The sequence below is a fragment of the Mastigoproctus giganteus genome, chromosome 1 (genome assembly GCF_048544385.1).
Source record: "Mastigoproctus giganteus isolate SK-2022 chromosome 1, ASM4854438v1, whole genome shotgun sequence".
Classification (NCBI taxonomy): Eukaryota; Metazoa; Arthropoda; class Arachnida; order Uropygi; family Thelyphonidae; genus Mastigoproctus; species Mastigoproctus giganteus.
In genome coordinates this window covers 111,311,240-112,152,112 of record NC_143575.1, presented here as the reverse complement: position 1 = coordinate 112,152,112, position 840,873 = coordinate 111,311,240, and the positions used below count along the sequence as shown (strand labels likewise).

General features: G+C 37.6%; 2 protein-coding genes across 2 annotated transcripts; one reads left to right on the top strand and one right to left on the bottom strand.

Moving 5' to 3' along the window:
• Positions 1-260,032: 260,032 nt before the first annotated feature.
• viaf (viral IAP-associated factor) lies at positions 260,033-324,315 on the bottom strand. Its single transcript, XM_090381860.1, has 7 exons — positions 324,259-324,315; positions 314,853-314,916; positions 300,931-301,069; positions 289,592-289,679; positions 272,654-272,797; positions 264,813-265,021; positions 260,033-260,364 (listed from the first exon to the last, which is right to left on the bottom strand). Exons 2-7 carry the CDS (start codon positions 314,856-314,858, stop codon positions 260,228-260,230), a joined length of 723 nt encoding a protein of 240 aa, XP_090237986.1. The 5' UTR covers positions 314,859-314,916; positions 324,259-324,315; the 3' UTR covers positions 260,033-260,227.
• Positions 324,316-338,227: 13,912 nt separating this feature from the next.
• LOC150091099 (uncharacterized) lies at positions 338,228-840,644 on the top strand. The gene is made up of 21 exons (XM_090383197.1): positions 338,228-338,335; positions 350,144-350,336; positions 417,668-417,785; positions 464,054-464,323; positions 477,066-477,202; positions 481,122-481,222; positions 507,059-507,209; positions 511,111-511,582; positions 563,049-563,268; positions 596,377-596,567; positions 634,345-634,500; positions 675,506-675,716; positions 710,744-710,863; positions 728,837-728,964; positions 754,778-754,810; positions 760,141-760,231; positions 788,719-788,813; positions 790,777-790,905; positions 814,435-814,538; positions 828,044-828,181; positions 840,495-840,644. Exons 2-21 carry the CDS (start codon positions 350,145-350,147, stop codon positions 840,642-840,644), a joined length of 3,207 nt encoding a protein of 1,068 aa, XP_090239323.1. The 5' UTR covers positions 338,228-338,335; position 350,144.
• Positions 840,645-840,873: the final 229 nt, after the last annotated feature.

The following is an 840,873-nucleotide window of genomic DNA, read 5'->3' as shown; positions in this document are numbered from 1 at the left end:
TTGTGAAGTTATTACCTGAGACTTGAAAAGCACTATACATCACATTCACTACGTCCAACTACCGTTAATGTTAATTCATGGGAACGACAGTAGATCATAATTACCAATTTTGCACAGCTGATTAGCAACTTAATAACAGCGATGTTAATTATCATGTGGCACGTGCATCTATACGCCTATCATAGCTTTCGGGAGTTATACCGAATGAATTAATTAGATGGACGGGATACTTGCCATACATTAATGTTTCATAGTCTGAGGCTGAGCACACGACGGATATTTCTGCTGTCTAACACAAATAGACCTGTCGTTCAGGGATATGCGAAGGGTGCGGCAGCAATGGATATCTATCCTGCTGAAATATATTTACAGTACTGGAGTTGCGAAATCGGAGCGTTAGTCTCATCAGTAATCGAGCTGAGCTCAGAAAACATGGCGATACCTTTGAATCTTTGATACAAGGGCAAACCCCTCTACTGTTTTAATACAAATGTCACAAAAAAGCGATAAAAAGTAATTAATTACCGAAATCTTTCAATTATTACATTATAATTAAATATTCCAGTCATAGGCAGAAGATTATAAAACTGGTGAATTATAACAGAAGATTATAAAGAGAAAGAAAATCTCTGATCTACGTTAAAGAGTCATCCATTTAACTGATTCCCACAGTCGTACTTTAAATCTTCTCTTTATCCTGTTCAATGTTCTACAGAAAAATCTGTAGATAATGAACGTTATGTTTGCATAAGTGCGTGTTTGTGGCCGATTTTCACGTTGCGTGATCTATCCTTGTAGAGGATTTGGTGATTGGGTTGGTTTATTGTAAAGGCAACCCAGGTCGTCAGGCGCGTCTACTGTGACTATGATTTGTGTGCATTCATGGTTGGTTTGTCAGTTTTGCTGCATGAAAAACTAGATTGAGTTAGCGGATTTCCCAGAACATGTGTGATTGGGGAGAAGATATTTTTATGTCGTTGAAACAGAGCGCACCGTGGGTGACTTCTTTATTCCCAAAGGAATAGGCGAGGTGGTTCAAGCATAAAGAACTTTGTTTCTTCATTATTATTATTAATAAGGCTTGCTAAGAAGCCTAGGGATATAATCAAGGAGAGGGTAAGAATTGGCTATAGTAGGCACTGAAAAACTACTTTAAGCAGTACTCAGTGTTATGTCTGAGAGGGAAGGGTTCGCCTGCGCAGAAATCCGGTCAAAAACTTTACCTTAATTGCAACTGCCTGATATTGAATTTCATTACAAACATAGAAGTGGTGCAAATGCTGCTTCAATGCAGTCGAAAAATTATGGCAGACGATCTTCAAGACTTCCTGATTTGCCTTCATATGAAATATTTGCAATTAAGTACGTTTTACAAAATATTGTCTGCTTATAGTCCGAAAAAATTGACAATAAATTCAGGTTACTGAGTAGACCAGAAAATTTCACATAAAAATATATGAAACAGAATCATTCGTTAGACCCGCTCAACCCAGGCTTGATACACCGAATTTGGAACCAGAAAACTCGAATGGAGGCGAGGCGTGGTTGTTAAACAGTTTTTCTTCTAATATGTCGATTTATTTTGGGCACTGGCTAGGGTAGGACAGTTTCAGCTCTGAAATTAGATGTGCTAAAAGTAATTATGAAGATTTAAAGCTTACTCGTTTAAGAACAATACTGATCTCTGGAAAGGGATGGAAAACCCCCTGTGGGTACCCTCTTACTAAAGAATTCTTAAACTGGTTGATTATAAATATGTGACTCAGGATTAGGCAACATTAAGTTCAATGTTGTTGAAGAAAGCTTTGTTACATTTAAGCAAGATCGTAGTTTACTGGACTAAGGTGCAATCAGATGGACTAGCTAAATTAAACATGCTGACTGCGTGCAATTCACCGAGGAATTATGTTTAATTAGAATCACTATACTTGATTATGTCAGAACCAGTAATTCCAGGTTGTATTACAACATTGAATTACTGTTGTACTGAACTTCAGTGCCAGTTCCTACGAGCTAATCGCTTAAAGTTACAAGGGAGATATTTGGTGTGCAAATCTCTAGAAGGTATTAGTAAACCATCGCCCATTAACCAATCTGGAAGTCACAGTATCGCTCTGCGACTTAAAAGGACTAGCGAACTTTATGAGGGAAATCTCTTTGCATTTAAAGTACTTATAGCAAAATCCTCCCAAAATATTTAATACAAAGGACGTTCGTGGTTATGACTACCAGCTAAGATCAATAAACATGACAATAACTGTCATAACTATGAACGTACAAAAGTTCCAAAAAGATTCTTTAAAAGAACAATTAGAATGCACAAGATCTGCGAATTAGAATAAGCGCAATCACTTCGCTTATTAAAATTTGATTTAAGTTTGGTACACGTGTCAATTAAAAGTCTGAACTGTGGCCTTCAAGATTTTCGATTACAAAGCGCTGTACATTGACACCAATTAAGCAGTGGTAACATTTACTTATTTCTCCAAATATCAGAATAAATTTAAATCTTTAGGATGAATATAATTAATTAAATTAAAATTACGAGATAGAAGCATATCTATCTTATAGTTTTAAAAACTATAAAGTACGTACATTGGCATAGCGTATCGATGCAGCACACTGTGACCCATGCCAAAGAAAGAAATGGCCGAAACTTCCCTGCAATTCTCGTTGAATCTATAAAAATTAAAGATGGGGACACCAAAATCTGTTCTGAGGTCCAGAAAACTTGAAACGCCAATGAGTAGATGGCTCAATACCTTAAAGCCATGCTTTTGGACAATAGTTGAATTTGCACAATTTGCACTCTAGAAAACTAGCGTGGAGGAGAACGCTGCCCACTTTTCCCGTACTAAAGATATCATTGTAGAAATAAAATAATCCAAATTATTTTGTGAAATTAATGTTTAATTAAAATTAAAGAATATTTTAACCTGGTCTTTCCGGTAGCCTTCAAAGCGCACTCTCCTTCTGATTTTGTTACACAGCTCCTTTATGTATTGTAACTCTTTAGCTACTGTTGTATACAGACGGTAGTGTGGGGTGTTGTGCTGTTGAATTTTTCACTGGAGATGACTTTTGGACCATAAACAGTTTGCAGTTACTAACGAAATTCTGTGGACTCAGGTTTTTTTTATCGTCCTGGAATCGAATAATTATGGTTGTGTCACACTGTAATACAGGGTGTTTCAGTTAAACGTTTCAGAACTTCTAAGAGGGGCAGGGTATATCCTGACAACTCGAAATCATATAGCAATGTGGGGTCGGAAATGCTTTCCTGAAGCGGTATTTTACACAGAAGTCGTCGTGCGACGTCGTGCAGCACAGATTCGATTTTCGGTCAATGTACGGGCCGGTATTATGGGAGATCACCTCATCGGACCTTACCTGTTACCGTGTCGTCTAACCGGACCTATCTACTTGATCTTTCTGCAGCAAGTATTGCCACAACTTTTGAGAGATGAACAGATTTCTGCATCGACGCAACAGACAATGTGGTTCCAACACGATGGAGCCCCTGCCCATTATAGCGGAGATGTTCGTAACTACCTGGATGTCACATTTGGTCAACAGTGGATCGGACGTGGTGGTCCCGTGCGTTGGCCTGCTCGGTCACCCGACCTATCATGTCTTGATTTTTATTTCTGGGGTCATATGAAATCGCTAGTTTATGACACCCCTGTTGACAATGCTGAGGAGCTGGTTGCAAGAATCGCAGTAGCTGCCGAAGAAATTCGAAATTCGCCTGGAGTATTCCAGAATGTTCGGATGTCCATGCGTCGGAGATGTGAGGCGTGCATTGTAGCCCGTGGAAGAAACTTCGAACACTTACTTTAATCCATGTACCTTTTGCTTCTTTTCATGTATTATTAAAACTATTTCTCACTTACGGTCTCTTTTCTTTATGGTGCTTCTGTGTACAACACCGCTTCAGGAAAGCATTTCCGACCCCACATTGCTATATGATTTCGAGTTGTCAGGATGTACCCTACCCCTCTTAGAAGTTCTGAAACGTTTAACTGAAACACCCTGTATATAATGTGTGTTGTTTCCAGAGTTAGTCTGATTATTTTATTGCCAAACTTCTTAGATATGTACTTGCCGTTTGCACTATTTTAAAGATTAATTTTAAAAGTGTTAATAAGTATAGTAGTAATAAAGTTCCACTGATGTTCCTCGTGTCATTGACACTAGGAACATCAGTGGAACCCGGTGTGGGAGAATTGGTGACATAATTATAATTACAAATCAAATGAGGTGGGAGCCCATCCTATTGAAAAATGATGTAGGTCAGTGAATGCTGATGAAGTCAGAAATAGATCGTTATTCATTCACCTGTGAAAACATTATTTAAAAAGTTATAAGATAAACTGTCTCATTTACCGAATTCATAACATAAAAATGAACCGATAAGTTATTTGTAACGAAATCCTCATATCTAACATTTGGACTACCGCGCATTTATTTTCAGTCTACGTTGTAAGAGTACGCTCCTATAAATTAAATGAAAATATTTATCTATGTGAAATAAATGCAAGTAGGGCAGATAAAATTGGGAATTATTAAGGCTTGAATATTAAGTTTGAATATGGTAAATACTAAGGCTTGAAAATACATACTGGAATTAGAAATAGGAAGGTTATAAATGTGGTGAAATAAAAGCAGTTAAATGGAAGCAAGAAGTAACAAATAATACAAAGAGGGTGAACTGAGAGTAAAGAAAACAATGATCCATACGAAGGAAGGAGTGACATTTTCGAACGGGCGAGAAGGGTTGCAACGAGTGGGGAACAATAGGACCCAGTTATGAAACGCCTCTGATGTATGCCACAAAGCTGGACGAATACAGCGAGTGATGGGACAGTCTGGAGTTTGTGTCGAAGCACCGCGCCACTGTGACGATTTTAGGTAAATTGGAGACATTTTATCAAAACTGTGAAAACACGAAAATAGCTACTTTTGACGGTGCTCGGCGACATGAAAAGGTCGTAATGCGAGAGTGTGAGTTAATCAAGAAACAAGAAAATTACAAGAGAGAGGTTTAGTTTGCACGAGGCAGAAGCCTATGCTACGTTTTAGCAAATGAAAGGAGTGGAAATTTTAGTATATTATTGGGTTTTGTTGAGCGTCCTGTGGGAAGAATTCCAAACTTATAAAAGAAATTAGGGTTCAGAAAGAGAGCTCGGATTGTAGAGGTTTGAATTCCGAGTTCGGAAATCGTGAAAGTAAGACGAAGAAGAAAAATGTGGGAAAAAAAAGTAGTGAGGCGGATTGGAGGTGGGGACGTGGAGAGTTTTTATTAGTTAGTTTTAAAGTTAGGAGTTCGAGTGAGTTTGGAGTTCGGGTTCAAATGAATTTGGAGTTCAGAAAGAGAGAATGGTGATAAATCTAAGATGAAGAAGAAAAGGAAGGTAAAAGGGGGAAGTGAAAGGAGAGAACGCGAGAACATACAGACTAAAGGCGATGTTATTATTATTATTTTTTTTGATCGGTGTATATAGCAACGTAACTGCATGCTGCATTTCTGAAGATAAAATTATGTAGGAATCTATACTTGCGTCTAGATTTGGCCCGTCAAGAATGAGCCAGGTACTCAGGTGTGTGAGTCAGGAAAATCTACGTGGAAAGAGTCTGTCCGTTCTTGGACTAGACGATAAGGGATAAACTGCCACAAAAAATTTGGAAACGACTGTGGGAAACCTGCCTGCCAAGGAGAAAAACCCAGCTGAAATAGTGATTTGTAATAAGCCTACTGATGTAAGGTGATATGTGTGAAATTTGTAAAGGAGGAAAAGAACCATTACTTAAGTAATCGTTGGAAATTGTTGATTAGGGTGAGACATTACCAACAAGGAGCGCCTCCGTAGTCAGGTGGGAAGGAGCAGCAGTGCGTAGCACACGCTTCTTTATTAGACCGGGGTTCGAGCCCGTCACCACCAAATACGGAGGATGCGGAAAGGTCAGGGAATGACCACCGCATATTCCCGGAGCAATATGGCCTTAGTTGCTAATGCTCCTAAAAAAAAACCAAAGACCAAATAACCAACAAGGAAAAGAAAAGAAGGAAGGAAGGAAAAGAAAGAATGTGTTAACCAATGTAAATTATATATATATGTATATGAATAAATATTTGAGAATAGCTGTTACATATATATGTGAGAAGGCTTATTAAAATTTGTTATTTATGTAAATTTTGTGTTGTCTTCATGCTCTGTTAACTCATCGATTGACACACCATAGAATTTGGAATTTTCTGAAAATTTCGGTAAGAGTTGCGATTTGTGTCCGCCCTGGACTTCAGTAGGATGGAAGTCAAACATTTTAAAGGAGAAATAAAGTTAAATAAATATTTAAAATATAAACCGGCAACCACAATTTTTGGGCCAGCCAGGGATGGTACAACAATTGTAGTACGTATAGGCAGCCATAAATATAAAATAAAGTACATCAATAAAATATACATTATGATGAGTCACGTATCTTGTAACCTGAAAAATTGCCTCATCAGAGTGATTGTCATCTTTGATAAGAAACATGATGGCAGTAAACAGTTACTGTGTCGATCTATTAGGTGGCAGCAGTACTTTAAATATCCGAGGCCTTTTGAAGACATCGAGCTTATCGATAGTTGAAATTCATGTGGAGCTCATTGACTGGTCTCTTCTAGGCTTACTAGTAATATTTCACAAAATTCAACAACTTCAAATGATGTTGATGGCTGTTCATTTCCTTCAGCACGCAAAAGAATTGCACTTTTCTCAAATTTGCTCATATAAGTATAAATGCTTGGAACGCTCAGTGCGTTCTTTACATACACTGTGCGATGATAATTACGCTACATCAGTGAATTTGTAGAAACAAACGCCAATAATACGCTGTGCTTTCTTTTATGTAGTCGCCATTTCAGTTTATAGCCAAGTGGTAGATTGGTAGGCAATTTTTTTTACTGCACATCGGCATTTCATTTTTAGTCTATATTCCACCAGTATGTCACCTTACTAAGAGTGTGTGTTCAGGGTCGATTTTCATATGGTAAAGACTTACGAGGAAAAACCTACTCCCACCTGAGATCGAATAATTACACACCGAATTGTGAAAGACTTTGCCTTTAATAACCCGTCTATTCCAGACAGAATTCGAACCAAAATATCTTGAAATGAGTAAAAATGCTAAATCAATATTCTTTCACGGAGATGCATCACTTATCAAACCTGCATTCTCTACCGTACGATATTTTAAGTTAGTCTTTATAATTATGAAAAAGTAGTCAGGAGATGAAGTTGTGTAATTAAGTGCTTAAGTTAAGAGAAAAACAAAGGGTATAACTTTACATCCTTACAGAATAATGATGATGTTATGTACGTATTGGGATTAATATTACTGAAATATCATTCCAGTAACCTGTGAATGAACAGTTACTTCCTTCCCCACAAACATCCTGTATCATTATATAAATGCCGGTAAAAAAATAATAAATAAATAAATAAATAATGTAATACTAAAATAAAAGCATCTTTTAAAAGTTACTTTATGGGAGAGTTCCCGTATCATACTGGAAAGCCACCTTTACAGAAAAATAAGCATTTCAGAAATTGGTCTATTTTCCAGTCTACAGGTCATGGTTTGGCTAAGACGAAAATATTCACCACTTCAACTACTAAGATCCTAGTTTGAAAGCAAAGTATTCGCTTTATCAACCCGAAATACAAGTCTTGCAGCTATGCTCTGGTAATATTAACGTAATTAAAAACCAAATTCAGAGGATGAAAGAGAATTTTTTAAATCCAGAGTTAACATTTGGTGCGGGGGACGAAGGATAGACATTCGAAGCGAGCACAGCCTTAAGCTTTACTACGATTTTGGAGCGATTTCTTATAAATAATAATAATATTGTAAGATCTGTATTCACACAGACTATTATTAACTACTCAGACAGAACGAGACTCAGTATGCAGTCCTCTTGATTCAGCTTTGAATTATACAATATATGTTTATTTAGAATATGGCACGCGCTGGTCAGAAGCCTCATTTATTTTAAGGGTAGCCGAGAATAACATTTTAAGAAACCTGCACATGTAAATGTCCAAGATCTATTCGAAGAACTGAATCAGATCAGATCCGCACTTTTTAGCAACCGAAACCAAATAAAATTTTCCAACAGCATAGTTAGAAAAACTGTAACGAAATCTGGAGATGTTCACCTTAATTCACCAGGCTGATATACAGAGCACATCATTATTCCGTACGTTTCTAAATTTAGGGAATTATCAGATTTGTCAAAAAAAGAATGATATCAGTATATTTTTCCCCTCAGAAATCAACAAAATAAAATGATAATCTGAATCCTCTTGTGAATCTTTTCATCAACCTGAATTGTGTATTAGGAATTTTGCAATACAATTTATCCTACACAAAGACAGCCAGCCATAAAGGAGAACATTTGAGAGAACTGAACACCACAAAAAAGTGCAAACTTTGGATAAGCCGATATGAGAAATAGTACAGCAAAGCAAAGAAAATGATCTTTTGATATGAAGAATACATAGTCTCCAACAGCTCGTATAACAATGTGCCTTTTCATACAAGCGCCTCCCCTTCTGCAGTCCACCGCAATAAACAAAAACAAGGAGATCCAGATCCCCTCCGACGATCAGCTTTCCGTTTTAAAATGAAAATCATAAAAATCTCTCCCCCTCCTGCCAGATACGGTGGCAACTACAGGTTTCATTTCCACCTGGATGATGTCACATAGCGATAAATCTGACAACAGTAACGAAGAGGAAACAGCTAATAACGTACGGCGTTTCCTCCAGAAGTCATCAGTGATTTCTAGATTTTGATACGGTTTTAAATTTCGATACTTTAATTTCATGTACATCTCTATTTAAATAGTATCTTATATCAGAATTAAACACACTTCATTCATTAACTCAGAGAGAGAACTTATCATTTCTTTATCTTAATAAATATTGCATTTTTTCATTAGAAAAAAAGTATATGCCCTTTTTGAAAGTGTGTAGGCTAGCATGCTGTTTTAAGCAGTCTGAGAGTCTTCTTAGGAAGATGAAGTGCATGATGTGCGATTAACAAAATGTACAGAATTTGGGGGGGGGGAGGGCAGCTGATCAATAAGCCTTGCAAAAATGATCCTTGTCTGTCGTCTCTCATCACGCGTTATTCATAAGTTAGAAGATGGAAAAGGATCCCTTAATTTGTGTCACACTCAGCTGAAAAACTAGTACGTATCTCCTGTTACAGTCGGGGGTTTTGGAGACCGCAGCGGCTCAAATTTCTGTTGCGGATATGGTTGGTTGGATGTGTTATCGATGGGTTTCATTGTCGTTGTAAAATCCGCCGCAAAGAGGTGTCGCTTTACCTTTATTCTACTAACGTAACTAATATTAAATTTTTCGTAATAATTAAAAGCTTTATGAGCAAAGTCCCTGGAGTGCTTTACGGTTAAACGGACTTCTCGATCATAAAAATTATAGCGTATCGTTATTTGTTAATTTTTTTATGTATTTATCTGCACAGATATAATTTCTTAAATAAAATTCTAGATGAGCAAACAATTTTACGTTTTCATTTAAAATGCATGTTTCTTTAGGAAATAACCGTATGTGTCATTTTCTACATCATAGAATTATGAGGTAACTGGAGAAAAAAATGGAAGCTTAAAAAACACTTGATAGTTACCAGGCTTTACTCTTCAATAAAAAAATATTTGCAGTTCATATAACACTGAAAGACATCTTTCTAACATGTCAAAGTAAGACAGCTGTTCTTATTTTTCACACAAACTTTTCTTGTCATCTTGCCTCTTACAAAATTTTATTTTGTTGTAGAGCCATTGCTACCAAACGGAAATACTAGAACGAGGTTGACATTAGTTTCACGAGATGTCTGAAGCGAATAGTGAAAACACGATGTCTTCTGTACAGCTGTCAACAATCACAAATATGACGTTTGAAAGAAAACCTTATCTAAAGAATCCATACCCATACAAGAATTATGAAGGGATGCTGCAAAATATCGCACCGTGGTATACCTGGCGGTAATCGATTATGTCCAAGTTTGCTCTACTGTCAATCAGAGGCACATCATGATTCGCTAGGTTTGAAATGATTGAGTCGATGGCGATCCGAGAATACACGAACAAAATTTATCATGCCGAAAAAACTACAGTATGTTCCTAGTGTGCCCTGGTGGAGATGGAAGGCAATTAAAACCTTGTAAACTAAACCCTTCGGGTTTAGTTCACATAAGCTCATAAGGAATAAAGTAGGCTCCGCAGATATAAATTTTATCCGCTTCGAGCGCTCCTCTGAGACACTTTCCTGGGAGGAGACAATGAATAAGATTCTGTACAGAATAATCCACCATGACAGTCCTGATCTTCACACTGAAATACATAGGAATATCATCACTGATAATCAGCGCTACTTGCCTTCTGACGCAGAAGAACCCTTCACTGAAGAGGAGGTTGAATTAGCCATATACAAATTCAAAAATGGAAAAGCTCCCGGGGTGGACCTCATCGAGCGGGAAGTCCGTCACACGCCTTTGGTCTGCTGCTACAAATGTTCTAGTACAACTATTCAACACTTGTCTTAATGAAGGCAAGCTCATAAGGAATGAGTTTGCCTTCATTAAGATAATTGTGGGAAACGTGTAGTAAACACGCAAACCTCAGGCTTCTACTCAAAGATCCAACCTATCCTAATGGCCAGCCAAAGCGTACCATCTAATAGCTATATTGCCAACGTTAGGAAAACGTATTTGAGAGATTACTTCTCACCCGCTTCCAGTCTGTCTATGAAACCAAAGAACTCGCCTCCCCATTCCATTTTGGCTTCAAGCCAGCTTGCTCCATTATAGCTGCACTACTGGAAACCACCCAGCTAGCAGATAATTCTAATGTCCGTTACCTAGTGACACTTTTTTATAGATTTTAAGGGAGCTTTTAACACAGTCTGGTGGCCGGGTATCCTGCAGCAAGCGAGGATCATCTAGACAAGACTGCAGCAATAATTCAGACACAGCATGGGTTTGTTAAGGGAAAGTCTTGTCTGACAAATTTGATAGGATATTATGATGTGGTTACAAAGGAATTGGATGCGAAAAATAATTTTGATATCATATATTTGGATTTCAAGAAAGCTTTTGACACTGTTGCGCATGCAAGACTATTGTACAAATTGGAGCAGAATGGTATTAAGGGTAAGTTGCTACAACGGATAAAAGGATGGTTAAGTGCTAGAAGACAGAGGGTGGTAATCAATGGGTGCTGCTCTTTTTGAACTAATGTTATTAGTGGAGTCCCACAGGGTTCGGTGTTAGGTCCACTGTTGTTTTGTATATTTATCAATGATATTGATGAAGGTATATCAGGCTTAATGTCGAAGTTTGCAGATGATACAAAGGTTGGTAGGGTTGTTAATGACAGTAATGGCAGTGTGCTACTGCAACAGGATCTAGATAATTTGGGCAGATGGGCCAAGAAGTGGCAACTGAAGTTTAACCTTGACAAATGCAAAGTACTGCATATGAGTAGAAGTAACCCCAGAGAAACGTACCAACTGTGTGGTACTACACTTAAGGTGGTAGAAAATGAAAAAGACCTGGGAGTAATTGTGCAGGCAGATATAAAGTTTTCTGAGCAATGCAGACAGGCTGTCAGGGCAGGTCATGGGGTTTTGTCAATGATATATAGGAATTTTGCTAGAAGGGAAAAGGAGGTGATTATCCCTCTGTATAAGGCAATGGTCAGGCCACGGCTTGAGTACTGCGTACAGGTCTGGAGGCCTCATTTTAGGAAGGATGTAGATTTACTTGAGCGTGTACAGAGAAGGGCAACAAGATTAGTGAGGGGAATGAAGGGATTCTCTTACCAAGAGAGGCTTAAGTTCTGCAATTTGCAGTGGCTGGAGACTAGACACCTGCGCGGTGATCTGATTGAGGTATATAAGGCCTTGAATGGGTTGAGCACGCTGAATTCTGATGGGATCCTTCCACTTGTTCAGATTACGAATCTAAGGGGGCATAAATTCAAATTAAGAAAAGACAGATATAGAATAGATGTGCGGAAATTTTCCTTTAGCCAGCGGGTGGTTAATTGCTGGAACAAACTTCCATCTGTCGTTGTGGAAGTTGATAGGTTGAATAAATTTAAGGAGGAACTGGACAGGCATTTGGAGGGAATGGTGTGATTTTTTTTTTTTTTTTTTTTTTTTTTGGCTGATGCTGCATAAGCTCATACATTTGCTTTCTTGCATCACATGCCACTACTACTACTACTTCAAATGTCCTTGAAATTACTTCTCCAGCAAAAAAAAATACCATCAAAACAAAATTTCATAGTATCACCCGCCAACTTACCAGAGGCTGCTCCCAGAGCTCTGTTCTGAGGCCAGCTGTTTGGGATATGATTCTGGATGACTCGCTCATGCGGGACTTCCTCCATACTAGTAGCAGCTCTCATATACAGATGATTTGGTTATTGTTGTGATGGGAGCCTACTCGTGATTCTATCGAAACCAGAGCCAACACTGTCCTGAATGCCCTGTCGGTTTGGGCTGAAGAGAATAAACTATAAATCTCTACAGATAAAAGTAAGACCCTACTTCTCAAAGGAAGTTTGACATCAACAGACTACCAACTATTCTTTATAAAGCATTCAAGAATCAACATCCATTTAAATATTTAGGTGCTGTCCTAGATGATCGCAAAACTTTCATGCCACATCTGAAGCCATGAAATAGAATGGCCAAAAACTACATCAGTAGGCTTGCTCGCTTCATTCGCAAAGACTGGGATCTTAAGAGATATGCCCTTAAGACCCCGGTCCTCTCTACAGCAGGCAAAACTTTCAATCACGCTCCTGTACTTTCTTTTTCCTTCCCCATCCACTCCCTTTTATAGAGACATTCCCATCTTGCACTACGCATTTTCTCCTTCTCTGTTTTCGCCTTTCACTCTGTTGCCTCTCTGTACCTGACGTGCCTTTATCTTTTCTCTAAAACGCTCCTTTCAACTGGCCCTCTTCACCTCTCGCTATTCCAAGAGCGCAGGCAGTGGGCAGACCTCTACTGTCCCTGGTTCGGCTCTAGTGACCTGGATGAATGCTAGGAGGTATCTCACTGGTGATCGTGTGACCAGTCGAACAACACACACACTACTTACATAACCCACACTACACCCACCGACTGGTTTTGCAAAGTTGTGCACCATCACAGAGTACTTAAAGCGGATTTGTAGGAAACCACAAGAACCACCTAACAAACACACTATATCCATCGTGATCCTAGCTGCAGTTAATCAATATTGCCGAATAAACACTGGGCTTGTAAAGTCTTAAATGATCATTGTTTTACCAGGATTATTCATCCAGGAGCATCGTATGCACTGCCAATATAGAGGATCGTGCAAAAATCCATTTTAAAAAATGAAATGACTACTATGCAAATTAAGTGTATTGTTATCTGTATTTAATAATCACAAAGCATTTATGTTACACTCTTAAAATGTTTGCAAATGAAGTCCCTTAAACGGCCACCACCATTAAGAACAACATCCTCGTATTCTTACATTATCCACTGCTCTGTAAAATGTTTATGGTGATATTCTTTCAAGCTTCATTACGAATGTTTTGTTTAAATTGCACAAATATTTGTGAATGGATTATCACATGATCGGAAGTCGCCTCGCTTTGAATCATGTGATAAGTTGTTGCCACCTCAAATGCGTCATCAACTCCAACTCTGTTGTAGTAATCCTCGAATTCGGCTAGTACTGGGTGATTTGTTCTCAGTTAACGGTTGTTCTCTGTGAGACTCCTACTTTTTGTGCAGTATTTGTGTCGTGTAAGATTAATATGCACCGTACTTTCGTGAACAGTCCGGATGACTTCTGTTACGTATGTCGAGAAGTGACGTTAGCTTCAAAAACGTGTCCCTTAACTAGAGTCATAAAAAAGGCCTATTTCTTGTACTTTGGGTGTAAAGTAGGCGATCAGGACAATAACTGGGCTCCACACATATGCTGTAATACCTGTTCATCGAAACTCAATGCGCAGGTGATTTGTTTTCATTTATTGAATAAAGCTGCCCCTAACCAAAAAAAAATCTTGCAAATCCGCCATACACCTAGAAATAGTACAGTACAGTGGACAATTATTTACAATACAAATTTCACATTCGCATTACAAATCAACTGTTCTCTGCAATGGTCATCCCCTCAGCTACAGCACAACAACCTGGCAAGTAGATTACAGCAGAAACTGATGAAGAGACACTGTCCAATGCGTAGGTAAATCGAAAGGGACGTTTTATGCCTTTCCCAGTGCCCATGAATCACGTGATAAGTAATAAGAAACATATGGAGGAAGCCAACAACTTCATAGACTGTTACTTCTGTATGGTGCCTCCTATTAGAAAAAGGATGATAATGAAGAAAAAGTGGAGAGTGATGTACCCAAATATACCATCTGCAATTCGTCCCGTACCTCATAGTAAAGTACTACCAATTCCTGAACTACCCGACCGTTTTTCTGTAAACTCTGATGAAGATACTAATGAACATCAACTTGATATACACGAAGAAGTACAGCAGCAGTCTACGTCAAGGGTTCTGCCATTTTGTCCAAATCTTTATCCTTATGAACCATATAAGATCACAGAAAGTGAGCTTAATGACCTCATCAGGGATCTCGAACTGCCGAAGAATATGGCAGAGCATTTGGCCTCGAGGCTACAACAATGGAATCTTCTAGATTATTCTCTGAAAGTGATAACATTTCGAACTCGAAATAAAGACCATGATAAATTCTATCAAACAGAAGGTTAATTCGCTGTTTGTAGGGACTTTGATGTTCAAATGGCAGCAATGAACATGAGGCACATTCCCGAAGAATGGCGACTATTTATAGACGTTTCTAAGGTTATGGTATTACACAATGGAAAAAAGCTACCTTCAATATCGCATGCCGTCCACAAAAAAGAAACATATGCAGAAATGGAGAACATCCTGTTAGGTGTACTCTGTCAGAAGTATGGGTGGCAGATATATGATGATTTAAAGGTAATCACCATTTTATTAGGACTACAAAAGATTACAGTAAGTATTGTTGTTTTCTCTGCGAGTGGGATAGTCGTGCGAAGGATATGTACTACGAGAAGAGGAGTTAGCTTCAACGAAAATCATTAAAACCTGGAGTGAAGAACGTAACATTTCAACCTCTGATAGATCCAAATAAAGTTTTTCTTCCACCACTCCACATCAAACTGTGGCTCATGAAAAATTTCGTGAATGCTTTCAAAGTGAACGGGCCTGCATTCACATACTTGCAAGAAAAATTCCTAAGACTCAGTACACACATTTAAGATACCATATGTTCAACCATTCCCTAGGCCGAAGCATGGCTTTATATCCAGAAAATTCGGGTTTTCCTCCAGTAAACAGGCAAGCTTATCGAGAAATGCACGTAATAACGTGCATTCCTCGACAGACGAAACTACTGACACCTCAAAGCTTCAGTTGCTCTGATGTTTAATACACAGAGCATCCCATTCCCTGATGTTAATGATCAACCCATTCGCTCTAAAATTGAAATATGCAGGAATCTGGCTGGGTACTTATTGAGCAGGTAAGGCAGTAGCCTAATTTTTATTGAAATTAAACATCTTGGAAACTAATCCTTTATTTAGCTTATACAGTGTGCAATGTTGTTCTACCCCATGGGTACGATAAATTAGGAATATCTTATAATTCCAACCAAAGATGTGTTTGAGTCCCTTAAGAAATGAATGCGGTATTAATTCGTTTTTAACATGTATTCAACTTTAAACCTTTCACCTTGTTTTTTGTTCCCTGTTGTTTTTTAACACATTTACTCTTTCTTGGTGGTGTCCGCAGTGCATTAAACTCTTCTTTAATCTCCATAATTTTATAACTCATTATTTCTTTCATATCTAGCTTATTAATAATCAGTCATTACATTATTTCTCTTCTTTGAATACACTTTAGTTTAACACATCTTCCATAATGAATATCATTCACTGTTACAAGCATTTCAGTTAACGTCTTCCATCATAAATGCAGTAAAATTCATTAATTTCTTTATGAGAAAGATAATAAATTCCAGAACACATCAGAAGTCATTAATTATGATTTAATGACCTTTTTTTTTCATTTAACAGTTTTTGGAGTGGACTTTAGGTGAAATGTTTAAAAGCTGTGCATAAAATAAACAGTAATTTTACATATAAAAATCAATTCTAGTAAAACTTGACCTCATATTTACGTAGGGTGTGAGACACTTTCAGCTCTAACAACGTAGCCACCTCTTGTATGAGTATGACCCTTGTATGAACATCTTGAATAAATTCATGATAATCATAAATTTATTCAATTAATTTTGAATAAATAATCGTGAAATTAAATGTTTCTGAAGTTGAAGAGTTCTCAGAGAATTTAACAAGAATTAAGCAGTTAATTCATTGAACTAGCTATTCAGAGTTGACTCAAGCCCACAGACAACGCAACTAAACTTAGCATGCAATTGATGCAGATTTACAAGAATTTTGAGATTCGGCTATTCCACAAATTCGACTTATCTGATTTTTCTGTCAGAAGGTGTTGTTGTTATTGTAAAAGCAGAATGAAATGCATAATTCAATCAATGAATGTTGTTTTTCAGAACCTAAGTCTTAATTCAGCTACTGGAGTTGAGTGTAATTCTACTATCAAATTACTTTACACAATTCACTAAATGACATATCCGTAAGTGGTATTTTGTACAAGACTACGTGCAACAAAGATTATTTATTTATTTATTTACCCTACTAAAGTACCCGGACATTCCTCCCACTGTAGCCGGAGCAATATGGCCTTAGTTGCTAATGCTGTTAAAAAACCAAATAACAAAAACAACAACACCAACCCACTGTAGCCAGATCTCTGCAAAGCTGAATAAGTGAAAGAAAAGCACTAAAGAAGTCATAAAGAAGATTAGAATTTTCAATTAACCGAACCAAGCGATATTCTTGGAAAACGAGAACGAGGGTAGCCTTGTGCAGGCGAAGTTTTTTTACTGCTCCTGGAACAGAGAAGTTTTTTCTTTTTTATTAGCTTAAATTGGCATATTAACTTATTTTTTTGAGTAGCTTTCTATTCCTAGTTACGATACTTAGATTAAAGTTTAACTTCGATAGAGATTTTATAGGTATTACTTAGTATCGGTAAGGGTATCAAATCCACGTGTTACAAGTTGCAGCTCCGCTGCACGAGACGTTTTTTAGCCATATTTAGCCGCTTTATTGACCAATTGTTACATCAAATTATTTTCTATAAGTAGCTTATAGACTTAGTCAAGATCGTTAGTTTATTCTGAATTGAGACAGCGAGTTTTGGAAGTTAATTAATACTTAAGTGTCCGTAGATTTACTGTTCGTAACTTGCGCCATTGTTACACGATACAAATTATATCCCGAACTAGATAGCTTAAGCTTAGTATAGTATAGTATATAATATTGTCAATAAATCAGTAAAATCTATTAATCTTGTTAAACTTCACTGTCAATTAAATTGTACTTTTAACTAAATACATATAACGACTTAGATTACAAACGTAACATAATTAATTAATACATAACTGGATACGGAAGTTATATAAACTGAACTCGTAGATAATACTCGATACTGAAAAATATATACAGGGTGCCTCAAAAATATTGATACAAACGTTTAGGGGCCGTACGTAACATCTAAAGGAACGTGAATCGCATGGGAACCCATAACCGGAAACGTCACCGTAAGTCGGTAGACGGCGCTGTTCATCAGTTCGCGAGAGGGAAAATTTCTGGTTTACTCATTCAAGCAGTATTCGCCGCACGAAGAGCACGCATCGATATACGAACTGTGAGCTGGCAGACATGCACCTAGTGTAGGGATTAGCAGAGGGCAATGGACGAGCCGCTCAACGAATTTATACAGAACGCTTCTCAGACAGACAGACATGTACCGGACCACCGTTTGTTTGCGCGTGTGCATCAAAATTTGTGCGATTATGGGTTATTTAGACGTAACAGGAGTAGTGCGGGCAGACCACGTTCAACGCGAATTCCCATCATGGAAGAAAGTGCGTTGAATGCCGTCAAGAATAATTCTACTACCAGCACACGTGCCGTTGCCTCTGCCTTAGGAGTGTCTCGTTGCAGTGTACAGCGTGTCTGGCACGACGATTCCTTACACCCCTTTCATCTCCAAAGGGTTCAGTTACTGCTCCCCAAGATCAACCTGCACGTGTGGCTTTTGCGCAGTGGTTTCTACAAGAAAGTGTTCAAGACTTGAATTTTCAGCCTATGTTTTGGTCACGGATGAGGCTTATTTCACTCGGGAAGGCTTATTCAATCAGCACAATGCTCATGTGTGGAATCACCACAACCCACACGGTATGCGCCCCCAGGCGGCACAACATCGCTTCGCAATAAATGTGTGGGCAGGTATGGTCGGTGACTGCTTAGTCGGCCCATACCTGTTACCATCCCTCATGAACTCCGCTAAATATCGGATCTTTCTTGAACAAGTTCTACCAGGGTTACTTGACGATGTTCAGCAAATGTGAGACGCAACATTTGGTTTCAACATGACGGGGCGCCTGCCCATTATGGAAGGCGTGTTCGTGACCATTTAAACAGGCGTTTTGGGCATCGATGGATTGGCCGTGGTGGACCCGTTGCCTGGCCCCCACGCTCACTTGATTTATCGAGCCTTGATTTATTTATCGTGTATGAATCGCTTGTGGAGACGGAAATGGATCTCGTGGCGAGACTCATCTGCACTGCTGCTACTGTCCATGAAACTCCAGGTGTGTTCGACCGTGTCCGCCAATCCATGCTGCGTCGGTGTCACGCATGCATCGCGTCTCATGGTGGAACCTTCGAGCATCTGTTTTAACATCATTAAATGCATCCATCTCGTACTCCATTGTTAACATTATGTCAAATAAATGTTTACCACTAATTACGGTCTTGTGTCATCCTCTGCTACTACTTTCCCGTGACGTTTCCGGTTATGGGTTCCTATGCGATTCACATTCCTTTAGATGTTACCTACCTCCCCTAAACGTTTGTACCAATATCTTTGAGACACGCTGTATACAGTGTTGTAACTGTGTTGGGATACAAGTTTAGGGCTATAATTTTGTACTGAAATTGAAATTTTATTGAAATTAAATCGAAATCATTACTCAGACCAGAGCAGCAAAGCAAAACGCTCAAGTTAATGGGAGTGCTCTGGCTCAGAGGAGAACTGAGGGGGGCAGTTGCCCTCTGAATCACAGCCTTTTAAAATGCACTGCTTGCATGATGTTTGTGTAGCAATCGGGTACGGGACATGATATTGCCATGGGGGATGTCTTTGTGTGTGCGCGATGCAAGAAGTGTAACGAAATCAGGCGACATCTCAGCGTTGTCATGGGCCTATATGAGAGCTTGAAGGACAGGGTGGATGTCCTCCAAGGATTTAAATTGAGGGGCCCATCAAGCTATCAGCTGCCCACATCAACGACCGAGCTTGCACTTGGTCATCACGCAACACAACGACAATCCCCAAGGCAGAATGTGCTGGTCCCACAGGAACTAGTAGTTGTTGGTGACTCTGTTGTCAGGGAAACGGAAAACATGCTTTGTAAAAAGGATAGGTGGAACAGGACCAGGGTATGTTGCCAGGGGCAAAGGTTGATGACGTTGTAGAGCAGATATCATCTTTTAAGGGCACAAAAGGTGATATAGTTGTACACGTTGGCACTAATGATATTAAGAGTAGGAGACCGGCAGAATTACTAAACAAGTAGAGATCACTGTTGGAAAAAAGCTGTGAATTAGGGTTGAATTTGAAAGTGTCTGCAATTCTGCCCAGACAACACGATAGGAGGGAGTACATGATGAGAGCCTTGTCGATACATTCGGCCCTGGAAAGATTGTGCAAGGCTCAAGGGTTAGAATTTTTTTCAGCCTGGACTGTACTTGTTAATAGGAGAGACTACTTCTACAGGGTTGGAATACAGTTAAATAGAAAGGGTGCAAGAATATTTGCTGATGCTATCGAGGCAGTGTTAGGTGGGTCGGAAAACTGCTAGCTTGGGGAGGAGACAAAGACTAATGGATTAACAGTAGCCACTGGCAGAGGTGAAAGAGATTCTTGCACTGCTTCTATTGGAATGAGCAGCATACTGGAAAACAAGATGCAGGATATGTCAGAGGCTGCTGGGAGTCATTGCGGTACAAGTAAACAGATGGGTCGTATTAGGGTAGCTAAGAAAAAGAACAGGTGCATGTATACTTGCGTGTACACCAATGTTAGGAGTTTAGTAAATAAATTTGATGAATTTGAGGTATTGCTCAAAACATCAAAAGGTAGATATTGTTGGGATATCAGAGACTTGGTGTCACACAGATATAAGGAACGCAGAACTGGAATTTGGGGAGTACAATGTGTATAGAAAGGATAGACAGGATAGGAAGGGAGGAGGGGTTATGCTATTAGTTAAGAAACACATAAAATCCAAGGAAGTGAAGCCAGTCGACATGGCTGGACATTGCAGTGTCGAGTCAGTTTGGTGTGACAAGCATTGGGAGAACAAAATTGAGAGTAGGAGTGTGCTATAGGACTAATGACTCTGATGAGTATAATAAGAAACTGTACAGGGAAATAGAGTGGAACAGTAAATCAGAGAGTCTAATAATGGGAGATTTCAATTTCCCAGATATTGACTGGAATGTGTGGGTTGGTCACTCACACACTAGCAAGGCTTTTGGAGATTTATTGGATGATTGTTTTCTACATCAGCATATTCGGTAAGCAACTAGAGGGAGTAATAGTCTTGATCTGATTATCAGTATTGATTCTTCATGTATTAAGAATCTGCAGTTAAAGGAGCCACTAGGTGGCAGTGATCACAGTGTGCTGAAGTGGGATTTACTCATAGAGGTAACTACCATCAGGGGTAAAGGATTGGACCAACTGATGATAATGTTACCAACAGCAAATTCAAAATGTGAAGCATTCAAAGAACTTATCTTGAAAGCTACTAGGCTTTACATACCAACTAAGAAATACTGTTCAAGGTTCAGGCCTAAATGGTTGTCAGATGAACTAATGAGACATATGGCAGAGAAGAAAAATGCATGGGATACAAACAAATTAATGGGTGAAATGGAAGCCTATGATAGATATAAGTTGGTCTGTAACCAAGTCACAAAGGAGATTAGGCAGGCAAAGGCAGATTATGAGAAATCCTTGGCAAAGGATGCAAATAAAAACAGAAAAGAGTTCTTTACCTATGTAAACTCTAGAAGGAAAGTGATGAATCAGATTGGTCCACTGGATATTGATGGTTCAACAGTTGAAGATCCTGCTCGGGTGGCTAACAAACTAAACGAGTATTTTGCATTCACACATGAGGAATTATTCAGGAAGCGGAATGTCAGAGGTGTATTCAACTCTGGCAGTAAGCTACAGAATCTTCTAATAACCGAGAGTAAAGTGGAGGAGAAATTGTTGAAGATAAACATAAGAAAGGCACCTGAGGTGGTGGAATATATCGAGTTACGTTAAAGGAGGCGGCAAAGGAAGTAAGCAAACCCTTAGCCATAATTATGAGAGCTTCCCTGAACTCAGGGGAGGTACCCATGACTGGAGAGGTGCAAATGTGATCCCAATCCACAAAGGAGGATCAAAGGGAGACACAAGTAATTACAGACCTGTTATTTTAACTTCTGTTCCAGGAAAATTAATGGAGGCACTGGTTAAAGGAGCACTGTAGGATCATCTAGACAAAATTCAGTTGTAGCTTGGACAGAGCATGGTTTTGTTAAGGGAAAGTCTTACCTGACCAATTAGATTGGATACTATGATGCAGTCACAAAAGAACTGGATGCAGGGAATAACTTTGATATTATATACTTGGATCTTAGAAAGGCTTTTGATACTGTTGCACATGGAAGACTGCTGCACAAATTGGAACAGTGTGGCATTGGAGGCAAATTGCTGCTATGGATAAAGGGGTGGTTGAGAGGGAGAAGACAGAGTGGTAATCAATGGACACTGCTCTTCGTGGACTAATGTTATTAGTGGAGTCCCTCAGGGTTCAGTGTTTGGTCCATTATTGTTTTCTGTATTTATAAATGATATTGATGATATATCAAGCTTAATGTCCAAGTTTGCAGACTATACGAAATTTGGCAGGGTTGTTAAAGACACTACTGACGCTATGCTTCTGCAACAGGATCTGGAAAGGTTGAGCAGATGGGCTGAGAGGTGGCAAATGAAATTTAACATTGACAAATGTAAAGGATATGGGAACAGTATTGATATGGGAAACAGTAACCCCAGAGCAACGTATCAACACTGTGGTACTACACTGACAGTGGTCGAGAATGAAGAGGACCTGGGGATAATTGTGAAGGCAAATGTGAAGTTCTCTGAGCAGTGCAGACGGGCTGCAACAGTAGCTCATGGTGTCTTGTCAATGATATATACAGGAATGTTTCTAGCAGGGATAAGGAGGTGATTATTTCCTTGTATAAGGCAATGGTCAGGCTACACCTTGAATACTGTATACAGGTTTGGAGGCCTCATTTCAAGAAGGATATAGAGCTGTTGGAACGAGTACAGAGAAGGGAAACAAGATTAGTGAATGGTACAAAGGGTTGCACTTACGAAGAAAGGCTTAAGTTTTGCAAATTACAGTGTCTGGAGGCTAGGCACCGGCTCGGTGATCTGATAGAGGTGTATAAAGGTTTGAATGGTTTGAGCATGCTCAGCTGCCGATGGGATTCTTCATTTTGCTCAGAAGAAATACCCGAGAGGGCATAAATTCAAATTGAGGAAAGGAAAGACAGATGTGGGATAGATGTGCAGAAATTTTCCTTTAGCCAGCGGGTAGTTGGTTGGTGGAACATACTTCCATCCCTTGTTGTGGAAGTTGATAGCCTTAATAAATTTAAGGCCCAGCTGGACAAGTATTTCGAAAGAACGGAGGGGTGAAATGGAAGTGTTTTTTTGTTTTTTTTTTCTGGCTGATGCTGCATAAGCTTGCTTACTTGCATCATATGCCTCTACTAATGATAAAACTTTACGTTGGAGCACCAAATGTCTCACATCACACCAACGAAAGTCAGACTTCTACATGGGTGCCCATCCCATTGTTCTTGGACCATGGAACAGCAGTGACAGGTTGTAAGACATAGATAGTCAGACTTCTACATGGGTGCCCATCCCATTGTTCTTGGACCATGGAACAGCAGTGACAGGTTGTAAGACATAGATCTTACAAATATAATGGTAAATATTAAGGTTGAATATTTAGTTTGAATATGTTAAATGTTAACGTTTGGAAATACTGGATTTAGAAATAAAAAATTATAGATGTGTAAATTGAATAGCAGTCAAATGAAAGAGAAGTAACAAGTACTATAAATACAGATGTATGGAAAAGGGGTGAACTGAGAGTAAACAAAGACAGTGGCCCGTACTAGGGAAGAAATGATCATTTTCGAACGGGTGAGAAAGGTTTACTAGAAGCAGAACAATGTGAAAGTGAAATGTGGGTGATTAAGAAATGTTTGATGTATGCGGTATCTGGATATAAGTCCCACCGGGCTGGCGTTTGTATCGGAAAAGACAGAGTCATTGTGGCGGACCTTTTGGTAAGTTGACTCATTTCGCAAATATGAAAACACGAAAATAGCTATCTTTGGAGACGGTTTTTGCCGACAAGTGGCAAAAAGTGGTAGTATGAGTTGAAACAAGGGTGCTCTACAATTGATTCTCTATCTAAAACACTCAAAGTGGCAGAACAGTCGGATGCAACTTATGTATTGGCAAACTTCATCGACTTCAAAGGAGCTTTTGACACAGTGTGGTGGCCGAGCGTTCTTCAGAGGGCCAGAATCTCTAACTGTACCTGGAAATTCTACCACTGCCGCAAAAACATTCTCTAACCGCAAGGTCAGCATCAAAACAAAATATCACTGCATCACCCGACATCTAACCCGAGGCTGTCCCCAGGGCTCCATCCTGGGGCCAGCTGTATGGAATATGATACTCGACGACTGGCTCCTGAGGGACCACACACACACTACTGAGCTATCTTATGCCGACGGCATGGTTATCATCGTCGAGGGCCCACCCGCGCCACCATAGAAGCCCAGGCTGCAGTTGTTCTCTCTGCTCTGTCCATATGGGCCACGGAATATAAACTTTCGGTCTCCACTGATAAACGCCCACTGAAAAACTACCAATAGTACCTAGAAGTAATTTTGGACGACAGGAAAACTTTCATCCCCCATATGCAAGCTATCAAAGAAAAGATAAAAAAAATTACATCACTATGTTAGCACGCTTTACGCGCAAGGACTGGGGTCTAAAGGACCGACTCAACGCCTTCTATATTCAGCAGTATTCATACCAATTGTCAGATATGGAGCTGCAGTATGGTACCACCAAATGACTATAGTGCATACACAACGTCAAATTCAACGACTTATGCTACTACAAATTACCCGCGCATGTAGAACGACATCAACTGCTGCCCTACAGCTACTAACAGGCTGCCTCCCCTTGGACCTCCACGTCGCTTTTATCGGACTCTCTCATGCTATTAAGAAGAATAAGGAAGCTGAATTCCTCGCTATTCAAACCCGTACCCATACCGATATCAAACAGGAACATAAACGTGTGTGGCTAGAATTGATAAACCTATGGTAAACCCGCTGGAATAACTTGTTTGCACACGGGGTAAAAGGGTTATGGTAATTTTTTTAACAAATAGGAAAGAGGAGCTGGTTAGGTGAATTCTTTGGATTGGTAGAGAGTTCTGTGGGAGGAGTTCGAACGATGGATAAAAAGTTGGGGATCTTCAATGTGGAACTGAATGTGGCTGAAAATGTGATCGTGGAGATAGAGTGAATAAAAGTAAGTCGGAAAGTGCAGAAATATAGGGAGTGCAAAAGGGCCCAAGACAGTAAGGGGAAAAATAGTTAAGAGTAGCAAAGAAAAGGGAAGACTAAGTACGATAAACAAAGAGTTATGAATGATGACTAAGTGAACCAGGAAAGGTAACGACCTCTTTGGGAAAAATATATCTGAGGGATGCGTGGTAAAGGAGGAGTTGTATCAAAGCAGGAAGTCCAGGAGATCAAGGATGCCTGACCTAAGTAGCCAAGAGTTCCGGAAAAATATCTGAAGCAGAGTCAGGAGAAAGCAAATGAAGGAAATCAAAAAGGAAAGCCCTAGACGACAGCCTGAAGAGCCTACGATGAAACTCTGAAAGCTCCCTGGAGAAGAAGAGAAGAATATAGAAGTAGGTGAGCGATATATTAAGTACAATCTAAATTAACATGAAGGACCGTTAATAAAATAGAAGGATAATTAATGAAAAGGGGGCGTACTAGAAAGTAAAGTTTGAAAGATAAATTATCTCTGAGGTAGATATACTATGTTAAAAAGGATTAGTATATAATGCAAGGGAAACGAAGGAATGAGTAATAGAGAGAAAGAGTCCTGATAAAAAAGATTAAAGAGACGGAGAATAGGATAGGTACTAGGTTAAGAAATGTATTAGTGGGAAAGTGATAGAAATAATGTGTATAGGGGAACATTTAGAGAGAGTTGTGAGTGTATGATGTGTTAGAAGAGAAGTAAAGGGTCTAAAGAAAGATTCTGAATATGTTTTAAAAGAAAGATAAATAAGGACGTAAACTATTTCTTAGCGTTCAGATTCTGACAGTTCTGTGGAAATGGGTCCGCTATATTTCAGCACTGTAATGTTCTGTGACAAAAAAAAGTGTATAAACCTGACTTAAGGAAAATGAAACACAATAATTCGTCTGGTCGGACCACAACCCAGATTTAAATATGACTGAACTAGAAGGCGGGATAAAAATGCAGCCAGTACACCTCTTTTATAGCTAAACAAGCGACTGCGCTGAGGAGGATTGGACAAACTTCTGCCTGCTAAATGGAACTTTTTCTAAACGTGATAGTTTATGAATACTTTTGGCAGGGTAGTATATATATGTATGGTTAACGCTAACGCAGTTTATACGCCTGCTCCATTATTTCATCATCTATCGTGAGGGAGCTATAACAATATGTTGTTTAAATCTGTAGTGTCTACAACTTACCCATCCCATCATGTAATCAGAGGTTTCACATTGAAAATACATGACATGAAATTATCTGAATAACTCAAAGCATCAAACATATATTAAAATTTTATATATGGCATCTATTAATAAACGCAATTTACTCGAGGAAAACAATTTGCTGCCGGTGAACGTCATCATGGAACCTAGTCATTTTAACGAAGCTTATTAAAGCTGCGTCTAGGAGAACGATTCTTTGAAGTTAAAGATAATTAAAAATTATATACTGCCTCCCGTGGCACAAGATAAATTGTTAAATTTATCATTCATTTCAGTAGAACATGAAATAGCTGCATAACTTTATTTTCACGACCACATAGGACGTTTTTATTGCAGTGATAACAAGAACAGCAGAGTTAATTCCTTCATAATATAATAATACTCACTTTATAACCTATTATAAAGTTTACTTAAGTTATTTTACACACTGTAAATCTGCAGAGATTGCTTATGTCAAAATTCCCTGCATATATCTGGCTCAAAACTATTTCACCGTAATATGTCTGAAGGTGGATACAATTTTCAGGATTTTATCTAATCTCTAATCTATTTTAAGAAAATCTTTATTTAGGATGTTTCAGGTTATGGGGGAGGACAGAGATTAAATCTGCCTTTCATTAGTAAGATAAGAACGGCAAGCTGGCCAATCCAATAAACAAGGCAGTATTGTAAGAGCCACCACAATTTTATGTTTAGCGTTTCATATTTCATGTAATTTCATCTCATGTTTGGCAGATTAACCAAAGCAGCTTTACTAAAATGAGTTCTAAGCTTCTATGTACTTATAACTTATTGTCATGCAGACTGACTTAATATCATTTTACCAATTTGTAAAAAATCTATCCACGTAAATCTTTCGTTCTAAAAATGGTCTCATTATCCTCATGGTATAATATTGGGATACGATCACTTCCGGATTTATTTCAGAAGATCAAAACTACATAAACTCTTGAGCATCTTCAGTCCTTGCCAATCTCAGTGTAGAAGCAGGATGAAGGTTGTTTTCCTTAAAATCTAAAATCTCAATACTGATAATCAAATAAAAGATAAACTTCTCACTCTAACTCCTTTTTTTTTCTAAGGCAACATACTGACCCAGCGTGTCTCGAATGCATTCAACCGTTCGCAACAAAGAATAGATTAATTATACGCGTTAATTAAAGTGATTATATCATAACCCCCGAGCCGCCTTTAACGAACTGCAGTGCACACTTTCAGCGCAATTATCTAACACAGTCCGAACGTTATCAGCCAGATTAATCATTAGTTACAGTGGCTGAGTATGTTCTAGATTGGTATCAGGCGTCAGAAGACACTTTTTATAGAGATTAGCACCTTGAGTGCGTTGTAATTTGTAGAAAGAAAAAAAAAAAAGCTGCTTCCTGTTCCATTCGTTTCATCAGTGACGGATTCTTTGTCTGCTGGTTTTATTGTTAATGAAATTTGTTTTTCAGCGAAGAAATAAATTAGCGCAGCCATTCGGGTAGAGAGAATACCTTCCTTCACTAACATGGACGGGTAAGAGTGAATACCTATCTTAATTACCGCGAAAGATGTTGGTGATTATCCAACATGTAAATTGTGTGGCAGTTGGTGGCATAGTGATGACAAACAACTGGCTTAGCCTTGTGCCGCTGACTTTGTGACATGTTTGGGGCATGCGCAATTAATCATTCCTTTCCTTAGTGTCTAGTCGGTGTCGGAATGATTACTCTTCATCACATAAGGAAGAGAGCCTCTTAAGCTCTTACTTTTTCATGTCTAACGGAGACAAACTCTGTAACATGTTCGCTGTACAGATTTTTACAACCCTCGGCATGTATCTACATGCTGCAATCCTCCTAATTAGATTTGATAGCAATCCCTGCAGCAAACTGCTTGACATCTGCCCTCACGAGGTCAGCAACAAAAATCAAGAACGATTTCTGTGCTTATGATATGAGCGTTAGTGGTCTGTTTCGTGTTACCTCTGATGTCTTCGGAGGACAGGACTTGGTCCGTAGAGTTTTAATTCTAAATCAATAGCTGCGAAGATAAAAGCAAGAGGGCGAGTGTTGGCATTACACGAATAACAACACAAGGCGGATAGTAAACACTGCACAAATTTAGCATTGGTGTCCAGACTCGTGTTTAGCCGTGTTTCCCATTGACTGCTGAACGGTTTGTTACTCTTATTCATTAAGAATCTCACACTTAAATGCTAAGTAATTAACAACACCATACCCAATGTACGCTATCTCTTTTGGATCTCAAAAGAGCTCTGACAGTGGAAAATAGCTCAGCGGACTGATGTGAATAAAAGAGAAATCCATGGTATGAATGCAAACTCAAAAAAGAATGGTAAAAATTAAATGCAAAATCATATATGTAAACCTGAAGAAACTGTACCAAAAGGAAGAAATTGACAGCAGAAAGAAGATTAGAATCTTGTGACCAACAAAATTGTCCATTATCCATGCATTAATTTAAAATAACACAAAAGGTGGAAAGAGCAGTTTAATACTACAATTCAATTTAAGTACTATTGCATGGTTAATGTTGTTAAATATCAACTGCAATTTCGTAGATAGTAAGAATTTTTATCGTAATTAGTTCCCAAACTGTGAGAAAGAGGACGGGAAGACCGAATCATTCATTTTTAGAAAGGGATGAGAGAAAAAATGTCTTGGGACCGCTGTTGGTATCATGAAATGGACTTAACTGGCATAATTAAACCACAATAGAATTTCTTGAAATCATCATCATTTCTTTTATCATCAAAAACTCAGAGTTTAAAATAATTTCAAATCAGAAGTATGAGTAAGGTTGCATCAATAACTGCTAAAGAAGATCAAGGACACGAGTTCTTGTAATAAGACTTATGTAACTGTATGAATCCGAATGATAATCGATACATCTAAAGCTACAATTTGCATTTCCTTTTTAAATATCAAGAGAGGAACAATTTCATCTGCTGAGACGTTTAAAAATTGTTCCCAGTTACATGTCATGGTAAAGTGACTAGGAGGAAAAGGATACACGCTATTAGAGTTGAGGGACGGAAACAAGGTCAGCAAGTCGGGCGGAGCGACAAAGCTACACGATGTGAAAGCCATTAACTTCCACCTCTCTATCTTTAGCAACTTCCCAAGATTTTTCCACCAGCATACGGACATGTCAAACAGTCGCCAATGTACCAGAGGTAATTGGGTAGGCGGGACTAATTACCATGTTTATTTCAGCACGTGTGGCGGGACACCTGGGTCCAATAGTGACACTAAGGCTCAATTAAGTTCTAGAGATAGAGTGAGAGAGAGCGGAGTGGAAGAAAAATAAAATAAAAAACGAAAGAAAACGTTAGCAGTTCGTTTCATCCCTATTCCGGAACCTAACAGAAAGAAAGTCTGCAAACTTTCAGATTAGTGTGGAAATACGATAGTCAAATACTCCTCCTGCGTTCTACTTTTCTGCGGTTAGTGAAGAAAATAGCCACGTCAATAACAGCTTTGAGTCTTTTCACGACAAGTGTTGTTGGGGAAGAGATTTGGGTACTGTGCTAGGGATAACTTCCTTTGCGTGTACTTGTTGCTCGAAATGTAAAATAATAATTCAGTATGTAAACAGCGCATGACACGAGTTCGGATGAATTGCAGAACGTTAAATTTCTTCGAAAACCTTGATAAAAACCAAGCATTAAAGTTTCAGAAAAATAATTTATGAATGAAACTTTAAGTTAGCAATTTCACTGTTAAGAACACACACACACCTTTGTGAATATGAATCTCATAAATACTACAATCACAGGAAGAGAAAAGTATGTCAAGATGATATGATCAAAAAAGCAAATGATAGTAAAAATATGTACAAAGTTGGAGTTACTTCTAAACAAATATTACCAACGAAGAAAGAAAATTGCGGCGATATATACAAAAGATTAGCCAAAATAACACCTTTTCATTTATTAATTTTTCACATAATGGCAACGCCGGACAGCTTGAAAGTAAAAACTTCCTTTCATGAGAGGAATGATAATACTAAAAACAGGATAAAGAAACAAAACTGGAAAGATGGCCGGATTTTTTGTCTAGGAATAAATAAACTCATACGCCGACCATTAAATAACATTTTTACTGTAACTGTAGTTTATACAAATAATATCAAAAAACAAATTATTTACAATAAACTGATGGTTGTATATTACAGAATGTTAAAAAAGCTAAAATAAAATAAAATCATTTACTATAAAATATGCTAAAATATAAAAGTACTAAAAAACCTGAAGCTTTCGAGAGCGTCAGTTTTTTTTTTTTTTTTGTAGTTGTTGGCGCATAGGCTTCTGTGGCCATAATGCACTTCCCAAAGTTTTTGCAGTACTTTGATCCAAGCCCGAGGCGGGAATCGAACCCGCGACCTTTGGGTTGCAAGGCAAGCACTTCTTACAACATCTCTTTATATAGAAGGCTCACGTTCTCGAAAGCTTCAGGTTTTTTAGCGCTTTTAACTTTTATATTTTAGCATATTTTATAGTAAATGATTTTATTTTATTTTAGCTTTTTTAACATTCCGTAATATACAACCATCAGTTTATTGTAAATAATTGGTTTTTGATATTATTTGTATAAACTACACTTACAGTAAAAAATTTATTTAATGGTCGGCGTATGAGTTTTATTCCTAGACACGAATTATTCTGACCTCAGAGGCCCTTTCAGGATAAGGGGATTTTTTTTTTTTTGATAAACCTAGTATTTTGCAGAATTAAATGAGAACAAAGGGAAAAAATACTCCTCCCTAATCCTCACGGCTTCCAACCACACTAGTTATAATCATTGCTGTCCCTCAAACCGTGAAACCCTCTTGGGTAGCACAGGTAGTATAATCGCCGTCCTTCCCTTCCCCCACAAACCTGATGGGAGAAGGACTTGACTTCGAATCTCATCAATTACGCAAGGAATTTTTTTGGTCTTTGTCACAATGTGGCTGAGTTAGTCGGTCTCAGGAGAGGGTAGCAAGGGTTTTTTTTTTTCTCCAGGAACCTGCCGTTTTTCGTCCAGCAAACTGACCACAGAACATGCTCAATTTACAGACATTATATGCGCGCAATATGGTTTAAGTTGCTAATGCGCCTAAAACCCTACAACCAACGGGCCAACCAACGCTTGGATTGGGATCTCGATTCGAGTTCAAGACACTTTCGATGGCATTTTTGAAGACTTACCCTAGTTGATCCTTCTCAGACGAGGACTGCATGATTCCCTTCTCCTAAAAACTAGAAAGTTTTCATCATGAAAAAAAGAGACCCCTAAAATAAATATATTGAATTCTTAACGGTCTTAACTCCTTCAGCACAAATTCTAAAACAACCAAACCATTCAGAAAGAATGCATTCAGAAGAACTGTGAAAACAACAATTGGATTTCTAGAGCTGTTGACATGCATGCGCTACATAAGCTTTCTCCATTTGGGATACATTGGGATCGCTACTCGTATATATTGAAGTCAGTGTAACAGGTCATTATTATGAAATCCTTGTGCAAAGAAGGAGTCAGCGAAGCTAATTTATCGTCACTTGAGTGGTTAGTTTCATGACGTTATATATCATAAACACAAGTGTACCAGTCGTGCAAAGCATTCCGGAACGTATTAAGTATTAAGATAGACTATTTAGGTTGAATGTAAAAAAGGTTAAAGTTGGAAGAACACTGGAATTAGTAATGGAAAGTTTCAGGCGTGAAAATTAAAATAGTGGCTAAAGGGAGACAAGAAATTTCGAATAATACAAGAGAACAAACGGAGATAGCGCAGGACTAGATAGAGGATGCCATTTGTGAACAGGCATGAAAGGGTTGCTGTGGGCAAAAACAATAGAACCGTAAAATGGGATTACGAAGTGCCTCTTTTGATCTAAGCCACTGTTAGGAAGTAAACAGGAGATTAGTGGACGTCCAGTGTTCGCATCAAAAAGAAACGGCGTCAGGGTGGCTGGTATTTGGCAAGTTGGCCATATTTAGCAGAGAAAGTGTGAACACGAAAATGAGTGTTTTGGAGGTTACCAGCAAACATGAAAGGCCCATACTGCCTTGTGAAAAAAATAAGAAATTTCTAGAGAAGGGTTAGTTTGTGCACTAGGGAGACAGCTGTGGTGAGTTGTTTTAGCAAATAGGAAGGACCGAAAAAAATTAAACAGTATGAGGATTGGTTGGAGTCCTTGGGGGAGGCGTTCCAAACTTGAGAGAAAGAGTAAAGTTCGGTGGAAGTAATTTGAGATAGTGTCCATTCTGTATCTGATTTCTCTGTGGTCTGGAGAGAAAGCCGTGAGTTGTGGGTTGTTCAAATCTCGTGGTAGCAAGATGAAGAAAAATAAAAAATAAAAAACCTGAGAGAAAGAAAGCCTAGTCCGGCCTCGGAAGGCAGTGATAATGGCCAGTTGTACAGATAAGTAAGCCAAGAACAGAAAAAGAGGCTACACTTGTGTCTAGGGTCCGGCCCGTTGAGAAATGGCTAGTTGTATAGATATGTGAACCAAGAAGAGAAAGAAATCCTGGTCCGGCATCGCAAGGCAGTGTACCCAAGAAATGGAAGAAAGCCCGTCCGCCACTAATGAAAGCAGAGTACCTAATAAATGGAAGAAAGCCTGAACGCAAGAAAATTGGAACCAGCGGCCATTCCGGAACGTAAGTCTGTTCCTATTTTTTTATCGAATCCTGAACTCAAGATCTAGCTCTGTAAGGAATTGAGTGATAGTCCTTTTAAAAAGAGAACATTCCTGTTGTATTAAGCAAGTTAGTTACTAAGGTTGGGATAATATGTTATGAATGTTAAATGATTATGAAATAACGAAAGTATGGCACAGGAGTAATAAAAAGAAAGTAATAGTATAAACGTTCTATCTTTACTAAACTTTTTCTTTTTTTTTAAAGTATAAAAAGAAAGTGATAGTATAAATTTTACGAGAATTAGTAAAGAAATTATATTTATAGGGGTAGTACTGTAAGGATATGTTAACTTATATCATTAATTTAGGCCAGGTGCCAACATATCAGATGAGGTGTAAAGAGAAAGAAATTTTCTTAATAGAGAAACCTCATGAGTAAAGAGGGATGACTAAGATGATAACTAGAGAGTAACTAAGGTAGAATGAGTGATTTGTAGTAAATATTACTGATGTAAAAGGATACCAGCTGTAATACAGTTCATGGGTTAAAAGCTGAGATCTAACAAAGTAATAAGATTTCAAATGAGTTTTACTGATGATAGTGATAAAAATTGATAATGGTAGAGAATGATTGAGTAATGATCGAGGATTCATATTTAGTAAAATACAACTGATAAAACTGATGTTATTAATTTGTAAATTGAGAATAATTGATGAGAGAGAGGTAGTGTATTGTAGTATGGTCCAAATATATGGAAATTGGTATGCATGTATTATATGTAGTTTTTTTTTTATCTAAATGCTGTATATAATGTTCATTAAAGGTTGTAAATTTTTTGTAAATGACTGTGTGTCTTTAATGTTCTGCTAACACCCGCTTTTGCGGAGTGGGATTGTGACCTCAGTATGGTGGAGATCCGGAGAAAAAGGAAAACAAAAACCTAACCCCCACAAAACCTACTTTCAGTGCCCATTATTTCCCCAGAGATTATATTTGAACGTAAAAAAAGCTCTGCAGATTGTTTTTCATAATACGCCAGAGGAATACTTAGGATTATGAGGTGAAATTTTCATGCAACAAACCAGAATAACAATAAGACTTTTTCATAATAAATAACAGCTGTACTCCTAGGCATAATCTTTTTCTGAGTGTATTTCTCCGTAAAAACTAAAAGCTTTGCTGATAACAAAACGTAAATTTCATACAAGGTCTATAAACACGATCGGAACCATTCAAATTGTAGATAACATCGGTACAATACGGTACAAATTGTGGCGAAATAAGTTTATTAACTGCTCACAGTAACTAGATCAATCGGAATTCCATTCCTTTTTAGCTCGTAAAGATCTACAAAGAACCAGTATAACAGACATTCTAAAATCCACGAAAACATTTCAGAATGACTCTTCACATTTATATTCTCCAGCAAATTCTCTAGTAATTTGGGTTGTTTAGAATAAACTCAGAGACAGCGTCAATATATCTTGTTTGAAAACTGCCTGTATTTTATACTCAGTTTGACTCATTCGTGGGTCAAAAAATTCCAGTTTCCGACTAACTCGTTTATACTATACCGTTATAGACAGAAAACATCTATGGACTTTTCCACACTGTGAGAAGGAAAGAGGGTTGCGGAAAACAGCCACTATACTAACCTTAATTAATTCTTTGGCTGAGTTAGTCTGTCTCAACTGTGAACAGCATGTTTTCTCCCTTGGAAACTCGGATTTTTAATATATAAAACAGGTAAATCGACCAGAGAATAAGCAATGTGTTCGGATATATTGCTAACCGCGATTCACTCCCTGGCTAAACTAATTGTTGCTGGTTTTAGGAGCATCGGCAACTAAAGCCATATTGCTTCCTATACATTGTCTGTAAACTGCGTGTGTTCTGAGGTCGACCTAAAACCCGAGTTTTCTGGAGAAAAAAAAACACACTACCCTCGCCTGAGATCGACTAACTCAGCCATATTGTGAAAAAGACCCATAAAAATTCCTCCCATCATCGACGGTGTTCGAACTCGCATCCTTTCCACCGAGTGTGAGGAGGACGGTGATCCTACCAACTGTGCTACCCACGAGGGCCTGAACTAGTCAGACTACGCTGAAGACAGCAAGATTCCCACCCCTCAGAAATTTGGGTTTCTCGTCGAATAAGACAGGGAAACCGACCAAAGAATAATTTATAAGTTGTTGTAGGGTTTTAGGTGCATCAGAATTAGGCGATATTGCTCTGTATATAATATGTCTGTAAACTGCATGGTCATTTTACTGTTTCCTGGACGAAAAAGTCAGTTTCTTGGAGAAAAAACCATTCCACCCTCCCCTGAGACCGACTAACTCGGCCAAATTTGGAAAGAATGCCCATAAAAATTACTCGCGTCACTAACGGGGATTCGAACTAGGAGCTTTTCCACCCGGTGTTGGAAGGCCGGCGACTAACTGTTATATTCACAAGGGCATGCAATTTACAGACATAATACACATCAGTAGAGGAGGTAACTCTCAGATGGCCTTAATATGATAGTTTTTTTACTAACCGTAAGAGTTATATGTCGGGAATTGGATTGCGAATGCGAACTACTGTATGCATATTCTTCATTCTTATCTGAAATTCCAAGAGATAAAAAATATTCCAGTTTTACACAGAAGCCTTTCAAAGAAAGGCATTATTTTTCTTAACTCTGTTTCCTGTTTTTTTCGTGAACTTTTTCTTCTTGTTAAGTGGGTGAATCAGATTCTTCAATATTCACCCTTAATCTACCTTTCATTAAGGCGAATAAGCAGTTTTTGAAGGATCCTGCCAATTTTTTGAATAACTTGAGCAGATGAGAGAAGTTTTGAAATTAAGACTCTTCAGCTCTCCATCTTTTTTGTGTCCCCTGATCAGATCGCTTCCTTAATTAATTCGTATACATATAACAAAAAGTTCGTCATTGACAAAATAGATATAAATTTAGGAGAAGAGAGTGAAATATAAGCTGTGTGAAGAATTTTCTAGCTTTGTTAACGAGAAAAATTTCCCTTTAATTAAGATAATTTCAATTACGTATCAATAGAAAAAAATCTGAATTAATAAGTTAATTGTGAATAATGAAGTTAAATAAATGTAAATTTGCCAAATGGCTATAAACACAGCATTCGAATGTGACCTCTAAACGAACGAAAATGCGCATAACAAAAGAAAGAGGCAATTAGCATAATTAAACGTCGGGATTATTTTAGTGAGGTATATCCTCGTTAGCAATGTTCTGCGTACTTACAGATCATTATTTTCCTTTTTTTAGTTTTTCGGATCTAATCTGTAGCTTCGAGCTATTTTAAACTCCGAATATGGCATTATATTTGGTACTGTGTCTGTGAAGTTTGCTTATTTTTGGTTTAGAACAAAGTCATTGCGCCCGAATTAAAAAGCCACAACGCGGCCACCTAAAATCGAATAATTCAGTGCTTAGTAAAGAAAAGAAAAGAAAAATATCCCTGAAAACTTAATAAAAAGAAACACCCTTTAAGCAGAAGCCTCCCACAAAAATACGAGTCTTTGTTGGGTTCGATACACGGAAGCAACCACTATTAAATAATAATCATTGCTGAAAACACAGGCAAGCCCATCACGGCTTTGTCTCTAGGGACGAAATTAACAAAATTTACTCGTGCTGTACACGACAGAAATTTTAAAACATGGATTAATAAAAAAAATGGCCGATCTTTCATACCTTACTTGTATCTGAAGACAAATATTTTAAATACAGCATTCAGTTTCACCTTTAATTAACATTAGACATATTCTCGAACGGAAGTTTTAGAGTTGCCAGGTTGGTTCTTGTTTTCTGTCTGGATGGAGTTGCAGTGACTGTGGCTGTAATGTTAGTTGAAACCGCGACTTCTGAAAGTAAATTTGCACACGATAGATACAGTTGTATGTTTTATGAGTAGATGTAAAGGCTCGAAATTGTGGTATATTTATTGCGAATGCAAATCCTAATTTCCAATTTATCCATCTGAGGACCCAGTACTCAAGGCAGAGGAATTTTAGATGTGTGGACATAATGTGGTGAGCGGTGCTCCTACCATATTTTTTCTCCATATGGGGCAGATGCATCGCTGTACATATTTCTTGGTGATTGTTCTGTTGCATGTTGTAATTGCTTTTTGGTTAATCAGTTATCTGGCTGTCTAAATTATTTTCACCACATGTGCGTAATGTCAGGAAAAGGAAATATTTTTGTCAGATATCGTGAGAATAGCCACCGGTTTCGGTTTCTTCTGTAAAGTACAGATATTTTGCGCAATTTCTTTTCGTTGATGGTTAAGTTGAAGGATTGAAGATAATGGACCAAGGATGCCACAATTCATTGGGTTCTCGATTAATTTTTGATTATCATTGCCAACTCTGGAGTAATAAAGATATTAAATTTAAAAAAGATTTTAAACCACATATCTGCATATGAGATAATTTTAGGAGTGATTTTAAGTAGTGGTTATAGTGAGCTATGAAGATGATGGCACTCCTCATTGATGTATATCTGCGGACATATTGACCGTGATATCCATAAAACTAGATTTGAATATGAAGAATCGGTGGTTGAGGCTGTATAAAAGATACTTGGCTGTTGTTGTGTTTATCTTGAAGTTACAGTATTATTTAGAATTTCAACAGCTTCTTTGATGTTGAGATTGTCAAACGCTGATCTAGGTAGAAAATATTGCACCGAGCTTCTACTTGAAATGATGATTTTATGCAAAAGACACTCTTTAATTGTTCTGGTTGTGACTAGTTAATATGGTTTGTAGTTAGGAGTTGGTGGGAATTGAACACACGGCTCTGTCGTAGTTATTAAACTAGTATACACTGAGTGATCACTGAATTATGACCACCTACCTAATCCTTCGTAGGTCCTCATTTTGCCCTCAGTACAGCAGCTATCCGACGAGGCATTAATTTAACAAGATGTCGGAAGCATTCGGGAGATATGGCCAACCAAACTGTGTGTAATGCGGTCAGCAATGCAGGTATGGTGGTAATTGGTGTATCCAGACGCCTGATATGCCTTTCCATAGTGTTCCGCAAGCGCTCAATGGGATTTATATCGGGGGCGGGGGGGGGGGAGTTCGGAGGCCAATCGATATGCTGGAAGTCAGAACTGTGTTCCTCAAATCATTCCTGCACAACAAATGCCCGATGGCTCGGCTCATTGTCATCTTGGAAGACACCATCACCATTCGGGAAAAAGTGTAACACAGCGGAGTGTACACAGTCAGCAAGCAGTTGACGATAGCTGAGACCACTGATACGTTGTTCCACATGCACCAGGGGTTCACGTTCCTGCCAGTGAAACATGCCCCACGCCATACAACCGCCTCCCCGGCCTGCACTTTTGATACGTTGCATGATGGATGAAGAGCCTCATGTTGTTGAGGCCAAATCCGTACACGACCATCCACGGTGGGAGTAAATAACGTAACTCTTCCAACCAGCACGCCTTCGTCCAACTTTGCATGCTCTTTGCACCAGGCGAGTCTTTTACGCCGGTGAACCTTGGTAGGAGAAGCTGCCGTAGTGGTCATCTGCTCGTATAGTCCATACCTGCGAGCATGCGACGCATGGTCATGCCAGATATTGTTCCGGGTTGGCCCATGTTGTATTGGATAGTGACCTCTTGAACAGTGCTGCGCCTGTTCGCCTGTACGAGCCGTCGGACCTCAGCTCAAACATCAACCTTTCGCTGTTCTTTACAGTTTTACCGTCGGGTCGTTGTTTGACCATTTTGACGCCAGTCCTGGTACACTTTAACTATGGCGGCTCTTGAACACCCTACCAGTTCAGCCATTTGGGAAATCGAGGCACCAGCTCGTCGGCACCCACAATCTGTCCTTTATCAAAGTCCGATAAATCCTTCCTTTTACCCATCAGGCTCGGAATTTTACTACTTACTGTTATAGCAGTTAGGTCGACTAACTGCGCACTCTCATACCTTACCTGGTCAATGTGTCGCATTCAGTTTTCATTCAGTCGCATTCAGTGATCACTCAGTGTAAGTGCTCTAAGAAAAACGACATTTGTTTCTACTAAGGCACTGTCCACCTTCCGAAACTGTGACAGTATGTATTTAAATACTATTTAAACCGTCTCTTTCCACAAAATATTTCATATTGCTTCATAGCAATTGCCTTTTAAAATATATTCACTGTACAGTACCCCCTTGTCTAACACTTATAGTCAACGGTTTCATTCTTAAAACCAGCATTTGGCCAGAATTCTTCGCCCTACATCATGATGAACAGAAACATTAAAACCGCCGTTTGCAATCTAGTGAAGCAGTACTTAATATTGATTGCACACGCTTGTAAGCCTTCGCTCGTGAGTGATACAAAGCGCATGTTTATATTCTAGCTGTAACACGGCAGGTCATGGGAAGTGCGCTTGATTGGACTGTGGTTTCTCTGCTCTCATCAGATGAAATTTGATGCAGATTTTTCTACTCAGTGGGTAAACTAATATAGCCTGTGATATTGAACGTGATCAATTCCCAAACATATAGGTTGATTGTTTCAGAACTTAAATAAGATTGACAGCAGCAGAATTGGCATTTAACAGTAAGCTTCATATACTGAAGCACTATCAGAAAAGTCCCATAATTCGAAATAGCAAGTGAAATTCTCGCTACAAGATAAACTTTAAATTTGTAGCTACAATAAAACCTCATACATCCAGCATCCTCTCAGGGACATAGCACGTTCCGGATTTTTGAAGGTGATGCATATAGCTTAAGTATTCATGTGTAATTCGTAATTCTTATCAGATAATACAGTAGCTCTGGTCTCTATAATCTCCACAGAACGATAGTCGCCAGCATTAAGACAAAATGTCTTAATGCTGGGTCCTGCTACCGTATTGGTCCAGTGAGCAACGTACTTCCTTAAGAATAAAGATCGCGGGTTCGAACGTTGCCACCGGTATACGTGTTGCCATTGTCCAATATTTTTAATGAGAGATATAAAGAGTACGGTATGATTTTATCAATCGAATGGCCTTAAAGACTATAAACAATGCTGAAGTAGTACTGTACTGTGAACCAGTATTTGAATATCTCGCAGAATGAATAATTTTGTACGTTGAAAACACAGTCACAATGACAAACAGTCTAGGAAATGTGTAAAAGAGAAATAAACTGTTATTTGGAATTATTAATAGAACATAATGCATAAATTTGGCACCTGTTGTGCTATTTTTACTTTCGACCAGCCTATTTTCCCTCTGCCCTGGTCCGGTCGACTACCCTCAAAGAAATATCAAAAAGTTCCGGATTTTTAGTAGATTCTGCTGAATCTGTAAAACAAAGAAGGACGGAGTGAGAACAAAAAGGTGATAACAATTCGTCAAAGTAAATTAACACTTGAAAAAAAAAAAACTCAAAGCACGTGAATCTATGACGTACAAATACTTGTAATTATTCTCTTCTGCATTCTTCTGTTATTCTCACACGCAGGAAGTTGCTTTGCTGTGAGATATTTTAGGAATCTGTGGTCTTTTTTATGCCTTTAAGGGACAGACTTAAGGGCCAGACCAGAATCCCAAATCTTGTATATTAATTCTTAATGACTCTTTAGACATCACGGTTCTTCATGGATTTTGCACTCAGTTCTCTACCTACGTTCTTGTTACACACTCCGTAATGAATTTGTACTTAATTTCTCTCTACTGCCCTCCATCGGAGGACTTTAATCACTCTCTTGCTTACCTTGAGACTGTGATAAATACTTTGGGACCGAATAGCAATATACTGATCTCATCGGATGTCAACACAAAATCAAATTTTTGGCACAGCTCTTCTACAGATGCACGGGGCCTTCTCTTGGAGGAGTTCATAATTAATCATTGTTTTTCAATTCACAACAAGCCTAATCACCCTCATACTTTTTCAAGTTATGCAGGAGAATCTAATATAGATATAACGAAGACAAACTCTCACTTCGATTTGCGGCTTACTGACTGGTGCACCAGTGACCATAGAGTCATCTATTATATGCTTTCCCCTGATTCTGCCGTTTCATCTTCATACACTTTCTCACAGCCAGAATTAAGATTTTCCATCAGAAATATTGACTGGAATGCTTTTGACTCATCCATTCTTCTGTACCTTGACGAACAGAATCTTGCTTCTTTTGAAACCTCACCTATTTCTCATCAAGTAAACTATATTCAAAATGCTATAATAAAAGCGTCATATAAGTCTTCTAGAAAAAAGAGGGTAATCAGAAGACGTGTTCATGGTGGACGCAGGAGGTATCCCATTTAAGAAGGCAAGTTCATCGAGCCCGTAGGTAATACCAAAGGCACAGAGACTGCCCCCAAGTCGACGTTAATCGTTTTTACCAGCAGTATTCTTCATTGAGAAAAAGCTATGTGAAGGCCATTGCCTCTCGAAAGCGTGAAACGTGGATGAATTTCGTTCACACCTCTGGAAATGCTAACCCTTGGGATCTGTTATACAAGATTATAAGAGGAAAGACCTCTAGTTCTAACATATTTGGCTCAATTGTGGAGGACTCCGTGGAAACACTGAACTGGCATGATTCTGAAAATGCAATCTTAGATGCTCTTTTTCCGTTGGATGATCCTACCTCAGACTTAGCTGTTCATTCTAAAATCCGATCAGACAATGAATCTTATGTGTTCTCAACAACCACCGAACCTTTTACGTTGGATGAACTGCAGGCTGTCTCGCATAAAGTTAATGTTCAGAAGTTCGCATAAAGTTAATGTTCAGGACTAGATCTTGTAGAAAACATTTTTATTATTAGAGTCTGAAATTAAAACCTTATGTTCTTCTAAACTTATTCAACAGATGCCTTCAGGAAGAAACTTTTCCGGAAATTTGGAAGGTCGATCTAGTTAAGTTGATCAGAAAGTCGGATAAGCTTTCTGGAGCTGCTAGATCGTACAGCCGATCGCTCTGCAGGCTAATTTGGGTAAATTGCTAGAGTGACTAATGGCCATTAGATTGAATACCCTGCTGGTAGAACAGGATCTGCTTTCAAGGTGTCAATATGGGTTCTGTCTCGGACGTTCCTGCGAGGATGCTCTTGTGGACTTTGCCTCTTCAGTTCAAAACTCGGTACATAAATATATCCTGGCCGTTTTCATCGACTTCGAGGACGCCTTCGACTCCCTTTGGTGGGAGAGCGTCCTGGAGCGTCTGCAATCGGCTAGGTGCTCCAACCACCTTTACTTTTTAATCCGTAACTACTTTGCCAATAGAACCATAATAGTCAAAGCTAAACATAGCCAAGTATCAAAATAAGTATCTAGAGGGTGCCCACAGGGCTCTATATTTGTCCTTTTACGTGGAACATGGTGCTACAGCAATGGCTCTCACGATCTTTCGATAACGTCAAAATAATAGCGTATGCAGACGATCTCACCATCTTGGTAAATGGTAACTCTCGGGCCGATCTTGAAACTACCGCAAATTTTGTTCTCCGGGATTTCTACGATTGGACTGTGACCAATAAGCTTAAAATCAGCTTGTCAAAAACAAAAATGATGATTCTTGGATCAAAGTTGGATATCTCTCGTCCTCCCCTGGTCAAGATCAACAACATTCGTCTCCCCATAGTTAAAGAGAACAAGGTTCTAGGAGTGGTAATTGATTCCAGTCTCAATTTTATTCCTCACTTGACAAACTTGTCATCTAAAATACGCAGATTTACTGGTGCAATTGTTAGGATGTCCCGTGTTGAATGGGGGCTCTCCAGAAAAACTTTAAGGATCTATTACAACGCAGTTTTCCTCCCTCTGGTCACGTATACTGCCGGTGCGTGGTTTCACAGGGCACGGCTCGAACACTTCAAAGCAAAACTCGCCCCCTTACAGAGAACCATCTTGCGATGTTTAGTTAAGGCATGTAGGACAGTCTCGACCCAAGCTCTGCAAGTACTAGCCGGAACATTACCTTTAGACTTGCAAGTTACTTATAGAGGGTTTTTATACAGACCGAAAAACCAGATTAAGATCGAATTTCTTGGAATAACCATCATCCTTCAAGATGATACAAAAAGAGAAAGAAGGAAACTGTGGAAGGAGTTAGTTAACATCTGGCAGTCTCTGTGGGATATAGCTCCCGTTGGTGCAACAACGAGAAAATTTATACCACAAGTTTCATTTCTCCTTGATAAACGTGTTCGATGTGGTTCTGTATGGACATGTTCACGTCCTACCTGTTGACAGGACATGGATCGATGAACCAGTCTTTTTAGGTTCAATTTGTCACAAACAGACCTCTGCTCGTGTGGATCACCAGAGAGTTGGGATCACATCTTGTATCACTGCTCCCTGTATGACGATCTCAGATTTCCTCTTCGTGCACTTACTAATTTCCAACTAGAACAGGAGTCGTCTCTGCTTCAAAGCTCGGAGTCATATCTGATTCTTCAGGCTTTCGCTCAAGGCGTATTTCTTTGAAGGCGTTCAGTGTCGACAGATCTCAACAGGATGCAGCACAGTGGTCCTGCTGATGCATAGCTGGTTAGATCTCCTTTAACAATATATAAACTCAAATCCTCAAGAAGTGAAATTTTTCCTCGGCCTGCAAACAAAATTAAGTGCCTTCTTTCTCGTTTTTTTTTTTTATTAGCAGCATCACTACTTTCTTTCATTTGTTTATTTATTAAATTATTTTTTTATGAGCACAACTTCTTTCTTTCTTTCTTTTTTTTTTGTTTATTAATTTACTTTGGTTTTTTTCAGCAGCACCTCTACCTTCTTCCATTTTACTTATGTTTATTTATTTATTATTATGTTTTTTTAATTAATTTATTTTTGGTATTATTTTCATTATATTATTTTTATTATACGTGTTTTATTTTATTTTCTTCTGCTTCATTTATTATTTCATTTTTATTCATTTCGTTTCCATATCCAGCACCATGGGTGATCGTTTTGTTTTTTTTTTTTTTCCTCTGAAATGGGCCCCCAGAGAATCCTGGCCTACCTTCTGGCAACATCAGGTGGGTCAGAGTCTCTCTTGAGACAGTTCGTGCTTTACATGGACTGGCCCACCTTCCTGTGGTGTGGACGAGTACCCAGAATCATCTGTCCAGGTGACCGATGCTTCTGGGTAGCCAAGAGGCCAGAACAGAACACACACATACAAACTACGTCATTCACATATCTGGCTCATTTGTAGTGATACTGTTCGTCACAGAGATAGGAGGTGGAGTTGAACAAACGTTCTAGGAGCCGACCTTTACGTATACACATATCGACATTCCCGTCTGCATAGAAATGTTTTCATGTCTGCCCCATTCCTGAGCAGGTTGACAAATTCTGCCTTTCCATTCATCGTCATGTTACACTCACCTCCACCCATCCAAAAGTAATTAGTAATCTATTAACTGTACTATCTTCCACTATCCTGAAACTGATACTGTTCGAAGCACTGCACTGGGGTCGCTCTACTAAGATATCGTCTGGATTAATGTGGTGTGCTGCTACAATTCAAACCAGCCTTCTAAGTGTTTGACCACTTTTTTTGTATCCATACATCTTGCATCTACTGCTTGTTTTCTCATCTACCAACTGGTGCGGATAGATCCATGATACTGCTATACTTCAACATACCCTTGTTGCTATTATACTAACATCAGCAATCTGGGTCACAACCATAATTCCACATTAAAAAACAATAAAACGTACTATAAAAGATTGCATAAATATCTGATTCCAGCCAGTATATACAGCAGTAGATGATTCGTGACCCTGGTATGTAGTTGTAAGTTTGATTTCCGTGTCTCTGCGGTTGGATATTCTTGAAAAATTATCCACTGACTGTATGCATGTTACGTGCATAATAAATAGATGTATTATTACAGCGTGACTGTTTTAACAGATCTGCCATTACTAACAGCTTTATTTTTATTTTTAAACAATGATTTTTTTTCTACCATTACTTTATAAAACAACAAACTTTTTAATGAATCTGCAGGATTTTTCATTTATTCTCTAATCTCTTCGATGCTTTTTTTCTAAAGTAGAAAAAAAAGCCGAAGCTGTTTTATTGATACACTAGGATTAATCGTAATCTGAAAATTATCAAAAACTTCAACTGAAATTGTAAAAAAAAATCCCAATTTGAGATCTCTTTTGTAACAACCAAAAGAAAAAAAAAGTCCGTTTCAGGAATGCTAGTTATACAAACGCAATTAATTGGCATGCGTTTGTTCTTCGAAAAATATAAATAGAAAATTTAACAAGCAATTTCGGCAAGGTTTGTTGGTTATCCTTTCCTATTAGTCACTGTCGTATTGATTACTTGGTTCAGCCCAAAAAAAGAGATGAACAGCAAGCGCAAAAGGAGGATGGGGAATGTTGACTGGATCATATTATTAATCTCAGCCCTTGTTATTCTCTGGCCTGTGCCTTAACACGAGTCATCATAAAGGAGACAACCTTAGATTTTTGTCTCGCCAGTCACTGCGTTTTCATTACCGATCAAGCCCAGTTACTGCGCTCAGACACACTAAATGGCGGTCTTAATATTCCTGGCAGTGAGGCGTGTCTCACATAAACCACGCAGGAAAAGAAAGGCTATCTTTAATGGATTATTCAGCTTGTACTTGTCCGGTACTCTTACAACGTAGTCGCAGGTCGTGTCAGGTGCGTACACCGAAGGCGATCGAAGGTCTAGAGGCAGTTTGCAGAGATCCTGGGATTCCATCGGATAGAGGAAAGCATCTGAGATGTCATGTTAGTCATTCTTGTTTTGCGATGCGTGTTCCGTATACCAACGATGCTCAAAAATATTTAAGAGTAAAATATAAACTATACGGAACGAGAGTAACCTGCTGGGAATTTTCTTCTATTCGAAAAATACAGGATAGCATATTACCGCAAATGAACCTAGTTCCTTAAAATATTATTCTTAATAACTGCCATCAACCAGCTATAAGCTCAAAGGATTACTTTATCTAGTACTAGATGGGCCGTGTAATAAGTATATGACTAATGCTGGCCTTTGGAATAGAGAGAAACGGCAACAGTATTAAAATACCCATCGTTACGATTTGGAAATTAGGCTAAGATGGATTTAACTTTCTTAATGAAAATAATTCTAATGACGCCACATTAATATCACTAGTAATGTATATTTTTATATTTTAGGACTTATGAATCCCAGAATCACCTAAACGTATTAGCAGCCATTGTCGTAATTAAATATTCTGGATTATAAAATTTTAGTTATACTTTTTTTATGGAAACCCCAAACACGAGGGGTATTAGAAACTGCAGTACTTAGTACCATTCATGGGTTAAAGGTTGAGAAGATGAAATAAGATACTTGTTGACATTAGACTAGAATTTCTGTAGACTGTAATTTTCAGGAAATACGTTTGAAGGAAAGTTGTTCCAGAAAACGGCAGTTGAATGAATAAAAGAGGAAGATGAAAAGTTGGTTCTGTAAGTTTGAAGTTGGACAGTAAATGGATGTTGGCTGGTGGCAGCACGTGTTCGGAGTGTTTTGAAAGAGAGAGTGGGAATTATAGAAGCCAATCCAGAAGAACAGCGTCCATGAAAGTATCTAAGAAAAGGCATGCAGCAGAAACAGAATGTCTATGAGACAGAACGGAGAAACACTAAGTCATTAATTAACCTAACTGCTCTCTTTTGAATGGAATCTAGAAGCCTGAGAGAGGTTTTGGGGGCAACGCGACAGATATCGGCCTGGAATATTGTTTCCAGGCCAACATTGGAATATTATTCCATGGCAGGACGAATTTGCGATTTGTACAGAGTGAACAGCAGCTGTTTAGAAGAAAAGTAACGCGATTGTGGAGTGACACTAGGGCCGCTTCACCTTCATTATAGCGGCTATAGTGTCACCCCAAAATACTGTTAGATATGTTCACTTGTGGAGGAGACATCGGTGGTCATGAATACACATTAACAAACGCTGAGATGTGCCGCATAAAATTATGCACTGTGAAAATTCAAATGTAGTCGATGCACTGAGGAATCTCTAAACAACCAACAAATACTCTTCTGAAATTTCTTTTCCAATAGAGTTTACTTAGGTGAATTCTTAAAATTCATTCAATCATTTTATGTGAGACCAAAAAGCATGTTACACACCAAAATGTGTGTAGACGGAATATCATCATCTCGATGGGAAACTGATTTTTAAATTGTTGACAGTATGATGTAGAAGACAACGTTGATATTCCTTTCACTGATGAATTTCAAATATTTTAAACTAAGCATGTTTACAATGATCGTTTTCTATAAATTTCTTAGTGATGTCAGCGTCACAAAATACTTCAACTGAAAAATGAAATCTCATGAATTTTATTCTTGAAGATGAAAGAAGATGCTTGTTGACATTAGATTTGAATTTCTGTAGACTGTGATTAAAAAAGGCATACTTTTTATTACAATTCGTTCATGTGTATTTGTTATTATTGAGCATTTGTTTAATGATGGATAAGCATGGATCAGCACAACATCGGAAACTGTCGATTACGGAAAACAGCCATTACCTAATAATGATCGCAGAAGTTTATAAGCTCGGAAGCTTTTAATTTCTAAGATTTCAAATTGCACAGTAACACCATTAATTTGTTTTCTTCTGTAAACACTCCAAAAAGGGCACAATGAATAAACCAAGTTGGCTATTATAAGGTGAAATAGGCGAAAAATATCATAATAACTTAGAATCAATGACATTTATAGTTCAAGAAAAAAATTCAAAGCGCCTGCTTACATTAACATGCTTGCTCTACTTTTAAACTTCCGCATGGTAGCACAGTGGTCATAATCATCGACTTCCCCATACTGAGCGGAAAAGGCCCGGGTTCAAATGACGTGAGAAAATTTTGACTCGCTCCCCCCACTCTTTGGCTGAATTAGTCAGTCTCGGGTGAGAATGGAAAGTTTCCCCTTGGAAGCTGGGTTTTTCGTCCAGTAAAACAGGAAAATCGCCTAAAGAATACACTCAATTTATGGACATAATACACATGGGTGGAACGTAGTAGGGAAAACTTTATGTGGTTGTTTTTCATTAAGATTATTACTATATTTAATATCACTCGTATACCATGTGAAATTAATAATATATAGTCAGATAAGAAAATCCCACATAAGAAGTTTTCCCCCTGTACTACGTTTGGTTTCTTAATTCCCAATTTCAACTATTTGTTGTAATGTGTTATTTTCCCATATTATTATTATTAGCCATATGGTACAAGCAAGCCTGAGGCTTATGCTGTACCAGGCAAAAGAGAGAGAGAGAGAGAGAGAGAGAGTAAAAGGGAATCACCAAGAAAGAGAAGAATGATGATACCAGCTCAGGACCCTGGGTGAGCCAAGCCCATACTCACCAGATGTGAGCCCCTGTTAAGCGTAAGTTCTGATGGTCTGAATTACTCCGTGAAGTGTTGCTCTGTCTTATTGTAATTGTGATCTTGTAAGGTATGTTGAAACTCTAAAGGAGTTCATCTTCCAACTTGGTAATAAGTTTAATGAACAGAATGTTAAGTAATTAGAAATCCTCAGTTTAAAAACGTTTCCCATAGGCCAGTAAAATATCTATAAATTCTGAAATAGTACTTAAAAATAATCTTTAACTTATGTATGTGTATCTTTTCATTTTTATTGATATAGTTATTATTTCGTACCCTTAAGGTCATTTTTCTTTCTAAGAAGTTTTACCTCGTAAAAAGTTCTAAACCTCCACTCCCTTGGAAAACTTCTTATCTGGGTTCAACTGTAGTTTATTAGGCTATTCGCCTAAACTACGATATACTAAGGTGACGTTTCAGGTATCTTACGGATACCCATCATCAGACCATGCAGTTGGGGGAACAGAAAATAGAAAGGGTCACAAATCTGAATATATTACAATTACAAATATACGATTCTAAGGTATTAAGTTTGAATTACCACCGTTACAATAGAAAACAGATATTAATTTAGGTAAATTCAAAGAGATTAAATTCTTACCTTCTGACAGACTCCTCTTGCCGATGCTTTCAGAAACCTGATGTGGATATAGGCAAGGGGCACTGCCAGCAGTTAAATTTATAGGTGAGGGACTAAGGGATTACACATGGGTGCATGAGGTTTTCTCCGATAACCCTAATGCAATTTTTTTACTCCACTTTTAACAACAAATTTCAATGCGTCATTTACATTAATGCTAAAAAATAAATTATTTCTGTAACGACCTCATAAAATATACATGAGGGCACTAACTTTCCTCGCGTCGCTTTCGAGAAAGAAGATAGTTCTGGAAAAGTTTACTTTCGTGTTAAAGCAGATGCGTCTGTCACTTCCCGGTTAAAGGATGCAAAGGTAGGAAAAATATTTCAGCCGTCTTGCGCCAGCAAGATAAGTGTCTCACTTAAACCTAACGACTACAAACATAACTCAATCGTAGTGATGGCCGAAAACCAACAGTTGCCTGCATTCAATAAACCAGAAATTCAGCGAAGTATTTTACAACAGAAAATAAGACTTCAATTAAAATTAAATGCGATTTTAGCTCCAGAATCAATACTATTCGCCTATTAGCGTATAAATAAATTTATTTGAAATACCTGTTAATGCAAGTTTTAGTTATTTATGTAGGTTTTTCTACCTTTTTTTTTTAATTTTGATAAATTATCTTAAGAAAATTACTGGAAACGCAAAGGGCACGCTAAGAAATAAACGCTTTCTTTTTCAAACATAATCAACTCTCAAATGTCCTCTATTATATACGAGACAACTGACTTAAAGCTATTATAATTAAAAATAAATAAAACTTCAAAAACAAACGTGTTAATTTTATGCCACTCAACTCGAAGACTCTAGCCATACGTGCTTTGATAGGTTCCGTTGATTTACTGTAATCTTCAAGTAATAACGATTATGTATTATTAATTTATTTATTTTATAACCAGACTACTAAGTGCCGAAAGAGTTCAACGATTGGTATTTTAATGGCATCATAGTTGTTGCAAAGAGTATGACATGTTGCGCTATATTAATTAATTTCTAAATCGTTTTGATTATAGTGTGATGCCGTAATAAAATTCTCAAAATAACATCTCACTGTTTGGAACCATCCAGCAAATATTGGGCCCTAGACACGTGCCTCGTACCCTTACGTATAAACTCGCCACGGTCTCTGAATATAAAGGGCGTTAACTTTGTATTCTAAGACGTTATCTCTAAGAACTTTTTTTTTCTCTGATGAAATGATTTCGGGACATTCTAAGTGCGCTGCTTAACTTTGTTTATGCTTAAGATCGCTGCTATGAACAGGCAGGTTAATGGACAAACAGGACCCATTCAAGGATCAAAATGGAAAATTTTACGAAGCGAACTCTAGGTTATAAAATATATTGTTTTGATAACCAAGTCTAGACATTACCAAAGCGTTTGATGGACCAAAACGTTCCACTGCACTCCATAATAAGAGAGCCTTGGTATTATGTATAACTTTACTCCAATAAGACATGAGCTAACAGTTCAAAGAACACACCCTTAAGGGATTGATGTTAATGTAGTTCCTTCTAAATATATCATCCTGAGATGTCTTAAGAATTCAGTATGATCGACGTCAAGTGATAAAACATGTTTAAATCCATTAGTCTATGTAAATATTTCTTTATTTGTTCATCTGAAACTGCAAACTTCGCCCCTGGACAGCAGTACATCCTCCCTTCATATGTAAATATGTTATTTAAAGTGGGGGGCTTTTACGCACAACAGTCGAGTTAATCTGTGTCAATCGAGGGTGGACAATTTATTCTCCCCTAAAATCATGTTTTTCATTCTGCAAAGAAGGACAAAGTAACCAAAGAATGCGCGCGGAATTTACAGACACGATTATACTCGTATTTACACTTCATGGCTGTAATCACCAGGAAGTGCAATTTTGACTCAAATTCTACAATAGATACAAATCAACTCCTCTGGCCTTGTGATCGTCCCGGAGTATAAACAGAAAATTTGTCTAACTTAACTGTCGTTTCCATTTGATCGAGCCAATCATGTTTTAAGATAATAGCTGGTAGCAACACGTGCAATAATAATTTAAAAATGTATTTTTATTAAATTAAAGTTCTAGTTTTTTTTTAATTAAAGAGCTGTTGTTTTACAGCTATTGAATTTTAAAAATAAACCTTAGTAAAGACCAAAGTACAAGTACAGTAAAGTTTCAGAAAATTGGGATAACGTCATTCAATAATGCATCTTCATAAAAGTACTTTCTGCATAGCCGTCCTAATAAATAAGAAATTGATAATTACACTGGTATGCATATATTCTGATGTTTACAAACATCTGGCGTTTCTGGGTGTATCTTTTCTGCTAATTCTGAACCTCAAAACCGTTTCTACCTATCACGTGCAGTTTTTTTCACAAACATCAAAGTAAAAAAATTCTTATATATACATTTTATGTATGCACAAACATGCGTGATATTTCCTTTGTGGCTCACAGGTACAGCCGTGCTGACATGCAAGTCAAGTAGGTATATAAACCTGCAAAGTTCCTTGTTCTGGTGCCGTTGTATTAACTAGTATCTGCTTCTAATATGGTTTTTTATATTCTGTCTTTGACAACAGAAACTCATGGTTGTGTGAATAATCCAAATATATATAATTTTTACATTTGTTGTTGTAACTACGTTGTGGAGAAACAAAGGCAAAGAATAACACCATTTATGAAAAATTTATATGCCGCTTTTTTTGGCGTATAAAGCGTAAAGCCCATAAAGCGTATTGTACGTGTGTGATGGACTTGCGATTATGAAAATATGGTAAAAAGAAAGCCATCATATTTGCCATTCCATGGCGGGGGGAACCTCTGGATCTTCTGAAAAACAGCTACTTTAGTTATATAAATACAACAGGTTATAACACGAAGTTTATAAGAACAGCATTTTGTACCCTAGCAACATACTTCAACTGTATGTCCAGTAGTCGACGGACCTGAACTACCGTTATCACTTCGACCAGTCGTTCTTTATCATATGCCACGAGATCCCGAATCTGATATTTGTGATCTAGAGGATGATATAATGTATTGTGACACAGAAATTCACAACTCTGGATCACAGCTGTTTATACAAAGTCAACTCAACGATCTCCTGAGAGACTTAATCTCAAAATGTCTGTAGAAAATAGAGGGTCAAGACTGAAATCCAAGAATCTGCTGCCCCCAGCAACAGTCTTTTCATGGTATAAAGATCGTAAAAAATAATTGTTCCTCCATTTTCCCTTAGACGGTTCAATGATATATTGCAGCAATCTTCCACCAATTATAAACTTTTTTGTAATTTTATATTTATTGACACATCGTGAAAAACCACAAAAAGAGTTCTCCTTCTTAATGGAAACAAGTGCAAATCAATTTCTGTAGTCCATTCAGCACACTTAAGAGAAAACTAAGAAAATATTAAGCTACTTTTGAAAAATTTCAGTACAAGGATCACGAGTAGCTAATATGTAGAAATTTTAAAATGATTTGTATGCTACTCGGCCGACAAGCTGGTTACACAAAATTCCTTGCAAGTGGGTAGTCGAGAAAGAAAGGAACATTCGAAAAGGAAGTGTGGCCACTAAGGCGGTTTGTAACACTTGAACAAAGAACATTAAAGACGAGTAGTGTTACCTCATCTGCACGTAAACCTACATTTAATGAAACAGTTCGCTCATCCAAGCCCTGAATTAAGAAGTAAATTGTTTCAAATATGTTTGAACGTCATTTTTATACAGAAAAAAGAAAGCAGGAACTTTTGTTGGACCTCAAATCCACATATTGCCGCTGGACTCTGTATTTGAGCAATCCACGAACCAAATTGAATGACAGATGCTTGGATTGATTTTAAAAATGCAGTCCTGCATTTGGGGGGGGGGGAAACAGCAAGCACCCAGATTATAAATGAAACGATGACCAGTATCATGATGAAAAAGTTCAGAAAATGAAACTGCAACATAAGTGGTCGTGTACATTTCTTGCACTCTCATCTCACTACTTCCCAGAAAATTTAGGTAGTTTAAGTGAAGAGCAAGGGAATGATTCCATCAGAATATAAAAAAAAAATGAGAAAGGTATCAAGAGTGTCGAAATATCAGCATGATGGCAGACTACTACAGGATGCTAATATCAGGAAAAGCCAAAACTATCTCCTGAGGAAGCCAAAAATGCCCAAATTTAACCAGTCCAGTCTTAACCTATCTATACACTAGATAGGTTAAGCTGTATACACAAAATGAATGTCTTATATCGACATTCAGTTTGCGGCCATCTATGCTTGTCAGGATGCCGTATTCTTCTTTTGATATATTCACTTCCACGTACTTTTATCGATATTTTTATATAAAAAAAGCCTAAAACTGTAAAATTTATAAAAATACAAAGAGTATTTTTTTTTATTTTTAAAAAATTCTGACATAATCGAGAAATTTCAAGTAATGTTCGAAATTTTCCTTAAAAATATAATTCAGATTAATTATAATTAATTATCAGCAATAAAAAACTGTTATTATCACCCTAAGAAAATTTTCCATTTTTTTTTTTAATTAAACCAAACTACGTTTTTGTTTTTTTTCGAAATTGGTCATATTTGAATAACCAACTTCTAATTTTTCTCGAACACGAGTAGCACTTATATCCTTAGCGACAAAGTTAATTGCATGGAATTAAATGTTAATAAACATTATTTCCATTTATATTAACTAGTGAACGGAAGAGTAGATTTTTTTTTTTTTTTCTGTAACTCAGTGGTCTTAAGTTCTGTAAAATGAAGAAATACCGAAGCATGTGAAGCCGAAAAGCAAAGATATTGAGAAACCGCAAATAAAAAAAAAATATTGTTGCTCTCCTCAGTAAAGAACAAACCGTTTTCTACATGAAAAACTCCTATAAATGATACTTAAGACGTTTCCTGGAAGAAAAGAATCCTTAAGATGTAGAGTGGCAAGTGCCCATCTGACCAAAATCTCTGGAAACAAAAATTTGATGCTGCTAAAGAATTGCGAAACTAAGGCTGTGTGTGAAGGAAAAAAAGCAAAACTTAAATTAATCTCTCTTGCACAATACAATCCTATTAATAGACAAAAGCATGGTACTGAGATGATTTATTGTGGAAGCGGTAGGGGGAGGGAAAAAAACGTTAATGAGCGTTTCCGTTAATCTAAAGTTATAAAAGTTCATTAATGGTTTTGCTTCCAACTGAAAGCAAAAACAGGTCATTAATAGGATATTTTTTTCTGTTTAAGGATTAGTTCTCCAATAATAGTTAAATGTCATGGTAAGAGAGAAACCAGTCTGCATGGAATTTTGCTTCATCTTGCGAACTGTCCTCTTCAAAACTAGTAAAAAAAAAAGTCTGTGGCGCGTGGTCAGCCCACGTAGTTTTCAGCAGTTAAATTACCTTCAAATGAGATAATGATTGTTTTCCCTCAGCATAACATTCGCTCATTTATTAATCCCCATACGTCAATTTATTTTCAACGCAACAGCTGTTAGAGGCATAATCAATTCTTTAAAGTCCCCGAATTTGCAATTATTTGAGGTCCATGTAGAGATAGCTGTCTATAAAACATCGGCGATCTTCCATTGCCTTTCCCTATAAAACTTTTCCAACCAGTCAAGATATTCACATAACACGATAACTGTTAAACTACAACTGTAGTTTAGGAGTTAACATGGTGCATGATGGGCCAGAAGTCGAAGTTCTGTAAAATAAGTTAGCTCTTAGAATCAGTAACCGATTTAAGCGTGAATTAATCATTTGGTTCAGCCATAATAAAGCAATTTGGCCTACCGTTCCATGAAATGATTTTTCCCCACGTACATTGGTAACCTCAAGTATCTGTGGAGTTTTCTTCGGTGTCTTCAGTTTGTTGGACAGACAACCTGTGTAGTCGAGACTCGCTAATTTTCGTAAAATCGGACAAATGCTAACTTATTGTGATTTTCTCTTGTAGAGGACCTGTGTCCTCGTTTTAAATTTAAAATCAATGGTGTTAATTTAAATCAAATAGGATAGTGATTATTTGAATGTATAGGTTATTAAGAATTTTAAATTTTAGAAATACATTTTAAGTCAGAAATTCTCTTACCTGAGATTTTTTCAGGAATGACTGCATTTAGGTAAGATGTAATTAGAATAGTATTGACATAAAATAAACCTAGTAAGAGGACGAAGGAATAAAAGCAAGCTTTGATCCAGGCACGGAGAAATAATCAGAAGTATAAAGGGAGATGAATTCCTGAAGCTTGATGGGGCTTTTCGTTTGTGTCATCTTCAAAAGGGAAGCGAACACGTGTCGGAGGCCGCATTTATAGCCCGGGCACGTTACATTGCCGTATTTCAAAAGCGTGGTGGGGGGGGGGGGGTGAAAGGAAGAGCAGAAGGATAGAAGGAAAAATTCCCTTCCCTCGAATTCCACTAATAGTTTGGGAATTTGAAAATTTAGAGATTTTGAACAGCTTAAATGTTTTTTTGGAGAAAGGATATGAAAGTTTCCACTCGGAAATCCGAGTGCTTGACTACCCGTCCCCGTTAGTAGATGGATGGGGGGATTATGTTTTGTTATTAAATTGGAACTCGTAGGATATTTACACTATGTAAATTATTTCAGTTTGCTGAACACGTTTTTTTTTTTTAACGATTAACGGTTAAGTCAGTTGGGCTTCTGGAAGAAGAAAATATTAAACATGAACTGTACATCGAAACAGACACACTTTGGCACTACGCAGACTAGAAGAGTGCTTTGCAAACCTTTTTTCTGACATTATATCGCGCAAGACATACTTGAGTCTGTTTTCTCTCGTATGACCTGGATGACTGGTGTGTTCATAACTTGCAATTATTCCAACATCGGTTTGTCTGTTTTGCTGGATGAAAATTCCAATTTTCCGGTAATAAAAACCATGAAACCCCTCCCAAGACATTAACATTTTTAAGGTGTGGGGACAAAGGCAACTCTCAAAAATCCACCGAAACTAATAGGGATCGAACCCGGACCTTTTTCAGAGTTTGTAGAAGTATAATGATTATAACCATATACTAGTGACAGTGCTATCAACGGTTGGTTAAACGTATACCAAGGTTTATCTTTTGGGGCAGGCCGTAGTGGACTTTTCCCATTCTGTTTTATCGTCTAACAATACAAACCAACCTTCAGAACTCCCGTGATTTACATACCCAGTACACTAAATTTCCTCTGTGCTTATCTTAAAAACCCAATTACACTATATTATAAAAATTGGTTTAGTACAAGAAACAAAAAGGTTCCACAGTATGAAAATTAGACGTCTCTAACTACTGTAACTTGCGTATATATATAGTCGTGTTCTGAAATCAAAACTATTTCAATCTAGTTACCATTACTCTTGTAACCGCTTCTACTTTGAATTATAAAAAAAGGAGTATTCCGTAATAATAGATTATCCAATTAACCCCCAAAGAATGCCGAGCGTCTGCACACTTCAGTGAAACAAAGAGCGTTAATTGCCGAACAGTGCAGCAACAGTTAATCAATTTATGGCAGTTGATGACAGATCACTGTACCTTCAAGAACAGCAGGAAACGACACAAGTTAAGCAAGTTAGAATTCATTCTTTACCACTAACACACACTCTGCTGATCACGCTAACGTATTTATAGTACGTATCACACAAATCACTCCACTAATCATATGAGACCGACAAAAATCCAAACTAAATTACGAATCCCAAATATGTTTACAAAAACCTTTGGGGTTAAAGAAATGTATCATTTTTGCGCTCGATAATGAAGTATTCTACTTCCTATCGCATCAACAACGCTGCACTCCAACTACGAACTCATTGATTGAAGCCAGATATGAAAAAAACTTCAGCCGCCAGCTACTAATTATCAGGTTTCCTGCCGAGAAAATTTCTCAGCCACCAACTTTCACTGATGTAAACTACGTAATGCTCTTAGTCCCTTGGCTTCTTCCAAGCTAATTTCTGGCGAAAATTCTTTGAAGAAGATTCAAATGCGCAAGAAAATGTCGATAAACCCGAAAGAGGAAAAAGAAAAGGAAAATCTAAACAAACGAAGCAATTCGAGAAAAGGCAGAAGTGAATCCTGTTCTTAAAGAAACAAGACTCAGCTGGCTGAAGCTAACAGCGATAGTATTTCTTCCTAAAAGAGGGTCCTTGGTAACGTGGATATAGTAATTTACATATTATCATCGTTTTGTCGTTTCGGTGGCGAGTCACGAGATGGATGGCAACAATAATTATATTTTGCGCGCGCCTTCACGAGCAACAGATGCATTAGGCAAGAAAATTGTTTCCGACAATTAGATATCGCGCCAACGTCGCTTGGTAACTAAATGAAGTACGCGGTCTCGGCCTATTTGTTTATATTATTTGGAACGCTCTTCTGATGACACAAACGCTGCAAGCAGAACGCTATTACATTCTGAAACCAATGTAGCGTCGTCCAATCCCATCAGCGAAGCTAGCCACCGCTTCAGATTGAAACTAATGGAAATGGTAGGTTTAATTTCCTTTCTGGCACACTCGACCGACAGAACTGATGTTATGATGTCTTCGCTATATCATACAACAGCTGGTAAATGATAGTTTAAGAGACTATTTTTAGAATAACGGATATCAGACTATTCGTTTATGCCCGAATCGGTTAATAATCAAAAACTAAAACGTTCTGCGTGAAGGAAAAGTTCATATTTTAAGAAGCTTATCAATGCATCTGCAATAAACTCATTTCACATTACTAGCAGAGGGAATATGATTAGGCAATTTTTACGATTTATTTACAACAGTATTTACTAAATAATAATAATCATTCGGCTAATCAATAAATGATTTGTAATTATCAAAATGTGGCCTCTGTCTCTGAGGATCGCAATTATATAATTGAAGGTTTGCAATGTACATCATTCATCAGATATGAATGAAACCATGGGTGAATTTAGAATACATTATCTTTACTCCTTTTGACAAAGAGAATAAATTTTATTAACAGCTGTCCTGGTACAAATTCGTGCCAACGTTGAGTTCCTTCCAATTGATTACAAATTTTTCTTCAGTACAATTTTCAGAGTTGAGATACTATTTTAGAGTTTTTTTCTTGAGCAAATATTTTCGCGTACAATGAGAGTTGGGGACGATAAGCATTCTTTCAAGATTTTTAAATGAAAATGACTGCAAATAGCACGAAGTAAGTAAAACGCTCAATACGTCCCATCTAAAACTTTTGTCAGCGACAAATAATGCAATAAAACAAGCTCATACAGATCAGCCAAAAAAAAAAAAACTTCTTACATCACCTGTCCATCTCCTCCAATAATTTGTCTAGTTCTTTCTTCAATTTATTCAAATTGCCCACTTCCATAACAATAGATAGATCTATCCTGCACCCATCCTTCCTGAATTTGAATTCATGGTCCCTCACCTGGTAGTACAGTAGCAAGAGGAAGAATGTCATCAACATTGAGCTTGTTCAGTTCACTCAAAACCTTAAACACCTCGATCAGATCACATCGCTTCCTAGTCTCCAGACACTGCAATTTACAGAACTGAAGTCTTTCTTGGTAAGAGCATCTCTTTGTTCCCCTCACCAATCTCGTTGCACTTCTCTGCATCTTTTCCAACAGATACTCATCATTCCTAAAATGAGGCCTCCAAATCCATATGCAGTACTCAAGATGCGGCCTAACCACTGCTTTATACAATGGGGGTAGGAGAAGTAGAGACAGCTGAACGGCATAAACACTGCTTATGAATTCATATAAGACCTCGTTCTCATTCGAATTATTAAAACTGTATATGGAAAAATCCTTGGATAGCTGGATTTAACATTAACTTTCTGTAGATAATTCGGTTGCTCTGTTGCAAATATTGATTCATATACGACGAATTCAAAATTAGCATGAATTTTCTCCACCACAAAGCTTTTTGAAAAATTTCATTTTTAATAAAAAAAACACAAAAGTTATTGATTTTTTTATTATACAAAGTACGCGATCACTGGTTACCAATTAATTTTTCTAGTATGATTACACACAAAGTATCTTCCAGAAGTACGAAGAATTCACATCGCACGATGTGTGTTATCAGTACTTCTTAGTGCAACAGTGTGCATATTTAGTATAACGGTGAGACTAAACCATCACTCTTTGTACTCTTTTAGTTCGTACAAAACAACCCAAGTGAAACCATTTTTGTTCCTCTGTTTTGGTGCTGTGAATTATAGGATGCTGTGTAAATAATTTGTCATATTTTGCTGGATTTTCAGTAATTTTTTGAAAAAATTAAGACAACACATAAGTTGTCCAGAAGTCTATCTGTCTTTTTTCTACATCTATGATCTGAAATAAACTAAGACACCATGGAGATATTATTGCTATTTTACCTTTGCACTAAAAATAAAAGATCATTTCACATCTGCTATAAGATTCACGGCTCATGGACCTGATCTACCTACATATCCGCCCGAAATTCTCATCACAGGTTCATTTTCAGAGTCTGAATGCCAAGTGTATGATGACAGTGGTCGTTCCCAACATTCAAATTTATGTGAACTCTAATAATTCACACTAAACGATTTGGGTCTTCCGCCGAAATCTCCTGGAGCTATCTTAAATGAAGACAAAGGCACACTATATTGAAAATCTGCCCTTTTCCAAGAAGGTAAAGATATCGTGAGAAGGTATTTTCATTATTTTGGTAGGAAAATTCACTAGACTACTGCACCAAGTAATATTTCCGGCTTGCCTTAGAAACCCCAGTGAGTAACCACCTTACTGGTTTATGTACATCACTGATTCCTCCTACGGTTTCTAAAGGAGACGTATGAAAAATTTCGATTTTTTTTCATAAGTTAAATGAGGTCATAACTGTTCTCGAAGGATCAATGTATGCTATTGGGTGAAATCCTCAAACTCCATGTTTCATATGTGAAGAGCGTAGCAGGGCACAGTAGGCATCGCACAAGGAAGCAGCTGACGTAGAGAAATAGTCTTTACAGGATTCGAAACGTATTGAACGCGACCATCGTACTAAAACGCTGGAAATTGTTTTAAAGTATCTTCGCAATCAGTTTCCAAGTCCATCTGATGCGAAACTCAGACAAAATGTTTTTTTTGTAGGGCCACACCACAGATAATGTTAATTTCAAACAAGTTTGATGAAACGATGGCAACAGTTAAAAAAGAAGTTATAAAGTTAAATAATTAAGTTATAAAATTAAATGTTCACTTGTGTATTAATTTTCTATTTTATTCACTTTGAGTTCGGTTTATTATTAAAGCAAATCGTTGTTCAGATGAATTAAATAAAAATTAAAAGTAGAGAAAACACTGCCTTCCTTTTCCCAGTGTTTAGAAAACCGTTATCTGATACCAAGAAAACATATATAATTTTTTTCTTTTTTATTTAAGAGCATTTTATTTAAAAAATAGTTTTAATGAGTGACATTATTTAATAAGTATATATTCAATGATCGCCAGTATGGCTATGGTTGATCAGATGAAAGATTTCTAGATAGTTTCAGAGTTGGCGGTTAATTGATTTCTCCATTACTTTGGAAAGAGTAGAAGTAAGTGCAATGGGACGATAACTGGATGGGAGGGATTTTTCACCCTTTTTAGAAACTGGCTGGATATGAGCAAATTTCCAAGCAGAAGGGAAAGCATTTTTGCGTAGGAAAGAGAAGAAGGGCGATACAGAACAGGAATAAGCTCTGGAGCACAGGTTTTGAGAACAAGCGAATAAATACCATGAGGCCTTGGAGCTTTCTTAACATCGAGATTGCTCAAAATCCTTCTGACGTCCTTTTCATGGAAGACTACAGGAGGAATTGAATGGAGTGTACTGGAAATTGTGGGAGGTGGTTTACCAAGGTCATCAATACACGAGTTGGAAGAAAAGTAGGATGCAAGCAGGTCAGTTTTATGTTTGGCTGAAGTGGCAATAGAACCGTCTGATTTTGACAGAGTTGGGAACGAGATGGGAAGAAGTTTCCACCAATAGCTTTTGTAAGAGACAAGAATTTTCGCCTACCATATGGACAGGAAATTATACTCTTAGCCTCTTCGAAATATAGTTTGGACTGATTAATAACTGATTTACAATTGTTGCGAGCTTTGGTGCAGGCAGAAAATGAATCTGGAGATTTGGATATAAGCCAATTGCGAATTGCAACATTCTAATCTTTAACAACCTTAGCACATTTATTGGAAAATCAAGGTTTAGAGAAAGGACGACCAGATTTTGAGGTGGAGTGTGGAATAAATGATTTCATTCTTACAATAATGATTTCACTGACACGATCTGAGCAAACGTTGACATCAGACGATTTGAAACAGTAATCCGACCAAGAAAAAGAAAAGAAATCTCGCAAGTCATCCCCTTTTGCATTCTTGTAAAGCCAAACAACACGAGGTTGAGCATGGCCACAAGAGAAGGCTCCATTGGAGAAGAGACCATCATCAAATTGTGATCTGAGGTGCCTAGCGGACTAGTTACCTCGCCTGTGTACTTAGCAGGGGTTGTTTGTGGGAAAAAGATCAAGCGTGTTGGCTGCCTGGTTAGGATTGTCTGGTATTCTGGTAGGTAAATGAACAATCTGTACGAGGTCATTAGTAATTGCAAAAGCCTCAGCATCTTGACCAGCTGGGTTCGTGTGACTAGAAAATGGAAGCCAGCTGGAGTGAATATAAAAATCACCAAGGAAAATTGAATATAAAAATCACCAAGAAAAATTTAATATTAAAATCAGCAATGAAAATTACGTCACTGTTAGGAAAGTTGGACTGAAGAAAGTCAAGTTTCAAAGAGAGGAAGTCGAGGAGTTGCAAATAATTAGTGGAGTTAGTAGAAGAACAGAATAGAGGTAACAGATGAGTTTTACAGAATGTAGTAGAGAGAGTTTAAGCAGAGAAAATTAAAAAAGAGAAGAATCCAAATTACTAAGTCTATGACAGGGAAGATCAGAACGGACGTATCCACAAATACTACCTTTGAAGCGAAAGGAATCATAGAACAGTGGTGCTATAAAAACGAATCATGAGCAGTGTATGAATCAACCGATAACTGGGATTCTGTCAGAAAAAGTACCTGAAGTTTAGCAGAATGTAGGTGGAAATGGACATTATTGAGATTAGAACTGAGACCACGTATATTTGCGAAATGAACGAAGAAGTCTTTGGGAGGTTTAGATCCTTTCGCAGACAAGTTTGTTCTATTAATTTGGCAATTAATAAACTTGACATCCGTATATCAGTTTCATCATCATACTTGATGTTAATTTAAGTGGACGTGTTTGAACATGCCACTTGCAAGTTACATGTAGAAAATTTATGTGCAAATTGGTTTCATGAAGATAACTGTAACTCCGTCTTGCTTTGTCCAAAGAAGTCTTTTGATTGATTGACCATTTACAATAAGCGCCGGGGCATCTATGACCATAAGATGAATCCCATATAAAACTAGAAATTGCGTGTTTTCTGTTGTTTATTCGTCTGGTTTTTCGGAAATAAAACCCAATTTCTGGAAGTAAAAAACAGATAATGTTTGCCCAACACTCGTTAACTTAATAGAATGTGAGAGAATCTGAGAGAAAATAGTTTCTTCTATACATAAATGAATTGAAGCTTGGTCTTTTCCACGCGGCTTTGATTAAAATGATTAGCTCATTGAGCTAGCTGCGAAAGTCTGGCTTTACAGGCTGCTTAATATTAATGAAATCCGAATTAAGTCATATAGTGATTTCATAAGAATCAAGTGTCGACAAATTTTCCAACCGTATGAAACCCAAGTTCTTTCTCAAAACTGTGCAACTATTTTCTAAAGTGGAATGTGAAGGGTGACAATAATTTCTTGTTAGATAAGCAACATTAATTGAAGACATTTGCCAAAAGGTGGTCTTTGTTCAGATAAAACATCCTAAAATTATAGTGAATAATAGTGGTCTTTTTTTTTATTTAAACTTAAAGATCTGAATTAGAAATACTGTTTCTAATGTCAAAAATAACTTTGTGCAAATATAGTTTATATTCAGAAGTCCGAAATGGCTTTCCGTGCCACCATCTAGGATTGAAATACAATCTCAAGCTAAAAGATATAAAAGTATGTAAATGAGAGTGTTTGCACAAGTTTTTTGCAATCTACAAAGATAAAGCTGATACATTTTTAAATTTCCATATATGGATGAAAAATCTGCATCTTAAGCTTGGAAAGTGATAAAAATGAAACACAGTTTAACTCACAGAGCCTTGTCTGGTTTGGTTCACACAAATTTTCCCTTTTATTGTTCACACAAATAAGCTTCTCAAGCCCATTTGTGTGAAATATGCTTTACAATATGAAATGTGTTTTCAATCCACTTCCAGAAGCTTGACAACTTTTCATCCGGAAGCTTACAGTAATTTTAGAGATTACAAACAATTAGCCTAACTTTTAAGTTCTAAGTATCCAAAAACTGGGAAGAGGACTTCGATAATGAAATGAACCTCACACTCTCTTTTAATAATTAAATAAAACTTCAGTTCCGGCATTTCATAATTTGATAATGGCGATGGAAGAAGAGATCGATCGTCGACATTGACCACCGTGGTATCATGACACTGCAATACAAGCGTACGAAACTACTTCAACAATAAAATAAACCATCGTTTTGACTATGACAGATAAAGTGAATGTTTGCTCCCTGTTGACGAAGTGAGCAAAACGTGATCAATATTTTAGGTCAATATCACAAGCACATATCTGACTAGAACTACAGCAACATAATCTATTGAATAAATAGAGTTTCAAGCTGAAGCCAGTCTTGAAAGTAGGAAAGCTTAACGTTATACAGGCGAAACTTCTATTCCATACGTAATCGAATAGTTAGAACACATTTAATCGCGCAAAAAAGAGAACTTACGTATGTCTATGTAATTCTTAGAAGTAGAAGTTTCGTACCAAGTTACAAAACTCCTGTAAATTCCAACAAGGAAATTAATTTTCCTTCATAATCTTAATTCTAAAGCACATTCTAGTGAATGAAGATCACTTTCTCATAAGTTATCGAATAGAAGGCGCTTCCTTTTAACAATTTTCCGCGATCATAAATAGATAATTCAAGCATAAATCTGCTCATATGAAAGGATATATACACAAAAACTGGTCGCAAACAGCTGTTGACAGAAAACAAACGTACCTTCTGAAGAGACACTCAATGTCAATTCTCTGTTCAGAGAATCTGAACAGAGAATTGACATTGACTGAACAGAGACACTCAATGTCTCTGTTCAGTCAACAGAGGAAAGCATGAACTTTCAACTTTGAACGCAACTACAGTCACATCTACACACAAATTCCTGATATCATATTCAAAAGCAGCTTCTTATTCCACAAATTCATTAAACTTCCAAAACGATAAGAATCTGAACCAAACATTGTAATGATATCGCAAAACCGGACAAAATCGGACTAGTTTAATTTTGATTATATTACTATATTATATTATATTAGATTATTGTATCGCATAAAGAGATGCTAACTGCTACCTATATATAAACACCAACAAAAAAAATTATATCTACAGCAACAAAAAAAATAATAAAATAAAAATATACCGAAGTCAGCAATCAAAGATCTGCAATCGCCCAGGAAACCGGAGTGGAACTGAATCATGCAATAGTGTAGCGCAAATGTTGCCCGAAATCATCCAAAGAAACCTTGTCCCTGCATTAGCCTATTGCTCAAACACAGACAGCCACTAAGATAAAAAAATTAAAACAAAAGAAAGTTTATGGGGAATCACAGCAACCGCTTCATCACGAAAAAATCATTCATACAACTTTTTTCGCTGGAATCGAACCAACAATTCCTGTTATATCAATTTAGTCATAACAAAAACTGAATGGTTGGAAATTTACCCAGTAGCTGATGCTGCATGACGATATGGTTTATCCTAAACTTTTTGTGCTATTTTCCTTTCTTAGTGTGTGTCTGATAGCGGTGCTGGAGAGAACGTTCCTTGCGTAATTTTAGGCAGCAGTTGAGCCATGCTATCTCAGGATTCAGTGCCCTTGCGCTTTCCTGGATGAGTGCAGACTCTTGCTTGTTCACTTTGATATATTTATTTTATTATTTTCATCAGTTTTTCACTATGCAGTTTTATTTATCTTTTCATTTTTTTTTTATTTGCATGCAGATCCCGGTTAGCATCTCTTCATTATTATTTGTTGTAGTTCTCAGCGATTTTTATACGAAAAATAATGGTGTTTAACTTTATTACGTCACTATGATTACAACGTTTCATTTACATTTTTGCTAACATTGTAAGATCGCATAGAGCGTCCAAAAAGTGGAGTAATGCTCTTGAGTTTGCTCTCATATTAATTTACATATCTTGCCACGCTTTCATTCCATCCATCATGTGCCGTCTCCTTTAAGGAGATTACTTACAACGTTTTTCTTTCAAATCTTAATTTTTTTACATATGCATTTTCTTTAATCTATTATATGTGTTGGAATCTGTGAAATTTATTATGCACGGATCATGAACGTTCTGAAACATCCTGCCCTCGTTGGTAGCACAGTTGGTATAATCACCAACCATTTATGGGCCTTTTCACAACGTGACTCAGTTAGTCGGTCTGAGGTGAAGGTTTCATGGTTTTCCTCCCGGAAACTCGGGGTTTTCATCCAGAAAAACAGCAAATCGACCACAGAACACGCGCAATTCTTATAGACGTAAGATATATATGGCGTAACATGGCCAAAGTTGCTGATGAGCCTAAAGCCCTACGAGAACAATGTGTTAGACATGCTTTTAAAATGGAAATTGAATTATTAAAGCACTTCTAGATTAGAGAACAAAATTTATTGTCTGTTTATCTATCATGGAACACATTATTAGAGGTGTTGAAAGTTTTCGCGTAACAGAAATGTTCAGAAGGAACTTGTAAATCGATGTTTCCGACGGACAGCAAAAAGAACGAAGATATTGAGAATTCACTAATAAAAATCCTCAGCAGTTTTACATTACCAACCTAGAATTTGGAATCATGAAAACTTCTTTAACACTACATTTTTCATGTAAAAAAAAAAACTGCAGCCATTATCAACCCACTGCAGGATGGCAGTCTCCTCAACAATTATTCATGCTGAGGGAAATGGACCATAATCTGCCACGCTGGTCCACTGCGGTTTGGCAGATTGACCGTATTTAGCAGTCAGGGGCTTCAACCCCGGTCTACTCAAAGAGCGCGTGCTACTTCACTCCTGCTCTTGACCACTCGGCTACGGAGGCCTCATGTAAAGCACATAAATAACCCTACAAAGTGAGGCGTAGTAAAGAACTCGAGCCAAATTACCATGTCAACGACAATCAATTTCATATATTTTTGATGGCCGTTGGTGTTTGAGAACGTTTTGGTGTATCAACCAGGTCGTAGCACTTCAAATGACAGTTATTTTTAAACATCACGAATGCAAAGCAATTGCATTTAATGGTAAATAATGAAAACATATTTCATAAATGATTGCTAACACTGTATGATATGCATAGAGCGTCCAAAAAGTGGAATAATGTTCTTCAGCTTGCTCGCAAATAACTTACATATCTTACCACACTTTCATTCCATCCATCATGTGCCGTCTCCTTTCAGGATATTAACTACCAAAGATTAACTACCAAACGATATCTGTCTTATTCTCGGATGCTGGGGAAATTTCTCTTGAAGTTATTGTATTCTCTTCTACTTTCGTACTATATACAAATGAAATCACTGAGATGACACCCTATACAAATAACGTGAACTAAAATAATGTCTTGCTCAAAGTGGGTGTGTTTGTTTCTTTGTGTTGCCATTGTTGTAGTAGGGTTTCAGGAGCATCAACAACTAAGCCCATATTGCTCAGTTTATACTGTCTATAAATTGCGCGTGTTCTGAAGTCAATTTTCTGTTTGCTGGACGAAAAACCCATGTTACGTTGCCTAAGACCAATTAAGTCTGCCACGTTGTAAAAAAGACCCATAAAAATTGTTCACTTCATCGACGGCACTCGAACTCAGGTCTTTTTCCACCCGGGGTAGGGAGGGCTGCCATATGCCAACTGTTCTACCCACGAGGCTCTTTGTATTGCAAAAGACTGTGCAAAATCAGCGGAGGTATTTAAACATTATCCCGATGTTGCACGAGCAATTCGTTTCCTGGTGTAGGATTTAAGCAAATTCTTTGAACCTCATCAGCCCTTTAAAACCTTTAAACTTCTTCGTTACTGTGGCTTTCACATCATTGTTCGTGTAAAATTATTTGTTCCTTGTAGTATTTTTGGAACTTCTCTCTCATTTGGAAATGTTTGGGTTCAACCTCTATTAATGACCGGGGAATTTCTTAATGCCTACTGACTGGAGGATGTTGTTAACTGGTCCAAAGAAAAAGTATAGGCTTGGCCTGATGGAAATTTCAACCTGCAAATCGATCCGTTTACAGGCGCTTCTGCTGACATAATACAAATAAAGAAAAGCACATTTCAGAGAAGCTTTTCTTTTTCAACTAATGGACCAAAAGGTACAATAATCCCACATGCAAATCTAGAGTGGGAAGGGCGTCTGGGGATATACATATATTTCATAATTATATGCATGAGTAACAGCTCTTTGTGATAAAAGAAAAATGTAAAGACAATTTTACTAGTGCCAAGCCTTTCAAGTGCTTCCCTTGGTGACAGAGGATTGTGGCAAGTTTACGGAAAGCTTGAAATGGCCTTTGTTTCCGACCGGTGATTCGTCTCAGAAAATCTGCAAGGAGAAGTTCCTTCCTTCTCATTGCAGAAGGAAGGAACGAGTGATAACGAGTGATATTCGTACAAAGATCCAGGAACACGTTTTCGTGTTCCTGGATTGCCGAAAACCACCAGGTTTTCGGCAATCTGCATAGCACTTCTGATAATGGGAGCGATTTTTCAAATGGCGTGACTGTGACCACATTGACATTCACCGATGTGTGCGAAAATGATATTACCTCGCTAAATATTACACAACGATTTGTCTTTACCAGATTATCCAATTTCAGAGGGCTTGCACTATTAATTCATGATATTTTTATGATATCACTGCAAGCACAGAGTGGACCAGCCATCGTCACTGTATTCCCAGCACTAAATGTTTGTTTCAGAACGTTGGTCCCTGTAGACACTTTCATATGATGAAAACTTTCACTTGGAGAGCCTTTTCATGCATCTAATTATGATATAATTATATGCATGATAATATCATACTAGGCTTTATTTCGACAAATCCATCGTATGCACCCGACACATATGTATCATTCAGTTGGCTACATTCACATACCCCGCATTGTACACTACTACGCACCTAATAGAGCGCCTGTGTAACCAACCAAACTTTCAGTAGATATTTCATTTAAACCCACTTATAGAAAGAAGATCTATTTGATGTTGTTTTTCTTTTTAATCTCCTCAGAGCATTACTGATAAGTACAATAACCAGAGTAAGTAAACTAAACCGCAATGTCCAAGCAGTTAATTATGACCTGCAGATTCACAACAGCTATATTCATTGGGCGTATTCTTCAAATTCCAACACACTTGAGAATCTCGTTATAGGAACTGCAAATCGATTCCTAAAGGCAAATTCCGGCGGCGAAAACAAATTAAAAGAGCATTGGTATGTCAATAACATGACAAAGGTATCAACATCTCACCACAAGAATGAACTATACTGGAATGGTCTTCGTTAGGCAAACCGATCGTTTGTATTCAGCTCGCTCACCGAATGCGGAAGGTTCGCTTAAACGGAGAACTCCACTAAAATAATTTAGCGACTGCACCACTTCCATACGAAGTAGAAAGTTAATCACAGATGGCTTGAAATGCGCCTTGCAATGTGAGCGGTCGCCCACCCGGCGATTCGAGGGTCCTTTAATAGACTTGTTACACACAGCTAATTAATACAGGTATACTGGACAAATGGCATTTAAATATGGGAAGCACAACTGATCACGTGAACCTTACAACTGTGAAGCAAGCCAACAAGCAACACTGCGCATTTAACTCGTGTAAACTTCAAGTCTGCACTTCTAGAAAAGCATTACACATTGCAAAAGTGTAATTTATAAAGGTTAATTCAAAAATATAAAACTTTTCAATAAAGCTGTTGTAAATCTGATTGCCATTTACAATCCATATGAATCTTAGTTAAATAAATGTATTCCCTAGACAGCCAAGGACAGAAGAATTCACAAATTCATCTTTTCTGCTATTAAATTATTAATGGTAACCGGATTTTCAACGCCACCTCACAATGGGACGTGCATTTTTTCTCGTACTTTTTTAATTTAAACACAATACAAAAATACAAGTTTGGCACTTAACAAACTGCATTTCTAAAACTGCGATCACTTTCCATTCGCGGTCATCACATCAAAAAGCAGTAGTCATCTTTAGATTTTATTGCATACATGGAATGGGATGCTGTGCTATCCTTATGCACAAAGAGTTACTGTAAATTTGAGGGTCAATTTGGGTAAATAAATTCCTGTCCGATGGTTTCACAGCATCCTAGACTGTTTCAAATGGAACGTAAATTTCCATGACAGATTTGCTACATGGTGCTCTGTTTAATAACAGTAGTCAGAACAGCATGGATCAGCGTAGATTCATATGGGAGACATCATTTGTGCATCAATTCAAAACTGATACCAGGCAGTTTTTTTGTTCTGGGAAATTTTGGCACATTATCTACTCAGATCGTCAGGTCTTATGCTGTAGTTCATAGAACTTTGTTGTGTTTATGTTTCTGCAATTTTGTTTGTGTTCACAAGCCAACTAGCAGTTTGTGCGGGCTGAATAATTTGGAATTACTCACGAGGAAAAATTCCTCCAACTGACATTAGTTAACTACAGCACCGATTGAAGAGGCCTTTAAGAATTCGTAAATAAGATCGCCAAATCTTCGACGAGATTCGAACTTAAGCATCTCCAAACAATTGACGAACCCACTATACTGTTACGGATAGCCATCCAGTTCGATCATAATTTCGATCGCTGTAAATTTCAGCGCATTTGTAACTTGTTGGGTGAGTGAACAAAATGTCATGCATACCGTGAACTATTTAACGTTAAGCTTCTCCTAGCCTAAGCTGTCAATAACTCTGGAATTTAGCGCGCGACTTGTAATCTTTGATTTCCTAAACATTCCTTAAGTTGCCTTGGGAATGTCCAGAGAGGCAGAAATGACACGAATTCTCATATTTCAAATGCGCCACAATAAACTAACCAGCACTGGCTGAAAGTTTGTCATCACTTTGCCTTTCATTATTTAAGTCTAATTTAAATCTAATTGAATTAAAAATCTATCTTCTTCCTACGTTTATCGCTATTCCTACTTTATACAATATATACAACAACGAAATAATCCGATACGATATTCCTACTTTCTATTTTTACAGCATTATTGCTTTTTTTTTAAAGCATTTTATCTACACTGCCCTACCATTAATATCCGGACATCTGCCTTTAGACAAAAACAGAGCTTTTATTGTATCATTTAATGTTTTGTGCTGAAACATTTTGCTTTTATGACGGCCTTCAATCTTCTCGGCATACTCTCAACCAGCTTTTTATAGGTAAATGTCAGGTGATATGTTCCTCCACTCGGACCTTTAACACAGCCACCAATTCGGCTTTGTTCTTTGGGCGATCTCGACGTGCACGTACCCGACGATCCAGTGCATCCCAAAGATACTCGATAGGGTTTAGATCAACACTCTAGGCTAGTCAATCCAACTTTACCTCACTTACGTTCTCAAACCTGTATCCTCCGAACGTAACTATCTGTTACGACCCGAGCAGTATAGCATGGCGCGTTGTCTTGCTGTTACAGGTATGGGCATTCCCCGAAGTATTGCCATAATGTTGGAAGTGCATAATTGTCCAGGTTGTCCCGGTATTGCGCAGCATAGGGGCTGCCCGCAGGGGTCTGTCTTGGGGCCACTCCTTTGGAACATGGTCCTCGATGAGCTCCTGAACCTGGACCTGGGGCTGGTTGGGGCCCAGGCCTTTGCAGACAACCTGATTCTTACCATTGAGTCTGACTCAAGAGCCCAACTGGAAACCACCGCAAACCAAGCTCTACAGAAAATACAAAACTGGGCTACAAGAAACCAGTTAAAAATTTCACCGACAAAAACCACATCTATTCTGCTAAAAGGAACCCTGCAAATACGGCGCCCACCCCAAATTAAAATAGAAGGTGTGACCATTAAACTTGCCAACCAAATGAAATATCTAGGAGTTATCCTAGACAAAAACTTATCCTTTCAACCTCACCTGCAATATATAAGGACGAAGATAAGACGTTACTCGGCACTGGTGGCGAGGGTTACGAGAAAAGACTGGGGATTAAAAAAAACAACACTAATGTTGTATTATAAGGCAACCGTCATCCCTGCGATAACTTATGCTGCTGCAGTGTGGTACAGCAAAACAACGCTTGCAGTCAATAGGAGAACTCTGGATATGATACAAAGGACTATTTTATTAACAACCACACGAGCATGCAGAACAGTAAGCACACCAGCGTTGCAGGTGCTTGCTGGAGCGCTTCCCCTCGATTTGGAGACTGTAAAAGCTGGCTTGCTCTTCCTGCATGCCAGGGGGGTTGCTGCCACCTTCCAGGATTTCATAATTGACCCAGCGAGTAGTACTAAAACAGAAAAAGTCCGATTACAGGCCTACCTACTTCGGGAGTGGCAACAAAGATGGACAGATACAACAAAAGGAGAAATTACAAGAAAATTCCTCCCCGACCTTAGCAAAATATACCCCAAGCAACCGGCCTGGTACTTTCCGGGGAAACACTTGACTTCGCTCCTTACTGGTCATGGCCCCTTTAAGGAGAAGCTTCTCGGGTTCGGCCTTGTTGAGGACCCCAACTGCACGTGTGGGGAGGTCGAGAACTGGAATCACTTGGTCTACGACTGCCCAGAATATGAAGATCTCAGAGGTATCCTGATCACAAAGATACACTATCTTCCAAAAGGACTGGAATCCCACTTCATTGATACAGAAGAGGAATACAGAGCACTTTCTCAATATGTTCAGGACCTCTTCGAGAGGAGAAAACTGCTAATTACCATAAATCGTGTCTGACGAAAGTCCACCACAAGTTAAACTATACAAGACCATAAAATACCATCCAATGGAGTTACTACAGAGAAAAATCTTGAGGCAAGTTAGTGAAAAACACAAGGACGGGGCTTACCCCATGAACGACTGGACGGAAATCGACTCGACATTGAGGAAAAGAGACTTAACGCAGCACAGCTGCCAAACGCCATTTGGCGACTTGAAGAGGGCACCCTAGTCTCCTTCATCTTTAATATCCCTATTCCCGGTGGGGGAGAGGACACGGTCTTACTGTCTCCTCCCCTCCTCGACATTCCCACTTTCCCTTCTGGTGGGGCATGGACATGCCCCACTGTGACTTGGGGTTGCCTCCTCTCTCGACTCCATACTTCTGTCTTTTCCCCCAGACTTCAGTCTCCCCACCCACTCTACCTGCACATACGCAAACGAATGCCCTACACGTCGGAATTGATTTAATCATCTCCAAATTACGTTTTTCGCCCATACACTCGGCCTTTCAGAAATTTAGCGTTATTCCTCATCGAATTTACCAAAAAAATATATATATATTTTTTTTTTTTTTTTTTAAGGTCCTAGCCACCGAAATCTCAGGAAATTAAGCGGCAGGACCTGCCAGAGTAAATCTTAGTCTACTGGTGTGGTGTTTCCTGGTCTGCCTCCACGGGGCGAAAGTGGGGCAACGTTGGACCTCAATAGGGGTCCAGCGGCTAAACGACCAGATGAACAACGGTACATGACACTACACATACACAATATCCATACACTTTTAAATCTCTGGCATTTCCCAGCGAACTGGTTCACCACAATGAAAGCAACGCGGAGATGGGGGAAACCCCTGGTGCCGTTTGACCCTAAACACACTTTACACTTTATTGCGCAGCATTCATGATTCTGTCGATAACGACTAGTGGACCCAAGCCAAACCATGAAAGGAGCCCCACACCATGACACTGACTCCCAAACTTCATTGTTGGGAGGATACAATCAGGAAGACTTGTGGAATTTGTGGAATCTCAAGGACTGTCAGTAATGAACACTTTTTTCAAGAAAAGGGTGAACAGAAAGTGGACATGGAAGAGTCCAAATGGATTAACAACTAATGAAATCGACTTCATCCTCACTAACAGAAGATATATTGTGAATGATGTTACCGTCCTGAATAAGGTAAATGTTGGAAGTGATCACAGAATGGTAAGATGTACACTTGATATAGATGTAGGAAAGGAAAGGAAAAAACTGACTCGAGTAAACAATACAAAGGTCTTTGAAATAACAGAGGAGGAGAAAAAGCAGTATGTAATGGAACTTAAGAACAAGTTTGAGCTTCTGCAGACTGGTCAGGACCAAGATATCGACGAGGAATATTACAACTTTCTGAAAGTGATAAAGCCCAAGAAACCTATAGGGAAACAGAAATACAAAGAAGAAAAAATTAGTCAAGAAACACTTGTCATGATGAACCAAAGACGACAAATGAAGAGCAAGAAAAACACTGACAGGGAGAAAATTGAGTATACTGAGTTATGCAAAGCCATTAGAAAGAGACGAGACTCAGAGAGGACATAAGAAGATTTAACACAAGAAAAGTAGAACAAGCATTAAGGGAAAACAAAGGATTGAAATCAGCAGCCATGAGCAGTAATACAGAAAGACAAATGATACTGAAACTGAAGAATAGCGATGGTGTACTTATAAACAGCAGAGAAGGCATAATTCAAATAGCAGAAGACTACTATAGAGAATTATACAAGGAGCGAGGGAATGATACCAGCAGTGGGGAACATGGATTGCAAAGTAGCAACACATACGACATACCCGATATTCTTCCTGATGAGGTAGAACCTGCATTGAAGAAAATGAAGAATCGGAAAGCCCCGGGGGAAGATGAAGTTACTGTAGAGTTGTTAAAATTGGCAGGAAGAGACATAACACAAAAACTGGCAAGGCTCTTCACAAAGTGCATTAGAAAAGGTGTGACGCCTAAGCAGTGGAATAATGCAATCATAGTTTTGCTGCATAAGAAAGGAGATAAATCAGAAATTGGAAATTATAGACCAATTAGCTTGTTATCCCACATCTACAAGTTGTTCACAAGGGTCATTACTAACAGATTAGAAAGAATACTTGATGAGAATCAATCGAAAGAGCAAGCTGGCTTTAGGACAGGATTCTCAACTATGGATCACCTTCACGTGATATCACAGCTAATGGAGAAAGCAAATGAATATAAAACACCATTATGCCTGGCATTTGAAAAGGCATTTTACTCCATACAGCATAAGGCAATGTTTCGGGCACTGGAAAGACAAGGCATAGATACCCCATATATTATGATTTTGAAGAAAATATATGAGAGTGCTACATCCTTTATTAGACTAGACAAAGACAGTAGCAAATTTAAAATCGAGAAAGGAGTTCAACAAGGAGACACAATATCTCCGAAGCTGTTTACTGCTGCGCTTGAGGAAGCTTTCAGAAGATTAGACTGGTCGCAGAAAGGAGTCAATGTGAACGGAGAGTACCTAAACCATTTACGATTTGCAGATGACATTGTGGTCACAAGCCACGATCCCAAAGAATTAGAGGAAAATCTTAATCAGTTATGCACAGTTAGTAAGGATTTTGGACTAATGATGAATATGGCTAAAAAGAAAGTAATGATGAACAAGTATGCCACGGAAATAGAAATAATGATTGAAGGAGCAGTAATTGAAAAGGTGGAGTCATATACTTTTCTGGGACAAGTTATTAGATGTAATAATGATAAATGGCTGGAAGTCAAGAGAAGAATAAATTTTGCATGGATAGCATTCAGGAAATATAGTCACATACTGAAGAGCAATATCCCAGTTTGTCTGAAACGTAAAATAATGAATCAATGTATACTCCCCACCATGACTTATGAAAGTGAAACTTGGGCACTCACCAAAAGAATGGAAGAGAAACTGAGAACTACACAGCGAAGAATGGAACGAATTATATTGGGAATCAGACTGTTAGATAAGAAGAGAAACACATGGATTAGGCAGCAAATTCAAGTAAAGGACATTCTTATCAAAACTCAAGAACTAAAATGGTCTTGGGCAGGACACGTAGCTCGAAGACATGATGACAGATGGACTAAGAAAATAACAGAATGGTACCCAAGAGGAGCCAGAAGAAAACCTGGAAGACAAAGGCGGAGATGGATAGATGAAATTCATGAGTTTTTGAGTAGTAAATGGATGGCCAGTGCTCAAAACAGAAGGAACTGGAAAGTTGCTGGAGAGGCCTTCATCCTGCAGTGGATTGAAAATGGATGATGATGATGATGATGATGAATCAGGAAGAACTGTTCCCCTGACATTTGCCACACCCAGGAACGTCCATCAGACTGTTAGAGTACGAACATCGACTCGCCTGTCTATAGGACTGTTTTCCACTGCTCTACAGTCCAGAATTCGCGCTCCTTACACCATATTAATCGGCGTCTAGCATTTCTTGAGTTGATCAATTATGTTGAACTCTTGAAGTAATTTTTTTTTTTTTTATGTAAACCCCAAACACGAGAGGTATTAGAACCTATAGTACTTAGTATAGTGCTTGGGTTGGAGGTTGGGAAGACGAAAGAAGATATTTGTTGACATTGGACTTGACTTCTGTAGACTGTAATTTTCAGGAAATACGTATGAAGGAAGGTTGTTCCAGAAAAAGGCAGTTGAATGAATAAACGAGGAAGATGAAAAGTTGGTTCTGTGAGTTTGAAGTTGGACAGTAAATGGATGTTGGCTGGTGGCGGCACGTGTTCGGACTGTTTTGAAAGAGAGAGCGGGAATTATAGAAGCCAATTCAGAAAAACAGTGCCCATGGAAGTATCTGTAGAAGAGGCATGCAGCAGAAACAGTATGTCTATGAGACAGTGAGTGGAGAGACTCTGTTATAGATGAATCATTAATTAACCTAACTGCCCTCTTCTGAATGGAATCAAGAAGCCTGAGAGAGGTTTTGGGGGCACCACCCCAGATGTGGGAACAATATTCCATGGCAGGGTGGATTTGCGATTTATACAGAGTGAGCAGCTGTATGGAAGAAAAGTAACGCCGAGAGCGAAAGAGAAAACCAAGTTTTTTAGATGCAAAGGAAGCAATATTTGTAATGTGCTTGTGCCAAGAGAGAGAGAGATTAGAAGTCAGGGTAATCCCCAAAAGAGATATATCATTTTGCCTAGAAATCGGAGTGTCACTAACGATAAGCATAGGAGCAGAAGAATCCTTTTTGCGAGATATAAGACAAGACTGAGTTTTAGAAGGGTTGAAATCAACTAAGTTTTCTTTGCCCCACTGGAGAATTACCTGAAAATCGGCATATAAGGAATTGTTAGCAGATTTTCGAGAAGTTGAAGCTGATTGAGCAGGGCAGGGTTTCTCAAAATGGAAAGTGAAATGCAATGTGCTATCATCGGCAAAACTATGGATAGGATTTCCAGTCAATGGAAGAAGGTCATTCATATACAAGAGGAAAAGAGTGGGGGAAAGAACTGAATCTTGGGGGACACCGGCATTAGTTGGTTGGTTGGTTGGTTTTGATTTTATTGGCGCATTAGCCCGGCATTAGTTGGTTGGTTGGTTGGTTTTGATTTTATTGGCGCATTAGCCCGGCATTAGTGGAGAAGTTAGAAGACAGAGAGCCATCTACCATCACCCTCAGTGAGCGATCAGAGAGAAAACTGGATAACCAATTACTAAAAACAGTTGGCAAACCATAAGATGGAAGCTTGTTTAGAAGACTTTTATGCCAAACACGATCAAAAGCCTTTGCGATGTCAAGAGCAACTACTTGTGATTCACCGAACGTTTCCATTGAATTAGTCCATAAATGGATAACATAAGCCAGAATATAATAAGGGGATCGACACTGACAGAATCCATACTGGCGATCATTGATCAGACGGAAGGTTTCTAGGTAGTTTAAGAGTTGGCGGTTAATTGATTTCTCCATTACTTTAGAAAGAGTAGAAGTAATTGCAATGGGACGATAATTGGATGGGAGGGATTTGTCACCCTTTTTAGGAACTGGCTGGATATGGGCAAATTTCCAAGCAGAAGGAAAAACACCTTTGGAATAAGAAAGTGAAAAAAGGCGACAAACAATAGGAGTAAGTTCAGGAGCACAGGTTTTGAGAACAAGTGGAGAAATACCATCGGGACCTGGAGCTTTCTTAGCATAAAGATTCATCAAAATCCTTCTGATATCCTTTTGACGGAAGACCACAGGAGGCATTGAATGGAGCGTGTTTGGAATAGTGGGAGGTGTTTTACGAAGATCATTAATATATGAGTTGGAAGAATTGTGTTGAATGTATCATATTGCATGCCCACTTTTGAAATTGTCCGCTCCAAGTTCAGTGTGCGTTCTGTGATAAGGCAGTGTATAATTCAAAAATTACACACAATTTGAATATATATATTTTTTTAGTCAGGTAAATTGTATAAAGTGTACATGCGCACAAATCAATCAATTTCATGAGCTACTAAACAATAGAAGTTGTATGAAAATAATCTGCTTATAACGCACAAGTAGTACATTATGAACTTAACTATGTCTATACTACATTAGTAATATATTCAAAAACTTTTTAAATATCCGCCGAAGAGTATTAGTTATGCGCATTCATTCAAGACAATGATTGTGGGCATCTTCACATCTGCGCATGTCGATACATATGAATAAGTAACAGCGAATGACTCAGGCGTGAGTTTTAGCCAGTTTGTAGAAGATTGATAAAATAAACAGTTTGCGATCTTCGTTGGAGTGACTTCTTTTAATGCTGAGGCTGTTCGTGAAGGTTCAAATTTTGCCGACTTCTAAATTCAAATCCCTTTTTGTGATAATTTTGAGGTTTTTATTTAATAAACATTGTAACTTGTAGCAAAAGAATATTTTTAAGCGCCATAATTACGCAGATTTTTTTACTTTTGTGTTCCAAATTATTTCATAAAATTCACAGTAATCGGCAACGTGTCAGATTTCAATAACAAAGCGGGATGTTTATATTTAGTAACAAATTTTAAAATAACGGATATGTTAAATTCAATCAGCAGTGTCGATGAAAAGCTTTAGCCCGAATCAGGTTCGTTATTTTCTCTTATTTGCATTTAAAACTCATATGGAAACCCCATTTAAGCTCAGCGAATGAGAAAAAAAAAAAGTGCTGAGCCATCTGTACGAAGCAAGATAAATGAATGTGATATTATGGGCATTTTCATTACCTGATTAACTGCGACCATTTAGTGGTGCAGATCCTAAACCAAAGAAGGCTTTTAAAAACACGACCGAAACGTTGACTCTTGGAGTAGATTATTTTGCTGAAAAATGATTCTGCATCGAATATTTCCTTTAATTCTGCGATTTTGTAGATTGCTATTATAAATACCATCGAAATTGTAGTTATGAATCTCTTCCTTCAATAGATTATAATTTCAATGTTACTTCACTGTGTGTAATCACGCCTTATCAGTCAGGGACAACCGATTCAACAATTTCCCTATACCGCATCCAAAGCCTGTTGCGAACTGCACAAATGTCTCCTGATGGAATTGAAATGGGTGTGCTCATGGCAAGTTCCACTAAAAATGTGAGAGTGTTTCCTAATGTTCACAAAAAGGAAAGCGAAAACCCGCGACTCCCTTCCACAAAAGTGAGAACGTCATATTACTCAATGGCTTCCTAAGAACACCCTGGAACTTTTCGCTTCACAGATAGCAGTCATACATTCAGAGAAAAGTACAAAACTGCGAGGCAGATGACACTTGATGACTGTAACAATAATCAAAAAACACTCCGAAGTGTATTTTGGAGAAGTTAAAAGGAAAATAATCTTAAAAAAGTTCCTACGATCGTTAGCAATCGCTTTCAGCCTTCCGAATTCAAACCCACCCATTTCTACGCTCACTTCTTGTAGCCCTTACCAGGGACTTCAGAAGGTCTTTACATGACACCGGTAGTGTACTGATGTTATCTCGCGGGAAACAAAGCCAACCCTCAATTACCATTTAACTCACTGGAAGACAAATGACTGCAAATAAGACGAAACGACCAGTTTCTTTCGACTACGTTTCGGATGTCATTAGCCAAACAGGGTATAAATTCTAATGGTCTCTGCGAACATTCTGAAAAGTAAAGCGGCCGTAACATTTGCTACCCCCACCACTTCCTTCCTTCCTTCCCGCCCTCTATCAAACGCTCCATAAACTACTTCCAAGTTATTGGGTTCTCTCGGCTGTGAGTAATCAGCCCCGACATTTTTAAAAATTCAGAGAACGCCTCACACATTGGACGGATATTTCGACAATAAATACGTGAAGGGAATTGTAAAGAACGCATTACTACCACAAAGATGGCAGTCATTTTCATTTCCTCTCCCGTTATTAATAATGCAATAGGATTCTTACTTCAATATAATTCACTTTAGAGCTGCAGCACCAACCACGTAATGTTCTTAAGCTGGTTCTACAGTATTTTCTAATGACTGCAGCCCCAAAGTAGTGTCTCTTGTGAAAATATTATTAAAATTAGTAAAATATCGTTCTGAAATAAATATTTTTCAGGAAATACGCTTTTAATCGTGTAAAACGTTTAAAATATTTATTTTAACTTTTGTTTCAGAATTTGTATTTACCCTAGTAAAGTTCTGTTCAAGGGTTCTGAGAAACGTTTTCTGTATATATATCATGTCTTGATCAGATTGCATACAAGCAGAGCAGTAAAGGAAGAATCAGCTTGCAGTTCTCGGTGAGCGCAATCGCTTCCCAAATAGCCTGAAGGGAACATATTTATTTCGGTAACTTGGACAGTAGCACAGCAAATACGTAAAACAAATGTCATTTCTTCTGCTTGGTTTCCGGTGCTTTTCTTACCAAGTTTGTCATAAAGCCGCATTAAACGGAAGAACTATCCTTATGCATTAAGATATATTTACGTAAGGAAGGAGAATATCTTGGATAAATGATCAAGTTTGATTTTTTCTATCAAGGAGAATATCTTGGATAAATGATCAAGTTTGATTCTTTTCTATCTAGTTCTTCAATCGCTTAGGAGATCTGGAAACAAAGTAACCCTACTATTCTTTAAAAAAATTGTCATCACTAAACTATAGTAGGGTCAGTCGACTACAGAAGACTGTCATTCTGGCTTTAGACACACATGGCAATGTCTACGTCATACCTGTATGGTTGGTTTTCTGTTTTAGAATTAACGCCGAGACAACTAACACCTGAGGCATCCACCTATAATATTAATTGTTTGTGTGCATTCTATGGTCATCTTGCTGGATGGAAAACCTTATAACCCTCGCCCCAAACTGCCTAACTCCATAAAAATTCCTCTGTCTGAAAGGGGGTTCGCACCAAGGCCTTTCCTACAAGGCGTCGAAGGATAATAATCGTAATCACTCTGCTAGGGTTTGCCACATTGCTGGACTTGCTGAAACATTGCTGGACTTGCTTCCCTCTATAAGTCACGTTGATTTTATTTTTCGATATCAAAATACTTATTCATTACGAATATGCTTCTCCGCAAGAAATCATTGGACCTTCAAGTATTCTTTGGTAAAATTGATTTTCCATCACGATAATGCTCTTCCCACACAACTCTCTCGATAAGGTAACTTTACTTTTTATTTTCGAAAAACATTCCAGAATCAGAACATCCAAGTACGTGATCGTGCCACATATGACTAAAATCTCTCCAAAACAAAAATTGCTTGCAGGGATCTCATTTTATTTCAGTTGAACCCATTCAGGGAAATGTTTTTAGGATTGGTCAGTTATGTCTGTCATCATCAATCGCATGTCCATGCCAGTTATTGAATAAAGTAAGTGCTGAGAAAACTAAGTCTAGATAACGATAACTGTTGGCTGCTATTTTATACACCGATTATTTTGGCCATGGCATGCAAGTTCATGTCCTACTAGATGCAATCTTTATCGCGTACTTTACATTTTGACTAATGGTAGAAAACATTTCATCTTCATGCTGGGACATGTGGAAAGTCCCAAGCAACTCCTCAATTCAGTCCTTGCGCTCTGCCTTGAACACAACCGTCTGCGGCCCTCGCGGATAGGACAGTTGGTATAATCACCGTCCTCTCTACGCAAGGTGAAAAAGACAAGAGTTCGAATCCCGTTCAATTGCTTGAGAAATTTTTATGGACCCTTTTCACAACGTGACTGAGTTAGTTGATCTCAGGCGAAAACCACATTGTTTTTCGTCTAGCAAACAGTCAGATCGACCACAGAATATATGCAGTTAACAGGTATAATATGTACCGAATTACATGGCCTAAGTCACTGATGCGCCTAAAACCTTATAACAACAATAATAGATGCTCTACCCGGTTTAGAACTTTGATCAAAACTTAAACAAGATTGTGACTGATGATGTCTGTAGAAAGGCGGTCCTTAGCCCTGCTTCTACTGAGCCTGGTATTCTCTGCCATTAAGGCTCTCCTGTTTTTCAAGGAGCATCGTGTTACGCAAAGGCCGAATTCACATATCTGAGCATTCTCTGTGTTGTTAATTTTTCATTAACACCTGCGCATTTAAAACCAGCAGGACCTATACATACAACGTGTATTTACATTTCATGTTCTATACTATTCAATTTATACTTCTTTAAATCTCATTTATTTATCACTTAGTTAATTTATTATTTAATAAGTGTATGAATTTAATATTATAAATTCAATACGTCTTTTTCAGATTTGCAAAGTGGGGGTATATGGGCCAACCTTAGTCCTGTGGTAACTTGGCAGTAGGAAAGTCTACAATTCATAGATTTGGCCTTGCGTCAAAAATACTCAAACCATACTGCGATTTTTGAAATAGACTAACTGACCTGTAAAGAGTAGCCAATCCGGTGGACACACAGGCTACCTCATGGTCAGAGGAATTTCGTTAAAGACAAAAATATTGTCTCATTAGCAACAACTCTCTTTAACAGCTCAAGTTAACGTTCTAATGAAAAGAATCATTCAACCTAAAAAGATCGATTTCTTCTTGAGAAGTAAGAAAATTTCTTCAAACTTAAGAAGGTGACTACATCAGACTCAAAAATGTGCACTAACTGAAAATTCCATTTCTGAAATGGAAGTGGCCACACTCTGGGATTCAATTAACAGTACATTAGAACGGTGTCGTGACCGCATTACCAAAACAGTAAAACACTTGGAACCGATTATTTTTTCCAAAGTGAACCAGCTTGAATTTATAAATTAAAATAGTTGAAAATCCTTGCATGTGATCGAGTGATTTTCATATAAATGGGTATTTACACAGTATCGAGATAAATGAAAGTACTCGGGAGACAGGAAGAGCACATTAATCACAGTAATTGTTCATTATGTAGGGAAATATGTTTACGTTAGTGTAATAGCTTGACCTGGATGTCGGGTGAAGAGTAACGTCAGACATAATGAAATTAAATGTGACAAGAACAGAGGTGCAGTTCAATTATAGAGTTCAAGTACGCCAAGCTGTTTTAAAAGAATATTTATTACTGAAAATTACTTTAAAATTTATTTTGCTAACCTTCCAGAAACAGTTCTATTTGAAAAATCAACAACGCGTTTTTCCAACAGCACAACCCAATCACAAATACACAATTGGCAAATTTAATTCATAATTTAATAGCTTTCATAAAATTATAGAGAGCTGATTTGATTTGTGAAATTGGAGTATTAAATACTCCAAATTACCTCGCTTAGTTAAAGAATTACCTGTTTTAAGAAACCCAAGGGCTGGTGTTTTCCAGTCATGTTTATATTCCCGCGAACTTGCAAAAGCTTTAAAAATTCTACAAGTTATTTTTTCTTGCATTCACTTCTTCCTCCCTACAACTCCAAGCGCATTCGATGGCTCACAAACAACCAACAGCTTGCGAGGCTGTGCTGGTTCGACCGAAAGCTAAAATACGTGCCTGACAAAACAGTTATTCTGTAAAGCTACTGAACTTTAGAACTATTCTACAAAATATTACCGGCATCAGGTGGCAAAGAACCGCCTGTCAATGCCACCATTTAAGGAAGCAAGTCATGAAGCTAAAGGAATCCATAAAGAACTGGCCTCGTTTATCGCACGCCATCAAGTTGATGCTACATAACGGAAGACGTATAGAACACGTACCGAATAAACGACTAGTAGAGAGCAGCAAGAACCCTCTGCAGTGGCCTGAGCACAGAGAAACAACCAACAGCGTGCAGAACGCTACAAAACGAAAATGTATTTGGGGCTATTACACTTGCTTGTGGAAGGGTTAACAGCTGGAAACGATAAAGAGACCACACAAATGTAAAAATAACACTTACGAATGCGTAATGTATTAAGGAGCCGAAAATGTTTATGGGGCAACACGAAAGAAACAAGCTTAGCACAAATGGATGTCGTATGGGGGAAGGCGGAGTTGCCACAACTTCATCATACCGGGCTATCTTCACCTTTTAAATTTTGGTATAAAAAAATAGTTATAAAAACAAAATCAAAATATACAGAATTTTTATTTTATTCCATTTTTATCTAGCACATAAGAACAACATTTGCCATAAAGCAATTTAAAGTTTAAAAAATCATTATGTATAATTGATACTCTATTAGCAACGAAACGAAGAAATTTCTCTTTGAATAATTTACCACTCTTGAGAGATAAGCATGCCTTCCCCCTTCGATTATTGAAGGGACATTGATTAATTTTTTCTGGGAGGTTTGTAGCTCACAATTGACATATTATTATCGCGTATTATGTTTGGTAAGTTTGAATCCAGCGGACATTTTTTAAATAAAAAATCTGCACGGGATCAAAAACTCAGATGGGGGAAAAGTCTTACTACTTCGCCTGAGGTCATTTAATTATAGCAATTTGTTATAATTATAAGCATAAAGCCAGTGTTTTGAAAATTTTCGCACTTCACTGTGGGATCCTTCATTGACAACATTCCTATCCAGACTTTTGGACATTACAAGGATTTACCAACTCCCCTTCTTCAGGACCAGCTACTTTCATTTTTTAAGCTATCACCTCTTAATCTACCAAACCGCTGTGAATAATAAAACACTAGATTTTCATTTCGGACATCTTTCTCCCCAAGCCAAGTCTTTTCAGAGCATGTTATTTATAACCTGTTATTTATGACCGGCAGAATTACTTAACAAGTACAGGTCACTGTTGAACAAAAGCCGAGAATTAGGGTTGAATTTGAAAGTGTCTGCAATTCTGCCCAGACACGATAGGAGGGAGTATATGATGAGAGCCTTGTCGATCAATTCGGCCCTGGAAAGATTGTGCAAGGCTCAAGGGGTAGAATTTTTTTCAGCCTGGACTGTACTTGTTAACAGGAGAGATTGCTTCTACAGGGATGGGATACACTTAAATAGAAAGGGTGCAAGGATATTTGCTGATGCTATCGAGGCAGTGTTAGGTGGGTCGAAAAACTGCTAGCTTGGGGGGAGACAAAGACCAATAGATTGATAGTAGCCACTGGCAGAGGTGAAAGAGATTCTTGCACTGCTTCTATTAGAATGAGCAGAAGCCTGAAAAACAAGATGCATGGTATTTCAGAGACTGCTGGGAGCCATTGCGGTACAAGTAAACACATGGGTTGTGTTAGGGTAGCTAAGAATAGAAACAGGTGCAGGTATACTTGCGTGTACACCAATGCTAGGAGTTTGGTAAATAAATTTGATGAATTTGAGGTATTGCTCAAAACATCGAAAGCAGATATTGTTGGGATATCAGAGACGTGGTGTCACACAGATATAAGGGATGCGGAACTGCAATTTGGGGAGTACAACGTCTACAGAAAGGATAGACAGGATAGGAAGGGGGGAGGTGTTATGCTATTAGTTAAGAAACACATAAAAACCAAGGAAGTGAAGCCAGTCGACATCGCTGGACAGTGCAGTGTGGAGTCAGTTTGGTGTGACATAAACATTGGGAGATCAAAATTGAGAGTATGAGTGTGCTATAGGCCTAATGACTCTGATGAGTATAATAAGGAACTGTACAGGGAAATAGAGTGGGCCAGTAAATCAGAGTGTCTTATAATGGGAGATTTTTATTTCCCAGATATTGACTGGTTTTTGGGGGCTGGTTACTCACACACTAGCAGGGCTTTTGTGGATTTATTGGATGATTGTTTTCTACATCAGCATGTTCGGGAGGCAACTCTTGATTTGATTATCAGCAGTGATTCTTCATGCATTAAGAATCTGCAGATAAATGAACCACTAGGTGGCAGTGATCACAGTGTGCTGAAGTGGGATTTACTAAAAGAGGTAACTACCATTAGGGGTAAAGGGAAGGGTTATTGCTTCCGTAAAGGCGACTACGATGGACTGAGACAGTATTTAAATTCTATACAGTGGGACCAACTGATGACGTTACCAACAGCAAATTCAAAATGGGAAGCATTCAAAGAACTTATCTTGGAAGCTACTAGGCTTTACATACCAACTAAGAAATATTGTTCAAGGTTTAGGCCAAAATGGATGTCAGATGAACTAATGAGGCATATGGCAGAGAAGAAAAATGCATGGGATACTTACAAATTAACACATGACACAGAAGCCTATGATAGATACAAGTTGATATGCAACCAAGTTACAAAGGAGGTTAGGCAGGCGAAGGCAGATTACGAGAAATCCTTGGCAAGGGATGCAAAGAAAAACAGCAAAGAGTTCTTTACTTATGTAAACTCTAGAAGGAAGGGGATGAATCAGATTGGTCCACTTGATATTGATGGGTCAACTGTTGATGATCCTGCTCAGGTAGCTAACAAACTAAATGAATATTTTGCATCGACATTCACACATGAGGAGTTATTCAGCGAGGGGAATGCCAGAGGTGTATTCAACTCTAGCAGTAAGCTACAGAATCTTGAAATAACTGGGAGTAAAGTGGAGGAGAAACTGTTGAAGATAAACACAAGAAAGGCACCCGGGGTGGATGGGATCTATCCAGTTATATTAAAGGAGGCAGCAAAGGAAGTAAGCAAACCCTTAGCCATAATTATGAGAGCTTCCTTGGACTCAGGGGAGGTACCCATAGACTGGAAATGTGCAAATGTGACCCCAATTCACAAAGGAGGATCAAAGGCTGACACAAGTAATTATAGACCTGTGAGCTTAACTTCTGTTCCAGGAAAATTAATGGAGGCACTGGTTAAAGAAGCACTGCAGGATCATTTAGACAAGACTTCAGTTATAGCTCAGACACAGCATGGTTTTGTTAAGGGGAAGTCTTGCCTGACCAACTTGATTGGATACTATGATGCAGTCACAAAAGAACTGGATGCAGGGAATAACTTTGATATTATATACTTGGATCTTAGAAAGGCTTTTGATACTGTTGCACATGGAAGACTGCTACACAAATTGGAGCAGTGTGACATTGGAGGCAAATTGCTGCTATGGATAAAGGGGTGGTTGAGGGGGAGAAGACAGAGAGTGGTAATCAATGGACACTGCTCATCGTGGACTGATGTTATTAGTGGAGTCCCTCAGGGCTCAGTGTTGGGTCCATTATTGTTTTCTGTATTTATAAATGATATTGATGATGGTATATCGGGATTAATGTCCAAGTTTGCAGACGATACAAAGGTTGGCAGGGTTGTCAAGGACACTACTGACACTATGCTGCTGCAACAGGATCTGGAAAGGTTGAGCAGATGGGCTGAGAGGTGGCAAATGAAGTTTAACATTGACAAATGTAAAGTACTACACATGGGAAACAGCAACCCCAGAGCAACGTATCAACTCTGTGGTACAACACTGACAGTGGTAGATAATGAAAGGGAGTTGGGGGTGGTTGTGCAGGCAGATATGAAGTTCTCTGAGCAGTGCTGACGGTCTGCAAGACTAGCTCATGGAGTATTGTCAATGATATACAGGAATTTTTCCAGCAGGGATAAGGAGGTGATTATTCCATTGTATAAGGCGATGGTCAGGCCACACCTAGAGTACTGTATACAGGTCTGGAGGCCTCATTTCAAGAAGGATGTAGAGCTGCTGGAACGAGTACAGAGAAGGGCAACAAGATTGGTGAATGGAACAAAGGGGTGCTCTTACGAAGAAAGGCTTAAGTTTTGCAAATTACAGTGTCTGGAGACTAGGCACCAGCGAGGTGATCTGATAGAGGTGTATAAAGCCTTGAATGGTTTAAGCATGCTCAATGCTGGTGGGATTCTTCCTCTAGCTCAGAAAAATCACCTGAGAGGGCATAAATTCAAATTGAGGAAAGACAGATGTAGGATAGACGTGCGGAAATTTGCCTTTAGCCAGCGGGTGGTTGGTTGGTGGAACAGACTTCCATCCCTTGTGGTGGAGGTTGATAGCCTAAATAAGTTTAAGGCTCAGCTGGACAGGTATTTTGAACGAACAGAGGGGTGAAGTGGAAGTGGGTTTTTTTTTTTTTTTTTTGGCTGATGCTGCATAAGCTTGCTTTCTTGCATCAAATGCCTCTACTAATGCTAATGCTAACTATTACGACCATGATACAGATTCTACTTTCTTTTTGCCCTTTGTGTTCTGACATCCAACTCTAATATCCCTTAACAAAAATTCGATTTATTAATAGACTGCAACTTTTCTCACACGACTTTACTTTTTTTAAACATATTCCTGTTTTGGTAATTTTATTTCTTTTGGTATTTGCCGATTTTTCTATTTTTTATGTATTTGCACGTAATTTACTCCACAATACAGAATTTCGTGTATATTGCTAGAAATATTAAGCAAATTTCAACATATATTTGTTTTTAATTTTTGGCTTAAAAACACCTTTTTTTTTGGATACCCTTAGAGTATGTTGATGAAGAAAGTATTGCGTTATACAAAAAGAAATGCTAGCATATATTACTAATGGATAAAAATAATAGCAATCGTTGATGCTAACTACTTGAAATTTGTTTTAAGCTCTTTGGGAGGAGTAGAGACAATTAGGTAGAATTAGCCACTCTTAACAACTAAATCCTCTGCACAACTGATAGTGCATGATGAACTGTATGCATTGGAAGTCGATGCGTTTTGAGCCATCGCGGAAAGTGGTTCACTATTCTATTCGAAAACAGCGATGTTAAGAGAAAAAATGATATTACTCTTAGGGAGACCACTGGAATTAAAACTCTGAAGGAATTTGAAAAAAACAAACACCGAAATCGCTGCAATTGTTAGTACAGTATAAACACAATAGTCAGAGCCAGGAAAAAATGTATTATATATGTAATAATTTTATATTAGCCTAATGCAATGGATCTAACTAAGTGAACCATTTTATTAAACTTGAGACACGGGGACGCTTACCTAGAATACTTTTTTTTTTCTGGAAACTCATTTTTAAAAATATAAACAGGCCAATTGGATTAGAAACATAAACAGGCCAATTGGATTTGAAAATACAACGCATTTATTCGAGAAATATAAGACCACGCATAGCTTAAATATGAATATCGCAAAAATAAAGAAAAACTGAATCGTAGTATCAAGGAATTCGGTATGAAGCAAATAAATTTCGTCTCCAACAATTTCGACAGAAACTCGTTTTATCGCCAGTATAGTTGAAGAGGAATGTAATTTTAGTCCCAACAAGAATATTTTTTTCATCACTTTTTTTCCCCTCTGGTTTCAGTTTTCCCAATTTTAGGTTCCGTGTTCGTGTGATATATTTTTCCCGCCTGTATACCTCTTCCAATCTTAGCGGCTTTCTTCTTCTTGAAGAAGCAGCTCAGAGTTTTCTCACTTCGACATCGCCGTACTGTAGATATCTTTTATTCTTCGAGTCTCGCACATTTGACTCTGACATGCCGTGCTCGCTGATGTGAAATAACCAGCACAGTAATGTATACACGGCTTTTCGGATTAACACGTCTTGTTGTACCATTGCCATGAATGAGTGAGTTCTTCATTTCGTTCTTGGATAAGTAGTGTAACGTTACCAACTGCTTGAGTAATGCAGAGAAAATTACGAAACCAGTGCGATGGAAGTTACCTCTAACCCTCACACAGGTATCGACTTTAAGAGACATTAATTACAGGCCACGAGCACGAAATATTTTTTTTCTCTACGGTATTGCGGGATGCTTTATTTAGTAGTTCATAGTTCTTTTTTCATGGGGCATATCTCCTAATAAAATAATATTTGTTCCTCGGATTCATTGCTCTATCTTTCGCTAATAACCACATCGCGGTATAAAATTTAGAATTTTGTAACGCTGCAATCGTTAACTTTCCACTTTCTTTTTGTGCCTTCAAAGAGATGAGTAGTTTTTCATGTAATTCGGGGTTTAAATTCTTTTAAAATTAATATCTTGAAATTGAAACACAGGTCCACATATGACCGTGTAGTAGATGTTTAATACTAGTTTCGAGGGTCTTCGGATGCGAGCACAGCTTATTGCGAGCAACAAAGAAAGGGTGGAGCATATTTGCACTTAGATAATAACAATAAATTAATTAATTCTCGGATTTCAAGGATACACTGAAGTGGTTGTTTAGAACTGTAAGATGTAAAATCTTACTAATATAATATTTTGTGGAGGAGGGAGATTTATTTAAAGTAAAACTTATAATATGGCAATATGGGGGAGCGAACCTTACAAGCCAAGCAATTAAATTAGACAACGTTTATGAAGGTCAGCGTTAAGCTTGACAAAGGCTAATGACAAGGAAGGGGGTATACTTCGGTTCCCAGCGCACAGGAGCATCCAAAACAATGGAAACTGGTTGCAACTGTTATTAGTAAAAGGTGTCAACTCTGGTAAACAATAGCGTGGTGGACCATGTGCTGTCGGGACATCTCTTTAATCGGTTACACCTGGACGGTGAAAACAGAACAAATGCTGGGAATTAGATATAAGACTGGCGGCTGGCTGTCGTGATGGCAAAGTTGTTAGATCGTGGGAAATTAGTCTACCACAGTGTAACTATAAGCGGCTGACTTCAAAGGTACTGACAGCCTGAGAAATTTTACAGAGTTCTAAAAATAAGAAGGGATAGGGCACTAAACGGACACCGTGAGAAAGATTAAAATTAGCTCTGAAGATACATACAGCTTGAGAAATTTTAAAGGACGAATAGAAAATAGGGAAAGTTGATAAAATGAATAAGATTGGTTAACTGAAAATTAGAGCGGATTTGACATATGAGGGGCGTTGCCGAATTGAGATGAACAAAAAGTGAGTGAAGAGGGGGAGAGAGGTGAGACCCCGCAGTTGAGCATCAGGTGGATGGTTATGGAAATGAGTTAGGGGAAGACAAAGTGAGATTCTTGTGGGTGTTTGGGAAAACGAGTTAAGAATGACAAAGTCGAGATTCTTGTCAGAGTTGTAAAAATGAGTTAGAACAGACAGTTGGGTTTTTCGTCGATATAGGTAAAAATGTGTTAGTAACATGTACAGTTGAGAGTTCTGTTGTAGTAGAAATATGTGTCAGTTAACATTGAGCGTTCGGTCGTGTTGGAAAAATGAGAAGGGTAGCGCCCTGGGAAGTTTTCTTCTGGAAAGAGTTTTAATAGGTGGAGCGGAAAAGGCGAGGGTAGCCCTATGAGCTTTCTCCTTGTGAAAGGTTTTAATAAGGTGGAGAAAAAAGAGCGAAAACTGCAGAATTAGTAGCTCGATGGAGGAGCGAAATCCGCAGAATCAGTAGCTCGTGAAGGAGCGAAAACTCGAAATTAGTAGCTCAATGAGAAGGAAGCAGTGAATGGAAGGTAGCCGAATAAAGTGGAGGAAGGACGCCAGATCCATGCAGCAAAGAGTTCCTGATAATTATCTATAGCAGTTCCAGGTGAAAGCAGATGAAGGAGAACTTCAGTGAGCCAAAAATGGAAGTTTGAAACCTCCCCGAAAAGAAAGAAAAAAGATAATAGTAAGTAATGTAAGTTAACAAGGACTGTTAGGAAACAGTATAGTGATTAATTAAAATGAAAAAGAGTGGAAGCACTAAAAGTAAATTGATAGATAAATTATCTCTGAAGTAAATTATAGATATACAAACAGAGTTTAATTATTTAAATAAGGCTATTGTAGAATGCAAGATAAACGAAAGATAAGAGATTAGATTGTTGTCAAACGATTATATAATGTGTTAGGAGGATAGTAAATTTAATATGAGAAGGTTTTATAATATTTTAAGGATAGATAATTGAATATAGGGTTAGTATTAATGAAGAATTGTTGGTTCAAAGATAGATAATTGAATTATAATTGAATTGAATTCAATTAGATAATTGATTGTTTTAAGGATAAATAATTGAATATATAGTGTTTGTATTGATGAAGAATTGTTGGTCCAACTGAAAGACTAATAACAAATAGAGACTTTAGGAAAATTAAGATTGGTCTTCAGTTATTGTAACAGAATGGAGAGAACACAGAGTATAATGAAGAAAATAGCATATTGATTGTTAATATAAGAATAATATATGCAAGGTATCCTATATCTAACTTTGTATGCATATTACATGTTTTTTTATTCAATTGCATATTATGTTGTATATATATATATGTAAATAAACTTTGTTGCTTTTTAAAATGTGTTGTTTGTTATTCCTGAACACTCAGCCCTTCCGAAGGGAATTATAATTAATTAAGAAGATCCCTCGAATTTGGAATTCTCCTGTAAAGTAAAGTCAGATGTGTAAGTGGGGAAATTAAACTAAGGTGGATAAACATTATAAGGGAACATTAAAGAAATAAAAATATCATAATCATTCTAATTTTAATTCCACCCCCCCCCACAGAACAAGTACTAAGTCAGTCGGCCATGTTTCCATCTCTTAGTAAATTATACGCCTATTTAGGGTTGATTTATTTTTTACCCCGAGTCCCAGTTGCATGGAGGAAAAAAATCCCTGGAACTCAGACCGGTGGAGGAATCGAACCGGGGCCTTTTCAATTCCAACGTAAAAGATCAGCAACGCTAGAAGAAGCCATTTCTCACCAGATGGAGAAAAGGAGACACCGATGCATGAATGGCTTCAAGACAAGACAAAATAAATCTTTCTGTTTTAGGGAAGTGTGGAGAACAGATTTTGGAACTGCGTTGAGGACTGACATTTGCTTTAATTATACAGGAAACCTTGCTTACTGTATAATTAAAACTAATGTTATATAACGTTTTAATTTGTGCATTTGAATCATCTTCTTACCTGATTTTCGCAGATATTATACGTAAAGCATTTCATTAAGGTCCCAGTCAAAAGTAGCCACTTAATTTAGGTTATATTGGGTGAGAGAGAAGATGCTATGAGAACTGTCTTACCCTAGAATGGTTCCTCAGAAAGTCTCAAGTGAATACCATGCTACTTTGTAGTCCTTTTCCACTACTCCCCGACATAGTAGATCACCGAAAGAAATCACATAATGGTAATAACATCGGAGCATCAGTGTAGCCCGACTCAGCATCATTTCACGCCTCATGGAGTTGAACATGGAATACATCCTGTTAGTTCTCGTTCTTAGTGAATGCACTATGTCTTAAGGCTCAGGGGAGAGAGAGAAAGATAGCCTTACAATTCTGGTTCGCAATTCAGTCGCATCTACTGCATATAAGATTAACACCTTACATACTTATCAGCTCTTTTTCTACGAGTAAACTTTTATATGATTACCCATTTAGATAATAAACAATTACTAGCACGCTGATTTCCTTTTCAAAAAAAAAAAAATCGCCTCTACGATGAAATGTTATCATGGTCGTAGTGGTTTCCAAAATTTGACAAAAACTGTATTGAAATCTGATCCGTACAATTATTGAGAATCAACTTTAATACTAAGGGCGATGACACTTGGTTGAAAGTTTTGCAATGCCAATACAACTCATGGTTCAGGAAAGTATCTAAGTACGTTCTGCTGTGAGTATTAAGACCATTGCGTTTATTATGCAGTTTAAATCATGCTGATAACGGAAACACAAGACACAAACGTCCACCATAATTTTGAAAAGGCCAAAACGGCATTTCCTCTTTTTTTTTATAAATTCGAATGCTACAAATAATTTTGTTATATGAGATGTATCAAGAGTTTTCTGAAATACTTTTATAGGTAACATTTTTGTATTATTCTCACTAATTGCTATTTTATTATTACAGTTCCTCATTTGACCTTGACTTATATCATGCTATCGTACAGCAATATATGAATCATATAGTGCAAAACTTATATCATGTAAGTTTTGTATTATACGATTCAGAGCTTACTTCTATACTGTAGATTAATAACAATAATAATATTTAAATTATTGATATTGAAAAGAGCGGGGTGTTTTACATCTGCAACACGGAATCCACTTTAAACTGAATGAATCAACATTTAAATCCACCATTAATTGTTTATAAATTTTGGGGTATCTGCCCCCAAATGGTAAATAATTAAAACAAATGTATAATCTATAGGATAAATCTCACGAAATATTAATTTTTGATTTTCAATTTTGAAAAAGAATTGAGGATCATAAAATGTGATGCGACTTACAGGTGACCAATTGCAGGTGACCAATCAACAGCGCTCTCAAATATAAATAACCATACCGGAAGTCCATGAATAGGATTCAAGTAAAGAACAGTGAAAGACTGTACAGGCCAATTCCGAGCCTGTAATCTTCATTCTCCTTTCTTCCCTCATATTTCAAAACCTTTCGACGACTAACAGCACGTATTTTAATCACTTAAAAATGAGATACAAGAGTTACGAAGGAGATAATATTTTTTGAATTTCCTTCACTTTAAAAGATAGTATCCAGGAATTATGGCAGTAAATACGGTAATTTATAAAAGCGTTTTACAGAACTGACCATTCAAATGAAGAATGCTTTGGTGCTTTTTCTTTTTGTTTCAACAAGATCCAATTTACCAGGCATACATTTATCGGCGTATAGCTACCCCCCCCCCCCTCCCCGTGCTTAATATGTTAATATCAATCATGTTTAATATGCAATATTCGTTAAAAAAACATAATAAGATATTTCAAGAGTATTAAATTCCTGTCATGTTTGATATCACATCTGGTAGTCGACAACCAGTGGCACTAGTGACGTACATTATAATTTCATAAGAGATTAGGTTACTCAGTTCCAATTCATTTAAATGGCACCTATCACTACACCTTATCATCTATAAGATGCTTACATGAACCGTTTTTTACTCCATAGCTTTATACAAAGAAAGGAGATGCATACTGGGATAAAAATGCTGAAGTCAATAAGCAGCACCGTCACGAAAGACGCTAGAGACAAACAGGTGTAGCCATGTGCAAATTTAATTTCAATATTCCTAAATGCAATTACGCTTGGATGCTTCGCCCTATGGTGCACACACATGATGCAACTTTCGTGAGAATTAGCGATATGGCGCTAATAATTCTCACGGAATGAATAACCCTTATACTACAAAATGGCGATTTAAAAAATTCTCGTCTGTCAGCAACCAACGACACAAAACTATACTGAACCCACATAATGTCCTTCAAAGGGTTTCGGTTCCTACTTTACACTTAGGAAATTCAAAAAAATGCGTCTTTACTCTTTAAGAATCGGCGTGATGATGCATACATCTCAAGGAACGAACATTAAAACAAACTTCCAGAGTAAAATCCGCCACCAAATATTTGGATTTTACTTTGTAAATGTTATAGCAATTTTGGTGGATATCTTTAGAGTTCCAGGCAAGAACCGATTTTCAGTCAAAAAATAAAATAAGGAATGAAACCAATTTCATTTCTGCTGAATACACAACGATATGGCTATTCATTGATAGGTAACCACAAAAGTAGCTTACTGTGCAGGGCAAAGATTATGGTGTCCAAACAGGATGCAGGGTGAAGCGGTGCAAGTAAAGGAATATACCTATCGGATTTCCCTTCGATATTTATGCGTACCAACTGTGCAAAACCGTAAACTAAAAACTCTTATCGACCTTCCACCCCCACCCCAATGAGAGCCGTCAGTGTGGCAGGAGAAAATGACACGGTTACAGTAGGAGAATAAATAAATCTCATTTCTCTCGCGCATTTATTTCTTTGTAATGTCGAATTGATGGCACACGGCCCATTCTCCACTTCTCTAAAGAAGGGTCGGGCTGCTTTCCCGTCACGTCTCTTAGCACCTTTCACGAGAGACATTCCTCGAGGCTGTGAAAGATTTCAAGGGAGTGGAGAGCTTTCATCTCGGATCGGTATATAGCTGCTACACTTGGCACGTGGAATCCAACGTTCCCCGGACATTTCAAAATACTTCACTCTTGAATCTTAATGGAACTTCAGCAGCATCAGATTCCAGAAGATTTGGTAGCAGACAAAAATATATTCTCCGCGACTAAGCTGCCAATATAACGAGAGGAGTCGAGCAACTCTCCTGGCTGTACTTTTACTGCTCTGAAATTCCATAAAGTAATCGCATTTCTCAGAGTGAGTGCGGTAATAAAACATTCAAACACGCGCTACATAATTCACGGTGAAGGAATTTAGCTTAAAATATTCAGCAAAACTTCCACTGGCAGATGATAGAAATATTTGAAACTCTCCTATGAACTGAAGGACCGAGACAGATAACAGTTAAATGTGCGCAGAATGCTCGCCCCAGGTGGGTTTCCTCCCCTACACAAGCAAAAGAATGAATGCCTTGCAAAGCTTTCTTTACTGTACTCTTCAAGTTCACTTTTAAGATATTGTAACAGACTGCAATGGAGGAAAGAAACGTTTCCGTAACTGGTGGATTATGCGGAAAGTCCACTACATGCTTAATTTATCCCTTCAGAGAAGAAATTTGCAGAACGGAAACAGCTTTAGCGTTTCTCATCAAAAAAACATTCCCATTATAAAATATCCATAGGTGTAGATTGCATTTCTTGAGTATTAAAAATTGATAAGAAACTCATTTTCAAGAACTCTTCAAAAAGTGAATACTGAATGTAGAGAGAGAGTGTGAATGAATGAATTTTGGAGTCCATGATCAAATTCATAAGGTTTTTCTTCTCTTTTCAAAAAATATATATTTACAGTGAGGCACCTTAATTAAATGTGGAATTTTTGGAAATAAGAAATCTCAATACTTTCTTTAGTAACAAACCGGGTGATACACTATGAAGTGCAAAACTTTCTACACACACAGATTGCTGCTAAAACTAAATCGCATTACGCTAAACCCTTTCGGAGATATTTATAGTTCCGTTTTAGGCTCTCTCTCGATGAAAACACGCGAAAACTGGACTACAAACACTGAATCTGGGTTCAGCCATGTACATCACATTGTATCATTGTTCTTGGGTACAGAGGACGTGTTCATTGCATCATGTCGAAACGGGATCTGCTCTTAAAGTTAAAAGTACAAGAACTTTGGGTCAACCTGCATACATGATTCTGTGGGGCAGCCTAGAAACTCAGTGGTAGATATTTCGTCCTGAGGTGACTGAAACTAGGAGCAGTGCTGCTGTTCTGTTTTCTTCTTATGTCGTCTGACAGTTAGAGCCAGATATCACTTATCTGTTGGTATTGTTTGGTCGACATTATACAGTTCTTCTGGATGCTTTTCTTATCCCATGAAACTGTCTTCATAATTGGTTTTATATTTTATTATATGAGCCAAGACAAACGTTTTGAGGCACGATATCCTGTTTATAAATTGTGTATATCCTGTTGATTAATCTGTTTTTCTGGAAGGAAAACCCGAGTTGCCGGGAGAAAAGTCATGCAACTCTCTTCTAACTTAGAAGGAATTTAAGATTGAGGAATTTAGAATGGTGGCAGAATTAGAAGGAATTTAGAAGAAAACTGGAATTTCCAAAAGATATGATAAACAGTGATCCTAACAACTGTGCTGAACGCGAGGGCTCCACATGATATTCAGTACCCTTGCTACCTTCGCTTATAATGGATCATCACGCCAACGGCTCTCCAACACAATAAACTCAAACAGTGTCATTGTGCTATTGGACCATGAAACGTTACTAAGGCGAGTTTGGTATCGTTGCACAGACTGAGTGATGCCGTTCATATTAGCGCCATATGACATATCTCATTTGAATTTATGGTCGTTTATCTTGCACAATTTCAGTTTGATATATATATATATATAAACCTGATTATTTCTGTTGATTTCAAAGTGCTTTGCTGCTACTTGATTAGCTCGAAACAAGCCAAAAACACTCGCTTTTATGGAATATCTTAATTCTTAATGTCATCTTATTCATTTCAGTAATGTTAAGTATTTTATTAGCAGTAGTTTTAATTGCAGTAATTTCACTTTACCGTGAATTCGATTTAATTGACAGACTGTGCGCCTGTCATGATTGGTGATGACACAGGTCTTTAAAGGAAGTGATATTAATGAATTAAGACGGAGAGAAAGTTTGATGGTGGGGGGGGGATATCAATATTAGTAAAGCTGCGTCTAAAACAGCAGAACGTAACACTCAGGTACAACATCGGGTGTCATGAACAAAATGTAAATTCTAGAAATTACATATTTCGCATTTCATTTCACAGTACTGGAAAATGTAACAGTGAATCAAATATCAAGACAACTAAAACGTAAGTTGTTACCTAACTTATATAAGCTTTGCTAGCTCAATGTATACAGTGAAATGCGCCACTGTTCATTCATCAGGGGTAAAGCTTTTATACTATACTCAAATAATGATTATTAAACGTTTATCACGTGATGGATAGCACTACTTCCTAAAGAAAGACGGGTGCTTAGAGAAAAACGAGTTAACAGTTTTGTACACAAGTCCCTAAGAACATTTTGTATATCTCTAAAAATTTTCAATGTATCAAAGTTGTTTCATATTTACAGAAATGTTTCCATAGGGTCCACAAAATAGAATCACGAATCCAATGACCCACAGAACTGAGCCTAAAATCTCAAGATCACTCTAACGCACGCTAAAAATTTTCTTCAGTTCAACGTGTTCTTTATGGGAGGGAGAGAATTAGAATCGAAGTTTGGCCTAAAACCCTTCTGGGGAACAATAGAAAATTTAGTGCCCTTCTTTGGGTTTTCCTTACTGAGTCATATGGATCGTACTTCCATTTATACAGTGCTCCACAAAAATTCAAACATTAGATTCAGTTCAGATTGATTAGGCCTACTTCCTATTGATTTTACTGCGTATTCATTTTAAATATATTTTCTCGAAATATATGGAATCTTGGCTTTTGCTATGCTTTCCAACATGATCTTAAAAGACACCACTCACTGACAGACAGATAACTCAGGATATGTGAAGCAAAGGATATTTCGTAGTTGTTCACAAAGAATAGAAGTGAAACAATAATGAACTGATCAAACCTGCCAATTGTTATGAAGTGGATTTCCCCATGCACAAAAGGTTTGCAGTTCATTAACAGGGACACTTTGAACTGGAGCGACAAGATTTCGGCGCGATCTTTGTTCTCTTTGACAACAACCAGCTCATTTATTTGGAGATCTTTGGCCCAAGAGCTACTGTGGATAAAATACGCTTAACGCGTGGATATCATTAAATCAGTTGGGAATTGTGGTATTTCAGCTTTCAGTGTTGTTGATTAAAAAACCAGGTAATTTAGTTTCAAAGTTGATTTCAATTTCTCCTCTGCCGTATTCAATTCACGTATTTGGTGAGTGTCTATCAGATTTAGGTAGTGGAACATATCAGCGATATTATTCTGATCGTCTAGAATCTTTTGAAGTGTAAAGTGGTTATGAGCTGAAAGTAAATCTTTGAGGTTAATTGGCGTTCTCTTTTAAACCTTTGGGCAAATAATTATGAAATGTAGAACCTCTAGAATACAACACATGCAACACTCGGTCATCGTTGTTATAAGCTCGTCGGAACTTATATCATACTCACCATATATAATACGTCTGTAAATTGCGTGTTTTCTGTGATCGATTTGTTATTTGCTGGAAGAAACACTCCAGGAGAGAAAATATTGCTACCCTCGCCTGAGACCGACTACCTCAACCATGTTGTGATAGAGGCCCATAAAAATTCTTCTCCTCATTGACGGGAGGACTTTCCCACTCGGTGTAGGGGAGGACGATGATTATATGAACTGTGCTACCCATGAGGGCGTAACACTCAGGGGTAAAAGGGACCTTCACCTCTGAGTAGATGTGTATGGGTATGTCCGATTCTCAATCTAGTTAATATTACTTCTCCTTACCTTTTAGACCATAGGTTAGTGTTTAATAGTTAAAGTTTTTTGCTTTATTTGCCTTTTTTTTTTGTTTTCCTAACCTTCTTGTTGCCCTTGTCAATGATAGACGTTTGTTTTACAGCTTCGTAAGATTCGCTACTTGGACTGAATTTAGTGAAGAAATGGATGGACAGTGGTATTCTGTAAGACTGTTAAACAACTGAGGTAGTCAGTGAAAATTGCATAAAACAGATGTTTGTGTTCGTTCTCATTATGCATCATCAGGCTGGCTCGCTCGTTCACTTTATACATAATTATGCAATATAAATACTAAATTCTCTTCTGCCAGTTTCGACGACGATCACTTGCTTGTAATTAGATGGCTAGATCCACACACTCGGCTACTCTTTTCAATCGGTCGTCTGTAAGTGGATAGTGAGGAAGAAGGTATTGTAATTGCTGTTTCAGCATTTGAAAAACGAAAGAGAATTAAAAAGGTAATGGTGGTTTCATCCGTATAATTTAATCTGTAGGACATTTATTACTGCTAATGAAATTCACAAGATGGGCAGAAATTCTAGTTTCGCAGAATTAATTGGAATGTGCGTAGACGTATCCAGAAAGAACACTCACTTCAGGTAATGTGTGAGCACTGAAGAAACACTGTTAATAACACAGGTAAAAAAATATATTATGAAGACTTTTTTTTATTTATTACTATAAGAATAGGCTCACCATTAATTATTACATTATTTCATATCAGTAGCATATTTCTCCTTATAGCGAGATGATGATGAAAAATATAAAATAAAAGTTATTACTAAAAGTTTAAAAAATCTTAAAAATTAAGATATGATTTCTAGTCTACGTACTCTTAATAAATATGTAAACACAGTGAAAAAAAGGCCGTTTAGCTTATTCAGAACTTTGAAAAAAAAAATACAAAATATTCAATGGGTTGCATGGCTTATCGGTCCATGCAACCCATGCAACCCAGAAATTATAAAAAAATGTAGTACGAATTAATTTTTCTTTGATTTGTCACGCTGCCCTTGATATTCTTTCACCCTCATTTTCTTACACACACACACAACTTATAATTTATAAAAATATACTTTAAATATATTTTTTTAAAATTGTGTAAATTTGATAAATATATATATATATTTTGTGTTATTATACATATATATATATATATATATATATATTTAAATATACTGTACTATACTAATCTAATATTATTATACTATTAGACCATTTTATATAACCCTAAGACCCTAATAATATTGGTATTACCATGCTGCATATTGATCATCACAGAAGATCAATAGCTTTATCTAGGTACGTCTTCCTTTTTTCCCTTCTCTTCGCCAAATACAAATACATATATTCTAATAAATAATACCATAATGCCATTACTAATTCTAATATATATTACGTGATCGTAGGGTTGAATTTAATTTTGAGTGGTTTCTGTCAAAATTAACAGAGGACCCACTGTTTGTGAATAAGATAGTTTGGAATGATGAAGCAATATTCAAGTTAAATGGTACAGTCTACCATCATAATTGTACATACTGGTCAACATAGAATCCACACGTTACTGTGGAAAGGCATGTAAATTTATCGGGTCATGCAATGAAGTGTGGATTATCATCCACGGTTTGATTGGACCATTCTTTTTTGATGACACAGTTACTGGTCCCTTGCACCTCAACATGCTTCAGAGATCAATTGTGCCACAAAAATTTCAGCTATTTGAGGATGAGGAGGATTTTTATTTCCAACAAGATGGGATACCTCCCAATTTTCATCGTGATGACATGACTTATCCCCATGAAAGTTTTCCAAACAGATGGATTGAACGAAGAGGCAGTGTTTAGTACCCTGGGCTTTCATCTGATCTAACACCACTAGATTATTACTTATGAGGGTACCTCAACGACAATGTACATGCCACGAAACCCACAACACTTAGACAGTTACGGCAACAAATCGAAGAGAATTTTCGCACAATTACAATTTGTAGATCAGTTTCTCACCGATGTCAGCAATGCCTTGATGAGAATGGAGGACATTTTTAGCACTTGAAATAATGCATCATTTAAACAAAAAACATGTAATGCTTTTATATCTAATCATTATTATAACATTTACTCTTAATTATAAAATTAAATTTAAGAAAATAAACATAGCAGTTATTAACAATCAAATTGTGTATACATTTTGGGACACCCTCTGTGTGTGTGTGTGTGTGTGTGTGTGTGTGTGTGTGTGTGTGTGTGTGTGTGTGTGTGTGTGTGTGTGTGTGTGTGTGTGGAGAGAGAGAGAGAGAATTTTTGTACAAATGCGTGCAATTAAGCTTAAGTCTATAAATATACTGAACCTGTATTGAGAATACACCAAATATAATTTTTATACATGGCATAGTATTTAAAATAAAGTTATATGGAAAATATCCCAGTTCAGGAAAAGAATAAGTCAATATCCTGTTAGTCAGGAGATTTCCCTGTTCATTGTTCTGTTCTGTATAAATAAAGTGTATTGAAGTTCCAAGTTGCGAGAGATCGGTTGCCTGCAGATAGCGTCGTAGTTGCCTCAAAGTTAAATTATTCTTCTGGAGGCTTCTGTAACAAATAATGGGACAAACCAATTAAGCGATTCCTAAACGACATTTTCTAGAGAAAAAATGTCGAAATCGTATTGTTCCAGTATGACAAATGTTTAACCTCGCACATAATACAACTACAGTACTTAACAATTGAAAAAGAAAGAATGAACGCTGGAATAATGTGGACCTGGAATAATGTGGATAATTCGAAAATAACCACCTGAAATTTTGAAATTTCTAATACTTCTCGTGCTTGGGAATTTCATAAAAAAATGGATCAGGAGCTGCTGTTCTAAATTTATAACGATGTTTCTATAAAGGTAGGGAGAATCGATGTAGAAGGAAATCGCCTATTCATCGAAAGTAGTCTTAAATATTTAGACGAAAGAAAATAAGTTGAAAATTCAATGTCAATTCAACTTTCCTTTCCGAATAATACCTGAATATGAATTATACTTTTATAATTTTACTCCTCGTTTCACTGTTGAACGCTATACAGACTCCAGGCCAAGTCACTTCTGAGCAGTGATTCGGGCGAACGGTGTCCAACACATTACTAGCTTATGGCCCTAATGAAGCTTGAAGGCAATGTATATTGATAACTTTTAGGTATGTGAGGGAAAAAAATTCATAACATTTTTCCACATATACCTAAAAATTTTTATTAAAAAGCTTCCTAAAACACATTAAGTTTTTTAATGAAATTTTCAATGGATCGAAAATCTTTCTACTAGACCCAAATGTACAATGTCCTTAAAATTCCTCCACTGGAAACAAGCGGCTGCATGAGGACAACAGTCTTGTTAATCATTGCAAACTCCTGAAGAGGACTTAGTTAAGTAAAACGGTTACTTTTAGTCTGCAAATATTTATTATAGCAACAGAGATCTTTTTATGATAGTAATGATCCTCTTAATATCTCATAAATATTAGAAATATTTCAATATTTCCAATATTTTAGAGATGTTTTCCCGAAAACTGAAACTTACTACTGCTTACGAATTTTTAACAGAAAATTTGGAGAATAATTAGTATAATCCTCGTAAATAGATATAAATGAGCCTAAAGGATTTCGGTTTATAACAGCGAGATATAGGGAATGATCATTATCCATGTCCTGTTGTCTAAAAACTTGAAACGACATGGTATAAATTATTTTTTTAGGCCTATCAGCGACTTTGGACATATTGCGCCGTATATATTACGGCGATATATTACAAACACCCGAGTTTCCAGGAGAAAAAACCGTGTTAACCTCGCCTGGACCGACAAACTCAGCCACGTTGTGAAAAAGGCCCATAAAAATTCCTCGCATCATTGAAGAGATTTGAACTCAGATCTTTTCCACCCGGTGTAGAGAGGACGGTGATTATACCAGTTGTGCTACCCAAGAGGGCGTATCAATCTATGGTCAACAATGTTACTGGTAGCTGTTGAATTCAATATTGTAACTTCTGTTTAATTTACTAACGTCAAGGAAGAAATATTTTAAACCTTCAAATCAATGTACGCCAATCTCAAATTCACAATGTCGACAACCTGAATGAGATTAAACTTAAAGAAAAATATGCATACTTTCCCGTTTTAATGGAATTTTTGTCAAAAAGATGGGAAAGAGAAGATTTATACCTTTGACAAAAAAATTTTGCCACAAACGTGCATTATAATTAAAGTTAAAGTCGAATAACAATTATAAATGCAAAGGAAAAGCAAATGGGAATCGATAGTTCCTGCAAAATTCTACGTAAATTTGTAATAAAGTGTGTATTAAGACCAAAACAAACATTACAAACATAAAGATATGTAGAAAATCCATCTCTCTCTCTCTCTCTCTCTCTCTCTCTGCGGGTATGTGCGTTCTCATCATCCCAATACGCTCTGCTGGAATTCTGCCTTGAGACGCTTTAAGAAGAAACACCGAAACAATTGCAACTGCTATGTGAAGATAAGTTAGTGCAGTGTGTTTTCTGTTGACAACTCTCTAATTAAGCAAATTCCTGAAACAGGTTCTGCAATTCTCTAAATACTTCTGAGAAAGTACTACGGACTGAATATCATTTTCGCTAACTATTCCACGGAGTGTTATTGCAAAACGCGCATTCTTTCAACAGCAATTTCTTGTTAAATGAGGTGAAGAACCAAAACAACTATTAAGAATTAGTAAACTACACCCATTTAAAAACAAATTCAAGTTTCTTCATCTTCAAATATTTATAAGAGCACTCCAAAGTAACGCACATTACCCACGAGAATTAGTGTTTAAAAACTGTGAAATTTTTATTGTTTGTTTGCAAATGAACCCCTGGCTGCAGTTCGATTCGATCCAAAGGTTAACTGTGCTTTAAGCTTTCTTTTCGGTTACGTAGAAAAAATTTGGTTTTCCTTTGTAGTAATAAAGAATCAGTATTTCTGTAATTGTTTATTCAAACATTATTCCTTTTACAAAGAGATCTAAACTAAGATTAAAATGATTGATTTTTATGAACAGATGCATAACAACAAGGAAACAATTATTCACATCCAAATGACAACCACAGAACGTGTATAACCAAAGATATAAAGTATTGTTTCTTATAAGTAATAAAAGAAGGTTCATGGAAACTAAAGCGGTTTTGGAAATGGAAGAAAACAGACGGTATATATTACTAGCTGATTTCATTTTCTGTAATTATTTAGCACGCATTCTACAAATATACGAAGGGTATCCAAAGTAATGTACAGTAAGCTGCTACGTCGATTCATTTATTGAAATTAGTTTTAATAAATTTATTTAAATTTATTGAAAAACGTGTTCATTGAATTAAGAGCATCATAGCGATAATTTTCAATGTAATAGCTATTGTGGTTTAGGCTCTCTCAACGTTCGATCAGTGCATGCATAATCGCGTGCATGTAACTGTGGAAATGCCATTAGAAGCTGAATACAGGGTGAGGTATTTCACACAACTTCCTGTCTTATTGACTGTCTGTGCTTTTATCATTACTGTGCATTTGTACTGACGTCGTATGCACATCAACTAAAATTGGACTCAATCCCTTTATTACTGTTTTTTTAAAAGAATTCCTCCAGTCTTTGACGAAGTACTAACACTATTCAAATCGGTGTTGGTACGTATGTTTTCTACTATTTAAAGTCCGTTTTACTATCATATATTTATAATATAAATATGAACAAAAATATCAATCCATTCTATAATTTTTGATTAATGTTTAGTACCTTAGAAATAAGGACTTGTGTAATATATGTTTATAGGAACTTTTTCCCTTATTTTTAGCTGTAGAATATGTTCCTACATTTATTCCATTCAATTTTGAAAAACAAATTATAATAAATGCGCTTGTTTTTTTTTTTTTTCATAATGATTTATCCACTTGACATCCATTTTACTTGCTTACCATATATGCATAATGCGCCTATTCAAAGTTTTTGTTTTCATTTTATTTAATTTATTAACATTCCAAACAACTCACGATTAATGCAGTTCGATCCAGTTCTAATTGAAACTGCTAATTTAATAGTTAAGTATCAAACAGTCAAAAGAGAATTTAATGTCCGCTACGTACAATCCGTATTATAATAGAATTCTCCCGCGCAGTATTAAAGGACGTATTCAAGTTTAAATACAGTATTAAAGTATTAAATAGTTTCTTAGATAATCATATAGTTTAGAGGATGTTTATTTAGGGCGGGAGAGGAATGAAAAAATGAGGCTATACCAATATATCGTCATCTATGATTCTAATGTATAACAGAAACTGGTTTTAATAACGTAGTCAAATAATATAAATTTTCGGAAACGAAACTACCTCAATATATAATCTAATCGTCGTTCTGACAGCGAAATTCGTCTAATGGTTATAAATTTAGTCACACAAACTCATATCATAAAAATTTATGCGTTTAATAATTTAATACAGCCAAATTGCTTTTGTCCATATTAAGCACGCGCAGGTGTTTAAACTAAGATCAGGTCTGCACTTAATATAATGAAAATACTATGTTAATACTATTACTCATATATTAATATTAATAATAACTTGAGAGGTTACATTATGAATCAGAATTGCTACATAGGACGTTAAGCAAATAAAATGAACAACTTGTTTAAAACAATAAAGTCAAAAATGGGAAAAATTGGATTCGTACTAGATAAGGTTCCAATGCTTATTCAACAGAACTACAAGAGAAGTTTCTGGAAGACAGCAAAAAAAAAAAAAGAAGCAAATGCTAATCCCTATTTTTTTCGACCGACAGTTTTATGGGTTTCCTTTACAAGTCATTAATTTTTATCACCAACAGCCTTAATATCTTCCCTTTCGATCTGTAGTTAACCCTCCTGCAGTGTTTATAACGCAAAGAAAAATGCAGGCAGCTATTTTTACTGAGAGACTGAACGATACTATTCTATAACCTCCGTCTCTTTCCTCAGCGTAACCTCCCTACAAACGGTGGATTTATTATCACTAAACATGTAAAATGGCCACATAAAAAGAAATAATAGTAAGCATCAGCTCTAGATCTAGGATAAATTCTCTATACTCAGCCTATAAAACCTCACTCTTTAATGTCTTTCTTATTTCCTACCAGTTTTATCACTTCACTAAATGCATACCATCGGAGAACAAAGACTTATGACTACGTTGATATCATGCCTTTAAGCACCAGTGACGTCACTGCTTCCAGAAACTAGAAAACACAACTGAGTGAAAGTAAGATATTAAACTGTAGACATCTTATAATCCAATCCAAGCGAGCATCGAAATACCATAAAATGAAAGAATAATTTCTTTTAAATTATTTTCGCAAAGTGAAAACTCACATGTCGCGGTTACACAAATTTCAGGACTACTGGTTTGTCACTTTTAAAACATTACACGCATAACACAAATTCTTTTCAGATGTATTTAGACATATTTGTAAGTATTTCAACACTGCATTGTTGTTGCTGGGATGTACTGAACTTCAGCTTAATTTAAATGCACATCCGAACTACGCTCATGAAACAGGAATAAGAAAAACGGAAGACCCTTAAAAAATGAAATCAATAAAATCGCAAAACGGAGTTTTGTTTTTAGATACTGACATTGAATAAATGTTTAATAAAGCTCGAGAAGAAGGTGGATAACCGAAAATGATTTTCAAAGAGTGTGTATGTTTATATTGAGCTGCCAATGTGACTTATCTAAGAAGAGTCGGTATAACGTGTCTGTAAACTGAATGCATTCTAAAGCTATTTTATTTTTTTTTCCTGACGTAAAAACCTGAAAAAATATCTATATTTTCGCCTGAGACTGATTACCCAGAGTATCCGTATATTTTCGAAGCAAATTAAGTCTGAAAGGACAACTGAATAGCGCATTGCACAATTTTAAAAGGTCCGTTAGTTGTTTCGCTGAAAGATGGTATATAGTTCCCTTATATTTTTGCTTGTGAACATCCAGTAGAAGAAAAATCCGTTTGGTTTTCAAATAGGTAAATTCTGTCACCAAATAAACAGCCTTATGATGTTGTGAAATCGCGTACTGTACTTACTAAATTGGTTTAGTTATCATCATAAAAGGACATTTAATGGGGAATAACATTTATTCATTTATTTATACACACAATTTTATATACATGTACACATACTCAATATTTTCATTTATATACAATGGCGAATAACAGTTATTAATATGTAGTTATATAAATAGTAGAAATACTCTGAGTGAATTCTAAAGTAAAAATAATTTATTGGACTGCAGCGCCGCTCTTCGAAATACAGGCAGAATACAGAACAGCTATATTCAGCAGCAAACTACTGAAATAAATAATTAAAATGAAGTAGGAGGTGGGAGGGAAAGTTAAGAGCGACACTGCCTTTCAATTAATTATTTTTACTTCAAAATTCTTAGAGCAGAACATGTTCTACTATAAGGATTTTAGCATTGGCATTAGAATTAGATGAGGCATATGATGCAAGAAAGCAAGCTTAAAGAGCATCAGCCAGCCAAAAAAATAAAAAAAATAAAAAAACCTTTCCATTTCACTCATCCGGTCACGCCTTAAATTACTATCAACTTCCACAACAACAGATGGAAGTCTGTTCCAGCAATCAACTACCTGCTGGCTAAAGGCAAACTTCCGCACATCTATTCTACAACTGTCTTTCCTTAACCTGAATCTATGCCCCCTCAGGTTGTTAATCTCAGCAAGTGGAAGTATCCCATCAGCATTGAGGCTGCTCAAACCATTCAAGGCCTTGTACACCTCAAGCAGATCATCTCGCAGGTGCCTAGTCTCCAGATGCTGCAACTTACAGAATTTCAGCCTCCCCTGGTAAGAGACTCCCTTTGTTCCTCTCACCAATCATGTTGCCCTACGCTGTATTCGTTCTAGCAACTCTACATCCTTCATAAAATGAGGCTTTCAGACCTGTATGCAGTACTCAAGGTGTGGACTGACCATTGACAAGGAGGTGATTATACAAAGGTATAATCACCTCCTCGTCTCTGCTAGCAAAGTTCCTATATATCATTGACAAAACTCTTAACGTGCTCTGGCAGCCCATCTGCACTGCTCAGAGAACTTCATAACCGACTGCACAATTACCCTCCAGTCTCTTTCATTCTCCACCTCCCTGAATGTAGTACCACACAGTTGGTGTTTCTCTTGGGTTACTGCTACTCATATGCAGTACTTTGCATTTGTCAATATTAAAATTCAGTTGCCACTTCTCAGCCCATCTACCTAACTTTTCTAGATCTTATTGCAATAGCATACTGTTTTACTATTATTAACAACCCTGCCAACCTTTGTATCATCTGCAAACTTGGACATTAAGCCTGATATATACCTTCATCGATATCATTAATAAATACACAAAACAACAATGGGCCCAACACCAAACCCTGGGGGACTCCACTAATAATATTAGTCCACGTAGAGCAGTGTTCATTAATTACCACTCTCTGCCGTCTCCCACTCAACCATCCCTCTACCCATTGCAGCAACTTGCCCCTAATGCCATACTTCTCCAATTTGTGCAGCAGTCTTCCATGTGCAACATTATCAAAAGCTTTTCTGAAATCCAAGTATATGATATCAAAATTATTTTTTTGCATCTAGTTCCTTTGTGACCACATCGTAGTATCCAATCAAATTAGTCAGACAAGACTTCCCCTTAACAAACCCATGCTGTGTCTGAACTATTACTGCAGTCTTGTCTAGGTGATCCTGTATCACTTCTTTAACCACTGACTCCATTATTTTCCCCGGAACGCAAGTTAAATTAACAGGTCTATAATTATTTGCATCACACTTTGAACACCTTTTGGGAATTGGGGATACATTTGCACATCTCCAGTCCATGGGGACCTCCCTTGAATCTACGGATTCTCTCATAAGTATGGCTATGGGTTTGCTTACTTCCCTCGCTGTCCCCTTCAATATAACTGGATAGATTCCATCTGCCCAAGGTGCCTTTTTTATGTTTAATTTCAACAATTTCTCCTCCACTTTGCTCTCCGTTATTACAAAATCATTTAACTCCCTGTTAGAGTTTAGTAAACTTCCGTCCTCCCCTTCTTTACAGAATTTCTCATGTGTGAATGTACATGCATTCAGTTTGTCAGCTATCTGAGCAGGATCATCAACAGTCGAACCACCAACATCAAGTGGACCAATCTGATTCATCCCCTTCCTTCAAGAGTTTACATAAGTAAAGAAGTCTTTGTTGTTTTTCTTTTCATCCTTTGCCAAGGATTTCTTGTAATAAGCCTTCGCTTGCCTAACCTCATTTGTGACTTGATCACAGACTAGCTTATATCTGCCGTAGACTTCTGTGTCCCTGCTAATTTATTTATATATTTTGTTCTACCTTATCGTAAAACAGCTTTGTACCTTAGGTAGAACGCTGCTCCACTATCAGAAGTATAAAAATACTTCTTACATCATGTTACCTGCTTTAAAAGATTGCCTTACGACTCCCATATTATGTTTATACAGATGAGTTATTTTGACAGAATGTGTTAACTTCCGTCTTTGAGAAACATAAAAATGAAATTGCTCGCCTCAGTCCCCTGTCATAAGACGATGGAATATATTCCCTTTAAAAAATTATTACCACGCTATTCCAACTGATAATACAATGGACAGTACCATTGGCCACTTCAATTAACGTCAGCTGCATATTTGAAAAAGTATCCCCATAATGGTATTCAAGTGATGTGAACCTCAGTTGAGAGAGCATTAAAATAAAATGACTTGTTCTGGCACCACGATGTAGCCAGTTATATTTTGTGTTACGATAATAATAAATAAAAAGGCAACATTTTCTCAGGTAAGCAAACGAAGGATCAGAAAGTTAGTGACCGCAGCCAAGTGGTCCAGTTAGAGAGTATAAATAAACGCGCTTGAATGGTCGTGGTTCAGGCCCGTGTGTCTACTAAAATACGGTAATGTTGTCATAGTCTCTCTATCTTGTGAACTCCTCTCACTTTGTGATCATCCCAGAGTAGAAAAAAAAATTTTATACTGCACAAGTCTCATCGTCATTCAACTGCTAATTACAGTTCGGCAGAAAGTTTTTAAAAAAATATCTGCTTTAAGATAATCGAATCACAAATAATTTCAGTATTAAAAAACAATGTTTCATCACCAATTTCATTTCCATTAATGCCGATTGAATTATCCCTTTTAAGGAATAAGACTTCCCTAATTGGTATCTGCGCTGGTAGCACAGTGGTATTCAAATCACCGTCCTCCCCACACCGAGTGGAAAAGGCCTGGTTTCGAATCACATCGATGACGCGAAGAACTTTAATGGGCTTTTTTCAGTCTGTGGCTGAGTTCGTCGGTCTCAGGCGTGGATAGCAAGGTTTTCCCCTGCTGGACGAAAAAAAACCCTTTTTTCGTCAAGCAAACAGGCAAATCGACTAGAGAACACACGCAATTTACAGACAAAATGCATATATGGGTATATATTAGAAATAATGGGTGGCCCTAAAATAATAATTTGATTTGATTTGATCCCTAATTGATATAATTTGTGAAAAATGTGATTTTCCCATAACATTATTAAGAAATGAATTCATCAAATCAGAGGCAATAGAGAGCACACTGAAAAGGAGTCCAAATACTGAAGTTCTCGCGCATAACTCCCACCCAGTAATTTATCACCACAGTTAGGCGCATTATGGCCTTGATGCCCTTGCGCCGTAAAGCCTACAAAGAAACCACCCAGTAATTGGAGCTCATGTGGAAGAATTGCTAATGGATAACAGATGACACAGTGAAAAATTATCTCGCCGCTTGTTGAGTCCAGGCATGATACTCTATGTTATGCTGATGATGTGAAACTTCTCACACTGATTTCTCCACATGATAACAGCATCAATTAACAATATACTCCTGGAATTTGCAAACTACCTCAACCAGTTTGGACTAAAAATAAATCCAGAAAAGTCTGAATTTATGATATTCTCATTAAAGAAAACGCCTTCCTATATTCAGCCAACACTATGCAATTTCCTTATTCCCATCGTCAAGAAACATACTGATTTGGGGGATTGTTTTTGATCCTAAGCTCTCCTTTGGTAATCACATGGAAAAGCTGCTCACCCAGGCAGCTCGACTCCAATGAATGGCCAAACAGAATTTGCATTATATTAATGAAGTAACGACCACCAGAAGATATGTAAAAAGCACAGTATACTCTCCACTTCTATATGCTGCAGAAGTATGGGCATCTGCTGCCCCTAGCACAATTCGACCACTCTTTTCTACTGAGTTTGGCTCTTAAAATGGGCCATAAACAAACATAAACCTCTTCCACAGTTAAGGACAACTGAAATGGCCTGTTTGATAAAGATTCACAGGCTTCCCATGCTGATTAGGGGGAAATTGCTTACCACAACTGTAAAAAATGATCGCTGGCAAGATCTCGGCACCATCCTTCTGGGACCTGTGCTCTTGGAGAGTCCCTCAGCCTTCCCTCAGAACGACTCCAACTCTGTGCCCACATCTCAGACGTCTCCACCTATCCGATAGGTTTCTGCCATATCAGCTACTTTCATGTACCCAGTCTTTGGATGCTGACCTTAATAAGTTTTCTTGTGATAGGGAGTACAGACGCCGCATCCTTAAATTGTACTTCCCTGTCCCTGATCCTTCTCCTTGAAGCTCACATCATTGCCGCAACCAGTAACATGACATGAAGATGGCTTACCAACCAACCTTGCAGTTTTCCACCTATATATTCTTTGTACATTGTGATGTTTATAATTGTATTATACTTTGAGTGTTGACCTGTATTTACTTTTTATTCGTTCACATATGCATTTTTATATTTAATTTAATTTCTTTTTCTTACATATTGTAATATTACTGTGAACTCCTGGCCTTGTGGCCGTGAAGGGCTTATTGTAATGTATCCATTGCATTACTATTATTATTATTATTATTATTATTGCAATAAAGATTTCTAGATTTCAAAAAAAACTTTTTTTTCCCTTATTATTATTTTTTTTATGTTTTTTTATTTTTATTTTTTTTTCGTCACGTTCTGCCTGAAGTTAGTTAATCCGGTGCGGCTGTTTTTTTTTTTTTTTTCAAACGCACCAAATATATTTTTTAATTTAATTTTATTATTTATTTATTGTTATATATTTTTTTCTGCTTAATTTGTCATTTAGATATGGCCTTATTGAAAGTTATTGTCTATTTATTTTTATTAATTACTTTTTTTTTTCTTAATCAGTATCACTAGTTTTTTATTTATCTATGGTATTCATCTTGAGACACCAACAACTGAAATCCCCCCCGACACGCTTTCTGCAGTATCAATTTCCAGGGAACAGCTTATTTCTGCCATAAATTCTACACCGGCTTCTGCTAAGGCAGGTGCAGATGAAATACCCCAATTCATTATTAAATGTCTTAGCTCATACATTTTGGGTCCCCTTCAAACTATTTTTAATGCTATTTTGTCAAGTAATTTCTTTCCCCAGCAATGGAACATCTACCTTGTGAAGCCTATACCAAAAATTCAATCACCTACTCTTCTTAAGCACTACCGGCCAATCTCCAATGCCTCAAGTCTTCTAAAACTCCTAGAGAAGATACTTCTCCTCATTTTAACTAAACAACTTCTTCCACATCAGCCTCATCAAATCCACTACTCTCTTCCTCATAGATCCACTGTGACTAATCTCTTAGCTACCACCAGCTCTATCCTCTCTGCGTTTGAATCTCATGCAGAGCTTGCAGTCACTTATGTAGACCTCGAAGCAGCATTTGACTCAATAAATGTTCCTGCAATGCTGAAGCTACTTTCAGACCATTATCAAATCAAGGGAGACACCCTACAGTTCCTCACCTCACTCCTTCAAAATAGAATAATCCGGCTTACTGTCCACGGCCAAACATACGAGCGATGTGTCTCTTCAGGCGTGCCACAGGGTGGTGTCTTATCCGGCCTCTTATTTACAGCGCTCATCTCGCCGCTTGTTGAGTCCAGGCATGATACTCTATGCTATGCTGATGATATGAAGCTCCTCACACTGATTTCTCCACATGCTGATCTTCTTGTGATAACAGCATCAATTAACAATATACTTCTGGAATTTGCAAACTACCTCAACCAGTTTGGACTAAAAATAAATCCAGAAAAGTCTGAATTTATGATATTCTCGTTAAAGAAAACGCCTTCCTATATTCAGCCAATACTATGCAATTCCCCTATTCCCATCGTCAAGAAACATACTGATTTCGGGGTTGTTTTTGATCCTAAGCTCTGCTTTGGTAACCACATGGAAAAGCTGCTCACCCAGGCAGCTCGACTCCGATGGATGGCCAAACAGCATTTGCATTACATTAATGAAGTAACGATCACCAGAAGATATATAAAAAGCACGGTATACTCTCCGCTTCTATATGCTGCAGAAGTATGGGCATCTGCCGCCCCTAGCACAATTCGACCACTCTTTTCTACTGAGTTTTGGCTCTTAAAATGGGTCATAAACAAACATAAACTTCCTCCACAGTTAAGGACAACTGAAATGGCCAGTTTGATAAAAATTCACAGGCTTTCCACGCTGATTAAGGTGAAATGCCTTACCACAACTGTAAAAATGATTACTGGAAAGATCTCGGCACCATCATTCTGGGACCTGTGCTCTTGGAGAGTCCCTCAGCCTTCCCTCAGAGCGACTCCAGCTCTATGCCCACATCTCAGCCGTCTCCACCTATCCGATAGGTTTCTGCCATATCAGCTACTTCCATGTGCCCAGTCTTTGGACGCTGACCTTAATAAGTTTTCTAGTGATAAGGAGTATAGACGCCGCATCCTTAAATTGTACTTCCCCGTCCCTGATTCTGCTCCTTGAAGCTCGCCTTAACGCCGCAATCCAGAAATGCGACATGAAGATGGCTTACCAACGAGCCTTGTAATTTTCCACCTGTATATTATTTGTTCATTGTGATGTTTATAATTGTGTTATACTTTGAGTGTTGAGCTCCATTTACTTTTGATTCGTTCATATATGTATTTTATATTTAATTTATTAATTTCCTTTCTTACATATTGTAATATCACTGTTAACCCCTGGCCTTGTGGCCGTGAAGGGCTTATTGCAATGTATCCATTGTATTACCATTATTATTATTATTGCAATAAAGATTTCTATTATTATTTTTTTATCTGTTCTTTCTTATTTTATTATTTTTCTTCTTCCTTTGATTTTTTATTATTATTTTTTTTATTTATTTTTATTTTATTACTATTATTATTTTTATTTTTTATTCTTTATTTATTATTTTTCTTATTCTTTATTTATTTTTAATTTTTTTTTATTCTTTATTTTTTTAATTTTTTTTCTTCATAACCTGCACCACGAGTGGGTTTTTTTTTCCTCCCTTTTCCCCCTTCTGGAATGGACCCACCTTCTGGCAACACTAGGTGGATAAGCGTCTCTTTGGAGACAGTACGTGTTTTACTGGGACTGGTCCACCTACCCGTGGTGTGGACGAGTACCCAGAATCATCTGCCCAGGTGACTGATGCTTCTGGGTAGCCAAGCGGCCAGACACGACAACAGAACACACACAAACCTACGTCACATACATATCTGACCTATTATAGTGATACTGTTCTTCACAGAAAAACGAGGTAGAGTTGAACAGACGTTCTAGATGCCGCCCATTACATATACAATGGACAACAGATGAATATGAACCAACGATATCTGTGAGGGCAGAAGTCGGCAAAGTCATGTGTCGACAATCTTCCCAGTTCCGGTCAACCCTTCCCCAACTCTTCCATCATGCAGTATGACTGATGACATTTGAGATTATGATGAACATCATGGCGAGATCCAATCTTCCTTACATTTCGAGGGTACAACACTAAAACGATGTTCCCAGACCGGCCGCTAGTTAGTACACCGGACCGAACCTATTGGTAAATCTCTAGGAAACTTCCGGATAAGCTAGTGTATAATATTGCTACCTCTACTCTGCCAGATAGTGACTGGAGGGAGTCCGGGTAATGTGTATGTGGAGGACATTGTCGAGGCCACGACATGTCAAGGAACTGGCTATATTCTTACCATGTGTACGCCATATCCAAAAATTTCATTACTTCATACAGCATGACCCCCAACGTTTTCCGTCTATAGAATACACTATGAATTGTCAAACTAATAGGGAAAGCTTATCTGAAAAGATCTATGCCTTCCAAACACATCCTAATTCATTTCACAAATATACGTGGTCTCAGTTCCAATCCAATGATGTCCATTTCCACTTGCAGTCTGCCAAACCCCATGTACTTTTTCTGACAGAATCACAGTTATCGGTTGATTCAAATACTGCTCATCTCAGTTGCCCAAATTATTCGCGGTGTGATTCCTTTGGCCTCAAAGTTGGTACTTGTGCATATGTCCGTATCGATATTCCCTGTCAGAGACTTGGTAATTTCGAATCTCCTCTTTTCGATCTTCTCTGCATTAAAATCTCTCTGCATCATTCTGTCAAATTCGTCTCTACCGTTCTCCCAACTCCACTAATTACTTGGAGCTCTTTCACTTCCTCTCTTTGCAACTTGACTTTCTTCAATGCAACTTTCTTAACAGTGTGGTAATTTTCCTTGGTGATTTTAATGTTCACAACTCCAGCTGGCTTCCGTTTTCTAGTCACACCGTCCCAGATGGTCGAGATGCTGAGGATTTTGCAATTACCAATGACCTCGCCCAGATTGTTCATTTACCTACCAGAATACCGGACAGTCCTAACCATACAGCCAACACGCTTGATCTTTTTCTCACAAACAACTCCTCTGTGTACACGGTCGAAGTGAGTAATCCTTAAGCAAATCAGATCACAACTTGGTGATTGTCTCTTCTCTAATGGAACCTTTATCTCATGGCTATTCCCAATGTCGTGTTGTTTATCATTACAAGAATACAAAATGGGATGACCTGCGAGATTTCTTTTCTTCTTTTCCTTGGTCGGATTACAGTTTCAAAACTTCTGATGTCAACGTTTGCTCAGATCCTGTCAGTAAAATTATTCTTGTAGGAATGGAATCCCTTATTCCACACTCCACTTTAAAATGTCGCCCTTTATCTAAACCTTGGTTTTCCAATAAATGTGCTAAGGCTGTTCAAGAGAAGAACGTTGCATATCGTAATTGGCTTGTTTCCAGTTCTTCAGTTTCATTTTCTGCCTACATCAAAGGTGTTATTGATCAGTCCAAACTAGATTTTGAACAGGCTAAGAGTAGAAAACTTGCTTCTTGCCCTAACGGTAGCCGAGCATTCTGGTCTGTTTCCAAAAACTATTAGCTGCAACTTTTGCCCATCTCTGCTCCCACCTCTGTCCAAACCAGATGGTTCTGTTGTCACTTCAGCCAAGGATAAAGCTGATGTGCTAGCATCCCATTTTTCTTCCAACTCATGTATTAATGATCTTGGTAAAACACCTCCCACCATTCCCAACACGCTCCATTCAATGCCTCCTGTGGTCTTCCGTCAAAAGGATGTCAGAAGGATTTTGTCGGATCTTGTTGCTAAGAAAGCTCCAGGTCCTGATGGTATTTCTCCACTTGTCCTCAAAATCTGTGCTCCTGAACTTACTCCTATTCTTTGCCGCCTTTTTTCACTTTCTTATTCCAAAGGTGCTTTTCCTTCTGCTTGGAAATTTGTTCATATCCAGTCAGTTCTTAAAAAGGGTGACAAATCCCTCCCATCCAATTATCGTCCCATTGAAATTACTTCTACTCTTTCTAAAGTAAGAGAAATCAATTAACCGCCAACTCTTAAACTACCTAGAAACCTTCCGTCTGATCAACGATCGCCAGTGTGGATTCTGTCAGTGTCGATCCACTGGTGATATTACCTACTTAAATGGGCTAATCGGAAAGCTTGTCTCCCACCACATGACAGAACTACAGCCTTAGCTACCTCACTGGGGATGCAGCGACTGCCTGATGTCATCGAAATACAACGACTGATAGCTACAGTTAAAATGATCACGGCTCATCTCAACACCGTCCATTTGGGATTCGTGTTACTACCCAAGCTAGAACTTCGGTCAACCCCGATGCTCTGCTCGAGGAATCGGAGGCTTCATACCTCAGACCGCTTCCTCCCAAACCAAATGTAACCGGAAGTACAGCATCTCGACGCTGACTTGCATAGGTTTTGCAGCAATAAAACCTACAGGAAAGAAGTGTTAGCAGCTCGCTCCAATCCCAGAACAGAATAACAAGAAGTTCGTGTGCCCTCCACACCATCTGCCAAGCTCTCCTGTGCCACGAGAAAATTCCTTTGACAGAGAAGTTCCATTCATGTTTATTAGACATTTTTATTGTAAATAAAAATTTTAAATAATAAAATTGTAAATAAGATATTTTATTGTAAATTTTATTGTAAATATAACCGTATGATGTAACTTGTAAATATAGTTAATACTGCGTAATGTGAGGAAGTGTAATGACATGTTTTCATTTTACATTTTTAATTTTACAGTGTGAATTATCCATTATCTATTCTGATGTGAGCATTATGTATTATCTATGTGCATTATCTATTATCTATTCTGATGTGAGCCGTTGGCCGTGTTGCAGTTGCAACACGGCCAACAATTGCAACTTCACTTACTATAATGTACATTGTATTCATTTAGTTGCAATAAAGATTTTCTCTTCTTTCTCATATTGTGGCTTATGTTACCCATTTATGGACAAATTCAATGGAAAGGTTTGGTGAAACACAAGGTGAAACACTCTTGACATCTCAAAGGCTTTCGATCGTGTTTGGCATAACGGTCTTCTAAACAAGCTTCCACCTTATGGTTTGCCAACTGTTTTTTGTAATTGGTTATCGAGTTTTCTCTCTAATCGCTCACAGAGGGTGATGGTAGATGGCTCTCTGTCTTCTAAATTCTCCACTAATACTAGTGTCCAAGGTTCAGTTCTTTCCACCCACTCCTTTCCTCTTGTATATTAATGATCTTCTTTCGTTGACTGGAAATCCTATCCATTAGTTTTTACTGATGATAGCACATTGCATTCCACTTTCCAGTTTGAGAAACCTTGCCCTGCTCAATCAGCTTCAACTTCTCGAAAATCCGCTACTAATTCTTTAAATGCCGATCTTCAGTTAATTCTCCAGTGGGGCAAAGACAACTTAGCATTAGCATTAGCATTAGTAGAGGCATATGATGCAAGAAAGCAAGCTTATTCAGCATCAGCCAAAAAAAAAAAACCTCTCCCATTTCACCCTTCCGTTTGTTCGAAATACCTGTCCAGTTGAGCTTTAAATTTGTTTAGGCTATCAACTTCAACAACAAGTGATGGAAGTCGGTTCCACCAACCAACCACCCGCTGGCCAAAGGCAAATTTCCGCACATCTATCCGACATCCGTCCTTCCTCAATTTGAATTTATGCCCTCTGAGGTGATTATTCTGAGAAAGATGAAGAATCCCATTGGCATTGAGCATGCTCAAACCATTCAAAGCCTTATACACCTCTATCAGATCACCTCGCCGGTGCCTAGTCTCCAGACTCTGTAATTTGCAAAACTTAAGCCTTTCTTCGTAAGAGCAACCCTTTGTTCCATTTACTAATCTTGTTGCCCTTCTCCGTACCCGTTCCAGCAGCTCTACATCCTTCTTGAAATGAGGCCTCCAGACCTGTATACAGTACTCAAGATGGGGCCTAACCATGCCTTATACAAGGGAATAATCACCTCCTTATCCCTGTTAGAAAAATTCCTGTATATCATTGACAAGACACCATGAGCTACTCTTGCAGCTCGTCTGCACTGCTCAGAGAACTTCATATCTGCCTGCACAATTACCCCCAGGTCCTTTTCATTCTCCACCACTGTCAGTGTAGTACCGCAGAGTTGATACATTGCTCTGGGGTTACTGTTACCCATATGTAGTACTTTACATTTGTCAATGTTAAACTTCATTTGCCACCTCTCAGCCCATCTGTTCAACCTTTCCAGATCCTGTTGCAGCAGCATAGCGTCAGTAGTGTCCTTAACGACCCTGCCAACCTTTGTATCATCCGCAAACTTAGACATCAAACTTGATATCCCATCATCAATATCATTCATAAACACCGAAAACAACAATGGACCCAACACTGAACCTTGAGGAACACCACTAATAACATTAGTCCACGTTGAGCAGTGTCCATTGATTACCACTCTCTGTCTTCTGCCACTCAACCATCCCCTTATCCATAGCAGCAATTTGCCTCCAATGCCACACTGCTCCAATTTGTGCAGCAGTCTTCCATGTGCAACAGTATCAAAAGCCTTTCTAAGATCCAAATATATAATATCAAAGTTATTCCCTGCATCCAGTTCTTTTGTGACTACATCATAGTATCCAATCAAATTGGTCAGGCAAGACCTGCCCTTAACAAAACCATGCTGCGTCTGAGCTATAACTGAATTCTTGTCTAGATGATCCTGCAGTGCTTCTTTAACCAGTGCCTCCATTAATTTACCTGGAACAGAAGTTAAACTAACAGGTCTGTAATTACTTGTGTCAGCCTTTGATCCTCCTTTGTGAATTGGGGTTACATTTGCACATCTCCAGTCTATGGGTACCTCCCCTGAGTCCAAAGAAGCTCTCATAATTATGGCTAGGGATTTGCATACTTCCTTTGCTGCCTCCTTTAATATAACTGGATAGATCCCATCCACCCCAGGTGCCTTTTTTATGTTTATCCTCAACAATCTCTCCTCCACTTTCCTCTCAGTTATTACAAAATCATCCAGCTCACTGCCAATGTTTACTTTACCTACATCATTCTCCTTCCTGAATAACTCCTCATGCGTGAATGTAGATGCAAAATACTCGTTTAGATTGTTAGTCACCTGAGCAGGATCCTCAACTGTTGAACCATCAATATCCAGTGGACCAATCTGATTCATCCCTTTCCTTCTCGAGTTCAAGTATGTAAAGAACTCCTTTCTGTTTTTCTTTGCATCCTTTGCCAAGGATTTTTCGTAGTCTGCCTTTGCCTGCCTAATCTCCTTTGTGACTTGGTTACAGACCAACTTATATCTATCATAGGCTTCCATGTCACCCATTAATTTGTATCTTTCCCATGCATTTTTCTTCTCTGCCACATGTCTCATTAGTCCATCTGACAACCATTTAGGCCTAAACCTTGAACAATATTTCTTAGTTGGTATGTAAAGCCTGGTAGCCACCAAGATTAGTTCCTTGAATGCTTCCCATTTTGAGTTTGCTGTTGGTAACATCATCAGTTGGTCCCACTGTATAGAATTTAAATACTGTCTCAGACCATCATAGTCGCCTTTACGAAAACAAAAACCCTTCCCTTTACCTCTGATGGTAGTTACCTCCTTGAGTAAATCCCACTTCAACACACTGTGATCACTGCCACCTAGTAGTTCATTTCATGCAGGTTCTTAATGCATGAAGAATCACTACTGATAATCAGATCAAGAGTATTGCTCCCTCTTGTTGCCTCACGAACATGCTGATGTAGAAAACAATCATCCAATAAATCCACAAAAGCCTTGCTAGTGTGCGAGTGACCAACCCACAAATTCCAGTCAATATCTGGGAAATTAAAATCCCCCATTATAAGACTCTCTGATTTACTGGCCCACTCTATTTCCCTGTACAATATATTATTATACTCATCAGAGTCATTAGGCCTATAGCACACTCCTACTCTCAATTTTGATTTCCCTATGCTTATGTCACACCAAACTGACTCGACACTGCCCTGTCCATCGATGTCAACTGGCTTCACTTCCTTTGACTTTATGTGTTTCTTAATTAATAGCATAACCCCTCCTCCCCTCCTGTCCTGTCTATCCTTTCTATATACATTGTATTCCCCAAATTCCAGTTCCGCATTACTTATATCTGTGTGACACCACGTCTCTGATATCCCAACAATATCTGCCTTTGATGTTTTGAGCAATACCTCAAATTCATCAAATTTATTTACCAAACTCCTAGCATTGGTGTACACGCAGGTATACATGCACCTGTTTCTATTCTTAGCTACCCTAACACAACCCATGTGTTTACTTGTAACGCAATGACTCCCGGCAGTCTCTGAAATATCCTGCATCTTGTTTTTCAGACTTCTGCTCATTTGAATAGAAGCAGTGCAAGAATCACTTCCACCTCTGCCAGTGGCTACTGTTAATCTATTAGTCCTTGTATCCCCCCCAACTAGCAGTTTTCCGACCCACCTAACACTGCCTCGACAGCATCAGCAAAAATTCTTGCACCCTTTCTATTTAAGTGTATCCCATCCCTGTAGAAGCAATCTCTCCTGTTAACAAGTACAGTCCATGCTGAAAAAAATTCTACCCCTTGAGCCTTGCACAAACCCTCCAGGGCCGAATTGATCGACAAGGCTCTCATCATATACTCCCTCCTATCGTGCCTGGGCAGAATTGCAGACACTTTCAAGTTCAACCCTAATTCACGGCTTTTTTTCAACAGTGACCTGTACTTGCTAAGTAATTCCGCCGGTCTCCTACTCTTAATATCATTAGTGCCAACGTGTACAACTATATCAGCTTTTGTGCCCTTAAAAGATGATATCCGCTCTACAACGTCATCAACCTTTGCCCCTGGCAGACATACCCTGGTCCTATTCCACCTATCCTTTTTACAAAAACTTAGTTGATTTCAATCCTTCTAAAACTCAGTCCTGTCTTATATCTCGCAAAAAAGGATTCGTCTGCACCTATGCTTATCTTTGGTGACACTCCGATTTCTACGCAAGATGATATATCTCTTTTGGGGATTACCCTGACTTCTAATATCTCTTGGCACAAGCACATTACAAATATTGCTTCCTCTGCATCTAAAAATCTTGGTTTTCTCTTTCGCTCCCGGCATTACTTTTCTTCCAAACAGCTGTTCACTCTGTACAAATCGCAAATCTGTCCTACCATGGAATATTGTTCCCACATCTGGGGTGGTAGCCCCAAAACCTCTCTCAGGCTTCTTGATTCCATTCAGAAGAGGGCAGTTAGGTTAATTAATGATTCATCTTAAACAAAGTCTCTCCACTCGCTGTCTCATAGACGTACAGTTTCTGCTGCATGCCTCTTCTACAGATATTTTCATGGGCACAGTTCTTCTGAATCGGCTTCTATAATTCCCGCTCTCTCTTTCAAAACAGTCCAAACACTTGCTGCCACCAGCCAACATCCATTTACTGTCCAACTTCAAACTGACAGAACCAACTTTTCATCTTCCTCGTTTATTCATTCAACTGCCTTTTTCTGGAACAACCTTCCTTCATACGTATTTTCTGAAGATTACGGTCTACAGAAGTTCAAGTCCAATGTCAACAAATATCTTCTTTCGTCTTCTCAACCTCCAACCCAGGCAGTACTAATAGGTTCTAATACCTCTCGTGTTTGGGGTTTTAATAAAAAAAAAAAAAAAAAAAAGGAAAATTAGTAATTTTTAATTGTGTTTTAACAAAATATTTAGTGAGCTACGACACATGCATAAAAAGGATTCACATACCCACATTATAACCATATATACATGTATATTTTGCACACAAAAAAAAAAAAAACCATTAATAACTGATGGTCATATATTGCACTAACAACAGCAACACAAACTTACCTCTATTCCCCAATCCTATTCTATATATATAGGATTGGGAATAAAATTAATTATCGGGGAATTAATCAATAGATGAATAAATCTTCTATCGTAATTGGGTGAATAAAATATCTCACAGCTAAGTCCGTTCAGTTGACTTTTTAACCGATATTTTTCTGGAGAAAAAAAAATTTCTAAAGAGATTTTTTATTCTTACTTATTATCCTTTAAATAAGATTTTTCTTGTTAGATTCCTTTCGAAAAATGTTTCAAATACTTCATAAAAATACCACAGATTTTACCACTGGATTACAAACCTATATTTCAGTCGGTTTCGTTTTTTTTTTTTTCTGATATTCGTATTAGAATACGAAGGAAACTCGTAGTATAGGAAAGTAATAGCTGAAACTTCTGTTTTTATTTCTGAAACTTTCTAGTTTCAAAAGTCGCAATTTAAATTTTGATTTTAACACTTAACTAAAGTGTATTCTTAATTCTGTTTTCCTTGAATGCGGCATGACTTTAGAAAGAATTCATTCGTTTATAAAAAGAAGATAATGAGTTTAAATATTCTGCAACCACAACTAGCCTACATCGTTGTGATGACGTCTATTGTCTGTAATCCTGAGTGCATGAAAATACCATTGAACCCTCTTCATGCTCGTTCTGAGTGCCTGTAATGAGACATGTAATCTGGCCACGAGTCGCCATTATTATACGACATTTGCTAGCGCAAATAGACAGAATTAAAGACCGAGGAAGCCTCGATGACCTTAGAAACGATCAGACTGAAACGACAGTTTCAATTTTATCTTTTATAAGCTCATTTATTTCATAACATTTTTGCTTTTCGATATCCGCAAATTCGATGACGAAAACTTTCAATTTTAAATTCCATAAATCCTTGGTCTGCAAGTTCGCAAGCTCAGGTTCAAATTGTGCGCGAACAATCCCAGAAAAGGCTAAAAATTCAAAAATGAAAGCTCACTTCAAGTGGTTTCAGCAGTATTGAAAAAAAAGCTGTTTTTTGTCTGGTCCTGAAATATCCAAGCAAATTCACCTTACATCTTCATGACACTTTCTGTAAAGAACATATGCATCAAAAGATGCGCCAAAGTTGGAAAACAGAAAAGCGTGCAGGTAATGCCTTGCCTTTTTCGATATCTTTTACAAATAAAGATTTAAGCGAAAGTACTTCTTTCAAAAGCAAAATTGCAATATTTCCTTTTCTCCTGTTTTTCGATTTAGCACATATAAGTGAAAAATGATATCCGCACGAAATAAAATTGCCTTGATATATGAAGCTGCATTAACTCTGCATACTCAAGACGGGTTTTTTTAACTCTCAGAAGCACCTTAGAAAAAAGCAAACTATTTCAGAATTTCAGTTCTATAAAACCATCGTATTTTTATGCAAGAGAAGATCCAAAATATCGAATATAACTTCCAGAAGAAGCTCGCAAAACTACCGATGAGACCCCTTACTATTTTGTTGACAACCTATGCGACTAAATACATTGCTTTCGATATCTCCTCAAGAAAGGTTCGTTCACGGGCAGCTATTGAAAAAAATAATATATTTAAAACCATACTTCAAAAAAATAGATAAATTAAATATTTTTGTTCTCGCTTTATGAGCGTTATCCCACCAGTACCAAAAGAAATTATATTATCGATGTAAATTCCTTTTTTGTTTCAAGCATTTAGTAACAGCAGGTAATGTCTTGCCACAGAGTTTTTCCTCTGAATGCAATAAATCGATCAACTCCTCTTGAGGTGCTCGAGAGTTAACATAACTTCCGCGAATGGCAACCTGTGCGATGTCATACATATCACATGACTCCTCGCAGGCAATAGAAAATCTTGATGCTCAATTAAGGTCAATAACCTGCTAGCTGGTCACGTGTGTAGCCTTTTTACACCTCTATCCCTCGCAGTGCAGATAACAGCATTTTAATTTCGCTAAATATTTCATTTTCGTCTTGTAGAAAGGACATCGTGTGTTATTCCTGAACGCTTTGTGGGGGGGGGGGGGTTTATAACGCGTATATATTTATTATTTATATTTATATTATTTTAATTTATTCCCCTGTTTAAACAACTCCCCTTTATAATATCTCCCCACTTGCGCATCTGACTTTACTTCTCAGAAAATTCTAAGTTCATAGGGGAGCAACTCTTATATATGTTTAATTCCCATTGGTTAGGCTTGTGTCCAGTACAACCAATAATTACACAAATGTTATACAAAAAAAAATAAGTTTATTATGCATATTTACAGTCAAATCATAACAAATCTCATTGAGAATAAAATTTCACTGTTTCAACACCAAGGTACCTACAACATATCCAGTCTCTTCCTATCTAACAGGCTCCTTTACAGACTTGACTTTTTTTATCTCACCTTTCTCGTTACGCATACACAGGTTAAATAGTTACACTCTTCATATGCTCACCTTATTTCTGCTCCTATTACAACACAATCAAATCATACCTCATAGGTGTCATTAACATTTTTAATCATTAAAGTTAAACATATCATTGATCATATTACTTTTATGTATCATCATAACTACCAATTTATTCTTTAATTCCCTATTCCTCTTTCTTGTATATTTCTTTAACCATTATCAGTTACAGAACTTGATTACCAAAATACAATATTACATTCAAACACACCTTTAAGGGTTGGCAATATACATAAATTTTATCTCCACACATTTAGTATTTCTATTTTTTTTACTACAATTCCTTCCGTTAACTTTCTCATCTACATTACTATTCTCCTTATTCCAAATTACTGCCTAAACCAACCATAATTGCCTTAGAGTAGAATTTACTCCTATTTGGTTCACCCATCTAATCTTATCTTTATCATTAAATTCCCCAATTATCGTATTACAGTCCTTTCACTAGTATTTAACTTACAGTATTTTCAAAATAACTTTCTCTTATCATTGAATTCCCCAAATATCGCACTACAGTCCTTTCTCTAGCAGTTAACTTACAGTATTCTCAAATTAACTTTCACTTACTTAATTTCTGTGATCCGGTGTCTTCATAAGGGCCTTCTATCCTATCCTTATCCAGAGCTGCTATCCAGGGCAACATCTTACAGCTTCCAGGGCAACATCTTACAGCTTCCAGGGGAACATCCTACAGCTTCCAGGGGAACATCCTACAGCTTCCAGGGCATCATCATATGGCATCACAACTGCTACTCCGCTTTCAGGATATTATCGCCTTCCTCGGTGGACTGGGTGTTCTAAGGGAATCTTCTTCTCTCATTCTCACTGTTTGCAGAACTTCCTTTTACTACCCCTTTCCAGTTCATCTCCTAATTTCTCACTCACTACATTACTGATAACCCCACTTCGACTTTTTTCGTCGGCTATTTCTTCATCATCTTTCAAGCAACTCCTCCCGACTCACCCTTTCACTAGCACCGCTCAAAAAATTCTCCTCTCTCCTTCTCTTCCTTTCTTTCACTCTCCCCCCTTGTGTCCATATCCATCCACAATTTTCTCCAGGAGTTTTCCACGCCTTCCCACAGTGTTTTCTTCCAATCACTCTTTCTTTTTCATTTTTTCTTTCTTTTCATTTGTTGGAAGGCCTAATTCAGCCTGCCCCGTAGCACTAGCACGTGATTCCCAATATCCATCTCTTTTATTATTTTCAACTTGTTAACATGTGTTCTTTGATGTCGGCCGAATATTCCAAAACAATTCTACCAGTCTCATGACAGCTTGTCTCTATAGCACTTCAGAAAAACCACAAATTGCGACACTGGATACATAGTGTCTATTTTTAGAAATTAGTGTGTGTTGTTCAGAATACATTTCCGGTGTGTGACCCCTCATATAAACCTTAAGTTGTTTTTGTAGCGCCGGACCCCCTGGTGGGTTTGTCTCCATCAGTTCCCAGTTTTAACGGAAGTAAAGCTAATGGCCCTGCTTTCGTTCCTACCACTCTTAATTTTTATACCACTTACCAGAATAATTCTTATTTCTGAAACTGCATATATTACCCATTTATCCTATTAATGGCAAGAATCAAAGGAAAACTAACTTTCAAAGTGTTAATAAAAAATATTTTATTTTTGTAAGATTTTCAAATCTTACAGCTTCACTAAGAAGAATAGTAGTAAATAGCATGAATTACTTTTAAGATAAAATTTATTACAATAATTCCAACAGTGTGCATGCATGTATACCCTTATAATAATTATATAATGTACTATAATATACTGGTTTAAGACATACTGCACTAAACTTTGTATTACAGAAATTCCAACAGTGTTCGTGCGTGTATACCCTTATTCTAATACAAAACTTCATGACTCCGGGTGCCAAGCGATTTATCTGTGCTATCAGTGAGCGATTCTTCCAGAGCCACTTCAAGTTTTTAAGTTTCCACGCGTTTATTTTAATTCCTTCTTTCATAGCTTCCCTCAAAAAGATTCTGAAGGGAGCCAGAAAGGGAAGTTGCCTTTCTTTATATATTTCCTTGTTAGCTGCTAACTAACCCTTAATAATCTTCGATTTTTCACACTAGGCACTTCTCTTGCCTCTCTGTGGAGGGGCCGAAATCTTGGCAGAAGGTTTATCTGACAAGAGCAAAAAGAAATATGGAACAATGTGTTTCACCTTTAGAGACGATAAGCTCTCGGCCACAGACAGAAACTGACTATGACACATCCCAACCCAAGAGATTCAATACAAGTTCCTCTGCATTTCTCATATTCCACCACAATCTATAAGTAAACTATCCCCCTACTTTATCCAGAAACACTTTAGAATTGATTACATTACAAAACAACCCCCAAGTACTGTTGAGGTTTACCTTTATGCTGATGATCTCTCTATTTCTTGCATTCTCGGAACATGAGATCTGTTGAATGGGAATTACAGATATCCCTCAATAAAGTACAAAAGCGGACGGTGCTTAATGGCTGTCGTCTTTCACATCAGAAAACTGTTCTGATCCACTTTTGCAATCAACGTAAATTGTATACCGTTCCTGGACTTCAGATGTCAAACTTTACCATTCCGATGGTCAACAGCATCAGGTTTCTGGGATTAATCCTTGACTGAAAGTTAAATTTCTTGGAGCACATTAAGTTTGCATTTACTACCTGTCTTATAAAGCTAAACATGCTATGACGAGCTAAATGCCCCATATTGGGAAGAAGATCGTACCTCTTTGCTGGTAAAGATATCAAAAGATATCTTTGCTGCTCTTGTATAGAGCATTGATTAGATCCCGTTTAGATTATAGTGCTCAATTTATGATTCTGCCACAAGGAGTATGCTATGATGCCTCTATTCTATACAGCACAATGCACTGCGGATTGTATTTGGTGCTTCCAGTACATCTCTGATTCCCAGTTTATATATTGAAGCACACTATCTCCCTCTGTAGCTACGCAGAAAAACACTACTACTTAAGTATTCAACCAAACTACAATGCTTCCCGCATCCTATTAAGCCATGCCTCTTCAATCCGCCTCTACAGATCTCTATAGAAATAAACCTAGTAAAACAAAGACAGCAGCCCTCGAGCTTCTTGAAATATCACAGAGTTGGAATGTTGCTCTTCGCAACAGGTAATGAATTACTCTCACCCACCTTGAACCCCCCCCTTCCTCAATTGAACTGTGATACTCATCATTGTCAATGTGGAAAGAATCTCCTACAAACACCCAACGTGCAACACCTGTATGCAAGTCAGATTCAGAAGTATGTTGATTTCTTGCCAATATATGCTGATGGCTCCAAATTACATTCAGCTTTTGCAGCAGCAGAATTTCTGCTCTCATTTCGGTTTCTAATTTTAATAGCTTCTCAGCTAAACTACGTACATGCAATAAAATTAGCTTTAGAAAATCTTTACCCATCTTTAAAATATATAATATGCACTGACTCTCTCAGCTTAATTACACAGTGCAAAATCTTCCTAAAAGGTTAAACCTGCTTTGACACAAATCAGTAGCCTGCTATTGCAAATTGAACGTCATTAATCAGTGACCTTTTGTTGGATCCCAGCACATTCGGGGATAAAGGGGAATGAAATGGCTGATAAAGCTGCTAAAATTTCGTCAACTTTAAATTTAACATCCGTCCCTGTTTCAGTCTCTGACTATAATCACATCATACAAGTAGCATGCCTCGCACAGTGGAAAGAGCTATGGCACATCCAAACCAATAATAAACTTTATTAGTTAAAACAGGGTCCGAAGCTTTAGCACTCTAGCTTCAAGTCAGTGCGACGAGAAGTGGTACTTGCACGAGCAAGAATAAGAACATACATATCTGATACATCTCCATATACTCATGGGCCATGATCTTCCTCGTTATCCAGATTGTTCAGCACATCAATCGAAATATATGCGATTGATTGCCCTCACTATCAAAAGGACAGACCATTAGTTCTACTTTCTGTGAGTAATCTTCGAGAACCGATGAAACTACAGCATATTATTATTGGCAATGAGGTAAACTACCGAATTTTTCTGTTTTCTGAAAGAAATTAGAGTTTATCATCGGCCTATTACCATGAATAGGCGCACAAGAGCCACTGCAGCTTATGCGTCACAAACACACACACCCGCCCTAATTAATTTGTCAACGCTTTTATCCTGTTCCTGTTTTAGGTTGCCTTTAAACTCATTTTCATTGTCTCCTCAATTTTAATTACAATTCGAATTAACCTTCATATAACCGTTTGATATCTTTACCAACGAACAGCAGAAAGGTCATCTGCCTTCTCGCTATTTATTGAAAATCTTGTTGTCAATTGTACATTTGTGGTTGCTCGTTTATCTTATATTTAAATAATTTATTTATTTTTCTTTAAAATAAATGTTGTTGAGTTCCACCCTACTGAGGTCACGGGCGGACACAAATTGCTACTCTTACTGCAATTCACAGAAAATTTCAAAGTCCAGGGTGTGTAAAGCGGTGAGTAATCAGAGCATTAAAGACGACACAAAATTTACTTAAATAACAAACTTTATGAGACTTATATAAAACAAAATTTACATACATATATACAAATATGTAGGGACTATGATACAAGAGAATTCACCATCTCACACACGTCAACTATTCTCAAATATTTCTCATATGTATGCATAATTTACGTAGGTTAGCCCAACCCCTTTCCTTCATTTTTCCTTATTCGTACTCTCTCACACACACACACACACACACACACACACACACACACACACACACACACACACACACACACACACACAATTTATAATTCCAATTATTGCTTAGGAAAAAGTGTTTGCCTTACTTTACAGGTTTACACATATCTCTTTACATCAGTTGACTATTACTCACTACAAATTACAAATTACCAATGTCTATCAATCACCCATCAAATCAATTATAGTTTCATCACCTCACATCAGTAGTATTTACTACAAATCACTTATTTCTATCAGATCACCTATCAACTCTCCTATCAGATCAATTTCTATTTCGTCACCTTACGTCAGTAGCACTTACTGCAAATCTTATTCAAAAGCATCTTTTGTAACTTGCCCGTTCTGATACAGGGTAGGGTTCCCCATTTTCTCTCAAGGTTTCTCAATACAATTAAAATTTTCTTCCTTTTACACATTACCTAAAATCTGTTTATCTGTAATATTATCATCTGTTAGCACATTGCCTAGAATAATAACATAGGTTACCACATTTTCTTCTTACTACGTATATGATTACTTCTATTATTAATTCCCTTATATTTTTTCTTCTTTACCCCTTTAGTACCCTTACACCATTTCATGTTCTTTTAGTTAATCTATATGCTAAGTTAATAACGTAATTGTGCATTTCAAAGAAAATTCCTTTGTACAGAATTTCCCACAGATTTTAGATTATAAGTCTATGAGTTTGGGTTTCAATAAAACTGGAAACCACATATGTTCCGAAACGGGCAGCTACTCCTAATTCCTATCCACTCTTCTTGTTGGGTTCCTACTTCAGCTCTGGTTTTAACTCCCTGACAGACAGGCTACTCACATCCGCTTCGAAACTTTCTGGCAGTCTATCTCTTCTTCTGGGGCTTTTGGACTGGGCACTCCTTCCACATAGATTTCTCGACTCATCGACTCACATATCTGCCTACCTGACTCGCTTTCGACCAGACTGGGAAATCACCTCTCCATTTGACAGCTCTATATGTAACTGGCCCATTCGGCCTGTATTGTGGCATGCCGTTCCAGTTAGATTATTCAATATGACAACAGTATTCGCATCTGTAACAGCTGGTGATCCGAACGAAAAAAAAATTAACGCTTTTAAAATATGTTACATGGATATGTTGTGTGTATAAATGCTATATGAACCTGTACTAAACAAAGAAACCTGAGATTTGAAGTCTAAGACAAGATATAACCCTCCATGTTATATGGCCTCAACACAACTCAGCTGTAACAGAACAGAATATTTGTATCCTTAATTTATTGTTAACAGACGTTAACGATAAGTTATTGTAGATTTGTCGTGAATATTATTTCAAAAGCTAAATTCGTATTTCGCTTGAATACTTGAGAGTGGTTAAAACATGAATGAGAATTTTTTATAAAATTTTATTGACACAAGGCAAAATTTCTATTAACAATAATACAAACATTGATACTTCTAAAGACTGTCCTCTTCTTCATCTAAACGCTTCCGCTACCTTTCTGTTAATTTAATTTCTGAATACCTCGTTCGAAGTTTTGACAGAACCACAACTGCAAGACTTCGAGGACTTCCTTATTATTGTAAAAAATTTTTACATCGAAGAACTCAATGTTACAAACAAATGATAATCACAAAGTGCTAATTTCATACTATTGAGTGCTGAAGGTGGGATGGGGAAATATCTTTCATTTCAAATATCCCACGGTATTTATGATCACTGCAGCGGTGTGCAGTTTGGAATTGTGTTGATAGAAGTAGATGCCTTCGAACTGTTGTTTGGTTTTTTGGAGCATTAGCAACTAAGGCCATATTGCTCCCGGATATGCGGTGGTCATTCCCTGACCTTTCCGCATCCTCCGTATTTGGTGGTGACGGGATCGAACCCCGGTCTAATCAAGAAGCGTGTGCTAAGCACTGCTGCTGCTCCTTCCCACCTGGCTACGAAGGCGCCTGCCTTCGAACTGCTGATCTCTACGATTCAAAATTACTGCTGGCTTTATCTTATCCTTCAACAACTTGCAACGGCAATTATCTGCATTAATTGTCTCTTTCGCTCTGTATACACTTTTTTCTTCTAATCCAAAAATGCAGTTCGCTTGCCACATTTTCAGGACCATTACCCGTGGCTGCTTTGTATCATTTTATACCTTGTAAATATGGTACATAATCATTACCACAATGAATTTTAAGTTCAGTGAATGTTTCGCTTATCCTCATGCTTTCGTTCCACAAAAATTTTAAAACAATGTACTAAACAGCAGCACATATCATTTCCCTTCCATATATGGAGCTCAGTACTAATTAAACTAACGTGTCTTGATAAGGCAGTATAAATACACCCTAAAAATATCTCATTTATATTTAAACAATCATCATATATTAACGAAGTATTTTGGATAAAGTAAACTTCAGCATTGATTCAAGCTACAGCTTAAATGAATGATAAAGATTAGACAATACTAATGGCAGGTCTGGCTTAAAACATTTAACACGTGTTTAAGGTGTATTAAATTGCTCTGAAGACTGTGACCAACAATACCGGTGTTAGTCTAATGAGGCTGGGGTTTTTTCTAATACCATAAATTCCTTGTGGAAATTTAGCGCCATGTGCAGCAACCATTTGTATCCCAAATACAGTCGGTCGATACTGGAGCATCACCTTCTGGTGATATATCCACCTGCTGAGTTGTGCGTGACAGTCATATCAAAAGTGCGCCTCTGCATTTGAGGTGCAAAACACCGCATGTAATCACTTCTCGTGAAAGATTTTTCGTGCCACCCGCGTGCCTCTGGCTAATTTAAACATTTTGTTTTCTTATACGTAGCCAAAGTTCCTTGGACAACATTAAGAGTTTCAAAGAACGGAATGGTTCTGAGGGAAAAAATTAATAAATTATCTTAAGAGATTTTGAGGAAGTAGTTAATCATTTAATTAAATATCTTCAATAACTCCCAAAAGTAAAACAAACTTCAAAAAGGAGTAAAATTATTCCGCTTGAACAATTTCTAACCATGTGTTAACAATAACTATATTGGTGGTCGTTTTTTGTAATAACTTTCTTGGGATAGAAGAATGAAGTGGAAGCATTTACGAAAGAGATAATGTAGCTGCTTACGTTCGTAAAAACATAAAACGAGCCAAGACCACTCAGAACTCAGTGCTAAATCTAGCAGTGTGAAAAATCTATTTTTATGTTGTGGTTGTTATGTTTATTTAGTCCTTGGAATTCGAAAAACATCAAGAACACAATAAACCAAGCACCAAAATAAAATGTTGTTCATCTAATGTTTAGAAATTATCGATCTACATACAGTGATGCAGTAAAAGGCCCTGCATCTAGAGGGAGCCTATGTTTACTCTTAGGTAAGATCTCTTGATAATTTTTAGAAGTGCTTGCAGATTTTTCGCTCGCTATATTTTACACCAGTCTGATTACTCTACCAAAAGTCTTAGGAGGGACACTTTCCTCCTGAGTTTGTTAAGATAGTCAACAAGATACGCGTCCTTTTGGTAAGATAAAAATTGTATTAGGAAGACCCGAGAACCTCATCCACCCGTGTGCACCATGTTTATACATTTCTTGTATTTTCTGGTCAATTTTCCTGTTTTACCGAATGAAAAATCCGAGTTTCTGGGAGGGAAAACAAAACCTTGTTATCAATGCTTTTTTTCAGCCTGTGACTGAGTTAGTCTGTCTCAGATGAGGGTCTGAAATCGACTAACTCAGCCACGGGGTGAAAAAATCCATAAAATTTCCTCTCGTTTTGATGGGTTTCGAACCAGCCTTTTCCACCTGACGGTGAATCTGGTCGCATGGCACCCGCGAGGACAGTTTTGATAGGATAGTGTGCTTACTATGTATATACATGTCGTTACTGTGGTTGAGGTACACTTAAAATTTATGCTTCAAATTTCGCCTCTCTTGGGAAGCCGGATTGAATTCGATCAGAATGGGAGACTGTTTGTGATCTCCAACTTTGAATGGGTGCATAAAATTAAGCCGCATTTCGCACAAGATTACTACTGGCAGTCAGCAATCAGATCTCCTCCGAGGATAGCATAATAGATAGCGTCACTGCTTACTCTGAAAATGGGTATGTCAATCCTTACATAATGCATGTATTCGATTATCGTCGCAGGCTGAAGTTGAGGAATAGTTCCCGCCGGAGAAGAAAGGAGCTTTTATTACTATTTTCATTCCACGGCCAAGGCAGGCAGCCTCAGATAAAGTATTGTGAGGTTTTTCACCACAGAAAATCTGGTTTTTCGTCCAGATGATTACACCTACTGAAGTTCTTCACATACAAAACAACACTGAATGCTACCTGTGAGGATAAAGTTATAAGTCAACTGGTGAGAACTTCCGAGGAAGTTTCCACGACGGATTATAGGAATGACTAAAATTTATACGATACGATTAGATACTGGAAAAATTACATAACACTAATCCATCATATGAAAGAATGGTACACAAATCTCCTGAAAATATATTTCTGGATTAATTAAATAGAAATTGACATATGTAAAAGTTGCATAAATCTACCCTCGTGGGTAGCAGAGTTGATAGGATCGCCGTTCTCCCCACAACAGGTAGAAAAAAACTGAGTTCAAGTCCCATCGATGAAGGGAGGGATTTTTATAGGCCTTTTTCACAACGTGGCCGAGTTAGTCGGTCTCAGGCGAAAGTTTTTCGTTCAGTAAACAGAAAATCGACTTCAGAACACACGCAATTTACAAACAATATACGCGGAACAATATGGCCTTAGTGACTAATGCTCATAAAACTCTACTACAACAACAACGTATAAATATGAGTGAGCATATCTGCAAAGAGACTCCAACCAATAACAAAGCCTTCCTCAGTGACCAATGTGTTCCAAGATGCCTCTCATGGCACCTATCTCCCTTCCCATCAAATACCTTGGCAGAGGAATCAGAAGAGTGCGTCACTTCCCCCTCATTACAATAATGATAATAGCCTTATCTTGTCCTTACGCATTATAGCTTTAGTCTTTTTTGAGTCAGTCATTAAAACCGAAAACAATCTATCAAACCGCTATATTGAAAGCGCATTGCTCAACTTCTTTCTGCTTCTGGCGAAGGCTTTGTTCATGGAGCCTTTGACAACTCTTAGCTAAGTCCTGCCTTTAAAAGTCAGAATTTTCGCAACACCGCTGAACCCCAACCATTGAAGATCATAACAAACACGTCATTTGAACATTTCAGTCGATACAGTGAAGCTTCAGATAAAGCGACCCTCTTGTGCTTCGCTTGTAATTTCTTGTAGATAATTTTACATTGGATATCCCTTTAACCCTAAAAACTTGCCTACTGGAACCAAAATTAGAAGACATGGCGAAGCTAAAAGGAAACCTACTGATCCTGCTTATTCTTCAATAGCAAATATTCTCAGCTGATAAACATATTCCTGCCGTCAACCACAGCTTTACCAAGAATATAAGGAGCATCTCAAATAAACTGTTCTTCATTATCCCTTCTTTTTTCAGAAGCTGACTTTATTTACTTTACCGAAACCTGGCTTTCAAACTATAAACAACCTGATGCAATTATGAATGGAACTGCTAGAAGTATATTTTAAAATTCAGAGAAACCCGAACAAGCGGTGTCGTTATTATCCTTTTCAAGAAAGATTTTCATGTTGTTGTTGTAATAGGATTTTAGGAGCATCAGCGACTAAGGCCATATTGTTCCATGTATATTGTCTGTAAATTGATTGTGTTCTGTGATCAATTTTCTGTTTGCTGGACGAAACACCCGAGATTTATGAAGAAAAATCATGCTACTCTTGCTTGAGATCGGAAAACTCAGCCACGTTGTAAGAAAGCCCCATAAAAATTCCTCACATCCACGGCGGAACTCAAACTCGGGGCTTTTTCTACAGGTGTGGGGAGAATTGCGATCCTACCCACGACGGCGGCACTTTGGCTTAATGTGTCACAGAGTGTCGTCTCGCCATTATGGAAGCGGTTTCCGGAAAAAGGAGCCATTACAAGAAGAGCTGGCCATGGCCGCCCGAGTCATACGCCAACCAGAACAGACCACTATCTGGGTCTAACAGCAAGACGGAACCCTACGATGTCCTGTCATCAACTGTCTCTTGAAGTTGCTGTGGCTACAGGTGGAAACATTTCAAAACGGACTGTTCTAAGAAGATTCAACTGAAATGGACTCTACTCAAGAAACCAGTGGATTGTATCCCATTAACCCCAAACCATCACAGAGCAGTCGAAACTGGTGCCATGAACATGTGATTTGGAGCTCTGACAAACGGGGTGCAGTTCTCTGATGGGTCTCATTTTAGCCTACAAACACATTCTAGATGTTATTTCATCTGAAGACAACGAGGTTGTTGTTGTTGTAGTGTTTTAGAACATTAGCGACTAAAGGTCATATTTTTCCGTGCATATTTTCTGTAAATTGCATGTGTTCTGTGGTCTATTTTCTGTTTGCCGGACGAAAAAATCGAGTTTCTGGAAGGATAAATAGTGGAGGAATATATTGAAACTGAAAATACCAACGACTGACGTGACCAGCACTACTTAAATCCAATTGAATATGTGTAGGTCGCCCTTGGGCGTCGCATTGCACATCCATTATATTTTCATTTTGAGCTGGAACGGTGAAGAAAACTAGAAAAGTGATCAAAAAGTATATCTTGTGGAAAGTAGATATATTCTTCCCAAATTGAACATGTCTCTTGCTTTCAGTGATTAGATTTCAAAAGAGGAAAGATGGTCCTGGCCTTGCAGCGCTGGCCACCCATTTAGGGTTCTCAGTGATGGTAAGACCGCTTTTCCCACAAATGGAAAGGTATGGGTTCGATTCTATCCAATTCTGCCGAAGTAGATATGCTTCCTGTAGACATGAAAGGAATTTTATATAATGCTAGTAACGTTTAACCAGTCTCGGGAGAAGGTGTACGGTTTCTCTCTGAGAAACTCGATAGAAAATCCAGCATCCAATAAATAAACCGAGCAAAGAATACGTGTAATTTGCTCATGGTAGTGCCTCGGTCCTTAAAATTACCCTAAATGCCTAAATAGCAGATTTAGGCGTCTTAATCCAGTATTCTAATTTCGACGTCTAAAACTCCGGACTTTTCTTACCAGAGAAGTCAGCATAATTAAAGATTTATTAAATGGACATTTTGTAAGTTAAATTAAAGGAAAGCCTGTAAATTAAGGTGTAAAATTCTACAGCATCTCTCGTGTATTCACGCAGAATGACGTGCTTGTTGCAGAGACTTCAATTTTATAATAATAAAAAGATAATTTTTTTCTAGAATAGCTTTTGTCAAAAATGAAGTTGGATAAACAGGAAAGCTAATTATGAAATGTAATTCTAGCCACGCCACGCAATATAATGCTATACTTATTTTTCTGCTTTATAATGCAAACTAATCATTATTTCTCTCGAACGGAAAAGAAAATATTAGATATTTAAGAGGAACAACGTGAAAGTTCCGGATTTCCAAAATCTGCCCATAACTAACTCTCAATGGCGTATACCATGATTATTAGCGTAAACAACATCGCCTCTACACCACTGTGAGTGCTTAAAAATTAAATAATAAGAATGAAAGAAAATACATTCGCAAAATGAGTATGCATGAGTGCATATTTAAGCCTCTGTTCAAATGCATAATCCTGGCAGTAACGCAGGCTAGAAAATGAAGGTAGGTTTGCCCTGTCAACTGCAGTAAAGAATACTACCAGCCCCGAAGAGCGTCGGTCTAATGACGTTCCCTTCGTTAAGTCAACAGCTTGAATTTTAAATCTGACTCTAGGTCCTGCTTTGTAAGTCGAGCCGCGAAAAGTGGCGCAAACACATTCTGTTACATTTCCGTCAGCCTGGTGAATAATTCATGACTAGCTGGGAGATAAAAGAAGTTTTTAAGTCGCTGTATTTTCATTATTGATACTCAGAATTTGTTTTTTTCTCCAGGCGTAAACAAAGAGTGCGTTCATCAAGCGAAGTCCTTCCTCGTATGTCATGGGAATAATATAAGATATACGAGAAGTGAGAACAACAAAACACTGTATAACAAACAGATGAAATAGTAAATTCTCATATTCATCATAATAAGAACATAATTTACGTCTCTTATGGAGATCTGTTCTCCTCATTTCCATTACATTGGTGACTGTATGATTTCTGTTGTGCACAAATAAATAAGCTACACTATAATTACTGTCAAAATTAAATTCAATCTTATTGTTTCACAGAAAATTCATTTTCTCTTAATAATATATCTGCTGATTCGCCCTCTTGGTATACTAAGTTCTAGTTGCTAATTTAAAACACGTTCACACTGCAAAGAGCGTTGTTTTCTAAAACTATGGATATTCTCACCCCCCCGCTAAAAATTAAATTCGACACTTTTTTTCGATTATTAAGGATGACTCCAGGAGCAACTGATTTCAATATTCAGATATTGTTAAGACGTAAGTTTAGCTTTAGCAAATGCATATTATGCAAGAAAGCAAGCTTATACAGCATCAGCCAAAAAAAATTCTTCCCATTTCACCCATCCATTCGTTCAAAAAGTTTGTCCACCTACTCTTCCTTTATGTATTATTAGTATAAATTTTAAATAAAATTATTCAGTACTGTCCAAATTCTACAACCATATCTAATCAGTGAACAAACCAGACAATTTTAATTTCATATTCGGCCTTCGTAGCCGAGTGATCAGGAGCGGGAGTGCAGTAGCACACGCTGTTTGGGTAGACCGGGATTCAAGCCCTTGACTGCTAAATACAGTTTATCTGCCAACCCGCACTGGACAAATTATGGTCCATTTCCCTCAACATAAATCGTTGAGGAGACTTCCATCCTGCAGTGGATTGATAGTGGCTGCAGTTTACCTTTTTTTATGATCTCTTTTATGCAAATATCATCGATAACAAAGAATACCAAATTATACTGAGATAAAATATGACATATTCCACCAACTCTGAGTATGCGCTAGGTAATCTAAGCCTCGTTTTAATTAATTATACTTAAGAAACAAGAAGAGAGAAAAGAACATCAGAATCTTTCAAAATTCAGTTTAAAAAATCTTTCTTTTTAGTGATATTGATATTTTGTTGCCAAGCCAGGAGTTAGTGGAAGCAGTTACACCTGCTGCAAATCCTGTTGAATACAGCGTATACCTCCATTAATTACTTAACCTATATTTATCCATCCCATATGATTTCATAAAATATCAAAAAGAATTTGATAAAAATAAAGAATTTTAAACTTAAAGAAAAATTCTTGAACATATTTTCCTTTATTTAGGTGGGTATCTTCGGTGGGTTTTTTTTTTTTTTTATTATTAAAGAAATTCAAATTATGACGTGGAAAACATTTAATTAAAAGTAAAAGTTTAATAATTTTTTAAGCAATTGTCGCTATGAAGGATATAACTGTCCTATCGTTAGTTAAATATTCATTAACCCCATCGTCATAAAAAAGGAGTAATTTCAAAGCGGCATTCAAATAAAACAGGATATTAAAATTCAAAATCAGTTCCATCTTCTGCCTGAATTTGAAAAAAATCCGCAACAATCCTCCGAAGAGCAGCCGATATCCGCAATCCCGAAAGAAGGTTTTTGTTAAATTATCTGTTGGGAGGTTTCAAAATGTAAACAAAGACACTAAGTAACTATTTTCTCTGAGGTTCCATCTTAGGAGGAATAATGAGCAAAGATGAAATGTTAGACACTTCCTGATTGGGAAGAGGGCAGTTAGACGAGCCGTCACTTTCTCAGATGCGTCTAATACGGAAGCTAATTTTCTCGGTTAATTTCCTGTGAGCTCGTCTTCTGATTGTTATATGACACCCACTTCCGTCTTTTGCTTTTTCCTTCTACAAGTTCGCCATCGTATGCGTGCTCTAGACACGAATCTTAAGTTATCGTAGGGACTATCTCCATGGATTTTCTTTTACATTTATCAGATCAACATCGAGCTATACCCCAGACATCGGGAAAGCAGGAAATTTCAGAATAAACACTCGCAAACTTTACCATAACTTCTTTCCTGAGATAACACACTTGAATCACTTTCAAAAGAACTCTCGTCAGAAGACACTAGTATTGCACACCTACAAGAAAATGCTAAAGTATTTTGTCTTTCTTAAAATGTTCTAGGTCAATTTATTATATAATTCTATAAAATTATAAAAATCGTCAGTATGTAAGAATACAATTGGAATTTTAACATAAACAGAGTGAAGTGGCACTTAGGAGGTCCCAGGATTTAGGGGCTATTAAAATTAAGGAAATATTAAAAACTAATAGCCTATACATTGAAAAAAATCGTTTGAAATTTACTCATTAAGACTTCGTGGAAGATATATAAAATACAACTCGTAATTAATGTTGAAGGTACGTACCAGTTTAAGTAGGTTGCGTGTGTGAATGGAAAAATATTTATGGAAAAAATTGTCAGCTATTATGAGAAGAACAGTGAATAGCTGATATATTTTTATAACGAATGAACCCAATTTTTAATTTCAATATTAAAAAAAGCTGGTATATTAGCGTACCCACTAACGTGTATTATGTCCATAAATTCATGTGTTCTCTGGTATATTTGCCTGTTTTTCTGGAAGAAAAACCCGAGTTCCTGGAGGAAAAACCTTGCTATCATCACATGACACCTATTATCTCAGCCAGGAAGTGAAAAAGAGCCCATAAAAGTTACTGGCGTCATTGGCGGGATTCGAACCGGGCCTTTTCCGCCGGTGTGGGGCAGACAGTGATTATAACCACTGTGCTGTCTGCGAGAAAAGTATTTTTTAAAATTTAATTCGTTCCTTACTTACGATATTTCATAGCGTATAAATTCATACATAAATTATGAAATAATGTCAGTGGCCAGAAAGCTACAGCTAAAGATCGATTTAGTCATGTTGCTGCATCCTCATCGAAAGTAAAATTAAAAAATTGTGTCAGCTGCACCGTTATTTCATTGTAGTTTGTAGAAATGCAGAATTAATGGGATAGTTCTAATAATTTAGTTCTAATAATTACTGAAGTGCCTTATCTAAATAATCTCTACTGAAAAAGCATTTCATAAGCGCTTTCACGTTGTAAGATACAAAATCTTACAAAATAAAATTTTTATAAAGACTTTGGAAGTTAGTTTCATTAACTAATAGATTCCTGTCGCAGGTCGAATAAAGTAGTAATATCGCGTAAGATAAATAAAATAAAATAATTCAGCGAATAGATAGGTTCGTGAGGGATAAGAAATAAAGACAGGGTCCGAGCCATTAACTTTCATTATACTCGGGGGATAAACAAAGAGAAAACTACTGTAAAGCAGTATGGGACCAAGCACAAACGGACGAATTAAGATTTATGCGGGGTCGTACTCAGGAAAGGGAGCAGGTTAACTTAGAAGTGAAAGTTACTTCAATCAGAATACCGTTAGGCACAAACAGGAAGTGGGTTCTTGACCAGCATTTATGTTTCCTTAAATAGATGCGGTGGTTACTAGATGTGAGTTTCGTGTTTTTAAAACGTTACAGGGTCAAGGTGTTAGATGAGAGGGGAGTGTTTTTTTTGGGGGGGGTAATCGGCAAACATCAAAGGGCACACCGTATGGGAGCAGATCTGGTAGAATAGTAAAAGGGGGGAGTATTGAAACACGTGCTACTGGGCAGGAGTAAGGGTCTTCTAACAAATGAAAGGAGAAGAAATCCGAGGATGAGTATAAGATTGGAGGGAGTCACTGGTAATAGGCGTGGCGAACTCGGGAGTTAGATGTGGGAGGAGAAGAACAAAAAGAGAGTGAAGGGGTTGGAGCGAGAGACAGAGTTGAGATTTTTGTCGGTGCTAGTGAAAATGAGTTAGTACAGGCAGAAATGGCATTGTTAGAATTGACTTATTGCTAGAGGAAAGACGTAAAATAAGATAGCGAGGGAGAAATAAGGAGCTTTAGCGAACCGAAAGAAGCAGCCTTGTGGAGCTGAAAGTAGGAGCCTCGGTGAGCCCAAAAGAAGCAGCCTTGTAGAGCTGAAAATAAGGAGCCTTGGTGAACCGAAAGAAGCAGCCTTGTGGAGCCGAAAGTAGGAGCCTTGGTGAATCGAAAGAAGCAGCCTTGTGGAGCTGAAAGGAGCTTTGGTCAGCCCGGAAGAAGCAGCTATTCTGACCTAATGAAAATAAATCGTTCTTAAGAAATAAAGGTACCCGAGACCCAAGGAGGAATCCCATAACTCACGTCGAACTCTCCCAGTGATTGTGAGATGCGACCCAGATGTAAAACACCTACTACTCGTTTAGAGAAGGATGAAGGATGTACCGCGAAGTATGCTAAGATAACTAAGTAAGTGATTTGTTTTACTTAAGTACACTCACCATTACACAAAGACTATAGACACCCCAGTTAATCGTTTTGGCAGAACTTTGACTAAACACCGTGAGATATGTATAAGGCGTACTACATTTTAATGATAAATTAGTGAAAAATATGAACTGAAGGACATTAGCCAGAACAAATTAAAAGATTTAAATTTTTTTGAAGAGAATGGAGAAGTCGCTTAAAAGAGGGGAGAATTTATTATGGTATACTGTATATATATGTAAAAGAGATAGCCATATTTGAGTATACTCAATAGGCAAATATACCTTTGCTCATATACATTCAGTTCTAAGTAGGTGAAATTAGATTATTTTGTCATGTGTTTAATCGATTTCTTTTGTGTTGGTGTATCTTTGTAAATATGTACAATAAACTATTTTTATCCAATATGTGTGTAGTTTTTGTTGAACACCAGCCTATCTGAAAGGAATTAAAATTATATATATATACCAAGAGCCGTTCCCCTGAACCTAAAATTTTCTGAGTAGATACTAGTCAGATGCGCAAATGGGGAGGTCTTACTAAAGGGGAACTAACCAAAAAAAAAAAAAAAAAAAAAAAAAAAATAGATAAAATTATAATTAAAAGGAAATATTAATAAAAAGGGATAAGTGAAATAAATAGGAAGTACACACGCTAATAATAATGATAAAATACAAAAAGAAAAGAAAAAAAGAAACCCCCTCCCACAACATATATACAGAATACATACCGATCTGTATTGGAACGCATATCGCTCTGTTTGGTTGCATAATAACAATCTAAACCCATTAGAGCCAATGTTGTAGACATTGAAGGCACATTATCTGGGAACAATTAGATACTGAATACATACAAAATGGTGCATATAATGCCAATAAAAAAATTATGCAAAACATAAAGCATAATGTCGCTGTTACAGTAAAAACCTGAAATTTGATACTACCAGTTCTTACTAGTGAAAACAAGAAGCTCCTAACGCATTCGACAAAACTAGATTGGCTGCTAATCACCACAATTTTGCGTTAGAATATTGGAATACCTATATACCTGCCAAGCGGTGGGTTCGTCCACTGACGAGAGGGGTGACAGCGTCGCGTTGCCAAGGACCCAAGTATCCCATGCATTCTCTCCTTTCAGTGTAGAATCCCTGTTATATTGTTTTAGTTTGGCTGGTCTTTATGAAGAAATTGTTAAAGCTGCATGTCAGAGTAGTCGTGCTTAAACCGTTCAAGTAAAAGTTTGAAAGCTGTGTTGCTTCTCAAAAGGAATCCCATCAATATGTTTTTTTGCATTCTATTCATATTCTGTGGATATTTGGTCTATCTCCTGGCACTCCAGCAATCACAAAGTTAATCTGAATACATAGGATATTCTTGAGGGTTGCCTTATATTTTCCTTCCACTGCTGCGAATTTCATATAAGCATTTAAAATCATAGTCCGATAGAGTTATTCCATAATAATCTGTAGTCCAGTGGTCAGGGGCGTGAGTACAGTAGTACATGCTCTTTGAGTAGACCGGGGTTCAAACCCCTGACTACTAAATACGGTCGATCTACCAACCCGCACCGGACCAGCGTGGCAGATTATGGTCCAATTCCCTCAACATGAATTGTTGAGGAGGCTTCCATCCTGCAGTGGATTGATAATAGCTGCAGTTTACTTTTTTTTTTTTTTTTTATTTTAACCAAAGTAAAGTCAACGGAGTGCATAGGTATAATGTGGTAAAGAGACGTGTGTGAGGTGTGTCGGCAGCGTTCCTGTAGAGGTTGCTTTCCTGCAGTATTCTGCTGCACTCCTGTGAACTTGAGTTTGGGTTTAAGGGAAAAATCTAGAACTCAGCAAAAATTATTTAAATCAAAAAAGTAGAATTCTTTGCATTATTAGAGGTAATTGTTTGCATCTAATGAAAGTCACTGGAATCTCAAAAGCTGTAAAGAAAGCCTTATTTAGAAAATTACAGGTTTTTAAAATAAATTCGTCAATGGTACCTTGCAGAACACATACAAGCCAAAAGTACTGATAGATGATCGCTAAAAGTTTTAGCCTTTTAATTTATTAATGTTATTAATAAATTAGAAGTTATTAACTATTAAAATAGTATACGTTATTACACTAGAATGTTAGAATAACTTTAAATTATTTTAATTATTATTTCATTCAACCCTCTTTCCTCCGAATGAATCATATTGCCAATGCGCTGTTTTCATGCATACTCGTACTTGAGCAAAAAAAGTTGGTACATACCTGTGTGATACATAATAAACAGTATCGTACAGTTAATAATAAATACATAGTTATCCCAAATGGCAGCGTGATCGAGCGGCACCAGATTTTGCAAAATTCTGTCGGTTTCGTTGTTTTGAACAAAACTAGTTTGCTGTGTGTCACAGAGATGGGAGTCTCACTTTGCACGGTTAAGTGGGAATTATATTCTTGTTATTGGCGAGCAGTCACAGTCGTCGCCTTTGCCATTAAAAAGGGTCAGGAACGTAAACATTTGAGAATCTTCGTCCTTAAATTCTCTTTTCCTCTGTTTTTTTCCTCTCTATTTTGGAAATGTGAAATCCACTTCTTTGACCACAAAATTGTGGTCAAAAAAGAAGGAAAGGTCAAAATTGGAAAGAAGTGTACCCTCAGTTAATAGATATGCGCTTATTACAACTAAAATCATTACAATTTAGGACCATCTAAATAGGAACACAATTATGCAGTCAATTTATTCAGGGGCCATGTTTTAAGACCAATTTTATAGCATACTCTGATGCAGTCACCAAGGAACTGGATGCAAATCTAAAACAAAAATAATTTTGTTTAGATTTCAGAAAAACTTTTGATACTGTCGCACATAAAAGACTGCTATACAAATTGGAGTACTGTGGTATTAGCAGTAAGTCACTGCTATGGATAAAGGGATGATTAAATGTGAGAAGACAGAGTGCTTATCACTGGGCACTGCTCTTCTTAGACCAATGTTATTAGTGGAGTTTCCCATGGTTTTGTGATGGTTGCTTTCTGCATTTATCGATTATATCGATGAAGGCAGATCAGGCTTAATATCTACGTTTGCAGATGACACAAAGGTTGGCTAGTCGGTTAATGACAGTAATTAAGGTATGCTACTGCAACTGGGATGAAGGATCACCAATCTTGTTGACCTTCTGTAAAAATTAAGTAGATGAGTTGAGAAATGGCAATTGAAGTTTAACATAACTTTGAAAAATGCAAGGTACTGCATATGGGTAAGAGTAATCCCAAATTAACGTATCATCTGCTGCACTCAGAGTGGTGGTAAATGAAAACGATCTAAGATAATTGTTCAGTCAGATACAATATTAAGTTCTCTGAACAGTGAAAACAAACTACTAGGACAACTCATGGGGTTTTATCAATATTAACAGGAATTGTTAGCAGGGATAATAAGAAAGTGATTATCCCATTTCTATGAGGCAATGGTTAGGTTCGTGAGTACTAGATGCAGGACTGGAGGCTCATTTTACGAAGGATGGGAATCAGCTGGAACGAGAGCAGAGAAGAGCAACGAGATTGGTGAAGCTAACAAAAGGATGCTCTTACCAAGAAAGGCTTCAGTTCTGCAAATGGCAACGTCTGGAGACTAGGCGCCTGTGAACTGATGTTACTGAGGTGGTTATGACTCTGAATGGATTGAATGAGTTCAATGCTAATGGTATGCTTCCCCTGGCTCATACCGCATGCAATGAGGGGGGGGGGGCAAAAATTCAAATTGAGAAAGCATGGTTGCAGGACAGATGTGCGTAAGTTAGCTTTCAGCCAGCGTGTAGTCTATTGTTGGAACAAACTTCCATCTGTTGTTATAGAAGTTGATAGCTTAAATGAATTCAAGGAAGGACTATGCCAACTGTTGGAGGATGTGGAGAAGTGAAGTGGAAAGGTCTTTTGGCTGATGCTGTATAAGCTTGCGGTCTTGCATCATTTGTCACTAATAATACTAAAACCTACTTTTCTTCTTGCATATCATGGTATTAATGTGGAATGATTTCACTGGAAATATAGCTAAATCGTAGAGCTAAAGTTACCTTTAGTAGTAGTAATGTTATTAAACACACTTAGAATGAGAGACGTAAAAGAAAAGGAAGAAAACGTTTTTTCGGCATCTATCTTCTGCAAGGGATATTAGAAGATGATACTTTGTCTAGCAACTTACAAATCGTTCGCTAAATATGAGATCTTTTCACTATGAGCAGGACTCGTATTGGGCTTTATGTGCCATACTTCAAATGAAATATTACACTTCATTTATTTATATGAAGTAGTTATAATTAAAGCTCATAAACTCACTAGATAGATAATAAGGAAATTCTTAGATCCAGAAAATTAATTAACCATCCATGTTGATAAACATCCCGCATCATCTTTAATTGCAGTATCAACTGTAGTATATTTAATGAAAATTGGCTAATAGGTCTTAATAATCCTTAGATAAGTAAGATATTCATTATATAATTAAAAAACGGGGCGGTACTATTTCAATGCAGTTTATTATTAAATTGAAATAGATATACAAAACAACTTTTTATTCTCGACTCTCTGGGGTTGTTGTTGTCCCTGCACATAAGTAACGTAATTTACGTTTCCAATCGGAAGTTTTCTTCCCATCCACCGCTTGGCTGCTCGATCAGATTCGATACATTCGTTCACTGCTCGTCAGAAGGTCACTAATACAGGCTACCCGATGTCTAATGATGGGACCAAATAGTTCTGAAACCGATTACAGCAGTGCTTTGCCTACTATGTGATGTCCGATATATTAGTTACGTTTGGTTGGCTACGTGGACAAATGTAGTTGTTTTCAAAGGTCCAAAACCGCTATCGCCGTAATTGGAGGAAAAACAGGTCCTCAGACGGTGGATAGTAAATTCTAATGAAGTGTACCATTGTTTACTAGAACTATTTCAATTTAAAATATTCATGAATCTCGGCTAAGGTTTCTGCATGCTTGCTTTTTCACAACTACGAGTATTCTACAGCGTGTCAATATGCTACGTGTATCTGATAGCACTGCAGTAGAAAGTTTGAAATGGAGACAGCGAAATGAATATTTGCCATTTCTGTAGGCAATTTTTCTGATTTATCTTTGTTACCATGTACAGTATATTATTTGGCACTAACAAGGAAGCAAATCTTACGAAATGCCCAATCAAGCGGCAGATAACTTGCTAAGAAAAAGTAGCGTTATTGTCTTGAATAACAAGGCAAACACATCTGCTGTCACCTTTTCTTTTTTCAATAAGACTGTTCAATATGCCGTGTTGTTCATTAAAACTGCATCAGAAAATTCGCGTCTTCCAAATAAAGTAGCAAGTTAAGAAGATTAAGAAGGAAGGATTTTATATTGATAATCGACTGCTGCATAAAAATAAGCAAACGAAATTACCATTCCAGTACTTCATGCAGCTGGAGACATTTTCTAACGATGTTCTTTGTTCGAAGAAATAATTCAGTTCAAAAGAACAAGTAAGTTTTTATTTTTTCTACACTCAGTCTAATATGATACATGTTACCTAACACGTTTAATCTCAGTAATGTACTACCGGATATTCTAAAAATATATAATTCGAGCAATCTACATAAAAGTCTGCAAGAGATAATTATGAAGACCACTAGGTCTTCATAATTATGGAGTGACTTTTGTTTTTATGGCGCATGAAGATCCCATGGATAACAGAATTCCAGGTTATTACGAAACGTTATATTTACAGCCTCTCTTCTCGAAATCTATGGAAAGTTGACAATGTTTATAGTTCAACAAGAATACGGAAGTGCTCCTGAACATTTAATTAATTATCGTTTAATAGTAAGGAAATTTATATTTCTTCACTATGCGCAGAATTTTTATATTTTCGCCCAAAAAATTTTATTCCCTCATTGTTTCACAAATGATATTTATGCATATTGATTTAATATAATTATATATTGTTTTTAAAGAAATTAAAATAGTTGAATGAGTTGGTCAAATGTAAAATCGACTTTAACGAGTTTAAGAGGCACTGCATTCAAATCTGCAGAGCATATTACTTCAAGAAAAAAAATTCCCGAAAGAAGAACATTACTTTTATTAAGGGCGATTGACAAGAGCAGTAAAGTAAAGCATAAATAAGGTAAAAGGCAAGACCACGAATGTTCTCAGGGGCCATTATATTTTTTGTGTAAATTGCGAGTTTTCTAGGCCGATCTGCACATATGTGGAAGGGTAAAATTTACCTTTAATTACCCACACCTCCGCCTGAAATGGATAACTACAGTCCTCAATGGGGGAATCTTCATTGTTGCAGCTGCTCACTTGCTTGCCATCGAATACGTACCCGTCCATCGGGATGATGTAGTTGTAACCTTGATTTATTAGACGAGGCTACAGTTTTCCATTCGTCCAATGTCCAGGAACGGTGCTCCGTGCCTACTGCAGGCGGAGGTGTCGACGACGGTCAGTCAACATGGACACATTAAGAGGTCGCCGACTCCACAGGCGCTGAATGGTGTGCTCCGAAATGTTTCTCTGTGCGCCCTAGTTGTAGTGTGCCTTTAATTGAGGGATCGTGAGTCGTCTTTTGTCCCTGAAAGCACGTGCTAATCGCTGGCTCACCTCGACTGTCAAACAGTGAGCGTCTCCCCGCCCCGGCACGGTGGCTGTTTGTGTGGAAGGGGGAACGTTCCTCTTCGGAGCGTTCCCGCCACCCCTTCACTACGGCGACCTTCGGAACAGCCAATGATGCCGGCAGTTGCTGAAATGCTAGCCACTGAGGTAAATCATTCATCGTCCAAACTGCGTCAGGTCCTTCCTTTTCCTCATTGCACGAACTTCGTACTTATGAACTAACAGACACTACCATTGCAGTCACTATGTATGCTGTGCCCGTCGGTAACGTTGGATTCGTCCACTCGTGGGGACGGGTGATCTAATGTTTTTGCTCATCAGTTTATATAGCCAATTAATTGGTATTGTGAAGTTTTACAGAAACTTAACATATGTATAATTAAAAATAGAGATTGTAATCGTAGTTTATTTCAAATGTTAAGGACAAGAAATTACACTGCTCTAGCATTAATATCCGGTCAACTACATGTTTACCAAGGTTATTGGAAATAACCTTTATTTACTGGAAAACTAATAACTTGTGCTGAAGCCTTTAACCGTTTTAGCATCAATGACAGTCTCTAGTCGATATTTTCCGTTATTCGACTTTCAAAGTGACGATCAGTTCAGCTCTGTTTTTTTGGGCAGCCTCTCATTCTCTCACACGCACCCGACGATCTAATTCATCTCGTTAGAGATCTGATCTGCCATCCAACTTTTCAACTATCATGGCCTCAAATAAATCATCCACAACGCGAGTAGTATGACGTTGAGCACGGTTCTTCTGATACAGGTGTGGACCTTCCCCGATGTGCTGCCACAACGTAGTAACGCATTATTGTCCAGGACGTCTAGATAACTACTCAGCACTCATGTTTTTTTCCAAAACAACCAATGGCTCAGAAAAAACCATGAAAAACAGCCCCAGACCATTAAGCCGACTCAGCCAATTTTCATTTGCGGGATGATACACTCGGGCAAGTAGTTTTCCCATCCTGCATTGTGCAGCGTCCTGCACACTGTGCTGTCCTGGTGCTCACATGTTTATATCGTCTCACAGAAAACTTGTGTATACTGTGACAACGTTGACTTACATTCCAAGCGGACGATCCTTTGGGCTCGCCTATCACTTTTTTCAGCTTTTGAGGTTTCCTGGGTCATATCGTGACGGTTTCAAGACCATTCTGCTTCCATTTATAGATCACATTGCCAATCGTCTATCTTCAGAGCCGTTGAAATGTCACGTACAGACCAATTGCTTATGTTGCACGCTCTTATCAATCCGCGCTAGAAGTCAATTAACTCCAGCAATCGCGGCATCTTGCATTCACATCGTACTACTGTGTCCTGGAAGGCCTACCAGATATACATGTGTCTGATATGTATGCCTAATTTAATTTTAATACACAGGATATCAGAGAAAATCGCAACCAAAAAACTATGATAAGACGATGCTGACCAAGAGTTAAAATATTTTTTTCATAGTGGATAAACCATAACTAGAGAATTTATACACACGGAGCAGTATTTACTGCTCAATTTCTATAAATAGAGAAACAAGTTCTCATTTCTATGATCTTAAAAAGCCACAAAAACCCAATTTATTTTATCATCAGTTTGGGGTCTTACAGGCATACGTGCGAAGAAACAGGAATTTTTATACTTTTAAAAGGTGTTCTAAAACTCTAAAATTCTTTTTAAAAAATCCATGTTTATTGCTCAAAACATAGTAACACGTCAGCAGTTTTTACCATCGGTAAAAAAAAAAGAAACGAAAGCGAGAATATTTTTATGACCTAGCATGGAAATACGAGATTACAGAATCATTTAAATTCTTTTAATGGGTAAAACGTTGTTATCGTATCCAGAATTCCAACGGTGCGCGTTGCTTACTAGATAACTATACATCAACCTAAAGAATTACTTTGAAATTTTAGATAAGCAAGCGCTTAAGTAAAACGTGCCTTAACAATTTAGAATAATCAGTACATGTTTGTGGAGAAAAGAGAAAAGGTTTTTAAAAATACACCTTTCAGAAGTCACTTGTTAGTGAAACGTATCCATTTCGTTTATTTTCTACCTGGATATTTTGCAAAAGAGATGAACGCTTTGCATACACAGGACCCACTACAAAATTGGAAGTGGAATAATAATATGTAGATTAGCCAAAGGCAGCTGAATAAGAAAACCTTAACAAATACATTTCGAAAAGGCTGCGTAGATTAGAAATGGTGATCACTTCTATGCGTTTTCAAAGGACGGGATCTTATCAGACAGCGTAACTGCAACCAGGACGGAACTGGTTTCAGCCGCTCTACTACAATAACAAAATCTAAATTAATATGTCAGTTACCGAGAGCTACTTTTCTTTTAAAAGTGTGTGTGCACTGAATGAAAAATAATTAACAAAAAAAAGAAGTAATTGAGTTCTCTGTATCTTTTCCATTAGCGGAGATAATAAGATAAAGATGAAAATATAATTAAGCAGACATGGAAACAAAAGTTAATTTAAAAACAATATTGATTATTGTTGTAATATCTTAACAGCTACTCGTTTCTGCCACCAAAATACATTCGAGATACTTAAAATGCGTTTTATAAAAAGCGCGAAATTAAACTATTTGGTGAATACTACGCTGCAATGTGTTCGGTGATGTTTAATTCGGTAATAGCTTACAAAGAAAATGAGGTACTTACAATTATGAATATCTGAAGACAGCTCGACGTTTCAGCCTCTACTGGAGGCTTTCCTCAGTAGTGTTTAGCCAGAATTCCGAGATTAATTGCTACAGTACATTGCAACATTCAGAAAAAAAAATATATATATACAGTTCATAATTAAAATGTATCAGATACAGCACTTTCATTAAAATATAATTTTTTTAGGAATTCTCTCATCATAAAGCTAATGAAAGCTTCAAAGTACAAGCAATTTGGTTGTCTTCAGATAATCAAAACTGAGTACTTCATTTTTGTTTTTAAATTATTATCTAATTAAATATCTATTTAAGTGGAGAACAATTTTCACCTCTCTTCTAAAAATTAGTTTAAATTCTTAAATAAATATCAACATTTTAAGTGCCTGAATGACTTGTTCCTTTTATTATCGCCATTTAGATTACCTCATATTAGACTTGCAGTAAATGAATTTATTTATTGAAAATAAACAGACAGCTATCAGTCAAATGCGCATTGAAAGGGCAAAAATTAAATGATCGATAATGAGCGAATGACCTCCGATCAAGGTGAAAAAAACAAAAAAAACAAAACAGGATATGTTACAGACGATTGTTCAGAGAAACCACTGTAATTGTACACAGGCATCATGGAAGAAGGATGGGTTCCGTCCACTCCTGCTGCAGAGTTTCAATAGGAGAAAAAATCAAAGTGGCCTTAATTCTAATACTATCCATGCATGCCCACACAGCTGTTGTTTCCTGCCACGCTGTCCTCTAGCACTTGTAATTTCCAACTTTGGTGTTCGATGTTGCTTTGTCAGCTACTACAAAAGACCATCGTAGTAACTGGTCGTTTGGACATAGTCGGCAGTGAAAAACTCGTTGAATTCAACTCATTAAATTCATATTTCAATTTATTAACTTCTTCGTTGGAAACTGGACATAACTCAGGTTTTAACGTGAAATTTCCAAAAATGTTAATCTATTTTACTAAAATACTGATGAACACCATGTATGCGCATCATTGAGAGAGAGAGATCATCTATTACAAAATAGCCAGTGTTTTTTTTTTTTCTTACACAATTTCCTATAAAAACTTTGTTCATGATAAATAAAAATAAATAAGCCACTTTTTGAAGCAACTTAGCTGAATGACGAAGAAATAATTTCCTTTGGTACTAGCTACGGTCTTTCTGACAAAGACTGAACATATTATCCAGCTTAAATTGAAGGGGACCATGTGAATGCAGAAAGAAGAAGCGAAAACAAGAAATAAAAAATGTTCTGAGAGGGATGGATTGAGGATCAAATTAAACCGACCTCGATGGCAATAAGCGTCATGAAAGCCTAAGCCTTTTCCACAGGAAACATTGTAGAAGAAAGAAGAAAAAAAATCTTACTAGAAAGGTGGAGTAGAAGTCACCAAAAATAATGCCTTCGCTGTTCACCTTTGCAACGATAGTTTAACAAGATAAAATAAACCAGCCTTACAAGTTAAGCAATGTATTAAGTCGTTCGGCTTCGGTCAAGTCTCTTTTAACTTTTGCGCTAACAACGCATGGACAAAAGTAAACAAGAAAATTAAATTAGCTAAACCTATTCTTACCTGTGTACCACCTTAAGTCAATGTTGAGTTAACAAGGTTTATGTTATTTTAAAGATTTACTCGCCCAATATAACAGGGTTCAGCTAAGTAAACAGCTCATGCATTAATTTCTTAAAAAAGACTTTGCAGCGTTCATGATTCAAACGATCAACGTTCTCCTCTTAGAAAACAGAGGGGAGAGAAAATGAGAGGCTGCATAAGGTAAGACGTGCCTGATCAATAAAACGCCCGAGTTTCCTCAAATATTTCATTGTGCAAATCTTTTCTTCTCGTAAAACCGTACGGGAAGAGGGCAAAATCGATATTATGATCAGTTAAATTAGCGAAGTTTTTACTAAAAGAAAAGCAAATGATTTTTCTTAGAATCTTGCCGCGAAAATAGCCGTATATTAACTTAATAAGAAATTGATGAGCGCCTTCAAAAGTAATGAAATTTTTCGAAGCCTTTTACTGAAGTTTATTGGAAACAATAAAGAACGCGAAGGGGTTGCTTAGGTTGTAAGCAGTGATGATAGAAATAGAGTAGCAAGAAATTTCGACGGACATCTGTTTCTAGGCTCTTGATGAATTTCTTATTCTTTTCATGAAAAGAAATGCTTCCAAAGTGATGGTCTGTGTTCAGTTTAAAAAAAAATAATAAATCAATATTCCTTCAACTATGTTTGATGCATTTCAAGAGTTGAAGAAACTTGGCATAAAATTTCAAACTACCAAAAACACTTGTCGACTTTCAATCTTACGTAGCCTACAATAGACCGATTGTTATAGAAGAAAGGGAAAGCTGAGTGGAGCAGTATTTCTTATACGATCACAACTTCTAGAAAAAGAGTAACATTGATATTTTCATGGCACCACAGATCGATACTGCGAGTTACATTTGATATGTATTGCAAAGTTTAAATTCTCTAGCAGGAAATAAACTCTTTCTAATCACCTTACACTCAGTTGAAACATCTTCATGACTATTTAAACCACTGTTTGGAAAATGGTGTTAATGTTTACTATTTCTGAAAGACCTTTTCTCTCCATCCCATGTAAAGAAACATTTCAAAATAAGTAAAAATAATAGTGTGAGTGTGTCACTGACATCATTTAGCGTAAGGGCAACGCTAACCCAATAATAACATTGAAATTGAAAAGAGTTTTAAAAATATCCGATTCAGGTACAGCAGGATAGACAACAGAGTAATCTAATATGAATTTATTGTAAAACAAATCGTGTTGAAATTAAGGGAAGGGAAGCTTTTAACTTTCATTTTGAACCTGCCAACATTGAGTGAACAAACTCAACCATCATTCTCAAAAAAACTTCAAAAGTTTAGTTTATCGTGCGTGGGATTTTGATATATGTTTAATGATGAATGATAATTCCTTTTGTATAGCCACCAAACTCCCCACAGTAAAATGGAAATGTTTCCGCATTACTCACTCAGTTGCTTTCTTCCAATTAGCAATTCGCTTGCAGAGACATAAAAGGACATTGGTAAGTGTAAAACAATAAAAACTAAGATGCAGGAACAGAGGTTTTTAATTGAACACGGTCAACTTTCCATGTAAATTCTAGAATACAGCCTTGATTTACACCCCGATACCAAGCACGTCAGATTACTTCGTGTATGTTTTTGAAGATATTTCTATCATGTTAAAAAGTGGAGCTAAGCTGCTTTCCAAATCCCTAATTAGTGATTTTTTTTTGGAAAGCTACGCTAAGCTTAAACTAACTGATGTAAAATGTCCAGTGTACATCAACAAAGAATAGCGCTTCCTTTTAGATAAAAAATATATATGTAACGAAGAATTCAAAGCTTAGGTAGGTTTGTTTGCTTTGGTTTATATAGCGAGAATAAACGCTTTAGCTCAAAAATACTCCACACTGTATGTAAAAAATAAAAAATAATAATATAGGAAACACCTGTGCACTCAACTGAATAAAAACGTACAGGTGGCATTAAATACAGTCAGAAAATAAAATCGACAAGACCTGCCTCGAGAAATTCGTTTGATTTGAGAACTAATGGCGGTTTTTGCCCTTGGGAGAGCAGATATCTCTCACCTTATCGTTACTGACTGGTCTTGAAGCTGCTGAAAAAACCGAAATTTGAGAAATAAATTTGTCATTGAGAACTGGTACGCTTCACTAGCTTAAAATGATAAGGCAAACAAATACATCTAAAGTGAGAATTTTCCTAAAGGTGTTTACTCCAACTGAACCTGAAAGCGAAAACTAGTTAGAGATCAAACCGAAAGCCTCATCTGAATGCAACTTAATTCCAAGGGATCGATTAATAACGTCCTTCCTGCAAATTATTCCCGTCAGAATGCAAGGTCTATCTGAGACTCATAAGGATTACTCGTTCGTAAACAAAAAATCTTTCATTAAAATGAGAACGAGGTAGACGCTTTCGCTTCGTCGGTAAACAAGTCTGCATACACCTTCATAAATATGAAATGTGAAGGAAAGAACAGAAAAAAGCGTCAAGTCATGTAATTTCCTAAGCGAGGATCGAAATAAATTAGAGCCGGAGGAGGAATAACGTAATATTTAATTTAGTTTCGCAGTACGATATATGGGGATGGTCGTAAACTGAAAAAGTAAACAAGCCATCATCGAGGGAAACTGATAGATAGCTTGAATAGTTCTTTAATTCCAAACGTGCTATTATATTGAAACCTTATGTCCCAATAAGTTTCTAGCGGTTGTGAATAGCGGTTTTGTCAAAAGAGAAGCAGACAGCATAGAGCTTTTACCCTCGCGAGTAGCACGATGGTTACCACTGATGTCCTTCATGCACAGTGCAGAAAGTCAGGGGCTTTAAATCTCATTAAAATATGAGAAATTTTTATGCGCTTTTTTTATACCTTATCGGAATTAGTTTGGAAATATAGTTTCGTAGTTTTCCTCACGGAAATCGGAATTTTATTCCTTGAAATAAATAAACCAGCCTCAGAATATATGCAATTTACCGACAGGAAACATTTTCATTGGCTTATTTATTTATAACGCAAAAAAGAAAACAGCAACAAATAACAGAAATTTTATAGATATAGTACTTTTTTCCCAATTATCGAATTCTGTAATCCCAGTCAGAGCGAAAAATATGCCTAGAGGCTATCACTGTGGTCATAGATATCGAAAGAATCGTTGCTCTTCCATATTGTACAGAAAAGGCCTGGGTTCGAATCCAGGAGGAAGATTTACTTTTTTCACATTATAGCTGAGTTAGTCGATCTAGGGTGGAAATTTCATGGTTCCCTCCATCCCTCTCGGATTTTTAATCAAACAAAACTGACAAACGAATTCACGCAATTTATAAATATTAGATATTGCTATCTCGTGGACAAGCGGCCCCGTGCTAATCCAAAAATACAAGAACCTTTCAGCTATATAAGCTCTATATTTAATAATCGTTTTGTAAAAAAAGTAAATAACTACGTAACCAGTTATAGGTTAATTATTGAAATCTGTTTATTGCTGTGTTATAGATATCGAAAGAAAAAAAATGCATGCCCTACTGCGACAGATTTTCAACACGAATCAGTCCACCAGCGCAATGCAGTATTTTCTTAGGCACATCTCATCAGAACTAACTTGATTTAAGTCATATAAATAAAGAAAATCGCAGGTAGTATTAAGATGCTAATAGACTCTGGTTCTTCCTCCTGTTATCAGAAATCTGGTTCGTCATGAGTCTCTTTTTCTTTTTTTCCCTCAATACTGAAAATCTTCCTGCAATCAGGAGAGTGGTTTGACTCTATGGAGACGAAAGCTTTTCAGGACGCCTTTACCACAGTTCTTATGAATGACTGAGCTTGGATCTACAGCCTATATAAGTGGCTGCAAAAGGTCATATAAAATTATAGTTTAATTGGAAGAAATTAATATTCTGCAGTTAAAAGAACGGGACACCTTTAAATGCAAAGAAAGGTGCCCCCTCACATGTTTGAAAATTTGACGATCGCAGTCAGTTGTACTCAAACTGAAAAGCTTTAAGGAATGAGCGATGGTGGGATCAACTACTTTCCGTGTTTTAACCAAAAATTACTTAGATTCTTGATAAGACTAAATGTCAACAGTGCTGAAGAAAGAACCTTCTGAGAACTGCGATAAAACGGAAGTACAAAGGTTAATCCATGCATTATTCCTTGGTGAGCCCTGTGTGGTCTGAGCAGCGAATTTTTTCATGGAAGTTTTCAACTTCGTAAAAATTAAAATATTGTACATAGGTGCTTTTAAATATTAACTTGTTCTTATTTCGTCTTGGTTACCCAAAATTAGAGAGAAATTATTTCAAATCAATATCCGATTTTTAAAAAATGGGATTTTTTTAAAAATGTCGTAAAAAACGCGAAATAATTATAAAAAAAAATGTAAACAACTCCTCTTCGCTTCTTTTATGATCTAATTCTCTTCTACATCTATTCTATTTAAGTATTGCTTTATTCAATTTAATCAACTTCTGAACATGAATTCCAGTGAATTTCGGTTTTTATAAGCAACAATTGGGAAAAAGAAAAACAATGGCCGATAGGCACAATCTCGTTTTCCGATTTTAAAATCAATTATCGTGTTGTGATTCACATTTACATAGATTACTAAAATTAATACTGCTTAGATTACTTTCAATGTTTTTATCGCGAAAAGTCTTTCCACTTCTTTACTGTGATACACTTTCAGATCCATTATGGTTACTCGCAACTTAAACACTAGTTAGTGCGACTGCTTAGCATTTCCACAACGTTTAATAATAATTAGACACTGACATTCACAATAAGAAACAGAATAATTTTCTTAACCTTTGGTGTTTTTAATTCAATCAAAATGAAATTTATTTTTGCTTTTAATCTCTTTAGCAGTTTTATTGATTACTCTCGAACTGTTTAAATTTTCTTACCGTCCAGGACACCCTTTTCGCCTGAAGTTAATGTTTCTTTGCATGAAATATGTTTCTCTGATAACTGTGCTGCCATCTTTTAGCCAAACTGTTAAAAAACTGAGAATTAAATTAATAGATTGTGCGGGCGCATTACAATTATGGAAATAAATAAAATAAGAGTGAACAGCCCCGAATTGTGAAAAGTATGCACACGTTTTTCTCTTTTAAAGTTTGGTGTTTTATATACACTAGTAAGCTAGGTAGCCAGTTTATTCGATACACCCCCATCATCCAGGGAATCGAACACCCGTTAGAAACAGTCATATGTCGTACTACGCTATAGAAATTAGGTAAGATATCGATGGATAATTCGAGAGTGTAAGTTGTAGATACGTATTTGGTATGACGACGTGTCACTTAGTTAAAAATCCATGTAACGGTGGGTACTTCATGAATTACTAGCATAAGAAAAGTGAGTGAGTTCACCTACCACCGATACACTGATTTCAAAAATTATATTGAAAATTTTGTCTCATCGAAGTTTTGTGCGACGGTACAATCGCAACTATTATATGTTACTTGTGACTAAGATAAATATTAGTGAATATATAACCATGATTTATGACGGTGAAGTAAATGGAAAATACCTTTTTTTTGTAAATTGTAGATTTGAAGGATAAAATTAAACGCTCAAAAAGCTGTAAGATGTACAGCTTTAATAAACAATAATGAAAATACTTGAAATGAATACTTGAATCAGTTTGACCTTTTGGATATTTTTCTCTAACAGTAAGATGACAATCACTGAAGAAAAAACATTCACGAAACTTATGAATTTTTAAAATACAGGGTGTCCAAAAAGTCACTGCGTATTTTGGTGAAACTGTGTGATTTTCAAATAAATCTCATTACGACAAGTATATTTATTCTGTTTTACATAAAATATAAGTATTTGTAATGTGTTAGAGATGTTAATATAATTTTTATTACTTTTTTTTAATGTTTTCGTTTCAGACCATAATTCATGACGAATGTTCAAGTTCGAATTTTTGTTGTAATATCAAAGGAATGAAGTTTTGTGAAATTAGGGAAAGATTTTCAAGGGTATTTCATAGTCTCTGTCCTACAGACAATGCGATTCGTGCACCGATGAATAAGTTTAAAAGAACTGGGGCTGTGCATGACGAGGAGAGATGTGGACGTCCAATGACAGCACATAAACATCGAATCAATTCGAGAAATATGAAATGTTCGAAGACCCAAAATTATCAGTTAGGGAGGGATCTCGAAGACTGAATATACTCAACACATCAGTTCACAGAATTTTGCTTTCAACACTGATAGAAAAGACCTACCACATCCAATTACTGCATGACCTACATGAAGAAGATTTTCCACGTCGAGCAGAAATGTGTGCAGAACTCGTCGATCAAATCCAAAATAACAGCTCAACGGACCACACCTTGTTCCAGAGATGAGGCAGCTTTTCACACTTGTGGTAAAATGAATCACCACAATTGTCGTATCCGGGAAAGAATGGCAAAGACACTCCCCTTAAGTAAATGGCTTGGGATGACGAAGTAAAAAATTTATGGACCTCACTTTTTTTTTTGCAGAAGCAACAAACTGTTTCTTCTGCAAAACTTCAACAGGAACTGTGTACCTTGATATGCTTCAGCAGTTTCTTGAACCCCAACTTTTTAATGATGGTGTTATTTCAAGTGTAGTCTTTCAGCAGGATAGGACACCATGTCATTACGCTCGAACTGTCCAGGAATATCTCAATCTGCCTCATTTCCTGACTCCACACCTGTTAAAGATGATATCCTCATTAACCTCTTTATCACTGATGAATATTTAAATTCGGTATTAAAAAGCATGAGAAATGACTATACTAGAGGCCAGATGACATTCCAGGCTTATTTTGAAAAATGACTGTCACTACCTTAAAACCCCTCATACTGCAGATCTTCAACTAGTCTCTCAGGCTGGAGAAGTATCCTAAGCACTTTAAGCAGGTCATATAGTTCCTATTTTCAAAAAAGGTGATAAAAATTATGTAACTGATTACAGACCCATAACCTTGCAAAACAGCCTGGCTAAACTCTTCGACACAGCAGTACACAAACATCTCTTCGAATTCTTCAGGCCTTTCAATGATCAGAAGCAACATGGTTTCTGCAGTGGCAAGTCAGTAATCATAAATTTACTTCCTTTCTGGCAATAGACCTCTGAAGCTCTTGATAACCATCTTCAAGTTGATGCAGTCTACACAGACATATCTAAGGCATTTGATCAAGTCCCTCACGAACAACTTCTGGAAAAACTTAAGCTTTATGGTATCCGTGACCCTTTGCTCTCATGGCTACGCAGCTATATTACGCATCGTTCCTTGAGCGTTATCATCAATCAAGTGAACTCAGACTGTTTTATACCACTAAGTGGAATACCACAAGTCTCCCCCTTAGGTCCTCTTCTCTTCATTGTTTTCGTAAATGACCTTCCTTCTTTCATCTACACCTCCAATGTTCAAGTTGCTCTCTATGCAGATGATCTTAAGATCTACTCAGCAGTGAAGGAGATTACCGATTCTCAACAGCTTCAATGTGCTCTCAATAAATTCTTTCTGTGGCTATCTCTGAATGGCTTGTCTGCTAACCCCTCGAAGTGCAAAGTAATCTCTTTCTCGTCCGGCAGATATCCACAATTAATAAATACGGAGTACAGTATTAACTCTGTGATCATTGAAAGGTCTGACCAAGTTAACGACTTGGGGATTCTCTTCTCTAGCAGTGCTAAATTCGATGCTCATGTCCTTAAAATCACCAGCAAAGCATTCAAAACACTGGGATTCATCAAACGGAACATATACAAGTTCAAAAATTACAGATATGCGGTTATCCTTTATAAAACTATTGTTCTGCCAATCCTTGAATTCAGTTCACCCATCTGGAATCCTCACACAAAGACTTTAACTAACAAAATTGAAGCAGTCCAAAAAACTTTTGTCCGTTACCTTACGTACCGCAATCCTCTATTCTATCACTCAGTGTATTATGAATCGCTGTGTGATTACTTTCATCTGAAGCCTCTGTGCACCAAAAGAGTTACTGCTGACATCACCCTTCTAGCCCAAGTAATCACTAGAACTTATGAAGCATCTGATATCCTTAGCAAAATCAACTTCAATGCTCCTTGTAGACAAGTCAGGAACCTTACACCGTTTCACCTTGACTCTGCCACCACGGACTTTATGAAGTTCAGTCCACTGAACAGAATCAGCAAATGACTCTCTCATTGACTTCTTTGACAACTTCCAATCACTGATGAACTCCATCCACAAGTTTGCCTCTTCTCTTAAACTGCAAAGTGACTAGCTCTGATATAATTATTGTAGTTTACTAGTATTATGTGTTTTATTATTTTTCTATTCTCTAACTGATTAATTATTACTTGTTTTACCGGTAACTTAACTTAATGCAATCCTCTTTTGTACATATGATTTGAATGTTTGAATCTATATCAATGTTTATCTTCCTGTTGGATTTCATATTATTGTTATGTTTATTGTTCTGATCTCAGATACACTGTTAATGGTTACCTGTTGTGTATCTTGTTATTAATAAAAATAAAAATAAATAAAAAATCGATATATAATCAATGCATCTAGTGAGAAGCACAGGAAACAATCTAATTTACCTCACTACGCAGAAACCGTCCAACATGTCAATTCGCATCCATAAACAAGAACTATCGATCATAGCTGACAGAGACGTTTGGACGGTTAACTGCACTGACTAGTCAAATCACGACTAGTCGGTGATGTAATTCTACCAACCAATGTGATATGCTAACCACTTGGTGGTTGTTCGATCATTGTACCATATTGAATGAGATACGAGAGTTGCAATATTACAATATATTGTAAATAATATAAGTGGGGACCGCGTATTGATTTTAATAACATTTTTAAAGGCTTGTTGAAAAAAAGTGTGCTTCTAAAATACTCTGATATTCAAAAGTTCAACTGTATTTTGTTGTTTTACAAAAATAAATTTACAAGGATATATTTTTACATAAGTTTAGCTCCGTGATGTAATTTAAAATAGATTGAGATATCACATCAGAATACAGTCACATTTGAAACAAACAGAAAGATTGATTAAGCTTTTTTTTGAAGAAGAAGAAGAAGGTAACATGACTTCTATACAATAACAGGACGATCACAAGCTCATTTAGTCATAACACTATACGAGCAATGAATTTTAACATTACAGCAGTAACATCAGATGACACGAAAAATGTCTAAGAAAAATCAAAGTTGACAAAAAACGACTTACAGCATTCCAGAATAAGTGCTGTCTGACCCGAACAATGAAACACTCGATGAAGAACAAAAGAGGATGTGGTGTTTATTGAGTTCATACCTATGAGCTATTTCATTCAGTATGAACTGGCCCACATGTCCAACGTACCGATGGATTAAAAACCAAATTGGTACACAACAGTTTCTAGGGCCAAGACAAAGAGACAATATTCTCTTTACACATGGGTTTACGGTGTTTAAACTGATTCTCGACGTGTTCTCGTCTGGGGATAATTCGAGACATGCTCTCACCTTTCTAACATCAAGGAAAAACAATCGTGGTAGTGTCGTGGCAGCGGGGATCATCTTGAACTGACCATTGATTTCCACACTTTTCAGGGAAACAACTTGGCTGCTGAAAGCTATAGAGATTCAATCCTTGTGTTCTGTGTGAGACTCTTAACTGAAAGCTTTATTTGCCCTAACAAAAATATATAAGCTCCTCAATTCATTTTCATGGATGACAATGATCGTCACAGGACAAATAGTCGAATTCTTTCAAAATAAAAATTTTCTTCAAATGGAATGACAGCCAGATCTGCAGACAGTATCTCTAGGATACTTAATGGTGGCAAATTAGAACACACCTACTTCCTTTGATGACACCCCATGCCTTACGATCAGCGGTAGTAAAAAAGTGGGCTTTATTGCCCCTTTAATAGCTTTACTAATAATGCTCGTAAGTAGTACGAGTGGTCTTTGTGAGAACTATTTGAATTTCTTTTCAAACAATATAGTTGAGTCTGATAATAAAGCAATACTCTTCCACAAAAGATTTTCTAGAATTCTATCAAGTACATTTTTGTTCTTTGTATATCTCAGGCTTTATGGTTGTAATTTAATTTTTAGATACTAGTGTACTTGACTTAACTGAGAAAACCGCTAGAGCGACTAACCAAATATGATCGCCTGAAGTGCAAACCAATATCAGTATGTTGCGATTTACTTTGGGACATCGTCTTATACTGACTTCTTAGCAACTTACATAATCTTAGCTGTTGGTTATTTGCTGAGGCATTTTTCTTATTACCTGAATGTGGTTAGTCCTATCCATCTTTGAAGGGATAGCAGACATCACAAAAGCATCAGGATAATAAATTCATTCTCCCCAAGACTACAAGAAAATTTACTATCTGAAAAGAAAGGACAAACAGTAGTTGAGGGTATGGATAAAGATTTTTGCTTAGTCCAAATAATCTAGAGTCCTGCAGCAGCAGGAAGCCATAGATCGGGTCTCAGTTAATTTCGTGGGTTGGGTGTGGTTTCAATTTTTGAATGTAAATAATTTAATAAAATTATTTAGTATATTTTTTTTGTGTTAGTATAAACGATGAAACATGTTTTTTGAAACTTCACACCCCAACAGCGAACATTACTGATAAACTTGAAGGATTCCTTGAACACGTTGTGGCGTGAAATTCCTAACACTTCTAAATATAGTTCAACCATTAATTTCTATTTCTAAACAATATTTTATGTTATTCATATGAATAAAATGGTATGATTCATAAAAATATTCATTCAAGAAAGCGCAGTCATTGCCATCGAAATCACATCGTACAGTACTGGTACATTATGCCATTTAGGAAAGGAACACCCTAAAAATTTTTCACATATGAGTGATGGCTCAGATTTTTCATCGCCTCTGTACTCCAATAACTTCTTGTATTGACTTACTGTACAAATTCTGAATTTCTGGGTAAATAGGCTACTAATTTCTGGGTAACTAGGGAACATTGTAGCATATTGATTTACGCAATCAGTCACTACGTCATAAAAGTATAAAATGATAAGCATTATTTTAAGCAATGCTAAAATTTTAAACCCATACTCGTCAATCAATGCACCTGCTGAATAAGCAAAGAGATTACATTTCTGAGATAAAGAATTATCAATCTTGTAGACCACAGATTTATGTCTCCTGCGGCATCGGCTTAACTCCTTTTACAAGATGCTATAAACAGCGTCTAACACTAGTTGATTCTAAGACAGATTGCAGAACCTTACTAAGAAAAAGACAGCTTTGATAAAATAGTTTCCGATCAGCGAGATGATTACAGTAAATTTTGGTAGTTTCACGCAAGGATGCCCGTTCTGCGAGTTCACACGTAGAAAATCGTTTTACGTCTTATGAAAACAATCACATTTGAAGGAAATATCTTCATCGCCAAAGACGGGAAAATGTTTCTTTCTGTTTATAACAAAACACTAAATTCTTAAGCAAGAACATAACATTTCTTCTCACGCAATCGAAAACCGCGATGTGCTATATTTATCTTTAAAAGAGCTATCACCAATACGAGCATCGTTGGAAAGTTTTGTTTTAAATGCAGTGGTAACACGATAAAATATGTAATCAGAGAGAATGTCTTGATGGAAGAGAATCCATGTTGCACAAACACCTGAAGCTTGCTCACAGATCACAAAATAATAGAAAAAAGCTGCAGCAAACGTTCAAAACCCAGACACCTTCAGATTTTATATATATATATATATCTCCAAAACAAGCCTCTGCACTGTTTATGATGAGAGCTGGTTCGAACATCCTCTTGTAAAAACTTCAAGTCCCACACCATAAAATTTCATCACTGTTGGAAGATTACTTTATCGATGATGTTAATAATCTTTTAATCTTTCCTCCTGCAGAGTATCATCCCATAAATCATAGGTCCAGTACTACACAAAACCATAACACTATCGCCATTGGGTTACACAGTTGGGACGGTGCAGTCCTTTCCAAAACGTTCTCCTAGGTGGTGCTATATCAAAGTTCTTCCATACAGTGAAAAGATCGATTATAAAGATTCTTCGCTGCAAAAAATCCTTTCCCACTCCTTAAGAGGCGAGTTTCAACGAACTGCTGCTTTCAGAGAGAGAGAAAGAAATTGGGAGAGGTAGGTAGGTTGTCCACAGAATCCCTGTCAATGCAATTTGCATACAGTATGTAGGTTGGAAACTGCATCTATAATTTCCTGGACCTCATGACCGATTCCTTTGGTGCGAAAAAAGAAAAAATGTTTGAAAATTCCTTGCTGTCTAAATACCGGTTCTCCCTGGTCGATATTCAGAACTTCCAAGTGAACTACCTTTCAATTTTATACGATGTTCCTGGCGGAGGTCATCGGAATAGTTAAGAGCTTCGAAATCCATCTTGCCCTGTGTTCTGTCCTTTAGTACCCACTAATTCTATTTTCAAATTCACTGAGCTCGTTTCCACATTACATGTTGATTGCAAATTACATCGCCTCATAGCCTTAGTTATTTTGAAGCAAAAACAAAGCGGGCAACAGCAGCTGCAAATGATACCTGACTTTGACAGCTTCATTTATAGCTCTGCGTTCACTGGAGCATCATCGCAAGCTTGGTCCTTGTGGAACGTATTTCACTGATTTTTAATGAATTTTCTCATTTTTTTTGTTTTCCTTAAGGTTAGCCCCCTGATCTCAGGACCCTGACAAAGCTACACCACTCTGTCCTACTACACTGTCACTACCTATTTACATAAAATAGGTATTCATCAGTGTCCTACGGCTTTTAATAATATGGCGTGCATAAACATGGCTCAAAAAATAAAATATGTTGGCAGCTATATAATTCCAGATGTTCGGAAACCAAATGGATGTGGTGAGATGTGTGTATGAGCATGTTATACGTTAAGCCAAAACAACTAAGGCGGAGGTGTCAGTATCTTTTGTATTCCTTGAACGGTTTGCTGGACGAAAAACCCAAAAAATTATATTCATGATTATTGGAACCACATTAAAAATAATAAATATAATAAATTGATGACAAATAATTAATTTAATTAATTCAGATAAAACATCGTACTTAATTCAGATAAAAAAATACCGCGTGAGCATATTTTAAAATGTATTTATTGAAGTGTTACCGAATCAATATTCACTCAACGTTTCGAGGTTCCACTGAACCTCGTCTTCAGGCCACTTGAGAGATGGAGATACTCACCTCAATGACTAAGCCGACTAGGAGAGTATCTTTTAATCTATACGCATGGCTAATCACGTATCGTCTCCTATCCTCTTCAAGTTTATCCTCTTCAAGTACTTTCATGTACCGCTGTTTCCATGTTGTTATTTTATTGCATTATAAATTTGTTACACTTAAGTCGCACAACAGACAATTAAGGTTGCTTGCTTTAAGCCTCTGGTCTACGCTATAAGAAATTACAATATTACTCGTCCATAGTTGGGCATAAATACTGTATATCCACACCACCATATTTAGTTTTCAATTACTTTTATTAAAACACTACTATAAATCGATTTACACACTTTGTGAACAGCAAGCATATTTCTTTAAGCGCCTCCTCCTTAACAAGAGAGGCATATGAAGAAATATGGGCGCTTTTTCCGACTAAGCGGAAAAAATGCGCTTTAATAAAGACCTTTCCACTTAATAAATTAAATGGAAAGGTCTAGGATTCGAAATCCATCACTGAATTCTTCGGATATTCTTCTAGTGCTAAGTGAGGCTAGAGAGAAAGGAATTGGGTTTGTTTTAACCTTGCAGGAACAGATACAAAGCGACCAATGTAACAAGAAGTTGAATAATCTTCCTATGCAGCATGTTGCTTTGAGCTAATTCAAACCTGTCTAGTCTAGTCCTCAATGAAATGACTGGCGAGCCAAGTAAATTTTGTTAACCCTTGTAAAATATATCTTAAAGTGTACTTTTAGAAAAAAAAAAATAAGGTGTTTTTAGTCTACTGGGGCCAATGAAAAAGGGCTCCTGAGACTACCATTCTCCATTCTGTAATAGGCTCTTGCTGTACTTTGATGAGAGGATTTTTATTTTGATCCGTCATCTGAAAAGATAAATGCAGGCATCATTGTTAACGAAGGTAAAATTAACAAAAACTGGGCTCATTTAATCCTTCTCAGACCTCGTAATATAATATATGGAAATGTATCTTTATTTCACATATCTCAATGCAGTTTAAGCTGCTAATGTTAATTTTCTAAGTTGAAGAAAAATAAACTGGACTGGGTGAAAGAAAGGAACGATGGTGGGGAAAAGGAAAGGGAATTCTGTGGTCCAGGCGTTGATTGAGACTTCGACTGAGTCAAATGTACTGAGATATGAAATGAGATATTTCCTGATAAAAGTGAAACGAGGTGCTCGTTTCACTTTTAGCCTCAGAATTCCAGTGGCTTTAAATCGACACAATGCTCACGGCAGTAGATGGTGCATTTAGGAACCAAATGATATACTGCTTTCTACTATGGAAGATGTCATTTGGCTAACAGGATAGGCAGCAACTGTCATTTATTTCAAAAAGAGCTTAAGAGATCAAAGGCCCGTTTCCTCCATTGCAGCGAGATGACTGAAATCGCTTCGCATCAGATAAATTCTTGACAGATTCCAAAAGTTGCGCAAAATGAAAATATTCTTAAAGAAATCATACACCGATCCCTCAAAATATTTTTCCAGATACCCCAGATTTGGCAAACAATCCCAGGTGTAGATCCTCTGCTCCCTGAAGCGGTTTATCGAGTAAGTATTTAAAACACACAATTTTACTAACTTTACAAACCTTAACAGTTTTATAGCCAACAATATCGCAAAAAACGAAAATTTGTAGAATTATAGTTTATGAATTCTTAACTTCCTATCTCCTTTTCCAACTCTTTAGTTGCTTAAGAGTGTCTTTAGTTCAGTCCCGTTGCCCTTTCTTTATTAGGGTTTGAAAACTACATCATTTATACTTTAAAATTTTCTATGAAATCCAGGAAGGTTCTTAACTAAACGATTAACGTTGTTAGGAGTACGATGCTAAAACTGACACTTTAAGAACAGCTTAGCAGAACTATTGTTTAAAAAAATGCTATGAAAACGTGGTGCACGTTCACGAAATTCTGTTTTCAGAGATTGGCTGAAACGAAGCACGAAACGGTCTTTGTTTGAGTATTGCATTACTCTGCATCTCATCTGGGTTTTCTCAGGTAAGGCGCATCTGCAAAAACATGAGGGTAAGAATAAAAAAAATTTAGCCTTCAAAAGAACAGTGACAGAAATGTTCGATATGAAATGCAAAACAGCAGAAGAGAAAAATATTCCTTCAAAGTTTTAAATGCGAACACCACTTATCGATCAAAATAATTGAACATCATCGAAAGTTATATAAACTGGATTTCTGAAAAAAAGTGTAGAATAAAACTTCAGTTGATCTTATAATGAATAATTGTAAGATTATGAAAATTCATATTTTCATAATCTTACATATGAAAATATTGTAAGATTATGAAAAAAATATGATTATGATTGTGAATTGGAAGAAAATAAAAATATTATAGAGAACTTATGAATGCAAATTGTTTCCTATTCATTCATTATATGATAATCGACAGTAATGTTCAATACATTCGACTATCAGTCGAGTGTACTGAACATTAATTTGCAAATTATTGGTTGAAATGAGCACGAATTTAAAGTATTTCATCAGTTGTTAACAAAAAGGCGTAATACAGTATTTAAGAAAAAAAAAAGTATATTATTTCAAATAATATTAATTTATCAGTTTATTCCCAATTTTATATTGTTATAGACGGTTCGCTATCTTCAGAGAAGGCTACAGAGAGCTATGGAGATGTTTTACCCACAAAAAAATCTAGAATAAAAATAGAAGCCTGGTGGAAGCCTAAAATTCTAGTTGCTTACAAGTTCTGACTTCACTATATTTCCGTAGTTCTTATCACTACAACTTACACAGTCGAGATTAAGTAAAACTGCACTGTTGAAAGGTGTTTGTGGAAAGCACACCTTGTGGGCAGGGCTGAACTACCGGTTTCAGAGGTGACTTTGCTGCAGGGCCACCCCAAGGTCGGAAAGGCGATAAACGCAACTGCCGAAGGAATAAACTTTTGCTTTTAATTACATTACATTTATGGTAATTATTGCTCATTTTGCCTACTCTATCCGGGGGGCAAAATGTCATGCCAATATATTATTCCCCGTCAAGTAATCACGTTTAATAAGATATTTAAATAAGTAACTTAGTTGGGCATGTTAGCCGAGTAGTCAAAAGCGTGAGGCAGTAGCACGCGTTCTTTGAGTGGACCAGGATTCAAGCCCGTGACTGCTAAATACGATTAACATTTGTATTGATGATTTATTGTAAACTCCACTGACCTGGTGGTCGTGCCGGAGTATACACAAGAACATTTCTGAAAGTTCATCTGAGTGGAGATCATCCACAAATTTATACACTAGTGTATACATCTTACATTACAAAATTTCTTGCCATGGAGTATGCTGTTTGAACCTCCGATGGATTAACATTCATTAATAACCCCTTCCCACTTATTTGCAACCTTTAGCTGCATTCCCATAGAAACAAATCCTAACAGAAAGAAACTGTTATTTATTCGACAAGTAAACAGTTGAGTAAGGGTGATGATGTTTCTTTTTATAAGGATCCGTCTCCATAGGGTACAGTTAAATGTTGTTAAGGGAATTCGAGGTGGTAAATCAGTTTTTAGTAATTCTACTAAACTATCTAAGATCCCAAAAAAAACTTCTCCATGGTAAGGGACCCAATCAAGACGACCACTTGGCATATACCTACAAAACAAACGGAAAAGGGTATCTATGTACAAACTGGGCTACGAATTCTGCCCCTATGCCCATCTGAACCTTCCAGAATCACTTCAATGCTACAATTTTCCTCCAAGATTAGATTAGGCTCAATCTTGGAGGAAAATTGCATTCTCTTAATAGAAGGACACTGTATATGGAAACTCTGGTGTGTTCTTTGTTCCTTTTTTTGTAGAAGCAATTTAGGTAGATTTATAAATCATTTCATTCGGAGGAATATGCATGCTTGCTAATTAAGCATGCATGTTTTGATATACTAGTTTGAAATTAGATGTCAGCTGCCCATTTTAATAGTAACCCCTAAAAATAAAAAGGTTATTAGAACCTACTGCGATCGATTACCGTGCGTGGTTTGGGAAGATGAAACTCTGTTCACATTCCACTTGAATGTCTGCAAAATTACGAAGGAAGATTTTTCCAAAGAACAGTTTGTTAAATGAATTTAGAGCCGAATTGCGAATATATGTTAACTAGCTTATGCAAGTGTTCGAACTTTTTTGGAAGGGAAGAAGTGAAATAACACGCGATTTCAGAATACAGAGCCCTCGTGCGTAGCACAGTTGGTATAATCACCGTCATCCCCACATCGGGCGAGAAAGACTTGGGTTTGAATCCCGTCAATGACAGGAGGAATTTTATGGACCTTTATCACAACGTGCCTGAGTTAGTCGGTTTAAAGCAAAGATAACATGGTTTTTTCATCCCGGAAACTGAAACTTGGGTTTTTCGTCCAGCAAAACAACAAATTTACCACAGAAAACATAATTAACAGACATATTATGTACGGTGCAATATGGTCGTAGTTGCTGATACACTTAAAAATTCTACAACAACCAACCAACTAACCATCAGAAAACTGTACTCATGCAACAGGAAATTAAAGCATGTATAATAGAGAGTGAAACAAGTTTAAGCTTATAGTTTTAGAATTTTAAGAGTTTGTGAAATACCACCCCAAAGGTAAGAAAAGTAATCCATGATAGTACGGATATCAAAGCATACACAATAGTTAACACATTTATTATGTATAGCAAAGGAGAAAAAGAAAATAACCATACAATTATTAATAATAATAATGCAATAATAAAATAAAGTTAACAGCCATTTAAGAGAAAAGTAAAACCGTAGTTTTTTTCGATGCACAGGAAATTATAAGCAACGCCTACTTCCTTGCGTTTGTTATTCGATCCAAATTTATTTTTCCATTTGTCAGAGGAAGTTTTGGATGTCCAAAGACTTCCCCTGACAAACAATAAGTTGGCTGAATCAGTTCTAATTAGGACTTCTTTTTTTGTTTGTTTGTTTTTATGTATATTTAAAAACCCATTAAAGTTCATTAAGTTTCATATTACTTAGGCACTCTTCAGAAATGTTATATTACACACACTAGGAAAATCTAGCCTGCGTAGTTGCTGGGTTTATATATAATATATATCTTAATTGTTCCCCGGCTCTGTCAACAAACTATTTATATTGATAGTGGCTAAAGAATTTAACACTAAGCGTGATATTAAAAAATAAATAATTGAAAAAAAAATGCTTTGATTTTTAATTTCACATTAGATAGAATAAACAAAGTCCACGCTAACTATTCACTGCTTGCAACAACTTCGGAAAAAAACAGATTTTATACATATTAGAGAGATAAGCGTATTTCACAGGTGCAGCTGTCCTAGTCGATCTTCTAACACCACAAAACTTGTTGCTCGACTGCGCCACAGTATCATCGGGAAAATATTCTAATTGAGCCAAGAAACAGAAATCACACTTTGGAAACTCCTTCATTTATCATTTCTTCTTGGCTCACTCTTCATTTTTAATATTTCTCACAATTTTTTTGATTTGTTGGGGTGGGGAAGCTCTCCTCATGTTATGAGGAGAGTTGCCCACTCCTAAAAATGAATTCATGTTTATACCCAAAGATTGCTACATAGGATCAAGGAAGTTTACAAAAGAAAGTACCTGAATATTAACCTGTTTTGTGGTATCACGTGGATTCGGAGACGTAGCGTACATAGCACTGTACTTTTACACTGTCCACTCCGCAGAGGGCATCGTCAAACAAGATTCGAACGTTGTACTTTTCCGCACACACTACACAACATTACCGGATAAGCAGTTTTATCCAGTACAGTCAAAAATACCAAAGCAGAAATCTACTATTAGAAATACTGTTTTTGCGACAATCAAACCAAAGCATACCAAAAAAAAAGTTTCAACAAGATTTTCTTCAACAGTGTAGATAATTTTGTCGCAATGAGCCTTTTCATACTATTTATCATGTACCAATATGTATTTCACGAGCAGATTTGCATGCTACGAAAACTTAAAAACCAGGAATAGCTTAAGGGAAGGGGAGGTAGGCGGAGACCCAATTGAAGAATTCTATATGAATTCGTCCTCAGTGAAAGTATAGTGGTTTCGCCACTTGCCACTCGTTTAGGATGATCTAAATTCTAATCCCATCGGAAACTGAAGGAATTCTTCAATGTCTCTGATCGTTAACAGATCGCAGGAGCTAAAAGTAGTTAGATTTGTGCATGTTTTTTAGCCTGCACAAATTACTAATCGGTTTATGAACAAACACTGCTACAAAAAAGTATACATAAGGTTGTAAACAACAAACTCCAGTGCCATTATTATTTTTTGTTTTATCTGGACGTTGACCACCAGCAGTTTTCTGATTAGAATGCCTACAGAAGGTGAAAATTAATGAACAGTTCGCATCTTGAGGTCTTCAGTGTGATCACCGCAAGCCACTGTTGAATAAAGAACTTGGACACTGCAATGGTTGATCACGATCCAGAACTGAACTCAGCTTCATATGGATGAGCGCCATGATTTATATCCATAAGATACAAATCATAGTTATTCTACTGGTAGATGTATTCAATGTTTTTCTACACTACAAATAATTAGTTTCTAATCAAAATTAAATCTTTCGCATTGATGCTGCTTTGGGTGTTGCGCCAGTCATCACTGTAAATTTTATGAATAGTAATTGATAACGATATTATTCAAACTCTTCAGGAAAAATTAATTTACTGAGGCACTTTAAATTTCTAAACTGAATTTATATTTACCTTATATTTGAGCTTATAACGTGTTTGACGCTTATAATGTGGATTCTGCATAGCTCGCGTTGCTTCAAAAATGTCAAAAATAAGCTATTCCACCGAAGAAATTATATCTGCAGTTGCTCCTGCATCTCAACTATACCACGAGTGTGTCACTTAGCATCATATACATTTTCGCAGTGAATGGAGGTTGCACTTTACAAGTGTCAGACATCATCACAAGCTGTTTGTAGATATTACCATGTTCCGGTGCAGCTTAAAGACCACGCAGACTTTGTCCCACCAGTTTCATTGGTTTTATGTTGTTTATTGCCATTACACGAAACGAGTGTTTTCTCTGCGTGTATCTGTCCACGCATTAGTTTCTTTGCATTTATCACACTTTGCGTCACCGTGGTTACTTCCATTACTGATAACATTCCAGTATGCACATCAAATGCGCGCTTCTCAACGGAAATAACAAAAATTACAATGTTATCGCTCGTGGAGATTAGGCAAAGCGGCACTTTTCTGTTCATAAAAGTTCAAGTAAACAATTTGCACTTATAAAGAAATGTTATCTGTGCGCGTTGGCAACGGAGAGTGTTGTTATTGGTACTGATGTTTAATGGACCACGATAGTGCAGGATGTTGTAGATGCAATATGACACGCATTTAGAGAGTAAGCGCTGTGGAAAAGGCTAATGTAAAGAGAAAATGATTGGCATCGTGTTCTGTTGCTGCTGCTGCTGCTCTGTGAGCTCTTACTCGGTGCAGAAGCATCTAAATTTTCACTTTTTCGTTAACAAAAGACCTTCATAATTATTTTTCTGATTATCTTTATGTTATATTCTCTTAGCCCCCCAACAAGAGTTCCTGCCGTACGCAAAGCAGTCAGGTACAATTCGAGAAAGCGGCTTTATTATTTTTACAAGCTACAGGAAACATCCAGTTAAAGCAACAACTTCGATATACACACGATTTCCTAACACTCGTTTTCGCCATAATTCGCATTTTGAAAAACTGATCACCACTACATGTATTTTTTTTCCCACAATGTAGATTTAGTTTCATTGAAACTTTTTTTCGGTGATTATTATAACATATAGGGTGAGTCGAAAGTCGCCAGATATCTTCAAAACGGTATTTTTGAACATGAAAGACTCGAGCAATAATTTTTAAATAGTTTTCTACCATTTATTTATATCCTCAACACAGATAACAGCTCTTAACAACCTTTCTCACTCTGATAACTATATTTTCCACTGAATGTGAAAGAAAGTCCAAAGAGACATTTCCTGGCATTCTCCTCATAATTTCCTCCCAGTTTTTAACTTTCACTGGTAATTTTTTTCTCTGGCCCAGTCATTGGCTGGATTCAAACGAAGGTTTTGACTATCCAGCATTGGAATAGGGCCACGGGATCACCAGCGAGGAACACGAAAGGCTATCTCAAGCCAGAGCACAGTGTTTAATTTTTTTTTTTTTTTTTTTTTTTTTGTTCTTGTCGCACTGTTCTCAGAACAGTCTAGAATCGGCTGTGTTGTTGTTGTTGTAGGGTTTTAAGAATATCAGCGACTAAGCCTATATTCCTCAGTATATTCTGCCTGTAAATTGCGTGTGTTCTCTTCTGTTTTGCTGGACGAAAAACCTAAGTTTCCGGGAGAGAAATTCATGCTACCCTCGCATAAAATTCCTCACATCATCGAAGGGATACGAACTCAGGTCTTATTCCACCGGTGTGGGGTGGCGGCGATTCTATCAACTGTGCTAACCTCGAGTGCGCTGTATGTGTGTATGTACACACACACACAAACCCCTGGCGCCGTTAGGCACGAAAACACTTTATACGTTTACACACACACACATTAGCAGGCTGACATCGCCTGCTGCCGACTGTCGAACTTTTTCAAATTCACCTAGGTCGCAGTTTTGGCCCATTCTTTCAGAGAACTGCAAGCACAAGGTATCCTTCAGTATACGTGCTTTATGTAATAACCCGTGAATATTGATATACACACACTGGACAAAAAAAGGAACCTTTATCCAGTATCGAATCGGGCCGCTTTGGTTCAAATGACAATAAGTGTGGACCTGGCATGGATTTTATAAGGTGTTTTAGTGATCTTTGGTCGAATTGTAACCATTCTTCCAGTAAAATATCCCGTAGAAGCGATACTTTTTTTTTTTTTTTTTTTTTGGTAGTTGTTGGCGCATAGGCTTTTGTGGCCATAATGCACCTCCCAAGGGTTTTGCAGTACTTTAATCCAAGCCCGAGGTAGGAATCGAACCCGCGACCTTTGGGTTGCCAGGCAGGCACTTTACCCACCCGGCTAGCCCGGTCGGCAAGAAGCGATACAGCTGAAGGAAAAGGACTTTTTCCAGCATATCCTACACATTCCCAATAGATCTAAGATCAAGTCATTGTACGGGCCAGGGAAGATGGTGGAAATTTCTGTCATGTTCTCCGATTTATACTTGCACGATAAACTATTGCATTGTCATCCATAAAGTGGCCACCATCTATTGCACCCTGCAGTAGATGGTGACCTGTAAAGTGAAACATTGCAGGGTATAATAGTAGACCTGACAAAAGTCAGGACATTCGACTTTCCGCTGGTATCAACGGACCCAGTCCGTGCCAACAAAATAACCACTGCCATATGCTTAGGTTGACTTGACAAGGCATGCAGGGTCCATCGCTTCGTGAAGTTCTCACCACACTCTCTGCTTATCACCAGTGCAAACCAAAGGGCATCGTGACTTCTCGGACCACATGACTTTCCTCCATTGTTCCACTGCACAATCACAATATTCTCGTCACCACTGCAAGCGGATTTTTCTGTTTCTGTTTTTCTCTGGAACAAAGTGGCTTCCGAATAGGCAGGCGACTGCCAATAACCAGTTTCTTCAATTACCTGCCCATGCTACGGGTTGAAATAGAGCACTGCTAGGCTTCATTAAATTCAGATATTATTTGCTGCACACAGAATGTCCTATTTTTTGGTACAATCCTCCTTAGAATACAACTTCCGTTTTTCTTCCAGCGGCTTCGCTCTTAATGTATTGTTTTTTCTGCCACACACGCTTGCTTTTCAGTCATTAAAACCCTTTGAGATGGATACTTTTGAGAAAGCAGTTGTCTTTCGTTTTTTGAATCACGGCTCCTGCTAAGCGTGCACACACAGACATTTTTCAAAGTTTGATAGATCGCAAGTTTTCCCTAATCCCCGCAGTCTTTATATTCAACACGGCAACACGTCATTATTACGTTGCAGTTTACTTTACATCTATTCCCATTTATACGCGTTTCTTCTGTCTGTGACTGCCTTAATACAAAGGTTAGTATTTTTTATCCAGTGGGTGTAGATCACGGTATTGAATTCCAGATCTTCACTGAGGTATAAAAAAACCCATTATACTTGCGAGCCAAAACATTATGACCACCTAATAGCGTGTTGGGCCGACTTTCGGCGTGGTATCGATTCCACAAGACCGTGGAAAGTATCCTCAGGTATCCTAGATCAGCTGGACAAAAGGACATCCAAAGTTCTACACAGGAGTGAGGCACTGGTAAATTCTGTGTTCGACCGCATCCCACAAATATTCGATGGAATTGATTTGGTGTTAATTTGGCAGCCAGTGGCCTACAGGAAATTCTTGGGCATGATCTCCCCGAACCGTTCCTATACAATGCGCAAGGCGTTGTGCACACGGAGAGTTCCTTGTTGAAAGAGTTCAACTACATGGTGATTGTGTATCCTGATGGCAAAACTTGGGCCAAAACAATGCTGAGGTAAGATCTGGCGGTGAGGTGTGTTCAATGGAGATAAGGGAACCCCACTGATATTCATGAAAAGGTCCCTCAAACCTGTTTTCGTTCAACCGTGCAGTTTGGTTGCAGCTCTTCAATTGCTCACCGCCGAATACGCACCGATACATCTGTATGATGGAGCAAGAACCTCGACTCATCAGGCCAGGGGATTCTTTTGCAGGCTCCGATGTCCAGAAAAAGTGCTTCCATACCCACTTCAGGCAATGATGACGATGACAGCCGGTCAACGTGGACACATGAACAGGTCGGCTACTTTGTAGGACTACCAACAATAAAATCCGCTGGATGGTGTACTCGGAAACCTTTCTCTGTGCGCCCTAGTTGTTGTTGTCTGCCATTAATTAGGGGATAATGACTCGACTGTCAACCAGCGGTGGTCTCCCCAGCACTTTGAGTTGTGCTTCCACAGTTGTTATTACCGTTGTCTTCCCCACAACGGGTGGAAAAGACCATTAAAATTCCGTCAATAACGCAAGGAATTTTTATGGGACTTTTTCTCAACATGAATGGGTTGGTTGGTTTCAAGTGAGGATAGCATGGTTTTTTACTCCAGAAACTCACTTCTGTTTTTCGTCCAGAAAACCGACTACAGAACACGTGCAATTTACAGACATCTTATATACAGCACAATATGGCCTAAGTTGCCGATGCGCATTAAAACCCTATAACAACCACCAACTTCTTCAGACCATTCCGCCACACCTTCACTAGTGCTGCCCTCTAACAGCCAAAAATGCCTTCCGTTGCTAAGATGCTGGCCCTCCTTCCTAGCCCCCCCCAAATCATTCCATATTACAGCGTCATAATTCACTACGATACTGTAATTTTAAGATACAAAGTGATACAGAACTTTTTGATAATACCTGGGATGTAGAAATTATTTGTAATCTACGAACGAATCTAATTTGTTAACCAGTTAAATTGCAGATAGGTAATACTGTAATTGTGCTCAGTCTATACTATAATGGTAGAATAACAATTTTACAATTTTAGTTTAGTATATTTGATGGAACCTATAGAAGGAAATGTTATTAGTATTTTCATTCAATTCTACCGTCCTTCCTTTTGAATTTTTCTGATTCAAAATTCTTAGGGAATAATACCGATCACTGTCATAATGAACACTGTCCTTGTCCGGACAATGATGCTTAGATGGATTAATGGATGGGTGAACAACTGGATGGTTGTGTAGCCATCCATTTGGATTCATCGCCTTGTTTCATTTTAACCATTGTGCTAGCTTCAAGGAGAACGACAAGAGACAAAAAGTTGTAATTAATATTTATTCTTCAGAATGGGAGAAAGGTTTAAAGTGTGGTCTAACAGTGTTTGGACCGTTCCCATGTCAAAATTTGCAGATGATCTGAAGATTGAAAGAGTGATTAATGACCAATACCAAGCAGCTTTCCTTCAATTCAACGAAGATAGGCTTGGGGATGGTCAGAAAAGCGACAACTACGTTTTAGTGCTGCAGATTGCAAGGTTTGACACTTGTGAAAGAGCAACCATAAAATAATTTATAAATTCAAATATGTAAGTTATTTTATGGTAAAAATAACTTGAAAGCCCTAAAACAATCTATGCATTCAAATGAATAAGTTATTTCCCAAGTTGAATTAGAATAAATAGAAGAAAGGGATTTGGAGGTTATTACAATCAGACAGACATGGCCGTGTACAAATGTTCTGAGACAAGGCTCAATGACATATTGAAAAGTTCCTTGTGGGTTATAGTTTCACTAAAGAGAGATTATAATTCCACAATACTGTATAAGCAATTTTTAAACCGTTATATAATATCTCGCCATATGTGGAGAAGCTGACTTAAAAAAAAAAAAAAAAAAAAAAGTAAGGCGTGCGTTCTTAAAGAGGTCCAAAGACGGGCAACGCGCCTGGTGAGATCGTAAAAAGGGTGCTCGTACTAGATAAGAAATATCTGAATTTAGTTTATAAAACTAAAAATCTAAATTCAACGTGATGTAATCAATTAAGAATGTAATAAAATTACAATAATTTTCGAAATATTCATAGTATTAAACATCTCAAGAAAAAGGAAACATAGATTAAGGGAAGAACTATAAATTGTATTGTTCAAACTTTTTCCTTAGCCAGCGAGATTTTAATTACTGTAATATTTTGCTTCTGTGGGTAATTAGGCTGAAACTTTAGGGAAATCCTCATCGGTACGTATGGAAAAAGGGATCTTATTCACGTAATTTTTTGTCTTGGCTGGTTCAGCAAAAAAGTGTGAAAGAATGAAAGTGCTCTCAAGGGTAAGAGATGATGTTCAGTTCGGCGGTTAGGTTTTTCTTTATGTCCTCAACATCCTGAAATCTTTCCTTTGATGGCAGTTTTTAACTTTGAAAAGAGGAAGAAGTCCGCTAGCGTTAAATCGGAAGATTAGAGTGGATGATTGATCTGTCGAATACCATGTTTCATCAAAAATATCTTTACAAGTGCGGAATGGGCAGAGGTATCGTCGTTCAAAAAAATTCAAATTATTATATTAGGGCCACCCGTAATCTCTTATATATACTCAAATGTGTATATTATGACTGTAAATTGCGTGTGTTCTCTGGTCGATTGACCTTTTTTTGCTCCACGAAAAAACCCCAGTTTCTGGGGGGGAAACTTGCTATTACGCCTGAGACCGACTAACTCAGCCACGAAGTGAAAAAAGCCCGCTAAAGTTCCTCGCATCATCGTTGGGATTCGAACCCGGGCCTTTTCCACCCGGTGTTGGGAGAACAGTGACGATACCACTGACGATACCGCGCAGACAGTATCATCGTAAATCATCATCATATTTACACTCATTGGAGCGTTCCCCGAGCAAAAGCTCAACAACGCAAATTAACTATTTACATCGACCTATTTGGCCTTCCAAGCTACAAGGACTCGCCCTACTGCTCGGAAGTTTACCATCCCTAGCCCCGTGGAGGCAGGTCGCTACTACCCTTATAATTTGCACCATATTTAAACTCTCTAAGTGTATAGAATTCAGATTGCTTTGATCAAACCACAATCTAGAAAACTATGTCAATCTAGAGTCAAAAATTTTTACATCAATTTGAAGTTCAAAAGCACCGTGTACACAATATACAATAAGCAACGACAAGCAGATGCAATATAAAACTAACATCCGCAAGCATGCGGGAATAAAATGAACCTATTGGTTCAAGTAGTGCCCTGAGCACTACGAATAATATTTATATTTTTTAGGTACATTATGAAAACTTTATACATACTTTCGTTATCAAAGAGCTCCCGCATCTCATGAGGAGAGGCTACCCCTAACTGGCTAAGAAGCCTTTGCCTTGGTATGTCATATAATTGACATTGTAAAATAACATGCTGGCTATCCTCAATCTGCCCGCAACGACAGCGATCACTGTCCGCAAGGCCTAGTTGATTTAGCCACAACCGAAGTCCAGTTACAACCATAGCCTGAAAAACTCCAAGCTTAGGCCACCTGCGTATCTGTTCTAACCTCGAGATGTCAGGCATCATCTCGTACGTCACTCTCTGCCCTTTGAGGACGTCGTCCAACGCTCTTGCCAACGGACTTCCAGCGAAATTCGCTTGCCCTCATCCTTCAAGTCGGATCTGCCCTAAGTTCTCCCCACATCGGGGCAACTACGGACACCCATCAATTCCAAAGGTAAGTTATTCTTGGTTCGGTATCTTAGGAGTCTCTCCAGGAGGTATCATCGTACAACAAGAACCAACTGCTTTCTCTCGAAATTAAGACCGCACCCAAGAAATGCGATTTAATAGTCTTTGAATGCAGCATTGACTCTCGCCCCATTAGATAAAAATTCCTTGTGAATCACAACCTGTTAATCGTAAAACATGACCAGCGTCATCTTGATCCTGGACAAACGAAACTTTTTTGGCCTTCGTGATGATTTTGGAGTCCACTGCATGCTCTGACGCTTCGTCACTGGATCCTACTGAAACACCCAAAACTCGTCTCCAGTGATACAGTCGAGGAAATTAGGATTGTCTTGACAAGTCTGGATGCAGTCTTCGCATGATGACATCCTTCGTTGCTCCTGCTCATCCTCAAGGTTGTGTGGCACAAATTTTGCACAAACCTTCCTTTTTCCGAAACCTTCATGCAGACCTTGACGAACCATCTCCTTATTTATATAGAACTCGTCAGTCATCATTCTGAGGATCAAACGACGATCTCTTGTCCCAATTTCCCGAACTTCTGCAACTATGTCTCCTCATTCGTGGGCGTCTGCCAAGAAGTGGGCAGACGCTCACTTATTGGGTCGTCGCGAACATCTCACGTCCTTGTTTGAACCGCTTATACTGTTCAAACAAACTGATACAATTTAACGTTTCATCAGTATAAACATCTTTTAACATTTCACATGTTTCTGTTGCAGATTTTCCAGTTTAAAGCAAAATCTAATATTAGTTCGTTGCTCCATTGCAAAATCGTGACACGGAACTTTAACGCCGCTAACGACAATACTTCCGCTCATTTTCAACCTGTAAGCCTACTGGACAATCTCTGCACTACCATCTGTTTGAGGAAGTTTTAACTACAACATACCACTTCTGTTTATTTTCAAACTCATCGAACATGACCACAACTGCACCAGTCGGGGAACTTTACTGCCTCACCTCGTATAGTTATCATGTTTGTTTGTTTGTTGAACAACAAATATGGAAGTTTTTTAATGAAAGTTAAATAGTATCTCTATGAATACAAAAACTCTTATTTAATAATTATTTCATTTATTTTAAAAAATAAACACTAAAAATTTAAATCTTAATATTACAAGAATGGGTTACGAATATTAAGCAATATGAGACTTATTACTGATGGGAATTGTATATAATCGCTCAATGCTGGCAGGATGGATTTACTACGCCCACTGGAACATTTGCTGCAGGGTTCCAAGATCCTGGGTTCAACCTACATCAGGTCAGGCAATCAGTCCTGTTCAGTAGACGGGCAAACACAGTGATCTCCTTTCATATTTTGCATTACTTCAAGAAGTTGAGAAAATAAGAAAAATATCCAAAACTTTTCCAGATATTGCATGATATTCTCCTTCCACCGATAGCTAACCCTCATAGAAAAACCTCACGAAATTTCATTTTTAACGTTATATCTCAAGATAACTCAATAAGTTCCTCTATTTCCACAGAACCAAAGTTTTCTGAAGAGATCTATGGAGGAACAGTATAGCGTAATTATCCGCTCATATTGCTTCATAGAAATAGTAAGTAAAATTTCAGCGCAGAGTGCAGAGCAGCAAAGTATGCAATAACAATTACAAGCATTAATTGCAGTAATAATACTTCTTTAAGGCTCAGGACCTATCAACACTGATTATCTAATTTCCTTATCTTTGACTCGTCCATTGCAATTACAATTAGAACGCAAAAACAAGAATAATAACCCTTCTGCTCTACTGTTGGCATAGATCACCATTCTTCTACTGCAACAGCAGGAGGTTCACTGATGATCCCAAATTTATGTCTTTCTCTTTGCAACACCAATATTACAAAGAGAAAGAAATTTCAGATATAAATCCAGATCCAAACCTACCACTAGGAAATACCCAAGGCCACCTGTGATCTCCAGAATTAACTACTTTAAATTATATTCGCGTCCGTGCGTGTGCGCGCGCGCTCTATATTAAGTTATGCCGATCGTGGGCAATGAAATTGGGAGCCATATTCCAACACTCCAAACCAGGTGGGCTGAATATGTTAAATTTATGCGGAACGCAATTTCTTTTTAGTTTTTCCCGGCGTACCATTGTACCGTGGCACACTCGTTGAGAATGCCTGTTTACCAGGAACGGCTCTGGTTATTATTCCCAAAACTGATATGATTGGTGTGATCTCCAAAAAGAGAAGCAGTACGAAGGTTGCAGACAATGTATGGAAAATAGAGTGAAAAAAAAATTCCTTCTATATTAGAATTTATAATCATTAGTGAACATTAGCGAAGAAAATGGAAGGTCTTGATCTGATTTGGGTTTCAACAGCTTATCAATCAATTTCCTATTTACCCCTGGGGGCGAAGTTTTTGAAGTTGATTATTTAAGTAATGACCTACAAAAATCAATTTATGTATTGATGAAAATATGCATTCCTGATAACCGATATATTTTAATTTAAAACAAGACATGCTGAAAAGACAAACGTGCTACCTAAGAATTTAAGAGATAGATAAATCGATAAAGATAACAAAAGGGTTAGTATAGAAAAATTTAAATAAATATACATTAATTTAAATTAATAAATATACTATATCTCTGTATTCAGAAATATTTCTGTTGTCATATGAGTACAACACGCAATTTTATTTTAAAAACACATATCAAACACATTCCCCTTGCATGATGAAAGAACAGAGAAAACGTGAATCGAGTTTAAAAAAAAAAAATAGGCGTGAATTCTCGTGTAGCATGACGTAATAATTGGTGTATTCTCAACAAACACGTCACAGTCAAACAGCTGTTTCTTTCCTATTGATCCTTTCCTAGCTATTTTTTTTAGATTTTTCTCACATCTGAGAAAAACGTGCCAATCTCTTAAATTATTTTAAACCATTTCAAAACGAAATATATCTATTTTTGGCATGAAACTGGATTTTTGTTTTTACTTCACAGGCTTCTAAACGACCGCACATTTTATTTTCTTATTTTACAGAAATATGGCAGCTGTGCAGTTAGCTCTGAGGATGACAAAGATTAATGTTTTGACTTTCCGCAAATAAAGTTCCGAAGATTAACGGCGTCTGCAATGGATTTTTTGTGTTTGAAGCAATTGCCTCTTTCTCTGATAGATCCCACCAATAATCGGGCCATTACCGAACCTGAGAGATGGCTGTTCGCAAAACTTTCTTTGAGCGTAAAAGTGAAGTTTTCAGACAGCGGTAAATACCGTTTAGCCGAACGAATAGTTAGAGAACAAGATGGAGAAGGCCTCTCATTCAAGTAATTGAGCACTCGAGTAAACACTGGAGAGCGTGCCCATGCAAGAAAATGATTTAACCTCTCAAGATCAAGGATCTTTTTGAAACCAGTTTCTGCTACACTCTAAGATTCTGCAGCGCGGAGTGAAATATCACATCAAGTTTTCGATGAAATGTTTGCTTAAAAGATTTTCAGTCTTTAAATATTTTTCTTCATAAGTATGCTTTTGTCCGTAATGTTGTTTCTATATCTGACAGCTGCAGCACTTGGGAATAAAAATACGATGATGAAAGTCTGAAGTCCAGCGCAGGCAAACAGAAGCAGAAGACCAGTTATTATGTTCTTACAGGAAATGTATCATTCGAGGAAAAGATTACTGAGTTCTTGAAAGTATAATTTACTAGGCCTAAAAGCCTGCAAATTTCGGTTTTGTTGTTCCGGTTTCATGTCTTCCAGAATATTGACAGGCGTGTTGAAACGTCCTTTCGAAGCGGCATTTCTTTCTGAATGCTAGTACTTGCTGATTTAATACGTTTGTGAGCAGATAACAGTGAGAAATAATGATGCCACCATGGAAATTATATTTTCGTTTGTGTGCGGGCTTTCCAGCAGAAGCTTTCTAGGATCTCAACTGTTGTAAACCGTCTTTTACCTGCCAGAAAAGTTTTTCATCCAGAAAACTGGCTGGATGAAAAATCTTATTTTTTTAAATCTGATCACCCTAAGTTATGGTGGCTAATTGCCTTCTGCATTCAATAGTCGTACATAAAAAGAAAAGTAGTTAGGCAAATTGCTGAAATAATTCATAGTCGATGTGACATCTACTTCTGACGCTTGTTGCATCTGCTGCAACTGATTTGTCATTCATATTGCCCTCTAACGAAGAAATAAATTTATATATTTGCAGGTCACTCGCAAACGGAAACCATGCAATAGCAAAGTGTTGAGCATACGCTTAATCATATGCGTTAAATTGTGAAGGTACAAAGGTACAACCTTAGGGCACCGCAGTGAACATGTCAAAAAAAAAAAAAAACGGAGATACCTAATTCGCCACCGGTATACTAGTCATGCAATGGTTGGGAACTGGGTGATCCAGGAAAACATACTTAGAAATATGCCACAGGAATCCAATTCATTTTCTTAACAATATGGAAGAATCTACACGATTCAACAGCCGAAAGAAATCGTGCGGCTCTAGCAGAGCTAATCGCTGGTAGATTTTGTCCTCCCGCTAAATCGGATTGAAGCATTGCTAACAGGATACTTAAACGCTAAAAGCAGTTTAAGTATCCTTCCAATGTGCGTAGCTGGAGGAATCCCGCAGCCACTTGACAAGAATCACTATATCCTGCCAGTTATATCCTGAGCTTCGATAGAAAACAGAGCTAATCCACCAAATGCAAGGCAAATAAATTTCATTTTATGCTTTTGAAATTGCACGTGATGCCATTTTCAGTTGAGTCTTCTCCGTAATTCGTTTTACCATCGAAGCCGTTGCAACTTCACCCCAAAGTATCGAGAAAACTGAGCAGTACATACGTTTCGGTTATGCCAGGGGCGTACAACTTTTTTTTTTTTTGTCAAGGGCCCAAAAACAGATATAATGGCGAAGGCTTCATAGGTTCTCGCGAGAAGAGGCACGCAAGGGCAGTTCCTTACTATTAATTATGCATATACAGGCATACCTCGGTTAACGTTACCTCTGATAACGAAGCCTCGATATAACGAAGTCCGCAATTTCAAGCCCCATTTAACATAAAAAAATATTCCAATTTAAGGCCAAAGCCCGACAATCATCCGGTTGGTGACTGACGGCGACTCGTTACGTATTCCCGAGCTGCGGGCATGTCTGTTATAACAGTTTTGCGTGTCAATCGCGTAATTTAGTTGTTGTTTACATGATTGACGTTGTTTCAGTGTGGCGCATTGCAATAATCGACGTAGGTTCTTTATAGCATTACATAACGTAGATTTTGTAAATTTTAATAGAAATATTTTTGTTTTAGTTAATTAAAATGTCAGAATCAAAGAAAAGAAAAGCAATTTCTTTGGAAACTAAACTAAATATCGTACGACGTGTTAAAAGCGGCGAAAGAAAATCCGATGTGGCACATTCTTTAGGATTAGCGCAATCAACTTTAACAACCATACTAAGTCAATCAGAAAAAATAAAACAGTCTGCTCAGAATTGTACAGATGTTACAGCGGCAAAATTAACTCGCTTAAGGAATCCAATTTTAGAAAAAAATGGAGAAAATGTTAAGTTTGTGGATAGATGATATGTCACAACGTCATATGCCTTTAAGTCAAATGGTGATTCAAGAAAAAGCATTACATATTTTTGTTTAATCACCTGAAATCTAAACAAACTGAAGAAATTACGGAAACTTTTGGGGCTTCTCGTGGTTGGTTCGAGAAATTTAAAAAACGGGCCAGGATTCATAGTGTAAAATTAACAGGAGATTTAAAAAGGTGCTTAAATGACATTGAAAACGTTTTAAATTTTTTTAGTGAAAATGATCCCGATTTAGGAAGAAGTGTTATAGTTAAGCGATCAGTGTTAAATGCAATAACTCCGTATAGGCAATTGTTAAATGAAAGAGAAAAAAAGCATAAACAATCAACTTTAACCTCATATTTTAAAATGTGATTTCACTTTGTATGTAAGTTGACTGTTTATTTAATAAAACTTTTCTTTGTTCGAAAAAAAGCTTTTCATTTTCTTTACGTAGGAACGTATCCCTATTCTGGCCATAGTATTTTTACCTCTGAAAACGAAGTTTCGCTTAACGAAGTAATTTCGTGGAACGCATCCTATTCGTTAATCGAGGTATGCCTGTAATTATTTTGTTATCAAAACTTAAAATATAGTATACTTTTACATTTAATAATTAAACACGAAATTGCAATAATTATATTGGTTTATAGTGTATCTGGGGTTTGAGTAAAAGTATGTGGCAGTTATTTATGCATGTTTACTGATTACTAAATCGAAGTCCATTTGTTTCTATCACATAAAGATTTTTCACAATTCATTAACAAAATATTACCTAGGTATTATACGCAAATATGTACATAACTATAGTTTCTGCAATGTTTTACAAGTTTTATACCCCTATATTCGTAATTAGTATCAAATATTTGCCTCAAATACAACAGATTGTGCATGTTTAACCCCTAACTACACACACTGCAAGGTAGCCGACCTTGACCCAGGAAGGTAGACGGCCCCCCACCCCGCTCTTCCGGCACATCTGTGATTCCCAGAATTTTATTTTCCGAGTGGAGTCTGGGAGACGGTTAAACTTGTCTGAGCATGCACTCACTTCTTTGTACAGTCCACTCAACCACAGAGCCTATATAAGTGGTACATCCCTTATGCGGTCACAGTACTCCTGTAAAAACCGTCGTGAACTCTCATTGTGTGTTATCATTAGTTTTCTTTTAATATGGCAACCAGAAAGTGTATAAATAGTCCCGACATATTTTGTTACATATGTGGTTGTTTTGTTCCTGTAAAGCAGAGGCGAAATATTACCGATTTTGTAAAAAAAAATTGTATTATGCATACTTTGACTTAAAACTAGGCGATCACGATAAATCGTGGGCACAGGAATCCAATAAAGTATGCCATACATGTGTCGAACATCTAAGAAAATGGAGTCAAAGAAAAAAGGTGTGCTTGCCATTTGCTATTCCTATGGTGTGGCGCGAGCCAATGTTACTTTTGTGTATGTGACGTTAAAGGTTATAATTCAAAAAATAAAAAGGACATCAAATATCCAGATCTACCGTCAGCCATAAGACCGATTCCGCATGGACCTGATCTTGCCCGTAAAAACCTCCACACGAAACTTTGGAGGCTACATCTTCTTCCACCGAAGCAGAAGCTAAAGAGGTTAGTGAAGAGGAATGTTATCAACCAGAAAATATTTTAACGCCACAGCAATTCACGCAAGTCGAACTGAACGATTTAGTAAGGGACTTAGATCTTCCAAAGTATGCTGCTGAAATTCCGGGATCCAGACTTCAAGCGAAGAACTTACTGGCTCCAGGTACATCATTTTTCGTGGTACAGAAATCGTGAAAGGGAATTCATAGAGTATTTTTTACAAGAAGGTCCTCTAGTATATTACAGTGATATCGCTGGTTTAAGTGCCTTAGAAGCTCCATCATATGTTCTTAGTGAATGGAGACTATTTACAGACTCTTCTAAGACTAGTTTAAAAGGTGTTCTCTTGTATAATGGAGATAAGTACACATCTGTGCCAGTTGCTCATTCAGTCTACTTAAAAGAAACTTATGATAATCTAAAGTTGCTTCTGGATAAAATAAATATCAAAATCACGAATGGCCACTATGTGGAGACAAAACTGTTGTTGTTGTTGGGGCAACAGGGTGGGTACACTAAAATGCCATGCTTTATTTGTGAATGGGATTACAGAGCTAAAGCGCGGCATTGGACAAAGAAGCAATGGCCTCGGAGGCACAATCTTACATCGGGGTCAAAAAATATTGTGCACGAAAATTTGAAGCCAGATAAAATACTTTTACCTCCACTGCATATCAAGTTAGGCATAATGAAGCAATTTGTTAAAATATTGAATAAGGATGGCAACTGCTTTAAGTACCTTTGCAGTAAATTTCCCAGTTTATCTGACGCAAAATTTAAGGAGGGTATCTTCATTGGTCCTCAAATTAGAAAATTGATTTTAGACGGTCAGTTTGAAACTACTATGACTGACGTGGAAAGGGAAGCCTGGATTGCTTTTAAAAGTGTAATGGAAAACTTTCTAGAAATCATAAATCACAGGATTATGAGAAAAATTGTTCAAAATGTGCTCGAAAAGCTTCTCAATTTAAGTTGCAATATGAGCATCAAAATTCACTTTTTGCATGCCCATCTTGATTTTTTCCCCGAAAATCTTGCCCAGATGAGCGAAGAACAAGGGGAGATATTCCATAAGGACATAAAGAAAATGAAGCAGAGGGAAGGTGGAATACAAGCATGATGGCCGACTACTGCCGGTGTTTAAAAAGAGAGAAACCTGGCAGTGTATATAAAAGAAAAACGATTAAACGTTCTTTTCAAACAAAGAGACCTTATTCACCGTATTTACCGTATTATACATGAAAACGTAATCCTAGCAATTTGTCATTACTAAATACAATAAAGTTATATACTTTCGTAAAAACCAATACTTTTTTATTTCTTAAATTGTGATGTATCTGGATGTGATAGGAAAAAATCTAAATCATATTTGAAATCACAGAAACATATATTTCGGCAGTAGGACCTATTGAAATTCAAACCCCAGTGAACAAACTTAAATTTGTAAACTAGTGTTATTATATAACACTAATGACATTCTTATCACATGGATATAAATACTGTCAAATACTGAGGAAGGTACATAAAACATCATAAGAAATCATACAAAAAACCCGAATATTATTAAAAACAGATATTTTAAAAACAACGTGAAACTATAAAATTTTTATTTGTACTTAGAATTTTTTTTTTAATGCGTGACACTTAGTTTCAAACTCAGAGGACGCTGCACAATGTGCAGGAGTAGTCTACGAACGGCTCATTTCGTCCAAGGAGAAGAAACTGCTGCTATCCGCAGGAAAGCAAAATATCCTCCCCAGGAGAACGTGATTTTACTTTACCATCCTCTCTATATTCACCTTTAGAGCTAGCTATACAGTCCCCCGTAACCTAGGTAGCCATTATCCTTAAAACTCAGAGGTAGACGAATTCCAAATAAGCCAGATGCCAAAAAGCGACATCAAAATATTCCTCACCTGTCATTGATATAACCAGGTGGAGTCACATGTACTGATGTGTAAAGGCGCTGTTGAAGATCTCTTTGCCAGTGAAGTTCATCTGTCCTTTACATTTATAAACGAGCAAAGAAAATTGGATAGGTTAAGTTAAGTGCCACAGCAACTAAGGTTGTGAGGCGTCAGTATATTGTATTTATAACTGCATACATCCTTTGGTCGGTTTGCTGGACAAAAAACTCGAGTTTCGAAAGAAACATGTAATCCTCGCAAGGAAACTGACTGACTCATCCACACTTTGAAAAAAAATCCCGTAAAAATTCCTCCCACAAGGGCCTGTAATGGGAATAAAGATTATTTATTATTTATTTAGATGGCAGTGTAGCCTATAATGATATAAGGAGACTTTATGGGTTAGTTGTAGATCTTCATTGGTCCTCGAAGAAAGGATCCAATTTAAGCAAAAGCAAAAAGAATGCAGTGGTTTTTTTGAAGACAAACAATAGACTAGACAGGGCATATGCCCCAGACGCAACGAAGTAAAACAGGAACGGCCACATATGGAAAGGGGTAGTCAAATTAGAGCCAACTATACCCAGTGTTCCCAGGTGGTCACGCTGCCAAATACTAAAGGGCTCAATTGTTTGACTTCTGTAATCGTCTGATTACAGAAGAACCGGTGCATTCAGTTTAGTATAACAGTTGCCATAGAGGAATTCTATCACTGGAGAGGGGTCGCATATTTAATATTCTGCAAAAAACATCTGGTTAACGAGCTGAGTGGCACCCATACAGTGAAGTTTATTCAAAGAAAGTTTCACTAGAGCAATTCCATAACGCTACCTTAAGAATCGTCCCCTAGAAGCAGCAAATCGCATCAAAGAACATCCATATACTTGCTCAACCCTGCAGCGGGCGAAGTAAGATCACATCTAGTCCAAGTATAGCTGGGAGAAATCATATTAACCCACGTCTGTCACTCCGTTATGATTCCAACACCTGGTCAGTCCATAGAATGTGTTCTCTACGAACACATAGTCCTTTTATGTTTTCGGCATAGATCCAGGAACATTCCCTGACAAGAAATCATACAGAACACATACCCAATAGTCCGGTTCTGACAGGCGATTACCAGTATATGATGTGTCACCCAACCTCGCTGTGAGAACTTTACCGTGTTAGGAAAGCCAGCCGAAATGCAAAGAGTAGAAAATACACTCCTGATAGGAAACTGCGACTCTGATCTTAGTCTGTTTACTATCTATCTATTTGTTTACTATCTTAGTCTTGTTTACTATCTTAGTCTTGTTTACTATCTATCTATTTGTTTACTATCTTAGTCTTGTTTACTATCTATCTATTTGTTTACTATCTTAGTCTTGTTTACTATCTATCTATTTGTTTACTATCTAAATTATTTTAGAATAGAGACCAGTGAAAAAATTAATTTTCTGATCAGAGCTAGTCTAGAACTCAAGATCAGCTCTGCTGTCTCTGTCGAAATATTCCCGTTTAGGAGAGAAAAGTTTTTAACAAAAACGAATATTCATTTGGATTCACCTGCAGTTTTTCTGATAAAAGGGTTTCACACCAGTTCTGCAGTGTTGATGATACAGCCATTGTGTGATCGGTTCGTGGTGTCACTCACAGATGATTACGAAATCCACAGCCCCACTTGTAATAACTAGTGCACGATTTTCATTTGCATGTATTCAGTCACATGGGTTCCTAATGTTTATTTTTGGAATTATTTTACATATTTTTCATCGAAGTTGTCTTCACAGTGTGCTTACCGAATATGAACTTTCCGTCAATCGGTTTCTCTGCAGATTTATCGAAATATGTGAACTTTTATTATAGCGACCCTGTACTTGAATGCAAATATTTAGAACTGAAAAATTAGCTGGATTATTTCAATTAAAACTAAAGCACATTATTCAATAAGTTGTCGAAATATTTACACAGAGACAGTAAGTGACAGTTCATAGTAAACTTGCAGAATTAGAAAATTTGAAAACACGTGCGAACCCCTTTCACAAAACTGCGCTCTGATATTTGTTCGGTTCGTGCGCGTACACAGCCTCTGTCTGACATGTCTGTCGTCCTACAGTATTAGAAACGGATAAGAATTTACAATGAATTTGACTTTGATAATCTGTTTCCTTGGGCTTAAATGAGGAAAATGTCAATCAAAGACGGCCTTTAGGACACGTTACAGCCTTCCGGATTTAATTTGAACTGGAAGTCTTAAAGATGGTTTTATACTGTGTATGGAGAAGTTTAAAGTTTAATACTAAACGCGAACTCATTACAGTTGTTACCTTATGTAATGAAGTTGTAACATTGGGTGCTGGTCACAATGGAAGTGGAAATGAAAATGAAGTACTTCCTCAAGTTTCAACTTCTAATAGGCAGTTAACAGTTTGTCAGCTGAAGTAATTCAATCTCAAATAAAGGAAAACATTGTTCGTAAGCTCCAGGAGCTCCATTGTTATAGTAACGAAAGTTTATGGTGTCTGAAAATTCAGTCGCTCTCTGAAAATTCAGAAACATCGAAATAATGAGCTTTGGATAAGTGCCACTATGTAACAAAATACACATTTTGATATTTCACACGTCATTTGTATAATGAATCCAACAGTGATTGGTTTGTCTTTAATGTCAGCTAAAAATGTTTTATCAATTGAACGTTTTTTTTTTTTTTTTTTTTGTGCAGTTTTTATGTATTGCACGAGTGTAGATTAATAATATTGGTAGTGGCAAATGATGTAAGGAAGAAAGCTTATTCATGTCCCACCTACTTTTTCTTACCATTAAATACACCATGAAGTGTCAAACTAATAGAGAAAGCTTATCTACGAAAAGATCTAAACCTCCCAAACACTTCCTAATTCATTTCACAAATATACGTAGTCTCAATTCTAATCTCAACGATGTCCATTTCCACTTACAGTCTGCCAAACCCCATGTACTTTTTCTGACAGAATCTCAGTTATCAGTTAATTCAACAACTGCTCATCTCAGTTGCCCAAATTATTCGCTGTATGATTCCTTTCGCCTCAAAGGTGGTACTTGTCCATATGTCCGTTCCGATATTCCCTGTCAGAGACTTGGTAATTTGGAATCTCTTCTTTTCGATCTCCTCTGGCTTAAAATCTCTCTACCTAATTGTGTCAAATTCATCTCTTGTCGCTAACGTTCTGCCAGATCCACTAATCACTTGGAGCTCTTTGACTTCCTCTCTTTGAAACTTGAGTTTCTCCAGTCCAACTTTCCTAACAGTGAAGTAATTTTCCTTGGTGATTTTAATGTTCACACTCTAGCTGTCTTCCGTTTTCTAGTCACACCGACCCAGCTGGTCGAGATGCCGAGGATTTTACAATTACTAATGACCTTGCACAGATTGTTCATTTACCTACAAGAATAGCGGACAATCCTAACCATACAGCCAATACGCTTGATCTTTTTCTCACAAACAACCCTTCCAAGTACACTGTCGAAGTGAGACGTCCTTTAGGCATCTCAGATCACAACTTGGAGATTGTCTCTTCTCCAATGGAGCCTTTATCTCATGGCTATTCCCAACGTATGTTGTTTGGCATTACAAGAATGCAAAATGGGATGACCTGCGATGGCTTTTCTAACTTCTTCACTAATGCCGGTGTTCTCCAAGGTTCAGTTCTTTCCCCCCACTCTTTTCCTCTTGTATATTAATGACCTTCTTCCATTGACTGGAAATCCTATCCATAATTTTGCCGATGATAGCACATTGCATTCCACTTTCCATTTTCAGAAACCTTGTTCTGCTCAATCAGCTTCAACTTCTCGAAAATCTGCTGCCAATTCTTTAAATTTCGATCTCCAGGTAATTCTCCAGTGGGGCAAAGACAACTTAGTTGTTTCAATTCTTCTAAAACTCAGTCTTGTCTTATATCTCGCAAAAAGGATTCTTCTGCTCCTATGCTTATCTTTGGTGACGCTCCGATTTCTAAGCAAAATGATATATCTCTTTTGGGGATTACCCTGACTTCTAATCTCTCTTGGCACAAGCACATTACAAATATTGCTTCCTCTGCATCTAAAAAACTTGGTTTTCTCTTTCGCTCTCAGCGCTACTTTTCTTCCAAACAGCTTCTCACTCTGTACAAATCGCAAATCAGCCTTACCATGGAATATTGTTCCCACATCTGGGGTGGTGCCCCCAAAACCTCTCCCAGGCTTCTTGATTCCATTCAGAAGAGGGCAGTTAGGTTAATTAATGATTCATCTCTAACAGAGTCTCTCCACTCGCTGTCTCATAGACGTACTGTTTCTGCTGCATGCCTCTTCTACAGATACTTCCATGGGCACTGTTCTTCTGAATTGGCTTCTATAATTCCCGCTCTCTCTTTCAAAACAGTCCGAACACGTGCCGCCACCAGCCAACATCCATTTACTGTCCAACTTCAAACTCACAGAACCAACTTTTCATCTTCCTCATTTATTCATTCAACTGCCGTTTTCTGGAACAACCTTCCTTCGTACGTATTTCCTAAAAATTGCAGTCTACAGAAGTTCAAGTCCAATGTCAACAAATATCTCCTTTCATCTTCTCAACCTCCAACCCAAGCACAGTACTAAGTATTATAGGTTCCAATACCTCTCGTGTTTGGGGTTTACATGAAAAAAAAAAAAAAAAAAAAAAATACAGCATCAACAAAAACTACTCTATCTCATTTATACACCCCTCTAACAATTTATCTAACCTTCCTTAAATTTATTCAAACTTCCACACCAGACGGAAGTGTGTTCTAACGGTTGATTATTCCCTGAATGACACAAATTTTCACACATCTATCCTGCAGCTATCTTTTTCAATTTATGTCCTCTTAAGTGTTGAAGAAACAGAATACCATCAGCTTTCAGTTTCCTATATCCATTTAAAGCCTTAAACACTTCAGTCAGATCTCCTAACAAGTATCTAGTTTCCGAGCGGTGCAATTTCCACAACTGAAGTCTTTTATGGTAAGAGTACCATAAAAGACTTCAGAGGACCGATCAAATTGATCTTTCTCTGCACCCGTTCTGTTAGGTTCATATACTTCTTAAAAAAAGGCATCCGGACATTTATGTCGTACTCTGAATGCGACCTAATTGCCTCATACAAGGGGATCATCACCAACCAACGACTGAACCAGGTTTTTCTCCATCAAAGAAAAATGGAGGGGGGGGCGTGGTTACAGTGTGCTCAGGAACACCAAAACTGGGAAGTGAGGGACTGAAAAAAAAAACATTGTCTGGCTAACCAATCCGGATTCCTGCTGTTTTATGCAAGTGAGAGAACCAGAATCAAACGAAAACAGTATGGGTCAGTGGACTCATCCTGACAGGTGTCAACAATGCAAACTAATAGTCATGGCATAATGGTGTGTGGGAATTTCTGTTGCGCATATTGGGACCCTCGATACCAATATAGCAAGACTTTGATGCCACAGATTATGATCCTAGCTGCTTCTACTTCTGCAAGAACTTAGTTTAAAGCAAAATTTAATAGTCCCTTGATGCGCAGTGCAGCCCTTTTCGCATATCAATGGTCTGGGAAGTGGAAACGAATAAGCAGATATGGCATGCCTTCAGACAAGTTAAAAAAAATTGTCATATTAGGGTCACCCGAGAATAAACATAGAGGCCCATATGTAATTATGTCCATAAATTGAGTGTGTTCTCTGATCGATTTGCCTCTTTTTCTGGACAAAAAAACCAGAGTTTCCGGGGAGGGAAGCACTTGCTGTCCACTCCTGAGACCGACCAACTCGGCCACGGAGTGAAAAACCCATAGAAGTTAATCGCGTCTCACAAGTTATGGATAACTAATGAAATTTTGCATAGAGATCGAAAATAAGCCCAGTTGGCTTCTGGATGTTTTCTTAGTCAAAAACCCGAGTTTCCAGAAGAAGAAACGAGAATCACTAACTCAGCCAAGTGTGGAAAAAAAAAAAAAAAAAACATAAAAATTCCTTCCATCTAAACTGAATTCGAACTCAGGCCTTTTCCACACGTAGTGGAAGGAAAAGCGATTGTAGCAGCTTTGCTATCCGCGAGGTCGAATAGTAGCATCGATTATGTTTACAATAGCAAGAAGGGACCTTCGTGAATATCGAAGCGTTTATAATCCTTCCGGTCAAGACGGGAGTAATGAATATTTATTGCTCTTTCCCAAAAGCAAACAGCAGCAACAGCGAGAAATGACAGTGGTTGTATAATCAAGTTTATTTCCAATCTTATTCATTCAAAGAGATTATTGCAATGAATATTTACTGGATATCCACAGTATCCAGTAAATGTTTGCAGCGCTATACTTTCAGAATTTTGTATATCCAATAGATATTGTGGTATCCAGTAAATACTATTGGATATCCACAGTATCCAATAAATACTACTGGATACTGTAGATATCCACTTCACCAGCTAAATCCTCAACGTCAGTAAGAATGAAGACAACGAATGCAGCAGTTGTAGTTAGAGCCAGCCAATAACAACCAAAATGAAACGGTGGTGACTGTCATCAAAGCATGCCCAGCAGAAGATGCTCGTAATATATAGACAACCACTTTCTATATGTCCCGCAGAATTCTCGAGTGAATTAGCCCATCTGTTAATATACTAATTGAGATGCACTCCTGGTTGCAGGAAGATAAGCCATTTACTCTAAAAAGTTGACAGGACCATCATTTTACTTTAAGGATAACTGGAATGAAAGGCAAGTAACTTTTCATTAGATGAGCTAATTCTTTAGTAAACTTGGGAAGACTGTGACTTTCCTTAACGCACGGCAATTCGTTAAAAAGGTTTTGAAAAAGAGTTTTCTCAGTAAAGTAAACACAATGTAAATTTATTAGTCATAAAATCAATATCTTGATGCGATCAATGGTACGCTCACCAGTTTCGTTTAGTAGCTTGGTACAGAAATTTGGTTGAATATGTTTTCATCTGCGAAACAGGATCCGGGAAACCAACACACAAATAAAGTTAACGTAGTGTGACGAAAGTAGCCTCGTAAGGTTTAGTCTTCAGACAAAATTACAGCAATAAAAAGGAGGTGGGTGTAATCTAGTAATTGCAGTTAGAATCACCTGACATCAGCGCAAAGACAAAGATAACTGAATCAACTTTTTTAAAAAGCAATCTTTGAAAAAAGATTCCTCAGTAACAACACGCTTCTGTTTATATTTAAGAACACGTGCATTTTGAACGAAGTATGCTAATATACAAAACTTATTTTTTTCACATTACTGTATGCCGTACAAGACTTCTTTAACAAAAAAAATGAAAGCTAGAATTACAAAATTTTTGCCATTGCTCTCTCTCTCACGCAGAAACTTCATCACTAAATTATAAAATTTCATGCTTTTTGGAAACATTACAGTAACTTAAACAGTATGATTACTGTGTTAGGAGTATTTCCAGTTAAATAAATCAGAGCGATTGTCTTAGCGTCTCGATACTTCTAGTGAAGTTTTCCCATTTCAAAACCAGCATTGCCTGTGGCAAAAACAAAAGGTGAAATATTCCGAACAACTCAAGTCAAAGATTCGTGCGCTTGTCACGTGATTCCCACTGATGGCAACAATAAAAACCTTCGCTCAAAGATTTGATTCGCAACAATAAAACCGTTAACAACAAGACAGTACCCTAAGGCTTGGTATCCTGCTTCGAGTTACTAACTGAAAATGGCTTTCTCGTTTCAGTTTCCACTTCACGTAATTCCACGAACAGTCCTCTGAAAAGTATTGGACTGGCCCGAGGCGTTCTTTAACATACATACCTACCGCCCTTCTCTTAAGAAAAATGGTAATGCCAGTGTAATTGGTAAAAGCTATAAATTAGTAAAATTTCGTTTTAAATAATACATCGCCGCTATCCAAAACACACAGGGATAAAAATAAATAAAGACATAAATAAACACCCAAAATGTAATCTTCAAGATTTTTGTTAAGCTCACAACTTATTCGACAGTTACATTTTATGACCAGATGAAAATGAAAATCAATTTCCACTGTTTTCCAAATAGTCGAAATTTCTGAAAAATCCTTCTACTCTGGAGGACTTCTAAGCAGTACGCGAATCAGCTGTGAGACTTAGCAATAAGACAATTTCATTCATAGTTAATGCAAAATTGTTACCATTTCATTTTCCCTGTATGCTGAAACACGATGTTTTTAGAATTGGCAATGAAGCGATTCTGGTCATGAAACCTCACTATATGTTTGTAAATTATGTGTATTTCATGGTCGGTCTATTTGGTTTTATAGGATCAAAAAATCTAGTTTCGGAAGAAAAAACCTTTTAGAAGCTGTATAATTTAACATCGAACTTTAAAATCCGTGAAAATCCGAAATTTGACAATGAAATATAAACTTCGCCTTGACAGGAGGGAGTTGTCTGTACCACATGCGTTTTACGATACTATACTTAGTAGAAAGTAGTGCGGCGATTTAGCAAAATCAAGGTATTTCTAGAATGTTGAAAAAGATTGAGTGACTGTGGATCAAATCGAGGTCACGCTTGGGTGCAACTACTGCGAAGGCAGAATTGCCGTATCAGAATGTCACTGGATGGATGAATGCCTTTTACCGTGGCCATGTGCATGATCAACACTTCTACCTATTACTGATAAAATGAATGTGCCACTCTTTGATTCTCTCGCAAGAAACAGGGGACTGATGGACATTCCGTACATTGGCAATTGCAGTTTCCATTGGAATCTTGAAAATCATGGATATTTCTCTGATTTTCTCGCATAAATGAATGCTGCCATGTGACCATAAATGTTAAGGACCTTCTAGATCGGTGAAACTTCGGAGATATTCCAGCATCCACCATATTCCACATGCCTCAGTTATTCAAAGGAAACAGAACTTTCGAAAGACATGTTTGCAAGCTATACAAGTAGAGGGTTGTACTATAGAGTGTTGTACTAAAGGAACTATTGATATAAACTGCATTATATCAATAACTTAATCCAAAACGCAAGTGTCAAACTAAGAACATCACCTGACATAGTTTAACTTCGAAAAATGGCTGGTTTCACTATTCTTTTCCAAAATAATGAATGCTTTAGCCTATATATGATCATCGCTACACGTTTTACGTGAGAAAAAAAGCCTTTCAATACGTTAAAGGCTTTCATCGAGACTTACTGCTCGAATCAGTGACTATTATGCGGTTGTCAACAGTCTTATTTCTTACTAATTAACAATACAGACCAGGAAAAAAAAAAAAAAAAGAGATCAACTTTACCCTCGGCTATCGAATAAAATCATTTCCACGATCTTTTAAAAGTGCATTTGCGCCTTAATAACTGGGCGATTTCTTAATGAAGGTGATATCTTACAGTCTGGAAATCGTCCCAGCAGAAGAAAGGAAGACGGATCATTAGAGTTTTCACAAGTTTCTTTCGTGACATTTTCTCAAAGTTAATAATCACCTTGTCATCTTCACCAGTCATTATTTCACTTGCCATTTACACTTTCCTCTCTGACCTACATATTATAGATAGACTGGTAGCCTTCATCTGTGTTCTTTGTCATAAGAAGTTGCCAACGACAATCCTTCTGCAGCATTACTCTCGCAAATTGATCTGGCCTCCTCATTCCATCCATCATGTTGTTTCGTAACGGTGCAGACACATTCATCACAAATACCATTAAGTGAAATTTAACGATAAAAGCCTGAATTTTTTAAAACAATGTTTGAGAAGTCAAAGACCAGGCCAAATTTTTCAAGTCATCTTCGCTTAACTGCTGTTCGGATAACAGATAGCGAGAACACCCACATTTTGCTTGATTAGCCATTAGCCTTCCATTCACTAAACTCAAGAGGTCAGTCATCAACGTGTCTGCAAAAAGGAAGGAGAGAGGAAGGGTTCCTGAGCATCCGATAATGATTGGTTAGCATGGGGAAACCATAAAGATCATCAACGGAGACTATTCGTTCGTTGTGCACTATAAATTTATACCATCTCTCTCTTTTTGATTTAAGAGAAAACTGGACACTTTGGGACACCTTGACCGACGTAAAGCAAGCAGTCATTGCACCATCACACTAAACACATGTACACATGAAAAACGCCACACAATTACTTCATGAATCGATAGCAGTGGGCTCCGCACATCAAACATATTCAAAAAATAATAATAAATCATTTAACCTTACGGGCGTGTCACTCTGTGTGATCATAATTTCATTTTTGTTGTGAGGGTTGAAAAATCAGGCATAATTAAAAGGAACCCCCTTACTCCCTTCGTTTCAGATCAGCGAATTATCACCCCCATTAAAGTGAACTCTAGAAATTCCTCCACTCTTCCATTGAACTGCACCCAGACCCCTCCAAACGAGTGAAAGATGGAAATGAATCGTGTCACGGAGGACACGTCAAAACATCTTGTAAATCATACATAACCCAAAAGGAAGCGACTAAACAGAAACAATTTCTGTTCGAACTAAATAATTGAGTATACAGTTTGTTACCTGGGGGCAGCAAGATAGGAGACTAAATTCTCCCCGTAAGTTCGAGAGGGAAAAAAGTTGGTAACTTATACACGCTTCAATACATGACAGTACAGTTATATAAAATAAAACAAAATGTCCTTAGAAGGGCTTAATCCCATCCCCCCCTTGTTACGCCTATGATATCATTTATTTTATTTGACTATAAGGATTCTTAACATGGACAGAATTCTCAAAATCTGGCACACCAATCAATGAAGTATGATAACTAAAACGATAACTAGGAAGAGCAGTCTAAAACAACAAATCAAAAGGCAATTTCTTAAACGAAGAAATGTTAAAAGTAACGTGAGTGCATCGAATATAACTGCGAAACAGCAGGAATAAGAGACTAATCTGTAAAATATTTTGTGCAGAGAACAGATATCATAAAAAAAAAAAATTATCTAGCATTAAAACAAGAAAGTAAAAAGGGGTTCGGGTGAAAAGTAAAGATAATTTCCGTCGACCTAAATAATAGTGCATACAGCTTGTTAGCTGGGGACAGCGAAGAAATATTACATCCCTCTCCCCAATGCGACCGCAACTTGGCGATTCGGCAGTGGTCAATGTTCTTTGTTATGTCTGCTGGAATGTATTCGCGAGCCGACTTGCATATTGCGCAAACTAGGAAAAAAAAAAAAAAACGGATAACCTCTCCAAACGAATAGCAGACGGCAGAGACTCAAATGGAAGTGAGATGTCATAGATGACACGATTGTGCAACCATAAAAACCTAATAAGGTTTAAAGTTGAATATGCTCATTTGTGAGAGATATACAATTATGCAGCGGAAACATTCATCCTGTCCTGTCAAGGAAAAGTCCCAAAAGTATTACAGAAATTTTTTTTGACCATGAACTGCTGTTGATTGAATTTCTTCAGAGACAGCAATAATAATATACTCGTACATTTATGGTAACAATAAAGTCCAGATGTCAGGTCTTTTGGAGGTTTTTTGTGGATTCCATGCCGGTTCATATGATACTAAACTTAATCCGTACTATCACATAAACTTCGACTTACGATGACGTCGACATCCGATATACCTTCCATACGATCTCTTATTTTAAGGACCAATGATACTTGCAGGTACCGATGACTTTCCGATATAGCTGGAACAATACATGGGTGAAAATTTTCATCTTTCATCATCACTTTCATCACTCGTACGATTGTTCTCAACAAATTAGCTCTTTGTTATCGTTCAACAACGTTATTGTTCAACGCGTGGCGCGCGGAACATCACTCGTACGATTGTTTCAGATCTATGACGATCTGAAACTTAAGGCTCCATCAACCAGTGGAAATGCTGTGCGTTTTGAAGACTTGAAAGCCAGCAGTTCGAGCGCTTCAATAAAAGGGCGAATATCAAAAGTGTTGAAAGGCATGGGGGCGCATCCAGTGCTGATAAAAAAAAGCAGCTGAAATTGAATTCCAAGAGTTTGTTGATTAGGAGGGTTATCTTCCCCAGAAGGTTTTTAACACTGGCGAAACCGGCCTCTTCTGGAAGCGAATGCCCAGAACGTACATCACTAAGGATGAGGCTAATTTACCTGGGCATAAGCCTATGAAACATAGGCTCGCTCTTCTATTGGGTGCCAATGTCTCTTCAGATTTTAAGCTGAAGCCTTTGCTTGTGTGTGTGTCACTCTATTTAGTTATTTTTTATTATTATTATTTTTTTTAGGAGCATTAGCAACTAAGGCCATATTGCTCTAGGAATATGCGGTGGTCATTCCCTGACCTTTCCGCATCCTCCGTATTTGGTGGTCACGGGCTCGAACCTCGGTCTAATCAAAAAACGTGTGCTACGCACTGCTGCTCCTGCCCACCTGGCTACGGAGGCGCCCGTGTCACTCTAAACCCCCAGAGTATTTAAACAACAAAAGGTCGAAAATGCATGCTGGGAGTGTTTTGGCACAGTAACAAGAAGGCCTGGGTTACAGATATTGTATGTCTTCAGTGAATGGGAGCTTGAAGTTTTCTGTCTTTCAGTGAAGAGAAAAATAAGCTTCCTATGTAGGAACTGCTTCTGCTGGATAATGCGAGGGGCCATGATCTCAAACTTCTTCAATCTCTTGAGTCACAATTTGATTTTGTTCAATTCAAATTTTTGCCATCCAACACAACTTTTCTTGACTTTGGACAATTTCTTTGCCAAGAAACTGTCCAATGTCAAGCAAAAGACTGAATAAAACCTGACGCTTGATATAGTCCTACCACCACTACACCACCACCATTGATTTCATTAGCTCTGCACTTCAAGTCTAAGGTAAATGCAAATTTATTGTTTGTTTTTTTTATTTTAAGATGTTTTAACTATTAATTAAATAATCTTTATAAAACACTCATTTTTAATGTAAAAATGAAGTATACCGTGTAAGAAATACCTATTTTATGTTGTTGAGGAACGAGTTAGAGGAAATCAATGTATTATTGGTTTCAACTTAATATTTTCAATATACAATGGGTTTATGGAACGAAACAAATTACCATTGGATGTTGGGGCCCTACTGTATTTTGTCTATACAAGTCTGCACGATGTGATGGCTAAAACACCTGGAATAATTCGTGGGGAAATCCGACTCCCTCCGCCTGAGATCGAAAAACTATAATTTCAATTGGAGAAGCCTTTTAAGAATTGATACAATGCTGAATAGCATTCGAACCCAGGCTTCCTCATACAAGCGACAAGTGTCAAATGTACTACCAAGTCAAGATGGACCTAGTCCTTCTGACTGATAAAGTTTCCTGGCCATAATCACAATACTAGCTCCCATACTCTCATCGCCCTCGTGGGCAGCCCAGAAAATAGAGTAGCTACTTTCTTTCACAACGACTTGAAAATGCATGGGTACGATTTCAGTAGTTGGCTGATAATTAAAAATAATTTAATTTAATTCCAAGTTAGCCTCAGACAAAGTTTCGTGGTTCTCCCTTTTCTGGTGTGAAGATTACAGTTTCCCTCCACAATGAAACGTCCACAGAACACCAAAATTACGATCACGATATATACGGATGAGTCATGAGGCCTTTAGTTACCACGACGCAAATTCTAAAGAACTCAACCCACATTATCATCCCTACAGGTAAACCTTAAATCAGTTTCAATGAGAAATAATGAAATTTTTCCCTGAAAGTTCAAAATCATTCCCCAATAACTTTAATTTCTTTGGTCTTAAGCAAGTTATATCAATGAGGCGTTGCCCAAAAGGTCAATAATTCCAGCTGGGTACCGATGAACCCAGCTGGAATTATTGGATGATGAATGGATTCTTTCAGAAACAACCATTACTATCCTATGCAAGAAAATTAATTTCTTAATATACGGCTATTGACTCAATAACTGTTAAGGCACGTGTTTGTATTAAGGTCAGATAAAAAGCACAAATTGCGTATTATTTGGCCTTTTGCTTTAGAAATACTGAACTATTTTACAAAGTGTTCAATGAAATGACGTTTGACATTAATTTTCACAATCTTGAAAAATAAACCGAAATTCTTTCCACTGGAGCGCTCTCAAATGACTTCACTGTTCTAATGTCTGTGATAAGTAGACCAATCCATAAACGTCCTTCTTGATTATTTTAAATCGGTGGGGGATGAAACCGAAAACACAGGATAAGGAAAAAAAAAAAATCACTATTTCCATCCTTGAGAAAACAAACTGAAAGTATAAAATACCAGAATACCCTGGATCGATCATCTCACATCATTAGAAAAGCTCCTTCTAAGTACGTAAATGGTCATCTGCAGTTACAGCGGCATATGCGGCAGTTAAATCCATTTTCGTGGAAACAGTTTCCTTTTTAATGTGTTTGTATCGAAGACCTTCTCCTTTTATGTCTTTCCAAAGTAAAAAACTAAACGACGGGTCATGAAAAACAAACATATTTGTCCATAGAGTGTAACAACTAGCGCTGCTTCACGAGGAAGGGAATCATTTGATGAATTACGACCATGGGTGTACTACAGCTATAAAAACATTCATGATTTGCAACATGTTCACTGTTGCTTGTCACGGAAGCGTGAATCTCTCATTTGTTCACTCCCTTTATTTATTTATTTTTTTGTTTTTTGCTATTTTACATTTTCTTGTACTCACTCTCCGACCAAATGGCCATTTCGCGTATTTCTCGTTGAAGATTAAACGCTTGAAATAAATAGGATTAATTTACATAATATTCTTTGCTGCCGATTATTTCAAGTGAATGGCTCCAATCACAATATCAGTTTCTGAAAATTGTTTAAAATAAATAACGTGAAATTAAAATAATTTGTATGTTGTTATACAAAGCCATAAATAATTTTACGCTCTCTGAATTTTTCATCAAAAACGTTTGCAGTCACAACCGTAGACTAATCAAATACAAGCACTTAGCGAGCACAGATAACGCTTAGACTGCACTCTTTCTGCTTATTATTATTAAGGTAATGATAAAGATTTACTGTACTATCAAAGTCAAAATTATCCATTTATTTATTTTCATAGCAAGGATTCAAAGACGTAATACATCCTTGCAGATTCACAGCATGGAAATATACACAACTTTCTCTATTCTAAATTACGAGAAAATATTATTAGAATTGCCCAAGATTTACTGAGTAATTCCCATCGAAAGGCAACTTCGACAATTCACCAACATTAAAAATTAAACTGGAAAAAATAAGTATTCCTTTTTTTTTTCTGATAATAACAAAAACCAAAACAAATAATTGCAGTTGATAATTGCAGTACATGTATTATCAACAGTTATTTTTTTCAGGAAAACTCCAGCCACTTCTGCGTTCTACCAGCAGAACGCAGAAGCCAAATATGATAATGCTTCGAAATGATTGACTAACATGTGGTCTTATTAGCCAGTAAAAACTCAGACACTTCTAAGAAAATTAAATGTCCCTTGGATGCATTTAATCGATAACTGCCAAGCAAATTTAGGTTCGGTAACTGATGGCACTCCTTACCCGTAATGAGTGACTTTACGGGTAAGGAGTGTGGATCAAAGAGAGTGAGGATCAAAGTGTGAACAACCAAAAGTCAAAGCAGCTTCCCAAAACAGGGTCAGAAAAATATGACCACGAATTACCAGATTAGCAAACAGCAAAGCCGCGAACCTCAAGACTCTTCTTTACATTATTTTATTTTCTGATGACAACCTAATTGCTTTACACCTAATCCTCTGTTGAGGAGGATCGTACCAAAGAAGGGCAGTTCTATTACAGCACGATGCGCTAGCACCAGATATTGAATAACGATTGAGAAAATACATATTATCGTCTCACCGTTTGATCCTTTGCTTGTTTGTTATATTTATAATATATGCATTATTTTCTTTCCAACATTTCGTTCATAGTGGTGGAATTACTAACATGCAAAATAATTCTTTTCACGACATAATTCTCTTTGAATTTCATAGCATATGCCTACAAAATTAAAAATAGTCTTACTTTGGCAGGTACTTTATTTTTTTCTTTATGTGCCAGAATTATCATTTGGTCAATTTGCATTTCTTCCACTTCGCGTTCACTTCAAAGACGGAAAATCTAAGTTCGATTGTGTAAATAAGACTCGCGGCACTTCATTAAAGCAAAATAATATAAAAATAAAGTGTGACAAAAACTGAACTTGAAGTAACCAGGTGTTAGGGAAAATGACTCAGTGATGTCAAGAGCTGAGATAGTACCCAAGTTTGCCTCACCCTTCTCGTTTTTTTTAAACCTCAAGTAAAACCTGCATCCCACCTAAGGGTTCATTTTCGGGATGACTACTCCCCACCCATTCCTTTTCAAGGTACTGCTTAGAAACTCAAGTCATGACAACGTAAAAAGTGGAAGACTAAAAAGCAATATTTGACTGCGAATAGATATTCTTTACCCTAAGGAAAAGAAAACAAATCTGCGAAAAGGCGGCAAACCATGAGTTAATGACTTTTACAAATTATGTGTTGTCCACTAAGAAAATAACAGAATGGTACCAAGAGGAGCTAAAAGAAAACCTGGAAGACAACGACGGATATGGACAGATGAAATTCATGAGTTTGTGGGTAGTAAATGGATGGCCATTGCACAAAACAGAAGGAACTGGAAAGTTGCTGGAGAGGCCTTCATCCTGCAGTGGATTGAAAATGGCTGATGATGAGATATTCTGAAATATTTGTTTTATCATATTTTTTAAATATTTGTGTGTGAAATATTATCAGACCCAGTTCTATTCATCAAGAGGTTCTAAAAATATCCGATAATCTAAGATGTCCTTTAAAACGTTGTGGCTACAACGTGAATTCTTAGTGTTGAATGCAGCTTGAGAAGTACAGGATATTGCATCATTACTGAATGCTACGAACCATTTCTTTAGAGGGGAAATTTCAGTTCGGCTGTTTATATCTAGCTATGTGCTGTAAGCGCTGTGCAATGGATTTGGTAAGTGTCTCCGCCCACTCACTTAGTCCACTGGGCACGATGTTTATTGGTTTCACGAAGAATTCGTTTTCCCTAAGGAAAAGAAAACAAATCTGCGGAAAGACGGCAAACCATAAGTTAATGACTTTTACAAATTACGTGTTGTCCACTAAGAGTCAACGCTAAGTGGCTCCCATTAAGATATTCTTCCTCTTTCGTCTCTCGACAGTACTCCTCTCGTGTCCTCAACAACGAATCCTGTTAATTGAGACGATAAGCTCCCCTAATGTTTCAAGGCACTACCAATAAATTCTTATTTTCACGGGCGAATGTCTGTGAGAAACGGTAATCAGTGCAAATCCCACGAAGAGGAAAAATGAAGCGTGGACTGTGAAAGAGGAGCACCTTTCTAAGAACTTCATTTGAAAGTTGAACAATTAGAGAAATTTGGGATACAGAAACAAGAGGGCAAAAAGAGTTATCAGCCCAAGAATATAATCTTTTACTAACATGAAGCAAAAATCAGTTCCTTGACATTTTAATTCTTCGATTACAGTCATGTGACATTTTTTAATTGCCAGGTTACCACCATTTAACTTGGCAATTACAAAATTGTCACACCAACAACATACTAGTTAGACTATTTCCCCTTCCATAAGCTCACTAAGAAAACTGCAGAGACCTGTAGTCTTTAAATGCATAGTACAAGAGATTAACTGAAGTTAAAAAACATTTTAATTAATATTCGTTAATTTGGTAAGTTTTAGTGTTTCATCTAGACAAATCAAAAAAGAAAAGTTTCACAATTTTGTAACGGTCACCGAACAACATAGTGCCCAAGAAAATCTTCATATTTGCGCATGCGAGGACGAATGGAGACAAGTTGGTGAATGACAGAATCTGATATGGGTGCCCGGTAAGTTCCCGGAGACAAAGAAACAGAAAAGCAATAAATAAATTTGTGGTCCTCCTCAGAGATTTTTGGATAACCCCTGAGCCTAGCAGTAACATAACCCAATCGTCGCTCTCAGGGTGGTGTTAAACCTTGTCCATATGGTAGTTTTCGCCACTGCCGGAAAAGGGTGGAAGTACACGTGCTCTTCGCCAGAGTCCCAGTTCCTTGCTCTATCTTCTCGAAGATTCCGACACGATATAGCGTTCCCATTTTTCCACAACCTACTTTTCATTGCAAGTCGGTTGTTGAAATTTTTCAGATGTAACACTGTATTGTTCAATTTTAACTGCATTATTCAACGTTACAAATTAAGAAAAATGCTGTTTTCTTTGATTGATCACATTTTACGTATATGTACTGTACTTTCTTTCAGGAACTTCACGTGCCTATGAGGCGCCGAAAAGCTGTAGACATTATTTTAATATAATTCGCAATGTTCAATTTAACGTATAAAATACATACTGAAATTAAAAAAAAAAAAAAAAAAAGCTACTAGGACAGGACAGGGTAACACATCACAACAAAAAAAATATCTTATTAATATGTTATCATTGTTTCTCATTTGCCTGAAAACAAATTTTAGATGATTATATAATGGGCTGTTAACTTCTCATAATTTTCATAGTAAAATTATTCTCGTTTTTAATTTTTATTTAAATTTTTAAAATTTCCGAACTATTAAACTCTGAATAGCAGCCCCCCCCCCCCTTTTAGTGGCCGTTGTCGGTACGCAATCCACACATCCCACGCGGCCTCCTTGCTTTCGTTTACCATGTACATAACTGACACCCGCCAGCAAAGACATAATTCATTAATCGCTTTTAGGATGTTGTGTCGCTAACGTTTCTGAATATCAGCGCGTGTAGTAGCACAGTGGTAATAATCACCGTCCTCTCCACACCGCACGGATAAGCCCGAGCTCGAATCCTGTCAATGAGGAGAGTAACTCTTATAGGCCCTTTAACTTCGAGGCTGAGTTAGTCTGTTCAAGTGGATAGCAAGACCATGGAAACTCGTTTTTTGTCCAGCACGACAGGCAAATCGACCAGAGAACACACAATTTATGGACATAATATGTAAACCTATGAGTTGGTTCTCAAGGGGCCCTAATATGACCGTTTTTTTTTAACACACCTGAATAAAGAAAAACCACCTAGCCGACTGTTACTTATTTCAACATATCAAAGGAAAAAAATATCAAAGTTTGTTGATGATTTAAAGTGGATAGGACAGTTAACAGTCGGGACCAGGACATGCTGCTACAGAATGACTTAGATCGGCTACCGATGCGATCTGAAAGATAGCGACTGAAGGGCAATCCTGCTAAATGCATATCTTGAGTATATGCATTTAGCCATACCCACTGTACCCTGACGTGATACCACAGTGGTTATCATCCTCCTACACGATGGATGTGGAAGGATGATGGGAGTTTAATGGGTTTTTTTTTTTATTTTTTTTTACAACGTGGTTGAGTAGTCAGTCTCAGGTGAATGTTGAATAGTTTCTTCATCCAGAGACTCGGATTTTTCGTCCAGAAAACCAACCGTAGAATACATACAATTCCGCACACAATATACTGATACCTAGTAGCCTTAGTTTCTTAAGCGTAAACACCTAAGTTCTAAGCAGGTGGCCAGGAACGTTCAGAGTGTGCAGGGGTGATCATTAGGAATCCATGATTTCAAGTAAAACAAGAACAATGGGACATATGTAAAATTTTAGGAAGAGATAGATGATTAGATCTAATGAAGTGTTCACTTTTGTACAGCATACTGTGGATCACTGGTAAAGTCGCTTCCTAAAGTAGTTGAGGTGCAGAGTCTGAGAAAGTACAAAACCGAATTTGATCGATACTTTTTTAGAAATGGACAAATTGTAATTGGCTCTTTTTATTTATTATTTTTTTGTTTGTCTGTTTTTGGTTGATACGTACTTTTGCGTCCTTGCATCATTTGGTTTGATTAATACTAATTACATCCTTTATTCTTTGTCAGCAGGAAAAAGAATGTTATTATTCCTCTTCATAAAATGATATTATTTGGACTGTTGTATTCCAATCTGGAGCCTCATAAAAAATATCTGCACTTCTGGACACGGTTGAAAGAAGATCAACTATACTGGTTCAAAGCGCTAAGAATTGTCTCTACGAGAAGATGTAGGTTGCAGTGCCTGGATAAAGATGTGTTCAGGGTTGTTTTAAAGAAATTAACGGAATTAATGGGGGAGGTATTTACATGTTTTCGAGTGAAACAAGAAAAGGGAGACACAAATATAAAATTTTAGGAAGCGATAGATGCTTAGATCTTAAGGTAGAATGTTGTTGATCGCTAGAATAAGTCTCCGCCGAAGGTCGTGGAGGCATAGAGCGTGATAAGGAACAAAACAGAATTAAATCGTTACTTTTTAGAAATGGAAAAATTGTGATTAAATGATTACATCATATTAACAAGAAGTAAATAGTATGATAATAAATTATATTTTCACATTGATTAGGAACAGATGAATTTTCTTCTATAATAAGGAAATATTCTTATATCTAACTAAACAAAAACGCCGTTTTTTCAGATATAAGACTAGCATATTTTATGAAAATACTATTTGAATGAAATATCGATATGTTGTTACCCGCACTGTTTAGCCTTCTTATTAGTGTATAAAAGAAAAAAATTCAATTTACATATAGTGTTTTTTGTTATTGTTATTTATCGAAAAAAAAATTGCTGAACGGTTTTTAGTGAACGTTGTAGAGAAGTTTCTACTACTTACCGTCTTTCACCATAACCACCAACCAGTGATGTAATCGATTCCATCTCTCTCTAAAAGTTAGTTTCGCCCAACTCCAACGACAGTTACTTTTCGATTAAATATTGTTGTCCATAACTCAATAAATCCGAATGCAATAAAACCATTTAAGTTTTCGCCTCTTCTTCTTCTACATCTATCCAATCCTATTGATTTGCTCTCTTCGCTTTCTTATTTATGCTTCGGCCAACTCTTTTTTTTTTTTCTCTGTTCTTATAAAATCGTAATTCGATCTTTCCTCTATATCCACTTCCGATTTTATTATTCGATGTTGCTCACCGGAACGCCATTTCCGTGATTCCAGTTAAAAGCTCTTCGTCCTAAAGAATAAAAAGAGACATGAAAACGCCTTTATTTTTATTGTCTTCCAGGAAGACTTATTTTTTCTACCATCTGTCAACGTTCAAAAAAAAAAAAGCCTGCCGATTCTTTCAAAAATGCCCTTTTTTATTGACCTTTCGCTCTGCTTTGGTCAAGGTTGACAGAAGGTCAAGCAGTGTCAAACTTTCTGACACGGAAGGTGAGAGAAATAGAAAATAACTGCTGGCAAGTGCAGGAGAGCGTGAAAAGTGGAGATGATGGGCGTCTCCGGTTGATAAAGAACTGCTATTTCAAATAGATTTCCTTTCTTCGTTTCCTCTTTAGCCGACTGTTCTGATCCTTAATGAAGTTATTAAGCCCAGCTGAAAGGTATAGTTGTGATTCAGAAATGAAAATAACTGAAATAACAACAGACCAAATAATTTTCATTAAAGTATAAAATAATTTTTGATAAAGCATACTACTCACATTGAAGCTATATTTTATACCGCACGAAATCCTGTGTATTTTTTGGGTCCTGTGAAATCATAAACGAAATAATGTATTGAATCGATGCGGCAGTTCGTAATCCTACTCAATCGAGACAGCGGCAGCTTGGAATTGTAATCAGCTTGCATGATGTTCTTTGATCGATGCACTTGGCAAGGAAATCGAATTAACTAGTTTTATTAGACATAAAACTAACTAAACTATATATACTATTTTAATGATTTAAAAAAAATTGTAAAAGGTCAAAGTAAATTCATTTTACCCCCTATATCCATATACAAAATCATCTATTCGCATTGAAACGTCTGAAGTATCTCTTTTTATTCTGTTATGATCCTAAGTCAGAGCGCAAGTGTATTACTGACAAACTCCTTGGAATCTGGCAAGACTCCAAGACTCTGGCAAGATGGTTAAACGGAGCGATGGGCCACCCTTTTACCATCTCTCGGAGCGTATTCTACACAAACCTTGGCATGAAACTATGGGAAACCATCATCAAGGAGAGGAATTTCAACACCTTGGCACAACTTCTTTGTAGCCGAATGGATTCACCCAACGTTTGGTACGTGACGACAAACCCTCAGACCACCGAACGAACCCAGTGCAGTGCAACACCTTGTCTTAGATCGTCACTACAAAACCTGCAATACCTTGGATCAGTGTTTCTGGCGAATACGTTCGGACCCTATAACTCCCTGGGAATTGATGCCTCAGCTTTCTGCAGCTCGAAGCGCTACAGATAGAACACCATGAAAGAAGCGTTTAAACTAGAACAATTGACTGTACCACCTTTAAAATTTTTGAAAATTCAGTGTCTATGTTGTAAATACAATGTGTTTTTCTTTCTTTTAATTCAATCAATGCCTTGAATATTTATAATAATACCCCTCTAGACGAACCAGGATGTTTCAGGGATGTCCACTGATGTGGAAATAAAAAGATGTTAATAATAATATCAGAAGTCGCACGCTGGAATGACTACATTTACCAACGACTGTTACTTTGAGTAGCCGCATCCCTCCCACCCCCTTATTTACTGATTTAGCACCCTCAGAATTCTGTTTGTTCAGATTAATGAAAAATTATCTGAAAGGATTGAAATTTGAAAGCAATGATGATGTTATAATTAGTGCTGTAACATTGTTTTGTGACCCAAAATGCGGTCTTTACAAACAAGGGACAATAATGCTGAATGATGGCTGTGAAAATTGTAGGGAGTGATTCTTAAGTACGTTACCATTCTAATGGCAATTTCTTGTTTGAGTTTGATGCTAACTGTTCACACTGAGTGGTGGAACTGTTTTCCTGTTTTATTTCTTTTTTTTTTAAGTGAAACTTCTTTAGACGCGCTCCATGCAGTTTTCAGATGGTAGTAACTTGCGTTCGTGGATGGACAAGAAAACGCAACGAAAATGCGACCGTTGCCATAAGCACACGCAATACAGACTGTCTAAACAGCCGATTATTGTACTAGGATAAATGTCGCGGTTCTCATACGATCACCAAACTTAAGTAGTGTTATGCACGGTTAGTAATTGGAAGGGTGATCACCTGAGAATATCCAGAGTACAGTAATTGACTTTTTCGCCTTTTTTTTTTTTTTTTTCTTTTGTTGACCTGTGGAAAATATTCTTCTAATTTTCACGTATCATTTAATTTTGTTAATTGGTAAGGTAATCAAGTTTAAATCTGTGCTTTATATCTCTACTTTTATAGCCTGTCGATAACGTTCCTCCTATTTTGGCTTATTAGAATCGCCGTTAATAGAATTAAAATTCAGTTCGTAAACGTAATTGAATTCGAAAACACAATGACTGGCGCTTACTACATTTTGTATTTTTGTTTGTTTGTTTTAGGATTTTATGGCGCATTAGTCTACATATTGTATAGTGAACGGTATTTTGTTGTTATTATTATTATCAGTTTATTCTACAAATTTATGGAGTGTCCATCGTAAGTGATTTGATAGTACAGTGAACCAATTGTAAAGCGGGGGTCCACTGTAGTGAGCGTTGTAAGGCGTGCAGCGCACATACACGTCCAACGTCTGTGGATTGACAAAAATCGTCAAGAAAATGCGACACGAAATGATTCATCCTCCTACCATTGTACCACTCCTTACCAGGCACGAGAGCGACGCTTGACTCAATCAGTACCCCTACTGATTGCGTCATTCTCTGCCTTATTTAATAAAACATTTCGAAGGAAAATAATTTATAATTGAACGCTGTAAGGCGTATGGAGCACGTATACTTGCATTGTTACCACCGAAACCACCACATTGAGTATGATGGTGTTGAACAAAGAAGACGGAGAAGATCCATCCACATTTTCACAGCCTTACATCACCCTAGATACGTTAATAGTGAATTTGGAAGAAGGGATAATGGAAGTTTAAACTGCAAATGAAAACGATGGAGAGTCCTCGAAGCCCAGTCGTAAACGAAGAGCGAAGAAGCCAAAACCGACTTCCAGAAGTACTCCATCAAATCGTTCAACACGAAATACACAGCCGGAGCAGCAAAAGGGTTTTAAGAAACACCGAAGCATCCACACACAGTTTAAACGTACATTCCTGGATAATGATTTTGGTTCAGTCTGTTCCATGTGTGATCGGCTTTGGTTCAAGAACGATGTGAAGATTATAGCAGCTCGACATCATCTTCAAATAGCATTTCCAAATGTGGATGTAAGTCAAATGTTGGCGTGCAACAGATCTCTCAAGAACAAAGTGATTCCGGCTCTATCGAAGTCAAATTTAAATATCAGCCAATGCCACAGCACTTGCCGAAACTAGATCTGGTAACGGAACGTCTCATGTTCTAGTCATGCAGATTTGTCGACTGCGGCATTTATACGGGATCCTTGGTCAAGTGATAAATGTTCGCCTAAAGAAGTTTCACTTAACTATGCGTTCTCGGCACAAATACATTTTTTTTTTAATTTTCTGCAGTGTAAAAATAAGCATAAATAAAAAATAATGTGGAAAAATAAATATTATTTTTTTATGTCACGACCTTATCAACCATCACACTAAGAAAAGTGAATCATTCAACGACATCCCGATTCCTAGCGCTCTCTCTCTCTCTTTCTCTTCTTTTTGCCAAGAACATATGAGGAGAAGTATTCCATCTCCCATAAGTTGATGGCTAAAACTTGGAAAAGTGAATTGTTTCATTAAGGTTAGAATGACAATTGCGGATGATTCCCGAGTGATATGTTTAAAAAAAGAAAAAAAAATGGGGGGGGGGCAATGAAATGAAATGTGTGCATATTTGAAACCGAGAGTCATTGGTTGATATTCAATAATTGGGAGGGTAGGTCGTCCAAACGTTTCTCACTTACTCTTAAAAGTCAATTCTGCTGGTGGATGATAACCTTATGGTCTGATGACAGCACTAATCTTTTGAATAGATACAACTAGTCGGTTTAAATGCAGAATTTCCTTAAAAGAATGTTAGCGTATAAAATTTAAATATCTATCCCGCTCGATGACATACAGTTACCTAAACAAGAGCTATCGTTCTCCCCCTTTCACACAGTTTCATGTAAGTACCATGTTTTCAATAGAAACAGCGCACAAAGAAAAATTCTTAGCAAGCGTTTCAGAATGAGATCGCACCAGCTCCGCATAAAATTGCCACTTTAGAAAACAGTTTAGCAAGAAGCTTATTCTCAAATAATTTCAATGCACTATTAAATATGTGAACGTGGCTATGCCGTTAGGCGTTGAATAGTAACTAGATGCAACAGTTTAATAGAATGTTGTCATTCCGTATACTTAGGTAGTTCTGCGACTGAAATATCAGGATAACACGCCTGATGATAAAAGTACCAAACTCTCGTATAATCATTTTTGAGAAGCGTAAATCTATAGTACGGTCGGGAACTGTCCAACTTATTCGAGATATGTGCACTCCTGAGACTTCAACTACCGATCAAATTTAGAGTTTCTATTCCTGTCCATTGTTATTAAGGTACATGTGAAGGGATGGGGAACTGTGATTAAATTCCTGTAAGATGCGGAGGCAAAGCTGATGGACAGAGGCCGACTGGTCATAAGACTTACCGAGGAAACCCCGGAGGCCAATGTGATTTTCAATATTACACTCTGACCTCCGATACATTCTATTTATTTTCCCAAATAAGTAAAGCTATTTGGACAATCTAAAAGATTGTTTTCTGTAGCTCGTGGAATATGCAACATTGCCTTCTAGCAAGCTTCACCCCCCCCCCCACTTGTTGGTAGTGTTATGAATGCCCCTTTTACCGATTGGATCTGGAAAATGAAGATCAATTTCGTTGGCCTTTCAGTTTACTCATCTGAGTTCATTTGATTTCTTTTTCGGAGTTATGTAAATGACAAAAAGCACCTCACTAAACTGACGTCACTACAAAAAAAATTGAAAGACTACCTTTTTATTATGCAAGTATTAAGGATTTTTGTCTACGTTTAACATATTTCACAAGAGGCAGGGTGGCGGGGAAGAAATAGCTTGGCTATTATTTTATCAATAAGGTCAGCCCGTGAGTAAGAAATAGATGCGCCACACCCAATCCTGAGCTAATAAAAACAGATTAAGTTTGAAATAAATTGTTGCAATTGTATCTGATCTTCTCACCTCTACATGAAAACATTACTTTTATGGGCTACACTGAAATTACTTTTCAAAACATAAAAGAACTGTCTTTTTATTATGCTTTGAAAAATTTACTGCTTACATTTCTAATTGGATGCATAAGGATATCAGAGAAAAAAAATTCATTCGAATACTACACGAAAGTGTCTCAAATTTTAGATGGTAAATTTATCGTAACATATGAACAAATCGTCTCACCTGTTTCATATTGGACAGTCCTTTCGACCTAGTCTTACTCTACCTGTACAAACCGTCCAATCGCCATTGGAATGCAACAGCATTCCCATGGCATTCATGCAGCACAGAATTCTGTCGCATAACTTCTTCAGGATATTTCAGTGGACTGTAGTGGCAGTTGTCCAGTATCTGCTAGTAAACAGTGTTGAAGGGCTGTGCGTAACCGTGCAGAAGAATAATACCTTTCTTGTCCTTTTCGGGGAGCTGTTTCCCAACACTGCCTACACCTTCGTTGTCCGAACATACGAGGCATTTATTATGATACCGTGCTCCGCAAACGTACACAAATTAACCCTTTAAAATTTAAAAATGCCAAAAGCATCACTACCAACGGACTTCCCTGTTCTGAATATTTTTGGTTTAGAGAGATCACGTAAAGCCATTTTCATACTTTCCCGTTTGCTCTCAGGTGTAGTGTTGGGCCATCACACAAGTCTGATCAAGAATCGCATTCCGCTGTCTTTCATGACATTCCAAATGCTTTAAAAGAAACCTCAGTCCGCACGCTTGCATCTCTGGAAACTATCTGCTTCTTTTGGGAAGGAATGTGCTCATGAATAAAGTCTCGACACTGATATTCACTTCTTGTGATATTTAAGGACAAAAGTATAGAAGTTGGCTACACTATATTTCTCAACCTTGTTGTTAATCATGTCACTTGATTAATTGCTGGTTGCAGCTGCTCATTGGTTTCAGAAGAGAAGGCTCAGTATACCTGCTCTTCTAAAACCCATCTTCGATAACGAACTGAATACTGAAGTGCGCAACCTATAAACATCACCGCTCCCCCTTCCCGACAAATAACCACCAGCATGACCACACTACAATCCCACTGCTGGAAAAAATGATCTGCGTGAAGAAAAAACTTCAACCGCTGTTAAAATGATTCTTAATACAACCATCTCCCCCTGACTTGGGGGCCACATGCCAATGTCACAACGATTCCTACTCTTCAGCTAAAGACCAACAGGCTGAAGATCCGAAACAAATTTCTTCCAGCTCAGGTACTTCCTATGATTCAATCACCACAAATTTTCAGAATAGACCTGCAAAAATTTGTCTGATGGCAAGTACACAGCCTTTTGTTCGATAAGCTAATTTCGCTCTTATGTCACCCTTGATTTCTGCCTTTTACCTGATGTCGGCACCTGGAATCTCTTCTGCACAAAAACTTTTCTCCCACATAACGAGGGCCACTGGACTTCTGACGAGCTGCTCTGCACAAGAACTGGCGTGAAACTGCTTTAAAAAACGACTGACGAGAAGTTCGAAACATATAGGATTATAAAAGTATGCTGAAGGCCAAGTCTGCAAATAACTGTACTATATCACTTACAGTGGCGGACAGAAAAACTGCATCACATGTGAATTTTGAAAATAATGTGTTTTGCGCTGCATTGTGGGTTGCAGAAATGTTCGAAATGCATTTATTAGATGGGATATATATCTCGGTGAATGAAATCCAATAAAGAGACTCCACCTGATATACCTAATTGCCATAAATATCTTCCCAAAGGGTAAAATGTGTAATTAATGGAAATATGAGAAATGATGCAAATGGCAATCATGACAACCAAGCATACATTTTATTGCGTTTACGTGTACAAACTGAAATGACAAGTTAATGTGATAGTATTATGTACTGTAAATCAGCAAAATAAGTCCTCAATATTTTGTTTTTGTTGTTCCTCCTCGAGCTGCAATTACAGCCTTGTAACGATCTGGCACAGAGTTAATCAATTTCTGGATATACGGTTACTCAATTCCGTGGTACCACACACTTACAATGCTCTCCTGCAGCTGAATCTTACTTCTTGGCTTCTTCTGAGCAATTTTAGACGACATTATGTACCGGAAATTTTCAATAGGGTTCAAATCTGTCTATTGCCGGGCCACTCCAACACCAGCATTTCTGAGGTACGACTGCACCTTAAGGGAGAAAAACGAGGGAAAGCATTGGTGTAAGTATGTTTTAAGCCTTGTGAGACAAGAAGATAAAGCTCATCATTAAATCTAAATAGCATAAAACTTACCAATTTTGCTCTGTGACAAGGTGCTGAGTCCTTTTGGAAAATGCAGTTTTGGACGTCTGTGTGGTGATCCCTAATAACGGGTTTCAGACATTCCTCCAAGATAGCAGTGTAGCTTTCTGCATTCACAGTTCCGTTAATAAACTTAATTCGCCCCACCCCTTTGCTTGTTATGCATCCCCAAGCCATCTGACCAGCGGGGAACTTTACAGTCGGTGTTATGCAGTCAGGATGGTATTGCCTCTGATTTTCGTCTTGACATATCGCTTCCCATCTGAGCATGATGCAGGTTGAATTTCGAATTCGTCAGAACAGATGACGGTGTCCCATTGCCCTTTTGTCCATGAAACATGTATTTTAGCCCAAGCAAGTCGCTTCTTCCTCATATGTTGGGTCAACAAAGGCTTCTTCTTGGGCCGATAGGCATGCAGACCACATTCTGAAAGCCGTCTTTGGATAGTTCGTGCACTTGTTTCAACACCAGAGGCCATCTCAAAGTCCAGTTTTAGATCGGGAACACTAGCATGGCGATTACGAAGGCATAGCCATTTCAAATATCGATCTTGGGAAGGCGTAGTCACTCTCTTACGGCCTGATCCAGGTCTTCTCTTCACATCACCGGTTTCACGCTTTAATTTCAGCACCCGGGATACTGTTGACAGGTAGCAGCCTATTTTATCAGCTATAGCACGCGTAGAAAGCCCTTCTTGAGAACAGAGCAACAGCTACGCTTTTTTTACTTGGTATCAACTGAACATATGGAGCCATGCTTACATCTCCGCAAAACAGGATACTAATGAGTGTGCATACCCTTCCAATTCTGTATTTATAGCAACTGCTGATGCAATATGTTGCAATTAGTGTCTGATGCAATAGAAGCGTTATCTGACGCAATACCTTTGCTTTTCGACAAACAAAATGACTATAATCAAACAATATTTTATACGTTTCAATACAAACGTTACTTTTTTAAGGTGACGCAATTATTTTTGTCCGCCACTGTATAACTAACTCTAAATGTATGCCTAAATATTGTGTTATGCCCATCTAATTTGTGTACATGCCTATATTAGTCAATTTATGTTTTATAAACTACGTGTTGTTAAGTCTCCCACGTATACAGTAAAACGAAATAGAGTATTTATTTTATTTATTTATTATTATTATTTTTTTTTTTTCTATTTAACTGGTTGCAAGTGGCGAACCCGCTATACCAAGACAACAAGCGAGGATAGGATTATACACGGAACTTCTGAATGAACGGTGAAAAGAAATTGTGACTAAAGTCTTTTTAAAGCGTTTCTTAATACGTTTAACAACTTTCAAAGTGACAGTGCGTGCAATCCAGTGGCTTTCAACGGTGCACTTAAAGATATTTAGAATCTGGGTTAGCAATATCAACCAGAACAAAATTTGTGTGAGATTCTATTTCGAGTTGCAATTCTTTACAGTGGTACGCGTTTGCATTCTCGGATATGAGAGTTTCTGAATGATAAAGAAGTTGTATAACTTATTGAAGCACCATATATGTTTTTTTGTAAAAGACTCCACGTTGGGTAAGTCGCTGATGTCCCTTCGGCGATAACCTTCACTTTGTATATTTCGTCTGCATTTTTGAAGAAAAATTGGTGGAAGATTTGCCTTATTTAGCGAATATTGTCGATTCGATGAATATGTAGCAATAGCGCAAAAAATGAAGAGTCGATATATCTTCAACTGTCTTGAAAGCAATATGTGTGAAGGGTACAAGCCGCAAAACTACGTAATATTAAATTCAGCGAAAAATAAGTCAATAAATGATCTGACGAATGTCATTCGAGATGGCACTACCATACAAGTTACGATTATTCATGCTTCACTTTTGAAATGTTAGAAGCATTTTTCACCTGAAGGTTTACCTGCTTTATGTATAAAATTTCTCCTTCCGTCTATCTCTGGCTTCTCTCAAGATGAATGTAATAGTCGAATCGCGAACGCGATTGCTGGTCTTTATGATTCGGTATGGCGTTCGTGTACTCAGTTAAAGTAGCTGATATGGCACCAATGGAAAATTATCTGTACCTGGGGAAAAGGAGGAGGGAACAAATATACAAAAGAGAGTTTTGCAAGTAAACTGAAGTTAAGCAATGACAAAATACGATTGTACTTAATTTAAGCGCACTTCTTTAGTTTACCAAGTTTCTGATAAATTTCTGATTTATAAAGACAAATTTCATCAGCACTAAGGGAACGCTCTTATCCACTCCTTCAGATTTTATTAGCTACGAGTTTATTAATTTGTGCTTAAGTTGTTCGCATAACAATATAGTCATGCGAACAACACAACAACAACAAAGTACTCTTAGTTACGCTGAGGTAACTACTGAGCATCAACAAATCGCGTCCTAAATTGTTTCCGGCTTTGCGATAAACAAAAACCGAGTTGCTATTCCTTGAAACAACTCTTTAAAAGCGCATAAAATCACTAAAAGGAATAAAAAAAACAAAACGAAACCTTCCCAAATGATATATAAGTGGTGCGTTCAATACGCTGTTAGGAGAGAATGCTAGAAACATTAAGGATTTATATACACTGAAAGGTATCCAATATTCATTGGATACCTGGTTCCTGGGCAACGCGAAGCTGTCACCGCTCTTGTTAGTGTACGAACTCACCGCTGGGCAGGTATATAGCTACATCGCATTCACGTAGACTGCATTCGATGTCAGTATGGATAAACGTCAGGAGTTAACCAACTTTGAAAGAGGGATGATAGTGGGGCCAGACGTATGAGTCACTCTATTGCAGAAGTTGCACTATCGGCAGTATCAAGAGTGTGTCGGAAATACGCCATTTCCGCAATAACCATCGTGGACAGCGCTGTGGGCGAAGAAAGGCGGTGGATGAACGTAGCCGTAGACGTCTGTCTCGCATTGTTTCAGCCAACCGGAGAGCGACAGTGGCACAAATCACCGCCGACTTCAATGAGAGAGGTGCCAGAAACGTCTCCGCCAAGACCATCAGGCGATCATAAGCCGCAACAGGTTATGGAAGCCGCTGATCAACAAGAGTCCCGTTGCTAACAACACAACACAGGACTCTACGCCTCAACTGAGCGAAAGAACGTTGGCACTAGACCTTGGACGATTGGGGGCGGGTCTCCTGGTCCGATGAGTCCCGTCTCCAATTATTTCGAGCGGACGGGAGGGTGCGTATCTGGCGGAACTGCAGGAAGCTATGCACCAACCATGTTAACAAGGGGAACTGTTCAGGCCGTCTGGTCTGGTCCGGTATTCGTCGTATTCAGGGCAGAGGTACATGACGTGCTCCTAGGTCTCGTCTTCTCCACAAGTGCACAGTGGATCTCGTTTCAACACAACCTAATCCACCAAAGGTTGTGTTGAAACGAGGCGTACCAGGGAAGAGGCTTTCGGAAGGTGTGAGTCACGGTAAGGATAAATTTCCTAGTAATAGCTCCTTTAGCATGGTATCCCAGGATTCTCGCCGTGTTGTTAGTAACTTTTCCAAAATTCTTTTCCTCTCCCGTTTGGGATCGCTTGCCGAGTCCAGCTGGATACCAGAAACGGCGGTGGGAACTCGTTTTTTTTTTTTTCATTCAGTAGAAGATTCCTTGTTTAATGAATTCAAGGTACAAAGGCACAGACCCAGCTAGGACTTGGAGGGCTGGGGTGCTCAGTGCAACAAGCTCTTGTGATTTTAAGAAGCATAAAGCATTGTATTGAATCAAGCTTTCTTCGATTTCTATCCAGGGTGGCTTTTGTACACCAAGCTGCTGCACCATAGTAAACTATTGGAAGGAAAATTGGCTTCTGTAGTAACCCAAGAACTCTTCTCTTGAGCCCCCAGTCTGCCCTGCTGATCTGCCAAATCATAGTCATATGCTTCTCTATCTTAGTGGATAAATATACTAGATGTGGGTGAAACGACTGCTTCATATCTATTGCTATGCCAAGGTATTTGACTTCCGCATATAATATGATTAGGGTATCATCTATCTTGATTGCTGGTGGTCTTCTAAGTTGGAGAAATCCCTTTAAGAGAACTGAGGTTTTTTTTGTTTTTTTTTTTTTTTCTCTCCAGAAATAAGCAGCCGGTGCAGTGAGGCCCATTGCTGCAATTTGTTTAATGCTTGGTTGCTGCGGGTTTAGAGCCCTTGTGATAACCTGATCCTGATAGACGACCAGGATCAGGTAATCAGCAAAGGCTTGATTACCTGAGTCGCTGGATTCTAGCAACTACAGTTACCAATCTGTGGGTAAGGTATGTCGTGATGGTACTGTAAAGGTTTCAGGGAATCTTGGAGGACCGGAGTCCCGAAGAATGCTGGGCCACCAAATGTGATCAAATGCGCCAGCGAAATCTACTATAATGGCCATGTAGTATTTCGAGGTTGTCTTAGTGGCAGTTGTTAAGAGTAAATGTAAGGCATCCGTGGTGCTGCATCCTTTGAAGCCAAACCGTGATGAACACGCACGGTTGGCTGTTGAGTAACACTTCTATAATCTGTAAAGCAGTAACCTCTCCATAAGCTTTGCTAGAACTGGAAGGAGGGCAATCGGCCTGTATGATTTCGGGTTTTCCACTGAAATGTCTGGGCGGGACGCTCTTCCCCGAAATCGAAGCGTTTATGCTTCTAATTCAAGACCAGATAATAAACACCAGGAACTACAGAAAACATGTCGCCAGAATGACAGACGACACATGTCGATGATGCCACCTTGCCCCAGAAACAGTCAGCCATATCATTGCAGGATAATTATCCAGACGCAGTACACTCATGACCAGGTCTCCAGGATAACACTTCAGAAGCTAGCAAAAAAAAAAAAAAAATAAATAATAATAATAATATATATAGCAATTGATCAGTATTGTATGTACAGTATTGTACATTTTCATAATTTATTGTACATTTTCATAAGTCATAATTTATTGTACATTTTCATAATTCAGTGATCATTGAATTATGACCGCCCCTATGAAAACTGAATGCGATTCGTTGACCACGTGAGGTACAAGAGTGCGCAGTTAGTCGACCTACGTAGTATAGATAAAGTGTCAGTAGTTCAGTAGGTTGTAAAATTCCGAGCGTGATGGGTAAAAGGAAGGATTTATCGGACTTTGATAAAGGACAGATTGTGGGAGCTCGACGAGCTGGTGCTCGATTTCCAAAACGGCTGAACTGGTGGGGTGTTCGAGAGCCGCTGTTGTTAAAGTGTACCAGGACTGGCGTCAAAATGGTCAAACAACGACCCGACGGTAAAACTGTAAAGGTCAGCAAAAGGTTGATGTTAGAGCTGAGCGCCGGGTCCGAACAGGCACAGCACTGTTGAAGAGTTGATTAACCAATACAACATGGGCCAACCCGGAACAATATCTGGCATGACCATGCGTCGCACGCCCGCACGTATGGGCTATACCAGCAGACGACCCCTACGGCATCCTCTCCTAACCAAGGTTCATCGGTGTAAAAGACTAACCTGGTGCAAAGAGAATGCAAGTTGTACGTTAGAAGACTGGAAGATGGTGTGCTGGTCGGATGAGTCACGTTATTTACTCCACACCGTGGATGGTCGTGTACGAATTTGGCATCAACAACATGAGGTTCTTGATCCATCATGCATGGTGTCAAAAGTGCAGGCTGATGGAAGCGGTTGTATGGTGTGGGCCATATTTCACTGGCAGGAACTTGGACCCCTGGTGCATGTGGAACAACGTATCACTGGTCTCCGCTATCGTCAACTGCTTGCTGACTGCGTTATGTTACACTTTTTCCTGAATGGCGATGGTGTCTTCCAAGATGACAATGCGCCGAGCTATCGCCACTTGATGTGCAGGAATGGTTTGAACAACACAGTTCTGACTTCCAGCATATCGATTGGCCTCCGAACTCCACACGATATCAATCCCATAGAGCACTTGTGGGATGGGACACTATGAAAAGGCATATCAGGCGTCTGGATATACCAATCGCCTCCATACTTGCATTGCTAGCCGCATTACACACAGCTTGGTTGGCCATACCTCCCGAAACTTTCCGACATCTTGTTGAATCAGTGCCACGTCGGATAGCGACGAAGTATGAGGACCTACGAAGTATTAGGTAGGTGGTCATAATTCAGTGATCACTCAGTGTAAGTACGAACCTCAGGCCGTACTACAGACCCCTACCCAAGTTGTAATGGGACCGCCCCATAAGAACGGACAAGATGATCGCCACAGCATACTGATCGTTACCCTCACTAAAAAGAAGAAAGACTGCCTACCTAATCGATATAGCGGTGCCATAAAACCTACCAGGAAAAGATCAGGAAGTATCCAATGAACAGCAAGTCAAATAGATGTGGCATATGGAACAAATGACGACCACCTAGCATGGTGCTAAAGAGTTTACATAAGAACCTAGCAGCAGCAGACGAACAGAAAACATCCTCTTAACGGCACTCCTGTGGAAGAAAATCGCTTGTTGATGAGAAAGGAAACTATTATTTTTAGCCCACCCGAATAATTAAATTCATCTGCCGTGCATTGTGTATTATGTCGGTAAGTTGCGTGTGTTCTCTGGTGAATTTGCCTGTTTTGCTGGACGAAAAACCCGAGTTACCGAGAGAGGACAGAGGAGGATGGCTAAAATTATACAAGCAAACAAATGGGCCACAATTTCGCACATCACGTCATAATACAACCTTGGTGGGCAGAATAAAATATCGCAATGGACCACTAGTCGCACTTTGCCGCGAATGGGCTACAACAGCCAACGGTCACATCGCGTACTTTTGTTATCAATGAAGAACAAGAGAGCACGCCTCCTGTGGGCACAGCAACACCAGCACTGGACTATCGAAGATTGGAAAACAGTTGCTTGGTCTGACGAGTCGAAGTTCCCAGTGCATCATGTTGATGGAAGGCAAAAACAAACTAACATAATTTGGCAAAAACAACATGAATCAATGGACCCGCCATGTCTTACCACTACTGTACAAGGTGGCGGGGGTAGTGGTGTTATGGTGTCGGGAATGTTTTCCTGGCACACGTTTGGTCCATTGATACCAATAGATTCACGTCTGAATGCCACATCCTACCTAAACATCGTTGCTGACCAAGTGCATCCGTTCATGTTGACAGTTTATCCTCAGTCAGATGGTTACTTCCAGGAGGATAATGCGCCGGTGCACAAAGCCCGAATCACTGTGGAATGGTTCCAGGAACATGACAATGACTTTTCTTTGCTACAGTGGCCCGCTCAGTCCGCGGATCTCAATCCTATTGAACATCTTTGGGATGAGCTGGAAAGGGCTGTTCGCTGCAGGCCTACACCTCCGTCGAATCTCAAGGAACTGCGTGACACACTCACATCTGTATGGTACTCTATTCCTGCACAACGTTTTCAGCATCTTGTTCAATAAATGCCTAGACCAATTCAGGCTGTTTTGAAGGCTAAATGAAGCTCTACACGCTACTAGGTAGGTGTACCTAATAAAGTGCCAGCAGTGTATATTATATCTGTAAATTGCGTGTGTTCTCTGGTCGATTTTCCTGTTTTGCTGGACGAAAAAAATCCGTTTCTGGGGAAAAAAAAAAAAACTTTGCTATCTACGCCTGAGACTGACTAACTCAGCCACGAAGTAAAAAAGCCCATTAAAGTTCCTCGCGTCATCGACGGGATACGAACCCGGGCCTTTTCCACCCGCTGGGTGGATTGTGACGATACCAATGTGCTACACGTGCAGATAGAAAATCCGTACAGATGCATTTGCTCTTATCTAAACCAGCATAAAAACTTGATTTCAGCCAAGTACCATCAATTTTGGACTTAGTGGGGAACAGGCATTCTGTGTGTTATGAAACACTCAGTCTAAAACACTGAGTGTTTCATAACACACAGAAAGCCTGTGTGTTATGAAACACTCAGTCTAAAACACTGATGGATCCAACATTTTTCTATTTCAGAAGATTTAGGAGAAGTCCCGTTGGCCTGCCTCCCTAAAAGGTTCTTGCCCTGTTACGTCACTTAGGTGGCAATGGAGCGTGTAGAGTGATTCTCTTCAAGACGCCTGGTCAGCGTGAAGAGTAAAAGACCAAACCTTCCAGCACATGACATCACAACGAAACAAATGGCCCTCAGTCCCCCGTGGTTTTCACTCCCCCTCTTATGGCAGCGAGAGGATTAGAGTGGAAGCAGAGTGTGCTAAGAATCTGTGGGTACGACCAGGCTGCCATGCACGGAAACTGAACTTGGCCTGTTACAACGTAACAACGCTCATCGGTGAGGACAGTATATTTGAGCTGGAAAAGGAATTAGAAAATATGAATTGGAACATCATCGGTTTGGCTGAAAGAAGAAGAAATGACTCACTTACAAGTTTATCAAGTGGAAATCTGCTGTACACCAATGGAAACAGTGAAAGGAGCGAAGGTGGTGTTGGCTTTCTAGTCCATAAAGATATAAAAAACAACATTTTGGAATTCAAAAGTACATTACCAAGGGTGTCAAGGCTACTACTCAGGATTTCTAAGAGGTACAAGCTAAAGGTTATAATGGTTTATGCACCAACATCGAGCCATGATGACGAAGAGGTTGAAGAAATGTACGTAGAAATTGAGAGTCTTCTATGAGCAGAAAAAACACTACACTATCATTATGGGGGACTTCAATGCTAAGGTTGAAAAAGACAAAACAGCGCAGAAAGGGGAACTATAGGAAATTTTGGAATTGCATTAGCATTAGCATTAGCATTAGCATTAGCATTAGCATTAGTAGAGGCATATGATGCAAGAAAGCAAGCTTATTCAGCATCAGCCAAAAAAAAAAAAAAAAACCCTCTCCCATTTCACCCCTCCGTTCGTTCGAAATACCTGTCCAGTTGAGCTTTAAATTTGTTTAGGCTATCAACTTCAACAACAAGTGATGGAAGTCGGTTCCACCAATTAACCACCCGCTGGCCAAAGGCAAATTTCCGCACGTCTATCCGACATCCGTCCTTCCTCAATTTGAATTTATGCCCTCTGAGGTGATTATTCTGAGAAAGATGAAGAATCCCATTGGCATTGAGCATGCTCAAACCATTCAAAGCCTTATACACCTCTATCAGATCACCTCGCCGGTGCCTAGTCTCCAGACTCTGTAATTTGCAAAACTTAAGCCTTTCTTCGTAAGAGCAACCCTTTGTTCCATTTACTAATCTTGTTGCCCTTCTCTGTACCCGTTCCAGAAGCTCTACATCCTTCTTGAAATGAGGCCTCCAGACCTGTATACAGTACTCAAGATGTGGCCTAACCATTGCCTTATACAAGGGAATAATCACCTCCTTATCCCTGCTAGAAAAATTCCTGTATATCATTGACAAGACACCATGAGCTACTCTTGCAGCTCGTCTGCACTGCTCAGAGAACTTCATATCTGCCTGCACAATTACCCCCAGGTCCTTTTCATTCTCCACCACTGTCAGTGTAGTACCGCAGAGTTGATACATTGCTCTGGGGTTACTGTTACCCATATGTAGTACTTTACATTTGTCAATGTTAAACTTCATTTGCCACCTCTCAGCCCATCTGTTCAACCTTTCCAGATCCTGTTGCAGCAGCATAGCGTCAGTAGTGTCCTTAACGACCCTGCCAACCTTTGTATCATCTGCAAACTTAGACATTAAACTTGATATCCCATCATCAATATCATTCATAAACACCGAAAACAACAATGGATCCAACACTGAACCTTGAGGAACTCCACTAATAACATTAGTCCACGTTGAGCAGTGTCCATTGATTACCACTCTCTGTCTTCTGCCACTCAACCATCCCCTTATCCATAGCAGCAATTTGCCTCCAATGCCACACTGCTCCAATTTGTGCAGCAGTCTTCCATGTGCAACAGTATCAAAAGCCTTTCTAAGATCCAAATATATAATATCAAAGTTATTCCCTGCATCCAGTTCTTTTGTGACTACATCATAGTATCCAATCAAATTGGTCAGGCAAGACCTGCCCTTAACAAAACCATGCTGCGTCTGAGCTATATCTGAATTCTTGTCTAGATGATCCTGCAGTGCTTCTTTAACCAGTGCCTCCATTAATTTACCTGGAACAGAAGTTAAACTAACAGGTCTATAATTACTTGTGTCAGCCTTTGATCCTCCTTTGTGAATTGGGGTTACATCTGCACATCTCCAGTCTATGGGTACCTCCCCTGAGTCCAAAGAAGCTCTCATAATTATGGCTAGGGGTTTGCATACTTCCTTTGCTGCCTCCTTTAATATAACTGGATAGATCCCATCCACCCCAGGTGCCTTTTTTATGTTTATCCTCAACAAACTCTCCTCCACTTTCCTCTCAGTTATTACAAAATCATCCAGCTCACTGCCAATGTTTACTTTACCTACATCATTCTCCTTCCTGAATAACTCCTCATGCGTGAATGTAAATGCAAAATACTCGTTTAGATTGTTAGCCACCTGAGCAGGATCCTCAACTGTTGAACCATCAATATCCAGTGGACCAATCTGATTCATCCCTTTCCTTCTCGAGTTCAAGTATGTAAAGAACTCCTTTCTGTTTTTCTTTGCATCCTTTGTCAAGGATTTTTCGTAGTCTGCCTTTGCCTGCCTAATCTCCTTTGTGACTTGGTTACAGACCAACTTATATCTATCATAGGCTTCCATGTCACCCATTAATTTGTATGTATCCCATGCATTTTTCTTTTCTGCCACATGTCTCATTAGTCCATCTGACAACCATTTAGGCCTAAACCTTGAACAATATTTCTTAGTTGGTATGTAAAGCCTGGTAGCCACCAAGATTAGTTCCTTGAATGCTTCCCATTTTGAGTTTGCTGTTGGTAACATCATCAGTTGGTCCCACTGTATAGAATTTAAATACTGTCTCAGACCATCATAGTCGCCTTTACGAAAACAAAAACCCTTCCCTTTACCTCTGATGGTAGTTACCTCCTTGAGTAAATCCCACTTCAACACACTGTGATCACTGCCACCTAGTGGTTCATTTATCTGCAGGTTCTTAATGCATGAAGAATCACTACTGATAATCAGATCAAGAGTATTGCTCCCTCTTTTTGCCTCACGAACATGCTGATGTAGAAAACAATCATCCAATAAATCCACAAAAGCCTTGCTAGTGTGCGAGTGACCAACCCACAAATTCCAGTCAATATCTGGGAAATTAAAATCCCCCATTATAAGACTCTCTGATTTACTGGCCCACTCTATTTCCCTGTACAATATATTATTATACTCATCAGAGTCATTAGGCCTATAGCACACTCCTACTCTCAATTTTGATTTCCCTATGCTTATGTCACACCAAACTGACTCGACACTGCCCTGTCCATCGATGTCAACTGGCTTCACTTCCTTTGACTTTATGTGTTTCTTAATTAATAGCATAACCCCTCCTCCCCTCCTGTCCTGTCTATCCTTTCTATATACATTGTATTCCCCAAATTCCAGTTCCGCATTACTTATATCTGTGTGACACCACGTCTCTGATATCCCAACAATATGAAATGGTGAAAGAAATGAAAGAGGTGAACGACTTGCGGAATTTGCAGAATCTCGAGGATTGTCAATAATGAACACTTTTTTTCAAAAAAACGGTGGACATGGAAAAACACAAATGGATTAACAACTAATGAAATCGACTTCATCCTCACTAACAGATGATATATCGTGAATGATGTTACCGTCCTGAAGGCTGGAAGTGATCACAGAATGGTAAGATGCATGCTTGATATAGATGTAAGAAAAGAAAGGAAAAACTGACTCAATTAAATAATACGAAGGTCTTTGAGATAACAGAAGAGGAGAAAAAGCAGTACGTACTGGAACTTAAGAACAAGTTTGAGCTTCTGCAGACTGCTCTGAACCAAGATATCGACAAGGAATATTACAACTTTCTGAAAGTGATAAAGCCCAAAACCTATAGGTAAAAATAAATCCAAAGAAGAAAAAATTAGTTAAGAAACACTTGTCGTGATGAACCGAAGACGACAAATGAAGAGCAAGATAAACACTGACAAGGACAAAATTGCGTATACTAAGTTAGGCAAAGCCATTAGAGTCTCAGAGAGGACATAAGATTTAACATAAGAAAAGAAGAACAAGCATTAAGGGAAAACAAAGGACTTAAATCAGCAGCCATGAACAGTAATACAGAAAGACAAATGATACTGAAACTGAAGATAGCGATGGCGTACTTATAAATAGCAGAGAAGGCATAATTCAAATAGCAGAACGCTACTATAGAGAATTATACAAGGAGCAAGGGAATGATGCCAGCAGTGGGGAAGATAGATCGCAAATTAGTAACACATCCGACATAACCGATATCCTTCCTGATAAGGTAGAACATGCTTTGAAGAAAATGAAAAATCAGAAAGAATCAGAAATCCACTGCCTTCACCTTGCATTGGATTGAAAATGGCTGATGATGATGATGATGATGACCAGCAATTAGAAAAGGTGTGACGTCTAAGGAGTGGAATAATGCAATCATAGTTTTCTGCATAAGAAAGGAGGTAAATCATAAATTGGAAATTATAGACCAATTAGCTTGCTATCTCACATCTACAAGTTGTTCACAAGAGTCATTACTAACAGATTAGAATTAATACTTGATGAGAATCAACCGAAAGAGCAAGCTGGCTTTAGGACAGGATTCTTAACTATGGATCACCTTCACTTAATATCACAGCTAATGGAGAAAGCAAATGAATATAAAACACCGTAATGCTGGCATTTGTGGATTATTAAAAGGCATTTGACTCCATACAGCATAAGGCAATGTTTCTGGCACTGGAAAGACAAGGCATAGATACCCCATATATTACGATTTTGAAGAAAATATATGAGATCGCTACCTCCTTTATTAGACTAGACAAAGACAGTAGGAAATTTAAAATCAAGAAAGGAGTTCGGGAAGGAGACACAATATCTCCGAAGCTGTTTACTGTTGCCCTTGAGGAACCTTTCAGAAGATTAGACTGGTCGCAGAAAGGAGTCAATGTGAATGGAGAGTATCTAAACCATTCACGATGTGCAGATGACATTGTGGTGATAAGCCACGATCCCAAAGAATTAGAGGAAAATTTTAATCAGTTATGCACAGTTGTAAGAATTTTGGACTAAAGATGAATATGGCTAAAACAAAAGTAATGATGAACCAGTATGCCATAGAAACGGATATAATGATTGAAGGAGCAGTAATTGAAAAGGTGGAGTCATATACTTATCTGGGACAAGTCATTAACTGTAATAATGATAAATGGCTGGAAGTGAAGAGAAGAATAAATTTTGGATGGATAGCATTCAGGAAATATAGCCACATACTGAGGAGCAATATCCCAGTTTGTCTGAAACATAAAATAATGAACCAATGTATACTCCCCACCATCACTTATGGAAGTGAAACTTGGGCACTCACCAAAAGACTGGAAGAGAAGCTGAAAACTACACAGCAAGAATGGAACGCATTATATTATAAATCAGACTGTTAGATAAGAAAAGATACACATAAATTACGCGGCAAACTCAAGTAAAAAACATACTTGTCAAAACTAAAGAACTAAAATGGTCTTGGGCAGGACACATAGCTCGAAGACATGATGACAAATGGACTAAGAAAATAACAGAATGGTACCCAAGAGGAGCTAGACGAAAACCTGGAAGACAACGACGGAGATGGGCAGATGATCATGAGTTTTTGGGTAGTGAATGGATGGATTGCACAAAACAGAAGGCACTGGAAAGTTGATGGAGAGGCCTTCATCCTGCAGTGGATCGAAAATGGCTGATGATGATGATGACCAGCAATCACCAGACTGGTCACTTGGGGTCGCCCTCAAGGCTCGGTCTCGGCCATTCTTTTGGACGAGTTTCTTGGGACGGACCTTGCGTGTGCAAAGTCGTTCACTTTTGTCGACCACCTTGTCTTCGTCGTAAAAATTGATTCCAGAGTCCAAACGGAAATTCGGGAGAATCAAGCTCTTGGGACACTTCATGACTGGTCACTACACACAAACTCGAAATATCCTGTGAAAAGACCAACTCGATCTTTGTGAAAATCCTGTGGAAAGACCAACTCGATCTTTGTTATCTGGTACCCTGCAGATAACGAACCTATTGTCATAAAAATAGCTGAGACTTCCATCAAACTTTACACAGATATCAAGTACCTCGTTATCATCATAAATACCAAATTAACCTTCTATCCTCATTTGCACACCTCTCCACCAAAATTCGAAAATATACTGCAATGATAGCAAGAATCAGCTATGCAAATTTGGAGCTAAGCTTAAAAAAAGGGCACCAGTGCTAATTTACAAAGTTATCTTCCCGTCAAGTGTATGCTACAGTGCAGCAGTGTGGTGTACCAGAACTACCCTGGTTCACAACAAACAGAAACTAGAACCCATTCAGAGAGTAATGCTTCTCTCGGTTACCAGAGCTTTCTGCACCGTGAGCAACACAACCCTTCAAGTTCTTGCTGGCTGGTTGCCTGCCCTTTAATTGGAAGTTGTAAACAGTCAGCAGTCAGCGCAGACAGTATAGTAAACCCGGGCCAGACTCTACGTTCATAGGGACAGGAAATATAGTGGTCCCTATAGACGATTAAAGACAGAGATCTCGACCGAAATCCTTGGTATACAGCATGATATATAATATTGGTGTAGAGACACCATAGACAACTCTTAAACGAAAAACTACGATAGTAGTGTAAAGGGCATCATTTCATCTGTATCTCATATTGTGCTCATCCTTCACAATGAGTTACCATGTAATTGCACTACCCAGAATAAGTAACGCTTCACTATAGATAATTATACTCTTAAAATATTATGCCTGGTTGTATTTAGTCTTACTTAAACAACTTGATATGAATAATGACCCCACGAAGGATTCTTTATTGCTGAGAATCTTCAGACAATCTATCAATTCTCCTTGACCACCACAGAAGGTGCTGTGGTGGTCAAGAAGATAGTGGACCTCACCATCCAATGTAACTTGAACTATAAGAACACCAAACCTTGATATTTACCAGATATGATTACTACCAGCTTCGACTTCTGTGGTTTCCTCCAGTCTCTTATCAATTGGAACTTTGGCCTTCAATGTAAATCTAATTGAGGTATTTTATTATTATTTATTTATTATAGTCTTTGGTGGTCCCTAGACATTTGTCCAAATCCACCTGATGTCACTGATTTTATTGTACGTACTACGTAAACGCGCCTGAAAAAAAAAAAAAAAAAAAAAAGAAGTAGTGTTAGGTTTGTGTAATGTGTGTGTGTGTGGGTTTATGTTATACACAGGCAACTTATCATCCAGGGAGCAGTCATCACCTAGGTTAACCGCTACTTGATGCCCATCCCTATGAACGTAGAGTCGGGCCCGAGTCAACTATACTGTCTGCGCTGACCGCACAAAATTCCGCGCTCTCTGGTATAAGTGCTAGACCAGAGGGTGCCACCAATCCCACCTCCAGTTGTCCAGGCTTGGGAGCCAGCAAAAAAAAAAAAAAAAAAATAATAATAATTAAAAAAAAAAAAAAAAACTGTACCCCAAATATCCAGACTGATAACTGTCTTCTTTTTAGAAACAGCAAACTTTTGAAAAGCAACAAACTTATAATCTAACAATTTTAAATTTTAAGAGAAAACCTCATACCTTTATTGTAGGACTGTAATTCTCTCAACACTCAATCGCGTATAAATGTTATTTATTTTTTATTTTTATTTTTTTTTTTTAAGGAGCATTAGCAACTAAGGCCATATGGCTCCGGGGATATGCGGAGGTCATTCCCTGACCTTTCCACATCCTCCGTATTTGGTGGTCACGGGCGTATAAATGTATTCTTGTGTGAATCAGTATACCATGTTAATTAAATCAATTTATGATTTTTTTTTTAAAAAAAGCTACCTATTAAAATCATCATGTATTCAATACTAATATCCAACCTAGCGCATCGAGAAGATTCGCGGAAAGTCGACAGCCATCAACCCCCAAACCAACCAATAATGTATGCTAATATGAGAATTGAAATCGTCGTGATAATCTTGACACCACGAAATAAATATCCATAAATTTACAGATAATTTAAACTTTAAAATTGTTTAAAACTTCCTGAAAATCTGATTACCACGAGATAACTATACATCAATTTACAAATAATTTAAACTTTAAAATTGTCTAAAACTTCCTGAAAATCTGAATACCACGAGATAACTATACATCAATTTACAAATAATTTAAACTTTAAAATTGTCTAAAACTTCCTTTAAGGGACTAACTTATTCGGATCGTTTCCGTGTTCACAAGAAGTCAAAAGTGGATCGCGAATGATATCCCCTATTGTTTTATACAAAGTTTTTATTGCTCTTTCATTTTTGATTAGTATGTACAACAAGTAATTATTTTCATTTCCATACCTCAAATCACTAATGCCATTCTTTAATAAAGGTAAACTGCAGCCATTATCAACCCACTGCAAGATGAAAGCCTCCTCAACAATTCATGTTAAGGGAAAAGGATTATAATCGGCCACGCTGGTCCAGTGCGTGGTGGCAGTTCAACTGTATTTAGCAGTCAGTGGCTTCAACCCCCGATCTACTCAAAGAGCGTGTGCTATTGCACGCCCGCTCCTGACCATTCGGCTACGCAGGCCTCTAATTGCATTCGTTATTGCAGCTCTGTAATTCTCATGCAACAAACAATCATATAATACATGGCACCAAGTTTCTTAAACATCACATGCACAATAACAGTTTGACTTTAAACCAAAATAATATAATTTTCTATTCAATGACCCATGCCTTGATAATAAAAAAGAAGTATTGATACTAGGAAAAAACATTTATTCAGTTTAAAGCATTCAAAAGAAACATTTGGAATTAAAAGTCTAGTGACCGCACCAGTAATGCTATCCGTCCATCTGGCTTGCCAGATTTCCATTAACTTAGTATATATTCTATTCTTTTCAACCTTAGGATCACTGCTAGGATCACATACAACGTTTAAACATGTGGAATTATTACGCTTCCTAATATGGTAACAAAAAGCTCTATATACTGTAAATAAAAAGATCTAGCGGCATGTGGCCTGCTAATACCTGCAGGGCATTTGTTGACACAGTTCTGCAAACCCTCTGAATTGCCAACAGCATTTTTCTTTGAATAATTTTAACTTGGCTTTAAATTTAATCTTATTCACGCAAGTTACCAAAACTGATGATACATAAGTCACTATTGGCAGAAAAACTGCCTTATAATAAAGATTTAAAACTGACCTACAAAACCCCCATTCTGATCTGGAAATCCGTATTACTGCTGCACTGAAACTCTTAATTTTATTCGTCAAATAATGCAAGTGCGGAACAAAAGTTAACCTAGCATCTAATAAAATACCTAATGGGTAACAAATTTAATTTGCTTACAATTTAACAAAATTTTTGGTAGTCGGTTAATATCAAGGTGACCTTTAACTAACACCATAACTGTTTTTTTCTTCTGAAATTGTTAATTTATTTACAATAGCCCATGATGTTAGAATCCCAAGAACCATTTCAGCCTTCTCTTCAACAATCTTTCTGGAATTACCAAGCACACAAATAAGTAGATCACCCGAAAATGTTATTTTATGGAAAGCTGTTTGTCTCAATTTAAGCCATTGGTCCAGAATAGGAGATCCCTCCGGGTATCCCCTAGACACTAATTTCCTGTTAGTTAAATACGGTGCCCATACTATTATCTGCCTTGAAGGTAAATACCTGCACGGTTTTGAAACAATTGTCTGTGTTGTAAATACAATGTATTTTTCTTTCTTTTAATTCAATCAATGCCTTGAATATTTATATTGTACACCCATCTAGCCGAACCAGGCTGTCCGGGGGTACCCACTGATGTGGAAATAAAAAGATAAAATATTAAAAAATAGCTTATTACAACCAGGCTTATTTTCCCTGGACAATGGAGCTGTCTTTATGAGTTATCCTATAGTTATGCTTTAGATTGCTATCCTGTACTATACTACAGGATAAATTGCTTTATCCTGTAGTTATGCTTTAGATACATCCATCTACTCTACTAAATATGTGTGCTTTATTTTCCTACCGTCTTCCTTCCACTACATTTTACTTGAAAACTCCAGGTATCGTTCCCTTTCTTATTATACTTTCGGTTTTTAGACCTGTTTTGAGATATATATTTTTTCGCCTGCTTTTTCCCTGCAGTACAAGCATTTGGTATTTATCTCCTTTTTATACTAACTGTTTATAAAGCCAGGACTCTTACTAAAAGGTTGGCTTTACAACCCCAGCTAGCCCTGTATGTTTTAATAATTTTTGTGTACTTTTTTACCTTTCTACTCTATTTCTATCTTTCTTCTCATTCGTAGAGCTATTAGTGCAATACGAGAGCGATACGTTCCAGCTATCCTCATTCTATCACTATTAGCATTAGCATTTAGCATTAGCATTAGTAGAGGCATTTGATGCAAGAAAGCAAGCTTATGCAGTATCAGCCAAAAAAAAAACCCACTTCCACTTCACCCCTCTGTTCGTTCAAAATACCTGTCCAGCTGAGCCTTAAACTTATTTAGGCTATCAACCTCCACTACAAGGGATGGAAGCCTGTTCCACCAACCAATCAACCACCCGCTGGCTAAAGGCAAATTTCCGCACGTCTATCCTACATCTGTCTTTCCTCAATTTGAATTTATGCCCTCTCAGGTGATTATTCTGAGCTAGAGGAAGAATCCCATCAGCATTGAGCATGCTCAAACCATTCAAGGCTTTATACACCTCTATCAGATCACCTCGCTGGTGCCTAGTCTCCAGACACTGTGATTTGCAAAACTTAAGCCTTTCTTCGTAAGAGCACCCCTTTGTTCCATTCACTAATCTTGTTGCCCTTCTCTGTACTCGTTCCAGCAGCTCTACATCCTCCTTGAAATGAGGCCTCCAGACCTGTATACAGTACTCTAGGTGTGGCCTGACCATTGCCTTATACAAGGGAATAATCACCTCCTTATCCCTGCTGGAAAAATTCCTGTATATCATTGACAATACTCCATGAGCTACTCTTGCAGCCCGTCTGCACTGCTCAGAGAACTTCATATCTGCCTGCACAACCACCCCCAAGTCCCTTTCATTCTCTACCACTGTCAGTGTAGTACCACAGAGTTGATACGTTGCTCTGGGGCTGCTGTTTCCCATGTGTAGTACTTTACATTTGTCAATGTTAAACTTCATTTGCCACCTCTCAGCCCATCTGCTCAACCTTTCCAGATCCTGTTGCAGCAGCATAGTGTCAGTAGTGTCCTTGACAACCCTGCCAACCTTTGTATCGTCTGAAAACTTGGACATTAAGCTTGATATACCATCATCAATATCATTTATAAATACAGAAAACAATAATGGACCCAACACTGAGCCCTGCGGGACTCCACTAATAACATTAGTCCACGATGAGCAGTGTCCATTGATTACCACTCTCTGTCTTCTCCCCCTCAACCACCCCTTTATCCATAGCAGCAATTTGCCTCCAATGTCACAATGCTCCAATTTGTGTAGCAGTCTTCCATGTGCAACAGTATCAAAAGCCTTTCTAAGATCCAAGTATATAATATCAAAGTTATTCCCTGCATCCAGTTCTTTTGTGACTGCATCATAGTATCCAATCAAATTGGTCAGGCAAGACTTCCTTAACAAAGCCATGCTGTGTCCGAGCTATAACTGAAGTGTTGTCTAAATGATCCTGCAGTGCTTCTTTAACCAGTGCCTCCATTAATTTTCCTGGAACAGAAGTTAAGCTCACAGGTCTATAATTACTTGTGTCAGCCTTTGATCCTCCTTTGTGAATTGGGGTCACATTTGCACTTCTCCAGTCTATGGGTACCTCCCCTGAGTCCAAGGAAGCTCTCATAATTATGGCTAAGGGTTTGCTTACTTCCTTTGCTGCCTCCTTTAATATAACTGGATAGATCCCATCCACCCCGGATGCCTTTCTTGTGTTTAACTTCAACAGTTTCTCCTCCACTTTACTCCCAGTTATTTCAAGATTCTGTAGCTTACTGCTAGAGTTGAATACACCTCTGGCATTCCCCTCGCTGAATAACTCCTCATGTGTGAATGTCGATGCAAAATATTCATTTAGTTTGTTAGCTACCTGAGCAGGATCATCAACAGTTGACCCATCAATATCAAGTGGACCAATCTGATTCATCCCCTTCCTTCTAGAGTTTACATAAGTAAAGAACTCTTTGCTGTTTTTCTTTGCATCCCTTGCCAAGGATTTCTCGTAATCTGCCTTCCCCTGCCTAACCTCCTTTGTAACTTGGTTGCATATCAACTTGTATCTATCATAGGCTTCTGTGTCATGTGTTAATTTTTATGTATCCCATGCATTTTTCTTCTCTGCCATTTTCTTCTCTGTCTCATTAGTTCATCTGACATCCATTTTGGCCTAAACCTTGAACAATATTTCTTAGTTGGTATGTAAAGCCTAGTAGCTTCCAAGATAGGTTCTTTTAATACTGCCCATTTTGAATTTGCTGTTGGTAACATCATCAGTTGGTCCCACTGTATAAATTTAAATACTGTCTCAGTCAATCGTAGTCGCCTTTACGGAAGCAATAACCCTTCCCTTTACCCCTAATGGTAGTTACCTCTTTGAGTAAATCCCACTTCAGCACACTGTGATCACTGCCACCTAGTGGTTCATTTATCTGCAGATTCTTAATGCATGAAGAATCACTGCTGATAATCAAATCAAGAGTATTACTCCCTCTAGTTGCCTCCCGAACATGCTGATGTAGAAAACAATCATCCAATAAATCCACAAAAGCCCTGCTAGTGTGTGAGTGACCAGCCCCCAAATTCCAGTCAATATCTGGGAAATTAAAATCTCCTATTATAAGACTCTCTGATTTACTGGCCCACTCTATTTCCCTGTTCAGTTTCTTATTATACTCATCAGAGTCATTAGGCCTATAGCACACTCCTACTCTCAATTTTGATCTCCCAATGCTTATGTCACACCAAACTGACTCAACACTGCACTGTCCAGCGATGTCGACTGGCTTCACTTCCTTGGTTTTTATGTGTTTCTTAACTAATAGCATAACCCCTCCCCCCTTCCTATCCTGTCTATCCTTTCTGTAGACGTTGTACTCCCCAAATTCCAGTTCTGCATCCCTTATATCTGTGTGACACCACGTCTCTGATATCCCAACAATATCTGCTTTGATGTTTTGAGCAATACCTCAAATTCATCAAATTTATTTACTAAACTCCTAGCATTGGTGTACACGCAAGTATACCTGCACCTGTTTCTATTCTTAGCTACCCTAACACAACCCATGTGTTTACTTGTACCGCAATGGCTCCCAGCAGTCTCTGAAATATCATGCATCTTGTTTTTCAGGCTTCTGCTCATTCTAATAGAAGCAGTGCAAGAATCTCTTTCACCTCTGCCAGTGGCTACTATCAATCTATTGGTCTTTGTCTCCCCTGGCACGAGAGTAAAGAATACTCTCGTGTCAGTCTGAATAAAAAGTTCTTACAAAGTCAATGAACAGAGCAAGAACATATTTACTGTCTACATTTTTAAACTAATGCACTAAATCATTATGATTTAGTTTATATATGAGGCCTTGCCACTGAAATCCTCGGAAATTAAGTGGCAGGGCCTGCCAGAGTACTTAAATAATCTACTGGGTGCCTGACCTGCCTGTTCGTGGCAAAGTGTGGACAACGGTGGGTCCTAATGGCTAAATGGTCAGAGAAACAACAGAACATAATACTACACAACCACTCCCCACACACTTTTTAAATCTCTGGCCTCCACAGAGTTCTGTCACACGTACAAAGAATACAACGCGGAGATGAGGGAAACCCCTAGTGCCATCAAACTAACACTTTACAGCATGTTGGACAGTTATCTCCCCTCTTTGCTGGTGTTAACTGGCTTTAATGCTGCTCTATTTGGAGGTCATTAAAACAGGTTTTTATTATACACTACGAAATATTATTCCAGCTGAAGTGTACGACCAAATCCCAAAGAGGAAGAGAAATTTATAACGGAAACACTGCCTAGAATCTTGCACGGATCAGGGAAAAACAACACTAAAGATTAATTAATAAAAAAATTTTCCCGTCGATTATCTTCACTCTCAAGACTCCTCCCAGGTAAGCCTGAAATCAACTTTCCTGTTAACTGGTTATGGACTATTCAAGGAAAGGCTAACTTCACTTGGAGTGGAGGACAATCCTCTTCGCACATGCAAAGACATCGACAATCGGAACGATATAATGCACAGTGCAAACTATGAAACCACTGACTGAGACCCATCACTAATATCTAAGAACGCCCGGAGAACAGGGAACACTTACTCATGATGGGCAAGCAACACTACACAGCTTTTAGAGAATTCACCCAGTCAGTCTTTGACACTAGGAAAACTCTGCTATGAACAACTGATTACCTGAACCTCAAGATAACATGCTATCAAAACCAAACTTGTTAAAGACCTTTCCTTTTAACTTGATTCACACTACTTCCCTGGAAGCTCAAAGGAACTCTCCTAGTACTAGCAAACCACCCGTGGGGTAGGACCTAGCAGCTGGCGCTAAACTTCTAATGCCTGATTGTTAGGATACACCGCTAACCCCTACTGTGGTAGGATAAACTGCTAACCTCTTCGGGGGTAGGACAAACTGCAGACTTCTCACGGGTATGATTAAATGCAAGCTCCTCCTGGGTTATGATTACTGCAAATCCTCGGGGTTAGAACTGCATACCTTTATGGGTAAGGATATGGGCCAAATGGGGATCCCATGGGAGCTGCTGTCCACAAATTTACTCCCTGGGGATAGTCCCTTTCTCCATCCCCTCCCACCTCTAGTATGCTCCGCTCACTGTGGCCTATTTCCTTTTTCAGCTTATTCATTCTTACCTACCCTTCTTTGCCATTTTCCTGCTGACTTCATTAATTTATTTTTACTTGGCATCCTTGGAAAACTCAGGTGCACCTAGCAGAAAGCAGCCAGAGAATGAAGCTAGAGAGGTAGCCTGGTTCACTCCCAACTACAAGTATACTACATGAGTACTGATAGCGGTCGTGGAAAACTCTGCATGGGTGGCACAGTGGTGCCGTCATCATCCTCCCACCAGGTGGAAAAGGCCCGGGTTTGAATTCCATCGATGACGCGAGGAACTTTAATGGGCTTTTTTTTTCACTCCGTGGCTGAGTTAGGCAGTCTTGGGGCATAGATGGCAAAGTTTCCCCCCCCCAGAAACGGGGGGAACCATAGAACAGACATAACAGACAATGCCCGACAGATGAATTTAAATATTCGGGTGGCCTAATATAATAGTTTGGTTTGGTTTTAGTCATCGTGGAAAACTACCAGTGGTGAGTTTTACGCTCAACACTATGCCACTATATCCGTAGTGAAGAATCCAAAAGCTGGATCTGCCAATCCACCTAATCCCTGAGATGTTCTGTGGGTTTCATATCCAGCAAATTCAATAGCCAAGATAGTAACTGAAAGTCATTTTCGTGTTTCGTAAACCACTCGCAAACAAAAACAGCAAAGTAACAGGGCGATTACCCAGCATATTTTCCTGGATGGAACAGATATGTTCCATCCAGGAAAACAATCATCATGAAGTTGTGTACCTAATTAGCCACAGTAGGCAGGTAGTTTTAAACATTGTGCGCACTCTGGGGGTATGAGGTCGCCAAGAGATTCCCCAGAAAATCCCCCATACCAAAACACTGCCGTCACCTGCCCGTTTCTGTTGGACCAGGTCATCGGTCATTTCTCTTTACCAGTTTGTGGCAGTGGCCTCCATCTTGCATCCACACGCCATAGCAAGAAATGCCATTCATTGGAAAGGGTAATTTTTTCTAGTTATCAATGGTCCAATGACGCTGTACAGTTGCAAATTTTGGTGTCGTTGGCGATGAATAGCTATACAGGGTGTTTCAGTTAAACGTTTCAGAACTTCTAAGAGGGGTAGGGTACATCCTGACAACTCGAAATCATATAGCAATGTGGGGTCGGAAATGCTTTCCTGAAGCGGTGTTGTACACAGAAGCACCATAAAGAAAAGAGACCGTAAGTGAGAAATCGTTTTAATAATACATGAAAAGAAGCAAAAGGTACATGGATTAAAGTAAGTGTTCGAAGTTTCTTCCACGGGCTACAATGCATGCCTCACATCTCCGACGCATGGACATCCGAACATTCTGGAATACTCCAGGAGAATTTCGAATTTCTTCGGCAGCTACTGCGACTCCTGCTGAAGTGTTGTTTTCCGATGAGGCATCCTTCACAAGGGAAGGAATTTTCAACACGCATAACGACCATATCTGGGCGGTCAAGAACCCGCATGCAATACGACGTCGTGCAGCACAGATTCGATTTTCGGTCAATGTATGGGCCGGTATTATGGGAGATCACCTCATCGGACCTTACCTGTTACCGTGTCGTCTAACCGGACCTATCTACTTGATCTTTCTGCAGCAAGTATTGCCACAACTTTTGAGAGATGAACAGATTTCTGCATCGACGCAACAGACAATGTGGTTCCAACACGATGGAGCCCCTGCCCATTATAGCGATGTTCGTAACTACCTGGATGTCACATTTGGTCAACAGTGGATCGGACGTGGTGGTCCCATGCGTTGGCCTGCTCGGTCACCCGACCTATCATGTCTTGATTTTTATTTCTGGGGTCATATGAAATCGCTAGTTTATGACACCCCTGTTGACAATGCTGAGGAGCTGGTTGCAAGAACCGCAGTAGCTGCCGAAGAAATTCGAAATTCTCCTGGAGTATTCCAGAATGTTCGGATGTCCATGCGTCGGAGATGTGAGGCGTGCATTGTAGCCCGTGGAAGAAACTTCGAACACTTTAATCCATGTACCTTTTGCTTCTTTTCATGTATTATTAAAACGATTTCTCACTTACGGTCTCTTTTCTTTATGGTGCTTCTGTGTACAACACCGCTTCAGGAAAGCATTTCCGACCCACATTGCTATATGATTTCGAGTTGTCAGGATGTACCCTACTCCTCTTAGAAGTTCTGAAACGTTTAACTGAAACACCCTGTATACTTGGATATATCGACCCAATAATTTAGATCCGCATTGATCTGATATGGGTCATAGTAATACTTGCACTCATCTCACGAATTCTTGTTTGTTGCCACAACAGCTGATGTTGATAAGATGTTCCGAGGGCATTAGTATTAGTAATGGCCATATGGTGCAAGGAAGCCTAAGGCTTATGTTGCACCAATCAAAAAAAAATTATTATAATGGGGCACGATGGCCCAGTGGTTAAGACACGAGATTACCAGCCTAATGGACCAGAGATCAAATCCCGACTTGGTGGAAGCGAACGTGGCTCTATTAAGCTGGGAAAGCGATATAATAGTAAAAAAATAATAATAATAAAAAAGGTTGGTGACAGCTGAGGCAGATAGTGGTGAGATCTGGTGTCATTCGCGGAACTTAAAAAACCACTGGACACTGGTGGACTTGTTTAGCTGAAGCTAAACAAGTCCACCTCCATAGATGGATGTCTCAGATAAATATTAATCATACCACATCGGGCGTGGTGCAGTATAGTCACTCGCGGTCAGGCCTTAGGCAGAGGGTTCGTTTCGAAAAGTTGGAGACAGTCTCCTGAGCAAGACAATGGAGCAAGTGCCACTGTCCCCCGTATGTCTACCACAAGAGAAGGGCAAGACCATCCAGCCCCACCAACTGGAAGTGCTTCCTGTGCAACTGCGCTATTGACCACCCAGGAAGGAAAAAATGCCAACGCATGAAGTGGAGCATCGAAATGAATATGTACATCATGCGAGCACATTATGAAATAACCGGGCTAGAGACCCATATGGTCACGACTACATACCAAGTGGTTGGAATAATTCCCAAATATTCAGGTCACCGAACAGCAATTAGCAGACCAAAGGACAATTGTCACAAAGAACCTAACAGCTCCTGCCATCTTGGAAAAAATCAAGCAGGATGTGAACAATCAAACTACAAAGAACAAAGAATATGGTCAATCTGGAACCAGAGGAGGAACAGCATACAATGGAACCAGAGGAGAAAGAGCAAGAAGAAATACAACCCAGAGTAGCTGAAGCAGAAAGAGACGAAGTCATGATATCCAGAATAGAAGACGAGTGAAAGGCCATTACAGAATTCGAAGGAATGGACCCCACAAGAACCCACGTGATACCTAAGCAGATGCCAATTAAAATCCTGTGGAGTGCTTCTTTGTAGTTTATGTGGTAGTTGCCCTTTATTATATGAGGTTAGCAATGTTTCTGCTTGGCAAAATGTGCACCTTAGCAAACCTTGCTAATAAAGTTTACTGTCGTGCTTTTCAATTGAGCCAATTTGTAATTCTGTCAATTTTCAGTAATCAAGTCAAAAATATCTCACAACCCAAAGACAGCTGGCAATCCCAATTTGGGTCGTGACCCATAGATTAAGAAACACTGCTCTAATCAAACATCTCATTGCTCAAGGCCCATTCTTCAAAGGCTCTTAGGGGCTCTGAAAATGTGCTTATTACAATCACACTTAGTGGAAGAAATCTATAAGAATTCCCACACACTTCTCACATCACCTGTCCAACCCCTTCCAAAGTTTTTCTTTGAATTCATTCCAGCTATCCACCTCTGAAGATATTTTTCCACAAATCTATTCTTCAAACACCCTTCCTCAATTTGAATTTTTATCCCCCCCATGTGTGCATTCTGCACAGGAAGCACAATATCTTACCCAATCTATTCAAAGCCTTAAGCCCGTCAATCAGATGAATAGTCTCCATATGCTGCAACCTGAAGAGCTGTTGCCTATCTTGGCAAGAACATCCCCTCATCACATTCACTAATTTCATGGCTCTTCCCTGCACCTGTTCCAGCAGAACCATACTCTTTCTAAAATGAGGCCTCCAGAGCTGTATCCAGTACTCAAGATGTGGCCTAACCATTGCCTTATACAGTACAATGAAATAATCACTTCTGTATCAATGCTGGCAAAATTCCTGTATATCATTGAAAAAAATCATGAACTGTCTTAGCAGCCCACCTCAAATGCTCAAAGAACTACATCTGCCTGCACCATTACCTACAGGCCCTTTTCATTCTCCACTAACCTGAGTGTGGTATACACAGTTTGTATGTTATTCTGGGATAACTGCTACCCATATACAGTATCTCGCATTTGTCATTGTTAAACTTCAAAATTAAACAGCCCATCTGTCTAATTTTGCCTGATCCTGTTTCAGTAGCATATCTGATTACTGTCATTAACCACTTTCTGCAAACCTAGACATTAAGCCTGATATGCCCCCAGTGATATCATTAATAAATACAGAAAACAATAATGGGACTAGCACTGAAACCTTGGGAACTCTACTAGTAACAGAAGACCAAGAGGAGCAGTACCGATTTGTGGGTGAAGACTGATAACCAGTCTTCACCCACAAAACTATCCCTTTATCCAAGCAGTAACTTACCCTTAATGCCACACTGCTCTATTTGCACAGCAGTATTTTATGTGGAAGTGTTGAGTTTTTCTCAAATATAATTGTATTATTGTCAAAAATTTTTGCATCTAATTCCTTTGTTACTATCAGTATCCAATAAGATTGGTCAAACAACATCACCCCTTAACAAATCCATGCTATGCATTCCAGTCTAGATGATTCTGCATTACTTCTTTAACCAGTAACTCCAAAATTTTCCCTGGAAGAGAAGTCAAGCTAACAAATCTATAATTACTCACCTCACCTTTGATTCCCCCCCCCACCTCTTGTAGAATGGTGATAACCTTTGCACATCCCCAGTCCACAGATACCTTACCTGAATCTAGCAATGCTCTCATAATTATGGCTAAAGGTTTGCTCACTTCATTTGCTGCCTCCCATAATGTATTCGGATAGATCCCACCTTCCCCAGGTGCCTTTTTTACATTTAGCTTCAATTTTTCTTTCACTTTCCTCTCCATTATCAACAAAATCATTTAGCTCCATGTTGGAATTTGGTATAATTCTGGCATCCCAAACACTAAAAAAATTGCTCATGTGTAAATGTAGATGCAAAATATCTATTTAGTTTGCCAACATACTGAGCAGATTCATCAACAGTTAAACCATTCATATCGAAAAGACCAATATAATTCATCCCTTTCCTTCTATTGTTTACAAAGTAAAAAAAGCCTTCACTGCTTTTCTTTGCATTTTTTTCCTTGATACTTCTCATAATCTGCTAAATTGATTGCAGACTAGTTTATATGAACTGTTTGCCTCTGTATCACATCCCATGTATTTTTCTTCCCTGCCACAAGAGTCATCAGTTCATCTGGCATCCATTTAGGTCTAAGCCCTCAACAATATCTCTTAATTGGTATTAAAAGCCTAGAAGCTTCTATGATTACTTCTCTGAACGCTTTCCATTTAGAATTTGCTTCTGGTAGCATCATCAGGAGGTCCTGCTGCCATAAGAATTTAAAAGCTCTCAGACTACTGTATCACCTCTATGAAGGCAAAAGCCCTACACTTTGCAGTAGTTATATCTTTAAATAACTCACAATTCAATAGACCAATACTGCCACCCAATGGATCATTTATCTACACATTCTTATTTCATGTGTTTTGCTTCTGATAATCAGATCAAGAGTGCTGCTTTATCCTATTGCCTCTCTGGTAACATGTTGCTGTAAAAAACAATCATCCAATATATCCACAAATGCCTCACTACTGTGTGAGTGACCAACCCACAGGGCCTAGTCAGTATCCAGAAAGTTAAATTCCACCATAAGACATTCTGATTTATTGACTCACTCTGTATGCCTGTAAATTTTTTTTTTGTTATAATCAGCATAATCATTGGGCCTAAACAACACTCCTACTCTCATTTTTGTTTTCCTAGTGTTTATGTCACACCAAACTGACTCAACATTGCACTGGCCACCCATGTCCACTGGATGCACTGCCTTTGATTTTATGTGCTTCTTAACTAAGGGCTTAACTAACTTCCTGTCCTGTCTGTACACATTGTACTCCCCATATTCAAATTCTGAATCCCTCATATCTGAGTGACACTATGTCTATGATAACCCCAACATTGCACTAGTCACCCATGTCAAATAGATGCACTGCCTTAGATTTAATGTGCTTCTTAACCAAGAGATTTATTCCTCCCTCCGCCTTTTTGTAATCCTCATATTCAAATTCTCCATCACTTATGCCTGAGAAGCACCATGACTGTGATATCCCCACAACATCCACACTTGATAACCGGCAGATTCAAAAATATTCACTATGCTCCTAGCATTAATGTACATGCAATATACATGCATTTGTTTTTACTCTTAGTAACCCTTACACATCCCATGTATTTCCTTAATTATATGAGGACTTTCCAACAATGTCTTCAAATCCCAGATGTCTTCCTTCCCGATGGATGCATGTACCAATAGAAGCAATGCAAGATTCTATCATGTCTAACTGTGGCTGCCATTAATCTATTAGTCTGTGTATTCTGCACCCGCCCCCAAAGCTAAGTTCTCTGACCCTCCTAACACTGACTCAAGGGTATCAGCAAATATTCTTACACCATTGTACTTAAGTGTATTTGATCCCAGTAAGAATATTCTCCATTTAACAAACACAGACCCAAGCGTTTAGGGCATAAGCCTCAAGCTATGAAGGAGTCTAGACTATGTATAAATATAGTGCAAATGCATCAGGAATACATAGCTATATCTGAATAAATCAGATTATTAATAAAACGGCATCGTTTTAAGTTATATCTCATATTGTGAATACCTTCACAACGAGTTGCCATGATATTGCACTACTTCGAATAAGTAACGCTTCACCTAAGGAGAAGACTAATGTTACTTATTCTCAGATGGATACCACCACCCAGACGGCACCGTTTCAGGGCTATTTGGCCCTTCTTCGGTGGGTGGGTAGGTACCCGAGTGATGCAATGATGGCAAAACAGTTATGAAGTATAACTCCACAATATGAGAGATGCCTGATGGTGTATCATGTATTTAGACTCAAGCGTTTAGGGCATAAGCCTCAAGCTATGAAGGAGTCTAGACTATGTATAAATATAGTGCAAATGCATCAGGAATACATAGCTATATCTGAATAAATCAGATTATTAATAAAACGGCATCGTTTTAAGTTATATCTCATATTGTGAATACCTTCATAACTTCATAACTGCAAAACAGTTATGAAGTTATACTTCATAACTGTTTTGCCATCATTGCATCACTCGGGTACCTACCCACCCACCGAAGAAGGGCCAAATAGCCCTGAAACGGTGCCGTCTGGGTGGTGGTATCCATCTGAGAATAAGTAACATTAGTCTTCTCCTTAGGTGAAGCGTTACTTATTCGAAGTAGTGCAATATCATGGCAACTCGTTGTGAAGGTATTCACAATATGAGATATAACTTAAAACGATGCCGTTTTATTAATAATCTGATTTATTCAGATATAGCTATGTATTCCTGATGCATTTGCACTATATTTATACATAGTCTAGACTCCTTCATAGCTTGAGGCTTATGCCCTAAACGCTTGAGTCTAAATACATGATACACCATCAGGCATCTCTCATATTGTGGAGTTATACTTCATAACTGTTTTGCCATCATTGCATCACTCGGGTACCTACCCACCCACCGAAGAAGGGCCAAATAGCCCTGAAACGGTGCCGTCTGGGTGGTGGTATCCATCTGAGAATAAGTAACATTAGTCTTCTCCTTAGGTGAAGCGTTACTTATTCGAAGTAGTGCAATATCATGGCAACTCGTTGTGAAGGTATTCACAATATGAGATATAACTTAAAACGATGCCGTTTTATTAATAATCTGATTTATTCAGATATAGCTATGTATTCCTGATGCATTTGCACTATATTTATACATAGTCCAAACACAGACCATGCTGAAAAAAAAAAAATTCTAACCGAATTCAGAAAATTTAAGTGATCTATACTTGATTTTCATCAGAAAAATGTTTAGGCTGAATCCTAATTCCATTTCTGAAACTTGCACCAAATTATTGCCCACCTCTATTTTTATTTCAGTTAACTGTCAGCAGGACAAATTCAAAATTGGGAAGTAATATGGGTTATGTTTTTATAGATTGCTGGATTTTTTTTTTTTATAAAAACCCCAAACATGAAGTTGAGGGTTCAGAAGATGAAAGAAGATATTTGTTGACATTAGACTTGAACTTCTGTAGACTGTAATTTTCAGGAAATACGTATGAAGGAAGGTTGTTCCAGAAAATGGCAGTTGAATGAATAAACAAGGAAGATGAAAAGTTAGTTCTGTGAGTTTGAAGTTGGACAGTAAATGGATGTTGGCTGGTGGTTGCACGTGTTCGGACTGTTTTGAAAGCAAGAGAGAGAGACAGCGGGAATTATAGAAGCCAATTCAGAAGAACAGTGCCCAGGAAAGTATCTGTAGAAAAGGCATGCAGCAGAAACAGTACATCTATGAGACAGCAAGTTAATTAATGACTCCTCTCTAACTCTGTAAGAGAGGAGTCATTAATTACCCTAACTTCCTTCTTCTGAATGGAATCTAGAAGCCTGAGAGAGGTTTTTGGGGCACCACCCAAGATGTGGGAACAATATTCCATGGTAGGGTGGATTGTACAGAGTGAACAGCTGTTTGGAAGAAAAGTAATGCCGAGAATGAAAAAGAAAACCAAGTTTTTTAGATGCAGAGGAGCAATATTTGTAATGTGCTTGTGCCAAGAGAGGATTAGAAGTCAGGGTAATCCTCAAAAGAGATATATGATTTTACCTAGAAATCGGAGTGTCACCAAAGATAAGCATAGGAGCAGAAGAATCCTTTTAAAAAGATAAAAGACAAGACTGAGTTTTAGAAGGATTGAAATCAACTAAGTTGTCTTTGCCCCACTGGAGATCAGCATTTAAGGATATTCGAGAAGTTGAAGCAGATTGAGCAGGGTAAGATTTTTCAAAATGGAAAGTGGAATGCAATGTGCTATCATCAGCAAAACTATGGATAGGATTTCCAGTCAACGGAAAAATGTCATTAATATACAAGAGGAAAAGAGTGGGGGAAAGGACTGAACCTTGGGGACCACCAGCATTAGTGGAGAAGTTAGAAGACAGAGAGACATCTACCATCACCCTCAGTGAGCGATCAGCGAGAAAAACTGGATAACCAATTACAAAAAACAGTTGGCTAACCATAAGATGGAGGCTTGTTTAGAAAAACTTTATGCCAAACACGTTCGAAAGCCTCTGAGGTGTTAAGTGCAACTGCTTGTGTTTCACCAAACTTTTAAATTCAATTTGTCCATAAATGAGTAACATAAGCTAGAATATCACCAGCGGATCGACACTGACAGAATCCATACTGGCAATCGTTGATCAGACGGAAGGTTTCTAGGTAGTTTGAGTTGGCGGTTAATTGATTTCTCCATTACTTTAGAAAGAGTAGAAGTAATTGCAATAGGACAATAATTGGAAGGGAGGGATTTGTCACCCTTTTTAGGAACTGGTTGGATATAAGCAAATTTCAAAGCAGAAGGAAAAACACCCTTGGAATAAGAAAGTGAAAAAAGGTGGCAAAGAACAGGAGTAAGTTCAGGAGCACAGGTTTTGAGAACAAGTACCATCAGGACCTGGACCTTTCTTTGCATCAAGATTCATCAAAATCCTTCTGACATCATTTTGACGGAAGACCACAGGAGGCACTGAATGGAGCATGTTGGGAATGGTGGGAGGTGTTTTACCAAGATCATTAATACATGAGTTGGAAGGAAAATGGGATGCTAGCAGGTCAGCTTTATCCTTGGCTGAAGTGACAACAGAACCATCTGGTTTTGATAGATGTCGGAGCAGAGATGGGCAAAAGTTGAAGCCAATAGCTTTCGCAAGAGACCAGAATGCTCGGTTACCATTAGGGTAAGAAGCAAGTTTTCTACTCTTAGTCTGTTCAAACTCTAGTTTGGACTGATTAATAACTGCTTTACAATTGTTGCGAGCTTTGGTGTAGGCAGAAAATGAAACTGATGAATTTGAAACAAGCCAATTACGATATGCAACGTTCTTCTCTTGAACAGCCTTAGCACATTCATTGGAAAACCAAAGTTTAGGTAGAGAAGAGATTTTAAAGTGGAGTGTGGAATAAAGGATCCCATTCCTACAAGAATAATTTCACTGACACAATCTGAGCAAACGTTGACATCAGAAGTTTTGAAAGAGTAATCCAACCAAGGAAAATAATAAAAGAAATCTAGCAAGTCATCCCATTTTGCATTCTTGTAATGCCAAACAATACGAGGCTGGGAATAGCCATGAGATAAAGGCTCCATTGGAGAAGAGACAATCACCAAGTTGTGATCTGAGGTGACTAAAGGACCACTCACTTCGACTGTGTACTTAGAAGGGTTGTTTGTGAGAAAAAGATCAAGCGTGTTGGCTGTACGATTAGGATTGTCCGGTATACTTGTAGGTAAATGAACAATCTGTGCAAGGTCATTAGTAATTGCAAAAGCCTCAGCATTTCGACCAGCTGGGTCAGTGTGTCTAGAAAATGGAAGCCAGCTGGAGCTGATTGTGAAATATTTTTTATAATAATCTTATGACTTGTAGTAAATTACTCACGCTCCCCTCACTGTTTAGGAGAGTTGGATCGGAGGAAACTCAAGTTGCAAAGAGAGGAAGTGAAAGAGTGATTTATGAATTTGACACAATGATGTAGAGAGATCTTAAGCCAGAGAAGATCGAAAAGAGGAGATTCCAAATTGCCAAGTCTCTGACAGGGAATATCGGAACGGACATATGCACAAGTACCACCTTTGAGGCAAAAGGAATCATACAGCGAATAATTTGGGCAACTGAGATGAGCAGCAGTTGAATCAACCAATAACTGAGATTCTGTCAGAAAAAGTACATGGGGTTTGGCAGACTGCAAGTGGAAATGGACGTCATTGAGATTAGAATTGAGACCACGTATATTTGTGAAATGAACTAGGAAGTGTTTGGGAGGTTTAGATCTTTTTTCAGATAAGCTTGTTCTATTAGTTTGACAATTCATGGTGTATTCAATAGTAAGAAAAATTGGTGGGGGGAGAGACATGCTGTATGAAGTAATGAAATTTTTGGATATGGCGTACACATGGTAAGAATATACCCAGATCTTTGACATAGCATGGCCTCAACAATGCCTCCCCCCCCCCCCCCCCGCATACACACTACTCGGACTCCCTCCAGCCACTATCTGGCAGAGTAGAGGTAGCAAGACTATACACTAGCTGATCCAGAAGCCTTCTAAAGAGTTTCCAATAGGTTCGGTCCAGTGTACTAACTAGCGGCCGGCTTACGAACACTGTTTTAGAGCTGTACCCTCGAAATGTAAGGAAGATTGGATCCTGCCATGATGTTCATCATAATCTCAAATGTCATCAGTCATACTGCATGATGGAAGAGGTGGGGAAGGGTTGATTGGAACTCAGCTCTGGAGACTAAACATGGGTTGCACCACTTCAAGCCTCCAATAAGCAAAGTGGTGGTATTGCACCAGTTGATGAGAGTCATCTACCACCTAGTACTGCCTGGTAACACAGAGGGGCAGCATTCCTCCATGTGGTGTGGGTGCCACACCTCGACCCCTGCTTATGTTCGTTCACGCCCGGGGTAGTCACCCACAGCGTGCTTGTGCATGGAGGTTATACCCAGGATTACTAACAGTCCCACCATCATGAAGGTGCAAGCAGGAAGGTGGATTCTTACAGTAAAGAGAAATGTTTTAGCTTCTTTTTAAGGTTTTAATTCTGATTTTTTTAAAATTCTTTTTGGGAGAGGGAAGAAAGCACTTCATTAATTTTTATTTTCAATGTATATTTAAGTTCCCAGAAATTTCCAGTTTTTTTGGGAATGTAGAAGTACACCGATGAGCCAAAAACATTATGACCAGCTAGTCAATATGCAAATTGAAGCAACTGCAGATTAACTACGGGTCGGGACATGGTATAAATAATACCTGATACTGAGCTCCATTAATCTATGTTTCTCTTGTTCTTCAGATGGGAAAGGCAGCAGACTTAAGTGACTTTGACAGTGGCCAAATTGTAATGGCTAGACGACTGGGTCAGAGCATATCCGAAATGGCACGCCCATGGTCAGCGATGGTTACTACCTACCAAAAGTGGTCCAAGGAGAGAAAACCCACAAACTGCCGGTGTGTTGTTGGACGACCACAGCTCATCGAGGTGAGAGAAGGCTCTCCCAGATGGTATGTGGCAACAGAAGGGCAACTGTGGCATAACTCGCCAGTAACTGGAATGCTGGTGACGGGAGTAATGTGTCCCAACACACAGTACATTGAAGCCTGTTGAAAATGGGGCTGCGTAGCCGCAGGTTGCTCCGAATGTCCATGCCAACCATGGCTCACCAGCGACAGCGCCTGCAATGGGCACACCAACATCGAAACTGGACCGTGAGTGATTGAAAGAAGGTTGTCTGGTCCAAGATGAATCATGTTTCCTGTTGCACTATGTGGACAGCCAGGTACGTGTGCGTCATTTACCTGAGGAAGTATGGCACCTGGATGCACTATGGGAAGAAAACAAGCCGGTGGCGGCAGTGTCATGCTTTGGGCAATGTTCTGCTGGGATACCCTGAGTCCGGTCAACCATGTGCCGGACACTCTGACATCTACCACCTAAACATCATTGCTGACCAGGTAAACCCTTTCATGGCAACGGTGTTCCCCTCTGGCAGTGCCGTCTTTCAGCAGGATAATGCATCATGCCACACCACCCGGATTATTCAAGACTGGTTCACGGAACATGAGGAAGACTTCCAGGTATTGCCCTGGCCTCCAAATTCCCCAGACATCAATCCCATCTAGCATCTGTGTTTTGTGTTGGAACAGCAACTCCGATCTGCGGCGTCTCAACCACGGACCTTAAAGGAGTTAAAGGATCTGCTTGTTATGTGTTGGTAACAGGTACCACAAGACATATTTAGAAATCTTGTAACATCCATGCCTCGCCAGGTACGAGCTGTTTTAGCTGCACATGGAAGACCAACCTCGTTTTAGGTAGGTGGTCATAATGTTTTGGTTCATCAGTGTAGGTGACTTTATATTTATTTTCTTTCTTCTTTCATTTCTGTAGTTTAGTTCTATTTTGACCTCATGAGAATCACCCAAAGTTGATTCAGAAACAGTGGCATTTATTTCACTGAATTGTACTAGATGTTGATATGTATGTATATACATGCACACACTGTGCATTTGAATTATTTAGTTCACAATAAAGTAATGACACAAACAAATATGGTACAGAAGTGTTTTTATTACACAATTTATCTGACGTTAACAACCCACGTTATGCCTTTCACAAAATATATTTTTGCAGGTATTCTTGGACTTTGTTATACTGATACCCTTTAAAATGATAAATGAATCTGTGACCCAAACATCAGACTATAAGTAAAACTAATTATTTTGTTTGGGTTAGAGAGTGAAAGATATAAATATACCATTTACTTTTAATTATTTTAATTAAATTTTAATCTATATATCATATAAAGCAATGATCCTTACAACTTTAAAAAATAAAGCTGTTTTGGAAATAAACAAAAAACAATCACATTTAAAACCTGATGCAAATTTTAAAAAATATTCAACACTCCCCCACTTAAGTTACACACATCCCTTGGGGGCCAAGAGTCACTTTTTGAGAGCCCCTGCGTTGTGTTTATCTTAAATTATGAATATATGATATATATTAAATGTTTATATTTTATTAACACAAGAAAAGTAGAACAAGCATTAAGGAAAAACAAAGGACTTAAATCAGCAGCCATGAGCAGTAATACAGAAAGACAAATGATACTGAAACTGAAGAATAGCGATGGTGTACTTATAAATAGCAGAAGACTACTATAGAGAATTATACAAGAAGCCAGGGAATGATGCCAGCAGTGGGGAAGATGGATCGCAAATTAGCAACACATGCGGCATATCCGATATTCTTCCTGATGAGGTAGAACATGCATTGAAGAAAATGAAGAATCAGAAAGTCCCAGGGGAAGATGAAGTTACTGTAGAGTTGTTAAAATTGGGAGGAAGAGATATAACACAAAAACTGGCAAGGCTCTTCACAACGCGCGTTAGAAAAGGTGTGATGCCTAAGCAGTGGAATAATGCAATCATAGTTTTGCTGCATAAGAAAGGAGATAAATCAGAAATTGGAAATTATAGACCAATTAGCTTGTTATCCCATATCTATAAGTTGTTCACAAGGGTCATTACTAACAGATTAGAAAGAATACTTGATGTGAATCAACCGAAAGAGCAAGCTGGCTTTAGGACAGGATTCTCAACTATGGATCACCTTCACGTAATATCACAGCTAATGGAGAAAGCAAATGAATATAAAACGCCATTATGCCTGGCATTTGTGGATTATGAAAAGGCATTTGACTCCATACAGCATAAGGCAATGTTTCGGGCACTGGAAAGACAAGGCATAGATACTCCATATATTACGATTTTGAAGAAAATATATGACAGTGCTACATCCTTTATTAGACTAGACAAAGACAGTAGCAAATTTAAAATAGAGAAAGGAGTTCGACAAGGAGACACAATATCTCCGAAGCTGTTTACTGCTGCCCTTGAGGAAGCTTTCAGAAGATTAGACTAGTTGCAGAAAGGAGTCAATGTGAACGGAGAGTAGCTAAACCATTTACGATTTGCAGATGACACTGTGGTCGTAAGCCACGATCCCAAGGAATTAGAGGAAAATTTTAATCATTTATGCACAGTTATACGGATTTTGGACTAAAGATGAACATGGCTAAAACAAAAGTAATGATGAACAAGTATGCCACAGAAAGCAACATAATGATTGAAGGAGCAGTAATTGAAAAGGTGGAGTCATATACTTATCTGGGACAAGTTATTAGCTTTAATAATAATAAATGGCTGGATGGATGCATTCCGGAAATATAGTCACATACTGAAGTGCGATATCCCAGTTTATCTGAAATGTAAAATAATGAACCAATGTATACTCCCCACCATGACTTATGGAAGTGAAACTTGGGCACTCGCCAAAAGAATGGAAGAGAAACTGAGAACTACACAGCGAAGAATGAAACAAATTATATTGGGAATCAGACTGTTAGATAAGAAGAGAAAGACATGGATTCGGCAGCAAACTCAAGTAAAGGACATTCTTATCAAAACTAAAGAACTAAAATGGTCTTGTGCAGGACACAGCTCGAAGACATGATGACAGATGGACTAAGAAAATAACAGAATGGTACCCAAGAGGAACCAAAAGAAAACCTGGAAGACAACGGCAGAGATGGATAGACGAAATTCATGAGTTTGTGAGTAGTAAATGGATGGCCATTGAACAAAACAGAAGGAACTGAAAAGTTGCTGAAGAGGCCTTCATCCTGCAGTGGATTGAAAATGTATATTTGTAAAATAATAAGAGACGTTTTACCTCAATATAGTATGTAAAACACTTCTGTATGATACTCTCCAGAAATGAAAACAAAAAATCAAAAAACTTACATTAGAGTACCAAATAATTTAAAAAATAATTAAAAATCAATTGAACACAATAAAACTCAATTTAACACAATTAAATATCAATTTAACGCAATTAAAAATAAGAAAATTAATTAAAAGAATTTAACGAAAAATTACAATTTTTTTCAGGGGTAAATTTTGGATACGTTCCATTATTGAGGTAGAAAACAGTACAGCAAACCCCCGCTATTCGCGGGGGTTACGTTCCTGAGAAATTCCGCGAATACCGAAAACGCGAATACTGAGTTATGGCTCCCATAGTAATAAAGGGGTTCCGTTCCAAAGTATGAAATATATAAGAAAAACTAGTCTAAAATTTTGTCTATGTATGTATTATATGTACCTTCATAATATGACTATGTACATAGACAGGACATAGTGAAATGCAAGCATATGGCAACGAAATGAAAATAAGAAACAATTTAATATTAAATGTAATATTTATTAGAAATTTCAAACAAATCTTTCAAACCAGTGCCTTTGCTAGCTAAAAAGCTTATCCTGCCAGTGCTATCACCAGTTTCGCTAGTGTTGATAAAGGAGTTTTGCCTTTTCACGAATGATGAGTGATCTTAACGGAATTTTATTTTGAGTTCGGTCTTCTATCCACAGATTTTAAGCCTTTTCCATTTTTTCTAATTTAACATCACGAGTTACAGAGCAAATTTTTGAAGCAATTAGCGCGTTTTCACGGACACTACGGCAGATTTTTTCTTCCGATTTCTTCATTGATCAAGAAATCGCTTGACTCATTGATTTTATAATGTTTTGCCACTGAGGAGACACTTTCACCATTAGAAATTTTATCTAATAACTCATTTTATTCGCTAATGTCATCACGTTCTTTGATCTTTTCACATTTCCCTTGTTATTCGTAACCATATTTTTGTACGGGTTAGAAAGAACTTGTCCACAATAAAGTCACTTTCTTCCATTAACACACTCGAAAAAGTCTGTTTTACACTGCAAAACGGTAGATTTATCACTTTTTTAGGCATATCAAATTTATAAATTGATAAATTTATTCAGTTTATAAGCATATAAATTAAAAGCAAACGACGAAACCTTCCATGACAAGCGCATAACACATACTAAACGAGGATTAGCGAGAAACATCCACGCTCGCGATTTTGTCACCCCTCTCCCCCACCCACTGAGCGCTGTTTTGACCGGGAAAGATAATTTTAGCCACGCCCATGTTTTTTTATGGCGGTAAATGTTCACGGCGCTTTAAAATTCACATTTTTTTAAGGCTTCATTTTATATTAAATTAGCGACCGCGAATACAGATACCGCGAATAGCGGGGGTTTACTGTACAGAAAATAGTGTTACAGTGCCTGCCTTCCTTATCCACAGATTGTTTTCCAAAGGGTAAGTTCCAGGAGAATGAAGCAGGCTATTAATTGTACCAATATATAAAAGGGAAATAAAGCTATGCAGAAAATAAGAAAAGCATTTTACTCTTTGATGAAACAGTAACATTTATTCAAGTAATATAGAGAAGGTTAGTATTGTTGAATGTAACTTTGGTCAAAAACAGGTTTCAGACCAACTGAGGATGGAGGAGGAATGTCTGGATCAAATATTTGAAGTGGCAAGGGAAGGCCAAGATAGTCTGAAATCTTATCAGGATAAAACATCTACATTAAAAATAATAGCTAATCTCATCACCAAGAAAGGATAGTTATGAGATTAGCTATCACTTGATGATGTCAAGCAAGTTCTTACAAGAATAAGGCCAGCATGAAAGAAAGCAGTGGAAAGCCGATAATTGAGGACTGATTTGTACTATTAAAGAAACCACTCCTACTAATATAACAGGTTTGGATGACAATGATGAAAATTGTTAGCAGCAAGCAAGTTAATGACATCTACACACAGCTTGATGTCATTAACTCTATGAGATGCAGAGTGCTGACCTTACATAAAATTTACTTTTTATATTTATTATTTAATACAACTAGCCCTGAAAATGGATGGTGTTCCAGCATCAAGCCCACACCTGGGTGCTGCAGGTTAGCCTGACTCTAATAACCAAAGATCTAAAAAAACTATACCACGAATGAAATCAGCAGAAAACGTTATGTGGCAGAATAGGAGGATCGTAGTGGCATGTGCGAATGGTGCCAGGCGTAATCCCGCCGGGAGCTACCGCTGGTACAGATCGTGATGGTGGTAGAAAATACTTGAATAACTGTATTAAATCAAGAACTGAGGCAGCCTAAATTTAAAAGTAGGATGTAGATTTTTTAACCATATTAAACCAAAAAGTGAAAGGCACATAAATCAATAAATAACTACATACAGAACTCTCTGTAACTATTTATGCCCATAAATGTTGTATGACATTAATGGGTAAATTAAAAATAGTAGTAGTATGAAATGCACCATACATGAATGAGGAAAACTTTTTATACAAATTTCTTAATTTAAGACAACTGAAAAAAATTCTTATTATGAATGACATTATCAGTCCTTTGCCCGATAGTAAACATTTTTAAGTTATTTGCAAATATCAAAGAACATTCTTCACCAGTTACTAAATTATACATTGGCATATTTCATTTACAACTAAGTGCTGTATACAAAGCTAAACAAACAAAAAAAAAAAAAAAAAACAACCAGTTAAATAATCAGAATATATTTTAATGTAATTATACACTGAATTTTGTTCACTTATAATTAAACTATGACATATTAGGAAATTTAGAAATGATACAATGTAGTAAAAAAACATTATAATGACAAACACTGTTTAAATTAGAATTAAAAATAGCAGAATGCCATTTATAACAATTTAAGTCACTCCATCAAAATATGTATTTAATTTTAATTTTTGATTAAAATTAATTTTAATCAAAATTAATTATTGTTTTTAATACTTTTCAAAATGTCATAAACCAATTTCACAATAACTTAAACTATGAGTTATCCATAACTGAAAAAATTATTTAAAACTTAAAATTTCAGATTACAGTATACTGTTCAGGCTTGATCATTCCTTGCATTATGAAATATGTATGCAATAAAGAGTTCTACTTCTTCTTATGTTGCTTTCCAAAATTATATGCTTTTAGAAAAGGAAAAAAAAAAAGATTTTCTGAGAAATAACAAAGATGAATCTAAATTTTATTGATTCAGCATTAAAAGAGTGTAGGGGGGAAAAAGTGCAGAAATAAAAATGGTTAACAACTTTTTAAAACACTGTTCTCTTTCTATAGCTATCTGAATAATATTATATACTAAAGGATTGCAGAATAATAACACAAATAAATAAACATGAAAGAATACAATTAATATTATGATAATATAAATTAATATGAAAGAACACCATCATCACACATTACTTTTCCTTTGCTACCAGTCATTATCATCATCATCATCCAAATCCTTACTCTTCAAAGAAGACAATAAAACACATTTAGCTTTAGGGTGGGGATCTGATTCTAGTTCAGTTGGAACAGCTCCTGCTTCACCTAACATCCATTCTAGTTCTAGAGCAGATTAAAAAATACAAAAAAAAAAAATAAGATACAGATGTAGGGTAAACAAAGTAAAATTAATTTTATACAGTGTAGATGTGCAATTTCTAAAAATAAGTTACAACTTACTAAATAATTTCTGCAAAATTCAATTTGGTTTTTGTTACGAGTATGTTTCTTTGTGTTATTACAAAAATGCAACATAACAAAAACCAAAAATAGAAAGAAAATTAAGAGAAGAAAATGGAACTTGCACAGAACTTAAACTGCCACTGTGATAAAATAAATGCAGCATCGCACTGTTCACATTAAGATTTAATGCGAACAGCCTGGTTTCTATATAGTAGCAGTTAAACTATTCACACTATTGTGCTTGTAACAGGATTGTGCAGTCCGACAGGAAGTTCTCTGAATAATGCAAACAAGCTGCTAGATAGCTCATAGAGTTCTACAAATGATGTACAAGGACTTTGCCAGCAGTGATAAAGAGGTGATTATCCTGTTGTATGCAGCTATTATTTGGCCCCATCTGTAATACAGCATAAAGATTTGGAAACTTTTTAGGAAGGACACGAATCTGCTGAAAAGTGAAAAAAAAAAAAGTACGAGTTGGGACACAAAAGGATATTCTCACCAAGGAAGACTGAGTTCTAAACTGAATTCTCTGGAAACTAGCATCTTATACGGTGACCTATCTGAAGTGTCTAAGGTTTTGAAAGCAGTTAAGCAAACTAAATACTATGCATCTTTACTCTTTTTCAGTGACACACACACAAGGGGCATAAATTTAATTTAAATTTAGCAAGAGTGTAATCGACTGTTTCTGGGTTGTATCTGACATTTTAAAGATAATTATTTATGAGTAGGATGGTAGGTGCATCAGTGTAAAATGATGAAGGCAGAGATAAGTGTAGTGCCTACATCACACACAGAGAGTGAAGGCCAACTTCTGTGGTACCAAGTAATACTACACTCGGAAAAACCTATCTTCGTAGGGCATAATTACTACAATGGAAACAAGGAGGAATTAAGAGAACCAGAAGGTAATCTAGTTATTGTATATGCTTACTGATTTATTTGTTCATATCTAAAATATTAACTGCCACGAAACACTACAGTCGTGTCTTACAATGGGAGCACACGATTGTACCATTTCAGATTTATTTTAAACTTCGTGAGGATAAAGTATTAAAACAAAATGATGGAGTTATCTCCACCATATTCAGAAATCCCACAAGAAAAAAATCAAGAGATCAAAAAACAAATTCCAGTTATAACCTCAAAGGGCTGTCATGGTACCTGCCAATCGTTTTGCTGATTGATTTCCAGATTTTTTTGGGATGGCACTGTATGCTTTACTGTTGAAGCAAAACACACGCAGGAAGCTTTTTTTGCTGGACCACCTAACATATTGCAGTTTTGCACGAGCCTATTTATATTGGAGAAGGTTTGCATGGTTGGGTTGTGACAGAAGTTGTTCCAGGTCTTGCTACGTTTTTTTTTTGCTGTAAGGCAATCTTCATCACACCAGGTTTTTGGGTGAATTGGTAATTTTGTGGATGTTCTAGGGATAGCACTTTCAGCAGCATGCAGTATTTTCTCTGTGACATATGTCATTATTGGATAATTTCTGATCTAATGTTGCTAAAATCAGGTATTTTGCCCAATCAACTTTCTCCAGTTTCCATTTTGAGTTTCTATAAGAATGAGCTAGAATTTTATCTAACAGTTTAACCAGCATCGAAAAGTGGTCACTACAAAGAGGATTAATGGTTGCTCTTCACTTAACTATTGGGAAGAGGATCAGAGAGCATACTGCTAATTGCACTGTCAGTGCCTGATGGATTATGCATATATGTGAATGATAGGTAGGTGAATGATTAAGGAGAGATTACTGTCACATATGAATTTCTCAATTAGTTGGCCTTTACTATTTATGTCGTCCTTTCCCTACACAAAGTACAATGGCCATTGAAATCTCCTAAAATACAATAAGGTGTTGGTAATTCTGTTGCAAGGCTGTTGAGATCATTACATTGCATGTTATAATTTGGCAGTATACGCAAAGAACAGATTGTGATGTACATACAGCAATCTGGACAGCTACAGCTTCTAAGGGCATGTTAAGTAGCACATGTTTGGTGGGTGTGTGCAGTTTGATGAGAATTGCACCTCCACCACGATCTGTGCTTTGATGGATTCTGTCCTTTCTAATAACACAGCGATTACTATCTAAAGATAGCACATTTGTAAACCTGTGGGATGTTAAATGGTTTTAAATACACTCCCTGCCTGAAAGTCTGGAATCACTGCATATGACAAGTTTTTGAAATTAGCTATGACAATGTAAAGCTTAATATAAAAAAGCAACACACTACAAAATATTTAAAGATTTTTTATTAAGCATTTAAAAACTTACAGCAAAAAAAATATTGAAATGATTAACATTAACAACAACTATACTGATTTTTCATCAAAATATCCTCTTCCAGATTTTATCACTGCCTTACGCAGATATTCTGGCAATCACTTTTATAACAGTATCTTGACTAACGTTATTCCAAACAATCTGCAAGGTTCCCCATAAATTTTGTGAAGATGGGCAGACTTCACGGTCTAGATGATAAAAGCTCTATTAGGTTTAAGCCAGGCGATTGGGATATATATATACCATAATTTGCAATACCCCCTCCTCTAATTCAGTTTCTAGAAAGCCCTGCACAGCTTACAGCTGATTTCAGATCACTGTCTTGTTGTAACATGAAATTTCCTCCACAAAGCTGGAGTCCAGAGGATATTCAATTGAGGTGTCTTGTGCACCTTTCTGGAATATTTTTGAATATTCTACAAATTTCTTAAATATTATTTAGGTTTTCTGATTTTACACTTAACAGAAAATATTTTAATAAAAATTGTAAACAGATTGGTCCTGTTTTAATAAAAAATTTGAAAATTAAGAAAAATGAAATGTGATTCAAACTTGTAGGTTGGAGTGCTGGTCTCCTAAAGACACATATTGAGATATGAGATCAGTGAAGACCACTGATGTTGGTATGGAAACCACAGAAATTTTGGATCGTTTCCGAAGAGCTGAGGTCTTGCATTATTCTGCCTTTTATTGGGCACAGTTTTCCAGTATCCATGTCCTCTTCAACAAATATTTCGAGCATGGTATCACCTGATGGGGTTTCCCTGTCTATATCAATTTCGTTGCAGGGGTTAGGTGAATTGATATTTTGAGTTTCTTTATTTCCTTGTTGGGAAGGTTTCTCACAAGTGGTACTCAGACTGGTGTGTTCACATTTTTATCCTGTGTCGACAGGGAGGTGAGTAATTTTCTTGCATGATTTTAAAAAGAATCACTTGGAAGTAATGTTAAATCTGCTTGTGTTTCAACTGATTGGTATTTGTGATTTACTCATGCATAAGAAGGCTTATCTGACCAAGTTGGTCATGAGAATCATTTTTCTTCTTGGTAGATAATGTCATGTTCTACTTTATGATTTTGGATTTCTTTCTCATTTTTACAGCAACTGCATGCTTGGGAATAAGCAGGGCGATCCATTTGGCAGTTTGGGCATTTCATTTGGGTCGCATAGCATTCCTGACAGTTCCAGTCTAGTGATCTGCATTTGGCACAAATAGGAATCCCCTTACAAGCTGTTTGGGAGTGCCAAATTTCTGATTTGGGATGTACAGCCTGATAATTAGGTATCCAGCTTTAATGGATGTCAGGCACTGTGGCAAGTTGAAAGTAATAAGTTTCAAGTAGGGATGAGGCTACAGTCTCACCCAGTAGAGATCCTCCTAACCTCGACAACTTCTTCTCTGATAACTCATTTAGCATCTTCATCTTCAGAAACATTAAGGAGGTCCCAGCACGAGATTACTCCTTTCAAGGTATTCAGGCATTTTTTAAAGCTATTCAGGGGTACCAAGATTGAAAGCTTTCAAAAACAGGTAACTTTCATTAGGCATTCAGAGAGTGTCTAGGATTAGCAATTTCTAGAAGTATATTCCCCTGACATTAGATGCTTAACCATCCTGGGCAATCTAGAAATGCTCTTCAGTTCTTTCTGGATTCTGAATGGTAACAGTTTACTTGCAATCATTTCACTGCTGCAGCAAGTTATTAAATCAGTCAGTGCCAGGTATGTCATTTCATCAGTTTTTTTGATATTTGGCTGTGAGGGGAATAGGTTCCTCATCTTTGCATCCTGTTATGTTTATCTGACAACCCAATGGCTTCCTGGGTTTTATGGGAGTTAGTTCAGTCCATTTTGGCCTGGACAGGAGAACTTAACACAACCAGGTTACCAGGCCTGACACAAAACAAAAAAATTTTTTTCATAAAATAAAACATTTTTTTCACAAAACAAAACAAAGTTTTTCCATAAAGTAAAACATTATTTTCATTTAAACTGATTTTAAAATAATTATCAAATTTTAAAAATTATTACCATCTATTTTCAGGTTTGTGCCACCAAACGAACTGGGTCCTATTAGCTGTTTCTTTAGTGTGCCATCAAAATATATGAAAATACTAGGCAAGTTGTGATCTGGGAAATTTGGTATACAAGTGGATGAGATACTTTTTAAAAATTTGGTTGCAGGAAACTTTCTTGACAGCTGCTCAATGTACTGATTGATTAAACTGCATAGAGGAATCCTGAAATTAAATATATAGTGTTATTTTCTATTTTTTTTAAAATTACAATATAAAAAGTTATCACAATAATTAACACTATTTCATATATCATTATTTATCATATATACCAGGGGTCAGCAAACTTTTTCTGTAAAGGACCAGAGAGTAAACATTTTAGACTTTGCGAGTCAAAAGGCAAAATGAGTATAATTTTTTGGAATACAGGTCTACTAATGAGAAGAATGGAATTCTTTTTTTTTTTTTTTGGGAAAATACTTCACTTAATTGAGGTTCAAAGTTAGTGTTCCCTATCACCAAAATCAATTGCAAATGTCCATCAGTTAATGCCGATTGGTAATGAGATTTTATTTTTATATTCATCACTTGGAAGGCATTTATAGAATTCTATTAGATTCTTCTCTTGATATTGGCCTTTTAGAATGTCATTACATTGAAGATTAATCATTTCCAATTGAAAGTTAGGTGGAAGCACCTCAATTGCACAGTTAAAAGGATTTTGAAATATGCTAATTTATTTTGCACTTGCATCAAGGTCTGAAAAACGCTGCTGAAACTGTAGTTTGAGCTCAGAAATTCTGTCCTCTGCACATTTGTATGGGAGTGGAGATCTCGCTTCTTGTTTTAACTTTTGACAGTACAAAAAGTATATAAAGCGGCTTAACATTACTTGAGATTCAAAATACGTTAGTTGTCATCAAAATGACTTTACTGCAGTATACATTTTGCATATAATCGCTGTTTTGCTTTGAATTTTAGGTTGAATTCATTAAGATACATTTGTAAAATTGATTTGAATTGTGTTAAATTGGTTTTTAATTATTTATTTTTTACTCTAATATAAGTTTTCGATTTTTTCGTTTTAATTTCTGGAGATCTGGAGAGTATCATACGGAAGTGTTCTATGTACTATATTGAGGTAAACTCCTCTTATTATTTTACAAATATTAATATCAACGTAGAACGTATTGAGTATTACATCTCTGATTCATACTATCTAATTAAGATACATTATAAAGTCTGCAGCAAAAGTTAATTTCCAAAGCCATTCAGTGTTTGATAATAGCAGACGAGGGCAGTTCTTCTTGTTCAGAAAAATTTTAATCTTGGCCCTGAGCTCAAAAAAAATCGCAATAAAACTTTACCACTGCTAAGCCATTGAACTGCTTTGTGGTAAGGGAAGTCAGGATATTCAGCTTCTATTTCTGTCGTGTCGTGTCATTGATCCAGAATCACTACTGGTTAAATGACATGACAGATTCGTATATTTTCCGCAAACTACCTGCTGATAAATAATACAATGAATAACCATAGGCTTTAAACTTCTTGCATTTTCACAAGCTTCGTAAATTTGTCCAACTAAGCCTTTTCCTGCTCCAAACATCAGTTGTATCACATCTTAGCAGATTCCGCTTCAGGTTGTACTGAATTAATGTTTTCTCAACTTCTTTGAAAATATTCTCACCTGTTGTTCCATGCAGAGTATTCATAGAGACTAATTCTTCATTCATTTTGAAGTCTGCATTGACTCCTCAAATAAACAACTGAGCAGTATCGGAAACATCTGTCAATTCATCAAGAGCCAAGGAAAACCACTCAAAATCATTTGCCTTGTTTTTAATTGACTACTGATATTGCTCCAAATGTCCCCAACTCTTCGAGCAACTGTTCTCACAAAAGGAATCTTTAACAAGTCTATTTCTTCAGCTGCTGCAATCAAACACGATTTAATTAACTCACCATCAGTAAACAGCTTTCCTTGTTTGGCTAGCAAATGAGCCACTCAGAAACTTACTTTGGTTGCAGCCTAATTTTCATTTTTTTATTTTTGCAAAGAAATTCTGCTGTGATGAGACTGACTGTTGCATTGACTGTTACTTTCCTGTGAGTTGGAATATTGTGATGAGTGCTTAGTTTGGTAGTCAACGTATATTATATTCTTTTAGCACCGCTATTGTGTCATTACATAATAAACAAATGTTTTGGCATTTAATTTGATAACAAAATAATTCACACTCCACAGAGCATTAAAAGTGCGACATTCAAAGTCCACTTTTCTCTTCTTTTCTTGTTTTGACATGATGGGTACATACTGGTAATAAAATAAAAATAAAATGTGGTACAGCAAAACAGATGCCACTCAAAATACTGTCAAGTTATCACTGCAATTTGTAATGCACCGAGCAGCAGTGTGAAGCAATGAGAGTGCCATATACGGTCTCTGTCGCAACTAGTGAACTTTGCCATTTTAGCACGAAAGCAGCCATAGACAATACGTAAATGAATTAGCATGGCTGTGTTTCCAATAAAAATTTATTCGAGGACACTGAAATTTGAATTTCATAATATTTTCACATTGTCAAGAAATATTATTCTTCTTTTGATTTTTTTTTCAATCATTCAAAAATATAAAAACCATCCTTAGCGGGCTGTACAAAAACAGGCAAAGGGCTGGATTTGGCCGAGGGCCATAGTTTGCCGGGGTCTGATATATACCATCAATACAGGTAGCCCTCAATTTACTTCGGGGTTAGGTTCCTGGGGACACAGGCGCAAATGGAACCCTTTATATAAAGGAGTCAATCGGAAATCACAGGGTTAGGTGGCGCCTCCGTAGCCAGGTGGGCAGGAGCAGCAGTGCGTAGCACACGCTTCTTGATCAGAGCGGGATTTGAGCCCATGACTACCAAATACGGAGGATGTGGAAAGGTCGGGAAATGACCACTGCATATCCCCGGAGTGGCCTTAGTTGCTAATGCTCCTAAAAATCAAATAACAACAACAGGGTTAGGTTCCAGACACCTACCACTTTGCATCGATTGTTTTATTTTATTAGCATTCTTCATAATTGTAGTAATAGTCGATGGAGGCATATCCTTAGCCCTACACACACATTAGGGCGGCTTTCATCAGATTCTATCCTCTGAATATTGCACTATAATTCAATGAACTTCTTTTAAATTATGGCATTTATTTTTTCTATTAAATTAAAAACTTTATAACACAATTGGCAAAAACTACACACGGATATCACTATTATTTTTATTTAATTTATTAATAGCACAATTAATAAAAAATGCTAGCTTAATAAAGTTCCAACACATGTAAATAGCGTAAACGACGACCAACTGAATGCTTCACTGCATGGACCTTTACTACCCGCATCCACGAGTGGTTACTTTGAGTGCGAGAATCTTTCTCATCTCTGATACGGATGTGCTAATTGCTGATTGCCTCAGATTGTCCTAAATCACGTGAACAGTGGGTAGCACAGTATGGTGTCGATAAATTTTATCTGACGATTTAAAACTTTCGATTTATAAAAAATTTGCAAAAATAAATAAAAATAAAAATGGCGTTGTGGTTAGTGATCGGCGCAAATCAGACCAGCGCAAAACGAGGGCTACCTGTATTTGCATTTAATTATACTAGCGCAAATACTAATGATATGAGATGTTAAATGAGAATGTACATTAGGTACATCTCAGATTTTATGAGCTGAATCCAAATTTAAAGTCAGATATTACCTGACAGAGGAAAGCATCTTGCACTTACTGGAATGGAATTTTTAATGAAATTAACAAGTAATACAATAACTTGTGTAAAAATATTGTTAATTTTTTTTTCTCCATTTACTATTTCTTTTGTAACAGGCGACATACTCTCTGATCAATGACCAGGCAACGGTCTACCAGCATACTAGGCTTCCACATTCCTTGGAATGTTTCTCCATGATTGCAATATCTTGATAAAATGTTCAACCCGTTCATCCCTAATATGTCCAGGGAAAACGTCTAAATGGGAATGAAGTATATTTTTAAAGGCATACTGCAATTAAGTCTTAAATTTATTCAAGATTTTTTAACTGTCTACTCTGTTGTTGCTGAAAAAAAATGTTCACAAATTTCCTAGAGGGATTTCCAAGCTTCTAGTTCCAAAGGATTTAACACTTTTTCAAATCCCATCTTTCAGTAACTCTCTGATCTGCAGACTGACAAATACACCTTTTATTTTGGGATCAGTTATGTGGAAACTAATTTTAAATACTGGAAGCCATCTCCATTCATTCCTGCCATAGCAGGAATGAATGGAGATGGCTTCCAGATCTAATAAAGATTTTATAAAAATCTTTATTAGATCTGACTTTATTTGAAGGGTCGTAAAAATGTTTGTTCCATCAAGTAGTGGCTTATAGATGACATTTTTCTTTCAAGATCCTTTGTTTTCTTATAGAGACAAATCTTAGTTTTATCATGAATGGTTTTGGTCTGATTGACCTGTAGACCTAAAAGTTACCAACAACTTTTAAATATCTGTATATATATGACACTTATATTTATCATATAGTACTTTTCTTAAGAGAAATTCCATGTTCTCATAGGACAGCATGATTGACTAATGACAGATGAATGTATGTTTCCACCGTGGAACAGTACAGCTTTTACACTTAATTTTAAATAGCCACTTAAAAGCCCCCATTCTTCTGGTTTATGTTCTCTTCAAAGGCATTAAGTATCAATCAATATCATTACAATTTCAAAGTGACTCTTCATAGCAAAATATGAAGAATCTCTTTTTGCTATTTACAAAATACAGATATAGTTGTATCTTTTTGTAGTAAATTTCATTACTTCAGCCTAGATCCCAAAAAATTCTGTGGGTAGCTCACACAGGTTTAAACCATGCATAAGATCATTTAATTCACCTCAAGTTATTGGACTTGTTTGGGTCTGGACATTTGCATTCTGATCCAGTGCTTGTATGGACTATTTCCATTAGGCCCAATGTGTTTTTCTCTTCTAACAATCAATCTCCTGTAGAAACAGGTAGTTCATCACTATGGACAACTAATCTAATGGGTGATGGGATGGTGATACTCAATCCAGTGGAAACCATATTAACCATAGATAAAATTAAATCAAAATAGTACAAAAATAATTATAATATATTCAATAAATGTAAAACTAAGTTATATTAAATTCTATCAAACTGGTTACATCAAGTTAAAGACAACTTACCTTGAGAGAATATCTTGATGTTTTACATAGTATAAAATAAAATGTTAAGTACTTACTTCCATAATATACAACACTGTTCTTTTATGTATATTTAATATACAGGTAAACCTCGTATAACACGGTTATTAGGTTCCTGAAAAATGTTGTGTTGTGCGAAACTGTGTTATCCGGGACTAAGAAAAAGTACAAAGGGGGGGGTTACGTTCCAAAATCTAACAAAAATACACTATTTCGTTAACAAAATGTCAACAAAACTAACAAAAATACACCATTCTAGATTTCGTGTATCTTCTGCTCTCTTTAAAAAATCAGAAATCTGGGTTTGTTTGCTTTTGATCAATAAATCTTTGTGAATTTCATCATATAGAACTAAGCATTTTTGAAGCTCCCTTTTGAATGTTGGCCTCCTTTCATTCAAGAATCTGCACTCAAAAAATAAGATTCTAATTGTTCAGCTAACTTTATGCCTTCCCCTATGCTTTTTAGTGTAAAATTTGGAAGTTTAGAATTTTCATCTGCGATATCATCATCTGAATTGATTTAATTTTAACTCTGATGCCATTTGCACCAAATCCGTTACGCGGTTTCTTTTTCTACCAGTAATTCTTGAACATCTTCAGTAATCATATCTTTTTTTATTTTTTTACAAGCATTGGCAACTAAGGCCATGTTACTCTGTGTATATTGTCTATAAATTGTGTGTCCTGAGGTCGATTTTCTGTTTTGCTGGATAAAAAACATGAGATGAGTTTCCAGGAGAAAAAAACAATGATACCCGAGCCCGACTAACTCAGCCACATTGTGAAAAAGATCCGTAAAAATTATCCCCTTCATCGATGGGATTCGAACTCGGGTCTTTTCCGGCTGGTGTGGGGAAGAGGGCGATTCTATAAACTGTGCTACCCACAAGGGCTTCAATAGTCATATCACCAAAACCTTCCCCTCCTACTGACGTAGCAAGTTCTACTATCACACCGATTCTGTTTTCTGCCCGTTCGTTCATATTTCCTGAATGAACTGACTCTCGCCATACATTTTTCCAGATGCATTTAACGTTGACAGTTTTACTTCTTTCAGCGATAAAGCTATGATTCTGATACAGTCCACAATTGAGAAATGTTTCCATGCCTCCATTACTTCAATAGATTCGGAATCAATTTTTTCCAAAATCCATTGTAACGATTTTCTGATGGAATGAGTTTTAAAGGTGGATCTAACAGCTGAATGAAAGAAGTAGTTGCATTAACCCAGTACAACTGTGGTGGTAGGAACATAACTTCAATGTTTGGATGACTTAAAATCTTTTGGATGGCCTGGTGTGCTATCCAATAGTAATAAAACTTTGAAATCTAGATTTTTCCGCAAGTTCAACAAGTACAAGTTCAATAGCACAGAACATAACACAGGAATTTCCAAACAAAATAAAATACACAGATGTCTCAATAATTTTTTTTTTTTGACAAGAGTGGAAACATTGAAAAATTACATCCAACATAATAGCAGGATTTTCCCTGCACAAAAGCTCAAAAATACCGTTATGTGAGGTTTACTGAAATTCTCAGTAAACCATGTTGTAGAATTACCGTGTTATACGGGGGTTGCCTGTACTAAACTCCAATGCTTTTGCTGTGTATGATATGTACTGTTGAATGAATAAATGTTTAATCAATGTTTAAATGAATAATGAATTTAAATTCATTATTCATTTAAATGAATAATGAATGAATAAATGTTTAATCAATATACTTACGGCAAAGTTTAAATCAACTGAAACTTATTAGGAGCTACTTGCTAACATTACAGTTTTCTTAATGAATAAATGAGAAACTTCACATGGCCAGCCATGTGAAGCTGAAGACCACAGTGCAATGTTTCCATGTCTTAATCTTAAACTTAATCTCAATAAACTTCTGACATCATTAAATCTTTCTCCTTTTAGAGGCTTTCTTTAGTTGTACAATATGAAAAAAAAAAAAAAAAAAAAGTCATATGGAGCCATATCAAATGAATATGAGCCTGCAGCAACTACAGGAGGTGGCATTTAGCCAAACATAACCAAAACAAAAAAATTTTTTAAAAGCGTGGTAGTGACAGAAAGCATGCAGCCACAGGAAGAGCATAATTCAAATGAAAAAACTAGTGCAAATCTTGTTAAGTAAACTATTTTGTTTCCCACAAAGTCACTCTTGAAATTTTTGAATAAATTGCAGAATGAAACTGTTGAATAAACTCAAGTAGGTTAGTTGGTCTCAATTCTGTTATAATACTTGATGTTGTTATTAGTTTTACAGTGCATGAATATTGGGACATATTGCAACACTGTATTATGCCTGTACAAGTGTGCTTTCCAGGGAATTCTATTGGGACAGACTTTCTATATAAATTAAACTCCACTGAAAGCCCTTGTCAGGCAAACTAATAGCTCTGGAACTAACAAAAGCTGCCTTTATTAAAAATAAAGGCTGTAAAATAGTGATTTGTAATTAAACTCTTAATTAAATATCTTAAATGTTAGAAATTTATTAAATTGAAACATTTCTTTTATAAAAAGGCAAAATGTTCATAAATTAAAATATTTCCTAAAAAAATATAAATTTAAATTACTAGTAAAACCTACCCACTCTTATACAAATGTAAGATCACCCATGTATTATCTCCAGCTTTATTTACTTGTTCCACATAATCCTCAGCAGAAATTTCACGGACATCTCCATATTTGGCTTGGGTAGATGCAAATTTCATTTCTGCTATTCTTCTCTTTCTTTTGATATAAAAGAGTGAGCATTAAAACAATGAACTAAAATAAAAATAAAAAAATTGAAATCTGAAAACGATTGTTATTAACTAAATAAAACATATTAGTTAAAAAGAAAATGTGAACTTAAAATAATTTTATACTGTACATAATAAATATAGCCAAAACATGAGCAGACTTTCTTAGATATCAAAGTTTTAATAAATTTTAGTAAATAGTAAAGCAAGCAAAATAACCGTTCTTCCATTAACTACATGACAACAAACAACATATGCTGTTATAATGATGTAATGTCTCACACCACATTTCCTCCTGTGATGTGCTACAGTACTTTATGGAATAACAAAGCCTTTTGCTTATCTTATTTAATTCCCATTTCACTGAAAATGAAATGTAAAACACATTTTTCAAATTGTAAAATTTGTCAAAAAATAAAATCATTAAGCAATGCAATTCATTAGTAAAAGATTAAACACTGGTCTACTTCAGATTTAAAAAAAAAAAAATTCCAGAAATAAAAAACAAATCTGAGCACCTGCCTGGAGGCAAGTGACCTTGTCTGCAGCAATTGTCAGTTTAAGCAAATGTACCACAAGGAGAATGCTGAGATAGAAAAATACACAGCTGGTCAAGTTTAATAGAACAGAAAAGATGGAATTGAAAAGTTAAGTGATGAAAAGTATAAGCTTATAATGACTACAAGTTGATCTGTAATATTTGCACAGAAAAGGTTAGGCTGGATATGAGAAATCATTGGCTATGAAGGCAAAGATGGGGGACAATGAGTTTTTCATGTATGTGAATACAAAGAAAACAGCAAATCAAATCAGATCCTTGCATAAGAGGTGTGTAAAAATCGGGTCTGGCTCAAAATCCCAAAGGCCCAGCAGTATCTACTATATCGTAAAAAATATATGAATATAATTCTATATATTTATTAGTTTTTTTACTAAGTAAAAGTTTACCTTATTAGATTAATTTTGTAGAAAGAATATAAAAAAATAACAAAAATTTTAAAGATAAATACCTCTCTCAATTTGAAGATCATGTTTTCTGTTACAGAAACAAACAGTTTTAAAATACGATCAGCAAATAAATGACTTAATTTAATTTTATTTTATTATAATGCATTATTGAAAAACTGGTAATTTTGGTATTTGTACAGGGTGTTTGAGCAATAATTAGAGGTATAGCATTGAAATGCTAAAGATAAAAAACTTGAAATAAGAATACTTTCAGAATATGAAAATTTAGGGTAACGTATTTTGGCAGTTGCATAACAGTTGTCATAAATATCGTTAGCATAACTAAAACTGTAATTATGTTATTGTTGTTATTTGGTTTTTTTTAGGAGCATTAGCAACTAAGGCCATATTGCTCCGGGATATGCGGTGGTCATTCCCTGACCTTTCCGCATCCTTCGTATTTGGTGGTGACGGGCTCAAACCCCGGTCTAATCAAGAAGCGTGTGCTACGCACTGCTGCTCCTTCCCACCTGGCTACGGAGGCGCCTAAAACTGTAATTATACAGGTATTTGTTATTAGCTGTACTTTCACGAATTTCTTTGACAAATACATTAGGCATGACCATGGGCACAGGCAGGATATTTTGAAAGGGGTAACATGAAAATATACCCCCAGAAAAAATATTATGATAATAATAAGAAGAAAAAGGGAAAATAAGAAAATGTGACTTCTTGTTAAAGAATCTGCAGTGAGAGAGGAAAGAATTCTTCTATTTACAACAAAAGTAAATATTCAATGCCTATCATGTGCTCAATAATGGATTATGGATGGTACATTTAAAACCGTGGCCACAATTTTTTATCAATTATATACAATACATGCACCCGTCAATAATGAAAACTATCAAATTCTTCCCTTAGTTTATGTTGATGATGATTAAGAGTGAAGAAAATGAAATTGAATTGAGACCATAGGCCATATTAACTGACCTGATATTAGCTGCAATATATGCCAAGTTCCCTAACGGGTCTAATAAGGTCTGTTTTTTCCACCTAGTATAATGTGTTTGGAGAAAAATTCTAGTGGACTGGCATCTCAGTATGGTACTGATGAAGAATTTAGTTTGCTGCTTTGACATTTGTGTGCCTTGGCATTTATTCCTTCTGGTGAGATACCACAAGCATTTAATGTTCTGAAGCCACATTTACTGAGGGAAGCTAGTGATGTGATAGTGGTTTGAAGACAATTATATAATTATAGCCAGGGTGGCCAAGTGGTTATATATATATATATATATATATATAATCATATATATATATATATATATCCAATATTTTAAATTAAATAAAATAAACCATAAGCCAGTAGTACGGCAAAAACTGTAGAGCGAAAATTAACATAAAAATAACCCAAATAAACAAACGAACGAAAAAAGAATAGACATAATAGTAGCCCGATAACCCTTGTATAATTTCGAGTTTTAAATCCGATTAATAAAAACTATACAAATTTTAGGATAATGCCAATTATATAATAATTTAGCGTTACCCCCCCCCCCGAGAGGTACCAGTTCCGAAAGACGTGAAATATCACCAAAAGAGGGTTAAAGGAACTACCAAACGATAACAAAATCAAAATAAATTAAAATAAATATAGACTGACCATTATGCCCCATATCGACAGAGGACCACAAGGCCAATAATGGTCATGGAATCGCTGCATTTCAATCGCTATACAAATCGTCGCCATGGTGAGTTTTTGCCGTACTACTGGCTTAGTTTATTTTATTTAATTTAAAATATTGGATGTATTTCAGCTTCATATGGAGGAATTGCATGTCGCTGCCTCTAATGAACGACTAATTATTTATTTATTCATTTTTTTATAATTTATGTTAATATTTAATATAATTCAATGATAGTGTATATATATATATATATATATATATATATATATATATATTTATATATATATATATGGAAGAATTATGTGGTATATGTGTAATGGTATGGTAATTCGTGCTTCACCATTATTTCCACCAACATTACGGTTCATATACGATTCCATTCAATTGGGAATTCCACACACCCAAAACAGTGCTGAGGCTTGGCATAGAAGATGGGAGTGTATACACTTCCATTGGAGGAGCATATATTGGCGTATATAGGATCATTGAGGAATTTCAGAAAGAACAGCAACAGATCGATAAACATGTTGAATGCATACTTCATGATGAATTCTGTCCAAAATGCAAGAAGGCGACAGTCGACAGAGAAACGAGAATAATGACATTTGACGGTGTGTATATATATATACAGCAATACCCCACATAGCACTGATAATTGGTACCGAAACTGTTCCATGTTATGTGAAACCATGGTGATTGAGGTATAATTTTAATTGGTTTTAATTGAATGCATATCAAAGAAACAGTTTCTAAACAAATTATAATAAATCTATAAACAATTTGCACTTGATAGCCAATTAAAAGGATTTGAAATTAAAAATATTACAAAAATTTTATTAATGAAAAGATAACATCATGAGAGATAAGAAAAAAGCTTTATTGTTTAACTAGGTATTTCAATAATAAAGTCTGGCGAAGTCATCTCTTCTTTTTCTCGGTATACAAGTCTTTGTAGCATCGAATCCCATCTTGTAAAATTTGCGGCATCTTGATGCTGCATTCAACATCTGGATCTCCATTCATAATCGCCTCGCAGGCCATGTCAACCCCTCCCCGCAAAAAACTTTCTCCAATTCTTCTGTTAAAAATTCTTTCAGTGCCACTTCAGTGTTATCCACTTCAGAATTGTTTTCCTCCTCTTCATATGCAGTTTGCTTGTCAATTTCAAGGAGAGTTGCATCATCTAAATCATTTATATGTGAGTCAGTGCAGTCACATATATTGGCAGTGTCCAAAGTTTCGAATCCCAAGTCTTTTCTGATCTTCAATGGCTTTGGCAATTGTCTGAATTTGCAATTCAAAACCAGTGAAATCATTTGCCAAACAAAACTCATGTTGTTGGTAGTGATTTCTAGACAAGATGCAAATATATTTTCGATCGTATTTAAAGGAGTAAAAAATAAATTGTCAAATGAAAAGTTTGAAAGCTATCACATTGTCTCTTCAGGATGGAATTAAGAATACTGAACGCTTGCACATTGCTGACTGCCTGAGGGGAGCTATTGGCACATGTGATGTGAGACAATAGAGTTGGCACTGCAGCATATATGTACACATTCCTAGACTACGACAATGCAAATTGGATGAGTTTTAATATGTACAGTAAATTTTCAACAAACTTAATTGAAAACCGTGTTATGAAACCCGTGCTGTTTGAAGCTGTGCTAAGCAAGGTATTGCTGTGAATACATATATATATAAAGTGTGTGTTGTTTATTCATTAATATGAATTAATATTAACATTATCATATACTGTTTGCATAACTGCAATGTAATGTTCCATGTATTTAAATAAAATTTTTATGTTTTTAGCGGCCACTTTGATTACATAAAAATCATTTTTTATCACAAACAGTTTCTGTGAGATGGACTTTAACTTTGTTTTTTTAAATACAATCAGTACGTTGGGATTTTGGTTGCTGAGATTTTTGGCTGTGGGGATTTTGGCTGACAGGCCAAAATATAAGTAAAAATCTTAGATATCCAAGCTGATGTTACTGGTGAACTGAACAGATACTTCACATCAACCTTTACAGAAGAAAGACTCTACAGAAAGGAAAGTCTGTGCAAGTGAGGCTGAACACTACGAAATTAGCAATACTAAAATTACAGAAGATTGTTTATTATAAAAACTCAAGCCCAAAGGTAAGGCATCCATAGTTAAGAGCACATATTTAGTAATTTTGAGTGCAGCAGTAAGAGGGTGCTTTGAATCACTGAAGCCAATTATGAGGGCATCCTTTGAAATGGGAGAGATATTTTGGACTAGAGAAGTGCCAGCATATTGCAAATACATAAAGATAGTTCAAAGAGCGAAGTGATTAACTACAGACCAGTAAGTCAGAACTTCAAATTAACATTGCAATACAGAGACATTTAAACAGATATGGAATTCTGAAGGATATACAACATGGCTTTAAGGGAAAATCATATTTAACTAACCTGGTTAGCTATTTTGACATAGTCACCCATGATAGATGTATGAAATAATTTCAACATTGTTTATTTAGATTTTTGCAAAGCATTTGACTTTTTCCACGACTTCACCAGACTATTGTATAAGATGGAACGTGTGATCCAGTGGAAAATTCTAAAATGGACTGCAGGGTGGTTGCAGGAAAAGAGGTAAAGGGTTATGATAAGTGGTTAGTCATCACACCGAGCTAATGTTAGAAGTGAAGGTCCCTCAAGCATCAGTTCTGAGACTGCTTTTCTTTTTTTAAATTTTTCTTAAATGACATTGCCAAAGGAATAGAAGGCACGATGTCGAAATTTGCAGGTGATGTAAATTAAAGATTGGGAGAGTGGTTAATAATCAGTGTCAAGCAACAGGATCTTCAAGATGACTTTGATAGGTTATAATCAGAAAATTGGCAGATATGTTCCCATGAGGCAAAATGCAATGAAGACAGGCCCATTATTTTCCATAATGATTTACTGAACATTTTTTGTAGAAATAGCAAGGTCATAATCCTATCATATTAGGCAGGTGTATGACTGCACTTGGAATACTGTGTCCAAGCACAGAGGCTGCACCTGAAAAAGACCTTGAACTCCTTGAAAGGTTCAAAGACTGGCAATTCCCTTGGTAAAATCTGCAAAATGATGCCCCATTGGATTTCCAATATGGGAGATACAGAGCTTGGTAACCAGGCACCTCACTGAAGGGTGCCTCCATAGCCAGGTGGGCAGGAGCAGCAGTGCGTAGCACACGCTTCTTGATTAGACCAGGGTTCGAGCCTGTGACCACCAAATACGGAGGATGCGGAAAGGTCAGGGAATGACCACCGAATATCCCAGGAGCAATATAGCCTTAGTTGCTAATGCTCCTAAAAACCAAATAACAACAACAACAACCTCATTGAGAATTTAACAGTGTGCTTTATATTGAACTGTATTTAAATAAATGGATTAGGCAGCAAACTCAAATAAAGGACATTCTTATAAAAACTAAAGAACTGAAATGGATTTGGGCAAAACACATAGCTCGAAGACATGACAGATGGACTAAGAAAATAACAGAATGGTATCCAAGGAGCTAAAAGAAAACCCTGGAAGACAACAACGGAGATGGACAGATGAAATTCAAAAGTTCATGGGCAGTAAATGGATGGCCATTGCACAAAACAGAAGGAACTGGAAAGTTGCTGGTTTGTTTGTTTGTTATTTGGTTTTTAGGAGCATTAGCAACTAAGGCCATATTGCTCCGGGGATATGCGGTGGTCATTCCCTGACCTTTCCACATCCTCCGTATTTGGTGGTCACGGGCTCGAACCCCAGTCTAATCAAGAAATGTGTGCTACGCACTGCTGCTCCTGCCCACCTGGCTACGGAGGCGCCCGGGAAAGGAAAGTTGTTGGAGAGGCCTTCATCTTGCAGTGGATCGAAAATGGCTGATGATGATGATGATGATGAGGGGCCATCATCATCAAATTATGAGAAAGAAGTTTGGATTGGATTTTAGGAATTTTTCCTTAAGCTAGTGAGTTATTAATTACTAAATAAGTTACATCCTTAAGTAGTTGAGTTAGGTTTTATTGGCACATTAGCAACTAAGGCTATAATGTGCAAGTAGTTGAGTCCAACAGCTTGAAGAAATTCAAAAGGTAAGCTGGATATTTATTTTAATTTTTTGTATTTATTTTTGGCTAGTGCACCAAAAGCCTTCCTTTTATCACATGGCATATGTATCAAAACCCTTATCAGGTTCTGATACATTTGAGACCACAGATCTTCCAACCTTAGTTGCTGTATTACAAAATGGAATTATTCTGGCTGCTTCTAAAGCTACTAAAGAAAGTCAAAAGAAATGTTTTCACTCCATGCTGGAACCACAACTTAACTAATCTACATAAATCCATACATGAGACTTGCAAACTGTACCAGCATTATTGTGGCTCTTGGTCTTCAGCTGACATTGATCAACTACATTGGCATTATATTACACTTAAAAACAATACACAAAAGCTATTCCCCAGAGAAAACTTTAAACCTGGAAACGTTACCAACGTGCACGGTAATCAAGATCTCTAGGGAACTGTTTATAAATTAGTCACAGGAAAGTTAAATACACAATCTCCCTTTAAAACAGTACTGATTAATAATTTGTAAACTTTAAATTAGATACCATTAATCGCATCCTAGATGTTCTTTTTCTTGAAGATGATCCTAACAGTGACTTTCCTTCATTGTCTTGACAATAAAATACAAAGTATTTTAATGCTACAGACTCACAGCCATTTTCAACTGCGAAGTTGACTCTACAGTATCAAAAATAAGCCCCAATAAATGTCCTGAGAAAGATCAGGTTGAAGTAAATTTATAACCAAATTAGCATTAGCTGAGGCATATGATGCAAGAAGGGCCTCCGTAGCCGAGTGGTCATGAGCAGGAGTGCAGTAGTACACACTCTTTGAGTAGACCGGGGTTCAAGCCCCCGACTGCTAAATATGGTCAATCAGCCAACCCGCACTGGGCCAGCGTGGCAGATTATGGTCCATTTCCCTCAGCATGAATTGTTGAGGAGGCTTCCATCCTGCAGTGGGTTGATAATGGCTGCAGTTGGCGTTTTTTTTTTTTTTTTTTTTTAAGATACAAGAAAGCAAGCTGATGCAGCATCAGCAAAAAAAAAAAAAAAAAAACACACCCATTTCACCTATCTATTCATCACTCCAAATGCTTGTCCACCTCAGCTTTAAATTTATTGAAGCTATCAACTTCTTGGATGATTGTTTACTGCAGCAGCATGTTCAAGAGGCACCAGAGAGGGTAATACTTTTGATCTGGTTATCAGCAGTGATCGATCGTGTATTAGGAATTTGCAGATAAAGGAATCACTAGGTGGCAGTGATCACAGTGTACTGATGTGGGATTTACTTAAAGATATAAAAGGGTTTTTGCTTCCGTAAAGGTGACTACAGTGGTCTCAGACAGTTTTTAAATTCTGTACAATGGGATCAACTGATGATGTTACCAACAGCAAATTCAAAATGGGAAGCATTCAAAGAACTTATCTTGGAAGATATTAGGCTTTACATACCAACTAAGAAATATTGTTCAAGGTTTAGCCCTAAATGGTTGTCAAACGAACTAATGAGACTCATGGCAGAGAAGAGAAATGCATGGGATGCATATAAATTATCAGTCGACACAGAAGCCTATGGAAGATATTAGCTAGTCTGTAATCAGGTCACAAAGGAGGTTAGGCAGGTGAAGGCAGATTACGAGAAATCTTTGCAAAGAATGCTAAGAAAAACAGAAAGGATTTCTTTACTTATATATAGGCGCCTCCTTAGCCAGGTGGGCAGGAGCAGCAGTGCGTAGCACACGCTTCTTGATTAGCTCGGGGTTCGAGCCCAAGAGCCACCAAATATGGAGGATGCGGAAAGGTCAGGGAATGACCACCACATATCCCCAGAGCAATATGGCCTTAGTTGCTAAAGCTCCTAAAAACCAAATAACAACAACAACTTTACTTATATAAACTCTAAAAGGAAAGGGATGAATCTGATTGGTCCACTTGATATCGATGGTTCCACTGTTGATGATCCTGCTCAGATAGCAAACAAACTGAATGAATATTTTGCATTTACATTCACACATGAGAAGTTATTAAGGATTGAAAATGCCAGAAGGTTATCAAATTGCAGAAGGGTGCTTAATGATTTTGTAATACTGAGAGCAAAGTGTAAGAGAAATTGTTGAGAAGTTAAATATAAAAAAGGCACGTGGTGTGGATAGGACCTATCCAGTTATATTAAAGGAGGAGGCAAAGGAAGTAAGCAAACCCTTAGCCATAATTATGAGAGCATCCTTGGACTCAGGGGAGGTCCCCATGGACTGGAGATGTGCAAATGTATCCCCAATTCACAAAGGGGGATCGAAGGGTGACACAAGTAATTATAGACCAGTTAGTTTAACTTCTGTTCCGGGTAAAATAATGAAGTCACTGGTTAAAGATGCATTGCAAGATCATCTAGACAAGACTGCAGCAATAATTCAGACACTGCATGGGTTTGTTAAGGGAAAGTCTTGTCTGACAAATTTGATTGTATATATGATGTGATTACAAAAGAACTGGATGCAGGGAATAACTTTGATATTATATATTTGGATCTTAGAAAGGCTTTTGATACTGTTGTGCATGGAAGACTACTGTACAAATTGGAGCAGAATGTTATTAATGGTAAGTTGCTATAATGGATAAAGGAATGGCTGAGTGGGAGAAGACAGAGGGTGGTAATCAATGGGGGCTGCTCTTCGTGGACTAATGTTATTAGTGGAGTCCCACAGGGTTTGGTGTTGAGTCCACTATTGTTTTGTATATTTATCAATGATATTGATGAAGGTATATCAGGCTTAGTGTCAAAGTTTGCAGATGATACAAAGGGTGGCAGGATTGTTAATGACAGTAATGGCACTGTGCTACTGCAACAGGATCTAGAAAATTTGGGAAGATGGGCTGAGAAATGGCAACTGAAGTTTAACTGCGTTTGGCAGTTGCCACTTCAACTGACAAATGCAAAATACTGCATAAGGGTAGAAGTAACCCCAGAGGAACGTACCAACTGTGTGGTACTTCACTTAATGTGGTAGAAAATGAAAAAGACCTGGGAGTAATTGTGCAGTCAGATATGAAGTTTTCTGAGCAATGCAGACAGGCGGCCAGGGCAGGTCATGGGGTTTTGTCAATGATATACAGGAATTTTGCTAACAGGGAAAAGGAGGCGATTGTCCCTCTGTATAAGGCAATGGTCAGGCCACGTCTTGAGTACTGCATATAGGTCTGGAGGCCTCATTTTACAAAGGATGTAGATTTGCTTGAGTGTGTACAGAGAAGGGCAACAAGATTGGTGAGGGGAATGAAAGGATCTTCTTACCAAGAGAGGCCTAAGTTCTGTAAATTGCAGCAGCGAGGTGATCTGATTGAGGTGTATAAGTCCTTGAATGGTTTGAGCACACTGAATTCTAATGGGATTTTCCACTTGTTCAGATTATGAACCTATGGGGGCATAAATTCAAATGGAGGAAAGACATGTAAAATAGATGTGCGGAAATATGCCTTTAGCCTGCGGGTGGTTAACTGCTGGAACAAACTTCCATCTGTCATTGTGGAAGTTGATAGGTTAAATAAATTTAAGGAGGCAGCACTGGACTAACATTTAGAGGGAATGGTTGCATAAATTTTTTTTTTTTTTTTGGCTGATACTGAGCTCATACGCTTGTTTTCTTGCATTACATGCCACTATTACTACTACTACTACGACAAGAGATGCAAGACTCCATGACCTGCTCTGGCAGCCCATCTGCATTGCTCAGTGAGCTTCATATCTGACTGCACAATTACCCCCAGGTCTTTTCACTCTCCCCTTCCCTGAGTGTAGTACCACACAGTTGGTAAGTTTCTCTTGGGTTACTGCTACCTATATGCAGTACTTTGCATTTGTAAATGTCGAACTTCAGTTACCACTTCTCAGCCCATTTGCCCAACTTATCTTGATCCAGTTGAAGTAAAATACTGTCTTTAATGTCGTTAACAAGCCTGCCAACCTTTGTATCATCTGCAAACTTGGACATTAAGCCTGATATACATTCATCAAAATTACACAAAATATTTTCTTGTTAAATTATTCAATAGATGCTTAAATTTGAGATCCTTCCCAAGATGCTATATAGGTAAAGTCTTTGAAAGACTTTTATCTTATTACATCACAAGTTTAATGATGGAAAACAATTCCTACTCCGATAATTAATTTGGATTTCGCTCTGGTGTTGGGACAGAGTATGCATTAGTTCACTTTATGCATATTATTACTTTAACACAACGCAAATATACTTTGTCAGTATTTGTTGGCTTCAAGGGCACTTTTGATTCCCTTTGCTGGAATGTCTCAGTCTGATAAATTGACCCTTTGATTTATACAGTGCTATCAGGAATTATTTTTCAAATAGACCTATTACTATTGCCTCAAACTTGCAGGCTGCACCTAGAAAATTTAATTGGTTAATAAAATTTTATTTAATTAACAGGGCCTCTGATTTGGAACTTGGTCCTGAATCAGTGGCTAGCAAAACAATTTGACAATTACCAGTCCATGACTGATGACCTTGTGCTTTTTTTATTTGCTAATTCAAGAGCGTGTACGGATCTCCTGGTAAGAGAGCTACCTGAAACTCTAGATAATAACTCCTTGCAGGAAGTATCTGACTGAGCAAATGCTAAAAATTTTAAATCTCTACACAGAATACTTCAATGAATGTTTTTAAATGCACCTATTCAACTAAAAAAATCTCCGTTAGGTAAGTTGTTGTTGTGGGGGTTTCATGGCGCATAAGCAACTTTGGCTATAATGCGCCTATCCGTTAGGTAAGATTTATGGCTCTGGTATTCCACATGTTACTAAAACTAAATATATCCGATTATTAATTGACTAACTTTTTTACCCCTAATTATCTTTTTTGCATGGTAAATTAAAAAAATCTGCAAGAATTATTTCTAGAAATACTCATACTAATTGGGGCTTGATCAAAAACACTAGCTTTCTCTATAAAGCTGTTATATTGCCCATTGCAACATATGTGGCAGTAGCTTGGTTTACTAGAACTAGATACTACGAAACTTGCAGAATGGTTTCAACCCCTGCTTTGCAAGTTCTGTCAGGCTCCTTGCCCCTAGATTTATTTTTAATCTTTCAAGGCTTTTGCTATTTTATTAGAAAGAAACTGTTTCTTGTCTTTGATGGCATACAAATTGACCTTAACAATGACAAAAAAAATTAAAGTATTTGAAATTCTGATGTCTAGATGGCAGCAACACCGGCTTGAATCTCCTAAAAGTCAAGTTACAAATTTTTTTTAGTGATGTAATTAACAAAAATACACTTAAATGCTTCTCTCCAAATTTTTATATGGGTTTCTCCTTGCAGGACATGGTTCCTTAAATGCCAAATTGACCCAATATAACCTATCTAACATTAACCTAGCTGACAGTTATCTCTGTTTTTGTGACGAGATTAAAAGTTCTGAGCATGTTATCTTTGAATGTCCTATTTACTCCTATCTTCACCAAATTCTTTTCGCCATTACTGGTATTATCTCATAATCAGGAATTGATATTCCTTTCAACCAGTACTAACTTTGAAGTTCTTCAAAATTTTGCTTCTGCCACATTGCATCAATGGAAATCACTTATGGGTTGTTTACAATTGTCTTTTATACATCTGTATGGAATACTTTTCACCAAAAACTTTTTCACACTTTCTTAGTCATACTTTTTGGTTCATTTTTGGTCTAAATATATAGTATACAAATAGTTATTGTTTTGACTGACACTTATTATGTATTATTATTGTTATTATTATTATGTGTATACTGTATATAATTTTCTGTGTAAAACAACAACTGTTTTCAATTTACTGGAAAATTTTTATAATGTATGTAACACCATAACTGAAGGCAAAACTTTTGCCTTAAGTATTTGTGTATTCATGTGCAATTTTATAATTATGTATCTTTATCTTTAAGTACAAAACTTTACACATGATAGGGTTTTCCGGGCCACCCAATGTATGGGATAATTTGCTGGTACTCACTGGTCTAGCAATTTCTCCAGTGGGTATAGAATTCTCACCCTATTTTGGGGTAGCAAGAGCTTAGAAACACAGGTTTTCATAGTCAGCCATGATACATGCTTAGCTGTGACCCACCACCTTGTGGCAAAGACAGGCATTGGGCAGGCTTTCCAAGTGATCATGTTACTGATGGCAAAGTGGCCAGAAACAACATGCACTCTGCAAACGTAACATTACACACATTTCTGACCTTTTGCAAAGTTCTGTATTCATCAGTGTACCACGGCAGAGTTGAACTAACATTCAAGTGTCGCCCTACGTAAGATACTATACATGTCTATATGTCCTTTATCATACAGCTAATACTAATACTTAATAGAAACTGCATTTCAAAAACAATAAGGAAACTATGCACATCAATTTTCAATACAGTTCCCCATTACACTCAACAAACTAATGACACTGCACTTAGTAAAGGATTCTTGAGAGAAGTTTTGTAGTTGGTGTTGAAGCCATTCATGCACTGCCATCCCGACCTCTTCATTTGATGAGACATGTCCACATAGACATGTCACAATTCAAATTTCATTGTAGACATATTTCAAATAATCTGTACAAAAATGCATATGAAACCCTACGTCATTAGTCGGTAAGCAGTAGCAAGTGTGTCCCATCCCTGTAGAAGCAGTCTCTCCTGTTAGCAAGCAACCATGCTGAAAAAAATTCTACCCCGTGATGCTTGCAAAATCTCTCCAGGGCCAAATTGATTGACAAGGCTCTTATCATATAGCAAACCCCCGCTATTTGCGGTATCTGTATTCGCAGTCGCTGATTTAATATAAAATGAAACCTAAAAAAAAATGTGAATTTTAAAGCGCCGTGAACATTTTCCACCATAAAAAAACATGGGCGTGGCTAAAATTATCTTTCCCAGTCAAAACAGCGCTCAGTGGGTGGGGGAGAGGGGTGAAAAAATCATGAGTGTGGATGTTTCTCGCTAATCTTTGTTCAGTATGTGTTATGCACTTGTCATGGAAGGTTTTGTCATTTGCTTTTAATTTATATGCTTATAAATTGAATAAAACTACTGTTTTGCCGTGTAAAACAGACTTTTCCGAGTGTGTTAACGGAAAAAAGTGACTTCATTGTGGACAAGTTCTTTCTAACCCATACAAAAATATGGCTACGAATAACACTGAGTTATTAGACAAAATTTCTAATGGCGAAAGTGTCTCCTCAGTGGCAAAACATTATAAAATCAATGAGTCAACGGTACGATCAATCAAGAAATCGGAAGAAAAAATCCGTCGTACTGTCCGTGAAAACGTGCTAATTGCTTCAAAAATTTGCTCTTCAAAAAATTTACTCATGATGTTAAATTAGAAAAAATGGAAAAGGCTTTAAATCTGTGGATAGAAGACCGAACTCAAATAAAATTCCATTAAGTTCACTCATCATTCGTGAAAAGGCAAAACTCCTTTATCAACACTTTAGCGAAACTGGTGATAGCACTGGCGGGATAAGTTTTTTAGCTAGCAAAGGCGCTGGTTTGAAATTTCTAATAAATTTACATTTAATATTAAATTGTTTCTTATTTTCATTTCTATGCCATATGCTTCCATTTCACTATGTACTGTCTATGTACATATAATACATACATAGACAAAAATTTAGACTAGTTTTTCTTATATATTTCATACTTTGGAACGGAACCCTTTTATTACTATGGGAGCCACAACTCAGTATTCGCGGCATTTCTCAGGAACATAACCCCCGCAAATAGCGGGGGTTTACTGTACTCCCTCCTGTCGTGTCTGGGCAGAATTGCAGATACTTTCAAATTCAATCCTAGCTCGCACCTTTTTTTTTCAACATTGACCTGTACTTGTTAATTAAATCTGCAGATCTCTTACTCTTAAGGTCATTAGTGTCATTATACAAAAGGTGTACAACAATATCACCTTTTGTGCCCTTAAAAGATGATATGTGCTCTACATCATCATCAACTTTTACCCCTGATGCTGTTCCACCTATCCTTTTTGCATAATATATTCCCCGTCTCCCTGACAACAGAGTCACTAACAATAACTAGTTCCTGTGGGACCATCACATTCTGCCTTAGAGATTGCCGCTGTGTTGCCTGATGCTATGGCATTGAGTTAGGCAGCTGAGAGCTTGATGGACCCTCTTATTAATTTCCTCGAGGGCACCTACCCTAATTGATAATGCTATACTATACTAAGCTAACAGATTTCTAATACAGTGCTACATGTTTCGCTATCTAGTTTTATGTTAAATCTTACACTATCTAGTTCAGGATATACATTGTATTGTACAGTACAATACAACTGTAACAATGGCGGAAAGTTATGAATGTTAAAATCTACGGACACTTAAGTATTAACTTTCAAAATCGCTATCTAAATTCAAAATAAATCAAGGAGCTTGATTAGGACTATAAGCTACGTATAGAAAATAATATAACAATTAATTCAATATAATTAAAAACGTAGCATTCGCCAGAACTGCAAAATCTTGTCCAACACGTGGGATACCCTTACCGATACTAAGTAATAATCTACAAAATCTCTAAGTTCAAAATAAACTAAGTATCATAACTAGGAATATAAATCTACTTCTAGAAAATAAATTAATATACCAATTTAAGTCAATAAAACAGCAAAAATTGAAGAAAACTTCTCTATTAGCTGGAGCCATAAAAACTTATGGAACGCAGGGAGCTACTCTCATTCCCGATTTTCATTGGGTAGATGACAGTGTCTGACACACACACCATGAGAGAGAGAGAGAGAGAGAGTGTGTGTGTGTGTGTGTGTGTGTGTGTGTGTGTGTGTGTGTGTGTGTGTGTGTGTGTGTGTGTGTGTGTGTGTGTGTGTGTGTCTCGGACACTACTGTTTAAGTTTGTAATGTGATCATATATAAATTATTTTGTTCATTTTTTCTCTTTGTTAATAATGCTGTGAAATTCTGAAAATCATCTTTATTAGGCACACAGGTGTTTTACGACAGAACTTGTCCCACATGCTGAATTTTGCATCCCCATCAGAAATTTATAATACAGCCATGTATTAACATTTATCACTGAATTTATTTTTGTTAGTAAACTATATATACAGTAAGCATGTGTTATAGTAATAAATGAGGTGGTTAAAATTTGGATTAAAAAAGAAACCAACTTTACAATCGCTTCCCTACATCTTCCATTTTTAATAGCTTATAATGCAGTTTCAAATGGAAACTTTGCTCTCTAGCTAACAATGAAACATGCATTGTAAATACAAATTCCATAGTGAGTAGTTTATTTATTTATTTATTATCCTAAGAGGTCACTTTTGGTAATAACAAAATTAAATTTGGTAATAACTCAATTTAAAAAAAATTATAATGCGTAGTGAACAGTTTTATTGAAATTTTTTCCAATCAGTCCTTTAAATACTATTAAATTAAAATATCTAATTAAAGAAAATAATTTTGGTTTTAATTTTTTAAAGCTGTAAAAATTCCTTAATTTTTAAAACTTAAGCTTGCACTCCATTTTCAGAAAATTATAATGCAGCAGTGAATATGGAATGTTTCTTGAATATTTTTAAATCTTACTGCATTTAAGTGTTTATAAAATTATTTACCACAAAAAATAAATAAATAAAATCAATGAGAACATTTTTTGGGTTACAATATAATTCATCCAAGCTTAATCCCATTCAAGGTGTTTTAACTACTCCATGTACATTTAAATCTTGCTCAATTAAAGGCTGCTGCTCCTAAAATTATGAAAAAATTTGAAAGATATCTTTGCAAAACATTAGCAGGGTGCTTGACACACCTTAAAATGATCACTATAGGGTTAATAGCCTGTGTTTTCCTTAAATCATTAACATTAAGGCTGTTTTAAACAAAATCAACTCATTAAAATTCAAATCCAAACATGTTTTAATTCCATTCTTATAAATTAGTAATATCATCTAAAGATATCGCTAATTCGTGAGTTACTAATCTTCATATCATGATCTTCTTCATAAATAGTAATATCTTATAAAGTAAAAAAAGATGACATACCTATATTCCAGAAGAATCCTTTCATCCTCTTCATCCTCTAATTCATCTAATTCATCCAATGTCATATCCTCCAACTGTTTCTGACTTCCTGAAAAGTAAGTAAATCTTTATTAGAGAGGGAACTCCACTCTAGTAATTTTAAAAATGTTCAAGTAGCTTTATTTGAAATGAACTTCTCAAAACACAACAGTATGACTGACTGACTGACTTCACATGGATTTACATTGAAGAACCACATAAAAATTAATATTTGAAGTTTAACAGAGGTTATTACTGTATTTTATCATGTAAAGGACACAACAAACATGGTTGCCATAGCCATATTCTTAGTTGCTATGGCAACCATGTTTGTTGTGTCCTTTACATGATAAAATACAGTAATATTTTTGTAATAACTACTGTAGTCAAATGTAATAACCACTGATGTTTACTGTAGTGTTTTACAGGTCATCACAAGCAGCTGCGAAGTTGAACTGGCCAGTTCTTTTGTTTTACAACTACAATCTTTACTCTGCAAAGGTTCACACGACGCTTGACAAAGGTATACAGTATGGCTGACTCTTAATATGGACACAAAGTAAACTATCAAGAGTATTATTTTGCAGAATGAACCTTGTTGGTTGAAGAAACATAACAAAGGATGACAGCTCAACCAATCATCCAGCTTTTGTTAGGATAACATGCAAATTAAGGTTATATGGATGAAAATTTCATAATTGCATTCTTATTCAACATCCGTAACAGCAACTTTATCTTATTTTAATTGATCAGGCAAAAAAAAAAATTAAAAAAAAAAAGTTTCAAGAATGTTTTATTTGTGAAAATGTTATATTGTGTATTCTTATGTGAATATAGCTCGGGGAAATGGCCTAGTAATTTATCATTTGTTGTGCGGCTTCAAAACGTTGGTAATAGTTAAGATTTTTATAAATAATTTAACATCAATAAAAGCTAATCATGTAAAGAAATTTAAAAGCTTTTAAATCTCAGAGTTTAATTATTGCTGTGGATGATGCAATATCAAGCAAGTGGTTGACTGATATCAGCTGCTTTGGGAAGTTGGCTTTATATGAATTTAACACAAAAAAAAAAAAAAAAAAGCACTAGTATTTACACATAATCACATGACTCAAGTGTAATGCATAATCCCCCTCCAGCTAATGACAATTTTGGCATTGGTGTCAACATCTTCAATGTACAGGATTGCAGTCACAGCGTGGATTTGTTAAGGGACAATCTTGTTTGACCAATCTGATTGGTTACTATGATGAAGTAACAAAGGAACTGGATGCAAAAAAATAATTTTGATATGATATCATATACTTGGATTTCAGGAAAACTTTTGATACTGTTGCACATAAAAGAGTGATGTATAATGGAATAAGTTGCCCTTAATGTTATACGCAGTATAATGGAATACTTACTGCTCTTTGCAGACTAATAAGATTAGTGCTGGGTCAGTTGTTGTTTTCTATATTTATTAATGATATTGATGAAGGTATATCATGCTAATGTCTGAGTCTGCAGATGATGGCAGGGTGGTTAAATGACAGTAATCAAGGTAAGCTACTGCAATAAGAGCTAGAAAAATTAAGCAGATGTGCTAAGAAATGACAGCTGAAGTCTGACACTGACAAATGCAAAGTACTGCATATGGGTAGCAGCAATCCCAGATTAACGTACCAACCATGTGGTGCTACAGTCAGGGTAGTGGAAGATGAAAAAGACCTGTGGGGGGATTGAATTGTGCAATCAGATAAGAAGTTCTCTGAGCAGTGCAGACAGGCTGCCCAGGGAACTCATTAGGGTTTGTCAATGATATATAGGAACTTTGCTAGCAGATCCCATTGTACAATGCAGCAGCGGTTAGGCCACATCTTGAGTATTGCATACAGGTGTGGAGACCTCATTTTAGGAAGGATATCGATCTTGTGGAACAGGTGTAGAGAATGGCGATGAGATTGGTAAAAAGGAACAAAAGGATGGTCTTACCAAGAATGCTATGGTTCTGCAAATTGTAGCATCTGACCACTAGGCACCTGCAAGGTAATCTGATTGAGGTAATCTGTTTAAGACTTTGAAAGGACTCAGTAAGCTCAGTGCTGATGGCATTCTTGCTAGTGTTCAGATTACATGTATGGGGACAAATTCAAATTGAGGGAGGAAGGATGGCTGCAGGACAGATGTGCAGAAATTTGTCTTCAGCCAGCAGGTGGTTGATTGCTGAAACAAATTCCAATCTATTGCTGTGAAGGAAGGGAGTTTGAATAATTTCAAGGAAGAACCCGACAAATTATCAAAGGGGATGGACAGGTGATTTAGGATAGTTTTTTTTTAGTAGCAAATGATGCAAGAAAGCAATCTTTACTTTCTTGCATCACTTTCCACTGCTAATTCCTGTTAAGAGCTGATTGTGAAGATTCAAACATGCAGAGCACACAAGTCTACTTCACCCTGAGTCATATAAAAACAAATTTTTCTCTCTGGTTATTAAACAATTACTGTTCCCTTTGCACAGCACTACTTAATTATAATTCTCCTGAACAATTAATACCTATGTTTCGTATAATTATAGAATACTTCAATATATTGCTCTGGGCTGACATTCAATCATACTGGTTTTAGGGGAATGTAAGTTATGAGCAGCATAGTACATATATATACTGTACTTTGTTTTCATTTCTAGGCCCAATGCACATCACACCACAAACCAATACACAAAGCTGACGAATATCCGCATCTACAAAGTTCACTCAAGGAAAACTGAAAAAGTTCAATGAACTTTTTCAGTTTTTCTTTGAATGACCTTTGAAATGAATGAAAGTTATATTTTGCATATAACAAGGAAGCTGTGTCAACCTCCAATGCAGTTCCTATTATATTTGACACTTATTTGATTCACTGTAGAACTGGTGGTCCTAAAAGGACATTAACATGCTACAGGCACATACCTAAGAACAGCAACCCATTTCTAAGTGGAATGCAATGTGCTATCATCGGCAAAACTATGGATAGGATTTCCATAGGAACTCGCTGGATATGAGCAAATTTCCAAGCAGAAGGAAAAACACCTTTGGAATACGAAAGTGAAAAAAGGCGGCAAAGAATAGGAGTAAGTTCAGGAGCACAGGTTTTGAGAACAAGTGGAGAAATACCATCAGGACCTGGGGCTTTCTTAGCATCAAGATTCATCAAAATCCTTCTGATATCCTTTTGACGGACGACCATAGGAGGCATTGAATGGAGCGTGTTGAGAATGGTGGGAGGTGTTTTACCAAGATCATTAATACATGATCTGGAAGAAAAATGGGATGCTAGAAGGTCAGCTTTGTCCTTGGCTGAAGTGACAACAGAACCATCTGGTTTGGACAGAGGTGGGAGCAGAGATGGGCAAAAGTTGCAGCCAATAGCTTTGGCAAGAGAACAGAATGCTCGGCTACCATTAGGGCAAGAAGCAAGTTTTCTACTCTTAGCCTGTTCAAACTCTAGTTTGGACTGATTAATAACTGCTTTACAATTGTTGCGAGCTTTGATGTAGGCAGAAAATGAAACTGAAGAATTAGAAACAAGCCAATTACTATATGCAACATTCTTCTCATGAACAGCCTTAGCACATTTACTGGAAAACCAAGGTTTAGATAAAGGACGAGATTTTAAAGTGGAGTGTGGGATAAGGATTCCATTCCTGCAAGAATAATTTCACCGACACGATCCGAGCAAATGTTGACATCAGAAGTTTTGAAACATTAATCCGACCGAGGAAAAGAAGAAAAGAAGTCTCGCAGGTCATCCCATTTTGCATTCTTGTAATGCCAAACAACACGAGGTTGGGAATAGCAATGAGATAAAGGTTCCATTGGAAAAGAGACAATCACCAAGTTGTGATCTGAAGTGCCTAAAGGACCTCTCACTTCGACCGTGTACTTAGAAGGGTTGTTTGTGAGAAAAAGATCAAGCGTATTGGTCGTATGATTAGAATTGTCCAGTATTCTTGTAGGTAAATGAACAATCTGTGCTAGGTCATTAGTAATTGCAAAAGCCTCAGCATCTCGACCTGCTGGGTCGGTGTGACTAGAAAACGGAAGCCAGCTGGAATTGTGAACATTAAAATCACCAAGGAACATGACCTCACTGTTAGGAAAGTTGGACTGGAGAAAGTCAAGTTGCAAAGAGAGGAAGTCAAAGAGCTCCAAGTGATTAGTGGAGTTGGGAGAACGGTAGAGACAACAGATGAATTTGACACAATGAGGTAGAGAGATTTTCAGCCAGAGATGATCAAAGAGAGGAGATTCCAAATTGCCGAGTCTCTGACAGGGAATATCAGAACGGACATATGCACAAGTACCACCTTTGAGGCGAAAAGAATCATACAGCAAATAATTTGGGCATCTGAGATGAGCAGTAGTTGAATCAACCGATAACTGATATTCTGTCAGAAAAAGTACATGGGATTTGGCAGACTGCAAGTGGAAATGGACATCGTTGAGATTAGAATTGAGACCACGTATATTTGTGAAATGAATTAGGAAGTGCTTGGGAGGTTTAGATCTTTTCGCAGATAAGCTTGCTCTATTAGTTTGACAATTCATGGTGTATTCAATAGTAAGAAAAAGTGTGTGGGACATGCTGTATGAAGTAATGAAATTTTTGGATATGGCGTACACGTGGTAAGAATATACCCAGATCCTTGACATAACATGGTCTCGACAATGCTCCCCGCATACACACTACTCGGACTCCCTCCAGTCACTAACTGGCAGAGTAGAGGTAGCAAGATTATACAGTAGCTGATCCGGAAGCCTCCTAGAGAGTTACCAATAGGTTCGGTCCGGTGTACTAACTAGCGGCCGGCCTGCGAACACCGTTTTAGAGCTGTACCCTCGAAATGTAAGGAATATTGGATCTCGCCACGACGTTCATCATAACGTCAAACGTCATCAGTCATACTACATGATGGAAGAGATAGGGAAGGATTGACCGGAACTTAGCTCTAGAGACTAAACATGGGTTCCAATACTTAAAGCCTCCAATAAGCAAAGTGGTGGTATTTCACCGGTTGATGAGAGTCATCTACCACATAGTACTGCCTGGTAACATAGAGGGGCAGCATTCCTCCATGTGGTGTGAGCACCGCACCTCGACCCCTGCTTACGTTGGTTAACACCTGGGTGGTCACCCACCATGTACTTGTGCATGGAGGTTATACCCAGGATTACTAACAGTCCCACCATCGTGAAGGTGCAAGCAGAGGATTTGGCTGTCACAGACCATCCAGACTTCGCCGAAATTGGGTCCACTTGACTTGAGTGTCACTCGAATATCAGTTCCATCAGCGTTTTAGACTCCCGGGTAGCAAGTACAGTTTGTCTGGCATATCTGAGAGAATGTCTGTGACAACCTCAAGGACCAAAGGTTCTTGCTCAGACCAAGAACCTGAGGGGACTTTTTTTTTTTTTTAGGAGCATTATCAACTAAGGCCATATTGCTCCGGGATATGCGGTGGTCATTCACTGACCTTTCCGCATCCTCCGTATTTGGTGGTGACGGGCTCGAACCCCGGTCTAATCAAGAAGCGTGTGCTATGCACTGTTGCTCCTTCCCACCTGGCTACGGAGGTGCCTCCTGAGGGGGCACAGTTTAAAATTGAGGAAAGATAGTTATAGAATAGATGTGTGGAAATTTATCTTTAGCCAGCGGGTAGTTGATTGGTGGAACAGACTTCCATCCTTTGTTGTTATGGAAGCTAATAGCCTAAATCAATTTAAGGCTGAGCTGGACAAGCATTTGGAACGAATGGGTGAAATGGGAGCAGGTTTTTTTTTTTTTTTTTTTGGCTGATGCTGCATAAGCTTGCTTTCTTGTATTGTATTCCTCTACTAATGCTAATGCTAAAAGAGAGTCTATTAAACTAAAATTAGAGGCTTTAGCTACTGAGTTGAGAGATAAACAATTGAATAAATTACAATCGCTTTGAAACTTACAGAATACTACTACACCCCCCTTCCCTTCCCAGATGTAATGTGGCCAATCACATAACAAATGAACAACATAAGATCTTAAATCATTGCAATATAATGTTTTTTTTTTTAATTTTGGCACAGTTGGGGGGGGATGAAGGCTGGAATAGTTAATACAAACTAAGTGAATTCAAATAATGTAATAAATCTTTCATTGTATACCCTAACACCCCATCAAGTTACATTAGCATTAGCATTAGTAGAGGCATATGATGCAAGAAAGCAAGCTTATGCAGCATCAGCCAAAAAAAAAAAAAAAAAAAAAACCACTCCCATTTCAACCCCTCCGTTCATTCAAAATACCTGTAGAGCTGAGCCTTAAAGTTATTTAGGCTATCAACTTCCACAACAAGGGATGGAAGTCTGTTCCACCAACCAACTACCTGCTGGCTAAAGGCAAATTTCCGCACATCTATCCTACATCTGTCTTTCCTCAATTTGAATTTATGCCCTCTCATGTGATTATTCTGAGAAAGAGGAAGAACCATTCAAGGCTTTATACACCTCTATCAGACCACCTCACCGGTGCCTAGTCTCCAGACACTGTAATTTGCAAAACTTAAGCCTTTCTTCGTAAGAGCAACAATTTGTTCCATTCACTAATCTTGCTGCCCTTCTCTGTACTCGTTCCAGCAGCTCTACATCCTTCTTGAAATAAGGCCTCCAAACCTGTATACCAGTACTCAAGGTGTGGCCTGACCATTGCCTTATACAAGGGAATAATCACCTCCTTATCCCTGCTAGAAAAATTCCTGTATATCATTGACAAGACACCATGAGCTACTCTTGCAGCCCATCTGCACTGCTCAGAAAACTTCATATCTGCCTGCACAATTACCCCCAGGTCCTTTTCATTCTCTACCACTGTCAGTGTGGTACCACAGAGGATACGTTGCTCTGGGGTTACTGTTTCCCATATGTAGCACTTTACATTTGTCAATGTTAAACTTCATTTGCCACCTCTCAGTCCATCTGCTCAACCATTCCAGATCCTGTTGCAGCAACATAGAGTCAGTAGTGTCCTTAACAACCCTGCCAACCTTTGTATCATCTGCAAACTTGGACATTAAGCTTGATATACCATCATCAATATCATTTATAAATACAGAAAACAATAATGGACCCAACACTGAACTCTGAGAGACTCCACTAATAACATTAGTCCATGATGATTGTTAGGAAAAGGTTTAAATTTTAGTTTGTTGTTGTTGTTATTTGGTTTTTTTAGGAGCATTAGCAACTAAGGCCATATTGCTCCGGGATATGTGGTGGTCATTCCCTGACCTTTCCGCATTTGGTGGTAACGGGCTCGAACCCCAGTCTAATCAAGAAACGTGTGCTACGCACTGCCGCTCCTTCCCACCTGGCTACGAAGGCGCCAAAAATTTTAGTTTACCACCACCTATGCTCCCTAAGAAACAATTAATCATTGATCTTGAGTTTTGTCTTAGAGACTTGCCTCGAAGAAATATTTTTCTTCAACAAACTAATCGAATTATAAACCACACCAATATCACGAATATCCTAAGATTGAATAAAAATTAATCGGATGTATTACGTAAATTGAGAGAAAATAAAGATATTATCATAAAAAAAAAGCTGACAACGGGGACACAGTGGTTATACTTAATAAAAAGGATTACATCGATAAATTATGTACCATCATATCAGAAATAACAACATACCAAGAGGTTGATTCTTCAGTTTTTACAATTTAGTAAATAAATATAATAAAAGCTTAACGCTATATAGAAAAAAATGACCATATTACGATGTCACAACTTAAACAAATTAAAGCTCGGACCTGTAATTTTCCTACTCTTGTTGGCCAAATTAATTACATAAACTAGGCAATCCGATTGGCCAAATAGTTTCGTACAAGAACTCGGCCTTCTCGTCTTTGTCCACATTTGTTTATTCTATCATCAAATCGTTTAGAGAGATTTTAAAATATAGCATTAAAAATTACAACTCCCTTTTTAAGAGACTGAAAGACCACAAAATTAAGAATGACCACAAACTATATTCTCTAGATGTAGCATCTTTCTACACTAATGTAAACATGCCATACGCATTAGATATTATTTGGGATTTACTTAATGATAAGTAATAACAATACCAATAATACCAGATTCCCTAAATAAAACATTTTTGATCTCATTAAGCTATTAGTTTCCGCCAATTATATTTTATTCCAAGATAAAATATATAGACAGATTTTTGGCTTACCTATGGGCCTTAGCATTAGTGGACTCATTGTAGAACTATACTTAGATAAAATAGAGAATATTTACTTGAATCCATTTATACCGAATCTTATATTACGGTAGATATCTAGACGATGTGCTTATTATAACCAATCAGATCACTATAAATTCTGTTTTACAAGTATTAAATAGCATTCATACCAGACTGAATTTCACTTTGGAAACAAGAGAAGGATAATACGTGATCCATTAATTTTCTTAATTTTACATTACAAAGGGAGGGGGATAGATTAAATTTTAGTATTTATAGAAATCCTACAAAACATGGGTATGTTATTACATTACAAGAGATATCACCCATACACTTATAAAAAATTGGTCATGTTAAACCAGTTTTTAAATATTCCACCATACAGAGTGGATTACAGGCTGAGATAAATTAACTACCAAAGATTCCTTAACAAAGGAATCTTTGGTAGTTCATCCAATCACCTCTATTAATAAAATTAAACTGATCGTCCAAGAGAAGACAAAAAAAAAATACCAAAAAACAAATATAGACAAAAAAACATTTTATTACAGTTCCATATATAGAATATTGGTATAATAAAGTGAATGACTTGTGTAAAGGCACAGATATGAAAATAATAGCTAAACCTATAAATAAATTGTATACATTATTAAGAAAACATTTAACCAATTCTTCCTTGCAACAAACACAATTTGGTTTATAGCATTTCTTGCAAAGAATGCAACTCATCTTAAGTAGGTTCTACACGGGGGTGTTGGAGATCGCATTAAACAACATGAAGCTTCAGTTTGAGCATCGAGAACAAACGCTTCGGAATTAGCATTTCACGCTGTAAATGAAGGTCACGCATTTCTCTTTAATGAAGCAAAAATAATTAATATTCAACATAATTACAGTAAACTACTTATCGCAGAAATGCTTGAAATGAAATTATGTAAATATTCTATCAACATTTGTAGACCTTTTTTTAATATCTGACGATTGGTCCTATGAACGCATGCGCGATGAGGATTAAATTTCTTTTTTAAATACAGACGGAGCGGTGCATTTTTTAGTTTCGTTCCATGCTGTGAACACGTATGATCGAAAAGTTCTCATACAACTTAAGGAGGAATAAAATGTCTTCACGTATTTGTTAATTGTTTTTTTAAACTATTTGAAATTTTGACATGATGTTTTCCTATGCTGATAGTTGCGTTGCAGTTGATGGTTTTGGGTTGGGGCCTCGATGGTGATCCCGGACTATTAATTTGCATTCGTGCTAACGGTAGAACACATTAAGATGAAGTTTATCAATTTTTTATAATTTATTTATTTCACGTGATGGACTAGTAGAGTTGAATAAGAAGCCTGCCTACAAAGAAATCAAGGTAATCCCTGTATAATTAACTAATCTCCAGTCACTATATGTTCCAAGAAGTCTCCTTTACATTCATACCACTCAAGAAGCATAGAATACAGTAAGCCATCATTCCTTTAACTCGGGTGTTAAACATCAAAGAATCCATCCAGCACACACTTTTAAAAAGTGCAACTCCTCGCTAACATTAATAAGTACTAAATCATCTCTAATTTTGCACACTGTGGCAATTTTTTCAATAATAATATGATGGTTTCCTCATATGAGTTCTTCCAATACTGCTACAACTTCTGGTCATAACATGATGTGTTTCCACTTGTCAAAGAGAATCCTCAGCACTTTCAATATCATTCTTAAACTTATTCACCCACTCGTAGACTTACCATTGATTCATGTACGCTTTAACATACCAACATTCTGCAATAAATTTTGGCAGGTTTTATTCCTTCTGAATTTAAAAATCAGTCTGCAGATCACATCTCTACCTTGGTGCATGACTGATGTAATGGTGCAGTCATCATGAAAACGGACTTTTCAGTTTTCATGAAAAGTCTCCACTGCAGAATTTGGTTTGATAGGATTAAGAATTGGGTTCAGCTGCATAATGCAGCCAAAAGTGGATATTGAAAGAGCTCTTTCAATGTCCACCTTTCAAGAAACAATTATAAAAATAACAGAGCAGAAATGATATACAGCAATACCACGCATAGCATTGATAATTCAAATCAACCATGCTGATTGAGGTATAATTATAATAGGTTTTAATTGAACGCGTACCAAAGAAACAGTCTATAAACAAATTATAATAAATCTATAAACAATTTACGCTTGATAACCAAATAAATGATTTGAAATAAAAAATACAGTAAACCCTCGCTATTCGTGGGGGTTACGTTCCTGAGAAATGCCGCGAATACCTGACCTTTCCGCAATCTCCATATTTGGTGGTCACGGGCTCAAACCCCGATCTAATCAAGAAGCGTGTGCTACGCACTGCCGCTCCTGCCCACCTGGCTACAGAGGCACTGTTCCAGATTCTTTTTTTGTCTGAAAACCAATTGTATGGTTACCATGCAACCAATTATATGTTTTGATGCTTTGTCTTCAATTCGATAGTCTCTGGTGTATTAATGAAAACTGCCTGGTGGCAAAAAAGAAAATATTATATTTATAACCTCAGAACTCCTTCTGCATAATCCACAATGTACAGACAATTATTGCCCAAAGAAATAACTGGTTGCTTCTCCTCATGGGTTTGAATAGGCTTAGTTTAATTTAGGTCACCAGAAGAGGCACTGTTCCAGATTCTTTTTTTGTCTGAAAACCAATTGTATGGTTACCATGCAACCAATTATATGTTTTGATGCTTTGTCTTCAATTCGATAGTCTCTGGTGTATTAATGAAAACTGCCTGGTGGCAAAAAAGAAAATATTATATTTATAACCTCAGAACTCCTTCTGCATAATCCACAATGTACAGACAATTATTGCCCAAAGAAATAACTGGTTGCTTCTCCTCATGGGTTTGAATAGGCTTAGTTTAATTTAGGTCACCAGATACAGAAATTCAGAATTTAACAGCCCATATTTAAAAAGTAAAAGTTGTATTTCTTGCAGTCACAAAACAGTATTTATAGGAAAAATCTGTAGTTTCAAACACCCACCATATTATGATAAATAAACCTGACAACCAACTCTTTAACTGAACATAATTTTTTACCTACCTTTAATTTTTTCATGTACTGTAGAATCCACCAGTTTTATAATATCATCTTCACTTACTTCTTTTGTTCTCTCTTCCTTAGGTGGGAGAATACCTTTTTCTCTAAGAACATCATTCCATTCAGTATCAGCATTTGGATCCTAATAAACAAATAATAACAAAAGGTTCATAAAATCTAAATAAAGATCAAGGATTTAGATTTCATTATGGATATAAGTGAAAGATGTATATCAGCATAAATCTAAGTTTATTTACTTATAAAAAAATTAGCAGAATGGCACTGTTCTGCTAACCAATGGGGCGTTTCTCCAATGCATCACAGCCTAAAAAAATGTGCTATTTGTGAAATGCTTGCAGACACTTTCTGGAACAGGACATGATTCAGCCAAGGAGGATGTCTATATGTGTGCCAAGTGCAGAGAGTGTGAAGAAATTAGGAGCCAACTCGGAGTTCTGATGGACGTTTATGAGAGGTTGAAGAATAGGATAGATACTCTCAAAGAAATTAAAATGGGGACCCATCAAGCACCTAGTTCCCAACTCAATGCTAGAGTTGGGTGCTTATTACAACACAGTGGCAATTTTCAAGGCAGAATACACTAATCCCACATGAGCTAGTTATTGGCAGTGACTCTGTTATCAGGGAAACAGGAAATATGTTGGGCAAGAAGAACAGATGGAATAAGATCAGGATATGTCTGCCAGGGGCAAAAGTAGATGTTCTAGAGCAAATATCATTTAAGGGCACAAATGGTGATACTGTTATACATGTTGGCACTAATGATATTAAGAGTAGGAGGTCTGAGGACTTATTTAACAAGTAGAGGGAAATGTTGGGAAAAAGTTGCAAGTTAGGTTTAAATTTGAAATTCTCTGCATAGACACCATAGGAAGCAGTGCATGATGAGATTAATTGTCAATTAATTCAATTGACAATGAATTCTTGTCAATTAATTCAGCCCTGGAAAGAATGTGCAAAGCTCATAGGGTAGAATTTTTCTCAGAGTAATCTGTGCTTGTTAACAGGAGAGACTGTTTTTACAGACAGGATACACTTGAATAGAAGAGGTACGAGAATATCTGCTGATGCTATTGAGGCAGTGACAGGTGGGTCAAAAAACTGCTGGCTTGATGGAATGCAGAGAATAATAATTCAACTAGAGCCGCAGGCAAAGGTGAAAGTGATTCTTACATTGCAAGAATTGAAGATGCAAGCATTTTTGCTTGCATTTTCATTAGCATCATATGATGCAAGAAAGCAAGCTTATGCAGCATCAGCCAAAAAAAAAAAAAAAACACTCCCATTTCACCCCTCCATTCGTTCGAAATACCTGCCCAGCTGAACCTTAAATTTATTTAGGCTATCAACTTCCACAACAAGGGATGGAAGTCTGTTCCACCAACCAACTACCCACTGGCTAAAGGCAAATTTCCGCACATCTATCCTACATCTGTCTTTCCTCAATTTGAATTTATGCCCTCAGGTGATTATTCTGAGCAAGAGGAAAAATCCCATCAGCATTGAGCATGCTCAAACCATTCAAGGCTTTATACATCTCTATCAGACCACCTCGCCGGTGCCTAGTCTCCAGACACTGTAATTTGCAAAACTTAAGCCTTTCTTCATAAGAGCAACAATTTGTTCCATTCACTAATCTTGCTGCCCTTCTCTGTACTCGTTCCAGCAGCTCTATATCCTTCTTGAAATGAGGCCTCCAAACCTGTATATAGTACTCAAGGTGTGGCCTGACCATTGCCTTATACAAGGGAATAATCACCTCCTTATCCCTGCTAGAAAAAATTCTTGTATAACATTGACAAGACACCATGAGCTACTCTTGCAGCCCATCTGCACTGCTCAGAAAACTTCATATCTGCCTGCACAATACAATTACCCCCAGGTCCTTTTCATTCTCTACCAATGTCAGTGTAGTACCACAGAGTTGATACGTTGCTCTGGGGTTACTGTTTCCCATATGTAATACTTTACATTTGTCCATTCAGTGAAGTCCCTCAGGGTTCAGTGTTGATATACCATCGTCAATATCGTTTATAAATACAGAAAATAACAATGGACCCAACACTGAACCCTGGGGGACTCCACTAATAACATTAGTCCACGATAAGCAGTGCCCATTGATTACCACTCTCTGTCTTCTCCCCCTCAAACATAGGGGGAGAAGACAGAGCAGCAATTTTCCTCCAATGCCACACTGCTCCAATTTGTACAGCAGTCTTCCATGTGCAACAGTATCAAAAGCCTTTCTAAGATCCAAATATATAATATCAAAGTTATTCCCTGCATCCAGTTCTCATGCACCATGGGTACATGCAGCAGCCTGGAAAGTAAGGTGTCTGGGGATTTCAGGCCCTGCTACGGGTCAACAAGGAACAAATGAATACATGGGCTGTGTTATGGTAACTAAGGGTAAGAACACATGCATGAAGACTAATGCTAGGGGCACTGTAAATAAATCTGAAGTACCTGGTTGGTTGATATGTTATTTAATGGCACAAGAGCTGCTAAGGCCATACTGTGCCTGATTCTATTCCGTAGTGCAATTACCAATTAAAATCTGTTAAATAATTATATCTGTTTCGAGAAAACAAAGAACTCGTCTAGATTTGCATCATCTCCAATCAGATGAGGTAATGTTAAAGGTTCTTGCAGAAGTAAAAGTGATGTGAAAATTGTGTTTCGATAATTATTATAATGGTTGCAATTTATTAGAATATGCTTCACGTTAAGTGTAGACTGACAAAATGTACAAATAGGCAGATATTCCCCCATGAGTAATAAATATGGGTTAGTTGCATATGCCCAATACGCATCCTAGCCAGGATCACCTCTCTTGCCTATTTGATGCATGCTTGATGGCCACAATTTAGGTTCGTGTTTAAATTGAAGCAGATTATTTTCACCCGGAGCCTTTCAGATTTGCAACCATAGCTCTTCGCACACATTTTTTATGACTGATTTGTAGTCTGTATACAGCACTTGATTGTTAGGAGAGCTTGCAGTGATTGGATGTTTAGTGGTCTGATCTGCATATTCATTTCCTTTGATGCCTACATGACCTGGTATCCAACAGAAAGCGACTGATTGGTTAGCAGCAGATAACACATTCAAGACAGGGTTTGAAGTACTGATTAAGTCGCCAAATGCAAATATTGCAAATAAATAGGAAAGCAGAGACATGGTGTCACACACAAAATTGATACTGATTTTGAATATGCAGAGCACAATGAATACAGAAAGGACAGAGAGGTAGAAGAGTTATGCTCTTAAATAAGAAAAATATATTAAATCTAAGGCAGTTGACTTGGATGACAAGTGCAATTACTTTCATCAACCGGTGAAATACCACCACTTTGCTTATTGGAGGCTTGAAGTGGTGAAACCCGTGTTTAGTCTCTAGAGCAAAGTTTCCGGCATCCCCCTTCCCCCCCATACTTCTCCTTCAACCCATGCACGGTACTAAGTACCGTGCATGGGTTTTGATACCTTTCGTGTTTGGGGTTTTCATAAAAAAAAAAAAAAAATACTGAGTCAGTTTCGTGTGATATAAGCACGGGGAAAACAAAATCATAGGTCTAATGATTGTGATGAGTATACCAAACAGCTATACAGGGAAATAAGAGTGGGCCAGCAAATCAGATTATCTCATAATGAGGGATTTTAACTTTCCAGATGTTGACTGGAATTTGTGGCTTAGTCACTCACACACTAGCAAGACTTTTGTGAATTTCGTGGATGACTGTTTTCTGCTGCAGCATGTTAGAGAGGCAACAAGAGGAAGCAATACTCTTGATCTGGTTATCAGCAGTGATCCTTAATGGATTAAGAATCTGCAGATAAAAGACTCACTGGGTGGCAGTGATCACAATGTACTAATGTGCAATTAAAAAATTTGCTAATTCAGAGTTTAGCTGTGTACTAATATGATGCATTTGCACTAAATTGTATGTAGACTAATGTGCAATTTAATTAAAGACATAATCACAATCAGAGGTAAAAGGAAAGGCATTTGCTTTCGTAAGGATGACTACAGAGGACAGTTTTTAAATTGTGTGCAGTGTGACCAATTGATGTTGTTTACCAACAGCAAATTCGAAATGGGAAGTAATCAAAGAAGCTACTAGGCTTTTCATACCAACAAAGAAATACTCTTCAAGAATTAGCCCTAAATGGAAGTCAGAAGAACTACAGGAACTCTGCGACTTACTTTATGGTTGCATTCCGCGAAACACTACGTAAGTCGGAATTTCACCCATGCTTGTATAGAACTCGCAACTGTGCTCGCTGAATTGATTGAATCAAAAAAGAAATGTTCGACGAACATGTGAATAGAACTATTTATTGTATTTATTCAATTTTTTATCTCATGCGCAGGAAAAATTATAAAAGCGTGCAATTTAAAAAATTTTATAATTATAAAATTACAAAAAATAGAGAGGAGACAGGCAAAACATCAGTAAGTTTTACCTCTCGAGTATTGTTGGCAGAACCGACGTCTTCAGCTGATAAGTATACCGCTGCGGAGGATGAGGGCTGTGTAGATTTAAAGGGGTCAGCCGCTCAACTTTACGAAAGAACATATTAATGAATGACTGGACGGTGGCATTTTTCTTTTCATCTTAGATTTCTTTGTAGCAAGCAAGCATATTATTCACACCTCTGTTAACTTTTAAGAATCATTCACTGTCAAGATCCATCTTCTCAAACCTCGCCATTGCCAATGCAATTTCATGAAATGCCATGGCCATCTCTCTGGTGATGCGTCTCGGCTTCTCATTTGGTTCATCTTGAGCTTCCTCAGAATTTTCTTCTTTCACTATCACTGCCTACAAGTCAATAAGTTCTTCATTAGATAATTCCTTCTCTTCTTCCTCTATTAACTCCTCATGTTTGGCATCAACCTCCAACTGAAGTAGCTCTGCAATCCTTTACAATCTTATTTCTAACCTCTTCATATGATTCGTCTTTTTCATATCCATTGAAGCTTTTTACATGCCGTGTGCATATTTTCTTCCATGCACCATTTAAACAACTTTTAGTAATTTCCACCCAGGCCTTAATAATGTTTAAGATTGGCGTGGTAAATATTGTAAGATTTCCAAGTCTTCTAATATAAAATTTTTCTCGTCTTCTGCAGACAATGCGGTGCGTAAATAGCATGCTTTTAAATTCGAAATAACACCCTGATCCAAAGGTTGGATGAGAGAAGTCGTGTTTGTTTGTTTGTTTGTTTGTTATTTGGTTTTTAGGAGCATTAGCAACTAGGGCCATATTGCTCCGGGGATATGCGGTGGTCATTCCCTGACCGTTCTGCATTCTCCGTATTTGGTGGTCACGGGCTCAACCCCGGTCTAATCAAGAAGCATGTGCTACGCACTGCTGCTCCTGCCCACCTGGCTATGCAGGCACCCCAAGTCGTGTTTGGCGGTAGAAATATGAGTCTCGCGTTCGAATTAAAATCATCTAGATGCAAAAGATGTCCAGGAGAATTATCTAATAGAAGCAAAATCTTGAAAGTAACATCATTGCCTTTACAATATTTTCAACCTCGGGAATGAAGCAGCATTTAAACCAATTCTCAAAGGGAGATATTGTTATACAAGCTCTCTGGGTTCAATCAGAAATGCAGAGGTAGGATGACTTTATTGATGCTCTTAAATGCACAAGGATTTCCAGAATGGTACACAAGCAGTGGTTTTAATATGTAATCTCCTGCTGCATTAACCCCAAGCAAGAGAGTGGATTGTATTTTCCTCTATGGCAATGTATGTTCGATCCAGCATTTTTTTTCCAATACAGAACAATCTCATCAATGTTAAAACTTTGCTGCATTGAATAGCTACATTGAATGGACACCTTCATCAATAATTTTTTCCAATACATCACAAAATTTCTCTGCAGCTGCAAAATCAGCACTGGCGACTTCACCGTATACTTTAACGTTGTGGAAACCAGCACGATGCTTGAACCTATTAAACCACCCGGTGCTTACCACAAACTTCAGTTGGGGTTCGCTGTACTTATCCTTAATATCTTTATAAATACTTCTTGCTTTTGCTTGAATGGTCATTAGACTCAGGGGCACTCGCTTCTGAATCTGATTTTCCATCAATATTATTAACAGCTGTTCCATCTTCAATGTAGCACCTGAATGCTGTTTTGTGATCACTATTAATCTTAAGTGTATTGATCCTTTGACATGTTCTTTTATATTCGGACTGCCCTTTAAAATAGTATTCACTGTTGAAGCAGCGAGACCTAATTCCCTTGCATTCCCTAATTCCCTTGTATGTCTGCCAGGGGCAAAGGTTGATGACGTTGTAGAGCGAATATCATCTTTTAAGGGCACAAAAGGTGATATAGTTGTACACGTTGGCACTAATGATATTAAGAGTAGGAGACCGGCAGAATTACTTAACAAGTACAGGTCACTGTTGAACAAAAGCCGAGAATTAGGGTTGAATTTGAAAGTGTCTGCAATTCTACCCAGACACGATAGGAGGGAGCATATGATGAGAGCCTTGTCGATCAATTCGGCTCTGGAAAGATTGTGCAAAGCTCAAGGGGTAGAATTTTTTTCAACCTGGACTGTACTTGTTAACAGGAGAGATTGCTTCTACAGGGATGGGATACACTTAAATAGAAAGGGTGCAAGAATATTTGCTGATGCTATCGAGGCAGTGTTAGGTGGGTCAGAAAACTGCTAGCTTGGGGGGAGACAAAGACCAATAGATTGACAGTAGCCACTGGCAGAGGTGAAAGAGATTCTTGCACTGCTTCTATTAGAATGAGCAGAAGCCTGAAAAACAAGATGCATGATATTTCAGAGACTGCTGGGAGCCATTGCGGTACAAGTAAACACATGGGTTGTGTTAGGGTAGCTAAGAATAGAAACAGGTGCAGGTATACTTGCGTGTACACCAATGCTAGGAGGTTAGTAAATAAATTTGATGAATTTGAGGTATTGCTCAAAACATCAAAGGCAGATATTGTTCGGATATCAGAGACGTGGTGTCACACAGATATAAGGGATGCAGAACTGGAATTTGGGGAGTACAACGTCTACAGAAAGGATAGACAGGATAGGAAGGGGGGAGGGGTTATGCTATTAGTTAAGAAACACATAAAAACCAAGGAAGTGAAGCCAGTCGACATCGCTGGACAGTGCAGTGTTGAGTCAGTTTGGTGTGACATAAGCATTGGGAGATCAAAATTGAGAGTAGGAGTGTGCTATAGGCCAAATGACTCTGATGAGTATAATAAGAAACTGTACAGGGAAATAGAATGGGCCAGTAAATCAGAGAGTCTTATAATGGGAGATTTTAATTTCCCAGATATTGACTGGAATTTGGGGGCTGGTCACTCACACACTAGCAGGGCTTTTGTGGATTTATTGGATGATTGTTTTCTACATCAGCATGTTCGGGAGGCAACTAGAGGGAGTAATACTCTTGATTTGATTATCAGCAGTGATTCTTCATGCATTAAGAATCTGCAGATAAATGAACCACTAGGTGGCAGTGATCACAGTGTGCTGAAGTGGGATTTACTGAAAGAGATAACTACCATTAGGGGTAAAGGGAAGGGTTATTGCTTCCGTAAAGGCGACTACGATGGACTGAGACAGTATTTAAATTCTATACAGTGGGACCAACTGATGATGTTACCAACAGCAAATTCAAAATGGGAAGCATTCAAAGAACTTATCTTGGAAGCTACTAGGCTTTACATACCAACTAAGAAATATTGTTCAAGGTTTAGGCCAAAATGGACGTCAGATGAACTAATGAGGCATATGGCAGAGAAGAAAAATGAATGGGATACTTACAAATTAACACATGACACAGAAGCCTATGATAGATACAAGTTGATATGCAACCAAGTTACAAAGGAGGTTAGGCAGGCGAAGGCAGATTACGAGAAATCCTTGGCAAGGGATGCAAAGAAAAACAGCAAAGAGTTCTTTACTTATGTAAACTCTAGAAGGAAGGGGATGAATCAGATTGGTCCACTTGATATTGATGGGTCAACTGTTGATGATCCTGCTCAGGTAGCTAACACACTAAATGAATATTTTGCATCGACATTCACACATGAGGAGTTATTCAGCGAGGGGAATGCCAGAGGTGTATTCAACTCTAGCAGTAAGCTACAGAATCTTGAAATAACTGAGAGTAAAGTGGAGGAGAAACTGTTGAAGATAAACACAAGAAAGGCACCCGGGGTGGATGGGATCTATCCAGTTATATTAAAGGAGGCAGCAAAGGAAATAAGCAAACCCTTAGCCATAATTATGAGAGCTTTCTTGGACTCAGGGGAGGTACCCATAGACTGGAAATGTGCAAATGTGACCCCAATTCACAAAGGAGGATCAAAGGCTGACACAAGTAATTATAGACCTGTGAGCTTAACTTCTGTTCCAGGAAAATTAATGGAGGCACTGGTTAAAGAAGCACTGCAGGATCATTTAGACAACACTTCAGTTATAGCTCGGACACAGCATGGCTTTGTTAAGGGGAAGTCTTGCCTGGCCAATTTGATTGGATACTATGATGCAGTCACAAAAGAACTGGATGCAGGGAATAGCTTTGATATTATATACTTGGATCTTAGAAAGGCTTTTGATACTGTTGCACATGGAAGACTGCTACACAAATTGGAGCAGTGTGGCATTGGAGGCAAATTGCTGCTATGGATAAAGGGGTGGTTGAGAGGGAGAAGACAGAGAGTGGTAATCAATGGACACTGCTCATCGTGGACTAATGTTATTAGTGGAGTCCCTCAGGGCTCAGTGTTGGTCCATTATTGTTTTCTGTATTTATAAATGATATTGATGATGGTATATCAAGCTTTATGTCCACGTTTGCAGACGATACAAAGGTTGGCAGAGTTGTCAAGGACACTACTGACACTATGCTGCTGCAACAGGATCTGGAAAGGTTGAGCAGATGGGCTGAGAGGTGGCAAATGAAGTTTAACATTGACAAATGTAAAGTACTACACATGGGAAACAGCAACCCCAGAGCAACGTATCAACTCTGTGGTACTACACTGACAGTGGTAGAGAATGAAAGGGACTTGGGGGTGGTTGTGCAGGCAGATATGAAGTTCTCTGAGCAGTGCAGACGGGCTGCAAGAGTAGCTCATGGAGTATTGTCAATGATATACAGGAATTTTTCCAGCAGGGATAAGGAGGTGATTATTCCCTTGTATAAGGCAATGGTCAGGCCACACCTAGAGTACTGTATACAGGTCTGGAGGCCTCATTTCAAGAAGGATGTAGAGCTGCTGGAACGAGTACAGAGAAGGGCAACAAGATTAGTGAATGGAACAAAGGGGTGCTCTTACGAAGAAAGGCTTAAGTTTTGCAAATTACAGTGTCTTGGAGACTAGGCACCAGCGAGGTGATCTGATAGAGGTGTATAAAGCCTTGAATGGTTTGAGCATGCTCAATGCTGATGGGATTCTTCCTCTAGCTCAGAATAATCACCTGAGAGGGGATAAATTCAAATTGAGGAAAGACAGATGTAGGATAGACATGCAGAAATTTGCCTTTAGCCAGCGGGTGGTTGATTGGTTGGTGGAACAGACTTCCATCCCTTGTAGTGGAGGTTGATAGCCTAAATAAGTTTAAGGCTCAGCTGGACAGGTATTTTGAACGAACAGAGGGGTGAAGTGGGGTTTTTTTTTTTTTTTTTTTGGCTGATCTGCATAAGCTTGCTTTCTTGCATCAAATGCCTCTACTAATGCTAATGCTAATGCAATAGATGGCAAACTTTGTCCTGCTTTGTACTTCATTTTCATCTTCATTTCTATATCAATTTTGTTTGGATTCCTATCACTGCCAGCACTTGCACTTTCCGTTGGTCCCTTTCACTTCAATATTGTAATAAGTAAATAGGAATGAAGAGAAGATTCTGAAATTCTATTTGTTTTTTTTATGATTGAAGATTTCAGTGAAGGGGAACACCATAATACCATAAAAACCCACACAATTCCAGCAGTTATCGATATTATCGCAAATGCAATAAGATCGAGTTTACTACCCATTTATAATTAGATGCACCAACAGAAAAGTCCAATAACCTGAAAAATGCAAATTGTTTTAGCGAAATTTTCAACTTCCAAGGAGTTGGAACGAATTTCAAAAAAAAAACAAAAAAAACCCAATGTGTTAATGGGTTCACATCATGATATTTTTACGATACCTCCATTTATTCCTACGGGATGCAAAATACATTTGCCCGATTATTTTAAGTTTGCACTGGCTGGCAAAAGCTTAAGTAAAGTTGAATTTCTGTAAGTCGAGTATTACATAAGTCGGGGAGTTTCTGTATTAATGGATGACTGGATGGTGGCTTTTTTCTTTTCATCAGAAATTTCTTTGCAGCAAGCAAGCATATCATATCATTCACTCCTCTGTTAACTTTTAAGAAACGTTCATTGTCAGAATCCATCTTCTCAAACCTCGCCACTGCCGATGCAATTTCACAAAATGCCATTGCCATCTCTTTGGTGACGAAGTGTCTCGGCTCCTCATTTGGTTCATCTCGAGCTTCATCAGCATTTTCTTCTTTCACTATTACTGCCTGCAAGTCAATAAGTTCTTCGTTAGATAATTCCTTCTCTTCGTCCTCTATTAACTTCTCCACGTCTTTAGCATCAACCTCCAACTGAAGTAGCTCTGCAACCTTTACAATCTTATCTGTAACCTCTTCATATGATTCGCCTTTTTCAAATCATTTGAAGCCTTTTACATGCGGTAGGCATATTTTCTTCCATGCACCATTTAAACAACTTTTAGTAATTTCCACCCAGGCCTCATTAATGTTTAAGATTGGCATGGTAAATATTGTAAGATTTCCAAAAGTCTCCTAATGTAAAATTTTTATCATCGTCTACTGCAGACAATGCCTAAGCAAATGTTGTGCATAAATAGTATGCTTTTAAATTTGAAATAACACCCTGAAATAACACTCATCCAAAGGTTGGATGAGTGAAGTAGTGTTTGGCGGTAGAAATATGACTCTCTCTCATTCGAATTGAAATCATCTAGATGTGTAGGATGTCCAAGAGCATTACCTAATAGAAGCAAAATCTTGAAACGAACGTTGTTGTCTTTACAATATTTTTCAATCTCGGGAATGAAGCAGCATTTAAACGAATCCTCAAAGAGAGATATTGTTAGCCATGCTCTCTGGTTCAATCGAAAATGCACGGGTAGGGTGGCTTTATTGATGCCCTTAAATGTACGAGGATTTCCAGAATGGTACACAAGCAGTGGTTTTAATCTGTAACTCCTGCTGCATTAGCCCCAAGCAAGAGTGTGGCCCTATCTTTTGACACCTTGAAACGTGGCATTGTATTTTCCTATATGGCAATGTATTTTCGATTCAGCATTTTTTTCCAATACAGAGCAGTTTCGTCAACGTTAAAAATTTGCAATCTCACCGCATACTTTAATGTTGTGGAAACAAGCACGATGCTTGGATTTATAAAACCACCCGTTGCTTGCCAAGAACTTGTGTTGGGGTTCGCCGTACTTATCCTTATTATCATTATAAATACTTGTTGCTTTTGATTGAATGGTCATTAGACTCGGGGGCACTTGCTTCTGAATCTTATTTTTCATCCATATTATTAACAGCTGTTCCATCTTCGATATAGCACCTGAACTCTGTTTTGTGATCACTGTTGATCCTTTGACATGTTCTTTTATACGCGCACTGTTCTTTAAAATAGTATTCACTGTTGAAGCAGAGACCTAATTCTCTTGCAATATGTGACAAACTTAGTCCTGTTTCATTTTTTTTTTTTTTTTTTTGATTTGGTAGTTGTTGGCGCATCGGCTTCTGTGGCCATATTGCACCTCCCAAGGTTTTTGCAGTACTTTGATCCAAGCCCGAGGCGGGAATCGAACCCGCGACCTTTGGGTTGCCGGGCAGGTACTTTACCCACTCGGCTAGCCCGGTCGGCTAGTCGTGTTTCATACTTCTTAATCATTTTCATGTTCATTTCTAAATCAATTTTGTTTCGTTTCCTGGCACTGCCAGCACTTGCATTTTCCGTTTGTCCCTTTCCCTTCACCATTGTAATAAGTAAATAGGAATGAAAAGAAGTTTCTGAAAATTTGTTTTTTATATGATTAAAGATTTCACAGAAGGGCGAACACATTTCAACGAAAAAACCCACAGAATTCCAGTTATTGGGATTATCGCAAATGCAATAAGATCAAGTTTACTACTCATTTATAATAGATTACACTAACAGAAAAGTCCAATAAACTGGAAAGAGCAAATTGTTTTTATTGTTTTTTGGTCGTGACCTCCAGAAACGTGCTTTAGAAAAATATCACAATGGCGTTCAAAATTGATTGTTATAATGGAACATATGATAATGATGAAAGTGTAGTGCAATTTCCATTATAAGTATGACCTTTTAGAGAGATGAATAGCTTAGCAATATAGCGAAATTTTCAACTTCTCAGAAATTGGAACGACATAAAAAAAAAAAAAAAAAAAACAATATGTTATTGGGTTCACATTACAATATTTTCAAAATACCTCCATTGATCTCTACAGATGCAAAATACATTTCCACGATTTTTTTAAGTTTGCACCGGCCGACAAAAACTTACGTAAAGTAGAATTTCCATAAGTCGAGGAGTTCCTGTACTGAGAAATGCAGGAGAGAAGAAAAGTGCATGGGATGCATATAAATTATTAGGTGATACAGAAGCCTATGGTAGATATAAATTAGTCTGTAATCAAGTCACAAAGAAGGATGTTAGGCACGCAAAAGCATATTATGAAAAATCCCTGGCAAAGAATAAAAAAAAAAAAAAAACTTCAATGTTTCTATTAACAGTAGAAGGAAGGGTTTGAATCACATTGAGCCACTTGTCTATGGGTTAACTGTTGTTAACCCTGCTCAGGCTGGAGACAAATTGAATAAGTATGTTGCATCTCAATTCACACGAGGAATTCTCTTTAGGGAGAGGGATGTCAGAAGTTTAACAAATTCTAACAAGTAACTAAATGACTAATATAACTCAGAAGAAAGTGGGAGAAAAATTGTTGAGGCTGGACATAAAAAAAAAAAAAAAAAAAAAAAAAAAAAAAAAAAGGTAACAGGGGATGGATGTAATCTATCCAGTTATAATGAGGGAAGCAGCAAAGCAAGTAAGCAAACTTTTAGCCATAATTGAGATCATCCATTGATTCAGCGACGGTCCCTATGGACTGCAGTTCATAAAAGGGATCAAAAGGCTACATGAGTAATTACAGACCTGTTAGCTTGACGTCTGTTCCAGTGAAAATAATGAAACCACTAGTTAAAAAAAGTAATGCAGGACCATTTGGACAGGCATGCAATTATACTGTAATCACAGCATGGACTTGTCAAGGGTGATCAGGTCCAACCATTCAGATAGGTTACTAAGGTGCAGCGACCAAGGAACTGAATGAAAAAAAAAAAATTTTTACATCACATGCACTATAGGTTCTAATACTTCCTCTCATGCTTATTAATCCAAAAATATGTCACAAAGCAAGAAACACAGAAAGAAGATAGAAATAGCACGAAGCAAGAAACAGAACCAACATGTGGGCTTCAGTCCACATGTTACAGCCTATGTGCTCAAGCTTTCCTGATGCAATCAAGAAACAGTTCAGTGATGTATATGGCACTGTGGCTCTGCCCACTAAGCAGGTAGAGCCAATATTCACAATAGTGCACTTTTATCAAAAATGCAGTGTTTTGCAGTATTTCTGTAAAACACTGCATAACATTATTTCTTAAAAATGTAAAAATCATAAAAAATTTTTAACAAATCATTTACCACGCAGTTTTAAAACATCACTTAACTGAAATTAACATTTCACCAAATACAAAAATGCTCTTACCTGCATTTTAAAAGTGTGCTATTTCAAGCAGTCAGAGGTCTTTAAAATCAATGAATGCAAACCTCTACAAAAAAAAAAATAAATAAATAAATAAGTAATAATAATAAAAATGATAATAAATAAATAAATAAATTCATACATCCTAGTTACATGTTGGGTATAAATTCAAAAATGGCCAGTGACTGTATTTCCTTCCAGTAAAGAAACAGCTGGCATAACAAATAGAAATAGCTCTAGCAAATCTTCAAGGAGAATAATACAACTATAATTGTTATTACTAAATCAATTATTACAAAAACCTTTATCTTTTAAATGAAAGCAACAGACTTTTTACTATTTACTGATAATGTTTTAATTACACTAATTTGAGCTGCTTATTATTATTATTATTATTATTATAATAATCTGCATTAAATATTTTATAATAAAAAATCAATTAAAGCAAAGATGCATTTTTGATATTTTGCAATGAGTGCCAAAATCCTAGTTATGCTAACAGCAAGAAGCACACTTTGCATGCATTATTTACCACTATTCAGAGAAGCTTTGTTAAGGTCTATTTCTTTTGAAAATAGGAAATACTGCAAATAAGAACTTGCAAAACATACATCGAACATGCAATATTTACTAAGGTTCTTATGAAATCAAGGATGATCTCATTTTTATGGTACACCTTGTCACCACGTTGCAGGCATGGCCGATGAACGAAGTGATTGTCCAGTCGAGTACGGCAATTGTGTGATTACTGTGAATGTGTAATTTGCCTTTCTGATTATTTCATTGGAAAAAAATTCGTTTCTGATTTTAGTGGTAAATGCAAAATTATCATTCACTTTGTTTCGTCGTGTTTAGTCGTTATTGTGCTCGGTTATTGTTTAGCTGTTGTGCTACTCTTGGATATTATGCTCTGCTGTCATCAAAATACAGTGTTTTTATATTTGTCATTCCATGTTCAACCCCAATGGAGCAAGTGACTGCAAAAATGTTGTATGATTTGGAAAAGGACGGACGTAAGGCTGTAATTAAATGGAGTTTGTGCAGTGTACCAGCCAGCATGCCAGAACTGATGAGGCGAGTTTTCTTTGTATTCAAGTTTTTTTTGATTATTTGATTGTGTTTCACAGTTATTGTATTATTTGTTAGCATAAGATTCTCTTGAGAGTAACAGGGGGATCATTCCATATCAAGTGGCCTACAGGTCCCTGCTCGACCATCTTCAATTTTGTTGAAACTTGGTGTGGATGTTTAAACAGGTTTCAAATGAAGCTGTGCAAAATTTCAATTAAAAATATTGTATGCTTGATCCTTTGGTACCTTCTTCTTTGGACATTCCTTCAAAGATAGACTCAAAATCTGAAAGTCAAAATTTGACCTATCTTTAGGGGCAAATATCTTAATGTGGGACACCTTCAATTCTCTCGTTTTTGACACCATTGGAAAGAGCAGGTTTTAAGCAACAAGAAGCATGGTTTTTCAGTTTTGTGTCTTCCTACTTAAGGCCTAAAAATGGCCTAAACATTTTATATTTTCTGCATAATATTTGCTATTATAATTTTTGCATAAAATTTAATTATATTTATTAATTATTAATAATTAATGAATATTAATTGTTGGTTGATAGTACTTAATGATTAATTAATAAATAATGATAGTTATTGATTATTAATAATTAAATGTTATTAATACTATTTGCATAATATTCCACATAATAATATAACGTTAAATATCTTTGTACTCAACTTCAATAAAATCTGTTGTTAATTGCTTTGTGCGCAGTGTACTGTATCTCTGTCTGTGTATCCATTGCTTGAATTCAATATCTTCTGGTTCATTGTTTTCAGAAATATTCTCTGGAAACTTTTTAATTCATCTATTCCTGGACATTTTTCACACCGATGAAGCATACAATCTTATGACTCCAAATCACAGACCGTTTTACCAATGAGAACCTGGTAATCACATTCAACAGGACTTGCTATTAGCATTAACTTGACATTTTGATGGATTGTGCATACACATACAGAATGTGTTCCTGGTGCAACAACTGACACACCACTTTTATGGACCAACTAACTAGAGCTAATGTTAATATTTGAAGTATTTCTGAATGACTTGATACCATCAACTTTTCTTGCAATTCTTTCATAAGCTCATTGTAATCTAAGCAATTTTACACTGATGACTTGCACTTGGCTCCATGATATCATTTGGATCCAAGCTGCCAATAGATGCAATGTTACTGGCAATTACATCTTGTACTTGACTTGCCTTCCTTTTGGCATAGCCTTGAAAGTCTCTTAGCCATTTGCTGAAATTTCAGAGGAGAAATACCAATAGCCATCAAAATTCTGTCCAAGCTTTCAGTCACATGCATTTTTTCAACATGGTCTGATCCAGATGAAGTTGATGTTCCTATTGCTGCTTTTTGGTTGTTAAACTCTTTTCGGCATGATGGGCACAGCTTCTGGCCTCGATTTATGTCTACCTTTGTTAGGTCTTTCAACTCTTTGTTAGGTCAGTCTGTCATTGACAAATCAATTGGTTGTAAACTTTTTTTCACCATATGATTTTTCTTCTGGAAAGGATTGCAACATGAATGCTGCAAAAATTTGAATTCTGTCAAAAGCAAAGCTTCATGATGTAGACAAATTGTGTCTTCTTCACCCAGTTTTAATCCACAACATCGACCTATCAGCTGTTGTTCTTCAAATTTAAAATTCTTTAAATAATTTTAACCTAGTTTTGCGTGTATAGGATAGCACATGACATTTTGCATGTATAGGATAGCACATGACATTTTGCATGTATAGGATAGCACATGGCTTTTATGCTGACTAATAAGTGGACGTTTCTGCAAGCAATGAAAACTTAATTAACTTTATTACAATCACACAATAAAAAATAGAGGAACAAAATAAACAAACTGTTCATCATGAAGATAAAACACATTAATAACAAGCATGGTTCAAATATCAGCTATTTATACTTTTTTTGTATGATTCTAGAATATTCCAGAGTTCTAGAATGTTCATTAGTTTTTTTTTTTAATTCAAGAATATTCTATATTCTTGGGCATCCTTCTAGTACATTCCAAAATTCTGGAATATACTCTATTTCTAAATTATTCTAAACATTAGGCAGGATTAAGGAAGTGTTCTGCAACAAAAAATATCTCACAAAATAACAATATGGCACATAAAACTACTTAATGTTTAGGCTTAATTTTAAGGGTCAAAGACACAAAACAGATAAACCATGATCCTTGTAGCTGAAACTCTGCTCTTTCCAGTGGTTGCAAAAACGAGAATATCGAAAGTGTCGCACATTAAGATATTTGCCCCTTAAGATAGGTCAAATTTGACTTTCAAATTTTGAGTCAATCTTTGAAGGAAAATATCTCAGCCAGAAAACAAGTATAAGAGCTCATATTTAGTTAGGCTCATTTCATGCAGTTGGTAAGTGGAATGTCCAAAGAAGAAGGTACCAAAGGTTTTTATTTCAAAGTTATGACTTTCAAAAATCTTGCTTAAATTTGTCGCAACAAATTTTTGGTGCCAGTTTTAGACCGCATTGTAAAAAATGTGAAGGTTTTTGAGCCTGGACACCAAACCTTTTGCATTCTCTGCCAAAAGTTAACTAGGTATACCAAATTTCAGAGTACTACCGCTCACTGTTGTGCAACAGTAACACTTAAAACTGAAAATTTTTTGTGATTTACTCCACATAACAAAAGTGACCTCCAGAAAAAATGTGCTGGTGCCTCAAGCATACAATATTTCGAACTTAAATTTTGCACAGCTTCATTTGAAACCTGTTTAAACATCCACACCAAGTTTCAACAAAATTGAATATGGTCAAGCAGGGACCCCTAGTCCACTTGACATGGAATGACCCAGTACAAAGGTGTACCCATAAACTGGAATTTTACCAAAATCAATACTATAAAAACGAAGTATTTACATAATTAACAAGGAAAATATCTTTATGAAAACATCATATTTGATTTCATGAGCTTAGAAGTATTAAGGACAATAAGTACTAAATCAATTTAAAAAATGCTTTAAAAATCAGTGTTAATGCTTGAAGATGACAGAGCACTAAAACCTATATTGGTATTATTATGTTTATTTCTGAATTGGAAATATGTACATAATGGAGTCAAATGTTTTGTGGTATTTTCTTACCACTTGCTGTCTTTGCAATATCACCGTCACAAAAGATCACTTCAGTCACAAGAACTTATTTAAGGAATAACTTGAGTAACATGTTGCATTTAAGGTGTTGAGACGTCAACTACTGGTGCCTCCGTAGCCAGGTGGGCAGGAGCAGCAGTGCATAGCACATGTTTCTTGATCAGACCGGGGTTCGAGCCCATGACCACCAAATACAGAGGATGTGGAAAGGTCAGGAAATGACCACCGCATATCCCCGGAGCAATATGGCTTTAGTTGCTAATGCTCCTAAAAACCAAATAACGTCAACTACTTTAGTCACATTGTGTCACTTACTATAGTGTTTATTGAATGTATTATGTCTGCATAAATGTGCTCACAGCTAATTACATTTTGTGTTAAGTGAAAAACTAGGATAACTCACAAGAGGGAAATAAAATAATCAAACCTACCCCAACACCTGACAGCCCAAACTAAACAGGCTTTTAAAAATTCCTAGTCTCTTAAAAAAGATTTGAAGTTAGATGTTTGTTTATTGTAGGGTATTAGGCTCATCTGTGACTCTGGCCATATTGCACCACATATATTATATCCGTAAAATTGTGTATATTCTGTAGTCAATTTGCTTCTTTGTAGGACCCAAATAACCCAGGTTTCCATGAGGAAAAAACCATGCAACCCTCGCCTGTGACTAACTAACTCAGCCACATTGTAAAAAAACACCCATAAAATTTCCTCACACCTTCAAACTTAGGTCATTTCCATCTGATGTGGGGAGGACAGAGATTCAACCAACTATGCTACCTGCAAGGGTTTGAACCCATTCCTGCACATCCCTGAAATATCATCAACCCCATGGCCTTTACACAACCTCAAGGAGTCACTAAATGCTTTAAATTTTTGGGTCGAGATTCAGTATCGGGTATCCCTTCCAGACTGCTAGCGATACAGCCGTGATTAACAGGTGCTGACTCCGCCCAATGTTATGTGATCTCTCGAACATATGGAAACATCTGGCACAGGTGCCACGTGGTGCATGTCACCCATGCCACATTCCTCTTGGCACTGGAAACACGAGGCACAGTGATCTCCAGGCCAAGTCAGAACCACGTGGTGGGTTATTAATTTCGCTGTTTGAAATGTTTATTTAATTTATTTAGCCGATTATTTAATTTTTTGGATGTGTAATTAAAAACAAAAAACAAAGTTCTTTGGTTTTGGAATAAGCCGAGTAATACCAAGAGTGTGAGGAAAGGAGCCCCCACAAAAGCGGGAGTCTGGGGGCAACAGCCCCCCAGACTCCTGCTTTTGTGGCTCATTTAGAAAACATAATTGGGGATCATTTAGAAAAACATACGTGCAGATCGTTTAGAAAACGTAATTCGATTGATGAGGTGAGTGGTTTCTGTCCTGCAAAAAAAAAAAAATTCTCCCATTTGCGTATTTGATTGCTTCTGATTTACTTTTTGGTTTCCCTTGGTTGAATGCAGGTGTCTGTTGTACTAGATGATTTATTCCTGCAAAATATTAGTGTGGTGTTAATTTTTGTTACAAATCATGTGGTACTTACTTGTTGTTTAATGTTAAAAAACTTCCCATTTGTGTATTTGATTGCTTGTAATTTACTTTTTGGTTTGCCTTGATTTATGAGCGATTTATTTGTGAGAAGTGCGAAAATGTTGGGTCGTTTAGAAAACATAATTCAATTGATGAGGTGAGTGGTTTTCTGTCCTTTTAGCATTTCTGTTGACGGGTATTGGCAATTTCAATGTTAATGCTTGTGAAATCTTATGGTAACCAGCAGTTTGCACAATTTTTTTTCTTATTTTTAAAAAAAATTGCTGTATCACCTTTCCTTTTTCTTCATTTCAGCTCCAATTTTGTGGTAAAAAAAAAACAGCAGGGATTGGGGGCTGCAGCTCCCACCAAAAATTTAAAAAAACAAAAGCATTTCTATGTTCACTCGCATCAGCAATTCTCGTTGCTAATGCTCATGAATTTTTTCAGCCCAGCTGTTTTGTTATGTCACGTGACAACCGCTTGTAACCTGCAGTGGACGAGAAGAGGGAGAATTTTTGTTTGTTTTATTTTTAAAAATTGTCGAGTTGCTGTTCCTTTTCTTTCATGAAATTTCCTTTTTAATTACCGTTTCCTCTTTTCAGCTCCATCCGACTTATTCAAATGTCACCCACTGGGCGAGGAGAAGAGGAGGAATGCTGTGAGTGGGGAAACCCGTCTAACATCGCTTTCCCTCCCTCTTCTCGCCACCATTTTGAAAGGGGTACCGGCTTCTGAATATCTACCAATTTTTGCATCAAAGGAAACAACTGAAAATTTTCTTTTATTTAAATTTTTTTTTATTTTGACAATTCTGATACAGAGCAGATAATTTGAGAGGGAAATTACCAATATTAAAAACTGTAACATAAAAAAGTGCTAGTTAAAACTGGGGTACAAGTTGAAATAGTGTAACGCACTATTTCACACACTAGTAAGACTTTTGTGGATTTATTGGATGATTGTTTTCTGCAACAGCATGTTTGAGAGGCAACCAGAGAGGATAATACTCTTCATCTGGTTATCAGCAGTGATCATTTGTGTATTAAGAATTTGCAGATAAAGGAACCACTAGGTGGCAGTGATCACAGTGTACTGATGTGAGATTTACTTGGATATAATTACCATCAGGGGTAAAGGAAAGGATTGTTGCTTCCGTAAAGGCGAGTACAGTGGTCTCAGACAGTTTTTAAATTCTGTACAGTGGGATCAACTGACGATGTTACCAACAGTAAATTCTAAGTGGGAAGCATTCAAGGAATTAATCATGGAAGCTACTAAAATTTTCATGCCTTTTAAGAAATATTGTTCAAGGTTTAGGCCTAAATGGTTATCAAATGAACTAATGAGACTCGTGACAGAGAAGAAAAATGCATGGGATGCATATAAATTATCAAGCGACTCAGAAGCCTATGGCAGATATAAGCTAGTCTGTAATCAGGTCACAAAGGAGGTTAGGCAGGCGAAGGCAGATTATGAGAAATCTTTGGCAAAAGATGCTAAGAAAAACAGCAAGGATTTCTTTACTTATATAAACTCTAAAAGGAAGGGGATGAATCTGATTGGTCCACTTGATATCGATGGTTCGACTGTTGATGATCCTGTTCAGAGAGCAAACAAATTGAATGAGTATTTTGCATCTACATTCACACATGAGGAGTTATTAAGGTTTGAAAATGGCAGAAGGTTATCAAGTTGCAGCAGGGTGCTTAATGATTTTGTAATAACTGAGAGCAAAATGGAGGAGAAATTGTTGAAGTTAAACATAAGAAAGGCACCTGGGGTGGATGGGATCTATCCAGTTATATTAAAGGAGGCGGCAAAGCAACTAAGCAAACCCTTAGCCATAATTATGAGAGCATCCTTGGACTCATAGGAGGTCCCCACGGACTGGAGATGTGCAAATGTATCCCCAATTCACAAAGGGGGATCGAAGGGTGACACGAGTAATTACAAACCAGTTAGTTTAACTTCTGTTCCGGGTAAAATTATGGAGTCACTGGTTAAAGATGCATTGAAGGATCATCTAGACAAGACTGCAGCAATAATTCAGACACAGCATGGGTTTGTTAACGGAAAGTCTTGTCTGACAAATTTAATAGGATATTATGATGTGGTTACAAAGGAACTGGATGCAAAAAAATAATTTTGTTATATTATATTTGGATTTCAGGAAAGCTTTTGACACTGTTGCACATGGAAGACTATTGTACAAATTGGAGCAGAATGGTATTAAGGGTAGGTTGTTACAATGGATAAAAGGATGGTTGAGTGGGAGAAGACAGAGAGTGGTAATTAATGGGTGCTGCTCTTCGTGGACTAATGTTATTACTGGAGTCCCACAGGGTTCGGTGTTGGGTCCTCTGTTGTTTTGTATATTTATCAATGATAATGATGAAGGTATATCAGGCTTAGTGTCGAAGTTTGCAGATGACACAAAGGTTGGCAGGGTTGTTAATGACAGTGTGCTACTGCAACAGGATCCAGATAATTTGAGCAGATGGGCTAAGAAGTGGCAACTGAAGTTTAACCTTGACAAATGCAAAGTAATGCTTATGGGTAGAAGTAACCCCCCAGAGAAACATACCAACTGTGTGGTACTACACTTAAGGTGGTAGAAAATGAAAAAGACCTGGGAGTAATTGTGCAGTCAGATGTGAAGTTTTCTGAGCAATGCAGGCAGGCTGCCAGGGTCATAGGGTTTTGTCAATGACATATAGGAATTTTGCTAGCAGGGAAAAGGAGGTGATTGTTCCTCTGTATAAGGCAATGGTCAGACCACGCCTTGAGTACTACATACAGGTCTGGAGGCCTCATTTTAGGAAGGATGTAGATTTGCTTGAGCATACAGAGAAGGGCAACAAGATTGGTGAAGGGAATGAAGGGATCCTCTTACCAAGAGAGGCTTAAGTTCTGCAAATTGCAGTGGCTGGAGACTAGGCACCTGTGCAGTGATCTGATTGAGGTGTATAAGGCCTTGAATGGATTGAGCACGCTGAAATCTGATGGGATCCTTCCACTTGTTCAGATTACGAACCTAAGGGGGCATAAATTCAAATTAAGAAAAGACAGATGTAGAATAGATGTGCGGAAATTTGCCTTTAGCCAGCGGGTTAATTGCTGGAACAAACTTCCATCTGTCGTTGTGAAAGTAGATAATTTAAATAAATTTAAGGAGGAACTGGACAGGCATTCGGAGGGAATTCGATGATTTTTTTTTTTTTTTTGCTGATGCTGCATAAGCTCATACACTTGCTTTTTGCATCACATGCCACTACTAACGCTGACCAGGGCGCAACAGTAGCAGCACGAAGAGCCATTATGCAATAACATTCTAACCTATTTAACATGGCTTTGTCTCAAAGGTAAGGCAAGTAGTGAAGAAAAGGAAAATTAAGAAAAAACAAAGTACACGTCCGAAGAGTATTAATCATCTTAAGGGTATTAATAAAATTGATAATTGATGAAGAAGTTGGAAAATATTTTTGCTCTTTAAGAAGAATGACATCATAACACAGGAATAATCCCTAAGTTCCATACGCAAATCTTCAAAGAAGAGAATATGCTTCAAAATCTATGATTATAATACCTAAATTCAGAAGCACTATATTCGTTTACTTTTACTGTTGCACCACACTTAAATTTAAAATCATAAAAAAATAATAAATCACACTTACTCGCTTTCAAAGTAACTTTTCTTCCGAGAATCCACGTGCTCAACATCCGGACATAACATTCGGTAGCAGCGTCCTCTACGATTATAAAAAATAAATGTTAATAGTATACTGCACGTACGATTAATCAGTGTCAACATCACAAACGTTTTAAATGTTTTCAAAAATGTATTTTCCCTACTCGTATCCAAAACCTTGAATGGGTTGAGCACGCTGAATTCTGATGGGATCCTTCCACTTGTTCAGATTACCAACCTAAGGGGGCATAAATTCAAATTAAGAAAAGACAGATGTAGAATAGATGTGCGGAAATTTGACTTTAGCCAGCGGGTGGTTAATTGCTGGAACAAATTCCATCTGTCGTTGTGGAAGTTGATAGGAAGTTCTATTTATAAATAGCAAATTCAATAATTGGCTGCAGGATAAATTAGCTTCTACTGAGTTAAATCAGCTTATTTTTGCAATACAAATATATGTAACTGTAAACTAGCAGTACCCCTTGCGAAAATTTTGCAATTGGTAGTAGAGTTTTTCTCTAGCTGTGCTAAAGAAAGTAGTGAGTGTTAGGTAGTGAACAGGTAAGCCAGTACGCGTTGAATCCTTTAACATTTCTTATTTCTGTAAAATAAAACTATTTTTTCTTTAAAGGTAGGCAGCTCTAATAGTGAAAACTGGCCCGTTCTGTAAAATAAAACTATCCGGATTTTTAGTGTTTACTATTCGGAACTTTTATATTTTCCCATGTTTCTGCAAACCTAGGAAGAAATAACTTCAATTTGAGACCAATCAGTTATTAATATTATTTATTATTAATATCCATATGAAGCAAGGAAGCCTAAGGCTTATGCTGCACCAGGGAAAAAAAAAGGTACCCTTTTCCAGTACCCTGTTTGCCTGGATTTCAAAGATGGCCCTTGAGTTCGCCTCCACGGTGAGGATGCAGTCATCTGCAAACGCTTGACTGCTTAACTCTCCAAGGTCCATCGAAAGGAAATCATCTAGAACTACATTCCACAGGAGCGGCCACAGCACTGAACCCTGCGGGCAGCCTCGATATACGGGTCTAGTTATTTTCTAATACGGTGTTATAACTTCCACTTTTCTGTCATGTAGGTATGATCTTATGGTGTTGTGTAGATTCATCGGTAAGCCTGCCTCCCGGAGTCTGCCGAGGACACTCGGCCACCAAAGGAAGTCGAACGCCCGGGAAAGTCAATTGAAAGAACCAGGAATTATTTCTTGGAACACTGTTTTGCCATTTGGATGAGGTTTTGGTGTGTATCTACTGTTGACGACCCTGGGTTGAAACCATATTGTCTGTTAGAGGCGAGGATTGCTGAATTATAGTGGCTAGTAATTCTCACGTGTAGAAGTCACTCGAACAGTTTGCTCACCGTGGAGAGCAAGAAAATTGACTTATAGGAATCCTGCATATCTCGTTTCTTGGTTGGATTTTTTTTATAATCAGCCTCAAGTTTGCAGTTTTCCAGCTAATAGGAAATTTTCCTGCCATGAAGCAACAGTTTAATAGTTGGAGTAGAAGGTATTCCTACCAATTTCTTGATAATCTCTGGCTCTAGCAAATCTGGGCTAGGACATTTTTTGTTTCTCATTTGCGCAGCTTCAGCTTGAAGTTCGTCAATTGTAAATTGTGGTTCCATCATCTGCGTAGTATATGCATTGTTTGCCTGACAGATGGTTTGTTGATTAGGTATCAGCATGCTCAGTGGTTCCCGTAGAATTATATTCAGTATGTTACTCGTTGAGTCCTCCCAGGTGGTTGTTGTTACAGTACCTTGCGGTGTTTTAGAGGCTGTTTGAACCTCTCCCCTGGGAGTTTGTTTGTGGTTATTTTCTAAACCACTGCCCAGGGGTCTTGTTCCCAGTCGTGGAGACTAACCGTTCCCAAGATGCACACTTGTTTTTTTTTTTTTATTCCGTCAGTGTATTTGTTCCAGTCTTCCCTCTAGTGCTGGTGCAGATACTCCACCTCCGCGGCCGGCCAAGATCTACGGGCCTGCTTGAACTCTTTCCTTTTTGCTTGGACTTCTCCCCTCTCTCCGGAGTTCACCAGGGCTTCGCACCCGACGCCGGGGTCTTTCTTCTCATTACTGCCTCTTCCGCTGTTGCAAGATGTCTGGGTTTCTCTGACAGTCAGGATTTTCGTCCCTCAATTAATTTTCTTTAGGTATAATTTGCTCCTGTAACAGCTGCCAATTTGCTTTATTATCTATTACCTATTATCCGCTATCATCTTTGTACTGCAAGGATGCCTTGGACAGCCTGGAGGTATCTATAAATTGTTGAATGTCCTCCCCTGGCATGCGGTAGAGTGCGATCACGTTGAGACTGCCATTAGAGGGGACAATATTGGCGAACGCTGCCCAGCTAGTACATAATTGTGGAACACGGGTCGCAGTTACCTCTGGATTGCAGATAACAATAGCTGCCCAGGATATATCTTCATCAGTGTGGATAACTTTGTAGGCCAGTGGGTATCCCCTTACCTGTTTCATGTGTGTATATGGTTCTTGAAACAGGATTACATCCGCTTTCTCCTCGTCCGCCTTAATGCGGACCTGCACAAGCCACTGTTCTAGCTCTCTGTGCGTTTAGCTGGTGTATTTTGAGCACTCCATAGTTGAATTGTTTAAGCTTTGTCCCCATAAATGATTTGAAGTTCGTACGGGCTTTTAGCCTTTAAGTAGGCAGGACACTTGGAATCTTGAATGGAGTGAGAGTGATCCCACCGAAAAGACTTACAGTTGACACACACAGATTCGTTTGTCTTGTTGGGACAGTTACTAATTTCATGGCCCTTATCAGAGCAGTGGCCGCAGGTCGATGTGGTTTGCGTCCATGTATGGGAAGTGTGGCCGAACTTACAACATTTAAAACATTTTGGAACAGCACATGTTCTCTGAAGCTGTGGCTTCCCAATTCTATGTAGATTCTGTGTTGCCCCCGCAGTACCTACAAGGCTTCCGGGGCCAGTTCAACAATCCAATTCAGTCTGCCATTGCTTTTTGGTTTCCTCATGGTCTTAAGAAATATAAGGTTCTATAAGGATGTAGGGTTCTCATATATTTTCTTCAAAATCATAATTTATGGGGTATCTATGCCTTGTCTTTCCAGTGCCCGAAACATTGCCTTAGGCTGTATGGAGCAAATGACCTTTAATAGTCCACAAATGCTAGGCATAATGGTGTTATATATTCATTTGCTTTCTCCGTTATCTGTGACATTACGAGAAAGTGATCCACAGTCGAAAATGCTGTCCTAAAGCTTGCTTGCCCTTTTGGTTGATTCACATCAAGTATTCTTTCTAATCTGTTACTAATGACCCCTGTGAACAACTTGTAGGTGTTGGATATCAAGCTAATTGGTATATAATTTCCAATTTCTGATTTATCTCCTTTCTTATGCAGCAAAACTATGATTGCATTATTCCACTGCTTAGGCATCAAACCTTTTATACTGCATTTTGTGAAGACTCTTGCCAATTTTTGTGTCATGTCTCTTCCTCCCAATTGTAACAACTCTACAGAAACTTCATCTTCCCGCGGGGCTTTCTGATTCTTTATTTTCTTCAATGAATGGTCTACCTTATCAGGAAGAATATCGGGCATGTATAATTCTCTCCTTGTATAATTTTCTGTAGTAGCCTTCTGCTATTTGAATTATGCCTGCTCTGCTATATATGAGTACGCCATCGCTATCTTCAATTTCAGTATCATTTGACTTTCTGTATTATTGTTCATGGCTGCTGATTAAAGTCCTTTGTTTTTCCATAATGCGTGTTCTACGTTTCTTGTGTTAAATCTTCTTATGTCCTGTTTGAAACTCTTTCTAACGCCGTTGCATAAATTAGTATACTCAATTTTGTCCTTGTCACTGTTTATCTTGCTCTTCATTTGTCGTCTTCGGTTCATCACGACAAGTGTTTCTTGACAATTTTTTTTTCTTTGGATTTATTTTTACCTATATGTTTCTTGGTCTTTATCACTTTCAAAAAGTTGTCATATTCCTCATCGATATCTTAGTCCAAGCCGTCTTCAGAAGCTCAAATTTGTTCTTAAGTTGGTGTACATACTGCTTTTTCTCCTCTTCTGTTATTTCAATGACCATCGTATTATTTACTTGGGTCAGTATTTACCTTCTATTTTTTCATCTATGTCAAGTGTGCATCTCATCTTACCATTCTGTGATCACTTCCAACATTTACCTTGTTGAAGACGGTAACATCATTGACGATATATCTTCTGTTAATGAGGATGAAATCAATTTCATTAGTTATTAATACATTTGGGCTCTTCCATGTACACTTTCTGTTCACCCTTTTCTTGCAAGAAGTGTTCATTACTGACAATCGTCGAGATTGCAAATTCCACAAGTCTTTCACCTCTTTAATTTCTTTCACCAATTCCAAAATTTCCTATAGTTCCCCTTTCTGTGCTGCTTTGTGTTTTTTCCAACCTTAGCATTGAAGTCCCCCATAAAGATAGTGTAGTCGGTTTCCTGCTCATCTAGAAGACTCAATTTCGGTGTACATTTTTTCAACCTCTTCATCATCTTTGGTCGATGTTGGAGCATAACTCATTATAACCTGAATCCTGAGTAGTGTCAAAAGTACATCACCAAAGGTGATGTACTTTTGAAATCCAAAATGTTCTTTTTTACATCTTTATAGACCTCCACCTTCACCTTCGCTCCTTTCACTGTTTCCATTGGTATACAGCAGATTTACACTTGATAAAATTATTAGTGATTCACTTCTTCTTCTTGTTTCAGCCTAACCCATGATATTCCAATTCAAATTTTCTAATTCCTTTTCCAGCTTGTACATCCTGTCTTCACCGATTCTGGGGTTACTGCCTTCCATATGTAATACTTTACATTTGTCAATTTTAGACTTCATTTAACACCTCTACGCCCATCTGCTCAACTTTTTAGATCCTGTTCCAGCAGCGAATTATAATTAGTGCCATTGACAACCCTGCCAAAATTCTTATCGTCTGGAAACTTGGACATTAAGCTTGATATACCATCATATGTCACATTTATAAATACAGAAAACAACAGTGGACCCAACACTGAATCCTGAGGGACTCCTCTAACAACATTAGTCCACGAAGAGCAGTGTCCGTTGATTACCACTCTCTTTCTTCTCCCACTCAACCATCCCTTTATTCATAGAAGTAATTTGCCTCAATGCCACACTGCTCCAATTTCTGCAGCAGTCTTCCATGTGCAATAGTATCAAAAGCCTTTCTAAGATCCAAATATATCATTTTAAAGTTATTCTCTGCATCCAGTTGCTTTGATACCACATCATAGTATCCAGTCAAATTGGTCAGACAGGACTTCCCATTAACAAACCCATGCTGTGTCCGAGCTATAACTGGAGTCTTGTCTAGATGATCCTGCAGCGCTTCTTTAAACAGTGCCTCCATTAATTTCCCTGGAACAGAAGTTAAATTAACAGGTCTATAATTACTTGTGTCGCCCTTTGATCCTCCTCTGTGAATTGGGATCACATTTGCACAATTCCAGTCCATGGTTACCTCCCCTGAGTTCAATTAAACTCTCATGATTATGGCTAAGGGTTTGCTTACTTCCTTTGCTGCCTCCTTTAATATAACTGGATAGATCCCATCCACACCAGGTGCCTTTCTTATGTTTATCTTCAACAATGTCTCCTCCACTGTACTCTCAGTTATTACAAGATTATCTAGCTTACTGCCAGAGTTTAATTCACCTCGGGCATTCCTCTCTGAATAACTCCTCATGTGTTAATTTAGATGCAAAATACTGATTTAGTTTGTAAGCCACCTGAGCAGGATCATCAACAGTTGAACCATCAATATCCAGTGGACCAATCTGATTCAACCCTTTCCTTCTAGAGTTTACATAGGTAAAGAACTCTTAGCTGTTTTGCTTCGCATCATTTTTTTTATGAAAACCCCAAACACGAAAGGTATCAAAACCTATAATACTTAGTACCGTGCATGGGTTGAAGGAGAATTATGGGGGGAGGGGGATGCCGGAAACTTTGCTCTAGACACTAAACATGGGTTTCACCATTTCAAGCTTCCAATAAGCAAAGTGGTGGTATTTCACCGGTTGATGAAAGTTATCTACCACCTTTTTTTTTTTGCAAAAGATTTCTCATAATCTGCCTTTGCTTGCCTAACCTCCTTTTTTACTTGGTTCTCGACCAGGTTATATCTATCGTACCCCTCCAGGTCACCCATTAATTTATATGTATCCCATGAATTTTTCATCTGTGCCACATTTCTCATTAGTTCATCTGACATCCATTCAGGCCTAAACCTTGACAATATTTCTTAGTTGGTATGTAAAGTCTAGTAGCTTTCAAGATTAATTCTTCGAATGCTTCCTAATTCGAATTTGCTGTTGGTAACATCATCAGTTTGTCCCACCGTATAGAATTCAAATACTGTCTCAGACCTCCGTAGTCGCGTTTACGAAAGCAAAAACTCTTCCCTTTGCTCTTGATGATAGTTACCTCTTTGAGTAAATCCCACTTCAGCACATTGTGATCACTGCCACCTAGTGGTTCCTTTATCTACAGATTCTTAATGCATGAAGAATCACTACTGGTAATCAGATCATCAGATTATCAGTTCGGGAGGCAACTGGAAGGAGACAACTCCCTCTAGTTGCCTCCCTCTTTTATACAGCATCAGTCAAAAAAAAAAAAAACCCTTCCCATTTCCCCATCCGGTCACTCCAAATGTTTGTCTAGTTAAGCCTAAAATTTATTAAGCTATCAATTTCCACAACTGATGGAAGGCTGTTCCAGCAATCAACAACCCGCTGGCTAAAGGTGAACTTCCGCACATGTATACGACAACTGTCCTTCCTCAATTTGAATCTATTTCCCCTCAGGTTCTTAATCTGAGCAAGCGGAAGTATTCCATCAGCATTCAGCCTGCCCCAACCATTCAAGGCATTATACACTTTAATCAGATCACCTTGCAGGTGCTTAGCCTCCAGATGCTACAACCTGCTGCACTTAAGCCTTTCTTCATAAGCGCACCCCTTTTTTCCTTTCACCAATCTTGTTGCCCTTCTCTGTACTCGTTCTAGCAACTCTACATTCTTCCTAAAATGAGGCGTCCAGACCTATATACAGTACTCGAGGTGTAGCCTGACCATTGTCTTTTACAAAAGAAAATCACCTCCTTGTCTCTGGTAGCAAAATTCCTATATATGATTAACAAAACTCCATGACATGATCTGGCGGCCTGTCTGCACTGCTCAGAGAACTTCATATCTGACAACTGAATTGCTCCCAAGCCTTTTTTTTCTTTTTCTCCCTGAGTGTAGCACCACAGATTTGGTATGTTTCTCTTGGGTTACTTCTTCCCATATGTAGTTATTGTATGCAGTACCAAATCTTGAGTACTGCCTATAATTTTGGTGAACTCATTTCCTAATGTGGATCTGTTCCAACGCGTGCAGAGAAGAGCAACAATATTAGTGGAGCAAACAAAAAGTTGATCTTTACAATGGTAGCCTAGGGGCAAAGGGTGCTGTTACGTAGGAAGGTTTTAGTTCTGTAAATTGCAGCCCCTCGTGACGACGCATTGGCGATGTATTTAAGGCTTTCAATGAATCGAGTAAGCACATTGCCAGTAAAATTCTTCCTCCTGCTCAGAATACACACGGCAGCGTCATAAATTCAAATTGAAGAAGGATGGTTGGAATACACATGTTCAGAAATTGCCCTGAACTAACTGTTAATTGATTTTTTAAACGTAATAAGATGTGATGTTGTAGAGGTGGGATGTTTGAATAGATTCAAGAAAGAATTTGACAAATTGTAAGGAGTTTGTACAAGTGATATCAGACATCTTTTCTTTTTTTTTTTGTTTGAAGGATAGTATGAATGAATTCAAGGAAGGAATACAAGACCTGATAGATGAGAGGAACAGATGAAATGAAAGGTGTTATTTATATTTATTTGTTTATTGATTATTTGTTATTGGCGCCTCTGAAGCCGGGTGGGCAGGGGCAGCAGTGCATAACACACATTTCTTGATTAGACCGGGTTCTAGCCCGTAACCACCAAATACGGAGGATGCAGAAGGTCAGGGAATGACAACCGCATATCGCCAGCCCAGATAAAGTGTGAGGGTTGGCGCCAGGAAGGGCATCCGGCCGTAAAAATTTCATGCTGAAACTAAAAACGCTGACCTCATATATATAATGGGAAAAAGTGGAGGACAAAAAAAATAAATTGATTATTTGTTATTGTCTCTTTTGGTAGATGCTCCATAAAATCCAATTATTTTATTAGAGCCACCCAGAATTTCTTCTGTATACCTTTTTGTGTTTGTAAATTACGTCTGTTCTCTGGTCAATTTGCCTATTTAGCTGGACATAAAAATCCCAGTTTTGGGTGGGGGGGGGGTAAAAAGCATGCTATCTACGTCCGAGACCGAATAACTCAGCCGCAGAGCGAAAAAAAAGACCATTAAAATTTCTGTCGGGATTCGAACGCGCTCATTTTCCACCCGGTGTGGGGAAGACGGTGGCAATACCACTGTGCTAATCGCGAAGACAATGATTGCATATTACAAGTACGAATCCCAAGCAGTACTAAAGACTCCAACCCAGAAGCTGTACTGGGACTGCGCCATAATAACGGACAAGCCAATCCAGCACAACAGACCGGACATAACCCTTGTCGACAAGAAAGAAAAGCCTACCTATCTGATTGATAGAGCGGTGCCCAATCCTGGCAACCTCCAGAAAACATGAGGAAAAAATCAGGTAGTACACGAACTTAAGACAGGAGTTCAAAGAGATGTGGCATATGCAACAAGTAACAACCACCTCGATCATCGTGTCACCGATCTGTATGGTGCCAACGACCCTATATAAAGTCTTAGAGTAATGGGTCTTGCAGAGAACACCTACAAGGAACTCCAGAAAGTTTCAATCATTAACATCTGTAGGATAGTCAGAGAACTCTCCGACCAATGGTAACACCAAACATAACAATCACCCCGTGTGCTTGGTAGCAGTGCTCGTCACCGTGTGGAACCCCCGAATCAGAGAGAAATAATAATAATAATTGTCAGGAGTTCAGACATAAACGGTAATGGATTTACAAGACCCTGACCATCTGTATAACCAAGAAGATATCAGACCACATCTGATATCTTCATCGATATCATCTGATATACCTTCATCGGCATCAATGAAGGTATATCAGGCTTAATGTTCAAGTTTGCAGATGATACAAAGGTTAGTAGGGTTGTTCATTAGACTAAAGACAAAATGCTATTGATTGCAACAAGATCTAGAAAAGTTAGGCAGATGGACTGAGAGGTGGCAACTGAAGTTTAACATTGACAAATGCAAAGTACTGCATATGGGTAGCAGTAACCCCCAGAATTCCGTACCAACTGTGCCGTGCTACGCTCAGAGTAGTGAAGAATAAAAAAACCTGGTGTAATTGAGAAGTCAGATATGAAGTTCTCTGAGCAGTGCAGACGGGTTGCCAGAGCATGTCAATGATATGTAGGAATTTTGCTAGCAGAGACAAGAAGGTGATTATCCCTTTGTATAAGTCAATGGTCAGGCCACACCTTGAGTACTGCGTACAGGTCTGAAGTCTTCATTTTAGGAAGGATGTAGAGTTGCTAGAACGAGTACAGAGAAGGGCAATAAGACTGCTGAGAGGAACAAATGGGTGCGCTTACGAAGAAAGGCTTAATTTCTGCAAGTTGCAGCATCTGTTGTATAGGCACCTGCGAGGTTATCTGATTGAGGTTTATAAGGCCTTGAATGGGTTGAGCACGCTGAATTCTGATGGAATTCTTCCACTTGCTCAGATTACTTACCTAAGGGGGCATAAATTCAAATTGAGGAAAGACAGTTGTAGAATAGATGTGCGGAAGTTTGCCTTTAGCCAGCAGGTAGCTGATGGCTGGAACAGACTTCCATCTGCTGTTGTGGAAGTTGATAACTTAAATAAATTTTAGGCTGAAGTAAATAAACATTTGGAGTGACCGGATGGCGAAATGGGAAATTTTTTTTTTTTTTGGCTGATGCTGTATAAGCTTGCTTTCTTGCATCATATGACTGAACTAACTAATGCTAATATTTTTGCTGCTGTGCACTAGAACATAATGTACATAGTGTTGAGGGTAGTGTTCCACCGCTGATTACTCACAACTGCACTGTTAGTACTCTTGTGAAAATTACAGATTCTACATGCCAGAAGTGTAAGTGATGTGTGGTTTGTGTTGTTGTTGTTGTTGTTTTTCTAGCACTCGGCCGCAGGGACCCTGTTGCTACTCCAAGTTACCGTCCACAGCCAACGGAGAGTTGTCAGGTAGATAGGGATTATTCTCCGGCTAGCGTATGTCAAGGTCCTCTGAGCTTCCTTATAGAGGCTAAGTGAAGAAAAATAAGTTTTTATTAGGAAATGGCACGGGGAATATAGTAAAGGAGGATCAGAACGAGGAAATAAAGTACAGGTGGGCCATAGCGTAGATAGTCCACCATATAATGGTAGACGAAGTAGGAAGTGGGAATGGGTTGGAAAGTCACAGGGGCATGTGATCTGTTAGAGGTGTATAAAGTCTTGAATGGTTTGAGCATTCTGAATGCCGATGGGATTCTTCCTTTTGCTCAGAATAATCACCTGAAAGGGCATAAATTCAAATTGAGGAAAGACAGATGTAGGATAGATGTGCGGAAATTTGCCTTTAGCCAGCGGGTAGTTGGTTGGTGGAACAGATTTCCATCCCTTGTTGTGGAAGTTGATAGCCTAAATAAATTTAAGGCTCAGCTGGAGAGGTATTTTGAACGAACAGAGGGGTGAAATGGGAGTGGTTTTTTTTTTTTTTTTTGGCTGATGCTGCTTAAGCTGCTTTCTTGCATCATATGCTTCTACTAATTCTAATGCTAATGCTAATGCTAATGTGGCCCTGTGTGAGCGCTATAGGCCATCTCAGATGGTGTGCCCTCTGGTGGGGTGCCAGCCGCCATGGATTTCTCCGAGGTTCCCGCGCTGAGCTAGCGCCTGCAGTACTCCTGCCCCATGAAAGGTTTAGCATGCCAGCTTGTCAACTAGTTTTGATCCTCTTCTCCATGTAGTCAGGTTCAAACAGCCGCACAGCAGAAAGAATGCAGGAAACAATTAAAGATAGATATTTCAGTTAAAGAGCAATCTACAAGAAGTGCAGCAACTTGTACAGGGCATACATTGAATTCTGCAAGGCCTTCAACTGTGTGTGTGTCTCAAAACTGGCTAATAGAGACGCTGAAGATCTACAAAGCAATCCGACAGTGACAAACTTCCTAGAAGCCACCATGGCGACATGGAATGCCACCATTAAGGTCGGGATCATCACAAAGACACCGATCCCCATCAGGAGAAGAATCTTTTAGGGAGATGCCCCAAGCACAATCGATGCGTGACTGCAGAATACATTGGGGAGTATATATTGGTTCGTTATTTTACTTTTCAGACAAATTGCGATATTGCTCCTCAGTATGTTACTACATTTCCTGAATGCTATCGTTCCGAAATTTATTCTTCACTTGACTTCCAGTCATTTATCCTTATTACAGCTAATGACTTGTCCAAGATAAATATATAATGATGAAAAAGAGTGCCCTTTCTGTGGCATACCTGTTTATCATTACTTTTGTTTTAGCCAAATTCATCTTTAGTCAGAAATCCTTACTAACTCTACATAACTGATTTATATATATATATATATATATATATATGAGTATATATATTTTTGTTTTTATGTGAGGTGTGTATGCGTCCTCCCTGAAAAGTTCAGATTACTCTGGGGAAGTCCTAGCCAGTTAAATAATTCTGTTTCCCATGCCATGGAGAGAAACTAGGGGTCTATGCTGCTTTACGAGCAGCTGGGCAATAAGCCAGATGAGCAACAGAACCCTACATTATATATACACATGACTCACACTTTCTGGCTTTTAAGGGAACTTTATCTCATTACAAGAGAACTGATAGTGGAGTTATGGGTAAACACCTTTGCCACTTTCTTTCCAGAGGCTACCAGTGACTACTCTCTCCAGAAGGAATAATGCAAGTTGCAAGTTGGACGAAATTTTTGTATGGTGATATGTTTAGTACGTACGGTCGGAGTCTTTATTCCATTTTTCGCTTAGTGTTCGGGTTAATCTTTTGATCACGATACCGCTTTAAACTAAAAAAAAAAAATAAAACTGAAGAAACTAAAAAAAATGCAGTGATTTAGCCTACCAATCACCGTTTTCCCTTTCTGAGGAAAGCAACGGGTAGGAAGACTAGGCTTGCTCATCACTGCTTCATGCTACGCTTCGGCACCCCCGATCGAAGTGCGTACAGCATACTAAGTTTTTACTATAGATTTTTTTTTATTGCTTTTAGTACTTTTATTTCGTTTAGTATTTATCCGTAAATTTTATTTATATCTCTGTTTGAGCTTGTATTATTTATAAAATTTCGGTTATGTTCTACTTTATTTTTTCACTTCATTTTTAATAAAGTTTTATTTTATATTTTTGTGTTTCGTCGGCAGTTACAAGTGTTAGACGGCCGCCTTAACCGACTGGTCAAGTGCGCGGGTGCATAAGTATACGTGCTTTGGGTGACCGGGGTTCAAGCCCGTGACTGCTAAATACGGCATTGTTTCTTGTATTTTGTCTATCCTGTGGACTACTTTGGTCGTCTCAGAGTATAAACAGAAAATTTATTATTATTATTTGTTTCAGTATATTTATTCTTGATTTTTGTGACTGAGTTGTCTCAATTTCTAATATTTTTGAAGGATAGCTTTTTATTGCAGTATCAACTGGCTGTCGATTAGGCTATTTGGTGCCAATGTTGATTAATTAAATTGATGGCACCTCCGTAGCCAGGTGGACAGGAGCAGCAGTGCGTAGTACACGCTTCTTGATTAGGCCGGGGTTCGAGCCCCTGCCCACCAAATGCGGAGGATGCGGGAAGGTCAGAGAATGGCCACCGCATATCCCCGGAGCAATATGGGATCCTTCCACTTGTTCAGATTACCTAAGGGGGGCATAAATTTAAATTAAGAAAAGGCAGATGTAGAATAGATGTGTGGAAATTTGCCTTTAGCCAGCGGGTGGTTAATTGCTGGACAAACTTCCATCTGTCGTTGTGGAAGTTGATAGATTAAATAAATTTAAGGTGGAACTGGACAGGCATTTGGAGGGAATGGTGTAATTTTTTTTTTTTTTTTTTTGGCTGATGCTGCATAAGCTCATACACTTGCTTTCTTGCATCACATGCCACTACTACTACTACTACCACCGCATATCCCCGGAGCAATATAGCCTTAGTTGCTAATGCTCCAAATAACAAACAAACAAACAATTAAATTCATGCATGGGCTGGTAGAAGCGAAACTGCAGTTCGCACGCTACAAATCGGAGTCATTCATTTAATCATATTTTTGTAAGGTGAACAAGTGAAATTGCAAAATAATATTTGGAATGCCATAGAAATGTAAAAATAGGAAACACACTGTTGAGCTAAAAACTTAGACATGATGCTGCTTTAGATGTTTTTTGTAATAAATCAAAGTTTGTATCATTCCTTTTATCACCTCTTGTAAACGACGTTATGTATTATTTACAGAGAGAGGAGGGCAGTTTCCATGACTACGAAACGTTACTGTGTATGTAGTAATTAACTGCGTGTACCTTCACTTTTTGTTTCTCAAAACCGGTATTAAAATAATTAAATCTAAAGTATACATAAATAGTAGCAGCTAATTTATTGTTATTCTCGTTCAGCACCACACATGGTTTGTTATTTGGTGCAGCACAAGAAATCTATTACGTTTACTTAAGCCTGAATAGAATCTCATTTTCGCTATGTCCGTGACCTCCAAAGATTCAACGAGATTTCCGTGGAGGCGACGCATGCGTGTTTATTGGCGGATAAAGTTAAGCTGTTTTATGTTGTGATGATGGTTAGTGATGTGTGTTTTACAAATTTTTCAGTTTATTTTTTTGCTGTATTGACGAAAAAAACCCAGCAGAACTGAGTTATGTAAGTTAGCAGTATCATTTCTATTTTATTCTAGAATTTTGTGTTTATTGCAGAAAATTTAATGAAGTTTATAAGAAATGATCATCTAGAGTTGTTATTTAGGCATCCTGCCATTTCATTGAAACCTTTTAGTTGACGTAATTTAGTTTATGTATTCATATACATATATAGATAGGTCTTAGTATTCAAATTCTGAAAACTATTGTTTCTAAATAAAAATTACAAGATATATCAATACGTATTGAAAACGTTATTATTGAACACCACAGTGAAATCTATGCACCGGCAGCATAGTTTTATCTGTTAAGTTTGGTTAAATTGAAATCCTCTTCGTTCTATAATGGTAGAGAAGGTAGTTGGATTATCATTATAAAACACATTGCAGAAGAAAAATGTTCAGAACTCCACTTGACTGAAACAAGTCATCTAGACAGAATAAATTAAGCATATATAGATTAAAAAAAAGTTTTAAAATAATGCTAAGTGAAAGTTGAAAATTAGGGTTCTGTTGACGTATATTATATTGAAAGAAATTGAGTTTGCTTTACAAATATGTTCATAAAACGATATGGCAGACAGCATACAGAATTGATTGTTAAAGTATTGTCCCAGAAATGGGTTTCACTGTGTAGACAGTTCATATGATAAGCACACTTAACTGATGACTATGGACTATTGTATTAACATTAGCATTTGCTGTAATATTTTAATAATACACCTGTACAAGGAACTCTGCTAGGGGTTGGTAAAATAAGTTAGGATCTCTCTCTCTCTCTCTCTCTCTCTCTCTTTCTTTCTTTCTCTTTAGGGGTTCCTTGCACCATTTGGCTGGTTCTGTGTTATTTGTGGCAGTGATAAACATGTGATGTATATTACTTCCAAAAATTTATTTCAGTGTATTTTATTTATTTCAAAATATTGAACACAATAATATCAAACAAAGCGTTTATCTTTTCCATATGTTTTAGTACATTTAATAAAGGATAAAATATTTGTAGTGGTGCACTTTCTTCTTTCAGTAATAAATTAATGAAGTTTGAAATAAAGGGACAATAATAATGACATAGAAAGAAGAAAACTATACCTGTTCATGTGGGGTGATTAAACTTTCATAAAAAGTATTGGTATAAAGCAGCTTAAAAGTAATGCTCTAATGGAACAGACCTGATTTAAAAGTAATACAGACAAGCCCTTTTTATGAAGTTTTGGCTAATGTTATTTATTGTTAAAATTTTCAAATCCAAAAATAGCATGTTGATCAGCTTTGGAATTTAATGAATTAATAATAGAAGTGTGAAATAAGGAGTATAGCACCAATATGGAAAGAAGACATACTAAAACTTTTTATAAATATTCATGAAGTATACATACTGATGTGAAGAATTGTGGAATATTCTTAACATGGCTTTTCTCCTTGGTGGAGGGGAGGGAAATAACATTTTTACCAGCCATTTGCCCATCTGTTGTGTTGAGCTTGGTTGGTCTGCTGCTCAGCATAGACCCAATCTGAACATCTTCTAATACAATGGAATTCTGGTTATCCATATTTTTTTTGCACTCTTACTTTTCTTCTAATTTCATTCATTCAAAAAATAAAAATAAAAAAATGTAATATTTAACCATAAGAACCATAAAAACCTGTCACATTAGTATAATAAAAATTTTGATTTCACTTATATAAAGCATTATAAATGATGATTTTGAATTAAGACACAAAGTCACATAAATCTCACTTCACATAAACTTCTCTAATACCATCCATTGTGATATGAAGCTTAAAAGTTCATTGTTGGGAGGGGGCTACAAGTTCACTATTATATAAATTATTGCAAAAAAAAAAAAATTACAAAATATATTCAATTTATAGACATTAACTTTTTATTTCATCACAGTTTTTATACATCACATAGAAATGGAATTGGCTAATCTATCAATTTTATATCCTAAAATAATAACGAAAAACCAAATCTAATAAAAGGTTACAAATAAAAATGAATATGCAGAAATTTTATTCAGGCCTACCTTTAAAGAACATCAGGTGACACAAGAAACTCCATTTTAAGGCCAAAATACTGTTACTGGCATTTTATACACACAAATTTTTGAGAAATGTTACACGTGACTGGGCCTAAATTGTGAACAGGAAGGGGACAGAGAATTTATTTTTAGCTGTAAGTCTTATTTGAATGAAACTGGTTCTGCTTAAAAGACTGCAATAAATTACTCCATAAAATTTGGCATTTATAAAGGAAGAATCACTATGAAAATCATGAATATTTAGTGCAGAAATAAATAACTTATCAATTGAGTCAAACTCAGTATTCAGAATATTGCTTTGAACATACTACATATTTTAAATATATGGCTGAGAAAGGGATAAATGAATGCAAATAGCATTTCCTTGAATAAAAAAAAAAGTACTAGTATTTGCCATAGAGCGTAAAGAAGCCACAGACTTTTGCTGCACTGACCAAAAAAAAAAAAAAGCCACCAAGTAGGTAAGAAAATACAAATTATATGTTTCCCTCCTCGTGCAGGTAACTATCCATTTTACCTTTGAATTTATTCAAACTGTCAGCCTCAACTACCTGTGAGGGCAGTTTGTTCCAGCAATCAACAAATCACTGGCTAAAAGAAAACTTACAATCTAATCCAAACCTCAACCCCTGTCATTTAAATTTTTGACACCTAGTTCTTGGATTCTTTATAATAGCGAAAACTCCACCTTCATTCAATTTACTAACTCCTTTCACAGTCTTATAAATGTCAATCGGGTCACCTCTGAGTTGCCTAGTTGCCAAGCTCTGTAGCCCATAAACAGACTTTCCTCGTACGGTCTTCCTTTTGCCGATCTCATCATTCAAGTTGCCTGTTTCTGGACCCTTTCAAGAAGCTCAGTCTTTTTTCAGGTGGTCTCCATACTTGAACACTATTCCAGATGTGGTCTTACAATTGCCTTATACAGTGGGATTATGACCTTCCTATCTCTATAGGATAATGTTCAATAAATCATCGATAGGACACCATATGCTTTCGTGGCTGCCAGTTTACTGTTCAGAAAACTTCATATTTGCCTATATTGTAACTGTCAGATCCTTTTCTCCACTACTTTTTTAATTCAGCCCCATCAAGTGTATAATTTATTTGGGTGTTGCTATTCCCCAAGTGTAAAACCTCGCATTTAGCAGCATTAAAACATAGCTGCCACTTCTCTGACCATCTGTGAAGTCTGTTCAAGTCATCTTGAAGGAGTGCTGCTTGAATGATCTTATTTAATTTTAGTGTAATCTGAATATTGTATTTCAGATTCCACTGTAATTGAATTTTTGTATTAATGCCCAAAAAACAAGTAATATAAAAAAAAATTTTTAAAGTCAATTCCTACTTAGGTCAACAAAGAAAAATTTTTATTTTAGTTACTTTTTATTAAATAATTACAATTAATATAAATATGTATATACATATGACAGAATCACAATATTAAGTGGCAAAATAGAAAGCGAATTTCCTTGCAATTTTCCATTTTCCTTTCTATATATGGTGTTGGACTATTATTTTTATTCACATGTTTCATTTTCCATTTTGTTCCCTCCTTGACTCAGACTAGAACCCAGAATGAAAAAAGAATCTGAAAAAGAAATTTTTTTCCAGCGATCTACACGCTTTGCCACTGACGGTATTTATTCCTAAATTTATATCCTGCTAAATATCTTATATAAGAAAAATTTTTTTCTCCCATATAAAACTAAAATTAATTAATTAAATTTAATTAATGAATTAATATTTGAAAAAACTATATTAACATCAAGTGTCATCCACTACAAGTTTAAAAAAATGTATTTGAACTTGAGTGGATGAATAACAAAAATTTATCAAAAAATTATTGATTTTCGCAAGAATTGAACTTGCATTCTTCACCTTCACGTGAAAAATACTGAAATCCTTGCATTTTACCGATTGAGCTACTGCCTGTTGATTTCAATTTTATTCCTAAATTTATATCCTGCTAAATATCTTATATAAGAGAAATTTTTTTCTCCCATATAAAACTAAAATTAATTAATTAAATTTAATTAATGAATTAATATTTGAAAAAACTGTATTAACATCAAGTGTCATCCACTACAAGTTTAAAAAAATTTATTTGAACTTGAGTGGATGAATAAAAAGTATTTTATTAACGATTGAAAATTTGAACAAGATATATAAATATATATAGGGAGAGTGTGAACTAATAGTAGGAATTGAATAATGAAAAAAATTAGTATATCAACATATGAAAATTAATGATATTGCATCTACTATACTTCTGTATGTGTGGTTTATTAAAATTATATGTGGTAATATATTTCTTATAAATAAAACATGCTTACAAAATGGTAATATCTATACAGATATATTTACTTTTGTAATACATTACTCTCCCATGTGAACATCAAATTTATGAATATATGATCTTACTAACAAGGATTTTTGTTGCTACAAATTGAATTTAAGGACCTAAAGCTTTGTCTTACAAATTTTGTCCAGCTTCAACAGCTTAACAATATATTACTATTATGAAGTATAGTGGATGAGAATGTTCTCAGGATTTTTTGTGCACCATCAGCTATTCAGGCCGTCATGCCATTTCTAATTGTTTATATAATTTGATGTATATTATGTATATGGGAGAGTGTGTTTATGGGTGAATTTGCCCACTGTGAGGACTGAAAGTCCTTGGAAAAACTCACTGGGTAACCCAACTTCATCTGCCTGAATAAAGTCCTAATTGAAGAGGCTTTTAAGAATTCCTGTAGTCTTTGATAGAATTCAAACTCAGGCCTCTGCAATGATGACAAGTGGTGAAACCACTGTCAGTGACATTGCCACTAACATTGATGTGGAGGACAATCAGGAATGAAATAATTTGAGCATTTGTGTATTTAATCTATATTTTACATGTATATAAAATAGCAGCAAATGCAACAACTTTCTGTTTTATAAAACTAGCATTGCTACAATTTTATTATTTATTTATTTTTTGTTAATATGGTATTAAGGCTGGCATGAAATTTTATGAAATCAAGGATGTGAAAATTCACAAATAATAATAATTTAAGTATTTATTCAGTATTATTTAACAATATATGTATGGCCATTTCAGCACAAGGTCACAAAAGGTGTGAGGCCAGGAACAAGGATGTATAGGGAAAATTGCTCCTTTTTACAGACTGTTTAAAAAAAGATATATTTTTAATAATAATCCTAAATATGAAAGTTATAAGAACTTATAATACTTTGGTACCCTGTGTAGCCAAGTGGTCATGAGAAAAAGTGCAGTAGCACGTGCTTTTTGAGTAGACTGGGTTTCAAGCCCCTGACTGAAATACGGTCCATTGCCAATCTGCACTTTACTATTGTGAGATTATGGTCCATTTCCCTCAGCATGGATCGTTGAGGAAGCTTCTATCCTACAGCAGGTTGAAAATGGCTGCAGTTTACCTTTTATAAATTGAAGGTTGTGAAGACAGAGGTACTTATTGACATTAGACTTGACATTCTGGAGATTGTAATTTTTGGAAAATATATGCAAAGGAAGATTGTCCTAAAACAGAAGTAGAAGTGATAAATAGGTAAGTAAGGCAGTGAAGATCTGTGTTGGGATATGTTTGGAAGAGGAAAATGGAGTTACTTATGGTAATGTGGAAGAACAGTGCACAGGGAAATATCTATAGTAAGACATACAGCAGAAACGGAACATCTAACAGAAGTGAATATAGTTTGTAAGAGAACGGTCATTAATTAACCTTATTGTCCTCTTTTGGATAGAGTTTAGGAGCTTGAGAAAGGTTATGGGGAAACAATGTTCCATGTTAGGGTGGATTTGAGATTTATACAGTCAGTAACTATTTAGAGGGAAAGTAATGCCAAGAGTGATAAAGAAAACTTTTCTTTTTTTTTTTTTTTTTTATGCAGAGGCAGCAATATCTGTGATGTGCTTGTGCCAAGAGAGAGATTAGAAGTTAGGGCAATCCCCCATAAAGATATTTGAATGTGTTTAGAAATTTGAGGGTAATTGAAGATGAGTGTGGAAGAGACAGATTCTTTTTTGCTAGAAATAACATAGAATTGAGTCTTAGAATTACAGTAAACCCTCGATTTAATGGACCCCGATATGACGGATTTCGGATTTAACGGACTGGGCAAATAATAATACAGTAATGTACATATTAATATCGACCATATTATTTCTTTTAGGTTATACAAAATTTCAGTGTTATTATTAATTAAAAATGAATAATAATTACCTATTTCCATTATTGTTTTGATAATTACATACTTTTACTTTTATAATCAAATTCAGGAAATTGTTTTTTATTCTTTCTAAAAGCGTGTTCAAATAGTTGTTTTCCCAGATAACAGATAAGATCAGGCAGTGACTTACAAGCTGAACGTGACTTGGGACACTAAACTGCAGGTCTACCAACTCGCTTTGTTTTGGTCTCAGTCTGCTTCAAGCTATCATGCAGTCAGGTTGTATACAGAGTGTTTCTGTGATTTTCTGAATTGTGACTTTATTTATTAAATAATTTTGCAATCCTTACAATTTAAAATGGCATCGAGTGATAGAGGAGTTAAAAGAAAGGATGTGAACTTAAATGGGGCACACAGAAATTAGAACAAGGTGTCTCAGTAGCACGTGTTTGTGAAATTTATGGCATAAAAAAGCAAATTGTTTCTGATATTTGTAAATCAAAGGCCAAATTGCAACATAATTTTATATTGTACAGTACTGTATATTGTATTAAAGCTTTTTTTTACACATTAAGAACAACAAAAAATGCATCCCTTACATTTGATTTAATGGACTTTCGGAATTAACGGACACCCCTTCTCCCCTATTAGTCTGTTAAATCGAGGGTTTACTGTACTTTGAGATTAGCATTTAAGCCATTAGTAAGAGATATTGGAGAGATTAAAGTTGTTTGTGCAGATCAAGGTTTGAAAGGGTGAATATAATGTGCCATAATTCTGAAATCCCTATCAAACTACTGGATAGGGTTTACAGTAAGTGTAAGAAGGTCATTAATATATAGGAGGAAGAGTGTGTGAGAGAAACAAACTGAACCTCAGGGAATATCAGTATTAGTTAAGAAGTTAGAATACAGAAAGCCACACAGTGAACAGTCAGAGAGAAAACTGGTTACCCAATTGTAAAAAGCATGGTAAACCATAAGGTGGCAGCTTGTTCTGAAGATCGTTATGCCAAACAGTTAAAATCCTTTGAATTTTCAGGCGCAGCTTAAGTTTCATCAAACTTTTCCATCATTTGTCCTGCAATGAGCAACATAAGCCACTTATCTCCAATGGATTGACACTGATGGAAGCCATACTGACATTGATTAGATGAAGGTTTGCAATTGTGTAACACTGGTTGCTTGATTTCTCTACTACTTTCTTTGGAAAGTAGGGTTAAGTGGGATGATAATTGGAATAGAGGGGTTGCTGCCCTTTTTAGGAATTGGGCGAATATGAGCAATTTTCATGCAGAAGGAAAAATACTAGTCTGATAAGAGAGTTTAAAAAGGCTACACAAACAGAAGAAAGGTGTGATGCATAGGTTCTACGAACTGTTAGAGAAGTGCTGTCAGGAACTAGACACTTCGTATTATCAAAGTTCAAAATTATTTTAATGTTTTATATTGGAAGATCTAAGCTATTAAGTTAACTATATTAGTCTAGTGTGAAACAGAATAATCTGATTTTGTTGAGAGAGAGAGAGAGAGAGAGAATTGAAATTGACACTGTGCGTGCATGTGTGTAAATGAATTTGGGAGGTTAGCATCTTTTTACAGACATGTTTGTTCTGTTACTTTGACTGTTCATGGAGATATGGTAAAAAGTTGTGGGAGAGGGATAAACATGTACAAATTGTTGTAGTTTCTGGATGTGGCATGCACTGCATGCCACATCCAGAAACTACAACTAAAACAACTCCTGTTAACCAGATGCCATTGTGTGCCCTGCAAAATTAAATTTAAGAAAGAAGAGGGTAAACGTGGCCACATGGATTGTAAAAAGTTTAAAAGAAGGCAAGATGGATATGGTCATCAATGAAATGAATAGATATAAAATTGACATTTTTGGAGCAACCGAATTCATGTGGACAGGACAAGGTCATTTCAAAACTGGAAATGAGTTTTTGGTTGTTTTTTCTAGAAGTGACTAAGTAAAAGAACATGGTGTCGCTGTCATTTTGAATAAGGAATACTTGAGGTCTCTTCTTGGATACAATCCTATTAATAGTAGAATGATGACTTTTAGACTTCAGAGCCAGCCAGTGAATCTCAGTTTTAGTTGCATATGCATCAAAGTCAACAGACGAAGATATGGATGTTTATTATGAAATTCTCCAGTCAGCTCTTGATCTGGTCCCAAAAAAGGATGTTTTGATACTCATGGGTGATTTTAATGCAAAAGTAGGCAAGACAGTTTCTTCTAGTCCGGAATGTGGTAGATTTGGTCTTGGCACTAGAAATGAGCAGGGTGAAAGTTTAATTGAATTTTTTCATCTGAACAGTCTTGTCATATGTAACACCTGCTTTCAGCAACACCCAAGAAGGCTCTATACATGGAAATCTCATGATCATAAAACAAGGAATCAGATTGATTATATCCTTATACAGCAAAGGTGAAATTCCATTGTAATCACAGCAAAAACACTTCCTGGAGCAGATTGTGGCAGTGATCATCAGCTACTCCACATTGTTTTCAAGCTGAAGCTGAACAAGATCATGAATAAGGTTTTCCCTAGACTATTGGATGTAGAATATATTCCAAGCGATTATATGCTTGAAACAGGCAATCGTTTTCAAGCTCTGTTAGAACTAGATGACGATATGCTGCCTGAGGAAATGTGGGAAAATACCCAAAGCTTTATTAAGGATTCAGCAAATAGACACATTAGAGAAATGTCAAAGATCAGGAAGCCTTGGATTGCAGAAGCCACTTTTAAACAGAGATGAACTGCAAAAGCCCAGAGTGTACAAGGAAACAGAGTATCAGGAACTAAGCAAAGTCATCAAGCACCGTTTAAGCCAGGACAAACAGGATTATATCAATCAAAAGTGTAAAGAAATCGAATACCACAACAAATAAACCAACACTAAAAAGATGTATGATGTAATTAAGTCCTCAAGACAAAAGTTCCGACCAAAACTTAATGTAATTAAGGACTCCAAAGGGAAAATTTTAACAGAGTAGAACACAATCAAAGGAAGGTGGAAAAAGTACTGTGAGCAGCTCTTCCGAGCACCTGCTGGCACAAATTATCTGCCACCCCCCCCCCCCCTTTTCAAGAGTGTGATCATGAACCTGAAGGAAGAAGTTGAAAAAGCCATCAGAGAACTAACATGTGGCAAGTCACCTGGAATTGATGAAATCCCAATGGAATTAATTAAAGCTATAGGTGTGAAGGGTGCAGAGTTTTTTCATGAAATGATTGTAAAAATTTGGGAAACAGGACGATGGCCATCAGATTGGAAGAAATAAATTTTCATCCCCTTACCAAAAAAAAGGAGATATGAAAATTTGCTCAAATTACAGGACTATTAGCCTAATTTCTCACGCTAGCAAGATTCTTCTTAAATTCATATTAAACAGAATTTCAAGAAAACTTGAAGAAATGCCAGAAGAGCAAGCAGGTTTCAGAAGGGGTAGAGGAACCAGAGATCAGGTCTTAAGTCTACAACTGATTATTGAAAAATGCAAAGGATTCAATGTTCCAGTTGTTTTGTATTTTATAGATTATGCAAAAGCATTTGATTGTGTTCAACATGAGAAGCTGTCGGAAACGATGACTATTATGAGTTTCCCAATCCACATAATTCAGCTGATTAAGCTACTATATTAGGAACAGGAAGGAACTGTGAGAATGAACATGGGAAATCACAATAGGTAATGGTGTCAGGCAGGGCTGTATTTTGTCACCTCACTTTTTAATCTTTACGCCGAAGATATCATGCATGAAGCTTTAGAGACTGGCATCAAAATTGGAGGACTGAAGATAAACTACCTTCGTTATGCAGATGATACTGTGCTAATTTGTAATTCTAAGGATCATCTTAAAGAAACTCTGAGGAGAGTATGTGAAGCAAGTAAGAAAAAGGATTGTTTCTGAATGTGTGTAAAACTAAAATTATGGTGATAATCTCGGTTCCAGTAAAGTGAAGGTTAATGGGCAAGATATCGAAGAAGTTGATGAATTTGATTACTTAGGATCAAGAATAAATAAAAATAGTGACTGCTCAAATGATGTAAAGAGATCACAGGCAATTGCTAAAACATTAGTCACTGATCTGATAAAATTATGGAGAGATCATGCTGTGCCACTGAAGACGAAACTGAGAATCATTGATTCATTAATTTTTCCAGTTGCCACTTATGGATGTGAAGGACGGAATCTGAAAACAGTTTCCAGGAAGAAAATCGAGGCATTTGAAATGTGGTGTTACAGGAGAATACTGCGTATTTCTTACTTGAATTGAACAACAAATGAGTGGGTATTGAATAAAATTGGCATGCCTAAAATTCTTCTTCATAGCATCAATAAAAGAAAACTCAAGTTTTTTGGTCATATAGTAAGAAGGGAAAACTTTCTGTTGAAGAATATAATGGAAGGAAAAACCGAGGGGAAGAGGTGCAGAGGAAGACCTGCAACTAGGTGGAAGGATGGGATCAGTGAACTTCTGGGCATGACACTTTGCGATGCTGCTCGTATAGCGCACAATCAATGCAGTTGGAGGAATTTGTTGGTGGCCACAACAGCTCCTCAGGGAGCTATATGACTGGAAGAGATGCAGAGTGCAAGCATATATAATGAAATGGCAGAAACCAAGATTACCACTAAATGCCAACAAACAGTGCTATTAAGAATGAATATGTGAATTAGAAAAACTAAAATAAATTCTAAGGCATGCTCTCCCAATAAATAATTTCTCACAAGCTGAAACTTTACTATAAAAATTCCAAACTGAAAAAAGATAACTCACCAGGGTTCTCGGTGTTGACCTCTCCTGCTCACAGCTACTAGGGGAAGATGAGTAAGTTGACAGTGGGGGGGGATTTAATTGAGTGTGAGATTATCATGTTTAAGCTCCAAGAGGAAGAGAATGCCTGAAGGCAACTTCTTTAATGTCACACCAAAAACCTGTGTAATCTCAAATTATAAAAAAAAGACAAAAATAAATTATCATTTAATTAAAATTAAATATAAATAATAACAATGTAAATAACTTAAGATCAAATTTAAAGTTTTAAAATAATCATAAAAATAAAATTTTCTACAGTGCTTGATTTCAGTTCCCTGTTTTTGAGCCCTCTTCCTCAAGTTATAATTATGGATGTTATGTGGCTTCTGCCTGCTTGGTTATTAGGAAACTAATTACATATTAGGAAACAAATTACACGGTGTTAGTTTTTCCTTCATTTTATTTAATTTAATTCTAAATTAGTTTCTGTAGGATACATGCCGTTCATGCAACACATTATGAAATTAAAAAAAAAAGTTGGAAAATGTTTGTTTAGACTTTTGTGTGTAATCAATTTCTAAATGTTAATTATTATCTGTGTAGATTTTGGATGCAGTAAGCAGGCTTAATTGGCCTTAAAGCTTTGGGTAATTTTTAATAAATTTTCAGCTTGCTTATTTGAAATGCAATCTCACACAAAGCTTCTTTTATATATATATATATATATATATATATATATCACACAAAGCTTCTTTTATATATATATATATATATATATATATTTTTTTTTTAATAGCATGAATCCCCAGAAATCAGTTTCTACTGATCCTAAGCAGACATCAGACCAAGATGACAGTGATATGTCTCAGCCTATTGACTTGGCTCCAAGAACTGCATTAGCTACCCTTTCTGGACAGCATCCTCAATCTCTTGTATCTCAGCCTGTCACAATGAGAGTCCATTTAGATCCATCGAAGCCAAGTCTTACAGTAAGAAAACTGCTGTTATTATATTTTGTAGTTCCTTCTAAGCATTTAGTTGAAATTCAGTTTCAACAAAATTGATAAATAGTTATGTTAGTAGTGAAAATAACAGAAAATAGTTTAGTAGTAGTCTTATGGTTCCCTTTGTGTTAAAAATTCTCAGCAGAGTATATTATACAAAATATCCAATACTGCTCTAGTCTGGCCAAAAAAAAAAAAAGAGAAAAAAAAAATCCTAACACTTTCACCTGCCTTCTTGAGGTCTGGATAAATTTCAAAATGTTAGAAATATAATATCAAACTAATAAAAGGGTTATAGACTGTGCCTTCTCTACTGTTCCCTAGTAGAGGTTATTTATACCAAAATGTTCTACACTTAGATGGTTCCCCAGGAGTCATCTAAGTGGTGAACAAAGTTAAGAGAGGCTTAGAAACAGTTTCTGTTTTGATTCAACTTTTCTTTAAAAGTAAGCCATATTAAAAAAAATAAATAGACAACTGCTGTAATTGACATGACAAAAAATTTGTAATACATTACATGCAATAAATAAACATGTAAGTGGTGAGTTTGTTTAACATTCCTCTATACAGGTGACCCCCCGCTTAACGCTGATAATTCGTTCCGGAAAAACAGAGCGCCAAGTGAATCCGCGCTAAAGCGAGCCCTGCATTCCCATAAGGTAACATATGTATTTGTGAGTTGCGGTCGGTGCCATAGGATATTTCCTAATCAATAATAAACGGTAGTGAAAAGATGCACAAATGTCGGTCAAAATATTTAATATTCAAATATTTGTACATATAAATATTCTGCATTACATACGTATATAATTATGTGGTAACTACTTAAGTATTAAAATTCCAATTAAAATCATGAATTTAATTGATCTAAATGGATTTAATTTAATTGATGAATTTAATCATGAAAAATGTGTCGATTTTGGGTTGAACTTTGGCCCTCTTTCAAATAAACTAAAACGGTATTAATTTTAAATCCCCCGCAGCGTTACCAACAATGAAGTCAACCGATCCTTCGCCACTTTGAAACCTGGCATGTTTTTTCTTCTTTCAATATGAAACTTCTTTTAGGCATTGGTTTCCACAAAAGTCCTGCTTCATCTATGTTAAAAACTTGTTGAGAAGTATAACACATAATACCCTGGTGCCTCCGTAGCCAGGTGGGAAGGAGCAGCAGTGCGTAGCACACGCTTCTTGATTAGACTGGGGTTCGAGCCCGTCACCACCAAATACGGAGGATGTGGAAAGGTCAAAGAATGACCACCGCATATCCCGGAGCAATATGGCCTTAGTTGCTAATGCTCCTAAAAACCAAATAACAACAATAACATAATACCCCTCTTCAGTAATTTTAACAAGTTCTTTTTTGAAAGTTTCGGCTCCTTGATCTGCACTTGCGGCTTCTCCCTGGATTTTAAATCTATTAAATCAGCCCTTACTAGTTTTAAATGGTTCCAATTTTTTTTTTTTTTTTTTTAATAATATTTAACTTAACTGAATTCTGCATTGAACTTTATCTTCAATAAAATTAGTTAAAGTCTTTTCCATTTCAATCCTAATCCTTTTAATTTTCAATCCTTTTAATAGCCGGCCTAGCCCTAGTTGCTAGCAGTGGAACAGCTATCTTTCCCGATGCTAAAATTAATTCTTTATTTTTTTTATAATTGTTCTTACAGTTAAACTTGCAAGTCCTAAATTATGGCACACATCCGCTTGTCTTTGACCGGAATCGATTCACTTCAAAATGTCTAATTTAATTTTCAAATTCAGTCTTTTTCTTACATTTATAGTCTTCGTACTGCGCCCAGACGTTGTTGATTTTTCATTCTTATCGGCCATTATTAACTCTTCGAAAATGTAACTGCGTTGGTTGCATTAATTGCGATACAATGTTCGAGTAAACTGTCCCTTACGCATGATGTCTAATACTGTACTGAGTGATGACTAGACTTCGGATAAATGTATATAACACAAATATTACAAGCAATATACTTGATAATTTTTTAAAATGTTGATCTTGGAACTACGTAACAAGTTACTGTACTGCAATTAAATTAGCGTGCAAGAAAATTTCACTGAGCGTGGGAAACCTTTTAACAGTATTTTTATATTCATTTTCAAGCTATCGACTCCATCAAATGAAACAATTTTGTTAAATATGCCAAAAACGCAATCTGTAAAAGAGCGTTATAGTGATCTGTGACAGCGTTATAGTCAGATACAGGTTATAATATAAGAACAGCGTTATAGCGAATCAGCGTAAAGCAACCGTGTTATAACGGGGGCCTGCTGTATTAGCAAGCCAATTGTTTCAGATTTTTATATTAGCAAGCCAATTATTTCAGATATTTTCCTAACCTAGTTCTAGGTTAGGGAAAACAATGTTATTCTCTTTTAGTAAATTTTTTTTTTTTTTTTTTGAATCGGACCCTTTTCCTTCATTACCATTATAAATAACCATGGAAATTAAAATATAAGTATGAGATTCTCCATTAAATAAAGCAACAGTTTCTTCAGCCCCAAAATGATTTGTGCATTAGTTATTTCAAAGGAACAACTTTAAAAAATGCTCCATAGAAAACTTTTATAACTGTTTCTTTATGTTAGCCTTCACTTTTCTGTTTTAACTGCTAACTTTCATTAGTGATTGTTTGTTTTTGGTAACATTGATATCAAAGTGATAAAAACAAGAAAGGGCCTGCCTGCTCCTGTGTTAAAAGGCTTGAAGCAAAAAAACACCTCAGGATATCTGTAACCACAATTTATTTTAATTAAAAGTAAATGTTCCTATTAGGAAATCCTGTAATCAACTTGTTTCTGTTTAGTATTCTATTTGCTGTTATGAAGTATGCCTTCCATTATGAAATAATTTAAAAAAATTAACTATCTTCCACTTTGACTATAGAAAATCAACTTTACTATTTAATTCTAACTTCAAGTTAAAACTCTTATTTGCAACCATATAACAATATAATCGATTTCCCTTTAACTCAGCTATTAACAAATCACTAAAATTGAAAACAAAACATATAACCTTTGCTTTTAACTCTCTATACTTGTTATTTCCACCTTTGTAACTATGATAAACATGATAAACAGCACCAACAACAGGTAGTGGTCACTAGCTATAGCTTTTCAAATAATCCTCTTAGTAAACAAACATGGGCTTGGGCGTATGACATGAAAGAAATATATTTTTGAGCCTGAAATAAATGCTTACTATTTTTCAACATAGTCATCTGTCATATTTAGACATCAGCCATGTCATGAGTTTAACCCATTGGCACTTGCACTTAATGTTGTTTCATGTCAAGTTTTGTCATGTTGTTATATGTCAGTTGTTGTTACACAATTTTTGAAATATGATAATATCAAAATTCCACATTGAGAGAATGTTCACATCATAATGAACTAAAAAATGGAGGCAAAGAAACAAACCAAAAGCCATTCATAGAAACCAATGTTTCACCATTTCAAGAATCTAAAAATTCTTTCATCAGTACCAAAATACAGTGGTCCCTCGATTATCACATTAATCAAGTATGTGATATATGTGTTAAAGGCTTAATTTCCTCCGAGACCATTGGAAATTGAACAAAAAGCGTACATTTATAATAATGTACTGTACAGTATTTGAGCATTTCATATTAGAAATAGGGGAAAAAAAAAAAAAACCCAACTATAATAGCTTTTTCATTTCTACAATTAATTCCCTCCCTTTTGAAAATTTTGGTAAAAAACAATCCTTCACTTTCACTGATTTAACTGCATTCTTTTGTTTAATTGTATTAATTGTAGATTAATAGTAATAGAGGCATGTGATGCAAGAAAGCAAGTGCATGAGCTTATGTAGCATCAGCCAAAAAAAAAAAAAAAATCACGCAACCATTCTTTCTAAATGTTTGTCCAGTTCCTCCTTGAATTTATTTAAGCTATCAACCTCCACGACAGATGGAAGTTTGTTCCAGCAATTAACCACCCACTAGCTAAATTTCTGCACATCTATTCTACAACTGTCTTTCCTCAATTTGAATTTATGCCCCCTTAGGTTAGTAATCTGAGCAAGTGGAAGAATCCCATCAGAATTCAACGTGCTCAACACATTCAAGGCCTTATACACCTCAGTCAGATCACCTCACACGTGCCTGGTCTCCAGCTGTTGTAGTTTGTAGAACTTAAGCCTCTCTTGGTAAGAAGGTCCCTTCATTCCCCTCGCCAATCTTGTTGCCCTTCTCTGTACACACTCAAGCAAATCTACATCCTTCCTAAAATGAAGCCTCCAGACCTGCGTGGCCTGACCATTGCCTTATACAAAGGGATAATCATCTTCTTTTCTCTGCTAGCAAAATTACTGTATATCATTGACAAAATTCCAAGATCTGCCCTTGCAGCCTGTCTGCATTGCTCAGAAAACTTCATATCTGACTGCACAATTACTCCCAGGTCTTTTTCATTTTCTACCACCCTAAGTGTAGTATCACACAGTTGGTACGTTCCTCTGGGGTTACTTTTGCCTATATGCAGTACTTTGCATTTGTCAATGTTAAACTTCAGTTGCCACTTCTCAGCCTATCTGCCCAAATTTTCTAGATCCTGTTGCAGTAGCACACTGCCATTACTGTCATTAACAACCCTGCCAGCCTTTGTATCATCTGCAAACTTCAATTGCATGAGGCCATATTCATTTAAAAGTGTGCTTGCTTTAATACCACGTTTGTGTTTCAAAATAATTTCCTTCTTTTTCTGCACACTTTTTGCACAAATTGATCCTGCTTTTTTTCTTTTTTCTTCATATTCACTTTTGGGGCCTTCCTTTTTTTAATTTAGTAAAATCACAACAAAATTCCAAAAATTACAGAGAGATCCTTGCACTGCAAAGAGGATATAAAAAAAAAAAAAAAAAAAAAAGAGAGAGAGAGAGAGAGAGAGAGAGAGAGGGAGAGAGAGAGAGATTTGTTTGGTTGGTTTTTAGGAGCATTAGCAACTAAGGCCATATTGCTCCGGGATATGCGGTGGTCATTCCTTGACCTCTCCGCATCCTCCGTATTTGGTGGTGACGGGCTCGAACCCCGGTCTAATCAAGAAGCATGTGCTGCGCACTGCTGCTCACCTGGCTACGGAGGCGCGAGAGAGAGATGAACACCAAGTGCTGATAAACGCAACTGCGTGATTTTATAGCACTTAGATTGCCTAAAAACGAATGTGTGACTTTTGAGTGTTTTGATTGCCTGAAAAAGATGACCATGCAGCTTATAGGCACTTTCCATGTCTGAAAATGACTCCACATTTTAACTAAGATTTTAATCATTAATTAAACAGATCCTATCATTAATTAAACGGATCCTATCACAGAACATTTTAGCCTTATCTATTTTCAAAAAGCACTAGGTGACACACGAAACTCCATTTTAAGATCAAAAGGCTGTTAATGAGATTTCATACACAAATTTTTTGAAAAATATATGTGTTTGTGTCTTAATGAAATCTAAATTGCGAATACAAAGGAAAGGAAGAGAGAGAGAGAGAGAGAGAGAGAGAATGGGAATGTAAACAAAGAAGAGATGGCATGGTCATATTTTCTTTGATTAGTCTAATAGTTATGGGTGGAAAATGAAAAGGGGAGGTGTAGGTAAAATAAGAATAGTAAACATTGCTATAGCTGATGGTGAATGCATTAATCTGGCTGAAGTTGAAGTGGCAAAGAACTTAATTTTTCTAATGCCGCTCTAATAAAAACTTACCATGTTGACACTTTTTCTCCAGAAAAACCTGAGACTGGTAAATATTAAGAGCATGAAAAGTGGTGTATGATTAGCCAATCTTTTACTATAGTCCAGCCAAACTTGAAATTTAATAATTACCAGCAGAGTCTTCTCCAGTCACAGACTATGTCCAGTTTCTTTCAAATGGTCAATGTTTTATTATTTTCTTAGTTTGAAAAAAAAAGTGCACTTTTGATAGCAGTTTTCAAACTGCTTTTTATGCTTTATGAACTGTGAATGGACTGAATCTCTTATGTAAACACTACTACAGACACTTTTGGTATGAAATAAGAGACATGCTACATTAATTATTCACTTATTCAAATCATTGCTATTTCTGTTTTTATTTATTACTTAAGCTGTTTTATTAGAACCGGACAAAGCCAAGTGAATGTTGACTCTAGAGGTCTGTGAAACCATTTCATATAAGGATGGCTTACTTGTTTCTTTAAACTGTTATCCTTCAGGTATTTGGTAGCAGTGTTACGAGGGCTTTATAGCCTACCTGATAAATATCTGTTGTGTCTTAATTGGCAGTTTGAAATTGGTAGCTTTTTCTCTGTCTGGCTTTCTAAATTTACAAAGTTTTATGTGAGTAGTTTTGGAAGTCATATGTGTTTATAAAGTTAAGTGGAATTGGCAAAATATAGTAATACATGCACAGCATTAATTTGAATTTTTGCACTTTAACAACTTTATGAAATCAAAAATGTAAATGACCACTAATTTCATGATTATATTTTATATTTAACAAAAAAGTTTGACTTTTTTGAAAATAACAAGTCTAAAAACATAACATCTTTAAATTTTAATTTTTTCTCATTAAAAAATAAATAATTATTTTATTTTTTAAACTGCCATTGGTTACAGTGGTCGCATCCTTTTCAGTTTGAGAGGCCTTGAAACATGCTGTTTACTCTTTCAAACTCTACAGCTGTGCATTGTACCATTTGGATATTTTAAGTTAGTTAGCCTGTGAATATAAGGTTATTCTGCAGTTACATGAAACTTATACATCTGCTTTATTTAATATCTTTATATGTTTTCAACATTTATGTATGCTCTCAGTTCCTGGTTTTTGAAGCTCTGCTATGGACTTTTTGGCTTTAATGTTGTGAATGTATATGTTCCCCATAGCTCAGAAGAGAAGGCCGTTATTGATTTCATTGTCTGGCTCATTCAACATCTTAATTTTAAAATTAGCACTATTATTTTTGGTGACTTTAATCTTCTTTCACTGTCATACGATGAATTGCATTCACAAGTTCTTCAATATTTTAATGATCTTAATTTATTCCAAGTTGTTAACTTTTCTACAAGACCCAAAACTCTTGATCTGTTATTCACGAATATTACAGTCCTCACATTCTATATCTAGGATGAAACGCCCCATTTGTTTCCATCCATCTACCCACCTCTTTGTCCTTACCTGTATTAAAAATACAGAGCTCCTTTTTGCCTCAAGCTAAGAATAACATATCTTTCTGTAAAAAGCTCACCTTTTCTCCTAAATTCCTCAGTATTCCAGCAGCTTTTGAATTCATTAAAATTTCCCTTGGCATATTCTTTCTTCTTGTATTTCATATTTACCATTAGAAAGGCCCAATACGGACCTGGCAGCCTAGTTGTTAAACTCAACAAGAGCATTGCCCTCTTGATTTTGCATTTGCTCTGCTCTCAAAATGGTTGGCTTGCATTGCTACCTGTGCTACCTCCAAGGTGACCCAGATCACATCAATTTACAGATGTTGGTGGGATAGGGAACTTCGGGAGGCACTTAGAGGGATTAATACTACTGATAATCTGATTATCAGTAGTGATTCTTCATGCTTTAAGAATCTGCAGATAAAGGAACCACTAGGTGGCAGTGATCACAGTGTGCTGAAATGGGATTTACTCAAAGAGGAAACTTCCATCAAGAGTAAAGGGAAGCGTTTTTGCTTTCGTAAAGGAGACTATGGTGGTCTGGGACAACATTTAAATTCTGTACGGTGGGACCAACTGAAGATGTTACTAACAGCAAATTCAAAATGGGAAGCATTCAGAGAATTAATCTTGGAAGCTACAAGGCTTTTCATACCAATTAAGAAATATTGCTCAAGATTTAGGCCTAAATGGATGTCAGATGAACTAATTAGGCATTAGTAGAGATATATGATGCAAGCAAGCTTCTGCAGCATCAGTCAAAATAAAAAAAAAATAAAAAAAAGCTCCCATTTCAATCCACCGTTCGTTCCAAATACCTGTCCAGCTCAGCCTTAAATTTATTTAGGCTATCAACTTCCACAACAAAGGATGGAAGTCTGTTCCACCAACCAACTACCCGCTGGCTAAAGGCAAACTTCCGCACATCTGTCTTTCCTCAGTTTGAATTTATGCCCTCTCGGGATTATTCTGAGAAAGAGGAAGAATCCCATCAGCATTGAGCATGCTCAAACCATTCAAGACTTTATACACCTCAATCAGATCACCTTGCAGGTGCCTAGTCTCCAGACACTGTAATTTGCAAAACTTAAGCCTTTCTTCATAAGAACAACCCTTTATTCCATTCACTAATCTTGTTGCCCTTCTCTGTACTCGTTCCAACAGCTATACATCCTTCTTAAAATGAATCCTCCAGACCTGTATACAGTACTCAAGGTGTGGCCTGACCATTGCCTTATACAAGGGGATAATCACATCCTTATCCCTGCTATAAAAATTTCTGTATATCATTGACAAGACACCATGAGCTACTCTTGCAGACCATCTGCACTGCTCAGAAAACTTCATATCTGCCTGCACAATTACCCCAGGTCCTTTTCATTCTCTACCACTGTCAGTGTAGTACCACGTTACTGCTTCCCCTATGTAGTACTTTACTTTTGTCAATGTTAAACTTCATTTGCCACTTCTCAGCCAATCTGCTCAACTTCTCTAGATCCTGTTGCAGCAGTGTACTGTCATTAGTGTCCTTAACAACCCTGCCAACCTTCGTATCATCTGCAAACTTGGACATCAAGCTTTATATACCATCATCAATATCATTTATAAATACAGAAAACAACAATGGACCAAACACTGAACCCTGCGTGACTCCACTAATAACATTAGTCCATGATGAGCAGTGTCCATTGATTACCACTCTCTGTCTTCTCCGACTCAACCATCCCTTTATCCATAGCAGCAATTTGCCTCCAATGCCACACTGCTCCAATTTGTTCAGCAGTCTTCCATGTGCAACAGTATCAAAAGCCTTTCTAAGATCCAAATATATGATATCAAAGTTATTCTAATATATGATATCAAAGGTATTTTAAGGAGGTGATTATTCCCTTGTATAAGGCAATGGTCAGGCCACACCTAGAGTACTGTATACAGGCCTGGAGGCCTCATTTCAGGAAGGATGTAGAGCTGCTGGAACGAGTACAGAGAAGGGCAACTAGATTGGTGAATGGGACAAAGGGGTTCTCTTACGAAGAAAGGCTTAAGTTTTGCAAATTACAGTGTCTGGAAACTAGGCACCAGCGGGGTGATCTGATAGAGGTGTACAAAGCCTTGAATGGTTTGAGCATGCTTAATGCTGATGGGATTCTTCCTCTAGCTCAGAAAAATCACCTGAGAGGGCATAAATTCAAATTGAGGAAAGACAGATGTAGGATAGATGTGCGGAAATTTGCCTTTAGCCAGCGGGTGGTTGGTGGGTGGAACAGACTTCCATCCCTTGTCGTGGAAGTTGATAGCCTAAATAAGTTTAAGGCTCAGCTGGACAGGTATTTCGAACGAACAGAGGGGTGAAGTGGAAGTGGTTATTTTTATTTATTTATGTTACTTTTTTTTTTTTTTTTTTGGCTGATGCTGCATAAGCTTACTTTCTTGCATCAAATGCCTCTACTAATGCTAATGCTAATGCTAATTCCCTGCATACAGTTCCTTTGTGACCACATCATAGTATCTAATCAAATTGGTCAGGCAAAATTTTCCCTTAACAAACCCATGCTGTGTCCGAGCTATAAATGAAGTCTTGTCTAGATGATCCTGCAGCGCTTCTTTAACCGGTGTCTCCATTAATTTCCCTGGAACAGAAGTTAAATTAACAGGTCTATAATTACGTGTGTTGCCCTTTGACTCTCTTTTATGAATTGGGGTCACATTTGCACATCTCCTGTCCATGGGTAATTCCCCTGAGTCCAAAGAAGCTCTCATAATTATGGCTAAGGGTTTGCTTACTTCCTTTGCTGCCTCCTTTAATATAACTGGATTGATTCCATCCACCCCGGGTGCTTTTTTATGTTTATCTTCAACAATTTCTCCTCCACTTTCCTCTTAGTTATTACAAAATCATCTAGCTCACTGCCAGAGTTTAATTCAGCTCTGACATTCCCCTCTCTGAATAACTCCTCATGTGTTATTGTAGATGCAAAATACTCATTTAGTTTGTTAGACACCTGAGCAGGATCATCAACAGTTGAACCATCAATATCCAGTGGACAAATCTGATTCATTCCTTTTCTTCTAGAGTTTACATAGGTAAAGAACTCTTGCTGTTTTTCTTTACATTATTTGCAAAATATTTCTCATTATCTGCCTTTGCCTGTGTAATCTCCTTTGTGACTTGGTTACAGACCAGCTTATATCTATCATAGGCTTCCATGTCATCCATTAATTTTTATGTATCCCATGCATTTTTCTTCTCTGCCATTTTCTTCTCTGTCTCATTAGTTCATCTGACATCCATTTAGGCCTAAACCTTGAACAATATTTCTTAGTTGTTATGTAATGCCTAGGAGCTTCCAAGATAAATTCTTTGAATGCTTACCACTTTGAATTTGCTGTTGGTAGCATCATCAGTTGGTTCCACTGTATATAATTTAAATACTGTCTCAAACTTCCATAGTTGCCTTTACGAAAGCAAAAATCCTTCCCTTTACCCCTGATGGTAGTTAACTCTTTCAGTAAAACCCACTTCAGCACACCGAGTGGTTCCTTTATCTGTAGATTCTTAATGCATGAAGAATCATTACTGATAATCAGATCAAGAGTATTACTCTTTCTAGTTGCCTCTCGAACATGTTGATATAGAAAACAATCATCCAATAAATCCACAAAAGCCTTGCTACTGTGTGTGACCAACCCACAAATTTCAGTCAATATCTGGAAAATTAAAATCCCCTATTATAAGACTATCTGATTTACTGGCCCATTCTATTTCCCTGTACAGTTTCTTATTATACTCATCAGAGTCATTAGGCCTATAACACACTCCTACTCTCAATTTTGATTTCCCAGTGCTTATGTCACACCAAACTGACTCGACAGTGCACTGTCCATCGATGTCGACAGGCTTCACTTCCTTGGATTTTATGTTTCTCAACTCATAGCATAACCCTTCCTCCCTTCCTATTCTGTCTATCCTTCCTTTATCATTGTACTCCCCAAATTCCAGTTCTGCATTCTTTATATCTAGATGTGACACCACATCTCTGAAATCCCAACAATATCTGCCTTTGATGTTTTGAGCAATACCTCAAATTCATCAAATTTATTTACCAAACTCCTAGCATTGGCGTATACGCAAGTATACATGCACCTGTTCCTATTCTTAGCTACCCTAACACAACACAAGTGTGTACTTGTACCGCAATGACTCCCAGCAGTCTCTGAAATACCCTGCATCTTGTTTCCCAGACTTCTGCTCATTCCAATAGAAACAGTGCAAAAATCACTTTCACCTCTGCCAGTGGCTACTGTTAATCTATTAGTCCTTGTATCCCCCTCAAGCTAGCAGTTTTCGATAGCATCAGAAAATATTCTTGCATCCTTTCTATTTAAGTGTATCCCATCCCTGTAGAAACAGTCTCTCCTGTTAACAAGTACAGAATAGGCTGAAAAAATTCTACCCCTTGAGCCTTGCACAGTCTTTCCAGAGCCTAATTGATCAACAAGGCTCTCATCATATACTCCCTCCTATCGTGTCTGGGCAGAATTGCAGACATTCAAATTCAACCCTAATTCACGGCTTTTTTTCATCAGTGACCTGTACTTGTCAAGTAATTCCACTGGTCTCCTACTCTTAATATCATTAGTGCCAATGTGTACAACAATATCATCTTTTGTGCCCTTAAAAGATGATATCTGCTCTACAATGTCATCAACCTTTGCCCCTGGCAGACATATACCATGGTCCTGTTCCACCTATCCTTTTTACATACCATGTTCCCTGTTTCCCTGACAGTAGATTCACCAACAACTACTAGTTCCTGTGGGACCAGCTCATTTTGCCTTGGGGGTTGCTGCTGTGTTGGGTAATGATCAAGTGCAAGCTCTGGCTGTTATGTTATGTTATTTTGGTTTTTAGGAGCATTAGCAACTAATGCCATTTTGCTCCGGGAATATGCTGTGGTCATTCTCTGACCTTTCCACATCCTCTGTATTTGGTGGTCACGGGCTTGAACCTCGGTCTAATCAAGAAGCGTGTGCTACGCGCTGCTGCTCCTGCCCACCTGGCTACGGGGGCGCCGCAAGCACTGGCATTGATGGGCCCCTTAATTTAGATCCTTCGAGGGCATCTACCCCTGTCCTTCAAACTCTCATATAGGCCTATATCAACGCTGAGTTGTCGCCTGATTTCCTCACACTCCTTACATCGCGACAGAGAAGAAAAATGCATGGGATACATATAAAATAATAGGTGACACAGACGCCTATGATAGATATAAGCTGGTCTGTAACCAAGTCAAAAAGGTGGTTAGGCAGGCGAAGGCAGATTATGAGAAATCTTTTGCAAATGATGCAAAGAAAAACAGCAAAGTGTTCTTTACCTATGTAAACTGTAGAAGGAAAGGGATGAATCAGATTGGTCCACTGGATATTGATGGTTAAACTGTTGTTGATCCTGCTCAGGTAGCTAACAAACTAAATGAATATTTTGCATCTAAATTAACACATGAGGAGTTATTCAGAGAAGAATGCCAGAGGTGAATTAAACTCTGGCAGTAAGCTAGATAATCTTGTAATAACTGAGAGTACAGTGGAGGAGAAATTGTTGAAGATAAACATAAGAAAGGCACCTGGTGTGGATGGGATATATCCAGTTATATTAAAGGAGGCAGCAAAGGAAGTAAGCAAACCCTTAGCCATAATTATCAGAGCTTTCCTGAACTCAGGGGAGGTACCCATGGACTGGAGAGGTGCAAATGTGACCCCAATCCACAAAGGAGGATCAAAGGGAGACACAAGTAATTACAGACCTGTTAGTTTAACTTCTGTTCCAGCGAAATTAATGGAGGCACTGGTTAAAGAAGCATTGCAGGATCATCTAAATAAGACTTCAGTTATAGCTCGGACACAGCATGGGTTTGTTAAGGGGAAGTTTATGATGTCACAAAGGAACTGGATGTAAAGAATAACTTTGATATTATTTATTTGGATCTTAGAAAGTCTGTGATGCTATTGCACATGGAAGACTGCTGCACAAATTGGAGCAGTGTGGCATTGGAGGCAGATTGCTGCTATGGATAAAGGGATGGTTGAGTGGGAGAAGACAGAGAGTGGTAATCAATGGACACTGCTCTTCATGGGCTAATATTATTAGTGGAGTTCCTCAGGGTTCAGTGTTGGGTCCATTGTTGTTTTTTGTATTTATAAATGATATTGATGATGGTATATCAGGCTTAATGTCCAAGTTCGCAGACTATACTAAGGTTGGCGGAGTTATTAATGACGCTAATGACAGTACGCCACTGAAACAGGATCTAGAAAAGTTGAGCAGATGGGCTGAGAGGTGGCAAATGAAGTTTAACATTGACAAATGTAAAGTACTATATATGGGAAGCAGTAACCCCAGAGTAATGTATCAACTCTGTGGTACTGCACTGACAGTGGTAGAGAATGAAATGGACCTGGGAGTAATTGTGTAGGCAGATATGAAGTTTTCTGAGAGGTGCTGACGGTCTGCAAGAGTAGCTCATGGTGTCTTGTCAATGATATACAGGAATTTTTCTAGCAGGGATAAGGTGATTATCCTCTTGTATAAGGCAATGGTCAGGCCACACCTTGAGTACTGTATACAGGTTTGGAGGCCTCATTTTAACAATGATGTAGAGCTGTTGGAATGAGTACGGAGAAGGGCAACAAGATTAGTGAATGGAACAAAGGGTTGCTGTTATGAAGAAAGTCTTAAGTTTTGCAAACTACAGTGTCTGGAGACTAGGCACCTGCGAGGTGATTTGATTGAGATGTATAAAGCCTTGAATGGTTTGAGCATGCTCAATGCTGAATGGATTCTTCCTTTTTGCTCAGAATAATCGTCTTAGAGGGCATAAATTCAAATTGAGGAAAGACGGTTGTAGGATAGATGTGCGGAAGTTTCCCTTTAGCCAGCGGGTGGTTGATTGCTGGAACAAACTTCTATGTCATTGTAGAAGTTGATAGCTTAAATAGATTCAAGGCAGAATTTGATAAACATTTGGAGCGAGTGGATGGGTGAAATAAGATGCGTGTGTTTTTTTTTTTTTTTTGGCTGATGCTATATAAGCTTGCTTTCTTGCATCATATGCCTTTGATCATACTAATGCTAAAAGATGTTGCCTTTTTTGTTAAACAGAAATGCTTTAGGTTAAAACCAAAAACCTCCTCTGACCTTAAATGTCACCTCTATTTCAGGTGCATGCAATTTTTCTCTAAAAAAAAATAAGATTTTCAAATTCTTGAAATATTTTAAAGTGATACCTTATGTCAAAAGTTTGTTGGGTGTGCTTATTTAAAAAAGTTTTGAAATTATAGTGCTTAAAAATTTGTCATATGATAAAGTTCTTTATAGTTTCCACAATATAGAGTTTAATCATTATGCAGATTAATCAGAATTTGTGCTTTTTTAATACTATATATATTATGGTTATTTTTTTATTTGTACTTATTTCTGTGCTGTTGTTATTACAACTGAATTGGTTATAACATGTGTGATATATGTATGTATTATATATGTGGGTGGCTCCTAGAACATAAATTCAACTCTGCCTGATTACTTTTTAATTTTTCTTTTTTCTTTTTGACAGACTGCAAAGGTAAGGCCAGTGTGTGTAGTGTAAAAAAAAAAAAAAAAAGTTGTACGGGAAATTTTTCCTGCATAGGCAGAAAAAGGATAGTTAAGAGAGAAAGAAAAAGAAAAAAAAAGTTTATCCCGCACAGAAGTACAGGAAAGAAAATAAAAACTGCCTCTGTTTGTCTTGTCATACTGTGTTGTGTATAGGCCTCCTGGCTACCTGAGAGCAGCCATCAACAGGATGGCTGCCTCCAGGCACTTGTCCCTAGCTGCAGAAAGGCAGGCCTCCCTTACTATCTGCTCACCCTCCCCCTTTAGGAAGGGTTTCCCAGGAAGTAGGACTATCTAAAGACGAAGAGGGGGGAAGAGATTAGGGAGGCTTTCCTGGCCCAGAGTAGAATGAGAGAGAGAGAAGAGAGAGAGAGAGAGAGAGAGAGAGAGGAGAAAAAAAAATAAACGTGAGAAAAAAAAAACGTTTTTCATCCAGCATGGGACTAGAAGGGAAAAAAAAGGAAGGAGTGCAGAGAAGAGCTACTCCGACTCCAAGGACAGCCCTAGAGTCAGTGCGGAGAGAGGAGAAGGAAAAAAATATATTAAAATTAAAAAGAAAAAAGAAATAATAATGCGTTTATGGGTATTAATTATTGCTGGGTTCAGGTGCTGGGTTAGCATTGGCCAGCAGGGTACAATGCCTTGAAAAGACAGCCATGGCAAACTCCTGGAAGGTGGGGAGATTCTCAGGGTACTGGATGAGTTGCTCCAGTTGGTCAGTTGTAAAGCTAGAGACAGTTGTCTTTAGTTGTTCTTCATATAGATCACATTCAAAAAGGATATGGAACCAGCTTTCTTTGTTGCCACAGATGCAAAGATTTGTATTGATCAATACCAGTTAGTGGAGCTTGTCATTAAGGGAACCGTGGCCGGTGACAATATATGTAGTTTCCAGACTCAGTGAAAACCACGAGATGGTGGTTTTAGATGTTGCAAAGGTTAACATCGGGAGGACTTTTTTAGTTACTGCTCCAGTAGTAGAGGTGTCCCATATGGTTTGCCACAGATTGATAAGTTCATTTTAACATCTAGTCCTTTCTTGCTTGCTTGATGTCATTATCGAGGTTCAGCTCTATGTCAAGTATGGAGGTTAGGATTCTTTTCTTTAGTCGAAAGCAGAGGCCTTGGAAGATCACAGCCAAATCCAGCAGGATTTTCCCCGCGATGACTTGAATGGCCGCCATGGACACAGTCCGGCAGAACCAATGGGTGGCAAGGATCATGCTTCTTTGTATTGATTGGAGTTTCTCTCGCATTTTTACAATAGTCATTGAGTGAAATCTGAAACTTTTTGGGCAAAGGTAAAGAAAGCCAACACAAGAACCACGGAAAATTTTGGGAAACTTACTGGGCAAATTGATTTGCTGCTACCACACTGTAATACTGCTCGCTCAGTAAACAGGCAGTTGGTGCTATCGGTCTGGAGCAGAAGTCGAGAACAATATATTGATTGACATGTAGGTGCAACAGGTGATGAAATGATTGGTGGTGGGTGTGACAGACGACAAGATACTGTGTAGTCATTGGCTGGCATTATGATGTGTAAAGAATGGTGCATAATTAGTTTTGTAATAAACGGTATACAAGTAAGAGTAGCAATGAATCTTTTAAAGATGGAAGAAATTTGTAAGGAAAAGGAAACGTTGCTTGTTTTTTTTGATGACAACTAAATTATTAAGACTGAAATTGTATTAAGTGCAATGATTATTTTAAACTAATTAAATCATGAACAGAGTCATGTGGAAAGTTCTGGCATTGTAAAAAATGTTCTGTGCAAGTTTCTTTATTAAAACATAGTTTTATGGAAAATACAAAACTTCCATTAAAAAAGATAATGTATATTATATACTTTTGGTCAACGTGCACACCAGTAACTTCGACAGCATTCCATCTAGAGATTTCGAAAGTAACAGCAATTAAGTTTTATAAGAAACTAAGAGATATTTGTGAGTTGCAGTTGTTAAAAAAAACCATTAAATTGGGGGGATCGGGGAAAACTGTAGAAGCAGATGAAACTGTATTGGTAAAACCAAAGCATCACAGAGGACGAAATTTAACTGCTAAGAAGAAATGGGTGTTTGGAGTATTTGAAAGAGAATCAAAATTCGTGTTCATGAAATTCTTAAAAAATCGTAAAGCAAAAACTCTTTTATGCATTATTTGAAAAGTAGTGAAATAAAACACTACCATCATGAATGATGGTAGTGTTTTATTTCGGTAGTGAATGATGGTAGTGTTTTATTTCGGATGGTAGTGTTTTATTTAGAAATAAAACACTACATTATTTAGAAATAAAACACTACAGATGAATGATGTGGATATAGCATATTATAGCTTTAGAAAAAAAAGATTACGAACATCTCACGGTGAAACATAAGGAACATTTTATAGATCCATATACAGGAACACATGCAGGGCAGTACTTACACTACTCGGGGCTCAAGGCACTAAGTTCATGTGGGGCCCCCTTTAAAGATACCAGAGTCCAAAAAAAAAGAAACTTACATATATAAATATAATTATTTTTACTGATTTGTTTAAACGCAAATGTTGTAATACTGCAAAATATAAAGAAGAGTACTGAATTAAACTCTGTGTCACTAGTCATCAAGGGTATGATGACCAGTCACACAGCTTTGGCGGGTCATCACGTGGTCAGTGAATTGACTTCCATCACTGTGTTTCGTGACAGCTCCTCGTTTCACATCACAATGCTGGGCGAACACCATAAATTTGGCCTCCCCCATCAGAATCGAACATGGGCCTCCTGCACCGTCAGAACTGAGCTGCAGGGGAACCCAACAACAATAAAGTATAATACACAAACAAGTACGACAAATTAGTGTACTTATACTAATTTTATTAAAAAAACAATATCAAAAAATTGTGTTACAAAAATATTATAAAAACATTCATATCTTGTTTGTCAGCAGTAAATAATAGCAGGTACATTATAAAATTGCAATGCAAAAAAAAAGCTAAATTATGAGTTCATACAATTTATTTGCATAAATATTTTTTCCTTGGCTTTACCTTGGCAAAAATATCTATTAAATTAATGCTATTTACTAGTTCAGATTCAATAAATAACAGTGACAACTTGCTCATTTTATCTTGAATTAAGCTATTCCTCAAATAGTTTTTTACTCGTTTGAGAACAGAAAATTCCCATTCTCTGCTTGCGTTATTAACCTGCACTGTTAAAAATATTTTTAATATTGTTTCTATGTTGGGAAATGTAGATCTTAATCCATTATTAAATATTATACGTTTCATTCATACTGTTGCCAATATTTTCTCCTTTAATAAACAGTAAAAATTGGATAGCTTCATTTTTAAACTTTCCTGAGTCAGCATAATTTTTTATATATACTTATTAATTTATCGATATTAGTGTTGAATTCAGTTTCATCTAAATCAAGATTTATAAATATTTTAAAAGTATCTAAAATATTGGTGTATACCAATATTTTATGTTCGTCTATTTATTCCAGAAATTAATCTATCACAAACAACATTGAATGTATTGAAAATAAACATTTCTTTTCTTCTAAAAGTACTTCATTATCTCTCGTTTTGTTGCAGATAGTGTTTCTTTTTTTAATTTGAATTTTTTTTATCTTTGTATTGCTATTTTTCAGTTAATAATTTATCTTCCCTTTCAATAATAGTAAAATATATCCATGTAATGATTTCAAAAGATCAGAACCATGCAGTAAATTTATTGCAGAATCTTGTAATGATTTACTTCTTTATTTAAGATATTTAATATTTTATCCCATATCCTACGATTTTCAGGTCTCAGCTTGTATGGATTCTCAAATCCATGGGTGATCCAATTAAAATAGTTTCTGTAGAACGAATAAAATTTCCATATAATGAACAGATTTTGAGAGACTAGGGTACACATTGTTCGCACATCTGGCCTTTAGGCAATAGAGGTGCTACTTTAGAAAGTACGAATTAAGAGCTAAAAGGATTAACATTCCACAATTTAGTGGTGTTCGTAACACATTTACAATTGCCTTTCCAACGTACTGTACCGAGATTGCGCTGGTCAACTGCTTTCTTGTGTTCATAGCCAGTGGAAAAGATTAAGGCATGTTCCTGATGTGGATAATATGCCATGGTCAACCTGTTCTACTGTTACACCCTATTAGAGAATTAGGAGAGAGTGATGTTCCTTTATTCTGGAAATTAACTAGGGCCACTTGGGTGTTAAAAAAATAAACTGCTTTAAAAATTTGAGATTACAGAGGCCTCATAAGGCCCCCCCCCTCTATCACAAGGCCTGATGCTAGCCTCATTTTATTTATTTCATTTTTATGAAAACTCCAAACAAGAGAGATATTAGAACCTATAGTACTTAGTACTGTACAGGGGTTGGAGGTTGAGAAGACGAAAGAAGATATTTGTTGACATTAGACTTGAACTTCTGTAGACTGCAATTTTCAGAAAATACGTATGAAGGAAGGTTGTTCCAGAAAATGGCAGTTGAAGGAATAAACGAGGAAGTTGGACAGTAAATGGATGTTGGCTGGTGGCAGCGGGACATGTTCGGGCTGTTTTGAAAGAAAGAGCCGGAATTATAGAAGCCAATTCAGAAGAACAGTGCCCATGGAAGTATCTGGAAGTAAACTCCAAACAAGAGAGATATTAGAACCTATAGTACTTAGTACTGTACAGGGGTTGGAGGTTGAGAAGACGAAAGAAGATATTTGTTGACATTAGACTTGAACTTCTGTAGACTGCAATTTTCAGAAAATACGTATGAAGGAAGGTTGTTCCAGAAAATGGCAGTTGAAGGAATAAACGAGGAAGTTGGACAGTAAATGGATGTTGGCTGGTGGCAGCGGGACATGTTCGGGCTGTTTTGAAAGAAAGAGCCGGAATTATAGAAGCCAATTCAGAAGAACAGTGCCCATGGAAGTATCTGTACAAAAGGCATGCAGCAGAAGCAGAACATCTATGAGACAGAGTGGAGAGACTCTGTTAGAGATGAGTCATTAATTAACCTAACTGTCTTCTCAATGGAATCTAGAAGCTTCAGAGAGGTTTTGGGGGCATAAGCCAAAGAGCGAAAGAGAAAACCAAGTTTTTTAGATGCAGAGGACGAAATGTTTGTAATGTGCTTATGCCAAGAGAGAGATTAGATGTCAGGGTAATCCCCAAAAGAGAGATATCATCTTGCCTAGAAATCAGAATATCACCAAAGATAAGCATAGGAGCAGAAGAATCCTTTTTGCGAGATATAAGACAGGACTGAGTTTTAGAAGGATTGAAATCAACTAAGTTGTCTTTGCCCCACTGGAGAATACCTGGAGATCGACATTTAAGGAATTGGTAGCGGATATTCGAGAAGTTGAAGCTGATTGAGCAGGGCAAGGTGGCGCCTCCGTAGCCAGGTGGGAAGGAGCAGCAGTGCGTAGCACACGCTTCTTGATTGGACCGGGGTTCGAGCCCGTCACCACCAAATACGGAGGATGTGGAAAGGTCAGGGAATGACCACCGCATATCCCGGAGCAATATGGCCTTAGTTGCTAATGCTCCTAAAAACCAAACAACAACAACAACAACAGCAGGGCAAGGTTTCTCAAAGTGGAATGCAATGTGCTATTATCAGCAGATAGGATTTTGGTCAATGGAAGAAGGTCATTAGTACACAAGAGGAAAAGAGTGGGGGAAAGAATTGAACCTTGAGGGACACCAGAATTAGTGGAAAAGTTAGAAGACAGAGAGCCATCTACCATCACCTTCAGTGAGTGGTCAGAGAGAAAACTGGATAACCAATTACAAAAAACAGTTTGCAAACCATAAGATGGAAGCTTGTTTAGAAGACCTTTATGCCAAACACGATCGAAAGCCTTAGCAACTGCTTGTGTATTACCGAACTTTTCCATTGAATGGAAAAGTAAATGGGTAAAATAAGCCAGAATATCACCAGAGGATCGACACTAACGGAATCCATGCTGTCGATTGTTGATTAGACAGTAGGTTTCTAGATAGTTTGAAGTGGCGGTTAATTGTTTTCTCCATTACTTTAGAAGGAGTGGAAGTAATTGCAATGGGACAATAGTTGGATGGGAGGGATTTCTCACCCTTTTTAGGAACTGGCTGGATATGAGCAAATACCCAAGCAGAAGAAAAAACACCCTTGGAATAAGAAAGTGAGAAAAGGCAGCAAAGAACAGGATTAAGTTCAAGAGCACAGGTTTTGAGAACAAGTGGAGAAATACCGTTAGGACCTGGCACTTTCTTAGCATCAAGATTCATCAAAATCCTTCTGATATCCTTTTGACGGAAGACCACAGGAAGCATTGAATGGAGCGTTCTGGGAATGGTGGGAGGTATTTTACCAAGATCATTAATACATGAGTTGTAAGAAAAATGGGATGCCAGCAGGTCAGCTTTATCCTTGGCTGAAGTGACAATAAAACAATCTGGTTTTGACAGAGGTGGGAGCAGAGATGGGCAAAAGTTGCGGCCAATAGCTTTGGCAAGAGACCAGAATGCTCGGCTACCATTAGGACGAGAAGCAAGTTTTCTACTCTTAGCCTGTTCAAAATCTAGTTTGGACTGATTAATAACTGCTTTACACTTGTTGCGAGCTCTGGTGTAAGCAGAAAATGAAACTGAAGAATTGGAAACAAGCCAATTACGATATGCACCATTCTTCTCTTGAACAGCCTTAACACATTTATTGGAAAATCAAGGTTTAGATAAAGGACGAGATTTTAAGGTGGAGTGTGGAATAAAAAGATTCCATTCCTACAAGAATAATTTCACTGATACGATCTGAGTGAACTTTGACATCAGAAGTTTTGAAACAGTAATCTGACCAAGGGAAAGAAGAAAAGAAATCTTTCAGGTCATCCCATTTTGCATTCTTGTAATGCCAAACAACACAATGTTGGGAATAGCCATGAGATAAAGGCTCCATTGGAGAATAGACAATCACCAAGTTGTGATCTGAGGTGCCTAAAGGACCACTGACTTTGACCATGTACTTAGAAGGGTTGTTTGTGTGAAAAAGATCAAGTGTGTTGGCTGTATGGTTAAGATTGTTGGGTATTCTGGTAGGTAAATGAACAAGCTGTGTGAGGTCGTTAGTAATTTCAAAAGCCGCAGCATCTCATCTTCTGTTCTTTAGTCACATGGACCCAGCTGGAGTTGTGAACATTAAAATCACCAAGGAAAATTGCCTTACAGTTAGGAAAGTTAGACTGGAGAAAGTTAAGTTGTAAAGAGAAGAAGTCAAAGAGTTCCAAGTGTTTGTGGAGTTGGGAGAATGGTGGAGACAACAGATGAATTTGGCATAATGAGGTATAGAGATTTTAAGCCAGAGAAGATTGAAAAGAGGAGATTCCGAATTAAGATGTCTCTAATTGGGAATATCGGAACGGTCATATTCCCAGTCAAATGGAATCATACAGCAAATAATTTGGGCAACTGAGATGAGCAGTGGTTGAATCAACCAATAACTGAGATTCTGTCAGAAAAAGTACAAGGTGTTTGGCAGACTGTAAGTGGACATGGACATCATTGAGATTAGAACTGTGACCACGTATATTTGTGAAATGGACTGGGAAGTGTTTGGGAACTTTAGATCTTTTTTGCAGATAAGTTTGCTCTATTAGTTTGATAATTCATGGTGTATTCAATAGGAAATAAAAAAGTGGGGGGACATGTTGTATGAAGTAATTTCATACACATATGGCATACACATTGCCCTCGACAAGCCCCTCCCCCTTGCATACACACTACTCGGACTCCCTCCAGTCACTATTTTGCAGAATAGAGGCAGCAAGATTATACACTAGCTGATCCGGATGCCTCTTAGAGAGTTACCAATAGTTTCGATCTGGTGTACTAACTAGCAGCTGGCCTGTGAACACTGTTTTAGAGCTGTACCCTCGAAATGTAAGGATGTTTGCATCTTGCATGATGTTTATCATAACATCAAATGACATCAATCATACTGCATGGTGGAAGAGATGAAGTGTTGACCAGAACTTTGCTCTCGAGACTAAACATGAGTTCCACCACTTCAAGCCTCCAATAAGCAAAGTGGTGGTAATGCAGAGATAGATGAGTCACCTACCACCTAGTATTGCCTGGTAACACCGAGGGATGGCATTCCTCCGTGTGGTGTGGACGCCACACTGCGACCCTTGCTTACGTTGGTTCACACCCGGGTGGTCATCCACAGTGTGCTTGCACATGGGGGTTATACCCAGGATTACCAACAGTCACACCATCATGAAGGTACAATCGGAGGATTTTGCTGTCACAGACTGTCCGGACTTCACCTATATTAGGTCCACTTGACTTCAGTGTCGCCAAAATATCAGTTCCATCATCAGTCTAAACCGCTGATGGAACTGATATTTTGACTTCAGTGTCGCCAAAATATCAGTTCCATCAGCGGTTTAGACTCTCAGGTAGCAAGCACAGCTTGTCTGGCATATCTGAGAGAATGTCTGCGACAGCCTCAAGGATAATGCATTTATTTATAAGTACGGCCCTGCATATACAAATAACATTGAAGCCCAATGGAAGCGACTAAAAAGTGTGACCAAAATACTGAATTGCAGCTGTAAAGATATGTTGATGGGTTACATGAATGAATATATATGGCATCAGATTTATGGGAAAAAGCATGAAGATATAGTTTTCAGAATATTAAGCAAATTGCAAATAGCTATTGAGGTGCAACTATATGATTTGTATTCATGAATTTTTTTTTTTTTCTTTCTGAAAAATCACTGTGCTGTTCATTTTTATTTTCTTTATTGTGTTTTTTTCTCATTATTAAAAGCATATTTTTGGAGTTCATGAATGTTTTCACTATATTACTGATTTATTATTATTATTATTATTATTATTATTAGCCATATAGTGCAAGGAAGCCTGAGGCTTATGGTGCACCAGCTAAAAAAAAATTCGAATTACCCTGAGAGAGAGAGAAGTAGAAGGGAATCACCAAGAAAGAGAAGAATGGTGATATCCAGCTCAGGACCCTGGGTGTGCCAAGCCCATACTCACCAGATGTGAGCCCCTGGGGTTATTTTAGGCTAGGTTACAAAAAAGGAAGAGGTTTCTTTAACCTGACCTTAAATGGTAGGTTAGGAAATAATAGGAAAAGAAAGAAAGATTCTTTATATATAGTTGGCTTTTGTTTCATTTTTAGTGTATTTTACATAATTTGGACCAGGTGTCTCTGAAGCCACTAAATTTCTTTTAATTTGCTTTCTAAATTATATTTTGTTACTTGATATTGTAACTTTTGGCTCTTTCTAAATTATTATTTTAGGAGTATTTATTTTATTTTTGTTCATTTTGGTTTGCCATGTTACTTGCATTGAATTAATTATTTTATTTTGTATTTTAATCAACATGCAGTGGTTTGTGCAGTAATGCTACCCCAATGATTGCTATTCCTACTTTTTAATCTAATTTAATTTTTTTTATATTATAATTAGTTAATTTATTTTACAAGGTAGTAGTGAGACGGTTAGCTAATGCACGCTTATACTGCCCCCTATAGCCCAATTTCTGTTATATATTTTTGTTCACCAGTTACTGCGTCAGTCGTACGTTGTTGTCACGTGACTGCTATTTTTGTTCTGTTATAATTTCTCACTGCATAAGGGCCACCATTGCATCTGTGGATCAATCAGTGTATTGGTTCGTGTATGCTTGGATTTGTCTAATGTTCGAAATGAAGTGATTCCCTGACCATTTATTAGCCTTGTGGTCCTCCGTCGAGATGGGGCATAATGGTTAGTCTTTCATTTTGTTTATGATTTTATTTTGTCCAGTATTGTAGTTGGTTTTCATTTCATTTTTAAGTGTTATGTTACATAATTTGGACCGGGTGCCTCCCTGGGACCTGTTTGATATATATTATACTACATGATATATAAGGCGCCTCCGTAGCCAGGTGGGAAGGAGCAGCAGTGCGTAGCACACGCTTCTTGATTAGACCGGGGTTCGAGCCCGTCACCACCAAATACGGAGGATGCGGAAAGGTCAGGGAATGACCACCGCACCGGAGCAATATGGCCTTAGTTGCTAATGCTCCTAAAAAAAAAACCAAAACAAAAAAAAAAAAACATGATATATAATACAACAAAATAAAAATACAGTAATAAAAAATTAATATTTTGTTAATAAACAATTTATCCACTAGTCCACCCATGATAAAAGGTTATCCCCTCCACTTGAGACGGGTTCAGGCTCCCATGGGATTCAAGTAGAGATAACTCCCCCCCTTTTTTTTTTCCACCATTATGGCAAGCATTCGTTTGGGCATGTGCAATTAAGGCAAGTTATCACTGGGGCAAGTGACCATTAGTGCTGCTGAGATTAGGGCATATGAATTAGGGCAAGTGAGACTAAACTGATTTTATCGTCTGTTGTGTTCACACACCAATCAATACATCATCTGCCATTTCTACCTGTCATCAATATATCGTTCTCGACTTATACTCTAGACTGATAACGCCCACCATTATTTTACCGAGTGAACAGCACTAAAGTGCAGCAGCAGCAGCAGCAAACCAGCTTGACCGGTAAGTTTTCTGTGGTTCTCGTGTTGGCTTTCTTTACCTTTGTCGCTTTTTGATATAAATTTTGATAGAAATTGATTTGTTTCAAATGTTATAACAGCCTTTCAGAATCTTAACATAACTCTTCAAACCAACATTCCTCATATTCATTTACCAAGATCATTATTCTTAAATACGTTGGAGAATGTGATGTACAAATTTGTTATACCAGAAGTTTTTAAATCTTCCACTAGAAGTAGATTACTAAGTTGACTCAAACAGAAGAATGATCTTTACTTAGTTATAGTCATTTCTACAGCCTGGATTATGAAGCATCGAAAATAAGTGTAGAACATTCTGTTTTGTTTGGTGAAGAAGCTTCATTGCAGTATGTGATTACAAAGGGCACAAGTTGCCATTGAAATATGATGATGTTCTTTTAAATGCATTAGTATTCACATATGATGCAAGAAAGCAAGCTTATACAGCCTCAACCAAAAAAAAAAAAAAAACCCTCTCATTTCACCCATCTACTTGCTCCAAACGTTTGTCTAGTTCTGCCTTGAATTTATTTAAATGTCCACTTCCACAAAGACAGATGGAAGTTTGTTCCAGCAATCAACTTGGCTAAAGGCAAATTTCTGCACATCTGTTCTACAACAGTCTTTTTTCTCAAATTGAATTTATGCCTCCTCAAGCTCGTAATCTGAACAAGCCTAGTCTCCAGATGCTGCAATTTGCAGACTTAAGTCTTCCTTGAGAAGAGCTCTTTGTTCCCCTCACCAATCTCGTTGCCCTTCTCTGTACTTGTTCCAGTAGCTCTACATCCTTCCTAAAATGAGGTGTCCAGACTTGATTGCAGTACGCAAGGTGGGGCCTGACCATTGCCTTGTACAAGGGGATAATCATCTTCTTATCCCTGCTAGCAAAATTCCTGTATATATCATTGACAAGAGCCCATGAGCTGCTCTTGCAGCCTGTTTGCACTGTATGAAAACTTCATATCTGACTGCACAATTACCACCAAGTCTTTTTCATTTCCACTACCCTGAGTAGTACATTACCCTGGGGTTACTGCTACCCATATGCAGTACTTTGCATTTGTCAATGTTAAACTTCAGTTGACACCTCTCAGCCCAATTGATCAACTTTTCTAGATCCTGTTGCAGTAGTGTACTGTCATTAACAACCTTGCCAACTTTCATATCGTCTGCAAACTTGGACATTAAGCTTGATACACCTTCATCACTCTCATTGATAAATATAGAAAACAACAATGGGCCCAACACTGAACCCTGGGGGACTCCACTAATAGCATTAGTCCATGAAAAGCAGTGTCCATTGATTACCACTCTGTCTCCTCCCACTCAGCCATCCCTTTATCCATAACAGCAACTTGCCCTTAATGCCATACAACCCAGTTTGTACAGTAGTCTTCCATATGTGCAACAGTATCAAAAGATTTCCTAAATTCCAAGTACAGGTGACCCCCGCTTAACACTGATAATGCGCTCCGGAAAAATAGAGCGCTAAGTGAATCCGCGCTAAGCGAGCGTCGCATTCCTATAAGGTAACATATGTATTTGTGAGTTGCGGTTAGTGCCATAGGATATTTCCTAATCAATAATAAACGGTACTGAAAAGATGCACAAATGTCGGTCAAAATATTTAATATTCAAATATTTGTACATATAAAATATTCCACATTACATACGTATATAATTATGTGGTAACTACTTATGTATCAAAATTAAACTTAAAATTCCAATTAAAATCATGAATTTAATTGATCTAAATTGATTTAATTTAATTGATGAATTTAATTATGAAAAATGTGTCGATTTTGGCCCTCTTCCAAATAAACTAAAAGGGTATTAATTTTAAATCCCCCGCAGTTTAATTACCACCCAACAATAAAGTCAACCGATCCTTCGCCGCTTTGAAACCTGGCATGTTTTTTTCTTCTTTCAATATGACACTTCTTTTAGGCATTCGTTTCCACAAAAGTCCTGCTTCATCTATGTTAAAAACTTGCTGAGAAGTATAACACATAATACACCTCTTCAATAATTTTACAAGTATTTTTTTAAAGTTTCGGCTCCTTGATCTGCACTTGCGGCTTCTCCCTGGATTTTAAAGCTATCTATCAACCAGCCCCTACTAGTTTTAAATGGTTCCACATTTTTTTTTTTTTTTTTTTTTTTAGGTGAGTTTTCTTCAGATCATCATATAGGCTAATCTCTCTCTCTCTTTTTCATTATTTATAATATTTAACTTAACTGAATTCTGCATTGGATATTATCTTCAATAAAATTAGTTAAGTCTTTCCATTTCAATCCTAATAGCCAGCCTAGCCCTAGTTGCTTGCAGTGGAACAGCTGTCTTTCCCGCTGCTAAAATTAATTCTTTATTTTTTCATAATTGTTCTTACCGATAAACTTGCAAATCCTAAATTATGGCACACATCCGCTTGTCTTTGACTGGATCGATTCGCTTCAAAACGTCTAATTTAATTTTCAAATTCAGTAGTATTCTTCTTACATTTATAGTCTTCGTAATGCGCCCAGACGTTGTTGCTTTTTCATTCTTATTGGCCATTATTAACTCTTCGAAAATGTAACTGCGTTGGTTGCATTAATTATGATAAAATGTTCAAGTAAACTGTCCGTTACGCACAATGTCTAATACTGTACTGAGTGATGACTAGACTTCGGATAAATGCATATAACGCAAATGTTACAAGCAATATATTTGATCATTTTTTTAAACTTTGATCTCGGAACTACGTAACAAGTCACTGTACTGCAATTAAATTAGCGCGCGAGAGAATTTCACCATTTCACTGAGCGTGGGAATATTTTTCAAGTCGGCGTGGGAAACGTTTTAACCATATTTTTATATTCATTTTCAAGCTATCGACTCCATCAAATTCAACGATTTTGTTAAATATGCCAAAAATGCAATCTGTAAAAGAGCGTTATAGTGATCTGTGACAGCGTTATAGTCAGATACGGGTTATAATATAAAAGCAGCGTTATAGCGAATGAGCGTAAAGCGAATCGCGTTATAACGGGGGGCCTGCTGTATATGATATCAAAATTATTTTTGCATCCAGTTCCTTTATGACCACATCATAGTATCCAATCAAATTGGTCAGACAAAACTTTCGCTTAACAAACCCATGCTATGGGTTTAAAATAAACCCATAAACATTTTAAACCTATGCTATGGGTTTAAAAAGGATAGATAGAACAGGACCAGGGTATGTCTGCCAGGGGCAGATATCATCGTTTAAGGGATAAAGGGTGATATTTTTGTACACATTGGCACTAATGATATTAAGAGTAGGAGACTGGCAGAATTACCTAACAAGTACAAGACAATGCTGAAAAAAAGCTGTGAGTTAGGGTTGAATTTGAAAGTGTCGGCAGTTCTGTCCAGACATGATAGGAGGGGAGTATATGATGAGAGCCTTGTCGATCAATTCGGCCCTGGAGAGATTGTGCAAGGCTCAAGGGGTAGAATTTTTCTAAGCGTGGTCTGTGCTTGTTAACAGGAGAGACTGCTTCTACAGGGATGGGATACACTTAAATAGAAAGGGTGCAAGAATATTTGCTGATGCTATCGAGGCAGTGTTAGGTGGGTCGGAAAACTGCTAGCTTGGGGGCGATACACGGACTAATAGATTAACAGTAGCCGCTAGCAGAGGTAAAAGTGATTCTTGCACTACTTTTATTGAAATGCCATTGAGCAGCAGCCTGGAAAGCAAGGCAGTGGGAATTTCCAGGACTGCTGGGAATCATAGAGGAACAAGTAAATACACGGGCTGTGTTAGGGTAACTAAGAGTAGAAACAGGTGCATGTACACCAATGCTAGGATTATAGTTAATAAATTCGGTGACCTTGAAGTGCTAGTCAAGACATCAAAGGCAGATATTGTTGGGATATCAGAGACATGGTGTCACACAGACATAAGCAGTGCAGAACTGGAATCTGGGGAGTACAATGTGTACAGGTGCACCTCCGTAGCCAGGTGGGAAGGAGCAGCAGGGCACAGCACACGCTTCTTGATTAGACCGGGGTTCGAGCCCGTCACCACCAAATACGGAGGATGCGGAAAGGTCAAAGAATGACCACCGCATATCCCGGAGCAATATGGCCTTAGTTGCTAATGCTCCTAAAAACCAAACAACAAACAAACAAACAATGTGTACAGAAAGGATATACAGGACAGGAACGGAAGAGGGGTTATGCTGTTAGTTAAGAAACACATGAAATCTAAGGAAGTGCATCCAATTGATGTTGGTGGACAATGCAATGTTGAGTCTGTTTGGTGTGACATAAGCACTTGGAAAGGAAAAATGAGAGTTGGTGTGTGTTATAGGCCTAATGAATCTGATGAGTATAATGAGCAGTTGTGCAGAGAAATAGAGTGGGCCAGCAAATTAGAGTGTCTTATAATGGGGGATTTTAATTTCCCGGATGTTGACTGGAATTTGTGGGTTGGTCACTCATACAACTAGCAAGACTTTTGTGGATTTATTGGAAGATTGTTTTCTACAGCAGCATGTTTGGGAGGCAACTAGAGGGAGTAATACTCTTGATCTGATTATCAGTAATGATTCTTCATGCATCAAGGATCTGCAGATAAAGAAACCACTAGGTGGCAGTGATCACAGTTTGCTGAAGTGGGATTTACTCAAAGAGGTAACTACCAGTTAGCTCTTTGAGATAACTGATAGTTACCTCTTTGTGATGTAGTACACATACAGATACATGTGTGTGCTACATCACTTTGTTGTGCAAAACATTAGGAGTGATGTAGCTTGCTACACAGTTACAGAGAACCATGTCTAACACAATGGTTGCCAGCCTTTTCCTTTTGCAGCACACTGTTTCATCCACTGTTCACGCAGCATTCCCCCTCCTTATCTTATGTGTTCAGTGCAGATTATAATTTTCAAATTTGTTTAACTTTTTAAATGCAAGTTAAATTGTATCAATAGAAATAAAAAAAAAAATCTTATTTGTTCATTTTTTATTTAATATATTTTAAGCAGCAATCAGTAAAAATTTAAGTTTACAAGAGTATGATACAAATATTAAGATATAGGGAAAAAATTTAAAATAAACTAGATGATTATTATTTGTATCAGCATGTTAGAGAAAAAACTGGGGGTAGGTGAGAATATTCTTGACATCATCATTGCTCTTGTATCAGATGACATCACAGGGCTTAAAGTACAAGAACCATTGTCAGGTAGTCATCACACAGTTGTCAGTTGAAAGATGTAGTTAAAGGTAAAGGCACGGATTTTAATTTCAGAAGAGGTGACTTTAGCATTAGCTGTGGCAAATGTGCAGGAAAGCAAGCTTATCATCAGCCAAAAAAAAAAAAAAGAAGAAAGAAAGAAAGTAAGTAACCATGCCACCTCCCATTCCATCTGTTCATTCACTTCAATAGTTGCCCGTCACCACCAAATACGGAGGATGCGGAAAGGTCAGGGAATGACCACCGCATATCCCAGAGCAATATGGCCTTAGTTGCTAATGCTCCTAAAAACCAAACAACAAACAAACTTCAATAGTTTGTCTGATAATTTCCCGAATTTTTTTAAACTCTCTATTTTCACAACAACAGTTGGAGGTTTGTTCCAACAATCTACAACCGTCCTTCCTCAGTTTGTATTTGTGTCCCCTCATGTCAGTGGTCTGAGCAAGAGAAAAAATCCCATAAGCATTGAGCTTGCTCAATCCATTCAAAGCCTTAAACACCTCAATCAGATCACCTTGGGTGCCTAGTCTCCAGACACTGTAATTTGCAGAACTGAAGCCTTTTTTGGCAAGAGTACCCCTTTGTTCCACTAGCCAATCTCATTGCTCTTCTCTGTACTTGTTCCAGCTGCTCCGCATCCTTCCTAAAATGAGGCCTTCAGATCTGCATGCAGTACTGAAGATTTGGCCTAACCATTGCATTATAAAATGAGATACTCACCTCCTTAACCCTTCTAGCAAAATTCCTTTTTATCATTACAAAACAGCATGAGCTGTTCTTGCAGCCTGTCTGCATTACTCAGAGAACTTCATATTTGGCTGCACAATTACCCACAGGTCTTTTTAATTTTCTTCCACTACTGAGTGTAGTACCACACAGTTGGTATTACCACTACCCATATGCAGTACTTTTTATTTATCAATGTTAAACTTTAATTTCCATTTCTGAGCTTATCTGCTTAACTTTTCTAGATCCTGTTGCAGTAGCAAACTGTCATTAACCACCCTGCCAAACTTTGTATCATCTGCAAACGTGGACATTAAGCCTTATATGCCTTCATCAGTATCATTGATAAATATACAAAACAACTGTGGACTCAACACTAAACCCTGGGGGATTCCACTAGTAACATTAATCTGTGAAGAGAAATGTCCATTGATTACCTCTCTCTGTCCTCTCCCACCCAGCCATCCTCTTACCCATAGCAGCAACTTTCCCTTAATACCACACTGCCCCAGTTTGTACAGCAGTCTTTTGTCTGCAACAGTATCAAAAAACTTTCCTGAAATCCAAGTATGTGATATCAGAATTATTTTTTGCATCCATTTCCTTTGTGACCATATTGTAGTGACTGATCATATTGGTCAAACAAGACTTCTGCTTTACAAACCCATGCTGGGTCTAGATGATCTTGTATTACTTCTTTTACCAGTGATGCCATTATTTTCCCTGAAATAGGGTTGAACTATCAAGTCTGTAGTTACTCATGTCACCCTTTGATCCCCCTTTGTGAATTGGGGATAAATTCGCACATCTCCAGTTCTTGAGTACCTTCACTGAATCCACGGATGCTCTCATGATTATGGCTAAGGGTTGTTTATTTCCTTCAATACCTCCCTTAATATAACTGGATAGATCCCATCCATCCCATGTGATTTTCTTATGTTTAACTTCAACAATTTCTTTTCCACTTTCCTCTCAGTTATTACAAAATCATTTAGCTCCTTGCTAGAGTGTGAGGTGCCTCCGTAGCCAGGTGGGCAGGAGCAGCAGTGTGTAGCACACGCTTCTTGATTAGACCACTAGCAAAACATTACGAGCCTGTGACCACCAAATACGGAGGAGCAGAAAGGTCAGGGAATGACCACCGCATATTCCCGGAGCAATATGGCCTTAGTTGCTAATGCTCCTAAAAACCAAATAAACAAACAAACAAACAAGCTAGAGTGTGATAAACTTCTGGCATCCCCTTCCCTAAAGAATTCCCCACATGTGAATGTAGATGCAGAATACCCATTCAGTTAGTCTGCAACCTGAGCAAGATCATCAGTAGTCAAAATATCAAGTGGACTAATTTGATTCCTCCTCTTCCTTCTTGAGTTTGCATAACACTTGACAGTTTAAGGCAATTAATGGCTTCTGTTAATTGGATGGATTGCATAGTGAAGGCAAATACATTTGAATTATTGAATACATTTAAAGCCAAATTCACAGAAGCCATGAATGCATATATACCATTAAGAAAATATTGCAGGAGGAGAATGCCAAAATGGATGAATGTGGCCAGTCAAATAGAGTAGTAAAGATAGCATGGAATAGTTACAGAATGACAAAAAGTACTGAAGTCTACAATAAGTACAAGTTGAGGTTTGGGTGGCCAAGGCTGCATATGAAAAGGATAAGGCTGCATATGTGTAAAAGAGTAAAGAATGGGGACAAGGAACTTTTAATGTATGTGAATACAATGAAGAAGAAGAAAGCGAATCAGATCAAACTCTTGTACACTGTGTGGGGGGAAAGAATTAGGCAACCCTACTGACTGACGTTGCAGATGAATTGAATAGGTATTTTGCATCTGTCTTGTATTGCCAATACATAAAGGCATTTCTAAGAGTTGAATTGGTATGTACAGACCAGTTACTCTGACTTCAGTGATAGGGAAAATCTTGGTGGCAATGTTTAAGAGGGCAGTCCAGGGACATTTAGATAGATATGGCATTCTGAAGGACAGACGACATTGTTTTGTTAATGAAAAATCAAGTTTAATAACTTAGTAGGCTATTTTGACACAGTCTTGACCTGGATGTAGGGAATAATTTCAGCATAGTTTATTTGGATTTTAGCAAAGCATTTAACTTAGTGTCCCTTATAAAAGGTTATTGTATAAGCTGGAACATGGTGGGATTACTGGAAAGATTCTGAGATGGGTTACTGGTTGGCTGCAAGGCAGAAAGTTATGATTAATTGGTATTCTTTAGATTGGGGTAACATTGGGAGTGGGGTCCCCCAAATATTGGTTCTTGGACCACTGTTTCTGATTTTCATCAATGATGATATAAAGGCATGATGTCAAAATTTGCAGACAACATAAAGATTTGTAGAGTCGTTAATGATAAGTGCCAAGCATTGCTCTTCAGGATGACTCGAACAGACTTCAGAAATGGTATGGAAAGTGGCAGCTATGTTTTTATGTGGCAAAATGCACTTGAGGAATAGCAACTCCAAAATAAATTATATACCTGTGGGGTTGAATTAAAAACAAAGGAAGAAAGGGATCTGCGAGTTATAATATGGGCAGATAAAAAGTTATCTGAGCAGTGTAAACAGACAGCCAGGAAAGTTCATGGTGTCCTATCGAATTGTTGAACATTATCCTGTAGAGATAGGGAGGTCATATCGCTTTATAAAGCAATTGTAAGACCATATTTGGACTGTACGAGGTAACTATTTATGTGGGCTACACAGCTTGTGCAATCAGGCACCTCAGAGGTGACCTGATTGACATTTATAAGGCTGAGAGGAGTTAGTAAATTGAATGAAGGTGGAGTTTTCACTGTTATAAAGAATTCCAGAATTAGGGGTCATATATTCAAATTACAGGGGTTGAGGTTTAGATTAGATTGTAGGAAGTTTTCTTTTAGTCAGAGAGTCATTGATTTCTGGAACAAGTTGCCCTCTCAGGTAGTTGAGGCTGACAGTTTGAATAAATTCAAAGGCCAACTGGATAGTTACTTATCTGAGGAGGGAGATAAATAATTTGTGTTTTCTTATCTATTTTTTTTTGGCCAGTGCAGCAAAAGCCTGTGGCTTCCTTGCTCCATATGGCAGATACTATTACTACACAGTGCAACAATTGGAAAACAAGACTGATGTTATGAGACAAGTGCTGGTGCTGCCACTAGTAGAAATTAACTTGAAATGAAAGAGTGATTTTTCCTTGAGCACCAAGCCAGAAATTGCTACCATGTCAGAATGTAGCGTGAGCTAAACTGCATGTCTATCTGTGTTGTGGAGGGACAATGGAACAAAGAGCAAACATGTTTTGTATTGAACTGGACAAAATTGCCACAAAAAAAAAAGCCCTTTTCAAATGATGAAGCAAGTGTATTGAGAGAATTGCTTTTCTTGTGCATTTGGTCCTTGAGGTTGTCACAGACATTCTCTCAGATATGCCAGACAAGCTGTTCTTGCTACCTGGGAGTCTAAAACGCTGATGGAACTGATATTCGGGTGACACTCAAGTCAAGTGGACCCAATTTCGGCGAAGTCCGGACGGTCTATGACAGCCAAATCTTCTGCTTGCACCTTCACGATGGTGGGACTGTTAGTAATCCTGGGTATAACCTTCATGCACAAGTACATGGGGTCGAGGTGTGGCACCCACACCACATGGAGGAACGCCGTCCCTCTATGTTACCAGGCAGTACTAGGTGGTAGATGACTCTCATCAACCGGTGAAATACCACCACTTTGCTTATTGGAGGCTTGAAGTGGTGGAACCCATGTTTAGTCTCTAGAGCTAAGTTCCGGCCAACCCTTCCCTATCTCTTCCATCATGCAGTATGATTGATGATTTTTGAGGTTATGATGAATGTCGTGGCGAGATCCAATATTCCTTACATTTCGAGGGTACAGCTATAAAACGGTGTTCGCAGGCCGGCCGCTAGATAGTACACTGGACCAAACCTATTGGTAACTCTCTAGGAGCCTTCCGGATCAGCTAGTGTATAATCTTGCTACCTCTACTCTGCCAGATAGTGACTGGAGGGAGTCTGAGTAGTGTGTATGCGGGGAGCATTGTCGAGGCCACGTTATGTCAAGGATCTGGGTATATTCTTACCACATGTACGCCATATCCAAAAATTTCATTACTTCATACAGCATGTCCCACCCACTTTTTCTTACTATTGAATACACCATGAATTGTCAAAATAATAGAGCAAGCTTATCTGCAAAAAGATCTAAACCTCCCAAGGACTTCCTAATTCATTTCACAAATATACGTGGTCTCAATTCCAATCTCAACGATGTCCGTTTCCACTTGCAGTCTTCCAAACCCCATGTACTTTTTCTGATTGAATCTCAGTTATCAGTTGATTCAACTACTGCTCATCTCAGATGTCCAAATTATTTGCTGTATGATTCCTTTCGCCTCAAAGGTGGTACTTGTGCATATGTCCGTTCTGATATTCCCTGTCAGAGACTTGGCAATTTGGAATCTCCTCTCTTTGATCTTCTCTGGCTTAAAATCTCTCTACCTCATTGTGTAAAATTCATCTGTTGTCTCTACCGTTCTCCCAACTCCACTAATCACTTGGAGCTCTTTGACTTCCTCTCTTTGCATCTTGACTTTCTCCAGTCCAGCTTTCCTAACAGTGAGGTAATTTTCCTTGGTGATTTTAACGTTCACAACTCCAGCTGGCTTCCGTTTTCTAGTCACACTGACCCATCAGGTCGAGATGCTGAGGCTTTTGCAATTACTAATGACCTAGCACAGATTGTCCATTTACCTACAAGAATACCGGACAATCCTAATCATACAGCCAATACGCTTGATCTTTTTCTCACAAACAACCCTTCTAAGTACAAAGTTGAAGTGAGAGGTCCTTTAGGCACTTCAGATCACAACTTGGTGATTGTCTCTTCTCCAATGGAACCTTTATCTCATGGCTATTCCCAACCTCTTATTGTTTGGCATTACAAGAATGCAAAATGGGATTACCTGCGAGACTTCTTTTCTTCTTTTCCTTGGTCTGATTACTGTTTCAAAACTTCTGATGTCAATGTTTGCTCAGATCGTGTCAGTGAAATTATTCTTGCAGGAATGGAATCCTTTATCCCACACTCCACTTTAAAATCTCGTCCTTTATCTAAACCTTGGTTTTCCAATAAATGTGCTAAGGCTGTCCAAGAGAAGAATGTTGCATATCGTAATTGGCTTGTTTCTAATTCTTCAGTTTCATTTTCTGCCTACACCAAAGCTCGCAACAATTGTAAAGCAGTTATTAATCAGTCCAAACTAGAGTTTGAACAGGCTAAGAGTAGAAAACTTGCTTCTTGCCCTAATGGTAGCCGAGCATTCTGGTCTCTTGCCAAAGCTATTGGCTGCAACTTTTGCCCATCTCTGCTCCCACCTCTGTCCAAACCAGATGGTTCTGTTGTTACTTCAGCCAAGGATAAAGCTGACCTGCTAGCATCCCATTTTTCTTCGAGCTCATGTGTTAATGATCTTGGTAAAACACCTCCCACCATTCCTAACACGCTCCATTCAATGCCTCCTGTGGTCTTCCGTCAAAAGGATATCAGAAGGATTTTGATGAATCTTGATGCTAAGAAAGCTCCAGGTCCTGATGGTATTTCTCCACTTGTTCTGAAAACCTGTGCTCGTGAACTTACTCCTATTCTTTGCCGCCTTTTTTCACTTTCTTATTCCAAAGGTGTTTTTCCTTCTCCTTGGAAATTTGCTCATATCCAGCCAGTTCCTAAAAAGGGTGACAAATCCCTCCCATCCAATTATCGTCCCATTGCAATTACTTCTACTCTTTCTAAAGTAATGGAGAAATCAATTAACCGCCAACTCTTAAACTACCTAGAAACCTTCCGTCTGATCAACGATCGCCAGTATGGATTCCGTTAGTGTCAATCCACTGGTGATATTCTGGCTTATATTATCCATTTATGGACTAATTCAATGGAAAGGTTCGGTGAAACACAAGTAGTTGCTCTTGACATCTCAAAGGCTTTTGATCGTGTTGGCATAAAGGTCTTCTAAACAAGCTTCCATCCTATGGTTTGCCAACTGTTTTTAGTAATTGGTTATCCAGTTTTCTCTCTGATCGCTCACTGAGGGTGATGGTAGATGGCTCTCTGTCTTCTAACTTCTCCACTAATGCCGGTGTCCCCCAAGGTTCAGTTCTTTCCCCCACTCTTTTCCTCTTGAATATCAATGACCTTCTTCCATTGACTGGAAATCCTATCCATAGTTTTGCCGATGATAGCACATTGCATTCCACTTTCCATTTTGAGAAACCTTGTCCTGTTCAATCAGCTTCAACTTCTCGAAAATCTGCTACCTATTCCTTAAATGCCGATATTCAGGTAATTCTCCAGTGGGACAAAGACAACGTAGTTGATTTCAACCCTTCTGAAACTCAGTCTTGTCTTATATCTCACAAAAAGGATTCTTCTGCTCCTATGCTTATCTTTAGTGACACTCCGATTTCTAGGCAAAATGATATATCTCTTTTGGGGATTACCCTGACTTCTAATCTCTCTTGGCACAAGCACATTACAAATATTGCTTCCTCTGCATCTAAAAAACTTGGTTTTCTCTTTCGCTCTCGGCGTTACTTTTCTTCCAAACAGCTTCTCATTCTGTATAAATCGCAAATCCGCCCTGCCATGGAATATTGTTCCCACATCTGGGGTGGTGCCCCCAAAACCTCTCTCAGGCTTCTTGATTCCATTCAGAAGAGGGCAGTTAGGTTAATTAATGATTCATCTCTAACAGAGTCTCTCCACTCGCTTTCTCATAGACGCACTGTTTCTGCTGCATGCCTCTTCTACAGATACTTCCATGGGCACTGTTCTTCTGAATTGGCTTCTATAATTCCCGCTCTCTCTTTCAAAACAGTCCGCACACGTGCCGCCACCAGCCACCAGCCAACATCCATTTACTGTCCAACTTCAAACCCACAGAACCAACTTTTCATCTTCCTACTGTAGTTTTTAGTGTTTTGCACCAACCTTGCGTAGAAATAAAAATAAAAACACCAAGGAAACAGAACTTTTGATAACTGTGTTTATAATAAATTACAATAACCTGTATTTACAATAAATTTAACTTTACAATAAACTATACATATGAATTATTAAAATCTGCTACATTACAATCAATAAAATGCATTAAAATATACTAGATTAAAAGCGATAAAAACCGTAGCTTTCAAAGGCTCCAGCCTTCTTCTTCAGCGGTGTTTTCTTGTTCTGCAGTACATCTCACCAGATCATCACACCAGATCTCACCGGACGATGCTATCATCACCGATCGGGCGCATAAGTTCTGGGACCGTAAGTGGCTCGAGAGTTTGCGGATTTCTTCTACAATTAACATTAATAGAGATAGAGGTACGCGGATTCATCCCATCTTTGAGACCACTATCCTCAGAAGGGATGAACGGTTCCGTATGACTTCCGCTCGAGCCACTTCCGGTTCCACAACGCAAGAGAACGGAACACGTGTGAATGAAAACACGTGAGGAGTACCATTAACCTGCTGATATTTAAAGATGTACTGCAGAACAAGAAAACACCGCTGAAGAAGAAGGCTGGAGCCTTTGAAAGCTACGGTTTTTATCGCTTTTAATCTAGTATATTTTAATGCATTTTATTGATTGTAATGTAGCAGATTTTAATAATTCATATGTATAGTTTATTGTAAAGTTAAATTTATTGTAAATACAGGTTATTGTAATTTATTATAAACACAGTTATCAAAAGTTCTGTTTCCTTGGTGTTTTTATTTTTATTTCTACGCAAGGTTGGTGCAAAACACTAAAAACTACAGTATGAATATACCCAACCTCAGAGGCCTGTTTGAAGAATTATTTCGATGTTATGGCCGTCCAACTGTGCAGTACGTCAGAGAATTTCAGAGACATAGTGTTAGGGAGGCGAAACATGAACAACATTTGAGGTTTGCCCATCGATGCAAGACGCATAATCTCATTCCACGAGGCTTTCAAACAAAGCTACCCTTTGAAGATGAACGAGTATTTAACATTACCAAGTGGTATCAAAAGAAGATCCTTAATATATGGATCGAAAAATTACATAACAATTTATACCACATTAGGAGAGGTAAAAGGCAGTGCTTGGATAAGATAAATGACAAGTTGACTCCGATACACTTAGCAGGAGTGGTTAGTGTGGTAGCAGCTAAAGCAAAACAAATTTCGGACAGTTATAGACGGAGACAAATGGGGAAGTTTGACAAGCTTAGAGAACAAACCAAGCTTAGGGGCAATAGTGATAGCACCACCAAGGATTTTGTGGTGAATATGAGCAATAAACAATTAACTAAAGAGCAGTTGGAGGTTCTAAATTTAGGACCGAAATTTGCCATGGTGCCGCCCAGATTACCCGTTGCAGAAGTAGCAATGGGCGTGGAAAGGGCTATAAACAAACTTCCCGAAGCTACAGCTAATGAAGTTCGAGTAAAAGTAGCAGCGATCCTAAGTCAAGCTAAAGATGCCCCCTCCAATCTTAATGTGAAGCAAAAATTAGCGCTAAGAAGCCTTAAACAAGATGATAGCATCGTAGTCCTACCCGCGGACAAGGGCAGAGCAACTGTGGTTCTTGATAAGGAAGCATATAGAATTAAAGCGTTGGGTTTATTGGAAGATCAGATGACTTATAAAGTTATTCAGAAAAGTCCACTTAGTTTGGAACGGCAAGTGAACAGAATGGTGCAGGGTTGGCTTAAGTCTAACAAAATTTCTAAGGAACAATATTGGATGTTGCACGCTACAGGTAGCCAAATGCCAAGATTTTATGGCTTGCCTAAAATTCACAAAGTAGATGTGCCACTTAGACCCATAGTCTCATTTATAGGCAGTCCAACCTATGCACTTTCTGGTTTCTTAGCCAAATTATTATCCCCACTAGTGGGACTTTCAGAATACAGTATTAAAGATAGTAAAGATTTTGTGCAGTTTATTAGAAGCCAACCCATAGAAGAGAATGAAATCATGATCTCTTTCGACGTGAAATCGCTATTTACATGTATTCCGATTGAGCATGGGGTGTGGTGTGCACACATGACGTTACAGAGGGACACCAACCTAAATACTAGAACGCAGCTAAAGCTGGAGGATATTGAGAAAGGAATAGAGTTATGCCTCTCAAGCACCACTATGGTGTTTGACAATACTATGTATAAGCAGGTTAATGGTACAGCCATGGGCTCCCCCATTAGCGCAATTATAGCTAATTTAGCTATGGAGGAGCTCGAGGCCAGAATATTTAATGCTAGTATTCTCCCTATGCGCCCCTGGAAAAGGTATGTGGATGATACGTTTTCAATTATTCGGAAGGGGAGTGAAGATCAGGTGTTGAACATCTTAAATGACTTCTCCCCATTCATACAATTTACATCGGAGGTGGAAGAAGGAGGGGTTTTGCCGTTCCTAGATGTGTTGGTCTGTAGGGAAGATCGACAGCTAAAGACTAGGGTATATAGGAAGTCCATGTGTAAAGGGCAGTATTCGCATTACAGCTCAGCTCAGACCAACCATCATAGGAACAGTGTGATAAGAACTTTAGTTGATAGAGCAAAATCACATTGCAGTACCTCCGATGATAGAAAGTTAGAGTATGAACGGGTCACGACGGATCTTGCAAAATGTGGTTACCCCCAGAGGATTATAGAGAAATATGTTAAAGGAAATCAGAGGAGAGGCGAGCCTTTTACACCAATAGCCACTGCATACATTCCCTACTATCCGGGTTTGACTGATCATATAGCTAGAATACTAAGAAAGTACCAGACACGTTGTGTGCAGCTTCCAGGGCGGAGGCTGCACACAATCGTGTCTCAGGTTAAAGACCCCATTCAAAAAGAGAACACAAGTGGGGTCGTATATAGCATTAGATGCCCGGATTGTGGGGAATGTTATGTAGGGGAAACAAAACGCCGTCTTAAAGATCGTCTGGGGGAACACACTAAGGCAATAAGAAATGCGGAATATGGCAAGTCCGCCATGGCCGAGCATTTTTGGGAGAAGCAACACCAGATCTCCCCAGACGATGCTATCATCACCGATCGGGCGCATAAGTTCTGGGACCGTAAGTGGCTCGAGAGTTTGCGGATTTGTTCTACAATTAACATTAATAGAGATAGAGGTACGCGGATTCATCCCATCTTTGAGACCACTATCCTCAGAAGGGATGAATGGTTCCGTATGACTTCCGCTCGAGCCACTTCCGGTTCCACAACGCAAGAGAACGGAACACGTGTGAATGAAAACACGTGAGGAGTACCATTAACCTGCTGATATTTATAGATGTACTGCAGAACAAGAAAACACCGCTGAAGAAGAAGGCTGGAGCCTTTGAAAGCTACGGTTTTTATCGCTTTTAATCTAGTATATTTTAATGCATTTTATTGATTGTAATGTAGCAGATTTTAATAATTCATATGTATAGTTTATTGTAAAGTTAAATTTATTGTAAATACAGGTTATTGTAATTTATTATAAACACAGTTATCAAAAGTTCTGTTTCCTTGGTGTTTTTATTTTTATTTCTACGCAAGGTTGGTGCAAAACACTAAAAACTACAGTATGAATATACCCAACCTCAGAGGCCTGTTTGAAGAATTTTCATCTTCCTCATTTATTCATTCAACTGCCGTTTTCTGGAACAACCTTCCTTCATACGTATTTCCTGAAAATTATAATCTACAGAAATTCAAGTCCAATATCAACAAATATCTTCTTTCGTCTTCTCAACCTCCAACCCAAGCACGGTACTAAGTACTATAGGTTCTAATACCTCTCGTGTTTGGGGTTCTCATAAAAAAAAAAAAAAAAAAAAATTTGTATTCAAGTGGCATAAATGTTTCACCCATGGAAAAGAATCAATGTAAGATGATGAACATCCGCACCCAGCAAAAATGTTTGAATGCCAGAGTTGATCGAAAAGGTGCAGGAAATCATTACCAGTGACTGATGTGCAATGCCCTGAATGATTTCAAAAATCCATGCGTTAATAAGGAAACCATTTGACAAATAATAATCCAGGATTTGAAGAAAAAGGTCTCAGCACGGGTTTTTCCACATTCATTAACAGATGGTAAGTGACAAGCATGAGTTGAACCCCCCCAACATCGTTTCTGGCAACTAGACGTGGTGTTTTCAGTACGACCCCCGCTACAAAGTGTGGAGTGGAAGTCAGTGAACTCTCCCAAAGCCAAAAATTCATCAAGAACGTTTTTGGTTTTGGGACCTTTTTGACCTTTCATCAAGACAGGTCAAAAATCAAAACCATGCTCATCACTTTCTACAATAGCAAGGGAATTGTGCACAAAGTGTTTATGCCCAGTGGCCAAAGTGTTACTGCTGCTTACTATCTGGACATTTTGAAATGTCTGTCACAGAGAATCAATCAGTCAGGCCTCAGTATGGAGAAGATGGTGTTGGCTCCTCTTACATGAAAATGCACCAAGCCACAAAGCTCATTGTTTAGGAGTTTTTAGCTAGTAAAAAAAAATCTGCGTACTGTTGCACTCACCATATTCACCAGACTCAGTCCTGTGCGATTCTTTTTGTTCTCGAAGTTCAAAGCACCACTTTACTATTCAAAGGCTATTATTTTGATGACATCGACACAATTCAGATAGCTGTGATAAGAACATTGAATAGTATACCAGTCATTCCATCACTTTGTGATTGTTGCTTGAAGTGTGTGGATGTGGAGGAAGTTACTTCAAATAAACCAGGTTAGTTTACTCATACATAGGATCATTATTTTTTTTCTAGCATCATTCTTGTTTTCCAATTGCTACACTGTGTATATGTCAATGGGAAAACATTGAGACTTGTTATTGCTAGGCATGACACAGTCATTCAGTTCTGTCAAGGCCAGATTTACCAGGGCACAGTGGCATAGTTGCCGCAGGCCAGATTTACCAGGGCACAGTGGCATAGTTGCCGCAGGCCAGATTTACCAGGGCACAGTGGCATAGTTGCCGCAGGCCAGATTTACCAGGGCACAGTGGCATAGTTGCTGCCCCATGATCACAGGATTATCTGTGCATTCAGTCCCCTAGACCAGCCATTCTCAATGGGGGCCACAGCACATTTAAAGGGGGCCACAGACATGAAAACCGTAATAAGGGGGGCAAAGTTTATAGGGGGCCATGGAAACTGAATGGATCAAACATTTTTAGAGGGAGGAAAAGGTATTTTTTTGCTGCTAGGATAATTATTTTCCTTCTCCCAAAAATGTTATACCTTCAGTCTTTACTATTCAATGTGTCATTCATAGGGAGCACCTAGTAGCTAAAAACTTAGGACATTTAAATGTTTTGCTGTCAATTGTCATAAAGACTGCAAACTTAATCAAATCACATGCCTTTCAAGATCGTCTTTTCCGGCAGCTGCATGAAGAAAATGACAAAGATTTCCAGATGCTGTTACTGCATACTGAGGTGAGGTGGCTGTCCAAGGAAAATTGTCTTTGTCGTTTTGTTGCTCTCTATCGTTTCCTTTCTTTCTCATAACGAGCATGGAGAAAAATCTCATGGTGTTAAGGCAGACATATTTTATCCTGCAGATATGTTTGACAAACGTAATTTATTAAACAAGGCCTCACAGGGCAAACATAGTAACCTCATGGATAGTAAGGAAGGCATTGTTTCTTTCCTTAAAAACTTGGTCTATTGGAACAATATCACATGTCAGGAATTTTTACAATTTCCAAACCTGAAATCCGTTTTAGATCCATTTCAGGAACCACTGATGTTGAAGAAGAAATTCAAGCAAGTTTAATTGATCTTCAGAGTGATATAATTGCATGCCATAAGTTCAGTCAATTTAAAAAAGATTTTTGGGTCAAGAGTGATCTGCCAAATAGATTCCAAAACTATGGGGAAAGGCCCAAATATTTTTCATTGCCTTTCTCTCAACATATTAGGATGAATGCAGATTCAGCAAGATAGTGCCCTTGACAAAAATCCACGAACAGACTTGATATCACAACAAGAGGTGACTTTTGACTATCACTATCTAGTTTGGAGCCGATCAGAAAACCTTGCACAGGAACTTGATGCTCGAGGATCTCATTAAATTTTCATTTAATAAAAATCTTTTTTAATTTTTTGTAATATGTATGTTCATGTTTTCTTCTTTTCTGCATGTTAAATAAAAATGATTTCCTGTTTGTCTGTTTGTTCTGGAATCACTTATAAGCCACAATGCACATATCCATTAAATTTTCCTTAAAAATCCAATATTCATGAGTAATACTAAAATGACTTCTTGCTTCTTATTAGTTAACTTTTCAGTAGTCTTGCAAAATTTGTTTCGACTCAAACGTTAATACTTTCACGAAGTGATTTAGTCGGTAGGAGAGAAGTACAGAAGAAACTTACCAACCAAACTTGACTGCTTCACAGGGGGAGCCATAGAATTTGAGAAGAGCCCTGAGGGGGGGGGGGGCATGGCCAAAAAAAAAGGTTGAGAATGGCTGCCCTAGACTACTTAAATCCAGCATTGGTCCATGGATCAGGCAGCAGATAGGAATATATGGAGATCTTCTGTATATTGCAGTTTTACTTAACATTTTGGCTTGAGCATTTTCATGGCTGAAAACAGTCTTGCTTTCATTTTAAACATTATATCTCAAGATAAATTTTATATACATTATGTCACAAGATAAAATCTTTTGATAAACTTGATAAAATCATTTGATGCATTGTTGAAGAGATCTATAGGACCATGGAGTGCAACCACCCACTCAGATTTCAGTGCACACAAGTGTGTAATAAATTCTTTCAGTGTTGGGCATCTGTCAACGATGCTTATATAACTTCCTTTTCTTTTTCCCCAAACTTCTTCATTTCAAATACAGTTACAGTAGAAAATCAAGAATAATAATGTTTCTAGACTGCTGTTGGCAATCTCACAGTTCTCCTAAAATTGTAGTGGTTTCACTGATTATCCTAAATTTTTGTCTTTGCAACACCAGTATTACAAAGAGAAAACAAACTCCAGGATAAATTCAGGCCCACTGCTAGCTCTAAGAAACACAAGAGTCACCTATGATCCCCAGAATGAATTACTTTAAACTGTATTCAATAGTGGACTGCATTTAGTTATGCTGATTTTTGGTTTTGAGAGCTTGAGCAGAACTCGATGGTGGGGAGCTGAATGTGTTAAATTTTTGAAGTGCACCAATTGGGAATGTCTGCTTTGACATATCCAGCCACAAATTCCAGTGTTGTTTATTACAAAGGGAGGGACTTTATGGAAGCCTGTTGCATTCAAAAGGATTTTACTAAGACAGTGCATAGAAACACAGGAAGAATTTCCATTAATCCCCCCCCCCCAACCCTTCAATCATGGCTTTTTCTGTTCCATCGGAAAAACAAGCTTTCTACCAGATTGTGTCTTCTTTGCCTATGAACTGGATAGTTTTATCCTCAAGAACACCCCCAGGCAGAATTCTAGATTCAAAATGCTAAGCAAGCAGTACACCAGACTCACCCCTACATAACATAACCAAAGCTGACATTGTGTCTCATCGCCTTCCTCCACCCCCACCTAGATGCTTTAGCATTAGCATTAGTAGAGGCATATGATGCAAGAAAGCAAGCTTATTCAGCATCAGCCAAAAAAAAAAAAAAAAAAAAAAAAAAAACCCTCTCCCATTTCACCCCTCCGTTCGTTCGAAATACCTGTCCAGTTGAGCTTTAAATTTGTTTAGGCTATCAACTTCAACAACAAGTGATGGAAGTCGGTTCCACCAACCAACCACCCGCTGGCCAAAGGCAAATTTCCGCACATCTATCCGACATCCGTCCTTCCTCAATTTGAATTTATGCCCTCTGAGGTGATTACTCTGAGAAAGATGAAGAATCCCATTGGCATTGAGCATGCTCAAACCATTCAAAGCCGTATACACCTCTATCAGATCACCTCGCCGGTGCCTAGTCTCCAGACTCTGTAATTTGCAAAACTTAAGCCTTTCTTCGTAAGAGCAACCCTTTGTTCCATTTACTAATCTTTGTTGCCCTTCTCTGTACCCGTTCCAGCAGCTCTACATCCTTCTTGAAATGAGGCCTCCAGACCTGTATACAGTACTCAAGATGTGGCCTAACCATTGCCTTATACAAGAGAATAATCACCTCCTTATTCCTGCTAGAAAAATTCCTGTATATCATTGACAAGACACCATGAGCTACTCTTGCAGCTCGTCTGCACTGCTCAGAGAACTTCATATCTGCCTGCACAATTACCCCCAGGTCCTTTTCATTCTCCACCACTGTCAGTGTAGTACCGCAGAGTTGATACATTGCTCTGGGGTTACTGTTACCCATATGTAGTACTTTACATTTGTCAATGTTAAACTTCATTTGCCACCTCTCAGCCCATCTGTTCAACCTTTCCAGATCCTGTTGCAGCAGCATAGCGTCAGTAGTGTCCTTAACGACCCTGCCAACCTTTGTATCATCTGCAAACTTAGACATTAAACTTGATATCCCATCATCAATATCATTCATAAACACCGGAAACAACAACGGACTGAACCCTGAGGAACTCCACTAATAACATTAGTCCACGTTGAGCAGTGTCCATTGATTACCACTCTGTCTTCTGCCACTCAACCATCCCCTTATCCATAGCAGCAATTTGCCTCCAATGCCACACTGCTCCAATTTGTGCAGCAGTCTTCCATGTGCAACAGTATCAAAAGCCTTTCTAAGATCCAAATATATAATATCAAAGTTATTCCCTGCATCCAGTTCTTTTTGTGACTACATCATAGTATCCAATCAAATTGGTCAGGCAAGACCTGCCCTTAACAAAACCATGCTGCGTCTGAGCTATAACTGAATTCTTGTCTAGATGATCCTGCAGTGCTTCTTTAACCAGTGCCTCCATTAATTTACCTGGAACAGAAGTTAAACTAACAGGTCTATCATTACTTGTGTCAGCCTTTGATCCTCCTTTGTGAATTGGGGTTACATTTGCACATCTCCAGTCTATGGGTACCTCCCCTGAGTCCAAAGAAGCTTAGCACTACTAGTAGCAAAGAGAATTCTATAAGGCTTCAGTGTGCATAACAAACCTTAAATATTGTTTATTAATGTTTATGGTTTATTATGCACTCTTCTTGTTTTATCTCTCTATGTAGGACTTCATAACATCATATACGTGTTTGCAAATCCGTTGTATATAGTTTAATTTTAATGGAGGCCACTAATGAAGAAAACAGTGTTCCAAAATATTTGGTTGTAATTATGTAAATAGTCAAATTTTTTTCTAAATTTTGTTCTCACAGTGCAGTGTAGTATGGTTAGTTTACACCATTTACTTTAGTAATTTATGCATTAGTATATTGCATTTTTTGAGTGCCCCACAGAGGTGTTAATTTTTTGTGGCAATGTGTGGGCCCAATTTTGCAATGTATGTACTTATGTCCATATGTTACAGCAGATAAATGACAGAGTTCTGTTCAAAAACTTAATATGTAAATTAAAAGACAGTGTAACTGTGAATGTCAATGCAAAATAAAATAATCAATAAATGGTGAAGAAGGAAAGACACATAGAAAGTAGTGTTTGGATAATTTAGAATAAATGTAGAAATAAAAATTATATGCTTGAAAAACTACGCCAGAGGTTCCCAAAACTACACCAAGTGTGGGGTATGCCACCCTCTGGAGGAGCACCCTTGGTTTTTTGGATAGGCAAGTGTTGTGTTTATGAAGCACTTTGTTTAACAAAATATGGATAAACATTTTTTAAAAATCCTTTGCTTGCTTAGTTCAGTTAAATGTATCAAATTTTATATATTAATATATACTGTGTGTGTGTGTGTGTGTGTGTGGCCACTCATTGATTAATGTAAGGGTTGCATTCTGTGGAACTCTATATAAGTCGGAATTTCCCCCATGCTTGTGCAGTGCTTGCTGAAGTGATTGAATCAAAAAAGAAATGTTCGACTAACATGTAAATAGAATTATTTATTGTATTTATTCAATTTTTTATCTCCTGTGCAGAAAAAATTACAAAAGTATACAATTAAAAAATTTTCAAAATTATAAAATTACAAAAAAAGAGAGGAGATAGGCATAACATCATTAAGGCATAACATAATTAATCTCTCGAGCATCTTTGCCAGAGTTGATATCTTCAGCTGATAAGTATGCTGCTGCGGAGGTTGAGGGCTCTGGTGATGTAAAAAGGGGTCGGCCACTCAACCTTATGAAAGAACATATTAATGGATGACTGGATGGTGGGTTTTTTTCTTTTCATCATAGATTTATTTGTAGCAAGCAAGCAAGCATATCATTCACCCCTCTGTTAACTTTTAAGAATCGTTTGCTGTCAGGATCCATCTTAAACCTCGCCATTGCCAATGCAATTTCACAAAATGCCATTGCCATCTCTCTTAATGAGGAAGCATCTTGGCTTCTCATTTAGTTCATCTTGAGCTTCGTCAGCATTTGCTTCTTTCAATCCCTGCCTGCAAGTCAATAAGTTCCTTGTTAGATAATTCCTTCTCTCCTTCGTCTATTAACTCCTCCACGTCTTTGTCAACAACCTCCAACTGAAGTAGCTCTGCAATCTTTACAATCTTATCTGTAACCTCTTCATATGATTTGTCGTTTTCAAACCCTTTGAAGCCTTTTACGTGCCATGTGCATATTTTCTTCCATGCACCATTCAAACAACTTTTAGTAATTTCAGCCCAAGCCTTATTAATGTTTAAGATAGCATGGAAAATATTGTAAGATTTCCAAAAGTCTCTTAACATTTGCAGATGATACAAAGGTTGGCAGGGTTGTTAATGACAGTAATGGCAGTGTGCTACTTCAACAGGATCTAGATAATTTGGGCAGATGGGCTAAGAAGTGGCAACTGAAGTTTAACCTTGACAAATGCAAAGTACTGCATATGGGTAGAAGTAACCCCAGAGAAACGTACCAACTGTGTGGTACTACACTTAAGGTGGTAGAAAATGAAAAAGACCTGGGAGTAATTGTGCAGTCAGATATGAAGTTTTCTGAGCAATGCAGACAGGCTGCCAGGGCAGGTCATAGGGTTTTGTCAATGATATATAGGAATTTTGCTAGCAGGGAAAAGGAGGTGATTATCCCTCTGTATAAAGCAATGATCAGGCCACGCCTTGAGTACTGCGTACAGGTCTGGAGGCCTCATTTTAGGAAGGATGTAGATTTACTTGAGCGTGTACAGAGAAGGGCAACAAGATTGGTGAGGGGAATGAAGGGATCCTCTTATCAAGAGAGGCTTAAGTTCTGCAAATTGCAATGGCTGGAGACTAGGCACCTGCACGGTGATCTGATTGAGGTGTAATAAGGCCTTGAATGGGTTCAGCACGCTGAATTCTGATGGGATCCTTCCACTTGTTCAGATTACGAACCTAAGGGGGCATAAATTCAAATTAAGAAAGGACAGATGTAGAATAGATATGCGGAAATTTGCCTTTAGCGAGCGGGTGGTTAATTTTTGGAACAAACTTCCATCTGTCGTTGTGGAAGTTGATAGGTTGAATAAATTTAAGGAGGAACTGGACAGGCATTTGGAGGGAATGGTGTGATTATTATTATTATTTTTTTTGGCTGATGCTGCATAAGCTCATACATTTGCTTTCTTGCATCACATGCCACTACTACTAACATAAAATTTTTCTCACTGTCTACTGCAGACAATTCCTGAGCAAATGTTGTGCATAAATAATATGCTTTTAAATTCGAAATAACACCCCGATCCATAGGTTGGATGAGTGAAGTAGTGTTTGGTGGTAGAAATATCACTCTCATGTTCAAATTGAAATCATCTAGGTGCGTAGGATGTCCAGGAGCATTATCTAATAGAAGCAAAATCTTGAAAGGAATGTCATCTTTACAATATTTTTAACCTCGGGAATGAAGCAGCATTTAAACCAATCCTCAAAGAGAGATATTGTTATTCATGCTGTGTGGTTCGATTGGAAATTCATGGGTAAGGTGGCTTTATTGATGCCTTTAAATGCACGAGGATTTCCAGAATGGTATACAAGCAGTGGTGTTAATGTGTAATCTCTCCCTGCATTAGCCCGAAGCAAAAGTGTGGCCCTATCTTTTGAAGCCTTGAAACCTGGCATTGTCTTTTCCTCTTTGGCAATATATGTTCGATCTGGCATTTTTTTTCCAATACAGAGCAGTCTCGTCAACATTAAAAATTTGCTGCATTGAATAGCTGCCTTCATCAATAATTTTTCCAGCACATCACAAAATTTCTCTGCAGCTGCAGAATCGGCACTGGCGACTTCATTGCATACTTTAATTTTTTGGAAACCAGCGCATATGCTTGAACTTGTTAAACCACTCATTGCCTGCCACGAACTTGGCTTGTGGTTCACCGTACTTATCCTTAATATCTCTATAAATACTTGCTTTTGCTTGAATGGCCATTGGATTCAGGGGCACTTGCTTTTGAATCTGATTTTCCATCCATATTAACAGCTGCTTCCACCTTCGATATAGCACCTGAACACTGTTTTATGATCACTGTTGATCTTAAGTGCATTGATCCTTTGACATGCTCATTTTATACGCGCACTGTCCTTTAAAATAGTATTCACTGTTGAAGCAGCGAGATCTGATTCTCTTGCAGTAGATGACAAACTTTTTCCTGTTTCGTACTTCTTAATCTTTTTTGACACCTTCATTTCTAAATCAATTTTGTTTCGTTTCCTGGCACTGCCAGCACTTGCACTTTCCTTTTACCATTGTAATAAGTAAATAGGAATGAAGAGAAGTTTCTGAAAATTTGTTTTTTATATGATTGAAGATTTCACTGAAGGGGGAACATATTTCACCATAATACTGTAACATAAAAACCCACAGAATTCCAGTTATCGGGATTATCGCAAATGCAATAAGATCAAGTTTACCACCCATTTATAATAGATTGTGCTAACAGAAAAGCCCAATAAACCAGAAAGAGAAAAATTGTTTTTATTGTCTTTTGGTTGTGACCTCCAGAAACTTGCTTTAGAAAAATATCACACTGGCGTTCAAAATTGATTGTTATAACAGAACATACGATAATGATGAAAGTGTAGTGCAATTTCCATTATAAATATGACCTTTTAGAGAGATAAATAGCTTAGTAAGATAGCGAAATTTTCAACTTTCAAGAAATTGGAACGGCTTAAAAAAAAACAGTATATTATTTAGTTCACATTATGATATTTTCACAATACCTCCATTTATCCCTACAGATGCAAAATATGTTTCCACATTTTTTTCAGCTTGCACTGACTGGCAAAAACTTACATAAAGTCGAGTATTATGTAAGTTGGGATATTCCTATATGTTATATTTATATATATAAATAAATAAATTTTCTGTTTATACTCTGGGATGACCACACGGTCAGAGGAGTTCACAAGGTAGAGAGAATACAAGAAACAGCACCGTATTCAGTATTCACAGTCTTGAACCCAGGTCACTCAAGGCGCGTGTACTTATGCACCCGCGTGCCTGACCACTCGGCTACGGAGGCCTGACAAATATATATATATATATAGTAAATTTATAAAATATGCACAGTCATAGTTAAGTTTTGTCAGATCAGGGATATGAAATATATTAAAAGGAAAGGCACAAGATAAAAAAGTTTAGGAACCACTGGATTACACTATTAAATTTTTAAAAAATTTAACGCATTGTTGTTGAATATACCAGGGTTCAAATTCTATGAAATCTCACTATAAAAACTGAAAAGCATGAACCATTGGTACCGAGACACATTTAGGAATAAAAAGAAAATGAACCCTTTTATGTCCCACCTTACCTGGGGAATCTACAAAACACCAGTGGAATGTAATGGTTATAATCACCACTCCGAACTTATCAACATAAAGAGTAAATGTCGATATTGTTGACTGATATTGAGATGGATATCTGTGCATAAGCAAAAAGTGATATAGCATAAAGGTTTAAAATACAGGTAGCCCCCGATTTGCGCCGATTCGCAATAGTGCTGATCAGTAACCACAACGCCATTTTTTATTTATTTATATATTTATTTTTGCAAATTTTTTATAAATTGAAAGTTTAAAATTGTCTGACAAAATTTATCGGCATCATACTGTGCTGTGCTATGCACTGTTCATGTGATTTACGACAATCTGAGGCAATCAGCAATTGGCGCATCCATATCAGAGATGAGAAAGATTTCCGCCTTCAAAGTAATCACTCGTGGATGCGGGTAGTAAAGGTCCATGCGGTGAACCATTCAGTTGGTTGTTGTTTACGCTATTTACACGTGTTGGAAATTTATTACGCTAACATTTTTTATTAATTATGCTATTAATAAATTAAATAATAATAATAATAGTGATATCCGTGTGCGGTTTTTGCCAGTCATGTTATAAAGTTTTTAATTTAATAGAGTAGAGAGATGCCGTGTCTGGTAAAAGATGTTCATTGAATCCTAGTGCAATATTCGGAGGATGGAATCTGGTGAAAGCTGCCCTAATGTGTGTAGGGCTATGAATATGTCCCATCGACTATTACAACTATGAAGAATGCTAATAAAATAAAACAATCAATGCAAAGTGGTAGGTAAAATTTTTGGTGCCTAGAAACTAATCCTGTGATTTCCGATTGACTCCATTATATAAAGGGTTCCATTTGCGCCTATCCCCTCAAGAACCTAACCCCGATGTAAATTGAGGGCTACCTCTACTTGCAGTTTGCACAGAAAACAACAAAATGAGAATAAATATATTACAAAGTATTTGTGTGTTAAAGACTAGAGAAATAAATGAAGGATGGAGTTTGTAAATATATATTGTCTATATTTGAGGACAAATTTTGTATCAGTCTTCAAACTTTTGACTACATCTTATAGTAAAAACAAGTGCAGCTTGTTGCAACATGTTTGGTGTTCATCTGGTGCCTCTGTAGCCAGGTGGGCAGGAGCAGCAGTGCGTAGCACACACTTCTTGATTAGACTGGGGTTCGAACCCGTGATCACCAAATATGGAGGATGCGGAAAGGTCAGGGAATGACCACTGCATATCCCCGGAGCAATATGGCTTTAGTTGCTAATGCTCCTAAAAAAAAAAAAAAACCAAAACCAACCCTGATATGCCAAAGTTAGAAAAACCATATAATATACTCAGAAGAATGAAGAAAAATAGTTATATATTTTTAATTACTTCAATTAAAAACTTTATCTGGTGACTGCGGTGTAGCCGCCAGGTGGCACATAAGAAAAGAAAACATAAAAGGAAGAAAAAATGCATGTCAGTATTGCAAAAACTGATATGTGTTTCGTAGTTTTGGTTGTTATAATTGACTTCGTTTGTACCGATCCCTTCACTGCTCCTTGTATTCTGTCTTTCTCCTTTATTATCGTGTTCACTGTTGCCACTGGCAAATCTGTATTCCCCGCGATACTTGTTAATCTTTGGCCATTTTCATACATCGTTATTATTTTAATTTTCTGATCCAACTCGATTGCTTTCCTTTTCTTGATAGATTTACTAGTACCACTGTCATTTATTCTCTTAGTCGGCACCATAATAACAGTCAAAATTAAATTTTCCGAAAAGAATTTCATAGGGTTAAGGCGAAAACTCACTATTATCACCGCACGCGAGCTCACATTTTACTAAAGCACATTCCTGGAGGTCACTACCATAAAACAATAAGAACATTTGCACTTTCCATGGGCCTTTCTGTTACTGCAATTCATTATAAACGGTAGTAAACTCGATTTTATTGCACTTGCTAAAATACTGATAGGTGGAATTCTGTGGGTTTTTAAGTTACATTATTATAGTGAAATGTGTGTCCCCTTCACTGAAATCTTCAGTCATATAAAAAAAAAATATATAAATAACGTAATGTAAGTCTGAAGCTACGTAAATCAGGGACTTACTGTATCGAAAAATATTCAGCAACCTACATAAAAAGTACGGTGATAGATAAAAAAACGAAAAACTTACTACGTACTACTCATATGGCCGATACAATGCTTCCCTTTATTTTTTACGATGTCGCATATGGTTTGGTCACCAACATTATAATGGTTTATTAGAGATTTAACGGATGCACCGTTTTCAAACTTTTGAATAATTTCAAGTTTTTGTTTAATTGAAAGAACAACTCTTGAGTTTGCCCATCATTTTCGCGATTTCTGAACAAAAAATAAAAATAAATAAATAATAATAAAAATTCCGATATCCCTGACATAAATAACAAAACAAAATTTGCCTTTCGTTGTGCTGACTGAACACAACAATCGACACTATGCTCTAAAACAAACTAAACATTTTGTCTCTCTTTTTTTTTTTTTTTTTTAGTGGCAGATGTGAAGACAAGCGGGGGTTGGGGGTTGCAAGATAATAGGTGCACTAATCTCTCAATGACGACTTATAACACTGCTTCTTGTTGCCTATTTACGACTCGCAAAACATCTGTTTATATCTATTCTAGTTATTAGTAAATTAATAAGAGGAGTTTACCTCAATATAGTACGTGGAGCACTTCCGTATGATACCCTCCAGAAATTAAAACGAAAAAATCGACAACTTACCGGTACATTAAAGTAAAATATAAATAATTAAATAATCAATTTAACACAATTCAAAATCAATTTAAAACAATTAAATTGATTTAAAAAACTGTAATACTCAATATGTAGAACATATTGAGTATTACAGCTCTGATTCATACTATCTATTCTAGTTATAAACATCTGTTTATACCTATTCTAGTTATTTCTTGAATTTTATGATTTCTGGTTGATTTTTGGAGTCTTGAAGTGTCGTGGTAAATCGAGAGTCTGCTGTATTTTACAAGTGATTTTACTGACCAATGAATTTGCTTAAAATTAGATCAAAGTGCAACAGAAACTAACAAAATGTTAAAAATAGCTCTCATAGAAGATATGTGTCTTTCGAAGACTTTTCACTGTTTGCATTGTTTAAAGAATGCCGCTTGTCCATCAAAGATGATACTGCACTGGCTGCCCTTTGGCTTCAAAATCAAATAATTCAGTCACTCATGTTCTTGATCTGATCAGTAGTTATTGACATTTAGCCATCTGCTAAGTTGCAAATAAAATTTGTATTTCTTAGGAAATGTGTCAGTCAATTTTAATGTAAGATTTAGGAATGCAGCACATTTCAGCCAAGTTTGTGCCTTGCATTCTTACAGAGAGTACTGAGTTCTCTCATGTCAGGATCTTTGTCAGTGTTCTGTTGCTGACATTTTTTTACTTTCTTTATTACTGTTGATGAATTGTGGGTGTTTGCCTATAACCTGGAAACAAAGGCCTAGTTCTCTCAATAGATGATTCCATCTTTTCCAACCTCCAAAAAAAGCAAGATGTATGGTCATACAGTGAATTGGGAATACTACAAAAGGAAAATGGTGACCAAGGAAGCACCATTATTTGAACTCTGCTAAGTAGACATTTTATTACTTATAAATTACTGGTTTTTGTTATATTTTTGCTTGAAATTAGTTTAAAAACAGGTGTATGAGTAAGAGGGAATTCTGGCGGTATTGTCAGTGTTAATTGCATCAATTTTTGTAGTCATGCACTTATAATTAATATTAGTGTTTTTACTAAAACTGCGAACTAAGTTTATAACATTAGCATTACTTGGTAGCATAACATATAATGTAACCTTGTAGCATAATACATATTACTGCTGCACCACCTGTGAATAGTGTGTGCTGAGGGAAGGAGAGTTATGCCCTTGGTTAAGAAGCACATAGACTCTAAAGCAGTGTACCCAGTTAACATAGGTGAAGAGTAATGTTGAATAAGTTTGGTGTGACATCAGCAGTGGAAAAACAAAAATGGAGGTCACGGTATATTGTAGACCAGATGACTGTGAATATAATGAGACGCTCTACAGACAAATAGAATGGGCTAATAAATCAGAATGTTTTCTGTAATGGGTGACTAACTTTCCAGATATTGACTGAAACTTGTAGTTGGTTACTCATACAGTAGCAGACCTTTCTAGATTTATTGGCTGTCTGCTTTCCACACCAGCATATTAGAGAATGGAATATTGTTCCCACATCTGGGGTGGTGCCCCCAAAACTTCTCTCAGGCTTCTAGATTCAATTCAGAAGAGGGAAGTTAGGTTAATTAATGACTCCTCTCTAACAGAGTCTCCCCACCCTCTGTCTCATAGATGTACTGTTTCTGCTGCGTGCCTTTTCTACAGATACTTCCATGGGCACTGTTCTTCTGAATTAGCTTCTATAATTCCCACTCTTTCTTTCAAAACAGCCCGAACATGTGCCGCCGCCACTAGCCAACATCCATTTACTGTCCAACTTCAAACTCACAGAACCAACTTTTCATCTTCCTCATTTATTCATTCAACTGCCGTTTTCTAGAACAACCTTCCTTCACACGTATTTCCTGAAAATTACAGTCTACAGAAGTTCAAGTCTAATGTCAACAAATATCTTCTTTCATCTTCTCAACAACCAACCCAAGCATGGTACCAAGTACTATAGGTTCTAATACCTCTTGCGTTTGGGGTTTTCATAAAAAAAAAAAAAAAAGGAAAAAGAAATCAGTACTCTTGATCTGATTATCAGCAATGACTCTTCATGCATTAAGAATCTGCAGGTAAAAGAACCACTAGGTGGCAGTGTTTACAGCTTATTGATGTAGGAGTTACGTAAAGATGAAACTACCGTGAGACCAACTGATAATGCTCCCAGCTGAATTCTAAATGAAACATTCAGGGAAGTAATTGTAGAAGCTAGTAAGCTTTTCATACCACGAGATACTGTTTCAAGGTTTAGACCTAAATGGATGACAGATGAACTGAAGAGACAAATGACAAAGAAGAAAATTGCATGAACTTAATATTATCATGAGATACAGAAGTGTACATTAAATGCAAACTAGTCTGCAATCATGTCACATGTCTAAGGCAGATTACGAGATGTTAAGACATCTCGTAATCTTTTCTTCACATTCCTTGGCTAGGTTGTTGTTATTTGGGAGCATTAGCAAATAAGGCTATATTGCTCCGGGAATATGCGGTGGTCATTCCCTGACCTTTCCGCATCCTCCGTATTTGGTGGTGACGGGCTCGAACCCCGGTCTAATCAAGAAGCGTGTGCTACCCACTGCTGCTCCTTCCCACCTGGCTACGGAGGCACCTCCTTGGCTAGGAATGTGAAGAAAATTAGCAAAGTGTCCTTTGTTTATGTTAACATGGAAGAAAAGGAATGAACTGCATTGGTCCACTAATTATGAATGGTGTAACTATCAATGATCCTGTTCTGTTTGCCAAAAAAATGAATAAATACTTTGCATCTACATTTAGACCTGAAGACGTGTTGAGTGGGACATACCAGAAGTATACCAACTTACAACTAAGAGTTAAATCATGTTGTGATAACTGAGAGGAAAGTAGTAGAAAAATTGCTGAGGCTAATAGTAAATTAAGCACCTCAGGCTCATGGAATCTATCGAGCTCTATTAAAAGAAGCAGCAAATGAGGTATGTAAACCTTTATCTGTATTTTTGGGAGTATCCTTGGATTAAGGGGAGGTCCCTATAGATTGGAGACATGCAAATATCCTCCTTATTGATGGGAGGAGTTGAAAGGGACAACGAGTAATTACAGACATGCTTGATTTCTATTCCAGAGAAAATAATGGAGTCAGTAATCAAAGAAGTAATGCAGGATTATTTTGACAGTAACACCTCAGTTATTCATCAGTAACAGCATAGATTTTTGTTTTCTGGGAAGGGAAGATGTTTTCTGGCCAGTCTGATTGGTTACTGTGACATAGTAACAAAGGAACTGGATGCAAAAAAAATTTTGCACTTTATATACTTAGATTTAAGCAAGGCTTTCAATTCTGTTTCACATGAAAGACAACTGTACAAATTGGGGCAGTGTGGTGTTAGAGGCAAGTTATTGATATGGTAAAAGTTGACTGCAGGAGGTAGGGAGTGGTTGTTGATGGGCACTAATGTTATTAGTGTAGTCCTTCAGAGTATATTGTTGGGTCCTTTATTGTTTTCAACATTTATTAACAATATTGATGAGGTCATATCACATTTAATGTCAAAGTTTGTAGATGAAACTTAGGTTAGGTGGTCGTTGACAGAAATCAGGGTATGATGCTGAAAAAGACCTAGAAAAATTAGCCAGAGGACTGAGAAGTGGCAATTGAAGTTTAACATTGAAATTCACATAAATGCAAGGTACTGCATACGAGAAACAGTAATGTCAGAATAATACCAATTGTGTGGTCCCGTACTGAAAGGTTTATCTGAGCAGTATAGACATGCTGCTTGAATTCTCTCAATGATATACAGGAATTTTGCCAGCAAGGTTATTATTCCATTGTATAATATAATATATAATAATGCACTGGTTAGGCCACTATCTTGAGTACTGCATACAGGTCTGGAAGTCTCATTTTAGAAAGTAGGGCTGTTGAAACAGGTGAAGAGGAGAACAGCTACATTAGTCAAGGACATGGATAGGTACACTTATGGTAAAAGACTAGTTCTGCGAGTTGCCATGTCTGGAAACTAGGACATTGAAAGAGGACCTAATTGAAGTGTTTAAAGCCGTAAGTGGATTGAGTTAATGAAATGTGGTTGTTGTTGTTGGATGCATGACAACATTGATAAGAGGACATAAATTTAAATTGAAAAGGTTGGTTTTAGGATAGATGCTGTGAAAATTTTCTTTCAGTCAGAGAGTGATTGATTGTTGAAACAAACATGTTATGGAGGTTTAATAAATTTAAGGAAGAATTTAACCTCAGGGGCTCACATCTGATGAGTATGGGCTTGGCACACCCTGCATCCTGAGTATCATCATCATTCTTCTCTTTCTTGGTGATTCCCTTATATTTCAGACTCCTGCTCTGTCTCTCAGGGTAACCCAGAAATTTTTTTTTGGCTAGTGCAGCAAAAGCCTCGGCTTCCTTGCACCATATGGCTAATAATAATAATAATAATAATTAGGCAGTGTCATCACATTTGGCGATTCTTTCTCTCTCTCTCTCTCTCTCTCTACAAACAGATACATTGTACAGCTATGAGCACCCCTGTCAGCTCTGTCATTGCCAACATCACAATGAAGGAGTTAGAGGAACGCATATTCCTGAACCCGCCAGTACCAATAACCATGTGGTGCAGGTATGTAGATGATATTTTCATTCCCCGTAGTTCAGATGCGGCACTGTTAGAGTACCTCAACTCCCTATTGCCCTTTATGCAGTTCACTTTGGAATTGGAAGCAAACGGGACACTTCCTTTCATAGATGTTTTGGTGAGACGAGTGGGCTCTCGTCTGGAAACCTCAGTATACCGGAACCCAATGTGTTGTGGGCAGTTCACGAACTACAAGTCAGCCCATGCCCCTTGTCATCTAAACAGCACGGCACGCACTCTACTCTCGAGCTTGGAGCCATTCCAGCTCGGAGGAAGCCAGGCACACCAAGGTTTCTAGAGTAAAAGCTGACCTCACCAATTGTGGATAGCTAGCCCGTGTGTTAGACAGTGCTTACCATAAGTACAAGCGTGCAACTCGTTCGAGACCATCGTCCCCTTGCAACAGTGACCTACTGCTTATATTCCGTATTACCTGGGTGTCTCAGACCAGATTTCTAAGATCCTGCATGAAATGCATACAACTTCCTGGCAGGAGTCTATGATCTCTGGTCTTGAGATTAAAAATGCCCATCGCCCCCATTTTACGCAGCGGTATTGTTTGCTGGATTACTTGCCACAATTGTGGCTGCTGCTATGTAGGGGAAAGCTCCAAACGTCTTCAAGACTGCTTTGCGGAACATGACAGATCCATCCACCTGGGTGGATGGATCTGTCACTCTGAACACTGCAATTTCAGAACATTTTTGGTCAACTCATCATGACCTCAACCCCAGGCACGATAGTGAGGTGATCATTCAATCTCAAGACTACTATCACCACCTGTAGTTACAGTCCCTAAATATATCCACCTATCACAAAGTTTTAAATCACAGTAGAGGTACAAGAGTTCACCCAATTTTGGAGTCAGTAGTGTTGAAACATGACAAACGCTCAATTGCAGTAATCCCATATGCACGCCATGCACCAACAACAGTCGCCTGATCTGGCCTAATGAATGACTGAGTACTCACGCTCATGTACATGCTCTCCCAGTTATCTGATCACGTACAGCATATTTAGTATGATTTATTCCATTTCTAAAAATTTATGTCGTGTTTGCATTTCTGTATATACTTGTTGAAGAAGGAGTTTGTTACTCCAAAAGCTACTTATCGTATTAAAAATTATTAAATTTAGTTAGTTACTGCTTCCACTGGCTCTGCTGTATTCTCTTCTTCTTCTAAATGATAATTAGATTATTAGAGGGGATGGACAGATGAGGTTTTTGTTTGGCCGATGCTATGTAAGCTTGTTTCCTTGCCTTGCATTATTTACTGCTACTAATACTTGAATAGTTATATGGTAATTGTGCAGTGTAGTTCAGAGAAAATAGCTGGAGATCTGATCTTCACAGAATTGGCACTTGCATTACAGCACCATTCTACATTTAGCACTTTCCATTGAAGGATTTCTTGAAAAGCACTTCACTGTGTTCTCCCATCTGTCATACTCATTAGATTTATTCCTCCCTTTCCCCCCTTCTCATTTAGTTCTCAAGCTTAGAACTTTCTTTAGAGGTCTCAGAGTTTCAGCAATGGAGGAAATTATTGCTTTCACACAACACAGGAACTGTTTACAACTCCAACAGAAGCTATCAGGACTGCTAGCAGAATTGTTGCATTCATTGTATATAGTGTCAAGGAAAGTACTTCAATCATCTGAATAGCCAGTAAGCTTCGTTGTTTTGTTTCCCAAATATTAGTTCATTCCCTGAGCTTTTTGATCGCACTTGTTATTATTATTATTATTATTATTAATATCCATATGATGCAAGGAAGCCTGAGGCTTATGCTGCACCGGGAAAAAAAAAAGTTCCCAAGTAACCCTGTGAGAGAGAGAGAGAGAGAGAGAGAGAGAGACAGAGAGAGAGAGAGAGAGTCAAAAGTAGAAGGGAATCACCAAGAAAGAGAAGAATGATGATATCCAGCTCAGGACCCTGGGTGTGCCAAGCCCATACTCACCAGATGTGAGCCCCCGGGGGTGTTATCTAAGTTATCCATGGAACATTTACAAATCCTTCACTACTCTAAAAACTGTTGATATGTATTAAAGACTAGAGAGCTGCACAGGTTAAACTTGAAATGAAACATGACACTCTGCTGCACGAAGTCAATAATTTATACAAATTGAAGGTTTCTGTATATATTGACTGAGAGTCTATCACATAGTGTGTATCTTGGAAAAAATATTTAAAAAATAATAATTTGTAAAATAATAAGAGAAGTTTACCTCAATATAATACGTAGAACACTTCTGTAGGATACTCTCCAGCAGTTAAAACGAAAAAATTGAAAAACTTATTTATGTATTTTTTTTTGGTAGTTGTTGGCGCATAGGCTTCTGTGGCCATAATGCACCTCCTAAGGTTTTTGCAGTACTTTGATCCAAGCCCAAGGTGGGAATCGAACCCGCGACCTTTGGGTTGGCAGGCAGGCACTTTACCCACCCGGCTAGCCCGGTCGGCGAAAAACTTATATTACAGTAAAAAAAATAATTAAAAATCAATTGAACACAATTAAAAATAATTAAAAATCAAACTGAAAACACAATTAAAAATTAAAACAATTAAAAATCAATCTAATGCAATTAAAAATTAAATAAATTAATTAAAATAAATTTAACGAAAAAAAAAAAGATTTTTGGTTTTTTTCGTTTTAATTGCTGGAGAGTATCATCCGGAAGTGTTCTACGCATTATATTGAGGTAAACTCTTATTATTTTACAAATATTGATATCAACGTATTGAGCATTATAGCTCTGGTTCATACTATAAAAATTAATAATAAACAAACAAACCAATTAAAATCGGGATGCAGAAAGCACTATTATAATAAAAATATATGATAGTATTACTATCATATATTTTTAAATAAGGATTGGGGATAGGGATAAATTCCTTGGCCGTTTACAGGACTAAATATATGAAAATGGCTAAAAAATTATTACAGTTTGCCAATTTCAAAAACATTGACCTCCCTTCATTAAGCCTTCTATTCAGTAGTTTCTGACCATTCACATTCAGTTTAATTTGGTTTTACTTGAGGGTAACCACTGAATTGATCTCTTGGGTGGGAGTAACTTTTTTTCTTTTTTTTTTTGTCAGTTATTATATTGGTATGTTACTCTTGTTTGTGAGCTGTAAGCTGTGAGCATAAAAGTAAATTCCTGTTACAATGAATACCGTTTTAATGAAAATTTCACTATATCAAAATTATTGTTATTAACTTTGTTTGAACAAAATGGTTTTGACCAGGCATTCAGTATAACAAATTATTTTTAAAGGTAACTTGCAATAAAAGAAAAATTTTATGAAAATGAACAGTGGCACTATGTGCCTTTATTATAAATACAGCTATGGGATGATTTTCTTGAAGGAAGAAAAAATTGGAAGTTGTGGCAAAGGAATTCAGTATCATGCTCTCCACTACATTTCCCATATTTCTGAACAGTTATGCCCCACTCTCTCCCTCTCCCCACCATGTACTCTGTGGTACGGTGTTTTTTCACTTAAAAAACAACAAAAAAAATTAATATGTGATGAGTTGGCTCCTTTTTTGTCGAGGGAATTATAAAAATTGCTGAAATTGAAGAAAATGTGGAAGGAGATATGGGGCTATAATGAAATAGCTCCTGTGTTTTCACAATTTATAGTCTTGCTCTAAAATTGAATATAATTTTGTATTAATTTAGGAAAAACAAGTTAAATGTTTTGTTAATTGCTAATTTTCAGTTAAGTAATGTAAGAAAATTAGCCGTAAGTTATATTTATCATACTTCTAAATGTGTGGTAGTTATTAAGATTTTATGTGATGATGTATTTCATAAAAATGAAATATGCTTTCTAAACTATAATAAAATTTTTTTAGTTTGTAGTATGTATTTTGTAATGTTAATCTATTATTGATTTTAAAGTGGATATTTGATTAAAATAATGTGGAAATTACATTTATATATTAGAAAAGTGCACCAGAATTTATTTGAACAAATAATGATTCTTTTAAGATAATTTTTAGGAATATTCATTAGCATGGAATTTTAGCATAGCAAAATGATTATAATCTCTCTACTTCCCCACGATCATTTTAACAGGATGTTACTGTATTAAAACTCGCAGCCTTTGGCCCCACCCTCCCACATCTCATTAGTTTTGGCTTAATGTAGCACAATATAATGTTTAATTATTAAGAAGTAGATCAGTTTCAGCATTTACTGGCAGCTAAGTGAGCAGGAAAGTCATATCGGGAAATACTGTCTGTAATGTGACCATTAAGTATATAGTGTTAAGTATATAAGTATATTTTCATATGCCTAATGCAGAAAAACATGCATTCATTGGGGGCTTTAAAAGTTTATTACTTTGTATTTAATCTGCAGTATTACAACGAGAAAGAAATAGTTGAAAATGGTAAACTCAGTGCTCCAATTAAAAAATTAATGATTCAGTTTAGGGTGTGCTAGTACTAAAATTCATATAAATTTATCTGTTGTTGGTTGATTTATTTTTATTTTTACCTTTGTTTTTTGTTTTTTATTTTTACCTTTGTTGGTTGAATTTATTTTTACCAGCTTGAAGGATAATAATCTGCAGATATGTTAAGTCCTGGAGGATGGCCTTTCTGGCTGACTGGATCTTGTTTTTATGACCAATATTTCTTTAGGCTGTTGAATATTATTTTTGTGATAGTCCTTTTTTTTTTTTAGTTTTGCTATCTGGGTATTGATATCATATCATATGAAGCAGGCACATTGTCACAGATATGGAATTTAAAAAATTATGTTGCTCTGCAACTGACAGTTATTAAAAGGTATACTTAAAAACATCTAATGTCCAAAAATTATACACAAATATAATTAAATTGAACTAATTGGATTACTATTTATTAATATTTATGTGTAGTATCTCATCAGTGAGATTAATAAAGAAGCCTACTGCCAGTTGAAGGTCATCACTGACATGTAGCAAGTATTTCTGAAGACGAGAATTTGTATTATAATTCCCCTGAAATGTTCATTTAGTAAAACAAAACTGTATGCATTGTGTTAACAAGTTAGTTAACTATAACCTGTTCCTGATCACCTTCACGTAGAAAGAATACTTGATGAGAATCAACCGAAAGAGCAAGCTGGCTTTAGGACAGGATTCTCAACGTGGAATACTTTCACGTAATATCGCAGCTAATTGAGAAAGCAAATGAATATAAAACGCCGTTATGTCTGCCATTTGGGGATTATGAAAAGGCATTTGACTCCATACAGCATAAGACAGGGGTTGGCAACCTGCGGCTCTTTGGGTAACTGTAACTCTTTAACTTTTAGCCCACATGAAGCACAATATGAAATGGAGTTAAAGGACTTAAAAATCAAGGACATGTGGAGTGCAAGACTAAAATGCCTCAAAACTGAAGTTGAAGATTTGGAGAGGCAAAAGGTTGTCCTTGCAATTCTACACAAATGGACGGCAACAGATGAGTTGAAAAAGCAAGACCAAATTGTGTTCAGTATGTGGAGTAACTTACCAGACACATGTATAAATTTGAAAATATTTGCATTTGGACTCAAACTCATTTTTCTCTTAGTGTTTGGTTCGACGTATTTCTGCTGGCGAATATTTTCGAACATGAACTATATTAAAAATAAATCAAAAAACCTTCTGAACATTGCAAGTCTTACAGCATGTTTAAAGATAAATTACAGCAAACTCGCCTGATGTTGAGAGACTCGGTCAAGAAGTTCAGCAACAAAAGTCACATTAATTCATACCTAATTGGATGTTTGTTGTGTTTTTTCAGTATTAATAAATAATATTTCAAGACTTATTTTTTTAATAAAACACCTTCCCACTCTATTCCATTTCTTAAACTCCCCCCCACTGATTGAGCTGAGGTGCAGCTCTTCGGATTCTGTTTTTTTTTTTTTTTTTTTTTTCAATGTTTTGAGCACTAGGCATAGTGCTCTAGACAAGGAATAGATACCAATATATTATGATTCCGAAGAAAATATATGAGAACGCTACCTCCTATATTAGACTAGACAAAGACAGTAGCAAATTTAAAATTGAGAAAGGAGTTCGACAAGGAGACACAATATCTCCAAAGTTGTTTGCTGCTGCCCTTGAGGAAGCTTTCAGAAGGTTAGACCGGTCGCAGAAAGGAGTCGATGTGAATGGAGAGTACCTAAACCATTTACGATTTGCAGATGACGTGATCATAAGCCATGATCCCAAAGAATTAGAGGAAAATCTCAATCAGTTAGCATTAGTAGAGGCATATGATGTAAGAAAGCAAGCCTATGCAGCATCAGCCAAAAAAAAAAAAAAACCCTCCCATTTCATCCCTCCATTCGTTCCAAATACCTGTCCAGCTCAGCCTTAAATTTATTTAGGCTATTAGCTTCTACAACAAAAGATGGAAGCCTGTTCCACCTATCAACTACCTGCTGACTAAAGGCAAATTTCCGCACATCTGTTCTACAACTACATTTCCTCAATTTGAAACTGTGCCCCCTCAGGTTCTTAGTCTGAGAAAGAAGAAGAATCCCATCGGCATTCAGCTTGCTCAACCCATTCGAGGCCTTATACACCTCAAAATGTTATGCAGAATTAGTAAGGATTTTGGACTAAAGATGAATATGGCTAAAACAAAAGTAATGATGAACAAGTATGCTACAGAAAGGGATATAATCATTGAAGGAGCAGTAATTGGAAAGGTGGATTCATATACTTATCTGGGACAAATCATTTGTTATTTGTTTTTTTTTTTTAGGAGCATTAGCAACTAAGGCCATATTGCTCTGGGGATATGCGGTTGTCATTTCCTGACCTTTCCGCATCCTCTGTATTTAGCGGTCACGGGCTTGAACCCCGGTCTAATCAACAAGCTTGTGCTAAGCACTGCTGCTCCTGCCCACCTGGCTACGGAGGTGCCAGGACAAGTCATTAGCTGTAATAATGATAAATGGCTGGAAGTCAAGAGAAGAATAAATTTTGGATGAATAGCATTCAGGAAATATAGTCACATACTGAGGAGCAATATCCCAATTTGTCTGAAATGTAAAATTATGAAACAATGTATACTCCCCACCATGACTTATGGAAATGAAACTTGGGCCCTCACCAAAAGAATGGAAGAGAAGCTGAGAACTACACAGTGAAGAATGGAACGAATTATATTATAAATCAGACTGTTAGATAAGAATAGAAACACATGGATTAGGTAGCAAACTCAAGTAAAGGACATTCTTATTGAAACTAAAGAACTAAAATGGTCTTGGGCAGGACACATAGCTTGAAGACCTGCTGACAAATGGACTTAATAGAATAACAGAATGGTATCCAAGAGTAGAAGAAAACCTGAATGACATTGATGGAGATGAACAGATGAAATTCATGAGTTTGTAGTTCATAAATGGATTGCTATTGCAAAAAACAGAAGGAACTGGAAAGTTGCTGGAGAGGCCTTCATCCTGCAGTGGATTGAAAATGGCTGATGATGATGAACCTGTTCCTGTGTAATGTTGTTAAGAACTTACATCAGATGCACCATTTAAATGTAATAAAACTTTTGTGTTTCATTGTCAATGCATGTTTCAGAGAATGCTATTTCACTTAAACATATTTTAACTCCTCTAATAATGATATAAATTATAAAAGATTAATATTATAATAATGTTTTGTTGTGCTTTACTCTTTCAGACTCTTTTTCTGCGAGCTCCAACTGCTTCAAGACCTACTGGGCCTGCTTCGCAAGTAATTGGACCATCTGTTATGACTGCATCTCTAGCTTCTGCACAACATTTTTCTCCTAAAGCAGGTAATTAGTTTGAATTAAACTGAAATAGTTATGGTTAATAATGTTTACTAAAGTTGAATTCTAAATGGGAAGCCTTCAGGGACTTAATTTTGGAGTCTACTAGGCTTTTCATTCCAACTAAGAAATACTGTTCCAGGTTTAGGCCTAAATGGATGTCAGATGAATTGAGGCTCATGGCAGAGAAGAAGAATGTATGGGATGCATATGAAGTTCAGGTGACATAGAAGCCTATGGCAGGTATAAACTAGTCTGTAATCAAGTCGCAAAGGAGGTTAGGCAGGCGAAGGCAGAATACGAGAAATCTTTGGCAAAGGGTGCAAAATAAAGCAGCAAAGAGTTCTTTACTTATGTAAACTCTAGAAGGAAAGGGATGAATCAGATTGGACCACTTAACATAGATGGGTTGACTATTGATGATCATGCTCAGGTAGCTGCAAACTGAATGAATATTTTGCATCTACATTCACACATGAGGAGTCATTCAATGAAGGGAGTGCCAGACGTTTGTCAAACGCTAGCAGGGAGCTAAGTGATTTTGTAATGAATGGGAGTGGAGGAGAAATTGTTGAAGTTAAACATAAGGAAGGCACCTGGGGTGGACGGTTACCTATCCAGTTATATAAAAGGAGGCAGCAAAGGAAGTAAGCAAACCCTTAGCCATAATTATGAGCTTCCTTGGACTCAGGGGAGGTCCTCATGGACTGGAGGTGGGCAAATGTACCACCAATTCACAAAGGGGGTTCAAAAGGTGACACAAGTAACTACAGACCTATTAGTTTAACTTGTGTTCCAGGGAAAATAATGGTATCACTGGTTAAAGAAGCATTGAAGGATCATCTAGACAAGACTGCAGTAATAGTTAAGACACAGCATGGGTTTGTTATAGGGATGTCTTGTCTGACCAATTTGATTGGCTACTATGATGTGGTCACAAAGGAACTGAATGCCAAAAATAATTTTGATATCACATACTTGGATTTCAGGAAAGTTTTTGATACTGTTGCATGTGGAAGACTGCTGTACAAATTGGAATGGTATGGCATTAAGGGTAAGTTGCCACAATGGATAAAGGGATGGTTGAGTGGGAGACGACAGAGCGTGGTAATCAAAGGACACTGCTCTTTGTGGACAAATGTTGTTAGTGGAGTTCCCCAGGGTTTGGTGTTGGGCCCATTGTTGTTTTGTATATTTATCAGTGATATTGATGAAGGTATATCAGGTTGAATGTCCAGTTTGCAAATGATACAAAGGTTGGCAGGGTTGTTTACAACAGTAAAGACAGTATTCTACTTCAATTGGATCTAGATAAGTTGGGAAAATGGGCTGAGAAGTGGCAACTGAAGTTTAACATTGACAAATGCAAAGTACTGCATAAGGGTAGCGATAACCGAAGAGAAACATACCAACTGTGTGGTACTACACTCAGGGAAGTGGAAAATGAAAAACATCTGAGGGTAATTGTGCAGTCAAATATGAAGTTTGCTGAGCAGTGCAGACGGGCTGCCAGGGCGGGTCATGGAGTCTTGTCAATGATACATAGGAGTTTTGCTAGCAGGGACAGGGAGATGATTATCTCATTATACAAGTCAATAGTGAGGCGACACACACACAAACACAGGAGCACGCACACAGTAGCACATGCATACATATGTATATAGGGGGTCCATAAACTTTATTTCATTTTTGAAGGGGTCCGTACATCTCAGTAGTTTGGGAACCACTGCTTTATGTGCATCCCATGTGTTATTCTTCTCTGCTTTGAGTCTCATCAGTTCATCTGATGTCAATTTAGATGTAAAGCCTTGAATACTATCTCTTAATAGGTATAAAAAGCCTAATGGCTGATACGATTATTTCCCTGCATGCTTCCATTTAGAATTTTCTGTTATTAACGTCATCAGATGGTCCTATTGCATAGAATTTAAAAATTGTCTGAGACCACTGTAGTCACCTTTACGAAAACTCTTCACTTTGTTGTTAATAGTAGTTGTATCTTTTAAGTAAATCCCTGTCAATACACTGTGATCAGTACCACCAAGTGCAGATTCTCAATGCAAAAAGAGTGACAATTCTGACAATCAGATCAAGAGTATTACTTTTTCTTGTTGCCTCTTTGATAAGCTTATGTAAAAATTAGTTATCCAATAAATCCACAAAAGTCTTACTACTGTCTGAGTGACCAGCCCACAAGTTCCAGTCAATATCTGGAAAGTTAAAATAACTCATTATAAGACATTCTGCTTTATGGGCCCACTCTATTTTGTCTGTATAGTTCATTATAGTAATCATAGTAATTTGACTTATGACACATTCCTACTCTTATTTTTGTTTTCCCTGTGCTTTCTCTTTTGTTTTCCCTTTTAATCACCGATCTGATTCAAAATTGCACTGGTTACTCATGTCAAATGGATGCATTGTCTTAGATTTTTTTGTGCTTCTTAACTAGGAGCATTACTCTTCTCCCAACCTGTTCTGTCTGTCCTTTTTGTATACATTGTACTCCCCATATTCCAATTTAGTATTGCTTATGTCTGAATGACACCATCTCCAATATCCCTACACTGTCTGCATTTGCTGACTTAATCAGTACTTCAAATTCATCAGATTTATTCACTATGCTTCTATCCTTAGTGAATACACAAGATATATACAACTGTTTTTACATTTAGTAGCACTAACATAGCCCATATATGTGCTTGTTCCCTTAGGACCAAGTGGGCCTTGAACTCTCCAGCACCTTCCTTTACAGGCTGCTGCATGTTCCAATAGAAAAAAATGCAAGTATCATGGCTGGTGTAATCTGTGTATTCCCCTCAAGTTTTCCGACCGACATAACACTGTTTTAAAAGCATTGGCAAATACTCTTATTCCTTCTGTTTAAGTGTATTTTATCCCCATAGAGACCCCTTAACCGGCCTCATGCCACTTTTGTTACATAATTAGCCCATCTTAGTCAAAATAACCTAGTAAAGGAAACTCAACAGTGTGCCAGTGGTGATGAAAATTTCTTAATTTTTTTTTTTCCTCTCCTGTTTAGTACTATTATCTAGTTCACAAACCGTAAATATTTGTTTAATAATCCCAGTAGTTGTTTTTAAAAAAAATCCCCATTTATTTGATTTCATGCTTTTCTGCTTTTGATTTTATGCTGGTTGTTATTGGAGCTTCGAATGAAAATTTTTCTGTGAAATTCTGTTATTTAGTCAAATATATATAAAAATATTTTGTAACAATACAAGTCTCAGAAAACAATCCATTATTTGTAGTGCATATTTTTTTGTATGCAAAGTTTGTTTGACACTACGTTAGTTTTTGGAACCTTATAATGCAGCTATCAATAGAAATATTTTCTTGAAATTTTGTTAGACGATAAAATATGCATCCGGAGAAGATGCTGTGCCAATATTGTTTCCAAAAAATGCAATTGCAATAATGTGAGCTTCTTTTTTTATCCAGTGTGCACAGTGGTTTTCCTATTAACCAAATGAAGAAAAAAATGTAATCTGCTTACAGTGTACTGTTTTTTTGGGGGGGAGGGGATTGCACTTTTTTCTGTCAGTGTACTAACTTCATCTACTAACAAAAGTTCAAGGAGTTGGAAGCTGCATTATAAATTCTATAATGCAATTTTCATTATAAATTCTATTGGAATCTGCATTATAAATTTCAACCACTACTGTTTGGAATTTATCATGTTTTTCTTTGAATTTGAATGGCCATGGTTGTTTTTGACTGACCAAATATTCTTGCTTTGTGCAGATGTTTTATTCTGGAAGTTCTTTGTGATGCAGTAGTAACCCTTTATTGTACCAAAAGAAATTCGTTACGGTGTGAGAGTGGAGAATGTTTTATGCCTCTAATATATAATATATACTTGTTAATATTTCCAAGGGGGACCATTTGAGGACAGCGTAGCTTAGAAAACATTAAAAGAACTGATAATCTGTACATACAGCCACCTTTTGAATGAATACAGACAGAATTCATTGTGTGAAACAACTCTTTCTTGTGTTAAAATGGAAAGAAAGAGAACAAGAGAATAAATCTATGTGCTGCTTTAAAAGAAAAAAGACAGGGACAGCTGTCAAAAGGTGTGGGCTTGCTCTACAATAATGCCACTGAGCATTCCTTGCATGCTACACATAGTTCTGCACCAATGTGTGTTTGAAATATTGCTGCATCCTGCTTATTCCCCCAACCTTTCACCCTCAGATTTCTTTCTCTTTCCTGCCCCGAAATCCTTTCTTCATGGAAAACACGTTGCTGCTGATGATGAGGTGATTTCTGCTGCCAAGTTATGGCTTGAAGGACAGTCAGAGGACTTCTACAAAACCGACCTGAGGAAGTATATTGAGAGACGGCAAAAATGTGTAATTTTGTCTGGCGACTATGGTAATACATGGTTTGTTTCAATTTTCTAACATAACTACTTCTGGATGAATACAAATATTCTATGGATTCCCCTTGTATAGAAGGCCGCCGTAGCCTAGTGGTCAGGCGCGTGGGTGCATAAGTACACGTGCCTTGAATGACCGGGGTTCAAGCCCGTGACTGCTGAATACGGTGCTGTTCCTTGTATTAGCATTAGCATTAGTAGAGGCATTTGATGCAAGAAAGCAAGCTTATGCAGCATCAGCCAAAAAAAAAAAAAAAAAAAAAAAAAAACCACTTCCACTTCACCCCTCTGTTCGTTCAAAATACCTGTCCAGCTGAGCCTTAAACTTATTTAGGCTATCAACCTCCACCACAAGGGATGGAAGTCTGTTCCACCAACCAACCACCCGCTGGCTAAAGACAAATTTCCGCACGTCTATCCTACATCTGTCTTTCCTCAATTTGAATTTATGCCCTCTCAGGTGATTATTCTGAGCTAGAGGAAGAATCCCATCGGCATTGAGCATGCTTAAACCATTCAAGGCTTTATATACCTCTATCAGATCACCTCGCTGGTGCCTAGTCTCCAGACACTGTAATTTGCAAAACTTAAGCCTTTCTTCGTAAGAGCACCCCTTTGTTCCATTCACTAATCTTGTTGCCCTTCTCTGTACTCGTTCCAGCAGCTCTACATCCTTCTTGAAATGAGGCCTCCAGACCTGTATACAGTACTCTAGGTGTGACCTGACCATCGCCTTATACAATGGAATAATTACCTCCTTATCCCTGCTGGAAAAATTCCTGTATATCATTGACAATACTCCTTGAGCTACTCTTGCAGCCCGTCTGCACTGCTCAGAGAACTTCATATCTGCCTGCACAACCACCCCCAAGTCCCTTTCATTCTCTACCACTGTCAGTGTTGTACCACAGAGTTGATACGTTGCTCTGGGGTTGCTGTTTCCCATGTGTAGTACTTTACATTTGTCAATGTTAAACTTCATTTGCCACCTCTCAGCCCATCTGCTCAACCTTTCCAGATCCTGTTGCAGCAGCATAGTGTCAGTAGTGTCCTTGACAACCCTGCCAACCTTTGTATCGTCTGCAAACTTGGACATTAATCCCGATATACCATCATCAATATCATTTATAAATACAGAAAACAATAATGGACCCAACACTGAGCCCTGAGGGACTCCACTAATAACATCAGTCCACGATGAGCAGTGTCCATTGATTACCACTCTCTGTCTTCTCCCCCTCAACCACCCCTTTATCCATAGCAGCAATTTGCCTCCAATGTCACACTGCTCCAATTTGTGTAGCAGTCTTCCATGTGCAACAGTATCAAAAGCCTTTCTAAGATCCAAGTATATAATATCAAAGTTATTCCCTGCATCCAGTTCTTTTGTGACTGCATCATAGTATCCAATCAAGTTGGTCAGGCAAGACTTCCCCTTAACAAAACCATGCTGTGTCTGAGCTATAACTGAAGTCTTGTCTAAATGATCCTGCAGTGCGTCTTTAACCAGTGCCTCCATTAATTTTCCTGGAACAGAAGTTAAGCTCACAGGTCTATAATTACTTGTGTCAGCCTTTGATCCTCCTTTGTGAATTGGGGTCACATTTGCACATTTCCAGTCTATGGGTACCTCCCCTGAGTCCAAGGAAGCTCTCATAATTATGGCTAAGGGTTTGCTTACTTCCTTTGCTGCCTCCTTTAATATAACTGGATAGATCCCATCCACCCCGGGTGCCTTTCTTGTGTTTATCTTCAACAGTTTCTCCTCCACTTTACTCCCAGTTATTTCAAGATTCTGTAACTTACTGCTAGAGTTGAATACACCTCTGGCATTCCCCTCGCTGAATAACTCCTCATGTGTGAATGTCGATGCAAAATATTCATTTAGTTTGTTAGCCACCTGAGCAGGATCATCAACACTTGACCCATCAATATCAAGTGGACCAATCTGATTCATCCCTTTCCTTCTAGAGTTTACATAAGTAAAGAACTCTTTGCTGTTTTTCTTTGCATCCCTTGCCAAGGATTTCTCGTAATCTGCCTTCGCCTGCCTAACCTCCTTTGTAACTTGGTTGCATATCAACTTGTATCTATCATAGGCTTCTGTGTCATGTGTTAATTTGTAAGTATCCCATGCATTTTTCTTCTCTGCCATATGCCTCATTAGTTCATCTGACATCCATTTTGGCCTAAACCTTGAACAATATTTCTTAGTTGGTATGTAAAGCCTAGTAGCTTCCAAGATAAGTTCTTTGAATGCTTCCCATTTTGAATTTGCTGTTGGAATATTCTGTCTATCTTGTTAACTCCTCTGACTGTTTGGTCGTCCCGGAGTATAAACAGAAAATTTATTTATTTATTATACAGTAATACCCGACTTACGCGAACTCTGAGTTACGCGGTTCTTGATTTTTTTTGTTTGGCAACACTGCCGCCCACTATCTTCAAGGTCGGTTTTCATATGTTATCGATATATGGTGCGACGGCGGAGAGTGAGAGTGAAAGATGAACAAATTTCAACTTTACTGCGCATGAGCTGCACACATATACAAGAATTTGTATTCCAACTGTCATATTTATATGTGTGCATTCGAATTCGTCTCAATGTTTGTCGGAAATTACATCGTTTTCACGAGAGAAATGGATCGCGTCAGTCGAGCCGTATACAGTCAGTCCTCGTATAACACGTGTTTACACTACACGAATTCGATCATACACTATTTATAAATACGGTAACGATATCTTATAATATAACACGAACCGAATTGGCTTATGCACGATTCACCTTTGTGTTTACAAGAAATGGCAGTCGAACGCAGAATCACCCCAACCGAACGCAACGCGATAGGAATGAAGAGAAGATTCTGAAAATGTATTTGTTTTAGGGGAAACACATTTCACCATAATAACGTAAAAACCAACACAATTCCAGCTATTGGTATGCAATTAGATGGAGTTTACTACCAGTTTATAACAGATTCCACTAGCAGAAACGCAACTGGATTTTTATTGTTTTATGGTAGTAACCCCTAGAAATGTGAGGTGTTAATAGTGTATCTCTGCCTTTATGGTGTTGTTTATTCAGTTGCTACATGTGTGCAGCTTTGTTTATGTGTATCAAGCGTGCCTCCTCGTTTTGTAATTGTGCTTTATTCCCTAAAAATAGTAAAATACTTAAAAGGAGTGAAAAGGAAGCATACTGGTGAAGACACTGCAGATTCAGAGAGAAAAAGAAAAGCAATTATCGATAAACAGAGGCGGACTGGGTCAAAAATTCTTACCCGGGAAAATTTATAGTGGCCTCATACTATGGTTTATGGCCAAAATCACACAGGCCCACCGGGGTTTCCCCGGTAAGGCTTATGGCCAGTCCGTCTCTGTTGATAGAGAAAAAATATGAAATTGTGAAACGCTTTGAGCGAAATGAAAGACCATGTGATATTGCACGTACTACAGGCCTAAATGAGGCAACGGCGAAAAGCACATGACAATTGCAAACTTGACAGAAGGTCTTAGCCCAATTGAAAAGGGCTTAAAAATTTTAGAAAACATAGACTACAACGAAGAACGTGTTATAGTTACAAAGCAAGGAATAAAAAAATTATTAGCTTGCTACGAAGAAATTCTTCCTGAAAAAAAGGTCTCTGTGTCGTCAGACGAATTTGTTAGATTTTATGAAGCCATCGACATCGAAATAACTTTTTTACGTAAGTCATTTATTTTTTTTAATACATATTTTGTATTAATATGTATAAAGAACTGCAATTTTATTAATATTTTTCTTCTAAACTAGTGTTTTTGTTAGTCCTTGGTCCCAATTAAACAAAATTTATATGTATTTATATGCAAAGTTGTACCCCGACTTACGCGAATTCGACTTAAGCGATTTTCGTCGGACCCACCTATCGCGTAACTTCGGGGTATTACTGTATATAATTTATTTTTTTTTAAGTAAACCAAAGTATTAGTAGTGGCAAATGATGCAAGAAAGTAAGCTTGTACATTATCAGCCAAAAAAAATCCCATTACACCTTTTCCATCCCCTTCAATAGTTTGTCTATTGGAAGGTTTGTCCATTCCCTCCAATAGTTTTATTTGAATTTATTTAAGCTAACTACTTCCAAACTGGAAGACTTCCACAACAGATGGAAGTTTGCTTCAGCAATCAACCACCCTCTGGCTAAAGAAAACTTCTGCACATCTATTCTGCAACCATTCCTCAATTTGAATTTGTGTTCCTTCATGTGCATAGTCTGAGCAAGAGGAAGAATCCCATCAGCAATGAGCTTACTCAATCCATTCAAAGCGTTAAAACACCTTAGTCAGATCACCTTCAGGTCATCAGATGTTGTTTCCAGAAGCTGCAATTTGCAGAAGTGACGCCTTCTGTGGTAAGAGCACCCCTTTGTTCCCCTCACCAATTTCTCTGTACCCTTTGCAGCAGCTCTACATTCTTCCTAAAGTGAAGTCCCCAGACCTGTATGCAGTAGTCAAGATGTGGCCTGACCATTGCCTTATACCAGTGGTGGCCAACCTTTTACATACCATGCGCCAATTTTTTCACATAAGAGTTCAGATGTGCCATACAACCCAAGCACCTTTTCTACCTTCTTACGTTCATGGTTGGGGTTGGAAAATAGGGATAGGGGTAGGATCTGCTTCACTTAGGGGAGGAAAAAGAATAACTCAAACACGCAACTAAATTAAATAATGTACGCCAGTTCAAAAGACACATGTTTATTGGAGCACCAATCTACCATAGTGAGAGATGATCTCTTGGACGAGAGGGCGACCGCTGACGTGGAACCTGCTGATGGTGCTACAGCTGCCGGAGAGTCTTGTTTGGTGAAGATAGCTCTGTACCACAGTTGTTGGATGTGATGAGAGAGAGAGCTCTGAGCAAGATGGAGCATCGAGAGCGAGATCAGGTTGGAACTTGGAGTCGTCTGTTCTCTCTGCTTGCTAGAAGGAGTCCAGGCATATCCTTAATAACCTTTTTAATAAAAGTATGTTTATGAACATAATTAACATTTTTAAATGATTTAATTATTGTATGTAAAGCAATTTCTATTACAGCACATAAACATTACTTACCATTAATGAGACTTTTGAGCCTGTTTGGATTTCGCCAGGCTTTCAATGTTTGGTGTTAAATTTGTTACTGAGTGCAGCAGAGAATTCTTCAAATTTGAATCAGTCATTCCCGACCTCATTTTGCTTTTGATCAATTTCATGGATGAAAATGCTTGTTCACATCTGTATGTCGTTCCGAAACGACATATATAATTTTTTGCAAATTTTCTTAGTTCTGGGAAATGTTCACAGGGAATGTTCGCCAGAAATTAATCATGTCAGAAGCATTTTGATCTGAAAAAAGCTCATCAAATTTCATTTTTAATAATGAATTTGTTTTTAAATCAGTAAGTTCCATTTGCATATTACTAGGCATCTCAATTATTTTTTGTTCACTAAGTAAAAATGTGTTTATAAATGTGAGCATGTAGTTTTCTTCTTTAGCCAAATCACGAAAACGACTTTCAAATGACACTTGCAATAACTTGATTTTTTCAAGATATTTGGTCCAGTTGCTATCATCCACAGCACATTCATTCTGCTCTTTCAAGTGTGGAAATTGACTTAAATCCTGACTTTCTAACTGAGAGATGAACAGTTTTAATTTCATTTTAAATGAATTGATGCTATTTACTAAGCTAGGAAATAATTTATTCATGCCTTGTAGTTTCGAATTTAGATTATTGAGATGACTAGTAACATCATCTAAAAATGCCAAATCAAATAGCCAGTTGTTATCTAATAATAAGGTTCTTTCATCAGGTAGTTCATTTTCCTGTTCTAAAAAATTATAAACAGCATTTTTCAGTTTCCAAAATCTATTCAGAACCTGTCCTCCAGAAAGCCAGCGCACCTCACAATGAAGGACAAGTTCACTATATTCCAAATCTAACAACTCACAATATTCTCTGAAAAGAATTCAGAGAATATTGTGAGTTGTTAGATTTCTTGTCTGTTTAATGCTCTTGCTCTAATTTTATTCACAAATTTCACAACCGGTAACATAACATGCTGCATATTTAAAATTTTTCCACACAGTGCCTCTTGGTGTATAATGCAGAGATATTTTAGTACAGGACGATTTAAAAATTTTCAAGCAAAGTTGTAGTGCCATTGGCTTTACCTGTCATTAACGGCGCTCTGTCAGTACACACACTGATGAGTTTACTATAATCTAATTTTAGATTTTCTAGGCATGATTTTACTTTTTAAAATATGTCTGATCCTCTTGTTTTACCATGCAATGACTCCAGACTGGCAAGTTCTTCAAAGACATTAAAATTATCATCAATTCCTCTTATAAAAATGCTTAACTGGGCTACACCACATATGTCCATTGATTCATCCAAAGCTAGAGAAAAGAAAGTACAAGAATGGACAAGATCTTCCAGTTGCTGAGATACATCCTGAGAGAGTTCCTCGATACGTCTCGTAACTGTCTGCCTTGATATAGCAATTTCGTCTGCTTTCCTTTCAATATCTTTATTACCAAGATGGCGTGCAAATATTTGGAGACAAGGCTTAACAATTTCTTCTCCGTCAGAAAAAGGTTTCTTTTTTTTCGCCAATACTAAAGCAATTTCATAAGACACTTCTATCATCGCCAAGTCTTCACAACTTACTTTAGCAAATATATTTTGTCTTCTTCTGATTTCTTCCTTTTTCTTAGTCACATATTCTTTTCGTAGCTCAGACCCAAGAACGAGCTTCATTTTTCCTTCTATGTTAGTCTGATGCTGTGATTTATAGTGTCTATTAAGATAATGTCTTTTATTATGTGAAAGAGTACTTTCACAAACAATTCAAAACGGTTTTCCTGATGAACTTGCTATAAATAACAACTAATTTTCCCACTGTTCATTAAATTCACATTTAATATCACTTTCTACTTTTCTTTTGCACTGTGGTGGATAGAAGGAATAAAAAAAAAAACAGGAAAGTACAAAACTCTAGAAGAGTAAATGTTGAAAAAGAACAAACAGATCACAAGTATGTACGTTGTATCACACAGAATATCAATTGTAAACTGTCGAAAATTTTCGACGAACTGATGAGCTCCCCCTACTATTTCTTGAGTTGGCAAAATGCGATTTGGAAATGTCATTGATGGAAATTTCTCGTAGATGAAAATACCTCAAATTTATCATTTCATTGTTTCCTTTTAACTTGAAAGACTTCTGACAAAGGATCTATTTGTATATTCTCAGTCATCTGAAAAAGTCAAGTATTGCATTTATTTTCCCACTTGTGCATAGAGTCGGGCGCTGGAGGCAACGGCAGTACAAAAGAATGGACGACTAGGTGCTCGATATATTTTCATAGCCATAGATCACTTACGGTCAAAATTCAGAAATGCGTTTTTTTGGAGACTTTAATTTATTTCTTTTGCTAAATTGAGGGAATTGACACGTTTATGTGCGTGTAAGTGGGAAGAAGATGGTGAGTGTCTAAAGCCACATGCGGAAGGACCTGAAATGAAAGGAAATAGAACCAAAGAATCGGCAATATGGGCTTTGGGTACTTGAGAAATTTTATGATGAAATGCACCACTTGTAATCTTCCAAAACGCCACGTTTGGTGCATGCGCCATAGGTTGGCCACCCCTGCCTTATACAATGGGATAATCACCTCCTTATCCCTGCTAGCAAAATTTGCATATATAGGAGGCATCTGGATCCACTAGTGTAGAATCTTGCTGCCTCTGCTCTGCCAAATAATGACTGGAGGGAGTCTGAGCAATGTCTGTGTGGGGACATTCTCAAGCCCACATTATTTCAAGGAGCTGGGTATATTCTTGTTCTGCCTATGCCATAACCAAAATTTTCATTACTTCATACAACATGCCCTCCCACCATTTCTTATTCTTGAATACATCACAAATAGTCAAACTTCTATTCTTCTTTTTCTTTAGTTGCTGTTTTAAATCTTCTGATGTCGGTGCTTGCTCAGATCATGTCAGTGAAATTATTCTGATTGGATGAAATCCTTTATTCCACACTCCACTTTAAAATCTTGTCTTTTATCTAAACCTTGGTTTTCAAATAAATGTGCTAAAGCTGTTCAAGATAAGAATATTGCATCCAAATATTCAGGTTCATTTTTAGCCTACACCAAAGCCTGCTGAAATTGTAAAGCAATTATTAATCAGTCCAAACTAAATTTTGAATTGTTTAAGAGCAGAAAACTTGCTTTTTGTTCAAATAGTAGTCAAGCATTCTGGTTTCAGCTTTTGCTCATCTGTACTCCTACTTCTGTTAAAACCTGTGGTTCTATTGCCACTTCAGGTAAATATAAAGCTGACCTGCTTGCATCCTGCCTTTTTTCTAACTTGTATTGATGATTTCAATAAACCACCCCTCCTGTATATACAACACGGAGATGGCAGAAATCCCTGGTGCCATCAGACAACTACCTTCAATTTCTCCTATGGCCTTCCGTCTAAGGGATATCAGAAGAATTTTGAACAATCTTGATGCCAACAAAGCCGCATGTCCTGATGGTATTTCTCTACTAGTTCTGAAAACCTGTGCTCTTGCACCTACTCTGGTTCTGTGTCTCCAATTTACTTTCTTATCCCTCTGTTTTTTCCTCTTCTGCTTGGAAATTTACTCATATCCAGTAAGTTCCTAAAAAGGGTGACAAATCATTCCCATCCAATTACGCTGGTCAGCAAAAAAAAAAAAAAAAAAAAAAAAAAAAATATTTTTTCTCCCTGTTAAAATTAGAAAATCTACAAGGATCAGAGTGATACTTGTAGATTTGACATTGAATTCAAATGTGGCAGTCATACTGCCGTAACATCCACCAATTTTAAGGGAGAAGGGAATAAAGTCAAAAATTTCTAGTAAAAAGAGATTTCATATATTTTAAGAAAATGTTACATACAGAGTACTAAATATTGAACAAAGGGTCTAATAAACTTATTCTTTTTACAAAAATATTTATGTGATAACAAAACAGTTGTCGTTTTTTTGCCTCTTTTAATCGTCCGTTGGTGTCTCCCGTATAAAGTTCCAACAGTAGTCTGCCAACATATTTGGACTCCATTTTCCCTGGTATCTTTTTTCCATTTGAGAAATATCTTGGTGAAATACCTTTCACCATGTTCATCGGAGACTGCCCCCAAGTTTTCAGGGAAAAAGTCTAAATGGGAATGTAGGAAATGAAGCTTTAACGACAGGTCTTGATTTTCGGTCATTAGCCTATGATATTTGAAAATTGGGGGTAATGAGAACTTTTTAAGCACAAATCTGAGTTTTTGAACATATTTCTTATGAGAATCTGTCAAATTATTTCAGGAAGAAAATTGATACTGACCAGTGTTAGCTTCCCATTGCAATTCCCTCTTCTCTTTATAAAGTAATGGAGAAATTCATTCACCACCGACACCTAAACTAACTTGAAACATTTCACCTGATCAGTGATTTTATGGTTTCTGTCAGTGTCAATATGTCAGCTAATATGGTTTCTGTCAGTGTCAATCCACTGGTGATATACTGGCTTATGTTACCCATCTATGGACAGATTCAATGGAAAAGTTTGGCAAAACTCAAACAGTTGCTCTTGATGTTTCAAAGGCTTTTGATCACGTTTGACATAAAGGTCTTCTGAATAAGCTTCCATCTTATGGATTGCCAGCTGGTTTCTGTAATTGATTATCCAGTTTTCTCTCTGATCACTCATTACGAGTGATTGTAGATACTCTCTGAAATCTAACTTCTCCACTAATGTTGGTGTTCCCAACATTCAGGTGTTACTTCCACTCTTTTCCTCTTATATATTAATGACCTTTTGTTTACTGGTAATCCTGTCCATAGTTTTGCTGATGATAGCACATTGCATTCCATCTTCCAGTTTGAGAAATCTTGCCCTGCACAAAGAGCTTCAATTCCTCAAATATCCACTACCACTTCCTTAAATCTGATCTTTAGGTTATTCTCCAGTGTGACAAAGATAACTTAGTTAATTTCAATCCTTCTAAAACTCAGCCCTGTCTTCTCTCAAATAGGACTCTTCTGCTGTTCTTATCTTAGATGACACTCAGATTTCTAGACAAGGTCACATTTCTGAATTGTGGATTACCCTGAATTTAATCTCTCTCTTGGCATAAGCACATCACAAATATTGCTTTCTCTTCATCACAAAATTGGGTTTTCTTTTTCATTCTTGACATTACTTTTCTTCTAAACAGCTACACACACCCTATACAAATCTAAAATCTGCCCTACAGTATTCCCTTGTTGTTCCCATATCTGGGGTGGTCCCCACAAAACCTCTTTCAAGCTTCGTGACTCCATTCAGAAGAGAGCAGTCAGGTTAATTAATGATCCATTTCTTACAAAGTCTGCTGTCTCATAGACATTCCATTTCTGATACATGCATTTTTTATAGATATTTCTGTGGGCATTGTTCTTCTGAATTAGCATCTGTAATTCTCCCACTCTTCCAAATTAGTCCGATTGCATGCCATAAGCAGCTAGCATCAATTCACTGTCCAACTTTTCTTCTTCTTTCTCATTTATCTATTCTGTATTTCCCTAGTACAACAAGTGTCTTCTCTCCTCTCATCCTTCTATCTGTGCATGGTACTAAGTACTGTAAGTTCAATACCTTTTTGCTTAGGAGCTTTCATTAAAAGGAAGGGTGTGGGACTTACTATAACTATGAATACAAAAAAAAGATATTCAGTAGTTTCACCCTTTATTGGTCACAGGTTAAAGATCTGAAATGGCCGTCCTGAGGTATTGCACATGGATGTTAGCCTATACAGAGAATGGGATCAAGCCACTATGCAATTGCGAAAAATGCACTGTCTAATATTAATCGCTGTACATTGTGCTCTTGCTGCAGTGGCTGTAAAGCATATAAACAGAAATTTAGCTATTTCCTCATCACTCATGAGAGCCTTACGTCACTCATTTACCAGAACAGCATTTGAAATAAACACCTAGTAATGATGTACGGTTACTCTGAAATACATAAGAATTAAACTTTGGAATACACAAGAATCAAAGCTTGTTCATTATGTATATGTATTCAAGATTTTATTTAGTTACATTTCATTTCATTTTTTATGGTGCATAGGCAGTGTAGCATAATACACTCACACCATGATGGGGCTAAAAACAACTTTTAAACATAGTTGTTCCAATGCATCCTGAGAGGGGTACAGGAGATATTTCGGTCTGTGATGAGTGGGACAAATATTGCAAAATGCTTTTTAGAGCATTTTTTCATTCAAATAAGAATCATTACATTTCACAACGAATGTCATTTAACATCAGATGAAAGTGCAAAATAAAATAAAGTAGTCCTTTCCATAATAATTATAAAACTTTAAATTAGAAATATGTAATATAATTTATAATGTGAAAGTTTAAATGTGTAATTTTGTATAAACTCAGTAACCACTAAAAATAATAAAAAATAATAATAATAAATAATAAATGAATAACATGATAACAGCATGCTGCACATTAGAAAATACAAAAACTAGTTTACCAAAACTTAAAAGGAGAGACTGCTCCATATCCAGTATGTCCAAGTTGCTGATCTATTACTTAACAACAACAGTTTTGAATCCAGTTTTGGTATCTGTTATATTAAGTCTCTATTAAAAAATAAACAAAAAGCAGAATTTACATCAGGAATAAAATGATAAGAACAATATCCAGACTGGTTTAAATAAAGCATAAGCTATAATCATAGATGAAAAATAATTGCACTATGAATTTAAGACTATATCTATCTGAAATATGTCAGTAAAGCAGTTAAAAAAATAATAATAAAATTTGATTCTTATCTGAAAACTGAGTTAAGCACAAGCATGTGCAACCGTCTGTTACTAAAATTGATAAACAAATGAGTAAAATATGCCTATGTGAAAATTAACAAGACTGGTGATAAGGTTACTGGCTGAGATTAATGAAGCATGGATGCTCGTTACAATTGAGAATGACACAGATGTAAGTGAAACAAATAAGGTTGCGTAGGGGAATTAATTGTATTCTGATTGTCTAACACCCCCCCCCCCCCATAGGCTAAATGATGATTCTGGGATAAGATAATGTAAACCAAGGAAAGAACTTGAAATAGAAACTATCTTAACTTATCAGACTGAGGTGGGATATAAACAAGATGGTTAAATGGTCAGTCAAAAGAAGTGTCACAGAGAATAGAAATTACTAAAAATGAACTACAACTATACTGTTTGTTTGTTAGTTATTTGGTTTTTAGGAGCATTAGCAACTAAGGCCATATTGCCTTTCCATATTTGGTGGTGATGGGCTTGAACCCCGGTCTAATCAAGAAGCGTGTGCTACGCACTGCTGCTCCTTCTGACCTGGCTATGGAGGTGCCTACAACTATACTAAAAAAAGGAGGTAAAATGTGCCTTAAGAAATTTAGAATAGGAATTACATTTTGTATAATTCCTAAAATACAGAGTTACGATTAGCCATAAAAAAAAAAAAAAAAAAAATGTTCAGCATGATATCAGGATTGGATGTGGAGTTCCTCCATTAAATTTTAGTCAACTGGTCAATTTGTATTTATTCATATAAAGCATGATGTTATTTTTTTATTTATTTATTTATTTATTTTGTATTAGCCAATTTATCTCATTTATGCCTTTAAACTTTCACATTGCATATGAATCAAATACTACCCATCATATTAAGCAATAATGGATATTTTGAATCAAGTTTTTGGTTTGAAAACAGTCATTATGGCATGAGCAGGAAGTTAACAACTACTTTTTTGTAACAATTAATATAGAAAATACATTTAGCTTGGAATGAGCATGTCGATTTACTTGTGATATTTTTTGATGTAGCTCCCACTTTTACCTCTGTTTGTACTGCTCTTTGCTGTAAGCTCTACAACATGACAGTACTATGACAGTACACTACTGCAAGGATCTAGAAAAGTTGAGCAGATGGGCTGAGAGGTGGCAACCGAAGTTTAACATTGACAAATGTAAAGTACTGCATATGGGTAGCAGTAATCCCAGATCAACTCTGTGGTACTACACTGAGGGAGTAGAGAATGAAAAGTACATGGAGGTAATTGTGCAGTCAGATATGAAGTTTTTTGAGCAGTGCAGACAGTCTGCAAGAGTAGCTTATGGTGTCTTGTCAATGATATACAGGAATTTTTCTAGCAGGGAAAAGGATGTGATTATCCCCTTGTATAAGACAATGGTCAGGCCATACCTTGAGTACTGTATACACCTAATTCTGTTTTTACACGACAGATACGTTCCTAAAAAATTCGTGTAAAAAAAATTCGTGTAAAAAAAGACATTGTATTTATGGAAGGAAAGACGATTTGTTCCGGATCTAAAAAATCAGTAAAAATAATTAAAAAAAAACACATAAAAATATTCGTTTTAAGCTTATTATTTTATTTCAACAAAATACACATGAATAATATGTAATGAAAATGTATTAAAGTAAATTTGTATGCATATGAAATGAAAAAAATTCTTCATGAACAAAAAAAATCTGTTTTACATATAACAAGATTTTATTCATTTTCACTTTCTGATAATAAACGGCGCATACATTTGCGTACGACTGGTATATCACTAGAAATGTTGTGGACATGGTCTTCTTCCTCTATTATGAAATTCTATCTGTGATCTCTTGAGAAAAATCAGCACGAGTCTCCTCTGGTAGCTGATGTTTCACCGGTTTTTACGAACGAATTCAGTTATTAATCGTTGTGTTCGTGTTTTGGTTAGACCGTTATATAATTCTCTGTAAGAGGCTGTCAACAACTTCAGTTCACGTTGAAACTTCCCAGCGCGTTCTTCATTAGGGTCATGTTTGACAAAATGATTACCTAATTTTCTGGCCAGTTCCAGACCTTATTTTATTAAATCTGCATTTAGAACAGAATCATTTTCTTCATTATCACTACGTTCTGTGGGATAAGGAGTCCCAAGGACAACCTCTAATATTTCATCTTCGCTTAGGGCTTTGTCGGTTAACAATTCATCAATATCTTCAAACGATAGATCATCGAATCCTTCTCCACCAATTTTGTGTGCCATTGTAATTATGTTGGGAAATTCGGTCGTATTAGGAATGATGGGATCTTTGCTTTTTACACATTGTGGCCAAACCGCTTTCCAACAACACGCATTTAAAGTTGCTGGTTTTAATTCAGTTAACGCTAATCCAACTTGATTGATACAATCCATAATTGAGAATTTCTTCCACACATTAATGACTGTTAGTGTTTCATCATTCAGTTTGTCCAAAACGTGTTGGAATGTTCGTTTTACGTAGTATGTTTTAATTGTCGCAATTATACCTTAGTCTAGCGGTTGTATCAAAGATGTAGTTTTAAGTGGCAGAAATAAAATTTGTATGTTTGGGTGTTCCAAGACAGGATGGCCGGGTGCATTGTCAAGAAATCAGAAGAACTTTAAATTCGAGACCTTTCAAATTCATATAACATCTGACTTCTGGGGCGAAACATTTGTTGAACCATTCTGTAAAGATAGCAGTTGTCACCCAGGCCTTCTTGTTTGACATCCAGTGAACAGGCAGTTTATTGATATCTACACCTTTCATTGAACGTGGGTTTAGGGCTCGATTTAACAGCAGTGGTTTCAACATACGATCTCCTGAAGCATTGGAGGAAAATAACAAGGTCACACGATCCTTAGCTACCTTAAAACCACCAGCAGTTTTCTGCGATTTGGCTACATACGTTCTGTTCGGCATTCGTTTCCAGAAGAAACCAGTTTCATCTGCATTCCACACTTGATCAGGAGTGTATCCTCTGTCTTCAATAATTTTTGCAAGTTCCTGCGGGAATACTTTAGTGGCCGATTCATCTGCAGATGCAGTTTCACCTTTAATTTTTATATTAGGAAGAGCATTCCTTTTAAGAAACCCTATCATCCAACCTGTACTCGCAAAAAATTCATACTTTCTGTTTAACTTTCTGTTTTTTGTTTGAGATGAAGTGCTTGGCTTCTTTTCTTTACTCTGTCTGTAAATTCTTAGTGCTGTTTGCTTGATGGCATTTCCATCTACTGGTACTCTTTTTTGTGACTGATCTTCTATCCATATTACCAGAGCCTTTTCCATTTTTAGCTTGACAATATCTCTTGTATATGATGATGAATTAACACTTACTTTTGTTCCAGAACATACCGACTTCCTAATTGCAGCTTCATTTTTCTTAATAGTTCTTACGGTAGCTTCATGTACACCAAAATGCTTTCCTACAGACGTAGCCCCTTGTCCAGTTGCAAGACGATCTAAAATTTGAATTTTAAGTTCCAAAGAACTCGCTTTCCTTTTCATTTTGGTAATAGGCGAATTATTCGACATTATATAAGGGCTACCGAAAAATATCTCAGTTATAGTTAATAAAAAAAGTATGAAAAATTTGTAAACTTACAATTTATTGACTATAGGCAAAATTAATAAATTTATATGTGCACAAACTTCACTAAAGATTCTTTCACTTTGAAATAGAGCTTACTACTAAATGTCTTTCGAAGATACAATGCACGAATACCGTAGATGTGCACCAAATTCAATAAAAATGTTGATGATTCATAGATACCTAGACGTACACATTGGTAAACAAAAGCACGCATTTCAAAACGCACACACTAGCTAATCTATCACACTAATAAATAGCTGATAATCACACTAATCTATTGGTGCGTGTAATATAGAAATGATACTAATATGCCACAAATAAAAAAAAAATTCTTAGAATTTAGGCAAAAAAAATTCATAGAAATCGTGTTAAATCAAAATGACTCGCGTAAAAAGAGATTGAAATATTTAATTTGAATTCGTGTTAAATCAAATTCGTGTAAAAAAAGTTCGTGCAAAAACAGAATTAGGTGTACTGGTCAGGGGGCCACATTTTAGGAAGGATGTAGAGTTGCTGGAATGAGTACAGAGTAGGGCAGCAAGATTAGTGAATGGAACAAAGGGTTGCCCTTACGAAGAAAAGCTTACGTTTTGCAAATTACAGTGTCTGTGAGGTGATCTGATTGAAGTGATTAAGGCCTTGAATGGTTTGAGCATGCTCAATGCTGACGGGATTCTTTTTCTTGCCCAGATTAATCACCTGAGGGGACAGAAATTCAAATTGAGGAAAGACAGTAGTAGAATAAATGTGTGGAAATTTGTCTTTAGCCAATGGGCGATTGATTGCTGGAACAAATTTCATCTGTCTTAGAAGTTGACAGCTTAAATAAATTCAAGACAGAACTAGACAAACATTTGGAGTGAATGGATGGGTGAAATGGGAATGATGCTGTATGTATAAGCTTGCTTTCTTGCATCATATGCCTCTACTTATGCTAATGCTAACATTGGTTTTTGGTACTGGAGTTCTTATTTTATCATTGGTATCAGATATTGGTATTAGTTGTATACATTAGTACTAATGATATTAGCCACATTTCATTTCATTGAGTAGCAGATCTGAGGATTTAATTAACAAGTATAGAACAAATGGTGAGAAAACATCAGGATTGAAATTGAAAGTGTCTGCAATCTTGCCCAGACATGATAGGAAGGAATATAGTGACAGTGTTTGGTGTCAAGCGGCACTAGACTAGGGGTCTCTTCCAACTCTGCATTTGTTTCTCTGTGAAGTGTACAGAACCCTGTAAAGGCCAGAATGTGTAACACGTTTGTGTCAGTGTGGTTGTCTTTCTTCTGGCCATTTAGATGTAAGGCCCTGCTGGGACCCCGTTGCCATGATAACCACTTGTAGGTAGGCCAGTTATTAGAGAGGGCTGAGAACTCTGGCTTGACTTGACACACAGTCATCTGAGCTTTCTGTATCAGACCCAAAAAAAAAAAAAAATCTTTGAAAGTGAGCATGGGGGAGATGGTATGAGAGGGAAGTAAGGCTAGCAAACTAGAATAAGATGGTGTCTGTAGGGAGGCAGCCACCATAGAGATGGCTCAAAGCTAAGGAAAGATGAAAAGGGAGAGTAGGAGAGATGGGAATCATAGTAAAAGACATTGGAAACAGTTTTACCTCCTGTGCATGAAAGCACTAGCAGATACACTGTAAGTGCAATATCAGCATGTCACAATTTAGGATTAGTTGAAGTTAAGAGTGTTTAGTCAAAGTCATTCAAATATATCCTGATAAGAGGGTTATTGTCCGTGGATTAAGTGTCCAGCACAGTGGGGTATACAACAGGAGAAGATTGAAGTGGCTATGAACATGTAATTGAAGTGAGCTTGTAATTGAAGTTCTATGAAGATAGATGTTGGTTTCCGTACAAGGGAGAGCTGTGTGTCAGGTGAAAGCATTCTTTGTAAATTCAGATAAGACATTATAGAGGCCTTGATCCAGTATGAATCCATGTTCTGTCCCACAGGGGAAAACACATGTAGTTGTAATGAGGTTAGCTCTGAAGTCATCATAGTTAGGACAGTGGTACGAGACTTGCTTCAGGTCCCAGTCTTCATAAGACCCACAGGATCAAAGGGGATCATCTGAAATTCCCAGATTGGTGAGCTTGAATTTGAGAGATCCATTGCCCTGTTAGAAGGTAGGTAACATGGTGGCTTGGCAAATACCAGGGAAGAGACTTAGGACTGGTGATAGCTACATCTGGAATAAAATGTTTGGTGGTGGCTCCTTCAGTGGTGTTATTCCAGCGTGGTTGCCATAAGTGATAAAAGTGGTTACTGATGTACCTTTTTTCCTCTCCTATATCATTAGAGATGTCCAAATTGTATCCCAAGATGGTAAAAGGGATACCTTTCTGAAGTCGTTAAGTGAGGCCATTACGGATGACCTTCAAGTTATCCATTGTCGATAGCATTGCGATCATCCATTGTGTCCTCCAGGTCCTCATTGACACTTTGCCAACGAGGACTGGTGCGCCTACATTGCAGCACACCCTGGAGTATGCGAGTAAGATGGTTCTTTGGATACTATGCAGCTTTTTGGAATTTCGTACCAAGGTGGTTCTGTGGCACCAAGACCCTGCACAATAACAAATTATAGGAAGCAAACAGCTTTATAAAGCAGTGTGGATGTTTTCCCCTTTGAGATCCCAATCATTGCATGTAATGTATCTGATTAGTGCAGTGTACTTGCTGATTTTATTGCTGAGGTGGTTGTGATGAGCTTAGAAGGTAAGTGATACCAGATACTTGAGCTCAGGGATAAGTGGCACAATATAGCCAAAGCAGCTTTTGCACCATAAAACCACAAACAACTACAATCAGGAATAAGTCTTATAGAAGCTGTTCCAGTTTTAATACAGTATGAAGGAGGTAGGTGATGGTGTCAGTTGTACTGCAGCCTTGAAGTCATATTGCTTAGTGAGTTAAGGTTCTTGGAAGTTTATGAGCTGATAGATGAGGTAGAAGAAGTTGCTTGAAAAGTTTCCCAAAGACAGGGAAGTGCAATGGGATGATAGGATTTAGGTAGTTGCAGAGGTTTATCCTAGCTCTTGAGGATCAAGTGGGTGTTTATATTTTTCCATGGTGCTTGAAAGGTACCTTCTTGTAGACACTTATTATATAATGAGAGGAAGTGATTCGGGTGGATGGCAGCAACTTTCTTTAAAATTTCAACCTCTGCTAGGTCTGGCCCAGGGCACTTGTTATCACACATCTTGACCAGGATACTTGTATCATGGCCAAGGCCTCGTTACACTCCTTTATAGAGAATGGCAGCTCTGTGTGGTTATTCATATGTAGATGATTGGCTGTACATATATCTTGTTGCTCATGAGTGAGAGGCCAATTGTCATTATGGAATACTGCACAGAGGATGTCAGTCACAGACTGAGTTCAGGTCATGATACTAGTGAGAGTAAGCATACTGTTGAGCATATATCCCCTCTCAAGCTTATCAGTGATGATACGATAGGTGATCACCAGGCTTTCAGCCTTTCCATTTATCGAGACTGGTGTGCCCCACAAGTTATGCTTCCATGTCCAAATGAGATTACTGTAGCTTTTGCCATGTCTTTTGTAGACCTCTTGTAGCGCATTGATTTCCAGCTGGGAGAGAGAAGTCCCGACACATTGAAAATTCTTCCTTGCTGTGTGGAACATCCATCATAGTTTTTCTAGTTCCACATATGAATTGTGGAACTAGAACACATATTCATATGTGGTTTGCGTTTCTTGAGTGAAGAGTCAGAGGCTTGAAGGGTAATCCTGATGAGAAATTGTTGGAAACTGTTGAGGTGTTTGGTAGACTTGGCATTGCCTTCAGGGGATGAAGTTTCAGTGCCTGAGGTGAATCAATCCTGCAGGGTGGTCCTGATATAGTGGAGGATGTTGTGAATGGTTGGAAGACCTGGATCCACAAACTGACTCTGTGAGAAAATGATAACCCTGTGGTCAGATGTGGTCCAGGCATTTTGGATAATCCATTCTTGGAAGTATCAAGAGACTGATCTAGTGGTTAATGTAACATTGATGGTTATTTCCCAAAGCATGCTGGAAAAAGTAGGAAGATGGGAGCTGATCCTGACTCTACAGGATCAGCTTCCATCCCTCAAGCAGTTACCTGCAATGAGAGCCGATCCTGTCTGGAGTAGAACTATGCCAAAATGCAGAACGACAGTTGGCATTCATATAGATGACTATCTTAGCTGGTGAGAACAAAGCCAGGGTGGACTGCAGATACCATTGGGGGTACAGAGCGAGTTGAGTTTTGTAACTGTGAGGTAGGTGTTCTAGACAATGAACACTATCATTTAAGCATTCGATGTTCCTGTAGCTTCTCAGGTAGCTCCGCATCCTGGAAGAGTGAGTGTTGGGTTCCTGTAACTTAAGCACATCAGTATCTTTCAATAATTTTGAGTTAATCAGCAACAGCTCTTGAGCACTGTGCGTTGACTTATAGGAACCAGAGAACAATGAAGGAATACTTGACAGAGAGCTTATCAGTTAATTTGACACCGGAGAAAGAGTGTGCAAGGTTCATATAACCAACTTATGAAGTTAGTTATATGAACCAACAGCAAATTCTAAATGGGAGGCATTTGGGGATATAATCATAGAGGCCAGCAAGCTTTTCATACCAATTAAGAGATACTGCTCAAGGCTTAGGCCTAAATGGATGTCAGATGTACTGATGAGATGTGTGGCAGAGGAAAAAAACATGTGGGATGCATGTAAAGCATCAGGTGATAGCATAGGCCTACAGTAGATATAAACTAGTCTGCAATCAAGTTACAAAGCCGGTTAGCCAAGCTAAAGCAGATTACAAGAGGTTTCTGGCAAAAAAATGTTCAAAAAAGCAACAAAGATTTTATTTTTGTAAACAATAGAAGGAAGGAAGGGGATGAATCACATTGGTCTGCTGAATATGAATGGTTCAACTGTGGATGATTCTGCTCATGTTGCTGACAAACTTCATAGTTATTTTGTATCTACCTTCACAAGTGAGAAATTTTTTAGGGATAGGAATGACAGAAGTGAGTCATTTTTATTCACACTCTCCACTTCCACAACAACAGATGGAATCCTTAGAAAACAGGCCTTGAGTGTCAGGATACACATCATTATATTTCTTGTAAAAACCCACAAAATGGTTAAATTAAACTTTATTATTTTAAGTAAAAATAGTATACATATGCATAGAACTAGATAAAAATATGCATAAATAAAATAGTAGCTTTCGGGGCAAGGTATACTGGGTATATCTTAAGTTCCCGGAGAGACTTTCATCCAGCAGCGGATTGAAAATGGCTGATGATGATGATACTGGGTATATATACATTAGGTACTATAACAGAAGATGACTGGGCATGACCATGAGATCACAACTCTGGTGCTGATAATGTGGTATCACACAGGCATAATGGACACCAGCACTCATTGCACTGAAGAATGGCAGATTCCATAATTGGGTGTATATGAACTCCCTTCTTGCAGTTCATAGTACAGTTATAGTTAACTATATGGAGTGTCATGAGTGCTGATAGGTAATCACATGAGTAGTCGATGATTTCAATGTCACAACGAGGATCAAGAAATATAACGTGCATCCTGATGCTCAAGTCCTGTTTTTTAATGTTCAACTAATGTATGGCTCCCATACATTAGTCGAACATAAGTGTATGGTGTTACTGTTAGTTTATAGAAGTTGTTTCTATCAGAAGACTGCAACAGACAGTATTTATGTTTTGCTCACCACTGTAAAACTCACTGTATCATTCATAGAGGATTCAGATACAAAAGACCTTTTTCTTATGATCATATGAGGCGTGCCTGCTTCAGTTTTGGTTTGAGAACTTTAGGGATTTTGATTCACAGTTTCACAGTGGAAATTAAATTTCACATGGATTCAAACCAGGAATTAAAAAGGGTTGCCATCAGTAAAGCCAGGTTTATGCAGGAGCTAAGGGTTTGGTTTCTTCTGCTACTTTTTCTACTATTATTTTTGTTCTATGTTCCCAAGCTATATGTGAGACGGAGATTTATCTTTCGCGTCAGTAAAACAAATTTAATGTTTTGCTTTGTGAAACTTACATTATTAGGAATATTAACAGATTGCACATGAGGAATAATTCATGATTTATTTTAAATTTGAGCACTAAGCAGTTATCTTCAAAACAAATTGAGCTCTTAACCTATGGCATGAAATTTGCTGCTATTCTTCGGAAACTCCCATTATGCAGTTGGCTATGGGAGTGGAAGCATCACTCAGTCGATTGCCTGAAGAAGCTGCTAATGAAATGCATTTCAGAACTGCCTCTGTCCTACAACATATTCAACCTGCCGCTACCAATCTCAAGCATTATCAACAAGAAGCTCTTACCTCCTTATGCAAAGACGACAAGGTTGTAATCTTACCTGCTTATAAGTGCCGGCGCATCATTGTTATGGATGAATCTGTTTACTTACACAAAGCCCTCTCTTTTACAAGATCGAGAGGTCTATGAACTTACACAGGATCCTCCCATCGAGGTATTAGAGAATTTGTAATCCAAAGTTAATAAACTTGTATTACCTAATAAGGTTCCTATCTAAAAAGATAATAAAATAAAAAACATACATTGGAAACTCTATGCAACGGCTTGCCAGCTCTTGCAATTTTATGGACTTCCAAAGATCCATAAACCTGGTCTCTCTGTTCACTTCCGTTTCTGTACAGCAAGCTGTTATTTGTGCGAGGTATCTTTTAGATGGGGATACCACCTTAAAGGACAGGACCTTGCTCCCCACCAGTGATATTTGACCTCCCTTCAATTTGTGTTTGACTGGTGGCACAATCGTGTTTAACAATTCTCTGTTTCATCAGATCCAAAGCTATGGAGCACTGCCCGTACTTTGTTCACCCCTGATTGGTCCTTGATGTCACAGACATTCTCTCAGATATGCCAGACAAGTGGTACTGGGGATTCCAAAACGCCGACGGAACTGATATTCGGCTGACATTCAAATCAAGTAGACCAAATTTCGGCGAAGTCCGGACGGTCTGTGACAGCCAAATCCTCTGCTTGCACCTTCACGATGTGGGACTGTTAGTAATTCTGGGTATAACCTCCATGCACAAGCACACTGTGGGTGACCATCCAGATATGAACCAACGTAAGCAGGGGTTGAGGTGTGGCACACACACCACATGGAGGAATGCTGCCCTTCTGTGTTACCAGGCAATACTAGGTGGTAGATGACTCTCATCAACCGGTGCAATACCACCACTTTGCTTATTGGAGGCTTGAAGTGCTGGAACCCATGTTTAGTCTCCAGACCTTACATTTCGAGGGAACAGCTCTAAAATGGTGTTTGCAGGCCGGCCGCTAGTTAGTACACTAGACTGAATATTGGTAACTCTCTAGGAGGCCTCCAGATCAGCTAGTGTATAATCTTGCAACCTCTACTCTGCCAGATAGTGACTGGAGGGTTGGTTTGGTTTGGTTTGGTAGTTGTTGGCACATCGGCGTCTGTGGTCATAGTGCACCTCCCAAGGTTTTTGCAGTACTTTGATCCAAGCCCGAGGCGGGAATCGAACCCGCGACCTTTGGGTTACCAGGCAAGCACTTTACCCACCTGGCTAGCCCGGTCGGCTGACTGGAGGGAGTCCGAGTAGTGGGTATGTGGGGGGGGAATTATCGAGGCCACGTTATGTCAAGTATCTGGTATATTCTTACTATGTGTATGCCATATCCAAAATTTTCATTACTTCATACAGCATGTCCCCCCCCCCCCCCCAATTTTTCTTACTATTGAATACACCATGAATTGTCAAACTAATAGAATAAGCTTATCTACGAAAAGATCTAAACTTCCCAAACACTTGCTAGTTCATTTCACAAATATACGCGGTCTCAGTACTAAGCTCAAGATGTCCATTTCCACTTGCAGTCTGCCAAACCCCATGTAATTTTTCTGACAGAATCTCAGTTATTGGTTAATTCAACTACGGCTCATTTCAGTTGCCCAAATTATTCACTGCATGATTCCTTTCGCCTCAAAGGTGGTACTTGTGCATATGTCTGTTCCAATATTCCCTGTCAGAGACTTGGCAATTTGGAATCTCCTCTCCTTGATCCTCTCTGACTTAAAATCTCTACCTCATTCTGCCAAATTCATCTGTTGTTTCCACCATTGTCCCAACTCCACAAACACTTGGAACTCTTTGACTTCCTCTCTTTACAACTTGACTTTCTCCAGTCTAATTTTCCTTGCTGATTTTAATGTTCACGACTCCAGCTGGCTTCTGTTTTCTAGTCACACGGACCCAGGTGATTGAGATGCTGCGGCATTTTCAATTACTAATGACTTCACACAGCTTTTTCATTTACCTCCAGAATACCGAACAATCCTAACCATACAGCCAACACGCTTGATCTTTTTCACACAAACAACCCTTCTAAGTACACGGTCGAAGTGAAACACCTCAAATCACAACTTGGTGATTGTCTGTTCTCCAATGGAGCCTTTATCTCATGGCTATTCCCAACATTGTGTTGGTTGGCATTACAAGAATGCAAAATGGGATGACCTGAAAGATTTCTTTTCTTCTTTCCCTTGGTCAGATTACTGTTTCAAAACTTCTGATGTCAATGTTTGCTTAGATCGTGTCAGTGAAATTATTCTTGTAGGAATGTAATCCTTTATTCCACACTCCACTCTAAAATGTCGTCCTTTATCTAAACCTTGGTTTTCCAATAAATGTGCTAAGGCTGTTCAAGAGAAGAATGTTGCATATCGTAATTGGCTTGTTTCTAATTCTTCAGTTTCATTTTCTGCCTACACCAAAGTTCGCAACAATTGTAAAGCAGTCATTAATCAGTCCAAACTAGATTTGCTAAGGGTAGATTACTTGCTTCTTGCCCTAATTGTAGCCGAGCATTCTTGTCTCTTGCCAAAGCTATTGGCCGCAACTTTTGTCCATCTCTGCTCCCACCTCTGTCAAAACCAGATGGTTTTGTTGTCACTTCAGCCAAGGATTAAGCTGACCTGCTAGCGTCCTATTTCTCTTCCAACTCATGTATTAATGATCTTGGTAAAACACCTCCCACCATTCCCAACACGCTTCATTCAATGCCTCCTGTAGTCTTCCGTCAAAGGATGTCAGAAGGATTTTGATGAATCTCGATGGTAAGGAAGCTACAGGTCCTGATGATATTTCTTCACTTGTTCTCAAAACTTGTGCTCCTGAACTTACTTCTGTTCTTTGTCCCCTTTTATCACTTTCTTGTTCCAAAGGTGTTTTTCCTTCTGCTTGGAAATTTGCTCATATCCAGCCATTTCCTAAAAAGGGTGACAAGTCTCTCCCATTCAATTATTGTCCTATTGCAATTACTTCTACTCTTTCTAAAGTAATAAAGAAATCAATTAACCGCCAACTCTTAAAATACCTAGAAACCTTCCGTCTGATCAACAATCGCCAGTATGGGTTCCGTCAGTGTCGATCCACTGGTGATATTCTGGCTTATGTTACTCATTTATGGACAAATTCAATGGAAAAGTTTTGTGAAACACAAGCAGTTGCTCTTGACATCTCAAAGGCTTTTGATTGTGTTTGGCATAAAGGTCTTCTAAACAAGCTTCCATCTTATGGTTTGCCAACTGTTTTTTGTAATTGGTTATCCAGTTTTCTCTCTGATCGCTCACTGAGGGTGATGGTAGATGGCTCTCTGTCTTCTAACTTCTCCACTAATGCTGGTGTTCCCCAAGGTTCAGTTCTTTCCCCCACTCTTTTCCTCTTGTATATTAATGACATTTTTCCATTGACTGGAAATCCTATCCATAGTTTTGCTGATGATAGCACATTGCATTCCACTTTCCATTTTGAAAAACCTTGCCCTGTTCAATCAGCTTCAACTTCTTGAATATCTGCTACCAATTCCTTAAATGCCAATCTCGAGGTAATTCTCCAGTAGGGCAAAGACAACTTATTTAATTTCAATCCTTCTAAAACTCAGTCTTGTCTTATATCTCGCAAAAAGGATTCTTATGCTCCTATGCTTATCTTTGGTGACACTCCGATTTCTAGGCAAAATGATATATCTCTTTTGGGGATTACCCTGACTTCTAATCTCTCTTGGCACAAGCACATTACAAATATTGCTTCCTCTGCATCTAAAAAAACTTGGTTTTCTCTTTCGCTCTCGACGTAACTTTTCTTCCAAACAGCTGTTCACTCTGTACAAATCACAAATCTGTCCTACCATTGAATATTGTTCCTACATCTGGGGCGGTGCCTGCAAAACTTCTATCAGGCTTCTAGATTCAATTCAGAAGAGGGCAGTTAGATTAATTAATGACTCCTCTAACAAAGTCTCTCCACTCTTTGTCTCATAGACATACTGTTTCTGCGGCATGCCTTTATTATTATTATTATTAATTCCTTGCACCATTAGCCTTATGGTGCAAGGAAGCCTGAGCCTTATGCTGCACCAGGCAAAAACAAAATTCTGAATTACCCTGAGAGAGAGAGAGAGAGAGAGAGAAAGAAAGAAAGAAAGAAAGAAAGAAGGAAATCATGAAGAAAGAGAAGAATGATTATATCCGGCTCAGGCCCCTGGGTGTGCCAAGCCCACACTCACTAAATGTGAGCCTTCAGGGGCTTCTACAGATACTTCCATGGGCACTGTTCTTCTGAATTGGCTTCTATAATTCCTGCTCTCTCCTTCAAAACAGTCCGAACACGTGCCGCCACCAGCCAACATCCATTTACTGTCCAACTTCAAACTCACAGAACCAACTTTTCATCTTCCCCGTTTATTACATCTCTCAAACATCGATAAAAAGATCAGTGAAAAGTTATACAACTTAGGGTCCTATCTCCATCAATTTGGCATCCTGATTAACCCTGCCAAATAAGCCCAAATTGTCTTTTCTCTGAAGCGCCAACACTGAAATCCAAGCTTCTCTAGATGGCATTCTTTTACCAATGGTTAAGATGCATACAGACTTGGGAGTCTTCTTCGACTATAAACTGAGCTTCAACCCCCACATTGACAAGCTCATAGCAAAATTCTGTCAAATGCGCTGGACCACAAAACAACAAATGCTCCACGTTAGGGATCTGGATGTGACTCGTCGGTACATATGCACCTCAGTATACCTGTCGTATTATATGCCTCGGAAATTTGGGATCTGCAGCCCCTACCAACATCAGGCACATGTACTCTGCCGAATACTGGCTCCTTTGTTGGATCATGCAAAAACATCATCGTCCACCCCAGGCAAAGGACAACTGCGATGGCGATGTCACTTAATTTTGCCTGACTTCCAGATCTTGTACAGTAATACCCCGAAGTTACGCGATAGGTGGGTCCGACGAAAATCGCGTAAGTCGGGGTAGAACTTTGCATATAAATACATATAAATTTTGCTTAATTGGGACCAAGGACTAACAAAAGCACTACTTTAGAAGAAAAACTGGCCATAAGCCTTACCGGAGAAACCCCGGTGGGCCAGTGTGATTTTGGCCATAAACCATAGTATGAGGCCACTATAAATTTTCCCGGGTAAGAATTTTTGATCCAGTCCGCCTCTGTTTATCGATAATTGCTTTTCTTTTTCTCTCTGAATCTGCAGTGTCTTCACCAGGACGTTTCCTTTTCACACCTTTTAATTAAGTATTTTACTCATTTTTAGGGAATAAAGCACAATTACAAAACGAGGAGGCATGCTTGATACGCATAAACAAAGCTGCGCGCATGTAGCAACTGAATAAACAACACCATAAAGGCAGAGATACACTATTAACACCTCACATTTCTAGGGGTTACTACCATAAAACAATAAAAATCCAGTTGCGTTTCTGCTAGTGAAATCTGTTATAAACTGGTAGTAAACTCGATCTAATTGCATTTGCGATTATACCGATAGCTGGAATTTGTTGGTTTTTACGTTATTATGGTGAAATGTGTTTCCCCTTCACTGATATAAAAAACATAAAAGCAGCAAAGTTGAATTTTGTTCATTTTTCGCTCTCATTCTCCGCCGTCGCACCGTATATCGATAACATATGAAAAACGACCTTGAAAATAGTGGGCGGCAGCGTTGCCAAACGAAAAAATCAAGAACCGCGTAACTCCGAGTTCGCGTAAGTCGGGGTAGCGTAAGTCGGGGTATTACTGTATTTGAAAAACGCCTTGTTCTCATTGTCAAAATGACAACCGGAATGGTCTCGGAGCCAAGCATCTGGGAACTGTGTGGCTGGAGGATCCCTCTACCCGGACTGAAGTCAGCCCGATCTCTGTAGGTTTGCGAAGGATCGGAGGTACCGAAGACAGATCCTTAAGAGAATCTGTCTTCAGTACTTTGCACTTTGCATGACCTTGGCCATGCAAAGTGCACATTGATAAGGGCAGCATAATAATGCCCAATATATTGTAAATAATGTTCAAAGCATGATGTCTTTATGAATATGTTGTGAATAAAGTCAAGAATATCTTTATGAATATAAATGTAAATATGAATGTATTTATGAATTTATTTATTAATACATTGTAAATACTGTGAAAAGCATAATATCCTGTAAATAATCTGACACTGATTCTATTGTTGGCTCTGGGGGATGAGCCTGAACTTCAATGTGGGTCCCGTCTCCCCAAAGCTGTTATCCACCAGCCACCGTAAAACTCCTGGCATTGCTGCCGTGAAGGGTCTATTGCAGGAGTGGCCAACTTAATTTGTGATGCAATCTACTTTTTTCCTTCAAAATGTGCCGCAATCTACCATCTCAAAAATTTCATTGCACAAGGTGCACAAATCGAGGGATGACTGTATATTTAAAATTCGTCATGATTGACTGAAATTAAATTCGCGATCAACTCGTTGGCCACCCCTGGTCTATTGTATATACCACGTTTGTATACAATAAAGATTATATATATATATTCATTTAATTGCTGTTTTCTGGAACAACCTTCCATCATACGTATTTTCTGAAAGTTAATAGTCTACAGAAGTTCAAGTCTAACGTCAACAAATATCTTCTTTCGTCTTCTCAACCTCCAACCCAAACACGGTACATTACATAGGTTCTAATACCTCTCGTGTTTGTGGTTTTCATAAAAAAAAAAAAAAAAAAAAAAAACCATCCACAGACGCATTCAATTTCCATTATTGATAGACAGAGATTTCCAAGGTAAGAGAAGAACTTTCTGATTGTGATTATCTGCCTAGTGTTCTGGATAAATGTGAATTACAAGCCTGTGGCTTTGTCACCCAGTCATGTCCTTCCCTTGATGATGAGCTTGTCTCTATTGCTTACACCCCCCCCCCCTACTATCTGGGCACATCTGAACATCTTGCTAGAATTTTGCATTCCTACCATATACGGTGTATACAACTCCCTGGAAGGAAATTAGATTCCATTATTTTCAGGGTGAAATGCCTATTCCTCCTTTTTCTACGAGGCGGTTCCATTTATCGTATTATGTGTCTGGATTATGGGATGTGTTAAGTTGGCGAGACTGCCAGGAGATTAGAAGATTGTATCTCAGAACATAAAGGCGCTCTCCGCACCACCAATTTTGACCGCTCTGCTGTTGCTAAGTGCTATTGATCAGACAACATAATCTTGATCCTTGTTGTGACATTGAAATCATTGACTACTCACATGATTACTGCCAGTGCTCATGGCTCAAGGCACTCCATGTAGTTAGGTATAACTGTAATATGAATCACAGTAGAGGAATTCATACACTCCATATGGAATCTGCCATTCTTCAGTGATAAGTGCTGGCATTCATTATGCATGCTTAACACCACATTACTGGCATCAGTGTTGTGATCTCATAATCATGCCCAGTCATCTTCTGTTATATTACCTAATATATACATATATCCAGTATACCTTACAGTAACAAGCTGATGAAGGGACACCTTGCCCTGAAAGCTACTATTTTACTTAAAATAATCAAGTTTAATTCAACCATTTTGTTAGTTGTTACAAGAAATATAATTAGATGGAATCCTGTTCCAGAAATCAACTACCAGTTGGCTGGAGTCAAACTTCCACACAACTATTCTGCAACCATCCCTCCTCAATTTGAATTTGCCCTCTCGTGCATAGTGTGAGAACGATGTATCCACAATTCACAAAATGGGATCAATGGGTGCTATGAATAATTACTTGTTAGCTTGACTTCTGTTCCAGAGAAAATAATGGACCATTGGTTAAAGAAGTAATGCAATACCATCTAGGCAGGAATGCAGTTATACTGCAGTCACAGAATCCTGTTATCATTGAGTTTGCTAAGGCTATTCAAAGCCAGTTCTCTTCTGCTTTCAGAGGAAAGTGGAAGAGAAATTGATGTAGCTAAACATAAAAATCATAAGTAGATGGGATCTATCCAATTATATTAAGGGAGACAGCAAAGGAGGTCAGCAAACTTTTAGCCATAATTATAATAGCATCCTTGGATTCAGGAGGAGGTTCCTAAGTAATGGAGATGTGCTAATGTATTCCCATTTCACAAAAGAGGTCAATGGGTGATATGAGTAATTACTGACTTGTTAGCTTGACTTCTGTTCCAGAATAAGCAATAGAGCATTAGTTAGAGAAGTAATGCAGTACCATATAAGCAAGAAAGCAATTATACTGCTGTCACAGAATGGATTTGTTAAGGAGCAGTCGTGTTTGACTAATCTTATTGCAGGACCGGATTTTAATGTTTTTAGGCCCTAGATACTTTTATTCTGAAAAGTAGGTAAAGTGCATTAGCATTAGCAGAGACATATGATGCAAGAAAGCAAGCTTATGCAGCAAGAGCCAAAAAAAAAAAAAAAAAAAAACCACTTCCATTTCACCCCTCCATTCGTTCGAAATACCTGTCCAGCTGAGCCTTAAATTTATTTAGGCTATCAACTTCCACAACAAGGGATGGAAGTCTGTTCCACCAACCAACTACCCGCTGGCTAAAGGCAAATTTCCGCACATCTATCTTACATCTGTCTTTCCTCAATCTGAATTTATGCCCTCTCAGGTGATTATTCTGAGCAAGAGGAAGAATCCCATCGGCACTGAGCATGCTCAAACCATTCAAGGCTTTATACACCTCTATCAGATCACCTCGCTGGTGCCTAGTCTCCAAACACTAATTTGCAAAACTTAAACCTTTCTTTATAAGAGCAACCTTTGTTCCATTCACTAATCTTGTTGCCCTTCTCTGTACTCGTTCCAGCAGCTCTACATGCTTCTTGAAATGAGGCCTCCAGACCTGTATACAGTACTCAAGGTGTGGCGTGACCATTGCCTTATTCAGGGAATAATCACCTCCTTATCCCTGATAGAAAAATTCCTGTATATCATTGACAAGACACCATGAGCTACTCTTGCAGCCCGTCTGCACTGCTCAGAGAACTTCATATCTGCCTGCACAATTACCCCAGGTCCTTTTCATTCTCTACCACTGTCAGTGTAGTGCCACAGAATTGATACGTTGCTCTGGTGTTGCTATTTCCCATATGTAGTACTTTACATTTTTTAATGTTAAACTTCATTTGCCACCTCTCAGCCCATCTGCTCAACCTTTCCAGATCTTGTTGCAGCAGCATAGCATCAGTAGTGTTCTTAACAACCCTGCCAACCTTTGTATCGTCTACAGACTTGGACATTAAGCTTGATATACCATCATCAATATCATTTATAAATATAGAAAACAATAATGGACCCAACACTGAACCCTGAGGGACTCCACTAATAAAATTAGTCCACAATGAGCATGTCCATTGATTACCACTCTCTGTCTTCTCCCACTCAACCATCCCTTTATCCATACCAGCAATTTGCCTCCAATGCCACACTGCTCCAATTTGTGCAACAGTATCAAAAGCCTTTCTAAGACCCAAATATATAATATCAAAGTTCTTCCCTGCATCCAGTTCTTTTGTGACTGCATCATAGTATCCAATCAAATTGCTCAGGCAAGACTTTCCCTTAACAAAACCATGCTGTGTCCGAGCTATAACTGAAGTCTTGTCTAGATGATCCTACAGTGCTTCTTTAATCAGTGACACCATTAATTTTCCTGGAACAGAAGTTAAACTCACAGGTCTATAATTACTTGTGTCAGCCTTTGATCCTACTTTGTGAATTGGGTTACATTTGCACATCTCTAGTTTATGGGTATCTCCCCTGAGTACAAGGAAGCTCTCATAATTATGGCTAAGGGTTTGCTTATTTCCTTTGCTACCTTCTTTAATATTACTGGATATATCCCATCCACCCCAGGTGCCTTTCTCGTGTTTATCTTCAACAATTTCTCCTCCACTTTACTCTCAGTTATTACAAGATTATCTAGCTTACTGCCAGAGTTGAATACACCTCTGGCATTCCCCTCACTGAATAACTCCTCATGTGTGAATGTCGATGCAAAATATTCATTTAGTTTGTTAGCTGCCTGAGCAGGATCATCAACAGTTGACCCATCGATATCAAATGGACCAATCTGATTCATCCCCTTCCTTCTAGAATTTACATAAGTAAAAAACTCTTTGCATCCTTTGCCAAAGAGTTCTCGTAATCTGCCTTCGCCTGCCTAACCTCCTTTGTAACTCGGTTACAGACCAGCTTATATCTATCATAGGCTTCTGTGTCACATGTTAATTTATATGTATCCCATGCATTTTTCTTCTCTGCCATATGTCTCATTAGTTCATCTGACATCCATTTAGGCCCAAACCTTGAACAGTATTTCTTAGTTGGTATGTAAACCTTGTAACTTCCACGATAAGTTCTTTGAATGCTTCCCATTTTGAATTTGCTGTTGGTAACATCATCAGTTTGTCCCACTGTATAGAATTTAAATACTGTCTCAGACCATCATAGTCACCTTTACGAAAGCAAAAAACCTTCCCTTTATCCCTGATTGTAGTTACCTCTTTGAGTAAATCCCACTTCAGCACACTGAGATCACTGCCACCTAGTGGTTCCTTTATCTGCAGATTCTTAATGCAGGAAGAATCACTACTGATTATCAGATCAAGAGTATTATTCCCTCTAGTTGCCTTCCGAACATGCTGATGTTGAAAACAATCATCCAATAAATCCACAAAAGCCTTGCTAGTGTGTGAGTGACCAACCCACAAATTCCAGTAAGTATCTGGGAAATTAAAATCCCCCATTATAAGATTCTCTGATTTACTGGCTCACTCTATTTCCCTGTACAGTTTTGTATTATACTCATCAGAGTCATTTGGTCTATAGCACACTCCTACTCTCAATTTTGATCTCCCAATGCTTATGTCACACCAAACTGACTCGACACTGCACTGTCCAGCGATGTCGACTGGCTTCACTTCCTTGGATTTTTTGTTTCTTAACTAATAGCATAACCCCTCCTCCCTTTCTATCCAGTCTATCCTTTCTGTACACATTGTACTCCCCAAATTCCAGTTCTCCATTCCTTATATCTGTGTGACACCATCTCTCTGATATCCCAACAATATCTGCCTTTGATATTTTGAGCAATACCTCAAATTCATCAAATTTATTTACCAAACTCCTAGCATTGGTGTACACCCAAGTATACACCAATGCTATTCCTGTTCCTATTCTTAGCTACCCTAACACAACCCATGTGTTTACTTGTACTGCAATGACTTCCAGCAGTCATTGCAGTAAATGTTTAAAGGAGTAAAATATTTCTTTATTTCTTATTGTAAATTATACTGTATTAACACACCGATTGCAAATTAGACCTTTTGATGTAATGCAAGTATGAGCTCGTATGATTTTGTATCATGCTTATCTTGTTAAACTAATTTGTTTTTTAGAGAGTTAAATGTGCATTTTCCTGTTCAAAACAGTTGTTCTCACAAATATGTACATGTGTGTTATATGTAAAGAGAGCGGTAGTAAATAGCGGAATAAGTTTGTGGTGTGACATTTTAAGAAAATAGTGTGAAATTTAAAATAAGACTGGTGAGCTCTATTTTCAATTTTTCATATTCTGATCCTAGAATAATTTATTGTGTTAATTGTGTTTGACATGATTTAAAATGTCCGATGGATATATGTGAAAACACGAATCTGGTTATGAAAAAAGAAAGAAGAAAAAGCTTTTGGTAAAATGAAAAATTCAATGCTGAAATATATAAATGTTCCAAACCACTCCTGCTATAAGCCTACTCTTTCTCAATCTGAAGATTTCAGTGATGGCATTCATAGGCCTACCTCTAGATCTACTGACGAAGGAACAAATAAAGGTCAAGTTGATACAGAATTAGAATCAGACCAGGTAGATTCCGTAGTGTTGACATCGACAACTGATGTAATTGCCAATAAGGATGAATCAGAGCCTGTGAATGACTTAAGTACCCAAAAAACATCTGTTACTGTTTCACTATCAGATTTCAGTACTGATCCAGCTAAATGGAAAATAAACACTGATCTCATTCATCACGTTGCCCAAAATGTGCAGTTTCAGAGTTTTTTGCCAAATCAATGTCTAAAATGTGGCAAAAACGTAAGGTATACAAGAAAAGAATCGTTTTATAGGAAAATGACAAGGTTGTTAAAAGAGACTGGCTAATATTCTCAGAATCTACTGGAAAAGTGTATTGTTATATGTGTGTATATGTTATATGTATTGTTATATGTTATTTAAAGACGGACTTAATGAGATATGTAATCAATTTCAAACTGGATTCGATGACTGGAAAAATGTACATCCAAGAATCACGACACATGAAAAGATCAAAGCATTTCACTTCTGTATCTAATATGGTGCAATTCCAGAAGTCTACCCAGATTGACACAAAATTGCAAATCAAGAAGGAAAAAGCAACGAAATACTTTTAAAATCAAGTTTTAAGAAGAGTAGTTGCACTAATAAAATTTTTGGCAGAAAGAGGTATAGCTTTTCATGGTGATAATGAGCAACACAATTCTCAACAACTTCCTCGGGTGTGTTGATCTTTTATCTGAATTTGATTCTTTCTAAAAGAGAATATAAGAAAATGCAGAAATCCAGGAATTGGAAATGTTTTGTACCTGTCTTTAACCACATATGAAGAATTTATCAATTTATTAGGGTCAAAAGTGTTGGTACACATCACATCGGAAATTAAAGAAGCCAAATATTACGGCATCTGCATAATTCAACTCCTGATATGTCACACAGATCAGTTATTGGTCATTATTCGTTATGTATCAAAAAATGACGAAGTACATGTTTCTTGATGTTTGTTCCTATTGAAAAGCATGATGTAAAATATCTTTTTGACACTGTAGCAGGCGCCTCTGTAGCCAGGTGGGAAGGAGCAGCAGTGCATAGCACACGCTTCTTGATTAGACCAGGGTTCGAGCCCGTCACCACCAAATATGGAGGATGCGGAAAGGTTAGGGAATGACCACCGCATATCCCGGAGCAATATGGCCTTAGTTGCTAATGCTCCTAAAAACCAAACAACAAACAAAACAAACAGACACTGTAGCATCTGTTCTTGATAAATGTGGAAAGTTGCAGCTGTCAATCATATGACAACACTGCCAATATGAGTGGGATGTATTCTGGAGTCCAAGCCAGATTCAAGGAAGTCAACAAAATAGCAGTATGGGTTCCATGTGCTTCACAAAGTCTTAATTTAGTAGGGACTTATTTTATCTGCAGAAAGCTGTTTAGCTGCCGTTAATTTTTTCGGCATTTACAGTTGCTCTACACATTCTTTGCAGCCTCACCACAAAGATGGTCTACATTGACTACGATGGAGAATACAATCTCGGTCAAAAATGTATCAGACACAAGATAGTCATCACGTTACGATGCTGCGAGATCATTTAAAAAACAGTAAAATTCGTGCAGCAAATTCGTGATATGAAGGTTTGGCAGAGGTTAGATAAATTTGGCAGATGTTCTGAGAAGTGACAATTGGAGTTTAACATTGCAAGATACTACATGTCTGTAGTGTTAAACCCAGAATAAAATTTTGATTCTCTGCTATCCTGAGTGTGGTACTACACTCGGGATAGTAGAGAATGAAAAAGACCTGGGAATCAATCAATCATGCAGTCAGAATGGAGTTCTCTGAGCGTTACAAAAAAAGGCTACTAGCACAGATCATGAGGTTTTGTCAGTGATATGTAGTTCTTTTGCCAGTGCAGATAAGGAGGTGATTATCTCATTGTATAAGAAAATGGTTAGGTCACATCTTGAGTCCTGCATACAGTACTGTGGTGCGGAAGCCTCATTTTAGGAAGGATCTGGATCTGCTAGAACAGGTGAGGGAAGAGCCACGATATTAGCGTAACAGGGTGCTTTTTACTAGGAAAGGCTTCATTTCTGCGGGTTGCAACATCTGGAGACTAGGAACCTGCAAGGAGATCCATTTGAGGGCTTAAAGCTTTGAATGGATTGAGTATGATCAATCCGTTACTATTGAATATGATGGCATTCTGCTTCTTCCACAGAATACACATATGATGGGGTGTAAAATTCAAATTGAGAAAGAATAGATGTGTAGAAATGGGGCATCAGCCTGAAGCTGATTGTTGGACCCCCCCCTTTTTTTTTTTAACCATCTGAGGTAGAAGTGGGTAGTTTGAATAAATTCAAGGAAGAACTAGACACCGTTAAAAGGGATGGACAGGTGATATGGTAGGCAACAATCTCACGAATGGTGATGAGATATATATATATTCCTATAATGACCTAACATATACTACATATTTTAAGTACAAGTACCTATCATTGTATTTAAAAAATAGTTAATATATTTGCTTGTAGAGTTTATTTTTTGAGGCCTATGGCCTTTACCTCAAATATAAAAATGGTCTCTGCTTTCCACCTTGAAAGTGATCCATATCTGAAAATAAGGCTGGGAAACACTGATCTATGAGGTTCTTTTCACTGTAATGATAATTTGGTTGCAATACACAGAGGTATTCCTCAAAATAGCCAGCTTTCTGCATTGCTTTTTTTTCTATTATTTTTGCTCCATTTTTGCAAAATAATTGGAATTGCATATGATTTGGATTTTCTTTTGTCAAATGTGTGGTGAGCACCATTCGAAGATTTCTTCTTTCAATGCTCATATCCAAAAAACGTTTCTCTAATTTGATGAGTTTTCTAATATTAAAAATGGCAAGAGCTTTTTAATATTAGGTTAGTAACTAGCAGTCATCGGGCTATAATTAAAGTCATTTTGACAAGTTATCTTAGTTGTTTTCAATATGGAGATTAATCTGGTATTATGCAAATATATGATATTTAGCCTTTCTTGAAATCCTGTTGTTCATGTGTTGGTGAGCAAGTGCTTGCCCGCTGGCTGGAAGTTCAGTTTTTGAGGATTGGCTTGGACTCTAGGTAGGATTTCAAGGAACAATTTAGTTTGATGAGAGGAATGAACCTGAAAGCTTATTGAAATTTTAAACTCAACATGGTGAAGGTAATGGATTTATTTTATTTTTTTAAAATTGGTTTGCTAACATGTGCTACATTTCTTGCACATATAATCATAGATATATAATAATATCACATACTCTATTTAAATAGTTAAAATCTAAAGTCAAGTGAAGCTCTCGAAGCTTATAGCATATACTTAGTAATTTTGAGGGAGTCAGTCACAGAGTGCAGTGAACCATTAAGGTCAACAATGGGGGCATCATGGGACTCAGAAAAGAGTCCTTTGGATTGGAGAAGTGTTAACACATTGGCAATACATAAGGTAACTACACACCAGTCAGTCTGATTTCAGCAGCTGGGAAAACCTTGGATGCAATGATTAAGAAGATTAGAAGTGGAACTCTAAAGGGCATATGACATGGTTTTGTTAAGTAAAAAGCATGTTAAACAAACTGTTATGTTGATACAGTTACTCACTCATTAACTGGATAATTTTGATAGTTTGTGGATTTCGGCATTTGACTAACAGAGTCTTAATGATTGAGGTGTATAAGGGTTTGAATGGTTTGAGCAGGCTCAATGCTGATGGGATTCTCCCTCTTGCTCAGATTACAAACCATAGGGGACATAAACTCAGATTGAGGAAAGACAGTTGTAGAATAGATGTTCTTAGCTTAATTTTTCAGCACTCTTCTCATAGTAATCCGCTTAGTTGGTGGAAAGTTTCCACATACATAGTGGAAACATGTTATGAGATTCTAATAACTTACGGGGATTATAAATTAAAAAACTAAGTTATAGGCTTTAAAAATTTTGCTAAGAAAGGAAAGTGCCCCTTCCATTCTATGGTTGTCTAATTAAAATAAATTAAATGAAGAAAGATAAAAGCTAATAGCCGCATACGAGTGACTTTCGAAATTGTCTTCGGTTAGCTATAGTGGGGATGGAAGAGCACCCATAACTTAGTTTTTAAATTTACAATCCCCGTAAGTTATTAGAATCTCATAACCACTATGTATGTGGTAAAACTTTCCACCAACTAAGTGGGTTACTATGAGGTGAGTGCTAAAAAATTAAGCTAAGCTATACCTACGATCTAGTCATTACATCACAGCACATAAGGACTCCTTAAAATATCAAGAGAATAGATGTGCTGAAATTTGCCTTTAGCTAGTGGGTAGTTGGTTGCTGGAACAAACTTCCATGTGTCGTTGTGGAAGTCAACAGCTTAAATAAATTCAAGGAAGAGCTGGACAAACTTTTTAAGCGAATGGATGGGTAAAATGGGAAGGGTTTTTTTTTTTTTTTTGCTGATGCTGTATAAGCTTGGTTTTGTCATCATATGCCAATGCCAATGCTAATATTATTAAGTTAGAGTTGGACTCACAGGCAAGATTATAAGATGTATTGCAGGGCAGGAGGAAGAAGGTTGTAATTAATGGATATTCTTCGAACTGGTGCAACAGCAGAAGTGGAGTCCCCCAAGAATCAGTTTTGACCACTGTTGTTTCTGATTTTCATAAATGACATCAATGAGAGGGCAGAGAGCATGATGTAAAAATTTGCAGATGTAAATCTTGGGTGAGTGGTTAATAATGTGTCAAGCAGTGCTCTTCAGGATGATTTGGACAGGCTTGAAGGATGTTCAGAAAAGTGGCAATGTTTTAATGCATCAAAATGCAAGATTTTACACTTTCCCCAAGTGTAAATAGCAAATTCAAAATAACGTATACACTTGGTGGGTTGAGTTAAACACAGTAAAAGAAAGGGATCTATGATTCGGCCAGATATGAAGTTCTCTAAGCACTGTAGACATGTAGCCAGGAAATCCTATGGGCCATTATGGGTTCTTCTGGTTTAATGATGATTTATTGAACAGTGATCTATGGAGATAGGGAGGTCATAATCCCACTGTATAAGGAAGTTGTAAGACTGCACTTGGAATAGTGTCCAAGCGCAGTCCTTATGAAGACCTCATATTAAAAAAAATATATAAAAAAATAAATGAAAAGACTGAACTTACTGAAAGGATCCAGAGACAGGCAACCCGCATGGTCAGTTGTGCAAAGGGTGACTAGGTGACTATATAAAGAAAGACTTTGATTACACATGTTACAGAGCTTGGCAACCAGGAACCTTAGAGGAGACCTGATTGAGGTCTTTGAGGCACTGGGAGGTTATAGTAAAATGAATGAAGATGAAATTTTCACTTTATTATAAATGATTCCAGAAATAGCAGCAATAAATTGAAATTATAGTGAAAAGAGGATTTATTTATTTTTATTAATGAAAACCCCAATAGACCCTATAGTACTTAGTACCATGTGTGGGTTGAAGGTTGAGAAGATAAGGCAATGGTCAGGCCACACCTTGAGTACTGTATGCAGGTCTGGAGGCCTCATTTTAAGAAGGATATAGAGCTGTTGGAATGAGTACAGAGAAGGGCAAAGGCTTAAGTTTTGCAAATTACAGTGTCAGGAGACTAGGCACCTGCGAGGTGATCTGATTGAGGTGTATAAAGCCTTGAATGGTTTGAACATGCTCATTGCTGATGGGATTCTTCCTCTTGCTCAGAATAATTGCCTGAGAGGGCATAAATTCAAATTGAGGAAAGACGATGTAGGATAGATGTGTGGAAGTTTGCCTTTAGCCAACAGGTGGTTGATTGCTGGAACAAACATCCATCTGTCATTGTAGAAGTTGATAGCTTAAATAGATTCAAGGCAGAACGAGACAAACATTTGGAGCAAGTGGATGGGTGAAATGAGAAGGTTGTGTCTTTTTTTTTTTTTTTTTTTGGCTGATGCTATATAAGCTTGCTTTCTTGCATCATGTGCCTTTGCTAATGCTAATAAAGGAAGATCATTGTTGACACTAGACTCAAATTTTTGTAGATTGTAATTTTTGGAAAATACATCTGAAGAGGGGGGTTGTTCCAGAAGTTCTATGAGTTACAAGTAGGACAGTAAATGGATGTTGACTGGTTATGGCATATGTTCAGACTGGTGTGGAAGAGAGAGAGAGACGGCGGCTGGAATTATAGAAACCAATTCTGAAGATCAGTGCCATGGAAGTATTTGTAGAAAAAGCATGCAGCAGAAACAGAATATCTACGAGAAAGAGTGGAGAGACATAGTAAGAGATGAATCATTAATTAATCTAACAGCCCTCTTTTGAATGGAGTCTAGAAGCCTAGGAGAGGTTATGGGGCACTGTCTCAGATGTGGAAACAGTATTCCCTGTTTAGATGGATTTGAGATTTGTACAGTGTGAGAAGCTGTTCTGAAGAAAAGTAATCTTGAGAGCAAAAGAATAAACCTAATTTTTTTAGATGTAGAGGAAGCAGTATTAGTGATGTACAGTACTTATGCCAAGAGAAAGATAGAGTGATGCAAATTAACCAACTCCAGTGAATGTGCATACCATGAAGGTATCACAATAGTATCTTACATTACAAAAAAAAAAAAAAGGCCAGAATATTATTTTGACATGTAGTGTGCATGTGCATCATGGAGGTAAAATTGATGCTTCAGAAAGACAAGGAGAAAATCTACAAACCGACACATTTTGCAATTTTACAAATGGGGGTAGGGGGTTTGAACGAGTTGAATGATGTGTGTTACATATGATATCAGCTGGAATACTGTTCGTTGGTTCATGGTGATTTTTCCCCTCTTTTCTTTGATAATGAATTTAGCAGGCATCAATTTGTACATTCTTGGTAATAATACACATGCAATTGATAACAAGTGAAGAAGGCTATTCATAAGAAAAATAAAAATGATTACGATAAAAAATGGGCACACGAAGCAAAGTATTGCCATTACTTTTTTTTTATTTCAGTAATGCAGAATTTTCATATAATGAATATCAGAAGAATTTTTGGAAAAAAAGGATATGAATGATTTCATGTTTGTAAAATTTCTTATTATTCTTCCTTTCAAATATGTTAGTTTCAAATTAATATATTTCAAAGGAAAAATAAATGTTTCATAAATATTAGCTTAATTTGTTTTGTTGGAATAATGCAACATAATGAAGTAATGAAGTTTCATGCAGTTAATTGACTAGAAAATTGAATTTGGCAGAAATTAATTGTTTTGTTTTTCTGTTACCAACTTTATACTTAAGTTTTCGTAAAATTTAAGTATAATTAATAAACTGATGAGCATTTTTAGTTTCCAAAAAAACATTTGGAAAATTTTGTTTATTGACTGAATTTTATTTCTTCTTTTTTTTTTTTTTAATTAAAGGAATAAAATTAATAAGCATGCAACTTACTGGTGTTAGATCAAACATTATTACACTTAAAGCATAATTCTAAAAACCGAATACCTTTTTTCTAAATATTAAATTTAAATCTGAGGCTTTTCAGGCAATGTAGTACCACATTGCCTTGTGTTATAAAATGGGGTGGTATTAGTGCTAGGTTAAAAACCATTTAAAATCAATAAGTAATTAGTATATTCCCAGCTTCCAATAACTTTTTTAAAAGTCTGTTGTCTTTGTCTTACTGGGAAAAAAAAAAAAAAAAAAAAAGAAGAGTTTTGCAGCTTAAGAAAAATTATAGGAGCTTTATCTTGTATTTTATTGTAATTAGCGTTTAGTAAACTTTATGTTTTGCTTTCATAACTTGCAATTAGGAAACCTCACTTAGGCCTTATAATAGGATTCAGGAAGAATCCAGAAATGTCACTAGATAACAATTTAGTGTTGATATTGTGCTTGTGAATGATATTAGTATCAATAGAAAACCTGTTTTTTGTTTTTTACACTTTTTTTCCCACTATTTTTATTTTTCCCTTTTTTTGTTTTTCTACATTGCTCTATGGTTTAGATTTGTCATCATGCCATTTTAAAGTATTATTCTTGTGTTGTCACAGTTTGAATATTTGTCTTTGTAATCCCTTGGCTTACTGTCAAAGGATTTGAACAACATTATGTAATTGGTGTGTTCAGTAAAGATTTTATTACTCTATATATATTATTCATTCTTCTTTTACATAGTAGTCAGAATGCCTTCAGTGGAGAGTTCTCAATCACATACCACTAGTGCAGTTATTGGCTCTACTGCTACAATCACAGTATCTCAATCTTCAATAGGCGGACCAGCTCGCCATGTTACTACTTCAGTGCATCCTGCTGTTACACTAAGTGCATCTGGAAATTTAAATTCAACTCCAATGGCATCTTTAATTAGAGGAACCCATCCTGTGCCACAAACGGGTCATATGATTCATGGAACCCATCAGCCATATTCTACTCATGTACCAAGAGGTAAGTTTCTTAAATTTACATCTTTAATTTTTATTTTTTGAAATTTGTTTTATGGTAGGTATACACAGAAAAATAAAGAAATTGGTTTCTCAGTTAATATCTTTGCAACAAGTAAATGAAATATTTGCTACATTGGTTATTTAACTTGTTTCCGTTTCAGTCAGCTTGCTGTTTTTTTTTCAAGAAAGAAGACCATATAATTTCATTCTCCATCTTCATAAGATATCATTTTAAAGAATTGCAAAAATGGTACTAAAATTCTAAAACCTTGAAACCTTGTTACAACTATCAATGACTTGCTGGCTGAAAGAAAATTTCCTACAATCAAATCTAAGCCTCAAGCCCTGTAGTTTGAATTTATGTCCCCAAGTTCTTCTGGAATCCTTTAGAACAGGGGTGGACAACTTTTTTCGTCAGCGGGCCGAATGAAATTTTCGCATCATGATGCAGGCTGGAATAGATTGAACGATTTAATAAAAAAAATCAGAACCTGAAAAATGTTATATTACTTGAATTACCAAATTATTAATGTATTTTTAAAAAAGTAAATACAATATTTAAATTTGTCAGAGCTCTATCTGTTTTGACAAAATTTTCAAAGTATTTTGTTGCTTACGCAAACCACATTTTAAATTTTCTGCTTCAATTTTCATTTGTTCCGGTGAAAATAGCTTATATTTTACGAAATGTTTTTTTTTGAAAACTGTCTTTTTAGATTATATTCTTTAAAAACGGAAATAGTTTCGTTACAAACCAAACAAACAGCTTTATAGTCTATATTTGCAATTAAATATCTGAATGTCCAATTATCATTGAAAATGCGGCATTCGGCATCAATTTTTCTTTTTTTTTTAATTGGCTCATTTTATGGGCTATAAATTATATTAAATTAAAAATTGTAATAATTAGAAAAGGCATAAAACATAAAATATCTCGCACCAATATTATTTTTTTCAATAAGCCGAACGTTTACGGCGAGTGTAGTCAGGTATGGATTTTCTATATTTATGCATTTACCGAGGGGGCCGGATTCAACATCGTCGCAGGCCGGATGTGGCCCGCGGGCCGACTGTTGCCCGCCCCTGCTTTAGAACATAGTGTATAGTGTTATTTGTAATGTGGCTGTGGGGGGGGTTCCCCAACTCTGTGTCAGACAGTATGATGAATACAAAACTCTGTGAAGGCCAGAATTATGTAGGTTAGTGAGTGTTCATGTAGTATTCATGTTGGTTGTGTTGTTCATCTGGCCTCTTAGTCTAGGGGCCTGTGTTTTCACACAAAAACCTCTAGTTTCTTTCTTTTGCAGCTCAGCAGTTGTAAGTTCTGTGAAGATATTCCAATTTACTTTTTTTATGTCATATCTTTTGATATCCGACAGGCATTGTTGGGCTGTTTGTAACTGTTTATTTAGTTTGAAAGTAATTGCTCTAATCTGATGTGGTCCAGGCTGGCTGGACATACCAGTCTGTAATTTTATAAGCTATTGAATTTGTAGCAACAGTGACATCAATCTCACTCTCCCATTTCTTTAGAACATTGAGAATTCCACCTTCATTCATTTTACTAATTCCTCTCAGAGCCTTATAAACCTCAGTCAGGTGACCTGATTGAAGTTTATATGGCTCTGTGTGGTGCCTGGTTGGCATGCTCTGTAGCCCACATAATTGGAGTCTTTCCTGATACGGTTATCCTTCTGCAGATCTCACAATTCAAGTTATCCGTCTTTGGACCCTTTCAAGAAGCTCAATGTCTTTTTTCAGATGGTCTCCATTCTTGAACATAGTGTTCCAAATGTGGTCTTACAATTGCCTTATACAGTGGGATTATGACCTCTACAGGATAGCATTCAATAAATCATCAACAGGACACCATGGGCTTTCCTGGCTGCTTGTTTATGCTGTTCAGAAAACTTCATATTTGCCCATATTGTAACTCCTAGATCCCTTTCCTCCTCCACTGTTTTTAATTCAACCCACCAAGTGTATAATTTATTTATGGGTTGTTGTTACCCAAGTGCTGACATCGAAGAATACATACAATAGGACTATAACAAAAGTGGCCTGATTTTACCTCTTTTCCAAATGAAGAAATCACAATGGTTTCATCATTTAGCAAAACAAAAAAAAAGAATTAGCATTCTGATTTCACCTTAACATAAACAATCTTGAACCTATGCAATTTTGACTGTGATAAAGTTAAATTTAATATGCACATAAAAAAAAAAATAAATAATAATAATAATGGAAAGGGAAACCAATACAGTTAAACAATATAAATGCAAAATGCAGTTTATTCCTTGCATCATATAAAATTTTAAGGCATATCATATTTAAAAAATGATATGCCTTCAAATTTTAAGGCATATCATATTTTTATGAACAAATATCATATCATATTTTATGAACAAATATTTTTACTTTGTGGTTTATATTTTATCATATCATTTATTTATTATTGATTTTCAATCAATGTTTCAGTAAAGTAAAGTAAAAATTAATACTTCTGTATGCTAGAAAATGCAGCAGAACTTATTCAAATAAGTAATGATTCTTTTAAAATAATTTTCACAAATATATTAGAATTAAATTTCAGTACAATGAAATATGTGCATCCCACCACCAAGGAGTTTTATATGATGTAATGGGATTGTGCCATACCATATTAAAATATCAGTATATGTAAATTATGCATTAAATGTCACTTCATAATGTGTATTCAAAAGTTTAAATTTAGTATACTATATATTGGAAAGTGCCAAAGCAAAATTTGTGCAACATATATAACATAATATGATTCCACTACTTTTTGTTTGCTCTGTATATATACACATAAGGTTTCTGCAGATGTAGAGGTTAATCTGTTGAAAACTATGCTTTAGTGCATTTATTTATTGCACCTTCTCCTGTAAGTTTGATTGCTGAAGTGGCTAGTTTTTTTTGTTAACCCCCAAACATGAGAGGTATTAGAACATGAAGTATTTTAGTACTGTGTATGGGGTGCTGAAGATTGAGAAAACAGAAGATATTTGTTCATGTTGAATTTGAATTTCTGTAGATGATAATTTTTGGGGAATACTTCTGGAGAAAGGTGGTTCTAAAAAAGCATGTTAAATAAAGAAGTGGCAAAGTTAGCTCTTTGGAGTTTGGAGTTGCAAAAGTATGCAGCAGTAACTGAACATGTGTGTATTAGAGAGTGGAAAGTATTTATAAGATAAAATTCATTAATTAACCTGACTGTCCTTTTTTGGATAGATTTTAGGAATTGGAGTAGTGCAAAAAGGAGAAGCAGGAGGATTACAAAGCATGACAGAGGTCCACTTGGGGCTTGTAATTATGTAGACTATGTAAGAGTTACTGTAAACACAAACAGGCAAACATTTACTTGTTTATATACTAATGCTAGGAATACAGTAAAAAAATGCAAGAAGTTTAAAGTATTGGTTAAATCATAAAATGCTGACATTATAATTATAACAGAAATATGATGGCACTTTAATGGGAGTCCAAAATGTGAATATGAAAATTATATTCACATCTTGTTGAAAGGACAAACACGGAGGGGGAAGAGTTATGTTTTTTAATTAAGAAGTACATTGTCTAAAAGAGTAAACTGGGAAAACAAAATTAAGAGTAGGAATCTCTTGGCGCCTCCGTGGCCAGGTGGGCAGGAGCAGCAGTGTGTAGCACATGCTTCTTGATTAGACCGGGATTCGAGCCCATGACCACCAAATACGGAGGATGCGGAAAGGTCAGGGAATGACCACTGCATATCCCCGGAGCAATATGGCCTTAGAAACAGAAAAATAGAAAGTTATAAATTGAATATTTTAGAATATTACAATTACCAATAATACAGGTAACCCTCGTATAACATGGTAGTTTGTTTCCTACTAAATCTCGTGTAATGCAAAACCTTGTTATACATGACTAAGAACCAGTACAAAAGGGAGGATTACATTTAAAAAGCTAACAAAAATACACCATTTTCTTTTTATAACTATCAGAAACTTAATTTTTATAGTAGTAATAACTTAATATTTTAACTTTATTTTTTATAATAGTAGTAACTTAAATAGTAATAACTGAATGAACATCTTACCTTACAAACTGTGATACATATATGTGACATAATGTACATTCATTTAATTTTCTTCTTCTTCATCACTGCTAAGCAGAATTTCTTCAGCATCTAGATTTTGCGTACCTTCTGCTCTCTTTAAAAGTCAAAACTGCACTCTTCGAAGTCACAATTATTTTTTATGGTCTCAAACAAGCGCAAATTAAATAGCACAGAGCCTAAGCCAGGGATCTCCCAACAAAATACAGTGGACCCCTGCTTTAAATGATACGTGAAAATCAGAAGAATATTTTCCAGTTAGCAAAATAAAAAAATAAATTTGTGCTTACATACATAGCTTAATTAATACGTACTGTAATATGTACATACTAATTAATATTTTTGTTCACTGACTTTTTTTTTTTTTTGTTGTAAAATTTGAAACAGTAAAAATGATAAGTAAATGAAACCGAACACTGCAAATTGCTTTTATTGTTTTATGGTAGTGACCTCCAGAAATGAGTTTTAGAAAAATATCAAGAAGGCAATAACAACTAGTGAGTCAACAGCAGGGATTCACAAAAAGGAATGGAAATGTTGAAAATTACATCTAACATAATAGCAGGGTTTTCCCAGCACAAAAGCTCAAAAATACCGTGTTATGCGAGATTTCCAGCAGTTCTCAAACCATGTTAGAGTGAAACCTTGTTGTAGAAGTACCATGTTGTGCGAGGATTGCCACAATTTATCAATCGTGTTAGAGCGAAACAGTGTTGTAGAAGTACTGTGTTATCAATCGTGTTAGAGTGAAACTGTGATGTTAGAAGTATTGGGTTATATGCCTGTATTACTATTACAATATCAGTATTATAATTACAATTTACAAATTATGGTTATTAAGTATTAAATTTTAAGTTACCATTACAATAGAAAACAGGAAATCTAAGATGATTACAAAGAGATTAAATTCTTACCTGCTGACAGACTCTTCTTGCCGATGCTCCCAGAAACCGGGTGTGCATACAGGCAAGAGGCCTGCCAACAGTTAATTTATAGGAGAGGGATTAACTCCATTAGCCAATAGGATAGTGCCAAAGTTTTTATCCCGGATCCGGAGTTCTTAGAAGCCTGGGGTGACATTGCTGCTCCCATACTCTTGACATCAATGTAGGTGAACAGCCTAATAAACTATAGTATTCATTTTCCATGATATAAGAGTGATTTTAATATAATGATAACATTAAAAGTGACTTTGTTTTTGGAAAGGTGATTATAATGGTCTCAGTTATTTTTAACTCTTCAGTGGGACTAAATGATGTAGTATAAAAAATATAAATTCCAAATGGGAAGTGTTCAGAGAGGCAATCTTAGAAACTATTACTCTGTTTATACCAGTTAAGAGATATTGTTCAAAATTTGGATATCAGGGGACACAAAAACATGTAGTAATTGTAAACCAGTCTGTAATGAAGTCACTAAGAGGGGTAGGCAGGTAAAGGCAGATTAGGAGAAATCTTTGGCTAAGAATGCAAAGAATTCTTTTTTATTATTTCTTTTATTTCTCAGTTCTATTAATAGTAGAAAGAAAGAGGGTTGAACCACATTGGTCTGCTGGATGTGAATGCATAACTGTTGAAGATCCTGTACTGATAAACTGAATAAATGTTTTGTATCTATATCCACACATGAAAAAGATTTTAGAGATGGAGTTAGCTGAGGTCTGTCTGATGCTGATTGGGAGTTAAATGAATTTTTAATAATGGGAAGTCAGGTGGAAGAGAAAGTGATACTGCTAAAAGTGAACAGAGTATTTGGGGCTGTTAGAATCTATGTGATTATATTAAAAGAAGCTACTACAAAAGAGTAGTTAAGACTTCAACAATAATAATGACGAAATTCAGGAAACATTTCTGCAGATGTGTATCTTCTATTTGCAGTAGTGGTTCAAAGGGTGAAGTAATAGTAATAGTAATTGTGGCTTGTGATGCAAGAAACCAAATGTATGTACTTAGGTAGCATCAGCCAAAAAAAAAAAAAAATTCACACAACCATTCCCTCTAAATGTTGGCCAGTTCCTCCTTAAATTTATTTAACCTATCAACTTCTACAACAACAGATGGAAGTTTGTTCCAGCAATTAACCACCCACTGGCTAAAGGCAAATTTCCGCACATCTATTCTACAGCTTTCCTCAATTTGAATTTATGCTCCCTTAGGTTCGTAATCTGAACAAGTGGAAGAATCCCATCAGAATTCAGCATGCACAACACATTCAAGGCCTTATGCACCTCAATCAGACCACCTCGCAGGTGCCTAGTCTCCAGCTGCTGCAATTTGCAGAACTTAAGCTTCTCTTGGTAAGAGGATCCCTTCATTCCCCTCACCAATCTTGTTGCCCTTCTCTGTACACGCTCAAGCAAATCTACATCCTTCCTAAAATGAGGCCTCCAGACCTGTACTCAGTACTCAAGGCATGGCATGACCATTGCCTTATACAGAGGGACAATCACCTCCTTTTCCCCTGCTAGCAAAATTCCTATATATCATTGACAAAACCCCATGACCTGCCCTGGCAGCCTGTCTGCATTGTCAGAAAACTTCATATCTGACTGTACAATTACTCCCAGGTCTTTTTAATTTTCTACCACCTTAAGTGTAGTACCACACAGCTGGTACATTTCTCTGGGGTTACTTCTACCCATATGCATTACTTTGTACTTGTCAAGGTTAAACTTCAGTTGCCACTTCTTAGCCCATCTGCCCAAATTATCTAGATCCTGTTGCAGTAGCACACTGCCATTACTGTCATTAACAACCTTGCCAACCTTTGTATCATCTGCGAACTTCGACACTAAGCTTGATATACCTTCATCAATATCATTGATAAATATACAAAACAACAGAGGACCCAACACCGAACCCTGTGGGACTCCACTAATAACATTAGTCCATGAAGAGCAGCACCCATTGATTACCACTCTCTGTCTTCTCCCACTTTACCATCCTTTTATCCATTGTAGCAACTAACCCTTAATACCATTCTGCTCCAATTTGTACAATAGTCTTCCATGCGCAACAGTGTCAAAAGCTTTCTTGAAATCCAAATATATGATATCAAAATTATTTTTTGCATCCAGTTCCTTTGTATCTGTAATTACTCGTGTCATCCTTCGATCCCCCTTTGTGAATTGGGGATACATTTGTACATCTCCAGTCCGTGGGGACCTCTCCTGAGTCCACGGATGCTCTCATAATTATGGCTAAGGGTTTGCTTAGTTGCTTTGCCGCCTCCATTAATATAACTGGATTGATCCCATCCACCCCAGGTGCCTTATGTTTAACTTCAACAATTTCTCCTCCACTTTGCTCTCAGTTATTGCAAAATCATTAAGCACCCTGCTACAATTTGATAACCTTCTGCCATTTTCAAACCTTAATAACTCCTCATGTGTGAATGTAGATGCAAAATACTCATTCAGTTTGTTTGCTATCTGAGCAGGATCATCAACAGTGGAACCATCGATATCAAGTGGACCAATCAGATTCATCCCCTTCCTTTTAGAGTTTATTTTTTTATTTTTTTTTTGTTAGTTGTTGGCGCATCAGCTTCTATGGCCATATTGCACCTTCCAAAGTTTTTGCATTTTACTGTGATCCAAGCCCGAGGCGGGAATCGAACCCGCGACCTTTGGGTTGCCAGGCAGGCACTTTACCTACCTGGCTAGTGCGGTCGGCTAGAGTTTATATAAGTAAAGAAATCCTTGCTGTTTTTCTTAGCATCTTTTGCCAAAGATTTCTCGTAATCTGCCTTCGCCTGCCTAACCTCCTTTGAGACCTGATTACAGACTAGCTTATATCTGCCATAAGCTTCTGAGTCACTTGATAATTTATATGCATCCCATGCATTTTTCTTCTCTGTCATGAGTCTCATTGATTCATTTGATAGCCAGTTAGGCCTAAACCTTGAACAATATTTCTTAATAGGTATAAAACTTTTAGTAGCTTCCATGATTAATTCCTTGAATGCTTCCCACTTAGAATTTACTGTTGGTAACATCGTCAGTTGATCCCACTGTACAGAATTTAAAAACTGTCTGAGACCACTGTACTCACCTTTATGGAAGCAAAAACCCTTTCCTTTACCCCTGACGGTAATTATATCTTTAAGTAAATCCCACATCAGTACCCTGTGATCACTGCCACCTAGTGGTTCCTTTATCTGCAAATTCTTAATACACAAATGATCACTGCTGATAACCAGATCAAGAGTATTACCCTCTCTGGTTGCCTCTCGAACATGCTACTGCAGAAAACAATCGTCCAATAAATCCAAAAAAAGTCTTACTAGTGTGTGAGTGACCAACCCACAAGTTCCAGTCAATATCTGGGAAGTTAAAATCCCCCTTTATAAGACATTCTGGTTTACTAGCCATCTCTATTTCTCTGTACAATTGTTCATTGTACTCATTCGAGTCATTAGGCCTATAACACACTCCTTCTCTTATTTTTGCTTTCGCAGTGCTTATGTCACACCAAACTGACTCAACAGTGCACTGTTCATCTATATCAACTGGATGCACTTCTTTTGATTTTATGATTTTCTTAATTAACAGCATAACACCTCCTCCCTTCCTATCCTGTCTATCCTTTCTGTACGCATTGTACTCCCCAAATTCCAGTTCTGCATTCCTTATATCTGTGTGACACCATGTCTCTGCTATCCCAACGGTATCCGCCTTTGATGTCTTGACCAGCACTTCAAATTCATCAAATTTATTTACTATTCTTCTAGCATTGGTATACATGCACCTATTCTTATTCTTAGTTACCCTAACACATCCCATATACCCACCTGTTTCACGATGACTGCCATCAGTCCCTGAAATCCCCAGCACCCCTCGCTCCAGGTCGCTACTTATTCTAATACAAGTTGTGCAAGAATCACCTTCACCTCTGCCTGCGGCTACTTTTAACCTTTTAGTCTGTGAATCCCCCCAAGCCAGCAGTTTTCCGACCCACCTAACACTGCCTCGATAGCATCAGCAAATATATATTCTTGCACCCTTTCTATTTAAGTGTATTCCATCCCTGTAGAAGCAGTCTCTCCTGTTAACAAGCACAGACCACGCTGAAAAATTCTACCCCTTGAACCTTGCACAATCTTTCCAGGGCCGAATTGATTGACAAGGCTCTCATCATGTATTCCCTCATATTATGTCTGGGCAGAATTGCAGACACTTCAAATTTAACCGTGACTCACGACTTTTTTGCAACATTGACCTGTGCTTGTTAAGTAAATCTGCAGATCTCCTACTCTTAATGTCATTGGTGCCAACGTGTACAACAGTATCACCTTTTGTGCCCTTAAAAGACGATTTATGCTTTACAACATCATAAACTTTTGCCCCTGGCAGACATACCCTGGTCCTGTTCCATCTATCCTTTTTACACTTGAAATGAAAAGGAATTGAAATGTTCCTCTCCATGGTAGGCAACAGATAAAGAATTACTCTCACCTACCATGGACTCCCTTTCCTCAGCTGACTTGTGATGCTTATTTTCTTCAATGGGGAAAGAATCGCCTACCTACCTACCTACCTACTCTGAATGTGCAACAACTACATGCTAGCCATATTCAAAACTATGCTGATTTCATGCCAATATATACTGATTGTTCCAAATCTCATTCAACTGTTGGAGCAGCAGCAGCAGCAACAGTAGTGTTTCCTCTCCACTATCATATCAGCTTCACTTCCACCTGAGTACAACAACTCTTCAGCATAACTATATGATAGCACTATATATTAATAACACTTTACCACATCACTTGTGCCTGCTGCTATTGTTAATCTGTCTGTGCATCCCCCAGACTTCCCAAGTTTTCCAACCCACCTAAGCAGAAAATATCAGCAAATATTCTTACACCCTTTTTATTTAAGAGTATCCTTTCCCTGTAGAAGCAATCTCCTGTTAACAAGCACAGACCACACTGAGAAAAATTCAACCCTACGAACAGTGCACAATCTCTCCAGGACTGAATTGATTGACAAGTCTCGTCACGTCTGGGCAGAATTGCAGGCACTTTCAAATTTAACCCTTGCAACTTTTTGCTTGCTTGCCCTGTGCTTATTAAGTAAATTTCCTACTGTTAATGTCTTTAGCGCCAGTGCTTCAACAGTATCACCTTTTGTGCTCTTAAAAGATGATATCTGCTCTACAGCATCATCAACTTTTGTCCTCTGGCAGAGACATACCCTGATCCTATTCCACCTATCCCTTTTTCACAATATATTTCCTGTTTCCCTGACAATAGAGTCACTGATAATAGCCACCTCTTTTGGGACCAGCACATTCTGCCTAGGGAGTTGGCACTGTTTTGCCTGATACGCAAATGCAAGCTCTGGTGTTGAGATGGGCAGCTGAGAGCTTGATAGGCACCCCAACATAATTCCTTCATTGGCATCCACTCTGTTCTTCAAGCTCTCATAAATGCCCATCAGAATGCTTAGTGCATTCTGATGCAGGGAATAACTTTGATATCATATATTTGGATCCATGTGCAACAGTATCAAAAGCCTTTTGATAGAAAAGGCTTTTGATACTGTTGCACATGGAAGACTGCTGAACAAATTGGAGGAGTGTGGCATTGGAGGCAAATTGCTGCTATGGATAAAAGGATGGTTGAGTGGGAGAAGACAGAGAGTGATAATCAATGGACACTGTTCATCATGGACTAATGTTATTAGTGGAGTCCCTCAGGGTTCAGTGTTGGGTCCGTTGTTGTTTTCTGTATTTATAAATGATATTGATGATGGTATATCAAGCTTAATGTCCAAGTCTGCAGACGATACGAAGGTTGGCAGGGTTGTTAAGGACACTAATGACAGTACGTTGCTGCAACAGGATCTAGAAAAGTTGAGCAGATGGGCTGAGAGGTGGCAAATGAAGTTTAACATTGACAAATGTAAAGTACTACATATGGGAAGCAGTAACCCCAGAGTAAAGTAATCTACTACACTGACAGTAGTAGAGAATGAAAAGGACCTGGGGGTAATTGTGCAGGCAGATATGAAGTTTTCTGAGCAGTGCAGACTGTCTGCAAGAGTAGCTCATGATGTCTTGTCAATAATATACAGGAATTTTTCTAGCAGGGATAAGGAGGTGATTATCCCCTTGTATAAGGCAATGGTCAGGCCACACCTTGAGTACTATATACAAATCTGGAGGCCTCATTTTAAGAAGGCTGTAGAGCTGTTGGAACGAATACAGAGAAGGACTACAAGATTAGTGAATGGAACAAAGGGTTGCTCTTATGAAGGAAAGGCTTAAGTTTTGCAAATTACAGTGTCTGGAGACTAGGCACCTGCGAGGTGATCTGATTGAGGTGTATAAAGCCTTGAATGGTTTGAACATGCTCAATGCTGATGGGAATTTTCCTCTTGCTCAGAATAATCACCTGAGAGGGCATAAATTCAAATTGAGGAAAGACAGATGTAGGATAGATGTGTGGAAGTTTGCCTTTAGCCAGCGGGTAGTTGGTTGGTGGAACAGACTTCCATCCTTTGCTGTGGAAGTTGATAGCCTAAATAAATTTAAGGCTGAGCTGGACAGGTATTTGGAACGAATGGAGGGGTAAAATGGGAGCTTTTTTTTTTTTTTTTTTTTTTTGGATGATGCTGCATAAGCTTGCTTTCTTGCATCATATGCCTCTACTAATGCTAATGCTAAATATATATTAAGATATCAAGATTACATTGTATGTATCACATTATTGAGTTTACGTCATACCGTTACCTTGTAAAGCTATAAGTTAATTATAATAACTAATAAAATTATTAATTAATGCCAGCCTGTGTGATTTTAACTTTTGAGATGCCTGTTTACTACAATTAAGACTGTATAATTCTCCTACCATGCATTACAGTACAAAGTTACGAGATATGATATTTGCGACAAATTACTGATACAAAGGTTCTGTGTATACTAAATAATAGCTTACAAAATCTCCTGCTAAATTTAAAAAATAAGCTAACAGTAATGGACGTGACTGGGACTATAAAGCTATTTATAGAATAGAATTTAATATGCTAATTAGGTCAATAAAGTGATTAATTTTAAGGCAGAATTTTTCAAAAACTTCATTCCTAGCAGCCCAAAATTATTCAACTAGTATGTGGATACTCCACATGAAACAGTTTTCCTGTTTAAAATTATCAATTGCAGATTCTGAATTGATAAGCCTCAAAAACAGTCATATAATCATATTCCATAAGTTAGTATATGATCCATAGCTAAGTGGTCAAACATGTTTGACCACTTAGCCAGTAATATTCAGTACTGCATGCAGTTTTCTGTGGTTCAAGTCGTGTAACTGCTGATTATAGGTAATCATTGTATTCATTGTCAAAGTGATTATTATAAACTCTGATAACCTACTGGTCATGCCACAGTATAAACAAGAATATTTTTATTCTGAGTAGAGTGCATTATGGGAATTGGGTATATTTTAAGTGACTGAACTGTATTTCTCAATAGAAACCAGGAACCAGAGAGTCAATAAGGCAAGAACTGCCTAAGAGGGAGTCTGCTATGTTTATTCTATTATGGTATTCATAGATTCCCCACCACTAAGTCTATAATGTAAGTTAGTGTTTTATTCCATAATTTATCTTAAAAATATTTTGCAGGTCCTGCAGCAGTAGCCAACATCAGTGCTGCCCCGAAATCAGCTTTGGCAACACCTATTCTTCGACCTACCCATTCTTCTACAACAGTCACTCTTCCATCATCATCTTCTTTAATAGCACCACACCCTCAAATGAATGTAAGTTGATATTTATGATATTTGCAGATATAGCAAAAGTCTGAATAGTACATATCAGTGGGACAGGTGATATTTGCATGAGTCAAAATTTCCATCTCCCATATAATTTGAATTTAATTCTTCCACTAATATTTACTTACTTTTTGTAATAATTGCTAAACACTATTGGTTAAAAACTAACGCTGCACAGTTGGTAAAAAAACTGCATTTAATAGGTCAGGTTGCATCAACTGATGTACAATATTTATGGGGACAGCAATGCATTCTGAACATCTGCATGAAGGAACCTGTCAGCATGTACTCACCTGGTCTGGTTTGGTTGAAGCTACTCTATTAGCACTGTGCCATGATCAATCATGGCACAGAATGGCATGTTTCAGGATTGGATTAACTGCATATTCCTATTAAACATGCACTCACTACTCTATATAAACAAACCTGTCTATCATGAACATAGCACATATTGCTTTTTTCCTCTTAAAATAAAAAAATAATAAAATAAAATATAAGAAAATGTGCGAAATGTGAGATGAATACACAGATTTCATTACAGTAAAATTAATCACTCAATACCATATTTATTTTGCAATTTAAAATAATTTATTGAATTCATCAAAATAGAAAATCTTAAACTTTTCCTTTATTAAATAAAAACTCATACAAAACAGGAAATCCCAGTAATGTATGAAGATAACAAAACTAGAAATACAACTAAATCCTAATATTGGAAGAAAAAAGAAAGAAAAATAAATAAATACCCTTGAATATTAAACTCGTAATAAATGTGGTTAAAAAAAAGTAAAAAGATATTAGCAAGTACAAAATTTATATTATATAACAAAAGATAAAGTAAACTCTTTAAAATCTGGCACCCTCAGGAATTGAGAGATGCCAGATATTAAAATTTTACGGATTTTAGAGAAGTATACCCAGTGGTTCCAGCAGTTTAGAGAAGCACATTTCAATCAGTATTAAGCACAAACAGCTCAACTTTCATATGTTTTTGATGCCAGCAGGATTTAAACTGTATGGGTTTTACCCTGAGTGAGGTGCATTAAAATTCAAAAATTCTTTTGTGAAATTTTGAAAAATCAGCAAAAAATAATTTAGAATTTTTATGCCACCTATGTAGTAGTAGTAATGGCAAATGATGTAAGAAAGCAAGCTTATATAGCATCAGCCAAAAAAAAAAAAAAAACAAACTTCACCCATCCATACCCTGCGGGTCACCCATTCATTCCCTATTCATTCATTCTCCCTTGAATTTTCAGCCCATCCATTTTCACAAGTTGGAAGCCTGTTCCAACAATCAACCACCCACTGACTGAAGGCAAACTTCTGCACATCTATGCTGCAACCATTCTTCTTCACCTTGAATTTATGACCCCCCCCTCATGTGTAGTCTCAGCAAGTGGAAGAATACCATTAACATTCAGTTTACTCAATCCAGTCAAGGCTTTAAACACCTCAGTCAGATCTCCCCACAGGTACCTTGTCTTGAGATGCTGCAGTTTGCAGAACTGAAGCCTTTCTACGTAAGAGCACCCTTTTGTTCCCTTCACCAACCTGATTGCCCTTCTCTGTAACCTTTCCAGTAAATCTACATCCTTTCTAAAGTGAGGCCTCCATACCTATATACAGTACTCAAGATGCAGCCTAACCATGACTTTATACAAAGTGATAATCACCTCCTTATCCCTGATAGCAAAGTTTCTGTATATCATTAACAAAACCTCATGAGCTGGCAGAATGAATGCACTGCTCAGAGAATTTCATGTCTGACTGCACAATTTCCCCCAGATCTTCTTCATTCTCCACTACCCTTAGTGTAGTATCACACAGTTGATAAGTTACTTTGGGGTTACTGCTATTCATGTGCAGTACCGTGCATTTGCCAGTGTTAAACTTCAACTGCCATTTCTCAGCCCAATTTTCCTAAATCTTGTTGCAGTAGCTCACCCACTATGAACAACCCTGCCAACCTTTGTATTATCTGCAAAATTAGACATTAAGCCTGATATCCCTTCATCCCTGGGGGAACTCCACTAATAAAATTAATCCATGAATAGCAGTGCCCATTGATAACCGCTCTGTCTTCTTTCACTTAACCATACCAGTAACCCTTTATCCATAACAGTAACTTGCCCTTAAGGCCACATTGCTCTAGTTTATACAGCAGACTTTTATGTGCAACAGTATCAAAAGCCTTCCTGAAATCAAAGTATATGATGTCAAAATTATTTTTTGCATCCAGTTCTTTAGTAACTGCATCATAGTAACCTATCATATTGGTTAGCCATGCTGTGATTGCAGTATAATTGCATGCCTATCCAAGTGGTCCTACATTTCTTCTTTAACCAGTAATTCCATTATTTGCCCTGGAACATACATTAAGCTGGTCCGAAATTACTCATGCCGCCTTTTCATATCCCTTTATGAACTGGGGATATATTTGCACTTCTCCAGTCCATAGGGACCTCTCCTGGATCCAAAGATGCTCTCATAATTATGGCTAAGGGTTTGCTTAACTCCTTTGCTGCCTCCCTTAATGATTGGATAGATTCCATCCACCCCGTTACCTTTTTTTATGTCTCCATCCTACAATTTCTCCTCCACTTTGCTTTTAGTTGTATCACAAAGTCATTTAGTACCTCGTTAGAGTTTGATAAACTTCTGGAATCCTTCTCCCTAAAGAATTCCTCGTGTGAATTGAGATGAAAAATACGTATTTTCAATTTGTCTGGAACATGAGCAGGGTCATCAACAGTTAACCTATAGACATCAAGTGGCTCAATGTGATTCAACCCCTTCTTTCTACTGTTAATATAAACATCAAAGTCTTTGCTGTTTTTCTTTTCATTCTTTGCCAGAGACTTCTCATAATCTGCCTTAGCCTTCCTAACCTCCTTTGTGACTTGATTACAGACTAATGTATATCTACCATAGGCTTCTGTATCATCTGATAATTTATATGCATCCCATGCACTTTTCTTCTCTGCCAGGTGTCTAAATAGTTCATCTGACATCCATTTAGTTCTAAGCCTTGAAGAATATTTCTTTGTTGGTGTGAAAGCCTAGTAGCTTCTTTGATTACTTCTCTGAATACTTCCTATTTAGAATTTGCTGTTGGTAACATGATCAGTTGGTCCCACCGCACACAATTTAAAAACTGTCTGAGATCTCTGTAGTCGCCCTTACGAAAGCAAAAGCCTTTCCTTTTACCCCTGTTTGTGATTATGTCTTTAATTAAATTGCACATTAGTGCACTGTGATCATTGCCACCGTGAGGCTTTTATCTGCAGATTCTTAATCCATGAAGAATCACTGCTTATAACCAGATCAAGAGTATTGCTTCCTCTTGTTGCCTCTCTAACATGCTGCTATAGAAAATAGTCATCCAAGAAATCCACAAAAGTCTTGCTAGTGTGAGTGACCAAGCCACAATTTCCAGTTAACATCTGGAAAGTTAAAATCCCCCATTATGAGATATTCTGATTTGCTAGTCCACTCTGTTTCCTTCTATAGCTGTTTGATATACTCATCTCAGTCATTAAGCCTATAACACACTCCTACTCTCAGTTTTGTTTTCTCTGTGCTTATATCACACCAAACTGACTAACGCTGCAGTTCTTCTGAAGCAAAACTTTGGGTAGCACTCAAGGTTTTGGTTCAGAAGTACACACAACAGAATGAATTCATGTTATATGCAAAAAGAATGAATCCTTGCAAGGTAGAACACCCCCAATACAGTCTTTAATTTTAATTAAATTTTTGGTTTTCTTTTCTTAAAATTTTGTAGGATTGCAAACTAGGTAACATTTTAATTGTATAACCCTGTATTTACCACTACTGTTTGAATACATCCACAAAATTATCAGATATTTGTAATTGCTAGACTAATAAAACTGTTTTCATTTAGCCAAGATCCTCAATAGTTGGTGGAAGGACTGTAACTCCTCCGGTGCCTAAGCAGTCCGCTTCACCCGTTGTTACTATGACACAGATTATAGATCTTCATAAGTAAGCTTTTTTTTTTTTTTTTTTTTTTGTTGTTGTTGTTGTGTTTTTTAAAAAAATATTTGAGCAGTTTTTTTCTTTTTATAATGAAGTCAAAACTGTATTGTTTACAATGCTATATTGTGCCAAAATGTATCAGTTTGCCAAATAATATTAAATTACAGTCCAAAAATTTCCATAATTTGATATTAATTTACAAAATTATGAAATTTTATGAACTTTATTTGTATTAGAATTCTGTTTGCTGCCAGGATTTTAATTATTTGTGATGGCAGATGCATTGTTATTTGGAAGATAACTTTTAAGAATAGGTGCTACATGGGATTTATGAAATTTATATAAAGTATTTGTGTAATAATTGTTAATTTCTACAGATATATTAATGTCCATTTTGTAATGGCATCGATAACCGTTTGTTATCACTACTTGAGCTGGATGTACATTGTGAACTAGAGGTTTAGCTTTGTTATACAAAAGTATTGTCTGATTTAATCCAGTAGTAGTAGTAGTAGAGGCATGTGATGAAAAAATGCAAGCATATGAGATTATGTAGCATCAGCCAACAAAAAAAAAAAAAATTCACAATTCCGTTTCCTCTAAAAGTTTGTCTAGTTCCTCCTCGAATTTATTTAAGCTATCAACTGCCACAGTGACAGATGGAAGCTTGTTCCAGCAATCAATTACCCACTGGCTAAAGGGAAATTTCCTCACATCTATTCTACAACTGTCTTTCCTCAATTTGAATTTATGCTCCCTCAGGTTCATAATTTGAGCAAGCAGAAGAATCCCATCAGAATTGAGCCTGCTCAGCCCATTCAAGGCCTTATACACACTTCAATAAGATCACCTTGCAGATGCCCAGTCTCCAGATGCTGCAATGTGCAGAAAGAACTTAAGCCTATCTTGGCAAGAGGGCTCCTTCATTCCCCTCACCAATCTTGTTGCCCTTAATATGACAATTATATTGAAACAATAGGTTCAGAAAACAAATTTTTGAAATTAATTATGCTTATCGCTTTCCTGAAATGATATTTCAGGTAAGCAATAAGCATAATTAATTTCAAAAATTTGTTTTCTGAACCTATTGTTTCAATATAATTGTCATATTTAGTGCCATGTATATATATACATAGGATACACTTTGCATTCTTGGTGTCTTACGGCGTAGAAAACGTGTACCCACCGGCTTGCAAATTACAGTGTATCATTTTTTTTTTTTTTTTTTTTTTTTTAATATATAGTTAAATTCATTTAACATGCAAATTCAGCTCAGGGTCCTACTATAGCAACGGGTTTGTAATCCCGGGCATACCCGAGCCATAACTGATACCTTGTAATGTCTTTAAACTGTCCTACACTCTTTATTTTTATTTCTCCGAAATTATTAGGGCAATCCGACGACGTAGGAGAAACTATTTCTTATCTATACCACTATTTTTCGCCTTTGTGGAGTTCAGGTTCTATTATTCCTACTCCTTTAGTTTTTCTTCTTACTATCTGCTTGTTTCTCTATGCTTAATTTAATTATTTATTTTTACCGCATCCATCACATAGGGGGCACCACATATTATTTTGATACATTATGTCCTAGATACGGTCAATATGTAGTATGTATTATATATTTAATCATATTTTAATCATTAAATTACGTTCTCTGTCGGGTCAACGATGATTAATATATGCTTACATTTATATTTTACTTATATTTCTTACCTTTGATTCTAATATTTCTAAATTTTCTTAACTTTTATCATCATTCGATTTATATTTGGCCTATACTGGTTTATATTTGGTTTAGATTTAAATTACTTAGCGTATATTGATCATCACAGAAACAGAGAACCTCTTGTCGTTTTTTGCCTTCATTCTGGGTGGTTGGCCCCAGTTGAAGTCATCTAGATTGTTGGTAAAAAGCAATAATAATTTTTTTTTTTTTTTTTTTACATTTTCTTAGGTCCCTGATGGTATTATTATTGATTGATTTACTTGTTCTAATAATTCTTTATATTATCCTTAATATTCTATAGGCATTATGGGTGTATTGCATGATTGCTTGCAACTGCATTGACTCATAAATATTATTTACATATTAGTTACAGTTATTGTCGGTCTAACTTTCTTTACTTTTTTATTATTATTTTTTCCGCTCATTATTCATCTTTTTCTCACACACCAGGGGGGCATGAATGGTGTGTAATATAATTTTAAATACTAATGCATAATAGTTAAGCTAAATAAGCAAGAATATAAAAGATTAAAACTAGAGTTAGTGTGTGTACTTAACTGTAACATTTATGATTTGTGTTCTTTTTCTCACACGCTTGCACTCATTCATTCTTCTGGCTTTTATTTCATTTATTCAACTCTTGCTTTCTGCACTGCTTTCTCTGGGCACCTCAACTTACTGTTATTCTTCAGTTGTGGTGCAGGCCAGGGGAGAATGCAGTGATAGTGTTTGTGTTGTTAGTAAATGTTTGTTAGTATATATAAAGTAATATAAGTTATTATTAACTTTGTATTCTTTCGGCCAATTACATTTGCTCTTCCACTCATTCCCATTCATCATAACACTCATTCACTCACTCTTTCCCTCATGCTAGGTCACTCTTTCTCTCACCAAAACTGACATTTATTCCCTTTTACCATAATTTCTAATTCACTCTTTCACTTAGTGCACAGCCTATTCATTCTGTTTTTCATTCATTCTACATTGCATTCCCTTGGCACTAGCCTACTGATATTTTTCAGCTAATCTACTTCCTTGGCTGCCTGTACATCTCCCTCCCCTACATGGTTACTTATTTGGTGTTCACAAAATTCCTACACATGCTGCTATCCTGACAGTTTTTAAGTCATCATCTGGGCATGGTGAGAAACGTGGGCAATTTTAACTATTGATTATTGTTTAATTGCTAGGGGGGCCTGAATTTCATTCTTTGAATAGTTCTGTGCATTTTGAATACTTTCTGTGTGAAGGATGTAAATGCTTTATATTTTCCTCTTCTATGATAAACAGGTGTTCTTTTACCCTGGGAAAGGGGCCAATCTGTGCTATTAGCTGTTTTCTGGGGATGTCATAAATGATACATTCATATAGAATGTGTGCCCAGTCTTCACTCTTGCTGCAGGTGCAGTTTGGGTCATCAGTCAGCCCTAAGGAGGTTAGTTTCAGCTTTAGGTAGCTGTGACCTGTCAATATAAATGTTGTAAAAAGTCCAGGGGCTGCTTTGTACAATGGGATAATCAACTTGTCCTTGCTAATAAAGTTCTTGTATATCATTGACAAAACCTCATGAGCTATGTTGGCAGCATGTCTGCACTGGTGAGAGAAACCTTATGTCTGACTTCTCAACTACCCCCAGGCCTTTTCCACTACCCTGAGTGAGTACTGCATAGTTGTTATGTTAATCTGAGATTGCTGCTACCCATATACAGTACCTTGCAAATGTCAATATTAAAATTCATATGCCATTTTTCAGCCCATCTGCTTAATTTTTCTCGATCTTGTTGCAGTAGAATACTGTCATTAACCACTGTGCCAACCTTTGCAAACTTAGACATTAAGCCTGATATACCTTCATCAAGGTTATTAATAAAAACAAATAATAAAAATGGGCCCAGCACTGAACCCTGGATGACTACGCTAATAACCATTAGTGTAGTCACCTAGTGATTCTTGCACTGCTTTTACAGGCAGAGGCAAAAGAATCACTTTCACCTCTGCCTGTAGCTCTAGTTAGTCTATTAGTCTCTGTGTATCCCTGTAAGCTAGCAGTGTTCTGATCTACCTAGCACTTCTTCGATAGCATCAGCAATTATTGTTGCACCCTTTCGTTTAAATGTATCCTATCCCTAGGAGCACTCTCTCCTGTTGACAAGCACAGACCATACTGGGAAAAATTCTGTCTTGTGATCCTTGGCTAGGGCCAAAATGATTGACAAGGCTCTCCTATCATGTCTGGCCACGATTGCAGACACTGAAATGAGAACCTTGTTAATCATTTCAAAGACTTGTTCAATAAGTCCTCAGATCTACTCTTAATATCATTAGTGTCCATGTGTACAACAGTATCACCTTTTGTGCCCTTAAAAGGTGATATCTACTCTACATGATATGCATTCTTTCATTACAGCTGTTTGAATTTAACTAATGCAGTTGTTTTCCAAGCCTGTGTATAGATTTTGGCGTAGTCATACTTGTGTTTTGCGGTGTCAGTAGATGACACCCAGATTTTTACTTGGAAACACCCAAGTAAGGGCTTGAACTTGGGTCTTTCCAAGTGAGTATTAAGTAAGTGACTAAGACACAAAGGGCTACTGACAGATCAGTCGTACACATGTGTTCTGATAGCAACATTACAAATAATGTTGCTATCAGAACACAATACAAAATATAGGTACGGAGAAGATGTAAGATCTAAGTCATGATTTATTTATACTTTGGTGTGTAGCAAAATATTTTTGAATTCCTTAAGGTAATTTTGAGTTCAACATCAGTAAATAAATAATATTTCTCTTATATATTTTCCTTTGAACCCCACTAACTAACTAACTTACCAACCATTTGTTCACCTCTTGCCACTACTCCTGCCTCCCCATGATGGAGCTGGACCTGGATGATAAATTGTCATCTTGGACTGAAAGGAGTTCTTTTGGATTCTGTTAACCTTTCTACTGTGATTCCTGCTGCTTCTATCATGAATAATGACAGTCATTAAAGATCACAATGCAAAAAAGGGTTAAAGTTGACTTCCCAATAACTAATGTACTAGCCTTTCTTGTAATGCATTCATTGTCTGATTGGCTATATTTCTCCTTTTCTTATTTGAAACAGCATAGAGGCAATTGCGGGACCTCCTAAATGGATAAAGAGGCTACATTCCAAAGATCTGCTAATTTGCTAACAATCCAAAAGCAACAGTCTGAAAAGTTGCATAAAGTAATGAAAGTTGCACAACTAATTGCTTTGATAACTCTGCACAACACTGTACATCTGACGGTTATGGAATGAGATTTGCTGTTTCTGGAGAGGAAATGGCAGCAGAAACGAAAGATCAGCTAGTCATTCATTCCCGTTAAGCAAATTATGACAAGTAAAAATGGAACCCTCAATCTAACTAGGTCGTTGTATCCATCCTCAGTATACCTGTTAATCCCTGACAGTAAAGTAAGGTCATATATTCCTGATTATACCTGATGCAATCAGTTGTTTCAAATGTCAGCATTTTAAGCATATTCGGAATATCTGCCAAGGAAATTCCATCTGTCCAGTATGTGGATCAAAGGATCAAATGCTGATGTTGTCTGACTAAGACCATGTCCTTAATTGTAAGGGCAAGCATCCTGTTTTCCCTGGATCATGTGATTTATCCAGGGGAAAGGATACAAAAATATTAGGTAAAAAATCAAGTGACATATCCTGAATCTCAGAAACAAATACTGACAGCATGTCCTTTCCAGGCTTATACTTCAGTATTTGGGGGGGGGGGGGGCAGTCGGTTGTTTACATTCTGGACATTTATTGAACTGTTGAACTAATTTAAATAGTATGTTTTCTTGGTCAGTAACTTTGCTAGTTTATCTGAGAGATGTTTTTAAGAAAGCTTCTGTATCCAGGGAAGAGTGTTTACTTTTAATTTTAGTTTCCATATCTTAACTGTATGATTAAATTTTGCTTACATTTCTCTTATGTCTCTGATTAAAATTCTTAACTCTTCATTCATTCTTCTTAATAATTCTATCCATTGTGGAAATGTGGTAAAAGGGGAGCCCATCACTCTTGTGCATTTTGGGATAAAGTTTTTATTTCTAGCCTTAATGAAAAATTTTAACTTTAGTGACTGAATTTACACTTTTATTAGAGTACTTGATTTGTAACCTGATTTCTTTAGTAGTTTAGTTTAGTTTTTAGATGTTTAGTAGTTTCAACAGGTAACCTTGTCTGTACATTATTCAGCCCAATTTTTGATAAATTTAAATTCATTAAGAGATACCTAACTCCCAGTGCATTTAGTTCTAGGATTTAGTATTATATAGCAACCAAAGAGGGAAAAAAAGGCTAAAGTAAAAAAAAAAACAAAAAAAAAAAAAACCACTTCCCACATCACCTGTCCATCTTTCCTCTAAGAATTCGTCCAGTTCTTTCTTAAAATTATTCAAGCTATCCACTGGCTGATGACAAATATCTACACATCTATCCTGAAACAACATCCGTCCTCAATTTAAATTTGTCTCCTTGCTTGTCTGAGAAAGAGAAAGAATACCATCAGCCATCAGCATTTAGCCTTATTCAGTCCATTCAAAGCCTTAAACACTTTAATCAGAGGGGCAGTTTGGCCATAGTAGCAGTTGCGCCATGAAACCTGCACTCCAACAACAACAACAACTTCAATCAGATATTGTCACATGCTTGGTTTGTAGACACTGCTGCTCAGTTTGCAGATCTGACTCTTTCTTGTTAAGAGAAACGTCTTTTCTCACCAATCTCATTATTCTTCTCTGCACCTGTGCCAGCAGATCTGCCTCTTTCCTAAAATGCAACTTCCAGACCTGTATGCAGTACTCTAGATGTGGTCTAATCATTGCGATATACAGTGGTGTAATTACCTCCTTCTCCCACTGGCAAAATTCCTGTATACCATTGATAAAACCCATGAGCTACCTTAAAAACCTGTCTGCACTTTTCATAGAACTTTGTTTTACTGCACAATTATTCCAAGTCTTTCTCATTCTCCACAAGCCTGAGTGCGGTAACATGTAATTGTTATGTTATTCTGGGATTACTGCTACCTAAATACAGTGCCTTGCATTGGATGGAAGTTCATATACAGGCTCTAGCACCAAGTGTTTCATGCAATGCTAATTTTATCCCTTACTTTATAATTAGCTTAAAAGTTTATACTTCATTTATAATTGTTAACAAGAGAGACTGCTTCTACAGGGATGAGATACACTTAAAGAGAAGGGGTGTAAGAGCGTTTCCTGATGCTGTCAAGGCAGCATTAGGTGGATCGGAAAACTGCTAGCTTAGGTGGATTCACAGACTGCACTGCTTCCATTAGAATGAGCAGCAGCCTGGAGGGTGGGATGCTGGGAGGTTCAGTGACTGGTGAGAGTTGTCATGAACAAATAAATACATAGGTTACGTTAGGATAACTAAGGATAAGAATAGATGCATATATACTTACATGTACACCAATGCTAGAAGTATAGTAAAATTTGATGAATTTGAAGTGCTAGTCAAGATTTCAAAGGCAGATAGTGTTGTAATATCAGAGACATGGTGTCACACAGATATAAGCAGTACAGAATCAGAATTTGGGGAGTACAATGTGTACAGAAAGGATAGACAGGATAGGGAGGGTGGAGGGGTTATGCTGTTAATTAAGAAAAATATAAAATCTACGGAAGTGCACCCAGTTGACATAGATGGACAATGCAATGTTGAGTCAGGTTGGTGTGACATAAGCACTGGGAAAGCAAAAATGAGAGAAGGAATGAGTTATAGGCTAACTATGAGCTATAATGAGTACAGTGAACAATTGAACAGAGAAATAGAATGGGCCAGTAATTCAGATTGTGTTATAATGGAGGATTTTAACTTCTCAGATATTGACTGGAACTTGTGGGTTGGTCACTAGCACACTAGCAAGACTTTTGTGGATTTATTGGATGATTGTTTTCTGCAGCAGCAGCATGTTCAAGAGGCAACCAGAAAGGGTAACACTCTTGGTCTGGTTATCAACAGTGATTATTTGTATATAAAGAATTTAACAGATAAAGGAACTACTGGATGGTAGTGATCACAGTGTACTGATGTGGGATTTATTTAAAGATATAATTACCATCAGGAGTAAAGGGAAGAATTTTTGCTTCCATAAAGGTGACTACAGTGGTCTCAGATAGTTTTTAAATTCTGTACAGTGGGACTAACTGATGATGTCACCAAAAGCAAATTCTAAGTGAGAAGCATTCAAGGAACTAATCGTGGATACTACTAGGCTTTTCATACCGATTAAGAAATTTTGTTCAAGGTTTAGGCCTAAATGAATGTCAGATAAACTAATAAGACTCGTGGCAGAGAAGAAAAATGCATGGGATGCATATAAATTATCAGGTGACACAGAAGCCTATGACAGATATAAGGTAGTCTGTAATCAAGTCACAAAGGAGGTCAGGCAAGAGAAAACAGATTATGAGAAACCTTTGGCAAAGGATGCTAAGAAAAATGGTAAGGACTTCTTTTACTTATAAACTATAGAAGGAAGGAAGGAGATCAATCAGATTGGTCCTCTTGATACCGATGGTTTGACTGTTGATGATCCTTCTCAGATAGCTGATAATCTGAATGAATATTTTGCAGCTACATTTACAAATGAGGAGATATTAAGGGAGGAAAATTCCAGAATTTTATCAAACTGTAACACGGTGCATAATGATTTTGCAATAACTGAGAGCAAAGTGGAGGAGAAATTGTTGAAGTTAAACATAAGAAAGACACCTGTGGTGGATGGAACCTATCCAGTTATAATAAAGGAGGCTGCAAAGGAAATAAGCAAACCCTTAGCCATAATTATGAGAGCATCCTTAGACTGGAGATGTTGAAATGTATCCCCAATTCACAAAGGGGATCTAAAGGTGACGAGTAATTACGGACCAGCTAGTTTAACTTCTGTTCCTGGGAAACCTGGTTAAAGATGCATTGCAGGATTATCTAGACAAGAGTGCAGTAATAATTCAGACACAGCATGGGTTTGTTAAGGGAAAGTGTTGACTGACAAATTTGATTAGATACTATGAAATGGTTACAAAGGAACTGGATGCAAAAAATAATTTTGATATCATATACTTGGATTTCAGGAAAGCTTTTGACACTGTTGTGCATGCAAGACTACTGTACAAATTGGAGCAGTATGGCATTAAGGGTAAGTTGTTACAATGGATAAAAGGGTGGTTGAGTGGGAGAAGACAGAGTGGTAATCAATGGACGCTGCTCTTCATGGACTAATGTTATTAGTGTTGTCCCACAGGGACAACACTAATAACATTAGTCCCACTGTAGTTTTCTATACAGCAATGAGCTCCCACTGTAGTTTTCTATACAGCAATGAGCCAAAACATTGACCAGTGAGTTGTTTTGCAAATTGAAGCAACTGCAGGTGAACTTCTGTGCGTGTCGGGACACTGTATAAAAAACACCCGATAATGAGCTCCGTTAATCAGTGTTACTATTGTTCTTCATATGGGAAAGGCAGCGGACTTAAGTGAGTTTGACAAAGGCCAAATTGTAATGGATGGCCATACTACTGGATCAGAGCATATACAAAGTGGCGCGGATGGTGGGATGCTCATGGTCGGCTATGGTTAGTACCTACCGAAAGTGGTCAGAGGAGGGACCACTTTCGGTAGGTACTAACCACGAACCATCGGCGAGGTGCTGAACGACCACGGCTCATCAATGCTCGAGGTGAGCGAAGGCTCTCCCGGATGGTACGTGGCAACAGAAGGGCAACTGTGGTGCAACTCGCCGGTAATTGGAATGCAGGTGACTGGAGTAATGTATCACAACACACAGTAAATCGAACCCTGCTGAAAATGGGGCTGCGTAGCCATAGGTCACTCCAAGTGCCCATGCTAATCATGGTTCACCGGCAACAGAAGCTACAATGGGCACACAAGCATCGAAACTGGACCTTAAGTGATTGGAAGAAGGTGATTTTACCCTGGGTCGAGTCTTCCATGTGCCGGGCACTCTGATGTCTAGCACCTACCTAAACATCATTGCTGACCAGGTACACCCTTTTACGGCAGTGGTCTTTCTCTCTGGCGGTGCTGTCTTTCAGCAGAATAATTGGCCATGCCACACCGCCCAGATTGTTCGAGATTGGTTTGCAGAACATGAGGAAGACTTCCAGGTATTGCCCTGGCCTCCAAATTCCTCAGACTTCAATCCCATCGAACATCTGTGGTTTGTGTTGGAACAGCAACTCCGATTTGCAGCATCTCAACCACGGACCTTACAGGAGTTAAAAGGATTTGCTGGTTACGCGTTGGTACTAGATACCACAAGACACATTTAGAAATCTTGTAGCGTCCATGATTTGCTGAGTACGAGCTGTTTTGGCTGCACGTGGAGGACTAACATCATATTAGGTAGGTGGTCATAATGTTTAGACTCATGAGTGTATTTATGAATGATATTGATTAATGTTGAAGTTGGCAGATGATACAAAGGTTAGTAACATTGTTAATGACAGTAATGGCAGTGTGCTACTTCAACAGGATCTAGAAAATTTGGGCAGATGGGCTGAAAAGTGGGAAGTTTAACATTGACAAATACAAAGTACTGCATATGGGTAGAAGTAACCACCAGAGAAACGTACCAACTGTGTGGTACTACACTTAGGGTGTTAGAAAATGAAAAAGATCTGAGAGTAATTGCGCAGTCAGATATGAAGTTTTCTGAGCAGTGCAGTCAGGCTGCGAGAGCAGGTCATAGAGTATTGAATGTGATATACAGGGATTTTGCTAGTAGGGAAAAAGGTGATTATCCCTTTGTATAAGGCAGGAGTGGCCAACTTAATTTGTGATGCGATCTACTTTTTTCCTTCAAAATGTGCCGCGATCTACCATCTCAAAAATTTCATTGCACAAGGTGCACAAATCGAGGGATGACTGTATATTTAAAATTCGTCGTGATCGACCGAAATTAAATCCGCGATCGACTCGTTGGCCACCCCTGGTATAAGGCAATGGTTAGGCCACGCCTTGAGTACTGCGTACAGATCTGGAGGCCTCATTTAAGGAAGGATGTAGAGTTGCTGGAGCGTGTATAGAGAAGGGCAACAGGATTGGTGAGGGGAATGAAGGGATCCTCTTATCAAGAGAGGCTTAAGTTCTGCAAATTGCAGTGGCTGGAGACTAGGCACCTGCGCGGTGATCTGTTTGAGGTGTATAAGGCCTTGAATGGGTTCAGCACACTGAGTTCTGATGGGATCCTTCCACTTGTTCAGATTACGAACCTAAGGGGGCATAAATTCAAATTAAGAAAGGACAGATGTAGAATAGATGTGCGGAAATTTGCCTTTAGCCAGCGGGTGGTTAATTGCTGGAACAAACTTCCATCTGTCGTTGTGGAAGTTGATAGGTTGAATAAATTTAAGGAGGAACTGGACAGGCATTTGGAGGGAATGGTGTGATTTTTTTTTTTTTTTTTTTTTTGGCTGATGCTGCATAAGCTCATACATTTGCTTTCTTGCATCACATGCCACTATTACTTCTAACTACTTTCTCTAGAACCTGAATCTCATAGAAATCAAGTTTATAATTTATGGCATTCCACTGATTGTAGGGTGTTTGTGTTTTAGAAACTAACTAGTAGCAAAGCAAATGCAGTTGCAATATACTTTTATGCATGATTATATTCTTAGTCTCTAATTAAAAAGGCCTATGCATTCTGGATTCATTTCTATATTCACTATTTTGCAGCATAGAGTGGAATGGCAAGTAAAGTAAAATGACGGGTTGTAGTTAAAATTGGTTCAATGCTAAATACATACAATAAACAGAATATGTGTAAATGCATGCAGTAACTGGTAATACAAAAAGGTCTTTTTTTGTATTATCTTTCTTAGTCTCTTAAGTTTTCTTGATTTCTTTCCTTTTCCTTATAGTTGTATTGAAAATCTGTGTGCAACATTCTGAAGCACTGATGCTTCAGAATGTTGACTAACTAAAATTGACCTTTGTAGTCTTGTCCTTTGTATATCCAAAAAAATAAAATTAATTTAAAAATATTACGTATAAAAAAAAACAGCAAAAGAAAACACCGGTTTCTTTCTATTAATTTCCAATTATCAGTATTTCACTAAAAACTCTTGTGGTTCTGTTGTCTATGCCTTCTTGTTCAATACTCCTTTTGTTAAGTTACTACCATAGGTTGTATGTTCTACCAAGTGTGCTGAGTTCAGGGACACCAATTTCAATAATGTATGGCCTGTATTTCAGTAAATATGTGCAATTAATGGTGGATCATTATTTTTCTGGATTGATCTTGTATATTATTTGAGGATGGTCACAAATATACAGTGCAGTATGCAGTATATTATTATGGCAGAATTGAACCGAAGGAATATTGCATTGTCCACACCTGCACACACTGTTATGAAATAAAAACTTTTGGCCTGCAGAGAATTCTTAATCTCTAATTATTGGAACTGAACTACTAAAGGATTTCCAGCCACTGCTTTTCATGTCAGGAGCCTTTGTTTAATCTGAAGAACCTTACATATTTAACTAAGTTTCCAGAATGATCGCATACACCTGTGCTTGTTCCTTTTATGTCTGCTGCACTTTGAATAATTCACATTGATATACAAAACGTCCTAATGTTAGTATGATTTTGTTGCCCTCAGTAGATTCTAGGATTCAATGTCTAATGGCACAGAGTCTGACTGGCTACAAAAAGGCTGCGGTGGTAGTAGTAGTAGTGGCATGTGATGCAAGAAAGCAAATGTATGAGCTTATGCAGCATCAGCCAAAAAAAAAACACCATTCCCTCCAAATACCTGTCCAGTTCCTCCTTAAATTTATTTAACCTATCAACTTCCACAACGACAGATGGAAGTTTGTTCCTGCAATTAACCACCCGCTGGCTAAAGGCAAATTTCCGCACATCTATTCTATATCTATCTTTTCTTAATTTGAATTTATGCCCCCTTAGGTTCGTAATCTGAACAAGTGGAAGGATCCCATCAGAATTCAGCGTGCTCAATCCTTATACACCTCAATCAGATCGCTGCACAGGTGCCTAGTCTCCAGCCACTGCAATTTGCAGAACTTAAGCCTCTCTTGGTAAGAGGATCCCTTCATTCCCCTCACCAATCTTGTTGCCCTTCTCTGTACACACTCGAGAAAATCTACATCCTTCCTAAAATGAGGCCTCCAGACCTGTGCGCAGTACTCAAGATGTGGCCTGACCATTGCCTTATACAGAGGGACAATCACCTCCTTTTCCCTGCTAGCAAAATTCCTATATATCATTGACAAAACCCCATGACCTGCCCTGGCAGCCTGTCTGCATTGCTCAGAAAACTTCATATCTGACTGCACAATTACTCCCAGGTCTTTTTCATTTTCTACCACCTTAAGTGTAGTACCACACAGTTGGTACTTTTCTCTCGGGTTACTTCTACCCATATGCAGTACTTTGCATTTGTCAAGGTTAAACTTCAGTTGCCACTTCTTAGACCATCTGCCCAAATTATCTAGATCCTATTGCAGTAGCACACTGCCATTACTGTCATTAACAACCCTCCCAACCTTTGTATCATCTGCAAACTTCGACACTAAGCCTGATATACCTTCATCAATATCATTGATAAATATACAAAACAACAGTGGACCCAACACCGAACCCTGTAGGACTCCACTAATAACATTAGTCCATGAAGAGCAGCACCCATTGATTACCACTCTGTCTTCTCCCACTTAACCATCCTTTTATCCATTGTAGCAACTTACCCTTAATACCATTCTGCTCCAATTTGTACAATAGTCTTCCATGCGCAACAGTGTCAAAAGCTTTCCTGAAATCCAAATATATGATATCAAAATTATTTTTTTCATCCAGTTCCTTTGTAACCACATCATAATAACCAATCAGATTTGTCAGACAAGACTTTCCCTTAACAAACCCATGCTGTGTCTGAATTATTGCTGCAGTCTTGTCTAGATGATCCTGCAATGCATCTTTAACCAGTGACTCCATTATTTTACCCTGAACAGAAGTTAAACTAACTGGTCTGTAATTACTCGTGTCATCCTTCGATCCCCCTTTGTGAATTGGGGATGCATTTGCACATCTCCAGTCTGTGGGAACCTCCCCTGAGTCCAAGGATGCTCTCATAATTATGGCTACGGGTTTGCTTAGTTGCTTTGCCACCTCTTTTAATATAACTGGATAGATCCCATCCACTCCAGGTGCTTTTCTTATGTTTAACTTCAACAATTTCTCCTCCACTTTGCTCTGAGTTATTACAAAATCATTAAGTACCCTACTACAATTTGATAACCTTCTGCCATTTTGAAACCTTAATAATTCCTCATGTGTGAATGTAGATGCAAAATACTCATTCAGTTTGTTTGCTATCTGAGCAGGATCATCAACAGTCGAACCATCGATGTCAAGTGATTCATCCCCTTCTTTTTAGAGTTTATATAAGTAAAGAAATCCTTGCTGTTTTTCTTAGCATCTTTTGCCAAGGATTTCTCGTAATCTGTCTTTGCCTGCCTAACCTCCTTTGTGACCTGATTACAGACTAGCTTATATCTGCCATAGGCTTCTGAGTCACTTGATAATTTATATGCATCCCATATATTTTTCTTCTCTGTCACGAGTCTCATTAGTTCATTTGATAACCATTTAGGCCTAAACCTTGAACAATATTTCTTAATAGATATGAAAATTTTAGTAGCATCCACGATTAATTCCTTGAATGCTTCCCACTTAGAATTTACTGTTGGTAACATCATCAGTTGATCCCACTGTACAGAATTTAAAAACTGTCTGAGACAGTTTTTAAATTCTAGTAGGGCACATTTGTTAATTACTTCTTGCTAAATTCATAATAGCGTATAATGATTTTTCTCTGTAAACCATCTAAAAGTCCTTTATTCTTCTGTTTCCTTCGAGTTTAATAAGTACGAAGAAACATTTTCCAAAGTAGCAACTATTACATCAAGTTATTGCTTATATCAGTTTTTGGATGGAAATGGATCAAGTGGTCATGGCAATACCTGAGAAGGGGAGGTTGATCGTTGGGGGTGATTTAAATGGACATTTAGGAAGAAGTCAGAGAGAGGAAGGAAGAGTGTATGGAAGGTGGAGATTTGGGGAAAGAAATAGAGAAGGGGAGAGGATAGTAGAACACGCAGTGGCATTCAATCTGGCGATAGTTAACACCTACTTTGAAAAGAAAGAAAGCCAGCTGATAACGTACAAGAGTGGGGAAAGGACAAGCTAGATTGACTATATCATGTGCCGTAGGAGGCATCTAAAGGAAATTAGGAACAGCAAGGTGATAAACGGAGAAAGTGTGTCTGCACAACATAGATTGCTCGTGGTCGATTGGGAGGTTGCAGTGGACAAAAGTAGGAAATATTCAAGACGGGGAGAAAAGGATAAAATGGTGGAGATTGAAAGAGGAGGGTTTGAAGAATCAGTTTAGGGAAAAGGTGCTAAAAGGAATAAAGTTACCGGAAGGCGTGCAAGAGTGGTGGAAGTTAAATAGTTGTATCATAAGGAAAGTTGGAGAAGAGTTGTTGAGAAAAACATCAGGAAAGGGAGTGCCGGAGGGAAAGGAGGCCTTGTGGTGGAATGAGGAAGTGCAAGCGGTGATAAAACAAAAGAAGGAGAAGAAGAAAAGATGGGATCCAACAGGTAGCCAGGAAGATAAAGAAGCATATAAATTAGCAAATAAGGAGGCAGAAAGGGCTGTGGCAATAGCAAAGGCAAGGGCAGTGGATGAGGCCTATGGGGAACTGGAAAGGAAAGATGGAGATGGGCAATTGATGAGAATAGCCAAAGCGAGAGACAAGTCATCAAAAGACTTCTCATCAATAAAACAGATTAAAGATGAGAGGGGAGTGTTTATACAGGAGAAGGTTAAGGAAAGGTGGAGAGACTATTTTAAGAAGTTACTAAATGAGGAAAACCCAAGAGCACTATGCGAGGATGGAGAGACGAATGAAAGAGTAGTGGAAGGCATAAGCAGGAAAGAAGTGGAAAGAGCACTCAGAAAAATGAAGAGGGGGAAAGCAGTAGATGCTGATCAGGTATGGAGAAGTCTGGGAGAGGAAAGGATCGATATCCTATGGGACTTTATGGAAAAACTGTGGCAGCAGGAGAGGATACCCGATGAGTGGAGGGAAAGTATACTTGTGCCAATCTATAAAGGAAAGGGGGATGTGCAGGAATGTGGGAACCACAGGGGAATAAAGTTAATGTCTCGCTCGATGAAGATCTGGGTAAGAATTGTGGAAGGAAGGATAAGGCAGGAGACGGAAATAGGAGAGGAATAGTTTGGTTTCATGCCGGGAAGAGGAACAACAGATGCGGTCGGAGATGCATAAGGGAGAAGGGTGCATCAGAAAAGTACATAAGGCTTGTGAAGGAAATGTACGAGGGAGTGGTGACTCAGGTTAATAGTAGTGTAGGTATGACTGAAGGGGGTTCTCTGTAGAAGTTGGACTGCACCAGGGATCAGCTCTCAGCCCATATCTGTTTGATCTGGTAATGGATATGTTGGTGAGAGAAGTGAAGAGTAGAGCACCATGGAGTATGCTGTTCGCGGATGATATCATACTGTGCGAACCATCTCAAGGAAAGGTAGAGAATAAATTGGAGGAAATTGGAAAGCTTTGGAAGAGAGAGGCATGAGGATAAGTAGAACAAAGACAGAATATATGGTATTAAATGGAGAAGATGAGAGCTCTATAAAATTGCAGGAGGAAAAGCTACCATCAGTTTCGAAATTTAAGTATATGGGATCAAACGTTGAGAGGGATGGAGGACTGAGTGCAGAAATACAGCATGGAGTGCAATGTGGATGGTTGAACTGGAGAAAGATGAGTGGGGTGCTGTGTGATAAGAAAGTAAATTGTAAAATGAAGGGAAGAGTGTATAAAACTGTGGTTAGACCCGCATTGATGTACGGTGCTGAGACATGGGCGATTACAAGGGCCCAGGAGAAAAAGATGGAAGTGGCAGAGATGAGGATGCTAAGATGGATGTGATGAAGAAGGACAGGATAAGAAACAACTACATCAGAGGTACGGTTAAGGTGGGGGCCTCTGAGTAAAAAAATGCAGGAATCTAGGTTGAGGTGGCTTGGACATGTGGAACGAAGAAATGAGGAGTATGTGCGGAAGAGGTGCGAAAAGTTGGAGTGATAGGGAAGAGGAAGAGGGGGGGAGACCTAAGCTGAGATGGAAGGACAAAGTGGCAGAGGATTTAAAAGAGAGAGGATGGAGGAGCGAGGAAGCCCAGGATAGGGAGGAATGGAGGAAAAGAATTAAGGACAGAAATGCTGACCCCATATAAACGTGGGAAGAAGGCGAAGATAAAGAAGAAGAAGAAGATTGCTTATATCACTGAAAGTTTTCTATGGAATTACCAAATGTTAAAAATCTCATTTGATGGGAGAAAGTTTAATGCTTACCTGCTGCTTTTAACATCATTGAAACAATTTTTGTTGAATTATATGCCAAAGAACTCCAGATTTCATCTGAGCAGATAGCACTGTGTGAAAAGAAGAAAGTGGATATTTCAGAACACCTCTAAGATCTGTTGTTTGATCAACTTAAAACACATGTTTGCATTGCAGGTAGCTGAGGAAACTGATGTAGGTAAGGATTCACATGTAATTACTTGTTGCCCAATTTTGTTTTATGATTTGTATGTATGAGAAAATAATAAATCATTGGATTTTTTGTGTTCCAGATATATTGATGGTAGCGGTATATTATTTAAAGTTCTTATTCTAATTAACCATTTTCTAGAGCAGAATGAAGTGGGACAACTGTATTAGGCTCTGCATTAACAAAGCCCAGTAAATGTCTGAATGAAATGCAGGACTTCAGTTACTGGTAAAAAAAGAAAGCCCTGCATAATATCTAGACAGCCACTTTCATCCAGAATTATGAGTGAAGAGCTACAGATTGTATTGCCAACTGTTATCAGATTATTTACCATGTCAAAAATAGTCCGCTGAGAGGAAGACCCCAGAATTATATGACAGTATGAAGGAAACATGCACAGTGATATTATGTTATTGTAAAATATGGTGTCTGTCTTGTGCTAGAGTGCATTTAACAAAGTATACCTGCAAAGAAAGCAGAAATAACTAAGTTATTAGTATTAGTTGGCAAATGATGCAAAAAAAACCTTCCCTTTTCACTTATCCACTTCTGCAACAACAGATGGAATTTTTTTCCAGCAATCAACCATTGCTGGCTAAAGACAAACTTTGCACATCTATTCTGCAACCATCCTTCCTCAGTTTGAATTTATTCCCCTCATGTGTATAGTTTGAACAGGAGGAAGAATCCCATTAGCATTGAGTGCTCAATCCATTCAAAGCCTTGAACACCTCAATCAGATCACATCACAGGTACCTAGTCCCCAGACACTGCAGTTTGCAGAACTGAAGCCTTTCTTTGTAAGAGCATCCTTTGTTCTCCTCACCAATCTTGGTGCCCTTCTCTGTAGCCATTCTAGCAGCTCTACATCCTAAAATGAGGCCTCCAGACCTGTATGCAATACTCATTGCATACAGGTCAGGAAGCCTCATTTTACCTGGCCATTGCCTTATACAATTGAATAATCACCTCCTTATCCCAGCTGGCAAAATTCCTGTATATCATTGACAAAACCCAATTAGTTGTGTGCACTGCTCAGAGAACTTCATGTATGACTGCTCCCAAATTATCCCCAGTTCTTTTTCATTTTTCACTACTCTGAGTGTCATATATACAGTTGGTATATTAATCTCGAATTTGTGCTACCCATATGCCGTAGGGAGGAATGGAGGAATATTCCTCCATTCCTCCCTATCCTGGGCTTCCTCGCTCCTCCATCCTCTCTCTTTTAAATCCTCTGCCACTTTGTCCTTCCATTTTTATAGATCTCGTTGCAGTAGCTTACCTTGATTACTGTCATTAACCACCCTGCCAACCTTTGTATCATCTAAAAACTTAGATATTAAATCTGTGCACAATTTCTTGCATATTACAGTAATATGCACTTTATAGCTACTTCTGCTTGGCAGTGTTATTAGAAAGAGAGCATCCACTCAGGGGTTCTAAATAGCTGAGGTTTATTGAAGCGTTGTTTATAAAAGTTATCTTCTAGGTACTGTTGTTTCCTGACAGGGAGCTGCTTTTAGCTGCACATTGCACAATAGCACCACTCAGCAATGTTGTTTTCAGTTTTGTTTTTTTTCCAGTAATTTCTGGTTTATGTGCACTCAATCCATTCAAAGCCTTTAACACCTCAATCAGATTACGTCACAGGTACCTAGTACCTATGATGGTTGATATGGTTGATTTTAATTTACCATGTAGGTAGTTTCCACTTCTTTTTTTTTTTCAATTCCTTCCTACTATTAGTTCACACTCTCCCTATATATATTTATATATCTTGTTCAAATTTTCAGTCGTTAATAAAATACTTTTTATTCATCCACTCAAGTTCAAATAAATTTTTTTAAACTTGTAGTGGATGACACTTGATGTTAATACAGTTTTTTCAAATATTAATTCATTAATTAAATTTAATTAATTAATTTTAGTTTTATATGGGAGAAAAAAATTTCTCTTATATAAGATATTTATCAGGATATAAATTTAGGAATAAAATTGAAATCAACAGGCAGTAGCTCAATCGGTAAAATGCAAGGATTTCAGTATTTTTCACGTGAAGGTGAAGAATGCGAGTTCAATTCTTGCGAAAATCAATAATTTTTTGATAAATTTTTGTTATTCATCCACTCAAGTTCAAATTCATTTTTTTAAACTTGTAGTGGATGACACTTGATGTTAATACAGTTTTTTCAAATATTAATTCATTAATTAAATTTAATTAATTAATTTTAGTTTTATATGGGAGAAAAAAATTTTTCTTATATAAGATATTTAGCAGGATATAAATTTAGGAATAAATACCGTCAGTGGCGAAGCGTGTAGATCGCTGGAAAAAAATTTATTTTTCAGATTCTTTTTTTCATTCTGGGTTCTAGTCTGAGTCAAGGAGGGAACAAAATGGAAAATGGAAAATGAAACATGTGAATAAAAATAATAGTCCAACACCATATATAGAAAGGAAAATGGAAAATTGCAAGGAAATTCGCTTTCTATTTTGCCACTTAATATTGTGATTCTGTCATATGTATATACATATTTATATTAATTGTAATTATTTAATAAAAAGTAACTAAAATAAAATTTTTCTTTGTTGACCTAAGTAGGAATTGACTTTAAAAATTTTTTTTTTTATATTACTTGTTTTAAATGGCATCGATGCAATCAAGTGAGTCAGCAAATGCTAATAATACAAGTAAGGTAGAGAGCAATCAGAAAACCTTGCCATTGGCAATTAAACTGGACATTTTAAAAAGACTTGATTAGGGAGAGTGATAGGTTTACACTAGGGCTTGCATAAAACCGAGAAATTTCAAAACCGAGTTTAACCGAAGTTTACTCTTAAAACCGGTTTTAAAACCGATTTTCTCAGACTTAGGAAAAATAATTAAAAGCTTGTAACACAGCTATTTATTTTATCTTGGGTAGATTGTACAAATCGTAATCAAATCTTTTAAACAAAATCTATCACCTCTTATAGTAAAAAAAATAAAAATAATAAAATGCTCCAAAAAAGTAACCGGCTTGAGATTATACAAAATTACAAATTGTATTCAAATCCTTTGAATAAAAACTATCTTCTCGTATAGTAAACAAAAAAAATAATAAGCCCTATAATAATAAATAAATAAAAATAATGTGAAAAAAAAACAACTTGGGGAAATTACTTTACTATTTATTGCTCAGCTTTTTTCTGAAAATGATCCTTTAAAAAACACAGTATATTAAGCATTTTTCCTGATAGACTTGACCTTATTTTCGTGTTAAAGAGACCAGTGATCGAAAACACTCTCTCAGATTGGACACTTGTTGTTTTAATGGGCAGCAGTGCTCTATAAACTTTCTCCAGCTTTTCACTTTTATTGCTAGTTGCCTCCAAAATTTAAATTCTTTGCTGATTTCCAATTCACTCGGATATTTTGAAGGCTCTTCAGTTAATCTCTTTATTAGACTATCATACTCTCGCATGAGTATATCTCCAACATCGGAACTAGACAAGTCTTTGTTTTCTTCTAAAAGAACATTTCGTATATTTTCAGTTTCTTCATTCAACGCTAAGACTCCTTCGGAATGTTTTGCAAATAATCTCTGATAAATCTCTTCAGCGTGCTTTTTCAAAACTTGCTTACTTGAAAAATCAAAAGTTCTTCAACCTGAATCTTCTTTCCTAAACTTTTTGGGGTTGTGTAGATAGCTCAGCAAAGCCACGGTTTGGCAATTTCGTCTTGCTTTGTAACGCTGCAAAAGGCTTTGGTGAAACTTTAAAGCAAATGGGTTTTCTGGTGTATCAAGCTTAGCAAGCAGAAATTCTATTGAAGACTGCTTTAAGTAAGTCTGTATCTTCTGAGGTTATAGCCTTCAGAATCATTTCAACTGGTCGCAAAGTTTCACATAGCAATTCAAGTGTTTTTCAGTCATCGTCAGACACAGCTTCAGTTGACAGTACTGCACATAGAGCATTTGGAATGCAATTTTCAAATTTCAAAAATCTCTCAATCATATAGAATGTGCTATCCCATCTAGTCTTGCAATCTAATATAAGTTTTATATTCTTTCCCATTAAATTTTGCTTTAACAAAAATTTTTAATATGTCATTTTTGGTAGGCGATTTTCGAAAAAGCTTGCAAATTTTTCTGACTTTGTTAATAGTTTGTGCAATATTGACCATTGGATTGAAGAAATAAATGAGTTCATCGGTAAAGTCGGTTTGATAAAGCATGCCTTGCTGTCTTTCTTCAACTTCTTCATCATCAGTTCTTTCTTCATTATTTTCATTATCTTCATTGTCTTTGGGACACTCAGAGACTGTCGCACCATAATTGATTGCTTTTCCATAAAGTACGTCTATAACTGACAGATGTATACAATGGGCTATACATTGTTGATGATTAGGCGTAATTTGCTTGCCAAACTTAATCATCATTGCTCCATCGGTGGTGCAGGCAACAATATCCTCATCCAAGTTCAAACCAAATCCTTCAAGTGTCCATTCAATAAGACCTAACGACCAATGATTGTCTTTTGAATTCATATACCTTTTTATTTTGTATAGACGTATATTCGTCTAGAGTCAATGAATATCGTGCACCCAAAACCAATGAATTTTTGAAATGCTGAATGAGTTCTTCTTTCTTAGTTTTATAATAATTCAGAACCATATTTTTAATTCCATTCACTGAGGCTGGTCGTAATTTATCGTATTTATTTCTCTGAAGGTGAAGGCTTGATTGTATAAACTCACTCCTGGCAATTGAATTAAAAGAAAATCCATCTAAAGCAGCTAATTTTGAAATCTCTTCTTCCATAAATTTTTTAACGATAAAGCTTTCTAATGTTCTTACCATTTTTACTGGAGGTTCACTGTTATCTTGTTTAATGTCAATCTGATGCATTTTCTTTAAATGCAACATCAAAGATGATGTAGATCCTCCAGACGACTTCATTATCTTTTGACATTTCGAACATTGTGCTTCATCTTTGCTTTTTCGAGCAAAATAATTCCATACATTTGATTTCATCTTAGACATTAAGAGTAATAAATATTAATTAGTAGGAATTTATATCACCTACAATTTTAAATAAAAATATTGAAGATAACAAAGGCACAATACTATACGTCACTCTCGCAAGCACTGAATGAAGAGTCTAAACGAGGCAAGTTTCAAAATCTCCACAAAAGAAATTTTTTATTTATTTACTCGCAATTTTTTCCCTAATTAAATCTATTGTATTTTCAAAATTACATAAAAGCTAAATTTGGTGAAGCTGCTTTTCGGAGAACATTTGATCGCAAATTTAATAGGAATAAAGAAGCAAAAAAAACTTTCCATGATTGAAATTTGATGCAATATTCAGCGAATCTGTTTCTAGCGGGTAACCATCAATAAGGCGCGTTCCATAACTTGCCTGGCGAACAAGATAGATGGAACGGAGAAATGTTGAGCATTTTCTTTTACGCTATCGCTCCGATTCACTCAGTCGTAATTGAGTACACCTGCATCGAGCCATGATACAGGTGGGAAGATAAAAGGTACCCCTCCTAGATTTGGGCCACTTGCCCATGAGATTCGTACCTAAAAATAAAATAAAATAAAAAACATGTTTAAAACAAGGCAGTTGAACGATCCAGACAAACGAACAAACAAAAGAAAATGTGCGTAACAAAAAACTATATTCGAGGGCTAACTAAAAAAAATATTCGAATCCGGTTTTAGAAGCTCGGTTTCGGTTTTAACAACTCAATATGAAAACCGGATTTAACCGGTTTATAAAACCGGTTTGCAAGCCCTAGTTTACACTATACTACTCTACACTTAATGATTTAGCAATCTGAAAATTAATCATAACCTGTTCTTGCATTTTACTGAATATATACTCTATTTATGTATTTAAGCATTATATTTAATAATGCATTTAGTATTAAATTTAATGTTAATACAATACAATATTATAATATTTATTAATATAACTGGAAATGCTTTTTTTTTTTTTTTTTATGAAAACCCCAAACACGAAAGGTATCAAAACCTATAGTACTTAGTACCGTGCATGGGTTGAAGGAGAAGTATGGGGGGAGGGGGATGCCGGAAACTTTGCTCTAGAGACTAAACATGGGTTTCACCACTTCAAGCCTCCAATAAGCAAAGTGCTGGTCACAATAACCATTTAAAATGTTTTACATTATGTCCTATGGATAAATCTTCACCCTTAATATGGATTTGATTAATACTCTGTTTTTATGGCCGCAGTTAGTTGTGCAAAGCTGGTGGCACCTGTATAGGTTAATAAATTGCCAAGAAAAACCTACTGCAGTATTATTTTATATATGGAATGAATAATGTTGATATGTTTCACTTTATTTTAGGTTGCATTTCTTCTTGTTATCCAATTTGGAGAAGGCAGACAAACAGCATTTTATTTTGTTCACATTGAATAGCTGCTGACAACCACTGCTGTGCTGGGAAAAAAAAATGATTCATTTCATCACAGCAAAGTGCATTTTAGTTGTAATGTATTACAAGCACTAAGTACTTTTCACATGTCAACCATTTTTGGAAAACTGTAGTCTAATACACACCTTTATTATGATAAAGTGGATTCCGGTTATTTGGGCCACCGGTTAATCGGGGAGCCGTTTATTTGGGGCAAATCTTAAAAAAAACAGAAACCAATCGAGAAAATAGCCAGGGTTTACTTCGCTTAATTGGGACAGCATGCCATTTAATCGGGGCAGGAGACCGCAGCACTGGAGATTACCCTACGATTGTCTCCTACGGTACCACGTGGTTCGATCGAAATTCTGGAGGTCACAACCATAAAACAATAAGCAGTCACCTGTTTATTGGGCTTTTCTGTTGGTGCAATCTATCATAAAAGGACAGTAAACTCGATCTTATTGAATTTGCGATAATACCGACAGCTGGAATTCTGTGGGTTATTATGGTGAAATGTGTTTACACTTGCATGAAATCTTCAATCAAATAAAAAAAATTAATTTTCAGATCTCTTCATTCCTATTTTTAAAGCTTTGTAACTCGTTACTCCGTTCTCACTTGCGCGTATCGTGTTACTTGCAATTTGTGTGTGTGCCGTGTTCTTTGTTATTGATTGCTTATGTTTTTACTGTTTTAAATTTTAACCCCCACCCTCAAATGTCAGTGAACAGAAATGTCAACTAGTTCGTATGTACATATTACAGTACGTATTAATTATTCCGATTATCACGTATTTTTTAATTGATAAGGTAATAAAGGGTAAATTTGTGCTTAATATATCTTTGCTTTTATAGCCTGTGGATAATATTCCTCCTATTTTCGCTAATTAAAATCGCTGTGTAATAGAATTAAAATTCAATTCACAAACGTGATCACAATGACCGGCGCTTACTGCACATCGTATAGTGAACGGTACTTTACTATGTTGAGTTCGTCATAACGTGATTTGATTGTACTGTGAACCAATTGTAAAAAAAAATGGGGGGGGGTACATTGTATTTTTAACTATTTACGTGAAACTTCGGATAATTGGGGCAGCCGCTTAATCGGGCCAAAATGCACTAGTCCCGATGTGTCCCAAATAACCGGAATGGACTGTATATATATATATAATAAAGAATTAATGAAAATGTCTATATAACTTCATACAAAGGAACAGAAATAAATATATTATAATATAAAATGTTAGAACAGAAAGTAGATCCAATAATTGCAACATGAGAACAAATGAATAGAAATATGGTGAAACAGTAAAATTTAAATTGAAATACTAACAGCAATTGCTGAAAGATCTAATAAGATATTTGCAATTTATACAGCCTTATTAGGCTTTATTTAATTTTACTTAATTACTTTATCCATGGTCTCCCTATTTCTATTTGCCTTTGCTATATACTTTTCCTGTTAGGATTCCCATGTATAGCTTAATGTATTGTTTACTGTTTCACATTTTTTGAATATACATTCAGTGGATTTTAAATTTATTTCTTTAGCTTTTTTCCAGCCTATTCTGTTAGTATTTCCATTTAAATTTTAAGATTTCACAATTACTATTTCTATTCATTTGCCCTCATATGTGTCAGTTAACTGCTCTACTTCTAGCATGCATGCATGCATGCATGCACTCTTGTTTTTAAGGACTATTCTAAGGCCAAAACAGCCTTGGTATCATAATATGTTCTTTTTAGCCAATATCTATCTTAATTATCCCGAATTCAGTTCACTATACTGAAAGCAAGGTTTCAAGGAATCCTGATATTTCTTTGAAATTCCAGTAATACCAGAGTTCCTTTGAAAATTTTTACTTTTAAGGTCCATGTAGTTTTATGATGTGTTACTGTGACTGTATTTTATATTTAGTGGCTTTTATTCACACTTCCTGTTGGTGCCCTTGTTATATAAAATGTGTTTAAATGTTGCTTTTAGATCCCATGGTAATTCTACTAATCAGGTTCAGGTTGCTATTCCATCACGTCCTATTGAAGTGGCAGTAAGGACAGGGGTACCACATGCTTCACAGGTCACTTTGTCAAAGCCAATACATGTTTCTCAACCAATTGTGCAGCATTTACAGCAGGTATTGCACTTTTTTTATTTATTTATAGTATTTTTAAACATTAGTCTTTTTTCTTTTCTTTTTTTTGCTGTTTACTAATGGCTATGAAATGGTGAAACTGATGAAATGGTAGGAACATACTACCAAATGTCTGATTTCCAACTGTATAATTTCAAATTGGAAATAAATAATATGTAGCTCTCATATAGGTTAAAAGTGCTTCACTACTTCTTTTAATATACAGTAAGACCCCCGTATCCATGGGGGATACATTCCAAGACCTATTGTGGATGGCTGAAACCGCAGGTATAAGCGAATGTGATTTTCTTGTACATATGTATAATAAAGTTTAATTAATAAATTAAACACACAGTAAGACATTACCAACATTAAATACAGTAATAATAAAGTACAGCAGATTCTTGATTTACCAGGATTGGATTAACTGGGACACTTCAAGACTCCAAATTAAAAAAAAAAAAAAAAATCAACCAGAAATCATAAAATTCAAGTAATAACTAGAATAGTCATAAACAGATATTTTGCAAGTTGTAAATGAGTGACAAGAACTGGCATTATAAGTCGTCATTGGAAGATTAGTGTACCTATTATCTTGCAACCTCCAATGTCTTCACACCTACTGCTCAAAACAAAAATAAATAAATAAATAAATGAAAAAAAAAAAGAGACCAAATGTTTTGTTTGATTTAGTGTGTCGCGTCAATTATTGTGTTCTATCACACCAAAAAAGGACAAATTTTGTTTCGTTATTTATGTCAAGGATGTCGGAAATTTTTTTTTTTTATAGTAACTTTTTTTTCTTTTTTTTTGTTTGTAGTGAAAATGATGGGCAAATGTAAGAGTTGTGCTTTCAAATTAAACAAAAATTTGAAATTATTCAAAAGTTTGAAAACAGTGTATCTGTTAAATCTCTAAATAACCATTATAATGTTGGTGACCAAACCATATGTGACATTGTAAAAAATAAAGGGAAGCATCGTATTGGACATGCGAGTAGTATGTGTTAAGTTTTTTTTTGTTTTTCCCGTTATTAACTGCGGGTAACTGAATCAGTGGATACGGGGCACAACTGTATTTACATTATCTGTGCACCATGCCACTCAAGCAGTATGTTTTTATTTTATTATTATTATTATTATTATTATTTTTTTTTTTTTTATTGTAGCTGCAAATACAGAAGTATTAGAATGTGTTATTGTTTTTTACTCTGTATGGATTGGATGTTGGATTTGAATTTTTGTAGATTGTAATTTTTAATGAAATACCTGTGAAAGGAACTTTTTCAAAGAACGGATGTAGCAAGCATAAATAAGGAAGTAGTAAAGTTAATTTTTAGTGCGTTTGGAGTTAGACAGGGAATAAATGTTAAGTAGTTGAGATGCATCTTTTTAAGAGAAAGGTTGAATTGCAGATGTCAATTCAAAAAGGATAGTTAAAAAAAAAAAAAATGTTTTGCAGCAGAAGGTGAATATATGTGATAGAAAGTGGGGAGAGTCTAAGAGAGATGAGTCATTAATTAACCTGACTGCATTCTCATGGATAGAGTCTAGGATAGCAATGGTGAACCAATTGTATGCCTGCCAAGGGTGACACATATAAGAAAATATACTGGCATACAGTAACCCATAAATAGTTCGTATTATAAAGAAGTATTTTTTATTTGAAGACAAATTTATTTTATGTCTTGTAGCCAAATTTAGAATTGGTCTGTCAGCCACATTGAGGAAGTAAGCATCATTAAGTTAAAAATTTTTCATTAAAAAATCACATTAAAAATTTTGTAGTAACAAATTTATTAGAAACTTTAAACTTTTGTTTCATTTTCATGATAGCAATTATGACTAGTTACTAATTTAAATTTTTATTTATTTATTATTACAGTTATTTTTTTATTTATTTTTTTTTAGTTACAAAAATAAAAAAATATATATAGTTTTGCTTCAGCTTTTTTATGGTATGCAGGCCAGAAGGAGATTACGATTGCTGGACTACGAACTTTAGAGAGGTTCACTGCTACCAGATGGAACAGTATTTCAGGTGGGGCAGATCTGAGATGAGTACAGAGTCAAAAGCTGTTCAGAAGAAAAGTAAAGCAACAGTTGTGGCAAATAGCTTTGAACAGAGACCAGAATCTTCACCTACTGTTTGGATAAGAAGCAAGTTTTCTACTCTTATCTTGTTCAAAATTTAGTTTGGACTGATTAATGACTGCTTTACTATTGTGGAGAGAGCTTTTGAGTGTAGCTTTGATATAGAATTTTAGAGCAGTGCAGATAACGTACTTGCCGATTTGGATACAAGCCATTTGTGATATGCAACATTCTTATTTTGAACAGCCTTACCCTCCATAGCCGAGTGGTTAGGAGTGCAGTAGCACATGTTCCTTGAGTAGACCAGGGTTCAAGCCCCTGACTGCTAAATATGGTTGATCTGCCAACCTGCACTGGACCAGCGTGGCAGATTATGGCCCGTTTCCCTCAATATGAATTGTTGAAGAGTCTTCCATTCTGCAGTGGGTTGATAATGGCTGCAGCTTACCTTTTTTTTTTTTTTTTTTTTTTTATTACCACGCTTATTGGAGAACCAAGGTTTAGATAAAGGATGGATTTTATTGTGGAGTAGGGAATAAAGGATTTCATCCCTACAAGAATAGTTTCACTGGCACAATTTTAGCAATCATTAACATCAGAAGATTTAAAACAGTAACCCAACCAAGGAAAAGAATAATAGAAATCTCGTCATTTTGCATTCTTGTAATGTCAAACAACACACAGCTTATAACAACCAAGAGAAAGGCTCTGTTGGAGGGGGAGGGGAAGAGATCAAGAGATACCATCACCAAGTTGTGATCTGATGTGTCTAGAAGAATTTTTCATTGAGAAAAACATCAAGGGTGTTGGGTGTATGGTTAGGATTGTCTGGTATTCTGGTAGGTTACTAATGACCTTGCACAGGTTGTTGATTTGCCTCCCAGAATATCAGATAATCTGTGTGAAGTAACTGAACACTCTGACCTTGCACAGATTGGTATTTTGGTAGGTGACTGTGAGGTCATTAGTAATTGCAAAAGCCTTAGCATCTCGACCAACTGGATCTGTGTGACTAGAAAACAGAAGCTAGCTGGTGTTGTGAACATTAAAATTACCAAAGAAAATTACCTCACTGTTAGGAAAGCTGGAATGGAAAAAGTAGTTTCAAAGAAAGGAAATGAAAGAATTCCAAGTGATTAGTAAAATTAGGAGATCGATAGAGGCACCAGGTGGATTTGACAGAATGAGGTAGAGAAATTTTAAGCCAGAGAAGATAGAAAGGAGGAGATTCTGAATTATGAAACATGCACTCTGATATCTGATATTCCCTGCAAATATCAGAGTTGAGGCAACTGGTAAATGGGATTCTGTCAGAAAAAGTAAGAGTGGCTTGGCAGATAGCAAGTGGAAATGGAAAACATTGAGATTGGAACTGAGACTATGTATATTTGTGAACTGAACAAGGAATTTTTTTTTTTTTTGGGATGTTTAAATCTTTTTACAGTTAAGTTCTATTAATTTGACTATTCATGATCTGTTCATTAGTAAAGTAAAAATAGAGGAGTGGGGATATGTTTTATGAAGTAATGAAATTTTTGAATAAGACACAACCCCCACATCTTTACAAACTTTGTCTCATTCGCCATCAGTAACTACAAGTAGTATGAGTACCCATCCATCTACACACAGCAAGAATATATTCAACTCCTTGACATAATTTTATTTGTATGTTCAATATATATTCTTTGTAAGATTGTTTTTTTAATTTAGCTTTAAATTCCACCTCTTATACGTCTCCAGACATATAACTTCTGATACAGCGTGGTCCTACCTTATTTAATATCTAAATTTTTTTTTTTTTTTTTATTCAGGTGGCAGAGAAAGGCTTTATCAAGGCTGTAGTTACCACTACCACCACAACTACCACTACTACCACCACCACTGCTTCTCCTGCTGCTACAACCAGTACTGCTACTGCTGCTCAGAATCATTCTTCACTACAGGGGTTATCAACCATCTCTCCTACAGGTTCTGAACTGTTGTCACATTCTCCTGTTTCTGGTAATTCTCGTGCTCCATCACATACTTCTGTTGTAACGCTGACAGCTTCTCCGAGTCCAGTTTCAGTGTCCCAGGCCTCATCTGTTGCTTCATCGCAACGGGTTCCTCACACACAACCCCCATCTTTACAAACTTTGTCTCATTCTCCATTAGTAACTACAAGTAGTGTGAGTACCCATCCTACTCTTACAGTTGTGTCAGCAAAAGGACTGTCCCAGTCAGCTCCTCTTTTACAGCAGTCTTCCCAGACTGTTACTATTGCAGCACCTCCAACTAGAGCAAGTAAGTCAGAATCTTTTGTAATAATTGAAATATGACATAAAAGTACTTCAGATTCACGAATATCATTTTTATAATTAATTTGTTATGTATGTGTGTATTCAGTGCAGAAACAGAGTTAGTGAATTTGAGCTTCTGGTCAGGTCAATCTAATGCTAACAAAGAATTTCATTTTATAGTGGATTTTAGCATTAGCATTAGTAAAGGCAAGTGATGCAAGAAAGCAAGCTTATATAGCATCAGCCAAAAAAAAAAAAAATAAATAAATAAATAAAAACCTTCTCATTTCATCCATCCACTTGCTCCAACTGTTTGTCTAGTTTTTCCTTGAATCTATTTAAGCTATCAACTTCTACAACGAGAGATGGAAGTTTGTTCCAGCAATCAACCACTCGCTGGCTAAAGGCAAACTTCCGCATTGCTGTTCAGAGGCGTCACCAGACATGTAACTTATGATACAGCATGCTCCTGCTTTATTTAATATTCAAAATTTTTTTTTTTTTTTATTCAGGTGGCAGAGAAAGGCTTTATCAAGTTTTTAGTACTACATCAGAAGGAGCAAAGGGAAGAAGAATTCTTATCAAAGGATGCCTTGAAGTCTAAGTGAATGTTGAGTCTGTATGGTGTGAGATGACTAGTGGTAAAGGAAAGATGATGGCAGAGATGTGTTATATAAAAGCCAAGAGATTGTAGAAACCTCAGCAGTTACATTATATATTCCATGCTTTCAAAGGTACAAGAAAGACCCAAAGACATGAATTTAATTTCTCTTCAAGAAGGCAAAGAGCAGTACAAATTGATTTTCACAATCAGGAAATTTAATAGAATTGTTTTGCTAACAGGAGATACTTCTGCATAACCTGACAGTTTTATGTTGATTGAGCAACTAAGTGATGCATCCTTGCAGTCGTTACTAAATATTTGTAATACTCTATATGGAAAATACATTTACTGAATAATTGCACCAGTTTATTGTTTGCCTTCCTAACCAAGAATGCAAGATATAAAAAAAATGGCAAAAAAAGCCATGATATCGTTAATCATGCTTTTAAATGATCGCTTGTCTTAATAGGTTGGTTATATCTATCAAGAGCAAGTGAATTATCCTTACAATTACATCATGATAATAAAACTGGTGTATTTTTAGCATTACATTACAGAACCTTTACCAATTTCTTGATCACATGTGCTAATACTCCATACAAGGGACAAAAAAACATTATATAACTGCAATATAGCATATAATTGTTTATATACATTTCATTAATTTGTATATAAATACGATTTGTACAACATCCGTAAGACTGCCAATCGTCCTTTTGGTATTCGTCTCCAAGAGCTACTCAAAGAACTTAATATCAAGGAAGATAAGGTTGCCCAAACACCAAAGCAGCCCCTTCCACCCTGGCATGCTCATGTTCCAACATGTGACTTGTCCCTTAGAAATTGGGGAAAGTCGGACACTCCATCATCTGTCTACCTGCAGCTTTATTCAGCACACCGAACTGAACATTCTGACTTCGTGCCAGTGCTATTACTCCATACAAGGGACAAAAAAACATTATATAACTGCAATATAGCATATAATTGTTTATATACATTTCATTAATTTGTATATAAATACGATTTGTACAACATCCGTAAGACTGCCAATCGTCCTTTTGGTATTCGTCTCCAAGAGCTACTCAAAGAACTTAATATCAAGGAAGATAAGGTTGCCCAAACACCAAAGCAGCCCCTTCCACCCTGGCATGCTCATGTTCCAACATGTGACTTGTCCCTTAGAAATTGGGGAAAGTCGGACACTCCATCATCTGTCTACCTGCAGCTTTATTCAGCACACCGAACTGAACATTCTGACTTCGTGCCAGTGCTATTACTCCATACAAGGGACAAAAAAACATTATATAACTGCAATATAGCATATAATTGTTTATATACATTTCATTAAGTTATTGACATCATACGAAGTAAACCATTTGTCACTCTGTGCTGACACTAGTTAGCTAATGGGGGACTGTGCATGCAAAATGATTATAACAGTGTCTGAATAGTGCTTCTCAAATATCTTAAATATACCTGCCATTATCTCCATTTATTGCATACTTTTTACATTTTCAAATATAAATGGCCTCTTCTATTTTTCATTCAGTAAAATTCCTTTCATTCCCCATGACGGTGAAATTATTTTTATTACAAGACATTTTATTGATATAAGCATTTTTTGCAACAAAAGTTTTACTCTTACCTGTTTTGATAATATTTAGACATTCCACTATTCCGATGTCTAAGAGCATTAGCATTAGTAGAGGAATATGATGCAAGAAAGCAAGCTTATGTAGCATCAGCAAAAAAAAAAAAAAAAAAAACACTTCCCATTTCTCCCTTCCACTCTCTCTCCAAAAGTTTGTGCAGTTCCTCATTGAATTTATTTAAGCTATCAACTTCCGTAACGACAAATGGAAATTTGTTCTAGCATTCAACTACCCACAGGCTAAAGGAAAATTTTAAGCACATCTATTCTACAACTATCTCTCCTCAATTTGAGTTTAAGACCCCTTAGATTTATAATCTGAGCAAGAGGAAGAATCCCATCAGCATTGATCCTGCTCAAACTATTCAAGGCCTTATACACTTCAATCAGATCACCTTGCAGGTGTCTCGTCTCCAGGATGCTGCAATTTGCAGAACTTAAGTAAGCCTTTCTTTGTAAGAGCACCCCTTTTTCCCCCACACCAATTTTGTTGCCCTTCTCTATACTCATTCTAGCAACTCTGCATCCTTCCTAAAATGAGGCCTCCAGACCTGTAGGCAGTACTCAAGGTGTGGCCCTATATATACAAAGGGATAATCACCTCCTTATCCTTGCTAGCAAAATTCTTGTATATCATTTACAAGACCCAGTGACCTGCTCTGGCAGCCTGTCTGCACTGCTCAGAAAACATCATATCTGACTGCACAATTTTCCCCAAGTCTTTTTCATTCTCCTCTACCCTCAGTGTAGTAACACACAATTGGTTCATTTCTCTTGGGTTACTGCAACCCATTTGCAGTACTTTGCACTTGTCAGTATTAAACTTCAGTTGCCACTTCTCAGCCCATGTACCTAATTTTTCTAGATCCTGTTGCAGTAGCATACTGTCTTTACTATCATTAACAACCCTGCCAACCTTTGTATCATCTGCAAACTTTGACATTAAGCCTGATATACCTTTATCAGTATCATTCATAAATAAACAAAACAACAATAGATCCAACACCAAACACTGAGGACTCCACTAATAACATTAGTCCATGAAGAGCGTCATCCTTTGATTACCAGTCTCTGTCTTCTCCCACTCAACTATCCATTTATCCATTGTAACAACTTGCCCTTAATGCATACTGTTCCAATGTGTACAGTAGTCTTCCATGTGCAACAGTATCAAAAGCATTGCAGAAAAACGATGTCCAGTTCCTTTGTGACCGCATCATAGTATCCAATCAAATTAATCAGACAGGACTTCCTGTAACAAACCCATTCTGTGTCTGAAGTATTGCTGTAGTCTTGTCTAGATAATTCTGCAGTGCTTCTTTAACCAATGGCACCATTATTTTATCCGGAACGAAGTTAAACTAACAGGTCTGTAATTACTCGTGTCACCCTTTGATTCCTCTTTGTGAATTGGGTATACATTTGCACATCTCCAGTCCATGTGGACCTCCCCTGAGTCCAAGGATGCACTTGTATTTATGGCTGAGGGTTGCTTACTTCCTTTGCCACCTCCTGTAACATAACTGGATAGATCCCATCCACTCCAGATGCCTTTCTTATGTTTAACTTCAACAATTTCTCTTCCACTTGCTCTCAGTGGGCACCTGTACGTGGTGAGGGGACCTCCCAGTGATGCTGCTGGGCTTCCAGATTAGCATCACTAGGATCTAACGCCCATACCTTGGTTCCAGGGTTACATCTTTGGAATCCGGCGTGTGCAGCCGTGCGCCGCGACCCATGGAATTCGGAAAGGGGGATCCTGGTGGTTGAGGGGCCCAGCCTTAATACACCACTTTGGCCCCTGCTTCGATAAGACGGGTGGTCCCGGACCGGTCCGACTGGGATCAATTGGCGGGGGTTCTTACTGCGTTCCAATAAGTCTCCCTCCCTTTGGTCCTGGGACGAGATCAAGGCTTATTGGTAACGTGGGTATGGTGCCTCTAAGCTAACTTGGCGTCCCATTCGTGTACGCAGTACCTGCTAGTTCTCGAGTTGGCGTCCCCCCGTAAATTTTTATCTTACTCCTATGAGTATTATAAATCCTTCTTCTTCTGGGGCCCCAACAAGGCCCCTACCTAACCGAGATCATGACGCAGAAAACACCTCTGCAAAAAGAGCCAGGACTGAGGATATACCACCACCACCACCACCACCACCGCCGACCGGGCTAGCCGAGTGGGTAAAGTACCTGCCCGGCAACCCAAAGGTCGCGGGTTCGATTCCCGCCTCAGGCTTGGATCAAAGTACTACAAAAACCTTGGGAGGTGCAATATGGCCACAGACGCCGATGCGCCAACAACTACCAAATCAAAATCAAATCACCACCACCACCATCAGTGACACCGCTTTTCTTCATTCTCCATTCCACCGGAGAGCAGTCAATTGGAAAGATGTCACCCTTCTTTATCCAGAAAGGATTAGAGGGGTTGGCAGGATCACCTAAATCTGTAAAAAGACTGCATTCTGGCAACCTATTGGTCGAAGTTTCTACTACAAAACAAGCGGAAAAAATCAGTCTACATCCATAGGGGGAATACCTATCATCGTAACCCCCCACAAAACTCTGAATTCTTCATGTGGTATTATATCAGAGTGGGACCTTCTTCATGTTTCTGAAGAAGAGATCTGCTCTGAATTAAAAGACCAAGGAGTGACAGCTGTTAAGAGAATATCGATACGCAAGGATGGGAATCTCGTCCCTACGCGAGTTCTTATCCTCACGTTCAACACCCCACGGCCTCCAAGTTCCATCAAGGCAGGCTATCTAAACTGCCCAGTGAGGATTTATATCCCAAACCCAGTGCGGTGTTTTAGATGCCAAAAATACGGCCACTCACAAACATCTTGTCGTGATAACCCTGCCTGTGCTCAATGTGGTGTTAAAGACCACGAGAGCAAGGAATGTTCAGCTCCAAAACCAATCTGTGTCAACTGCCAAGGAGAGCACCCCACCTACTCTAGAGCATGCCAGCGGTGGAAGGATGAAAAAGAAATATAAAAACTGAAAACAGAGCTGAATATCTCCTACCCAGAGGCCAGAAAACGTATCCAACCAATAAATAGCGGGACACAAACTGAGATGACTATACCACCAAGAGAGTCATTCACTCCGATTGCACGCTATTTATTGAGTTCACAAAAGCCCACCAAAAAAACACAGTCAGCTGCCACTCCTATATCAGTACCTCCTAGTGCTCCACCACTACCAAAACTAAATGGTAAAGAAAAGCTAAAAAGTTCAGAAGAGCCACCCGTAACATCAGACACAATGGATGTAGAGAATAAGGAGGTACCGGATGAATCAGTCTTGGAACTCTTTGCGGAGGAAGAAATGGACATGGGACAGCGTCCATTCTTCCCCAAAAAAGATAAATCCGAGACTGACAAAAGTAAGCCCTCAGCACCTCGGAAGCCGCCTGACAGACCCACCAAGCCAAAATAATGGCTAAATTCCTACAATGGAATTGCGTGGATTCCAGCGAAATACAGATGACATCAAGGCCCTCCTGCGAAAGCATGAGCCAGTTTGCTTTTGCTTGCAGGAGACTTATCTAAAGGCAAATGTAACCGCACCATGCATAATATAACACTTTTTCGTGGACAGAATTGCGGATTTTTATTGCGGAATTGGGATTTTTATTAACGGTCTGCTCTATTTATTTGCCACCTGGGACTGACATCTCCTAGGAAGACCTTAATGATCTTGTAACGCAGTTGCCTCCCCCTTTCTTACTTCTAGGGGATTTTAATGGACATAATACCCTGTGGGGTAATGCTAACATCAACGGGAGGGGACGAGTCATAGAGCGTATGCTAAATGACAATGACCTTTCCCTTTTAAATACTGGAACAAACACCTTCTTCCACATGCCTACCCATACTTTTTCTGCCATTGATCTCTCTATCTGCTCCCCCTCTCTACTCCCTTCACTCACTTGGGAAGTGGAGGAGAACCCATACGGAAGTGATCACATCTTTACACAGTGGGAGACCGTGTCTTGTCTAGATAATCCTTCCAACATCAGGCAAATTTTGACCTCAGTACCGTCAGTCAGGAGCCTATCAATGATGCAGTAACGTACATCACAGAAATTATCGTCTAAGCAGCTGCGAATGCTGTTCCAAAAAACATCTGCCCGGTTTCCACCATTTCTCAAACCTTGGTGGAATTCACAATGCACAACAGCAAAAAAAGGCTCAAAACAAAGCGTGGGGGATATTTCGCCGATATCCTACCACGACCAACCTTATAGCCTTTAAACGAGCACGAGCCAAAGCACACTACATCCGCCGTCAGAGTCAAAAGGAATCGTGGATCCATTTTTTACTTCATCAGTTACTCAGTCCACTAGTACTAAGTTGGTCTGGGATAAAATCCGGAAAATGAAGGGAAAATATACATCCCACCCTTCTCCAATCCTAGATTATAATGGATGCACTATTTCAGATCCAACTGCAATAGCCAATTCTCTTGGGGAAACATTCTCTAACATTTCTGCAACATCTTCGTATTCCCCAGAGTTCCTGGTCCTGAAACATAAAATCGAAAAACAGGCACTTAATTTTAAGTTTAAGAGCGTCTATCCGTACAACAGGCCATCACTATACAGGAACTGAAAAGAGCTCTTATTCTTTCCAAAGCAAGTGCTGTTGGACCAGACGGCATCCATTATGAAATGATTAAGCATCTTTCACCAAAATCTATGGATTATCTGCTCATTCTATATAACAGAATCTTTACTGAAGGCCAGTTTCCAGATTCCTGGCGCAAGGCAAACGTTCTTGCCTTTGCTAAGCCAGGAAAGGATCCAAAAGTCACTACTAATTATCGTCCTATTGCTCTGACTAGCTGTGTGTGCAAAATCCTGTAGAGAATGGTTGATTTTCGTTTAATATGGTATTTAGAATCAAATGACTTTCTCTCCAACATGCAGTACGGCTTCTGAAGAAACCGTTCCACTTTGGACCATCTTATTAGACTGGAAACATCCATCCGGGATGCTTTCCTAAAACGCGAACACTTGGTGTCAGTGTTCTTTGACATGGAGAAAGCGTATGACACAACTTGGAGATTTGGCATCTTAAAAGATCTGCATAGCTTTGGTCTTAGAGGGCAACTCCCCATTTTTATTAAAAACTTTCTGGCCAATCGATCTTTCCAAGTTCGTGTGGGATCCTCACTCTCTCGTTCCTTTAGCCAAGAGGAGGGAGTACCACAAGGATCAGTTTTAAGTGTCATGCTTTTCGCCATCAAAGTAAATTCCATCACAGAACAACTTCCTCCAACCGTAAACAGTGCCCTCTATGTTGATGACTTTAGCATATTTTGTCAGTCATGCAACATGAGGGTTATTGAAAGACAACTGCAAAAAGCCATTGATCGCCTTAATTCCTGGGCACTTGCTAATGGCTTCAGGTTCTCGCCGGAGAAGACCGTTTGCGTACATTTTTGTCGTAAGCGTAATCTTCATCCTGAACCTGAATTAAGGCTCAGACAAAATGCTATTCCAGTAGCGGCGGACACAAAATTCTTGGGACTCGTATTTGATAAAAAGCTGACCTTTCTGGATTACATCTGTCAACTCCGCACAAAGTGCACAAGAGGGCTGAATATTCTGCGCTCTCTTTCCTCTACATCTTGGGGTGGGTGCGGATCGATGCACCCTACTACGCATCTACCGTGCACTTGTACGATCCAGACTAGATTAAGGGTCCCTGGTATACAATTTGGCCAGAGACAATGTACTTTGTTGGCTGGATCCTGTCCATCATCTGACTCTCCGTACCGCTATTGGAGCATATCAAACATCTCCTGTCCAGAGCTTATACGTTGAAGCAAACGAACCGCTGTTATCGCTTCGACGTAAGCAGTTGTCTCTAAAGTACGCTTTAAAACTGAAATCCCTGCCAGACCATCCTACGTGGCCATTCGTTTTTGAGCCACGATGGGAAAATTTGTACAACACCCGTTAAGACTGCCAATCGTCCTTTTGGTATTCTTCTCCAAGAGCTACTCAAAGAACTTAATATCAAGGTAGACAAGGTTGCCCAAACACCAAAGCAGCCCCTTCCACCCTGGCATGCTCATGTTCCAACATGTGACTTGTCCCTTAGAAATTGGGGAAAGTCGGACACTCCATCATCTGTCTACCTGCAGCTTTATTCAACACACCGAACTGAACATTCTGACTTCGTGCCAGTTTACACAGACAGTTCGAAGTCGGAATCATATGTGGGATCTGCTGCTGTCTTTACAGACAGCACTACATCGGAGCAGATTCCAACTGAATGCAGCATATTTACTGCAGAGCTGCACGCTGTAGAGTTAGCCTTGGATCACATTAGTAAATGCCAATACCAACGGTTCATTTTATATTCCGATTCTCTCAGCGTGTTACAGGCTTTAATAACTGTGAGATATAATTCTCATCCAGTTCTGTCTAGCATTCAGCAAAAGATTCACTTCCTCTGTGAACGTGAATATGATATCCGCTTCTGCTGGATTCCTAGCCACGTTGGGATTAGGGGAAATGATTTGGCTGACACTGCAGCCAAATCAGCAAGTCCCAATAATAACTGCTGCCTGTCAGTCCCCTATACAGACTACAGGCAAATAATACACCAAAATATACACTCCCAATGGCAGGATTCGTGGAATAGACAGACTACGAATAAATTATATCGAATAAAGCCTGTAATTGAACCGTGGCAGTCTAGTTTGCGCAGGAATCGTAAGGAGGAAGTTGTTCTTGCCTGGACCCGCATAGGACATAGTCATTTGACTCATTTGTTTTTGCTGAGGGCTGATGACCCTCCTATGTGTGAGTCCTGTGGCACAATTTTATCCATCAGACACATTTTAGTTGATTGTCCAGATTTTAGCAATATCCGTTTTACCGCTTTTAACCATCTGACTGAGCCGTATACACTCAGTCAGATTTTATCCGACAATGACAATGTGTCTGCTATTTTTAGCTATTTTAAATCAATAAAGGTTTTTACTTGTATTTAAAATTTACATGTTATTGTTATTTCTTTATTGATTTATCTTTTCTACATTTTATACCTTTGTTATTTTATATGTTGACGTGGTGACCTAAGTAATTAGGTCAGTGAAAGTTTAAATTTTTTGTACATCACCTGGTTTTGGCGCATTATAGCCTTAGTTGCTAATGCGCCAATAAAACCCAAAAACCAACCTGTCCTCCACTTCCCTGCAGAATTCCTTTTGTGTGAATGTTGATGCAAAATACTTATTCATTTTGTCAGCTATCTTAGCAAGATCATCAACAGTCAAACCATTGATATCAAATGGACCAATCTTATTCATCCCCTTCCTTCTAGAGTTTATGTAAGTAAAGAAGTCTTTGCTGTTTTTCTTTGCATCCTTTGCGAAAGATTTCTCATAATCTGCCTTTGCTTGCCTAATCTCCTTTGTGACTTGATTACATCGGCTTCTGTGTCACCTGATAATTTATATGCATCCCATGCATTTCTCTTCTCTGCCACAATTCTCATTAGTTCAACTGACATCCATTTAGGTCTAAACCTTGAACAGTATTTCTTAGTTGTTAAGAAATGCCTAGTAGCTTCCAAGGATTAATTCCTTGAATGCTTCCCATTTAGAATTTGCTCTCGGTAACATCATCAGTTGGTCCTACTGTATAGAATATAAAAACTCTCTGAGACCACTGTAGTCACCTTTACGAAAGCAAAAACCCTTCCCTTTACTCCTGATTGTAGTTAGATCTTTAAGTAAATCCTACATCAGTACACTGTGATCACTGCCACCTAGCAGTTCCTTTATGTGCAAATTCCGAATGCATGAATGATCGCTGCTCATAATCAGATTAAGAGTATTACTCCCTCTTGTTGCCTCTCTAATATGCTGCTGTAGAAAACAATGATTCAGTAAATCCAAAAAGTCTTGTTAGTGTGTTAATCACCAATCCACAAATTCAAGTCATTATCTGGGAAGTTAAAATCTCCCATTATAAGACAGGTGTGGGAAAATTAACCCTCGAAAGAGTACAGTAATACCCCGACTTATGCTACCCCGACTTACGCGAACTCGGAGTTACGCGGTTCTTGATTTTTTTCGTTTGGCAACGCTGCCGCCCACTATCTTCAAGGTCATTTTTCATATGTTATCGATATACGGTGCGACGGCGGAGAATGAGAGCGAAAAATGAACAAAATTCAACTTTGTTGCTTTTATGTTTTTTTATATCAGTGAAGGGGAAACACATTTCACCATAATAACGTAAAAACCAACACAATTCCAGCTATCGGTATAATCGCAAATGCAATTAGATCGAGTTTACTACCAGTTTATAACAGATTTCACTAGCAGAAACGCAACTGGATTTTTATTGTTTTATGGTAGTAACCCCTAGAAATGTGAGGTGTTAATAGTGTATCTCTGCCTTTATGGTGTTGTTTATTCAGTTGCTACATGCGCGCAGCTTTGTTTATGCGTATCAAGCGTGCCTCCTCGTTTTGTAATTGTGCTTTATTCCCTAAAAATGAGTAAAATACTTAATTAAAAGGTGTGAAAAGGAAGCGTCCTGGTGAAGACACTGCAGATTCAGAGAGAAAAAGAAAAGCAATTATCGATAAACAGAGGCGGACTGGGTCAAAAATTCTTACCCGGGGAAATTTATAGTGGCCTCATATATGGTTTATGGCCAAAATCACACTGGCCCACCGGGGTTTCCCCGGTAAGGCTTATGGCCAGTCCACCTCTGTCGATAGAGAAAAAATATGAAATTGTGAAACGCTTTGAGCGAAATGAAAGACCATGTGATATTGCACGTGCTACAGGCCTAAATGAAGCAACGGCGAAAAGCACATGACAATTGCAAACTTGACAGGTTGAAAATTGAAAAGGGCTCAATTGTAAAGGGCTTAAAAATTTTAGAAAACATAGACTCCAACGAAGAACGCGTTTAGCTACAAAGCAAGGAATAAAAAAAATTATTAGCTTGCTACGAAGAAATTCTGCGTGAAAAAAAGAACGCGCTGTGTCGTCAGACGAATTTGTTAGATTTTATGAAGCCATCGACATCGAAATAACTTTTTTACGCAAGTCATTTGTTTTTTTTTAATACATATTTTGTATTAATATGTATAAAGAACTGCAATTTTATTAATATTTTTCTTCTAAACTAGTGTTTTTGTTAGTCCTTGGTCCCAATTAAGCAAAATTTATATGTATTTATATGCAAAGTTGTACCCCGACTTACGCGAATTCGACTTAAGCGATTTTCGTCGGACCCACCTATCGCGTAACTTCGGGGTATTACTGTATTGTAACTCTTTAAATTTTCCTTAAAAAATAATCTGAGAGACAGTAGAGTTCTCTCAGCTAAAGCCATTGAAAATACAATTGAACATTACTTTGCCAAAAAGAAACTGTTACAAAAAATATCTTAATTTCAGAAAAGTATTCTGAAAAGTGAATCGAATAGGGGATTAGTTAAAAGAATAAATTAATTATTTGATAGAAGACATGTTACCTACAAATATACACATAGATATTGTAAAATGTATTTTAGGGGAATATTTTGTATAGTAGACGCTAGAATAGAGAATACCTAAATCATATGAATAAGAATAAAATTTGGAAATTACAGAAGTATATGGATATCTGCAAAATGTCTTTTTATAAAAAAAAAATTGCTATCGTAGGGAATGAAAGGAATTTTACTAAAAGATAACTAAGAGTCCATTTATATTGGAAAATTTAACTGCACAATGAATAAATAAATATTTAGGTTGGACTATTCAGACATTTTATCATTTTGTATGCAATTCTAATAGGCTAAAGATTTTTGGCACCACAGAGTAACATTTAGCTTAGTTTTGATGTCATTAGCTTGCAGAAATGTATTTAAGCAGTTGTTCTTTGTCTCTTATATGGAGTATAATTGCATGTGAACATGGAATCTGTCATTCGAAAAACAAACAAATTTTGTTATCATGATTGCAATTTTCCCTTGAAAGGCTGTGTTGTGTTTTTTTTTTTTTTTTTTGTTTGAAAATTGTCTCATCTTAAATTCTATTTCATGGATGTTCATTGAAATCAGAGAACATTAGATGTGTTAATTGCATTGGAAAACAAAACTACATAAGAAATGCCTTCCCTTGATCTAAGCTCATAATGGTATTTTTTGATAATTGGCATATATGTTCTGATAAATAAGTCTTTATTGCCTAAGATATACATACAGTGAAGTACATATAAATAGACAAAAGTCCTTCAATGGCTAGGGGATCAACATGATACTTAAATTAACGATGGGGAAGAAACTGACATCAAGATATCTAAGATCTCCTTGTAAGGGGTTATTAGAATTTGTATATTTTATGTTAACAAAAAATCAGTGTGTTGGTTAAGACAATGACAAATTGACATGAATATCAAGGGCTATTTAGTATAATGTTTATTCTCAGTTATTGCAAATTCAGTAATTTTGACAGTGGAAAAACTTAAATATGGGGTAATACATTATTCCCAATGATTCCATCAAGATTAGTATAATTTATAGAAATATTGAAAATATCATATATCAAACTCATGGATTTTGTTTTTTTATACATGTTCTGCAACAGACTCTTAACAGAGAATGTTATTTCAATGCAATTTACAGTGTATACAAGTTAGAACTTGACTAAATTTATAGAACAGATCTACAGTTTATGTTGTAACACCATCTAGACAGCACTAGGTGGCAACAGCAAGGCTGCCTAATGAACAATAAAGGTAGTCCTACATAACTACAATGATTACAGAATGGTACCAGCTGAGTGGCCAAGCAGGAACTTGGTGGAACTCAGCCACTTTAGTGAGAGTAGATACTATAATATGTGCATACTTTCTGGATAATTGAGCATACGCACACACATACTGTGAGTGGGCTGATTATTAGAGCATGTGAAGATGGCTATATTCCAAGATTTTCAATCAATTCTTTTTTATTGGTGGTAAATTTATAAAGCTCAGTATTAAGTGATTGTGCAATCTTAGTGGCTAGAAGAGTCATCCAAAGAGTACAGAGTGGGATTTTTCAGTGAATGCTTTCCAATGTATTAGGAGCTGAATTATGTCCTATGAACACTTTGAGAGTAGCAGTGCATCTTCTCTAAGAGATTGAGCTCCTAAGTCTTGTAGTTTTTAAGCATTGTGCCAGATCTGTTGTACTTTGATAGGAGGCAAATCATGTTTATAAACTGCCCACTTGCGCAGCCAGTATTTTGAAACATACAAACAAATGCTTGATGGTTGTGGGCTGCAGAAGCCCATGTTACTGCTTCATACAGGGATGCTGGGTAGACAAGTAAATAGTATGTTTGGTAAACCTCATACCACCTGGAAATATGAATTTCTCTGACCATTGCATAGACTCTGACCAGGAAATCTCCTATTTTTATACAGAGCATGTTACATCAACACACTTTTGAAGTTCAATGAAAAAGCAACATACCCAAAGTCTCTTAAGAAGTGGGGAATATACCCTCTGAGCTAAGTACCATCCTTTTCATAAATGCAATCAACACAATTGTGGAATTTCAAAAATAGTAAACACTGTGCTCTTTGTAGATGACCTTACTCTCTCCTGATGCTGAAAACCATAGATACTATTCAGTAACAACCACAGGAATCAATATCTTAAGTCAGTTCGTGGGCACAGATCATTGGATTCCAGCTATCTTCGTCCAAAAACAGTATGTATCCATTATTGCAAAAGATCAAATTTTCCCTTCCGACAAAATGGTAAATAAGTACAGTTATAAACTAGTATTTCATTTTTTATTTGAAATTTGAGAATTATGTTGATACTAAACTTATTCTTTTAAAGCATATATATATATATATATATATATACGAATATCAGTAGAGTTCTTTCAACAGCCAAATAGAAAGAAAATTGATTAAGCAGAATTTCTTATTACTTTGGCAGCAAAAATCTTATGATAGCTGATAATGAAAATGATTAGGTATAATTGTGAAATCTAGCATTATGTTCTCTCATATAGATAGATTGCTAGGACAGCACATGGTGTGTTTTATCTATGTTATATGCAGGAAGTTTGCTAGTAGGGACAAAGAGGTATTCATTCCATTGTATAAAGGGTTGGTAAGACTGCATCTTGAATATTGTATACAGTTTTGGAACCCCCATTTCAAGAATGATATTGATCTGCTGGGAAATTACAGTGAAGTGCAACTAGGTTAGTTATTGATTTCAAGAAGAGCATTGGGAGGGAGGGAGGGAGGGATATATATATAGACAGACATTAAATGCAGAATTAAATTCCGGCACCACCTACAAGTTCATTACCAACAATAGCAGCATCATTACAAAAAAGTTTATTGCTTTTAGCAAGAAACTCAATATCAGCTTTAACAATTACAAATTTCCTTATATTTATTTCATTCCTAAGTTCCATAAAAACCCCATAGGCTTCAGGTTCATCACTTCCTATAATACAGTTATGCCCATAAACTTGGAAAAATACTGGATCGATTACTTAAACCTATCGTGGATATCCTTCCCGAGAGCAGAATTATTAATAACAATCTTCCGGTCATAAATGCTCTAAAAACAAATAACATCTCTCACGTGCAAACCTTTGACTTCAGTATTCACCAGCATAAACCAAGCTAACTTAAAATCTGTGCTAAATATAATTTACAACAACTACATAGATATTATTGGTTCTAAGTCTGTCTTTTGGAACAACCTCGTTAATCTTTGTGTTTCCAACAATTACATTTTTGACGGTAAATCTATCTACTTACAAACCATAGGTACCCCCATGGGTAGCCCTGTTAGCTGTGTCTTAGCTAACCTATACCTATACTGGTCTGAGCGGAGCAATATGGCCTTAGTTGCTAATGCTCCTAAAAACCAAATAACAAACAACAACAACAACTGGTCTGAGACAGCTCTACCCTCAGACATACAGCTTTATAGATATATTGATGACTTGATAATTTTCAACCACCCAACTTTTAAACAGGACTTTGCTGGTTTTTACTCCTCAGAACTGACTCTGGATAAAACAAATAATAATGACCTTTCAGCCAACTACCTAGACAAATATCGACAGCCCTCATACTGCTATCAACATATACAACAAGAGAGATGCTTTTAGCTTCAATGTAGTCAGTCTTGCCCATTGGCATTCTAACATTTTTAAAAAAAGTTCATGCAAACATAATTCTTTCCCAATGTATAAGAATTGCAACAATATGCAATAGTATCAGTCTATTTTCAGACAACGTTAAAATACTCTACAATAAATTACTACAAAATAAATTCCCGACTGCTTTCCTCTACTATCGCTTCAAAAAAGCATTTAACATTATTAAATTTAAAAACATTACAAACTACGACTCAGTTCTAAACATAATGTTAGTAGACTAACTTCCATTACATTCAGGCCTGTACATATTGTAAAGTTTTATACCCCCAAGACTGCCGTGTCTCACAGTGTGAAAAGCTCATGCCCACGGATTATCTGTATACGGGGGTATTATGTTATTTGTCTTGTCCTGTCTTCGTTATTGTTTATTTTATTTTATTTTTTATCTTAAAAATATTATTTTGATTTTAATTTCATTAACGTTGCCATTATTGACTTAAACACATGAGGCAATCCAGTCATCCGTCCAGGGACCAACTGTGGTACAGGGTTTGAAACCCTGGACAGCCTGAGCACTATTTTATTCACCTCCATTCCAATTACTTTCTGCTGTTCTTTTTTACTACATTTTATTTCTCATGAGCAATTAGGCTGGCCGAAAGAAATATCGAGATGCTATTTCTCTACTATCGCTACTTGTTTCTTCTATTACAAAGTTTAGTGTCTTTTCCACACTACTTTGTTGGTTTTAGTTTTTGTTTCTCCCTCTTCTGGCATTTTGCCTCATCTGTTTAATTGCTCACTTCCCTGTCAAAGGTACAGTTCCTGTTTATGAATTCACACTCCCCCCCCCCACACACACACGGGGCCACTTCAACTAACATATATACACCGCACGTTAACATTCGGCTCTTTCCTTTGGTCACCACTGACTTTTAACGTCTTCCAGTCCATACAGACCAGTAAGTTTTCTTGTTTTGCCCCATCTCTTAGATTTCTTTCATTTTATATTTCATTCTTCTTTTTCTACAGGATCCTATCGGCATGAACTTATTTATTATTATTATATTTTTTATTTTTATTTATTAAAGTTTATTTATTCTTCCTTCTGGTCTCTGTCAGGTCAGCTATGATGTATACATTTACTTTTTACATGTACATCATAACAGAAACAGAGACCTGGTTTATTGCAGCGGCTCCTACGATTTTTGCTTCCAACCCCCCAGATGAAGTAGTTAAAGTCCTACGACCCACAGTTTTAGGTACTCACAATAATTATGCTTATATTAATTGCATTTTATTTCAGGTAATTTGTTTTTTAGCATACAGGTTCTCTCAATTCTTCCATGGTTATTACTCCTGATAGCTCAACTCCCTACCAAATACACAAATACACTGATAATTACCTTTTTATCTATTTTTCATTATAGTTGCTAGTTTTTTCTACGTTTACTGTAGTATCCCGGATCCATAACCTAGTCTTATATATTTTAATTTCTCATTCCTGTTTACTAAGACGTTCAGTAATTTCATTGCATCTTTATCATTTATATATATATATATATATATATATATATATATATATATATAAATGATATAAAATGATAAAAGGGGCTTAGAGGGGAACAGGTATCCTGTGTGTTATCAGACACTCAGCCTAAAACACTGATGGATCCAATATCTCTCTATTACAGAAGATTTAGGAGAAGTCCGGTTGGCCTGCCTCCCTAAAATCCACTCATGCACACCTTCTCGATGGTAAGCCCTGTTACGTCACTTAGGTGGCAACGAACGTGTAGAGTGGTTCTCTTCAAGACGCCTGGTCAGCGTGAAGAGGAAAAGACCAAACCCTCCAGCAATGAGAGCACAACAATACAAATGGCCCTCAGTCCCCAGCAGCTTTCACTCTCCCTCTTACGGCAGCGAGAGGATCAGAGTGGAAGCAGAGGATGCTAAGAATCTCTGGGTACGACCAGGCTGCCATGCACGGAAATTGAACCTGGCATGTTATAACGTACGATCACTCATCGGTGAAGACAGGATATTAGAGCTGGAAAAGGAATTAGAAAATGTGAATTGGAATATTATTGGTTTGGCTGAAACAAGAAGAAGAAACGAATCACTTATAAGTTTATCAAGTGGAAATCTCCTGTACACTAATGGAAACAGTGAAAGGAGTGAAGGTGGAGTTGGGTTTCTGGTCCATAAAGATTTTAAAAACAACATTTTGGAATTCAAAAGTACATCACCAAGGGTGTCAAGACTAATACTCAAGATTTCTAAGAGGTACAAGCTAAAGATTATAATGATTTATGCACCAACATCGAGCCATGATGATGAAGAGGTTGAAGAAATGTACACTGAAATTGAGAGTCTTCTAGATGAGCAGAAAACCCACTACACTATTATTATGGGGGACTTCAATGCTAAGGTTGGAAAAAGGCAAAACAGCGCAGAAAGAGGAACTATAGGAAATTTTGGAATTGGTGAAAGAAATAAAAGAGGTGAAAGACTTGTGGAATTTGCAGAATCTCAAGGAATGTCAGTAATGAACACTTTTTTCAAGAAAAGGGTGAACAGAAAGTGGACATGGAAGAGTCCAAATGGATTAACAACTAATGAAATCGACTTCATCCTCACTAACAGAAGATATATTGTGAATGATGTTACCGTCCCGAATAAGGTAAATGTTGGAAGTGATCACAGAATGGTAAGATGTATACTTGATATAGATGTAGGAAAGGAAAGGAAAAAACTGACTCGAGTAAATAATACAAAGGTCTTTGAAATAACAGAGGAGGAGAAAAAGCAGTATGTACTGGAACTTAAGAACAAGTTTGAGCTTCTGCAGACTGCTCAGGACCAAGATATCGACGAGGAATATTACAACTTTCTGAAAGTGATAAAGCCCAAGAAACCTATAGGGAAACAGAAATCCAAAGAAGAAAAAATTAGTCAAGAAACACTTGTCATGATGAACCAAAGACGACAAATGAAGAGCAAGAAAAACACTGACAAGGAGAAAATTGAGTATACTGAGTTATGCAAAGCCATTAGAAAGAGACTCAGAGAGGACATAAGAAGATTTAACACAAGAAAAGTAGAACAAGCATTAAGGGAAAACAAAGGATTTAAATCAGCAGCCATGAGCAGTAATACAGAAAGACAAATGATACTGAAACTGAAGAATAGCGATGGTGTACTTATAAATAGCAGAGAAGGCATAATTCAAATAGCAGAAGACTACTATATAGAATTATACAAGGAGCGAGGGAATGATACCAGCAGTGGGGAAGATGGATTGCAAAGTAGCAACACATACGACATAGCCGATATTCTTCCTGATGAGGTAGAACATGCATTGAAGAAAATGAAGAATCGGAAAGCCCCAGGGGAAGATGAAGTTACTGTAGAGTTGTTAAAATTGGGAGGAAGAGACATAACACAAAAACTGGCAAGGCTCTTCACAAAGTGCATTAGAGAAGGTGTGATGCCTAAGCAGTGGAATAATGCAATCATAGTTTTGCTGCATAAGAAAGGAGATAAATCAGAAATTGGAAATTATAGACCAATTAGCTTGTTATCCCATATCTATAAGTTGTTCACAAGGGTCATTACTAACAGATTAGAAAGAATACTTGATGTGAATCAACCGAAAGAGCAAGCTGGCTTTAGGACAGGATTCTCAACTATGGATCACCTTCACGTAATATCACAGCTAATGGAGAAAGCAAATGAATATAAAACGCCATTATGCCTGGCATTTGTGGATTATGAAAAGGCATTTGACTCCATACAGCATAAGGCAATGTTTCGGGCACTGGAAAGACAAGGCATAGATACTCCATATATTACGATTTTGAAGAAAATATATGACAGTGCTACATCCTTTATTAGACTAGACAAAGACAGTAGCAAATTTAAAATAGAGAAAGGAGTTCGACAAGGAGACACAATATCTCCGAAGCTGTTTACTGCTGCCCTTGAGGAAGCTTTCAGAAGATTAGACTGGTCGCAGAAAGGAGTCAATGTGAACGGAGAGTACCTAAACCATTTACGATTTGCAGATGACATTGTGGTCATAAGCCACGATCCCAAAGAATTAGAGGAAAATCTTAATCAGTTATGCACAGTTAGTAAGGATTTTGGACTAAAGATGAATATGGCTAAAACAAAAGTAATGATGAACAAGTATGCCACGGAAAGGGAAATAATGATTGAAGGAGCAGTAATTGAAAAGGTGGAGTCATATACTTATCTGGGACAAGTTATTAGCTGGAATAATGATAAATGGCTGGAAGTCAAGAGAAGAATAAATTTTGGATGGATAGCATTCAGGAAATATAGTCACATACTGAAGAGCAATATCCCAGTTTGTCTGAAACGTAAAATAATGAATCAATGTATACTCCCCACCATGACTTATGGAAGTGAAACTTGGGCACTCACCAAAAGAATGGAAGAGAAGCTAAGAACTACACAGCGAAGAATGGAACGAATTATATTGGGAATCAGAATGTTAGATAAGAAGAGAAACACATGGATTAGGCAGCAAACTCAAGTAAAGGACATTCTTATCAAAACTAAAGAACTAAAATGGTCTTGGGAAGGACACATAGCTCGAAGACATGATGACAGATGGACTAAGAAAATAACAGAATGGTACCCAAGAGGAGCTAGAAGAAAACCTGGAAGACAAAGGCGGAGATGGATAGATGAAATTCATGAGTTTTTGAGTAGTAAATGGATGGCCAGTGCTCAAAACAGAAAGAACTGGAAAGTTGCAGGAGAGGCCTTCATCCTGCAGTGGATTGAAAATGGCTGATGATGATGATGATGATATATATATATATATATATTTTTTTTTTTTTTTTTTTTTTGTATTGAAATTTCTAAGTGTGGGTAGTTTCCGCCTGTATTCCATGTCAGGCTATACAGCTAGTGGGAGGTGAAGTTAGGTAAGTACTTAGGACAGCAATAGACACTCCTGCCCTCGTATTGCACTAATAGCTCAGAGATAGGCGAGAGAGAGAGAGAGAGAGAGAGAGAGAGAGAGAGAGAGAGAGAGAGAAATGAATTAATAAATAAATAAACTAATGAAGTGGTACCAGAGCACGATGGGAGGATCATGTGGTAACTAAGTGTTTGTGCCATCTGCTGATCCTCTTGGTTATTACCTGTTCAAAAACTTCTTGATTCAAACACATCCTGGGATGTTAAAAAACTACCATTTGCTTTTTATTTTGAAGCTTTTATCCTGCTTTTCTTTTGTTTAAATTGATCGATTAGTACCAGTTTTATTATTTAATTTCATTTTAATTCTGTGTACTTCAGTTGGTCTAGTTATTAAAGAATATTTCCTTTGACATTTAACTCTTTAAAGGTTTGAGTAAATTAATTTATACAGTGTGTTTTCTTTGAATCCTTCATTGAAAACTTGAGATATATATCGTGGTTATCATGCAAACAGGAAAAATGCAGGATCAAATATGAAGCCATTTTGGTTTATTCCTGATGTAAACAAGGGGGGTTTGCCTTCACTGATGCTTTGCTTGTGATGGAGCTACTTCATTTTTTTTTATTTTTTTTTCAGTGTGAGGCAAGGTATGTTAAGCATGAGGTTAACCCAGCCAATTCACTCAGCATCATCACAATGAATCGTTTCTTGCAAACAAAATTTTTATATGTTATTTCTTCAGTATGTATGCATATTTTTATGGCTCTATTTAGCCATGAACAATTGCCTATCTCTGAGCTATTATTGAACTTTCAATGAACATTGAAAGTTTCATTCTACTGTATAATTTTTTATTAAATAAATTGTTTTTATCTGAAGATAACTGAACAAATGCAGTAGCACTATCAGAAACTTTTTGTTTTGAATGGTTGTCGATGACAAAGTTTGCTTATGCATATGTATTATTAGCTCTCATCCTTAATTAAAATATACTTAATTTTGCTAGTAAATACTTTGTAGACTTTGCACTGCTTTCATCAACACATGTGTGATGCATTACATAGCACTAGTCCATGCATGCACAAGTGATTGTTTCTGAACTCTGCCACTGTGACATTGGAGTGTTTTAAGCAGTATGGAAGAGAATGAGGAGAGATTGAAAAAATGCAAAGTACTTTACTTTGAGAATTCCAAATGGGCTGTTCTCTGAGTATTTTGATGTTTATTAAACTCGGTCAGAAAATACTGTAGGTCCCTTTGCATTAAAAAAAAAAAAAAAAAAAAAAAAAAAAAAAAAAAAGTCACTTTTCTGATGAAAAAAGGCAAAATTTATGTTAAATGTTCATCTATGTGTTGCAAGATTGCAAATATTGTTTATGTTTCAAAATGGATGAACTTTAAGTGGCTGAAAATAAAGTTAACTGATAATACTGATTAATCTGGGAGTTACAATGAAGCCTTTTAGCATTAGCATTAGTAGAGGCATACAATGCAAGAAAGCAAGCTTATGCAGCATCAGCCAAAAATTAAAAATGCTCCCATTTCACCCCTCAATTTGTCTCAAAAGCCTGTCCAGCTCAGCCTTAAATTTATTTAGGCCATTAGCTTCCACAACAAAAGATGGAAGCCTGTTCTACCAATCAACTACCCACTGGCTAAAGGAAAATTTCCACACATCGATTCTACAACTATCTTTCCTCAAATTCAAACTGTACCCCCCCCCCCCCTCAGGTTCTTAGTCTGAGCAAGAGGAAGAATCCCATCAGCATTCAGCCTGCTCAACCCATTCAAGACCTTATACACCTCAATTAGATCACCTCGCAAGTGCCTACTCTCCAGGCATGGCAATTTGCAGAACTTAAGCCTCTCCTGGTAAGAGGATCCCTTAATTCCCCTCACTAATCTTGTTGCCCTTTGTACTCGTTCTAGCAACTCTACATCTTTCCTAAAATGAGGCCTCCAGACCTGTACACAGTACTCTAGGTGTGGCCTGACCATTGCCTTGTATAACGGGATAAATCACCTCCCTGTCTCTGCTAGCAAAATTCCTATATATCATTGACAAGACTCCATGACCTGCCCTGTCACCTGTCTACACTGCTCAGCAAACTTCATATATCATTGAGAAATATACAAAACAACAATGGGCCCGACACCGAACCCTGGGGAACTCCACGAAGAGCAGTGTCCATTGAATCCACTCTTTGTTGTCTCCCAATCAACCATCCCTTTATCCATTGTAGCAACTTACTCTTAATGCCATACCTCTTCAATTTGTACAGCAGTCTTCCATGTGGAACAGTATCAAAAGCTTTCCTGAAATACAAGTATATGATATCAAAATTATTTTTGGCATTCAGTTCCTTTGTAACCACATCATAATATCCAATCAAATTGGTCAGACAAGAGCTCCCTTTGACAAACCCATGCTGTGTCTTAACTATTACCGCAGTCTTGTCTAGATGATCCTGCAATGCTTCTTTAACCAGTGATTCTGTTATCCCCGGAACACAAGTTAAACTAACAGGTCTGTAGTTACTTGTGTCACCTTTTGAACCTCCTTTGTGAATTGGTGGTACATTTGCACACCTCCAGTCCATGAGGACCTCCCCTGAGTCCAAGGAAGCTCTCATAATTATGGCTAAGAGTTTGCTTATTTCCTTTGCTGCCTCCTTTAATACAACTGGATAGATTCCGTCCACTCCAGATGCCTTTCTTATGTTTAATTTCAACAATTTCTCCTCCACTTTGCTCTCAGTTATTACAAAATCACTTAGCTCCCTGTTAGCTTTTGATAAACCTCTGGCACTCCCCTCATTGAACGACTCCTGTGTGAATGTAGATGCAAAATACTCATTCAGTTTACCAGGTACATGAGCATGATGATCAATAGTCAACCCTTCTATGTTAAGTGGTCCAATCTGATTCATCCCATTACTTCTAGAGTTTACATAAGTAAAGAACTCTTTGCTGTTTTTCTTTGCATCCTTTGCCAAAGATTTCTTGTAATCTGTTTGGCCTGCCTAACCTCCTTTGTGACTTGATTACAGACTAGTTTATACTTGCCATAGGCTTCTGTGTCACTTTATACTTTATATGCATCCCATACATTCTTCTTCTCTGCCACGAGTCTCATTAATTCATTTGACATCCATTTAGACCTAAACCTTGAACAGTATTTCTTAGTTAGAATGAAAACCTAGTAGCTTCCAAAATTAAGTCCCTGAAGGCTTCCCATTTAGAATTCAACGTTGATAACATCATCAGTTGATCCCTCTGTACAGAATTTAAAAACTGTCTGAGACCACTGTAGTCACCTTTACAAAAGCAAAAGTCCTTCCCTTTAGCCTTGAAGGTAGTTATATCTTTAAGTAATTCCCACATCAGTACATTGTGATTACTGTCACCTAGTGGTTGCTTTATCTGCAAATTCTTAATGCATGAATAATCTTATGCATTAAGAATTTGCTCACATCACATATAATCACATCAAGATAATCACATCAAGAGTATTACTCCCTCTGGTTGCCTCTCGAACATGTTGCTGTAGAAAACAGTCATCCAATAAATCCACAAAAGTCTTGCTAGTATGCGAGTGACCAACCCACAAGTTCCAGTCAATATCGGGAAAGTTAAAATCCCCCATTATAAGACATTCTGATTTACTGGCCCACTCTGTTTCTCTGCACAATTGCTAATTTAACTCATCAGGTTCATTAGAACAGTGGTTTTCAACCAGGGTGCCGTGTAATTTGGGTTTAAGTTACTTAAAGTTATTATTATTATTTGAAATTTATATATTTATTTCATAATATCAAGAGTACGGTACAATATCCATTGTACCGTATCTTTTTAATTTTGTGGTGATCTATAATTGTTCTTTACTTAGTACCTCTATATAAAGAATAAAATTATTATATAGGTATATATTAAAAGGTTGAAAACCACTGTGTTAGGTATTTCTTTTGGCCTAGGGGTGCCGTGAAAAAATTACTGGGACAGTAAGGGCGCCGTGCACCGAGAAATGTTGGGAACCTTTGCATTAGGCCTATAACACACACCTACTCTAATTTTTCCTTTGCCTCTGCTTATTTCACACAAAACAGACTCAACACTGCATTGTCCACCAATTGGATGCACTTCCTTAGATTTTGTGCGTTTCTTAATTAACAGCATAACCCCTCCTCCCTTCCTGTCCTGTCTATCTTTCCTGTACACATTGTACTCCCCAAATTCCAATTCTTCGCTGCTTATTTCTGTGTGACACCACATCTCTGATATCCCAACAATATCTGCCTTTGATGTCTTGACTAGCACTTCAAGCTCATCAAATTTATTAACTATACTCCTAGCATCGGCGTACATGCAAGTATACTTGCACCTGTTCCTACTCTTAGTTACCCTAACACCGCCCATGTACAGTCAGTCCTCGTATAGCACGATAGTTGTGTTCCTAGAAACCCTCGCGCAATGCAAAATCGTGCAATATAAACAATGCCCTATGGGAAAAATAGGGTTAGTTGCCGACCACCCAAGATTGAACATACATTTTTAACCAAAACATTACCAAACACAATAAATAATCGTAATAAAATACTTACGTATTTTATTACGACTATTACGTAATAAAATATTGCTAATTGTTTTACTTCTGTCGTAAGCAAACTTGTTTTTTGTTTGATTTTCTGTCCAAACAGATGACAGCTGTTCCATCTCTTCCAATTCTTTGTGTCTTAATCTAATGGATTTTAATTACAGTTTGAGTTGTTCCTGCTATGAAAATTGTTTTTATTTTCTCTGCATTCTTTCTAATTCTTGGCGTTGCCTCATTTAGGCCTGTAGTACGTGCAGTATATCACATGGTCTTTCATTTCGTTCAAAGCGTTTCACAATTTCATATTTTTTTCTCTATCGACAGAGGCGGACTGGCCATAAGCCTTACGAGGGAAACCCTGGTGGGCCAGAGGCTGGTGTGATTTTGGCGATAAACGCTAGTATGAGGCCACTACAAATTTTCCAGGGTAAGAATTTTTGACACAGTCCGCCTCTGTTTATCGTTATTGCTTTTCTTTTTCTCTCTGAATCTGTAGTGTCTCTTCACCAACGCTTCCTTTTAAGTATTTTACTCATTTTTCGGGAATAAAGCACAATTACAAAATGAGGAGGCACGCTTGATACACATAAACAAAGCTGCATGTGTGTGTAGCAACTGAATAAACAACACCATAAAGGCAGAGACACTATTAACACCTCACATTTTACTAAAGCACATTTCTGGGGTTACTACCATAAAACAATAAAAACAATTTCCAGTTGCATTTCTGCTAGTGGAATCTGTTATAAACTGGTAGTAAACTCGATCTAATTGCATTCGCGATAATACCGATAGCTGAAATTGTGTGAGTTTTTATGTTATTATGGTGAAATGTGTTTCCCCTTCACTGATATAAAAAAAACATAAATACATTTTCAGAATCTTCTCTTCATTCCTATTGTGTTGCGTTCAGTTGGGGTGATTCCGCGTTCGACTGCCATTTCTTGAAAACACAAAAGCGAATCATGCATAAGCGAATTCGGTTCGTGTTATATACGATATCGTTCCCTTATTTATAAATCGTGTATGAACAAATTCGTGTAGTGTAAACACGTGTTATACGAGGACTGACTGTATTTACTTGTTCCACTACGACTCCCAGCAGTGCTGGAAATCTCCATTACCTTGCTTTCCAGGCTGCTGCTCATTCTAATAAAAGCAGTGCAAGAATCACTTTTGCCTCTGCCTGCGGCCACTGTTAACCTTTTAGTCTCTGTATTCCCCCCCAAGCTAGCAGTTTTCTGACCCACCTAACACTGCCTCGATTAGCATCAGCAAATATTCTTGCACCCTTTCTATTTAAGTGTACCCTATGCCTGTACAAGCAGTCTCTCCTGTCAACAAGCACGGACCAGGCTGAAAAATATTCTACCCCTTGAGCTTTGCACAATCTCTCCAGGGCCGAATTGATCGACAAGGCTCTCATTATATACTCCCTTCTCTCGTGTCAGGGCAGAATTGCAGACACTTTCACAGTTATTTCTCCAGTAGCCCGAGTCAATGAAATTGAAGTAGGCCACTTACTCTCTTATTAAAGGTGAGCAGTGAAAGAACTTCATAATTGATCATCATTATGAGTCTGTCAAAGTTTGTTGTTTGTTTGTTTGTTATTTGGTTTTTAGGAGCATTAGCAACTAAGGCCCTATTGCTCCGGGAATATGTGGTGGTCATTCCCTGACCTTTCCGCATCCTCCGTATTTGGTGGTGACGGGATCGGACCCTGGTCTAATCAAGAAGCGTGTGTTACGCACTGCTGTTCCTTCCCACCTGGTTACAGAGGCACCTCAAAGTTTGTGCACAGTTAAAAGAGTGTTCTGAGTAAATACAGTATTCAAGATAGTTTACAGTGGACACATTAATCTAAAAGCTTGTTTATTTCTTTAACCTAATGAAAGCCTACCAGACTTCCTTTTTTGTTTATATACTCTAGAAAAGAGACATGGAAATTTGTAATACTGGGAAAGTTTTAAGATTTACTGAATATGACCATATTATTTTTATGACAGATAACCTTGAGTATTTTTTCTTGTTTATTTATGTGTTTATATTGAAATGATACAGTCAACATATTGACTGTATAATTTTAATATAAATTTAATTAAAGGATTTTTTATTTTATTTTATTGAAGGTATTAAATTTTATTAAAGGATATTATATTAAATTCCAGCCCCCCATGAACACTACTCAGTAGTGTACATGTGGTGGGGGGATTTTAACTGATCTGAAACTTTCTATAGAGTTACTAATAGGTTTGGTCCAGTGTACTTTCTACCAGCTGGCCTGCAAACATTGTTTTAGAGCTGTACCCTCAAAATGTAAGGAAGAGTGGATCTTGCTATTGATGGGTTATAACTAGGGCTTGCATAAAACTGAGAAATTTCAAAACCGAGTTTAACCGAAGTTTACTGTTAAAACCGATTTTCTCAGACTTAGGGAAAATAAGTAAAAGCTATAACACAGGTATTTATTTTATCTTGGGTAGATTGTACAAATCGTAATCAAATCTTTTAAACAACATCTATCACCTCTTATAGTAAAAAAAATAAAAAAATTAAACTGCTCCAAAAAAGTAACCGGCTTGAGATTATACAAAATTACAAATTATAGTCAAATCCTTTGAATAAAAACTATCTTCTCGTATAGTAAACAAAAAATAATAAGCCCTATAATAATAATAAATAAATAAATAAAAATAATGTGAAAAAAACAGCTTAAAGTATTTGTAAAATACTTTACAAATAGTAAAGTATTTAAAAATTTACTATTTATTATATTTATTATATACTATATATTAAGCGCTTTCCTGATAGACTTGACCTTATTTTTGTGTTAAAGAGACCAGTGATCGAAAACACTCTCTCAGATTGGACACTTGTTGGTTTAATGGTCAGCAGTGCTCTATAAACTTTCTCCAGCTTTTCACTTCTACTGCTAGTTGCCTCCAAAATTTTAAATTCTTTGCTGATTTCCAATTCACTCGGATATTTTGAAAGCTCTTCAGTTAATCTCTTTATTACACTATCATACTCTCGCATGAGTGTATCTCCAACATCGGAACTAGACAAGTCTTTGTTTTCTTCTAAAAGAACAGTTCATTTATTTTCAGTTTCTTCATTCAACGCTAAGACTCCTTTGAAATGTTTTGCAAATAATCTTTGCTAAATCTCTTCAGCGTGCTTTTTCTAAACTTGCTTACTTGGAAAATCAAAAGTTCTGGAACCTGAATCTTCTTTCCTAAACTTTTTGGGGTTGTGTAGATAGCTCAGCAAAGCCACGGTTTGGCAATTTCGTCTTGCATTGTAACGATGCAAAAGGCTTTGGTGAAACTTTAAAGACAATGGGTTTTCTGGTGTATCAAGCTTAGCAAGCAGAAATTCTATTGAAGACTCTGCTTTAAGTAAGTCTGTATCTTCTGAGGTTATAGCCTTCAGAATCATTTCAACTGGTCGCAAAGTTTCAGCAATGCAATTCAAGTGTTTTCCAGTCATCGTCAGACACGGCTTCAGTTGACAGTACTGCACATAGAGCATTTGGAATGCAATTTTTCAATTTCAAAAATCTCTCAATCATATAGAATGTGCTATCCCATCTAGTCTTGCAATCTAATATAAGTTTATATTCTTTCTTATTAAATTTTGCTTTAACAAAATTTTGTAATATGTCATTTTTGGTAGGCGATTTTCGAAAAAGCTTGCAAATTTTTCTGACTTTGTTAATAGTTTGTGCAATATTGGCCATTGGATTGAAGAAATAAATGAGCTCATCGGTAAAGTCGGTTTGATAAAGCATGCCTTGCTGTCTTTCTTCAACTTCTTCATCATCACTACTTTCTTCATTATTTTCATTTTCTTCATTGTCTTTGGGAGACTCAGAGACTGTGGCACCATAATCTTTATGAAAAAGCAATAATTGATTGCTTTTTCATAAAGTACATCTATAACTGACAGATGTATACAATGAGCTATAGATTTTTGATTATTAGGCGTAATTTACTTGCCAAACTTAATCATCATTGCTGCTCCATCGGTAGTGCAGGCAACAATATCCTCATCCAAGTTCTAACCAAATTCCTTCAAGTGTCCATTCACAATTTGCTCAGTTCTTCTGCTATCAAGTGAACCATTAATCTCAATAAGACCTAAGGACCAATGATTGTCTTTTGAATGCACATTTATATTCATATACCTTTTATTTTGTATAGACGTATATTCGTCTAGAGTCAATGAATACCGTGCACCCAAAACCAATGAATTTTTGAAATGCTGAATGAGTTCTTCTTTCTTACTTTTATAATAATTCAGAACCATATTTTTAATTCCATTCACTGAGGCTGGTGGTAATTTATCGTATTTATTTCTTTGAAGGTGAAGGCTTGATTGTATAAACTCACTCTTGGGAATTGAATTTAAAGAAAATCCATCTAAAGCAGCTAATTTTGAAATCACTTCTTCCATATATTTTTTAACGATAAAGTTTTCTAATGTTCTTACCATTTTTACGGGAGGTTCACTGTTATCTTGTTTAATGTTAATCTGATGCATTTTCTTTAAATGCAACATCAAAGATGATGTAGATCCTCCAGACGACTTCATTATCTTCTGACATTTCGAACATTGTGCTTCATCTTTGCTTTTTCGAGCAAAATAATTCCATACATTTGATTTCATCTTAGACATATTAAGAGCAATAAATATTAATTAGTAGGAATTTATATCACCGACAATTTTAAATAAAAATATTGAAGATAACAAAGGCACAATACTATGCGTCATTCCCGCAAGCACTGAATGAAGAGTCTAAACGAGGCAAGTTTCAAAATTTTCACGAAAGAAATTTTTTATTTATTTACTCGCAATTTTTTTTCCCCAATTAAATCTATTGTATTTTCAAAATTACATAAAAGCTAAATTTGGTGAAGCTGCTTTTTGGAGAACATTTGATCGCAAATTTAATTGGAATAAAGAAGCAAAAAACTTTCTACGATCGAAATTTGATGCTATATTCAGCGAATCTGTTTCTAGTGGGTAACCATCAATAAGGCGCGTTCCATAACTTGCCTGGCGAACAAGATAGAGGGAACGGAGAAATGTTGAGCATTTTCTTTTAAGCTATCGCTCCGACTCACTCAGTCGTAAATGAGTACCCCTGCATCGTGCCATGATACAGGTGAGAAGATAAAAGGTACCCCTCCTAGATTTAGGCCACTTGCCCACGAGATTCGTACTTAAACATAAAATAAAATAAAATAAAATAAAAAACATGTTTAAAACATAAAGCAGTTGAACGATCCAGACAAACGAACAAACAAAAGAAAATGTGCGTAACAAAAAACTATATTCGAGTGCTAACTAAAAAAATATTCGAATCCGGTTTTAAAAGCTCGGTTTCGGTTTTAACAACTCAATATGAAAACCGGGTTTAACCGGTTTATAAAACCGGTTTGCAAGCCCTAGTTATAACAGGTCTAATTTTGAACAGACACATCAAATTAATTCTCCCAACGGAAGAAACAATATAATATGGACAGAACGACTGAAAAGGACCTAAATATGGATGAAAAAATGCAGAAACCAGGAGACAACCTTGACTTAAATAAAGAGGATATCCCAGACTCAGATATCAGAGTTTTAAGGGAAAGAACCCCCAACAATAATGAGCAAATAAATAACGAAGACACTGAAGCATGCCCCCCCCCCCCAGTACTCTGGGGGTTCTTTTTTTTTTTTTTTTTTTTTTTTTAAGGCTTGCCACTGAAACCCTTGGAAATTAGGTGGTGGAACTTGCCACCAGAGTTTTAAATAATTTACTGGGTACTTTTTAAATCTCTGGCCTCCACAGAGTTCTGTGTCACTCACAAAGAATACAATGCGGAGTTGGGAGAAACCCCTGGTGCTGTCAGACAACTAACAAACTTCTACACATCTATGTGATGTCCATAACTTCAAAAGAGATCAGTCATATTGCATGATGGAAGAGATATGGAGCTAGAGCTTTGCTGCTCTGGAGACTAAATTGGAACTCTATTTCAAGCCTTCAAAAGAGATCAGTCATATTGCGTGATGGAAGAGATATGAGGTGCCAGAGCTTTGCTCTGGAGACTAAACAGGAGTTATATTTCAAGCCTTCAGTAAGCAAAGTGTTGGTAATGCACTGGTTTGTGAGTCATCTACCACCTAATATTGCCTGGAAACACAGAGGGACAGCATTCCTCTGTGTGGTGTGGATGCCTCGCCTGAACCCCTGCTTATGTTGTTTCACACCTGGGTAGTCATCTCCAGTATCCTTTTACCATCCAACTAACAAAAACAACTTTTCTTTTTCATTTATTCCTTTGGCTTTAGTTTTTTGTAACAACCTCCCTTCACACATATTTCTTAAAAATTGCAACCTACAGAAATTCAAGTCTAATGTCAACAAGTAGTACCTTCTTTCATCTTCTCAACCTTCAACCCATGCAAAGGTACTAAATATTATGGGTTCTAAAACCTTTCATGTTTGGGGTTTTCACAAAAAAAGAAAAAGGCGTAGCGTTAACTAGATTGGTGAAGTCAAGATAATAATAATTTCCAATGAATCATACCATATCTTCAGCAGTGGCCTTTATGTCATAGATTTTTCAGTGCAAAGTGACCCTAGCTCAAATATGTGAATATCATTTGCATATATCTTGAGAAGAGCAAAACTTTCACAATGTAATAGATGCAACGTTATACTATCTGTTATATTGTGGTTGATTACCTAGTTTATACAAGAACATCAGTGCATCATTATTCATCAGAACCTTTAATGATAAAGCAAATGTTGCAGAATGTTTTTACTCTTCAGGAGAATCAATGTATTCCACTTGATGCCGCGTGATCCTTTATGACCTAAATATAGATTGTCTTCTATTTATAATTCAGTAGGATCATGCCATTATGTTGATACTACCATATATATGTACACTGAGTGGACAGAAATCATGGGATACCTAGTAAAGGGTAGGCCCACCCTTCGCCCAGATAAGGGCAGTCACACGGCGAATCATTGAGCCCACAAGTTCATGAAAGTGTTCCACAGGTATTTCCATCCGTGAATTATGCACCTATGTCCATAATTCCATCGCATTCCTGGGTGGCCAAAGCTCGAACGGACCTTCCCACATCATCCAAAAGATGCTCCACAGGGTTCATGTCACCGGACATGCACCCTGTGGAGCATCTTTTGGATGATGAGGAATGGTCCGTTCCATGACAGGAGGCCATTCCGTGGTGATAAAATCTGCGGAATGGTCTTCAAACCATGTTCTAGTCACCACAGCTCTGTGGGGAGGCGCATTGTCCTGCTGGGAGTGTCCATTGCCTTGTGGGTGCACGATGACCATGAAGGGATGCAGATGGTCCACAAGGATGGACACGTAACCTGTACCGTTCAGAGATGCATCTAGATGTTGCAGAGGTCCCAACGTGTGCTAGTTGAACAGGCCCCAGATCATTACCGACCATCCACCTACATAAACAGTTCCTCTCGACATGACGGGTGCATGGCTTCATTTGGTTTCTGCCAGATACACACCCTCCTGTTCATTCTAAATAATTGGAAATGGGACTCGTGGGATCAGGAGACCATCTCCAATTATCCAAGGTCCAGTGCTGGTGTTCTTTGGCCCAGTTGAGGCGTAGAGTCCTGTGTCGTGGTGTCTCTGGCGGGTCAGCAGCTCCCATAACCTATTGCGGCTAATGATCATCTGATGGTCTCAGTGATTTGTGCCATTGTCACTCTCCGGTTGGTTGAAACAATGCGAGACAGATGTCGACGGCCATGTTCATCCATCACCTTTCTTCTCCCACGTGCTGTCCATGATGAGATGTTATTCCTGAAATGGCGTATTCCCGACACACTGTTAATACTGTCAAATGGGGATAATGCAATTTCTGTACCACCTCCACGATAGAGTGACCCATGCGTAGGGCACCCACTATCAACCCTCTTTCAAAGTCGGTTAACTCACAGTGTTTATCCATACTGACATTGAATTACCGTCTACGTGAATGCAGTGTACCTATATACCTGTCAAGTGGTGGATTCGTCCACTAGCAAGAGGAGTGACAGCTTTGCGTTGCCCAGGAACCAGGTATCCCATGAATTTCTGTCCTTTCAGTGTTACACTATGGTGATAACTGCTGTTATACCATAGAAATTTTGTACTAGATAAGCAAGTCTACAGGCAAAATGACTCAGGATTATGATAAAAATATTTTTAAGTGACTTGATGGACATGCAAGTGTAATTGTTTCATTATGGGTGATTCAGACTTACCGATATTGACTGACAATTGTAGAATGACAGTGCACACCGGAATGGCTCTTTGAACCATCAAAAAGCCATTCCCACTTAATGTCTCTAAACATATGTATCAAGAGAGTATGAAAGACTTGTGTTCTTTGCTCGGTTCTCACCAAAAGAATTAGTGTTAAAATAATTTTGGTGGTCAGAGGAATAGGTGAGGGCTCAATTTCAAAGTGCAGGACCTATAATGTTTTCTGGCTGTATTAACTGGACAGACAGTTATATGCTCTTTGATAACATGTTATGGTAAATGTTTAAGGGATTTATCCCAGATGCCACTACACATTCGTATCAGTGAAGAGGCATCAAAATAAAGGTATGAAAATGGATGCCAAGTATAGATATGGACTTTTGTGTGATGTTAATTCACATTAATGTTTTATGAGCTTGGGAAATTAGGGGATCATTGGAAAGATATGGGTTAGCAGGGTTGACCAAGATTTTCACATTACATACTTCAAAACTGTCCCAAGCACTATAGAGTAATCATTATACATTTGAAAGATAGTAGGAATTTTACTGAGCCTGCTGGTGGTATTGTATGAAATTAATGGAGCGAGTAGTGGAACTGGCTGAAAAACTATGGGAAGTTACTAAAGAGTGTTTCAGAAAATGTTATACCTAATCAAATATCTATTTGGTGAAAAATATTGCCATAAACATCTGCATCAGATGCAGTAGGAATAAAAAGAATGTAAAATGACAGTATCTCTCTCTCTCTCTCTCTCTCTCTCTCTCTCTCTCTCTCTCTCTCTCTCTCTCTCTCTCTCTCGTGTGCGTGCAATGCCAGAAGTTAATAAATTTGATGAATTTCTAGTACAGCAAAAATAATTGAATATTTGAAACAATTGAAATTCTGATACATTGGATGTGGCATTTGAATATTTTAATTACAGTATGTATAGGAAAGACAGACAATTGAGAAAGCACAAAGGGAGATGCTTCTGATCAGTAATAATGACATGGATTCAAGAAGAGTATTTGATTAGGAACATAGGATAGTACTGCAATATATTAAGATTGGTATAGCATAACAGAGTAGGGGTCTACTACTGATCTAATAGATATGTTGAATTTGGTAATCAGTGCCTTTGGAATATGTAACTGGATTCCTACAGACTACAAAAAACTATACCAACTTCGAGTGCAAGCTGCCACAATATCTAATATGGCAAGCTGCCAAAGCAGATAAAAAATATGTGAAGGTTATTTTTTTTTATTTTATTTTATTTTTGTGTTTTTGTATCGGCAGCTCCTAGAACAAAAATTTATCTCTGCCTCGTTGCTTTGTTCAGTTTTTACAGACTGTCAAGGTAAGGCCAGTGTGTGTTGTATAAAAAAAAAAAAAAAAAATTCATTCCACATTGGAATATCCCATGTTGGATGAAAAGGAGGGAGAGAGAGAAAAGTTTTTAATCCCACATGGGAGAAAGTGATAGGAAAGAAAAACTGTGTGTGTGTGCGTGTGTGTGTGTGTGCGTGCGTGCGTGCGTGCGGGCGGGCGGGCGGGTGTGTGTGTGTGTGTGGCTTTTGACTACCTGGGAGCAGTGATCACCTGGGCAATTTATTCCAGGTACTTGTTCCTAGCAGAAGGAGGGCAAGGCCTCCCCTACTATCTGCATGTCCTCCTCTCTGGGGAATCAGTTTCCCAGGGAGGAAAGAAACACTTGTATAAGATGAAGAGAGGGAAGGAGAAAAGAGGACTATCCCGGCCCAGGGAAGTCCCAATCCAGGATGGATTGCTAGAACAACAACACAAACAAAAAAAAAAAATAAAAAATAATAATAATAAATAAATAAAACATATAGCATGAGAGAGGAGCTTGCCTGGTCTGGGGAGCCCCAGCCCAGGTCAGAATGCAAAAAAAAAAAAAAAAAAGTTTAAATCCTACAACCTGGTCAAGGAAAGGAAGAGAGCGTCGGCCAGGATGTCAGCAAGCACAATGATAGAGAGAGTGGGGAAAAAAATGGGTGTTTTTCTTTGTTTTTTTGTTCATCCCACACGGACGGATAGAGAAAGACTAGCAGGAGAGTGCTTCTAGGGCTACTCCAGGTCAGGAAACACTCCCCCACCCAGAGAAGATTGCGAGAAGGGAATGAGAGAGAGAGAGAGAGAGAGAGAGAGAGAGAGAGAAAAAAACTAATTTCTTCCCGTGCGAGATGAAAGAAGTAATGAGTCGCCGTTAAGCTAAGCAGCTACTAGTTATTGATTTGCAGAAGCTGCTAGGATGATCCTCCTTCTACACTTGAATACCTCTGCCACAAAGTGCTGTTGCACACCTAAGTTCTTTTGGGATTGCACCAGGAGTTCTACTTGGTCAGGAGAAAATCCCAAAATTGCTGCCTGGAGTTGTTGTCTATGGTCCTCGTAGATAGTACATTCAAAGAGTAGATGTGCTCAAACTCTCAACAGACCCACAGAGATAGATATCAGTATTTAGTAGACTAGTTGGTGGAGTTTCTGCTTGAAGGATCCATATCTAGTGACCAGAAAGGAGGTTTCGATGCTGATTGAGAACCACTTGTTGACCGCTTTGCTGGTTGCAAATGTGACATCTGGTATAAATGTTCTCGTAACAAGCCCTTTTGTGGTCGTGTCACATCTTGTCTGCCAGAAATTGATTAGCATTAGCATTAGTAGAGGCATTTGATGCAAGAAAGCAAGCTTATGCAGCATCAGCTAAAAAAAAAAATAATAAAATAAAATAAAATAAAATAATAATAAATAAATAAATAAAAAAAAAAAAGAAAAAGAAACCACTTTCACTTCACCCCTCTGTTTGTTCAAAATACCTGTCCAGCTGAGCCTTAAACTTATTTAGGCTATCAACTTCCACGACAAGGGATGGAAGTCTGTTCCACCAACCAACCACCCGCTGGCTAAAGGCAAATTTCCGCACGTCTATCCTACATCTGTCTTTCCTCAATTTGAATTTATGCCCTCTCAGGTGATTATTCTGAGCGAGAGGAAGAATCCCATCAGCATTGAGCATGCTCAAACCATTCAAAGCCTTATACACCTCTATCAGATCACCTCGCTGGTGCCTAGTCTCCAGACACTGTAATTTGCAAAACTTAAGCCTTTCTTCATAAGAGCCCCTTTGTTCCATTCACCAATCTTGTTGCCCTTCTCTGTACTCGTTCCAGCAGCTCTACATCCTTCTTGAAATGAGGCCTCCAGACCTGTATACAGTACTCTAGGTGTGGCCTGACCATTGCCTTATACAAGGGAATAATCACCTCCTTATCCCTGCTAGAAAAATTCCTATATATCATTGACAATACACCATGAGCTACTCTTGCAGCCCGTCTGCACTGCTCAGAGAACTTCATATCTGCCTGCACAACCACCCCCAGGTCCCTTTCATTCTCTACCACTGTCAGTGTAGTACCACAGAGTTGATACGTTGCTCTGGGGTTGCTGTTTCTCATGTGTAGTACTTTACATTTGTCAATGTTAAACTTCATTTGCCATCTCTCAGCCCATCTGCTCAACCTTTCCAGATCCTGTTGCAGCAGCATAGTGTCAGTAGTGTCCTTGACAACCCTGCCTACCTTTGTATCGTCTGCAAACTTTGACATTAAGCTTGATATACCATCATCAATATCATTTATGAATACAGAAAACAATAATGGACCCAACACTGAGCCCTGAGGGACTCCACTAATAACATTAGTCCACGACGAGCAGTGTCCATTGATTACCACTCTGTCTTCTCCCCCTCAGCCACCCTTTTATCCACAGCAGCAATTTGCCTCCAGTGTCACACTGCTCCAATTTGTGCAGCAGTCTTCCATGTGCAACAGTATCAAAAGCCTTTCTAAGATCCAAGTATATAATATCAAAGTTATTCCCTGCATCCAGTTCCTTTGTGACTGCATCATAATATCCAATCAAATTGGTCAGGCAAGACTTCCCCTTAAGAAAACCATGCTGTGTCCGAGCTATAACTGAAGTCTTGTCTAAATGATCCTGCAGTGCTTCTTTAACTAGTGCCTCCATTAATTTTCCTGGAACAGAAGTTAAACTCACAGGTCTATAATTACTTGTGTCAGCCTTTGATCCTCCTTTGTGAATTGGTGTCACATTTGCACATCTCTAGTCTGTGAGTACCTCCCCTGAGTCCAAGGAAGCTAGGGCGAGGTCTGGGTGCGAGGTTAGCCTGTGCGGACGAAGCTCCTTGAAGCTCTTGGAACAGAGAAGTTTTTCCTGATTTATTTTCTGATTTATTAGCTTAAATTGTCATATTAACTTATTTTCTAGAGTAGCTTTGTATTCCTAGTTACGATACTTAGTTTAAAGTTTAACTTAGACAGAGATTTTGTAGGTATTACTTAGTATCGGTAACGGTATCAAATCCACGTGTTACAAATTGAACAAGAGGTCTTTTTTTTTAACCAAATTTAGTCGATTTATTAACCAATTGTTATATCAAATTATCTTCTATAAGTAGATTATAGACCTAGTCAGGATCCTTAGTTTATTCTAAATTGAGATAGCGAGATTTGGAAGCTAATCAATACTTACGAGTCCGTAGAAGTACCGTTCGAGAATTCCCGCCATTTTTACACGATAGCATAAGCTTAGTGTAGTATAGTGCATAATATAATATTGTCAATTAATCAGTAAATCTATTAATCTTGATAAACTTTATTGTCAATTAAATTGTATTTTTAACTCTATATATATATATAACGAATTAATCGTAACAAATAATTAATACATAACTATAGTGGTACACGTGATACGGAAGTTGTATAAAGGGAACTCGTAGAAAACACTAGATACCGAAAAAAATATATATATATAACATAACTGTTTTGGGATATAACTTAAGGATTTAATTTTTGTTTTGAAATTTTATTGAATTAAATCGGAATCATGACTCTGACCAGAGCAGCAAAGCAAAAGGCTCAAGCTAATGGGAGTGCTGTGGTTCAGGGGAGAACTGAGGGGGTCAGTTGCCCTCTGAATCACAGTCTTTTAAAATGCACTGTTTGCTTGATGTTTGCGGAGCAGTCGGGTACGGGACATGATACTGCCAAGGGAGATGTCTTTGTGTGTGCACGATGTAAGGACTGCAAGGAAATCAGGCGATAACTCAGCGTTGTTATGGGCCTTTATGAGAGCTTGAAGGACAGGGTGGATGCCCTCGAAGGAAATAAATTGAGGGGCCCATCAAGCTCTCAGCTGCCCACATCAACGCCAGAGCTTGCACTTGGTCATCAGGCAACACAGAGGCAGCCCCCTAAGCAGAATGCGCTGGTCCCACAGGAACTAGTAGTTGTTGGTGACTCTATTGTCAGGGAAACGGGGAACATGCTTTGTAAAAAGGATAGGTGGAATAGGACCAGGGTATGTATGCCAGGGGCAAAGGTTGATGACGTTGTAGAGCGGATATCATCTTTTAAGGGCACAAAAGGTGATATAGTTGTACACGTTGGCACTAATGATATTAAGAGTAGGAGACCGGAGGAATTACTTAGCAAGTACAGGTCACTGTTGAAAAAAAGCCGAGAATTAGGGTTGAATTTGAAAGTGTCTGCAATTCTGCCCAGACACGATAGGAGGGAGTATATGATGAGAGCCTTGTCGATCAATTCGGCCCTGGAGGGATTGTGCAAGGCTCAAGGGGTAAACTTTTTTTCAGCCTGGACTGTACTTGTTAACAGGAGAGATTGCTTCTACAGGGATGGGATACACATAAATAGAAAGGGTGCAAGAATTTTTGCTGATGCTGTCGAGGCAGTGTTAGTTGGGTCAGAAAACAGCTAGTTGGGGGGGATACAAGGACTAATAGATTAACAGTAGCCACTGGCATAGGTGGAAGTGATTCTTGCACTGCTTCTATTGAAATGAGCAGAAGCCTGAAAAACAAGATGCAGGATATTTCAGAGACTGCTAGGAGTCATTGCGGTACAAGTAAACACATGGGTTGTGTTAGGGTAGCTAAGAATAGAAACAGGTGCATGTATACCTGCGTGTACACCAATGCTAGGAGTTTGGTAAATAAATTTGATGAATTTGAGGTATTGCTCAAAACATCAAAGGCAGATATTGTTGGGATATCAGAGATGTGGTGTCACACAGATATAAGGAATGCAGAATTGGAATTTGGGGAGTACAACGTCTACAGAAAGGATAGACTGGATAGGAAGGGAGGAGGGGTTATGCTGTTAGTTAAGAAATACATAAAATCCAAGGAAGTGAAGCCAGCGGACATCGCTGGACAGTGCAGTGTCGAGTCAGTTTGGTGTGACATAAGCTTTGGGAGATCAAAATTGAGAGTAGGAGTGTGCTATAGGCCTAATGACTCTGATGAGTATAATAAGAAACTCTACAGGGAAATAGAGTGGGCCAGTAAATCAGAGAGTCTTATAATGGGAGATTTTAATTTCCCAGATATTGACTGGAATTTGTGGGTTGGTCACTCGCACACTAGCAAGGCTTTTGTGGATTTATTGGATGATTGTTTTCTACATCAGCATGTTCGTGAGGCAACAAGAGGGAGCAGTACTCTTGATCTGATTATCAGTAGTGATTCTTCATGCATTAAGAATCTGCAGATAAATGAACCACTAGGTGGCAGTGATCACAGTGTGTTGAAGTGGGATTTACTCAAGGAGATAACTACCATCAGAGGTAAAGGGAAGGGTTTTTGTTTTCGTAAAGGCGACTATGATGGTCTGAGACAGTATTAAAATTCTATACAGTGGGATCAACTGATGATGTTACCAACAGCAAACTCAAAATGGGAAGCATTCAAGGAACTAATCTTGGAGGCTACCAGGCTTTACATACCAACTAAGAAATATTGTTCAAGGTTTAGGCCTAAATGTTTGTCAGATGAACTAATGAGACATGTGGCAGAGAAGAAAAATGCATGGGATACATACAAATTAATGGGTGACATGGAAGCCTATGATAGATATAAGTTGGTCTGTAACAAGTCACAAAGGAGATTAGGCAGGCAAAGGCAGATTATGAGAAATCCTTGGCAAAGGATGCAAAGAAAAACAGAAAAGAGTTTTTAACCTATGTAAACTGTAGAAGGAAAGGGATGAATCAGATTGGGCCACTGGATATTGATGGTTCAACAGTTGAGGATCCTGCTCAGGTGGCTAACAATCTAAACGAGTATTTTGCATCTACATTCACGCATGAGGAGTTATTCAGGAAGGAGAATGATGTAGGTAAAGTAAACATTGGCAGTGAGCTGGATGATTTTGTAATAACTGAGAGGAAAGTGGAGGAGAGATTGTTGAGGATAAACATAAAAAAGGCACCTGGGGTGGATGGGATCTATCCAGTTATATTAAAGGAGGCAGCAAAGGATGTAAGCCAAACCCCTAGCCATAATTATGAGAGCTTCTTTGGACTCATAGGAGGTACCCATAGACTGGAGATGTGCAAATGTAACCCCAATTCACAAAGGAGGATCAAAGGCTGACACAAGTAATTATAGACCTGTTAGTTTAACTTCTGTTCCAGGTAAATTAATGCAGGCACTGGTTAAAGAAGCACTGCAGGATCATCTAGACAAGAATTCAGTTATAGCTCAGATGCAGCATGGTTTTGTTAAGGGCAGGTCTTGCCTGACCAATTTGATTGGATACTATGATGTAGTCACAAAAGAACTGGATGCAGGGAATAACTTTGATATTATATATTTGGATCTTAGAAAGGCTTTTGATACTGTTGCACATGGAAGACTGCTGCACAAATTGGAGCAGTGTGGCATTGGAGGCAAATTGCTGCTATGGATAAGGGGATGGTTGAGTGGCAGAAGACAGAGAGTGGTAATCAATGGATACTGCTCAACGTGGACTAATGTTATTAGTGGAGTTCCTCAGGGTTCAGTGTTGGGTCCATTGTTGTTTTCGGTGTTTATGAATGATATTGATGATGGGATATCAAGTTTAATGTCCAAGTTTGCAGATGATACAAAGGTTGGCAGGGTTGTTAAGGACACTACTGACGCTATGCTGCTGCAACAGGATCTGGAAAGGTTCAACAGATGGGCTGAGAGGTGACAAATGAAGTTTAACATTGACAAATGTAAAGTACTACATATGGGAAACAGTAACCCCCAGAGCAACGTATCAACTCTGCGGTACTACACTTACAGTGGTGGAGAATGAAAAGGACCTGGGGGTAATTGTGCAGGCAGATATGAAGTTCTCTGAGCAGTGCAGACGAGCTGCAAGAGTAGCTCATGGTGTCTTGTCAATGATATACAGGAATTTTTCTAGCAGGGATAAGGAGGTGATTATTCCCTTGTATAAGGCAATGGTTAGGAAACATCTTGAGTACTGTATACAGGTCTGGAGGCCTCATTTCAAGAAGGATGTAGAGCTGCTGGAACGAGTACAGAGAAGGGCAACAAGATTAGTGAATGGAACAAAGGGTTGCTCTTACGAAGAAAGGCTTAAGTTTTGCAAATTACAGAGTCTGGAGACTAGGCACCGGCGAGGTGATCTGATATAGGTGTATAAGGCTTTGAATGGTTTGAGCATGCTCAATGCCAATGGGATTCTTCATCTTGCTCAGAATAATCACCTCAGAGGGCACAAATTCAAATTGAGGAAGGACGGATGTCGGATAGATGTGCGGAAATTTGCCTTTGGCCAGCGGGTGGTTGGTTGGTGGAACCGACTTCCATCACTTGTTGTTGAAGTTGATAGCCTAAACAAATTTAAAGCTCAACTGGACAGGTATTTCGAAAGAACGGAGGGGTGAAATGGGAGTGGTGTGTGTTTTTTTTTTTTTTTTTTTTTTTTGGCTGATGCTGAATAAGCTTGCTTTCTTGCATCATATGCCTCTACTAATGCTAATGCTAAGCTCTCATAATTATGGCTAAGGGTTTGCTTACTTCCTCTGCTGCCTCCTTTAATATAACTGGATAGATCCCATCCACCCCGGGTGCCTTTCTTGTGTTTATCTTCAGTAATTTCTCCTCCACTTTACTCTCAGTTATTACAAGATTCTCTAGCTTACTGCTAGAGTTGAATACGCCTCTGGCTTTCCCCTCGCTAAATAACTCCTCATGTGTGAATGTCGATGCAAAATATTCATTTAGTTTGTTAGCTACCTGAGCAGGATCATCAACAGTTGACCCATCGATATCAAGTGGTCCAATCTGATTCATACCCTTCCTTCTAGAGTTTACATAAGTTAAGAACTCTTTGCTGTTTTTCTTTGCATCCCTTGCCAAAGATTTCTCGTAATCTGCCTTCGCCTGCCTAACCTCCTTTGTAACTTGGTTACAGATCAACTTGTATCTATCATAGGCTTCTGTGTCATGTGTTAATTTGTATGTATCCCATGCATGTTTCTTCTCTGCCATATGCCTCATCAGTTCATCTGACATCTATTTAGGCCTAAACCTTGAACAATATTTCTTGGTTGGTATGTAAAGCCTAGTAGTTTCCAAGATAAGTTCTTTGAATGCTTCCCATTTTGCATTTGCTGTTGGTAACATCATCAGTTGGTCCCACTGTATAGAATTTAAATACTGTCTCAGTCCATCGTAGTCGCCTTTACGAAAGCAATAACCCTTCCCTTTACCCCTAATGGTAGTTACCTCTTTCAGTAAATCCCACTTCAGCACACTGTGATCACTGCCACCTAGTGGTTCCTTTATCTGCAGATTCTTAATGCATGAAGAATCACTGCTGATAATCAAATCAAGAGTATTCCTTCCTCTAATTGCCTCCCGAACATGCTGATGTAGAAAACAATCATCCAATAAATCCACAAAAGCCTTGCTAGTGTTGTGAGTGACCAGCCCCCAAATTTCAGTCAATATCTGGGAAATTAAAATCTCCCATTATAAGACTCTCTGATTTACTGGCCCACTCTATTTCCCTGTAGAGTTTCTTATTATACTCATCAGAGTCATTAGGCCTATAGCACACTCCTACTCTCAATTTTGATCTCCCAATGCTTATGTCACACCAAACTGACTCGACACTGCACTGTCCAGCGATGTCTGCTGGCTTCACTTCCTTGGATTTTATGTATTTCTTAACTAACAGCATAACCCCTCCTCCCTTCCTATCCAGTCTATCCTTTCTGTAGACGTTGTACTCCCCAAATTCCAATTCTGCATTCTTTATATCTGTGTGACACCACGTCTCTGATATCCCAACGATATCTGCCTTTGATGTTTTGAGCAATACCTCAGATTCATCAAATTTATTTACTAAACTCCTAGCATTGGTGTACACACAAGTATACATGCACCTGTTTCTATTCTTAGCTACCCTAACACAACCCATGTGTTTACTTGTACCGCAATGACTTCCAGCAGTCTCTGAAATATCCTGCAACTTGTTTTTCAGGCTTCTGCTCATTCCAATAGAAGCAGTGCAAGAATCTCTTTCACCTCTGCCAGTGGCTACTGTTGATCTATTCATCTTTGTCTCCCCCCAAGCTAGCAGTTTTCCGACCCACCTAACACTGCCTCGATAGCATCAGCAAATATTCTTGCACCCTTTCTATTTAAGTGTATCCCATCCCTGTAGAAGCAATCTCTCCTGTTAACAAGTACAGTCCAAGCTGAAAAAAATTCTACCCCTTGAGTCTTGCACAATATTTCCAGGGCCGATTAGCTCGTTATAGCAACGAGCCCTTTCCTGTTTGGTATCACTGTCCAGGTTGAGTTCAGTATAATACTGATATTTCAGTTGGGATTCTTTTCTTCAGGTGGTAGGCAAGTCCTCTATAGATGAGGAAGAGATCCAGGGGAATGTTTCCAGATATTACTTGCAATGCTTTAGTTGACACTGTTCTACAAGCCCGATAGGTAGCAAGAATAATGCTTCTCTGGGTGGAGTTAAGTTTCTCTTTGATTTTGCAATTGGTCACTCAGTGAAACCACACACCTGCAGCATAGGTGGTGATAGGTAAGAAAACAGCTTTATTGTATAACTGTAAGGTATGCTTAGAGAGACTCCAGTCGCTTCTGGAGATTCTGACAATTGAGGCAGAGAATTTTCTAATTTTGGCATGTAAATGTTGCAAGTGTGGTAAGAAGGATAGCGGTGATCAATGATGACTCTAAGGACCCTGGTCTGTGTCGCCAGGGAAGTCGTATTCCATCTATCTTGACCTGAGGGGGCTTCTGAAGATCCAGTTTAGTTTTAAAGATCATATTTGTCTTGTGAGGATTGATGTGCAGTTAGTTAGTACTAGGTTAGCAGTATCTTCCAGAGCAAGTCTTGAGTGTCCGGAGACAATAATGGTAAGGTCATCAGAAAATGCACTGACCTTGGTGCGTTCAAAGCATCTGCTCAGCCAGTCTTGTAAAACTACGTTCCAGATGAGGGGTCCTAGAACAGATCCTTGGGGGCACCCCGAAAGACTGGTCTGGTGACATGCTGATGCTTTGTTTTGACCTTAACTGACCTTTCAGAAAAGTAGTTTCTGGTCAGCCAGTAGAGTTGTGAGGAGCAGTTGGCTGATCGGAGATGTTCCAGTGCACTCTCCCACCAAACTTTGTCAAATGTCCCCTTAAAGTCAACACAAACAGCAAGCTCATGCTTTGACTTAGATGTTTCTAGATGAAGAACCAGGTCGAAGAGGGCATCTTTGCAGGAGCGACCAGGCGTGAAACTATATTGTGCTGGGGAAATAAGATCCTGTGATTGGAATAAGTCGAAAATCCTTGGGGGCCATGAGACATTCCAGGATTTTGCCTAGGTTGGCCAAAAGTGCAATTGGCTTAAGGGATCTCAGCTCCATTGGTGGTTTGCTTGGTTTATGTATAAGTTGAAGGAGTGCTTCCTTCCAGTACTTTGGAAATTTTGACTCCAGGAGGCATTTGTTAATCAGGAGTAGCATTAAGTTGGATTTTAATTTATAAAATCCTTGTATAAACACACTCAATCAAGTTGGGGCCCGGACATTTCTTCGGATTAATTTTCATCATAACTGTGTCAAGTTCATGTGGAGTAAAAGGGTTAGTGCTGTTGGATACTATATAGTTAGCATTGTTTCTTCTGATTGTTGTGTGTTCTGGCATATCTGCTGATACATCATCTGGGGGAAAGAGCTTATCTAGTATCTTGTTGACCGAGTCTTCCCAGTTGGTGGTTTCCCTCATAGCAGTGGTAAATGATCCAGGGCAAAGGTTTTGTTCCTTGTGATTTTGTATACAGGAGGCCCCATGGGTTAGCATTACCTGAATCTCTGACAAATCCAGTCCAGGTTTCCCTTTTGCTAGCAGCAATAGCCCTGGTATATTCATTCTCCTTTGTCAGGTAGGCAGCATGAAGACGTTCAACATTGGGGGGGGGGCAGTCTCAATGGTGTTGGAATTCCCTCCTGGCTCTGTGGGTGTCTTTCCTAAGTTTGTTTAGTTCAGCTGTCCACCAGGCACAATGTCTTAGCACAATCATCTTTTCCTAGCAGACTTGTACGCTGCTTTTGATAAAGAATTTTGAATCTTATGTCCGAGTTCAACTGCTGAATTGTGCTTCGAGCCGTGGATGTTCTAATCAGAAAAGTCAATCTGGATGGTGTCATCAAAAGCGGTCCAGTTAACTGTTTTCATGGAGAACCTAACAAGGTCCGGTTCATGGATGTTGAGTCTTTCAAGTTCAGGCAGAGGTTGAATAGGATCACTCTATGGTCACTGAGTGTCCAGTTACTGACTGCTCTCCTAAGATCCTTGGTCAAGACTGTAATGTCAATGTTGGACTGACCTGGTCGGCTGCAGAAGGTTGTTAGCTAGCTGGGCTGATTGTGAATGGTAAGATTCCTAGACAGGATCAAGTCTTCCAGGAGAAGTCCTAGAGGGTCCGAAGCTGGGGAGTGCCAGAGTGGGGATTTTGCATTAATATCTGAGGTGATGACAATAGCTTTAGAGCCAAGAAGTTCCAATGTATGCTCAATATAGTGGATGACTCTTCAATATCCATAGATGGTGGGCAGTATAGAGATATTAGATAGAATGAGTGTAAGTAGAACGTTATCTGAATACAGATTGCAAATTTTGTGCATAATCCATGGATCACCAGTACATCAAGGTTTCTATTAGGCACCACAATACAGGATTTTGGGTCCTCTGTGGTAGATTGGATGGCTTTTGCATAATCTTAGCACTGTTGGACATTGGAGTTCTGGAGGCATAGGGCTCTTGGATGGAGATTATATCTATTGTGTGTTCTTCTGCTGCCCTTCTAATTTCGTCAGAAGACAGAGACCAGTGACTGTTTATTTGCATTATTCTAAGTTTTGTAAAGGGATTCTTGTTTCCTAGAGTTTGCTGAGGCTGAATATATTAAGAGTGGTTGTGGTGCCCTCTCATTGTCTGACTGTTGCTGTAGGAGGGTTAGAACAGGTTCATCCATCAGCGGCCTTTAGTCTTGCCAGGTCGAGGGCTCTTTGATATTCTGGCAGGCTGCATCTTTGACTGAGTGGCCATGCTCTTTCTTTCTCCTTTTGCAATTAGCACAGCAAGGACTTTCATCCTTGTGTGGGCATGCACCCCACTCCTCTCCTCCATGTCCACATGTAGAAGAGGAGTGGGTGCAATGCTGTGATGTATGCCCAAAGCCAAGACACAAGAAACACTTTGTTAGCACTGTGAAGGGTCTGAATCGGTGAGCACTACAGCCCAGCAAGATTCTGTCATGGGACATGATGTACTTGAAGAGCCTGGTGGACACTGTAATGATGCGATGTGATGCCGTAGATGAGTAAGCCTTCATAGAGAACATGAACACCATCTCTTGTTTAATCTCTTCAAAAGAGATGTCAAACTTGTTTAGGTTTTGGTTAAACAAGTCCTCCAAGAGTTCTGTATCAGTGGTGGTATTGGGCACATCATAAACAAGGATTAATGGATCAGCATGTTTAGGCGGGTTACTGAACAGGCCAGCTGCCTGCAGTGCAGTTGCCGTGGAGATTGAGGTCAGATCATCCTTGTTGGTGGCTTCCAGAAGGATTCCTCGGTTGCGAATGGCACGTAGCAATTTAACTTTTAGTGATTTAAAGTCTTTCTTTAGAGTGGATTGGACCAAATCTTTGACCTCCCTGCTTGTCTTAAGGTGGGAACTTTCAGATGCATGCAGCAGGAGGATGTGCTGGTCCTTTTGAGTGTCTTGTGTCCGCTGGAGGACTGCTTGTGGTTGCTGACTGATGGGGGGGGAATGGATGTTCTGACCTCATTCAACAAATAAGGAAAAGCAGTGGCCACCTCCAGGTAACATAATTATTGAAGACAAAAACATTTCCCCACAATACTTAAAAATTGTTAGGCACATCATTTTAAAAAATATGAGGCAAAATCAGAAATCCTAAAGAGTTACTAGGCACAATTCAAACTTCCTAAAGCTAGTCAAAACTTATATATCATCAAAATTCCAATGCAAAATAATGGCCTAACCTATATGGTGCTGGCTTGCTGTCCTCCGTTGGAGTTGACAGCACAAGACAAAAATTAAAAACTGCTATATCTCCAAAACACCTTAGAAGTTCGGCAAAAAATAATATATGCAGACTCACCATTACCTAGGGATCTTGGATATCACGAAATAAATGCAATATAGGGGAATTACACTACTTTTAAAAACACATAGAAACGGAGCATCAAATTACATGGCCATCCTATTGTATATTTTCATGTGAAGGTTAGGTAGTAATGGGAACCTTTGACTAGTAAGCGGCCATTCTGCTATTCTAAACAATGAAAGGCTGATTTTGTAGATTTCAAATTGGCTTGCAGAATGTAGAAAATGTATAATACACTAATTAATGCCATTTTAATCAGCCGTTTGTTCAACTGTTCTGAAAACATCTAAATGGGATGATAATTTTCACTCGATTGTGTTCACTCAGTGCACAAAGTGAGTATTAGTATATCTATTATACAGTAGTAGTATACCCATTTTTACCACAGAGTGATATATTCCTTATGATGCCATAAGCTTTAATTTTTCTCTTCTTTCTTTTCCTCCAGTCAATTTATTTACATCAATTCATTACATAGACCTGTTCACTTACATAGTTATTTGTCATTTTCATTGAGCAAGGCAGCCATTGAATCTTTTGGACATTTAATGGTGCAAATCAGTGATTGAGTTAAATTTCTAATACTTGCTGGTTACCACTACTATGCCAAATGGTGACTTATTTTGAAATGTCTCATTCACTTGAATCATCTTTTTCTGTTGACTCACTGAGATGGATTTACAAAAAGTATATCGCTAATTCAAGACACTGTTCACTTATTCAGTAAGGTAAATTAGCCGTTAAATTTCTTAATATCAAAGCACTGAATGCCTCATGAACAACTTCCAGGTCTGTAAGTTGGCCCTTATTGGGATCCAGTCAGGTTGACTAGATCAGGGGTCGGCAAACTTTTTTTGGAAAGGGCCAGATCGTAAAATGTTTAGGCTCGGCGGGCCAGGTAGCAAGCTCGAAGATATTTACATGAGTAATTCTACCCATAGAGCAACAAAAAAAACAGGTTCAAATTCTTTTTATTAGGAAGTGGTATTTTACGTAATATTTATACACATGCTGACACTTACAAAAAAATGAATAAAATATTTCCATTTATTAATAAACGTATTATAGAACTGATTAAATTTTGTACTAATGCAATGAATGTAATTGTTTGTTCTGAGATAATATTTCATAATACTGGAGTTCGAAGTTAGTACTTCCTATAAAGTTGTTCGCAAATAATCATCTGTTAATAGTGATCTGTATTGCGATTTTACATTTTTCATTTTCATTTTCCATTTATTAATAAACGTATTAAAACGTATTATAGAACTGATTAAATTTTGTACTAATGCAATGAATGTAATTGTTTGTTCTGAGATAATATTTCATCATACTGGAGTTCGAAGTTAGTACTTCCTATCATTAAAGTTGTTCGCAAATAATCATCTGTTAATAGTGATCTGTATTGCGATTTTACATATTTCATTTTCGAAAATGTCTTTTCACATTGGTAAGTACTCCCAAATACAGATATAAATCCCCGTGCATATGATTTTAATTGACCGTATTTATCTTCCGAAAGATATTTATAGAATTGGGTTAGATCCATTTCTTTAAACCTAACCTTTGGCATATCATCATTTTGCAGATCAGTCACTTCCAATTGAAGGTCTGATGGAAGCCCCTCAATTGTACAGCCAAATGGATTTTGAAATATGGAAATGTCTTTTGCACTTGCATCAAGATCTGAAAAATGCTGTTGTAACTGTAGTTTAAGTTCAGAAAATATATCCGCTGTGAATTTTTTTGGGAATGGGGATTTCGCTAATATTTGAAATTTTTTACAGCATGGAAAATGGTCAAACTTGGTTAATGTGATTTGTGTTTCAAACAATGCAAATTTTTGACTATATGACTTTACGGTAGAATACGTTTCACATATGAGCACTGTTTTCCCCTGTAATTTTAAGTTAAATTCGTTAAGATATCCCACGATGTCTGTAGCAAATGCTAAGCAGTTTTTCTCATTTAGAAAAATTTCTATTGCTTCTCTGAGTTCAAAAAATCTCAATAAAACTTTTACATTGCTGAGCCATTGAACTGCTGTAAGGTAGGGCAAATCAGGATATTCGGCTTCAATCTCTAATAAAAAATCACGAAACTGACGATGGTTAAGTCCACGAGAGCGAATAAAGTTAACCGCTGACACAACTGGTTCAATAACACATGACAGATTGAGGTGTTTCCCACAAAGAGCCTGCTGGTGAATAATACAATGAATTACCAGAGGTTTTGAACATTTAGCTTCTTCACAAGCCTTAAAAATTTGTCGAACTAATCCTTTCCCCGTTCCACACATATTTTTACCACCATCAGTTGTGACACATTTTAACTGATTCCATTGCAAATTGTACTGTGTTAGCGTTTTCTTGACTTCCTTGAAGATATCTTCGCCTGTAGTTGTTCCATGCAGACTATTCATAGAAGCTAATTCTTCAGTAACCTCAAACTCAGTATTGACTCCTCGAATAAACAGCAACAATTGGGCAGTATCGGTAATGTCTGTAGACTCGTCAAGAGCCAATGAAAACCACTTGAAATTTTTTGCCTTGTCTTTTAATTGACTCTTGATGTGGCTCCCGATGTCCTCAACTCTTCTAACAGTTGTTCTCGCCGAAAGACTGACAAATCGAAACAAATCCATTTTCTCTGGACACATTTCTTCGGCTGCCACAAGCAAACATCATTTAATTAATTCACCATCGATAAATGGTTTCCCTTTCTTGGCTAATAAATGAGCTATTCATAAGCTTACTTTAGTTACTGCTTCATTATCATTTTTTATTTTAACGAATAAATTGCGTTGTGATGATGCATTACATTTTAAACTTTCCAATTTTAGCTTCTTTTGATTTTTTGTGAGTTTTGAATATTGTGCCGCGTGCTTAGTTTGGTAATGACGATGTATATTCTACTCTTTTCGCACAGCTATTGTGTCATTACATAATAAACATGATACTTTGTCATTTATTTCTATGACAAAATAATTCACACTCCATTCAGCTTTAAAAGCACGACATTCGAAGTCCACTTTTCTCTTCATTTTGGTCTTGAGGATGACATGGAAACGGTGGGTAATAAATAAAAGGAGAAAAAGAAAGATTGCAGAACGCCATGACAGGCAATACCACGTGCACCGCTAAAGCAAAACAGAGAAATGCTGGCAACACTTGTTCTATGGTAGATGACAGAATGCGAATATTGGACGCCAGTAGTGCCACATGCGGTCATTATTCTCAACTCAACTATCGGCTATTGCAGCGCGTAATTTGATTTATTTTTAATTTTTTTCATGTAAAAAAAACAATATTACCCCGCGGGCCAGATTAAAAAGAGGGGGTGGGGCGGATTTGACCCACGGGCAGTAGTTTGCCGACCCCTGAACTAGATGGTTGGGTTTTGGTCTTGATGAATAATCAGTAGAAATACTGAGAAGAAAAACAAATGCTGAGACAATATGAAATGCTAGTATTGTATACATTACTCAAAGAATTGAAGGCAATTCTTTGTGCAGTGAAGTTTATATGTTATCATATGCTGAGTATATTTATTAAAAGAAAATATTACAGGACTTTCAGTTGTGTTTTTTTTTCTTTTTTTTTTTTTTTTTTTCTTTCTTTTCAGAATGCTAACTGATACTATTCATGTTTTTTTTTTTTTTAAAGCTAAAGTATATCCTCAGCCTCTTACCACTACATCTCATTCTGTTCTTGAAGCATCATCTGTATCATCATCATCTTCGTCATCAGATAACTCCAGGCCTGGTATTTATGTTTCACAGCCACAAGTATCTATAACAACAGCATCAGCTACTTTGGTATCTGGTACAAACTCAGTAACTCAGATGCAGCCCACTTTAGTGTTATCTGAAAATAGAAGTGAAAGGTATCTTTTTAATATATTTCTGTGTGTGTGTTTTTCATAAAATAACATTCTGCCTTTTATTTTTACTAAAATTTTAATTTGAATTGCATCACTGCTAATTTAAGGTGGAGAAATAATATAGATGTTGACTAATAATAGAAAATGTTTTCAAATTTATGATTAGCTGTCTTGTTTGTAGTGTATAGCAGTAATGTAAAGGCATTGGCTTGTGGACTGGTACCAGCTGCAGGAGGGCCTCCGTAGCCAAGTGGTCAGGAGCGGGAGTGCAGTAGCATACGCTCTTTGAGTAGACCGGGGTTCAAGCCCCTGACTGCTGAATACGGTCGATCTGCCAACCCGCACTGGACCAGCGTGGCAGATTATGGTCCATTTCCCTCAGCATGAATTGTTGAGGAGGCTTCCATCCTGCAGTGGGTTGATAATGGCTGCGCTTTACTTTACTTTACTTTACCAGCTGCAGTCTGAAAAAAATTTTAAAAATTTTAAAAATCAGAATAAACAAACACGAAATACGAGATAAATACGAGAAGATGGTAGGCAGGTGTACAATGCCCAATGTGTAAGCTTCTGGACGTAATGGAAGGAAAGTAGGAAGGGAAAAAAGTAAAATATCTGTACTCATTATAATGACATGTAGGTAAAGAAATGCAAAATAATAGCACATTAAAAGTGAAATAGATACATTGAAAATGATTTTGAAATTTATTATTAAAATAGTAGGATAGGGTTTTTTTTTTTTTTTTACAGAATTTTGGTGTAAAAAGCCAAAATGAGATAGGGAGAAGCGTGTTACTATTAGAAACATTAATACAAAATAATTATTTATATTCATTATCTTAGGTAATGTCTCTAGGGGACTACAATCAGAACAATCTATACAGGACATAACATTTCATAACTCCAGACTGTTGTTGAAAAAGGACAAACATAAAGACATAGTCAAAACAAAGAAAAAGAAAAAAAAAATTTTATATCAACAGGATGAGTCCTGATGCTATGTGTTGGTGATTAATTATTGTTAATTGAATAGAACTAAAAAGAAACCTAAAGTAAAATCATTACTGGAATAAAGTATGGGAAGGATTTTTAATATTTCAGTGATGTAATACAGTCGATTCCAGTTATTTGGGACGCATCGGGACTAGTGCATTTTGGCCCGATTAAGTGGCTGCCCCAATTATCCGAAGTTTCACATAAATAGTTAAAAATACAATGTACCCCTCCCCTTTTTTTTTTACAATTGGTTCACTGTTCAATCAAATCACGTTATGATGGAGTCACCATTGTAAAGTACCGTTCACTATACGATGTGTAATAAGCGCCGGTCATTGTGATCACGTTTGTAAATTGAATTTTAATTCTGTTAAACAGCGATTCTAATTAGCGAAAATAGGAGGAATATTATCCATAGGCTATAAAAGTAAAGATATATTAAGTACAAATTTACCCTTTATCTTACCAATTAAAAAATTAAATGATACGTGAAATTCGGAAGAATATACAGTCGATTCCGGTTAATTGGGACACATCGGGACAGATCACTTTGGCCCAATTAAGCGGCTGCCCCAATTAAGCGAAATTTTAATGAGCTGAAAAGCACATTCTAACGGAGGCAAAAAAGGTATGAATAAAATAAAGGGAATGTGGTATTTAAAGAAAGCACACTGTATTTAAGTTATATTGGTACAAACATTTATTTAAAAATAACTAAAGCTAAAAGCAAACAAAATGTACGTATGTACATGTGTAAAATGAAGATACAGTACAGAATAATGTTCGTGTCAGGCAAAGGTTACACATTACTTAAGGGTTCTTACTTTGAAAAAATTATGAAGTGTACCCTGACGTGTCCTCTTTATGGACTGCAATTGAACAAAGTCGGCGCAGGTATCTAATGCTGATAAAGGACTGCCTTCATTGCCTTCCTGCATGAAATAACATCTCAATTTAGCGATACATTTCCTGGCATCCTGGTTAGTCACTCGCTTAGGTATATCATCGTCATCATTTTCTTGGTCTTTTGGTGTCTCTGAGTGTTTTGCCGCAATTTGTTCAATAATCGTTTCCTCATAATCTTCATTTTCATCGTGGCATTGAAGGTTATCGTCAATCGTTAAAAATTCTTCACAATTTTGGACCTGTTGCAGTTCCAAAGCCAGTTCATTTTCTGTACAGCTTATCGCGTCTGAATCACAATTAGTCGCGAAACCACATTTAGCAAAACAATTCCGAATTGTTTTACTGGTTATTACTCGCCAACTATCGGCGATAAATTGTACAGCTTTTAACATCGAAACTTTTGCACTAACCTCTATTGATTTCGAAGATGATGTCAGCAGATTTTCCTCAATTGCTTCAAGGATGTGATTAACCAGCTTTCTGCGATAATAGGTCTTCAAATTTTTTATAATTCCCGCGTCCATAGGCTGTATCAGGGATGTGGTGTTAGGGGGTAAAAATTCCAGTTCAATATTTTTTAAACCAGCTACATTAGAGTGTGCGGTGCAGTTGTCCAATATCAACAGAATTTTTCTGGACTTCCGTTGCAGTTCCGCGTCCCAGTTCATTAGCCATTGCGTAAAAATATATGTGGTCATCCACGCCTTCTTATTGGCATAATACGAAACTGGCAAACTGCTTATTGTAAGCCCCTTGAAACAACGAGGTTTGGCACTTTTACCAATAACCAAAAGTTTGAGTTTATCATTTCCTGACATGTTTGAGCAGCACAACACTGTTACACGATCCATTGCTTTCTTTGAACCAGACAGTGTTATGTGTTGATAGCTGAGGGAACCATCCGGCGTAGCACGATAATATAGACCTGTTTCATCGGCATTGTAAATGTCATCCGCACTAAATTTTTTAAGCAACTCTGGCAGTTTTTCACATTTCCATTGCTCAGCACTCGTAGCATCAGCACTGTCCTTCTCGCCATGTGCTTTTTTGTAACTGATGTCATGTCTACACTTCCATCGAGACAACCAACCATCCGTCGCTTTGAAATTTACGTGACCTAGCTTTTTGGCCAACTCTTCTGACTTGTGTTTTAGCATAGGGCCGCTTACACGCACTCCTCGTTTAGATACAGTGGAAAACCATTGATTCAAAGCATCTTCGACGTCTGGATCTTTGCCTTCCCTCTTTCGCTTATGAGATGTTTTCTTTAAATCCACGCGCAATGTCCACTCCTCTCTAAGTTTTTCTTGTTGCTGTAGCAGTCGTGAAATCGTAGATTTTGGCACCTTTATTATCTCCGCTAGCTGACGATGACTGATGTTAGGAGGTTGACTTTTTATCTTGTCAAGAATAGCGATTTTTTCTGAAAGTGACAAATCTTTACGTGGCATCTTGACAGGGGTCTTAAATGTACTGAAAAAAAGGGGAGGGGGGGGAAACCAAAATCAGTGTGCACTGTTTGGTACAGTTTTTAATCTTCAGCAAAATTTCTTCAGAATCCGATTACCACAACACAGAACAAACGTAAAACAACCACTGTACAGCACGACTTCGCAATAACTGATTCCGCTGCTGCCCACATGACCTCTTTGTTACGAACCATCTAAATTAGTTTATTGTTCAATAAAAAAAATTCTGTTTATATTCCGGCACGACAACCAAGTCAGTAGAGTTTACAATAAATCGCCAATTATCGTATTTAGTAGTCACGGGCTTGAACCCCGGTCCACTCAAAGAACGCGTGCGATGCACTCTTGCTCCTGACCACTGGGCTACGTCAGGCCTAATAAACTATATTTAGATGTTTGTGCGCGCCATCTAAATATAGTTTATTGTTCAATCAAGACCTTCATTGCCCCAATTAAGCGGCGAGTTGGCCCAAATAAGCGGAACAAATTCAGACTAAATATTTGTTTTGTTTCTGTTCTTCATAATTTGCCCCAAATAAGCGGCTGCCCCGATTAACCGGTGGCCCAATTAACCGGAATGCACTGTATATGATAATCGGAATAATTAATACATACTGTAATATGTACATACTAACTAAACTAGTTGACATTTCTGTTCAATGTCATTTGTGGGTGGGGGTTAATATTTAAAACAGTAAAAAGATAAACAATCAATAACAAAGAACACCGCACACACACACAAATTGCAAGTAACACGATATGCGCAAGTTAGAACGGAGTAACAAATTACGAATCTTTAAAAATAGGAATGAAGAGAAGAGCCTGAAAATTAATTTTTTTATATGATTGAAGATTCCATAGAAGTGTAAACACATTTCACCATAATAACCCACAAAACTCCAGCTGTCGGTATTTTCGCGTATTCAATAAGATCGAGTTTACTATCAGTTTATGATAGATTTCACTAACACAAAAGCCCAATAAACAGTGACTGCTAATTTTTTTTATTGTTTTATGGTTGTGACCTCCAGAAATTCGACTGAACTACGTGGTGCGGCTGGGAACAATTGTAGGGTAATCTTCAGTGCTGCGGTCTTCTGCTCCGATTAAATGGCATTTTGTCCCAATTAAGCGATGTAAATCCTGGCTATTTTCTCGATTGGGTTCTGTTTTTTAAGATTTGCCCCAAATAAACGGCTGCCCCGATTAACCGGTGGCCCAAATAACCGGAATCCACTGTATAATATGTAATGTCGAACAGTGTTGGAAAGAATATAGAATGCAAGTTACGTTAAAAGAAAATGAAATTTGTGAGTGAGATAGATATCTCCAAGATAATAAAGATAATGGGGGTAACCGTCTAAAAAGTGGTTAATACTGAGCAAGCTGGTAGCAAAAAACACAACTTCTGAATCTATTTTCTTGAGAAAAAGACATCTGAGAATTAACTAATTGTAATAAAATATTAAACAACACTGCACTCCACTTAAATTTTAAAGGCAAAATATGATCAAGTTTATTGAAACAAGCTGGAAAGAAATTGTTACAGAAAACATTCCAATAACAAAATCACTTAGAGACCAATTTTGGCGACATTCTGAAATCCTTGTGGATGTGTTTCAAGCACAAAGCTGATAATATCGTCTGATAAGATTGCCTGTTAACGCTGATTTCCCTTCTCTTTTAACGTGAAAAGAGAAGGGAAGTGGCTTTAGAATTAAGAAAGATTAAAAGATGTTGAATGTCTAGAGAAAATAAGAGGTGTAGAGACTGTCCACTGAAAACATGTTCCATCACTGTGTTTTAGTAATCGACCATTCTTCCCCAATATGATGCTACAGATTCATGGCATGCAGTCCTTGTGAATTAATTAATCGACATGTGCAAGAGATGTGACCTGATAGACTTCAAAAAAGTAATGTTTATTAGGTACCAGTTGAAGGGTGGCAGTATAACAAGCTGCAAATCTAGTGAGCTGTTTGTAGAGTGCTATAGTTAAGATATTCCAAGACAGGAAGAAGAGTGAATAGAGCATCAGTTGACCTAGCGATGGGCGGCCACACCTCATTAATGGTCATAGTGAACATAGGTTCTCCAAACTTGTACGACCAATAGACGGAAAATGGTTGAACAGCTGACCATAGACTCTGTCTGCATGGGTAGCACAGTACTTATGATCACTGTCCTTCCTGCACCGGGGGGGGGAGGCCTGAGTTCAAAACCCATCAGTAATGTGAGGAACTTTTATAGGCTTCTTTCACTTTGTGTCTGAGTTAATCAGTTTCAGGCGTAGATAGCAAGGTCCCTCCCCCAGAAACCATGGTTTTTCTTTCAAAAAACAGGCACATTAACCAGAGAACACATGCAATTTATGGGCATAATACATGTGGGTAGATGAGATCAATCTTGTGTGGTTCTAATTAGCACTTTTTTTTTTTAACCAGGGGACGACCAGCAGTGTTTTCAAGACCACGATCAAACAAACTTTCCTCCGTATGGGCTTCTTGAGTTGGTACCAGGTCAAGGTATCCATGCTTGCAGTCACCCAATGACAACTGGGAAAAGGTTGCATTTTTCAATGAATCACATTTCCTGTCATACCATATAGCTGGTAGCTGGGAGTATGGTGACAAACTGTGGAGAGGAATCACTCCGATGACCTGATCCAACAGAAACATTGTTTTGGTATGGGAGATGTTTTCCTGGGAATCTCTTGCAGTCCTTATATTCTTAGATTTTGTGTCATGATTTAAAGCTGAAGAAAATAATTAAGCTTATAAAGTGAAATAGATAAAGTGACTAAAACATATTTAGAGAATTGTTTTTAGAATAAGACATTACATAGTCTTTAACCACTTGTGATCCAGTGTTGTGGCCACCATAACGTAATAAACCTGTTTACTGTCCAATATTATGACGGTGTTGCTGATTTTAAAATTTGTTTACTTGCTGTGCTGGTGTAATTATCATGCTGCCATCTATTTATACTTCGTAGAAACAATGTGAGGAACTAAAATAGGTGTATTTGTATTCATTTGTTTACATCAGATGACAGTTGTTTATCTGTATATATAAAAAGAGTCAAAGAGAATTTTACTTTTACTTATTAGGAGCGAAATTTAGATATAGTATCAACATCTTGCAACAGCCTGTCTGATGAAGAAATTGAGAAACTGTTAAACCTTTCTGATTCACAATTTGAATGAACTGAAGGAATTTCTTGGTGTTAATATGGAACTAAATGAAAAAGCTTCTACAGTGCAATGCTGGTGTGAAGAAAGGACATGTAGAATTCCATGTTTAAAGTATGTATTTAGCAGGAAGAGATTCCTGTATGGATGTTTCAGATGTTGTTTCCAACAAATAGGAAAGAAAAGGAATTCAATGTATGGGGACCTAAAGTAAAAATATTTTTGGTCATCTGAATGACAAGTTCCATGGATTTTTTTTTTTTTTTTTTTTCCCTTCCTATGAAGAATTATTGAATTAGACAAAATTAATGTTAGTTTGAAGACTAGAATTTCATACAAATGTTATAACCCATAAAAGCCATAAAATGGGCCATTGTGTGTTTATTTTAGCTGACTAGAAACAGTTTACATTTCAGCTTATGGCATATTTTTGAAAGTGTATTATTGACTTGACGAGGCCTATCTTGACTTTTGCCTCAAGGGTACTGTTAACCATTACTGTGCTAGTTATTCATTCATTTGAATCAATGAAATAGTGGAGAAAGTTGTTGCTTTTCTGACTTTTAGGCCTCAATTGTCAGCAGTTTGTGATGAAGCTGAACCTTCATCACCACCACCAGTTTTCAAAGAAGATGCATGTTTAGTTAGTAGATGTCCAAAATAACATTAAAAAGGCTGTAGAGTTCAGATGCAGGAGGCAGATTGAATATCTTGAGATAAAAAGTAGAATCCAAATAGGAAAGACTGTGCAGTATATAGTGACAAAAGTGTTACAATTGGAAGAAAGGAAACAGTTTGGCATTGTGAGACAAGCTCCCAAAAACTAGTATTGCTGGATTTTAAGTTTCGAGAAATACCACATTATAAAATCATATAAATCATTAAAACTGAAAATGTCTAAAGAGTTTATAAAATGTTTTACCATGTAGTTTTATATATTACCTCCACAAACTTAAAAATAAATAATTTCTGAGTAGGCATTTTTTTGGATTTTAGGAGAATACAGCAAAAATAATTATGCACTACAAAGGGTTAGGTATACTCAAAATGAGCATAAGGCATAATTGTATTTCACCAACTACATATATTTAATTATATTATAAAGAAAATTACAGACTGAAAATATAGTGATCAAAACATATTTAACTGTAGTAATCCATATGAGCCAAATAATATTGAAAATGCATAAGGCGTATGTTTAGATTCAAAATGTAGGCCGAAAGTGAGCAGAAGGTATATGATATATGGAACTAGCGCCATATAGTTTAAGTTATAAATTATTCATGGAAATAAGAATGAAAGTCTTACCTATAAAGGAATTGAAAACCAACCAAAAAGTAAGAATGAAGAGAGGATCATAAACTATAAACAGAAGCTGTCGTTGGGTGAATAGATGATTGACATAGAAGTAATATAGCTACAGGTTAAACCAGTTTAAAAAAAAATGATGAGAGTTTCTTTTACAGATATGGATAAAACAAGTAGTGCCACTTGATATAGAAGCCACGTGGAAAAAAATAAAAATGTGGAAAAATATATTTCCCAACAAATATAGGTTAAAGGATTAAAATGAAATCATAATAATTGTTACTTGAAGAATAAAATGAAATGAAATAGAACAGAAATAAACAAAACAAGAATGTGAATGATTATATATTGCATGTGAATGATTTATATATTGCCATATGATGCAAAAAAAGCAAGATTATACAGCATCAGCCAAAAAAAAAAAAAAAACCATTTCATCTATTCCCATTTCATCTATTCATTCCCTTCAATAGTTTAATTCTTCCTTGAATTTATTTAAGCTGTCAATTTCCACAACAACAAATGGAAATTTTTTCCAACAGTCAACACTGCCTAAAGGCAAATTTCCTCACATCTATTCTATAACTATCTTTCCTCAATTTGAATTTATGCCCCTCAGGTGCATAATTTGTGCAAGAGGAAGAATCCCATCAGATTGAGCTTGCTCAAGCTATTCAAAGCCTTAAACACCTTAATCAATCACCTTGCAGGTGCCTAGTCTCCAAGACACTGAAATTTGCAGAACTTAAGCCTATCTTCCTAAGAGCACCCTTTCTCCCCCCCCACTAACTAATCTCATTGCCCTTCTCTGTACTTGTTTTAGCAAATCTATATCCTTCCTAAAATGAGGATTCAGACCTGTATGCAATACTCAAGATATGGTCTGACCATTGCCTTGTACAATGGGATAATCACCCTTATCCCTGCTAGCAAAATTCTTGTATATCATCGACAAAACCTCATGACTTGCTCTGGCAGCCTGTCTGCATTGATCAGAAAACTTCATATCTGCTACACAATTACCCCCAGGTCTTTTTCATTTTCTGCAACCCTGAGTGTAGTTCCACATAGTTGGTACTTTACTTTGGGGTTACTGCTACCTATATGCAGTACGTTGCATTTGTCAGTGTTAAACTTCAACTTCAGTTGCCGTTTCTCTGCCCCTCTGCCTAACTTCTAGTAGCATGCTGTCATTACTGTCATTAACCACTCTGTCAACATACATTTCTGTCAACTGCAGACTTGGACATTAAGCCTGGTATGCCTTCATCAATATCATTGATAAATATAGAAAGCAACAATGAGTTCAAACTGAACCCTGGGGAACTTCAGTAATAACATTAGTCCACAAAGAGCAGTGGCCATTGATTACCACTCTGTCTTGTCTCACTCAACCATCCCTTTATCTTTGTCAGCAACTTGCCCTTAATTCCACACTGCTCTAATTTGTACAGCAGTCAGTCTTTTATATGCAACAGTAGCAGATGCTTTCCTGAAATAAAAGTATATGATATCAAAATTATTTTGTGTATCCAGATTCTTTGTGACCATATAGTAATATCCAATGAAGTTACACAATATTTCCACTTAACAACCATGCTGTGTCTAAAGTATAACTGCAGTCTTGTCTAGATGATCCTGCATTACTTCTTTAATCAGTGACTCCATTATTTTCCCAAGAACAGAAGTGAAACTAATTGGTTTGTAATTACTCATGTCACTCTTTGATCTCCCTTTTTGAATTGGAGATACATTTGCACATCTCCAGTCTGTGGGGACCTCCTCATGAATCCAAGGATGTTCTCATAATTATGGTGAAGGGTTTGCTTACTTTCTTCACTGACTCCCTTAATATAATCAGATAGATTTTATCCACCCTAGGTGCCTTTCTCATGCTTAATTTCAACAATTTCTCTTCCACTTCACAGTTATTACAAAATCATTTAGCTTTAGAGTTTGATAAACTTCTGACCTCCTCTTCTGTATAGAATTCCTCGTGTGTATATAGATGCAAAATACTCATTCAGTTTGTCAGCAACCTGAGCAGGATCATCAACAGTCGAACCATCAGTATCATGTGGACTAATTTGATTTATCTCCTTCTTTCTAGAGTTTACCTAAGTAAAGAAGTCTTTGCTGTTTTTCTTTGCATCCTTTGCCAAAGATTTCTCGTAATGTGCCTTTACTTGTCTAACTTCCTTTGTGACTTGATTACAGTCTAACTTATATCTGCCTGATAATTTATGTGCATTATTCTTCTCTGTCATGAAACCCCTTAATTCATATGACATCCATTTAGGCCTAAACTTTGAACAATAGTATTTCTTAGTTGGTATGAAAAGCTTAGTAGCTTTAATAATTAATTCCTTGAGTAGTAATAGTAGTAATAAAGTGTGTAGACTGTTACTGAGTGGAAACCTAGTATATAAATAAAAAGCTGTACAGACTATATTTATGTAGTATTATTATTAACTGCAACCAATACTTAACCAGTGAATATAAATTTTAGTTTTTTGATAAATCCAACAGTGAAATTTTTGTCATATTTCAGAAGGTTCTGTAGTGCATTATTAAATAGTACACTGGTGTGCAAAACTTAAGGACCAACAACACTATTTCTAAAGGTTACAACCACAAAATCTTTACTTAAGGTACTCTCTACTGATGAGAGTGGAGTCAGTCTCTGCAGCAATTCTGGATGTCAGCTAATCTGGCAAGAGGTTGGCACACGGTATCACCCCACAAACATCACTGAAAGGAATCAGTATGGCGGTCGAGGTGTTCTCATCTGGGGAGGCATTATCTTGAATGGACGTACACAACTCCAGATACTGTAACTGGTGCACACTACTGTACTGAGGTAATCCTTCCTGTTGTGTGTCTGTTCCGAGGTGTCATTGGCCCCGAGTTCATGTTTATTGATGATAACGCCACATCCCATTGCACTGCAGCTGTTATGCTTTTGTAAAGTGAGAACGTTGTTCCTATGGATTGGCCTGCCCGTTCCACCGATCTAAATCCCATCGAACACATATGGGACGATCTGGGGAGATGCCTAGTGGCACATCCACATCCACCAGAAAATCTTCACCAGCTGAAGATGGCGCTGACAGAGGAATGGACGATGTTATCGCAAGAACATATCAATATTGTTCTAAGTATTGACAGGCAGTGCAAAGCCTTCATCGATATTAGGGGTGACCATATCTTCTACTGAGGACCACCTCTTCTCTTTGTTCCATCTTTGGCAGTGATGTATCTGTATCATGGCAGCCACTGCTATGTTGCCATTTTTGAATAAAGCCCTTCTGTACCATTTAATTAACCGTTGTTGTGTCGGTGTTGTTTCCTTCATCATTTCTGTACCTCACGAGGTTCCTTTGGTATGCTTTTCCCATATTCAAGCCACTCCTATGAGAAGCTACAGGTGAAAACCTGACTGGTCCTTAAATTTTGCACACCAGTGTATTTCTTGTGGGAAGGAAATGTAATGAGTGACACTAATCTACCATATGTAGTGATTAATGGAAAAAAAAACTGTTTAAAGTGATATTAAGGTCTAAAAATTTGTAATTTTATTCTATTGTATTCTTTATTAAATGTAGATCCTTGGGATATTATAATTTCTGCAATAAGAAGGCTGTGTTAAAAATTTGAGATCATACATGTATCTGAACACAATCAAAGATTAGATAGTTGGGAAAAAAAGGCTTTTTTTGCTCCATGTTAAAATTCAGGATGATTCTTGTAAATTTGAGATTGCTAAATTCAAATATGGCAACCACATTGCTGAAACATTCACAAATTTGAACAGAGAAGGGATTCAAGTCAAGAACTAACACTTCCTAGTAAAAAAAATTTCATATATTTTAGGAAAATTTTGCATACACTACTAAATATTGAACAGTGGGTCTGTTAACCTTATTCCATGTACAAAAATGTTTGTCTGATAACATAACATAACACTTATTTCGTTGTTTTTTTGCATTTTATAATCATCCATCGTTGTCTCCTGTACGAGATTCCAACTTCTTTTTTTTTTTTTTTTTTTAAATCTCCATTTTGGAAAGGATTTCTTGTAATCAGTCTTTACTTGCCTAACCTCCTTTGTGACTTGATTATAGACTAGAGTGTGAGATTTTAAACTTTCACTGTGTTCATTGGGGACTGCTCCCAAGTTTTCAGGAAAAAAGTCTAAATTTTTAGACTTTTTTCAGGAAAATTAAGAAAATGAAGCTTTAGTATGTTGCATCCGAACTCTCTATACACTAAAATTAGCTCATCCACAATGTCACTTTAATTTTGTGATTTCTCATTGCCTGAAAAGTTCTGGCAGGTGTTTTCGAATGCCTTCAAGATTCTTATTTCCTTATTTATATTATATTCTTATTTCAAGATCCTCATCTTGGAATAACAGTTTGATTTGAGAACCCACAAAAATTCCCTCTTTTAGCTTGGTCTCACTGATTCGAGGAAACTTTTATCTCAAACAGGAAAATCCTTTTTTTTTTTTTTTTTTGTCTGTCTCTTTCACAATTATTTCTTTCAAAACTAGCTTGATATGCAGTGTGGAGGTAAATAAATTTTTGACTTATCCACCAAAAGAGAATGTGCTACATTTTTCTGGCCTGGTGTAGTTTATGAACATTCTGGTCGTTGTTTTACCCTCTAGTGGAAATCCTTTTCTTGGCTGTCCCACTCAGGGCTGGATTAAGAATGAAAGAGGCCCCCTAGCCATACTTAAATTTGAGTGTCCTCTAATATGCAGTTGCAGACAAAAAAACTGCATCACCTTAAAAAAAAGTAAGAAACGATAAAATGTAGTGAAACAATAAAATGTTGTTTGATTACAGTCATTTTGTTTGTTGCAAAGCAAAGGTATTCCATCAGACAGTAATTGCAAGATATTACACAGCCATTTCTATAAATACGGCGTTGGAAGGGTATACATGCTCATTAGTATCCTGTTTTGTGGAGCTGTAAACATGGCTCCATATGATCAGTTGTCACCAAGAAAAAAAAGTGACATCGTTGCTCTATCCCGGGAAGGGAGAAAGCATGCTATCACTGATAAAATAGACTGCCACCAGTCAGCAGTATCTCGGGTGCTGAAATGAAAGCGTGAAACTGGTGGTGTGAAGAGAAGACCTGAATCAGGCCGTAAGAGAGTAACTATGCCTTCCCAAGATCAATATTTGAAACAGCTATGCATTTGTAATTACTATGTTAGTGCTCCTAATCTAAAACTGGACTTTGAGATGGCCTCTGGTGTTGAAACAAGTGCACGAATTATCCAAAGACGTCTTTCAGAATGCGGTCTGCATGCCTATCAGCCCAAGAAGAAGCCTTTGTTGACCAAACAAATGAGGAAGAAGCAACTTGCTTGGGCTAAAACATGTTTCATGGACAAAAGAGCAATGGGACACTGTCATCTTTTCTGACGAATCGAAATTCAACCTGCGTGGCTTAGATGGGAAGTGACATGTCAGAAGACGAAAATCAGAGGCATACCATCCTGACGGCATAACACTGACTGTAAAGTCCCCACCAGTCAGATGGTCTGGGGATGCATAACAAGCAAAGGGGTGGGGCGAATTATTTATTAACGGAATGGTGAATGCAGAAACCTGTACTGCTATCTTGGAGGAGTGCCTGAAACCCATTATTAGGAATCGCCACACAGACGTCCAAAACTGCATTTTTCAACAGGGCTCAGCACCTTGCCACACAGCAAAATTGGCAAGTTTTATGCTATTTAGATTTAATGATGGGTTTGTCCTCTTGTCTCACAAGGCTTAAAACATACTTACACCAAAGTTTTCCCTTGTTTTTCTCCCTTAAGGTGCCGTCGTACCTCAGAAATGTTGGCATTACAGTGTTGGCCTGCCCCATCATCCAGATTTGAACCATATTGAAAATTGCTGGTACATAATGTCATCTAAAATTGCTCAGAAGCCAACAAGTAAGACTCAGCTGTAGGAGAGCATTGTAAGTGTGTGGTACCATGAAATTGGACAACCGTATATCCAGAAAGTTGATTAACTCTGTGCCAGATTGTTGCAAGGCTGTAATTGCAGCTTGAGGAGGAACAACAAAATATTGAGGACTTATTTTGCTAATTTACAGTACATAATACTATTACGTTAACTTGTCATTTCAGTTTGTACAGCCGACCGGGCTAGCCGAGTGGGTAAAGTACCTGCCCGGCAACCCAAAGGTCGTGGGTTCGATTCCCGCCTCGGGCTTGGATCAGAGTACTGCAAAAACCTTGGGAGGTGCAATATGGCCACAGAAGCCGATGCGCCAACAACTACCAATCAAATCAATCAGTTTGTACACGTAAATGCAATAAAATGTGTTTGGTTGTCATGATTTCTAATATTTTCATTAATTCCCATTTTACCCTTTAGGAAGATATTTATGGTAATTAGGTATATCAGATTGAGTCTTTTTATTGGATTTCCACAAAGATATATATATCCCATCTAACAAATGCATTTCGAACATTTCTTCAACCCACAATGCAGCGCAAAACATTATTTGCAAAATTCACAAGTGATGCAGTTTTTTGTCCACCACTGTATAAATATATATATATATACACATATGTACACACACACACACACACACATATTACGATGAAAGTGTAAAGAAGGTTTTGTTTAATCATATTGAATATACGGTATACACTAGAAGTGAATTCTACGAAATGGATAAGGCATATAGTAATATATGGTAGGATAACCAGGTAAGAGACGAAAAAGGAACAGATAGTTGGTATGAAATTAAAATAAGAAATGAAAATAAAAAGGCAATCAGAAAGATTATTGCAGTGTTTTTTTTTTTACAATTTCAGTGCCTTCATCAGAGGCCATCGACCGAAATTATGAGAAAGACGGCAATGCTCTTGCTTCTATTTCCGACATGTTCTGTACGCTATGGAGCTGTGTGCAGTATACACGTGTTAAGAAAAAAATTTGAAATTTTGCAGTGAGAATAAGGCCAAAATAAAGTCTAATAAATGTAATACGTACAGATCATGGATGACCTTACAGAAGCAAGTAAAAAGAATTGTAAAAATGAAGAAATGAAGTTTCTTCATTCTTAAAAGATAGGACCCTGAACGAAATCACTCTTATCTATAGGAACGTGTTTGCAACCCTGACCTACCAGAGCCCAACTACTTACCTCTACTTCATTCATCTTTCTACTTTACTTGTCCCTACTTTTTATGTCCTGTGAGCCATTAGTTTATCGAATGCAATATGTGGGATACTACCTTCTAACTTTACCCAATCTATTTTTCAACTTAACAAAGTTTACCTGCTTTTCACTGCTACTTTGCAAGGTATTATATATCTCTACTATCCTGGGCAGTTTGGGCACCATGTATTTAATAGTGTTCATTTCAATTTATACATCCAGCAAGCTTACAGACACCATACCATGAATTTTTATTTTATTTTTTTCTTCTCTCACACCATTTTCTAACACTAGGTACCGCTAGCGTACCCATACATAAATATACCGGCACGTTGCCACCTCGTTCTTTTGTTCAGTAGCAACCTTACATAGTAATGGTAAGTTTCTTTCTTTGTACCTATTCAGACTTCATTTCTTCATTTTTACAATTCTTTTTACTTGCTTCTGTAAGTAATAACTGAGAGCAAAGTGGAGGAGAAGTTGTTGAAGTTAAACATAAAAAAGGCACCTGGGGCAGATGGAATCTATCCAGTTATAATGAAGGAGGCAGCAAGGGAAGTAAGCAAACCCTTAGCTATAATTATGAGAGCATCCTTAATGTCAGGGGAGGTCCCCATGGACTGGAGATGTGCAAATATATCCCCAATTCACAAAGGGGGTTCAAAGGGTGACACAATTATAGACCTGTTAGTTTAACTTCTGTCCCGGGGAAAATAATGGAGTCACTGGTTAAAGAGGTGATTCAGGATCACCTAGACAAGACAGCAGTAATAGCTCAGACACAGCATGGATTTGTTAAGGGTAAGTCTTTGTACCTATTCAGACTTCATTTCTTCATTTTTACTATGACCAATTTGATTGGATACTACAATGTGGTCACAAAGGAACTGGATGCAAAATATAATTTTGATACCATATACTTGGATTTCAGGGAAGCTTTTGATACTGTTGCGCGTGGAAGACTGCTGTACAAATTGGAGCAGTGTGGCATTAAGGGCAAGTTACTATAATGGATAATGGGATGGTTGAATGGAAGACTGCAGAGAGTGGTAATAAATGGACACTACTCTATGTGGACTAATGTTATTAGCGGAGTCCCCGGGGTTCGGTGCTGGGCCCATTGTTGTTTTGTATATTTATCAATGATATCAATGAAGGTATATTAGGCTTAATGGCCAAGTTTGCAGATGATAAAGGTTGGCAGGGTTGTTAATGACAGTAAAGACAGTATGCCACTGCAATAGGATCTTGAAAAGTTAGGCAGAATGGCTGAGAAGTGGCAGCTGAAGTTTAACATTGACAAATGCAAAGTACTCCATATGGGTAGCAGTAACCCAAGACTGTGTGGTACTACACTCAGGAAGGTGTAGAATGAAAAAGACCAGAAAATAATTGTGCAGTTTGATATGAAGTTCTCTGAACAGTGCAGACGGGCTGCCAGAGCATGTCATGGAGTTTTGTCAATGATATATAGGAATTTTGCTAGCAGAGACAAGGAGGTGATTATCTTCCTTTGTATAAGGCAATGGTTAGGCTACACCTTGAGTACTTGTTTGTTATTTGGTTTTTAGATGCATTAGTAACTAAGGCCATATTGCTCCGGGATATTAAGCCTCTCTGCATCCTCCGTATTTGGTGAGCACGGGCTCAAACCTCAGTCTAATCCCTTGAGTACTTTTTTTACAGGTCTGGAGGCCTCATTTTAGGAAGGATGTTGAGTTGCGAGAACGGGTACGGAGAAGGGCAACAAGATTGGTGTGAAGAACAAAGGGGGGGTTCTCTTACCGGGAGAGGTTTGAGCAGGCTCAAAGCTGATGGGATACTTCCACTTGTTGATATTAAGAACCTGAGGGGGCATAGATTCAAATTAGGAAAGACAGTTGTAGAATATATGTGCAGAAGTTTGCCTTTAGCCAGCAAGTTATTGATTGCAGGAACAGATTTCCATCTCTTGTTGTGGAATTTGATAGTTAAATAAATTTAAGGCTGAACTAGAGAAACATTGAGTGACCGGATGGGGGAAATGGGAAGGGGTTTTTTTTTTTTTATATGGCTGATTCTGTATAAGCTTGCTTTCTTGCATCATATGCCTAAACTAATGTTAATGCCAATACAGAACTCTGTAAAGGCCAAATAGTGCGAGTGACACGTGGTTTTTATAGTGTACTGTTATGTCGTTCATATAGCCTCTTAGCCTGGGAGCTTGTGGAACGCCACTGAACCATAAGTACTCTACCAGGTGCAGGGAGCCAGGCCAGGTAGTGGGGATTAAGTTCTATGGCTGGGTGAACCCTGGCTTGGCTTGAGTTTACCAGGGCAGGCCCTATTAAAAAAAATTTAGACGTTTTTATGGAAAGGAGCACAGGGGAGATGGTGTAAAATTGGTAGTACAAATGAAGGCAAAGAAAAATCTCTGTAGGGGTGATAAACAATCATCTAACATGGTTTCTTGAGACACAATCTTCTTAACACTGGTCAACGTGGTTTTTGCAAGAATAGATCAACTTTGAACGTTAACATAAAGAAAGTTAATGCAAATCTACAGAATGCCTTCTTCAGAAATGAGCACTTGATTGTGATATTCATTAACATTAAGAAGGCTTTTGATGCAACCTGAAGATATGATGTCTTGCATGACTTACACAGAATAGGAATATGAAGCCATTACCAAAATTCATATGCAATTTCTTAAGCAAAAAACCTTCCAAGTCTGGTTTAACCATATTCCGTCCTGAAAATATTAGCATTAGTAGAGAAATGAGCACTTGATTGTGATATTCATTGACATTAAGAAGGCTTCTGATGCAACCTGGAGATATGATGTCTTGTATGGCTTACACAGAATAGGAATGTGAGGCCATTACCAAAATTCATATGCAATTTCTTAAGCAAAAGAACCTTCCAAGTCTGGTTTAACCATATTCCGTCCTGAAAATATTAGCATTAGTAGAGGCATATGATGCAAGAAAGCAAGCTTATACAGTATCAGCCAAAAAAAAACCTTCCTGTTTCACCCATCCATTTGCTCCAAAAGTTTGTCCGCTTCTTCCTTGAATTTATTTTAGCTATCAACTTCCGCAATGACCGATGGAAATTTGTTCCAGCAATCAACTACCTGCTGGCTAAAGGCAAATTTCCACACAATCTATTTGACAACTGTCTTTCCTCAGTTTCAGTTTATGTTCCCTCATGTTTCTAATCTGAACAAGAGGAAGAATCCCTAGCAACTCTACATCTTTCTAAAATGAGCCTTCCAGACCTGAACTCAGTACTCAAGGTGTGGCCTGATCATTGCCTTATACAAGGGAATAATCACCTCCTTATCCCTGATAGCAAAATTCCCGTATATCATTGACAAGACCCCATGACCTAAACTGGCAGCCTGTCTGCACTGCTCAAAAAACTTCATATCTGAGTAGTACCACCCAATTGATATTTTACTCTAGGATTACTGCTTCCCATATGCAGTACTTTACATTTGTCAATGTTAAACTTCAGTTGCCACTTCTCAGCCCATCTGCCCAACTTTTCTAGATCCTGTTGCAGCAGCATATTGTCATTACTATTATTAACAACCCCGCCAACCTTTGTATCCTCTGCAAACTTTGACATTAAGCTTGATATACCTTCATCAATATCATTGATAAATATACAAAACAACAATGAGCCCAACACAGAATCCTGTTGGGACACCACTAATAACATTAGTCCACAAAGAGCAATGTCCATTGATTACTTCTCTCTCTCTCTCTCTCTCTCTCTCTCTCTCTCTCTCTCTCTCTCTCTCTCTCTCTCTCTTCTCCATTCAACCATCCTTTTATCCATTTTTTTCAAGTTGCCCTTAATGCCATACTGCTCCAATTTGTACAGTAGTCTTCCATGTGCAACAGTATCAAAATATTTCCTGAAATACGAGTATATGATATCGAAATTATTTTTTGCATCCAGTTCCTTTGTGACCATGTCAGAGTATCCAATCAAATTGATCATACAAGGCTTCCCTTTAACAAACCCATGCTGTGTCTGAATTATTACTGCAGTGTTGTTTAGATGATCCTGCAATGCTTCTTTAACCAGTGACTCCATTATTTTCCCCTGGAACAGAAGTAAATTAACAGGTCTGTAATTACTCGTGTCACTCTTTGATCCCCCTTTATGAATTGGAGATACACTTGCATATCTCCAGTTCGTGTGGACTTTCCTCCAAGGATTCTCTTATAATTATGGCTTAGGGTTTGCTTACTTTCTATGCCGAATATTGTCGTATAATTTTCAATCTTGGTGCCTTCTTCAATGTATCAACCATCAAGATTCTAGGAAAAGATGACAGTATCATTCCTCTGTTTCAGATGCAAAATACATGGCATAAAGTTAGGTCAAAATAAGAGCAAATAAATAATGAAAATTAGGAATAATTTTAGATTAAATGTAACCAAATCAGTAATAATGAAGTTAAAGGCAAAATTGATGAATAAGGTGGGGGAATATGATGCAGTAGACATGCAGTTTACAGTTGACACCACAGAGAATACAAATACAACTACAGAGAAAGCATGTACAACTGATGAAGAACTATGTGCCAAACATCAGCAGTGCTGGTGTGAAAAAAAAAAAAGTAAAACTGGAGATGGTTAAATGTATAGTGTTGGAATATTGTTCTCTAGTGGGAAAAAAAAAAAAAAAGAATTAAATTTGTGATAAGCACAACCCAGCACAGATGAGAAAGGAACTAACAAATCAAGTAGCAAGGAAAAATTACTGAAAACTTTGCAAAAGCAAAAAAAGTTGATATAGGAAGAAAAATAGTTTCTCATACACGTTTGTAAAACTGATGGCTCATGAGAAATAAAAGGAATTATATAGAATAGTCTGATGTAGCAGCAATTGGCAAAATAGTATGCCTCAGGTACTTGCGGTTGCAAATCCTGTTCCCATAGCAGGATCTTGAACAGAGTTCTGAGATTATCTCTCTCTATACATTAAAAAAGTTTTCCTCCTAGTGATATTGATTCGAGCCAGTGGGAGAAGAGAGCGAGGCAGTTACATTACTACAAATGCAATTAATTATTGACAACTGCCTGCATAACATTCACCAACCTCGTGCACGTGCTTCACTGTCTAACATTTGATGTTCCATTGTAACATTTTTTGTATATTAATGAATATTGTATATTTATAAATAGCTTAGTCATTTGTAAATATTTTAGTCCTGCTCTTTCGGATGCAACAATATTCGTCATGCATTATGGAAACCCGAAGCAAAAGGCCTTTTCCTAAGTGACCTTTGTGAATGCAGGTAAATAATTACATAGTGATATTTATTTGACCTTGATAATGCTTTGCACTACAAATGCACAGGTAAATAATTACATAGGTCATTTCCTGATTAGATGTCAATCACAGTGACTGTGTTTTTTTGTCTGGTGGCACCGGGAGTCTCCCCCAACTCCACATTTTTACTCTGTGTAGAATAACATAAGGAATAACATAAGGCCAGGGTGTGTGTTTTATGAAGTACAGTCGATTCCGGTTATTTGGGACACATCGGGACTAGTGCATTTTGGCCCGATTATGCGGCTGCCCCAATTATCCGAAGTTTCACGTAAATAGTTAAAAATACAATGTGCACCCCCCCCCCCTTTACAATTGGTTCACTGTACAATCAAATCACGTTACGACGAATTCACCACAGTAAAGTTCCGTTCACTATACGATGTGTAGTAAGCGCCGGTCATTGTGATCACGTTTGTGAATTGAATTTTCATTCTATTAAACAGCGATTCTAATTAGTGAAAATAGGAGGAATATTATCCACAGGCTATAAAAGTAAAGATATATTAGGCACAAATTTACTCTTTATTACCTTACCAATTAAAAAATTAAATGATACGTGAAAATCGGAAGAATATACGTGATAATCGGAAGAATTAATACGTACTGTAATAATGTGTACATACTAACTAAGCTAGTTGACATTTCTGTTCACTGACATTTGTGGGTGGGGATTAAAATTTAAAACAGTAAAAAGATAAGCAATCAATAACAAAGAACACGGCACACACAAATTGCAAGTAACACAACACGCACAAGTGAGAACGGAGTAACAAATTACGAAGCTTTAAAAATAGGAATGAAGAGAAGATCTGAAAATTAATTTTTTTATTTGATTGAAGAGTTCATGGAAGTGAAAACACATTTTACCATAATAACCCACAGAATTCCAGCTGTCGGTATTACCGCAAATTCAATAAGATCGAGTTTACTGTCCGTTTATGATAGATTTCACTAACAGAAAAGCCCAATAAACAGGTGACTGCTAATTGTTTTATGGTTGTGACCTCCAGAAATCCGACCGAACTACGTGGTACGGTCGGAGACAATCGTAGGGTAATCTCCAGTGCTGCGGTCTCCTGCCCCGATTAAACGGCATTTTGTCCCAATTAAGCGAAGTAAACCCTGGCTATTTTCTCGATTGGTTTTTGTTTTTAAGATTTGCCCCAAATAAATGGCTGCCCCGATTAACCGGTGGCCCAAATAACCGGAATCCACTGTATTAGTGTGGGTTGTGTTGTTCTTCAGGCCACTTAGCCTGGGGGGCTTTGGAGAGCCACTAACAACCCCAGTTTCTGCCACCGCCACAGGGAGGCGGGGTGAACCTTGGGGTAGCCTAGGCATCCAAGGAGAACCTGGAAAAAAAAAAAAAGAATTTTTTTTTATTGGTAAGGAAATAATGGTGGGATAAAAGGGGTAGAGAACAGAGGAGGCAGTGTTGAGGCACTCGCCTGATTTAAAAGGGGAAACAGTAAGGGGACCCCCTCTTACAGAATGCCCAACCTGGTTCTGAGGGTGAGAGTTGAAATTGGGTGGTGGGGTGAGCCACCAGGCAAAAGGGGATAGGGGTCACACAGGGTTGGAGGAAGGGGACTCAGCCACCCCAGGTAATAGGAATAAAAGAACATAGGAAAAGAGATTCCTATGGTGGAGCGTGATTTTTGCAGCTTTATCCCACACTGGCCTGGGGGTTACCCTAATGGCAAGTGTCAGCATCCTACACCATGCCAGCTAGGAAAAGCTACAGCATGGTGTCAGCTTGGATAACTATGAGGTCCCTGATGGCCTGCATAGCCATCAGTCTGTCCAGTGAAGAGGCTAGGATAGAACATGCAATTAATAATAACTTTCATTCACACAATTTTACTTTTTATAGTTTTTTGTTACACTTTCTATTTTCTTTTATATATTAGATTAGATATTGATCAGTGCGTTTCGACAGGTGTGTCTTTTACATAGAAAAGATTTGACTTACTCCGTCATACCTCTTCATATTATGTAGAAAAGCGTGCACGGCGGTTGGCGAGCAAAGCAAGCAGGGGGCAGAACTGTGAATTTAAAATAAAGTGAAAATAAAATTTAAAAAATGGTAACATACATTGTATAGTCAAGTATCATATATTTGGCGCCTCCGTAGCCAGGTGGGCAGGAGCAGCAGTACGTAGCACACGCTTCTTGATTAGACTGAGGTTTCACCCCATAACCACCAAATACGGAGGATGTGGAAAGGTCAGGGAATGACCACCGCACATCCCTGGAGCAATATAGCCTTAGTTGCTATTGCTCTTAAAAACCAAATAACAACAGCGTCATATATTCAACATCTCCAGTTTAACTTTCTTTTTTTTCACTGTCACCGTTGATGCTGGGCAGTGAGTTCTTCATCTGTTATATATGATTTTTCTCTGGTTATACTGGCATTCTCCCTAGTGTCAGCTGTAAACTACATGACTACTACATAATATTCCCCCCCCCCCCTTTATTCATCTGTTTTGGCTTTAACTTCATTATTACAGATTTTGTTAAATTTAATCTGAAATCACTCCTAATTTTCATTATTTATTTACTCTTATTTTGGCCAAATGTTTTGGCATGTATTTTTCATCCAAAACAGAGGCACAGTATTGTTGTCTTTTCTTACAATCTTGATGGGTGACACCTTGAAGAAGAAGGCACCAAGATTTGTAAGTTATGCGACAATATTCTTTTCTAGAGTATTTATATAATTTTTTTTTTACCTTGAATTATTTCATTTCTTTACTCCTTCTTTATTCCTTTTCTGTTTATTCACTCTTTTATTTTCCTTTCTTTCCATTACTTTTAACACTAAACTAATATTCATCATAGTAGTCGGGTTTTTCTGATTTCAGTGGCCCTAGGCCTTGAACCTTTTTTCTTTATTTTTTCTCCTTTTCTTACCTTTTTTCCTCTCACTTTTCATGTTTACTTATTCCTCCTTTTTTATATTTTATTTTATATATTTATTTATTTATTTATTTTATTATTATTTTTTTTAAAAATATAAATGGTAAAAAAACCAGCATTTTTCAAACCCAAATGTAGTAGTCGTCGTCGTCGTCGTAGTAGTAGTAGTGGCATGTGATGCAAGAAAGCAAGTGTATGAGCTTATGCAGCATCAGCCAAAAAAAAAACACCATTCCCTCCAAATACCTGTCCAGTTCCTCCTTAAATTTATTTAACCTATCAACTTCCACAACGACAGATGGAAGTTTGTTCCAGCAATTAACCCGCTGGCTAAAGGCAAATTTCCGCACATCTATTCTACATCTGTCTTTTCTTAATTTTAATTTATGCCAACTTAGGTTCGTAATCTGAACAAGTGGAAGGAGCCCATCAGAATTCAGCATGCTCAACCCATTTAAGTCCTTATACACCTCAATCAGATCACCGCGCAGGTGCCTAGTCTCCAGCCACTGCAATTTGAAGAACTTAAGCCTCTCATGGTAAGAGGATCCCTTCATTCCCCTCACCAATCTTGTTGCCCTTCTCTGTACATGCTCAAGCAAATCTACATCCTTCCTAAAATGAGGCCTCCAGACCTGTACGTAGTACTCAAGGCGTGGCCTGACCATTGCCTTATACAGAGGAACAATCACCTCCTTTTCCCTGCTAGAAAAATTCCTATGTATCATTGACAAAACCCCATGACCTGCCCTGGCAGCCTGTCTGCATTGCTCAGAAAACTTCATATTTTCTGATAGTGGGACATATTTCAGTATGTCCCACTATTGCCAAAGAGAAATGGTAAGGACCAGTCACTGTCGTCAGCCTGTTCTTTAGGATGGATAGGAGGTAGAAGTTAGAAAGAGGCAATTGATGACTCTGTCTTGGAGAGCTTTGCGGAGGAAGATATGGATCTGTAGCCGAGTGGTCAGGAGCGGGGGTGCAGTAGCACACCTCTTTGAGTAGACCGGGGTTCAAGCCCCTGACTGCTGAATACGGTTGATCTGCCAACTCGCACTGGACCAGCGTGGCAGATTATGGTCCATTTCCCTCAGCATGAATTGTTGAGGAGGCTTCCATCCTGCAGTGAATGGCTGCACTTTACCTTTTTTTTTTTTTTTTTTTTACTTTCTGAATAAAATCAGATTCTGACTCAAAATAAAAAAAAATAATAAAAAAAAACTTTTGGCTGCCTGGAAGTCAACTGACAGAAGCCAAATAATGGATCCAAAAAATATAAATAATGGTAAAGATTCTTCATTGGAGCTTACTAATGCTAATTAGAATCAGCATTACTAGAGGCATATGATGCAAGAAAGCAAGTTTTATAGCATCAGTAAAATAAAAAAAAATACTCCTTTTTTTTGAGTATTTTATTTTAAATACTCCTTTTGTCAGATGGAGTATTTTTTACTCCATCTGACAAATAATCAATTACTGACAAATAATCACTCCATATATTTGTCTGGTTCTGTCTTCAACTTATTTAAGTTGTTTACTTCCACCACAACAGATGGAAGTATGTTCCAACTATTAACCAGCCGCTGACTAAAGGCAAATTTCTGCACATCTATTCCACAATTGCCATTCCTCAATTTGAATATGTCCCCTCAGGTGAGTAATCTGAGCAAAAGAAAACCTCATCAGCACTAAGCATGCTGAAACCATTCAAGGCCTTATACACCTCAGTTAGATGACCGAGCAGGTGCCTAGTCTCCAGACGCTTCAATTTACAGTACTTAAGCCTTTCTTGTTAACAGCAACTGTTTGTTCCACTCACTGATCTCATTACCCTTTTCTGTACTCATTCTGTTAGCGCTACATCTTTCATAAAATGAGGCTTCCAGACTTGAATGCAGTACTCAAGGTGTGGCCTTACTATTGCCTTATACAAGGAGATAATCACCTCCCTATCCCTGCTAGCAAAATTCCTGTATATTATTGACAAGACACCATGAGCTACTCTTGCAGCCTGTCTGCACTGATCAGAAAACTTCATATCTGACTACACAACAACCCCCAGGTCCTTTTCATTCTCCACTACCCTGGGTGTAGTACTACTCGGCTTGTACTTCACTCTGGTGTTACTGCTACCCATATACAGTACTTCATTTCTCAATGTTAAATGTCAGTTGCAACCTCTCAGCCCATCTGCTCAACTTTTCTAGTTCCTGTTGCAGTAGTGTACTATAATTACTGCCATTAACAACCCTGCCAACTTTTCTATAACATGCAAACTTGGACAATAACCCTGATATACCTTCATCAATATCATTGATAAATACAGAAAACAACAATGGGCTCAGCACCAAACTTTGGGGGACTCCACTAATAACATTAGTCCACTAAGGGCAATGTTCATTGATTACCACTATGTCCTCTCCCACTCAACCATCCTTATATCCATTGTAGCAACTTGTTAAGTAAATATGCAGATCTACAATTAATGTCATTAGTGCCAATGTATACAATGATATCACCTTTTGTGCCCTTAAAAGATGATATCTTTTCCATAGCATCAACCACTCTTGCCCCTGGCAGACATACTCTGGTCCTATTCCACCTATCCTCTTTGCTCAATATATTTCCTGTTTCCCTGTCAATCGAGTTATCAACATTAACTAGCTCCTGTGGGACCATTGCATTCTGCCCTGATCTATTCTGAGTTTGTGATTTCCATTTAAATACTATTTAATTGATTAACAATTTAACAATAGGATAGCCAAAAAAACTAGTAATGCCAGAAGATAAAGAAAATGAAGTTGAAGACAGATGAAACAGATTAAAAATGACTGTAACAGAAGTAGCAAAAGCCATCCCAAATTTCATTAAAATCAGAGCAATAGAAATCTGACAGTTAATATTTCTTTGTCCATCCATCTGCATGTAGCAATTTGATTCCCACAGACTGATTTTTGGGAATTTTTATATTTAGGTTTTAGAACAATTCATCAAGCTATCCCAAACTTTATTAAAATTGGGCCAATAGAAATCTGGCAATTATTATTTCTATTTTACTTAGGCTCTCAGCTGTGTATATTGTAACTGAAACTCTGGATTTTATATTCGTTACTATGCATTGAATGGAAGAATGAATTAACAGTGCAGTGGATGCACAGAAACAAAATGTTCTGTTTGTCCATAAAAGTCATTGTTTTTTTTTTTGATGAATTTATTTTTTTCTTTTATATATTTATTATTATTTATTTTTTATTTATTTTATTTTATTATTATTTTTTTCAATTATTTTTCATTTTGGATCATAAATAATTACTGTTTGCTAACCTGCATACATTAACTTGTTTATCAACTGAAAGATATTGTTCAAGTTTAGACCAAAATACTATCACAAGAACTGGTGAGAAGTTTTTAGGGATGGGAAATGCAGAGGTCTAATAGTCATTAGGAATTAAATGATTTTATGATAATTCAAAGGAAGCTGTAAAATAAATTACTGCAGGTAAAAGTAATTAAGCCACTGATGGAACTGATGGAATCTACCCAATCATATTAAAAAGAGAAACCAAAGAGGTAGTTGTATGACTGTTGTTTAGTCATACGTCTTCATTTAGTCATACTCAATATTATATATAAATGGTATCATTTAGATATAATATTGAGATAATCCTTGTATCAGAAGTTCCTACAGATTGGCAGTATGCAGATGTCTCTTATTCACAAGGGTGGTTTAAAGGGTGAAGTTTACTTCTTTACCAGGAAAATAATGGAGTCAGTAGATAAAGAAGTAATGCAAGATTATCTTGATTGGATTGGAGCTGTAATGCAGCTCCAGCATGTATTTGTTAAAGGGAAATTGTGCCTGAACAGTCTGATTAGCTCTTATGAGGGTTTCACAAAGTAACTGGATTGAAAGAATCATTTTGACATCACATACTTATATTTCAGTAAAGGTTTTGATACTGCTCCACATGAACGATTGTTGTATAAATTAGAGCATTGTCATTAGAATGGAAATTTATTGCAATGGAATCCTAGTTATCTGAAGCATTCAGTTTCCAGGGTATTTCAGATACTTGATTTTTTCGCAGTACAGGAATACCTCGCCTCGCATAGCGCGGTTAATTCATGCCAAAAAAATACCACTATGCGAAACCACTTTGATCGAGGTATTGTTAGTATGTATTTTAATGTAATCCGTTCCGACAATTTGATTATATGGGTCAAGTCGCAAAAATATATAGGTGTTTGTTTACTGTAAATTGATGCACACGAAGTTCTTGCAAAAAAAGAAACTAAAATGATAAAAATGAAAAATACTAGTAAGTACAGTACAAATGAGTTTTATTGCAGTATGTACATACCAAGAGAAGATAAGTTAAGTATGTACTGTATTTTTATTTTGAAAAATAACTGATCAGCTTAGTTTGCACAGTTTTTTCTTCTTTTTATCTGCATACATCTTTATAACACTGAATATCATTTTGCAATGCCTGCCTTACTTTCATACCTCGTTTGATGTTTGGATCTGCTGTCATTATCAATTCACAAACTTCATCTACTTTAGCAATCAGCATTGACAATTCATCAACTGTGGATTCTTTCGTGGATGTAACATTTTCTTCTTCTTCATATAAGCGTTGCTGCTCCATTTCCACAAATGTTTCATCAGAATGAGAGTCAATGACTGTGCGTCAGTACATTGACACACACTGTCACAATCCAAGATGATCTTTTGCAAGCTGCACAATGTTTTCAGAAACTGTTTTGATTTGAGATTCGAAACTGGTACAATTAAAATTGGCACAATTCGGTAAAAGATTTTTCCAAACAGCTCTCATGTTCACAGTTACTTCAAGCCATGATTCATATATGTTTTCAGTGGCATTTCGGATATTGTAACGTTTCCAAAATTCACATAAAGATGTGGCATTTTCTCCCATTGTTACATTAATGGCTTGTCCAAAGATACGTTTTAAATAAAAAAGCCTTAAATGTGGCAATGATGCCCTGATCCATTGGTTGTAACAAAGAAGTTGTATTCGGTGGCAGAAAAATAACATTGACATTTCTGTTCAGGTCCGTAAGATAAGTAGGATGACCTGGCGCATTGTCTAATAGTAACAGAATTTTATTAAAGTCCTTGTTATTGTCTTTGCAATAGCGTTTAACTGCAGAGCAAAAATAATGTACAAACCAATCTTCAAAGAGCTGTTTCGTTACCCAGGCTTTCCTATTTGACCGCCATATAACAGGATGAGTATTTTTTGAAATGGTTTTTAGAGCCCTTGGATTTTCTGTTTATATACCAGCATAGTCTTTAATTTAAAGTCACCAGATGCATTTCCACCCAGTAAAAGGGTTAATCGAACTTTGGCGGCTTTATATCCAGGTTGGGTTGATTCTTTTTCTGCCAAATAAGTCTGTGACGGCATCTTCCAAAATAATCTCGATGGCCATCCACGTTGAAAATTTGTTCATCCTTGTAACCATTATCTTCAGTCAGTTTTTTTAGATCATCACGAAATCTTGCAGCTGCTTCATTGTCAGCACTGACTGACAATGAACATTGTGGATCCCCATACATTTTTAAACCTGTGAATCAAACCACGGCTTGCACAAAATCTTTCCTCTTTCTTGCCATTTTCTTTTGTTAGTAGTGAATAGAGACTGCTTGCTTTAGATTGAATCGTCATCTGACTTAACGGAATTATTTTCTGGTTACAATCTTCAGTCCATAACATTAACAGACGCTCCATATTATCCATTTCAGAGCTATAATTTTTAACAACCATTTTTGACATATAAGATGCTGTTGCCATTCCATGTTTTTTTATTTTATCTTTATTCTTTAGAAGTGCACCCCAGGGTCCGTCCTGAGCTGGATATCATCATTCTTCTCTTTCTTGGTGATTCCCTTCTACATATCTCTCTCTCTCTCTCTCTCTCTCTCTCTCTCTCTGGGTAACTCAGGATTTTTTTTTTTTTTTTTCAGTTGGTGCAACAAAGGCCTCAGGCTTCCTTGCACCATATAGCTAATGATAATAATAATAATAAGTGTTTGTACCGATGATTTGTTCATATTCTTGTTCCATGCTGTCTTAGCATATGATGCACCATTTTCATATTGTTTGTAATTTGTAGTTTATCATCTAGTGTCAACCATTTACGTTTAGAAGAACACTCAGCGTCATTACATTTCTTCTCCCCACCCATATTTGTGTATAAAGGTGTAACCGTTTTTAAAAAATAATCTTTAATAAAAATACACAGCGAAAAATATTTATACAGCTTACGCACTGACCTCGCTGCTCAGAATCTAGAGTGATTACTAATGTATGAATGCTAGCAGAGTCCATATATAATGGGAGTTGCAACAACAGTCAGTGCGGCCTTGAATCCATAACGCATTGCCCTATGTACTGGCAATATATAACAATACATACATACATACATATCAAATGTATTGGTGCGTAATGCAGTTATTTTATTATTATTATTTATTATTATTTTTTTTTTCATTTTGTAAACTGCACTATAGCGAAACCTGCACTGTTTGAAACCGTGCTATGTGAGGTATTCCTGTATATCTTGAATATAAAAGATAAACAGGAAAAACTTAATGAAAGAAATTTACAGCTTTTTGCATTTATTATTTTACACATTACTTGTACAGTATATATACTGTACCTGTTTATATAGCTTTAAACTAATTGCTAATATTTTGTTTCCTTAGAAATGTTTAGCATTTTTATTCACTTCTGATTCTGCATTTCCTTCACACACATCACTTGGTTCCCATTCAATTCTTCCTGTGATTCATTTGATCTAGCAACAAGATGTTAACTGCTTTGCTATCCTTTGGTTTCTGCAGTGTAAATTTTTGCCTTAATATCCACCTCTTCATTTTCAGTTTCTGCTCTATTCAGATTAGTATTTAATAGTGAAACTGTTTCCGATCCCTCATAGAGTGATAACCAGGATTGTTATGAAAACAGTCTACAGCTAAAGTTCAATTCATGCTTTGTCTCTAGTTTTGTGCATTAGTAGTAGTAGTAGTAGTGGCACTTGATGCAAGAAAGCAAGTGTAGGAGCTTATGCAGCATCAGCCAAAAAAAAAAAAAAAAAAAATCACACCATACCCTCCAATTGCCTGTCCAGTTCCTCCTTAAATTTATTTAACCTATCAACTTCCACAACGACAGATGGAAGTTTGTTCCAGCAATTAACCACCCGCTGGCTAAAGGCAAATTTCTGCACATCTATTCTACATCTATCCTTTCTTAATTTGAACTTATGTCCCCGTAGGTTCGTATTCTGAACAAGTGGGAGGATCCCATCAGAATTCAGCGTGCTCAACCCATTCAAGGCCTTATAGACCTCAATCAGATCACCGCGCAGGTGCCTAGTCTCCAGCCACTGCAATTTGCAGAACTTAAGCCTCTCTTGGTAAGAGGATCCCTTCATTCCCCTCACCAATCGTGTTGCTCTTCTCTGTACACGCTCAAGCAAATCTACATCCTTCCTAAAATGAGGCCTCCAGACCTGTACGCAGTACTCAAGGCGTGGCCTGACCATTGCCTTATACAGAGGGACAATCACCTCCTTTTCCCTGCTAGCAAAATTCCTATATATCATTGACAAAACCCCATGACCTGCCCTAGCAGCCTGTCTACATTGCTCAGAAAACTTCATATCTGACTGCACAATTACTCCCAGGTCTTTTTCATTTTCTACCACCTTAAGTGTAGTACCACACAGTTGGTACGTTTCTCTGTGGTTACTTCTACCCATATGCAGTACTTTGCATTTGTCAAGGTTAAACTTCAGTTGCCACTTCTTAGCCCATCTGCCCAAATTATCTAGATCCTGTTACAGTAGCACACTGCCATTACTGTCATTAACAACCCTGCCAACCTTCGTGTCATCTGCAAACTTCGACATTAAGCCTGATATACCTTCATCAATATCATTGATAAATATACAAAACAACAGTGGACCCAACACCGAACCCTGTGGGACTCCACTAATAACATTAGTCCACGAAGAGCAGCACCCATTGATTACCACCCTCTGTCTTCTCCCACTTAACCATCCTTTTATCCATTGTAGCAACTTACCCTTAATACCATTCTGCTCCAATTTGTACAGTAGTCTTCCATGCGCAACAGTGTCAAAAGCTTTCCTGAAATCCAAGTATATGATATCAAAATTATTTTTTGCATCCAGTTCCTTTGTGACCACATCATAATAACCAATCAAATTTGTCAGACAAGACTTTCCCTTAACAAACCCATGCTGTGTCTGAATTATTGCTGCAGTCTTGTCTAGATGATTCTGCAATGCATCTTTAACCAGTGACTCCATTATTTTACCCGGAACAGAAGTTAAACTAACTGGTCTGTAATTATTCGTGTCACCCTTCGAACCTCCTTTGTGAATTGGGGATACATTTGCACATCTCCAGTCCGTGGGAACCTCCCCTGAATCCAAGGATGCTCTCATAATTATGGCTAAGGGTTTGCTTAGTTGCTTTGCCGCCTCCTTTAATATAACTGGATAGATCCCATCCGCCCCAGGTGCCTTTCTTATGTTTAACTTCAACAATTTCTCCTCCACTTTGCTCTCAGTTATTACAAAATCATTAAGCACACTGCTACAATTTGATAACCTTCTTCCATTTTCAAACTGTAATGATTCCTCACGTGTGAATGTAGATGCAAAATACTCATTCAGTATTTGCAGTTGCTCTGTACAGTTCAGTAATTTATTGAACTGTACAGAGCAACTAATAATGCAAATAAAAATGTAAATAACAAAGCATATCAAAAAACTTAAATTTGATGGGTATATGGAAAAAGCCAAATAGGTTGGGTAGATTATCCATGTCACTACTATGTAAATTTTATAATGATGTAATGTATAAAAATTTTGTCTTTTGAAATATCTATCAATTGATTATTACATACATTTTTATTTGTAGTAGATTTTTTAATGGCAAATTCATAGCTTTTTTTTCTTTTTTATATGGACTTTTTGTGTAGCATATTAACATGGTATTATACAGAAGCGATTGGATGATACTCTTTTTCCTTCATAATTTTTTTATATAAGTGGAATCATGATTTTGTTGTATTTATTTGACAATTTTGTGCTTATATTTAATATTGAAATTGTTAATTTCTTTGAGTGAAATTAGGGAAAAATATTTCAGATATTCGATATTTCACATAACCAGGATGTTTAATTTTGCTGGTCCAAGTTAAACGTATCTCAATGTAGATGAGGATAATCAGACTTTCACAGGCTTTTTATAACTAAAATTTGCCATTTTTTAATTAAATTAATTAATTTAAATATCCTAGAAGTGGATATTTAAATTAAAATATCCACTTCTAGGCTTTTATAAATAAAATTATTGATATTTATATAAAATTACTGATATTTATATAAAATTATAAATATCAGCTATATTATACATGAATGGTGAATAATTTCAAAGCAGTGGCACACTAGCACTGTTATTTCTTGATTGATAGCTTAATATAATAAGGTGTTATTTGCATTATACATGAGTTGTGATGTCTAACTCAAAGAAATTGCATTGGTGCCATCTTATTGCAGTTTGTTTGCTTATTGTTTGCTTCATTGCTAAATTTAATGAACACAGTAGGATGTATTTGCATTATATGTTATAGCTTTAATGTAATGTTATATATAGCAGAAGGAATGATTCATATTTGTGATTAATACAGTATATTTTCTCATATTAATTTACCTAACAGCAGCACACCTGTTCGGTTTGCTTCACTTTCTAAAACTTCTGGTACATCTTATGCAGTTCCACCAACTACTTACTATTATGAACCATATTCTGTACAAGGTGCTATTGCAATGCATCCATATCCTGGAACAGCACCAGCTCAAAGTTTTACTGCTACTATCCCTTCAACAGCCAATCTTAGACCTGGAATTTGTAAGTTATTTTTAAGATTTATGATATGAATAACCAATGCTTTTTTTGTAAAATTATTGGTGCCAGTACTCATTAATTTTTGCTATCAGGAAAAATTGAAAATTAAAAGGATATGAAAAGTACTCTAAAAATTTTTTTCCTGATATTATTATTATTTAGTAGTAATGTTTTGCGAATAAGAACAACAAATTAAGTATATTAACACACAGTTTATTAAACATAAATTTATTATTCAAGTATATAAAAAAAATAAGTAAAATGTGAGTAAAAAAATAATAAGTAAAAATAATTTCATAATAAAATTTTTGTAGAATATTACAATTTTTTATTAAGTTCTCATCCTGACTATGCTGACTTCTTTTCTTACTGTTTGTGTCTGTTGCTGAATGATGTTTCCGAATCAGCCACGAATTGACATATTTTGCTGAATTGAAGTGTGTCAGAGGTTGGCCATAATTTTAAGAAATAGTAGTGAAGAAATTGTTTTTGTCATCAACGAAGCTCTGGTTGGACTGACAATCAGATTCATTTGTGAAAATCATCATTCACTTTCACTCGATGAAATTGGTATTGTACTCAGAGCATTCATCAAATGCTTCAATTCTTTCGAGACCCTCTTATCAATTAGGTATCCCCTAAACCTTCATTGTCCTCATTTTTCTTCTCTCATCATCAATATTGTCGCTAGTTCTTTGAACTAGTTGTTAAATTTGAATTTCCTCTCTTTCTTTTTTTTTTTTCTTTGAAACTGTCCAAAATGTTGGTGTTATTCGGATATTCAGGTACTGTGACCATGTAAACAAAGATAGGAAAAATGTGGATAATGCACGTCTATGAAACAACAGATGATTATTTTTCGAGATAAAAGAAAATCACTCCCTCTTAATTCTCGAACAGGGCACTAACAGTTGATTCACAGTGGTGTCCAGTCTATGGCCAGGGTGGAAAGTGAACTAAAAGAGCATTTTAAATTTTGTTAATTATCAAAAAAATTGTCATAAATGTTTTGTTCAGTAAATGTAATTGTGTACTAAATTTTTGAATATTTTAAATTTTACTTTTACGTGTAACAAGATATGGAAAATGTAACACACTAATCTTTCTCGAATCACTCAGTGTGGGCTGCAAAAGAAATCTAACTCTAAATTTTTTTGAATATGGCCCCTGTACGTGAAAAGGTTGGACACCACTGCAGTAGAAGGTTGACCAAAGCCCATTGTCAGCATTGGGAATACCCCTTTATCTGCCCACTGTTGACCAGCATGACTTCTCTATATGTGGGATAGGTGGTCGGATAGGTTTTACGAATGCCTGCAATTTGTAGAATGGTAATCACGTCAGCTCTCTTAATTCGTGCAACAGCACAATTGCCTGAAGGCCAGAAATGCAAACAGTGCGTTCCAAGTTGAGTCTGTCCTAATCTGTTTGTTATGTGAAAATTTTCTTCGGTCAGCGGAAACTACTGTATTTTAAATGCAACTTTCAAGGGGAATTCAAAATAATTCACTATAAAAGGAGTCTGTTAAACAGAGGTCCGACTGAGTAATTTAGAATTCTAAAAATAGTTATAAAGTTTTATATAGAAAATATCTTAACAATAGTCAATAATATCATATTTAATTATAATTATATAAAAATGCAAATTTAGTTAAATAACTTTAAGCTTATTTGAATAGCAGGTAAACATGAAAAAAATTTACGGAATATTGCAAATTTTGAATTGTACTGAATCAAAATGTCACACGTTACTATTAATAAAGGTGCTGGTACACCATACCATTGCGTACTGTCCCAAAAAAAAGCACTGTGAATAACTATATATGCTATGATATTGTTAACAAAAATTAATTTGTATTTTTTCAGTCCTGAAATCAACTCAGTAAATAAAACTTATTTGTTATTAAATAACATTTTGAACTTTGCCGGTATCCTTGGAGGGTAATTTCCTACCCCATGTCTTATAAGAATCAAAATAAAATATTAAAAGTATGATTTTTTTCATCCTTTCTTGTTTTTATAGCTAGCAATCATTTTGAATATGAACACTTTAATTAATAATAAATGTTTAACACAAAAAAATTTATAGAAGAGAAACTTCAAGTGTTTTGTGACAAAGAGAATAACAAATGTGCATCTTACATGAAACTTAATGTCGAACAGATCTAAGCCATCTTATTTAGTGTGAAAAGGAATAATTATACACTAGATAAAATTACTAGAACATATTTTACTATATAAGTCACATGCATTTATTGAGAAAGTTTGGGATAAAACTTGAAGTAATATAATGTAATATCATATACAATTATATTACATTACATTATATCTCTTCAACAGCTGTTATTAGCTTCAGAGTATAAAGCTTCAAGCTATGGAAATAATTATAATTAGCATATAGTTAGCACAAAAAAAAAGGCATTACACAATGCCTCATATTGTGAATTCCTTCACAGTGACTTTTGAAGAAGCATTTTTATAAATTATATCAGAATTTAAGAAACTACCCAGAAAAATTTTTCAATTATTTCTGAATGAGTATTAGCAACTAATTATTTGCTATTGCTTGTTACACTGCTGATTTTTACAGTTAGTCTTCTTTGTACTCCAGTGATAATCTTTTCTAGATTTAAATTTCTTTTACAGCAGACATGACTATAAAGGTGTGATAAAAATAGGGATCCAGACAGGGGACGATTTCTTCAGCAGCAGCATACATCAGTGTTCTCAACCATCTGCCTCCCATTCATACAAGGAACAGCTTTGTTACTTTAAGAGTGGGAGCATATTACATCTTTTAATGTGCCATAAAAGAAGAACACGGTTGCCCGAGTGGCACTGCTCCTACCTCCCCGTGGCCAGAAATCTGGGAGAAAAAATCCACTCTCCAGGGCTAAAAGGAGCAAAGTTGAATAACACATGATTCCACCTTTAGAGCCATTGAGCTCAAGATCTAAGATCAGTGACACCGGAAGTGACTTTTTTAAACCCAAGAAGTCGAAAACAACTCAAGAGAAAATACCAGCATTTTTCATTTTGAACTTGCTATCAGACCAGCCTCTGGGTAAATTATCTCCCCACTTTAGGCTCACCGAAATCAGTAAGGCAACTTCAGTCTGGCAATAATCTGGTAGAGGCTATTCAATCCTAACATTCTGCCAATCTATTAAAGCCGGCAGCCTTTGGCGGACATCCAGTAAAAGGTACTCCCCATGTCATCTGGAACTCCTCAAAGAGAATAATAACAGAATGGGATTTATTAGCATTAGTAGAGGCATATGATGCAAGAAAGCAAGCTTATATAGCATCAACCATAAAAAAAAAAAAAAAAAAAAAAAGAGGAAGGGAAAAATAAAATCTCACATTTCACCCTTCCATTCACTCCAAATGTTTGTCTAGTTCTTATTTAAGTTTTCAATCTCCACTACAACAGATGAAAGTTTGTTCAACATTCAACCATCCCTTGTCTGGTTGATAGTTGTTCCAACTATCAACCAGCTCGCAGGTACCTAGTCTCCAGAAGCTGCAATTTGCAGAACTTAAGCCTTTCATGGTAACAGCAACCCTTTGTTCCACTCACCAATCTCGTTGCCCTTCTCTGTACTCATTCCAGCAGCACTACGTCTTTCCTAAAATGAGGTCTCTAGACCTGTATACAGTACTCAAAGTGTGGCCTGACCATTGCCTTATACAATCGGACAATCACCCCCTTATCCCTGCTAGCAAAATTCCTGTATATTATTGACAAAAACACCATGAACTATTCTTGCAGCCTGTCTGCACTGCTCACAAAACTTCATATCTGACTGCACAATTACCACTGGTCCTTTTCATTCTCCACTACCCTGAGTAGTATGATCCAGTTGATATGTTACTCTGGGGTTACTGCTACCCATATGCAGTACTTTACGTTTGTCAATGTTAAACTTCAGTTGCCACCTCTCAGCCCATCTGCTCAACTTTTCCAGATCCTGTTGCAGTAGCATACTATCATTACTGCCATTAACAACCCTGCCAACCTTTGTATCATCTGCAAACTGAGACATTAACCCTGATAAACCTTCATCAATATCATTGATAAAAACCGAAAACAGCAACAGGCCCAACACTGAACCCTGGGGAACTCCACTAATAACATTAGTCCACGAAGGGCACTGTCCATTGATAAACCACTCTCTGTCTTCTCGCACTCAACCATCCTTTTATCCATTGTAGCAACTTCGTGTTAATGCCACACTGCTCCAATTTCTACAGTAGTCTTCCATGTATAACAGTATCAAAACCTTTCCTGAAATACAAGTATATGATATCTAAATCATTTTTTGCATCTAGTTCCTTTGTAACCACATCATAGTATCTAGTCAAACTGGTCAGACAAGACTTCCCCTTAACAAACCCATGCTGTGTCTAAACTTATAACTGCAGTTTTGTCTATCTGATCCTGTGCCACTTCCTTAACCAGTGACTCTATTATTTTCCCTGGAACAGAAGCTAGACTAACAGATCTGTAATATTAACTGTATCAGAAGAAGAAATTGTCCAAGAGCTATGTGAACATGATACATACCACCTGCAAAAAAATTGTAGCCGCCTCTGTAGCCAGGTGGGAAGGAGCAGCAGTGCGTAGCACACGCTTCTTGATTAGACCGGGGTTCGAGCCCGTCACCACCAAATACGTAGGATGCGGAAAGGTCAGGGAATGACCACCGCATATCCCGGAGCAATATGGCCTTAGTTGCTAATGCTCCTAAAAACCAGACAACAACAACAACAACCTGCAAAATCCCCACTCTTGCGGCCCGCAATAGCTAGAAGTTTTTACGACTCCAGCTAATACAGAAATTTTTCATAAATTTTTGTTGTTTTATTGACATATTAATTTATATTCTAGAAGTAGCTTTATATTCCTAGTTATGATACTTAGTTTATTTTGAACTTAGATAGATATTTATAGGTTATTACTTAGTATCGGGTAAGGGTATTCAATCCATGTGTTGGACAAGATTTTGCAGTTCCGGCAAACGCAAAGTTTTTCATTATATTTATCTGTTTTATTGACTTAATTGTTATATTAAATTATTTTGTATAAGTAGCTTATAGCCCTAGTCAAGCTCCTTGGATTATTTTTAATTTAGATAGCGATTTTGAAAGTTAATACTTGGTGTCCATAGATTTACCATTCATAACTTGCCGGCATTATTATACGTATATCCTGAACTATATAGCATAAGATTTAACTTAAACTAGATAGCAAAACACGTACACTGTATTAGAAATCTGTTAGTATAATCTCTTAGTATAGTATTACAAATTAATCAGTAAAATTTATTAATCTTATTAAATTTCATTCTCAATTAAATAAAGGAATAATGACCCTGAGTAGAGCAGCAAAGCAATGCTCACAATTTAGCCAGAGGGCTGTGATTCAGGGGTGAACCGAAGGGGGTGATTCTCCACTGCATCACAGTCTAAGAAAATGCACGAAATGTCAAATGTTTGCTGACTGTCTAGAACAGAACATGATCTAGACAAGGAGGGGGGGTGTGTGTGCACGTGTGTGTGTGTGTGCGCGCGCGCTATGCAGAGACTGAGAGGAAATTAGGTGCCAACTCAGCATTCTGATGGGTGCCTGTGAGAGTTAGAAGTGTAGGGTGGATGCCCTCGAGGGAATTAATAAGAGGGGCCCGTCAAGCTTGCAGCTGCCTAACTCAACGCCAGAGCTCACTCCTGTGCATCAGGCAAAACAGCGGCAATCTCCAAGGCAGAATGCACTGGTCCCACAGGAACTAGTTATTGTTGTTGACTCTATTGTCAGGGAGACAGGGAATATATTATGCAAAAAAATTGATGTAACAGGACTAGGGTATATCTGCTAGAGGCAAAAATTGATGATGTTGTGAAGCAGATATCATCTTTTAAGGGCACAAAAGGAGATATTGTTGTATACATTGGCACTAATGACCTTAAGAGTAAGAGATTTGCAAATTTACTTGACAAGTACAGGTCAATGTTAAAAAACAGTCGTGAGGTAGGGTTGAATTTGAATCTTATACTCCCTCCTATTGTGTCTGAAATTCTGCCCAGGCATGATAGGAGGGAGTATATGATGAGAGCCTTGTCAATCAATTCGGCCCTGGAGAGATTGTGCAAGGCTCGAGCTGCTGGGAGTCATCATGGAACAAATAAATACATGGGCTGTGTTAGAGTAACTAAGACTAAGAACAGGTGCATGTATACTTGCATGTACACCAGTGCTAGAAGTATAGTAAATAAATTAATGAATTTGAAGTGCTGATCAACGCATCAAAGGCAGATATTGTTGGGATATTAGAGACATGGTGTCACACAGATATAAGCAATACAGAATTGGTGTGACATAAACACTGGGAATAAGAAAATGAGAGTAGGAGTGTGTTATAGGCCTAATGACCTAATGAGTAAACAAACAATTGTGCAGAGAAATAGTGGGCCAGTAAATCAGAATGTTTTGTAATGGGAGATTTTAACTTTCCACATATTGACTGGAACTTGTGGGTTGGTCACTTGCATGCTAGCCAGACTTTTGTGGATTTATTGGAGGATTGTTTTTTACAGCGACATGTTTGAGGGGCAACCAGAGGGGAGGGGTAATTAAGGGGTACTTAAAGGTGTAACTACCATCAAGGGTAAAGGAAAAGGTTTTTGTTTTTTTTAAAGGTGACTACAGTGGTCTCAGGCAGTTTTCAAATTCTGTAGTGGGATCAGCTGATGATGTTAAAAACAGTGGGAGGCCTTTAGGGAGTTAATCTTGGAAGCTACTTGGCTTTTCATACCAACTAAGAAATACTGTTCAAGAGTTAAGCCTAAATGAATGTCAGAAGAACTAACGAGTCTCATGGCAGAGAAGAAAAAATGTGTAGAATGCATATAAATTAGCAGGTGACACAGAAACCTATGGCAGATATAAGCCAGTCTGTAATCGAGTCACAAAGGAGGTTAGGCAAGCGAAGGCTGATTATGAGAAACCCTTGGCAAAGGATGCAAAGAAAAACAACAAAGACTTCTTTACTTATGTAAACTCTAGAAGGAAGGGGATGAATTAGATTGGTCCTCTTGATGGTGGTGGTTCAACTGTTGATGATCCTGAGATAGCTGACAAACTGAATGAGTATTTTGCATCTACATTTACACGTGAGGAACTCTGTAAAGAAGGAAAGGACAGAAGTTTACTAAACTCTTAACAGGGAGCTAAATGATTTTGTAATAACGGAGGGAAAAGTGGAGGCAAAATTGTTGAAGTTAAACAAAAAAGGCACCTGGGCAGATGGAATCTATCCAGTTATATTGAAGGAGGCAGCGAGGGAAGTAAGCAAACCCTTGGCCATAATTATGAGAGCATCCTAAGATTCAGGAGAGGTCCCCATGGACTGGAGATGTGGAAATGTATTCCCAGTTCACAAAGGGGATTCAAAGGGTGATGCAAATAATTATAGACAAGTTAGTTTAACTCTGTTCCAGAGAAAATAATGAGTCACTGGTTAAAGAAGTGATGCAGGATCACCTAGACAAGACTGCAGTAATAGACACAGGGTTTGTTAAAGTCCTGTCTGATCAGTTTGATTGGATACTACAAAGTGGTCACGAAGTAACTGGATGCAAAAAATAATTTTGATATCATATACTTGGATTTCAGGAAAGCTTTTGATACTGTTGCATATGCAAGACTGCTGTACAAATTGGAGCAGTATGGCATTAGGGCAAGTTGCTGCAATGGATATAGGGTTGGTTGAGTGGGAGATGGCAGAGAGTGGTAATCAATGGCCACTTCTCTACGTGAATTAATGTTATTAGTGGAGTACCTCAGGGTTCAGTGCTGGATCCATTGTTGTTTTGTGTATTTATTAATGATATCGATGAAGGTATATCTGGCTTAATGTCCAAGTTTGCAGATGATACTAAGGTTGGCAGGGTTGTTAATGATAGTAAAGACAGTATGCTACTGTAACAGGATCTGGAATAGATAGGTAGATGGGCTGAGAAGTGGCAACTGAAATTTAATATTGACAAATGCAAAATACTGCATATGGGTAGCAGTAAACCGAGAGAAACATACCAACTGTGTGATACTACACTCGGAGGTGGAGAATGAAAAAGACCGGGAGATAATTGTGCAGTCGGATATGAAGTTCTCTGAGCAGTGCAGATGGGCTGCCAGAGCAGGTCATGGAATTACAGAGACAAGGAAGTGATTATACCTTTGTATAAGGCAATGGTCAGGCCACACCTTGAGTACTGCATACAGGTCTGATCCCTCATTTTAGGAAGGATGTAGAGTTGCTAGAATGAGTAGAGAGAAGGGCAACAAAATTGGTGAGAGGAACAAAGGGTGTTCTCTTACCAGGAGAGGCTTAAATTCTATCAGTTGCAGCATCTGGAGACTAGGCACCTGTGAGGTGATCTGGTTGAGATGTACAAGGCCTTGAATGGTTTGAGCAGGCTCATTGCTGATACTTCAACTTGCTGATATTAAGAATCTGAGGGGGCATAGATTCAAATTGAGGAAAGAGAAAAATTGAGAAAGAGGAAAGGGTGGTGGGGTAATGCTTCTTATCAGAAGCAGCCTGAGTGCGACGATAGCTTTCCTGGATTCAGACGTTTCACCTGCTAGTATAGAATCTGTATGGTGTGAGATAGTTGGAAGCAAAGGTATAATGCGAGTAGGAGTAATCTACAGACCAGGTGATTGTGAAGATTATGACAAAAGCCTCTACGTACAAATGGAATGGGCAAGTAAGCGTCAATGTCTTATTATGGGTGATTTCAATTTGCCTCTAATTGATTGGAGTAAATGGGAAGGAAACTCGACATGGGGAACAAAATTTTTAAATCAACTAGATGACTGTTATTTGTATCAACATGTCAGGGAAAGTACTAGAGAAAAGAATATCCTAGACCTCATCATCACCCATGAATCAGATGACATAACAGGGCTGACAGTAGAGGAACCAGTATCAGGAAGTGATAACGGAGTTCTACGGTGGATGATGATGAGAGAGATAGCAGCAGTAAAAGGCAAAGGAATGGGTTTTTGATTTCAGAAAAGGAAATTACCATGCCTTAAGGTACTACATGGCCTCTATTAACTGGGTAGATATCGCACAGAGAATGAATACATTTGAACTGTGGTATGCTTTTAAAACATTAATCACAGATGCCTTGAATGCGTATATACCATTAAAAAATACTCCATGAGGAGGGTTCCAAATTGGATGAATAGTGAAGTTGCCACATTACTTGAGCAGAAAAATGTGACATGGAAAAGTTACAGAGCAATAAAAAGTACTGAAGCCTATAACAGCTACAAGGTGATCTGTAATAGAGCCACAGAAAAGGTTCGATAGGCAAAGGCAGTTTATGAGAAATCACTAGCAAACAGAGCAAAGGGGGGGGGGGATAAGGAATTTTTCACATATATAAATGCCAAGAAGAGCAGGACAAACCAGATCGGACCTTTACGTAAGGGAAGGGGGATAGTATTAAATACACCAGCTGCCGTTGCAGATGAACTCAACAGTTATTTTGTATCGATATTTACAAATGAAAAACCTTTTGTGGCAATGGGAAATTGTGGGAGCGAAGTTGAAAAATATGTAATTAATGATATTAAAATTTCGCAAGATTATTTAATGAAAAAACTTTCGAGCCTACAGGCCAGTAAGGCTCCTGGAGTTGATGGAATATACCCTATAATCTTAAGGGAGGTAGCAAGTGAGTGCATTGAACCATTGAGGCTAATTATGCGAGCATCACTAGACTCTAGGGAGATTCCCTTGGATTGGAAAAGTGCCAAGGTACCTCCCATACATAAGGGTGTCTCTAATAGTGAAGTGGGAAATTATTGACCTGTCAGACTTTTTAAAGATGTTAACAAATTGTTTGTACCAATACTGTACATATGGAACTTTAATAAAATATTTCTGTTCAGGCCTATTGTTCATTATACCAGTCTCTAGTTTTCCTTCCTACACTGGGTGGAAAAAGTTTATTTATATAATTTTAATGTAATTTTCGTAATTGATTTTATTTAATATTAAATATGGGACATTTATTCGTATAATTATATAATCACATAATTCTTCCAACGTGAGTGTTGAGAGAATTCTGATCCTACATAAAAGTACGAGATTTTCTTTATAGTTTATAATAAGATTATTACTATATTTAATGCCACTCTTATACCACATGAAATTAATAATACAGTAGACTCGAAATAACGGCAGCTTTGGCGATTCAAAGTGTCGTTATTTTGATTTTTCCATTATTTAGAAAGTTTTAATTTTAATGTATTTAATGCAGAAATAATGAGGCCAAATAAGAAATATAGATTAAGAATGCAATTTTATTAACTGTGCATAAAAAAGCATAAAACGTAGACGATCCAATGTTATATTCTGCCATTATTACACTTCTGCTTATAACCCGTTCTATTTTCTTTATGATATCAAGTTTAGTCTGTGCGGGTAGCACGCTGGTATCGTTACCGGCCTCCCCACACCGGGTGGAAAAGGCCCAGGTTCAAATCCCATTGATGACGCAAGGAACTTTTATAGGCTTTTTTCACTTCGTGGCTGAGTGGGTCTCAGGCATAGATAGCAAGGTTTTTTCCCCAGGTTTTTCCAAGGTTTTGCTAGAAGAAAAACCCCAGAAACTGGGATTTTTCTTCTAGCAAAACAGGCAAATCGAGCAGAGAACATACGCAATTTACAGATGCACAATACACATGGGTATATGAATTAACATTCCGGTCACCCTAATATAATAGTTTGGATTATATCAAGTTTGTCACTAAGCTTTAATGTTGTTCTTCTCTGTATGAGGTTTATTAACTTTAGGAACCATAGTGAGGGGTTTTTAATTTAAAATAAATGTAATACAGTAGTATAATCCATGGTATCAGTACAGAATTCACTTTCAGAATGGCAAAAGTAAACAAATACAGTAATTACGTGACTTGCTGTTTTCTTTTTTAGGCACTGCAAGACATCTGCGCTCTATTTACACATCCGATCGCAGTGTGCTGTTATTTCGACAGTCTACTGTATAATTTTTTTAGCTATTCGCCTAAACTACTATACATTAAGGTGTTCAGGTATCTTACGGATATCCATCATCAGACTATGCTGTTGGGGGAACAAAAAATAGAAAGGGTTAGAAATTTGAATATATTACAAATATAATTACCAATATTACAATTGCAATAATGGTAATTGTAATAATGCCAATTATAATCATAATATTGGTAATTATATTTGTAATATATTCAAATTTATAAGCCTTTCTATTTTTTGTCTGATGATGGGTATCAGTGAGATACCTGAAACATCACTTTAATATATAGTAGTTTAAGCGAATAGCTTAATAAACTACATTATTAATTTCACATGGTATAAGGGTGGTAGTAAATATAGTAATAACCTTACTAAACAATCATGTAACCTCCTTCCCTAACTATGTTAACGTAACTGCTGTTTTGATTGGACTCTAGAAGCATGAGAGAGGTTATAGAGGCACTGCCCCAAATGTGGGAACAGTATTCAGTGGTAGGATGGATATTTGAGATTTGTCCAGAGTGAGTAATGCTTTAGAAGAAAAGTAATGCCAAGAGCAAAAGGGAAAACCCAATTTTTTACATACAGAAGAAGCAATATTTGTGATGTGCTTATGTCGAGAGAGAGAGAGAGAGAGAGAGAGAGATTAGACATCAGAGTAATCCCTAATAGAGACATACAATCTGGAATGTCATAAGATAATCACACGAGCAGAAGTATCATTTTTGCATGATATAAGGTATAGCCGAATTTTAGAAGAATTGAAATTAACTAATTTATCTCTGCACCCAATTGGAAAATTACTTGGAAATCAGCATTTAAGGAATTGGTAGTGAATATTTGTTTGTGCATGGCAAGGTTTCTCAAACTGGAAGGTGGAATGCAATGTGCTATCATCCACATAACTGTAGATAGGATTTCCAGTCTGTAGAATATGATCATTAATATACAATAGGGAAAAGAGTATGAGTAAAAAACTGAACTTTGAGGAACACCAGCGTTAATGGAGAAGTTAGAAGACAGGATCACCTACTGTCACCTTCAGTAAGCAGTCAGAGAGAAAACTGGATACCCAATTATAAAAAACATAAGATGGAAGCTTATTTAAAAGAGCTTTATGTCAAATGTGGTCAAAAGTCTTTGAAACGTCCATAGATAGGTAACATAATCCAGTGTATCACCAATGGATTGGCACTTACAGAATCTATACTGGTGATCATTGATCAGATGGAAGGTTTCTAGGTATTTTAGGAGTTGGCAGTTAATAGATTTCTTCATTACTTTAGGAAGAGTAGAAATAAGTGCAGTGCGACAGTAATTGGATGGGAGGAATTTGTCACCCATATTAGGAACTGGCTTGATGTGAGCAAATTTCCAAGAAGGAAGAACCCAAGTAAAAAAGCTTAAAAAGGCAACACAGAACAGGAGTAAGCTCAGGAGCACAGGTTTTGAGAACCTTCTTGGCATCAGTATGGTTCAAAATTCTACTGACATCCACAGGAGATATTCAGACGAGAGTACTGGGAATGTAGGAAATGCGTTTCCAAGATAATCAGTATGAGCTATAAGAAAACTAGTATGCTAGTAAGTTGGCTTTGGCTGAGGTGGCAGTAGAACCAAGTTTTAACAGATGTGGGAATACAGATGGGGAAAAGTTGCAGCCAATAGCTTTTGCAGGATACCAAAATCTTGACTACCATTTGGACAAGAAGCAAGTTCTATCCTTAAGTTGTTCAAAATCTAGTTTGAACTGGTGATCCCTACAAGAATAATTTTACTGACCTGATCTGAGCAAATGTTGACATCAGAAAATTTAAGACAGTAATCCAATGAAGGAAGGAATATGAATCTTGCAGTTCAATCCCATTTTACATTCTTGTAATATCACACAATACAATGCTGAGAATGGCAACAAGAGTACGGCTCCATTGGAGAAGAGACTGTCACCAAGTTGTGAGCTGAGGTGTCTCGAGGACCACTCACCTTGACCATGTACTTGGAAGAATTTACCTGCAGCTGGTAGGTAAATGAACAGTCTGTGTCATTACTAATCGCAAATCTCAGCATTTTGACCAGCTCGGTCCATGTGACTAGAGAACGGAAGCCAGCTGAGTTGTGAACATTAAAATCACCAAAGAAAAATTATCTCACTGTTAGTAAAGTTGGGCTGAAGAAACTCAAGCTTCAAGGAACCAAAGTCAATGAATTTCAAGTGATTAGTTTAATTAGGAAATTGGTAGGGTTAACATGAATTTTACAGAATGGGGTATAGAGATTTTAAGCCAGATAAGTTCGAAAAGCTTCCATGTTACTAAGTCAGGCAGGAAATATTAGAGCAGACAAATGGACAAGTACCACCTTTGAAACAAAAGGGATTGAACAGCAAATAATTATGACAACCAAGATGAGCAGTGCTTAAATCAACAGCAATTGAGATTCTGTCAAGAAACTAAGTGGAACTTGGCAGACTGTAAGTGGAAACGAACATCAGTCAGATTGGAAGTGAGACCATGTATATTTGTAATGAATGAGAAAGTGTTTGGTAGTTTCACATCTTTTTGGAGATGTTTTTTTTATTCATTTACCTATTCATGATGTATATCATGAATATACATCAAAACAAAAGATCATGCTTCATGATCTTTTGCTAATTCACTGTATTTTTTTAATTTTTATTTTTATTATTTTTTATTTTTTTTTAAATTTAATAATTGCTGCTGCACTCAACAGGTTCCCTCTGTACAACTTAACTCTTTAATTGCAAGTTTCAAGGAAATGAGAACTTACGTAATATTTTTGAAGACAGACGTGTTTGATTCATCCATTTATTGATCATACCAGTCAGTTGGGTTTCTTGGGAAATTTTTAAGTTTCAAAATTCTCTTGATCATAGCAAACCAATTCCAACTTTTAAAAACAAATTGGAATAGGCTTGCTTAATCTTAACATAAAATGACTATGGTTAAAATCAAATTATTTTTGAATTCCTTATTCATGTGTTCCTGTAGGATAGTATTCTTTGTCTAAATATTATAATTATTTTGAGTCTCAATAATGGCACTTTTATACACCGATGAGCCAAAACATTATGACCACCTAACTAATATGATGTTGGTCCTCCACGTGCAGCCAAAACAGCTCGTAACCAGTGAGGCATGGATGCTACAGGATTTCTAAAGGTGTCTTGTGGTATCTCATACCAACACGTAACCAGCAGATCCTTTAACTCCTGTAAGGTCCATGGTTGAGACGCTGCAGAACGGAGTTGCTGTTCCAACACAAACCACAGATGGGATTGATATCTGTGGAATTTGGAGGCCAGGGCAATACCTTTGGAATAGGTATTCCTCATGTTCCGCAAAGCAGTATCAAACAATCCAGGTGGTGTGGCATGGTGCATTATTCTGCTGAAAGATGGCACCGCCGGAGGGGAAGACCATTGCCATGAAAGGGTATACCTAGTCAGCAATGATGTTTAGGTAGGTGGTAGATGTCAGAGTGCCCGGCACATGGATGACTGGACCCAGGGTATCCCAGCAGAACATTGCCCAAAGTATGACACTGCTGCCACTGGCTTGTTTTTGTCCCATGGTGCATCCAGGAACCATCACTTCCCCATGTAGACAACGCACATGTACCCGGCCATCCACATTGTGCGACGGGAAATGTGATTCGTCGGACCAGAACGACCTTCTTCCAGTCACTCAAGGTCCAGTTTCGATGCTTGCGTGCCCATTGTAGGTGCTATCACTGGTGAACCATGATTAGGATGGGCACTCGGAGTGGCTGCAGCTATGCAGCACCATTTTCCGCAGGGTTCAATGTATTGTGTGTTGTGACACATTATGCCCATCACCAACATTCCAATTACTGGCGAGTTGCACCACAGTCGCCCTTTTGTTGCCAGGTATCATCTGGGAGAGCGCCTTCGTTCCCCTCGAGCATCGATGAGCCATGGTCGTCCAACACCTCGTCAGCAGTTCATGGGTTCCCCCTCCTCAGACCACTTTCAGTAGGCACTAACCACAGCTGACTGTGAACAGCCCACCAGCCATGGCAGATATGCTCTGAACCAGTCATCTAGCCATTACAATTTGGCCTTTCTCAAATTTGCTTAAGTCCGCTGCCTTTCCCATTTGAAGAACAAGAGTAACACTGATTAACAGAGCTCAGTATCAGGTGTTTTTTATACCGTGTCCTGCCCCGTGCATGTGCTGTAGTTCACCTGCATTTGCTTCGATTTGCATAATGACTTGCTGATCGTAATGTTTTGGCTCATCGGTGTATTTAAAGATTGAAAAGAGCAGAATATTATGTTTAGATATTATGATATCAAGTATTTTTCTCCTGTTTATCAGTGTATAAAAGTGCCAACCTCTGCATCTGTTGCACTTTCACTATCATCAAGTTCATCATATATTCTTCATTTAATTCTCTTTAGTTCACCTTCATTTTATTTCTTGAACAGAACATTTTAACTTTGCAGATATTGACTGGAACTTGTGGTTTGGTCACTCACACACTAGTCAGACTTTTGTGGATTTATTGGATGATTGTTTTCTGCAGCAGCGTGTTCGAGAGGCAACCAGACAAAGTAATACTCTTGATCTGGTTATCAACAGTGATCATTCGTGTATTAAGAATTTGCAGATAAAGGAACCACTAGGTGGCAGTGATCACAGTGTACTGATGTGGGATTTACTTAAAGATTTAATTACCAATCAGGGGTAAAGGAAAGGGTTTTTGCTTCCGTAAAGGTGACTACAGTGGTCTCAGACAGTTTTTAAATTCTGTACAGTGGGATCAACTGACGATGTTACCAACAATAAATTCTAAGTGGGAAGCATTCAAGGAATTAATCGTGGATGCTACTAAAAGTTTCATACCTATTAAGAAATATTGTTCAAGGTTTAGGCCTAAATGGTTATCTAATGAACTAATGAGACTCGTAACAGAGAAGAAAAATGCATGGGATGCATATAAATTATCAAGCGACTCAGAAGCCTCTGGCAGATATAAACTAGTCTGTAATCAGGTCACAAAGGTTAGGCAGGCGAAAACAGATTACGAGAAATCCTTAGCAAAAGATGCTAAGAAAAACAGCAAGGATTTCTTTACTTATATAAACTCTAAAAGGAAGGGGATGAATCTGATTGGTCCACTTGACATCGATGGTTCGACTGTTGATGATCCTGCTCAGATAGCAAACAAACTGAATGAGTATTTTGCATCTACATTCATACATGAGGAATTATTAAGGTTTGAAAATGGCAGAAGGTTATCAAATTGTACCAGGATACTTAATGATTTTGTAATAACTGAAAGCAAAGTGGAGGAGAAATTGTTGAAGTTAAACATAAGGAAAGCACCTGGCGTGGATGGGATCTATCCAGTTATATTAAAGGAGGCGGCAAAGCAACTAAGCAAACCCTTAGCCATAATTATCAGACCATCCTTGGATTCAGGGGAGGTCCCCACGGACTGGAGATGTGCAAATGTATCCCCAATACACGAAGGGGGATCGAAGGGTGACACGAGTAATTACAGACCAGTTAGTTTAATTTTTGTTCCGGGTAAAATAATGATAGTCACTGGTTAAAGATGCATAGCAGGATCATGTAGACAAGACTGCAGCAATAATTCAAACACAGCATTCTTTTTTTTTTTTTTTTTTTTTTATGTGAACCCCAAATACGAGAGGTATTAGAACCTATAGTACTTGGTACCATGCTTGGGTTGGAGGTTGAGAAGACGAAAGAAGATATATTTCTTGACATTGGACTTGAACTTCTGTAGATTGTAATTTTCAGGAAATATGTATGAAGGAAGGTTGTTCCAGAAAACGGCAGTTGAATGAATAAATGAGGAAGATGAAGAGTTTGTTCTGTGGGTTTGAAGTTCGAGAGTAAATGGATGTTGGCTGATGGCGGCACGTGTTCGGACTGTTTTGAAAGAGAGAGCAGGAATTATAGAAGCCAATTCAGAAGAACAGTGCCTATGGAAGTATCTGTAGAAGAGGCATGCAGCAGAAACAGTGCGTCTATGAGAAAGCGAGTGGAGAGACTCTGTTAGAGATGAATCATTAATTAACCTAACTGCCCTCTTCTGAATGGAATCAAGAAGCCTGAGAGAGGTTTTGGGAGCACCACCCCAGATGTGGGAACAATATTCCATGACAGGGCGGATTTGCGATTTATACAGAGTGAGCAGCTGTTTGGAAGAAAAGTAACACCGAGAGCGAAAGAGAAAACCAAGTTTTTTAGATGCAGAGGAAGCAATATTTGTAATGTGCTTGTGCCGAGAGAGATTAGAAGTCAGGGTAATCCCCAAAAGAGATATATCATTTTGCCTAGAAATCGGAGTGTCACTAAAGATAAGCATAGGAGCAGAAGAATCCTTTTTGCGAGATATAAGACAAGACTGAGTTTTAGAAGGGTTGAAATCAACTGTTGTCTTTGCCCCACTGGAGAATTACCTGAATATCAGCATTTAAGGAATTGGTAGCAGATTTTCGAGAAGTTGAAGCTGATTGAACAGGACAAGGTTTCTCAAAATGGAAAGTGGAATGCAATGTGCTATCATAGGCAAAACTATGGATAGGATTACCAGTCAATGTAAGAAGGTCATTGATATATAAGAGGAAAAGAGTGGGGGAAAGAACTGAACCCTGGGGGACACCGGCATTAGTGGAGAAGTTAGAAGACAGAGAGCCATCTACCATCACCCTCAGTGAGCGATCAGAGAGAAAACTGGATAACCAATTACTAAAAACAGTTGGCAAACCATAAGATGGAAGCTTGTTTAGAAGACCTTTATGCCAAACACGATCAAAAGCCTTTGAGATGTCGAGAGCAACTACTTGTGTTTCACCAAACCTTTCCATTGAATTAGTCCATAAATGGGTAACATAAGCCAGAATATCACCAGTGGATCGACACTGACGGAATCCATACTGGCGATCGTTGATCAGACAGAAGATTTCTAGGTAGTTTAAGAGTTGGCTGTTAATTGATTTCTCCATTACTTTAGAAAGAGTAGAAGTAATTGCAATGGGACGATAATTGGATGGGAGGGATTTGTCACCCTTTTTAGGAACTGGCTGGATATGAGCAAATTTCCAAGCAGAAGGAAAAACACCTTTGGAATAAGAAAGTGAAAAAAGCGGCAAAGAATAGGAGCAAGTTCAGGAGCACAGGTTTTGAGAACAAGAGGAGAAATACCATCAGGACCTGGAGCTTTCTTAGCATCAAGATTCATCAAAATCCTTCTGATATCCTTTTGATGGAAGACCACAGGAGGCATTGAATGTAGCGTGTTGGGAATGGCGGGAGGTGTTTTACAAAGATCATTAATACATGAGCTGGAAGAAAAATGGGATGCTAGCAGGTCAGCTTTATCCTTGGCTGAAGTGACAACAGAACCATCTGGTTTGGAGAGAGGTGGGAGCAGAGATGGGCAAAAGTTGCGGCCAATAGCTTTGGCAAGAGACCAGAATGCTCGGCTACCATTAGGGCAAGAAGCAAGTTTTCTACTCTTAGCCTGTTCAAACTCTAGTTTGGACTGATTAATAACTGCTTTACAATTGTTGCGAGCTTTGGTGTAAGCAGAAAATGAAACTGAAGAATTAGAAACAAGCCAATTACGATATGCAACATTCTTCTCTTAAACAGCCTTAGCACATTTATTGGAAAACCAAGGTTTAGATAAAGGACGAGATTTTGAAGTGGAGTGTGGGATAAAGGATTCCATTCCTGCAAGAATAATTTCACTGACACGATCTGAGCAAACGTTGAGATCAGAAGTTTTGAAACAGTAATCCGACCAAGGAAAAGAAGAAAAGAAGTCTCGCAGGTCTTCCCATTTTGCATTCTTGTAATGCCAAACAACACGAGGTTGGGAATAGCCATGAGATAAATGGTCCATTGGAGAAGAGACAATCACCAAGTTGTGATCTGAAGTGCCTAAAGGACCTCTCACTTCGACCGTGTACTTTGAAGGGTTGTTTGTGAGAAAAAGATCAAGCGTATTGGCTGTATGATTAGGATTGTCCGTTATTCTTGTAGGTAAATGAACAATCTGTGCTAGGTCATTAGTAATTGCAAAATCAGCATATCGACCTTCTGGGTTGGTGTGACTAGAAAACGGAAGCCAGCTGGAGTTGTGAACATTAAAATCACCAAGGAAAATTACCTCACTGTTATGAAAGTTCAACTGGAAAAAGTCAAGTTGCAAAGAGAGGAAGTCGAAGAGCTCCAAGTGATTAGTGGAGTTGGGAGAACGGTAGAGACAACAGATGAATTTGACACAATGAGGTAGAGAGATTTTAAGCCAGAGAAGATCAAAGAGAGGAGATTCCAAATTGCCAAGTCTCTGACAGGGAATATCAGAACGGACATATGCACAAATACCACCTTTGAGGCAAAAGGAATCATACAGCGAATAATTTGGGCATCTGATATGAGCAGAAGTTGAATCAGCTGATAACTGAGATTCTGTCAGAAAAAGTACATGGGGTTTGGCAGACTGCAAGTGGAAATGGACATCGTTGAGATTCGAATTGAGACCACGTATATTTGTGAAATGAATTAGGAAGTCCTTGGGAGATTTAGATCTTTTCGCAGATAAGCTTGCTCTATTATTTTGACAATTCATGGTGTATTCAATAGTAAGAAAAGGTGGGTGGGACATGCTGTATGAAGTAATGAAATTTTTGGATGAGGCGTACATGTGGTAAGAATATACCCAGATCCTTGACATAACGTGGCCTCCACAATGCTCCCCGCATACACACTACTCGGACTCCCTCCAGTCACTATCTGGCAGAGTAGTGGTAGTAAGATTATACACTAGCTGATCCGGAAGCCTTCTAGAGAGTTACCAATAGGTTCGGTCCGGTGTACTAACTAGCGGCCGGCCTGCGAACACCGTTTTAAAGCTGTACCCTCGAAATGTAAGGAATATTGGATCTCGCCACGACATTCATCATAACCTCAAAAGTCATGAATCATACTGCATGATGGAAGAGATAGGGAAGGGTTGACCGGAACTTAGCTCTAGAGACTATCAGAACGGACATATGCACATGGATTCCACCACTTCAAGCCTCCAATAAGCAAAGTGGTGGTATTTCACCGGTTGATGAGAGTCATCTACCACCTAGTACTGCCTGGTAACATAGAGGGGCGGCATTCCTCCATATGGTGTGGGCGCCACACCTCGACCCCTGCTTACGTTGGTTCACACCTGGGTGGTCACCCACCATGTACTTGTGCATGGAGGTTATACCCAGGATTACTAACAGTCTCACCATCGTGAAGGTGCAAGCAGAGGATTTGGCTGTTGCAGACCGTCCGGACTTCGCCGAAATTGGGTCCACTTGACTTGAGTGTCACCCGAATATCAGTTCCATCAGCATTTTAGACGCCCAGGTAGCAAGTACAGCTTGTCTGGCATATCTGAGAGAATGTCTGTGACAGCCACAAGGACCAATGGGTCCTTGAGGCTGTCACAGATTTGTCCTCTGACAAATTTGATAGGATATTATGATGTGGTTACAAAGGAACTGGATGCAAAAAATAATTTTGATATCATATATTTGGATTTCAGGAAAGCTTTTGACACTGTTGCGCATGGAAGACTATTGTACAAATTGGAGCAGAATGGTATTAAGGGTAAGTTGCTACAATGGATAAAAGGATGGTTAAGTGGGAGAAGATAGAGGGTGGTAATCAATGGGTGCTGCTCTTCGTGGACTAATGTTATTAGTAGAGTCCCACAGGGTTCGGTGTTGGGTCCACTGTTGTTTTGTATATTTATCAATGATATTGATGAAGGTATATCAGGCTTAATGTCGAAGTTTGCAGATAATACAAAGGTTGGCAGGGTTGTTAATCACAGTATTGGCAGTGTGCTTCTGCAACAGGATCTAGATAATTTGGGCAGATGGGCTAAGAAGTGGCAACTGAAGTTTAACCTTGACAAATGCAAAGTACTGCATATGGGTAGAAGTAACCCGAGAGAAAAGTACCAACTGTGTGGTACTACACTTAAGATGGTAGAAAATGAAAAAAACCTGGGAGTAATTGTGCAGTCAGATATGAAGTTTTCTGAGCAATGCAGACAGGAATTGCTCAGAAATTTCAATTTCACTGCTGCTCAATTGCATATCAATAGAAGTAGTGCAAGAATCACTTTTACCTCTGCCAGCGGCTACTGTTAATCTAGTCCGTGTATCCCCTCAAGCTAGAAGTTTTCCAACCCACCTAGCCCTGTCTCGATAGCATCAGCAAATATTCTTGCACCCTTTCTATCCCATCCCTGTAGAAGCAGTCTCTCCTGTTAACAAGCACAGACCAGGCCGAGAAAAATTATATCCCTTGAGCCTTGCACAATCTCTCCAGGGCCGAATTGATTGACAATGCTCTCATCATATAGTCCCTCCTATCTTGTCTGGGCAGAATTGCAGACACTTTCAAATTCAACCGTAACTCACGGCTTTTTTTTCAGCATTGTCATATACTTGTTAAGTAATTCTGCCGGTCTCTTACTCTTTCAGCAGCTGCTCTGGCTACAGTTTCGTTGTTTTTTTTTTTTTGTTTGTTCCCCCCCCCCTATCACTTGAGAATTCAATTTTGGAATTTTCTAAGGATATTCTGTTAATATTGAAACACAAGTCCTCTGAATTCTCTCTATAGATATCTTTACATTTGCTAATATTAGATCCTTTGCAATAAGTTTCTTTTGGGCAGTAATCCACTGTGCTGAGCCTTCACTTTTACATTTTTTTTTTAAATGCTTCCATATTTCTGAGTAATCAGCAACTGTTTTTATCCAAGATAAAATAATAATATATTCAAATAATAAAAGAATATAAAGAATATATAATATTATATATCCAACATACCTTCTGATTACTACAAAATATTTACAGATTCTCAACTGTATTACAGTAAGTTGTATTACTCATCTCGTAACTAAAACCATGTATTATCATGTTTGAATGCATAGGATCATACATGTTGCTACTAGTTATGTTATGCATTTTATAGCATATATATACATGTGTATATATATATATATATATATATCTGTTATATGCTTTATTTCTCATTTAATTATTACTATTTATTTATTTTATATTGATTCTTTTTTATTTATTAACTGTTAATTTGTTCATTTATATTATTTTTGTAATTTTACTTGTTTTCTGCCTTTTTACTTGTTTCTAATATATTTTCTAATTTATATTATTTTCGTAAATTATATTTTATACAGTAAAAAAAGTAATATACATTGTGCATAATTTAAGTAAAAGTCTGAAGTCTTAAAGTCTTGTTCCTGGAATTTGAGACAAAAAAATTCAGAAATTTACATGGAATTCCCAAACCAGAAAGCTTAGTAAATACCATCATGCTGCAGTAGTTATGTCATTAGGTACTATAGACAAAGAATTAAAGTTTAACATTAACAAACACGAAATACTGCGGCCCCAGGTGCCAAGCGTTCCGTGGCCATGCGATTTCAGTGCGTTTATGCAAGTGAACTAGCTAAAGAGCTTTTGCCAATACATATTCTGTTTATTTCTGAATAGCATTTTCTTCATTTTGTTTTATATTTCAGTAGCTCTTTCACTCTACAAGTAGTAGGCAAAGGCCCAGAAAGGAAAGACACCTTTCTGTTTCTTTTTCCTTTAGTACTAACTCAACTAACAGCCGCTTGGTCACCTCGTGGCACTGCTCCTGCCTCCCCGTGGCGGGGCCGGTAACCTAGGAGGTAAAGAAAAAACCCCCAGGGCCAAAAGGAGCTAACATGGATAAAAATACTTATCCACCATTAGAGCCTTCGAGCTCCAGGACAGAAAATTACAATGACCATGACTCAACTCTCGATTTAGGTAATAACACCAAAATACCATGACAGGATGGAGCAACCCTGCCCATCGTTTCTAATTTTCCACTCCCTCTCTAGTCAACTATGAGTAAACTGTCTCCCTTTGTGATTCAAAAACATCTGGAAGGTATTGCAGGATCTCCTAAGACTGTTAAGAGACTGCAATCAGGAGACCTATTAGTGGAAACTACTAACCACAGACATTCAGAGAAACTTTTACAACTTAGTAATTTTGCTGGTATTCCAGTAAAAATATCTCCTCGTGCAACCCTAAATTCATCTAAGGGTGTGATATCCAGTTATGATCTTCTAAATGTCAGCGAGGAAGAAATAACCCAAGAGCTGTAGGGACAAAATGTCATTGAAGCAAAGCGCATAATGACTAAAAAAGACAATCAACTTACACCTACCAGAAACATTATTCTCACGTTTAATACCCCTGACTTACCCACCTCTGTAAAACCAGGTTATTTACTATGCTGCATTCGCCCATATATTCCCAATCCTTTACGATGTTACAAATGCCAAAAGTATGGCCATTCGCAAACTGTGTGCAGAGGAGTTCCAGTCTGCCCCAGTTGTGAGTCCTCAGAACACAAACAAAGTGACTGTTCGGCTACAAAAATGACGTGCGCTAACTGCAAAGGTGACCACCCTGCATATTCCAAAACTTGTGAAAAATGGAAAACAGAGAAAAAAATAGTAAAATACAAGGTTGAGAATAAAGTCAGCTACCAAGAAGCAAGAAAACAAGTTACACCTACTATAAACAAAAATTTAACCTATGCCAATGCAGTAAAAAAATATGAAACAGTCTCCACTCAAACAGATGTCACCGTTTCCACTAATAAATCAATTTCTGATTGGGCTAGAACTGTCCTCTCTGAGAAACAACCAAGTGTACGTAAACAACAACCCAAAGTCTCAGACCAGGCAAACAATACTCCTCTGACAATACCAGCAGCATCTCCTGCTCCAATGAGTACTACTACATCCAATATTACAAACTCAAATGCAATGAAAAATAACCAGGACACAACCATGGATACAGATGGCACATCTATACAGGAAGATCCAATTTTAGAAATTCACGCTGAAGAAGAAGAAATGAACACTGGTCGGCCAGTTTTCTCCAAAAAAGATAAATCAAAATTAGAACGTCATAAGCCAGTCACCTTCAAAAAGCAGTCAGATACAGCTCCATCAGTTAAACACAAATAATGCCTTGTATTTTGCAATGGAACTGCAGAGGGTTTCGTTGCAACACAGACGATATCCATGATCTGATTAATCAGTATTTGCCAGTTGCTCTTTGTCTCCAAGAAACTTACTTAACTTCACAAATTTCTCCTTCGATAAAGAACTATTGCCTTTATCGAAGAGATCGTAATACAGCAAATGCTGCCCATGGTGGTGTTGCAATCCTGATAAATTCAAAGATCCCAACAAAGCATATCCCACTTCAAATTGAAATAGAAGCTGTTGCTGTTCGTATAACGCTCCATATTTCATTAACACTTGTGTCAATCTACTTGCAGCCAAACCATACATACTGTTTAAAAGAACTTGAAGACCTCATCATACAGATACCTCCACCTTTCTGTATTTTAGGGGACTTTAATGGTCACCACCCACTATGGGGCGCTACTAAATTAGATAGACGAGGTAGACTCATTGAAAGCCTTTTAGAGGCACTAAACCTAGCCATACTGAATACTGTCACGCACACTCATATTCACCTCCCAACTGGACATACCTCAGCAATAGATCTTTCCATTTGTTCTCCAGTACTGGTCCCAACCATAGAGTGGTATGTTATAAACGATCCTATGGGCAGTGATCACTTTCCAATTGTATGCAAGGTATTGATAGCACAGACTCCTTTAACAAAACCCTGCAGGAAATGGAAATTTACAAGAGCAAACTGGGCAAAATTTTAGTCATCAATCTCTTTCGATGAGAAAAAAATCCGTCTCCAGCGTATTGATGATGTGACAGATTACATCACGTCGCATCTCTTAAACGTGGCTAAAGATACAATACCATTATCAAATCCACCGGGCCGTAAGCACTATAATTATTGGTGGAACGAGGAATGCACCAAAGCAAAAAAGGCAAAAAATAAAGCGTGGAATTTGTTTCGGCAATATCCAATCACAGCCAATCTGATAAATTATTTTTTTTATTTTTTTTTTTTTTGATTTGGTAGTTGTTGGCGCATTGGCTTCTGTGGCCATATTGCACCTCCCAAGGTTTTTGCAGTACTTTGATCCAAGCCCGAGGCGGGAATCGAACCCGCGACCTTTGGGTTGCCGGGCAGGTACTTTACCCACTCGGCTAGCCCGGTCGGCTCTGATAAATTATAAGAAAGAAAGGGCAAAAGCACTTTTCATACGGAGGCAAGCCAAAAAAGAATCCTCGATCCGTTTTGCCTCAACAATTAACAGAAACACTGACAGCAAATTAATTTGGAAAAAAATTAGACAGCTTTCTGGTAAGTTTCCAACCATACCTTCTCCAGTCCTCTCCTGGAATGGGCGAGATTTATCTAGTCCCTCGGATATAGCCAATGCTTTGGGCAATACTTTTGCTGAGATCTCAGCAACATCAGCTTATACTACATCTTTCCAACGAATTAAAAACAGTCGAGAACAGTATTCTGTTAACTTCCAAACTGCCCTCATCCTACCATATAACAAACCTCTACAATATTCTGAACTATTGCATGCCATTAAAACAGCTCGTAATGGTGCCGCCAGACCAGATGTCATCTATTATGTCATACTGCAGCATCTTGATGACAAAGCATTGCGCCTCCTCCTGGTCTTTTACAACCGTATTTTTTTAGAAAAAATTTATCCACCTTCTTGGCACCACTCTATTGTTTTGGCGTTCCTGAAGCCTGGAAAAGATCCAACCAATCCCCATAACTATAGACCAATATCTCTGTCCAGCTGCCTCAGCAAAATCCTTGAAAAAATTGTCCACAGTAGACTCGTCTGGATCATAGAGTCTCAACATCTAATGAGCAATAGTCAGCATGGCTTTCGACAAAACAAATCATGCTTAGATCTCATGATCAAGGCTGAATTTGCCATTCGCAACGCTTTTGTTAAACACGAGCATCTGGTATTGGTTTCTATAGATATACAGAAGGCTTTTGACACCACCTGGCGACATGGTATACTTAGTGATCTTTATTCTCTCGGTCTACGGGGCAATCTTCCCATATTTGTTCAGAACTTTTTATACACTAGATCGTTTCAAGTAAAATACCAAAACGACCTCTCTACAACTTTCATTCAGGAAGAAGGTGTTCCTCAGGAATCTGTACTGAGTGCCACTCTCTTTGCTCTTAGAATCAATTCCATCACTAAACAGCTTCCAAACACAGTTGAATCATATCTTTACGCGGATGACCTTTCCATTTCCTGTCATTCCCAAAGCATGAGATCTATTGAAAGGCAGCTTCAGATATCACTGAATAAAATACAACAATGGGCCGACCTTAATGGCTATCGGCTCTCACAACAGAAAACAGTTGCTATCCATTTTTGTAGACAACGCAAACTCCATCTGGATCCTGAACTTCAAATTTCCAACATCTCCATCCCAGTCACTACTAACATCAGATTTCTAGGATTAATCCTTGACAACAAATTAAATTTCTTAGACCATATTAAAAATGTACATACTTCTTGTTTAAAAAAGTTAAATTTACTCAGAACTTTATCCGCCCTAACATGGGGTGCAGATCGCACCTCCTTACTTCGGTTATACAGGGCATTAATCCGATCCCGTCTCGATTATGGTGCGCCTGTCTATGATTCTGCCAGAGCAAGTGCTTTGCACTGGCTTGATCCAGTTCAGCACAGCGCCTTGAGGACTGTACTTGAGGCTTTCAGAACATCATCAGCACATAGCCTCTACATGGCCCCGGGTGCCAAGCGTTATAGTGATCAAGCGAATTTCAGAGTGATTCATAGAGCGTTTACTCAGAGCCAAAGTTCTTATTTAGTTCAAAAAGTTTTTTACATTCTCTTTAATTAATAACTTAGTCTTACGAATTGTAAGCAAGTTTTAAGAAAGGAAATCCACCTTTCTTTCTTTTTCTCTTTAAACTAACGTATTAACCCATATACCGCTTGGTCACTCTAGCGGCACTGCTCCTGCCTCCCCGTGGCGGGGCCGGTAACCTGGGAGAAGAAATCCACTCTCCCGGGGCTGAAAGGAGCAAAGATGGAAAACAGTTCATTTCCACCTTTAGAGCCATCGAGCTCAAGACTATCAAATGACAATGAAAATGACTATTCTCAACCAAAGAGGTTGAAAACAACACCTAAAGAGGAGGTACCAGCCTTCCTCATCTTGCACTCTCTATCAGATCAGCCTCTGAGCAAATTATCACCTTTTCTAGTGCAGAAATGCATTGAGTCTGCTGCTGGTTCACCTAAATCAGTACGGAGACTTCAATCAGGTGATCTTCTAATAGAAACAACTCAACCTCAACATTCTGTAAAGCTATTAAAGCTTACAACATTTGGAGGACACCAAATAAAAGTTACTCCCCATGCTACCTTAAACTCCTCAAAGGGAGTAATAACAGAATGGGACTTATTACTTGTATCAGAGGAGGAAATTGTCCAAGAATTACACGATCAAAAAGTGATACAAGCAAGGAGAATCATGACCCGAAAAGACGGTACACTCGTTCCAACAAGAAGTATAATTCTTACCTTTAGCACTCCTAACTTACCAACATCTGTGAAAGCAGGCTACCTGCATTGCCGTGTCCGACCATACATTCCGAATCCCATCAGGTGCTACAAATGTCAAAAATATGGACACTCCCAGACTGCATGTCGAGGTGAGGCAGTATGTCCCAACTGCGGGTCAAAAGACCATAACCAATCTGATTGTGCCACTACCACTCCGCATTGCCCAAATTGTAAGGGTAACCACCCAGCTTACTCAAAAACCTGTGAATTATGGAAGCAAGGAAAAAAAATTCAAAAATATAAAGTAGAGAACAAAGTGACATACTCAGAGGCAAGAAGACAGATAATCAAAACAGAGACAAAGCGAACATATGCCACAGCAGCTCAACCTTCACAGTCTGTAGGGATCCAAACTGAAGTAACAATTCCTCCAAATGTATCAATTTCGAACTGGGCACGTTCGTTGCTTTCTAGTGCAAAACAGTGTCCTACACAAAAAACAAGTGAGCAGTCAAGTAATACCCCAATCACCATACCAACGGATGTTTCCTCAGCAATAAAACCAAAAGAAACAGAAACCACGAAACCGCAAACATCCACCACCAGAATGGACATCGACGAACATCATGATTCAGAAGATAACTTTTTAGAATTACATGCAACCGATGAAATAGATGGGACCCGACCCGTCTTTCCTAGGAAAGACAAAGCAAAAATTGATCGATACAAGCAAGCTGGAACTAAAAAACAGTCAGAGCCGAGAACAACACAAAAAATCACATAATGGAAAAAATACTTCAGTGGAATTGCAGAGGATTTCGGAATGCAAAAGATGATTTGCAGGATCTAATCGATCGGTATGAACCAGCTGGCATAGCCTTACAGGAAACTCTTCTAAATTCACGAGTGTGTCCTTCCATCAAAAATTATAACATCTTTAGACGAGATAGGAGTATTGATACGCCAGCTCATGGAGGGGTGGCTATGCTTGTCAGAAATGACATTCCATCCAAACATGTTCCCCTTCAGACTCCTTTTGAAGTAGTAGCAGTGCGATTTGAAATTGGTATCACCATTACAATAGCTTCTATATATCTCCCTCCTAATTTTGCTTTCTCCTCAGATGATTTAGAAAAGCTAGTAGATCAGCTGCCATCTCCTTTCTGCTTACTGGGAGACTTTAATGCTCATCATCCTCTATGGGGATCTCCAAAAATTGACAAAAGGGGTAAAATAATAGAATCGCTGCTTGATGCTCATAACCTTACTCTGTTAAACACCGGTGCACCCACCTATGTCCATTTTTCTACAGGATCCATGACAGCAATAGACCTCTCAATCTGCTCTCCCTCCATTTATGCCAATATGGGGTGGTCAGTCCTTGATAACCCGCTAAACAGCGATCACCTGCCGATTCTATGCGATATTCAAACACAAGTAAACTTGTCTCCATTGCAGCGATTAACTTGGAAATTCCGTAAGGCAGACTGGCATAAATACTCCTCCCTAATCCAGATTGATGATGAGATAGTCCAGTCTCAGTCCATAGACAGTGTCACCGATTATATAACAAATCAAATATTACAAGCTGCAAATTCTGCAATACCTAAATATTTACCTGGAAAACGCAAACAGAGTCATTACTGGTGGAATCAGGAATGTACACATGCTAAACGGACAAAAAATAGAGCTTGGAATTTGTTTAGAAAATTCCCAACAACTGCTAACTTCATTAACTTTAAAAGACTCAAGGCCAAATTCCGCCAAACAAGAAGAAAAGCAAAGAACGACGTCTGGATATGTTTTGCTTCCACCATACACAAGGACACGGACAGCAGGCTCATCTGGAAAAAATTCAAGCACTTAATGGCAAATTTGTGCAGTCTCCAGCCTCAATCCTGAACTGGAAAGGGCAGGAATTGTCCGCTCCAACAGCAATAGCAAATGCATTAGCTGAGTCTTTTGCCAGTATATCAGCAGTGTCCACATACAGCCAAACCTTCCAAAAAATTAAGGCATCTGCAGAAAAACATAAAATCAACTTTTATACTAAGGCATCTCAACCGTACAATCAGCCATTCACGTTAAAGGAACTTTTTGAGGCTCTAAACAAAACATCAAGTACTGCTGCTGGCCCGGATGGAGTATGTTATATAATGTTAAAAAAGTTAAGTAATAAAGCAATATTTTCCCTATTAAGATTCTACAATCGAATTTATTTAGGAAATACTTATCTGCACTCATGGCGTCACTCAATTGTACTGGCCTTTCCGAAGCCAGTTAAGGATCATACCATACCGAATAATTACAGGCCGATATCACTGACTAGCTGTTTAGGCAAAGTCTTAGAAAAAATGGTGCACAGGCGGCTAACGTGGTTTCTGGAAACAAACAATCTGCTAAACCAAAACCAGTATGGTTTTCGGAAAAATCACTCAACTTTAGATGTGATGATAAAAGCAGAAGCAAACATCCGCACCGCTTTCATCAGGAGACAACATCTGGTTATGCTCAATCTCGATATTGAGAAAGCGTTTGATACCACTTGGAGATATGGTATCCTTCAGGATCTTCGTTCCTTTGGTCTGAGGGGGCAGTTACCCCAATTTATACAAAGCTTCCTACACTACAGAACGTTTCAGGTCAGATATAGAAACAGTATGTCCAAATCATTTGAACAAGAAGAGGGTGTACCGCAGGGTTCCATCCTAAGTGCAACACTATTCGCAATAAGAATTACAAATATAACACAAGACATCCCAAAAACAGTTGAATCATACATGTTTGCTGATGACCTGATTATATCTTGTCAGTCACAAACCATGATCTCAATCGAAAGGCAACTCCAAATGTCCATAGACAGAATAAAATTGTGGGTGCAACAGAATGGCTATTCATTAGCAGCAAATAAATCAACTGCAATTCATTTCTGTAAAATACGAAAATTGCATCCAGATCCTGAAATATATTTAAATAACAATCTGATTCCTCTTACCAACAATTTTCGTTTATTGGGTTTATACCTTGACAGTAAGCTTAACTTTTCCAATCACATAGCCTACCTTAGAACGGCCTGTCAAAAGAAATTAAACATCTTAAGAGCTGTGTCATCTAACTCCTGGTGTGCTGATAGACACTCCCTCACACATCTTTATAAAAGTTTTATCCGATCCCGCTTAGATTACGGGTCACCTGTCTATGACTCTGCAAAAAACAATTCCTTGTTACGTCTGAATACTGTTCAACATAGTGCCCTAAGGATAGCCACAGGAGCCTTCAGAACGTCTCCAGTCAACAGCCTGTATATTGACGCAAATGAACCGCCGTTAAACCTTAGACGAAAATCCTTACTATGTAGCTATGCTGCAAAAATAAAAAGTATTCCATCTCATCCTTGCTGGCAATACCTGTTTGACCCTCAGAATGAAATGCTCTATCGTAACAAACCTAATGAAAACCGCCCTGCGGGTATTAGATTGCAAGAACTGATGCACAGTTGGAATATTAACTTCCAACATATCCTTGAAGACGTAGATCCCCCTGAACATCCCTGGTCTCATTACTCACATCTTTGTGATAATTTCTTTCTGAAATGGAGAAAAGGATCCCTGCCAAACAACAACTTCCAGCAGCTACATAAAGCCCACGCCTTAGAAAACGCAGAGAAATGTCAAGTATATACAGACGGCTCCAAAACAGATGAAGCTGTAGGTGCTGCAGCAATTTCTGCTGCTTTTTCAATAGCTGTGTCTCTTCCTACAGAATGTAGTATCTATACCGCAGAACTGTATGCAATAAAATTAGTCCTAGATAACATAACCAAACGGCAAATCAGAAAAGCTCTTATATACACCGACTCCTTAAGTGGCGTCACTGCCATTCAATCTACTTCTTTTTCCCAACATCCCATTCTGAAACAGATACGTTCTCAATTATACGAATATCAAACATCCAAACAGTTGGTTACCTTCTGTTGGATCCCTGGGCATGTCGGCATCCCAGGTAATGAAAGTGCAGATCGTGCTGCCAAACATCCTACCAATGGATCATTCGATCATCTGAAAGTTCCACACATTGATTATAAATCGACTGTTAAAACAGCATGTGGACATCAATGGACTAATCTGTGGCAAACACAAGTAAATAATAAACTGTTCCAGATTAAAAAAGAACCTCAGTTGTTGGAGTTCTAGTTTCAGGAAAAGCAGACGTGAAGAAGTGATTTTGACAAGACTCCGTTATTGGCCACTCATACACAACTCATTTATTCTTGCTTATGGGAGAAAACCCACCTCAATGTCCATTCTGTCAGACACAGCTAACAATCAAACATATTCTAATAGAATGTCCTAATTATTCAAGTAACCGGAAATCCAGTTTTTGTTCTGCATCCAATCTGCTGGAACCTTCAAATTTACTAGATATACTTGGAAATAATGCAAATTTTGAAGCACTTTTTAGATACTTGAAAAGCATAAATATTTATAATCGCCTCTGATAACCATTATATTAATAACTCAGTCATAAGTTAATAATGAAAAGGCACAATATGGCCCAGGAGGCCCTTGTGCCAAAAAACCCAACAACAACAACAATAGCCTCTACATCGATGTACATGAGCCCCCTTTAACTCTACGTAGGAAAACACTGCTACAGAAGTATGCCGTTAAAATACAAAGTTGTGCCTCGCATCCAATTCAGTCATACTTATTCAATCCACCATTAGAAAACCTCTACAGAATTAAGCCTAGCATAGTAAAACCAGCTGGTCTTCGCCTTCTTGAACTGATGCAGGTTTGGAATGTTCCCATTCATTCTGTACAAGAAGTAGTAACATGCGCTCAACCACCATGGAAGTGTACTCCTCTACCCACCTGTGACACTTACCTTTGCCAGTGGGGAAAAAATGTTCTTCAAGCATCAAATGTGAAACAACTTCATGCAATTCACACTCACAGATATTTTGACTTTTCTCCAATTTATACAGATGGCTCTAAATCTAACTCAAATGTTGGAGCAGCAGCAGTGTTCCTAAATACCACTATTTCAGCATCCCTTCCACCTGAATTCAGCATATTCTCATCAGAATTATATGCAATTAAACTAGCCTTAGAAAATCTCTGTTCTGACTATTCATTAAAATTTGTTATTTACACTGACTCCCTCAGCTCAATTATGGCATTATCTAACTCCGCAGATAAAGTTCACCCTTTTCTAAATGAAATTAGAAGATTATTACTGCAGACTGAAGAGCGCCACCAACTGATCACCTTCTGCTGGATTCCGGCACATTCTGGAATTTCTGGTAATGAACTGGCCGATAAAGCTGCAAAAAATCCATCTACCTGAAATTTAACCAATATACCTGTTCCAGCATCAGACTATCCACAAATCATTCGTGGTGCATGCCTAACAGAATGGACGGCACTCTGGCACTCTCAAACAAATAACAAACTTTTTCAATTTAAACAGGATCTTAGAATTTGGCGTTCCAGTGTCCGTTCATCAAGACGAGAAGAAGTACTTCTTTCAAGATCAAGAATAGGCCATACACATTTGACTCACCTTCATTTACTCACAGGAGATGATCCACCACAGTGTCCACATTGTTCTCTAAATTTGACTGTGAAACACATTCTCATTGAATGCTCACACTACAGTCAAGACAGAAATACAACCCTACTATCTTTGGTTAACCTTCGGAAACCAATAACCCTAGAGAATGTCATTGGTGACAATGCAAATTTTCCTGAATTTTTTAACTTTCTGAAGAAAATTGGACTTTTTACTCATTTCTGATTTCTCCTTTTCTGACACGACAAGAAATTCTCATATTTTATTACAATAAAGGAATAGGCGCATTATAGCCAAAGCAGCTTATGCGCCAGAAAACCCCCACAACAACAACAACAACAACAACCAAATACTGCATTTGGATAACAGTAGTATCATATCAGCGGGTGGTACCACATTCACTAATAGAGAGTGAAACGGACCTAAGGGTAATTGTATAGTACGATATAAAGTTCTCAGGCTGACAGGACAGGCCATGATATTTTGTCAATGATATACAGGAATTTTGTCAGCAGACTGATTAGCATTAGCATTATTCGAGGCATCTGATGCAAGAAAGCAAGCTTATGCAGCATCAGCCAAAAAAAAAAATAATAATAAATAAATAAATAAAAAATAACCACTTCCATTTCACCCCTCTGTTCGTTCGAAATACCTGTCCAGCTGAGCCTTAAACTTATTTAGGCTATCAACTTCCACGACAAGGGATGGAAATCTGTTCCACCAACCAACCACTCGCTGGCTAAAGGCAAATTTCCACACGTCTATCCACATCTGTCTTTCCTCAATTTGAATTTATGCCCTCTCAGGTGATTATTCTGAGCAAGAGGAAGAATCCCATCAGCATTGAGCATGCTCAAACCATTCAAGGCTTTATACACCTCTATCAGATCACCTCGCTGGTGCCTAGTCTCCAGACAATTTGGAAAACTTAAGCCTTTCTTCGTAAGAGCACCCCGTTGTTCCATTCACTAATCTTGTTGCCCTTCTCTGTACTCGTTGCAGCAGCTCTACATCCTTCTTGAAATGAGGCCTCCAGGCCTGTATACAGTACTCTAGGTGTGGCCTGACCATTGCCTTATACTAGGGAATAATCACCTCCTTATCCCTGCTAGAAAAATTCCTATATATCATTGACAATACACCATGAGCTACTCTTGCAGCCCGTCTGCACTGCTCAGAGAACTTCATATCTGCCTGCACAACCACCCCCAGGTCCCTTTCATTCTCTACCACTGTCAGTGTAGTACCACAGAGTGATACGTTGCTCTGGGGTTGCTGTTTTCCATATGTAGTACTTTACATTTGTCAATGTTAAACTTCATTTGCCACCTCTCAGCCCATCTGCTCAACCTTTCTAGATCCTGTTGCAGGAGCATAGTGTCAGTAGTGTCCTTGACAACCCTGCCAACCTTCGTATCATCTGAAAACTTGGACATTAAGCTTGATATACCATCATCAATATCATTTATAAATACAGAAAACAATAATGGACTCAATACTGAACCCTGAGGGACTCCACTAATAACAGTAGTCCACGATGAGCAGTGTCCATTGATTACCACTCTCTGTCTTCTCCCCCTCAACCACTCCTTTATCCATAGCAGCAATTTCCCTCCAATGCCACACTGCCCCAATTTGTGCAGCAGTCTTCCATGTGCAACAGTATCAAAAGCCTTTCTAAGGTCCAAGTATATAATATCAAAGTTATTCCCTGCATCCAGTTCTTTTGTGACTGCATCATAGTATCCAATTAAATTGGTCAGGCAAGACTTCCCCTTAACAAAACCATTCTGTGTCTGAGCTATGACTGAAGTCTTGTCTAGATGATCCTGCAGTGCTTCTTTAACCAGTGCCTCCATTAATTTTCCGGGAACAGAAGTTAAACTCACAGGTCTATAATTACTTGTGTCAGCCTTTGATCCTCCTTTGTGAATTGGGGTCACATTTGCACATCTCCAGTCCATGGGTACTTCCTCTGAGTCCAAGGAAGCTCTCATAATTATGGCTAAGGGTTTGCTTACTTCCTTTGCTGCCTCCTTTAATATAACTGGATTGATCCCATCCACCCCAGGTGCCTTTCTTGTGTTTATCTTCAACAATTTCTCCTCCACTTTACTCTCAGTTATTACAAAATTCTCTAGCTTACTGCCAGAGTTGAATACACCTCTGGCATTCCCCTCGCTGAATAACTCCTCTCGTGTGAATGTTGATGCAAAATATTCATTTAGTTTGTTAGCTACCTGAGCAGAATCATCAACAGTTGACCCATCGATATCAAGTGGACCAATCTGATTCATCCCCTTCCTTCTAGAGTTTACATAAGTAAAGAACTCTTTTCTGTTTTTCTTTGCATCCCTTGCCAAAGATTTCTCGTAATCTGCTTTCGCCTGCCTAACCTCCTTTGTAACTTGGTTACAGATCAACTTGTATCTATCATAGGCGTCTGTGTCACGTGTTAATTTGTATGTATCCCATACATTTTTCTTCTCTGCCATATGTCTCATTAGTTCATCTGACATCCATTTAGGCCTAAACCTTGAACAATATTTTTTAGTTGGTATGTAAAGCCTATTAGCTTCCAAGATAAGTTCTTTGAATGCTTCCCATTTTGAATTTGCTGTTGGTAACATCATCAGTTAGTCCCACTGTATAGAATTTAAATACTGTCTCAGTCCATCGTAGTCGCCTTTACGAAAGCAATAACCATTCCCTTTACCCCTAATGGTAGTTACCTCTTTTAGTAAATTTGATTATCCCATTGCCAGGAGGTGAAGATCTCACTGTGTAGGGTAATGGTTGGTCTGTGTCATGAGCACGGCATACAGGTTTGGAAGCCTTATTTTAGGAAGGATGTAGATCTAATGGAATGGATGAAGAGAGGAGCAACAAGATTAGCCCTGTGGCACAAAAGACTACTCTTACCAAGAAAGACCAGAGTTCTGTAAATCAGCAGCTGGAACATAGATGCCTGCAAGTAGACTTGGATCAAAGATTGTAAGGCTTCAAATTGATTGAATATGCTAAATGCTGATGGTTTATTTACACTTTCTTGGATGATGCAAATTTAAATTGGAAAACAATGGTTGCAGGATAGTCGTGTGAAAACTTGATTTCAGCCAGAAAGTGACCAAATGTTGGAAAAAACTTACATCTATTGAGGAAGTGTGGTTCAAATAAATTTAAAGAAGGGATAGATATTATTGGAGGGGTAGAAATAATGAGGTGTGCATCCCCCTCCCTTTTTTGTGTGATGCTATATAAGCTGCCTTTCATCATTTTGCCACTACTTCTAATAAAAGACTTGTTCAGTGGATGCTATATATTAAAGCTACAGTTTACTATATGTAACTTGCCATCCAGAATCATTGAAACACTTAGGGTGATGTGACCATCCATACCAAATTGGATAGACCATCAATAATGACCACAAGAGTGTGTTGTGAGTTGAAATAGATAGTGAAAGAAAATTGATAAACTCTTAAATAAAATCTAATTGATTTTATTGTACTCTGCAGCAAAGTTCAGTGGTGATCTGTTTTACATGGTTTAAAATTGGTCCAGTGGTTGTCACATATAAAACCATGAATGCAACTGTTTGTTGTGACATTTTTAACAATTCTAACAATCCTTGACAATTAGCAATCCTTGCCTACATTGTGGTAATGTTTTGGAAAGTATGTGTATTTGCATTAGCCTGACAATTCTTTGTGGCATAGAGCTAGATCAATGCAACAGTAGTTTATGTATTCCCCCCATCTCTCTCTCCCCCCCTGTAACATTCTAAACAATTCTGCCAGTAGTTCTCTGTGTCATAAAGTATTTTCAGTACAAAGTGATTTAAGAAGAATGTATGGAACCTGCCATTTCCAGCCAGATCTGAATCCATTTGGCCAAGTGAAATGTTTTGGAACATTTGAGGACCAGAACAAAATGTCAGAGTTCAAGCAGAAAACCAGTTAGTCTGACAGGAGGAGTGGAACAGTATACAGTTACTGCATAAGGGATTCTTATAGAAAATATGCTCTAGGGATTTACTGAAGTTATCATGAATAAAAAAAAAAAAAAAATATATATATATATATATATATATATATATATAAACTGTAGCCATTATCAATCCACTGCTGGATGGAAGCCTCCTCAACAATTGAGGAAAATGGACCATAATCTGCATAATCTGCCATGCTGGTCCAGTGCAGGTTGGCAGATCGACCGTATTCAGCAGTCAGGGGCTTGAACCCTAGTATACTCAGAGCGTGTGCTACTGCACTTCTGTTCCTGAGCACTCAGCTATGGAGCATACTCAATATTAATTATTTTCTTCTTTTCTAAGCAGAGATTTTTTCATTGTATATCCCAGTATCTGTTTGCAGTGTATATTAGGCAGTAATAGAAATATTCAGTATGTGGAACAGGAGAAAATGTATTTTTTTTTAATATATTGAGAAATGTCATAAAACTATTATATCAAAAATATTTTGCTATATAAACTCTTTACTTACTGACTAGTGTCTCAGCATTCCACTGGAAATCCAACATCAACCCATTCTGCTTCTTCTGCCTCAAATCCCGTGGCTCCAGTTCGACCAATGAATTCTGTTATGGTTACAGTTGACCCATCACGACATCATGTAGCTTTACATTCTGCTTACACGCCTTCATCAGGTATATTTTATGAATAAATTTTATATAGTATGAATCAGAGCTGTAATACTCAATACATTCTACGTTGATATTTGTATAATAATAAGAGGAGTTTACCTCAGTATAGTACGTAGAACACTTCCGTATGATACTCTCCAGAAATTAAAACGGCGTTCTAATTTCTGGAGAGTATCATACGGAAGTGTTCTACGTACTATATTGAGGTAAACTCCTCTTATTATTTTACAAATTTATGAATAAATTTTATTTAACTTCTCACTTCAACTTTCAGGTTTACATGCCTGGGAGCATTTAATTTTATTCTTAAATATTTATGAAAGCTTAGTAGGTATAGTATTTGGTTTTCAGATATGATGCTAAAATAGTACCTAAAATTTTAGTGATTTTTTATTGAATCATTTTTCCCCCCCTCTCTTTTTGTGTGTAAACATCATTGATTGGTAACTAAATTTTCTTACAGTAATGGAAATGGCACAATTGAGTGTTAACCAAATTTTTTTTATGGAAATCACGCAATTGACATCTTTCTATTAGGTGGCTGTTAGATTTTAAATGACATCACTTCCTGAATGGGGCTAACGATGCTAACTCAGTCACTAACATTGATTCGGTAGAATAAGCAAGCAGCGGGTAGTAATATTATGCAATAAAACAGGTAGTAATATTATGCACGAATAAAATGCAGGCATAAAATCTGCTTCTCAAGATTTTGATCAACATCAGCCTTCTAAGTAGTGCAAATAAGTTTCGATCACATCGTTCAAAATTTAAATGGTTTTACTCTAGTGCCGCCATAAATGTTTTTATGTAAAATAAGACATCTTTTTTTTGCATAAAGGGTACACACGCTGCTTTTTTTTATGATAATAACGTAAAATATGGACTTGATGAGTTCCAATATTCTTTCATAAAATTTACCATTTCATTTATAGGCTTATGTAAAAGACTGTAGTTAAAGAATAGTTGGATAATACTGTCCTTTTTGACTATTCCTGATCTATAAACATGAGCTAGCAACAAACCTCAATAAATTTTCACAAGACTTCTTGTTCTACAGTACTGTATTTGGGATATTACATTAAGAAATTACTTCATTCACCAACAGATCTCTGACATAAAATAGAAGATTAACTTTGATTTCATACATCAATCAGCTGTTTGATTTCAGACAACTGAGTTTATCTACCTGTGAGACTTTGGTAACCTTGAATTACATCAGGACAGGGTGTAGAATATGCAGCTATCGCTTGCATCAGTAGGAATGGATTGATTCATGAAGTTATGATTGTGATGCTTCTTCCCAGATGGTAGCCATTGTAATACCAAGTTCCCTTTCCTCTTATTTATATTAATAGTTTGACTTAGAAACACAGAAGCAGTAAGCTGGTTACAGGTATTGAAGCTAAAATCCTGACTGAAGATTTCATTTTATTGCATGTTATTTTCAGCTTACTACTATTTTTGCACTTAGAGAATTCCTATAGTTGCCTGCAAACCTTTATTAATATTTTTTTATTTTTCTCTTTGTAATTACATCATACGCTAAATAAATAAAATTAAAACCCAAGCTTGCATTGATAAAATGTCTTCGCTCATGGACTTATTTCTCCCATGGGTAACCAACCTGATATTTTCAGCAAATTTATCCAATAATCCACTACTTACAGTTGAGAACCAAACTGTAGTTGTGATATATTTTAATGTACTGATTCTTTACAATGTCTAAAATAAAATTATAAATTATGTACAGTTAAATTTTTAAAACTATATAAACCAATAAAATCTCTATAAATAAAATAAAACTCTCTCTTTGCAGTTAAAATTCTAAAATTACACCATGGAAGCTTTTGACAATGACTAGCCTTTCTCAGCCATAACTGTCTTAGGTCTGGTTGCCTCTCAAGTATACTGAAAAGATGTGGTTAAACCATCTAAGACATGATGCCAAACAGGAATGGTTTATGCTATATATCATCAGTAGCAACCAATAATTCATCAAATATCTCTCTCTCTCTCTCTCTCTCAGAGCAACCTTTACTTGTGTTATATCTCATTGCAGTTTAAATTGAATGTTGAGGTTGTTGTCGCTGTCCATGGCCTCAACGATTCGGTCCTCTTCGTGTAGTTGGCCTTAAAGGCCTTGATTACCCCCTGGTCGAGCAGCTGGATAAGGAAGGTAGTGTTGGGGATAGAAAGACCACCTCTACGTCTTCATTTGCATTGTCTTGTGCATTACTTGGGTGTCTCGAGGCATTGTCCAGCACGAGGAGGACTTTGAATGGGAACCTCTTTTCCTCCAGGTATTCCTTGACTTCAGAGATGAAGCAATGGTGAAATCAGTTCAGGAAGCAGTTCTTTGTTGTCCAGACTTTTGCTTTCCACATCCAGTACACATGCAGTATACTATTGTTACGTCCTCTAAGAGCTCTTGGGTTCTGCATGTGGAAAATTAGGCCAGACTTTGTCATGTAGCCTGCTGCAAGCTGCCAACATCTTGTGCTGCCTTGAATACTGGGGCCTTCTCTTCGACGGCTATATAGATGCGCTGAGGCATCTTCCAGAATAATGCCGTCTCATCGGCATTAAAACCTGTTCAGGTTTATATCCCTTCTCCTGGATGAGCTTCTTGAGTTGCGCAGGGTAGGCCTTAGCAGTCTTGGGATCAGCTGAAGCAGATTCGCCCATAATCTTTATGTTATGGAGTGAATAACACCTCTTGAATTTCTGGAACCAGCCTTTGCTGGCAATGAAAGTGGTTTCTGCAGTGTTGCTGGTACAGGGGTTTGCTGCTTAAATCTGTTGTAAAGAATGAGGGCCTTAGCGGAAATCATACTAATGTTCACAGGCAAGTCTTTCTTGTGTTGGTCTTCGATCCGAATGAACAGTGCATTCTCCATTATTAACATCACTTTATCACGTACATAAGCCACATATTTAGCAGTAAGAATTCCACCAGTTTGCACTGCCTCTCTAAAATCAGTTTCTTGTTTCCTTGCGTATCTTATGGTACTTTCGATGATACCAAACTTGCGGCCTGTGGCCACATATGTGAGCCTTTCTCAACGTTTATCTAGAATCTGCACGTTCTCATTCAAAGTCATCACTTTCTTGGCCTTTTTAGGCTTTTGTCCGACATTAGATGCACTTCGTTTAGAACTCGTTGGTATTCACATAAGCGCAGGTAATATTTTAAGCACAAGTAGCTTAATGCAGACACATAAACATCATAAGCCGTCCTACTCGGATGACGCTCACTGCGAGACTGAAACCAGAACTATTACATTAGGGTCACCCAGTAATTTCTTACATGTACCCATGTGTATTGTGTCTTTAAATTGCATATTTTCTCTGGTCAATTTGTCTGTTTTGGTGGACGAAAAAACCCTGCTATATGCGCCGGATACTGACTGACTCAGCCACGGAGTGAACAACGCCCCTAAAAGTTCATTGACAGGATTCGAACCCGGGCTTTTTCCACCCAGTATGGGAAGGATGGTGACAATACCACTGTGCTACCCGTGCAGACACTGCAAGACTGAAAACACGCATGCCCGAGCAGCAGCCAAATTTTTAGTATGATAAATTTTGCGACTGCCAATGCGAAAACACAAATCCTCAAATACAGATCCCACGAATATGGAGACCCAACTGTACATATTAATTAAACATAACACTTTGTAATATGATTATAATTCAAAATAATCACTTATTTTAGATTATTTTAAATTATCACTGCAGTCTATTTATAGATTTTTCAATATTGTATATCAGTCTATATTCATGATTGCTTGCTTGGAGTTTTTTTTCCAACGATCTCCTCAGGATGGCTATAGCTTCACGAGTTTGCCGTTTTGTAACTGGAATTTGTTCGGATTCATGTTCATTTTCCCCCTTCTTGGTATTAACAGACTACCAAGGGGAAGGAAAATTATCAGTAATTTTCAGTAACAGACTCAGCAATTTCTTCATCTGTTAAAGTGTAGTGACTTGTAGATCACCATCTATGTCCACCCAGTCATTAAACTCTTGTTTTTTGCCGACCGGGCTAGCCGGGTTGGTAAAGTGCCTGCCTGGCAACCCAAAGGTCGCGGGTTCGATTCCCGCCTCGGGCTTAGATCAAAGTACTGCAAAAACTTTGGGAGGTGCATTATGACCATAGAAGCTTATGCGCCAACAACTACCAAAAAAAAAAAAAAAAACTCTTGTTTACCCATGTCTTCAGGTATTTCAACGTGATCAGTATCGTGACTTGGTTGCCCATCATGAATAATTTATCCACATTTTTTGAAACAGTTGCTAATGCAGGTTTCAGAAACTTCATTCCAGGCACTCACTGTCATATGAAGTACATCTAGAACAGTTATCTGCTTTGTGATATCCGATGATGTTCCCAAACCATCATCTATAGACTGGTTGAGAATTCATCTCATATTCGATGTATAAAAGGTCTTTAAGGTTTTTATTATTCCCGAGTTTGAATCAGTGATGTGGTATTCAAATAATTCAATGTTTTTGAAAGTTAACTTTGGATGAGCTGTGCCGCTGTCCAAAACCAATGCAATTTTTTGTTTTTCTTATCCAGTTGCAAATCCCATTTACGAAGATAATCTTCAAATAGAGAAGTTGTCATCCAAGTGGCGACATATTCAACAGGGTGCCATTTTACTCCTTGAAAACATCTAGGTGATTTACTCTTGCCTGTAACTAACGGCTTTCTCTTGATTGTTCCTGTCATGTTCCATGTTAAAAGAACTGTAATCCTGTCTTTAACTTTCTTATCTGCAGATGCAGAGGAATTTTTAAAAATCATGCAGTGGTCGGGGGAATCCTTATAGTACAACCCTGTTTCATCTGTATTAAAATTGTCTTCAGAATTATAAGTGCTTAACACAGTTTGCCAAAAGTTTTTCAACCAGTTGTCAGCTGCAGAACCATCAGAATCCTGTTTTTCTTCATGAAGTTTTTTGAAAACAATAACGTGCCTCTCATTCCATCTTGTCAGCTGAATCTTCGTGTAATTTTTCAACAACATCGTTAGGTTTTTGAAGAAAAATGCTGTGATTGATTGGTGCATTAAATGAGCTGGCCTCATTGAACCAAACATCATCATCATCTACTGTTTGGCATTTCCCTTCATGTTTCCATTTTCTGGTTTCACTAATTACATTAGAGTTTAATGTGTGATGTATTTTAATAATTTTGGTAAAGATGACTGAGGCACTCCTAATTTTACTGCTGCTCCCCTTTGAGACATATTGCTTAAGTTTAATTTGTTATGTGTTTCTATAATTCGTAAGTAATCTTTTACACTCAAATTCACTCTCTATCTGTTCACTGACATTTTTTTCGGTAGTAAAATTTAAAACAGTGTAAAAAAGATAAGCGTCAATCAATAGCAAAGCACACAACATGCAAGACCAACCGATGATGTTACCATCAGCAAATTCTAAATGGGAAGCATTCAAGGAAGTAATCATGGAACCTACTAGGCTTTTTGTTCCAACTAAGAAATACTGTTCTAGGTTTAGGCTCAAATGGATGTCAGATGAACTAATGACACTCGTGGCAGAGATGAAAAATGCATGGGATGCATATAAATTATCAGGCGACACAGATGCCTAAGGTATATATAAGTCAGTTTGTAATCAAGTCACAAAGGAGGATAGGCAAGCAAAGGCAGATTATGAGAAATCTTTGACAATGGATGCAAAGAAAAACAACAGACTTCTTTACTTATATAAACTCTAAAAGGAAGAGGATGAATCAGATTGGTCCGCTTGATATCAATAGTTTTATGTAGATGATTATTCTCAGATGGCTGCCAAACTAAATGAGTATTTTGCATCTACATTTACAAATGAGGAGTTACTCAAGGAGAAAAGGGCCAGATGTTTATCGAACTCTAACAGGGAGTTAAATGATTTTGTAATAACTGAGCAAAGTGGAAGAGAAATTGTTGAAGTTAAACATAAGAAAGGCACTTGGGGTAGATGGGATCTATCCAGTTATATTAAAGGTGGTGGCAAAGGAAGTAAGCAAAGCCTTAGCCATAATTATAAGAGCATCCTTGGACTCAGGGGAAGTCCCCACAAACTGGGGATGTGCAAATGTATCTCCAATTCAAAAAGGATGACACAAGTAATTACAGACCTGTTAGTTTGACTTCTGTTTGAGGAAAAATAATGAAGTCACTGGTTAAAGAAGCATTGCAGGATCATCTAGACAAGACAGCAGTAATACTTCAAACACAGCATGGGTTTGTTAAGGGGAAGTCTTGTCTGACCAATATGATTGGATACTAAGATGTGGTCACAAAGGAACTGGATGCAAAAAATAATTTTGATATGATATTATTGGATTTCAGGAAAGCTTTTGATACTGTTGCACATGGAAGACTACTGTACAAATTGGAGCAATATGGTATTAAGGGCAAGTTGCTACAATGGATAAAAGGGTGGTTGAGTGGAAGAAGACAGAGAGTGGTAATCAGTGGATACTGCTCTTTGTGGACTAATGTTATTAGTGTTGTCCCCCAGAATTCGGTGTTGGGCCCATTGTTGTTTTGTATATTTATCAATGATATTGATGAAGGTATATCAAGCTTAATGTCAAAGTCTGCAGATAATACAAAGGTTGAAAAGGTTGTTAATAACAGTAACGACAGTATGCTGCTGCAACAGGATCTGGAAAAGTTGGGCAGACGGACTGAGGAGTGGTAACTGAAGTATAACATTGACAAATGCAAAGTACTGTATATGGGTAGCAGTAACCCTACAGAAATATACCAACTGGGTGGTGTTAACTCAGGGTAGTGGAGAATGAAAGAGACCTGAGGGTAATTGTGCAGTCAGATACGAAGTTTTCTGAACAGTATAAAAAGGCTGCAAGAGTAGCTCATGGTGTCTTGTCAATGATATACAGGAATTTTGCTAGCAGGGATAAGGGGGGTGATTGTCCCCTTGTATAAGGCAGTGGTCAGACCACACCTTGAGTACTGTATACAGGTCTGGAAGCTTCATTTTAGGAAGAATCTAGAGTTGCTAGAACGAGTACAGAGAAGGGCACCAAGACTGGAGATGGGAACAAAGCAGTGTTCTTATGAAGAAAGGCTTAATTTCTGAAAATTGCAGCATCTGGAGACTAGGCACCTGCACAGTGATCTGATTGAGCTGTAAAAGGCCTTGAATGGATTGATCAGGCTCAATGCTGATGGGATTCTTCCTCTTGCTCAGATTACAAACCAGAGGGTGCATAAACTGAAATTGAGAAAAGAAAGTTGTCGAATAGATGTGTGGAAATTTTCCTTTGGCCAGCAGATAGTTGATTGCTGGAACAAACTCCCATCTGTCGTTCTGGAAGTAGATAGCTTAAATAAATTCAAGGCAGAACTAGACAAACATTTGGAATGAATGGATGGGTGAAATGGGAAATTTTAACACGCAAGCCGAAGCGAGATAAAGAGTAAAAAGTTTACGAAGTTTAGATATAGGAATGAAGAGCAGATTTCAGTGAAGGGGAAAACACATTTCACAAAACACGCGGAATTCCAGCTATCAATATTATCACAAATGCAATAAGAGTGAGTTTACTACCCGTTTTATAACAGATTGTACAAACACAAAAGCCCAATAACCGAAAACTGGGAATCGCTCATAATTGTTTCATTGTTGTTGACCTCTAGAAATGTGCTTTAGAAAAATATCACACAAGTATTCAAAATTGATTATTTTAACCAAAAATGTGATTCTAATAAACAGTGAAAGTCTAGTGTAATTTATTGATTTGAATCAGTTCTTTGAAATTTGATTCTATAAAGCGGCTAATTCTAATAACCAGTGATCACTATAACCAGCACTTACTGTACATGAAAAATTCCTTGTCCCCAATCTGTGCTCTTAGTCGTTGCTTTCTCTTATGCAGCCTTGGCCTCCCTGACCTTATTTGTGGTACTATTACATTCAACTTGTACCTGCTGTAGATTTCAGTACTTTTCATCGTGCTGTAACTGTGTGCCATGATATCTTTTTCTGTTCTGCAGTCATCCATTTTGGCATCCTCCTTCTGCAGTATTTTCTCAAAGGTATGTATGCATTCATGGCTTCTGTGATTTTTACTTTAAAGTTTTCCATAATTCAAATGAATTTGCCATCCCTTGGCAATCCACCCAATTCACAGAAGTCATATAGTGCCTTAATCTGTTAAAGAGGTTAAAACCAGTGCCTTTTTCCTTTAACTACTGCAACATCTTTCGTCATCTTCCAGCTGGCGATTGCATGATCGCTTCCTGACAATGGTTTCTGTACTTTAGGCCCTGTGATTTAATCTAATACGTTAGTAATGATGATGTCAAGAATATTCTTACCCCTAGTACTTGCTCCAAATTGCTGGTACAAATAATAACTATCTAGTTAATTTTAAAAAAATTTTTCGCATGGTGAGTTTCCCTCCTGCTTATTACAATAAATCTGGGGCAGATTAACCCGGTCTAAGTCCGCCCTGTTTTTGTCTAATTTTTAACCCTAACTCGAAAGTTGCTCCCCCCCCCCAAAGAAAACTAATAATTTTCGTAATTTCTACTCAATTTTCTAAATTGAAACTCTCAATATACATAAACAGAAGTATATTCTTTGATTTCCTACCTTTAGCGCTCAGCAAAAACTATTAATTCACTCTAAAACAGCAAAAATGTACTATCACATTTCAATTTATTAAATTTTGATGTCGGCAAAACAAGATCCAAGCTTTGAAAATAAAACGCGTTACAGCATTAGTTCAAAAATTCGCGCGTCAGCTCGGTGCCTCTGGCTAAAACGAATCAACGCATGCAGAGAGATAATTGACTGGTCAAGCTTACATCATTAACGTTACCAAGGTGATCCAAGGAGAAAATGAAACTGTAAACAACTTTCGTGGAAAACAAACAGTTGAGCATCGTTACTTGCGAACACTAATTTGCATGGCTCACTCACAACAGTAGCTTTATTGCTTTTCGTAATTGTTGTACGAAAGAATTGCAACGAATTGGTTTTGAAAAACTAAAATATTGCATTTCCTTTCTTCAATATGTATTATCTACTAAAAAAAATCAAGGAAATTCATCTACTGGAAGCTATACTGGAAACGGAAAGAAAAAAACTGTCGTAAAACTGATCACTACAATGCGCATTTCATAAAAAAAAAAGTTCGCTTTATTGTAATTGTTTCTAGAGGACTAAATCGGAACAGCAGTTTCATGGATGTATATTTGATCTTCTTACGAAATTTCAAGAAAATATTTCTATTCATAGCTGCGATATAAACTTCGAAAACTGATATCGAAGGAACTTCATATGCATCTCACCTGGTGTACAAACGGAAAAAAAAAAAAAAAAAAAAAATGCACAGCTAGTAACAGATTGTGAGAACAATCCATTACTCATAGTGAGGGATTGGGAAATTGTAGGTAATTGTTATTGAATACTTCAATATTTCCTTGATATGCATTTGATATCATCAAAAAATTTCCAGAGAAAAATTGAATTTTCATTATCACACAACGCCCGAAAAATTCACCATAAAATGTCGTGTTTCAATGTTTGAATTCCATTCTGAGCTGCAAATGTAATTTCACTTCTCTTGCGCTGACAGAGTAGCCGTTCACCGAATGAAGCAAAACAGGGTTCATTTTCATGAAATTTCCAATTCCTTTCTTTCACTTGAGGGAAAAAAACTCCTTAGGGGAGGGAGTCCACCCTTTCTAGTCCGACCCTGGAGAGAGAGAGAGAGAGAGAGAGAGAGAGAGAGAGAGAGAGAGAGAGAAAAAAAGAAAAAAAAAATTTCCTTTTGGTGGGGAGAAGGCCAAGAGATTGTCAAAGGTCCAGAGCGTTAACTTTCATTTATTTTATTTATTATTATTTATTTATTTTATTTTATTATATTATTATTATTTTTTTTTTTTTCTTGTGTTGTTCTAGGATTGGGGCTTCCATGGGCCGGGATAGTGCTTCTCCTCTTTTCTCCTTCCCTCTCTTCATCTTATACAAGTTTTTCTTTCCTCCCTGGGAAACTTTTTTTTTTTTTTTTTTGGCTGATGCTGCATAAGCTCATACACTTGCTTTCTTGCATCACATGCCACTACTACTACTACTAGTAGTTCCCCAGGGAGGAGGGTGTAAGGTGTAAGGTATGTTAGTGTCTAACGGCTCCTGGGATTTCTCCCATCTCCGCGGGTATACATTGTATCGGGCCAGAGATTTGAAGTATGTGGGGGTCATGTGCTGTATATTGTGTTGTGCCCTTTGTTCCTCCGGTTTATTAGCCGCCGAGCCCCTAGTGGGACCCGACGTTACCACACCGTGCCACGGGGAGGCTGACCGGGTGCACCACTGATGATAGAGTACTCTGGCGGATCCTGCCACCTACTTTCCTGGGATTTCAGTGGCTAGGACCAGATTTGAGAATGAGATAAACGCTGTTTCTTGAGCAATGGTTGTAATTTTAACAGAGCGTAGGGTTGTTCGCTGATAACTTGTTCTAAGGCCAAATAGGTCGGGCAATAATTTTGATGTATTTAGATTTAGACTTGTGGGGCGCATATATATATATATATATATATATACACACACAAAAAAAAAAAAAAAGTTGTGCAAGAGAAAAGTAAGGGAGGTAGGCAGAAGACTGGAGGGTAGGAAACAGAAGAAGAGGGCCGACAGGGAAGATGGCCCCTGATGACAGTGTAGCATGCCCAGTGCCTCACCAGAGAGAGTGGGGTGGACAAAAAAAAAAAAAAAAAAAACCACCTCACCACAAAAAAAAAAAAAAAAAATTATTTTGTAAGAGAAAAATAGGGGGAGGGAAAGGAAAGATGGAAGGAAACAGAAGAAAGAAGCCAAAAAAAGAAAAAAAAAGAGAGAGAGAGAGAAAGAGAGATACCCCGCAAGTGCAGGGTAGGTACAGCTAGCACGGCCAGTCAGTTGGAGCCAACACTTGGTGGAAATCCAGCAGTGTCAGTGCTGCTATGGTGGATGGGTCATGTTCAGGAAGGTCATTGGGACTCCATTTGGTGAGTCTGTGTCGCATCCAGACTGAAGGCTGGTCCAGTAGTCCATGATAACGAACAGTGGGGTGGTCAAAACTGGGAGTCCAAGATATGATGGTCAAGTCCAGGGATCGATGGTAGGTCTCTTCTTGATAAGATGTGTCACGTCTGGTCGGGAGAAGTTGGTCCAGGAATCAATGATGAGGAACTTGTCAAGGCCAGGGAGGAGGGTGTGCAGTTAGTAGGGGAGATCTTGCCTTCCTGCTAGGGACGAGTACCTGGAGGCAGTCGTCCAGGTGATCGCTGCTTCCAGGTAGCCAGAATGCCCAAATACAACATCACAATACAGAACACACACATAAGCTCACAAACAGTTTTTCTTTCCTGTCACTTTCTCCCGTGTGGAATGAAAAAATTTTTTCTCTCTCTCTTGCCTTCCTTTTCATCTGTCTTCATCCAACATGGGATATTCCTAAGCGGGATGATTTTTTTTTTTTTTTCACGACACACACTGCCCTTACCCTGACAATGCGTAAAAACTGAACAGAGCAACGAGACCTAGATGAACTTTTGTTCTAGGAGCCGCCCATACAAAAACAAAAAATAAATAAAGAAAATAAATAATAATAATAAAAAAAAACAGCATTGCAGCTCTAAGTCAGCTTCATCCTAGGATGCCAAAACTGCAATTGTTTTAGAGAACAGTATTTAGCATTTTTACTTTCTAACAATATTTCACATTATTGCTCTGTTACAATGTTTTGCTTTGTTGCTTTACGTTATTGTTGTAGCGAACAATATCATGCACGACATTTCATCACAGATGCTGGAGTTCTAATTAGTCAGTTCATCCTAGGATGCGGAATTACTAATTAGTCCGATTTTGGTCTGGTGCTCATTTGATAAAAAATCCAGAATAATTCCTCTAGAAATATTAGCTAGTGAACTGCATTATAAATTTCAAACATCACTGTATTGCTTATCCTTTGAGTGACCGCATGTTTTCGCCTTGTACAATTGTTTTATTGTGAACACTTTCTTCCAGTCAGTAAAATCATTATTATACCTATAAAGTAATTCATTATGTTGGGGGAAACCGTTTTTGCTCCTAATTGATGTAGCACTTTTGAATTTCGCAAAGTGGATTATTTGAACACAACATACATTAGAAGGTCGGTAAAGAGTTGATAATTGATGGGCAGCATTCCGACAAACAAATTTTCTGTTTATATTATGTGATGACCACGCGGTCAGAGATCCCGAAATAGAGAGAGAGAGAATACAAGAAATCGCACTGCATTTAGCAGTCACCGACTCATCTGCCAGTAAAACAATAAAAGTGATGGGGAGTAAGTCTATTTGTCAGTGGAGTTTATCTGTTTATTGCAGTTCAGAACAGCATTATGACCGTGGATAGTGAATTTATTCGGCTTCTGAGCTAAAACAGAATTTCTCCCTTTGCGATGACATCAAAGCGTAACAAGCAAATATCTTCTAACGATACTTTTGAGCAGCCGTTAGTTGTAATCTGTTAGCTTTGTATTGTTACAAATATTGCAGTTATGTGAACAATACACTTTCAAGAAAGAAAGAAATTCATAGCGGATGATTTTTTTTTTCTTTCTTTTGATGCACCAGTTTCGAAGTTTATAACGCAGCTATAAATAGAAATATTTTCTCGAAATTTGGTTAGAAGATCAAACCCAGGAAACTGCTGTTCTGATATTGTTTACTAAAAACAATTACAATAAAGCAAACTTTTTTTTTTTATCAAATGCGCATTGCAGTGTTATCAGTTTTACACCAGTTTTTCCCGTTTCCAACAGATGAATTTCCTTGATCTTCTGTTCGTAGGAGCAATACACTGTTGAAGATAGGATATACGATCTGTTCACCTTCCATAAACTGTTATTGGTACTGTATGGCTTTATTGCTTCTTATGTCAAAAACAGTAGCTCCTGTTCGTCTTTTGTTTATTTACACTTCTCTCTTACCGTCTCGATTTTAGCTGTACGGATGACGTGATATATACTTCCCATGCTTCGCTCGTATTCAGACGGAGTTGTTTATCAGAACTGCTCCTCTCCGTAAAAAGAAATTTGCGCGCTTTACACCAAGAAACGAATCAAGTGTCAGGTTTCATAAGCTCTAGGCTGGTTAGGGCGGGGGTAAAAAAATTAATTGAAAAGGCCTAAAAAATTGCATACTTGATGTCACATTTTTGTCATTTGCATGAAATTCAATAGAAGGTTTTGAAAATTTAAGTGGGAAAATTCAAGAAAACAGTTCTGGCTCCAACTATAGCGAGTTTCAGCTCTGTAATTAGAGTAAAAATTATAGAATTAACTTGCTGAACCCAGTTGGGGCTGGTACATACCCCAGCGGACGGGGATACGGTTAAAGTGACTCATAATAACTTGCTTGCCCATTCCATCTGCATGTAGACACTCTCATCATACTCTTCACAATCTTCTTGGCGCATTATAGCCTCAGTTGCTGATGCACCAATAAAACTCAAACCAACCAATCAATCAATCAATCACAATCTTCTGCTCTGTACATTACTCTCATTGTTCCTTTGCTTCCAACTAACTCACACCACACAGATTCTATGCTGGCAGACAACTTCAGACTCAGCAAAAGCTCATTTCGTGCCCAGGCTGCTTTTGATAAGAAGCATGACCTCTCCACCCCCCTTCTGTCTTTCCTAAATACATTATACATAGTGGAACTTGCCATCCCCAGTGTTAAAGTGGCACCACATTTTTGTTGGCCCTGTTATGTCAGCATTAGTTGAATTTGAACTCCTATTGTACAGCATTAGGAGTTGAAATTCAGCCATTTTATTGACAACACTCCTGGCATTACTGTAAAACAGTTAAAACTAAGTATTCTTCTACAGTTTACTACTCTGATACATCCTCTGAAGTTATTTTGGCTGGTTTTCCTATTTTTATCATCCCACTCATTTTAAACTTTACCCTCAGAATATCTTGCCAACATCAGCTGTTGTGGCAACAAACAAGAATTCTTGAGGTGATTACGAGCATTACTTTGATCTATATCATCAGATAAATGTAGATCTATATTACCCTTCTTCCCCATTACTAGCAGTTTCCTTAAATCCTTAAGATGACCTCAATGATACTGGCAAAAATCCTTGCACCACCTTTGTTCAAATAAATACCATCTCTACAAAATAGATTCCTTATACCTACAAGGGTGTAGCATACTTATAAAAATTTCCCACTAGTCTTGCAGATTTCCTCAAGTCTTCAGTTAATCGACAAAACTTTCAGTGTTATAGGCTGAAACCCTTGTGAATTAACTCCCACTGATCGTGTCTGGACAGAATTGTAGATACATATGGATTCTGACCTAACTTGTGGCAGTTTTTCAGCATGGTTCTGTATTCATCCAACAGCCGGTCAAGTCGTTGTTTAATATCATTAGTCCCCACATAAATAATAATGCTCTGTTTACCCTGCTCCTTAAAAACTGCCAACAGATTGGCAGTTTTTAAGGAGCATGAGGGAAATGTTTTAAATGTTACCAATGTTTACAAGCATTGGTAAAATCATCAATTGCTGATGCTATCAAGGCAGGGTTAGGTGGGTCGGAAAACTGCTAGCTTAGGGGGATACAAGGACTAATAGATTAACAGTAGCCACTGGCAGAGGTGACAGTGATTCTTGCAGCCTGGAAAACAAGATGCAGGATATTTCAGAGACTGCTGGGAGTCGTTGCGGTACAAGTAAACATATGGGTTGTGTTAGGGTAGCTAAGAATAGGAACAGGTGCATGTATACTTGCATGTACACTAATGCTAGGAGTTTGGTAAATAAATTTGATGAATTTGAGGTATTGCTCAAAACATCAAAGGCAGATATTGTTGGGATATCAGAGATATGGTGTCACACAGATATAAGGAATGGAGAACTGGAATTTGGGGAGTACAATGTGTACAGAAAGGATAGACTGGATAGAAAGGGAGGAGGGGTTATGCAATTAGTTAAGAAACAAAAAATCCAAGGAAGTGAAGCCAGTCGACATCGCTGGACAGTGCAGTGTCGAGTCAGTTTGGTGTGACATAAGAATTGGGAGATCAAAATTGAGAGTAGGAGTGTGCTATATGCCTAATGACTCTGATGAGTATAATAAGAAACTGTACATGGAAATAGAGTGAGCCAGTAAATCAGAGAATCTTATAATGGGGGATTTTAATTTCCCAGATACTTACTGGAATTTGTGGGTTGGTCACTCACACACTAGCAAGGCTTTGTGGATTTATTGGATGATTGTTTTCAACATCAGCATGTTCGGAAGGCAACTAGAGGGAATAATACTCTTGATCTGATTATCAGTAGTGATTCTTCCTGCATTAAGAATCTGCAGATAAAGGAACCACTAGGTGGCAGTGATCTCAGTGTGCTGGAGTGGGATTTACTCAGAGGTAACTACCATCTGGGATAAAGGGAAGGGTTTTTGCTTTCGTAAAGACGACTACGATGGGCTGAGTCAGTATTTAAATTCTATACAGTGGGACCAACTGATGATGTTACCAACAGCAAATACAAAATGGGAAGCATTCAAAGAACTTATCTTGGAAGCTACTAGGCGTTACGTACCAACTAAGAAATATTGTTCAAGGTTTAGGCCTAAATGGATGTCAGATGAACTGAGACATATGGCAGAGAAGAAAAATGCATGGGATACATATAAATTAATGGGTGACATGGAAGCCTATGGTAGATATAAGCTGGTCTGTAACCAAGTCACAAAGGAGATTAGGCAGGCAAAGGCAGATTATGAGAAATCCTTGGCAAAGGATGCAAAGAAAAACAGAAAAGAGTTCTTTACCTATGGAAACTCTAGATGGAAAGGAATGAATCAAATTGGTCCACTGGATATTGATGTTTCAGCAGTTGAGGATCCTGCTCAGGTTGCTAACAAACTAAACGAGTATTTTACATCTACATTCACACATGAGGAGTTATTCAGGAAGGGGAATGCCAGAGGTGAAGTAAACTCTGGCAGTGAGCTAGATGATTTTGTAATAACTGAGAGGAAAGTGGAGGAGAAATTGTTGAGGATAAACATAAAAAAGGCACCTGGGGTGGATGGGCTCTATCCAGTTATATTAAAGGAGGCAGCAAAGGAAGTAAGCAAACCCTTAGCCATAATTATGAGAGCTTCTTTGGACTCAGGGGAGGTACACATAGACTGGAGATGTGCAAATGTGACCCCAATTCACAAAGGAGGATCAAATGCTGACACAAGTAATTATAGATCTGTGAGTTTAACTTCTGTTCCACGAAAATTAATGGAGGCACTATTTAAAGAAGCATGCAGTATCATCTAGACAAGACTTCAGTTATAGCTCAGACACAGCATGGTTTTGTTAAGGGAAAGTCTTGCCTGACCAATTTGATTGGATACTATGATGCAGTCACAAAAGAACTGGATGCAGGGAATAACTTTGATATTATATATTTGGATCTTAGAAAGGCTTTTGATACTGTTGCACATGGAAGACTGCTCTACAGATTGGAGCAGTGTGGCATTGGAGGCAAATTGCTGCTATGGATAAAGGGATGGTTGAGGGGGAGAAGACAGAGAGTGGTAATCAATGGACATTGCTCATCATGGATTACTGTTATTAGTGGAGTCCTTCAGGGTTCAATGTTGGGTCCATTATTGTTTTCTGTATTTATAAATGATATTGATGATGGTATATCAAGCTTAATGTCCAAGTTTGCAGACGATACAAAGGTTGGCAGGGTTGTTAAGGACACTACTGACGCTATGCTGCTGCAACAGGATCTGGAAAGGTTGAGCAGATGGGCTGAGAGGTGGCAAATGAAGTTTAACATTGACAAATGTAAAGTACTACATATGGGAAACAGCAACCCCAGTGCAACGTATCAACTCTGTGGTACTACACTGACAGTGGTAGAGAATGAAAAGGACCTGGGGGTAATTGTGCAGGCAGATATGAAGTTCTCTGAGCAGTGCAGACGGTGGCTGCAAGAGTAGCTCATGGTGTCTTGTCACTGATATACAAAGGAATTTTTCTAGCAGGGATAAGGAGGTGATTATTCCCTTGTATAAGGCAATGGTTAGGCCACACCTTGAGTACTGTATACAGGTCTGGAGACCTCATTTCAAGAAGGATGTAGAGCTGCTGGAACGAGTACAGAGAAGGCCAACAAGATTAATGAATCGAACAATGAGTTGCTCTTACGAAGAAAGGCTTTAGTTTTGCAAATTACAGTGTCTGGAAACTAGGCACCTGCGAGGTGATCTGATTGAGGTGTATAAAGCCTTGAATGGTTTGAACATGCTCATTGCTGATGGGATTCTTCCTCTTGCTCAGAATAATTGCCTGAGAGGGCATAAATTCAAATTGAGGAAAGACGGTTGTAGAATAGATGTGTGGAAGTTTGCCTTTAGCCAGCGGGTGGTTGATTGCTGGAACAAACATCCATCTGTCTTTGTAAAAGTTGATAGCTTAAAAATAGATTCAAGGCAGAACTAGCAAACATTTGGAGCAAGTGGATGGGTGAAATGAGAAAGTTGTCTTTTTTTTTTTTTTTTTTTTTTTTTGGCTGATGCTATATAAGCTTGCTTTCTTGCATCATGTGTCTTTGCTAATGCTAATAAAGGAAGATCATTGTTGACACTAGACTCAAATTTTTGTAGATTGTAATTTTTGGAAAATACATCTGAAGAGGGGGGGTTGTTCCAGAAGTTCTATGAGTTACAAGTAGGACAGTAAATGGATGTTGACTGTTTATGGCATGTTGTTCAGACTGGTGTGGAAGAGAGAGGGGGGGAATTATAGAAACCAATTCTGAAGATCAGTGCCAAGGAAGTATTTGTAGAAAAGGGCTTGAATGGTTTGAGCATGCTCAATGCCAATGGGATTCTTCCTCTTGGTCAGAATAATCACCTGAGAGGGCATAAATTCAGATTGAGGAAAGACAGATGTAGGATGGATGTGCAGAAATTTGCCTTTAGCCAGCGGGTAGTTGGTTGGTGGAACAGACTTCCATCCCTTGTTGTAGAAGCTGATAGCCTAAATAAATTTAAGGCTCAGCCGGACAGGTATTCCGAACGAGCGGAGGGGTGAAATGGAAGTGTTTTTTTTTTTTTTTTTTTTGTCTGATGCTGCATTAGCTTGCTTTCTTGCATCGTATGCCTCTACTAATGCTAATTGTTGCTCCTTGAAAATACACCCTACTTCTGGTCCTCTATCTTTATTATAACAAATAATAACCATTACCCTGATAATAGAGTCTCCCAATAAAACTAGATAACCTTCAATCGGAACAATGTGCACTTGACTATTCTTATCTGGGACCTGAACCGCGAGTGCATCACTTCACAGGTCACGAGATACTTCAGTCCCTGATGGGCTCCTAGTTATATTTGTTTCTAGGGCAAGCAGTTGTTTCTTTGGTGGATCAAATTCTTCTCATAATGCACCAAGTTCTAATTTGAAATTGGTACACTTCTTACATCTGGTGCAAAGGAAAGAATCATCACATGAGCTAGATTTGTCCACTAGACCAACTCTAGAATACATGCGACAGATACAAACAACAAATATAATACAAATGATGAACTCACAACTCACACTGGAAATGCATGCAGGCATTTCCATATGAGTCACGATATCATTGGACTCTGTATCATAAGTGGATCTTGTAGCATTTTAATGTTAAAAAGTAAAATTTTAATGTTAGAAAGATTATAAATTTTAAATTTACAATATATTATTGAATTTAAATTACCAAAATACTACAGAAATGAAACTGCTGGCAAAACTTGAACCAATAGAGCTAAGTAAAATTTAAGCTACTGAACGAAAGTTACGAAGTTCCTGCCAAAATATCGATTCCTTGGTTATGAGATTTCTGAAGATTAAATTTCATTCAGAAATTACAATGAGATCAGAAATGTACAAAATTAATAGGTTAATGCAGTGGTTTACAGTAACAAAATGCTACTTTGTTATAATTTCAACTGATGGAACTGATATTCGAGTGGCACTCAAGTCAAGTAGTACCTAATTTCAGTAAAGTCCGGTCGGTCTCTAGCAGCCAAATCTCTGCTTCACAATGGTGCGACTGTTAATAACCCTGCACATAACCCCCATATACAAGTCCTGAAATCCAGCACCTATCATACTGGAGGTAACCACCCAGGTGCGAACCAACATAAGCAGGGGTTGAGGTGTGGCACCCACACCACACAGTGCAATGCTGCCCCTGTGTGTGTGTGTGTTACTGGCAATACTGGATGGTAGATGACTCATCAACCAGTGCAATACCATCACTTTGCTTATTGGAGGCTTGAAGTGGTGAAACCCATGATTAGTCTCCAGTGCAAAGCTCTGGCTTACCCCCCCCCCCCCACCCAATCTCTTCAATCATGCAGTATGATTGATATCTTTAGACGACACGAGATAACCCTGCATATAACCCCCATATACAAGTCCTGAAATCCAGCACCTATTATACTGAAGGTAACCACCCAGGTGCGAACCAATGTAAGCAGGGGTTGAGGTGTGGCACCCACACCACACAGAGCAATCTGCCCCCTCTGTGTTACTGGCAATACTGGATGGTAGATGACTCTCGTCAACCAGTGCAATACCATCACTTTGCTTATTGGAGGCTTGAAGTTGTGAAACCCATGATTAGTCTCCAGTGCAAAGCTCTGGCTTGCCCCCCCCCCCCACCTGTCTCGACAATGCTCCCTGCATACACATTAATTGGACTCCCTCCAGTCACTATCTGGCAGAATAGAGGCAGTGAGGTCATACACTATCTGAACTTGTTGGTAGTCTCTAGGAGGCTTCCAGATCAGCTAGTGTATGACCTCACTGCCTCTATTCTGCCAGATAGTGACTGGAGGGAATCCAGTTAATGTGTATGCAGGGAGCATTGTCGAGACCATGCTATGTCAAGGAGCTGGGTATATTCTTACCATGTGTATACCATATCCAAAAATTTCCTTCCTTCCTACAGCATGTCCTCACCACCTTTTCTGACTTCTGAATACATCATGAATTCTGAAACTAATAAAACAAACTTATCTCCAAAATTATCTAAACCTCCCAAACACTTCATCATTCATTTCACAAATATACGTGTTATCAGTTCTAATCTCAATGATATTCATTTTGACTTACAGTCTACCAAACCCCATGTATGTTTTCTGACAGAATTCCACTTATCGCTTGATTCAACCACTGCTTATTTCAGTTGTCTGAATTATTCACTGTTATGATTCTTTTTGCTTCAAAGGTGGTACTTATGCATATGTATGTGCTGATATTCCCTGTCAGAGACTTAGTAATTTGGAATCGCTTCTCGATATTCTTAAAATCTCTCTACTACATAATGTCAAATTCATCCATTGCCTATGTTGTTCTCCTAACTCCAATAATCACTTGGAACTGTTTGACTTCATCTCTTTGAAACTTGACTTTCTCCAGTCCAACTTTTCTAACAGTATAGTGATTTTAAAACCACCATAGTGATTTTAATGTTCACAACTCCAGCTGGCTTCTGCTTTTAGTCACACAGACTGGTTAAGATGCTGAGGCTTTTTCAATTACTAATTATCTCCCATAGATTGTCCATTTACCTACCACAGTACTAGACGGTCATAAAAATGCAATCAACATGATCTATTTCTCACAAACAACCCTTTCTAATTTTGCAGTCAAGGTGAGTGGTCCTCTAGGCACCTCAGATCAGAACTTGGTGATGGTCTCTTCTCCAGTGGAGTCTTTCTCTTGTGGATATTCTCTCTCATCTTGTTTGGCATTACAAGAATGCAAATTGGGATGATCTGCAAGATTCCTTCTCTTTTCCTTGGTTGGATTACTGTTCAATCTTCTGATGTCAGCATTTATTCACATGGTGTCAGCAAAATTATTCTTGTAGAATGGACTCCTTTATTCCACACTCCACCTTAAAATCTTGTCCTAACCTCGATTTTCCAATAAATGTGCTAAGACTGTTCAACAAAATATTGCATATCACAATTGGCTTGCATCCAAATCTCCAGGTTAATTTTCTGCCTACTCCAAAGTTCACAACAATTGTAAAGCAGTTATTAATCAGTCCAAACTAGATTTCAAACAGGCTAAGAACGGAAAACGTGCTTCTTGTCCAAATGATAGCCAGGCATTCTGGTCTTTTGCCAAAGGTATTGGCCACAACCTTTCCCCATCTCTGTTCACACTTCTGTCAAAACCAAATGGTTCTATTGCCACTTCAGCCAAAGATAAAGCTGATCTGCTAGCATCCTATTTTTCTTCCAGCTTGTGTATTGATATTCTTGGTAAATTACCTCCCACCCTTCCCAATATGCTCCATTCAATGCCTCCTGTGGTCTTCCATCAAAAGGATGTCAGAAGGATTTGATCAATCTTGATGCTAAGGCAGCTCCAGGTCTTGATGGTGTTTCTCCAGTTGTTCTCAAAACCTGTGCTCCTGAACTTACTCTTGTTCTGTGTTGCATTTTTTTTTTTTTTTTTTTTTACTGTCTCATTTCAAAGGTATTTTTCCTTGTTGTAAATTTGCTCATATCCAACCAGTTCCTAAAAAAGGGTGACAAATCCCTCCCATTCAATTATTGCCACATTTCACTTACTTGTACTCTTTTTAAAGTTATGGAGAAATTAATTAACCAGCAACTCTTAAACCATCTATAAACCCTCCATCTGATCAGTGACCCCAAGTATGGATTCCATTAGTGTCAATCAACTGTCGATTATCCAAGCACTAGTTTACGGAATTTTCAGCTCCATGAATCTAAATTTTTGAAGATTTTTACCATTTTATTGACTTAATTGTCACATTAAATCGTACTATATAAGTAGCTTTATAGTCCAAGCTTGGACTATAAAGCCACTTATATATAAAGCTCCAAAAAAAAACATGCTTGTTTTTTATTTTTTAATTTAGCTGGAGATTTTGTAGGTTGCTACTTAATATACATAGAACCTATGGGTCATTTGAATCTTGCCACCATTGTTATAGTTATAGAGTGAGGGGTAAGGTAATTAAAATTTTTTTTAATTGTTGTAAATAGGTAGCGCTAAAGTTTGAATCACTTAGGTTGGTTCATACGTATAATACGTTCATACATTAGTAATACGTATCGCTGCATTTAGGAATCTATCAGCTTAGTGTAGTATTGTCAATTGATCAATTAAATTTATTAATCTTATTAATTTTTATTGTTAACCAATTAAATTGTATTCAAACGGAAATCATACCCCAGACTAGAGCAGCAAAGCAAAGGGCACAAAGTATCAGGAGTGCTGCGGCTCCGAGCAGAACCGAAGGGAACAATTCTCCAATGCATCACAGCCTAAAAAAATGTGTAACTTGTGATATGTTTGCAGATCTTTCTGGAACAGAACATGATCTAGCTAAGAATGTCTTTTTGTGTGCTAGGTGCATAGTGTCAAGATATTAGGTGCCAACTCAGCAGTCTGCTGAGCATCTGTGAGAGTTTGAAGAGTAGGGTATATGCCCTTTGAGGATTTAAAATGGGGGCGAATCAAGCTCTCTGCTGCCCAACTCAATGCCACAGCTCCCTCTTCTGCATCAGGAAACAATGCACCAATCTTCAAGGCAGAATGCGCTGTTCCCACAGGAGCTAGTTATTGTCTGTGACTCTATTGTCAGGGAGAGGGGAAATATATTGTGCAAAAAAGATTGGTGAAATAGGATCAGGGTATGTCTGCTAGGGGCAAAGGTTAATGAAATTGTAGAGCAGATATCACCTTTAAAGGCACAAAATATGATATTGTTGTACATGTTGGCACTAATGACATTGACAGTAGGAGATCTGCAGATTTACTTAACAAGTACAGGTCCACTTTGAAATAAAGTCACGAGTAAGAGTTAAATTTAAGTGTGTGCAATTCTGCCCAGACAAGATAGGAGGGAGTATATATGATGAGTGCTTTTTCAATCAATTCGGCCCTAGAGAGATTGTGCAAGGCTCGTGGGGTAGATATTTTTCTTAGCATGATTTGTGCTTGTTAACAGGAGAGACTGCTTCTACAGGAATTTGATACACTTAAATAGCAAGGGTGCAAGAATACAGTAAACCCGGCATTCGCAGCATTTCTCAGGAACGTAATCCCCGCTATTCGCGGGGGTTACGTTCCTAAGAAATGCCGGAAATACCGAAAATGCGAATACAGAGTTAAGAAAAACTAGTCTAAAATTTTGTCTATATATGTATTATGTGTACCTTCATAATATGACTATGTACATAGTGAAATGCAAGCATATGGCATCGAAATGAAAATAAGAAACAATTTAATATTAAATGTAATATTTATTAGAAATTTCAAACAAATCTTTCAAACCAGCGCCTTTTCTAGCTAAAAAACTTATCCCGCCAGTGCTATCACTAGTTTCGCTAAAGTGTTGATAAAGGAATTTTGCCTTTTCACGAATGATGAGTGAACTTAACGGAATTTTATTTTGAGTTCAGTCTTCTATCCACAGATTTAAAGCCTTTTCTATTTTTTCTAATTTAACATCACGAGTTACAGAACAAATTTTTGAAGCAATTAGCGCGTTTTCACGTACACTACGGCGGATTTTTTCCCATTTTGCATTCTTGTAATGCCAAACAATACGAGGCTGGGAATAGCCATGAGATAAAGGCTCCATTGGAGAAGAGACAATCACCATATTGTGATCTGAGGTGACTAAAGGACCACTCACTTCGACTGTGTACTTAGAAGGGTTGTTTGTGAGAAAAAGATCAAGCGTGTTGGCTGTACGATTAGGATTGTCCGGTATACTTGTAGGTAAATGAACAATCTGTGCAAGGTCATTAGTAATTGCAAAAGCCTCAGCATCTCGACCAGCTGGGTCAGTGTGTCTAGAAAATGGAAGCCAGCTGGAGCTGTGAACATTAAAATCACCAAGGAAAATTACCTCACTGTTAGGAAAGTTCGACTGGAGAAACCCAAGTTGCAAAGAGAGGAAGTGAAAGAGCTCCAAGTGATTAGTGGAGTTGGGAGAATGGTAGAGACAACAGATGAATTTTACACAATGAGGTAGAGAGATCTTAAGCCAGAGAAGATCGAAAAGAGGAGATTCCAAATTGCCAAGTCTCTGACAGGGAATATCGAAACGGACATATGCACAAGTACCACCTTTGAGGTGAAAGGAATCATACAGCGAATAATTTGGGCAACTGAGATGAGCAGTAGTTGAATCAACCAATAAGTGAGATTCTGTCAGAAAAAGTACATGGGGTTTGGCAGACTGCAAGTGGAAATGGACGTCATTGAGATTCGAATTGAGACCACGTATATTTGTGAAATGAACTAGGAAGTGTTTGGGAGGTTTAGATCTTTTTTCAGATAAGCTTGTTCTATTAATTTGACAATTCATGGTGTATTCAATAGTAAGAAAAATTGGGAGGGGGGGGAGACATGATGTATGAAATAATGAAATTTTTGGATATGGCGTACACATGGTAAGAATATACCCAGATCCTTGACATAACATGGCCTCAACAATGCCCCCCCTCTCCAGTCACTATCTGACAGAGTAGAGGTAGCAAGACTATATACTAGCTGATCCAGAAGCCTTCTAAAGAGTTTCCAATAGGGTCGGTCCAGTGTACTAACTAGCGGCTGGCTTGCGAACACTGTTTTAGAGCTGTACCCTCGAAATGTAAGGAAGATTGGATCCTGCCATGATGTTCATCATAATCTCAAATGTCATCAGTCATACTGCATGATGCAAGAAGTGGGGAAGGGTTGACTGGAACTCAGCTCTGGAGACTAAACATGGGTTCCACCACTTCAAGCCTCCAATAAGCAAAGTGGTGGAATTGCACCAGTTGATAAGAGTCATCTACCACCTAGTATTGCCTGGTAACACAGAGGGGCAGCATTTCTCCATGTGGTGTGGGCGTTACACCTCGACCCCTGCTTATGTTGGTTCACACCTGGGGTAGTCACCCACAGCATGCTTGTGCATGGAGGTTATACCCAGGATTACTAACAGTCCCACCATCGTGAAGGTGCAAGCAGGAAGGTGGATTCTTACAGTAAGAGAAATGTTTTAGCTTCTTTTTAAGGTTTTAATTCTGATTTTTTTTAAATTCTTTTTGGGAGACGGAAGAAAGCACTTCATTAATTTTTATTTTCAATCTATATTTAAATTTCCAGAAATTTCCAGTTTTTTTGGGAATGTAGAAGTACGCCGATGAGCCAAAACATTGACCAGCTAGTCATTATGCAAATTGAAGCAACTACAGGTGAACTACGGGTAGGGACATAGTATAAAAAATACTTGATACTGAGCTCCATTAATCTATGTTTTTCTTGTTCTTCAGATGGGAAAGGCATTAGACTTAAGTGACTTCGACAATGGCCAAATTGTAATGGCTATACGACTGGGTCAGAGCATATTCGAAATGGCACGGCTGGTTTGACGCTCATGGTCAGCGATGGTTACTGCCTACCAAAAGTGGTCCAAGGAGGGAAAACCCACAAACTGCTGGTGTGTTGTTGGACGACCACAGCTCATCGATGCTCGAGGTGAGAGAAGGCTCTCCCAGATGGTATGTGGCAACAGAAGGGCAACTGTGGCATAACTCGCCAGTAACTGGAATGCTGGTGACAGGAGTAATGTGTCACAACACACAGTACATTTAAGCCTGTTAAAAATGGGGCTGCGTAGCCGCAGGCTGTTCCGAATGTCCATGCCAACCATGGTTCACCAACGACAGCGCCTGCAATGGGCACACCAACATCGAAACTGGACCGTGAGTGATTGGAAGAAGGTTGTCTGGTCCAAGATGAATCACGTTCCCTGTTGCACCATGTGGACAGCCAGGTACGTGTGCGTCATTTACCTGAGGAAGTATGGCACCTGGATGCACTATGGGAAGAAAACAAGCCGGTGGCGGTGGTGTCATGTTTTGGACGATGTTCTGCTGGGATACCCTGAGTCCGTTCATCCATGTGCCGGACACTGACATCTACCACCTAAACATCATTGCTGACCAGGTAAACCCTTTCGTGGCAACGGTGTTCCCTTCTGGCAGTGCCGTCTTTCAGCAGGATAATGCACCATGCCACACCACCCGGATTATTCAAGACAGGTTCATGGAACATGAGGAAGACTTCCAGGTATTGCCCTGGCCTCCAAATTCCCCAGACAATAATCTCATCTAGCATCTGTGTTTTGTGTTGGAACAGCAACTCCGATCTGCGGCGTTTCAACCACGGACCTTACAGGAGTTAAAGGATCTGCTAGTTATGTGTTGGTAACAGGTACCACAAGACATATTTAGAAATCTTGTAACATCCATGCCTCACCAGGTACGAGCTGTTTTAGCTACACATGGAAGACCAACATCATTTTAGGTAGGTGGTCATAATGTTTTGGTTCATCAGTGTAAGTAACTTTATATTTATTTTCTTTCTTCTTTCATTTCTGTAGTTTAGTTTTATTTTGACCTCATGAAAATCACCCAAAGTTGATTCAGAAACAGTGGCATTTATTTCACTAAATTGTACTAGATGTTGATATGTATGTATATACACTCACACAATGTGCATTTGAATTATTTAGTTCACAATAAAATAATGACACAAACAAATATGGTACAGAAGTGTTTTTATTACACAATTTATCTGACGTTAACAACCCACATTATGCCTTTCACAAAATATATTTTTGCATGTATTCTTGGACTTTGTTATGCTGAAACCCTTTAAAATGATAAATGAATCTGTGACCCAAACATCAGACTATAAGTAAAACTAATTATTTTGTTTGGGTTAGAGAGTGAAAGATATAAATATACCATTTACTTTTAATTATTTTAATTAAATTTTAATCTATATATCATATAAAGCAATGATCCTTACAACTTTAAAAAATAAAACTGTTTTGGAAATAAACAAAAAACAGTCACATTTAAAACCTGATGCAAATTTTAAAAAATATTCAACACTCCCCCACTTAAGTTACACACATCCCTTGGGGGCCAAGACTCGCTTTTTGAGAGACCCTGTGTTGTGTTTATCTTAAATTATGAATATATGATATATATAAAATGTTTATATTTTATTAACACAAGAAAAGTAGAACAAGCATTAAGGAAAAACAAAAGACTCAAATCAACAGCCATGAGCAGTAATACAGAAAGACAAATGATACTGAAACTGAAGAATAGCGATGGTGTACTTATAAATAGCAGAGAAGGCATAATTCAAATAGCAGAAGACTGCTATAGAGAATTATACAAGGAGCCAGGGAATGATGCCAGCAGTGGGGAAAATGGATCGCAAATTAGCAACACATGTGGCATACCCGATATTCTTCCTGATGAGGTAGAACATGCATTGAAGAAAATGAAGAATCAGAAAGTCCCGGGGGAAGATGAAGTTACTGTAGAGTTGTTAAAATTGGGAGGAAGAGATATAACACAAAAACTGGCAAGGCTCTTCACAAAGTGCATTAGAAAAGGTGTGACGCCTAAGCAGTGGAATAATGCAATCATAGTTTTGCTGCATAAAAAAAAAGATAAATCAGAAATTTGAAATTATAGACCAATTAGATTGTTATCCCACATCTACAAGTTGTTCACAAGGGTCATTACTAACAGATTAGAAAGAATACTTGAGAATCAACCAAAAGAGCAAGCTGGCTTTAGGACAGGATTCTCAACTATGGATCACCTTCATGTAATATGACAGCTAATGGAAAAAGCAAATGAATATAAAACACCATTATGACTGGCATTTGTGGATTATGAAAAGGCATTTGACTCCATACAGCATAAGGCAATGTTTCTGGCACTAGAAAGACAAGGCATAGATACCCCATATATTACGATTTTGAAGAAAATATATGAGATCGCTACCTCCTTTATTAGACTAGACAAAGACAGTAGGAAATTTAAAATCAAGAAAGGAGTTCGGGAAGGAGACACAATATCTCCGAAGCTGTTTACTGTTGCCCTTAAGGAAGCTTTCAGAAGATTAGACTAGTTGCAGAAAGGAGTCAATGTGAACGGGGAGTAGCTAAACCATTTACGATTTGCAGACGACACTGTGGTCATAAGCCACGATCCCAAGGAATTAGAGGGAAATTTTAATCATTTATGCACAGGTATAAGGATTTTGGACTAAAGATGAATATGGCAAAAACAAAAGTAATGATGAACAATATGCCACAGAAAAGGACATAATGATTGAAGGAGCAGTAATTGAAAAGGTGGAGTCATATACTTATCTGGGACAAGTTATTAGCTTTAATAATAATAAATGGCTGGATGGATGCATTCTAGAAATATAGTCACATACTGAAGAGTAATATCCCAGTTTATCTGAAGCGTAAAATAATGAACCAATGTATACTCCCCACAATGACTTATGGAAGTGAAACTTGGGCACTCACCAAAAGAATGGAAGAGAAGCTGAGAACTACACAGCGAAGAATGAAACAAATTATATTGGGAATCAGACTGTTAGATAAGAAGAGAAAGACATGGATTCGGCAGCAAACTCAAGTGAAGGACATTCTTATCAAAACTAAAGAACTAAAATGGTCTTGTGCAGGACACACAGCTTGAAGACATGATGACAGATGGACTAAGAAAATAACAGAATGGTACCCAAGAGGAACCAAAAGAAAACCTGGAAGACAACGGCAGAGATGGATAGACGAAATTCATGAGTTTGTGAGTAGTAAATGGATGGCCATTGAACAAAACAGAAGGAACTGAAAAGTTGCTGAAGAGGCCTTCATCCTGCAGTGGATTGGAAATGTATATTTGTAAAATAATAAGAGAAGTTTTACCTCAATATAGTATGTAGAACACTTATGTATGATACTCTCCAGAAATGAAAACAAAAAATCAAAAAACTTGCATTAGAGTAACAAATAATTTAAAAAATAATTAAAAATCAATTTAACACAATTAAATATCAATTTAACGCAATTAAAAATAAAAAAATTAATTAAAAGAATTTAACGAAAAATTACAATTTTTTTCGGGGGTAAATTTTGGATACATTCCATTATTGAGGTAGAAAACAGTACAGCAAACCCCCGCTATTCGCTGGGGTTACGTTCCTGAGAAATTCCGCGAATACCGAAAACGTGAATACTGAGTTATGGCTCCCATAGTAATAAAGGGGTTCCGTTCCAAAGTATGAAATATATAAGAAAAACTAGTCTAATATTTTGTCTATGTATGTATTATATGTACCTTCATAATATGACTATGTACATAGACAGCACATAGTGAAATGCAAGCATATGGCAACGAAATGAAAATAAGAAACAATTTAATATTAAATGTAATATTTATTAGAAATTTCAAACAAATCTTTCAAACCAGCACCTTTGCTAGCTAAAAAACTTATCCCGCCAGTGCTATCACCAGTTTCGCTAGTGTTGATAAAGGAGTTTTGCCTTTTCACGAATGATGAGTGAACTTATGGAGGATGCGGAAAGGTCAGGGAATGACCACCGCATATCCCGGAGCAATATGGCCTTAGTTGCTAATGCTCCTAAAAACCAAACAACAAACAAAACAAACGAGTGAACTTAACGGAATTTTATTTTGAGTTCGGTCTTCTATCCACAGATTTTAAGCCTTTTCCATTTTTTCTAATTTAACATCACGAGTTACAGAGCAAATTTTTGAAGCAATTAGTCTATCCACAGATTTTAAGCTTTTTCCATTTTTTCTAATTTAACATCATAAGTTACAGAGCAAATTTTTGAAGCAATTAGCACATTTTCACGGACACTACGGCGAATTTATTCTTCCGATTTTTTGATTGATTGTACCATTGACTCATTGATTTTATAATGTTTTGCCACCGAGGAGACGTCATCACCTTCTTTGATCTTTTCACATTTCCCTTGTTATTCGTAGCCATATTTTTGTACGGGTTAGAAAGAACTTGTCCACAATAAAGTCACTTTCTTCCTTTAACACGCTCGAAAAAGTCTGTTTTACACTGCAAAACGGTAGATTTGTCACTTTTGTAAGCATATCAATTTATAAATTGATAAATTTATTCAATTTATAGGCATATAAATTAAAAGCAAACGACGAAACCTTCCATGACAAGCGCATAACACATACTGAACAGGGATTAGCGAGAAACATCCATGCTCGTGATTTTGTCACCCCTCTCCCCCCACCCACTGAGTGCTGTTTTGACTGGAAAAGATAATTTTAGCCACGCTCATGTTTTTTATGGCGGAAAATGTTCACGGCGATTTAAAATTCACATTTTTTTTAGGTTTCATTTTATATTAAATCAGCGACCACGAATACAGATACCACGAAAAGCGGGGGTTTACTGTATTTGTTGATGCTATCAAGCAATGTTAGGTGTTGGAAAAATTGCTAGCTTGGGGAGGGGGGGAATTCACAGACTAAAAGATTAACAGTAGTCACAGACAGAGGTGAAAGTGATTCTCCACTGCTTCTATTAGAATGAGCATCAACCTGGATCATAAGGTTCTGATGATTTCAAGGACTACTGGGAGTCCTCATGGAACAGGTAAATTCATGCGCTGTGTTAGGGTGAGTAAGAACACGTGTATATACACTTGCATGCATGCCAGTGCTGGGAGTATAGTAAATAAATTTGATGAATTTCAAGTGCTGGTCAAGACATCAAAGACATATTGTTGGGATATCAGAAACGTGTTGTCACACAGATATAAGCAGTAAAGAATTGGAATTTGAGGAGTAAAGTGTACAGAAATGATAGAAAGGGAGCAGAATGGCATTAAGGACAAGGTGCTACAATGAATAAGGGATGGTTGAGTGGAAGAAGACAGAATGGTAACTAGTGGACATTGCTCTTCGTGGACTAATGTTATTAGTGGAGTTCCCCAGGGTTTGTTGTTGGGTCCATTGTTATTTTTTATATTTATCGATCATATTGATGAAGGTATATCGGGTTTAGTATCCAAGTTTGTCAATGATACAAAAATTGCCAGTGTTGTTAATTGAAGTAATGACAATGTGTTACTGCAACAGAATTTAGAAAATTTGGGCAATTCAGCTGAGAAGTGGCAACTAAAGTTTAACATTGACAAAAGCAAAATAATGCATATGGGTAGCAGTAACCCCTAGAATGCAGTACCAACTGTGTGGTGCTACAATGAGAGTAATGGAGAATAAAAAAGACCTGGGGGTAATTGTGCAGTCAGATATGAATTTTTCTGAGCAATGCAGACAGGCTGCCAGAGCAGGTCATGGGGTCTTGTCAGTGATATACTATCAGAGTTTTTTGAATTTTACTACCAGAGATTAGGAGCTGATTATCTGCTTGTAGAAGGAAGTTGTCAGGCCACACCTTGAGTACTGCCTACAGATCTGGAGACCTCATTTTAGGAAGAACTTAAGAGTTTTTAGAACGAGTACAGAGAAAGTCAACAAGATTGGTGATGAGAACAAAGTGGTGCCCTTACCAAGAAATGCATTAATAACTTACTTACAGAAAACTTACAAGAAGATGTACTAAACTTACAGAAGTAGATACATAATAATAATTTAGTCATCGTGTACAACAAAGTTGAGTTGCTGTTCACCAGATTACCCATGCTGCTCCTTTTATCAGATTAAATTCCCATGATTTCTAACTCAAATATAAAGAGTAACTGTTCTTGTGAATTAGTTGAAGTAGTATCACATCACAGATATTTAGGATTATGGTTAGTTCTTGGAATAAGCACATTAACTATTTAATTAGCAGATTATGTTTTTCTCTTTTTTTTTTTTTTTTATCATATCAGAAATAATTTTTTTATCTAACTACAAAAGTAGAAATTGATTTTGCACTCATAGACTGTACTAAATTGTGCTTTAAATATGTGATCCATATCATTAGAGTTACAGCTTATCAGATCTTTATTACAAAAAAATACTTAAATAGGTACCACGTCTGGAAGTATAGAACAACATAAACAAAAAAGAATAAAAGAATTATTTTTATTGAAACCGAAGATTTTACCTATTCTTATAACCTGTTTGTTAAAAGCCTAACACTAAAGAGTTGAATATGTGAGAGACAGATTTTGGGATAATTGAAGAAATCTCACATACTGTTTTGTGGAGAGAGAGAGAAAATTTTTTTTATTATAAACAAAATGCTGCTCAATTCGAACTTTAAAGCCAAAACAAATTATCTTGTGTCACAGGTGAAGTTATTAATCAAAAGGTTCTTGATTTACAATAAAAATAATTAAAATGTGCTTCTCAGTTGACGCTATACATTCTTTATGAAATTACTGCTTACATTTCTTTTCTCCCATTTTGCATGGTGTGTGTGAAAAAAGTATTTCATTTTATGTAATAATCTGATGTACTATAATTAAAAATATATATATATACAGGGCATCTCAAAAAAATGTATACGCAATTTGAATATTTATTAATACAGTTTCAATTCTGATACATACAAGATTTGTAATTCAAATTAAAGAGGACAGATGTGTAATTATTTTGAGCTATTGCAAGTGTTCAAACTGGTAGCCATTCTGTTGCAAACATCACGAAACAGTTCATTTGGGATATGGGTGCATTCTCTTTCAGTGGCTGCTTTCATTTCCTCGATTGTTGCCGGTTTTGCGCGATAAGCATTATCTTTTAGGTATCCCTATAATAAAAAGTCCAATGGTGTTAGGTCTGGTGAACAAGGGGGATATTCGATGCTACATCTTCGCCCAATCCATCTGTTTGGCAAATTTTCATCAAGAAAGGAACTTACATCATGATGGTAGCGGGGAGGGGCCCCATCCTGCTCATTGAGGGCACACAAATGTTGGAATATAACTTTTCCATTCTCTGCCCTTCAAAATGCGATGAACACTATCTTTTAAAATGCCTATCTCACGAGCTGCTTGCCGAACAGATTTCCTTGGAGAATGTTGGTATGTTTCCATTACTGTTTCTTCTTTCTGGCACCTCCGTAGCCAGGTGGGAAGGAGCAGCAGCAGTGCGTAGCACGCACTTCTTGATTAGACCAGGTTTCGAGCCTGTCACCACCAAATAGGGAGGATGCAGAAAGGTCAGGGAATGACCACCGCATATCCCGGAGCAATATGGCCTTAGTTGCTAATGCTCCTAAAAACCAAATAACAAACAAACAAACAAACATTACTGTTTCTTCTCTTTTTGGGCTTGTGGATGTCCATGGTCTTCCAGAGCGATGCTTGTGGATGTCTTGAACAATTCCTTCTGCTTCAAACTTATCTCTAATGTGAGCAATGGTGAGTCGCGTTGGTGAATCTCTTTCAAACTCCCTTCTGAAACATCTTTGCGCTTCCAGTAGCACTTTAGGATGAATTTCCTTTCTTCAAAGTTTAGTCTTGTTTCAGCCATAATTTTTAATTGGTTAGAGCTAAAAAAGAAAAAATATTATTTATTTGTGGGCTGTAAAAGTGTGTATACATTTTTAATTATTTCACAACCATTCCCTCTAAAAGTTTGTTCAGTTCCTCCTTGAATTTATTTTAGTTATCAACTTCCACAATGACAGATGGAAGTTTGTTCCAGCAATTAACCACCCACTGGCTAAAGGCAAATTTCCACACATCTATTCTACACTGTCTTTCCTCAATATGAATTTATGCCCCCCTCAGGTTCGTAATCTTAGCAAGCAGAAGAATCCCATCAGAATTCAGCATGCTCAACCCATTATATACACCTCAATCAGATCATCTCGCAGGTGCCTAGTCTTCAGCTGCTGCAATTTACAGAACTTAAGCCTTTCTTGGTGAGAGGTCCTCGTCGTTCCCCTCACCAATCTTGTTGCCCTTTCCTGTACATGCTCAAGCAAATCTACATCCTTCCTAAAAATGAGACCTCCAGACCTGTATGCAGTACTAATGTGGCTAATGTGGGGGTTCCACTCCGTAATTAGTGCTGGTACCAAGTGCACAGGATGGTTGTTATGTCTGTTGTTACTTTTGGTCTGGGAACTCTCAGACTATCCTTCTCTGAAAGATCTATTGCTGCTTGTCTCTTGTATAGGGTCTTTGGCACCATACCTGTGATTGACATGGTGATCAGGATAGTCGTTGCTTGTTCCACAGCTCTGTGATCTCTCTCTCATGTCTGCATACATCCTGATCTTTTCCTCATGGGTTTTTTGGAGGTTGCCAGTGTTGGGCACCACTATGTCAATAAGGGTTATGTCTGCTACGTTGTGCGGGATGGTCTTGTCCATTATTGTGGGATAGAACAGTACAGCTTCTGGGTTGAGGTTCCAAGTACAGCTTGGGGTTCGTACTTTTAAAATGGTACTCGCATCTGGAATGATTTGAGTCACTGAAAAAATGGGTGCTTGCCCTCGAGAATAATGTAACTGGGTGCTCTCAGGGACTCAAGGACGTCTCCATAGCCAGGTGGGCAGGAGCAGCAGTGCGTAGCACATGCTTCTTGATTAGACCGGGGTTTGAGCCCGTGTCCACCAAATACGGAGGATGTGGAAAGGTCACAGAATGACCACCGCATATCCCTGGAGCAATATGGCCTTAGTTGCTAATGCTCCTAAAAACCAAACAACAACAACAACAACAGGGACTCAAGACTAGTTACCTACCAATGATGCACTCCATATTCAGGCCCAAGAACAGAATAACCAAATGCAAACTACTCTTTTTAAAAGGACTTAGTTCTATTAGAAGACTCCATTGTCAGGGGGGGTGCCTCCGTAGCCAGGTGGGAAGAAGCAGCAGTGCGTAGCACACTCTTCTTGATTAGACCGGGGTTCAAGCCCGTGCCCACCAAATACGGAGGATGCGGAAAGGTCAGGGAATGACCACCACATATCCCCAGAGCAATATGGCCTTAGCTGCTAATGCTCCTAAAAAAAAACCAAATAACAAACATTATCAGGGAAACAGGAAATATTTTATGTAATAAGGATAGGTGGACTAGAGCCAGGGTATGTCTGTCGGGAGAAACAATTAGTGATGTCACCAACAGTTTGTCAGATTTTAAGGGGGGTAAAGAGAATATTATTATTCATGTGAGGACTAATGATATTAAGCACAGACGATCTGAAGATTTATTAGACAAATATGTGACCATGTTGAAGAAATGCCCTGAGTTAGGTCACAATGTCTGTGTGTCTGCTAATCTGTCAATCCTTCCAATGTCCTGACCGGGTAAGTTTTCCCATGTTGAGGAATATATGCTGAAAGCCTTGTGGATTAACTCAAGACTTTAATGATTCTGCAAGGCTTCTGGGGGGAAATTTTTATCAGCTTGACCAGCACTTGTAGATAGAAAGAATCTGTTTTGTAGGGACAGGATACATTTAAACAAAGACGGTGCAAGGGTTTTTGCCATTATTATTGAGGATACCTTAAAGGTTCAGGGGAAACTGCTAGTTTGGGGGGGGCGGGAGACAAGGATAATATTGATACATGTTTATCTGATAATATTGGTCAAAGTAATGCTTGAACACATACTTCAAGAGTTCTTGTTCGTTACCGCAACATAACATATTAGCAAGATGTTCGGAGGGCAGAAAAGTTTCAATTGAGCTGGTAGCTAAGCCAGGGAAGCAAGCTTAAATAACTTTAAGGGAATGTGTCAGGGTAGTTAACTATACAATAACACTAAGTCTTAATTGTTTATACTGTAATGTCAGAAGTGTTGCCGATAAAATGAGTGAATTCGAACTGCTGGTTAGGAATAAGTAACGCTGACATAATAGGGCTTACGGAAATGTGGTGCCATTCGAGGATAGGGGATGATGAGTTTCAGTTCAGTGTGTAATGGGGCTAGTAAGGATGGGGCAGATAGAAGGGGTGGTGAGGACATGCTTCTTATCAAAAGCAGCCTGAGTGCAACGAAAGCTTTCCCGGATTCAGATGTTTCACATGATGATATAGAATCTGTATGGTGTGAGATAGTTGGAAGCAAAGGCATAATGAGAGTTAGAGTAATCTACAGGCCACGTGATTGTGAAGAATATGCAAATGGTATGGCCAAGTAAGCGTGAATGTCTTATTATGTGTGATGTTAATTTGCCTCTAATTGATTGGAGCAAATGGGAAGGAAACTCCACATGGGGGACAAAATTTTTAAATCATCTAGATGATTGTTATTTGTATCAACATGTCAAAGAAAGTACTAGGGAACAGAATATTCTAGACCTCATCATCACCCATGAAATAGATGACATAATAGGGCTGACAGTACAGGAACCTGTAGCAGGAAGTGATCATGGAGTTCTATGGTGGAGGATGAAGAGAGAGAGAGGTAACAGTAGTTAAAGCCAAAGGAATGGGTTATAATTTCAGGAAAGGATCTTCTTGAACTTCTTGAAAGGATCTAGAGACTGGTAGAGCCCAGTGAGATCGACAAAAGGACATCCTTATGAGGAAAGTCTGAATATATGGGTTGCAGTGCTTGGAAACTATTCACCTTAGAGGAGACATTGCCTCCGTGAGAGGCATATGTAAAATTAATGAGGACAAAGTTTTCACAGTTATAAATGATTCTAGACCTAGCAGTTTAAATTCAAGTTACTTGGCGAGATGTTTAGACTGGATTTCACAAAGTTTTATTTTAGCCAGCGAATTATAAATTTCTGAAATAAGTTACCTACATGGGAGGTAGATGCTGACAGTTTGGGGAAATTCAAAGGTCAGCTGGAGTGTTACCTACATGAGGAGGGAAATCCTTAGGTTTTCTATTTCCTTCTCTTTTATTAATTATTTATTATTATTTTTTTTTGGCTGGTGCTGCATAAGCCATAGTCTTCCTTGCACCATGTGGCCATTACTAATACTAAATACTCTTTCTTTGATCGACTAGTATTTCCTTGCTATCTTCCGATTTATTATCCTTGCTGCCTTATCATGTATGCAAGTGTACCTTGTCTGGGTGATGTCTTAGATTGTTTCTGAGGTCAGGTGGCGTCGTCAGCATGTATCATCTGTCACTTCTGGCTCCTTGGCGATGTATTTTCTATACTTTCTAGTGTTGATTAACTGGTCATGGGTGGAGAGCATGAATCCTTCAGTTTCAGGGAAGAGCATCCCGCTCATGAGCCATGCATTGAAAGCCGTTTATCTGTGTGTGTTGATGGTGGTCATTGTAGTGATGGCCGTGGAGTATCTTCTTTGCTCATCTTTCTAGCTTTGTTTGTTCCATCTGGAAAGGAGGGAGCTTCTCACTTAGGTTCAGTTGGCTATGTCTCTTGTCTATCTTTATTATGGCCTGGTAGAGTGGCACTGTGTTTTTCTGAAAGTAATTCTTCAGTTTCACTATTGCTTTCTTCTCATCCCTTCCTCCTTTCCAATCTATGGTCAGTCTCTTCACATCTGGCTTCAGGTGGTGTTGGTAGCTCTTGGTCATCATTGTCCTTGTCTTTCTCATGATAATCTGCAGCTTGGTGTTTGTCCAATCTATGAACCCGAAAGAATATGTTAGCACTGTGACTGCATAGGTGTTTGTTTTAGTGTGATCTCTCTGTTCAGCTTTGCTTTGAGTGGCTTCTGAGTCTCGGATGGTATTATTCGGTCAGGCAGGCCTTGATCTCCATGTACTCTAACTGATAAGCCTACATCATTCCCAGGTATTTGTAATTCCTTCCCCCTCCCCATCATGGCTTCAATCTCTTTACCAGTCTGCAGCTGTTAGTTTTGGCTGACTAATTTCCCCTATAGTTCTTGCACTTGTCTGGTCCAAATTCCATCCTATTATCATTGCCAAATTCTTTGGTGATCGGGAGTAGCTGCTTGAGTTTTTACTTGCCATGTAGAGCTTGATGTCATCCATGTACAGAATGGGAGAGGGTGTACAGGTTTTTTTCTCCTTCTGTGAAGGTATATCTATACTTGCTATTGTTGAGCTCGGTGGATAGCAGGTTGAGTGCTTAATAGAACCACAGTGTGCTTAAGGCATCTCCCTGAAAGATTCCTCTTCTGATGGGGATTGGTCTGTGATGTTCTCAACCTTGTAGGTGGTGGTTCATTTCTCCATGGTTGCTTCTAGGAAGTTCATCACCATTGAATTGACATTGTCATTTTCAGCTTCCTCTGTTAGGAAACTATCAGATATGGAGTCAGAAGCCTTGCGATAATCAATGTAGGCCTTGTACAGGTTATAGTGCTTCCTGTAGACTTGCTCGCTCTATAACTGTGGCATCAATAGTTAATTGCTCCATGCATCCTTTACCCATTGGCTTGCAGCTCTTACAATAAGTATTAAACAGATGTTTGGCCATGATGTTCTGGCTTTTCAAGTGGTCTGATATCTTCTTAGTTATACATCTAGTCAAGATCATGTACATTGTTGGGAGATAGGTGATTGGCCTGTATTTCACCTGGTTAGCCTTCAGATATGTGATTCCTTGAGTAGGAAACACTGGGATTGTTCTGTGTAATCATGCTTTGTGTTAACTGCTCTGCTAGCTACTTGTGTGTGCAAGTGAGCTTCCTGTACCAGTAGTTGTGGATGTTACCTATTCCATGGGTTCACCAGTTGTGAGACTTCACAATCATCTGTTGTACTTCTTCCTCTTGAATCTGCCATTCTGTCAGCTCTTGTATTTCTTTGGTTTTCTTCTGTTCTAGTTCTATCCAGGTAGCTCAGCTGTTATGTCTTACTTCATTGCTCCGTATGTCGCCCCAGAACTCCTTGAACGTTTTCTGCTCAGGTGGTCTGCTACCTTCTTTCTCCTCTTCTCTGATACTCCTGTAGAAGGCTCTTTGGTTTTCATCAGAGATTCGGTTTGTTTTTCTCTGGGAGCTGTCTCTGTATCGGCATAGTCTCTTACTGAGTGTGAAGAGGTTCTGCTTCAGTATGTCTAAGTATTCTCCTATTCTCTGATTTTTCGTCTCGTGTTTGCTGTGGATGTTATCTTTCTTACAGATGCTCTTCACTTTTCCAGTCAACTTCTTACTCCTGTTATCCTTTTGGTACTGGGTCACTTGGCTTATTTTGACTGTTAGTTCGTCTTATCTTCTGCTGTTAGTCTCTCGTTTCGAAGACTGTTTCGGACTTTTCAAACTGGCCCATCTGCCTAAGGCCTGAACATTAGTGACTTGATCCTAACCAAACTCAATGCAGCATGGTCATTACTTCTCTTCATCATTATCCATCTATGGAATTGACATGTTTAGCTTTTGTTTGCATCTAGTGGTAGTACTAGTTTTTGGGAGTGACACCAAATGGGACCACTTATCTGCATCAGCCATTGCTTTACAAGACTCTCTGATTTACTGGCCCACTCTATTTCCCTGTACAGTTTCTTATTATACTCATCAGAGTCATTAGGCCTATAGCACACTCCTACTCTCAATTTTGATCTCCCAATGCTTATGTCACACCAAACTGGCTCGACACTGCACTGTCCAGCAATGTGGACTGGCTTCACTTCCTTGGATTTTATGTATTTCTTAACTAATAGCATAACCCCTCCTCCCTTCCTATCCTGTCTGTCCTTTCTGTAGACATTGTACTCCCCAAATTCCAGTTCTGCATTCCTTATATCTGTGTGACACCACGTCTCTGAAATCCCCACAATATTTGCCTTTGATGTTTTGAGCAATACCTCAAATTCATCAAATTTATTTACTAAACTCCTAGCATTGGTGTACACGCAAGTATACATGCAACTGTTCTTTTTCTTAGCTACCCTAACACAACCTATGTGTTTATTTGTACCCCAATGATTCCCAGCAGTCTCTGAAATATCCTGCATCTTATTTTCCAGGCTGCAGCTCATTCCAATAGAAGCAGTGCAAGAATCACTTTCACCTCTGCCAGTGGCTACTGTTAATCTATTAGTCCTTGTATCCCCCCAATCTAGCAGTTTTCCGACCCACCTAACACTGCCTCGATAGCATCAGCAAACATTCTTGCACCCTTTCTATTTAAGTGTATGCCATCCCTGTAGAAGCAGTCTCTCCTGTTAACAAGTACAGACCAAGATGAAAAAAATTCTACCCCTTGAGCCTTGCACAATCTTTCCAGGGCTGAATTGATCGACAGGGCTCTCATCATAAATTGCAGCACCTGGAGAGTAGGCCCATGCAAGGTGATCTGATTCAGGTGTATAAGGCCTTGAATGGGTTGAGCAAGCTAAATGCTGATTGAATTCTTCCCCTTGCTCAGATTAAGGACCTGAGGGGGGCATAGATATGCAGGAATTTGCCTTTAGCCAGCAGGTAGTTGATTGGTGGAACAGACGTCCATCTTTTGTTGTGGAAGTTGATAGCGTAAATAAATTTAAGGCTGAGCTGGACAGGCATTTGGATTATTTTTTTTAGCTGATTTGACATAAGCTTGCTTTCTTGCATTTTATGCCTCTAGTAATGCTAATGCTATTTGGCACCTCTTGGTTATTATTATTATTTGTGGTGCAGACAAGTCCATGCCAATCTTGAATGCTAGATTAATAAGAAACTTTTAATTTATACTATAATATCAGTGCTGTTTTTACAAAAAAAAATTCAATTTTATTGTATTGCATTCTAATATATGTATATAATGTTGGTTAAATATGTAAATATTGAAAGTATTTCATTCATGTTCATTTTACTTTCAAAAGGTAACGTACTATAGAGGTGCCAAAGTTCAGTAAATGTTGTTTCATAAGAAAGAGTATTGAGTTTGTTAATCAAATTTAATTTGTGCTACGAAAACGTCTTGCTTGTAAGGGGATCATATGTTCTTAAATTAGGAAGTTAATATATATTGTCAAGTTTTTGGTCAGATGAAAATGTATACCTAAGGAATGTAATTTTTTTCCTCTTTCTCCTTGTTTATTATAGCAAATAAGTTTTATCATATTTTGCTCACTAATTCTTTTTTTTTTTTCATCATTTGATCACTACCAGAAAGAATACCTCTAAAATTATTCTAAAAATATTAGACTAGAAACTTCTTCATTGTTGCTAACTTTATTTGCAGTTGGAATGTCAAGTACAGAAGTCGTTGTCTCTCAAGTTTCAGCCTCTCCTGCCACTTTATACACTGTAGCAAACAGCAGCAGCAATGCTGGAAGTGGAATTGGTGCTACATCAGTTGTCTCTACTGGTTATAATTCTCCTCAGCAAGGACCACTCAGTAATCATAGTACATCACCAAGACCAAGTATTCTGAGAAAGCGGACAAGTGATGGGTATGTGCGAAACATCTTGCTTTTGAAAGAGGGAAATTTCCTTATGTTAAATATTCTTTGAGCAGCATGGTGCACAGGTCTATCAAGTATTGGAAATTTGGTGAAATAATTAAGATGTTCATAAAGGCTAGCTGCCAAATAGAAATCTAATCCTACAACATCCTAATCCTTATTCTCTTTCAAAATACTCTCATCCTCAGCAACAAACTAACCTAAAATTGGCCCCAGGAGACTTTAATCGGAGTTTTAATTCTAAACTTTCAGTGTGAGATTACAGTATAAAGCATATAATGGATTATTATTATTATTATTATTAGCTATGTGGTGCAAGGAAGCCTGAGGCTTATGCTGCACCAGCCAAAAAAAAAAAATAAATAAAAAATTCCCGAGTTACCCTGAGAGAGTGAGTGAGAGAGAGAGAAAGAAAGAAAGAAAGAAAGAAAGAAAGAAATGTAGAAAGGAATCACCAAGAAAGAGAAGAATGGTGATATCCAGCTCAGGACCCTGGGTGTACCAAGCCCATACTCACCAGATGTGAGCCCCCGGGATTGTACACCAGTATCTTGGTATGTAAGGCTGATGGTATCATAAGGATTACAGGAGTGCAAGTATTCATAGTTATCCATTTACTTAATATTCAACTTAATTAATTTTAATTTAATTCTTAATTTTTAATCTTAACAAAATTAACAGTTTATTTAAAATTAAAATTATTTAAAACTGTTAATCAAATTAATATGTAATCAAATTAAATGGGTAATAATACAGTAGAATCTGGATAAGATATTCCAGCCTAAAAAGTTACCCCTGTACTAGGTTTGGTTTCTTAATTCCCATTATCAACTCTTATATATTGTAATGTATTATTTTCCTGTGTAAGAAGTTTCCCAGGTAAAAAGCTTTCCTACATAAGTACGTGATAAGAAGAATACACAGTGTATTATTATTATAACGAGATTTTTCCACTTAATACGTTTTTTAAATATAGAAATTCTTTATTTTTATATTAAAAAAATTAAACAATATCAGCATTTTTGTAATTGAACAAGTTAGTGCATAGCATCATTTTAGTTAGTAGTAAATCACCACAGTAGGTGAAATGGCATTGTTTTTTACCCCTCATTGTGAATGCCTTCACAACAAGTTGCCCTGATATTGCACTACTTCGAATAAGTAACATTTCACTAGTAGAGAAGACTATGTTACTTATTCTCAGCAGATATCAACACTACCCCTGAGTGGTGGTGATATCTGCCATTATTTATCTGCTGAGAATAAGTAATGGTGATATCTGCCATTACTTATTCTCAACAGATACCACCATCACCCCCCACACGGGGCGGGTGGGGGTGATAGTGGTGAAGTTGCTTATTTGAGGTAGTGCAATATCGGGGCAACTCATGAAGGCATTCACAATATAAGATGTAACAAAAACGATGCTATTTCACCTAATTGGTTTATTTGCTGCGAACTAAAATAATACTACTAACTTGTTCGATTAGTGAAGTTTCCATAGTCTGAGGCTTTCAGCCCTAAAACCTTTTTAGTATAAACATCTATGTATATAAAACGCTTAGGTATGCTGTCCAAATTTTCCAACTGTTATTTGTTGCCAGCACCCGTTCACCTTGCATGACCATCGTACCGGGCATTCTTTATGAATTTTTCTACTAACGTTTTTCGACTGAAGGAAGGCAACCTAGGTCTGAAAGCTATTGATGTATGTTTATTTTATCTGTCTTCAATTTTAATAAACCGTTCTAAGTTTTAAGAAGTGTAAAAATGGCTGAACAGTGTGTAAGAACTTTGAGAAAATGTAGAAGAAATACTAATGGAACATTAGAGGAGATCTAAGAGATCGAAACGAGGCTCTACAACTACGAAGATGCACAGAAAATATTGAAGAAAGAGAAGCAAGATTGGAAATGAGAAGATGGGTGAAATGCTGTAGGACTAATCAAATAGAAGTACCGGATGCAAATAATCAACAAGTTGTAATTAATGTGGAAGAGCACGACATAAGAAATATGTGTTACAACTGTATTGCAATTCAAGATATTGTGGACATGAGTTAAACACATCGAATACACTAAATGCTGTCATGATGAAAGGTTTCACTTGACCCGCTGTCTTAGACACCCACTCTATTACGAGGGCTGTTTACAGGGCATACACGTGAAGCAAATAACTACAGAGAACATATACGAGAGTACAACTCAGTGCCATTCGCATCAATGGGCGCAGAAATTAAATCACCGCCTGGAAATGGTCCGTACTGTTTTAGAATACACAGCCAGATTTACCATTTGGTCTCACTGCTATATTCAAACAAGGCAAATAAGCCAGGATATGGACAACTTTATATTTTTGATTCTGCTGAAGCAACAACAAAACAGCTTGAAAAACATCAAACCAAGGGTGTATGACCGAAGTAATGCATTGGAAGGATGAACTCCAAAGGAGTTCATCCTTCCAATGTTTTCCATAGGCAGAGTAAAATATTTCTAATTCTGAAATAGTACTTAAAATCATCTTTAACTTATGTATGTGTATCTTTTAATTTTTATTTGTGTAATTAATATTTCATAACCTCAGGTCATTTCCCTTTTAAGAAGTTCTAAACTTCCAGTCCCTTGGGAAACTTCTTATCCTGGTTCTACTGTATGTAATTAAAAATTAACAACTTTATGTAAATCAAATCACCATAATTTACCAGTTATGCTGTCTTTACAATCACTGAAGAAATTGTGTGGGAAGTACTACAAAATGTCTGAGAATAATCAGTAATTTTTTAAGAAATTAAAGGCAGATTATACTCCATGCAGGTTTAAGTGCTGAATTATTTCACCAAATTTCCAGTTGCTTATGTTAGTGTGACTGTTATGAGATCCTCCTTCATTAATGCATTTCCTTTTTTTTTTTTTTTTTTTCTTTTTTTTTTCTTAAGAAATGGAGAATCAGGTGCTAGCTGAGCAGTTCATTTCAATGAGTGATTATTTTGAATTATGTGATATGAGTAAGATAATGAGTAAGAAAAACATTGTCAACAAATTAATTCTTATTGTACAAGATTCGTTGTAAACAAATCACATATTTTGATAATAAATAATTTATAAAAAGAACAAAACAAACTCACTCACATATATCAGTTTTACACATTTGGGAGCTTTAGCTTGTAAACATTGAATGTAGTAAATAAGCTCCTTTTAATGCTCCCACTCTTAAACATGCTGAGTAAAATTCATCATAACTCACAACTTTGCAGAGCATGTCTTCATTTATCACAGTAATTTCTTAAAAAGTGCACATTTTAAGCTGTTCACTAATTTGCCTTGGTTGTGTATGTGCTGCTTTTAAGGTATCTACCCCTGTAAGAAAAAGTGCTGTAAGATTAGGGGAACAAGTTGGCCATGCTATATCTCAGAAGCGTGTTTGAAATCAAAGTGTATATGATATCAAAATTATTTTTTGCATCTAGTTCCTTTGTTATTGTGTCAATCAATTAGATTGGTCAGACAAGATCACCCCTTAACAAATCTATTCTGCGACTCCATTATAACTGCATTCCTGTCTAGATGGTCTTGCATTAATTATTTTATCAGTGGCTCCATAATTTTCTCAGGAACAGAAGTCAAATTAGCATGTCTGTTATTATTCTTTGAGTCTCCTTTTTGAATTGAGAATACATTTGCATATATCCAGCCCATAAGGGAATTCTCTGAAAACAACGGTGCTCCCAAAATCAAAGCCAAAGGATTGCTTACCTCTTTTGCTGCATGTTTTCATATAATTGGATAGATCCTATCCACCTGAGATGCTTTTTTGACATATAGCTTCAGTAGTTTCTCTTCCACTTTCATCTCAGTTATCATAAAATTATTCAGCTCCCTGTTATAATTTTATTCACTTTTGGCTTCCCCATCCCTGAAAAATTCCTGCTGTGTAAATCTAGATGTGAAATACCTATTGAGTTTGTCAGCAACTTGAGTAAGAGTGTCAACAGTTAAGTCATTCATATCTAGTGTACCAATATGGTTCATCTTCTTCCTTCTAGTGTTTACATAATAAAGAAGTCTACTACTTTTTTTTTTTTTTTTTGCATTTTTTGCCAGAAAATTCTTATAATCTGCATTAGCTTGCCCTTTGTGACTTAATTGCAGTCTACTTTATATGTACTGTAGGCTTCAGTATCATCTTATTATTTATATGCATCCCACACATTCTCCTTCTCTGCTTTGAGTGTTATCAACCCGTTTATGTGAAAAACGTGAACAGTATCTCTTATTTGTTATAAAAGCCTAGGATTACACCTTTGAATGCTTTCCATTTAGAATTTGCTGTGGTAACTTTAGCATTAGCATTGGTATACAATGCAAGAAAGCAAGCTTATGCAGCATCAGCCAAAAGAAAAACCCCATTTCACCCCTCCATTAGTTCCAAATGCCTGTCCAGCTCAGCCTTAAATTTATTTAAGCTATCAACTTCCACAACAAAAAGTGGAAGTCTTTTCCACCAATCAACCAGCCGCTGGCTAAAGGCAAACTTCTGCACATCCATTCTACAACTGTCTTTCCTCAATTTGAATCTATGCCCCCTCGGGTTCTTACTCTGAGCAAGAAGAAGGATCCCATCAGCTTGCTCAACCCATTCAAGGTCTTATACACCTGAATCAGATCACCTCGCAGGTGCCTACTCTCCAGGCCCTACAATTTGCAGAACTTAAGCCTTTTTTGGTAAGAGCACCCCTTTGTTCCCCTCACCAATCTTGTTGCCCTTCTTTGTACTCGTTCTAGCAACTCTACATCCTTCCTAAAATGAGGCCTCCAGACATGTACACAGTACTCTAGGTGTGGCCTGATCATTGCCTTGTACAACGGGATAATCACCTCCCTGTCCCTGCTAGCAAAATTCTTATATCACATTGACAAGACTCCATGGCCTGCCCTGGCAGCCCGTCTGCACTGCTCAGCAAACTTCATATTTGACTGCACAATTACCCCCAGGTCTTTTTCACTTTCCACTTCCCTGAGTGTAGTACCGCACAGTTGGTACATTTCTCTTGTGTTATTGCTACCCATCTGCAGTACTTTGCATTTGTCAATGTTAAACTTTCAGTTGCCACTTCTCAGCCCATTTCCCAACTTATCTAGATCCAGTTGCAGTAGCATATTGTCTTTACTGTCATTAACAACCCTGCCAACCTTTGTATCATCTGCAAACTTGGACATTAATCCTGATATAACTTCATCAATATCATTGATGAATACACCAACAATGGGTCTAGCACCAAACCCTTTATCAGTTGGTAACCACTCCATAGAATTTTAAAACTGTCTGAGATCAATGTAGTCACCTTTATCTACTAAAGCAAAAGCCCTTTCCTTTCAACAGTAGTTACGTCTTTCAGTAAATCCTACATTAATAAACTGATCACTGCCACCTGGCTGCCATAGCCAAGCAGTCAGTCACAAGGGTGCATTCATGCCTTGAGTGATTGGGATTCAAGCTCGTGACTGCTAAATATGGTGCCATTTCATTCTTGTATTCTCTCTCTCTATCTTAAGAACTCCTGGCTGTGTGGTCATCCCAGAGTATAAACAGAAAATTTATTTATTTTATTTTATTTTATTTATTATGTTTTTTACCTGCAAATGCTTAATGCCAGAAGGGTTGCTGCCGATATTCAGATCAATGTTGCTTTCTCTTGTTGCCTCTCTAACATGCTGTTGTTGGAAGCAGTTGTCCAGTAATTCCATTAAAGTCTTGCCGCTGTGTATGTACCCAACCCACAAGATCCAGTCAATATCTGGAAATAAGTGAAAGATCGTTTTTCTAATTTGAATTGATATGCACAAGTTATGAAAGTATGTTTGAATTAAATATTCACACTACATGAAAACTGAGTGATTTTTGCTGTAAAATTTATGCATTCTGGAAAAAAAGTTGCATACTTTTCATAAAACATGTAGTTGCCTTATCCACAGAAGTAAATAAAATATGATTAAATATTAACAAGTCAGTTGAAACTTAGATTCTTGATGGATGTTATTATTTGCAGAATCCCAGCTGGTTAGACGAGAGGATGAACATTAAATAAATATCTTTTCTTTATTGTCATAAAATTAAAAAAGGACACGGGAGAAACATTTATTCTCCAGAATTTATTTAAAAGTACTATGACTACACTTCCTAGTCTATGAGAAAATTAAAGTAGATTATGTTATATAAACATATCCGTGAAGTACATCTAACAAGTTAACTCTCGATGAACAGATTTCAAGGAAATTTTATGTGGCTCTTTTAGAGAGGTTTGTCACGTCATCCAAAATGCCATTAAAGTTGACAAATAGAAATTTGGCTGCTATTATTATTATTTAATTTATTGTTATTATTTTTTTATTTATTTTTTTCCCATACATATCACATAGGCCGTTCATATACTATTTATAGTAGATGGAGCACTGGGTGTTATGTTTGTTTTCATGTGCTGATTGCTTGAAGGAATAAATGAGCAGTATGACAGATGTGCAGAAATTTTTTTTTTTTTTAATACCATCAGCTTACTAAATATGTAAATCATGACTATTTTCTTATTATATTAATCACAGCAGAACTGTGAGGTACACGTCACATTTCAGTTGTTATTATAATCCAAAAGAAAATAAGTAAAGCACATTACAGAAAATTACAGGGTGTTTATGATTTTCTGTCACCCTTCAACTTTTATAAAACCTATTAGAAAATAAGTATTACAAAAAGGTGAGTGAATATTATATTGTGTGACATGTGCAGTAAAGGAAAAACAATTGCTTTTATATATCAGTAGGTAGTTAATTATTCATTGGAATTTGTAGTTTGGTCAATCACAAAATAGCATGACCTTTTGGATTTCTTGGATGGCTGTTTTCTAAACATATATGTGAGAAAGGCAATGAGAAAAAGAAATATTCTAGCATAAATAGCAGTGACTATTTATGCTTTCAGAATCTGCAAATAAAAGAATCACTAGGTGGCACTGATCACATCGTATTTATGTGAGATTTATTTAAAGATGTAACAGCTACCAATGGCAAAGGGGAATGTTTTTGCTTTTGTAAAGGTGACTATAATGGTCTCAGACAGTTTTTAAATTTAATGCAGTAGGGCTAAGTGACAATGCTACTAAACAGAACATTCATCAGGGAAGTAAATTTAGAAGCTACTAAGCTTTTCATACCAATTGAAAGATACTGTCCTGGGCTTATGACGAAATGGATGTCAGAAGAATTGATAAAACTAGAGGTAGGGAAGAAAGATCTATGGGATGCATATAACTTATCAGGAGAGACAGAAACTACAGTAGGTATAAACTATTTTGCAGTCAAGCCACAAAGGGGGTTAGCATTAGATTTGACCAATATAACACACCCCACAATCCAGACAGACATATAATCTGATAATACAATATTTGCAGAATGCAAAAGTGGAGTAGCCAATTTAACTTTGGATGAAGCTGATTGCAATTTCCTGTCAGGGAGCTGCATGCAACCATTACAGTATTGGTGCAACACTCTGGCAATGTGTATGGACACACCCGGATAATGAGGAATATAGAAAATAAAGTTGGCATCAAACCAGAAATAAATTTGAGTACAGGTAACCCTCCTATAACACTGTAGTTAAGTTCCTATAAAATCTCATGTAGTGCAAAACTGTGTTAAAACAAGTACAGAAGGGGGCGGGGGGCTTACATTCCAAAAGCTAAAAAAAATACGGCATTTTTTTTAAAACTTAATTTTTATTAAAAATAATAACTGAAAAAACACCTTGCAAACTGCGATACATATATGTCAGATAATGTATGTTCATTTAATTTTCTTCCTCTTCATCGCTGCTAAGCACAATCAAACGAGAATGTTTTCTCTGTGTTTTTTTTTTTTTTATATATATATATGAAAACCTCAAACACAAGAGGTATTACCACCTATAGTACTTAGTACCGTGCATGGGTTGAAGGTTGGGAAGACGAAAGGAGATATTTGTTGACATTAGACTTGAACTTCTGTAGACTATAATTTTCTAAATTCTCAGTGCTTTTTCAATTTTCTGAATTTTTGGTGTTCGGGGATGAACTGTCATATTTGCGGAAATGAAAGATCCCGGAGCAATAGCATTCCAATTTATTAATTTTTCTTTATGGTTCAGATTGTTGCTTCATTTAAATTTAAACTTTTTGCAATGTATGATATCTTTTCCCATTTTTAAAGACTATCCAAAATTTGTATCGTTAATTCTAGAGAAATATAGTTTCTTTTGAGTGGTGCTTTTTTACTTTCCTAGGGCCATAATTTAAAGCTGGAATTTAATTCACAGCAAAGAAATTATTCCAACCTGGTTCTTAAGAACAAAGTTTAGTAATACATACCCAGAAAAATTTATAAACGGTCAAATAAAAACCAAAATAACCTTACAAAAACCTTCAGGGTCACAAACTGCACGCTTTGAAGTCACAGTTTTTAATGGCCTCCAACAAGCATAAGTTCAATAGCACAGAACCTAACACGGGGATTTCCCAATAATTTTTTTTCCATAATGACTAGTGAGTTAACAACGGGTGTTCACAAAAAAGAATGGAAATGTTGAAAAATTATATCCAGCATAATAGCAGAATATCCCCACATATTCTGCTATTATGCTCAAAAATACCACGTTAGAACGAAACCATGTTATATAAGTAACATGTTGTGCGAGGATTGCCACAATTTATCAGTCGTGTTAGTGCAAAACCATGTTGTAGAAGTACCGTGTTATATGGGGAGTTGTCTTTACATGATTTACAGTTAGTATATTATTAGTAGGGACAATTGATGCAAGAAAGCAAGCTTATAATGCATCAGCCTTGAATTTATGAGGAGTTTCCGAATAGCAAGGTAAAACATTTTTTTCTTAAAAGCGGTAAAAGGGAATGAGATGAAACACGGTTGACAGATAAACCCGTTAATAACGTTCAAAAAGACAGTCATTGCAGTGTTACAGTACTATTACAGTACTCATAGCAGATTGCAGTTGCAAAATGCTGGCTACCATGCGAGTGTGGTCCAAAACAGGTGTTCGTGAAGTTATTCGCTTTTTGCAAGCAAAAGGGTCTTTACCAAGTGACATTCACTGTGAACTGGTTGTTGTGTATGGCAAAAAGGTGATGACAAAGAAGCAGGTGTGATTTTGGTGCAATGAATTTAAAGCGGGCTCTGTTGACATTGAAGATCGACATCGTGCGGGCAGGCCTTCATCGAGCAAGACAGAAGACATTTTGCACATTAAGGGCATCGTTCTTGAAAACAGGCGAGTGAAACTGCGTGAAATTGCAAAAATAGTGAATGTGAATAAGTCGACTGTTCACGATGTCCTTGGCTTTCGAAAGGTGTGCTGCTGCCGGTGCCCCAACAATTGTCAGAGGAGGACAAAGCAAAATGCATGGGGATGTGTCTAGAGAACCTGTTGTGATACAACGATGAAGGAGAGGATTTTCTTGCTCACATAGTCACAGTAGATGAAACATGGGTTCATCACTTTACCCCAGACAGCAAACAAAGTCTGCATGACCTGGAAACATCCACAATCTCCTGTGCACAAAAAATTCAAAACTGTTCCCAGTGTCTGAAAAGTCATGGCCACATGTTCTGGGATTGCCAAGGTGTTTTGTTGGTGGATTTCATGTTGAAGGGAGGAACAATCAATGCACAGCTTTACTGTGCAACTTTGGAAAAACTGAAAGCCGACATTTGACACAAACAACCAGGACTTCTGACAGGCGGCATGATTTTGTTGCATGACAATGCAACTCCACACACTGCCCACACCACTCGTGAGTGGTTGTGCCGTAATCGTTGGGAAACTCTATCACATTATCCCACCCCCCACAGCCCAGACTTAGTGCCTTCAGACTTCCATTTGTTCAGCCCTCTGAAAAAATACCTTTCAGGAAAGCATTTCGCCACAGACGAGGAAGTTCATCAGGCAGGGCAATGTTGGTTACTGCGTGTGGGCACGGATTTCTTCACTACTGGTATTGATAAACTGATCCATCGTTGGGACAAGTGCATTAATATTTATTTCTTGGTGTGTAATTTCAACTTCATATTATTAAGCATCATCAAGAGAAAGAATGTGTTACCTTACTTTTTGGAAACCCCTTGTATATAAATCACCATTTCCACAACAACAACAGATGGAAGTTTGTTCCAACAATCAAACCACCCACTGGCTGAAGGCAAACTTCTGCACATCTGTCTGACAATCATTCTTCCTCAATTTGTGTGTGTGTGTGTGGTTTCAGCAAGAGGAAGAATGCCATCAACATTTAGCATACTCAATCCATTCCAGACTTAAACATCTCAGTCATATCTGCATGCAGGTGCATAGTTTCCATGCTTTTGAAGAGCATGCTTTTGTTCCTATCATCAAATCTACATCCTTCCTAACCATGACCTTGTACAGTGGGATAATCATATATTTATCCCTGCTAGCAAAGTTTCTGTATATCACTGACAAAACCCCATTAGCTGGCCTTTCAACCTGTTGGCTCTGAGAATTTCTTATCTGACTGCACAGTTACCTGCTAGGTGTTTTTCGTTTTCTGCTACTCAGTGGAGCAGAAAACGAATAGTGCCACACAGTTAATATGTTAATTTGGTACCCATATGCAGTAGCTAGCATTTGTCAATGTTCAAGTGCCATTCCTCAGCCCATCAACCTAATTTTCCTAGATCTCGTTGCAATAGCTCACCCTGATTATTACTGTCATTACCCACCCTGCCACTTAGACATTACACCTGATATACCTTCAGCAATATAATAATATTCTTTATTAGCATAAATTGTATACAATAGTGATTCCTTACGCAGAAAGCCAGAGCAATCTTACAATATGTTGTTTATGCAAGCGATTTTTTTTTTTTTTATTTAAAAAAATAATAATAATCAAAATGTAATAATGTAATAGTAATTAAAATGAAAAAGGACTACAAATTATGCAAACATGAAATGACATCAGCTAACTAGGGCCAGCACACACACAATTGTTCTTTACAAACAGAAAGATAGGTCAAGATGCCTTTCAATATGCCTTGTCAATAGACCACAGGTCGATGTTGAGTGAGTTGAGAGTGTCCAGAGTCATATTTGGGAAATGTCCCTTGAAATTCTGTAACCTCTGGAGCCTTGAGCATAAAGAGGGGGTACTGCTGAGATGTCTGCCTTGTAACCGCCAACCAACTGTATTCCAGATGTTGATGTGATTATGCTTAGCTGAGCACAGATGAAGGAATGCCTTTATTTTTAGCACATGGGCTCTATGGACTGTGGGCATGTAATGCAGGTTGGAGCAGAGTGCAGATTTAGAAGTTGTGTGGATCTTCTGTGACCACAAGTTGGCCCACTTCAGCACCCAGAATTCGAGGTCCTATACTTTACTGAGGCTGGTGGGTGGTGCCGCAGACCAAACTTCCACTGCATAGGAGAACACACCAAAAAAGTAAGTTGCAAGGTATTTCCTGATTGTCTGCTTTTTGTGCATTTTGCACAGATCTATTTTCATTCCCCAGAAGGCTCTCAGGGCTTTGGAATACTGAGCTTGGATTTGTTGTTTATAGGTGTGGTTGGCATCAAGAATTAATCCTAGGAATTTGACACTGTCTGTGGGAGTCAGAACATTTCTTACCAATTCCGGACTTGGAGAAGATGCAGTCATCCGACTTGGAGTAAAGATGAGATAGTTTGACTTCTCTGGATTAACTGACAGGCCAAAAAATTTAACATACTTACAGAATGTATTTAGATAGCTGTTTACAGATTCAGAGGAATTTTGTCTAGCATATGATAGGAATACTGGAATTTGATCCATTGGTGGAAAGAATATTGCTGCAAATAGCAAGGCTGAGAGAGAACCACCTTGTGGGATCTCTACCTTCACACTTTTACGGACTGTAATGCCATTGCTCGTGAAGTGAAGTATTCTCCTATATAACAGATTATTGAGGATCTTAAGCATATTTCCGGATATCCCATAGAATCTTTCAAGTAAGTGAGAAGGGAGTGATTTGGACTGAGTCGAAAGCAGATTTCCTGTCCAGAAAAATGGTGTGAAGATCTTCGTTGTCATTCCAGGCATGAAGCATTTTCTGTGATAAGAACTGTAAGCAGGTTACAGTAGATCTGTTAGGCATGACATAATGTTGCTGGATATTCTAACTGGAATGTGACCAGTCTGATGTTCACTCATCATCTCCAAGATAGACATCCACAAATTGCACCCGCTCTCAGATATAATTTGGGAGACTCTGCTAGAGAAGACAGGTAGCTATGCTGGCATAGTTATGCATTGTTGTGGAATGGGGTTCGGGCTTGATGAGTTCTTAGCCTTTAGTTCCCCATAGTATGGCATCACCAACAGGCCTATGGGCCAGTATTTGGCATTGAGGTATTATTGGTAATTAGGCCCCATCAATCTGAATCCTGAAGGAGGCATAAGAGGGATGCTTGGTATTGATTTTAAAAGACTTACCGGGTATGCCTAGTTCCTTCAATAGTGCCTCTATTTGTTCAAGTTTTGTCAACGGATCCAGCCTGCTAATGAAAATATTCGCGTGAGTATCGCTGGTTGCTTGGCAATTTCCTATTCTGTCTAATATTAACTACTCTCATGACGATCAAATCTCATGACAATCTTGCTGTTTCTGTAATGCCATTGGCCTGGGGATGCTTGCATTTGCACAGGTCCAGGCATCCGGCATTGCTGCGCTCCATTCATGTCTGCAATCTCAGAGTCCTGTTTAGTAGATTTTAGCATGGCGCTATAGACGCTGTCTTTAGAGAGTGCAACTATTTCCATTTCAGGTAGTAACGATGACTCAGGTGAGGAAGATGGGCATTCCTGTGGGACGGGACAGGGGAGCCTAGTGTTCACAGACAAGAGATCTTTTAGTAGGCTCAAGGACTTTCATTGATAGCCTTCTAGCTGGCTGAGACGTTCCCTTAGCGAGCTTTTTCTGAATGCCTTCAATGGTTTCCAGTTTCTCAGTGTTATATCCGCAAAAAGCACAGCTGGCTGAAGCTTGTGATTCCGTTTGAATACAGTTATCAGTAATCCCAGGCAAAAGCTTGCTGTTCCTAGTCAGTTCACTGAGAGTGGAATTGTTATATGTGGTGATGTCATTAACATCATTCAGCATTCCAGAGAGAGAGAGAGAGACTTTGTGGAGGGAGGCAAGTGTGCCAAGGGAGCAGCCAATATGTCAGCTCTATCTGACGAATCCCTATTTTGCTTGCGGCAGAGTGCACATCTCCATTTTGGTAGCTTGAGGTTTTTCGTAGCTTGAGCAGGATTGCATATTTTTTGATGGCATTGTACCCAAAATTCATTAAACACTACAGGGAGAGATATGGCAAGATTGCTGACAAAGTAGAAGCAGAGTACTTACTGACCAAGGAAAGTTCCTTCAGGCTAGGATTAAGTTAGCTGGTGAGAAGCTGACCGCTTACTTTTTGCAGTATGTGGGCGTTAATGGGCAAAGGAACAAACACTGTACTCACAATGGCAAACAACAAGGTCCGATTCAACTTTAGCAATACTGCCAGGAAATCTGAAATTACTGGACTAATTAGTAGCAAAAAGCATTTCAGTAATCACTCGTCGCAAACTGTGTATATATATCTAAGGCATTAGATGAAAATTAAGATAGTTACACTTGTTTAAGAAACTAAAACAATTGAAATAATCGGAGCATGTAAATCACCCGACCTGAACAATCATGCGCCCTATCATTAATAAATATTGAAAACAACATTGGGTCCAACATTGAACTCTGGGGGACTCCACTAATAACATTAGTCCATGAAGAGCAGTACCTATTGATAACCACTCTCTGTCTTCTCCCACTCAACCATCCATAGAAGTAATAACTTTGCCCTTAATGCAACATTGCTTCAGTTTGTATAGCAGTCTTTTATGTGCAACAGTATCAAAAGGTTTCTTAAAATCCAAATATATGAAATTAAAATTATTTTTTCCTTGATCTTCAATCTGATTTGATACTATGATGTAACCAGTTCCTTGATTACATCATAGTATCAAATCAGATTATCAGACAATACTGCCTCTTAACAAAATCATGCTGTGACTGCTGTATAATTGCATTGCTGTCTAGATGTACCTGCATTTCTTCTTTGACCAGTGGCTCCATTATTTTCCTGGCAAGTGACACATTCGTAATTAATCATGTCACCTTTTGATCCCCCTTTGTGATTTGGGGATACATTCTCACATCTCCATTACTTGGGTATATCTCCTAAATCAAAGGATGCTCTCATAATCATGGGTTTGACTAACACCTTTGCTGCCACTCATAATATAATCATTGGATTGATTCCATTCACCTTGGATGCCTTTTTTATGTTTAGCTTCAACAATTTCTCTTCCCTTTTCCTTTCAGTTACCACAGAATCATATAGCTCCCCATTCAATTTTGATAAAGTTCTGGCATCCCTTTCACTAAAGAATTTTTTGTCAGCAACCTGAAAAGGGTCATCAACAGTTTGTCCATTGACACCAGATGGCCCAATATGATTCAGACCCTTCTTTCTACTGCTAATATGTGCATTGAAGTATTTGCTGCTGTTCTTTGCCTAAGACATCTCAATATCTGCCTTAGCTTTCCTAATCTGCTGTATGACTTGATTACAGACTAGTTACTTATACTATAGGCTTCTGTATCACCTGATAATTTATGTTTCCCACGCATTTTTCTTATCTGCCACAAGTCTTGTCAGTTAATCTGACATCCATTTAAATCTAAGCATTGCACTGTATGAAAGTCTAGTAACTTCTATGATTACTTCCCCGGCTGCTTCCCATTTAGAATTTGCTGTTTAAAACATCATCAGTTGGTCTTACTTTATAGCCTCTCTAACATTCTGCTGTAAAAAACAGTAATTCAGTAAATCTAAAAGAGTCTTGCTAGTGTTGGGAGTGACAACCCACAAATTCCAGTCAACATCTGGAAAGTTACAATCTCCATTCTAAGATGTTTAATGGCCACTCTTTCTCTCTACAGTTGTTTGGTATACTTTATCACAGTCATTAGGCCTTTAGCACACCACTACTGTCATTTTTGTTTTCCCAGTGCTTATGTCACAATTAATTGACTCAACATTCTATTGGGTTACCCATGTCTAATTCACTGCCTTAGGATTAATGGCACAAAGGGTGCCATTAATCCTAAGGCAGTGAGGGCACAAAAGGTGATATAGTTGTACACGTTGGCACTAATGACATTAAGAGTAGGAGACCGGCGGAATTACTTGACAAGTACAGGTCACTGATGAAAAAAAGCCGTGAATTAGGGTTGAAATTGAAAGTGTCTGCAATTCTGCCCAGACACGATAGGAGGGAGTATATGATGAGAGCCCTGTCAATCAATTCGGCCCTGGAAAGATTGTGCAGGGCTCAAGGGGTAGAATTTTTTTCAGCCTGGTCTGTACTTGTTAACAGGAGAGACTGCTTCTACAGGGATGGGATACACTTAAATAGAAAGGGTGCAAGAATGTTTGCTGATGCTATCGAGGCAATGTTAGGTGGGTCGGAAAACTGCTAGATTGGGGGGATACAAGGACTAATAGATTAACAGTAGCCACTGGCAGAGGTGAAAGTGATTCTTGCACTGCTTCTATTGGAATGAGCCGCAGCCTGGAAAATAAGATGCAGGATATTTCAGAGACTGCTGGGAATCATTGGGGTACAAGTAAACACATGGGTTGTGTTAGGGTAGCTAAGAAAAAGAACAGGTGCATGTATACTTGTGTGTACACCAATGCTAGGAGTTTAGTAAATAAATTTGATGAATTTGAGGTATTGCTCAAAACATCAAAGGCAGATATTGTGGGGATTTCAGAGACGTGGTGTCACACAGATATAAGAAATGCAGAACTGGAATTTGGGGAGTACAATGTGTACAGAAAGGATAGACAGGATAGGAAGGGAGGAGGGGTTATGCTATTAATTAAGAAACACATAAAATCCAAGGAAGTGAAGCCAGTCGACATCGCTGGACAGTGCAGTGTCGAGTCAGTTTGGTGTGACATAAGCATTGGGAGATCAAAATTGAGAGTAGGAGTGTGCTATAGGCCTAATGACTCTGATGAGTATAATAAGAAACTGTTCGGAGAAATAGAGTGGGCCAGTAAATCAGAGAGTCTTATAATGGGGGATTTTAATTTCCCAGATATTGACTGGAATTTGGGGGCTGGTCACTCACACAGTAGCAAGGCTTTTGTGGATTTATTGGATGATTGTTTTCTACATCAGCATGTTCGGGAGGCAACTAGAGGGAGTAATACTCTTGATTTGATTATCAGTAGTGATTCTTCATGCATTCAGAATCTGCAGATAAATGAACCACTTGGTGGCAGTGATCACAGTGTGCTGAAGTGGGAGTTACTCAAAGAGGTAACTACCATTAGGGGTAAAGGGAAGGGGTATTGCTTTCGTAAAGGCGACTACAATGGACTGAGACAGTATTTAAATTCTATACAGTGGGATCAACTGATGATATTGCCAACAGCAAATTCAAAATGGGAAGCATTCAAAGAACTTATCGTGGAAGCTACTAGGCTTTACATACCAACTAAGAAATATTGTTCAAGGTTTAGGCCTAAATGGTTGTCAGATGAACTAATGAGGCATATGGCAGAGAAGAAAAATGCATGGGATACATACAAATTAACACGTGACACAGATGCCTATGATAGATACAAGTTGATCTGTAACCAAGTTACAAAGGAGGTTAGGCAGGCGAAGGCAGATTACGAGAGATCCTTGGCAAGGGATGCGAAGAAAAACAGCAAAGAGTTCTTTACTTATGTAAACTCTAGAAGGAAGGGGATGAATCAGATTGGTCCACTTGAGATCGATGGGTCAACTGTTGATGACCCTGCTCGGGTAGCTAACAAACTAAATGAATATTTTGCATCGACATTCACACATGAGGAGTTATTCAGCGAGGGGAATGCCAGACGTGTATTCAACTCTAGCAGTAAGCTAGAGAATCTTGTAATAACTGAGAGCAAAGTGGAGGAGAAATTGTTGAAGATAAACACAAGAAAGGCACCTGGGGTGGATGGGATCTATCCAGTTATATTAAAGGAGGCAGCAAAGGAGGTAAGCAAACCCTTAGCCATAATTATGAGAGCTTCCTTGGACTCAGGGGAGGTACCCATTGACTGGAGATGTGCAAATGTGACCCCAATTCACAAAGGGGGATCAAAGGCTGACACAAGTAATTATAGACCTGTGAGTTTAACTTCTGTTCCCGGAAAATTAATGGAGGCACTGGTGAAAGAAGCACTGCAGGATCATCTAGACAAGACTTCAGTTATAGCTAGGACACAGCATGGTTTTGTTAAGGGGAAGTCTTGCCTGACCAATTTGATTGGATACTATGATGCAGTCACAAAAGAACTGGATGCAGGGAATAACTTTGATATTATATACTTGGATCTTAGAAAGGCTTTTGATACTGTTGCACATGGAAGACTGCTGCACAAATTGGAGCAGTGTGGCATTGGAGGCAAGTTGCTGCTATGGATAAAGGGGTGGTTGAGGGGGAGAAGACAGAGAGTGGTAATCAATGGACACTGCTCATCGTGGACTAATGTTATTAGTGGAGTCCCTCAGGGTTCAGTATTGGGGCCTTTATTGTTTTCTGTATTTATAAATGATATTGATGATGGTATATCAGGCTTAATGTCCAAGTTTGCAGACGATACAAAGGTTGGCAGGGTTGTCAAGGACACTACTGACACTATGCTGCTGCAACAGGATTTGGAAAGGTTGAGCAGATGGGCTTCGAGGTGGCAAATGAAGTTTAACATTGACAAATGTAAAGTACTACATATGGGAAACAGCAACCCCAGAGCAACGTATCAACTCTGTGGTACTACACTGACAGTGGTAGAGAATGAAAGGGACCTGGGGGTGGTGGTGCAGGCAGATATGAAGTTCTCTGAGCAGTGCAGACGAGCTGCAAGAGTAGCTCATGGTGTATTGTCAATGATATATAGAAATTTTTCTAGCAGGGATAAGGAGGTGATTATTCCCTTGTATAAGGCAATGGTCAGGCCACACCTAGAGTACTGTATACAGGCCTGGAGGCCTCATTTCAGGAAGGATGTAGAGCTGCTGGAACGAGTACAGAGAAGGGCAACTAGATTGGTGAATGGGACAAAGGGGTTCTCTTACGAAGAAAGGCTTAAGTTTTGCAAATTACAGTGTCTGGAAACTAGGCACCAGCGGGGTGATCTGATAGAGGTGTACAAAGCCTTGAATGGTTTGAGCATGCTCAATGCTGATGGGATTCTTCCTCTAGCTCAGAAAAATCACCTGAGAGGGCATAAATTCAAATTGAGGAAAGACAGATGTAGGATAGATGTGCGGAAATTTGCCTTTAGCCAGCGGGTGGTTGGTGGGTGGAACAGACTTCCATCCCTTGTCGTGGAAGTTGATAGCCTAAATAAGTTTAAGGCTCAGCTGGACAGGTATTTCGAACGAACAGAGGGGTGAAGTGGAAGTGGTTATTTTTATTTATTTATGTTACTTCTTTTTTTTTTTTTTTTTTTTTTGGCTGATGCTGCATAAGCTTGCTTTCTTGCATCAAATGCCTCTACTAATGCTAATGCTGATGCTAATGCTAATGCACTGGCTGCACTGCTTTAGATTTAGTGTGCTTCTTAACAAAGAGCATTACTCCCAGTTCTCCCGTCATTTCTGACCTTCCTACTCAGGTCATTCCATGTCAAGTGGCCTGGGGCAGTGGCGCGCAAACTTCTTTGCTCACGGCCCACTTTATTAAATATAAAATTGATGCGGATCCCCCCCCGTGTAAATACAGAGGTTGGATGACCAAATTTTTGGAGAAAAAATATTATTTTATAAATTATAGAGTAGACAGTTTTATTCGAGTACCGAGAAAGGAATAAAACATTTCTTTCTTTTTAATTTACACATTAAAATAATTGTTTAATTGAATACAGTAAAACAACAAATCAAATTCTTATTCTTCAATTAAAATTACAAAACAATAAAAAATGATCAATTACAAAACAAAACAATAAAAAATGAACAATTACAAAACAAAACAATTAATGAGAAGGATGAGACTGAATAACTGATAATATTTGGTCCATATTTGGCTCAATATTTTAAATTGCTAATCTCATGTCGTCTTCTGGATCAAGTCTGGAATGCTGTTTTGTTTTTATAGCTGTTAATTTTGAGAAACCAAGCTCACATAAATATGTAGACCTGAAAGGTAGCAAGGTTTGTATCGCCATTTTTGATAATTCTGGATACTCGTCTCGAAGAGAAAGCCAAAATTTTTCACAAGTTGTAATGCTGAAACGAGCACGTAATGCTTCGTCACATGACAGGTTGATAAGATCTTCCTTTTGCTCAATGGTAATTTCGAGGCATGAAGAAATATCAAAAGCAAAGGGATCACGAATCCAATACAACTTTTTTTCTGGAGAAACATGAAATCGTTTGGAAAAATTCTTAATTAGCATTGTCAGGTGGGTGGCAATGATATCTCTAAATTGTAAAATGTCAATATTACTGCGATTAACAAAATCAGAAAAACATGGGAACATTTCAATGCTATTACGCTCAAATTCAATTTTCCAAAGATTAAGCTTCTTTTTGAAAGCTTCAATTTTATCACTGAGTATTTGATATATTTGTTCCCTGACCTTGAGACTTAAATGTAAATCATTAAGTTTTTCGAATATATCAACAAGGTAACTATGTTTTCCAAGCCATTTTCAATTTGTAAACAATTGGGCAAGGTTCTGATTTGTATCTGATAAAAACAATAAAACTTCATGTTTGAGGTCAAAAAGACGTCACAACACTTTACCACTGGACAACCACCTCACTTTCGTATATAAAAGAAGCGTTTCATAAGTGGATCCCATTTCATTAAAAAATATAGTGAAAAGTCTGCTATTTAAGCTTCTACTTTTAATAAAGTTGATAACACTTACTGCATCTTTCGAAACTTTGTACAAGTCAGTTTGCATTTCCTTCGCTACTAATGCTTCCCCATGTATAATGCAATGATTAAAAACTGTATTTGGAGAAACTTCCTTTACTTTCCCTTTAAACCTTTATTTTCTCCTGTTATTGCAGCTGTACCATCAGTACAAATTGCAACACAGTTCTTCCACGTCAGATTATTTGTTCGAAAGAAAATATTTAACATCAAAAATATTCTCGCCCATCCAAAGTTGCCCATCGTTCTTACTTCCAAAGCTTTGCAAAATAGAAAATCCTCTGAAATATCTCCCTCGTAGTAGTATCTGTGGATTCATCTAACTGCATTTGCAAAAATTCGACTTTCTCTCAATCGATTTAATAAATTGAATTTTATGTTGTCCGCGATAACTGCAATACGCCGTGAGACTGTCTCTGGACAGAGGAATGGTTTTTAAATTGTTGATGTACTTTTCTCCATGCATAATTGAAATCATTTTTATTGCAGCAGGGAGAAAAAGGGTTTCAGCAATAGTATGTGATTTCAAATTTTTTCCTATTAAGTACGAAACTTCTAACGATGCTCTTAAAGCTTTGCAAGGAACTGCCGTATGTTTCTTCATGAAAGATTTCTGACCTTGTATGGCGTCGGCATGGCTTTTGAAAAAGGATTCAGTTTTTTTTATTAGCTCTGGCTGTTTCGTATGCAAGTGCCTTTTTAATTTAACAGGTTTCATGCTTTCGTTAGCCAGTTTTTCGAGGCATATTATGCACAAAAGACGTTGCTCATCATCAACAACACTGTAGGTGAAGCCATACTTCCTAAATTCCTCTTGATATTTTCTATTCTTTTTCTTTTTTGTTCCTTTTGATTTGGAATATGATAGCTCTCTACCAGAAATTGGTGGTTGCACTTCACTTGAAATAACATTAGTGTCCAAATTTTCACATGATTTTTTTTTTTTTTTTTTTTTTGTTAGTTGTTGGTGCATTATGGCTTCTGTGGCCATAAATGCACTCTCCCTAGGTTTTTGCACTACTCTGACCCAAGCCCGAAGCAGGATTCGAACCCGTGACCTTTGGGTTGCCAGGCAGGTACTTTTCCCACCCGGCCAGCCCAGTCGGCTGAAGTACCTGTAGCAATATTATTGATGTCACTCCTCGGCCTTTTTGTTCTGATTACCCAGTTGTCCATGGTAAAATATGTATTTTTTTTCTTCTTAAAAACAATGGTAATAATAATGAAACGTGCAATAGAAAAAGTAGCAGAAGAATGAAAAACACATCCAAGTTGTATGAAAACACCGAATTACGAAGCAGAATAAAGTGCACGCGTAACACACTTGCTATATATATTTACTGCTACCACAGATTAATGTGGGACACCTTCAGTTCTCTCGTTTTTGGCACCACCTGAAAGAGCATAATTTCAGCTACAAGGATTATGGTTTATCTCTTTTGTGTGTCTCCACTTAAGGCCTTAAAATTAAGCCTAAACATCAAGTAGTTTTATGTGCCATATTGTTATTTTGTGAGATCTTTTTTTTTTTTTTTTTTGTTGCAGAACATTTCCTTAATCCTGCTTAATGTTTAGAATAATCTAGAAATAGAGTATATTCTAGAATTCTGGAATATTCTAGAAGAATACCCAAGAATTATAGAATATTCTTGAATTCCAAAAAAACTGATGATCATTCTAGAATTCTGGAATATTCTAGAATCATATAAAAAAAAAAAAGTATAAATAGCTGATATTTGAACCATGCTGTTATTAATGTGTTTTATCTTCATGTTGAACAGTTTGTTTATTTTGTTACTCTGTTTTTTATTGTTTGACTGTAATAAAGTTAATTAAGTTTTCATTGCTTGCAGAAACGTCCACTTATTAGTCAGCATGAGAGCCACAGAATCAAAAGATTTTGCTGGAGATAAGCTAGACTCGTGCACCATCAGTCATATGGATAATTCTAAATGTCATGTGCTATCCTATACAGGCAAAACTGGGTTAAAATTATTTAAAGAATTTGAAATTGAAGAACAACAGCTGATAGATTGACATTGTGGATTAAAACTAGGTGAAGAAGACAATTTGTTTACATCATGAAGCTTTGCTTTTGACAAAATTTGAATTTTTGCAGCATTCATGTTGCAATGCTTTCCAGAAGAAAAATCATATGGTGAAAAAAAGTTTACAACCAATTGATTTGTCAATGGCAGACTACCTGAAAGACCTAACATAATACCAGGCCAGAAGCTGTGCCCATCATGCTGAAAAGGCAGAAACACTATTATCACGTCATGGAACTCTCGTCATGTCACTGTTTAGTGTAAACTGTGAAGTCAGTTGGAGAAGCAGCATCACTGTAATGTAGGGTGACCAGATTAAAAATTTGATCTCAGGGTATTCATGCTTATGTTTAGGGTATTCATTCCTCGTTTTGAGGTACTCGCATTATACTGTATCTTTAAAAAAATAAACAATTTTAATAACAAATATTTTATTTCTATATTTTTTTAATTTTTACAAGTTCATAGAATGCAAAATTAATCAAATTTTATAAAACTAAACGAATTATACAGAGGAATATATATATATAGCCTGTGCTTTAATTTGTTTAATTCAGAAAATTTTATTGCCAGAGTTATAAACACTAAAAGAAACTTTTATAAATATTAACATCAAATGTTTTACATAATTGTTTACAATACATATTCAATAAACCTGATTTATTTTATCAAAAAGAAAATATTTACCTAGCAATACTTTTCATTTTCATTTGAGCGAATTTTCTTTAACAGTTTTTCATTTTTTAGTGCATATGTGTAAAATTATTTGCATGACATATTGTGATTGGTTTTCATGAACAGTTCTCCTTCAGCATTCTTTACGTCTAATTTATATCTATCCTTTTTCCATGCGTTAGACATTGAGATAAATACTCGCTCACCGATTGCATTTGTGTGAGGCAAAGCAAAAACAAAATTAATATTTTTTTCTGTATTGCATACTTTGTATGCGTTTAACAATTTTTATCCAAATATCTGTGGTATTTTTGAAGTATTTTGTATCACTATTTTTATAGAATGATTTCAACAGAACATATTCTTCATACAGCAAATCGATATTGAAATGGGGAGTTTTAAATAAAAAAAAGAGTTTGTTGCCTGAGCCTTAAAAAAAAAAAAAAAAAAAGTGAGGCGCCTCCGTAGCCAGGTGGGAAGGAGCAGCAGTGCGTAGCACACTCTTCTTGATTAGACCGGGGTTCGAGCCCGTCACCACCAAATACGGAGGATACGGAAAGGTCAGGGAATGACCACCGCATATCCCGGAGCAATATGGCCTTAGTTGCTAATGCTCCTAAAAACCAAATAACAAACAAACAACAAACAACGAGCCTTAAAACATTACAATGAAATACAAAAGAAGTCAAGTAGAATGTAAAAGGTTACAAATTAAGCATAATATAAATATTCTATAACCCTCTTTGTAAATAGGATAGAATGTCGTTTTTTGAGTCTTTAAGGGTACATTTCAAGAACAACTATCGTCAGTTAATTCTTTATTCCTAAATAATCATCTAAACGGTGTTTTATGATTTCTGCTTTTTTCAAATATCCCATTTCAAATTTTAAAAAATGGGTATCTTGGGATAAAGGGTATTCACAGCAGCATGTGAATACAGCCAATGACAGCAGTGCATCTCCGGGCAATAAACTAAATGGGAAATATAGCCCCCCCCCCACATATAACATTAGACATGTGTACAAGTGAAGTCTCGTGAAGTGATAGTAGTATGTTTCTGCCCTAACAGCCGAAAAGCAGCAACAAGGAACATCAACTTCATCTGGATCAGACCATGATGACAAAAATGCATGTGACTAAAAGCTTGAACACAAGTTTGATGGCTATTGGTATTTCTCCTCTGAAATTTCAGTGAATGGCTAAGAGAGACTCACAAGGCTATGCCAAAAGGAAGGCAAGTCAAGTACAAGATGTAATTGCCAGTAAAATTGCATCTATTGGTGGCTTGAATCCAAATGACATCATGGAGCCAAGTGCAAGTCAGTGTGGAAATTGCTTAGATTACAATGAGCTGCTGAAAGAATTGAAAGAAAAGTTGATGGTATCAAGTCATTTAGAAAAACTTCAAATATTAACACTAGCTCCAGTTAGTTGGTCCATAAAGAAAACAATGGAAGAGTTTAGTGTCTCAGGAAAAATGGTCAAGAAAGCTATAAAACTTAAAGCAGAAGAGGGAATCATGGCCATACCTGAAAAAAAGCTTTCTGAGCAAGTAAAGCAAAAGGTGATGGAATTTTTTGAAGATGATGAATTTAGTTGGATATTCCCTGGAAAGAAAGATTATATTTCCATTAGAAATGCAGATGGAATAAAAATGCAAAAGCGACTACTACTAGCAACTTGAAGGAAATGTTTATAACTTACGAGATAGAAATGGATCTGACATCGGATATTCTAAATTTTGTGAACTTCAACCCAAGTGGTGTGTCACAGTTGGTGCACCAGGAACACATTCTGTATGTGTATGCACAATCCATCAAAATGTCAAGTTAATGCTAGCAGCAAGTCCTGTTGATTGTGATTACAAGGTTCTCATTGGTAAAATAGTCTGTGATTTGGAGTCAAAAGATTGTATGCTTCATCGGTGTGAAAAATCTTCAGGAATAGATGAATTAAAAACGTTTCTAGAGAATATTTCCGAAAACAATGAACCAGAAGATATTGAATTCAAGTGATACACGCTGAGAGTCATACACCTGGACACAAAGCAATTAACAACAAAAGATTTTATTGAAGAGTTGATATTTAACATACAAAGATATTTAACCTTTCCTGTAATCACTACATTGCTAAGCATCAAAGCTACCATTTGAAATCAACAAAGGAAACCCTAATGACAGATGAATTGGTCATCTTGATGGATTTTGCAGAAAATTAATCATTTGTTGTGCAAGATGCTGTTCAAGGGTTCCACTGGGAGAATAGCAGGCTGCATTGCATCCATTTGTCATTTATTACAAGGATGTTGAACTTCAGAATATAAGTTTCTGCATAATCAGTGACTGCCTTCAACATGACATAATTGCAATGCATGTTTTCTAACCAACTTAATTGAATATTTGTGGAGTTTCATGACAGAAATCAGGCACATTTACTACTTCAGTGATGGTTCTGCAGCTCAATACAAGAAATTTATTAACTTGTGTCATCATCAGAAGAATTTTGATATCAGTGCTGAATGGAATTTCTTTGGCACTAGCCATGGCAAGTCATCATGTGATGGAATTGGTGGAAAAATAAAACGATTGGCAGCACATGCAAGTCTCCAACACCCAATTGAAAACCAAATCCTGACACCAAGAAACATGTTTGAATTTTGTGACAAGCATGTGACTGGAATAAAATTCTGTTTTGTTTCTAAAGAGGAAATTGAGCAAGTAAGGCCATTTCAAGAGAAAATATTCATAGAGGGTCATACTATTGCTGGAACATGCGAAAATCATCACTTCATTCCTATTGATGCAAGACAGATTCGTGTTTGCAGAGTATCAAATGACACACCATCATCATTTGTAGCTCATGTAGATCAGACTAGTGAAACCAATATTCACTATATACCAATTGTTAATTTACAACCTGGCTAATACATTGCCTGTATTTATGACAATAATTGGTGGATTGGAAATATTTGTGAAATTTCATTTGAAAAACATGTATTGTGCATCCTCATGAAGCAGCTCGCTCATTTCACTGGCCTGCTAGACAAAATGTCTGCTGGATTCCTGAACAACAAATTATTGCCAATCTTCCAGCTCCAAAAACAACTATATGTCTTATAATGTCTTATAAGTCAAATGTCCTATTTGTCTTATAATGGGAGATTTTAATTTCCCAGATATTGACTGGAATTTGGGGGCTGGTTACTCACACACTAGCAGGGCTTTTGTGGATTTATTGGATGATTGTTTTCTACATCAGCATGTTTGTGAGGCAACTAGAGGGAGTAATACTCTTGATTTGATTATCAGCAGTGATTCTTCATGCATTAAGAATCTGCAGATAAATGAACCACTAGGTGGCAGTGATCACAGTGTGCTGAAGTGGGATTTATTCAAAGAGGTAACTACCATTAGGGGTAAAGGGAAGGATTATTGCTTCCGTAAAGGCGACTACGATGGACTGAGACAGTATTTAAATTCTATACAGTGGGACCAACTGATGATGTTACCAACAGCAAATTCAAAATGGGAAGCATTCAAAGAACTTATCTTGGAAGCTACTAGGCTTTACATACCAACTAAGAAATATTGTTCAAGGTTTAGGCCAAAATGGATGTCAGATGAACTAATGAGGCATATGGCAGAGAAGAAAAATGCATGGGATACATACAAATTAACACATGACACAGAAGCCTATGATAGATACAAGTTGATATGCAACCAAGTTACAAAGGAGGTTAGGCAGGCGAAGGCAGATTACGAGAAATCCTTGGCAAGGGATGCAAAGAAAAACAGCAAAGAGTTCTTTACTTATGTAAACTCTAGAAGGAAGGGAATGAATCAGATTGGTCCACTTGATATTGATGGGTCAAGTGTTGATGATCCTGCTCAGGTAGCTAACAAACTAAATGAATATTTTGCATCGACATTCACACATGAGGAGTTATTCAGCGAGGGGAATGCCAGAGGTGTATTCAACTCTAGCAGTAAGCTACAGAATCTTGAAATAACTGGGAGTAAAGTGGAGGAGAAACTGTTGAAGATAAACACAAGAAAGGCACCCGGGGTGGATGGGATCTATCCAGTTATATTAAAGGAGGCAGCAAAGGAAGTAAGCAAACCCTTAGCCATAATTATGAGAGCTTCCTTGGACTCAGGGGAGGTACCCATAGACTGGAAATGTGCAAATGTGACTCCAATTCACAAAGGAGGATCAAAGGCTGACACAAGTAATTATAGACCTGTGAGCTTAACTTCTGTTCCAGGAAAATTAATGGAGGCACTGGTTAAAGAAGCACTGCAGGATCATTTAGACAAGACTTCAGTTATAGCTCAGACACAGCATGGTTTTGTTAAGGGGAGGTCTTGCCTGACCAACTTGATTGGATACTATGATGCAGTCACAAAAGAACTGGATGCAGGGAATAACTTTGATATTATATACTTGGATCTTAGAAAGGCTTTTGATACTGTTGCACATGGAAGACTGCTACACAAATTGGAGCAGTGTGACATTGGAAGCAAATTGCTGCTATGGATAAAGGGGTGGTTGAGGGGGAGAAGGTAATCAATGGACACTGCTCATCGTGGACTGATGTTATTAGTGGAGTCCCTCAGGGCTCAGTGTTGGGTCCATTATTGTTTTCTGTATTTATAAATGATATTGATGATGGTATATCGGGCTTAATGTCCAAGTTTGCAGACGACACAAAGGTTGGCAGGGTTGTCAAGGACACTACTGACACTATGCTGCTGCAACATGATCTGGAAAGGTTGAGCAGATGGGCTGAGAGGTGGCAAATGAAGTTTAACATTGACAAATGTAAAGTACTACACATGGGAAACAGCAACCCCAGAGCAACGTATCAACTCTGTGGTACTACACTGACAGTGGTAGAGAATGAAAGGGACTTGGGGGTGGTTGTGCAGGCAGATATGAAGTTCTCTGAGCAGTGCAGACGGGCTGCAAGAGTAGCTCATGGAGTATTGTCAATGATATACAGGAATTTTTCCAGCAGGGATAAGGAGGTGATTATTCCATTGTATAAGGCAATGGTCAGGCCACACCTAGAGTACTGTATACAGGTCTGGAGGCCTCATTTCAAGAAGGATGTAGAGCTGCTGGAACGAGTACAGAGAAGGGCAACAAGATTAGTGAATGGAACAAAGGGGTGCTCTTACGAAGAAAGGCTTAAGTTTTGCAAATTACAGTGTCTGGCGACTAGGCACCAGCGAGGTGATCTGATAGAGGTGTATAAAGCCTTGAATGGTTTAAGCATGCTCAATGCTGATGGGATTCTTCCTCTAGCTCAGAAAAATCACCTGAGAGGGCATAAATTCAAATTGAGGAAAGCCAGATGTAGGATAGACGTGCGGAAATTTGCCTTTAGCCAGCGGGTGGTTGGTTGGTGGAACAGACTTCCATCCCTTGTGGTGGAGATTGATAGCCTAAATAAGTTTAAGGCTCAGCTGGACAGGTATTTTGAACGAACAGAGGGGTGAAGTGGAAGTGGGGGTTTTTTTTTTTTTTTTTGGCTGATGCTGCATAAGCTTGCTTTCTTGCATCAAATGCCTCTACTAATGCTAATGCTATATAGCTAGTCTGAAGTAGTAGTATCAACCATCAGTGAAAAATTCCAGTCCATTACGAAGCATTGATTCAATATCTTCACACTCACTTGCTTATTTCAAATTGTATTGTGTTTTAAATAAATTTTGTTACAGTTGTAACTTCTTTCAAGCTTAGAAACCGATAGAACATCATCTTTATGCTTGGAATCCTGAATAAAGACCACTTTTCAGTCTTGGGAACTTGCACTAAAGAAACCCATACAATTCTTTTCTTGCCATTTGAACCCCCTTTGTGAAAAATACAGATCTTTTTGTGCATTGGCAATATATCCTTTTTCGTTAACCTAAAGGGCAGAGTAATTGCAGAAAATTTCACTCTTGTAAATGCAATAGTTCTGTCCTTATTGAGATGTGAAACTTCACCATCAAATAAGTATGCAAATATTATGTGGAAAATATAAAATGTTTATGGCCATTTTTTAGGCCTTAATTAGCAAGACACAAAACTGAAAAACCATGATTCTTGTTGCTTAAAAGCTGTATGGTAGCAGAAATGAGAGAATTGAAGGTGTTCCACATTAAGATATTTGTCCCTAAAGATAGGTAGAAATTTGAGTCTATCTTTGAAGGAAACTATCTCAGCCAGCAAACAAGTGTAAAAGCTCATATTAGTTAGTCTCAATTCATGCATATGTTAAATACAATACCTAAAAGGATAAGGTACCAAAGGTTTTTATTTCAAAGTTACGACTTTCAAAAGTCGTTATTTGTTGCAACAAATTTTTAAAATTTTTTTTAAAAAATGTTCAAAAGTTATTTGTTGTGACAAATTTTTGGTGCCAGTTTTAGACTGCATTGTAAAAAATGTGAAGGTTTTTGAGCCTGGACACCAAACGTTTTGCATTCTCTGCCAAGTTAACTAGGTATACCAAGTTTCAGAGCACTACCTCTCAATGTTGTGCAACAGTAACACTTAAAACTCTGAAAATTTTTTGTGATTTACTCCGCATAACACAAGTGACCTCTACAAAAAAGGTGCCTCAACATACTATATTTTGAACTGAATTTTTGCACATCTTCTTTGGAAACCTGTTTAAACATCTACACCAAGTTTCAACAAAATTGAAGATGGTTGAGTAGGGACCATCTTCAAAATTAGACCACTTGACATGGAATCACCCACTCACCATATTCATATTTTGCATTATAACATTACAACTTACAACACATTATAAACTTAATAACATCTATACAGATATAACTATGTATTTAACATCACCATAGTTAGGCGCATTATGGCCTTGCACCTTAAAACCTACAGACAGACAAACAGCATCACATAGTAAAAGTTCCAATTCAAAAAAATATATATTCAAGGCACCTCCACGGATATTAATTACTCATCCAACCAGGAAGACCTGATTTTGGACACTGGTCGGCCTACATTTTCAAAAAAAGACAAACTGAAATCTGACCGACTTAAAACTGCTATACTGAAAAAGCAGTCAGATACAGCTCCTGTACTCATCTCAAGTAATGCTTTATATTTTACAGTGGAATTGTAGAGGACTTCGTAGCAATATCGATGATATTCATTACCTTATTCTTCCCTAATCACCAGTAGGTTTCTGCTTGCAAGAAACCTGTTTAACTTCCCAAATTTCCATTACTCTATATATCGAACAGATCGCAATACATCAAATGCTGCCCGTGGTGGTGTGGCCATCTTGATCAACTCGCAGATTCTAGCAAAGCAAATTGTTCTTCAAACAGAAATTGAAGCTGTTGCTGTATGTTAGCATTAGCATTAGTAGAGGCACGTGATGCAAGAAAGCAGGTTTATGCAGCATCAGCCAAAAAAAAAAAAACTCTCCCATTTAACCCCTCCTTTTGTTCCAAATACTTGTCCAGCCCAGCCTTAAATTTAGTTAAACTATCAACTTCCACAACAAAGGATGGAAGTCTGTTCTACCAACCAACTACCTGCTGGCTAAAGGCATACTTCTGTACATCTATCCTACATCTGTCTTTCCTCAATTTGAATTTATGCCCTCTCAGGTGATTATTCTGAGCAAGAGGAAGAATCCCATCAGCATTGAGCATGCTCAAACCATTCAAGGCTTTATACACCTCAATCAGATCACCTTGCAGGTGCCTAGTCTCCAGACACTGTAATTTGCAAAAGCCCTTCTTCGTAAGAGCAACCCTTTGTTCCATTCACTAATCTTGTTGCCCTTCTCTGTACTCGTTCCAACAGTTCTACATCCTTCTTAAAATGAGGTCTCCAGACCTGTATACAGTACTCAAGGTGTGGCCTGACCATTGCCTTATACCTTATATTATGTCAATGATATACAGAAAAATTCCTGTATATCATTGACAAGACACTGTGAGTTACTCTTGCTGACTGTCTGCACTGCTCAGAAAACTTCATATCTGCCTGCACCCCCAGGTCCTTTTTGTTCCCTACCACTGTCAGTATAGTACCACACAGTTGATACGTTACTCTGGGGTTACTGCTTCCCAAGGTGCCTCCGTAGCCAGGTGGGAAGGAGCAGCAGTGCGTAGCACACGCTTCTTGATTAGACCGGGGTTCAAGCCCATCACCACCAAATACGGAGGATGCGGAAAGGTCAGGGAATGACCACCGCATATTCCCGGAGCAATATGGCTTTAGTTGCTAATGCTCCTAAAAAAAAACAAACCAAACCAAACTGCTTCCCATATGTAGTACTTTACATTTGCCAATGTTAAACTTCATTTGCCACTTCTCAGCCCATCTGCTCAACCTTTCCAGATCCTGTTGCAGCAGCATAGCGTCAGTAGCTTAATGAAAACTTGGACATTAAGCTTGATATGCCATCATCAATATCATTTATAAATACAGAAAACAACAATGGACCCAACACTGAACCCTGAGGGACTCCACTAATAACATTAGTCCACGATGAGAGTGACCACGTTTCATTGCTCAGATTACAATAAATAGTTTCATTCTATCTTCCACCAAATCATACCTTCTCTTACCAAGGTCTGGAAAACCTTGTAATTTTGTTGGGGGATTTCAATGGTCACTACCCCTTATGGGGGGATCTTCAAAATTAAATACACATGGCCAACCTTTCTGGATAGACAAAATCTTACTATTCTTAATACAGGTGAAACTATTCACATACAGTTGCCAGCTGGACAAACTTCGGCAATAGATCTGTCAATATGCTCTCCAGTACTGTTTCCAGTCATGGAATGGTCTGTTACGAAAGATACCATGGGCATTTCCCAATTATTTGTAACATGCTCACTGCACAACCACCATTAGCTGAACTCTGCAGGAAATTAAAATTCTCTCATGCCAACTGGGTCAAATTTCAATCAGCTATCACCTTGGATGACGAAATTATATGCTTACAGCCCATTGATGAAGTAACGGAATATATCCCACTTGTTATCAGCAGTGAAACCTCTATTCCATTAACGAATCCTACTGCCCAACACCATTTTAGCTACTTTTGGAATGAAGAATGCACAAAAACAAAGAAGGAAAAAAATAAAGCGTGGAATTTATTTTGACAATCACCAACAACAGTTAATCTCATTAACTATAAGAAACTAAGGGCAAGAGCGCATCTCATTCAAAGACAGCCAGAAAGGAATCCTGGACATGGTTTGCGTCCACTATAAATAGAAACACTGATTCCAAATTAATATGGAAGAAAATTAGACAGCTTTCTGGAAAGTTTCCGACCATTCCTTTCACAGGGGCTCACATCTGGTGAGCATGGGCTTGGCACACCCAGGGTCCTGAGCTGGATATCATCATTCTTCTCTTTCTTGAGTGATTCCCTTCTCTCTCTCTCTCTCTCTCTCTCTCTCTCTCTCTCTCTCTCTCTCTCTCTCTCTCTCTCTCTCTCTCTCTCAGGGTACCTCAGAAATTTTTTTTTGGCTGGTGCAGCATAAGCCTCAGGCTTCCTTTCACCATATGGCTAATAATAATAAATCGGAGGTTGCTCTTGAAAATTGAACATTTTCAACAATTAGTGAATTTTTGTTGGATTCCAGCACATTCAGGGGAAAAAGGGGGAATGAACTGGCAGATATCTGCAAAAAATCCATCAACTTTAAATTTGACATCTGTCCATATTCCAGCCTAGGACTGTAATGTCATCATAGCAGCAGCATGCCTTGCACAGTGGAAACAACTATGGAACACCCTGACTAACAATAAACTTTTTCAGTTGAAACAGGAACCAAGATTTTGGCACTCCAGCATCCAGACAACAAGAAGGGAAGAGGTGGTACTTGCACAGGCAAGAATAGGGCATACAGGTAGTTCTCGGCTTTACAAGTTAATTCGTTCCTAGCACGTGCTCGTAAAGTGAAAACTCTTAAAGCGGGAATTAAATCCCATAGACATAATGTTAAAAATAGGGGTTACGTTCTCAACAATGAAATTAGTTAGCTAATTAGTTTGTTTAAACAATGATTGATTTATTCAAAGAAATTAAAACATAGCCTGTAAAATCAAGCAAATTATAATAATAACGAAATTATTTATTGATCACTTATTATTGGCTCGGCACTCGTTGGCTTGATGATCAAGGAGTCGTCTTCTTCGGAAATGCTTCAAGTGTTTGTTTCCAAGATAATCTTCTATTTTCTTTATAAATTTCAATAGATGCATAAGCATATTTTAATGGAATGCACAAATTGCTAACATGATTTGCTCGGAGTAGCAAGTTTACAAAGCTTAAAAAAAAAAAAAGGAATGAAGAGAAGATTCTGAAAATTTATTTATGTTTTTGAAGATTTCAGTAAAGGGAAAACACATTTCACCATAATGCAAAAAATCACATAATTGCAGTTATTTGTATTTTCGCAAATGCAATAACATCGAGTTTACTACCTATTTATAATTGCTTACAGTAACAGAAATGCCCAATAAACCGGAAAGTGCAAATTGTTTTTGTTTTATGGTTGTGACCTCCAGAAATGTGCTTTAGAAAAATATCACAAAGGCATTTAAAATTGATTCTTATAACAGAACGTGATAAAGGTGAAAGTGTAGTGCATTGTAGTGATTTGAATAGGTAACTAATACAATTTGCACTATAAAAATGACCTTTTAAAGAGTTATATAGCGAAGATTTCTACTTCCAAGGTCGTGGAACGAATTACCAAAAAACAATGTGTTATTGGGTTCACATTACGATATTTTCACGATACGATGGTGTCTTGAAATGGATTAATATCAGGTACACTGTATTGTATAGCTACGCGCGTGGTTTGAAATGCGGTATTTATGAATGTTTAATATTCATTTTTTGCAATTAATGTTCATATTTTCGATTTTGTTGATACTTGATACTTTGAAAAAAAAAAAAAAAAAAAAAACCATAAGCCCGGGAACTCGTAAAGCGAGAACGGCCTGTACTCATCTGACCCATATCCATCTACTCACAGGTGATGATCCTCCTCAGTGTCGACACTGCTCAGCACAACTAGTAGTCCAACATATTCTTACTGAATATGTTGGACTACTAGTTGTCCTCACTATCAACAGAACAGAACATCAGTCCTGCTTTCTTCAACAACTGAGATCACTAGAGCATATTATTGGCGATCAGGCAAATATTAATGAACTTTTCAGCTTTCTGAAAAAAATTGGAATGTCTCATCGATTCTGAATAGTTTTATAAAATGAAATGAAATGCCTTCAATTCTGAATTATTTCCTAACACATCTCTATGGACAGGCACACTATAGCCTGTAGCTTATGTGCCTTTAAACACCCATAACACACACTTCAGAAACAAACCACTATTATGTGCATTCTGGAAAAGCATTTCATTAAGAATTTTCTTTCTGTCATTTTTCAATCTGTTACTTCCCACATGAGCATTTTTCTGTTTTTAAGTTCATTTTATAACTATTAAAGTTGGGTCTGTTTCTGGTTAGGTCATTTGCAAATGAACTTCCCCCTACCGTCAGCTGGATGCACAGCCTTAGATTTATTATGCTTCTTAACTAAAAGCATAACTTGTACAGACATAAATTCACTGGCACAATATTGCTGAAGATACTGATAAACCATAAACTCAATGAACCAAACCAATCAGACTATTTCAAACTTTGAGCTTATGTTCAAACTCTGTTTTCTTCGTAAGAGTATAATGGTTTTTGTCACTCATTCGGAAAGGGTTTGAATCCTCTTGAAGAAGACTGAAAGCCTCTTCACTTGAAGCTATAATTAGCCATTTCAGGCAGGGAAGTAGGACTTGATTTTTTTATGGCGCAAAAACATTGAAGGTTATAATGTACCAGGAATAGAGGGAGTAGGCCTTTTTTGCCTGTGAGATATTCCAGTTATTCCAAATTGGCATAAAAAGCTGATGCACCATAAAAACAAAAAAACGAGCTCTGTTGTTTATTAGCAGATATGATAAATTCAAAAATGCAGTGGCAGTGCACCATTCATTTTAAAACATTATATAAAATGTTGCAAATTTGTGTCATCTTTGCATATTAATGAACTTGAAATCTGTTGTAAATTAAAAGAAATTTAGAGCTGTATTGTGTGAATTTGTCTATTGTTTTTTAATTTAATTGCTTTCATTGTAATAAATCTTTTGAATAGTACAGATCTTTTATTTTATAGGGTAAGTGCAGCTGCAAAGAAAAACCTGTTGGCAAGTTTACCTGGATCTGGTCCCACTAGCCCTCATCCAGATTCTGCCACTTTACATTCAGTTCCACCATCTCCAAAGCCTTCCTCATGGTATGTAGTGAAATTTTTATGAATGAAATAGTCATGTGAATATGTTTCATGGCATATTAAATACTTAAAAGAAAAAGTATTAAGTATGATAAATTAGCCCTTAAGGCTGTATGTTTTAGAATTATTGTACACAACTTTTTCATGAACTCTTTTTTTTTTTTCCTCTCTCAAATTAAAGAGCAGTTGATATTATATTGTCCTAGTACTAAAGAATTGTGACAGAAAGTTATTCCAAAGAATGCAGAGAATAATTAAAAAATAAAAAAGAAAAAGTAATTGAGTAACATATAGTTCTATTGTCCTTGAAAAGTATGAGGAAAAATTATTATTTCAGTGAATTTTCATCTGAACCACAAATAAATACTGACTAGTTAGGCACCTTCAGACCCATTTGGAAAAAGGAGGAAAAATTACCGATTCGAATTCAGAAGAAGACAAAGATGAATGGTCCATGGATTTTCATGTTTGTTTGTTCAGAGAAAAATACAAACAAAAGTACTGAAATGACCTTATTATGCCAGTGCATTACGTCTACAAGGGTGTGTTCATAAGCTGATTTGCAATGGTTATCTGTCATCACACACAATAGCAGCTGGCCACGTGTTTGCAAAAAGACAGCAAATAGAATGGAAGCTTACTTAAAGAAGTTATTATGCAATGTCTAATCAGTGGCCTTTGAAATATCTAGAGCAAAAGCTATAATTGCTCCAGATTTTCCCAAACCTGGGTAGCTTAAGGTGCTATTATGAATTAATAGTGGTAGAATCCATATTAGTTTTGTTAATGAACAAAGGTTTTTAAACAATGTAAGACTTGTATTTATTAAAAGCAAATTGTTTTTGAAACTCAGTTTTTCGTTAAAATAGATGTTTATTGAACTTTTTTTTGTTATAAATCGCAGTAAGATTCAACTTTAGCTAAAAAAAAAAAAAAAAGGAAATAGATAGCATTTCTCATGTTACTTTTTGTATAGTTATTTTTTGTAATGTTGTTTTACACCATTTTCTTATTTTTCTTTTCATTTATATGTTTGCTTTGTAGACCAAGACCACTTTAAATAAACCAGAAAAATGAACTTCATTGTACATCAAGCAAACCATAGATCTGTAACTAATAGCAGTGGCTAAATGAAGCAAACTTATAAATACAACACTACCCATAAAAAAAAAAAAAAAAAAACCATTCAAAGCCTTCTGTGGTCTTCCGTCATTCCTAGGTGGTAGATGACTCTCATCAACTGGTGCAATACCACCACTTTCTTATTGGAGACTTGAAGTGGTGGAACCCATGTTTAGTCTCCAGAGCTAAGTTCCGGTCAACTCTCCCCATCTCTTCCATCATGCAGTATGACTGGTGACTTTTGAGGTTATGATGAACATCATGGCGAGATCCAATCTTCCTTACATTTCGAGGGTACAGATCTAACATGGTGTTCACAGGCCAGCCGCTAGTTAGTACACCGGACAAAACCTATTGGTAACTCTTTAGGACGCTTCCGGATCAGCTAATGTATAATCTTGCTACCTGTACTCTGCCAGATAGTGACTGGAGGGAGTCCAAGTAGTGTGTATGCGGGAGGCATTGTCGAGACCATGTTATGTCAAGGAACTGGGTATATTCTTACCATGTGTACGATTTTGACGAATCTTGATGCTTAGAAAGCTTCAGATCCTGATGGTATTTCTCCACTTGTTCTCAAAACCTGTGCTCCTGAACTTACTCCTATTCTTTGCCCATTTTGTCATTTTCTTATTGCAAAGGTTTTATTCCTTCTGCTTGGAAATTTCCCAATTTCCAGCCAGTTCCTAAAAAGGGTGACAAATCCCTCCCATCCAATTATCATCCCATTGCAATTACTTCTACTCTTTCTAAAGGAGAAATCAATTAACCGCCAACTCTTTAACTACCTAGAAACCATCCGTCTGATCAATGATCGCCAGTATGGATTCTGTCAGTATCAATCTACTGGTGATATTCTGGCTTATGTTACCCATTTATGGACAAATTCAATGGAAAGTTTGGTGAAACACAAGCAGTTGCTCCTGACATCTGAAAGGCTTTCGATCGTGTTTGGCATAAAGATCTTTTAAACAAGCTTCTATCTCATGGCTTGCCAATTGTTTTTGTAATTGATTATCCAGTTTTCTCTCTGATCGCTCACGGAGGGTGATAGATGGTTCTCTGTCTTCTAACTTCTCCACTAATGCCGGTGTCCCCCAAGGTTCAGTTCTTTCCCCCACTCTTTTCCTCTTTTATATTAATGGCCTTCTTCCTTTGACTGGAAATCCTATCCATAGTTTTTCCAATGATAGCACATTGCATTCCACTTTCCAGTTTGAGAAACCTTGCCCTGCCCAATCAGCTTCAAATTCTCGAATATCCACTACCAATGCCTTAAACCGATCTCCAGGTAATTCTCCAGTGGGGCAAAGACAGCTTAGTTGATTTCGATCCTTCTAAAACTCAGTCTTGTCATATATCTCGCAAAAAGGATTCTTCTGCTCCTATACTTATCTTTGGTGACACTCCGATTTCTTGGAAAAATGATATATCTCTTTTGGGGATTACCCTGACTTCTAATGTCGGCACAAGCACATTACAAATATTGCTTCCTCTGCATCTAAAAAACTTGGTTTTCTCTTTCGCTCTCGCCTTTACTTTTCTTTCAAACAGCTGTTCACTCTGTACAAATAGCAAATCCACCCTACCATGGAATATTGTTCCCACATCTGGGGTGGTGCCCCCAAAACCTTTCTCGGGCTTCTATATTCCATTTAGAAGACGGCAGTTGGGTTAATTAATGACTTCTCTCTAACAGAGTGTCTCCACTCGCTGTCTCATAGACGTACTGTTTCTGCTGCATGTCTTTTCTATAAATACTTCCATGGGCACTGTTCTTCTGAATTGGCTTCTGTAATTCCCACTCTCTTTCAAAACAGTCCGAACACGTGCCCCCACCAGTCGATATCCATTTACTGTCCAACTTGAAACTCACAGAACCGACTTTTCAACTTCCGTTTTCTGGAACAGCCTTCCTTCATATGTATTTCTTGAAAATTACAGTCTACAGAAGTTCAAGTCTAATGTCAACAAATATCTTCTTTTGTCTTCTCAACCTCCAACCCAAGAACGGTACTAAGTACTCTCGTGTTTGGGGTTTTCATTTAAAAAAAAAAAAAAAAAAAAAAGCTTGGCATTTTAGCAGTTCTTCTTAGCAGTGGTAAAGGTGAAAATTTGAATATTCAACCAGGTTAGAAAAACAAAAACTGAGTTCAGACCTCTCTTTCTGTGAAACTTTGGAAATTCTCTTGACAGCCAGGTCTAGATGACAGAGCCATCGTTCTCAGTAAAACTTTAACTCAACATTTTTTAAGAGGGTAGAAGTCAGAAATATTATTTATTTTATCAGTAAAACTCATCTGATGTTTAGCAGAAATATTCACAATAGAATATACTTTCAAATATTAGTAAACGTTTAACTTTTAATAATATACTTTTATTTAAACGAATATACTTTTAATATTGGTAAACAAATCTGCGTCTGTATTTTAATATAAAACTGATGTTTTCAGTGAAATTTGCTGGTGCAGTGTGGACTTAAAAAAAATAATAAATAAATCCTGCTTTTCTGAAAAATCTTTGCTTTTTCTCCTACTTTCTGTTACCATGCATGTCTTGTTAGCCTCTGTTGGCCTCTTGCATTAGCAAGCTAAAGGTCGCCTTAATCTTTAGCTTGCCCATTATGACACTGAATTTCACACATTCAGCATCCCTATGGATCAAACTGAGAAAAGGGTAAGTGTACCTAATAAAGTTATTACTTCGTGTAGTGGCCTTGAGTGCCAAGCGATAGGGACCAAGCGATTTTCTTAAGCAATATAGAGTGATCTTTACAAGTGATATCATTCTGTTTCATTTCTGTCACCTTTCTCATCCTCAGTTCACTGTAAGTGGTTCTGTTCCTTAACAGATTTAAGTAAGAACCCAGGAAGGAAAACCATCTTTCTGTTCTTAGTACATTTATTTTCTTCACTAACAAACTAACACTCCAGCCATTTGGTCACTAGGTGGCACTGCTCCTTCCTCCCCTTAGCGGGGCCGGAAACCTTAAAGGAAAAATAATCCTTTCAGGGCTAAAAGAAGCAACAATGACTCGACAAACCAGGCATCACCTGGAACTATGGATCTAACTGATCATAATCGGCAGCAAGATGATCCTAATCCATCTACTGCCAAAAGACAAAAGAAAGATGTGACCCAAACCATCTCTCCACTCTTTCTAATTTTCCGCTTCCTAACAGACCAGCCTGTTAGTAAACTTTCTCCCTTTGTAATACAAAGGTGCTTAGAATATATAGCTGGTTCGCCGCTTAGTCTGGTGACCTACTAATGGAAACAACAAATCATCGACATTCATAGCTTCTTCTTAAAACTGCACCTTTTGGTGGGATTCCCATCAAGGTCACCACATTCCATCTTAAATTCATCAAGAAGGGTTATCGTGGAATGGGACCTCTTAAACAGCTCTGAAGAAGAAGTTGTACAAGAGTTACAAAACCAGAATGTTGTACATACAAAAAGGATCCTTATTAAAAAGGATGGAAACCTAATACCAACGTCAGTCAAAGCAGGATACCTGAACTGCCAGGTAAAGCCATACATCCCAAATCACATAAGATGCTTCAAGTGTCAAAAGTATGGCCATTCCAAAGCAGTATGCAGAGGACAAACTATTTGTACCACTTGTGGCTCAAAAGACCATAATGATAAAAAATGCCATACAGAGTCTCCTCGCTGTCCAAACTGCAAAGGGGACCAGGGACCACCCTGCCTATTCCAGAGATTGCATTATATAGAAGAGATAGAAGCAAGTTCAGAATTATAAAACTGAACATAAGGTCACATACCTAGAAGCGAAAAAGCAGATACCATTACTTCCAGCAGTGAGATCATACGCAGCAACACAGCAGAAACTGCAGTTCAGAAAAAAAAAGTAACTGCAACACAGACTGACAGCTCCATTCTGCCTAACATTTCAATAGCAGACTGGCCACGTAATCTCCTTTTACAAACAAAACCCAAAGTTGACCAGGCAATTAATACACCCATTATAATCTCACCAGATGCTGAAGATCCAACAATAAGTAGTGCAAATCTTGCCAAATCTGTTGAAAAAACACAAAATAATACTGACACTATCGAAATCGATGAAAAGGAGCAAGAAGACAAACCAGTTCTGGAACTTTACGCAAATGATGATATGAACAGTGGTGGTAGACCAAATTTCCCCAGAAAAGAAAAAGTCAAAATACATCGGTTGAAACAAGCAGCACATCGTAAATCATCTGAATCAATAACTAAGTCCAAATAATGCATACACTTCTTCAATGGAATTGTCGTGGAATTCGTAGTAACCTTAATAATATCAAAGATCTGATTTCCGTCTATAATCCTGCAAGTGTTTGTTTACAAGAAACAAACCTAACTCAGCACGTAAATGTTCCAATAAAGCACTACAATATATATATAGGCAAGATCGTAAAACTACAACAACCACCCATGGAGGAGTTGCCATTTTGGTTGACTCTAATATTCCATCCAGCAGTCGTGGTCTGCATTGTTATTGGAATTTCCTTTACCATGGTTTCACTCTATCTTCCACCTAACCATACGTATACATTGCAAGGCTTCGAGGACTCAGTTAACCAATTACCTTCTCCATTCTGTTTGATGGGAGACCTTAATGGGCATCATACCATTTGGGGCTTTCTTCATATAGACAAAAGATGGCAGATAATAGAAAAACTTCTAGATAGCAGGAACTTAACTCTTTTAAACACAGGTACTCATACCCATGTCCATTTACCAACAGGGAGTACTTCTGCAATCGATCTCACCATCTCTCTCCGGCTCTCTATCCAATTCTTGACTGGTCTGTTTCAAATGATCCTTATAACAGTGATCACTACCCAGTTGTTTGCCACCTATTAACAAATGATGTACCACAATTAATAAGAGGTAAAAAGTGGAAATTTCACAAAGCAAACTGGGAAAAATACCAGTGTGCTGCTTCTTTAGATGAGCAAACTATAAGGCAATGTGATATCAATAGTGCTGTTTCTTATATTACAAACCAAATCTGCAGCAAATATTACAATATCAAAGACCTCTATTCAGTACCACAAACATTACAAGAAATGGTGGAATGAAGAATGCCTGGAAGCAAAGAAAGAGAAAAATAGCATTAGCATTAGTAGAGGCATTTGATGCAAGAAAGCAAGCTTATGCAGCATCAGCCAAAAAAAAAAAAAAAAAAAAAAAAAAAAGTAACATAAATAAATAAAAATAACCACTTCCACTTCACCCTCTGTTCGTTCGAAATACCTGTCCAGCTGAGCCTTAAACTTATTTAGGTTATCAACTTCCATGACAAGGGATGGAAGTCTGTTCCACCTACCAACCACCCGCTGGCTAAAGGCAAATTTCCGCACATCTATCCTACATCTGTCTTTCCTCAATTTGAATTTATGCCCTCTCAGGTGATTATTCTGAGGAAGAGGAAGAATCCCATCAGCATTGAGCATGCTCAAACCATTCAAGGCTTTGTACACCTCTATCAGATCACCTCGCTGGTGCCTAGTTTCCAGACACTGTAATTCGCAAAACTTAAGCCTTTCTTCGTAAGAGCACCCCTTTGTCCCATTCACCAATCTAGTTGCCCTTCTCTGTACTCGTTCCAGCAGCTCTACATCCTTCTTGAAATGAGGCCTCCAGGCCTGTATACAGTACTCTAGGTGTGGCCTGACCATTGCCTTATACAAGGGAATAATCACCTCCTTATCCCTGCTAGAAAAATTCCTATATATCATTGACAATACACCATGAGCTACTCTTGCAGCCCGTCTGCACTGCTCAGAGAACTTCATATCTGCCTGCACAACCACCCCCAGGTCCCTTTCACTCTCTACCACTGTCAGTGTAGTACCACACAGTTGATACGTTGCTCTGGGGTTGCTGTTTCCCATATGTAGTACTTTACATTTGTCAATGTTAAACTTCATTTGCCACCTCGAAGCCCATCTGCTCAACCTTCCCAAATCCTGTTGCAGCAGCATAGTGTCAGTAGTGTCCTTGACAACCCTGCCAACCTTCGTATCGTCTGCAAACTTGGACATTAATCCTGATATACCATCATCAATATCATTTATAAATACAGAAAACAAAGGACCCAACACTGAACCCTGAGGGACTCCACTAATAACATTAGTCCACGATGAGCAGTGTCCATTGATTACCACTCTCTGTCTTCTCGCCGACCGGGCTAGCCGAGTGGGTAAAGTACCTGCCCGGCAACCCAAAGGTCGCGGGTTCGATTCCCGCCTCGGGCTTGGATCAGAGTACTGCAAAAACCTTGGGAGGTGCAATATGGCCACAGAAGCCGATGCGCCAACAACTACCAAATCAAAAAAAAAAAAAAAAAATCTGTCTTCTCCCCCTCAACCACCCCTTTATCCATAGCAGCAATTTGCCTCCAATGCCACACTGCTCCAATTTGTGCAGCAGTCTTCCATGTGCAACAGTATCAAAAGCCTTTCTAAGATCCAAGTATATAATATCAAAGTTATTCCCTGCATCCAGTTCTTTTGTGACTGCATCATAGTATCCAATCAAATTGGTCAGGCAAGACTTACCCTTAACAAAACCATGCTGTGTCCTAGCTATAACTAAAGTCTTGTCTAGATGATCCTGCAGTGCTTCTTTAACCAGTGCCTCCATTAATTTTCCGGGAACAGAAGTTGAACTCACAGGTCTATAATTACTTGTGTCAGCCTTTGATCCCCCTTTGTGAATTGGGGTCACATTTGCACATCTCCAGTCCATGGGTACCTCCCCTGAGTCCAAGGAAGCTCTCATAATTATGGCTAAGGGTTTGCTTACTTCCTTTGCTGCCTCCTTTAATATAACTGGATAGATCCCATCCACCCCAGGTGCCTTTCTTGTGTTTATCTTCAACAATTTCTCCTCCACTTTGCTCTCAGTTATTACAAGATTCTCTAGCTTACTGCTAGAGTTGAATACACCTCTGGCATTCCCCTCGCTGAATAACTCCTCATGTGTGAATGTCGATGCAAAATATTCATTTAGTTTGTTAGCTACCTGAGCAGGGTCATCAACAGTTGACCCATCGATCTCAAGTGGACCAATCTGATTCATCCCCTTCCTATATATCATATATCATCCCCTTCCTATATATAATAAAGCTTGAAATCAATTCAGAAAGTTCCCCACCACCATTAATCTCATAAAATATAAGAAAGCCAGAGCAAAAGCATGTTACATATGTCAAAAATCGCAAAAAGAGTTATGGATATCTTTTGCTAACAAAATTAATAGAAATACCGACACTAGAATTATATGGAATAAAATTAGACAAATCTCAGGTAAATATTCAACAGCACCTAAACCGATAATGAGCTGGAAAGGCCATGACATAACTGATCCAGAAAAAATTACAAATTTACTAGGAGAAACCTTTGAGGAATTATCAGCTACATCGTCATGTAGACCAGTCTTTCAAAAATATAAAGCTCAAATCAAAAAATACAAAATTAATTTTCGCACAACTCATGAGATTCCATACAATCAACCCTTCACTATAAATGATAGCTCATTTAAGAGCCTCTTATAAATCAAAACAAAGTGCAGCAGGTCCAGATGGAATCCACTATCAAATGATTAAGCATCTCACTGAAAATTCGTTATAAATGATTCTTTTTAATAGGATATACCTTGAGCACACATATCCAGACTCTTGGCGGCATTCGTTTGTGTTGGCCTTTCCAAACAGGGAAGGACCACTCAAATCCAAATAACTATCTCCCTATTTCCCTCACTAGCTGTCTTAGTAAAACTTTAGAAAGAATGGTTAACATGGTTTCTTGACTCGCACAATCTCCTTAGTCTGAGCCAATATGGTTTTCGGAAAAACAGATCAACACTGGATATATTGACAAAAGTGGAGCAAACATCCACAGTGCCTTTCTCCGAAACGAGCATCTTGTTTTGATATGTCTCGACATTGAAAAGGCTTTTGATACTACCTGGAGATACTGAGGCCAACTACCAAAGTTCCTCCACAATTTCATGCATAAAAGAACTTTCCAAGTCCGCTACCATAATATTTTGTCTCAAATATACAATCAAGAACAGGGGGTTCCCCAAGGCTCAGTCCTTAGTGTAACCCTTTTCGCAATAAAAATAAATCCTATCACAGAAGTCATTCCAGAAACATATCTATATGCAGACGATCTCACTATTTCATGTCACTCGCAGAATATGCAGACAATCGAGAGGCAGCTTCAATGCGCTATAATGGATATCGACTCTCAGTACAAAAGGTAGCGGCAATACACTTCTGTAGAAAACGAAAGATGCATCCTGACTCAGAACTAAGAAATAGCAATCAACCAATCCCACTGAAGCATAGTATCTGATTACTAGGTGTAATCGTGGATCACAAACTAAATTTCCTAGAACGTATAAAATATCTACTCACAGTGTGTGTGTAAACAAATTAAACATTTTACGGGCAATATCTGCCATGACATGGGGAGCTGATCATTATTCACTATTGCACATTTATCGAGCAATGATAAGATCTAGATTAGATTATGGTTCTCCCATCTACTCATCTGTGAGGAAAAGTGTTCTAAAATGGTTAGATCCTATCCATCACAGTGCATTAAGTGTTGTTTCCAGAGCCTTTTGTACATCACCTGTGTACAGTCTATACACAGAGATTTATGAACACCCACTCAGCCTTCGTAGACAACTTCTTATGAACTATGCTACAAAAATTCAAGAGCTTCCCGAACATCCAACTTGGCAATACAGTAAACCCCCGCTATTCGCGGTCACTGATTTAACATAAAATGAAACCTAAAAAAATGTGGGCCACCGTACTTGTGGCTGTGCCATGTGCCATCCGCGTGTCACTTTACATCGGCCGGCCGAGGAGAAGAGGGAGAACAGTGAGTGGGCGGAGTTAAAATCCGTTAATCCCTGCTTTCCCCCTCTTCTCCTTGCCGCCATTTTGAAGGGTGCACCATCAACTAAATCTTAACCAAAATTTCTAATGGTGAAAGTGTCTTCTCAGTGGCAAAACATTATAAAATCAATGAGTCAACGGTATGATCAATCAAGAAATCGGAAGAAAAAAAAAAAAATCCGCCATAGTGTCCGTGAAAACGCGCTAATTGCTTCAAAAATTTGCTCTGTAACTCATGATGTTAAATTAGAAAAATGGAAAAGCTTTAAATCTGTGGATAGAAGACCGAACTCAAAATAAAATTCCGTTCAGTTCACTCGTTATTCGTGAAAAGGCAAAACTCCTTTATCAACACTTTAGCGAAACTGGTGATAGCACTGGCGGGTTTTTTAGCTAGCAAAGACGCTGGTTTGAAAGATTTGTTTGAAATTTCTAATAAATATTACATTTAATATTAAACTGTTTCTTATTTTCATTTCGATGCCATATGCTTGCATTTCACTATGTACTGTCTATGTACATAGTCATATTATGAAGGTACCTATAATACATACATAGACAAAATTTTAGACTAATTTTTCTTATATATTTCATACCTTGGAACGGAACCCCTTTATTACTATGGGAGCCATAACTCAGTATTCGCGTTTTCGGTATTTGCGGCATTTCTCAGGAACGTAACCCCCGCGAATAGCGGTGGTTTACTGTACTCCAAAATGGGAAACTGTATATGAGGAAAAACCTAGCATATGCAACCTGCTGGCATACAACTAAAAGAAATACTTTCATAATGGAACTTAAATATGGATAAAATCTACCAAGATACCCCCGCATATCTTCCTCTGTGGGAAATCATTTCAGCCAACTGTGACGTGGACCTCATAAAATGGAAACAAAATAACATCCCAAATCGGTACATTAAACAGCTGCATTCCTGTTACGTAATCCAATTCTCTGATTACTCACATCTGTACACTGATGGCTCCAAAACAGATACACACGTTGGTGCTGCTGTGGTCCTGCCAAATAGCATAATTTCTCAGTCCCTTACAGTAGAGTGTAGTATCTATAGTGCTGATTTGCAAAAAGTCTCGCACTAGATCACATTGCCAAAACTTTCCTCGTAAAAAGTATCATTTTTACAGCCTCATTAAGTGCAATATATTCTTTACAGCTACAAAATCAACCTTCTCACCAGTATCTAAGAAAAATTCTTTCCTGCTTATTGCTTCTTAAGACTAAAAACTAAAAAGTCAGATTCACTTGGATTCCCAGACATGCTTGAATACTGGGTAATGAACGTGCTGATCAAGCTGCCAAACATCTGTCAAATGAAAATTCTCACCTGCATAAAATTCCATACAATGACTTTAAAAATGTCATTCGAAAAGCATCTGAAAACATATGGACCCAGACCGGGAAATCTCAAGAAAATAACAAACTATACCAAATCAAACAGCAGCCGAAATCCTAAAATCAAGTTTTCAGTCAAACAGGCACGAAGAGGTTATCCTCGCCCGACTTCGCATTGGACATACACATTTAACACACTCTTATCTCCTAATGAAAAATGATCCACCACAGTGCCCTCAATGTCTAACTATACTAACAGTGAAGCATGTCATCATAGAATGTCCACGTTATCAAATTGCCTGCCAATCAGCTTTCAAATTGCATGCAAATGAACCATTAAGCCTTGAACTCATTATGGGAGAAAATTCAGAAGTAAAGGCACTCTTTACATACCTCAGTTTAATAAATCTTACCAATTGCATCTAATATTCCAACGTTAGTGTTAACATAACTAAAAATAACAAAACTTGAACAGGTGCGATATAGCCGAAGCGGCTTTTGCACCACAAAACTACAAACAACAACAACTTCATGTAGCATCAGTTTATGGCCCCGAGTGCCAAGCGTTTCTAGTGATCAGGCGATTTCTGTGCAATTCTAAAGCGATTCATAAAGTGAAAGAGTGTTAGATATATCAAGAGTTTAAAGTTAATTCTCTTCTGTAAATATATATAGTTACTGAAAAGTATCAGTGTAAAGGTTCCTAAGAAAGGAAAGTCACCTTTCTTTTATATATATTCTAGTCCTACTAACCACTAATCTACTTCCGCTTGGTCACTAGGTGGCACCGCTCCTGCCTCCCCGTGGCGGGGCCGGAAACCTGGGAGGAAAAGCTCTCACTCCCAGGGCCAAAAGGAGCAAACATGAATGACTCAAACATTACCACGAATCCCAAAGATCTGACTCCTTTGAGTCGGAAAAATGAGGACAATGTGACTACTGCAACCAAAAGGCAAAAAAAGGAAATAGCATCACTTAATGCACCTACCTTTATTGTCTTTAATTCTACGACAGAACAGCCATTAGGAAAATTGTCGCCATTCGTCATCCAGAAATGTTTAGAAAGTGTGGCTGGAACACCAAAAAATGTTAAGCGACTAAAATCAGGCGACATTCTAGTCGAGACAGCAAATGCCAAACACGCAGAAAGACTGCTTCAAATGAAAACATTTGGTGGAATCCCAGTAAAGGTCTCTCCCCATAATACGCTAAATACATCGAAAGGAGTAATTTCTGAGTGGGACCTTATCAGCGTCTCCGAAGAAGAAATTAAAAATGAACTTGAAAATCAAGGCGTTATAGCTGTGAGAAGGATTAAAATTACAAGAGATGGGACACTTATCCCAACCAGAACTATCATACTAACGTTCAACACTCCTAAACCACCTACAACTGTGAAGGCCGGATATCTAAATTGTAACATCAGACCATACATTCCAAATCCTCTCCGCTGCTTTAAATGCCAAAAGTATGGTCATTCACAAATGGCATGCCGTGGTGTAGCTATCTGTTCCAACTGCGGGTCCCAGGATCACAGCAATCAGAACTGTTCATCCGAGAAACCGAAATGTCCAAACTGCAAGGGAGACCATTCTGCCTATTCCAAGAATTGTGAATATTGGAAAAGAGAAAAGCAGATTCAGCGGTATAAAGTGGAACATTCTGTCACATACCAAGAAGCTAAGAGAACTATACACCCGACTATCTTAAACAGACCTTCCTACGCGCAGGTCATAACGAATTGTCGTACAATAGAAACCCAAACAGATTTTACAATTCCTCCAAAGAAATCTATCTCAGACTGGGCACGAGCACTACTCACAATTTCCCAGCCAAAACATCAAGAGAAACTCACCAACACACCACTTTCCGTGCCTCCCGATAAGAAACACTCAGAATCGAAAGCACCTCAAGGAAAACATAATGTCATAAGTCAGAAAGCAACCGAACAAATGGAGACAGAAGCACCCAACCAAGCAGATGAACCAGTATTAGAGATTTTCGCGGAAGACAATATGGACACCGGAAAACCATATTTCCCGAAAAAGGAAAAACCAACGTGTGAAAGACTTAAAACAGCATCTAGGAAACAGACCGAAAACCTCTCCAAAATCAAATAATGAAAACCATAATCCAGTGGAATTGTAGAGGACTCCGCACTAACATAGGTGATATATATGACCTGATTACACAGTATGCACCATTATGTCTTTGCTTACAAGAAACCTACCTCAGACCTCAAGACTCTACCTTAATAAAGAACTATACAGCATACCGAAAGGACAGAGTAACAGGTGGCACAACCCATGGTGGTGTGGCAATACTAATAAATTCTCGCATTCCTTCCCAGATTGTCCCGCTAAACACAACCCTTGAAGCGATTGCAGTACGCATAGCCGCTAGATCCCTCATAACAGTAATAACTATTTATGTTCCACCAAACCAAAATTTATTACAACAGGACTTAGAAGACATTGTAAGGCAGTTGCCAACCCCCTTCTGTATACTAGGCGACCTCAATGGGCATAGCCCTGTGTGGGGTAACACAACCACAGATCGGAGAGGAAAACAAATTGAAAAATGGATAGACGAGAATGATTTAACTTTGTTGAACGACGGCACACATACTTATACACATCTTCCATCAGGAAATACTACAGCTATAGACCTATCTATATGTTCTCCAATACTATTTCCAAGACTTGATTGGTCAGTGCACAGTGATCCTCTCAGCAGTGATCACTATCCAATAATCATCACCATGGCACTAGGAACCACATGCAAGTCACGCAAAACTCCCAGATGGAAAATAAATGAAGCAGATTGGGAAACTTATAAAACATTAGCAAAACTAAATGTTGATACCATCAAGCAAAAACCGTTAGATGCAGCAGTACAATATATAACAAATAAAATAATTCAAGCTGCTGAACACTCTATCCCAAAAACATCGTCTCACTTTCCAACACATCCAAAATCATGGTGGAATGCAGAATGTGCGCAGACTAAGAAAGAGCGAAACAAAACCTGGAATACTTTTCGCAGATATCCAACTTTAGAGAACCTCATATTGTTCAAGAAGGCACGGGCAAGAGCCAGATATATTAGGCGGGCCAGTAGGAAAGAATCCTGGATAAAATTTGCATCTACATTAACAAGTTCCACACCATCTAAAACTGTCTGGAATAAAATTAACAAAATGAGTGGCAGATACCCGATTACCCCAACTCCGATCCTAAACTGGAATGGACAAGTCACTGCAGAGCCATCAGAAATAGCCAATGCACTGGGCGAAACCTTCGCCAGAATATCAGCGACCACTTCATATACTCCCAGTTTTCAAATATACAAGGCAAGAATGGAAAGACATAAACTGAATTTTTCCACAAGAAATAATGAAGAGTACAACCTACCCTTAACATTCTACGAATTGAAACACGCTCTATCCCAGACAAAGCAAAGTGCTGTAGGTCCAGACCAAATCCACTATATGATGTTAAAACAACTCGATGATCAATCCCAAATGGCATTACTAGAACTATATAACAGAATCTTCTTAGAAAACCAATTTCCAGACAGTTGGCGTCATGCAATAATTCTTGCTTTCCCAAAATCGGGGAAAGACCTCTCTGACCCACGCAACTACCGTCCAATTGCTCTAACCAGTTGCCTGGGAAAAGTTATGGAGAAAATTATCAATGCTCGTCTAACATGGTTTTTGAACAGAAATAACCTCCTCAATCCAGCACAGCATGGTTTCAGAAAAAATCGTTCAACACTAGATTTACTGATCAAATTAGAAAACAGTGTGCGGAATGCCTTTATCCGAAAAGAGCACCACGTAATGATATGTTTCGACATAGAAAAAGCTTACGATACTGCGTGGCGTTATGGAATTATTCAAAACCTATACCACCTTGGATTACGTGGACATCTTCCTAAATATATTCAAAATTTCTTACTCCACAGGTCATTTCAAGTTAGATTGCAGAATACTCTTTCAAAAGTTTTCACCCAAGAAGAGGGTGTACCTCAGGGGTCTGTGCTTAGCACAACCCTCTTTGCTATCAAAATAAACTCCATAACTGAGCATATACCAAAACCTATTGATACCGCTTTATACGTTGATGATTTCAGTATGTCCTATCATTCTCAGAGTATGCGAACTATAGAACGGCAGTTACAGGGAGCAATAAATAAAATAAGTCAATGGGCACAAACAAATGGCTTCCGGTTTTCCACACAGAAAACTGCATGTATACACTTCTGTAGGAAACGAAACCTACACCCAGATCCTGAACTTAAACTAGATGGATATATGATCCCAGTTGTACCAAACATAAGATTCTTAGGACTTCTCTTAGATAAAAAACTGACATTCCTTGAACATATTAAGCAACTAAGACATTCTTGCATCAAGAAGTTAAATCTACTCAAAGTTCTCTCCGCAACAACTTGGGGTGCAGATCGACAGACACTACTTAAACTTTATCGAGCAATAGTGCGTTCCAAGCTGGACTATGGAGCACCAGTTTACGACTCTGCAAGACCAAGTGCACTGAGATGGTTAGATCCCATACACCACAGTGCACTCCGTATAGCACTTGGAGCTTTTCGCACTTCACCTGTACAAAGCCTATATGCAGAAGCCCATGAACCTTCACTACAACTTAGACGACAGAACCTATTATTACACTATGCTGCAAAGATAAAATCCATCACCGACCATCCAAATAGAGAGGTTCTGTTTTCATCGTACTTGGAAAATGTATACCAAGCCCATCCACGAATAAACCGCCCTTCCAACATCCGACTAAAAGATTTACTGTTATGCCGAGAGCTTAATTATGATAGCATAGCTACCACGACTACACACATTATTCCACCATGGATCATAATTCAACCTGTGTGTGACCTGCATTTCCAATCTTGGGGGAAAACAAATCTCCCGAGAACAAACTACCAGCAACTACATGCAGCATACAAAGAAAAATATGAACATTCAACTTTCATATACACAGATGGCTCAAAAACAGAAACTTGTGTAGGAGCTGCGATTCACTCTGAAGACTGTACTCTCATCCAACAACTTCCAAAAGAATGCAGCATCTTTACAGCAGAATTACAAGCCATTTTGATGGCCGTAAACAAAATTAAACATGAACAGATAGCAGACAGCATAATTTTCACGGACTCGCTTAGCTCTGTCATTGCTTTACAGAATGCCAATACTAAAGCACACCCAGTTTTACAACAGGTACAATATACAGTATCTAAGCTATTGCAAAATAATCACAAGATCAGTTTCTGTTGGATTCTAGGCCACACAGGAATAACTGGGAACGAAAAAGCAGATAAAGCGGCAAGAGAAGCTGCTACCTCTTACTATGCATTCCGCTCAATACCATATACCGATTACAAGTCGTTAATCCACCAAAGCAGTTTAAAACAATGGCAACAACATTGGAAAGATCAAAGTAACAACAAACTTCGTGTAATTAAACAAACACTCCGACCATGGACTACCAGTTGCCGATCCAACAGACACGAAGAAGTGATCCTTGCTCGATTGCGAATTGGGCATACCCATATGACCCATTCTTACCTACTCAGAGGTGAAGACCCTCCTCAGTGCCAAAACTGTCAAGTTCCACTCACTGTACATCACTTCATGGTGAACTGTCCAAGATTTACTTCAGAACGTATAAAAGCCTTTCAAATAACCACGAACGCACAAAACAACCTAACGCTCAAAACAATTTTAGATAACCGGCCAAATATTACCGACGTTTTCTTTTTCCTTAAGTTAATCGGATACTACCAATACATATAAAAATAAATAGTATAACATTTACCAAAAAGTTACGTAATTATAAAATAAAATCTTGGCTTCCCATCTGAACAACATAATAAAAAATGTCGAAATATGAAACTCTAACCTAGATTAGGCGCATTATAGCCTAAGCTGCTCTTGCGCCAATAGCTCTCAAACAACAACAACAGCATCAGTTTATAACCATGCTCTGAGACGTTTTATTGATTTCATATTGATTTTACATGATATTGATTATTTTGATTGTTGATTTTCAATATGATTGGCATGATATTGATTTATTTACTCTTGATTTAAAGTTATAACTGCAAGTGTAAAAAAGATAAACATAAGTAGTTCGCTTTATGTGTTTTTTTTTTCCCCTTCAGCGTATATTATTTTTCCCTTCAATGTAAATATTTGTTTTTCCCTGTTGTATTACTTCAGAAAATTACTGCATGAAAGTATCCTTGATTGTGTTTGGTTTTAAAACAAATGTTTGTGCAAACTTAAAATGGAAATTTTATTTCACATCTACTCATTTCCATATTATTCTTTGAAAGTGATCAAAAATGTTTGCAAGTAAAGCATTTTGTAATCTTCATCAGCATTTTTTCATTCCTTATTGAATTAATAGTACATTAATTCAGTAAGAAACTTCAAATATCATGTGTAATGGTATTCTGTCTGTCTGTATTAACAATGATCCCAGTATTATTGAAACATTAATACTGACCAGAATTTTTATCTTGTTTTATAGTGATCCAGTACGTGAAAATGGAAGTTATACTTCAACTGCAGTAGTGGAAAATGTGGATCCAAATAAACTTCCACATCCTTCTTGTACTGTTACAGTTAAAAAAGAACCTATAGAAAACATAGAGAATGGTGAATATTTTCTCCTCATTTCCATGTTTATAAATTAGTAATTTGTTATTTTTAAACATATCAATTATGTAATGAAAATGGATAAGACATGTTACATTGATCAAAATTGAAACTGTGCAAAAGTGCTCATAGTGTATTATGAAGATTGTTACAGAAACCTTTGATAAATATAAGAAGTTAACAGTTTAAGTGCATGCCTGTGACAAAAATTATGATTTAATTGTGTTTGCCATTTCTTTCTTTAGATAAACACAATAGAAATTCTGTCTTCTGTTACAATAGAAATAATGTTCTGTTTGGTTTATGTTTAAAAAAAATGTTTTACCTCTTCTCCTTCCAACCAAACCTTGGGCCAGACATAGACACAGTTTATGAAATGTGTAGTTCAGCTACATGGATTACGGCAAAATGGATATATTAAGTGCATTATTTCCAAAGTATAATGTGAAAGATTTGATTTCATTGATTATTGATTTATGATTCATTGTTTTCTGTTAGCCAAAGTTCTCTATCAGTCAGTACCATGTTTAATTGGGGATAGGGCATCAGTGTTTGCTGTTCACTCAAATTCCATCTGCAGTATTCATAACTGTTATATTCCAATCAATTGTAAGCATTTTGTTTCACCACAAGATCCACCACTTTTGGGCATTGTATCTTGGAAATGATGGCCTTAATCTATAAGTGCCAATAACTAATTTTTGTCTTATTTCTCCTCAATATTTGGATCATTTAGTTTTCATATATATGCAAAGTTGGCCTGATTGGAGCTGAACCCTGGATTTGGTTTCAGAAAAATACCATATCACAGAAAATCCATAATTACTTACATTATGTTTTTCTGTTTTTTCTGCCTGGGTACTGTATTGTCCCTTTTTGTGACTAACAAAGCTTGGGCTTAGGCTTTTTTAGAACTGATGACATAATCAAATAATTTCCATAATCGGTTGTTAAAATAATCCAGTGTGTTTGTTAAAGGGAGAGACTGTGTTTACAGGAGATACACATATATAGAAGGTTTGCAAGAATATTTGCTGATGCTATCGAGGCAGTGATCAATGGGTTAGAAAATTGCTAGCTTGGAGGGGTATATACAGACTAATAGATTAACTAGAGCTGCAGGCAAAGGTGAAAGTGATTCTTGCACATGCTTCTGTTGGAACATGTTGCAGCCAGGAAAGCAAAGTGTCGGGAATTTTAAGCTTGTAGGTCATAATGGAACAAGTAAATACGTAGGCTGTGTTAGAGTAACTAAGAGTAAGAACATGTGCATGTATACTTTTTGTACACTAATGCTAAGAGCATAGTAAATAAATTGGATGAATTTGAAGTACTAATCTAAGGCAGTGCTTCTAGTTGAAGTGTGTGGCCAGTGCAGTGTAAATTCAATTGGAAACATAAGCTGTGGAAAAACAAAAATGAGATTAGGAGTGTGTTATAGACCAAATGACTGTGATGAGTATAACAAACAGTTGTACAAAATCAAAATCTGCCAGTAAATCAAAATCTTATAACGTGGTATTTTAACTTTCCGGATATGTACTGGAACCTATGGGTTGGTCACTCATGCACTTGCAAGACTTTTGTGGATATTATTTAATGATTGTTTTCTACAGCAGCATTTTAGAGAAGCAACAAGAGAAAGCAGTACCCTTGAACTGATTATCAGCAGCAATTTTTCACACATTTAAGAATCTGCAGGTGACAGTGATCACAGTGTGCTGATGTCAGATTTACCTAAAGAAATTATGGCGAAGGTAAAGAAAGCCAACATGAGAACGATGAGAAACGTCGGATAACTTATGCGGAAAATTTATTTCCCGATACGGCACTCTAGCGCTGCTCGCTCGGTAAACAGATGGTAGGAGTTATCTGTCTGGAGCAAAGTCGAGAACGATATATTGATTGACAGGTAGGTGTGACAAACGATGTGCTGATTGGTGTATGAACACAACACACAATAACATCAGTTTAGTAGCACTCAGAAGCACTAATGGTAACTTGCCCTAATGAATGCTTTTCATAATGGCGAAAAAAGGTCAGGTTGCCTCCACTTGAATCCCATGGGAACTTGAACCCCTCCCAAAGTGGAGGGGGTAACCTAACCTTTTTTCTTTAGAATCACAGTCATAGTTAGAAATACATTCATAAAAAAATTTATTTTTTTATGACTGCATTTTTATTTTCTTGTTCAGTAATATGCCCTAATGGTGAAAAAAGGTCAGGTTACCTCCACTTGAATTCCATGGGAGCTTGAACCCCTCCTGAAATGGATGGGGTAACCTAACCTTTTTTCTTTAGAATCATGGGTGGACTAGCACAATAAATTGTTTATTAACAAAATATTAATTTTTTATTACTGGGTCAGGTTACAAAATATAACAAAAAAAAAAAGAAACCTTTTCCTTTTTTCATAACCAAACCTAAATCAACAATATAGTAAAAACACTCATGAACTCCAAAAATCTGCTTTTAATAATGAAAAAAAAAAAAAAACATATTGAAAAACATAAAATTGAACAGAACGAAACTTTTATTAATTTAGTTTTCATCAAAAAATCAACCAGTTTTTTTATTTTATTTTCCTTACAAATTTCTTCCATCTTTAAAAGATTAATCGCTGCTATTACCGGTTTACTGTTCATCACAAAAACTATTATGTACCGTTCTTTACTCATAAATACACATTATAATGCCAACCAATGAGTACACAGTAGCTTGTTGTCTATTGTGCCCACCACCAATCATTTCATCGTTTGCCACGCATATCCTTCTCGATTTCAGCTCCAGACCCTGGCGCCTCCGTAGCCAGGTGGGAAGGAGCAGCAGTGCGTAGCACACGCTTCTTGATTAGACCGGGGTTCGAGCCCGTCACCACCAAATACGGAGGATGCGGAAAGGTCAGGGAATGACCACCGCACCGGAGCAATATGGCCTTAGTTGCTAATGCTCCTAAAAACCAAACAACAACAACAGCTCCAGACCAATAACACCTACCGTCTGTTTACCGAGCGAGCAGCACTATAGTCCGGTGCCGGGAAACTAATTTTCCATGCAAGTTATCCAACATTTCTCGTCTTTCTCGTGTTGGCTTTCTTTACCTTAGCCGAAATAACTACTGTCAATGATAAAGAGAAGGGCCTTTGCTTTTGTAAAGATGATTACAGTGGTCTCAGACAGTTTTTAAATTCCATGTGGGACTATCTGATGCTGTTACCAATCCAATAGCAAATTCTAAACAGGAAGCATTCAGGGAAGTAGTCATAGAAGCTGATAGGCTTTCATACCAACTAAAAAATACTGATCCAGGCTTAGACCTAAATGGATGTCAGATGAACTGATGAGATTTCTGGCAAAGAATTAAAATGCAAGGGATGTAAATATAAGTTATCAGGTAATATAGAACCTATGGTAGATATAAACTAGTCTGTAATTCCAGATAAAGCAGATGATGAGAAGACTCTCGCAAAGAATGCCAAGAAAAGCAGCAAAAATGTGTTTACTTATATTTTCAGTAGGTATAAGGAGTTGAATCACATTGATTCACTTGATATTGATCCTGCTCAGGTTGCTGACAGTCTGAATAGGTATTTCTACCCCTGTATTCATATATGAGGAATATTTTAGTGAAGACGATACCAGAAGTATGTCAAACTCTAAGGGAACTAAATAAATTTGTGTTAACTGAAAGGAAAGTGGAAGAGAAATCGTTGAAGCTAAACATAAAAAAGGCTCCTGAGGCGAATGGAACCTATTGAGTAATATTAAGGGAGGCAGCAAACGAAGTAAGCAAACCCTTAACTGTAATTAGGAGAGCATCTTTGGATTCAGTGGGAGGCTCCCTTTGTCTGGAGGTGTGCAAATTATCCAGAATTCCCAAAGGTGGATCAGAAGTTGAGATAAGTAATTACCTCTTGGCTTAACTTTTACAGGAAAGTATTGGAGTCACTGATTAAAGGAAGTAATGCAAGACTTCTAGACAAGAAAGCAGTTACAATGTGGATTTGTTAAGGGACAGTGTTGTCAGACAAATCTGATTGAATACTACGATGTAGTAACAAAGGAGCTAGATGAAGAAAATAATTTTGATATATTCTTCGATTTCAGGAAGGCTTCTAACACTGTTGCACATAAAAGACTGCTGTACAAATTGTAGCATTGTTGTAGTTATGGATAAAAGTGTGGTTTAGTGGGAGAGCACAGTGTTATTAATGGACACTGCTCTTTTGTGAACTAATATTTTTAATAGAGTCCTCCAGGGTTCATTGCCGGACCATTTGTTGTGTATTTATTAATGATAAATTGATGAGGGTATAACAGACTTATGTCTTAGTTTTCAGATGATACGAAGATTATTGGCTGAGAAATGGCCATTGAAGTTTAATATTGACAAAAGGTACTGCATACGGGTATTAGTAGTAATCCCAGATTAAGGTACCAATTGTGTACCACTACACTCGCTTGTGGAAAATGAAAACAACCTGGGTGTAATTATGCAGTCAGATATGAAGTTCACTAGTAGGAATAAGGAACTGATTATTCCATTGTACAAGGCAATGGTGAGGGCTCATCTTTAGGGTTAGGGCTTACTGCATACAGGTCTGGATGCCTATATTTTAGGAAGGATGTGAATCTGCTGGGCAGGTACAAAGAAGGGTACCAAGATTGAGGAGGAAACAAAAGGGTTGTCTTACCAAGAAAGGTTTCGGTTCTCCAAATTGCAGCATCTGGAGGACTAGAAACCTGCAAGCTGATCTGATTGAAGTGCTTAAAGCTTTGAATGGATTGAGCAAGCTGAATGCTGTGACATTCTTTCTCTTAGCATTAGCAAAGGCACATGATGCAAGAAAGCAAGCTTATATAGCATCAGCCAAAAACAAAAAAAAAAACCCTTATATTTAAGCTATCAACTTCCACAACGACAGATGGAAGTTTGATCCACCAATCAACCACCCGCTGGCTAAAGGCAAACTTCTGTACATCTTTCCTCAATTTGAATTTATGCCCGCTTAGGCAATTATTCTGAGCAAGAGGAAGAATCCCATCCGCATTGAGCATGCTCAAACCATTCAAGGCTTTATACACATCAATCAGATCACCTCGCAGGTGCCTCGTCTCCAGACACTGTAATTTGCTAAACTTAAGCCTTTCTTCGTAAGAGCAACCCTTTGTTCCATTCACTAATCTTATTGCCCTTCTCTGTACTCGTTCAAACAGCTCTACATCCTTCTTAAAATGAGGCCGCTAGACCTGTATACAGTATTCAAGGTATGGTCTGACCATTTCCTTATGCAAGGGGATAACCACCTCCCTTTTCCCTGCTAGAAAAATTCCTGTATATCATTGACAAGACATGAGCTACTCTTGCAGACCATCTGCACTGCTCAGAAAACTTCATATCTGCCTGCGCAATTACCCCCAGATCCTTTTCATTCTCTACCACTGTCAGTGTGGTTTTTTTTTTTAAACTGTTACCTTATTTACTTATTTTTATTTTTTTATTATTATTTTTATTTTTTATTATAATTTTTTTTTAATGTTACCTTTTTTTTTTATTTATTTATTTATTATTATTTTTTTATTTTTATTTTTTTTTGTCTCCGTCCGGAAGCTCAGGCAACCCTGGCGGAGGCCAGCCAGAGTATAATGGGCAGCCTGGCTCACCTCCCAGTGGTGGTGGCGGGCAACATGGGGTTCCCTTGGGGGCCTTGCGGCTAAGCAGCCAGAGACAGAACAACAGAACACAGCACTACTCTGTCACAAACCAGACACCACACTTTTTCTGGCTTTTACAGAGATTCTGTAAATTCATCACAGAGTACCATGGTGCAGATGTGGGAAACCACCGGTGGTACCTTCCACAAAACACTATGCCACCACAGAGTTGATACATTACTCAGGGATTACTGCTTCCCATATGTAGTGCTTTACATTTGTCAGTGTTAAACTTCATTTGCCAGCTCTCAGCCCATCTGCTCAACTTTTCTAGATCCTGTTGCAGCAGTGTACTGTCATTAGTATCATTAACAACCCTGCCAACCTTCGTATCGTCTTCGTATCATTGTTGTTTTCTGTAAATACAGAAAACAACAATGGACCCAACACTGAACCCTGAGGGACTCCACTAATAACATTAGTCCACGAAGAGCAGTGTCCATTGATTACCACTCTCTGTCTCCTCCCTTTATCCATAGCAGCAATTTGCCTCCAATGCCGCACTGCTCCAATTTGTGCAGCAGTCTTTCATGTGCAACAGTATCAAAGGCTTTTCTGAGAACCAAATAGTTCCTTTGTGACTACATCATAATATCCAATCAAATTAGTCAAACAAGACTTCCCCTTAACAAAAACATGTCCGAGCTATAACCGAAGTCTTGTCTAGATGATCCTGCAATGCTTCTTTAAACGGTGCCTCCATTAATTTCCCTGGAACAGAAGCTAAACTAACAGGGCTATAGTTACCTGTGTCTACCTTTAATCCTCCTTTGTGGATTGGAGGTCACATTTGCACATCTCCAGTCCATGGGTACCTCCCCTGGATCCAGGTAAGCTTTCATAATTATGGCTAAGGGTTTGCTTACTTCCTTTGCCACCTCCTTTAATATAACTGAATAGATTCCATCCACCCCAGGTGCCTTTCTTGTGTTTATCTTCAACAATTTTTCCTCCACTTTACTCTCAGTTATTACGAGATTATCTAGCTTACTGCCAGAGTTGAATACATCTCTGGCATTCCCCTCCTTGAATAATTGCTCATGTGTGAATGTCGATGCAAAATATTCATTCAGTTTGTTAGCTACCTGAGCAGGATCATCAACAGTTGACCCATCGATATCAAGTGGACCAATCTGATTCATCCCCTTTCTTCTAGAGTTTACATAAGTAAAGAACTCTTGCTGTTTTTCTTTGCATCCTTTGCCAAAGATTTCTCGCAATCTGCCTTCGCCTACCTAGCCTCCTTTGTAACTTGGCTAGAGACCAGCTTACATCTATCATAGGCTTCTGTGTCACATGTTAATTTATATGTATCCCATGCATTTTTCTTCTTTGTCACATGTCTAATTAGTTCATCTGACATCCATTTAGGCCTAAATCTTGAACAATATTTCTTTGTTGGTATGAAAAGCCTAGTAGCTAACAAGATTAATTCCTTGAATGCTTCCCATTTAGAATTTGCTGTTGGTAACATCATCAGTTGGTCTCACTATATCAATTAAAAACTGTCTGAGACCACTGTAGTCACCTTTACGAAAGCAAAAACCCTTCGCTTTACCCCTGATGGTAGTAACATCTTTAAGTAAATCCCACATTAGTATCCCGTGATCACTGCCACCCAGTGGTTCCTTTATCCGCAAATTCTTAATGCATGAAGAATCACTGCTGATAAAGAGTATTACTCCTTCTTGTTGCTTATCGAACATGCTGCTGCTGCTGCAGAAAACAATCATCCAGTAAATCCACAAAAGTCTTGCTAGTGTGCAAGTGATCAACATACAAGTTCCAGTTAATAGAAGTTAAAATCTCCCATTATAAGACAATCTGATTTACTGGCCCACTCTATTTCTCTGTACAGTTGTTCATTGTGCTCATTAGAGTCATTAGGCCCATAACACACACGTACTCTCATTTTTGCTTTCCAATGCTTATGTCACACCAAACTGACTCAACATTGCACTGTCCACCCATGTTATCTGGATTCACTTCCTTAGATTACATGTGCTTCTTAACTAACAGCATAACCCATTATCCCTTCCTATCCTGTCTATTCTTTCTGTACACATTGTACTCCCCATATTCCAATTCTGTATTCTTTCTATCTGTGTGACACCATGTCTCTGATAATCCCAACAGTATCTGCCTTTGATCTCTTGACCAGCACCTCAAATTCATCAAATTTATTTATTAAACTCCTAGCATTGGTGTACATGCGCCTGTTCTTACTCTTAGTTATCCTAACGCAGCCCATGTATTTACTTGTTCCATGATAACTCTCAGCCGTCCTGGAAATCCCCAGCAACCTGCTTTCCAGGCTGCTGCTCATTTCAATAGAAGCAGTGCAAGAATCACTTTCACCTCTGCCTGCAGCTACTGTTAATCTGTTAATTGCTATTAATTCTGTGAATTCCCTCCACCAAGCTGGAAGTTTTCCGACCCACCTAACACTGCCTCAATAGCATCATCAAATATTCTTGCACCCTTTCTATTTAAGTGTATCCCATCCCTGTAGAAACAGTCTCCTGTCAGCAAGCACAGATCACACTGAGAAAAATTCTACCCCATTAGCCTTGCACAATCTATCCAGGGCTGAATTGATTGACATGGATCTCATCATATACTCCCTTCTATCATGTCTGGGCAGACTTCCAGACACTTTCGAATTTAACCCTAACTCGCGACTTTTTTTCAACATTGACCTGTACTTGCTATGTAAGTCCACAGATCTCCTACTCTTAATGTCATTAGTACTAATGTGTACAACAATGTCGTCTTTTGTGCCCTTAAAAGATATCCACTCTACATCATCAACTTTTCCACCCTGTCAGATATACCATAATCCTGTTTCACCTATCCTTTTTGCACGATATATTTCCCATCTCCCTGACAATAAAGTCACCAACAATAACTAGCTCCTGTGTTACCAGCGCATTCTGCCCTGAAGATTGCCACTGCATTGCCTGATGCACAAGAGTGAGCTCTGGTGTTGAGTTGGGCAGCTGAGAGCTTCATGTATCCCCCATTTTAATGTCTTTGAGGACATCTACCCTACACTTCAAATTCTCATAGATGCCCTTCATAACTCTGAGTTGGCGCCTAATTTCTTGATGCTCTCTGCACACACAAAGACATCCTCCTTGGCTAGATCATGTCCTGTTCCAGAAAGGTGCAAAAACATTTCCCAAGGTGCACATTCTTTAGGCTGTGATCCATTGGAAAATCGCCCCCTTCGGCTCTCTCCCGTACCACAGCACTCCTGCTACTTTGTGCATGGTGCTTTGCTGCTCTAGTCTGGTGCATGATTTCTGTTTACATATGATTAAATTAATTAACAATTAAAATTAATTAAGTTAATAAATTTAATTGGCTATAGTATACTACACTTGACTATACTAAGTTAATGCAGTAATACGTATTACGCTATCTAGTTTTATGTTATACCTTACGCTGCCAAGTTCAAGATATACACTATCAAGTTATGCTATGCCGTAGTGATCATAATGTTAAATTAGTTATATCCTTGGCTAAATACAAAAGATGTATGCCCAAAAAGTGATTAAAACCTTCAACTTTCTTATTGATTACAATTAAAACTGTACTATTCTTCTGTGCTACTGGTTACTTGCTACGATTTCGCACTGAAACTCCAATACAATAAGGGTATGAGTAGTGAGTCTTAACTTACGAAATCACTAGGTAAATTTTGAAAATAAGCTAACGAACACTAATACTTCTGTTTAATCTATTTGTAAAACACAATATGTTAATTAATCAAAAATACAATAAAATTCCTAAAAAAAAAATTGGCATTTGCTTGGGCTGAAGAAGGCTACGTCTTCGCACGTATAGTCTTGTTCCCAGACTCCCATGCTGGAATTTCCTACAGAGAGAGAGAAGAAATCTGAGCTCCTTCCTCTGCATCTATACTCACCTGATCTCAGAACAAAAGACTTGTTTTTGCTGATGAGACTCCCTTCATGGTAGGACATTTCAAACTGCTCAGCAGCATCTTGGCTGCTGACCAGTTTGAAATGCTTTTCTGTGGCCTTCACAACTTGGGAGAATATACAACAAATGTGTGGTACTTCTGGGAAACTGTTAAAAAATGGTATAAATTTTCTCTCTCATATAATTTATTTTCAATACATTAGTAGAGCTAATAAATTTGAAGCACCTTGTAAATATGCAAATTTTTCTCACTTATGAGCTTAAAGTTTTGTAACAATATTAACTCATCTTAATAAAACAAACACTTCATATGCCTTCCAAAACTAACCTCCGCTTCTGCTTCATTTGTTGCAAGATTCTAAAGTGCTAAAAATTAAGAGCGTTTTAATTGCTGTACTGCACATTTTATTTGATTTTATTTACTTTTAATATCTTTTATGCTCATAGTTTTGTTTCTTTCATGGTTTTTTTAATGCTTATCTATTTTATATTTAAATAAATTGTTTAATGTTCAGGTTGGTGGGTACAGTATTCTTATCAATGTGAGTATACCTGATACCCAAAATCTCTTCTACTATATTTATATATTTCATCATAACAAAATGAGTGAAGTGTGCAAAACTGTTTGATCTGAAACCTTTTTTGACAGCAAATGAATGGAATATACTTTAAAGTATATTTTATAAAATAAGAGATACTTTTATCATTTACCAGTACTAAATGATTTAGCAACTGTTTTAAATTTATTTTAGGCAAAAACTTTAAAAATGCAAATTTTATTCGGAGCCTTAATAAGTCCATCTTCATTGTCACCAGAAAGTAGTTTAGCTGTAGTTTCCTATAATTTATGGGCGATCATTGGAACAAACTTGCATCTGTCATTGTGGAAGTTGATAGCTTAAATAAATTCAAGTAGGAATTGGACAAACGTTTAGAGGGAATGGATGTGTGAAAATTTTTTGACTGATGCTACATAAGCTTGCTTTATTGCATCACATGCCCCTATTACTACTACTATGTCATATGAATTATTGCTTTTTTATGTTCATTTGCTTTCTGTGATATTGCATGAAGGTGATCCATAGTTGATAATCCTGTCCTAAAGCCAGCTTGCTCTTTCGGTTGATTCTCATCAAGTATTCTTTCTAATCTGTTAGTAATGTCCCTTGTGAACAACTTGTAGATGTGGGATAAAAAGCTAAGTGGTCTATAATTACCAATTTCTGATTTATCTTCTTTCTTATGCAGCAAAACTGTGATTGCATTATTCCACTCCTTAAGCATCACACCTTTTCTAATGCATTTTGTGAAGAGTCTTGCCAGTTTTTGTTATGTCACTTCCTCCCAATTTTAACAACTCTACAGTAACTTCATCTTTCCCCGGGGCTTTCTGATTCTTCGTTTTCTTCAAAGCATATTCTACGTCATCAGAAAGGATATCAGATATGTCATATGTGTTACTAATTTGTAATCCATCTTCGCCACTGCTGGCATCATTCTCTCACTCCTTGTATAATTCTCTATAGCAGCCTTCTGCTATTTGAATTATGCCTTCTATGCTATTTATAAGTACGCCATCACTATTCTTCAGTTTCAGTATCATTTGTCTTTCTGTATTACTGCAAATGGATGCTGATTTAAGTGCTTTGTTTTCCCTTAATGCCTGTTCTATTTTTCTTGTGTTAAGTCTTCTTATGTCCTCTCTGAGTCTCTTTCTAATGGCTTTGCATAACTCAGTATACTCAATTTTCTCCTATTAGCATTAGTAGAGGCATATGATGCAAGCTTATGCAGCATTAGCCAAAAAGAAAAAAAAAAAAAAAAAAAGCCTCCATTTCACCCCTCCGTTCGTTCCAAATACCTGTCCAGCTCAGCCTTAAATTTATTTAGGCTATCAACTTCCACAACAAATGATGAAAGTCTGTTCCACAACCAACTACCTGCTGGCTAAAGGCAAACTTCCGCACAGCTATTCTACATCTGGCTTTCCTCAGTTTGAATTTATACCCTCCCAGGTGATTATTCTGAGCAAGAGGAACGATCCCAGCGGCATTGACCATGCTCAAACCATTCAAGACTTTATACACCTCAATCAGATCACCTCGCAGGTGCCTAGTCTCCAGACACTGTAATTTGCAAAACTTAAGCCTTTCTTCGTAAGAGCAACCCTTTGTTCCATTCACTAATCTTGTTGCCCTTCTCTATACTCGTTCCAACAGCTTTACATCCTTCTTAAAATGAGGTCTCCAGACCTGTATACAGTGGCCTGACCATTGCCTTATACAAGGGGATAATCATCTCCTTATCCCTGCTAGAAAAATTCCTGTATATCATTGACAAGACACCATGAGCTACTCTTACAGACCGTCTGCACTGCTCAGAAAACTTCATATCTGCCTGCACAATTACCCCCAGGTCCTTTTCGTTTTCTACCACTGTCAGTGTAGTACCACAGAGTTGGTACATTACTATGGGGTTACTGCTTCCCATATGTAGTACTTTACATTTGTCAATGTGAAACTTCATTTGCCACCTCTCAGCCCATCTGCTCAACTTTTCCTGGTGCAGATCCTGGCATTAGATCCTGGTGTAGGTGCCTCCGTAGCCAGGTGGGAAGGAGCAGCAGTGCGTAGCACACGCTTCTTGATTAGACCTGCCTTCGAGCCCGTCACCACCAAATATGGAGGATGCGGAAAGGTCAGGGAATGATCACCGCTTATCCCCAGAGCAATATGGCCTTAGTTGCTAATGCTCCTAAAAACTAAATAACAAATAACAAACAGATCCTGGTGCAGCAGCGTACTGTCATTAGTGTCCTTAAGAACCCTGCCAACCTTCGTATCATCTGCATACTTGGACATTAAGCTTGATATACCATCATCAGTATCATTTATAAATACTGAAAACAACAATGGACCCAACGCTGAACCCTTAGGGACTCCACTAATAACATTAGTCCACGATAAGAAGTGTCCATTGTTTACCACTCTCTGTCTTCTCTCACTCAACCATCCCTTTATCAATAGCAGCAATTTGCCTCCAATGCCAGACTGCTCCAATTTGTTCAGCTGTCTTCCATGTACAACAGTATCAAAAGCCTTTCTAAGATCCAAATATATGATATCAAAGTTATTCTTTGCATCAGTCCCTTTGTGACTACATCATAGTATCCAATCAAATTGGTCAGGCAAGACTTTCCCTTAACAAAACCATGCTGTTTCCAAGCTATAACTGAAGTCTTGTCTAGATGATCCTGCAGTGCTTCTTTAACCAGTGCCTCCATTAATTTTCCTGGAACAGAATTTAAAGTAACAGGTCTATAATTACTTGTGTCGCCCTTTGATCCTCCTTTGTGAATTGGGATCACATTTGCACATCTCCAGTCCTCCTCTGACTCCTTTAATATAACTGGATAGATCCCATCCACCTCGGATGCCTTTTTTATGTTTATCTTCAACAATTTCTCCTACACTTTCCTCTCAGTTATTACAAAATCATCTAGCTCACTGCCAGAGTTTAACTCACCTCTGGCATTCCCCTCCCTGAATAACTCCTCATGTGTCAATGTAGATTCAAAATACTCATTTAGTTTGTTAGCCACCTGAGTAGGATCATCAACAGTTGAACCAACAATATCCAGTGGACGAATCTGATTCATTCCTTTCTTTCTAGAATTTACATAGGTAAAGAACTCTTTGTTGTTTTTCTTTGCATCCTTTGCTAAAGAGTTCTCATAATCTGCCTTTGTCTGCCTTATAAATGATGAGGTGGTACAAATTTCAAAAATTGGCAGTGCATCATTTTCAAATTTTAAATTGTCGACAAGTTTCCAGAACTTCGTAGCATCATTAAAGATAAAGAAATAGTTGTTTTGCAGCATCAGTTCTGTCAGTTTCAATGTGAGAACCTACCAGAAGCTTTTATCAAGAAAAAAGAATTAATGTACAGTGGTCCTTGCTTGGATGACTCATAAGTGCATGGCAAACATTGAAATATAACTGACTTTTCCAAATTATACCTGGAATTTTAACAGTTCCTGAAAGCAATGCTTAATGCTAGGTTAGAAAAAAAAAAATTCAGCTAGTTTAGAAAAAAAAACTTAGTTCAGATCTTCCCTTTCTGATGAAACTTTGGAAATACTCCTGACAGCTGAGTCCTAGACAATAGAGTCATTGTTATGATCAAACTTTGACTTATTTCTGAAAAGGCACATCCTTGCAACAGGATTATTTTTTGAATATTCAAAGACAAAAAAGTATTAGGTAAGCTAATATTTATAAGCATACTGTACTAGTAAAAGAAAAAAAAAAGTTGTTTTTTTTTTTTTTTTTTTTTCCTTCAGAAAAATGCTTTTCCTCATTTTTAAAAGTCAAAAGTTGGCAGCAATGCAACAATATAGTCAACCTTTGTATCATCTGCAAACAATTTTGAAAACAAGCTTGATATCCCTTCATCAATATTGTTAATGAATACTTAAAATGCTAATGGACCAGCAGTGAACACCGAGGGACACTACCCTCTGTGCCACTCAAACATCTTTTTATCCATAGCAGTAACTTGCCCCTAATGCCTCATTGCTTCAATTTGTATAAAATTATTTTTTGCATCCAACCCCTTAACATATCCATGCTGTAATTTCTGCATAACTGCATTTCTGTCTCGATGATCCTGCAATACTTCTTTAACTACACACTCCATTATTTTTTTTTAGAACAGGAATGGCAACCATTATAAATGGTTGGGCCAAATAAAATGTCTGTGAGGTACATGTGGGCCAATTTTTTTTTATATTTCCACGATTTTTAGGATTGTTAAAATGATATATAATAAAAAAAGTCGTAAGCAGTTTTATGTTATTTATCGTAATATTTATACATACACGTGCATATAATTAATTTTATTAATAAGAAAAATGAAATACAAATTCAAGATAAAATTACAAAAATACAATTCCAGTAACAAAAATTGCAGTATGTTTTTTTTTTTATAATATTTAATGAGTGTTTGATACTGTTTATTTTTATCAGTGAAGGATCACTGGATCATTATTTGTCGTAGCAATGTGCAGAGTATTTTCTAAATTTACTTCAGAAATTCCATTAGTTTAAAAATATATGTTATAAACAGCAGGCAATTTATTATATATATTTTGAAAATTACTGCTGGCCAGGTCATGCACGTTTGCAGGTCAGATGGTGGTGGTTCGCAGGTGGGCAAACCTGCACATTCGCAGGTTTGTCCACCCCTGCTCTCGAACATAAGTTAAGCATACAGATCTGTAATTACTTAATTTGTCCTTTGATCACCTTTATGAATATCAGAGACATTTGCACATCTCCAATCCATAGGTACCTCTCCTAATCCAAGGATGTTCTCATAAGATTTTACTTACCTCTTTTCCTGCTGCTTTTAATGTAATTAGATAGATTTTATCAGTCCCTGGTGGTTTATTTACTTTCAACTTCAGCAGTTTCTTTTCCACTTTCTTCCTAGTTACAAAATTATTTAGCTCCCTGTTATGACTTGGTATACTTCTATTATTCTTATTCCTAAAAGCTTATTCACTCATGAATGTCAATCATGATACTTATTCACTTTGTTGGCAATCTGAACAGGATTGCCAGTAGTTATGCCATTCTTATCCAGTGGACCAGTGTGGCCCTTTCCTTCTGGTGTTACATAATCTTAGAATTCTTTGCATTCTTAGCAAAACACTTCTCACAATATAGCTTTGCTTCTGATCCCCCATAGTGACTTGTTTGCAACTAGTTTATGCTTAGGTGCCAAGCGATTGTGACTGAGCGATTTCTCTGTGCTTAAAGTGCGATTTTCCAAAAAGTGATTCATAGTTCTTTTACATTCCTGTCCTTAAAAAATTTATTTATTTAATAAGAGCTCTTGTTAGAAAAGTATTTGTACAGAGCAAGAAAGGAAAGCCACCTTTCTTTATTTCTTATATTTTTATTACTAACACCTATTACTTCTCGCTTGGTCACACCAAACACTACTCTTGCCTTCCCGTGGCAGGGCCGGAAACCTTGGCAGAACAGTTAATCTGCCAAGAGCCAAAAGGAGCAATTATGGAACACAATAAGTTTCTTCCTCTAGAGCCGACAAGCTCTCGGTCAGACGTAGAAACTGAACATGACATGTCTCAACCCGAGAGGTTTAAGACCAACTCCTCAGTCATAGATTTTTCTGCATTTCTCTTAATGCACTCTCTCTCTTACAGATCAGCGTTCTCACCAAATTGTCTCCGTTTCTTATCCAGAAACACCTCGAAAGTCTTGCCGGATCTCCTAAAATAGTGAAGCGACTGCAATCAGCAGACCTACTAGTAGAAACAATCAGCAGGAAACATTCTGAGCATCTACTGAAAGTTACAATTTTGCGGAATTTCGGTAAAAGTTTCTCCCCATGGTACCCTAAACACATCTAAGGGTGTTATGTCCAGCTGGGACCTATTGAATGTCTCGGAGGAGGAGATAAGTCAAGAGCTTCAGGAGCAAAATGTAATTGCAGTAAAAAGAATCATGATTAAAAAGGACAGTACACTCACACCTACAAGGAATATTATACTCACTTTTAATACTCCAAATTAGCCGACCGGGCTAGCCGAGTGGGTAAAGTACCTGCCCGGCAACCCAAAGGTCGCGGGTTCGATTCCCGCCTCGGGCTTGGATCAAAGTACTGCAAAAACCTTGGGAGGTGCAATATGGCCACAGAAGCCGATGCGCCAACAACTACCAAATCAAAAAAAAAAAAAAAAAAAAAAATACTCCAAACCTACCTTCTTCCATAAAAGCAGGTTATCTTCTTTGCCGCATTCGGCCTTACATACCTAATCCATTAAGATGTTATAAGTACCAAAAATATGGTCGCTCTCAAATGGCATGCAGAGGAAACGCAGTTTGTTCCAACTGTGGGTCCTTCGATCACGCTCAAAGCGATTGTTCAGCAACAGAAATGACCTGCCCTAACTGTAAAGGAAACCATCCTGCTTATTCTAGGACATGCTGCAAATGGAAAACTAATAAGAAAATTGTAAAATACAAGATTGAAAATAAAGTAAGCTTTCAAGAAGCAAGGAAATTAATTGCTCCCAATATTTCTAAATGTATATACTCCAGTGTGGTGCAAAATATCAATTAGTGGCTACCCAAACTGATGTTACAGTTCCCCTTCAACACTTCAATCTCTGACTGGGCTCGGACTGTTCTCTCTCAGCAACAGTCCAATATCCCCAAGCACTTGAACCAGGCAAGCAATACTGCTCTTACGGTACCTGCAAAAAATCTCCTCCTTCTCCTCCTCCAATGATTGATGCTACATCAAATAACCAAGACTCAAACATAAGAAAGAATATTATGAATATTATAAAAAAAAGATACAGTTGACTCATCCAGACAGGAAGACCCAATCTTAGAAATATATGCGGAAGAAGATATGGACACTGATAGGCCATTCTTCTCCAAAAAAGAAAAACAGAAGCCTGAACACTATAAACCAGTCACATCAAAACAACACTCAGATACAGCTTCTTCTACTAAACACCAATAATGCTTATGTTCTACAATGGAATTGTAGAGGATTTCGTAGCAACTTTAATGATATTCAAGATTTAATTAACTGCTACTCGCCAGTTGGTTTTTGTCTACAGGAAACATATCTAACTCCTCAAATTTCTACCACCATAAAGAACTATTCTATCTATCGACAAGATCGTAATACTTCAAATTCTGCCCGTGGAGGTGTGGCTATCTTGGTTAGCTCAAAGATCCCAACCAAGAAAATTGTTCTACAAACTGAAATTGAAGTTGCTGCCGTACTTTTGATAGCCCAGATTGCATTACCACTAGTATCAATCTATCTCCCACCAAGACATACCTTCTCTTACCAAGATCTGGAAAACCTGCTCATACAGTTACCTTCACCTGTCTGTCTCTTGGGGGATTTCAATAGCCACCACCCCTTATGGGAATCGAATAAATTAGATAGACATGGTTGACCAATTTGATTGGATACTATGATGTAGTCACAAAAGAACTGGATGCAGGGAATAACTTTGATATTATATATTTGGATCTTAGAAATGCTTTTGATACTGTTGCACATGGAAGACTGCTGCACAAGTTGGAGCAGTGTGGCATTGGAGGCAAATTGCTGCTATGGATAAGGGGATGGTTGAGTGGCAGAAGACAGAGAGTGGTAATCAATGGACACTGCTCAACGTGGACTAATGTTATTAGTGGAGTTCCTCAGGGTTCAGTGTTGGGTCCGTTGTTGTTTTCGGTGTTTATGAATGATATTGATGATGGTATATCAAGTTTAATGTCCAAGTTTGCAGATGATACAAAGGTTGGCAGGGTTGTTAAGGACACTACTGACGCTATGCTGCTGCAACAGGATCTGGAAAGGTTGAACAGATGGGCTGAGAGGTGGCAAATGAAGTTTAACATTGACAAATGTAAAGTACTACATATGGGAAACAGTAACCCCAGAGCAACGTATCAACTCTGCGGTACTACACTGACAGTGGTGGAGAATGAAAAGGACCTGGGGGTAATTGTGCAGGCAGGTATGAAGTTCTCTGAGCAGTGCAGACGAGCTGCAAGAGTAGCTCATGGTGTCTTGTCAATGATATACAGGAATTTTTCTAGCAGGGATAAGGAGGTGATTATTCCCTTGTATAAGGCAATGGTTAGGCCACATCTTGAGTACTGTATACAGGTCTGGAAGCCTCATTTCAAGAAGGATGTAGAGCTGCTGGAACGGGTACAGAGAAGGGCAACAAGATTAGTGAATGGAACAAAGGGTTGCTCTTACGAAGAAAGGCTTTAAGTTTTGCAAATTACAGAGTCTGGAGACTAGGCACCGGCGAAGTGATCTGATAGAGGTGTATAAGGCTTTGAATGGTTTGAGCATGCTCAATGCCAATGGGATTCTTCCTCTTGCTCAGAATAATCACCTCAGAGGGCATAAATTCAAATTGAGGAAGGATGGATGTCGGATAGATGTGCGGAAATTTGCCTTTGGCCAGCGGGTGGTTGGTTGGTGGAACCGACTTCCATCATTTGTTGTTGAAGTTGATAGCCTAAACAAATTTAAGGCTCAACTGGACAGGTATTTCGAACGAACGGAGGGGTGAAATGGGAGTGGTGTGTGTTTTTTTTTTTTTTTTTTTTTTGGCTGATGCTGAATAAGCTTGCTTTCTTGCATCATATGCCTCTGCTAATGCTAATTGAAATGTTTCTGGATAATCAATTCTTAATACAGGTCTACCTACTCACATACAATTACCTACTGGACAAACGTCTACAATCAATTTCTCGATATGCTCTACAGGAGCATATCGAGAAATTGATATTTTCTGTTTCAATTCTGTTTCCAATCATGGAATGGTCTGTTATGGACAACTCCATGGGCAGTGACCATTTTCCGATTACTTGTAATTGCTCATTGCACAACCGCCATTAGCTCAACCCTGCAGGAAATGGAAATTCTCTCAAGCCAACTGGGTCAAATTTCAGTCAGCTGTCACCCTGGATGAGAAATATATATATATATGAACACAATTAATAGATGAAGCCACATATTATATCATTTCACACCTACTATCTGCAGCTAAATGTTCAATTCCATTGTCAAACCCCCAGTCCCAACAGCACCTTAACTATTGGTAGAATGAAGAATGTACAAATGCAAAGAAGTTAAAAAATAAAGCATGGAATTTATTTCGTAGATCCCCAACCATAGCCCTTGTTAAAAAACTACAAGAGGCTAAGGGCAAAAGCACACCTCATTCAAAGACAAGTCAAGAAGAATTCTTGGATTCAGTTTGCGTCTATCATAAATAGAAACTGTAACTTCAGGTTAATATGGAAGAAAATCAGGCAGATTTCCAACCACCCCTTCGCCAATTCTTTCATGGAATGGGCAAGAACTCTCTGCTCCTGAGGACATAGCAAATGCCTTGGGCAAAACCTTTTGCTCAAGTTTCAGCGGCATCAACTTATTCTCCGGATTTTCAGAAAATAAACACCAAGACTGAACAATGAGCCATCAACTTTCGAACCTCAGTTTTCCTTCTGCATAACCAGCCTCTTCAATTTTCTGAACTTCAACATGCCATTAAAACAACACGCAATAGTGCTGCTGGGCCAGATGGAATATCTTATATCATGTTACAAAACCTTGGTGACAAAAATTTACAAATACTGCTGGTGTACTATAACCGAATATTTATGGAAAACATTTATCCCAGCCCTTGGCATCATGCCACAGTTCTTGCCTTTTTGAAACCTGGAAAACATTCTACCAGTCCTAACAGTTATAGACCTATTTCCCTATCCAGTTTCCTCGGTAAATTACTTGAAAAAATCATCAAAATGCATCAACTAATTAGTAATAATCAGCATGGCTTTCAAAAGAACAGGTCCTCCTTAGATCTCATGATCAAAGCTGAGTCTGCAATTCTTAATGCCTTTGTAAAAAATGAACATCTTTTTATTGTTTCCATAGACATAGAGAAGATATTTGATACTACCTGGCATTGTGGCATTCTCAGTGACCTCCATGCTCTTGGTCTATGAGGCAACCTTCCTGCATTCATCAGGAACTTTCTCCAGAATTGTTCATTCCAAGTTCGATACCACAACTCGCTTTCTACGACATTTTTACAGGAAGGAGGAGGAGTGCGACAAGGGTTTGTACTGAGTGCAACCCTTTTTGCCCTTAGAATCGGTTCAATCACAAAATAACTTCCAAATACTGTTCAGACCTGTGATCGCTGATATTCTCTCTCTCTCTCTCTCTCTCTCTCTCTCTCTCTATTTCTTGCCATTCTCAGAACATGAGATCCATTGAACGGAAACTGCAGATATCCCTGAATAAAGTCCAAAGGTGGGCAGAGTTAAATGGCTATTGCCTATCAGCAAAAAACTATTGCAATCCACTTTTGTAATCAACGGAAAATGCATACAGATCCTGAACTTCAAATGTCAAACTTTACCATTCCAGTTACTAACAATATCAGATTCTTGGGATTAATCCTTGACAGAAAATTAAATTTCTTCGAGCACATTAAATTTGTGCATACTTCCTGCCTCAAAAAGCTGAACATACTAAGAGCTTTATCTGCCTTTTCTTGGGGAGCAGACCATACATCTTTGTTGCTCTTATATAGAGCATTGATCAGATCCCGATTGAATTATGGTGCTCCACTTTATGATTCTACCTGTAGTCGTACACTATGATAGCTGGATCCTATACAGCAGAGTGCATTGCGAATTGCACTTGGTGCTTTCAGGACATCTCCTGCCCATGGTTTATACATTGAAGCTAGCTAGTGAGCCCCCTCTTTACCTCCACAGCAAAAATGCTGCTTCTTAAGTATGCAGCCCGAATACAAAGTTGCCAGCAACATCCTATTGAGCCATACCTCTTTAATCCACAACAAAATCTCTATAGAAACAAACCCACTAAAATATTACCAAATCGCCTTATTGAATTAACACAGAGTTGGAATGTTCCTATTGTCAACAGGCAACAAGTAATGAATTACTTTCAACCACGGTGGACTCTCCCTCTGCAACTAACCTGCGATACTTATATTCACAAGTGGGGAAAGAATCACTTACCGATAATCAATGTGAAACAACTCCATGCAAGCCATATTAAAAAAATATGCTGATTTTTTGCCAATATATACTGATGGCTCCAAATCACATTCAGCCATTGGAGCAGCGGCAGTATTTCCTTCTACAATCATTTCGGCTGCTCTTCCACCTGAGTATAGCAGCTTCTCAGCAGAACTCCATGCAATAAAATTAGCCTTAGAAAACCTGAATCACTACTCTTTTCTAAAATACGTAGTATACATGGACTCGCTCAGCTCAATTACAGCAGTGCGAGTCAAGTCAAAAGTCTCCTATTGAAAATCGAAGAGAAAGTCACCAATCAGTGACCTTTTGCTGGATCACTGCACATTCAGGGATAAAGGGAAATGAACTAGCTGACAAAAATGCCAAAAATCCAAAAACTTTTGATTTAACCTCTGCCCTAGTCCCATCCTCTGACTATAATCACATCATACAAACAGCATGTCTCGCACAGTGGAAAGAACTATGGCACACCCAAACCAATAATAAACTCTACCAATTAAAACAGTAACCAAAGCTTTGGCGCTGTAGCGCAAAAACATTGTAAAGAGAAGAAGTGGTACTTGCATGGGCACGAATAGGACACACATATCCGACTCACCTTCATCTACTGACAAGAGAGGATCCTCCTCGGTGTCCACACTGTTCAGCACTTTTGACAGTGAAACATATCCTGATTGAATGTATGCACTATCAACATGACAGAACATCCATCCTGTTTTCTTTGACAAATCTACGAGAACCGATGACACTACGACATATTATTGGTGAGGATGCAAACCAATTAATTTTTTCATTTTTCTAAAAAAAATTGGACTATATCATAAATTCTAAAAGATCTTGGTAATAAAAATGAAGGAGTTAACATTGAACTTGTTTTTAGCTTTTTCCTATGAATAGGTGCACTATAGCCCTGGCAGCTTATGCTCCCCTAAACCCCCATAACACACACACACAGAGTTTATGCTTGCTATAGGTTTCTGTGTTCTCTGATAATTTATAGTCATCTCATGCTTTTTAAAAGTTTCCATGATTACTTCCCTGAATGTTTTCCAGTTTGAATTTGCAGTTGGTAACATTATATCTTTAAGTAAATCCCACAGCAGTATATTGTGACCGTTGCTGTTTAGTCGTGCATTTATCTTAACATTCATGATATACAAAATATTATTTAAATGTAATAACCTTTTATTACCGCTTTCAGACCTTATGTGTAACAGATCCAACTTATTTTGAAACATTACTGTCTGGTTGAATTGTCAGCCATCCTTCACACCTTCAAATCATGAGCTAACTTTCCAGATGTATTCATTTAGACACAGTTTGTGTTAATGTTGTAGTCACTCTGTTATTGGTTCCTCCACTGTCAAGTTTTTAATACAGTTAGGCTCCTTAGTGAAAATCAGAACTAGTCTGATTTTCGGATATTAGAGCTCCTTGTACTCTCTCAGATATCTCATGCTCATGCTCCTTAGTGAAAATCAGAACTAGTCTGATTTTCGGATATTAGAGCTCCTTGTACTCTCTCAGATATCTGGGATCAGTTATAATCATTCAGTTTATTCCAAAAAAACTGTTAGTACATAGTATATTTGTAGTCCACATATTTTAGTCTGTAAGAGATACATCGAAGTCGCCACAAGACAGTCATACTTACTGACTTAACATCCACATTACCTTTATCTGTTTGGAAAATTCTTGCCACCTTCATCCAGTTTTTGATGAGAATCATCACATTCTCCTCTGTCCCTCCCTCTCTCCTGAAATCGGAATATGTGCTGAAATTAAAATCTTTATCTTCTGTCTCCGAGTGGCAATATATCTCAGTGAGCCGAACTATATCAGTGTCATTTGGCCTGATCAAAAGCTCATGTTCATTTAATTTTTTTACAATAATGCTGGCATTACTGTGTTGAAAAATTAAGTTTTGTACTTGATTGTTTTTTACAACAATAATTTACCCCTTATAGTTTTTTAAAAATGTTTTTTAATGTGGTCTAAGATCGTTGATAAGATTTTGTACTTATTACAGTTTCCCTTTCTATTGTTTGGAGTAATTAAAAGTTGCTCAAACAGCCACAGTGGTGCAGTTCTGCATACAAGCCTTACATAGTATAAACAATAAAGCCTTGATCCTTAGGAGAACTGCCTTCAGCAGTTCCTGCCTTAGTTAAGGCATCTTCACTGCTCTTGGCCAATATGCTTGCTGCTGTAGTCTGAGACATGTCATTTAAAAATTAAATTTAATCTTAATATATATCAATACTGCACTTTTACCACAATAACCCTGTGCAATATGTAAGTACAGGCAACCCCCATATAACACCATTCTCACGTAGCACATGCTTCTTGATTAGACCGGGGTTCGAGCCCGTCACCACTAAATATGGAGGATGTGGCAAGGTCAGGGAATGACCACCGCATACCCCGGAGCAATATGGCCTTAGTTGCTATTGCTCCTTAAAAAAAAATAATAAATAAAAATAACACCATTCTCCTACAACACATTTTGCTCTAACACGATTTATAAATTGTGGCAATCCTCACACAGCACAGTAATTATATAGCATGGTTAGAGAACTGCAGCAAACCTCGCATAACGCAGTATTTTTGAACTTTTGTGCAGGGAAAACCCTGCTATTATGTTGGATGTAATTTTTTAACATTTCCATTCTTTTTTATGAATCCTCGCTGTTGACCCACTAGTCATTATGCAAAAAAAAAAAATTATTGGGAAATCTCCGTGGTTTCTTTTGTTGGGAAATCCCAACAAAATAAAGGTTCTGTTAGGTTCTGTACTATTGAACTTGTGCTTGTTTGAGACCATAAAATTTTTTTGACTTTGAGCATGCAGTTCATGACTTTTAATGTTTTTGGTTTTTATGTAAGGTTATTTTGGTTTTTATTTCATCCTTTATAAATTTTTCCAGGAATGTATTACTAAACTTTGTTCTTAAGAACCATAAGGGAATAATTTCTTCATTGTGAATTAAATTCCAGTTATTACTATTTTTAATAAAAATTAAGTTTCTGATAGTTATAAAAAAAAATGGTATATTTTTGTATTGGTATAATAAAACCATGTTATACGGGAGTATAACACTATTTCGCACTGCATGAGATTTTATAGGAACCTAACTACCATGTTATACAAGGGTTACCTGTACAATAATTATGCTGCACTATTCTCAGCTGCTGTAACAGTATGTATGCTTATTACACAAAATTCATAAAGAAAAGTATTCATTGATTACTCTTATCTCTGTTTATATACAGATTGTTTGGTACTGTATATAAACTTTTTATGGCTGAATGAAACTGGAACTGTTATACTTACAAAGTTTCTTCCAAATTAGCAGCCTTAACAGATCAACTTTCATTTTATGCATTTACTTAAACAGTTCTAAAGGCTTTAAATGTTCACAGTCCTCTTACCATGCTGATGAGTTATAGACAAACCAGAAATGATCAGAATACCTAATTGTGACAGATTTGTGATAATAATGCAGTTACAGTGCAAACTTACAGGATATATATATATATATATATATATATATATATATATACACAGAGCTGTAACTTGCAAATGAAGACTCACCAGACATCTTTTTTACTGTTTTGATATGATCAATCCATCCTGTCAGCAAGCCCCACCCTCTTGTTAGCATACTCTATAAAGCATTATGTAGGCCATATCTTGTATATTGCATACAGGGTGTGATATACAAGGAGCATATTGCACCTTATATGTTGCACAGATTAATTCATATTCTGTTAGAATAATAAATTGAAGACCTTGTTTCAGAAAGGATGTGGATCCACTGTGAAATGAGCCAGGAAAGCAAAAAAGTTAATTATCATCAGAGTAAAGTATTCCCACACGGAGAGATGTCAGTTCAACAAGCTGCAAAGTCTCAAGACTAGATATCTGCATGGAGATCTGATCCAGGTATTTAAGACTTTAAAGTTTGAGCAGGCTAATTATTGGGATATCTTTTCTTTCCCAGATGGTACAAATAGAGGGCATGCACTAAAATTAAGAAAGATTAGTTGTGGATCGAATATAAGAATACTCTTGCACGTAATAACTTATTAACTGTTACATAACTTGTCACCCAATCTTATAAAATTGGAGAGTGAGTGGAAAGATGTCCAGATGAAATCGGGTGACTTTTTTTTTTTTTTTTTTTTTTTGCTAATGCTGAAAAGCTTCCATGCATTTTCTCTCTATTACTGCTAAGAATTCTAATATTGAAATTGCTTTCTGATTAGTTTACACTATTATACATGAAGTCTAAAATGGTATGACAAATTCCAATAGTATAAACTTTTTTTTCCCTTTTCCCCTTTTCATAAAGACAGTAGTATCCACTTGTCATGAGATCATGTGAATAGTATTTTTTAATGAAAATAGGTTGATAAAAATAAACAGAGTTTCTGACTACTTATCAATTCAGCTAAATTCACTTGGAAAAAATTATTCCTTTCAGATGTCAGTGCAAGCTGGATCATTTTCACTAAGGGTAAGTGCTTTGTTACAAAATTTTAATTGTTGCCTTTTTTGCCTTCTCTTTAAGGAAATTTTTTTCCCTGTAGGGAAATTTGTTTGTCTTTATGAAGTGAACACATGCTGGAGCTATTCCCATCTAGTCCAAAAAATAGTGAATGACTTTCTTGGCTATGCTTTGTTTATTAAACTTAAACAGAATGCATTTTGTTAACATTGAAAGTGCAAATTTTCTAGTATAAACATGTGAAATCACATTTCAGTATCTGTTTTATTTATCAACTAAAAAAATTACCATGCTTTTAGTACAAATATGTTTTGCATTTGGCACTGATGACATTCATATGTTCTGTATGCAGTTGTATTTTATATTAAATTGTTGTCATCAATTATTGCCATTATTTCATTGCTTCTGTCATGCATATCAAACAGCGTGTCTCAGAAAACACAAGAAAAAAGAAACACACACACCATGTATATAATGGGGATATATATATATATCATTGTTTTATTCTAGCTGCTCTTCCAGGTTTTCCATACACGTTCTCTTGACATTGAGTCTTCACCACACAGAATAGTGTGTTTAGCTTAACATATTTTTAAGGTTTCTAATTAGTAAGATAGTTGCTTTGAAGATTTATATTCCTTTTCCATTTTCCTGATTATATTTCAGTTTATGCAGTAATTTATTAATTATTAAGTTAATTAACTTAATACTAAAGTTATAAAAGTAATCCTTTGATGTTTTGGCTATTTAACTTAAACAGAATGCATTTTGTTAACATTGAAAGTGCAAATTTTCTAGTATAAACATGTGAAATCACATTTCAGTATCTGTTTTATTTATCAACTAAAAAAATGCAAGATTTTGTCAAGCAGAAAAGTTAACTTACAGATTAACCATTAATTGCAGTAATGTTAATAAAAACTAGATTCCTAGGCTTCCAATTTTTGTTTCTGAATATTTAATTATACCATGATCTATCCAAAAAATTTGAAAACAAAACCATATTTGGGTTTATCAAGTCATCTTAAATGTTGTGTCTAGCAGCCATAATATTTAAAAAAAAAAAAAAAAAAAGCGTGTCTTATGGTAGTTGATGTGTTAAATGCATGGTCAAGGTATTAGATGGTTACTTTATTAGGTACACTGCCCATTTCATGAAAAGGAGCTCCGCATTCAGTAATAGCATGTTTTTGCACCATATGTTATAAAGCAGATGGTAGATGCTGTATGTAGTTCACTGCAGGAATGGAAAAGACAAAAAAGATTTGTGATTTTAAGTGGCTTTGAGCATGACATGGCAATTGGTGCTTGATGTGCCAGTATGACCATCTCAAAAGCAGAAACCCTGCTGTAGTTTTCACATGTGACTGTTTCTAGTGTGTTGCAATTGATCCATTAACCAATAACATCTAGCCAATCCTATGGTTGGAAATGTCTCATTGGTGCAACAGGCCAATGAAGGCTGATAAGACTCATGCATTTTAACAAAAAGACTATAGTCAATCAAATGACAAGCCAGTACAACAGTGGTAACCAAATAAGCATTTCAGAACACACACACACACTCAATATACCTTATCATGGATGGGATATTGCAGATGAAAACAAAACCATTTTACAGTCCAGCCAGAAAAAAAACAAGAAGGTATGGTTACAGCAGGCTCAGGTACAACAACTGGACAGTGGAGGATTGCAAAAATATTGTCTCTAATGAGTCCCTCTTCTACTGATTCACCCTGATGGGAGGTGCAGAATACAGTGAAAACATAAGAGCATTGACCCATCCTGCCAGCATTATAGGTTGGTAGTGGCAGTGTAGTGATATGCTGCTTACAAATAAACTACAGACAGATACAGTTTGGGCTAAGTATCCCTTGTATCATTAAACCCAATGTCAGCAACAACAATGAAATGATCTGGGGAGTGGTTTTGTGGTACACTTTGGGTATACAATGTGCTGTACCTTGTCACAGATGGGATGCTTCCATAAAACAAGAAGTTATGTTTATGTTGGCCTCAGGAACACTAACGCTGGGCAAAGGAGGATTGGAAAAGCATTGCCTGGTCTGAAGGTGTGTCATTAAACCCGACAACAACAGTGTAATGATCTGGGAAGTGGTTTTATGAAACATGTTGGGGGGTACTATGTGTTGCACTTTGTCACAGACAGAGTACTCTCAAAAAACAAGAAGGCATATGCTAACCTCAGGAACAGGAGGATTGAAAAAACATTGCCTGGTCTGACAAATCCCATTTCCTGCAGTTTAATGCTGTTTGGAAGGCCAGAATATGACAAAAACAGTGCAGTTCATGAAACCTTCCTTCCAGGTGTCAATAGTGTCGGTTGGTGGCTGCAGTATAATTGTGGGGGGGGGGTGACTTTATGTTGCCCGTCGGGTCCCTTGATGCCAGTGCAGCAACAAATGGATGCCACAGATTATCTAGAAATTGCTTCCAACTACTAGCATCCCTTCACATTTGGGAATGAATTCTTCCAACAGGATAATTACCATATTAGAAAGCCAGAATTGTACAGAACTGGTTCCTAAATTGTGAGAGGAAATTCAGCTTATTGTAGTTGCCTCCCCGTTCACCAGATCTCAATCCAGGTGAGCACGTGTGATGAGGTAGAATGAGCTGTTTGTACTAGAGATCCACAATCATCCAATTTGCATATTTTGTGGGAAGCAGTTCAATCAACATGGAGCAGTACCCCATCCCTGTGACATGCTTTCAATACTTCATTGAATGCAATAAATCCAGGCTGTTCTGAGGATTAAAGTGGGAGGTGACCACTCACTATTAGATAGATTTTTTTTTTTTTTTTATGGAACGCCAAGCACGAGAGGTATTAGAATCTATAATACTTAGTACCGTGCATGGGTTGGAGGTTGAGAAGACGAAAGAAGACATTTGTTGACATTAGACTTGAACTTCTCTAAATTGCAATTTTCGGGAAATACATGTAAAGGAAGGTTGTTCAGGAAAACGGAAGTTGAGTGAATAAATGAGGAAGTAGAAAAGTTGTTTCTTTTATTCTCCAAGTTTGAACTTGGACAGTAAAAGGATGTTGATTGGTTGTGGCACATGTTCAGACTGCTTTGGAACAGAAAGCAGGAATTATAGAAGCCAATTCAGAACAACATTGCCCATGGAAGTATCTATAGAAAAGGCATGCAGCAGACACAGTATGTCTATGAGACAGAAAGTGGAGAGACTCAATTAGAGATGACTCATTAATTAACCTAACTGCCCTCTTTTGAATGGAATGGAATCTAGAAGCTGCAGAGAGATTTTGGGGGCACTGCCCCAGATGTGGAAACAATATTCCATGGCAGGGCAGATTTGTGATGTTTACAGAGTGAACAGCTGTTTGGAAGAAAAGTAACAAAAAAGGAAACCCAGTTGTTTAGATGCAATGTGCTTATGCCAAGAGAGATTAGAAGTCAGGGTAATCCCCAATAAAGATATATGATCTTGCATAGAAATCAATGTCATCGAAGATAAGCAGAAGACTCCGTTTTGCAAGATATAAAACAGGACTGAGTTTTAGAAGATTGAAATCGACGAAGTTATCTTTGCCCCACTGGAGAATTACCTGGAGATCAGCATTTAAGGAATTGGTGGTGGATATTCAAGAAGTTGAAGCTGTTAGAGCAGGGCAAGGTTTAAAACTATGGATAGGATTCTGGTCAATGGAAGAAGATCATTAATATATAAGAGGAAAAGAGTGGGAGAAAGAACTGAACCTTGGGGATCACCAGCATTAGTGGAGAAGTAAGAAGTTAATTAGAAGCCATCAACCATCATTTGCAGTGAGCAGTCAGAGAGAAAACTGGATACCCAATTACAAAAAACATTTGGGAAACCATAAGATGGAAGCTTTTATAGAGACCTTTGTGCTAAACATGATCTTTGAAGTGTCAAAAGCAACTGCTTGAGTTTTTCAATTTCAAAGACAAATTCCATAGATGAGTAACATAAGCCAGAATATCACCAATGGATTGACACTATTGGAATCCATATTACTGATCGTTGATCAGATTTAAGGTTTCTAGATAGCTTAAGAGTTGGAAATTAAATGATTTCTCCATAACTCTAGAAAGAGTAGAAGTAATCACAATGGAGTGATAATTGGATGGAAGGAATTTGTCACCCTTTTTAGGAACTTGTTGGATATAAGCAAATTTCCAAGCAGAAGGAAAAACACCTTTGGAATAACAATGTGAAAAAAGGCACCACAGAACAGGAGTAATTTCAGGTGTATAGGTTTTGAGAACAAGTCAGGAAATGCCATCAGGATCTGGAGCTTTCTTAGCATCACAATTGATCAAAATACTTCTGATATCCTTTTGACAGAAGACCACAGGAGACATTGAATGGAGTGTACTGGGAATAGTGGGAGGTGATTTACCAAGATCATAAATACAAGAGTTGGAAGAAAAATAGGATGCTAGCAGGTGAGCTTTATCTTTGGCTAAAGTGGCAATAGAATCATCTGGTTTTGACAGAGTGGGAACAGAGATGGGCAAAAGTTCTGGCAAGAGACCAGAATGTTCGGTGTTATTTGGACAAGAAGCAAGTTTTCTACTCTTAGTCTGAAATCTAGTTTGAACTGATTAATAACTGCTTTACAATTGTTGCAAGCTTTGGTGTAGGCCAGAAATGAACTTGGAGATTTGGAAACAAGCCAATTATGATATGCACCATTCTTCTCTTGAACAGCCTTAGCACATTTGTTGGAAAACCAAGGTTTAGATAAAGGACAATATTTTAAAGTGGAGTGTGGAATAAAGGATTCCATCCCTACAAGAATAATTTCACCAACACACTCTGAGCAAATGTTGACGTGAGAAGATTTGAAACAGTTATCTGACCAAGGAAAAGAAGAAAATACATTTCATAGATCATCCCATTTTGAATTCTTGTAATGCCGAAGAACATGAAGTTGAGAATGGCCGTGACAGAATTTCTCCATTGGAGAAGTGCCTAATAAAGTATCCACTCAATGTATACATATAAAAAAAAAAAGAAAAGAAAATGAAATGAAAACATTTCTTTCAGTTAAAAGAGCTGTTTACATAATGTGTCAAGATTCTGGCAGAAAAGTCCATGATTATTATTTCTTGATATCATTTATAATATACAGATAAATGCCAATTTTGACATCACTGCTTGATTCAGAATTCTAATAAATTACAAATAAAAGATCTAATGATTGTTAAGTGTACTACACAGAAAAGTGGGTCTGCACAAGAGATAGGTTATTAAGAAAAGTTTGATATAAACAAGAAAAATACTTTTCCATGTTAATATACCATTTTGTTACTTTGTCACAGGTTCAGAGCTTAATAACTCTAGTGCTGTAAACAAGCTATCTGTATCAGCTGTGGAAGCTTCGCCAAGGAAAAAACCACGGAAACAGTTGCTGTGAGTTCCCCCTCCATAAAAACAGTTAAGAAGGAAATGTAGTAAATTCAAACAGAGTTTATTAAATATATTTATGTAATGCTAACTATACATAGGCTTCTCTCTTTCGGCGCCTCAGTAGCCAGGTGGGAAGGAGCAGCAGTGCTTAGCACACACGCTTCTTGATTAGACCGGGGTTTGAGCCCGTCACCACCAAATACGGAGGATGCGGAAAGGTCAGGGAATGACCAAAGCATATCCCGGAGCAATATGGCCTTAGTTGCTAATGCTCCTAAAAAACAAAAAAACAAACAAACAAAGCTTCTCTCTAATGATATTTTATATATTCTGAGATCTTTTAACAACATCTAAGGCCTTGACACATCATGACATAAATATAGCATGAAATATAGCCTATCATACTTCTTACAGAACTTTATTATTATTGCTCTTATATTATTTCTCCCTGATTGGGGGTTCCACCTTGTGACTGGTATTGCTACCAGGTACACAGAGTGGTTGTTGTTATGTCTGTTAAGTCTGTTGGTTGAGGAACTCTCTGACTATCCTACAGGTGTTCAGGATTGCGACTTTCTGGAGTTCCTTGTAGGTGTTCGCTGGGAGACCTATTGCTGCTAGGCTGTTGTGTAGGGTCTTTGGCACCATACCTTTGGTTGACACGATGATCGGGATGGTTGTTACTTGTTGCATATGCCACATCTCTTTGATCTCCTGTCTTAGGTTCATGTACTTCCTGATTTTTTTCCCCATGGGTTTTCTGAAGGTTGCCAGTGTTGGGTACCGCTATGTCAATCAGATAGGTAGCCTTTTTCTCCTTGTCCACAAGGGTTGTGTCCGGTCTGTTATGCAGGATTGTCCTATTCGTTATTATGGTGCAGTTCCTGTACAGCTTGTGGGTTGGGGTCTCTGGTACTGCCTGAGGTTTGTACTTGTAGTATGGTACACTTTCTTCGATCAACTGGTATTTCCTTGCTAGCTTCTGATGTATTATCCTGGCTACCTGGTCATGTCTATGAGTGTACTCAGTCTGGGTGATCACCTTGCACCTCAGCCTGGGTAATGTGTTGGATTGTTTCTGAGGCCAAGTGGCGTCGTCGACGTGTGTCATCGAACACTCCGAGCTCCTTGGTGATGTATTTTCTATAGTTCCTGGTGTTGATTACCTGGTCTTGGATGGCGAACATGAATCCTTCAGTCTCGGAGAAGAGCATCCTGCTCGTGAGCCATGCATTGGAAGCAGTTTTATCTATGTGATCTTGATGGAGATCATTCTAGTGTCTGCCATGGACGTTTGTGCCTCCTGGTTGGGTGGGGACTCCTTGCTTAGGTTGAGTGGGGTATACCGCTTGTCTATCTTCCTTATGGCCTGCTGGCGTGCTGCTGTGTGTTTCTGGAAGTAATCTTCATGTTAACTATCGCTGTCTTCTGTTGCTCGATGAGGTCTATCAGGCCCCTTCCTCCTTCTTTCCGGGCAATTGTCAGTCTCTCCACGGCAGATTTCTTGTGTTGCGGCTCTTGATCATCATTGTCCTTGTCTTTCTCGAGATATCCTCCAGCTCTGTGACCCCAAAGGAGTAACTGGGACTGCATAGGTGTTTATGGCTTTAACTGTATTCCCTCCTTTCAGCAGGCTTCTGGTCCTGATGGTATTTTTTGGTCGGGCAGGCCTTACTTTCCTTGTGCTGTAACTGCTGAGCCTGCATCATCGACAAGTATTTGTAGGTAGGCCTCTCCCTCTGCCATGGCTTCGATCTCTTTACCAGTCTGCTGCTGGTAGTTTCGGTTGACTAATTTTCCCTGTTGAAATCCGTGGGTCTTGCATTTGTCTAGACCAAATTCCATGCTAATATCATTGCTGAATTCTTTGGTAATCTGGAGTAGTTGCTGGAGGTGCTTCTCGGTTCCCGTGTAGAGCTTGATGTCATCCATGTACATCAGGTGGGTGAGAGTGTACAGGTTCTTCCTTCTTATTATTATTATTATTCCTTGAGGTTATATCCGTACTTGCTACTGTTGAGCATGGTGGATAGCGGGTTAAGAGCTAGACAGGACCACAATGGACTCAGGGCATCTCCCTGAAATATTCCTCTCCTGATGGGGATTGGCCTGGTTATGATGTTATCCACCTTAATGGTGGTACTCCATCGTTTCTCCTAGGAAGTTTGTCACTATCAGATTGACTTTGTAGGTGTTCAGTGCCTCTATTAGCCAGCTATGAGACAGAGTCGAAGGCCTTGCGGTAATCTATGTAGGCTGTGTACATGTTGCGGTGCTTCTTGTAGGCTTGCTCCATAGCCATGGCATCTGTGGTTGGCGCCTCCATAACCAGGTGGATAGCAGCAGTACGTAACACATGCTTCTTGATTAGACCGGGGTTCGAACCCGTGACCACCAAATACGGAGGATGCAGAAAGGTCAGGGAATGACCACCGCATATCCCCGGAGCAATGTGGCCTTAGTTGCTAATGCTCCTAAAAACCAAATAACAAACAAACAAACAAGCATCTATGGTTAATTGCTCCTTGCATCCCTTGCTCAGCCGTTTGCATCCTTTCTGCTGTTTGGCCATTATGTTCTGACTCTCCAAGTGGTTTGATATCTTCCGGTTATGCAGCTGGTCAGGATCTTGTACATTGTTAGGAAGCCAGTGATTGGCCTATATTTCGCCGGGTTTCTTGTATCTTCGTCTTTAGGCTTCAGATATGCGATTCCTCGAGTGATAAACTTCGGGATTGTCTCTGGGTGCCTTATCATTCGGGTGAACTGCTCTTCGGGTGAACTGCTCTGCTCTGCCAGGTGCTTGTGTGTGCAAGTGAGCTTCTTGTACCAATAGTTGTGGACGTTATCTATTCCTGGAGTTCACCAGTTGTGAGAGTTCTTGATCGTCTGTTTTACTTCTTCTTCCCGAATCTCCCACACTCTCATTTCTTGTACGTCCTGGGTTTTCTTGCATTCTAGATCTATTCAAGGGGCTCGGCTGTTATGTTTGAGGAGTTCCCCAGAACTCCTCAATCGTCTTCTGCTTGGGTGATCCATTCCTTTCTTTCCCATCTTCTCTAAGACTCCTGTAGAAGAAGGAGAAGTCTTAGAGATGTCTTCTCTGCGACTTCTCCTCTTTGGTCCTCATCAAAGATTCGGTTGTTTATTTTCCTCTGGGAGCTCTCTTTGTATCGGCGTAGTCTCTTGCTGAGTGCAAGGAGGTTCTGCTTCAATGTGTCTAATTACTCTTCTATTATCTGATTTTTTTGTCTAGTGTTTGCTGTCTCTCTTGAAGTTGCTCTTCACTTTTCCAATTAATTTCTTACTCCTATTGCCCCATTGGTAATGGTCAATTGGCCTAGCTTGACTCTTAATTTTTCTATCTTCTGCTGAAGTCTTCTTTCCCAAACTGCCGGTTCCTTCTGTTATCGGTTCTTCTCCTGCCGGTCTCTTGTTTCTCTTCCATTAATCCTTGTGGCTGCTGCTGCAGTACAATACACGGCTGTGTGGGTGGCCTCCAGTGTTACAGCAGTGGTGCAACACTGGAGGCCATCCAGGTCGAGGTAATGCGGCATTATGTGCCGATTGAGGTGGTCTGTGACTATCTCCACAAGGTTCTATTCGGCCTCTGCTTCGGTATCACACGAGTCTTTGTGGGGTCCATTCCTTTGAATTCTGTTAGGGCCTTCTTCCACTCATCCTCCTCTATTCTGGATATCGTGACCTTATTATTATTATTATTAGTTATATGATGCAAGGAAGCCTGAAGCTTATGCTGCACCAGCCAAAAAAAAAAAAAATTCCCAAGTTACCCTGAGAGAGAGAGAGAGAGAGAGTCAGAAGAAGAAGGGAATCACCAAGAAAGAACAGAATGATTATATCCAACTCATGACCCTGAGTGTGCCAAACCCATACTCACCATATGTGGGGCCCCTGGCAAAGCTATATTATCGTGGATGTGGGCTGATCTGAACTTAATCTCAAAAGTATTTGATTCATCCAAATTTTTTGCAACCTGTGCTACACTTTTAATATGCATCTATTGTACTTCTAATAGAGAGTATTACCAGCAAAAAATAACAGGAGCATGGAATAGGTGCATCTGATCTTAATTAGTTAATTGAATGTTAACTAATTAAGTTAATTCAGTTAGTGCATTTTATTTTGGATCACTAGGATTTCTAAATTTGCTGCTGATCAACATTATCCCTGTTGTAGTAGTAGTAGTAGTGGCATGTGATGCAAGAAAGCAAGTGTGTGAGCTTATGCAGCATCAACCAAAAAAAAAAAAAAACACACCATTCCCTCCAAATGCCTGTCCAGTTCCTCCTTAAATTTATTTCACCTATCAACTTCCACGACAGATGGAAGTTTGTTCCAGCAATTAACCACCTGCTGACTAAAGGCAAATTTCCGCACATCTAATCTACATCTGTCTTTTCTTAATTTGAATTTATGCCCTCTTAGGTTTGTAATCTGAACAAGTGGAAGGATCCCATCAGAATTCAGTGTGCTCAACCCATTCAAGGCCTTATACACCTCAATTAGATCACTGTGCGGGTGCCTAGTCTCCAGCCACTGCAATTTGCAGAACTTAGCCTCTCGTGGTAAGAGGATCCCTTCATTCCCCTCACCAATCTTGTTGCCCTTCTCTGTACACGCTCAAACAAATCTACATCCTTCCTAAAATGAGGCCTCCAGACCTGTACGCAGTACTCAAGGCTTGGCCTGACCATTGCCTTATACAGAGGGATAATCACCTCCTTTTCCCTGCTAGCAAAATTCCTATATATCATTGACAAAACCCCATGACCTGCCCTGGCAGCCTGTCTGCATTGCTCAGAAAACTTCATATCTGCCTGCACAATTACTCCCAGGTCTTTTTCATTTTCTACCACCTTAAGTGTAGTACCACACAGTTGGTACGTTTCTCTGGGGTTACTTCTACCCATATGCAGTACTTTGCATTTGTCAAGGTTAAACTTCAGTTGCAATTTCTTAGCCCATCTGCCCAAATTATCTAGATCCTGTTGCAGCAGCACACTGCCATTACTGTCATTAACAACCCTGCCAACCTTTGTATCATCTGCAAACTTCGACACTAAGCCTGATATACCTTCATCAATATCATTGATAAATATACAAAACAACAGGATCCAACACTGAACCCTGTGGGACTCCACTAATGACATTAGTCCATGAAGAGCAGCACCCATTAATTACCACCCTCTGTCTTCTCCCACTCAACCATCCTTTTATCCATTGTAGCAACTACCCTTAATACCATTCTGCTCCAATTTGTACAATAGGCTTCCATGCGCAACAGTGTCAAAAGCTTTCCTGAAATCCAAATATCAAAATTATCTTTTCCATCCAGTTTCTTAGGAATTTAGGATATTATGATGTAACCACATCATAATATCCTATCAAATTTGTCAGACAAGACTTTCCCTTAACAAACCCATGCTGTGTCTGAATTATTGCTGCAGTCTTGTCTAGATAATCATGCAATGCATCTCTAACCAGTGACTCCATTATTTTACCCGGAACAGAAGTTAAACTAACTGGTCTGTAATTACTCGTGTCACCCTTCGATCCTCCTTTGTGAATTGGGGATACATTTGCACATCTCCAGTCCGGGTGGGCCTCCCCTGAGTCCAAGGATGCTCTCATAATTATGACTAAGGGTTTGCTTAATTGCTTTGCCGCCTCCTTTAATATAACTGGATAGATCCCATCTACCCCAGGTGCCTTTCTTATGTTTAACTTCAACAATTTCTCCTCCACTTTGCTCTCAGTTATTACAAAATTATTAAGCACCCTGCTACAATTTGATAACCTTCTGCCATTTTCAAACCTTAATAACTCCTCATGTGTGAATATAGATGCAAAATACTCAATCAGTTTGTTTGCTATCTGAGCAGGAAAATCAACAATCAAACCATCGATATCAAGTGGACCAATCAGATTCATTCCTTTCCTTTTAGAGTTTATATAAGTAAAGAAATCCTTTCTGTTTTTCTTAGCATCTTTTGCCAAAGATTTCTCGTAATCTGCCTTCGCCTGCCTAACCTCCTTTGTGACCTGATTAGAGACTAGCTTATATCTACCATAGGCTTCTGAGTCGCTTGATAATTTATATGCATTACATGCATTTTCCTTCTCTGTCACGAGTCTCATTAGTTCATTTGATATCCTTTAGGCCTAAACCTTGAACAATATTTCTTAATAGGTATGAAACTTTTAGCAGTATCCACAATTAATTCCTTGAATGCTTCCCACTTAGAATTTACTGTTGGTAATATCATCAGTTGATCCCACTGTACAGAATTTAAAAACTGTCTGAGACCACTGTACTCACCTTTACGGAAGCAAAACCCCTTTCCTTTACCCCTGATGGTAATTATATCTTTAAGTAAATCCCACATCTGTACACTGTGATCACTGCCACCTAGTGGTTCCTTTATCTGAAAATTCTTAATACACGAATGATCACTGCTGATAACCAGATCAAGAGCATTACCCTCTCTGGTTGCCTGTCGAACGTGCTGCTACAGAAAACAATCATCCAATATATCCACAAAATCTTACTAGTGTGTGAGTGACCAACCCCCAAGTTCCAGTCAATATCTGTGAAGTTAAAATCTCCCATTATAAGACATTCTGATTTACTAGCCTACTCTATTTCTCTATACAATTGTTCATTGTACTCATTCGAGTCATTGGGCCTATAACACACTCCTACTCTTATTTTTGCTTTCGCAGTGCTTATGTCACACCAAACTGACTCAACAGTGCACTGTTCATCTATATCAACTGGATGCACATCTTTTGATTTTATATTTTTCTTAATTAACAGAATAACACCTCCTCCCTTCCTATCCTGTCTATCCTTGTGTACAAGTAACCCAATCACAAATGTTGCTCTACCACCTTTATACACGCCTTACTATTGTTGTGGTACAAAAGATAATATAATTCATTAGCCTGGTATATATAAAATTTTTCATTCAATGGGGTTTCTGATAATTAGACATCATTTTTTTTTTTTTTTTTTTTTTATAATGTATGTTTGCATACATGTGCTTATAATTTTGCCAGCCAGGTGGGTAAAGTGCCTGCCTGGCAACCCAAAGGTTGCAGGTTTGAATCCCGCCTCAGGCTTGGATCAGTGTAAAATGCAAAAACTTTTGGAGATGCATTATGGCCACAGAAGCTGATGCGGCAACTAACAAAAAAATTGCCAAAAAGATTATAACTATTAAGGAAGCCATATACCTAGTTGTTTGTACAAATAATTTAATATTTATAAATATGTTATTGCCCACAAATTACATGCATTATCCCCCCATGTGACATGAATATGAAGTTCGCTGAGCAGTGCAGACGGGCTGCCAGGGCAGATCATGGAGTCTTGTCAATGATATATATAGGAATTTTGCTAGCAGGGATAGGGAGGTGATAATCCTGTTATACAAGGCAATGGTCAGGCCACACCTAGAGTACTGTGTACAGGTCTGGAGGCCTCATTTTAGCAAGGATTGCAGTGCCTGGAGAGTAGGCACCTGCAAGGTGATCTGATTGAGATGTTAAGGCTTTGAATGGGTTGATCAAGCTGAATGCTGATGGGATTCTTCGTCTTGCTCAGACTAAGAACCTGAGGGGGCACTTTCAAATTTAGGAAAGATAGTTGTAGAACAGATGTGCAGAAATTTGCCTTTAGCCAGTGGGTAGTTGATTGGTGGAACAGGCTTCCATCTTTTGTTGTAGAAGCTAATAGCCTAAATAAATTTAAGGCTGAACTGTACAGGCATTTGGACTGAATGGAGGGATGAAATGGCAGGGGGTTTTTTTTTTGTTTTTTTTTTTTTTTGGCTGATGCTGCATAAGCTTGCTTTCTTGCATCATATGCCTCTACTAATGCTAATGTTCAAGTCTAGAAATCCTGCACGTGGTATACTGGAGGGAACCATCCAGGTGTGAACCAGTATAAGCAAGTTGAGGTGCGGCATTCAAATCACACAATGAGATGATATCCCTCTGCATCACAAGGCAATACTAGGTGGTCAGTGACTCATTATCCAGTGCAACACCACCACTTTTTGTTACTGAAGGCTTGAAGTGGTGAAATCCGTATTTAGTCTCCAGAGCAAACCTCCAGCACCTCATCTCTTCCTTGATGTACTGTGAAGGATGTTTTTTGAGATTATGATGGACATTGTGGTGAGATCCAGTATTCCTTACGTTTCAACGGTACAACCATAAGGCAGTTTTCACAGGCCAGCTGCTATGTAGTCCACCAGATCAAACTTATAGGTAACTCCATAACAAACATTGGCTAAGGTAAAGAAAGCCAACATGAGAATGACGAGAAACGTCGGATAACTGACGTGGATAATTAGTTTCCCGACACCAGACTGTCACTGCTCACTCGTTAAACAGACAGTAGGTGTTATCGGTCTGCAGCTGAAATTGAGAAGGATATATTGATTGACAGGTAGGCATGGCAAACGATGAAATGATTGGTGGTGGGCGCAACAGACGACAAGCTACTGTGTAGTCATTGGTTGGCATTATAATATGTATTTATGAGTAAAGAATGGTGCTTAATAGTTTTGTGATGAACAGTAAACAGGTAATAGTAGCGATGGATCTTTTAAAGAGGGAAGAAATTTGTAAGGAAAATAAAACGTTTGATGAAAACTAAATTAATAAAAGTTTCGTTCTGTTCATTCTTACGTTCTTCATTATGTTTTTTTTTTTCTCATTATTAAAAGCAGATTTTTTGAGTTCATGAGTATTTTTACTATATTGTTGGCGTCTCCATAGCCAGGTGGGCAGGAGCAGCAGTGCGTAGCACACGCTTCTTGATTAGACCGGGATTCGAGCCCGTGACCACCAAATGCGTAGGATGCAGATAGGTCAGCGAATGACCACCGCATATCCCGGAGCAATAAGGCCTTAGTTGCTAAAGCTCTTAAAAAAAAAAAAAAATAACAACAAACAACTATATTGTTGATTTAGGTTTGATTATGAAAAAAGTAAATGGTTTCTCTATTTTTCGTTATATTTCGTAACCTGACCTTGAATGGTAGGTTAGGAAATAATAGAAAAGGTTTCCTTATATTTCGTGACCTAACCTTAAACATTAGTTTAGAAAATAATAGGAAAAGAAAGAAAGATTCTTTTTATATATATATAGTGAATAGCTATTGAGGTGTTGATTGACGTTATGATGTGTGTGTATCTGCACGAGTGTCTTAAAAAATAAAAGTACAGTAATAAAAAATTAATATTTTGTTAATAAACAATTTCTGCACTAGTCCACCCATGATTTTAAAGAAAAAAGGTTAGGTTACCCACTCCATTTCGGGAGGGGTTTAAGCTCCTGTGGAATTCAAGTGGAAGTAACCTGACCTTTTTTCACCATTATGGAAAGCGGCGATTGGGGCAATTTACCATGCTTCTGAGTTACAGGATACTAAACCGATGTTATCGTGTGCACCAATCAGCAAATTGTTTGCCATGCCTACCTGTCACTCAATATATCATTCTCAACTATGCTCCAGACCGATAACACCTATTGTCTGGTTACCGAGCGAGTAGTGCTAGAGTACCATATCGGGAAACTAATTTTCCACGTAAGTTATCCGATGTTTCTTGTCGTTCTTCTGTTGGCTTTCTTTACCTTCGCCCAAACATTCAGATTAGCTAGTGTATAATCTCACTGCCTCTGCTCTGCCAGCTTGTGGCTGGTGAGAGTCCAAGTATGTGGAAGGATGTGTCAAGCACATGTTATGTTAAGGAGTTGGATATATTCTTGAAGAGAATATATCCAACTCCTTAACATATTTTTTTTCTCCCCCTTCACACACGAATATATTTTGTGTGTGAAGGGGGAGTTACCTCCCCCTTCACACACAAAAAAAAAAGAGAGACCCCACAAGTGCAGGGTAGGTATGGCCAGTCAGTAGGAACCGACAGCTTGGTGGAAATCAGAGTGGAGGCTCCAGCGGCGTGAGTTCTGCTATGGTGCATAGATCATGTTCGGGAAGGTCTAGTCCAGATGTGGTCATTCAGACTCCATTCGGTGATTCTGTCACATCCAGACTGAAACTGGTCCAGTAGTCCATGATAATAAATAGTGGGGAGGTCAAAACTGGGATTCCAAGATAGGATGGCCATGTCCAGGGACTGATGTTAGGTCTCTTCTTGATGAGATGTGTCACGTTCAGTAGGCGCCTCCATAGCCAGGTGGGCAGGAGCAGCAGTGCGTAGCACACACTTCTTGATTAGACCGGGGTTCGAGCCTATGCCCACCAAATACTGAGGATGCGGAAAGGTCAGGGAATGACCACCCTATATCCCCGGAGCAATATGGCCTTAGTTAATAATGCTCCTAAAAACCAAATAACAAGCAAACACATTCAGTGGGGAGAAGTTGGTCCAGAAGTCAATGATGAGGAATTTGTGAAGGTATGTGAAGACCCTGTCTTTGATTGCGCTTGTGTTGCCCCATCCAAGTGTGGAGACCAGTCAACTGCTCGAAATGTGAGGGGTCAAGTTGTTTTCTGTACTCCAGATAGTTTGTTGGTCAAGTCTTGTGTAAGTTTGGTATACTTCCAATGCTATACTTCTAGCATTGGTGTACATGCACCTGTACACCAATGCTAGTATACATGCACCTGTTCTATCCTCTTAGTTATCCTAACACAGCCCATGTATTCAGTTGTTCCATTATGACTCCCAGCAACTCTTGGAATTCCCCGCAACTTTCTCTCTATCAATAAAAGCAGTGCAAGAATCACTTTTGCATCTACCTGCAGATACTGTTAATCTTTTAGTCTCTGCATTCCCCCAAGCTAGCAGTTTTCCGATCCACCTAACACTGCCTCAATAGCATCAGCAAATATTCTTGCATCCTTTCTATTTAAGTGCATCCCATCCCTGTAGAAGCAGTGTCTCTTGTTAGCAAGCACAGATCACACTGAAACAAATTCTACTCCATGAGCCTTGCACAATATCTCCAGGGCCAAATTGATTGATAAGGCTCTCATCATATACTCCCTCCTATTGTGTCTGGGCAGAATTGCACAGTTTAAGATTTAACCCTATCTCACAACTTTTTTTTCAACATTGACAAGTGTTTATGCCAGTGTCTGTGAGGATACCTTAACAGTTCAAAGAAACTGCTTTGGGGGGAAGGATAATATAGGCATGCATTTGCATACGTATATTATCCTTCTTCATGGTGATGCTTGCACACATCTTGAGAATTTTTGTTTGTTGCTACAGTAGCGAATGTCAGCAAGATGTTCTGAGGGTGGCAAGTTATCAAGTGAGCAGGAAGATAAAGCTAGGAAAAGAAGCTTAAATAATTTCAAGGGGTGTGTCAAAATGGTAAACTATAGATGAATTCTTAGTTTTAACTGTGTCTACACTAATATCAGGCATGTTATCAGTAAAATTGGGGGGGGGGGGATTCAAACGTTACTTTTCTTCTAAGTAACCACTCGCTCTGTACAAATCTGAAATCCATCCTACCATGGAATATTGTTTCCACATCTAGGGTGGTGTCCCATAATTTCTCTCAGACCCCTAAACTCCATTTAAAAGAGAGCATTTAGGTTAATTAATGACCCATCTCTAACAGTTTCTCCACTCTAATTCATTTCACACCCTAATTCATTTCACAAATATACGTGGTCTCAATTCTAATCTCAACGATGTTCATTTCCACTTGCAGTCTGCCAAACCCCATGTACTTTTTCTGACTGAATCTCAGTTATCAGTTGATTCAACTACTGCTCATCTCAGATGTCCAAATTATTTGCTGTATGATTCCTTTCGCCTCAAAGGTGGTACTTGTGCATATGTCCGTTCTGATATTCCCCGTCAGAGACTTGGCAATTTGGAATCTCCTCTCTTTGATCTTCTCTGGCTTAAAATCTCTCTACCTCATTGTGTAAAATTCATCTGTTGTCTCTACCGTTCTCCCAACTCCACTAATCACTTGGAGCTCTTTGACTTCCTCTCTTTGCAACTTGACTTTCTCCAGTCCAACTTTCCTAACAGTGAGGTAATTTTCCTTGGTGATTTTAACGTTCACAACTCCAGCTGGCTTCCGTTTTCTAGTCACACCGACCCAGCAGGTCGAGATGCTGAGGCGTTTGCAATTACTAATGACCTAGCACAGATTGTTCATTTACCTACAAGAATACCAGACAATCCGAATCATACAGCCAATACGCTTGATCTTTTTCTCACAAACAACCCTTCTAAGTACACGGTCGAAGTGAGAGGTCCTTTAGGCACTTCAGATCACAACTTGGTGATTGTCTCTTCTCCAATGGAACCTTTATCTCATGGCTATTCCCAACCTCGTGTTGTTTGGCATTACAAGAATGCAAAATGGGATGACCTGCGAGACTTCTTTTCTTCTTTTCCTTGGTCGGATTACTGTTTCAAAACTCCTGATGTCAACGTTTGCTCAGATCGTGTCAGTGAAATTATTCTTGCAGGAATGGAATCCTTTATCCCACACTCCACTTTAAAATCTCGTCCTTTATCTAAGCCTTGGTTTTCCAATAAATGTGCTAAGGCTGTTCAAGAGAAGAATGTTGCATATCGTAATTGGCTTGTTTCTAATTCTTCAGTTTCATTTTCTGCCTACACCAAAGCTCGCAACAATTGTAAAGCAGTTATTAATCAGTCCAAACTTGAGTTTGAACAGGCTAAGAGTAGAAAACTTGCTTCTTGCCCTAATGGTAGCCGAGCATTCTGGTCTCTTGCCAAAGCTATTGGCCGCAACTTTTGCCCATCTCTGCTTCCACCTCTGTCCAAACCAGATGGTTCTGTTGTCACTTCAGCCAAGGATAAAGCTAACCTGCTAGCATCCCATTTTTCTACCAGCTCATGTATTAATGAACTTGGTAAAACACCTCCCACCATTCCCAACACGCTCCATTCAATGCCTCCTGTGGTCTTCCGTCAAAAGGATATCAGAAGGATTTTGATGAATCTTGATGCTAAGAAAGCTCCAGGTCCTGATGGTTTTTCTCCACTTGTTCTCAAAATCTGTGCTCCTGAACTTACTCCTATTCTTTGCCGCCTTTTTTCACTTTCTTATTCCAAAGGTGTTTTTCCTTCTGCTTGGAAATTTGCTCATATCCAGCCAGTTCCTAAAAAGGGTGACAAATCCCTCCCATCCAATTATCGTCCCATTGCAATTACTTCTACTCTTTCTAAAGTAATGGAGAAATCAATTAACCACCAACTCTTAAACTACCTAGAAACCTTCCGTCTGATCAACGATCGCCAGTATGGATTCCGTCGGTGTCGATCCACTGGTGATATTCTGGCTTATGTTACCCATTTATGGACTACTTCAATGGAAAGGTTCGGTGAAACACAAGCAGTTGCTCTTGACATCTCAAAGGCTTTCGATCGTGTTTGGCATAAAGGTCTTCTAAACAAGCTTCCATCTTATGGTTTGCCAACTGTTTTTAGTAATTGGTTATCCAGTTTTCTCTCTGATCGCTCACTGAGGGTGATGGTAGATGGCTCTCTGTCTTCTAACTTCTCCACTAATGCCGGTGTCCCCCAAGGTTCAGTTCTTTCCCCCACTCTTTTCCTCTTGTATATCAATGACCTTCTTCCATTGACTGGAAATCCTATCCATAGTTTTGCCGATGATAGCACATTGCATTCAACTTTCCATTTTGAGAAACCTTGCCCTGCTCAATCAGCTTCAACTTCTCGAAAATCTGCTACCAATTCCTTAAATGCCGATCTTCAGGTAATTCTCCAGTGGGGCAAAGACAACTTAGTTGATTTCAACCCTTCTAAAACTCAGTCTTGTCTTATATCTCGCAAAAAGGATTCTTGTGCTCCTATGCTTATCTTTAGTGACACTCCAATTTCTAGGCAAAAGGATATATCTCTTTTGGGGATTACCCTGACTTCTAATCTCTCTTGGCACAAGCACATTACAAATATTGCTTCCTCTGCATCTAAAAAACTTGGTTTTCTCTTTCGCTCTCGGCGTTACTTTTCTTCCAAACAGCTGCTCACTCTGTATAAATCGCAAATCCGCCCTGCCATGGAATATTGTTCCCACATTTGGGGTGGTGCCCCCAAAACCTCTCTCAGGCTTCTTGATTCCATTCAGAAGAGGGCAGTTAGGTTAATTAATGATTCATCTCTAACAGAGTCTCTCCACTCGCTTTCTCATAGACGTACTGTTTCTGCTGCATGCCTCTTCTACAGATATTTCCATGGGCACTGTTCTTCTGAATTGGCTTCTATAATTCCCGCTCTCTCTTTCAAAACAGTCCGAACACGTGCCGCCACCAGCCAACATCCATTTACTGTCCAACTTCAAACCCACAGAACCAACTTTTCATCTTCCTCATTTATTCATTCAACTGCCGTTTTCTGGAACAACCTTCCTTCATACGTATTTCCTGAAAATTACAATCTACAGAAGTTCAAGTCCAATGTCAACAAATATCTTCTTTCGTCTTCTCAACCTCCAACCCAAGCACGGTACTAAGTACTATAGGTTCTAATACCTCTCGTGTTTGGGGTTCACATAAAAAAAAAAAAAAAAAAAAACTCTATGTCTTATAGATCTTTTTCTGCTGCATGCCTTTTAGATAGAAAACAGGGCCCATTCGAAATGGCCCCTGTTCTTCTGAATTTGCTTGTATAATTTCCTCTCCCTCTTCCACACCATTCCAAATGTGTGCCACAACCAGCCAGCATCCTTTTACTGTCCAACTTCAAACTCACAGAACCAACTTTTCTGCTTCCTCATTTATGCCTTCAACTTGCATTTTTTGTAAGTCTACAAAAATTCAACAAGTATCTTCTTTCATCTTCTTATCCTTTTCCTGTGCTCGGTATTAAATACTCTAGGTTCTAATACCTTTTGTGTTCAGGATTTTCATTTAACAAAAAAAAATCACTTCAAACCATATGACTGGGGTCCCGTAAGAATGCCACACTACTTGTATGGCTGGAGTAGACATTGTGCCAAAAATTTGTCTTATTCCAAAGATGAAGAACACAAGACAAGGAGACAGATACTATACAGGGTGATTGAGAGATAATGCAAAGTTTAGGTGGCCATATATTTGTATGAAAATGCTGTAACTTGCCTTTTCATCAGCATGTTGTTAAGCATAATAGTTACCAGTTTGGTGCCATGTATCCGCTTGTTATGACTATTAGCCACAAACATTCAAATTTGAATTTTGCAATCACTTTAAGTTGGAAAAGTTCACTTTTGAATTAACTGAATGACAACTAAGTGATGAAAGAGCTGGCAGAGACATTATTTTTCCTTCCATTGTTGGAGTGTTGTTTGTAAAAATTTTGATTATAATCAAATATGCTGAACTCCCATTTATAACCAATCACATATCAGTGATATAATTACCTTTAAGCATAAATATTCCTTTTAGTTAATGAATTTGTAAATGTCGAAATTATTTGCCCTTTATTCCACTGCCTCCCAACGTGTTTGATATTACACTTTTCTTTCACACTAACGTCTACACACAAGAACAAATGAATTCTTCAAGGAGTTGCAACTACTTTGTTATGAGCATTCTGATCTGTATGGCAGAAAAAGAGAATATAAGAAAATGAAAGAGGAATGTAATTTACTGGTTGATTTAGAAAACTGAGTTTCTTTCAAGCCCTTTTAATTTGCGTTAATGATATGGCTTGTTTTGCGTAATACATCTTTCTAAAGTTGAATTCTCTGAATATATGAAACTAAAGTATACAGTTGTAAGTTTTTTAATGAATATGCATGGATTTCTTTCATTCCTTGAAGAATTAAAACTTTTCAATGAACAGAAAACAGTGTAAGCAAATGAAGCATAGTGTTTTGTGGAAGATTCCACCGGTGGTTTCCCACATCTGTGCCATGTTACTTTGTGAAGAAGTACAGATTTTCTGTAAAAGCCAGAAAAAGTGTAATGTCTGGTTTGTGTTGAGTAATGCTATGTTCTATTGTTATATCACAATAGAACATAGCATTACTCGAGCGGTGGATGTGAAGACAGCGGGGATTACAAGATAATAGGTTCACTAATCTCTCAATGACGACTTATAATGTCACTTATTTACAACTTGCAAAATATCTGTTTATACCTATTCTAGTTATTACTTGAATTTTTTCGATTTCTGGTTGATTTTTTTTTTTTTTTTTTTTTCCTTTCGATTTTTTTAAATTTAATTTTTTTTTATTTGGAGTCTTGAAGTGTCCCGGTTAATCGAGAGTCTGCTGTACTCTCCATCTTTGACCAAATTTTGATAACATCTGTTCTTCTTGCTGCTGAAATTCTATTCTCAGCAGCAGTTCTATATTCTATTTTCTTGAGGGGGTTATCGCTGTGAAGCGATAACCCTCTCAAGCATATTCCTAAGCCTCAAGAATTTGTCGATGGGTGAGCCTATTAAAACATCCTCTTTGTCCAGTGCATCATTGGGGTCAGAATCTGTAGAGTCATCAGTTTCAGGTTGTTCAGCTATAGCAGGGAGATGAAGGGACTCAGTCCCACACCTTACAGGGGGTTCTGCATGGTTTCCTCTTATTTCTCTGAATTTTCTGTTCACAACCCATAGTTTCAATGTCATATGATGCATGCACACCACTAGTTCGATTTGGGGTATTTCTGTCCATACATTCTGCTTCCCAAGTCTGACATTTTCTTAATTGTTTATTCTTGCTGTCCCCCATACCTTCAGGCAGGAATTACAGAGGGGAGAGTAGTCGTTATTTTGACAGTACAACCACAACACAGGAATGAGAAAGCCCTGAGGCAATGAATTGCAATCAAAAGCGCAGCTTGAGTGAAAGTTCACCTGCTAAGGAAAATGACATCAATGCTTAGTAACTGTTGAAGATTGTGTGAGTGTAATGGCAGAAAACCCATAGCCAGTGAAACACAAGAAATAAAGTCACAGGATGCACAAAAGTTTGTTGGGGCAGTACGTTTACCTTAGATACACAAGGGAGAAACCCTCCCCAGTCAGTAGGAAGATATGCACGTGGTGAACAGACAATACTGTTCACACACTCTCTAGTTACTTGTCAATGGCGGCATGGTGACCTGACCATTGACAAAAACGCTAGATAAATAACATCCAGATCTACCGTAATAGCCCAAGAAAAAACACAAAACACTCACCGGTGGATTTCTCATTGATGGCCTTATACACCTCAATCAGATCACCTCACAGGTGCCTTTTCTCCGGATGCTGCAATTTGCATAACTTAAGCCTTTCTTGGTAAGAGTAAGAGCACCCTATTGTTCCCCTCACCAGTCTTGTTGAACTTCTCTGTATTCATTTTAGCAACTATAAATCCTTCCTAAAATGAGACCTCCAGACCTGTATGCAGTACTCAAGCTGTGGCCTGACCATTGCCTTATACATTATAAAATGTAAACTCTGTTAGTTGTCTGGCAGCACCGAGGGTTTCCCCCCATCTCCACATTGTATTCTTTGTAAGTGACAGAACTCTGTGGAGGCCAGAGATTTAAAAAGTGTGTGGGGAGTGGTTTGTTGTGTAGTGTTATGTTCTGTTGTTTCGCTGACCATTTAGTCGTTGGGCCCCACCATTGCCCACACTTTACCACGAGGAGGCAGGTCAGGCACCCAGTAGATTATTTAAGTACTCTGGCAGGTCCCGCCACCTATTTTCCGAGGATTTCAGTGGCAAGGCTTATATATGTATAAAGGGAGTGGGTGAACACTAGAATTTGGAAAGGCCGAAAGTGGTTTACGAGTAAGCGGTTGAATTTTTTTTTTTGATGATGATTAGAATTTAGCGGCATTGTTGGGTGTGTACTCAATCAGTTTAGTTAGAGTGGGGGGAGAGACTGGAGACTGGAGGAAAAAGGTAGAAGGATGGGGACGATAGGGTTAGCATCCCCAAAGAGGTCAGTGAGGACGAGCCCTACCAGGTGAAGTATGGGGGGAGACAGAGACCCATTTCCTTCCTCCCCTGCCTGGTGATGGGGTTTTAAAGGAACCGAGTTAGAGTATATACTGTACAGCTATACAGTATATCTTCGTCAGTGATGGTTTGTCAAATCCGGTAGGAAGTTCAATCCTGCTCTTACTGTGGGATATGTTAGCTGGTAGTGGGGGGGGGGACACACATTTACTTGACTGTATGATTAGGATTGTCCGGTATTCTTGTAAGTAAATGAACAGTCTGTACTATACTACGCTAACAGATTCCTAATACAGTGCTACATTTTACTCTATCTAGTTTTATGTTATACTTTACGCTATCATGTTCAAGATATACGTTACACTATTCCATATCAATCTAATATACTACAACAATGGTGGCAAGTTTCAAATGGTACAAGGTTCTACGGATGCCATAGGGGGCGCTGACTCTCTTTAAAAATTACAGCTGTGAGTTACAGGCTCCGAAAAAGCAATAAGTGTTTGCCTTTTTATTTACATAATTGTTATTTTATATTGTACTTTATACATAGTCTTATAGTTATAGTTACGCTGGTTATTTTTATTTTAATTTAGATAAAGAGTTTTTGTGGATTACTACTTAATATACGTAAAACCGTTATTTCGTTCGAAACTTGCAGCCATTGTTTTTGTATATAGTGGTAGAGAATTCAAATTTTTAATTGAGGTAACTAGGTAGCTCTAACGCATAATTATATAGAGTAATACGCTTCACTGTTTCTATTAGATAGCGTAGTATTGACATTTAATTAATTTAATTTATTAATCTTATTAATTTAAAATAGCATGCCCCAAACTAGAGCAGCAAAGCAACAGGCACAAAGTGGCAGGAGTGCTGTGACTCGGGGGAGAACTGAGGGGGGGGGATTCTCCAACGCATCACAGCCTAAAAAAATGTGCAACTTGTGAAATGTTTGCCGAACTCTCTGGAACGGAACATGATATTGCCATGGGGGATGTCTTTGTATGTGCGCGATGTAAGGAGTGTAAGGAAATCAGGCGACAACTCAGCGTTGTTATGGGCCTATATGAGAGATTGAAGGACAGGGTGGATGCCCTCGAAAGATCTAAATTGAGGGGCCTATCAAGCTCTCAGTTGCCCACATCAACACCAGAGCACTTGGTCATCACGCAACACAGCGGCAACCCCCAAGACAGAATGCGCTGGTCCCACACAAACTAGTAGTTGTTGGTGACTCTATTGTCAGGGAAACATGCTTTGTAAAAAGGATAGGTGGAGCAGGACCAGGTTAATGATGTTGTAGAGCGGATATCATCTTTTAAGAGCACTAAAGATGACATAGTTGTACACGTTGGCACTAATGGTATTAAGAGTAGGAGACCAGCAGAATTACTTAACAAGTACAGGTCACTGTTGAACAAAAGCCGAGAATTAGGATTGAATTTGAAAGTGTCTGCAATTCTGCCCAGACACAATAGGAGGGAGTATATGATGAGAGCCTTGTCGATCAATTCGGCCCTGGAAAGATTGTGCAAGGCTCAAGGGATACAATTTTTTTCAGCCTGGTCTGTACTTGTTAACGGGAGAGACTGCTTCTACAGGTATGGGATACACTTAAATAGAAAGGGTGCAAGAATATTTGCTGATGCTATCAAGGCAGTGTTAGGTGGGTCGGAGAACTGATAGCTTGGGGGGATACAAGGACTAATAGTTTAACAGTAGCCGTAGGCAGAGGTGAAGGTGATTCTTGCACAACTTCTATTAGAATAAGTAGCGACCTGGAGCGAGGGGTGTTGGGGGTTTCAGGGATGGATGGCAGTCATCCTGAAATAGGTGGGTATATGGGATGTGTTAGGGTAACTAGGAATAGGAGCATGTATACCAATGCTAGAAGAATAGTAAATAAATTTGATGGATTTTGAAGTGTTGGTCAAGACATCAAAGGCGGATATTGTTGGGATAGCAGAGACGTGGTGTCACACAGATATAAGGAATGCAGAACTGGAATTTGGGAAGTTCAATGTGTACAGAAAGGATAGACAGGATAGAAAGGGAGGAGGTGTTATGCTGTTAATTAAGAAAAACATAAAATCAAAAGACGTGCACCCAGTTGATATAGATGAACAGTGCACTGTTGAGTCAGTTTGGTGTGACATAAGCACTGCGAAAGCAAAAATAAGAGTAGGAGTGTGTTATAGGCCTAATGGCTCGAATGAGTACAATGAACAATTGTACAGAGAAATTGAGTGGGCCAGTAAATCAGAATGTCTTATAATGGGGGATTTTAACTTCCCAGATATTGACTGGGACTTGTGGGTTGGTCACTCACACACACTAGTCAGACTTTTGTGGATTTATTGGATTATTGTTTTCTGCAGCAGCAGTAGCATGTTCGAGAGGCAACTAGAGAGAGTAATACTCTTGATCTGGTTATCAGCAGTGATCATTCGTGTATTAAGAATCTGCAGATAAAGGAACCACTAGGGGCAGTGATCACAGTGTACTGATGTGGGATTTACTTAAAGATTTAATTACCATCAGGTAAAGGAAAGGGTTTTTGCTTCCGTAAAGGTGAGTACAGTGGTCTCAGAAAGTTTTTAAATTCTGTACAGTGGGATCAACTGACGATGTTACCAACAGTAAATTCTAAGTGGGAAGCATTCAAGGAATTAATCGTGGATGCTACTAAAAGTTTCTTACCTATTAAGAAATATTGTTCAAGGTTTAGGCCTAAATGGTTATCTAATGAACTAATGAGACTCATAACAGGGAAGAAAAATGCATGGGTTGCATATAAATTATCAAGCGACTCAGAAGCCTATGGAAGATATAAGCTAGTGTGTAATCAGGTCACAAAGGAGGTTAGGCAGACGAAGGCAGATTACGAGAAATCTTTGGCAAAAGATGCTAAGAAAAACAGCAAGGATTTCTTTACTTACATAAACTCTAAAAGGAAGGGGATGAATCTGATTGGTCCACTTGACATCGATGGTTCGACTGTTGATGATCCTGCTCAGATAGCAAACAAACTGAATGAGTATTTTGCATCTACATTCACACATGAGGAATTATTAAGGTTTGAAAATGGCAGAAGGTTATCAAATTGTAGCAGGATACTTAAATGATTTTGTAATAACTGAGAGCAAAGTGGAGGAGAAATTGTTGAAGTTAAACATAAGATAAGCACCTGGTGTGGATGGGATTTATCCAGTTATATTAAAGGAGGCGGCAAAGCAACTAAGTAAACCTTTAGCCATAATTATGACAGCATCCTTGGACTCAGGGGAGGTTCCCACGGACTGGAGATGTGCAAATGTATCCCCAATTCACAAAGGGGGATCGAAGGGTGACACGAGTAATTACAGACAAGTTAGTTTAACTTCTGTTCCGGGAAAATAATGGAGTCACTGTTTAAAGATGCATTGCAGGATCATCTAGACAAGACTGCAGCAATAATTCAGACACAGCATGGGTTTGTTACGGGAAAGTCTTGTCTGACAAATTTGATAGGATATTATGATGTGGTTAAAAAGGAACTGGAAGCAAAAAATAATTTTGATATCATATATTTGGATTTCAGGAAAGCTTTTGACACTGTTGCGCATGAAAGACTATTATACTAATTGGAGCAGAATGGTATTAAGGGTAAGTTGCTACAATGGATAAAAGGATGGTTAAGTGGGAGAAGACAGAGGGTGGTAATCAATGGGTGCGGCTCTTCGTGGACTAATGTTATTAGTGGAGTCCCACAGGGTTCAGTGTTTGGTCCACTGTTGTTTTGTGTATTTATCAATGATATTGATGAAGGTATATCAGGCTTAGTGTCGAAGTTTGCAGATGATACAAAGGTTGGCAGGGTTGTTAATGACAGTAATGGCAGTGTGCTACTTCAACAGGATCTAGATAATTTGGGCAGATGGGCTAAGAAGTGGCAACTGAAGTTTAACCTTGACAAATGCAAAGTACTGCATATGGGTAGAAGTAACCCCAGAGAAACGTACCAACTGTGGTACTACACTTAAGGTGGTAGAAAATGAAAAAGACCTGGGAGTAATTGTGCAGGCAGATATGAAGTTTTCTGAGTAATGCAGACAGGCTGCCAGGGCAGGTCATGGGGTTTTGTCAATGATATATAGGAATTTTGCTAGCAGGGAAAAGGAGGTGATTATTCCTCTGTATAAGACAGTGGTCAGGCCACACCTTGAGTACTGTGTACAGGTCTGGAGGCCTCATTTTAGGAAGGATGTAGATTTACTTGAGCGTGTACAGAGAAGGGCAACAAGATTGGTGAGGGGAATGAAGGGATCCTCTTACCAAGAGAGGTTTAAGTTCTGCAAATTGCAGTGACTGAAAACTAGGCACCTGCACAGTGATCTGATTGAGGTTATAAGGCCTTGAATGGGTTGAGCACGCTGAATTCTGATGGGATCCTTCCACTTGTTCAGATTACGAACCTAAGAGGGCATAAATTCAAATTAAGAAAAGACAGATGCAGAATAGATGTGCGGAAATTTGCCTTTAGCCAGCAGGTGGTTAATTGCTGGAACAAACTTCCATCTGTCGTTGTGGAAGTTGATAGGTTGAATGAATTTAAGGGGGAACTGGACAGACATTTGGAGGGAATGGTGTGATTTTTTTTTTTTTTTTTTTTTGGCTGATGCTGCATAAGCTCATACACTTGCTTTCTTGCATCACATGCCACTACTACTACTACCATGTGATAACCTACAAAATCTCTATCTAAATTCAAAATAAATTTAGGAGCATGACCAGGACTATAAAGAAAAGAAAATAATATGCCAGTTAATAAGTCAATAAAACGGAAAAAATTTAACAAGAACTTATCCATTTGCTGGAGCCGTAAAATCTTCTCCCACACATGGATATCCTTGTGCCCCAGTCCTACATTCAATAAATTCAGTTATTTATTGAATGCCTTTTTATTTGCAAGCCTGGAAGAATTCAACCTAGGACATTTTATTTCTTTAGCACAAGTGAGCTTTGAAGAATATTGAAGTAATTATACTATTATTGCAATAACGTTACATCTTACAGACCTTTTAAAGTTAAAGGAAATTTGGACGGCTTTTTACAAAAGATATTCAAAATAGACTACAATGATCATGAAAAGCTAGAAAAAGAGGAAATGGAACTAAAGCAATGAAAAGCGAATATAAAACTTTATTTCTTACTGTCATAAAAAAAGTTTATTATGAATACACTGAAAACATTTTTTGTCATTCCAATTATTTAAGTTAGACTTGGTTTAGTAGTAATTAATTTATAGTGGCCAGTTTAGCTGAAAAGGAAAGTTTAAAGTTTGGAAAAATTACAAGTCTTTATGGATTTCATGTTTATTATTTCAGTAAGAACAGAAAAATTAAGAACTGTAATATAATCTGATTTTTTCAAAAATCCAAAATACAGTATAATCATATTTGTTTATTTCAGGTGGCTTGTTTTTCTTTAGATGCATTATAATTATGGCCATATGAAACAGTCAAAATACAAGAGGATTTTGAATAAGTTGAGGATTCAACGCTAAGTGCAGATAATCCATTTTTCAGTCACAGATAAATACCTTTTTTCTGTTAACTTCAGTTAGTGGGGGATACACTTCATAACTGTTTGTATTTTTGTTTTAATTCTACAACTTAAGTGAACTGTTCTGCCACTCCTTTTCTTTTTGCTTGAAGGACTATTTACTTGAATTGAATTTTGTGTTTTGAGTGATCAGTGCTGGATGTTTCATATTTGTTAGCCTGGTTTATTCCCTATTATTTCAGTATAATATGATAGAAAATAGTATGGTAGAAAATGAAAAAGACCCGGGAGTAATTGTGCACGCAGATATGAAGTTTTCTGAGCAATGCAGATAGGCTGCCAGGGCAGGTCATGGGGTTTTGTCAATGATATATAGGAATTTTGCTAGCAGGGAAAAGTAGGTGATTATCCCTCTGTATAAGGCAATGGTCAGGCCACGCATTGAGTACTGCGTACAGGTCTGGAGGCCTCATTTTAGGAAGGATGTAGATTTACTTGAGCGTGTACAGAGAAGGGCAACAAGATTGGTGAGGGGAGTGAAGGAATCCTCTTATCAAGAGAGGCTTAAGTTCTGCAAATTGCAGTGGCTGGAGACTAGGCACCTGCGCGGTGATCTGATTGAGATGTATAAGGCCTTGAATGGGTTCAGCACGCTGAATTCTGATGGGATCCTTCCACTTGTTCAGATTACGAACCTAAGGGGGCATAAATTTAAATTAAGAAAAGACAGATGTAGATTAGATGTGCGGAAATTTGCCTTTAGCCAGCGGGTTGTTAATTGCTGGAACAATAGATAGGTTGAATAAATTTAAGGAGGAACTGGACAGGCATTTAGAGGGAATGGTGTGTGTTTTTTTTTTTTTTTTTTTTTGGCTGATGCTGCATAAGCTCATACATTTGCTTTCTTGCATCACATGCCACTACTACTACTACTACTACTACAAACAAGTGAGAAGAACCATCTACTTTGACCAACTGAATCAAGTGAAATAAAGCTGTAGCTGCCTCCTTTGAAAAGACTGAAGACAGTGTTAATCAGGAGTGTTGTACAGAAGTGCACTTAAGATTATGAAACAGTTGCACCTCCACCTGTTCGAGCAAAATGGTCTGATTCACTTATTCTCCTAAAAACCAACAATAGCAACAACTGCATCTGATCTCTTGCACCCTCAAAAACTCAGTGTATAGTGTGTTGTGCCACATCATTGCTTGTTAGGCCCCATTTTCTTTGCGACTGGTGTGAAAATATTGCTGTTTACCAAGATATCATCATGCAGTTCATTTCACTCCTTGTGAGGCAGATAAACAAGATTTTTGGTTTCATTGAGATGATACAATGTGTCACAGAAAGGACATGGTTTCAGCAGAAACCATGTCCTTTCTGCGAGAATTCTTTGGCAACCATCTAATTTCTGGAGGAGGACTCTGGCCCCAAAGATCGTATCTGTCTCCTCTGGAATTTTATTAGCATTAGCATTAGTAGAGGCATATGATGGAAGAAAGCAAGCACATATAGCATCAGCCAAAAAAAAACCCCTTCCTGTTTCACTTATCCATTCACTCCAAAAGTTTGTTTAGTTCAGCCTTGAATTTATTTACGCTGTCAACTTCTACAACAACAACAGATGGAAGTTTGTTCCAGCAATTCGCTATCTGCTGGCTAAATAGAAATTTGTGCACATCTGTTCTACAACTGTCTTTTCTCAATTTGAATTTATGCCCCCTCAGGCTTGGAATCTGAGCAAGAGGAAGAATCCCATCAGCATTGAGCTTGCTCAAACCATTCAAGGCCTTATACACCTCAACGAGATCACCTCGTAGGTGCCTAGTCTCCAGGTGCGGCAATTTGCAGAACTTAAGCCTTTATTGGTAACAGCAACCCTTTGTTCCACTGACTAATCTTGTTGCCCTTCTCTGTATGTGTTCCAGCAGCTCTACATCTTTCCTGTTTCTAGGAATGCATGAAGAAGTCATCTATAAAGTAACAACACACACTGGACAAGCTTAAGATCAACATTGCAAAGTTATTGAAAACAGTCATGTGACACTGTGAAAGGTGATCGTTTTACATATACAGTCGAACTTGGTTATAACGAGAACAGAAATAATGAGGTCATGGCTGTAGTGAGCAAAAAGCCATAATTATTTTAATTTACGCGTATTCTCATACAATCACTCACTGTTACAAGAAGCGTACTACACGAATATACCATACAAATTTTTGTAACTATGCAAGCATTCTTAATTGCTCGGGTAATCAAAAAAATCTCAATTCTGGAATAGACGAAATTGAAAAGGGTGGCTTAGCCTTTATGACCACCTGCTTTGAATTAGCGGACAGTTTATGACCTTGTCCTTCCGCGGACGGGGCTATACAGTAGTGCATTGTCATTCCGCTTATCATGTTACCGTATTTACAGATTGTCTTGTATTCACTGAACCATAAATTTATTTCGAGACTTCTAAGAATTTTTTAAATGTGACTTATAAGAACTCTGTATGCATTTTGCGACTTCTAAGAACTCTGTATGCATTTTGCGACTTCTAAGAACTCTGTATGCCTTACTGGATCGATTTAAAAACCAACATAACATCATTTATGCAAAAATTAGTGGAGAATCTCAATCTGCAGATCCAATAATGGCAAATAAATGGATTGACCGTGTTTGTGCAGAAATCAGGAAAGATTTCAATGACATCTACAATGCCAGTGAAACAGGACTGTTTTATAATTTGACACCTGATAATGCATTTAAATTCAAAGGAGAAAAATGTGTTGGTGGAAAAAAATCAAAGGCTTGCTTGATGGTGCTCGTATGCACAGATATGACAGGAACTGATAAAAAAAAAACTGTTAGTTATCAGAAAATCGTTAAAACCTCGATGTTTCAAAAACGCAAGGAAACTTCCTGTGGATTGCACTGCAAACAAGAAAGCTTCGATGACTTTGGATATTTTTCAGCAATACGTAAATGATTGGAATAAGGAGCTATTCAAAAAGAAGAAAAATATTTTATTTTAGTTGATAACTGTCCTGCACATCCCCAGATTCAAAATTTGTCCAACATTAAGCTAGTGTTTCTACCTCCAAATGCAACATCAATTTTACAACATATGGACATAGGTGGAATCAAGAATGAAAGGATTTTATAAAAGATTTCTAGTTCCACATGTGATCAGTCAAAGAGAAAACAAACTTACCGAGTCTGTATCGATATTGGATGTTATAAATTTATTGAATGATGCGTGGAACAACATTACTTTGACAACCATATCGAATTGCTTCAACAAATCAAAATTAAATTCAAATGAAATTTCAATCATGGTTGAAGATGATGGAAATGAAGAAAATAACTTACCATTATCCGAATGGTTGCTATGTAACAACGTTATAGGTTTTAATACAGATGACATCGATGAATTTGTACGAGCTGATAACAACTTGTTAACTAGTGGTCTTCCTACAGAGAGTGACATTATAGATGCTGTGCTCAGCAGTGATGATAATGACGATGATTGTGATGATGATATGATGACAAGTGAATCAAAATCAGTGCCAACAATCTCACACGCTCAAGGTGCAATGCACACATTAGTTAATTTTTTTGAAGGAACTGAGGCAAGTAATGAGACTCTTAACACGTTGAGTGTTTTAAGGGGAAACTTAAGAAATATCAAAGTGAAATCTTTAAAACAAACATCAATTTTAAGATTCATAAATAAAGACTAATTGAAATCGTGTTTATTATTAAATAGTATTATTTTTAATTTCGGAGAAATAAATTGTGTTTAGTATTAAGTGTATGGTTTTAAAATTACAGACAAATAAATTGTGTTTAATATTAAGTGTATTGTAGTTTATACAAGCATATTAATATAAATAATATGTAGGTATATATTTATATTATTTTTTTCTCTAATATTTCTTTTGTTTTTTGAATCTATCTTTTTGTCAAGTTATTGAGAATTTAAAAAATAGGAAGTAGAATTAACTCATCACTGATATGAAGTGTTCATTGTCTAACGGCCCCAGGGGTGTCCCCATCTCCACTATCACTGATATAGCGAATAATGGTTATAACAAGGAAATTTTGTCAGTCCCTTGATGCTCATTATAACGAAGTTCAACTGTATATTGTAATCACATTGATATTGTTGTTAGTATGATAAGATGATATACTCACCTGTGACTGCTTACTTATACTTATGATATTAGTGTTACTCTAGAAATAAAGTTTAAAATGGATTGAATGACTTTTCATTCACCTTGTGTGAAATTTGTAATTGGTTGATGAAATCATGATGATTGAACATCTAGAACTTTCACCTAAGGTTAATATGAATTGAAAAATAAAAAAAAAATAAAATGGATGTAATCTGTGTGTAGTAATATGATTGAGGGGAAAAGAGAGAAGGATTAAGGAGAAGTAGCAAAGAAATGAAGAGGCAACCTGTAATTAATTAATTAATTAATTTGAGAAAATTTTCTGTACTTCTGTATAGGCAAAATTTTAAACTTAGATGAAAGTTATATAGGGTTTGCATAGGTCCAGTATTCCACATTGTGAATAAAAAGTCTAGTCATTGTCTCTTAATAGCATAATTGATAGTTCTGCTGCTTTGGAGCTGAATTATTTTATTTGTTGTATATTCAATAAACTGTTAACTTTTTTGGATTTGATGAAATCGTTATGATTGAACATCTAGGACTTTCTGTGTTATTTTTTAAAATTTTATTGATACCCAAAAAACTTTTATATAAGCCAGAAATTACTGTATTTCTTTAGACAGTTTAGAATAAAAATACATACAGTTTGTTCACTTTCATACGACTGTGTTAAAACATTTATGTTGTTAACTTTTTATATGCTTATTGCTACATTATATCAGAAGTTTTTTTTTTTCTGTACTTTTAGTACTACTTAATTAAGACATCTCTAACTGTTAAAAACTCTAAAATTGGTTTTATTAATTATTTTATTTTCAGTGCTGCCAATGAATTAATAGAGTCACATTCCACTGATGGTGAAGATGATTTTGATAAGGAAATTAAAGATATTAAAAAGGAACTTCCAAAAGAAGGTTAAAAAAAATTTTTTTTTTTTTTAATAATTTTCATGTAACTATTTTATTATGAATTTCAGAAGGCATGAAATATTGACTGGCAAGAGCTCTTTGGTGGAGGTGGGGGATGAAATACAGTTTGACATATCACTGAAAAACTGCTGCTAAACTAAAGTAAAAAAAAATCAAATGTTTTTTGGTATCTTTGTTTTATCAGCAATCTGTTTCTTTAAAAATCTCTACTTTTTTTTTTTTTTTTTTTTTTTTTCTTTTGTCAAAATGGTTATTGGGTTCATTATTTTAACATGTTTGGGTACAAATTTATGGCAGTAATTCATCGTGCTCAAAAGCTCCTAACTTGTTTGATCTTTGTTGATAATTTTTATTTCAGGATTACCATTATTATTCCTTTCCAGATGATATGTATCATTCTCATCTATAAGATATACTAAATATGTTACCTAGTTTAGAAATAACTTATACTTGGAGTATTTCAGCTCTAGGTTACCTCAAGTAAATCTCTTATGTTCATCTCGTGAGTACTCTAAAACGTTGTTATGTCATATCACCACTCCTCTGCTTCGTGTGTTTTTTCATGAAAAAGTTTCCACACATTTGGCCACTAGTGTAAGTCTTTAAAAGAGATCTCCAATCAGGTGGTGTGCCTTTGTTTGTTTTATCAGCAATCTGTTTCTTTAAAAATTTCTACTTTTTTTTCTTTTGTCAAAATGGTTTTGGGTTCATTATTTTAACATGTTTGGGTACAAATTTTTGGCAGTAATTCATCGTGCTCAAAAGCTCCTAATTTGTTTGATCTTTGTTGATAATTTTTATTTCAGGATTACCATTATTATTCTTTTCCAGATGATATATATCATTCTCATCTATAAGATATACTAAATATGTTACCTAGTTTAGAAATAACTTATACTTGGAGTATTTCAGCTCTAGGTTACCTCAAGTAAATCTCTTATGTTCATCTCGTGAGTACTCTAAAACGTTGTTATGTCATATCACCACTCCTCTGCTTCGTGTGTTTTTTCATGAAAAAGTTTCCACACATTTGGCCACTAGTGTAAGTCTTTAAAAGAGATCTCCAATCAGGTGGTGTGCCTTTGTTTGTTTTATCAGCAATCTGTTTCTTTAAAAATTTCTACTTTTTTTTCTTTTGTCAAAATGGTTTTGGGTTCATTATTTTAACATGTTTGGGTACAAATTTTTGGCAGTAATTCATCGTGCTCAAAAGCTCCTAATTTGTTTGATCTTTGTTGATAATTTTTATTTCAGGATTACCATTATTATTCTTTTCCAGATGATATATATCATTCTCATCTATAAGATATACTAAATATGTTACCTAGTTTAGAAATAACTTACACTTGGAGTATTTCAGCTCTAGGTTACCTCAAGTAAATCTCTTATGTTCATCTCGTGAGTACTCTAAAACGTTATGACATATCACCACTCCTCTGCTTCATGTGTTTTTTCATGAAAAAGTTTCCACACTTTTGGCCACTAGTGTAAGTCACCGAGGCTACTTTAAAAGAGATCTCCAATCAGGTGGTGTGCTTCATTATTTCCAAAATATCAGTTCAATCCCCAAACTTTTTGATCACATCTTACTTCACACATACATTTGTTTTTTTTCCACACATTGCTTGGCTGCTCATTTAGATTTGATATAGAAAAACAGCAAACATGACAAGGTGTTGGGAGGCAACAAAGCTCTTCTTGAGTGAGTTTCTAATATTTTGGCTATCCAGTGGTAGGCAGAATTATTGTATTAGTGGACTTTAGTTGATTGATGAAGACAGTTGCATGAAAAAGTCCATTTATCGACTGTTTTTAGAAAGATTGCGAGGTGATTAAGTGTGAATCGTATTATCTATATTATTTTATAAAGTATGAAGAGTCAATAATTAATAGTGCTTGTCTTAAATTTTAATGTATATCTAAAACAAATTATAATTTTTTTTTACAGAAGATGAAGAGAACATTAAATGGGTTACTTTATGTAAAAGGCCAACCATGTCACTTTTGAACAGCTATCGCCATACGTGGAAAGCAAGGCATAATCATTTCCAAAGATATTGCGATGTGAAACCAAAGGGTAATTTCATTTCATTTTATTTTTAACTTTATTTATAACTCTTGTATAAATCTCAGTTGAGTACTTGCTAACAGAAAATCTTGTTCAAAATAGACTTTTTTTTTCGTGATACCTTGACATCTGAAGTAAGAATATAGAAAACTATCTTGCATTAAAGTAAAAAGTGTGTGTGTGTGTGTGTGTGTGTGTGTGTGTGTGTGTGTGTGTGTGTGTGTGTGTGTGTGTGTGTGTGTGTGGGCATAGATTGCTTTGCATCGACAACACCCCCTTGTTTTGGAATGGACTGGTGTGTGATGCTGATGAAGTCCCAAAGTTGGGAATGGCTGATATAAGATTGTAGTTCACACATGTGCCGATCACTTTAAGTGTCTGTGAGAAAGAATAGATTAGCATTGAGATCTTTTTGACTTCAAACATGGAATAATTGTGAGGCAAGACATCCAGGTACCAGTATCTCAATAACAGCCATTTTGGTTAACTGCATGCATTCTGTAGTGCCGTGAGTCTACTGTGAGAGGCTTAACGGTAGTCAAACAGCCAGCTAAAGGTCTCTTTCCTGATCTGATTAATTTAGTTTCCAACTCTATCATTCTATCATTTAGTTTCCAACTCTATCATTCTATCATTTAGTTTCCAACTCTATCATTCTGTATTTGGAGAAAACAACGAGGCAGTGGTGTTATGGTTTGGGGGACTGTTTTTGTGGCATGCCCAGGGTCCTCTGATCACCATTAATCAGCATCTCTATAATAATCCCTACCTTTCTGTTGTTTCCACCAAAGTATACTCCTTCACAATGAGTGTATATCCAGATAATTGCTGTATCTACCATCAAGACAATGTACCATACCACGGGGCCCAGCAGGTAGGATTACTGATGCAAAGTGAACGCACCATATTTATTCCACTGCAGTAAAGTACAGATAGCAATATATAAAAATGGATTCTCTGTGCATTAAGAATATTGAGATAAAGAAACTACTAGGTGGTAGTGTTCATAATATATTAACAAGGGATCTTCTTTGAAGATAACTACTGTCAAGGATAAAGGGAAGAGATTTTACTTTCAGTGGTCTAAAAATCTGTCTAAAACCACACTCAGTGGTTTTAGACAGATTTTAAATTCCTTTCAATGGGACCAACTGATGATGTTACCAACTGCCAGTTCTAAATTGCAAGCAGCATTCAAGCAAGCAATTATAAAAACTGCTATGCTTTTTATACCAGTTATGAGATATTGTTCAAGTTATAGACCTAAATGGATGTTAGTTAGATGAACTGATGAGACTAGTAGCAGAGAAGAAAAATGCATGGAATGATTAGAAATTATCAGAAACCTATAGTAATATAAAATGGTAGACTAGTGGCAGAGAAGAAAAATGTGTAGAATGATTAGAAATTATCAGGGAATTATCAAAAATCTACATAATATCAAATTATTCTGCAATAAGGTCACTATGGGGCTAGTAACTATGGCACAGTTACTAGATTAGGCAAGGTAAGGCACATTATAAAAAGTCTTGGCTAAGAGTGTTTTGGTTAATGTTAAAGCTAAAAGGAAAGAGATGAACCATATTGCCCAGCTATACATGAATGACATAACTATTGAAGATTATTATTTTTTTTTTATTTTTTATTTTTTCCAGATTGCTTATGATTTGGTATCTACCTTTATGCACAAAGATTATTTTAGGGATGAGAATACCAGAAGTAAACTAAGTTATTACTGTGGGCTCTTCCATTTTCTTCTCAGTTATTTTGTAATAACTGAGAAGAAAATGGAAGGAAGATTGTTAAAGTTAAAAATAGACAAGGCATCTGCGGCTGATAAGACCTTTCCAGTTATATTAAAAGAAGCAGCAAAGTGACCTCTGTTCCATGGAGTCAGTGGTTAAAGAAGTATTACGATATCATCTTGACAGGAAAGAAATTCGGTGAAAATCACAGCATAGATTTGTTAAGGGAACATCTTTCTGACCAGTCTGGTTAGCTGCTGTGATACAGTAACAGATTGGATCCAAAAATTAATTTTGAAATCATATACTTAAATTTCAGTAAAGCTTTTGACACATCAAATTTTTATGTTCCACATAAAAGACTACAACTTAGAGCAGTGTGGTATTAGGAGCAAATTACTGCTGTCGATAAAGGATGGCTGAGTGGTAGAAGACAGAGTGCAATTGTAAATGGGTACTGCTCTTCTTAGACTCATTATTAATGAAATCCCTCAGCATTTATTAGGCGCCTCCGTAGCCAGGTGGGCAGGAGCAGCAGTGCGTAGCACACGCTTCTTGATTAGACTGGGGTTCGAGCCCTTGACCACCAAATATGGAGGATGCAGAAAGGTCAGGAATGAACACCGCATATTCCCAGAGCAATATGGCATTTAGCATTAGCATTAGTAGAGGCATTTGATGCAAGAAAGCAAGCTTATGCAGCATCAGCCAAAAAAAAAAAATAAATAATAAATAAATAAAAAATAACCACTTCCAGTTCACCCTTCTGTTCGTTCGAAATACCTGTCCAGCTGAGCCTTAAACTTATTTAGGCTATCAACTTCCACGACAAGGGATGGAAGTCTGTTCCACCAACCAACCACTCGCTGGCTAAAGGCAAATTTCCACACGTCTATCCTACATCTGTCTTTCCCCAATTTGAATTTATGCCCTCTCAGGTGATTATTCTGAGCAAGAGGAAGAATCCCATCAGCATTGAGCATGCTCAGACCATTCAAGGCTTTATACACCTCTATCAGATCATCTCGCTGGTGCCCAGTCTCCAGACACTGTAATTTGCAAAACTTAAGCCTTTCTTCATAAGAGCACCCCTTTGTTCCATTCACTAATCTTGTTGCCCTTCTCTGTACTTATTCGAACAGCTCTGCATCCTTCTTGAAATGAGGCCTCCAGGCCTGTATACAGTACTCTAGGTGTGCCTTGTACATTGCCTCATTGCCTTATACAAGGGAATAATCACCGCCTTAGTTGCTAATCCTCATAAAAAAAACCAAATAACAATAACAATCAGCATTTATTACTGGATCGTTTTCTACTGCTTTCAATATTTATTGATGAAGACAATTCAGTCTTATTGTTTAAGTTTGCATATGATATAAGGCTTGGCATGGTGGTTATTGACGCGAATCAATGTGTACCAATAAGACATAGAAAAATTAGGCAGGGGCTGTGAAAGGACAGCTGAAGTTTAACATATAAATGCAAAGTACTATATGTGGGCAGCAGTAATCCCACAATAACATACCAATTAGGTGGTACACTACTTAAGGTAGTGGAGAATGAAAGGTCAACCCCTCCCTATCTCTTCCATCATCAGTATGATTGATGACTTTTGAGGTTATGATGAACATCATGGTGAGATTCAGTATTCCTTACATTTCGAGGGTACAGCTCTAAAACGGTGTTTGCAGGCCGGCCGCTAGTTAGTACACCGGACCGAACCTATTGCTAACTCTCTAGGAGGCTTCCGGATCAGCTAGTGTATAATCTTGCTACCTCTACTCTGCCAGATAGTGACTGGAGGGAGTCCGAGTAGTGTGTATGCGGGGAGCATTGTCGAGGCCACATTATGTCAAGGATCTGGGTATATTCTTAGCATGTCTACGCCATATCCAAAAATTTCATTACAGTCGGTCCTCGTATAGCACGATAGTTGTGTTCCTAGAAACCCTCATGCAATGCAAAATCGTGCAATATAAACAACAAGCCCTATAGGAAAAATAGGGTTAGGTGCCGACCTCCCAAGATTGAACACACACATTTGTAACCAAAACATTACCAAAGACAATAAATAATCGTAATAAAATACTTACGTATTTTATTACGACTATTACGTAATAAAATATTGTTAATGCTTTTGCTTCTATTTTAAGCAAACTTGTTTTTTGTTTGATTTTCTATCCAAACAGATGACAGCCATTCCATCTCTTCCAATTCTTTGTGTCTAAATCTAATGGATTTTAATTACACTTTGAGTTGTTCCTGCTATAAAAGTTGTTTTTATTTTCTCTGTATTCTTTGTAATTCTCGGCATTACCCCATTTAGGTCTGTGGCACGTGCAATATCACGTGGTCTTTCATTTCACTCAAAGCGTTTCACAATTTCATATTTTTTCTCTATCGACAGAGGCAGACTGGCCATAAGCCTTACCGGGGAAACCCCGGAGGCCGGTGTAATTTTGGCCATAAACCATAGCATGAGGCCACTATAAATTTTACCGGGTAAGAATTTTTGACCCAGTCCACCTCTGTTTATCGATATTGCTTTTCTTTTTCTCTCTGAATCTGCAGTGTCTTCACCAGGACGCTTCCTTTTCACACCTTTTAAGTATTTTACTCATTTTTATGGAATAAAGCACAATTACAAAATGAGGAGGCATGATTGATACACATAAACAAAGCTGCGCGCGTGTGGCGACTGAATAAACAACAACGTAAAGGCAGAGATACAATATTAACAACTCACATTTTACTAAAGCACATTTCTAGGGGTTACTACCATAAAACAATAAAAGTGGAATCTGTTATAAACTGGTAGTAAACTCTATCTAATTGCATTTGCGATTATACTGATAGCTGGAATCGTGTTGGTTTTTACATTATTATGGTGAAATGTGTTTCCCCTTCACTCATATAAAAAACATAAGTACATTTTCAGAATCTTCTCTTCATTCCTATCATGTTACGTTCAGTTGGGGTGATTCTGCGTTCGACTGCCATTTCTTGTAAACACAAAGGCGAATCGTGCATAAGCTAATTCGGTTCGTGTTATATAAGATATCATTCCCCTCTTTATAAATCGTGTATGATTGAATTCATGTAGTGTAAACACGTGTTATACGAGGACTGACTGTACTTCATACAGCATGTCCCACCCACTTTTTCTTACTATTGAATACACCATGAATTGTCAAATTAATAGAGCAAGCTTATCTGCGAAAAGATCTAAACCTCCCAAGCACTTCCTAATTCATTTCACAAATATACGTGGTCTCAATTCTAATCTCAACGATGTCCATTTCCACTTGCAGTATGCCAAACCCCATGTACTTTTTCTGACAGAATCTCAGTTATCGGTTGATTCAACTACTGCTCATCTCAGATGCCTAAATTATTCACTGTATGATTCCTTTCGCCTCAAAGGTGGTTCTTGTGCATATATCCGTTCTGATATTCCCTGTCAGAGACTTGGCAATTTGGAATCTACTCTCTTTGATCTTCTCTGGCTTAAAATCTCTCTACCTCATTGTGTCAAATTCATCTGTTGTCTCTCGATATGCTCAGGCTTTTGCAATTACTAATGACCTTGCACAGATTGTTCATTTACTTCAAGAATACCGGACAATCCGAATCATACAGCCAACACGCTTGATCTTTTTCTCACGAACAACCCTTCTAAGTACACGGTCGAGGTTAGAAGTCCTTTAGGCACTTCAGATCACAACTTGGTGATTGTCTCTTCTCCAATGGAGCCTTTATCTCATGGCTGTTCCCAACCTCGTGTTGTTTGGCATTACAATAATGCAAAATGGGATGAACTGCGAGATTTCGTTTCTTCTTTTCCTTGGTCGGATTACTCTTTCAAAACTTCTGATGTCAACGTTTGCTCAGATTGTGCCAGTAAAATTATTCTGCAGGAATGGAATCCTTTATCCCACACTCCACTTTAAAATCTCGTCCTTTATCTAAACCTTGGTTTTCCAATAAATGTGCTAAGGCTGTTCAAGAGAAGAATGTTGCATATTGTAATTGGCTTGTTATTCTTCAGTTTAATTTTCTGCCTACATCAAAGATTGCAACAATTGTAAAGCAGTTATTAATCAGTCCAAACTAGAGTTTGAACAGGCTAAGAGTAGAAAACTTTCTTCTTGCCCTAATGGTAGCCGAGCATTCTGGTCTCTTGCCAAAGCTATTGGCCGCAACTTTTTGCCCATCTCTGCTCCCACCTCTGTCCAAACCAGATGGTTCTGTTGTCACTTCAGCCAAGGACAAAGCTGTCCTGCTAGCATCCCATTTTTCTTCCAACTCATATATTAATGATCTTGGTAAAACACCTCCCACCATTCCCAACACGCTACATTCAATGCCTACTGTGGTCTTCCGTGAAAAGGATGTCAGAAGGATTTTGACGAATCTTGACGCTAAGAAAGCTCCAGGTCCCGATTTTATTTCTCCACTTGTTCTCAAAACCTGTGCTCCTGAACTTACACCTATACTTTGCTGCCTTTTTTCACTTTCTTATTCCAAAGGTGTTTTTCCTTCTTCTTGGAAATTTGCTCACATCCAGCCAGTTCCTAAAAAGGGTGACAAATCCCTCCCATCCAATTATCGTCCCATTGCAATTACTTCTACTCTTTCTAAAGTAATGGAGAAATCAATTAACCACCAACTCTTAAACTGCGTTGAAACCTTCCGTCTGATCAATGATCGCCAGTATGGATTCCGTCAGTGTCGATCCACTGGTGATGTTCTGGCTTATGTTACCCATTTATGGACTAATTCAGTGGAAAGGTTCGGTGAAACACAAGTAGTTGCTCTTGACATTTCAAAGGCTTTTGATCATATTTGGCATAAATGTTTTCTAAACAAGCTTCCATCTTATGGTTTGCCAACTGTTTTTAGTAATTGGTTATCCAGTTTTCTCTCTGATCGCTCACTGAGGGCGATGGTAGATTAGGGTTACCATCAGTCCTCTTTTAACCGGATTTTTCTGGATTTTTTGTCTAAAATTTTTGTCCGGAGGGATTTTTATAAATTTGTCTAAATGTCCGGATTTTTATATTATATGCCATTTTTTATGCGAGCTCGCCGAAAACTACTGAGTTACATTATACAGAATCTTTTTCGGAATAGGGGACGATTCTTCAATTCGAATTTCCAAGTTGACAATTAGGCGGAAGATCCCGACGACGCTCAGTTTAGTGCATTGAGATTGTTACCATCCCACGCCTGCTTCAGAATTTACGCACATATAAATTTTATATAGTCTATCAATACAATATTTTGGTTTAGAGAGTAGATAACATGTGAAGATTAGATGGTGTGCTAGAAAAAGATATATAAATTACAGGAATTCCAGCATGTCAAATAAATATTGACAGTTAGAGGGACTGTTTTCTCTAAAAATTGATTGCAGCCTATGAAAATGTGGATTTGAGCTGTGTGCACACCAAATTGATCGAAAGTTGCGTACTGTCGACTAAATTTGGTATACTTATCAACGATCCAATCAACAGGCAGACACTAGTTTATTTAATACCAAAGTTAACCTTTTTTTAAAAATACTGTTTTTCACTTTAATTACAAATATATTTATCCAAATTTATACCTGTGTATGGTACTTTTCTGCAATTAGGTTTGTTTAGTTGTGAATGTAAAACATAACCTAACCGTAATAAAATTTATGATTCACTACTTACAATAAAAAATATTTATTATTATTTCAATTATAAAAATTAATATTATAAAGACTATACTTCCCCTAAAATGCCTAAAAGGAAGTGCATGTTTACAGAAGAGATGAAAAACAAATTTCCATGTTTTGTATCTGGCCGAGAGGAATGGGAAGCTGAATGTAAAGTTTGCAGAATGGGAACATATGTTTCAGTAGCCAATAAAGGGGTTGGTGATTTGAAGCATCACATTGAAACTGAGAAGCACAAGAAAGCAGTTCAGGGTGAGGCCTCTTCGAGAAAGGTTACAGATTTTTTTGTCAAAGCTGTCCGTAAAATTGAATATGATCTAGCTGCTGCAGAGGGTACCTTTGCTTTTCACACTGTTAAACATCATAGTTGTTACAAATCAGTGGATTGCACATCTATCATGTTAAAAAATGCATTTTTTGATTCTGAGATAGCAAAAAGATTTTCCTGTGCTAGAACCAAGACAGAAGCCATTGTAAACTTTGTACTTGCAAATCATTCTCTTAATGTTACTGTAAAAACTTTAAAAGAAAATAAAATTGCATATTGTGGGGTCTCAACTGATGGAAGTAATCATGGTTCTGAAAAAAATCTTCCCATTAATTATTCAGTATTTTGATGTAAATGAAGGAGGGTTACAAACAAAATTAATTGAATTACAGAAGATGCCTAACGAGACTGCAGATACCATTTCTAGATATGTTAAAGAAACTCTTGAAAAAAATTGGTTTGTGTGAAAAATGTATTGCATTCACTGGGGACAATTGCAATACAATGTTTGGAGGACTGAGACGAAATGAAGAAAGGAATAATGTCTTTGCAAAATTAAAGAAATTGTTGCATAACAAGACTGATTGGAGTGGGCTGCCCTGCACATATTTTGAACAGTTGTCTTCAGAATGCCACAGAACTTTGGGAAGTTGATGTAGAGAACATTGTTTTTAAAATTTACCAGTATTTTCATAATTATACAGTCCAGACTGAAGAGCTTAAGGAATACTGTGAGTTTGTTGAGATTGAATATGGACAGCTCCTTTCTCACAGCAAGCCGAGATGGCTTTCATTATTTCCAAGCATCACAAGGTTCATAGATATGTTTCCAGCTTTACAGGCTTATTTTCTGTCCCAAGAAAAACCTCCCATTGTGATTAAAAGGTTCTTTGAAAATGGATTTAGTGAGATTCAACTTTCGTTCATGCAATCACTTATGTGTGTATTCCATACACACATACAACAAATTGAAAGGGAAAGTAACTCAGCTGCAGAAGTGCTAGATGTCTTAGTCTCAGTGAAAGAAATTATCTCGAAACGGATGGATCACAACTTTATGCCATTAAGAGTAAAGGAAATGCTATACAAAAAACATCATGAAGGACTTGTACTTGAATGTGAAACATTTTCTAGTTATACAAAAAATCTGTATAGAAATTGCATGGAATATTTAGATAAGTGGCTTCACCATATGGAATCCATTTCCTGTTTTATGTGGAAGAAAATGCAGTACCAAGCTGGAACGAGGTAGAAGGTTCTATTTCCTACTTGATTGAAAGAGGGATAACAGTTGATGATGTTAAGTGTTTTTTGACCAATTTAACAATTTGAAGAATATTACTTTTTTTTTTCTTTTTTTTTTTTTTTATGTAAACCCCAAACATGAGAGGTATTAGAACCTATAGAACTTAATACCGTGCTTGGGTTGGAGGTTGAGGAGAAGAAAGAAGATATTTGTTGACATTGGACTTGAACTTCTGTAGACTGTAATTTTCAGGAAATACGTATGAAGGAAGGTTGTTCCAGAAAACGGCAGTTGAATGAATAAACGAAGAAGATGAAAAGTTGGTTCTGTGAGTTTGAAGTTGGACAGCAAATGGATGTTGGCTGGTAGTGGCACTTGTTCGGACTCTTTTGAAAGAGAGAGCGGGAATTATAGAAGCCAATTCAGAAGAACAGTGCCCATGGAAGTATCTGTAGAAGAGGCATGCAGTAAAAACAGTACGTCTATGAGACAGCGAGTGAACAGACTCTGTTAGAAATGAATCATTAATTAACCTAACTGCCTTCTTCTGAATGGAATCAAGAAACCTGAAAGAGGTTTTGGGGGCACCGTCCCAGATGTGGGAACAATATTCCATGGCAGGGCAGATTTGCGATTTGTACAGAGTGAGCAGTTGTTTGGAAGAAAAGTAATGCTGAGGGCGAAAGAGAAAACCAAGTTTTTTAGATGCAGAGGAAGCAATGTTTCTAATGTGCCAAGAGAGATTAGAAGTCAGTGTAATCCCCAAAAGAGATATATCATTTTGCCTAGAAATCGGATTGTCACTAAAGATAAGCGTAGGAGCAGAAGAATCATTTTTGCGAGATATAAGACAAGACTGAGTTTTAGAAGAGTTGAAATCAAATAAGTTGTCTTTGCCCCGCTGGAGAATTACCTGAAGATCGGCATTTACGGAATTGGTAGCAGATTTTCGAGAAGTTGAAGCTGATTGAGCAGGCCAAAGTTTCTCAAAATGGAAAGTGGAATTCAATGTGCTATCATCGGCAAAACTATGGATAGGATTTTCAGTCAATGGAAGAAGGTCATTAATATACAAGAGGAAAAGAGTGGGGGAAAGAACTGAACCTTGGGGGACACCGGCATTAGTGGAGAAGTTAGAAGACAGAGAGCCATCTACCATCACCCTCAGTGAGCGATCAGAGAGAAAACTGGATAACCAATTACTAAAAACAGTTGGGAAACCATAAGATGGAAGCTTGTTTAGAAGACCTTTATACCAAACAAGATCAAAAGCCTTTGAGATGTCAAGAGCCATACTTGTGTTTCACCGAACATTTCCATTGAATTAGTCCATAAATGGATAACATAAGCCAGAATATCACCAGTGGATCGACACTGACGGAATCCATACTGGCGATCGTTGATCAGACGGAAGGTTTCTAGGTAGTTTAAGAGTTGCCGCTTAATTGATTTCTCCATTACTTTAGAAAGAGTAGAAGTAATTGCAATGGGACGATAATTGGATGGGAGGGATTTGTCACCCTTTTTAGGATCTGGCTGGATATGAGCAAATTTCCAAGAAGAAGGAAAAACACCTTTGGAATAAGAAAGTGAAAAAAGGCGGCAAAGAATAGGAGTAAGTTCAGGAGCACAGATTTTAAGAAAAAGTAGAGAAATACCATCGGGACCTGGAGCTTTCTTAGCATCAAGATTCGTCAAAATCCTTCTAACATCCTTTTGACGGAAGACCACAGGAGGCATTGAATGGAGCTTGTTTGGAATGGTGGGAGGTGTTTTACCAAGATCATTAATACATGATTTGGAAGAAAAATGGTATGCTAGCAAGTCAGCTTTATCCTTGACTGAAGTGACAACAGAACTATCTGGTTTGGACAGAGGTGGCAGCACAGATGGGAAAACGTTGCAGCCAATAGCTTTGGCAAGAGACCAGAATGCTTGGCTACCATTAGAGCAAGAAGCAAGTTTTCTACTCTTAGCCTGTTCAAACTCTAGTTTGGACTGATTAATAGCTGCTTTACAATTGTTGCGAACTTTGGTGTAGGCAGAAGATGAAACTGAAGAATTAGAAACAAACCAATTACGATATGCAACATTCTTCTCTTGAACAGCCTTAGCACATTTATTGGGAAAACCAAGGTTTAGATAAAGGATGAGAATTTAAAGTGGAATGTGGGATAAAGGATTCCATTCCTGCAAGAATAATTTCACTGACACGATCTGAGCAAACGTTGACATCAGAAGTTTTGAAACAGTAATCCGACCAAGGAAAAGAAGAAAAGAAATCTCGCAGGTTATCCCATTTTGCATTCTTTTAATGCCAACAACAAGAGGTTGGGAATAGCCATGAGATAAAGGCTTCATTGGAGAAGAGACAATCACCAAGTTGGGATCTGAGGTGCCTCAAGGACCACTCACTTCGACCGTGTACTTAGAAGGGTTGTTTGTGAGAAAAAGATCAAGCGTGTTGGCTGTATGATTAGGATTGTCCGCTTTTCTTGTAAGTAAATGAACAATCTGTGCAAGGTCATTAGTAATTGCAAAAGCCTCAGCATCTCGACCAGCTGGGTCGGTGTGACTAGAAAACGGAAGCCAGCTGGAGTTGTGAACGTTAAAATCACCAAGGAAAAATTACCTCACTGTTAGGAAAGTTGGACTGGAGAAAGTCAAGTTGCAAAGAGGAAGTCAAAGAGCTCCAAGTGATTAGTGGAGTTGGGAGTACGGTAGAGACAACAGATGAGTTTGACAGAATGAGGTAGAGAGATTTTAAGCCAGAGAAGATCAAAGAGAGGAGATTCCAAATTGCCAAGTCTTTGACAGGGAATATCAGAACGGACATATGCACAAGTACCACCTTTGAGGCGAAAGGAATCATACAGCGAATAATTTGGACAGCTGAGATGAGCAGTAGTTGAATCAACCAATAAGTGAGATTCTGTCAGAAAAAGTACATGGGGTTTGGCATACTGCAAGTGGAAATGGACATCGTTGAGATTAGAATTGAGACCACGTATATTTGTGAAACGAATTAGGAAGTGCTTGGGAGGTTTAGATCTTTTCGCAGATAAGCTTGCTCTATTAGTTTGACAATTCATGGTGTATTCAATAGTAAGAAAAAGTGAGTGGGCTATGAAGTAATAAAATTTTTGGATATGGTGTACACATTGTAAGAATTTGCCCAGATCTTTGACATAACATGGTCTCGACAATGCCTCCCGCATACACACTACTTGGACTCCCTCCAGTCACTATCTGGCAGATTATACATTAGCTGATCTGGACGCCTCCTAAAGAGTTACCAATAGGTTCAGTCCGGTGTACTAACTAGCGGCCAGCCTGCGAACACCGTTTTAGAGCTGTACCCTCGAAGTGTAAGGAATTTTGGATCTCGCCATGATGATCATTATAACCTACAAAGTAATCAATCATACTGCATGATGGAATAGATAGGGAAGAGTTGACCGCAACTTAGCTCTAGAGACTAAACATGGGTTCCACCACTTCAAGCCTCCAATAAGCAAAGTGGTGGTATTGCGCCGGTTGATGAGAATTATCTACCGTTGATGAGAGAATTGCCATGTGGCACCCACACCACATGGCAATTCTCCATGTGGTGTGGGTGCCACACCTTGACCCCTGCTTTCGTTGGTTCACACCTGGGTAGTCACCCACCATGTACTTGTCCATGGAGGTTATACCCAGGATTACTAACAGTCCCACCATCGTGAAGGTGGAAGCAGAGGGTTTCACTGTCATAGACCGTCCGGACTTCGCCGAAATTGGGTCTACTTGACTTGAGTGTCACCCGAATATCAGTTCCATCAGCTATTTAGACTCCCAGGTAGCAAGTACAGCTTGTCGGGCATATCTGAGAGAATGTCTGACAATCTCAAGGACCAAAGGGTCAAATGAATAATAAAGACTTAAAAGTGGTCCAAATATTTTAGTAATTCAAAAAATATTGAATTCCATTCAGAATTGTTGAAAATTGCCCAGTTTTCCTTTGCAGTTCCTCCTCACAGTGCAAATGTAGAGAGAGTATTCTCTCTAATGCAAAGTCAGTGGACAAAAGAAAGGAATAAGTTAAATGTCAATTCTGTAAAAGGTATTTTGTTTTTGCTGTACAATTTCAAACATATGTCATGCATTGATTTTGACACATATTCGAGAGGCAATCCAGAGCTATTGAAAGAAATAATTTCTCAAGACAAATATGAATGTACTAATCCAAATAATAAAATAAAGACAATGTAAATGTGGTTTACATTGTCTTTATTTTATTATTTGCATAATATATTTGTCCTCTTTTCTGTCCTCTTTTTTAATCCAAGATGAACTTTTTGTCCTCTTTTATTCACCCCAAAACATGTAAATGATCTCTTTTTATGAGTGCAGAAGATGGTAACCCTATGGTAGATGGCTCTCTGTCTTCTAACTTCTCCATTAATGCAGGTGTCCCCCAATGTTCAGTTCTTTCCCCCACTCTTTTCCTCTTGTATATTAATAACCTTCTTCCATTGACTGGAAATCCTATCCATAGTTTTGCCGATGATAGCACATTGCATTCCACTTTCCATTTTGAGAAACCTTGCCCTATTCAATCAGCTTCAGCTTCTCGAAAATCTGCTACCAATTCTTTAAATGCCGATCTTCAGGTAATTTTGCCTGAAGATCCTATGCCTATCTTTAGTGACACTCCGATTTCTAGGCAAAATGATATATCTGCTTTGGGGATTACCCTGACTTCTAATCTCTCTTGGCACAAGCACATTACAAATATTGCTTTCTCTGCATCTAAAAAACTTGGTTTTCTCTTTCGCTCTCGGCGTTACTTTTCTTCCAAACAGCTGCTCACTCTGTATAAATCACAAATCTGCCCTGCCATGGAATATTGTTCCCACATCTGGGGTGGTGTGGTGCCCCCAAAACCTCTCTCAGGCTTCTTGATTCCATTCAGAAGAGGGCAGTTAGGGAGGGGTTGGGTAGCATTTATTTCATTATATTTGATTTATTTATTTTTTTTTTTTTTTTTTTGCTAATGGTGTTATAAAACCCCTTGAATCCAGCAACCACTGGACTTGATCTTTGCCACATATTGGAATTTTTCAGAATTTGGATGGTTGTGTTGTACTCATAACAAAGCAGTGAAAAATATTTAATTTTTATACTCCAAGCAGAGTATTATACAGTTAGACCTCGACTTACAATGACATTGACATCCGATATTCTCAGGAACCAATATACCTCCATACGATCTTTTATTTTAAGAACCGATTATATTTGCAGGTACCGATGGCTTTCCGATATAGCTGGAATGATACATGGGTGGAAAGTTTCAGTCATGTGGCATGCAGAACATCACTCTTATGATTGTTCTCAACTAATTAGCCTATTTGTTACTGTTCAATAAACATTCCCACGTATTACAGTACTTTGGAAAGTTTCTTTATGTCCTATTTGATGCGCTCGTTCAGTGTTTATGCAGTGTGTTTTTTGTTAATCATACGTAATTACAGTAATTTAATTGTGGTTATTTTTGAATTTATTAATTAAATGAATTGAAATTAAATAACAATGGCTCCTAAAGTGCAAGTAAGAATAAAATTTCTATTAAAGTGAAGCAAGAAGATGATTAAAAAAAACATAAACAGGAAAAATTAGTGCATTAATACGTGAGTATGGTTTTCCTCAATCGACTATTTCTGCAATACTTAAACAAAAGGATATTCTAAAGAGTGTTAAAGTTAGTGATGATTCCACATTGGTACATAAGGAAAGAGACTTTATTGTGGAAATGGAAATGCTTTTGTTGATATGGATTAGGGAAAATCAGATAAAGGGTGACACAGTGCCTAGACAATTTATATGCGAACATGCTAAGCAGATCTATAATGATCTGAAACTTAAAGCTCCATCAACCAGTGGCAGCACTGTGCACTTTGAGGACTTTAAAGCTAGCAGAGGTTGGTTTGTGAGCTTTAAAAAAAGGGCAAATATCAAAAGCGTTGAAAGGCATGGAGAGGCATCTAGTGCCGATAAAAAAGCAGCTAAGGCCTTTAAAATTGAATTCCAAGAGTTTGTTGATTAGGAGGGTTATCTTCCCCAGCAGGTTTTTAACATTGACGAAACCAGCCTTTTCTGGAAGCGAATGCCCAGGAGAACATACATCACTAAGGATGAGGTCAGTTTACCTGGGCATAAGCCTATGAAAGATAGGCTCACTCTCCTGTTGGGTGCCAATACCTCTGGAGATTTCAAGCTGAAGCTTTTGCTTGTGGATCATTCTAACACCCCTAGAGTATTTAATCAACAAATTTAATCAACAAAGGCATACTGGGAGTATTTCGGTGCAGTAACAAGAAGGCCAATATATGTCTTCAATGAATGGACGCTTGAAGTTTTCTGTCCTTCAGCGAAGAGTTATCTTGAGAAAAATAAACTTCCTGTGAAGGCACTGCTCCTGCTGCATAATGCTCCAATCCATGATCCCAACCTTTTTCAATCTCTTGAGGCATATTTTGACTTTGTTCAAGTCAAATTTTTGCCACCCAACACCACTCCTCTTCTTCAACCAATGGACCAGCAAGTGATAGCAAACTTCAAGAAAATCTACACCAAGAAAATATTTGCAGCGACCTCTGGTGAAAATGCTGTCACTCTCAACGATTTTTGGAGGTCGAAGTTCAACATCCTGGACTGTGTGAGGCCGATTGTAAGTTCTTGGAATGTTTCCACCAGGTGCTTAAATTCAGCCTGGAAAAATATCTGGCTTTTAATTATCCATAAAATTGATGGATTTGAAGATGATGGTGCTTTGACAATTGATATTGTCACTCTTTGTAAATCAATGGGTCTGGAGGTTGACGAAGAGGATGTAGGGAACCTTATTGATGCTCATGGGCATGAGCTAACAACAGAGGAGCTACAAGAGTTAGAGAAAATAATGGAGAGTGACACTGGAAAGGAAGAGGAAGAAGAAGGCACCCAAAAAGTGTCAGCTGAAGAGTTGAAGACTGTCATTTCTTGTTGGGAGCATATAAGAGAAGTGGTAAATAAACACCCCAACATTGAAAACACTGAACTCATGATGTGCAGAATGAAAGATGAAGTCATTTCTTACTTCAGGAAGCTACAAAAAAGTCGTCAAAAACAGTCCACTTTGGACTGTTTCTTTGCCAGTTTCTAAGACAGTTTCATAGCTCTATAATTCAAGTCTAGCGTAAATGCTAATTTATTGTTTGTTTTTCATTTTAAGATGTTTCATGACTATTTATTAAATAATATTTGTAAAACACTCATTTTTAATATAAAAATGAAGTATAACATGTATAGGAAATGTAATAAAGAAATACCTATTTTATGTGTTGTTGGGGTTGCCTGTCAAGAGTTTGGAACAAATCACAGGAATTCAATGTATTACTGGTTTCAACTTACAATATTTTCAATATACAATAGGTTTTGTGGAATGAATTACCATCAGATGTTGGGGCCCACTGTATATAGTACTGTACAAGTGTAACCTTTCTTGGAACAAAGAAAAAGGTAATGTACAGTACCTGGAAAAGTGCAGTAAATGTTCATTGGGCTTCCCTTCCAAAATATGTCATACACAGTACAGTATATTTTGAAGGGGAAAGTTCCAACATTCACCATTTTTGACAGCACAATCTTTTTGTGCTGTCAGTACTCAGGATGTAGCTTCAATTGCCTTATACAACAGAATAACCATCTCCCTATTCATGCTAGCAGAATTCTTATGTATTATTGACAAAACCCTGTGAGCTGTCCTAGCAGCCTGTCTGTGCTGCTCAGAGAACTTCACATCTGACTGCACAATTACCCCAGGTCTTTTTCATTTTCCACTATGTTGAATGTAGTGCCAAACAATTGGGGTGTTAATTTGGGATTACTATTACCCATATGCAGTACCTTGCATTTGTCAGTGCTAAACTTTGGTTGCCATTTCACAGCCCATCTGTCTAATTTTCTAGCTCTTGTTGCAGTAGCATACTGTGATTATTGTTGTTAATCACTCTGCCAGCCTTTGTCATCTGCAAACTTACAAGCCTGATATGTGATCATCACTGTCATTAATAAATATAGAAAACAACAAGGGCCCAACACTGACTCCTGGGTAAGGGAATTCTACTAATAGCTGTAATCAAAAAAATTACAAAATCATTTAACTCCCTGCTCAAATTTGATAAACTGGCAACCCCATCCATAAAAATTCCTCTTGTCTGAAGGTAAATGCAGAATACCATTCAGTTTGTTAGCAACCTGAGCAGAATCGTCAACAGTTGAACAACTAGATATGAGTTTTCTTTGCAAATCTCGTAGTTTTTCTTAGCTTGCCTTACCTCCTTTATGACTTGATTGCAGATTTGCCATCCATTCACTCCAAAAGTCTGTCTAGTTCTGCCTTGAATTTAGTCTACTTCCACAACAACAGATGGAAGTTTGTTCCAACAATCAACAAACCACTGGCTAAAGGAAAATTTCTGCACATCTATTCTACAATTGTCTTTCCTCAATTTGAATTTGTCCCCTCAAGTGCATAATCTGAGCAAGATGAAGAATCCCATCAGCATTGAGCTTGCTTAAACCATTCAAGGACTTAAATACCTCAATCAGATCACCTTGTAGGTGCTTACTCTCAAGATGCTGCAATTTGCAGAACTTAATCCCTCCTTGGTAAGAGCAACCCTTTGTTCCACTCACCAGTCTCGTTACCCTTCTCTGTACTCGTTCCAGCAACTCTACATTCTTCCTAAAATGAGGCTTCCAGACCTGTATGCAGTACTCAAGGTGTGGCCTGACCATTGCCTTATACAAAGGGATAATCACCTCCTTATCCATGCTATCAAAATTCCTGTATATCATTGATAAGACCCCATGAACTACTCTTGCGGCCTTTCCACACTGCTCAGAAGACTTCATACCTGCTTGCACAATTACCCCAGGTATTTTTCATTCTCCACTATCCTGACTCTAGTACTGCACAGTTGGTATGTTACTTTGGGATTACTGCTACCCATCTGCTCAACTTTTCTAGATCCTGTTGCAGTAGCGTACTGTCATTAACAACATTGTCAACCTTCATATCATCTGCAAACTTGGACATTAAGCCCAATATACCTTCATCAATATCATTGATAAATACAGAAAACAACAGTGGGCCCAATACCGAACCTTGGAGGACTCCACTAATAACGTTAGTCCACAAAGAGCAGTGTCCATTGATTACCACTCTCTGTCTTCTCCCACTTGACCATCCCTTTATCCATAGCGCCAACTTGCCCTTAATATCACACTGCTTCAATTTGTTGTGGCCGCTTCCGTAGCCAGGTGGGAAGGAGTAGCAGTGCGTAGCACACACTTCTTGATTAGACCGGGGTTCGAGCCCGTCACCACCAAATACGGAAAAGTCAGGGAATGACCACCGCATATTCACGGAGCAATATGGCCTTAGTTGCTAATGCTCCTAATAACAAACAAACAGCTGCAATTTGCAAGTTTTCCATGTGCAACAGTATCAAAAGATTTCCTAATATATACTAGTATATATAAATAATAGTAAATATAAATAAAATAAAGTATATAATATCAAAATTAATTTTTGCATCCAGTTCCTCCGTGACCACATCACAGAATCCAATCAAATTGGTAAGACAAGACTTCCCCATGTCAAACCTATGCTGCTGTGTCTGAACTATAACTGCAGTCTTGTCTAGATGATCCTGCAGTACTTCTTTTACCAGTGACTCCATTATTTTCCCCAGTAAACTAACAGGTCTGTAATTACTCGTGTCACCCTTTGATCCCTCTTTGTGAATTAGGGATACATTTGCACATCTTCAGTCTGTGAGAACCTCCCCTGAGTCCAAGGATGCTGTCATAATGTCACATTGTGTCACACCAAAGTGACTTTTTGCTAGATAGCAGCAAATTGAAATGTTCAGTGAAACCAGGATCTTATGTAATGAACATGCTCAAAAGGCTGTCAAAAATCCATTAGATACTGAATAGAATCACTTCTCAGTACTTCTTTCTATTAGTACCCTAGAAACAGAGTTCATGTACACTGGTAGCAAATGTCAACAATCACACAAATGATAAACTCATACAGCCTAAACAGGATCCACAATTTTGACATTAATTCTTTCCCCAACCAACAAATTGTCCTTACAAGGGTATGTTAGGCATATTTATCTTACACATCTCTGCCTGTTAAAATGGAATCAGCAACTTGAATGCACTGTTTTTATACTTTTAGTGTGTGCATCTTTTGTTTATCAATTCAACCATGCAGAACAAACCTTGTTCTGACCTGTTGCCAACATTTTGACTTCTGTCAGGATTGCACAAATTGTTTCTCTGTTAATATTAAGTTCTCCATAATTCAGTCATTAACAGTGTGATTCAATCAAACTCTTCTTCAACCATTTCTTTTCTTCAGAAGGTGGTTTGATATCCATAGTGCTCATTCTCTTCCAGCTCCTCACAGTCATTCAAAAACCTTGCACACCAGATGAAACCTTTGTTTACCCAAATCTTCTATTTGAATTTCAGAAATTTTTTTCTTGTTTAATATGATGTTCTCAAAATTGTCAAATTGTCATACTTTCAACATGAGTTTTCATTTTGTGAACAAGAAGGTGGTAAATGCCACAATTCCGTATTTGGACAATAATTATTTGATAATCAGCAAAGAATGTGGCCCACAGTTGTCATACAATAGGAACTAGCTCCCTTTTTATTGAAATTGGGGCTTTAGTAAATTCTTTTAACTAAACTATCTAAAACTTATGACCATGGGTGCCGGCAGGATATTTTTCAGAGTGATGCATGTGGGAATAAATTTTTTGTTCACCAAATTTTCATCAAAATAAATTAATGAAAATATTAAAAATTGTGTATTACTTCAAAATCCAAAGGTGGTGAACTTTCACCACCTTGCACCATGCTTATGACTAGTACTCCTTTTCACTGTTTTACTTGGTGGTACAAATTCCTTGCAAATGATTCCTTTGCTGTCCGAGATTGCAATCAGTATTAATTTTGGGAGATAGTTTTTTTTTTTTTTTTTTTTTTTTTAAATGATATTGTGTCTTGGAGAGAATGTTGATTGCTATTATGATTGTATTGAGCTAGGAGGGATCACCATCAGCAACTTGAATGAGCTCTTTTTTTATATACAGTAAACCCCTGCTATAAATGTGAATTTTAAATCGCCGTGAACATTTTCCGCCATAAAAAAACAAACATGGGTGTGGCTAAAATCATCTTTCCCAGTCAAAATAACGACAGTGGGTGGTGGGGAAGGGGTGAAAAAATCGCGAGCGTGGATGTTTCTAGCTAATCCTTGTACAGTATGTGCTATGCGCTTGTCATGGAAGGTTTCGTTGTTTGCTTTTAATTTATAGGCTTATAAATTGATATGCTTACAAATGTGAAAAATCTACCGTTTTCAGTGTGTTAGTGTAAACAGACTTTTTCGAGTGTGTTAACGGAAGAAAGTGACTTTATTGTGGACAAATTCTTTTCTAACCCCTACAAAAATATGGCTACGAATAACAAGGAAATTGTGAAAAGATCAAAAAAGATGATGACATTAGCGAGTAAAATTCAGTTATTAGACAAAATTTCTAATGGTGAAAGTGTCTCGTCAGCGGCAAAACACTATAAAATCAATAAGTCAACAGTACGATCAATCAAGAAATCGGAAGAAAAAATCCACCGTAATGTCCGTGAAAATGCGCTAATTGCTTCAAAAATTTGCTCTGTAACTCGTGATGTTAAATTAGAAAAAGTGGAAAATGCTTTAAATCTGTGGATAGAAGACCGAACTCAAAATAAAATTCCCTTAAGTTCACTCATCATTCATGAAAAGGCAAAACACCTTTATCAACACTTTAGCGAAACTGGTGATAGCACTGGCGGGATAAGTTTTTTAGCTATAGCAAAGGCGCTGGATTGAAAGATTTGTTCAAAATTTCTAATGAATATTACATTTAATATTCAATTGTTTCTTATTTTTATTTCGATGCCTTATGCTTGCATTTCACTATGTACTGTCTATGTACATGGTCATATTATGAAGGTACATATAATACATACATATACAAAATTTTAGACTAGTTTTTCTTATATATTTCATACTTTGGAACGGAATCCCTTTATTACTATGGGAGCCATAACTCAGTATTCGTGGCATTTCTCAGGAACGTAATCCCCCGCAAATAGCGGGGATTTACTGTATACCTAATTTCTGAGCAGCTTTTGTTCATTCCTCCAGTAGTGCAAATGAACTAGACCTGCTGTTTACCCAGAAGTTAATATGAATCTTGCTTCGGTGAAAGATCATTCAAATTTTGCAAACCTACATACTTCAGCTATTTACAGAGTTCAAAGTATTGTTGCCGATTTACAGCACTCATTATCTTCCAGATCCTCATATTCATCCCATATTCTTGCAGACAATGAAACCAACTTGAAAAATATTTAATATTGATACTTTCCATTACTTAGCACAGTAAAAAAGTATTGAACAAAAGTAGTGCTAACAGAACTTTGTGGGAACAGCTTATGCAGATGACCTTGTAGAGAGGAGTCACATAGGTGAATTGCCTCAGCATAGTGCATCATGGTCCCGTGTGCAGTGACATTCATGCAAGGGACCCATTTGTGGAACTTAATTGTCAAACCTTGTATGTCAAGTAGCCTAAGTTGTATTAAATCCTCTTTTCTATTATTATACAGTGGCAGGTGCTGTACAGCTACAGCAGCCCTTGCACTATTAAGCCTCAACAGCAAAAGTCCAGTGAAACAAATTCTCTCTTGTTTAAATAGCTACACATTTACATTCTTTAAAAACTTTCTACACAAACAAATTAAATATATTTTAATTTAATATCAACCCATTATAAATTTAATTTTGCTCACATATATTTTATCAATGCCTTAAAGTTGTTAAATTTAAATTATAAAACATGATTCTGGTTTATTAGTATTAATAAAGGCAAATTGGTGCAAGGAAGCTGGCTTATTTACAAACCAATAACAAACCAATAAAAATAACAATCCAATTCTGCATTGAAACTTGCTCAACTCTTTACTTAAATTATCTTGGAGGGCTACTTATTCCAGTGATCAGCACTGCGGAAGGTAAACTTCGTGAAGTCTAATTTTCTCTTGCTTTCCTAAATTTTATACCTATGACCCCTTATTCTTGTTTCACCTGCCAAAATGAAAATACCTGTCATTCGATCTACTTATCCTGTAACCTGCTGCTGGTCACACCCCTAGTTTGTCGCAGTGGAGGTTACAGGTATCTCACAGGCAACCAAATTTGTTTTTTATTTATGGAAAACATTTTTGGGTTTTTTGAATTCTTTTTGCAGTGTACCAATATCTGAGATTACTTTGATTGACAGATCTGGTATTTAGATCCTCTGTCACAGATCAACAGGATGCAAGCCTGGTGACATGATATAACATACCTCCTACAACATTCGAGGACCTTATAGAGCCCATGCCTTACCATGTAATGATAGTGGTACTGGCAGCAAGATGGGGAACATGCCCACTTTAGGTAGATTGTCATAATGTTTTGACTGGACAGTGCATAACAGCATCAATGAAGCAAAAAAAAAAAATTCAAATTTTGTTTATGACTTGTGGAGTTCTAAAATTATGGAAAAATTATGGACTCTAAAATTATGGAAGCAGTGTGTATGTTAAACAATAATTATTTAAATACATAAATAAGTTTAGCTAAATGATTAGGGCTCAGAACTATTACTAGAATTTACAATGTTTAATAAGCAAAAAAACTTAAATTATTATAAAAATTCCCTAAACTTCACTAGCTCACAACACTAGCATCCAAACCAGATAGCCTTGCTCCTGTCTATTTTCAAATAATTGATTTGTTTCACCATTGTTACTTAATGACATAGTCCAGTTGGTCAGGAGCGAGAGTGCATAGTACACATTCCTTGAGTGGACCAGGGTTCAAGCCCGTGACTAAATACGATAAATATTTGTATTGACGATTTATTGTAAACTCTACTGACTTGGTTGTCGCGCCGGAGTATAAATAGAAGAAAAAAAAAAAAAAAAAATTAATCAGAGATTGTGCTTTATGCTTTTGGTGGAGGTCAGGACAGTGGAAAGATGTAACTTATTAGTACTCTCTATTCACTTATTGGTCACTACCAGTGACTAAGAAACAAAGACTATGCACCTTTTATTAAATTGCCGGAACTAAATTTTAGAATTAGCATCAGAAAGGGAATCACTCTGTCTTGTAAAAAAATTACTTGTTAATAATTAATAATTACTTAATTATTATTACTTAATTAGTAATAATAATACTTGTTGAATTTTTATAATAAAAAATTTAATATTTAAATATTTTTGTTTTCTTATAAAAAATTTTAATAAATATTAACAAGAAGTTTCATTCATAGTTGCACCAATGCAAAAACAAACAACATATCATACCATTATCCTTTTGACAACAGTGTATGAGTTTTATTTTTATTTTTTATTTTTTATTTTTTTTTTTGTCTAGAGGAAAAGAAGCCTACTGTAAATGATTTAGCAAACCAGAAAGGTATACTGCAACAGGCTAATGGCTGGAAGATATATCATATCACAACACAGATGGATGATGTGGTAAGCATTGAACAGTTTATTTGTCATAATTCTCAAATAAAACACAATAAATATTTTAAATACATGAAAAATTTTCAGGTTAGCACCGTATTGATTAAGTTATTGAATTCATTTATGCAGTACAGTGGCAGTGCTGTATGTTCTCCACACAATTTTTTTTTTTTTATGTTGCAATTTTTATTTAAAGTGTCTTAGCCAAAATCTAGAGAAAAATAGCAGTGTTATATAGTGCCTTAATATACAAAACTGTGTCATATGATTAAAATAACAGAGATGAATTATAATTCTACGCAAGACTTTTTTTCCTGTTTTAGTTCAGAATTAATATAATGTAGCAAGTGTAGTTATTTTGATCGAACCAAAACTAAATTTTAACCTTAATTCAGATATATATATATATAATGTTAACTTTTTTTGGTAATTTTGTTTAATTTTTAAGGTGGACATTTTTATTTCATCAGCGATTTTTTTTTTTTTTTTTTTTTTTTTTAATTTAAATCTTTACTTAAGCATAATTATGGTTTTGTCTGGAAAGGGTATGAATAAAATGGCACAGGTTGTCATGATTAATGGGAGAATTTTCACTGATAGTTCATCTTAGTTATGACCTTTTTCCTTGTACCCGCTATTGCATGTTTGCAGAACTTTCCCTGGCTGACAGTGATTCTTTTCTGTGTGCCAAATTTGGGGAGTGCAACGATCTTAGATTATAATTCTGTGTACTTCTAGGCAAGACTGAGTTTCTGAGAGCACAATTTGATGCCCTAGAGAAAAATCAAACTGAGGGCTCACCAGAGACCCAAATGTCTGTTTCTGTACTGGGCAATGCTCTCCTGAGTCCCACCCCAGGACTGGTTCTTTCAGTGCATGCTGTGGTTCTGCAGGATATTATCTTAGTGGGGGGGGGGGGAGTTGGTTGTAAGGGAAACCAGAGTATATCTGCCATGAAAATTTTTTATGATGTGACTAAGCTGCTATCAGTTTTTGAGAGTACTAAAGGATGTATGGTGAATCCATGTAGGCACTAATGACTTACAACTTAGATGAAATGATGATTTGGTCAAGCTATATAAGTTCATATTGGAAAAATGTCACAAGAAGGAACAAGATGTTCTTTTGTTTGCAATTCTGCCGAGACATGATAGGAGGGAATATATGATGAAAGCCTTGTGGATTAACTTGTAGGACTCTACAAGGCTTATTGGGGAGAGTGAGTTTTTCTTATTGTAGCCTGCCCTAGTTAATAGAAGAAATTTTTTTTGTAAAGATGGCACTCATTTGAACACAGGAGTTGCAAAGGTTTTTGCCATTGAGGATGTTTTAAGGGTTCGGGGAAAATTAGTATTAGTAACGGCCGCATGGTGCAAGAAAGCCTATGGCTTATGCTGCACCAGCCAAAAAAAAAAAAAAAAAATCCGAACAAAGCAATGATAAAAAATAATAAAATAAATAAATAAATAAATAAATAATAATAATTAATAATAAAAAAAAAAAAAAAAAAGGAAATTAAACCTATCATCCTATGCGCTTCCCTTACCCGAAAGTACTATCCAGATGACCTTTGAATTTCCCCAAACAGTCGGCCTCTACCACCCATGAAGGCAACTTATTCCAGTAATTTATAACTCGCTGGCTAAAATAAAACTTCCTGCAGTCCAATCTAAACATTTCCCCCCGTAACTTGAATTTATGTCCCCTAGTTCTATCATCATTTATAATCTTGAAAATCTTGTCCTCATTCATTTTACTGATGTCTCTCAGAGCCTTAAACACCTCAATCAAATCTCCTCTAAGGTGTCTAGTTTCCAAACTCTGCAACCCACATATTCGAAGTCTTTCTTCATAAGGACTCCCTTTTGCCGATCTCACCAGGCGAGTTACCCTTCTTTGCACCCTTTCAAGAAGCTCGATGTCTTTCTTTCTTTAGGTGCGGTCTCCATACAGTATTGCAAGTGTGGTCTAACATAAGCCTTATATAATGGGATTATCACGTCCCTATCTCTACTTGCAAAAGTTCAATAGATCATCGATAGGACACCATGGGCCTTCCTTGCAACCTTTTTTTTTTTATTATTACAATGCTCAGAGAATTTCATGTCTGACCGTATCGTAACACCCAAGTCCCTTTCCTCCAGTATTGGGTTTAGTTGAACTCCACCAAGTGAATAAGTTTTTTTGGGATTACTGTTTCCCAGGTGTAATACCTTACACTTTGTTGGATTAAAGCACAGCTGCCATTTTTCTGACCATTCCTGAAGTCTATCTAGGTCTCTCTGAAGAAGCTCAGCTTGACAGTGATCATTAACTACTCTACCACTTTTAACATCATCTGCAAATTTAAACATCACGCCCTCTATCCCTTCATCAATGTCGTTTATAAAAATTAAAAACAACAGTGGTCCTAATACTGATCCTTGGGGAACCCCACTTCTTACATCAACCCAATCTGAGGAATAGCTATTTATCACAACCCTCTGCCTCCTGCCCTGAAGCCATCCTTCTATCCATCTAAGGATTTTCCCAGTGATTCCAACCTGTTCCAGCTTATAAAGCAACCGCTCATGTGGGACTGAGTCAAAAGCTTTGCTGAAATCTAAATAAACAATGTCGAAATTATTCCCTAAATCCAGCTCGTGGGTGACCCTTTCGAAATAGCGAACCAGATTTGTTAAACATGATTTTCTCTTTACAAAACCATGCTGAGTATCCTTGAGAATTTCAATTCGATCCAAATGATCCTGAATTCCACCCTTGATCATTGCCTCCATGATTTTCCCTACTACTGAAGTCAGACTGACAGGTCGATAATTTCCAACTGCACTTTTAGAGCCACCCTTATGTATGGGAGATACATTTGCACTTTTCCAATCCAAGGGAATCTCCTCAGAGTCTAGTGATGCTCGCATAATTAGCCTCAATGGTTCAATGCACTCGCTTGCCACCACTCTTAAGATTATAGAGTATATTCCATCAACTCCAGGAGTCTTACTGGTCTGTAGGCTCGAAAGTTTTTTCATTAAATAATCTTGCGAAATTTCAATATCATTAATTACATATTTTTTAACTTCGCTCCCACAATTTCCCATTGCCACAAAAGGCTTTTCATTTGTAAATATCGATGCAAAATAACTGTTGAGTTCATCTGCAACGGCAGCTGGTGTATTTATTACTATCCTTTTTCCCTTACGTAAAGGTCCAATCTGGTTTGTCCTGCTCTTCTTGGCATTTATACATGTGAAGAATTCTTTATCCCCCCTCTTTGCTCTGTTTGCTAGTGATTTCTCATAAACTGCCTTTGCCTGTCGAACCATTTCTGTGGCTCTATTACACATCACCTTGTAGCTGTTAGAGGCTTCAGTACTTTTTATTGCTCTGTAATCTTTCCATGCCACCTTTTTCTGCTCAAGTAATGTGGCAACTTCACTATTCATCAAACTTGGAACCCTTCTCGTGGAGTATTTTTTTAATGGTATATACGCATTCAAGGCATCTGTGATTAATGTTTTAAAAGCGTACCACAGTTCAATTGTATTCATTCTCTGCACGATATCTACCCAGTTAATAGAGGCCATGTAGTACCTTAAGGCATCGTAATTTCCTTTTCTGAAATTAAAACCCATTCCTTTGCCTTTTACTTCTGCTACCTCTCTCGTCATCATCCACCGTAGAACTCCGTGATCACTTCCTGCTACTGGTTCCTCTACTGTCAGCCCTGTTATGTCATCTGATTCATGTGTGATGATGAGGTCTAGGATATTCTCTTCTCTAGTACTTTCCCTGACATGTTGGTACAAATAACAGTCATCTAGTTGATTTAAAAATTTTGTTCCCCATGTTGAGTTTCCTTCCCATTTACTCCAATCAATTGGAGGCAAATTGAAATCACCCATAATAAGGCATTGACGCTTACTTGCCCATTCCATTTGCATGTAGAGGCTTTTGTCATAATCTTCACAATCACCTGGTCTGTAGATTACTCCTATTCGCATTATACCTTTGTTTCCAACTATCTCACGCCATACAGACTCTATACTAGCATGTGAAATGTCTGAATCCGGGAGAGCTATCGTCGCACTCAGGCTGCTTCTGATAAGAAGCATTACCCCACCACCCCCCCTTCTATCTAACCTATCCTTCCTAAATACATTATACAAGCCGTACTGAAGCTCATCATCCTCAATTTTCTGGTGGCACCACGTCTCTGTAAGCCCTATTATGTCTGCGTTACTTGTTTTAACCAGCAGTTCGAATTCGCTCATTTTATTGTCTCTGTAAGCCCTATTATGTCTGCGTTACTTGTTTTAACCAGCAGTTCGAATTCGCTCATTTTATTGACGACACTTCTAACGTTACTGTATAAACAATTAAGATTTACTGTTCTTGTATATTTAACAACCCTAACACAACCCTTGAAGTTTTTTAGGCTCTCTTCCCTGATATTAGCTATCCGCTCACGTGAAATGTTTCTGCCCCCAGAACATCTAGATAATACGTCCAGTTGGAGTAACAGATAAGAACTCTTAAGGTATGTGCAAGAATTACTTTGATCAATTTTATCAGATAAACGCGTGTCAGTATTACCCACATCCCCCCTAACTAGCAGTTTCCCTGAACCTTTAAGGTATCCTCAATAATACTGGCAAAAACTTTTGCACCACCTTTGTTTAAGTATATCCCGTCTCTACAAAACAAATTCCTTCTACCTACAAGTGTGGGCCATGCTGATAGAAATTTACCCCCTAAAGCCTTGCAGATTCCTTCAAGTCTTGAGTTAATCCACAAGGCTCTTAACATATAATCCCTCCTATCGTGTCTGGGCAGAACTGCAGACACATAGACATTATGGCCTAGCTCGCGACATTTCCTCAGCTTGGTCCTGTATTTTTCCAACATATCGTCAGGTCGTGTACGTTTAATATCATTTGTCCCCACATGAATAATAATATTTTCTTTACCCCCTTTAAAATCTGACAATCTGTTGGTGACATCATCAATAGTTGCTCCCGGCAGACATACCCTGTTTCTGCTCCACCTATCCTTATTACAAAAAATATTCCCCGTTTCCCTGACAATGGAGTCTCCTATTAAAACAATGTCCTTTTTAACCAGAGTAGTTTGCACTTGGTTTTTCTGTTTTGAGGCTCGAATCGGGTGTGCATCACTTGGTAGATTGCTGGAGTTTTGAGTCCCTGACGAGCTCCCAGATGCATTATTTTCGAGGGCAAGCACTCGTTTTTTCAGGCACTCAAATTGTTCCATCAGTGCACTAAATTGTAATTTAAGATCGGTGCACTCCTTACATTGATCACAAAGAAAAGAATCCTCAGGTGAGGTAGGATTAGTCACCAGGTCGACCTTGGAAAACATTCCACAAGTTCCACAACGGATTAAATCATTACTCACCCGTAAATCGCCATCTGCTATTTCCGTGTGAGTCACGATACCCTGTGACGTGTTTAAGGCAGATCTCGTAACTACCATTATAAAATTAAATAAATATCAATGAAAGTACAGTAAACCCCCGATATTCGCGGTTTCGCGTATTCGCGATCGCTGATTTAATATAAAATGAAACCTAAAAAAATGTGAATTTTAAAGTGCCGTGAATATTATCCGCCATAAAAAAACATGGGCGTGGCTACAATTATCTTTCCCGGTCAAAACAGCGCTCAGTGGGTGGGGGGAGAGGGGTGACAAAATCGCGAGCGTGGATGTTTCTCGCTAATCCTTGTTCAGTATGTGTTATGCGCTTGTAATGGAAGTTTTTGTTGTTTGCTTTTAATTTATATGCTTATAAATTGAATAAATTTATCAATTTATAAATTGATATGCTTACAAAAGTGATAAATCTACTGTTTTGCAGTGTAAAACAGACTTTTTCGAGTGTGTTAACGGACGAAAGTGACTTTATTGTGGACAAGTTCTTTCTAACCCGTACAAAAATATGGCTACGAATAACAAGAGAAATGTGAAAATATCAAAGAAATTGAGTTATTAGACAAAATTTCTAATGGTAAAAGTGTCTCCTCAGTGGCAAAACATTATAAAATCAATGAGTCAACGTTACGATCAATCAAAAAATTGGAAGAAAAAATCCGCAATAGTGTCCGTGAAAACGCGCTAATTGTTTCAAAAATTTGCTCTGTAACTCGTGATGTTAAATTAGGAAATATGGAAAAGGCTTTAAATCTGTGGATAGAAGACCGAACTCAAAATAAAATTCCGTTAAGTTCACTCATCATTCGTGAAAAGGCAAAACTCCTTTATCAACACTTTAGCGAAACTGGTGATAGCTCTGGCGGGATAAGTTTTTTAGCCAGCAAAGGTGCTGGTTTGAAAGATTTGTTTGAAATTTCTAATAAATATTACATTTAATATTAAATTGTTTCTTATTTTCATTTCGATGCCATATGCTTGCATTTCACTACTGTCTATGTACATAGTCATATTATGAAGGTACATATAACACATACATAGACAAAATTTTAGACTAGTTTTTCTTATATATTTCATACTTTGGAACGGAACCTCTTTATTACTATGGGAGCCATAACTCAGTATTCGCGTTTTCGGTATTCGTGACATTTCTCAGGAACGTAACCCCCGCGAATAGCGGGGGTTTACTGTAACTTTAAAAAATTATATCTATAATATTATTTAAAATCAGACAGTTACAGGAAAACATATAACAAAATAATCCAACAATATCTAAATAAATCAAATATTTAAAAGCACTATCCAAAAGTAAACCACTTAACTGAGGAGCCCTGTCTAAGCGCGTCCGCTTACCTCGAATGCCAACAGTCTAACTGAAAATGCTAATTATAGGGTAGAATTAGAGGAGCCAAAATCACACATTCACCTTCCCTGTGAATATTTGTGTCTAATTGTAATTGCCATATTCACAGAAAGAAACATTGAAACATGTGAAAACTACAGTCATGTACCACTAGGAAAAATATGTTTAAGCACCAGTATATAAGGAATGCAGCAGGGTTGTAATAGCAAAAATATAAAATTTGTGTCTATATAATAATGCTTGGAGTATTGTAAATAAATTAAATGAAATTGCACTTTTGATTAGGTCAATCAATGCTGATATAATAAGACCAAAAGAGACATGCTGCTATCCAGAAATAGGAAACAAAGTATTCATTATACTGAGTATTCATTAAAGAGGAAATTGTAGGGGGGGGGGATCTTCTTTCTATATAAGCTCTCTGAAATTGATTGGATTGTATTATCAAGAGTCACATAAACTTGAGATGAATGTTGAGTCTGTGTAGGGCACGATGACTTGCAATAAAGGGAAGATGGTAGGTGGGATATATAACAAATCAAACAATTCTGAGGAGTGTGATAAAAATCTCTTTATGCAACTGAATGAACAAGCAGTTGTTACTCCCTCGTTATTGGAGATTTTATCCTGCCTCTTATAGATTAGAAATTGTTGACTGGCAATATGCGATGGGGAAGCATACTACCTATCCTTATAGGCCTTGCTTTTATCCCAAGCTCTCTGAAATTGATCAGACTGTGTCAAGTTAGATAAACTTGAGATGAATGTCAACGCTGTGTAGTGCATGACAACTTGTAATAAAATCAAGATGGTAATTTTGGGTATATTACAGAACAAACAATTCTGAGGAGTATGATGAAAATCTATGCAGTTGAATGAACAAGCAAGTATGACGGCCTCATTGTTGGAGACTTCTTATAGATTTGAAATTGTGGACTGGAGTATGCCGTGGGGAAGCAGATTTTCGAGCCATCTGGATAATTGTTATTTATTCCAACATGGTAGGGAAGCTATGTGGGGCTCTAATATTCTTGACTTGGTTCTCACCAAGGATCCAAACTGCATCTAATATTTCACAGTGCAGGAACCAGTAGTGAATAATGGCCAAGATGTCATAAAATAGATAGTGTCCCAAGGGATTACTGTGTTCAGAGGAAGGTGTGAAGGCTTCAATCTCAAGAGAAGGTTGAAGTATTACTTGGGCTGAATTAACTGGAGAGACTACTTACAAGTTTGTTTTGGAAGTGTTCAAAGACTTTAATCTAGAAGCCATAAATGCATTTATTTCAGTGGAGAAGGAATGAATGCTTTCTACAAAAAGAAAGCTGCCAAAATGGATGATAAGAGACAAGTGCTTAATTGAACAAAGAAAAAAAAAGCATGGAATAGTTGCAAACTATCTTTTGATACTGATTTATATTATCATTATTAGCATTATGTAACAAAACCACTCATGGAGTAAAACAGGGTAAGAGTTGAGTTAGAGAAATCAGTAATAAAGACAGCTAAAATTTCAGACAAAGAATTCTTGAATAAAAAAAGAAGAGAGTGAATCAGGTGGGCACCTTACTTGGCCAAAGTTCCGAGTCATAGAATGCCCAGAAGTGGCAGATGAGTTGAATAGGTTCTTTGCAACAATCTTTACACTTTTGAACTATGCTGGGGGAAAAATGGTGACAAGGAGTCAGACTGCTATAAACCTAAGCAATTCATCATGCTCAAGAAGAGGTCTGTGGGAAAAATTACTGAAGTTGAGTGACAGATGCATGTTGATGCACCATCCAGTTGGGAGTGTTAATGAGATCATCACTGGTCTCTGGGACGATTTCCCTTCACTGGAAGTACTGACATCTTCCCACTCCACAAAAGAAGTGTGAAAGATGTGATGGGCAGCTATAGACCAGTGAATTTGACTTCAGTGGGAAAGATCATGGAATATTTGGTTAAAGATACAATAGAAGACCATCTCAATAGGAATGGTATCCTTAATATATCATAGCATTTGTTTATGAAAAGGAAGTTGTGTCTGTCCAATCTAGTTAATTATTATGGCAGTCATAAAACAGAGAGATGTACCTTGACATCAGTAAACAGCTTTTATTATGGTTTGCCATGAACAAACTGGAGTAACTGGAAATTGGTGAAATAGTGAGCACTTAAACCTGTGGAGTGTAATCTGCCTTTAATTTCTTAAAGAATTACGGGTTATTCTGAGACGCTTCATGGTACTTCCTGTACCATTTCTCCAGTAAACTCCTGTAATACTGTCCTTATGATACCATCAGCGTCACATATCTGTGAGGCTCATGGTATCAGCAAAAAAAAACCTGAAAAAAATTGGTATTACTGGTAGGATCCTTTGTTAAAGCAAGGGCTGACTAAAAGATAAGAGGCAGAGAGTGGTTATAAATGGAAATTCCTCAGGGTGGACAGGGATCAGTTTTGGGGCCACTTCAACTTCTTATCTTCCTCAATAACATTAATGATGAGTGCAGAGGAAGTTATCAAAGTTTGCTAATGATTAAAATATAGGACAGGTATTTACTGACCAGAACCAGGTCATTTTGTTTCAAACTGACTTAGATTAGTTGTACAAAAATGTTCAAATGGCAGCTGATGTTTAATACCTCTGAATGTAGGGTTGCACACTTGGGAAACAGAAATCCAAGAATTGCTTATAAACTAGAGGGAGTGGAGTTAAAAGTGATTCAGGATGAAAAAGACTAAGGGGTTACAATTCACTCAAACATGAAACTTTGCATTCATTGTAAATAAGTGGGTACAATGGCACATGGTGTCCCCTCTATGATATATACAACCTTTGCAAGTAGAGAAAAGAATGTCACTGTCCCTTTGTATAAGACGATGGTTAGACTACATTTAGAATATTGCTGATGGACGACTAATAATTAGTCATCCATCAGCAAGGAAGACGACTAGAAATCGTCTAGCAGTGGTTCAAAGATAACAGATTTCAAAGGTATTCTTAAAGAATATAGGTTATTCTGAGACATTTCATGGTACTTCCTGTACCATTTCTTCAGTAAACCGCTGTAATGCTGTCCTTACAATACCATCAGGCTCGTGGTATCAGCAAAAAAATCTTCCTCTGAGTTGTGCTAATCACTCAGGCATTTGTTCAGAATTATGGTTCCCGATTGTAAAAAAATAATAATAATAAAAATAGTCATAGTGTGTTTTAAAAGAACACAAAAAATTGGTATTGTTGATGAAATTGCAGGGAAAAAGAAAGAAGGGATAGTGATGGCTCTGTAATGTGGGGTGTTTTTGATTGCTACAGATGACGGTAAGCAAAGTAATTCAAAGCTATATCTTACTGTGATGAGATTTGGGAGGGGGGGGAGGAACCATCAAACCAAAAACAGCTTACTCTCAAGGCCAGCATTAGAAGATGACTCTACAGGGCACAACATTAGGCTTCTTCTGAACAACTGAAAGCATGTGGGATTCCTTGAAAAAAACTGTCTGGCACTTATTAGTGATAATGCACTATTATGGTATGCCTAAAACTGGAGTAGCAAGAGTATTAAAAGAAGAGATTGAGCACTTACTGGTAGCAGAATATCATCGTATTAATTTCTGTGCTGTGCTGAAAAGGGAGCATGACTCCTTCCTTTGAAAGTTGATAAATATTTGATAGATGTTGTTTACTGCTAAAAGGAAAGATAGATTTAAATAATTGCCACCAATGTGCCATCTTTGGTTGAATGCATAACTAGACTGATAAAACAGTTGCAACCTTTGACATATCTGTTTAAAGAGGCTATAATTGGTGAGAAAAGTCACATGAGCATTTTTTAGAGTTACCATTTTAAAAAGTACACCAACCGATTACTAATGAGTACCACCGGCTTTTATACAAATCTAGTTTGTGATCCAAAAGTTTTGAAACAAGAAAAATTCAAGAAAAAGAACTTCTGATTGCAAACTTCTGGTAAAAGCAAGCTGATGATAATTCTGGGCATGTTATTCTCTCTCATTCAGCAAAGTCTGTTCATGTTTCAGTCTCTTGAATAAAACAATATGTTTTTTTTTTTTTTTTTTTTTTTTTTTGCTTCCTAACAGAACGGTAGTGCTACTGATAGCTTTTTCTGTAGAGATTTTTAGGATACCAATTTATATTTAAAATTATTCACTTGTTGCTGAGTTATTAATTTTTGTAAATTTAAAGATCACAATAATTCTACCGATCAGCCATTTGGATTTATCCTTCATGAGATAAAAGAAGTGCCACTACAGCAGTGCCACTTGCTTGTTCAGTAGTGACTAGTCAATCAGCATAAACTGTGTAAAATTGTTTACTAATTTCCATCCTTAAAATAGATAACAGTTGAAGGGTTATTTGAATCTGGGAGGAGGGAAATAGGGAATATCAAGACATACAAGCTAAAGTTCTTGATTTAGTGGATAGAACATGCGACATCATGAGGAAGCTTCACCATTAAATAAGAGCTACCACAGCTATATGGCTGCAACAGGTTTAGCAGATTGGCAGCTTAAATTTATTGCCTTCAACAGAAAAAGAAGCCTCAAAAGTAATAAGCCCAGACATGACACACCTGATCTTATTGGTGGTATCTGTGACAGCCACAAGCCTAATGACAACACATATTGAACTAGTCACACTCAATATTATGGCGCCTCCGTAGCCGAGTGGGCAGGAGCAACAGTGCATAGCACACGCTTCTTGATTAGACCGGGGTTCGAGCCCGTGACCACCAAATATGGAGGATGCAGAAAGGTCAGGGAATGACCACCGCATATACCGGAACAATATGGCCTTAGTTGCTAATGCTCCTAAAAACCAAATAACAAACATAACTCAATATTATGACATTGTCTGGAAAAATTGAGTGAATCAAAATGGAAAGGAAATGTGTACAGAGTTATGAGGAGGCTATTGCCTATATTGGTCTGGTCGCAATGTAGCGAGGAAGGGTCTAGCCATCATTATAGATCACACAATTAAGGAAATGCTACTGGAGGTGAATAATATCAGTGGAAGATTCATGTCAATTAAATTGCAATTGAATGACAGCGAAACATTAAAGATAATACAATGCTATGCACTGCAAAGGTTGCAAAGAAATGAAGAAGCTGGAGTTTGAGGACAAGCTCAAAGAGAACATCACAAGTTGAGATAGTCATCATTATTGACCTGAACACAAAAGTCAGAGTGGAGAGACAAACACCGCATAGTTGGGGAACTAGGAATGATGGGTATGCGACAACCTGGCGGCGGTAAACTCAGCAAATAAAAAAATTATTTTGAAAAGAAAATTATATAAATGTTTTCATTTAGGATTATTATAAATTTATTAATGGAAATTTGTTAAGTTAAATATTAGTGCAATATGTTATTTATTAAGAACACACATGTTTATTAGAAGAGAATTTATTACACAGTTAAGTATACAGCTTTGGATTTTTTTTATTAATCCTGGAAAATAAACTATAAAACTACAAATCCTTTATATTTTTTTAATCCATATTGTAGTTGTAGGATATACCACGAAGATATTCTATAATATTTTACCAATTATAGTTATTGATCTTATTTAAAATTCTGTGGTCAACTTCTTCATAGTGTGTTCGTTTCCATGGACGTTCATGGCTGGCAATAATTCTTTCAAAATCTATATTGTAAGTTATTTGATTTTTCTTTAATTTATCTATAAAAATTCATTTTGGTAATACTACTACCAAAAGTGTTGACTGGAACTTTGGGTTCCACCACTTCAAGCCTCCAATAAGTAAAGGGGTGGTATTGCACCAGTTGAGAGTCATCTACCATCTAGTATTGCCTGGTAACACAGAGGGGGGGGTGGCATTCCACTGTGTGGTATGGGCACCACACCTCGACCCCTGCTTACATTGGTTCACACCTGGGTGGTCACGTACAGTGTGCTTGCTCGTGGGGGGTTATACCCAGGATTACTAATAGTCCCACCATCGTGTGAAGGTGAGGATTTGGCTGTCACAGACCGTCTGGACTTTGCCGAAATTAGGTACACTTGACTTGATTGTCACTCAAATATCAGTTCTATCAGGGTTTCAGACTCCCAGGTAGCTTGTCTTGCATATCTGAGAGAATGTCTGCGACAGCCTCAAAGACATGTTTGAATTGATGAAATATTTAGTTATTACACGAACCCAACAAGAATATACCCTGTGTCTTAAAATAACATGCCTTTGATGCTTCCCATGTACACAACTACTTTGACCCTCTCCATTTACTAGCTGGCAGAGCAGAGGCAGTGAGCTTATACACTAGCTGATTTAGATGCCTCCTAAACAGTTTTTAATAGGTTCAGTCTGTGGGACTATCTAGTGCCTGGTCTACAAAAACTGCTTTAATGTTGTGCCCTCAAAAGTGATGACTACCTTTTAGAACTCTAGAGCTTTATTTAAGAGAAAATGAAAAAAAAAAAAAAAAAAAAATATATATATATATATATATATATATATATATATATATTTATTTATTTATTTATTTATTTATTTAAATACACTGCAGTATTATTATATTAAGGAATGTTATCTATAAATCCATGTTTTCTTCATTTATTCTGGTTTGTTCATTATTATATTTTCAAAAAAAATTTAATGTTATTTAATATTTCTCAGATAGTGATTCATGAATTGCCTTTATTAACATAACTAATAGTGTGTTTCTCATTTATAGATTGAACTGGAAGATACAGTCTATACAAGGTTGTCACACCTGCTAAATTTTGTTGAAAATGAACCACCTGCATGGAAGAAGAAACCTTTAAATTCCGATGAAGACAAAATTTTGACTAAATTAACAGACTTGATAAAGGTTGGTTCTCATTAAGAATTAATTTCTTTTCTTATATTTATGCACTAAAATTGTAAGACCAACTCCTATCTGCGGTTTTGTTAAACAACAAGGGTTTGATTGAATTTGCCTGAGTTGCACTAGCATCAATAAAATCTTTATGTGCAGTGATGCATAGGTAGGGGGACTTTAACTTCTGCTTTCCAGGTGGAAAGCAGAAGTTATTCTCCCTACCATCTGCCTTCTTTACCTTCACCTGCACTCCCCTCCTACTCAAACTACCTTCTCAGCAACCCAAAACCTCTGTTACCCTTTTTTTTTTTTTTTTTTATGGGAAAGCTCCCTTTGGCAGTGCCAGAATTCACCCTAGTCAGAGAACTTTACATTCTACAACCTGGCCCACCTCCTGCTGGTGTTGGACAGGCAATGGGATCCTCAGTTTCTGGCACCCCACAGCTAAGTGGCCAGAGGAACAATGTAACCCACTACACTATTCAGACCACACAATAACTCACACTATGGCCTTTACAGAGAGGTGAGAAAGATTTTTTTTTTTTTTTTTTTTATGTCAATCGGAAACTTAATTTTTATCAAAAATAGTAATAACTGAACAAACATCTTAAAAACTGTGATACATATATGTCAGACAATGTACATTCATTTAATTTTCTTCCTCTTTATCACGGCGTCTCCGTATCCAGGTGGGCAGGAACAGCAGTGCGTAGCACACGCTTCTTGATTAGACTGGGGTTCGAGCCCATGACCACCAAATATGGAGGATGCGGAAAGGTCAAGAAATGACCACCGCATATCCCCGGAACAATATGCTCCTAAAAATCAAAATAACAACAACATCCTCTTTATCTCTGCTAAGCACAATCAAACAAGAACGTTTTCTCTGTTGCAGAATATCTTCACCTTCTGAACTTTCTTTTGCAGCATCTAGATTTTGCGTATCTTCTGCTCTCTTTAAAAAATCATTAATCTTTTTTTGTTTGCTTTTGCTTGATAGATCTTTGTAAATTTCATGGTATGAAGCTAAACATTTTTGAAACTCCTTTTGAACTTTGTGCACTCCTTTCAGGCCAAGGATCTGCATTCAAAAAATAAGATTCTAATTGCGCGGCTAAGTTTATACCTTCCTGTATGCTTTTTAGTGTAAAATTTTGGAACTTGAGAATTTTCATCTGCGCTATCATCCTCTGAATTGATTTGGTTTACCTCTGATGCCATTTCCATCAAATCCACTTTGCCAGCTTCTTTTTCTACCAGTAATTCTTGAACACCTTCAGTAATCATATCATCAAAACCTTCCCTTCCTACCGACTTAGGAGATCTACTATCACACCAATTCTGTTTTCTTATGGTTCGACCATAATTCCCAAATGAACTGACTCTGGCCATACATTTTTCCAACAAACATTTAGTGTTGACGGTTTTACTTTGAGCAATGAAGCTATGATTCCAATACAGATATTTGCAATTGAAAAATGTTTCCATGCCTCCATCACCTCAATAGATTCAGAATTAATTTTTTCCAAAATCCATTGTAATGATTTTCTGGTGTAATGAATTTTAAAGGTAGATATAATGCTTTGATCTAATGGATGAATTAAAGAATTTGTGTTAGGTGATAGGAAAATTACTTCAATGTTTGGGTAACTTAAACCTTTTGGATGGCCTGATGCGTTATCCAGTATTAATAAAACTTTGAAATCTAGATTTTTCCACTTTAGTTTTCCACAGCTGGCACAAAACAATTTAGAAACCATTCTTTAAATAAATCGGCAGTTACCCAACCTTTTTTATTTGCTTTCCAATATACCGGTAATGTGTTGTTATTTACATCTTTCATTGCACGAGGATTAGAGGAACTATAAACTAGCATAGGTTTTATCATATAATCTCTTGATGTGTTACTGTACATAAGTAACATTACATGACCTTTTAATAAATGTTCTGTTGAGCCTCTTTTTCCACCAAAGACATCTGCATTGAAAACTTGATGTGGTGTGCATCCGTGCTCTTCTTCAATAATTTTTTGAAATTTCTCTGCATACTTCTTGGCAGCTTCATTATCAGCCGATCCACTTTCTGCTTGAATTCTATATGTTGTAATCAGAAGCAGTTTTTAAATCACTCAAACCAACTTTACTGGCAACAGAATCTGGATTAACAGAAGATTCTCCATTTTCTTTTAAATGGTTATAAAATAAATTTTTAGCACCTTTTGTTTAATTACATTGCCGTCTAATGGGACCAATTTTTTACTGCTATCGTCAATCTAAATACGGACAGGCTATCATATTTGTGGAAATGAAAGATCCTGCAGCAACAGCAGTTCTAATTTTCTGTTCATATTTCTTTATGGTATGGATTGTTGCTTCTTTAAATTTAAACTTTTTGCAATGTATGATACCTTTTCTTCTTTTTTAAGATGATCCATAATTTGTATCTTTGATTCTAAAAATATAGTTTCTTTTGAGTGGTGCTTTTTTACTTTCCTTAGGCATAATTTAGGCTTAAATTTAATTCACAACAAAGAAATTATTCCAATACAGTTCTTAAGAACAAAGTTTAGTAATACATGCCTGGAAAAATTTATAAACAATCAAATAAAAAACAAAATAACCTTACAAAAACCTTAAAACTTACAAACTGCATGCTTCGAAGTCACAATTTTTTATGGCCTCAAACAAGCATGAGTTTAATAGCACAGAGCCTAACACAGGGATTTCCCAACAAAATAAAATACGGGGATTTCCTAATAATTTTTTTTGAATAATGACTAGCGAGGATTCACAAAAAAGAATAGAAATGTTGAAAAATTGCATCCAACATAATAGCAGGGTTTCTCCCACACACACAAAAGCTCAAAAATACCATGTTATGCAAGGTTTGCTGCAATTTTATAACTGTGTTAGAGGAAACTGTGTTCTGAGAGGATTGCCGCAATTTATCAATCGTGTTAGAGCGAAACCGTGTTGTAGAAGTATCGTGTTATACAGGGGTTGCCTATACTGCAATTCTGCAGTAAAGCCTGAAGAATATTGTGTTTAAAAAAATGAAGTGATATAACTCAGACCCATTAACACTGGGAAACGAAGCTACTATTTACAAATACAGGAGTAAAATTGTTTATTTTACTCTCTGTATGCCCTACTTTAACCTGTATGTACAAATATAGAGGGTAAAGAAGGTTAAAAACTGTAGTTTGCAACTCTACAGCACAACTAACAAAACCATGGCCAACCAGTTTGAATCCCATTTCAATAACAAGTTACCTTACCAAAGAGCAGATGAACTCCGGGTGGTGGGAGAGAAGGTAGGTGAAGGTTTCTGGTTGCATGTGTCAATGTCACTTCTGTATTGTTCTCATTAATGGATATATCCTGCATTGCACATCTCATTTATTGAACTGCACAATGACTTAATAGACACTCTGTATAATGAATAAAAATGCTGTACTACTGTAGTGATGTCTGAAAATAGTATTTAAAAAAAGATGAAATGATATTATGATGGACCTGCTAACACTGACAAAGAGAGTTAATACGAGAGACATTTAATAAATTATCTACCTAAGGTACTTCCCATAGTTATATTTCAATAATTCATGACTTATCATATTCCTACATATCATAACTTGAATCATACAGATTTTGATCCCACTATATTTTTAGGTTGTGCTGCTGTAACAGAAAGAAGAAAGACACCTGTATCAAATTATGGATTTGCTGAAATTGTAGTGTCGTTCAGTCATCGAGTTTCTCACCAAAGAAGGGAATGGGCCAAAGGCCATTCATGAAATGCCGAGGCCACGTTATTTCAAGGATCTGGGTATATTCTTACCACGTGTACGCCATATCCAAAAATTTCATTACTTCATACAGCATGTCCCACCCACTTTTTCTTACTATTGAATACACCATGAATTGTCAAACTAATAGAGCAAGCTTATCTGCGAAAAGATCTAAACCTCCCAAGTACTTCCTAATTCATTTCACAAATATATGTGGTCTCAATTCTAATCTCAACGATGTCCAATTCCACTTGCAGTCTGCCAAACCCCATGTACTTTTTCTGACAGAATCTCAGTTATCGGTTGATTCAACTACTGCTCATCTCAGATGCCCAAATTATTCGCTGTATGATTCCTTTCGCCTCAAAGGTGGTACTTGTGCATATGTCCGTTCTGATATTCCCTGTCAGAGACTTGGCAATTTGGAATCTCCTCTCTTTGATCTTCTCTGGCTTAAAATCTCTCTACCTCATTGTGTCAAATTCATCTGTTGTCTCTACTGTTCTCCCAACTCCACTAATCACTTGGAGCTCTTTGACTTCCTCTCTTTGCAACTTGACTTTCTCCAGTCCAACTTTCCTAACAGTGAGGTAATTTTCCTTGGTGATTTTAATGTTCACAACTCCAGCTGGCTTCCGTTTTCTAGTCACACCGACCCAGCAGGTCGAGATTCTGAGGCTTTTGCAATTACTAATGACCTAGCACAGATTGTTCATTTACCTACAAGAATACTGGACAATCCTAATCATACAGCCAATACGCTTGATCTTTTTCTCACAAACAACCCTTCTAAGTACACGGTCGAAGTGAGAGGTCCTTTAGGCACTTCAGATCACAACTTGGTGATTGTCTCTTCTCCAATGGAACCTTTATCTCATGGCTACTCCCGACCTCGTGTTGTTTGGCATTACAAGAATGCAAAATGGGATGACCTGCGAGACTTCTTTTACCTGCATGCCTCTTCTACAGATACTTTCCTTGGTCGGATTACTGTTTCAAAACTTCTGATGTCAACGTTTGCTCAGATCGTGTCAGTGAAATTATTCTTGCAGGAATGGAATCCTTTCTCCCACACTCCACTTTAAAATCTCATCCCTTATCTAAACCTTGGTTTTCCAATAAATGTTCTAAGGCTGTTCAAGAGAAGAATGTTGCATATCGTAATTGGCTTGTTTCTAATTCTTCAGTTTCATTTTCTGCCTACACCAAAGCTCACAACAATTGTAAAGCAGTTATTAATCAGTCCAAACTAGAGTTTGAATAGGCTAAGAGTAGAAAACTTGCTTCTTGCCCTAATGGTAGCCGAGCATTCTGGTCTCTTGCCAAAGCTATTGGCCGCAACTTTTTGCCCATCTCTGCTCCCACCTCTGTTGTCACTTCAGCCAAGGATAAAGCTGACCTGCTAGCATCTCATTTTTCTTCCAGCTCATGTAGTAATGATCTTGGTAAAACACCTCCCACCATTCCCAACACGCTCCATTCAATGCCTCCTGTAGTCTTCCATCAAAAGGATATCAGAAGGATTTTGATGAATCTTGATGCCAAGAAAGCTCCAGGTCCTGATGGTATTTCTCCACTTGTTCTCAAAACCTGTGCTCCTGAACTTACTCCTATTCTTTGCCACCTTTTTTCACTTTCTTATTCCAAAGGTGTTTTTCCTTCTGCTTGGAAATTTGCTCATATCCAGCCAGTTCCTAAAAAGGGTGACAAATCCCTCCCATCCAATTATCGTCCCATTGCAATTACTTCTACTCTTTCTAAAGTAATGGAGAAATCAATTAACTGCCAACTCTTAAACTACCTAGAAACCTTCTGTCTGATCAATGATTGCCAGTATGGATTCCGTCAGTGTCGATCCACTGGTGATATTCTGGCTTATGTTACCCATTTATGGACCAATTCAATGGAAAGGTTCAGTGAAACACAAGTAGTTGCTCTTGACATTTCAAAGGCTTTTGATCGTGTTTGGCATAAAGGTCTTCTAAACAAGCTTCCATCTTATGGTTTGCCAACTGTTTTTAGTAATTGGTTATCCAGTTTTCTCTCTGATCGCTCACTGAGGGTGATGGTAGATGGCTCTCTGTCTTCTAACTTCTCCACTAATGCCGGTGTCCCCCAAGGTTCAGTTCTTTTCCCCACTCTTTTCCTTCTGTATATGAATGACCTTCTTTCATTGACTGGAAATCCTATCCATAGTTTTGCCGATGATAGCACATTGCATTCAACTTTCCATTTTGAGAAACCTTGTCCTGCTCAGTCAGCTTCAACTTCTCGAAAATCTGCTACCAATTCCTTAAATGCCGATCTTCAGGTAATTCTCCAGTGGGGCAAAGACAACTTAGTTGATTTCAACCCTTCTAAAACTCAGTCTTGTCTTATATCTCGCAAAAAGGATTCTTCTGCTCCTATGCTTATCTTTAGTGACACTCCGATTTCTAGGCAAAATGATATATCTCTTTTGGGGATTACCCTGACTTCTAATCTCTCTTGGCACAAGCACATTACAAATATTGCTTCCTCTGCATCTAAAAACTTGGTTTTCTCTTTCGCTCTCGACGTTACTTTTCTTCCAAACAGCTGCTCACTCTGTATAAATCGCAAATCCGCCCTGCCATGGAATATTGTTCCCACATCTGGGGTGGTGCCCCCAAAACCTCTCTCAGGCTTCTTGATTCCATTCAGAAGATGGAAGTTAGGTTAATTAATGATTCATCTCTAACAGAGTCTCTCCACTCGCTGTCTCATAGACGTACTGTTTCTGCTGCATGCCTCTTCTACAGATACTTCCATGGACACTGTTCTTCTGAAATGGCTTCTATAATTCCCGCTCTCTCTTTCAAAACAGTCCGAACACGTGCCGCCACCAGCCAACATCCATTTACTGTCCAACTTCAAACCCACAGAACCAACTTTTCATCTTCCTCATTTATTCATTCAACTGCCATTTTCTGGAACAACCTTCCTTCAAACGTATTTCCTGAAAATTACAATCTACAGAAGTTCAAGTCCAATGTCAACAAATATCTTCTTTCGTCTTCTCAACCTCCAACCCAAGCACGGTACTAAGTACTATAGGTTCTAATACCTCTCGTGTTTGGGGTTCACATAAAAAAAAAAAAAAAAAAAAAGAAAGAAAAAGAAAATGAAAGGATGGTGGCTGTGTATGGCAACAGTGCACCTTCAGAGTACCTGGTGAAATTGTAGTCAAAACAATTCAAGTGGGGTAGAGTCCATCAAAGATGATCCATGTCCAGGAAGGCCTATGGCAATGACCAGTCCAGAAATGTTCCAATCTGTGAAAACTCTTGTGGTGACAGATGTAAAGGTGTGTCAAATCTCTAGGGAATGTGACATATCTAAGAGAACACTTATAACCATCCTCCATGAACATTTGGGGATGGCTAAGATCAGTGCAAGATATATTCCCAGATTTCTGACCTCTGTGCAGAAGCAATTCAGAGTAACGTGTTGTGAGGAGAATTTAGAGCTTTATGGAAGGGATCCTGAAACTTTCATCTACAGAATTGTTATGGGTAATGAAACATGGGTTCATCACTGGGATCCTGAGACCAAGCAAGAATCATTGCAGTGAAAGCATAAGGGTTCTCCTGGACCCAAAAAAAATTTTGGACATAACCTTCAGCTGGCAAGGTTATGGCCATCATTTTTTGGGATTCTGAAGGAATTTTGTACATTCACTACTTGGAACACTAGCAGACAGTTACTGGGGAGTCATATGCATCCCTATACAACCTAAGGGATATCATAAAGGGAAAATGCCATGGAAAACTCTCCAGAGGTGTGCTGCTTCTTCATGAAAATGCATCAGTGCACAGGTCACATGCTGTTTGCTGCTGCTGCTGCTTCTGCTGCTGCTGCTGCTGCTGCTACTGCTTTGTGAGACTGACTTTATAGAACTCACCCATCCACCTTACATTTCGGATCTGGCCCCCAGTGACTATTTCCTGTTTCAATACCTCAAGAAAAACTTAAGTGGACATTGCTTTGCTGATGATAATGAACTGAAGTCTGTTGTTTCTGTGTTCTTTGATGGACAGAACAAAGAATTTTATTTGTCTAGTATTTCCTCATTGCCAACAAAATGGAACAAGTGTATTGAAGTTCAGCGAAGTTACATTGAAAAATAAAACCAGATTTTTGCCTCTATCTTATTTCCTTATTTATTGAATGCCCCTTTTAACTGTAATTATTTAGTTAGAGAATGAATCAGATTTTTTTTTTTTTTAATAAATTGGTGTTTGCTATATTATTTCTATGTTGGTTTACTTCTTACAGGACTCCAAATTACACCATCATTAAGATATATATTTATTAAGATTATCATACAGTTATTGAACTCTAGACATGTGTAATAAAGAATTGAAAAACCCAAACACAATTAATGAATAAAAAACACACAACAATTGTTTTGTGCCTGTGTAGGCAGTTGAACTCAATTATAACAAACAGATATAACAAGAACAGCTTGTTATGGCAAATAAGGAAGAATTGATCAGAAAATGTAAGATGTTCCATGAATAAAACGAAATAGCAAAGTTTCATGCTTGGAATGGATATAGGTTGCAACTTCATGGAAGTAACAGGCAAAAATAAAGGAATTTTAAGTTATTTTGTACAAGAAGGATCATTTGAATTCATTCCAAATAAGTTAGTTTGATAAGAGTGAAGTACTGAAATACCAGTAAAACCAAGATGTGAATGTGGTTAATGGCTTTGGCAACTTTGTTTTCCACTAAGTTGTCATCAAGCATATTCATCAATTCATTTCACTCTTCCTTCAGATCTTTTCATATATGAATTTATTGGATGGTGTGCCTTGCTATATTCTATTAACATGTAAATTCTAAAACTCAGTCTTGTCGTATATCTCGCAAAAAGGATTCTTCTGCTCCTATGCTTATCTTTGGTGATACTCCGATTTCTAGGCAAAATGATATATCTCTTTTGGGGATTACCCTGACTTCTAATCTCTCTTGGCACAAGCACATTACAAATATTGCTTCCTCTTCATCTAAAAAACTTGGTTTTCTCTTTCACTCTCATCGTTACTTTTCTTCCAAACAGCTGTTCACTCTGTACAAATTGAAAATCTGCCCTACCATGGAATATTGTTCCCACATCTGGGGCAGTCCTGATAACCTCTCTCAGGCTTCTAGATTCCATTCAGAAGAGGGCAGTTAGATTAATTAATGACTCCTCTCTAACAGAGTGTCTCCACTCTCTGTCCCATAGACGTACCTGCTGCATGCCTTTTCTACAGATACTTCCATGGGCACTGTTCTTCTGAATTGGCTTCTATAATTCCCACTCTCTCTCTTTCAAAACAGTCTGAACACATGCTGCCACCAGCCAGCATCCATTTACTGTCCAACTTCAAACTCACAGAACCAACTTTTCATCTTCCTCGTTTGTTCATTCAACTGCCATTTTCTGAAACAGCCTACCTTCATACGTATTTACCGAAAATTAGTCTACAGAAATTCAAGTCTAATATCAACAAATATCTTCTTTCATCTTTACAAACTTTAACCCAAGCACAGTACTAAGTACTATAGGTTCTAATACCTCTCATGTTTGGGGTTTTCATAAAAAAAATAATAAATTTACTGATTCAAACTGAATTTTAAGTAACAGTAAAGACACACTGATTGAATTCTGCACTATTTCCAGCAGCACTTGGTTTTTGTTTATCGTTAACTGTGTGCTGTAAAGACTTGCTAGACAGTTTTATTTGTTCTTTGCTTGTGTTGAAGTTTAGGTCCATGGGATAAAATTTTGAAGTTTATTCTGATATGCAGCTCAGCCCAAAAGTAATTGTTCACTTTTTAGCTAGAATTCCAGACTTTTGCTTTTCAACTATTATTTACTTTTAGGTGGTGGATATTAAAGTAGTTGCATTCTCGGCATTCCAAAAATGCACATGGAATACACTCTCTCAAATATACGTATGCAACTATGAATGTGTTAATATCTGAATTTGTTTATAGTACAAAAGTGGGTAAAGCTGTTAATAATAGTAATTGGCATATGCTACTCCAACAGGACTTGGATAAATTAAGCAGATGGGCTGAAAACATCACTTGAGGTTTAAAATTGGTAAATCTAAGGTATAGTACTGCATTTGTATAGTACAAAACTGGTAATGGAGAATAAAAAGACTTGATAGTAATTGTACATGAAGTTTTCTGAGTTGAGTAGACAGGCTACCAGTGTAGCTGGGGTTCTGTTGATAAAATACAGAAATTTTGCCACCAGGAACAGATAGGTGATTATTTTGCTATAAGGAAGTGGTCAGGCCACATTTGGAATACAATTTTGACAACACCTCATTTTAAGAAGGACACATCTGTTGGAAAGGTATAAAGAAAAGGAGCAAAACTAGTTAGGGGTTACAAAAGGATATTCTTACCAGAAAAGACTAATATTCTATAAATTGCTGTGTCTGGAAACTAGGCATCTATAACCTATTTGAAGTGTATAAAGCTTTTAAGGGTTAGTTAAACTAAATGTTAATGGCATCTTTATTTCTTTACAGACAGTGCACAGCCCATTGACAACTGTAGCACTAGTATATTGGCTTCCAAAAAACAGATGACCTACTAATTCCTCTGGCCACCTTAGGTCTGTATCAGAGTATAAGATTGTTTTTTCAATATCCTCAGTGGTTAAGAAATCACTATATCAACTGTAATGCAACTTGGGTATGGTGAATGTGGCTACACCCATAGGTCTTGAACATAGTTAACAAGAAACAACTCAGAATAATTGAATTTGTGACTACAATTATTATAAAATTAAACCCCACACACACACACGAGGTTTGACAATAAATTCCTGGACTGATGCAATAAAAAGAACACAGAGTGAAGAAGCTCAAAAATTGCTTTATTTTTGTTCAAAGTAATCACCACCTGATTGAATGCACTTATTACACCATTCTAAAAGTTTCTGAAAAAAGTCGGTGAAGGTGTCCAAAGAGATGATGCTCAGTTCAGCAGTTACATTTTTCTTTGTGTACTCAACATCCTGAAATGTCTTTCCTTTAAGGCAGTTTTCACCTTGGGAAAGAGGAAGAAGTCTGCTGGTTGCTAGATTGGGAGAATGGGGCAAGTGGTTGATCTATACAATGCTGTGTTTCATCAGAAATATCTTCTTAACAAATATGGAATGGGCAAGGGCATTTCAGGCAGCAAAAACAACCAGACACTTTTCTCTCAAAATTACAGCCTCACCCAGGAAATGCACTTCAATATTCTTTGAAGCACCTGCGTGTAAAATGTAGCATTGACTCCCTCCACTTCAGATACAGATTTCTTGTGAATCACACCATTTATCGAAAAAGATGATCATCGTCTTGATCTTGGACTTTTGTAAACAAAACTTTTTGGGCTTTTGTGATGATTTTGTAGTTCACTGCAAAAAAAGAATTTTTAATTGTAAAGTTATAGATATTAAATCTTATGATATGCTGTTAACTTTTGTGCATGCTATGATATTTTGTCTCTGGGTCATACTAAAACAACCAACACTCATCTCCAGTGACCATACAGTTGAGGAAATTAGGATTTTCTTGACAAGTCTGGATGAATCTTCACATGATGACTCTCTTCATTGTTTTTGCTCATTCATGAGGCTGTATGATAAATTTTCTGCAGACCTTCCTTCTTTCTAAATCTTCCTGCAGAATTTGATAAATCATTTCCTTAAAGGTAAAAGGCAAACTGCAGCCATTATCAACCCACTGCAGGATGGAAGCCTCAACAATTCATGCTGAGGGAAATGGACCATAATCTGCCATGCTGGTCCAGTGTGGGTTGGCAGATTTACCATATTTATCAGTCAGGGGCTTGAACCCCGGTCTACTCAAAGAGCGTGTGCTATTGCACTCCCGCTCCTGACCACTTGGCTACCCAACTCATAAGCCATCATTCTAAGGGCCAAACAACAATCTCTTGCCACAATTTCCCCAAACTTTTGCAACTCTATCCACATTTCAAGAGGTTGACAGATGGTCACTACTTTGGTCATCACGAGCATCCTCACATCCATCTTTGAACTGCTTATACCATTCAAGAATACTAGTATGACTTAATTTCATCACTATAAATAGCTTTTTTTTTAGCATTTCATGTTTCTGTTGCAGATATTTCCAGTTTATAGTAATTGTTTGATATTCGTTTGTTGCTACTAATGAAACTGATTGTTATTTGCAACCGGTCAGCCTACTGGACAATGTCTATATTACCATCTGTTGGAGAAAGTTTGAACTACAACATACCACTTTCATATATTTTCAAACTCGCCACAACATCACCAGTCCAGGAACTTTATTGTCACGTGTTGTATAAGTCAGTTCAAACATGCACTGACAACCTATACATTACGTTTTGTTGCATTATTAAACAGCATAGGAGTATTTCTGATGTTTGGCCATGGGCAACAGAAATTTTAGTTATCGCTTCTGGTAAGGATGCTTTTTTTTATGTTTATTTATTTTATTTTATGTTTTAGGGGAATCTTCAGAGGAGTAAAATTGTCCAAGATCAGATAGCTGAATCAAAGCAGCAGATGTTGAAAGTTCTGGAACATAAACCAAACATATTAGAAATAATTAGCAAGTATATTAGTAAAAGGCCTCTAAAGAAAAAAGAAAAAAATTGAACATAAACTAAATAATTATCAGAGATTTTTTTATATGAACAAATATTATAATGGCCTCATTTATGGTATGTACATTAATTTGTTACTCATTGCTGATATTAACAATAACTAAGTATTAACATTAAGTTAATATTTAGTTACATAAGTTAATATTTGAACCAGTGCCAGTGCTGTTTTGCCAGTTTAACAGTTTTGGTTTATTTAAAAATATGGCATGTTCTGCTTTATA

What these genes read in the sequence shown, in the direction of transcription:
- viaf (XM_090381860.1), bottom strand. An exon ending in AGTACATGAAAAAATTAAAG is followed by an intron (nt 289,680 to 300,930) that starts GTAGGTAAAAAA and finishes CTTACTTTTCAG; the next exon opens with GAAGTCAGAAACAGTTGGAG. An exon ending in AGGATTCTTCTGGAATATAG is followed by an intron (nt 272,798 to 289,591) that starts GTATGTCATCTT and finishes TTATATCAAAAG; the next exon opens with AAAGAGAAGAATAGCAGAAA.
- LOC150091099 (XM_090383197.1), top strand. Translation starts at nt 350,145, where the DNA reads ATGAATCCCCAGAAATCAGTTTCTACTGATCCTAAGCAGACATCAGAC. An exon ending in TCTCCAAAGCCTTCCTCATG is followed by an intron (nt 710,864 to 728,836) that starts GTATGTAGTGAA and finishes CTTGTTTTATAG; the next exon opens with TGATCCAGTACGTGAAAATG. An exon ending in TATAGAAAACATAGAGAATG is followed by an intron (nt 728,965 to 754,777) that starts GTGAATATTTTC and finishes TATTCCTTTCAG; the next exon opens with ATGTCAGTGCAAGCTGGATC.